Genomic DNA, 917,174 nt, shown 5'->3' with positions numbered 1-917,174 from the left:
AACAGTATAAATGAGACACCAAGTCCGAGTGGTCCAACATAGACCAGAGTTGTAATGTCTCCACGGCACAATAAGCAGCCCGACAGGAGATGAGCAGAAGGGAATTTTTACCCAAGGAAGACTTGAAGCAGCCAACTAAGCTTATCCAGAACCTCTGAGAGGACGGGCGGATGCTAACAGGCGACGGGATCCAGCATAGTTTCAAAGAAAGAAACATCACAATGGTGGTGTTGCCGGTTCTGATCGGTGATGTTTTCATTCTGGTGATGTGAAGCCACGCCAGTAAAACGGCGGCCAGAAACACCCTCCCGACCCATCTGCTGGTATCGGACCTCCCTGGGCTGAAATTGATTGCGTCTGTGGAGAAGAAATTAGCGTGTTGGACGGGATCTTCAGAAACATTTTGCCTTTCTCTTCTCATCTGTTGTTACCTGATCTTGTGAGAAAGGAACCTTTTGGAGAGAGAGTTTGAAAGGTTCCTGACCGGATCTGCAATAACCGTACCTAGCGGTACGGTAGAAGACAAAGTCCACTTTTGGAAGATGGACACAACAGAGACTCTTTTTGTCCTCAGAGCAATAAAAGCACATCAATTGTATCAAAAGATTTTTTTCTGGAGGATATTTTAGAGGCAAAACCTGCTCACAGCAGACCCGGATGTCAACCCTGAGGATTCCTCCGTCCCCAAACTCGAGCTGGAGTACACATGCAGATAACCACGTACGACTTTCCCGGAATGATCTTTCCTCGATGATGTGACCGGGGTCATCGTCCACATTTTGGAGGTCCAAGATGATAAACCTGCTGCCAATCAGATGTCTGCTGGAATATTTGACGTTTATCTGCACAGATTTCAAAATCGGAATGAAGATAAACAGAAGCAACTTGGGCATGTGACTCTCTTACTCACATCCATCAACGCATTTTTAATCGGCTGAAGACGCAATAGTCTGAATGTAAGCTGCTTCCTTGCGGTTATTTCTTCTTGATCATCGTGCATCAGAAGTCCAGCAAGGTGTGTGTCCTTCAATGTAGCATTTCTTCTGAAGAAGATCCTGAGTGGGACAGAAGTATTTGTAAGAGATCTAAACAGGTATGGAGTCTCAGTGTAGTGCAAAAGGACAATGAGATAGCTGCAATTATTGCACTACAAAAGTAAAAATGAGGCCATCGTCCTTCAAGCTTCTCCATGTTGGGTTGCAGATGATTCCGTTGATGGTGTCCAGATCCTTGAGAAAAAACAGAGGGAACGTCACTTACCTGTCACAGGCTAGCTTAGTTTGATGGAGAACATGAGGCGACATATTGGAGCCTTCACGGTAGACATGACGAGAGCTGCCCAGTGACACCTTCCAAGTGAGCAGTGCCAGAAAGACCAACGCCACTGATGTCATCTCAGAGATTCGTCTTTGGCACAGTCCGCCTTCTTCCGAGGGGGGCCTGACTTTTTATAGCATCCTTTTTACTCCATCCAGGAGTAGGAGGCAACCTTGATGGCCGTTCTCCAAGCACAAAACGTAAGGAAATCATGTGACAGGAATTGACCCAGTGCACGCCTTTTACGATTGATCATTTGGTGGTCAGATCATGGCTTGAGCGTCCTACAGTTCCTGCCCGGGAAGAACATTGGCGTGTTGGAGCAACCTTTCTACTCACACACCCTTGTTATTTCAAAGGGGAACACAAATAGTTTGTGGTTTGACGTTGAAACATATTTTTCATGATGTCAGTCCTGGAACTTTCTTGACACACACCATTGAATTAAAAATATAATATCATATAATATAATATCATATAATAGAATAGAATAGAACAGAATAGAGCATAGCATAGCATAGCACAGCATAGCACAGCATAATATAACATAAACAAATATAACATAACATAACATAACCAAATATAACACAACATAACATAACATCACATAATATAATATAATTCAGCTTTTATTTATGTCACATCATCTTAATTTAGTTTTGAGTGCCATGGATTGAACAAAAGAAGCGGGACAACTTACCACTACAAACTCCGTCAGTGAAAATTAACGTGATGGAACAGAAACAGGTTTTGCCCCAAACTGCTTCCACAATAATGGAAGCATTATTCATTTTGACTGGGACAAAAATGCAATATTTTTGAACTATGATTATTTGAATAGAACTACACAGAGACTGCACACCTTATTAAAAAGTGGATCAATAGCAAGCAGGCCTTTAGGTCAAAACCGGAGAAAAACAGTCAAGGGAATGAATGAGAGATCCAAGCAAGCTCTTAATTGGCATAAAGCAGACAAGCATGTTGTGATGAGCGAGTTAATGGATTCTTATTTTCTGCTCGAGGCAACATGCCACCTGTTGTTCAAGTTGTTGTGGAAGGATGAAGCAACATTGTTTCATTTCTTGCCTGATGCCTTTTGTCCTCTCCCTGTGGGCCGGTACCTTCGGGTAAAGAGGTTCCAAGATGAGGATGTGTTCATCTCCCACTGGTCTCCTTTCGTCTGTTTTTTTTTTTTTAATTGTAGTACAACGTGTCCTGTTGCATCATCGTTCATTTGAACTTGAGACAGGCTGTCAAGGGATTCGGAGGTGGATGTGCATTTATTTTTTTACATCAAAAAATCTTTATGATCTTTCGTATGATCATTTTAAAATATTTATTTAAAATTTTTAATGACTTTAATTTAACAAGAAAAAATTTACCTTTAGTACGAAGGATCAAAAAAACATTCAAAACTTATTTATTTTGAATGTCAGAATAAATGAAATGCATACAGTATATTTGCTCTCAAATAAATGTGCATTTAATTTTAAAATTCTGAATACTTTAATTCAACAAGCCACAATTTCTACCTTTATTACCACAGGATTAAAAGACACGCAGAGTAAATTAATTTCATTTATTTTTAATGGCAGAACGGATGAAATGCATACATACACAAAAACTCACATTTTATTATTTATTTATTTATTTGACTTCCCCATGATGTGTCTCTTTGTGTTCTTCTCAGGCCTGAACAATATGATGAAGCATTTAGGTATAAAAATGAAAAACAGTAATCCATAACTTGAGGCCTGGATAGCAAATATCTCCACAGCCACAGTAAATTTTCCCGGAGAGCTGATATAAGCCGGTACGAAGGCGATCCAAACTGCACAAAATGTCAACATACTGAAAGTGATCAGTTTAGCTTCGTTGAAATTATCAGGAAGCTTTCGAGCTAAGAAAGCAATGACGAAGCACAAAATGGCCAGGACGCCAATGTATCCTAAAACAGCCCAGAAACCCAAAACGGAGCCCAGTTGACACTCCAGGATGATTCTATCCGGATAGAGTATCATATTCCTAAACGGGAAAGGAGGTTTAATGGTTAGCCACAGTATGCAGATGACCACCTGGATGAGGGTGAACATCACCACGCAAAGTCTCTGCTGCGTGGGTCCGAACCACTTCAAGAGCTTACTTCCAGGGAGGGAAGCTTTAAAAGCCATCAAAACCAGGATGGTCTTCCCCAGAACGCAGGAGATGCAAAGCACAAAAGTAATACCGAAGGCCGTGTGCCGCAGCATGCAGGACCACCGGGTGGGCCGACCGATGAAGGTGAGCGAGCACAGGAAGCACAACGTCAAGGAGAAGAGAAGCAGGAAGCTCAACTCGGAGTTGTTTGCGCGAACCAGCGGCGTTTCTTTGTGGCAGTAAAAGACGATTGTCGTCAACGTGGTCAGAAAGACTCCGAGCAAGGAAAACAAGGTTAGAAGAGTTCCCAGAATTTCTCCATAGGTCAAGAACTCGATTCCTTTTGGGATGCAGGCATCTCTGTGCTCATTGGACCAGAACTCTGGCAAACATTTCATGCAGTGGATAGAATCTGGAAGCAGAAGAGTTTTTGTTTACATTAATACTAATTTTTTTGTTCATTATGCCACATCTGGTTGAATTACCCGTTGAGTTACTGATTTCTCCTGCGGGACACATGATGCAGTCATAGCAACACACTGGACGTCCTTTCTGGAGAACCTTGTGGCTTCCTGGAAGACAGCTCTGACTGCACACCGACACGGGCACCTGTCACCCAAACACACAATTCCCGTACTTCCTCCAGAATACACAAGTAAAGCATCGCAAACCTCGCTTCACCTCGGAGTCTCCGTTTCCCCACACCACTGGCACGTCACTCATGACAAACTGATGGCCGCCCGTCTTGGAAGCGTCATAAATGCCGACCGCCACCGCTTCCATGGTGCCTTTGTCTGTCATCTGCAAATTGACCAGTTCGTATCTGGCTGGCGAGTCGCCGTTACTGTCAAAATATACCCTCTCCCCTCCTGGGGTAGTAAAGTTCACCATGCTGAGATACTCCAGGACCTGGTAAAGGATATTGAAGGACATTTGAAGTGGTTTGAACGTGCATTTAAAGAATCGACTCCTCACCTGCCATGGCTGAATTTCTGCCGGATCGGCACAACTCCCATCCTGAAAGGGCCCTTGCCCTTCTTCACACTTGAGTAGGGCATCAAGAGCGTGGGCCACTGAATAAACGGACTTGTAGACATTGTTGGTAAACCTCAACTCAGACAAGTCTGTGAATTGGAGGTCTTGCAAGCTCTCCAGGCCGCTGCAGGGCTTCTGTCGTCCCGCCTCGGTTGCGTTCAGGGAGCAGTCGAAAACGTCCTCCCAGAAGTCGTGCACAAAGCGGCTGTTAGGGAACCACGAGGGGCGGAGGTTGGAAAGGTGCTCCTCCAGCCCGGGGATCCGAGCCCTGGTGACGGTGAAGCCCAGCGAGCCCACCAGGACGCTGTGCCCCTCGCTGTCAGCCAGGGAGTGATCCGTAATCCAAGCTTCGCTGCCCACGCACTGCACACCTGTAACATTCCGCTCGTACAGCTCCTTAGCCAGCAACTTAATTTCTCGGTGAGACATAAAAGCCAAAATCACTTTAGAAGAAGCACTTTGGATTTTGGATGTTATCCTCTGCAGATCGGCCGGTGGACCAGAGGAGGAGAAGGCATCCGAATACTCAATGCACACGCCGTGTTCTTGGGCGGCCTGGGTGAAGGCAGCGATGCCGTTGAGGCCGTACTCATTCTGCACGGCTATGACTCCGATCCAGGTCCAGCCCAAGTACTTGACCAGCTCTGCTAGTGCTTGGCTTTGGTAGTAGTCACTGGGAATGGTTCTGAAAAAGGTCGGGTACTCTTTCCTGTTGCTGAGACAGGCACAAGTAGCAAAATGGCTGATCTGTAATCACAAGGACAAATAATGCTGTGATAACGTATTTTTATTTAACATTGATGTCACAGAGACACTTCTTACCACCGGAACATGGAATCGCCCAACAACTGGTGCAAATGCGATGGTCGGTGTGGATCCTGAATGTCCCAGGATGGCTTGCACCGTCTCGGTTTTGGTGCAGTTTTCATCGCCGACTTCTCCCTCAAGGCCACTCAGCAACGCCATCGCGGCTCTCAGAATGTCCATCGTCCCGCAGTCGTCGTAGATCTTGTAACCCAACTTGATGCCAGGTAGCATGTTTGGGTTTTTGTTGATCTCATTGATGGCGAAAATCATTGCCTGAGCAAATTTAAACTCCCTGAAATTGATACTGGGATGGCAAAAAATACACTTATATATACAAGCAAGATAAACTTCAACAATATCAAACAGGACGTACTTTTTACATAACCGCACTTCTGGAATCATTTGAAATGTATCAACCACATAATCCTGCCCTGTGCGGAACGAGAAAATGCCTCCGATGACAACATCGCCGTCCTGCGCCAGCTCAGGCGGGAGCGGTGGTCCTTGCATGCGGCATACACACTCCACCCGCTTCTCGGTTAGCAGCACCAGCATCAGCAGGCTCAACAATGACATCGTGTCACTGTGCGGACCAGCCGGCCGGCACTCAACGTGGTTTTATACACCCAGGAGGGAGAAGTTGTCATGGTTTGTTATCTCATACCTCAGGAGACCACAAGAAACCAAACAAATCCAAATGTGTTCATAGTGCAAGTCTGGATTTTATTTTATTTGGATGTGACAATTAGTAATCAATATTTCTATTATGACTCATACGAATCTAAATGGTGTCCCGATTGGTTTTCGGAACGATTTTACTGTCCCTTTAATTCTCTTCTTTGTATTCTTCTCAGGTTGCATTAGTATAATATAACATTTAGGTATAAATATACAAACAAGCAATCCAAAACTAGAGGCCAATATTGCAAAGATCTCCACGGCAACGCTAAACTTCCCAGGGGAACTGACATAAGCTGGGATGAAAGTGATCCATACGGCAGAAAATATCAACATGCTGAAGGTGATCAGTTTGGCTTCGTTGAAGTTATCGGGAAGCTTGCGGGCAAGAAAGGCCAGAACGAAACATAACATAGCCAAGATTCCGATGTAGCCCAACACAGCCCAGAAACCCAGGACTGAACCCACAGCACACTCCAAGATAATTTTATCTTTAAACTCCTTGAAGTTCTTCAAAGGAAACGGCGGGGCGATTATGAGCCAGACGATACATATGACCACCTGGACGAGAGTGAACGCCACGACACCGAGTCTTTGCTGAAGAGGCCCGAACCACTTCATGCCATGCCCGTCAGGAAGTGCCGACCTGAACGCCATCAACACCACAACGGTTTTTCCCAGGACGCAGGAGATGCAGAGCACAAAAGTGATACCAAACGCCGTATGGCGTAACATGCAGGACCACCAGCTGGGCCGGCCCATGAAGGTCAGAGAGCTCAAGAAGCACAACGCTAATGAGAGAAGCAGCAGAAAGCTCAGCTCCGAGTTGTTGGCCCTGACGATCGGAGTTTGCCGGTATTTGAAGAAAACACGAGTCACGGCGGCGGTGGAGAACAAGCCCAATAGCGACGCCACCGTGAGGAGAGCTCCCATGACCTCGTTATACGATAGAAACTCTGCTTCCTTCCTCGTGCAGGCGTCTCTCCTCTCATTTGACCAGAACTCAGGGTGGCATCGTTCGCACGTGACCGAATCTGAAAATATCAGACAGAACCTTTGGTAAAGTCCAAAAACTTCTCAACAGGATTTGATGAATCCTACCTGTGATGTTGCTGAATTCACCCTCAGCACACCTCACACAGTCATAGCAGCAGACGGGCTTTCCTTTCTGAAGAACCTTTCGTGTCCCTGGACGACATTCCTTACTGCAAACAGATACCGGGACCTGCATGATGAAAGGGAAGTCGTAAGCACGTTTCGCAATCAACGTTGGCAACTTTGGAGCTCACCTGCTTAGAGTTCCCCACCCAAACCAGAGACCGATTCTGCAGATTCAGCTGTTTGTCCGCCGACGCGTCGTAGAGACCGACGGTGACGAATTCAACAGTCCCATTTTCTCTTGGTTGCCAATTTATAATTTCATACTTAGCTGCCGGATCTCCGTTTTCATTGAAGAAGACCTCGTGGCCTTCTTTAGTTGTAAAATGAATCTTCTTCATCTGATGTAAAATCTTAGGTGAGATACACAAGAGTGCTAATTAGCTGTTTTGTAAAAACAACAAAACTTTTGTTTGGACTTACTGCAAACGGCTCGAGCTGCATCCGGGTATTGCATGTGGTGTTACACCCAAGAACTTTATGGACTGCATGGGCCACGGCATACACAGCTTTATAGACATTGCTAAAAATGGGCATGAGTGACATATCAGTGAAGCTGTTCTGCACGTCTTTGAGGTCTTCAAGCCCGTTGCACTCTCCCCGATTCCCGACTTTTCTATACCCAAGCTGACAGTTGAACATCGTCTCCCAGAATTGCCTGAACGTGTCATCACCGGATGAATTCAGACGTTTCACATCCAAGATGAACTCCCTCATACCGTCGACGTGGGCTTTCGGAATGGCCAACCCGAGGGCTCCGTTAAGGATACGCGTCCGATCCGAAGCCGCCGTCTGGGAATCAAAAATCCAACTCTCTGTGCCAACCCACTGGTAGCCGCTCAGGTTGTGATGAGACAGTTGGTGTATCAAGACATCCAGATCCATGTGGGAGAGGAACGTAACGATCACCTTGGAAGTCGAAGCCTTAATCACATTGATTATTTTTCGTATTTTGCCAGGTGGATCCGTCCTAAAGAAAGATACCGAGTACTCGAGACAAATACCGAGCCCTTTGGCGATCTCTGTGAATGTGGCCATTCCGTTATTGCCGTAATCGTCGTTGCTTCTGATGGCTCCTACCCAGGTCCACGCAAAGTGTTTGACCAGGTGAGCTAGAGCTCGACTCTGGTAGTAGTCACTCGGGATTGTTCTCAGGAAAGATGGGTACTTGGTTTTATCGCTGAGGCAAGCACAAGTGGCAAAGTGACTGATCTGCAGGAAAAGACAAAGGAGAGATTTATTCTAGGTGACTACAGCACACCTTGGTGTAACTCGACCCACCAAAGGGATCCAGAAGGGTCCGACGGTGGCGGCTATGGCCATGCAAGGAGAGGAAGACGTCTCTCCAACAATGGCCTGCACCCGGGCTGGTCTGGGGCAAAGCTCCTCCAAAGGACCATCTCCATCCCCATTGGCCAAAGCGAGGGCCACCTTCACCCCTCGAGCAACGGAGCCACAAGAATCGTAGATTTTATACCCGAGAGAGACTCCAGGCAGGAGCTCGGTGCTGTTATTGATCTCCTCGATGGCAAAGAGCATAGCCTGGGTAAACTGGAAGCCCCTGAAATTCAAACTGGGCACAAAACGTTTGCATTTGAAGGAACGCCGTTGAACCTGAAAGAGGTCGTTTATTTACCTGGTGCACTGAAGCGACTGCGGTTTCTGCACAAAGCTATCCTGTCGGTCTTTCCAGCTGCTGTGGAGGGAAAAGATCCCCCCTAACATGATGTCTCCGTCTTTAAAGAGCTGAGGGTTCTCGGGATCTCCTCTGTGCCTGCAGATTGGCTGCCCAGCCCAAGAGAAAGACCCGATTAGGAAGAGGTGGAGAAGTGCCAAGCCTTGCTCTGCCCACCTGTTGGTGTGTGTCATGGTTTTTGAAGCTAAACCACAGAGTGACCATTCAGGTGAATCCAAGCTGGGGTTTTTATAACTGAGCTGACCCGTGAGGTGGGGTAAGAGGATGGAAACAATCCAAAGACATGAATCTTTTTTTTTCTTACTTTCAACATCCGTATCAACCGGCCTTGATGTCTGCACTTTTTCTATATGATATCTTGCGTAAAGCTTAATTCTTTGAGAAGCTAGTTCCATAAAAATCTAAGCTGGGTTCACCTTCAGATGGCAGGCCAGAGATCTTTAGGGTCCCCAGACTCCCAGACTTTAGGGTGAACCGAGGAAATTCCAACATTTACATCCACTTATCCTTTCATTTTTATCACTATCGCATTCATTGGAGATAAAAACAAATCTGGAAAAGACAATTTAATTTCCACTTTTGACAGGTGATCAAAACAAACTTGCACACACGCCTGATTAGGTAGCTCATTGGCCCGTGTCATCTCTAAATTGCCCTTATTGTTATTTTCCACAGAAGGGGATGTTTAACAACCCTCTGATGCGCCACTTAGGGTCACATTTCATTAAAAACGAGGATGTTTGTGTATTTGCAGTGGAGCAAATATCTCAGAGCTCTCCCGAGGGTCGGCCAGGCGGGATGTGTACGAGGTCTGATGCCTCGGGCTTGACCTTGACTTACACCTGAGGTACATAAACACTCACACAAACAAGTGGAAAAGTTCCTCGGGAATTTTGTGGCTTTTGCCTTCTGTCACAGTTTCCTTTAGAAAATGCGAGAAAAGGCCATAACTGTGTGGCTTTAATTAAAGAAGTAGTACTTGTGCAAGTGTGTGTGTGTGGTCACCTCACAAACACCATACGATGAACTATTCTGCCACCTTCTGGCAGTTTGTCGAAATACAGCTGCAATAATACGGAACATATACAGGAATTAACCTTATATTATATATAAAATATATAATATATGCCAGATTTCTCCAAGCATATTAAGATGATTTTATTTAATGTGCAAGTTTGAGGTGTTATGGGAAAGCCAAAGTCATCCAATTAGCTTGTTTTGACCTTGTCCAGTGCTCCTTCAATTAAACGTGAAGTCAATTTATCTCCCACGTTGCACCTGATAAGCATGTGTGTCTCCCCAGGAGCCTCAGGCCACACGGCATGGTTCTTTCTGGAAACTCTTGCTTGTCTTTGCTTGCCTGGCGGCCCGCCGGGAATCAAGTCTGCTGAAGCGGTGCATGCCCACCCGGTCGACACAATAACACGTTTAAGTGCATCCCAAGTGTGTGTTATGATCTGCCCTGCATGCCAGCTTATTATTACTGCTGAAGGTCTGATTAAAATGAAAAACATCACCAATCCCAAGGCAACCCCACAGCTGATACCTTCACTCTGTTGATTTGTCCAAGTTAGACATGCAAACTTTGAAACAATTTCATGAGAATCATGATTTTTTTTTGCAAATATAAACTAAATGCATAGATACGTATATGTATGCAAATATATATAAATATAATTAATATAATTAATATAATATACAGTATTTTCCGCACTATAAGGCGCACCTAAAAACCTCCAATTTTCTCCAAAGCCGACAGTGCGCCTTATAATCAGGTGCGCCTTATGTATGGACTAATATTGAGCCACTATAGCAGGCGTGTCCAAAGTCCGACCCCCGGGCCAAATGTATATATCTTATATATGAACAAAGTTTCAAAATGGGCCATTCATTGATTATAATCCAGTGCGCCTTATATATGGACAAAATGTTAAAATGGGCCATTCATTGAAGGTGCGCCTTATAATCCGGTGCGCCTTATACTGCAGAAAATACGGTAATATAATATATAATATATACATACGTATGCATATATACATACATATATACACACATACACGTGTACAAACGTATACACACGTACGCACATATATACATAAAGACGTATACATACATATATTTACTTATACACATTTATGCACTATGTGTCTAAGTGTGTGTATCCGTCCGTCTCTCCTTATCACTGAAGGTTGACTTAGGCCTAGTCAGGCGTGACACGGCGAGATGACACGGCTAATGTCTCGTCTCAATTTGGTCGAACGTGCCTCCTCGTTATGCTTGTTATTTACGCGGAAGCCGAGTTTCCTTTTCCATTGATTTGCTGACTCGGGGGAAATCAGTTCAATTTGCCGCTGATACTATGTGACAGGGGGCATATACATTGAAGGCTATAAATGCGTGGTGCTTTGAAAAGTGCTTACGCTGGGACAATGAAGCACTGTGTGAGGTTCTCGCTGATGCTCAAAACAAAATAACTTGTAGTCTTGAAAGTATTTCCTTTCATTGTTTTAGAAAATATGTTTCAGGTTTGGAGAAAGCTCAGGTGCCGGTGGCGGAGAACTGAAGCGGTGGTCTGGAGCGTCATGTGGGTGTCGATCGTGTTCCCCCACCAATCCTACCAAGATCATTCGCAACATTGCGACGTCATCCCAGGTTCCATGATCTTGCCATATCTGGAGAAAAAGGGGGACATCATCCTGGGTGGGCTCTTCTCCCTACACGATACAGTGGTGGAGCCCAGCCTGACGTTCACCTCCAAGCCTCCACCCACGGAATGCACCAGGTAATCATTCGGAGCAGATGATGAGTCAGCGAAATTAATTGTAGGACGATTTTGCTCGCAGATTTAACTTCCGAACATTCCGCTGGATGCAGACCATGATTTTTGCAATCGAGGAGATCAACAGGGAGGGAAAACTGCTTCCAAACATCACTCTGGGTTATAAACTCTACGACTCGTGCAGCAACCCCCACCAGGCTCTCAAGGCCGCCATGGAGCTTCTGGGAATCCAAAACGCCTCCGTGACCGATGGAAAAGCGAAGCAAAGCATCTGCAAGGGGGGCGTACCTGCCGTGATCGGAGACGGGGGCTCCACCCAGTCTCTGGTCGTGGCCCGTTTCTTCGGGGTCTTCCACGTGTCGCAGGTGAGCGGAAAAAAACATTTTGGTTGTAAATTGAAATTTTGGATTTACCGTAATTTTCGTACTATAAGTCGCGGTTTTTTTTCATAGTTTGGGTGGGGGGGCGACTTATACTCCGGTGCGACTTATAGTCCAAAAATTACGGTATTTGGAATAAAAGTGAATTTCTATCCAGGTCAGTTACTTTTCTAGCTGTGCTTGCCTGAGCGACAAAAAGGAGTTTCCTGCTTTTCTCAGGACCATGCCCAGTGACATCTTCCAGGTACGTGGAAGACCCCGTCGTCATGGTGGGAATTTTCCAACTTAAGTTTGGACATGAATATTCCATTTGCTTTAGGTGGATGCATTGATCCAGCTGGTCAAACATTTCGGGTGGACTTGGGTGGGTGTGATCGCGGGTGATGATGCGTACGGTCGAGAAGGTGCAAACATTTTTGCTAACGAGGTGAGTCCGCGACAACGGAAAATTAATAAAAAGAATAAAGTTGTATTTTGGAAACGCTCTACATCCCAGGTTCGCAAACTAGGCGCATGTGTGGCCCTCCATGACATCATCCCCAAGAACCGAGCACCTGAGGTGATCTCATCCATCATTTCCAATATCCGCTCTTCCGGGGCCCGCGTGATCTTGGTGTTCGCCGTGGAACAGGACGCAGCGGCGCTTTTTGATGAAGCCCTCAGGTGAGGACACATCTTTCTTTTTCAATCACTCCCAAGTGCAAGATTCTGCAATTCCATCATTTCAGGTTAGGTCTGGACGGGATCCAGTGGCTAGCAAGCGAGGCTTGGAGCACGGCGGCTGTCCTCTCCACTCCCAAGAAGTACTTTAGCATCCTGCAGGGCTCCATGGGGTTCGCCATCCGTCGAGTCCAAATCCCAGGACTTCGGGACTTCCTGCTCCGTCTGCATCCATCCAACCCCGACGCTGTCAACGACCCGTTTCTGATACCATTTTGGGAAGAAGTCTTCCAATGCAGTCTGAGCGAGGGAAGGGTTAAACCCCCGTGCACCGGAGCGGAAGATCTGAGGACGGTGACGAATATCTACTCGGATGTGTCCCAGCTGCGGATCTCCTACAACGTCTATAAAGCGGTGTATGCGATCGGGTATGCATTGAGGAGTGTGGGGGGCTGCGAGGATGGCAAAGGTCCTTTTGCTCTTCAAACGTGTGCGAATGCACAAAGCGTCCAACCGTGGCAGGTAGGATTACAAAATACACGACTCAGGATAAACTCAAAGTGTGCGGAAATTTTTTCATTTATTTAAAATAAAATAAAATAATATGGAATAAAATAAAATAATATGGAATAAAATAAAACAAAATAACATGGAATAAAATAAAATAAAACAAAACAAAATAAAATAAAGACAGTAAATTTGTTTTTAATTATCTAACAATATTGTTTCTCTTTAGCTGCTTCACTATTTAAAACAAGTGAAGTACTTCAATTCCTTTGGGGATGAGATCACCTTTGACGAGAACGGCGATCCGGCCGCCATGTACGACCTGGTCAACTGGCAGCTGAGACCAAGTGGCGGGATCGACTTTGTCACCGTCGGCAAGTTTGACGAAACGGTCAAAGACGGACAACGGAAGCTTCGAATCCAAAGCGAGGACATCGTGTGGAACGGCAACAAGACCCAAGTAGAGATTCCATCGAGACAACTTTTAACAACTATTTTGGATACAGCTCTTGGATAAGCAAGCATCTGTACCTAATGAAACGTCTCGTAACTGTGTTTGTCTTGTGTGACCGTAAAGTTGCCCTCGTTGCACAGGTCCCGCTATCAGTATGCAGTAACATTTGTCCACCCGGCACCCGCAAGTCCATCCGACCTAACTTCCCTATCTGCTGCCATGATTGCGTGGTGTGTACAGCAGGGGAGATTAGCAATCAGACCGGTGCGGATACTCGCTCCTCCTACGTGACAAGAAGCTCCGCCGTTAACCTTGTTCTGTATTTTAGACGCCATAGAGTGCACGCGCTGCCTGCCCGAATTCTGGTCCAACGACGAGAGGACCGCCTGCATCCCCAAAGAGGTGGAGTTCCTCTCGTTCAGCGACACCATGGGCATCACGTTGATGGCCATATCCCTCATGGGTTCCTTCTGCACCTGCGTGGTGGTCTTCGTCTTCTTCTACCACAGGAGCACCCCTGTGGTTAGGGCCAACAACTCGGAGTTGAGCTTCCTTCTGCTCTTCTCATTGACTTTGTGCTTCCTGTGCTCGCTCACTTTCATCGGTCGGCCCTCGGAGTGGTCGTGCATGCTGCGCCGCACGGCTTTCGGTATCACCTTTGTGCTGTGCATTTCTTGTATTTTGGGAAAGACCATCATGGTGCTGATGGCGTTCAAGGCCTCACAGCCCGGAAGTCGAGTCATGAAGTGGTTTGGGCCCGCACAGCAAAAAGCCATTATTAGTCTTTGCACTCTGGTTCAGGTGAGGACTATTCATAGACTACATTTTGATTTAAAATAAAAAATAATAAAGCTTTCATTCAAATTAAACTTCAAAAAAGAAAATTTATCCCCCATATTTTATTCACCAAATCAGTTATTTAGTTAATTTTAATAACCTATCTTGCAGGGTCTCATTTTGGTTAACTTTTTATTCCTCCAGGTGCTAATCTGCACAGTATGGCTCATCGTGGCTCCCCCCACCCCTCACCAGCTGATTCCCCCCAAGAGCGCCGTTGTCCTTCTGCTTTGCGATGTTGGCTCGCTCGTGGCTTTCAGTTTGGTCCTGGGCTACATCGGCCTGCTAGCCTGCCTCTGCCTCGTTCTGGCCTTCCTGGCCCGGAAGCTTCCGGACAATTTCAACGAGGCTCGCTTTATCACTTTTAGCATGCTGATCTTCTGCGCTGTGTGGGTTGCCTTCGTGCCCGCCTACATCAGCTCCCCGGGGAAGTACTCCACAGTCACGGAGGTGTTTGCCATCCTGGCCTCCAGCTATGGCCTGCTGGGCTGCATCTTTGCACCAAAATGTTACTTAATTCTCTTTAAACCAGAAAAAAACACCAGGAAGCATCTCATGTCCAGAATGGACAAGTTTTAAGATACAGTTTGCTTAATCAAAAACTAGTTTGAGTTCATAGATGATAAAAAAAAAAAAAAAACATACTGCTCTAATACATTTAAGCACTGTATTTTGTGATAGATAATAAAATTGTATTACAATCTGCCTTTTAAGCCTTTGTGATATTCTGGACATAATAGGGGGATTTTCTTTTTCTGTGGTCCATGATTATTAAAGATCATATTTTCTTTTTATTTGACCTCTAGATGGCAGCAGAAGCTAGTGGTGCACTGCCTTCAGCAAAGTTCAGCCATATACAATATAGTAAAAAAAAAAAAAGGTGAACCTAATTTTATGCAAATGTTTCATAGTGGCAGTTTATTTTCATTTGATTGGAATAATTTTAAATTAATTTCAGTTCTTTGTAGTGTCTACAAAGTGCTCTTGGGTCATTTGACTTGTTGGAGCCACGTTAGACTTATTGGAAGCTTATTAGGAGGCAGAGGCTCACTAAAATAAATCTGGTGACTCCATTGGCACTTTTATCAAGAATTCCGCCATTTTCTCAGTTCACCTTCCGTACATTGTGATTCTTTAATGACGGAAGTTGCTGAACACAAGTGTCCAAAAAGGGAGAGTTCTTGACAAAGTACAAACAAAAGATGACTGTGAAATAAGTAACTCAGGTTCTCTGCGAGTTGTTCAAAATAACAAAATAAACTGTAGAAAAATCAGGCTTAGCCAAAACAGCACAAAGCACAGCATGGAGCACAAAGGACAATGCTCCAAACAGGACCGAACAGAAAGGAGGGAACTAAATACAAACGAATTGACCAGGCAACATGAAACACCTGGACAGGACACAAGCGGCTAGCCAATTGGAAGACACAAGGGGCGGGGCCAACGTGAACAGGTAGAAACAATTATCTAAAGAGACATACAAAAAAAGGAAAACAAGGAAAAGATAACGTTTTTTTTATTTTTTTTATTTCCACTGTATTTTTGTCCATTCAGCATTATTATTATTATTATTATTATTATTATTATTATTATGCTAATATTAATATTGTATTATTTACTATTATTATTATTTTTTTATTATTTTTTTTCATTCTTTCCACGGTATTTTTCTCCATTCAGCATTTCTCCATCTACACTATAATGCATGTGACGATGATTGGGTACAGAAATATCAGTGCATGGACATGCTTGTGTTGCTTAAGTACAATTAGCAGGAGGTATTGATTATCAAGTCCAATTAGGATGAGAGGCATTAGGGAGACAAGAAGGAGGCGAAAGCTGTCTCGCTTGCAAGAGACAAGTGTTGGCCTAATTACGCCGCTCTTTCTCGCTTTCCTCCTTCTCCCGCTCGTCTTTCTTCATCTCTTGTTCTCGGTCCCTTGATCCCCTTCAGCTTTAGTTTAACGGGAATATTAATACGCTTTCATTTGATAAGATGTCGGAATCGTTTCATGCGTTTCCATTGACAAAATGGCAAAAGAAGGACATTGAGTCACTTGATTGTTGGGGTAGCGTGATGGACTCTGAGAAATTAAATAAATTCTCATCCCTCACCCAAAGCAAGAAATGGATGGATGGATTTTAAGCTAATTTTTGATCTTACAATATTCAAATTATTCCCGCTTCAAAAGTTTCGCTCTCCAAGAAACCACCATGACCGACATTTAAATACCCTAAGAGCAGTGTTCTTTTTCCTAGAAAGTACATTTTTATATTATCAAATAAAACAAAAATATTCTCCACAGCGAAAGATTCTTCTGAGAAAATCTTCTGGTGACGAAGAGCCACAAGCTGAGAAGTAATAACAGAAAATGGGAGATAATTATGTCCTTTTGCTCATCTTTGTTGCGTTCATTGGCACAACACAAGCTTGTTCTGGCTTTTCTGTTCCAAGACAAACTTTATTACTTCATGGAAACTTGGGCGCATAGATTCTCAGTAAAAGAAAAAACAACAACAACATAAAATACCACAAAAAATACTGCGATAAGTCTTGGGTAATTTTGAGCTCATGCTTCCTTTAAGAGCAGTCTTTCGAAAATTTGTCAGCCTATGACTCATCCCTTGACTAATTTTTGATAGAGTCAGAAAAACGAAGACGACCTACAGATTTATGATTAAAGGAAACGAACAAAATAACTAAAACCAACTAACTTAATTCAGAAAACAAAAATACACAACTACTACTGCATCTTGAGTCACTTGCCGTTTTTGTGAAACTCTTCTTTGTTTGTGTCCGCATGACTATATTACACTGCCCTGTAATACGGAGTACCCCAAGGCTCCTGTTTAAGTCCTCTTTGATGTATAGACTGTTTGAAATATTTCTATAAAAAAACACTTCTAGCCCTTAAATCTAAACTAACAAATTAGTTGATGATGTACAGTTGAATCTTTCACACTCTTGTCAGTTTGGACTTTTAATGACCTTACCAGTAGTTGACGTTTATTTTACAACCAACAGAATGATCTTTAAGAGACGCCACAAAGAATGTTTCTTATTGTCTTTAAGCTCTAAAAAAATTAACCCAATTAAACTTGAAGCCACAGGAGATAGCAAGGCCATTCCTCAGCTAAAGAAGATCCCCCTGGGAAAAAGTCAAAGAGGTCCAGCTGGGACCAAATCCATTGAGAAAAGACAATGAAGACATTTTTTAGGCGTCTGCGCGGAATTTTGAGTCTTGCGGCTTGATTTCAGTCCGACGTAGGATTCCAATATCAACTCTGGATTCTGATAGTCGAGAGCGACGCCAAGACAGACAAAGAGTCTGATTTGTTCCCAAGCTTTAAACAAATAAAACCATTCGTCATCAATTTATGACTTTTATTTGTCCCGACCAATCTGCAGAGCACTTTTGAACCCGTGCTGAAGGAGCCTTGCCCAGTAATAACATCAACAAAATAAAAAGTAGGCAGAACATTCGACGATAAGCTGCCGTATGTTCACAACTTCCTGCCGGGTATTCGATTAAAGACGATAATTAGACTTGCAGGCTTTACCGGGTCACTCGCTCATAGATGAATGACAGATGTTTGCGTGTTACCCCATGGATGGATGGATGGATGGATGGATGGATGGATGGATGGATGGATAGATGGATAGATGGATAGATAGATAGATAGATAGATAGATAGATAGATAGATAGATAGATAGATAGATAGATAGATAGATAGATAGATAGATAGATAGATAGATAGATAGATAGATAGATAGATAGATAGATAGATAGATAGATAGATACCGTAATTTTCGGACTATAAGTCGCGATTTTTTTCATAGTTTGGGTGGGGGGGGCGACTTATACTCAGGAGCGACTTATAGTCCGAAAATTACGGTAGATAGATAGATAGATAGATATGTTATATAAACATATATATGGTTTTTTTTCACTTTTTTGGGAATTTTATGGCTGGTGCGACTTATACTCCGGTGCGACTTATAGTCCGAAAATTACGGTAGATAGATAGATAGATAGATAGATAGATAGATAGATAGATAGATAGATAGATAGATAGATAGATAGATAGATAGATAGATAGATAGATAGATAGATAGATAGATAGATAGATAGATAGATAGATAGATAGATAGATAGATAGATAGATAGATAGATAGATAGATAGATAGATAGATAGATAGATAGATAGATAGATGTGTGGCTGCAAAGAGACACAAAGGCAGAACTTGTGTTTGTCAGCAGCCTTTGACAGCGAGAGCACTCCACTTTGTGTCAAGAGTACGTCAGTGTGCTTTCATCTCACATGTAGCACTCAGGAGAATTACAACCTTGCGTGTATTATTAGCTTCTGTGAGAGTGTGTGTAGGTCGGTGTACGTACATGTGCGCTAAATGCACACAACGAAGCGACGATTGCCTTCTGGACGACTCACAAACACATACATGTGTAAGATGCGGGTTCTTTTACAGGGACATGGCGAGGTGCTGTCATGTTGTAACTTGTGTGTTTGTGTGTGTCACGCCAGCAGGATCGCGTGGGTAGTGCGAACCCTTCACAGTGGTTGTCTTCTACACACTCACGACAAGAGGTCACCATTCGTGATTGCGACTGATGGACAGATGAGATGAATACCGCCAATGTATGATCGCTAGTATGGACGGTAGGTATTGTCATTTCGTGTGCGTTTGCCCCGCAACACAAAACGACTAGCTACGGCCCTGGGCGGAGCCAGCGATGATGTCACAGATATGGTTTGATCAGCAGCTTTTGCATTGATGACCATTTTTGACTCTCATGTCATTTTCAACATCCAGTCGCAAGAAGCACTACATTCCAGATGGATGGATGAATTTTTCTTTAGGCAGTGACCAAAAGGAAACATCTGCTGGCTATCACTCTAAAATGCAGCAGTGGAACGTTTATCATTTTCATGCCTTTTGAGTTATTTTCTTTTGAAAGGAGGCCAAGTTCACATGTTTGCACACCCACAGTAGGAATAGCCCCCCCGTGCGCAGTCATCCAAATGTTTTATTTTGAAAGGGGAAGAAAATGCTTTTCAAGATGATTATCTTTCGATAAAATATCAAAATACAGGCAAGTGAGGTATATTTGTCTTTCTATGGCTAAGGCGCGGCCGAGCCAAAGAAAGCCCGAGCGAATGATTGACACAAACGATTGTGAACGGATAATAAGAAAACAGCGAGATGCCGAGAATGATTTCTATACAAAAGGCAAAGGACTTTTTTTATTGCAGCCTGCAGTTACATGTGAATAAGAAAAGTCCTTAAAGAGCATGACCTTCCACAAATAACGGCATGCACCTTACAAGCGATGCCAACGGACAAGCAGACTGAAAATCCAACAAATCCAGGATTCTAATTTATGCCCCCTCTAAAGTACAAAATCAAGCTCCCCCACTTTTTTTATTACCTTTAAATATTTGCCACCCCTACAAAGTCAGATACAAGTTTTACAAAGATTATAATGCTCTGTCAGCTCATACGCGAATCCTCTTAGACTGTGCGAGTGTACCTAATATTGTGACTGAGGCAACAACAACCCCCCCCAAAAGCAAACTGAGGAGCTTTTTTCAACTTGAAAAACAGCTAATGCTCTTAAAGTTTAGTACCATGTTCCATATGATGAAAGAGACATGAGTAGGCAAGTTTTCCTTCTTCACACACCTGATTCAAACAATCCGGATCATTATTAAGGTTCTACCCAGCTTGCTGATGTGGTGATTATTTGAATCGGGTGTGCTCCAGTAGGGCGACCTGGAAAACAGCCAGGACGGCGGTTCCTTAAAACCGGATTCGTCCAACCCATTGCTCAAATTTCCTTACTCCCTTCTGCATACGCAAATACACCGAATGTCATAAAACGTAATAACCCTAACCGCTAACCCTAATTTAACCCCTGCAGCGAATTCCTAAAAATCAAGTGACTCACTCCAACCACCGAGCCAGACTGCCAAACCACAATCCTGAACCCTGACCACAAATGTTCTACCTCTAAACCACAGCCCTAACCCTCCCTCTAGTTTAGTACGTAACTTTAGAACGTAACCGCTGATCAATCCCTAAGAGCGGCACCACAGGTCATCTAAGGCATTGCGATTGGTGTGACAAACAAACAGGCAGCCGTGACCAACCCACAAATGGAACCGAGCGTGTTGATTGTCATCTCGAAGAGGATCTAAAAAAAAAAAAAACGAAGTGAAAGTACTTGACGGAATAAACATCAGACCTGCAGTAAACAATTCAGTGAGAGTAAATCCCAATGAACATGTTTGTTGCAAAAAAGAATTGCCTGATCTGTAATCATTTAGCTCAACGGGACGTATGGAGAGACGAGATGAAGGCTGAAGACAGTCCTACATAACAGCACGGTGGTTTCAGCCCTCTTCTGTGGGCGTTTGGTATATTTATAAGCCAGTGGGTTGGAGTACATTAACCCCTGTGCAGTACAGAACATAAAAAAAAAAAGAAAAACAATAAAACAAAGACTGATTGTTGGCTGTATCCAGTTAGGATCGTTTGATGAAACACAGAGGTGACGGTGTTCCATCTGTTTGGGGAGCTTTACAGTCAACGTTGCTGTTCTCCGAGGAAGTGCGCGTACGGTACGGCGGCCCCGCCCCGGCCAGATGGAGGAGATTCCACTTCCTACGTGAAGTCCGAAAACCGACGGTACGCGGAAGTCCACACGGGCCCGTCGCGGATCACCACACGCGGCACACCTTGTCCGATACCATGTAGCTGCTTTGGTTGCAGCCGTACACCTTGGCGAACTCTGGGAAGTTCTGGAGGGACCCCAGCACCCTGACAAGCAAATCGTATCAAAAACAGAACATGTAGTTTCTGTTCTATTATAATAAAAAAAAAAAACAATCGTTTCACTTCCTTAGCGATTTTAGCTAGTTTTGGTCGATTTCAATAACCTTGAAGCCCCTACCTGAATTTTCCCGGACTGTGCTGATCGACTTGGATGGAACTCAAAGCGTCTTCCCGTCGCCGTGTTCCACACCACACCTAATGCCGATTATAATCGATTTGATATTTGAAGCGCAAATCAAGTTGTTATCCTTCAGACCGCAAGCTAATCAACTCCACACAATGGACGGCATTCTCAACGTCTTATTATTTATCTAATCATTCATCTGGCTAATAATTGTCTACTACCTGAGCAAAATTGAGGAAGAAGAGTTGATCGTGATTAAGGTCGAGCCCTGGCAGCCGTGGTTCCTCACCGTGTTTCTTCACGTAGTTCTGATAGGCCTGCAAACACACAAGACACGTCGCTATTTGTGTCAATAGACGAAAATGTGAATCTAATTTAGGGCGCCGAACAACAGAATAATTGACAAGCTCTACTTGTCAGTCAGACTTCTCCAGTTAATATTGGCAAGAGAAGACAGTTGTGTCCCGAACGTTGTTTCCGGGCTCGTTACCTGATAGGCCTGTCGTACTCCTCCGTTATCAGCAATGTTCTCCCCCAGGGTGTTGTTACCTTTTAGCTAGAAAGAAGGACAACAAAGAAATCGCAGCGTAAACAGCAATCCAGCACACACCAAACGAATCTCTTTCTTCAGAATGGAAGAAATGGTTTGAAAAGGAAACGGTGCCTGGGGGGAAATAAATAAGTACCGCGGGGGAGTTTGCAATCTGTCAACAGAGGAAAAATATGAAAGCGTCCGTGAGGCAGGGAGGAGATGAGCCGAAGTGACAGATGTGTGAGAAAAAACGGGAGAAGGTACGACTTTTCGGGATACCGTACGTTGAGTCCATTGGCCAGGTCCCAAGAGAAGTTGGCGTACTGCTCCACGATGCACGCTGACAGCTCCAAGAACCTTTGAGCCGAGTCCTCCGTCCACCAGTCCTTCAGGTCGCCGTCTTTATCGTATTTACGGCCTTGAAAAACAGCAAATACATCACTTTGATATATAAATGAAAAAAAAAACGTCAGGCGTTGACTGAAATCCAAAGAGTCGGCATTAATGCGCTTCCAAATGCGGAATGGTCTCTTGTCATTTTTATATTTTATTATTTATTGGAATACTAAAAGGGGGTTTTTGGTTTACGGGAGTCCTGATAGATGAGTATTTTCCGATTAGGAACACGATAAACAAGTCTCTGCGGTGACACCCTCGATGATCTCTCCACTTCTATTTTTTCCCAAAATCGTAAATAGAAGTTGGCCTACAGTGGTAGTTAGCCATGGCAACTCAGGCGCAAACCAAAGAGCCCCTGAAAATTCATCGGTTTACCTGCCATTGATTTCCCTTTTAACCATGTTTAAATATTAGCTTTGCTGCTTCTCAATCGTTCACCAGGTCACACATACACGCAAGTTTCCTGCCGTCTGACCTCGAGACCCGCAAGGTCACGTAGCCGGGTGCCCGGTTGCTATGACGAAACAGGGAAGGGATTATTTCGACTAAGTTAGCAACTTACCGATGTTGTCAAAACCGTGCGTGACCTCGTGGCCGATGACCATGCCGATTCCTCCGTAGTTGAGAGATTTGGCCTGGCCTTTACTGAAGAACGGCGGCTGCAGGATACCGGCGGGGAATACTAAGGGGAGAGAGGAGACAGAAAGATTTGCAGACCTGCTTCGAGTAACAACATGGACAAGATGAATTGTGGTTCAGCGGATCGAAAAAGTCTGCACTGATTAAGACCAGGAGAAGCCGACTGGACCGGTTACAATTTATTTGGGGTTAAACGGAGACACTTTAAATTGTGTGATAGGTTAATTTTGGATTCCGCTTGTGAGAGGGTGTGCACATTTGTGCAACCACTATCTGATATTTTTTTTCCACTTGAGTTGAACACATGTCAGATTGGTGGAAAAGGATTTGAGATGATTATTTCGGTCTCATATTTTTCATTTCTCATGGTCACATTTTTTATATCAGCAAAAAATCCAAAGGGTGTGCAGACTTTTGATATCCACATTGTGAAAGTGGCATCGCGTGTGTGGAATACTTATGATGTTTTTTCTCCACGAGTAGAAGGCGTTAATGACAGCCGTTCCTGACACCCACCTGAAGACGAGCACAAGAGTTATTAGAGTAAAAAAAATATTTTTTGGTCAATTTTTGGTTGGTTTTGTTCCATTTCATTTTAATGTCATGTTTTCCTACGTCTACTTTTCATGGATTGGCTATGAGTTCGATTTTGGTCTTTACCTGTTCTCAATCAGCCCCGCCCAGACACACCTGTGTCTTCTCCAGGTGTGCCTGGTTGCCTCGGTCATTTGTTTGTATTCAGTTTTGTGGTTTCTATATTGCGTTGTGGTTCGGTCCCGTCATATTTTTTGTAGTGGCAAAGGTTTTCTTTCTCTGTGCTTACTTTCCATTTAAAACATACACAATTTGTTCAGTCTTACTCATCTTTGTTGACTTGCACTCTGAGTTTCTGGAGAACTTTCTTCTTGTTGTAGGCCGTGGTGTGCACGATGTTTTCAAAGAACTCGTCTACGCTGTAGTCGAGCTAACGGCAACACGCGAGCCAGTTACGAAACATTTCAAAAGAGAGATGTTCAGCCACGATAAAGCCATCGTGTATCACCTTACATCAGTCTGAAAAATTTGGCGGACACTCACGTCTTTGTACTCGTCGTTGAGGTAGTTATCGTCCATGATGTTGTCAGAGTAGCCGATTTGTTCCCGGATAGCGCGAACCTGAGAAGGGGAACCGATTTTTCAAATGATCCTTCGCTCATTCCGACGTCCAAATGGATAAAGGAGCTGTTTCCGCTACCTTTTCCTCTGCTGCTTTTTTGGTGACTGCATCCATCCAGGTCAGTTCCTTGAGGTTACTGATAAAGACATCTCGGATACCTTTAATCATCTCCTCCATCTTGGGCGGGAAGACAAATGAGTCAACGGGGTCATGGATTTGTCACATGGAAACGCAAAGCTACGACACACCGTTTAGTAACAATTAATTTCTCTCATTATGATATAATTGGGTCAGCAGGTTAAAATAGATCTTAAAATAGTGATCCAGGGCATCAAACAGCCATCAGCACCCGGCGTTGTAAATCATCTCACTCAGTGCATTTGGGTGGGTGCGTTCTTGCACATTTCTCAAAAATGACACCCACCGTAAATCTCGATGTCATATCCCACTCTCGCATGAGGAACGCATTTGCGTGTCTTCTCGAGTTGTACCACCATATGCTGGTAAACAGACTGCAGCCTCAAAACGCAATGGCCGACAAAGATTTATTTCCCGTGTGACTCACTGTGAGGTGAAACTCACAATATCGTGGGTGTCATTTAAGAGCGCTGCTGCTTTACGACGTCAACAATTCTGGAACTTTTTATTGTACCGTACGCTTTCCCTCTAATTCTTTTCTATATGCTATTTTTTACGGGTTGTATTTTTATCAAGGGTTGAGACGAATTAGTATTGTTAGAAATGTGATCTTGATAACCTAAAACTGGCCTCAAAGCCTAATTCGAAACCCAAAAACTGTCCTTAAATCCGAATTTGGAATGCTTGAACCTCCAATTTGAAATCTTAAACTCTAACCCAGGCTTAAAATTCTGGCCTGACAACCTAAGCCATGCTCGAAACCCTGAATCTGGTTTGAAACAACCCGACCGTATCTTAAAACATGTTGCAGGGAATTTACTCAAATGTGAAATGGACTGAAAGAAACCAAAAATGGACTGACCATCTTTTTGCTGTTATCAGAGAAGGCCTCCTGCACGTAGAGGCGCCCGACGGCATTGTACATGGCACTGCCGACAAACACAGCGCACTGACGCCACACCGGTTCCTCCGCCGTCGCGCCGTGCATCGCCTACGAAGAAACACAACACGTCCGTTTGATACGCGAAACCATTCGTGAGCGATTTTTCTATCAACATCCCGGGCCGTACTTTTCTGAAGGCTTTGGCCGTATCCCTGTACGCTTTGCTCAGGTGATCCACCATCCCTGAAGCGAAACGCCACATCAAGTAGTTCTGCACGTCCCTGTGAGGAGACGAGGGAAGGCCTTCAGAAAACGTGACGGATCGATCGGATCGATCGATAAGCCTCGCGAAAACGCAGAGAGCCGCAAATATGCGTGAGCCGTGTTTATTACGGGTCGCGTACCTCTTTGAATATTTGGCCAGGAGTGGGTTGAGCTTTTTGAAATAGTTGGGGCTCAAGTTTATCACCTCTTCTGTGTCTGTGACAGTGATGTTGACTGTATTCATTATCTGGGCGGTGAAATAACTCCAGTTGAATGGCTTCGGGACAAAAACAGAATATATTAGAACGAGGACGGGAAGGTGCAGGAGAGCAGAGTTCCCGACGGTTTACCCTTGATTCCACTTCGAGGGTGAAATTGGCGTTGAGATCTCCAAGTTCCATCCGGTTGTAACGCAACTCTCGATCGTTAGAGACACTCGGGGGATCGTTAGCCTTGGAGAAGAAAAGAAAGAGGTTAAAAGTCAACTCATTTCTCCATTTATCCACCCCCCGGTCTCTCTGAACCGTGTGCTTAGCCGGAGTGCCGTTCCAGGAACAACAAACATCTCTGGCGCCTTTGAGTTCTGTAAATGTCAGAGTCTGCACAGCAGTGGAGATGTCGGCCGTGTGTTGGTAGGCAGGTGAAGAGTGTTGAGATATGAGATATGAGTTTAATTTGAGCCTTCTTGCCACTCAAAACACTTTCCCCCATTGAAATGAATAGAAATGCTATTAATCCGTTCCAGCCCTCACCAATAAAATCTGCTAGCTACTTTGAGAAACGTGCTGTTAATTGTAAATTTTACGACGCTCCTGCTCCAGTCTAAGATGACGTTCTACATCTTAGCGCCAAGACTGTGAGTAACGTGCTTACCTCGGCAATGCCCCGCTCCAGCTCCATTACCCGCGCCACTTCCTCTCTGATCAGCGTCTCGTTGACGGACAGACCTCGGTCCGTCCGGATCAGCTTCACCAGGTCGATCGCAAAGAGCTCGTAGAGCCGGCACGCCTGTCGAGCGATCACCATCAAACGAGACAAGCGAGAGTGAACGAGGGCTGTCAGTTGTTTAAGTTCAACCGTCACGGACCAGGCGGCGATCGCGCTGCGTGCGTAACACACAGAACAAACACACGGCCGGTGGCAAGCTGTGAATCCGGTCGATTGCTTCTCTGAATTGAGATGAGCCCGAATACTGCTGGCAGTTAGTTATACGCTTCAGAGCTGATTTTTTTTACGTATCGGTGGACAACACGATAAAACCAAACAAAAAGATTCCACCCACTTCTTCGTTCGATCCATTACAAGCATGGTCACTTTTGGACCAGACGCCCAAACTGTGCTGCTGCTCAAACTGCCAAAGAGAAAACATTTTCAGTGGACGATATTTGAATGTTTGCTTGAGTTATTTCACACGTACATGAATGATGTGTGATTTGGAGTCCCGTTCGTCAACGTCGACGTGCATGGACACCAGGAGAATATTTTGATATTTCACATTCAACTTAGCTATGACATCCTCCACCCGCCATGTTTTACCTGCCGGAAGAGACTCAATAAGAATGTGTGGATAGTACAAAAACAAAACGAAAAGGAGTACTTCACCATAGTCGGAGTCCCAATTGTCCACAGCCATGGGCCACTCAAAGACATCAGGCAGCGTCATGAACAAAGGACTACCTCCCTTTTGCTCCGTTAGACCTTTGGAAAAAACACTTCATCATCCTGGGGTCATTTTCCATGGACTATTTATTTATTTTATTTATTTTATTTATTTTATTTATTTTATTTATTTTATTTATTTTATTTATTTCACTCACTGTCATTGGTGCAGGACTTGTAGAGGGTCTTTGCCTTGCTGAGAGCTTCCGCTTCATCCTCCACATTTTTTTCAAGAACACCTACAAAACAAAAAAAAAATCAAACTACCATTGTTTTAAAATGTCTTTATTTATACTCAATGAACCTACAGATTTGATTTGAGTAGTTACAGTCCATAGTAATATTTCAGGTTTTACGAAAAAAAAAAAAAAAATCTTGAAGCAAGCAGAAGGCTCTTACACAAAAACCAATGACAGCCAAGTGACGGGACAGAACAGAAAATAATTTGTGTCACATTGAGGCCGCTTCAATGCGAAACCGTCGACATCTCCGGTTTGCGGGAAAGCAGACGAGAAAATGGGTCGAAGCTCCATCCAAACACGGCCTCTAAAAGTGTTTCATTTATCCACTCTGCTCTCATTTGCCTTAGCTGCCAGTGAAAACACTCTCAATTGAATTCAATATCCAATCAAAAGGTTAATTATTTGCTTTTTTGCTTGACGTTTGCAAGCCTCCGGTGGACTCATTCCATTTTCATTTGCACTATTTATGTGCCGGTTAAATGTTAATGAAGAGAGAGCCTTTGGCGGGGCGCTCGCAGCTAAAGGGCACACGTGGCGTGCGCCATCGGATTAGCGACTGCTTTGGCGCAAGTGTTTAACTACAGCGAGGCTGTAACTCAAACACGCCGCGCTTTTATCGGAGAATGGATTTTACGTTTGTTTAAGGCATCCTGTCTGCTTGAAGCAAAGCGTTTAAATAGCTCACGAGTCGGATTAACCTTGATGATCTTAAATCACACCCGTCTGAGTTCCCGCCGACCTTTACTAGTAATGCGTATTAAACCGAATTTAACGGTTCGGTATACGATTAGCTCGGCTGGACGGAGATCCGGAGCCGCTTTCGATAAACACACCTGCATCGTACCGATAATAAAAGGTAAGCAGACCTGCATTGAGTTCCGTGTATTGGACATTCATGCTAACGCTAATTAGCTTAGTGACGTACTGATGAGCTGAGAAGAGCTGCGGTATTTCCATTCATTTCAATGGGAGGAAAAAAATAATAATATTTTTTGGAGGGTGTATCCCTGGATATAATTCTTGATCCTTGGGGTATTTTGTCAAAAGCATGAAAGTCACAATCCTAACTCGGAACTGTTTTAAATTCAAACATGCACACTACGTCTTCCTTAAAATATTTGTCAGCACAACAGCTCATTAAAGTGCATCAGCTCCTTCACAGCATAAATAGTTGATGTCGCGGGCAATTATCGTCGAACCCTCAGCGATCATCATCCGTAAACTTATGTCGCTGTTACGTGTCTTGTCAGACGTGTTTGGTAAAATGGCTGCTCAGTGTCAAAGTGGCGGCACATCAGAGACCTGAAATGTGGATTTATTCCAACTGGCTTGTCGTAGTTTTGTATTCACGGCAAAGAGGAAAAAAATTGATTTTGGAGCGTTGGCCTGGTTATAAAATGTTCTGTATTGTAGCCAGTAGTGTCGACTGAAAGGCCGCGAGCGAAGGTTATATATGAGCCTGTAAAAAATATGCCACTAAAGCAATATTTGCCGGCATCAACATAGAATTATTTCCAGGCTCATACAACGACGTGGCACGCCGGATATCGCCGAGGGCGCTTGAGTTTGACATCGAAACATAAACGATGACGTACGCTTTGACAGCCCTCCCTAAAAAAGAAATATCACACATTTTTTCATATTTTAGAAGAGTTCCTAGGTTCCTTATAACGTTTTGGTTTTTTTACAGTGTAGTGGACGATATGGAGAGTAATATTTTTTCCAGAATATATTTATGATATACTTTTTTTAAGACTAAGATTTTAAGATTGGTTTAAAATTATGTTGCTTTGGGAAGACACATTTACTTTTTGGACATTTTATATTCAATTAGAGATATTTTCATTTTCATTTCTGCTATTTATTCCAGAGCTGAGTCCTCATGCAAGCAATAAAAAAAAGTTAATTTTCCACAGTATCGTTACTCTAACGAGGCAGTAAATACTTCATTTGGACACATTATGACTATCAATACTACAATTAGATTTGCTTAATTGTGTTTATTGATCCTCGATAAAATATTATTGATATTGCATTATGATCCGTGATTCCATCATAAATAAGCATTTAACTAATAAAGACGTATCATCATAATAAGGGTCATGAAGCTTAGTATTTATACCATGATTATCTATTTTACAAGAAAGCTTATGTGACGGAATTATTAACCCCCACATTCTAATTCATTTATAAATCATTAATAAACAACTAGTGTTTCATAACGAGCCCCGCCCATTGATTGCTAGCAAAGGAGCAAGGTGGGCTCACCACTTGGCAAGCAAACGGGGTCACGCTCGTAAATCTCCATAAACTTCTCAACAAATGAATTTTTCAAGCATTTGTGGAGCGTTCAGAAGGGAATCCTCTATTTGTTGACGGACATGCTCGAATTGGACTTGAAAACAGCGTTTGTTGCCAACTTCCACACGCAAAAATAAACACGAACATGTGTGTGTATAGATCACGTCTGTCGAGGCCGACGGCGTGACGGAACGATGCTTGTGATGTGGCTTTCGGCCGCTGATGAGCCCCCCCCCTTGTATACGGGATTTCGACAGAGCTGCTGTGCGTCTGTTTTTTTTGTTTTTTTTTAATATCCCTTCCCCCTGGTTTTATTTCTTTTCAGGCTGACAGCAAATATGAAAAAATACATCAAGCGAAGACAGTGCGTAAATGCGTAACCAAGATTACTCGAACGAGACGTTGAGCAATGTTTATTTTGCTCATGTGTGATTTTGCATGTCAGGCCAGCCAAGCGGGAAAGAGCAACAGATTATATTTGTTGCTTATGAAAACAAAAGGCTTAACGCTGGCCATTTGTACATATTTACTACAGTGAACAGACCGGCCTTTGGAGCCGTTACATCTCGTCCCGTGGCAAATTAGTGACGGGAAGGAGAAGCCGGAATTTAATTTGAGCGCTTCACTAATGACGCTGGTCAATATGTATTTTTATTGCTAAAAGAGCCCTGTGAGGAAAAAGGACGGAAGCATTCAAATTGTCTGCAGATCAATATTAAGTTGAGCTGCGGAATGACATTTTTCGGCGGGGTTTCAATACGCTTGAGATGCGAATTTAATTTGTTCCGTAACTCAAAAACACTTGTTTTATTATTCGAGTCCACGTATTGTCACTTTAACAGCTTTTGGGCAACTTCCGATATCGTATTTTTGCCGCAAAATCCAATTTGACTTTAGAAGATCCACTGAACTCTTCATTCAGTTTCGTCCGTGGAAGACATCAACGCTACGCAACACTTGAATACTACCAGAGAGAGATCTTTAGTACGGATGTTTACACGTATAGATGTCCAATCGGTTTTTCGATAATGTGTCCCCCTCCGGGCTGTCCAGATTGCAAAGATAAAGTGCGACGAGACACGCTTTGCCTTTTCCTTCCGCCTTAAGCAGAGCGTAAACGGAATGATTTCACAAGTGATATAGTTACGAGGCCTTCCGTCGCCATTCGTCGCCTACCACTGGAGTCAGAGTTAACTATTTGATTCATCGCTAATAAACATTAGCTGTTCTTGTAGGCTTTTCATGCCTTTTTTTTTTTTTGCTTAGGGGATGCCTGAAGGTGTTGTTGTTTTTATTTAAGTTTTAGCCAAGCAAGTTACAAGTCTGCAACTCAAATTGATGCCAGCCGCGGTAATGACGCTAATGACATTTCGGCTTCGGAATGCTAATGCTAAAACGCTAACCGCGTCGGAACGCGTTTAATTATGTGTGTCTTGAAATTTTAGACCCCTCTGGAATTCATCCCGTCATCATATACCCGAGCGGGGAGCTGCCAATTGCTACTTGTCCTCTCGCAGAAAAACTGCAATCTAATCGAAAGCCGAACTAACGTAAAGCTGTTATTAACTGCCACGTTGGAATTATTAACTGTATTTCGATAACCTGTTGATAAGAAGAAGCTAACAACATTTCAGCTACTTGAGGATGCTAAAAACAAGGCTAACCGCAAAGTGTTTCTGTTGATTGTGTGCATTTTGATCCGAATTTCAACACGGGCAGAAATTAATCCGTTGAGGGGGGTCGGGGTCGTCCTTCAGGCAGTTGGCTCCACACCGACTGCAAATTGACAGCGGTGACCTCGATGCCAGCGGAATGACCCTCTCACTTACAAGTATTGCGCGTCATAAGGTGAGAAAGAATGTAACACAAGCTCGTTTGTATCCGCAGCCACGCTGAAGACACGCGGCGGAGCTCCCTCAGCGGATCAAATCAACTCTCCCGGCATTTGTGACGGCTACCCAGTTTCGCTTCCTCAATTAACATACACTTTATTTGACAAAATGAGTCCACTCCTCATCCCAATTGACATTCCGTTTGTGACTTGGAAGCTAAAGTTTCGAAATCACCAGCAAGTTTCTATACGATACGTCGCAGATATTTTTTTTCCACATTTGGAAGGGGGGTCCTGAAAATATATCCTATTCCATGTTTTTCTTTTTCTTTTCCATTTACGCTGCCATGACGCACATCCTATTATGCCGCTTGAGAGTAGAAATTGTGTCACTTGAGCCATACAGGATAAAAGCAGGAAGTCAGATAATTTAAGTCGGATAATAACTACAGATCCTTTTCACTATAACGTCCAGTTGCGCAATCAATCCATATTACACACAGCATACACAACATTAATTTAAGAATACAATCACTACTTTGTATTAAATTTGCCTCCTAATGAGGACAAGCACGATAGAAAATCCATGAATGGCTCATCGATAAGCAAAACACTGTTTTTCACTGTTCGCCATTAAGGAGAAAGGACGCCATGATTTGTATTGTGGCCTTTATGTGTGTGTGTGTGTGTGTGTGTGTGTGTGTGTGTGTGTGCGTGAACAGACGCTGACCTTTGAGAACGACCGCCAATTCATCTTGCAGGATGCCAAAGGTGCTGTATCTCGAGCTGGTCTCGGGGATAATGTTTTTTTTCAGCCATCCCCCGCAGGCGTATTGGTAGAAGTTGTCGCAAGGGTCCACGGCGGCGTCCATGTTCTCAATCAGCCGAGCCGCTGCGCCGCAAAGAGAAAATCGATCAATCGGTCTTTTACATGAGGAATTTCATAACTCGGATGAATCGATGGCGCCCCATTCGTCTTTTCGAAAGCAGATGGAACCAAAATCCCAAAATGCGCTCAGGTTGTATTTGAAGAGCTAGCGTTAGCTAAACCTCATCTGACAGGGTAAATACGCTTGATTTGTTTTCTCTTTCAGAACCGGTCAAGCTTTTGCCCCTTTTTTTTCTTTGTTTATACCAGAAAAATAAAATCGAGGACAGAAATCAAACATCATCGAACCCGCCGCCTGATATTTGTCTTTCAGGTTTGACCAGAAGATGTGGACCACCGGCCTTTTTTCTTTAGCGCCTGGCACACAAACACGATGTTTCGCGCTCTGCTGGTACGGTGAATTACGAACATATACACAAGTGGCCTTGAAAACAAACGACTCTTTTTTTTTTTGTCCGTCAGAGACAAATACAGTCGTAAAACGCACGCACGTGGTGAAAATCTTTTTGTTGTTAGCTTCATTGGTTTTTAGGGAGCATCGGTCAACCGCAAGTCGGACAGTGATCCGCAGCAGCTCACGTCATGTTTCTGTCAAGATCAAGTTGTTGACTTCAGAAGACATCTGCTCTGCGTTTATCTCGTCACGTATGACGTCAAGACAGAAGACAAACCGCTTACCCGACCGAGTGCAGTCAGCTGTAGTGCAGATTTCGACTACAGGGAACACAGAAGAAATCATGTTGAATATTTACTGTGATGATGTCAAGGGAGGAATTGACGATGTGTGATTTCACACTGTCAATGTGCACACTCAGCAGGACATCTTGCGTTTGAAGATGATGGATTTTGGCTCACTCGGGGAACTCACCAGTCTGCTGAGTGGCAAAGAGAATGACGAGAGCCACGACGATGATGAAGAGCAAAGAAACCACTGCGATGAGGGCGACCTCCAGGGAGGTCCAGCGAGGTTTTTTGCCAGACTTGGGCGTGTTGTTGTCGGTCATGGTCAGTACTTCACCTTCTGCTCCCAGTTGTATGGAATCACCTGAAGAGCACATTACACATACCATGAACTGATTTGAACAAACAGACAGACTGCCAAATAAACAGACCAAAACAGTGACTGAGGTAGTCATAAACCCATTCAACAGAACCCTAAATAATTGCTAATTTGACCATATCTCATTTTAATTGACAAGCTAGTTTGGTTCCAGAAAAGCTAGGTGCTAGCTTCTGCTTATGTCATCAATATACTGTATTGTATTGCTTAAGAAACATATTTCTGAGGAAGTCATAAAAGCATTTAACAGAACCCTAAATATTTGCTCATTTGACAATATCTCATTTTAATTCACAAGCTAGTTTGGGTCCAAAATAGCTTGTAGCTAGCTTCTGCTTATGTCATCGATATACTGTATTGTATTGCTTAAAAAACATATTTTTCAATCAGTGTAGTAAACAGAATCCAAATTACTTGCTGAACTTTGCGGCGCATGCTATTTTAATAAAAAATTCTGTTAGATTGTGCATAAATATTCTGGCCTACCTAGCTAGCTCACCAGCTATATCTCTAGCTAGCTATTTTAACAAACTCTTCATTTAGCTATGCCCTACTTGTCAGTGTGTCTCTTTCTTCACAAGCCTTGAGAAGAAACAAAAATCTTTCAAATTTGTCACAGTTCAACTTCATGGCCACTGATGGAATAAAGAAGAAAGAAAGTGGTGGGAAAACAATAGAAAGATACTGCAGACACTTTCCTCCTGCTGCTCAATAAACAGCTTTGTTTTCCTCTCTGGGGCCAATGTGAGAACTTTGCAAAGTTCATGTAACCAGCAAGAAAGTATCTCTGAAGGCAATTAATCTGTAATCCCCCCAGCACGCAATCGCTGCTTACACACACACGCACACATACACACGGGCCTCAAAGCCACGGTGTTTTTCTCTTTCTCTCTCTCACATACTTTTATAAGCCGGTGTCATGAGGATCCCGTACACACTTTCCCATGTGTTGGCTGAGATGAGAGTGCCACACAACCGGAGGACAAAGCCTCTTGGATTTCTTTGAACGAACACAAAGACAAACACTTAACGACATGCGTATTTCGTTCGACCACGCTACAGATCGATTTAGCGGTTAGCGCGTCTGCCTCACGCTGGGGTCGAATCTCGGTTCAGGTTTCCAATAAATGTCACCTGGGATGGGATTCGGGGGTCATCTACGACCCTAATGAGGTCAAGCCCTCAAAACAGATGGATGGACCGATTCGTTTTTTCGAATCACTTGATCGTCACTCAGATCCTCCGTCGCCCACTCCTGCCATCGAGGTTTATTTGCCACTTGAGCATGCATCTCTTCACTCCTCACGCACCCGAGTGGAAGCTTTCCAGTCTAAGCCTGTCCTTCTTTTTCCGCCAGCACTCGTGTTGAATAAAAGAGCGACAAACAAGGAAATGAATTCAAACATCCTGTGCAATCTGCCTCGCCGAGGAGGCGGAAGATGCCGAGGTCAGACGCTTTTGACTTGATTTTACTCGTCTGGAGGCAAAACGCGTAGCGGTGACAGCCGGGCGTCCCGCCGCTGCAATCAAATGTGTGTGTGGATGTCAGCCTCGGCGTGCATTGTTCCACTTCTCCATGCTGATTCATTGCGTGCCAAGAAATGAAATGCAGATGCAATGAAGTTTATACAAACACAAGACCAGGCGAGGGAATGTGCGGAAAGAAAGACAAGAATGGAGGAGGTGTGAAAAGCAAGTGGGACACTGACAGACACTAAATCATGTTTAAAGGCGACTACCTCACACTGAGCTGAGGCATGTACGGTATGGCTCTCGTGGGCCAATCGGAGCATTTCGCTCATCCGCCGTCACCGTGCTGGCAAATGTGTATAGGAGTCGTATACGTTGGAACCTCCAAAGTGGAACACCATCGAATCAAGCCTTCCATGCTAAACGATGGAATGAATTTGTTCCAAGCGCGTGGTCAAACCTGAACATTAGCATTCACAATAAAGTAATGGATGGATGGATGGATGGATGGATGGATGGATGGATGGATGGATGGATGGATGGATGGATGGATGGATGGATGGGTGGGTGGGTGGGTGGATGGATGGATGGATGGATGGATGGATGGATGGATGGATGGATGGATGGATGGATGGATGGATGGATGGATGGATGGATGGATGGATGGATGGATGGATGGATGGATGGATGGATGGATGGATGGATGGACGGACGGCCATGCCAGTCATGAGTCATTCAAAAGACTTTTTTGAGGAACCCTGCGGAGGTGGCTGCTGAATTTCCCAACCCCCATCAACCTGCTCCTCTCCGCGGGCCCATGAGCCCGAAATGTGATGTGTGCTGCTTTTAAGGTGACAAGGAAAAGAAAGAGAACGATTACTTCTCTGGAAGTGTGTGGCGTACACAAGTGAATCTCCTACCTTTGCTGTCTGCTGTGCATAGCCTGGAAGCAAACCTTTGCCACTTATCTAATGGTACTCACATGCAATTTAAAGTTCAACCTGGTCCCGTTTAAACCATAACAGGGTAACAAACGTAATTTAGCGGGCTGTCCAACAGTGGGGGAGAAAACGAGTGTAAAAACGGTCAAGCCGGTCTCGGACTGAGCCACGATCAAGTCTAGTTAATCATGTTAACGAGGCACGCCGGGTGAAAGCAACCAATCAACGAAGAGGAAAGCATAACAAGTGAGTCCACAGAGAAGAGAACAGCAAGCTTTACGGCAATATGTTTTATGGCGTTGATGGTTTTATTTGAGGAGACCTCAAAGTTTCCACGCTCCCCCGTCTCCCTTTCCTACGCCCGTCTTTCCCAAAATATCCAAAACATAATCACTCCCCGTGTCTCTTGGGACCTTGGCAACCCCTTCAAAATTAAAGCCATCATTCACCGGGACACCTGAAAAAAACAACGCCCCAAAAAACGCACACACACAACACAGTCGGAGAGTTTTACAGGCATGTGAGCCATGAACATGTCATACAGTTAATTGAGGTGTTCTAATAAGCACAGGAATGTGCCCTAGTTTAACTTAAAATAACACATTCTGTGTGGGATATGTGGCCAGTAGCTAAAATGGATCGTATCCACCGACGAACGCTAATGAGAACATTTGGGGAAGTTTGGGCGCTCGATGTTTGTCGCATTAGCGGTGTCGATTTTATACGCTAAACCCCAAGAAAGAGTCGGATTACTGGAGGGACGCCACAAACAGGCGAGGTTCTGGATAAGTGGCCAAGAATGCAGCTTGTGACCAAAAAAGGGTGACCGCAGGTTTGAGTCCCTGGAAGAGATTTTGGACAGATGGCTCCTCTCACTAAACCAAATTCTGATGTCTGCTAACCAATTCTAGAATCTGTCCAAGCCTCATTAAACATTGAAAAAGTCTTATCTGAGTTCGAAATAGATTTTCCTAGTCAATTTGACATTTCCACAAACGTTGAAATAATATAGATGAAAAATATGTAAATGTGGCGTTAACACAGCAGACTAAATCATATCAACAGCGTGCGTATCACAATTTGTGAATCCCCGCTCAGAGGGATGCCGAATGCACTATTTTAATTCGCAGCTCAGCAGACTGCAGTCCTACGAAACCTTTAATAAATCTTCACAGTCCCTGACACTTTGAACCCGTGGACTCCAATAACCAGAGCGCAGTAATACGACTTTTGTTCTAAAATGTCAAACTCTCGAGAAAACCTATTTGTTTTAGAACACGTTTAATCGCAACACTGCCGCACTAATTACTATTGAAATGAAAGATTTATTTTCCCACCAGAATAGCATTTTCACGCCCATTAAAATGTATTGGGGGGGAAAAAAACTGTGAGCCAATAAAAAATTCATTAACATTGAGAACAATTAAAATTGTATTTTCTATTTAAAAAAAAAGTGTGGGATGTCAATTTAAATTGATTTAAAAACAATGTGATTTTTTTTAATTACATTTAAAGTTCGAAAAGAAATGTTTGAAACCACCACTAGGGGGCTGACGCATCCATGCTAATCCATGCTGCAGGTGTTGAGGGATACCTACTGGCTCATTCCACTAATTTCAACGAGAATAGCAGCTCAGTGGCCCTATAAAACTTTTTATATATTTTCACACCCACAAACACTTTTAATCTCGTGCACCCCCTGAGTGCGGTGGAATGTTAATTTTACGAGAAAAAGACCTTCGGGGGACAAAAACTACATAAATGTTGCCATTGCACTTTTAATCTTGGGCACCCCCATCAAAAAGAGTATGCACGCCACTATGAGAATTCCCACTGCCCCTTTTGCCTTGTAATTTCAGTGAGAATAACAGCTCGGCTGCTCTATTAAACTTTTATCATGCCCTCGCACCTGACGGAATCTCATTTGAAACATTACATACTCTATATTTTACCTTTTCATTTCCACCATGCTGCCCGAATTTCAATGACTGTACGTACTTACAAATCTTTGATTAAAATTCACAATCTAATTATTCAAAACAATCAAATAAACTGCAATTTACAAACACTGTCACATCCAACACGTTTTAATTAACCCATTTTAGGGCACCGTGTCGCCCGCGCGCCACACTTTACCCACCTCCCAATTCTTCCAACCGAGTCCCACTACAAGAGTGGCTCTGTGGTCCTATAAAACTTTCAATATGCCCCCGCGACCTGTGCCACAATCTCTACGTTGAAAAATAGAGCAGCATACTAAATCTGACATTTCCACCTCGCTTGAAATAACAAAGATGAAAAGTTTGCGCGCGGGGAGACTCGCTCGTGCCATCAAATCAAAGCAACACACAAAAGTGAAGCACACATGGTGACGCTCCTGTTGCACGTCGTGAACTCCTGTGGGGCATTTTTTTTTTTACATGAATCAACTGGTGCAAACTGGTGTCACCCAACGTGCCCCCCCCCCCCCCCCCCGCACCCACGTAATAGACAGAAACCCAAATCGGCGCAACTTACCGGACGTGTCAGGGAATTTTGCGACGATGCTATAAACTGGCATCCCATCCGTTCGTTAAACATCCATCAAATCCACTCGGGAGGAGGAGGCGCAAAGTGCAGGTCCGCTCGTCGCAGTCTGGAAAAGGCGCAAAATCCCGCCTCTCTCGCCTTCCTTACTGCGCGCACACACAGACGCGCACGTATACACGCACACGCACGGACAGACTCTCCACTACCTGCACCAGCATGACATGCAACCAGGCAGGAACAAAAGAGGCAGCATCTCCGAAGTGATCCAGCGCGCTATTGCGCATGCGGTGCAAGTCTAGTCAGGTGTGAGGTGGGTGCACATGCTCCACTTTGAAGCCCCCACGGAGCCGGTGAAGTGCTGTCAAGCACGGCGGAGCAAACGTATTAACTAGGAAAGATTAATTAAAGAAAATCCGTCGTAATTGTATAGTCCTTTGCATTAATCAGCACTCAAGTAGCTCTAAAAAAAAAAGAAGGTGAGTGACCCCTGTTCGAAATTGTCCATGGGTGTGAATAAAATGATTTATGCAAAACTTCCCGTGTTCCTGATGGTTGCCAGGGTTACTTGAATGCCAATGATGATGAGCAGCGTTATCACTTAGGTGGCCATATTATTTTCGGCTTCTTTTAAATAGCCAACAAGTGTCATCTACCTAACAAGCCACGATTGCGTTCTCGTACTTCAAAATGTATGTTGATGCTTTACAGAGGCTATGATTAAGCTCGTGAAATTCTGCCTAGCAACAGGGCATTGCAAAAAAAACACGTTTGGCTTTATACAGTAGTATTTTCTTGCTCATGTTCTAAAGTTTTGAATTATGATTTAACACGTTTTTTTTTTAAAGAGCATAACCAAACTGAGGGTTGTTGTTTTCCAGAGGCTGTCTACAGAATAATAACAGAAACTATCGTGTAATTCGGATAATTCTGTTGCGGGCCAGTCAATAAAACCTTTGTCATAAGATTATCTTGGATTTTCCCACTGTTATTTTTTCAGTAAATCAAGCATTTGACATGACTCAATGTTTACTTGAATGCGCTAATGGATAAACGTTGCTTTAGCTTTCTCTTTTGTCCTTTTGTTTGCGTGATCCCGCCGCATGAGGCTATCTGGTGTAAATAATAAAAGTGTGTAATGGACCATCCTGCGACATTGGAAAACATTTGGCCTCTCAGCAAAATAGGATCAATGCAATGAATCAGTAACATAAATTACATTCAGAATTGAATAGCGGGGGTTAGCGTTAGCCGTTCGGGTTATTGCTGCGAGGTGTATGGTTCTTTTTGAGACAACCTGTGGATTTATTATATCTCAGTTTTAATAAACTTCTTTTCACGTACAGTCTAATGTTACTTCAAACTTTGCCCGTGCAGTATTTTCATATTTTATGAGGACTAAATTCACTTTACACTGCTAACTATACGATTTTTTAAATATATCAAGATGTCAACCACATTCCATTTGCTCTGTTTACGAGTTTAGTCCCAAATGCTCTTTGGCTTCCAGTTCTTTTAATCGAGGTCAACTAGGGGACAACAGAGCAATTAACTGCGAATTGTTCCCGACCCCCGGAGTACGTTAATAAGTTCGGTAACTTTTTGAGACACAGTCACGCTGATATGTTGTAATTGAGGTAAAATTGGTTAATATTCCCGAAAGCGTTGTCAGACCTTGCACGGAAGAAAAAATGACTCAAACTTACGCAAGCTTCTTGTCGTGTCACCGCGTCACCGTTGTCTATATTTGTTTTCGGTGACGAAAAGACGCGCGTGCATGATTTCCATCCATGTGCTATGATAAAGTCGGTGAAGCACAAGTGACAGCTTTCAAAGTATCGTCAACACATGAAATACATCCAAAGGGGCCAGCTGCGCAAAAGGCTGTAATCAAACTCTTCATCATTTCGCAGCGGCTGGTCATAAATTAAATCCCTCGCCCTCTGTCACAGTTGGCCATTGGAGGCCTGTTCTCTCTCGCTTTATCGCCTTGTAATTGTGTTTTGCCCTGGGTGGCCAAAAAAATGAACAAGTCAATATTTCTTGGGGTTTTTTTGTAGCATGAAATTTATGATACTTCATTAATCTTTTTTTGGGTATTGAGTTTTATGTTGTGTTGTGTATTTGCATGCTAGTCTTGGCTAGCAGCTAGCAATCATTCACTTCAAAACAGAAATGTTTTGTGGAATTATTGTTGATGAAATTATTTGGTTTTTGCCTTTTGGCTCAGAATAAAATCATTCCCCCTGAGCTTTTAATAGTTTGCTCTTTTCATCGCCTGTCATAAAGGAGGAAGTATCCCTAACTAACAAATGGCCAGATGAATAGGATTTATTTTCATAAATTTTCAGTTTGAATCACTATAGAAGTTCGTTGGAAACAAAAAATGAACAAAAAGTAGATTCTAAGCAACACAGACATGTTTTTTTTTTTCTTCTATTTTTTTCAATTATTTATTTTTTGTCTTGACTCACATTGGAGATCAAATGGTACATTCCCTCATAAATAAATAAATAAATAAATAAATAAATAAATAAATAAATAAATAAATAAATAAATAAATAAATAAATAAATAAATAAATAAATAAATAAATAAATAAATAAATAAATAAATAAATAAATAAATAAATAAATAAATAAATAAATAAATAAATAAATAAATAAATAAATAAATATTATGCTAATTTTTAGACAAATGGTACATTCCCTCATAAATAAATAAATAAATAAATAAATAAATAAATAAATAAATAAATAAATAAATAAATAAATAAATAAATAAATAAATAAATAAATAAATAAATAAATAAATAAATAAATAAATAAATATTATGCTAATTTTTAGACAAATGTACTCTTTTTGCTTGTTTCATAATCAAAGCTTCAACCCATACTCCAAAATAGTCGGCGCCCGTCATCCGTAAAACAGGAAGTGACCTCCCGATATTCAAACAACCACAAATAAAGAGCTTCAAAAACCTTTCTTAACCGCCCAATCTCCCTTTTCCACTTGGCAAAATCCCATTCTTGACTATTTGTCGCGTTCTTCTTATCGTCCCTTTCCACAACAGGGGAACTGTATGATGCGAGTGTATTGGAGGTGAAGTGTCAGGTTGTTTTGCTTGGATCAGGTTGACTCCAGTGGTTTGTTTTATCAGTGGCTTCTCGCTGGGAAAGCGTCAAGGGAGAGCTTGCGCTATCAGCAACAGCCGGGCTGCTCGGTTCTGATGTCGACGCACACACATGCACACACTTTAATGAGCTCGCTTCTGTCACTCACAACTCTTAGATTGAGCCTCATGCCGGTCGTGAGGCTGGAAGAAATAGAAAAAGGTAGAAAGGAGGAAGAAGAAGCTTCCGAGTGCCAACTTCTTCGGTAATTCCCCGACAGATACAAGACACTTGAGTCATTTTATAGATGTGCTTTTCAAGAAAGACTCCATTTAATCCCTTAGCCACACTCGAAACTAGCGCGGCAATCTGGAGACGACCGATAGTCGGCTCGGAATGTGAAGTCGTGATAAAAAAAATTGTGTCGGGGTACGAAAGATTGGACTTCATTCTTCGGGTTCCTGTGATCATGAAACGTCAACATCTGCTGTGACTTTTCAAATACTTCTTGAATAGTCCTAAAATGTTTTCACAAGTGAGCGTCAGGTGTTTGAACTTCTTGCTCCTGTCGTAGAAACCAAAAACCTGCCACCTTGCAAAAATTTGGCTTGGCCAGGCCGTGTGGCAGGAGATAAATCTTCAGGTACCAATGTGTCAAACGGATAGCTTCTCACTGAGACACAAATACGGTTTTGTCAAGCACTTGTGTCTTCTTGGCTGGTTGCCGACGAAGGAATCACTGATGTTCGGGCCCTTGATTGATGGCACACGTCGAAGGGAAGAAGGTCCAAGTCCTTTGAGTTCTTTTTGGATTATGGAGGGCAACCAGTGACCAAGAGGGTTAGGGTTAGGTTTAGAGTTAGGTTTAGGGTTAAGGTTAAGGTTAGGGTTAGGTTTAGGGGTAGGGGTAGGGGTAGGGGTAGGGGTAGGGTTAGCTAGCTAAGGGTTCAGCTCAGTGGCCTAGTGGTTAGAGTGTCCGCCCTGAGACTGGAAGGTTGTGGGTTCAAACCGCGGCCGGGTCATACCAAAGACTGTAAAAATGGGACCCATTGCCTCCCTGCTTGGCACTCAGCATTAAGGGTTGGAATTGGGGGTTAGAAGGAGTGGAGCTCTTTACAAGCCCTAGGCTTCGTCTCCCTCCTTGCACAGTTATTGATATAATAATATGTGCTAAACAATAAACTAAACTAAACTAAACTAAAACTAAAGGGTTAGCTAAGCTAGCTAAGAGTTCACGCTAACGTGTGAACTGTAGCCACCCCTTTGGTGACTTTAGGAGAGAAACACTACTGAACTCAATTTTGGGGGGAATATGGGGGCCAACCAAATTCGAGTTAGCGGGAGGGGCTAGCTTACATTCTGAAGACAGCAGGCCACTTGCTAGATCAGCATCTCATTTCTTCGCCAACATGCAACGGCGATGCCCGCAGCAGCTGCTCCGAAGGTGCTGACAGCTGGATGGCAGGCAGGTCAACGCCATCACGGCTAGCTCAGCGTGATGAAGACTTGGAAGCTAACGGGAATATTACCATTCCGGTTCAGTCAGAGTGCAACTAATGACTTGCTATTGTGCCAAATGCCGAGGCTAACATCACGCTGGTATTATAAGCGTTTCTCTCGCTGCTTGCCAAGGTCACAAAAGCTTTTTTGCCACATGATCCTTCCTTCAAACAGTGTCAACAACACCCAAGAATTCCTACACACTCCATGTTGATAAGAGACTTTCCGAAACTCCCGATAGACTTTAAAAACGTCGTGGACTTCAATTTTACCGGTCGAGCTGCATGTCTACATGTCGCTTTAGCCATGATTCAATTTATTTGATTTATTTCTATTCCAATTCTTGTCAGGTCATCGCGGCATATTTAATGCTGTGGCGTAGCATGACTCAGCACTTTTATTTATTTGAGAGCCTGTTCATGTAACTGTTGTAATTTTTTTGTGACAAACTTACCGTAATTTTCGGAATATAAGTCGTGTTTTTTTTCATAGGTTGGGTGGGGGGGCAACTTATACTCAGGAGCGACTATATATGTTTTTTTTCACTTTTTTGGGCAATTTATGGCTGGTGCGACTTATACTCCGGTGCGACTTATCGTCCGAAAATTACGGTACTATTTCTTGCCAAAATTGGAAAATACGAATTTTTGCCACAACATCATACAGAATGGTAGCGTGTGATGTTGAGTAATGGAAGCCCAGCGACATTTACTCTTTGCTTTATAACCCCCCCGGTGGCGAAGCACGCTTGCTATTTATAGTGGAGTTCAAAAGGAGGCAAGACTTTTCTTTTTTAAAGGCAGCCAAGCTGCTCATTTCAACTGGATGGGGCCGATTCAAAACACACGAGATGAGGTTTGATGAGGAGATGGCGCCCGTCACATTCCCGGCTGTGTTTGTGTGCGTCCGTGCAAAATGTGTGTGTTACGGAGGACAGGAACCGAGCCGGTGTGCAGATGGCTGCCGAGAAAGCGATCAGTCTGACAAGTATTTTGGATGAATATGTCGGCAAAATAAAAAAAAATAAAGAAGCATCACACGCATATGTCACATAACTTAACGTCGCCTGTCTTCGTCTAACAAATGTGACGATTTACTCGCCCGAATGGTGCCAGCATTAAAAAGGGCAATTTCTATCAGTCTCGCTATGCTTAATTCATCAGAGAAGCCTTTAAATGAGCCCAGGAGGCGTGCTAATGGGGCCTTAATGAAAACCTCCAGCCTGCTCATTAAAGTGGACGCACACAAACAAACATCAAGCGGGAAAGCACATACACAAGAGACGCACAACCCAATCTGTTTATCACATGACCTGTGTTCTACTCTCCTTTCATCACCTCCACTTTAGCGCATCCCGTCACAGGCTAGCAGGAAGCCAAATGCAACGGTCGCCATGGCAACTTGATAAAAAGCATCCATTGCTGCAAGCAACTTTGATGTGGATCGGGTTCTCACTAAGGGGTCATATGTTTGCTATCTTTGGATTAGTCACCTTGCTTTTTTTTTGCATTTGGATACCGGTTTGAAAAGAAAAAAAGTATTTGTAGAAGTGTCTTGAAAAATACATGCTCGCAAAAGATATCGGTCATGTTAATCCTCATCAAATATCAGATCATGAACTTGTTGACAACATGCCATAAGGCAACAAACCTTGGAGACTATTTTTGTGCTCCTGTTTTGGTTAGCAATAGCATCTCTGAATTTAGGTGATTCCTACTGGGGTTTTTTTGTTAGGAGGAAAAATAAGATCACAGCACTCGACATTTTCGATGTGAAATAAACAATAGACAGATGCTGGATGTTTTTCCGCATAAATATATTCCAGCAGTCTTGATGGTTATACTTTGACGAGCCTTCTGCTTGGCCGCTTCCTTTCTTCCTCGGCGTAATTCATTCCATTATGCCAAGCGAGCCGAAGGAATTCATCACAATGATTAGTGTGACGCATGCTGGAGCGTAGTTCATAGTTCATAGATGGAGGTGAACACCGCCCCCACCCCCCTTCTTGAAAAACCTGATCTAATTTGCCACATTTCTTCACATCTTGTTAAGTGTTCCTCACGCTGAAGTGCTGCTAAGACTCAGATGGGGGTGGGGGGGGGGGCGTTCATCTCGTCTTTTCTTACCTAACAGCTTCTGGCAGTGAGTCTTTGGAAGTAGAAACTCGGATTATGTTCAATTAAAACATAGCACACCGAAATTGTGTTGATGCTGGGTCGTTTGCAATAATCCCGCAGTGTAACATCGCCGTCTGGTGGTCAACCAGAAAAGTTTTTTTTCTTGGACTTGTGGGTCCATTTTCAAATAAATAAATAAATAAATAAATGTTTGTATGAATTTAGAGTACTTTTTTTATACAAGCTGATAAACTGTAAGATCGTAATTTGTCATGAAAAGCACCTCAAATTAATTTAAATCACGGATTGTCTTTTCTCATTTCTTTCTCAAATATAATCGCTCACTTTGATGAGTGCGTTGAAGAATTTTCAATGAATAATGGACGCAGCTAAGGGTAATGGCTGCTTTGTTGTAAAATGTGCTGTGCTGAAATGCGTCACCAGAGGCCACTAAGCAAACACCCAGCAGCCTGCATCCTATGCAAAATGGACTTACATGGAGTACTATGTTCGCAGACTGAATATTCAGTATATAATTCATGAATTCATCACACACTGGCGGAGCTAGAGGGTGGGCCGCGGGGGCACTGGCCTCGTGTTTTCCCGGCAATTGTTTTCAATATATCCACCCGTCGCCTGTAGCGAACATATCATGAATTTTTATCCGTGTTTTCTGGACATTTTCGGGGGGGAACAATTATTTTGGGAGACCCCCTGAGATACTCACCCCCCAAAGGAAAACATCCTAGCTCCGTCTGTGTCATCACACAGACTGCAAGAGGGAATTCGAATCCAAAACCTCCGGACTGCAAAGCAGACGTCACTTCTAGCCCATGCTGAAGTCTTGTATGTTTGTACTTCACTTTTAAGTCGACGCCTTTGTTGTAAAATTTATGACGTGTCGGAATAGGATGTCGGTCGTGAGATCAAACGTCGTTCATTAATTTTAACTTTTTTTCATTGGATTTAACTTCAGTCTGTGTTTATTGAAGAAGACAGTGCAATGAAAGTAGATACTGTCAAGTAATTAAGTTGTCAGGTTTGAGCCTTCAACCTGATTTATTGAGCTATTTAAAAAAAGCCCCTGCTTTATGAAAGTTGAGGACAAGTTGGGCCCACATGGAATAATTTGAGGTGGTGTTTAAGGGCATCTGAATGATTCAACCTGCAGATTGACAATTACGATTAATTGACTGAACTTTATGTAAGGATTCATTTCATAATCAAAGCGATACTAATTCTTGCCTCCCGGATAAACAACCAAAATTGTTGTGATGTGTTTTTAATGAGCTAATTAGCACTTCATCACAACACCAATTGTGTTGCTTATTCCGGTGTATACAATTTGGCCACATGGGGGCAGTATAAGACAAACATACCTCATACCTTGGTTCTTAATATGGCAATAAAATGCGTCACTCTGTGCAGGAGATGAAGAATATGTGCTTTATGTGTTGCAGCAACATTTGTGTTCAGACATGTGTTGGACAACACCATCACATCCTATAGATGCTAAATGTTAGCCAATATATATGCCTATGGATTTTCCCATATTTATGGATATTATTTGTCTTTTTTTTTTCCTTTTATGTTTAGTTTGACTCTAACCTTCAACTGAGAGTAGCAATAAACAGCCTCTTAATTGGAAAATGCATTTCTTTAGTTGCTTTTACCCCCTCTCATTGCACAAGCGTGTGTGAAAACACAAACTAGGTCACCCTGCAGTGCAATACTAAGCTCAGCTGGTATATGCGTTTGCGTTTGTTTGTGTGTGCACACCCACGAGAGTTGCATTTTGTCCTCTAATGTTCCCCGCTGTGGAGAGAGCAGAGTCATTAGGTGGCCTCAAAGTCACTTAGCCCAAACTCAATTAGCCGACCACAAGCCAGAGATGTTTACACTCATGTTTATGTCCCCGCTCAGGATGCTTTCTGCACTGTACAATGACATCATATCATTGAGTCAGAGACGAGTAATAAAATTTACAAGTGTGAGCTATAAAATGTACAGAACGAGAGCCGTAAAAATCACAGGAGGACGACCATGAACCTTGTGAACAAACATGGTGGTCCTTCGTAGCTGAAAATCCTTGAACATATCGTGAAGGGACAAAACAAGGACACGGCCGGGTGGGATTGGCACACACTGCCTCATTCGAGTGTAAACATCTGTTCAGTAGTGCTAGTTCATTGCCAAGTTATTAAATTTGATTTCTAAATCATATTGTTGGCCGTTTGGGTTTGAAGAAGCCATTCCAGGACTATAGATCCAAATCTGCCATTTTTTTTTTTTTTTGCCTAAGGCATTTCTTATAGGTTGAGCATGCAAGTCAAAGTTTGATCACGTAGGCCCCTTCGACCACCTCTCAGAAGGAAGTTGGGTCACCATGGCCACCCCACTTAAAATTTCCTAGCTACGCCTCTAACTGTGAGGCATGTAAAGTACTATTACTTTACTATTAACTATTAACTATTAATCCACCTTGCTACCTGTATTTATATATAATTAATTATCCCACCTTAATTGGATTTTGATAATCACAAAGTGATCGCTCCCAGTACCACAAAATAGGATTCATTTCTTTTTGCGCATAGGTATTCAGGTGTTGCACAAGTTAATGGCACGTATAAGTAGTTTAGTGATTATTATGTCGAGCCCATCCCCGACTGTGACTGAGAGACAAAAGGGGGTGGATGTCGACAGCGTGTGCACATCGGCAGCTGGACGCGATGCTGCGTGCCCCCCGCGGAGGCGCGCTTGGAGCGGCCAACTTAGCCTGCCAACAATCGTCATGATGTATATTCTCTCATTTTCGTGCAAACTTTAGCTTAGTAGTAACTTGATCGCCGGGAAGATGTCCACGCCGCAACTCAACTCCTCGCCGCCCGACCAAAGCCACCTCACGGCGGCCACCACCGATCGGACGGACGCGTCTGAGGTGACGGTGGAAGGGCGCATCCGCCTGCTATTCTTCGCCTTGTGCGTAACCATCGCTGCGGCCACCTTCGTCGGCGGCGTGTACTCGCTGCTGTCCCTGCTTCAGATGAGAAGGAAGACGTCCCTGTGTCTCATCGTGGCGTCCATGTCCGTGGACGACCTGCTCAGCGTGGTGCCGCTCTCCCTCTTCATCCTCCTGCAATGGGAACGGGACGGACGCTCGGCCAGCTTGTGCAACCTCGCCGGGCTCCTGTACGTCTTCCAAGGGCTTTCGAGCAACATGAAGGCCTGTCTGATCGCCGGGTACACTTTTTACGTGACCAAGAGGTTCGGGGTCCTGCGCTCCATCCGGCGGCCCCTCCGGGTGTTGTGGGCCATTGCCGGCGTGTGGGCGGTCAGCCTGGCCGTCAGCGTGCTGCCTTTGTGCGGATGGGGCAGCTTCGCGCAGGCTCCCCTCGGCTGCTTCCCGGAGAGTGAAAGCTTCTACACACTGCTGCTCTGTCTTTTGTATTCATTGTGCTTTTGCGGTTTGCTCTTCTTCTTTCTGCCGCTCACCTACCAGCTGCTGTGCTCCGGAGAGCCGCAAAGGCGCGTGCAGGGCGCGGCGTATTTGGAAGACGTCCGCTCGCTCTCTCGGGACAGTCTGGATAAAAGTTTCGGCGCCTATAACGAACTGAGCCCGAGTTCATGCGGGACGACGTGCGAGGTCAAGGAGGGGGAGGAGGCGGGCGCAGGGTGCTCTGGGGTCATCTGCCGGAAAAAGTCGGCGGCTGTGGGGGACTCGCCTGTGGTGTTTGCGCAAAAACGCTTCTCCATGATCCTGGCGGTTGTCAGGGTTACGCTGTGGATGCCGATGATGATGAGTAACAACACACACCACACAACCCGTCTAAACATTTACTTCAATACGTTGAATGCATATTTCCATTGTATTTGAATTAGCAAACAAGTGCAAGTCCAGTGATGCCTTGAGATACGAGTTTTGATTCAATATTGGTCATTTTTTGCAGATGATTTAGAATATGGTCGCTACATTTTATGTCTACATGTGCTGCACCACTCTTTTTGTTCGGATATCCCTCGCGTAAAGCATATCTGTGTCACAAAGTTCAGAGTGCATCAAATTTAACCAAATTTAATCACATAAAATATATAAACTGGAATGGATCAGTGGAATTTGCAATGTATACTGAGAAGCTAAATAATGCAAAAATGAACTTTTTGGAGTTATATAAAATCTGTTTGGGGTGCAATAAAAAAGCAAAGATGGTCTGGAACATATGTCACATGACCTCCAACGTCGACTCGGTTTCATTGGTACCCGTTTCCTCCTCTCTTTCATTCACAGACTCTGATGCTGGTGCGCCACGCCGCTAACGCACGCAGCTCATCCCTCGAGACGCTCGGCTTCTTCCTGACGTTGCTGGCGCCTGCCGTCACGCCGCTCTTCGTGCTGTCCAAGCGCTGGATCCACATGCCGTGCGGCTGCTTCATTAACTGCAACCGTGAGCCCGCGCCCGACCCTTCAGGTAGCCAGTAATCGAATCACTGACCAATGACTCAATTGAAACAATTACATGGAGGCAACTTGAGATGAATTTCTAGGACAACAAAACCCGCAGAGTAGACATGGCATCTGGGAAGCCGTAGTTTACACTGGAAGTAAATATGATTCAAGGACGTATCGATTTTAAACTGTAACAATGTGATTCGATTCCGTAACGATTCCATTCGAGATGGTACAACGCTAGCCCTTATGTTTATTAACATGCGACCAAAGGCAAAGTTTTGCAAAGCCCAAATTATCCAAGCTAGCTAAATTAAAAAAAAAAAAAAAATCATCTACAACAACGATTTGATATACATGGAGTGCAATACGATTCGACGATTCTCTAACGTAACGATTCAGCCTGTCGAATCGAAACCCGTTTTCCAATCTTTTTTTTTTGTTGAATCCATTCACAGCAATGAAAAGAAGATTCGAATTCAACCTTTCCCTCCAGAAAGGCTGCGGCGTGTTCAAGCTATCTCACCCTAACATGTCTCTCGCCGACACGCCGGCCGAGAAGCGAGCCTACCACAGCCTCTTCGACAGCCATTTTACAAACAACCGTCTAGATGCGCTGGAAACTGCTGGGCTCTGCAGCTTGGGCCCGAATTTTCCTTTCAGCGCCACACTGCCCGTGGACAGCTCCTTTCATCCGGACCTCTTATTAGAAGACTTTGGCAGCGGCGGAGAAGCCCTGGCTGATTGCCCTCCGCTGCCCCGCGAGAATCACGGAGGTGAGGAGGGCCTCCGTGACGTCCCCTCGCTTCGTCTTAATCAGCGGGAGGAGGAACGCAGTCTCACAGACACCTCGTCTGTGTTCGAGGGCTCGGAGAGGAGGCTGTCGCATGAAGAGTGCCGGAAAATCGAGTTGACCGATTGGGAGTGGTGCAGGAGCAAATCGGAGCGAACGCAAAGACAGGTACACCGTTTTGCAATCCTGACACCAAATCAACTCCATGAAGCGATTTGTAGCTGTCGTTTTGAAATTTCCGGTTGGTGGGAATCACCCCCCCCCTCCCCCCTCCCAACCTGTGACATCACGACGTGTTAATTTGCGCATGTGCGAATCTTTTTATGAAGAAAGATTTCCCAGTTTCGCTAAAACTACTATTTCGTCTCTATCCGTGCTCATCAGAATTTATTTGCAAGATAACAGCACAGCTGCCTAGCAAGGTCGTCTGCGTTGTGGGTTTTTTTTTTTCTAGTTAAACCTCAAACTGTCTCATCTTACCACCAGACTGAACCTAAAATGGCGAACGATTAGTTGGGCAATCGAGCGAGATGCTGTCAACCGTGCTTTAAGCATAAAATGTCCGCCTGTCAGTCAAAAAGCAAATATTCATTACACGCTGACCGACAGAATTGAGCTCACAGTTGGGCTCGGATCAATTTATTGGCTTCTTAGCGGAGGGCTGCTGGTGCCTGGGATGTGCGCTCATGTCTATAATAATTGGGTTCATCCAATCGATGCTAACAAGGTTTTTTTGTAATTGTGGTTCGCTCGGTACACAATACATCACAACAGCACAACAGAACCGAGTATGGTTCTGACTGTGCGAAGAAATAATTCAAATCGACTTGAAATACAGTTCTATTACCGTATTTTCCGGACTATAAGGCGCACCTAAAAACCAGCGCCTTATATATGGACCAAATTCCTAAATTTGAACTGACCCGAAGCATTGTGTCATGAAATCAATCATCAAGTGGCCCGCTGAAGACTATGAATCATGAATCAAAAAGACTATGGATTATTATTTTGTGATTATAAAGTAGTTTGTTGCATCTGAAGTTGAAATAAAAAAGATGAAATGGAGAATGATTTGATTTGGATTAAAAATCTGACATGATGCATTAATGGTGCGCCTTATAGTCCGGTGCGCCTTATATAAGGACAAAGATTTCAAATAGGCCATTCATTGAAGGTGCGCCTTATAGTCCGGTGCGCCTTATAGTCCGGAAAATACGGTAAATATAAAGGACTCACAGGCAGATGAGAAAATAAACGCCCGTGTCAGTTATATGAAGAAATATAGTAAAGCTGAAAAATGAGCCTCGCACTCCTCACGGTGCACGAAAAGCCGTTTATTTATCTTGGCGTGCAAGCTGCGAGAGAGCCACAAACATCCATCAGCAACAAAGTTTGCGCTTCATGGTGCGCCTGGTTGTGTTTTGTCGCTCATTAGCAGCCGAGATGTCATTAGCCATTGTCTCTGCGGCGTACCGTCAACCCCTCTGGCCTTCCAGCTTCCACGGAGAGACGTAAAATCAAAGCTTAAAGACATCTTTGGCCTCTCGCTGACAGACTTCATCGCCGAGGATGTTTTATGGCTTTATTGTGTGTTCCCGTGGAGCAGAACTGAAAGCCTTTAAATATTCTGCCAGCACATCCAGTCATGAGAATAGATGGTAACAAAATTTCAAGGGGAACCCCAAAATGGCCATCAACACGCCAATCACCGCAAGATAATGAAACCGAGAGATTCGCTAATTGGGTCTTAACTGACTTGAAAATGCTCAACTTTAGCATCTCATAGCGGCAAAAAGATGTGAACGCTAACTTGATGCACTCGGCTCCATCACATGACGCTGTCTTACATTTCTTTATTGGAAACACAGGATAACCTTCATCCAAAGGCTCAAACGTAATCATTCATGATTTGATTTCTGGCGGATCCCGCGTAAATAGATTTATGCCTCCGCGAGGCGTTCACTTCCATCTGAGTGCTCATCCCGCTGATGGCTTCGAAGCATTATTTGATTTACTTGACAATGTGATCTTCTTCAGCATTCGAGTCGCACTTCCTCCCTTTGTTCGCCCCCCCCTCCCTTCCACACACTCATTCACACCAATAAGATAATGGAGCCAAGCATTGACATCTTTCTTTGTCTCTAATGTGCACCATCGCCAGGCGATCATTACAGCGGAGGCTGCTAATGTAAACAATGTTGAGGCCTCTAACGACATCCGACACGGTCTCCTCCTTTTCTTGCGAACGGCAGCTCAATTATTTTGTGATAAATCTGCCCTCAAGTCGGCACGGCCTGGGCTGTGATTAATTATTGGTGTGGAAATATAAGCGAAGCTCTCGTAGCAAGTTTGAAACATAGCAGTTTAGAAAAATTGATATATTCTGTTTTGTGGACTTCTTTTAATGTAGAGGTCACCAGCCAGTCTGTCCATCCCGCTGTGCGCTTTCCAGGGAACTGTGTCCCTGCAAGCCCCCACTGGGAAGACCCTCTCTCTGTCCACCTATGAGGTTAGCAGCGATGGATTGAAAATCTCCCCCAAAAATTCCAAGAGGGTATGATGATGTTTTATTCTGGATTCTGGATGGATACATTGTTTGTTGTTATTCAAGTCATATTTAGTTTACGTTTTGAGAAAATACTTTTGAGTGTATTTAAAGCTATTTAAAAGCTAGCGGCTAGTGGTTAGCCTTTAGTGGCTACTGACTAGCCAATAGTGACTAGTCACTTGTGGCTAGCAATAGTCACAAACTTGTGGCTAGTCACTAGTGGCTAGTCACCAGTGACTAGCCACTAGTGGCTAGTGGTAGTCACTAGTGGCTAGTGGTAGTCACTCGTGGCTAATCACTAGTGAAGTCACTAGTGGCTAGTGGTAGTCACCAGTGGCTAGTCACTAGTGAAGTCACTAGTGGCTAGTGGTAGTCACTACTGGCTAGTCACTAGTGAAGTCACTAGTGGCTAGTGGTAGTCACTACTGGCTAGTCACTAGTGAAGTCACTTGTGAAGTCACTAGTGGCTAGCCACTAGGGACCACCACAAGCCGCTAGTGACTTCACTTGTGACTAGCCACGAATGGCCACTCGGCTAGCAACTTCTGGCTAGTCACTAGCCGCTAGGGGTTAGCATCTTTGCCTCACAGTTCATGAGTTTGCTCAACTGCCGAGCAGACAAGTGTGTACAAAGCAACGTTTGGATGTTTATGTGGCTTTTTCAACTATGCTAATCTCCAGGTGGAGGTGTATCGCTCCAAATCGGTTGGCCACGAGCCCAGTGCAAATGACAAAGCGTCAGGTGACCACACAGGCGATGTAAACTTCAACGGCGTCAGTATGGGACTGGACATCGGATTGGGAATGGGAACCGGGGTAGGGGACACCAATGTCAAAATCCACCTGGAGGTCTTGGAGATCTGTGATAATGAGGAGGCCATGGACAGCGTCTCCATCGTGTCAAACATCAGCCAGTCGTCCACGCACGCCCGCTCGCCGTCGCTGCGCTACTCACGTAGGGAAAATCGTTTTGTTTCCTGCGACCTGGGCGAGACGGCTTCCTACTCCTTGCTCATCCCCACCACCGGCAACCCGGAAGCTGAGTCCATCAACATCACCATACCCGACACGGTGGAGGCCCATCGGCAGAACAGTCGCAAACAGACGCAAGGGAGCTCGGGATATCAAGAGGAAATACAACTGCTCAACGAAGCCTACAGAAAACAAGCGGGAGACTCCGAGGACTGAAATTCTGCTTGTTCTGGTGAAGGTAAAGAAAAAAAATGGCCTTTCACTTGACTCAAGCAGAGATTAATAGATTCGGACGTGTCTTAGAGGTGACGTTATGGTCACATGTTTGATATCACCAATGAGGGGAGGGGTCAGCTGACCCGTGAGTCTGACTCATCCCTGTTTTCAGTGTTTCATTACAAAAAAGTCGCCTTGACCACATGGATGCAGACCTCATGATGGTAATGGGTTTTGATGGGGCCGCCACAATCGTGTGTTTCGCCGTTGCTCGCTAGTGCGCCGTATTTGTTTTAATCATGCCGTGTTTCTCCTCTGCATCCATTATGTATCGCACGGTCAGTGTTTTTGCTAGCAAATGAAAAGACTGCAGGTTTTTTTTTTTTGCACAAAAGAATGTACAATATCTTTTTTCCTAATCACAGGAAAAAATTGGGGCTCACTTCCTATCCAATCACTGCATGCTTAAATCCACAACTGAGGTTCCAGAAGTCATTTTGTGCAATTTAACACCAAATTGAATTCTTATATTGTTGCCGCCCATTCTATCAGAACCAAATATGCCTTCATCTTCCCCAGATGGCAAATGTGTGTGTACGTAAAAACAGAATAGGTATTTGAAAATTCATTATGAGAAACTGCCTACGGACGAGACTGCTGAGAATTTCTATTTTCCAGCGATGTCGTGATGTATGACAATTGTGGAATTCTGCCATTTTGGCTTTTAATGGTGCCCAAGGTTCAGAGTGGAGCAGCGTAGCGGAATTGATATGTTGTTAATCGCTGATCCATTCATGCCTTACTTTTGATTAATATTTGTGTTAAATTGATCAGTAAGTGTTTTGCTTTCTTTTAGGCTTTGGGCATCGGGCTCATGAGTGTCTGCATGTTTATTCGTTCACGCCAGCCATCTGGTTCGACACACAACTGGGATTCCTTATTGGAGGAAAAAATAAATAAAACATCTATTTAAACTTTCATTTGTTGCGGTAATCATTATGCTAAAGCTTCATGGCACATTCATTTGTGCTCTGCGGATGTGTATATTTTTTTTTTTTTATTGCTTGGATGGGACATATAATCAGTTGCTAAGTGTCTTAATAAAAAGTGGCCGACATTCATCGCACACAAAAGACAAAAAAACGATGCCGCACTTAAGAATCATTTATTGCATTATTGCACATAGTTGAAATTGTCTGGGGCCAATGTTACCATGACGACCAGGGAGAGCGCTGGGCTGTTTTCTGTGGGCTAAAGAGAAATGTAATCAGAAAGAGTCAGGAAAGAAGAGAATGACACACGTCCTGGCGCGATACATTGCTAAATATTTACGTGAGGAGAAAAAATCGCCGGAGGGTTTTTATGATTCTGTGAGCACACAGATCATTTGTATGTATCACCGGTCTCCCCAAGGCAAACAAAACAAAAAGCGCACACCAGGAATCATCAGTATTAAGCAATGGGGGGGTTGGGAACAATCCACTACCGCCATCCCTCACAGTTTAAATAAAGCTCTTTCATATTAGTTTCTCCCACTTGATGCCCAGCTTGCTCGTTCAGCTTCAGCTCTTCCCATTTTCTTGTGCTTAAGCAGTCGGGTGGGAGAATCAGGAGCTCCAAATAACACCGCACCACATTTACTAGCTCTTGGCAAACACAAATTCGGTTTGTTTTTTCCACAGCACAAAGCAATACAATGGATGTCCTCAAATGGCATCTTCTATCGTAATAGATGCCGGAACCTTCAATTTATCACCAGGTCAGGTGCATTATTCACAAGTAACTAAAAAGACGCCTTCTTAGTTATTAGGTTTCCCAGGGGGATAAAATAACTTTTACTCATTGACTGATACCACCACTGAGTTCTATCTATCTATCTATCTATCTATCTATCTATCTATCTATCTATCTATCTATCTATCTATCTATCTATCTATCTATCTATCTATCTATCTATCTATCTATCTATCTATCTATCTATCTATCTATCTATCTATCTATCTATCTATCTATCTATCTATCTATCTATCTATCTATCTATCTATCTATCTATCTATCTATCTATCTATCTATCTATCTATCTATCTATCTATCTATCTATCTATCTATCTATCTATCTATCTATCTATCTATCTATCTATCTATCTATCTATCTATCTATCTATCTATCTATCTATCTATCTATCTATCTATCTATCTATCTATCTATCTATCTATCTATCTATCTATCTATCTATCTATCTATCTATCTATCTATCTATCTATCTATCTATCTATCTATCTATCTATCTATCTATCTATCTATCTATCTATCTATCTATCTATCTATCTATCTATCTATCTATCTATCTATCTATCTATCTATCTATCTATCTGTCTATCTGTCTGTCTATCTGTCTCTCTCTCTGTCTCTCTCTCTCTCTCTCTCTCTCTCTCTCTCTCTCTCTCTCTCTATCTATCGATCTATCGATCTATCGATCTATCGATCTATCGATCTATCGATCTATCGATCTATCGATCTATCTATCTATCTATCTATCTATCTATCTATCTATCTATCTATCTATCTATCTATCTATCTATCTATCTATCTATCTATCTATCTATCTATCTATCTATCTATCTATCTATCTATCTATCTATCTATCTATCTATCTATCTATCTATCTATCTATCTATCTATCTATCTATCTATCTATCTATCTATCTATCTATCTATCTATCTATCTATCTATTCCTTGTTTGGCATGCTCTAACTTGGTAAATAAAAATTGATTTGATTTAATTGATCTGTCTATCTAATCATCGTATTCCCACCCTTTCCACGTGAGCCAATCAGAGCGTGCTACGTCATTTACAAGCGACAAGCAAATGGTGACGTCCATATGTGCGACACACTGGATAGAAACATGTCTATGAATGGCTAATTGCGGCTCGTTAATTGCATTGTTTCCCAACAACACACCAGGACAATTAACTATAGATTTACTAAACGTCATTGGCAGAGGGGTTTTGTTTTGAATATAATCTTGCCCCCTCCCTTCGTTGAACAGCCGAGTGCCAAGCTAATGCTAATGCTGCTGGCTAACGCGCGTTAACAAGTTCTATTATTTTATGCCGACGCCGCTCGTGTTTTTTGCGGCGGCATGAGTTCTAAGTACGGAGACGGAGGACGAGGCAGAAGAGGAGGCAGTAGTAGGGGGAGCAGTAGAGGCTACCGTGATGGCAGCAGAGAAAGAGCTAACCGGGGAGGTGGAAATAGTGGCGGCCCCGACCAGGACACCTTTTCTCGTCATCCTTCGCATTTGAAAGGCCGAGAAATTGGCTTGTGGTATGCAAGACACGGAGCCGTGAGGAAGAAACAGGCTGACCGGAGATCGGTATGTTTACACACTTGACTAGGAACTTTTTTTGGGGGGGGGTTATTAGAACCACACTGCTCGAATAACGCGTAGAACTTGTGACAAGTTTCACAAACATTCCTCCTTTTAATTCTCCCATTTCGCCTGCATGTGTGAAGCGGGCAGTGGTCCAGATGGATGAGACCAGAGAGCAGCACATTATCAAGCTGCTCGACTCCGTCCAGAATGACCAGCCAGGTTTGGGGAGACCAAATAGTGATGCGAGAGGCTCTGCGTCGGGCAGCTGGCGTGTCCCGTCCAGTAAAAGTAGTCACTGGTGAGAACTTTTTTGACATATAATAAATACTTTTTCATTCATGGGGAAAATCACTGCTTTTGTAGGCTCCACGATTAAAACAATAGTAAAGCACAAGGCTAAGCAAATTTGCCTAATAGAATAGAGTAGAATCATTATTTTTATTATATTATTATATTAATTATTAATATTCAAGATACAGCATAACTGTGTGTGACCAATGTGCTTCGTGCAGCTACTTTGATGGAGACATGAGTGAAGAGGAAAAACAGAAGATCAAATTTGAAGAGGAAGACCAGGAACGGTCTGCATTTATTATTAATGTTGTATTATTATTATCTGCATTATCCTCAGGCACTATCCCGCTGCTTTTATTTACTCATGACGAACATTTTGACGTCCAACTACATTTTATTGTGGCAGTGTTTCACTCTAACCGTGTAAAAGAAGTACATAGACAAAAAGAATGGCAACACAATCATTATAATGAATACTTTAGTGATTGTGTAAGACAGCTGATTTTGTTTTTATTGTCTCCCTCCCACAGTTCAATCTCTCAGGCAATTAAAGACGAGATTCCTGACGCTTGGGATGATGACGGCGACGATAATGATCATGCGATGGAGCGGCAGCAAGTGAAGATGGAGGAAGCCAAGGAGAAAGTGAGGAGGAATGACAAAGATCTCGAGTTCTTACTCCATGAAACATCCAGAAATGTCGCGCTGGATGAGTCCTTGAAAAGAGATCTCGAGTGTAAGAAATCACACTCAAAGTACAAGGAGATGCTGGTGAGTTTGAGTGACAGCTTCGTGTTTCTCTCATCGCCATTCAACGCTTAAGAATTTGTCCTTTTCCACAGACGTTCAGAAAGAAGTTGCCATCCTACGGGAAGAAAGAGGTTCGTTCTGAATTTTGAAATCTGAGATATGAGTTTCATTTGATCATGCTCCCAATTAACAACATCGACATTGTTGCCCCATCAGGAGCTGGTCCAGCTGATTAATTCCAACCAAGTTCTGGTAGTGAGCGGCGAAACGGGCTGCGGGAAAACCACCCAGGTGACCCAGTTCATCCTGGACGACTACATCAGGCGCGGCATGGGCTCCGTGTGCCGTGTGGTTTGCACGCAGCCTCGCCGCATCAGCGCCATCTCGGTACGCCAAAGTCGCTCACGGCGTCGCTTAGCTCGACTCTCTGGCTAACTTCCGTCTCACGCAGGTCGCCGAGCGTGTGGCCGCTGAGAGGGCGGAACAGGTTGGCAATGGAAATTCGTGCGGTTACCAAATTCGCTTGCAGTGGTAAGTGCAAAATGCCCCAAGATTTATTTCGGACTAATTTGGAAAATTCAGTCCGTTTTGTCTTTCTCCAGCAAGTTACCACGGGGAAAAGGTTCAATCCTCTACTGCACCACGGGCATTGTTCTTCAGTGGCTTCGCTCAGACTCGTGAGTGTCCCGCCTTCCAGCGTTTCGTTTTTGACTTTTTTTCCCTGTGTCAGTCCACTTCATTGATTTACGCTCGCTGTCAGTTGGCAGGAAGATTACTATGACCACCCCCCCCCCCCCCCCCCCCCACCATCATCCTTTTAGGCAGAGAAAGCACACACAGTTGAGTCATCCCCGCCCACTCCTCCTCGCATCCTCGGTCGAAAGCGAGAGTGTCTGCTTTTGTTATCTCATTTGCGCTCATCCCAAAGTTGGCACGACTTGACCTGCGTGAGTCATTTTAGGGCTACGGGCAGTCAGACCAAAGGCTGCGAGTATTGTGCCTCAGCTATGGGCCGAGGTCGCTGCAATACATTTATCCTAAAAGAATGATGCAAAAATATTTTCAGGGAACCCAAGAACTTCATCACAGATGAGCATCTTTATATCAAATGCCCGAAACATGTCCTGACAGGAATTTATCAAGTATCAGTCACTTGGTCCTGGATGAGGTCCACGAGCGAAGCCTGCAATCAGACGTGTTGCTCACCATCGTCAAGGACCTACTCGACGTGCGACACGACCTCAAGGTCATCCTCATGAGCGCCACGCTCAACGCAGAGAAATTCTCCAAGTACTTTGGTATTTGCGTCCTCCACGACAAGCATCATCCTCCAGCTCTTATCTTTCGGATGTCGTAAATAATTGCGCTCTCTCCTTTTAGACAACTGCCCCATGATCCACATTCCGGGCTTTACGTTCCCAGTGGAGGAGTTCCTCCTTGAGGACATTGTGGAGATGATGAGGTAGAATATGACATTTACATCTCACTGTTAGACCTTGATTGTTGAACCTGTTTTTATTTATTTATTTTTTCTCCACCAGATATCAGCCTAAGAACAACGACCGCCGACCCGCTTGGAAAAGAGGCTTCTGGCAGGGGCGCCACACCAGACCCGAGAAGAAGGAGAAGGAGGACGAATACAAAGAGAGCTGGCCTTGTTATGCTCGCACGCTCCAGGACAAGTGGGTTGGAGAATTAGGGATGAGGTAATATTGTGTCATACAATGTCACTTGTTTTTCCCTCCCAGATACTCTGAGAGCACAATCGCCGCTCTTGAGACGCTGGACGGCGACGACAAGATCGACTTGGACCTCATCGTGGCGCTTATCCGCCATATCGTGCTCAACGGTGAGGTAAGTTCCAGGTACATTTTGCACAATATTATCCAAATCCAAACCGGGTGTCATTATCGAGCAGATGGCAGGAACAGCAGGGTTAGGATCCATCCAAGCGCGCCCAGACATAAGATGAGAGAAAATGACACGACAACTGGGCAGCGGGTCGGCGCTAATGAGCCATTGAACAGATGCTCCCCCTCACTGAATGTTGATTCCCTCTTCTTTTGGTCAATTTCCAGCGCCACGCTTATTACTGTAGTCGCGGAAAGACTGACTAGGGTTCAGCCGCGGCCGTCAGTCACGGCGACGCTCAGCCCGAGTGGCCCATCGACGTATGTCAGATGGATAAAAGCGACTGATCGGCCGTGACAAATTGATGAATAGAAGAAGCGGCCGAGCGGTTATTTAATGCCTGCGGTGCACCATAATTAGACCAATAACGTGCAGCCATGAATGGACATTTGGGGGAGATAATAAGTCAACATGACTGTTCTATTTTCCTCTGAGAGTTCATAAAAGACTCTGTAGACCAATACTAATAATTGGCTGTAATTTAAACACAGTTGGCTGGCGGGTGAAAATGCTTTTTTTTTTTAATTTATTTCCGCTCCTATTGAGAAGATGAATTGCAGGGTTATTTTCAGCCAATTTAATATCATCCCCACCGTATTTCTTTGTCCTCGTCTAAAAGCCGCGGCTATGAAATGATGAAAATCCATCAATCATAAATAAAAATACAGACGCTCAAGTTGTCTCCCAAACAAGCGCTCGCAATGAATCTGGCGGCAAATGTCAACTTGGGTGATAACAAATTGGGCGAGATAAGAAGCTGCGAATGAATAAGTTTGGAGGATAGGAGAAATTCTTTTGTCCTCATCTTAGTTTGCTTACGTTGGACAGGAAGGAGCCATCTTGGTCTTCCTGCCTGGCTGGGACAACATCAGCAGCCTCAATGATTTGCTGATGGCGCAGCAGATGTTCAAATCAGGTAAATGCATCTTTTCATAGTTGTCACGTGATTTTATGACCTCATTAAAGCCTGGTCTGTGCTTGCAGATCGTTTTGTCATCATCCCGCTGCACTCGCTCATGCCGACCGTTAATCAGACGCTGGTCAGTGTTTGCCGCCTCCATCTCTCTTTCCACGTCCGCTTTTATTTTCACTCCTCCGTTTGTGCCGAAATCCAATCTCAACCTCATCTCCAAAGGTGTTCCAGCGTCCTCCACCTGGGGTGCGGAAGATTGTGATTGCTACCAATATAGCCGAAACGAGGTAAGCGACCGGCCGGGACAAATGTTTTTTTTTTTTTTTTGCTCCAGGCTTTTCCCAATTTCACTTGGCTGCAAAGCGGCGAGTAAAGATTAAGAACCGCGAGGGCTTGAACGGGCCTGACTAATTGAAGATTTATTCTTGCGCTCACGCACAAATGAAAGAAGTTGACCGTGCTCTCCATCACTAAAAATAGGTGCCCAGTTCCTCCCTAGGGCTCCGTTTTATTTTCTACTCCAGCACGATCCCGAGTCCAAACGAAGCATTTTCGAAGCGCTTGCTTTTTGAAGTGCCTTTCCGTCTGATTTCATTCCATTCCCCCAACTGCTTTCAGCATCACCATTGATGATGTGGTTTTTGTGATCGACGGAGGCAAGATCAAGGAAACCAACTTCGACACCAACAACAACATCAGCACCATGACGGCCGAGTGGGTGAGCCTGGCCAACGCCAAGCAGAGGAAAGGTCGCGCTGGCAGGTGCGGCGTATGGATTTCTCTTTGTTTACTCACGGCGGTCCATTTTATGCCTGTTAAGGCCGCTGTGATTACAGGCCAATTTTCCTTTTATCATCCCCGTTTGTGGTCCGAAAGGAGAAAAGGCGAAAGCCTCTCAGAATGGAGCCCGGCCCAATTAGCATGAGATGCTTGCTGAAAGCATTTTAATGAAACTGATTCCTAATTAAGCTTTTTTTTTTCTTCTTCTTCTACTTAGAGTGTGCCCCGGCAAGTGCTATCATCTGTACAATGGTCTCCGAGCCAGCCTTTTAGATTCCTACCAATTACCAGAAATCATGAGGACTCCGCTGGAGGAGCTGTGCCTGCAGATCAAGGTCCGTTTGCTAGTAACGCGCCGTCCAATCGCAGGCGGCCTTCTCAAAGCACAAATCTTCTCGCACGCGCCGAGTTGTTGGAAAGGCACATTTGTCAGCATCGTTGACACATCAAGGCCATTTAAAATTCAATCTGTTTTCCCAACATTTTTTTTTTGTTTTTACAGTTTGCCTGATCCTGTGACTTATACTCAGGTGCTTTCTCATAAATAACTTTTTAGGTCTCTGATTGGCTGAAAGGTCCTCACATTTTTTTTGGAGGACCTGTTAATGTGTTTTTTTCTTTTTCTGCAGAGATTTTCTTTTTTACCTGAATAACTGTACACAAAGGACTTAGCGTTCACACGGCGCCCTCTGGAGGAGGCGAGGGCATCGCCTCTTTTAGCAACTCATTGCCATTTCCGTGGCTCCAGAAAGCCTCCCAATCCACTCACTCTCCGCCTCAGCGCATGCTAATGGAACACGAAGGGAAAGGTCACTCCCGTCGATTGTTTGCATCGGCGGCTTTATTGAGTGTGTTTTTAACGTTGCCCCTGAGGTTCAGCTTTGAGGCGTTTGAATACATTTTCGTCGTGAAGCCGGCAGTTGAAAGTATTTCATGCGTCCGTTTGCTAACCGAGCAGGAATAATAGAACAAGTGTGAGCTTATTCTATTATTAGTTTTGGCTTTTGTATTCTCGATCTAGATATTGCAGCTCGGGGGCATCGCTCACTTCCTGCAGAAAGCTCTGGACCCGCCCAGTGAACAGGCCGTCAATCTAGCCATAAAGAACCTCCAAGTCCTGGTAAGATGAAAAAAATATATCGTTTTTTAGAATTTGAAAAATGAGTGAAATATCTTTTTCGTGTGCGTCAGAACGCTTTGGACCATTCGGAGAATCTGACGCCGCTGGGTTTCCACTTGGCCCGCCTACCCGTGGAACCTCACATCGGAAAGCTCATCCTGTTCGGAGCGCTGCTAGGCTGCCTCGACCCCGTACTCACCATCGCCGCCTGCCTCAGCTTCAAAGACCCTTTCTTCATCCCTCTGGTAGGGTCGCCGCCCCTCGTACGTAAAAGCAGCCGTGTGGTGTGACATGATGACCTCACAGGGCAAAGAGGCGCTGGCAGACAAGAGGAGGAAAGAACTGTCCAGGAACTCCAAAAGCGACCACCTTACTGTGGTCTATGCCTTCCAGGTAGTCGAGCTGATCACGTTTTTTCTAATGTGTCATACACAAATCATTATTTGTCGATTGGTCAGGGCTGGCAAGATGCGAAACGGTGGCGGCGCGAGCAAAACTTCTGCTGGGACAACTTCCTGTCTATCAACACACTCCAGGTCGGAAATAAAGATGAGCGTTTTATTTGTCGACTTTTGGACCGGGTTAGCTTTTGCCAACACGTGACCCGCGTCTTGACTCCTCGTCTCGTTTAGATGCTGCACAACATGAAGGGCCAGTTTGCCGAACATCTCCAGAACGCAGGCTTCGTCAGCAGCAAGGACCCTAAAGACCCCAACTCTAACGTCAACTCGGGTAGATAGATAGGAGGAGCTCTTCAATGGTTAAAAGTAATGTTTTATACCAAAGTGACATTCTGCCCTTCCCTCAGATAACGAGAAGCTGATCAAGGCGGTGATTGTGGCCGGCTTGTATCCTAAAGTAGCCATGATCCGACCTATGCATAGCAAAAAGAGGCCCGGGTGAGAAAGATCATTCATATGAATCTCCACACAAATGTTTTCAAAGTTATGACACACTTTCATAAGTTTATTTCACGAGCAAACTAGACGGTCAGACCGAGAGCAGATTGTTCCCCGCTGTCAATGCGATGGTTCTCACGCCGCGCCGTCTGAAACGTGGCCGTCTGAAACGCTCATCGCGCTTCCCTCTGAGCCCGTCTTGGCAGGAGTTAAAAGCTGAAACAACAACAGACAGACAGACAACTGGTGCAGTAGCATCCTAATGAAATCCAAAGTTGCTCCAAGTTTGCAAACACAATTAAAATAGCGGTCCGTCTGCTTTTGTTTACGAGTAGCATGACACCTGAGGATAGAGATCTCCGCTTAAGTCAATCATGGGCCGGGCCATCTGCTGGTGCTGGCTTAACCATTGCCTCATCTCTCGCTCTATACAAAATAAATAAACAAAAAATATAATAAAAAAAAATTTTGTTTTGTTATCTCGTGCAGGGTCAAAGTGTACACACAGCACGACGGGCAGGTGAACATTCACCCCAAGTCCGTCAACTCCGAGGAGACCAACTTCAATTACAAGTGGCTCATCTATCACCTCAAAATGAGAACCAGCAGCGTAAGAAAAACTTTCATTCGCCTTACTGTGTGTTTAGACGTGTGTGTGTGTGTGTCGCCTCTGCTTTGGACGCGGTCTCCGCTTGGCGAGTGGTTAAAGGTTGGCAGTTTTAGCCCGAATGAATATTTGATTAAAAGGCTGCCTTTCAAACGCTCTTATGCTTCAAAGACTGCACACGCACGCAGAGACAAGAGAAAGCGTGGCATTGACGTCACGGTGCAGTGACGCGTTTGTCCCTGACAGGCTGATGCGGTCGTCTCCGCTTTCTCGTTCCTTTTTCTTTTTTTATGATTTTATTGTATTTGTCAAGGAGCTTCCAGGATGAAATGTGCCTCTTGAATGCAGACTGGCTTTTAAGCAGCCCTTTTTAGAATGTATTTATTACCCAAGTCTGCAACTCCCTGGCCGATTTGTGATAGATTGCGCCGCCAATTTTACAAGCTCTGACCTTTTTTTTTTGGAATAAACCTCAACCTCCCCACCTAATCACAAATCCCCCAATCAGGCCTCGTGTCTCATTTTCTGTCTCCTCAGATCTTCCTGTACGACTGCACCGAAGTGTCGCCCTTCTCTCTGCTTTTCTTCGGCGGCGACATCAGTATCCAGAAGGACGAGGACCAGGAGACCATCGCCGTGGACCAGTGGATCGTCTTCAGGTCGCCGGCACGCATTGCTCATCTTGTCAAGGTAATACAAAGCAGCCCAACAAGCATTTTTATATATATATAGCACAACCATGGTCAATTTTTCCCTAATTGGTGCGTTGAAATGTATTTGTTCCTTTTTATTTAATAATCAACGACTCATCTGTTCTCTCTCCAGAGCCTAAAGCAAGCGCTTAATTCTCTGCTGGAAGAAAAAATCCGCAGGCCGGCCCCTGTGGACTGGAAGAACCAGCAATCCAAAGACTGCGCCGTCATCACGGCCATCGTCGATCTCATTACCACGCAGGAGTCGTCCACATCAGAGGCGAGCGCTGGGGGCGGAGCCAGAGGCCATGACAAGCCTTTGGCCCCGAGAGGACAACACAGATACTTCAATGACGACGACGATGATGACAATTAGCTCGGAGTGAAAGAATCGCAGGTTAGTTGTCGTATTTATTAGAAAACCACACACATTTTTCGGTGCTTTCTTACAAGTCGGACGACAGAAAGTGAAAGCAGTTTTCAAAGCCCATCAATAGTCACCTCAAACGTATATAGAATGTGCAAAAGCGGTCGGTCATTTAATGTCTATATGAAATAAAACTCCACTTCAGTGTTTGCCAAACTTGCCGCCATATTATCCATTCATCATTGCGGTCGGGTCAAAAACTTACATCATCAAAATAACGTATTGAAAAATCCACGCCATATGAGAAATAATAAATCATTCCCAATAGGTCAACAATTAAGCTTTTATTATTTATGACTTGATGTGCCATACATACAATCAGCGGACACTTCATTAGGTACAGCTGTACAATCGAAAACACCCCGGACAAGGAGCTGTATCAAAAATGTCTTTTGCAGCATTTACAGTAGAAATCAAAAGTTTAGGCACAGTTTCTCATTTAATAGCATGGCAGAGTGTTTTTCGCAATTTTGATGAAGGACAAAGTTTCGATTTGTATTTGAAAAACATTTTAAAATAATTGTTTTTTTTTACATATTTACAACTGTTGATTTACAAGTTCCTGCAATTCATGGTTACAAGGTGAAATCTCGGGTGTGCGGATGCAAAAGGACTTTTTCCATTGCCACACCCCCACAGCTGTGGCAGATGGTCTTGTTGGCACCTTAAGCTCCAAGAGAGCAAACTCGTGCGTCACCAAGTGTGTGTGTGTGTATTGTGTCTCTCGATTTAAAAAAAAAAAAGAAGAAAAAAAGTACCTTCAGCTTTTAATAAATGGCATTTTCCACCTGATGCGCAAAATAGCAATCCGCAACATTGCCTCCCCACCAAATGGCGTGTACGGACAAAAGTAATGGAACACACTTATCTTCAGCCTTCACAATTTTTTTTTGTGGGAAACCTGTTATTAGTTGAAAATGTTTTGGTGCCAAGGATGTATGAAGTTGGAGCTTTTTTTAGACAAAAGTAGTCTTTTGCTGCCATCTTGTGTCATCTCAGTGCCAAATTCATTAAGACAAAAGTAGTGCTTTGCTGCCATCTTGTGACTTTTTGATGCTGAGGAGAGGAGCTTTTTATTTTTTTACACAAAAGTAGTGCTTTGCTGCCATCTATTGACCATTCTAAACCTGAACAGGGAGGAGTTGTCCTGGGTTTTGGGTTATTTCACAGGGTGCTTTCTTCATCATTCAAGTCTCCTGTTGGTGCAATGGTCTTGGGTCTCAATACTTTTGTCCTGATAAGTTCTGTCTGTTTTTTAAGGACACCTTGACAGCACCAGGTTGATGCCACCTTCTCAAGGACCTATGAGTTATTCATAAGATGTCGGCCATCTTATGTCATCCCTGTTATTCATGGTCACCGAGGACTAACGTGAGGACTGGCTCAGTCAAACGTCCCTTTTACGGTCCCCTGAAGGTCACACGTTGGTTTCCAGGCCCTGCAGGCGGTCCATCCTCTGCATGTTGCGCTCGATGGTGGCCTGGCACGTGATGGGCTCGGCGCACTCTGCCAGGAACCAGCCGCGCTCGCCGTCACGTAGACGCTCTCCTTCGTACCAGCCTGACACAAAGACATCAAGTTGAGTGGGGATTCTGCGTGATTCGATTTTGGGATTTGGTTTTCTTACCATCTTCAACCAGCTGTGAGACCAGCACCACGTCAGCCACCTGCAACGACAACTCATCCGGCTGCTTGGCCGTGTAGGTTCTGGTCACCTCCACCTGCCTGGCATCTATAACAACACAATTCCTAAGCACTCCTTTTGGTCGCCATTGGTGTTCTATTCAATGACCACACGGGGGCGATATTGTCTTACTTGTCCTATCTTGATTCTTGTCTTTGTTGACATTGTGGCCCAGGGCGCTGATCCACCTAGCGCGTTCGTTCCTAAAAAAATAAACACTTTGGGTCAATTAGCAATTAATTTATTTTATTCCAGTATTAAATGGTGCAAGTGTAGCTAATAAATTGAATGTGCATGGGGAGCTTTGAGAGCTTCAACAGAATGGGCCTCATTGAGTGGATTTGAGTGGCTCAGCAGGTTTGGAGACAACAGAGGTGTGTTGTCAGGTTGTCAAGCTGAACAGAAGCAGCACAAAGGCAAAAGTCTCAGGAGGCCACTGAGGGATTTAAGCCATTTCTCTTTCGTTCTTGTCTGATCCATGGGAAGAAAACATGCACAGTGGGTGGAGCCACGCAGATCAGCTTCCACGAAACTTTATCTCTGGATTTCACCTGTTCCCACATCCCACTTAGCTGAGGGTGAGGATCTCAAGAGTGTTTTCTGAAGCTGACTCATAAAACATGAAGGAACATGCTGATGGAAGTCAAGCGCAGGTTGTCCTGTGAGTCAGCCTGGATTATTGTTTTTCAGTTGGGCTCGAGGACACGTGGTGTTGCAAATCTTTACTGGTCATAGTATCCCATAAATATGAGACAATACACAATTGGGATTTTTGAGCTTGATCAGCGGGCTTAAGTTAACCGATCGCAATGTTCATACAGGTAATTTACTGCGTTGTAGAGTATTAAATGATTTACTTTTGCCCATGTTCAAATGAGTATGATTTAAATATGAAACATTCAATTAAAAAAACAAGCAGAATCAGAACACTTTTGATTTTTCTTCTTATCCCAAACCCATTTTCCCATAGGAAACAAAGGAAGTTGATCTACCGTAATTTTCGGACTATAAGTCGTGTTTTCTTTCATAGTTTGGGTGGGGGGCGACTTATACTCAGGAGCGACTTATATACATATATATGTATTTTTTCACTTTTTTGGGCATTTCATGGCTGGTGCGACTTGTACTCCGGTGCGACTTATAGTCCGAAAATTACGGTAATTCGTTCCAGGGTGAACCTTTCACCATCATAAAACCTTAAACCGTACACCTCATTTTTACATTCCTTCGTCATACACGTGTAAAATTCCAAGCTGCTTAATGATACTGCCTTCGGGGACTGAATATTCCCCCCAAAAATCCCAAACATGGCACGGTCATACCATAAATGCCCACAATTTGTGATTTAACATCTCTAAGATGGCCGACTTCTGCGACTCAAGTCGACACGTGCTTTCACTTAAGCACCGTCACCCAACACTCCAATTCTTATCACAAAATAGCCGCTTTGTGATTCATTAACCAACTCCAAGTGCAACCTTACCTAACAACCAGGTCATCCAACAAGACTCAACAAATGCTTTCGTAACTTGATGTAGTGAGCAACTGTTTTTTTTTTAATACAGCCATCGTGACACATGTCCACATTTGCCACCGGGACGCAGCTGAACACATTTTTGGGGGACGGCGGATGTCGAGCTGTAGCGTATGGATGGAGCGCATATGTGTATGACAGGCGCTTTCATGGTTATCTGTGGAATGTACGTACCCGACGTGAGTGTGTGTGTGTGTGTGTAGGTGCAGACAGGTGTTAGGCCGGTTAGGTGAACGACAAAAGGACGAGAGAATGCGAAGCGTCACAAATCCATTCTCAGTAGATCTCCTTACTGCTTCTTTCCCGGCTAGATAAAGAGCGACGACAGCCTTCTTCTATCCTTCCTTCCTTTTTTTTTTCTTTCCCTAACCCCAGAACACTTCCCCAACCCAAAGCAAGGGTCAAAGCACGTATTCCGACGCTTGACGGAAACCTGACTTGAAGGGAAACGCATATTTGAACCAGAGTAGAACGCCAAAATTAATCAAAATATAGCATCATGCTAACAAACGTAAATATGACAACCGTTGTGTGTTGGAAGTTCACGTCTGACTAACTAACAACTGTGTCGGGTCGCTGCATGGCTTTTTGTGTGACAATGGCTGTTCCGGCCCGGAGACGACGAGTTATTCACTGAATGGGGGTCACGCCAACGTGTGCACGGCACTAAAACAAAAGAGCACGGAGGGGCTGGACAACAATGGGAAGTTTAATCCCCCCTGCCCCCTAAAACAGGCTCATGTTTAATGATTGTGTCATTAAACTCGCAGTCCCAACAGTTTTCTGTCGTAGTTTTTGGTTAATGTAGTTGCAATTTATTTAGCATTTCATTTTCGTATTTGTGTATCTGCTCATATCGAAGTTGTCATGGCCGAGCGGTTAAGGCGATGGACTTGAAATCCATTGGGTTCTCCCCGCGCAGGTTCGAATCCTGCTGACAACGGTTAATTTTGGGGTGTCAGTATCTCTAATAAATTAAATATGCATCTAATTTGCCCTCTTAAAAAAACGACAACTTACTGAGGTCTAAGGACCTCCATAGTTCGTTCCAATTTAATTCGACTGACTCAATGATGACCGCTTCCATGTCTCACGTGGGCTTGAGTCACTAATTCGAAAAGAATGGACATCGGAAGTGAGAGCTATTTTCTGACCTAAAACAAAAGATAGCGCAAACACGAGATGATCAAGACGGGTTGAGGGAGTGAACCGTCGTGTGTGAATGGGGGGTGGCTGGCGCTCGTGGGAAATAGCCTGTTTAACAATGGAACGCTGCTATGCAACCACTGTAAGAATGGACACTTGCCAGACTACTACAGTGCGCACACACACACACACACACACACACACACACACACACACACACACACACACACACACACTGTGACATCCCAACCAAGGCCCCCCGAACTCCCAAGTTATCAAAGGAGGAAGGTTTTTTTTTTTCATCACATCACAAAGTGCACAGAGGGGGCAGTAAGCCCTCGTGGAGACATGGACAACACTTGTCTTGCTCATCACAATGTCCCCTCTTCAGCGGGCCCCACATAATTACAAGCACGTCTTTGGTCTTTTTTTTTTTGCCAAATAACCAAAAGCAAACATTAGCGGACTAAGCTGAAAATAAAAAAAAAACGGCGCAAATTGTCTCTCGCTCATCAAAGTTAAAGATGAATGTTTTATTGATATTGAGTAGATAGTACGCTGTAGGACGGTTATTAAATTAAATAAATAAAAAATATATCAAAAAAATAAATAAATACATTTAAATTAATAAAATAATTTAAAAAATACTTGTAATTTTTCCAGTAGTTAATAAAGGTTTTTACGATCAAATAAAATTAAACTCCATCATGCTCATAGGGTCAATCGGTTGTTATTATAGGTTGGGAATTTTTTTTTAAACTAATCATATTTAGTTGGGAATACTACAAAATTCTCATGAGAAATAGTCTGCAGGCACAACCAAGTGCAACTGTTCATTCTCCAGCGTGGGCTGTAACAAATAAACCGCGTAGCAAGCCAAGTACATGACAGATCCCCTTTGTTTATGTGTGCGTTACATAATCTGTCTAAACAAACCTTCTTCACTCTATTTATTGTACAAAAGGGAGACGGAACTGGCAGTTCGGGAAAAGCCTCTCCTAACAAAGATAAAACTATAAACCACATAAAAGTACTTCTCAGATGTACCGAGTCAAGAAATGATTCAAGCAGCCACGTGCCTTTTAACATATTTAAACCGCCGAGTTGGCAGCCCGTCAATAAAACTATTAACCGGTGCGCCCGGCTCGCCTCACAGCAAGAGCCAAGACAAAATGACGGACTAATAAAGTTTATTTCCAAAGTCCCATTAGCAGGAGGTAGTAAAAGGTGAATGTTATGGCGGCGACAATGGAAGTGTAACAAAATATCCCTGCGAACCCGACAAGGGCCGAAAGAGACGGCATTGAAAAAGCTGGGTTAAACCTGACGACCGAGCGAGAACTGAAAAGATGGAGAAGTGTACTCACAGTAGGTCCGTCCCCAAGATCATGGGCACCTTTTCGCCGGAGTGGTTGCTCTGGAAACGCAGTCGGAAGAGGTGGTTGGCGCCGCCTTGCCGTGAGCTCAACATGCCGGCGGTGCCGCGAGCCGGCGATAGATTGACCTCCTCGGGCTGGCACGAGCCAACCCAGATCTCGTCCCTCAGAGCGTAGTCGATTACAGAGTAGCTCTCCTCGCTGGGAATGAGAAGAGGACAGTGGAATTGTCACTTTCCGATGTTTTTAGAATCGATTATCGTGTCGACGAGTTCATCGATTAATCGGATAACGTTTTATTTGCATTATCTGGTTATTAACCAATTCTTTTTGGTTTAGCTCTCCTCGCTGGGAATGAGAAGAGGATGGGAGAATTGTCACTTGCGGATGTTTTTAGAATCGATAGCTGCGTCGATTACTTTATCGATGAATCGAGTTTGATTTAACTGTTTATAACCGATTGTTTTTGTTTATCGAGTATGATTTAGCGATTACAAAACCAACAATTATGACTCTGATACTAGCGCCAAAGGCGTAAAATTGCCATGTCCACTTTTTCCGTGTCGGTGCCCAGAATAGCCCCACGCGAGAAGGGCGGAAATTCCAGCTGGTTATTTTATTCAAGCCCCTCTCACCCAAACATTAAATTGAGATCAGGTTTCTTCATCCCATCATGTTTTAAACCCCTTCGAGGCTAAAGACCGTCAAGTTAATAATGGTCACCTCGAGAGGCTCATCAATCAGTAGCCACATAACATGTCACACTTTACAGCAGTTAAAATAAAAACTTAACCTGATTTCCCACGACTACCTGTCCCTGACTGTTCGCTTTTGTCGGCGAGCGAGCGCACACGCTCGGTAGGAAACATCTGGAGCTAATTGCGCGCCCTTACATGTGAAGCGTGTTTACGTAGCGCGCCCAAAGAAACAGGAGCTCAAGGCGAGCCCATGTGGGTTTTATCAACTCGAGACTGGAACGGCGGCCCAACTGGCGAGGAAACGCCGTCACGTGAGCCAACGTGTCCATTAAGGGAGCACGCTCCAAAACAAACAGGAGTGTCGAAACGCTTCTGTTTTTGCACCCTCGGTTAAGAATATGAACTGTTGGACTAGCGAGGTCGCGTCCGGTCAGGGATTCCGGTTACAGTCTGGAGGGTTCTCGAAAAGCTTGTTGAAGACTACCCCCACGTTTCTACCCCACTCGATTGTTTGCAAATTAACAGTTGGGGGAGGAACCCAATTAGCATTAACTTCTCATTAGCATACTGGAATATTCACAGCTATCAGAGGCCTGGTTGAAAAATTGTCTTCGGGAGTAGTTTCATCATGGTTGAAATTAAATGAGGATTTTCTACCTGGTGTGTAATAAATGAAATATTCTTACACACAACTTCTGTATTTCTCCCTTGGCAGTTTTCATGACTGATAGCCCTACAGGTAAAATGTCTGGAATGCCTTTCGCGTGGCGGGGGTGGCGAGAGGCAATTGGAACACGAGCAGAACCTGCATGGTTGTGTGGTGAGTTTTCTCATTTGTGTGGCTGTATAAAATGCGAATTTAAACCATTTAAGTGGCCCTAATCCGATACGGTATAAACTCTGAGATTGAAAATAATTCCTTCCGGAATGCGGTTGTGCCTGGTTTGTTCGAATTTGGAAAACATTCCAATAGAATATATTATCTGTCTACATGTGTTGCTCCACTGTTTGTTTTCGAACATCTCTTCTTTTATTTTTTTTCCATTTTTCCTCCATTATAAACTATTTGCAATTAGCAATTCGCTAACATCGACTGTTAGCTAATTGCTAATCGTTCCTTTATCTGTTACTTCGTTTTTTCGGTTTTTCTTCCCATTATAAACTATTCACAATTAGCAATTAGCTAACATTGACTGTTTAAAATATGCCAGGTTAGCATAAAGGAAAAGGTTAGGGAGTGAAGATGAGAGGGAATCCAGCTGCTATGGCTTCTTGGACGTTATGTAAGTGTTCCCGCACTGTCGACGCTTTCCTGCTGCGTGACAGCCAAATCTGACACAGGGCTTGTTTCCCTCTTAATATTCCCACTTTGGATCCAGGAATCTGTTCACAAGTAATCAACCCGAACCGTCATTCAACCATGTTGACTGAGGAATCGCTAAATCTGCCGACATGCTAACAACTAGCAAACAAACATGTTTTTCCTCTAAAAGCCTATGATGTCATGGCTGTTTCGAACCTGCCAATACTTCAGCAGTGTTTTTGTTTTGACGGACTGCACACAGCCAAGTTGCGTGACTCTGTAGCGCAAAACAATATTATAACAGCTACTTTCATTCGTACTCCCAAAAGCTGGTCCAAATTCAAACTGGACTGCGCATACCAACTCAGTCTCCCTCTTCCAGGTTCCATTCCCAGAAAAACATCATATGGAATGTTTCTTTTTATCCCCGCCCTTCTCATGGATCCTTAGGAATTTTAAGCGAGCCAGTCAGGGGACGATCGATTCCAGAAAACAAGGGAGAGCGATTTGAAGTTTTGGGATGCAGAAAAACACCCACCCACGCGACATGCTAATCAAAAACACATCATTTCCAGGAAGTATTTAGCCTTGAGCTGGAATCGCCTTTCTAATTTTGATGACTCAACGACAGACAGTCGATGGCGGGTTGTATTCTTACTTCTTCTTACGGGTGACGATGAGAACATCGTTGAAGAGGAAGAAGTAGACCTGTTGCCGCGACGTCCTCTTGAGGAATATACCGTTGTCCTCCCCGAAGGCTCTCAGCTCGCCTCGCTTCACCATCCACCGAGATGATGAAACCAGTGGGAAAGGCTACGAGGTCATACAAAACCTCAGATTAGTCAAACTTCTTAAATATGTCATATTTTATAAACATCTACCTTGATTTTAAAGTCCAACTGGGAGTTAATGGTGTACATCATCTCGGTTCTCTCCATGGTGCGGGCACCTTCGTTGCATTTCCTTACCACCTGCACATTAAAAAAATATTATTAGTTTAAGCTACAAAAATATATAAGGAGGAAAGTATATTAAAAAAAAAGTAAGATTTGGTACTCAAAAGAAGATTTATTTATTTATTAATTTAGTTTTTTTTTTTCGAAAAAAAAAAGATCCCACTTTTCTGGTTTTCCGTATTATAACATAAACATATTGTTTACTCACTGACCTTGCTGACGGCATGTAACGACTTCTTACATTCTTCATACTGCGCGGAATCTTTCGGAGTCTTCTGACAAATAGTCTGCAGGAGACAGGGCACGCAAAAAATAAAAACCAGGATCAGTTGATTGTGGCTATAAAAGCACACGGCGCCTTATCAATGCTTGATAGCGTGTCGAAACTCCAGAGCAGCTGTGGGAAAAGAAGTCAACCGAAAGCAAACTTTCTCAGGATCTCGAGGCCTCTGTGTTGACTAAACCCCAGAGACTCTTGGGAGACGCTCACCACATTTTGAAGCAAAAGGGATGAAAGTGGAACGCGGGAAATTAACAATAATGGGCACTGAAGAATAAAGTCAAACGGTCCGTGACGTCAAATCACCTGAACTGAAAGTTTGCTGTAGGAGTCAAAGTCTCGTAATTTTAAATGACACTTACGTCCATGAGCAAGGGTAAGCGCGTGACCCTCTGCATGGGCAGGATGAGGAAGGAGATCATAGGGAGGTTCCTGCAGTCAGGGTGGGCCTCAATCTTGCTCAGTACCTCCTTAAAAACTGGATTCTTGGATCTGGACCATGAGGAGGAGTAAGAAAAAGTAGCTTGAGTAAACTGCCAAGGTCAAAATTTGAGAGTAGTACATTCTGGATGGAATCCAGAGGAGATAAGATAATACGTGTGTTTGCCTGCGGTCACTCACAGGAGCCTCTGAAGGGTTCTCTGCTGGTAGACCTCGTTGGAGCAGTACGTCACGTAAGGATCAAAGTTGGATTCTGCGTGCTTGCAAACGATGTCGCTGATGCTGTCGATCACAACGTTCTGCTGGTGTTTCTCTTCCAACTGTTTGAAGAACCTAAAGACAGGGACAGTCACATTGGTCTTGTAAAGGTTCCCCGGAATATTCTTGTGAAGAAACCACATAGAGACCAAACCGGGTGGTGGGGGGTCGGGGGGCGGATGAAGTCATCTTGCAAATATTCGGCCTTTGGGGGTAGTTCCTGAGGCAGTGGTTGTGTGTAACAAAATGTCGCTAACCACCCGAGCTATGCCGCCCACCCAATCAATCAACGACAATAGCAGAGAATGCAAAGCTGATTCATCTCCGCTTGGTGCTAGCAGAAGATTTTGTTGCAGGACATAACACAGGCAGGAGTGCACACAGGCAGGAAACATCCCCAACACCTTTCCCTTGTAAGATCACAGAAGAGGAACTCCACACCTCTTAAAATAGAGACACGGTCCAACATGAAACTCAACAACTTTTCCTCTTCCTGGGGAGCACCAGATGGTCTCTAACAGTATCTAACAAAAAAGCCTTGGCGAGTCATGCAAAGCTGTCAAACAGGAAGGCAACAAACGGCGACCTTGACCACCTTTGCGAAAGAAGATGCCCTACTCCACTCGAGCGTGCCATTCGACATTTAAGCACCCTTGATACGGTATGTCTATCTTTAGGAGACAATGCTTTTTAAGGCCCCCCCCCCCCCCCCTTCTTTCCTTATGAGGACATGCCCACACAGGATCAAAGCGAGTTATCCTAAACATTTGTTCTAAGCTCAGGTCAAGGATGTGGCCTCAAAACTCACTGACCCGACCCCTGTGGCTTCATGTTGGGAATGTGGAAGGTGACACGACTAAGACTACTTTACAAATAATGGATTTGGGCTATGTAAGAACTTTGTTGCTAACCAAAACAGCAGCGCGGTTTTCTATACAAACAAAGTCCCTGAAGTGTATTTTGGAATATTCTACTAATGTAACGTTGTCATTCTGGTAGAAAATGACTTTTCAACTCCGTCACTTGACATGATATAATCTACGACTCCATGTACAATATTTGTGGAAGTATGCTAAAATGACAGGCTTGGTGATAATATACGGAATGCTAGTAAACCTCTTAACCTGAGGCGGTTACTGACGTGTACTAGCTACCCAATGCGTAGATGTGAAGGGTATAAGGTGTGTGTGGAATGACGTGTCCGAGAAGGTCACGGCAAGTCTCAACAGAGGGAAGGAATTTGTGTGTGGATATACGTCAAATCGTTAAATATTCGATCCGAGTGTATGATTAATTCCTAAGATAGTACAATTGGAATGCAACCCACACATGTTTTTTAGATGAATGTCATAAGGGACAAAAAATGTCACAACATTTTTATGTGTGTGGTATCATTATCAGGAATGGGTGTAAGAGTGTAACAATATTGAAACAACATTTTAGTACAAACACATTCCAGCGCCAGGAATCTGAATGGACGTGCTGCTTCGTATACTTTTGCATCAATGTTAAAACATTGGGGGGGGGGGGGGCTTTTTCACCAGCGTTTCCAACTGGGCTCTTTTACAGGATTCTTAAAAGTCTGTTGTTACCAGACTAAGAACGTCGTTAAACGTCTCCATCTAAATCAGGGTTTATAGATCAACTGGCAACCCAAGCAAGAATAAAAATACAGCTTTTAACTCAACTTGCCTTTTAGTCTTAATCTGGTCTCCGAATCTGTTTAGTGTCGGTAGCGACTACGCTCGAGCTGAAAATAAGCCAGGCTGCAAAATGTGGCAAGAAAGCAAATGTTGTGGTGTTTATAGACACACCTCGCATGGAAGTGAGTGTGTCGAGGTGCTATTAAACGCAGAATTATCCGGCTCATTGGCCGAAAGCAAAATACCGCAAAGTTTTTACGAGACACACAGGAGTCGCCCAAAGAAAAACCTTTTGTTACTAGAATCTAATTTTAGCGGACTAGCAAAACAATGTTTGTATCTCTTACTTTTTGCTAGCTTCGTAGACGTCGGTGATATTTGAAAAGAGGTGGTGGTGTTCCGTCTTGGTCATGGCCTCGCTGAGTTCCGGCGAGTTCTTGAACATGCGGATGAGGATCTCCAAACTGTGGAGGTACGAGTGCTCCGAGGAAATCACCTCGAAGATAGCCTCTTGTCTTTTGCATTCTTCCTGATTCATCCGATCAGACAGACCGCTTTTCTTGACCTTGGTTGGGAGAAAACATTTGAGTCAGTAAAACACTTTTTGGCCTCAAGAGTACCATTTTCAATTTGCCTCGCAGGGATTCTCCTTTGCATTTATAGCAAGAGTGTGCTGTGATTGCATCTGTTGTCTCAGCGTATAATGAGTCCAGTACTTAACATACCGCACTCGGCGGGAAACGGGCAACAAAGTTGTTGTCGGGATCTTCATTGCATGCCCATGGCGACGGATGACATGCCGACGTAAAAATAACAAACGGCCCGCCGGTTGTGCTCATTGAGGACCATTTGTCCGTAAGCACGGAGAAAGAATCTGAAATGTGTTTGATTGAAATCAAATCTTTCGGAATGGACTGGGTGTGAACTGAGATGAACTGATTCTGCCAACGTCTTAGCCTGAATTAAAAGTCTGACTTGAGTTTCACATTATTACACCAGCAAAGCCCTGAGGCATCTTCTACTTCAAATTAATATGCAAGAAAATTCCCTTAATGGCCACGTTCCAAGACTGCGCCTCGTGCTGGAGAAACACCAGGAAGTGATACTGCTTCATTTTGAGTTTCTGGCCTGACGCCCAACTGGGAACAAACAAACCTACATCAAACCGGTAAATCCCTCGAGGCTTCGCCACGTAATCCAGTCGGCTTTGTTCAAAATGTTCTTGTTTGATGATGTACAAATTATGGATGTTTTCAAGTAACGATTGAAATATAGATTGCTACAAAATGCTGCCGACATTCTCGCTGGAATTTGTAGGAATGGATTATGGATTAATTACGTCTCGCACTATTCAGCCGTAGTTTAATCAGTCGCTATTGACTCAAGACGAATTTGGTGTCCAAAAAATGGCAATCTCCTGAGAAGTCAAGCTGTGCAGTTTATCTGAAATATCGCCAAATGTACTGCAAGGTAGAGATACAACAGAGACAACTGGTAATTCTGGTTCTCGGATTATTTAGAGCATGGGTGTCAAACTCAAGGCCCGGGGGCTAAATACGGCCCGCCGAACCATTTTATGTAGCCCGCGAAGACGAATTGACTTCATTTACTAAAATAACAAATTGTCTTCAGGACAGCTGCAAGGGTTGAAGCTCCTAAAATAATTTTGGAGCCAAAGGTTAATGATTTTGCAGACGGATTTGTTGATGCCACAGTACATCATTTCACATCAGTACAGGATGTTTCCTTTGACATGTTTTGTCACGTCCCACCAAGTGATTAAAAAAAAGCCAGCGAGGATGCCCAGGAATAAACAAAGTCACTCATCTCTTCCTAGAGTACATTCCCTCCATTCCGATTTCTAACTGCATTACGCAACTTGGGCGACCGCACGTCCCTCTCAAGGCAACATTTTATGCATAACTTCAGTCTGACAAAATAAGATTAGCAAGCCGACGCATTGGCAATGAGACTACGCAGTGCTCCCAAAAAGAGGTCTGGCTGACTGACTGAAGTGCGCCTGGACTCTTGGCTGAGCTCCGTCAGCGACACTCACCCAACTGGAAATGACGGCATTCTTGAGAATGCGAACATTCCAACTACTGTATATTCGGCTAAAGAGACAAGACGTGAACGGAGTGGGGGAAATGGAATCAAGCTTCGGGGTTTGTTTACAACAGAAGGAGCAGTTTGTAATGTCTGCCGAGATGTGTCTGTAATGTCTAACCACAGTAAGCTGGCTCCAGGACGTCCGGATTGGTCTGTATTGCAACACGATTCCGTTATCAACCGGTGCTTCCGCGGAATCGGCATCTTCATCCGAATCGTTATGTAAGGCCTTTTCCTGATAGTTCTGGTACAGTTCCTCTTCTGAAAGACATCAAGAAGAAAGGATTAGTGACTGAGAAAAGGGATTGAAAATGACGTACAATACTGGAGGTCGACTCTCACCTTCGCTGTCAAAGGTGCGTTGAGGGGTTAGACTGTTTTTCTTGTCGGGAATCTGAAAATAGGATACGACATGTGGGATTGTCCATACACAGAAACTGTCTGCTGACCTCTTTCTAATGACAAAGCCCTTGTGTTTGTGACTGCCATTACATCATGTCTTCCAAGCATCAAATAATAGATGTCCTTGTAAGGCTTTGTTCTGAATTTCTGCACATGAACTTTATTTTCCACCCTGATACTTAATGTCCACTTTGAGGAACACACAAGATCCTGTGCGTGTGCTTGATCTGCTTATCTTGATGATACTGTTATCTTTAGAAGACTTGTGCTCAGCTTACCTTGCTCTTTTTTGTGCCAGTAGGAGTTGTAGGGCTGTCAGGCTTGGTTGCCCCCGGGCTGGTGGGCTTTATAATACAAGGAAGGCCCGGGTTGGCTGGAGGAGTTTTATTATCGCTATCTAATCCCTTCATGGTCGCTTGGGAAAGTGCCTGGGCCTCCAGATCGACTCCGGTGACAACAGCCCTCCGGTAGGAGGTACTTCTTAACCCTCTCTTGAGTGTCCCCGGGCTTTCGTTTTCTCCATCTGTCCCTTCGCCGTGCCCGACTCCCGTGGAGAAGTAGGTCCCGCTCTCCACCATGCTGAGTGTTTTTAAAGTCCGCTTGGGAACGTCCAACCCCAGAAGCCCTGCCAACCCTTGGCCTTGTGGCCCGGATGCGGGGGTCTTGTTCTGTCGACTACCCGAGGCTAAGCCCTTAGGGATGAGCTGCTGGGTGCCCATCTTCAGGGCGGCGGGACTGTGGGTGCTGAGTACGATAGAGGGAGCGGGTGAGATACACGGGGAAAGGGAAGGGGAGGGGGATGAAGAGGAAGCACGCCTGGCATCTTGGGAGACGGCAGGCGAGGGAGACGACTGTCCGAGGAGGGGCTGCCGGCTGTCGGTAGGCGAGGAGGAGCGCGGTGTCGGGGGGTCCGAGGAGGTGAGGGACGACAGGGAGGGGATACTGGAGGTAGAGCTGTGAGAAGGAGTCCGTCTCGCTGGAGGATACGGACTTGACGGAGATGAAAAGGACAGTTCAAGGTGGTTGTTGTTGGGGGTGTGTTGAACCGTTTCAGGTGAGGCTAAGTCGTGATATGACGGGGTCTTCTCCTTAGGCAAGTTCAGGCTGAACACACTGGAAATGAGTGCTTGAGGAGAGCGGACACACTTGTCGGGCCAGACTGTCCGTCCATTGCTATGATTGACTCTGTTGTACTCTTCATTACTCACTTTGTTGTCCAACGAGGCCGATCTACTGCCATCGGACTTGAACTTAGACAAAGAGAAGCGTCCGTTGGAGAAATGTCCGATACTTATACTCCGTACGACTCTGGACTTTTTGGAAGGTTTGTGTAAAACATGCTTCAACACCGCCGTGTTCTTGCCTACAACCTGAGACGTAACCACCAGTTTCTCAGCCGGCTGGCTCAAAGTGAAAGCGCACTTGTCCTCATCTGGGAAGTCCGCCGTCGTGACTCCGTTGGTGTGGTAGCTACGCGGCCGCGGTTTCCTCGAGTCCGGCAGGCTTCTGTGGTTGTCCGTACGACGCTTCCACAGGGGCATGATGTTGTTGTTAGACAGATCCACGTCGTTGCCGATATCCATGGTCCAATTAAGGGTGTCCTCTTATCTGCGTCACAGCCGGAAGGCCGCGGTGCAAACACCTCCACCCTGCCGAGAGCCGAGCTCAACCCTTAGGGCAAACAAAGACGGATAGCAGTTCAATCGGCCATGCCCAGATTCCTATAGTTTACTCATTGACAGATTAAAGTTGTAACTAAAACCAATGACATCTAGAAGAGGTTTTAAAGTTGGCAACATCATGTGACTTTGCACCAAACAAGTTTTATTACATAGGGCGGAAAGCATACATAGGGTGGAACCCTCTTGAAACAGGTACATGGAGTCTCTGGGTTACACACACTGTAGGTCTCAGCCCAATTTGCCAAATTTGTACCAAAACAAATAAGAACAATGTCTCAGAAGTAAACCCTGAAAAACGGAAAAATCCAACTCCATGCAATGCAGTCTATTATTTCAAAGTTTCATATTCACCTGAAACAGAAACGTGCAGTCAGTGGACCTACCGCAGGTCGATCATATTCTCCCAATCCCCCCCTCCTAAATTCCAAAGACTTAATTCCACATCGTATTGGAATCCACGCACACAAAAAGTGCGTGAAAGCGGATTTGGAGGCGAAACAGCGTGGATTGAGCACAGACGAGTACAGTGCAGTACGCGCGCGGCAAAGAGCGCTTCTGAGGCAGAGCGGGTTGGACTGGACGAAACTGGGGGTAAAGTCTCACTGGGCCAGGGGGCGGGGATAGAAGTAGAAAGGAGACACCGCTCGTCCGGTTCTCATGTGCGGACCCCCAAGCGGGCAGTATCGACCCTCTCAGTACAATCTAGTGCGTACACATTCAGTGCTTTTTAACTTAAAAATACGACTTTTGCACGTTTCAACTATTTAACTACATGTCAGGAATAATACAGTATATTTTAAAATATTTTAATTCATTAATAATTATTGCAATCAATTTATTACACGCGTTTAACGACATTTATTTAATTTAACCAGCTCTGTGTACAATAACGTGCGATGTTACTTTGACTTGTAGCTGCCGTGCGCCACCTCGTGGCTAAAAGAAGAATGACAACGTGAACTGACAAAAATGCTGCACTTCAGTATGTGTGTATTTTAAATGCAGTTGGAACTGTACACAAAGTTGTTTTCTTAAAATATTTATATAAATGCCAAATTGCATTTAAGATATTAAATAAAACAACTATGACAGGCGTTTCAATCAAAGGGAATTCCATACAGCAATATCTAGACAATAGATATTATAATGTCTGTTGAGGAGCTCACCATTTTTATTTATTTATTGAATTTATTATCTTGAGGAATAGGAAAAGTACATAAAACGTGGGAAAAGTAACGCTATACTTTGAGTGGCTACTGTTGTTCCTGCTTTGGCCACCAAGGGGCAGTATAATATAAACACATAGCGGAAGAACACAGCTGCAGCTTTTTTCTCTCTCTCTCTTTTTTAATTAGACCGACACAGCTGCAGTTGGCTAATTATGACGTTGTGTGCCAGAAAGCTAGCAAACTTTCCGGACGAAGGTATCTTGTTTGCTTAAATCCACAACATATAATTTCCTTTCATTCATGTTTAATTTTACTTTCTACCTCAACAGGGAAGAGGATGAAACAGTTTGAAGCAAACAAGTGGCCAAGAGTCACTTAACTGTGGTTCCTGGGACTTGAATTTCTGTAAGTGTTAAATATTATCACTGTACATTTAAAACTATTAATGGTTCAAATATGCTGTCCGAATTTTTTTTATCTTGAGTCACTCCAGCTGACCGCTGCAGGTGCACAGATGTTTATCCCAAAAGTAAACTAAAAACATATGAGACTTTCTGCTCCATCAGATTCCAAACCAGTTCTCCACATTCCAAATACACAAGAATCAATCTTTGCTGCGGATTTGCCTTCATGCTTTTGTCTCTAAGCTGCTTAGCTGGGTTCGAGTTTAACCTCGAGTTGTGTGGGCCCAGGGGTATCCGACCTGATGGCCCCTTTGAAAGTTGAGAAGCTCTTGTGTTATTCTCATTAACATGCCAAAATGGAACTCTTGCTTATTTGCACAACAAGCACATTCAATTGGGAGTAGGCCTTAAACCATTTAATAATAATAACAAATGGGTCCAAATAACCCTAAAAGATGAGCTGAGGAAAACTTCCATGGATTGTCACATGTCCATCATGATCTCAATTCCTTCATCTTGTGGCATTTATTAAAGCTGACCTTCCCTCGATAATGTTGTGACTCATTGCCACTCGTCGGGAGTCCTCGCATCCCCTCTCGTCTGTCGCCACCCACGCGTCTCCCGGCCCCCCTGTCGACAAAGAACCGACGACGGCCCGCCTCCGTCTCATTACTTATGCAAGAGCCATATGTTGCTCGACAACAGCTAATGTCTGCAAATGTGTCAGATGATGAACCCGCTCGTCCTCTCCATGTACGCAAGTGTGTAAGGAAACAACAATGGGGGCGTCCATCGCACACATTGTTGGCAGTCGGGCTCGTCGTCATGGTTACGGGGCATTTGGCCGCTGCTGATGAGATGACCTGTGGTTGACCCAGTGTGTGCCTTCGTGTAGGATGATGATGTCATCGTATGTGGAGAAATGAATCAGATCTCACCTCGAGTTGAGATGGATGTCAAAACGCCTTAAGATGGATTCAAATAGGCTTGTGTGAGGATGCTGTGAGGAGCTTCGTCAATATACCACTAGAGGGTGACATCATAACAAGTACAAGGTAAAGTACCCTTTTTTTTTAAGTCATTTCCTGAGTGTTTTGAAGTTGAAAAAAAGTATTTAAAGACCTCATTTTATCCATGTTCCCATTTTTGCTCTCTTGTTATTTATTTATAAGTTTTATGACAACAAATTTGTACGCAATACAAAAACACTGGAGACAAGCGTGAGTTATTTAAGTCAAAGTCAGTCTGCTTTATTGTCAATCCCTTCACATGTCAAGACACACAAAGAAACCAAAATTACGTTTCCTCTATCCCACGGTAACGAGACAGTACACGATAGACATACAAGTAGACGACACAAAATAAAAACAAGAAGGCACGAACAATAAATAATAAATAAATGAGTGATGAATAAATAATAAATAAACAAATAATACAATAAAATAGAGGACTAAAACTTTTGCATTTTAGAAAAACAACATTGAGTTGGAAACTGACAAAATGCCTGGAAAATGTCAGTCTAGTCTTCATCAGAATTGCATAATTAATCAGTTTTTATTCTTCTTCATTTCCATGATGATTTTCATTGGATTCTGATGAGCGCACCAAAAGGGCAACTAAAACATTTTCCCTCTACAAACACAATGCAAAGTTTTGATTTGATTATCGTTGTGTTAGTGTCCGCAACATTCACTCGCATCATTAGCGAACAAATTAAGCGTTCAATGAGGCCGCGTCGTGACAAAGTGAAAAATGCGGATGCTCATTTGCCGCAAAGATAACATCTGTGAAGACGATTTATAAAACAAATGTCTCGAAAAAAACAGGCGGCAGGAATGTTGTTGCATTGTTTACAGACTGTGTTTGCGTGTGTGTACGTGTGTGTTTGAAAGGGAGGTGGACAAACAGCAATTTAGTCCCGCCGGGCGTAAACCAGAAGATACATTTGTTTGGTTATCCCACACACGCATTTAGAAGCAGCTGACTGCAGCATCAGGGGAATCAAATCAAATAGGACTCATTTTGTTTCATTTCTGGCATTCTTATTAATCTGTTCACGTTCCTTGTCCGGGATTCGACCTGGCAATCAAAACAGAGCGATAATATCTTTGTTTGGGAATCATTTTAGCAAAATGAATATCCAACATGGCCTCCCTGTGTGGAGTTGGCTGGTGGTGGCTGTAAACTGTGCCCCCCCTTGGTGTTATTGGATAACGATTTGAGGCGCCATGTTGTACCGTTTCTTTTTAAAAACGACAAACAAGATGGGGTTAACGTCGAGGAATAAGCAGATACTGCAAATAGAAGAAATAAAGATGAATATTTGGCAAGATTGTCCGCAGTGATTGCTCCATGTTTTGGCAACAGAGACTCTCCACACTTTTGAAATCAGACTGTTGAGCAATCATGAAAACGAGTTTGCAGTGTGAAGGTTCAGTTGTGTTGGACGAGCCTTAGAAAAATCGGCACAAATGAAATAATACCCGGGTGGTGGTGACATTTAATCAAAGACCCCTAATTGATAGACGAGTACTTTTCGGACATGTCGGTGCCCGCCGCTGAGTTGTGTTCAAACGCGAGGTGAAAATCCAAGCGTGTCATACGTCTCGCTGTCCTGTCAGGGTGTCGTGGTGGGCTCGAAATAGCTCATTCCTCTGTGTCGCCTCTCACTCTTTCCTCCCACACCGTTCAGCTCGCGGATGCAGTCCTCCCGCCTGAGCGGCCCACGCTGTTGTTGAATGACGGTTTTGTCTTCGGATGACACATGACAACCCCCCCCCCCCTTTTTTTCCCGTTTTATGTCTTTATTCTGTCTTGTCTCCTATTCCTGCTAAGCATCCTGTATCTTTTCACACAACAAAGAATGGTAAACAGTACAAGTGGTAGTTTGTGAGACTGTGTAGACACACACACACACACACACACACACACACACACACACACACACACACACACACACACACACACACACACACCACCAAGTCACTAAAACATCCGCAATAAATCATTTAGCGCGCCTTGGGTTTTGAGAAAACGATGACATCATCAGGATGGCAAACGTACACATTTCTCTGTCGAGTGAATAATGCCCCAGTTGATATTTTCAACTCTGTTGCCATGGCAAACCTGGAACAATACGATTTTAATTCCTTCCCCACACATTTATTTACCGCGATACATATTTTCTTTCATCGTTTCAAAACGAGAAAGCTGGAGTGAAAAGTGACTCTGACTTTGTTCTTGAAACTGCTCAGTTTTGTTTGACGCTGTCCATATGGATCTTCCGAGATCACGCTGGTTTACTTCGTGTTGATATATATCTTCACATTTTGACGCGCACGGCGGCGGACTCGAGAGAGGATGTGTCGGCCACGAGCGAACAAAAGACAGCCGCAGTATGAGCTCATCCGTGAAATAGGTGAGCTCATATTTTGTGCCTGCTGTTAAATAGAACGTCTGACAACCGTGGCTCGGTAGAAACTTGCTCTTGGATGGCACGTATTTTATCCATACTGAAGACTAGATGGATGGATGGATGGATAGATGGATAGATAGATCAAACTAATGAGTAGTGTATTGATACACAGAGAGAAACGGATAAACGGCTTTGCACTTGGAGCTGAGATAACAATCACGCGCGTCAGAGAGCTGTACACGGATTTCTCTCGCTCCTACACACTGAGTCATCCGTCCTCTCTCGGCTACATCTTTTCATCTTTTTTTTTTTCTTCCTCTCGCTTTCTTTGTCTGTGCATAGCACATTTGAAGAGAGGCTCTGGCTCAGACAGACAACCTGTGACCCCACGCAGACTTATGCAACAATAGGCTTCATTTATAAAAAAACAAAACTAAATGTGTATGCAACAAAAGCATCGGGTTCGTTCGGCCTGCTGATGCTCGGGGAGCAAAGAGGTTGCGGTCATCGTTTTTTAAAGCAAGGAAAAAAATAGGCGTGGTTCGATTTAGTTCTGCCTCTTGAGATCCAAACAGGGACCTATAAAAAAAATGCACCCCGATTGCCTAGGCACTTTTATCGCAGGTGAAATCGCTTTTCACGCTTGACCGGCTGCCAAAATGTGAAAATCGCTCGCACGGCGCTTTAATCATAAAAGACAATACCGGGTCAGTGTGTTTGTGGGTCTATGACAGGGCCAGCATTGAGCGCAACACAATGGTGCCGGCGTGTACTGTCACAGTCTCACGTCAGTGAACTACTTCCTCTTCCCCTCCCAATGCTTGTCGCTTCTTTGGTAAGAAGCCCAAGCCGCGTGGTTCTGATCTTAGTTGCAGTGTTCTATGGTGCTACTCTGGGTTCCCACTAGCGAAGGGGAAAATGAAGCTTCAAATTTGCTTCATAAACCAGTTGTTGTACTTTTTGACTCCTCTAGATGGCGCTCTGTTCAACATTGCGCTGAAAGCACAATGACTTATTTCTTCGTCCCCAACCGTGCCTTCTGGAGGAGTAAAAAAATACAACTGGTTCATGAAGCAAATTTGAAGCTTCATTTAGGAAGTTTCCACCGGTTAGCTATCTTGAACAGTTGTTTGTTATTCGATTGTCGATTTGGAGCCAAACTGTTTCCTGTCAACATTTTACAATGCTATTGTCCCGCTAGCCGTTTAGCCCAACGCTATCTTATCATCAGCAGTCTCCGATGTAGTGTATGCTAATGTGTGTTGGCTTGTCTGCTCCCTGGAGGTTGCGGGGAGTGAATTCACTTCGCAGGAATGCACAGCTGAGTCGAGCTGTTGTTCCACCAAAACACCTTTTGTAACGGTTTTGGGTAATAGCTCGCTTACCGTCGCGCAACGCTGCCGCTCGGCTGCTTGCCGTGTCAGATTGAGCCACCTGCTGCGAGCCGTGCACCAAAATAGTTTTTAAATGTACCTTCTGTGTTATTATTCATTCGAACTTTAAATTGAGTCGTCATGTAACAGAATGAATAATTATTGCTTTTTGTCCGAGCTCTAATAAGTTGCCAGCCAAGTGAAGTCCTCACAGTAATCTTATTATATTGTTAGTGTTATCTTTCCGGAGGTGTTCCTAATGTCGTGGCCAGCGAACGCTTCCTCACAAGAACATCTCCCATCATGTCCTCCTGGCATGAGAACACTTCGCTCTCAGCCGCCTACACTCGTTTCCAGAAATAGGCAAATATTCCGCGGGAAGCATGACGGACACGGCGGAGGAGCCGTGCACCTTGACAAGGCGGTAAACCGCCACCGTAAAATCGTATCATGTCGATCGAGAACACACGTGGCACCCCGAGTGCATTTTCGTTCAGCTCGAATCAGCCGAAAAATGGACGTCCCCCTTTTAAAAGAATGGATCCGCATCAATCACGATCAATGTCGATTTACTTCCGTCTGAATTTCGATTCCGATATCCCAGGAAGGAGATGTCGTGATAACAAACCCCAAGAGCACATTTACCCGCGTTGTTTACCTAATGATGCTCGTGTGCTAAAATACCCACAGAGGGACAGAAGTGCGGATAGCGCCAATTAAAGGGTGGCGTCGTCATAGCGACGGGTCGAGCAGGCCAAGTCTGAAGTTTTAGCCGCCTGTCCTTTTTCTTCTTGTGCTCTTTTTGTTACCTTAACTGCAGCAATTGCAACCAAAGCAGCTTCGGCAAATTTTCTTTTTTCTTTCCCCTCGGGCAGCTGTGCCCTTGTCAGTGTTAGCACGGCAGACACAAGTGGCGGGGGGGATTGGCCCCCCCACGTCCACACTCTTTCACCATATTTCTTTTACAAAATGGCCGTACTTCATCGTTCGCACAGAGAGCTAGAAAGAGGAAGTGTGATTCTTTTTGATTCCCCTGACCTTCCTTTTTTTTTTTTTTTTCTTCAGTCTGATGCAAGTCTTGGCAGGTCAAACATGTAAAGTGAAGCAATTAGTTGGCCTGTGTCAGCGATTTTTTTTTTTTTTTTTTTTTGGTAACTGTGCTTTTTCTGTTGCCTTCTCTGCACTCGACTCTGGCATCATTTTGTTGTCTGTACTGAATGTACTGTTGTGAAAGGCTGGATTATTGCTACACTTGTGTGTGTTATTTATTTATATATATATATATATATATATATATATATATATATATATACATATATATATATATATATACTATATATATATATATATATAGTACATGCAGACAAGTACAGGCTGGTAGGCAGACGCCAGATCAACCGAGTAGGAGGAGGAAGACTGGCTGACAAGTTAACACAGAGGTTGCATATTGCTGTTACGCAACCGCAGACGCGAAGGTGGCAACTCGATAGCGTAGGTGGGCTCCTTATGTGACGTGTGTGTGTGTGTGTGTGTTCTGTGGGGATTTATCTTTGCCCAGCAGGCACCATATGGTCCAAAGTGTAGACTTCCTCAAAACAACACACACATGCGCAACTGCAAAAACAAAGCGTATCAACAATACATATGAAGAAAAGAACCATAGATAGCAAAATAGTCAGACTTTGAATATTTTCATGTAAATGTCATACAGAACTAAAAAAATAAAAAAGTAACTCCTGACTGGAACTTTGAGAAAAGATGCCCCTAGAACAGCAGGGGTTGGTGGGGGGTCCACTAAGCCCCTCAAGGTCCATATGGCCAAGAGGGATTCAACACCCAACTTATCAAATTAGTATTATTAGACAATTTTGACTAAAGTGGGTTGAACACGACATAAATGCCAGATTTTTTTTTTTTTTGTATCAGGATCAGTTTCATGATCACAAACAACCAAAAACAAATCATTTGAAAATACAACCCACCGCTACGTTGTATTTTTTTTTTTTAGTCACACTTATTTTCCACAAATTGCGTAACATTTGGCGACGAAGACGGATCAGCACTTTGCAACCTTGGTAGGAATATTTTATTCAAGACTATCAGCCCTTGGAATCTCTCGATGAACCATTCATGTAAACGTCAAAGTAAAAAAAATGAATAGCAATTTATGTTTTCTTGTGCTCCACGTGCTTTTGTAACCTTCAAATCGGTTGCTCTCCTCCATCTTGACTTTAGTTTCTCTCTCCCAGCCTTCTTGATATGCTCAGTCTTGATATTGCCTTCCTTGTCCTAATTGGCGCACAAGTCATTACAGTTGACATTTCACACATTAAATATCAATCAGCTGGGCTCTAATCGCACTTGCAAAAGGGAAACAAATCTCACGGGAGGCATTTGGCGGCCTGGAAATCTGATTTAGTCAACATTTGTCCTTCTGTCAAATGAATACGGAGCACCAACCGAAAAGGCGAACGCGCACGTTTGCTGAGATGAGAGATGGGGAGAGCAACACGCGCTGTAGCTAAATGGGGGCAAAGCAGATGAAACGGCGAGTCTGCCTGGGGCCAACGCAGCTCCAAAACGTATTTAGGAACGGGATAAAAAAATATTAGGATGGACTATTAAATAGGGGAATGATGACATCATCTTGAAAAACAATGAAGTTACGCCAACACTTAAAATTGAAATAAATATTGCTAAATGAAATGTTCTTTATAATAATACAAATTTATTATTTCTAAAAAACACAAAATACATTTAATCTTTTGGGTAATTTATATCATAGTTGAAAATGTTAAATGTATAATTTGCGTCTTAAAATTATTTAAAAAAAATGAACATTAATGAAATATAAACAATAGTTTAACAATCTCAATATTTTCAAAAACGTTTCAACATATCTTTTACATTTATTTTTGTATCTGCATAGTTAGTAAAATACATTTGTAGTCATATTTAACATTAGAAATATTTTCAAAATATCCTTAAAAATGATTACGAATATTTTTAGAAAATTTTTAAAAGTTTTTAAAAATTAAAAAGTTTTAAGAAATAGTTTATTTTCTTTTATTCTTAGGAGTACACATTGACTGAAATCCAATAAAGGGGTTCCAATAGCTGTCAATGAAGAAAAATGTGAGCGTTAAAAGTCCCAGTCAGGGCACCGGAATTGTGGATCCACCCATCCTTCCTGTCAGCACCGCGCTCGTCACTTGATACCATCGACGCTATTCAGTGTCATGTCACATGTGACAATTATCTTGGAGTGCTTCTTTCGCACGTCCTCACAATGAAGTCATTCACCACACAAGTTGGCCGCTGATATTGCAAAACTCTCTCTCGCGCTTTCTTAATATAATGTTCATACTTATGTTGGATACACACACTTTCACTGCACCCTAATTGTAAACATTCCTCTTCGGAGTAAGCCAAACACTTGGGGCAGCAGCTGCTTTCTGAAAACAAAAATGTGGGTGCAGCCAAAATTTGCTGTGTGGCCCAGCGGCGCTAATGTGGGTCACGAGGCCGCCGATTCTCAGTGTCACACGAGACTTCCTCTTCCATTGCTCCACGCAGGATATGAACAATTTCCTGCGGGATTTGCCGCTGCAAAATTCCCATAAACGTCAACAACTGGGGCATTTTTAACGATTAGGTCATAAAAGACGACGATGCCAACAAATAAATCCAAGTATGATGAAAGTGTGGAAGAACTTGCACTTTTTCTTGATAGAGTAAGAACATTTTCATTTTACTGTAGTAACATTTTGATCATGGGTGCAGTGAAAGCTTTTAAAAAGCTCCAAGTTAAAAAAAACAAACAAACAATCTTTTGCCCGTGATACTGGCCTATTGTAGCATCTCTGTCATTGCCATGGCAACGTTCTCTCACAGTCAGTGTTTGAGCAGCCAGGACACCGCTCGTGCTACATGTTATTGTTCCCAGTTGTGCCCGGGAGTAATAAAAGTCGTGGAGCAATAAAAACACACAAAAAAAAAAAAACATTCTTCCTTACTGTTGCTTTAACAGTAAAACAACAATGAAGCGGCCTGGCCGATAGCTTCAATGTTATGCTAATGCTGCCGCTGTAAAAGCTCCAACTCTGCTGGAAAGCGAGGCGGCTGATGTTATAGATTGCAGGGGGAAGTCAAATAACGTTTTACACAGAATCTCCGAAAACATTCTTCTCGTGTAAATAAACTTGATTTGTCTGAATTGACAAAGAGCTTTTTCGTTTTTTCACTCCCACCTCATTTGCCTGCCGCTCAGGTTACGAAAGACACGTGTAAAATGTGCCCGAGGAACCAAGTTTGATCATGAATCACAACTCCTGACTTGGCTGGGCGGGGGTGAGTCGAAGGAAGAACAGCGTGTGGAGATAAGCAAACACCTCAGCAGCAATATGACAGGGGAAGGAATGCGGGGAGGAAAGGAGGCGATGGAAGATGATGGAAAGAGGAGCACAACCCGTCCGGGGGGGCCGGGTAGGAAGGTCAGGGATGTCGCGGCACGTTAGTCACAATGCGGGACGGGGTTGCTGTGGTGACAGCGCGGTACGGATGAGGTGGTGGGAAGCGCTCACGTGACTCAGGCCCCGGAGGAGGCTCCTCCGATTCCTCTTGTACTAGATGACGATGGGGTGGGGGAAAGCAGGAAGAGTCGGGGTCAAATGCGGTATTTTTCTCAGCAAATACGATCCATGATTATGCTACAGACGTTTGCATTGCAAATCTTTTTCCGATAAAATCAATGGAAAAGTCAATCCGTTCGAACCTCCCTTGAGGAAAAAACAAAAAAATATATATGTTGTTCAACAAAGAAAATAAAATATATTAATATATATAAAGAATATAATATAAAAATATAAATTTATTTAATAAAAATGTGTAACAGCAACTAAAAGTAAATCAAATGTATATAATTAAACAGTATGGCCATCCTCATTAATTCATTGGAACTCCTTTGGTGTGCGTAAATTGGCCACCGTGGGCAGTATAGTACTGTCATGCAGAGACAAAGAAGAGTTGCACAACTACAGTGAGTGACCCAGTAAGTCAGGATAAATGTTTTAATTACAGTAAACTCCCCTCCAAGTTTGCCTTCACGCTATTTTCACGATTAATAACAGTTTTGGGTGTGTAATTCCACTGTCAAACACTAGATGGTGTAACATTAGGTCGGCAAGAAGCGGAGTACCCCACCCAAGCACATGTATAAATAGTAGGGGTGTAACGATACATCGATACACATAGATTAATCGATATAATGCTCTACGATTTATTGGCATCGATGCTAAAGGTAAACATCGATTTATATCGCCGTGTTTGACCTCGGACATTAGACGCGACTTTATTTTGAAATCCAGTTCAAGTAGTGCGCGGCGTTGCTGCACATGAAAGGGGAGTCGACAACTAGTACGCGGCTCCTGGGCTGGTGCTATGGCTCGTGTCCAAAAAGATGAGGAAATTGGCTCCCCTTTAGGCTTCAAGTCATTCTTTGGAAGCATTTTGGATTCCAAAGAAAAGATGGCTCAACGTACAAGACACGTGCAGTTTGTAAATCCTGCCATGCGGTGATCAAATATTCAGGGAGCACAAATCCTGCCGCACATTTAAAGAAAAAACACGACATCAAAGTTCAGTGTTAAAGCAATTTGTATACTACAATACTCTTGTAATTTCCTAAATAAAGACTTTGCAGTACCTTGTTGATTTTGCGTATGAATTGTTATAAATCAGGATATTGTTCTATATTTTTTATTAAAAAAAAAATAAAAATCGATCGTAGAGCACTATATCGCAATATATCGTGAATGAATCGCAGCAGGCTTTAAGATATCGGCAAATATCGTATCGTAGTTCTTTATATCGATATTATATCGTATCGTGACAAAACCCGCAATTTACACCCCTAATAGCATATTTAAAATAAACTGAAGTTAACCAAAGAAAGAAACAAATAGATTGGTAACTCAAGACCAAACCATCCTCGACATGAGGATGCTATTCTTCTGTCGTCTAGTCCTAACCATCATGGTGGAGCCAGAGGTTCGGGGAGCGCGTCTATCATTATATTCCAGATGAGAAACTCCCAGAGAGCTATCACGCGACATAGGCCCTTATGCGGTTTCGGCCTAGAATCATGCGCAATTACCCGAAAAGCAGAGACTCATCCTTCCTTTCTCTAAATGCATGTGTGCACTTAAAATGGTTACGTACGGCCGTCTGGAGCCAGGCAGGCCTCGGATTGCGCGTGCGTCGCTACTAAATAAAACGACAAGGAAATGTTCCAAACCATAAGTCCCGTGGCAGCGAGTGAAACCACACCCAAACCGCAGCGACTCTGTCAGTCGCTCTGAAAGCAACACAGAGTTGAGTAAAGACCTTAAGACCCTAAACACTCTTAGGATGCTTTGACACCAAAATGTTTTTTTACCCTGTGGTTCATTTGGACAGGTGGGAACACAGCAAACAAACTGATAGCGACTAACCCGACCGGTCTTTCAGAAAGACGTGGTCACGGCGTGGTTCCAAAGGCAATCGAGCGCACTCCTTTTTACCCCAAACATCTTTGAAACCTGTTTGGATTCTGTCATGTAGCCAGCAGGACCAAGAAAGGTATTCTCGATAAGATCTAATCACGCTCCAAAATCGTCATGGTGACGTGAAGGGAATCGATACGTCTTTTTAGCGTATCATGTCGGTTGGCTATTTTCTTGTTTGCGGTTTTCCGGTGGCTTTTCCAGATCGTTCTAATCATGACAATATCAACAACGGCTAGTCCGTAGCCAAACATTCCTCTTTGTGTATTTGACAATAAGAGAAGTGTGCGATTTTTAGTATGCGGAAACCAACCAAGGAACGGACACTGCCTAAAAACTGATTTCAGACCCGGAGCGAGCGAACAACTATACTTGAGTGAAACTACGTTTTCCCGGCAATTATATCGTCACCGCGTTCTGCCTAATCGGTCATTGTTGAAAACGTGATGGCCGTGTCACCGAACAAAAGCTACTAATCCACACGGGGATGTTACAAGTAACCGGACCAGTCCAACCGGATCCTTTGGCCTACTTTCTTTTTTCGGTGTTCCGTAATTCCAAAATGGGCATAGGTGCATTTAAGGCTGTCCAGATCCATCTCGCGACACATCGGGGATGATGAAGTACTTTGTTGCTTAAGTATTCACTGCAATTCTTTGGGTAGAATCTCCCAATAACTGAATTCACAAATGTGCAAAATTAGCTCGTCACATCCATAGCACTCCCGGCTAAAAACATGCCCAGACATGACAGCGTGCGGAATGTTGGGAATGGGAGGAATTCAGGGGCATTCCCATTCGAGCTCCACAGGGAGAAACGCCGCTCCCCGACTCGCCGGGGGAAACGGAGCGACCGTCAGCTCAAACAGACCGACCCTTGTCAGGTCGAACAAGTCTCGGCTTCTTTGCGGGAAGTAGCGCAGCAGAAATTCTGAATAGGGGAAGAAAGACAAACAGGAAGTGGTTCTTTCCACACTTTGCTACGGCGAAGCACGCATAAACGACGGTTGGGGATATTTAAAAGGGCGGCAAGAACCCTTCTGGTGAAAAGATTTACTTAGTCCGGAAGTTAAACAATTGTGAGATGGATCAAAATTGTTGTCGTCGGGCAAAAAAAATAAAAAAATCTGCCTGACCTCACTTAAGATCTCAGCAAATCACACGGGACTTACACAAATCTCCTGAGACCTTAGCAAATCTTCTGAGACTTTGACTCTGTGAGCATCTGAAGGATTAACTCCACTTTTCTGGAAAAATACATTGGAAAAAGTCAAAATGTCTGAGTTGAAAAAAACTATGCTTCAAAATCTAAGTAGTATCTTCTATTGTCAGCCTCTCAACAATAACGTACTATTATAATCTACTTGCCATTTTTGGTTCCATTTTTAATCTTCAAAGTGGACCCCGTTTTATTCGTTGTCGGTAGCGAGAAAGCACTGCTCGCATCGCACTTGCACTAACATCGCTGACCACGATGGCCAGGCTAAATCAACTCGTGTTGTCACTTTAGATTTAACGCAGATGCTGCACAGGCGTTTTTGTTTTTTCTTTTGGGCTTAATTATCGGCGTTGGGTAACTCGATGAAGGGAGGCTAATACAGTTAGGAGGAATGCCAAAGAGCTACAGCCAGTGGAGAAAAGAAAACCGCAAGCTTGTACACAACAGAGCCTCCGAAATAGCACTCTGACGCTCGGGGAGCAGATGCAGCCTGTAATTCAGCGAGGAGTCTATATAGTGATTAAGTCTGGTGTTTTTTTTTTAAAAAAAAAAAAGGAAAATGTTTCAACGAGCCACTCATCAGGGCAACACCAGCAGAAAAGCCTGATTTATCTTTTAGCAGATCAATAAGCAGTTTTAATGCAAAGCCGGTAGTGTGTGTGGTCAAAATGGCCGCCGCCCTCGAGGCCATACCTCAGCCCAAACCCCCGTAACCATGGCAACCACATCATGTGACCGCATACAAAAAAAATGCCACTCCTTGCGATACCTAAGTCTAGGAAATATGAGGTTGAAATTAGGAAGTGAAACCCTCGAGCAGAAAGAAAAACCGGCCGCGCCGCCGTGTTCCGCCCAAAGGGCAAATTCTTCAGCTATCAGATGTTTACGCCGCAGTCGTGGCTTGAAAACGGTCAAAAGATGGAAGAGATTGTTAACGTTCACGCCATCTGGCTTAAAAGCAGCAATAAATGCTCTTATCAAGAAACAGTTTGAAGTTCATCAACTGCCGAGGTGTCACTGTATGTTGTTTTTAACTTTTATCGCAACGCCGTTCTCACCTGATTCCCCGATCAGCTCGAAGCCAAAAACGCTGACTCGAGTTTGGCGGGTAGACCACCACCCGCCGCTTCACATGACTGACATACTGACACGCACATAAATACAGCACGTGTGTAATTTGATACCTATGGTATGGATGTGAGGACGATTGAGAACGGGCTTAGAAACCAAGAGGAACCTTCAAGATGGATATCAATCGTAAATGTCGGTTTTTATGTGGCGGAAAGTTTGACCGCGAGTTAGATTATTCCGTTGGTAGCTTTACTTCCTGTTGTGTTGCGCAAACAAGCTTGTCATTTTTATGTTGAGGGAGGAAGTATTGTGAAATACCACGCTGTTTTTTTTTTTTGGTGACACTTTTGTGAAAACTTTGGTTTTAGAAGATTGTCATTAATGATCTTGCCAAATTCTAATGGTTAAGACAAAAGCTTGCCCCCCCCCCCCCCCCCCAAAAGAAGAATTGGTCATGATAAAAGCAGAACAGAAAAGGGAACAAAAGAAAGAACACAACCTGTTTTGTTTTTTTAAAAAATGCCATCTGTATTAAAAGTTCTTTTTTTTTTTTAAAACAGACCGGCCACAGTTAAAAGGCTGGTCCAAAATTCACTTTACAATCAGGATTAGATTTGTCAACACCATGTACATTATTATCATCATCACTTGTCCAACAAAATCAAAGATTGATTGAAGAGGTCTGCAAGTGGGTCGGGTGCCATTGTCGTAATGGTTCCAGTACCTGTGCGTTTCAAGACTGGACGGGGCGCTAAACACCGTCAACTCAAAGGAGAAAACCAAAACAAAAAGACCCAAACGTACAGAAGAGCACCAGTCCTGGTACAGAACACCTCTAATGCCACGCCGAGGTGTGTTGGCACTAAACAGGAACAGTTGAAGTGTGTTGGAGGTGGGATCAATTTTTTTTTTTTAAAAAGGCACTGGACACGAGGCGGTGGTCCTCACGCCAAGTCCGTTAAGATCTCCTTGTAACAAGAAGAGTTGTTGCGTTATTCCACCACCAACTTGTTAGACTTTGGAACAAAAACACTCACTTTGTACCCCGTCCAGGTTTGAGTGTGGTTATTAACAAAATATATTTTCAAAGTCTATTTCTTCTTCGTGCTTGAGGGAAAAATTTTGAGTTCCCTGATGGTCTAGAACTGGTTGGATCAGACCTCAACTGTGGACCACGCCGCAAAGATTCTCTGACCCAGCAGAATTCCTGAAGAGTGGATGGACCCCTCTCCTCGTCCTCCTCGTCTTGTTACCCCTGCAGCATTCCTCTTCATTTTTCCTCCGAGGCCAGGCTGAGACGCCAACAAGACACACTTGTTGCAACACACTGCCACAGAAAAAACAAAAACAATGGTCACTAATCAAGCCAGGACCACAAACGAGTCCCAGGATGCGGGCCAATAAAGAAACTCTGGGAGAAGCTCTGAGAAAGTGAAAAGAGCCCACGCGGTCTCATGGCGGAGAACCAACCTCCGACTTCTTTAAAAGCTAATCAAATCCCAAGAACAACCCGTCTCTTCAGTTCTGTAATCGAGTCAGAAGCTTCCTCAATCCTATCAGTGTGAAGAACAGAACAAAACAAACAAAACAAAAGAGCTGACTCAGTCTGGAAGGAGCTGGTTTCGGGACTACGAGGTCACAGGTTCATGACTAACTGGACCAAAAGGTAACTAGGTCAGTTGGAGGTTCTGCCGCCAGCGTGCCACTGAGCAAGCTTGCAAGTGTTACGTGACAAACTTTGTGTGAAAGCCTTCATAGGTAAATTAAGTCTACACTTGAGTTTAACGGGTTCCTCGGTTTTGGTTCCTACATTAGCGACATTCCAATTGTTTCAATTGCAACGTTCCATAATCCGATCTAATCTCATAATCACTTACACAATATTAGTCATAATTCCAATACGTATTTTAGGCAATGAATATGAAAAGGCACACCGAAAGCGGCAGTGGTACGTGCCTTTGTGTGCCGCGTGACATATTCTTATGCTACAATGTAAATTCATTCAGTGTTTTTCGTACAAATAATTTCTGTATTTATGATTTAACCATTATGTTCTAAACTCAGTGATATACTGCAGTCTTTTGCAACTTATTACAAATCTGGGTCACGTTGCCACCGTGGGAACGTAAACAGAGGAGTCTCATTAATTATAATTTCACATGTTAAATTACCAAGTATCATGCGTTTAGTATTGAGCAGTCACAAAATTAACTTTTCTTACGCTTAGTTTTAATCTGATCGGCCTATTTTTTCATTGGCCAGTGGGGCAGCTAAGATTCAGCCTCTTGAACTTTACCTAGCAACAAGTGGCCACGTGACCAGGAAGAAAAAACAACAAAAACAATTCTGTTTAAGTAGCTACGAGCTAGTTCCATTATGTAAAGTTTTACAATGACATTTGCCTCTGTTGACTTCGTAAGACGACATGCTGTTTACCGAGTAGTACGTTAATACATTCATCAATTAATTTATTTGAATGTTATGCTAAAAACGGGCTTCCAAACGGATCCCACCAAAAATTTGGTGGTTTCTGCCTTGGCCCCCCGGCCCCACCCTTCCACAGACTTTTCTTTTGAATTTGCCAAGTTTTTTGATCAAACAAAGGCTGATGATCACAGCCTCAGCCAAATTTATGGAAGTGTGAAGTCAAAAAAGTCACAATTATAAAAGACACAGTAGGAACGACTCGACTCACCATTGCAAAAAAAAAAAAAGCGAGCAAGACGCCAAAGTTTCCTTTACAAGATGACACAGGATGAACAACACTGGTCGTCGCCATTCGGCGTGGACGCATAGTTCATCTGGCGGACTATCTCGGCGAAAAGCTCGTCCACCGAAGTCTTGTTCTTGGCCGAGGTCTCCATGAAGGGACAGTTCCATTCGTCCGCCAGCGCCTTGCCTTCGCCGGACGACACCTCCCGTTCCCCCTCCAGGTCCACTTTGTTGCCCACCAGGATCATGGGCACCCTCTCGTACCGTTTCACCCGAATGATCTGGTCCCGCATGGGCTTGATATCCTGGAAGCTCTGCTGGTTGACCAGGCTGTAGACCAGGATGAAGCCCTGGCCGTTTTTGATGTACAAGTCTCGCATGGAGGCGAACTGCTCGGTGCCTGCCGTGTCCAGGATCTCCAAGACGGACGGCGAAGAGTCCACCTCGATCTCCTTCCGGTAGAAATCCTCTATCGTAGGGTCGTACTTCTCGATGAAGGACCCCGTCACAAACTGGACAGTCAGCGCGGATTTGCCGACTCCTCCGGAGCCGAGGACCACCACTTTGTACTCCCTCATGGTTCCCCGAGAGAGCAGCCTCGCTTCCTCGCCGCCAGCAGTTGTATTCGGAGGGGAGGGGGCTCTCCAGTCGCTGGTTTACGGGGCGTGGCTGCCGAATTAGCGCCGCTCCCGGGTGTGTGTACGGTTGCGGGGGGGGGTAAGCTCGGTTGTTCCCGAGCCACACTCAACAATAATGTCGTGACATGTCGAGTCAGTGCTAACACCAGCCGGCCTGTTGTTGTACTTGCGCCCTTCGCTTCTTCACTGTTCGCTCAAGTAAGCACACCGCGCTGGTTTCCCCCTCTCACTTTGATGTAGTCAAGCGTACTCAACAAGTCATCTACTTTCCGTTAGGCGCTTTCAAAATAAAACCATGCGTCTTGATTTATATTGGACGACCGCAGGCTATTATTGAGCATATTACAGCTTCCGGTTTTGTGCTTGCTAATTATCTCTAACCATAGCCACGGGACTAAGCTTCCTGCCCACGCAAGCGTGCGTCTGACGTCACTCAAAGTGAATACTTTGCGTCTTTTAAAGGTGCAGTAGACGCGAGAGCTACTGCTGCTGCCCCACCTTGGAGTTTCGACATCATCTCCTTGCTTACTAACTCTTGACTCACAGCATTCTTTTGTCCTGCGTGCTGTCGTGTGATGCAATTTACCAACTTTTGAGACTCAAAACAAGTGTTGTGAGATGTTCAAAACAACCTTCGGTGACTACTACAAGTCATCCTTGTGACTTTTAATTGTCAGACAAGTATCGAGGCAATAAAAAAAAAATCCCCTTACTTTTTTCCCCCCAAGATATAACCTCCGTTATTAAGTCCCAAACTTCTAATATGCCATAAACCTCTTGTTCAACAAGCAGGGCCGGAGCTACGCCTGATCATTCTCTGGCCACCCCACATCAAGATGAAATTTTTGGTCCTTCTGACTCCTGCCATTTAAAAATGTATCGCATATCCTTAGATCATTTGATACCAGAATTAATTTAAGTGTAAAAGACAAGGGTGCTGTGATTACTTTTTATAGGTCAAGTCTCTCATCCAACAAGTCTGCTTGACTGAAAATTTCTCACACACTTGCACAAAAATTCCATTGCCACCTCAGAGTCAAGTGAGTCTTGTGACCGCAGCGTGTGACACAGCAGGCTTTGTTGTTGCCATCTAAAAAACTTTTGGCCGTATATGAAGCAACACGCCGGTCGTGGCTTCCGTTCACTAAATTGCGCAATGATCGCTGTCAGATTAGTATCAGGACCATATATTAATATATATATTTTTCATTTTTATTTTCACACAATCAACTGTCAAGTGTGACGTTATTGCATGCTCGGGTTAGGTAAATGTTGTTGCTTCACGTGTTCCGGATCAGTTATGATTCAAAGCCCAGCTGCCGTGACTTCATCACCTCCGGAGGAGGCAGCTGGATCGATAGTTTTAATTTGTCCACAAATCAACAGTCGAGCGCACACACACACGCGCACAGATAAAATCACATACGGAAACACACAGTCATAAATACACACATCAGCCTGAATCACAAGCGTGAGTCACCGAGGCTCAATTTCCATACAAGCATAATCATTAACATTGACTTGGGTCAAACATGTGGATTGTCCCGAGGCTAATGAGATCTCCGGCACGAATCGTGTGGTGCTGTCAGGCGGAGGTGGCGCTTACTTTCACGCCGCCTAATCGGGCCTTGGATCTCTAACGCCGCTGTGCTAAATGCTCAAAAAGTGAGTGACGGTCACTTCAAACTTTAATGGGTCACATCTCTCACTCGTAAAGTCTGACTTTCCTACACAAATCTCTGTAATATATATATTTTTAAATCCTTCAGCTCACCCTCATTTCCCCTGCACGTTGTAATTGAAAAATGAAGTACACTGGCCCCTTGTGTTCAGAAGAACACAAGGAGATACATAAAAGATACAGCAGACGCTTTCGTTGAATCCTCACGCTCGGCCCCTGAGAGTGACGGCAGACTAATTAAAATGTCTGAAACGATTGAGCTAATTAATTAAGGGGATTAGTCGCCTCCCTCGTCCCGCCGGTCGAGAGAGACCTTTCAAAGAATGTGTTTTAGGCACCGCCATTTCAATTGTACTGTGTGCGTGTGTGTTGGGGCAGAATATTATGCGCTGTTCGTAGCTTTCCCGATCCCGAATTAATTACTCCATTTTATTTTGTGTTTGCTCTCAGCCTCCGAGGCAGTGCTAGTGTGCGTTTTTGATTTATGAATTATACAGTGTAGAGGCACGCGGTGACATTTAAAATAAATTCACAGCCCCCCCCCCCCCCGCCTCTCAATATCATCTTGTGATGTCTTTGTAGTTATAAATCAGTTATAAATTGTAATCAGAAGTATGTGTTACATTAAACAAAACATATTTTGACATATTTTGTATTTACATTGTAAAAGTCAGCTGACTGACTAAACTGTTAACAGTCTGGCGGCAGCATTCGAGAAATATGCAACCGGGCATTGTGTCCAACAGGGGGCAGCAAACTGCCGTTCAACCCTACATGTGCGCTCAGATGTTGATTGGAATATGTGTGAGAATTCACCGAGGATAGCACACACACACACATTTGCTAGATTAGAAGACACAGCATCTTTATTTGGGCCCCACAATGGCAGCTTTCATACTATATGTGGCCCGGATTAATAAGCCATACAGACCACCACAGTGAAAGGGGTCAAAGGGTGAAATGTCATTGGTGCTACGAGTCCTTCATTGTTGAAAATGTTCAGTCCTTGTTGAATGTGCTCAGTCTATCTCTCTGCATCCATCCAAATTGCTGCTTTGAATTAAAATGGATGCTTAATAGGGATCCAGACAATGTCCAACTATCAATCTAAAATGAAAGCAATTCCTGGAGTCATCTGACAGAAAGAAGATAAACTATGAAAGCAAATTGATGAACGAGGACAATACCACTTTGTCAAAGTCAACACAGTGAGCCATTTACAAGCTTTACCGACTCGTAGACAGAAAAATTCATTTATCGCAATTTATCACGTTGTCATTTTTTTAATATTGCAAACCGACTGACTGCTTTGAAGTAGAAGAGTTTTTAAGACTCATGACTCTCGTGTTGCGTTGTAGCATCTTGTTACTTAATCGTGACATGTCACGTCTCCGTGGTTATAGTTCTTCAAACATTGGCTTGACCTTGAAAGTAGCATCTAAGATGTCAACAACGGTTTCCTCGCTCCCGCAAACCCGCACCCCGATCCATATCTTCCATATTAGTGACTTGATGCGCACTAAGTAAGATGAGACAGCGGAACGGTAGGCTGAGAAAAAAAAAAAGTGCTCGGTCACCGTCAAGGAGCAACAGCTAAGTTTAGCGGGGAATCCAGGACGACTGGATCGGCTTTCATGAGCGGCAAAACGCTTCAGTGTAAACAAACACATAAAAAATGTACCAATCAAACGTCTCAAGTCGATTGGGGCACGTTCGGGCAACTTTCCGAGTAGAAGTTCGTCTAAGTGTAAGATTGATTCCAACCAAAATAGCTGACTTTGCGTTTAGTCTCAAGCAAGGGTCCTTTAAACCGATTTGAACACAAATGCCGCAGCAACACTTTTAGACAGTCAATAAAAATGTCAGATATTCTTTAACTTCTGTGAGGAGCAAGATAAATTGAGGACATACACACAAGCATTTTTTTTATTTTTTTGTCGGAAGAATGTCAGAAACCTTTTATTTCGCCTGCTAGGAACTCTTATTGTATGTAAAAAAAAAATAATACGGATACCTAAAATGTCCACTTTAATATGCTATATATTTATAGAAGCAATGATGCATTAAAACAGGCAAAGTGGGAGCGTTCTCGTATTTTTTTCATGTCTTCCTTACCGGCTTTAAACACACCAAAACAAACAGCAAGAGCAGGAGATAAGAAAAGCAACAGTGAAGCAAGTGTCAGCTGCTCAGCGTATGAGGTGTTATGAATCCACTTGTGAAAACACACAGGGTGGCCCGATAGATACTTTTGGGCGGATTCTTCTTCACAGGTCACTGCAAGAGAGAGCGTAGGCGGTAATATCATCCAAAGGCGGCGGCGGCGTCTTCTGAGATCGTAAATTCCGACACGTGCTTACACGTGATGACTACAATCGGCGCGCGGCAATTTTGATTCGTGCTATTCTTAGACTTTGACACTGGCTGTTATGAAACGGAATTTCGGTTTCTTTGTGTCTTGACATATGAAGGGATTGACAATAAAGCTGACTTTGACTTTATGATTTAGATAGCAGAACTGCATGATCTTATCTAGCTAGCTTAGATCCATGCTCAGCAAATTCATGGTATCTCATTATCTCAATGCATCTTTATGTCTAAGCACCCAGCATATTAACTTTCAGCTCACTGTAGATTTCGGCGTATTGAGTTCCCTTATCTCGTCGCCTCCCTCATTTTTTTTTTCTGCATTTCACCTCAGCTTATCTCAAAGACTCAATTCCCACCTCACTTATCAAGCAGGCCGGCGGGTCAGTACATCTCGCTCTGACACCCACTTGACCGTCACGACGCTCCGTTTGCCGTCGGCCTTTCATCTTCTCACCAGATTGGAAATTTATCTTCCAGTTTTTTTTTTTTAATGCATAAATGCAAAAGGGAAACATGTCTAGTGTCAGTTAGGACAGGTTGCATCGCTTGAGGTCGCGCTCAAAGCAAATGAACCCCCACCTCAGAAATAAGCAATTTCATCTCGCACCGAAAACTTTGTTTGGTCCTTCCACATTGAGCGAGTGTCTGCTGTGTGACTGACCTTTAAAGGTGATGCATAGCGGCGCCGGGAAGCCAGTTAGGTCACCTGCATAATGGCAACATTAAAAAAAAAAAAAAAATCTAGTTGCCGGGCAGCGTTCACGAATTCATGCGGGACTAACTGCTGTCAACATGATGGACGTGTAAAGTCAAAAGCTCCCTCCTTCCCAACGTACAGAGACATTCAACTCGCTGGGCTGACGCTGTGGAAAGTAACGGCCCAAGCGGGTATCTGGCCGGCTGGCGATAGCATCGTCGGGCGCTGCAGCCATATGCTCTTCATCATTCTGACACCCTTATTATGGACACTGGATGTTCACATTGAATGACAACATGATAGATGGGCTGCTCGCCCCCCCGCCACCTAAGTACTCCTGGCCAAATGTGACTTTTCTTTCATTTTTTAAAAGCCCAGTTCCTAATATTGTTATTTACAATTGTACAATATTACAAAATCATTTTAAAGGGGGGAAAAAAAAGCATCATGAGGTGCAACGTGCCCAATTGGACAAAAAGGGGCGGAGCCGGTAACATTTTGGTGGGGTGACCATCGTGATAGTGAAAGTCAACTTTATATATTTTCTTTTTGTCTCTTTACTTTTGTCACTCCCCTCCCATTCACTGATTTGCTTGCTTACAGCCAATCATGAATCATTTATCACCGACGCCATTTTGAATTTTGCGACCCAACCGAAGACACAATAATCTCTTATTTTACACCAATTCACATTATATTGTATCCTATCACAGCTTTGTTGGATCATTATTATCCAAGAAAACAAGAGACGGCAATGAAAAATGTCATCAAATTGTTAAAAGTGACAAATGACATTCCGTTCCATTCATGTGAAGAAAAACACAACGCAGCCAATGACTCACACAGTCTGAGTCATTGGCTGTCAGTGAAGTGTGAGATATGCCAAGCTGGCAAACCTCTTCCACAGTAAATGCTTCCCCCCCAAAAAAAATAAAAGTCCGCCATTGTCGTTCACACGGGAACTCAATGTTACCGTATTGTGTAGCGGAGGGCGTCAATTTCATTGTGTAACGGGGAGTTGTGGCTTCCACCACAGGAAATGCAGGATTGTGGGTCTGTTCCCACAGTACGTTTGGCCCGCTCACAAAAAGCAACTGTCGAGGCAAATGCTGCCACCCCGTTGTCACGGTAACACCAATAACAGGACCACGGTGCACTGATCCACCTGCGGTTTTACCACAAAACTATCACCAACTCAACAACAACCCCACAAAAAAAAAAACACATTAAAAAATATCAAGCAAATCCAGCGTGTTGCTCAAATCTGTTTTTGTGCAGCAGTTTGATCGCAAATTTGGTCCTTCCTGTCTCGACTCAAAGGGCAGCCACAAGCCAAGACATCAATCACCGAGATTTAAAGACGACTGTCAAACACTTAACTTTTTGACCAAAAAAAAAAAAAGCAACAAAACAGCCAGGACAAAGGCTTTCATCACCTTCAGGCGCCCGAGCGAAGAAGAAAATCGAAAGCTTGTTTTTATTCACATGCCAAGCGGGGAGATTGGTTCCCCTTCCTGGCCGACACAAAAGACGAGCTGCTCCTTTATTTTATTCTTCCCCTCAGTCCATTGCGTCTTCTCAGAAATTTCGAAAGCGAAAGGTCATTGACGACCTTTGATCCGAGTAAGAAAAGAGGACAGCTTACACTTTCATTTCCTCCTACTGCGGCAAAGTGCAAAAAAATCCCCCGGCGTGGATCTCATCCGTCGGTCAACAAGCCACGAGGGCATTCTGTATTTACTTTTTTGTATTGGGTAAAGAAGAAAAATGTCAGAGACTGAAAGTCGAGACTGTGGAAATCACAACACGCCTGTGCGCTAACAGTTAGCAAACCAGACACGCTAACAATGCAGGACATTGAGTGCCTCTCTCGTATTAACTTTTTAAAAGATACATTTTAACCAAAGTTGTCCTTTCTCCCCGTTATTAATCAACCGAGGTGCTCAAATGGAAAAGCAACATGTGCTGTACGAAGCACCATTTTTGAGCCGACTTCCAATTGGCCCATGCGGTATCACCAAGTGTCTCGCTTTTAAAACATTTATTATTCACGTTGCAATCAACAGTTAGTCAAGTTTTAGCGACAGTATTTGCTACCAGACTCCACGTCCACATATGAAACGACATCCTGTACAGCGACGAAAACAATCATGACAATGTCCTATACACAAAATACTGTTGGCATTGATCTTCTCGTTTTCTTCTTGTCTGTGCAGGTTAACAAGATGGTGGCCGCACGGCAAGCTGACAAAGCGGTCCGCAGTAGGGAGGAAGAGAAGAGGGGAGGCAGGGACCCCCTCCCCACTCCCCCCTCGTTCAGTGTAGTGCATTTCAATCTCCATCTCAGTAAGTGTATTCACCGGACACTTCATTAGGAACGGAATCTAACGAGATCCAAAACACGTCTTGTGGCATAAATCAGTATGACAAAGCTCCTGTAGTATCATTAAGTGTACCTAATGTTGTGTCCTTACAAGTCTATTACGGCCGCCCCGAAGCTGCTTAACGGCCCTCGATGGAGAACACGCTCAGTGACTGCTGAGTGCAGGTTCCGATCTTTACACCTCGGCAAATTCAAGAGCGAACCCCCCCTTTTTTTTTTTTTTTTGTCCAGAGTACGAAACCTTGGGATTGACGCAAAGGCCACAATATTAGGCACGGCGTGATGGTTACAAGGAGGGTGATGCTTTTGATTGACGCGGCTGTTTGGACATCTCCATCCATCCGTTTTCCGTAGCACTTATTCTGTTCTTTATGCAGCTTGTTACAGAAAGTGCTACGACGAGTCAAGGTCACGCAGATAAATACAATACGCATAAATACATATATGAATGGACGTCGACCGGGCATGAGAGATCACAACAAAATGGCGCATCCTTGTACTTTGGTGTACCTAATATTGTGGCCAGTGTGACACATCACAAGAGCGTATCCACATAGGGGTCAAAATGGCCCTTCCGGGTCGCTTCTGTTATCCAACACTGTCGGGTCACATCCGCCGCTCGCCGTTCTCCACGTATTCCGCCAGACTGTTAAGTGCCGTCTCCTCGCTTTTGGACTGCAGCGCGTTGTCGCCCTTCTTGGAGGGCTTCTTGGTGGCCCGCGACAGCTTCCTCCTGAACGTGTCGCCGGCCAGGAAGTAGAGGATAGGGTCCACGCAGCTATTGAGGCTGGCCAGACCGCGGGTCACCTGATAGGTGGCGTAGACGCGGTTGTTAAAGTCACACATGGCCGGGCTCTGGAAGTACAACCGGGCCCGCATGTTCAGGTTCTTCATGACGTGGAAAGGCAGGTAGGAGACGGCGAAGACGGCCAGGACGATGATGACCAGGTGGATGGATTTCTGCCGCAGGGGCGCGTTATTCATGTCGTTGCAGATCAGGGCTTTGACGATCATGCCGTAGCAGGCGAAGATGATGATGAAGGGGACGCAGAAGCCGAAGACGGTCAAGGTCATGCTGTAGATGAAGTAACCGGGCAGCTCATCCTCGGTGGTGGTGTCGTAGCAGGTGGTGGCGTTGCGTTTGGAGCCCGTCCGCGAGTAGTAGAGGATGGGCGAGATGGCCAGGACCACCACGGCCCACACCAGGGCGCTGGTGATGACGGCGTTTTTCTTCTTGAGCCGGCCCAGGGACTTGAGCGGGTGCACCACTCCGGTGTAGCGGTGCACGCTGATGCAGGTGAGGAACAGGATGCTGCCGTAGAGGTTGACGTGGAAGATGAAGCGCTGCAGCCGGCACAGCACGTCGCCGAAGATCCAGTCGGTTTTGTTGAAGTAGTAGAAGATGAGGAAGGGCAGCGAGAGCACGTAGCAGAAGTCGGCCAGCGCCAGGTTGAACATGTAGACGGAGATGCCGCTCCACGGGCGCATGTGGCACACGAACATCCAGATGGCCAAGCTGTTGCCCACCAAGCCCGTGATGAAGACCATGATGTAAACGGTGGGCAGGTAGTAGAACTGGAAGCCCGTCTTGGTGAGCGAGCATCCTCGCGACTGATTGTGTAGGTCGCTCACGTTCAACAGGGAGCTCAGGTTCAGGTCGGAGGTCATGGTGTCCGTCACGGGCAGGGGTTTGACCTTTGACTGGAGAAAATCAAAGACAACATTGAGGAAGCAGACTGATAGTCTTTTTGAGTGTATTTCCTTGAAAATCAATTACTGGATTAATTTTTTTGATCAAATGTTTTTTTCTTTTGGTTCTGAACTTGCTTATCTGGAGCTAAACCTCCGGGGAAGGTGTAGCCACAGCTTAGCTCTGTTTGGTTTGAGGTAATGATTCTGTGGGTACTGAGGGAATCATCGGTAGGGAACAAACACACACACACACACACACACGGACACACACGGACTGACACAGTGGGCACTTTTCCAGCATCCAATTTCTGGATATGGTTTAAGGGCATATCATTCGGACCTGAAACATTTTCACTATATTTTTTTAACTGACTATTTGTGAATTCAAAACGAACGCATTGCAACATTTATCCGTGCGCATTGATTGACTTGCAGAAGGAGTTGAACACCATCTTCACCTTTTGCCGAACACGCACAAAAACATGCACCGGATCACACACACCCGGACGTAATGTACTCACCACTCGGTTCCACTTGCAGCCCACATTCCTATTCCCACTTGGGAGATGATCACAAAGAGCAAGGCTGAGTCCGGTGTCTCCGCTCCGTCCGTTAAGGCGCTCGGAAAAGTTGCGTACTTTGACCTTGCATGCGCTGTTGCACTCAGGCTGTGTGTGTTTCTGTGTGTATCTGTGTGTGTGGGGGGGGGGAGACAGTTAGGGGCTGGCTACTTGTGCGAGGAAGCGGAAGGTGGCCAGCAGCAAGACGGCGGTGGTGGAAGGACACCGCAACAGAAAGAAGGAGACAGCTGCAGGAATTGGCATGAATGAGTTGCAGAGAGAGAGAGAGAGAGAGAGAGAGAGAGAGGGGAGGTGCACAAGAGCCGGAAAAAAAAAACACTCACATGTTTCCCAGACCGCCTCCTCCACCTCCTCCTCTGGTTACGGAACTCGAGCCTGTGAAATAAGCGAGAGATTATTGGATGATCCCTCATAATAATCAGATACGTGCAAATCATACTCAGTGGTCTACAATGTGTTTACAAAATAGACATTGGAAAAAAAAAAGGTGATTAGCCGTAGTATGTAGAATGTACTGTATAGAGGTACATTGGGTCACAACATTAGGTACAGCACAGGCGTCATGGCCACCTGGAATTTTGGCGAGAACGGATTGGATTTCCCCAAACGGACAGTGTTTTCGGAATGTCTTTTGTGATTATTCTCATCGGTTTGCGCAGGTATGCACGTAGTTAAGAGGGGAGGGGTGGGCGGCGGCTTTATAATTGTTCTGCTGTCCAAAATGATCCTCTGCAGGAGTTACGAGATTCTAACTGGGGCAGCGGACTATAAATAAAAGCAACATGCTCATCAGGATTGTCACTTTTGTGTCTCCTGCAGGACCAGACAACACAATGCGCAGGAAGACAAATGGCGCTTGGCAGCAGACGAGGATGCGGACGGATCCAAAAGGTCAAGTGAATAATGTTGTGACGCCAAACATCCCGAAGGGGAGCCAAGAATCCAATGCAGCTTATTGCTGAAATGGCCATCGAGAAACTCGGACCAAACCAAACCGGACGACATCAGGTCTTTTAAAATGGGTAAGCACGTTTTTTTTTTTTTTTTGCCCCTCCCGTAAAAAAAATACATCATGGGAGAACTTATGGGCCGATTAAGTATTGTAAAACAATCACTCGTGTTTATTTTGTTCCCAAGCAAATCTAATTTGCCACGTTCAAGAATTTGGTAGCTCTAAGAAAGTAAACTAGATTTGTAGACCAGGTAAAAGCAGGTCTAAGTTGCGGCGCAGGCGGTTGGCTGTGTTGACTCCCACAACGGCGCAAACGTCCCTTTCTCACTGCACTTGTCTCCAAAAATATCAAAAGAAATAGAATTCCAGTCACGCATGAAAACTGGACCAAGTCAGGGAGACTATTTATAAAAAATAATTCTACCATGCTGCTGTTTGGCTCATGCATTGCTAAGATTGATATAAATGTACTGACTTGGCAAGGTGAGCGGACCTCTCCGGCGTCTGCGTGCACATTTAAAGTCTCGGCGCATTTACAGGAAAGCCACTTAAAGCTTCCCGTATGGAAAAAAAACCCGGGCACGCTAACGTCGCTAAGTGGAATCTGTGAGTATGATGCCATCTTATCAAGCGAAATGATGTCGCCCAAAATGAAAGCAAGCGATGCTTCAGTTTGAGACACTTAGGTTAGATTTGCCTGTTAGTGTCAAATTGATTAAATTAAACAAACATTGCATTTAATCATGCTTCCTTATTTGGAAGAGTCCAAATGACTTTGCATCTCTCCTCTTTAAGAACTGGACAATAAAGAAAAGAGGTAATATCTTCTGGCCGGGGCACAAGCAAAGAAAGCATAAATGCAAATTGTGTTTATGCATCCGTCGAGCATGTTCGTCAATATACTCAGTACTTTGATAGCGTCATTATAGAATCGTAACAAGGAACCCAAGCGATGAGTGGAAATCAGCACGCGTTCCTTTTGCTCCCGGTCCTGACCCGTATTTCTTTGGCTGCCGCTTCACCGGCTCCATTGACACCCCAATCAGCATCGGCTAGCACACTCTTCTCCCTCTTGTGTCATTTTCATTAGGCGGGGATCGAAAGCCACGGCCCGACACCGCTGGCCTTTCGTTCATCGGGGAAATCGACATGAATGTGTTTCATGACTCCATTTTGCGTTATTCATCGCTGGTGTATCGTGACCTCTCCCCCCTCTGCCCTGCTTCCATCATTTATAGTCATTCCATAATTTCTGATTTGTATGTTTACTCCAGAAACTGCGGACTGGCTGGATTTTATTGATCCGCCGTTTCCCCCATCCTATCTTCTTGCAGGTTTTTCTTCCCACGAGTGTCCACATTCCGAACGCCCCTCTGAGCTCAGCTGGCTTGAGTATCAGCGCGTGAGCTTCACACACACGTGCGCTAGGTCAGTTCACGCCTGTTCTTCTCTTTGTGTGCTTTTACGCCGTTTCGCTGTTTTTGCAATGGGTTCCCGTTGTTGTTATTATTTCATGACTTATTTATATATGCTGTATCACGTTAGATGGTTAGCGAGGTAAATAGATGATGACAAATAGAGCATCTGGAGATGATGGTGGAGCAATGCATCAGCTGACATTCCACCAGGTTACTTTTTTTAAAGTGACATAACCTTAATTAAGTATTGGTGATTTAATTTTAGCCATCCATTTTCTCTTATTTATCTGGGATTGGGTGGGCAAGGGCAGCAACAATTATTTATTTATTTTTTTTAATTTAAAAAAAACAAAAAAAACAATGATAAGTTATGTTATTTAAAAAAAAAAATAAAAAAAATATTTAAAAAAAAAAAGTATAGTGTTTTAGGACTGGATTTTTTTCTGATTCAATATTAAAAATGTTTCGTCAGAAATGTAATTTAATTTATTTTTTTTAAATGACACTAGTCAGTCTTTTAAAATGTTTCCTAGAAAAATAGGTGTGACACAAAATAGTACATCATAAATATTAGATCCACAAAAACTACTTCCTCAACTTGTTTTGTTGAGCCGCATGACTTTTTAGTCGAAACTCAAGCACTCGCAAAGGTCAGCTGCTCTTGAGGCCTCAACTGGGATCAAGAGGCTAAACTTGAAGACCTCTCTTGACCTCGTTCTAAACCTCATGTGCCGCTTTCAACCCAACGCCTGAGATGTGAGCATTTAATGTGCGACTGCAGACTCTTGCTGCAGTCAGATGGATGGACGGGCGAATGTCAGGGAGATTTTGGCGAGGAGCAATGAGAAAGGTCAACGTGTCCACCCTGCACAAATGTCATAGTGATGAAGTTGTCACATTGGAGGGGCTTACGTACGCCTGTGTGTTATTACAGGAGCATCATCGCGCGGATACAGTGTGAGCCGCTATCGACCGCGGCCTCATACATATTTCATCCTGTGGTGATTTTTCAGCTTTCTGTAATAACCCAAAAAAAAAAATCAATTCATGTGAATTAATCGCGTCGGAATAAATCACCGACGTCTTTTCCCCCACTTGTTTATTTCCTAGTGTAAATGACCAGCCGCTCTTCTAACCACTCCTGGCTACATTTTTGTTGTGTAGCAGCCCATGCAATTCACTGCATGTTTATCACGGCACTAAACAGATCGTTATCGCAGAGAGTTGAGAGACATGCGTACTTGCTTGAGACGTTTACTCTGTAATTCCCGACGAGAACAGAGAAGAGAGAAGAATATCAGCTTACGTGAAGAATGAAAGGGGATAAGATAATGTCGGCTAGCTTTTAAATCAGCGCTTCCTAAACATCTTAGACCAATTATTTCAAAAACTATTATGCGCCCCAAGGACCAGCATTACATTTAAACACAGTAAATCACCCTAATGAGACAGAGGTTATTTTCCTAAAAAGTAGATGGGAATCTGTTCTAAAGAGTGAAAACCGCTGTACAGTAATATTCATAATTCCCGATCATTGGAATATATTGGAATTTAAAAATATATACCGTAATTTTCGGACTACAAGTCGCGTTTTTTTTCATAGTTTGTTTGTTCATATATGACTTATATACATATATATGTTTTTTTTTCACTTTTTTGGGCATTTTATGGCTGGTGCGACTTATACTCCGGTGCGACTTATAGTCCGAAAATTACGGTATATATTTTTTCTTCCCCCCAGACCCAAACCATATCCTCTTCTCAATGCTGAAGTAGTTGTAGAAAGAGTAGCACTAATAAGATAATGGATTAGATAAAGTTTTAAAGCTCTTCAACATTTACTGTGTTGTCTATAAAATTGGGAGTTAAAAAGAGGAGTACTGACTGAATTTAAAGTAAGAGTTTAGACTGTCCAGAAAAGTTCAGCTAAACAGGAAGTTCTCACTTGATAAGTCTGCTGGGCGTTCTTCCCAGCTTTGTAAACGCAAACAAAACGAGGGATGCTACAAATGAAACCGGGCTAGCTTTTAGCTAGCTTGTTCCGATGTCATACATAAATCTTCCTTTCATAGTAACATGTTATGGTGAATGCCATAGCAAACGTTATCTTCTCCGAAAGAGGAAGTCTACCCCAACATTTTAGTTAAATAATAACTATTTGCAACACAGTGTTCTGATTGTTTCATTTGTGGAATATGAAAGGAACCTGTTTTTATCGGCCATTTTGCAACTTACTGTTGACTGAAAAGGACATCACAATTGCCAAGGTCTCAGGTCACAATGTAGCACAATCAATGCAGTACTTGTAACAATGATAACACTTCTTCCTGATAAGCTTTTTTTTTTTTTTTTTTTCACTAACATTGTTGTCAGAAACACCGCAGAAACGTGTTAAAACCACAGTCAAAATTTCAGCACTCTCCCATCGCTGTAATTGATCCTTGCGCGTATTTAGGCCGCGCTGCCGATGGCTAGACGAAAAGTCACTCGAGTGGCAATTAAGCAAATGCTCTAATGGAGCGTGGTGATGGAGTCAATTTAATGAAGTGTGTTAATATCTCTGTGATGCATATGGAGGTGATGAAGTGAATGTAATTTCTGTCATTATTTCCAAATGAAGCTGCTAAAGTCAATGCATAATAACACCGCGGCCAAAAAATGTCAAATAATAACAAAGAATTGAGATCTGATGTCCCATGAAATGATGGCGAGTGGATGTTTTCATGCGTCAAGTGTGTGGCCAGGCAGATGTAGAGGATTGCCAGCCTAATGGGGCATTCCACTCCATCATTTGTTGGCCCCGAGGATGCCTTTAGAGGAGACGCTGAGTGCAAAGCGGCGGCGAGAGTCGCCGGGCTAATGGGCACGCATTAGCGCTTTTCTCGCTGCCTTTTGGTTGACTTAGTGCTGACTCATGAGTGCAGACAACAAACAGGAAGTGCTTGACCCTTTCCCAGCAGAGCTTCACGTAGGCGCGATTCCATTTGAAAACAAATAGTCGCTGGGTCACTTTGATCTTAATTATCACTTCGATAATTTAACAATAAATTTACGATTGTGGTTTGGAAGTGAATGCTATCAAATTGACCGCAGTTTCGAAATTGTTTGCTTCTTCTCATGTAGCTAGATAAACTAAGCTACTTAGTAGGCTGTCCGCATTAGCATTAGCGTAAAGACTTTAAGATTATGCCATACGACGTACTCGGTAATTTCCCGCTTCATTGCTTTTCAGTCCAATATTTATGCTGAGAATTGAACTTTAATAGCTTATTCATAGTAAATTAGTCTCACGTTTTGTTCACTGAGTATTCCCCCCCCCTTCTCATTCATCCTTATCAGCATTCGTGTGAACTATTGCCTCCAGCAGCTTCAAAAGCAGTTCCTTTTTGTCAGTGTCAATCAAAATCCGGCATTAGAATTTTTGTAAAGGCTGATTACTCCCCCGTCCTCCTTTTTTTTTTATCGTTCATTAGATTGTCGTCGTTGAATTCCGCGCTTTGAATTTGCTGGTGAGTCCGATGTACCATTTTCCAGGACGACCCAAACTAAAATAGAATATTATTTAAACTATTGCCTGATCATTATTTTCGATGCTTCATGGTGTGCCTCCCCTGGCCTGCACCTCCATTATCACAAGTCCTGGCTGTGAAAGTGAACCAAACTGGTGGAAGTGGATCACCGCCTAATGCATGTAAAACATGCAAGGACAAAAACTGAATTTGTCCAACTTTTCCGCCGTAAGACGAGAAAACCTCCCGAGTGGAAATGTGAAGAACGGCCGCGTGCATTTTATGAGCCGTTTATACAGCGCAAGCGAATCAAATGATTCAATTCGACGATGTGTCTGAACACGCTAAGGAGCACGCGGTAGTGAGACGCAGCCCCGTGAATGAAAAAATGTAAAATGAAGAAATAGCAAGTTGCAGCAGGTTTATTCTGCTCGCTTACAAAAGGGAAAAAGTGGACCGTTTTTACGAGACAGCTGAAAGCCACACTTGTCACTCGGACTCATTTTCTGTCTAATGAGTTCCAACAAACCGAAATTGTTCGCTCGGTCACTGTCAGCGTCGAAACCAATCAATGCCGCACCAAAGGCGGTCCCGGGTGGATGCCTTCGAAAATTAAACATCCAACACGCTCCGTCGAGAGGAGCTCGCAGATAGCCGGTCTTCTCCGCCACCCCGCCGCTTATCAATACGCTGCAGCGAGCCAGGCCGGACCGGAGTGAGATGGATATAAAAGCTCAGGAGGGAGGAGGACTTGAAAGAGGGGACGCACACAGAGAGAAAAGAGAAGCAGCTTTTGAGGGAGAGGCAAAGGTTGAATGACTAAAAGAGGAGCAGGAACTAGGATGAGAAGAAAGGCAAAGCTTGACAGAAGAGATGAAAAAGAGGAAGCAGCGGCGCGTTACATCTGGCGGGGAGCGGCGAGAAGCAGACAATCTCCTCTTGTTGGAGCAGAGCAGAGCAGAGGAGGCAGCGTTGCACCATGGGAGCTCGCAGACGCTCACAGATGAAGACTTCCAACTGAATAGCAGCCGAAACAATAAAGTGCATGTTGTGCATGAATGCTCGGAGGTTTTTTCAGCGAGCACAAGAAAGGCCTTTAGAAAAGTGCTTCGGCACTTGGCAGTCGAACAAATGACAATAGAGCTCTCGGTGATAAACTGCGCGGAGCTTTTTCTCGCGCCGACGTGCGCTGATAAAAACCCAGAGGACTTCTGAAACCTCACCAATGCAATTATATACACTGCATCAATTCATTGGACTCCATATATAATCATAATAAGAGATATTTTTTGCAGTTTTTTTTGATAATGACAAAAGACACCCCACCAGAAATAATTGCAAAATCTTTTTTTGTCCTAATTTGTAATTGGTTATTGGAATTTTACTCCGCCAAATGTCGGAATCGGCATCGACCTAAAAATAAATTCCATAATGCTCAGGCTCTAATGAAGAGTTTAAATAGCGAGTTATTTATTCATCAATATGTATACAGTCGTAAAGTGGTTTTAGCCTAGTCTTTAATTTGTAATTGTACAGCTTTAAGGGCAAATGCTCCAAGTCTTCTGCCCAATCAAGAGAGAACAAGTAGGGAAGGGATTAATAGTTGATGACTCACCAATTTAACAAATTAGTCCAATAATGAAAGCCAATGATTTGCCGGCTAATGCTTAGCTAACGAGTGGTCATGAACAATGCTACAGAAGGGAAATGAATCCATGCACTGCTGCTAAGTACTTGCTCATTATTATTTCATAGTCATCTCACGTACCATGTTAACTATTTTTTTTTTTGATGGGTGCCCCTCCACACGCAGTGAAGCATACTGAGCATTCATTAAGTCGCTGATTTTAATCCTCGCAATTAGCAAACCTGAAACCAAAGAAGCAAGACGCTAACTTCCAAATGCTAAACGTGTCGCCGGTTTCACACGGGGGAAATTGATATATTTGGAAAAATTGGAATATTTACTTGTGCTGTTGATGCCAAGCGTAAAGGTTTTTTTTCATAATTTGGCCTTGGGAGAGGGTTTGTTTGTGATACCGCTAATTGTTGCTAAACAAGATTTTTATATCCAATTAGAAAGTGTTTCAAAAGTTTCATATCAAAGATTTGTTTGCTTCTCCAAGATGGAATAGAAAATATGTTAGCATAAGTAGCGTGTGACAAATGACCTGGCAGAGCGTAATAACTTAAACTCCGTGGCGCTGTTGCTACGGCCATTTCTCAAAGTGAACCAGTCGATTAATATCCTGCCTTCAATATCGGTCTGTGCTTCCTCTGAACCATTTATTCTCCGCGGCATTCAAACAGAGCTGAGCAGAACAGATTATTGAACTCTTGTCGCATCTAGTTGAGTGAGAATGTAAAGCCCTTGTACTCCGGAACTAGCTTGTTAAGTGATGTACTAATATTTGGATTTGTTTGTACGTTTTGGTGGGAACGCGCCCGTGGGCTGTGGCGACATCCCAGCAGGAAATGACACTTGCCACTCTTAAATTAAATTCAACTCCGTCTCTGACAGCACATTTTGATTCTCAAAAGTGTCATATAAAGGCGAAAGAGAAAGGATCATTTCCCCGTCGTGCGATCGCTATCTCGTAGAAAGACGATCGCAATTGCTTGTTCCTGTTTGGCGACAAAGATGAATAGCATCTATTGATTTTTGTGTTAGGTGATGATTAACTTAGCTTAGCTATTAAAGACAACTAGCCCACTAATGCTACATTAACATAATGTCAGGTTACAAAAAGTAAAACTAAAATGTTTAATTCTTGATATAATTGAGGAAAAAGGCCTTATGTGCTTTATGGGGGTGGGTGGAAAAGTTGAAAAATATTTCTGGAATAATCAGAAAATACCCGAAAGTCCATCATCTGACCTGGCACTTGCATATTTCGCTGGGTGGCAGTGCCCCCGTGGCCCCCTTCTAGCACCGCCAGTGGCAAAGTGTCCACCTCAATGAAGTCAAATAACCCAGCAAGGACTTAAAATCCATTTGTGCTTTGTGTGCTGGAATTTTCACTGTCTTCCATTTCCGATTTCAAAAAATGCCATTGTCCGCCTCCTCGTTTATCACCGAGGCTTCACGGGATCTTTGCCCGTTGCTGACATCCTCAAACTGCACCGCAACAATCCCACAAAAGACAAGTTAACCATGTGTAGCTCGCTAGCGTTGTATATTTCCGGACTTCCTGCCACTGCGTGAATGGCGCTCGTTCATGCGCGGGGATACAGCTGCGCCCCGGCTGCCCTCGAAATTTGACCCATATTGTGGCAATTCCGGAAGATAGAAACCCGCTGTCGTCTTCTTCTTGAAGGATCCAAATGTTTAACTAGTGAAGATTGCTCTCTGGATAAGAGTGGCAAAGGTTTATTTGTGCTGATTTTGTCGTTTATTATTGTTAGGCGAAATGATTGTGTTTAAGGCTTTCACCAAAATTTGCAGGTATGTTCATCCTGGTCGGAATGTATGTTTGTTTTTTGTGGCTAATGGTGGAATTTTTTTTCCCTCATATATACACATTGAGCCCCCCCCAAAGCCATTTTCACGCAACATGAAATGTTAGGTATGTCTAGTACGAGCAGCCTCACCAAAAAAAAGTCTTTAGAACCAACGTGTGTGGGAGGAGCATTGAAAACTGACTTGCTAGCGCCCCTAGAAGTTTAAAAAAAAAATAAAAAAATGCCACAAGAGACATCCTAAAAACCTGGCATTTGAACAGGGGTGTGTAGACTTTCTACATCCACTTGGCTTTCGTTAATTAATATTTTTTTACATCATTTGTGGCGCCACAGTGGAGGTTTTGTGTTTTTTTTTTTGCTATAGTTGTGATTAACAGTTTTTATTATTGTGGTTAGTAGTGGTGCTTTTTTTTTTTTTTTACTTTTGTCAAAATCTTCATATCGGATCCCGGTAAAAAGAAAGCAAACAAAGAGACAGTTCGGAATTTGACGCATTGCACTTGTTTTTCTCAAACGTGAGCATCCTCTTTGTCAAGGTAGACCTTTCGATACTGGATCATGTCCATCACGCAGCAGCATGTTGTGTTGTTGTTACATTCTGAATCAATATCGCTTCTTTCTCAGAAGTGAATTGAAATGCAGCCGCTTTTTCGCTCCACTCGCCCATCGGCTGCAAACACACTCACCGTAATCAGCGCCGAGAAAATTGGCCAAGTGACGACTCAGGATGCTGCATCAGAAAGAAAGGGTTGAACAATTTGACTGGTGTGAAGTGGTCATTTACAATGAATTAATGATATATTATTAATAATGAATAAATGGGGTTACAAATAAAAGCAGTATTTTTAATATTTTTTTCCCCCACTATCGTGTGGGGGAAAAAAAAACTATGAGGCTGCGTGGCTCGACACCACCACAAACCACAATAATAAAAATTAATACACATACAGTAATACCGCTCTGATCATTTATTATAATTGAATACAGTACAATGACTCTCATGACATCCACTCTTATGTTCTCGCAGGCACAGGCTCGGGTGCCGCAAAGCAAACCTGACAAAGTGGCAGCTCCATCTTGTGGCCGGGCGCTGCGTCACAGTCTTTCGGCTCCTGCTCGATCCTTCAAGGGACAAAAATTGCTTTTTGACACAAGAGGACCAATCAGCTTCACAGGTTAGGATGAATAACAACAAACATGACATCACCCATCATCCTTGTACAAATACACCATTTAAGTCACGTATGCAGTTTCTTTGTGTGTGATTTTTTTTTTTTTATTACATTTTTCTTTTAAATCCATAACAGCAAGAAGCAAATCTAGCAATGCAGCCCCCCCCTTTCAGGGAAAACAAACAATGTAGAGCTTCATTTCGACTCCATTCAACATTTTATGGCTTTAGACTAGCATTTCATCTCTTGACTGACACACAGGGATTGGGGGGGGGGGGGGCACGCCGCAGATAAACAAACAAGCAGAAACAAACATGGCGGAATACATCATCTTAGCACTATGAGCAGAGAAAACAAAACAAACTAAAAAAAAAACAACACAAATTTTTTCAAAGCATGCGCGCTGGTCGCAGGTTAGGGATGGTCTGGTGACCAAACCCCCCAAAATGTTGCTGTCGCTTTTCAGGAGCACAGCTTACATCAACAGAACATACTGAGAGCTTTGTGTTGCATGTCTCTCCAAGTGGTGACTATAATGTACGAGTTTCAGGATTCTTTTTTTTTTTCTTTTTTTCAAATAAACCACTTCTATATATTCTTTTTCTATACATATCTTATTCCATTACATATGGATAGTGTATGAATATTGTAAATACATTTTTGTCTGTAACATGTTTTCTTTAGTCTTAGTACTGTGATTTTTTTTTTTAATATGTTTAACATGCATTTGTCTCCTGATTAAAGAGACAGTACGTGTTATGTTTGGGCCTCACAGGCCTGACAGTGCGTGTGGGGGGGGGGTTAGTGGACCCCCCCAGTTCCCCCCTCCTCCGGGCGGTTACCGGGCAAACTACAAGCTGCTGACTAATTAAAAAAAAAAAAAAGGAGAGCGTTCCTGAAAAGGGGAGGGGTTAGAGAAAGACAAATCAGCGCCCTTTGGATGCAAGCGTTTTTTTTTTCGTTTTTTTTTTTCTGTGTGGTTATCCTAACAAAACGCTCTGTCCTCATACACATTTTTTTTATTCAAAATAAGATCTCAATATACATGTTTTCTCTCTTTTCTTGACTATGTACAGAAGTGCAAAAAGTCAACCTTTTATCGCCTCGGGAGTTTGCCCCTGCCCTCCATTTTGTTTTACAATTGGCTGAGTGGGCGTGGACTTCCTGTCATGGGATCCCCCAGAGGGAAAAAAAAAAAAAATGCAGCTTGTTTTCCCAACATGGCCCAATTTCCAAGGAGTAAAAATATTTCAACAATTATATTATTAAATTTGAAATGGATACAGTAGAAAATAACATATCTAAAACATCCAAGAAATTATATATATATATAATTAAATGGGTAGTTACAAACCTTACAATAATTAAAATACTAAACGGTTGTCGCCGGCGACAGTAGCCATAGCAACAACTCGACCTCTCCGTTGTACTCGCACTCTTAGGTACTCGTTGAAGACCTCGTTGCTCACAAAGAGAACTCAGGGAGTGAACGAACACCTATCTGCATATGGTCGGTATGCAACTATGCATAACATACAAAATACTAACATTACCATCAAGTCGTACTAAAATCAAGACATATACGTACACAGAATTTCAGGTAAAGATGAGGGAACACACAAAGAGACACTCAAACACGCGTTATAATCGAGATAAATAGAACTGAAAAAAAAAAAAGGATTGAAACGAGTGTTGGCATTGCACAGATGAGGCTTCCCAATGGTGTGTTGCATTGTGCTGACCCGGTGGTACATTCTAAGGCTTTAGATGAGGGATACAATCGTAACCTTTGTTTTTTTTGTGTCACTTTCAATATTCTATTCATACGTGAGATGTATACAAACGAGCTGGCGAAGTACGAGCTACACTGAATCCTTAAAGCGAGGTACACATAAACCGATTTTTAAGTGACTTTCAGAAATGTGACACTCCACACACACACACACGACCAGGAAAAAAAAATTATATACATACCTCTATATTTGCCTTTCTAAATAGGTAGGGACAAAAAAAAGAAATCATGCTTAAGATAGACCACCCAAGTCAGGGAGACATCTAACACTAGCCAACAGAAAAAAAAAAGAATTGTCCTTAAACATTTTTGATGATTTATTAAAAAAAAAAAAAAAAAACTTTGTTTCTCTAACACATCAGGATTCTGAGATATTTTAGTTTTTACGTTTGCCCAATCAATTGCTTGTGCAATTTGCAATTTTACTTTGCATTGCAATTTATAACTACAGGAAAAAATATTCAGAAAAAAAAAAAATCTACCTGTTGCTGAAACTAAAATCAACTAAAATAATTTATTCTTGTCTCAGATTCAAAAACCAAAAAATCATTGCAAGTGAGGAAAAAGGCTCGGTTGTCAGTATGTGTGTACCCCGCTTAAGTCGTTCCACAAAAACACCCCAAAAAAAGACTTTGGCTGAAAATCTGAAAACTAATCTTAAACACGTCTGACATCTAACAGTGTCATAACCTCCCCAAAAAACAAATCACATGCCTGTTAGCAGTTGTCATGGCAACTAAATTATACATCTTTGTTGACCTCATGGCGGAAGATTCGAGGATTTCGTATCAGCAGTGACGGGTCGAGTGGTGATGCCTTAAAGGGAAAGCCGATAGTACCATTGGCGTATTAGCACATGTATGGCCTTTATTTTTTTCTTCTTCTCCTTGTCGTTGATTTATCGTAACATAAAAACCTTCGTGACACAGTCAGATTCTTATTCGTCTCCATCAACCGAAATATAAGGTGCACCTTTTGTGTAAACACATGAAAGACAACCAATGAAGAAACGTTACAAAAGACGCCGCGATTCCTCCTCCGCCTCACTGGACGCAGCGCATCATCGTCTTAGTCGCGTCACATTCAAAGTGTGCCCGGTGAATAAAGGTAAAGGCGCCCTCCCTTTCGCAGAGAGGAGGAACAAGGCGCTCTTGAAATGGAGGTGAAGTGACTCTCAGTTGGCCACGTGTGGATTCAGCGGCTTCCCGTTCGGCTCGCCTGTTGAATCGCTGGTCTTGACTCTCCAGATCCACCTGATCCACCAAAAGCCGCAATCCAATTATTTCTTTTAACGTGCCGTTTCGATCGGCGGATGGGTCGGCAATACATACTTTTGTGATTGAGGCCCCTCCTACATCTGGGTCATGTATTTATGACTAGTCAGATGCTCGGCAGATATTATCGGGATCTAAGAGAAAACACGACATGGAGGAAAAACGAAGCGGAGATCCGTGTTATACTCACCGATTCAATCACATGAGCTGACAAGTTGATGGAGATTTTAGCCTCATGCTTTCATTCATAATTCATCACACACATGAGGGAGACGACCACTAGAGGGCGCAGGAGAAGAGCGGAGCAAACCTGATTGGCTGAGGCGGTTGCAAAGGGAACACTTGTGACAGATGTGGTGGCTGCAGACACAGTGGCCGGAGTAGCGCCGTGCATCATGGGTACTTGGGGAGGGAAAGATCACACACACATACACACACACACACTAGCATTTGAACCTCAGCGTCATTTCTATGGCGGCATATGGGATGGGCCGTAAACATGAGCGATCTGGATTGTTTTTCCTCGCAGTTATTATGGTTGTTTACGGAGTGGGCCACATATATATTTTCATATATACTTGTATACATATAGATGCATATGCGCACATATACATGTATGTATGTATATAACTATATACATGCATATACACGTATGTATATTTACATATATATGCATGTCCATATACATTCATAGTACATGTCACTAATACTACTAATAAAAAATGTATACGACTCATTGTATTGAAGTTTCCGTATCTTGCTTATTTAAATGACATGACAAGACAAATGAATCAATTCAAATCCCTCATGTTTATAGCCAGGCAGTATAATGAGGTGTTAGTGAGCTTGGGGAGGAACGGAAAAACTGCAACAAGCATTAGGTGACAGGCACACCTGCAGCACAGCATCAAAGAAGGGGTCATCCGACTAAATGTCTTTTCAAAGTTCAAAGGTCAGACATTGCGCGCCATCTCGTCTTTATATCAAACCGTACAAGAGAAGAATCGGTAAGGAAAGCTGGCACCTACCAACACTTGTTGCAGGCGTCATGCACAATATCGAGCCTGCCCATCATGCATTGCAACAGGAAGTGGAGTGGACAAAGAAGGGAACAAAAAAAAAATAATGAAGAAACGTCATTTGTTAAAATCAGACATGATTGCTTTCCACCTGGATGAAAACGTATCGTCGCGCAAAATGATCATAGGAGAAATTAGTGCAATCGTCATTTTCCTGTAATCGATTGGTGGAAAAGTTCGGCGGCCGGTTTATCGTGCACGGTGCCACGCTCTCCGACTCACCCGACGGGATGAAGGCAGCCTGCTGCTGGAACTGCATGTTGGCCAGGGCCTGTTGGTACTGGAACATACCGGCGTTGAACATGTTGCTGGCACCGTTGGCTTTTTCAAGTGCGGGTCTCTTTGGTAAAGGGGGCAGGACGGGAGGGAGCCCCTGATGAGGGGGAACCACAGCGACCGTTGACGACCAAACGGTCGGGCACGCGAAGACAGGGGAAAAGAACACGGTTAGAGGATGTTGTCAATGCTGGCAACACCATTATGGACCTTGATTCAATTGCTAAATGGCAAATAAGCGACATTGAATTAGCATCATGCTACAATCATCCAAGCTAAAACAATAACAGACTGTCACAAAGTGCATGCCACATGCATTATTGATTCATGAGGTGATGAACTGATCTTCAAATATACGCATAGGAAATGAATTCATCGATTGAATGAATTTCATTTTTACTTTCTTCTCCAAGAGATACTATGTGGCACTACCGGCCAGTACGTTTTTGCCACGTTTCACGTGGACGAGGAAATTCACCAGTTCATCAACCCATGAACATGAACATCCCGGAAACAACAGCAACACGCCGGCAAGCCAAGAGACGAAAGGTCATAGGTACCAGGTCGAAAGCCGCGTCGAGAGGTCGCTTCGGTGATTTGACAGTGGACCGAGTCTTAATTAGCAGGCAGCGAGCACGTGGCCAATGGGATTCAAGCGCATAAACATTAACCAGCAAGCGGGGAGGCGGGCAGCGGTGCATTGAGGGAAAACAAAAAAAACAAAATCATTGCAATACGCTTTCAAACTACAAGACATGCACGCGAGTAGCACCACCTCACAGACTTAGCCTACCATGGCTGCAGCGGCCGCCGCCTGGTTGACTTGATGCTGGGCCGCTTTGATTTTGGCCTGCAGGTGAGCGGGCGGGTGGAAGTACTTGCACTTCTCCCGAGAGCAACGCCCCTTGATGTAGTCCATGCACACCGTCACCGTGTTGTCGTTGGTGTCGATCATGGTGCTGTCGGACGGGTGCGCAAAGCGGCAGTCGTTTTCGCCACGGGTGCAGTTGCCCCTTTGGTACTCCCGACACACCTGGGCCACAAACGTAAAATGCATTGAACGGAGCAAAACCCATTTTAAAAAAAATGCAAAGAGACAAGCCGTCGGTAATCCACAGCTTCATTTCCTTCAGCGTTTGACAAATTAATTAATCCGCTTCTCCTGTTTACAAGCCGATGATCACTTCAGGCGCGCCGAGACGATCAATCTTATTGACAGGCGAAGGCCTTACTCGATTGATGGGCAGGACAGAGCGTGACTGCCGCTCGTCTTTACAGGCTCATCAATCAAACCGCGTTGAACCGTTATTCGAATCAGCCTCGTTGCAGTTCCTCGGAGGTACGATAAGGGGCAGCAAACTGTTGTGGAAAGCGAGGGCCTCATTCGCTGCTCAGTGAGGCTCGTGGGAAATATGAGAGCTAAACGAAAAGGGCGCCTGACATTGACTATTTACCAACACAAGGTGAGCGCATATATAAAATGACTTTTTTCTTCATTTTGACACTTTTAAGAGGCGCACGGTAACTTATCATCTCTGCTTGAGCTCAGTCTGCTGAGTCTCAATCGCACTAAAACAGATTTAATATAATAACACCCTATGTGTATATCTAACCCCCCCCCCCCCCCCCTTCTCTGTTTATCAGCCCCGCTGTCTGCTCACATAAATGTCTGTCGCCATGACGGCTAATCATCTCCAAACACCAATCAGAGCTCGAAGTTGGGTTAAGGCCTCGGCGTATCTCTCTAAATATACTCACGTAGTACACATCCATCCCCTTCCCAGCGCCACAACCGGCCTTATTGAGAAAAAGAGGGCGCCTTGTTGTCAGGCAGATGTTGGCAAGGTGGGTGAGGGAGGGAGGGCTGAGCAAACGTGGGAGTTGATGATGAATTTGGAGTGAAGGACGGAGAGATCGGGATCAAGGAGACAAGAGCGCAAGAGAGAGACTACATGGTTGGTTCAAAAAAAAAAAAAAAGAGTTGTCAGAAAATAGAGTGAGGCTAAATTGAAGCAATTCGATGTTCCCTGCAGCCAGCATGGACCGGCGTGTCTCCCTTAACAGTGCTTAATCACGCATTGGAGTGAGCCGTAACCCGCCCGGAGTGCTTAGGTGGGGAAGCAAATGAAGGGCCAGTTAATCATATTTGCATCCCCATGGCAACCGACGTTCTCGCCATTTGCATTCGGTGAGCCGGCAGGTAAAAAGCCCACGTGAGTTCTGGAAAATACAGAGTTCTGGAAAATAGTTGTACAAAAGCCGCTTGTCTTCTAAAATAGGAGATTTCCGAGCGAAATCACGTGGAACGTATTTGTCCATTCTGTGATACCCTGCAGAATTCCAGCTCTGTTTATTTGGAATGGCGCGGAAGCAAGTCAAATATGTCTGGTTCCTCGGATATTTTTAGCAAAAGCGAGTTCTTGGTGAATTTGCGTTCCAAACGATGACCAAAACGGGGTTACAACGCCAGCACGTTTGGGCTATTATTTGTTTTCCCCCCTCACAGCAATGATGTAACCAGAAGGTCCTCTTAGCCAATCAGAAGCCTGAAGGAAGACATTCCTGGAAAAGGCGCAGGAACGTCGGATGACTCGAATGGGGATGATTGTGTGAAAAGTGCTTGAAGTAGAGATACCGAGAAAAGTCAAGTAGAATCATGACCAAAAAGAAATCCAATCGCGTCGCTTGATGACCGCAACAATTGATTTCCCTCATAGCTCCGCCCCGTCTCCTCCCACCATCTATTTTGTTCTGTCACTGATCCAATCCCTCCTTCTCAGCATGTCGCCTGCCCGGCGACTTCCACACCACCACCCCCCGCCGCCATCAATTACCTGACCGCCCACTGTTACATGTTAAATGCAAGCATCCTAACTTTGCCCGCCCGCAAACTAACGATCAGCTCGTTATTCTGTCGCCGTCGTTTCCCGGGCGGGGCTGCATAATGGATGAGATCGAGCTACAGTCCAATTAATGATTAGCTGCGCGCAGTTAGACGAACGGCGCGCTCGTCATGTGACCGATTGGTTTCATGGAAAAAAGAGAACGATTCTTTGAGTTTCACGGTGGTTCTGGGAAAACGTGGACGGGGCTAATGTGCTCCTCTTATTAATGTCACTTCCTCTTTGCTTAAGTCTGGCTAATGACCGTATTATGGTAATGGTTGTAGTGTAGAGTACACAAACTGTGTACTGGATACATAATTAAGTACGCTGTTTGAGAGAAGTGTCTTTAATATTCAGACACATCCCACATTTCAAAGGCTAATCGCTTTGCCGGGCTGTGAAATAGCGTTGGGTGGCCGCTGTATTTACGAGAGTTTAGCTTGAAATGGATAGACGCGGTTAAATGATGATTTAAAATCTCCATAATGCATGCGTCTGTGCGTCTCACCTCCAGTCTATCTGTCCTCATCAGTTTCTGCGCCGCCGTGGCAACCGGGACGGGGACGCCGGCGTTGCTGGTGAGCAGTACCGGCGCGCTGGGAAGGATCTCGGCGGGCATCAGGCCGGGCGACACGGGGCCGAGGTAAGGGTTGAACGCCGTTCCGTTGCCGTTGGCGGCCAGGCCGGGCGTGACGGAAAACATGGGCTGAAAGGAAAGTTAAAGGTTTGATTCATTGCGATCATCTGCAATGTCTGTTCTGGCACGTCACACCTTTTTGCAATTCCAGTTCCTTCCACAACACAAAACCATATCCTGTCACTATTGAATCTCTTTAGAGAATGATTGACAGCTTTGCAGTAGGATGATATATGCCCTGGAAATGTCTGTTTGAATATGTATCATTTGTAGGGGGAAAAAAATGTCTATACATGTTTGGGGTCAACTTTTTCCCCTCCAGCCCTGATATCATCCCCTGCCCTTACTTATACCCTACCTCACCTTGTCATCATACCATAGCACACCATGCCCTGCCCCGCCCGCCCTGCCCTACTGTACCATCATACCATATTTTGCCATGCCCTGCCCCACCCTGCTCCGCAATGCCCGCCGACCCCGTCCTACCGTACCATACCGTAGCGTATCATACCATGTCCTGCCCCGCCCTACCGTACCGTGTCATACCATACAGTACCATACCATACTTTGCCATGCCCATCCCCATCCTGCCCTACCGTACCATACCGTACCGTATCATACCATGTCCTGCCCCGCCCTACCGTACCGTGTCATACCATACAGTACCATACCATACTTTGCCATGCCCTTCCCCATCCTGCCCTGCCCCGCCCTACCGTACCATACCGTGCTGTACCATACCATATCCTGCCCCGCCTTTCCCTACCGTACCGTGTCATACAGTACCATACCATACTTTGCCCTGCCCTGCCCCGCCCTACCGTGCCGTGCTGTACCATACCCAACCATATCCTGCCCCGCCCTACTCTACCATACCGTGACATACCATACTGAGTTAGCATAAGCCTGTTTGGCTTTATTCATCTTCCTTTCATTTGACATAAACATGCTGTTCTATCAGCAGCAGTAAAAATCAACATGCTGGAATATGAAAGAGTATTTTCCTGGCATTGTGATTCTCTAAGAGGCAGCCATAACACACTGATGTTTTCCCTCCACGTTCTTGACCTGGACCCCGGTCTAAGAGTTGTCCCTTGAGATCCTGCCAACAGGACACGATGACTAATAGAGCATCGGCGACAGCCAGGGTCTGGGCGGCTACAACGACTCCTTGCTTCTCTCATTAAATCAACACAAATGCCATGAAATCTGTAGTATTTCCAGCGCTGCCTCCGGGAGCATCTGGAGAATTAAATCTTATCACAAGGTGCACTTGAAAAGTGGATTTGCGCCCCTCAAGGTGCACTGATCTCAAGGTTTGGCCGGAGCAGACATGATGTCATTGAAATGAATCTCAGTCATGCACAGTGATGTCAGCCGTTAAATATTTTTCAAACGCGACTCACGGCCATTTGTGGAATATCGTTTGACGGTGATGTTTTGCTTGCTTTGACGCAGCAACCCGCATTTATTTATGCTCCTCGATTTTAAGATCAAAGATATAACATAACATTTGACATGCAAACGCTTCGAGGGGATCATCAAAGTGAAGCCGCCGTGTTTTTTTTATTTCTTTAGCAGATGACGAAATATCAAAAGGGTTTGAATTCCAACTGCACACCCAATTAGACAAATCTTTGCGATCCGTTTAACAATGACTTTGGATACGGTTAGGAGTGATATTGCAAAGGCTGTTGAATCGGTGAATGAGTGACTCGGGGGAGGACTAAAAAAAGATTTAACTAATAAGTCATTGAATGTGTCAAGGCATGAAAGAGTGAACAAATCCCTTTATTATATTTATTTATTTCATTGTTATCGTTGTATTTCTTTTAGAGCTTATTTTTTTAATATCTCGCATAATGTTGGCAACCATGCGGAAGGCAAGATAAGAATTTATTGCACAGGGGGGAACAACTGTTCATGATAATGAACACTTGGAATCGGAATCTTGAATCATATTGGAGACTAATTGGGCAACGCTAGAGCTGAGAGGAATAAACAAGTATTTAAAAGAAGAAGTGTATTTTATCGATTGCCTGTCCCCATACGTTGGTATGCACGAACTAATTTAGTGCAAATTATTTTCCAACCACCATTGATCCTCAGGGTGCCCGGGACCATAGGTTGAGGACCGTGCAAAAAAAAAAAAGGGAAAGCTTTAGACCAGAGGCAGACAATTCCTTGACAGAACATTGTTGTCCCACCTTTTGTACACACCAAAGGTGCGCTTGCATGACTTTGTTGTGCTGTCTCTCCTATCGCCTTCACTTGACCCTCTTGTCTTGGTTCTGCCGTTTATCTCTCATTGCCTCACTTTGGTGTGTTCTGTCTGTCCTTCTCTGTCTCCGCCATCCTCCCTTTTCTCTCTCGCCGTGACACAAACAGAAAAGGAAGGCTTGGCGTCCCCACGGAGATCTATCGCTTCTTTAAAACCTTTCATGGTTCGCTCTGTTCCCCTCAAAGGGGCTTTCCACTCGATGCCAGTGATAAGCTATTGGATAAGTGAATGTGTGTGTGTGTGTGTGTGTGTGTGTGCGCATGTGATTGTGTAAATCTGTGGGCTTTACACTTTAGGCATTTAAAACCATGTGTGTTCCCGTGTGTCATAAAATGTCTGACGTGCCTTCATAAAAGTACTCAAAGCATCAAAACATATATATATAAATATATATATATTTAAATTATGTATTTATTTAAGGAATTTATTTATATATTATATTATTATATTTATTTAAATAATGTATTTATTTATATATTATATTATATTTTATATATATATAAATTATGAATAAAATATTTTTTTTAAAAATTGAGGATGGACAGGCAGTCCAGAAATCCAACAATTTGTCAACAATTAAAATATACAGCTTGCCTCCTTTTAAGAGTGCAGACAGTGTGACAGTTCCTCCAAGTCTCCTTGCCCCTTCATCACTTTGAAGTGATAAAGCGAATTTGGACGTGCGTGCGCGCGAGTGTCGATCGATTTGTGGGCGTGTCCACGGCGGGGTACGCCTGTCTACAGCCAAATATTAAAGTGCGAGCGCGCCTTGCTAATGAGGACATTCAGTCTCAGAGGAGTAAGAACTCCTGGCCAAGAAATGGCGTTATAACAGCGTTTATTAGCCTGGGACATGCCTGTGGCTCACAATCTCAGCTGCAGGCTGTTGTAAAACTTTATCAAGCATGCCTGAGGAATTTGTCAAAAACACATTCCCAGTCTGCTCCCTCACCACGGGCTGGAGCTGCGTGCCCGGCATCATGGCGTTTGCAATCTGCATCTGCTGGGCCAGCATGGCCATGTTCTTCTGCTGGATGAGGTTGTTCCTCCCGTTGATCTCCAGTTGGGTCTTCAGGTGGGGCGGGGGGTGAAGGTACTTGCAGTTCTCCCGGGAACAGCGGCCCTGTTGGGGGGAGGGGGGGGGGGTAGTGATGGGGAAAAAAAGCATTAACGGAGGTTGACCTGACATCGGTGCTCAGTTTATTTTCGAGACACGATTTTTTTAAACCCTCTTTGTGACCTAAGATCTGCACTTTGGTATTTTTCTCTAATCTCCTCAAGATGACAAAGTAGCTCTAAAGCGGATAACACAAAGAGAGAGAGAGAGAGAGAGAGCGTTAGCTACAGTAAATGTCAAACAATACAATGGAATCAGTGCGGTCAATTCAAAATTGCGGAAAATTGATTTCTTAATGAACAAAACGTAAAAAAAACCCAACAACACACAAGCAACCCTGGCTGTCTCTCAGCTGTTAGTGTTCCACTGCCAAACACCTGAGAGTCGATGCTCAACAAGACCCGCTGAATGATTATCGACCCCCATCCAATTGAGACGAGTGTCAATATTGGCCATCATCTCTCGGCACAAGAGACCGAAGCGGGATGCCTTCCCGATTGGCGGGAATAACCGTGCTCCTCTACCGTTATAACGACGGGAGGGAGCAATTTGTGACCGTCTTCTCCACGCCGAGGGTCATTACATCCGCCCGGCAGCCCCCGAGGGGACGAAGGCAGGGAATGTAATTTGCGCTCTCATAATGCAGGCTGAACTCCCCCAAAGAGATGTAATATCTAACCGCCACCTTTCATCACTGATATGCATGCTGACGTCCGGCATGTTCACGCGTTCATCCGGCTGGTCGTGACGGCCGCGGCCGGCTCCCGTGGGGAATTAAAGGTTGCCTGTCAGGCTACTGCTTATCTCCCACAGATTATGTCCACCGCACCCGAGTGCGACACCTACGAGCGAACGCGTCGCCTCCCCGCTCGTGCTTTGTATTTCCTCGCTCTCAGCCTGACTAGTCTGCCTAGCGACAGCGCGAGCAGACACCTTGCAGCCGAGAATGTCAAGAGTTCTCGTCATTGGCTCAGAGCGACGCGGCCAACGCGGGCCGGCGGTTGCGCGATACCGACCCCCCTGGTTGTGCTCGCTTCATGTGCGGCGGCTGCAGTTATTGATTTCAGCTAATTGGTTAATGTCTTTTGATTTTTAGGGTTCATTCCCCCTGTGGGGGGCTTAATGATAGCATGTGAAATGTTTGCGTTTGCCTGCGAATGGGTGGAACCACGCAGTCCGTATTTACTTTGGCACAAACAAGATGTAAAAGTTTATGCAGCTACTAACTTTTTTTTTAATTATATATACAGGGTGTGTCGGAAAAGTTCCACGACAGGTGTCGCACGAGCTAACTAGTAAGGAGGAGTACGTTTTTTTAAATAGATTTTTCTTTTCTCATATTAACATATAACAGATGACAAAATGTTTTTTTAGATTTTTTTTAGTTTTATTTTAACATATAACACATGACAAAAATTATTATATTTACCCTCCAAAAAGGTAAAAAAAAAAAAAGTGATCTATTTTTTTATCCTTGTTGTTAAGTTAAATAATGAACAAAGTACTAATAGTAGTACGAGGGATCAGAATTGGCATTGATTTAAAAAAAAAATCCATAATGATTCCGTTCTCCTGGAAACATTCATGTTGGAAATCGGTCCCTCTTGAAAATCAGTACCAGCTACGTGTTTTTCATAGCAAAAAAATAGCACTCTATAAATAAGTACTTTGTAATAATCAAACAGAATGAACATTTATTGAATAATTTTCTGTTCTTTTTTTCCACCCAATAAGTATAACCAAAGGAATTTGTGCAGCTGAGCAAATCTCTCTGAAGATAGATAGCTCTGTCAAAACATTATCTGGGTGATGTCTTTCCATTAGCGTAGAGGTGGAATCGATTTTAGCATGCTTGTTAGCTCAGTGCATTTTATCAGCTACATTCTCAAAAGGTCAGTCACCGAAAGCAGTTCTCCATTTTTTTCTTTATCTGTCCCTGTCTTTGATTGTTGTATTAAATGCTTCAGTGTCGGTCAATGTTTTTTGTGTTTCTTCTGCCCTCGGAGAATCGAGTGAGCTTCCATACTAATGTCTGGAGCACCTCCTACAAATCGCTTTGGTAGCCACCTAAATATGTTCCAAAAAATAAATAAACCTATGATTTTACAGATGTACTAAAAGATCCTAGCATTTACTAATCGTCTTATGGTGTTGCAATGATGTCATCACCTATACAGCCCGTGGCATGCAAATAGCGTGAATACACGCCGACATAACAGTCATAGCCGAGCCCCTAATTTTGATTTACACCACATGACTTGCATTCCCACTGGTGCGGTCTCACCATATCATGTTGTGCCGCTGATGACCTTGGGCTTAATACGAATCCCATAATCCTCTTTTGAATGGGACTTTGGTATCATCAAGAAAAGTATCTTGAAAGTACCATAGGGGGACTGCACAATAGGCAACTCCTCTCTGCTTTCTCACTGCTTAGTTCTGTGCCTGTGGAATCCCCCCCCGCATGAAAGAATTCCACAGGAGAGTGAGAAGAAAGAAATCAGACAGACGGAGAGAGACCGGCAGAGACGGAGAAGTGAGACAGATGCAGAGAGCTCATTAATATTAATCGGCGGCGTCTGTCTCCGTGTTCAATACATCCTCCAAGGGACGGCTTGTGCATCGCAGGCCCTGCTGCACCCTCGCTCTGGCGATCACACATTGATTGAATCAACAATGACTCAGCTCAATTGGAAAAAAAACAAAACCATTTTTAAGTCATTCACTACCATTGACGGCTTTTGACGTCAAAGATCTATTGTAACTGGACTGGCAGTGAATGAGTTAATTTTCCAACCCCCAACATCAATCCACGAGGCGCCGTCTGCCTGGGCGAGCCGGAGCCTTGATGAGCAAAAGGCGAGAGCAATTTTTCCATGGCCTCAGGGACACCCCCCAAAAACATCCGCACAACTTGCCCACCCCTAAACTTATCTTCTTGCAATCTGTCATGTCAACTGGCCCCCCGAAGAATTGGCGAGCGATCCCCGTAGCCTAAAAATATCCATCCATCCATTATCCCGTAGCACTTGGCCTCATTCGGATCACGGGTGATCCTCGCTGAATTTGGATGAGAGAGAGGCGGGCGGGGCATGCCCTGGACTGGTCGTCAGCCATTTGCACGGCAGATTTAGCCAAATGGCAAATATCGAGATTAGCAAATGATTCGCTTTGATTTCTTCACGACATTTGTTGGACTATCAAATGAGGAACATCCTTTTGTCCAGGTCAACAAATGAAATAAAAATGAATTCTAATGAATAACTATAATGATATCATTGTTAGCATTGGACGCTAACAATGGCACAAAATCATTAGCTGTGACGCTACTCGGGAACCGGGATCAGTTTACTGAATAACCAATACATCTTCTCGTGTTTTTGGGGCAATACATTCCTTTAACAAAAAAAACACTGCATTCATTCTAATTGATACTTTAAGCCAATCCTGTCCATTAACCTTTCCACTCAAGCTATTCAAGCATCTCTTAACCTTGGTCTTATTTTGATTCACACTCTAATGTGTTCTCCATTCAACATCTATAAAGCTTAGCTTGACTCATTTGTATCTCTCACTCGGCGAGCCAGCCAAGAAGGGATCACAAAGCCCATTATAGTCGGCTGGATGCAAGAGTGGTAGCCCGTGCTCGTACTCGGGCGCTGGCAAGTGAAGCGCCGCAATCAACAGTTTGAGATTGGAAGAAGTGAGCGATGAAATTTGTTTCATCGGAGAAGATAGAAACGGGCCTTGAGACGTTCAAGAAAAGCCGACAACAAAGCGACTTCTGATTGGAGAGCTGAACAATGCTGGGAAATGGGAGTATGTTTACATGACGCTCTAGGAATTGTGTTTTAAGCTTCATCACTTGAGGAGATGTGATCGCTCCGATAGATGGGTTCATTCGATCGAGTGCGACGATTGTCATTCAGTCGAACGCTCGTCAAACAAACGGGACGGGAGATTGGACTGTGATCACGCTTGTCACGTTAGATTCGGTTCAGAAAGACGATTAGCTCACCTGAGATCATTTGAAGAGGTTTCGGTCAAGCCGGAAAGTGTCTGATGTATGCATGATTCATCTGACTCGATATTTGGTTCCCGATTTTTTTCCGATTTTGTTTTGACTCATTTTCCAGCCAAAATCAGTTTTTATTTTGATTATCGGCATTTTGTCCCTGTTACACACAATACATTTATCGAAATTCACCCAAAATAATTAATAATAATTATTATTTTCACTGTTAATCTACATTTCTGTTTTATTAGTAGTTGGTCATTTACGCAAACGGAGTGCACCAGATCAAGGTAGGCTTCTTTTAAACAGTCGAACCAGAAATTTTATTCAAGCAATTAAAAGTAAAAATACAGAAGGTTAACGGAGAACAAGGAGAAGTTTCTATCTGTCTGACAAAAAACAAAAAAATTCAAGAAACCGCTCTACAATATCTTCCGCTAAAATATGCATTAAGACCGCACAGCTGTCGAGAATGGAATGGACTGAAAATGGCGCTAGCAATGGCAGAGAATGTAAATGAAGGGGCCGGAATGTTCCGCCGTGTTCGGTTTGTGATAATGAGTCAAGGGGGGGAGGGAGGTTGTCGAGCACGCCTTGAAGTTCCATGGAAACAATGAAAGAAGGTGTCATCCAGGCTATGGCCAAGAATGCTAATGGTGACCACACACAGTGACACACGCTACTAAGGCAGCGTGTCACTGTAGCAGCTCGTACCATTGCCTCGAGGTTATGGCAGATAAGAAAGGATTAGCATTCATTACTGCAGAATGCGTTGATCCCCGACACGCGCGCAGGCGCATGTACGCGCGTTTCCATTACTGTAGTACAATGCTCAGCGCCCAAGTACAAGGGCCGCGGCGGTAATAGAGCTCGTAATCCTTTTGTAAAAAGCGCCGTCGAGCTGCTAAATCCTCACGCTGACATGACGGGGAACAGCTAATAACGGAGCGTTGAAAATTCGCTCGTCTTCGGAAAGGCCGATGAAATTTGCTGAAGTCGCACCAAATGGACATTAGGTACACGCTCACATTCTGATGAAGGTATATTGGCCTTGCGTAATACATTTATTTACTGCTATACTTTCTGTTTTATCTTTAGTTTGACTCAGTATTTTTTTTTTTTTTATTTCATTGATTTTTAAAGGTCATAAAATGACATTTTTATTTACCGTATTTTCCGGACTATAAGGCGCACCTAAAAAATTTTCTCCAAAGCCGACAGTGCGCCTTATAGTCCGGTGCGCCTTATATATGGACCGAATTCCTAAATTTAAACTGGCCCGAAGCATTGTGTGATGAAATCAATCATAAGTGGCCCACTGCAGACTATGAAAAAGACTATGGATCATTATTTTGTGATTATGAAGTAATTTGTTGCGTCTGAAGTTGAAATAAAAAAGATAAAATGGAGAATGATTTGATTTGGATTAAAAATCTGACATGATGTATTAATGGTGCGCCTTATAGTCCGGTGCGCCTTATATAAGGACAAAGTTTTAAAATGGGCCATTCATTGAAGGTGCGCCTTATAGTCCGGAAAATACGGTATTAGATTTTAGTTTGTGGATTTAACACAGGATATTTAAATATGATTTGATATTGAAACATGCTATAAAAAGATCTCGATGATCCGATTGGAACCAATCTTGGTTTATTTGGATTCAAATTACCTGCAAAAAAAAAAAATCCCGCAATTCGGTAGTTTACAGTAATTTCGAACTAAAGTGCATCATGGGGGTTCTGTTCTAAAATTAGCTCACCAGTAATATAGGACATTGTGATTGTCTAGGCCCGTTGAAGAAATTTTGATGATTCCTGCTCGAGACATACCTTGATACTTCTCTCACACACACACACACACACACACACACACACACACACACACATGCACACAAGGGCTTCTTCACCTTCTGACTGCACGCTCCTCCTCATCAATGCGCCTTGATCAAAGTTCCCTTGTACAATTTGAACAAAGGCCGGAGGGAGGCGATCACCTTCCCATAATGGAATCGTCTGTGATGTCAGCGTGCAACAACCACAAAAAAAAAAAAAGAGCCGACAGTATAAAAGATAAAGCTTTGTGTGTTAACACAGCAAGGCAGCAGTGATGAGGGTCGTCACGGCAACACAACACAAGCCAGCTGCCGTATCCGTCACGAGGGCTGCTACTTTTACGCCGCCGTAATCCCCTTAAAGTCTGTTGACGAATCCCAGCGCCCAACCAAGACGGACGCTCCAACGATAAAGGGGATATTACACACATTCTTCAATTTCACCCGAGCACACGCTCAACAGGCGGCGTTATTACTAACTCCCCTCTCCCCCTCCCATCTGTCCATCAGAGTGGGTGTTAGACCATTAAACGTGTGTGCAGCCGTCCATCACTCCTTCAATTCCACTCTGTCTATAATCTGCGCATTGACACCAGCCGCCCTCTGTCAGACTTCATGTCGTCATGATTCAATCACACGGGCAAATCAGCAAATTGCCTTCTGGAGCGCAACTACTGTACTTCCTCGAACGAGAGGCCGACGACACGTTTCAATTAGCCGCCGCCTTGTCACCAAAAAAACGAGAAAAAAAAAACGCCACTTGGTAGATCAAACCGCTCGATCCTCATCTTACTGTTGGAAGTTTGCGAAAGCACTTCGCCGTCGGGCAGGCAGACGCATCCATCATATGCGGCGGGTAAAAACGTACGCAGGAAACAATTAGTTTTGCCTCCTACTTTACTGCATTATTGATAAGAGCCAAGAATGAAAGGACATGCAAATAGAAGCTGCTAATGTGAGCCGGGTGGGGGCACTTACACGCTGCATTCCCCTAGTATTAGTTTTATGTGGACCAAGCAAGGTCTGGCCCTGCCCATATGCCGACATATATATATACAAAGAAAGGCCTCACACCTCCTGTAAAATGCCTGCTACTCCTTCGTTAAGAAGATTACGTTTGTGCAAGATGAAAAAAGCAGTTGCAATTTGTTTTTTTTATCCATCTCAAGGGGGCGGCCATTTTGCTCCATGCTTTCAACTGAAAATGAGATCACAGTAGGGCTCAGGTGACAACCGTCAAATAAATAAATATAATAATATATTATATAATATGGATGGATAATATACACACACACACAAAAATGAATAGCTATATAAATAAAACGTAACGATAATTTTCAGATGTGTCCACTGCTAAGCACTCCGTCATAGGCTTTATACACTGTCCAGATTAAGAGGCAAGACACTAAGAGGCGAAGCAAAAAAATAAAAAAATAAATGAAGAGCTCTCCACCTCGGTCTCAAAGGATCAATACTGCACCGAGATAAAGTGCTGATAAACACTTGGGTTTCTGTTAATTAGCACTAATAATCTCCCCTCTTCCCGTTCACTTTCTACCACGTCCTTTCCTTCTTTGGTCTTTCTTCGTCACGTATTCATTCCGACCTGATGTTCAGCGAGACAACAAATCAAAGGGGGAGGTAGGCGAGTTCTTTTCAGAAGGCTGATAAATCTCCCACTCCCGTGTTGTTTGTGTCTGATGGCTCCACAGATGAGATTTAATGAACCTCTCATCCAACTCTGATTATTTTCTAATTAAAAGAGCATGAGTGATGGCGACGCGAGCGCATTGACGACTGCTGCTTAATAACGGCGTGTTAAAAACAACAAGCGACAGCCGCGCAAACACGAGCCTAATTCGTCTGAGCAATCGGCTGAGGTCGTTTGTCGGGAAGGAGGGAAAAAAATGAGCAAATTTAAATAAACAAATATGCCGAGTGTACATTTAATTCGCCGAAGCAACAATTTTCCGAAGCGCTCATAAGTTGTCTTTACATATCAAGTAGGCGGGGGAGACTTGTTGATAAAAGTTACACAAATCTTGTTTTCATTATTTTGAAGGGGTTCATATTCTCTCAGCTAGCTACAGCTCACCTATTTGCTTTTAAAAATAAAAAAAACTCACAGATTTTAATATTTATTTCATGCGCTTTGTGTCATATTCCAAGGTGCCAAAGACTTTGCGCCATCCTGTTTCATAGAGGCTAACAGAGGCTAACAGAGGCTAATAGAGGCTAAGAGGCTAGCCATGCCATTATTGGTGTCAATCTATTCAGTTCTTTTGACTGCCATATTGACTCAAAAAGCACCTTTCATCAAATTCTCACCGACATGTCGCGTAGATTGTTTGGAAAATTCAATTTGTTGTTGTAATGAGGTGACTTTTGCCCAGCATGTATTGTATATTTTTCCAGCACCATATAAATCAGATACCGCCTTGTTGCTGGGTAGACTGCAGTAGCCATGACGACCAATACATCATTGTTTTTTTTTGGAAGGGGGTCGGATAAACAAGCCCAAAAACACAGAGAGTACCTTGTATGTAAGATTTTGTACCAATTAAATGCTTGGCAAGACGGAAATGTCGAGTGCCAGGAATGACTTGTCATTTCCCTCCTGAGGTCATGCTCGTTATTTGGCAGGCGTACACTCCTCACACTGAGATCAGTGTACACTTCCATCGACAAAAAGTCTTAAGACACAGCTCTTTTTCCAATCAATGAATCCATTAGCTCTTGGACTGGACTTCTTTGTCTTAATTCCAAGACATTTTGGACAGTTGTTAGTTTCCAAAAAAAAAAATGGTAACACTTTAGGGAAGGGCCTTGTGATTAAGTAGCTGTTAGCATTAAGAAAAAAAGTAGCCGTTAGCATGATCATATTTTCTTGTATTTTAACGTATGTGTGGGAACCCGCAATAGAAGCCGCCGAATTCCGCAGGATCAAATAAAGAGCAGAGGGCCAGTGACATTTAAAGGGAAGAGGAGACGACGCGAACACGAGCAGACGGACGCGCAAAGCTGCTTTGGGACAACAGCAACAAAATAAAAGCGAAACAACCAGTTAGCAGACAAACGGGCGTCCTCAGGCGTGTTCGTGTTTCGTCGCTCCCACTCCATCTGCTTTCCCGCCTCTGCCCCATTACGCCTTATTTGTCTGCAGTCTCATTTAGAGGTTTGTTCAAATCCGCCACACTCCCGTAGAATTACAAAGAACAGGAAGGTGGGGTAAAGGGTGTCAAGGAGGATTTAGACGGGGACGAGACAGATTAACGAGAACTGATTGGAATTCTCTTCACAACTACTGCGGCGGCGGTGGCGGGACATCACGACTCGGCGCTCAGACATGCTGATGTCACCGCTCCGATTGCCTCGATATATCACTTGAGTGATACATTTGAATAGTTGGTCACAAGAAACATGTCCCGACTAAAAAAAGGTGACCCTGGACAATCGCAAAGTTCACCCTTGTGCGTATTTTGGCGCTGGAGTTGTTATGCCATGTTTTCATGCTGACGCGGCGTCTTTTAAGATGGATGTGTGCGCGTGCTGAGACAGCGTATCCGCAGATGGACGTAAAAACGGTGGCCAAGCCTCTCTGAGGACACCGAGACATTTAGAGGAGGACTTTCGGGGGGGTGTATCCAGTGAGACTGCGTTGATGGCGGCTAATAAAAGCCTCCTTTCGTAATGTCTTTGTGCGGGCTAAGAACTGAAGGATCAACGAGGACGGATCCCGGTCGGCTCGGCCCGCCAATATGAGATCTAAAAATGGACATTGCTTTAACTCATACATAACATCGAAATGTAACCGAATGAACGAACAACAACGTAACACCGCAACACGTAATAGCTTGCATACCCAAAGCCATTGCGGGCCGACGACTTTAGAGTCCATCTTGAGCTCATTAAAATTTAACAGGGTTCTTCTCTCTTTGACGTAGACAAATAAGCCTTGAAAGGTCGTTAGCTGGTTAAAGGAGAAAAGTGTGCAACCATTTGACCTAAGCCACCACGACCAACGGAGCTCTTGCGCTAACGCGGAAGTAGCCCCCGAGGCCGAAACGCCCATTGCCTATTAGAGTACACATATACAAATAATATGCCGTACATGTTGAGGTCGCAGCCGAGAGATTAACGAGAGCAGAATGGAGAGCAGATTAAAGGAGCTCGAGCACGTCTCCGTTTCAAAGAGGCCTTATCCCAAGTGCGGCATCCTCTCAAGCGCACCAAAACACATGATTGAAAGTTTCCAATGCGTCGATGAAGGATCCTGTCCTCACAAAGCAAGTGTTACGCAACCAAGTCCCCGTAACGAACGTTACTCTAAAGTTAGTTATTTCCTCGGGTTATCACATTCTTTTAAGTGTTGGTTACATTTGGCAACCATGCATGAGGATTTTAAGTGTGTTCCTGATGGATTCACATTTTTGCATCCCTGCGCCTGCGTCGGTTTTTGTTCCAGGTACTCTGTATTCCTCTTACATTCCACAAACATTCACAAAGATTATAAATTCATACAGTCGTGCATAGCTGTGAATATGAGTGCGAATAGCTGATGTGTACCCAAAATCCACCGGGATAGCTCACCGGCGAATATTCGTGCATTTGTTATCAGCGTCGACAGATCTCTTTTCTTTTTAAATGAAAAGACATTGGGTCCGAAACTGCCTGGATGTGTGTTTGGAGTCCATGTGCAGATAAAGCAGATACATCAAACTGTCAGGGAGGCATGCTATGGAATGCCCTGGCACGGATAGTCGTGTCTGTTTCATGATCTAAGCAGGCCCCGGCAGCCTCCATTTGTCCGGTCCTGTCTTACCTGTACCTACCGAACCCCGCGCAGGCATCCCAGCATCCAGGCAGCCGCCATTTATAAGAATAATGTTGGTAATACAGAGGCCAGCTGAAGCAGAAGCAGGCTCAGCTTTAAGCCAAGGTAAGCTACGGTCGGCTTGACGGACTTCCAGCTCGGCTCTCCAGTTACGTGGCTTGCCAATCAGATAGGAGCCAAATTACACGCTGCTCATTGCTAAATAGAACAGTGGAATTCCGATGCTCTGTGCCCACTTGAGCCTCGCGGCACTGAAGCGATGATATCACCGGCGGGGTTGCGACTCACAACCCTTTACCGCGCCGCCGCCTACGGTCCAATCGGAATACAATGCTCCGTGTCCACCCGGCTAATCGCGGGGCGCATATACAAGCATTCACACACTCTCGAAGTCCTCAGTTGATATTTTATACACCTAACCTTAGAACTTATGGACGAACGCCCGAACCACTCGTTGACTGACTTTCCCACACCGAAATAAATAACCCTCAAATACTCATGTAGTCTGACATTGTGAATATTTATATATAAGAAATTTAGTACGACACTCTGAGGACTTGAAACTGTGATGACTCCCTGAGTGTTGATGTCCATCCGTCCTGCTGGAGTTTCCTGTCCCTCGTTCGTCTTAGGGAGGACGAGAAAGTGGAGCCGCACAGTTTGAAATGTGTTGTCCGAGTGCCAGGGCAAAAAATAGAGTTAATTGCGGAGCTTTCCGAGAACCCCCACCCCCATCTTGTGTGACCACAATATGAAACAAACACTCTTACGTGTAGAGTCTTGGACATAAACGACACCCTCATTGTTCTTCTCAGTGATAGAAACCTCAGCAGTCCCACCCAGAGACCCTGCCGGTTAACTTGTCTGCTATGAAGGAATTTCTCAATCTCATTCACAGATGTTGTTCCGATGACCGCCACCGGATCAAACAAACAGTGATTGAAAGCTATGAATCATCAAAACATCGGCGAGACTACGATTCCGACGTAAAACAACTCCAGACAATAGTTGTCTCTATTAGGAGCTGTAAAAAAACATAACCCCCCCATAAAAAACAGTGTGATGAATGTCTCAGTGATGAATTGTTTGTCGCGCTCACCTTGAGCGAGTCAAAACAGGCAATGACTCGGCCGTTTTCCACTTGGCAGCTCTTGGCGGGGTGGGCGAACTTGCACTCGTTGTCCGGCCTCGAGCACGTCCCCCTCTGGAACTCCCGACACACCTCCAAAGTCAGCCACTTTGTGTCCCGGATGGGCGTCACGTTCACCGCCATTTCGGAACAGGAGCGACAGCAGTTGCCGAGGTTGGCCGATGAAAAAGAACGTATATCCAGCAAATGCAATTATGAGCACGCCCGTGTGTTGCTAATGAGGATGGAAAAGTCAATGACATGGGAGACGGTGGGCTCGAAAAGGTCTTTGTCTGGATGTGAGTCAGGGGAGGCCTCTTGAGGCTCTACAACCTGTAGCCCATCCTCGGGGCCCGCTTGCCTCAAATAGGAAGCCTTTAGCGGTCAAATATCGGCTCGCTCCTCGGCTCGACTGTCAGACGAAAGGATGGTAAAACATTATTGATCGCGTCGGCTCATGATGGGAAGAAGCAGAAAGGGGAGGAGGAGGAGGAGGGTGCGGTGGAGAAGACAGCGAGAGCCACGATCTTCTTCCCGCTCACAGCGGCCGATTGTATCTGTTTATTCTCAACATCGGGCTTTATCTGCGCAGGAGGGAGGCAAGCAGGGAGGGAGGGGCCCCGACGTTAGCGTTTCAGTGGCGCAGTGGATGGCGTCGACGGCCCAGCGAGGCAGCGCTGACGACTGTGGCGGGGTTCAGCGGAGTCCAAGATCCACGGGCGGGAGAGGAAGAAGGCACTTCTCTCTGTGGAGAAGGACGGAATCGTGTCAGCGGGGCAACACACTCAAACAGAGGCTTAGATACGCACTGATTCAGAGGCAGTCGCTAACAACCAATTTTTTCGTCATCTTTCTTAGACGTTCTTAGACATGTCTATGAACCCATAGTAAAAAAAATAAACCAAACAAGAGTCCGTATGGCGATAAATGAGAGTTTTCACAACCTCAAAACTAGTCGGTAGCGTCGTAAACCGAGAACCGTGTCTTCTTTCTTGTGCCTGCTCACTCGTCAGGAAAGTAATTCCGCAAATTATTATTTGGATAAGTGTCTATCAGAAAATGTGGGTTGAAGCGAACCCTATCCAGTTTCGATCTCGAAGCGTTTTCGTTAAAAGTAAACTAAAAACATGGTGGATGACCTTCTTAACCGTGTCCTTTCACATTTAAGGTACGTCATCTTTAATTATATTGAGAATAAATAGATAAGATAACAACAAAATTAATCTTTAGCTTTTATTAAATTACTTCATACCCAGACAGCATTTTGTAGGCATAACCGGCCGTGCTAAATTTAGTGGTATAACTAATAGATCAAGTTTATCTTTTAATTGCTGCCACCATTATTGTACAATGCTGCCTTGGACATGGTTTGAATAAATATTGTCAAATCCAAGGTCACACATTTCCAAAAGGCAGCAATAACGCTCGGCTTTTTCTGAATGGTGTAACAAGTGTGAACATAGGCGGCTGATGTGGAGGAACACCATGATTTGATGTTCTTTACACTCAACTTTGTACATCCGAGGAGATTTTATACATTTATAACGTAGCTGATAAAAAAGAAACGTACAGAGAATGAACAAAAGTTGGTCTACGAGTGGTTTTGTTTCAATGCTAGCTTGTATGTTATGCTAGCCACGTATGATCCGGAAGCTAACCCGGAACCTCGCCAAGTGTGTGTCAGACATGCTAATTACTAGCTTCCCCTTCTGAATGACACCAATAAAAACTGTTTCACTTTCTCAACTGAGCTGCCAATCTTCCCAATCTTGTAATGAGATGGTAGTAATATCAGCGTTGGCAGCCGGCCACTGACAAGAGAGACGAGGGCGACGCGACCATCGCAGCGAGTTGGATGATACTCTCTTCCACGTCCTTATTAGATTGCCGCTGACACAAAACGCATTTAGACCTCTTTGCTCTCACAAAAATAAAAAATACTCTCTGCAAAGTAAAGCACCCTTATGCCCACAGCCCACACGGTGTTACATCACTTCTCCGTCCCCCGCTCACTACAGCAGATGTGTTTATGAATACTCTATTGTTAGGTGCACTTTATTTAACACATCTTTCCGCAATTTAGAATCAGGATACAATTTGTGACAATATCCCTTAAAAATCACACGTACTTGGAGTTCAAAACATTCCTATTTTGTGTGTGAAATGAGAATATAAACACCACAATTGCTAGCATTAGCCACTAGAAACCGCTGCTAACAAGCTCGCCACTGAAGCAAGAATAGCCAAGAAATAAATAGAGTTTAGAAATAAAAAGAGTAATAAAAAATGCGGTTTTATCCGGACTGGGCCAGTCACATTAGTGGACGACTTTTTTGGGCCAAAGTTGATATTTTCAGCTGTGTGTGTGTGGTGAGGTTAGAATTACCCACTGCACCTGGAAGGAACTGGACTAAAGAGGGAGCACTGCCATTACCAGACGATTAAATATAAACATGCGCAATAAGTCTCTTCTTATTCATAAACATTGGTCAAAAGTATTGGGACACCACCTCTCCTCAAATATCCACGTAGGCTGGTCAGATCCTACGAAAAATTGCACATAATGAAACTCTGAGTGCAGAGCAAAAGGGATCGCTGATTCACGATGGGGGCAGAATGTCAGTGAAGGACGGAGGCCATTTCCTATCCAAATTGCTCCCCTGGGTCAATGCGGACTTAGAATGAGCCACTGTTGCACAGGCCTTGTGATGTGACAGCATCGCACAATCTACACACACTAATGATAATAATTTAGAAGTTCTAAATGACTAAATGTATCTTTTTTTTTTTGTAGTTTTGGGGGAACTTTAAACAATTATATGCTTTCCACAAATAGTTCGGAGGTGTCTTAATAATTACTATCATGCTGCCTATATTGCAGTTTTTTTTTTCCAATACAGCTCAGGAATAATACACATGAAAGAACACAGAACGCCACTGTGCCTTAACACCAAACAATGTACAAAGTCTTCCCAACCTTTATTGTCATTGCTCAGAAGAAGAAAGTCCGTCATGGCTATTGAGCTCTGCCGTCATGCTGTCATTTCTTTACGGGAATGATAACAAATACTCTTAACATTCAATGACCACATGAATAGAATGCGAGCCCGAAGCGTCCAAATTGCAATTAGACAAAAAAGGCAATCTCACCGAGGCCGCCGCTCGGCTGCCGTCAAGAGCCGTGACAAAACGAGCCAGGGGTACGGTCCGTCGCATGAATAAATGAGACTGTGACGGAACAAGGCTAAAACTGTGAGGAACGGTGTTGAGGAGGAAATAAATAAATAAGGGCTTCATCAATAAGCATCTCAGCGCTTGTGAATAATGCATGCGGCCATTTTCCATAGCCAGAGGCAACAGATATGATTATACCGCCAGATCAACTCCAGACAATGTCGACAAAGGGAAAGAAGTGTGGAAGTAATGCCCCCCACCCACCTGACACCCTTTGACCCCTCACTCAAAGGTCCAAATTGGAAATATCGTGTTGATACATCCAGGGGTGGACCAAAATATCACATAATAAATTCTCAAGATCCAGTCTCGATTAGCGGTCGGACACATCATCGATATTGTGATATATCACATCATAATCTTTGACAAGTACGGTCTCAATTAGAGGCGGGACAAAATATCAATACTGTGATGTATCACAGCATAACCTCTGACCATGCAGTATCAAGGATGGGATAAGGATGGGGCAAATGTATCGATGCCCCAAATATTGATATCACAAAGTATCGTATCTGCTAAACTTCACGGTCAGTTTTTCACTTATATCGCATACGTCTGTAGACCTCTCTTTAATCATCGGCAAAATATTGTGATAATATCGCATCGTATCAAGTTATACCGACTGTAATTCTCGACGCTATCAACAACAAGCTCAATAATGTAGCACCTTGTTTACGCAACGCCATCGGATCCGGCGCTAATATGCTTGCTATAACGGTGCTGCTCATTTAGCTCCACGGGATTATTTGGAGGCTTGTGGCAATAAGCCTAGATATAGACAAGGGTGATTACTTTTGATTCATGATAATAAACCTAGGCTTCGCAATGATGATTAAAAACCAAATGAAGGGGAAATAAAGTGTGCTATTTACGTGGTGTCGGCCAAGGGCTCCAAAAGATCGCCTGAACTGAATTATTTTTCTTTTATTACTATCAAAAGCAATATTCTTTCTTGATATGCACAGAAGGTGAACAGAGAAGACGAAAGCAAAACAAAGTAAAGCAGGCCACAATATGTTTGCGTTAATTTGACAACAAGACGTGTTGTGTCGAATCTGAAAATTCAATAAAAACTTCAGCGAAGCAAAGCAGAAAAGCGATGTCGTCGTTTGGTAATGTGAGCAGCTCAAGGCCCGCTTACTGACTGACGCGGCAAAAAGCAGACGTCGGACGCGTCGTATTACAAACGGCGACGCTGTGGATGCTGGACCCGAGCTGACCTTTACACTGATAGGACCGAAGAGAACGAAGGGAGGGAGGGAGGCAGGGGGCGCGGGGAAAGAGCCAAGCGGTGGGCGAGGGAGGCTAAAAGTGGTTATAGCTACAAGCTGGCAAAAGATGGCAGGTTGGAAACAACACAGGGAGAAGTGTGTGTCGCAAATACTCGGGAGTCCGCTTCAGCCCCACCAGGCACCGTCTAAGCCATGCAAACAGGATGGCTTCACTAAGTCATGAAATTTTAAGGGATAATCCATCAGTCTATTTTAAACACGACAAACATAATTCTAGCTATCTAGCTATCTAGCTATCTAGCTATCTAGAGCTAGCTATCTATCTAGCTAGCTAGCATCTAGTGTTTTTCAGTACTAATAAGAAAAAAAAAAGGCATAAAAACGTTGTTCTTTTACAACTGTGTATCTTAAACTTGTAAAACTCATATGCCTCACCGACTTCCCAATCAGGCCCAGGTTTTTAATTGACAGTCATGGCTTCAGGCCAAATATTTTCCCATTAGCCCAAAGTTTGTGTTGAGCACTGATTGCTTGTTTCCACGGAAAAGATCAATTAACATTTCAGCATCCCTTAACGGACGTGTGCCAACGCTGTCAGCATTTCCAATGCGAGCTTATCACCTTTCCAGTAGCGCACCCTAACCCCCCCCCCCCCCTTCCACATATGTCATTACGAGCATTTTATACTACCAACTTTGCATTTCCCATCTGCGCAATTTTGTAACCGGTCGCATCAGCGGAGGTTAACGATACCAAAGACGGTAAATGTCAAAGCTGTACTAAAAAAGAAAAAATCTGCCTGCTCATTTGTGAGTCAAGCTCTCTATACATTTTGATATAAGCAGGTTTAATAATGTAAAAATACCTCATTAGGAATATATTAAATCAGACGTCAGAGAATAATTGTTTGCTAGACTCGGATCCGACACCTTGCCAAGGCAACGACCGTATTAATGAATTAATGAAACCCCGGGCGCGAGAATCCATGTCGAGCAATAACTCAGGCCACGCCCCCCCCCCCCCCCCCCCCGCGAGTTTGTGATCGGACTCGCCCGTGTTGCCTTTGCGCGCTCATCATTCCCACCTCGGATGAAGTCAACTGAATTCATCGTGCCATCAACGCAACGTTGGACTTCATTTCTATTCGAAACACGCTCGCACGCGAGTGCGGACTGCTAAGCATGAGGCAGCAGATCTGCATCGTGGAGGGAGGACGCAAGCTAGGAGATGAATGGAAGGTCAACAGCGCTATTGATATTCAAGACTCGGCCGCATGAGTAATATGTGTGCATACGATTAACATTGACTATCATTCTTTGGAGAGCAAAGACTCCCTCCTTCATTTGAAAAAACAAACCCAGTGCGTGTGTTTGGTTTTTTTCCCCCCCGTCCAGTCATGTTTACATTCGAAAAAAAATCACTACTGTAGTTAGATTACACACCAGGAAAAACTACAAATACGCTTGCCTGAACACTTGTTGCTAGGCAGAATTTGCGATTGTACCCCGCAGATCAACAAAGTGCCAGCTTCACCCACTCGCTGTTCGAATGAGTGCCAACAGCGACAGGAAGACAGACAGACACAAATTCTGAATATTTTTTTCCTCCCAAATGTGCCGAAATCAGTTGAATCGCTTGCTCTATACTGAATATCAAATATCTATTGTCGGGATACGATTTCAGATGTCACATAGACCACATACCAGGAAATCTATGGCCACAGATAGACTCTAGCTTCCCCTTAATGACGGGAAAAACAGTCAAGATAGATGGATTTTAAAAGCATACAGTCTGCTTGTGCTAACGCTAGTGCGGCGTAATGCTGCAGCAGCGACGGGCGGCGGCAGCGAGGGTGTCACTGAGTTCATGGACATAAAGCAAGCCACCGCCAGACTGGTCTGCTCCTCGCAGGAATAACAATGGAGGAGGGTATACGTCGCTGTGTAAAGAACGCGAAAGGATTGGAAGAGCAGAGTAAACGTCCGAGACAGACGGAGACATAACGGGTATAAAAAGTGCAGGAGATGCAGTCGTAATAGGTGGGGAGGTCGGTCAAGGGGAAAAAGTTGGGAAAAAAGCTCCCTCGGGTGATTTTACGGCCTTCTTCGCCCACAGAGCCGCTATCATTATAGAGAGACATACAGTACAGTACATGGAGTCTTTTCGCCTCCGTCGAGCAGATGTTTAGTGTTGTCGGCCAGACCGACGTGCAAATAAGACAAGCGACTGAGACAGATGCAAGAGTACTGATATGATTTGATGTCGGTTGGGATAGGCGTGTCAAAGCAGGGGGGGAAAATTGAAATGGATTTATTTTGTACAGAAATACTCACTTTTGACTTGATTGCACAATACTTATTATAACCATTTTTATCTTGTTCTCAATAAAGACTCGGTGTCTATATAAAAAAAAAAACGAATACCAATAAAGACTAGGCAAGAACCAGTAGTCATAAAACTGATGATTACACACCATGTGATTTGTAAGTTCTGATGTCGTGACCAGTTCAGGAAATGCCGCGTCGACTAGCGATGACCCAAAAGCGCAAGATACCCAACGTGTGACTAAAGACGGAAATACTTGCAACCAAAACAATCTTGATGACGTAAACCCATTTCCAAAAATGGCCATTTTGCAAAGAAACAGCAGTCTTCACTTAGAAGCCTCAAAATGCCTAGTCAGAGTTCTTGGCATTTGATACTCGCATTTTTGAAAGGATCATAAATCTGAAGGAAACTCAGGCTTACTTGCATCGATGAGAAGTATCTGCTTACCATGAGGGTGGTGAATGGAAGACAACTGACCATGACCTTTTTTTTTCCCAAGGATGGCACTGTGTATGTATCTGGACTGGAGATACTATCTTCAATAAGCTCTAGGCTACTTGTTATCTTTGAGGTTGTTCCACCAGATACAGCATACCCCAAAATGTCCTTCCAATAGCACCACCACCACCCCCCCCCCCCCTCCCGGAAAAAGATGAAAATTAACGATGCGAAACATTTTGAGCGATAATAAATCAAGTTAATCTTGGAAAAGATTGCTTGATGGCAGGGACTGGGAGACAAACCTCCCATTGTTGTTTGTGGAAGGCGTTTTCTCACAAATGTGTGTAAAAAGATTGGTCTGGTTGTCTTTGAGTCATTTAGCAAAACTTAATGGCTAACCTGTTAGCTAACAACAACTGCAAAGCACGCTATCTAATTGGCTAGCCTCCTAGCTAATGTCAACTGTAACAGAATGCTATCCAATTCAGCGGCTAGCTTGCTAGCTAACATTAACTGTACAGAATGCTATGCAGTTCAGCACCTAACTTGCTAGCTAACATGAACTGTTCAGAATCCTATCCAGTTCAGCGGCTAGCCTGGTAACTAACGTCAGCTGTAACAGAATGCTATCCAGCGCAGCTAACAGAATGCTATCCAGCACAGCAACTAGCCTGCTAGCGAACGTCAACTGTACAGAATGCTATCCAGTTCCGAGGCTAGCCTGCTAGCTAACGTCACCTGCACAGCGTTCTCGCTATTCAGTCCAGTGTCAAAAGAGCTCATCTGTGCCTTTAAAATGTAATTCACGACCGGCAAGTTAATCACATAATGTCATTTTGTTTTGACTGACGCGTCACCCGTTTAAACTATGACGGAAGAATGTTAAAATGTTGATCCAAGCGTGTTTGCCACTTATATGTAGGTATGACAGCATAGTCAAATGGTCACTACTTCCTCTTGAACGATTTGGTGCTTCGCCCAAAAAAATCGGGAAGCGTTCTGGTAAGTCGTAATGACTGCTCTCTATTCACTCTAAAATGGCAGAAAACACAAACCACTGTACTGCTCTTGTACTAGCGCTCATTAAACCATACAGGTGTATTTCTTTCTCCTTCATAACCACAGCGATGTCATTCTGACATAAACATGTTTTTTTTTGTTGTTGTTTTAACGATGAGCGGTCATTTTTCTAAAGCGGGGCCATCTCGGCGAAAAGCAGCGTGAGGGCCGAACAGGCAGTAATCTGTCCACTTCTCTCGACTATGACTAATGGCTCACGTTTGACAAGGTAATCTGCGGAAATCACGACGGGTAAACTCCGAGGGGGCCGGCTGTATTTACCAAAGATTACATCTTCTGCGAGTGTGTGTTGGGGGGGGGGGGGCAGCTTTACAGACTGCTGGGAAAATAGCAATCACAAGCCATTGAGTGACTGGCCTGCGATGTTGCCACTCGCCAAATGCTCTCAAAGGACTCCCCCCGGCCGTTTATGTGTCTCTCGAAACGCCCGTGGCGTGCTCTGTGTCGTACTCCCAGTCACCTTCTACTTGATCACAGCTCACAGTTTTTTTTTTGCTTTTTTTGTTGAATGCATGCTGACTTTGTTCGCACACATCTGCATTCAGCAGATGACCCTTCAGGGCCAAAGGAAGAGAAAGGCTGACAGATGTATTATTTTTACACGTAATTCCACAAATTCCAATCCAGTTTTTCCCCCCCACCATGAAAGATTTGAGATACGGTTCTTTCCTCCGATGACCTTGTGAGTCTGTCTGCTCTGATCTGAGGCGACGCCTTTTTTTTTCCCCGAGCAGACATTAAAAGAGAAACACAGACGAGTCACGGGAGAAAAGAAGGGCGAGGATGAGAGGGAGAGCAATTGCTAGCGTTGGAGTGTTAGCACTCGTCGACGTGACAATCGGGCCACAAAATTGGGGGAGTTGATGGAACTTTATCACCTCTGGCCACCGACATTACGATAACAAGCTGGACTGGTTGCTAGCCAAACACATACGGAGACAGACACACTGTCAATGAATGGGAAATATACTTCAATGGAAGTCAGCCAAGTGAACTTCTTCCCATTTCTTTCGGCATTAAAGGACAAAATCAGCCAAAATAAATGAATGTGAAAAAAGTTATAATAATAGGTATATAATAAAAATGACATTATAGAAAATATGTGGAAATAACAAAAGTACAAATGAATCCAATAAAAAAATGGAAAAAATAAATATAATTGAATTAATCTGTATTTTAATGTAATTTTATTTCACATATATTTTATTATTTTCACATATATTTATTTTTGCCAATTTTGGTCCTCCATACTCCACAGCCATATGGCTACATTGTAATCTTTCAGAATGTTCAGATGCAGTGCAGATATTCGCACAACAGCCCAATGCAGATGACGGATTTTGGAGCTGATCATTGATGAAATCGAGCAAAAAAAAAACGATCCACAGTCCAATCAAAATTGGATTAATCTGCCCAATCTCTTTAAACACCAGAAAGGCCTTCAAATAGCCAAACTTAATTACAAATATTAAAAAAATAATGTTACACAATCTGACTGTAGGGAAAACGTTGATTTATTACCAACAGCAGCACAGAATGTCCCTCGAGTGAATGAGATTGAGTTTGCTCTAGTGTCCTATTTTGCGGATCCAATCAATGATGTCATTGATCAATCGGCACATGACAACATTACGACAGCGAACTATCATACGATCCGATCGGAAGTTTTTTTTGGACGGTAAACGAATGCCAGGTAAGCGGCGATTATCATTTTCCCTTCAAAGATTTTCGGAAGGCGTTCGTTCGCCTCCTGTGTGACGCCTCTGCATCAAAACGTCGCCTTTAATGAACCTTTGGGTGGGAGCCACCTCACAAGTCAATACACTCAACCCAAAGACTGATAACAATTCAAACAAAAAGTGCTGTCAAATCAGACAATTTGCATCAGAAACTAATGCAAAATTCAATACGGACGACTTGTGTGCGTTCGTGCATGTGTGTATTTGTTAATATTTTCCTGAGCATGGCTGCCAATAGTGTCGGAAACGTGTGTGTGTGTGTTTTGTCATTCATCCACAGCATCAACAGTAGGACTCACAACACTGCTGTCCAACTGGAAGAGTGTGAGAAATAGAGTCTGCCAGAACTGAGGATGTGTGTCAATGTCTCAATGTGTGTGTACGCGTGTGTGTGTGCGCCAACAACTCCGTGCAACATTAAACACTGACGCTCGCCCATTTGTTTGTCCGCTCAGCTCTTTTCCACATTAAGTGTCCCGCCTCACACTACTGCACATTAGTGGAGAAGCACGCTGCCCATCTGCATGCCATGTATATGCGCAACTACACACACACACACACACACACACGCACACACACACGCACGCATGCAGGGATCCATCCCACTGACATCCAGATGGTTGGTAAAATATTCCAAAAAGTGATATGGCAGAAGCGAGCGGGAGTAAATAATGAGACAAGTCGTGCTGGTGTCTAAACGCACACACACACATATATATATATACACACACTGTCTATCTGTCGCTCACACACACACACACACACACACGCACGGAGAGCAAACAGACTTACTGTGCACAAGGACTCTCATCTGACTGCTGCTGAGAGGAGAATGGAAAGTGAAAACCTCATGCTTGCTTGGCGGCACTCCTCTCCCCTCTGTCACTGCCTCCCCCCCTTCCTCCTCCTCCTTTCCCTTCCTCCTTCTTCCTCCCCTCCCTCCCTGGCTCGCTCTCTCGCCCGCCCTTCACTCCCTCTTCCGCCTTCCCTCTTGGCTGAGACTCGCCGCATTCAGTGGCGCGCACGCCGTCTCCATCTAAGGCAGCGCAGGCTAAACGTGTCACACACAATTTATCCGCAGCAGGAATCTCACGGCTGGGGTCGTATACAGAAAGGAGGAGGTGTGGAAAGAGGAGGGGGGAGGTTAATAGAGGGGGCGTGAGGTCGGGAGGAGGGGGGGGTCTTGAACAAACTTCTACTGTCGGCTACTATGATTTTATATAGTGTGAAAATAAAGCGCCTCGGATGTTCTGGCCCCTCCCTCGTCCTTGTCTCTTCACCATCTGCAGCCACTACCTCTTATCCAGATGCATTTTTTTTTTTTTTTTTTACACCACCTGCACCCACACACCTTCCCTTTTTCACTTTCTATCCACGAGAGCAGAGTAAAAAAAAATGCACGGTAAACATAGCCAAGGTCGAAGACAATAGGTGAAAGGACGGAGGTTCACTTTGGAATCGATGTTTCCCCAAAGGAAATAATGGAAAGAGAAGTTAATCGATTCCAGGGTCAAAGGGTCACCGTCGTCAAAACCTCCAGCCGTTTTTGTTTCGACATCTCATTTGGCTGACATTTTGTATTTGTCTGCGTTGTCGTTTTTCAACAGGTAGGCGTAGAAATTCAGATTTTGTAACGCGGTGTTTTAAAAGTCTAAAAAAAAAAAAAAAAGGGCCGCCGGATTTTGGATGCTTTGCCGTGAATGTTTCTGAGATGAAAAGCTGGAGGTAAAACAAAAGGCTTTTTCATCAAGGATGTTTTGGCCAGTATTTCCATTTGGTTTGACGGCTGTCATCAACATTTGCCAACAGTCGAGGGACAAACAAGACTTGAGTGGCGCCGGGCTGTGTTCAAGAATTCAATTCGTACATCTTTTGAATTAAATAAGTTCTGCGTGACAAAAACAAACGCTGGCTCAAACTTTGTTTGTCGGAGTCCAATGCGTCGTTGATTTCCCCCCGCAATTAAAAACCAATATTCCTTCACTGCCATTGACAATAATATAGACCTTAATTATCCATTTGCTTCGGGAGGCACCTCTAGAATCTGTGTCGATAGCTATTCATATTTTTTATTTTTTGGGGACACCCTGTGTTCGAGAGACCTTTCAATGTGACGCAGTAATAAACACACTCTCCAGCATCCGTCCGCTCCGGGACAGCAAGAGTCCCAACTGTTGCCATGGCGGTAAACTCCAGCAACATTACGTCAGGTGCATGCATGTGAGTGTGTGTGTGTGTGTCAGGTGGATGTTACTAAGTGCCTCACACTCACTGACGTGTGACTGCAACAAGTCATGTGCTGGGAATGTATCACTACATTAGCTCGTGTGTGTGTGTGATTTGACAGGAGCCTCCTCCCCAGAGCTCATACTATGGACCTGCATGTATAAATATTTACAATATGTCCCCACGGTCAAAGCGCCGCAGTCAATTTCAAGGGCCCCCCACCCCCCCAGTCTGACTCGCAAAAGGCCCTCGAAGCGCCTTCAAGGCGTTGCACAGAAACCACAAGCTTATGATTGTTTACAGATGTACTCTAAAAATACATAGCGTGATGTCACCCCAAACGGGATTTGTGTTTACTTCTACCGCCGAGGGTTCACGCAGAAGACACTCTGCTTGAAATGATATTTCTTATTTAGATTTTGTAGGACTTTAAAGTTGAATGGAAATTTGAAGTAGGTGAAAGCAGGAAATGTCAAATAGTGATACTGTATATTATATATTATATTATATTATATTATATTATATTATATTATATTATATTATATTATATTATATTATATTATATTATATTATATTATATTATATTATATTATATTATATTATATTATATTATACATTACATTACATTACATTACATTACATTACATTACATTACATTACATTACATTACATTACATTACATTATAGGCGACACAGCAAACTGATGAATAACTACTTTTGAAATCAGAGACTAGTAAAAAAACTGTTTGAAATTTTTAAAAAGATGAATGCTAATAAATATTTCTAGCAATTTTTCTATTTTTTGTTTTTTACTAGTGAAGACAATTTGTAATTTTTGTATTGGCACATGAAGCCAATGCACAATTTGTCTTCAGGGGCCACATAAAATGATTTGGCGGGCCGTATCTGGCCCCCGGGCCTTGAGTTTGACACGTTGATAGGATATTGGAAGTGTACGTGATACTGAGTTAGTTTAGGGAGAAGAAGGGTGTGAGCGAAAATGTACGCTCGCTAAACATTTCTTTGCGATCCCTTAAAAAGGCCACCGCCGCCTATTCCAAAAAGAAAACAAGGAAGGCGTAAGAGGAAAAAGAACACACGGAGGAAGAGAGGGAGAATTTAACGGCGACATCTGGAGCCATCCATCATCTTTCATGCTAAGCGAGGCCAAATAGCTCAACTGACAGCAAGAGAAGCTCCCAGATATTATTATTTTTATTTTTATGGAAACTTCCAGCAAGGTGATCTGCTTAAAGTGGTTTCGGCTCGGTTGTAATGGATTTCACGTCACTTTTCTCCCTAACATGCTGAATATTTATGACTTTTCTTAATCGTCGTACTTTTACGTCAAATGGCGGTCCGAAAAACTCTTTTGACTTGGCTATTATTTTAAACGTCTCATGAGATGAATATATGTAGATGTGTGTGTAACTTAATAATATTAGATTTTATTCATAATGCACTTTGCATTTGGATACAAATCTCAAACTGTCAACACACTTCTGAGCTGCTTTTTGAGAAGTGGCGGGAAAATGAATTGGAGCTAAATGGAGCGAACGGAAAATGGAAAAGACTTAACATCCAATCTGCATGTTAGTTTCATATTTTCTTGCCGTGCCACACGTGCACGCAGGCAGCCCGATAAAACGTAACAACCGCGCCGAGGCCAATATAAGTGAAATGAACGGCGATGTAGCCGGCGTTCTTCAGGGATCAGCGTGCAACCCGACTCGGCCGCCCATTCGTTTAGCTTCTATTTGCAAGCTATTTTTCACTCAGGGCCTATTTGGACCGAGCGGAACGTCTGCACACGAGACCGAAACATGATTTCTCTGTGGAATCACATGATCCAGAAACAAAATCTCCCATTTGAGTCCCTTAATAAGGTAATTACGTTTCAAGAGACGCTGCAGCCCCGCAGCCGGCGTCTGCTAGCTAAAACCACACAATGACCTTTCAAATACGACGTTTGAAGTTATGGGGCTAGAGATCAAGCGCTTTGGGTTTAGAATTTCACCCAGGAGTCAAGATTTTGATCCGACTCGGGCTAAAAACCAGGCTGATGAGTTTACGCTCGCAAGAAATGGGTTATCAGGTTAGCCCTGTAGCTTTACTTGATGACTTTAAGCTAGCAAGAAATGGGATATCAGGTTAGCCCTGTAGCTTCACTTAACGAATTTTATTTAGAGATAACCTCCTCCGTCACGGGTCAACACAGCAAGTCGCTCACATCTTGTGTGGGAAATAATTTTTTCATTGAATTGACTTCAGCCAGCCCAAATCCAATTTTCAGCCTAATCTGTTTGGTTCAAGTAATTAACCCAATCTTGGGTAAGAGTAACCAAGTCTGCTCAAAGTCGACAGTCGATCCAGAGCGTCGGTTAGGAAAACGTACAAGCACACTTGCTGAGTCAGCAGGTCACCGAGGCACAACTTCAATGACTTACAATTGAATTAATCACACCATGCTTAGTGACTTTTTAAAAACCAAAATCTTGCCCCCGACAGATAACCTAGACTTATTTGGGGAAATTTTACGACGTGTAAGGAAGTTAGTGACTCCAATTGAAGTACCGTAATTTTCGGACTATAAGTCGCACCGGAGTATAAGTCGCACCAGCCATAAAATGCCCAAAAAAGTAAAGAAAACCCATATATATGTATATAAGTCGCTCCTCAGTATAAGTCGCCCCCCCACCCGAACTTTGAAAAAACCCGCGATTCATAGTCCAGAAATTACGGTAGATAAATAAACTGGCTGACCTAATTTAATTTTTGGTTCAGTCTAGCGTAATTTATGACACCAAAACATTTAGTCGGTCATTGTAATACAAATTAATTTATGTATTTATTTAAAAAAAAACATTACATTTGGGAAAAAAAAATCACAATTATTTTTCAAAATAGTATATATAACACGAACAAAGTTGTAAAAGAAAATTAAATAAATAAATCCTACCATTAAATACAAGTTGTCTTAATCCCCTAATAATGGATGGCGCTGTCTTGGCAAGGCGGAAACAGACAAGATTATTTTCGGGAGGGCTTACCTGGCGTCTTGTCGCAGTCGTTTGTGTGTGTGTGTGTGTGAGAGAGAGAGGCTGAGTACACAACCCCCCCCCCAACCCCCTGCAAAACCAACTGATGAATGTGCACGACAGCGGCGGTCGCTGCGTGATGGCGTCGCGCTCTCTCTCTCTCTCTTGCTCGCCTACTCTCAGCTGGTACCAAGAGGGAGGGGGGGGGGGGATATCCTCACCTCCCGCATGGAAAGCAAACTCACACACTCCGCATCCACTCATACGCTCTTCTTCGCCCGAGCGGAAGAAGCCTCGTGACGACCGCCGCAGCTACGGTTGCTGTGGCAACAGCCTCCCCCTCAACCTCCACTTTCTCCCGCCCTCTATTTTATGTTTACATAGCGGAAAGAGAGGACCAAAACATAAAAACAACACGGCTTTGTTTGCAGAAATATCCTCGCCGTTGCTGCTCACCAACTGTTGCTTCTGCCACGCGCGATAAACTGGGCAGTGTGTGTGTGTGTGGAGGATATGGTTGTCGCTTCTCTTTGCTAACACCACGAAGGGCCTGCTACACTTTGATAAGACCTCGCATCGGCAGCTGGACACTCAGATCAAATGAGAGGCAGCGGCCTGACATAAGCGGCGTATAAAAAATAAAATATATCAAGACAGGCTGGGCCTCAACGGAATTACTGTCATCATTATCCAAACTTGAGTTGGATTTAAATCACAAGACGCACAAAGAAAGAGAAGGAAATCGAAGGGCCTTCCTCCCCGCCGTCTCCCAGGGAGACGGACGGAGTAGGCGGAAGGTTGCCGCTGTCCTTCGGGTCTTGTAAATCCAACCTCAACCTCACTTGCCGGTCCAGTGTGGAGACTTGTGTGTCATGATACCAGAAACACACACACACCGCTCATTTGAATGATTTATTGCCCTTAAACTCAATCGTCATTGATTAGCACAATATCAGCGGCTGAGGAATAATTTCCACGTAGACGTGTAATTACGGGAAGAACAAACTGCAATATTCATTTTTCTTCACTGGAATTAGGGGGGGATGAAAAATGTTGGTAGAAGGAAAATAGTCAAGAAGTTTTATTTCAAGGAACTGGACGGGGATCTCGTCAGATCTTACAATTTACCGAGAAAGAACGAGATAGCAATAAGGCTAATCAGCCAAGTCGTGTTGCGAGGGATTGAAATATTCATGAGGAGCATCTCAAGAGAGTGAAAGACGTGTAGACGAGGAAGAAAGATGCAAGGTGGGGGGAGGGGCGGATAATGAACAACGCTTTTGACAAAAACAACAGGTGTTCTGACAGCGAGACACAGACGGACGGGCTGAGGATAACAGAGCGCCAAATTGTTTGCTTTGTTTTTGTCGTTGAGCGAAGAAAAAAAAAAAGTGATTGATGCTCAAAGAGTCGTCTTTTCGGGAATAATTGGAAACTAGTGGCTTGTTAATGCGGGAAAATACATTTGAAATTAATAGCTGAAATTTTTTTTTTCACCTTTCTGACTGAAACAAAATTTCCATAGAACTCATGTCGGTTTTCTTGTAACTGTTGTGAGTGACACCAACTAGGAAGCGTTTTTGCGTGGTGATAGCTCACAATAAAAGAAAAAGAAAAAAAAATCCCGGCAGCAGCCTTCAGGCAAAATACAGTCTAGATATCCCGTTTAAGTCCACATGGTCACATTGTTTCACTGGAGGAAAAGATCAGGCATTCTTCTCTTATTATTGCCAAAGTCATCATGACCTTGCTTTAAGGCTGAAAGCGGCCACTTCTCCACTAATGCTCATAATGAATGCGTTGTCACACGCAAGAGGTAAACCAAAGGGAAGTCCCGGGTGCAGTCACAAGATCAATAGTGGGCTCGGCTCTACAGTTGGGAATTTGTATAGCCGTGCTGGAAAGATTTGGTAACTATTCATTTTTTGTAGTGCTTGTCTTTATTAATTGGTGGGACCACTAGCGGAGCTAGAGTGGGGGGGCTGCAGGGGCACGGCCACCCCACTCTTGACTTTTGGGTATTTTTCTGGGAATTCTTTTCAACATTTCCACATTTTCCTAAGAAGAAACATATAGCAGATTTTTAGAAGAATTTCCTCAAGAATTATTTGGGTTTGTAATATTTTTTTTTGGGCTCCGCCCCACTACCATTGACGCCTGTTGACTGGAGTTTTTTTTCAGTTGATAGGATCTCGCCAGTCTTGTCCTGTGGTTTCTGAATAAGAGAAAGGCTTTCTGGCAACATGCGGAATTGCTCTGAAAATAACATCAGCTCAACAAAATGGCCGCACAAGTGGACACATTGGAGGCGGTTCCTTTGGTCCGTCTGGGTAAAGTCTGCCTGGCAACAGGTGGCACATAACCAGGAAAAACGATCTGCTGGATAGACAACATTGTCAAACTCGGTCCTGATCTTTGAAGGCCGCACTTCCAAATATTCCGACGCCTATGAATCCAATCTGTACTTTGGTGTTACTCGCGAGGCACAAGATTTATACCCGACAATGTGCTGACTCGGGGGTGCCTTTAGGGATAGCGGGATTATCTGCAGCCAGCTCCAACTGTCCTGGATCCATACTCTTCCTCTTGTTTCACCTAGACATGCGATCCCCTCGGCCCACGGAATCCTTTTCCATCGTTGCGGTTTACGATAAATCGGCGCCTCCTGCGACTCAGCCGTAATGACTCACACACGGCAAATAAAAAAAGAAATTGAAAACAGTATTTTTGAAATGATGGCAATTCCGCGACTTTTTTTAATTAGGCCAATTGTCTTTGCCTTGCTCGGTTGATCCCGGTAATCGCACCGCGTGTGTATGAAATCAATCGAAGTGAGCGGGGAACAATTTGGTCATCCTCTCGGGTTTTCTTTAATGTCTGCTCGCGCTTAGAAGCAACACAGCGCATCTTCGGACATGAGCGGCGCTCCTCGTTATCTTCTGTCCCTCGTATGGGTAACCGTGACATTTCTGCTCTTTTGGCTAAAAATAAGTCGGCTTCCAAGAGGTGCTGGCCGTTTTAATTAACTCCAATCCCAGGTGTACTGTAAGAGTGAAATGGAATTTGAAAAACAGCTCGCACAACATTTTGTAGTTGACGTAGGGTGGTCGCGCTAGTCGATGCGTACGTCTATCCCCTTCTAAGCTTTTGCCGTTCTTCTGTCAAACATGCAAATCCATCCGAGTTTCCTTTTCTGGTTTTGTGACATAATCCCGAGATGTGCTACTAATTCCATTAGCACAGCGTATCCAATCACGTTATGTGGAACTCCCACTGAGAGGCGACAGTTCAGAGCGGCACTACATTTCCCATGATACCAAAATGAATTATCTTCATATGTGTGTGTGCACATTTTTTTTATATTTTATATTTATTTATATATTTTTTTTGTTTGTTTTTTTTAGAAAGAAATTTCTGAATTCACTTTGCAGGGCTTTGAAAGTTTTTTTTTATTGTTTTTTTTTTTTCTGCCAAATTTCATTTTATTTTCATATGTCGTCGTGCATGCGGCAATTTCAATTGTGTCCTTGCTACCTTCAACGACCTAATTTGACTGGAACGGAAGTGATTTTCTGCACTGACTAACTCATTGTAAACTCCAAACACTGGAGAGAAAGCTTTACATCTTAATGTTCATATGCATAATTCATAAAGGTCCGTAATGCCTCAGGTAAGGGAGCAAAAGCTCCGCTCGCTGGCCACAACATTGCACCATCGAATGAGATTGCATCGAAGAAATCCTTATTATTCTGTCAGTGTCACTTAAAAGTGAGCATTATTATATATTTTTTCACACGGCTTTTATTTCAATGCCTAGTTCTGGTAGCCACTTCCAGTGAATAAACTCAGGAGAAGAGTATCTGGATTGACTTCATGTAGTAGTGTCAAAGTACCTCATAAGGCTTCCAAGTACAAGCGAGCCAGACCACAGTGGACTTCCTTCCAGGCTCGCTTTGCCAGCGTCCCAGGCTTGCTTTGCTGGCCTGGCCGCCAGCCGCTCGACATCTTTCGTTGCTCACTATGAGTCGTGGCTTTGGGATTTTTTTAATATTATATTATATTATATTATTATTTTTATGATTTATGTATATATATATATATATATATTATTTATTTATTATTTATTTATTTATTATTTATAAAGGAAAAAAATATATATATATATATATATTTTTTAAATATATATATATATATATATTAAAAAATATATATATAAAAAAAGATATATACGTTGTTTGTTTCTGATGGAGAGGCAGAAACAGAGAGCGGAATAACGAGGAAGGGGGGGGCAGCACAGAAGCAGTTGTCAGGCAGAGTCTAATGATTCTAGATAAAAGCTGATTGTCGGAGATAAGTCAATTCTTTGCTCTGCTAGTTTTGCTTCGTGGTTTAATGATATTGCTCCAGACTACTAATGCTAATGCCTGCTGCTGTATTTTGGTAATATGCTTCTTGTCTTTTTTTTTTCTTTTTACTCCCCTGTCATGCATGCGCCGAATGCTAAAACTCAGCCTCCGGGCTGCACTCGGAATGACATCACCCTGACGTTTCATTTAAGAGTGCGTACGCCATCTGTGTTTGTGTAAACACAGCAAGGCAGGTGCAAACGAACCTGTGTGCGGGGTTGACACAGAGGATAAAAAAAAAAAACACAATAAGGATGGAGCTTTCTTCCAGGGGGGGAGGCTGTGCACACAGGGGAGAGCAAAATACCTGACTCGGGCTCAGGGATACTGTAAAGCTGTTTGTAGAGGCAGCGGGTCATTGCAAAAAGCTTAGCCGGTTGATGCGCCGCCAGCAGCAAGAGTAGCCGGATCCGCATGAGAGAGCCAGCGTAGTCCGGGGGAGCTTCCGTCTCGGATCTGTGTTTGCCCATAACCACTCAAATGATTTTTTTCTGGTCAGGTAAAAAAAATTAAATTTGACATCTTAATCGATAACTGTTAGCTAAAACGTATGCATAATGAATTGATTGCGTAGTAAACATTTCAGAAACCATAGCAGCATATTTTAAGCGTTGTATTTTGTACTTAACGCAAAAACTTGCAGCGCAAAACTCCAAAAAACCAAATAAGAGGCCTGATATTATTGATAGTTGTAATAATATAAACACCGTCTGGTAGACTCCATCAGTTTTCTTGATGTTCTTCTTCTGATGGTGTTCCAAGCAGCTCGCCGTATGATATTAAACACTGTTAAATTATTAATAGCTTGCTCACTGGACATTGCTGCCTTAGACACTTTCTAGTTGGAGTTTTTGAATCATGTTTTTTCTTTCCTTCGCATACACCTCTCATCTGCTTTAACTTCATGGATTGGAATAAATCACAGAAAAATCTATGAGAATGCAATCTTTTTTTTTTTTTAATTATTTATTATTTTTTATGTTTTAATCCATCCATATTGTTTTGATTCAATTCACATTACCTGAGAGGGTAACAATGTTAAAAATAACACAACCAATTCTGCAAATGCCATAATGGCACCACTGAAGCGGCAATGCTTCATCTCCTCGAGACCATTAATGTCCACACAAACATTTATGGCAATCTAACCCGTGGAGATAGATAAACGAGCAAACATTGCCATGCGCCGTCACTCCGCTAGAGCATATCTGGAATACCAATAAAAAGACACGCCTCAAGTTATAAATGCAAATAAAAGAAAATGATGAAAATCTGCTACGGGTTCATCGTAAATGTAAATGTCGTATATGTGAGAAAATCCAATTTAGGTCCACCCCGGCGCATACGTTCTCACAACATAAGTCAAAGAGGGCGAGCCGGTGGGTCAATATGAGCCTCGAATAATCCAATCGGCGAAGGTGAAACCATGAGACGAGCAATGTCAAGGGGCGACACCCCCGACCCCGCCGAGAGAGGAAATGAAAGAGTCATGCCGCTAATAGGGGAACAGTCGGGGTGCAATTGTGTCATACGGGTTAATTATTTGACTCCCGGGTAGCAATATGTATCCTTTGGTCTCATAAACGAGGTGACGGCAAAAGTCCAACGGGATGACTCAACCCAGACAAAAAACATCTTTGGATGAAGAAAGCGTTTAGAGAGACATCAAAACTGGAACTCCCCGAGCGTCCCTTCTTTTGTTACCGGGCAGCAGACAGAGGCACATTCCTGCGGGAGAGTTATTTAGGAGAACGGTCGAGTGCTTCGACAATGGCTGGCGAAAAGAGACTTTGTCCTCTGCTGCCAAAAACACACACACACACACACACACACACACACAATTCATCTGGCTGTAAATACTAAATATGGATTGCTACCATAGATCCCATACGTTAGCCCATCCATGCTGTTCCCCATTATGTGTTAGCATTAAGCTAGCAGACTTTTGTTTCTGCGGTTGTTTTAAATCCAAAGTTTAGCCGCTGCGTTAATGAGTACCATTAAAACAATCCGCCGAGTGCTAAGGTGAAAGCGTCCTTAGGCCGACGTCGTAAAAGTTGCTTCACTGCTCCCAACGCGATGATGTCATCAAGCGGAGACACTGAACAAGAGGGTCGTTATTTTCGAGTGCGGTCCTGGTCATGAAAAAGCCTCTATGTGGACTGCATCTCTGTGTGTGTGTGTGTGTGTGTGTGTTTGTGTTTTTGGGGCAAACGACTGTACAGAGAACGTGAAAGTGCCACCTGCTGAAATGAATGGCGAGCGTGAGAAGAACACGCCAGGCAAATGACACCCAGATGTCGGCGTTTGGAGCGCATCCGTGTCGCGCTCACACAGCTGCCACTTTTAATGCGCAGGAAAACAAGCGACAAAGCTTTGTGGAAAATCAGAGCACACAGTCGAGCTACTGTTTTTCTTTGGGTTGTCGTGTAAGGGGCGGGGGGGGGGTGTAAATCACACAGCTGCTTGTTGCATTACGAATAAAGTGCGGAATAAGCCGACATTACGGCGAATGGCGCTTTAGGCTCGAAACAAAGCATTCAAGTAAAGCTGTGACATGTTTTCTTAAGTGGTTTATCGCACTCTTATTTCATTACACAAAGACACTCGCTGGGTTTTGATCCAATTAAGTCGCCGTCTGAATGATGGAGGTAAAAGCTTTTAACCGTGTCACCTTGCGCAAGTGGGACAGTGAAGGCTAATGGGAGACCTCTTTTCAAAATGGGCCAGCACGTGACACGCTGAGCACGTTTAATTGACTCCGTTGTCGTCCGATAAACTGACATTGTTACGTTTGTGGATTTTTTCCCAGCGAAACAAATGACTTTGTTTACCGTGTCAGATAAGAGGTCAAAGGGTCCATTGCATAAGGAGGAATCTCATGTTGCTACTTTCGATTTCCTCTTTTCTTTGTCTCTCTCGCTCACACGCACGCACACACATGCACACGAAGTAATGAGGTCACGGTGACACTAATTGACACAGCTTGACCCTTGACAAATCAATCCCTCGTGATTTCGTTTGTTCTCAACATGTCTCACTGCATGCTTTTTATGATTACCCCTTTTAAGTGTCATTTTTTTTCCCAAGAAACTTAATAATTTGACATTCTTTTCTCATTCCAATTAAATGTGTTCACCATAAATTACTGTGATCATCACGTGGTAGCGTTTTGTGGCGTGTTGGCCAAATATTGGAGATTTGGCTATCTGCCGCCCTCTGTCGAATTTCTTTGGTGTCACATGTCACTTGTTGCAGTTTACTGTCTAATATTTTGATTTCCTTATCACTGTGGGAGGAGGAAATACACGAGGCGCAAACTATAACCACCTAAAAATATTCCTCATTATCCAAGTCCGATTTTGATAAGTACTATCACGAAGAAGCTCATTTCCAGAATTTTTTTTTTTATATATATATATAATGATGAAAAATGTGCCCTGCAATTTGGCTGGTAACCAGGTCACGTATGAATACATCCAATTGTGTGGTCCATTTTTTTGCACTGTAAGTACACGAGTCCACCGCTAGAGGGAGCTCTTATGCTCTGTAAAATGGTGCCTGGAGGGACGATGGGAAAGGGATTATTCCACTTCATGACCTCTGTAAAATGATAATGTGCTTCAGGTGTTTACGACTAGCCACAAAAGTTTGACCACTTGCAAAATATTTGTCTATTCTTCAAAAAGAAAAAAAAATCCCTGTTATCATGAGCTAACTTAAATGTTTGTCATCATTGTCAGTCACCTTTCAATTGTAAAGTCGAAAAGCTAAGGAGGTCGCCTTTCGGAGCGCTGTGTAAATGGACCCAAAATCAGCTGACAAAAAGAAAACTCACAATGCCAAGAGACATGACACGGATAAGCTGGAAAACCTGTTTTCTGCTAACGACTCTACGGCTTCTTGTTTTGCTCTGAGTAGTAGCGGTGAGAACTTCTCACATATTCCACAAATATTTGTTCTCCGTTATCTCGCGCAGAGCTATTCAATGTCGCTTGATAAAAAGGATTTACTCTGCGAACCTCATTGGTGACCTTCAACTGGAAGGCTTCCTACTCCAATAAAACTTCGGAATGCCGCGTAATCATTTCTTGAGCTTTTAGTAATACAAGCAAATAACCCACGCAGATCGGCTCTCCCGAGGATGGACGGATTGTCTAATACCTAGATCACGTTCCCTCTCTTTGCAAGTTTTTTTGTTTTTCGCGAGAAAAAAAACCCTCACATGTCTCTCAGCAGAGAATCATGTGCTCTGAAAAGGCAGACCAACATTGTGTTCATTGTTGCCAAAATATGACGCACGTCCGAATCAACCTCACGAGTTGTGCAATTGGCGTGAAAAAGCACTTGACGTCCACCCTTACAAATGGAAGTCAACAACTCGCTATTATTCTCTGTACACCAAACACGGCCTTATGTTTGCTGCTGGGAAATATGACACAACTCCTTCATCGTGGTGGTATCATTTTTTTTTTCTCTCCCCCAAAAGTCATAAAAGTCAGCAGTACCTGCAGCGCTCGGTGTTTACCGTTTCCACTTTGCAGTTAGCAGGACTCTGCACTTCTTTTGCTCACGACTTATTTGCGCTTTCACGAACTCCGGCTGGATGTCACAATGGTGAGTCAGCTTTAAAAGTTAGTTTGAATTGAATTCAATCATTTGTGTCAGCTTTGTTGCGAATTCATTGCTTGTGCAACATTGAATCAATTAACCGGCAACTTAAACGATTACCAAATGAATTGATGATTATTTTTGGCAATGAATCTAAATTCTCTGAATATTCTCATCTATACAAAAATAAATCAAATTAATTAAAAATAAAAAAAATGATCTAAATTCTCTGAATATTCTCATATATACAAAAATAAATCTAATTAATTAAAAATAAAAAAAATACTGCAATTGTATTTTCCCAGGTGTTGAATTGTACAGAAATCGCTGATGTGCTCGAGCGTTTCTACCTGTCGCCCTCATACGGGCTGGAATTCTGCATCGGGTTCCCCGGGAACTTGGTGGTTGTACTCGGCTACCTCTTTTGCCTGCCCAAGTGGCAGAGCTGCAATGTTTACCTCTTCAACCTAGCCATCTCTGACCTCATCTTCCTATGCACGCTCCCACGCCTCTCCTACCTCTACGCCAACCAGCAGAGAGAAACCAACTACTACGCTTGCGTCATCAACCGCTACGTCCTGCATGTCAACCTCTACTCATCCATTTTGTTTATGGTCTGGCTGAGCATGGATCGCTTTTTGCTCATCCGACACCCCACGCGGAACCACTTCCTGTTGAAGCCGCGGGCGGCGTTGGTCGTGACCGGCTTGAGCTGGCTCGCCGTCAACGTGGAGGTGATCCCCATGATAGCCTTGATGCTCCAGGACCTGCAGAGTCGAAACTGGAGTCGCTGCAATGACTTTGCCAGCCTCCAGGGGGATGTCAGCGTTTTGGGCTACAGCATGGGACTCACCTTAACCGGCTACGTTCTACCCCTTCTCGGACTCTGCGGTTTCTCCAGACGGATTGCGAAGCTACTGCAGACTCAGGAAAGGGTTTTTCGCCGCGGGACGGCGCAATACGAGCACGCTCTCAGGGTGGTGGCTTCGGCGTCGGCCATGTTTTTGGTTTTGTACACGCCGTATCACGTGATGAGAAACGTCAGGATAGCATCGCGGCAGGCCTGGGCGGAAATGCACTTGTGTACCAGGATGTACATCGAGGGCTTCTACATTCTGACCCGACCCTTGGCCTTCTTGCACAGCGTCATCAATCCCGTCTTCTACTTCCTCATGGGGGACAGGTTTCGTGAGTTCCTGCTGGCAAAAGTTCGAAAGCTGGCCAGAAAGACATCGCAGCCAAGAGAGCCTGTGTGAAAAATTCAGAATAATTAACACTTGAGCAAATTTGTTCATTTATTCTCCACTCTATTGGGTGGAAAAATATGCCTCTAAAGTGACGTCAGGCAAGATGTCAGCATGTCATAATGTGTCGTAAGCAACTAAGTGTCAATTGTTTTGTTTTTGATGTTTTCCAAAACATGGTGTAAGGATGGACTGTCAACATGCATGACATCATCTCACCAGACCTCAGCGTTGGCCATGTGAACTCAATTCCTGCCTGAGTGCTAAGCTTTTATTTCACTGAGTGAAAAGGGAATGTTAAGAGATAAATGTAATTCAAGATGATTTACACACGAAGCTCCTCGATTTGAAGTAAGAAGACTGGAAGACTCCATTTTGTGCTGATTTTACAGTGGCTGACTTTGTTACAACCTTCGTTCATGTTCAAACTTTTAAAGTTCACTGTTTTTTTAATAAAATATTTTAAACATTGTCCCTGTGGTTAATACATGTGTTAAAATAATGAGTTTTCTTTTCAAACATTTTTGCTATAGGGGGAAACATTTATTTGAAACCTGGAAAAATTAGAGGATTTTGGTGCATCATGAGAAATCCATGTGATTTTTGGGCCTATTGCAGGATGGCCAAGGCAGTTGAAATATTTTTTGGGGATTATTATTAGTTTTTCTTTTACATTTTGCCATTTTGTTAATATGATTTCTGTGTGGATTTTTTAAATATATTTTTGGGGGGAATTTTTTGTGTATATGTTTTTTCTGATTTTTTTTGTTGTTGCAATTTTTATACACGGAAAGCCCTTGATTGGAGCTTTACTTATTAACCCCATAAATAATTTCTTAGTGTGTATGTCCAAGAAACACCGCAGCAGTTTCTTACATACTGCGTCTTGAACACAAAAAAAACCAGACGCCAGAACTGAAATGCACTAAAACTTTGATTCAACAAGAAGCCAGTCAAAGAGCATGAGGGGCAGGCAGAAAAGCTTCTCGGCGAGCAAATATGAAAGGAAGGGAAAGGGCAAGTGTTACCAGCACCATTGCGAGGCAACTGTCAGGAGAAAATTTGGGAGGTAAGTCAAGGCTGTGCTGGGAAGAAAATGGACTCGAATCAAAAACACAAGGTCAAATAAATCCCAAGAGAATGTGAAAAGCTCAAAAGACGTTTGTGAAAATAGCCAAGCATATCAAAAATGTCATCTTCATCCTCATCACGTTGACGATAGAACAACACTGCCAGTGGAAAATATTCGTAGTTATTATTTTATTGATCGTACGTCAGCAACATGATTACGAGGGAAAGGGCTTTTTGGCTAGTCTATATTTTTTGCGGCCCCGTGGCGCCACAAACTTTCTTTCTCCATTTGATACAGCTCACAATAACATACTCACTGTAAAAAATAGAAACATTTTGAATTTGCGTGAGTGTCAGTAACCTTAACCTTTAAAAGCTAACTTCAGTTTGTTCCCCGTTTTAGTAAACAATGTCCAGTATAGTGAACATCCAACATGGTGCCCATGTGTACCATATATGCCATGTGTCTAAGATTCCCAAAATAAAAACATGAGAACTGAATCCATCTCGACAGTTTGGCCAAAGTCGAAAGGGAATATCGAGGTTTACGAAGTGCGTGTACTCGTAATACTACAGGCAAACAGAATTGTGTTTTGCACATTCCATACATTATGCAAGTGTAATCCATTTAACCAGCACTATACGTTCTTTTTTTTCTCGCTCTCTCACGGAGAGTCTCTTATAATCCATTTCACGTTACTGTTATTATCCCTTTGTAGCGCTGGAGGATTTCAGGAGCGGATCTCCAAAGGGGGATTGTAATAACACATGTAAGCACACCTACTACATACAATACAGAAGAATAAACTCACACAAATATTTACATTGACATAAGCAGAGGCGGGGCTCGCTTATTTGAATCGTCCTTTACGATAAATTGTTTACCCGCATTTACCCCCATTAAGAAATCTTTAAAGTGTACCTATATTGATTGGCATGTCGGGAAACTGTGCTTCCGGATCGATTGGACACTCGCTGCAATCTTAAACATCCAAAGAAATGTTTCACTCAAGGACACCGTGTTCCCACACTAAGAACTTGCTGAGACAGTTTCAAGGAGTACGTTGGATTTGAACGTATTCACTGCCAAGCCCGGTCAAAATGGATCTTTGACATCTATAGCCATCAACGGCAGTGAATACTTTCTAAGACTAGGAAATCCGTTTCTGAAAAGACTCAGGGACACGTGGGAACCTTATCGGAATGAAAGTAGTCAAGAAACGATTTTTGATGCTCTCCTGTGTTTGGGGGGGGAACCGAAACAGCATCTCTTGGGGAATCTAGTCTCCCGCTATACATGTCGATTCCTTAAAACCAAGATTTTCAAACACCGTTCAAAGTAAAAAAGCAACAACTCTAATATGTATTTATAATCTTACAGTGTCAAAGATGTGACAAATATACTCGAGACAATTTCCCAATCTACTATATTTACAAAGATGAATGCCGAACTGAGAGAATTCGGGTTCAACGACCCTTGCGTGAATGTCAGGGTTTCTTTTACAAGTTTTCCTCGAGCCATTTGATGTAGTTGTCCGTCATGCGGTGACCGATGCGGAAGTCCGTCGGCCACACGGTGAACATGATGGCTCCGTGAAATCCCGAGTCGTAGTGTTCGTGCGTCACTTCCACGTCGGCGGCGCGCAGTCGCGTGGCGTACATAATCCCGTCATCTCTCAGGACGTCGTACTCGCATGTCATGATGTAGGCTTTGGGTAGACCGCGCAAGGCCGCGTCCGGAACCAGCAACGGGGACGCCCTCGGGTCGGATAAAGATTCAAACGATAGCCCCGCCTCTCTCTGCGCTACTTCGGGGGCGCTGTAATTATATTTTCCGTGATACGTTTCAGGCAGGAAGGCGCTCCAGTTGACGAACTTCAACAGGCTGGAAGACTCCGGGTTGTTGTGGGCGTTGGCCATCATGGCTCTGAAAAATGCCCTGTCGCTGGTGAAGTACTCGCTCCAGAACCGTACCATGAGGGTACGTGGTAAAATGGGCATGTCTTGATTCTGCTGATAAGATGGCGTGTTCAGGTCCAGTGCCTGGAGCACAGGGTAGATGAGGGCTTGGGCTTTGAACTGAACCTTTTGTGTTGGGTCCTTCAGTAACTGGAACGATACGGCAGAGAGAAGAAAATATCTTACTGAAATCGCCCGAGAGCGTCTGATGACATCGACGTATTGCGTCATCTCAATGCTTGTGTGATTCAAAGCCGACATGATCCATCAACCCCTAGGCCAAAACCCACATGCTTGTCTCTATGCCATTCACACATGACCCCCAGAAGCATTTTAGAGAGCTGCAAAGTTGACTTTAGAGGCAGCAGATTGTGAACCAGCATGACTGCTCTTGTGTAAAACTTAATCGCCCGTGGTAAAGTATACCAAGATGGCATCTACTTCGGATTTTAGTAGTCCGAAGATTTTACTTTTGCTTTAACCTGTTTAGCAAGACGTAGAGGTTTCATTTACCTGTTGGGTCACAGCGGCTGCCAGGTTCCCCCCGGCGCTGTCACCGGAGACCGCAATTCGGCCTGGGTCTACAGAATACTGGGCGAGCACGTCTATTTGGAGAAAGTGCTTGACAACACGATATACGTCCTCATACGGAACAGGGAAGTGGTGAGGAGGGGCAAGGCGGTACCTGGAAAGATGAAAATGTCGACGAGCAGATTGAATATATTCGTAACTTTGTTCATAATCGTACTGGAGTTATGTTCGAGTGGAGAGAAAACAAGTATGAACAGCTTTTTATTTTTATTCATTTTTTTACTCAGCCTTTGCTAAGGCCACTCAACTGAATAAATTGGTCCGAAATTTTCAGGCATTGTTTTTGAGTTGATTTTAGAATTTTGTTTTCCTTTGCGTCCCTTGGGTCTCGTCAGGTGATTGCGTCTACCTGTGCTCGATTGGGCGATCTTTTGCGTTACCCAGTTTCCTCCGATCCTTTGTGTCTTGTCCAGTTGCTCCTTGTGGTCTCGTCACTTTTTTTTTTTTTTTCAAAGTCAAAGTCTTTCTCTGTACCTTGTCTTGTTGCTGTGGTTTTAATTGATCTGTTTCAAGTCCAAATACTATTTTGCTTTGTTTTGTTCCCCGTTTGTTTATGTTCCCTCCTGTTTATTGAGTTTACCATTCGCAATAGTTTGTGTCTGTTTCATGTCTCCAATTGAAATTCATTTATGAGTGAACTCCAGCATCTGCCCTAAACCCAATCTTGACAGAAATGACTTACTCTACGGAGAGAATGACAGCGTCTAGCTCGGTAGCCACTTTTCTGGCCAGGAAATCATACGGGCCCATATCTGTGAAGAGACAGAACACCAAGTCATTTTCAGAGGGCAACGTAAATGACATTGGCTCATCTCTGCTCGCTGCAGATGAACCTGTTAAAAAGAGCTACTCCAGTCAAATCAGGTCAAATTCGTTCCAACATTCCAGTCAGTGCACCATAACTATCGGATGGATAATTATCGGACCGTCAATGAAGAAAAACGTTGTCACAACACGTTAGACACTAACCCGCGGGATATCCGATGTTAGTTCATTGGCTATTTTTGTTAGGCTCGTTTATTTACGCAACGACTCCAAGCGATAACACGCAAAAGACATCCAAGCAAGAACCCGTTGAAATATTCCCAACATTAATTTGTCGTCATTCTCTAGATCAAATAAATGTTCTCAAACACCCAGGACAAACAGATTGCAAGAACAGCACGACACGTGTCAAACTGAACGCTGTGTCGTCAGGGGTCCTGAATTAGAAAAGCCGGGCCCCCCTTTGAGGTCCCCACCGCTCCGGCAGACGGTGTGTTATTTCTTCCGAAATAATTTCACGCCTTTGTTATTATCCACGATCGGATGTCTAAAAATCACTACAATCTCGTCTTACGTGAGCTGCCCAGACACCATCCTCCGCCGTGCAGGTAGATGAGAGCCCTCCTGAGCTCCAGCTCACCACTTTGCTGCTTGGGTTGGTAAAGCAGCACCTCCACCCCGTCGAACGCCTCCACCGTCACGTTGAGGTGTTTGTCGGAAACCGGTGCGATCTTTTCAAGCAAGGTGATAACGTACATTACTCCCATGTAGTCCTTCAGACCTATTAATTCACTGAAATCTGCCTGAAAGAGGAAACAAAGCAAGGGTAGATTTTAGCTAGTCAATTATATTGATGATTATTATTGTGGATGTCAAACTCTGGCCCGCAAATTTGGCCCGCAGTGTACCGTATTTTCCGGACTACAAGGCGCACGTAAAAACCTCAAATTTTCTCAAAAGCTGACAGTGCGCCTTATAGTCCGGTGCGCCTTATATATGGACCAAATTCATAAATCTAAACTGGCCCAAAGCATTGTGTCATAAAATCAATCATGTGGCCCGCTGAAGACTATGAATCATGAATTAAAAAGACTATGGATCATTATTTTGTGATTATAAAGTATTTTGTTGCGTCTGAAGTTGAAATAAAAAAGATAAAATGGAGAATGGATGGATGGAAAATGGAGAATGATTTGATTTGGATTAAAAATCTGACATGATGCATTAATGGTGCGCCTTATAGTCCGGTGCACCTTATATAAGGACAAAGTTTTAAAACGGGCCATTCATTGAAGGTGCGCCTTATAGTCTGGTGCGCCTTATAGTCCGGAAAATACGGTAATTATATTAGGCCCGCAAACACACATGGACTTTATGTGCCGATACAAAAAGTGCCAAGTGAACTAATATGTCGTTCATACATTTATTTGGGTTGACAGTCATAACGACCCTCAGAAGGAAACTATGACTACGATGCGGTCTGCGGTAAAAATGAGTTTGCCATCCCTTTAATCTTTAAAGCTATTGTTTTCAATCAAAATTGCCAAAGCAGAAATTATTCTCTGATTGCAGTAGAGAAAGCTCACTGATTATTATCTTTTGTGTTTGATCATAAGAAATTTGCAAGCATCTGCTTTTAGTTTGGAAAAGACAGACCTAATCAGTAATTGAATCGGTTCACCCCCAAAAAAATGGATGAGTACACAATCGAGCCCTCTCATGCAATCTTTGTACAAAACAAGTCACACAAGTAGAAAAGAAATACAATTATCAAAAATAATCACATTACAGTCTTCACCGATTAATTTTCTCACAACAACAAACCTAGTAGAGTCGAGAAACCTTCACCGATTAATTTTCTCACAACAACAAACGATGCATGTGATTTTAGAAAGAGTCATATTAATAACCCCCAGCAGGGAGAAGAAACAGTATACCTTAATAGGCTCTATTATTAGAAGGTGTGAGCAGGACTATGCTACACATGGATTAGCATTTGACATAATCTGGTGGAACCACATCAGCGAAATCTAAATACAATGCATTGCCTACAAGAATTCATCTACAAACTCATCTCCATTTTAATTTATGTATTGCAAATATCAATTCAAATGATTTTATTTCCCTTATAAATCCCAATTAGAATAATTTACAAATCATTTTGACCCCATATAGAATAGAAGATTAAAAGGTGATTTAATTTTACAATATATTTTTCCTAATGTTTGCAAGTGTAAATAAAAAAAAAAAGCAGAGTTGAGTGCTTACCAGGTGGCTGAGACTTCTGAAGAACGTGTCGGTCAGCATGAGTTTCCATCTCTCGTCTATATTTTCAGGAATGGGCTCGTAAATATAATAAGCGCTAAAGGAGCAAAGAGCCACGACTAAGAAGATGCTTCCCAGCCTCATCGTGCATGCGGCGGCGGCGTCTGTGTGGAGAGACCGACCGCTCAAGATGGACTCAACTTACGCGCGCAAAAAAAATAAAGATTTTTTTCTCTCTTCTTTCTCCTCCCCCCTGCTGTTCAGCCGCACGTTTGTTGACATTTACCGCCACGCAGCTCGTCTTTTCTCTCTATGCGCGTGGAAGCGCCGTGGTCAAGTGACAAGAGTGGGGGGGGGGGGTGCGCACGAGGCAAGAACCGTCCCGTCCCACCTTGGCCCGAGTTGTGAATTCTTCAGGTGCCTCTGGATCAGATGCAGCTCTCACAGCGGGGGGGTTAGAGGTGCAACGGAGGTGAACGTGTTGTTATTCGTGTCCCGCCAGATCTTGTCGCTGGCACGTGCTGGGAAGAGAATATAAAAATCGAATCAATTTGACACGTATATTAAAGCGGATGAGGATTTATTTACACCAAAAAAAAAAAAAACAAAAAAAAAAAACAATATTTTGCTAAAAATGACAAAAACCCGCATGAGGAACTTATTGAGCACTGAAGGAGACCGAGAAGGGAGATGTTGTTCTCGCATGGAAATCTGGTTTACATCTGGTGACCTTAGAAGTTGTCATATAAAATACTTTAACAAGACGACTTTACAAGAGATGAATTTTTTTCAGTTGTCATAAGCGTATTGACAACCCCAGCACGATAAAATTCATTCACAATTTTGTTCCCGCCATTTTTTTTAACTCTCTAAATTGCGAGATTGTGGCGGAGAAACTAGCGACTTTTTATCGTTGCTTGTAATTTGGAATTAGCCCTGCCATCAGAGATGTTATGAGGAAATTCATCTTCCAACTGGATAGCTGCTGTGGCAAGGGTGGAATAGTAAATAACTATAAGACACTCAAGAACACCCCCCCCCCCCAACCCACCAAACTGCTGAGGCGACCACCACGTTTGGGTGATAAATCTTTCATCAAGCCCCTTGGCTCTCGGGCGTGTCAAGTAGCACACTCGTGGATGTCTTCATCCACGTAGCGCCATGCTGTGCGTTGCTACGTCAACACAGAACATCCCGCTGGGCAAAGAGTGCTCTTGCATTCATTAAAATGCGAGCCTAGCTCATATTTTACTCGCATTTTATGGGCGATATTCAATTTCACCCTCACTGGAGCTATATGGAACATCTCAAGAATTTCCAAACCTGCTGAAGAAGTCAGCAGCAAGCACATTTCAAACTTTTGAATTTGGAGAACTCCCGCAGAGGCGACGGGGGGCATTTGCAAGAGCATTGAATTCACTAAGTCGATTTTGATTTGAAGAAAACTTTGCGTACATCTTAACAGTGATGGCATAACATTATATCTTAAATTTTAACTCAATCGGAACAGGGGGTCCGGGGATACGGCCTGGCGAATTTTGGCTTTCAGCAAAAAGGGGCGTGGCCTAATTCCCATGAATCCTTTTATCTCCGAAATTCCTGCGTCAATCTTCATGAAGCAGCTTTTGGTGGAACATGTCATCAACATTCCGAATCAGTACTCATTTATTAGATTGGTGCATATTTTTGGAAACTTGACCTTTTGACTAGGAATGATTTTTTTCACCATACTCAACTCGACCGATACCAAGCCCCAATACCACAATGACAGACCATTCTTTGTATCCCAATATATCAGATTTCCTTGAAATGACATGAAGTTAATGGTAGGATTATGACGTGACCAGGAAGCACAGCAGCAGGCTGGACCTCAAGATGTAATTTTTTTTCTTTTTCTCCGAGGTGCCTCATGATCATGGGACCGCTACTAAGAAACAGCAGCGGATTAGCGCTCTATCAGTAGTCAGCTGTACGAGACTTGTGTGATAAGGAATGTTGGAGTCTTTCACCTCATTACACTTGAACTTTGCTATCAGCAGACCATTGCACAAAGAGAAGGCGAAGACACTTACACAACACAAAAGAATTGTTCTTGTGCAATATTAAAGTGATACAAACGTGTGTTGATGGAATTTTTCAGAGGAGGGACTTTTCTTCGAATGGGATTGTTACAAAAGTAACAAAGTGTCATTCTCCTCACTACTACGACTAACGCTTATGATAATAATTATTATGAAAATGTCCATGTACTCCTGTAGTCTGTTCATTTGATGAAACCGATTCATTATTTTACAATGTACTACTGTATCGTTTAGCGCCCAGCAGATGGTGCCATGACCTAACTCTGCCTTGACCTAAACTGTGTGCCGTGTCGCCTCCTGTAAAATAACAGACTGTATTATAAGGAATCTAAATAGATTTGATCAATTTGAAGGTTTTAATTTGAATATTTTCATGCATATTTTATTCATTTATTTATTTATTTTCATTTATTTGTTTATTTTTATTTGTTTTATTTACATATATATTATTTATATATATATATATTTAATTTCATATGTGTGTGTGGTTGTGTATACGTGTGTATTTGTATAGCATGTGTGTATATGTGAATTTTTATATGTATATAATACGTGTGTATATGTGTGTGTGTATTTAATTCCACTTCAAAAAGTACTCGCAAGTTCACGTAAGATAACTGAACAAGTCAAACCAAAGAAAAGCGATCAACGATATCTTTCTTGTTTACCAGCCAGTACCTTGTTTTTCTTCCAAAGACAAATAAAACTTTATATAGGTGTTGATGACGCTCACTGATGACAAACTGCCGGGCTTATCGCACTATTACATAACACCAGCGAGACCTTTATATCCTATAAAAAGCTTAGATGAACTGCAAAGCTTTCATTGGGACTGGAGGCTCCCCCCCCCGATGACCACTCAGGAGGAATTTATTGTAGCGGGTGGATAGGAAGCCTTGTGGTCAGGGTGCAAGATTCCCGAGGCAATCAGAAACATACAATATGCTGTCCATATGTTCAAAGTAAAAGACTGTACAGTCATCTTTGGAATGACTACTATTAGCTATTGCCACATAGCAAAGGGCAGGAAGTTGAGCATTTTTTGCTTATGCAGCAGAAAGCTCAGTAAAACCAGACTGGTCATTTATAACAGTAGGGCAAAGCTAAGATGAATCAAAAACATATGGTGCTACGTTGGGGGTAGTAAAGGAGGGGAAGGGCTAGCCCCGCCAGCATTTTACTTGATGTTCTAAAATATATTTATAAAGAGAAGCCTGCACGCAACTGAGCGCAACATTGCTTCCCAATGTTTCTGGCATGATTGCGGACAATCCGTCAAGTCGTTGACAAGCATCTGGTTTTGGTGTGCGGCGTGGACGGGAACAATAAGAGTCCAAATGCCTCAAACTACGAGACTATGTTGCGACCCACGTGAAAACGTTGAAGGTGATGCTAAGAAAATGCGTGCTTCCTGTGATGATGAACCTCAGGAATCACCACGGATGACGTTTGTCAAATAAGCAAGAAGCCAAAGGGCCGTGTGTGAGTTCAGTGTGTCGATGATGTTTCAGGGGCAAGAAAAGGACCACATTTTTGCTTCTGTCCCTCAGCAAGTACTTTAGATGATCATTTAGATTCGATTTTAATATATTTTAAAGTATGGATGGACGCAAAATATTAAAAGATGTATTGACTCATTGCATATACTGTATGACTTTTTATGAGCACATTTTTTATGAGAATATGCCAGGACAGATAATTATTACATATTTTTCCAAGAATTTGGGTTTGTAGAAACTTTGTTTTTTCTGGGGTGGGTATACTTGCCCCCCCTGATAAAATTCTAGCTCCGGCAGTGGACACAACAATAATTCAAGATATAAAGGCTGAATGTAAAAAGTTTGAAGATGTCATTTCCTCTCCCACAGTGAAGCACCCCCAATTAAAGTCCGAACTGTAAGAAGAATATCATAAACTCACCTGCGACAACATCCTGTGCGATCCACCCCTTGTATCCAGGGGTAGCCGCGAGAAGTGGAATATTTTCAGAATCAAAATCACCTCTCGGTGTGACGTAGTGCAATACTGCACCGACCGAAGGTCATCAGGTGAATGTGTCCTCATGTATACCCAAGAGCCTAGCAGCTTGCTGTGACAGTTTGCTGACTCATCCCCATTGCCTTTAAACTGGCTACAATTATTTTCTTGCATTGAGCAAACTTACCAGTCGGACCACATTTGAAGAATTATTACTTGATGAACAATACAGCTGGTTTGCAATCTAAGTCCAAGTGGACGGGGAAGCAGAATCCCAAACAAGCATCCTTGCTCTTGTTTTCCCCGATCCAACACACACCAAGACACAAAATATCGCAAATCTATGCCATTCCGTATTCATCCTTTCCCCTCAGCCTTACTAAGCTTCTTATTGCTAGCCAAGAATAAGCTTAACTTTTCATTTATTGCCGCCACTGCCAGAACATAACACTGGCAAGGAGGAAAATCAGCTCTTTCAGAAGATTAAACTCACTTTAGCTCACGGGAATAAGCCCCGAATCCCGGCTAATTGAATTTATTCATGCTCGTATCGCAACTGCGAGGGATGAGAACGAGGACGAGAGTGTTTGCATTAAAAATTACTGAGAAGACCTTTGACCTTAAGCACTTGAGTGGTTCCTGTAATGTCTTGAATTAAAACAGGAAGGATACCAATAAGATTCCCGAGAAGTCTGTTCAAATTGTGTGGCTTCCAGATGTTGGACTAAAAAAACGCAAACAGATAAAGTATTTGCGATCTTTGTGATCTGAAGCAATAGATGAAAGGATCTTCATTATCCTCTCATTCCATCCACATGAATCATCCATCCACACGTTTATGAGCAGGCTATCTGATCTCCTTGCTTTGTGGTTCCAGTCCGACTGAAACTTCATACTGTCCATAAATAGATAACTCGAGTCCCTTTCAACCCCAAAAAATCTTCAGATGCAAACGACAACATTCGAGTTGTAGTAATAGTATCGGTCTGAAAAAAAAGGAGTATCGGACATCTTTGATATCAACGTCATACAGGATTTGAAGGCAAAAATATTCAAACACAAAAGTGCTGTATGACTTTTCCTCTCCGGGAATAATAGGAGAGAAATGAAATACTATTATCTTGGCAGCCATTTTGGCCAGGTTTAGCACTCTTCAGCAGATGTGTGTCTTTTCCAGCGGGCCTTATATTTCACAGCTACTCCAGGATTACATTCGGGCAGTTTGGAAAGAGCAGGGGAGGGGAGGGGAGGGGGGAGGCGGTAGGGGGGGGGGCGCGTTATAAGACCAAAAAGAAGTTTCAGCTTCAGGCGCTCTTTAGACATGCTCTCCACAAGAAGCGGGCCCATCTGTGGATTATTTCTGGAGGCTTATCGGTTGGAACACTTTCTTCTACTGGAGCTCTAATTTGGTGGCAGTCAAGTTGTTTTTACAGGTGAGGGGAAGTTAGCATTGTTTTTTTTCCCGTATTGCTATTGTGTTATTGTTTTCATATGCAAGAGCATAGCAGTGTTTTTAGGGTTGAGAATATTGTCATGATATTGGACAGTATTTGGGACAAAATAAAAAATATCTCTCTAAAGACTTTACAATCCAAATTGTTCAACCACTTTAGCAAAGGTAACAATTTAATAAAATTATGAATTAAAAGGAACCATTATTATTTATTTATTTTGTCAATTTTCCAAATTAAAGTCGTTGATTTGTGCAACCGTGGCTCATATTTGATCACATTAAGTTTGATTTTAAATTTGTATTTTTAAAAGTTACACAATCATCACCATTATCAAGTACTGCTGCTCTTTGGACACACCCTCTAAAAAAAATATAAAATAAATCAAACTATCACAATTGGGCAAAATAATTTTCTTTGTAATTGTGGCTCTTTTTTGTATTATTCAATTAATTTTCCATTTCCAAATTCCAATCCTCCCTGTTTTATTCTAACGCATTACTCCAAATGAACTCATTAATTAAACAAGTCTTGACCTCCAAACTTTTACTGCATCAATTTTCCTGCTATTTGGGAAGAATTAGTCACCGTTGTTATCCTGACCACAGTCTGCTTTCCTGTCTCTAGGTGGGTTGAAATTTACGATGCAGATCCAAATGAGTTTTCCGTGCACAATGAGCGCCTGCCGAGGTTCATACCTGCGGAGGTGTCTGCCGTCCCCGGGGTCTCTCTTACTGCTTTTGGCCGCCGTGTCCCCGGTTCGAGGCGACTGTCCCACGTCGTGCGTGTGCTCCGTAGCCACGGAAGTGTTTTGCACCTTTCGTTACCTGAACGCGGTGCCTGCCCACATCCAGCCGTCTGTGGAAAGAATTAACCTCGGGTGAGATTCCACTTTTCTCTCTAATGTTTAGCAGACTGAGAACGAGGGCTTATTATATCCACTGAGGGCTCCTCGACTTGTTCTTTAGTTGACCTAAACGATGCTGGAGGGTCAAGCATTCCAAGATGCTGACGTCATAATAGCTTTGAAAAGTCAAATGGCCGGGTCAGCCTTTAATTAAAAGCATTTTGACAAAATTGCCTTTTCATTGTCTCCTTTGAGGAGCAGGAAGGTTCCTGTTCCAGATGAGCTACCTTGTTCTTCGTTCATTTTTTTTGGTCCAAACCTAAAGAGCTCTTCTACACCGAGTGGAAATAACATTTAATGAAAGGCTCGGTTCACTTGACATCTTGTCATTGATTATATTCAAATATACTGAAAGGTCAAAATGATTGCCTGAGGATTTCTTTCGCGTTTTCCAGGTACAACAGCATAACCGTCCTCCGTGAAAACTCTCTTTCGGGTCTTGAAAAATTGGAAATACTGATGCTCCACAGCAATCTTATTCACAGTATTGAGGACGGAGCATTTCGAGATCTCCGATCATTACAGGTGACTATCTTCACTAATCAAAGAGACAATGTGTTTCTTAGCCAGAATATATTCTCTGGATTTTTTTTGTTCATTAGACCCTCAAGATGTCCTATAACAAAGTCAAAGAACTCAACAAAGAAACATTCCAAGGCCTGGAGAATCTGCAGCGACTCCACATGGACCACAACTTCATTGACTTCATCAGCCCGGAGGCTTTCTACGGCTTGACGAATCTCCAGTTGGTCAATCTGGAGGGCAACCACCTGCAACAGCTCCACCCAGATACCTTTGTTACCCTGAGACACAGCCAAGTCTTTAAGTTGTCCTCGCTGAAGACCATCCACCTGTCGGACAACTTCCTCAGCAGTTTGCCGGAGGAGCTTTTCTCTGGCTGCAGCCGTCTGGAGAATCTTTTTCTCCATGGCAACCGTTGGGCGTGTGATTGTCGTATGAACTGGTTCCCGTTATGGACACGGAAGCACACGGGTGAGTGATGCATTCTTCTAGTTGGCCCATTTTCGAATGTCAGACTTGTTTACTCAACCTTTGACCTCATAGGCAGTGAGAAGACCGAGCACACAAGATGAGACGGAAAGAAAGTTTTCAAGAGCTTCTTGGAATTTATGACTTGGCCCACGTATAAGCAAATCATAAATGACTCTTCTATGATATTGTTTTATTGTTTTGCATGACCATAGGTTGAATAGTCATTCTCTACAACCGGCTAAAAATCATGTTTGAATGTTTCCAGGAGTGCTCAAATGTAAGCGGGACAGGAGATATCCTCGAGGCCAGCTGTGTCCCGTTTGTGAAAACCCAACTCATTACCAGAAGAGACGCCTCTCCCTTCTTCCGAGTGATGCCTTCACTTGCACCAGACCTTGGATCCATCTAAAACAGAAAAACATCAGCTTGGACCAAGGGGATTTCACTCCAGTTTCCCCAAGGGACTTCATCGCCCCACTCGGTTCCATACAAATGAACCTGACGGATCAGTTTCACAATGAAGCCAGCTTGTCTTGCACTGTCCAGAGGCCATCTCATTTTGAGAACCTCTCACTTACCTTAGAGGAGGAGGCGGGTTACAATATCACTGCACTCACTACGACCATAACTTCATATTTGGTATGCAACCTTGACGATGAACATATCCAACATTTGTGGCAAATCCTGGCAGCCTACAGTGAATTTCCCATGAGACTTGAAAGAGGTTTGATGTTGGCTAAAACTCCTCAAATGGTGTACCGGTATAGTCAGATGAAAACGGGCGAGGATGAGCTTCACACAAATATCGATGCTGAGATTAAAGCTAATCCCGCGTGGTTGATGCAAGGTGAGGTTAGTTTGCAGCTTGACCGCACCACCACCACGTTCTCGACTCTGCATATCAAGTACCAGTCTGAAGTCAACCTACGAGTCGAAAACACCTTCCCCAAGAAAGAACGCTACCCTTGGACGATGATTAAGAAAGACAATCAAACCAAAACGGAGCATATTGTAATATCAGGTGAGTAGTGAAAACATCTCCAACGATTTATCTCAGAACTGATGTTTACGTTTTTCAATGCAGGCGAGGTGGTTCAGTTGAGCTGTCAAGTCCGAGGGGATCCAAAACCTTTGCTGGAGTGGATTTTACTCGATGGCATGAAGGTGCGAGCCCCTTATGTCAGTGAGGACAACAGAATAATAATCACAGGCGAAGGGAAGCTCACCCTTCGGGGTGCGGATGCCTCGGACACGGGCCTCTATCGCTGCATTGCCACCAACTACCTGGATGCTGACATTCTGGTTTTTCGAGTGACTGTATTGTCTCCTGATGTGGAGGAGACAGATGTCAATGGCGTCCACGTATCCCAGAAACTGGGGGAACATCTTATTTTTGACTGTAGCAGCTCAGGAAGTCCAAAGGCCTCTATTCAGTGGATACTCCCAGACCACTCCATATTGGACAGGTCTCAAGGAAAAAAGAAGGTGTTTGAGAATGGCACTCTACTGATCGAGAGCGTGACTACCAGGGACCGAGGATTTTATAGATGTTTGGCTGCTAATCACTTGGGAATTGACCTTCTGGTTTCTCAGGTGACAGTACGTGAAAGCTCAGAGGTATGGACGGACTTTGATCATGATGGATCCGGCATGGGAATGAAAAACCCGGTAGAGCAAACTTTAACTGGCAAGACAAACATCCCTTCTGACAAAGCATCTGATAGAGCCAAAAACATTGTTTCTGATCGACGTAATTCCAGACTGAGGTCACGGGGCAAAAGTAGGCCAGAAAGCCAAATAGGACAGAGGAGGCATTCAGCCAGCAACAGACGTGGATTTGGTCATAGGGTCTTTGATAAAACAAAAAGTCAAATTGATCCAAAGAAATTTGCAGAATTTATGAAGAAGGCACAAGGTGGAGTAAGAGAAAACGCCAAAGAAAGAAATACAGAAAAAGACTCAATCGATGATGAAATTGGCTCAGGTGAGGCACGTGACGATTTAATTTTACTTGCTCCACTTCTGCCCACTACACGTAACCCTGAAAAAGGTGGCGACTTTGAAATGGAGAACTCGATAGCGGTCACAAAAAACAGCCAAGGTGTCACTTTGAGTCAAGAAATCGAAAAAACAACAGATTATACGCCAATCAAAAAAAACACATATACAAACATTCCACTGATGAGTGACAGAGAAGATGTCACAATGTATGACCCGACTTCACCCAACTCAAGCCCCTTTAGTTCTGATGAAACCACAGATCTTCATCCCCTGGAAAGACTTCCCAAAACCGTTACAGACTCTTCACAAGAAACCCATCTCCAGTTCTCCGGTCAGCATCCTTCAGAACCAGAAACCTCCACTGAGGTCTTCTCATTTACCCTTGATCCTTATGTAACTCCAATGAGGGATGGCACAGACCCCATGGAGCTTTACGATCCAGAAAGCCAGTCCACCATCACAGCTGTCACCACCACGCAGAGGCGGGACGATCAAATCACCTTCCATACCACCCAAACAATAAACTCCCCATCATTGGGATCCACCATCATCTCCAAGCAGCACATCCATATCATCCCGCACAAGAATAGTCGAGGAGGTGGGCGCAGAAGAAAGTTCCACGGTCGCAGACGCATCATCAAACCCAACAGGATAACTGACATCCAATCCATTATCAAGAAACTGATCCAGCCAACTGAGCGGAATACAACGTTGCCATACACAATTGAAGTGACGACAGGTAAATTTAATTGATACCATTTGTGCAGTTTTTACATTGACCTAACAACTGATCTGTTATTTGTTGTTTTCAACCACAGATATGGAACTATCGACACCCACTACACAATTCGGGGCAAAAATTGTCAACAAAAAGATTCAAGGAAGGCAAAGAAATCCAGTCACCGCAGAAACATTAGCGATACCTCAGACTTCAACGGTGACCTTAACGACATCTCCTGCCGCTCAACCCACCATCGCTACACACATACCAACAGAAGATGAGTCTCTATCGCCAACCACAAGAACAGAAACAAGAGTCATTTTGTTTGATGACGATTATGGAGATTTGTTCTCTGCAGATTTTGAGATATCAGATCTGAAGCCAACCGCTCAGCCAGTAACTACCGTGACCCCAAATTATTACTCCAAGTCTTTGACCACTGCTGAAACACCAACTCTTCCCTCCCCGCCTACAGTCAAGCCACCCCTAGACAAAAATCCTGACAGAGAATTTTCATATGGGTCCGGTGATGATTTTCCTACAACCAGACCGAGACCCGGTGGAAAGAGAGGGCGCCAAGGACGTAGAAGGAGACCCTCAAAGAAACAAAAAAATACCAAATTGTATTCAATCAACACAACTCCGACTTTTGACAAGAAAACAACAGAAACCACTATCCAAACAACTTTACGACAAAAGGGTGCCTCAAAAGCTCCAATGTTTACAACATCAGGGGAAATCGACAAAACCACAGAAACATCGGAGGAGCTGACGTATGCTTACAACCGAGTCGACTGGGGCAGTTCCTATACGACGAGAACACCCTTTGTCCACTCAAACACGATGCCTGCCTTGGAGAAACCTTACACAACTCCTCAAAATCGAGTCTCCTATAACGTCAGAACCGCAACACAGACATTTAAGGGTCACAGAGCAACTACAAAAAAAAACAGACCGACAGTGCAAACCAAGGAGAATACAGAGAAAGACATTTCCTTTGAAACCATTACTCGATATAGACCAGAACACGACTACATCTACACGTACAACAGAAACAATGTCAAAAATGTCTTTGTCACGACCAGACCCAACGTTGCCGGCACTCAACCAACCACAGTGCTCATGATGAGAAAACCCAAAATACTTGGTGGCAATGCAGCCAGCTTTACGGTTCTGACCCACTCGGATGCCTTCTTACCATGTGACGCAGTTGGAGACCCAGTGCCTGTGATATCCTGGAAACGCTTCTCCTCAAGCACAGGTACTAAGATGTTGATCATTGTTGGTATGCTCTTTTGAAGAGAACTGTTTCTCAGGTTTTTCTTTCTCCCATCCAGGAAACACAGTTACCATCAAGGGAAAAATGGGCAAGTTCGAGTTGTTACGCAACGGCACATTGTCGATACAAAACGTCAATACGAAGGACCGTGGACAGTACATCTGTATTGCTGAGAATGATCATGGATCAGATAAACTTATTGTCACTCTCTCAGTGGTCGCTTACCCTTCACGTATACTCGAGCCGAAAATGAGAGAGATAAAGTCTCATGCTGGGAATACCGTGGAGATTCAATGTAAGGCAGACGGTCGGCCTACACCGGCCATTTCCTGGATTCTGGCAAACGGGACTCAACTAAGAGACCGTAGAACACCCAATGGAAGGGTTTCAGTGACCGCTGGTGGGACTCTAGTCTTTAGACAGGTGTCTGTTTTTGACAGAGGTCACTACAAGTGCATTGCTAGTAACCCGGCCGGAGCTGACACAGCTACCGTCCGCCTGCATGTGGTTGCTGCTCCACCAGGTATCCTCGAGGAGAAACGGCAGCAGGTGAAGGTTGTTTCAAAACAAAACCTATGGCTGCCCTGCACAGGTCAAGGTAGCCCTGAGCCAAGGATTCACTGGGTGTTGCAAGATGGCATTTTGGTCAATTCACAGAGATTTGCCTGGGACAACAGGATATCAGTGTATGAAAATGGAACACTTCTTATTAAGAATTTGTCTCCAATTGACAATGGCAAATATGAATGTATTGCAACTAGTTCCACGGGCTCGGAGCGAAGAGTGGTGACTTTGACGGTGGAGAGAAGAGAAGCTGCACCAAAAATAGAAGTGATATCCCAGCAAGTAACTGAGTTGTATTTTGGAGATCAGCTCAAGCTAAACTGCTCAGCAATTGGAGAACCTGAACCCAGGATTACATGGAGGCTACCATCTAATGCGATGGTAGAACAATCACATAGGTAAGATTCCATCGCCAATAACAGTAATCTCCAGAATGTTTTTGATTGCATGCTCAAGGTAATTGATAAAGATTTATTGTCAATCATGCGATTGTTGTCTGTTGGTTTTTAAATGTTGTGAAATAGGAAATGATGGGATAATCACCCAACAGTTTTCCCCTTCTTCTTCCTTGATTCCTCTCCTTAGGATGGGCAGCAGATTCCAGGTTCTGGAAAATGGTACTCTGGTGGTCAATTCTGTGATCGATAAAGACGCAGGTGACTATCTCTGTATGGCTAAAAGCACAAGTGGTGATGACGTCCAATTTATGAAGGTCAAGGTGTCAATGAAGCCAGCTAAGATAGACCACAAGCCTCATGGCAAGAAGAAAGTTCTGTATGGGAATGACTTCAAGGTTGATTGTAAAGCCTCGGGGGCTCCAAAGCCAGAGATCTCCTGGGGACTTCCCGATGGTACTGTTGTCAACAGTGCTCTGCAGGCTGATTCCTTAAACGGAGGAAGGAGAATACGTCGCTTCACTTTGTTTGACAATGGAACGCTCTATGTTAATCAAGTGAGTCAACAACAGCACACCGTCGTGAATTATTGTAAAATATCTATCGTAACGGTTTGTATGTTTTTGTCCAGGTTGGTATGTCCGAGGAAGGAGACTACACTTGTATCGCTGAAAACCAAGTGGGAAAAGATGAAATGCACGTACATATCACCGTTGTGACCGCAGCTCCCAAGATACGGCAAAACAGCGAGACCTTTGCCAGATTGAAACCCGGAGGTAACATTCGCTTTGACTGCGAAGCCATTGGTGAACCCAAACCCAGGATCTTGTGGATGTTACCCACCAATGATGTCATAGCAGCATCTAACGAACGCTACTTGTTGCACGTAAATGGCTCTTTGGATATTCGGAACGCAAAGCTAGTCGATGGTGGGGAATATGTTTGCGTGGCTCGCAACCCTGCTGGTGAAAACCGAAGAGTTTACAAACTTGAAATTGGTGGGAACCCACCTGTGATCAACGGTTACCATCAGAACAGGACTGTTGTAAAAGATTTTTCGACCAAATACTCAAAGAAATTCATTGACTGTAAAGCCGAGGGCAATCCTCCACCGACTATCACCTGGATAATGCCAGATAACATATTTCTGAGGGCGCCCTACTTTGGTGGTAGGATTAATGTCCATCATAACGGGACTTTAGAAATTCGTAATGTCCGTCCGACTGATACGGGAGAGTTCATTTGCATGGCGACAAATGATGGCGGAGAGTCCGTGTTAGTGGTACAGCTCGAGGTGACCAATACGCTCCGAAGACCCGTTTTCAAAAACCCTTTCAATGAACGGATTCTCTCTCCTTTGGGGAAAACCAACGTTCTGAACTGCTCTGCTGACGGACACCCAAAGCCAGATATCTCTTGGATTCTACCCAATGGAACCCGTCTTACCGCTGGGCGTAACTCCCACAGACGGGTAGATAACGATGGAACTTTAGTCATCTATAACTCTGGCGTTGAGGATGCTGGGAAATACCGTTGCGGTGCCAAGAACATCATGGGCTACATTGAAAAACTGGTCATTTTGGATGTGGGCCAAAAGCCGTACATCCTCACGAGGCCGAGGGGAATAATCCGCAGTATGTTCGGCGAGCCTCTCGTCCTTCATTGTCTATCTGATGGAAGTCCGAAACCCAAGATCTACTGGACACTCCCTGGGGGCCACACGCTTACCCAGCCTCAAGTCGTGGGGCGCTACAATTTACTCAAGAACGGTACTCTAATTGTACAGGACACCACTTTATATGACCGAGGGAACTATATCTGCAGAGCTCGGAATGATGCGGGGGAGGCTGCGCTAACAGTCCCTGTTGTCATCATTGCCTACCCTCCACGCATCACGGCAATGCCACCTCCAACCTTGAGTTTAATGGCGGGAACCCCCGTGAAACTCAACTGCGCTGCCATTGGCGTACCCAAACCGGAGATTACTTGGGAGCTGCCGGATCATTCCGTTCTGTCGGTGGCCCAACAAGGGAGACGGTTGGGAAGTGAACTGCTTCACCCTCAAGGCACGCTCGTGGTCCAGAAGCTTTCGGCCTTTGACTCGGGCACGTATAAGTGTGTAGCCAAAAACCATCTTGGGACAGACCTAAAGGCTGTTTATGTGCGTGTACTCTAAGAATCACGGCAGAAGGGAACAGGCTTCAAAAGACGTTATTATCACGACGTAATGGACCCATCTGTACATTATTTGTGATTTTTTTTTTTACATTGATTTAAATTGAGGACATTAAGGAGAAAGTGGGATTTAAATGGGTTTAAGAAAAGAAAAGTAAAAAAAACAACATCTGGTGGGATTGATATTTGTTTTTGTGACTTAGGAGTGAATGTCTGGAAAATCATAGCTGGTACTCACTCATGTGGGGGATTCTCGAGGAGCAGAAAGTGTTCATACATTTGAACCCAAAGTGATTCCATTGAGGCTTTAACGCCGGCCACACATATGGATCCAATTAGAGCACATATACTTTTGTCAGCGGCTCGTCCTTTAGCAGCAAATTAAGAAGATGTGCAAAGAACACACCGTGAAATGTCTATTATTTTTTATGAATATACAAATATGAAAATTGTTTGACACTGGATACGTAACATTCTTTACAACAATACACCATTCCATAATTCAGTTTTTTAACAGATGCATTTATTTCTAAAAAAATTTCAAAGACTTGTGATTGATTGTGTTGTACACAAGAATTTACAGTAATGTTATACATTATGCTTATCTGTAATAATACAGTATATAATTGTGTCATACCTACTAATGTATGGGAGAAAATAAATCTAACATTTCATTTTTTGTAGTTTTTCCTTCAAATCACAATTAAATGTGTGAATGAAATCACATGATAGACCATTGCGGATTTTTAGCAATTATCTCTATGAGATTTGTTGTTGTTGTTGTTACTTGTGGTTAATTATTAGGAATGTTGCCCTTTATTCCACTGTTCTACTCTCTCAGACCATAATAATAATTTTGAATCTTTTTATAGTTTAATCCTTCCACTTTGGTGTCTAAAAGGAAATTGTATTATTTGAGATTGGGCTGATATGTGGCTACTGAAAGGAAGTGTGTGTTTTGTCTGGCGGTGAGAACGCAGCTGCTAAAGTGAAACACTGGAGAGAAAGTTCAACTAGCTTCCAGTCAGATAAACACGTTGTGTTTTTGCTCGCTACGAGGTGCGTAGGACGGTTTCCTTGGCCACCTTGGAAAATCACATCTGTGGTGACTTTTTCACTTCTGGTCTGGTGTTGCGTTTTGGTTTTGTTAGAGGGAGGCCTGAACACGGTACAGTACTTTTCCGTTCTTTAGTTTCGATGCTAAACTCAGCTACACATTCCCTGAGGATCGGTTGCCGTATAAGTAGAAGATCCTTTTCAAAACATTTGCAACACGCAGTTCCATCTTGCCGGCAAGGATACAGTAGAGTAGCGAGTGCGCACTTCTCGGTGTCTACGCCGGCGATATAATTTCACACCACAGTTGCACAATCCTCACTTGGGCCTTTCAGCCACAACTAAGATCTTTGCACGTCGTCTTCAGGGAAGCTGTGTCATGCTGTGGTCATCCCAAACATCCAAGGGCTATTTATTTTGCAGGCAGGCCTTGTCAACTGCCGTCTTACTTTAACTACGAGACTATACCCTGAGGGACACCATTTTGAATTAAAAAAAAAAATAGTCGTAATTATTCGTCAGGGGACAGACAAAATATCAATAGCAATATAAACATCCATCCATCTATTAAAACGTGACTCTTTGCCTTTTTCATGTCTGGCCTGAGGATAAGGCTTTTCCATTCTGATTGTCTGCAGATGTGGTCTTTGCGCCCCTTCAGAAAACAACCAGGTGAGTCTGCGGAGCCCCCCCACGACTGTAAACCGTACGTTCCTCAACCAACATCATGCTAAAGACATCAAAGCATCTCCAAATGACAACAAACCAGAGTTCAAGCTGTTAAACTGGCCAGCTCATCTCATTAAGAGTGTTAAACTGCAACAGAAGCTTGTGTATAATTGCCTCGGCATTTAACTGCAACATAAATGAGGAAGCAGAATCAACAAAAAAACGTGGCACCCAATAAAACCACTAAACGGTTTCCACAGGTTACGTTTCAAGAGGTTGATATACATTACATGACCACCTGCTGCATTGCATCTGTCTTAGCAGCACTTAGCACATACCTCAGTGACACAAGAACCCCCCCCAATTGTAAAATAATATGAGCGCATTATTTTCCATAATTGTTAGCCGGCATTTTGCTAGCCAGGTATGCATCGATCCTAAAAATGCAATTTCCCTTTGGGTAGTCCATTGGTGTGCCTCGTTGTCTGCCATGAGTGCGTGCGTGTCACTCTTTTATTTTTTTATTTTATTTTGACAGTCACCATATGGCTGGTGCTGTGTGTGTGTGTGTGTGGGGGGGGGGGGATCCACTATGATATAGCAGCTGTATTGGATCTCATTAGATTGTACAGGTGTACCTATTAAAGTGACCGGCGAGTGTGAACGACTTTGTGTGCCGAAGTTAACATCTGATGTCTTGCGTGCTCACACACAAGCGTCCGCTAAGCACACAGAGACACGGTGTCAAATATGCGAGCTATCCCGGCCCGGCCAACCTCTCAAAGGGATCTGTTGTCCTTTTTGTCCGCCGGCGGCCCGCATCTCCACATCCTGCTATCACGGGCACACGGGCAGAGGGATGATTGGACAAATAGTCAAAGAGCGATGAGATTCCTCACCGCTGCAAGGTACACACTGAAAGTGTTTTTTACTGTATGTGAGGAAAAATGGAAGGGCAGGGGGTGACAGCAGGAAAATGATAGTATTCTCTGGCTATGTTATGGATTGTCCGGTTATTATTTGTGAGTGTGTGTGTGATCTTGCTTTAAAAGATTCTGCTGAGAAATCTATTGAGGAATGAAAAGAACTTGCGTGGGCAGATGTTCATGACTGGAGTTTCCATTTGGAATTGATTTTGGAAACGTGGCTTTGTTTTGGTGGTGGGGATGGAAGTCAGCAATGTCGGTAAAATGTCTTTAGGCGAGGTAATAATACGTCGCATGACTTGCGCAACATCCGCACAAGTAGCTTGTTCAATGATCCAAAATCCAGACCAGATGAGTCATCATCAAGGCGAAAACAAAGCACTTGCTATTTTTCCGGAATGAAACCAGCTGGTCGACCGGAAAATCAAACATATCCAGACATTCAACCTTAAAACTTTAAGGACGGAAAGTCATTGTGTAAAACTTTCATTTGGGAATAAAACCCAGACTATGTAGCCCAGGTTACCAATAATACAAAATCAATTTTATATTTCTCTCAAAGCACACACACATTGGCAACAGACGTCCGTAGCAGGCCGACAACGGTAACACAACAGTAACTTGACACTGTCCAAACAAAACCCTCGTATTTCAACTGGACCACATTTACGACTCGACCGTGGAGATGCATGAACGCAAAAGACCCTCGCAAACAAACACGGACCACCGTCTGGCCGCTGAAAGGTTACGCCGACCTGTCACAGTGACGACGTGTTTTTTCTAACGGGTGAGAGGTCGCAGTTTGTCAGCGCACAGCTGCTGCGGCAGCTTCTGGATTTGTTTGAGCGGCATCGTACCCTTGTTGAGTTTTCTAGAATCTCTTGAGGGAGATCAGTCCTGCTCGTTCAGCTTCCTGTTTACGGAGTTTGTTTGCTTTGGAAATGCTGATTGGTCGCAAGCCAGAATGATTTATGTTCATCAGAAATGATTGCGTAACTGTTTAAAGGAGATTATGCAAAGTACTAATGCAGTTCCAAAAAGTGAAAATGCTAATATTCACAGAAAATATTGTGTCAAATATGTGGAAATTCTGAGGGAGAAACGTTAATGCTATTAGCATCATTTGGCTACTAGCTTACTTAGCTAACATTGACTCAAAGGACATAAAACGTCTGTTTATAGAACATTTTCAACAAAATGGGCACCTATCCAGGATGTATCTGGCGTAGGTATGCGTGCAGGAGAATAAAGGAAGTGAATGATGCTTAGGTTTCAGTGTGAGACTAGACAGGAAGTTTCAGCATTGCTGCCTACTTGTTGGTACATGAAATTTCAACATCATGTGATGTAAAAATCAAAAGCAGCCCATAGAGGAGCTTGTTTTCGTTTCCTCGGAAAGATGATCCGATTTTTAGCCAAGAATATCTTGGGGTGGTTAGCCACTCTGGGTCACAGGTCAGATATAAAGACATGGGGTCATATCCCAAGGCAATAGAACCTTGACTGGTCACCAGCCAACAAAAGGCACATGTCAACAAGTGACCATTCATACTTATCGAGGTCGTCAAAAAGCCACAGAGAAATGACGAAAGACAGCTAAGTAACGCGTTAGGATGCAAGATAAGCATTTCTTCCGGACGACTTTTTTCAATCGTCTGCAGCGTTTCCGTCAAACAGGAAAGAGAAAGCAGAAGGCAGAGGGAGAGTCTGCGCTCAAGACACTCCATGTCACATTCGACTGGAGGCAGCCGAGTGGCACTCTTGCTTGGAGTGAGCTTCAGTGAATGACTTCAATTATTGTTTCAATACTTGAGGTTGGTGATTGATTTTCCAGATGGTTTTCCTCATGGACGCCAACGCAACCCTGGGCAACCTGAGCTGCTCCCGCGACAATGTCCTCAAGACGGTGGTTTTCCCAGTCCTCTACTCGATTCTGTTCCTTGCCGGACTGGCGCTCAACGGCTTGGCGGTGTGGGTGTTCCTGCGCATCCCGTCGCGCTCCCATTTCGTCATCTACCTCAAGAACGTCGTGGTCGCCGACGTCGTCATGACCCTCACGTTCCCTTTCAAGGTAATTAAGATTGGTAACGGGTAACTTTTTTTTTCTGGCGAGTATCACATCAGACAGATTTTAATCCCACTCTCTGGTTATTTACGTTTATAAGAAATAAATCTTTGACCCGTGGCATATTTCATGATCCAAAAATGTCATACCTGTGATGCACCGGACCAGAATTATGACGTGCACCCATGGCAACACTACTAATTTATAGATGTGTCTCTTCCCATCGCTACTCGAGGCCGCCACGTCGTAAAATCTGTTTTTGACGATAAGCCACCCAGTCTGCGATACTGCGTATAGACCGAGGCGAGGGAAACGGTAGTAAGCGGCGGTCTGACATTTCACGTGGGAATATTGTCATCTAAAAGATTCATGGGGCACTTTCGAACATCAAATGGGCCGCCAGAAAGGTTTTTCACGTTCCATTTGAACTTCAAAAAGTTATTTCCCCTCCAAATAGCTTTACTGAGCTTTAAGATCATCAAACACCTACATGGAAGGATTGCTAATTGGATGATCAGGAATATATGGACGATCCTCAATTTCCTCTCTTGCTGCAGGTGTTAGCAGACTCCAATATGGCTTCTACCGGCCTGAGAATATTCGTGTGCCGGGTTTCCTCGGTTCTCTTCTACCTCACCATGTACATCAGCATCCTCTTCTTCGGACTGATCAGCATCGACCGCTGTAGGAAGACCCTGTCACCGTTCAGGGGTACCAACGCTAAGCGGTTGGCCCTCAGGAAGGTTCTCTCCGCCGCGGTGTGGATCGTCCTTCTGGGGTTCTGCCTTCCCAATGTGATCCTGACCAATGAGACGCCGCGGTCGGAGTATTTCAAGTGCAGCGACCTGAAGGGTCCGGCTGGGCTTTACTGGCACGAGGTGGTCAATCACGTGTGTCAGGTTATCTTCTGGGGGAACCTCCTGATTGTGATCGTGTGCTACACGTTAATCACCAAAGAGCTGTACAAATCGTATTCACGCACCAAAACTCGAAGCCCCAATGGGGGAGGCGGGGCTTCGGCCAAACAGAAGCAGCAGCCCAAAAGGAAGATGAACAGCAACGTCTTCCTGGTCCTGGCCGTGTTCTTCGTGTGCTTCGTGCCGTTCCATTTCGCCCGTGTGCCTTACACAATGAGCCAGACGCGGGATCTTCTCTTCCACTGCCAACTCAAGCTCTTCTTCTTCCAGCTGAAGGAAAGCACGCTCTTCCTGTCGTCGCTCAACTCACTCCTGGACCCGCTCATCTACTTTTTTCTCTGCAAGTCCTTTAGGACCACCTTGTTCAAAATGTTCAGGCTGCCCCCCGGTACCTGCAGCTGGCTGCTCGAGAGGGGCTCGGAATCAGATTCTGGCAGCACCACCCCCTGAAACGTGATGGACTGTCAGGTGACAAGGGACTCGAAGCACCTGAATTTCAATATTTCTTCACGCCTATGTCGATGTTAGATTTGTAATCAGCTTCTTTGTGCCTCCATCTCGATGAAATCTGTCTCGTTAAGTCTAGTCAAGGTTATTTATTGAATTAATTAGAAAGGACTCTTAAAGACTTTACAACTAGTTCAGTCAATTCATCAGTCAAAGTTGCCTCAATGGCGCCATGACATGATTAACCAATACACTGTACACACTTCTGAAGATCAAACTATGAATTGATTATTGTTCTTATGACACCTATCCATATATTGCAGGTAGTCTTTTTTTTTTTTTTTTTGCACTATGCTGACTATTCAACATTAAAAATGTGATTGTATTTTTTAATTGTAGTTCATAGAACACTTGTTGATGTTATTTTTTTGTAAACTGTTTCAATATTTTTAGAGGTCATATGTTGACTTTTGCTGTGAATAACGCGATCAATAAAGTTTGATTGAGTCACTAATTGAAGTTGACGTCCCAGAATTCAAATGTATTGACCAGGCATTCTAAAGTAAATGCATGTATTGCATATTTGAAAATAAACTTGCTAAATAAAGCAATACAGAAGTAATAATAATATGGCGTTTCATGGAAATGCATTGAGTACATTTGAGGCCACCTAGTGGATAAACGCAAGACACACAAGTGTTTTTTTTTATGTTACATTGATGGCTATTTCAATAAGATTGAATAACTGCGTCCCTAAATTATTTTTAAAAGGCACTTAATCTTCATCTTGGTTGAAGTGCTGCTTATTTCTGCTTGTTTTATACTCTGTTGTCAATACTGGATATGTAGCAGCTGCCCTCTCGTGGCTAAGGAATGCATTACATAGCAGAGCATTCAATTGTAGGATTATAGTGTTATGGCTAGAGATTGAATAGTTTTATGATTATTAAATGTAGTCATAAAAGAGTATGTTTTCTTTAGATACCGTACAACACCCATTACCATACTAAAGTGTAAATTTTTTCCCACTCCAAATTATTATTAAATGGAGGAAGAAATACATATTTATTTATTTATTTATTTATTTATTTATTTATTTATTTATTTATATTTAACTTAAAAAATAGATCCAGACTTGGGTCAGTACCATCTATAAAGTAAAAGCAAGATTTTATTATATGTTTCATGTATTGAATCTTACTAGACCAAATAGATGTACTGAGTGAATTGAATTGAACTGAAATAGTGTTGATATGACGTAAGTCGACATTCAGACCGATAAAAATCCTGGTTGGTGCATTTTGTCCTTTTTTGTGGGAGTGACACAAATTGGACATAAAACCGGATTATAAAATTTCTACTCTGACAGCGGAAATTTTACGACGCTATTGTAAAAGCTTATTGCGCTGTATAGTTTTCATTTTGATCTTTTATTTATTTATTTATTGCTTTTAGATTTACAATAGGGGGGGGGGGAGTAGAGAAAACCTCACGCTCTTTTATTTGACTTGTGTTGTTCCTTTCAACACCTATCCAACTTTTAATTGCATAAACAAGACCGTCAATGTGTCACTTTTCAAGGCTAAGTTGTAATGTACAGAAGAATGCACTAGGGGAGATTAAAACTACAATAAATTTAGACTTGGCAACCTCAGGGTCGATTCTCTCAATCATAGGCGCGCCGCTAAATTCACCTCCTTGTTTTTGGTGTCAAGATTCAAGCATCTGTACATTTTTATGTGATTATGATGTAAATATCAACTGCAAGTGATGAGAAAGGATGTAGCTCACGTGGGTAAACGATTCACAAAATTACCCTAATTTTCAGACTATAAGTCGCGTTTTTTTTCATAGTTTGGGTGGGGGGGGCGTCTTATACTGAGGAGCGACTTATATACATATATATGGGTTTTTTTCACTTTTTTGGGCATTTTATGGCTGGTGCGACTTATACTCCGGTGCGACTTATAGTCCGAAAATTACGGTAGCTGGAAAAGTAATCAAGTCTAAAGACTAAATCAATTTTATTTTTTAAAAATGTTACAATTATTTTCCATTGTTTCGGACCACTTGCCATATCGCCACGGGCCACTACAAGGCCGCGGACTACCGGTTGAGAATCCCCGATAATCGAAGTCTTATTGCTGCTCTACTAGTTGAATATAAAACGTAGGGGAGTAAAAAAAAAATTGTATTTCTCATATTTGCGCATATTGTGGGTTTGTTTGTTAGGTAAATGATTGTTAAATGTGTGTATGATTTGTGAATCAACTGCGGGGTTATTAACATGTCATATTTAGGGAAAGGGAGGTTATCCCGGGGCAGATTCTTCTTCCCATGTGTTGTAAGCAGCGAGGCCCACGCGCTTACGTATGAACCCGATGTGACATTTGAGAATTGCGCTAATAATGTGTTTTCCTTCCTCACGTTTTGCTGAAACGCAATTTGGGAAGAAGATACTTTCACATGAGTCATTTTTGTTCCTTTTGTGGGAAATGTGGTTAAAAAAGCAAAAGTTACAACGAGAGTCATGACATGACAAAATATGTCTTTTTATTTCCTTCATTTTTTTTCCTCAAGCCGCTGCGCCTTACACTTTATCACCGGTTCAAATAGTAAACCTCCGTTAATTAAACGATCGCCCGGGGGCCGCTTTTCAAGGCCAGCATTTCAACTAGTCCATCTTTTCCCATCTGCTGTTATTCCTGGTCCCGATCCAACAAGCAAAGTCACACAGGAAATGATGCCTGTCATGTTCTATCAAAGCGCTCCTTTTATTTATAGAAGGGCGCAAAAGGGAGGACAATTCTATAAAGCATCACTACGGCAGGCAAGCAAGCATAAGGAACCAATATGACACATTTTGAAGTCGTAAAACTCACATATTTTATTTTATTTTTTTTAGGGTTTTTGTTGGGGGGCAGGAGCGTGCAGCAGGTCCAGAGAGAAGGGTCCCCCAGAACGTGCCCGTGGTATTTGTTTATCGATTGGCACGCACGGGAGCCAAAACCTCTCGGGGAACAATTGGGACAGGAAGTGTGCAAGCAAAGTGTCTTTCACTCACAGGAAGGCTGGCAAAGTCATTGGGTGGATTTAGATAGGGAAAGGGGGGCATGGTTCAGTCCCTTCAAAGACAGCACACACACATTTAGTTCAAGCGAATTGACTGAAGTAACAGCAATATATGTTCGATTGGAGTTTCTTTGTTCGGCTAACTTCCTGTAGATAACAGCAGAAAAAGCGGAATAGGATATTTCACTTCTTCCTTCTTCTGAAATATTGTTTTTTTGCACCCATCCTTGCCTTATAAGTTCTTCTTCTTCTTCCCCTGCCTCACAGTCACACAGCAGTGAAGGACATAAGGTAAGAAGCAATCATCTCAAGAATTTCATCGGTTTAAAAACTCAAATTTGTACTGATGTGAAGTCATAAAAGTCCATTTGAGTTTTATTTTTCTGTACGTTTGTTGCCATGGCAGCTGGTGCTTACGGTTTTACCACAGAGAAAGTCTTTTATAATTGTAATGTATTCTAAAATGTTTTTTTATTCCTTGTGTGGAAGCTTAATTTGACACAATAATGTAATGGAAATTGTTTTGTCTTAATATGGTGAAGCAGCATGAGGTTCATGATCGATACTTATGCTTGTTGTAAGTGTAAATATATTTTATTTATATTTATTTTGTCCTCTCCAGAAAGACAAGATGAACGACTCGCAAGCCAACGCTTCCTTCAAGTGTGTCCGGGATATCAGCGTGACCTCGGTGCTGTTCCCATGGCTATACAGCATCATCTTCATCCTCGCCCTGCTCCTCAATTCCATGGCGGCGTGGGTTTTCTTCACCATTCCCAGCAAGTCCACGTTCATGGTCTTTCTAAAGAATGTGGTGAGTGGATTTTAAATCAGGCTCTTTTGTGATATTATTAATATCGACAAATGAGTGATGGATTGAAACGACAGGTGGTAGCTGACTTGTTGATGACCTTGACCATCCCCCTGAGGGTCATGAGCGACACCGGCGTGGGCGGGCATCCGCTCCGGGCCTTCCACTGCCGTTACTCGGCCGTTCTCTTCTACGTCACCATGTACATCAGCATCATCTTGCTGGGCCTCATCAGCCTGGACCGTTACCTGAAGATAGTCCGGCCCTTCGGCAAAGGCGTCCTGCAGCGGGTGTGGGTCGGCCAGGCGCTGAGTGGCGTGGTCTGGGTGGTCATGTTGTCTTTGGCGCTGCCCAATGTGATCTTAAGCGATCAGCCGCCACGCTACTCTAACGGACGGATCAAGTGCACGTCCATGAAGAGTCAGGCCGGCCTGGATTGGCATGAAGGATTCATCTACTTTGTTCAGGTATGGAGAATTGAAGTCGTTTGATTAGGTACAGCAGCAAAATATGAATTTTACGTTCATTGGGTCCAATCAAAGATGATAGATAAAGGAATTCACTGTGTTTCCTTAGGTGATCTTCTGGGGAACGCTGGCCCTGATGATCTTCTGCTACACGTTCATTAGCAAGAAGGTGTACGAGTCATACAGAGCCTCAAAGTCCAGTTCCCAGGCAGCTACCCGCAAAACCAAAGCAAAAGTCTTTGTGGTTGTCGCCGTCTTCTTCGTCTGCTTCGCCCCCTACCACTTTAGCCGAGTTCCCTACACTATGACGCAAACCGGCAACGCCATCAGCAAGTGCCGTGTGAAGAACGGGCTCTACATCGCCAAGGAGACCACGCTGTGGCTGTCGGCCACCAACGTGTGCCTGGACCCGCTTATTTACGTGTTCCTGTGCAGCATGTTCAGGAATAGACTCATGGCCGTGCTCCAACGCAAGCCCCTCCACAAGGGAGATTCTCCCACTGCTACGTCCACTCAGCTGTCGCAAATGACAAACAACAGACTGGTTGGCCCACCAAAATAACACACAAACTTACATAAATGTCCAATATGTCAATTTGTTTAATGTTTTGTATCTAAGTAGATGAAAAAATGCTGGAACTGTCACAGATGAAGTTAGCTTTTAGCACTTAGCATCAGATTAAACTAATAAAAGTGGCTGTCACAGATGAAGTTAGCTTTTAGCACTTAGCATCAGATGAAACTAATAAAACAACAGAAGACTGCAGCAGATCATGACGTTGCAAAAATGACCACGCTGAATTCCTGCCACGCACGTTTGTCAAGTCACTGGACGCACGATGTCAAGTGTTCTCAAAGTCGTTGTCAACTTCCTGATCTCTAATCTCCTTAACCGACACTTTCCCTTCTGTAAACTCAAAGGAAAACATTTAGTCAGCACTTTTGCAAACACACACACTGGAAAATTATAACTTGTATTTTATTGTCATATTTCTGTTGCATTGGAGCAGGATTACAGAAATTACCAGTGTATCTGAAGTTAACTCATTCACTGCCATTGACGACTATAGCCGACAAACATTTATTTTGTTTTGACCACATTTCCTCAGATGAAAGAGAAGAAAGTTTTGCATGAGTTGTTGTTCTGTCAACAAAGTCACACACACTTACTCATTAAATTCAAGCACTGATAAGTGCACATATCAAATTGTGATCAAGCTGAATGTAAACAACAATCCAAGCAATCAGCACTGAAAGAGGGCAGATAGAAGTGGATTGACTTTTTACTTTCCACCTTTTTAGCACATTTATAAACGACTTGTAGAGGGATTAACATTACCTTTCGCCTGATTTACAATCATGTCTGCATGCAGATTTGATGAATGTCATAATGAATTATGATCATCCTCCATCCCACCACGTATTGGCTTTACTGCAGAGGCTGATATTTGGTCAGGAAATTAACGAGCTATTCGCCGCGGCCGGAGTCGCAGTCGCTGGAGCCAGAAGAAAGGTCGTTTGTCACCCGACGATTAAATCCTCTGACAGCCGTGGCGGTGAGTTATTAGAAATTCAAAATGACGTTCATGGGAATTAAATCAACTCTGTGGATAGTGTTGCCTGGCACCGCATGCATGGACACAGGTCGGGGTCAGGGAAGAGTCAAGACAGGTAGGGAACAGGTCTGACACTTCCATGTTAGTGGCCGCTTACTAATTGAACTTGCAGGACTGACTCAGTTTACAAAAAAAATTATGTGGCACTTACAGATGGTAGTTGTGTTTAACAGCTGTGAGGATTATGAGGGGGGGTCCTTGGATTAAAGTCTGGATCCCAAAATTTGGAGAACACCTGCTGTAGTTAACAGTGCACACGCAAGAAAGTGACTTTCCTTCCTGCACTCTTAAAATCGACCATAAAGCAAATTGGCCGCTAGGGTGCAACATTTCCACAAAGTGCCTTGCCCTTTTTCATCAGTGCCCACAAACTCTGCACTAATACTGGATACGCTCATTGTGCATTGTTTTATTTAGTTTAAAAGTTTTTAAATATTAATTTATAAGTAATGTTACACGAATTTGATTGAGTCTATGGAATTTTAAGGGGTTGTTTCATGCATGTTGTCCCATCAGTTGATAAAATATGGTGCACACATATATACCCCGCATCTAATCTTTTTCATGCTCGTCTTATTTAATTGACATTATAAATTAATTGTAATAATTTAACCGATTGCATGTATGATTTTTTAAAGTAATAAGTAGTATAAGTTTAAAACCAAATACGCATTATTATTACTATTAATATTATTATGATTATTATTATGATCATTATCATCATTTTTATAATAATAATTGTTGTTGTTACTTTGTCTACTTCCGGGATCCTGACTATCACGTGAGGTCACGTGATCCACATGTGCCAGGTCATGTGACGAGTCTCCCGTTTCTTGTTTTTTTTTCCCGATCAACTTTCCTAGCGAATCCAAATCATGGCGGGCATCGAGGAGGACGAAGCCTTACTGGCGGCGGACGATGGGGATGAGGGCACCGTGTCCCGCGGAGAGAAGAGCGGCCGTGCTGGCACACCGCTACCCGCTATCTGCGACCCGGCGCGCGGCTTACACCGGGTTGTTGTCCTGGTGTTTATGTGTTTCCTCGGATTCGGTAAGCACGAAAAGGCGACAACGTGGAGCATTTTAAAACTGTACTTTTTTTTTTTTTTTTTTAATAATGGCAGCTTAACCCAAATCTAGTGTTAAGTGTAACGTTCAAATTGTGTGCTTGTGTTTTTTCCTCCAGGAAGCTACTTCTGTTATGATAACCCTGCTTCTCTTCAGACTGAAGTCCTTCTGGTAAATAGTTTTATATGGTTTTGTAAAAATGACAATACCACCGCTAATTTCTCATATTCCTCCAGTAAATCAAGTTTGTGTTTGTCCTTAAAATGTTCTTTTCCTCAACAAAAAATGTCGTTTCTGATTTAAAATGTCCCCATTGGAGAAAGCACACAATGATGAGATTCATCAAAACGACCCCACTCGTGTGACCTTTAACCTTTGCAACTCAATATAGATGTTTTTTAAGTAGAACTAAAAATAAACAACTGAGATAACGTGTTGTGTTTATGCTTATGATTCTTCTTCGGTTCATGGTGAAAAAGTCGATTGAATTGATTGACTGATTCACTCATTCATTAATAATTGTCCCGAGCAATAAACTTGATCAAATCGATTAGTAACACAGCACCTATTGTTTACTTTTATCTCACTTTTATGAAGGATTTGAACTTGAACACGGCCAAGTTCATGCAGCTATACGCCTGGTACTCGTGGCCCAATGTCATCCTTTGCTTCTTGGGCGGATTCCTCATCGACAGAGTCTTTGGCGTTAGGTAATATCAACATTTTCTAAGTAGTCATTTTCAGTTAATCAATCAAAAGATAATAATCTAACCGTGATTTCATGTTTTATTTTATTAGGCTGGGAACCATTATCTTTTCACTCTTTGTTTGTGTTGGGCAGGTAGGTTTGTGGTGTTATTTTTATTTTTTTTAAAAATGATTGAATTTTATTTCAATGTTTTTTTTTATTTATTCTTCTTACAGCTAATATTTTCCACTGGAGCTTTGGTAAATCGCTTTTGGTTGATGGAAATTGGACGTTTTGTATTTGGGTGAGGAAATTATTTTTAATGTGTACTAAAATATTGGTTAACACGTGGAAAATAAAATTTCATTTTACTGTTCACAGACAACTGTGCTTTGCAGTTTAATTGAATTATTTGAATATACTTTTTTTGTTTCCTTACACTGAAGCAATTTATATGTCTAATTTTTTTGATGCCATCAAATTGGATGTAATGTTTTTTACTCTGATGCCTTGTTGTTGTGGATAGAATCGGAGGGGAATCCCTGGCTGTGGCCCAGAACACGTATGCGGTCAACTGGTTCAAAGGGAAGGAGCTCAACTTGGTGTTTGGTCTTCAACTCAGTATGGCTCGCCTGGTAAATAAAAAAAAAAGAAGACACTTTTGCTCAGATGATATTAAGCAGCAGCTTGGTATGAACACGTTCACTCTCGTGGTCCGCAGGGCAGCACGGTGAACATGAACATCATGGGCTGGGTCTACAGCAAAGTGTCTGTCCTGGTTGGCTCGCCCGGTTACATCACGCTCGGCTGCTCGCTCATGATAGGTAGAGTAGAAATGTGAAATGTAACGACATCCGGGCGCGCTGCGCCGAGAGTTACTCGAGCATTCGAGCAAAAATCTCAGCTGACAGATGAGAAGGAGAACCAAAAGTGCAAGTGGCTGCTTTATGTGAATGACGTCAGTCGGAAGAAGTGTCACTTCTCCTTTTTTTTTTCTTCTTCAATGTGTCAAAGAAATTATGACTTTCTTGGGATAATTGCCAATTTTGTTGGTTTGTTCTTTGGATTTTATGAAGTTAAGTGGCACAGAAAATATCTTCCATTATAATCACATATCACTAAAAAAACAAATGTTTGACTTATTAAAAGACATTTCACATAAAAAATTTTTTTTTTTGTATGTTTAGCCCTTAGCTATTAAAACAACAGCTCTCAAATGAAATTCAGCTTTTCCATCAATATTTGCGTTAATTCCCATCCCCGATTTTAATCCTATTTTCTCTCCTTAGCCGCCGTAACCTGCATTTTCTCGCTAATCTGCGCTCTGGTGCTGGCATTCCTCGACAAACGAGCGGAGAAAATCCTCAAGAAAGAGCAAAGCAAAACCGGTAAAGCATTCCGACGACTACGTCTTGTCGTGTCGCCACTTTTACGCCACCAGAAGTTATTTCACTGCCTGCTTTTAATTACAATATCTTTCACTTTAATTAAATTGCGCCGTTAAAGAAATACACCGCTGTAATTGAATTATCCGGCCTTTTTTAATGAGTTTCTGCTTCAATGCGTTTTTGTCTCTTGATTGTCAGGCGACGTAATTCAGCTGACTGATGTGAAAGACTTCCCCTTACCCTTGTGGATCATCTTCATCATTTGTGTCAGCTACTATGTGGCCATCTTCCCTTTTATTGGACTGGGACAGTGAGTATTACGCAAGCGCCCCCTCGCTCCACCAGGAATCACCTTAAGCGCTTTTGTGTGTGTGTGTGTGTGTTTTTAATTTGTATTTATCGTCCCTGAATTAATTGTTTTGAGTCGACAGCGTTGCAGTGGTTAAACTGACATCTATTTATTATCACCATTATCAGCAAGTGAATGCGCCGATTAATGGAAAAATTCAAACCGCATTACCAAAAAACGGCTGACTCAAAATATCCAAAATTCGGCCTTCCACAAGTCAAGCGTGTCTACCGCCAAGTCGTTTTTATTTCCACTCTTCTCTAGCAAATAGGAAAGCCGCGAGCTTGTCTCGGGAAATGCGCGCGTGAATTTCGAACGAGAGCATTTTATGTCTCATCAGAGTTGTTATTAAGTTTACCGACGCTATAACAATGCTTATAATTTACAATTATAGTTTCTTATGGGTGGGGGGGGGAGCATGGCGGGCATCTGCCGAAAACATATTTATTGTCCTTGAGTGAACGAGGAAGCGAATTCTACTCCTGAACAAGACGTCATTATGTTTCGAAGGGCGCGCTCGGAGTAGAACGGAGAGCCTCGTTAAACGGCCGTGACTGCAATACGTTTTCGTGGCACGATGCTGGGTTGTTATCAAGCCGCGGAGGGGGAGAAAAAGGCTCGGCGATGAGACAAATCAATTGACGTGGTCGCAAGTTGAAAGAAATCAATTAGCGGCCGACGTAACGTCTCCGAGTCGCGTGGTTGTCGTGCAAAATGACGGACGGCGGAAGAGAAGCTGCGAAAGTTCTGAGTCCACCTTTCTCCGCAGGGTCTTCTTCATCGAGAAGTTCGACTTTTCCCCGGCTCAAGCGAGAGCTGTCAACAGGTGCTTCTCAGTCGATAAAATTGATGGCGGCAGAGCATCGTTTTCTGATTTACATCCTCTTCTTTTTTTTTTTTTTTTTTTGACTGTGCTCTTCTGACTCCTTCAGCATCGTTTACATCATCTCAGCGCCGGCGTCTCCCGTTTTGGGCTTTCTGGTGGACAAGACGGGAAAGAACATCATTTGGGTGATGTGCGCCGTGTGCGCCACACTCGCCTCTCACATGATGCTGGCCTTCACCTTCTGGACTCCCTGGATCGGCATGGTAACCCATGAAGAGAAATCGCTGGGCGGGACATTTCCTGTATATGATATAATCTCCCATCTTTGTGTCTTCCAGTCACTGCTGGGCTTGTCTTACTCCCTCCTAGCATGCGCCCTGTGGCCCATGGTGGCTTTCGTGGTACCCGAGCACCAGCTGGGGACCGCCTACGGCTTGTGCGACCGCTTCTCATTCCCCTTCTAATGAATTGTGGCTTATCGTGTTTCATTGACGCAAATGTTTCTCCCGATAGCATGCAGTCCATCCAGAACCTGGGATTAGCGCTCATCGCCATGGCAGCTGGAGCCATCCTCGATAATAGAGGATACCTCTTACTGCAAGTCTTTTTCTGTTCCTGCGTCTGCAGTCAGTCCCTTTTCTATTTGGCACCTATTGAACTTTATTTTTGTTTTCCTCCTTGACAGTCTTTTCTGTTTCTTGCAGTTGCATTGATGGCGGTGGTGATGCTTTACTTGGTGGATTTTCTAAGAGGTAAGAGAAAGTTTTATCCCTTCTAAAACTTAATCACTTTGTTCCTATTCCTCGCCCTCCAGGAGGAGATTTGAACCGGTCAGCTTCAGCCAGAAGCAAACTCCAGAAAGAAGCCACTTCAGATGCGGAGTGAGTAGCTGCCGCTCTTCACCCGCCGTCGCTTTTCCGCCCCCTCTCAGGCGTCTTAGAAGCGTAATGAACAGCCCACTCGTCTAATCAAGTGGCACACATATTTTGTGGCTCTTCTGAGATGTACTGGGCCGAGTCGACTATTTCGTCTGCTGGCACGTCCACTGGGTACACCATCCACTATACGTGGAAGATCACGTTGACATGATCATACAAAGAAAGCCTACACATTGGCTATTTTATAGATTAGCCGAGCAACAGAAAGAACACAATTAGCCTAACAATGCAATATTCTAGTCCAAGGGTATTGTTAAATATTTGCTTAGTCGTAAGATAGTTTTACAAATGCTAAAAATGAGTTTTAAAGATTGTTTTGGTGGGCCAAACTTTACTTTTTGTCCTCATTTTTTCGGTGCGTTCCCAGGAGTGAGAATGAGGTCGCATCCGTTTATCTTTGTCGGCATCCACTGTATGTCTGACTAATGTATCTCCATGCTGACTAACATATCTTCATGCTGTAATCACTATTTTCCAGATGATGATGTTGATGAGGGATCGCACAGAGGCAACAACCCGCATCGTCCACCCCTCAGCTGCCAATTTTGGGCCGTGGGGGCAGGACTGCGGGACTTGTGACTCTGCCCAGTGCTGCCATCTTTGGCGTTTCCCCACCACAGCTGAATATCTGGATGTAACACCTAATTATTTTGGTTTTGGTCTTCTATTTAAGAAGACATTTTTTAAGACTATTCAGTATCGGAATTGAGAGGAACCGAGCAACCCAAGATACCTAATTACCTTTTTATCCTGTGGAGTCATTTAATCAAAAGTGCATTATTATTTTTTTTATCATATGTGTATGTATATATATATAATTACTGGAGTCTCTCCAAGGGACCAGAGGGACTTGATATTTTAATCATTCGCACTACGGAACAGTAACGGCGGCTGCTTTAAAAGGGCATTGCTTTTTAATTGAAGTCTTTGTCGACATGTAATTATGTGATATGCTCCTCACTGGTTTGGGGATATATGTTTTTTTTTGCATTTCTATCCACTCTTTTCTTAAAAAAAAAAAAATGAATGTGTCCTTTTTAGGATACTTATTTCATTCATGAATGAAAGAAATGATTAGCGCGTATAAAAATGATTGATGCACTACGGCAGCGGTAGTCTTCTCCAAATCACTTGAATAATCATGAGTCGGTTTTGTTAAACCAAGTAAATCATTTTGAATAAACGGCTTTGTGAACACCGCAGTCGTTTTTTTGTTTATTCCTCACGAGGGGGAGAATGTGAGGTTGTTGCAAAAAGTTCTAACTGTGTTTTTGGTGTAGGAACAGGCGGCGGCACAGTCAGCTGACTGAGGGCGACGTGGCTCGACTGTCACCAATGTCTGCGTTTGGATTGCGCAACCGCTATCTCTCCAAGCTTGGAGCGCAGGTATCGTGCAGAAATTTAGAAATGTTTTTAGAAAACTATGTTTGGATTATATTTCAGAATATTTTTGTGGTTTCTTTGAAATCAAACAATGCTTTTCTTGTGTCAGTGGCTTAACTCGCTGCAACTCTTTTTAGCTGTAGTGTATTTTTAATTTGTTTTATTTCGACCTTTTTTGTTTCTTTCAATGAATCAACTAAGCAGTTATTTAATGGGATATATTTTATTTACACTAGGGCTGCAACTAACACATTTTAATAGTCGATTATTTTGATTGGTGACTCTAATTAAAAAAACATTTTACTTCCTATTGCTTTATTAAAAAACAGATTTGAAATTGATAACAAACTTATGATGACTCATTTACTTGTTCGGTCTGTCTTATTTGGCTTCAATGCAAAAAAAATGCTCAATCGGCAAAAATGATCACAAATCTGAAATTCCCCAAATTTGAAACCGATTAATCGAGTCATCGGCAATAAATACTCGATTTGCTGTTGCTTCATCGTTGCACCTCTGATTTATACAAATATATCTTTACAACTTTAGAGTCGTATTTGTTGAAGAAAACAACTTTGGGGGGTTGGCTGTAATTCATTAGGCCTATAATGTGCTACTTCAGGTCTTGCCACTGAGCCAAGAGGATTGATTTTAATGCCCCGCTGATGTATTTGTTTATCCATCACCACCTCCTCGGCTCCAAATGAGGTCTTCTCCCGTTCTTTCCTCTCTGCTCTCAGCTGCCAGGCCACTGCTCCAGCCATCTGTCATCGCTCGCCCACAGGAGCGTTCTGAAGTGATGCCCTTCATTCGGCCGTCTGCATTCCTCTGGCACTTTGGTCACGTGACTCCGCGCAAGTATGCGATGACAATAAGAAATGGGAGGAAGAGAGCGAAAGAGAGAGCGTGTTTACCGCCCTTCTGAACCCGTAGACATCACGTTCGTACCTTGAAGCCGCTTTCAACCTTCACACGGGCGATTGTTATTCCGACAGGGTGGACAGGTATCGTCTTTCCCTTGTTTTGTTTCAATTAATTGGGACAAAGAGCACGGGTGGTGGTTTTTTTATTTTTTATCACACACAGAAGACAGGCGGATTTAGAACAACAGAAAGGCACCGACTTCTCCATCTTCCAATTTTGTTTATTTATTTGAATTAAGAGCCTTGGGAAGTGGCCGCATGATTCGGGCTACTCAGCACATTCGCCACTTTCACATTTCCCCTGCAGTGGTTTTATAGAAAGCGCTAAATTACTTATTTAAATAGGATGAATCAGACTTGTTGAATATTAACTAATGCCTATAAAATAAAGAGTTATTAAAACCAAGGGGAGAAAAAAAAGCTTAACAGTCTGGAGTTTAGAGTTATTCTTGCACTCATCACAAATGGGGGTACAGGAGGAATCCATTGTTCCCCTTAAGGGGTGATCTACACTAATGTAACGCTCAAGATTAAGTATTGGACATTAAAGCCACATTTGCACGGAAAGTTTAAGTCAACTTTTAGTTTGTGATACTTCTTAAGAATTTCTTGTGGACGATTGAGTGTCCCCAAAATTCCTGCAGTGGAACGCGCCTTTAAAAATGTCGTTTTAAGGTCATCAAAGCGACGGAATGGCTTTGCTGTGAGTGTTGCTGAATCAGACCAAAATAAAATCGTTAGAGGTGGAAGGATTATTTGATTGATTGATTTTTTTTTTTTTTAAAGATCATTAATTCTAGGACAGTTTTACAAATATTTTTTTCCCCTCTGAATGCAATTCCTCAAAACAAATTGGATTGGAAGGATTACAAAGGCAAAATAAGGAGCGATTTAACTTTTCTGTGAAATGTTTGACACATTTTTCCCCGGCCCTTACAGGTAACCTATAATGAAGCTTTATCAGCGTTTTTTGAAGATTTGGGGGGGTTGTATTTTTTATTTGGTTGTTTTGTAGGCCCTGAGGTATTCTTGCACACTCACACAAGGAAAAAAAGTTGAGGTCAAAGTATTTTCCGTGCCCACAAGAATATGTCCCCAAATTACCTCAAATGACAGAGTGAACACACACACACGGACAAAAGTTAATGCAATAGTTCTCATGGGGGCTTGGTGGGTTAATTGTCTCGAGTCAAATGCATTTACGCCATAATTGTGTGAAAAACGTCTGAAGTTGAGACATTTAAAGTAGAGGTACTCAAATCTAAATCTTAAAGGGACAGTATTTTTTTTTCCAAAGGTCAGATGCAATAATACAGAAATATTCCAAGCAAAATATCTGATTTTGCATTATAATTTGCATTAGCTTTATTTTTTTTTATGTGTAATTTACTTAGCAGCAGTACATATAAACACAACAAGGGGAGTTTTGCTTTCTTAACATCTCAGATGTCTTATTTTATTTGCACATATGTCAACTTGTAAGAACTGTTTTAACTATTCACAATTGAGATTCATGACTTTTTTTTCCTACAGTGGGGACTTGTTGCAGAATGTCCTCTTAATTCCTTTTAGTGAGTTTTTGGATAAATGTATTGCTGGCTCTACTGACACTGATGTCTTTCTCATAGGGGGGGGAAATGCATCTGGCACCTTTTTGGTGCATTTCCAAAGCATGCGCTTCCAGCGTGCACACGAATGCATGCGGTGACACGCTGTATAAAAACGCGCGCACACTCTCAGCATCCCATTGGCTGCGATGGTTGCCCCCCCCCCCCCACCCCCCACCAACCGAGCCCAAGCACCCACCCCCCTCCAATCCAAGTCAGGTCATCTCTCCGGCTGCTCCCCTCTCAAAGTGTCCACTTGATCCGTGACTGGCTGCGGAAAGAAGGGGAAAGCGCTCGCCAGAGAAAGCCAGAGAGAGGGACAGCGCCATGCTGAGGAACTCCACGCACAGGTTGGTGTGACTCCGCCACCGCCGCCGATTCCTCTCTGCATCTGCGCGGGGAAAGCGCTAACTTGAGCGGTGTCCTTGCAGAGGCATGCATCCGGGAGAGGAGGCGAGGATGCGAGGCGGGAGTGGCGTGGCGCGGGAAAGGAGACACCTTGCCCTGTGCATCAACAACCAGGTGAGATTTTTTTTTCTTCTCTATTGAAGCAGCAGTCTTAGCGTGGGTTGGATTCATGCAACAGAAAAATGTTTGTGTGGGTGGATCTTCTCCTCTTCCTCCTCACACTGTCTCCCACTCTCTCGCTCCCTCTGAGTGGCACAAGCAATGATGTAATCCACTTTCTGGGCTTTTAATGGGAGCAGGAAGTTGATCAGACGACGCAGAGGCTCATTGATTAGAATAAAAAGCGGCAGTAGATAGAAGAAGTAGAGTGGAGCCATTTGCACAACATTATCAGGCTCTCTCCAAGCCAACATACAACTTTAATTGCGGAAGATTTCGCCTCGCTATAGTTCAAATGGATGGATTCAATTTGCTTTTTATCTCTATAGGCTCGAAGACACTTTTTTTCTTTTTAAATTCAATTGCCATGGCAACACCTTTAATCCTATTAAAGGTCTTCAGCCAGATTGTGTCTTTTTACATTACGAGAATGCGACGCTGTTTTTAAATTGGGCCGAGGGGAGCGATCTTCCCTTCAAGGCACCTGATTTTTTTATATATATTGTCGGGTATACTACGCTGTTCCTCAAGTAGGTTGGAATTGTAGAAGTGTCTATATTAAACTGAGAAGGAAATTTGGCCCAAGAAAATTGCAAAATATTGACATCGGAGCACAATTTGTAACTATTTATAGTATCCCAATCGGAAAAAAAAGGATAGCTGTCATTCATTTATATATTTTTGTATTTTATATTAAATTTTTTAAGGAACATATTTTTGCTGCAAAAATCTGCTACACGCTTAGTTATCCTTGAAATGAAATAATGAAAAAAAAAATCATTGAGTTCAGTTTTTCTTATTTTCCGAGGGGAAAAAAAAAAAAAGGTGACCATTTTTACTATACTCTACAAGTCAGTCATCTTCTCCCTGCAAGCGTCAAAGTTCACCTGCTAGCAACCAGCTGCTGAATATTTCATGCCCGTGATGTAGTCTTGCGCATTATTGGCGGCTGAGCACATTGAGCTTTGCGAGCATCGCCAACGCTGTTCCACCACGGCTTTTCCAACTCGCACGTCAATATCGGCACACACGGACACCGCTCACTGCTTAAACACTTTTTTCTTCTTCTTTTCCGTTCTGCTCCAATCCATTTCCACTCCACCTCACATTATGCCCAAAAATGACATTTCTCCAAAATTGAGGCAGCTTATCTCCTCGAGAGTTCACCTCCGTGGAGGACACTTACCCCCCCCCCCCCCCCTCTTCGGAGAAAGCACTGTAAGCGCTAATCGGCGTGTGAAATATGAGTGAGGATATAGAAATGCAGTTTATTGGATATAGAGGCCAGTCCACTTGCTGGTGTCTGTAGGAGTGATTCAGGTTCATCACTCAGGCGTCCCCCCCCCCTCCCCGAGAGACCCGTTCATCTGTCCAGCTATTACCCCATAATCAATGGGACAGCACTGTTTTTACAACCAACGGGTTTAAGCAGCACACCGCAGGGAGGGGGCGGCGGCCATCTTTTTTTTTTCTTTTCTTTTTCTTCCCTTAATGGGGTTAGGCATGAAATACACAGTGCAGGTGGCATTGTTGACGCAGCAGCACTTGTAGCCGGAATGATGAAGTCATCCATCACCATCCGGCATGAGGTGGCTCTTGATCCGAGCATCCCGGCATGCAACGGTCTTAATCAGAACATCTGCCGGCAACACAGATGCTGTGGATGCAAGTAGGGGGGGGGTCGTTTTACGCAATTGCTTGATCTGTCCACACCAAAAGTAATATTTTCACATCAGAAGATCTATTATCTTGGCTCTTTGTGACAATCAAAAGTTTCACGAACCTGATGAAACCCTCGGGGTACGTTTTCTAAGTGCAATGTAACTTGCTCACATCGACGCTAATGTTAGCAGCTAACTAGCCAAATAGATTATCGGGACGGCTGTGCCTTTTCCTGAGAAATTGAATCAGCCTCAACCTGCTCCCTTTCCAGATGCTCGTGAGTCACCGTCTGCTGCCATGAAAAGCAACTTCTGGCTTGCAGATTTTCAATTTCACTTGCCCGCTAGCCAGAATACCATTTGGCCATAGCTTAGCCGGTGACATCGTGTTTGACCCCTATTTGCATCAAGGACACGTACAGTGGCAGATTGGAGTCAAAAGCAAGGCTTAAAAAGTGAAACAATGCCAATCATGAAAATATCCATCACCGATTTTCATGAAGAATGGAACGACTCGACTGATTTCGGCCGCCCTATTACAACTATATATACCGTATTTTCCGGACTATAAGGCACACCTAAAAACCTCAAATTTTCTCAAAAGCTGACAGTGCGCCTTATATATGGACCAAATAGAGAATGATGGATGGATGGAACTTTACCTTTTTAAGTTTACCAATCTATCTGAGTGTTTTGTTTTGTACTTATTAAAGTAAGCTTTACATGTTTATTTTGTGTGTTGTGTGATATTAACATTATTGATATATTGTTATTGTTTTCACTATTTCAAGTTATTAAATTGTGATTGCATTAATGGTGCGCCTTATACATAGTCCGGTGCGCCTTATATATGGACAAAGTTCTAAAATGGGCCATTCATTGAAGGTGCGCCTTATAGTCCGGTGCGCCTTATAGTCCGGAAAATACGGTAATGTTCAGTTTACCGTAAAAAGAAGAATAGTACCATGCTCAAGTTCCCGACCTCCCTGCTGATGAGTTAGGAATCTATTCCTCACTTTTAATGTTAGTCTATATTCTTGGGGATCTTAAAGAATACTTGAACTCTTGTATTCAATTTCATTAGTCGTGCCTATGAATGAGGTCGCTTCCGTGGCTTCGTGTAGCAGCCGTTGACTGTTTGCCATGTTTGTAGTCATTTCTCTGCCATTACCATGCCTGGCGGGGTGAAAGGATGGTCTCAATGAGGGAGCTTGCGCTTTGATCACGGAAGGAAAAAAAAAATCTTCCCATGACAGAAGCGAGTGTAGTTGTGTGTGTGTGTGTGTGTGTGTGTGTGTGTGTGTGTGTGTGTGTGTGTGTGCGCGATCAGGCTTTCAAACCATCCCATCCCCTCCCTCACCGTATGTTAGCCAGAGCCTCTCTCTACCGGTAAATCGTAGCAGAGGGAATAGTCTCAAGTGCTCCATTTTGCATTTTGATACGCCGTGTGATCATGTTCTGGCGCTCCTCGCCTCGCGGATGTCTCTTTCTTCTTCTACTGGTCCTTACCTTGCATTAGATATGTGACCCCCCCCCCCCATCCTCATGCTCTTTTGAAATATTTCTACCTATTTGCATGACTGCTTTTATAGCACCACTTGAACTGCATCATAGAGAATTCTGATATTTTCAACTTTCATTTAATTGCATTTATTTAGTAGGGATTAATTGAGAAGAACTTTGAGTTGGGATCAAATTTAACCAGTGCGTAAATGTTGGTGTATCGTAAAAAAAAAAAATCCTCACATATTGAGACCATGTCGCCATTTAAATGTAATAAAAGAAGCCACTTTGTTCAGCCATAATCAAAGTCATCTTTGTCTACTCCCACAGCGGCGCAGCCCTCCCTCTTGCAGATCGGTGTTGATACAGATTGATGCAAAAGGCAGATAAAAATATCTACAAGATTGACTGGTGTGCAGGCGTTCCGCAGACCCAACTTTTTATTTCCCAGCAATTAAAAAGTCAATGTTTGGTAATATGTACCTTTTAAATGAAATGGATTCACGCTAATTCCGAGCTAATGTGCGTCTCGACCGCCGCGGCTTCTCTTCATCGCTCACTTCCTCGTGTATCCAGCTGCAGCTCAGCAGACATTAGACCAATGCAGATGTTTCACGCTGCCAGTCCAATCCCGGGAGATTGATGCACGTGTTGAATGTGGCGTGTGTCACCATTAATTCACGTGCATGGTTGCCGAAGATTACGTGCATGTATTTGAAGCACTCCAACAAATGATTTTTAGTAACACCTCCGCTAATTTTTCATCAGCAAATGACTCTCGGCGTCGCACAGCGTATCGACCGGCCTTTTATTTAGACTTAATAATGCGATTGTGTTGTTGACGCGCACGGCCAGCAGGGGAGCGCGGGCGTTGGTATCGACATTTCATTCAACCGTGCTATCGATTTTGAACTTCCCGTCACCAGCCGCTCAAGCCCCAACTTTGAAGTGTTCTTCACCGTCTGAGGTGACCCCCCGCGCTTTACGGCCGGTTGTAAACAAGCAGATGCCGCGGGACAATAACGAAGGCATCTGCAAAATAAGACGGGCGACTCTGCAATCCGATGTAACTTTTAATATACGATAGTTCACTTTTGAAATACATAGCCGTCGGAATTAAAAATTCCATTATCTTGTCATGAAGATGTAGTAGTGGCACGCTGAATTGGTAATGGATGGTGTTAGATGAGATAAATCCATATTCAGATGAAAAGAAAAGCCAACTTTTGGGCAATTTATCACAAACGCCAATGTTTAATTGAACATCTGGCGAGAGAGAGTACGTCGTTTTTTTTTATTAATGTAGCTTTGAGCTAAATGCCTTTTTTTTTTTTTTAAATGGACTTTTTGTTGTTGTATTCAACAGTTGCCATTGCAGATGTGCACGCACACACAGTTATGCATAATCATCCACCAAACTGCACTCTGCGTTATTTACATTGGTGTGAACAGATCGACAAATACAGCCTTGTGACCAATAAACAGCTTTGAGAGACATGGTAAACTAAAATGGCTCTCATTAGAGTGCGGACCTCTTGCCAAGAGCTGAAAAATTCTCATTTGGATCAGCACCAAAGCCTTTCATAAACAGCCAACTCAACTCAGTGGCTCCTCGGTCATGTCAGATTTTTTTATTTTATTTTATTTTTTAAACACATGTATCTTTTTTTCTTTTCTCCGGGCAGGACGAAGTAAAGCGATATCATCGCTATTGCAATCACAGCGGAGGAGGGCAAAAGACTCCCAAGGTGGAGAGGTAAGTTTACACATACATTATTGATGCATATTCATAATCAACTGAGATTAAAGACCCAATGTGTAACCTCTTCATTCAATTTCATTTTAATTAGCTTTCCTAGAAAAAAACTCTTAAAACCCGAAACCTAAATGAAAAATCCATAACTAATAAAACCTTGACCCTTGACCCTAGTGTGTTTCCCCATTTTTGCTCATCTTCAGCTTCCCCCAGAGGAGCGAGGTGGAGGCAGACAACAGGCCTCATCGCCGCGGGCAACAGCAGCCCCACCTAGAAATCAAAGCTATTGTGTAAGTCTCACCCATGTGGTCTCCTCGAATTCCCAGAAGCCCGTTCCCATCATTATTTTCCCATTTGGTCACTTTCACCTTGCACATAAACGGCGGGGTGTGCTCATTGACTCCCAGCTGCTGTGCGGATTTAGTCGGAGGAGGAGGGGGGGGCACGTTGCCACGTCGCCGCTTTGCTAGGTGGAACGGTGCAAAATGACTCTGGCCTCCGGCTTTGCCTACCATGAAAGCAGAGATTAGAAAGGGGAAAGCCATTGTTCCTGCGTAGAGTTAATATGATTGCGGCGCAGAGGGCCGAGACCGACTTCCAGGGAAAGCGGCGGCTCAAGAGGGAATGGACATGAGAGGAAAAGTGAAGAAATTGGGCTTGGAGGGAAGGAAAGGGCAAAGGTATCGCTTTGGGGAGCTTGGATTTCTGCTTCTTGATTCAATTTGTACCATTTCCTTCAGCTGTCTTTCTGCTCCAGCTGAGGTGAATGTGTTTCTCCGTCGGGTAATTGATGCGACACCCCGCGGCGGACCTCGGTGTCGGGGCCACTCGGGGGATGAAAGAAAAGTGGAGAGTGAGGGGAACTCTCTCGGAGGTGTGGTGGAGCCTGATGAGTGGGGAGAGGTCAGGATGGGCTGAACACATTCCACAGGCAGAAAATAGATTAGGTTAATAAAAATGGACACGCAAGGAAGGGACATCATCCGTACAAGCCATAAAGGAGTAAAATATATATATATATATATATATATATATATATATATATATACTATATAAAAATAATTTGGATGGATGGATGGATATCTATCTATCCATCTATCCATCTATCCATGTATCCATCCATCTATCCATGTATCTATCCATCCATCTATCCATCCATCCATCCATCCATGTATCCATCCATCCATCCATCCATCCATCCATCCATCCATCCATCCATCCATCCATCCATAATTATATCATTTATTTCCTCAATACTCAAACTTTCTCCACTTTCCAGCATCCAGCGCGCATGGCGTGCCAGCGTGTCTCGTCGAGGGAGCTGGCAGGAACATGACAAGAACGGAAGCGGCCAGAGTCCCGACGACACCGTCACGACCACCGACCTTTTCCCGGTAAGAAAAAGACAAACGTTGTGTCGGGAGTCTTATCTGCTGTGGCCAATGGATCGACTAATAAAGGAGAGAGGGAGGGAGGGAGGAGGGTTGTTTACCTTCAGTGTCATCTGTAGCGGCACGAGGGTCACGACGGCATAGGGGGATCGGGGCGCCAGCTGGCTTGCCGCCCAGATCCTTAATTAGCCCTTAATTAGGTATATTTTCAAAGCTGGTTGATTGATTAATGAAGTGTCTTTGGCCGTGTCCTCCCCTGTCTACACCTCCCCTCCATCCCCCTCCCTCCCTCCCTCCCTCCCGAGGGAGACGGGGTAGAAATTAAACAGTGCTCACAGGGCATGGCATCCAAACAAAAGACAGAGGCGGTGAAGATAAAGAGTCGCAAGAAAAGCTGAGACAAATGCAAATAAAAGATGCCCGCACATTGAAACGAACAAAAACAAAAACACACACAGTGTGCTTGCTGCCTTGTGTGCACAGCGCCAGTCATGCATTTAGTGCAAGCGGAGCCAGAAAAATATGATGTCATGTCTGCATTCTCACTAGTGTGTGTGTCTGTGTGTAGCCACTAAAAAAAAATCCCTTAACAAACAGATGGACCGGTCTCCTGTTGCGTGTGTGTCTACACATTTGTTTTGAGCTTGTTTGTTCTGCTTGAAGGACTTTGCTGTTCATTAGCGCAGCTGCAAATGGCTTCTTAACTTACAAAGTTGTTGGAACTTAAAAAAACTTAAATGACACACACACACACAAAATGCCCCCCCCCCCAAAAAAAATATGCCCCAGTTATTGAACCATGAACATATTTATTATTCCATCCAGACATACATGTAGGACTTGAGTAGAAATCCACAATAGCTTCTGGAAAAATGTGTATCAGGGCTATTTTAATACTCAAAGTGGGACACAGATTCACCCAGACAAAAAAAGCTCTTTTCAGGGAAGTAGTGCAGGTGTTTTTTTTTTTTTCTTACACTACTATATTCCACCTCATAAATGAAGGTTTTGCTCACAATGTTATGCTGAATGAAATTTTACAGGTATCGGTACTCGGTGTTGGTGACCACTCAACAGGGTTGTGAAACTCATTTTTTAAACTCATTTCTTGATTATATTACATTATGACTGTCAACGTCTTCTATATACACCACCCAAACAATTTTGTGACCCCAAACTTTTGAACGGTAGTGTATATATTTATTTAGATAATTATTTATAGATTATATATATAACCTTCTGTGTAAAAAAATCTTATAATATATATGTATACTTATATTCATAGATTATATATAATCTTATACAAATATAAGATATAATTTATAATATTTAATTCATAATGTTTTATTATAATAATATTTACACTACCGTTCAAAAGTTTGAGGTCACCCAAACAATTTTGTGACCCCAAACTTTTGAACGGTAGTGTACATACAATATAGGCTACTTAACAAATTGATGAATAACTAGTTTTGAAATCAGAGACGAGTAAAAACTGCAGTTCAAAAAGATGAATGATCATAAAAAAAAAATTGCTGGCAATACCTCTTTTTAAAAAATGAAGACAATTTGCAAAATGTGTCTTTGCGGGCCACATAAAATGATGTGGCGGGCCCTTTCTGGCCCCCGGGCCTTGAGTTGGACACCTATGGACTATGATTCCTGCCGGTCTGGAGGGGGAGGGGGAGGGGGCGAGCTAGTGTGCAGGGTTCAAACATGCTTGATGCATATTTCATGAACCTCAGCCACGTTTTTTTTTTTTTGCCCTTTGCTTTCCATCTCCAAACAAGAATTAAAGCTTTGTTTGTCAACTTAGCCGCTTCTCTCGCGTGTATTCCGACCCGCTGTAAACTATTACCTTTACACGGAGGCGATGAGTCCAACATGCCCCGCTCTCGGCCTTCCGATAGTAAATCAATAGAGCTGACACTTTGAACACCCCCCTCCCCTTTTTTTTGTCCACCTGCGGGGGTTGAGTGCTCCAAACTCGTTGCTCTCCTGCAAGGGGTGTGTACCAACGCAGCCTTTAATAGACACGGCGTGTCAGCTCCCGGCAAATCAACACTATGACATTTGGACGTTTTACGACAGGGGACGCTTGTGTGGAAAATGACAAATTGCCGATTGTACAGGATGTTTCCGGGGGGAGAGCGCTTTACACTTTTATGCGAATGGGGAAAGATCTGCAGAGGCGGGACAGTTGGATGTAGCGTTGCCGTCGGTGATTATAAAGCAGCTTGTTTTGCATCTAACGACCGCAGCGTTTTCAATCTGACACCGAGCGGTGTTCCGGAACAATTTAGTCCGCAATTACTCCAGCCGAACTGTTTTGGTGAATATTAGAGGCAGTTCTGAATCTGTTTTTAGTAAAGCCTCAGTAAGGCAACTGAGCTTTTTTTTTTTTCTTTTTCATGAACACCATTGTTGTTGTTTTTTAAAGAAAATATTGAATAGTCGGTCCATGTACCACATCAAGTTCAAATAAATTCATCCATTTTCTCTGAACCGGAGCCTACCTCCACCGACTTTAGCCAAGATTGAACGGGCCCGCCAGACAGTCGCAGTCCGTTGGTTTCATTGATTGTAATGATGGCCGCTTTGTTGCCGATGAAGCGCCCAACGCGCCATTGCCCAGGAAGTAATAACACTTCTACTCCTCTGCTAATATTCGGCAAGATGGGAAATAGCCAACAAACGGGTTTGTGCGTCCATGGGCGTGTTTGCGTTGCGGACATTGATCGGCTCCCGGCCATGCGACGTTTTTTTTGACATTCCTGTAGCAGAGAAAGTGTTAGTGTAAGCATTCCTGCATCCTCACGCTGGAGATCATTCTCTCATCTCTCACAGCCCCGCACTCTCACATAGGCAAGTGACGGCTTCATCCATACTTTCAAAAAAAAAAAACCCCACACACACATGGAGATGGGCGCATACACACACAGCAGTCCCTCGTTTCAGCAGACAGATGCTAACAGATGACTTGCTTTATTGGTGTCACTCGGTGACTCATTTGAAATAAATTTATATACCTCTGCACCAGAGTCGACATCGATCGGGTTTAATTGATTTAATAGCCGTGCCATTTGCCTATTAGCTTATTTACTGTCAAAACTCATCCCGGCCGGCTTCCTGGGCGGCGGCAACATTTGTATCGGTTATGGCAGAAAATGTAATTGCTCGTGCAAAATATGAACTGGATGCCATCCGAGTACGTCGTCAACCGCGCCGCTTTTTATTATTTTTATTTCGCGTTTTATTTGAGACACACTTACGTTAAAGACGGAGATATTTAATCCGTGTTTATTAGGGTTTTAAGCCCGTTACGCATAATAGAATCCGGGTTGTAAATCAGCATAATGTGGGAAGGTTGCGATGCTTTTGATTTTTATCTTTCAATAACTGGACTCGAACAGGATGTGACTAATTACCAAACTCTCCGAGCGCATCTTTGCAATGTTCCTCTGTGAAATAAATCGAGGGAGACGTTAATGGCGACCCTCCGTTTGGACATTAGCGATGCCAGGAACGATATCGATTCAACAAATATGGAAGTCCATTAGGTCTTAGATGTATTTAATGTTTAATCTGTCATTTTTTTCTGCGCATGCCCCACCCCCTGGCTCCATTATCACTATTATTATTTTTTAATAAAACCTCGTATTTTACAATGCAATAACTTGACGGCCGGCTTCCACACAGACGTAAAAACCATTCGGTGACGCTCAAGCAAAAGCCATCGATTTTGTAAAAAAACCCATCGGGAAGATTTCTCGGGGATTCATCACGGCCGGACAGTGTGGCGGAGGAAAGATGAGAGCGTGCTGATGACTCCGGGACGTGTGGCGGGAACGATGGATGGCTGATGAGCTGTAAAAGGGAGGGGGGGGGGGGGGGGAGAACATGGAGTGGATTCTGGAGTGATGATCGCTCTGCATTAAAGTCGCCGTGAGATTACGTTTGTGAGTGTTCTAAGGTATATGTGTCACTCTGTCTCCAGTCCAACCCACGCCAAATCTTGACTAATGTGTGTGTGGATACGGAAAATACACACCCGTCCAAAAAATGGGACGATTTAGTGTCTTCCATAAACCTCATTTTTTTGGTCGTGTGGGGAGCAGACGGGCCGAATCGAGAGTGCTCTAAATCGGGTAATCGGAAGCGGAGATACCAATAGCGATTCCAGACTTCAAGCTTTAACGTAGATTAGAATTTAAGAGTGTTAACAAAAAACGGACATGTTGGTGAGAACGTTCCTCAGCAGGCTTCATTGTCGTCTTGATGTTTATCTTTCCGACTCAGCCTTTTCATCCCTTGATCACCTCAAGAACCCAAAGCATTCCTTCTTCGGGAAATATGAGCTGTCCAGCTATTAAGCTAGTGGTTGAGTGAGAGCGTTTAGGTCCTTCAGAGGATGCAATTCTGCAACTTTGGAGTTATGAGACCCTTTTTTTTTTTTTAAAGTTGGAAATGCAGGCAGTGATTAAGTGGCATGATTTTGCGGCTTCTGTTATATTTTCTTCCCGTTCCACTTTGTACCCCCCTCTTTAGCTCATAGGCAGATGGGCTTTGGTTTTCGTAGGCAGCCAGTTGGCCGTAATGAGATCCCAGGAGGAGATCGGAGTAGTGGCTTAAGGAGCAGAGGAGAGCTTCTACCCTGACCTCCGCCGATAGGAAACCCTCCTCCCCCTCTGTCCAACTTGATCTCTTTCTATCATCTCGCTCCACCATCGCCCTTCCCACCCTCCTTCCTCATTTCTCCGGTCATCTATTATTAATATCCATTAACAAGATCACAGGCATTGTAATCCTCCTCCGACAGCATCCCTGCGATGTGGACATTCGGCTGCAAGGAGACGCAAATTGCTAGTTAGTCCTTGGAGGGGGATAGCAAGGTTGCAAATAAAAGGCTTCAACGTACGAGCCGGACTCAGTCAATCGTAAGATTTAATTTGAGCGGGTTGTGAATATGAGGCGGAAAGTACGGCGCGGTTGACAAATGCTACGTTCCGATTCGGGATGATTTGTGTTAAGAAGAAATAATCAAGAATTGTATTTTTTGACATCTTTGTCATACAAGTGGAGCAACACATGTCGACAGACAATATCACGACAACCAATCAATAAGATGAACTTGATTAGTTATTCAGTAGGGAAAATTTCCAATCAATATTACTGCAGTTTTATTGTGAAGGGCTCGTGTTGTAGCATCAAATTTACATTAAGTGAGTTTATTATATTGCCCCCTGGTGGTGAAGGCACTCACATTAGAAGGGGGCCCATTCAATTAAAGTAGGAAATCATGGTGAAAAAGCTTTGAATTGTTTTGTTACTTTTTTTATGAGTCACAATACTGTAGGGGGCCATTTTGCTCATTAAAAACATATTCCGACATTTCTGGCACTGTTTCACATAGTTGTGGGCGGACTCAAGAAACAAGTCTTACAAGTAGAAGCTCTCATTCGGCCCTATTTGAGGTCCGGTTGGCTTGACAACTCAGTTTAAGATATCGTTGCTTGTTTTCAACCACGGACAGAAAACACAATCAGTAAACTTGCTTTCAAATCCAACAAATTCTTCAAGGTCAACCATTAAGCACTTTGCTCGGTCCAAATTGCCGGCGCCAGCTCGTGTCTGCACGATTGTGTGAAGAGTGTTCAGTATGCGGCGGGAGCCTGCGGATTTGTCAAAGTCACATTTGATCTCCTTCTGGCCTTTCTCATGTCTTTTTGATCGGAGCCAGCACCAAAAGCGGAGGTGGTGTCCTCTCGTAGTGTGAGCCTCATAATGAGTTTCCACTCCGCACATAACAGGAGAACATAAGGGAGATGAGAAAATACCTGGCTAGTCGTGTGTTTGGGCATATCAATAAGACGGCGTGCCAAAACCCCGTTTGTGTTGGGGAACGTTCTTCGCCAAGGGCCTCGGCTTTGAAGCTTTGTCTATCATAGATTATTGAATCTTTGAAGCCTGCAGAGAAGCTTCTATTTGCATAATGAATGGGACATCGGTGGAAAGGTTTCCCCGTATTGGCTTGTGTATTTATACCGACCGCTTTTCTGTAGGTAATACAGAAGGCTCCCTTCTTACATCTTAAAGATGTTTACAAGAAGGTATTGGATGGATGTCCACAATGATTCATTTTTTTTAAACGAGCTGTCATCGCTTGGTTGATGCGTGTAAAAACTGCAGATCGGGTCGGCAAACCTTTAAAATAGTTTCCCCACTCGTGCGAAAAATGTTTTTTCCCTTACCGGGAAAAATTGTCTGAAGAAAAGAAACTTAAAATCTAGGTGCAGACGTCCTCTAGATATGACTTTAATTTGTTCCATAACTACAGTCGTACCTCAAAACACTCAAATCATCTTTCCCCATTGAAATGAATGAAAATGACTTTAATTCGTTCCAACCCTACCCCTGAAAAAATTTATTTATAAGGTCAAATTGAAGTTTATGATATTGTATTTTATTAAAAAAAAAACTACAATACTTACACAATAAAATAGATTAAGAAAAGTTTTGCCATTTTTTACTTCAATTCAACGGACATTGTGCTGCTCCTTCTGACATGTATGCCTTGCCCAACTGAAGGAGGTATAAAGCAGACAAGTGGATCATTTAGAATTCATATGAAAAACACCGATCGGATGTCAAATAAATCATGAAGCATGTTCAAGTCGCCCGGCCAATAACCGTACACAGGAAACGCTGTTTATACGCAGCTAATGCAAACTGATGACTCACTGCCTTATCCTCGTGAACATAATACTGTGTGTGTGTTTACAGTCAAACATTTCTTTTGAAAAATGTTATCAAGCATCAACCTCGCAATGTTCTCTCCAGCCCGTCGCCATTTCCTGAACCCGAAATACCTCGACTGCTGAGAACATGAAAAGAAATACGACAGGCGCTCGCTCATGATTACAAAGTGATTATTAAATTGTGCAGTGATTTTATTCTTTTTCTCTCTCCTGCTGCCAGTCAGCACATTATTACTGTGTTGTTTTAGCGCGACTGTGCTCAGAATATTTAATATCTTCGAGTTGCTGCTGCTTAGAGACAGAAGCTGCCACATGATTAGTACGCATGCACATTTAACTTGGGAAGTGTGGCTAAAACTTTTTTTTTTTTAAATTGCAGTACTTTTATCTTGTTTTTTTATATTTATTTATTGATTTTCATTTATATTTTCTTTTTTATTATTTTATTATTGTATTATTTTATATATTATATTATTCATATATTATCGTATTGTTTTTTTATATTTCATTTATATTTTCTTTTTTTATTCTTTTATTATTATATTCTTTAATATATTATTTTGCCAGGCCTGATATTTGTAGATAAATCAAATAAAACATCCCTTAGAATAAAAATGTGAATTTTTTGTTTTTCCACCCAATCCGGCGCATTCAATTCCCTTTCTCCATAATAGCCATTTTATTTTGTTTGGAATTCCACTTTTGCTTACCATAAAAAATTATTTCAAACCTAGCTCTTAATAGACCAAGCCCCAGTTGAGTAAATGCCCTCGGGTACTAAATACGCTAATGTACAAATAAGCCAGAGGCTATTTTAACCTCCGCAATTCCAACTGCAAATATGCGTAAACAACATCCATTTTCCATTTGTGTCAATCTGATCATGGGTAGAGAGCGAGACGGGCATAAAATTAGAAACATCGCTCAGTGGGGAATCAAAATGATTTTCCTCTGGGAGGCCTTTATCTATTTGTTGACATCCAAAAGAGAGCTACTGTATCTCTTCTGAATTATTGGAAGCGAGCCAAACAATAATAATAAGAAGATGATGAGCTTAGTTTTTAATTATCTCGCAACTCTATCGTCTCCTTTTACGACTCCTCATCGACTTTCCCTATGAAATATCTTTATTTTTCAGAATGCAAAGCCTTTAACGAACGTGTTTTTTCGATTCGCGCGTTTGCTTGTTCTCGAAACATCGCGTGGTGCAACCTTGCGGACGTTCACCATGATACAGTGCAATTACGGCTTGTGAATTACAATGCTGTCATGTCTGCGCCAACAAAAGAAGTAATTATCTCGTTAACTCACGATAAGGTGGCAGTGGGTGTGTGACTGGGGGGGGGGGATCTTAATTATTGTGACGATGAGGGATAACGTCGCGCACAAAGAAAACAATGTCACTTAAACTTGGATGTCCTTTCACTGGACTCACTTCGACAAGTCAGTGTAAATATGTCATGGCATTGTACTCCATTACACTTTTGAACATAGCCAAGAGGATGCGAGGGCTATTACCGTATTTTCCGGACTATAAGGCGCACCGCACTATAAGGCGCACCTTCAATGAATGGCCCATTTTAAAACTTTGTCCTTATATAAGGCGTACCGGACTATAAGGCGCACCATTAATGCATGTCAGATTTTTAATCCAAATCAAATCATTCTCCATTTTATCTTTTTTATTCCAACTTCAGACGCAACAAATTACTTTATAATCACAAAGTAATGATCCATAGTCTTTTTGATTCATGATTCATAGTCTTCAGCGGGCCACTCATGATTGATTTCATGTCACAATGCTTCGGGCCAGTTTAAATTCAGGAATATGGTCCATATATAAGGCGCACCGGACTATAAGCCGGCTTTTGAGAAAATTTTAGCTTTTTAGGTGCGCCGTATAGTCCGGAAAATACGGTAATTTACAACTTATCATTTACAATTATTTTACTTGTTGCAAATTCATTTTCTGGATATTCTTTTAAATTGTATTATGATGATAGAACTTTATTCATATCACTGTATTATTAATAATAATTTAAAAAAAACGTATTATTATTCCGAATAAAAATAAAATAAATTATTATTATTAAATTATTGGACATTTTTTTGACTTTTTCCTGTTTTTCTCTCGCTCTTGTTGGTTTGAGTGCTCAATCACGCACGATCTATAAATGAAATTCCGCTTTTTAAGGGAGGTGTTACAGTGATGGCAGCACTGTGCAAGCCTGTCGGAATGCGTGTGTGCGCGCGCTCGTGTGTGTGTGTTTTATTTAGCTTCCTCCATCCCAGACGGCGAAGTGAACACAAGAGCCTATTCTGATGTCGAGAGCTGTGCAAACACACAACACTTGATGCCATTCCGGCCTCGGCAGAGTTAAAGCTCCCATAATTATTTCTTGTTTGGAGGGCAAACACACTGGAAAATGGGTGTCACTTTGAGTTTCAGCACGGGATGGAGTCTTTGTGGATCTCCGTCAATGCCGCTGTGTTTTCTGCTCACCTGAGCTGCCTCCTCACTCTTTCTCGTTCCCTCCTCAACTCGTTTCTCAGTAATCTGTCAGTTTCAATGAGAGTTGGAAAGTGGGTTTGTAGTTTGTTTTTTTTTTTTTATGGAACAGCGGGTGATGTTTTTTTTGGAGGTGTTGTTTGAAGCTACATTTCATCAGCCGCCTTCCAAATCCCTTCTGTCATTCTTCTTTTTTGAGGAGGAAGGAAGTCAAATTCCACATAAGTGTTCAGTAGAACACAGCCGTATGCTCCGACTTGACGTAACAATTAATCAAATTCGAATTGACATCACAAATTGAATACAATTTGCAGTTTTTTTCATGAGCATGCATTTAGTTGGCTTCCCGTTTTGTATTTTCCGTAAGGGCTCAAACACGGGGCCTTTTTCACCTTTGCATTATGAATGAGTGAGCTGTGAATTTTGTGTTTTATTGCCGCCCTGGAACCTCTTTGAGACATTTAGCATGTCAGCTTTTTACACCTCCGGTTGAGCCAAAGCGCCGGAGTCTAACAACCCGTTTGTGTGTCCGTGTGCATGTTTGCGTTCCGCGGACGCAAGTGCCAAGGAGCGAGCGGATGTCATCTTTAATGCATGCTGCCACTCTCGGCGCTATTGGGAAGGTGACAGCTTCCAAAATAAAAGCATAGACGTAACGTTCAAGCAGAACGCCTTCAAACTTGTGATGTCACGTACAAAAATACATACGGTGAGTGACGTGGGTGTCAACGGATGAGCGCGTACATTTGGCTAGCAGTTAACTCGCTTAACCCGTTCGCCGCGTTACAGGTTGAGTAGCTTGGCGCTAGTTTTCCTAATATGCTAATTAGGTTTGTTTATTCAATCAAACGATTGAATATAATATCTTGTATCTAGCAACGTGTTAAATTAGCTAACACGCTAGTTTTGCTAACATGCTAAGTAGGTTTGTTTTATTACGATTGAATACAATTACTTACTGTTAAATTAGCTAACATTGGCTAATGTTAGATTGTCATTTACCTTATTACACATGAAATGATGGCAATTTCTTGACAGTACGCAATTTAGTTTGTGTTATTTAGCATTTAATGTCTCGACACCTAATCCGAACCAGTGCAAAAGAAATAGTGTACGTTTTGACGGTTTTCTTCTTGTCAGAGGCAATCGAGGTCGATACTATCCATATTGCCCCTTTCGTCTCAAGATTCGCTTTGTCTCTGACCAATAAAAGGCAGATTTACAAAATCCAATATACAGCAAATGACAAAGACGTATCAGTTGCTGAAAAAAAATCAAATCAAGGCCTGAATGCGGCGCTACGATTCGTAGTCTGACTTCATCCTTGTTGATCTTTCTGGTTTTTCAATGCTCACCACTTTCTTACCAACATGCCTCAATAAAAATATTTATAATATAAATCGACACACATATTTGTAGGAGCTTCTTTCTGCCCTATGACGTCTCTCTTTGGAAGGCGGACAACTCCTGCCCTGCTACGCTTAATGTCAAGGAGAAATGACTCCTCCATCTTTTTGTGTGGCTCCCTAACTCTCTCGTCCCTCTCGTTCATGCCGTCTGTCACAGCCCCACCCCCACCCCTCGCGGGGCGGCCAGCCCGAGGTCAGACCCCCTTCCTGTCGGCACGCTCCGGCGGGACGGAGGGTCGCCGACTGACATTTATCTCCACATAGATGACGAAGGCTTTCAGACTGGTAAATGAGACGCTCTGAAGTGCGTGTGTGTGTGTTTGCATGTGTGTGTATACTAGCGGCAGCCTGCTCACACGGAATGCAAAGATTTTTTTTTTGCAGTTCGGCCACTAATGAAGAAAAGTTCAATGCGAGACGCAGCGGCGGGATGATAAAGTAAATGTCAATATCTGAGACATAACTATAGCCAGTACAAGCAAGTCCTTCTCCCCCAGTCCATTTTTTGGCCGTAAACCTTCACGAGGCAGTTCAATTTTTTTAAGTGTTAACAATTACATTGGTCATTGTTGTGATTTTATTAGCACGGTCCAATGATCTCTTATCTTGAGATGCAGACAAAGTGTGATTCACTTTTATTGGCGTGTGCAGGATATTTGTTTCGTTCTATTTAAGCTAGTTTGTTCTGTGCCAGCCAAGTCCCAGAACGCATTGCAGTAGCCGTTACTACAGTACCTGACTTTTAATAACGATATGGTTATGTAAAGGTTTTGTGTAATTGCTTAAAAACAATGTGCGGAATGGAAGCTATAGTTGTTTTTGTAGATTTTATTTTGGGTTGTGTGGATAGTTAATGCCTCGTTGTGGGTGCACATCAGGAAGATATGTGCAAGATATGTCATATTTTATATACCGTAATTTTCGGACTATAAGTCGCGTTTTTTTTCATAGTTTGGGTGGGAGGGCGACTTATACTCAAGAGCGACTTATATACATATATTTTTTTTTTGGCATTTTATGGCTGGTGCGACTTATACTCCGGTGCGAGTTATAGTCCGGAAATTCCGGTACTTGACCATTTTTTTTTCAATCATTCAAATTGTGCATTAAAGTTGTCTTAGAGTGCCTCGTTGTTGGCAGCGAGTATGCGCACATCAGGAAGAGAAAAAAAAAGATATATTTTGAGGTTATGCATGGGTGTGTCATATTTTATAAGTTTATTTTTACTTTAGCTGCACTTTTCCCTTCACCCCGATCGTTGTGCACCATCTCGGATTCAATGAAGTCCGGCTCCGTTGACTTTTGACACGGCTCTTGTATCGGATCTCATTAACTTGTGCAGACGTACCAAAAGCAGCGGCCGGTGGATGTATATCACGTTTAACTGCTCCAACAAATCCCCTGACTTTGTGTTACGGCCCGATTGAGATTCTATAGCGAGCGCGGTGCTCAGCGCGTTTATCGCCTGACTTTTATATCTCATCACCCCCCCCACCCCCAACCAAAGCAGCCCCCTACCCTACCCCGTCAGATGACCCCCTCGGTGCAATTCCAACATTTGTGGACGCTCCCTGAGGTGTACGCTCGCCAGGGCAGACACGTGGAAGTTACACCTCAAGGAACAGGAGCCATGTTGTCGGGGATCTTTATGTGCAGGCAGTTCATGTCTGAAGGGGCATTTAATTAGATCGAGCCCACCAGCACACACACACACTTCATTTTTCCCAGCCGGTGCTATCTCCCCATCTCTTATCTACCTCATTCACAATTAGATGCGCACACACTTTTTGCACTTGTCTTTCCAAGATGACCCCTACAGCTTGTTAGCACTTACACACACACACACACATGCCCAAAGGTTATAAATATGGCTACCGCCTTAAAGTAGCCAATAGGTTTGCCGCTTTCTTAAAGAGACTGATATGGAAAACAGGTCACATTGACAAGGACGGGATGGTGTTGGTATGCATACGCGCATGTGTGTGTGTGTGTGTGTGTTTGCATATGTGCTGACATGGGCTCTGTGCACCCCACAGCTCTTCTCTTTGCTTAGCCAACTCTTATTAAAGCAGTAAATATGGACCGAGACGTACATTTGACATCTTGATTTAATCCTTCCCTGCGCACACACACACACACGTTTGCACAAACGCACACACTTCACCGCCTGCCCGCTCTCATTAAAACGGCATTAACGGCGCCATTTAATTACATGTGCCCGATAACGGCCGGAGGGCAAATTTTCAACTCTTATATTCCACTTGGACTTTTGAAATACGCGCCGCTTCCCAATCAATCCAGATGATGAAATATTGCGGCGAAAGCGTGCATCATGTGCCGGAATTGGACTTTGAAATGGAGCAAACATGTTCTGGTGCTGCTTACCTTTGCTGCTCAATTTGAATGGCGTCGGGAAGAAAAACCTCCAAAGCGACGCTCTTTTTTTTTTCCTCCAGATGACATCGCGGCCTATAAAGCAAGCACACTTGTTGTAAAGATAATGAATTCCCTCTTTAATTCCGAGTTCGGCGAGCTTAACGGACACCAAAAAACGGCAGCCTCAATTACACGGGCGCACTTTTTATCGCTTGTCAATGAGTCCCTGAGTGTTTTATGCTTCATTTTTAATTTGCCAGTCACGCCGATCGTTGAAGTCATTCTCTGACGACTTTGCAAGATGCTGATGCGGAGGCAAGATTTCACGCTTTTAGGGAAACAAGCTGCCACAGTTGAAGAGACAACTTGCTGATAAACGAATGAACTCCAAGGCACAAACTTTGGAACCACTTTGTAAAACTTCTACTGTGTCTGTATATATGAATAAATTTTAAAAAAATAGAAAAGAAAATTTTTTAGCTACATATTTTGTTAAAAAAATTTTTTTTAGCATACTTTATTGATATATACACTACCGTTCAAAAGGTTGGGGTCACAAAATTGTTTGGGTGACCCCAAACTTTTGAACGGTAGTGTATATATTTATTTAGATAATTATTTATAGATTATGTATATAATATGTATACTTATATTCATAGAATATATATAATCTTATACAAATATAAGATATGATTTATAAGATTTAATTCATAATATTTTATTATAATATTTACACTACCGTTCAAAAGTTTGGGGTCACCCAAACAATTTTGTGACCCCAAACTTTTGAAAGCTAGTGTACATATATTTATAAATATTTTATATATAATATTTTTTATTTTCTTTTTTTATATACTATACATATATATATAAGCTTCATAAATTTATACCTGAATCACGTACAACACGGCAGGATTTCCGTCTTGAGAAGGATCCATTTGAGGGATTGCAGATTGAAGGCAAAAAATATGGGATGGAATGGCACAAAGGAAGGATCTCTTTTCAAGTCGCCCTCCCTCTTAGCTCTCCAATCGGCCGCGGTGCTGAAAGAGAACATTAGCCAAAGTGTGCCAGGACTCCCAGGCTAAAAGCATTAACACCATCCGTCCGAGCTTCAGATGGAAACATGTTTTTTTCATCAACTGATAGAAGATCTTTTTTTGTGTGTGTGTGTATGTGTGTGTGAGCGCTCTAAAATGAGACTTTTTCATCTTAGTGTAGAGCGGAAGGTTAAAATGACTTCCCAGGTTGTCTTGATGAATTCATTGAAACCCTTTTTGTGTCTTTGATGTTTCTCCGGAATATTTTTTTCCTCTTATCAGGTTTTCTTTTCTCGCCGTACCTCTTCATTTCCGTCCGCTCCTCATCTTCTTCTCGCTTATCTGGGGGATCTCTTCCTTGCTGAGTTCCTTTCACTGAGTAAAAAATAGGCCACACTTTGTGTCTTTTTTGAAGGGGGGGGCTTAATAAGAAAACGAGATTGCAAATGGTGATTACTGAACCATTTTTATGTCGAACGATGTCAAAACGGAAGATGATAGCGATAGATGAGGTCAAACGAGTGCAATGTTTACTTTTAGCACGCTATCAGACCAAAAAATAAAAACATGAATATTTTTTTTTTTTTTCGGAATAACTGATTTTAATGATAACCACATCCAAGTTTCCAAAACAAACTTCAAATCCAGTTGTAATTCCCAGCACGCTCGGCATTACGATTCAAAGCTGACGAAAGTCCGTTCCGAGATGACACTGACGACAAGGTGAGCCCGCGTGAGCTCGCTCCGGGGTGACATCCGCAAACCCCAATTTGCGGAATACAAATCCCCACCGCCCCTCATTAACTGTAGCAAGCTGCAATGCGCCCGATAGACTTAACATCGCACCGATAACGATCGGCTTTTTGAGGTGGTAATCACGCCCGGGCAATTCCCATCTATATTCAGCTGCCTTGCTCCCGTCCTGATAAGGTGCTGCAAAAAGCGTCTCGTTTACAGACCCGAATGAGATGTTAGATCGACAAATATAAGGCGTCGTCACGCCTGGCGCTCTTATTGGAAATTTGCCCGGAAGCTATCTGGCTGCTGCCAGCAGCAATGTGAGAGGAAAGCAAGCAGCGGCGTAGGAATCATGATACATGTTAATTATGGAACAGGAACTCTGAAATTGAATACAATTTGGATTTCGATTTAACGGAAATATCAGTTCCAGGTGACCAACTAGAGACACCGTGATAACTTTGTTAACTGTAACCGGTGGCCATGATTAACAATTGCCATGTGTAAAAGTCTCAGTGAAACTTTGAAAAAGAATTTGAATTGCTTCAAAAATATAACTTTTTGTATATTACTAATATGAAAGAAATATAGGTCCTCATTTTTCAACAACAACAAAAAACTATTTTTAGTGCTGGTTGGCTGCCAGGGTCCATTTAGTTCATTGGTGTCAAACCCAAGGCCTGGGGGCCAGATACGGGCCCGCAACATTGTTTTATGTGGCCCGCGAATTATGCATCGATATCATGTGTCAATACTAAAATTTCACTTTTAAATTTATATTACCATTCAACTTTTTAACATATTTGAACCGTTTTTACTTGTCTCTGATTTCTGAACTAGTTATTCATCAGTTTGCTGCAATATAATATAATATAATATAATATAATATAATATAATATAATATAATATAATATAATATAATATAATATAATATAATATAATATAATATAATATAATATAATATAATATATAATACAATATAATACAATATAATATAATATAATATATAATATAATATAATATAATATAATATAATATAATATAATATAATATAATATAATATAATATAATATAATATATAATATAATATAATATAATATAATATAATATAATATAATATAATATAATATAATATAATATAATATATAATATAATATAATATAATATAATATAATATAATATATAATATAATATAATATAATATAATATAATATATAACATAATATAATATAATATAATATAATATAATATAATATAATATAATATAATATAATATAATATAATATAATATAATATAATATAATATAAGGCGTTGAAAATCATAATGACCCTCCGAAAAAAACTTTGTCTAAGATGCGGCCTGCGATAAAAATGAGTTTAACAACCCTGATTCAGTTCGACTCCCTCATTCAATCCCGCATTTTTTTGCTGCTTTAAAACGCACTCGAGTTTTTATCAGTTTTAAAGAGTACACGAGGTGTCAAGGTCAGAGCTGTTCTTTCGAGCCACTCCTCGTTTGCTTCTCCTCCATGCGGCTTTTGTTAGTTATTTCCTGTCCCGCCAACGCAGCGGCGTTTCAGATTTATCAGCGCCTCAACCTTCTCTTCACTTCAAGGTTGCGCAGCCTCCTTCTCGTTTGTCCCCACGACCATAAAAGACGCGTCAACTGTAAATTGTCGAGCCGAGGGGAAGATCTGTGTCTGTTTGTACGGCCCTACGCCGCATCCTTTAAAATACCTGACAGTCGCGTTCCTCCGTTTCGGCCGACCGTTTGCCTGGCTGACTCTTCATGCCATTAGTTTGTCTCGGTCACTAAAGCGTGACTCGAACGGCACTATTTAAGAAACGTTGTTGGACAGACCGTCTGACGGATGCCAAAAAGTGTGATTTAAGTGCTAGCGGAGTTAGTGAGCTGTCAGTTGACCGCTCACTGTAAGTGTTAGCTTGCGCTGTTCTGCTCCTGGCTTTCAGACAGTGCAAACTCGCCGACTGTTGTTTTAATGTCGGGAAATTTAACCCCATTTTTTTTTCCGTCCACTTTGTGCCAGGTGATTTCTGTCTTTGCCCACCTCACCAATAAAAATGATGTGTTGACGTCGACAAGTGACGCATTCATCACTCGTCGCTCCCCCCCTCGGAAGCACTTAACGCGTGAGCAGTAAATGGAAAGTTCTCAGGTTTGGGAAATCAAGATCCCATTTCTCAACTTTACATGGGCAATTACAAGTGTTGAGACTTGCTAATTGCACATTGTTTCCGCCGTTAAATAGCGAGCTACACCCAATGGAGCTTGAAATGAGGCTGGACAATGTTTTCCCACTTGATCCACTTGGCCCGAGATAAAACACCCAGGCTGTTGTGTACGATTGAATTCAGATGGTAAATATCAAAATCCAGTCGTCCTTTCTCTCGGTTGTAAAACGTCCCGAGAGAGGGTGTAGATCTCCGTCTTATCTCTCACACGCACTCGCGGTCCTTACAGTGAGATAAGCTCGGCGTATCGAGTCACAGCAACGGACCGTCTTGATTCCTCAGCAGCCACGACAACAAAGTTGATAGTTTTGTCCGCACTTTTCCAATAACGACCCATTAACTCGGACAGTCCGCGATACAAACGTCGTCCCAGCTCGTGTAGCAAATTAGCCGAGAGCGAATGTTATTCCAAGATTTGCCCTCGTTGTCTTCGGCCCCTTGAAACTGATTATTGTTATATTGACATTCAGTAATGCGGCAATTACGCCGGGGATAATATGCTTGAGTAAGACGCAGCTGAGTGCGAGCGCCGCTGCAGATGGCGTTGGCAGTGAGCCCGCCGTCGTAATGGGGAGAGGCCGAGGGCCGCCATTATCGCTGAGTTCACAATTAAGCGGCCATTGTTGCCGTCGTCTTTTGTCGGCCGCTTGGTCCGCTCGTCATTGTTGCGCAATCCAGGTGGCTAGCTTGTCTACGCCTATTGTCTTATTGGCAAATATGAACCGCGGTCCATTCTTCTTGCCGTAGCGCTTGTGGATTGTCCGTCATTGAGCACTAAGCGGAAAATGCTGTAGATGGGCCGTCATAATACTTTCATTTATTTATTTATTTTTAAATAATTGAGGCAGCACAGATAATATGTCAAGTCTGAAAGGCAGATATTCTTTATCCTCTGCAGAGAGTGACTGGTGTGGCTTATTAAAGAGGCCACAACACTTTTTGTGATATTCTACATCACATTGAAAGGAACAACTTTTTTTCGTCATTTCTGACACAAAAGTCACTGGCAGCCTAAATTTAGGGAAATACAATTATCCCTATAAGAGACCCCAATAATGTTTGTGACAGTGACAACAAAGGCCATTGCGGCCATCTTTACTACGCAGTGACTCTTCTCTTCGTAGACCAATAAACACGCGAGGAACTTACACTTTTCAAGTAACTGCCTGGAAGCCAACTCCAGCCACACTTTGTGTAACTCAACTATATGTTCTTCCATTCCATATTTTGTCACCGTGTTGCCCAGGGTGGCCTCACCCTTTCATCTCCCTCTGGTCTTTAAATCAGCGCTAACGCAACTTTGCCGTCTCGCCGTGCAACTCTTTACCTTCATCTCCTCTTCTGGAAAACCTTCCGCTTGGATGTCATTTCCTCCCTGTATTGACTGAAAGTGTCAAATACAGAAAAACACTCACACTTTTGGATTGAAGGCATTTATAAGTCTTCTGTCGTTATTTTACCGTTACTATCCTCTCCAATAACCGCTATTAAGGAAATCGATGTCTAGCTCTGTTGCATGGACACGAGCATTGTCTAGCTTGACCTTGAAAATGATGTGACGGCGCGTACGGCTCCGAAAAACAGCCATCCATCAAGGTCGTCCGCGGGGGGAAACAAAAGTGGAGTTGTTGCGGCTGCAAAGAGTGATGGCTGGACATGCGAGCGGCGAGAAATGAGGGAAAGCTGGCAGGCCAGACCGGAGGAAAGATGGAGAGGTCTCCTCCTGCGGAGACGAATGAAAGAAGAAGGCCGTTAAGACCAAGGATGAGGAGGGGTGGCGGCGGATTGTTGTTTTAAGGAGATTAACTTTTAGATAAGGCTCGTCAGACAAAGAGCAGACAGAGGGAGGAGGGAAATCGTCACTTTATGGGGGAAGGAAAGAGTAAATGTGTGTGGGAAGTGACCATCAATGCCAACATTGATCGCTCCAGCCTAGTCTGATTGAAGGCTTTACCATTAAAGCGGAGACTAGAGAGCCACAAAAATAGATCATTAGAAGGCAATTCTCATAATGGCATGCGTGTGTCTCCAACGACGCACAGCAGCCATTCATGGCTGCGCGCTATTTAGTTGGATTTTAAACGCGTGGAATAAATTCAAGGAAATAGTTGTCGTGTTCTGGTCCGATCAATCATTGGAATGGACCTAAAACTTAGCTCCAACTACTTCTCAAAGTCGGAGTTCTCGAGCAACAAAGTGTTTCTACTACAGGCAAAGCTAATTTCGCGCTAACAATCGGTGTTTGCTAGCGATAGCTTGTGTTTGTATATTAGGCTAAAGCCACGACCTTAGCTAGTCTGGCGACTTTTCTTGCGGTTGAAATGGTCAGCCAGAATTTCATATTTGGGAACCCTTGTCACGTCGCAACACAAACGCTCCTCGGAAATAGTCTGGGCAGCTACCGTGGCCCCGGCAGGCTTTGTTGAAATGACTTCATTAGCTAACAAACAAGTTGAGCCTTTTTCAAAAGCGTCCTCTGCTTGTTTCCTTCAAGTACTAAACTCCATTTGTCTTCTTTTTTTTTTTTAGGCATCTTACGTCAATGTGCAATTTTTCTTGATATCGTTTTAGCAACAGAATGTGCTACCTGCTAACCCCATCCATTTGAAATGCGTGTTCTCACATAATCATATCAGAATGTCCGCCGCTGCAAAGTTGTTTCGAAGCGTGAAGCTTATACAACCGGAAAATAGTTTGCTTATAAACATAATAAAAAGCCTTTCAGAGATTTACCGCTAAATCTAGGTGAGAATGACTTTTCCCCTTTTTTTTTTTTTTACACAGTTTGGGTTTATCTGATTGTTCCGGCGTTAATCACAGTATATGTGCAAGTATATATTGGAGTCCTGCGCGGGTCTGTTTTACGAGACACCATAACAGAGAATTTATTCCGAGGGATAAATGGAGAGCTGGCAGGAGCGTGGTTAAGTTGTGTGCCGCCAAGATAGATGGAGAGATGAAGCAGTCCACGCAGAGGGTCAGTAATCACCCACTGGTGCACTTGCAAACATTTCCAAAACTCAATATTGACTGTGTTCTGGCGAGCTGACATCAATACAGCTGAGTCTAAATAAATGTAGATTTTATACCGTGCCAGCTTTCAATACTGAAACCAATATATAGCGGCAAGAGAAATCCAATTTGCCCCAGCCCTCCTGTTGTAGCTATTAGTGTTGCGTTAGCGTGATTTGGTGACGCCGGCCGGAGCAGCGGGGGTATATTTAAGCGGTTTTGGCCTCAGTCCAGCTCAGAGTCGAAAATCCCAGCCGGTTTTAAAATACCGCATTGGTCAGGTATTTGGGAGGTAAATAACGGGCTCTCTCGAGTGGGGGGGGAAAGGGGTCCGAGTGTCAAGGGCGTGAACCTGCGCGGCGTCGTAAATGAAGGTTTTTGGGTTGGAAAGACGCAAATGGCGCTCGCCATTCGGGCGTGACCGTACGCAGGTGCTTTCTTTTTCTGCTGATTCCCTTGTTTTCCCGATTTGAATTATTCATTTTTTTTCCCACAAGACTTTCGTGGTCCTCTTCTTTTCAGCTCGACTAAACACACTTTTTCTTTGCGTCTGCACACCCCACGTACTTTGATTTCACATTTTCATCTGCTTTTCTCCCACTTTTTCCACTTCATTTCTTTTGATGTACATCTCCGCTATCTGCCTCCTCGGTCCACCGTCTCGCCTCTTGTCCTTTATTATTCCCACGGGGAGGTTCCGTTCCACAGTGTGTCATATGTCACCACGCCAGTAGGCAAACGGCGGGCTGCCAAGATGTCTGAAAGTCCAGCCATGCCTGTCTCTCCCTCCCTCTCTCTCTCTCATCCATCCATCCATCCATCCATCCATCCATCCATCCATCCATCCAAATCAAAATCTAAAAATTGTACAAAACTAGCATGCACTTTAGCGTCATTTTTGGTGACTCACCTAGGTGAGCAGTTTTTGCTTTCATTATTATTTGTTGGATCAGCATCGTAAAAAAAAAAATCCTTTCCCATTTTAGTCCAAGTTGATCAGGTTTCTTCCATTGGATGCAAATGGCGTCTCCTCATCTGATCGCCTTCTGTCGTTCTCTTTGAACTGACAAATTAACCCCCCAAAAAAACCATTGAAAAAATCTTTCATGAATTTATTTTTATCAATGTGAGTAAGTAAACACACCCCTTCTCTCAGAATAAAAATTTTAACATCACCGTCCATAAACACGAAAGTAACCCGCTAACGCAAATCACTTTTGATAACAGTTCAACCTTAGCAGGGGTTTGCGATTTACGGAGTACCGTTCTAGTTTCAAACTATTTTATCGTATGAAGCCACACACGTTGTTACTAAGGGTGGGCCAGATAAACGCAGCACGTAAAAGTCAAGTCTGCCGCGACTCACTTCATCTTGACTTGAAAGACGCCGTCCACCCTGCAGGGACAATCTTCCCACACGACGTGTTGTCACAATTTCAACTTCAAATTGAAAATCGACCAAAGTGCACATCCAGGATCGATCTCTTGAGATCATAGGCGGGAACCGCAATTCTCCCACTGTGGTTCTTCTCTCAAGCCGCCGCCGACTTGTGATCTTCAAAGCCCCGCTCGAGCTCGCCAACCTTTTGCTAGCTTGTATTGATAGATGCCGTGGAAAGATAACTCAATGATAACAGCATCTACTTCACGGCTCAATTTTTTTTATTTTTCTTTACGGAGAAATTTTGTTTTCAATGTTTTGTAGGTTTGTAAAACACTTAATGCTTTTAAGATTAGCTATCTGATGCTTATTGCTAGCTAGTGCTGTGGTACTGGTGTCAATTTTATAATTGGCATCATGATGCCCTAATTTAAAAAAAAAATGTTTTCTCATACACTGTGAAGCTAAACCGCTTATTCCGAGCCTTGTACTTGTCGAGAAGGTGTTTATTAGTTCAAGAAGATGACAAGGTTGTCTATCAAAATTCCTATTACTACTATTTAAGATCATGCGGTATGTTTATGATTCAGGTTCCTCGAAGAATCGAAATCGCCTGAAGGTGCGATTGTGAATTTCAATGCTTGTCCGTCTCCATATGTCAGTTCCATGATTGACACGTGATCTTTTCAGGGCCTGCCGACGCCTCTCGCTTTAAATCAGATGGGATTGACACCAGCTTGCCCGTGACCCTGAATAGTGTGATGTGGAAAATGGAAGGATGGGTACTAGAGTATATATTAGATCATGGTTGATGTGGGCGTCTTCTTGGAGGAGGTATTTTTGGATCAGTTGACAAAGATGTATTTTTATTATTTATAATTTATTTTCATTTGATTTTTTTTTTTTGTGTGTGTTTTCAAAGCATTCTTAGATTTGAGTTTCCAGATAATACCTAAATTATATTAGTGAGCCTCACTGTGTCAAAGGTTAGGTTTAAAATTTGGGTTAGTCAAACTTTGGGTCAGTATAGCTAATATGCAGATTTGTCCAGGAATCGCCGAAGGCCTTGCTCAAACATAACTTTGATCTTTAGGCAGCAATTATTTGTCGACGCGCAATAAAAAGCCAGTTTTGCATAATCTGAAAAACACATCATGAATCAATTCGATTTTTCGGTGATTCAAGACTCTGCGACGTTTCCTTTTCTCCCGCACATCATCATCACCCTCCTCTTCTTCGTCGAGTGTCTGTTGCCGCACACTAGCTGTCGGTGAGGCTTAGAGGTGTTGTGATGGATCTGACACAAACGCGATCAGCGGGGCAGCCCAAGCAGCAGGGGAGACTCGGCGAGATGGGCAAAGTGAAAACATAAATGTTGTTGCCCGGCTGTGCGAGTGTGTGTGTCTTGCGCACACACAAGCCGACCTGCAGTGGATACCTCGCTAGACAGGTTGCCTGTTGCTAAGCAATTACCGAGTCCATTACCCCTGCAACATGCCCGTAATGTGTGTTTTTTTTCCCCCCCTCTCTGTGTTTCAATGCCGGCTCGCTCGCACCGAACGTATGCGCCTGTTTGCACCGTGAGCCGCTACCAGCTGTTAGCCGCCCCCCCCTTTAAACTTGCCTATTTGTCTGCTAGGCACGTAGTGTCAGGTAAATAAGACAAAAGAAGAATGCGGCACAAGATCCTTCACTCAGCTTTTAAGCAAGTGGAATAAGTGTGAACTTATAAATTCCACGCGGGGGGGCGTACCGTGGAAGTCGTAAATATGCGCTCCATTAAAACTAAACAAATATAAAAGACAAGGAGCTGTCTTTTATTCAGTTTCATGCCAGCATCCAACTCCAGAGCGGGAATTTATTATCCAGCGCTTTGCGCCCGTTCTCGTTGGGAGCACGTTGATATACGGCGCGCCGGCTAAATGCAAGCGCATGTGCTAGCTGTAAATCTGCGGGGCAAGCTATTAGCGGAGGCTGAAACACTTTAGCCGGTGTGAATAGCACGAATGGATTTCGAAAATCAAATAAAAACTCACCTTGGTCTTGACCTACTTTGGATTGACTTTGTTTGCCAAACAAATGTTGGGCTATAACAAAGTTGCCATGTGCCGCCCTCGGCGGAAAAAACAACTTTTAAATAACCTCCCCCCTCCTAGCAAAAAGTTCCGCTGGCAACTTTGGCCCACTAAATTCTGTGGCTAACGGGCTACGCTGCTGTGTTCCTTTGCGGCGCGTGGACCCCTCCTGCGATTCGCTGTCCTCGTTCTGCTTTCAGGAACATTTTATGACTTATGTCCCACTTATTCCCACCGTGGTCATTGCGCATAGGCAGCATTACTTCAAACATAGATAAATATGTCGACTTCTCTCCGCCTCAAAGCGGCAAGAGGGCCTTTTAACTGTCTCGTTGAGACCTGCTGCCGTAAAACCATACGTGTGCTTGGTGGGCGATTCATCAGCTGCAGTCCGACCTGGAATTATCACTCAAACAACACGTCAAACTACCATCGCTCATTTCCGTTGACCTTTGAAGCCCAGGAAAGCACCAGATATTTATTTAGAAGAACTCCTGAAAAATGTCTTTGCCCTTTTTGCCCCATTGGCAATACAATTTGGACTGAAACCGAGGTCTGGTTTTGGACCAAGTAGGACTGGGCTGGATGCCCTGCACCAGCTGCACACCAATGTTGCATTTCCGAGCGCACAAATGTGTCACGGACAGATCCCAGGTTCATTGTGGAAACTGCTAATTCCATTTTTCAAATGCGCCGTGTCCTTGCTAGCTGTCGCGTAGTTGAGAGTATTGACATCTTTTTAGAACGGCTAATAAAAAGTGGCCCCTACCTCACAAAGAACATCAAAATAAAATGAACTAATGCCCAATATTTTGGTGTCTTTGCTTGCACCGTTTGACAAGACGAAGCACTGAGTGAAAATTTCGAATGCTTTGTTAGCTTTCATGCTAGCTACGCGATAGCTAACGGGATCTTCTGCGACGGTTGAGTCCACTTTGAGTGAAAATGTAGATGTTAACTATGATTTCTAGAAGCAGATGTATTAGCTTGTCAAATTAGCAATGCGCTAAGCGGCCGCTCAATGATTTGTTTGTAAATATATACGTCACATCAAACTGAGCCCATCTTGACTTCTTTAAAATTTATTGAATCGCTTCCACTATTGTGACACATTGCGCGGAGCTGTCAGCCCGGCGGCTATGTGCCAAACAGCGCTACGTCTGTTTGTGCAAGTCCCGAAAATTCCTACGTCTCACCACGTTTGATTTCCGCTCTCCATCTTGTTCATTTCACTCCCTCAACAAACATCTTTCACTATTACAAGCCCTGCTTGCATCTCTTTCTGCTTGCAACACGTACGCCCCATCTCATCCCCGCGCTCGGCGGGTTGCGGGGAAGGTGATTTATGGCGCGCCTCTGTTGGCTACAAATGGAATGTTTTATTCAGAAGTTAGAAGGAACTTGCTGCCTCTTCGACTGCTCTCCAGAGCCTTACTGTAAAGCACATGCATGCATTCATACATGCACACATGCTTGCAAGCTATTTTTGAGACACCTAAGTGATATAGCCCTAATCGAAGAGAACTGGACGTGGTCAACATTGACAGGGAAGGGAATTTACGGTCGTTAAAGTGCGTTTTTTACGTCAAGGTCACCCCTTTGGGCTGATGCTTGTCAGGTCGGGTGTGTGTGTGGGTGCACGGTAAATAATGCAGCGAGATTACTGTGAATATTCATTAGCTGTGAGCTAGTGACAGTTACCCATGTAGCTGTCACTCAAAGCTTCAGGTGGGCTCTGTTTGATGAATAGCACACACACACACAAATGCACACACACACCTGCATAGAAAGCATTTCTCTCCACATTTAACTGCTCAATGGAGAAATTGAAAAAGAAAGCAATCGTGCATTTGGTTGATTGAACCTTGCACACCTATTAACTCATTGTAACAGAAAAAAACTGCAACCTGGTGTTCTTAACAGGAAGCAACTTCTATATGAAGTTATTTAAATATATTTAAGTTAAGGAGCACGTACAGTACATATGAATTATTAATAAATATAAAGAAACTTGAAACTAAAAAAGCATTCATACTTACGAACCGATCGATACGGCAATGCTAAGCTAACGTCCACGCTAACACGGCCGCCACCGTACTGTATGTCCATATATTGCTTTTAATGGGAAAGTCAAGATGGCCGCCACATTCACGACTTCTTCAGCCTGTTCTCGTCTACTGTTAAGTCTGTTCACGATCATATTTACGCACCAAAGTACGTCTGAGTTGTCACTTTATCCGAGCAGACGACTCGCTGGGCGTTGCTGATTTAGTCCTCTCATCCATCACTTAAGTGTCAGGACATGAGCGGCCGGTCTCTTCTGTCTTTATGACATGCACTTAAGGTTCTGGAGGCTCAGCTCCAAATGCTCACGCTTTAATTAAAGCACGGGTTTCTGCTCGAGAGACAGATGCGCCGTTGCAAAGTGAATTATCCGTGACCCAAGCGTGATACCACCTGACATTAATTGCTCATGTGTGGGGGCGCTCACGCTAACTTGTTACGCAAACACGCACTTGTCAGAGAAACTAATAACTTTGCTCTTTGCAAAGTATCCGCCAACATTTTTTTTAGCCGTAACAGCAATGCTTAGGCCCACGATATAAAAAAAAAATCATAAGGATATATTCTTTATCCTCTGCAAAAAAAACGGACTATACTGCCCCCTAGTGGCCAAAGCGCGCGCAGAAAGTAGCTCACCGTCGATTTAAACGCCAGTTGGCAAACTTTCCAACTCTTCCTACCTTGCGAGGATGTTTTTAATCTAACCTTCATCCACTCCATCGCCTGCTCATGCCTTGTGCTAAATGATCATATTTTTATTAACGTGCATTTCTTTTCCCCCTGAAGGGCAGAGTTATTGTTTAAAAGGCGCAGCGGGACCACGTTAATACTTTCAGGGTTCCCCGACGCTCGATAATGTCACGCTTCCCCGAAATAATGGCCAAGAATGTTTTTAACAAAAGATAATTGGATGTAACGGAAAAGTGGAGCTGTGGGAGCCTTGGCCTTGTCTTTATATTCTATTCTTGACCTCTGGAGGAGTTGACTATTTTTGTACGGTCTGACAATAGACTTTTTTTTTTCTTTTTTCTTTTCTTCCCTCCACCTGTCCTTGAATGTCTTTGTGATTTGTCTCCACGCATCCTTTCATAGCCAATAGCTCAGGAATGATATTGTGTCTCCTCAGCATTGTTACACCTTCTCCTCCATTACTGATGCATCTGGTTAAAGTGTCGCCGCGGGCAATATGGCACACACACATAATCCCGCTACTACTCCCGCTGACTACTTCTTAGCGCAGGCAATTGCAGCACTGTGGTTATTACGCAATAGGGGGAAGGCATGCGACTCATTATCTGCAATCATCGGTGCGGCACCGAATAATTAAAGCGCAAGTGGGAAATGAAGCACGTGCATGGGTTTCATAGAAATGTCAACTGGAGAAACAAAAGATTTAAATCACTTTGGATAATATTTTTTTCCCTCTAAAAAAAAAAAAAATTGTAAGGGGAAAATGAAAATGAGTTATCCCACTAGAGAGGAGAGAAAAACAATTTCAATCAATCCTTTTTTTTTTTTTTAATATACATAACCAAAAAAATGACTCTCAGTCATTCCTCTGCTGTCAGTGTCAGTCAAAAATTAAATAAATATAAATAAAATAAATAATAATATATAGTCATAATAATTTTCTTCCTTCGGGGGGGCAAACTCATTTGCATTGAATAAAAAATCTGCCTGCCCACCAAAACCTTTATTACTCAACATCCATCTACCACTGCGGGTTTAAGATAGCACGTTGTGGATTAAAGGCAGAGCAAAAGTGTTGCTATCTTTTGGATTTATCAGCGAGAACCATGCAGAAAGATAATGAGGAGTTGAGCCAGGAGAAACAAGAGTTTCATCTCGCTCTTCCTCCCAGGATGTCATGCTCGCTGGCGGCTGGGTCGGTCGGACAGGCGTGACGGCTTGTTTATGGCCAGATTAATTGCCTTTACGGCCTTGTTTCTCCCTGTAAATGGCGCCGCTGGCCTTTAATGAACACCCGTGCCGCCCGCACGCCTCCCTCTCCTTCCCCGCCGCCGCTTCGGCGCATGACCCTGCACAGGTGACTGACTACATTTTCCCCGTGTGTGTGAGCTTAGACTTTTTAAGAGGCCCAGCACGGCTGCTGAGTGGTTCCGCCCGAGTGCCACCGGCAGACCAGACTGTGACTTTAATCATTTCCCGCTGAGCCGAGGAGAGTCACGCCGGGCTTTGGCTAGCATTTAGCAGCAGGCGCAGAACATGAGCCTTCGGAAGTATTTGAAAAGGGAAAGAGAGAATGTTTGGTTTTAGTAGGAAAGCAGAATATGCGATTCGATTTCACAATTCTTCTCAGACGGTTCAATCGGAGAAATTGAATAAATGTCCACCATTTTTTTTTTAATATACCATATTTTCCGCCCTATAAGGCGCACCTAAAAACCTAAAATTTTCTCAAAAACCAACAGTGCGCCTTATAGTCCGGTGCGCCTTATATATGGTCCAAATTCCTAAATTTAAACTGGCCCAAAGCATTGTGTCATGAAATCAATCATAAATGGCCCGCTGAAGACTATGAATCATGAATCAAAAAGACTATGGATCATTATTTTATGATTATAAAGTAATTTGTTCCGTCTGAAGTTGAAATAAAAAAGATAAAATGGAGAATGATTTGATTTGGATTAAAAATCTGACATGACGCATTAATGGTGCGCCTTATAGTCCGGTGCGCCTTATATAAGGATAAAGTTTTAAAATGGGCCATTCATTGAAGGTGCGCCTTATAGTCCGGTGCGCCTTATAAGGCGGAAAATACGGTACTTCCCAGTAAAGGAGCTTTTTTGTGCCTAATGTGCCATTTGAGAAGTTTCCCCATCGCTGTGCTAAGACATTGAAATCAAATCACCCTCACTCTTTCTTAGTTTGTCACGTTCCTATGACTCGTTCTCCGCCATTCATCAGCCCTCCTCTTTTTTTCCCGCGCCGCTCTACTTCATTAAGCCTGAAACAGAGCTCGCTCGCTCCAATGCTAATGGACAGTCTCCTTAACTGGGAGTTCGAGCGCGGGGCCATGATTCTTTATACAAGCGCTCATCCGTGTGGATCCGCAACCTTGTAAACAACCGGGGCCCCTTTATTTGTCACTTGTGTGGCGGCTATTAGGCCGCCCAAGCGCCAAGTCATGATGGGCTTGTACTTAGCGTACCTTTAAAGGGATATACCGCCCGTCTCCGACATTACGTTTAGTAGTCACGGGGGCGCCGTGCACGCTGCGAAAGCTCCACCGGCGGAGGTAAAATGGAACCTCCAAAGTTAAATCCCCCCTGAAGTCATTTTTGGTGTGATGTCACAAGACCTCGGATGCAAATCCGTGCGTGATTTGGCTTTTTGTGACAAGGGCAGTGATGTCATCAATTTTTCTCAATTGAATACAAGCGCAATAAATAAATAAATAAATAAATACAAATAATAAATAATAATTTAAATAATACAATTTTGATTTAAATAATACATAAAAAAATAGTCAAATCAAAGTCACTGCAAAGTGCTCCATGCTTTGAAAGAAGTTCAATAACTCCTCACTTTTTTTCTCCCCCCCCACCATGAATAATACACCCTCGGGAGTCCGAAAGTGACACATCGTTTGAATACATCAGCAAAATTTGTTTGGCCGCAAAATAAAAAGCTCCAAATTGGATCATATCAGCCAAACTAAAAGACCCCGAGGGACTTCATAGTCCTTAGTCTGCACGTCTTTTATAACCGACCCCACCGCTGCCTTTACAATCTTATTAAGCAACAATGCCGATATCTACATTTGACCATAATGCGTAATAAAACACATTTTATAGTTGCATGCATTTACTTTCGGCTCTTCAGCATATATATGTATCTATTCCCCCCGCCCCCCCCCCCCCAACTGCCCACCACTCAATAGTACAGTTGTGAGTTGTTGCTGGGCCGCCACTATTGAGCGGCGTTGTAAAAGCGGCTGCTTTATTGTGTGTTTGTTCTGGCATATTAACAGCCGCCTTTACAGCTCTCTGATTACGACCCACCGGGGAAAGCTGCAAGTGCTAACGACGTACAAAAAAAAAAGTTCCGCGTGTTTCCCGGGTATCATCTCCGGTAAAAATATGCTGATTGGAATATTTTCCGCTGCGTTTATCTACGCAACGCACGTGGACTCGCTCAGCAGCTGCGTCGTACTTTAATGTCTCCATCAGATGACACCTTCCATATGATCGCCGCAGTTGCCTTGACGACCAGCATATGTTAAATATGCATTTACATTTGGCTGACGCTCAGCCGATGTCAACTTGGCAGCATACATACATCAATGGCGTTTTATAATTATGATGCATTTTATTAACCGTTTTTTCGTATAATTATGTCATATGGACGGTGTGGATCATTTATGAGACTCGCTTGAAGCAATTTCCAAGACTCCATAATTGGCCAATTAAAACTACTGTTGCTCGCAGTGATTTTGCGGACGGAAAGAAAGATGGACGGATGCATTAATCGGTGAATGGATGACTAAATTTATCTTGATGGATGTCTGATAGGACGCTCGACATTTTTTTGTTTTGATTCTGGCATTTCAAAAATGATTCGAATAAGCCAATCGTAAAGTCAACGGGAGATTTTTTTTCTTTCTAATGTTGGATAAAACATTTTGTGCATTCTTTGTATTCAAAATTGCAGTTTTTTTCTGCCTGCTCGCACAAAGCCAAAGTGCGGCCAGGGTCGACGCCAGATAAAACAACCTGTCTGTACCGTGTTCTATCAGCGCCACACACAAACACATATCGGAGAGACTTTGAGGCCCCGTGGCAGAAAAGAGCCGAGATGGCGGCGATGGCGCCGGCTGGAGCCGGGCACCCTCGGGAGCCTGCCTGCCTGCAACACGCCTGCATGTATGTGTGGAAGGGCATGAAAGGCAGAATTTTTTTTTGCAGGGCAGATGGTGCGATGCTGTGTGAAACCAGTTAGGTTAGCATCAGTGGAAGAGCGGCTTTGTGACAGATTTTTGGCTGCGAGGCGACTGGACCCACTGCCGGCCTCAAGGTCGAATCCGTAATTATGCCGGATGACCTGGTGATGGTCCAAATGGCCCCGAGTGATTCACGACGTTTGAATAGGCCTCCATTGTTTATGTTGCTAATTGCTTTTGTTGTTCTTTTCTGATGTGAAGTTTTTTCGACTTCCTATAGTGTAGTATAGGGCAGCGGGTTCAAAGTACTTGCCACGCTCTATAAACAGATGTTGGGTTTTGAGCTTCTCCCATCAGGGGTGTTGGAACAGCTGTTGTTGTTTCTTAGCTTGATGTTTGTCGCTTTAGTCTACTTGGAGGAACTTAGATGTCGTCTGTTAATGTTCAAGATGTTTGTCCACATTTTCATAGTTAAAAAAAAAAAGATGATTTGTTTTATTGGCATATTTTTAAATGCTTGGACAAAGACGCTCCTATTTTTTAAAAACGTATCAGTTTGTTTGTATAACATCATTTTTACTTTCATATTTAGAAATAGATTGTTAAAATAATCAGTGTTAAAATAAATGGTTTTATTGACAACCAAAAGTAATGACCATCAAAATAATAGTGCTATTTTTTTATTTTTTATTTAATCACATACAAACAATTTGTTATTTTTGATAAACACATGTAGCACCCCTTTAAACCACTCGGTGTAGAACTTACCAGAGAATGGTCTACTATTTCACCGGGCTACACACATTTATTATTTATTATTATTTATGTGCTCTTCTCTCACTAGACTAACTCAAACCAATCATTTTATGTAAGAATTCTGAGGTTGAATTCATTTTTTTTAATATATATTTATCGCCAAATTTTCCAGCACATCATAATGAATCCGAGTCTCACAACCAAAATAATTGTGCTCCTTTTTGAATTGGTCAAATAAAAACTGAATTACATTCTTTTTTCATAATGTTCTGCTCTTTCAAACTAAACGCAAATCAATTTTTCCTTCTTAGCAGAATTCCAAAACATACAATCTAGCCTCATACTTCCACCCAGTAACATCTGGCCGGCAATCATTTTTAATATTCAACCGCATCTGTTTGGAAATGCTCGTTTTGCTTGGCACACGTTGAATACTTTTGAACAGCTTTTTATTTTATTTGATGGGGATTTGAAACCGTGACAATTGAAGCAATACACGAGCTTCCAACAAAAACTGCTTTTGTGTTTTTGTTTTTTAATAAGAGTGAGGGGGATGAGGAAATGTCCCACTTTGACTGCAATTGGGGGAGAAGCACTTTGCAATTATATGGTCATTGCCTTAAACCTCTTAAAAGCCACGGCCGACGTAATGGCCTCTTTGCATGTCGTTTTTGAACTTTTGCTTCATTGCTTTTTGCCAGCTTTGACTTCAAGTGCGGTAAAAATAGAACGCGTACGTCATTGAGTTGCATTGATTCACCTTTAAAGTTTTTTTTTTTAGTGGGCAGCAGTTCGAATTCATTCATTTAGGTTGTCTATACTTAAAAAAAAAAAAAAAGTGGGCAGCCCGAGTGTGTGTTTTCGTGTGTGTGTATCGCAAAACTAATTACGTTCATCACGCAAACAAACACAGCTGGCCAATGTGCTGCGGCGCTGGATGGCGACCCGAGCCCGTGCTGGCTCGGGTTTTGTTGCCAGCGCCTCCCGTCGGGAAGCTCATCAAGTATTGACGAGCGGAGCCAAGTGGAGCAAAAAAAAAAAAAAAGAAAATCTCAAAAGTGGAAAAGTGCTTGTTGGCGACAGAGTTGAAAATGAGCTCAACTTGAAGATGACTTTGTGTTTTGAGACATTTGTCTTCCCGTGCATTTGTCTTCTCTCTTTGTCTGTCATTCTGCTCCCCTCGGCTGAGTTAAGGGACATTTCGAGGAGCGCCACAGCTATTTAAATCATCGGTGCGCGTGCGGGCCGATGGGTCCGAAGGTGCGATGGACTGATTTACACTCCGAATACGGGCCGAGATGAAGGCCATTTGCCAGGCGGGCCATTTCTCTTGTTTCTTCGTTTCTCGGGCCGGACGGCTGGCCTTGGTCCAATTTAATTTCTTCTTCTTCTGATACCTCCCCACGTGCTTCGTTCTCAACGGTAGTTTTAAACTCTGACGTGGATGTCTGACCGATACTAATACACCGATACCAATTTAGCAGCGGGAGAAATAACGTGGAGGCAGGTGGAGCGAGAGCTGTCAGTCAAACGTCAGGAATGATGAGTTGTTTTTCCGAGCAGTGTCATATTTGACATGTTTGAGAAGGATTTGTGTTTGGTGCTTTTCATCATCGCTCTCACTGCTATCCATTTTATTTTTTTATTTTTTTTTTAAATCGGCAAGTACCATCGCAATACTGGGTCAAATTGCGAGATTTATTGATCCTAATAGCACGATTGTATGGAAAGGTATTATTTTTTATTATCTTATCATAGAAAATGGGATAAGCAGACACGGCTCTAAAGATTCTATTACGAGGAAAGAGTAACGTACGACAGTGAAGAACGACACGGATAATAGCGGGTGGCCGTAAAAATAACCCACGGCACTGCAAAGTCAATATAAAAACAATAAGCAGTATAAAAAGTGAAGAGATCGTATTAGCTTTGCCGGCAAATTAAAAAATATATAGTCTACAAAGGGCAGCTATTAACTCTTAATATTTTTTTTTTCTTTCTTTTTTGCTTCAGGACAGAGTCCCCTTGTGTCGTGTAATGGATTACAATTTTTCTTTTAGATTGATGTGGTTTTGGATGGGCAGCAACATAAGCCCCAGTAATCCCCCAAAGTGCCACAAGATGGCGCTAATCTGCTGGCTGAATAGGAAACTAGTAAGCAATGTTGTAAGCTAATTTTTAAATGATATGGAATTGTTTTCTGGGCATCTTTTGTTGTATATTTATGGCTTAAACTATAAATAGAGGTAATTTAAAAAAAAAATCATATTTTATTAATATTTTTTTAAAATATTACTCAAGCCATTCCCACGTTTACTGTTTACAAATAAAGTCTATTGTCATCCGCTGAGTAAAAATAGCAGCAGCACCCTGGGGCCGTTATTTGAGGAATTATATGCGCGTTTTGTTGCGGAAATATCACATTTCTCGTGTGTGAACGTCATTTCGCACCTGCACTGGCAAGCTTCTATTCATGGCTCACTTGCAGCTGCAGGTCCTTGAAATGAATGTGAAAGCGCAATAGCAGCAGCGGGGGGGCTTCGCTTTTGACCTTTCACCTTCGCTCCGGCTTCTATGCGCTTTTATTTCACATCGGTCTCGAATACTCGTACTGTCGCTGCAATTCGCCAGTGACGAAAACGATTTGATTTATATTTTTCCATTCTATTAATGGGTACTTTACCTTTTTCCATTTACTCACCGCTCACACCGTGAATCAAGTTAGGAGTGTTAGCATGTTAGCGTGTTAGCGCTATCTCCTCTCTGCTTGTTTACGTTCGTCGGGGTTCAAGGTCTCTCCTCCGTCAGAGTTGCTCTTCTCCCGCCATCCCAGACCCTTTCCCTACAATCGGCACGACTCGACCATAAATCCAATAACACGCGTGCCAACACACACGTACGCACACACACGCGTAACCACACAACAATCAATACACGCCTGCTTGGCATTGCCAAAGTCCAAAATGACTATCGATTTTCTGTCAGCGTTGCCTCTAAATTATGCAAGTGTTTAGTTTATGAGATGTTACTTTTTTTGGGTCGAGGGGGGTTTCACTCGAGAGGGTCCACTTTGGCACAGGTGTGCACAGACACAGGTGTGCGGACTTACACCATGTCGGACGGCAGCATCTCGTCCAAAATGGCAAGCGCGCTAACGTTTCCTCTCCATCCGAAGTAATTACACAACATGGAGCGCTGCAGATATTGAAATCGATGCGATGGAGTCGCTCTAAATTGTCCTGCTGAAGTCAGGCTTTTCCTTAAGTGGCGAATATTGCGCCCGGGATATCGGCGCTAGGATTTTCTGTTTGGCAAGCACGCGCTCGCAGCCGCGCTTGGTCGATTCACAGGCGTTGACACTAGAAACAAAAATAGCTGAAAATGATTGGCTTATTCACACGGATTGTTTGTATTGTTTATCTATCTCTCTATCTCTCTATCTCTCTATCTCTCTATCTATCTATCTATCTATCTATCTATCTATCTATCTATCTATCTATCTATCTATCTATCTATCTATCTATCTATCTATCTATCTACCTACCTACCTACCTACCTACCTACCTACCTACCTACCTACCTACCTACCTACCTACCTATCTACCTATCTACCTATCTACCTATCTACCTATCTACCTATCTACCTATCTATCTATCTATCTATCTATCTATCTATCTATCTATCTATCTATCTATCTATCTATCTATCTATCTATCTATCTATCTATCTATCTATCTATCTATCTATCTATCTATCTCTGTCAGTCTATCTGTCCTTCCTTCCTTCCTTCCTTCCTTCCTTCCTTCCTTCCTTCCTTCCTTCCTTCCTTCCTTCCTTCCTTCCTTCCTTCCTTCCTTCCTTCCTTCCTTCCTTCCTTCCTTCCTTCCTTCCTTCCTTCCTTCCTTCCTTCCGTCCTTCCTTCCTTCCTTCCTTCCTTCCTTCTTTCCTTCTTTCCTTCTTTCCTTCTTTCCTTCTTTCTTTCCTTCTTTCCTTCTTTCTTTCCTTCTTTCCTTCTTTCCTTCCTTTTTTCTTTCCTTCCTTTTTTCTTTCCTTCCTTTTTTCTTTCCTTCCTTTTTTCTTTCCTTCCTTTTTTCTTTCCTTCCTTTTTTCTTTCCTTCCTTTTTTCTTTCCTTCCTTTTTTCCTTCCTTCCTTCCTTCTTTCCTTCACACCAACTTTGTATCTATATAGTTTTTCTCACTTTATCTCACAAGCTATCTCTCGCTATCTATCGTATGGCTTTCATGCCCTCTCTCTCACTCTGAATTGCTCAAACACACACACACACGCACAGCAACGTAAAAGGAAATGGACTGACACATACATTTCCTAGCCCCTTGCTCGAAGCTTATCTCGGTAAACGCTTAACCCCTTAACACTCACCTTAGAGTAAACCACATAGCTCTGTCTCACACACACCAACACACACTTCTGTACAACTTGTGCATCTCTTTAGATATTTTTAGACTCGTCGATGCTCCTTTTCCTTTTTTAATCCTCTCCGCTTTGCCGCGAATTCCCACACGGCACATTTGAAAGCGCCGCGTGTCTGACTGAACACGTCTGACGCAGACCGGTGCACTTAAAACAAGAGCGACAGCTGCGTTTTCGGGGCGAGGCCGAGAGAAAGGCAGAAGGCTTTGTTGGAGAGAAACAAAGCCATAGCGAGGAGATCATAGAAAGGTTCGAATCTCCGGCTGGAGATTCATCCTCGTTGGTTTATCCTCCGGTTTGCTCTTTTCATCAGACAGACGCACTTAAAGAGTAAAACAGCACATTGACGCCGTCATTGATCACTAATCACGGCGCTTGATTCGATCTAATGAGCGACTTGTTCCTTGTGGGAGGCCACGTAATGAGAAAAGCAGCACTGGCTGCACCCAATAGCCAAAATAATCCCCTGACTTTCAATTTGAGGAAATGAGGGGACATTAGGGGTTCTGGTTAGCGGAATAATCATTAATGCTCCGGTTGAAATATCGTTGCCGCTAATGAATAAGGGATGAAGTCACCGTTTTGTTTATTCTTGTGCTTGGAGTTTGCATTGGTTGGGATTCGAAGTGGTACAGGTAGACCTTGATTTGTTAGAATATTCCAGAGAAGGCAATTTGTCAACAATAAACTTGCATTAGATATTTGGAGCCACTGAACAAGGTTTATTTAATTATTTTGTGTTATTTAAATGTTTACAGCTTAATTGCAACAAAAGAAAAAGGTTGAGTATTTTTTATTTTTTATATTTTCTTTTTTTGTTTTGTTTTGTATTTTTAACTTTTTTATATTTTTTAATCTATATATGTGAGGTGCTTTCGTTATTATTTCTGACATCATACAAACTCCCATAAATGTGATCAAGTCAACATTATTTCAAATATATCCTCTTATTGCAAAAACTAAATCGATTGAGAGAGGACCTGGAAGGTAAAAACACATTTTCCAATGATGCATTGCAGATTTAATAAAACTTCATCCCAATATTCTACAATTTGTAGCTGATGTTAAAAATGCAACTATTATCTTTGTGAAGGCCGTTGTACCTAATTTTGTGACCCCCCCCCCCCTCCTCCTCTACTACAATATGCATTCTACTGTTCAGACATTATATCAAAAATACGCATTAAATACCAAATAAGGTCCGTTTTGGCAATTCAAAGCTATAATACCTCTGAGCGCCTTGCTGGGCTCGTCTCCCCCGTACAGTAATGACACATGGTCCCCGTTAATGTGGAAGCGCGCAGGGGCAGCGGTGCGCTCCAGCCGCTCGTCTGGCGGCCTCGCTTGAACCCCCTTTGCCTCGTCGAGGAAGAACCGCTCCACTTAAACTTTGTTGCTCCCTCGTAATTGAATTAGTCTGCTCAATTATGTCGAGGCAGCCTTGTCCTCATTAGGGCGGTAGCCGAATGGAATGGGAAGGGAAGGGATGGGAGGGGGCGAGAGATCCAAGCCGGGCGAGAGAGTGAGAAGGGGAAAGTTATTTTGGTGACTCATTGTCTAGATTTAAAAAAAAAATAATCAGGAAAACAATGTTTTTACGTGTCACGCAGGAGCAGCTCAAGAGTCTCCAGAGTGGCTTCAAGCAAAAAAATGGCGGCAGGTTCCAGCTGCAGACGTGAGTGGACGGCGCCCAGCAATATCCCCCAAAATAATCAAATAAAAAAGCTCCTCGTATCATTTGTTGTGTCCTCTTCCCCCCCAGCGAGGACCTGCTGGTGGACCAAGACGACAACATCAACATGAACGTGGCGCCCTTTGAGACCAAAGTTTTGATGTGAGTGTTTTAAATGTCGCCGTGAAAAAAACTTGGAACGGCAACGCTTCAAACTTTCTTGCCGTGATTTACTCAAGGCCAGACGACATAAAGCTGACAAGTTGACGGATGATTTTGGAAGAGATAAAAAAAAAAAAAGAAAACTTTTGCAGGCCCAGGTTGTAATGTGACACGAATGGGTGGCAATGTGGATTTAGTGGAGGGAAAATTGCAGTTTCTTAGCTGTGCTTGTGTTTGTGTTTAGTATCCAACGCGCCTGGCGTGACTTCCTCCAGAGACAAGAAGCGGACAAGAGGAGCCCCTCCCCGTCCTCGCTGTCTTCGTCGGACAAGATGAGCATGTCCATCAGCATGGCCACCCTCTCTGATGGCAGCACCCCGGTGAGTCGTGCGTTGCTGCTGGCGGCATTCAGGAACAAGCTTCTTTTCATCTGGCTTTGGGTTCAATCCTTTATGACTGAATACTTTTGCATTGATTTATGGATAAACAGCAAACACACTATTTGGCTCTATTACTACTACCACATAGATTCAATTAAAAAAAAAAAAAAAAAAAAAGAATGTAAGAAAATAGGCGGCTCGGTGGCGCACTTGGGTAGCACGTCCGCCTCACAGTTAGGAGGGTGCGGGTTCGATTCCACCTCCGGCCCTCCCTGTGTGGAGTTTGCATGTTCTCCCCGGACCCGCGTGGGTTTTCTCCGGGCACTCCGGTTTCCTCCCACATCCCAAAAACATGCTTGGTAGGCCGATTGAACACTCCAAATTGTCCCTAGGTGTGAGTGCGAGTGCGAATGGTTGTTTGTCTCTGTGTGCCCTGCGATTGGCTGGCAACCGGTTCAGGGTGTCCCCCGCCTACTGCCCGATGACAGCTGGGATAGGCTCCAGCACGCCCGCGACCCCAGTGGGGACTAAGCGGTACGGAAAATGGATGGATGGATGGATGTAAGAAAATAATAAAAATAATCATATAAATAAATTGTTAAAATAATAGTAAAAATGATCGTATTATAATAATTCTAATAATTATTTTCAAAATATTGAATGAAAATGAAAGTTGCATCCTGAGTGTTGAGTGAGAGTTGAATTTCATTAAAGTTAAATCCTTTATGACTGAATACTTTTGGATTGAATCATGGATAAACAGCAATCACACTATTTGACTCTATTACTACTACCACATAGATTAAATTAAAAAAAATAATAATAATGTAAGGAAATAATAAAAATAATCATATAAATAAATTGTTAAAATAATAGTAAAAATGATCATATTATAATAATTAGAATAATTATTTTCAAAATATTGAATGGAAATGAAAGTTGCATTCTGAGTTTTGAGTGAGAGTTGAATTTCATGAAGATAATTGCTTCTGGATGCGCTGGCCCACGTTTTGGGATGTTTATGCTTGACATGATGGCGTGCTGGTGAAAGTTGACTTCTGTGCTCCTCTTCCTGTCCAGAAGGTGGCAGTATATCTTAGCTAACACCTTCAGTGTGCAGACATCCCCCCCCCACCTTCCTCAAACACCGACTAAAATGTGTGTGTTCACTCCCCACCTAATCTCCGAGACACCAGTCGACAGGCAGGTTAAGTCTCGCAGATGTCTTATTTTCCATCTTAAGGCGCCACTTGTCCGCTGTGTCACTCCAAAGAAAAGCCGAGTCGGACGATTAAGGCGCCGCTTGTCCGCTGTGCCGAGTGGGACGATTAGATTTGGATCGAGTGGATAAAAGGAGGTCAGGTGGCTCGAGTGCCGAGACGTGACTGTGAAATGCGTTCATTCGCTCGCTCGTGATGATTAAGTCGTCTGACGGTCGCACGTTTTTCGGATCCCTGGAAAATGCTCAGCTCATCGCAAACATAGAAATATAGACTGAGCATCCGTGACCCCCAAACACACACACGCACGGTCGTATTTTCCCGAGACACAGCAGCAATGTGGTCTCTGTCTCTAACGTGATTGCATGTGTAACCTTTGAGCCTCCAGCATTTGTTGTGGAAGAGCCGTGTGTGTGTGTGTGTGTGTGCGTGTTCCGTATCGAGAAAAACAATTGAAGTTGTGCTCATGCAATTTTTAGACGAGATAAAACACGTGCGACACTGACGAGCTCCAAAAGCCGGCTCATCGCCATGGCGATGCTCTACAGGAGATGTCTTTGTTTCTTATCGATCCTCGCGCTCTATAGCAACGAGGTGAAGCGGGCAGGAATGATAGCTTTCATTAAGCTAGCCTGACAAAACTCGAGATTTTACGCGGCGTTATGAATCAACTGTCGGGATTTTATTGTTCCGTAATATTGTCAAGCCGCACACGTGGCAATCACGTGTCAACACGCAAACATGTCAACATGTGATGACTCCCGGCTTCAATTTGAGACTGTCGCCGTGATGGATGCGTGTTTATAACTGCTCGTCTAGTTTGGAGGGGGGGGGGGGGGGGGGACTAAATTACGACATTAATTGGAACGGCCAAGCGCTTGAACTGCTTCTGTGTTATTTTAGCGGTGGGAGCTGTCCACTTTTGTGGTGCTGATTTGTGTTGCCGGAGCGGACTATGGCCGCTAGAGGGCGATGTGGCGCTATAAAAACTTCAGCGCTGACTGCATTTAGTCAGAGCGAGCTTTGTTTTGATCACTCTCCATTCTTAACGTGATTTATTTGTTGTGGCGACATGATTATGTCACGTTTGAACATGATTTAATCCATATTTATCTGGTTGTGTATTTTATTAACAATTGCAATAAGTGCATTCCTTTTTATTTATTTGAACCTTATTCCTCTTATTGAATGTCCTTCAATCGTCCTGGTCTGTCCATTGTTGTCCTCATCTTCCTTTTGCTTGTGCCTATGGAAGTCTGGCAGCAGAGATAAGATATGTTTGGTAAAGTTTAGTGAATTTCAAGGGGGCCGCGAGTTGAAAGGGGTTAGTCTTTAAATGTAGCGCATGTGCACAAAGCGGTGGCTTCCTCCTCCGAGATTGTTGTTTAGCCGCCTTTCGCTTCTAAAGGTTAGCTTCAGAGCTGTCCCGGAATAACCCGCCACCATTTTTTTTTTTCTCTGGCTCATCAGTACACAAAGCTTTTAGAACCTCAGGAGATTACCGAGCCACCGGGGGTAGCTGCAAGTATTTAACTCTGGAAAAAGCTTCCTTTTTGTGTTCACTGCACGAGCTGTCATTGCTATGGATGGAGGGATGCGGTTAAGGTCACACATTGTGTCAGCGCTGCAGAATGGTTATTACACTAAAGGCTCTGCATTATCACGCTATGAATGACTTTAGCCCTCAAGCTCGCCTCTCTTGGGTTTACTGTAATGAAGCCTGCCGTGTCCTTATATATATATATATATATATATATATATATATGTGTGTGTGTGTGTGTGTGTGTGTGTGTGTGTGTGTTAGCATTAGCTATTATATTAACATTAGCATATATAATTTTATATATATACTATATACTACATTAGCATTAACTTTAGCATTATTACTGTATGTGTAAATAATGCCTGTAGTGAATCTTCTTAATTTATGCAGGTGTACCGAATATTGTGGTGAATGAGCGCACATCCAAATCACTACAGCGCCACCTGCCAAGCTACGAGTGAGCGGGCATATTCGCCAGCCCATTTTCACTTGGATGATATTTGGTAATCATGCAAATTACATATCCGCCTTCGGAATTGAATGTTCACCTCCCACTCGTCGCGGAGGGAAAGGTGCGGCGCTTTTTACGATCCTGTTACAGTAATACCGCATACAATGGTAGGACGATTTAGGGATTCCGTCAAATTACTTTACCGACGCCTCACGGAGGCGGACTGGTTTAATCTTAATCTCTTTTTTTCTTCCTGACTGCAAATTGATTGACGAGACAGCCGACACTGCTGCTTCTTATTCCCCGGGAGAAGGCCGGACGGGCAGATTTCAAGCTTTAATGAACATAATCCCTCCTGTTGTAATCTCTCACCTCGATATAAAGTTGTGCCAGATGCTAGCTTCTTGTAGCGGCGGCAGACTGCAGTGACTCGCCGGCGTGAGCGTTATTGATGGACAAAATCATTAGTGACCTTTCCCTCGCCGGCTGAAGATGCGCTGTGCAATTTCAGCCCTCTTGTGAACGTAACCTGCTGCACTCGCTGAAAGCTTGAATGAGCTCGCGGAGTGACATACGTTTGACTCCTTGGATTAGATGTGATACTCGTGGACGTTCGAACCACCTCACCCCCATGTGTTATATAAAATGGAATTGGAGGCCGACTCAGCCGCTCACCTGACATCAAAACAGCGACAGATGACATTTAATACAATCTATTCCGCTTGGAGATGTACACATTTAAAAACGTTCAACATTATGTGATTATTGATCTGAATCTGAATCGAACAACCCGAATTTCCGTATTCTCAATTCAACCTCTATGGGCGACATTTTAGGTAATGTTTTTAATATTCTGTAAACTCAACAACAATAACTCATAAGTGTGCATAAACCCTTCCATGAACTTAAGTGGAATTTTATTTATTTATTTATTTATTTATTTATTTATTTATTTATTTATTTACTAAATTGAGGGGGGGGAAACAATAGTGCATATCATATTGGGAGCAAGAACTCGTCTAGTCTAGATAGTCTACTGTTCACCCTGAGGAAAAATGCTTTAAAAATTTAGACAGTTATCTCATGTAATACCAGTAGAATCCACTGGGGGTCACTGTTCTGCTTTTGTGTAGAGTCACTGGCAGCCTGCTACAGGGAGGAGTTCCAGATCCAGTAAAGCTGCACAGCAAAAAGGATTGTCATGCCTCTCTGGGGGGTGCTGCTTTTTTTTGTTTACGGGATACTATCAGAACACAATCGTTCTGAGTCCGACACATTCGTGCTGGGGTTTTTTTTTTTCCTCGATAATATGGTCAAAAGAAGCGTTTTTAAGAGCCTTGTGTCAAGGCGTTTTTCTCTCACATCAGCACCACGGCGGGGTGCCTCTTTCAAAGAGAATACGCTTTTATCATCATTATGCCGTCTATAAAAGGCCACAATTTGGTCTTTCATCCCTTCTCCTTGAGCCTTTTTAATTCCGTGCATCGGCAATTAAATATGAAAGTGTTTCTGGGTGACGTCAGACTGTTCGCTGGCTCTGATGTGCACGTTCCACAGCGGCGGCCCATTATCCCGCTCATCCCGCCGTCACCGGCCAACAAGGCCATAATTGAGCATTATGTCCAATTTGGGAGACTGCGGACATAAAAAGCAACAGATTGATGCCGTAAAAATTCATCCCGGGTCTGAGATCTATTGATTGGGGTCTCGCACAGTTAATCAAGGCAATATTGGCCACATTGTGCAAAGTGTCTGAGTTTTATGCGAGGTCCTGTTTGCTCAAAGTCAGATTTTTATTTTCTTTAAACGATTATTATTCGGTGCTGCTCTACGTGGTAATCGTATGACAAAAAAGAGGAATGAGCAATCGAGTATGAGTTGGAATCTGATCGCAAAGTATGAAGGGGGTGTTCACACTTATGCAACCACGATCGTTAAGTTTTGTTTGTTTCTATTTCTCATTTTTATAGGCCACATCAATAGTTGAAAGTATCTCTTTTTTTTATCTTGCAAAAACCTTACCTTTGAACAGGGGTGTGTAGACTTTTTATGCACACTACCTGTGTGTATATACAATCCAGGCGAACCTGGCGCTGATGATGTAACGTGTGCTTAAAATGAGAAGAAAACAAATCATGACCTCCCGGAGTTTCCTGTGATAGCGACAGCTGCCTTTCACTTCATCCGTTATGCAACTCAAACAATCTGGCTGCTTATTCAAGCCCACTGCCAGTGCACAGTGACTGCCTTTTATAATATATGGATGTGTGTGTGTGTGTGTGTGTCTGTGTGTGTGTCTAAAAGAGAGTGCTCCGCCACCCGCAACCATCTAAGATGTGATTTGTATCAAAATGGTGAACTAGGGAGAAGATACTTTTTGGTTTCTTGCTTTATCGGTTTGGCATTTAGAGTGGAGGATTCCCACGAGGAAGCAAGGGAGGAAGCCGATTGAACAGAAAGGAGATAAAAAGAGGAGCGAGAGAGAGAGAGAGAGAGAGGGGCCATCCTCCATCCCGCTGAGTGATTGGCTCTCCAGAGAGAAATAAACTGATTTGTGATTAATGAAAAGATGGAGAAGAGCTTCCCACCCCCCCCACCCCTTTTTTTTTTTCTTCTTTTTTTTCTTCATACCCCTCCTGCTTTCAATTCTCTTCTGCCCGTCTAACTCTTTTGCCCAGAATATCCACCACCGTAATGATGTCATGTGTAGGAGATGATGAGAGAGCTGATTAAAAAAAAAAAAAAAAAAGATGAAGTCCACTAATAAAAGAAACTGTACTGTATTGTCACTCTAGCTGTAGCTGCACTGTATTTTATTGGCAGGATAAAAACAAGGTGAACTCTTCTTAGTGTGTGTCCCTGCTGTTTGTATTACACTGCCCCCAGGTGGCCAAGTCATACATAACAAAAGGAGCGGCATTGAAATGAAGCAAAAAAAATGAGGCCGCAATTGTCTTTTTTTATTTCTCATAAAGTTAAACATGAAAAAAATTTGAGTGGATTTTCGGAGGGAGCTGGAACAGATTAATGACATACCATTCATTTGAAAGGGGATTGATGATTTGAGATATGAACGCCTTGACCAGCTCTTTTTTTTTTTTTATTTCAACAGTTCATCTTTGATGACCCATCTCAACCCACAAACGCAATCGCATAGACTGACCACGTACGAGTTTCGAGAAACTACTTTTCTGTCTGTGAGTTTAATCACAGCATTTCAGTTGGCATAGTTCAAACGGGGATAATTACTTGGGGAGCTTCATAAATGCTTGTATCTGAATATATCGAGAGATGCAGCAAGCGCTGACTTTCTGTTCTCGGCAGAACATCAAAGATGTGCCCCGTGGCGCACATTTCTGTTTGGATCTTCATAGGAGGGCCTGGAGAGAATCTTTTGGAAGGTTCACACCTAAGATCTTTGCAGACAATGTAGTTTTTCTGCATTCATCATACTGTGACTTTCTTTACGGAGGTCAATGGAGTCATTTGTTGTATTGTAGCTGGTGCAACTTCTTTCGCAATGGTGGACGAGATGTTTTCTAGTGTGGCTTTAATAAGTGTAGCTTTTGTAATAAATGCTACGGAGCTTCCTTTTTGGCCTACTTTTTGTTTTATTAATTCATTGTGTCCTTCCATGTAGTCTTGGGATTTCTTTATGCTAATTGTGTACATATGGTGTGTTATTGTGATTCTTCATCCTGTCAAAGGCCTTTATTTATGTGGTGTGGGTACAACATATTGCTCACCTCCATCTTTTTTTTTTTTTAAGTTTGTTAATAGGAGACTATTAACTATTTAATTTTAAAATTTTCAAAGATCTATTGAATTTATTGCTTTAATGCCTAAATTGAAATTTGTCAATATAAAATACAAATATATTTTATTCACCCTTGGATAATGTTCAGTTTGAATTTTTTGAAGTCCAAAAATATTGATACAGACTAATGAGTGCAACCTTTTTATTCATCACAAAATATGTAAAAATAATGTTACATCATTATATAATTCAGGTTTTTAAAATGTATTCACCACGCAAGGTCAGTTTTTATTCCTTCTTTGTTAGTCAGAGGAGAGATTAACCACACGATGATCATCTTTGATTATCTTATTTGATGAATAGTTTATTTGCTGGAGAAGGTGCTCGAGTGCTCTGCATTGTCTGTGCATATGTGCCCAAGCTGTTTCGCCCCACAGTGTGGTTAAATATTTCATCAGATGATTTTTTCCTCTCTGCAGCAGACAGCTGCTAAGCTGCTGAAAACGACCCGAGTGTCTCAGACGCAGTAAATATATTCAATTTATACATCTATCATAGTTGGTTTCTGGATATTTGTACAGTATTGAATGGCACTATGTATTGGTGGTACGTTGGCTTTCTTTTCAAGTTGCATGATTCTGACATGCTGCAGACAAATCTTTGAGTAGCAATCAGAAATATAATCACATTCATAGTGATAACATGTGCTTCTTCCAGATTTTAGTCTGAGGACAGAAAATAATGATTTATAATATTTAATAATGTTCTATTTGAGTTACCGTAATTTTCGGACTATAAGTCGCGTTTTTTTTCATAGTTTGGGTGGTGGGGGCGACTTATACTCAGGAGCGACTTATATACATATATATGTTTTATTTCACTTTTTTGGGCATTTTATGGCTGGTGCGACTTATACTCCGGTGCAACTTATAGTCCGAAAATTACGGTAAGTGCTCATGGCAACGCAAAATGGCCACCAGTGGTTTGTTCATAAGCAGTTCAGATTCTTATATCAGCTAGCGGGTGTGCTAGCTCGCTCGCTAGCTAATGATAATAGGACATCACAGAAATAGTAAACATCCTAATGATTTGAAAAAATATCGGCCCTTTTATCAACCAAGGAAATTGCTTTGTGGGTGGAACACAGTTAGCAATTAGCAAAATATGGTATTTTTCGTAACGTAACGACGTAAAAGGTAGTATGTTGTTTTACTTTAAATTCTACTAAATATTGTTGAGGCGTGCAAATGTGAATACCGTCGTGTCATGCTGAAATATGATGATGATAAAGATAGTGATGATCATGACAACGCAATACATTTGCAGGAAGTCATTTCTTTCACGCACATTATTAACATTCATAATATATGAAGCAGGGACAGTGCTCGGGAGGAATATTAAGGAGTCCAGGTCAAACCTACCCTTATTTGTCATATTTAGCCGTGGTATTTGGACGCATCGACATTAGCCTTAGCCTGTGTGCGGTTCCCGAATGTGTTAAAAACTCGCTGGCCTGTGCTTCCCTATGCACGCCTGGCCGCGCTGGCTTTGACTTAGCGCTCGATGATCTAATTCCCTTTCCAACAAGACATGTTTCTTTGCTCCCGGGACACGTTGTTCTCTCTGTACAGCGCACCACTGCTCGCTCTGCAATATTTAAAAGCTGCCAGCGGTGCACGCTTCACAATGCCGCTCGGACTTGGATGGGAAAGCGGCTGGCAATGTGTCATGAATTACTGATCTGATAAGTGATTTCATCAAATATTCCAGTCATTTGCTTTGCTGTGACAAACCTATTGATTCTTTCTTTAAGGTGCTAGTATTTCAGCGTCACGGTAAAATGCAGTAGCTAGTGATTGAATGATTAAATGCAAATGTAATGTTGAGTTAAATACAACTGAACTGTAGCTAACATATCCGGTGCTAAATGATTGTGAGTATGAGTGGATCATAAAATGAATGAATGGATGGACAGTGCACAGTTTGATGATTTATTTGGGTGAGGCTTTCACGTACCACTAGAGGGAGCCTGGGTACCATTTTTTGAGAATCAAAAGTATGATAGGCTACGATATAGACGCCTAACCCACGTTATCTAAATAGCTTTCTTTTTATTCCATCTCGCCGTGTATCCGTTGCATAATATGTCACAAAGTCAAAGGTCGTTGCCCCCAACCCATCCATCATGTAGACTCACTGCACAAATGATTATTTTCCGTAATCACCAGTTGCACGACGTGAGTTTTTGTTTTTGCTCATAAGCATGCTAATGGGCACCGCATTGCAATGCCTATTCAAATATTCATGCGCCTCACAGGTACTGTGCGTATGTGTGACTGTTTACCTACTAAGCATTAATGCATGCATGCATGTTAGCCTGACACACTGCAGGTGGTTCGTTTCACAGTTCCATCTTGGCAAGAGAGGCTAAAGAAACAATTTTGTAGTGTCTGTGTGTATATGTACCGTAATTTTCGGACTATAAGTCGCGGTTTTTTTTCATAGTTTGGGTGGGGGGGGGTGTGGTCGACTTATACTCAGGAGCGACTTATATACATATATATATGTTTTTTTCTTCACTTTTTTGGGCATTTTATGGCTGGTGCGACTTATAGTCCGAAAATTACGGTATATAGATATATGGAAAAAAGAATTTATTTATTTTTTCCCCATAATTTTCTGCTGTCAACATGATCTCCTACAATGAGTATATCTTAATGGAAATCCTAGTCGTGTTTCTTGTATGCTGTCATGCGGCGGAACAAAGTGCGGCATCCCCAAAAGATTGCCCGTCACACGCTTTAAGTTTCGGAGCATGTCCATCTCCCAGTATTTATGTGACTTAATTACATCTGAGAAGTAGCGAGGCTGTCTTGCATATTCCAGCTTCATTTATCACAAAGGCAACATTTCCGGCTCTTCCCCCTCCTCCTGTTTAAATATGAATATGCCGGCTGCGTTTGTAATACTGAGGCTGTCGGTTCAATGGGCGCCTTTAATTACACGCTATCTAATGTGCTATCTGCCCCGCCGTCCAAAGCCCCCGGCCACCTTTCTGGAGGAAATGAGTAAAATGGGCTCATTTTTTATTAAAGTAGAGCTGTGGACAATACGAGCTGGGTCCAATCGTGTCTTCATTTGTCCGTCACGGAGTTTATCATTCGCTTAGATGCGACGGCACACTGCGATCTGATGGAAATGAAAGTGACCACCAGCCAGACATGCGCCAAACAGAGTCTTATTTATTAAACCAAAGTGCCAATCTAAAACTAAGCGCACATTTTATATACAAATGTGGCTCTACTTTAAATGGATGTTTGAATACAAACGGTGCAGCAGCACATGTAGACAGACATTCTAACTTTTTTTTTTTTTTATTGTCTGTTGGCTGGGATGAATTAGCGGCTTGTACATTCATTTGAAAGGGAATTTAACTCGTATCTCACGGCACCACTGTGCAGTAAATATAGTCCCAGTCATCTGTTTGAGGGAAGCATTAGTCTGTTTTAAATGATGCGGCAAGCCACAAATTGGGGCACGGCGTCTATGAGAGGCGTCGCCGCTGTTTGAGGAATGACGCTATTATCTGTCAGTGTCACCTTACAAGGCTCATTGCTTATTCTCATCAAGGTTCATGAAATCCGGAAAGCCTTTTAATTTGCATCCATCCATTCAAGCCCATTTCCATCATTCATGTCCTCATTAGTTGAGCTGAGGTTTACGCCGTCTGAATTTGGGCGAGAGGCGGAGCATAACCTGGATTGGCTGTCTGCCAATGCTTATTTCTTTTTTTTTTTTTTTCTTGTGTGAGGCAATTAGCCAACAACCCCCTAAAAAAAAAAAAAAAATGTTGAATCTTCCGCACGCCGAGTCGGACGTGTGTGAACAAACAGGTCAAGAGGACAATGACATCGTCCTTGACCTCAATGAAGCGCATTGATTTAAGCGTCCGTGTAGACATGCCATGGGAGGAAGAGGAGAAAAGATTTATGAGGTCTTCCTCCCTCCAAGGTAATCTACTTTTAAGTGCAGTGAAAGATGCAAAGAAGTGCGTCCCTCGGGGATGCGCCGCCCTCTTATTTCTGCTGCAATATTTTATATTCTGTTTTGGGCTTTTCTTTTTTACCCCCCCCCCCCCCCCCCCCTCATGTTCACTTAATGTCCCCTTACTGCCTCCATTGCAATTGTTTTGTGACTTCAGTGCAAACATTTTGAAAGATTTAGAGCCATGTTGTTCCTTACATGAGGATTAAATAATGACAAAAGTTCTCATCAAGGGCTTTCATATGAGTTATGAGTCGATGGCGTTGGTTGTAAATTGATTTGTGACCTCGTCGCTAGTCAAATTTGTCCTCGGGCACAAAATGACATCAACATGAAAAAAACTTGGCTTGATTCGTGGGGTTATTTTGTGTTTTTTTTTTAGTTGAGCCAAGCTTATTTTTTGCACTTGGAAAAAGAATGTGTTTCTATATATAGCCAATAGATCTGCACTTTGGGGGAGGAGCTAAGTTTAGCCTGGGTCGTTGACGGATGTTAGGGTAAGTCTTTTTTTTTTTTTAAGGGTGATGTAAGATAAGTTTCTAAATCAATTTCTTGGTCATAGTATGTGCTTTAAATTATTGATATAGGCAATCGTAAATATTAATAATAATAATAATTGTGGCAGTCAGTTTTTTTTTCCTTTCACGGTAGGGCTCAGTCCCTGCAAAAAATATGCATACTCAAATGCCAGTAATATAATAATAAAATGTGCTAAGTGAGGCCAGAACCTTTTTTCACTCCCTCTTCCTGGCTTGACCGCTTTTTAAATGTCTACCTTTGAATCATAAGAAGGCAGCTCTCCAGAGTCTTTTTTTTTTTTCTCTCGCCTCAAGGGAATCTTTTAACCACTGCGCTGTAGTCAGTTTTCTGCGACCCCTTATCGACCGCCTTCCACTTGTTTCGTGTTATCACAATTTAAGAAGAATCCGGATTATCAAACTCATGAGGGAAAATGGATGACTCTTTTGGGGGGGGTGCTTTGTCTTGTATAACAGACTGAAAGCAAAGACTAATGTAATATCAGAGGCGGGGCTTCATGTCAGCCGGTTAATAAGATGCCTTTGTTTGTTTGTTCAAAAAAAGAGGCAGAGCGGAAGACGCCAGGCTAATTACGGCCGATTATTCAAACGAGCGTCAGGCTGATCCATTGATATAACAGTCGATTCATCTACGGCAGATTAATATGTTTTAACCACTAATGACTGTTTGCATGAATGCCCTCACTTTGCATACATTGTTGTTTTTTTGCTGTTCTTAGCATATGACACCTGTTTTTTAATTTCCTGGAAATTCAGGTGATCACGTTCGCCGGGAAAAAAAATTGCAAATAATCAAAGAAATGAAACAAAGCTTTTCTGAAGCAGAAAATGTAATACAGGCATGAAGGATTTATTATTTATATTATCTCCTCAACCAAAGAAAAGCAATTTTGTTTTTACTGTCATTTCTCCAGCACAATGCATTGCTTTTTTTTTTTGGGGGGGGGGGAAAGCAGAAGAAAGTTTTAATCCTTATGACTACAGACAGAAAATAATTGAGTCTGAAAGGATCACACACACACATGCACACACTAACTACCATTGTGTTGACAGACAGAAAACATTCCGGCATACTTGCAAGCTAAAATAAATACTTTTGTACCCTGCGATTGGCCGGCGACCAATCCTGGGTTTATCTCATCGCGTCTCGCCCGTAGAGATGGACTTTTTTTTTTTTAGTGTCACAGACACCCGTTGCCTGGTAGCCACTATTTTTACGCACTATATTGCACTCTACAGAAGGCTACTTGTGATCTAATGAAGCATGACACTCTGCTTCTTTATTTAGGTAGCTACATTACGGAGAGTACCATTTAAAAAGCAGTGAAGCTTGCGGAAAAATAAATGCAAAGGGAAAATATCGCAGCTGTGAGCCATTGGATTTGCCATTTACATTCTCGGCTCCATCTCGAAAAATAAGGATTTGACAGTAGTTGTAAATGAATAAAAGTGAATATCTCAATCCCCGGAGACGATTATGTAAAGTCACGGCAAACGGATGATTTTTTTATTCCCCGCCATACTGTCATAATAGTTTAGAAAGTACGTCCCCGGTAATGGATGGTCTGAAAGTGTTGTTTGTCTTGAAAGTGTCTATTTTAGAGGTTTCTTGTATTTACGCAGGCAGACAGATAACAACTTTTTTCCATTTTTATCGTCCTGGAGAGTCGCAGCCCGGTCAAAGATGACAAGCGGGCTGCTCGTCCGACTGGCGTTGACGTACGACTTCGAGATGATAACAGTCTGTAAAGTATCGGGACGGTCGTATAAAACTAACAAAACAACTAAAAGCAATGAAAACAATTGTGGAGTTTGTCCATCTGTTTGTTAGTTAGCTGGAGACTTCCTGCTTCATGGAGGATGACGAGCAGATGCTTGGTGGACTGTTCATTGCTGAATAAAAATTTGGGTTTTTGCTATTTCTAGCTCGCCAGAATGTCATTTTGTAAGTATTAGAATGTTGGACGCCCAACCCCCCTCCCTCCCCCCATGACAACCAGTCTTCATTCATTAAGATTGCATCCAAGTCCAACGGAGCTCCAACGCTCATGTGTCATTTGCTCTGATGGACACCCGCGTGGGGGAACCACGGCGAGGAGACACTTTCCTCCCTGTCTGTCCTTGTCAGGCTCTTTGTTTGCCAAAGCGTGCATGACTCTACGTGCCTGTCCCTCCGGTGCTCAAGGGCACGGAGTGGAGATAATTACTTTCTTTCCGTGGGAGGGGGTAAAAATAAAAAAAAATCATTCAATATCTACCGTAGGTGGTTCGCAAGAGTCGTGCTGATGTGTCTTTGAGCAATGTAGCCTTAATGATAGAAATGATCATCAAAATACAGGAACAGGAACAGGGATGGGAGGGGCCACAAATAAACAGTTCAAAGTGTCATCTAGGCCACCTGGACCCGGTCCTGAGTTCAAGGTCCTGTTCAAGGACGTGGCTCGCAAGAGTCATGTGTCTTTGAGAAATGTAGCATCAATGATAGAAATGATCATCAAAACACAGGAACAGGGATGGGTGGGCACAAGTAACGGGTTCAAAGTGTCATTCCAGGCCACCTGGACCCGAGTTCACGGTTCTGCTTAAGGACGTGGCTCGCAAGAGTCATGCTCATGTGTCTTTGAGCAATGGAGCATCAATTATAGAAATGATCATCAAAACACAGGAACAGGGATGGGAGGGGCTCAAGTAAACGGTGTCATTGAGGCCACCTGGACCCGGTCCTGACTTCAGGGTCCTGCTCAAGGATGCCTCGGCTTAACAACGTCTTTCCATTTGGATCTTATTGATGCCCTCCAGCATCATAACCGCCTCGCTTTACCTACACAAATCATCGTGTGTTCCATGCGTGTCGAGCTATGCCGGGCACAATTACGGAAAGTCGATTAGAGGCGGAATAAGTCAGGTTAATATCTTATAGAACGGCAGCAGCAATAAATTAGAAGGCGCATTGAATTACTATTACGGCGCACCTGAGCTGAATAGATCACATATCAAGGAGGTTTCATTCACAAGCCCAAGTTGGTTTTTATTATCGAGTCGGAATCGTTTTTCATGCTTCGATTTCAAGGCCCCACTCACAAAACTAGCTGTAAACATAAAAGTCAGCCTTAAAGCAGAAGGTTATTTAAGGCAATATGAAGCGCTTTGGCGCCGAGTTATGCTCTTTTATCTGTCCATTTTATACCTTTCAAACTCTGAACGCTCCAATGAGGTCATAAATGTCATGCTATATTCATTTATTAGCATTTAGCCCTCCCACAATATTTGGAATCGACTTTTTGTGCCCAGTTTTGCACTTTTCAGGCCTTTAAAATATTCTTGGACTTTTTTTTTGGTGACCACCGAGGTCACATGGCTCCCACTTTGAGAGGCACTTATTAAGCATGCCTGCAAGTGTACTGATGTGAATGAAATGGTAATTGGCCATTTTTCCCGTAGCTGCGCATACACGACGGGAAATAAGACGAAAAACGATAAAGGCTGGCCGGTGACAAAAATGGATCAAATTAAAGCGGCAAGAAGACAATAAATGGAGGAAAGGGCTGTGCAGAAGAGGGGAACAAGGTCATTATGTTTCCGCTTTCCCTTTCGCTCTCGCCGACATTCATTCTCCTTCTTCCAATTAAGCGCCCCCGCTAGAAGACCTCTGTAGACACAAGGGAAGCGCTCAGCTAAGACCGGCCTCCCAATGTCTCCCACAAGTCCAGTTTTGCCACGAGCAGCGTCGTCGTTACGTCCGAAAAGAAGTCGGATGACGAAGTTGCGACGGCAGGCCGCATCCTTTTCGACGCGTTCAAACGAGCTCGCCGAGAGGGAAGCGGACGTTGGGGATTGACGGCGCGGCGCTTTATGCGCCGGCCAAATGGCGCAATCAGGCCCTTGCTCCTCTTCGGCCTTTTCATACATATCCTCAGAGACGTATTTACCTCGTACGGGATATTGTTGCAATAACAGCGAAGCCTCGTTCTCGTCACATTGGAGCCTCCCTCTATGTACACAATTTGAGACATAAAAATGGACGCCGGCAGATGAAAACGTAAGCTCGGCTGACTTGAAAACTTGACAGACTCCAACTCACCCTTTTTTAATATGGATATATATTTTTTTTCGATTATATATATTCATATTTTTGTAATTATAAATATGAAAAAATATACACTACCGTTCATAAGTTTGGGGTCACAAAATTGCTTGGGTGACCCTTTTGAACGGTAGTGTAAATATTATTATAATAAAATATTATGAATGAAATATTATAAATTATATCTTATATTTGTATAAGATTAGATATAATCTATGAATATAAGTATACATATATAATATACAATTTTTTACACAGAAGATCATATATATAATCTATAAATAATTATCTAAATAAATATATACACTACCGTTCAAAAGTTTGGGGTCACCCAAACAATTTTGTGACCCCAAACTTTTGAACGGTAGTATATATATATATTTTTTTTTTCCCATCTTCTCACAAGTCCCGAAAATGATTACATCTGGTGACGCTCAGCAGGGAAGATGTGCAACTTTTTGTTCATCACGGCAACACCTCACAATGAATTCTGATGAGTTTGTCGTACGGTCTCGACGCCGGCGATCGGAGGCTCTACTTGTGTGTCTGCGTTCCGGCGTGTGCGTGCCGGCGGGGAAGGGAAGGTGTTGGTAAGGAACAGTGCGATAAGTGCGTGGCGACGGTGAGATTGTTGCTAGGGAGCGTTTCTTTCTGCAAAGGAAATGAAATGTGGATGACGGCGCAGCGGCAATCGAATATTCTTCAGGGAAATCGGGACAATTACACAATGAAAGGAAGAAAAAGTGACAAAAGTTTTGGGACACCCTTTCATTATTGACCGGGCAACTTGAATCCTTTATCAATTCATTCTGAAGGAACTATAAATTTTGAGCCGATTTTGATACCCAAGATTGGGTTCATTCTTTTGACCCAGCAGATTCAATTTGGCCGAGCTAAAAAGATGAAGCTAGTCGCCATTTTGGAAAGTTTTGTCCGCCACTCCAGAGGCCCAAAAAAAATCTTCATCCAGATTGTCTCTGACTGCAAAAGAGTGGAGTCCTGATCAATGTTTACAAAGTGACCTTTTCCACAGAGATGTTTTGAAAGTGTCCGTGCGTGACGTGTGGGCCCGTTCCAATACACAATCGGGCGATAAAATAAACAGCAGCCATCCGATAAAAACTCCTACACACCAGCACACAATTAGGACTGACTTATGCGGTGGCGCCGTTTGGTCTTATTGAACCACAAAGCACAATGAATCTCAAAGTCAGCTCCCGCTGCTGGTGAGTAACGATTTGTTCGCTCGCCACTTTGATTTATCACGCGTACGGCGAGCTGGAGTCGAGTTTTTCTTTGCCGGCTCAAGGTGAAGACGCAGCTGCGTGACTGTAATGGCGTGTTTGTTTCTTGTCGAACTACGGGAGCACTGTTTGAGTGAAATGTGTATTCTGCATTTCATTCGTTTTCAATTTGTCGTAGATTTGGGATGCCTCTCGGTACCGTGTTCGAACCCTTGATATTTATTTGAAATCGTAATCAGACTTTTCCAAAACGGTTGAAGGAGACCCCGCCCAGATAATGTCTCCTTTCTCAAATGACTCAAGTTCGGTTCAAGTTCTTGATGATGAAACACCTCCATCACCACCATTTATTTTTTTACTTGTTCTTCCATCCGACCCAGGAGATGATCATGAGAAATGTAACAATCAGCGGCAATGATGATCACGATGCTAGATTAGATATCGCTTAATGGTTGCCTTCTCATTCTCGGTGTGATCTCATTGACACGCCCCGACACCATTAAAGGCCCGTTGTAGGCTTCATTTGCTCCGAGTTTGCCCCACGGTGGCAATGTGCTGCACTTGTTTGGTTATTTGTCATTTTCCTCCGTCTATCATCTGGCACTTAAGACTCTCTGTGCTTCAAAATAAAGGCTGCAAGATTTTTCTATTCTATTTATAATGCTTCTAATATATTTAATTTCTCCCATTTTTTTTTTTTTATATTCAATTTAGGGTAATGACCAAGTGTTCCTATCCCAGACTTTTTGTCAATAGTGAACCTGAATGCTGTTGATCAACATTCCCTCACCAGTGGCCCATTGGGGGTCACTTCATTTATCGTTTTTGCATTTTAGCCATGCACACCATGTATTGATTTGTTGTTTACTGGTAATCCATAAGTAATACTCACCTCATCCTAAACATTGTAAATCATGTCCTTGGCCCGGGGGCGATGTATTGATTGGATGTCTCAATTGTCCTATATTGTTTTGAATGTGCATGCAAACAATTAGGTGCAATATGGTTGTTTATTTATTTGTATTTTTTGAATTATTTTTTAGTTAGTCATGGTGTGCAACAATTCTACTTTCGGTTTACATATTCTCATGTTTCGAGCAGGATAGCTCATCCGGCACTTTAGGAGATGTAGTGCTACGAAGTGATGCGTGAGTGGCAGGCAGCTCATGTTTAAAACATGTCTTACTGAAATCAGCATATACACACACACATGCACAGACACACCCCGTACATGCACGCGGGCATAAAGTTTAGTAACTCAGCGTCAAGTGGGCTGTGACTTGTGCTCGTGTCTGGCGGCAGTTTTTTTGATTTATTGCCCCGAGTTCATCCCCGAATGGATCCTCCCATGAATCATTGCACCTGCACGGGCGTTGCAGCCGGCGATACAAGGCTGTGTCACTTGCAGACATTCTTTTGTTGTTTGGTTTTGCTCTTCCCCGAGCAAAGTTTTATACAGCTTCTCTGTCCAGAAATATTCTCCATGTTAAAACGGAGGCTGCCGGCTGGTGGATGATGGAGATGTGGCGTGAATGAGCAAGGAAGTCTGAATTTTGTTTGTCGGTGACTCAAAATGGAGATGTTAATAAGGATGACACGTTTGGCCACTAGGGGCAGTATAATACCGTCATATCAAAGGTGCAATAGTAGCTTCTTTTTTTTTTTTTTTTACAGAGGATAAAGAATATGTGCATTTGGGTATTATAATTTGCTGAGTCTACATGTTCAAGTACAAATTGTTTCAAATTTTATGACATCTGATCGACGCTAGTTTTGTCCGTTTTGCATTGCTAGCTCAATAAACAATTTTTTGTTTGTTTTAAATACACAAAATATAATTCTCTTCGTTTTATGTTTACAACCAAGGACCTCATTCGATGGTGTTGATGTAACTAATGTTCTGCTCCAGGAAATGTGTTTGACATATACATTGAATTTAGCCAGTTGTTTTGCTCATTCAATCAAATTGTTTTCATTAGTTATATGCTGCTATTTTACATTGCTTAAATATTCATGCGTTAATGTATTGGCCTCCATCGTAAGCACAGACCCCTCCAGTTAGTCCTTTATTATTTGTTTTTACGTGCTTCGGTTTTACGGCGCGGGCCTCTCCCTGTCTGCTTTCTGCTGAGTCGTCTTACCATAAGCCCGCATAGACCTCGAGCCCGCTATTGGTTTAGAAAAACGCACACGCAGCTCAAATCGGACATCTCCTGTCAGACTTTGTCCGTAGCGGGGGTTTGACGAATTTGCCCAAGGATCTCATGCCCTGGTTTCTTTAATCACAACCTAGACGAAAGTTTACCGACTAATTGTGGACGAGATCTACGCGCCGCCCACCCCGCACTGAGCTGGCGGCTAGCTAATTACATCGCTAATGGTCTATCGGTCAGCTTTCCTGTGAGGGTGACTCGAATACATGAACATGTGGTGATGGATGACCACGTGCGAGTGTGTGTGTGAGACTCAAAATACGCAAATTCATCTCGTCGGTCTTCCACGGATGTCAATAGTTGTCATAGGGCTTCTGTCAAGCTGGCGGATCAGCGACGTGCACTTTATTAGGGATACGTTTGTTCGGACAGTTATATGAACGACACGGCTCACTCGAATCACGCTCATAAATCATCCATTCATTTTCTATTGGGCTTGTCCTCATTAGGGTAATTGGAGCATATCCTAATTTACTTTCGTGCCAAAAGTGGAGTCCACTTGCCAGTCGTTTGCAGAATCGCATTTTCCCAACAGAGATTGAAAGACACTGTGCTGCCCCACTGATGGACGGACAGACGGACGGATGGACAGATGGATGAACACATTCCATGCATGTTAAGTCACTCAAGGCCTCCAAACTGTCCATCGTTTTGAATTGCGTCCTGGGATTGACTTGGCCTCTCTCCCAAATTCAACTGGGATAGGCTCCAGCTTCACTCAATTCTCTAAATGAGGATAAACACTTTATACATGGATTAATGGATATTGCAAGGGAGGGGGTCCCTAATGAGGTGTCCGCCGACTGTATATTTGCCCTTAAATGAATGAGCCATTAAGACGTTATGTTGATTTCATTAGGCAGGGACAAGGCGGCTTTGTTGATAAAGCAAATGCCATACTGGATGTTCTTGACATAAATAACATTTCAAAGGAAAGAAATAAAAAGTAGTTATTAGTCGAAAGTAATGTTTTACATGCTCGTGTCGCTTCTGAGTTAGCGCTTTGATCATTTCCGCTGCTCGAGTGGGTTAACGCCGTAATTAGGCCGCGGGATGACAACGGGCTGCCGGGAAAGCTGTCATAGAGTGCGGCGAGATGATTTCCCGTTACGTTCTGTTCTTTCTTTCTTTTTTTTTTGTCGACCTTGCCTGGAATAATAAAGCTTTTGTGTCTGACGGACGGACAAACCCATGACGAATATTCGCTAAGAAGTACTCCACGTAGCAAACCTCCTTTTGAAACTTTCAATACACATAAAGCCCCCCGATGGATCTGATCCAGCCTGTTGTGATTCCCGCTCGCATCCGACATGATTCACTTTGTTGCATATAAAAGCGGAGCGGCGGCACCCCCGGAAGGCAAAGCCCATTATCGCGCTGGCTTCGCTATCGTCTTTGTGATCGCGCGTCTTGTGATGTCTTGACTGTTTGTCAGATGATCCAAAAGCTCTCGCTAGCTACAACTGATAAACACAACGCGAGAGGAGAGAGCGGGAAAAGAGCGACCTGTGTCAATTAGACATTCGGCTCTCTTCGCTCTTGCACTTTGAAGCTCGCTAGAAGCTTCGGGATGGGATCAAGGAGGCTGTAAGGAATGGGATAAAGAGGATAGGATTTTTTGGGTGCACAATGACGCTAAGCTCATTGGCATGACACTGGGAGAGTTACTCGCCCCCTCCACACACACTACAGACACATAATAGCCAATGACGTCGCACGATTTCATCCACCGTATCAGATCCGTGATTGAATTAGCACGCTTTTGCCCGAAGAGGATTTCCTCACATGCATTCCGGATGAAAATGGAATCGGCGCTCTTATCATCAGCGACGGTCTTCAGGCGCGAGGATTATTAGCGCGAGATAACGGACGACGAGTCCAAAGATTCATCAGAAGGCGTCGGTACGCCACCGACTGTGCCGGATTTCATTGATGCCTTGGAGGAGCGATCAAAAGTTATGAAGTTGTTTCGCTGATTGTTGAGCTTCTCGGTACGGGAATGTCAAGGGTGGTTATGATAACCGTTGTTTTGATTTGTTAAGCGGCAAGATGTGAAACCGATTTTACCAAGGCTAGCACATTTTGGTGCGGAAATGGAAAAGATTCGGTTATTTCCGCCCAATTGTGACAAAATGCAGTGAAAGATTTCCGACGCAATCGAATTTTTCGGTCTGAAACGACAACACTGTATTTAAAAAAAAATGTGAATTCAAAATTTCAAGGCAACAAACTTTGACAAAATTGCACATTAATTTTTTTTTTATTTTACTCGTGAAAAAATGGCTTTCCTTCATTTTTGAGAAATACGATTTTGCTTAAATTACTATTAAACAATATTAATCTAATTTAAAAAAATAAAATACACGTTGTGCTTTTTACACTGTATCCATTTCTAGTTTGTGAAAAAAAAAAAAAAATCACCTGTTCGAAATTTACTGGTTGTTTGTCAGTCCCATTAAGTCTTTTCTGTGGAGCCTTTTTTTAGCCTCCTCCGCTGTGGCTTCACTGCAGCGGTCTGGCCCAGCCCTCAGTCTCCGCAGGCTGACATATTGATCAAGACAGCCACTAAGCTCTCGCTCACTGAGGCTCCCTGGAGTTCACATGCTCTTTCCAGCTTTGCGCACAGACTGGAAATGCACGGCGGATTGAATGATGTCTTACAGCCGCTGACTGCCAACCAAACGGGCTGCAAAAAAACTCATGTCGCAAAACACAGCTGATGAGACGAACATCTTTTATTCAGGCCTCTTGTCAGTTTTCTCCCCGTGCCCTTGCTTTGGCTCTTTTATCCGGCTGTCTGCTCGAAGCAGTATATCAGGCCCTCTCTGACTGATCCCCCGCTATCGGCCTCCCGTCTCTCTATTTGCCTTGAACCGCGGTGTGGAGTTATTACCTGCAGGGGCGTCGACACCTGACCTATAAGCTCATCTCTGTGGGCGATGACATCACATGTAAATGTGATTAATATTGCAGTTGGTAAATGGGTTCACACACATGCTTTTGTTCTTAGCGACAAATGGCATCTGCATATTGCGGCTGTGAGCGTGAAAGGCTTTAATTAAACTTGGCCGCAGTTGCATGTAATCAATTGATTAATTCATGTCAGATTCTCCTTCTTATTAGCCCAAGAAGCCCCTTTCACTTCTACTGGTCATTAAAAATAATGAAAAGCTGCGTTTGTAATATTTATACCGTTCCGCATACATATATATATATACATATATATATATATTTTTTTAATTTATATATATATAATATATATATATAATATATATAAATAATTTTTAATTAATTTTTTAATGTATATATATATTATTAGATTAGATATACGTATATTCGATATTTTTTTGTCACGGGTTTAATCAGTTTAATCTTGCTAAATCTAAACCAAATCAAAAATTAATGGAGGTTTAGCACGGCAAAGACATCGTATCAATATTCAATCTATTCTTTTGTCTATATTTTATCTCAAGACGTTTGCAGTGGCCTACTTTCTCTGGAGCTGGTCATTAAACTTTTATCTCACTTCGATGGGGGCGTAACCTCAAGTGCACGCCTGACTCAAAAATGCATTCAGCTTCTGCGTTTCGGTATTTTATTTGCTGAATTTTATCGCTGTCTAGTATATCATGTGATTGGCTGGCGACCAATCCAGGGTGTAATGATTCTAAGATGGCCGAAACCCTAATGATGGAAAGCATTGTCGAAAAAAAAGGATGCAATTTAGCTATATGAGAGTAAAATATTGTGGACATTAATCACAACAATGAATTGATGGCGTACAGGTGTACCTAATAGTCTGGCCATCATAGTATAAATAAAAGTCAATGATCCAATTAAAGCCTCATGAGTAGGGTTGCAAAATTCCGGGAATTTTCAAACTTGGAAACTTTCCATGGGAATTAACGGGAATTAACGGGAATTAACGGGAATAAACGGGAATAAACGGGAATAAACCGGGAATTTACTAAACTGAAGGTATGTTCTTATTAGGGAACTTAAATATAGTTGTGTAAAATAATATTTTAGCATAATCCTGACTAAAACAACCAGATATCATGCAGCACAGTTGAATATCTTTGCTATCACATGCTCACATAGCTGCAGGGCCACTGAGACCACGCCCCCTACATGTGCTGTTCATTCCTCCATCACATGCACAGATGATTTATACAATTCTGGACCACACTTTTGAGTCCAGAGCACACAAATTGAAGCCAGACTTTTGAGCCTGTGGACTGCATGAAGTGAAGTAAGTTTTGATGACATTATATGGTAATATATTTAGAGATATTTTTATATGTAAGTGCTATATTTAGCCTTATGGTGGAAAAAATAAAACTGGTCAAAACCAAATAAACCACAATTTATACAGTAAATATCACTTTAACAGACAGGAGTGGAACTTTGATGTTGCTAGATATCATTTGCACCTAAGTAAATAACAATAACTAATAGTTTTAAAAACATCTTGTATATTTTGGATTTTATGAGTTGTATCTCCACCAGGATACATTGGACACATCCCCAGGGATGTGTAGCTTCACAGACACATTGTTGTATTTTTTCAGAGTTGTGGGTTAAGAATTAAGAACAATAACATTTAGTTGTTTTTTTATATTAAATTATAAACAATTTAATAATTTTAATATAACTTCAACAGCTCAGGGACATCAAAGAGAGAAAAATGCCACGTGCGCCATCCGATGTGTGGAGACATTTCACACAAGCTAATTTGCAAGGAAAGTCTTTGTATATCTGCAAATATTGTGAAAAGGCATACACAAAAAATGCCACAAAAATGCAGCAGCATATTGCAAAGTGCAACAAATTTCCTCAAGGCTCAACACGTGCAACAGATGGGAGTTCCACTACAGATGAAAATAAAGCTGCATCAGCCGCATCAGAGTCAGATACCCTCTCATCAGCTCCTGGTCCCTCTGGCATCAGAGGATTCTTTTATCATATGGATGAACAAAGCAAGAGACGTGCAGATGAGTGTATCGCTCGTGCAGTCTATGCAACTGGCTCACCCCTGATGCTAACGGCCAATGTGTACTGGAAGAGATTTTTGAATGTTCTCCGGCCAGCATACACCCCCCCAACCAGACATGCGCTATCCACTCATTTGCTGGATGAAGAGTTTGGCAGGGTGCAGACAAAAGTCAAGGAAACTATTGACAAAGCAGACTGTATTTCAGTCATCTCAGATGGATGGTCAAATATCCGTGGACAGGGTATCATCAACTACATTGTCACCACTCCTAAACCTGTATTCTTCAAGAGTGTAGACACAAAGGACAACAGACACACAGGCATCTACATTGCTGATCAGCTGAAAGTGGTCATCAATGATCTTGGACCAGAGAAGGTTTTTGCACTTGTGACTGATAATGCGGCAAATATGAAGGTTGCCTGGGAACACGTGGAGGAGACCTTCCCTCATATAACAACCATTGGCTGTGCTGCCCATGCTCTCAATCTTCTCCTTAAAGACATAATGGCACTAAAGACAATGGACACTCTATACAAGCGAGTGAAGCAAGTTGTCAAGTATGTGAAGGGCAAACAAGTAGCTTCAGCAACTTATCTGTCAAAGCAAAAGGAAAAAAACAAAAATACCACGCTGAAGCTCCCCAGCATCACACGATGGGGTGGCGTTGTCATCATGTATGACAGTCTTTTGGATGGAAAGGAGTCCCTGCAAGAGATGGCCATATCCCAGACTGCAGGCATCGAAAGTGACATAAAGAAAGTCATGTTAGATGATGTGTTTTGGGAAAGATTGTCCAGCAGTCTGGGAATCCTCAAACCAATTGCAGCAGCAATAGCCAAGATAGAGGGTGATGGTGCCATCTTATCAGATGTCCAGTGTCTTTTTGCAGACCTCAAAGAAGACATCCAGACAGTCCTGCCCACTTCCCTACTGCTTAAAGCAGAGGAAACTGCTGTTGTGAAGTTGCTAGAAAAGCGCAGGGAGTTCTGCATGAAGCCGTTGCATGCAGCAGCATACATGCTGGACCCAAAATATGACAGGGATTTACTCTCTGGGGAAGAGATGAGCAGTGCTTACACCGTTATTACAGCCTTGTCAGACCACCTGGGCCTTGATAAAGGCAAAGTACTTGGCAGTTTGGCAAAGTACAGAACAAAGCAAGGCCTTTGGGAAGGGGATGCAATCTGGCAGTCATGCCAGCATATATCTGCAGCCACCTGGTGGAAGGGACTTTGTGGATCGGAGGCTCTTGCACCTATAGCCTCCATCATACTCCAGATCCCACCATCATCAGCTGCCTCAGAGCGAAACTGGTCCATGTTTGGGAACACACACACAAAGGTGCGCAACAGGCTCACAAATCTGAGAGTGGAAAAATTGGTTGCTATTCGGGCTAACCTGAGGCTCTTTGAGCCTGACAAAGAGCCATCCTCCACAAGGCTGGACAGTGACTCTGAAGAGGAAGAGTTAGAGTCCGATGTTGAGGAAGTGGACATGCAGGATGTTGAGACCCACGAATGCCTACTGCCTGAAAGGGTTTAGCAAGAAAATGAGAAGCTTGAGAAGCTCTAGGGAAGCTGACTTTTTTTTATGTGCATGTGGATTGGGACTTTTTTGGAGAGATTTATTTAACATTTTGAATGGGACTTTGTTTGGATTTTTGGATTAGGGGGATGCATTTGTGTTCATTTTTGAGTAAAATTTAACTCCACGTTCATGTGTTTGTTCTGTTTGATTGTTCAACTTATAAATAAATCTGTTTTAATTGTATCTGCTTTAATTGTATTATTTTGCTTATAACTAAACAATTATTTTTGCTTAGATATGATACCTTTCCACTAAATTACCCTCAATTCCCATAAATTCCCATTAAATTCCCATGAATTCCCATAAATTCCCATAAATTCCCATAAATTCCCATAAATTCCCATAAATTCCCATGGAAAGTTTCCAATTTGGAATATTTCCAAAATTCCCGAGCTTAACTTCCCATGGAAATTTACCGGAAACTTTCCGGAAATTTACCGGAAATTTTCCACCCCTTTGCAACCCTACTCATGAGGTGCTGCGCATTACAAAAAACGATAAAGCTCCAATCTGACAATATTGGACGACATGTCAAGTTTGAAATGATGATCACAAATCATCTAGATCACAAAAATGAAATGTATGGAATTATAGCTACCATCAATCAGCGCTCATTCTTTGCACAGGATAAAGAATATATGCCTTCCTCTTTATTATGTTTTTTTTAAACTGGTGAGGTCATTGCAGCTTCTTATGCGCAAAAAAAATAAGAACCTATTATTCTTCATCTGCCTAAGAGAGTCTGAGGAGGATTTTTAAACCGCCATTTCTCTATATTTGCCTTAAGGGCTTAGCCTTTGCACATCAACAAGTGTGTGGCTCTACTTCAGCTGGATGACACTATCTATCATTTGCATTGGAAATGGTTCCCATTTATTTGTCAGCTTCCTCAAATAAAATCATGTGAAATAATGTTGCCCGTGGAAAGAAAACGAGGAACGAAGCAAACTCCACAGGGAAGGAGAATCCTAATGATGTCTACTTTGTCCAGCCGATTGGTGAACGGAGCTCAATTTGAAAGCAATATTAGATTTGGACCATTTACTCCCTTAATAGTCTTTGTCTTGTCTCCGTCGCCGTCCTAATGTAGGAGCTTTAAAAAAATCTTTTCTCTCACTGCGCTCATCTCTAGTTGTACAAAATATTCAGCGAGCCAATTAAAAAGGTTTAATAATTACGATTGACAAATAATTGAGTATTTGCTTGTTAACGAGTCACTCTGGCATGATGAATGAATGTACACACACACACACACACACTTTGACATCTCCACCGTGTATCGGTGGCAACGCTCATCCATGAGAGGGTGTGTCCCGTCCGCAGTTTACCTCGATAAATCACTCAGCGGCGGGACGCCTCACGGCCTCTCAGACACAAACACATCTGACAATCTATTCATCATACTAAAGATGGCGTACAACGAGGGACGGGCGTCCTGTTAACTTGGACTCGTTGACAGCGCCTTGCATACCACCCGCCGTTTAAGCCATCCATTAAACTATAAAACAAGAAAAACAAGATGGAGGAAGAGCTCTTTGTTTGTTTTACACCTTCCTCGACTTAACCTTGCCTGCCCTCTGGCCCCCCCCTGAAGGAAAAAAAAAACCTAACGCCGCCAGTGAGACTCAAGTCTTTTTTCCCCCTCTTACACATTACCGTATTTTCCGGACTATAAGGCGCACCGGACTATAAGGCGCACATTCAATGAATGGCCCATTTTGAAACTTTTTCCTTATATAAGGCGCACCGGACTATAAGGCGCACCATTGATGGATCATGTCCGATTTTTAATCCAAATCAAATCATTCTCCTTTTCATCTTTTTTATTTCAACTTCAGACGCAACAAATGACTTTATAATCACAAAATAATGATCCACAGTCTTTTTGATTCATGATTCATAGTCTTCAGCGGGCCACTTATGATGGATTTCATGACACAATGCTTCGGGCCAGTTTAAATTGAGGAATTTGGTCCATATATAAGGCGCACTGGACTATAAGGCGCACTGTCGGCTTTTGAGAAAATTTTAGGTTTTTAGGGGCGCCTTATAGTCCGGGAAATACGGTAAATACATTTCTCCTTTTTGGGCCAGAACAGCCGCTCAATCCAAATGGTCCTAAGCTATTTAGCACCTACTCGGAGTCATGATGTCAATGTCACACCTCCCACACACGTGCCAGTTTTTTAACGGCCTGTAGGAAAGGGAATGCATGTGTAAGAAATGTCTAAATCAGTGTACTGTACTGTGAGTTATTTTCTGTTTATGTTCGTTAGCTTGCGCGTGTAGCTTTTGCTACGGATACAAAAGCCGGTTGGTTAGCACTGACAGAGCACAACGTTTAACAAGCGAACCAGGGGGGGAATAAATATAGCGCGTGTGAAAATGATTCGGTCTCAGCCTTTTATGAGTTTGCTCATTTCCATGTATTTATCGCGTGGTCGGGGAGAGTGTACAGAAGCTCAGGGACGGTGAGACCGTGAATCATTACGCTCCAGCCTAAACGATTCGTTTGGCTTCTTTTTTCTGCTCCGTGTGGCTCTAGCACAATTCAAAATGAGTCAAATCGAGCTAATATTTCCTGAAGTGCATTACATTTGATGTTCCGAATATGAAATATTTGTTGAGACGCCCCTGCGCTTGTACGTTTTGCAATTTACGAGGTTTCGGGAATTCAGACTCAGGTTCAGATTTTGGCATTGATTTGAAAAATTGTTTGGTGAATTTTGGTGCAATTAATAAACCAAAATAAACCAAAAAATTTTAATTCATAATTGCCATATTTCATTTATTTATTTATCTGAATTCAAATGATTTTTTCCCTCGGGGTGATGAACAGCACTTTTGAGAACTCGAACACAAATTTGAATCCAAACCAAACTTTCAGGGAACTTTTCGAGCTCACTCCTTGTCTTTTATTCAGCGTATGCTCGCTCCTGTCGTACCGCTGATTGATTTGACAGTTCCTGTCTGAGACAGCGCCATTAAATGAATCAGCCAATCGGAGGGATGAGACTGTGTGTGTAGGTGTGTGTTGAAGACTCTTCACACCTGGTATTAGCATGTGCTTTAGAGCGACGGCAAGTAAACAGCTTGCCATTCCCCGCGACTGGCATGCACGCTTGTGACAGGGTCTCACTTCCCCCGCTGCCCATGCGACGAGTGGGCAAGTTTGATGGGTGCGAATGCAAATGCCCACAGCTAATGTGGAATCTTTGTGTACCCGCCGCTTTCAAAATCGCTGACAGTTTTCCTCGCTGGCCGGGAACAGCTGTCTTTTGTTGACAACGGAACTCAGTGTCCCCGGGGAAATTATGGCAACTGTAAACAACTTTACAATCATATAAGCATCTTCTACCCAGCTAGCCTTGCACTGCAAAACTGTGTACGGGGATTTCGAAAGAGAACAACACATGGCTGCTTGTTTACGAGAGTCTGTGCAATATGGACATCTTTAGACGCTGTGTAAAAATGATGAACGTCGATAGAACGCGAACGTAGCTTGCCAATGGACAACGACATCCTGTTTTCATTTGATGCCCCCTCCGAAGCCATTCTAATGTTTACAACATCAAAATATGCTGGTTGTTGTTGCTAAGTTGCAAATTGAGGTTAACCACAAAAGTTAAGGTGATATTACCACAGCTTGGTTGAGAGCTAGCGACTTGTTTGTACATATTTAACATTCTATTCATTCTAGTCATAACATTCTATTCGGCTATCCAGTTCGCTAGCTAGCTAGCTGTCTATCTTTGAAGTTAGCTGTTATCTAGAGCCGTCACAGTACGAGTACCGTATTTTTCGCACTACAAGGCGCACCTAAAAACCTCCAATATTCTAGAAAGCCTTATAATCAGGTGCGCCTTATATATTGATCAACATTGAGCCACTACAGCAGGCGTGTCCAAAGTCCGGCCCGCGTGCCAAATGTATATATCTTATATATGGACAAAGTTTTAAAATGAGCCATTCATTGAAGGTGCGCCTTATAATCCGGTGCGCCTTATAGTGCGGAAAATACGGTATGTCAATTAGCAACTTGTTTTCAGTAAAGCTACTAGCTATCCATCTGGTCTGTCTACGCAGTTTGAAAAACACAAGTATTCTCTTTGTACTTGAAGTCGCTGTGTGTTTGTAAACTCATAAGGGCCATTACCATAAGACAGTGAGAATCAATGCGCTGTATTGTTCTTTTTTTATGTTGCCATTGATTCTCATTTGCCACCGCCCACCCACGCTCTCTACCACCCACGCTGTGAACGAACAGAACTATTGGATTTATGGATTTTGCCATGACTTTGCATGGCGGCTCATTGGACCAATGTTTGGCGGAGACATTCCAGTAATGTGCGTCTCCCCCGATACCAACTCTTGTTTACTAGTGGTGTCAAAGTTGCCAATGAAGACGCTGCATGTAAAGTAAAGGCAATTCCGTGCTTTAAACTTTGTAGGAACTGCAGGACTGCACTTTCAGCAAGGTCCATAAAAGCATGCTTGACTTTAACCCCGTCGAACAACTTTTGGGTGAACCACAACGTAGAAATGTTTTCTTATACACCGTTTCAGAACAGATTAGCATTGGCGGTATTATCTTAACATTTTGGTTGTCTTTTTGTTCGAGTTAACCTACTCTCCATTTGAAAATAAATTTCATTTGTACCCTTCTATGAAAACAGTCAAGTTAAAATTATGACGAAAATAAAAAGTAAATCTAATTTATTACTCCCGTGAGACGAATTGAAGTCGTAAAAGAAAAAGATAAATTAAGGTGAACTTGCATCACTGGAAAGCAGATTCGTATAGAAGATGCGAGGGTGATGATTCACTCCCCATACTTCCCATTTCTCCATCTTGATCAAATGATTGATGAGCGCACGACGTCCGTTGAGAGATTATGAGCCTCATCCATCATGCGGCAAATCCGACAGGAAAAATAGACCTGGGAGGCTCGTGTCTGCTTGGAATAATGCTGCAATAATAGGAATACTCCTAACACTTCCACATGCGTGTTTGCACATCCAAGGTTACGTGCTGAGAGAAGTCCTCACATATATTAGCCCTTGGACCTGATCAGGTATTCAACAGCGACCCTCTCGCTCCATCCCTGACTTCTGGGATTTTCCCCCGCACCTTTTTCTTTGCAGTTATCGAATCTGACTTTTAAATTGTATACATCACACACGCCGTGAGATCTCTTTTCCTCTATACGCCCTCCATTGCCTTTTCTTTGTTTACGGCATCTCCCGGGGGGAATTGTATGAAAGGTCCACAGCCTAGGGACCCCACCTCCTTTAAATGAAGTCTTCCATAATGTTGCCTTCCTCCCGTGTGGGTGAAGAAAGGTAGATTTGACAGAAAAGAAATAATTTAACTCATTCACTACCAATGACGGCTATAGACGTCAAATGTCTATTTTAACTGTGCTGGCAGTGAATGAGTTCATGTGTGACCTCGGGATGGAAATAGGTAACGTTTGAATAAAAGTTTTAAGATGTAAGAGATAGTATACATTTTGAGTTGACACGATGCAAGCATCAAACAATCTAATAAGATGTAGCAAGAGAGAGATTTTTAAATTAGTTTGCTCCTTCTTCTTCTTCTTCTTCTGAGGACATTGCAGCTGTGTTACGTCACCGTGGGTTCCGGGCCTTTCCGTTCCTGTTCCCTCTTTGAATATTTCACGTTGCTCTTAGCAGCAGGACTCCACCACATCTTTGCGTTCTCTCGCGCTTTCTTCATCCGCCGCATCTGTCTTGACCCATGCTTGTCTTTTTCTCGCCCACGCATCCCACCCCCACCCCTTCGTGATTTAAAAAAAAAAAAAGAACACCTTTGATTCGTTCTTTGCTCCTCTACTTTCCGGTGCTAATGGCTACGAGAGGTCTCTGTGATGTAATTCCGACAGAGTGCGCTTCTGTGTCAAGGATTGCCTCAACATCGTCCAGTCAAAGTCGAAATAGTGTAAGGTCTGTAGTATTTGTGTTTAAGGGCTATCATGTTGCATTGTTAGGCTGAAGCCCCCCCCCAAAAAAAAATTTGGTCGTAATTGACGGTAGTCCTGAATACCACAGTGGAATATTAGGAATATATTAGGAAAGTGCCATTGGCTGAGAACCAATCCCTGGTGTACTCCACCGTTATCATAAAGGTCATTTTTGCCAATCAGGAGCCTTAAAGGCACAATATCAACATTGATAGTGAACCTTCTGAATATCACCCTTGAATATTAAGACGATAAATCAAATCATAAAAAAAGTAATATGCACTTTTAAAAGGTCTTCAGTATATCCCAACAACAATCTTATGCAACTCAAAGTGTGTCTGAGTCAAGGTAGCAGGATTTTAAAGGTCAGTCGTCCAATTAAAACTTTTCGGAGAGAAACAACGAGTTTCATATCGGCGATCGCTTCACTTTCTTAAAGTTAGGTAAGTTTGGGCTAAGTTAAAAAAATTCATCGGCAATCATGGCGCTAGTGGCCGAACAGATTTGAGCGAAAATGTTCAAGCTTGCATATTAGCTTCTTCTGACTTCAAAGTTGTTCTCCTTTAACATACAAAAATGTTCCCAGAGAACAAAATCTGCCTCTGGTGCTAAAAGGGTCGTCATGCTACATGGTTGCAGATTTGGGTCAAGTGCTGGTGGTGGCTTGGCTGTAGACTCCACTTGCAGCCTTTTAACAAATTGGACTTGCCCTCGCTCGGCTTCCAAATTCAACTCCCGCGGTGCTCTGAGTGAGGGAATGTGCAACTGAGAGGCTTTCAGGAAAGCCAGCTCGTATATTTTTCATTCACCCGAAACATCCCTGTGTAACATTTCCCCAAAAATATTTTGTATGTCACATTGCATTACTTTTTTTAAAGCATTTACAATCCCGTCAAGTGTTTCTTTGCGTCAGGATGCAAAATCTGTGATCACCATGAAGGCTATCTCCTCGCTGTGATAGCTAAATCGATAGCGGACCCCTTTGCTAATCAGACTGCAGCGAGCGCGCTGCTCCCCTTTAACGATCGCGCCGCCCGCCCATACGCTGGCAGAAGTGATGGAATGTTAAAATGTTGATCTCGGGATTCTTAATTTGAATGGCCAAAAGGGAGTGGAGGCCAAAGAACAAGATAAATGGAAGAAAAGGAAAGGACACAATAAAAAACTTGGATAGTTTTACATTGAACGATGATGATAAGTAAAGGAAACTACATTACGCTAATTAAAAGTAGCAAACGAATGGTACAGTGGATATAAAAAGTCTACACACCCATGTTAGATCCATCATTTTCTTCGCACGTACATTGTTTTTTCTTTTTACCTTTTCATGAAAATAAAAAGAAATAACTGAAAGGACCTGGTTGCAAAAATGTGCACACCCTTTCATGTATGGAATGCATTTAAAGTTCCGCTAATTAATCCCAAATAATATTCAATTTTTCTAGTTAGATTATGTTGATTTTTTTTCCTTCTTCTAACATAAACCTGAAGGATTTTTGGCCGTTTGTAAACAAAGCGTTCATATATCCTTCCACCTTGTTTAAGACCCCATATAATGTTATTTAAAGTATCATCAAAAATGCGACAAAAAAGAATCTAAAAGCAAAGGGAAGGAAAGAAATGAAGAGAAGGGAAGACGTGAGTGAACATCCACGGTCACTGTCAGATAACACGAAATCCTCGGCTCCTCGGGATTAAGAAAGACAGAGGAAGCGAGCGATAAAGGAATATAAAGGGTATCACTTTAATAGTATGACTAATACCATCAGCTGCCGAATGTCACCACGAGGCTGATCTATTTCAATTCAATTTTGTAATATTTTCAAATCACCAGACTCCCTCCCGGCCCCCAACCAGTGTGACATATTGTATTTTATTCATTAGCTTCACTCTCAGGCCCGAAGTAAGGTTAAGTGTGGAGGTGTTTTTAGAGGACACTGACAAAAGCCACAGTGAGAAGGCTAACCTTTAACAACAAAAGCTTGTTTACAGCAATTTCTGAATACTGAGCAGAGTAAGGCTTTAGCGGTAGAGGCCTCCAGGTCAATATCACTTTTAAGAGTCCTCATTCAGACATCCGGAAAATGTAGCTGGATTATGTTGAAGGTCATTTACATTTTCACACATACACAAAAAATCGGGGTCCTTCATTTGATGCATTATTTTTCCATTGCATGTATAACACACATTCAATGAGTGATATGTAATTAAAAAAAAGTTTTTTGTTTTTTTTATTATTAGAAAATTTGTCATGTGATCTTTTACTATGAGTCCATGAAACAAAAAAATGTATACCGTAATTTTCAGACTATAAGTCGCACCGGAGTATAAGTCGCACCAGCCATAAAATGCCCAAAAAAGTGAAAAAAAAAAACATAAATATGTATATAAGTCGCTCCTGAGTATAAATCGCCCCCCCCCACCCAAATTATGAAAAAAAAAACGTGACTTATAGTCCGGAAAATTACGGTACATATATATTGCAAACCACCAAATATTTCAAAAATTGTTCCCGACGTGCTAGGTGAAAAAAAAAAAAATCCTGTAAAATGAAAAAATACCTGAAAGTCAATTATCAGCCCTGGCACCTGACCATATTTCAGAGGGGGCCACTACCCACACCAACCCCCCCTAGCACCGCCAGTGGTGTGATAAACCGTGACCATTGACGACACAACACAGCGGTTTCTGAAGTTCTACATAAGAAACTAAGTTAGTTTTTTGTAATTCTTCATCATTCCGCAGAGATGCTATGAATAATAGCGTTCACTCTGCCGGTCCCCGCTCTGCATTGACAGAGACAAAGTTCCCCATTGATCCTCTGAATATATTCCCTCTTTTCCCATCCCGCAGGAAAATGAAAGCCAGATAGAAAATGTATTTGATGTATTTCTTTCCTCTTGTTTGTTTTCTCTGCACTGCTGGCCCAGACAGCCCTGAAGTCATTGGAATATCTCGGACACGTGTGTTCTGCCAGGCCTAATGTGCGGCGCAGCGCGGGGCGTGAGTCTTTTACAAGACGTTCAATATTACACCACAAGCCAGACAACAAGTGGAGCGGGGCAGCATGAGAACGAGATGGAGGGATGCTAGCCAGGCGAGATGGCACAGGGGCTGTCGGCCGCAGAGTAAACCCATTCGTCTTCCTCTCGCCTTTATTTGCAAGACCCTCCGCAGCCTAGCCCGCAAAGCATTATATCCTTGTATCTTTCAAATGCCAAATTATACGTCACACAAAAGCCTGACTGTTAGCTCCCCACACTCCCGCGCACGACTCCCTAATGCTTCAATTTCGAAATCAATTGCGCTGTAAAGCAAAGCCAGATATACAACGTTTGGATCTTCTGCTTTATCATTTGAGTATGTTCTCACAGCGATTTTGTTGGACAAAATGTCGAGCACGATATTACAGGAGCTTAGCTTAAGTGCATGCGTGACTCATGCTAGATGACACGCCACAAGTGTTGTGAACCCTTAGTGAATATTAAAGGTTGTTACCATCTGAGGAAATCCATCTACGGAAAGCAATGTGGGCCGATAAAAAGTATAATTTGCTTGCACCATAAATTGAAATTCTTGTATATGAGTGGAAAACAATTTTGTGTTAATTCCAAATGACGTACAAAATCAGGATAGCGGTAATTATACAGAGAGGCCACAAATTTTCTGCTTGATTGGCATATATATATATATATATATTCACACTTGGACAATCAGGGTTATGGCTATTGTAAAACTTTTATAGCTTTTAGATTTCCTCTTTTAAGAGCCAGTCAAGGTTAACTGAGCTCAATGGACACGGTCGTCGTTACCGAGCAGACGAGACGAATCAGGCGCAGTGAAAAACGTAGTGAAGACGCGTGCTAATATTTGCCCACTTATTCATTGAGCCATGTGAAGGAGGCTTTATAGATTAGGTGACTAGCTCGAGGCTCTCAACTCCTTTCCTTTGGTGAAATACATTTACGGCATATTTGATTGCGGTTGTAAACGTCAGAATGTGCCCCGAACGATTCGCTGTAACGCTTTTGGGTTCAATGATGCCAAGATGTTGACGTTTAATGGCTAGCTAATTAACAAAAGACATTGAAAGAAGTCAAAGCAGTGAATTCAGGTGCTAAATGCTAACAAGTTGCAGTTTGAAAAAGTCATAGTCAATGTTCAAATCTACAACTAGTGAAATGAATATTATAGACTCCCTACCATGGTAGCTAACTAGCTAAGTAGCATGACTAGCATCCATTTGTTACCAAAGGGGGGCATATGGTAATTTTTTATTTTTTTTTCCATCACAAAGTATGTCTATTGTGAGATCAATTAGTAGCATCGACAGGGACGGTGGTATGTTGAGCGTGTGGCGTGCAAAGAAGAGCCACATGCTGATTATTCACAGCAGCGTGGCGAGAAAGAATAAAGGATACATATTTTCAGCCTGGTCTTTTCTCTCTATGGAGTTTAAAGTGCCTTAAATAGTGAATGCATGTCATATGTTGTGCTTCACATATTCACTATTTTAGCGATCGGGACGAACCCCTTAAGGAGTTGGTCTTTTTGAGTATGATGTGTTATGAAAGCTACAACAAAATGGCGCCTTGTATGCTAAATCCATCCCAGGTGACCTTCCTTTTTCATTTTCATCTTCTCCTTCCAATTCTACTGTCTCGCTCGCCCACCTGAGCCCAGCACCTGTGCAGGAAAGTTGCCTACGGGTGACATGGAGTGCAAAGTGTCACAAGTTGGATCCCCCTGCTATCCGCCACACACCACCTGCCTTCCATCTCCCGTCTGGAGAGAACCCAGAACACATGCTTGCCATGTCGCTTCCAATTCCTTTAATTAATATTTCCATCATTTTTCAAAAAGTAGCTTTCCATTTTCACCAGGTCATAGTTTTTCCCACTTTTTGTCCAATTTCCTTCTCATTTTCTTCCGGCTTAGACTCTCACTGCATTTTTTTCAAAACTTTCTTCACTCAAAGCTGTGACACTCGTGGGTGTTATGCAAACATCGAAATACAAGGCAAATCGACAACATCCTGCCAATTGTGGGCTTTCAATGTAGGTGACGTGCAACCTCCCACTCGATGCCACCCATCATCAGTACAATGATATGGTGGCCAATTACAGGCTATGTAATATTCATGAATGAAAATATGACCGAGCCTTGTTCTGAAGTATTTGATCTGGGAGGGCACCCATTGTTGTGGATTTACATTTAAAGTCATTTCATTTTAATGGATTTGATCTGCGGTCCTTTCTCAGTTCATTTCTCATGAAAGTTTTTCAACCCATGAATAAAACCGCCATCGTATTGCCCAGAAGACTCCTCCATGCCTACAAGAAAAAAAAAAAATCTTTGTAATATAACAATCATGGATTTCTTTTTTTTTTTTTTCTCCTATGAATGTCCTTTTCTAATTTACTGTTTTTCAGATAACAACATGAGCAAGTTGCATTTAAAAGGAAATCAATAGCACAGTCTGTTTCAATTCAGTATACTTGCGTAAATTTAAAAAATGCCAATTCCGACCTTGAAATACAAATGATTCTATGGCTCCAAGCAACAACATTGATTATAAAAAAGGAAACCAAAGCAAATATGTTGATTCTTACACTGTGTTGTACATTTGATTATTCGTTTATGAAAATGAGTGACAAACCTATTAGGAGGCGCAAACTCATTCTGGAAATAATCGAATGAATAACAAGTCGTGTTCTATTTACGCTCGCATTCATTTATTTGCAAATATTTGCGCGCGGGCAGTGAAGGAATGTCATAAAGCTTTATCGGCGGGTGTCAATTAGCTTCATCTGCTATTCACCAAGTCGCTCTAATATGAAGACACAAACATAAGCTTCGGTGTTATCTGTGATATTGATATAAATATCAATCATTGTGGTTGATGGTGATGTATCGCTAAATGACCAGAAATACAAAGTTGTTGTCGAGCAGCTTGGGAAGAAAATGTCCTTTCTGTCCTTCTTTCACTCTCTTTCCAGCCTTTCTTTGCTCCTTCTTTCTTCAATCGCAGTGTGTACTTTTTATTCCCATGGCTGTGATTTCTTTTCAGTCGCTATTGAAAGGACTCTTCAATTATGGAATTTTTTTCTCAAGAAATGTCACTCCATCTACATAGCAGAGAAATGTGCTTGTTTTTTTGGTAATAATAATCAGCGCATTGTCACCTCGAGAACAAATGTTCAGTATTGAGACGATCGGTTAGAAGAGAAAATAGAAGAAATATATATATGTGTGGGCCAAGAGCCTGTAATAAAGTTGTTTATTATTATTATTATATGTACAGTGTTGCTTTGAGATAAGAGATAAGTGCTGTGTGTGACTTGTGAGACAAAATTTGAGTTACGAGCGCTGTGCGCTAGCGGTGACTTCGACTTAGCAAATAGTTAACAATTTCTCCAAAAAAAAAGATCATAAAGGCTTCTTACAGATTAAGTTTACTGTCACACTAAACATGAAACAAATGTATTTAAAGAAAAACAAAAGCACAATCTATTAGCTTAATGCTAACAATGTGAAATGCTATAGTCGGGCTAACGGTGTCATGCACACCAGAAGGAGCCACAATTAATTAATCGACAAATAATTAAGTTTTGAGAGAAAAAAAGAAGCACCTTCCATGAAGGGGTTGAAAAAAAAAAATTTCTTGTCATAATTCTGTCTTTCAATACGAACTGTTTTCCAGTCTGTGTCTGGCGAATGGGCGGAGCCTCTGTCCAAAATGTCACGATGAGATTGACAGTTATATTTGGAGATTCTTGAACAACCTCTAATTATGAATTTTCATTTTTGCGTGGAATATTACACGCCTGGCCTTTATTTCAATGTGTCCCACGCAAGCACACAGGTCCACTCTCTTTGCGTGACTCATGGCTGATGTTTCAGGGTCAGATCGATACTCGGTGTCACTTCCGCAGATAGCTTGCCAGGGCAAGAAAGCTATTGAAAAAGTGGGATCAAGTCCGACTATGAAAACGTTTTCAATCTCTACTGCTGTTATATTACCGTCGACTCATCGCTCGGGTAGGGGAGGGGGGGTGGAGACGAGGCGGGTGCTGTCCTTGAATCACAAAGAGGTAAAAGTTAAGACTGTTGGCACTTGAAGGTAGCCATTATTTGTCTTGCCTGTCTTCGTTTTTCCGGGATGTAAGCAAAAATATTTCTTGAGTGTTTGTGATTGCGAGACTTTTATCTGCCTGTTTAATGTTTAATGAGGAGTTGAAGTTTTTTACAAAGTAGTGCTTTATAAACTGTAGAATTGCAAACTTTGCTGTGTTCTTTTTTATTATTATTATGACTGGCAGTTAAAAAAAAACACCAACAAAGCAACCGTATCTGCACGGTCAAACAGCTCAATGGTAGAATTGATATTCTCACACAATCGGCATTCTCACATTTTCTTTCTTTTCCACAAGCAAGGCCGAATGGACTCTTTTAGAATTCCGACGCGAGCACAAAGAGACTGAGACGGAGATTGTCTCCATTGTTTCTATATTCCACGACAGGCCTGTACCTTTGCGCTCCTCTCAGCGGCATGAAAGCGTAGATTGGTGGCTGAGATTTCCTAGCCAAACAAAGGGAGAAAATATGGAAGTGCAATTCATGAAAAGACCATTGAAGAAGTCATCATTATTCTGGCGTTACTTTTTATAAGCCAATTAAGGATTCACAGGGGATCCATTTCTTTCGTAAAGACTGATGTTTTGTTTGCTATTCCGCTATGGTTTCAGCAAAGCTGCCGAAGCCCCAAAGTAAAACATTTAAGTCCGCCAACTCAATGCTAAAATGGGCAACTCCGGAGACAGGCTAACAATTAGCATTTCTGTTGTGATGTTGAACCCATGAGTCAATGAATATTTGAACACAAACGGTGGCGCAACACATGTAGACAGATAATATAACACTACTCCCGTATATTTCGCAATATCACAGCAGCTTACTGAGCAACTGTGACAAGGTGCGGCCAAATGTCCATTGAATCGAAGCATGCTGAAACATTCCGAACAAATTAAACTCGTAACTCAAGGGACCGACCTTCTCAGATAATGTGTGTAGGGCTTGCTTGCATTGTAAATTCATGAGTTTTTGTGCCCTAAAAGACAAAGGTCTTATTTAAGGTTGGGAAAAGAAATCAATGTAAAGGTTTTTGTTCAAGATTGCTGCCTCATGGACATGCAAAAGTGCAGCGTTCCATCTGCGAAGCAAAGGTGTCAGTCAATATTGACCTTTCAGGTCTTTTTGTGCCGGAGTTAAGCCCCGACTTGTGGCCACTGAGGACTTGACTCGTACGAACTCATCAAAACACCTCTTGCGCTCTTTTAATCCCGCCTCCATCTTCTCATCTTTGATGGATCTCTCTCTCCTTGGCTTCTTCCCTTCTCATCATCCCGCGTCCCATGTTTCTCATTGTTTACAAAGACTTCTTTTGATCTGAGTTTATCAAGATGATGAAAGATTTATATAAAATTACGGTGAAGTTCCATGCCAAAAGTGAATTCATTCCGTCAGACGCCGACTTTGTTTATGTTTGTACGACGCGACGAGGTCATCTCCCGCACTCTTTGTATCGTCATTTTACTGGCAGACTTTAGTTGTACAGCATGTCCCGAGTTTCTCCTTGGCAGGCTTTCGTTTTGTTCTTTTGAATACACTCAATCAATTAAATTCACTGATGTGATTACCGGATATGCTTTCTATGTTCCTTTTATTTAAATTGAATTTAAATCACGGTTCACATCTCGGTGCGGGATTCTATTTTAGTCAAAGGAACCAAACCAGTGAGTTGTGAAAAATGGATAGGTCTGGAACAGTTCACAAAATATTATTGTTATCACTGTTACTATTATTATTTTTTTTTCTTATTATTATTATTATTATTATCATCACTATTATTATTATTGTGTAAACACACAGTACAGTAGATATAAAAAGTCTACACACCCATAGATTTTGTGATCTAAAGAAATATATTTTAAAACTATCCATGGATGCAGTCATATTACTTCCTCCCTGCCCTCCTCCCCTCACTCGCAACCCCCCTCCCCCCTTCATCGCCGGGTGATCTTAACGATGCCATCAAATTAGCGCGTTTTAATTATCTCATCACCCAGAGAGCCCCCGATTTTGATTGGCTAATCAAAAAACGTGCGCGGTGTAAGATTGTGAATTTTCATTGGAATTGGAATCTTATTTTCCTTTTGTGTCATCTTCTCAGCACCTCTGCAACTGCTCCAGCTTCCTCCCACATTTTAAAAACGTACATCTAAATGTGTGAAGTGTTTGTCTTGATGTGCTTGGGCGGTCAGTGACGCAGGTACAAAGAGTTAAATTGACAGTATCGCAAAAGGACGCACTGGCCAGATCCGTTTGTGTTGATTTGTTTGTATTTATTTACATGTCCGCATTCTTCTCCGCATCGATTAAGCTCCACCATCTAATGAGGCCGAGACTCATTAAAGAGCCTCATTGTCTTGCCAGTGGAGTCGAGTGATACAAGTACAAGAGCTTGAGAAATAATGCGAATAAAATAGAGAAAGTAAAGGTGAGACCTGGAAAGACAGACAGAGGGGTCAGGGGTCATGTTGGGAGGGATGAAACATCCTTCTAGAGAAGAGGCCTCTTCTGTGGAGAATGAAGTCATCGCTCCGATTTCTTTCTCTTTTCATGTGGCGTCTTTCTGATGTGAGGCCAATCCGTCTGGCTGGCTGCGACTCAAACGGCTCATATTTACTCTCTTCAATCCTCCCGTTTGGCTTCCCCCTCCTCTCGTTCTCCTTGAGGCTCATCAAGAGACACCTAGAAGCCCCTCCACCAGTTGCACCGTTGTCACTCTGTCGAATGCAATAAATCCAGAATGTTGCTTGATGCCTGAGATCTTCTGGTTGGGGCGGATAATGGAAAGTGGAATAACCTATCGCAGCCTGAAATTGTCATCGAGTGTCTCGAGTTGGGCCAAAATGTTGCTGCTTGCCTCTTAACTGGAGCTCGTAGGAGGGAGCACATCATTCATGTTTTACATTTAAAATGAATCCTCCGGTGTTTCCTCTTTCGAACGTCATGTAGTGTAATTATGGAGCAATCATCGAAACTGAGCTCAAGTGGGAATTTTTTTTCTGCCTCGTATTCCCAACGCTTTATCAAATCATGTCGGGTCGTTTTGCCATTCGGTATTGTCGCTCGATGACCCGTCGACATTTCATATTTACAATCATTCCAGCTTGTGTGTGTGTCATTGTGTGTTTATTCATGAGTGTGTGATGGAGATGGATTGTACCGGGCCAAAAATTGCCCATTGGAAGAACTGCTGTTTAATCTCTTGTGTTTGAGGCTTTGCGTGTGTGTGTGCGCGTGTGTGTGTGTGTCACTCCCCTTGCACCTCAGTGGGTCGGCGCAGTCGTGTCTGCTGCTAGCCGATTAGCGCTGTGAATGAAAACAATGGACAGCCTCTGAAAACTGAGGAGCATGAGAGGAGGCAGAGTGGGAATTTTGGGCAATATTGAGAAAATGACCAAATATATTTGTAAGGAACAGGAAAGAAGCCATTTTCTGTCCAAAGTGATTGGAGAAGGTTTTAAAAATGGAATCTCAAGAAGATATTCGTGTGCTTTTCTACAGCGAGATGAAAAGGCTCCAAATTCGCCTTCCCTCCACTTTTAGTTGCCCTGCGGCTCTTTCCATCTCATCGCTGTTCATGAACCTTTTTGTCCTTCTGCTCCACCATCCACACATGCACCGTGTGAACATGTGCAGGTGTGATAGACTTGTCTCCAAATGCACATGCACAAGCGACTCTCCATTAGGCCCGCGTCTCCAGTGGCTCCTGTTCTTGCCCGTGGCCAGCAGGTGTCACATCGAGAGAAAACTTGGCTCCCGCTGAGTCGTTGGCATTGACTCCAGCTGCCCTCTCACACACACACACACACACACACATGCACAGCTGCTGGCACGGCTCACTTTTCTGACACTCTGACAGAGTTCTGCTGGCTCCCCTCTCTCATGACTGCATTATGCCCACTGGCCTTCACCTTAATCAAAGTGTCTAACGTGAAACGTATGCACAAAGCTCAAGAACTGCCCAGACCCAATCGGGAATGCAAAGTCAAAGCCGTCATGAGAAAATTCATTTATTCGGTCGGGTCATTTGAGTTTTAAATTAGCCCACGGTATAAATACACGATGAGGTAAACAAATACACTTGGAATCTGCAACACAATCTGTTCCGTGACATTGATTCATCTCATTAGACGGCGCAGGTGCCGCCGTATTCGATATATATATCGATTAAACGCTGACTTCAAACCCGGATCGGCTTGTTAGCCATTTTCCGTGTGAACATGCAGAAATGACAGGTGTCCCACTCTGGCGCTTCCCCCTTTGCCAAAACGGGCTCTCTCGTTATGTGCCATTTGCTTTTTGGCTCCCTCATCAGGAATCTGGCAGGGAAGCGTTCACTCAGGGAAGCCAGCAAGTTAAGCAGCAGTCAAGTCAGCCAGGCGAGCATGAAAAGGAAACGGCGACTTGTTTGGGGGACGGCGCCTGGTCTCCTTGTTGCCCTTTGTGGCGGCCGGCGTGCTTTGTTTACTCTCGGGCTTTGTTGGTGTGTGACTCCTGGCAGGAGAACACTGCAGCGTGTTTGATGGACTGACTGGGAGCAGCTGGGCAGAACGATAGAACACAAGTGGGAGGCGGTAACTCAGCGACTTGCTCAAATGCAACCTTTTTGGGCAGCGATGTGAAACCGAATGTATTTTTTGCGTCGTTGTCAGAAACGCAAGTCGGGAATACGAAAAGATTTCTGCGCTCACTAGAAGTCAAGAAAAGATGCTCGCATCGATGCCTGAAAGAGTTACAAGAGCTGAAAGTTTCTGGGTGACCTACAAGGGAAATGGAAAGACAAAACACAAGACATTTAATGGCTCGTAATACCGTATTGGCCGGAATATAAGACGACCCTGATTGTAAAACGACCCCCTCTTTTTCAAGACTCAAGTTTGGAAAAAAGACTTTTTGAAGAGCAAATTTAATTTTTATCCAGAAAATAATTACAGTACATCTGAAACAAATGATTATAACAATATATTCGAGAGAGAGAAAAAGCATGTTATTTTGCCTCATTCAAATCATGCAAATCTCCATTTTCTGTCTTTTCTTCCTTACCGCTATTTTTTATTTCTCTTCTTCGTGCTACCGCTATTTTTATTCTTCGTGACAGGGGTTCGTTTTGACCTGGGGAGGTAAGTGGCGCCATCTAGCATTGTGAATGGGTATAATGTCTACACCCCGAATGTAAGACAACCCCCACGTATTTCAATGCAAAAATCACCGTCTTATATTCAGGCCAATACGGTATTTAGCGAGAACATCAAGCACCACAGTAAAAACAATCCATTTATCAAATACGGCGTCGCTAGTCCAGCTAGTCAGCGGCTAATTATGTCATCTTGTCACACAATCCTGAGCGGCGAATCAAAGGCAGGGAATTTCCACCATGACTGTTCAGCAATGTGATACACAAAGCTTGATGGCATTTGAGCCATCTGTTAGGTGGCCAGCATTTTTCTGAAGTTCTAAATCCACGCAGCTGCTCCTCTTGTACAAATATCCACAGTCGGATCACGGCTAGAAGTAAAAAATGCGCTTTAGAGGGTGAAAGACAAGTGAAGGGGAATACCAACGCCGTTCAGGCCCGCCCTTCTCGGGATCTTCACGTCGTCACTCTCCTCCTCCCTCATCATTCTTTTACTCCGTGTGTCCGCCCCTTGGACTTTCATCGCTTTTCCTCCTACTCAGCCCTCTTTTCTTTTTTTTTTTCTGACATTTTTCACCACCCTGAACGCGTCACGCTCGCCTTCTCCCAGACTCCCTCTTGGGTTGTTTGAGGCATGGTCCACACCTAAAATGTCTCCTTCTGAATATGAGATGTGATCTATTAGGGGTTCAGGTGTGTCTCCCATTAGTCATGAATCTTGGGTCGGTCAGCCAAGACCAGGCTATATTAAAACAACTGGACCACACCCAATATTTCCTCATAACTCACTGTTAGCAGGAAATGTTATGTTTACATGGCAACAACATAAAAAAAAAGGCATTTAAAATATCCCGAGTAGGTTCAATGTATAATTTTGAGTTTATTTTAAGATTCTGCTAAAAATGGTACAAAAAATAATATAAATATAATGAAAAATATAATAAAATTCAAAATTTGAAATATAATAAAATGAAACTAATTTATTTCGATAAATAAATATAATAATAAATACAAATAAAGTCATCTTTTTTTAAGTAACCTCTTTGGCTGCACTGAACCTTTCAGCTCAACCAGTGCCCTCGTGTGTACTTAGCTTCCCAGAGGAGCGGGATGATTGACATGTCAGGGCACTAGCTTGTCCACCCTGCTTCTTCTTATGCTGTCCCTTCAGGCATCATCTATTCCCTGAGGAGGAGTCAGTCTAAAAAGTATAAGACATATTTTATACCCTACCTTCATGCTTTAGTACTCGTTCCACTTAAGTTGTATAAACAAGTTATCGATTATCAAATTAATCGTTTTGATAATCAAATAATCATCGAGAGAATTTTTGTTAACTCAGAATTATCCTAATTTCAGCTCCTCAACAGTAATTATTCCTTGTTTTTTTAATCATTCATGCAAACAAAAAGATGATCTTTTGTGTTGAATCAAAACAAGACATTTGCTAGCGATTGCTTTTAATTTGGAAAACAATACCGTAATTTTCGGACTATAAGTCGCACCGGAGTATAAGTCGCACCAGCCGTAAAATGCCCAAAAAAGTGAAAAAAAAAAACATATATATGTATAATATAAGTCGCTCTTGAGTATAAGTCACCCCCCCCCAACCCAAACTATGAAAAAAACGCAACTTATAGTCCGAAAATTACGGTAATTGTTTATTTTTTTAAATACAAAAAAATACCAAATAAACAACACTCAATGGGAGAGAAAATTGTTTAATAATATACTTTTTATGCAAAATAAAATTGTCTTCCGTTAATCGACAAAATAATCTATTTGAAACATTCTCAAGAGTGACAGCTTTAACTGCAACAAGCAACATTTCATTTCATTTACTCCATTTATTAACCTGCCCGCTTAACTTTTGCCAGGCAAAACTATTCTGATTAAGACTCCATTTCAAAGCGGGCCAGGCGAGAGCGAAATGAGCACGCATGTTGCTCGCCGACGGAGCATCCTCTGTCAACGTGATGCATGGTTTTCATTTACTCAACTTGTCCCGTAGTCACTCATTGATATTCATTGCACCTAAAAGCCTCTCCCTATGAAGACTGTTTTATGAGGCTACGATGCTAAAGTGGAACTTCTCCCGCCTTGCTAATCCCAACAAAGGCTGGCTAATGAACCGTCATTACAACCAGCGGGCTATTTAGTTGTAATCCCTTCATTGCTCACAATAAGGCAAATCAATTAAGCAGGTTATTTGTTCGGATCGGGTAAATCCAGGTGTCCTGGAAGACATTCCGCTGTTTCATTTTTATGTCCTCGGGTAAATTTAGCAAGAAAATCATTTCAGATTTGACACTGGAGTGAAAGCATTCCATCGCTTTTGGTTATTCAAGCAGATGCTCCGCTTGTCAGTTTGGGACAGATACATTCATACGAAGTCCGGAAGTGTCGATGCTATGCAAATGCCCACGCATTTGAACGTGAGCCTCACATTGTCAAATCATGTTGTTCCCCCCAGCACGCCACGCCACGCCACGCCACGCCACTGCAGCCAGCCCATCTGCTGCGGCGCGATACATATTCATCTGCTTCACATTGTTACTTCCTCCATGTCCTTCTCTCTTTCACGCCCATAAATGCACAACGATATTAAAGCTCTTAAATTCAAGTCATGGGATTTTGATTTGGAACAGCAGGGAGGGATTAAAGACGTCGTTTAATTTCCCCCGGGTTTGCTGTCTTGGAAGAGCAAAGAAGCATATGGCTGCCAGCCTGTTGCTTTTTATGGCCACCTTCTTGACCAACATCCATATATAACGTCCATGTGTGTGTTTATATATCTCAAGATGACATTACCTGGCCTGTGCAGGGTTTTAATTGGCTATTTAACGTAGCATAGGCAGCGTAATTGTCTGCTGAGAAGCACTGCAACTATTGACAATATAACTTGACTTGTATCATTTTAATAGTCATTTTAAAAGTTCTGGCTCATTGACAACGGACATACTACTGTACCAGTGTCGTAAATTAAACTAAAGTGGATTGTCAAAAGATAAAAAATATTCATATGAAAAGGGTGTTTGACATTTGGATTTTAGAGGGAGTTTGCCATGCTAAAAACTACTAGCAAGATTGGAATGTAGCCTCACTTTAATACCGTTTTTTTTCCATGTATAATGCGCAAAATTTAACGAATTTATTGTCCTAAAATCTGGGGTGCGCATTATACATGGGTACAAAAATAAAAAAATGTTTTTTTTTTTAATCCGGATATGATACGGAGGCCGCCATTACAGATGCGCTTTCTTCTCTGCTGTTCACGTCAAACACGCTCCATACGAACACAATGCTCTCGTATCAGACGCTTGCTCGATCATCTGCTTGTTTGCTGTCACAATGTGCCCTACACAAATCCAAAACATTTCTTCGCTATCGAGTTTGCTAGCGCATGCGCAGTGATACTGACCGGCAGAATAACATCCGGTTGTTCCCAAAGATATTTTTTCTGAAATAATTTTACATTAATCGACCTAAGTAGGAGTCAAAATTTGGGTGCGTATTATACATGGGTACAGGCTTTTTTCCAGCATCAACATGCCATTTTTAGGGTGCGTATTATACATGGGGGCGCATTATACATGGAAAAAAACGGTAATCTTTCTCCTAATCCCCACCCACTCATTTACTTTCACTGGCGTAATTCTAAAACATGACTATGGTATGCTGTTATGAAAGTTGCCATAAACACTCATAGAGAACCAGCTTTAACATATTCGCAGCGCTAGAAATTCTAAGCTAGCTTTAGCATTTTGGTTTATTTATGTTCCTCACTAAATTCCCTGTCTGACAGACTCGGTCAGTTGGGCTTTTTTTTGTGTGTGTGTGTGTGTGCACTGAACCTGTCGGTGTATTTCACATCCCATTGGGGCTCGGTGATTGATTTGTCTGGCACTTGTTAGGCCATCTCGTCTGAGGATGATGATCCTTTCTCACCATTTTTTTTTCCTTACGCTTCAGTCCGATTTAAGTTGTACGTCATCACGACGCAATCTGCAGCCTGTCACAGAAACATATCCAGGCGTATTAATATTGACAGGTACTTTGTCTAATTAATGTGTATTTGTGTGGAAGTGCCTTGTTCGTTCTTGTATGCCCGGCGGTGACTCATTGATGCACGGTACCAACAAATGTCAAAAACACCCGAGTAATCGCAGGCAAATGAAAACCAAAAACGTCATCCTCCATCTCCTGATCGTCACCTTTCTGAGCCAAGCGTCCGAAAAGCCTCAGATAAGAGGCGAGGCGCTATCGTGTGCCGTTAGCAGACCTGATCATTAAACTCACCACACTCTGTTGTCCTCCCTTCTCTTATCCACCCTTCATTTTGCCCTCTAATCCACTGCCAAAAAGGCTGACATCATCACCAGCATCAGCGGCCACAGAGCAAATACTTTGCTGATCAGATAGTGACACTGCAGTCTGCAATAAGAGTGAGCTGATAAAAAAAAAAAAAAAAAAGAGGCTTGTCAGCAGAGAGGGTAGACATTGTGAGAAGAAGCTCTCCTCTTGATAACACCTCCTATCTCCATCTCAACTATTACGCTGACCAAGAGTCGGGCTGTGTTTATTTTATATCGCAAACACACACAAAAATGCCACGAGACACACCGGCAACAGTATAAGAAATCCAATATGGAATCTGCCTTTGTAAAGATAATAATGCTTAGTTTTTATTACATTGTATTGATTTGACAGTTTGTCGTGGTGCCAAATTGAAGTGAATTATATTAACAACTGGCTTCTGTTTGTAATATTTTGACCTTACTTTTGTAGAAAGACCAACCAAGGCAAAGTTGGGGGTTTTGGACTTTTGAGTGAAATGTCAGTCATTGGAAATACACTCAACGGTATTTCCTTGTTCAGTTCGCAGCAGGTCAAATGTATCATTTTCAGTTCTCTACATTATTCATGCAGGAAATGATGGCTTAGTCCAAGTATGCACACTTCAAAAGAGTTTTACCCTTTATTCTAATATGTATTACTTAAAGCTCAAGTCCACTTAAATAATATGAAACATGAGATTTGGGACTAGATGTCTAATTGCTGTCACTTGGTTTTAAAAAAAAAACAAAAAAAACCCCACAAAACTATTTTCTTCCACTGAATAATTGCAAAGATCAGCGGAATATTAAATTTAATAACATCATTTATGCCAATGCATTTTTGCAATGACCACTCCCAGTATGCATGTGTGCAATGTTGCCAAGACTTTCTCGCACCTGCCAAGTGCACGTCACACGCACACACACACGCGTGCACACACCAACATGCATTTTATCAAAAAAAAAAAATAGAAAATAAATAATATCCTCAGGACAGTGGGTGGTAGCCAGTAGCAGTTTAAGGGAAATTAATGAGTTCTTATAATGAATTCATCACCACCAACCTGTGTGTTGTTGCCGGTGGGAAAACCACGCACGCACACGCACACGCACACACGCACACGCACACACGTTGCAGCCCACGGGGAAGGCTAGATTCACAGACAGAGATGGGGACTGTTCAATCACTATGGTTACACAGATGGGCCCCAGAGAGAGGCTGGCCGCTACCGACGCTCAAGGCGACGGACACACACGCACACACACACAGCTAAACTAACACACACTCTATACCGGCGCATACATGAAGAACGATGCCATGTCTTCTCTCCGCCTCTTTGATTTCTGAATGGCACCTATAAGTGAATAATATTAAATCCAGTTTTTCTAGGAAATAATAGTTTTGTGTATTCACGAGGCAAACGTGTGTCACTTGACATCATCATCTAACGTCTCAATCTTGGCTTTATTCTTTCGGGCCCCGAAGCCTGCCCCGTGGCAGCCTGGCACACAAAAACTCTTTGTCTTCATACTATAAAGTTTGATTGTCCGTTTTCTTATCAGAGGATTGCAGCAGAGATGGCAGTAAAGCGAACGGTGCGTCTTTGTGTGGGAACGTGTTGTACCCGCTTGAATTGTCTGAGAATAGATGGCTCGCAGGAACAGGGAATTAGGTCAGAGAATGGTGGCGTTGGACTTTCTGTACTTTCCTCCTCGCAACGTAGTCAACAACCGTCGTCTACTTCCTCATTTCTTCGGCTCACGGTCCATCCCCGAGGGGGCACCTACCCCGAGTCTCGGAGGACGCGGCAGCCTGACAACCCGGCAGCCCCGCCGTCGTCCCCTGAGGGGAGTGAGAGAAGCCATCCGTTCTAGTACATGAAGTGAAACGGGAGCGGGGACAAGATTTGCGTCGGCGGCTAAAATAGAGCCTGTTGCCTGGTGCGGACATGTGACGGCGTGAAGCGCATTCGAGGATGATGTTGACACGTTGTCGCTGATGCGGTGTGGTGCAGAGGCCTTCTGGTGCTCTCGGTGTGCACGGTGACTATTTTTAGATTAGGACACATGACTGGGAAACACAAGCCGCTGTGTTCAGTTTCACCCGTGTTTCTCCGTGGGACACTCAGGGCAGACAACGAGGCACTCTATTTTATTTTATATTATTTTTTTATTTTAATTTATTTTTTATATTTATTTCGATTTTTTTTTTATTTTGCTGCGGCAGATAGCTTGAGATCTACTACCGTAATTTTCGGACTATAAATCGCGTTTTTTTTCATAGTTTGGGGTGGGGGGGGGCGACTTATACTCAGGAGCGAATAATATACATATACATGGGTTTTTTTTCACTTTTTTGGGCTATTTATGGCTGGTGCGACTTATACTCCAGTGCGACTTATCGTCCGAAAATTACGGTAAGTCTTTCTCAGTGAGAAGACATGAATAAAATGCGCTCCCGTCACCGGCAGGGACCCGAACAGAATCAGTCAAGTGCAAATGTAATCTACCTAATCCATTTCTCCGAGTGCAGCCACCTTCACCAGAGGTGGTGTAATTACGTCGCATCTTATGCATTCTGTAACGCGCCTGCATTTTGTTTCTCCGGCTTCCGGATGGCGTTATTTCACAGCGCATATTTAAAGGCTGCAGTCGATCATCGCAGACGATAACTGTATTTTACCGTTTGTTGACGTGTTGTTTGAGGCTTGGCGAAATGAGCTATTGTTTGTGATCCTCGGCGGATCTGAGGATAATGTGCGTCTTAGTCAGCACAGCGCTAGCTCGCAGCTTATAAAAGTGGTTTCGGGGTAATTGACTTCAATGAGGCAAAAGAGCAGAACAAAAGGTAGCGAAACAAAGCTAAATTAGGAGGAACGTCAATCAAAGGCGGGTGTACAAAAGTTGACGTACAGTTTAAGCGATGACAAAACGCATCAAAGAGGTGACAGCGCCGCCTACGCCAGCATTTTTCTCCTTCCCGTCGGGCCTTTTGACCAAAACATGTAGCTGGTTAAAATGTTAATGAGATAGATGACTTTAATAATGTCAGCAAAGAAATGAATGCTCATCAATCAAGCTGTTATATGAAATCCCATAATGCTGACTTGAATACCGACTCGATGCAAATGAAGCCGTTTGACACCCCTCTGCTTACGATATATGGGATATAGAAATCCTTCAAACTGATTTTGTTTACATGTGCGCAATCTCTTTTTACATGGCAGCTTCTCTTCAGGCATTCTTTTGACTCTTCATATTATTTTATTAGCTTGACAAAGCACCTTGTAAAGAGTCTTTCTCTCGCTTTTTAGATATGTTTGATTACATTTTGCCCTGGTTCTCTTCATTGATCGTTTGAAATGTCTGTGTGTAGGCAAATGCTCACCGGCTAGCTAGCAATAATCTTTGGCTAGCTACTGCTACGGCTAAAACATTTTGCAGGGTCCCCTCAAAGTCATTAATCATAGCCTCCACAGTGGCGAATAACTATCAATCTGATTAAATGAGAAGCTACTATGCTATGCTAATTGCTAAATTAATCTACGATTGTCGCTGCTAGCGCGTTTAACACCGGAAATAACTGCTTGGGTGACTGAGTCTACTTTTTACTGATGGCTGGCTAGAAACTTCTCAAACCAAGGTCGCCGGTTCTCGCTGTCAGTCTGATGCCACCCAGAACGTCACGTTTGTGTCGAGCGTGCGTAAGTCGGGCTCGTGTCTGTCGTGAGTAAGTAAGTCGCTGGCTTATCTCCTCCCAGCTCGGCGGTTCGGGAATATGTTGTGACGCCGCTTCTTACTTACTTTCATCTGTTTTTGTGCGTCAGGTCAATTAAGGTCGTGATCACTCATCGTTTTACGGCCGTAAAACGGCGTATGCTAAATAGGCTATTCGTGTGTGCATGCTTGTGATTAAAGACTATCCCGGCATCCCGTCGTATAACATCGGCCCTCATCCATTCCTAATTAGTGCATGATCAATAGCGGGATGTTGTGATAGCGTGTGCGGGGGGCCGTGTCCGAGAGGGGGGGGTTGTGACATTTGAGCGGGCCGGGATTACTCCGTTGACCTTATCGCTCTGATTAGAATTCAGTTCCGCCAATTTCTCACCTTGCTCACAACGGGCCGCTAGGAATGTGAAATTCCAACACAACATTTTTTGCATTTGGGACCAAACACAAGTAAATTGTCGTATGGAAATTCCTTCATCTTTTTTGTTTGTTTTTGAAAGGGCGCTGTGTGACGACCACTCGCTGTCATTTCAAGGTTTTTACATCCCACAAGAACAAGAGTGTCGACATATCCGTGACGACTATCAAACTTCTTTTTATAACTGTGTATGTGCGACAATGCGCTCCAGTGTCTTCTTTTTGTGGTGAGATCTTGTAGTGTAATCCCTAGACGTACAAACACGCAAGAATTCCGCCTCAGTGCTTCATGTTTGTTTTTCTATGTTTGTCCCAAATGAGCTGATGAGTTGAGTGAGAGGAAAATAATTAAATCGGAAAGAACAAAGGGAGGGAATCACTTAAAAGCGGTGGCGCGCAAGAGGGGTGGGTCACCAGGGGCATCCACAGCACCACATTTCTAAATCGCATTGCCTGGGCAAGGATACATAACTGTAAAAAAATAAAATAAAATAAAAAACTTGGATGAGCTCAAAATTTCAAGGCAAAAAACTTAAATTAAAAAGAAATCCAATTTTTAAAATTATTTAAACAAATACTAGTGGAAATTAGCTTATTGTTTAAAATTAATTTAAAGAAAATGTTTTAATTTTCACTAATGTGAAAATTTGCTTTCCCACATTTTTAACAAAGAGACTAAAGTCCCTTTTATTGTCCCTTTATTTAAAGAAAGAAAGAAAGAAAGAAAGAAAAAAACTCAGCAACCGTAATTTTCGGACTATAAGTCGCGGTTTTTTTCATAGTTTGGGTGGGGGGGCGACTTATACTCAGGAGCGACTTATATACATATATATGTTTTTTTTTCACTTTTTTGGGCATTTTATGGCTGGTGCGACTTATACTCCGGTGCGATTTATAGTCCGAAAATTACGGTAATTGTTTTGGAGCAAACACATTGTTGCCATAAATGTCAATAATTTATATTTAGTAGTTGTTCCAACTTAAATGATAATTTTATACCAGAAAATACAACTTCTAAAATGGTATCACTCACTGGGTGGAATTGCAGCTTCTCATCCATTTTGTTCCTTCCTGTCTTCTGTTTGCCTCTCAGCTTATCGTGTGTGTGACAGCCGTAAATAATAAAGCGCACCGATGTTGATTGCAAACCATTTAGCCTACGATTATGCACCTTCTTCATAGAAATGCAAACCTCAATTATGATCTTTTTTTGTTTATTCTGCCAGATGGGTAATTTTGGAAGGATATTTGGATAAACATTCATTCTGGGAGTCCTGTGATTTTTTTTTTTAGGCTGAGGAGTGTTTATTTGTGCGTGCTATCTTAACGACGCTCACTCCATCTTTTATAGCCATTCAAACAGAATCCTGTCGAGCAAAAGCTGTTGCCTAGAAGTGCAATGTTGTCATCCGGCAAACCTGGAGCGTAGCCCGCCGTGGCCGCCGTTGCAGATTTATGGAGTTTGCCGCGCTCCGGGCTCACCGTTGGGGAAGCGGTGACTTGATTGTGTGAGAAATCGAAAACCGTCACACCTGTTTGAAACCTCGCGCTGCTCGCAGAAAAGCGGCGAAGGAAGAAATTACCGCACACATAAATGGATGCCGGGAATGGATGATATTACGGAGGAAGCTTGTGGAGCAATAGCTGTAAAACTGCAGTTGTGGCGAGTAAGACGGCACCAGGGGAGCATTTTGGGGCAAAATAATTCCTCTGTAAACTCTAATGGTGCCAGCTTAGTGATAACATGCGTGAGTAGACCTTAGATGGAAGAAGATGGGTGGTTGGGCATTGAGCGAAAGAGTGGACGGGTTGGAAAAGCAGACCGGAATTGATAGTCAGAGGAGCAAAATGCTCTGAGAGCCTTCCACATTCTCCGTCGCCTCCTGTCATGACATGGGGGGATTGCCAAGGACGTTAGCGTCCATTAAAATTGCAGTATGTTTACATAAAATGAGGGCAGCCCTGCACACTCCTTCGCAGCCTCATCATCTCATTTTGGCAGCAAAATGTATATAAAAATATATATATTTTTATACATAAATATATATATAAATATATTATTTGAAATTTCTTTCAATTTATATATATATACATATATATTTTTATATATCAAATCAGCATTACCCAATTTTCTCAATTTTACTATAAATATTCATTTATCAATATATATATACATATATAAAAATATATATAATATATTTTATATATATATATATATATATACACTACCGTTCAAAAGATTGGGGTCACAAAATTGTTTGGGTGACCCCAAACTTTTGAACGGTAGTGTATATATTTATTTAGATAATTATTTATAGGTTATATATATAATCCTCTGTGTAAAAAATCTTATAATATATATGTATACTTATATTCATAGATTATAATCTTATACAAATATAAGATATGATTTATAATATTTAATTCATAATATTTTATTATAATATATATATATATATATATATATATATATTATATATATATATATATATATATATATATAATCAGCACGACCCAATTTTCTAAATTTTACTGTAAATATTCATTCATCAATTTATTCATGTTCTGTTGTTATTTATGTAGTCCCTAAAACTACATTTTTGGGTTAACTTCACTTTGCATGCCCACAAATCCTCGCCCCTTGTGATGTCATACGCTGTTGTCAAGCTCCTGAATGATTCACCACACCCTATTGCAGGCTCCATTTACTCACTGATTCCTTGTCCGTGGGTTTCCTGCGCCAATCATCTCCCCTTGGGCCGCCACCTAGGCCTATTTACCCTCGGAGCCCTTTCAGCGACTATCTCTCACGCTGCGTGAAGCACGCGTGACCACATCGGAGCGCCCAAAGGAGAAAGTGGGAGAAGATGAAGCGAGAGGCCGAATACAAAAGTAGTAGAAGCGAGAAGAGATTCGGGCCGGTGAGGATGATGACGTGTCGGCAGAGGCTTGTGGCAAATAACAAGGAAGTTATGATGTAATGAGCCTCTCCTCCAGGTGTATTTGCAACCAAAACATCATGGAAAACAACTTGAACTTCCAGATTGATTCCGCCTCAAACGTCTTCTCAGCCAAAGTATCTGCATCTATTACCAGATTGGCTTTTTCCCTCAAGAGAAAATATTTCGGCTTCAACAAGTGCATTTATCTCAAGGAGCTTCGGGTGAATTTGTCGCTATCGTCTAATCGTAAGACTCGCTCGCCGATTGCGCGACGGCCGAGCGATCGCCACGGGGACGCTCGTTTATCTCTCCGGGAAGCTTGGCTTGATACAAAGCAGATGTAAATACAGAAAGCAAGCGAGCATTTTCATCCAAACGCCGGCAATCTATTGACTGATTCTCTATTATCCGTGCTCATGGATTAGCTCTAATCACGACGGTTATATTATGGACAGTAATCCGCTGATAAAAGGTGGCTATTAGGGCGCTAACTAGCATAATCTGATCTCAATTCCTTCACTTTGCCCTTAATTATTTCATTTTCAGATCATCTCTGAACGTCTGCTCTGGGGCGAGGCGGCGGATATGCTTCCCAAAAGTATTACTAAATTTTTCGAACATGAATGAGTTTTTGAATGTTCCCCTTCCCTCCCATTGACGATTATTTCCGTCGTGCGACATCCGGAGGAACTACGCTATAATAATACCAAGAGTGTGCCTATTCCAGTGAGTTAAAGAAATAACCTAATGTTGACCCTATGAGAATAAACTCATTAGGTCTGAAAATTGAAATCAAATAGTCTTGTGGAATAAAGACAAGTAATTGAATTTTTTTTTTAAAAATGATCCCAGAAAATTTAATTTACTCATATATGTAAAATGGAAAGATAATATGACAGCTGAATGAACAGTGAAGTGACACTGAGTAATTAATGGCACTCAGGCCAAGACTGCAGAGTAGATTTTATTTATTTATTTTAAGTACCACTGTTTAATATGGGTGCGGCTCGGCTGCCATTGGATTAACGGAAATAACATGAAATAATGTAAAGGTTGACCTTTCCTATATGCCGTCCTCTAAGCAATCAAGCGTGAATTGTCGTGATCAGCAATGGGAGCATGTGCATAAATATTTTCGACATTTACAGTACTCTGTATTGAAAAATGCAAATCACCTCTTAGAGCTTCTATTCTGCAATAAAATCAACAAAAATCCCCAAATCATGTTCAATTGTGAATTTATTTCACCTCCACCAAAAGTGAAAATCCAAAAGTTTGTTTACAATTAATATCATTGGAAGATTTTTTTTTTTTTTTTAACTGCTCGTTTTCAAAAGGAAATCTTCAGTTTTACTCAGTATATTATATTTCTGGCCAGAGAGGCTAATTTATGGTCATTATAAAAAAATGGAGAGTGCTGGTTAATTAGGGAAAGGAGAAAATGCAAATTTCCAACATGACCCTGATGATTCCTAAAGAAGGTCCTCAATAACTGTACACAGTGCCCGGCGGGAAGCCTCTCCTGGCTGGTCTCATTCTTTTGCTCTAATTAGAATTAGTGTGCCGCAGTCCAAATGGGTCTCGGGGAGGTCTCTGCCATATCTCGCAGGCGATAAGATCCTCAGTCACTGCGAACGATGGCGGTCATAACTTCATTAACGACTTGGATGACTTTTCCCAACTCTGCTGGATGCGGTCCACAGGGGGAAAGCAGGCCTTGAATTTAGCATCCCTATCGTATTAAGAATGATTGAATTCTTTTGTTTTTTCCGTGTGCATCAAAATTGCGAGATGATCCTCATTCTGTCTTCTGATGCTTCTTGCCATTTGTTTAGCTTGACCGGGCTTGGCTTAATGATTATGGCCTCACTTGTAACCTCGATTGTCTTTCTTGCCATCACTTTGGAGACAAACAGGTCAATCACGGTCATGCTCTCCGCTGTGATTGTTAGCACGTTGTTGACTTTAGCGTCGTTATTACCCATCACGCTGGACGCTAATGCGCTCTTAGTAATCATATCTGGCCCTTCATCACATTTATTGCCCTTTGTTCCTTGCCTTGATTTGAAAGTATCTTGGCTTTGAGAATTGCTACTTGAGTTTGAGGAGTTTTGATGAATCCAGCGCTAGAGAAATGTTAGCATCAGGCTAAACTGTTATTTTTCCTTCTCTAATCCAGTCCACCAATGTGAGCATTCATGCATTGAGGCATATGTGCCTCACATTCAAATGCATCTAATGGCTGAGCGTATTTGTCCAACACTGAGCGAGATGTTACTCTCGCAATTCATTTCACACTTGGTTACCAAGTGAAATTGCTGTCTGGATGTAGAATATAGAAGGAGAGATCAATATATTACTGCCACGCATTAGAAATATAATTCACTAAAAGCATTGGGACGTCAACAGAGAATACATACATACTTATATATATATATATATATATATATATATATATATATATATATAGATAGATAGATAGATAGATAGATAGATAGATAGATAGATAGATAGATAGATAGATAGATAGATAGATAGATAGATAGATAGATAGATAGATAGATAGATAGATAGATAGATAGATAGATAGATAGATAGATAGATAGATAGATAGATAGATAGATAGATAGATAGATAGATAGATAGATAGATAGATAGATAGATAGATAGATAGATAGATAGATAGATAGATAGATAGATAGATAGATAGATAGATAGATAGATAGATAGATAGATAGATAGATAGATAGATAGATAGATAGATAGATAGATAGATAGATAGATAGATAGATAGATAGATAGATAGATAGATAGATAGATAGATAGATAGATAGATAGATAGATAGATAGATAGATAGATAGATAGATAGATAGATAGATAGATACATAGATAGATAGATAGATACATAGATAGATAGATAGATACATAGATAGATAGATAGATACATAGATAGATAGATAGATACATAGATAGATAGATAGATACATAGATAGATAGATAGATACATAGATAGATAGATAGATACATAGATAGATAGATAGATAGATAGATAGATAGATAGATAGATAGATAGATAGATAGATAGATAGATAGATAGATAGATAGATAGATAGATAGATAGATAGATAGATAGATAGATAGATAGATAGATAGATAGATAGATAGATAGATAGATAGATAGATAGATAGATAGATAGATAGATAGATAGATAGATAGATAGATAGATAGATAGATAGATAGATAGATAGATAGATAGATAGATAGATAGATAGATAGATAGATAGATAGATAGATAGATAGATAGATAGATAGATAGATAGATAGATAGATAGATAGATACATAGATAGATAGATAGATAGATAGATAGATAGATACATAGATAGATAGATACATAGATAGATAGATAGATAGATACATAGATAGATAGATAGATACATAGATAGATAGATAGATACATAGATAGATAGATAGATACATAGATAGATAGATAGATACATAGATAGATAGATACATAGATACATAGATACATAGAGATATATGCATTAATGCAAAAGTCCCGCAAAGCGATTTCTCCTCCGAGCTCGCGCCCATAGACTTGAATGGGGGTAAATCATCATTGTGTTTCAGGAAAGAGATTGATGGCTGCTCTCAATGGTTTGGTCAGCCATTCTATTTAAAAAGGCAGGTCAGTCAGCCAGTTAAAGGATCCGACCTTTATTGTGACCGTCTGACGTCTCTATTCATCATCAACAGGCTGCGGCCCGATGAACTCACCCAGATGCACGGGGCTCCTTTTGTCCCCTTCAAAGGTGCAAATGATTATTTTGTTTCTATTTGCCATGCCTGGCCTGGTACCAAACTGAAGTTTCTCACTCTTTATTTTCCGCCATTCGTATTTGAAGAGAGAGAGCAAAAAACCTCCAAGGTCACTTTTAGTGTCTCTCCGTTAGAGTTGGTGAGTTCCTGACAAGACCCAGACAGTTTTAATTTTTCACTGTCTGTCAGGACTGATCCCGCGAGACGGATATAAGCAGAGGAAGATGTTCCGACTTTTCCGTGTTATCTAAGCGGTATTCATTTCTCTGCTCTTATCTGTCTGTCAGTAATGGGCCTTCAGTGATTGCTGCCAGAAGATAGCCGCAGTGGATGGACTGCCGCTTTGGAGCTGGGAGAAGCTTTCCGATAGATGTCGTAGCCGATACCTTGTTTTGACCATTGGCGAGAAGTCAAATCCAATTGAATGTCACTTTGACAGATGTCACGCCTCAGGCTTGATCTGATGGGGGAACGTCCAGTGGCCCATCTGTGCAACTTCAAGTCCATAAAAGGTCCTAATCGTCCTCATTCTGCGATGATGTGAAGTAATTCAATGATGAGAGGGAGACTGCATGGAAAAATGCTTACTTTAAGCAGTGGCTTGACTTGAGTCATTAGGATTCATGCATTATTCAGAGATATTTTCTGGATAGCAGGAAAAAAGCATGGCTTGCAATTGAATCCAGATCACGCCTGTTCCACTCCAGTCCTGTAGGTGGCAGTATTGTAAAATAATATAGGTTAGACCTGCATCAAATTAATCAGTCCAAACAGATTCATTTGGAAATTTATCCAGATTAAAAAAAAAAATAGTTCATATCTGCCAGCCCCAGTTTTAATGTTTTTTTTGTTTTTTTTTTGCGAGCTAACTAATCAACAAAGGTGATCAAAACATACCAGCTCTATAAAGTATTGTAGAAATCGATTTTGAAATAAAAGGACAATTTTTCTTTGCCTGTACACTCAACCACCCAAGTTGCATGGAACTCGGTTACCTACTTTTGGAACCCCCACAACGGCTAAGCAAAAAATAGAATGGACAAAAGTGAAGTACGTGTTGCAGGGCTTGACACATAAGTGCCACTGAATTGTCCGGAGAGCATATAAACTCCGCTTGCTCATATTCTGTCAAGACGAAAAAAGGAAAAAAAAGTCAAGTGGCCTCAGATGACTTTACCACTCTTCACTTTTCTTGCCTATTGCCAAGTAGCGTTTAGGGAATCGGGGGAAATATAGTGAAGAGGACGGGCTGATAAGCAAGTGAGGCCCCAGTCAGTGGTGTTTGAAGTACCGGTTGGTTTTTACATGGATGAACTGGGTCGCTATTCTACATTTAGCGCACCGTATCGGAGGACTGCTCCAACAAATAGAAATCTTTCCCGGAGCAGAAGCAAAGTGACTCGCGGAGAGATTCCCGGCACAGCGGCGCTCGGGGGGGGATGCTGATCCAATTCTTTAATCATCCTCTTGTAAATGCGTGGGTTGGCGGAGAGGCGAGCCTGGTGAGATCTTTTGGAAAAGGGCCCCCGACGGCCTCTTATCGTTTTACATTGTGGCAATGATAACTTTAACAACGGCTATAAAGTCAGTTGGCTAGCTGAGTTGGGTATTAAGAAAAGAATAAAATGGATTTTGCAGTCAGTGAAAATATATCAAATTATTGCCCAGTTGGGTATCGTTTTTACCTGGGTCAAATCGGGTTGTTTATATGCAAAATAAATTGAACCAACTTCCTGGGTGGGTCCAATTTCGAATCCAGCAGTGCGTTGTTATTGTTGAATCCACTTTGACTCCAAAGAGTCGATGCAATAACACACGACGAAGAGGCTCTAAATTCAGAAGAGCACAAGTGTTTAATAATTCACCCAAATAGTTTCCTCTCCCTCCCTGCCCTCCCTCTCCGTCTCCCGCCCTCTCTCTCTCTCTCTCTCACTCTCTCTCTCTACCATTTGCAAGGTCAGTGCTTGTCTTCTGTCGTCACTTTTCTCACACAGTCCAGACGTGCGCACGGCTTTTCAGGAAGAGGATTTATTTGATTTTATATTTATTTTTAAGAAGGCTGGACAACATAACTTCGGTTGTAAGGACCCAGTGAGCGTGCGTAGGCGCTTTCCTTCCACTCCACGAGGACGCACGGAGCTCGGCGCGCGTGCAAGGAGCGAGCCCTTTTGGATTTAAAACCATAACGTTCTCATTTATTCCTTCGGTGATTGCCGTTTCTCCCGAGCGCACGCCACTAACGCGGCGATGCGCGGACACAGATGTCCTCGTCCTCGCCTGGCTGTCTGTCATTTGGGTGTCCGAGCCGGCACCGCCAGCAGCCGCCTTTAGGATTCATCATCAGCCGCTGCCGTGCCGCTTACTGCTGGGGGGGGGGACAAGTGGGGAGAACCTCGGAGCTGTGATTCGTACACTTTGACGATGTCTTGAGACGCGCGGCGGGGGGGTGAAAGCTTGCAAGATGATGACAGTGAGTAGAAACGTCCAATTCGCCTTGGGGTTGCATGCATGCCGGGGAAGGAAGCTCATATGGGCGTTTCTGTCATTGCCGGCGCGTGCATGTACGTGCGTGTGTGTTGTGGGGGTGTCGGATTCCTCTTGGGAGTTTAGCAAATAACATGACATCATAACGTTCCCGGTGAATGACTCTGCGAATTGCTTTCGAATGAAATGCGCCTTTTTCATTCAGAAAGGTGCAGGAGGTGATGTCACACACATGTCACGAAAGGGCGGATGCGACGGTGCTCCCCCCCCCACACACCCCCCTCGCACACGCACACCTTGTTTTGTGCAAAGAACCGAGTCGCAACGATGAGCCCCCCTTTTAAATTGGAGAGGGGGACGCGGGGGGTCGATGCAGCTGTCAGTGTGCATGTAGCCGGTTTAGGTGGCCAAACAAAATCCAGGCTGTGAGTGTGTGTGTGTGTGGTGTTCGTTAATCCCACCGCGGATCAGCTTTTAGCTCCACGATGCCGTCTTGCAGCGCCTTTTCTCCCTCCCTTCCTCTCTTCCCCTCTCCCATTCATTCTCTCATAAACAGGCACTTTACCTGATTACGTTCGAGTTCACGCTGCCAATCGTGCGCTTTTGGTTGGTTTCGGTTCAGAGTCGTTTTTTTTTTTTTTTTTTGGGTGAGAGCCAGACGCTGTTCTGTTTGGAGGCTGCACAAATCCGATTAGGACTTTTTTGTGGAGAGACAACCGGCGTTTTGGGAGTAGCGCAAAGCGGTCTTCTCACTTTTTGAGAGCCTGAAAAAAAAAGAGGGGGGCTTCTGTTTGTAGTTTTTAGCAGGTTTACAAAGCCGAGGGGAAAGCAGCACCACATTGGGATAGTGACATGCGTGGTGCGTTTGCTGACCATCTCGGTAAGGTTGATTTCAGTTTACAGTCAAAATAGTCGTTAGGATACAGGCGCAATCACCTTAAAATGTGGCAGCTCCTGGACGTTGGCAGTAAAAATGCCAAACGTCGAGGGCAAAGAGTCCCTTGTAAAACAGTTCTGCACATACATCAGGGATCCACCCATGTGGTGGTGGTGGGGGGGGTGCTGGTTTACTGCAATGTTGCTCCGCTTTAATGGGAGCGCATTTAGCTTCAGCAGTGTTTGCATGAAGTCACTTCCACTTTCCATATACAGCTTAAGCTTAATTAAGCTTAGAACGTCCAATACCATCCAAATAAATTTGTTTTTCCAAAAGTAATTAAGATCAGTTCGAATTGCCACTGATTTTTCCACATTAAATTAAATGTGGAGGTGTCTTTAATAATTGCCAAGATGTGTTTGTAACATTTTGTCCCTTCTAATTGATAGTAGTAGTGGGACGTGGAGATGATTATGGGGGGTGTCCGAAAAGTTCCATGCCTTTCAAACTACAGGTTAGCGTTGGCTTCATCCAGTGCCATAAATGAAGCAGGACAATGTACGTTCTCACAATGCGTTGAGCATCTGACAGTTCCTGGCGGAGAAGAACATTGGTGTGCTGGAATCACAAATAACGGTTTTGAAATATCATTTGTGTCACCAGTCCTGGAACTTCTCTGACACAACTCATATACACCATTAATATTGAGTAGTGGTATTAAAAACATCAGTTTGTAATACGATCTTGATCATGAAGCTAAAAATACAACCAAAATATCAGAAAGAGACGTCGATATGATTGAGCCTGATTCCAAAACAAATGAGAAAGACAATAATGATTACGGTTGAAAGAATATCTCCTGCTGTGGATCCTATTTTGTTCTAGTGCAGTGTCCCTAATGAAGTGTCCGGTGGCTGTAAATTTCCTCTCCTGCCCAAAAGGCTTGATGTAAGCTTGCTGGAAATGATGACTAATAATATTTTCATCTCTGCATCAGACAGCCTCTCTTACTAGAAGCAGTCCTCAGCGATCATACTCCATCTTCATGCATCATTTTGTTTTTTAGGGCAACTCTTAATGTAGCTCTCTTAGGAAAGGTATCATAAATTTACGGGCGAGCCGCACAGAAATTTGGCACCTCCCTGACGGATGCGAGGGAGCGCTCAGGTCAGAGATCTGTGAAGGGTTGTAAACAGCCAGGACGTTTTCATTACCTGTGAACTAATCAGTCAGGTGGTGATTGCGCAAAGACGGGCGGTGGGGGGGTAGAGCGGAGAGTCAAGGTTACGCCGAAGCGTCCGCCAGAGCGTGTCGGCGTATCGACGAGACGCGGTGACACGTCCGCGTCACTCGTCGGAAGCTGTCGTAACGCTGTGGTTAGCTTTGTGTTGTGGCTACGCTCTTTCCAGCGGAAATGTTTACAAAAATCAACGGCCCAAAAAAGAGGCTAGCATGAAAATTATAAGCAGGCAGGAAGTTCCTGCTGGACAGGAAGTGGAAAGTATGAGGATGTGGGACTCAAGCTGCCAGGCAGATTGGACTTTGTTGTACTCTTTTGCGCTTTCTGGCTTTGGATGGCTCGTTGTAACTTTTGTACAACTACTTCTGTGGTTCAGGAACATACCTGCAAATTGAGTCCCTACTTTTAATACCTTTTATATGTATTGGCACAACATCTCCCCTGTGATTGGCTAAGAGGCAGTATAGCCCGCCTCCAGCTCAGTCATCTAGGAGAAGCTTTAGCTCTCTCGTGAGCATAATGAGGATTAGCAATATGAAAAATGACTGAATACTTGTACCGTAATTTTCGGACTATAAGTCGCACCGGAGTATAAGTCGCACCAGCCATAAAATGCCCAAAAAAGTGAAAAAAAACATATATATGTATATAAGTCGCTCCTGAGTATAAGTCGCCCCCCCCCACCCAAACTATGAAAAAAAACGCGACTTATAGTCCAAAAATTACGGTGCTTACATTTAAAATTCTCAAAGGAAAAAGTTGACAAATATTTGATCTTGGAAAAGCTACATGAGCCCAATAATCTGATCATTTGACCTCCTATGTGTCTCTGCAGGACTACCGGGAGGATGGCATGGACCTGGGGAGCGACGCGTCCAGTCGCTCCAGCTCAGAGTCCAACTCCAACAAAGTTACTCCCTGCTCTCCTTCTCCTGGCCTGCCCACGCTGGATGACTACAAGTCGTCCCCATCTCTGGACCTTGTCACCCTTGAGGACTATGAGGAAGACGAGGACTACCAAGAGTATAAGAAGAAGGTGATGGAGGAGTGGGAGAGCGAGTACGGGGACGACTGCGCTTCTCCGCCGGCTCCCGGTCAGGAGGAAGGCGGAGGTGGTGTGGAAAGACAGGAGGAGGTCAGCGAGGGCTACAGGAAGAGCAGCCGCGGCCTGGGCCAAGAATTGCAGGATGTGAAGTCTGTTCCGCCGCTCCCGGCGTCCACCAACGCCGCCGTCCCCGAGGAACTTAAACAAAATGGGAATGTGATTCTGCCTGGCAGTAACCCGCTCCACTCCCCTGGTACACCACAGAGGGGACTCACAGGGACTTCTAAGCCCAGGTACAAAAGCTTCAGACAAGGCAGGGGGAGCCGCAGCACCGGCGGGGGCGGCAGAGGTGGTGTCGGGACTGTGGGACGGATGGGAGCTTACAGAGAAGAGGAAAATATAGAGGAAGAGACTCTGCCCACCATGGACTGGGCAGCCCTGGAGAGGCACCTGGCGGGGCTGCAGTGCAGAGAACAGGAGAACCAGAACCTCAATTACAACCAGAACCACATCGTCGGCAAAACTTGCTACACCTCAGTGAGTGCGCATTTTTTCCTTCCTTTTATGTTTTCCTGCTTCTCTGGTGCATCAAAAGCTTTTTTTTTTTTCCACACTCGCTTTGCCTCAGTGTTCCCAAGCTCTGGTGGGCCACTTTAATCCAGCACTTATCCATGTCAGATGGACTGGAGATACACAAGGTTGGGTTAGCTGGAGTGAAGAACAGGGATTAGTGAGCTAATGTAGCGCTAAGCTATGTTGACCCGGCTGTTAACCTGGCCGTCATGGAAGTCGAGGCTGCACAGCTGGAAGGGAGTGAAGGCAGCGGGGAGGATGTGACTCGATGGGTCCGGAACAGGAAATACACGCGGCCGGGCAAGGTGCAGCCAAGCTGCAAAGCTGATTGATTTGGAGCTTGGAAATGCACAAAAGTATCAGGACACATGGCTGTTTCACCTCGAGGATGTTCATTAGAATTGACCACCGGTGGACTTTATTTTTATTAAATTTTAATTGAGCTTGAGTATTATTATATTGTCAGTCCACCTATGTTGCTGCACCGTTTGTATTCAAATATCCATTGAATGATCATACTTAATAGCTTGTCTCAGGTGTTTTCTATGATGTGTTAGCATTAAGCTAACAGACCTAAAAGCAAATCTATGTGGTTATTTAAAAATTTCATGGTTTTGTCAGTTTTGCTTCAATTGGGTTACTCTTTTTTTTTTTTTTTTTAAATAGCTGTTGCCTAATTCTAGCTGTCACATTGCTACTTTTTGTGAGGTGAGGTGAGGTCACTGGCACCATACAGCAGCCCTCAAATTTCTATAATGCAAGTTTAAACTGAAGGAATAATCTGTTGTTGTGGTTTTGTGGCGCTTCTACCAGTAGATGGCGGTGTTGCATTGGCAGGTTGACAGAGAGACACCAAGTCACAAGGTTTGGAGGATTTACTTGCATTCTCCTGAGATCAGTTTGTTGAAATCCCCAGCCTGAATAGATTTATCTTCTCCGCTGCTTCAAAAGGACATCACTTCGAGATAAAATTGTCTGCGGAAGAGAATCACTAAACGCTGTTGAATGGGCTTGTTTGAATGCTGTTGTAGCAGATATGACTTTCGTTTGCTCTGCAAGCACCAAGGCCTTTTCCTCAGTGCACACGGACAATGGCTGCAGCCGGTGCCATTGTGAGAGTCTTATGATCCCGCAGACCCCACCCCGGTCCCCACTAGACCACCACCCCACCCCCTTCGTCTCCCTGAGGCATGTCAGGAATGCGGTGGGAGATGTGAGGAGGAACGATAAGAGAGCGGAAGGGAGAAGATATCTTAAAGCCGCGCAAGGCCACGTGGCATGTGTGATGGTGGTGAAAAGTGATTCTCAAATTTTTGAGAAGCCCTTCTGCAGTGATGTAGATTCACATCTTCCAACACAATTTGATAGCTTGTGTCATGATAAGAAATAGATCAAACCAAAGCTCCAAGTGAACAAAAACAAACCTTCCATTTATTCTGCAGTGCTGATAAGAAACTGCAGAAGATGAGGAGATACGGTTCACGACAGCAGAGATCGACTTCAGTGTTTATTTGAGCATTCTTTTTCTATCTGTTCAATCGGGATGCCTTTTGTCCAAATCTTATCTCTGAACTTCCGCTTGAGGAGGAATCTTGCGTTGACCCTCGGTGAACCCGATTATTTCACTGGGGTGATTCTGGCTAATGCCGAGTACGGCTTTTGTTACCATAACGAACCTTGGTGGAGGTAAGGCATGTGATGACGTGAGCTGCTACTCAGAGTTGCCAAATGCTTCTTGTGGTCGTCTTGGAAACTTCTGGAGACTCCTGAAAAAGACACATTTGTCCAAACTGCAAATAAATGGCACTCTCTAGCTTAACTATACACACATTTGCTGTTAAACTAAACATAAATAGAGATAATTGGCATATATTCTTTATCCTCAGAAAAACGGATTGCTGTGTACTGTGGATCTGACAGTCTATAGTAGTCTGCCCCCTGGTGGCCGTGGCCCACACACCAAAACAGCTCCACAATGAATTAACCTAGCACAAATTCACTTTTCACATGCTAAATAATTATTACAAGACTAGTATTGAAATAGTGACAAAAATGGGACGGACCTTTTTGTTTTGCTATACCAGGAGACATCTGAATGTCTTAATCCTTAAATTGGCAGGATGTACCCAAAAGGGAGGAGAAGAGCGTAAGTAAGGGGGTAGCGAGTCGGGGGTGCTTTTAAAATGCTATTAAATATTTAGACACGTGGCCTGGTGGGACTTCTTGGCTAGACGATGGGCGTGTTCATGTATGGGTTGGAAGGAGTGTGTATGTGTGTGTATGTGTGAGAGATGCATGCTTCAGTAAAGGTTCAGAAGAAGAAAAAAAAAAGGGCCGAACAAACAGCCCAAGGCTTCTAATTTGTAGCGGTCATTTTGTTCCTTGTGGCTACGTTGCGTCTTGCCGGCAAGTTCAAGATCCTGCTTCTGTCCACATCTCCATGGCAACAAGGAACGAGTTAGCCTCCTGTCCAGTTTGCATGAATGAAGTCATCTTGATGCAGGTGTGTTTATCTTGGGCGGGGTTTGGAACTGCTCCAATCTCAGCGTGCGCCTCCAGGCTGAGCGAGCTAGCGAGGGATCGACTGACCTCTTTTTGTCATTTGTTTCTAATGAACTCCAGAGGCGCGTGGCAGAGAGAGGCCCAACGGGACCTGAACCTCTAACCCGCCATTAAGCCCCTCGCTGTGGAAAAAGAAACAATAATATTATCTTTCCGAGGCGGCTCACGTTCTTCAGCTCTTGGTTTACCTGCTTCTCTTCTATGGTGAATCAAGATCATCTCCATGCCTGCAGGCAATTCTTTCTTGCAAAATTTAAAAGACCTACTGGGAGAGCTGCAGGTCTAAATAAGGTCTTAACCTTTGTACACACACAAAAAAAACTCAACCTTGTTCTCTTGGTCAAAAAGAGTCTCCCATTAAAAGCTAATGGATTTTATTTTTAGCCTTTTATTCAACTGGCATCTGGAGCACTGGCGGAGCTAGAGAAAGGGTCACGTGGGGCACTTCCCCCCAGCCCTTAATTATGCCTGGACACCCCCGGGTGCCAGGCCAGATAATTGACTTTTGGGTATTTTCTGATTTCCCTACGTCCAATGTACCGTATTTTCCGGACTATAAGGCGCACCTAAAAAGCTAAAATTTTCTCAAAAGCTGACAGTGCGCCTTATTATCCAGTGCGCCTTATATATGGACCAAATTCTTAAATTTAAACTGGCCCGAAGCATTGTGTGATGAGATCAATCATAAGTGGCCCGCTGAAGACTATGAATCATGAATCAAAAAGACTATGGATCATTATTTTGTGATTATAAAGTAATTTGTTGTGTCTGAAGTTGAAATAAAAAAGATAAAATGGAGAATGATTTGATTTGGATTAAAAATCTGACATAATGCATTAATGGTGCGCCTTATAGTCCGGTGCGCCTTATATAAGGACAAAATTTTAAAATGAGCCATTCATTGAAGGTGCGCCTTATAGTCCGGTGCGCCTTATAGTCCGGAAAATACAGTAATGAAATTCTATCAGCATTTTCTGAGGAGAAAAAAAAATTTTTTGGGATTGTTTTACAGCCCCCCCCCCCGAAAAAATAACTGCTAGCTCCGCCAGTGATCTGAGCCAAGCGACAAAACTCCCTGTAGTTTGCAAAACCCTGTTATTATGTTGCAGTTCAGCAAAAGTAGCAATCTCTACAATAATACCATAACAACTACTCTCAGTTCTCAAGGCGACGCCGCCACGTCGAGGGTTGAAAGGTCCTGGAAGGAGAATGAATAGCCAGACACGAGATGAAAAGTTAACTAATGCAACTTTGTCAGTGCGGTGAGAAAGCGGGAGGGGCCGAGGGGGCTGCAACCAGGTATACAGAGTGACCCCTCAGGCTATGGTGTTTCTTTCAACACCCATATATTGCTCTTAATGTGCGTGTTTTTGCATGTGTCTGGGAGTGTGTGTGTGTGTGCCACCGACTGAAACACGCCCGGCCCTCCAGCTCTCACACACTTGCACCGCCTTTGCTTCAGAGTTATGCTGTCTCCAAACACACACCTTATCATATGAAAGGATATCTTTTTCCCCTTCGTGATAGTTTGCTGGTCCGCCAACTTTGTTTCAGGGTTTTTCCCTCTTTTTTTTTTTGTCAGTGGATTCTTTTTCATCCAACTTTAACCTTGGATTCCTCACAGCCACCCGGGCACGTAACTCAGGTAAAGCCCGCTTTGACTTTTTGTATTATTGAACCGGAAAACAAATTGATATTAGTTTTTGAAAGGCTCAGACGTTTTAAGGACGTCTTCCGGCGGATTTTCATAGCTTCAGGCTTCGCATTCTTTTCTTATGACACGTTGTCTGTTGGGGTTGTGTGTACAAAGGTAGCCATGTGTGCCGACTTGCGGACGTCAAGTCGAGCCGGCCGGCTTAGTCATCAAATATGACACACGTGTGTATTTCAATGCACGCACCTATTTTTTTTTTTTCCATCCAGAGGATAAAATTATGATAAAACAAGACAGCGGAAGAAACTGACCTTTAAAACTCACAGGGTCGTGAAGTTTGACTTTTAATGACGAGACAGATTTTTCTTCTTATCTGCTGTCAAAGTTCGCTTTTACCTTCAGATAATCACACGTAAACAAACTGTAAACACGGTCGCGTTGGTAAGTCCACGCCACATGAATCCATTGTGAACTCTCTCTTCCAAACATCACCTCGAAGCAAGCTTGTGAACTTTGCTAATTGTTTTTATTCTGTCTGTCAGGAAGCTTTAATGTTCTCACTGAGCCAAGATACAGCAGGAGGGCATTTGCTACCCTCCGTTTAGACCCGACCCCCCCCCCCCACACACACACACACAATTCCAAAACACTATCAAAGAGGGACGCCGGCTGTGAGTGTCAGAGTGCACTGTGGAGGAAATGGGGATTTATTTGCTGCGGCGAGGAGACGGCCGCTTTGACACAAGTCCATACATGCCGCACGGTCCCCAAAGATGAAGATACAAAACACACTGGCAGGCTTGCTAATGGCTAAATTGAATTTGAATGGAAAGTCAAGGGTAAGGAATGATGCTTATAGTGGACTTGTGTGTAGAAACATTCATTTGGGTGGAGCTGCAGTTTGAAACTGCTCTACTCTGTCCCTAATTATAGAGTTTTGGTGTGCGAGGCGGAGAAGCGGGCCGTAAACTTGGCGTGTTTAGACGAGGCTAAGAATATAAGTAAGTCGTGTTTAAAAACACGCACAGACGCATGTACGTGCAAAGGCTGTGATCAAAAGGAGGATATTTTGGTTGCAATGTTTTGTGGGTTTGTGTGTGTGTACTGCTGTGCACTAGAGCATGCTGAGCGCTTCATCTGTTGCCTCTGAGAGGATCACTTCATCTCATTGCATGCAGTCCAATAAATTGAAAAGCATGTTTTCATCTTTTGGGGGCTATTTATTGTTTTTAATTAATATACAGGACCCTTTTAGTCATGGATGGGATGGATGGGATGGATGGATGGATGGATGGATGGATGGATGGATGGATGGATGGATGGATGGATGGATGGATGGATGGATGGATGGATGGATGGATGGATGGATGCATGGATGCATGGATGGATGGATGGATGGATGGATGCATGGATGCATGCATGGATGCATGCATGGATGGATGGATGGATGGATGGATGCATGGATGCATGGATGGATGCATGGATGGATGCATGGATGGATGGATGGATGGATGGATGGATGGATGGATGGATGGATGGATGGATGGATGGATGGATGGATGGAGCTCTTTTCCCCGTCAATTATATCACTTTTGGGGAATCGCTGCACGGTTTGCCCGCCGACTTTGTCGTAATTACACTTCAAGCTGCTGTTTTGACTCGTAGCCCCTCCCTCGTGAAGGATAGCGTCGACTCGCAAATGTAATTGTCGGCCCGTCGGTCTTTAACCCAGTCGGTTGTCACATGTTGGGACACATTTCGAAAAGTGAAGTATCACTACAGCCTGGTGGTCACAGCAGGCTCAGTCTTTCCACGACCAACCGCAGGCCTCATTAGAGCAACTCTGGTGAATGAACACCACACACACACAGACAGGCACACACACACACACACTCCCTTCCTCTCTGTCAGAGCGAGCTCATTACCGCCAAGCTCCCGCCCTCACACTGAGCCAACCTGCTTCGCTATGCAGTGTTTCTGCACTGGCACAAAATGTCAGCATGCTAAAAGCATCTGGACTGCCATCACTCCCGCTGTGAGGGATGGCGAGGCCGCGGGTGCACACGGGGAAGAACGGGAACGATGGAGGGGATTCATGAAAAGGAAGCAAGTGGAGTTATAGGCAATTAGCAGACAGAGGAGGGAAGGGGATGATTGGCAAAAGGGGCAAAGGTGATTTCCACTGAAATGCATCAATTATTTAAAAAAAAATGATATGCAGTATTTTCCGGACTATAAGGCGCACCGGACTATAAGGCGCACCTTCATTGAATGGCCCATTTTAGAACTTTGTCCATATATAAGGCGCACCGGACTATAAGGCGCACCATTAATGCAATCACAATTTAATAACTTGAAATAGTGAAAACAATAACAATATATCAATAATGTTAATATCACACAACACACAAAATAAACATGTAAAGCTTACTTTAATAAGTACAAAACAAAACAGTCAGATAGGTCGGTAAACTTAAAAAAAAGGTAAAGTTCCATCCATCCATCATTCTCTATTTGGTCCATATATAAGGCGCACCGGACTATAAGGCGCACTGTCAGCTTTTGAGAAAATTTGAGGTTTTTAAGTGCGCCTTATAGTCCGGAAAATACGGTGTATATATATATATATATCTTATTTTTTTTATTAATTTTTTTATTCGGAATGTTTTATTCAAACGCAACTAGAACGTGACCAGGCGTTTTCCCGGTGTGCATATAATAATCATCATATGATACATTTCAGCCCAGAAATATACTAGCAACACATGAACTGCATTGATAGGCCATTATAGACCAATTACTGCACTACCCTACTCATATTCTATCTTTCCAACGGTTCAAACTTGCTGAGTTCATTAATTCCCCAGTATACGCAGAGTTTCCTGCAACCCACTAGCGCATTACTCGTCATTGCCTCTTGATTAAGTATTCATCATTTTTGTTTGCATCTATAAATACACCCACACGGTTCGAGTTAAACACACATTTCCCGATGTGTGTGTGTGTTGCTGTGTGGGAAGCGCTGCTACGCTCCCTGGCAGCGAGAGCGACGCACTTAAAAGTGAGCGCCCAACTCCGTGCATGCATAATTTACATTGGACGTTTCAGGCGGTATGAAGATCCGTTCTCTTTTCTCCGCTCTCTGCGTTGGCTTTCCTGTCAGCATTGGCGTTTAACTCTGCCCACCAGTGATTTGATGTGCTAAACCGTGGTCGCCATTTGAAAGTCACGCTTGAAGCCCGATGGCAGTCCAATGCTGTTTTCTTTCTGTGCTAATAATAAAGAGATGCTGTGTTTGTATCCACCTGTGCAGTGGTTCAAGATTGTAACCTTGACAACCGTGTGAAGGGCAGCAGGGGGGGGAACTTTGGACTCGGTTGCTGCCATGGTAATTTGGAGGGGGGTCCTGATATGGAAGATCAAAGATGTTGAATCTGTGTGGTGTGTGAATTTTTATTCACTGCTTTCATGTTGGTGCAATCAATGGCCGGACTTTTTGATGTCAATCCAACAAACGTGTTTTTTTCTCCACCAGTGAAGTCAGGTGACTGCACCACTCTCCACCATTTTGATTGTGATTTAGCAAAATAAAAAGTTTCAGTCTCGGCTTAACTGAAAATCATTTTGAGCGTAAAAATATTTATTCGAAAAAGAACATTTTAATTGTTGCTGGGCAGTTCTCATAGGGCACCTCAAAAACTGCCCCATAGGCCACACCCCCTACGTTATTTAAATGGCAAAATGTCACAGCAATGAAGCTATTGAAACGAGGTCAACTATAGATAGTCATTTTTTAATTTTATTGCATCTCTGTATCAATAATTAAAACATATCACACATCTGGTGGGGCACATCTCTCCTTGCCCCGAACAAAATCAATACAGATACATGCTTACATTAAAAACAAAGTAATATAAACTGTGTATCATTACTATGAAAAAAGCGTATATTTGATTATATAATATGAATAAAGCTAAGATGATTTGAATCGTTACAGGCACCAAATGTACTCTCAAACAGCCAGCTCCAATAAAAATATGATTCACTGCGTGGGCATGGTATTAAAAATACATTGCTTCATGTTGTGGTTGAGCAGCAGCTTCTTGGTAGTCTTTTTGCCCTTTCCTCCAAAACGTTCCACCTCATTTAACCCATTGACTATAAACTCCGTGTAGCTACAGAGTGTGTTTTCGATGTAAGAAAAAAAAAAACCTTGATCGCAGGTTAATGTCATGCACGGATCATTGCATTCGGCCGGCGTGACGGGATGCGGCACCAACCAGGCGGGTCAAACCGCATCGGGTCATATTTTCGTCGTGAACCGAGAAGAACGTTGCGGCGGCGGACGCATCGATCCGCATCCGCGTCGTTAATCCAAAGAGCGATCTTGTCAGGAAGCGCCAGACATCAATATCGAGATGGCTGTGAGGGAGGGGGGGGGGGGGGGGTTAAAGAGATGATGGACCTTGGTTTTGGTTTTACAACCTGATTCTAAATTAAATGTCTCCTATATAATCCGTTTTGATAGAATGGTCTCACATTGTGTTAATTAAACAAAAACAATTTTGACCTGTTTTTGAGATCAGACAAGATCACGGCGGCGATGTCGAAATCGAGTTAACAGTCACGGGTGGAGGATGGAGAGAGGATTATGCCAGTTGCTTGGCCTGGTGTGGATTAATGAGGAGGCCATCTGCCGCCGTTAAGATTATAATCCATTAGGGATTCAGGCGTGCAGACTGAAGGAAGATCGCTTGTTGTATTTGTGATTGTTTGCTTCGTTTCTGGAATCAAGAAGGAAGTGTTCTACTTTTGTCCAAATGTGAGCGACCCACTTTCGGTTTCATGGATTGGGCAGATTGGATTTGGGGTTGGGTGTAAAATGACTGTAGTGTGTTAAGATGGCCGATTTCAAATACTTGAGGCTCACTCGTCATTCAACACAATGACACTCCGACCTTGACCTCGACCCCACCATCCCTTTCTTCCTCCTCCGCCTCGTCTCTCCATTCAAGCCTGCACGCATTCAGTCCCCTGGCTCCTCCCCCTTTTCCAGAGAGGCGACTGTGTGAGTGTGCTTTTCATCGCTCCCCTCCTTCTTTTTCTCTCTCTCTCTCTCTCTCGTTCCCACACCCGTCCTCTCGCCGCTCGTTCCCCTCCCTCTTTTTGGCTTTTTGGAGAGGGGAAGCAGTCGGGAATCGTAGATCTTCGTCTCGCTTGAGAAGTGACAAGGCGTGAAGTAAGCGACGGGACGCGTCAGTCGGTTTGTTTTGTTTTTTAGTTAAGTAGCAACATCAAGAACTGGGAATCCTCGCTCCGGCTGGAATACCACTGCAGGACTGGGAATCTTCAGCCGGTCCCGGTCCTCCCAGCTCAGCCGGTGTGGCTCTAGGATGCAGTGAAGGATGGTCCACCAGGAAAACTGTTCTTACAAGGTAGTCCTCAGTTTGGTACACGAATGTCACATTCATGTGTGAGTGACATATTGCGACCTTTGTGGGAGTGTGTTGAGTTTTGCGATCGTTTTGTGAATCTGGTGGCTAGCTGGTTGCCAAGGGAGATCTTGACTTCAGGGAATAATGTCTCCAACCTCCTGCAAAACTATGTGGCGTGTATGAAGACTGAATTGAAGGACTTGAGATATTGACTTGTTTGGGGTTTGCGGCCTAGCCTAGCAGTGTCGGGATTTAAGCAAGCTCCTGACAGCTGTACGTCGACTTTGCAGTAAAAATAGGAAAGCCAGTCTGCAATGCAGAGAGGGAGGAAGAGGTGGATGAAAGAGACGAGCTTCTTGAAGATGTCAGGGGAGCTGGCAGAGCCATTGTGAATGTTGTTTGGAAAGCTGCAACTCCAGAGAATATTAGGCGTGGTCGGGAATTAGATGCAATGCATAAAATGTTCTTTTAATCACAGAATTGCAGTGAAAAAAAAAAAAGTGCTAGCTTTATGCTACTTGATTGTGTCTGGGTGTCAAGCTACTTTATGCGGGTGAAGTATTGAAGTCAAAATTTTGGTCTGGTCTATACTTAAAATTAGATCAAATAATTAAAATAATTTCTATATTATTATTTTATATATATGTTTGTATTATTATTTAATATTTTCAATTAATCATGTTATGGATGTTTTTATTCCAAAAGAGCCTTTGCTTTGAGTCTCTTGAGATTGTTGAGAGTTTCTATTTTTATTTTTTCTCAAAGCTCCGAAATGTGCCCCATACACCATCTACAAAAATGACATAACATTTTTCTATTTGTGTTTGTGCTTCAACATTTAAATCAGACATTTTAATTTGGTGACTCACATCACCCCGCACAGCATTTATCATTTTCAGCAAGAGTTCTACATTTTTGTGTGTCTGTGTGTGTCACTCAGGAGGGTGGGTGGATTTACATCGGTGCTGGCTGCTTGTGTAACAGGATAAGGATTTCCTGCCATGTTTGTTGCTAGATGATAACAAAAAAAAATAGGAGACAGAGTGACAGAAAGATAGCAGGACAGGGCTGGTGATAAGCAGGGAACGAAGACATGCCGAGGGCTAAGTAGGGAAGCGAGCTGAAAGGCACACATTAAACAGTAACCAGAGAAGTATCGACAGCGCTCAGTGACACGGCGCCAGGAGGGGAGAAAAGGACGGACGGCAAAGTCTGAGGATGGAAATTCATGAAGGTGCAAATAAAGACCAAAGTGGGAATGGAAGTTGCATATGGGGGCGTAAGGATGAGGAATGGAAAGAAAAAAAAGAAAGAAAGAAAGAGGGCGGCAGGCGGAACAGAGGATTCAGATAACAGCGGCTCTCCGGAGGCCTCTCAATTAGAGCGGTAACCTGGCAACCAGCAGAGGACAGCGCCCCTAACACACACACACACACACATATGTGCACACACAATGGGGAATGTATGTACGTATATGCACAAAAGTATTGGGACATAACAATTATAATGTATATATGAAAGTATATTTTATATTAGATTTTATTTTTATTATTTTTATTATTATTATTCTCCTTTATGTAACCTATAATATATATATAAAAACAATTATTTTATATTAGATTTTATTATATATACATATTTTTTAATTTGTTATTCTCCTTTATGTAACATTTATATATATATATATGAACCTCTTGATTGTTGATTCTTAGGTAGTTTTTTTTTTCTAGTTAAATAAGTTTGTGACCCAAAGAAATCCATCAATTTCCATGCCAAATGGTTATCGTCATAAATGAAAGGGCCAAAAAATGTCAGGGATTCATATGCAAGTCATTAATGCACGGGTATTTTATTTTGGGGTTTTTTTTGCTGCTGTTTTTCATTTGTTTAAGTGCTTAAACGCACGTCGTTGTTTATGGCGAGAGGCCCACGTTGCATTAAATCTCGGTTTTCTTTTTTGCGGGGGATTCCCATCATCATCTATAACTCTGATGGAGCTGTCTTCGCTGTTAGCGGCAGCGGCACAATCAGGCGGGGTCGAGATGAGGAGATTTATCAGGCGGCAGGAGTAATGTCAGCGTCCCAAGGCCTCGGGACCATTCTTGGGTCTTGGAGGGGGGGTTGTGAATGGATGAAATTAGTCCAATAAAAGTGATCAATGGCGTGAGGGGGAATATTCAGTTAGCAGAATGTGCTTGATAGACTCGCTGTGCGTTATTGGTCTCCCTGCCCAAAAAACAAAAAAAAGTTGGAGGACCTCCTGATGGGGCGACCCGCTCTCCCCAATTTGTTTGGAACACAAAGCATCGCCATGGCGACATTGTGGGCTATGTTGCTATGGCAGCAAGACTTGCTTCTATCTTGTTTTTGGCCCGAAAAAAAAAAAGCTCTTACATGTGGCCGTAAGTAAATGTCAATGAATCGTTTGCACAGTTGCCACAGTTACATTAGAACACACTGATTACTCCTTTAGAATTTTTTTTTTTTTTTTAATGTTATCATATAGCCTAAAGGTGGAAACAAAATAACCCCAACTTGTGTAGCATAGCATGCTAACTTAGCACATAGGTAGTTAAAGTTAAGTTACGTCAGACGCCCTTTTGCCATCGTAATTGTTGTACACACACAAAACAAAAGCATATACTTCATTTTTCATGAACACATACTTGAGGAGGATAACTATCTTTGGAAATCGTTAGCTAGCTAAAAACATAAACACACTTTTACACACAGTAAATGTCGTCAATTGTTCTTGTTTTTATTGTTAGCCTTCCGCATTACAATACATATGTAATGTAACTGTTGGCTTGTATTTGTGTTTCACGTGTATTTTTTTTTTTGCTTCTTGGGCGTTTAATGCGTTGACCTCCCGCTCCATTCCCACCGTACTACTTAACGACTTAGCAGCTTAGTGATTTGCCAATGTAGCTCTCTGCTGATTGCTCATTCAGCCATTCTGCTTGAGCAAACTTAAGTGCCTTTGCAATAATAATAATAATAATAGGATACAGTAAGCGACATTAAATTATAACAAATTAGATTGTACTGAAACGTGGTCACGTTAGCGTAACACATTACTGGCATCAGTGGAGGCGGACTTATAGGTGCTTCGGAATCGAGCATATGCGCACACACACGCGTGGAGTGCAGTGGCAGTGCATGCCAGGCCCACAGGAGGTGCCAGGAACCCTCTCTCCCACAGTCACCCTCTGTTCACTTGGAACAAAAAGCCTTTTTCTGTGTGTTTATGTCTATCTCGCTCCCTCTCCGAAGGCCCCCCCGTGTCTCCTCACCTGACAGTCACGCCATCCGCTCCACATTTAACCATCTCCCGACGTGCACCCATGCTACCCTCCAAGTGGGCCCGAGGCGGTGATCATGACCATGTCTTTATCCGCCTCCGCCCACCCCGCTTCGAAAAATAAGATCATCAGTGACTTCACCTTAACCGTGAAGTCAGCCTCACTAATGAAGCCGCTCCGCCCTTCATAGCCACTGAAGCGCAAAGCTAAAAGCTCTTTTATTGGCTCGTGTGTGTGTGTGTGCACTTGTACAATGTTTGATGTGGGGACGTTTCGAATACATGCTAGACTGAAGTCTGATGGTTCACGCTGTGTGTGTGTGCAGTCTGAGGCGTCTTTCTGAGTGGACAGCGACAGTGTACTTTACCACCAAATCCCTCGGGATTGTCGCTGAATCAAGCAGACTTCCTGCTTGTCAGTGCTGGTGTGTGTACGTGTGTTTGAGATTGGACTCGGTTTTGGTGTATTCCCCCAACTCGATGAATATTTCATTATTTGTCTGGCCCCTTCTCATCTTCCCCTCTTGACGTTGGTCAACATTACTTGTTGTTCCTTCTCATTTTGCTCTTCTCGTGTTGTCGTATCACTTTGTCCTCTTGCGGGTTATCTGATAGTGAGGATCACGAGACTTGTTTGTTGATTGTTTTTCAAGGATTATATAGTCAGGATTGTTTAAAAAAACTGTTTTTATCCCCCTCTAAGAGGATGGAAAGTAATATTATCATTATTCAAATAAATTCAACAAATAAAATTTTCGCGGTGAGCATGTACCGTACAGTAAATCTAAATACAATGGCTATAAAAAGTCTGCACACCCCTGTTAGCATACTAGTTTATGTGCTATAAAAAAAAAAGAGCCAAATAACCTTAATTGAAATTTTGTCTGTCTTTTTCAAGATGGTGAATCAAAATAAACTGAAATAGTGTGGTTGCACAAGTGTGCACACCCTCTCCTCCATCAACCGACGACAGGTTGCTGTGTTGACATAGAATTGCTGCCTTTTTGCCATATGAGCTTCAAAATTTCCCACTGAGCAGCCATGACAAATACATGAGTCATGGCTCGATAATGTCTCGCAGCGATGAGCTCATAACGCGGCGAGCCGGGATTGAAAGTGTAAATCGCAGACGTGCTCCCCCCGTGCAGTGTCTGTGTGAGACGGACTGACCTTTCATTGTGCTCTCCATCAGTGGTTATTTTATTCAAGCAGGAAACCTTTATGCAAAGAGGTCATCATTCATTCACAGATTTTAACGCTTAATCCAGCTCAAAGCTCTAAACTAATCCACATTTTTGCATTCTCTTTTTTAGTCTCAAGCAATTTTGAGGTGTTGAGGGGATTTTATTGAAAAGGGAAGCCAGTACACATAGTCCAATGGAAACTATTTGTCATTCAGCCTCTAAATTAGCCAGTACATGTAGATTAAATCCTTTCTTTGCCTTTCTTTTTGTCAAGATGTAATCATCTATCTTGGACATAAAAAACATCTTCCTCCTCTTCTTCATTCCACATTCCTTTCCATTCCTTTTGCTGAGGTGACTTTTTCCCCAATGTGGTTGCAAGCAGCTGCTGACCACACGTCGGGGCGTGAAGAAGAAAAAAAAAAAAAAAAAACACACAGGGAGGTTTTTCTCCCGTGAGAGGCCGTCCTGACCGGCAAGGCAGGGAGTGTCTAAAAGGGGGGTCTTTACCTCTGACCACTGTGCTTTCACAGTCCCACAGGAGACAGCGTGGGCAGTGAGAAACATCCCCGCAGCTTGTAAGAGAGGACGAGCTGAAAGTTACAGATCAGAGTCGGTGTATATGTTCAGAGCATGGCCGAGGCGAGTCAGCCGGGACGAGACCCAAGTTCGGCAGTCAGCCTGGACTAAAAAGTAAACGCTGGCCAAAGGGACAACAGAAGAGGAGGGAGGGTGGGGGCGAGATGAGACAGGCGCTGGAACACTCGGACGAATGCCACGGCGTGGGTGATGTCATCAGGAACTCGTCCTGCCTCTGTCTCGGTGATGACTACAAGGAGGTAACACGTGTTCAGTTGATGAGGCTGCTTTTCATTTGAGCCTAGTCGGTAAACAAACACAGTGCGGCTCAGCTTCTGGCTAGCAGACATCATATTTTCTGGCATAATTCTCACTGATCAAAATGTTTGTGTTGGATTTTCTGAAAAGATTTGAGCTCTTATTGTTTCTTTTGAAAAAGCAATGACACAAAAGCGGTTTCTTTTGCATTTGTTTTCTTGCCGTACTTAATGTGAACCAAACTGAGAATTTAAAACCAAGCTAGTGTAAGAGCCAAACCATTTATGTGCTTTTATTGCTACAACCAGCCCAGTGGGGGAAAACCATAACTATGACGTGGCTTGTAATAAAAACACGTCTGACATACTCAATTATTTCCTCTTTAGTGATGTTTGCGGCTATTGTCTAATTCAGTTAGTCAGCATTTTCGTAAACAGACACAGATTTTTTTTCCCCTCCACATTCCGAGAGTAGAAGCTCAAATGTCACCCGAGGCAGCCATTGTCCTGTCCCGACCTTCTCCTTTTGTCATTGTGCCTCTATTCTTCTTCTCGTTTTTGTTCTTTATCTCACCGTCATCCTCCCCCATCTCTCTTAACACACACACACACACATTCCCTCAGTGGGTTGGCCGTACCCCTTGCTGAGCCGATCTTTCCTGGCTGAGCGGCAGGAGCAGCTTTGCACTGACCTGCGGCTGAACTATATAAAAGTTCAAAGTGCAAGACTCTTATCTGCTACGGAATGTTGACATCTCAGAAAGATATATCGTGGATATATCCTACAGATTTTCCATAAATAGGAAAATAGTCTGATGTAAGTGTGCGAGAACATGTGTGTAGTCAAAACAGGCTGAGCTTGTGTGTGTTTGTGAAGCTGTGAGCACAGCGGCGGATCACTGTCAGCTCTGGAAAAGATATCAGAGTCAAGCTCTCTGTTTGGAATGTCAACAGCACATTTCTAGCATCTTTGTGTGGACCAGCCAAAATAGCCTGGCAATGAAAAAAAAAAAAAAAAGATTGAATGTCAAGAAAGAACACATACGGCCAGGTGTGCATTCATATTTGTTTTGGAATTTTGGCCCACCGAGGACTTCAATGGTAGGATGGTTCTCCAGCCCAGCCCAGCTTTGAAGAGTCTTTAATCACTTCTCCAAACACATTTGGACAGGTGCATTGCAATGTCAAGATCTAGTGCTTGCTGGTGTGCGCTCGTGTGTGAACACTGACGCTTGTGTGTGACCAGGGAGCGAGGTCTTGTCGGGTAAAAAGCCTCCATTGTGCTGGTGGAAAAGAGAGAGAGCGAGCGTAGCGTAAAGCTGGAGGGGAAGGGGGGCAGCGGGGGGGGCAGTGGATATAATGTGAAATCATGGAAGGAATGATACAGTGAACGGTACCTTGAAGGCCATGCCCACACAAACATGGCTATTTTTACTTTGGTTATTTTTTTTACCACTCAGGCTGCACAGCCGTTAGCGTAGGCCAGTGCTTCTCAAATAGTGGGGCGCGCCCCCCTTGGGGGGCGCGGTGCTATTCCTGGGGGGGCGCGTGTGACCCTGGGGAACAGGCTTTTTTTTTGGCAGTACTAGAATAAAGTGTAATTGCGCGTTTACTACAGCAGGGGGCAGTGGCGCTCTCATTGTTACTTCTGTCACGTTTGCGACAGTGCAACATTTTACGACTTACAAGACAAGTTAGGATAGTCACGGTGGGGAGGGGGGGCGCGAATAGTTTTCTTCTTGCTAAGGGGGGGCGTAACAGAAAATAATTGAGAAGCACTGGCGTAGGCGTTAGCGTTCTTCAACCGTTCCACGCGTGCACGCTTATGGCATTCAGAAACTTTGCACGTTTTCAGGGGCGATTGTGTCAATATAATGCAAAACTTTGACAACCTTGAGAATGCCAGATCTTGTCCGATCTGGGAAGCTAAGCAGGGCCAGACCTGGTTAGTACTTGGATGGGAGACCGCCTGGGCACACCACTTTAAAAAAAGAAAAATGTTTTTTTTTTTTGCAATGTAGTTCACGTTTCGTACCGCTAGAGGGCAGACTATGTTTATTCACTAATAAAGAGCCTGGCTCCCTGTGAACTCAAAGCAGCAGTCTTTATTTGTAATATAACCCAACACAACCTGGTTGTGACATGGATGGTAGACGTTTAGGGAATACCAGGTCCTGAAAGACCTGAAGTACTGCAATGGTTCTTCAACCAGTAGGTGTCGCTAATGCGCATGGAAGCTGGTGCCACCTCGCCGTAAAAAAAACGAAGAAGAAAATGACGTCACTTCCCGTTCACCAACCGAGCGGATCTGTGAGAGTGAGTGAGTGAGTGAGTGAGTGAGTGAGTGAGTGAGTGAGTGAGTGAGTGAGTGAGTGAGTGAGTGAGTGAGTGAGTGAGTGAGTGAGTGAGTGAGTGAGTGAGTGAGTGAGTGAGTGAGTGAGTGAGTGAGTGAGTGAGTGAGTGAGTGAGTGAGTGAGTGAGTGAGTGAGTGCATTTCCAGTAATTTTGAATATACTTTTATTATTATTGTTGTTGTTGTCGTTTGTTGGTGTTGTTGTTATTATTTTAATAAACATTCATGTTAAAACATGTCTGATGTTTTGTTCCTTGTTTTTGGATTTGCTAATTAAAACATAAAAATCAAACTGCTTTATATGACAATATGTATGTGTTTTACTTTGTTATATGAGTTGGTATCCCCCAAAATAAATGTCAGCATAACGGATTATTTTTTCAACCTTTTATTCAAACACAAATACATTCGGTATAATAACACCATCAACTACAATCCAACAAATACCAAATTAAAACATCAATGTTGACATAACGTGTGTCGGCTGGCATAGCAACGCTGTCTGTCATTCACGAACCTGAAAATGATGGTGTACCTAATAGAGTGTCCGAATGACGTCACAGATCAAATAGCCAATCAGAAAGTGGGGGTGAGGGCGGGTGTGGCACTTTTCACTTTCATTTAAGCTTTGACCAGGATTTTTCCCTAATGAAGTGGCCTGTTATTAGGAATACCTGAAAATGACAGTGTACCTAATAGAGTGTCCAAGTGACGTCACAGATCCAACAGCCAATCAGAAAGTGGGGGTGAGGGCGGGTGTGGCACTTTTCACTTACACTGGTGTCGACTTCCAGTCCTCGAGGGGCCGCGTTCCAATATGTTTTCCAAGTTACCCTCGTTAAGCGCACCTGCGTGAAAAGTTTTAGCCTCTTTCACGTTACGCAGGAGCTAAAACTTTTCACGCAGGTGCATTTAACGAGGCGAGCAGACGGACACTCCATTAGGTACACCGCCATTTTCAAGTGTACCTAATAACAGGCCACTTTATTAGGGAAATATCATGGTCAAAGGTCACAGGTGTCAAGCTCTAGTCCTCGGGGCCGCGTTCCAATATGTTTTCCAAGTTACCCTCGTTAAGCGCACCTGCGTGAAAAGTTTTAGCCTCTTTCACGGTCCGCAGGAGCTAAAACTTTTCACGCAGGTGCACTTAACGAGGGAATCATACAGACACTCCATTAGGTACACCGCCATTTTCAAGTGTACCTAATGATAGGCCACTTTATTAGGGAAACATCATGGTCAAAGGTCACAGGTGTCAAGCTCTAGTCCTCGGGGCCGCGTTCCAATATGTTTTCCAAGTTACCCTCGTTAAGCGCACCTGCGTGAAAAGTTTTAGCCTCTTTCACGTTCCGCAGGAGCTAAAAGTTTTCACGCAGGTGCACTTAACGAGGCGAGCAGACGGACACTCCATTAGGTACACCGCCATTTTCAAGTGTACCTAATAACAGGCCACTTTATTAGGGAAATATCATGGTCAAAGGTCACAGGTGTCAAGCTCTAGTCCTCGGGGCCGCGTTCCAATATGTTTTCCAAGTTACCCTCGTTAAGCGCACCTGCGTGAAAAGTTTTAGCCTCTTTCACGTTCCGCAGGAGCTAAAACTTTTCACGCAGGTGCACTTAACGAGGGAATCATACGGACACTCCATTAGGTACACCGCCATTTTTAAGTGTACCTAATAACAGGCCACTTTATTAGGGAAATATCATGGACAAAGGTCACAGGTGTCAAGCTCTAGTCCTCGGGGCCGCGTTCCAATATGTTTTCCAAGTTACCCTCGTTAGCGCACCTGCGTGAAAAGTTTTAGCCTCTTTCACGTTCCGCAGGAGCTAAAAGTTTTCACGCAGGTGCACTTAACGAGGGAATGTTACGGACACTCCATTAGGTACACCGCCATTTTCAAGTGTACCTAATAACAGACCACTTTATTAGGGAAATATCATGGTCAAAGGTCACAGGTGTCAAGCTCTAGTCCTCGGGCCGCGTTCCAATATGTTTTCCAAGTTACCCTCGTTAGCGCACCTGCGTGAAAAGTTTTAGCCTCTTTCACGTTCCGCAGGAGCTAAAAGTTTTCACGCAGGTGCACTTAACGAGGGAAGCAGACGGACACTCCATTAGGTACACCGCCATTTTCAAGTGTACCTAATAACAGGCCACTTTATTAGGGAAATATCATGGTCAAAGGTCACAGGTGTCAAGCTCTAGTCCTCGGGGCCGCGTTCCAATATGTTTTCCAAGTTACCCTCGTTAGCGCACCTGCGTGAAAAGTTTTAGCCTCTTTCACGTTCCGCAGGAGCTAAAACTTTTCACGCAGGTGCACTTAACGAGGGAAGCACACGGACACTCCATTAGGTACACCGCCATTTTCAAGTGTACCTAATAACAGGCCACTTTATTAGGCCAAGATCATGATCAAAGGTCACAGGTTTCAAGCTCCAGTCCTCAGGGCCGCGTTCCAATATGTTTTCCAAGTTACACTCGTTAGCGCACCTGCGTGAAAAGTTTTAGCCTCTTTCACGTTCCGCAGGAGCTAAAACTTTTCACGCAGGTGCATTTAACGAGGGAAGCACACGGACACTCCATTAGGTACACCGCCATTTTTAAGTGTACCTAATAACAGGCCACGTTCCAATATGTTTTCGAACTTACCCTCGTGAAAAGATGTTCATTTTCACCTTCTGCAGGAGCTAAAACTTTTCACGCAAGTGCACTTAATGCTGAGTGCTAAGCAGGGAGGCAATGCGTCCCATTTTGAAAGTCTTTGTATTGACCCGGCCGGGGTTTGAACCCACCACCTTCCAGTCTGAGGGTAGACACTCTACCGACCATGCCACTGAGTTGGCTCAGATAATTCAAATGAAATGTTCCACTGCAACGCTGAAGAGGAAGAATTCACTGAAGATTTGGCTTCACGTTGTCAATTTGTGGAAAATACACATTAGCTTGATTGTGTTCCTCCCCAATCTAATTTGGACCCTTCGGGACGCTCGAGGATGAAGGAGGTCGTTAGGCCTGTCACTATTATCCTCTTCTTGCCTCTTGCCCGCATTGAAATGTTAATTCAATGGCCCCCGCAATTTTCCATCTCATCATTCTTTGGCAAAAAGGAAGCCACTCCGAGACAATTTGACCATTTGGGTTTTTTTACGCGATTGCTGCAAATCTCCCGACAGTGACAAAATGACAGGAAAGGTTACCGTGGCATTTTTTAGTGCCGCGATGAGATCGAGCGAGCGCAGGTGCGGTAAATCCACAGCGGGAAGACAAAGCATTGATACGCTGTGTTTGTTTGATTACTCTGCAATTCCTTGCGCTGTACTTCCAGCACAGTTTATGTAAAGTTCGACACGCCGCATTAAAGCGAGCCGGCTGATGACTACGCGAGCAAAACAAGCGGCGGCGTGTGTCGGTTTTCCAATTGGCTGCGAGGCCCCCACAGCGTTGTATTCCTCACCGTTGTAAAGATTTTACGACGTCTGTTTTCGGCCCACCCAAGCGCACAAACAGAGCAGATGACAATTAGACAAAAGGCAGGAAGCTCTTTTGTGTAGCAGGTGTAAAGCTCAAACGTGACCTTTGACCCTTGTGAACCTCTTTCAGGCTCACTGAAAATTCCTCAGAGCCAAAACATTTAGGAATGACTTTGAAATTGAATCGGATGCTATTTAATTTTGTTAGTCACTTGTGTTCTCCTACACGAGGATGTGTGTGAAGAACCAGGCCGACTTCTCTTCTGGCCATCTGGTGGCCGCTCCCTCAGATTATGGTGATTGACATTGGTTGGAGACAAGACAGAAAAAAATGTGAGAAAAAGGAGTGGTAGGAATGATGTGGGAGAAGACAGTTTGAGGCAGACGAGCAAAGATGGAAGGAAATGCCTGGCGTGTGTGACGAGTGTCTGGCGAGGCTGAATGGCGTAGATAAGACACGCTGAGACAGGAGAGAAATTTGAACGGAAATTGGAACTTGTAGTCAAGAGACAGCCCAAATGAAACACTCTAAAATGTTTATCATTGTTCATCACATTATTCTTCTATTTATTTTGCCTTTTGTTGAGGTCATGCTGGAGCATCAGTGTTATATGTCGTCTGTTTACCACGTGACTCAAACTAGTACTTAACATTACCGCCTGTAAACGTAGCACAACACTATTGAGCTGTTTGTTCTTTGATGCAACGGCACCACCCAGTGGTGGAAATGTATATTGTCTTTTATTTAAAAAATCTCCCAGTGAATCTAATTCACACGTTTTGCTGGTTCAGCTGAGTCCACACTTTGTATCACATCTTGTTAAAATGACACCCAGCCAAATTAGGAGGCTGCTGCTATAAATACAGCGGCCGTGTAAAAGATTGGGAAAATGGTGCCACGGCCTAAAAATAAAATCAGAGCTGCCATGACAACGCAAAAGTCTCTCATTAAAAAAAAATGTTTTTGCTTGTGTTTCAGGCCCAGAAGAATGAGAGGGAGTCTATTAGGCAGAAGTTGGCCCTGGGCAGTTTCTTCGACGATGGACCGGGCATCTACACCAGCTGCAGCAAGAGCGGCAAACCGAGCCTGTCGTCACGGTAACGTGATGTCGCTCTCTTATTATTGTCATTCAGATCGAGACGGTCGACTTTTTGAACCCGCGAAGCCTCAATCTGTATTTTAACTGGCGAGAGCGTTTGCACAATCGGAGTCATCGCCCTTTAAAGTTCTATTTTAATCAGTGCTCTTTGGATGCCCTGCCGCGTGATCAATCAGCCGTGCTTGTAATTACTGCATGGAATAAGCAGATTATTGATCCGCGTTCGGAGCCTCGTCCACACTTTGTCGAAACAAAAATGAATTTGAACAACCCGGTCGCTGTCATCTGTATTGGACCAGAACCGCCTGCTGCTTCCCGCATTGATCTGCATGGAGGACAAGCAGGGAGATGATTAAAAACACACAGCCTGGTTGAGTCAGTCCTCACCCTGCATTATGATCTCATGGAGGCAACTAGGGAGTCTCGTTTGCATTTTTTTTTCTTTTTTCTAACTACAAAGCGATGCTCAGGGGACACTTTATTAGGTACAGCTAATGGCAGCAGTGGGCTGGGCCTTCGGGGATTTCCTTGACTTAATCCATTTTGTAATACCGCCACTATCATGTTGCAATTAAAGTCTAGAAAGCATCAATACTGCAGCAAAATGCAATACAGTGGATTTAATGGACTGTGTGGGAGGAGGAGCCAATTGTCCTTTACATCACAGCGGTATTTTTCATGACCTAAAAATACCCAGCACAATACAAAATGATTGTCATTTTTTCGTTATTATTTAGATTATTTATTATTTTTGTATTTATTATTTTTTAAAATTATTGTAATTTTTTCGTTATTATTTAGATTATTATTTTTGTATTTATTATTTGTATTTTTTTGTTGGTGCATTTCGTGCTTTCTCTTTTTCAACTCAATTCTGATAAGAATGATGATAAGAATTTTACGACAAGAATCAATGAACGTGCTTCCTGCAGGCTGCAGAGCGGCATGAACCTCCAGATCTGCTTCGTCAACGACAGCGGTAGCGACAAGGACAGCGATGCGGACGACAGCAAGACGGAGACCAGTCTGGACACGCCCCTGTCTCCCATGGTAGGTAGGCTCACCTGACACCGGACGCGACGAGGACGAGCAGGTCTCTTGGCTTTGGTCCACCTTTTCTGGCCCGTTAACCAATTCCTGGGCTGCAAATGAGGAATGAATTGGAATACGCTCAACCGGGGCACGGATGGTTGGACGCATTAACCTCCTGTCAGCCTGAAACACAGTTAACACAAAGCCAGAGAAATGTTCATCCTTACTCTTCTGCTGATTGAAAGCAATTACCGTCCATGCACATGATTTTATATGGAAAAGTACATTCCAGAAAAGTCATTGTTATTCATTCTACCAAACACGTTCACCTCAACGCAGTCCAAGCAGAGTTCGTCCTACTCGGACCGGGACACCACTGAGGAGGACTCCGAGTCCCTGGAGGACATGGACTTTGTGAGTCGGCAGAAGAAGCTCCAGGCGGAGGCCAAGCTGGCGTTGGCCATGGCCAAGCCCATGGCCAAGATGCAGGTGGAGGTGGAGAAACAGAACCGGAAAAAGTCACCTGTGGTGGATCTGGTGAGTGGCACGTTGCTTTTAGTCTTTCTCAAAATATATCGCCAGTAGAATAAACAATTGGTTTATCTTTACCCCAAAAATTCTGCAAACTGCACCACATTAAACTCATAAAATTGTGCAGGTGGACCTAATATCGTGGCCCGTGGGTATACAGATTGAACAGGCCCTGTCCACTTTATGATCATGTCGCAGTGAGGCAGTCTTCATCATTATTTCATCCTTTTTTTTCCGGCTCGTCGGAGCACACACACATGAATAGAGCAACGACGTCATACGTACACACGTCGTACTTCCACGTGACTTATTCAGGGATGTGGAGGGAGGCCAGGCCCCGCCACATCCATAATTCATCCAGCGGAAAGCACTGACTGGTGCGTCGTGGAAGCGAGCAGCGCTCGACAGTCACAGAGCATCACTGTCACTCAACACACAAAGAATCGGAAAGTGGATCATCAAGGTCATGGAGGCCGGAAATATACGCTCACACACAAAAAAACAGAAAGGTCTGTTCAAATGCCAGGTTTTTGTGATATTGACACATTATGTAGGACTCAGTGTGACCATTAAAAAATAATAATAATAAATTAAGAGGGAGTGTAAAAATGTCTGTTAAAAAAATAATCATAATAAAACGTGTTATCTTTACAGAAATATTTTTTACAGCCATAATCCTACAATTATAGTTTAATCTCTTTGCGAAATAAAATGTAAAAAAGAAGGCCATGATACGTCACTTTTAAAACAACCCCCACGCCATGCATATATTTTAGTTGCTCCGTCGAATTCTGTTGATTTCCAGACATTACATTATGTCACTATGACACACAATAGTGATATCATCCGACTTGTGACGTCTTGAAACACATTTGTCAACAAACTAGAACTACTATCGCCCACTCTTGGTTTTACTGACCACCACCGTGACGTCACAAAAATGCGAAAGTGAAACGTCGGGTGCAAACTATACTGTGTGTTTGTTTACCTGTTCTCGCTGGAGAGGAATAAGTAGAGCTAACGCAGGCTGCGTCCACTCGTGTGACTTTAGTTATTATCGATTGAAAACATGCAGTCAGTCGTCTTCTCTTTGAATGAAAGCGAATATACAGCGATTTTTTGGACACCGGAAAGGAAGTTGACGCTGATGTTACTGTAGTAGAAAGGAGCCTGCTGCCCTCTAGCGGCCGCTTGGAACACGACAAGGTCGTCAAGTTCACATTTTTGTGACCTGCTTCTTGAGGACATCTGATGAGAAATATTTGCACTGCTTGTAGCCATTTTCCCCCTCAATTTAAATGTAATCTTTGATGATCAATTAAAAATATTTAAAAAATTAAAAACAGACCATTTTTTAATTATTATGTTTTTTTTGTCTGACAACGATGCGATGGATGTTCTGATCGTTCTACATACACACATAAAAAAAAAACTATCAGTTGTTTACCAGAATGTTTCATGTTTTAAAGGCTTTTCCTTTGTATTCCATCCGTTGTTTGCTTTGTCTGACAGCTCCCACACATGCCTCACATCAGTGAATGTCTCATGAAAAGAAGCCTGAAGCCCACCGACCTGAGGGACATGACGCTTGGACAACTCCAGGTCATCGTAAACGATCTGCACTCCCAGATTGAAAGTGAGTCGGGTGCAATTTCGATGTCCAATAAAACATGATTCGACTTCCATTTTAGCTTGGCGGCGGCCATCACAGATGTCTGTCTACGTATCGAAGTTATGTTTCACCATCTCCCGCTCTGGTGTGTAGGTCTGAACGAGGAGTTGGTCCAGCTACTGGTGGTCAGAGACGAGCTCCACATGGAACAAGATGCCATGCTGGTTGACATCGAGGACCTCACCAGGTTAGGATTTGATCAGGGTTAAGATTTGGTTTGGTCAGGTCTTATTTCTTTTCTTTGTCTACCCTCCAGGCATGCTGAGAGCCAGCAGAAACATCTGGCTGAGAAGACCCTCTCCAAATAAGAAGCATTTTTGCTCCACCTTCACCGCCACCACTTGCCCGCCCTCCGCCGCCTGAACCAAACCAAGTCCCTCGCCGAAGCGTCACGCCTCCATCTCGTTCCAAATCTGCCCGCTCGTCTCCTTCGCCGCTTTCCCGCACTCCTGAGCCCCCAGCACAGAAGACCGCCACCATCCTCGTGTGGCCTCATCCGGGCGAACGCGTCTTACTTCCCCCGAAGAGACGAGAGAGGATTGTGTATCGTCATGGTTTCTGTCCCAGCTTCCTGTGCTTCGCTCTCCTTTCCTTACAACTTTCTACATTCGCCACTAAATTATTACTGTCAAATGCAAAAATTGTGGGAAAAAAAAAAAGTCAAGTTATAGTGAAAACTTTAGTAGAAAGTCAGTCTTAAGATTAAAAAAAGAGAAACAACACTGTATAAAAAATAAAAAAATAATTAAAAAAAAGATTGCTAATTATCTCGAAGCATTTTAAGTTGGACTGTAAAGTATCTCAACCTGTTTTTATTCTGCACAAATGGTAGTTTTCAACTGAGAAATGTTTATTTGAAGGTGCTAAAAGAGTGTAAAGGAAACATGCCTGCCTTGTAGTGGAGTCGTAGCTTTTGGTAAATACATTCACTCAAATTGCTCTTCAACATTTTGTAAATGTTGATTTTTTTTTCCCCGACACGAGTCATTTTCCAAAAGAATCGGTGTGTTAATATCGTTCATCCTACTGTGTTCAGAAACTTTATTTGAAGGAAGAACATGTTCATGTACAGATATGTAAAATAAAGAATAAACTTTGTTTTCTATACGCTTTTGCCAAACACTTCCTCTTTCAGCCGAGAATGAGATGTTCACCGCACGGTGTTTTCGCTGCACTGCTGGCAGAGTGATGTTTAAGTTAACTTGTAAAGGCCAGGAAACTCCCGGCTTCCGACACTCGCTCACCACTCCAGTTTCTCCATGTGCTGTCATTCTCAACCGACCTTGAACGCAACAAATGCGTCTTGTTTTGATCAAGAGAGAGAGAGAGATTGGGAAATCCAAGGTGTGAGAGATGATGTCATATGAAATGATTCAAAAAACTGTTTATATTTATATATTTATGTATATAGTACATATACATAATATATAAGACATACGTTACATAGGGAGACAGACAGACAATTGCTTGTGTACTATCGCTCGTCAAGCCCAGTGGTCGAGATACAGATAAATATATCTATATATATCTGTATATCTATCTATATATCTATATCTATCTATATACCTCTATATCTATATCTATATCTATATATATAAATAATCTAATGGCTCTCGGGCGCCTCCTGGAGTTCTAAACATCCAGGCATTGCATTTTTTTGTAAATTTTACTTCCGAAACCAGCGGCCAATAACCGCCTCTGCACTGGATTTATAATACACAACATTAGTCATCATTCTACACCAACTTCCCTTTATTTGCTTTTCGACCTCCGTCAGGTCACCGCTGACTTTCTGCCAGGACGGGGGTGTGAATATCCCCCGAGAATAATCCAAAGAACAACATATAAAACCCAACATATAAAACCAGAAGGTAAGAGGGAGACACAACATTGAACACACAAGACAAAGATGACAAACTTTTATTTCTGTGAGTTGGATGAGACAAAGCATTCAGTTGAGTGCAGGTTTAAATTTTTCTTACTTGAAATATTTCTCTCCCATTCAGACGTGATCAGGTGTTTGCTCGTTGCATCTGCGCTCAAGTGGCGCACGGCCACGTCACTGCCGGTGCACACGCAACTGAGCGCAGAAGAGTGCCCGAACTGCTCGGCGCTCTTTATGAACCTCTTGACAAATATCAGGGGGATCCTTAACAATGATGTAAGTACTTGTTGTTATTCAATTGTTATTTGATTATGCATGTGAAAGTGCACTTTGCACATTGTTATGTTCTCAAGTATTTATTTCTTTTTAAGGACGTTTTGTTTCACGGCATCAAGTCTAACAAAACAACTGTGAGCAGCTTGGCTGAGACGCCGCAAGCCTGCGCACCGAACATTCAACAGGTGACTTTTTGTCTTTTTGCCTGGTAAAATGGGAATTGTTGTTCATAACTTTTAGATGAAGCCATAAATTTTTTTTTTTAATTGAGACGAATGTGAGAATTAAAAGCGAAAACGAGAACATTTTAGTCCTAAAAGCTCACCTGTATTTACCTATAATCTTGTTGAATTTTTAATCATTTAAATGATTACTGTTTTTTTTTATCTCATTATTCAAAAAAGATCAAATCAATTTTTTAAAAATGTGTTTTAATGACTAATATATTTCAATGTTCTAACACAGGGGTGGGCAAACTTTTTGACTCGCGGGCCGAACTGGGTTCTAAATTTGGACCGGAGGGCCGGACAAGGAGCAGATGGACGTAGGCGTTGTGTGAAGTCATATAAGCGACCTGTAAAGGTCATTGCATAAAAGATCTTGGCCTTTAGTAGGTAGTAAAGCATGGATATTCCAAACAATTTTTTTGAAAACAAATGCATTTATTAACAGCATTAAAAAAATAAAATAATTCACTAAAAAACTGCTATCAGTGATTCTCATAAAATACGACACTGTTATTATGAATAACAATCTCCATCACTTCAGTGCCTGCAGGTCAGATTAATGAAAGATGTTTATCTTATGAGATCACATCAAACGGCAAACATTCTGACCAAATATATCATATTGAAGAATCGGTGAAAGCATACATCCAAATAAAGTAATCAAAACAGCAACACGGTGAGGGGTATCTGAAAATCAGAGCAGAGTTTTAACTCGCAAACACCTGGTAACAGAGGTGAGGAAACGGGAAACACTTGCTTAAAGTAAGCCTTAAGAACTTTACAGGTTAAGATTAGTCCCAAATAGGTGGTGCATCAATGTCCTTGAGCATCCTGCATTGTTTGAAAATGAGAATGGTCGCTAGTTTCAATCCCTGCTATGTGTACAAATCATATTCAAAATGCATTTTTTTACAATAAACTTGAGAGCCTCCCGTTCATTTTCAGTGGGAACAGTGTTGTTGGTGTCCCTTTTTTGCTAGTGCGTCATAGTCTGGAGTAAAATTTGTTGTGGCAATTCTTAGGCGAGATCCGAGGTGTTGGTCCGTTTACCTTGATCTGTGACGGGTTGATGTTGATGTGGCTGAACGTCACGTCGCGTACGTCGAGCCAAATTGGCCACTCTTTTTTAAACACTCGGCACTCACTTCTTTTTTTCGGGCCACTCATTTTAATGGAAGGATTCCAGGGGAAGGTTTGTGGGTGGCTTTAGCGCAAAACTGCATCTGAAAGCTCAGCGCGCGAATTATAAGAATGCTGTCGTCAAAGCCCACGCTCTAAATTCGGGACTGATACGAATAGAGCGAGAGTGCGCCAAGTCCGTACTACTGAATACGTACACGCACTTGTGAGTGTGCACCGAGCTTTCTGACACGGCTTCCGGTAGTAAATGCGCAGGCGAGCGCTTCGCCATCTACTGGGGAAACGCAGTCATTGCAGGCAAAATGACAAAAAAAAAAAGTTTAATAATACAATTTGTTCAGGGTTGGCGGGCCGGATTAAACGGTCCCGTGGGCCGGATGTGGCCCGCGGGCCGTAGTTTGCCCACCCCTGTTCTAACATGTCATAATAATATAAACAAATACAAATGTATACATTTTAAACGTGGGTTATACTTATCCATCTTTTACATATGGTCATTGGATTTTTTTCTCATCTACACTTTTTATTTTACGCCATAGAATTCCAACTGCATGGCTCAAAGAAGTACACCCTTCAGTGAGGTAACTAGTTTATTGACTGTACAATTATTGGCTACTTTTTTAGCAATATTTTCACACTCGAATGAGATCCAGCTCAAATTCTGACAAGAACATGCTTGATAAAAAAAAAAAAAAAATCATAAGTGACACAATGCTTTTGCTCCTCACAGAGTGAATGTCTCATGAGCATCATGAAGGACATTGTCCACTATGAGGCTCTCATTGAGTCCTACCTCAAGTTGACTCTGAAACGCCCCAAAGAAGAAAAGGCTCTTCTGAGCCCGACCCTGAAAATTATTCAAAACCTGAAGGTGCGAGTTTGTTTTGGCGGGTCGTGTAAGAAAATATTGAAAAATAATATCTTCTTATAAATGACCTAAAATGATGTTTTGTTTTCACAGAATTGTTTCCTGAGATTCAATGGAGGGATGAACCCTGCAGAGGTCTTTTTTTTATTTATTTTTTATTCCTTCTTGCTTTAAGTCTTCATGTCTAAAAATGATGTAGAGTTAAAATAATTGAATCACAAAATAATTAAATACAATCCAGACTCAATCTGACAACACTGTATTTGGACATGTTGTTTTTCAGCATGACAGGGTTAATGTTTAATATCCTACCCCAATTTAGTTTAATCTAAAAAACGGTATGTGTGTTTTCAGGAGGACATGTCTCGTATGTGGGTAGACGACAGCTACACTAACCGACTTGAGATGTTCAAGTTGATGAGAGGCTTCTACATCAGAGTCATCACCATCAACCGTGCGATGGGCTACATCTCCTCGGGAGACCACCGGGTGTAAACGTGCCAGTTCTGAGGGAGAAAAAAAAACACAATATTCAATGGCAAACATTTGAATCCAAAATAATACATTACATAAAATAATTGAATGTGAAACAGTAAAACTTAAGCAAGTAGATGGAACAAAAAGATTTGATCAAAATTTCTTATGTTGCCAGGCAGACTTTGTAGGGCACAAATATTTGTGCCCCAAAGTTTCTCATTTATACCCCTCTATGGTGCAATTTTAACATTTGGAAATGAACAAAGCTAAAGCTAACGTAGCTCAAAATAGCACCACCCGCTCATACGTAGTCAGTAGCCATGTTGGCTAATTTCTATGTGATTGTATTCCAAAATTTGGGAAGAGAGTAAATACGTATTCTATTTATTACAGTTATTTATTTCCTTGCTTGGGATGTATTTTTTTTATATTTATAATAATTGCTCAATTTGAGCCATGTGAATTCCTGATGTGACATGTTTACTGCTTTATAAGTTTAACATAGTCATGCAACAAGCCAGCTCATTTGTGTGCCTTTTATTTTTTTTACAATAGTGATATTAAACATTTGACTAAATGACTGCAGTCGGATCGATTATAACATAAATCTAACAAATAAAGGGACCATGTAAAAAATACAAACATATATAGACTGTATCTATATTTACACTCGCCACTACTTTAAATATAATGTAACTTAATAAAACGTAATAGTTCTGACAACAATGCTGACATCAGAACATCATGGGTCATTTTGACCCAGAGACAGCAGGAGGCGTTCTAACACAAAAAAAAGTTACAGTTGAAACATTTTGCAAATAAATAAAGCCTACGGTTGGATTAAATTAAAAGTAATAAATAATTTTAAAAGACTACACAGGCTTGATTCTCTTCTTCAGATGACGAAGGGCAGAATGATCACGATTCAGTGGAGGATGGAGAGCTTGTGGTCAAAGCTCGAGCAATGGCTGCCCTTCTGTGAGGTGGACATGAGAAAGAGGAAGATGAGGATGACGCGATCGAGGAAGGGAAATTGCGATGATGATGATGAATGCTAACATGATGAAGGTTCAACTCACTTAATGGCGGCGGTCTTCTCGATGACCCACGGAGCACGGATTTGCGCGCAGTAGTAGCTATCTTTGGTGTAGAAGCTGAAAGGTGTCAACAATTTACATTGTTAGCAACTGTTGGGTGCAGATGTAAAGAATTTGAATTTTGCCATTGTACGCTTTCCATTCCCATATGTCGAGAGTTGAAATGAAAACACAACATTTTTTAGTTCAATTTCAATCAGTTCAATTTTAAAATTAATATAAATATGTTTTAAAATATTTTTGTTATATCGTTTTAAATTTAAATATGGGTCAATTTGGTTGTTTCTCTAGGAATGTCCATAATTCTTTCACTCCAATTAAACCCATTTCTTCTCCAATTTTTACGTTCATTTTTGGTAACTTATTCTCTTATCAACATTGCCCCCTGGCGGTCTGGAGGAACGCAATAAAACTACTCAATTATATGATTGTATCTTTTTATGAATTTCGCCACATTGTGCTGCTGATGGATCAACCCTGAATCTGCAAATATGTAGGCCCACTTACATGATGGCGGGCAGGCATGGTGGTTGAGGAACTTCCACTCGAAATGCAAACACTTCTTCCGTAATCTCCTTACTGCTGACCTTTGTGCAGCATACTGTCGGCTTTCCCACTGTACCAAAACAAACAAACAAAAAAAGATTGTAAGTGCTGTCATTGAGTCTTCGAACGGACACCAAATCCAAGATTTTTCACAACTCACCTCCTTTTCCGCAGGTGACCATAACCGCCAGCATGGCCACAACCAGCAAACTCTTCCGCAGGCTTCCAGCGTTCATTTTGGATGATCAATAGGACAGATGAGAAAATGCCGCAAAAATGTCTCGGTCCCTCTCTCTTGAGTTTTCGAAAAGTGAATGAAGTGACCGAGGCCGGTCGGTCAAATTTAAGGCGTAAAAGCAGAAGTGCATTAGTCATTGTTCAGATTTGTTTTCCCTTTTTAGGATTTCTTCCCCTGAATTGGTGTCACAATAGTTAGCTGGAAATGACTAAATGTGACGAACATCGGCAAGATCATGACTAAAAGGACACAACGCCCAACGGAAATCCAGCTTGCTGTATCAAATTTTCTAAAATCTAAATGATCAATGAAATATTAAAACGACCTGGAACACGGGAAGGTTTTTAAGCATGAAGGGCATCTCAGCCAAATCCAGATTTTGACAATTCCCAATCCTAAATAGTTAAATATACAATGCAAATGGTCCAGGTGCTGAAGGCGCGAAGCAGCCCAAGACATCACACTACCATTCACTGTTTGATGTTCTTCTACTGGATTGTTGTGTTACATTTATGACAAATGAAACGTGACAGACCTTCCAAAAAAATTAAACTTTCATCTCGGCAGTTGAATGACGTTCCAAAAGTCTTAGAGAACCATCCAGAGGTTTTTTTTGGGTGGTTGATGAGCCCTTATGGTCAGTAGTGGTTTTCATCTTGCAACTACACCAAGGTCACTAACCCAAAATAAAACCTAAAACTGAAATGTAACAAATAGAATCCAAAGTGTTTTTGGAAAATAAGAGAGATTACGCCGAGAAACCCGTATTACAGCCAGTAAGGCCACCTGTTTGAAACTGGGTCATTTTGAGCGGGAAAACGTCAAACCTCCAAGCATGCAGTACATCAAACCGCCGGCAGAGGTCACTGGAGTCAGCGATATGTGCAAAGATTATTTTAATTGTATTGTACTCTGTTTTCTGGCATTTTTAAAATCCTCAATGGAGTAAGATTCATCGAAGACAAAATTGACCTTAGGTTTGAATGTGCTATCGCTAGTTGTGACCTCGCCTCCCACCCGCACACACTCGTACAACATCCATCCTATTGCTTCATTTTATTGCATAATGGCACCTGTTCACATTACATTCCGCATCATGACTTCTCTTCCCTCTTTGATGCCTCATCGGCCTAAGAATCCTTTCGAGGGGGGGGGTCGTCTCCGAATTTTAGTCACCTTGCCTAACTCAGACACCCCGCGACACAGCAGCAAAATGGACGGGGGGTCAAAAATCCCCTGGTCTTTGCCTCAAGTCTGAAGGCATATGTTAATAGGGAAAGTTTACCCTATATATAGCCGCCAGGTGTCTGTCTGCTGTGTTTGGGATCCAGGAAGTGAGTCATCTCCAGCTGCTTGTTGGTGGACAAGGGGCGCTTGTGGTTTGGTGAAGGGCCTTTTTGGGGAACTGTTAGACTTGCGTGTGATTTCTGATAGTCACTGTAAATCCACAATACAGTAATCCCTCGTTTATCGCGGATAATCGGTTCCAAAAATTACCCGTGATGAGTGAAATCCACGAAGTACGGTCACTAACAAGAAGTACTGGGCAGGCTAACGAGTTAGCGGAAAGATGCTGATCGTGCTAATACGTGAAAGCAGACTGCTAAAGGAATGTAAAGGAACATTTGGAGCAATATTACATTGTCCTATAGGTTAGACACATGTTTCCTCAATTTAGAAGTTTTATTTTGACTTTTAAATTTGGACAAAAACAATTAGCCCCGTTTATTTTAACAAGGGAAGATTGTTTGAGTGAAGCCTGCCCCCCCACCCACAATCAGACTTGAGCAGACATAAATGATGCTGAGTCACATCACTTTGTGAGTTTGCCCATCAAAGCTACCTCAAAGAAGAAGAGTATGGGAACGCCATAAGAGCAGTCTTGTATGGTTATTCCCCACTCTGTCAAAACGCAAAGCTCAGCACAAGCTTCCCAGAGACGTTCCCTCGAGACGCCCGCGCTTTGTTAAGTTTTTTTTTTTCCTTCCTGGGCCTGCGAGAGCTGTTCTTCATCTCAAATAAAGCCGTTAAGCCAACAGCTACACCATTTGGGGGGAAACCACGTCCAAGTTCACGCAGTCCATCCAGTGACCTTGGTCCCGTGTCATCCCATCCTATTCCCATTTATCACATCAGGCATCGTTCCACTTCATAAAACAACATGCTGAGATTTTACAAACGAGCCCTTTACGTTCAAGTAAGCAAGCACACTTCTCGTTTACAGACCTCCGAGGAGAGCCGGGCGATAAGATGAGAGGAAGTACGTGGGTGTGAAATATCTGCGGTGTGGGACTCTTCGGGGTTCGCACAATGGACGACTCACTCCTGCTTTCTATTAAGGGCTTGGGCCGACAGGAATACGGACAAGGCCGATGACGCCCACATGCGGGCATCCCAGAGCTCTCGTCAGAAAAGAACTTTTAGGAAAGCAATTTTGTAAAAAAAACAATGTTTTTTTTTATTTACATATGATCTATGTTTTTACCGTTTTTCCAAAAGTTTCAATGTTCATAAGTCAAAAGCATGTAGAAAAGACTTCAACGCATTCACTCACCATTTGTTCAAGTCAGGACTCAAGTTGTGGATTCTGGATAGTTGAGTTGAATAACAGATCGTTCAAGCTTGAAATAATGTGTAAATTCTTAACAATACGTCCAAATAATACTTTGGGGGAAACGATAATTGTTGTCTGTTTGTGTGCCACCATACTGACCCAAGGCAGCCATCTTACTTTTGACCTTTCACCCCATCAAGTGGAGCACGCCTCTAAATGCAGTAGCCATATTTGGCCAGGTGGGGGCACAGTAAACAAGAAAAGACCATACGTTAAAAACTTTTACCTAACTGAATGATAACAACGGTACAACTTCTACAAGTATTTCTCTCAATCATTACAAACGACTTTTATTCCACAGATTTAGTAAAATTACGTGTGCCTTTAAAAAAAACAAAAAAAACAGGGTGGCCAACGAATCAAAGTCTCTGGCAGATGAAAATGAACGCCGCCATTCATCATGGCTCGAGGCTAATGCAGGCTAAATTATTAAAGCGCTACAAGAAACTTTAGCACCAGATTAATGGAAGTGCAACGTTTATAACTGCACATTGCTACAGTCAGCGTGTTATCCCGAACCCAGAACGTCATGGCTGCGAATAGACAAATGAACCACTCAACCCACTGTGCTGCATTCAAATAAATCTGTGAGAGTTTATGACCTAACCCACCCAAATCATTTTCTGCGGTTGCTTGTTGATATGAAAGTTGCTCCAATATGGAGAAAGAGTCATACAAGTATTTGCACTGGAACTAACTTGGAGGCGAAGAAACAGGAAGCGGTTAGTTATCTGGGCCCGGCGGAGGAGACATAGTGACAAGCTGGAGGAAATGGTTTATAGCTCAATATGATTGGAAACAAAGATGGAGAAGCCGCCGTATTGGAAATGACTGGCGGCTGCTTGGAAGCCATTGTACTCTTCCCAATCATCTCAATCTTTCCCTCCAGAAAGAAAGCAGCATTTTTCTACACGTTTCCAAACATTTACGCCGCTGAGAGCTGTGATTAAAAATAGCAGTGCATGTCAATAAAAGCCGCGCTGAGAGGCACAATGGCAGACGTGCCGGGAAAAACCCACGGAGCTACAGTAGAAGGACTCGGAAGGAGAAAAAAGAAAAGATTTGTGAAGTCGCCGCTCAGAGCCAGTGGATATCGATTGTGTATTTGTTTATTCGGTTAGGCAGAAGCCCTGCTCGTATTTCCGTAATTGAGGCAAAGTACAGAGAAGAAATACGATGCTGCATAAATTAGGCCGCATCATGCCGACTGACCTTCTGCTAAAGTTTATGTTGTAAAGCCGCAGTCATGGGATTTGCTATATTGTGCATTAGGGCCTGTTGAGGTTGTGGCTCGCCCTTGCAAAGCTCATCATAAAGTTCTAATAAAAATATGTCTATAAAGAAATGACACATAATGACAAATAACACCACGTGAGTGACAAAGCTAAAACAATGAAGATGGTAAGAATTACTTTTCTCTCTCCAGAATATGAACTTTTTCTTCAAAACAGTGCTGTTTCTCTTTGAGGTGCAACCTCAGCAACTTCGACAGATGTACAATTGTGTAAAAAAAAGGATACTGATTTACTAATTTAAGAACTAGAGGGACGCAAAAGTCTGGTTATAGTGAAAAATGGTTGATCACCAAAAGTTAAACAAATGAGTTTCCTGGGTACATTCAGTTTTTCGCAGGCAGGACAAAGTCTTCCGTTCTTAGCCCACATTATTTGGGGTTATTTACTGATTAGCATAGCATATCGATTGAGGCTAATCATTCAGACGGAAGTTAACACCTTGTTTACAAAGTTCTTTGGGGTCACATTAATAAATTCTCCCCGGGATGTAGCCATTTGTTATTGTCAATATATAAGTATTAATAATCAAGCTTTATTTTGGATTACCATCTACAATGTTTGCGCTTCCATTTTAAGAGTTGTATTTTAAAGTAATCATCATTAGTTGTTTTTAACATTATATTGAAGTCCTCATGTTTCTCTGTTGGAAAAAAAAAAGTCAAAGAGAAAGCAAAATAAAAATGTTGATTGAATTACAAATTGTAATACAGCCTTCCCAGCCTGTGACTTCAAAATGGCGGTGTCAGTTACTGCTTTTGTAATCTAAATTAACACGTTGAGGGAGTGTTTAAAGTGGACGTTTACTTTTATGATTATGTTCTTCAATGCTCTCCAAACTCATGGTCCTCAAGGGTGATGATGCTGCACGAGTCCAGACACTCATCTAATGGTGAGCCCACAAGGTAAGGACTATTCATTTTTTATGAGAGGGGCAGATCCATTGGCGCCTTGTATCACTGACATTGACTCAGCTGTGGCCTAAAGTAGCCCGAGATTGGCGTCTTCGGGGATTTTCTCCAGTGACCAAATAAGAGACCATATGCTCAAGTACTGTGCTTAACATGAAGTACTGACGACAATCTGAATGTAACGGTTTCTGTAAAAAGCACAGGGATGACACAATCACATATTAATACATCAACAGACGGAAAAAAAAAAGCGAGTGGAAAAAACTATCAAGGCCAACCAGAAAATAGGCAACATCTGCTCACCAGAAGCTGAATTTCCCCGACTCCAGACAACCATGTGGCAAGTTTTTGTCCCTTAACATGTGAGAAACATCACTCTGTCACATTATATAAATTTTCTTTACAAAAAAAGATTTTTAAAATCACTGCAAACTCTAACTTTAGTAGTCAACTTAAATGCTGTTAAGACACCATCAGCGACTGCAACCAAGAGAAGAACATCCATTTCAGCATCCAGGCACTTTTTGTATTAATAATTAAATGGTGGCATTAAATTCAATGGCGCGACGTGTGCATATTTACACTTGGAAGCAGACGTGCGATCAGAAATTCATGATGCTCATCAATGAGCCACTCCAATCACAGAGGTCTTCCGGGGAGGAGGAGTATAGTGGGTGGGGAGGAAGGGAGGAAGGAGGAGGGTGGCTGCACCTGCTGTCCCGCGCCTCGCTGCAGTGAGATTTGGATCGCAACACAGCTCGGAGCGGAACACCTGCCACACGCTTACCGGGGCGGGGGGTGCACAAAAGAACACTACATCCGGCAACGATGCCCCGTCTGAGCGGCGGAGGCGGCGGGTGCACCGGCACCCTTTTCTCGGCGTGCCTTCTCTCCGTGTGTCAAGCCCTGCGGAGCTGCGGGGAGGTTCAGTGCGCCGATGGCCAACAGTGCTGCACGCCAAACGTCGCCGGGAACGGGAGCGGCGCCGGAGGTGGCGGCGGCGGTGGTGGAGGAGGAGTCGGAGGCTCAATGGTTCGTTGCTGTAAGCTCCCGATGCACATCTTCTTCGACAACGTGGGCTGGTTCACGCGGAAGTTGTCGGGCATCCTTATCCTGTTGCTGCTCTTCGCCATGGGCTACTTCATCCAGCGGATTGTGTGCCCGAGACCGCGCCGCCACCCGCACCAGGACCGCGGGGAGGAGCCCGCGTTCTTCCACGGCCACGCGTCCGCCTCCCAAGACTCCCTGCTGGACCGCTACCCAGAGTGCAACCCGGTGGACTTCGCCTCGCCCAACTTGCCAGCCTACGACGAGGTGAAATATTTGCCCACGTACGAGGAGAGCATGCAGGAGATGCATCGGGACCGCTCCGACGACAACTTGTTGGCCGAAATCGAGACGAGCGCTCCGGGCAGAGGAAGGGCGGCCGGGCCGGAGGCTGGGGAGCACACACTGGATGTTCTGGAGGGGTCGGGAGGGCAGCAGCCCAGCCCAAGGACATCTCGGAACTCTGTCTGACGGAAACCACGTGCATTAAGACAATATCCTGTTATTCTTTTGATTTGAATTTTACTCTCAAGTGCAATTTTATCACCGAATGTTGACAATAAAGAGAGACAACAATTGCCTTTTGTATGCAAATGAGCGCCTGGGTTATGTAAAATAAAGATGAAAATGCTCTTTGTGTTGAGACAAGCAAGTTTAAACCATTCATTGTGGATGTTGACAAGATTATACCAAAATTTGCAGAAATCAATCAACTTCAATTTGGCTTAAAACTGCCATCGACTAACATGAAGACTTCAAAGTCTCCTGTGTCTTATCCAGGAAGAAAGAGGAGGGGAGGAAGTGGGCGAGCAAGAACCATCATTCATTCTGCAAGCATTGCTGCCTAATGAAATATGAGGTGACCTTTTTTGCAACAATCCCAAAACTACTCTTGACACCGCATACATCACAGCGCTGAGATTTATGTCCTGCTTACGTGGATTAAATAAGCAGCAAGGCATTTACTTAAAGTGTAAAAAAAAAAAAAAAGTTGTTCTCCTTTAGAGCATTTCACAATTAGAGGCCAGTCCGGTTTCTTTTTCAAAAGTGTGCAAAGCGGAGCGCGATGGCGGTGGCTCATGTAATCCAACACTGGCCGACCATGACTGATGGCCTTGCTCCGCCAGAGAGAAATCTGTGGGTGGATGGGGTTAGCACTTAGAAGCACAAATCCATGTTTAGAACCCACTTAAGGGCCAGATGAGAGGGGGAGTAACCCTCCCCACCAGCACCACCACCACCACCACCACGGCCCAAGAGAAAGTGGTCATTTTACGAGGCTGGAGAGGTGTGAACGCTGAGTGACTTTCTAACATGTGAGACGCCATGAGCGTTCTCAAGTAGCTTACATGAAATTTTAACAGAGGCTCATATAAAACGGACATCTTCCCATGGCATGACTGGGGCGGGGTTGAGTCTTCATTTTCCACAAATAAATGTCAAATATGAAGAACATAAATACAAAAAGTGGACGGCAGAACTTGGCAATGAATTTCATGTTAATCATTTTAAATATTTGCGTGGAATGTATTTTCTGATTGCTGCTTCGACTTTTAATTATTGTGATTAAGAAAAAATAAATAAAGGGACACCCGTTTAGTTCAATGATTTTTTTTTAAATACATTTTCTTCTTGACTATAACCTGTAAAAATATCTATCATGTCCTATAAACACATCACAAAAGAAGATTTAAGATCAACGATGAGTCTGAAATGATGAGGAAGGCCACAATGGTGCATTTTGCCGCAGGCGGAAATGTCACGACTACGCGCAAAGGTGCAAATGTCCGTCGTGTGTTCCCGTGTGGGAAGGCCGTATTATGAGTACAATGAAACCTAAGACGGGACAATTATGATCCACTTTGGGGACCGATAATCCCTAAATACCTCAAGAGTTTGTTTTTTCTCTAACCGTGGCCAGTCTCTCATCCATCTTGTATTAGGTGGATCATTCGGAGAGAATAGTTTTTTTGTTTTTACTGGACAGCCCGAGCCTTGGAGGGAATCAGAAGATTTCTCTCGACATTAACGCCGCTGGGCCAAGCCGCTCCTGACGGAGGCGTTTGCAGCTTTCTCCCTCTCTTTGGACAACTCCATCTCAATCTTGGCTTGGATTTTCTCCCAATCCACTTCAACCTGGGAGAAAGACAGCCAGTCAGAGAGCCGGGGAGAAACATCAAGAGAGGGCTAATTTCCTGAGCTCTATTGCCAGTATGGAACTGATTAAGGCCGCGGTGTTTGTATCAGATTGAACGTGTAAACCGTGAGTGAAAAGCTTGTAAACAACAGGAGACTGTTAGATCGACCCAATTGTTAAACTGCATGTGATTGCTGCCCGAATCAATTAATGTGAAGCAGCAAATACGGCGAGGCTGTTTCCGCTTACCCCTTTAGCGTATTGCAGGAACCTCTTATTGGTCTCCTTCCTGCCAAATGTCTGCAGGAACTTCTCCCGATAGGCCAGCACGGTGTCTACGTGGGTTTTGTGCTTGACTGCCAACTCGAGCGCTCTGGAAACACACCAACAAGGCTGACGTTGAACCGACACGCACAGAGAAACGGCTGCCCACCTCTCCCAGTTGAAGAGATCAATGTTGACTTGGATGGCTTGGTAGACGAGCCCCGCTTGCAAGAGAGTGGCCTCGGCCTCCTGGACCTGCCCGCTGAACAGCAGCAGGTGAGCCAAAGATGACTCCTTGGACGGCTGCTGCTTGATGAAGTTGATGTAATGCACTCGTGGTAACTGGGAAGCGAGAGGACGGGCGGGGGAGATGATGCGCGTCGGAGGAAACAACCAGGAGAAACCTCGCCCGCCACATGTTCATTCCAGAGTCGCGAGAAAGAAAAAAAAATCCATTAACGGATGCTCTTACCTCTCTAATGGCAGCGTAGGCCATCTCCGCTGTGGTCAGCTCTCTGTTGGCTATCGCCATGGCAGCCAGACAAGCCCACAAAGACTCTTCCTGCGTACAAGAGGAAGTGCGACGAGACCTCGTTTTGGAACTTTGTGGCGTCGGATCAAGCGGACCGAGAGAAAGCCCAGCATGAGTTGGTTCCACTGTATTACACGCGTTGACATGACAGATGAGTGTAAGTCCTTTGTGTTGCTCTCGTTCCAGAAAGTCTGACTGCCATTTCGGCGAAACCCACGTCAAACAAACAGACGCTCTCTTCACGCAACGCTTACGAACGTAAACAAATGTGTCACCGCTTTCGTCTCATTAAAAATGGAGCCCATCAGCTGGCCAAAGTCACCGCTGTCTATTCCTCCCTTTAATCACCGTCTAGTACCACAACAAACGGCTCGAACGACAAACCGCCGGCCGGAAAACAACACCGTCATCGCTCGAGCAAATCAAACCAATCGCAGATGAGATTGTGTGTCACTGTGTGTGCGTGTGCTTGCGCGCACCCAAACACGCTTTGCATCAATCCTTTGCGACAAATGGGATTCCGGGAAAAACCGCGGTGCCACCAAACTCTTACCAGAAGTACAGCTGCGGGGAAGGCTTTTAAAAAGCTCCCTTTATCCTCTTTGTCCCCGGCTCGGCTCTTACGAGTGGTTATCGTGTCATTGCTTAAGCAAAAACAAAATTAAGAAAAAAAAAAAAAAAAAAGTCTCAGCCCTCGAGTCCATACGTGCATTCGGGGGTTCAGTTACGAGCGAGCTCCACGGGGGCCTCAACGCAGCAAACGGTGTCACCGGGCTAATTGAAGGCTAATTAAAGCCTGCTGCTCCGGGGCAATAAACCTGTCGGCTACCTTTTCAGTTGGTAGGCGAACGCCGGCTCCAGCACCGCGGGAAAGCCGGCCACATCAAGAGACATAAGGACGTCTGATATCTTACCTTGGCAAAGCGGCAGAGGCGCAGGGCGTCCTCCCAGCGTGCCGAGCTGCTGAATTCGTGTAGGAGCCCGGCGTATGGAGGCACGCTGGTGTAAAGCAAGGAGCCGTCGCGTTGGCGCAAGCGCACTTTGGTGTCCACGTAGCTGAGAATGTGCGGCGCGTGGCTGAACTCGCTTGGAAGCCAGAGGAGACGTGTCAACGCACACACACACAAAAAAGATAATCGCCATCGGAGTGTTACCTGCCATCTTTTGTGTAAAGTGTTTTGGGAAGCAGCTCCTTGTCGATGAAGACAGCATTGGGGTAGTACCAAACGGTGAACTGGTTGTCTTGGACGCCGCACAGGACGTTTGCCGTGTTGTTCCAGGCCATGCTGTGGATCATGCTACCTACGGCGCACGTACGACAACTTTGACAGTCGAAAGCGTGGAAAGATGTTTCCGGCTCGGGTATGTTTACCGATTTTGCAGATTTTGGGCTCGCGTCCGAGGTAGCGCACAGAAGTGAGGTAAAGGTCGCGGTTCTTGTCGATCAAAGCGATTTTTCTCTCGGTGGATGGGCCGCATTGGTCCAGAGCTATCTCCACCACTTCCAGCTGCATGCGGAGATAAAAAAAAAAAGGGGGGAGTGAGTGACAGAAGCAAGACATACGTTTGCACTGTGACCCGGCCTGTGTTTGAGTCCCACGCGCACACGCAGGCATCCGAGGAGTATGTGCGTGAACTTCTTTAGGAGCCAATGCGTGCACGCTTATGTTTGAGATGCTCAGCCGGCTGGCTTCATCTCTGGAAGACAACGCCAGGCTGACAGCAACTGATGCTACCTCCGATTCATTTGTGCTTTACTTGTCCCCCCCCCCCCATACAATGAACCCATCCCACCCTTGTGCAGGAAATACAGTGCGACCGTTTGATTTATGACATCAAAATGAACAAGAGGCAGCAGAGAAAGTCTTAATGTAATCACTTTTACAGCTGAAGAATTTCTCTTTGTTTTTTTTCCCGTACAGGATCTCTCAAGTGGGTGACTTCTGCTGTAGTAAGCATTTATGGATTCACAACACAAGGCTTGAAGGAGCCGTAAAATCTAAAAATTGACAAACCATATAGGCACCATCTACGAGTTGGCCAGACAGACTATTTTAGTCGTGCCACTCCCCGCCGGAAAATAAGCTCGTTCACGGTCGGCTTGGGATACGCATGGTTGCGTTGGTAAGCAAAACAGAAGATGGCGAGATAGTGGACTGAGTGTGATGAAAATGCCCAACAGGGTCTGGATGAGAAAATTACATTAGGCCACCCGTGGTTGAATATGTGTGAATTATTTCTTCTTTTTTTTTTTTTTTTCAAAACTGAAATTCAAGACTATTATTCATGTGCACTCGATTTAGCACATACAGAACAAATCTGGCGACGCGTACTTATTTATATTGTGCACCAGGAGATTGTTTTTCTCCTCTGTTTATAATCCTAAAAATAATCCCAGGAATCAGAAGTCCCTCCCACTGATGGATTTGCTTACCTTATGAGTCAGAGACTTCCCGTCACCGAGAGGTTTGCCGGTCAAGGCGTCAAAGAGAAGGATGACTGGTGAGAATTAAAAGCAAAAATAAAAAAATGAATCGGGTGCAATCCTATTTATGACAGTGGACCTTCTCACCTTTTTCATCACTCTTGTCACGGATGGCGACGGTGTCGTTGCTGAGCGAGACGCACTGAGCATTGAGCGTGTCGGCTCTCATACCAGGAAATTTAGGCGAGGAGACGAGTCGGCCTTCGTAGGAGAAAATATACAAGCCGGCCCCGTCCACCAGAAGAGCATGTCTTGAGTGGCGGCGAGGGGAAGGAGAAAGACAAACATAGCGAGTCGACTTTTATATGGGTGCGGTGCGGCTATTCATCGAATAAAACCAGATGGTCGTTAGGTAAAGGATTTTTATGCGCGTTGAAAACAGCAGCGACTTATTCGGCGTGACGTCGGCGGCTCGGCCGTGATTGCAGAATGACAAGTAATCTAATTTAGCGGTCTGATGAGTGTCAGGGACACAGCGCTGGAGTGCTGCACAAGAGCTACTCCATAATAATCTGATTTTCCCCGAGCGCTTGCACTATCAGACTTATTACGTGATGTACTTTGACTAAGCTATAGCGCCGGCTCCCGCGAGTGTGTCCGTATGTGTGTCACGAAGCCTTGGAGAGGCGGCGAGTGGATCCTATGACCGTCTTCCACTCTCCTGATCCACCGGCTCGCCCGGGATAAAGCATGCGTCTCACCTCTCGGCTTGCAGAATGAGGCTGACCGTTCCCTCCTTCAGGTCAAATATGAGGGGAGTGTTCCAGTTGCGCGTGCTGGCACAAACAAAACACACAAATATGCGGGGCTATCATTATATAATATGAGTTCATCTCTAAAGGGAGATTTATCGGGCGTTAGAATATTTCCTTATTGCAGGTGAGTGCATAGAAAGTGCAATTGTGAACTGGCACGCAGATAGCCGGGAAATCGGGTTTGAAAAATGGTGGCAGCGGGAACGGAGGATGCGCCGACTGTGTGAAGTGCTCACTTGTAGATGTAGCACTGAAGGGATGTGGCGACGACCAGGTGCCCGAAAGCCAGCGAGGCTTTGATGACTCGATCTCTGAACTCCAACACGTCCACCGCATCGTTCATCACATTCCTTACCTGTGGAAAGGAAAAAAAAAATAAAAAATACATATAGAATGGCACATGAAAGATTGCCGTATGTTTTATTTATATCCACAGGAAGCAGTAGATCATATATTCGAGCATACGTCGGCTAGATGCGGCCAGACATTTTTATCTGCTCGGAATGTACGCGCGCACGTCCCCGATAGATAAATACTTCCCTCGCAAGCTCGCTCTGAATGAATGAAAGGGCTTTTTTTTCCCGGCGCCAGGTGAAAGGTGGAGTTATTTTTACAGCTTTACAAATCTTCCTCTTCTGCCCCCTCCGGCAAGGCAAATTTACAAGCAACACAAGCAAGAATTAAAAAAACAACAACATTAGACCGCAAGGTGGTAAATTTAGCCGGGCTGATTCACAAACCACTGGCAGATGTGCACGTTTAAAGCAGCCCGTGAGGAGGAAAGGCGGAGGTGGGAGACAGAAAAGTGCCCGGCAGGCTGAAAATAAAGTGGCCGATGACCCGCGTTTGTTTGCCTTACGCAAACTGCACTCGGTAAAGATGCCTGATCCTGTTTTTTTTTTGTTTTTTTTGAGGTGTGTATCCCTTTTCTATGGACGTTTGGGCATGTTAAATGGGTGTAAATGCTACTTTGTGGTCAGCTTGACTTTAAACGGTACAAAAAGGGAGGCAGCTAGACAGGGTAGCCATTGTCATTGCCTGGCGAACGGGCTGGGGCTAAATATAATATATGGCTACAAGAAGTCTGGGTTGTTGTTTTTTTTGCATACGTGAAGCGCGTGAGGTATACAGGCACATTGTAATGCCATGACCTACAAAAAATAGCCAAAATAAATTCTTAATCGAGATGATAATGCTCAATTGTAAGCTAAGGCACAGTTAATCGGAGGTGCGTCGTTTAATCGACGATTAACCGGTCATCATGTTCATCAATAATTATTCTGATCATATAGAGACCCCCAACTTTTTTTTCCCTTTTTGCGTTCACATTTAAAAGAACGATCTCGCCACGCTAGCATCAAAATCTTACGTCATCCTCCGCAAAGGCAGGACGGGCTACGAATGGAAGAAAAAAACAATTCCGCACTCGTCACCTTTGTTCAACCTTGGCTGAGCTCTGTGCTTATTCAAAAAGTCATGCTAGAAGTTTTAATCCATCTGTTGAGTTGAATCTCATTTCATTTGGCAGCCACAGTCAGCGAAGTGTCCGTCGAGTGTGTGTGTGTGTGTGTGTGTGTCTACCTGCATGGTTTTCCTCTTGGTGAGGCTGATCATAAAGTTGTTCCACTCCCAGTGCTGCTCCACCACATTGGCAAAGATGACATGGCCGTTCCCGCAGGCCCCGGCCACCTGCGTGCCGTCAGCAGACCAAGCCAGGCTGAACACGCTGCCCGTGTTGGGTTTCTCCAAAGCGTAGGACCACTGCCAGGAGAGGGGGGAGAGAGGAATATCATCATTAACGATGATGGCCGCAATTTCTTTTGGGAGCGCTTGGAAGCAAATGGAGGTTTATGGAGGAGGTGAGCGGTGGAGTGAGAGCAGATACCCCGTGCGCATAATGTAAACGCTGCTGGAAACGAGTCCCAGCCAGTCAATCAGCGAGCCGTGATGAACTGCGAGACATTGAAGGAGCGCTCGGCCCTGCCAAGTCCAGCAGTTGGGCTCGTAAACATACGCTCTGCTATCCTCATTTATCATGTGTGCAGGGTGCACGGAGAAAAGCACCAACGGGGGTCTGACTAACAAACCTCTTTTTTTTTTTTTAATAGGAATTGATTTAGTGGTGAAGCCTAAGGGAAGAGTAGCTCCATATAGGTGTCACATGTCCGAAATACTAACATCCTTTAAATCGCGAAAATGAACCATGACTACAATCAGCCTTTATTTGGAGCTGAGAGCTGTGCCAGGGTTGCCTCACCTGTCGCACAAGCAGGAACCTTGAAACCTTCAACTAGCCTAACCTGGCAACGGTGGGCGGACAAGTGCAGCTCAGCGGGCCAAGAGTGGAGAGAAAGAACCTCAGTGTGTTGATGCGAGGTGTGGCCTTATTTCCGGCACGTCGCTACAGGTTAGCTGCTTTGATCTGCTCTGCGTGTTCCTCAGCTGGCTTCCCTCCCACGCCAAAAATAGTGGCGGCAAAAATAAGAACGACGCTGCAATGTGGACAAGAGACACTTTGTTTACGCTTAAACGGAATCGCCTTTTAATTGCGTCCCGGCTCACTCGTTGCAGGCAGGGACTATTTTTCTTTGACATGCGCAACACGAGCCGAGTCGTGTTCGGGGAGGCTTCGACGATAATGATGGACGTCATTTATTCTGCAGCTAACGTCTTGAGACGGCCCACTCTGTGTTAAAGCACCCGAGGGGGAAAGGGGAAGGGGGGGATGTCTTGATGGATGCAGCTGGATGCGTCCACCAGATTGTAATGAAGCAGGACATGTGATACCTGCCAAAAAGGAGTGCTGCTGGATTCACGCTTACCTAATGCTTTTAACACATTGAGCCGTTTTACTCCCCCAAGAGTCGGCCAACAAATCGGCATTTGAGTGTTTGCTGGCGCATCGCTGCGTGTAAAAAGAGAAGAGGGGGCGTCGTCTTAGGTGCGGACAATATTTATGTGCATACGTGACTCTGTATGTGAAGAAAAGGAAAGTTTTTAGATTTAACTATAGGGGGGAGTGTGGACAAATGGACAGAAAGAAGAGGACAAGTGGGGTTGGGAGGGGGGGGGGGCGGGGGTCGTCTCGCTGGTCACCGAACCCCTCGACTTTCTATAATGGGCAGCTTTGTGGCCAGAGGGAAGGTGACAGACATGACGTGTTGCCCAGCCGAGGGGAGAGAGCAGGGTGGGAGTGGGGGGGGGGATCCCTCAATCTCACAATGAACTCATAGAGGTCGACGACGTATATACAGCATCGCATGCGGACAAACATACACGTGCAAGTGTTTGTGTCGCGGCAGAAGACGACGTCTGGTAATCCTACGCTTGAAACCATCGCTCCAGTGAGCAGAGGGGGAAAAAAACAACAACAAAAAAAAACAACACCCACGCATACATCCTGTGTGTGTTGACGCATGTGTGTTAATGTGACTTAGACGCGCATACGTTAGTTGCGTGTAGGTGAGAAAGCCTGGAGTGCTGAGCTGCAGAAATGATCCTCTGGGATGCGGGAGTGTTACAGAAAATAATGCAGTGATGCCACTTGAGCATCTTCCCATATTTGACAGAGGATCAGTCACCTCCGACATGTTTATAATTATTATTTTTTTATATTTGCTTCCAGTTAATAACTGTCATATGCCGTTATTATGTGGAAAAAAATATTTGAATTGAATCAATTGTACTTCTATATTACAATTCAAATAATTCCACAACAATCTCCGCCTCATTTGCAGACACCCACGTCACTCACCAGGACTCGGCCCCGCCTTTTAAAGCCATAAACACACAAAGTCGAACATGATGATGGTGACCCCAAGCGGGAAAAATTATGATATCCACCTGCATACGGATTTGATCACGCAACAACAATGTTTATATAATATTCAAACAGCCCTATATAATAATACTAGCAATAATAAATCAGCATAGATATTTTTGTGTTTTTAGTTCTGCTACAAAATTAAATGAGTTGCTCTTAGTTTCGGCTTGCACGGTTCATGCTAATGGGGGTGGGGATGGACCGGTCTGGAACGGAGGCCAGGAAGGGGTTAATGGCACATGTCTTCACTAATAGCTCCCAGTGGAGCGATCTGCTGATTCAGGCCCATTATGTCTTAAGCATTAAATATGTCTGTCGGCGACCACTCAGCGCTGCGCCGTGCACTGATGCACAACAAAATGCTAATCGGACAAAGGGTCAAGAGACCTCCCCACCTCTGATCCTCACGTTGCCCTTCATCTCTGGCACTCCTGTCACTCTGAAGAAAATACTTTCAACTGCTATTAGCGTTAATGGCTCGGCCCTTCAAACCCCGCTTTGAATACTCGGGCCCGAAGAAACGTTAAGTGTAGTAACATGATAACGACAAGGCAATTAGCCTCCAGTAGTGCCAGACCTGATTCATTTTATTAGACCGGAGTCATTGGTAAACAAGGCTATGGGCGTTTTTATTTGGATTGTTTTTGCATCTTTTGAACCGTCTATCAATCTTTGCTCGATAAATAACTCCCAAGGACAAACATTTGAATGACACTCTGCAGAAACACGGCTCTCGGGTGTCACTAAAAATTCATGCATTATTCAAAGAGAATTTAAGAAAGTGCTGAAAAGGGCACAACGATGACAAGGCCAAGCTAAAATCCGTGGATAGATTTCCGCTTTACCCAGAATAACCCCCTCTTCCCCCCAGATTTTAATTAGCAAGGTTCTAAAATACCAAAACAACGTAAAAACACAACTTCCTCACAACACTCACGCACATCGACGCTAAGACGAGCTACGTTACTTGTTAGCCGAGTATTGCGCGATTGGGAGCCAAACTAGTGGAGGGTTAACAGCCTTCCATAAATCGCAACAGCTGGACGACGCTCAGCGAAGCCAGCTGGCTTGAGTTTGCCTGCGGGGCTGTGTGCGCGGGACAGGACCTGGCAGTGCAGGTACAGAGCGTAAATCCTCGCACACAATAAACACAACACATATGTGCGAGGATAATAGACACTAGACCAGGGGTGGGCAAACTACGGCCCGCGGGCCACATCCGGCCCACGGGACCGTTTAATCCGGCCCGCCAACCCTGAACAAATTGTATTATTAAACTTTTTTTTTTTGTCATTTTGCCTGCAATGACTGCGTTTCCCCAGTAGATGGCGAAGCGCTCGCCTGCGCATTTACTACCGGAAGCCGTGTCAGAAAGCTCGGTGCACACTCACAAGTGCGTGTACGTATTCAGTAGTACGGACTTGGCGCACTCTCGCTCTATTCGTATCAGTCCCGAATTTAGAGCGTGGGCTTTGACGACAGCATTCTTATAATTCGCGCGCTGAGCTTTCAGATGCAGTTTTGCGCTAAAGCCACCCACAAACCTTCCCCTGGAATCCTTCCATTAAAATGAGTGGCCCGAAAAAAAGAAGTGAGTGCCGAGTGTTTAAAAAAGAGTGGCCAATTTGGCTCGACGTACGCGACGTGACGTTCAGCCACATCAACATCAACCCGTCACAGATCAAGGTAAACGGACCAACACCTCGGATCTCGCCTAAGAATTGCCACAACAAATTTTACTCCAGACTATGACGCACTAGCAAAAAAGGGACACCAACAACACTGTTCCCACTGAAAATGAACGGGAGGCTCTCAAGTTTATTGTAAAAAAATGCATTTTGAATATGATTTGTACACATAGCAGGGATTGAAACTAGCGACCATTCTCATTTTCAAACAATGCAGGATGCTCAAGGACATTGATGCACCACCTATTTGGGACTAATCTTAACCTGTAAAGTTCTTAAGGCTTACTTTAAGCAAGTGTTTCCCGTTTCCTCACCTCTGTTACCAGGTGTTTGCGAGTTAAAACTCTGCTCTGATTTTCAGATACCCCTCACCGTGTTGCTGTTTTGATTACTTTATTTGGATGTATGCTTTCACCGATTCTTCAATATGATATATTTGGTCAGAATGTTTGCCGTTTGATGTGATCTCATAAGATAAACATCTTTCATTAATCTGACCTGCAGGCACTGAAGTGATGGAGATTGTTATTCATAATAACAGTGTCGTATTTTATGAGAATCACTGATAGCAGTTTTTTAGTGAATTATTTTATTTTTTTAATGCTGTTAATAAATGCATTTGTTTTCAAAAAAATTGTTTGGAATATCCATGCTTTACTACCTACTAAAGGCCAAGATCTTTTATGCAATGACCTTTACAGGTCGCTTATATGACTTCACACAACGCCTACGTCCATCTGCTCCTTGTCCGGCCCTCCGGTCCAAATTTAGAACCCAGTTCGGCCCGCGAGTCAAAAAGTTTGCCCACCCCTGCACTAGACATATATACACAAGTATCTGGCCATCAACAGACGGTGTTGTATGAAAACGCTGACACCAGAGCTTCTTTATTTTTATTACTGAACTGATTGTGTAAGGTGCGAGCGTGAGGAGGAGTTGGGACGATTTAAAATTTGTTTTGAGGTGGCTTTGGAGAAGGTTTCACCGATCTTTCGGGTGGGGAATACGGGGGCAGCTTGCGGTGACCCCCTCAACTCAAAACGGGGTTGGCTACAAAGATAGGAATCGTTATGGACTAGGTCCGCAACTGCCGAGACCCGTACGTGTGGATTGGGAACCGTGAGTATTCATTTTATTTGGTAAGCATTCAGTAAAAAAAGGGCAATTGGACACCGCAAAGGAGTCAACTTAGCATTAGCAAGCTTGTATGAGACAATATAGATCATTTACTAGACCAAATCAAGAAAAAAAAAAGAGATTTTACCATTAAAGTTGAGGCAAGCAATTTTAAACGAAAAAGGATGACCTGCTCTGTCAACGTCTGTTCTCCCCCCCAAAAAAAACTTTCAATTTGAGTCGGGGAGGAAAATAACGCCACGTGGGGTAGTACAGTACATCTGTTCAAGTACTCAGTATTCAGTACACCGAGTACACTTGCCATCTTCAGTGGCACACATCAGCAACCAAGCGACGTCTTCAAAGTGGGAGGAGGACGAAGCGGGGGTAGTTCTACAAATGTCCGGCAGATAGGCCGGACTCTTGTGACTGCAGAGTGGCACAAGTTGGGAAAGCAAGGAAAAAGGGGGGGGGGATGCAAGGGAGAGAATAGATAGAGCAGGAGAGAAAGCACAAGGGAGTGAGTAAGAGAGAGGGCAGGAGGGAGGGAGGGAGAGAGAGTAATGATCTGCACATGGTTTCATGCTGAAGCCTCAACATAGTAACCATAGACACATGCTGGGGCCTCCTGGGACTCATCAGCAATACACAGCTGTGAGCTGGACAGCAGAATTCTATTAGCACCAGCTATGCTCACATGTGCTTACAATCTCTCGCAAACACACACACGCACACACTTTCGGTATTTGGTTATGGTTCGGGACGCCGCAAAGGGTTAAAAACTAACTAGACCCTTTAGCTAACTTTGACACCGTGTCGAGAAAGCGTCAAGATGGGATAAAGTACTCGTCGTTTGATCGGGTAATGATGTAAGTCGGTAGGGACAAAAGGGATGCTTCGACTTACAAGTTGAATTTGTTTCCTGACCGCGCTTGTATGTCAAATCAACTCTGCAAAAGTACAAATCTGTTCCAACACTTCACATGGCGAAACACCAAAACGTTTGTTATTTAAAAAAATACAGAACTCTCCAAAAGAAATATAAATAACAAATGACGATTATTTGAATATTTGTCCAATTTTCTTGTCGATTGATCGGATTTTTAAACACCTTTTGATTTCCATCTCATTCAAAAAAAAAATGGACACTATTTCAGATTGAGGGTGCACAAAGTCAACTGAGTGATGGGGGAGGTTCATTAGCCAAATAATCGGTGGAATGATTGATAGGATAATCGATTCTTTAAAAAAAAAAAAAAAAAGAATCGTTAGTCACAGCTCTTGATGGAAGCCAAATCTCACACAGACATACACCTTCATGTGCTGTGACTTTAAATGGCGCGGCCAAGTGAGTATCATCCTTTCTTGTGCCTCACTTCACTCTCTCTCTCACTCTCTCTCTCGCTCTGTGGTGCGCAGCAGCTGTCTCTCTTTCTTTCGTCGGCAACCGTTACGTTCCAAAAACTTCACTGGCACAATCACTTGCTCTTTTTACTATCTAACTCGGGAGCCATGCTGAAGAATAGTTTACAGCCAAACAAAAAAACAAAAAAAACAATCATAGCTGTTAGAAATAAGTTAGGCATCGAGTGAAATGTTAATGCTGTGGTTTTACTATTCGAATCCACTTGCCCTAAGCGCTAAGTGGGGCAGTGACCCACCAAAACCAAAAGATGGCGCTCTGATTAGAAAAGATAAATGCTTTCTGTGCATGGCAGCTAACATCCAGGCCTAATGGAGGTTTGAGTGTCATTGTCTTTGCAAAGGAACATTTTTTTCCATCCACCAGCAGACAATGTCAATGTCTATTTGTGTGCCAAGAAGTGGGACAAACACACACTCTCACACACACACACAGCGCTTAATGAACTCAAAGTTGGCAGCAAGGTTTGAAAAGATACACAAGTTGCTAAAGTCCTATTCTCCGGCCGCATTGGTTACCCAGTGACACCCTCTTTACACCTTTTCATCGCCTCTTTTTCTGCGAGTGTGACATGTTTGTTTAACAAGTGGCGCTTGTGCTTTTGGCCAAGAATGATGAATTTGCCAGCGGGGCCGAGAGCTGGGGCCTTTGAAACGGCGGTGCAACAACACAGAAACTTGAGGGAAGGAGAAACCGACATCTTTTATGTTACACCCAGCCTTGGTGCATAGGCCAACTTTACAGGATCTATCGCACAGCCCCCTCCAAAAAAAAAAAAAAAAAACTCCTAACGTCTTTTTCATGATGCCCTTGCTTTTGGTTTCTAACAAGGCTGGCCTTTAGCACAGCTCGAGAGAGGTATCAAAGTAATACCGTGTCAAAAAAAAAAACAATTTTATGAAAACTCCCGTTATGAGCACAGACGCAAACACTTTTTTTGTTCACATGCTTGCACAAAGCATCGGGCTCTATTATCAGCAAAAAAAAAAAAAAAAAAGATTCAAAGTATCTTAAAATTCGTCCGGATGATAGTGAAGTCTCCGAAAACAATGTTAACATTCGCCGGCTGGGTCAAGATGTGCGACGGAGAAAATCAGAATGTGCTGCTCTGCTCTCGTCCTACCAGGGAGCAGCGAAAGGGGAGTGCAGAAAGCAAGAAATAGGAGGCAGGAGCAGAGACTTGTAAGGGGAGGGAGCTGGGTTGAGCAAAAAAAGGAGGGAAAGAGAGGGAGAGAGAGGAGTGGCCCTGTACTGTAGCCTGGAGGGGAGTGAGGGGGCGGGGGGGGGGGGGGGGGGGCTGCTCTGCTGCTGACTCAGGATTCTCTTTGTTTGACCACACTCCCTCGCTCTCGGTCTACTTCTCAGTTACACACGCTCCCGAACATACGGCGCTTTTTCTTTCACGTGACGTTTTTCTTTTCATCCAACCAGTACTAATTATTTCACTTTGTCGACCCCCTCCCCCTGTTTTTCCAACCCCTTATTATGAGTTTCTTTTCGCTTCCTCACCTCCCACAATAAACCCCCCCCCCCCCCCCCCCTTCTCGTGTGATGAAAACAGATAAATGCGCGCCGGCTAATAAATCTGCAGCGGTTTCTTTTGGCGTTTCATGCACCACCAACGGTGGCTCACTCTGCGCCGTTTTATTCCCTTCCAGCGGTCGGCCGTGTCCAGATGTGGGTTGGCGGCTGGCATCAAACCGCCAAAAAGCGGGTCAGGTATAAGCGCCCCTAATGGAAGAGTTATTGGAGGAGAAGACAGGGGTGAACGCAAAGCATGTCACACAGGATGAGAGGCTACACGGCCAAAAAAAGCGAGTCGATGCTGGCGGAGGAACAGAGAGAGTCAGCATGTGAAGTCACGTTTCCACCAAGCGGCTCAGTTTAGGATTGGTAATCATGTTTTTTTCGTTTTTATTTCCTTCCACAATGCGGTGAGTAGAGGGAACGGCTCCGTGCGTATCAACACACTGCTATGAACTCAGACGCTTCCGATTCAGGGCCGTGACGATTCATCGAATCGGTTGAATAATGAGATGTCCCCCCCACACGTGGGGAAGGACAGTTGTAGATGCGAGTCGAACGCAGTGAGCACGTTAACGCAAAAAGTTGCTACTGACCACCGCAAGCTAATCTTCATAGGCCCCGCCGCCTTCTAAGTTACACGCGTGTGGATAGTTCTAAGTACTTTATACTTGTGATTTTTTTTTTTCCGTTCAAATACATCTACAAATGTAGGCTTTGAAATGTTTAAGTATGTTTTAACGATCTTAAATGTGTTTAAAGCGGGTAAACCTTTTTTTTTTTTCTGTTTGTTAATTAGGGGTTAGGGAAGGCCATAAACGGAGTTTCATATAAGCAGACCGCGAAACGACTTACTGGACAGATTTGTTGCCAGAAACTGACATTTTCTGTCAGCAAAGTACAATTTCTTTACTTGTATGAATCGAGTTTCTCATGTTGGAAACGTCTTTCGAGTTGCAGCCACCTCTGGGGGGGAAAAAAAAAATGAAAATCCCCGCTCATGATAACCGTCCTCTTGTAAAAGCTGAAAATTGCGCAGCGAAAACGAATCATAAAATAGCTAAAGTAAACAGAAGTTACATTTATGGCATGGTCGTACAGTCGAGTTAGGAGAAAAAAAAAAGTGTCGTGGAGGGAAGAGGGGAAAAGGGGCGGAGAGAGTATCGGGAATGGGTTGGGGGTAGGGGCGCAAGTGGGAGATCGCCTGGCACAATGAGTCCTACTTGTTAGCCAGTGGCAGTGTCAGAGATCGTGACAGGGTCCAGACGCTAGACACCAGCTGCAGCGCCTCGTAAATAGAGCGCTGTCTCGCAGGCACATTTGCACGGCAGCGGCGGCTACGCACGCACGCACGCATGCAGCAGCCAGGCATGCGGGCACATGCTTATACGAAGGGAGCCACACAGACACTGACTTATTGTTTCTCCCCCAATCTTGTAAAAAAAAAAAAAAAAAAAAAACGGGACAGTGGACCCCTTTGTATCGTGTCTTGTTAAAGAGAAATAAACTCCGCATGAACAAAAAAAAAAAAAAAAACTCAATCTTAAGGCAATGAATATATAACAACAATCGTGCATTTAATGATAACAATTTTTCTGGGAAAACAAAATGGGCCGGGCGCACCGGGTGTACTTTTAGCTCAATGCAAACTTGGTCCCTGGACGCTACTCCGATGTGATAATAACAAGGGGGGGGGGAGAGCAGGAGCATTTAAGCTAAGAGAAGAGTGGAGCCGGACAGGAGGTGAAGGGGTTAAACGTGCAGCGCCAATCCTGCTGAGCCAGCAGTCGTATTCAAAGTGCAAGGCTTCATTGTATCACATACAGAATGAAACTCTTTCCCATTAGTCATGCTCGTAAGTTCAAAAAAAGACAAAAAAACACAATGTCTTTGCTAATGACAAGTTGTGTTTAAATTCACACCCGCAATTATTGCGACTAAATTCACACTGAGATGGAGTGAGTACTTTTTTTTCCCCCCTCAATTCCACACTCCTTTATCGGCAAGCCTCCCACGCCACGCTACAGTACACGCTGTCTCGGAGGAGCGTTAGGGAGGAGAAGGCAAGCGTGCCCTTCCTCCAGTTCAAGCAGGGTAGAGGCATAATCCTCCTCCTCTCGTCCTCCCTCGTCTTCATCCGCGGGACTGCCTCGGGCGAGGCGCACCAAAAGGAAAGGCGGGTGGCCCTGTCGTTTGAAAATCGGGACCGATCGACCGCATAAACAACGCCATAATAAGGAAGGGTGAGGTGACTTGGATGGTTGCAAAAAAAAAATAACGACATAAATTGTATTCGCTGCTGCCCCGTTTATAGTTTTAATGGTACACTCGTTTTATATTTTGGTCTGGAGCAAAAAAGGAAATTGATACAAGCTGGCCTCATTTGAACGATTTCATCAAGTTTGCTGAAACAATCTGGAAGTTTTTCCACAACCTACTGTAATGCCCCCTCGTTCAAATGTAACTTTAAAACCATAAGAGACTTCCCCCAGACTCCTTCAGATATTTATATTCTATGAGTGATATTATCATAACCTCTCTGAAACACCGTAGCCTTCTTAAGAATATATATGTTGGCTCAGATGTTCTCCAGCTTTTTTTTTTTACATTGGAGGGAAAGTTACCATTTGATCCTAATTAAGTCAAAATGGAGCATGAAATGCCGTGTGATCGGCACACCGAAACACGCTCTTTGCTTTCATTACGGCACGCTCGACGCGGCGCACAGTCCTTGACATCTACATGTAAACTCAAAGAACAGCAACACGAGACATGACTCACGCGACCTACACAGTTCCTGGCCAGATGTTTGACGAGAACAAAACAATTATCCGTCCCGTTTCCCCACAATGTTGCTTCATCTGGAGTTACGAGGGCACACTCGCGGCCGACAACGAGGCACTCTGAATTTGCTTATATATGGTTCTCAGACTTTGCATGCGTTTTCAAGAATTATCTCCCGAAAAAGTGAAACTCCGCTTTTGCGCGTGCGTGTAAGTGAGACTGCACCACTACGGAGTTGACAGTCACACCAAGGGTGGCAATTAAAGTATGTTCTGAATGATAGAGGATATAAATGACGTGCTTACCCCGGTTTTGTCGCATAGTCGCAGAGTGTTGAAGGAGCCCACGGCAAACACTTCTCCATCTGGAGCCCAGGACAAGGAGGTGACCGGGTAGTCGTGTGACAGCGAGAAGTATAGCACACGGCCAAAGCTGTCCCACACCTGTTGACGAGGCAAGAGGGATTTTTTTTTTCTTATTTTTTGGCGCAGAGACAAAAACAAAAGCGCACAAAATCTGACCTTGTATTTACAGTCCTCTCCTCCCGAAAGTATGAGGTCATTGACGGAGTTCCAGTCCACTTTGAGAATGACCCCGTCGTGCGCCTTCCACTAGAGAGAGACAGAGATCACAACTCAGCATTACTGTCATCACATTGCCTGTTAAAGCGCAAACACGGAATGTTTGACACACTGGTTTTTTTTTTTTTTTTATGATGTGTAACGGTGAGCAGGTATTGACATTATCACGCCGTTACATTTCTTCTCTGGCTACACACCTGCTATATTCCATACGAGACTAAATGGGCCACATGGGGAAGCAAGCAACATAAATATTCATGGCCGTCCGTCTATGTCATTTCGAGCTACGGCCCCAAAAAAAAATTCATGCCGAGCTATATGATGTGCACATTTCTTTTCATTGTGATCAGCTATTTGAAAATACCTGGATGACTTTCGCGCTGGGTTGCAGAGGTTTGATGACCAGGTGTCGACCTGATGTATAGAGAATCCTCTCCGAATCCGGGCCCCAGGACACAGAATACACCGGAGAGCCTGTAAGAAGACCCCCCCCCAAAAAAAGAGACTTTTTTGCAGATTTCCAACCCAAGACAAACAGACAGCTGTTTCTGAGTGAATGCACATGAATTTACAGTCTGCGATGCATACATGTCTTTTCCCGTATTTGACAAAAGGAAAATTGAACTCTTTTGGCCACGGCAGCGACCAGAACACCTCACTGTCCCTCGGGGGGGTTCTCGTCATCATTCGGCAGATAGAAGTCACGGCAGCTGTGCAAAGCCGCCTAACCTCCGCAGGATAGACGCGAGTGTGTGGTTTTACGAGTCGAGGTTGCGGATACGCACGTGCAGAATGCGGGCTGACATTTTAACCCCGCTCCAGGTGCGCGCGGTTGCTCACAAACGCAAACGAACGACGACGGAAACCAGAGTGGGGAGAGGCTGAGAGAAGCTACTCCTTCTTGCTTGTTTTAAATGTTGTCTAAGTGGAGAACAAAAGAAAAGAAAACCAGTGTTGTACTTTTGTGTGCGAGTGAACTTTTGTGGCTCTGAAGTGCAGCAACACCTGCAGTGATCTAAGAGCCATGTGGACGAGGGCCCGTCTCTGCAGTGGTGCTTCTCCATCCAGGTGTTTAACACATCTGTGGGTCTGTTCGGCATCCCGCAACCCAGCAGCTCATGCTTTAAACAGCCCCTTCAGGAGGAGGGGGGCGTTCCACAATATATAGTGGATCTGAATTTGTCATTACCCCTTTGCCATGTTTTTCCACAGCGCCGGCCATTTAACGGGAGTGTGCCATCCATTTTCCAAAAAGGCCTCCAACGGTTAATAATTAATAAGCCCAGAAGCCCAATTGATCAGTTAAACAAGTGAGCCGAGTGTAATGAAAACTGGATTGAGATGCGTTTCATTCATCGGCAGTCTCTCGGTGAGGCGTTTAAAAAGATCCCAATGAAGGTTTTGAGACATTATGATCAATCTTATGAGACTGAAGCTCAGGGAGCATTAACTCCACATGTTGTGAGGCAAGAGGAGGAACTGGAAGCTATTTCAACACAGGACGTGACTTTACTTCTATCTCGCTATATGTCGCTCATTCTTCAAATCGACATTCACTATCTAACTCACCTTGGTTTGCTAGTGTTGAGCGTAGCATGCCACTTTTGGACCAGTTCTTGATCTGCCCATCTTCTCCAGCTAATATGGATGTCGATATTGACAGAAAAAAAAAAAAAAAGAATGGCATATTTTAGTCTTCAATTTGACCACCACCATGACATTATATTAGGCTGGTTATATTTAAAGGAAATTGGGTGTACCTGTGATGAGAGCAGTTCCATCATGGTTCCATCTGCCTGCGAGAACAGCTCCTTTGTGAGCCTCAATGCTCTTCTCAATGCGTCCCGACTTGGAAACGAGGTGGAACTTTCCTGCAGAGACAGCGGGGAAATGTCTCTGTTGAGGTTGGGTGCACACAATCTCTACTCAAGATAGCATGCAGGAAGAAATTAAATAGGTACATTTTTTAGCAATTCCATAAGCAACAGTGTCGTATGTTACTTCAAATGAAAACAAAACTTTTTTTTTTTTTTTTCTGAAATTTCTATGGCTAATTGTTTCGGAAAGGCATTGTGGTATAGTTTCAATGCTTTATAAATACATAAAAACTTTGCAGTTAAATGATTATTACCAAGACGTTGTGGACAAGAATGACCATTTTCCAAAACATCAAGATAAATGTGCTAAGTTGAGAGTAACTGCAAAGCACCATTTGATATTTCAACACTTTCATCACTTATTGGTTAAACTATCTTCAAAATAAAAGTGACAATATAACAAGCAAAATGAAAGCTGCAACAGTGAATAAAAGCTGAGTTTTCATGACTCACTGGTCTGCCAGAGAAAATTGCTGCCTCAGTTTGGGAGGTGTGCTTATGCAACCCTACACTGTTATTAGTATTCTGACCACATGTTGCCTGACATAATAGTACATCCACATTCTGTGCATTGGTTTCTAATGCAGCCTGAAGACAGGCAGCACTTGTTAAGTCGTTTTGCAGAAAGGGTCAATACAGAATTAGCACTGAAAGCAAAAATACAAACCATAGGACATGGACAACCATATTAGCAAGTCATCCTCAATTGAGGCGCTCGGGGTTTGAATTTCACTTCAGTTTTCCTTGCTTGTGTGGGTTTTCTCTAAATTGTCCTTGCGTGTCAATGTGAGATGGAATTGCCCATCTATCAAACTGCGACTGGAAACCAGTACAAGCTGCACACTTCCTATCACCCAGTTTGCTGGGATAGACTCATGCAAATCTGTGAATCTGAAAGCTAGCACTATACAGCAAAAAAACAAATGGCTAGAGAATACAAGACTTGCCATCGGTGCTGGTTAGCACAAAACTCTCAGCCGACGTCTGCTTCTTGCCACCAACTGTCTTCGGAAACCAGTGCAGGTCAATGGGGTAGAAGTCCTCTGGCAATTTGACCACCAGACTGGTCTCGCTGGTCAAAAGGTTCCACCTGAGGATCTGGTGGTCTTCACTGCAGGAGTACAACTCATCGGCTGTGGCCCAGCCAAGGCAGCTCACTAATTCTCTATGTGAGGCTACTATTAAGGGAAATGCTGAAATCACATCCGTGGCCCAAACAAATGCAACCATACTTAAGCAGCATCAATGCAAAGCACAATCGGGGGGAAAAAAGGATATGTTTAGGTTCCTTCAGTAGAGATGTTTTCAATCGCATTGTAGATGTTTGTGTCGTTATTCCTTGTGAAACTAGACAAGGAAGCAGACATTTAGTGACAGCATGTTAGCTGTCACGGCAGGATCACACCGAGCACACGATTATTAGTTTAACATAAGAAAATGTATAGAGTAGAGAAAAGGGTGAGATAGTTGTTGCCGTGAATTTGCGGTGTTGACAGTGAACTAACTACAGCGGCGTTGTTGCTACGTTACCTGACTCTGTTGCGAATATCGAATCCTGTTGTTGCCGGAGTCTCGGCTGTGACGTGATGCTAACGTTAGCTCGGTCTTCCGTTTAAATTGGCCATTGTTCTATCATTAAAATACGTGAACGGGGGCAGAAGTCTTTCCCCGACTCACGTGAAATCCACGAAAAACAAGTTTTGCGGTAAAGTAGTCGAGTTGGCTGACTCGGTTTGCTATCGCAGGTATCTGGTGGCCATTAAACTGGGTCACAGCTTCTCGGGGTGAAATCTCGCGAGAGTTCACGGTCACTTCCTTGACAACGGATATTTCGAAATACATGATACTGTAGTGGCACATGATCGTGTATTTATTTCAAATATAAGCATACAAATTATGATCAAAAAGATAAAACGCACGTAAATTAGCAAAATCTAACAATATGGGATGTCAAAATGACTGATGTTGATGTTTTGCTCACGTAACGAAGCGAATGTTTACAACGTAAACGAAGTAAAAGTTATTTAAAAAAAGACAACAAAATGGAGAGAAATGGGCAACAATATTCAGTTGTAGTTTTTAAACTGACGGGGCGTTTCGATCTTTGTTGACGAACGCTTCTGGTTTGCGGAGGGAGTGCGAGGCAGAGTTGGCTTCGTCCCCTTTTTTGAATTTTTTTCCTTTGCCCTTTGAACGGTCCATGGTGCCTTGCGTCAGTTTATAACGCATGTGGTTCGACAGCGCAGTTTAGGCGCCATTTACAAGTTGGACTTCTGCTAGTCGACGAGCCGCTCGACATGTTACCGATTTGAATTTTATGGATTATTTTTCGCCCATTTTTCATCCGCCACTATTTTTCCCAAGCAACATTTGAACCAGGGAAGCGACCTTTGACAAAGATTTTGCCGAAGGTACACGAAGAAGCCCGCGAAAAATAACTTCGTCACAGGGTTCCGTCTATTTGCTGAAATGCGTCAATTCAAAATCGGATTTTTCAACCACCCGACAACACGTTTATAATCTAATATCAAATGCGCAAATGCGTAATGTTAACCGAGACGACTTTTGTAGCCCGACGCTATAACTCTCACAAGGCGTTTTTTTTTTTTTTACGTTTAGAAACTCATCTTAAAAGCAACACGGCCGTTTCCAGCTTGCTCATGTCAATACAGTTAATGCCTTTGTAGCTACTTATGAATACGCGATACCTCGAGTCAGTTAGTTTGTAAAAAAACAAATCGATTTTTTTTTTAAGGCGACTTGTAAATAACACCAAAAAAAGCATTTTCAAAATCGCGGCTGATAATACTGCAACCGCACCATTCTTCTAAATAATCGTTTAGTGGCTCAAAGTTTGCCGCGTAGCTAGTTTTACAATCGCCGAGGCACTAAACAGTAAATGTAGCGACGTGAAAATATAGTTACGTGGCAAAAAAAAAAAAAGACGCATCCTCAAACACTCGACTAGTTTGTATTTTCCGGGGGTAGGGAGGGGGGGGGGGGTCACATCGCTGTTACTGGGGGTTCCTTCTTTAACCAGTTTGCGTAATTTTAAAATAATCGCAACTTTATTATTCGTTTTTGAGGTTGTACAGACTTGTGAGTGGGGCGTCCAATTTGTGAATTGGAGGGGGGGGCAGTTTGAGCGTGCATAAAAAAAAAAGTTTAAACAATAATAATAATCGTCAGCTAGGACATACTTGCAGTAATATTGCTATTTTCGTAAGAAAATGCGCTTCGACTATTACCTCGTTTTCATTGATACACCACAGGAGCAAGGAATTAAAATTGTTACATTGGCGAATTTATGAACTAAAACTGACCCCATTACAAACAGGTTGGAAAAAAAGTTCCAAAGTGAATGTTGGCCATCACAAGACTTGGAGAGAGAAAAAAAACAGGAAGATTGACAGGCTCCAAACCCACTCACCGATATGCCTCTGCCTTTTTTTTTTTCTTCTTGTAAACCAGTGACCCCCTCCTAAACCCCCCCTCCCTCAGACTTCAAATCATGCCATCTAAAAGTGTAAAGAGCTCCACTGCGGCCGCCGCCTCCAAGTCAGTAGGAGGAAAGGGGTCGCAGCCTCGGGATGATTCCGAGGACGAGCTGGACGTAACCCCCCGAGGAAGCCGCTCCGATGGCCAGGGACAGGAGGCACCAGCAGCGACGCCGACAACTGGCAAGTAACAAAGGCTTGCTTTTTTTTTTTTTTTCTCCTTGTGTGTATGCGTGTCTCAATCCCAAAACAAGTTGTCTTCACTCCGTTGCGTTTGTGGCCCATTAGTGGAGCATCATTATTATTTTTTCCCCCTACTCCCGACTTTACTTAATAGAATTGCTGATTTTGTCCGTTTTGGTGCGCCGGTAATCAATATTAGTATAATCATTTGAGGCGTCGAGTGTTCAAACTTGACTGGTACATTTATTCCTATTCTTACGTGTTGGTAGTAGATAGCGCGAGGGGCGTATGTTTGTTATTCTGTCATTAATGTGTGATTGTAGTTTGTGGATGCGACACTCTTAGCTAGTTTGGGCAGGTCGTTTTTTTTTTTTTTAGGAGGGGGGGGGGGGGACTTTGCTGTGTTGGAAACAAAACAAGAGTTTGCCCCCCCCTCGCCCCTCCCGATTTTGAGCCACTCTGTCATGAACAAGAAGAAAAAAAAAATGAGAGGAGCGTTGTAGTCTGTATAACTTGTTTGTTTTTTGGTGCTCCTCCACCCCTCCCCCACCTGAAAGCGCTCCCTCGCGCACACAGTTGCAGAGGGGGGGGGAATAAAAGTTGTACTTTTTTTTTTTTTTTTTTGACTGTGCCACAGATCCGCCTGTCGGGGAGGCGGCGGAGGCGGTTGATAGTCGCCCTTTGGAGGAGATTCTCGGTAGCATCCCTCCACCCCCGCCCCCAACCATGACCAATGAGCCAGGCGCTCCTCGCCTCATGATAACGCATTTAGTCAATCGCAACTTCAAGTCGTACGCAGGCGAGCAGATTCTGGGGCCCTTTCACAAGGTACGACCCCCCCCCCCCCCCCCTTCAAAGCACACACACACACACAAGCACACGTCTAATTCAGCCCTGCATGACACATGCTGTTTTGTTTTGAACGTTGTGTTGACATTCGGGGGCACGGTGCATCTCTTTTGTAATGCAAATGTTCATGTAATGGCAGACTCAAAAGTTACATAGAATGTTCTGCATCATTTTTTTGCTGTGTTATTTCTTAAAAAAAAAAATTAAACTGGGGAGAATGGTAGGGAATGTGCCCTTGTAATTTGGTTCGTGCATCTTTGAAGTTATTCTGACTTAAAGGATGTGTGGATTTTCACAAATTGTTTTTTTTTTTTCCATGATTTCGAACGATTTTGTAAATATATGTAAGGATAAAAATATCCTAGCTACACTCCTCTCTAAAACACACACAATACACACTCAGGGTCATCATGTGGTGTGGACTGTACAAATGTAAAAAAAAAAATAGTTGAAACATTTACAGTGCTTTCTATTTAATATGATTATTTTTTCTACATTTATTTTTAACCCTTTCCTGTTCCGCAGCGCTTTTCCTGCATCATTGGTCCGAATGGAAGTGGCAAGTCCAATGTGATCGACTCCATGCTATTTGTGTTTGGATACAGAGCTCAAAAGATCCGATCGAAAAAGCTGTCGGTGCTTATCCACAGTTCTGATCAGCACAAAGATGTGCAAAGTTGTACCGTGGAGGTGCATTTTCAAAAGATTATTGATAAGGTATAAATCTATCCAATTATTCCTTATGTTGCTGGTACAATACACTCACTATCCTTCCATCATTTGGAGCCCAAAGTGGATAAATTGGTTTAAAAAAAATTCTGCTTGTATTTTATTTGAGTTTTAAAGCAATTTCTTACACAAATGACTGAACCTGGACACATATCAGTCAGGGAAGTGACATTTACCACCCACACACAGTCACACACACCATTCATACGGTGCTGGAGCCTTCCTATTATTTTTTTTATTATTTTTTTCTGAAATTCAACTGCTGTTAAATTGTTAGCGTTGGCAAATACAACCTTTTTTCAATTAAAAAGTCATTACATTTCACAAGATTTCAAACATGGACAGTAAGGCCAAGAATTAGCTTATAGCTGGTGTAATATTTAGTCTCCGACAGAGGAGTGTAAATTTTGGCTGAGGCCAAATTTCTCAGTTTTGTTTTCTCAACACAAAGTGAAATATAATAATTTTCTATGTAGGAAATGTTGTTTAATGCTGGTCATTTGCTTTTTCTGAGGTTTTTTTTTTTTTTTCTTTAAATGTTGGTGTGCACAACTCAACTCTCTGGGCTCCGACGTGAAGTTTTTGAGTTAGATTAAAATAAAATCATTATTACAACCGTTTTTGTATTGTTCTAGATGTATATATTGCAGTGATGATTTGAAATGAATTCCACTTGAGTCTATCTGTATTTGCTCTGGTGTGAGCATTGTGCATGCAACTTTTGTCAGTTGTCTTTTGTGTAAGTGAATCTATGCTAATATTTTTTTTTTATTTTTTTTTTATTTTCCACTCACCCAAGATTTTGATGTGCTGAGCTGTCGTGCCCTAAACTGCTGTGTGTCTTCTGCCCCCCCTCCCCCCCCTCCCTTCCCCTCTCTGAGTCAGGAAGGAGATGACTACGAAGTCATGCCCAACAGCAAGTTCTATGTTTCCAGGAGTGCCAGCAAGGACAATTCTTCTGCCTACTATATCAATGGCAAAAAAGCTATGTTCAGAGAAGTGGGCGCTTTGCTACGAAGCCACGGCATCGACTTGGACCATAATAGATTTCTCATCCTACAGGTAACCTGGCATTTCTTCCCTTTTAGTAAACCGGATTTTATTTTATTTTTTTTTCTAATCCTGGCTAGCCTGTGACATTACACTCTGTGCGGGACTTCCTGCTTGTACAGTTAAATGTTTGACTGCTGCTTTTGTCTGTGGACTGGACCTGTTGCTATCACAAAGAAGGCCTTAGAATGCTCTAGCAGCGCATCATGGTTTGATACATTGTGCAGAAAGTGCGAACCATTATTTGCTGCTTTAGAATTTTAAGGAAATGCAATTTGAAATAAATAGGAGGGTTTTATTTATTTATTTCTGTGGAAGGAGTTTAGGTGAATCAAAAGGGGGGCGGTGACATTTCTCATCCTGTACCTGTCATGCTTTAGCAGCACGTAAATATTGGCGTGATAGATGAGCCCCAGTATTAGCAGTGCTGCTTCAGTGTGGCTGGAACAAACGTCTGCCATCAACAATTGATTTTCCTATCTATGGACAGTATGCCCTGGCTTTTTTTTTTTTTCCTTTTTTAATACCAGATTTATTTATTTCATTTTTTAAAAATATGTCAAACGGTCACACTTGCGCTGCTGTGATTGTGTTCCACGTGTGTGCCGAGCATTATTACTGATTAACTCGAGGCTCACCGGGTGATGCTTCGTGTCAGAGGGACACCAAATGGCCGATTTCAATGTGCTGTCTCTGGAATTCTAACTGTTTTACACGCTGCACTAGCTTCTGGTGAATATTTCCCTTTTATTTTTTTTTATCCTTTGGTGTGCCTTTGTGGTTTGCTGGTTGCTTACAAGTGTCTCACTTCCCCCTTGTGTGTGCGTGCGTGTGTGTGTATTCCTGATGACTCTTGCTGTCCTTGAATGTTAGATTTTCAGCTCTGCCTGTAACATGGCTGCATGGCTATGGGAAGAGGATTAGGCTTGTTCTCCAAGGTCACTTTTCCAGGCCTCTGGCTAAGGGGAAGCTGTCTATTTAGTGCACTGGTCAGAGCAGAATGACATGCGGGATTTTTCGCTTCTGCTGGCCTGTTTTTATTTATTTATTTTTATCCTTTAAAAGTTACATGTGAGCTGAGACAAACTCTCAACTCTTTAGACACACAGAAAGAGCCAGCCATTAGGTTTTTTACATCATCTAGACTGAATTTGTGTTTAGCTTGAAAATGATCTTACTCAAGGCTGTCTTTCATCAAATGAATACGTTTTAACATGTAATCAGACATCTTAGACTCGAGAAAAATGTCCCTGACACGGTTCCGGGAGCTTGAAGAAGCTAGAATTAATTTACACAAGATTTGATAGGACCTTTGTTTCACATTGGACATGTTGTTTATATGATTTTTCCATTTTTTTTACTTGGAACAAAAAATATTAATTATAATCGTATTTCCGTTTTTTTTTTTCTTTCAGCCAAGTGTATTGCAATAAATTGTTCTTAGCATCACTAGACAGGGGAAAATACATTTTGCTCCCAGTGCATAAGTGTATAAGTAAGCATTTTATACGTGATAAAATAATATTAAATTGCTTTAGACAATAATCCTATTTTCTAGTATTTAATTTAATTGTATAAGTGATCATTTTGCCTGGACTCACCTTCTCAGATGTGTTTTCTTTGCCTGGGGCTCAGGGTGAGGTGGAGCAAATTGCCATGATGAAGCCCAAAGGTCAGACGGAGCATGACGAGGGAATGCTGGAGTACCTGGAGGACATTATCGGCTCGTGTCGCCTCAAGGAGCCCATCCAAACGCTGGCCCGCAGAATTGAACTGCTTAATGAACAGAGAGGAGAGAAGGTCATTTATCCTCATTCATTCGTTCTGTCCCAGCATTTTCTGCTTTGACTTTGAGATGAATGTGTGATCCTGTGTGTGTGTTTTATGTGAAGTCTTGACAGAGAAGACAAGCGGTGATATTTTATTTTATTATTTTTTCACTTCACCAGTTACTGCAGTGCCAAAATTATCAGACATGTACAATACAGCAAAACCTCCAAAGTTAAATACCTTCAAAATTTAAACCGTTTGGATCTGGGTGGAAAATAAAAACACACACACACAAAAAAAAGATCAGAATAAAATTGTGCCACTACAGGGGGGAAAAAGCACAGGTGTAATGATAACCATAGAACCAGAAATGCAACTTACTGTGACATGTAAAGATGTTCAGTACACATGATGACAATGCAATAAATTAAATATCTGTAGCATCAACCTAAAAAATATTTCCCCAATCAACTCTTATAAATTCCAGCAATCCCTGCAGCACATAAAGCCACTAGGTGACACAATCACTCTGCCAGCACCTTCTTTATGTGTCAAGAGTGAATAGTTTGACTTGAACTTTTTTATATACCTTTTTATACTAGTAGGAGAGTTCAAAGTTGACTTTGAAAATGTTTGCACAATTTAAGGTGGCACTGTGAGTCTGATTTAGTTCATGCTACGTTTCCTGCGGCAAGGAAAATGTTGACTCTCGAACACAATCACACGCAACGGATCGTGTTAACCCCTTCCAGTTCCGCTGTGTTATTTTGTAAATATGCCGGCTAAGGCCAATGCACGTGATCCGTGGCTTGATATTCTCGTTCACCGCCCCTAGCTCAACCGAGTCAAGCTGGTGGAGAAGGAGAAAAATGCTCTGGAAGGAGAAAGGAACAAAGCTGTGGAGTTTCTCACTTTGGAAAATGACATCTTCAAACTCAAGAGTCGCCTTTATCAATATAATGTGTAAGTACGCCAGCGTTTATGGTGTTTGTGTTCTGTGCAAAGTTAAAAAAAATGAACATATGAGCCAGGAAAAACAAAATGGAAGAATGTAATTGTTGATTTTTTTTTATTTTTTATTTTTTATCATCCTGCTATCTGTTCCTGTTCATTAGTCATGATCTCCAAAAGCATGTGGTAGCCAAAGAGCAGGAAAAGCAGAAGATCTTGGAGGACAACAAGGAACTGACAGAAAAAACTGCCAAGATATCGCAAGAGATGGAGAAAATGAATCAAGAGCTGAAAAACGCGGAGAAGTAAGACCCTTTCTGTGTCTTTGTTGCTCTTTCATCAAAGTCTGTTTTTGCTTCTTCGAGGGTGAAACTTGTGGTTCCACGTCTGTAGAATTTTATCTACTAAGAAATGATCTTATAAAATCTGGAAATATTCATATGGAGTTACCACTATTTACTAGAGCTGCTATTTCCTTTTAAAATTGTATTTGGAGGGGGGGGGGGAATACTGGTATTTTTGCCCAGTTCAAACAATGTTCCTCTACCAGGAAACAGAACAAGATCAACAAGTACATTGAGACCCAGAAGGAGACGTTCACCCAGCTGGACTTGCAGGATGTCGAAGTGCGCGAGAAGATCAAACACTCCAAAAGCAAGAAGAACAAGTTGCAGAAGCAGCTGGAGAAGGATAAAGAAAAGGTGTGTACACCTTTTTGAAAATTTCATTCAGCTCTAGTGTGATTCGTGGGGGGCTGGAATGATATCACCCACCGCAAGTGAGCAACTTTTGTGTTTACCGGAGAAATCCAACAAAAGAACCAGATTTACACCATGAGTCAAGCAGCGGTACGGTGTTTTTTTTTTTTTTTTTTGTCCTCAGCCCAGCAAGCGGTAAGGGCACCCTGACAATTTCCTGCTTACGGGAACACAAATTATTGTAATCATTGTAATATTCTGAAATTAAACGCACGTGACTAAGAAGAAAAATACATAATGAACTATAATTGTATGTCTTAGTACCCTCTTTAAAACCCACTTTTTTTTTCTTTTCAGAAAATTAATGATTTGATCAATTCAGAGTGAGTTTTGTTTAGCTTCGATTTCCCCGTCGTTAAAAAGAAAATAGGTTCATTCTGTGAAAAATGCAAAAACATGCTTCATGTACAATAATATAATAAAAAAAAAAGGGCCCTCAGTGTAAACTAATTGCTACATGGGTTCCTGTTAAACATCCCCGCTCCATAAAAATGTAACATCTATATGCTGAGAGCCTGCTTTAATTCGTCATATTTTTTCCTTAAACTGTGGAGTTCTTGTACAAACAACATAAAAACGTTTCACGCTGTAAATCACATTTTAAAAGCAGCAAGAAGTCGCTCACCCAAAGTATCCACTAGGGGGCTGTGAAGTGCCAGACAAGTGGATTCATGTCCACGGTGTCATGGAGCAACACACACACACACACACACACACACACACACTTGAACACTGACTACCACGCAGTTCAGATTAGTGTCATATTGTTTACATCCGGAATATGTCGTGCATTTATCGTGGAGATGTGTTGATTTGAGGGGTGCAGGCAGGCAGACCCCCTCAGGGGAGCAGTGTCAACTATGGGCTGGCTTGTGTTACACTCCCGACAGCCACGTTCACATTTCACCCGCCGCTGTGGCGCTCGCGACCGGGGCTCGTGCCGTCTTAACAGCTACAGAGAAGTTGAATTTTTGTTGCCTTTGGCCACTTTTTTTTTTTTTTAGCTGGAAGAGGTGCGCGGCGTACCCGCCAATAGCGAAAAGGCCATCGCGGAGGCGACCGCTCGCAAGGAAGAGCTGGAGAAGCAGAAGGGGAAAGAGGAGGAGAAACTCAATGAGGTGATGGAGAGTCTAAAAGAAGAGACGAGCGGCTTGCAGCAGGACAAAGAGGTATGGATGGACCCAATTCCAGACCCACATGCCATGGGTTTAAATTTGTGATATAAAGAGATCATATACATTAAAAAAAAAAAAAGATCAATCCTATGCCGTTCTTGCTCTTGTCAGACCAAAGAGAAAGAGCTGATGGAGCTGAGCAAAGGTGTGAACGAGACGCGCTCTCGCATGGACCTGGGGCAGTCGGAGCTCGACATCTACCTGAGCCGCCACAACACTGCCGTGACGCAGCTCAACTCCGCCAAGCAGACTCTCCAGACCACCACGGACACGCTACGGGAGCGCCGCGCCGCCATTAAGGAACTGGAAGTCAACATACCGCAGCGGGAGAAAGAACTCAAGAAGGTGAACTAAACGTCACAAGCGTCGCTTTACTCTACGTTGGGACCGAAAGTCGTTACGGAGTGGCTGTTTTCCTCTCCAGGATGAGGGAGAGCTGGAGCGGGTGACCAAGATGGATCACGAAACCCATCAGGTTGTGAGGGAAATGAGGCAGAAGGTGGACGAGGCCAAGAGCTCTCTGTCCTCCAATCGCAGTCGAGGGAAGGTCCTGGACGCTCTCATGCAGCAGAAGAGGAGTGGCAGCATTCCCGGTATCCTCGGAAGGCTGGTAAGGAGTCCCTTTTTTTTGTCCTTTCAGGATTTGATATATAGCCACTTGGAGTGGCCTCCACAAAGACACATTGTTTCAGCATTTACAGGGTGTCTGCGGACCCTTAAAAAGTCTTAAATGAGATGTTTCAAAATGAAGGCCCTCATTATCCTTGAAAATGACATGTAATCCTTGAAGCCTCTATTCAAAGGTCGTAAAAATCCCACAGATGCAGACAAAAAATTTTGTTTTTCCTATAGCGCTTGTCGTCATTCGGGTGAGCTGTAGCCTGTCCCACATTTGTTTTTAAGTTGCTCATTGATATACGCAGGGAGACCTGGGAGCCATCGACGCAAAGTACGACGTGGCCATCTCCTCCAGTTGCGGGGCTCTGGATCACATTTTGGTGGACACCATCGACACGGCTCAGAAATGCGTCACCTTTCTCAAAGAGCAGAACATCGGCGTGGCCACCTTCATTGGTCTCGACAAGGTACGTGCGCTCGAGCGCTCAACCGCGGCTCCTCGTTCTGACCTCGTTTGTCCCCTCAGATGAAAGTGTGGGAAAATAACATGGGCAAGATCCATACCCCGGAGGGTTGCCCACGTCTCTTTGACGTGGTGAGAGTGAATGACCCCAGCGTGCGCCCGGCCTTTTATTTCGCCCTGAGGGACACCCTGGTGGCCCAGGACATGGAGCAGGCCACGAGGATGGCCTTCACGAAAGACAAACGCTGGAGAGTGGTCACCCTCAAGGGCCAGATCATCGAGATGGCCGGTGGGTGGCCTGCTCTTTCGCTCTCAATCTCCTACTGGCCATGTTCCTGATGGCGTCCTTCTTTCTGTTTCCCTACAGGAACAATGACTGGAGGAGGCAGAGTCATGAAGGGCAGGATGGGCTCCTCTCTCAACACTGAAGTCTCCCAGGTGGAGGTATGCGCAAAGTACCAAAAGCCGTGACACAGCTCTGAACTAGGTCAAGGTCTACTGCAGAACCTGACGGCACGATGCGCTTGTCCGTAGCTCGACCGCATGGAATCCAAGCTGAACGAGAACGTGACAAAGCTGCAGGACTGCCAAGAGAAGAAGCTGCAGCTGGAGGAGAACGTCCAGCGTCTCCGCACTCAGCTCCGCGACATGAAAAACACGCTGGAAAAATACACCAACAGCATGACCGTACGTAGCAAAATCCTCTTGAGCGAACTTTGCCGTCACTGTCGCCTCCAACAAGTTGTCACTCTTGATGTCCTCCAGAGTCTGGCTGACCAGGAGAGCCACCTCAAGAAGCAGATGAAGGAACTGGAGGCCAATGTGCTTGCTGCTGCCCCGGACAAGACCAAACAGAAGCAGATGGAGAAGAGTCTGGAGGCCTTCAAGAAAGGTGCCACTTAACCTCTTGAGCTCACTTTTGCAACATTCCCTTCAAGTATCTGACAAAACATCACCGTTATGTTTTCCAGACTTCGAAGCAGCGTCCAGTAAAGCTGGGAAGGTGGAAAACGAGGTGAAGAGGCTCCACAACCTGATTGTGGACATCAACAGCCACAAGCTGAAGGCTCAGCAGGACAAGCTGGACAACATCAACAAGGGTCTGGACGAATGCTCCTCCACCATCACCAAGGCCAAAGTCGCTATCAAGACGGCAGACCGGTGAGCTTTAGATTTTTTTTGCACTTGAGATCGCTGACCGCACCGCCGTCAGCTTCATCTTGACCACACTGTCTTCAGCAACTTGAAGAAGTGCGAGGACAGCGTGACCCGCGTGGAAGAGGAGTTGAAGGACAACCAGACGTCTTTAGCGGCGTTCACGGAGCAACTCAAGAAACTGGAGGAAGAGGCGGGAGAGGTCATGAAAGCTTGTCAAGAAGCTGAGGTCAGAGCATATCCTATCTGAAGGCTCAAAATGAGGCAGAGCCTTTTTGGTTGACCCATTCCTTGGAACTTATGGGAGATATAAAGTGAAGTAAATCCCCTTGTTCTCCAGGCGGCGCTCCCTGAAGTGCAGGAGCACTACCAGACAGTGGCCAAGGAGATTAATGTCCTGCAGCAGCAGGAACACGCCCTGCAGGAGGAGTCGCTGAGTGTGCGGCTGCGCGTGGAGCAGACGGAGGCCGCCGTCAGCGAACACAAGAACAAGATCGAGCACTGGCAGAAGAAGGTGGGCGCCGCCTGAGGCACTAGCGTTTTGTGCTAACATGCTAACAGCCGCTGACGTCCACAGGCCTCAAAGCTCTCCCTGCACACCGTGGAGGGGACGCCGGAGGAGGAGCTGCCTGTCCTCACGGCCGAGCAGCTCGACGACATCTCTGACCCCAACGTCATGGTCAACAAGATGATCACCTTGGAGACCAAGTGTACTCAGATGAAGCCCAACCTGGGTGCCATCGCAGAGTACAAAAAGAAGGTAGGAGCAAGAAAGTGAAAGCAAAGGGGGGCGTCCGCACTACACAAATTGCTCTCTGATTAACGGCCAACTTGATGCTTGACCCACTAATTTGGGACGACACCTGCAGGAGGAACAGTACCTGATGCGCGTGGCCCAGCTGGACGAGATCACCAACCAGCGGGACAATTTCAAGCGCAGCTACGAGGACCTGCGCAAGCAGCGCCTCAGCGAGTTCATGGGTGGCTTCAACATGATCACCAACAAGCTGAAGGAGAACTACCAAATGCTGACGCTGGGGGGCGATGCTGAGCTGGAGCTGGTGGACAGTCTGGACCCCTTCTCAGAAGGCATCATGTTCAGGTAAGTGTCCACGTTGTGTTTCCGTGTCAGCCCCTCCACTGACGCCCGACTTTTATCGCGCAGCGTGCGTCCTCCGAAAAAGAGCTGGAAAAAGATCTTCAACTTGTCGGGAGGAGAGAAGACCCTCAGCTCCCTGGCACTGGTGTTCGCACTGCACCACTACAAGCCCACGCCGCTCTACTTCATGGACGAGATCGACGCCGCGCTGGATTTTAAGAACGTCTCCATCGTGGCGAGTTACATCTACGTGAGTACCAAGCCGAGCCAGCGGCCTTTGAGCTGCCTTGCTAGCGCGATATTCAGCACCGACCAATTTTCATCCCCCCCCCCCTCCCCTGCAGGAGCAAACCAAGAATGCTCAGTTCATCATCATCTCACTGAGGAACAATATGTTCGAGATCGCCGACCGCCTCATCGGCATCTACAAGACGCACAATACCACCAAGAGCGTCGGGATAAACCCCAAGACAATCGTGTTCCGAGAACATGACGCTATCACCGCCTAGGAAGTCTCTCACTTCCCTGTCTCGTCACTTGTCATACACTATGCTGCTATTTTTAAGACTTGTTTAATAAAGGTTTACATTTTAAATCACAACTCTTCAGTTTTCAGGGTCTGGTTTCAAATCTCCGCAAGGTTCTGCCAACTAAACACTTCCTGCTTCCACAAGAAGACATCCAACAAGTGCACAACTCCTTCCCACCCACCAGTGGTGCAACTTTCATGCCCGCAAACACAGAAGATGAGTTGAGAGGGTTCTCAAACTAGAATAATTTAAACAAAAAACAGTTGCAAGATTTCCGTGAACTACAAAAAAAAAACATGCAACCCTAGAGAAGATAAGCAGTACGGTTGGATGTTTGAGGTACGCATACAAAAACTTTATTGTACAACATTTAAAAGTTAGCATTTTGCTACATAACAGAAAGCGGTTCCCAGGTCAAGCCGTGACGTCAGATTTGTAAAGAAGGCAGTCAACTCCTGTGTGAAGATTTCTACCATTGAAAAAATGTGACAGCTCCATTTTAGTACAAGCTCCTGTACCACAGTGAATTCCATTTCTGCCCATTTCCAGACAGGCATGAAGAGCTCTCCCGTCAGGTCTCGGCTTGACTGAAAAACGCCGAGCCAGCACAGTGATGCCACCACTAGCAAAAGTGCCAACAACGGCAAAAGCAGTTTGACTCGTAGCCAGAAGGAGCCCCGCTTCGGTCCGCCATGAACCTCAGCTGCCGCCCCGCTGCATTTCGTGCAGCAGCACACCTTGGGGATCGGCGCCTCGTCCAGACTACCAAGAGTGACGGCGGCCCAGTGCCGACGCAGGTAGTCGGCGGCTCGGGGTGTGACCGAGAGGTTGAGGGCGGACGGCAGACTGGCGCCGGTGAAGTTGGCCACTCGCTCCCTGAACATGTGAACCTTCTCCAGAAAGACCAAAGGAGAGTCCTCCTCCTCAATGGACGTCGCAAAGGAGACCAGGTCCAGCTGCTCTTCCTGGAGCAAACCAACACCAACTGTCACAGCCTTTTCCCTCATTTGTCCACTCAAGGGTTCACCAAAAAGAAATGAAGTGGCCGAATTTCCAAGGGAACCAGTCCCGATTTGGGATGTTAAGAGATTATGAAAATAATGAAATCGTTTCAACAGTGCCAGAATAAAACACCATCCCATGGCACAGTAAGTTTCTGCTGTATTTGTTTTCAGAGTTACTGTCTCTATTAAAACATCAAAACAGTTGCCATTTAAGTGGATACCGTAATTTTCGGACTATAAGTCGCACCGGGGTATAAGTCGCACCAGCCATAAAATGCCCAAAAAAGGAAAAAAAACCAACATATATATGTATACAAGTCGCTCCTGAGTATAAGTCGCCCCCCCACCCAAACTAAAAACGCGATTCATAGTCCGAAGATTACGGTAATTGATTTGTTGACAACTAATCAAATGTCACACTGTTACTGCCGAGAGACCTCTGAAGAAAGGCTACACACCTGTAGTTCCTTGACTCTGTGGATGAGTGGGTCATAGGCCCGTGACACCTCGTCCAAGCTTTTGTCCAGAACCTCCAGGTAGGCTTGTCGCTTCCTGAGCAGCACCATCTCCAGCGTGTGGAAAAACTCTGTGACATCTTGTCTGTCCTGCCTGAGCACAGCCTCGCAGCGGGCTTTTTCCTCCTCCAGCTGCTCGCTCAGCTCACATACCTAAACACACACACAGCAAATGAATAGTGACAACCCTAGTCCCAAGGTTTCAAGAACACATGGTCACAAAAAGAACTCATTCAGGTGGCACTCACCTGTGACCATTTGTGCTCAGAGAGTCGTGCCAGAAGGAGTGAAGGAGTCCGCTTTTCTCTGGCGAACGCCGCTTGCAGGTCGTCGATGGTGTGGCTCTGGTGCTGGCCCACGGTCAGACACAGGCCGCAGATGAGCTTACGGTCTTGGACACAGTACATATTGAGAGGCTGCCTCGGGTGGTCTGGACACAAAGGGGGTCTGGGCTCGCTGTCCCCTTGGTACTAAAACAGACAGGCACAAGTCCAAATTTGCTCTCCATCCCTTTTACACTACCGTATTTTCCGGACTATAAGGCGCACCGGACTATAAGGCACACCTTCAATGAATGACCCGTTTTAAAACTTTGTCCTTATATAAGGCGCACCGGAGGGTCATTCAGGGGGATCTTCCCTACCTTCTCGATAATGGCGCGCAAGGACACGTTGGCAGGCAGCGCGTCCACGCCCGCCATGGGCAGCTCCACCATGCTGCGGCAGTTGGGGCACTTGAGCGGCTGGCGCAGCGGGCGCCAGATGGAATAGTTGTGCGAGGCGTGGAGCAGGCTCTCCAGGCAGCCCCGGCAGAAGGTGTGCGAGCAGGGCAGCACCCGTGGGTCAGAGAAGAGCGAGTAACACACCGAGCACGTCAGATCTTCCTCCAGGTTGTCCATGCTGGACACTGATGGGGCGGTGACGACAAGATGGAGGAAAAGCAGCCACAACATTAGCTACAAAAACACAACTATTGTTGGTACAATGTAGTCATTTGTTTTACATGCCAATGACTTTCTCAAATAAATTGGACTCGTTCGTTGTCCAGCTTTTTGTTTTTATTGATAATGAGCGAGTTTATTGGACTTCAAGGTTATGTTTGGAACATTAGAAGGAAAAAAAAAACACGTTATTGCCCAGTACATGTTGAATAATAATTGCAAAGTGACCGTAGTTTGTCGATATTGTCAGTTTTGGTCAAGACAAATTCAACCGTAAATTTTACGCCACAGACCAAGGCGTAAATGGATACAGCTGTGAAGTTTGACAGCTTGTCACCACGACTTTTTTGTTGTATTTTGGGTTCGGGTCCCGTCCGTTTGTCAAGCATGCAGTAGACCTTGTCCGCTAGCAATTTAACTCCCATTCACATCGTTATTTACATACCTTCGGCTCAAATGTCGGTGTTTGCTTCCCAAAAATCTCTCTTCCGCTTCCCGTTGCGTTTTAGAAAAAGCGAAAATGTCCTTTCAACTAAATGCTATTTTCTAGTTTGAGAATTTGCATTCGGTTGAAGAGGCATTTTGCATACAGGTCCACATCGTCCAGGAATTCGAGCGGTGCTGATAATGTCGCAAACATTTCATGACAGAAGACGCAGCATGTGTTGACGTTCAAAAAAAAAAAAAAAATCCAGTAACCGGAAATACGTCATCTCTCAATGCGCATGCGTGAATTTGAACAAATCAGGCTCCAATCTGCCCGAATTTGAAAGACGGCTGAACCGTTAACGGCTAAATGGAGTCAGTGTTTTTCCGCCCGTGGTTCAAAAGAATAAACACAAATACATACTGTGGGGTTCACTATTTATTTATTTTAGCCTAAACTGTTGCCTACCTCCCCAAACGTTTGGGTTCACCAGCTTATCTTCAGTGTCATAGTTTTAATTTTTGTCAAGATTTGAAATCACATCTCTGCTAATGCGGAATGCTGAAAAAAAAAATCTCCCCTATGTCCAACAGAAATGTTTTTTTTTAACAGTGTCTTGAGTTAACCACAAACCAGTAGTACTTAAGTTTGTGAAGGACACATGATCACAGGGCTAAATAACTCCCAAATGTACTAAAGTTACTGCAAATTTGTTCAGGATTTATTTATTCAAAGGTTCCACTAAGGGACAGTTGGACACCCTTTGGACCTTAAGGAAAAAAGAAAAAAAAAGCATGAGGTCGGACTCCCTCAGTCTGAGATAGCTCTCCTGAAATAAATTCTTTATCTCCCCTCAACTGTCACTTGGAAAAATAAAAAGTTCCTGGGACAAAGATTGTGGTCAAAATGATGCATATTGTCGTGGCCAGCGGCAGGTCAGGTCCGACCCATCAATCTTGAGGCGTCACTTTGCAGTACATGTGCAAAACCATACAGATTATTTAGCAAGTGAGACATTAAAAGGGGGGGGGGGGACTAAGGGAAGGGTAAGTGTGGAACATTTAAGCACAGTTTACTTAAAATAAAAATTACACTGTATCCACAGCCTAAGGAACCTATAAGACCCTAAAGAAAGGAACGGTGTCATCATTGAGTACATGCAAGGGTTAGGAGATTCACAATCCGATGTGAAAATGGCCTATGTTCACTTCTCCCTTTCATGGTAAGTCAAATGTATGGCAACTAAACTGCAAAGCAGTGGCTTTTTGCTGGACTTCAATTCAAACGGAACCAATCTTTTTACGGGGGAACAACAATTCACAGGGTCGAGCCTGTAACGTGGTAGGCTTGTGATGAAAATCGCCTTAACAGAAGCCATGAAAGCGGAGGGAGGTGGGGAAACAAAACCAAAAAAAAAAAAAAAAGCATTAAAAGGAACATGCCGGAGGCGAAAAAGAAAAGCCCCAAAGCCACCCAATGCATCTTCATAATAGAACGCACCCCTTCTGTGCATCCGCCATTCGCAATGTCCAGTGTCCATTGATAGCAACTTAAAAATAAGTGAAAACAAAAAAATATTCGTTGCACTGATGATTTTTTTTTTTTTCTTCTCTTCTGTTTCTCCTTCCGGTATCCAAAGTTCTTTGTTTCAGGGATTTGAGGATCAGCCTCAAAGGCCGAATTTCTTTCTCCTTTTTCTAAACTTCGCTGCGTTTCCTCGCTCAAGATGTCGCGTTTGTATCTCTGCCGTCCGTCCGTCTCCTGCATGCGTCCTCGCACACTCCCAGTCACGCACACACAGCCCATCCGCCCATTCTCTCTCTCTCTCGCTCGCACACGTGTCACGCAGCCAGACTCCTGGCCCCGGAGGGTGTCCCGTCGGGACGTCCTGTTGGGAGATGAACCTGGCTCCTCAGCGCTGAGTCCAGACATTCATACGCAATGGCTCCATTCACACACACGTCTGATAGTGTGGCCGATTGGGGGGAAGGTGGCGCCCTCGAGGATTGTGATTGAAGAGTTTGTTGTTGTGTCTCCTTGGGCGGACATCGAGTTGAAGTCGTCGCTTCTGTTACGGAAGTTGTCGCGTTGCCATGTCTCTCGACATGTTTTTGATGTAGGTGGTTTTGTTTTCTTTTGTCATACGGATTTTTTTTTTTGGTGTGGGTTTTTTCGGGTTTTTTTTTTTTGTTGCAACATGTAGCCACTCATTCTCACTCGCACCCACTCGCCAACTCAAACTTCATTTGGGCTGCTTTCCCCCGGGAACGCCAAATGAAATCCACACATTTTCTCTCTCAGATAAGATGCAGCCATGGATCCCACGAGCCAAGCACAATGGATCAAATTTCTCACACTCTCGCTCTCTCTCTCTCTCGCTCTCTCTCTCTTGCCTAATTTTGTTTATGTTGAACAGAGTGCTGCATCGTGAATAAAACTCCAGAATACCCCGGACGCCGTTTAGAACTGGAATCCCTCGGCTGGCACGTTGGCGGAGTTGAAGCCGTAAGTTCCGCCCTGGATGGCTTCGGGGACCAGGCTGTTGTCTTCGTCAATCTGAGTCACACCCAAAGAGAGGAAGAGGTGAGTTTAACAGAGGAAGTTTAACACCTAACAAACAAGTGCAGCCAGAGCCTTCAACTTACATCATCAGAGGAGAAGAACTGATCAATAATTTGATAAGCGAGCTTGTAGATATCACCATTTTCGTGATTCTGCAGCTGCTCCACTTTCTCCAGACCTGCGCAGCAGACACAACAGCATAGGAACAAAACAAACGCTCAATATCTCGACGCCGCCGACGCCCACCTCCGCACTCTTCGATGAGATTCGCGATGGTTTCAGCCTTGTCGTCAGCCATCTTCAGGATATTGCTGAGCCCGTCCAGGACAACCTGGACCACTTGGGCGTCCTTCACCGTGAGCAGGTTACAGAATGGAGGGATGACCTGCTTCTCGATCAAGTGCGCCACCTGAAGGCACCGCGAGACAAGATTCAATTGACTTACTAGATGACGCCCCCCCTTGAATTAACCATAAAAATTTGTTTTATACCTGATCTTTCCTCCCACTTATTGTTAGGTTGCTGATGGCCCAGGCTGCTTCCTTCTGGGTTCCAAAGTCTCCCTAAATTGACATCGCGGGCAAGTTTGATCAATTTCAATGCTCCGTGCCATGTTAATAATAATAAAAAAAAAAAGAATAAAAACAGGGAACACTGAGACCTTGTCGAGAAGGTGGATAATCATGGGGACCAGCTTGGCATCTATGACCGCCTGCACCTGCTGCTGATTCCCTGCTGTGACGTTTGACAGGAACCACACCGCCTCCTACAGGACAAAAGTCGCCAATACAGCATTCAATTGTTTTTAAGAAACACGTCTCATCACGTCGTCCTCTCACTAGGTCTACATTGCGTCTAGGCCGGATCAGAATCCGGACATCCACGGCAAGAGTGGATGCCTGGCTGAGACTTGCGTGCTGCGGGTGGGGTGAGAGCGGTGTTGAGGCTCTAATCATCGTCCATGTCACAAATGATACCGGTTGGGCCTCGAGTGGAAAGTGACTGGTCTCAGATGCACTCCGATATCAGCAAGGACTGATTCTCAGGGCTCTCTTGCCACCGACCCATTTTAAGTGACTCACACAATCAGCCATCAACACACACCAACTACTCTCCCCTTCAACCAGTTCTCTTAACTCCAACTGCAGCAGATGTCGTTCCTCATCGTCGTCGTCGCATTCTCCAATGTAAAGTTTAATCTCACTAGAGCAACCCCCCCCCCCCCCCTAAAACTTTCACACAACTTTCACACCAGAATGTCTCAGATGTCATCACTTCCAGCAACGCCAGGCCGCAGAACGCGGCGGGACGTGCCCGAGTGTTACCTTGTTGATTTTCTCCTTTGGGTGTGACAGGAGGGCTGGGAAGTGGTTGAGAGCGTCACAGTTGAGCACCACCTGTGTCTGCTCATCTGTTCCAGTCACGATGTTGCCCACAGCCCTCAGGGCAGCGGTCTGGGTGAAAATAATAGTCCGTTGAGATCACTCTCCTATTTATTTCAAAATGCTTTCAATGAATTCCTATAGTCTTCCCCCCCCCCCATACCTGAACTTTGACCTCCTGGTGGCTGAGCAGTGGGACCAGGTGAGGGACGATGCCAGAATCAATCACCATTTGGATTTGCTCGTTCCCAGCATCCGTCAGATAGGACAGGGCCCACACCGTGTCCACCAAAATCTAGAAGCAGTGAGGTGAGATGGTGGTGGTGGTGGGGGGGGGGGGTTAGGGTTAGTACAGGGATGAAATGTTGAACTTCTTTACCTGGCAGAAAGACTTGCTCAAACAGTTACGCGTTTACTCACGTTGACATCAGTGTGGTGGATCAGCACACGCAGAGCTGGCAGGATCTAACGGATTAAGAATGTAAATGACAAGGTGGACAAAAAGGGGAAACATTTCTCCAAGAACCGCAAGAACTCACATGGCGAGGACTTCAAATTGTGCATTTTCAGAGCCAAGTCGAACAAAGCACAAACCTCTTGAATGGTCTCCATGGGCGGCGGAGGGTCTTTATGGCGGCACAGATTGACCATCACCCAGGTGACATTGCGAAGGAAGGTGATTGGGATGGAAGGGCTGATGAAAGACAGCAGCGGCTTGACGACGCCCAAGCCGATCACGTAGTCTCGGCATTGCGGGCCGTCGCCTGACCGAGAGACGGGCACGCGTCAAGGTGACCTTTCGACGTTCAGGCGATGGCCAATACGGCGAATCGGCCGATAGCTCACCGATAATGTTGCCCAAAGCCCAGACGGCCTGTTCGCACACATTTTGGTGAGGCGATTGAAGCAGCCTCAGGAAGCGCGGCACGGCGCCTGCGTACGCAAACGGCGGCTCAGTTAGCGCTTGCCCTCTAGCTTTGACGAATGCTCCTCGTGCCACTTACTGGACTCCACCACAGCTTGGGTCTGCTCGGAAGTGCCAGACGCTATGTTGGTCAGAGCCCAGGCGGCCTCAAACTGCAGAGAAGGGCTGCGGGGCGGGAGAGACAAAGCGAAAGGCGACGCCAGACATTAAGCGGTGTGTGTGTGTGTGTGTGTGCACGGATGAATCATTTGTGTGTGATGCCATTCCTGGAAGGTAAAAGTTGGAACACATTTGCATACATGCATCACCGCGCGCCGCAGGCATTTAAACTCGCGTACATAGCCAAATTGGTTTTATCTACGGGACGGGTTTCGACTTACTTGTCATCTCGGTCCAGGCAGTGGACCAGAATAGGAAGAATCCCGGAGCCTATCAGGTCGTCGATAGGCGGGTTGCGGTCGCTGGACAACAATTTCCTACATGACAGATACCGCAACATTCCATTATTTGCACGCACAGGCGACACGACACATGCCGGCCGAGAGGAGTGTGCAACACTTCAGAATTTGGAGAATGGAATTGACGGATGTTTGAGGCGTGACACTTTTCTTGACACTCGTACCTGGCGGCCTGAACAGCACTCAGCTGGATGCCTTGGTTATCACTGGTGGCATTCTACGACGCAATACGGAAAAGTGGATTAGAGTCATGCTTGACGGACACTGGCTACAACGTGGAATGAGCAAGGAAAAGCAACTTACTTGCACTATTGCGTCGAGGGAGGCGTTTTGCTGACGGGGAAACATATTGGAAAGACTTTAGAACCGAGAGGACGTTTGGCAACAAATGATCATCGGCTAAATGACATGGAGTGGCATCTCTGATCCTAAAATAAAACGCCCTTGGCCTGATTGCATCCAAGTGGAGAATAACTGGAAATTTATAAGTACATCAAAAGCCTGTGCAAGAGGAGAAGTCTAAAAATATATTAGTATACATAAAAAAAGAATGGCCATCAATTGTCATTGGGGTAACCAACATACGATAATCTGCTCCACGCCCCAGAAGCAAATACATTTATTTTAAACGCAGCGAGGTGTCTGGAATGGTAATTATTTTAATTGGAGAAGGCGGTCCACTTTTTCCCGTCAAAAAAAGACCCTCCTGGCTGCGCACCGGTGACTCAGAGCAGCGTGTCATTGTTGATAGACGATGAGGTAGACCGCCCCGGCCCGCTTGAGCAACGGAGCAGTTAGCCTGATTGAATCTCCGAAGTGCTGAGTAGCCTCTTTGATGCCACCGCGCCTTGCGCTCGACACGGTACCGACGATTACGTACGACCAAAACATGCCAGCAACGGAACCGATTAATGGCAATTATGTTAATAGCGACGGGAGAAACAGAAATGGGTACATCGAATTAAGAGCTCAACTACGCAGTGAATGAACTGTGACTGTCTGGTCCTTATAACGTGCGTAGACCTTTTGTTTTGCAATAAATGGCGGAGCCTCCATAAATGGCACAGTCCATTATCGTTGTACTCGGCGTTCTTTGCTTTACAATCATGCCTTGAAGCGCCCCCACCCCCCCACAAATGTTGAATTCAACCACGACATATGAGGTCACAAAAGCTCGGGAATAACGTACGAAGTCGCGGCGACACAAGATTGCACTTAAGCGCTAACGCTATTGAAGATCATTTTGTTTTTATTAATATCCGCCGTCCTCTTGTTTTGAATTTAATAGCGACGCCAAGGTGATGCAAAACGACAACAAAAAACTGCAATAACAAAACAGCCGCGACGCCGATTCTCCAGTGACGCGGCCTACCGATCTGAAATCTCCGTCCACGTCGGAATCCTCGCAAATGTCCTCATGGGGCACGTTTCTTCTCTTCAGGAGGTGCTCATCTCTCTTGTTCTGTCGAGGAGCAACCAAACATTTCAGCCGGGCGACAGCGTGCACATCTGAAGACATCGGATTCAAGTAGGACGTCAATTAATTACCTTTCGCAGCTCCACCACCACCTCCGTCCTCTGTCTTCTCATGGACTGTGGAGAGAGAGAGAGAGAGAGAGGAGGGGGGAAAAAAGTATTATTAGCATCAGCATTGGACCAGAACACTGCAACATTTGAGCCCAAGAAAAACAACTGGAGCTCAAACTTCCAAGCTTTCAGCACAGCAAGTCTTGAGCAACAGGAGTGAGGCTGGTTGGACCTCTTTTTTTAGACTGCACAAGTCAGCCAGTCCCCTCAACTCTGCCGCCCCAACACGGCGCTCACTAACACATATTTTAAACAGTGCGTGCAATAAAACATGTACAGCGTCACATTCAATTGACGTGGAATGTTTGGATCTCATTTTGATTAAAAATCATTTTCAATTTTTTTTTTCAAGAATCCAGGCAGTCAAATTAATATTTTTTTTTCCACACGACAAGGTAAAGAAGGGTTTGAAAATGGCCACCACTGGATGCGCTAATGTTATTTGTATGTGTTTTAAAAAACGGATGATTTATGCAAATTTCACAAGAGTCCTATTCTGTAAATCAATTGATTCTGTATTGGGGTATTACATTTTGTCTCTATTGCACCACAGCACGAGTACATACACCGTATGTTGATTCTTTGTGGATGAATACTGCATACATCAAAATATATATACAAAAAGTATATTATAATGGTGTCACTGTTATTTCATAGGAATTTTGTTGTCACATTCAGATCCCCAACATGCCTAACCACCAGCGTCATCAGGCAGCTAGCTATGCGCACAGTCCAAATGATCACAAGACATGACTTACGGCGCAATGGCTAAGGATCAAAAGTAATAGCACAAATTAAAAATCATAAATCAACTTGCAAATCCTCTGCCGTCAAAACCTCAAGTCTGGAACATGGACATCAGTAGACACTGGGTTTCATCCCAGGTATTGCTCAGTCGAACTTCTGCAACTCTCTGCAATGGGTTGGGACATTTTCCTTTACGTTTAAGTCTTCAGCAGGCATCTTCAATCAAATTCAGGTCAGGTGATGGAGTGGGTCATTGCATTACATTCCACTTATTTGCCTTGGGGGAAAAAAAACAACAACCTCTGGTTGCTTTTGCTTCGGGCAGGTCTTTGGCCAGCTACACCGAAGTGGCATCAAATGAGTTCTGCAACATTTGGCTTACTAATAATATTTCCTGAAACACTTCATAAATCACCCTGCTGTCATTAAGTCAATAAATACCCAATAAATGCAATTGATACCATAGAGCACCTGGTGAGCCAATGGTTACTTGAGGTCCTTGAGCTATTCTAATTCAAACGCCGGTAACCATTTTAAATGGAACTACCCTCGAATTACAGCTCAAAGTGTGCGGTTCAAACAAAATGATCTCATTTCAAAGTCGTTGCAGTGGTATTAAGAAAGAAGAAAAATATGACGATGCACCAATAATAATGGATCGGTACTAGCTTGCCGTGTTCACCGATGACTGTGATGAAGAGTCATTGACAGGACAGCTGCCGTGCACCGGCCTACCAACCTTACTGCGCTGCAGCACGCACGCATGCACACAAAAAAAAACCTACTTGACAAACTGGATGAATCAGTCCATGCTACTTATATGCAGTCAAAACATGTCGCCCCTCATAAACAAAACAATGGTCGGCGACTGTTGTCCAACGCGATCATTGCAGTGCGAAATCTAGTAAATCATGTCAATCGGTAGCTCGCGTATAGTTGAACTTTATCCGTGTCAGAATGTTGGATTACCAAAATCCACGATTTTAGTTCATTTTAAGAGCATCAACCCGCGATAAGAAGGACGATTAGACATAAATTAGACCCCCCCACGCCATTGTTTTTATGCTAAAGCCGTGGGAGGGGGGTTATGGCTTCCAAGCTTAAGAGGCGCTAGCTAAACTGCAGCTTCGACGTGACGTTCATACGCCGCAGTATTAACTTCCCAATCGTGATGATACTCCTCCATTTACACATCCCCCTCATGTATATGAAGCTTATATGTGTATATTAGAGTATTTGGCAGCAGTACACATCGAGTTGAAACGTTCCGTTTCGCTGGAGCTAGCATGTCCGTCGAGGGCCTGGCTAGCAGGGAGTTAGCAGATCGAGCCTCTGTGGTAGTCAGTCGAAATGCGCCTTAGAAACCGAGGCCCGTGCGCTGAAATAACAGAACAGCGGTCGGGATTTTCAAAAATGTTCTCGGCGAAGGCCCTGGTTGAAGCCTTCGGGCAAAGTTCCCGATGGTGCGAATTATAGAAACGACGTCACAGGGAAGCCAAGCCGTGGTGCCCCTGTTTGGAAAAACGGAAGCGTGAATTCCCTCATTTTCTTTTTACCTCTAAATCCCGACCCTTGTTCTTGAAATTCTTCAGTCGCTGGTTGTCCAGTTTGTCGTTGTCGGCCATGCTAGCGGTTGCGTCGAGGCTAGAGCGCAGTTTATTTCACTCGTGGAATTAGCCAGTTAAGCTAGCGTTGCTCGTAGTTCCCTTTCTCGGCCTCTCTCGCTCTATTTTGCTCGCTCTCGCTGCCTCACTCGCTCGTTAACGGACTATTTTTTGCTACTGCTGGTAAGGCCGCAGTGCATGCTGGGATTGCCGGTGGCGGAGCGGAAGGGTGGGGGGAGCAGCTCTTTTCTCATTGGTCAGTTGCAAGATGCCCGCCAACGCAGGTCAAAATGTCTTCGTCAACATGACGAATTCGTCACAGCGAGTTTGGGTTTATTTTATTCACTCTATGTTGTGTAATATTTTATATTAAGACACTTTTGATATAGCTTCACACGATAAAACTGCAATACGTGTGGACTAAAATAGAATAAAAAGATAAAGGGATGGTCTGAGATCTTTATTAGAAATGAATGACAATTAATTGTATTTACATGCTGCTACCCAAACAGATTTGTTTTTATCGCATATTCTCCGCCTTTTATCACAGTGTTTTGATTACATTTAAAACATAACATAAATATACATAGCAATATTAGTACAAGAAAGTATAACATGAACTCGATTGTACAATGCATATTAAATAAATAAATAAATAAATAAATAAATAAATAAATAAATAAATAAATAAATAAATAAATAAATAAATAAATATTCAGGAATGCTTTTCAAAATATAATTTTCAAGGATCCCAGCAGGCTTCTCATGACACGTGGGGTGTTGACACCCTTTGACTCTTCTAATGCCACAGGCCAAAGAAAGGAATCAGAGAAGAGATTCTCTTTGATTCTGATGAGGAGGCTTCCCGTCACAGCTATGTTGAGAGCTTCCATCTTCAAATGACCCACTTCATACTTGATCATATATGGTAGATGAGAGTGAACACATGTGATTGGATTAAGCATCAGATTAAATCACCCATCAGCCGCCTATCAAGGCCGAAATCCTGAAGCCTTTTGACTTCATCTTGACCTGGATGTCCTCTTGCGTTTGCCTCAGCGGGGTCTTCATCAGGTACACCATCCTCCTGAAGCCTTCCTCCAGCCCCGCGCCCGTGATGCCCGAGCAGGGCTGGATGAACCATGGCCTCTTGCCCTCGCACGCTCGCCTGAGGTCCAGCCTCTGGCAGACCGCCTCGGGACTCAGAGCCCCGCGCAGATCCTGTTTGTTGGACAGAACGACCAGAGGAACTCCTCTCAGGGTCTCGTACTTCAGCACCTTAAGGAACGCAAGGCATGCATCACCACCAGTTAGGACTCTATTTGGAAGTTTTTCCTACTTTCTACTGTCAAGGGTTAAATAGGAACTTGAGCTTGTTCAGTCAAGTGCATCATCAATTCAAGTCACATCCATCTGCAGTGCAGCCCCGAGACTTTATGTATCAATTTAAACATCACTCTTAATTACCCGATGGAGTTCCTTGCCGGCTTCATCCATCCTCCCTTGGTCCGCGCTGTCCACCACAAACACCAGCCCGGCCGTGTCGGCGTAGTGATGCTTCCAGTGAGGCCTCATCTTCCTCTGGCCGCCCACGTCCCAGACAGTGAGCCCCGGGCTGCTCCTGTCCGTCTCCAGCGTCTCCACGTTGAAGCCCACCGTGGGCACCGTCACCGTTCTCTCGTTGTACTTGAGTTTATACAGCAAGGTGCTCTTCCCTGATCGGTCCAAGCCAAGCATCAGGACCTGCGCTTGCCTCCGTGGCTTAGAAGCGTGCATCCCCATGTCTGAGAAGAATGGGCTTGTGCGGTTGCGTAACGCAGAGTAAGCCAAGCTCTCTCGCGCCCAGTGGGTCCCTGCAGTGCTGTCTGGCTGCAGTCTCAGTATGCGGCCACGATGCTTTATGTACACACAGTTTAAAGTGATCCCACCCCTCGTGTTGTGACCGGAGGTCTCCTCAGCACTACGCAGCTTTCAGTAAAGTTATTTATATCGATATAGTGACAGTGCAACTATGAAGTACGACGTGGAGTTGGTTCTCCGGTTCCAGGAGTCAGATCACACCTGTCCCTAGCTGTCAATCATCCAGCCCCGACATCATCGGAAGTGCTTATTTGGGTCATCCGGATTGTTTCCCCGTCAGGCAGTGGTCATGAATGACAAATATTGGACGCTATAATTGATTTTCTTCTTTAACATAATCGTAAAAATCATCAATGCCAGAAATGAATACGACAGAATACGCAGATGAATTATTTCATCCTTTCTTGTTTTAATATCACCATTATCTGAATTACACCTTAAAATATTGAATTTTTTTCTCTCCCAAATCTGAATATTTTATGAAAGCACACATATACAAATGCCAAACCAACATTCTACAACGTTGATAATAAATGACGACGGTTTGGATGAGAAAAATCCAAACATCTGAACAAATACACATCGCTGACAATACAATCTGAATTGCTTTCTTTGTTGCCGTGTAAACAGTAAGCGATGAGGATGCCAACATGAACACATTCATCTTAATTTGCACGTCTCTTGGAGATTTTCTTTTTAACATTTCTACTTTACATATATGACTTATTAGAATGAGACAAACATGCACGTTTTGAAAAATCATCCCCCCAAAAAAAAAATGGCAGCAGATATTACAGGAAACATACTGTTAAAAACAAGGCAACAATAATACACTTCATTCAAAGTTTTGTTTCGGGAAAAGAGAATGTGATAGTTATCGGGATTTTACTGTACATTTTTTTTCATCCAGAAATCATTCGTTGAGAGTGATTAGAGATGAATAACTATATTTGAACACTCTTTTAATGTGACCTCCTGCTTACCGATGAAGATGAATGATGTTATTCTATCCAACATAGCAGGGCAAATCGGGTCCGACTGAAATCATGATAAGTCGTGAACGATGTGGGAAAAATAAAATGGCACCGATTGTTTCTTATGAACTAAAACGTTCAAAAATGATAAAAGGTGGCAGTTTCAAGTGGAATCCCCCTCATGTGTTATCGTGAGAGGTGGCTCCTATTACTGTACAAACCTTGACTAACATTTGGAAATTACAAGGCTGAATTGATAAACACCGTCATAATGTTAAAGGAGTAAGGAAACGCTATGTAAATGATGTCCTTTAAAAAAAACTGTAGCAGTTCTTTGAAGATTTAAAATAACATCGATGCTTATTTCTGGTAGCGCAGGTAAGACGTTTATATTAGCATTAAGCTAACTAATTTGCCACAGTTTGGTTGAACATTTGGGTTTTTTAAACATCTGGTGTTTATGTCTCCTTTGTTTTACTATTTGTCAGTTTGAGTTAACAAAGAGTGTTAGCTTCTTTTTCGAACAACTGCGTGAACGAGAGAGAGTTAGAATAGGCGCTAAGCAATAAGGGGAGATGTATATTATGAGTGGACAAAAAAATATTTTGTCAGAGTATGATACATTTTCCTTCTATTGCTTCAAGATAATGAACAATTATTTCCACACTGAATCCTCAGTGATAAATTAATTTGTGATTTTGTTTAGGGTACACAAGCTAATTAAAAAAAAAAAAACATTCACATAAAAAGAGGAGCATGGTTTGATGCGTTATTTCAACATCTGCATTAAAATCGATACTCTCACCAAAAGTTCGGTTTCGATGCCGGACGCCGTGGCCGTTCTACTGCTCGCCGGCCTTGCCTTTGAACTTGACCACCATGACGGTGATATTATCGGGGCAGCCGCGGTAGTACGACTGGAGGACGATGCTCTTGGCGCCAAAGTGCGGCTCGTCCAGACGCTCGCGGACGAAGCGCACGGCCTCTTCGTTGCTGAAGGTGTCCCACAGGCCGTCCGACGCCAGGATCATGAACTCTGGCTGGAGCTTGTTCAGGTCGAAGGAAAGGATGTCAGGGTCGGGGATGACCACGTTGAGGTTCTTCAGGGTGTAGTCGCCCAGGGAGCGAGACATGGCCAGGATTCCCTGGACGCGCCACGAGCCATTGAAACTGATGAATCCGCCTGACAACGAGAAAAAGCCAAAATAAGCTTGTTTACATGATTCAAAATGAGATTTTCTCTATTCCCGCAAATTCTCATTAATTCCAGTGGAACGTTCCCACCATTCGATTTTACAATCCCGCAAGATGACATCACTTCCTGTACTAGCTAGGGCGACATATTCTCGAGTGTCTCGGAAAACGTTTGAATTACATTCCGACTTTCTTACATGGCCAGGATGCGTCTCCGGTTTCCTCCTCAGCAAGCGAGCAAGGTCATAGCTTAGCATTTCAAAAACGCTGAGGTCAGGCTACAACAGACTGCAAAATGTACAAATACAACCCAGTGGAAAAATACATTACGTGTTCAGCATTGCATAAAAAAAAAAGGAGTTTTCATAAATTAGGGAAGATGAGACCACAGTGTCAGTTAGTTTTATCAGCTATTGATAATGATGAGAGGGAATATTTAGCTAATAGGTGCTTGGAAAATATTTAAATATGAATCATAAATATTGTTGAATAACTATGACTTTTCATTTAAAATCCACCCTTCCAGGGAAATTTGTGTCTACTATTTATAATCCTTAACATCACTTTGAGAAAAGCAAAAGGGTCGGCCATTTGTTTTTGAACCAATCGCCTTATTTGTTTTTTCCTCCAATACCTAACTCAACCGTTAGATGGCGATAAAGGACTATTATGCAAAACTGCCCCACAGGCTGACACCTCTGGCCCGGTGCCATCATCACCAACACTCCAGAGTGCATGCGGCAAGAGTCGGAGGCAGAATTATGGCTCCGAAACGCCGGCTGCGTTTGTTAACATTCAACCAAGGCAAACTGCCGAGTCAAAGAGCCGGCGACTGTTTTCACGTTGTTTCCCAAAGTGCCAAATTGATTTGTATGCAGTCAGTGTGCGTGTGTGGAATCTCTCACCAGCTTTCTGGATCCTCTTGCGCTCTTTCAGCTGGTAGGGCTTGTGGTCATGCGATAGCGGGATGGCCTTGCCGTCTTTATCGCACAGGACTCCGCGGGAGTCGCCGACGTTAGCTACCGTCAGCTCCTTATCGGACAGCAGGGCCACCAGACATGTGGTGCCTGAGGGAGGAGGAGCACAAGAAAGAATGTGACTGATGTGGAAATAATTGACGATAAACCCGAGTCCATCTCTTTGGGGGTAAATGAAGTGGAATGGCTCGGGATGAACCATACAAATATAGATCACCACTTCCTGCTTAAGCTTGAATTTTGCTATTAGGGAGTCATGCATTATTTACAAGATATTAAAGCAGGCATATTCTGCATTATTTTCCCTCATTTCAGTAACTATTCTGTGATGCATTCGAGTCAAAACACCCCAAGGATGAAGACTAGCAGCAGATTTTTGAAGGTTCTCAGGGGGCCATCTTGCCACTCCACTGTGGCGTGTGCCAATGTAAACATGGCTTTACGTTACCGCGACGACAAGCGACAGAGCTAAGGAGTCGCTCGGGGCAATGAGCCGACGCACGTTACTAGATGTGAAAAGTCTCACAGCGCACCACCAAACCTCCAAAAAACACTAATAAGTAACATGTTTTTAAATAAGTACCGTCATTTTCGGACTCTAAGTCGCACCGGAGTATAAGTCGCACCAGCCATAAAATGCCCTAAAAAGTGAAAAAAAAACCATATATATGTATATAAGTCAGCCCCCCCCACCCAAACTATGGGAAAAAACGCGACTTATAGTCCGAAAATTACGGTAGTAGTATTGCATTTTATAAAATGATACAAAAATGACATAATTAACTCAAATGCAACAAAGACAGTTTGCGCATTAAAATTTCATGCTCAATAAATGTGCGTTTTATGGCCACAGGGGGCAGTGTAATGCACACGGACATTGTTTTCACAGAGGATAAAGAATATATGCCAGAGAGGGTTGTATCAAATTTAAAAGGGCTAATATTAGCTGTGCGGCTACACAACACTCTTACTGTAACCTTTAAAAACAAAAGTGGGGAAGGCCTCGCCTTTCTATTTTGGCTCGTCAGCCCGACTGAACCTGTTCGGACTGAAGCCCTTTGTGTGCGATCCAAAATTTTTTTTTCTTATTTTTGCTCTCTCACACACACAAAAGACTAAAGTGGTGGGCGTAAGAGCTCGCTTTTGAAGAGCTACTGGGCATCCAGCTCTGGCTTTGACTACAATGGGATGTGTGAGGGCTGGGTTACATGAGGAAATGGCTGTAAACATGTAAAAATAGTCGAGTCAAACTCAGGATACAGTTTTAATAAACAGAAAACATGAAAATGAAAAGTAGTTTTAAGCGTGAAGCAATCCCATTCGTCCGTTGGTTGACTGACATGCAATTTATGTCGGAGATTCTTCAGGGAACGACATAAATCTCGTTTTAAAGGAGAGATGAGATCCGAGATTTCTCGGCAGCAAAACACTTTTAGTTTTCCCTTTTTGTGGCATTAGGTGAGATGAAGTCTTACATGGAAATAGAGAAATCCAGCAAGAGGGAGTGCGGTGAATACTGATGACACTTCGATGCAGACATTTTTTTTTTTTTTTAACGGGAGTGAAAAATAATTGCATGAGTACCTAATCCGACATATAGCTTCTCCTGCACTGTGCCACGCTGTTGGTTTAATTAGCCTTATCGGGATCCCATAGCGATAGAGATAATGGACGGAGACGGCTCGCTAGCATACTCTTGGCCAATTAGGCAAGCCTTTGCTGAGCAACTCGGGCGCCGATCCCTATTAAAATAGCGCATGCTATGTTCATGCTAATTATCCGTTTAGCTTGGACAAAAAAAAAGATTGAGGTCTCCACCCAAATTACAATCCACATTTATTGTTAGACATTATGGAAAGTACTAAATATAAATACGTGTGGGCGAAATTATAAAATTGTTCTAGGCCCTTCTGTAAACCCACAAAGTTCAAGCTAGCCATGCTATAAAAGTTAGCAACAGTGAGACAATCTGAGCTAAACAAGCGTTTTACAGATTTGGAATATGATTTTGAAAAAGGGAAAGACCGGACAAATGGCGCTAGGAAAAAAAAAACGTTATGCTAAAAAAGATTTATGGCTAAAATAGTTTTTAAAATCCTGCCTCATAAAGTCATTCACCTTGCGAGACAAAAACAAGTGGACGGAAAGATGGAGCACAAACAACCACGTCTGCTGTCACTTTTCATGATGCCACTCACGCATCAGTGGGCAACTTGTGTTGTGTGTCAAAACCTGCCGTTGTGCGACAAAGTTCACGCCGTCACGTCAAGGTTAGGCGTCGACGCACACGGCGCTGCGTCAAGGTGACTGTTTCCGACCTGAAGCTTACGGCCAATTCCATTAAAGTCACATCACTCTTATCGCCACTCGGTGTTTGCTGATAAGCGGCGAGGGGACGGAGAGCCCGTGGGGGAATGAATCAGATATATCTACGCCGACTACGAGTTCATCTGGGAGCATCTCCCTCGCTCGCTCCCCTGCCGCTTAATTCAGTCCCCGATTGGAATAAAGAGGAGATAGCTGGGAATCAGCCACAATTGGAAGAATGAGCCATTACCTGATCAGCAATTAAGACACTGTAATAAATTCCAATTCTAAACAAGCATTACCTTTGTCTAAGTTAACTCACAGCCAATGCGTCTCGCTGTCTGGACGAAAATAACAGCTCTGGACGGAAGCCCGTTGCGCGATTAAAAGCTCACAAAGAAAAGAAAAAAGACAAAAGGGATGAGGAGATGGCTTTTCTTGCTGGAGTACAGAAGAAGAAAACGACCAGCGTAAAAAAGGATAAAGAGGTCGGCGGCGGGCGAGTTGTCGCCTTTTGCGAGGAGCTGTCGCCGAAAGAGACTTGAATATTTTTATTTTTTTTACAACCAATGTGTCATGTGAGCTTTCTCGAGTTGATGAGGTGGAGAATAAACTGCTGACATGGGAGTCACATGTTGGAAATCAAGTTATTATTCATTGTTCGAACCCCTAATCCAATTTAACAATCTAACCCCTTCACCCTGTCTTTTTTTTTTTTTGGTCTTCCTGAGCGTGAAGGTTTATGAAACTTTAAAGTCCCAGCAAATGGAAAATCTATCTTGGTATACTCATACCAGAGCGATAATAGTTTAGGAATTGACATTATAGTTATTTTTCAATTTGTTGTGACTTGTTAGCTTTATTTTTTTCGAGCAGGTTTCATTTGTTTTATTTTTGAGTATTTTCTTATTGGTGTGGTGCGGGATAAAAAGGCATGTTTTAGAGACAAATAATTATTCATTTCAAAATTTCAAAATACTCCAACGGTGGCGATGAATACAAGATCGGCTTTTACAAGTCTACAGACAATGGCGCGGCAGCAAATAAAAGCGGAACAATCGATACTGAAAATTACTGCACAGCACAGGGGCTATGTACACATCATACCCCATGAGAGGGGGAGAAAAAAAAAAACTTCATCATGATAATAAACTTTATTGCTCATTCAAGGACGGCCATAAGTCTTAATAATATTCCCCACTCACTGAGATATTTACCAACCTGCTAGCGGTGAGTGTTCGTATTTTTGCGGGGAATTTGAAATCATTGGAAGAGTCGTTACAGGCTTTATGGACCAACTGGGGGATATTTTTCAATCCTATTTTTTTTTTTATTATTGCGCAAATGAAGAATCTTTAGAGACTTTTTGAATTAGGCTGCTTACATCACTCTCCTTCCCGCGCGGCTTTCAACGACTTCCGCACGTCCCCTTCGTCTGACCCCCCCCCATATCTACTACCCACCCACTCCTCACCCCTTGTATCCCTCCAGAAATAATTACTACAAGCCTTTTGAAGATTGGCTTGTATTTAAACAGCTGAATAAGCAAGGCCCGAGGGTTGCTGACAGTCATTGTTCAACAGGAGAAGACTGAAAGAGTGTGAACTTGAAGACATCACCATGGTATGCTTAATTCCAACCTGTTTTACAACCACGCAAAGTAAAAATGAACAACGGAGATAACGTGGTTGCACAAGTGTGCACACCCTCTGACACACGTACACACCTGCTTCATTGTATGTGGCGGAGAGCTTTGTCAGTATTTCCCGGTCCAACGTCAAGATCTGCTGCTCCAGGATAGACGGGTAGGACAGGGTGTCCTTTTTCTCCTCCTTCTCTTTATCCTTTTCCTTATCCCGCTCTCGCTCACGTTCGTAGGTCAGCAGCTGCTGGCGTAGCGCCTCCGGCAGGTGAGCCTTTGCGTAGTCAGCAGCCGCCTGATAACAGACAATGGTGAAAGAGAGAGAGAAACTCAAAACTGAGGTCCATGTAAATACATTTTGAGACTCGTACAAAATTAGATTTGGTCTCAGTGGGTGAGGCAGAAAATATTTCTTTTTGATGCAATATCAGGAAAGAATTTCAATTCCTCATATTGTCCTAAGCAACCGTTTCCTGTGTGGAATTTAAGTTCACATTTTCTCCATTGGACTTTGGATGTTCCAGAGTGTCATGAGTCGTTATCGATTTATTGTGTAAAACAAATAAACCCAATAAATACTGATTTAAAAAAAAAAAAGGAAATTAAATGGCATCAAAAAACAGAGATGCACTAATGTCTGAGTAAGCTAATTTAGCTCACCCTTTTTTTTTTTTTGCAGCCTTTCTCTACCCCTGACTCAGCGCAGAATCAGGAAAACAAATCCCACTCAACCAAGGTCATGAGGTTCAGGTGAGCACACATATCAGATAATACACTTCACGGAGGCGTCACTAGATCACATTTCATTTGTTCTTGGGAAGAATCTGTAAAAAAAACCAAAGTATCGTCTCAACTTGAACGATTTCAGGCCGAATTACAGAGATACGACGAGCCAAACGCTGAGCCCGTTTCTTCCGTCTTCCTTTCAAACAAACCCCCATCTTCCTTTCCTCCGTCGACGTCTCATTATGAAAATTGCTTTTGTGGAATCTTGTTTTTCTTCTTTCACTCATCTACACCGTGTGTGTGTGTGTAGCTGAGTCGCCGCAGCTTGTCTTCACCGGCTCGCTTCCTCGCGTCCAAACACTACCGATGTTTGCTTCCCCCCCTTGAGTGTGTCTCCATTTAAATTCTCATCATCCTTCCCCGTCTGCTTCCGTGGTAACATTCCACACCGCAAAATTTATCATTGTGCATTATTCCCCCGTAGCGACCGTTGAAGTGCCTCCATCCTGCGGTTGCCATGAAAGGAGCCAAGATAATAAACCGAGTTCAGGGGTCATAAATAGAACAGGAAGTGCATTGTCCCGCTGCGTCGTACAGTGCCAATTACTGAGCAGTTTAATTGACGGGCCTGTCAAGCGGAATAAAGGGCTGGTGGCAAAGTCCCTCATGTCAGACCCAAATAGAGCTTCGCTATACATTATAAATGTATGAGCTATGCCTAAGCAGATGTTCAAAGTGAGTTTGGGCTTGTGTCCAGTGGAGAGATTCTTTAGTGAATTAAAAATTGCTGCATAAAAAAAAAAAGACAGGCAGAGGTGATTGTGTAATAAAAACAGAATAACTCAATATTTGGACAGATGGCGGAAATTAAGTATCAGTGCAGTGATATTTATTACACGCTGTCACAGTCGGAGTAAAAGTAAGGGAGCAAAGTAGTTGGACAAAAAAAGAAAAATTAAGACAACCTGTGAGCCAGGGCTGGTCGAGCGCCTCGTTGTTGCCTCTGAGTGTGCGCCTCATGCAGAGGAAAGCAAACGAGCCAAGAAGGGGAAATTTATTTATTTATCCATCCATCTATCGATTTACATTTACCGATTTATTTATCCATCCATTTATTTATTTTAAAGAAGTCCTACATGACAAGTAGCTTGTGGACAGGAGCCGGTGCGACAGCTTTAGAACGCCTCGTTGAAGGGGCGAGGAAAAGCCCGGTGGGATGTTCAACCCCAATCTAGTCCATAATGAGCTTTCCTGTTTATGGTTTCTGTAGTATGAATCCTTTTGCTCTTTAAACCCAACACATTCATTAGCCTCAAATATGCCAGTCAGTCCCCTAATCGTTAAGTTATGTGGGCAATTAAAGTGACAGAATGAATATGACACGCAGATTGACCTTTCATTTTCCCTGCATATAATTATATTGAAACCAAAATAGGATTGGGGGTGAATATATAAAAATTGTGAGCAAACTGCCCACATGGACGGACAAAAAGCATCGCTCTCAACCCACACACACACACACGCTGCATCATCCATCCTGTCACGACACTTGCCAGGCCCAGAGAAACACTAGTGCGTCTGAAATATTTTTTATCCATCACATCTAAAAGTCATACAAGCATTCCTTTAAAAAATCCCCCTCAGGGAATTTTGTACAAGGAGCACAAGAATCTTTTTTCTCCCCCTGCTGATGTTTTGACAGATAAAGTCATCGGTGGAGAAAAAGGAAGAGAAGAGGACACACTGACTGGAAACGGGAAGACCACTCATTAGTATCACTCGAGTGCATCGTTTCGACAGGAAGGAAAGAGAGTTGGTTCCTCCTGATGGTTTGAAATGAACCATCAAAGCGACGGCATGCAGAGAAATGATAAAGTGCAGTAGATGACAGGCAAGTGAGAAATGGAGACGTTGGCTGGATTTACACTGCGGGGACTCAATTTTCGTGCCCGCCGTAAGTCATCAGTGGAGTTTTCTTCCTTTTGGTATTTTTCTAAAGTTGAGTCAAAGTCGATATATTATGATAATGATAATAATAATGCATTCATAATAATTGATTGAAAGTATTGCACCACCTAAGCCAAAACTTACACCTGCTTTTAGCTGGTCTAAAATTTTATCTACCGTAATTTTCGGACTATATGTCGCGGTTTTTTTTCATAGTTTGGGTGGGGGGGGCGACTTATACTCAGGAGCGACTTATATACATATATGTTTTTTTTCACTTTTTTGGGCAATTTATGGCTGGTGCGACTTATACTCCGGTGCGACTTATAGTCCGAAAATTACGGTACTTTCTGTCATCAAGTTGCCAGGGCAAAACAAACATCTGTCCATAATGTGTGCGAATCCTAAATGTTGTATTTTGTCTGCTGTTGTTGAGCAAACATGACCAATTTTATTTTATTTTTTAAATTAACAAATCAGACCAATCCGTTTGACCCGGATCGGGTTTAAAGGGCCTTCGGCACCAGGACTGTTCTCCTGCCTCAGGAAAGAAAAGTAACACGGCTTAGGAAAACCAAACTAAAACAACAAAAACACTCTCTACTCAGTTGGGAAATATTTGTTTAGCCTCGCAAACACTCCCGTGTGTTCTCACGCACAAATCTTAGCCTGGCATCGCGAGAACTATTTTACTCACCCAAACATTGAATCTCACAGAACCACAACAAACACAGCACAGATGGGCTGTAGTCTGGAGGATTTACAGAGGTATGCAGCCACACTGTGAGATTCAAATAAGATACCAACTGAACACACACAGCCACGGTCAGTCAGGAAAAAGATCTTTCCTCATAGAATGAAGGCAACTATTACAGAGATAGGGGGGGTTGGACATCTGTCTCTTCGTAGTAGAAGTAAGACCTCACCGGGTGTCCTTCCCATGACAGCTGCTCCATTCCAGGAAGGTGAAAACTCAGATTAAACCGTAACGGTCCACGAGGAAAGCTCATGTGCTCGATGCATTCGCCTCACCTTCGAGAAAGACGTGCACACACTTCACCCGATTGTTTTTATTATATTCCTGCGATCTGAAGCTTGCGTCTTCTGGTGGAACCTGTGATATCGATCGATTGTATGAATATTTACATCGTAATGCAAGCTTGCCTAAATTAGACCGGGTATTTACTCTCATTGCCATGCGGAGTGCGCTTGCATTCCTGAGGACTGCTGGAGTGTTGCACCCTGCCACAGCTCATCACATTCTAATGAACGTCGTCACGTCACAAGTCTGTCAAACACACACTCACGGACACACACACACACACACACACACACACACACACCAACGAAGCATCTTCGTTTGCCTCTCGACAAGATTCGAAGGCCCTTATCAATCATTTTCTGGACGGATAATCCGTAAAAAGGATTTCCTGATAGATTAATGGCATTTGTCTGAAAGCCGTTTAATACTTGAAAAGCTCCACACGCACTCTTGTATCGTTCAGTTGTGACTTCACACAAACTGCCCCGAGCTGTGTTAAAACCCCAAAACTTCACTCGACTGATTTATACCACCGACTCGCTGCCGCTAACAAAATGCAGGCGAGCCCGCCCGCCCGCCGCCACCGCCGCCGCCTCACACAGGGAGTGTTGTTACATTAAAACTCAAATGGAGCCTCAGCCAAACCTCAATTACAAGCCAGTAACAAAGAAATGCAGTTCTAAAATCAGAATTTATATCTTCATCAATCAGAGAGTCATCCAGGTCCTGAAGAAGCAAAGCAGCCCCAGACCATCAATTAGTATAACTGTTTCACTTTTGGTATCTTTCTGAACTTCTCTCCTAAAAGTCTCAGGAAGCATTTCGGCATTTTTATTTATTTATTTATTTATTTATTTATTTATTTATTTATTTATTTATTTATTTATTTATTTATTTATTTATTTATTTATTTATTTATTTATTTATTTATTTATTTATTTATTTATTTATTTATTTATTTATTTAAATCTCTTGAATGAGCCTAACTTAAATGTGGGAGGATGTTGGAGGAAGCCACATAAACACAAAGAGCCAAGATAGCAATGCAGGACCGACCGCTCCACCGTCACTGTTGCTTATGCAAGCAAATTCTCGTGGCTTCCAAAAGCAAATACGGTATGTAAAAAAAGAAAAGACTAAAGAGGCTTAAACTATTTTCTCCGATAGACCTCATTATAAGTGGACTTAAGTTGTCAGCATTAGAGTCTAAGCACGAGCCTGTCTGTGCGTAGCGTGGGAGGGAAGCTATCAAGGTGCGGCGGCCGAGACGATTCAAGAGCTGGACCGTGCGGCATTTGTCATCGCCGCGCTCTCCGACACGGTGATAAATCTGGCTCATTGTCTCCGCTCTGCAGCTCTCGCTCCCACGTACGCACACTGGTGCTCTTGGCTCACACTCGTAACGCACCTCTGATGCGAAATATCAATTTGCATTTGTCGCCGGCGTCGCGCCGCCAGCATAATGCACACCCCTGCTGTGGTAGCGTATCACTCAGTTGCAGGGGAACCATCAGCTTTGCTTAAAATACTGCACATCAAAGCTCTTCTACGACCGCCATTTGGATAAACGCGCCGTGGCTTCTTTTCAGACGTAAATGTCGACGAACGGTGGAGGAGTGGAAAATAATTTGGACTTGAATAGCTAGCAAGCTCTGTTTGTGTTTTACAACACGAGGCCTTACGTGGGTGTGGAAGGAGGAAGGGAAATGTACACCGATTTTTTCTGGTTTTGTTGCTTCTTCATATAAATACTGTATCTGTAGTTATGACAACTACCGTGAGGCATTTTTAAAAAAACGAATTTTTGATTATATTCACTTGAATAAGTGGGATGTTAATTAATGACAATAGTAAACAACAGTTGAGAAACTTAAATTCAAGCAGCATAGACCGGTACCTTATTTACAATTTTTAAAAATGCCATTTTTGTCTTGTAATTGTGCTGAAATTTATTTCGGGCGAATATTGTTTTTGTTTTTAAACAAACTTTTATTTATTCTTGAACAAGGTTCACTCCTTTTTAAATTATCATGACTGATAAATAACAATACACTTCTAAGAGAAATATTTGCGCTGTCAACTACCGTAAATTCAGGACTATAAGCCGTGACTTTTTTCCCAAATTTTGAACCCTGCAGCTTATAGTCAGGTGCGGCTTATATGAGGATTTTTTTCATGATTTTTGTGATGACTTGATCACTTTTATACACTGCGGTATCTTGAAGAAAAAAACAACAACAAAAATACTATTTTGAAACACTACTATGGCTGCTGCTTATTCTGGCTGTGTTGCTTGTGACTCTTATGAGCTTTAGTAGGAATGCACGCTAGGTGACCTGCGTCAAAGGGCTCTAAACCCTTCGTCACAGGCAATGTTGAGAAAGACATGTTAAAGTATGTTATAAAAACTTTAAAAAGGCTTTCTGTGAACGGTCTTTCTTTGTAAAAAAAACGCGTGTGCACGTGCGGCTTATAGTCCGGTGCGGCTTATATAAGAAAAAAACTAAAATATCCCCCAATTTTAGCTGGTGCGGTTTATAGTCCGGTGCGGCTTATAGTCCGGAATTTACGGTATATTAATTGTATACTTTTTTGTCACATTCCTTGTATTGTCTCTGTCTCCGAGACTAACATTTTCCTCTTGACACTATTTAGTACTGCAACGACGAGCTACAAATATTAGTTGAGCAGTGCCTGCCGAAGAGAAATTGGAAAAAGCTTGTGTGTTTTCTTTGTACCACAGTAATTAGTTGCTATGCAACCATTTTTCTGGAAGCGTGAAAAGAAAAATAGCACATAAAAACAGATGCAACCTTGTGAAAGCCTGTGGCCACAACAAGGCACACTGCCACACCGCGCTGCCAAGTGTCGCCTTGCTTATTCCGACTCGACAGCTTCCTGGACGCTTTTGCCGCCTCTTCCTGTGTCCATCCTTCCATCGGCCACTCACATCTCCATACAGCTGGCTTCTTTGACACAACAACTCTTTCAGAAGAAGAAGCACCCCGCGCATAGCAAGTAAGCTAGCAGCGGTCATATGCTACAAATCTGTTTATTTCAGAATAGAAGGATAATTAGTTTCACAGGTTTGTTTTTCCACATCGCTCGTCGTTGCGTCAAAGTCTAAAAGTCGGTCCAAAGAACAAAAAAAAGCGACGCCCTCCAACTAAAAATATGCCACCGCCAAGACGAAATGTTGCTAGCGAGGCGGCGGCGTGGTAAGTAAAAGTCACAGAGGCCCTTTGGGACGGGAGGCAGAAGACTCTTTAATATTTCAAGGCAGCGATAAGGACGTCGGGCGGACTGCGGAGAGATAAGATGACTGCGGGCCGGGCTGGTTGGGGACATTAAAAGCTAAGGGGGGGAAACAGATTTAGCGGGGTAGATATACTGTAAATCTGGCGAAGCTAAACAGCGTGTTCTCACAAGAATGGAGGGTATCACGGAAAAAAATACTTTAGGTTGGATTCATCCTAAAAATAAATGTTTAAAGGAGCTCAGTGGGGTATCAGAACGAGGGAAAGAGGCAGTTATGAAGAAGAGTTGAATGATCGGAGGAAGAGACAGAGAGTGAAATATAAGGTTGCTTTGGAGAAAGGTCAACGGAGACAGAGGAAAGATTTAAAACTGAGCAAAGAGGTGGAAAAGTATGTCATGTTTTCTCGAGGGAGAAAAGCGTAGGTGCCCTGGCTTTCAGCCTGGCAGCCATATGAGAAAGAAGAAAAAATGGGGGGGGGTCTTCGCTGCACCATCATGGCCAATCATTTGAACTTTCGGGCTCTGACTGTCTTCACATGCAATTTTAAAAGTAAAGTTGACGCTTCACCACGTTTGTCACATATGGCCTCCACTTGCTGAGGAGACTTGACGTCCTTCAACCATTGAGAGGAGACATGGCAGACAGAAATAGAAAGAAACTTCATCGAGTCGTTAAGAAAGCTAGTGCGGTTGCCAACGAGGAGGTGGACCTTGGCCAAGATGACATCCGTTAAGGACAGCAACTCCTTGTCATCTGGTTCTTTTTCCATAAATTGTATATGATTCCCTACGGAATCAATAATGTACTCTCCTTCTTCTCTTGCCTCTTTTCAGCCTAGCAACTGGAAGCAGAGCTCCCAGTCTTGCTACCGGATGAACTCATTAAATAAACTCAGGAAAGGGCAGCGTACGTCTGTGGTTTGCAAACAAATACGAGTTTCTGGTTGTGTAAACAAACGCACCGCACGGAGGAGACGTCACTAAAAATAGTGTCAAGTTCAGCAGGGAAGGGAACATGGTTTGGGGTGGAGTAAGGGAATGAAGAAGATGAGCAGGAAAAAAAAAATGAACCCGAGCTGTGCAGTTAATGTATAGTCCCAACCTCCCTGGTGGGATTAGCGTAAATCTAATACGCCCCGCTGTCACTTCAACTCCTTTTAGCCTCGGCTTATAGAAGCTCTCAGGAAGGGAGCGTGGCTCCTTGGAGCCTGGAGCTGTTAGCATTAGCGCACAAGCTTCCTCTGCGCCACATTAATCAATTTGCAATTGTGCTTACCTTGTCTACCGTTCGCTCTGAGCTATCGTTTAGCCAAATAGTCAATCACAGCTATAAATCTGGTCCAAGTATCATTTCTAGGCCAAATCTGAAATATATGGCTATTGTTCAATAACTGCCTGGTCGCAAGAGGAGTTGTGATGTCACTGGAGTCGGAATGTGTCACGTGTCCTGTTTATGATTTTCTAAACGAGATCTGGAGGGTGAGAGACAAACAATAAACTCTGGCAACAAAGCGAGGCTTTGTCTAAAGTTGACCCCAAAAAAATACGACTAAACACTCAATCTCAATAAAAGAATTTTGTTCATTTATCACAAGTCCTAAATTTGCTTCCTAATAAGTCCTAATCGAAATCGTTCCCACCTCGTTTATTTACTGCTCGAAGGCTCACAACAATTTTTGTCCATGTAAAAAGCAGCTTTCTTCAGTGTAACTCCCCGAAGACTCATGAATTGATTGGAATGGATATATTTTTGTCTCTTGCCCTTGGTGGAAAATCCTGACTGCCTGGTAAAAATATTACTCTAGCTATTTATTGATGCAATAAACTCCAACCCTTATTCACTCGTGCGGATAAAAAGTCAAGAACATGTCGCTCTTAACTGATAGTAAGAATGTTACCGTGGTGATGACTGCTTCTTTGTATATTTAAAACAATTTTCTTAGCTAATGCTAATTAACGCCGTAATGTAAATCGCCTTTGCTATTCTAGGAGCGGTGCCTATCCCAGTCAACGTGGCTTTGGCTTTGCAAGCTGCTGGTGATATTTAAAGATTTGCTCCTCACGCTCAAGAGTTCCTCAGTGAATCGATACCATGTGCAAATATTAAACATGTGTATGAGCCGCATTCCTTCCATTCGGATTGGTCTATGCGTGCGAGACGGCGTGTGCACATCTGAGCGCCAGACCGGTTTAAACAGTTGGATTCCGAAAAATTATGGTTGGGGTAGACAAACTATTCCACAAAAATGCACCTGCTCTACCCATCTGCAGAGGAACAAGAAGAGCTACATTTCTGTGGACTCAACAAACGCAATGTAAAGAACCGTAGCGATGCGGCTAATGCTGAACAGCTGCCGCTTGCGAGATTTTTCTCAGTCAACATTCTTCCCCTCTCAAGACACAACGGTCTCGAGCGTTTCTCCCAAAAGGCGCTCAGAAAATCGCGTATAGAATTAGACGACCGTTTATTGATTGCAAGAAGAAGCAGTCGTTCACTTCAGAAACTGTCGATATTCTCCTTTTAAAAACAACGCGATTAGGCTAGCAAGGCCAGTCGATTACGATCCTGATTAAGGCTGTTAATCAGCAAGCGATGGATTCCTAAGACCATATTTACAGCAGCGTGAGCCAATTTATGCAAAGTTTACAAGAAGGTCGGAATGGGTTGTCTGATTTTAAAATTCTTCCGAGAGAAGCATTGGATTTTTTTTTCGACACTAACATTGCAAAAGACACGCATGCACACATTTGCTTTCTTTGCTCTCCCCAGACTGCAGCCTTTGTTCGCTCCGTCTAATCCTGTAATACCAACAGTGCATTTAGCCACATACCAGCTTCCTTTCATCTACCCCAAGTGAGGACCAGTGCAGGTTGAATGCAAACAACTTGGTGTTTGGACTAAATAACCCCAAAGCGTTCCAAGCTAAAGAAAGCTGCACAGTAGAAAGAAAGAAAAAAAAAGCCAAACATGTAGCTGTATTAATATTCCACACCGGTCTCGCAGTGTATAAAATGGCTACTCCAAAGTTGCAAAGAAGAGGAACCGTGCCGCATGACTACTTCGATTGCTCCCCCGAAGCACCATATATTTTACAAGTTTTGAAATGAATAATAAAGTTGAAAATAAAATGGCCTTTCAGACTGAATATAAAGCAAAGGGAAAGTAAGGACAATGCAGGACAGTTCTGCCAAGGCTGTAAAATGCTTACTGGCGCTATTTTCTTACTTCTTCTACGATCTTGGGGGCGTTAAAAAAAAATATTGATTGTTGATTTATCATGTTTTGAAGCAAAGTAGGAGTACTCTCCGTATGCGCATATCAAAAATGGTCCTCGGAGTCTCGCAGTGAACAATTTGGCAGCGAGGGAAGAGCCTGAATGTGACGAATGACTCTTGTTGAGATTTCGTGCAGGTTATCCTGTGTCAGCTAAAAGCCACTGTCTATTTAATGGATAAATCCCCTCACCGAGCCGGAAATGAGTCCAATGTGACCATGGATGGCCACTGATAAATTTAGATAGAGAGGTATAGGCACTGAGCACGGGGAATTCAATTGTGCTGAGGTTGGAGGAGGAGGAGATCTGTTCTGAAGCATCTGGTCAGGACCAGTAAAGGCTTAAATTTGAGGTTACTGAATAGTAATGGTAAGGTGAAGTATAGAAGTACTTAAAAAAATGAACAGCTCAAGGCCTGGAATTCGGTGCACATTTTCTTTAACAAAAAAAGTTGTTTCTCAAGGACATTCAGTAATGAAGCAGCTTCTCGCTAACATGAATAAACACAGTGTATCGCCAATATTTATTTCTGGCATGTCGTCAAACCACATGTTGGGTCACAATCTTTAAAAAGGAACTGCAACAGGCTCTAGGGGAGGGGAAAAAAACAGCATATGACTGGTTTAGGTCAAAAGCTGTCAGTAGTCAACTCGGAACTTTGACACAAAGACTGAATTATCCTTGAAATTGCAGATATTATCTGTGTTTCCACTTTTCTGTTTTTTTTTTTGTCAGTCAACAACTAAAACGGAGTCAAACGGAGTCAGGATAAAAGCACAAAGTGCCAACCGTGCTTTGTGGCTTCAACAGTGCACGGTTGTACTGGTCGATGAGGCCATTTTGGGACAGGGCAGGTCAACTTTGTCAAATGAAATGGTACATATCAAAAGTACAAAAGGAAGAAGAAGAAGAAAAGGTATTGATTCTCAGTCAAAGTATTAAAATATTTTATTTTAGTAAAATGCAAAAAAAATATTAGCAAATATGCAAATTTACAGCTACCGAATTGAGACTGTGGTTTTGATTTGTAATTTCACCAATCACCACTAGATGGCAGATGAGCCTACACTGGCTTTATGAGTAGGCCTAATAATTTTGGGGCAGATTTGAAATATGTACCTCAATAATGTTACAATTTTGAGGAATTTGAGAAAAAAAAAAAAAAAAAGAATGTACTTATTTTGTTGTTTGCAACAAACCATCTATTATGTTAGAATAATGGCTCATACATTTAAAATAAGAAATGTAATAAGAATTGAATATATTAGGAGCATGCATTCGTAAATTGATGTCCCTCCAACATTTAAAATGCTCTAAAAAGTTTCCCTGCAGTACACATGCACAAGTGTTGCGCTGTACCAAGGAAATTGCGTGTCAGTGTAAATTCACAATGTGTGTGTCACTAATTTACTAGATGCTCCTGAAAGACAAGATTTGGTAGCTGGTCAATTACGAAAGGACAAAACCTGTTTGGAGATGTATACATCATGACATTGACACCTGTGAAACTGGTTCACAATTTTACTCACTGATGACAAGTCTTTTCGCTAGCACTTCCACCAACAGTTGAGTTTCAATGATTGTTCGGTTTGATAAATGACTCTTCCCCACTAGGTTGCCAGAGTCAGGGTTGATTGTACAAATGAAATGATCAGTGTGATACCTTTGGAGATTAAAGACCAAGTTAGATGTCAGAAAAGTTCAATGACTGGTATCCCAAAAGATATATTTAGAATCCAAATTACACAACTACAACAAATGACAAGTTTCCCCTTCGGATAATCCGATTGGAGTGTCATGTCATCACAGCTATCTTGATGTCATCTTTAAAACAGCCATTTGAACTTGAGATGGTTTTTTGGGGGGGGCTAGGAATTGTCAGATGCTCAGGACATTTTTTACATTGAAGGGGGAATACTTTTGTTTGGGATTAAAATGTTCCGTGAGACCAGTTTTGGAACTCTCCCGACATATTCAGACGTGGCTAATTCAAGGACATGTCAAGTGGACAAAAGGTTCATGTAAGGCAACAGCACTGCCAGAGTTGAAGCAAGTGTCATTGTCAGAAATATTTTGCTTGGCCTAATATTTACATGACACAAACAAAATGCCCCCCTGGCGTTTTATTGTAAGACCCTAAACTGAACAGGTGTTGTATGTCATTCTGAATCACTTGCCTCTCTGAGACAAAGCCGAGGAACTCACCTCTCCGCCGTGGCCGTCAAAAATCCCAAAGATGGACGGGTGGCTCTTGTTGACAACGTCGGCGAGCACATCGTAGCGGTCCTCCATGTGGTCCCGGCGCCCTTGGATGGAGTACACGGCGACGTTGTGGCTCTTCAACTCCCACGTCTTGGCGAACTCGGCGTCCAGGACGTCCAAGCCGCCAAAGCGCTCGTTCTGCATCATCTCGGCCACCTTCCCCTTGACCATCTTGACGGCGTCGCGGCTCGACTTGACGATGGTTTTCACTTCGTCCGTGTGGAAGAAGTAACTCCATAAGGCCAAGCTGATGCATAGTAGGAACAGGGTCTCCGGCCGGAGCAGAAAATAACGCATGATACGACCTAACAGGGACAGCAGGGTCATTGTATCCTCTATCATCTATTATGGTTTTCACGCGTGGGGGTACCGCGGCAGGTAGTGCGCGCTTTTACGCCGGCCGATTTCACTCCATGGCTGGCGTGTGCTCCGAGGACCGGTCGAGGTGAAACGGACTCATTTAACCCAGAAACTGGACAATCAAAGAAGAAATGACACTTCACGCCGATGAGTTGGAGCCGACCACTTCAGCGTTCAATCCCGCAGAGAAAGACGCTCAGTTCGCTCTGCCCATTTGGGTCGTCGTTCGGCAAGTCCACCACGCCAGACTACGACGAAACAGCGTACCAGTCCGGGGTCGAGCTATGGAGGAGTCTGTTCTTTTGGACAGACAAGTGACCCCCCACCCCCGTCCCTCAAAATAGCTGCTCGATGTGCGTCCTTACATTCCCAGCTGCCACACTGGATGCGACCGAGCACTGCTGCTCGCGGAATACATGGGCCGTGATGCCTTCACGTACACTAAGTTATCTAAAGTTATTTACACATTCGCAGCTGCTTTCAGAAAATCCAATTTCTAACCATAATCATACTTTAACTGTAATTAACAAAGTGCCAGCTGCACAATAATAACTGCGGATTGTGGTTTATAGAACAAACATACACGCGCGTGCACACACACGCCTACAATTGCGTGCAGATGTTTCCGATTATTTGAAAGCGTCGTTCTGAATGTCAAACTCAAGCAGGTATAATGGTAGTGAGCTTGACGAACGACATTTGCCCCGGTAGAAAGTATTTTCTCTCCATATTGTGAATATTCTACACTAGTCTAGTATTTATTTAATCACAATAAACCCTGCCAATTCAACAATGCTTGGCTAGTTTTACTCAGGCGCACACAAGGCAGCTTTGGGTCCTCAATTGATGCCCTACGTCACTCAGCCCTTCTCCACGGACCTCGATGGAAAAAACGTGGAGCCGATAGTGTCCGCAGAAGCTCACTTTTTACTAACCTTAGTGAGTATATTTGCTCTTTATTTACAAGAGTTTTGACTTTCGGAGTTTCTTGTGGACATTATGTCATTATGTTTTTCCCCAAAGTCTCTCCAGTTTACCGTTCAGAACCAGTGACGTGCGATGAGGTTCTGGGTTGGTGAGGGACTGACTCCTTAAGAGCCAGATTTACAACCACAATAAACTGTGTTACTTTTTTGTAAAAGTCCTCCTTATTTTCCTTTAGGCACCTTTTTTTTGTTTGATGCCTAAATCCCATGAAGCTCTGATGCCATCACGGCAGCTCCGTCATGTTTGAGCTTTTCACAACAGCTGTATTTTTTTTTCCCCCCCAACACTCACGTCATCAAATCCCCCAAAACGCCAAGTCCACTTCACTTTTAGCTACAGATGGCAAAATAATAATCTGCTTTTTGTCTTGTCTACCTCTCTGCAACAAATAGGGCACCATTAATGACCTCTTGGCTCACATACGCCCCCTTCAGTGCGGCAGAGTACTATCTGCCTCAACCTGTGGCTTTTTACTGCGATTTTATGTCCTATCAGCAATTTTATTAATATTTGAACAGGAAATATGCAATTTCAGAAGTTTCGACGATAAAAATGTTTGTGCGGTCATATTTATTTTAAAGGTGTCTGGTGTGAAAAGTGTGCCAACCAAATCAATACCAGATGACTACCTATGGTGACCCTTGATTGGACAAGTAGAACGTCAACAACAACAGGTCTTGATTGTGTCCGCAGGGGTCCTCACAAAACTGCCAGATAATCAAGGATGGAGTACATGCGGTCTGCCGCTACGAGCACCCAGGGAAATATGTAAGTAGGAAACCAGCCTATTGTTACTGTTGGCACTAGAGCTGGTCGATATGTCTGTGAAACGAAACCTTCGCTGCGTTGCCACGATTTGCCGTAACGATGCGTTCTATTCTCATTTTCCCAGCCTGTGCTGCACTTGTGGCGTCCCAATTCCCCCAAACCCGGCCAATATGTGCGTGGCCTGTCTACGCACTCAGGTAGACATCTCAGAAGGAATCCCCAAGCAAGTGACAATCCATTTCTGCAAGCAATGTGAACGGTTTGTCCTTCGACATTTTTTTTTTAAACCCTAAATTGATCATGTGAATGAATCATGGACTGAAAACATTCTTGTGTTGATTCTACCTTCTCTTTGCAGTTACTTGCAGCCTCCAGCCACATGGATGCAGTGTGCTCTGGAGTCCAGGGAGCTGCTCACACTTTGTCTGAAAAAAATTAAAGGCTCTATGAGCAAAGTATGTGTTCATCTTACTGACATTTCCAATTTCTGGCTATTTCATATATTCACAACACTTCCTCTAGGTGCGACTGATTGACGCTGGATTCCTGTGGACAGAACCTCACTCAAAAAGGATTAAAATGAAAGTTACCATACAGAAGGAGGTAATGATCAATTATTTTAGAGGGTTTAATAATTTACTCTGTTCATGCTTTAGCCACGTGCAAATATCCCCACGTAAGCCAAAGAACCACTCTTGAACAAACACACAAAAAAAAACATTTCCCTTCTGTCAGCAAAGATGGTCTAACCTGTAGCTGTCTGGTCAGGTGATGAACGGCGCCATCCTACAGCAGGTCTTTGTGGTGGAGTTTGTCATCCAGGCTCAAATGTGCGACGACTGCCACCGCGTGGAGGCCAAGGACTTCTGGAAGGCTGTGGTACAAGTTAGACAGAAGGTAAAATGATTGGGAGCCACCAAGATCAAAAAGTCAGGAAGGCAGTGGAGTTGAAAGCTAAAATATTGAATGAATTAAAAAGAAAAAAACAAATTACGCAATGTCGTTCTATTTTTGTCTCTTTGTATCATTTTTGTTAAAAGGATGCATTTTTTTTGTTTCCAACAGACTCTTCACAAAAAGACATTCTACTATCTGGAGCAGCTCATCCTCAAGCATAAGCTCCACCAGAATGCCCTAAACATCAAAGAAATTCATGGTGTGTTTTGGACTTTTATAGTCATTCTAAGAAATTCTTTTAAAATATTTTTGGGGAAAAAAGTTTTGTCATATCTTAAGGCAGAGTAGTAGCTTTAGTTGTATTGCGCATTTCATTCACAAAGCACCACGCTGTCCTCTAAATGATTAAAAGCCCGTTTAAAATCCTCTCCACATCTGAAAATGTTTGTTACGCCTTGCGTCAGCCATCTTCCCAAATGTCTTAATTGCGTTGCTCATCACTGTTCTTCCTCCTGTCTGTCTCAGAGGGCATCGATTTCTACTATGGCTCCAAGCAGCACGCTCAGAAGATGGTCGACTTCCTCCAGTGCACCGTGCCCTGCAGGTGAGCAACGTAAACAAACAAGGGCCTGCCCGGCGCTGGGTAAACATTTCACTTATTTATAGGAAGCATGCGGCTTTGCACAGTACAATTAAAACTTTTGGATGCTTTGGCGCTGTAAACATGGATGGAGAGGGAACACGTTTGTATCTAAATCTCTGCCTTTGCTCAAATCTAAAGGTTGAAGGTGTCCCAGCGTCTCATCTCTCACGACATCCACTCCAACACGTACAACTACAAGAGCACTTACTCCATGGAGATAGTACCCGTTTGCAAGGTATATACTAGCAGCAGCTCGAGATGATGTCATCAATTTGTGACACTGACTTACAATGTCATCGGTACTCTTCGTACTTTGACTTCAAGACAGATTTTTTTTTTGGGAGCAAATGACAATTGCTAATATGTACACGGCAAACAACTTACTCTTTACAAATGTAATTTAGCAATCTACTTTTTTCATACGGCACTGGATTGGAGCGTAGATACCACGATGGCTGCCATGTTTATTTTTGGAGCACTTTAGCATGCAGCCTTTCACAGTTGAACCATTCGACAGTTCTCACTTTGACGTCCACTTGTCTCCTTGTTGCCAGGACAACGTGGTGTGCCTGTCGCCGCGCCTGGCGCAGAGCCTGGGGAACATGGGTCAAGTGTGCGTGTGCGTCCGGGTCACCAGCACCATCCACCTCATCGACCCAAACACCCTGCAGAGTGAGCCCGGACTGGCTTTTAAGCCGTTTTGTGTTGTGGTTTACTAAGTCACTTAGTTGTCAAACTCTTCTTTCTGTATTGTGTTACCTATTATGCTATGCTAATTGCTAAAATGACAGTCAGTCTGGCGGGCACTTGGGATCCACGTCACCATTTTTCTTGTGCTTGCAGTCACGGCCCGGCGTGCCGCACAGAGGGAGGAGGGCAAGATGGCAAACATATTTGTTATGCAAGCCGTCATTGCTCATTAGCGAAAGAAGGATTGCGATGAGCTGTCGAGCGTTCCCCCCACCCCACCCCCCCTTTTCTTTCTGGTGTAATCTGGCGTGTTTCTCAGCGGAGTTTTGACATTTTGAAAGGCGCTCGTCGTTAATTAGTCTTCAAAGGCCGGACCGCTTTTGTTCCAGAATGCAGAAATGGCCTCAAGGCTCATATGTTTTTTGTGGGTTTGCTAATTTACTTCAGCTTTTCCCCCCCCTCTAGATTTGCTTGTATTGACCTTTTTTTCCGCCGATACTAATTGCTTTGACTTTTTTATAGTCGTACTTTTACAGTTTAAGGAAGTTAAGCAGCCAGCACGACAGATATATTTCTCCGATTCAATCTGCTCACAAAACAGAGGAATCCGCATAATCAGAGCCTCGCCGCTCCGTCAGGTTGGCACGATTATGCTGATGCAATCAACCGTCTCTCGCTCCCAGTTGCCGAGGTTGACGGCAGCACATACTGGCGCCACCCCTTCAGCAGCCTCTGTAACCCACGGCAACTGGAGGAGTTTATCGTGATGGATATTGACATCATCAGAGACCAGAAGCTGGCTGCCGGAGCTGGCATGAGGTCTAATAAGGTGAGGGGGGTTGCGGGGGCACAAACAGAGTGCATTATTGGGGGAATAGGCATTGCAATTCTCTTGGAAGCAAAATCAATAGCGAGCCATTACATTATTCCGGAACCTGCACGTGGGATTCCAGCCAACGTGATAGAAGTGTTTTTGTATTGATTGCACAGGCTTGCCGTGTCACAATTCTCCCAATGCCGCATTATTATTATCATCACCATTATTATCGTTGATGCTCCGTTTTGTAACACTTTCAAACATTTCACGTCAGCATTTCATGAGTTTAGGAACCTATGGAGATCATTTGTTTGCGCATATGTGGACAATGCCAGTTGAAGCCTCTAATCCTCATCCCCGTGTACGTTACAGCACACTCTGGCTGAGCTGTGGGTACAGAAGACTTCAGAGATGGACACGGGTCAGCAGTACCACTGCCGCACATTCCTGGGCCACTTGCTCAACATTGGAGACCTGGTCATGGGGTAAGTATCGATGACAGTTGCTAGCCACTCGAGGAAAAGCGTTTACGCGTTCTGTTTCCGACAGGTACGACTTTGCCAATTCTAACGTCAACGACGACTTCTTGAATAAGATGAACCCTCATCATGTACCTGATGTGGTAGGAGTTTTCGACTTACCTTTTTACTTCGTACCGCCCCCTGGTGCAGAAACACAGTATTGACGCGTGGCGTCGATGCTGATTGCGTTGTCGTGGACCCTTGAAGGTGCTTATCAAGAAGAGCTTTGACCGCAGTCGCAGAGTGAAGCGCAGGAACTGGAAACTTCAGGAGATGGCCAAAGAAACTGAGAACGTGGATACAGATGATGAGAGGTACGCTGCATTTCCAAATCATTCTTTTAAGATGGCTTCGGAATAGAGTCATCTCTAATTGTTACTCGTTTCCTGTCTTAACATTACATTTGTGTCTTCAGACAATTCCAGGACTTCCTTGAGGACCTGGAGGAGGATGAGGCTCTGAGGAAAAATGTTAACATCTATAGAGGTGAGCAGCTAGATGTTTTATTATTACAACCTCAATCAATCTTGATTCTATGATATGCAGCGCTATAAACTTCACATCACACATTGTTGCTCATTCACGTTTTTTTACTAAATTTATGAATATTCATTTCAGATGCCTCAAAGATCCCGGTGGAGAGCGACACCGATGACGACGGCGCGCCACGCATCTCTTTGGCGGAAATGCTGGAGGAGCTCAGCCTCTCGGACGCCACGGGAGGCGATGGGGACGACATGATAGAGTAGATGTCGCGAGTGCTGATAAAGCCACACCGCGAGAGATGTGCTAAAGGATCTCAGGTCATGACCTACCTGAAACAAATGATGTAAAATGCATTACTGGGCTCATTGGAGCTTCTGCGTGCAATTTCCAAAATTAAATAAAATCATCAGCTATCAAAAAATCATGCACTGTTTTGAATAAGTAGGAATATTTGAACACATATTTATCCTTATGGAAATTATTTTGAGATGCCTTACTTCAGACGTCCGCCAGAGGGCGCAATTGCATCAAAGGCAAAGATGGGGAGAGCGATTAGTTATATATACATTTATGGAGCCGCTACAGTACTTTCAAGTTTTACCACTAAAATGAGTATATACACAATATATTCAATTTGACAAATAAAATCCAGACATAGAAGTATTTGAGTTAAGCATTGAGTTATCACTGGCGCCTTAACGACACAACTACAATAAGCATGATTTAGAATTATTCATATATTACACGTAGCGTGTGTGAAGGTTGAGGTATAATCAACTGGTTATGATCTCACACCGGAGGAATGAACAAGTGAAATGTCTGACACTATCAGAAGGATGGAGGAAGAAGAGCAACACGATGATAGCAGGATCTAGAATACTTTCATTTAATACGCGTAGTGTGTGAAGGGTGAGATAATGAATTATGCTGATCTAACGCTGGAGGAATGAACCAGTGGAATGTTTGAGACTGGAGGAAGAAGAAGGGAGTGCTCGTGCTAAAAAAAAAAAGTTATTTGAGCTTGGGAAAGTGAATAAGCAAATGGCATGGGTGGGGACGGGGGCACCTCTAACAATAGCGTAAAGACCCCCACACACACACACACACTTGCCATCACACACCTCTCCCTTGCCTTTGTGCAAACTCAGCCCTCGTAACCTCCAACAGCCTTTCACGCTAAATTTGTGCTCGCACTTGATTCAGCAGGCCTTTGCTGTTATTTGCCGATCCAATGAGCTATCTTTCCAGATTTTGAACCCTTTTTGAACCTGTGCGTGAGCATTTGGCCGCGGTGGCGCTGCCTGTGTTTATACATCAATAATGTATGTTGTTGTCGAGGATAAGAACTGAGACGGTCAGCAAAGTGTACGGATGGGAAGGTGAACTTTCCCAACTGTCTTCTTGCGGCTCACTGTGCACTAGTTAGCAAGTGAACACACATTAACCAGTGTGATTTAATTGTTAAAAATCGCAATCATTTATTACAGTTTTGAAGTGGCCCGTTTATCGACACTTACATTGTCATGGTGCAATATAATATGTGTACACAAGGGGGCGCTGTAGTTGAGTGCTGAAAACGAATAACTACCTAACCCCCTACCTAGCAAAGTTCTTAACTCCCCAGGAAATCACTGTTACTTCCCAGCACCGAGTTTTTAACCAGGTTACAATAAACGGCAGAGTTCACCGCGTGCATCTTCATCCTCAGCGCCGCTCATGGCGGAGGGTGCGGTGCGTTCAAACACCTCTGTAAAACACACGACTGTAATTCTAAACTCTGTTTGTTTTGGCTTGTGATTCTGCTCACCTGTCGGCCAGGTGAGCAGGTGCCGCGGTAAAGTCACAGCCAGTGGGTGTGGTGTCGACTGCACGTCTTACTCCAAATAGGCCCGACACAAAGTGGTGAGGCAGCTTTTTCCCCCTTTCTGCCGCACCGCGCAAACGCAGCAAGCGGAGCAACAAACGGGCCGCGGATTAGCGCTTATAAATAAGACGTCATTACCCAGACACGTCACCGTTTTCAAGGTGAGTGCAGGTAGATTTGATCATTTGCGGCTTTTAGAGAGGTTGGCGCTTCCTATATATCTATTATCGCAATTAATTGCGGGGATTTGTAATTTGGTACAATCCAAATTTGTGGTTTCAATTTATTTCTAAAAGTCAGATGTATTAAAACGGACATTTATTTGGCTACGCTTTTTGAAATAGGTTTCCCGAGTTGGTGGTAAATTCTAGAATACGCGCACCTGATGGCCACACCCCCTCGCAATTCATGAGCTGTCGACTCTATATTCATGTTGCATGACAATAAAACTATGCGGCAATAAAATTGCAAAAAAAAAAATTCTGACGTGTGTAATTTATATTTTATTGTAGATCTGTATTGTACATAAAAGCTCAAACTCACCCTGCAACCATAGCATAAGCAGTATGAATGTATCGATACAAAATTGTTCTAATAAGTGATAATTTCCTTGCTTTTATCCGCTTGAGGATAATTCCATCAGCGTTTACACACACTCACATCCACAAACACACACCACCCTGCAGGATGAACTTCAAGAACCTGAGGGAGTACCTGGCCTGGCTCTACTACCAGTACCTTCTAATCACCGGCATCTACGTGCTGGAGCCTTGGGAGAAGTCCATTTTCAACTGGGTCCTGTTCTCGGCCGTCGCCATGGTGATCTACACCTCCTACGTTTTTGTGCCGATCCACGTGCGCCTGGCGCTGGAATTCTTCTCCGGCATCTGCGGTGGTCAGCCGGAGAGCGCCATGACCCTCATGAACTAAGATTAAGAATGAACTCCATCATGTGGGAACGATTAATCGACTGCTTGATTCACTTTAGTTTGTGTGTAAATGGGAAGCTGAACTAACGCGGGGAACCCTCAGAACAAACTATTCATCGGATTTATCGAGCTATGGTAATCAAAAACCCATCTCTACCTTAACCCAGATCCGTTCTCCGAGCCAATCAAGATGAATATCACAAGGTTTCATTCTAAGCACCCTGGTGTGGTATTTGATTCTCAACGGATGTTTCTACATTCTTGCTGCAAGTCTTCCTCCATCCCTCCGATGTTTTAACTGCCAGTATGCTAGGAAGGTGTGCTCGTCACTGAGCACCAGCAAATATTGATGTAGCGCGCCCTCGGACTGTTTGGTTTTTGCTTTGATCAGGCTTTGCATGATCTGCGGCTTACTCGGCCCAAAAGAAAGGTTTTGTTGGAACATGCTGCAGATTTTAAAATTTCACGTCACACTATTAAGTATGTCTACAAGCGGTTCTCAATTTTTTGGGGTTCCACGGACCCCCTTATGAGCCTAATGCAAATGACTACCATGCCAGGAATTGAAACTCTTTTTGAGGAAAAAAAAAATCTATTTCATATTAAAGAAAATAATTAAGATGTGTTTTGTCAGGATAAAAAGTCAGGAATGAAAATCGATTTAAAGTAACCACATAGCTTGGCCTTAAAATGTCAGCTTAGCTTAATGCTAACAAACAATACAAAATAGAGGAGCTAATAAATAACAGTATTGTAACCCTTCAAGCGAGGGATATTTGAACATAAACGGTGGCGAAACACATGTAGATGAATTATGTAACAATACTTAACCTGACTTTATACAAGGAAGCGGTTCAGAAAATTAATAATTGAATGTCATATTTATGTGATGACACATAAATTACATCAGATTTGAATTGGCCCAAAGCTAAGGTAGGTTCAGCGTAATTGGCTTTTGTATCACTTTTGTTGTTGTTTAGGGGGATGGAGGAAGGAGGCGAGGGGCACCAATCCATCCCAAAATATTTGCGAATCTCTGCTGTAGCCAGCTGACATAGCAGTCGTGGCATTTTTCTGCTTTTTCATATGCGCTTGTTGATTACATGTTATTTATATAAAGTTCTATATTTATATACTTATACCACTCTGGTAAATGCTTGGCTGGTTACAATGTCAATTACCACAATGTTTTATTTTTAATATTTATGTTCTCCTGTGGCCATAAAATAACACCGTACAACTTCACATGCTTTTTTTTTCACTCTAATCACCAAATCAAAAATAAAAATAATCAAAACTGCTATTGTATGTCTCATGCGTAGTAACTAGGCAGCTTTCACCATCGTTCTTTGCTTTTTTTTTTTTTTTTTTTAAACACATGACTGCTGGCACAACAGTGTTGATTCACAAAATAACAGAAGAAGTCACTCAACCGGTTTTGGCTGCTGTTGATGAATTTAAAACCTCCAGGGATTCGCTTTCTACTCCACTACGTGATGATGTCTGAATGATTTCAATACTACCGACAAAGCTGTGATGGAAGACATAAATATCAGAAGCAATATAGATGGATGTAAATCCATGAGAGGTCTTCAAATCTCAGAGAAGGTACTTTTGTCCAAAAGTTTGAATTAATTTATCTGGCCTCCCCTTAACGATTAAACGATGGGGGCAATTAATAGCTTCATTTTAAGATGATATGGAAGAATAAATAGCGCTCGTCTTGAACTGTCGTCTACCTTTTCACCTCATTCGGGTCAGAGGTTATCTCTGTGATGACAAGGTGGCAGGAACCAACGTATTGTGTTCGCTTGTTGCCCGTGACCGTTGGTAACGACGACAACTGGTTGAACTCTTGGCAACTACACAGACATTGTGGACATGTGACACTCATACAGCGACAAGTCTCACTTTAACAGGAAAGCCCGGAAAGGCTATCAATATTACCGTTTTTTTCATGTATAATGCGCAAAATTTAAATTTATTGTCCTAAAATTTGGGGTGCAAATTATACATGGGTACAATTTTATTTATTTTTCTATCCGGATATGATACGGAGGCCGCCATTACAGATGCGCTTTCTTCTCTGCTGTTCACTTCAAACACGCTCCATACGAACACAGTGCTCTCGTATCAGACGCTTGCTCGATCACCTGCTCGTTTGCTGTCACAATGTACCCTACACAAATCCGAAACATTTCTTCGCTATCAAGTTTGCTAGCGCATGCGCAGTGATACTGACCGGCAGAATAACATCCGGTTGTTCCCAAAGATGATCTTTTTTCTGAAATAATTTTACGTTTACGGACTTAAGTAGGAGTCAAAATTTGGGTGCGTATTATACATGGGTACAAGATTTTTTCCAGCATCGACATGCCATTTTTAGGGTGCGTATTATACATGGGGGCACATTATACATGGAAAAAACGGTAATATATTGTCACACCTTGGACACACATACACTCAGGGGTCCACAACTATGTGTGTGTGTGTGTGTTGTGAGGCATAGTGTTTCAGTTTGAGGCATTTGAGCAAATACAGTTTTGTCAAGGATCAAAAAGCTTTTGTTGGATTAATAATTTCCTTCCAGTAATGTAAACACGCATTTGTTCCTATGTGTTGTACATGTAGACCTTTGAGACGTGGAGGATTATGATTAACATGGAGGATTGTGATTAACATTTTTACCAATGCATTGGGTTTTGGTGAATGTGTGCACATCGATAAACAATGACCATTAAAAAAAACAGACCTCAATCCAGCATTGATGAGTTTCTCCCGATGTGATGACGCTGGTATTCGGCTTTTCTTCAGTCTTCAGCAACCCCAAACGGTTTGCCCTCCTCACACCTGGAATTTCCAATGGAATTTTCTCGAACAATAATCCACTTGAATGCACTTGAAATTACAAAAATAGGGAGACGGAGAGTTTAAAAACACTCGTAGTTTTGAGGCAATTAACATGATTCCGCCATGGTCAAGTCTACCGCGGGTTTTATAGCCTTCCTACTACAATGCATGAGTCCCTCTAGTGGCGCGGAGGTAAATTACAACAATGCCAAAATAATGCAAAAAGGACAAAAATGGAAGTTGTATTTGTTCGTCACACCCATGCTGGGTCTTGGAATGAGAGGAGCGCTATTTAAAAAAAAAAAAAAAAAAAAAAAGTAAACCATCATCTCCTTTTTACACGCATTGTTGCCATCAGTCTTCTCTGTTTCCCCAAATTTCCATTTCCTTCCTTCCCTTCTGTCATGGATCCCTCTGAGCTTGTGGGGTCTTTGCCAAGCCGAGCGTATCCGCAGTTCAAACATTCGCTGGCGACGAGCGAACCGTTCAGATCGGGCTGCTGGCAGAAAATGACAACCATAACAACTTGTTGTAATATATATCCATTTTATAAATGATCAACACAACATTGTGAGCTTTAGTGGCCTGGCCTCTGTCCCACGACCATCTTTGCTGTGCTTTGTCCCACCTTAAGAGCATGTTAGCTGCTCGGCGGTTGGAAGAATGCCCTTCCGTATCAGGTGACCCATCGACCGAGGCCCTTTGCTCCTCGCCGAGCTCGCGACGAGGGGAGTACTCCTGGCGGCTGCTCGTATCCCGTGTCACAAAAGCACCTTTCTGCGCAAAGAATGAGGCCACAGCACAGCGGTTCAGCTCGGGTCCGATCCGGCCTCTACCCTCGTTGGGTTTCAGACCTCCCCCTTTTTCTTCGAGCGGACAGCTTCATTGGTGGGCTTGTTCTCTTCTTGCTGAGATCAGATGGACCCGGAGGACCAAGACACCATCCAGAGAAGAAAGGACCATACCACTATAAGCATTACTTGGTGAGTCTTTCTTCTATTAGACTTATTTGCTGGTTGATTTTCATTCTTGCTTATCGTTTTGGATGCTGGTTAAAAAAAATAGTGATGGTTACTTGAATTGAGAGAGCCTTCAATACTTCTAATCCATTCTCAGATCCAACTCAACCATGAAGCTCATCTCCAGTCAGTGGACTCTTCTCACCATGGTGACACTCACTGCGATGTTCTACTGCGAAGCCAAGACCACAGCCAAGCCCAAACAGCAGTATACCAAGAAGCCCCTCTCTCAGGTGCTCCCTGCCGAGCCCCAACCACTGCCCACCTACCCCAGTCAGGATTTTCCTCAGGGCCACACGATGAACATGGAGCACCCCAGTGTAGGCCCTGATAACTACACCCTGGATTACAATGAGTGTTACTTCAACTTCTGTGAGTGCTGCCCTCCTGAGAGAGGAGCCCAAGGGCCAAAGGGAGAAAATGGCCTGACAGGTAAGGAAATGTTTCTCTTACTTTTTATAGTTTTTTAGTTTCCTCTGCCTTTTAAACTTGAGATCTATCTAGGGCCACCGGGGGAAAGAGGCTTTACCGGATCATCAGGCTCACCCGGGCCACCGGGAACGAGTGGTCTCAAGGGGGTTAAAGGAGAGAAGGGTATTTCATTCCAATTTCTAAAATCTTTTTAGCGTTTCATGCTGTGTCTAAAATTGTTTCTTCATATTCCCTAACAGCTTACTTGTTACTAGGCAGAGTTAATAGTGCTCAATGATAATTGACCCACAGACCAATTAAAAATTGGAATGACAAAATTGGGTTAATTGGTCCGAAAATTGAATAAGACAAAGTCCCGAAACAGTCCTGAAATGGTTCAGGTCCTATTTGGAAGAATGGACTTATGGAAGTTTTGAATCTGATTAATAGACTAATGACAAATGGAGTCCCTCAAGGGTCAATTCTTGGAACCCTTATGTTCGGCATATCTTTTCTCAGATTCGTCAGAAACGGCTATGAATACATTAGTACATTTTCTCCTTTCACAAATTCTGTTTACTAGGGGACAAAGGTGAAAGGGGAAACATTGGCCCAAGTGGATACCCGGGAGTTTTGGGAAAACCAGGGCAGAAAGGTACCAAAGTCCCAAACAAGTGTCTGCTGCAAACTTCTGAGCTGGATTTCTTACTCTGCAGGTGACGTTGGCCTAAAAGGAGTGAAAGGTGAGATAGGCATGCAAGGCATTAAAGGCTATGACGGGCAAAAAGGTGAGCCTGGACAGAATGGGATTTCTGGTGAGAAAGGAGAACCGGGCAACGAAGGGCCACCTGGAGCCCCTGGATTGATTCTTGGTCCAAAAGGAGATAAGGGTGATAAAGGGGAGTGTGGCACATTTGGGGAGAGGGGGCCAAAAGGTGATCGTGGAGACACCGGCTCCCCGGGAATTCCGGGTGCGATGGGAATTCCGGGGATCAACGGCAAGCACGGTGCTCCGGGTCCCGTCGGCGTAGGCGGGGATCCTGGACCTCCTGGAGCACAAGGAGAACCTGGGGTGAGAGGGGCACAGGGTCCGCAAGGTGTTCGAGGGGTGCAGGGGCCAAAAGGGGATAGAGGTTACCACGGAATGCGAGGGGAGCGGGGGATGCGGGGCTTCAAAGGGGCTAAGGGTTCAGGCGTTCCTCAGAAACGCTCGGCCTTTAGCGTCGGCATCTCCCCGAGAAGATCCTTCCCGCCGTCCGGCTTCCCCATCCGCTTCGACAAAATCTTCTACAACGAAGAGAACCACTTCAACGTCACCAGTAACAGCTTCGTGTGCGTCCACGCCGGCGTGTACGTCTTCTCCTTCCACATCACCGTACGCAATCAACCCCTGCGCGCCACGCTGGTGGTGAACGGCTCGCGGCGGGTCAGGACGAGAGACTCGCTGTACGGACAGGACATCGACCAGGCGTCTACGCTGGTTGTGCTACGTTTGGCGGTGGGGGATCAGGTGTGGATGGAGACCCTCAGAGACTGGAACGGGGTGTACGCCAGCAGTGAGGACGACAGCATCTTCTCTGGATTCCTACTTTACTCGACATAATGATGAACTAGCGGCAAATTGTATATTCATGAGCGCTCTTCAAATTCATGGAGAATTGCCATTCTTATCGATGTACTATTTTGGATTATGCTTTTCAATAAATTCCTTTTTTTTTTAATAAACTAAATAATATTGTGTAATTCCTGTTTAAATAATTTTAAGCCATACACAAAGGTGTACATATTAGAGTGATTTATTTCATTGATTCATTTGTGATTCATTTGATTCACAAATGTGGACATGTTATTTATTTCATTGATTCGTTTGTGATAAGTGATTCATTTGATTCACAAATGCGAACATGTTATTTCATTGATTCATTTGTGATAAGTGATTCATTTAATTCCCAAATGTGTACATGTGATTTAATTCATTGATTCATTTTTGATTCATCTCAAAGCAACAGAACAAGTTTTTATGTCCCGATCACTCTTCAAACGCTTCGGCTTCACTCCACTTAGACAGGCCAAGCTGGCGTACCTTGACCTTGCATCTGTACAGACCCGGTCTCCGTTTGACCAAATCAAAGTTCTCGGACATAGCCGTCCCCAAACGTCTGTCATCCAGGTAGAAGAAGTAGTGAATGGGAGGCGCCGGAGGGCGGGCGTTGTACTGGACATGGCAAATGAGCTTCATCCTATCCTCCGAGAGCGGGACGTTTTCTGTGACCACTTTGAGCACGGGCTGTGTCAGAACCTCTGAGAGAGAGCAGAACATTGAGGTATAATAAATACTGTGTCTGTTAAGACCCATGACTTAACAGAAGCAGCACATGAACTCACCTGAGACATTAACTTGAACATCATTCGAAATCACTGAATGAGTTCGTCTGTTGTCATCCCAAGACGCCCTGCAGGTATACAGTCCTTGATCCTCCGTGCTGAGGAGGGGCAAGCTCAATTTTGGATTGAAGCCACTCCCCCTCAGGACTTCCACGCCATCTTTATACAAAACCACCTCTTGATCTCGGGGGTGGCCGCGGACGCGACAGGTTATATTTAAGGTCTCTCCGACCAAGGCCGGATGTTGCGGGACCTGGAGGATGGCCCAACCTCCTGAAAAGAAGAGCACGGAAAAAGATGGAGACAATTGAGACAACAAAGAATCACATTAAATAAAAATATACCTTACCGTCCACATTTATTTCCACAGGTGGGCTTTTTTGGGTATAAATGTTTCCCACAGCCGAGTCCCTGACTCCTTGGCACCGAAACGCGCCGCTGTCGCTATGGAAGCCTTGCAGAGTCAATATTTCCGCGTGGCGCTCAAGCTGCTCAGATCCCTTGAACCACAAATAATTCCACTTTGACTTGTTGCCATCAGGAATGCTGCATCTAAGTTGGACATGTTCACCAAAGAACACCCGAGAATGTCCTGACACCAACTCTGCTAGGGCTCCGTAGGATGTCTCTACACAGGAAGAAGAAGAAAAAAAAAAAAAGTGAAAAATTTACGATGACCACGATTATGTTCAACGACAATTCAAGTGTCTTACCCAGGGGGGCTACAAATTGTGGTAGTGTGGAAAGAACTGAAATAGAAAATACATTTGAGCATGAGATGAAAAAAAAATACATATTAAAAAAAATGATCATGTATACTAAGGCTTTTTAAAAAAATTTATTAAAAACTCGCCATGTATAGTTTTGCTTTTTTTAAAAAAAAAAAAGAAAAAAAAAAAAAGAGATGAATAGCAGAAAAACAGACCAGTCTTTTTTTTTTTTTTAATCAAATATACATAGTCATTTCAAAAAAAGCCTTAGTAAACACACATACACACATGTATTTGGTTGACACTTACCAAGGAAAGATATTGTTGCTATCATCGTGACTATTTTTTCGGTTCTTGATGGGCGCCCTCCTTTATTCCCAAAAATACGGAAGTGAAACATGTAACGCAGGAGAATCCTCCTATAATTTCACTTTTATTCTAAAAGAACTGCGATTTAGGGAAGTGATTACTCCCAAAATACATTGGAAATCTCTGCCTGCACTTCACATAAATGGTGTGTGTTGCGGTAAATTGAAAGTGTATTGCGACCGGGACTCATTTGGAGCTTACATCATCATAAAAAAAAAAAAAAAAACCTCCTAAACTAAAACACCTGAATTGAGAAATCACAATTCCAAAGTCCTAATAATAGCGTGAGATTTGAAACTAATATTTCACAACATTTACCAATGACTTGCTTTAGATTTCCCAATATAATAGATAAGTGTAGAAATAGTTTGCCCCCCCCTCTTCTATCTGACGTTGTTGCACAATTGCAGCGACTCGTGTGAAAGTACAGCGTAAGCAGAGTTGACAGGCGTTCTCCTCTCAGCTTTTATTAGTCATCATCGCTTAACACACACACACATGCTCACACACAATTTTTCCCAATAAGTTATCATTAAATAAGGACAGTATTGACTCCTATATGAAACGGTAACAAACCTATGAGGATGTTTTAAACTTCTCCGTACACTCACTTGGCCACCCCATTAAATAGAATTCACATTTACAAAAATAGAATACTCCACTAAGCGTAATACACAATAATGACTAAGATGATCATATTTGTAAAGGCCATCTTTAGATTCAGTTCTGATAATGAACCTCAAAAGATCGTGCGAGTGTACTTAATGTTGTGGCCAGTGTGTGAAAGCCTCTTCCAGCTTCTACAGTGCTTTAACCTACGCCAAGAAATTAAGTTTTAAAGCCTCATCTCAAAACCAAACAAAACCACCAGATCATATATGGCTAGAAAAGAGCTATAAGAAATTGATTAAAATCTAAATATTATACACGCAATGTCCAAACGGATGCCGCTGCTGCAGGGCACACCTGACAACAGCGTCTGCACTATCCTTAATGAAATAATATTTATAATCATTAAAGTGCTTGGAAAAGAGCAACTCTTTTCTCAGAAGGAATAATAGGTGTGACCTAATCATTGCCGTGCATTCGAAGGTGTTTCAGGCCTTTCGATTTGAATGAATGGAAGGAAGGATGGATGGATGAGTGGCGTAGTTCCTCGTGCATCAGCCGGCAAACACTTGCGGCGTCAGCGGCGGTGGCAGGTGCTCATTCTCAACGTTATCAGAGTCGATAGCCGAAGCGGCCACCGGCGCGCCCGTCGCCGCGCCGCCGGCGGCGGGGGGGCTCTGCGCCTCAAAAGTCTCCAGGACGCTCTGCACGTTCTGCTCCACTTCGTCCGTCCAGTCGATGAGGTCGCTCTCCAGCTGCCGCGCCCGCTCCATGACGAGCTCCTGCCGCTCGCCGAGGCCCGTCAGTAGGTCCAGGCGCTTGTGCACCTGGATGAACGCGGCGGCGCCGCCCGCCTGGGGCCGGTTGGGGGACCCCCCGGACATGTAACGGTCAAACTCCTCGGCGGTCAGGTTGAGTGACTTGCCATCCAGTTTCTCAATGAAGGTCAAGGCGCAACACTGAGAAGAGAATGGGCACAAGCTTGCTTAGAGAGCTTATTCGGTTCCAAATTGTCTCCAAATTTCAAAGCTCGTTTTTCAAGATTTCTTGACTCGGCCAAACTGCTGCCTGTTGTGAAATGAGTTGACTTCATTGCCCTAATACGACGCTCGTGTCGTACACGTTGTTTGCAAGTCAAAGCAGAAAAAAAAATCCCGTGTCACTATTATGTAGCAATCCGAATTAACAAGGTCTACACTGCCTCCAAGTGGACATGTTGCAGTATTGCAACCTTTTGTGTATGATTGCGCTAATCACCAATGTTTTTTTTCCCATCCTTAATTTTCCTTGTTGTTGCACTGTGGCGGGTAATTTGTGAGGACAGTGAAGCCTTCCATTTTGGGAAAAATCATGGATTCTGACAAAAGCATGTCACATAAACGAATAAACGAATGGCGTTCCTCACCAGATTAGTGAAGTAGTAGCCATCCTCTCCAGTCATGAGCCTGCTGGGGTTGCAGAAGCGAGTGATGTACTGAATGTTGGACTGAAGGCGCGGTGGGTTGGCCTTCAGCACGATGTAGATGAGCGTGGGCAGGAAGTCGTCCGCCGACGCCGCCTCCTTCTTGCTGATGCGGATGGCGTTGAAGATGTGCTTGCTGCAGCACGTGATGCACGCCAGCTTGTCCTTGGGCACTCGCTTGGAATCGATTTCGATCACGTCTGGCGAGAGGCGGAGTCTCACATCAGTGCCGCCTGAAAGCCAAGATGCTTGTTTCGCTGAGGCTCACCCGTGATGGCTTTCACCACGCTGTCGGAAGCCTCGGGGATCCCCTCATCGACGGGAACACCCAGCATCTCAATGGTGACCCAGTGCAAGGCTCTGTGAATAACAAGTGGAAAACATGAGGATGCTGGCCCCAAGTGGACAAAATGAAGATCAGCGCCAAACTTGCACAATTGTAAAAATGGGTCTTGTTGTTAGTTGAATACTTGACTCGCCAATGGGATAATCAGGAAAATACGTAATTTATCGAGGACGCCATTTTGGAATTACGACCGCGTCCTACAAACCTGATCCTATTCTGTACTGCCAGGTCTTTCTTCTCATCGTCGGACGTTTCCGGACAAAACACTTCCTTGTACAAACGCGTCGTGATATATCTCTCCACTTGGTCCATGATGCCCTCGATGTACTCGGATGAGCCTGAGAGCAAAAAAAAAAAAAGAGCAACATGAGAAGAGCACAAAAAAGCAACACAAGCATTTTTCCTACCTTTGAATTGAGTATGAAGGCGTTCCGAGAGAGACTGGTAGAAGTCCTGAACGCATTCGGACATGTCCTCTGCACCCATGTCCTAATACAAAGGGGGGGGGGGGGGGGGGTCAATATGGCAAATGACTCTTAGGATGTTCCGCCAAGTCTCGCAAACTACTGTTACAGGGGGCTCACCCGCTTGTAGGCCATGCTCTCCGTGAAGGCTCGACACTGTTTAAAGATCTGCTGGCCGTATTTCAGAGGCTTGAGGAAATCGATGAACTCCCTCGTCGCGCGGTCGGTGTCCGCGGAGGAGGGTCGGCTCGATGCGGGGAAGGAGCTCGGGCTGGACTGAGCATCCAAAGAGGTGGTGGCATCTAGCGGGGGAAGTGTTTTATGGATTTATCTCACCTTTGAGCTTCTTGTGTGAAAAAGCTCATATTTCCTTCCAGTCCATATATATATTTTTTAATATCGTGCCAAATTGAAACTAAAGCTGTGGCAAAGCACTTTACTTAGGGAGCAGGTTTAGAACGGCTCTTCTCACACACATCAAGAGATCGACTGAATCTCGACTTGAGCGTATCGTTTACTGCTCACCACTCCCCTCTCTGCTCAGATGACAAGAAGCGGGGAAAAAAAGCCGCTGGCCTTCCATCATTAACTGCAAAGTGCTGGCCTATCACAGACTCTGAAAGCAGCCACTCATATTGTGCCCTGCTTGGCCGTCCCCTTAAAAAAGAAGCGTGTTACCAGTCACGGGCAGTTTGAGCGGTTAGTGACATCTTTGACTTTTCATAGCAGCGGCACGGGCCGATCCGTCAAAAGCCCTTACCTTTTTTGGGTGGTATTTTGATGGAGGGCGCGAAAAACTTGGCGACAGTGTTGACCCTGCTCGACTTTTCCTTGGTCTTCCGTTCGTCAAACTTGTTGAAAGGTGTGAGGGCAGGCTGCGGCTGGGCCTTCTGATATCTGCTCGCATAGGCTTCCTCTTCCTCTCTCTGCAACCTGCGGTGGATGAGACAAGACTAAAGCGCCCGGGGATGTGGATGAGCAGGAACGACAACAAAAGAGTGTATTTCTGGGGGGGGGTCTCCACGGTAACAAATACAGCCCTATCAAAGTGACTTAATAGTTTATAAACTAACAACAAAGCCACTCTGGGCCTTTAGGTGCCTCTATCGCCATTAAAGGACTGAATGTTCTAGTAATAACGGTGATTCGACTCGAGAAGAATGTTATTGGCTTGCCGAAGCCTCTCTTTCGATTCAATGTAAGGACTGCCGCTATTCCATGAACTGTTTAAGCCTACTCCAAGAAACATCTTCCGAAAACAACCAAAACAGTTCGGCTACAATTTGTTACATTTCCTGAGAATGAACTAGCAGGTAGGATGAAGATATTACTAGCACCAATATTGTCTCAATAGAGCAAAGACGTTGCCGACAAACCTCTCAGCGAGAGCCCAGTCTTCCTGGATCTGTTTTTGCTTATCCCGCTGGTTTTCTTCTCGCCAGCACTTGGAGCACAAGCCCTGCCAAGCTGCGTTGCCATAAAAATCACATCCTTTGGTACAAAGCAGCTGTGATTGGTCGAGATGGATCCGACGACGTTCAGGCCTCTGAGCCATCATCCTTCAAAGAAGACTGCCCGAGGAACAAAAAACGAAGAACACAATGTTAATTCAAACATAAACCGCGTAACGCGTCGCTGAAATCACTTTCGAATCATCTCGCTGATGACTAACGTCCGCGCTATGTCACGTTAAGATTGAAACCGACAAACCCTCATCGTGTACACCCGGCTAAGTCTTCGGAGTCATTCGTTATTGTTGTGGAAATGTGTTTATCGAGACTTTAAAATGTTTGCTTCACCCGGAGGACGATCATGCCATGCTAGCTACGGAAGCTAATTACGAAGCTAGCCCTTGACAAAGAGCAACAATGTCATCATGAAGATGACGTGTGTTTCACTCGACGTACATTATCATTCGCAGGACGGGCAAAGCTGTCACGCTACGTCGCTCCTGCTCCGGGATGTTGTAATGTGGAGTGTCTGCATTACGAATAGCTCCGTCACACGGAAAGAGTCGGCCATTTTGTCTTTAGGACGATACAATTCTTCTTCGCTCTTCTCATTACTCGTAACGATTAAATAAAATAGTGTAGCGTCACCTGGTGGACGTTTTAGAACGCTTCGGCTGGCAGCATACTGTAATTCCTTATCAGAACATCTTTTGAGTTTCAAGTCATGTTAAAGTGGTGTTTTCCTCTACTGAACTCGTCTTGGAGCATTCCTGGAGCAATCTTCTCTAAGCACCAACCGGAAAAGTGCTTATATAGTGAAAGACCATTTACCATTCACTGCTATTCCTTTTATACTATACTCCAAAAAGTTCTAACCTTAACTATTCCTGACTAAATGTGTACGTGTTTTCGAGTATCCTCTGTATTGCTGTGTATACAATAATAAAAAAAAAAAAAACTTGAGAATGTTTTATAGTTTTCACCCCACCCATGCACACACACACACACACACACACGCACGCACACACGCGCACACACATTGGATGGGAAAGACTCGTTCAGCACAAAGAAGCGGCAAAGATAACGGAACAAACTCTTGCTAACTCTCACCTTTTCTTTCAAGCACTACTTCGCCTTGAGAGACACTACAGATGGCTGGTGAGCTTTTAATTTTTTTAAAATCTTTTCGTAATTCTTTCCAGAAGAACTTTTTTTTTTTTACTTTCACTTTTGCAAAACTTCCGTTCGGGCGTCGGCCAGACGGAAAAATAGAATAAACAAGAAAGTAGAGTAGCTCATCGATTTTGTCGAGAACAGTAAAGTCGATTAATTTTGATTCAACTTTAATTTGAGTAAAAGCAGAGTTTAACTTATTGGCGTGGGCTTCCGGGATGAGGTTATTAATTCTAAATCATTAATAAATGGCATTGAGGGTGCGAACTGTTATTTATGATTAGTGAATATCGTGTTGCAACTATGCTGTAACTAAACATTTTTGTTCTAAAACCAATTTGACGTACTTGAAATATAGTTTGCATTTGATTTTTGCCACACTAACTTTTATGAGGTAGATTGGGGTCAAAGGTTTTGTCCTTGAAAAAACAAAACTCGTACTTTGAAAAAATAAAACTTCAATCTAAAAATAAAGGTGCAGATCACTTGTAAAATAAAAGAATGTATTCAAAATAAAAATATTTGAAAGTTTGTTTTCTGTAGCCACAAGTGGTTTTAATTTGATTTGTTCGTTCGTTCTTTTGTGCAAATAAAACTACATTGCCTGTGATACTGTTTTGTGCTTCTTACAGAAGAACTAAAGCGCGTGAGAACGGCGTTTATTGAAAAAGTGACCTTGCCCATAATCAAACAACTTCTGAACGACCTTTTGGATGTTAACGCCTTGAATGACGGAGAGCAGGAGAATATCTTGGATGTGAATGACGGCAGAGAAGATAAAGCTGGTGCCCTCATTGACTCAGTGAGGAAAAAAGGTGATAAGGCAAGCTGGTTTATCATAACTTCCCTTAAAAAGAGGGACCCGATGCTCTTCGAAGAATTGGGACTCCCCGCCGAGCCTCCCCATGGTGAGATGACGAGTTTCACAGCATCTCCTCAATAGAAAAAGACAAGTTGCATTTGACTTTTACTTTTTTTGCATCTTTTGTTGTCTCCAGCTACCCCCAAGGCGAATTGGTGGTCAACCAATCTCAAACTTTGCAAAAACTCCTTTTGGAATTCCAAAAAGAATGACCCAGAGGTATTTTCTCCACACTAATGTGATGTATACTTTCATAGAGAAATGTTGTCTTTAAGAGTCTTGCTTTTTGAACTAAGAATTTAAGGATGGACGGTTTCCTTGGCAACATCATTTACTAGGATATTTTACTGATTTTTTTTTTTTTTAACATCCCACATAGCAAACCAGAATCTCTATCAGCATTTTTGGAGGAAATTTCATTTTGTAAAATAAAAAATAATGTTTTTGTTATGCAGAGCATTTGTGGTATGCTTCCACACGCTAACTTGTTCAAACTTGCATATTATTTTAGATCTATCCTGTGACTAAAGAGTCCGTACGGAGCCGCGTGGCTCTGCTTATCACCAATATCAAATTTAAGAACAGGGGTCTTGACAGACCTGGTGCTGACGTAGATGAGCGGAACATGCAAAGGCTGTTGAAGGATTTAGGATACGAGGTGGTTAAACACACCGACCGCACAGGACAGGTAACAAACACTTTTTTTTTGGAAAGTTTCCAAAACAATTCAGAGTTTCTTACCGACCAGCGTTGGTTCTGGCAGCAAATGGACAAGGCCGTCCTCGACTTCTCCAAACATTCCAAACTCAAAGACACAGACAGCGTGTTTGTGGTCATCATGTCTCACGGGAAATTGGGATCGATCCTCGGCGTCAACTGGAACGAGACCCAAAAGCCGCATGAAGAGGATTTGTTTCCCATCGATAACATTTTCAAACATCTGAACTCAGCCAACTGCAGGGCGCTGATCGACAAACCCAAGATCATCATCATCCAAGCCTGTCGAGGAAGTGAGTGAACGCAACGGCGCTCAGATTGAAGACGCATTTTGTAATGTCGTCACCCGGACCATGTTGTCTGTTTCAGAGGAGACCGGGGCGGTGGCCTTGAGCGATGATGCGGGTCCGCTCTGGTCTGATGCTGCCGGTGGCTCTCAATATGTCCACAAAGAGAAAGATTTCGCCCCTCTTCTCTCTTGCACACCTGGTCAGTGCATCTCCGCCTACCTTTTTTGTCCATGCGACTTGATTGAGGAAGGCCGTTAAGTCACAAGGATAAAACATTCTGAATCGGAGCTGAACTGTATTGGAGGAAACGAGATTGTGACTTTTTGGCCCGCCTTCGCTCGAATCATTTGCTAGTCAACAAACTTTTTTTTTTTCCACCTCCTCAGATACCAAGTCATACCGACACCCAGAGGAAGGCTCTTTGCTAATTCAGTTTTTTGTTGAAGTTGTAAAGACCTGCGCTTGTGAGAAAGACTATGAGGAACTTATCAGGATGGTAAGTTTTACACAACGCTCGTCTAAATGTTTAGGATATGGAGTGGTGACGGATGTCTTTTTTTACTTTTTTTTTGGGCTGTACCTTTAATCTCATAATCTTGTGCCCTTAGATCATGCGACGCTTTGAAGGATTGCCGTATGTGACAAAAAAACAGATGCCAACTAAAGAAAGATGGAATTTGCCAAGGCTCTTCTACCTCTTTCCTGGCATTTGACACCACATTTCAGAGGAACATATCACTGTCAGATTGCGGCAGTAATATTAACAATTTTATATGTAGCTAGGAAGGAAATTGTAATAAAAAAGACTGACTTGAAGTGGAAAAATGTTTTTTTTTTGTCTGTGTGAAAGTTTCTGCGCATTGGGCTATAATTTGCTACATTAATAATAACTTACAGATAATGAGTTAGAATGTTAAAATGTGATAGGTTTGGCTGGCGACTCTTGTGTGCCAACACCAATCTGCGACTTTATTTTGAAATCCAGTTCATTGTTGCTTGCTTCCTCTTTCCGGGAGCAGTGCGCGCCGTTGTTGTGTTGTGAGCAGAGCAGGCACGTGAAAGGGGAGTCGACAACTAGTACGCGGCTCCTGGGCTGGTGCTATGGCTAGTGTCCAAAAAGACAAGGAAATTGGCTTCCCTTTAGGCTTCAAGTCATTCTTTGGAAGCACTTTGGATTCCAAAGAAAAGATGGCTCAATGGACCAGTCCAACCGGAAAAGTGCGTATATAGTGAAAGACCATTTACCGTTCACTGCTATTCCTTTTATACTATACCCCAAAAATTCCGAACCTTAACTATTCCTGACTAAATGTGTACGTATTTTTGAGTATCCTCTGTATTGCTGTGTATACAATAAAAAAAAAAACTTTAGAATGTTTTAGAATGTTTTGTAGTAGTTTGTAGTACGCGGCTCCTGGGCTGGTGCTATGGCTAGTGTCCAAAAAGACGAGGAAATTCCCTCCCCTTTAGGCTTTAAGTCATTCTTTGGAAGCACTTTGGATTCCAAAGAAAAGATGCCTCAATGGACCAGTCCAACCGGAAAAGTGCGTATATAGTGAAAGACCATTTACCGTTCACTGCTATTCCTTTTATACTATACCCCAAAAATTCCGAACCTTAACAATTCCTGACTAAATGTGTACTTATTTTTGAGTATCCTCTGTATTGCTGTGTATACAATAAAAAAAAGACTTTAGAATGTTTTGGAATGTTTTGTAGTAGTTTGTAGTACGCGGCTCCTGGGCTGGTGCTATGGCTAGTGTCCAAAAAGACGAGGAAATTGGCTCCCCTTTAGGTTTCAAGTCATTCTTTGGAAGCACTTTGGATTCCAAAGAAAAGATGGCTCAACGGACCAGTCCAACCGGAAAAGTGCGTATATAGTGAAAGACCATTTACCGTTCACTGCTATTCCTTTTATACTATACCCCAAAAATTCCGAACCTTAACAATTCCTGACTAAATGTGTACGTATTTTTGAGTATCCTCTGTATTGCTGTGTATACAATAAAAAAAAAACTTTAGAATGTTTTAGAATGTTTTGTAGTAGTTTGTAGTAGTTTGTAGTACGCGGCTCCTGGGCTGGTGCTATGGCTAGTGTCCAAAAAGACGAGGAAATTGGCTCCCCTTTAGGCTTCAAGTCATTCTTATGAAGCACTTTGGATTCCAAAGAAAAGATGGCTCAACGGACCAGTCCAACCGGAAAAGTGCGTATATAGTGAAAGACCATTTACCATTCACTGCTATTCCTTTTATACTACGTATACTCCAAAAATTTCTAACCTTAACTATTCCTGACTAAATGTGTACGTATTTTTGAGTATCCTCTGTATTGCTGTGTATACAATAAAAAAAAGACTTTAGAATGTTTTGGAATGTTTTGTAGTAGTTTGTAGTACGCGGCTCCTGGGCTGGTGCTATGGCTAGTGTCCAAAAAGACGAGGAAATTGGCTCCCCTTTAGGTTTCAAGTCATTCTTTGGAAGCACTTTGGATTCCAAAGAAAAGATGGCTCAACGGACCAGTCCAACCGGAAAAGTGCGTATATAGTGAAAGACCATTTACCGTTCACTGCTATTCCTTTTATACTATACCCCAAAAATTCCGAACCTTAACAATTCCTGACTAAATGTGTACGTATTTTTGAGTATCCTCTGTATTGCTGTGTATACAATAAAAAAAAAAACTTTAGAATGTTTTAGAATGTTTTGTAGTAGTTTGTAGTAGTTTGTAGTACGCGGCTCCTGGGCTGGTGCTATGGCTAGTGTCCAAAAAGACGAGGAAATTGGCTCCCCTTTAGGCTTCAAGTCATTCTTATGAAGCACTTTGGATTCCAAAGAAAAGATGGCTCAACGGACCAGTCCAACCGGAAAAGTGCGTATATAGTGAAAGACCATTTACCATTCACTGCTATTCCTTTTATACTACGTATACTCCAAAAATTTCTAACCTTAACTATTCCTGACTAAATGTGTACGTATTTTTGAGTATCCTCTGTATTGCTGTGTATACAATAAAAAAAAGACTTTAGAATGTTTTGGAATGTTTTGTAGTAGTTTGTAGTACGCGGCTCCTGGGCTGGTGCTATGGCTAGTGTCCAAAAAGACGAGGAAATTGGCTCCCCTTTAGGTTTCAAGTCATTCTTTGGAAGCACTTTGGATTCCAAAGAAAAGATGGCTCAACGGACCAGTCCAACCGGAAAAGTGCGTATATAGTGAAAGACCATTTACCGTTCACTGCTATTCCTTTTATACTATACCCCAAAAATTCCGAACCTTAACAATTCCTGACTAAATGTGTACGTATTTTTGAGTATCCTCTGTATTGCTGTGTATACAATAAAAAAAAAACTTTAGAATGTTTTAGAATGTTTTGTAGTAGTTTGTAGTAGTTTGTAGTACGCGGCTCCTGGGCTGGTGCTATGGCTAGTGTCCAAAAAGACGAGGAAATTGGCTCCCCTTTAGGCTTCAAGTCATTCTTATGAAGCACTTTGGATTCCAAAGAAAAGATGGCTCAACGGACCAGTCCAACCGGAAAAGTGCGTATATAGTGAAAGACCATTTACCATTCACTGCTATTCCTTTTATACTACGTATACTCCAAAAATTTCTAACCTTAACTATTCCTGACTAAATGTGTACGTATTTTTGAGTATCCTCTGTATTGCTGTGTATACAATAAAAAAAAGACTTTAGAATGTTTTGGAATGTTTTGTAGTAGTTTGTAGTACGCGGCTCCTGGGCTGGTGCTATGGCTAGTGTCCAAAAAGACGAGGAAATTGGCTCCCCTTTAGGTTTCAAGTCATTCTTTGGAAGCACTTTGGATTCCAAAGAAAAGATGGCTCAACGGACCAGTCCAACCGGAAAAGTGCGTATATAGTGAAAGACCATTTACCGTTCACTGCTATTCCTTTTATACTATACCCCAAAAATTCCGAACCTTAACAATTCCTGACTAAATGTGTACGTATTTTTGAGTATCCTCTGTATTGCTGTGTATACAATAAAAAAAAAACTTTAGAATGTTTTAGAATGTTTTGTAGTAGTTTGTAGTAGTTTGTAGTACGCGGCTCCTGGGCTGGTGCTATGGCTAGTGTCCAAAAAGACGAGGAAATTGGCTCCCCTTTAGGCTTCAAGTCATTCTTATGAAGCACTTTGGATTCCAAAGAAAAGATGGCTCAACGGACCAGTCCAACCGGAAAAGTGCGTATATAGTGAAAGACCATTTACCATTCACTGCTATTCCTTTTATACTACGTATACTCCAAAAATTTCTAACCTTAACTATTCCTGACTAAATGTGTACGTATTTTTGAGTATCCTCTGTATTGCTGTGTATACAATAAAAAAAAGACTTTAGAATGTTTTGGAATGTTTTGTAGTAGTTTGTAGTACGCGGCTCCTGGGCTGGTGCTATGGCTAGTGTCCAAAAAGACGAGGAAATTGGCTCCCCTTTAGGTTTCAAGTCATTCTTTGGAAGCACTTTGGATTCCAAAGAAAAGATGGCTCAACGGACCAGTCCAACCGGAAAAGTGCGTATATAGTGAAAGACCATTTACCGTTCACTGCTATTCCTTTTATACTATACCCCAAAAATTCCGAACCTTAACAATTCCTGACTAAATGTGTACGTATTTTTGAGTATCCTCTGTATTGCTGTGTATACAATAAAAAAAAAACTTTAGAATGTTTTAGAATGTTTTGTAGTAGTTTGTAGTAGTTTGTAGTACGCGGCTCCTGGGCTGGTGCTATGGCTAGTGTCCAAAAAGACGAGGAAATTGGCTCCCCTTTAGGCTTCAAGTCATTCTTATGAAGCACTTTGGATTCCAAAGAAAAGATGGCTCAACGGACCAGTCCAACCGGAAAAGTGCGTATATAGTGAAAGACCATTTACCATTCACTGCTATTCCTTTTATACTACGTATACTCCAAAAATTTCTAACCTTAACTATTCCTGACTAAATGTGTACGTATTTTTGAGTATCCTCTGTATTGCTGTGTATACAATAAAAAAAAGACTTTAGAATGTTTTGGAATGTTTTGTAGTAGTTTGTAGTACGCGGCTCCTGGGCTGGTGCTATGGCTAGTGTCCAAAAAGACGAGGAAATTGGCTCCCCTTTAGGTTTCAAGTCATTCTTTGGAAGCACTTTGGATTCCAAAGAAAAGATGGCTCAACGGACCAGTCCAACCGGAAAAGTGCGTATATAGTGAAAGACCATTTACCGTTCACTGCTATTCCTTTTATACTATACCCCAAAAATTCCGAACCTTAACAATTCCTGACTAAATGTGTACGTATTTTTGAGTATCCTCTGTATTGCTGTGTATACAATAAAAAAAAAACTTTAGAATGTTTTAGAATGTTTTGTAGTAGTTTGTAGTAGTTTGTAGTACGCGGCTCCTGGGCTGGTGCTATGGCTAGTGTCCAAAAAGACGAGGAAATTGGCTCCCCTTTAGGCTTCAAGTCATTCTTATGAAGCACTTTGGATTCCAAAGAAAAGATGGCTCAACGGACCAGTCCAACCGGAAAAGTGCGTATATAGTGAAAGACCATTTACCATTCACTGCTATTCCTTTTATACTACGTATACTCCAAAAATTTCTAACCTTAACTATTCCTGACTAAATGTGTACGTATTTTTGAGTATCCTCTGTATTGCTGTGTATACAATAAAAAAAAGACTTTAGAATGTTTTGGAATGTTTTGTAGTAGTTTGTAGTACGCGGCTCCTGGGCTGGTGCTATGGCTAGTGTCCAAAAAGACGAGGAAATTGGCTCCCCTTTAGGTTTCAAGTCATTCTTTGGAAGCACTTTGGATTCCAAAGAAAAGATGGCTCAACGGACCAGTCCAACCGGAAAAGTGCGTATATAGTGAAAGACCATTTACCGTTCACTGCTATTCCTTTTATACTATACCCCAAAAATTCCGAACCTTAACAATTCCTGACTAAATGTGTACGTATTTTTGAGTATCCTCTGTATTGCTGTGTATACAATAAAAAAAAAACTTTAGAATGTTTTAGAATGTTTTGTAGTAGTTTGTAGTAGTTTGTAGTACGCGGCTCCTGGGCTGGTGCTATGGCTAGTGTCCAAAAAGACGAGGAAATTGGCTCCCCTTTAGGCTTCAAGTCATTCTTATGAAGCACTTTGGATTCCAAAGAAAAGATGGCTCAACGGACCAGTCCAACCGGAAAAGTGCGTATATAGTGAAAGACCATTTACCATTCACTGCTATTCCTTTTATACTACGTATACTCCAAAAATTTCTAACCTTAACTATTCCTGACTAAATGTGTACGTATTTTTGAGTATCCTCTGTATTGCTGTGTATACAATAAAAAAAAGACTTTAGAATGTTTTGGAATGTTTTGTAGTAGTTTGTAGTACGCGGCTCCTGGGCTGGTGCTATGGCTAGTGTCCAAAAAGACGAGGAAATTGGCTCCCCTTTAGGTTTCAAGTCATTCTTTGGAAGCACTTTGGATTCCAAAGAAAAGATGGCTCAACGGACCAGTCCAACCGGAAAAGTGCGTATATAGTGAAAGACCATTTACCGTTCACTGCTATTCCTTTTATACTATACCCCAAAAATTCCGAACCTTAACAATTCCTGACTAAATGTGTACGTATTTTTGAGTATCCTCTGTATTGCTGTGTATACAATAAAAAAAAAACTTTAGAATGTTTTAGAATGTTTTGTAGTAGTTTGTAGTAGTTTGTAGTACGCGGCTCCTGGGCTGGTGCTATGGCTAGTGTCCAAAAAGACGAGGAAATTGGCTCCCCTTTAGGCTTCAAGTCATTCTTATGAAGCACTTTGGATTCCAAAGAAAAGATGGCTCAACGGACCAGTCCAACCGGAAAAGTGCGTATATAGTGAAAGACCATTTACCATTCACTGCTATTCCTTTTATACTACGTATACTCCAAAAATTTCTAACCTTAACTATTCCTGACTAAATGTGTACGTATTTTTGAGTATCCTCTGTATTGCTGTGTATACAATAAAAAAAAGACTTTAGAATGTTTTGGAATGTTTTGTAGTAGTTTGTAGTACGCGGCTCCTGGGCTGGTGCTATGGCTAGTGTCCAAAAAGACGAGGAAATTGGCTCCCCTTTAGGTTTCAAGTCATTCTTTGGAAGCACTTTGGATTCCAAAGAAAAGATGGCTCAACGGACCAGTCCAACCGGAAAAGTGCGTATATAGTGAAAGACCATTTACCGTTCACTGCTATTCCTTTTATACTATACCCCAAAAATTCCGAACCTTAACAATTCCTGACTAAATGTGTACGTATTTTTGAGTATCCTCTGTATTGCTGTGTATACAATAAAAAAAAAACTTTAGAATGTTTTAGAATGTTTTGTAGTAGTTTGTAGTAGTTTGTAGTACGCGGCTCCTGGGCTGGTGCTATGGCTAGTGTCCAAAAAGACGAGGAAATTGGCTCCCCTTTAGGCTTCAAGTCATTCTTATGAAGCACTTTGGATTCCAAAGAAAAGATGGCTCAACGGACCAGTCCAACCGGAAAAGTGCGTATATAGTGAAAGACCATTTACCATTCACTGCTATTCCTTTTATACTACGTATACTCCAAAAATTTCTAACCTTAACTATTCCTGACTAAATGTGTACGTATTTTTGAGTATCCTCTGTATTGCTGTGTATACAATAAAAAAAAGACTTTAGAATGTTTTGGAATGTTTTGTAGTAGTTTGTAGTACGCGGCTCCTGGGCTGGTGCTATGGCTAGTGTCCAAAAAGACGAGGAAATTGGCTCCCCTTTAGGTTTCAAGTCATTCTTTGGAAGCACTTTGGATTCCAAAGAAAAGATGGCTCAACGGACCAGTCCAACCGGAAAAGTGCGTATATAGTGAAAGACCATTTACCGTTCACTGCTATTCCTTTTATACTATACCCCAAAAATTCCGAACCTTAACAATTCCTGACTAAATGTGTACGTATTTTTGAGTATCCTCTGTATTGCTGTGTATACAATAAAAAAAAAACTTTAGAATGTTTTAGAATGTTTTGTAGTAGTTTGTAGTAGTTTGTAGTACGCGGCTCCTGGGCTGGTGCTATGGCTAGTGTCCAAAAAGACGAGGAAATTGGCTCCCCTTTAGGCTTCAAGTCATTCTTATGAAGCACTTTGGATTCCAAAGAAAAGATGGCTCAACGGACCAGTCCAACCGGAAAAGTGCGTATATAGTGAAAGACCATTTACCATTCACTGCTATTCCTTTTATACTACGTATACTCCAAAAATTTCTAACCTTAACTATTCCTGACTAAATGTGTACGTATTTTTGAGTATCCTCTGTATTGCTGTGTATACAATAAAAAAAAGACTTTAGAATGTTTTGGAATGTTTTGTAGTAGTTTGTAGTACGCGGCTCCTGGGCTGGTGCTATGGCTAGTGTCCAAAAAGACGAGGAAATTGGCTCCCCTTTAGGTTTCAAGTCATTCTTTGGAAGCACTTTGGATTCCAAAGAAAAGATGGCTCAACGGACCAGTCCAACCGGAAAAGTGCGTATATAGTGAAAGACCATTTACCGTTCACTGCTATTCCTTTTATACTATACCCCAAAAATTCCGAACCTTAACAATTCCTGACTAAATGTGTACGTATTTTTGAGTATCCTCTGTATTGCTGTGTATACAATAAAAAAAAAACTTTAGAATGTTTTAGAATGTTTTGTAGTAGTTTGTAGTAGTTTGTAGTACGCGGCTCCTGGGCTGGTGCTATGGCTAGTGTCCAAAAAGACGAGGAAATTGGCTCCCCTTTAGGCTTCAAGTCATTCTTATGAAGCACTTTGGATTCCAAAGAAAAGATGGCTCAACGGACCAGTCCAACCGGAAAAGTGCGTATATAGTGAAAGACCATTTACCATTCACTGCTATTCCTTTTATACTACGTATACTCCAAAAATTTCTAACCTTAACTATTCCTGACTAAATGTGTACGTATTTTTGAGTATCCTCTGTATTGCTGTGTATACAATAAAAAAAAGACTTTAGAATGTTTTGGAATGTTTTGTAGTAGTTTGTAGTACGCGGCTCCTGGGCTGGTGCTATGGCTAGTGTCCAAAAAGACGAGGAAATTGGCTCCCCTTTAGGTTTCAAGTCATTCTTTGGAAGCACTTTGGATTCCAAAGAAAAGATGGCTCAACGGACCAGTCCAACCGGAAAAGTGCGTATATAGTGAAAGACCATTTACCGTTCACTGCTATTCCTTTTATACTATACCCCAAAAATTCCGAACCTTAACAATTCCTGACTAAATGTGTACGTATTTTTGAGTATCCTCTGTATTGCTGTGTATACAATAAAAAAAAAACTTTAGAATGTTTTAGAATGTTTTGTAGTAGTTTGTAGTAGTTTGTAGTACGCGGCTCCTGGGCTGGTGCTATGGCTAGTGTCCAAAAAGACGAGGAAATTGGCTCCCCTTTAGGCTTCAAGTCATTCTTATGAAGCACTTTGGATTCCAAAGAAAAGATGGCTCAACGGACCAGTCCAACCGGAAAAGTGCGTATATAGTGAAAGACCATTTACCATTCACTGCTATTCCTTTTATACTACGTATACTCCAAAAATTTCTAACCTTAACTATTCCTGACTAAATGTGTACGTATTTTTGAGTATCCTCTGTATTGCTGTGTATACAATAAAAAAAAGACTTTAGAATGTTTTGGAATGTTTTGTAGTAGTTTGTAGTACGCGGCTCCTGGGCTGGTGCTATGGCTAGTGTCCAAAAAGACGAGGAAATTGGCTCCCCTTTAGGTTTCAAGTCATTCTTTGGAAGCACTTTGGATTCCAAAGAAAAGATGGCTCAACGGACCAGTCCAACCGGAAAAGTGCGTATATAGTGAAAGACCATTTACCGTTCACTGCTATTCCTTTTATACTATACCCCAAAAATTCCGAACCTTAACAATTCCTGACTAAATGTGTACGTATTTTTGAGTATCCTCTGTATTGCTGTGTATACAATAAAAAAAAAACTTTAGAATGTTTTAGAATGTTTTGTAGTAGTTTGTAGTAGTTTGTAGTACGCGGCTCCTGGGCTGGTGCTATGGCTAGTGTCCAAAAAGACGAGGAAATTGGCTCCCCTTTAGGCTTCAAGTCATTCTTATGAAGCACTTTGGATTCCAAAGAAAAGATGGCTCAACGGACCAGTCCAACCGGAAAAGTGCGTATATAGTGAAAGACCATTTACCATTCACTGCTATTCCTTTTATACTACGTATACTCCAAAAATTTCTAACCTTAACTATTCCTGACTAAATGTGTACGTATTTTTGAGTATCCTCTGTATTGCTGTGTATACAATAAAAAAAAGACTTTAGAATGTTTTGGAATGTTTTGTAGTAGTTTGTAGTACGCGGCTCCTGGGCTGGTGCTATGGCTAGTGTCCAAAAAGACGAGGAAATTGGCTCCCCTTTAGGTTTCAAGTCATTCTTTGGAAGCACTTTGGATTCCAAAGAAAAGATGGCTCAACGGACCAGTCCAACCGGAAAAGTGCGTATATAGTGAAAGACCATTTACCGTTCACTGCTATTCCTTTTATACTATACCCCAAAAATTCCGAACCTTAACAATTCCTGACTAAATGTGTACGTATTTTTGAGTATCCTCTGTATTGCTGTGTATACAATAAAAAAAAAACTTTAGAATGTTTTAGAATGTTTTGTAGTAGTTTGTAGTAGTTTGTAGTACGCGGCTCCTGGGCTGGTGCTATGGCTAGTGTCCAAAAAGACGAGGAAATTGGCTCCCCTTTAGGCTTCAAGTCATTCTTATGAAGCACTTTGGATTCCAAAGAAAAGATGGCTCAATGGACCAGTCCAACCGGAAAAGTGCGTATATAGTGAAAGACCATTTACCATTCACTGCTATTCCTTTTATACTACGTATACTCCAAAAATTTCTAACCTTAACTATTCCTGACTAAATGTGTACGTATTTTTGAGTATCCTCTGTATTGCTGTGTATACAATAAAAAAAAGACTTTAGAATGTTTTGGAATGTTTTGTAGTAGTTTGTAGTACGCGGCTCCTGGGCTGGTGCTATGGCTAGTGTCCAAAAAGACGAGGAAATTGGCTCCCCTTTAGGTTTCAAGTCATTCTTTGGAAGCACTTTGGATTCCAAAGAAAAGATGGCTCAACGGACCAGTCCAACCGGAAAAGTGCGTATATAGTGAAAGACCATTTACCATTCACTGCTATTCCTTTTATACTATACCCCTAAAAATTCCTAACCTTAACTATTCCTGACTAAATGTGTACGTATTTTTGAGTATCCTCTGTATTGCTGTGTATACAATAAAAAAAAAAAAACTTTAGAATGTTTTGTAGTAGTTTGTAGTACGCGGCTCCTGGGCTGGTGCTATGGCTAGTGTCCAAAAAGACGAGGAAATTGGCTCCCCTTTAGGCTTCAAGTCATTCTTTGGAAGCACTTTGGATTCCAAAGAAAAGATGGCTCAATGGACCAGTCCAACCGGAAAAGTGCGTATATAGTGAAAGACCATTTACCGTTCACTGCTATTCCTTTTATACTATACCCCAAAAATTCCGAACCTTAACAATTCCTGACTAAATGTGTACGTATTTTTGAGTATCCTCTGTATTGCTGTGTATACAATAAAAAAAAAACTTTAGAATGTTTTAGAATGTTTTGTAGTAGTTTGTAGTAGTTTGTAGTACGCGGCTCCTGGGCTGGTGCTATGGCTAGTGTCCAAAAAGACGAGGAAATTGGCTCCCCTTTAGGCTTCAAGTCATTCTTATGAAGCACTTTGGATTCCAAAGAAAAGATGGCTCAACGGACCAGTCCAACCGGAAAAGTGCGTATATAGTGAAAGACCATTTACCATTCACAGATGTCAGGGTTTTCCAAAACTATCTTGATCATATGATTATGTTGGAATGTATGTAACCAGTAATAAATAACCTAGCTTGTTCCATCCTACACAATGTCGTAAAACATCCCCTGCCCTGCTAATCTAGAGGTCAAGGGCCTTTTTTACTTGTCTATTCAGTCCACTGTCACCCCCACCCTTTTTCTCCTAATAAAGATGGTCTTGTGGGAAGCGAGAGTCAGACGTCATTCGATCATTGTTGTACGCACAGTGACGAATGGACTCTCCGCCTGCAGGTGCCCAAAACGACTAACTTGTCTCCAAGTGGTTCTTGCAAAATAAGTTAGAGTGAGCACCACTCTAACATTTTGGTGCCGAAACCCGGGACCCTCATACCCGCCATCTGACTGACGGAGGAAGACGTGCTGCATTGTCGACAAGCCAGCGTCCATTAGGAGGACCTGGAAAAGAAAGTCCTGGGAAGAGAACTTCTTCGCTGGGCCAGCATCTTAAGTCTGCCTTCGTCTGACAGAGGTGGTTGACGGGACCCGGAAATGCAACGAACCAGGGGTCAAGTGAGTTAAAGCCCTAAAGTTGTGTGATTGTGTGGTTGTGAAACGCGTAAAAGTAAAAGTGCACAGGAATAAAAATAGGCAAGACAGAGGATAAGAAGTCTTGTGGAAGGAGGGGGTGTTGTAGAGTCCCCCTCTGGATGAAGTGGCTCTTCTGGAGCAGTGGTTTTCAAAATATTTTGTCAAATCTCACGTACCTCCGTGTACCCTGATTTGACAACCACTGTTCTAAGGGGACAACTTCGCGTTGGCAGGGCTGGGTAACTGGACGGTTGTCTTTAGTTCCCAGGGAAGGAAGGGGTGTTGTAGAGTCCCCTCTCCGGATGAAGCAGCTCTTTTTATTTTTTTAAAAAGAGGACTTCGCGTTGGCAGGGCTGGGTAACTGGACGGTTGTCTTTAGTTCCCAGGGAAGGAAGGGGTGTTGTAGAGTCCCCTATCCGGATGAAGCAGCTCTTTTATTTTTAAAAGAGGACTTCGCGTTGGCAGGGATAAGAAATTTGTGTGGTTGAGAAAGTGTGACTGGTAGGATAAATTGACTAAATACCGTTTTTTTCCATGTATAGTGCGCCCCCATGTATAGTACGCACCCCTAACAATGGCATGCTGATGCTGGAAAAAAGCTTGTACCCATGTATAATACGCACCCAATTTTTATGAATTTCTTTTAATTTTTTTTTAATTATTTTTTTTTTTTTTTTTTTTTTTTAAGTCCCAAAGATCGTCACACACGCAGGGAGGCAATGGGTCCCATTTTTAAAGTCTTTGGTATGGTCTTAACTAGGCTGGATGTCATTTTTTTTGTTGGCGTTGATTTCTCCGACTGCCCCTAAACCAGTGCTTCTCAAATAGTGGGGCGCGCCCCCCTTGGGGGGCGCGGTGCTATTCCTGGGGGGGCGCGTGTGACCCTGGGGAACAGGCTTTTTTTTTGGCAGTACTAGAATAAAGTGTAATTGCGCGTTTACTACAGCAGGGGGCAGTGGCGCTCTCATTGTTACTTCTGTCACGTTTGCGACAGTGCAACATTTTACGATTTACAAGACAAGTTAGGATAGTCACGGTGGGGAGGGGGGGGCGCGAATAGTTTTCTTCTTGCTAGGGGGGGGCGTAACAGAAAATAATTGAGAAGCACTGCCCTAAACGCACCACCGCGCTCCGTGCGCACACGGCGGCTCTGTATGGGAGAGACGTTGAAGAGGAATAAAAACACCCTTGGAAACCAAAACTTGCCCCTCGTCGTGACTCGGAGCCGCAACAAATGTTTCGGATTTGTGTAGGGTACATTGTGAAAGCAAACGAGCAGGTGATTGAGCAAGCGTCTGATACGAGAGCATTGCGGTCGTATGGAACGTGTTTGAAGTGAACAGCAGAGACGAAAGGAACAAGGCAAAGTGTTGTGAAATAAAATATTACCTGTAATACGCATTTTGTTATTTGCTGATTGAAACTGCTAATTAAACTGTGAATTGAAACTAATAGGTGGAGAACTGAACTCTCGCTCTTTATATAGCTGACGTGTCTTGCGCAACCGTTCTGCGCATCTGTAATGGCGGCCTCCGTATGACGTCCGGTCCGCGATGGAGATTAAAAAACAAACAATATTTGACAATAACACACCATCGAGGATTGCACGCACCATCGCATCAAACGATGTGTCGTCAATTATGAATTTTACTAAGTGTGTTGGGCAGGATGGCTGAATGCGATGCGCGATTGACAACAAACAAGAAGAAAGGTGAGTTTTATTTCGGGGGAGATTTGTCATGTCTCGTCCCCAGTTTTGCTATGTGTCTAGGTTGCCATAGTTTCTGTTCGTGTCACCCCGCTCTTCCTGTGTCACCTCAATCGATGTAACGTGTTTTGTATTTAAGTCCTGTCTGCCCCTCGCTCACCGTTGGATCATTGCATGTGTTACTGTCATTCTGTTCCTGTCTTTGGTAATGTCACCCTGTCTTTTTGTTCCACGACTTTGTCGGTCAGTCCTGTTGTTGGTTTTGTTGTACCATGACTTTATTTAAAAAAAAAAAAAAAAATTAAAAAAAAAAAAATTTAAAAAAAAAATATTTTTTTTTTTTTCTTTGTACCCATGTATAATACGCACCCCAGATTTTAGGACAATAAATTAGTAAAATATTGCGCACTATACACGGAAAAAAACGGTAGCAGTTCTAGCATTGATCCACGGAAATAATACAGGCTAGTAATTGTTCAAAGGTCAATTTAAACTTGCATTGAGGATCCTCAAAGAAAAAAAAAAATTTTATAATAATAATAATAATAATAATAATTGTATAAACCTAAAATACCAAATTAAGATGGGAAATAAAAACGATAAATCTCTAGCTCTTGAAGGAGATGAGTTCATGGCGAGTAGATTTCTTGATTGTATGTAATACATGCTGAAGTGGAAAAAGAAAAGAGAGAGAGTTGAATTGTGCTAGACCAGGGGTGGGCAAACTACGGCCCGCGGGCCACATCCGGCCCACGGGACCGTTTAATCCGGCCCGCCAACCCTGAACAAATTGTATTATTAAACTTTTTTTTTTTTGGTCATTTTGCCTGCAATGACTGCGTTTTCCCAGTAGATGGCGAAGCGCTCGCCTGCGCATTTACTACCGGAAGCCGTGTCAGAAAGCTCGGTGCACACTCACAAGTGCGTGTACGTAGTAGTACGGACTTGGCGCACTCTCGCTCTATTCGTATCAGTCCCGAATTTAGAGCGTGGGCTTTGACGACCGCATTCTTATAATTCGCGCGCTGAGCTTTCAGATGCAGTTTTGCGCTAAAGCCACCCACAAACCTTCCCCTGGAATCCTTCCATTAAAATGAGTGGCCCGAAAAAAAGAAGTGAGTGCCGAATGTTAAAAAAGAGTGGCCAATTTGGCTCGACGTACGCGACGTGACGTTCAGCCACATCAACATCAACCCGTCACAGATCAAGGTAAACGGACCAACACCTCGGATCTCGCCTAAGAATTGCCACAACAAATTTTACTCCAGACTATGACGCACTAGCAAAAAAGGGAGACCAACAACACTGTTCCCACTGAAAATAAACGGGAGGCTCTCAAGTTTATTGTAAAAAAATGCATTTTGAATATGATTTGTACACATAGCAGGGATTGAAACTAGCGACCATTCTCATTTTCAAACAATGCAGGATGCTCAAGGACATTGATGCACCACCTATTTGCGACTAATCTTAACCTGTAAAGTTCTTAAGGCTTACTTTAAGGAGGTGTTTCCCGTTTCCTCACCTCTGTTACCAGGTGTTTGCGAGTTAAAACTCTGCTCTGATTTTCAGATACCCCTCACCGTGTTGCTGTTTTGATTACTTTATTTGGATGTATGCTTTCACCGATTCTTCAAGATGATATATTTGGTCAGAATGTTTGCCGTTTGATGTGATCTCATAAGATAAACATTTTTCATTAATCTGACCTGCAGGCACTGAAGTGATGGAAATTGTTATTCATAATAACAGTGTCGTATTTTATGAGAATCACTGATAGCAGTTTTTTAGTGAATTATTATTTTTCTAATGCTGTTAATAAATGCATTTGTTCTCAAAAAAATTGTTTGGAATATCCATGCTTTACTACCTACTAAAGGCCAAGATCTTTTATGCAATGACCTTTACAGGTCGCTTATATGACTTCACACAACGCCTACGTCCATCTGCTCCTGGTCCGGCCCTCCGGTCCAAATTTAGAACCCAGTTCGGCCCGCGATTCAAAAAGTTTGCCCACCCCTGTGCTAGACTGTGGTTGAAAGCTTCACAAGAGAGAAGAGAATAAATCCAAAAGACAAAAGACAGAAAGTTGAAAAGTGCTGCGACCATGTTTGTCAGGCCGGAAGACAATGAGGCCACAGTGCGCAGGCGCACTGTCCCGGCCACGGCTCCAGCCGCAGCTCAAGCAGGAGAGCAAGAGAGGCATTCCGCTCGTGTGCAAAACTTGTATACAACAACTATGCAGTGGGACAGGCATGCTGAAAAAGTTATCCAAAAAGGCAAATGTTCTGATGTATTTCATCTAGATGATGATAATGATCTAAATGAAGATACAACGATCTTCTCCCAAAGTTCCCAAAGGGGAGAGGAAGAGAGAGAGACCAACAAGGCCGAAGGCCACCATATAATTCAAAACCCCCATCAGATTCTGACAACTGTTGGAACTGTGGGAAACGTGGACACTGGTCAATAGAGTGTTTTAGAAGAAAAGAAAAAAAGCGGTGCCAGTCAAGGGGCAGAGGAAGAGGCAGAGGAAAAATTTAACATAAAAAATAAAACATTTACAGCATGACAAGCTTCCTCTCCTTTGACCCCTCATGCTAATACAGAGAAAGAAAGAATAGATGCCCATATGACAGCAAAACATGTCATTGTCAGATTATTGGAACATTTTTTGGATTATTAGAGCTTTTGTCCATGCAAGAAGTATGACAATGCTGTTTGTATGCCCAATGACAAATGACCAGAGATCAAATTGTGTGTGTACACTAAAGTTCAAATTTGCAAATCAAGTGGTAAATAAATGCAACTTGCTTCTAGAAGATAAATGAAAAGTTAGAATGTACTGTCCTCGTGTACGTGGGAGGGACCAGCTCATGATCAACCACAGGAAATGGCCAGCCTGTGACGAATCATTGGTGCTGGGACCTGCCCTACGCGCGCGAGAGCTGTGCATGTGATGAAGATTGGCTAAACTTTCAGTGTAAAGATATTTGTTAGACTGTGGTCTATCCAATTTGCACCGCAGAACAGAAACGATTTGGAAAGATAAAAATGAGAGGAAAAGAGAAAAATGTGTTTGCGAGCAGAAATTTATCCACACTAGTGCATGTTAAGTGTTGAGCCCTCATGAGAAATTTGAAAAAGAAACGACAGAACATGCTTTCAGGAATTGGAAGAAGCAAAATTGTGAATTTAAGACATTGCAATGCTACATTTAATATAAATAATTGATTGATGGTGTTATAGAATTATACAAACTGCTATATGCGAGCTAAATCTGAGAAATTGAGTTCTTTAAATTTAAAAACAAAGGAAAAATTCGGATTAATTTGCCAGCAGTTTTTATGAGTTGAGTTTTTTTGGTGGATTGTTCTATCAGGAACCTTGAGTTGAAAATGGTATATGAATGTTGTGTGGTGAGCTTGGATGAATTGAGACCAATGTGATGGTAAGACTCCTTTTTGGAGACTGTGTGTGAGATGCAAATGGGCATTGATGAATGATTGCCTTGAATGATAGGAAGATACAGGTTGAATGGTTGAAGCTGTTGGCGACTACTATGGAAAATCAGTAGAGCGGCTTTGCTGAAAGAGTGGTTTTGAGTAAGTTGAATGCTAAAATGAAAAACATAGCTTTTGGATTAATGATTAACTAGAGAAAAAACTGGAGAACCAGTAACACATGCAGAAGATGTGTGAACTGGGAAATTGAGAAGCGTTTTGAAAAGAAAGTCAAATTAAATGATGGAATCATATGTAGTAAAGAACACGTTCTCCCAAAACGTTTGTCAAGGTGTGAGGCATGGGCGTTGCCAAGCCTCAGAAGGAGGGAGTGAATAGGACAGATAGTGGAAGATAGTAATAATACAAACCTTTACGACATATGGATTTTCTAATACATTTAGTGTCATACTGTGGTAAAATTCTATTCTGGTATCATGCAATGTATATCTCACTAGTAAGCCTAAGTGTGACCGGGTCATGTTTCGAGTCAGGTTCGTGCGGGATTGTTTGGGCCTTGGTCCATGATCTCATTGGCACGAGACATCTGGTTTCCATTAACAACTGACAAGATATGCACCCGAGTGAGGAAAGGGAGGCTAACTCATAAATAATGAGGAGATATTGGGAGTAATCTGTTGGTCCTTTCTTTAAGACCCTTCCTGGTGCAGATAGGTTAGCAACAAGAGAGATTTAGAGGTTCAACAGAAAGACAGTTAAAAGAAAACAACATTATTAATTTGGATAGTTGCGGGCTAACAGGAGCATGAGAAAGAAGAGCTAAGAAGCGGGATCCAATTTGATCAGGGAGATTGGAAATTCACAACACCATATTCTAAGTCACATTTTTGAGCAAGCATGACACAGGTAATAACGTTTGAGAGGTCAAGACATAGATCAGGGCTAGATGTGGAACGCAAACCTCGTTGAGTTAATTTTAAATAATGATACTGAAGACAATGTACTGTCTCATTAAATAGGAACTATAGACAGAACGTAGCTCGAAAATAGGATGAGTTGCAGGACTTACAATATAAAGACGAGATCGCTGTTACTAGGAGAATTTGAAGTTTGGTAAACAAACGTTACTAGTGAATGGATGGCAGCAGCTACATTTGGAGATAGTCTTACAAGTTTGATGTCCCAGTCTGTCACTCTCCAGTGCCAGGATCCCTGAAAACTCAATCCCGAGACTCTGCCTGCAGCCATGGACGTCTACAAAACGGTGCCTGGCTTTGAGGCACCTTTGACCTTTGGCAAGGACAAAGAAAGACTGTTGTTGTACTTGTAGGGGGGCAAGTACACTGGAAAAAAGACGACATCCTCGGGGACGAGAAAAGACAGTGAGAAGTGGAGGAACTCACAATGTTGAAGAAAAAATGGACATTTGAACAATGGACTCATTCGAGAGTGATGGATGTGTTGACTCTGAAGCAACAACAAAAGAACACCATCTTGAGAGGGTGAGGTGCGGCAAAAGATATGGACTTGAAATGTCCGACGGCCAAATCGCACTCCGTGCTGTGGCGGTGCTGAAACTTTGTGGGGCTTGGGGTAGAGTGGACAGGAGCTTCATTGTGCACTGGGTTTGACAGAACTGAGGAGATTTGATAAAAATTTAATAAAGCGTAGAGCTACAGAGAGAAGCATCATGGTCAGAGATTGAACAGATTGGACAAAACAAATAGGCTAAAACGGAGAGAAACAAGAGCGAGATCTGATGTTTTGGCTCATCAGGCATAAGAAGTAGAAATTGAGTTAGATACATTTTAGAATAGGACATTTGGACTAAAGTGAATTCAGTCAAGAGGAAGCTAGGTTGCTCAATGTACCTACTCAATAAAATAGTAAGTTCGTTGCACCACAGTGGAGTTTGGGTGGTCAAAAAGTTGGATACGTTCAATTTTTGACTTTCACACAATCATGCATAGGAGTCGCACAAGGCGACAGTTAACAAGACAATGACTGCAATAGGGATCACTTACGACTGCACCGACATGGAAAAGTAGAAGCAAGGGAGTTGAGTAAGGGATTATATGCAGAACAGTCCGCTATACAGTTACCAATAGGAGGTTCTATCAAAAGAAGCTACATGAGAGATGTATGGAATCCCTTTGTCTGTGGTCTGTGTTCGTGCGTAATCTCTGTAAAGTTGTGTCAGGCTGTTGTCGTTTGTCTGAGCCTTGGGTGCGCGCTCGGTGTGTGTGCGTTTATGTGCACAACCTGTGTGGGTGCGAACGTGTTAGGAAAAAGACGGCATGGATAAGGGAATCTCCTTCACGACAGGAGGCAATAAATGGGAAAGCCCCTGTCATGAACGGTCTTTGGTTAGGAGGAATCATTAGGAAGTGCTCAAACTCTTCTTTCAAACACTCCTATCTGCCTCGTTAAAAAGGGCATTACAATTGACTACAAGAGTTGCAAAAAGCAGATGAAGAACATAGGTAGCATGATCAGGGCCCTCAGGCTGAAGGATGTGTCAAATGCAAATTTACTGCCGCCTGATCTTTCCTCCTCACAGGTCGACAACCCCATCAATCCAGGAGACTGGGTCTACATCAAGGTCATCAAAAGAAAGAACTGGGCCAGCCATGGTGGGAGGGACCATTCCAAGTCTTGCTGACTATCCCCCTCCGCAGTGAAGATCGCTGAACGACCCAGCTGGATTCACCTTAGCCACTGCAAGCTACGAGGAGTGCTGGACCCCTCATTTCGGGACGGTGGCAAAGTCTGCGAACAACGATCCCAACTCCGCTAGGCGGGGGGATGTCTCGGTGTTCCTGTCATCTTGGTAGCGACGGGGCTCCACATGCCAGGTGGATCCTCTGCTGCGTTGTGGTTGGAGCATGCTATAGTCTATGGACACATCTGAACAGACCAAGTGATAATGTTGACCGTGGGAAACGATGGTCACACGATGAGAACTTTGAGGACTGGTCATGAGACCCCAAAAACCCATACGAAACCAACGCTTGGTACCGGTATGTGAAGGTCACTGTGAGAGCGCACACACAGGTGGGATGTTATCTGTGTTTCCAAAAACTCCCCTTGCTCCACACAAGTTCACTTGGAGGCCAGAGCAATGAATGTCACTGAAGCAAAATGTATGGCATCCATGGGAGGAGATTGATATCAACACCGTACTGTCAGTCAGTGACGCTACCCCTACCGCCCTGGAATGAATCTGTGATCAAACTATTTTGGATTAATCCCAATGTGACTGTTGGAGGACGACAGATGCCACAAGTGGCCTAAACCAGGACGCTACCTGGAATGGACTACACGTGTTTCATCCAAGAAAACAAGACCCACGGATGCATCCACGACAACTGCTCTCCAGGAGGGAACTGGATGGGAGCTTTGGACATCACCGCTGTGTGCCAGGATGGGAGAGCCATTTCAAGGTGTAAGGGCTCTCCTGCCAACATGGCTGTACCATTGGACGGGTCCTACTTCATTCGGAACGGATCGTGACTTTATTTATATTTTCTTATTGATAGCATTCTGGTCGCCTAAGGCAGAGGGACCGTGTGAGACTTTTCCTGCGTATTAACATCGGCCAGCAGGTTTTTAGACCACACAATAAGTTTAATCTGGAGTATTGAGGAAAGTCCTCATCTTCACTGGAAGTTGTTGCTATCATTGTTTGTTGTTTTTGTCATGTTTCACCCTACACGCTCCCCAGCCCATTCGCTGTCATCTCAGTTTTTTTTATTGATTTTTTTTATTATTGTTTTTACTATTCTTCTTTATATTTTCTTACTTATGTTTTATTGATCTGGTTCACATAATCGTATGATAAAACAGGAGGGAGATGTCAGGGTTTTCCAAAACTATCTTGATCATATGATTATGTTGGAATGTATGTAACCAGTAATGAATAACCTTGGTAGATTAGTTTTATGCTTATGTTGGTGTGTAACCAGTAATAAATAACCTAGCTTGTTCCATCCTACACAATGTCGTAAAACATCCCCTGCCCTGCTAATCTAGAGGTCAAGGGCCTTTTTTACTTGTCTATTCAGTCCACTGTCACCCCCACCCTTTTTCTCCTAATAAAGATGGTCTTGTGGGAAGCGAGAGTCAGACGTCATTCGATCATTGTTGTACGCACAGTGACGAATGGACTCTCCGCCTGCAGGTGCCCAAAACGACTAACTTGTCTCCAAGTGGTTCTTGCAAAATAAGTTAGAGTGAGCACCACTCTAACAACTGCTATTCCTTTTATACTACGTATACTCCAAAAATTTCTAACCTTAACTATTCCTGACTAAATGTGTACGTATTTTTGAGTATCCTCTGTATTGCTGTGTATACAATAAAAAAAAGACTTTAGAATGTTTTGGAATGTTTTGTAGTAGTTTGTAGTACGCGGCTCCTGGGCTGGTGCTATGGCTAGTGTCCAAAAAGACGAGGAAATTGGCTCCCCTTTAGGTTTCAAGTCATTCTTTGGATTCCAAAGAAAAGATGGCTCAACGGACCAGTCCAACCGGAAAAGTGCGTATATAGTGAAAGACCATTTACCATTCACTGCTATTCCTTTTATACTATACCCCTAAAAATTCCTAACCTTAACTATTCCTGACTAAATGTGTACGTATTTTTGAGTATCCTCTGTATTGCTGTGTAAACAATAAAAAAAATAAAAAAAATGTTTTGTAGTTTTCACGTAGCCAGGAATTTTTCCAGTAGGGGCGCGCGCCCACAGGAAAGAAAATCGAACATCACCCACGCCGTTTGCTGATCGCTAAAACAACATGAATGGGTAACATCGCGAACATAGAATAGCGCAAGCACATTCGCGCAAAACGGAAAGAAAAAAACGACATGAAAATGAAGAATCGAAAAAGATCGATTTTTTTCAACCAGGGGGCAGGGAGTCCTAACCGGGGCGCCGCCCCGGCTCGCCCCGGGTTGGCTACGCCTCTGAACCAACCCATGCTTTTATAAGAGTGTAATAACACTTTCACGCACATTGGAAGGTAAAGACTCGTTCAGCACAGCAGGGGCAAAGACAACAGAACAAACTCTTGCTAACTCTCACCTTTTCTTTCAAGCACTACTTTGCCTCGAGGGACACTAGAGATGGCTGGTGAGCTTTTAATTTTTTAAAATCTTTTCGTAATTCTTTCCAGAAGAACTTTTTTTATTTTATTTTCACTTTTGCAAAACTTTCGTTCGGGCACACGGAAAAATAGAATAAACAAGAAAGTAGAGTAGCTCATCGATTTTGTCGAGGACAGTGAAGTCGATTAATTTTGATTCAACTTTAATTTGCGTAAAAGCAGAGCTTAATTTATTGGCGTGGGCTTCCGGGATGAGGTTATTAATTTTAAATCATTAATAACTGGCATCGAGGGTGCGAACTGTTGTTCATGATTAGTGAATATCGTGTTTCAACTATGCTGTCACTGAAGATTTTTGTTCTAAAACCAACTTGACGTACTTGCAAGGTTTCTCATTTTCCCCCGGTAGGGTTTTTTAAGTTTTTCCTTGCCCTTTTGGGAGCTTAAGATCAGGGGATGCTTTGAGAATAATTGTCAATTTCTGTCTATGTGAAGCCCTTTGAGACTGCTTGTGATTTAGCGCTATACAAATAAACTTGACTTTTAATTTTTTTGCATCTTTTTTTCATCAAACGTTGCGTGTTTTGTTGTCTCCAGGTACCCTCCAGGCGGATTGGTGGTCAACCAATCTCATCCCTTGCGAAAAGTCCTTTTGGAATTCCAAAAAGAATGACTTAAAGGTATTTTCTCCACACTAATGTGATGTATACTTACATAGAGAAATGTTGTCTTTAAGAGTCTTGCTTTTTGAACTAAGAATTTAAGGATGGACGGTTTCCTTGGCAACATCATTTACTAGGATATTTTACTGATTTTTTTTTTTTTTTTTTAACATCCCACATAGCAAACCAGAATCTTTATCAGCGTTTTTGGACGAAATTTCATTTTGTAAAATAAAAAATAATGTTTTTGTTATGCAGACCATTTGTGGCATGCTTCCACATGCTAACTTGTCCAAATTTGCATATTATTTTAGATCTATCCTGTGACTAAAGAGTCCGTACGGAGCCGCGTGGCTCTGCTTATCACCAATATCCAATTTAAGAACAGGGGTCTTGACAGACATGGTGCTGACGTAGATGAGCGGAACATGCAAAGGCTGTTGGAGGATTTAGGATACGAGGTGGTTAAACACACCAACCTCACAGGACAGGTAACAAACACTTTTTTTTGGGAAAGTTTCCAAAACAATTCAGAGTTTCTTACCGACCAGCGTTGGTTCTGGCAGCAAATGGACAAGGCCGTCCTCGACTTCTCCAAACATTCCAAACTCAAAGACACAGACAGCGTGTTTGTGGTCATCATGTCTCACGGGAAATCGGGATCGATCCTCGGCGTCAACTGGAACAAGACCCAAACGGCGGAAAAAGAGGATGTGTTTCCCATCGATAATATTTACAAACATCTGAACTCAGCCAACTGCAGGGCGCTGATCGACAAACCCAAGATCATCATCATCCAAGCCTGTCGAGGAGGTGAGTGAACGCAACGGCGCTCAGATTGAAGACGCATTTTGTAATGTCGTCACCCGGACAATGTTGTCTGTTTCAGAGGAGCCCGGGAATGTGGACTTGAGCTCTGTTGGGGGTTCACTCTCGTCTGATGGTGCCAGTGGCTCTCATTTTGTCCACTTAGAGAAAGATTTCGGCGCTCTTCTCTCTTCCACACCTCGTCAGTACATCTCCGCCTACCTTTTTTGTCCATGCAACTTGATTGAGGAAGGCCGTTAAGTCACAAGGATAAAACATTCTGAATCGGAACTGAACTGTATTGGAGGAAACGAGATTGTGACTTTTTGGCCCGCCTTTGCTCGAATCCTTTGCTAGTCAACAAACTTTTTTTTTTCCACCTCCTCAGATACCAAGTCATACCGAGACAATGTGAAAGGCTCTTTGCTAATTCAGTTTTTTGTTGGAATTGTAAAGACCCACGCTTGTGAGAAAGAGCTTGACAAACTTTTCACGATGGTAAGTTTTACACAACGCTCGTCTAAATGTTTAGGATATGGAGTGGTGATGTATGTCTTCTTTTTTTGGGGGGGGGGCCTGTACCTATAATCTCATGATGTTGTGTTTCAACCCCTTAGATCATGGGATGCTTTGAAGGTTTGACGCAATATGACGAAAAACAGATGCCAGTTAAACACAGATGGTCTATGACAAAGCCCTTCTACCTCTTTCCTGGCATTTGACACCACATTTCAGAGGAACATATCACTGTCAGATTGCGGCAGTAATATTAACAACTTTATATGTAGCTAGGAAGTAAAGGGAAATGTGCTTTCGGCAGTTTGCAAACATATTTTATTAAAGGCTACGTTAGACTTATAATCACATCAATATAATCTTCAGTGGTGGGTGTACTTATGCAAGCACATGATGAACCGGAAAGAAAGGAAACATGCAAAGCAACTGCACAAAGTGGTTTTCTCCGAAGTGCTGTGCAAACCGGAAATTGTAATAAAAAAGACTGACAAAGTCGAAAAATGATTTTTTTTGTCTGTGTGAAAGTTTCTGCGCATTGGGCTATAATTTGCTACATTAATAATAACTTACAGATAATGAGTTAGAATGTTAAAATGTGATAGGTTTGGCTGGCGACTCTTTCTCAATCTGCCTATGGCGTATCGCAAATGATGGGCAGAGAGAAACACAAGCAGTCTGTTTCCTTTTCCAGACAAGCTTTACTTGAAAAACAAAACCATGTCATCACGACACAACACAAAGGCAGCAGGTCGCGGAGGCAACATGGTAACACGGTCGATGACTTTTTTTTTTTTTCAAGCTGACATCTTCGAGTTCGAACCAACATAATGGACGTTTAAAGCTTGAGGGTTATCAAAAGACACACTCACACACAAGAAATTGGGTCATCAAACAGCTTGACCAGGGCGGACATTTTGTTTTTTGAACATACTGGCAGTGTTAAGACGCTTCCACAGCACAAAACAAGATGACAAGCAATCCTTTCATCCCTTGCACTCAACATGTCTTGACAAAACAACACGGTGCTACTTCCACATGCGCTCAGGTACTCACCACTTGAACAAACACAGTCTAAGATCGTCAAAACAAAAATAAAGCGCAGGAGCATTTTTGCCACTCAGATCTTTTTGCAAGACAGACCAAACTTAACCATGCAGGATTTTTGCCATCGTTGTTTTGCAAGGGAGGGAGAGGAAGTACAAAGGAGGGTTCGGGCCACCCAGAAAATTAAAAAAAGAAAAACTTGAAGGTTAAAATTATGACCGTCAATTATAACCACATGAGAATAAAGTAATGTATCTATGAAAAAGTCAGACATTATCATAGAGTATTAATGTGAAGAGAATAAAGTTGTCGTCTGGAAAACAAAAAGATTCAAATACTTAGTGTCAAGTTATATTGTAGAGATTGAAGTTGTATATTTTCGATATTTAAAGATTTTTTTGGAGACTAATATATTGGTGGGAAACTGATTAGCACGTCCGCTTCCCAGTACAGATGTGCAAGGTTCGATCCGAAATTAGTGCCTTTTTTTTTTTTTTTTTAATCAAAATGGCGTTGTTTACTAGGGGTGTAACGATTCATCGATACACATTGATTAATCGATATAATGCTCTACGAAATTATTGGCATCGATGCTAAACGTAAACATCGATTTATATCGCCGTGTTTGACCTCGGACATTAGACGCGACTTTATTTTGAAATCCAGTTCATTGTTGCTTGCTTCCTCTTTCCGGGAGCAGTGCGCGGCGTTGTTGTGTTGTGAGCAGAGCAGGCACGTGAAAGGGGAGTCGAAAACTAGTACGCGGCTCCTGGGCTGGTGCTATGGCTAGTGTCCAAAAAGACAAGGAAATTGGCTCCCCTTTAGGCTTCAAGTCATTCTTATGAAGCACTTTGGATTCCAAAGAAAAGATGGTTCAATGGACCAGTCCAACCGGAAAAGTGCGTATATAGTGAAAGACCATTTACCGTTCACTGCTATTCCTTTTATACTATACTCCGAAAATTCCGAACCTTAACTATTCCTGACTAAATGTGTACGTATTTTTGAGTATCCTCTGTATTGCTGTGTATACAATAAAAAAAAAAAAAATGTTTTGTAGTTTTCACGTAGCCAGGAATTTTTCCAGTAGGGGCGCGCGCCCACAGGTAAGAAAATCGAACATCACCCACGCCGTTTGCTGATCGCTAAAACAACATGAATGGATAACATCGCGAACATAGAATAGCGCAAGCACATTCGCGCAAAACGGAAAGAAAAAAACGACATGAAAATGAAGAATCGAAAAAGATCGATTTTTTTCAACCAGGGTGCAGGGAGTCCTAACCGGGGCGGCGCCCCGGCTCGCCCCGGGTTGGCTACGCCTCTGAACCAACCCATGCTTTTATAAGAGTGTAATAACACTTTCACGCACATTGGAAGGTAAAGACTTGTTCAGCACAGCAGGGGCAAAGACAACAGAAGAAACTCTTGCTAACTCTCACCTTTTCTTTCAAGCACTACTTCGCCTTGAGAGACACTATAGATGGCTGGTGAGCTTTTAATTTTTTAAAATCTTTTCGTAATTCTTTCCAGAAGAAATTTTTTTATTTTATTTTCACTTTTGCAAAACTTTCGTTCGGGCACACGGAAAAATAGAATAAACAAGAAAGTAGAGTAGCTCATCGATTTTGTCGAGGACAGTGAAGTCGATTAATTTTGATTCAACTTTAATTTGCGTAAAAGCAGAGCTTAATTTATTGGCGTGGGCTTCCGGGATGAGGTTATTCATTTTAAATCATTAATAACTGGCATTGAGGGTGCGAACTGTTGTTTATGATGAGTGAATATCGTGTTTCAACTATGCTGTCACTGAACATTTTTGTTCTAAAACCAACTTGACGTACTTGAAATATAGCTTGCATTTGATTTTTGCCATACTAACTTTTATGTGGTAGATTGGGGTCAAAGGTTTTGTCCTTGAAAAAACAAAACTCGTACTTGAAAAAATAAAACTTCAATCTAAAAATAAAGGTGCTGATCACTTGTAAAATAAAACAATGTATACAAAATAAAAATATTTGAAAGTTTTTTTTTCTGTAGCCACAAGTGGTTTCAATTTGATTTGTTCTTTCGTTCTTTTGTGCAAATAAAACTACATTGCCTGTGATACTGTTTTGTGCTTCTTACAGAAGAACTAAAGCGCGTGAGAACGAAGTTTACTGAATATATGACCTTGCGAGTAATCCAACAACTTGTGAACGAACTTTTCGATGTTAACATCTTGAATGACGGAGAGAGGGAGAATATCTTGGCTGTGAATCGCAGCGAAGAAGACAAAGCTCGTGCCCTCATTGACGCAGTTAGCAAAAAAGGTGATGAGGACAGCTGGTGCTTCATAACTTTCCTTAAAAAGAGGGAACCGATGCTCTTCGAAGAATTGGGACTCCCCGCCGAGCCTCCCCATGGTGAGATGACGAGTTTCACAGCATCTCCTCAATAGAAAAAGACAAGTTGCATTTGACTTTTAATTTTTTTGCATCTTTTGTTGTCTCCAGGTACCCCCGGGGCGGAACCTCAGTGGTCAACCGATCTCATCCCTTGCAACATGTCCTTTTGGACTTCCAAAAAGAATGACTCAGAGGTATTTTCTCCACACTAATGTGATGTATACTTTCATAGAGAAATGTTGTCTTTAAGAGTCTTGCTTTTTGAACTAAGAATTTAAGGATGGACGGTTTCCTTGGCAACATCATTTACTAGGATATTTTACTGATTTTTTTTTTTTTTTTTTAACATCCCACATAGCAAACCAGAATCTTTATCAGCGTTTTTGGACGAAATTTCATTTTGTAAAATAAAAAATAATGTTTTTGTTATGCAGACCATTTGTGGTATGCTTCCACATCCTAACTTGTCCAAATTTGCATATTATTTTAGATCTATCCTGTGACTAAAGAGTCCGTACGGAGCCGCGTGGCTCTGCTTATCACCAATATCCAATTTGAGGACGCGAGTCATAACAGATTGGGAGCTGAGGTAGATGAGCGGAACATGCAAAGGCTGTTGGAGGATTTAGGATACGAGGTGGTTAAACACACCAACCTCACAGGACAGGTAACGAACACTTTTTTTTTGGAAAGTTTCCAAAACAATTCAGAGTTTCTTACCGACCAGCGTTGGTTCTGGCAGGAAATGGACAAGGCCGTCCTCAACTTCTCCAAACATCCCAAACTCAAAGACACAGACAGCGTGTTTGTGGTCATCATGTCTCACGGGAAATCGGCATCGATCCTCGGCGTCAACTGGAACAAGACCCAAACGGCGGAAGAAGAGGATGTGTTTCCCATCGATAATATTTACAAACATCTGAACTCAAAGAACTGCAGGGCGCTGATCGACAAACCCAAGATCATCATCATCCAAGCCTGTCGAGGAGGTGAGTGAACGCAACGGCGCTCAGATTGAAGACGCATTTTGTAATGTCGTCACCCGGACCATGTTGTCTGTTTCAGAGGAGCCCCAGGCGGTGTCGGTGACCTTGGGCGATGATCCGGGTCCACTCTCGTCTGATGGTGCCGGTGGCTCTCGATTTCTCCACATAGAGAAAGATTTCGCCGCTCTTTTCTCTTGCACACCTGGTCAGTGCATCTCCGCCTACCTTTTTTGTCCATGCGACTTGATTGAGGAAGGTCATTAAGTCACAAGGATAAAACATTCTGAATCGGAGCTGAAATGTATTGGAGGAAACGAGATTGTGACTTTTTGACCCGCCTTCGCTCGAATCATTTGCTAGTCAACAAACTTTTTTTTTTTCCCCACCTCCTCAGATACCAAGGCATACCGACACCCAGAGGAAGGCTCTTTGCTAATTCGGTTTTTTGTTGGAATTGTAAACACCCACGCTTGTGAGAAAGAGCTTGACAAACTTTTCACAATGGTAAGTTTTACACAACGCTCGTCTAAATGTTTAGGATATGGAGTGGTGACGTATGTCTTCTTTTTTTTGGGCTGTACCTTTAATCTCATGATGTTGTGTTTCAACCCCTTAGATCATGCGATGCTTTGAAAGAGAGGAGTCTGTGACAGCAAAACAGAAGCCAGTTAAATACAGATGGTCTATGACAAAGGCCTTCTACCTCTTTCCTGGCATTTGACACCACATTTCTGAGGAACATATCACTGTCAGATTGCGGCAGTAATATTAACAACTTTATATGTAGCTAGGAAGTAAAGGGAAATGTGCTTTCGGCAGTTTGCAAACATATTTTATTAAAGGCTACGTTAGACTTAATATAATCACATCAATATAATCTTCAGTGGTGGGTGTACTTATGCAAGCACATGATGAACCGGAAAGAAAGGAAACGTGCAAAGCAACTGCACAAAGTGGTTTTCTCCGAAGTGCTGTGCAAACCGGAAATTGTAATAAAAAAGACTGACAAAGTCGAAAAATGATTTTCTTTGTCTGTGTGAAAGTTTCTGCGCATTGGGCTATAATTTGCTACATTAATAATAACTTATAGATAATGAGTTAGAATGTTAAAATGTGATAGGTTTGGCTGGCGACTCTTTCTCAATCTGCCTATGGAGTATCGCAAATGATGGGCAGAGAGAAACACAAGCAGTCTGTTTCCTTTTCCAGACAAGCTTTACTTGAAAAACAAAACCATGTCATCACGACACAACACAAAGGCAGCAGGTCGCGGAGGCAACATGGTAACACGGTTGATGACTTTTTTATTTTATTTCATGCTGACCTCTTCGAGTGCGAACCAACATAATGGACGTTTAAGGCTTGAGGGTTATCAAAAGACACACTCACACACGAGAAATTGGGTCATCAAACAGCTTGACCAGGGCGGACATTTTGTTTTATGAACATACTGGCAGTGTTAAGACGCTTCCACAGCACAAAACAAGATGACAAGCAATCCTTTCATCCCTTGCACTCAACATGTCTTGACAAAACAACACGCTGCTATTTCCACATGCGCTCAGGTACTCACCACTTGAACAAACACAGTCTAAGATCGTCAAAACAAAAATAAAGCGCAGGAGCATTTTTGCCACTCAGATCTTTTTGCAAGACAGACCAAACTTAACCATGCAGGATTTTGCCGTCGTTGTTTTGCAAGGGAGGGAGAGGAAGTACAAAGGAGGGTTCGGGCCACCCAGAAAAGTAAAAAAAGAAAAACTTGAAGGTTAAAATTATGACCGTCAATTATGACCACATGAGAATAAAGTAATGTATCTATGAAAAAGTCAGACATTATCATAGAGTATTAATGTGAAGAGAACAAAGTTGTCCTCTGGAAAACAAAAAGATTCAAATACTTAGTGTAAAGTTATATTGTCGAGATTGAAGTTGTATATTTTCGATATTTAAAGAATTTTTTGGAGACTAATATATTGGTGGGAAACTAATTAGCACGTCCGCTTCCCAGTACAGATGTGCAAGGTTCGATCCGAAATTAGTGCCATTTTTTTTTTTAAATCAAAATGGCGTTGTTTACTAGGGGTGTAACGATTCATCGATACACATCGATTAATCGATATAATGGTCTACGATTTATTGGCATCGATGCTAAACGTAAACATCGATTTATATCGCCGTGTTTGACCTCGGACATTAGACGCGACTTTATTTTGAAATCCAGTTCATTGTTGCTTGCTTCCTCTTTCCGGGAGCAGTGGGCGGCGTTGTTGTGTTGTGAGCAGAGCAGGCACGTGAAAGGGGAGTCGACAACTAGTACGCGGCTCCTGGGCTGGTGCTATGGCTAGTGTCCAAAAAGACAAGGAAATTGGCTCCCCTTTAGGCTTCAAGTCATTCTTTGGAAGCACTTTGGATTCCAAAGAAAAGATGGCTCAACGGACCAGTCCAACCGGAAAAGTGCGTATATAGTGAAAGACCATTTACCGTTCACTGCTATTCCTTTCATACTATACCCCAAAAATTCCGAACCTTAACAATTCCTGACTAAATGTGTACGTATTTTTGAGTATCCTCTGTATTGCTGTGTATACAATAAAAAAAAAAAAAAACTTTAGAATGTTTTGTAGTAGTTTGTAGTACGCGGCTCCTGGGCTGGTGCTATGGCTAGTGTCCAAAAAGACAAGGAAATTGGCTTCCCTTTAGGCTTCAAGTCATTCTTTGGAAGCACTTTGGATTCCAAAGAAAAGATGGTTCAATGGACCAGTCCAACCGGAAAAGTGCGTATATAGTGAAAGACCATTTACCATTCACTGCTATTCCTTTTATACTATACCCCCAAAATTCCGAACCTTAACAATTCCTGACTAAATGTGTACGTATTTTTGAGTATCCTCTGTATTGCTGTGTATACAATAATAATAAAAAAAAAACTTTAGAATGTTTTGTAGTTTTTACGTAGCCAGGAATTTTTCCAGGAGGGGCGCGCGCCCACAGGAAAAAAAATCGAACATCACCCACGCCGTTCGCTGATTGCTAAAACAACATCCGGGTCCGGGAGGCAAACGGTGAATGGATAACATTGCGAACATAGAATAGCGCAAGCACATTCGCGCAAAACGGAAAGAAAAAAACGGCATGAAAATGAAGAATCGAAAAAGCTCGATTTTTTTCAACCAGGGGGCAGGGAGTCCTAACCGGGGCGCCGCCCCGGCTCGCCCCGGGTTGGCTACGCCTCTGAACCAACCCATGCTTTTATAAGAGTGTAATAACACTTTCACGCACATTGGAAGGTAAAGACTCGTTCAGCACAGCAGGGGCAAAGACAACAGAACAAACTCTTGCTAACTCTTACCTTTTCTTTCAAGCACTACTTTGCCTCGAGGGACACTAGAGATGGCTGGTGAGCTTTTAATTTTTTAAAATCTTTTCGTAATTCTTTCCAGAAGAACTTTTTTTATTTTATTTTCACTTTTGCAAAACTTTCGTTCGGGCAGACGGAAAAATAGAATAAAATCGATGAAGTCGATTAATTTTGATTCAACTTTAATTTGAGTAAAAGCAGAGCGCGCTTAATTTATTGGCGTGGGCTTCCGGGATGAGGTTATTCATTTTAAATCATTAATAACTGACATTGAGGGTGCGAACTGTTGTTTATGATGAGTGAATATCGTGTTTCAACTATGCTGTCACTGAACATTTTTGTTCTAAAACCAACTTGACGTACTTGAAATATAGCTTGCATTTGATTTTTGCCACACTAACTTTTATGTGGTAGATTGGGGTCAAAGGTTTTGTCCTTGAAAAAACAAAACTCGTACTTGAAAAAATAAAACTTCAATCTAAAAATAAAGGTGCTGATCACTTGTAAAATAAAACAATGTATACAAAATAAAAATATTTGAAAGTTTGTTTTCTGTAGCCACAAGTGGTTTCAATTGGATTTGTTCGTTCGTTCTTTTGTGCAAATAAAACTACATTGCCCTCTGTGATACTGTTTTGTGCTTCTTACAGGAGAACTAAAGAGCGTGAGAACGCTGTTTATTGAAAGCGTGTCCTTGAAAATAATCCAACAACTTGTGGACGACCTTTTGGATGTTAACGCCTTGAATGACGGAGAGCACGAGAATATCTTGGAAGGGAAAGGCGGCAGAGCAGATAAAGCTCGTGCCCTCATTGACTCAGTGAGGAAAAAAGGTGATAAGGCAAGCTGGTTTATCATAACTTCCCTTAAAAAGAGAGACCCACTGCTCTTCGAAAATTTGGGACTGCCCGGGCCTCCCCATGGTGAGATAACGAGTTTCACAGCATCTCCTCAATAGAAAAAGACAAGTTGCATTTGACTTTTAATTTTTTTGCATCTTTTGTTGTCTCCAGCTACCCCCAAGGCGAATTGGTGGTCAACCAATCTCAACCTTTGCAAAAACTCCTTTTGGAATTCCAAAAAGAATGACTCAGAGGTATTTTCTCCACACTAATGTGATGTATACTTTCATAGAGAAATGTTGTCTTTAAGAGTCTTGGTTTTTGAACTAAGAATTTAAGGATGGACGGTTTCCTTGGCAACATCATTTACTAGGATATTTTACTGATTTTTTTTTTTTTAGCATCCCACATAGCAAACCAGAATCTCTATCAGCATTTTTGGAGGAAATTTCATTTTGTAAAATAAAAAATAATGTTTTTGTTATGCAGAGCATTTGTGGTATGCTTCCACACGCTAACTTGTTCAAACTTGCATATTATTTTAGATCTATCCTGTGACTAAAGAGTCCGTACGGAGCCGCGTGGCTCTGCTTATCACCAATATCAAATTTGAGGACACGGATTTTGACAGACCTGGTGCTGAGGTAGATGAGCGGAACATGCAAAGGCTGTTGGAGGATTTAGGATACGAGGTGGTTAAACACACCAACCTCACAGGACAGGTAACAAACACTTTTTTTGAAAGTTTCCAAAACCATTCAGAGTTTCTTACCGACCAGCGTTGGTTCTGGCAGGAAATGGACACGGCCGTCTTCGACTTCTCCAAACATTCCAAACTCAAAGACACAGACAGCGTGTTTGTGGTCATCATGTCTCACGGGATATTGGGATCGATCCTCGGCGTCAACTGGAACAACACCGAAAAGTCGGATGTCTTTCCCATCGATAATATTTACAAACATCTGAACTCAAAGAACTGCAGGGCGCTGATCGACAAACCCAAGATCATCATCATCCAAGCCTGTCGAGGAAGTGAGTGAACGCAACGGCGCTCAGATTGAAGACGCATTTTGTAATGTCGTCACCCGGACCATGTTGTCTGTTTCAGACGAGCCCGGGGCGGTGGCCTTGGGCGATGATCCGGGTCCACTCTCGTCTGCTGGTGCCGGTGGCTCTCAATCTGTCCACATAGAGAAAGATTTCGCCCCTCTTCTCTCTTGCACACCTGGTCAGTGCATCTCCGCCTACCTTTTTTGTCCATGCGACTTGATTGAGGAAGGTCATTAAGTCACAAGGATAAAACATTCTGAATCGGAGCTGAACTGTATTGGAGGAAACGAGATTGTGACTTTTTGACCCGCCTTCGCTCGAATCATTTGCTAGTCAACAAACTTTTTTTTTTTCCCCACCTCCTCAGATACCAAGGCATACCGAGACAATGTGAAAGGCTCTTTGCTAATTCGGTTTTTTGTTGGAATTGTAAACACCCACGCTTGTGAGAAAGAGCTTCACGAACTTTTCAGGATGGTAAGTTTTACACAACGCTCGTCTAAATGTTTAGGATATGGAGTGGTGACTTATGTCTTATTTTTTGGGGGGGGGGGCTGTATCTTTAATCTCATGATGTTGTGTTTCAACCCCTTAGATCATGCGATGCTTTGAAAGAGAGGAGTTTGTGACAGCAAAACAGATGCCAGTTAAAGACAGATGGTCTATGACAAAGGCCTTCTACCTCTTTCCTGGCATTTGACACCACATTTCTGAGGAACATATCACTGTCAGATTGCGGCAGTAATATTAACAACTTTATATGTAGCTAGGAAGTAAAGGGAAATGTGCTTTCGGCAGTTTGCAAACATATTTTATTAAAGGCTACGTTAGACTTAATATAATCACATCAATATAATCTTCAGTGGTGGGTGTACTTATGCAAGCACATGATGAACCGGAAAGAAAGGAAACGTGTGTTGGAAAAATGTATATATATGTTATCATGCGTTCTCTTTTAGTTTCTATATTATCATATTACAGTAAACGATAGCCGTTACATTGGTGCGGACGTGCGTTTGTTGTTCTGCTTTGCTGTTCTTATGTTCACCACAGAAAACCACATCAGCCTGGGTGTGAGGTCTTATCTCGGTCAGCGAGATGCAGCTGCAGAGAAAAGAACACCCTGCAATGGCATTGTGTCAATCTTCGTCAAGTGGCTGACTCAGCACCTCACACCCTCAAGAGATGGAGCGCTAGAAGCGCCCCTGGTCCCTGCTGATATGATTGCTTGAACCCATTGAACTTGCTGAACTCTGTATGCTCTTTCCTATATCGCCATATTAGTATATCGTTTGCAGTAATCTACACTTACCAGAAGTTTTCTACGCTTACCAAAGCAGAAGCCTTTGCGCTTCCCCCTTTCCCTTATTTGGCTTCTGCTACACATGTGATTAGGGCAATCCCCAAATAAAGAGAGCGAGGATGCAGACAGACTTTAGTGTAGCTCGGACGTTGTAAGTTGTCTGTACTGCACTCCTTGCGCAAGCTACGACTCAATATTCTGCCTCACTTGTGGTTTGTCCGTTGATGCTTTTCTCTTAACATTTATTCACTCTGTCTGTAAAAACCTAACAACGTGCAAAGCAACTGCACAAAGTGGTTTTCTCCAAAGTGCTGTGCAAACAGGAAATTGTAATAAAAAAGACTGACAAAGTCGAAAAATGATTTTTTTTTGTCTGTGTGAAAGTTTCTGCGCATTGGGCTATAATTTGCTACATTAATAATAACTTCCCCTCCATGAGTCGTCACCTTATCGTGGTGGAGGGGTTTGCGTGCCCCTATGATCCTAGGAGCCATGTTGTCTGGGGCTTCATGCTCCTGGTAGGGTCACCCATGGCAAACGGGTCCTAGGTGAGGGGCCAGACAAAGCACGGCTCAAAAAGCCCCTTATGATGAAGAAGAGATATGGAAACAGATTTCCCTCGCCCGGACGCGGGTCACCGGGGCCCCCCTCTGGAGCCAGGCCTGGAGGCGGGGCTCGAAGGCGAGCGTCTGGTGGCCGGGCCTGCGCCCATGGGGCCCGGCCGGGCAAAGCCCGAAAAGGAAATGTGGGTCCCCCTTCCCATGGGCTCACCACCTGTGGGAGGGGCCAAAGGGGTCGGGTGCAGTGCGAGCTGGGCGGCGGCCAAAGGCAGGGACCTTGGCGGTCTGATCCCCGGCTGCAGAAGCTGGCTCTTGGGACATGGAATGTCACCTCTCTGGCTGGAAAGGAGCCCGAGCTGGTGTGCGAGGCAGAAAAGTTCCGACTAGATATAGTCGGACTTGCCTCCACGCACAGTTTGGGTTCCGGTTCAAGCCCTCTCGAGAGGGGCTGGACTCTCTTCCACTCTGGAGTTGCCCACAGTGAGAGGCGTCGAGCAGGTGTGGGTATACTTATTGCCCCCCGGCTGGGCGCCTGCACATTGGGGTTCACCCCGGTGAACGAGAGGGTAGCCTCCCTCCGCCTTCGGGTGGGGGGACGGGTCCTGACTGTTGTTTGTGTCTATGCACCAAACGGCAGTTCAGAGTACCCACCCTTTTTGGAGTCCCTGGAGGAGGTGCTGGAGAGCGCTCCTTCTGGGGACTCCATCGTTCTACTGGGTGACTTCAATGCTCACGTGGGCAATGACAGTGAGACCTGGAAGGGCGTGATTGGGAGGAACGGCCCCCCCGATCTGAACCCGAGCGGTGTTCTATTATTGGAATTCTGTGCTCGACACGGATTTTCTATAATGAACACCATGTTCAAACATAAGGGTGTCCATGTGTGCACTTGGCACCAGGACACCCTAGGCCGCAGTTCGATGATCGACTTTGTAGTCGTGTCATCGGATTTGCGGCCGCATGTTTTGGACACTCGGGCGAAGAGAGGGGCGGAGCTGTCAACTGATCACCACCTGGTGGTGGGTTGGCTCCGATGGTGGGGGAAGATGCCGGTCCGACCTGGCAGACCCAAACGTTCTGTGAGGGTCTGCTGGGAACGTCTGGCGGAATCCCCTGTCAGGAAGAGCTTCAACTCCCACCTCCGGCAGAACTTTTCCCAGGTCCCGGGGGAGGCGGGGGACATTGAGTCCGAGTGGACCTTGTTCCGCGCCTCCATTGTTGAGGCGGCCGACCGGAGCTGCGGCCGTAAGGTCATTGGTGCCTGTCGTGGCGGCAATCCCCGAACCCGCTGGTGGACACCGGCGGTAAGGGATGCCGTCAAGCTGAAGAAGGAGTCCTATCGGGCCGTTTTGGCCTGCGGGACTCCCGAGGCAGCTGACAGGTACCGGATGGCCAAGCGGAACGCGGCTTCGGCGGTTGCTGAGGCAAAAACCCGGGCGTGGGAGGAGTTTGGCGAGGCCATGGAGAATGACTTCCGGACGGCTTCGAGGAAATTCTGGTCCACCATCCGGCGTCTCAGGAGGGGGAAGCAGTGCAACGTCAACACTGTTTACAGTGGAGATGGCGTGCTGCTGACCTCGACTAGGGACGTCGTGTGTCGGTGGGGAGAATACTTCGAAGACCTCCTCAATTCCACCGACACGCCTTCCATTGTGGAGGCAGGGCATGGGGACTCTGAGGCGGACTCTCCAATCTCTGGGGTTGAAGTCACTGAGGTAGTTAAAAAACTCCTCGGTGGCAAGGCCCCGGGGGTTGATGAGATCCGCCCGGATTTCTTAAGGGCTCTGGATGTTGTGGGGCTGTCATGGCTGACACGTCTCTACAGCATCGCGTGGACATCGGGGACAGTGCCTCTGGATTGGCAGACTGGGGTGGTGGTTCCCCTCTTTAAGAAGGGGGACCGGAGGGTGTGTTCCAATTACAGGGGAATTACACTCCTCAGCCTCCCTGGGAAGGTCTATTCAGGGGTGCTGGAGAGGAGGGTCCGTCGGGAGGTCGAACCTCGGATTCAGGAGGAACAGTGTGGCTTTCGTCCTGGCCGTGGAACAGTGGACCAGCTCTTCACCCTCAGCAGGATCCTCGAGGGTGCATGGGAGTTCGCCCAACCAGTCCACATGTGTTTTGTGGACTTGGAGAAGGCGTTCGACCGTGTCCCTCGGGAGGTTCTCTGGGGGGTGCTTCGGGAGTACGGGGTACCGAGCCAACTGATAAGGGCGGTTCGGTCCCTGTATCATCGATGCCAGAGTTTGGTCCGCATTTCCGGCAGTAAGTCGGATTCGTTCTCAGTGAGGGTTGGACTCCGCCAAGGCTGCCCTTTGTCACCGATTCTGTTCATAGTTTTTATGGACAGAATTTCTAGGCGCAGCCGAGGCGTTGAGGGTGTCCGGTTTGGGGACCTCAGCATCGCGTCTCTGCTTTTTGCAGACGACGTGGTGCTGTTGGCTTCTTCAGGCCGTGATCTCCAGCTCTCACTGGAGCGGTTCGCAGCCGAGTGTGAAGCGGTCGGGATGAGGGTCAGCACCTCCAAATCCGAGTCCATGGTCCTCGATCGGAAAAGGGTGGAATGCCCTCTCCGGATCGGGGATGAGATCCTGCCCCAAGTGGAGGAGTTTAAGTATCTTGGGGTCTTGTTCACGAGTGAGGGGAGGATGGAGCGCGAGATCGACAGGCGGATCGGTGCAGCGTCGGCAGTAATGCGGACTTTGTACCGGTCCGTCGTGGTAAAGAGAGAGCTGAGCCAAAAGGCAAAGCTCTCAATTTACCGGTCGATTTACGCTCCTACCCTCACCTATGGTCACGAGCTATGGGTCGTGACTGAAAGAACGAGATCCCGGATACAAGCGGCCGAAATGAGTTTTCTCCGCAGGATGTCCGGGCTCTCCCTTAGAGATAGGGTGAGAAGTTCGGTCATCCGGGAGAGACTCGGAGTAGAGCCGCTGCTCCTCCACGTAGAGAGGAGCCAGATGAGGTGGCTCGGGCATATCATCAGGATGCCTCCTGGACGCCTCCCTGGGGAGGTGTTCCGGGCATGTCCCACCGGTAGGAGACCCCGGGGACGACCCAGGACGCGCTGGAGAGACTATGTCTCTCAGCTGGCCTGGGAACGCCTTGGGATCCCCCGGGATGAGCTAGATGACGTGGCTGGGGAGAGGGAAGTCTGGGAGTCCCTCCTGAAGCTGCTGCCCCCGCGACCCGACCCCGGATAAGCGGAAGAAGATGGATGGATGGATGGATGGATAATAATAACTTATAGATAATGAGTTAGAATGTTAAAATGTGATAGGTTTGGCTGGCGACTCTCTCAATCTGCCTATGGAGTATCGCAAATGATGGGTAGAGAGAAACACAAGCAGTCTGTTTCCTTTTCCAGACAAGCTTTACTTGAAAAACAAAAACATGTCATCACGACACAACACAAAGGCAGCAGGTCGCGGAGGCAACATGGTAACACGGTCGATGACTTTTTTTTTTTTCAAGCTGACATCTTCGAGTTCGAACCAACATAATGGACGTTTAAAGCTTGAGGGTTATCAAAAGACACACTCACACACAAGAAATTGGGTCATCAAACAGCTTGACCAGGGCGGACATTTTGTTTTTTGAACATACTGGCAGTGTTAAGACGCTTCCACAGCACAAAACAAGGTGACAAGCAATCCTTTCATCCCTTGCAGTCAACATGTCTTGACAAAACAACACGGTGCTATTTCCACATGCGCTCAGGTACTCACCACTTGAACAAACACAGTCTAAGATCGTCAAAACAAAAATAAAGCGCAGGAGCATTTTTGCCTCTCAGATCTTTTTGCAAGACAAACTTAACCATGCAGGATTTTTGCCGTTGTTGTTTTGCAAGGGAGGGAGAGGAAGTACAAAGGAGGGTTCGGGCCACCCAGAAAAGTAAAAAAAAAAAAAAACTTGAAGGTTAAAATTATGACCGTCAATTATGACCACATGAGAATAAAGTACCGTTGTTTTCCATGTATAATACGCACCCTAAAAATGGCATGTCGATGCTGGAAAAAAGCCTGTACCCATGTATAATACGCACCCAAATTTTGACTCCTACTTAAGTCCGTAAACGTAAAATTATTTCAGAAAAAAGATCATCTTTGGGAACAACCGGATGTTATTCTGCCGGTCAGTATCACTGCGCATGCGCTAGCAAACTTGATAGCGAAGAAATGTTTCAGATTTGTGTAGGGTACATTGTGACGGCAAACGAGCAGGTGATCGAGCAAGCGTCTGATACGAGAGCACTGTGTTTGTATGGAGCGTGTTTGAAGTGAACAGCAAAGAAGAAAGCGCATCTGTAATGGCGGCCTCCGTATCATATGCGGATTAAAAAAAAAGAAAAGAAAAAAAGTCTTTTTTTTGTACCCATGTATAATGCGCACCCCAGATTTTAGGACAAAAAATTTGTTAAATTTTGCGCATTATACATGGAAAAAAACGGTAATGTATCTATGAGAAAGTCAGACATTATCATAGAGTATGAATGTGAAGAGAATAAAGTTGTCGTCTGGAAAACAAAAAGATTCAAATACTTCGTGTCAAGTTATATTGTAGAGATTAAAGTTGTACATTTTCGATATTTAAATATTTTTTGAGACTAATATATTGTTGGGGAACTGATTAGCACGTCCGCTTCACAGTACAGATGTGCAGGGTTCGATCCGAAATTAGTGCCAATTTTATTTTTTTTAATTAAAATGGCGTTGTTTACATTTGCCACGGTGCATTGTGGGAAGCGTGACGTCACCGCTCGAAACGCTATCCTACGTTGGATAAAATGTCAATGAAAAACGGTCAATAAATGTGGCTTTAGGGGGGGGGGGTTATTTTAGAATACTCGCATTTGCCCACACACAAAACAGACAAGTCAGTATTATTGTTATACTTGGAATGTATAGAGTGGTACATTTTGTAACTTTTTCCACAGCAAGAATTCGCTTGGGTTCGGCATCATATCGTTGACAACACTCAAAACATTTGGAGCACCACATATTTTGAAATTTTACAAAATACAAAACTCATGCCAAAATATGTCGCCGTCGTGTGCCAACATTGCGTAATACCTTTGCATTCATGGCAAATGAGAACGTGTGTGTTTTTTTGCCGTGCGTGTGTTTGTAGATGTTTAGGCCAGCGTGCCTCCCACGGCAGACGCAATGATGATTCCCAGAATCACACAGCATATAATAATCATTATTTTCTTCTATTTAACCAAGAAAAGAAGACAAAAGAAGAGCATCAGCCATCCGGGGCAGCGAGTAGGGAGCAAATGACAACATGTTAGAACATTTAATAAGCAAACACAAGTGCTAGTCTACTGCGCAGATGCAAAAGTATTGGGACTTCGATTCACGTCATACGTTGTCCATGACTATTATCCCACCAGCCTGTGTGTCTTAGGCTGCCACCTGGTGGCCAAGTGTGGAAAGGTTTTGCACAGATGTTAATCTTGATGAAGCAGCGTCCCCATACTTTTGCTCATACCATAAATTAAAAGTACAATAAAACAAAAACAAAAAATCTGTGATTATTTGCATGTATTGCTGGAGTGTTTACAGTATAAAATCCATGCAAAGAATTTTCCACATAAAAAATGTGTTCTCTAGAAAGTTGGGTCATGCAACATGCAAAAGCTCTGCAGGAGTCACGCGTGTTACAGGTTTGTTGTAGGCCTGCGAATCACGCAGTGGGAATTGTGTTATCTTTTAAACGTTGGTTAACATCTAAGGGTAATTCATTGTGCAAGCAGCACAAAGTCCATTTAAAGCAGTGCTTCTCAAATAGTGGGGCGCGCAGTACTAGAATAAAGTGTAATTGCGCCTTTACTACAGCAGGGGGCAGTGGCGCTCTCATTGTTACTTCTGTCACGTTTGCGACAGTGCAACATTTTACGACTTACAAGACAAGTTGGGATAGTCACGGTGGGGAGGGGGGGCGCGAATAGTTTTCTTCTTGCTAGGGGGGGGGGGCGTAACAGAAAATAATTGAGAAGCACTGATTTAAAGCTTGGGTACAGCACAAAGGGCCCTCGTTACGTTGGTCACGTGGGCTGGAATGTTGCGCGAGTCTTCTCGTGTCCTAACTGAGGCCAACCGCCAGAGAAATTATGAGGACGCTCAAGCAAGCAGCGATACAGCCTCCTATGAGGAGGATCTTCTGTGTTGGGGAAGAATGGGGCGGGGCAGATAGGGGGAAACGGCGTGTCAGCAATGTTTCAGAGCAAATATAGAAGGATAGCGTGACAGGTGAGGTCAAATGATGGGCCACCTTGCAAATTAGCAGCTGGATAATTAGTTTTTGGTTTTTTTTGACCCAAGATGAGGGCAAATATCATTAAAAGTAAATTGCACCTGTAAAAGGGGGGAGTTTTTTTTGTTTCTTAAGAAACCACAGCACCCGAGGGAAAACAACCAATCAGCAGGCACCTTCCTGTGTTGACTTTGCATGTCCTCCCCCGCGTTTGTACAAGTCCACGTGGGTCCCTAATGACGTGTCCGACGGGTGTAAAGCTGCCATAGCTCGACACACATGCTCAACATGCAGAGCGTGAACTACGGCGCATGCACACGACAACAACCACGCACGCCACATCATCGTCACGTCGGCCGGGCGCTCGCCACTCACCCTCCGGGCTTTACTCTGGTATTTAACCGCCTTCTTTGTGTCGGAAACGGCCCTTTCCACATAGTCTACCGAGTGCTCCACATTGTATTCAATGCGGTCTATCATCTCTCCCTGGCAGAGGGTCGGCGGGGGGAGGAAAGAGGGGAGCGGATGTGTGCAGAATGGGGGAGGAGAGAGGGAAGAAAAGGGTAAAGTTAGTTTCTGGATGTGAGGATTTTTTCTCACCCGCCTGCTGGTCTTTTTAAACTTCTTGCATTTGGGGATGGTGTCTTTTGCTTGCTCCACGTAGTTGCGTGCCTCCCACACACTGCGCTCAATGTTGTTCACCAGCTCGCCCTGCGTGACAAAAACAGCCGTAAATAACAGAGTGACTTCGAGACACTGTGAAGGAAAAAAAAAGTTTCCGTTCTGAGAGCTTCCCTTATATTTTGTGTATCGAACGTGAGCCATCACATAACGTTGTAACAAATAAGCAAAAACAAAGGGACAATACTGCATTTATATTTGAGTCACTATTCAATTATTCCAAGCAACAGGTGGAATGAACAAATGTTTGCATTGACAGGGACAATGATTCCGCCAAGTGTAGAGAAGAAAAAGAAGTCAATTACCTTTGTGCGTTAGCTGGCTGCAGCGTTCTCTAGCGCTTTGTGCCAATGATGTGGAGACAAAGTGAAAGAAAAAAAAAGGGATAGAAACAGACAATGTTTACAGTAAAGGGAGGGAGAGAACTATTGTGAAGTATTTCATGACAGGAGGGTTAGTTCATAAGTTCAATAATTAAATTGAAAGCAAATTGGAGAAAACTTTAGCGCCCCCGCACGTATTGGTGAGTTTGACACTGAAGACGAGAACATGCGACACGTTCGCACCTGGCTCTCCACCAACATGGCCATGTCCATGAACATGTCGTGCAGTTCTCGGATGCTGTTTTCTAGTTTGATGATCTCGTTGTGCCGTGTCTCGATCTCGTTCATGGCCTGCTGGGTGATGTTGTCCATGATGATCTTTAAAAAAAAAAAAAAAAAAAAAAAATTGTTGAGGTCAGGACCTCACTTGACCGCCTTTAATTTGGGTTGCATGACTCACCCCCGACGTGAAGATAGCAGGATTGTCACTTTCCAGCATGCTTTCCAGCTCCTCATTGGTTGTATTTCTTCCAGCTAGGAAACACAAAAAACACAGTGAAAGAGGCGAACAAACCTGAAAAGTTATTTTCTGCTCAAACTCCATTTGGATTTCACTTCTCTGTCTGTGTAATGATGATTAATTCCTCCACATCATTCAATTCAATTAACAGGAAATGTGTGAGTCTCTCCATTTGCTCTCTAGCCATCTGTCTGGACTACTTTTTAATAGCCAATCCTGTGATTTAAAAATAATTGGTGTCGGAATTCAGGGCAGACATATCCGCAGGAGCCGCGCAAAAGAACAACTTGAAGCATTTGCTGCTGATAGCGACGCTTCTGCGTCAGCGTCCGGTCGTCACTGTGAAAGTGGAGTGGAAACTTTAACAAGACATTTTAAGAGAATATAGAGAAGTCTCAAAATAAAGGTAAAGTGAACTCATCTTTTCAAATGCCATCAATCGAATTCTCTTAAATTCCTTTGGGTGTGCACGTATCGGCCACTAGAGGGCGGTATAACGCAGATATTTACAGCACTGGACATTCGGAGCCAATCACAACTGCTTTGTAAATTCTAGTAATATTTGTCCGTTTTTTTTTCTTCTTCCAAATAAAGAATATACTGCTTTGTAAACTGTAGTAATATTTGTCCGGATTTTTTTCCAAATAAAGAATATATTCCTGTGAGTAATATGTCTGTCTCCTTGTGTTGATCCACATAAGTAACATTCATTTCTCAACTACTCAAACATCAATGCTAGTTTTGTTAGCCAGTCTAGATTTGTTTTCATTGAGTCTTAACATTAAGCTTGGGGAGATTTCATGTTTCATTTTACAGTAAACTCCAACTTGTAGCGTCAAGAAACAAATTGAAGCACTTTTTTTATTCTAACCTCACTTTAAAAAGTTGCTATACAAATAAAGTTAGTTGTATCTTGTTCATTCTTGGGAAACATTTGACAATTACAGAGTGTCATCAAACGCATCATCAGTGAGGTCCTTGACGGCCCTCAGCAGACGTGTCCTCCTTTCTAAGTCAGGATAGCGCTTAGCTCAGCTACATTCAGGTGTTCTCCTGGGCTCTATTGTGAGAAAGCAATTGGCTACCAGTCAGCATCATCACCAGTGGCATTTTATTCTTAATAAACTTTTTTGAGGCGGCAATAAATCTTGCATGTCATTGCCATTTCCACATCAGGCGAGTCACAGCTTGAGTTGAAGGACGGCGCAAGTGAGTCATGACCAATCGCAACAATGACACACACTTGCACACAACCTTTATAACGTGATCCCTCATCTCGTATCCATAACCCGCTTCCTCACCTTTAATCTTTGTCACGTCATTCAGCGGGGTTAACCAAAAATAAAATTGCTCCCAACACACAAATGCACGCACAGACACACACACTTACTCCCACCAGGCCATGTCCACTCTCCATTACTCTCATATCCCCGCGAAGGCTCTGAGGGAGGCGGTTATTTGTTACCATGGCGACTCAAAGCCTCTCCAGCCAAATGTCGAGCCTCGCAGGACTGGCTCCATCAGTTATCGTCGATATATTATTCATGCATTTCATACCTGTATTATCTCCACGTGTCGATGCACTGCTTCTTTTCAAATATATGTCGGTAAAGCCTTGTGAAACTCTTACAAAGTACACGCATGCTATTTTCTAGCCAGTTTATGGCGATTTTCATTTTCTTTTAGCATCAAGCTTATTCAACTTGACAGAGCTCTGCTGAAAGGACTATTACTGGAGTTTACAGGAGTTGGGGACCTTCGCTGCCTCATTCAGTAGACCTCATTGCCGAAAATCCGTGCTTCGGAATTTGTACTATAGCGGAACGTGGTGGGTTTACCATCTTACTCTTTTATTCTGAAGAAAATAGTTTTTTTGTTTTTTTAGGTACCGTATTTTCCGGACTATAAGGCGCACCTAAAAACCTAAAATTTTCTCAAAAGCCTGCAGTGCGCCTTATAGTCCAGTGCGCCTTATATATGGACCAAATTCCTAAATTTAAACTGGCCCAAAGCATTGTGTCATGAAATCAATCATAAGTGGCCCACTGAAGACTATGAATCATGAATCAAAAAGACTATGGATCATTATTTTGTGATTATAAAGTAATTTGTTGCATCTGAAGTTGGAATAAAAAAGAGAAAATGGAGAATGATTTGATTTGGATTAAAAATCTGACATGATGCATTAATGGTGCGCCTTATAGTCCGATGCGCCTTATATAAGGACAAAGTTTTAAAATGGGCCATTCATTGAAGGTGCGCCTTATAGTCCGGTGCGCCTTATGGTCCGGAAAATACGGTAATTCTTAAATCTCCCCTGAGGTTTCTATTCTGCGTCCATGTCTAATCCCTTCCCTTGCGACAGGTGAGCTCAACCAAGATCCCTCGCGGCTCCCCAAGCTGACAAATCAAATCAAAAGGATCCGTCGGCGCTTAAGGGGAGGAAAGGAGAATGGGATCAGCCTTCGTCTTACTCCACCGTTTAATCATTCCGTCTGCCTTGTTTGACAACGTGCCGTCTTTGCGAGATAACAGGTGGCGCTCACACATTTGAACCTGGCTGCTCCATATTGGCAGATGGCACGAGACAAATGTTTACCTCTCTGTTAGGTGTGAGGGGGTGGGGTGGGCTTCTCAGCATGAACTATATATATCATCGAAAACCTTCATCACGGTGGAGCGAGGTGAGAAATATTTGTCGGCCGCGGCCGGTCTCTACTCACTGATCTCCAGCTGCCTCTGAATGCGACCCTTGCAGCGCTCCCTGTAGTCCGACTGGGTGGCGTTGTACTCGGACATCACCTCCACAAACTTGCGTGACAATGTTGAGTGCTAGGACCACACAGAGGGACATATTATTGATGTTTTTTTTTCAAATAGGATAAATACCGTAATTTTCGGACTATAAATCGCACCGGAGTATAAATCGCACCAGCCATAAAATGCCCAAAAACGTGAAAAAAAACATATATATGTATATAAGTCGCTCCTGAGTATAAGTCGCCCCCCCCACCCAAACTATGAAAAAAAACGCGATTTATAGTCCGAAAATTACGGTAATACAGACCATAACTATAAATTTCAAAGAAATGATCATATAAATACTATTTTGGTTTGTTCTCTTGGAAATGAGTTTTTTAATACCAGTGAGATTATTGTGAAAATTATGGTGATTATGTTTTGTCTTCTTTCAAAATGTCACACACGCACACACACACACACAATATGTATATCTTACCTGTGTCTTGCGTATCCTCAAATCGGCCGACGACCTGTTCTGACTTTCTTCTTGCTCGATAGTGTGCAAAATGCCTGGAACACATCAAACAACCCATGAGAAACGTCTTAATTCTTAAATTTCTTCAATTCAATATTATAAGGATCCAGAAAAAATGGATTGATTGCAGGATTGAACTCACTCTTTAATTTGGAGCGCACTTTGTTGGCCAGTTTCTTGATGTCCGCCATTAGATCTTCCAAGTCGGCCTTTGTTTCTGAGGAGAAATGGACAAACGTGACTCAGAGACACAGTCGAAACACTTCCGCAGACATAAAAGCAGTCCAAGTGTATCAACTTAACAAAGACAAACAACTGCTGTCTTCTTGCCGTCCAATGCGAAGCACACACTGCACAGATTTTGTCGTTTGACGATCATCTTCAACGGGTTCGGCGCCTTATTTTCAACAAGGCTGCTATATCTACTATCAAGTCCACTCGCGTTACATCACGGCACAATTTCCCAAATGCAAATGGCGTCCGTTTACTCATGAAAGCCAAAATAAGTAACAGAATTATTATTTATTACTAGTTATTTATTACAGTTGACCACATCAATTTGAATCAATCCTTGTCGCTGACAGCTAATAAAAGTAAACAACTCGCCATCTCCAGATATTGGATTACAAAAGACGTCAAAGTTACTTTTAATTGGATCGAAAATGACTTTCCTTTGAATCTGAATAAATAACAATATTTAAATCGAAAACTGAATTATTTGCAAAACTAACGCTGATGCTTACTTTCCAACTTGAACCCTCGGCTTCCCTTTTAAAGTACTAACGGGATTTTCATTTAATAGCTCATAACTGCGATGGAGGAAAAAAAACAAAAAAAGGAACTCGGGCTCCGATGTGATGACTGATTTTGTCTCATCTTGGAATGGCTCACAAACAAACCTACCATCTCGTTTCCCCAGCGAATTGCTCCATCTCATTTAAGACTTCTTTGCATTGTGCAAATTTAAACTCGCAAAAACATATTCCACTTGACTTCTGCTTTTAGGAGCGTGGCGTCCAGTTTAACAGAAGGCGGAGGAGTAATGGCAACCGACGCGGAGAAAAGTGGCCAGAATTTTGAGGCCAGAAATATTGGCGGAAATGGCTCCGCTGTAAATACGCTAAATGCTTGCATTGCGTCCTCATTTTGGAAAAGAGCTGCGTAAATGTTAACCATAAAAAGTTCTCAAATTATATACAAAGATAACTCATTTGTTTTTACAGGAAGTTGGGGGAAAAAAAATAATGGCTTTGACGCACTCAACAAACGACCCCGGGGCATTAATTGCCATTTGTAAGAAGGTAATTTATCATCTTGATGACAAAAAAAGCCACATCTCCATATGATAATGAGTCACCGGAAACTGGGAAACATGAAAAACGACCTTTACAAGTTCCTCAAGTGTCAATTTGCCGACACACTACTCTCACAGCCATTTGCATCTTCCAATTAATTGAAAGTTTACGTTTTACAAGGAGAGGCTGAATATACACGACGGACCTCTCGTCAAAATGTCTACCATGATTGGTTGGAGTTCACGCCAGATCCTAATGACGAGAAGTGGGGCAGTAGATGGATGGTATTGTCTGGCACCTTTCAAACGGTCCCCAAGACACTTGACAACACACGAAACATAAAGGATGATAGTCAAAAGGTTTCGAGGAAAAAAAAAAAAAATCAAACAAAAAGCTAAATGAAACCGAATATTGGAATTGCCATTACACTTGACAATATTGGAGAACAATTATGGTGGACAAAATGAATGAGGGGGAAAAAAAAAAAGTGAAGAAAAGCGGTTCAGAAGATGAATAAATAAAAATAAAATAATAAATAAAATAAAATAAAAAAATTCTAATTGTATAATAACTTTACAAACACTCAAATATATTCACCAATTAAGGGAGTCAGGCTTGTGGAGACCAGCAGAGTATTTGTTGAAGATGTTCTTCAACTTTTCAACAAACTCAGGGGTGTAAGGTTATGGATGAGCGTAACCATAGAAACCCTTCACGAGGTCAGCGGAGTCACAGTCAGAGTCGGAATAGAAAGCAGGCATGTGCGTGTGTGTTAGCGAGTCAGATTAGACCCTCTCCCGGTTGCCAAACAGGGGAGGCCAACCTGCTCCATCAAGTGTCCATCGAGCCTTGTAATTGGCCGTGGCAAAGAAAAAAAAGATGAATCAGTTCAAGTGCGAGGAAGGCAAATTAGAGGGCAAAATTGAGGAATCAATTGAGCTGTGGCTTCACACTTGGTCCCTCTCCCTGACGCCCTCGAAGGGAATCTTCAGGTCACGCTTGTTGGCGCCATTAATACTGCGTTGCTATGGCGACGCGCACAGCCGGGCCTCTCACCAGCTTCAGATTGTTTCCAAAGTGGCAGAAGAGGAAGGAAGGGGAGGCGTGCGGCGTGAGCACGAGAGACCAAATGAAGTGAACTGGGGAAAAGTTTCCCGCTGGGCTAGAAAAGGATGGAGACAACACACAGCAGCGCCCAAGAAGGCTCACCAAACATTCCATTTATATATCCCGGATAAGCTAGCGCCCTAACAAGCAAGGCATGCTTAGATCAATTCGGTGTGGAAGAACCGAAGGTTTAATATTAAGCAATGTGATTCAGCTGCTTTATTAATTAAAAAAAAAAATAGCTTGGAATGACTAGTTGTGTTTTGGCGCTTTGTAAACAACTACCGTAATTTTCGGACTATAAGTCGCGTTTTTTTTCCCATAGTTTGGGTGGGGGGGCGACTTATACTCAGGAGCGACTTATAGTCCGAAAATTACGGTAAACTGAAGACGGAGAGATGCAGTATTTACGTCATTAGTCTCCCCACTTGTGCAATTTACTAGCATGACCTCCAGATGGCATAACAGTCAGGCACCACTTGTGAAAACACTTAGCAGGAACAATTGCACTGGTGCTCCACAATTCAGCAACTTGCTGGAATTCCACCGTCATCTTTTTTTCCACTGTGACTTCATGGTAAATAGATAAAGCAGATAAACATCAGCTCAATATCCTTCCTTCAGCTCTCCTTCTCTGCGATTGTCAACCTTGAGTCAGGGCACCGTGACCTACATAGATTCCTTCGCAGTAACGCCGCTTAATTTGCTCCTTTTCCGATGCGGTATTATCTCGATCCTCCGTCTCTTCTCTGTCAATCTATGACTAGTCCTTGTGTGTGTTTGCCCTGCTTATTGACTGCTGGAGAGTCCAGGCGGGGCTTTTTTTGAAGGCTGACCTCATCAGTTGCTGTTTTTTTTGCTTTGCGACGGGGATCGGATCGGAGCAGAGGAATCGATTGGATGGGAAAAACAGTTTGATGACCCAAAAGGGGAAATGATTACTGAACACTCAAACGCCATTAGAGACAATTTTACTGGTGTAAAATATCAAACCTAATGAGCACAGTTCATGTGAGTGAACTTCTCGGCGCTGTCCGCCAAATAGGCTCTCAGCCTGCCTGAAGGAATCTCGATTTTTAGAAGCCATTACCTTGACTGGGCATGAGGTTATAAATAGCACAGTGATACATTAACTCAAGCTGCACAGGAATAATAAAAGTGAAAAATGTTTTCAAATGATCACTTTGACGACTTTCCTCGTAAACATAATGAGCTAATTTTAGAATACTACATGTTGTACTTCATATTTATCACTTAATTTTTAGTTATGTTAGGCAGCATTTCAAAAGGTATTGAAAAGATCAATTCAAAGTTGTTTTCGGGTCTTTTATTCACAAACTTTCCCGTCTTCTACAATGGCCAAATGAAATCCAGTCTCACCTGGTCGGCAGCATATCAACTTTAATATTAAAAATTCAATCTAATACATTCCCATGCTTTTTAATCTCTGTCGGATGTCGCCAGACCGAGCAGAATTTTGTCGTGTTTGTGTCGGATCTAATTATATTCAGTTCCCTCGGATGCAGGTGGATCCGCGTGAAACCTGACCTTCCGCTAGCTATTAAGACGCTAGCTCGCTGCTTTCACAGACAGCCATAACGTTCAGGCTTTGACCGAGAGTGCTCTGTTTACTCTATTAAAATCTTAATAGAAGGCCCAGGCTGCTATCACTTTGCCATTTCACCACTTCTAATCTCTCCTGGAGCAATTTATACACCCACATCTCACTTCAAAATAGCCATCACATTATTATTATTAGCTGTATTGACAAAATGCTAATTGGTGCGCCTGGCAAAAAGAAAACAAAAAGCTTCTCACGGTAGAAGCCAACTGGAAAAAGTAACACTGTGCCTGTACAGTTAATAAAACCTTTATGGCGGCAACAGGATTCAGCGTGCGCATTCCATTTGCTTTATTTCTGCTCACTACACAATCAAGAAACATTTCATAAACCAACAGCACAAGGTCAACATTTCCAAAAGTCAATAATTTTTTTTAAACCACTAGTTTTGAGTTCCCTGGGAAATTGATGCTACAAAAGGCGGCTACATAATTTAGCATGACGTGTTGCTGTTCATTTAAAATCCTCCTGCTGTGCGTCACTTAACAAGTTGCCGTTTTTAAGCGGCGGCAGAAACGATTGAGGGCCGCAAAAGTGATTCACACAAGTGTTAATGACTCAGCGTGTTCTCACATGACATACATTTACAAGTCAAAGTGACTTTGCGTGCTTTTTAAGCAGAAATGATTTTTTTTTATAGAGTGAGGCTGACCGTAATTTTCGGACTATAAGTCGCGTTTTTTTTCATAGTTTGGGGGGGGGGAGCGACTTATACTCAGGAGCGACTTATAGTCCGAAAATTACGGTAATCATTTTTTAAAATCACTTACATCAGGGATGGGCAACTGGTATGCGGCAATAACACCCTAAGAGGTTAATTTGTAATATTCCTTCAATAAATGTTGGTGAATATTAAAGAGACTTTCTTCACAAACCCACCACACAATCGCCACTTTGTTTCTGTGGAAGGTGTTGGGAGTGTTGGCATGCGGCCTTCAGGGGGTGGCAGTTGCTTTCAGCACCCCCAGCAAAAGACTGCAATTAAAACCGTGTATCTCCCGAGCTGTTGACTTGATGACTCAGGAGTGTTTAGAAAGTGGGGGCAGTTAAATAATCGTCATTGGGAAAACACACTGAAATGTTGCAGTGCTGGACCGAATTGTTATTTATTTGTACTTTATTTTGCTTACTTGTCTTCATGTACCGTAATTTTCGGACTATAAGTCGCGTTTTTTTTCATAGTTTGGGTGGGGGGGCGACTTATACTCAGGAGCACCTTATATACATATATATGTTTTTTTTTCACTTTTTGGGCATTTTATGGCTGGTGCAATTTATACTCCGGTGCGACTTATAGTCCGAAAATTACGGTATATATAAATGAACTACCCCACTGCATACACTAAAGCATGAAAATAATAGAAATCTAATTGTCCTCTTACATCACCCTGTGTGAAATCCCAAAGTGTGTGTTTATTTGCGGACTCATTTTCTGGAAGGCAGCACAAGAGACAATATAAAATAATGCAAGAGACTAAAAGTGCACATTTTCACGTTTGAATGCAACACAAAAATGATTTGCATCGTAATTGCAATGGATTTTGAACAGCTGGAATCACAGAAGGAGCTGTGGGGGGCCCCGCAGGGGCACTGCCCCCTCCTGAAATATCCTTGGAAAAGGTGGCGGGCTAGATCATTGACTTTTGGGTATTTTAAAATTTTGGGAGTATTTTTTTTCATATAAAGAATGTTTCACGTCATTTTTACTGTGGAATTTTGGGGTAGTTTCTATTTTTTGGGGTTTTATCCTTACTCCTCCCCCCTAGCTTCATCAGTGCCTGAAAGTAATTGACTTTTAATGTCAGTTAAGGCTAACTGCTAGCACACAGCATGTTTTCCTTTTAACTTGATAAAAATTCAAAGCCTCCTCAGGCTTTTTCCTACACAGGCACATGTCTGTCTTTTATTAAACTTCTCAACTCTCCCGGGGGAGTGAGAAGGCCTCTGACCCTTCTCTGGCAAACCCAATCATCAATAACTTCTGACCTTTCGTGAGAGAATCCATCGCCTGTCACATCATCAGTCTTGGTAATGAGAAAGAAAGGTGGACAAGGCCAATAAGCCCCAATATCAAAACAGTATATGATGCAATTAAGTGGCTGGAAATTAGACTTGGGCCATGTAGCTAAAAATATAACACAAGTTAGCTTCTGCCAAGAAACGACAAGTCCATGTGTGTGTGTGTGTGCATACGCATTTATTCAGTGTATGCAAATGCATGGTAATTAGCATTTCAGTCATAGGACACTGTGGGGGGGCAGTGGAGGTGAGTGATGGACGAGGTCCTGAGGTCATGATGCTGGACTCGCAGTCTTGGGGGGGGGGCATGTAATTACCCATAATAGAAACCGAAACGTTCAACACCCTATCATGCTATTTATTATATAGTCACTTGACATATGCATATGAGATTTTTATGAGATTCAAGATCCGTTTAAAAATGTATGTCGAGGTAAAAATGTCACGATTATAAATCAGCGCAATATAACCCATTGATCATCCTCTGGAATCTCAGACAAATAGCGACTTGCAGAAAACAACATCGACATTCACTCTTACGGACAATTTCCAGCAGCGGTGTCCGAAATACGAAACGGCATGCCGGTGGTATCGACGTTTAGTATCGGTGCACTTATTACGAACAGTGGAACTTGGAACTCCGTACAAAAAGGTCAGAGCAAAGATTCAATTTGGTTTGAATCTTCTTACCATGACTCAATGGATCTATAAAAAGGTGATTTACCGCTCGAGTGAAAGCCTCCATGTCATGATCCCTCTTTCATGCCGTGGCATGTCTTCTAATAATGAAAAGGACTGACTGCTCAGACACCTGGCATTTAGAGCTGGATACATGTCATACTTGCTCCTTTTCTGCCTCGCTGGCCTTCTGACAGGCTGATGAGGATGAAATATTACATATCAGGAAGTTATTGGTGAAACACAATGGTAAGTTACATTAGCGGCGGTAAAATGGACTGAGCGATTCAGGGCCGGGCGGACTATTAAGCGGACAGTAACGAACGATCCTTACATCAGCTACTGATTGATGTGCGTATAGCACACGTATGTACCGTAATTTTCGGACTATAAATCGCGTTTTTTTTCATAGTTTGGGTGGGGGGGCGACTTATACTCAGGAGCGACTTATATACATATATATGGGTTTTTTTCACTTTTTTGGGCGTTTCATGGCTGGTGCGAATTATACTCCGGTGCGACTTATAGTCCGAAAATTACGGTATGTACGCACACACACACACAACATTGATCGGTATCTTCGATGAGACACGGTGCAGCTTTGTATGTCGAGGCGCACACGGACTCGTTTAAGAAGCCTCGTCTGACTCACACCTGTACCTAGGAAGCAAATCGATGTTTCCTCAGGCAGGTAGTCGGTGAGGGATCAAGAGGAAGGAAGGTCAATGAGGTTTTTGGGGAGCAGCTCTTTTTTTTTTTTCCAATGGAGAGTCTGAATCTATAGCTTGGTGAGAATGAGAAAGTGTGAGAAAAGACGAATGAGGTCGCTAGAAGGGTGATTACGACTGATTATGAACATGTGGGCAGGAACAGGACAAGCTGTTCTCCTTGGAGGCTCAACAGAAGCATTTTTTTGGACAAATTGTTTCTTATTTACAAAAACGTACACAGACTTTTGTAAATGGTGGCAACTTTCTAGTTTGAACTAAATGAGAGTAGATTTCACACCGAATTCTGATGATTATAATTATTACACTGCATATTTTGCGACATTTCTTATGGTGTTGTGTTTTGTCAAATGAATGATGTCTTGACAAAAAGAAGAACTTAAGGCGTGGGAAATGTAATCAGCTCAATGCAACATGGATAAGGCTTAAAATGATACGGCATTAGGTTAGGAGCTCCAGTCTCGGGAGAGTGAATCCCTCACAGGGAAATTCAGCGGCGAGGAGGCGATGTCAGACAGATGATATGGGATGACGGCTGATGTCAAGCTCATGCTAGCGGCGGTCAAACGCAGGTTGGTGTTCCCGATCACTTTCTAGCCGCCATATCGTAAATTGGATGTTTTGGAATGATGGTCGAATGTGTACTGGTCAGTATAAAGTGCTCTCAATAATGGTCACAAGAAAATCAAATATACCCCAATCAATTAAATAATAATAACAATAATAAGCAAATTAGCTACAAATATGGATAACCGTGCCGTACCGTAATTTTCGGACTATAAGTCGCGGTTTTTTTTCATAGTTTGGGTGGGGGGGTGCGACTTATACTCAGGAGCGACTTATATACATATATATGTTTTTTTTCACTTTTTTGGGCATTTTATGGCTGGTGCGACTTATACTCCGGTGCGATTTATAGTCCGAAAATTACGGTAATTAAAAAAAATAAATAAAAAAAAAATAACACACTGCTGTGGTAGACAAGTTCATGAAACAATCCAAGAAGAATTCGTCTTACTCTCATCAGGGTTTGGTGACGCAAGGATGGCACTGTGTTTCCTCTTCACGTCCTCAACTTTCTCCGCCAGTGATTCGATGAAACCTCGGATTTCCTCCACCTGTTGGAAAAGAGCGAAACCGAAACGGAAATTATACTCGATACACATCGAAGCATGAGGAGCTGTCAATTACGAAACTCAAATTTGTCTGTATCATATTAGGCTTAGATGAAAATGTGTTGATGGAAAAAAAATAAGTGTGCCAGGAATTAATGGAACCTTCGTTTGTGTGCAAACTGCATTTGCATTTCAATCCACAGTTAATTTGTTGAAAGCCCAATTAGAGCATGCAAAAAAAAAAAAAATCCAATTGACAAATTCCAATTAAAAAAAGACACTCGCATAGTCTGGTTTATTTTGTTTTAATTGGGGAAAAAATAACAACGAAATCTATCCTACTGACGAATTGTATGAGCGCCAATAAAAATGCAGCAGTTGAAATAAACTGGAAAAATAGGCTCTGTCCAAATCGAATATGAAAAGGAAACATTTTGAGATCCCAACGCAAAATTAGCGATGACAGAGTTAACTGTTGACTGCGGCACGCCGAACGCGCTGCGCTCCCTTTTTGACTCATCTCACAAAGAGCATCAGATGAACATTATCAACGGGGTCAGTGGATTCATCCGCAGCTCGGGAAATTCACTCTGCATTTTTTATTCCATCACACAGCTGCTTGCATAAATCACCAGTGCAATTTGAGATTTGCTTCATTCGACCTGTCTACCCTGTTCTTTGCCAAATCACTTCCGTTGTGCATTCTTTTCTCATTTCTCCATCTTGTGCTTGGGCAAATCCACACCACTAGAAGTGAGCAGCACCTTTCGTCATTCAGTAGATGAAAGAATAATCCTGCTTGCACTTCAAGGATTTTGTGCATGACTGAAAATTTCTCATTCTATTCTTCTTTGAATTGCCAATTTTCACTGACCACTTTTCCATTAACAATCAATTTGGAACCTGCCATTTTTTTATAATATAGCTTATTCTCCTTGCAGCTAGTAGTGTCGGTGAAAGTACAAATTGGACTTGCAGCGGCGAACTCAGTGACCCGGTGGCGTAACGTTGCCGCTGAGACGAGATGTGGTCTCAGAGTTCTGAACTTTAGATCGTATCAAGCTAACGTTAGCTGTTTACCAAAAGGCTAAGGATGTTATAAGGCAGAATTGGTCTTCAAATGACAAAACTTGAGGTTGTAGTCTTGCTGTACTTTTTATGGCGGAAAGTCTCCCTCCCTCGTGAGCTTGTCGAATTGGCTTCCAAATGATTGACAGGCTAATCCTCCAATCGTGACCGTGCTATTTGCTGATTGACAGGTGACTCACCAATCATGACAGCGCCATTCCCGGCGTGCGCTAGCTAACCGTAACTAAATCATGTAGCGTTTTATTTTGGAAGTCAAAATATGAAACTGACAATAATCAAGTATGTTGAGTCATTGTGTCTCAAGTTCAAGTCAAGTTGAGTCTAAGACAAAATGACTCATGTCACCGAGGCCGGCTCCATTTCCTAATGACAGCCAATTAGCAAAAGAAGTGACGCTAGTCCTGCTGCCCATCACAAAATGGAGGAGCAACTAGCCCAGGTACCAAATGCACGGCCCGACAGCGCCAAATATGTCATTATCCCTTGAATTAGCTGCTGATTGGATTTTTTTCCCTCCCTCAAATAACATAATTGGCGAGGAAAGGCCACGGGGGAGAAAGCGGGCTGCCTCGTTGACGCAAGCGTTTAATACGCAGCAAACGGCGAGCGTTTGACGGGATGGGGATGTGAGCAAGCCAGGATAAAAGCTGTCTCACTTTCCCGACCACGTGTCGGTGAGTCACGGCGCGGGCTCTCATAAGACAACAAGAGCGAATTTCATTAGTGTGGGTGCAAAACAACATCAGACGTGGACGCAAAGTGCACACGCGCACAAATGCAACAAACACACCGATTCACTTCGGAGTTTTCCGTCTCCGCGTGTGTCTGCGATTTTCAGACCCGCCGCCGCCGCGGCCTCGTTTCCCGCGCCGTCGTCCGACCCCAGCTAATAAAGTCACAGGAGCTAGCAATCATTTTTTGTTTTTGTACACTCAGTAATGAGCGATTGGACGGCAGCGAGTCTTGCGTCTGTTCTTTTCACACTTGCATCATCAGTTAAGCGCGCCGGTTGTAGCGAGAACAGAAGCCAAATCGATACTAGACGACGGCGCTTAAGTGCTAATCACAATATGACGAGTATATGCAAATGAGGCTTGGTCAATTACGCAACTCAGAGTCTTACATTTACTCGGCTTAAATCGATAATAATTTGACAGTGAGAGAAAAGAAATCAAGCACGAATAAAGGCCGTTAGCATGAGGTAAGTATTGATGTGAACAGTGGATTGAGATCACCCAAAAAAGAAAAAAAAAAAGAAATAGAAATGTTTCAAAGAGGCACTGTAGGAAACTGCCGCCTTCAGATGACGAATGGAATCGTGGCGTCAACACCCCACATGCTTTCATGGCGGCCCGTGTCGGATGCCTCGCCTGCTACTGAATGATAGCGGGGAGCGGAAAGAATTAATTACAGCCAACATCTGCGGCCCCTGTCAGCTTTGCTACAAGTCACGGCGCCCAGGTCCAACGCGCCTTCCTCAAAGTGGCGAGGGGGAGGGGCAGCTTAATACAGTCAAAGCAAAATGCTAACAGTGTTGTACGTGGATGCTAACATGTAACGCCAACCCCAATTAGGTGGATGTTGTGAAAAGGTTGTATCCAAGAAAAATGACAGTTTATTAACACAAATATGTCAAATGAAAAGATGGCTTAACGGGAAAAAAAAACATAGCTGGGTCAGCGCTAATAAAGCTAGCATATGTAAAATGGATGCTAATGCTCGCGCGGAGGACGTTGTTCCAGGTGTGAGGTGAAGGACAGAGGGCTGCGGTAATCTGCTTTGGCCCTCCACTTAAAAAGCTTAATTAACACACACAGTCAGGGTGAGAAGCTTGATGACGCTCTCTCCGCCACCGTGACCTTCATCCCGTCTCCATCACTGCCTGCCGGTATTTCCTCTACCCAACGTTTAGCAGCGGCGCGCCAGGCCCTCGTTTTTCTACATCACCGTCATTATTAGAAAAAAAGTCTCCCGCTTGGAGGCAACCTGCCGTCTCACGTGAAGGCGGCTTTACATCAAAAGTGAAATTCTGGAGAAATAGCGAGACGAATGTTCCATTTTCCGCCAGAGGAACAAAAAAATGTGCAAAGGAAATGTGAGAGGACTAAATAATGACACCAATCTCATTTTGATTGCAGCCTTCGTCGCAGTTATTCCAAAAGGGGTTGGAAAAGGAAAGGCAGAATTTAAAACTCAAGTCGTGCTGTTGAGAGAACGATGAATTGCCGATGTCTTCATGCACTCATCTTTGTTTGCGGCATTATTCATGTACTTCACTTTATTTATAGTGGTAGCTTGAGATACAATTGCAGAATTTCTTCTTTCACGATGCGTATTCAAATCATCTTTCTCCATTGAAAATAATACACATGCCATTAATCCGTTCCAGCCTTTCAAAACTAAATTACAAAGCGATTTTGAAATGAGAAAATAGCATCAGGGACGACACCCTTAAATAGAATTACATACATGAGACTCAGCTCCTCTCTTGGCTTCTCAGTACGGCCGTAATATTAGTCATTCGTCGCAGAGGATTAAGAATATACACCTTCTGCCAAAGAGCTTGGAAAATTGTCTTTAAAAAGTGCTCAATACACATGATAGAGCTGCTTTTGAGATGTGTGTTATTGTGTGTTGTCTCTCTTGCTTGGCATGCATCGTCCCTCCCACATACTGAATGCATGAGTTGGAAAAATAGCAATTTGGCGTTAAATGCTTCCACAAGCGGGCAGATTGCTCACATGCTGTGTTTTCAGTCACACGCTGCAATGGAACATGTTTCCAAGTCTGCTACGTGCAACGCCGACATTAAAAATATGTTTTGTCCAAAGGCGATGTTCCTTTAGCGACGTAAAAGGGGACTGAATATTAGAAACACCTCTCACACAACAAACTGCAACCACAATGATAGATTTTCGGAAATGTCCGGCAAGGTGTGCTCGCATGTGAGCACTTGAAGCACAAAAGTCAGACCATGCCTCTGGTGACTCTGTTCACGTGACACACACACGCACAGACACACACATATATATATATATATATATATTTTTTTTATGGAGGCACCTGCAGATGATGGTGTAGCTTTGAAAATAAATATTAATTGTCTCATGCGCTTTCATGCTTCCCAGCCAGGCACGGACCTTTGTAGCTGCCTTTGCAATGCTGATTTTATAACTTCAAAGTTAAACAACCATTATCGACACAATGCTCTTAAAGCAGAAGGTCCCCAACCGGTGGTCTGCGGCCTGGTGCTGGTTCGTGGGCTGTTTTGTGGGCCGCACAGAGAAATAGAATTTTCCATTTTATTTATTTAATCTAATTTATTTATTTATTTAAATGTATTTTAATTTATTTATTTATTTATTTATTTATTTATTTACTTACTTTTCCCACGCTTGTAACGTAAATAGCGTATCGTCGCTAGCTTACTGCGCAACCAACACGGTGCATTCAGGGTACTTTCGCACAGTTGGGAACTCGGCACTACATTTGTTTTTCTTGAACGCATTTTTTGAGTCCGTTGTACGGCAATATATGAAAAATAGTTACAATTATGATTGTTGAATTTCTTACTGGATGCGTGTGCGGGACTTCCAGAGGCCCAACTTATTCTTTAGAAGCAATTCAATTCGATTTCAGTTCCCCTCACAGTAGGTCTTCGAGCAAGATGGCGCGCAATAAAATCATCCAGCATGCCACTGATGAGTCGCGGCAGGTCTTCATGCCTCTCCGGGGAGGCGACGCGAGCTCGGAACCGGAATGAGCCGCTTCCCTAACCGACGTTCGATTCATGTTCATGACACACATGCAGGACGTGTACAATAAAAAAAACACTCGCGGATGCCAACGTTACTTCACATGCAGTCGGGCCTGATTGTCAAGTGGAAGAAGAAAGCGCCGCTGTCCAATCAATAATCATTTAGAACTCAAATCCAAAAAAACACCGGCAACAAGGGAAATAACAATAAATCATAACAAGTGTCGTTGTGAAAGGAAAATAAAAGGCACAAGATTGATGAGACGTTGCTACCGTGAAAGCGCCAAAGTCAAATATTCCTCACAGCATGGAAGAGTCTGGTTGAATAAGCAAAACAATTTGCCACTGTAATTTATTTCACTTGATTCGTATTATTTATTGTACTGCCTGTGAAAAGGTGTGATTGTGTATTTTGTAAAAATGTGAAGCCATTCTCTCTCTGTTTGACCACTAGGGGGCACTATGTAAAATAAACACTGAATCGCTTCGAGTGGAGATTCACAATTGGCAAAGTTAAATATTTATATTACTTTAAAAATAAAGTCAGTCAAAAATAACTACAAGACTTGAGAATAACGAGTTCTAAAATGAAGTGTGACAGGACAACTGATACACGTGATATGTTTGGCGCCGCGGGGCTCGGAACAGCGTGCTCGCCAGATGGCTCCAGGGGAAAGGGGGGGGGGGTAATTTGCATAATTTGCAGGTGGATAAAAATGTTATATTACCTTAAAGTATCACCACACAGCTGCAATGGAAGGCTGGTGAAGTAGTATCGGTGTGTAGTATCGGAATCGGTGCAATACACAGAAATCATTCTGAAAATATTGTCGTGATTGCAAAAGATGCCCAAACGCAAGTTTACTATTGGAGGATCCACTTCGTTGATGAAGGTTGCGATTAAAATGAAAGAACACAAAAGTAGCAAGGGGAAATTAAAACTCACCTGCTCAAAGAATTCATCCATAAATCCTTTGTCCATCCCCACGGCCACTTCATCCTCCTCTTCCGTCGTCTCCTTCCCCTGAAAACCACAACAAATCGAAATTTATTTCACTTGAATTAAATTGCAATTAACAAGTAAAGCAACTAATCCATTCATTGATTTTTCTCATTAATGCTACACAGGAGTAGTGAGCATTCAGATTCCGAGCGCGCTTATTTATTTATTTATTCACGTTAATTGAGTCTTCATTAAACTCAACATGCGTCTTTTTGAAATATGGGACGAGTCAATTCATATAAAATAAATTAAGTGGAAAATATTATGTAATCATAGGAAACTGTCACATCAGTTGAAAACATATTTAGCCCTTAAAAAAAAAAAACAGCTCCAATAAATATTTAAGAACCATGCATGTCATTTCTTTCAGTATGTCCATTAAGTACTTCATTTAAATGTAAGCAAGAAATCTTGTTGCTTCCAAATTTGATCAATAAATAAATAATCTATACATGTTGAGACTAGCATGCTGCATTTAAAAGAAGTGAAAGGAACCACTTTAATTGGCCATGACTAACGTCTGCTGTGATCACTCCCACGGCGGCGCAGCCCACCCACTGGCGCAAAAATGTTGATTTTCAAAAAAACGTCCATATGTCTTATTTTGGAACCGAGACAACTTGCTTTAGAAGCAGAAGAGAAAATGCAAGGTGAGACTGAACAGACGTTCCCACGAGGAAGGCACCACCAGTTGTGTGTTCTTCCTCCACACCGAGAGAAAACACACCTTTGCTCTGCCTCTGCTTTGAGTGCTGAGGAGGAGGAGGAGAAGAAGAGCAAGCAGGGACCCCCCGAAAAGCCCTCACCAACAACCCCCCCCCCCGAGCCTCCTCATCAACTCCAGCGCTCCTGCTGAGCCTCAAAGAAGCTGGAGGAGGCCCATCAGCTCTGCACTCTTGACTCCGCCTCGGGGATTTGGCTTTAGCGACCACACGCTTGCTACATGCTCCGAGCTAAACTTGCGCAAGGTCACCGACACGCGGCGCGACATGTTCACGGGCAGTCGACGAGGCCTGCGTGATCGCAGTAACTTTTTCCCGAGGCAGGTGAATGGCTGGGCAGATGTTTTTGTATGCGGATATTTTCCAGTCCTTTTGCACATTCAAGTTCGAGCCAGAGCGAAACGACGTCTCCTGCATTAGACATGACTCAAATCTATGTCAGGCGCGCTGAGAGCGCAGGCAGATTTACGATCATAATAAGGCAAAAGCAACATTCATTATGTATGTTTGCTCACAAAAGTCTCATAATGAATTGTTTCCCGAGGAAGGCAAAATAAAAGAATAAATGATTAGTAAAGCATGCTCGCAGCGGAAGTGCTGAGACTTGTGCAAGTTGCAATTCCACGACGACTCGTCACCATTGTTTCTCAAGAAAGAAGAGAGCAACTCAAGTCAAATAAGATGCGAGACAAGGCCTGCCTGCAGCGAGGAGGCAACAAGCAAGATGAGGAAGAATCATGTGGGTGGCACAAGAGATGAAGCACAGCAACACCAAGCCAGTGTGTATGTCTTCGCTCCCTGACAATCGCCCTCAACGTTCTCCCGTCCTAATCATCTTTTTGCTCTCCATCCTCCAGATTTGTTCTCCTCTGAAGAAGCATTATAGCAGCAGTCCCACACAGCCACCTTTTTTTGCTGCTCCTCACCACCATCTAAAAAAATCCCTCACTCCTTAAAAATGTTATAACGTTCCTCATCAGCGGTTGGAGCACAATTGTAAAGTACCGTATTTTCCGGACTATAAGGCGCACCGTACTATAAGGCGCACCTTCAATGAATGGCGCATTTTAAAACTTTGTCCTTATATAAGGCGCACCGGACTATAAGGCGCACTATTAATGCATCGTGTCAGATTTTTAATCCAAATCAAATCATTCTCCATTTTATCTTTTTTTATTTCAACTTCAGACGTAAGCAATTACTTTATAATCACAAAATAATAATCCATAGTCTTTTTGATTCATGATTCATAGTCTTCAGTCTTATGATTGATTTCATGACACAATGCTTCGGGCCAGTTTCAATTTAGAAATTTGGTCCATATATAAAGGCGCACCGGACTGTAAGGCGCACTGTCGGCTTTTGAGAAATTTTTAGGTTTTTAGGTGCGCCTTATAGTCCGGAAAATACGGTATATGCCAACATCCCACGAAGACGTCTCAAGGTTATGGCGAGTCCCTGTGAAGATCCAATTTCATTGTCCTTGCCCCTCTCACATCTCATCCTGACCTTCAACGGCCTCATCAGCAAAGTAACAGAGAATAAAAAAAGGAGCATGAATACAATCGGCAGCCGATGTAAGGTTAGATTATGACTTAGAAAACGACTGGCGGTCTCAAAGAAAATCAATTCGGGGCGCAGACTCAAAAATATCAGCATCAGCTGCCAATTCTCACTCAGATAACTCCATCCACCCACCGCGGGGAGCCAGCCTGTCATCGGAGCGCACGGTTACTCTCATTTCGGCTCGTTAAAGCGCAATTAGCCCACGGGTATGGATATTAAAACAATTAGGGTGGTGTTCGTCTGAGGCCGAGGAGGCCGCCGCTGAGAAATTCTTAGTTTGCAAGTCACGCTTTGGATCTTATTAGTGTCATTTTAGGAAATCTCTTCATCAGCAGTAAAAAGTCGTCAACCCGAGTCAAGTGCGAGCTATAAGAAACATCGGCGACAAAGCCACTTGAAGAAAACACGTTAACGAGCGCGCCTTTTTTCCACACCTCGGCTAAGTCAGGTGTGTCGGACCGTGCGCTCGCTGAGCAGTCAGTAAATACGAGCTATCTGTGCAAATGTCATTTGCAAATGCAGACCTTTGGGTGGGCTGCCGCGTCGCTCTCATTTCACGTTCTTGCATGGCTCATTGATGTAATTATATGCAACCTATGGCGCTTGGTGAGTAATGGATTGAAGGTTTAAGGAGATAATATAAGATAGGGATCTCCCCCCCATTGTTGAGGATTTCTAGTTACCGTAATTTTCGGACTATAAGTCGCACCAGCCATAAAATGCCCAAAAAAGTGAAAAAAAAAACATATATATGTATATAAGTCGCCCCCCCACCCAAACTATGAAAAAAAACGCGACTTATAGTCCGAAAATTACGGTAAATGCTTGTTGGTGTTGCTCAATGGCCTGGTCTTACCATGGCAACCCAATTGGGGTTACAGGAGGTCAGACATTTTTGTCATTTAAGTTTAAATGGCAACACTCGCTACGTAACTCCACTGGTAGCGTAGCGATAGTTGCTACAACACAATGTGGATGGGTTTAAAATGGGACCAAAAGTGAAAAAAAAAAAACATTCTGGGGTCTAACATTGGTCTTGGGATCCTTATGGCTAACGTAATTAAAAAAGAAAAACTTTCAGGGGGTTGTCCAAACGCTAGTTTAAGACTCCTATTGAAAATATCGATCTCGTTTCCAAAAATACACGTTTGTTTGGGTAAGGCCAAAGCCACACACAGACAGGTTCAAGAGTACGCGCATCACGTCCACGCTATTAGTTAATGTGTCACTCCGACTCCAAACAAGCTGTGACAGTGAGTCTACAAGACGAGCTGCCTGAGCTAACAGTGACAACAAGGCCGCACACAGCAGGCAGGAAACAAAAAGTCCACTCGACAGCCTTCCGATAAATCACCTACTGCTAGAAAAAAACGGAGGAAGTCTTCAAGCCTTGAGGAAAATGTGGAATCGATGAAAATGACAAGAAATTATTTGTTCCAGGCGTGGCGTAAATATAAATCGATATTTTTAAAAGTGATAACCGCATGACTGAGGGTAATCCCTGCGGTGAAATTTCTATTAAGCTCATCAATTTGGGCTTGATGGGCCTGATAAAAGATGACAATCACATCAGGACGGCCACCATCTGTCACTGAACCACCGACGGGCCAAGCGGGAACGAATCCAGCATGGTGGACTCGGTTAGCGAGAAGGCAGGTGTGTCGTAAAGTCCAGAAGGACGACGGTGGCAAAGAGGCCGGGTCCTCCGGCAAATGGCGGCAAAAAAGCTACCGTATTCTCCAGACTATAAGGCGCACCGGACTATAAGGCGTACCTTCAATGAATGGCCCATTTTAAAACTTTGTCCTTATATAAGAGGCGCACCGGACTATAAGGCGCACCATCATGTCAGATTTTTAATCCAAATCAAATCATTCTCCATTTTATCTTTTTTATTTCAACTTCAGACGCAACAAATGACTTTATAATCACAAAATAATGATTCATAGTCCTTTTGATTCATGATTCATGGTCTTCAGGGGGCCACTTATGATTGATTTCATGACACAATGCTTCGGGCCAGTTTCAATTTAGGAATTTGGTCCATATATAAGGCACACTGGACTATAAAGCGCACTGTCGGCTTTGGAGAAATTTTTAGGTTTTTAGGTGCGCCTTATAGTCCGGAAAATACGGTAATTGTCCTGCCGTAACACCACCAAGCTGTGAGTCAGTTGTCTACTTTCAAATAGGTGTAAAAAATTCAACTTCAGCTTTGGACTCCAGTTGTGGCAGTACAGTATACAGTAGCTCAGCCAAAGCAAGGCTTGGGCTATTTTTGTCTCTCTCTGTGGTACTGTTAGTGCATCTTTTCAACAATGTGAAGAGGCAGCAATACACGCCTCTTTAAAGCAGACACATGCACGCACACACACAAGCAGGGTTGGCAGAGCAGCGTTGTCTCCCTGGAGGCCAATTCATCGCGAAGATCCTCTGAAAACTGCACAGCCGTAAATTGGTTCCCTCTCCCTCGCTTGCTTAACTGCCAATTACGCAGATCCGACAATGGCCACTTTACCGCACACATGGGCGCAAACATATGCACACGCGACTTTTCAGTGAGTGGATGCTGAGAGTTATTATTTGTTATTATTATGATGATTATGTTTAGGCTAGAGCAAGCATGGTCATAGCGCAGCCGTTTTTTTAGAAGTTGAACACAGTCCATAGCGTCTTTCTAGGTATTTTTTTTTTCTCGTCAATTTGATACAACTTCACAGGGACTTTTCAGGAGGGTTTCAATATATATATATATAAATCAGACGTTTGGCCATTTTGTTTTTCTTTTTAATCTTGAGTTGTGACGAAACGCATATGAAAATAGCCTCAACCCTGCAAAATACAAGCAACTTTTGAGGGAAATGACACATTTACACTTCTGGCACGTTCATTCAGTCATAAAAATAACAAGAAAATCTTTCGCATCGCCATCTCAAAATGAGAAATCGTTCAACTTTGAAATAAACCGTATCGCCGGTTCCGCCCCTCCCCTCCCTGTGTATCTCGACACTAATCGAATCGTCTTTTCTTGCTCACTCTTGCTAATTACACCTTATTTGAATGGAAATTGGGTACATCGTGACGACTTCCGGTATACCTTTAAACGCCCTAAATTTAAATATTGAATTTAAAAAAAAAAATCTCGGTCATATAGTATGTTGTAATTGCCTTCGGGGGGCGCTAGTGAGGCTTAGCGAGGGCATTTAACAGGTGAAATGGGCGGCGTGGGAGCAATTCTCCGGCGTAATTGCGCGGATCGATGAGACCGCGAACTAGCGCGCAGACGGAGTGATTAAATCATAGGTGGCACACTTTCACCGAGGGTGGAGCGAGAAACGGAAGTGCCATTTCAACTCTCGAGCGATGGCCCAAATGCTATCAAGCAAAGATAAGCAAACAAGTGGAAATGTTGACAGTGGTGCGCCAATTGCTCGTGTGGGGAATAAAAAGAGCGCAACTGTTGCACCTTCGTTACTTTTTACGCGCAGGTCAAACCCTTCTCAAACAAAAACGTTTCAAAACAACAGGAAAAAAAACTTACATGTCGAAGTTCTTGCATGCGGTCCTTCATTGTGGATTTTTGGGACTGGTGGTGATGATGGAGCCGATGTGGACACGCCAACAAAAAGCGGGCTGATGGTGCGCGTCAAGCGGCTTCACGAGGAAGCGATGCTCTCCCCTTTCCCTCACGAACCCTCCCTTTCTTTTTCTCGCGGTTCCGATGACGGGCTGATTGGATCGACGCCGTTAACCCATTGCACGCTCGCCAACTTCCTCCTCAATGGCGCCTAAGCGACTGGGATTTGGGGAGAACCTGTTGCCTTGAAGTGGAAAAGATTCACGACGGAGAGGATAGGGAGGAAGAGACACAGAAGAGAGAGAGAGGGTTGTGGGGGACTCTGGTGGAGTCCTGGAATTGGGTTCAGATTGAATATCGATCGAAGGCTCTATGAGATAACGCCCAGGTGGGTTTGTTTTGCATGGTTTGCCGGTGCACAGCGCCCCCTGTGAGGCCACAGCAGGTATAGCAACTCTTCATCCAATCAGTTCTTCATCCATTTCGTAATTTGTGCACCGGGTTGCAGTCTTTCCTAGCTGGGTGAGACAAGTGGGGAGGACACCCTGGACGGGTTGCCAGCCAGTCACAGAGCACAAAGACGCAACGAAGAACAGGTGTCAAAGACGTGCTGATCGCGGGCGGGTCTGCCCTAAAAATAGCCCACCGGTGACGTATGTGATTGAAAAAAAAACGCTCCACTTAACAAGTAAACTTGATCAAATCTACTTTCTTATTGTTGCTCCTTATCTTTTTAAATCACAATTGAATTCGAGTAAATTTGATCATGACAATATTAGGGGCTCAAAGGTCAGCGTCGTTGCACCAATCGTAGGATGACAAAAATAAAGGTCGAGTTTCATAATCGGTCTTTTCTTTATTCTTCACATATACTTTGAGTCACAAAATTAGGAACACCTGTGCAATCTCTGCTTTCAGCTTGATGGATTTCTTGTTTAAATAGCCGAATTGCTCATGCATAGCTTACTGTTTGTTCTGTCTCTTGTTTGCCTTTCCTAGGCCACATATTAAAAATGAATGACCAAAAGTATCGCGTCCAACATTAAAGAATAAACTGTAGATGTGACTGCATGTGTGTGTGTGTGTGTGTGTGTGTGTGTGTGTGTGTGTGTGAGTGAAGGCCCAGTTGTACAATCGCAGCTAGAAATGAGGTCTCCTCTGACGTCCTGTGTATTTGGTGTCAGCCCGCACCTCCCTGTAGGACGACATCACACGCGTGAGCCGAGCGACACCGATTGTAAAATAACGAATACACGCGGGACGAGAGAGAGGCCGTACCGTCCTTGTCTGCGCCTCCTCTCCTTTTTCTCCAGAATCCAATCTCGGCTCTTCTTTGCCGATTTCCCCTTCATGTTTTTGAAACGGCATCTTTGCAGGGAGAGAGTGACGCGATTACTTGATTGTTTTGCGCGATTTATTATCCTGTGTAAGAGGCAGGAAAACCCGCCTGACGGTTTCGCGTCAGCCGGGACGACAACCTTTTTATTTTTTTCTAGGCCCCACTGGCGCCACGAGTTCAGGTACGATTGAACCTGACCCCGCGTCCGAGGCCCGCACCCGATGCTCCACCTTTGTGGTGACCTTTTTATAGATCAACACGAAGTCATATGTGCTTTCCATGTTATTGTACTCTATTCATCTCGCCAGTCCAGTGACGGACTCGCCGGACTGGATGTTAAAGCAAACCGTCAGACAGGCTCATATTTCAAGACGCTCATTATCCGCTCAATTGCATTTACACAGGATTGCGCTATGAAAGGGGAAAAAAAAAACCAAGAGACAAATTAAACAATCTTCCAGCGGTGCACATTTGGCCTGAGGCGACTTCTTAACATCATAAAAAGCGATAAGACGATTGGAGCCTTTCAGAGTTTCATCAAACAGACACACTAACATGATTATCATAAGCAGGTTATTGCAGACATGTAAACAACACTTGCATCTTTTTACCTTTGTCCTGAATATTGGATCTGGTTGGGGACGTTCTTGTCGGAGGTTTCGGAGCCCAAACCCTGAAATTTATAAAGTAGTCCTGTTATACACATCATGTTTTATTATAGGGCTGGGGGATAAGGACCTAAATAAATGTCAGATTTTTTTTTTTTAAGCAACTTCATTGTTAAGCAATTTACCTTGGGCAGGACACCCGTCACGCCGGCAAACAGACACAAGAAGAACCTGGAGAGAAGCACATTGAGCAAATATGGCAAATACTATGAGGGGGGGTCACTAGTAGGAAATCATCCACTGACTTCTTGGCCTTGGTGCTGTTGGGGTAGTCCACCACCATGCCACCGCTGAAGCCCGCCCTCATGGCCTGCGACGTGATCAGTTCCAACTGCCGGGAGGGGAAAAAAAAAAAAAAAAAAAAAGAAGTGAGGAGGACGAGTGGCAGGAATAAACTTCCCAAATGGACATTTTGCACTCCTGTTTACCTGCTCTGAGTTCTCAGGATAGATTTGAAAAACGGCACGGGCGCCTCTTGACTGAAAGGTGGAGAACAACAGCTTATTACGGAATTGAAGTAATGGATATCCATTTTTTGAACAAATATAAAACTTACCAAAGATGAATAGAGAGTACTAAAGAAAGAATAGAGTCTCTTGGGAGGACTGTGTGTGCGCTTGTCTGCGTTGCAGAGCCACTGAAGAGCTGAGATACTGACAGAGGGCAAAAACAACAACAAGGTTTAATAGTTAAGTCAAATCTTCCTTTTTCATCCGAAGAAAATGACAGGACGTTTGCTACATTTGGTACCTAACGCAGCCGTCAAAGGTCCCCGCCCGGAAAGGCATCCCTTGGCCCATGTCTCCCAGTAGAAGATCTCCTTCCACCTCTCTGTCCAGTGCCACATCTAACACATTTGCATTCATGAGCAGATACTCACAACTTCTCAGTAAGTGACTTTTTTTTTTCTTTAGGTGGGGGATAAAGAATCTAGTCCCATAAATATCAATATATTGTCTGCATGCAACAATCACCCCACGGAGCAGACAAATAATGCTCAAACTAACCCAGCATTGCTGTGCTGATGTCAACCCCCACCCAGTAGTGTCCTTCCTCTGTCAGGTAGTCACCACTGAGTCCTGAACCACACCTAATGCAAAAAATATAGAAAAGCCTTGAATGATTTGCAGCTCAAACACAAACCGTTTCATTGGCTCACCCCACATCCAGCAGGAAGCTTGGCTGGTCCTCTGGAAGGTTCAACAGTTCCACGGCTCTCTCCGACATCTGAGTCTGAATCTCGATCATACGAGAGCTGACAAACAGCAAAATACCAGATCTCTTGTTGAACACCCGCTCACCAGACTTTTGACAAATTGTAAGCCTTTCTTAGAGAAACCAATGAAATATTTAGATATTTAAATTTAAAAACATAACGCTACTTGTTAACAAGCATTCATGTTGTACGTACGGTATATATTAGAATAGAATATAAAATAGATCTTTGTCATTGTCACACATGTACAATATTGCCATAGATCAAGAAAAATTATTTCAAATTAGTATACATTAAAATTTCGTCAGCAAAAAAACAACAACAATAACAATAACTAGATGTGATGTTATGAAGGATTTAGACTTACTTCTGAGAGTATTTCCTGGCCTCCTCCGCATTGTAAAACTGTCGTGAAAAATACACAGTGATAAAAGTTAAAACAACTAACTTGAAGTGGAGCTAAAAAAACAAGCTAGCATAGCGTATAGTTTACATTTAGACCAGCTACGAAAGATGCTGTAAAAACATTTTAAACAAGCACTGACCACATCTGGAGGAGCCCTGTGCTCCGGTCGTCGACAGGAGCTCATGTTATTAGTTAGTATCGGAAGACAACACAGTTGAATACAGTTTATTCCTCAAAAACAACGTAAATGTACGACACATGTGGAAATCTGGTAGAATAGACAGCGGAAGTCTTCTTCGGCGAGAAACAAGGTGACATAATAGGGACAGAATTACTATGTCGCCGTCTAGTGGCTACCTTCTTCAAACACTCCGTGGAACCGCTTCACTGACAAAACGTTTAGGTGTAAAAACAATTTAAAAATGAAGCTGTTCAACAGTTAAAATGTCTTTGATACGTTTTATTTTCCTTTTTAACGTCTTTTCACGTTATTAAAATCCTTAAAAGGGTGTAGCTGTTTCTGTTGTGTGATTGGTCAGAAATTATAATGAGTTCCTGTTCTTCTCGATTCCTATTGGTCTCCTGTGGTGTGACGTAACGGAACTCGGTTTTGTCTTTCCTGGGGAAATGGCGGAGGTCGCCCACAAGCTGAGCAAAGGAGTTTACCGGTTGTCCAGCTTCAGGTATGGACAAAGTCGACCGGTTTGCTATGGCGAACCTTCCAAAACCCGGCGAGAAAAGTCCACTTTTACTGCAAGTCGGAATAAAGATGTTTTAACGGGGAATGAAGACAACGTTCGTTTAAAAAGCACAGTGATAGAACCCAAAATAGAAGTCAGGGGAATGGAAAGAAGTCATCAGATGACTGAAATCTATTTGAATCTGCACTCACTTGGCTTTGCTGGATTTGTTCACAGTAGAGAGGATTTCAACAATTATTTACCTGCACCCAGGAGGTATTCTGGGAGTCGAGGACCTGTTTTCTCTCACCTGAACCCCATCTTCAGGTCAACTCAGCAGCTACGAGCTTTCTGCATCTTCATCCATAAACCAGAGAGACGACGATGTTTCTCCAGGAGCTACAGTTGGACGAAAGACTCAAAAGACGACCCTTTGTACAGAAACAGGACAGCCTATTACGACATCCTCAAAGTGTCCCCCAATGCCACGCAGTCCCAAATCAAGACTGCCTACTACAAGCAGTCGTTCGTCTTTCATCCAGACAAAAACCCAGAGAACGCAGAGTCCGCTTTGCGCTTCTCTGAGATCAGCGAGGCCTACACAGTGCTGGGCAACAAAAGTCTGAGGAGGAAGTACGACCGGGGCATCCTGACCATAACAGATGTCCACGCCGTGGAAAGACCCCCCTCCAAAGAGCCCCCAAGCGGATCCTCAGGATCGGCACAGCAGCAGCAAACCACCTCAAGACGTTTCTCCCAAACAGGCGGGAGGCCCATATATGACTTTGACGCCTTCTTCCAGGCCCACTATGGCGAGCAGCTGCAAAGGGAGCGAGAAATGCGAGCCAGAAGGCAGCGCGACGCAGAGGCCCACCAGAAGATGAAGCGCAGGCGGATCCAGACGAAGAAGATTGAGGCCACGGTGGCCTTGTTGCTGCTGACGGCGAGCATCATTTTGATGAGCGTCAAGTTCTGAAAGACAAACGGCATCGGGCGGGATCACCTGCCTCATTGGGTGGCAATGGCATGTTCGGACACGACAAGAACGTTTTTTCCTCAATGCTGATACTTGATCATGCCTCGCAATTATATTGAAGATGTCAAATATAAATGCAAGAATTTTAACTGGAGTTAATTCTAAATTATTGATCAAATATATTAACATCAAATCTGAATTAAATTTTGAGGAGTGTGTTTTTCTTTCATTGGATTGCTTTGACATTTTAGGCTAATTTAAGGAACACTATTGTATTGTTAAAATGTGAATTAATCCAAAATGTATTGTAGTGTCACGTTTGGCCTGGAGAGGGCAGCAGACCACATAGAATGACGTCACCTGTTCCGAAGGAGGACGGTACTCCACTTTACCAGTCCAACGTTTTATTCACAGAAATATAAAGTAGTATGTCAAGTACATCACTTTGTACAAAATAGCACAGACTCTTCAAAACTCAGTCAGATAACAGAAACAAACCCACTTTAAATTTTTACCAAGTGTTACTCAAAGAAAGGGGGGCAAAGACTACACAGACAGCTTGAAAACTCAACCAGAAAACATTCAAACAAAACCTAAAAAAAAAAACAAATCTGCTTGATTTGTCAAATAAATGGAGCGTTTAGGGCATGAGGAGTCTGTGATATGTGTGACGGCGCCCTTGCACAAACATAAGACTCAATAGGGGAGGAAAAGCCATTTATACAACAGCTTAGGAATAATAAATAAGTTCCCAAAATAGGACTCAAATTGGCACATTAATTTCCTCGGCTGTTCTGGAAAACGTTGCGCGATGGCCACGCTTGACACCTATTGATATGTTTCTTTCCCTATATTGCAAAACTGTGTCTACTTATGTTAAAAATGTGGCTTCAATGCTTCTCTATTATCTCGACAGTGATAATGCTTGTTTCGATACATGTTTTGATGCTTTATTATTTAGCTAAAGCAAAGCAGTCGAACGTGGCCATCCTTTCCCACAAGTCTCCTCCTCTCCACTTACCACTGCTCGTGAAATGTTGAAGGCATGACTTTGAATTGTGACATACACTGAACAAAAATAGAAACGCTTTCTCTCCCGCTTTACATGAGCTGAACTCAAAAAACCTTTTCTATGGATAGTGGTGTAAAAATGAATAGCTTCACTAGTCGAGGGGTTAACCCTTAAAGGATCGGCCGTTTGAACACAAACGGTGCAGCAAAAGATGTAGACAGACAATAGAAGAATTATCCCGGGCATATCCATCTTTGGGTTCAGCTCATAAAAACTGGTAGCGAGTCCAAAAGTGTTGCATTTATGCTTTTGTTCAGTAGATCAACATATCTAATTTACATCTTACCCATATAACGAGCTTGCAATAAAAAAACAAAACAACGACCCTGTTTTAGAAACACGACTTAAGCACGGCGATCATTCAAAAATACTCTAACACGTCACCACACACACACTCAGAGAAATAAGCCTGTGACAGCAAATCGAAGCCACCTTGCGCATCGGTTTTGTGAGCATTTCCGTGTTATGCTTTCGCATGTATTTTTAAAAACCAGGAAGTTGGACATTTTGCCCCCTCTGACTAAGCCAAACGAAACTTCATTTGACGTCAAGTCTCTCTTTGATTTCACCAAAAGAGAGACACTCGGACAAATAAACCATTCCTCTTTTTTCGCCTTGAGCAGATAAAAAAATGACTTAATGGCGTTGAGAAGCTGTAATTACCTTTATTCATGAATTGGCGCGTCGTTTCTACGGCAGAATTCATAGAGATGTTTTCTGCAAAAAAAAAAAAATGAACCAGAACAACCGGTTCGCCTTACAATACAATATAGAAGAATATATATTATAATATAGATATTACATTATCTTTCTTATAATACAAATATTTCTAAAATATATGTATTAAATATCTATTTAAGGGGGAATGTAAAAAATATATCTCCATATAATTATAAAAACACTATTATACAAATAACGGCCTCCTTTCTGATCGTTACTAACGCTCCTCTTGAAAACAGCAAGGAAATCACATGACGCCATGCAAAGTCCCCTCTGGCCCGCTCACATGACACTTTTCAAAGTGACTCATTTGGATAGAAACAGCGGCGTGCAAATTTCGACGTTGACCTCAGATTGCGAAAAAGAACTACGTCATGGTTCGGTCTAATCAACGATGCTTGTTTATAAGATCGAGTTCAAAATGTCCAATTTCCCAGTTTTCTCATGCTCTAATAAACAGTTGGGTCAAAAATAACCCAATCACGGGTCAAATAGGGACAAACTGCAATCCAATACCCCCCCCCCCAAAAATAACCGCAAAAACAATTCTGTACAATGTCTCAAACGGACCCAAGTTGCAGTCAGTCCCTCTCTGACCCACAATTGGGTTCTTTTTGACCCAACGGTTTTCAAAGATGCAGCATAAAACCTCCATGACATCGCTTATGTGTTGGAACGCAACGAAATGTGCGCGGCAGACTTCAACATGGAGGATCCCCCCGATGGACTCCCCAGCAGCTTTCCAAACATAAAGCAGAGCCTCGCATTTCAAACTGGGCTGTCAACGAGGAAGTGGTCAGATGAGCTGAATCAAAGCCAGATGAGTCTCGCGGGATGACTTCCTGTTGCTCTTTCTGCCTACACACATCCTCGCCGCTTTGATTTCCTTCATCCAGGCCCCTCTGCGAGTGTCGTCTACGCGTAGCCCTTTGTCACGCCTCGTCACGCTCCGACGGTGCGAAGCGCAGCTGCGCGGCCCGACCCGACCGAGGCGCCGCCCCTTCTCGAATCAAGAGAAACAGGAAATTGCCGTTGAAACACAAACAAACAAGGCGACGGGTTTGAAGCCTTTTCGTGGTCGTTGCCCTCGGGGGGGGTCACTCAGTAGAAAGAGTACTGGTTCTCCACAGCCCGGGCCCGTCGGGTCCCGTCGGCGTCCTGATAGTCCTCGGACGCGCCGCTCGAGGCCTCCAGCAGGCGCTCGGAGCTGTTGCTACGACTCTGTAAGCCGCCGCCGGTGCCCGGGTCGCTGCGGGAGAGGGAGGGCAGGGCGGTGGGTGAGGAGGAGCTACTGGAGGAAAGCGGGGCGTCGGCCGGGGGGCCGGAAGAGGGTGAGATCCCGGGAGGGTGAGGAGTCGGCTGGGCGGAGTCCGGGCGACAGCTGGCGTCTGTTCTGGGCGGCGTGACCAGCGAAGGCACGCTCACGTCTGTGGGTCGGGGAGAGTAGACATTAAAAAAATTGGAACTGGATTCCAAAAATGTCTGATATCAACGACTTGCAATGTGGCACTCTACAGGGCTTCTCTTGTGGGCCTTCCTTTTCTTCTCAGTGACTCCAGCAACACGGCCGAGTGTGTATCAATAACGCCTTTTTAGGGCAGAATCAAACGCTCGCTCTATGCACGACGACACAGAGGCCCCCTTCATGACCCACCCGAAGTAGGGCTGGGACGGCGAGTCTGGGCAAAGCTGCTGAGGTAGAATCGCCCCGCCCCTCACTCTCCGGTACAGGAGGGTATTCATGCCATGTCCGTGGGTGGGGTGCAGGTTCACTGAGTTTCAGCTGAGCTTGCTTCTTTAAGTAGAATACATTCAATACTAGAGGCAAACCTCAATCATGCTCCAAATCCAGACAGAATTTGTATTTTTCCTCAACTAAACCAAATGGCAGAACTTGATACCTTCAGCTCTCCCAACTGAGCTAGCAAAGTCAAAAAGGTTAGCACGTACCTGGGTTAGCGCTCCTCTGCACTTGAACGTAAGAGCGTAGCGTGATGTCCGCCGAGCCGCCGGACTCCAGCGGGATGGGGTGAGCGTGGAAGTGTCTCAGCATGTCCGACACGGTGTGGAACCATAAATGGTGGACGTGGCACTGGCCGTTTTCGTTGACTGACAGACGCAGATGCTGGACGGGGGAAGAGCAAACACAATAAGACGCAATGAAAGAAAAAATTAATAATATTTCGGTCCTCATTTGCTCACCTTGGCTTTGCCCTGGAAGTTGAAGGTGAGCACGTACTCGCCGGGCCGCGTCTCACTTTGGCGGATCACAAAGAGGCCGTGGCTCCTGGCCCCGCCCGCCAGTACCAGCTGAGCCGCACGGACCCGCGACAGCGTGCCGTGGAACCACGGGTAACCGGCGAGGCTGGCGTCACCCTCAGAGTCCTTGGATCCCTCGCCTCCACCTGCGCACCCTACAAACAAGGAGATTTTTGATATTCAATATCCTGGTTTGATTTGGACTTGCGAGATGGAAGGTGAAGCTAACAATTGTGTGAATCATCATTTTCATTTTCACCTGGCAATCGAAAAAAAAGAAAAAGAAACTATTAAAGCCTTCATTTGTTGTTCGTTATTTTTTAAATATACATTTCCACCAGACTAGACAGACTTTATGCCTGTAATTTAATCAATGAATCGACACTGAATCGATTGTTAAATGAATCAAGAATTTTTAGTAATCGTTTGTGTATCATTTTTTTTACCTTTTGTAAAATAAATAAAAATAAAAAAAAGTTTTCAGCTCATCCGATCGCTGTCATCCTCTATGAAAGTTGACTTTTTAAATCTTTACGGTGAATCAAAATAAAACATTTTGGGGGAAAAACATTTTTGCCTTCTTCCAACATATTATGGATCAAACTAAATCATAGTTTGTGTGTTTTTGGAAATAATGCCTTATTTTGAATAAAGCCAATGAAATGAATACGATTTTACAAGATTCATCGATTAATCGCTAAAACAATCGACACGATTCCATGACAATGTATTAGTTGCAGCCTTAAACCAAAAGTGTTTGCCCGAAGACGACTAGTCTACATAAGGCGTAGCCTTTTTTTGGATTTCTTTTTCCAAAACCTCAGACTTTTGGAGTACCAGTTGAAAATGTAAATACCGTTTTTTTCCATGTATAATGCGCAAAATTTAACTCATTTATTGTCCTAAAATCTGGGGTCCAGCATCAACATACCATTTTTAGGGTGCGTATTATACATGGGGGCGCATTATACATGGAAAAAAACGGTAATAAACCATGCGCCGAAAAAGTGCACAAGTGCTTGCCTGCTGCTGCGGGGTTGGCGCCCTGGGCCTCTGGGGACTGGAGGAAGCGCTCTAAAGGCATGTGGGATGGATGCTGGGTGAAGGGGGGTTCCCTGCAACGCACTGAGGGGGCACTGTAATGCTCCGCCGCCGCCGCCGCCACCACCGCCGCCGCGCATAACCTCTCCGGAGCTGGGTACGCACCTAAACAAGTGTCCGTTAGCGGATATTTGCGCGGGTGTAAAGCCGCGGCGGGCGGGGCTCACCCTCAGAGAGCAGCTCGCAGCTGCAGGAGGCCACCATGGAGCAGTCTTTGGATGAGGCTTGACCGTGAGGACAGGACGCCAGCTCGATGTCGTCGCCGCTGTCCCTGCGCGCGGGTGTGAGCGCCAGAGTATGTAAACAAACAGCGGCGTGTCCAAACACACATCCTACAAATGAAGTCCTTGTTGATGTCCGGAGCAACAAGGAGGAATGTCAGTCATGGCTATTGCTGTGCGTGTGTGAGTTTGTCCATGTTTGTGTAAAGGAAGCCTGTCAAAACCGCCGCTAATTGGATGATTAATGGCGGTGTGTGTGTTTCTGCCCTCCTTCTACCTCCCCCTTCACGGCAAATATTTACGTGATGGAGATTTACCCGGGGTCGATGCAGTCCTGGATGTCAGCGACCCAAGAGTTTTTCTGCAGTGAGTCGATGGTTTCCAGGATGTATTCGCCCCCGTTCTCCACCTACAGAGTCACCACGTCAAAAATAAAAATGCTGATTTTTTTTTTTCCCCAATAAAGTGGTCAGTTCTTACCTTTAAGACAAACGTATTGTCTTTGTCAGGCATCTCCAGGGGCATGGTGGTCCGTACCTCCACAATGGCCGTCAAAGGGATGCTCACCTTGGCTTTGGAAGACTGAACGGGAAAAAGAGAGAAGACTTTAAATGACGAGGTTCAAAATGGAGTCGTTTCAGTGTTAGGGGAAAAACACTTTCTAATTAGCTGTTTAATTTCGTCTCACCGTACGACGAGCCAAAAAAAGACAACTCTTCATGCAATTACCAAGGGTCCAAGGTTAAAATAACTCTTTTCCAAAAAGAACACCATACTTAAGGTTAAAATAGTTTTTCAAACATAACTATTAGATAACCTGTGTCTGGCTAGCAAGTCTCAAAATGGTTCCTCCTCCATGATAATTAAGGGCCCAAATGAGCATCTCGCCACAAGCCCCGCCCCCAGTCTGGCAACCACTCAAAGGCAGCACGGAGAAGGCCAATTATTCACGCCATCGGCCGACCGTAACTGACGCAAAACAGGAAGCGCCATGTGATCAAAAGCAAAGCGCCTGGCCTCCATTTGCCCTCTGCCAAAGATGACATCCAAAGGGTGTGCTTCTGTGTGTGAGGAGACCCATGGTCTGGTTGAGCCTTATCAGCTGATCTGTCTGGAGTAACCACATTCTCATCTTGATCCTGGCCGCCGTCCACGCCCACAATTCCGGTCAAAGGATCACATGTCAAAAAAACACTTCCAGTAAGCTAGCTAGCCACACAAGCTTAGTGAAAAACAAAGACAAGGGGGAAAAAAAAATCATTTCTCCACCACTGATCCCGTTCAGGAAGCTGGAACTGATCCCGACCGAATTGAATAAAAACGCTGGAGTGGTCTCAGTCCATCAAAGGCGACCAAGCAGTCAAGAGAGAGACTACAATTCACACTCTCATTCACGCCGTCACTGAGTGGGAGCTGACGGCACCATGAATGACTGAACGCACGCTACTGAACGCTATTCTTCGCCGAACTTTTGCGCTGAGCAATAAATGAACTGATTTATTTGGGTCAATATTTCAAAGTCTCCTCTGAAGGGTGTGTGCGGTCAAAGGGCCTCTGCTGCGTCATCCTGCGGCAGCAGCGGCCAGGAAGGAGACGGCGCTGATCACTTGAATCATCCGACACCGCTGAGTGTGCGCTCCCCACGATGCCAACGAGGCAGCCATGATGAAGCGTCCCCTCTTTTGTCAAAGTGCTTCTTTTTACACGTTAATAGAACGCAGCATGCGAGAGTGCTGAGGAACAACAAGCATGTTTCCTCTGCGAGTGACTCATACGACTATTTGGGTCCTCTCCGTGTTGTCACCGCGTGGCCAAGATGAGGAAGCGATTCTGCAACAGCAGTTGGAAACTTTGCAATGTGCTAAGAGAGGTCAATGTGACGCCTTTGCTCTTTCCGCACATCGGCTCCTCTTTCCCACGGCCTTCTTCCGAACCACCTGTGCCACCTGAACCCCGGCCGTGGAGGATTTACACACACTCAGTTGCACCGCCGCACGACCTTCCTAAGGTCACGGGCAGCCATGTGGAAATCCCACATGGACGAATGTGAAGAGCATTTTTTTTGGTCAGTGCTAATCTTACATGGAGGGGGGAAAAAAAACAAGGCATCCAATTACCTTTTCTATTCTTTCCTCACCCTGCTGGGAGAACTATGTTTGGTATTATAAATTAAGGGCATACGCTGTAAAAAATGCAACAGTGGATCAACTTGAAAAAAATATGAGTAATCCGTCCTACTTCATATTTCAGCTTTGTACCATGTAAATAATGAAATAGTTATAAATAGTAGATGGACAATGATGGCAGCGTGTGACAGCATACCTTGGGCGGCACGTAGAACTCCAGCAGGAACCTCTCGGCCCCTTCGTCCCTCTTGCTCTTCCTCAAAAGCAGCCGGCACTTCTGCCACTGGGCGGCGCCCATGCAGTTGGTGTCGTCGGCCACCATGTACCTGAGCGCCCCCTCCCTCTGGATCTCCAACATCTCCGCCTTGTGGCCCTGGCAGCTTCTCGGCAGTCGCAGTTTTTGAGACCACTTCTCCCCCCCCGCCGTGGTGGTTTCGCCCCCGGCGGTTCCGGCCCCTGCTCCTCCGGTCCCGTTGGACTTCCTGGGAGGCCCGTCGGGCTCGGGGGAAGCGCGGCGATGCCACATCTCCTTGACCCCGTCCACCACGCACAGGCTCATGTTCCTCAGCGAGAAGCCCTTCTTGAAGCGAGCTTTGGGGTGGCTCACCGACACGTCCTCGGAACTGCGGGACTGACCCAGGGCGGACACCTTGTGCGTGGGTTGAGGTCCGCGGGTACCGGGCGCGGCGCCGCCTCCTCCTCTGCCTTCTATCCCGCCCCCTCCGCTGTCCATGCTGTCCAAGGACTCGCTGGAAGCCCCGGCGTCCTTGCGTCTGTGGTAGAGCTCGTGGCTGTAGGACAAGGGACAACCCTGGATCCCCAGAAAAGGAACGATGCTGTACTTTGGTGCGATGCTAAAGCCGTCCTCCCCCGGCGAGGACGCCCGGTTCTGCCGGGCCTGGCTCAGAGCCGCAGAGAAACACTCCAAGAAGTGTTGGGCAAAGTGTTGAGAGAAGCTGGCGTCGGCGCCCGGCGAATCGTAGCACGGGTTCTCCGACAGGAAGCGCTGGAACTTGTCGGCGAAGTCCGCGGCCGAGGCTCGGGCGTGGAGTTCGCAGAACTCTCGCCAGTCAGGCAGCGGGCATGAGGAGGAGAGCTCCGGGCTACCGGGCGCTGCCGCTCCGTTCATCACTGGGCCATGCCAACCCACTGAGGAGAGGCTGGAGAGGACGAAAGAACGAGAGCATTAGCTTCAACATACAGCATGTGGCTAACTCACATTAGCATAAAATGAACCATAGCCATCGCTTCTACTAGTATCTTGAATCAGTCCAATTTCATACTGGCTCTAATTCAAAACAGTGCCGCTTTGAATCCTTTGCTGCATGTCATCCCATCCTCCCCTCATTTCCTGTTATTGTTCTGTTATTGCCGTTTAACGAGATCAAACGGGGCGACGGAAACACGAGGAAACGGCGTGATCAAAAGGGGAAATCTCCCGCGCCTGGTGCGACGGCGCTCGTGAGCTTGCCCAGCTCCATTCTGGTGACGAGCCATCGGATTATGGCCACTCTCGGTGGCCCATCTGGCTTACTCATTGTTTGGTTAACTAATGAGGGTGTTGGCAAAAGCGGGTCACCGCATTCTGGCTGGACATCAGAAGATATTTTCGACACCCTTCGGTCGGCGCATTTGGGGATGGTGATAAACGATAGTTCACGGTCACCCAAAATAACGCGGGCTCGGAAATTGCCGCGTAAATCGGGAACAGACTCGGCAGTGTGCTTTCAAAGGACGCATGCTGTGTCCCAACACACGACTGATAAGGACACATCTGCAGAGAAGCTCCAACGCACGTTGCTCCCATTATTTATTTCTGTGGAGCAGGAACATAAAAGGACGTCAAGACGGAAGTGGCTAGGCCTGGCGACACACACATACAAAGAGATAGCAAACATTCCAAAAAGCTTTTCATGCAACATACGACACACACGTGCGGGCATTCCTGGAATTTCCTGGGAAAGCAGCTTGTTTGTTAATCTGTTTTCTGTTTTTGGTCAACAATTAGCGGGAACAAATTGCCTCTGCTGGAATTCAATGTGTGAAGGCACAAAAACAAGTCATCTAAAAAAAAATACCGTAATTTTCAGACTATAAGTCGCGTTTTTTTTTCATAGTTTGGGTGGGGGGGGCGACATACTCAGGAGCGACTTATATACATATATGTTTTTTTTCACTTTTTGGGCATTTTATGGCTGGTGCGACTTATAGTCCAAAAATTACGGTACATACAAATGGGAATAAAATAAATCAAATGAGTTGTAGTGATTGAATATTGAGGATTTTGCGGAAGTGATCGTTGAAAGCGGCGCAATACTTGTCTGCAACCAGCGGAGGCGCTATCAACTCACTCCCGAGTTTGTGATCGAAAAAGGAAAATACATTTGGTCACAAAAATAGAACGAGTACTTCAAACAAAGTGCTGGCGATCGAAACTCGAAACAAACCGAATTACAAAAGAAAATAAACACCTGCCTGGCTCGGGACGGAGACATTGCCCGACTTGGCAGCGGTTCTGATTGCGAATTCATTTAGCCATTAGTTACATATCAGGGAAGACTTTGCATGAAAGTGGTGATAAACAAATCAATCCACTTTAAGGTACTACGTCGTCCATTCAGTGTGTGTGTGTGTGTGTGTGTGTGTGTGTGTGTGTGTGTGCGAGTCAATAGCTATTTAAAACCCTGCACAGGGCCAACTTTCCACTCGTTCAGCAAAACAACAACAACAATAACACTTGACGTACATTTGTCAAAGCGCACACCCGGATGTGGACCTGACCCCCCTCCCCCACCCCCATCCCGCATTGACTGCACACACTCCCGGAGTCAGCATGAAACTCAAGCCGCGGGACAGGAGGAAGTGGACAGTTCTGTCTCAGCACACTTGGGCCGTCGGCTGCGAAATGATTGACGGGCGAGTGGGATGATCTATGAATGAACCAAGGAGCCGGAGAAGGAGGGCTACACGTTTTGGCCGCAGCTGCTAAAACAATCGAGTGTGATATGCGTGGGGAGGTGGGCTCCGACGCCGAGGAGCCAGGGGAACCGAGGAGAACCGAGGCATCCCCCCCCTTCAGGTTTCAACCTCAGGGCCAGACTATCTCCTCCCTATCTGTTGTTAAGATCTACCACTACTGTGCCGCCTCCGCCTCCCCTCCTCCCCTCCTCCCCCTGGGGGTGAGGAGGGCCTGATATCTCCATCAGATGCTTGGGAATACTGTGTGTAACGGTAAACTGAGCAAGGAGGAAAGTAAAGTGCGGCCTGGAAAATCCTTCGTGTATCTGAGGCGGGCCTCCGGGAGCTACATATGCGTCAAGAAACATAATTCTTCAGTTCAGTGAGCAATTGGAGCGCCTTTCCACTTTCGTGCCCTCGCTCACTCAATTTGTTTTTCTCTTCTGAGTCACTCCAATTCAGGAACACAGAATAGCAAAACAAGAGCCAGCTCATTCGACACTCTCATTCGCTGACACCCACGTCACTCACCGGACCAGGCTCCACCTCTTCAAGCCATTCACACTCAAAGTCAAAGTAACGACAGCTTTGAGGAAAAACGTGAGACATCATCTCACATGCTCAATATTACGTTGAATCATTTCATCCGATTAATCGACGGGACAAAGTCGATTCTAAAAATATTTGAGGACATTTTTTTCTAAAGTTCAGTTGCACATGTTTGTCATTAAAAACACACAATCACAAACACACACACACACACACGCATCTCCCCTGCAAGCTGCTTCATGCCAGCAGCACGCCCGCCGTGATCGGCTAATGAGCATGATTGGTCATGTCGTGCGCTCACCCCTGGGGGGTTTGGGTCCGGCCATGTTTTCTAAGATTAGCCTACACCGCGCATACACACACACACACACACACACAAAGCTCGCAGCACACACAGTACAGTACACGGCGGCACGCACCCTCATTCTGAATTCATTAAGGATGTTTTCTTATATAAGATGTAAATAGGACTGAAGACGTTTGAGGACAAAAAAAGGCCGACATGTCACACACACACACACGCACACCAACAGTCGCAGACAAACAGCCAAACAATGAATTGATCGTAACATGACGACTAGTATTGATTAGATTAGTAAGGATTGTTGTAGGATGCAAGCATGCAGCTTGGATACTGCCAGGAGACAAAAACGATGACTGATGGGAATGTCCAAGATGTCGAAAAGCAGAAGGAGGAGAAAGACAAGTCGAAGGCTCGTCAGTAATCACCATGGCCCTGACACAGAAGTCAACCTGCTCACTTTCACGTTCCGTCCTCTTGTTCTTACCACTCTTGCGACGCAAATTCAGAAAATCTCGGACGTTGGTTGCACAGATTCCAAACGAGCTCGCTCGTTATCGCATCGCGTAAATAGCAAACGTGCCGAAGCGTTCGAATGGCGGCCGGCCTGCGTTAAGAGCAGAAAGAACACAAAGTGTGGGAGACGCACATTCCACCGCTGACTTCCATTTCCTCTCACTCACCCACCAGGTCTAACTAATTTCACAGATGACCGCAGACCTCCAAATACAGGACACCACCGCTCCATTCATTTGAGTTGCGCAGGTGAAGCCCACCGAACATGACGTTAGGCAATCGTGCCGAAATTTTTTTCGGATGTAATCAAAACTATCAGACAGGTATCCATTTATTTTCTTGTTTCAAACACTCAAAAAAACTCCCACCATTTGTTTTTAACCATTTTTAATATGATAAAACATCACCATTGTTAATGTTCTTTAATTGTGTCTTTTAAATGAAAAAAGCTGTTTTAGTCGGCCAACGTAAGGGGCAGTTCTGGTTGAGCCCTATGAACTCTGCCTAGTAACAAGTGGTCAGAATAAAAATCATGGCCTTTCAGCTTACTGGACAACATTTTATTTTAGTCTCATGGTGAATTATGATTTTACGTAGTTTGTCTGTCACTTGAAAGAAATATAATAGACAAGAAAATGAGCTGAAACTGGAGCAATTCTGGTTGATTTTCGGGCAGCTACGCTCGAGCCCCATGGACAAACCTCACAATTATGATAATAACGACCTATTAAAAGACACCTAATAGGAATTGAATAGCAAGCCCAGCAGCCGCCGCCGCCGCAGAGGCCCGGCTGGTGCAGGCCTGCTCCGGTGCCAAGAGTGGACTTCATGAATGGAGCCTGCTGCGGCTGCTTGAATGGCTCACACATGCAAGCAGCAGATGAATGGCAGTCTAAGGAGACAACGCCGCCGTGCGAGCTAGACGGACGCCCAATCGGAGACCACCGCCACCACCACTTGTGAAGGGGCAGACCTATTTAAATACTGATCAACGGATTCTTGGAAGACCCCCCACCCCAAACACACACCCACTCCCTCGATGCTTCGTTTACCCAGCTGCCCCCCCATGTGGTTCATCATCATCACCCCTAAAAGTGATCTAGACCCCCCCCCCCCCTCCAACGTGACTAAGATGTGGTTCACACCAAAACAAACCGCTCTCCTCCTCCTCGTCGTCAACATGGAAGCCTTTTTCTGCCGCACATCACACATGACACCACGAAAGGATGCTGAGACATTTCAGCGGAGCTCACCTCAGTGCGAGACTAGTGTCATGACGACGACGGCTGGCAGACACAATTCGGTTTCAAGAGGTCCTCTTCCTCGAACGGCTCGTCTGCAATTGCTCGCCCGACGTCCTTGCACTTCGCCTGGATACGGTTTCTTCACGGCCCCACTAGCTGATCCTCCATCCCTGCGAGCGTCGCACTGTGAGGCAGCCTGGCTGTGAGTGGCTGATCCTGAATGTGGTTGCCTGCCTGACAAGCTAGCGGAAAGACGATAAAGCGTTTCCGGTTTGGTTCTTCCAGCGTAAAACGTGTACACTTCGGGCGACTCGTTTCGAAAGTATTGTGATCAAAAGATGATACTTTAGAAAGAACATTAAATACGTCCGTTTAGGGTCGGTTAATATATTCGTTTTTCAAATCATTCGCATGTACAACTCGCGAGTTTCGACGTTCTTTTATTTTGAAGGTAAAAGCACGATCAGTGTTTTAGTTAACTTACCTTTCAATTTTCTTCCACGAGCAAGTGTGCGTGTGTCTCACAGTCGTTTAACAACCAATGAGTGGCCTAAAAAGGGAGCCACGCCTTTCCAATGTGTAATTAATATATTGACATATTTATTATACATACAGAGAGAGCGAGAGAAAGAGGAGAGAAGAGGGGAAGAGACACTATCTCTACTGTTGAGCGGAGCTATTAAGCCCTTATGTTCTCAGCAATTATCTTGAAGAAATGTGTGTTTAGTAATAAAACTCTGACTGCCCACATGACTTGATGTTTACCTCTGAGAAGTTGGCCCGGAGCTTCCAGCATATGTGCTTCTTTATGGCTAATCCCCTCTGAGAGGATTGACTGCAGGGCTTTTACCACAGGGGACCCTGGGCCACACCCCGATGGACAGGTGGTGCTGCTGGAGAACCAGCTACTCCCTACTCCCGGGGCCCTCTCTTTGTAAATGGCGCACATGCGCTCAGTGTAAAAACACATCTTCACTTTTATGTCCCTGGTGCACGGGAAAATTCAGTGACTAGACTTTAGAAGAAGTGAAACCAGGTCTAAGTTGCGGCGCAGGTGGTGTAACGCGAGTCAAGTTGGTACCTCTGGCTCGATTTAAAAGCGGGGCTCCAACTGGATTCCCTAATGACTGCCAGCCAATCAGCAACTAAATACTGCATATACATAAAAATATACAGTACACTGCTGAACAGAGATGATTAGAGTGTGGTGGCAAACGCCGCTTATTGAAAACCACAAAGAGATAAGCGGGCAGGGCAGTGGGACTCGCTCCGTGCCTCTCTCTCCCGAGACCCTGGCCTCTTATTGATCCTCACGCACTTCCTGCCAGTGAGGATAAAACAATGCGAGTCATTCTGAGACTCTCCCAGAATAACGGGCTAAGTACAGTTCAATTGTATTTAACTTTGAAGTTCGAAATATTTCAATGGAATCTTTCAAAATAGTTGCGTTAGCATGATTTGTGATTCAATGTGTTTCATATATTTAAACGGAATAATGGTTCATTCATGAAAAAAATATTATTAGTCCCAAAATGAGGACATTTGCTGTCTCATACATGACGGAATATATTGCACGCTCACTCTCTGATGATGCCCAATGCATGCAGTGATGTCACATGAAGTTCACCGAGCCCGGCCCAAAATAGCACAGCAACATCGGTAACAACAAGGGAGGAGGGACAGCGCAAGACCAATATTACACGTGAAGAACGTGCGGTGAATTGGAAGCGAAGTGAAACTTCATGAGAATGAATGAAGGATGATTTTCGCCCTCCAGGAGACTAATATGATGTCTGGCATGGACATAAATCTCCATCGGGCTCAGACGTTGACAATATGTCAAGAGTGAGGATTTGGCAATAAAAAGGCATTTTTGAAAAGGGGGGGGGGGGGGGGTGACTAACCCGCTCTGTATTCCCAATCCGGGTTGGGGTGGGGGCTGGGGGCGGTGGCTGATCCCAGAAGCACGTGACCGGGTGATTCAGCGAGACGCCATGTCAGAGCAAATCACAGAGCAACAACACAGAGCCACCTGACAGAGGAGCTCTGTTTCCATGGCAACACCCATGGAGGGGCGGGGGCGGGCGTAGGAGGGGGTGTTTGCTGTGGGAGGAAAGAAAGAGAAAGAAGAAAGAAGAGGAGGAATAGTTTGGAAGCTGAAATGCTACTGAGGGAACTGGCTGGAATCAAATGAATGAACGTGCATCCGTGCAACAGTTCTCAGCTCGTACTGGCCTGAGCTTCTCAGTCAAACAAAGAAGGGAAAAAAAACGGACCAATGAATGAATGGATGAATAAATGAATGGGGATTTTATAGCTACTTAGCACAATGGAGCCTTTGGGTGGAATGGGGGGTTGCCCATTGCATCATTTGGCCAAAACGCTGCACACAACATTGAAAACAAGATGAAAAAATATCTTGGACAAAAATTAATTAATTAAAATTAAAAAAAAAAAAAAAAAATGCAATGAGAAATCTTTTTGGGAGGTGTTGCCAACACCAATTTTTCAGTCATTCTGCGGTCTAATAAAAGTGAGCAAATAAATAAATAAAAATGGATCAAAACAGCGCAACAATCACAATGAGCTATGCATGGAACCAATGTCGATTAAATTTTACAAAATGTGCTGGGTGGTGAAAAATTATTTTGAGCGTAAGTTTTTCAAAAGAGTGAAATAGATCAGCAATATTGAAACAAGTTATCTTAAAACCCAAACTTTCTTGGAAAACCCATTTTTTTGGACAGCAGTGAGAAGCGCACACACGTGCAGAAGAGAGAAGCCGTGAGGCAACAGAGAAGCGTGCACGTCTAATACCTACTAAATAATTCATATTCATAATAAAAACAGAACTTTGCTGTCTTCTGCATGACGAATGAAATTTGAGGCCGGGAGACTAAAGAGTGAAAAAAGCCATTGTTCCTCATCTCCTTCCTCACTGCAGGATGACATAAGCACTTCCCTCCGTATCGGATCTGCGACGAAACGTGACACACCGGCCGAGCGGTGTGCCCGTACGGCATTTCGCCGTGACCCCTACACTGCTGCGCAAAATAACGTGAAGCCCATTAGGCCGTAAATATTTTAGAGAGGGGCATACAAGAGGGAGTGCAATACTGGAAGAACATTTGGGTTAAAAGGTGAACGTCTCTCCGGGGGATCGAATCAAACCATAAAAAAAACAGAGAGAGAAAATAAACAACTGAGATAATGTGGTTGCCTAAGTGTGCACACCCTCATCTATTTCGGGGTGTGGCTGCGTTCAGAAGTAAATTCCCACTGTAAATTGCCATTCCATTTAGAATGTCTCTGAGCAACCCACAATATAGTTCAGCTGTTCTAGCATGACAACAGAAGCATAAAAAAACAATATTAACTATTCTGCAAAGCCTTTATTAGTCAATATGCAATACAGAGAAGCTTCAGTAACGAGCATGCAAACATTATTAATTTAAAGATAATTAGGCGCAATAAATTCCTTCTTCTTGTTTGTCAACCTTGAGGGAGATAATCATTGATTTCTAAATTCTGCTAGCAATTAACAGTTACAAGTCAATTTGTACACTGAAAAATTGGGTGACACAAATAACATCAAGCGTTCCACTTGTATGTCAGTCAATCCAATAAGGTTTGTTACGACCATAAGCTAATTAATTCTGGGTCGCTCTAACATATATATCATTTATGATTAGTAAACTGTTCCTTCATTGATTGATTTTTAGATTAAAGCCCGACAAGGATTCGACTTTGGTAGATTAAATCTTCATTAATGACCAAAAAAAGCACAAATGACATAAGCTATTAGACCTATGCTCATCATTGTCTGATTTTATCGCTAGCTATTGACTGCAACTTAATAAGCTGTAAAGATAAGAGGAAAGGGGAATGCAAGGATATACTGCCCTCTAGCGGAGGCTTTAGCTAACTGCAAAAACAAAAGCAAATCTTGCTTCACCGGCAGCCCGAATGAGGCAAATTCACCCAGAAAGGGTGAGTGGGGCAATGACGTCACCACTTTACAGGTTTGCGTCGTTCTCATGGAAACGATGCAGGTGGTCAGAGTACCTGAGGGATAGACAAATAAGTTGACAATTAATCTATCCGAAAACAATGTGAGAAATACATTTTAGAAGTTTGCCAAATGAAAATTTAAAAATAAAATTAGATCATTACGATATTGGTAAAACAAAAAATCTAAAACATATTAAAAATATTAAAAAAGTTGACAATTAATCTATGCGAAAACAATGTGAGAAATACATTTTAGAAGTTTGCCAAAATAAAATTTAAAAATAAAATTAGATAATTAGGATATTTGTAAAAAAAAAATCTAAAACATATTAAAAATATTAAAAACTAAAAGAATATTATTATATATTAAAATTCTGTATATACTACATGGATACATTCCGTCTTACTTTTTAGCACAGAAAGCCGAGCAGTCTCTGCCAATGCTCTCGCTCCAAGCAGTCTTGTACAACACCTGCCACAAATTGGACCACAGCGATGTGAATGATTCTGTTCAGAATACAGTGAAGAAGATTCAAATGACGTACCAAGAAGACCAGACAATGCAGGAACAGGGTGTAGAAGAAGGCCACAGTGCGTGCCATCTTATTGGAGAGGATCACACGGCCCTGCGGGACACGAGACAGCCACGTTGGCATTGTGTGTGTGTGTGTGTGTGTGTGTGTGTGTGTTTGCGTGTGTGTACAATTTGTACCAGGCTCAGGGTTGCTTTATCCCAAGGGCTGAGGCTCAAGTAGCGACGCTGACGCTCCTGTTGACACAAATCACAGCAGAAACATGAACGCAACTTAGACTGATACCAAGATTGAGAAAAAGATGTTGTACCTTCTTACTGAAGGAAGCAAATGGGTCCAACCTCTCCTCATACTGGGAGGAGTAGCGCATCACTGTGTCATCACTGCCTCCAGCCTGCAGCACACGCAAGTTGGTGCGAAATAAATGGTGAGCCACACACACTAAACAGAAAGAAGCCATACTCTGCCGGCATAGCCCTGCAGGAACTTGATCTTCTCGTAGAGTTTGATGTTGTCGGCGCGCAGACTGTCCAGCTCGCTCTGTAGCGCCTGCATGGTCTGCTGCATGGAACGACTCTCCTGCAATGACGTGACGGAGGTTACAAATAATGTGGGAAATGTGCGTGCGGGTATGACGGTGACTCACGGTTTCCAGCTCCTGGTTGCGGGAGCGGAACCTCTCCCTTTGGCTGGAAATGATGGAGAGGAGAGAGTCCATCTGACCTTGAGGCACCTCAGTGTGGACACTCGGGCCCGAATCTGACAAAATGGGGGAAAAAAGGTAGTACAATCAAGGTCAAGAGCTGAATTTAAAAAAATATAGATATAAATCATTAAATGATGTGAATATCTATAGAGGGGTGCCACAAGGCTCTGTTTTAGAACCTCTGTTATTTCCAGATCATGCTAATTTACTAATATACATTTTCCTTCAACTTTCCGTGGATGATGCTGACACCAATGGGATGTTTTTTTTAAGGAACCAAGCATACCAGCAAACATGGCGGTGGCCTCTTTGACGGGGTCAGGGATGTTGATGACTTCGGCGCCGTCAGCCCCGGGTCGGGACAGGGAGGACATGGCCTGGATGGTGCTCAAATCGTGCTCCAGTCTCAGGATGAGCTCCTTCTGCTCGGCACCGACCCGCACCGCCGACGCAAACTCCCCCTGCAGCTCCGCATAGCGACCTGGGGAGGAGAATCCAAAAAGTTTTTTTTCCACATCAACCATTTGGATTTGTCTTATTCTGAAGCACTCACCTGTGGGGTCAATGACACAAACAGTCCAACATCTTTCAAAGTACCCTTTCTTTTTCTCTGAGAATAACTGAACAACAAACTCCCACAGCACACTTTTAGTATTTGTATAAAAGAGATTTACTTCAATTATCACACCTAGGGTGCATGTGAATAATAATAATGATGATGAATGAATCAAATGTCAATCATAACAAATACATTGTGAACGTTTCATACAGTGATATTGCTTTTCAATGTTGTAGAAGGGGGAGACTGTCTTACAGTGCCGAGAACAAACAACATGATACGTTTAGTAAATAGAAAGATATAAAGAAAACAATGATACATGAGGAAACCCAAAAAACAAAATGGAGAAGAAGAGCATCTCAGGAGTGACGGAGGTGCTGAGAGATGGGAAGAGAGAAAGAGGAGGGAAAGGAGGCGTGAACCGTCCCTTTTACAGTCATGCACAGCGCACACACTCCAAGCGGTGGGGAAAGCGTTATTACTTCCACGTTGTTGATGAGAGGGTGTTTAAAAAAACAAAAACGTAACATAAAGCCTCAACAAGCATTTTAAAGCTTTCCAAAGTTGGAGGGGAGGGCTGAACATCTCTCCCCGGGTCATTTGGTTGTCAGTCTACACTGTGGAGGAAGCTAGAGGAGGGGAGATGGGAAACAAAGGTGGACCACTACATCACTATTTGGCTTTTTGCTTCCTCTTGTGTTTTTTTTTGTGTGTTTTTTTTTTTTTACATTGAAATGTTGAGCTTGGAAACAGAGTGAGAGGGGGGGAAAAAAAAAAGACGAAAACAAAAAGGAAACACACGAGCAAAGTGAAGAAGATGAGTGTATTGTGCTGTATTTAGGTGTGTCGCGACGACAGAGTGCGTGCGTGCTATGCGTACAGCACCGCTGCGTCGGGGGGAAAACAAAAGTGATTCCTTACAAAAAACCCACTTCATAAGATATATTCTAAAAGTATTAATATTATTACAAAAAACATCTTGAGGTTTCTCTCTCTGTCTCTTCTTTCTTTCTTTTTTGAAGTTTTTCCTGAATAGGGTGACCAGTGCTGCTGTCCAGGCTTCCATCACAATAATATTAATAAAAAAAAAAAAAAAGCACTACTTCAAAACAGATCATACAGTAAAGCTTTACGACGTCAGAAAACATGATATGATATACAGCATCTGTTACACCTTTACAATGTTATTCAACAGTGTATAGAATCATCTGGATCTTTAAATTTGTAGAAAAATATCTGTGGATCATGGAAAAAAAGTCCTGAATCGTCCCTTCTCTCGTCCTGCCTTCCAAACGAAAAAAAAAAAAAAAAAAAGCACACTGTGACACTAAGTGACTCCGTAGCTACTTGACCCCGACTCGTATTTACAATTTCTTATCCTCCCTCTCCGAATAGTTGGCACACGTCATCTCAATACCTGCAGTGACGTCACGGCGAACCTGACACGGAACGGAAGGAGAAGACAAACCCAAGTTTATAAAAAAAAAAAAAAAAATGCCCTATGAGTAAATTCAGTGTTATTACAGTGTCTGCTGTTTTTCGGCCTACTTCCTCCTTCATTCTGTTTGTTAGGTATGTACAACGGGGGCGGAGTAAGTGTCTGATAAAAGCCCAAATGGGTCAGTCGTTAAGAACAACGCAAGCTCATTAATTCCGTATTCCCGCAACCCTCTCCAGAAGAGAAGTACAGGTCAAGGAGGAAAAAAATATCAAAGCGGATCAGAGACGACACGGTCCACACACACACACACACACGTCTGACGACATCACAACGTTTTGGTGCCCTGCTTGGCAGTTAAAGGCACAAATCTGATGATCTGATGTGGTTTTCGGAAGGGGCGGGGCGGGGCGGGAGGATGGCTAAAATGGGTTAAGTGCTTCGTATTAAGGTTGCAGTGGAGATACAAGACGTGCTCTGTGTGGTTGCGGGCCCGAAAGGCGCTCGCTCTGAAGGGACACGGATGTTTGACACCTGGCGTCCACGGGAGGGAGATTATATCTTGATAGAAATGCAGCACATTGGATCAGGATCGTCTATATGGACAGAAGTAGTGAGACATGATTCATCGAGAAATCAATCATACAGTATTTTCCAAACACTCTTTCTCAGTGTTTTGTGTTTTAATCGTGCTACGCAGGCCCTGCTTGAGGGCTCCCTCTAGTGGGAAGCTAAAGAATCACTGAATTACATGTTACAGTGAATTTCTTTTTTTTTTTTTAAACAATACTGTAGTTTTCAGTTCCATTTAAATTTACATTTCATGTCATCTGTTTCTTTACAGACATCTCGGGATTTTTTTTTTGTAATGTTCAAATCAAACATTTTAATCCGAATATAACCTATATTTGGTTGCAGGGTTAGCAATGATTAGCATTTTGAACAAATTGTCTATTTGAGGCCCATGAATTGGTTCTGACAGTGTTAAAATAGCTTGACTCCATGTTTTGGTCCGTTTTCCCCGCCTAATACTTTGTCCATATAGAATCCGTGAATAAAATAGTTGGTACCCTTCTATTCGGGGAAAACTAACAAAAACTCCCGCGATGGTAACTGAAATAATACTGGTGGCTAAAATGGACCTTTCTGTCACTCGGGCAGCACCAATACGAATTTTGCCAAACTTGATTTTTTTTTTTTTTAAATGACCTTTTCTTTTAACAGAAGGGTACCAACAATTGTGTTCATTAAGGGAACAGGAAGCTTAAGGGAGAGTATTCCATCTCCAAACCAAATCAGGTACTTCCTAATTATAACTACACCGGCCGTGTTCCCGTTGTGTCGCACGCACTTGTGTGTAAATTCATCAGCCGACCGACATCTGTTTCTATTTTAGTGTTGGAGTGTGTGCTTGGTTCTCAACCATTTCGGCAAATGAAAGGCATCCGTTTCCCAGGAGCCACCCCCCGCGCGATGGTAACTCCGGTGTAGTGTTTGACAGACCCTGTCCTAATAAGTGCTTTTCTGTACGGACTGCTATAGATAACAATTCTGCATAATCGTAGGCTGGCTCTTCCCGCGCTAGCTGGTACAACTCGTCTAATCTCAATTTGGCAGATATGACCTCTTTTCAACATGTATTCTCATGTTCGGATGATTTCGTTTGACCTATATGACAACGAGCATACACTTGGACCTGATGGAGTGAATGGCGATGAATGACTTCTAGCTGAAGACAAGTTTGTCCGAGATAGACGTCCGTAACGATGGCAAGTCGAGTCAAAACAAAGAGATATGCAATCCAATCATCTTGATATGTTTTTTGTCGGATTCTCGAGCTAGCCATTTAAGAGCATAACTGTTAAAAAAAAAAGATAGGAAGGGGGGTGGGGTGTGACAACCCCATTTTTTGTCAAAAAAAAAAAAGATTTTGAAATGACACTAAACGTTTCGGATTCATGAATACACAAACAAATGAGAACTAGTACGTCTGTCAATATTAAACCAATACTGCCGGCAGTCTATCACGTCTAGTAAAAATATTACTTGCCCTCAGGAAAAGTATAATCCCTTACATAATAAACAACTCAAGTGATAAGACATTAAATGAAAAATTACAGCACCTATAAATAAGCAGAATAAAAACTAGAAATGAAAATAAGAGAGCAATCAAACCGAGCTACAGTAAATCGTCGTCTTAAACCACATGGTGAGATTAATGTCATGGTAACGCGTCAAACAGCTTCAAAAGAAGGGTGTCAGTTGTGCACTAGTAGTGTGTGCGAGTAGATACGAAATATGAACCCCCTCCCCGCACTCGTTGCAAACACACAAAGACACACACACGCACACACACGCACAAAGGGGAGGCAGTGGGCTGACAGGCACTGAGGGCTTGTGTGGGACGAGGAGGACGAGGAGGAGGTGATATGCCTTCAAATTGGTAGTGTATACAGTAGAATTGAACGTGACGACGACAACAACAATTCCTGGAAATCAGGAAAGACTGGAGGAGAGTGGAACTGCTCACACCAGAGTTGGAGTGAACTCAAAAGTACTGTACATTGCCCCAAAAAAAAATCCGATTTATGATTGCTAACCCAAGGTTTGGAAATTGAACTCGACCCTGACTGACATGCAGGCAAATATACAAATACACACATGACACACACACACACTTCCTGATTTGGCCTATAAAAAGATGTGTTTGTGAACAGGAAATTAGCTGAGCGCCCACACACACACACGTACTGTACACCCGAGCAGATCCAGTGCTGGGTCAAACTGTGATGTGCGCAACCTAAAAAAAAAAAAAAAAAGGGGGAAACAACAACCGGGAGACACGGAAAATATCAGCTACAGTACTACGTGAAGTCATCGTATCGTGTGTTTAACAATGCAATATGATACCGTCCTAATTTGCTTTTTTTTTTTAAAGAACAAAAAAAAAAACGACAGTAACATGTTATCCTCTTATTGTCTGCTTATTTTGTACTAATGCTTCCTAAAATTCCCTATTTTGTTATCTTTAGAGTCAGAAGACTGTGCAATCTCTTATTGGCAACCAAATTGCAATATGGATTTAATATTAAAAAAAAAAAAAAAAAAAAAGCGAGAGAACGAGACGGTCCTTCATCCTTGGCGAAGGACCTAAGGGGTTCCTTCTCTCCTTTCCAGACGAGTGTGTGTTTGCGAGGAATTATTACGTCATCCTCCTGGCCATCACATGGCTGTCAGCAGGATAGAGATAGGAGTACGGGGTACACAACAGGTCAAAGTTCGTACATCAGTAACCATGGCAGCTCAGGCGCGTTACCCTCTTAAGAGTGTAGGAGATACAAAAGCAAAAGGCGCCGCCGTTCAGAAGCGGCGGCGCACACGCGCGCGCTGACGCAACCCCTAAACATACAAAAAAACACACACACGCGCACACACACACATGCAAGTGAGTGAAAAAAGGCAAAGGGTTTCTTTTCTTTTTTTGTAACAGTCACTCTACAGTGTGAAAAAAATGAGGCGTCTCACTGAGTGAGGGGAGGTTTGTGGACACTTGGGAGGTGAGAAGAAGAGCGGAAAAAAGATCTCCTTTAAGAAAAGTGAAAGTTCTTGCCAGAGCGTTCCTGTCTCTTATCTATCATCGAGCAGTGTGTGTGTGTGTCACTGGGACAGCTGCTGCGACAGGCCTCGCCTGTCTTGACCCAGTCCGGGTTTCGCAGCCCGGCCGCGGCTCGGGACCGACCCCGGCTCGGGACTGACCGGTCGGTCTGGTGCACCAGTGGCTGGTGATAAGGGGGGAGGAGGTACAGCAGGGCCAGAGGCCAGCAGGACGGCTAAGTGCTTTTCTCAGTACAAAAACAAAACTCAGTTTAAAAAAAAAAAAAAAGATAAGAAGAGACACTTAAGCTCTCTTATTTTGTTCTTCTAGGTATTCAGTAAATCCTTTGTTTGTTTTTAAGGGTTTTGCCAACCTCGCTTTCCTCTTTTGGGAAAAGCTTTGTAGTAAAAATGGCTGCTGAGCTTGACTTTGGCTGTGTCCACTCTCCAACTGGAACAGAGCAGGAGGGGTCCAAGGTTAGAGGTGGTGAGGTTATGAGACAAGAGGGGCGAAGGAAGGGCGCTCAGGCTGGAGGAGGGGGCGGGGCTAGAACTCCCACTCGGAGGGATCCTCTTTGCTGGCGGCCTTTTCCAGCCGATGGATGATGTTATTGAGGTTGGCCGCTTTCTTCTTGCGCAAATTATTGTCCCTGGGGTTTCTGGCCGGGCCGGAGGCCGGGAGATTAGTACTCGAGGCGGAGCTTCCGGGGGAGGCCTCCGTTAGGCTGAAGAGCCCAAGTCCGCCCGAGCCGCAACTAGAGCCCGGCGGGACGCAGTCTAGCTGGGAAGGAGAATTATTCGAGCCCCCCGCCTCAGACTCGGCCTCCATGTCGTGGTCTTTGCACGCTCCCCTGTGCTCCTCCAGGCCCGCGCCGAATCCCTGGCGCGCCTCCACCGTGCCCTCCGACTCGGTCCCGTCGCAGCTGTCCCCTTCGCCTGATTTCGACCCGCGGAGGGAAGGGGAGCCCCCCTCGCTGCCGGGCCCGACCCCTCCGGCCGCCTGGATTTCCTCAATGAAGAGCTCTCGCCGGATACGTGACCTGGAAGAGACGCTGGACGTCAATCGCTGTTTGTTAAAAGTGAACTGAAACGCATTTGAAATTGGTGCTAATGTCCAGTAGCCTACCAATGGCATTTCACATTATATGTTAGCGGTTAAGCTAGCAGACATTCATTATCTTGTTTGGTTAAAGACTTTTGGTGTATGTATTTTGTAAATCATGGAGGTGTTAAACTACAAGTAAAAACATTTCATATGATGCTAAACGAGCGTCCTCAAAACGCTGACCTGTAATTATGAAACCAGTTGATAACGGTGCTGGTCTTCAGGTTGAGTTGCGAGGCCAGCTCCTCAATGGTCTTGGGTGAGGGATACGGTTTTTGTTGGTAAGCCCTTTTCAGGGCCTCCTTCTCTTCGGGTCCTAGCACCACTCTGGGCTTCTTCAGGTGCTGCTGTGGCCCCGGACTCTGAGAGCCCTGCACGTAGTCTGGCCCCACTAGGCCACCGTCCACAGAATGGCCGTCACTCAAGGAGCTCAGCCTCCTCTTCATGTAGGCTGTGTAGACACAAAAGGCGTTTCATGAAAATATAAGTACGGAAAATATTAATGGAGACATTTGATTGAAAAATAATCAAACGGTGTTGTCATGGGCGCTTTACTACTGCCAGGTATGCTCAACTGACACTAGGTGGTGCTATTGTACTTCCCGCAAAATGTAACAATGAAGCCCTGTTCGACGCAAACGGCAAACGCAAGCTCGATTGACTTCAGGCACCGGCGGCAGAAAATGAACAGTTCACGGCGGCTTCACATTAGTTTGACATTTTGTCCACCCTGATACACATATTAGTAGTGCAGCAACAGCGGTGAGGCCCTCGGAGCAAGGTTAGAGCGCTCTTTTAAAAAGAAAAAAAAAAAAAGCAAGCTTGCGGGCTGCTAGCGCAAAGGTGAGGGGGCCAAACAGTTGCTGTGGAGGAGATTCGTGTCTTTCCTCGTGGCTTTGCTCTGGGTCAGGTCGATTGCCGCCTGCTACTGGGAGGCTTTACTTTGGGGTCAGTTAACCCAAATGAAGTTGAAAGGAGAGTGACCCCCCAAAATGCACTGTTATTGAACTGTAGCTTATTTGTCTTCAGTTTCGTGATACTAAAGTCAAAGCATTCCTCTAATAAAAGCGCATCAATTGTGTGGTGAGGGTGAGGGGGGGGGGGGTCACTGAGGCCCGACCTTTGGTATCACCGCTGATCACACTCACGTGGGCAAAAAAAAGCAACGCTGCGTGATAAAGGCTCCCGACAAAGATTAAAAATACAACTTTATAGACTGATGATTATTACGATGATGACAATGATGAAGAGGAGTGCTGATGACTGTGAGTAAGCAGGCCCGCGGCGGTCCCCTAGCTGTCACATCCAATACAGTACGTGATGCCTGGCGTCCTGATTGCTACTGACATCACACCAAGACGACTGTGATACGCACAACATGCTCGGTCGGCCGGCCTACACAAAAGATATCGTCTGTGCAAGGGGCTTTCATCTGCATGTTTTTATCAAATAAACGCATGTTTGAGCACGTGGTTCTGAAATCTGAAGGGGGTTACCCCTCATAGCCTTGAGTTTTTTTTGTTTTTTTTTTCTCCATACACACCTTTCTTCTCCAGTCGCTTCATGTCCATGAGTTTGTCCACACTGTGCGGGTCCTGGAGCCAAAGCTGCATCCGGACAAAGGGCTCCCTGCCCTTCAGGCTGAGCTTGTGCCACGGTTTGGGCCTGGCCAGCAGGTCTGAGACAGAACCCTGTGTCAGACCCAGGATCGTCTCCCCAAACAGACGCTGGCCTGGTTGGGATAGATGATGGCCTTTGTTAGAGAGGGGCATTGATTTAAAAGATGAATTTGGGAGAAAAAAAGCTTTGCTATGAAAAATTGTGACCGTTTCAGAATAATCCGGAGCCAGGAAATAGCAATAATAATAATTCTAGCAATAATAATAAATTAAATAAATTAATTAATAATAAATAATTCTAGCAATAATAATAATTAATAATAAAGAAATAATTCATGCTTTCTGGAAGTCTCACCGAGGTTGTTGTCTGTCAGCACCTCCTTCACCTTCTTGGTAATAGCGTACGTATCGAGCTCGGGAGACATTGCAACCATCTCCTGAATGCTCAGACCCGAGTGGCCGGGTACAGGCAGCGGGGTTCCAGGCTGGGAGTCTCCGCACGAGGGCTCGTCGGAGGCGGTCTTGAGCCCGGACGACTGCGACGTGAGCAGATCGCCGGCGAGCCCGTTGACGGATTCTTCGGCCGAGCTGAGCGGCGACTCCGGAGCGGGGCTGCAGCTCGCTGATGTTTTGGGAGTACCTTCTGTTTGCGGAGACACAAAGACCGTGTGGCTTAGGGGACACATGTACGCAGGATTCCTCTTTAAGGAACGGCGAAGGTGTTTTAAGTTTTTTAGTTTGACGCTTTTTTGGCTTGCTGCTCTTTCTTCCACCCGCCCCCCCCCTGCCTTTCTCTGCCTGTGTAGTGTTGCTGTGCAGCTCAGCAGGCTGGAAGAGAGCAGTCATGAGGAGCTGTCAGTGTACATTAGCTGCTGTTTACACCCCCAGAGAGAAACAGAGACACGCACACGCGTGCACACGCAGAGCTGCCATCTGGCGCCGCAACACTAACTTGTCTATGACATGACGAACCAGCAGCTTGCTGGCTGACACTGCCACTGCATAGTGGATGCGGGGGGGGGAGGGGATGGGAGAATGCGAGGTCAGATCGGGCGAGAGAGCGCCAGGGATGGAAGATTGACTGATTGACAGATGGACAGTAGCAACTTGCCGAGAGCTCTAATCAGGGCTTTCTGAGTAAAGCGCTTGTGTGAATCATAGATGTGTGCTGCTGCGGCGGCGGGATTTGTGTACCTTGGTTGTGAGCTTGCTGGATATGTGCGTTTTGCCCCTGGTCTCCATTGAGCCACGGCTGCATGCGCACGTAGGTCTCCCGGTTCCTCTGGTTCAACTTGTTCCACGGCTTGTTTCGAGACAGACTGTCGCTCAGTATTCCCTAAAGCGCGGCGCGAGGGGAACACGTCAGACGCTGGAGGAAAAGCGTACACGCGAGATCCTCCGTACCTCTTTGGAGTCTTCCTGGTTGTGGTTCTCATCTCCAGCTGAAGTCCTGCGGGGGTCCGTGTGCATGCTGCTCCACCACTGCTCTCTCCAGTAACCCACCCCACCCGCCGCAGTCCCGGAGCTCCGACCTTGCTTGAGAGGGCCGTCCGATGACATGTCGATGCCCGAAGAGGGCCTGCTCTCCCTCTTGATGCCGGAACTGAAGTCCAGCACTGGCGACGGGGAGGAGGGGGAGGACAAGAGCGAGCTGGGAGGCTTCTTGAGGGAGAGAGCCAGGGGATTGTAAGGGGGGAGGGGAGCGGTGAGCGGCGAGCTCATGAGGTCCCTCTGAGACATCAGGGAGGATGAGGACGAGGAGGCTTTGAGGATGGGTTCCAGCGCAGCCTGCTGGGCCTCCATCTCCCGGCGAGCTTGCTCCAGGATGGAGCGGATGGCCTCGTCTGACCCGCCGCCCCCCAGCCCGCTTCCGCCCCCTCCTTTCAGGCCTACGTAGGAGGGCTGCGCATGCGACAAATCTGGACGGAGGGGAAAAAATCAACGTCAAGGGGATACGGAAACATCTCCAGACTTGACAGGAATAAAAAAAAAGAATAAGATTTACACTCACCGGCTTTCTGCACCTGCAGCTCTCTTTTGGCCTGCTCCAGAATGGACTTGATGGCCTCGTCTGAACCGGCATCTTGAGAGCGGACGCGAGCTGTGATGTTCCCTGAAAGCAAGGAAAGACAAAGCCAGACATGAAGACAAGAAGGGCAACCAACTCTTTGGAGGCAAACAAAAGAATGGATCATTTCTGTCTAATAAGAAACCTTTCCACAGAACATTCCGGCTCGAAGGCAACTACACCGTTGGTTCCTTTGGAGCCCGCCCGCCACACATGCAAACGCACTACGGGGCCTTCTGCACATGCTGGCTTTTTTTTTTTTGCGTGGCGACCGTGGCGGAGCATTTCCGCCCGCCAATGATCGCCAAAGCGCATCCACCCTTGACACAAACATGCCACACGGACAGAACGTGCTGGAATCTGCGTGTGAAGGGGACAGACCTGTGTGTGAAGCTGTATTGGAGAGGGCTCTCCGCTTCGGAACATCCTGAAACACTCGGCTAAGCTGGGGCTGGCCTGAGCCCTCTGTTAAAAACAATATACCACACACTATGTTAAAGCACTTGTGGGTTTATTTTTCTGACAGCTACGCTATTGTATGAACTTCCCTAAGAAGTAAATGCAATGCGGAAGGAGGGGTGGACTTTTTTATCCAGCGCACATTAGAGTGCCAGGAAATGTATTGATCCACATCACGTGGAGCCCCGGCAGGAATCCAAGCTAGCGCAGGAGAGTGAGATGTAATGACAAAGTGTCGGAGGCCCAAACTGTCTTCCAGACGAGGTGGTCAACTCCAACGCATTTTGCGGACCGCCATCAGAAATGTCCCGATGCGTGAACAAAAAGCAGGCCCCGGGCTAATCGAATCTACCCGCATTTAGCGGTAGCTCAGCCTTCTTGCGAGTTGCCACCGATCGATGCTATTGATGTGTGAAAGGTTTGTGTATTGAGCGAAACGGCGAGGAGAGGCTCTTGGGGATGTCTGTGTGTGTCTTAACAAGTCGTTCAGGACACACAGATGTGGCGGAGAATGGGAGTTAGGAAGGAATATATGAAGGCTAGGTCCTATTGACAAGCTGATCAATAGCCGTGTGCAGGGCCGCTCCACGGAAGGCGCACACGCATGCTTGACACACACACACACACGCACACACAGCGCACTCCAGACGCGGGCGCTCACCTCGCTGCCGTCCCTGGATGCTGCGAAGCGCCAGGATGTTCTGCTCGTCGGCCAGGAACTGCCTCATCTTGTGGAAGGGCTCCTTGCCGCGGATGGTGAGTTTGTTCCAGGGTTTGGGCCGGGCCAGGATCTCGCTGACGGAGCCCTGGGAGAGGCCCAGCACGTAGTGGCCGAAGACGCGCTGGCCGATGTTGTGCTTGATCAGCTGCTCTTTCACCTGCCGGGCGATCTCGGCCGTGTCCATGTCCTCGCCGTCCAAAACGCTCCCCGTGGTGGCGTCCGAGTGGCTCGGGGACGGCGACGGGGCGCTGCCGGCCGTGCTGCTCCCGTTAACGGGGGCCATGTCCGGGCTGGCCGGGGGCGGCTGGGGGCTGCTGGCCGCCAGGGGGACGGCGGCCGAGGCGCAGCCCGGGGTGGAGGTAGGGATGGAGCTGAGGGTCGGAGTGAAAGGGGTGAACAGAAGAGCCCCGCCGGGGATCCCGGACGACTCTTGCAAGGCTTTGGAGTAGAAGGTCTGCAGCAGCTGCCGCTGGATCAACGAGTTCAAAGCCATCTTGCCACCCACCAGCGGGAAGACCGGGGAGTAGAAGTCCTGGCCGATGCCCGTGGGAGTGAAGGGGTGGGCTTCCCCGCTGCTGCTGCTGCTGCTGCTGGTGGTGGTTGAGGTGGCCGTGTTGAGGGCATCCGTGAGAGTGCGAGACAGGGAAGGCTGCGAGGAGGAAGGGAAAGGAGGAGGGGGCGAAGAAGAGGGCTCGCCGCTTTCCTCCTTAGGTGTCGACTCTTCTGTCCCTTTCCGCCCGGCTGGCCCTACAAGAAAGGTCAAACACACCATGCATTATGGGGGGAGTCAACAAAAAAGGGGTTCCAAAAAAAAAAAAACAGAGACCAAACACAAAATTAACAAAAGTCGTTTCCGAATTTGCCTTTTTTGCCAACCCCCCCAAGACAAAATGCCCATGCATTTGTGATTTCAACCTTTCTTGTAAGTCACAGCCTGGAAGAGGGGGAAAAAAAAAAATCAGGACAACCAAAACAATTGACAGTGTGCCGTCGAGGCCCGACTTCGCAGTTCCTCGTGTGGACGCAAGTGGTCAAAAGAAGTCGTCCTCCGTGCCGAGCGGTGATCCTTAACGTTGTCCCGGATGCGGCGGCAAGTCCTTATTTTATTAAATATATCCAGGTCGTAGTCTGAAAACAATATTTATGGCTGAACAGAATACAAATAGTGTGGGCAGGTCTTCACACTCACGGTGAAGGTCAAAGTTTTCCAACAGACTCCATTTTCACATTCATCAAAACAAATATATGAAAGCAACTCGTGCCCCCCCCCTGATCTTTTTAACGATAAGAATCCATCTGGATGATAGGCGCGGCGAGTAATATTATTCAAATGCATAACCATTGAGACTTAACATGATTGAGCGAGACAGTAGGCTCCCCTTACTGTGAATGTTAATCAATTCAGAGCTGCTCAGCTATTCAAGCCTAAAGCGATGACATTTCAAACCCATAAACACTGTTGCGCTCGTCCCGATGCAAGGCGGGGGCCATAGTATGCTGTCCTCGTTTTTGGTGTTGTGCAACTTTTATTTGCTCTTTAGGTTGACCTACTGGTTTGAATCAACGCGCTCGAGTTGTCTTTGCGCGTGGGCTCGATAAAACCTCATTTTGGTTGACGTGTTTGGAAACAAAAAGCTTGTGTTCAGTATTCTCAGAGAAAAACAAAAAAGGCAGGGAGGCTTTTTTTTTTTTTGCCTTTTTTTTTTGTGAACAGCCTTACCCGGAGACTTCAAGTCGCATCCGCCATTACCGTAATGGCTGGCCTTCCTGAACTTACCGCTGAGCTCGGCGTTGGCTATGCGCAGCGCGGCGCTCTCCGATTGAAGACTACGATTCCTCTCCAGCAACAGCACCTCCAGAGGTTTGGATGAATCCTGATGACGGACGGGAGAGCGCAAAGTAAAAATACATTTTTTTTTCCCCAACTGAAAAGCTCATAATTACTATACTTGTTCAATTATCCAATCATTCTATGTCCTAATTATGGAACAAAGACCAAGGGAGTAATGTCATTACGAGACATTTTTCCTTTTTTTTTTTTTTTTTACCTGCACGGAATCGGATGTTCCAAACTCGACTGACTTCAGAATACTGAGGACAGAGACAAAACGTATTTTACCAAAAACGATAACACCAAAAAAGGGTCTTGAAACAAGGTCATGCTTTTGTACCGCCGCATCGACTGCTGGCTCAAGCTCCTTACCCCAACTCCTTCTTCACCTCCTCATAATCTGCTTGCTTCTCGAGTTTCTCTTCCAGTTCCTGCGGATGGCGAAAGATTTCACCGACGCCGACGCCAACACAGCGCACACACAATCCCAACGACTTCTTCTCTTCTACCTTGAGAACGGCCGTCTTGCTGCTGAGCTGCTGCTCCAGCTGTGTGATCTGGCTGCTGGTGGTCTCTCGTAGTTTGGTCAGGCTGGCCTGCAGTCTCTGGACGTCTTCCACCAGCTGTGCGCTCTCCCTTTCTTTGGCCCTGAGCTCCGCCTCCAGACTTGTGTGGGACGCCACCTCCGCAGTTTGCTCCTGCAAGCCGTGAACCGCAACCACGTCATTAGGTGGACGGCACGCCGACCGACTTCAAACGAATGGGACGATTGAGATCATGAGCGTGTTTATACATAAACACAATATTGTCAAAATAAATCAAATTACAGCCTATTAAATTAAATTAATCTATTTATTGATTTTTTTTAAAATTTAAATTAAAGGCCAGTTTTAATTCTTACTTTTAATTAATTGATTAAAAGGCGGGCGTTTACTTTTCGGGATTATTTGACATCTCCCAATGTTACCCGATAGAATCACTAATGAGGACAGCAAGTCCTCTTGTTCATTTAGTCGACGACCTTGGAGGTCCCGTGACAACGGTAATCAATGAACGGCCGCTGCGATCGGACGACCGACCGCCTCTGAAGTAAAAGGGCGAGCTGATCTTGAGCTCTTCGACGTCTCTGTCGGCCGCGCGGGTAAATCAGCGAGGGGACGAAAGGGTCTTACCGCGTCGGGGTCGGCCTTGCCGGTCGGACTGGCGGCCTGCTGGGATTGGTTATTCAAGGACAGCTGCTCCCGCAGTGACTCAGCCTCTCTTTGCGCCACCTCAGCTCGCTGCAAGGAGAAAGAGAAAAGTCGCGGTTCTTACGGTCAAACACGATTAATCTCATGTTCAGGCAGCTCAGATCTGAATTAATGTGTGTACACTTCCGCAAACCAGTCTAGGTTTTCTTGCTAGCCTTCAAGAAGACTGAAAAACTTCAACGTGTGCGGGGCTATAATTTCATGGAGGCGGAGCTAATGTCAATGGAACCGTTTTTTGTCAAAAAACTAGACCTCAACTCCATTTCAATATGTTGTTTTGCAGTCCATGTGGAGACAAAGTCCCATTCCTCCCAGCGTAAACATATTCACGCCACAGGGAGGAAGGCTTTTTCCTTCGGTTCAATAAAGTGAAATATTACATCGTCTCGGAAAATTGAGATGACACCCGCTGCCTGTTTTAACGGCCAAACTGCCATGCTCCAGTCGGAAATCATCAGTAACACGGGGTAAGCACGCCATCATTAGGCGTCGCAGGCAGCCGATTCCACGCCGTTCCTAATTGCAAGCACATTGGGAGACGCTATTGACAGGGCGGGGAGCCGGACGGCCTCGTCGCTACAGCGAAATGCTGTTTGCCATTTTCTCCTTATAAAAGCGTATAAAAAGTCTGTGGCGGAGCTGGAGGCCATGCTGTCATCCTCGGTAAACCTCAAATCAGAAGTGTGAATGGCGCACGTTTGTGTGTGTGAGCGCGCGCACGGGTGGCATTAGCGTCGAGAGTGCTAACCTTTAGGCTAATATTAACATTACATGCCCATGCTAACCCTTTAGCCACAAATCATACTGGCGGGCTAATAATGAAAGTTAACAACAATGACATTAACAGATAGCACGGGAATATTTACAGCACAAGGGCAGAGGGCGTGCTAAGGGGCCCGTTTCAGATGGACGGGGTTAGTGGTGCTGTAATAAATTAAAAACAAACAAGAAGTAAATATAGCCTACATTTAAAATACCAGCAGGATGGAGCTAAAATGAAATTTACGTACACCTGCTCATGATAATGTTAAAGTTGGATGCCGATAAGAAATACATTAAAAAAAATATATATATAATATATGAGTAGTGTTTGGCTTATTCCTTATATAGAAGACAATGATTAGGTTCAAATTAAAATACTGCATTCTGATTGGTTAGAGGGTCCAGTGTTTTTACCTGATTGGCTCTTTCAAGGTCTGTCATCACCATCTCGATCTCGTCAGCCCTGAGGAAGACATTTTGGGGTTTTTGGTTACTGCGCACGGCAAAAACCACCACGGCGGATGTGACGCGTTCAACGACAACACGCATGCGCAAACAGACAAAAAAAAAAAAAAACACAAAGCCAGATAAAAAGTCACAGCGTGCCAATAAACTCACAGTGAGGAGTCCATTAAGCTAGCGTCTAAATTTCACCTTAATCCACCGATCGTGAACTCCATAACCCGAGCAGCTTGTATGTGTGCGTGCAGTTAAGCGTGTGTGTCTATGCGCACATGTAAGCCCCCCCCCCCCTAAAACCCCCGACCACACTAAAACAGAGGGATAACATTAATAGAGCTCTAAGTCCTAATACAGCAGACTAATCTGCTATGAAGCTGTGAGATTGTGTCTGACTAATGGTCTGCATGGAGGCCACGGTTCAAATAACGGCAACGACAGCGGGAAGTCCCCAACGCTGCTTCTTTATTATCAATCTGAACCAAAAAGTGTTTGATGAGCTTTGGTTGGGCTCCAATGATAATTAGTGTAACATCATTCATTCATAAAAATCGATTTCCGTAATTTTCGGACTATAAATCGCATTTTTTTTTCATAGTTTCGGTGGGGGGGGAGACTTATACTCAGGAGCGACTTATATACATATATATGTGGTTTTTTTTCACTTTTTTGGGCATTTTATGGCTGGTGCGACTTATACTCCGGTGCGACTTATAGTCCGAAAATTACGGTACTCAAAATACAGGCTTAATATATGTCCAAGTGTGCGTCGGTTGCGTAAGCGCAAACAACCGGCCACCATTAAGCGCTGAGGTCTTCAAAGACCCACGCGAGCTTTTTTTTTTTTTATATTTGTGTGGCGCACTATGAGAAACGTCCCGTAAGGCTTTCGAATCACTCATTTGAACGTGTTAAACAAAACAGACAAAGTTGATATTAGGTCAACAATGTGCCAAAGGCATCGCACTTTAAAAAAAAAAAAAAAAAAAAAATCAGATGAGGGTAGGAGAGCTTTTCACTCCGCTTTTATTCTTTCCCGAAGAGTTAAAAGGATCCAGCGCGCATTTGGGCAACATAATAGTGCCACTACCTCACCAGCTTTTATCCTGTCTTAAGCTATGGTGTGCGCGCCCGCCCGACCGCCCGAGCGTTGTCACGCGCACAAATGTGAGGTCAGAGCGCCAACAAGCCAGAAAAGCTCGTAATGGAGAGCGTTTATGGATATCGTAATGCAACCCAAATACAAGCCAAGCGCCCCCGCTCCAAATGTGATCGTTTAATCAAAGTACAGATGCACAAAGTCTTCTTAAATAACCTTTGGATTTGGCTTTATTTGGGAATTATAAAAGGCAAAGCTAGAGGCTGAGGGCCAAAAGCAGATCACAGGGAAAGGATTTTCGCCGTATTCTGACAGTCGGACGGGCGAGCGAGCGAGCGAGCGAGGGAAAGGAAAAGCTAGCTATGAGGTGACGCATGCTTGCACCCAAAACGTTGGACATGGGGGGGGGGGGGAGTGGTTAGCTTTATAAGGCCAAGATTTATGAAGGGTACACTTTAGACGGAGTAGCCACATGGAGGCGCTAGAGAGCACGTTGGAAAGGGACATGAAAGCATTCGGGATGCACCCGGTGACATCAGTGAGCACTTTTGAAAAAGGCCCAGAGCCTTTAAGCTGTTACTGTACTTCCGCCTTTCCATCCCTCCCCCCCTTCTCTCTCTCTCTCTCTCTCTCTCTTCCATCCTACTGTATGTCTGCCGCTCAACCTTTTTCTCCAACTCTTCCACTTTCCTGCTCTCTTGGCCACAGTGCCAGCAGGACATTCCCCGATTTAGATTTTCATTTCCCTCCTCTATCACACTCTGATCCCTCCTTCCTTCGCAGCAGACCCCCGGCGTGCTTTTCCTTTTTTTTTTTTAATTACCGCCCAAATTTCATCACTCCATTCCCTTCTCTTTCTCCACACTGTGTTTTCACAGTGCGTTCGTTACCTTGGGGATTTCAAGGAGGCTTAAAAGGAAAGCTAGCTTCTTGTGAGAGTGTGTGTACCTTTTGGCCCACTTCAGAGTTGTGTGTGTGTATTGGATATGCAAACAGGAAATATGTCCAAAGTGCTCCCTAATCACCAACAATTTAGGTTTTCCTCAAATGGACCCTCAAGCCTTTACACAGATTAAACTTCACACGCACAGCAGCGCCCTGCAGGGTCGTGGATCAATACATCATTAATCTTTTATAGTGACTAAACGGGTAAAATGCAGCCGGGCGGACCGTCAAAGTGAACACAGAGAGGCTGCTGGAGTTCACACAGTCCCCAGCAGCGGCAACATCGAACAAATTCTAAGAACGCGTGTGTGTGTGTGTTTTAAAGGCAGATTACCCAAATGCACCAAGAGGATGGGCGATTTGTCACGCAATGGCCTCCTTAGCGGCAAGTTCAGAGTAAGCGTGCGTGCGAAAACGTGCACGTAAGTGCGATTTTTTTTTCTTTTTTTCGTGAAGCAGTCAAAGGGTTAAAAGTTGTGTTCAGCCAAACCCTGGCGATTTGCTCAGCCAAGCAGTAAACGGAGAGGAGGGGGGGGGGGGGGGTGGACTCCAAGGACTGGGAGGGTGCAGGGTTAGAGAAGGTTTGTGTGTGCTTTAAAGCGTTGCATTAAAATTTCAGATCACAGCACGCCACATAGTCAAGGACCCTGACTGCCTCGGGCTCCCGTGCGTGTGCGTGCGTGCGTGTGTTTAAATGCGTACATGAGCGTGCGTAGGGATGTGGGCAGGCATGTGTTTATTAGCCTATGCAAGCAAATGGGGGGCCTTCTACATAAAAATGTGTTTTCTTGCCACATAAAAGGGGCAAAAAAAAAAACGGCAAGAAATAAGAGAGTGCTATCTGGCCGCAGGGCGAGAGAAAATGCAAAAAGGGGGGGGGGGGAGTGCGGATAGTCTATAGACGCTATTGATTGGCAGCGTTGCACTGTGCAATCTTCCTGTTGACTTTGCTCTCATAAACAGATAAAAGATAGTGTTGGAGTGAGGGAGAAGTAGGAGGAAAAAAAGTCGTGCGAGGTTGAGGGAAGTCGGATCGATCGGTTCGTAACAGCCAGTCAATTTAACAACTCTCTTAATGGACAGACTCAGTGAATTTGGGCCAAGGCGGTACGGGGAGAGATAGATAGATAGAAAGAAAAAAGATGAGTTTATAATCTGTTGTGTTTTATGCATTGAGCGGAATCAGAAAGTACATGTGACGGGCGGGGGGGGCAATTTGGAACGTTCGCTAGTACGAGTTGGATGGAACCTGAGTGGCGCTTGACAAAAGTGGAGTGCTGACAAGCAAAAGCTTCTGTTTTCATCTTTGCCACGGCGGGAAAGATCGATATTGATGGATTGTCGCTTCTCCGCGACTGGAGCTACCTGAAGTCGCAAGTCCCTCGTCAGTCACAACCTCCATGAATCATGAGGCCTTTATGCGGTTGTTTTTTTAAATAGATGAACATTGGGCGCTTGGGAGGGAGACTTCTTGAGATGTGTTGTGGAAATCAACGCTGATCAGATTTCTTTTTAATTACGCGGGGGGAATCCTGAGCAATTTCCCCGTCGATGAAGAAAATAAAAAACGTTGCCCTGGTCCGCTGTCAAAATTGTTTTTTTCGTGGATGCTGCTGAAATAGCGTAACGAGAACGGCATGGCTGTTACGTACTGTAATGTGATTACGCTTCAACCTCACCCCCTCCCATTCGGTGTTTTTTCAAAATCATCTAAAAAGACAGGATTGGGGACATGACATGATCAAATTAAAATCACACTCTTTCAATAAATCCACTTTTTGATCACCATGCCAAATTCTAACCGATTTAGATATTTGTGTTCACATCTGTGCTGGCAGGCCACACCCCCCCCTACTCGCCCCCTCCCTCTCCAGATACCGTTTGGGAGAAGGCATTTCAGCCACCGTCAGTATTTACAACGCCGGGGCAATGGCGGGATTTTGAGCCTTGTGGGAGACAATCCAACTCTTTCCATATGATTATATGGAGGATGGCGGGGACACGTACTTTGCTGAGGATTCCTCGTCGTACTTGGTCTTCAAATCAAAGAGCTCGGCCTGAGTTGTTTCAAGTGCTGCGGGAAAAAAACAAAACATTGAAGGGACAGTCGGTGAAAACTCTTCCAACTAACATTTTCTCAGTCCTTATTACCTGTCTGGAGGGACTGGGCCTTGTGCTCGGCCTCTTCCAACCGTGACGACATGGAGTCTTGGCTCTCCTGGAGTTTCCTACCGAGGCAGACGAGAGTCACGTTAAGAGTCACGGCGACGTGGCGTCAAAAAATCCCACAGTTCATTCACACTTTAACTATTCTCCATTTTCCCACCATTTCTCAACCCCCCCCCCCTGACTAAAAATCCCTCCAACGCAACCCACTCCTCATTAGACCGCCCTATTAGGCAGGAATGTCTAGCCACCGGGGGCACTCGGCACCCCGGGGGCGGGGCCGAGGAAGTGGGGCGGGGAGGCGCGGGCCTACAAAAACCACAAGGATAAAATAGATTCATTCTTAGCATATAAAAAGTTAGTCTCTGCTGAGAAATTGCCGCCGCGTGTAAAAACATCAATAATCTAGCACAAAGAGTGTCTTTATGGCACTCTTTGATGCCCCCACCCTCCCTTCGCCGCCGCGCCGTCTCTCCTGTCATCTCCATTTTTTTTTTCCCCTTGCCCTCAATTTCATCCTTTCATCTCTCCACTTCGCTCATTCCTTGAAGAAAGCTACGTATCGGAGGTGCCATCCATTTTCTGTACACCCCCCCCCCCCCCCCCCCTCTGGCGGGCAGGAAGTGGGCCCTCAGACAGGAAGGGGGCTATAAAACACTGACGTACAGGAAATGCAAACGTGACAGCTCATCGTTGTCTTAAAAATCGGGCTCGTAATAAACAAGGGCAGTCTGTCGTGATCAGAGCGAAGACGATGGCAATGGCAGCTCACCTGTGAGACGAAAGAAACTTCCATCGCTTAAAAAGATGCCAGATTACAATTCCAAAACAAAACAGCGTCATTTGTTAAATATTTCCTCGGGCGCTTTAGTTTTTTTTTTTTTTTTGTGTGTGTGTATCAAATTAGACTTTTCAAAGGGTTTCATAGAACACAATTGTGTTTCTTTGAACTTTGAAATAGCACAAACCAAGATAACCTTATTTAGCACACGCTTTTGACATATTTGACTTAATTTGGCATCACAAGATAGCATTTTACATTGAGAAAACATCTGGCGGCAATGTGCTTTTTTTTTTTTAAATCATTCATGACTGCCAGCCTGTTTCGGACATATGCACTACCGTTCAAAAGTTTGAGGTCACAAAATTGTTTGGGTGAGCCCAAACTTGTGAACGGTAGTGTATATATTTATTTAGATAATTATTTACAGATTATATATATAATCTTCTGTGTAATTTTTTTAATAATATATATGTATACTTATATTCATGGATTATATATAATCTTATACAAATATAAAATATAATTTATAATATTTAATTCATAATATTTTATTATAATAATAGTTACACTACCGTTCAAAAGTTTGGGGTCACCCAAACAATTTTGTGACCCCAAACTTTTGAACGGTAGTGTACATATATATATATATATAATAAAATAAAATAAAAATCCAAATGTTTTTTTATTAAACGAGGAAGTGGCCCATTACAATTAATTATGAATGCTAATCCCAAGCATATCAAATCAAGTTATTTCGAGGGTTTCATTCCACTCCCGGAGCCAATAAAAGGACCCGTGTGTAACATTAAATCCAGACGGGATGGTTGGAGTAGTTCGCGGTGAAGACAGAAAATAGCAGTCTGAGGTGGCTGATTCCAATCAAGGTAAGTGGCACAGCCATGGGAGAAATCAGCCATTGTTTGACTTTCCAATCCCGCATTCATCTAAAAGAGCCCAACGCAACACCAAAATGGCTTGATTCAACTGATGACGAGTGAAAAATGAAATGAGCCGCAGTGCAAAATCGAATCAAAATATCACACGGTCATCCGGGATTCAAATCTCAACACACACACACCTCTCCTTCTCTGCATAGTCGTTGTGCAACTGGAGCTGCGTTTCTTGTGCCAGGTTCTCTGCTTGGTTCTTCAGCGACTGCTCGTATTCGCGGATTTTTTCCTTCAAGGCCTTGATGGTCACCTCTGCAGGGGGGGGCGAGAAGCACGGGTCAGCTGATGCAGTTGGACAGGCAATGTAGAAAATATTTGGGGGAAACTAATAATATATATTGTTTCAAATTCCAGCCAAACTTTAAACAGATCTGCATCATCACTTGAACAGCAACTGCGCGACCCCCTTTTGGTGTGCCTGCCTTGGCCACCTGGGGGCAGTGTGATGAATAGAGCCAGCTACACCTCAGCTCCTAATAGCAATTTGCTGAGGATAAAGAATCCATGTCCTAGTATTGCAAATCTGCTGACGGCTAACTTTCGAAAATATCAACACAACAAACCAAAAGACACCAAAAGTATATACATGTAGTACTTGTGTCCTATTATTCACCAACGTCACATTTCCGGCGTGAGCCACTGCACATTTCGACACGCGTTTGTCCTCCCGCCCATCCAAAACAAACGGAGGGCACACGCGTGTTCTCCGAGAGCAGACACGCCGTATTCATTAGGACTGCATTAGTGCCGCAACCCCGCTGACGGCGGAGCTCGGCCCGGAAATAAATCCAACACATAACTGGAGTAATAAATAGGCCTCTTGTGTATGTGTGTGGATTTCTCCGAGAAAGATATAAATGCCCGAGACGGTGATAAAGAGCATTGCAGCCTTTGACTGAGGGCTCTTAGCACGCATATGTGTGTGTGTGTGTGTGTTGGTGCGCGCGTGCCTGTGATTTAAACTCCGGTCTCACTACTCTGACACATAATCAATAGAGGAGAGTCCCCTCAGAGCCCTCTTAGCCCTTAACTGCTTAACTGAACTTTAAACATTTAGGTTGCAAGGATCAATGGCCCCTGCGCCATTTGTGTGTGTGTGTGTGTCTAACAGGAGTGGGAGTTCCACGGCCCGTTTTGGGGTTTAAATATCCCCCCATCTATTGAGGCGGGAAGGAGGGATAAAGGATGAGGGAACAGAAAAATCAATGGCAGAATGGAACCCTGCCGCTATCGAGCTGCTCCAATTAACCCTCGCTGTGAAAAAGGGAGATTCCAAAACATTCCCTGCGCCCTCCAGCCCCTACCTCCCTCCCTCCCTCCCTCCTCCTCCCCCAGACTTGAAATTAAACAAGTCCTTCTCGCTCATCTCCGCCTTTGTCACTTTTTCCATCTTTCTTTACCCCGAGGTAGCCCGTCGTTTTTTATTCATGAAAATGTGCCACATGTTCTTTCCCCCTGAAAACCTAATTGGAAGAGTAAAACCTTGTACATTTTGTGCTTTCAATAATGCACGAGGCGTTCAAATATTTCCAAATGTGGATTAAAAATGTCTGCCGCCCGCATTCCTCTCCGCCGCGAAACGATCGCCGACGTACGTTGCGAGCGCTAATGCAAAAGGAAGACTCGATTCTATTCACATTAGCGCCGCGTAGGCTCGTCGGGCCATCTATTTTTAATTATGATTGCAACCATTTCCAAATCACACTCAAGATTTATAAAGACGCAATTCAAAGTGGCACACGGCTCTTGAGTTGCTTGTGATGTCAGGATGGATTATTTATTTCCAAATCTGATTAACAGGCTCCCCTGGTGATACTTTTTGCCTTTCATCATCTTCACGTGTTGTGAACGCCAATATTGCCCCGCCCCTTACTGTCTTTAATGCTTGCAGGTTAACAGTTGATAGCCTCAATCGAATAAAAGTTGGGACACGTGACCATGAGAATATCCACAAGAAGACACTTTGACGCCGTCGCCATTCTAACCTTGATTTTTGACCTCTGCAAACTCTTTGTTGTAGTCCTCCAGTGTCTCCCGAAGTTTGGTGTTCTCCGTCTCAATGTCGTGCATCCTCTGGAGCTTCAGCTGCAGCTGCTGAGCCAGCTCCAGCACAGGTACGGGATCTGCCACAGGCGCACACCGTTTAACACCCGGGCGCAAAACAGATTACAACAACGGCAAAAAGCGCATTCGGCGGGCCCCGGGAGAACTAACGTTTGCCCCCCCTCTAACTGAAGTGTCCTTGAGCAAGGCGATGAATCTCTAACGGCCGCGGGAACATTATTTTGCCGCTGACCGTGACCTCTGCCCGTCCTCCGGAGAACCGCCGGTGCCATCAAGGACAAAATAATACCGCGAGCGCTAGCGTTCTAATGGTGCCGGCGGGCTAGCAAGCGACTGCAGCGGTAAACGTGCGCGGCTACTTCCTGACGTTCGACAAAAGACGCGCTGCGGGGTGTAAATTGAGGGGTGGAGATAAGTACGGGAAGGGAAATGTGATTAAAATGGAAATCAATGTCAATTTAATTCCATTGAATTACACTGTACATTAAAACAACAATTACCAATCCGTCTCAAGCCTGGCCTGTTGAGTGGCGTGGGTGTCAGCTAATGAGAGTGTAGCGCTAGCTAGCCGTTAGCGTGTTGAGTTAGTCCGGGTGAGTTGTGGCCACCGGCGGCTCGTGAATTATTGCGTGTTGGTTTTTTACCGTTTGCTCAATGAAGGGACTGACAGTAGACCGGCGGCTGTGTCTATTTTTTGGGTCATTAGAATGCGTTTGAAATGCCCATGCTAGGCTATTTTAAATTAGCCGACGTCGTGATCATCCGCGTTGATGATTGTGTAAGCTCCGAGGCACCGCTTTCGCGTGAACCATCGTATTATTCACCTTATTGAAATAATCAGCGTACGTAGCTCATCTCATTTTCTCTTGTTGGGACTTTTAGCTTATCGCCGCGCGCAAAGTAGAACTGTCGAAATGAAATTTGGAACAAACCGACATGAACACATAATCCTGACCGAATGACACCGCAGCCAATTTGTGATCAAGTGCGACTGCGCTCATGTCGCAATCAAGCGGCTAGCCGCTAGCCATGCCCGCGAACATCAGGCGCGGGCTATACGACGCGAAAAGCAAGCAAACGGGAGGAAAGGCAACTTTCTGCAGGCATCTTCCCCGACATGTCTGAATAATACACAGTCAGTGTGATGAAGAGAGAGCCCTGTCAGTCAGGCCAATCACTTCTGATTGGTGCTCATGGGTGGCAGACTGGTGACAGGCAGCCAAGAGACGCGGGCGACGCTCATCAGCATGCCAGCGAAAAGAGCACTTTGTGTGTGTGTGTGTGTGTGTGTGTGCGTGTGTGTGCGTGCGCTGCAGATAAGAGGAACCGACAGCTTACAGCTGGGGGTAAGGGGCTGCGCGTGTGTGCGCGTGTGTGTGTGTGCGCCTCGTGTCTGACACAGTTAGATATCTTAACTATGCTAATGAGAGATCAGCGGAGAACGATTGGAGAATTTCATGCTGATTCCGTGCCGTCAAGGTGACACGCCGTGCGCGTCCACGCCACGTGTGTGTGTGATCACGTGATCTGCTCGCACAAACAAAACATGAAGAAGCATACCCAGACACCCCGGATGGAGACTCATATCGGCGCCCTTGAAATGTAACTTTCTCTGTCTTATCAAACTGTTGTCCTTCACATAACCCCCCCCCCCCCCTCTCCCCCTTTCAAATCTACTGTACAGCCAGTTGGAAGCAGTTTGACTTGTGGGCCACCGGTGCTAAACGTTCTCGCCAGACACCTTTAATCTACAGCAGAGCGCACTGGGCTTGACTAAGCGGGCCTTGAGCTGATAGAAGACAGAACAAAACACGCCGTTTCCACTTTCAAGACCGCCGCATTAGTCAGGCTGCTGCTGCTGCACGCGTGCATTACATCATTGTCTCGCTGCAAGTTAAGAATAGCCCCCGTCAGTGGCGCCGCTGACTTATTGGGAGCAGTACAATCCAAAGATATTACTGTAGGTCTAACCGTGTGGGAATAGCGTGACCTCCTTACGCTATAGATGAACTTGACGCCTCGCGTTGCGACGTACGTGGCCCCCTTCGGGGGAAGCCGGAGCTCTGCTACCGGCGCCGCGTGTCCCTCTTCGACCTCGACCGCGCTGACTGCTCGTATACGTCGCGGCAGCTCCACAAGCACGAGGACTTTTTTTTTTTTTTAAAGAGCTCTTCAAAGTCAACACCAGTGATGAGATCTCATGTGGACATATTAGGGCGCTGCGGCACGCCTGGATGCACCGCCGAGGAGCACCGGAGGGATGGTGTCGTGCTTTTTTTTTTTTCCCCCTTCCTCATCTGTTGGTGCCGCATGCATGCATGCATGAAATGGTCGTGACGACATTTTTGTAGCTGCCTCACGTGTCCGGATCGACTTAATACGATAACGCGAGGAGACGTCTTACCTGGGACATCGATTATTTTCTTGTACACGTTTAAGAAGGCGGCCTCTGCTTCTTTACTCCTCTTACTCAAGGCGTCGATCTGTGTTGGAGAAAGAGAAATGAAGGGTTAGCAGGTTGGCGACACCTCAGATGTTGGGGTGGTGTGAGATGGAGATGTTTCCTCCGAGGCGTAGAGTTGAGTTTCTGTTTTCATAAATGCAGTAGGAAACTACTTTCCAATAAAAATACAATAATGCCGACTCGGTATTGGTTTAGTTGATGATAACTGCACGTCTGTACTTTGGCTAAAAAAAAAAAAAAAAGTTCCGATACTACAAAACCGACACCAGTATCTGTGGAGATTATTTTAAGGTAAGCAGAGATGACAACACTTTGTTAGATAACGGCGAGCTCTGCAAAATGGAGGCTGAATTCCGACTAATGTTTTTAAGCCCCGTCATAATTCTAAAAGACTAACAACAGGGCTCCGTGTGTTTACGTGTAATCAATTTTATTTTCCTTTTCTAACCCTAACCTCGAACTAAACAGCAGCATAACTTTGATTTAAAATAAGTCTTGGATCCAGATCTCATTTAGCGAACCGTTCTTAGACTTGCCCGGCTTGTTATAAGAGAAACAATTTTATTTTTAGATCACCTCCAAAAACATAACCGCAGATGTAACAAGGCGCTGTAGACAAAAACTGACAATAAACAGAAAAGAAAACAGAACGTCTTTGTCATGGCGTGGAACAATCACATTGAACAATATCGAATATTACACGAGTAAAACATTACAAATGAGAAGTATGCACTACTGGCAGCACCACGCCTCAAGTTTCCTCAAGGGGGAAAAACTCAAAAAGGTCACTTAAGCGACCATTTTGGTCGCCGTCTCAAGCCCCGGACGTCACAAAATGGAAGTTGACCGCAAAATAATTAAAGTAGGGTTGTGTCCCGGTTGCGCTTATGGACTTTGTCACGTAGCTTTTGTCGCCTTGTCTAGCGGGCCTCCAAAGCTCGCCGGATTCCGCTTTCCAGTCCCTAATGGCAGCTTAGCGAGCGAAACAAACCTGTATCGCTGGGTGGTTTGGTCGCCGTCTGCCCTGACTGCGTGTTGGTATGTTGCGTGTAACCACAGTTGTTGTGTTTCCTTCCCGTGCAGTCGCCTCAGCTGTTCAGGCGGCGACGGACGCGTTCCGTTTGCCGCGTATTTCTGTCTGTCTGTCTGTCGGTCCCGAGCGAGTCCGAGTGTGCTCGTATCCCCTCCAGCACGCTGACATCATTAAACAGCTGGCTCAGTCTTTCCAGCCGCAGCGGGGGCAGATTATTCGCTCGGCTCTTAGCGGCAATACAGCGGCGGATCCATTACCGACGCGGCCATTAGCACGAGAGGACGCCGCATGCCTTTCCATCCCCGATATTAATCGAAATGGACAGCAGGAGAATGGATCCGGGAGGGATTAATTCCAAAAATCGTACGAGAGACGCTTAATACGCTGGTCAACGGTGAAACGGCGATGGAGCGTCACGCTTCGAGAAGAGAAAGCCGGCCGGCGACACATCTGAAGTCGAGTAGAAATGGAGGGAAACAGATGCCAAATAAAGACTTTCAGATGTTGCTACTGTACCGGGCAGCGCTACAGCTAACTTGGGGGCCTCACGCACTCAGACTAAACAGCCATGTGTTTCTCTTCCAGCTCCGCAAGAGAGAAAAAAAATTGAATGGAGACAAAAGCCTCTACAAGTCCAAATATTAAGTCTTCACATTCCCGGCCAAACCAGTAGCGTTGTCGATGGGTGGTTAAGAAGTTCTCGCCATTGTAAACAAAGTGGGATCCATGTAATTCTGCCTGCGCTCCGATGGGAACCTAATAAATCTCCTCACATGGCTTTGATTCATCTCGAGATTTTTTTTTTTTTAGCCGCAAAACATCTGGCCCTGGGTCGGTTGATGCCAGCAGCCCTCCCTCCCTCCCTCCCTCCATTATTTGGCTCTTTCCAATTCTCCCTCTTGTCACTTCCATGTTCTCATCCATTCTTTTTTTTGAAAGCATCAATCTTTGTCACATGCTTCTCATGTTTCACGCGTAAGCTCCGGATAGACAGGTCTGACGTGTCTCACACACACACACACTGGCACAAACACAGTGTCCTGCTGTTATTCTAGAGTACAGTATGTAATTGTCGCACGCCGCTGTCCCGTGCGAGTGATTGGGATCGTCAGTTGCGCGAGCGCTAATGGGAGATTACGGACGCTGCCGACTAATACTGCTAACACGGCATGATCAAACCTCTTCAACGCTCGCACACTGTGCGCTCACTGGCCTCAATATTAGCACAAAGAAAAAAAGGAAAGACACAGCAACTACTGTATGAAATGATAAAGCTCACTTTGATTGACCCCCAAGGTAAGTAGTAAGTACCGTAATTTTCGGACTATAAATCGCTTTTTTTTTTTCATAGTTTGGGTGGGGGGGGGGGGCGACTTATACTCAGGAGCGACTTATATACATATATATGGTTTTTTTTTTCACTTTTTTTGGGCATTTTATGGCTGGTGCGATTTATACTCCGGTGCGATTTATAGTCCGAAAATTACGGTAAATCATTTAATCCCCGACGCTTGTACGAGTTTGTTATTGTGGCGTTGGCTCATCTATGGATCAAATGCTCAAATTATCTTTACTGCCAAAGTGTCAATCAAAACGCAGAGTCCTTCTTTTTCTCTGCTCTCGTAACAGCTCGTGGACAACCGCACAAATATCTACAAAAAAAATGTAATGGGATGCATGGGGGGGTGCACACTCAGAAAGTGATACACATTATCTTCCAGAGGCGGTGAAGGAAGACAGCTGCATGACTGTACAATGACGGGGCCAAGGTCAGTGGTACGGCAGCTTTATATAGCCCGACATGGGAGGCAGGAAATAGACGTTTAATGTAGGACACACCCTACAGTTAGAGGCAGGTTAACTGCAGGACCAGAGCCATTAGAAGACCACCCAGGATTTGCAAATACAACCCTTGCGGTTCCCAAACTGCCGCGTGCTCCGCCAATCCCGATCACATCTGCTCTTGCATCCCCCCCCCATACCCGCTTGCTTGCTCGCACGCACGTACACTCAAAACAAATGAAGTGACACAAATGACATCGAGAAAAAAGCTGGCAACTGCAAAAAAAAAAAGGGGGGGGGGGTGCCGAGCGTACTGTACGTCGGCACCCTTGGGCCACCGTCACTCAGCAGGACCTCACTCCACTATCACTGTGTGAAGGGCATAGGGCCCACCTGAGTGTTTTGTGTGTCTGTGTGTGGGGGGGGTTGTGTGTGCATGTGTGTGTGTGTGTGTGTGTGTGTGGCCCCACTGGAGTCTGATAAGGGGAGGCTATGGGAAGCAGAGACTGAAGGCTTGGATAATGGAAAAGCTTATCTGATCGATGGACCAACAAGGAACACTGAACACACACACACACACAATCGCCAAAGTGAGGCCTTATGGAAACGGTACAGTTTATCGGTAATAATTACGCCCCGCAGGCAATCCACCTTTCCGAGCGCCACACTTCAAAGTTGTGTCTGGAACCGACGACATCCAGACGCTTGCCGGAGGACGAGTAAAGGAAGACGTGGCGCTGTCTTGTCCTCCATCAAAAAAAAAAAAAACGCTCAAGGGGGGGTAAGCAAACAAAGCCCGGGCTAAAAATTACACACTCCCGGCGCGTCTCATGTCGTGGCACGCCGGCGGAGCCGAATAGTCGACTGATTGATGGGCTTGCTCCCAGACCGGTGCGGGTGTACAGTATTATCTCGATAATCGCACGATAATGTCTCCCCGGCTGGCCGACCACCCAGCGAGCGAGCGAGCGAGCGGTTTCCTCAGGCCGTGCACGTCGAGGTGTGTCGAGAGCCGTGGAAACAGCTGACAAAACCCCAATTACATCGCTGCGCTTTCTTTCCTCTAAATAGACTGCGGATTCATCAGCAGAAGGCGCTGGAGTCGCTTTGAATTATGGCCGCCTTTTTTTTTTTTCTCCTCAGCACAACCGCTGGCTGTGGTGGCTGCCCCGACCGACCGACCGACCGACCGAGGCAAGAATATGGAAAGTAACCCGGTGTTAAACTGTAATATTCGATAGCCAGTAGCACAACAGCCCTGCCACTATCTATTGCCGTGATTTGGATCGTGTGTGTGTGTTTGCTAGGAGGAGAGCTAGCCGCGGCAAATGTCCACCCACTCCATCCCCAAATAATGCCCGAGTCCACAACAGCCGCCTCCACTCTTACCCTCGCTCATATATGGGAGTGAACTGGGAATGCTAAGAGGAGGATGGGGGGGGGGAGGAGTCAGCATGGAAATAGGGCAAAATGATGGAGGAGGAGTGCAAGTGTGGGAGTGTGATATAAGCGCACGCACACACGCAAAGTCATCTCTTATAGGTCAAGGTACATGCAAATGTAAGCGGCGAGGGGGGTGAAACGTAACATTGAAATAAAAGAACCGTGTCGCAACGAAGAGCGATGGCCCGCCATCGACCCCCATAGCCAAAAACAAAAACAAGCCGGTCGGACGTGCGGGAAAAATAAACAAAATGGGAGGAAATGGCGTCGGGTGAGTTGCGACGGGGCTAAAGCCGGGGTTTTATGATGCTTCTTTTTTTTCTCTCCATCGCAGGATGCAATTTAAACACCCCCCCGGGCGACGGGACTTCATGAATAGGACAGGAAAATCAAGGGGAGAAGAAAAAAGTGGGAGGGGAAATGAGATGGTGGTGAGAGAAAGAAGAGAAGGTGCGCGTGGGGGGGGGGGGGAGGGGGTGATCACGGGGAAGACTACAAGCAAGTGAAGTCAGCGCGGCTGTTAAAATGGCGTCTTGTGAGCGTTTAATGAGCATGTTTATCACAAGAGTAATGGCAAGCACTCACCTCTCCTTGGAAGCTCTTGAGCAAAGGGGCGACTTGTTTCCTAAAGTCCTGGGAGAAAAAGAAAAAAAATGCAGGAAGGAAGGTCAGTGAGCCTCCTTGAAATTTAAATCACGTACGCAAACAATTACAACGGAATCATAAAAATTGCTTTCCATGTCTACTCTCACCACAGCCAATCAGGTAAGAGCGCTACACACGTGTGAGACTGATGAGCATGAGACCAGGTTGGCACCCTGGGGTGCCCTGATGGACCGGGCTTCTCATAAGAGCAGGTGCAGCACCACCTGGGCCACCCAGAGGCGGTTACGAGTGCGTGCGAGGCGCTACCATAAGTAGCTAAGTAGGCCTTCATGCAAATTGTCCCCCATTTGGATTTTTCTTTTTTTTTTTATTTCACTGTACAGCGACTGCTTTTCATAGCGCACGAGTCCCATTGCATGACTTCCCGGTGCGAGTCAGCGCTTTCTGATTAGATAGCCGGTGGAGTGGCCATGTATCAGGGGAACATGCAAATCACCGTGCTGTTAGCCTCCGTGCTAGACGGACTGAACTGGAGCGGACGGTTAAAAAAGTGCAGCAGAGGAGGACATTTTGTACAGGAACATTTGATTTGCACACACGCTCAATATATATATATATATATATGAAAAAAAAAAAGTGACTTAATGAAGATGTGAAGTGGGGCGACCACGTATCCCAAACTGACCCGTCTGGCCAAATCCTGGGTCGGACCAGACAGGCTGAGGACGGGTCGCGACCTCGCTGACCCGCCTCTATTGTTACCTCATCAGGGGTCGCCGTGGCTGTTTGTCTGGACCAATTCAATATTCCCCCTGCCAGGGATAATGACCTTCACGACCTCAGCCCACCCACCCCCCTCGCCCCCCTCCCTCCTTTTCAAACACACGCAAGATAAGCAGACACAAAACAAACACCCGCGCGTAGCAGACGAGAGCGTCTCCTCTCATTCGCGATGGATTCCGATTAGATCCTAATTTCCCTTTTAGAAACGCGCCGCTCGTTCCGTTTGTTTTCAATGACTTTCAACTTTCCGCATACATTATTGACGTACAATAAACCTAGAAAACGTCTGAGTGACGCAACCCGCTCGAGTCGCCAACTTTGTTCAAAGAAACTTCTGATGACACCCCCCCCCCGCCATATTCTTTGAATAAAAATGGCAGAATAATTGAAACAATAACAGCAAATGAACATTTCATATAAAGACAACAATAACATTACTGCTTTTGCCCAACCTTTCCCGGTCCCCCAAACCCCCGTTTGGTCATTTCTCCAGCGCGTCGCCCCATTGGCCCTCTCCACTTTCAAAGATTTATGACCATATAACATAACAATGCGCACACACACACGCTGGTCAATCTATGTGTGTGTGCAGACGGCAAGAAGAAGAGGAGGAGGAGGCGAAGGAGATGGATGGCTGGTGTGTGAGCTGCCGGCAGACAGCAGACAGGCCAGCCCAAGGAAGCCTCTGGGGAATATGGAACTCCCATTCGCTGTCTGTCTGCCCTGCAGCCAAACACAAAAACGTGTGCGCATGTGCACCCGCAAACACACACACACACACGGGTACGCACAAGAGTTTGCTTTACTACCGCCGCCTCTGGCTAGCAATCTTTGGGGCATTTTACAACCATCACCAACCAGGTTGGTAGAGGAGCCTTGACTAACTAAAAGGGGAATTAAGAACACAATGAATCATTTAGACCACACGCACGCACGCCGAAAAATCAGCATGTCAGTCCGAATGAATAATGAAAACTTTGTTGGGTTTTTTTTTTACGCCGCATTTCTTTGCACTACTTTAAAAATGCTACAAAAGCCGCGCGTGTGTGTGTGTGTGCGCAGTTCACAGCGAGTACGGCTGAGCAGACAGTCGACGTGGGCCTCGCTCTCCTGCTCGCTAAATTATGGATCAGAGACGGACTCCCGCTCAGCTTAATGCAGTCTGATCTGATGTGACTGTGATCTGCGCTGACTGGTGTGGACCGTAAAGAGCTGACGGGCTGGCTCCAGAACGGGCCACGCAGATGTGAGGGACACAATCGGGGCATTTTTTTTTTTTTTTTAATCGGGCGGTGTCATCAAACTTTACGAAGCAGCCCTTTTTTTTTTTTTTTTGCCACTCCTTTGCAAGTGTTGTGCCTTTTAGTGGCGTTACAGGCTTGTAATGAATCCTGTGGCTCGACTGGGTCGGTCGGCTCAGATTCCTCCTCCGCATACCGGGGAGATGCCAGGGGCCACGCAGACGCCAGAGGAGCCTTCCTAAATCATGGCCTTGTTACACTGATGAATGTCTTTGCCCAGATATCTGCCTCCGTGTGCGAGTGTGTTGTGTGTTTATTGTGCGATCGTGAAGCACGGGTGCCTTTCCTTCTGCAACGGTTACATTTGAAAATGATATTGGAGATGAGTGTGGGGCCTGGAGTTGAATTGGCGGAAACAAAGGAAGCTACAAAATCCAACGTCTTGCATCTGGTCTAATTTGGAGACTGAAATTGGGGGCTCAACCAATAAAAAATAAAAAAAATTGAGGCCAATGTAGATTATTCCTCGGACGATTCATATAAAAATGATATAATGAATAAAATATAGATTTTTTTCTCTTAACGCTTACAAAATAAATAAATGTTCTGCCTGTAATTCATCCAACTGCTGTAGAATTATTTGTATTTGTTTAACAGGCATCATTTTTTTTGTCTTATTTTTGTATGGGTTAAAAAAAGAAAAAAAAAAATCAGCAAAAATCATCCGATCTCTGCCAATTTTAGAGTAGCTAATGTTGGCCGATTAAATCGGCCGGCAGATGAATCGGTCGCACTATATTTGAAACGGTTGATGATAAATTAAAAAAAAAAAAAAGACGTCAGCATTTTACCACAAGCATCACTTGACCTAATTTTATCGAGCATCAAAAGGAAATTGTGTTTTTTTTTTTTTTTTGCAGCAATGGCAATTAGAAAAAAAAACAAGGTCGTTGAATGAGAACTCGCATCTCCAAAAATTCGATTCTGGGCGACGTTTCCAGCATGATGTCACCTCATGAATGAAAGCCTGTGCATTTTTGGGGGGGCAACAATGAGTTACACACATTTAAGCGGGAACAAGCATTCAAAAATCACTTCCACACAATATGAATAAAGCCACAAAGATAATCCACACAAACTGCGAGGCGCACATGCTAACCAGTACGGCTAATCCATTCCGATCTAACATCCCGGCGTCACAGAACAGGTTGTATACAACTTTTGGAGGCTCCACTCCAGTTTCCTCTGGAGGCTCATCTACCAAAGCGAGTTGCGCTCCGAGCTAAAGTCAATAGCGGCAATCTTCACCCCGTGTTAACCGTAATAGGCCTGCGATCAACTCCGCCGAGGGTTGACAATTTTCTATCCGCCGTCTACCGCCTTCATCCATAATTCATTGGCCCATCAATAATTCACTGTGGTGACATTAGCAATAATAACACAACAATACTTTTGTTTTCGCGTGTGCGCTTTAAAAATGTGTCGCCCGGGTAACCGAGATGAAACAAAATATTCCCAGGAGGGCAGATGGGAACACAGGAAAGGGACAGAATTCCCCCTTGATCCCGCTTAGTAGCGTTGCCACACTCTCCGCCTCGCTCCCTCGCTCGCTCTTGCGGTCATACACACACACACACTCACACTCACACTCACGGACCGCACTTTCTGCACGCATAAAAAAACTAGGTCAGATAATACAAACCCCTGAGGGGTTTTCTGTTTTGTCTCTTTAGGATTTCAGGGAAACTAATGGAGAGACTATTTTTGGGAGCCAAGCCCACATCTCGGCGTTTCTCCTCCTGCGCTTTCTCTTTAAATCATCATTTCGGAAAGAAGAGGCAAGAAACGATGGCCGGCCAACAGTACGCACACGCACGCTCACCTCTGGTGTGTTCTTTTTGAACTCGCGGCTAAGGTCGATGAGCTTCTTCCGGGACTGTTCGCTCTCATCCTGTCTGTTGGCGAGCTGTGTGGCGGTGGCGTCGAGTTCTTTCTGCAACACAAAGGCGACAGCTTAGAATAAGAAAAAATAAAAAAAAGAGCAGCTTTTAAGAGGCAGAAGAGGTGAGAAGTGGAATAAAAATGATAAGAGCGCTTTTTTTGTTCATTTTAAACGGCCGCTACGACTAAATGTGGTTCGTTTGGACAATGGCGCCAAAAATAGGTCACGGGAGTTTATTTTTAAGAGACACAGTCAGCATTTTTCAGCCTTGTCAGTTTGAAAATCATTTCCTGGTCAAATTGGTGAACGTGTCCCGCCGGGGGAGAAAGAAAAAAAAAAAAAAAACGGCACAATCAAGTGTCATCACTTGCCACCGCGCGAGCTTTTGGCAAAACGCTTTTCTCGGCAATTATCGACCCCGCCCGACAACGGCGCGAATCGGCACGGGTGTCGCCGCCGTCTTCGTCACGTCCATCCCGCGTTGTTATTTACGGGCGCTCGTTCCGGATGATGATTCGCTGAGAGCTGACATTAACAAGACGTTGAAGGCCTTATAAAGATCGTATCTTGCCGTGCTCAGATTGTGTTGCTGTTGGATTCTTGCCCTCTGTCACGCTCCCCCCCCCCTCCACTCATCATCCAAACGGCAGTACTCCTCCGTTAAAATTCTTCTTCCCCTCCTCCTCGTCCTGTGAGGCCGGCCGCCCACCCCTGAGAGTGATTAAACGCTGCTGAAGGGCCGTTATGCTAACTAACACACTAATCATTTAATACACACATTACCACAGGGGCCCTGGTGGCTCCGTCTGCTGACAAGGTCCCAAAACACACTCACGCACACATTGCCCACCTCCCACGATAACACTCAAGAAATAGTCTGATCGAGTACTAATGAGAAGCTTTTCCCTCCCTCCATCAACATTAAGTCAAATTCCCCAAGTGGATGTGATCGTGTTTTATCTACAAACCACGGAGAGAGAGAGAAGAAGAAAAAAAAAAAAGCCCAATAACGGAACTTGGTCAAGCGTTGCTGTAGCGGTTAATGCAGCAGCAGCACGGGACAAAAAAAAAAAAAGAGAGGAGGGGGGGGGAGAAAAAAAAAAAGCTCAATTCGTGCTCTCGTTGCCCGTGGAGCGGTTGATGTAGCAGCCTGTCTGCCCGTGGCCATGGAGCAGCTGCTCTGTGTGTTAGTCAATTCGAGCGTGTGCAGGGGCTTGTATGCCTGATTTAAAAAAAAAAAAAATTGGACTATGATAAATTTTAATCACATTACATTTGATGTCAAAAAAGATGGATGTACTGGTAAAGTCGTGCAAAATCAGCGGAAAGATTTCTTTTTAGGGGCGATATTTAACAACCCTTTTCAAAACGCAATTGCCGATTAATCGATGCATCGATTAGTCGGTTCACCCTCCTGAATATGATATAATAAATATGTGTAGTGGTTTTCGGTTTAGCGTCGGTTCCCACCACCCCTGAAATATAAAAAAAAAAAAAAAACATGGCTACGTTTCAGTTGAAATCCTAAAAGGATGACATCAATAGTATTTTGCGCGCAGCACAAGGAGAGCATTTTGAAAAGATCGAATCCCTCCGCGAATAGGTTGTGTAAATATTGAACATCCCCGCGACAAAACAAGAAGGCTCCAACGAGAGCGAGACGCGATGAATTGTCAGCACTGTTGGAATTTGTTATGCTCAGGTTTTTTTTTTCTTTTTTTAAACCACAACCACTAAAGATACAATTTTACAAAGTATACGAGGGGGGGGGGGGGGGGGGTGTTGCGACTCAAGCATCGATCAAGCCGACATATTGCAAACGACTCGCCGGGCGTATTTCAGTCCAAGTGAAGTTGGCGGTTTAAAGAAGAACAAATGACGTCAACTGTGGGAAGTTGAGCTAAAGCAGCCCAACATGACAAATTTGGCCCCATCGTTGCTATGCTAAAGACTTCCAATATGGCACTTACGATGCTCAATACAACATTGGCATGTGAACAGGAATCCATGAAACAGCCTTTTCAACAAAAAAAAACAAAAAACAGCTGTTGCCGTGACAACGTGCTTTTCAAAACGGTAAATATTTGTCCATTCGATGAGAGCAAACAACTCATTCACTACCATTGACGGATATAAACGTCAAGGTTTTATTTTAACTGGGCTGTCAGTGAATGAGTTATTCGGTTACATTTTCCTGCTGACGAAATGATTCCGGCGATGATTATGACCCAAACAGTAGACTTGACAAGAAATATCTTGAACACAGCCACCCTTTATCAAACTCAAAACGGAATAGTCAGTTGACTTCAAAAGAGGTCAAGAGTAAAAGTAAGCACGCACAGAGAAATTTACGGAATCAAATTGGTACTCCGTACAAAATCATTGGGGGGGGGGGGGGGGGTCACGTGCGACGCATGACAACCTCCGTTCTCCCTCTCCGATAGCCTGCAAACATCTGAGTCGTTACCAAAAATACTCTGGCCGTTAAGCTTAATAAACACATTGCACATGAGAAGAGGATTGATCGGATTCCAACCGGGCGAGTAATTATGATCTGGGTTGAAAATGTGTGTGGAGAAGAGGGGGGAAAAAAAAAACAGACCCTCATACATGGTCGGGTTTTGTCTATGCAGCAAACTCTTTGCCCACATCAGCACACACGGGCAGACTTCACACTCATCTTGCTGATAGAGCGTAACATCCCAAAGTGCACAATTCCCGCTGTTCTTCCACATCACATCTTGGTGACCACGAGGGAGTCCGCACGATACATTGACGCACCGAAAAGAAATCGTTTTATTCCATCATCTGTACGAAATCGGTCCCGGGGTGAGTCAATGACCAAAAATGTTTTTTTTTTTGGTTAGCTGGCAAAATACTAACAAAATAAATAGTTCAATACGAGCAAGTGATGGTAAACATTTTGAAATTCTAAGAGTGATGGCGGGCCAGTCGATAAAGCAACCCGATCTGCGATCACAATAATAATGTTACGGCCTAAAAAGACGTAAAGCGCAGAATCGATACAAATACGAACGTTTTGTACGTTTATGCTGACCTGACAAATAGACACAGTCTCGATAGACAAACTCTCATTTCGAAAAACAGCGTTTCACTGACACAAGTGCGGTGAAGATAAATCAGACCGTAGACGAAGAGCAGTGACAATTATATAATCGTCCAACAATCAAAATTCTAAAACAAGCTCGAGTCTACATTTAATTATAGCCGCGAGCGCTACGTCCAAAATACAGTGCAACCGCAACGCCCTAAAAGCCATACAGTTTGAAAAAGTCTTTTTCCTGGGGAACAATACGGCTCAGGAAGTTGAACCCGCTGTCCTACGTGAAGTCACGGGACTTTTGCGAGAACCAAAACAAAAGAAATGACAGACTGAGGTTGCAACTTAATTGATTTCAAATTTGGACACAAATCGGGCTACGGCGGTTCCTGTCCTGGTTCCTTTGGCCGTCTGGTCAGCTGTAAAGACCATTGGAACAGCTTGCCGACATTCCCTAGAGAGACTTCTAACGCCGACTTGGCCGAGTAGCCTCCCCGCCCGCTGCTCGACACGCGTGTGCTCGCACATGAATGCACAGACGAGCCGCCGCGCTAAGTTGGGACGCCCGGTCCTTTCGCTTTCTTTGGACCCTGGCTAGCATGTTTCTGCTAGCGTTGACGCTCGAGCCAAAGAGCATCCCCGATCACCATCACGGGAAAATAAATCTTATTACAGCTAACCATCAAACTCACTCCAATTGCCCCAATGAGCCGCAAGTGACGATACAGCGAGCCCGATTAATTCAACGGGAGGCGGCCCAATCAGGCGTTCCCCGATTAGGCCAATCGTACCGACCGCCGGCGAAACGGGATAAGCCGAGGCAGACGGCTGGCGATCCGTACTTTGTGGAATTTCTTGTGCCCTCATGCTCCAGCGATGCAGAGACAAGATAGGCCTTGGGAATGACAACAAAGTTATTGTTGTGTATACAGTATAAAGTCGATCCGGAGCCTTCTATGGAAACCCAGGAGGGTGGGGGTGGGGGGGGGGTCACGAGCGAGCGAGAGAGAGTACTGCAGCCTTCAGATCTCATTCTCCGAAGAGTAATTGGGATTGTAACTGCTCGAAATACTTTGTTTACACCATTTGGCTAGCGAGACGTGCCAAGTCGTCTGCCGTGCCAGCTCCTCTCCAAACACAACGTAGGTGCAGCTCGACATTCACCGCACACTCTACGCATTCATCTAATAAAGTTCTGCCTTTGAATAGGAGCTAGCTCAAAAAAAAAAAAAAAAAAAAAAAAAGAGACAGACAACACATTCAGTACTTCTCGGTAACACAAACAACATATTAGTCACACTACAAAGGCGCTTCATATTTGAAGATAAAACATTTGTGAATGCGCTGCAACGTGGGAAGCCCTTGTAGAAGCTCGCGACAGATGTTTAAGAGATGAAGTTCTCCGCGCTTGCCTGTGCGCTCGCTAATCTCTCTTTTTTATCGCCGCCGAGTCGGAGGCGGTTATATGGTTATGATAGTAAACAGAAACCACGTCGGCAAAGATTCCTTATCTGGAATCTATAAGGCCTACCTTTCAAAAACAGACCCCCCCCGACCCCCCTTCCCATCCGCCACCTGGCAACATTGCGGCTGACTGTTCTGTATGCCGTAGCGACTGCGCGGGGGCGGAGTCGCGAGGTTGGCGGCTCAGTCAGGAACATCAGCCGCGCTCGCTTTGGCGACACGCTACACGAGCACAGATCACAGGCGACGCCCTCTCAAAACACAACACAACGGCGGCGCAGATAAGGGGCCGCCATCCTCGCCGCCTGCCTACTTTCCAGGCGGGAGGGCTTTAAACGCCACGCCGCTTCCACCATAGATCTTTGTCTGCACATTCCCAAGTCGAGGCCGGCAGATAATAAATGTTTTGCTAATCAATCGGCATGTAAACAAGCTAGCTCCGGGGGGGGGGGGGAAGCTCGGTTGATTCGAAGCACCTGTGGCTAACGTCACTTTCTGGACCTGCTTTTGACACCTCAGGACAGAAACGGAAGCCCGGGCGATTATTCGATTGGTTCCAGAACCTCCTACATATATTTGACCTCCCCCTTCAATTTAGTAGAACTTTATAACCTGAAACAACCGTGGACTCATCCCTGAAGTCAACAGCGGTCGGAGTCTAACAAGAAGCTTGTAGTCTCAGAGCGTTTAGCTATTTTTTATTTTTAAAAAAACACAGATCCATATCTGGCAGCAGCGCGTAAGCTGTCAAGACTCACCTCGCCAACGCTGACGGAGGCCTGGATCAAAAGTGGCCTTTTTACACGGCAGCCTCATTTATATTGATCCGTGTTTTTTTTCTTTCTCTCTGCTGAGAGACCGCTTGTTGTTTTATCTCCCCCAGCATCCCGGCCGGCCTTAACTCTCCCGAAGCTCGCCGAGCGCGAGTCATTATTTTGCCTGACCTATTGTCTCGACAAGAGGGGAGCGAGGAGGTTGTGCCTAAATACAAATATAATGAGACTAAGATGCTTTGTGGCATGGAGGAAGCGCAGTTCACTCTTTTTTTTTTTTTGCAGAGTTTGAATTCGGCCCGGAGGCCCGTGTCACAAAGGGTGAGTGGAGGAGAAGGGGGTCCGGTGATATGCCGGGGTGTAAAAGGGCAAGATTTTTCATCCTTGCGTTTACAGGGTGGAACGGCGAGGATATTGAGATCCCAGATAGGATCAGAGGGTAGTGAGCTGTTTCAGCCATGATAAAGGCCACGCATTACAAACACGCCACGGATAGGGACGGGGAGGGAGAACGGGAGAGAGAGTATATCACACCTCTCATCCCTGAATTAATGCCTCCATTCTACCAGGAAGCCATTCCGTGCCAGGGAGAGAGGAGATTGGGGCGGGGATGAGTGCACAGATACGAGCTACAAAAAAAAAATGGAAACGGCGATCTTGAGAGGGATTAATCAAGTCGGGCCGAAGAGCGTAGCTCAATGGAGACGCCGGGGTCCCAAGGAGTGGACCGCACATTTGACACCGACGCTATCCGTTACATGACATCAGATGCACGTACAAGTAATCACTGCTGGATAATGATGGGAGTCGGGCCACAAGAAATAATTCGCCCCCTGCGGCGGGCAATAAAGTCAACGAGGGAATAAAAATCAATCAAAGTCTGGATGCTGGATATCCACTTCTTTTAAAGTCTACCAGGCTGGAAAATAGAGTAGTTGTCAAAAAAGTGGCGAGAACTTGGTGAAGATTAGATCAGTTCGCTGTTTGTTCGACATTTCCAAATTGTTGTTAAGTTCCATTGAAGGAGGGAGGCGTCGCAAGTTTGTTATTTGTTCCGTTGCGAGAGACTCGAATCAAAAACACTCGCACTCGTTCGCCTGGGGGACGAAGTTAAATCCTGGCTCTGCGTAGCCGTTAAAAATAGCTTTGTTGAAGGCGAAGCTTTTTAAGGATATTAACATTGTCATATTTGCTAGCAAGCGCTAAGATTTTTGTTTACATTCTCACTCAATGAGGTCACAGCAATCAATCAAACTGTCCACTTCTTTGCTTTTTCTTATTTTCCAAAAGCTTTTTTAGTTAGGTTTTTTTTTTTTTTAAATAATTCAAATAATTTTAATGATATAAAATATTCTTATATAATTGTCAAAAATTATATAAATATAATGAAATAATCTAAATATTTTTATAACAGGGCTGGACTCGCTAACAGGCAGCGGGTAAATGCCTGCTGGACGGGTCGCTCTGGAGGTGCTACTTCCCCCTCACAATGAGCCAAAACTACCAGGGCCAATTTTTTGTGCCAGTTCAGTTACTGTTTAGCAACACAGACCATATTGTATGTGTGTAAAAAAAAAAAAAAAAAAAACGTCCATGTTGCAAGAGGTGAGTTCAAGAGTAAGCCAAAAGAACAACAAAAACTCACCAGTGTGTTTTTTTTTTTTATTTCCCAACACCAATTCGGGCAAGGACAACACATCTAACCAGCTCTTCAAGATAACGACGGTACAGGCTATTGATATGGCGAAGCCACTTAACCGAAAACCGAGTTATTATTTTGCTGGCTCCAAAGATTGCCGGTGAATAGAAGGGTTAGTGTTCCTATCCGTGTCCGTGCCAAAGGCCGTGCAGTCAAAACCAGGTAAAATGGCACCCGGTAGTGCGTCATTTAATTGACCAGGGTTGGGCTTTTAACGACATTTCCTTGGGGACATTTGACAATCGCTTAAACGTTTTGTTTGTTTCTTTTGACTTTCGGCCGAGTCCGTTTCAGTCAGGGGTCGCCTTGCATGTGAATTATTATTTTTAATAACATGGAGGAATCTTGTTGTGGATTTCCAAAGATGTTTTTATTCAATTCTGATTTCATTTTAGAAAATCTATTCATATGTACATGTGGGTTTTTTTCCTCTAACTGCTCCGATGCTTCCCCCAATTGAACCTCATCCAAGCCAAACGTCACTTGAACCATGTCGCGTGAATCCAGACTTAGCTTGCCATTGACAACCCATGATCATGTTAGCGTAAATTCAACCCAGCAGTGCCCAAACCTTCATCCAAAGAGCATTTACACTAACGCTGTCACTGGTTTTTCTTAGCAGGGCCTGGACCTCTGACGAAGTTTGACACTCGTGGTCTACATGATCAGCATCAACAGAGCGTGTCTGCAGGCTAACTCTTACTCAGCTTTTATGACTTTTCTGCTCCACTCGCATGGCAAAAAAAAAGGCAAAGAAACATTGAGCGAGCGAGTCAACCAGCGCAGCAATGATAGAATAATTAGCTTGTAATTACCGTAATTTTCGGACTACAAGTCGCACCGGAGTATAAGTCGCCCCCCCCCCCCCAAACTATGAAAAAAAACGCGACTTATAGTCCAAAAATGACGGTGTACTCGGCCTATGTTGATAGAATGTTGATATTGAAGCGGGAAGGATAAAGGAAGTGGAATGGAGTTTAGTGGGAAGTAGATGGACATGTTTAAGAGCTCCGGTTTTCTATTGATTGGTCCAAAGATCAAACAAACCGCTAAAGTAATGGGGGGGGGGGGACGTGAAGGACAGCTAAAAGCTATTTGGAGCCTGAACTGCATAAAAGACTCGACCTGTTCAACGCAGCCTACATATCAAACCCATCAAACGGCAATCAATAGACCAAAGCGGTCAAGTCGACAAACCATCGGCAGACTAAGAACATGAAACCTGGGGCCCGAGCGAGCGTCAGATGATAGGCTACACTCAGCTTATCCATTACCATCAGATAAAGAGCAGATAAAACACAGAGCCTAATCCTTTCATGTGTCGTGACAGCCACAGCACCCTCCGAGGCATTCCTTCAGTCTGGCTCTCAAATAGTTTTATGGCGGAAGGCAGCCATTCCGCCAGCCAGCCAGCCAGTCACTCAGGGCTGTTCTGCTCTGTTTGTCTTATTTCACCGTTTACACGCTGTTTTATAGGCAGTTATTACGGTCGCCATGGTGATGCCATACGTTTTTATGGTCTTTCGGTCTCGGGGCAGAGAGTGTAATAAGTAAAGCACACACATAGCCTCACACACACACACACAAAAAAGCCTCGGAAAACACACTCCTGCTGTGGAAAGGTCTCCCGTCCCTCCCTTTCCTCCCTCGCTCTTTATCAGTCTTCGCAAAAATCTGCGCTCCATGTGAAACACGGATTGGCCGACTTGGACTTGTTCTCTCTCTCTCAGGCGCATCTGGAGTTGATCAGAAGGGCCTCCTGGAAGCGGAGGCCTCTGGGCCTATTAATAACCATACTGCTGAACTCGGGGTCAGACGGCAGTCAGCGGATGAGCCTGTGTCTACTAAGCACTCGGTACCCCCCCCCCCTTTTATTCCTGGCCACTGGGTCCCACTTTCACTTTCAGGAACAAGGGCTCAGATTGACTAAAGTCTCGGACAATACAGAATGATACAAATCCCGTTCAAGCAGATTGTTTGTCCTCGGTCGGATCTCAAGTTCAAGTTCAAGAAGGTTGGGGCTCATCAACGGCAGATGGCAAAGTGGTCGTCTGTTTGCGACGACGTTCGGGCCAGTCAGACGGTCTGGGTCACGGAGAGGCCGGCGGGGTCAACCCACCCCTGAACCCTGGCTCCGGTCTGGCAGCTGCTCGGGTCAAAGGGTCGGCAGGGGTCAAGGCACCGTCTGAGGGCGAGTCTGACAGACGTTTGCGCGTTGGGAGAAGATTTAGCACTTTGGACTGGTACTGGTGGAAATTTTGGTCGATTATTAGCTGTGGGTTCTATTGATCCAACAAAAAAGTGTGTTTAATGGCAAAAGCTGAAATTTAAATGATTGTCTCAGCACCATAAACTGCAAGCTCTTTAAAAAGTTCCCTAACGTTTCCATTTTGGGCCAACCATTGTGAAGCAATCAAAACAATCGCTTATCTTGTGCCTGGCAAAGGTCAATCATTTGGCCCACCCTCAGCTGATTCGACAACAATCAATACACACACACCAAAAAATACGTTTCACAGCATGAGCCTCTGCAACACTTCAAATAATCAATCCGGCGAACCTACTGTACGGTTAAGCAGAAATTATGCCGTGCCCAACACACACACACACACACACACACCTGCGCACACAGGGTAGTTGAATCATCATGATCGGCGCTAGTTTTGTGCTGAGCCCAGCCAGCAGTCTGTGTTATTTTTAGAAGGCTGACACAGAAGCAGGCCCGTCCATTTACTCTGCAAGCTGGCGGGCGGGCGGGCGAAGGAGGGGGGGTGTACCATCAGCACTCTGGCTTCTTTTAAACTGACCAAAATGGGCATGAGCTCAACATAAACACAGAGAAGGTGTGTACACGCGCAAAATTGAATTAGCTCACAATGGCAGCCATTACGCTCGCATTAGTTTACAGCTGAGCTGGGGCGTTACAGCGTAACGCAGTCGGTTAATAAGACTAATTCCCAGCGACCCGATTTTCAATTCATTTTAATCAGCGCGATAGCAAGTGTTTATCCCAAATCACAAAAGGAGATTTACGTGTCATTTCGCATTCATCTGTTTCTTTCGGCATTATTTCAAGAAAGCGTTTAGACAACGTTAAGCTAACCGCGCTTGGATGAACTGCCATAAAAAAAAAAAAAAGGCGACGCAAATGGCCGACGAAGACGCCGGGCTAAAGGTTGAAGGCTGCCCGTCCGTGTCCGACGTGAATGATTGCTCGAGCCCGAAGGCCGGCGATGGATCTACCCGTGATTGACATTGAAAACGACACCGCGCGAGCTTTTAGCAGATAGCAAGTCGGATCGTAATTCAATCCCGGTCCCATCAAAGTGCGCCAATATCATAATTCAATACTGAGAACCATTAGTCCGCAGCCCACCAATATCATAATTCAATCCCGAGGCCATCAGCCTTTGCCAATATCATAATTCAATGTGAGGAGCATTAAGACGCACCAATAGGCCTATTAGAATTCAATACTGACCGTCAATGATCTAACCGGACAGCGATACCGAGGCTACGGATTGGGATCGGTACCGCGCGAGACGGAATTTGCCGCCTTATTTAGCTCAGGCGGAATGAGAAGTGCGTGATAAACAAGGCTAAATTAAGGAAGGAGTTCAATCATTGAAGGCCACCGAGGCTTTTGCCGCAAAACACGTCACGCTAGGTTGACGCGCAAGGACACACGAGCGGCGTTTTACATCCAGCCCAGCGCTCGACTTTAGCGTCGGCCGCTCAAGTGTGACCGCCCGGAGTTGGTCGAAAAGATCACAATGTGGTACTTTGTGGAAATGGGACTCCATTTCGTTTTCTGCTCCATTGCTTCTGTTTATATTTCCATGTTAACGTCTTTATTTTGGGGCTTGGTAACTTTAAAAATAAAAAAAAAAGAGGTCACGTGGGTTTTGCCAGAAATCTCCCGACTAATCGCAGGGGTTAAAGCTTATATTTTCCACTGCTGCTTTCAGACAGCTAAGCAAAGCTGACATTTCTTCGAGGTTATTTTCACCTCGTATTCCTAAACGTACGCCGAGGCGACACGTGGGGAGCAAAGTAAGTCGAGGCAATGGGGGGAAACAATGGAGCATTGTTTTGTTACATTTCCTTGAAAAACAAGATGTAGCTTTTATGACATTACTTTGCCACTTATCACTTTGGGCCTTCCCCCCCCCAAAAAACAAAAACACCACACAGTTGCTCTTTGTTTTGTTTCTTGTGCTCTAAAAAAAAAAATAGTTACATTGGATTGGATTTAGGACTGGTTGTAAAAAATAATTAATCATCAGGATCATTTGCACTCTTCCTAATAATAAAAGTTAATTGCTCTAGCGTTCATTTTAAACATTCGTTTTCCAAAAGATGACAAAAACATGTTAATTATAGCATTGCTAAATGGCGGAAATCGATGAGACAACCCAAAAAAAATAAACAACTCGTCCCGAGACATGCTAGCATATTGCGAAAGGCCTTACTCCAAAAAAAAAAAAAACAGATTCAGACATTTCAGAAAAATAGGCCTCTAAAGGCACAAAACTAAAACCACGTCATTAAGATTTTTTGCATTAAAATTCTGTCTATTGAACATTTTAAGCACCATCGAGTCCATCTGTTTCCGCACTTCTGCTCCGAGCCGATTTAGTTTTTTATAAATCTGCACTCAAAACGCGCTGGTCAAAATTTCCACTGCGCAGTGTGTAAAATGTCCTCAACGGCATTATTAGATTATGACTCAAGTTATTTTGTGTTGGTTAAATTGGCTTAAACTGGGCGTAGCCGACACTCCCCTGGTCGGCCGGCGGAAGCTTCAATCTAACCGGCGAGGAAAGCGAAGGGTCTCAGGTGAGAACGACTTTCGCCGAGGTCTGTGGGTCTTCTACTGTATAAACGCTCTCGAGAACAAAGCCGGCCAAGTGGCAGACCTGCCGTACACTCGCCCGACCGACTCTCTGACTCATGCTTAGTCGCCAACACCCACCGACCGAGCACACAGTGCAAGCTCAGTCCCGATGCCAGATTTTGTCACTGGGCAAGAGGGCTGCTTGGCTACAGCAAAAAAAGCATGACGTGATGGACCCCTCCCCCAAGCGCCATCCCAGGCCTGTGCAGCAACAGTCGGGGTAAAAATATCCCGGCCGGTGCCTTCAGACAACCAGCTCATAAATTAACACTAAAACTTGTGCGGACAACAGCGGGCCGGTCGCTGAGAGATTTAAACCAGCGGCGAGTGATCAGCTTACCTTGACTAAATTTACCCGGCCGGCCACAAGCTGGAGAAGAAGAATGAGTTTTCAGGCAAGTTACTACAGAGGTGCCCCCCCACAAATAGGGACAACCGATGAGAACTCCAAGGCCGGACAATTGATTGTACGCCTTCAATCAAAGCCAAAGTGGAGTTTTTACAAGGGGTGGGTACTAAATTACCTTGACGGTCTGACATCAATCAACAAAAAGGGGGATGGAGGATACTAACTCGGAATGTTCTGAACAGGGTTATTACAGGAAGAGGAATATTTGTCCATTAATCGGGTAAAAATAAATTTTCATGATCCCCCCCCTGCCATCTTCGTTCTCTAGCGTCATACCTGTGACATCGGCCTTTTTCAAAAAGCCAATGAGATCAATTTAAAAGTGTGTTAACTTCGGGAACTTTTTATTAAAAGTTTCTGTTAACTTTATAAGCAATAGCCATGATAAAAAGCATTCGCGCAAATCTTCAAATTGTTTTTTTTAATGAACTCCTGACTCAACTTGCCGGGGGAAGCTAGCTAGCTTAGCCTAAGGACAAACAAGATCCATCGACCAACGAGAATGCATCCGTTCCACACAACTACTATAAAAATGATTAAAAATCATGTCATCACGGCCACTCCTCAATTTTAGATTGAGTGCGGGAAATGTTAGCGCTAAATACCCTTTACTTCCCCGCAAAACAATGAAATGAACACAAACGGTAGCAACAAAGTTTCCAACTGGCAGAAGAGAAATGAAAGCCAGTAGGCTAAATAAATGCTCAACTTCTGTCTCCAATTTTTCCAAGGTTACGCAGGAAAATCCCACGTCTCATATCTTCTTCGGCCTTTGCCAATAATGAAGCGCAATCTCCCCAAGTAAAGACACAATGTTCCCAGCAAACTGCTTGACTGGGTCAAATGAAAAAGAAGGCGAGGGGGGGTGGAACAACAACAATAGGAGAGAAGACTGATGAGCTCTTCTAAAGAAACTCCGCTCGGTAATGGACAGACACGGATTAGTCGCTAAAACCTCCTCCATCTGTAATTCACAGTCATCCTGCAGTCATCTGTGAATCACTGATCCATTTTGCAAGTTTGCAAGACCTCACTAAAAGCATCACCGTTGCGCCCATTTCTGTTTCGAGTGGAGCCCAACGAGCGAGGGAGCAGAAAGGGAAGGCTAGAATAAAAGCAGGGAGGTGGGAGGGGGGGGGGTAAAAAAAAAAAAAAGACAAGTTAACAGCTCGCGACGCTGTTTCAAAGCACTCGGTGTCCTGTAACAAGCACCTAGCCGGTTCTTGGCGTTGATCAAATAAGATTTTAATGAACATCAGCAGCTGGAGCCTGAGGAATCGACTGCGATGGCTTCAAGCGAATGACGTGGATTTTCATCATCGCCAAAAGAAGAACGCACAGCAAAATTGAGACGAAAACATGGACGAGATTGTGAGAAGGGAAAATGACCACCAAAATGAAGTGGGAGCACCAAAACATTTACAATGTCTCTGTCTGACCCTCTACAAATATTTTTGGGATAATAAAGAGACGTGATTAAAGAGCTCCAAAGAAAATGAGCAGAATTCATCTATAGATATTCACCTTGATGTCTCAAAGAGATTTATCAAAGACACATTTGTTAGTCATCCACTCACAACCAAGGTTGTCCTCATTTTGTTTATTATCACAAAATAATGGCGAATCTTCTAACAAAGTCCAGCCGGGCCTTGAAGGACAATTTGGACTGGCAAAAACAAAGTGCTGTTATAGAACATGTTTTGATGAGTTGTTTGACTAAACACTTGTAGACAATCTCGCTGTTTTGTTTTTTTTAAAAGTCCGAATCAGCTAAAGTGGGACAAAAGAGGCTTTTAATAGGACAGCGGTGATATACGTCGCATTCCAGAGAGCCGGGAAGTTGCAAACGTCCCACTTGGAAGTTCCGAGGTTGAAAGTGGACAACAAATGTGCGGTTAGTCTTAACAGGCAAATCCTTTCGTGCTACTTTGCAGTCGATTATGCTGAAAACCGCAAAATCTGCCGGCGACAATCTTTAGTTTCATCCACCAAAATATTTCACAAAAGGCCGAAGATGTGAAATCCATTTTAAGGACTGTAAAAAAATGTTTTTGTTTTTTTAGAAACGTCACAGCTATAAATTACAACACATTGCACAAGTTTTATAGGTCAAACTTGAAAAGAAAACATTTCAAATCTCCAGAACCTGATCTGCTAGAAATCTTTTAAATCCGTGCCAAAATACATTGAGGGACACATAAAGCCGTCTGATTAAAATTTGCTCTTTCCCAGCGTAATTGTTTCTCCTGCTTTATTCCCGCGCTGAGTGACACGATTTTTTTTGTTCTGTTGACGGTAGAGAAAGTAACAAACGGAAACGACGTCGTACCTCTGCCCGTTGAGGCGTGCAAACGGGTTCTTCCGATCATTTCGGAAACTTGTGACCTTAACCCGAATAATAACTCCACGCAAACTCAGTCGGTAATACAAGTTTGCAGGAAGAACTTCTAGGAACATTCCAATGCATTTTCCCCGAGTCATAGGTGGAAAAATTCTCCCTTCTCCACACGGCATAATCTACAACAAAGTGGATCGGAATAAAGACTTTCTCCGAGGGCCCCTCTTGGTGGGAGTTAGAGTAAATAAGATGTCATCAATAATAGACAGTGAATGTTCTGAGGAGTTGCGCACACACACACACACGCACTCACACACCAGCTCTGACTGATTCCTATCCCGCAGACAGGCCTGCCAAGCGCCAGCCTTTTTGCACACGCTCAGATTCACTGTCCTGACTAATCGCTTGTGATAGGGGCCTTTGCCATAATTACCCAGGGCCTTATCACAAACTTATGCGATGCATTTTTCATGTCCTGGCTGCTGGCGCTGCCTTCACCGTCCATGCTGGCAGTCCATGTACTAGGGGAGGCACGAGGGGGGGGGGGGGGGGCTGGACTGATCCCGCACAAATTCACACAGCAGTTCAAACAGGGAGAAATGGGTGAGAGCGGGGTGAAGGGCCAGTGAGGAGAGAGGGGAGGAAAAAAATAAAAATGGAGGAGGAGGAGGGGAGGCTGGCAGTGAGAGATTGGATGGCCAACAGGAAGGGGGAGGGAGACAGATAGCGAGGCACATTTTTTTACATAATGCATGAACAAGGGGGCAGGGGTAGGATCAAATAAATAGGAGAAGTGGAGCCTTGATGATGTGGCACAAGTGCAACACAAAGGCCACCGGGAAGACTTGTTTGCTATCCTTTTGTCTCTCGCTCGCCGTGACCCAAATTAAAGTTTCCATCCCGTGCAATTTTGGGGGGGGAAGAGTGTTTAGCCTAGATAACGCCATCTTATGTTAATGACCGGCTTCTTCGAACAGGCATCAAGTTGAAGTCGCCCGGCGAGGGCACGTTCACGAGAAATGCCACCAGGAGGGGGAAGAAGGAGGGGGGGCCACACACACACACACTCATATCCACGCACACAACAGTGCCATTGTCTTGGTGTCTTGTGATAGGTCAAACCGGCTCGCATGTACATACAGGCCGCCGTTCACACGCACTCGCTGGGCCCAATATTCAGACTAGGTTCCGCAGGCGCGCGCACGTCGAGATTAGTGGCGCGCGCACGCACTTTTCATATCTCAGGAGTTGATCGTAGAAAGCAAAAAAATACAATAAAACCGCAACAAGGTCACGCTCCTTTCGTGTATGGTAAAGCATTTTACGACTTACATGAAAGTAGCACTATTTAAGTGTTGTTTAGTCTGTCCAAAAACAGATCGGCAGTGTGTTTAAAAAAAAAAAAAAAACAGCCAACCAAACCGCCACTTGGCGTCAAACTGCCTCCAAACCGCTAGCCCGAGCGCTCGCTAACATGTCAAGTAAACTTGCTCATTTGCTTGTAAATACCACAAAAGAGTGTTGTCGTGTGTAATGTCCACGTCGGGTGTCCCCACAGCGCCGCCGTCTAACGAAAGCCACTTGGCGGACCCCCCCCTCCCTCCCCAGCCGAGGTAGCCACCTCGCGGCTAAAGCGACGGGCTAACTACGGCTACTAAAAGTTGAACAACACGCGATAAAAAAGGTGGCCAAGGCGAAAAAGCTTCCCCGCACTGGCCGACACCGTTCGGCGGTGGTGGCTCGGAGGGATCGGAAGGGGGGCTTTGTTATTTTACCGCATCCCGGCGGCGTCGCCCCCGCCGGTAGCCGGTCGCAGTGGTCCGATCGATGTGGAATTGAACAAAGAGGATCAATTTCTGATCAGCGAGAGGAGCCACTTTCATCAATGCGAGGGGGAGCTCTCCGGGCTCTCTTCCCCCTCCGTGAACGGGCGAACGAGGCGGCGGCGGAACAAAAACACACACGAAAGCTACCCCGGGGAGAAGCGCGAGACCCCCGCGGAATGGCGACCGAGATAGCCCAAAGAGAGCGTCCACTGACCTGTAGTTGTTGTAAGTCAAAGCGCTTCCAATATTGAAACATCGATCCTGCATTGGCCGCCATCTTGAGACATATTGAGACAGGAATGAGATGCTGATAGAGCGCGCGGGGGTTGGAGTTCAGTGGAGGGGAGCGGGCGCTGAGAAAACCCGGACTGGAGTATCTCCGCGCCTCGCCTGGACTACGGTTGCCGGTGGAACGGAGTCACCCGGCTAGATTGTCGCTTTAATAACGCCATTATAATTGCTTAAATAGCATTTTATCAATACGCGGAATTTACAGGTAAATACCAAATGGGTGTTATATTCCCTTTTTTTTTACGAGATCAAAATAGTTCCTATCATAGGGAATGTATTGTGTGTTTTATTAGATTGTCGTCTTATCATGACAAGGAAAAATCACAAAAACTCAAATATTTCTGGAGGAATTGCCGAATAAAATTTGTTGGATCAGATTAAATCGTGTGGGATTATATTCATTAAAAAAATGGTGGAAAATAATGGACGATTTTGAATGAAATTGAACGATGTAGAATGGTATTGTGAGCAATGTGCAATTCTGTGTGCAAAATGAATTATATTGAAAGATATGTAACGAGGTGGATTGATATACAAATATATTCAATGATGTGGAATGATAATGGTGAGCAATGTGGTATTTCCAGAATGTTGAAAATTGTTCCCACAGTAAATTGAATGAGCATTTTTCAGTGGGAATGATAAGAATTTGTTTTGTCGAATTGTTTTTTTGTTTTAAATTGCAATTGTGTTAGAACTTTGGAATGGGAGAACCAATAGACTGCACAACGTAAATCTTTGTAATATATTAAAGTTTGATGTGGGAGTAGAAGCACAACAACAAAAATGAGGAAAATAAAATATAACAATGTTAATCGTGTACAATAACATGTGAATGCTCCCAGGGTTTTAACAATAAATCAAAAATAGCTACTTGAAAGCCAATGAGCTGTTTGGAAAAGTGCCAGTACATATTTTCTGCTTTTGTTTTGTTCTGCTTTTAGGATAGAAGGACAAAGAGATAGACACAAACTGTTTATTGGCACTCTCGACTGAAGGTTACTGTCAAGCATAACATGAAACAAAGACAATTACACATGTGACTGCATACCTGAATGTTAACATATAATGGCAAACTATAGGCACGCAGGCTAACAATTAGCATTTATTTATATTCATTTCAACATGGAAAGAAGATTTTAGACTCTCACGTTTTTCGTGTGGTCCGGAAATGACGTTAATTCATATCTCAAGCTATTGTTGCGTTTGTAGTCAGGCCTCCCAAATCATTAAACGAAAAAAATAGACAAATATGTAGATAAGTGTGAAGCGTATAATTGACAGTGCTATAAAAACGATACAGTGATATACAACCAATACATACAGTCTGGAAAACCGCTGATATGCATTTTATCATGCCAAATCCCCTCCGGCCCTCTATATTTCCCTTCATCTCAAGTCCTTAAATTATAGCCTAAATGTCACAAAGTTGGCCTCTACGGATTCTCTTTCTCGCTTAGCAACTTCCCATTCCATTCCTATCCTAGCAAGATGACCCGTGACTAAAGACTTGGAGGAAAGAATTTTAAAAATGCCAAGAAATGATGCTCGGATGCAACCTTTAACCTACCTTTAACACAGGAAACTCCTGGGCAAGGAGATATATATGTTGCCCGTAATTCTTTACGACAGCGACAGGCCGTCCACGTGCGTACGCAAACCTTAAGATCATTTTTCAAATTCATTCAACCTTAATAAAAAATGCTCAAATGACATTTGCAAAGCAAATATTGCCCGGTGACAATACAAGTCCCATCTGCAGGGAGGGCGTGTGTGTTTTTACGTGGCTGCTGTCAAACTGACCTTGCGCTCTGCAGTTGACCCCCGGCCGCTTCCGAGGGAGGCATCGCTCCTGCCGACCGCGCCTAATTTTTTTTTTTTTTAGGCCTGCAAATACTCTGGCAGTCCATTTCTGGTCCACGCACCGTAGGTTGGACATATAGCGAGCCTATAGCTGCTTATCATTGCAACATCTCTACTATTCTTTTTTGTTTTGTTTTTCCTGGTGTGTCAAGGGTGCCGTGAGGTCTGTCTGGGTGATTTCTTTTTTTTAGTAAGCCACACACTGCTCACAGTCTTGCTATCGGCTCCATCTGCAACAAAAATATACTCCTTGAGATTTATTTTTGTTTCCCTAACAGCGATTGTGCTTCACTTAAAAATAACAGACGGAATGTGGCATAGATAATGCCCCTCTTTCACAGCACCTTTTTGGGGTTTAGGCCCTCCTCCGTATGAATGGCGCTCATTGCTCCTATACTCTGAAGGAGCCAAAAATAACATTGGGTTATTTTATACATCATTTGAAAATGTCATTTAGCTTCATTTTCGTCCCTCCTTGACCTATCATCAGGTTAGCTATTAAAAGCATGTAACCCTTTAAAAAGAGCCACCAAAATTAGAATTAAAGGTACAAGCAGTCATGAAGGAGCTCTCGCACCCGATTTCTCTCATGGCAAATTCTCAAAATGACCACTTTGACATCATGCTGTATAATTTGACCATTTTTATAAGCTTCTTTTCAAGGTGTTCACTCCCAAAATGGTTTCTTGAAACCAAAATGGCAGACTTCTTGTTTACGTTTAAGCATGGATCCTTGAGACCTTTTCCGTGAGTCCTCATCCACCCAATTCTGTGCTGAACGGTGAAACGAGTGTCAGGGACCCTCATTTTCCAGGGATTTTGTTTTTCATGGAATTTGCCTTCAAAATGGCTGCTTGAAACCAAAATGGCAGACTTCCTGTTCTATTTTTAGAACGTTTCTTTGAGTCTTTTCCGTGTGTCCTGTTGCATGTAAACCCAATTTGGAGTTGATTAGTCGGCTATTATTTTCCCAAACTTTCCAGGGCTTTTTGTGTTGTCTTGTGAGAAGCTTTCAAGCATGTTGAGCCCACAAAAAATTTTTTTGACAATAATTACTAGGAAGTAGCATGGATACCGTATCTTTGTAGTTATTTGACATAAGTGAGCTTCGCACTATTGGCAAGTGGAGTCGTTGAAGTCCTGAATGTTTTGTGCAAACTGATGATGGTTGCACGGACCTGCATGACTTATGATGCGGCCTATCATTAAGTCAAACCTGAAATACAGGTCAGGCTTAATCCACACATTGCCTATCTTCGACGTGAATGTGTGCTTTTGTTCCAGTTGGTTTTTATCCTAAATAAATATAAATAAAAAAAAATGACTTGGTCTTAAAAACATCAAGTTAATTCATAAAACACAATCTATGATCATCGGTAAGCTCGAATAGAACTTGAAGGACGAGTTGCCACAAGGTGTAGCCGTTTTAGACGATCATCATGGTCACTGCGGCCTCCACCCACATTCCCAAAAACATCTCGCTGACACCGCAAAGAAAGAGCCGAGCTGAAAATTCAAGCCTTAACTTTGGATTTGGGAGGCAGATGTGCAAGTCACTCCAGCGCCGTGCTGAGTACGGCGACTACCATTTTGATCTCACTGCACTCGTTTGCTTTGATGCGAGAGGGGGAAGGGGGGGGGGGGGGGGCGTGCTCTCGTGTCGGAACACGTCTGGCTCCGAGTTATCAATCCAACTACAAATTATTTCGAAGCCGCAACAAACACGTCTGGCACTGACACCAGCCAAGGAAGGCAAAGCCAGCAAGAACGTTTTGATGGCAAACATTTCACTCCATTTTGATGTTTGTTTTGGTTACCTGTGACACATTTTCAACTTCAAATGCGTAAAAGATTGATTTCATTTCACACTATTTATACGCAAGCCTTGCTTGAATTGTTCAAGCAAGTAAAAAGTCCATTTGACAAAATCCTACACGTCCTCTTTAATGTTGGAATATCCGCCATAATGTTGCTGCCACTGTCTGTCTGCTAGCTTTGACGCTTTTCTCTTCATCTTCCCTTTTGCTGGTGCCTGCGAGGTGCTTTTAGCCAGGCCGCGTTAGAGACGCATGTGTGGCCCTCAGGGGCCCGCGGGCTGAGCGCAACACTGATCACGCCAGACAGGCCGGCACGGCTGCGTACGATCATCAGCGCCCGGCGGTGCAGTGAATCGCCGCGGTGGCACTTTCACACAACCCCTTGACCTCGGGTGTGACCTGCGGGGTCACGGCTAAGGTCGTGGGTCAGCGAGGGGCCCGTGCGACCCCCCCCTGGCTCTACCGTTACTCGCTCATCTTCAACTCTTTCTCTGTCGCTCACACTCCCCGCACCAGGCGGGACCAATTGAGACATCCTGTCCCTCGAGAACACGAAAAGAGAAAATCAATAGGGAAGATGAGTGATGACCTGGGGGTCCCGTCGTAAAAGACTACCGCGCTCTCCGTGGACTACAATTCACTTTTACACTGCTGGGAAAAGCCATCACCTTACCTTGCCTTTATTTTTTTGTCTCACCATAGTACTGGAACATAACCATCGGCCTTTGGCCTGGTACCAGTCTGCAGGCCACGTAGTAAATACTTCCAAATTGGAACTCTTAGCCAGCATGGATGCCTCCATTTGACAATTTTTCTCACCGATTGGGAAAGGAGAATAGTAATTGGGCAACTGACACTCATTTCTCGAGCCCCCGCTGTGTTGAAAGCGGCTGGTCTCAGTTTATTGTGTTATGATATAGTTCACAAAACAGGAAGTGGCCGTGGACACCGTAAGCGAGGCTTCAAACGTCGAGAACGTACACGAGCGTGTTGCCGGCCCGAACTTGACTCACTGCGCGTTTCCTGCAACAAAGGCAGACTGGGGGGGGGAAGAAGAAAAAAAAAATGCAAGGAGACCGACCGCACAACGCCATCGCACGTCACTCCCCAACCACGCCAACCTCGCCTGGTTCTGCGGCGAGACGTACATGTGTTAATAATACTGGGAGCAGACTGTTGTTGTTTCTCGCCAGGCCCCAAATAAACCCCCTCTAGGCAGAACATCAGATGAAGAATCAGCTGAAAATAGAACGGTTCCGCTGGAAAGGGGGGGGGTGATAAATAATGCAAAAAGAATACAAAACCTCTGACGGGGTTAGCTGATCTCACACACAGCAGACATGCAGAGACACGCAGAGTTTTTTTTTTTTACCCCACAGTGAGGAAAAGTGAATGGATGTCACAGGAAGGAGGAGGACCCAGTGGAGTAACACATGCTCTTCGCTTCATCTCCTCCCACTGCTCCATGTTTTACGTTTCCATCCGGGATTCATGACAAACTCTTAAAGGGGAGGGAAGAGAGGGACTTGAGGACGGACGGGGGTGATGTCCAAAGACACACACAGCGTGCTTTTTCCTGCCAGATTGGAGCCTACCTACCAAACACAGATGTTTTGCTATTTTCACACCATCAGCACAACAACAACCTCACCCAGGCAACATGTGGAACTACTTTTTCCCTTTCAATTCCAACCGAGGCTTTTTTGTTTGGATTTGATTTTTCACGCTGAATAAAAGATCCAACATTTCAAAGTGCGGTGGCAAAACATGCCTAATTCAAAGCGCTGAATATTTATTTATTGGCAAAATTAATAATGCATGCACCCCAGCAATAACAGCCTACAGTGTCACTTCATTGAAAAGCCGTAGCAGGTTCCTCATTGGGGTCAACACATAGAAATCCAACCTCAGCTTTGTGTATAGAGACACCCAGTGGTAGATTTACTGTACTGCTCAAGAACAAGCCATTCGTAAGAAGATTATTATTATTATAAGCTTATTTATCATTGCTTTATGTAAAAATTCTAAAACTATATACACTTTTTTTGATCATTTCAAATGGTATATTTTAATAATAACTCAGAAATATAATCCATAACATCAACAACATACGTATATTAAAAATAAAAAAACATTTATCACAATAAATGAATCGAAATTCTCGACCTGATTTTCCTCAACTATTGGCAACGTGATAAAAAATGGACCGCCTGACCCGTTTTGGGAATCATTGCTTTTAAAGAACAAATTAATATTTAAACAAGATGTTCCATTATGTGTTAAACCGTCAAATCCACAAACTGAAGTAAAACAATGCCGCCATAAGATTATTTTATATATTATATATATATATATATATATTATTTATATTATTATATATATATATATATTATTTATATTATTGTATATATATATATATTATTTATATTATTGTATATATATATATATATTATTTATATTTTATATATACGTATATACATATATATATATATTTTTTTTTTTAAGATAATTTGTCTTAACCTTATTGAAAGTGTACTTTATAACGGTGTCATAAAAATGACTCATTTCCTAAGGTACCGGAGATGGCCCACTTTTGAATTGCCTGGGAGGCCGTGTGGACGTCACAGAAGCTCCATTGACAGGCAACGGGAACCCGCCAGCACTCTGCCACGTCAAAGTTTCGGCGTTCCGATTGGACCAGTGGGAGCAGGATTAACACTTGTTAAGGCTTAAGGCTGCCTGGAGACAATTACAGGGTGAAGTGCGCTTGTATCGAGGGGTGAAGGAAGGTCACTTATGGGACTTTGGACTCGACGGACCCGCGCATGCTCCGAGAGGCGTCCCGGTTCGTCCAAATGTGACAGGCAGTTGTTTCATGCGGGCCTAGCGGCTGCCACATTCCTCATCCTCCTGGGACTTTCTTTGCTCTACTTACCAGAGCCGCTCGCGCTTGAGCCGGCCACGGCTGCTCTCGAGGTGACGCTCTTGATTTGGACTCATCCGTTCGGGCGGAAGCGTCCACTTCCGGATTGTTGGCTGCGTTACGGCGTCGACGGCTGCGTGTTGACGGACGACCCTCGCGCGTACGCGCGCGCTGACGGCGTGCTCGTGCACCATCGCGACATCGTCGGCGGAAACGCGGAGCTGCCACCGGAAGTGGACCGGCCGTCGGGGCAGAAGTGGATATGGCTCAACTACGAGTCTCCCTCACACACCCCAGCCCTGTGGCGCCTGGAGGGGCGCTTCAACCTCACCATGAGCTACCGCACCGACTCTGACATTTTCCTCCCGTACGGCTACCTGGTCCTCAAGCACGGCAGCGGGCAGCTCCTCTCAGAACCTTCCAGAACTTCTCGCCCTGGTTTTGTCGCATGGGTGGTGAGCAACTGGGTGGATTCACAGGCCCGCGTGGCCTTCTACTACCAGCTCAGCCGGTACATCCAGGTGGACGTATTCGGCCGAGCTGGACGCAGCATTCCGGAAGGGTCCGGAAGCGTGGTGCAGCTTGTAAAGCGCTATCATTTTTACTTAGCCCTGGAGAACTCGCAACACACGGACTACATCACAGAGAAACTGTGGAACGCCGTGCTGGCCGGAGCCGTGCCGGTGGTCCTGGGTCCCGCCCGGAAGAACTACGAGCGTTTCCTGCCGCCGGAGGCCTTCATCCACGTGGACGACTTCCCCTCGGTGAAAGCGCTGGCCCGCTACTTAGTGGAGCTTAGGCGAGACCCGGCACGGCTGCAAAGCCACCTGCGTTGGAGGACAGGCTACGGACTGCGCCAGCCCACCTTCTGGGGAGAACACTACTGCACCGCCTGCAGGGTGCTAAAGAAGAACTTGGGTCACACTCAGGTGGTCCATAACTTGACCGGATGGTTCGAGTCGTGAAGCGAAAGAAAATCGAAATGTGGCCATAACACAACTTCATAAACCTCATCAGATGCAACATGCATACAAGCGTCTGGCCTCTCTCACAATCCTTTCATCTGTGCTTTTTGCCCATACGTCTCGCGACCCCCCCCCCCAAAACCACCAATCAGACCCCCCCCCTCCCCCTTCTCTTTCTTCTTGTTTTTCCTGTCTACTGAACAGAGACATGTTGATATGAGACCCCGCCTGCTCGCCGGCCCGGCCACAAGGGAGCAAGTCTCTGGTGCCTTTTGATCAGCTGCAAGATCAGACATGTCACCCTCAACCGACCCCCCCACCCCCGCCCCCGCCTCCATGTATACTCCAGTGACTGATCATGCAGTATAATGGGCAGCCGCGGACGAGCCCCGAAAGATGCACGCCCACGCTCGTTGCCTACGTAAAGCCGATTGAAGCGGGCTGTTGTTGATACCTCCGCTGGCACACTGTTTGCCGGACGCCAGAGACGGCGGGCGCGTGTGACCGTGTGCCATTTCCCCTTTCTTGCCCTTTTTTCTTGCCTTTGACAGTAAGATGGATGATCGCAATCACACAGGCGCTATCAGCGAGACCGAGTGGAAGGTCCGCAGGCCGCCGAGACACAGTCATGGGAAACCAGCCGTCAGATTACCGGCCGGCCGGCCGTTCTTCATATGCGTTGGCCTTGCTTGCTTTTTCTTCTGCCGATGCGGACATGGAACATTTCTGATACGTTCGTATCGCAGATTATCTTTCCCCATTGAAATGAATAGAAAGGCCATAAATGCGATCCAACCTTCCCCTACTCTATATTTTTTCCAACGCAATTACCGTTTTTTTCCCATGTATAATGCGCCCCCATGTATAATCCGCACCCTAAAAATGGCATGTTGATGCTGGAAAAAAGCCTGTACCCATGTATAATACGCACCCAAATTTTGACTCCTACTTAAGTCCGTGAACGTAAAATTGTTTTGGAAAAAATATCATTTTTGGGAACAACCGGATGTTATTCTGCCGGTCAGTATCACTGCGCATGCGCTAGCATACTCAAGAGCGAAGAAATGTTTCGGATTTGCGTAGGGTACATTGTGACGGCAAACGAGCAGGTGATCTAGCAAGCGTCTGACACGATAACATTGTGTTTGTACCCATGTATAATGCGCACCCCAGATTTTAGGACAATACATTAGTTAAATTTTGCGCATTATACATGAAAAAAAACGGTCAATGGAATGTAAAGAAATAAACAGGTTGTGCGTTATCATGAATCGTGATTAAAATATCTATTATTTAAAGGGTTATAATACCGCCACTTTCCATACTATTTGTTAGCCAGTCTATGGTGTTTTGCATACCGTGTTAGCATTAAGCTCGCAGAGGGAAAACTTCATAAATACCGTTGACGATGGATTGACGTATAATTCTCGTAAATTGACGTTTGGTTTGACAGTTAACGACACGTGTGTGCGAGGCGAAGGCTAGACTCGTAGCGCTAGTCGATATGTCTAGCGATGTGACGCAAAGTTCTTTCATCCAACGGGCCCCACTTTTCACTTCCCAGCCGGCGGATGTTTTTAGGAGAAACATCTGTTGCTGTACAAATGAGATTAGTGGGTCTCCAGACTGGGGGAAGGGGGGGGGGGGGCATATGAACGGCAGTTAGTCAAAAGGGGGTGAGAATAAAAAAAAAAAAGGGGGGGGGTGAAAGGAAGCATAGGTTTAAATCTACTGGAATAGCTTTAGAATTCATATAGTATTCATCACAGCACACCATCACCCTCTTTAACAGATCCCCCCCCCCCATCCCTTGAAATCTCATATTGATAAATGCAATTTTTCACCTTGTTGCTAGGCAACGACTCACCTCAGCCCCCGGAAAGTTGTCAGCCGCTGACACGAGGTAATATTTAATCCTGCAAGAGAAGGAGGAGAGAAATTGAAATGGACTGTAGTTTAGCAACAGACGTGATGTGTGTGCGTGCTGTTTATGCTTTTGTTTGAACACACACACACACACACAGTCCTACCTGCTGGGGTGTGTGCACCAATGTGAAGAAAGTCTCTCAAAGCTTCTGAATCAAAGATGCTGAGATGAATCTTGTCTGGGTCACTTTATAGCAAGATGGAAGGAATCCATTTTACGTTCATTGCATAGCTAAAGTCAGCGAGTGATTGCGTAACTCCGTAAATAATAACTACTCAGGTGAATTAAAAAAATAAATAAAAATGTCCCTCGGTTTCAGACTTTGTTGGGAGGTGCAGGCCTGCAAGCTGTTGCGGGTCCACAAATGCAGAGAGACAGCCAGTCCTACCTGATCCACTCTCTGCCTCTCTATATTGAAGCGCTTTGAACTGCTCCATCTGGTTCTGCTCAAGGCGGGCTTCTCGCTTTTTTCTGATGGCGTCTATTTGAGGGAGGAGGGCGTTTATTTATTTTTTGGCGATCATTACAGATAAACATATTCTTAGAGTAAAATTAAACATAAAAGAAAATGTAACGTGGAGCCGGACAGTTAGATTTTTGTTTTTTTTACTTTGTGTAAAGATTTAAAAATGAAAATGACAGTCGATTTGGGGTACAGGATACATGATATATATATATATATATATATATATATACATATATATATATATATATATATATATAAAGGACATCTCATTTGGTTAAATTAATTCACTGAGATTTAATGTGTATTATTGTGCGTATAGTCTGCAGCAATGTTGTGAGTGTACCTAAACTTTTGGTAAGGTCAATTAGCTCAGCCAGATGTGCATTATTTATTTTTTCAACCATTTTATGCACTGTAATTCTACATCCACTAAATATTCTTTTTGTCTTTGGAATGGTGTATGTAGTATATATTCACAAGACTGAGTATGGATATATATTGAGAAAGATTGCAAATTATTTCGGACTTTTTTTGTCACAATGTAAAAAAAAAAAAATAGAATTTCACTTTACAGTCTTTTGCTACTATCATGTATTGTACGAGGGACTTAATGTAGTGATACGGCCAGTCTCCGAGGCGTTTACAAAGATGTAATCCTGTCACGTTGTGGGAGAGGAAAAAGGAAAAAAAAAAGAACTTTCCAGATGTGCACGCTCCAGATGTACGCTCTAAAAAGCAAAGTATCATTTTAAGCAGACGCTGCTGGCAGCCTGTCACGTCTTAACAAGGCAGAGAGGAGCGTTTAAAAATAATATATATATATATATATATGTTTGACAGGCCGGTACGGGATGAATGGCAAGGATGCTGCGAGTGAATGTTCGACACTAAACTCCGTTTTTTTTTTTTTTTGGGGCTCCGGCTCTCAGGAAAGCGTCGCTATCGCAGCCTGGGGAGCTTTGCCAGCCAAACCGATGTGTTTACTAGGCCCTCTTTTATCTGTGGAAAGAAAGAAAGAAAAAAAGAAGGAAGCCAAGACCCTCATAAGACTTTATGGGCTTATATTTCACTGTCTGATACCATGTAAGCGCTGCTACTACATTTTTGCAGACTGAAATCCCGCGCCAAAAAAGGAACTATGAATATCGAACTCACTCAGATGCTTACGGCGATAAAAAGGCAATAAAAGTGCGAGAGAGAAAAAAAAATAAAAAATGAAACGTCCAGCTAAAAATATACACTCTTAAACGGGAGATGGTTGTTGTATCCCCGCCGGTGTAGGTTTGGGTTTGGGTTTGGGAGCATGGCGGCGTTTGGTTTTTCTCAGTGTCAAGGACAGCGGGTCCATAACGACGTCATAGCCGGATCCCTCGGGGATTCCTACGTGGGGACAAGGACGTGTCGGTCACATTGGAAAGCACAAACGCGTTAATATTATGACTGAGCCCGCCAACAAATAAAAAAATTAAATCCCCACAGTTAAAAGTTTGAATAAGAAATACATAGTCAAATAATTAATAAAAAAATCAATTAAATAACGAAAATATTCAATTAATAACGTACAATTGGACAATTTCGTCATATATAAACTCCCTGGTGGTGTGTCACGGAATTAAACGTTTGAGAACCAAAAATACGAGCCCGTACCCAAATAAATCTGTGGGGCGACCTGAAGGGGGCGCTGTGTACAGGAGCTGCCCAAACACATTGCAACGTCAATACTGTAAGTGTCATGTTGATTAACGTCTGAACGTGTCATTACGTTAAGTTTAAGGGTGTGTACAATGATGCAATTAACATACATAAATTAATTTTTATGTATTTCCAACCCCACACAGATTTACTTCAAAATACAACAACTATTTTCAAACCATTAAATCATTTAGGGATTTTGTTTTCATGTATTTTAATAGCCACGTGTTTATTATTTAACACAACAGCCGCCAGATCTTTTTTTTTTTTTTTGCTAAACGAAGGCAAATAAAATGCAAGTTGTCGAGTTCTTAGCTTCTATCTCACCATGAATGCCGATCATGTGCTCCAGGATCAGGACCCTCTCGGCCAGGATCTTCAAAGCCTCCCTGAGTTGCGGTATCGCGTCCGGCTTGAATTCAAAATGTCACCGTTAAAAGGGAAGCGGGTAAAACAGTGTACCGTCGTAAACGGAGGACTCCTCACATCTCTGAAGCTTTCACCCGGCTCTCCTTTGAGCCCCGGTTGTCCCTGAGAAAGAAAAAGGCAATCATCGTGTCAAGTCTTTATTACTTCGTAGAACGCAACATGTGTATACTCACAGCTAGGCCCGGATCGCCCGATTCACCTGGAGGCCCCTGAAGGAGGAATAAAGAAAACCAGAGCACATATTTTAGCACCCTTGTTCCCATGAACTCCTGGTCCTGGTCTTCAGCGGACCTCCGGTCTTAAATCATTGCGCTGGGATCAGCTTTAAAGGCGGAGGCCCGCTGGAGTGGCCTTGGACAAAGAGAGCCGGGCGGATTAGTCACGGACTGGAGCGAGGCTTTGAAGAAAAGCCGCTTCACCTTTCGGATCGTGTGACATCACGGGGAAATAGGAGCCAATCAATTCGTTCGGCCGCACAAATCATCCGAAAACAAATATTTGGTAGGAATGGATCAGTCTCACCCTTTGGCCCGGATCGCCTCTGGGTCCAGGAATTCCAGGCTGGCCCGGGTCGCCGTCCTTGCCCTTGTGTAAAACACAAGGACGCAGATTAATGATGATTTCCCGAGTCATTGATTGAAGTGAAAGGTACTCACGTGCTGGCCCGGTAAGCCCGGAATCCCCGAACCGCCCCTCGGTCCTAAAGGACCTGCACACAATCGTTGGTGTGGATGGATGAATGAATGCAAAAGGGTTAGGAATGGAGGAACGTTTATACCTTGAGATCCAGGTGGGCCGGGTGGACCGGGTGGACCCGGGGGGCCATTTAGACGGATGTACTCTCCGTCTGGACGATTAGAAAAAAAAATCAGAAAAGTTGGTCAAAGCACAAACTGGCCACCTCCAAAACAAAATGGCCGACTTTCTGTTTGTGCGTTTCTTTGTCGTTTTAGGATTTGCATGCCAGGTGTCTCACGTTGCGTCCCGTGAGAAGCGAGTAATCCCGTCGTCTCGACGATACAATTATGTCGTGCAACCGACTGCGCGGATGAGTGACAAAAAAAAAGAACATTCACAACACGCCAATAATTTCCTTTCCCACCCCGCCCAAGCCAAGCGTAGGCTGTTTTATTAACTTTTATTTTTGCACATGACTAATTATTGAAAAACAAATCTGTCAGGAGGAAAAAGGAAAACAAGACTTTTGACATATGCCAGCCAAAGTTTGGTCAAGTGCTTATTATTTTATATTATGATCATTCGTGGGTTGTATGTTTTTAGCTTTTTCCAATGAGGCTTTTTTTTTTTTTTCCCTTTGGACAACTACACAGCATCAAAAGCCAAAACTTGAATGAAGATAACAGAAGATTGGAGATAATAAGCGTCACTATTGAGGTCCGATTTTTCCCACTGTGTCAATGAGTGACAGCAACAGCAGGACGGTCCGAGCCAGGGCTCATTAAACGCCGTATTAGGCGCTCGGTCGGACGCGGTGTGTTTTCAGAGAAAACACGCGAGATTTGGAAGCGGCGCCTTCTTCTCAACATGCAAGAAATCTGAAAGAAAAACTTAAAAACACATTTCCTCTTCACTTAAGCATATGTTCAGCTTGCCCCGAGTCGAGGCTGTGTTGTTACATGATGTCTCGAGTCCACAGAGAGGGGGAAAAAAAAAAAAAGAAGCAGATTTTCCTCTGGAAATCATTTTCTTATGTTCCACTCGGCTCCAACCCGGTAGCCTCGCCAAGAAAGTTAACATGAGTGGCAGACCATCTCCTCCCTGGCTGGCCGTTGGCCACGGCGTGTTCCCCCGAAACGCACACAGTTGTGCTGACAGCTAACAAATTAGGGGCGATTTACAGCCGCTTGATTCCCCCCCCGAAGCTAACATGGTCCAGCGGACCCAAATCTGCATTGTTCCAGACCCGCAGACCGACACTTGTGGGGCCTTGAGAGGCAGACACAGCTTAATCAGAGCAAGCTGAGCACACACGGATGTCTGCTGCCTCCTAGTGGTGAGAATCGCAATCCAACTCTTTTGGATGACCGATTTTCAATGCTTGTAAAGCTTTTGACGGCAAAATAAAAAATGAGCCAGGCAAGTAGAACATTAACAGTGGCGTGGTAGGTCAAAGTGTTGGGCACATGTTTTTATTCTGAAACAAATTCGATTGGCCCGTTGTCTTTTTTTGTGTGCATACAATAATAAAGAGTAATTGCACACCCACTACAGTAGGGGGCAGTGGCGCTCATTCAATTTTTCTCAGGCAAGTTGATGCTGTTCAAATATTTTCTGAAAGACTTAAAACAAGTTATTTTTGGTTGTAAGTTGATCTATATGACATTTTTTTTTTTTTTTTTTGGTAAGGATATAATGTAATAGGTGTATTGAGAGTTGGGGAAGGGCGCAAAATGTTTTCTTCTTTCTCGGGCTGTGTGACCGAAAAGAAATATTGAAAAGCACAGCTCTAAAGTCATACAACAGCACATTTTGTAATCCCCCCCCTTCTGGCTCTTAAGTGGAAACCCCCCAAAGAAAGGGGGACCTGTGATATCTATCAGGGTAAATGTGATGATAACCGTCTGAGAATTGGAAATGAAATTTACAGCGACGCAGTCTGTCCTCGCTGCTCCGTATAAAATGGCCGTCAGAATAATGAACAGAAAAACATGTCAAATTGCCATCGCGATATTAAGGAGGAAAAATAAAAAACCTCAATATTATTTCTTTTTCTTGTCATTTTATACTTGGCCTTCAGCCTCCATTGTTTTTGGTGGTCTGTTGTAAAGTCAGCGACGTCAGCAAAGCACACGGGAACAATTAAAGTCAATGAGCACCGGCGCTCGTCTAGTAAAAGCGGGCTCCGCGAAATGCGGAAGACACATTGCCCGTTTAAGTCCTTAAAGAAAACCGCTGCTCGAGTCGTTTTCCACCTGGAAACTCTTTTCCGTTCATACGCTCTCCCCCCCCCCCCCCCCCCCCCCCAGAGTCTGAACGAAGAGCAGGAAAGGTTAAGTGTGACCTCCTCACCTTGATCATCCACTTGGAACACATCCCCCCTCACGTGCACGAGAGAAGGCCTGGAAGGAGGAGCTGGAGGACCAGGTGGGCCAGGTGGTCCGGGGAGACCCCCTTCACCGGGATCACCTTTACCCCCTTTTGGGCCTGACCACAAACACTTAAGAAGTTAAACAGATGATCCTCCTTCCGCCAAACAATGTGTGGACGACGTCTTACCGATGACTCCGGGAAGGCCGGTTCTTCCTGGTGAACCCCGAGGTCCGCCCGGGCCCGGTGGTCCGGCGGGCCCCGGCTCGCAATCACATTTAGCTGTTTAACGGATATATCGGTTTATAGTATGTCGGGATGCCATAACATCTGCAGTGTCTATAAAATACCACTAGGTGGCAGTAGTGCTATCAAAAGTTTGATATTTCCTATGAAAAACATCTTTTTTTTCTTTTTTTTACAGATTGCATTTGCTTCATAATTTATCAGTGAAATTCTTCAACTGTCCAGACCTAGTTAATGTATATATTTTTTAAAGTAATATTTAAATATAATATTTAATATTAATTAATATTAATATTATTTAATATTTACACACCTGGCGGAGTTGGTAACGGTGCATCCACCTCGTTGTCAGCCGATCCCTGTGTTGGCCTGACGACAGGCGGTGATGGCAATCGGGTTCCTTCTAAGATCTTGAGCTATCACAAAATAAGCAGCAGAAGAAGAGAAGATAAATTCCGCTCACAAACTCCATGAGCATTTGGCCCGCCCCTTACCTGTGACTCGATGCTGTCGATTCTGACGCTCATGTCTGTGAATGTGGTGCAGTTCATGCACTCTGCAGACAGGAAAAAGAAGGAATTGCTGGATTGAACAATTTTACATTTATTCACATTTCATACTCCAGCAGCAGGAGCAGCAGCATTGGGAAGAGCGGCCAAGACATACAAGAACACTGCTCGTCGTCATCGGCTCATACTCGAGAGCTTGTTCGGAATTCCTCCAAAAAAAAAAAATCACGTCGCTCACTCGCAGGATAAATATTATTTCACGACATTTTTCTTTAACACAATAAATGGAGCCCGGCGTGCACACCTGCTTGTCTCCCGACTTGGCGTATTTCAGTCTGCCCGAAAAAAAAGCCAGCCCACACACTCACAGATATTTTTGCATGGCAAACAAAAACATATTTAAAGGCACAGTTCAAACAAATGAGCTGCTCTTTCCTGGCAGAGGCCTCAGGAATAAGTGTGGCGATGTTTCATCTAATATACGTACCGTATGATTTCAACAGAAATGGGTGGAGTCATCATGAATACATATAATAAATACAATAAGGGAAGAGCTTCGGATATACAGTGCTTGACATTAACCACGTTAATAGAACAAATGGAACAATTAAGACACATTAAAGTATTATTGTTAAGTTATGATTTTAAATGTTTACCAGCCTATTAGCAAACTAGAATAAATTGTAAGCCCACAGAAAATGTGATCATATTCCCCCTAAAAAATTAAAAAGGGAAAAACAATTTCTAAAATATATATATATTTTCAATTAAATAGGAGCTTTTCTCTGTTTTTTGCAGAAAATGTGCTCAGACTTATTTCCCCCCAAAAGATAAAAATAAAAAAACGCATATAGGAGCTATTTCCGAAAAATAAAAAAAAGATATACTCTATTTTTTTTATATTCTTTTCTCTGGTCTTTGCCTCAAGTGTGGAATGTCAGCTGTCAGTCCCGAAGATGTTGACCCACCCACGTTGTGGTCATAGCAGAACAAGCCAGAACGGGAAACAACCGGCGCTCGTAAATAACGCGACAACAAAAATGACCCCGCCGGCTGCGCTCTGGCGAAATCGGCATCTCCGACCGCAGGGTGCAGGATGCTAACAGCGGCTGCTGAGGTTTCTGCTCGGCTGAAATAGGACGCCGTGTACCCCGGCGTCTACGCACGTTAATCCGGTCCTGCGGTGTGCTCAATGTTCATGGGTGTGGTTTCTCAAAGCTTCATTTGGACATCTTTGGAACACGGCCACCGGCGGAAGTGACAATCAACCGCTCGCATTCCAAAGGATGCGTCAATCTAAACACTGAAAATTGGTTTGTTGTGACTGGCCGGGGGAGAGGCGAGACTCAGAAAGTCGGCGAGGTCTCGGCGTGCCCATTGAGATGCTGAAACCGATCAAAATGGGATCATTCTTCAAGAATATACAACTGAGTCTTGTTGTTCTGACTACATGTGCTGCACCACCGTTTGTGTTCAATTAGCTACCGTAATTTTCGGACTATAAGTCGCGTTTTTTTTTCATAGTTTGGGTGGGGGGGCGACTTATACTCAGGAGCGACTTATATATATGTTTTTTTATCACTTTTTTGGGAATTTTATGGCTGGTGCTGGTTATACTCCGGTGCGACTTATAGTCCGAAAATTACGGTACATGTTGCTTCAATTGAATATATGCAACTGGTGGAAGCTTTTTTGTTTTGTTTAGCTTGAGACAGTAAAGATCTTTCGTCTCAAGTATTTTATATGCATCTCGTTATTCGGCTGCCTTAGTGTGAAAATACGCTCTGATGAAGCAATAATAGAGTTCTGGCTAAAAGGCACAGGTGGATAAACTAGATATGTATAAAAAAAATGGCTGCTGGCTGTTCTATGTCAAATTGAGCCGAGTTATCTATCAAAAGAGAAACAAGCGTGGCAGTACGGTATGATTGATTTCCGCTCTCCGGGCCTCTTAAGAGCCTTTCTTCAACGCTAATGGGCTAACTTGTCTTGTTCAGAGTGGAGAATCAGCTGGCCGTATGTTATTACACCGGAAAAACATACACAGCGGCAAAAAAAAAAAACGGGAGTATGTTTTCCAAAGGGATTTCCATTTCTGAGGTTGGAATTCAACTAGAAAACCAAAGTTCCCTTGTGTTCCCGCTGATGTTTACAATGAGACCGCAGCTCTAGGGGTCTCGCTTGGATCCGTAATTACACGCTATTTTTCTTGGGCTGTATTCAAAGTCATGGGATATGAATTCCAATTGGGTCGTGTTGAGTGAGAAGCCAAATAAAGAAAAAATACGGAGGGAAACATTGGTCTCGACATAGACTCATAAGTCAGATCAATGGAAGATTGATTTACTGTAGTATTTCACACAGCTCAAATGTTGAGGCTTGAATATTTTCTCCATCAGTCCTGAATATAGATCCGAGGAACCCGCAGACAACTTCCAAGAAAAAAAAAAGCCACATTGGTCTCAACCGCTGAGTGGTCAACTTTTGCTTGGCATCAAAAACAGCTGGCAAAAACACACACACATGGAAGCAAAAAAAAAAAAAACCACCTACACACATCCTGACAGACACACAAACCAACACAAATCACGCTTTTGCTCCCACACCCATTTTGGCCACAGAGTTGAAAGCGCCATGATACCACTTGACAGCTCACAACTTCACAAACATTTTTCCGCTAGACGTGATGCAATGAGCAATTAACCGCCATGCCAATCGTCTCATCGCCCGGGCACCGAGCCTTGGACCGCGGGGCGGGATGGGCCCCGACGATACAACTCGTCATCTTTTAATGACGCAATCTTGCGTTGGTTCCGCAGGGGAGCAACAGCCATGACACAACGGAACGAAAGGTTATTGCGGTTCGATTGATTATTTATTTTTTTTTACGGCCGGGGGACGTAAGAGTGAAGAATGGCACGATTTTATGTCGTAAAGGAACATTATGAGCAAAAGCAAACAACCAGCTGGGTTTGGGCCGCTCTGTTTTTTTTTTTCGTCAATCCCGTACAGCGAGAAACCGCGAAAACCACAGTTAAGGTTTCCGAAACTTTCAACAGCATCCACCCCCTCTTTTTTTTTTTTTTTTTTGAGGGACACATAAATTATGCTGGCTCCCACGGTCACAACTGACAATTCAGGTTTCTAGTTCCTGTGGAAAGCTCCGGCAGTAAAATGCATCTCTAGTCCGTCCATCAGGTTCACATAAGTTTAAAAAAAAAATAATAATAAATAAAAAATCTCCAAAGGGGGTTGTAACCAGAAAACAATTCCCTCACATATAAACAGGCAAAGTTCCCAGCCTGTTTTGACTACAATAAAAAAAAAAAAGAGATAACATTTTACGGACACATATGGCTCTTATCAAACTCTCGACCGTTTCCAAGAACTTAACCAGCTTAACTCGAGTGGACGCAGACGGAAGGAGGAAGAAAAAGGAAAGGCGTCATTAGGACCCCGATGAGAAGTTGTTGAAAGGAATGGAAAACACACAAGGAGCAGGGAGAGGAACATCATCCATCAGGCACATGGGAGCGTGAACGGCTGAGCAGGTCAAAGGTCAACGTCTGACCTATTTGCCAGCAAACATCGCAAGTCTGTTTTATCGCTTTATGCACGGAATACGTTGAAGGGAACATCTAAGACGCATCCCCTCGTATCTCGGGGTTCATCGTGAAACATTGGGGTTCAATGACAAGAAGAGAGGGGTCAAGTATTGTTGAAGAGTCTTAAAGTTGGAACGGAAAGAATCGTCGGAGGTGAAGATGAGTGCGATGTCAAAATGAATTATTAGCTTCTTCAACATTGCTTTTGTTTTATCTGTTTTGTTTGAACAACACAGACATTGGAATTGGAGAGGAGGGGGGGTAAAAAGTCAACGCACAAATATGAAGCCTTTGGAGATAATATCAGCAGGACCATTAAGTCGAATTTATAAAAGGGCAACTAACTTACCAAATTAATCGCTTTTTTTAGACCCTTGGGAATTTTCCGATATTCTCCACGTGACTTTTGCCGACGTCGCTTTGCCTCACCTGTACAAATTCTACATTAGAAAAGAAAAAAAAATACTCCCAAGGTGAGCCATGCGGTTTGAATTGTTCAACCATTTCCAGGAGGGGTCTCGGAAGTGGAGCCAAAATCCCATCAAAGCAGAACCGGAGACGATGAGGTCATCTTCATCGGCCGAGACTATCGCTCCGATTAAACCGGGAACTCAGAGAAAAATAAAAAGCGGCCATTTTTTCCACTTCCAGAATCAATCTCCTGATATACCATAGTGACGCTTTGAAATAAAATGTCTGACATTTTATTAGCTGATTAGGAAGCACTGTTCCGCTTTCTGGCCTCACTCCCGTCTGCATGGCAAAAACCTTACGTGGATTTTTTTTTTTTTTTTCTTTTATAGCCACCGTATGTTCCACATGCCTGTTGTCACGCTTAATTATTCCAAGCGAGGCCTTATTTCCATTTGGGGCCACTGCGCCATACCTTCATGTCTATGTCATCAGCCATTTTTTTTTTTAGAGGTGTAATTAACAAAATCCAGCGTCGTGTGCCAGCCGTCCAGATGGCGATGATTTGCCCCGCGCTCGACGCCAATTACAAGTACGTAAATCACTTTAGTCCGGCCTTAAACAAACAGACATAATACTTCTTCACACTTTGAGAGCCGCTTTGGTCTCCGGTGAACCATAATCGTTGGCATTAGAAAAAGCGGCGATATAACCACGTGTTAATCGTCGGGCGGAATAATATCCAGCTCAACTCAAATAATCCTTTCCGACGGCTTTTGTCGTAAAGTCTCGCTGGATTCCATTCGCTAACGTGCGCTTTCTGTCGGCTAGCCAAAAACGTACTTTCCAAGTGCAATAATGCTAATTATGCTAAATTGGAGTTTTCGAGGTCAAGATAACAACTCGGGGCGGGCCGTGCCAGCGCTTTGAGAGCGCGATTATGCAACGAGGCTAAAACGGGCCACTCGAGTGCTGCGGCGGCGAAGCCCTACGTCGTGTCAAGAATCGTTTCGAGACATCTGGGGTGTATCTTAATCGCAAACATTGAGCGTGAATTTGCCCGAACTTTGCGGGTATTTGATTTCCAGTGGAATCGTGCCTGTATATACGCACGCACTTCTGCGGAAACCACCGAGACTGTTCCGGACTTTCTTTATGCCGAAGTGGGTGCACCGTTTGTGGTCTGTGGTATCTGAGAGCGGCAGTGGCCGTCATTAAAGTGTCCTACCGCAACTCTTTTTACACATCTGCTGGTTATTCCACTGTTTTTCATTTATTCGTTCAATTGACTCCAACAATACCAATGTTTTGTATATCTATGTTCCTAAATGTAACAGACTTGATTAAAGCCAGCAGTCATATGAAGGGACCAGTAGCACAATTAGCCAGCTACACGCTAGGAAGCATTAATAGCTAGTGCTAAAAAGCCTCGAGACACTTTTAAACACAATGTGTTCTTCCTGAATTGTATTTTTTTTTTCTTTTTAAGATGGAGGAAGAAAAATAAGACTCGTCTCACCTTCCTGACAATCCTTGCCAAAATACCCGGGGCAGCACCTCCACTCTAACGCAGTCACCTGCTTGTAGGAAACCATGAAAGATGGTCTGAGGATAGTCCTGTAACTGATGAAAAACAAATATATACAACTTAATTACAAAGACATGTCTAAAATGTGTCCAAGAAAAAATAAGAGGAAACATTTTATTGTATTACCTGAGAACTTTGGAACAAGTTGTAGGCCAGCGGCAGGTTTGAAGCACCCTCTGCACGGTGGGTTGGGTCCCATTGTGCACCTGACAGGACACCGTCTTGGAAACAGTATACTGACACCAGTTCCTAAAACATAGAGGATTTGGGAAAATATTCAAATCAGTGTACAGTTTGAAATAGTCACCAAGGGAGCATGTGAACTGGCGTGGCTGAATGTGACAGAAGTGACATGATCAAAAATACAATTTGCAAGACAGAATTATCAATCGCCCCGTTCACTGCCTGGAATTAGCAATTCACCTCACCCAATTTAAAAAAAAAAAAAGGTTCCGCACTGGCCCTGTGGCACACCTAATATTGCAGTATGACATCACGACCACCCATCGCAGTGCATTCTGGGAATTGTAGTCATTACATGATATTCGCGCTTTGCTTAGAGGACAATGTTTCAAAAAGAATAATAAAATGCAGCAGAATTATAATAAGGGTAAACAACATGACAAAAATAAGAGCATGACGAGATGTGCAGGTATGCTCACCTGGGTTGGGATCCGCTACCAGGCGGTTCAATAGGCGCACTCAGCCCTTTTATCGGTACGACGCGCGGCCGGTGCACGGTGATGCCCGGGAGCCGATAAACAAAACCCGTTCCCAGCGATACCCCGAATAAACACGTCCATGCGCAAAAAGTATACAAAAGCACCATTTTGGTCATTTTCTAAAGTGTATGCTGCGGATGACGAGACGTCCTCGCGAATTAAAAAGTCATCTTCAGCGCGGTGGTCGTGCACTTGGTTCCCCGGCTTGAAACCAAAGTGCTGCTGTCACACAGGCTCTTCCTATATACTGTGCTACAATGCGGCTTTCTGACGTGCGACACATTGCGCGGAGTCAAATATCCACCGTGCGTAAAAGGCGCATTGGATGCGAGTCAAGGGCTGAACCCATAGTGCGTAAAAGCTATTACTAATCTATAATCTGTCTATAATTACAGGAACCTCATTAGGAATAAACGTGGGAAACAAAACCACTGGTTGTCATTTCCGAGACTTATGTGACACAAAGGGGCACCCATTTCTTCCATAAAGTTGGATTAATTCATTTGAAAAAAAAAACGCCCATTAGACGTCTAATTACGAGAAAGTCGCTCGAAATGAACGAGGGACCCAAAACCACTTCCTGTCATTTTAGGGAATGATGTGACACAAAATTCCTCGAATTTGAATCCATAAAGATGCATTGATTAATTCTTTATAAACCACCCAGTGCGTAAAAGCCACGACTAAGTAACCGCCTAATTACAGGAACTTCATTCAAATGAACGTAACCTAAACCACTTCGGTAACTAATGTGACACAAAAACACCATTTTTGCCTTTATTAATTTAGAAACCTAAATTAATTTGGGTCTGTAAATCCTTTACAAATAATCTAATTACAGGAAGCCATTAGGAAGGAAGGTGGGAAGCAAAGCCGCGTGACACAAACGGCACCCATTTCACGCCAAAATATGCACCAATCACTTAATTGGAGTAAACTACACCACGTTACATAAAAAGTTACCAATTATCAGTGTAACATCCCATTTTAGCGCAATAGAATCTCCTAAGGACGTGAGTGTTGGGACGCAGCGACACCATCAGGTTGCATGGCGTCATTACAAGCCTTTCCCCCAAGAAGTAGACGTGTCCCACGTTGCACATTTAACTAGCATATTGATCGATGGAGGCGGACATTACCGACAACATGGACGAAAACACGGACTTGGGGATCTCGCTGGAGCCTTACATCGAGTCCGTGCGTCAGCAACTGGAAGACGTGGAGCCACTTTTCCTCATCGGGGTTCTCGTCGCTTTGGCGGTTGTGATCATCACTTATGGTGCGTTAGCATCAGTGCTGTTAGCATGCTAACGTTAGGAAGCTAACGGCTAAACGTTCTCACTTGCTTCTTCGAGTGTTGTCGTCAACTTGACCAACGCGTTAACTACTGTGTTGTTTGCTCTTGCAGTTTTCTTGAAATACTTTTGGACCAGTAAAACCGTCCAGAGTGCGGTGCTGCTCGTCGGGCTGTGCGACGCGGGCAAGACGCTTCTCTTCAGTCGGGTGAGTGCGGCTTGTCATCACCCGTTCAATACTTCAAGCTGGCGCACAATCCGGCTTTTATAACATTCTTATTTTTGAATGTTTTCTTTTCAGCTGCTGTCCGGGAAGTTCAAACGGACTCAGACTTCCATAACAGACAACAGTGCTCCTTATAAAGTGAAAAACGACAGGGTAGGTCTTTGCGATGCACAATGTTGGAAAACGTTGAATATTGCAAAATTATTGCGAAATATACATATCTTCAGAAGACCATCTGGACTCTGATAGACCTGCCAGGTCATGAAAGTCTGCGTCCACAATACTTGGAGAAGTTCAAGTCGGCGGCCAGGTGATCTATTATCCATGAATTCACAATTTCTTCTTCGGGGTGACACATGAGAATGATCCAAATATCCCTGAAGCACCACTCTGCATCCAGACTGAATAATGGAAGCTCATTTGAACCATCTCCACACGTTCCCTCATCTCTCCAGAGCTATTGTGTTCGTGGTGGACAGCGCCATCTTCCAGAAGGAAGTGAGAGATGTAGCAGAGTTCCTCTACGTGCTTTTGACGGACCCCGTGCTCTGCAGCAACGCCCCCGCACTCCTGGTGGTGTGCAACAAGCAAGGTGCGAACCGCGCTCATCCGATTCGCAGCATCTCCACCTGCCAAGTGTGATGCAACATTTTCCTTTCCAGATGTCACCATGGCAAAATCAGCTAAACTAATCCAGCAGCAACTGGAAAAGGAATTGTGAGTAGTTAATGAGTAGAAACCCAATTACTTGCGGAGATGTTTTCCAAAGTATTCGTCGTGCCGTAGGACCACACTGCGGGTGACTCGCTCGGCGGCCCTCAGCGCCCAGGACGGCTCGGCGGGCGGAAGCGTGTACCTGGGAAAGAAAGGCAAGGACTTTGACTTTAACCAGGTAGCCATGAAGGTGGAATTCCTGGAGTGCAGCGCTCGTGGTGCCAAAGGAGAAGACGGTGATGCTGACATCCAGGCCTTGGAGAGCAGCCTCGCTAAGCTGTAACAAAAGAAAAAGACCGACCTGGCTGGCAGCCACACGAAAGGCGGCCATTTCACAATACTTGAATTAGCAAGAATTATCGAATGACAGTTGTTTTAAAGTCCAAATGTACCGTATTTTCCGCCCTATAAGGCGCACCTAAAAACCTAAAATTTTCTCAAAAACCAACAGTGCGCCTTATAGTCCGGTGCGCCTTATAGGCCGGAAAATACGGTAATAGGGAACATCTTGGTTGAACACAAACTCCAAATATTGGCTCGTTTATTTCAAACCGTTTTTGGACAGTGTCAAGAAATTTTGGTTGAATGTGCTGTCATTTATTTCGTCATGGACGGGAAGCTTTGTGCCTTTTTTTTTTTTTTTTTAAATTCTGATACTCTGTCAAATGTTTCTGCTTTCCAGCCTTTTGATTGAGTGCGTGGTGTTGTTGTGAAGATTGCATTTGTAATGACGGGTCATAATTTATTCCTGCAAAAACAAAAATACAATTTGCTTGTTCTACAAAATGGCTTCTTGGCTTCATTTGATTCCCACTTTGTGAGTCACTTAGACACGCTACCGCCGAACGAGTCATACACATTAATTCCATCATTCCAAAAAAAAAAAAGACATTTCAGTCTGGTGGTGATGTAATAAATTTGTTTACGTTTAGGGTTGGGACACACTAATAAAAATCGGCGTAATCTACACCTCGGGCAGAGGATAGACAGTCAAAGTGGAGCTCTGATCTGCCACGAGCAGACTGGCCGTTCCTTTGAGCAAAGCAGGACACAACCAGTTCACTTTATCCCCATGATGGACGTTCACCTTCGGTGCAGACGTCTCCGTCGCTTCCGCCTCATCTTTCCTCTTCACCTTGCTTTTGTCTTTCCTTTTCCTTTCCTTGACTTTAGCTTTCCCCTCCGGAGCCACCACGGGGTGTTTGCTGACATCCCACAGAGACACACGACCATCATTGCCGCCCGTGGCAAGCCAGTACGGGTGGGAGAGGAACGGGATGAAATGAGCTTGGGAGGCGGCCTGGCTGTGGGCCTTGAGCGCCCCCTGCTGCTCCAATTTGGAGCCGCCACCCACACGCATCAAATGCACCCGGCCGTCCTCTGCGGCGCAAGCCACGATGTTTCCGCAGCTGGACACGGAGACGCAGTGGGCTAGCGGAGGGTTAAAAAGCTGACCGGGACCCTGCTGGTGGTCTTCCTCCTCCTCCGCAACATCCTGGAGGTTGAGGGTCCAAATGGGCCGTGTCTTCTGTAGACCCCACAGCATCACCTGAACGGCAAACGATATGGACGATCAGATTTTACCATCACAATAAATCAGTGGAACGGCAAAAATCCTGGAACCGACCTGCATGTCCAGTCCAGCAGACAGCAGGTTGTTGGGCCTGTGAGGCCTGAAAGCCACCGAGGAGCAGATGTTGGTGTGTCTGCGAAGCGTCCGACACACTTTCCCCCCGGGGAGCTCCAGTATCCGCAGCGCCCCCGAGTCATCAGCGAGCGCCAAAGTCGAACCGCTCTCGCTTAACGCTAACGCGTTTATCTCCTCTTCCCCGACTCCGACAAACTCCTCCACGGGGCCTTTCAGGTTCCTCGGATCGAGCGACCTCACCGTGTCACCGTGGGAAACGTAAAGCAGGCTTGGTGCTGCGGGAGAAAATGACAAACTGGTGCAGTCCTCCTTGCCCGGGAGGTTGAGGCGACCGACGATACGTCCTTCTTGGCTCCAAACGGCGACCTCCCCGCTTTCGGAACCTGAGGCGACAAGCCCCTCGGGGCCCGGTGACGCGCACACACACAAGATGGCCGTGGAGTGGCCCTCACGCCACAGCTTGGCCATACTGGAAGAAAAAAAGAATTGTGATAGGTATGGACAAACTCCAGTAGAAACTGAGTGAGTAATTAATTCCCAACTACATTTACGTATTTAAATGGGGGTTAGTTAATTTACATTTAACTAACCCCCCTCCCACACACACACACACACACACACAGACAGACATTTAGCCATTAGCTATCTTGTACTTACGTATAAAACAACCGCTTAAAGGACGCTCTCACAAGGATTCAAAGACATCCAGCCAAAATGATTACATCGCACCTCAAAGCATTTGTCTTAAGTGGTAGTAAGTCTTAAATTAATGAAGAATAAAAGGATAAAACAACGTGGACTTCCAACTATCTAACTAGCAAATAGGGCTATGCACCCGTCGCGTGTTGATGACGTCATAAGCACGTTTTTTGTCAAACGTATAAAAAAAAAAGTCACATTTTTACGTGAAGTTTTTGGAGCAAATCTGGAATTAAAAATACATGTAATTAGTAAAAAATATTACTTTGATCATTACTTTATGCGTTTTTTACTTTGCATCAAACAATCAAACAGAAAAGCTGTGGTGTAAAACAGCTCTGCCAAAATAAAATAAATAAGTTAATATTAATGTAGGTATGTGGCGGACCTAATACGTAAATCCAGCAACGTTCCTCCAAATATTGTTTTGATGTATGGGTAATCTAAAAATGAAATAGCAACAGCTGGGTATATGAAATAAAATATTACATAGAACTTTTGACAAAGTAGTGCCATTTTCTTTCTATAACAAATACAGCAGAAAAAAAAAACTCAAAATGAAAATACCTGAACCATTTTATATTTGTAAAATAATGTTTGTATTCAGTCAGTTTGTATTTTTGACACAGGTCTATTGCTTTCATAAGATTGTGCAAGTAATGTAGTATACCCCCCCCCCCCCACACACACACACAGCATTCCCTCAAAACAACCGCAAGAGCTTTCATCTCCACAATAGCCACTCTTTGCTGATCCATCCAAAGCTGTAGACCTGATGAGTGTGGCCCATTTCTAGGTCAGTGAAAAGCCTACTAAGCTGAGTTGAATAGGCCATAGTTAGGGGAGGGCTCCCTGTTCCCCAAAAAAAGACCCTAAACAACATCACAGCCGCAGATGCCTCACGACAAAACAGCAGCTCACAGTAGGTATTTGTTTTAATAATGGAAGCAGTTGTAGGACCTAAACGAAGATCTGTGTCCAAATTTCAGTCACCAAGGAACATCTCTTTTAAATTTCAGCTAGCTCAAGCACGATGAGGGTGCCTCATTTCCCAGCGAGGTCAGTCCTTTTCCGCAAGGAGCCCAACGGCTTGACCTACCGAGTCCCGGCGTTGCTCTTCCTGCCCCGGTGCAGCTCCTTCCTGGCCTTCTGCGAGGAGAGGCTCAGCCCGTCTGACAGCCAGGCTCACCTGCTGGTCATGAGGAGAGGGACTTTCTACAGGAACTACGTTGAGGTGAGAGCTGTTCATCGAAACGAAGACGAGGTTAAATGGGAAATCCTCCTCTCGCTTTCCAGTGGGAAGACCTGAACGTTCTCGGAACGGCGTACTTGCCGGGCCACCGCTCCATGAACCCGTGCCCGGTGTACGACGACTTCACAGGGACCCTCTTCCTGTTTTTTATCGCCGTTCTGGGCCACACCACCGAATCCTTCCAGCTAACCACTGGGATGAATTTGACTCGCCTCTGCTGCGTCTCCAGTACGGACAATGGCGTCACGTGGAGTCCGGTCACTGACCTCACGCAGCAGGTCATAGGGGACACCCTCAAAGGTCTGGCACCTATTTTTTTTCCTCTTTCGGTTTCTTACATTCTGATTTTTTTAGAACTCAAAATAGAAGGACTTCAATAAGAACACTATTCATTTTTAATTTAGTCCTTGTAAAGGGCGTTTATATAATAGTTTGGCCCTTATGATGTTGCTACTTTGTAATCCTCTCTTAAGTGCTTTGCTGCCATCTTGTGGCACCTATGTGCAATTACAACCCACTCTAGACATGGAGGGATTATTATTTAATGAATGAAAAACACTCCGAAAAAAAAATCATGAATAACAACAAAACTCAGAAGGCTTTTAAGACGTATATTTTTGGTTTCCAGAAGGATAATTGCAGTAAAAATGTTCTTCTAGAATGGGCCACCTTTGCGCTAGGCCCAGGCCACGGCATCCAGCTCAAGTCCGGCCGTCTCCTCATCCCCGCCTACGCCTACCACATCGAGTGCAGGCAGTGCTTCGGAAAGCTGTGCCAGACTTCCCCGCGCTCCTTCTGCTTCCACAGCGACACCCACGGCCGAACGTGGCGTTTCGGGGAAACCGTTCCGGGCCCGGAGAGCGTGGAGTGCCAGGTGGTGTCGGTGGACAAGGAAGACGGGAGCAACTTCTTGTACTGCAACGCCCGCAGCCGGTTGGGCTTCAGGGTGCAGGCCGTCAGTCTGGACGACGGGGCCACTTTTCAGGAGGGCCAGTTGGTGCAGCCTTTGGTGGAACCTCGCAACGGTTGTCACGGTAGCGTGGTGGGCTTTCCGGCTCCACTACATGATCTCTGCTCTTTTGGGCTCACCCAGTCCTACCCGACCGTCCCAAACCAGGACAGAACACCCTCTCCGGATTTCCTCACCCCGACATGGGTGGTGTACTCTCACCCAACATGGACCAGCGCCCGCAAGGACCTTGGCGTCTTCTTGAGTCTTTACCCACGAGACCCGGACAACTGGCGCGGGCCCTGGGTGATCCACAAGGGTCCGTGCGCCTACTCCGACCTGGCGTACGTGGAGCTGCCGACCTCCCCCGGCTCCCCACCCGCCATGGCCTTCGCCTGCTTGTGGGAGTGCGGCGCCGAGACGGCGTACGACGAGATATGCTTTTGCATCTTCACCCTCTACGAGCTCATCGATAACCTCACGCCGGGCGATGACGAACGCCAAAGTCACGAAGTCAACATAAGTGGACCTGACGCTCTACAAGTAAAGAAAAGAAGGAAGCTTTGGGATTTTTGTGTGCTGTCTTAAATTGATTTTACGTACCTTGTCCGATATTTAAATTGTTATGATGGTGACAAATAAAAAAAATTCTTTCCATCCAGAATTTTGTTGACCCGTTTAAAAAGCCAGAGGAAACACCCAAAGAGAATTCCTGGGAACTTAATAATCAAAACAAAAAAATGAAGTAGAAACTATCCTTCCTGGAATTGTGCACACTCAAGGCTATCAACAGACATTCCAGTTGAGTGCACTTCCCCGTTGGCCGACCTCTAAATGTCTAAATATTGCAAAGTCAGCTTATTATTCAAGTAGAGTTCAAGTTTGTTTATATCAAGCTCGTGTTCGCTCGAGATGTTTTTTCCTGCGCCGTCGTCAACTTGAACTTTGTGTACTGGCCATCGTGTAGTGACGGCGTTAAATTCACAGTGAAGGACAAAACCTGATAAACTAGAGACATGTTGGGTTTGGAGAAAGTACAACAACAAGCAGATTGTGCAAGTGTAGGAATCTGGACATCCCCCCCCCTTCCTCCCTCCCTCCCTCCCTCCCCCTTCGTGACACTTCCCACCTCCTCGGTTACAAAACAGCGCTCTCGACAGGAGGCGCCGTTTGCCGACATTCTTCGTTCTCGTCCAGCATCTGCAGCACGACATGATTCTGTGGGTCCTCTTGGTTGCGGTCGGACTCAGCGGGGGCATAGGTGGAAGCCCCGCTGTGACCGTCCCCATTGATGTCGCATCAGAGAATTCAAAGAAGGTGAGAGGAATGCCGCCATGCTTAATTATCATAAGTAGTATTTAATGAAAATAACCAAAAAAAAATGTAATAATTTGTTGCAGTCATGACATTAAAGTCATTCTGTACATAGTACAAAAAAAAAGTCAAGACATTAAAAATATTCAGCTTTTTTTTTTTTCCTTCTTAACCCTTCATTTAAATATTTTATATCATACAGTTGTCTAAGTTTATATACCCAGGCAGGATTTATGAACTATTGCCATTTTGGGGAAATGTATTTTACCTTTGATTTCTTTCAAGAATGACCCCTACAAATAATATCGTTGCTCTCCTACAAATGTGATTCCTTAAAGGAAAAAAGTTTTGTGGGTGGTCGCCTCTTAAGGTTTTTCCGCAACGCAGGGAGAATGATGTAAAATATAACTAAAAGGTTGGAGTCCACATAATTGAATTAAAAAAAACTCTACCGTGATGAGAAATCAACCCTTCCACTTCTTCTTAGTAGGTAACTGGCCCGTAGCCTCCAAGTACTTGTGGATGAGTTCTTCCTGCGCGCTTGGGAGACACGGCTGATATCTGCTGTAGTCCATGGTGTACTCGCCCTTTCCCTGATAGCGACAACAGAGACTTTGTGTTAACAAAAATCGGGATTCAGGGATTTCTTAATGCTTGTAAATTTGGTTTGCCTGGAAAAAAAAAAAAGGCGGAAAATTTAAAGATTGACTTTTTCCACAATCTTTTTTTAAAATGTACATTATGCTTATCTTATTAACCTAGTCTGCCGGTTAGATTGGTACAAAACCCCTGAGGTGGTATGGAAGAAAAAAAAAACTTTGCATTCCCTCACATTTTAGACGGGACTTTTTGTCACCTAGCTGCTCTGTTGACTGGCCACCAGGGGGCAGCATAGTGCAGACAAACGTTTCCTTACGCAACTCGTCAGTGCGTCTCTTAAGTCTGCATCACTCGATTCTTATAATAGAATTGATTCGTTATCGTAATTGTGAAAACGTACAAGACAAAGAGAAATTTAGACAAGGCAAATTTTCTTACTTCGGTGGAAGAGCGTAGCTCTGTAGCGTAGCCAAACATGTCGTTAAGTGGAATCTGCCAAAAGGGAAACGCAAACAGTTCAACGTGAGGAGAAGAAGCGTTCCCGTGCTAAGCGACGAGCTCGACTCACGTCGGCGTACAGCGTGAAGTATCCGTCGGATCCATCCTGGCCCGTAATGATGCCGTGGCGACGGTTCACGCCGGCGATGACCACGCCCTGAAACTCCTGAGGCGCCACGATTTCCGCCGACATGATGGGCTCCAAGATGGTGGCGTTGGCCTTCTCCATAGCTGTGGACAACCACGTGGGTGGGACAAACGTGATGCTGGCTACCGTTCGGATGGAATTGAAATTGAACTTCACCTTGCTTGAGAGCGCCCTCTCCTGCGCGGATGAAGGACATTTCGTTGGAGTCCACCATGTGATGTGCTCCGTCCTCCAAGACGAATCGCACGCCGGAGATCTTGTGGCCACTCAGGGGTCCCTTCTCGCAGGCCTCCCTGAACCCCTTCAAAATGACGTTGGGGGGGGGAGGGGGTTGTAAGACGACAAGACTAGCCAAGCGAGAGAAGCTAGCGCAAACCTTTTCGACGGCCGGCACCAGCTGCTTTGGAACGTTGGTTCCGACGGTTTGGTCTTCAAACTCCAGCTTGGTGTAATCTTCCGGCTCAAGAGGTTCGAGGACGCCGATGACTTTTCCGTACTGACCGGAACCTCCCGTCTGCTTCTTGTGAGTGAAGTCAAACCTACAGAGAGAGTCAATATACCGTAATTTTCGGACTATAAGTCGCGTTTTTTTTCATAGTTTGGGTGGGGGGGAGACTTATACTCAGGAGCGACTTATATACATATATGTTTTTTTTCACTTTTTTTGGCATTTTATGGCTGGTGCGACTTATACTCCGGTGCGACTTATAGTCCGAAAATTACGGTAATTGACTTTTTATATTCAAGCAAAACAAGAGCTCTGTCTCTTTAAAAGAGGGCGGTTCTCTTGCCAAACGGGAAGTAAGAGGCAAGTCTTCCACTTTCCTGACAACCGCACGAGACTCAACAAGAACAGAAGACTCGGGCGAGAAGCGTATTTAAAATAACGACTTTGTTCAAGATTCTTACTGGATAATTCGCTTGTGTCAAAGTTCACGGCCTCCATTCCTTTTTTTTTTTTTAAGCAGATCCACCTTATCTAAACAAACTAGCCCTGCCCCGGTTACACCTGCAGTACGCAAAGTCCAAGTTCATTTCGCCTCTACTTTCTCGGTACAGCCAATTGTGGTGGTTGATGTCGAGGAGGGGATCGAGGTGGTGATGGAGACCGGAGAGCTAAACCCCAATCACTACCCTGCTCAGAGGGCAGCTAAGGTGGTCCAGCATTATCTGAATACCCAACACGGCTCACCATACAAAGTCTTTGGACTAGGGAAGGTCTTCAAGGCCTATGCGGAGGTAAGTTCAATCGATAGTCACATGTGTGTGTGTGTGTGTGTGTGTGTGTGTGTGTGTGTGTCTTTGGCCTAAAGTGATGTATTTTTCCGTTTAGGATGTGCCTGGCTCTGGGAGAAAGTACCAGCTGGAGCTCTCCGTGGAGGAAATAATTCATAAAGTAAGTTAAAGTTTTACATTTGAAACAACATGTGGTGCCTGAGAACGTTATTACCCTATAACAACATTAGGGGTCGCTGTTTCGCAGATGTGTAATGGTTGTGTTTTGTAATGTAAAAAGAAGAAAATCGACTTTTTGACTTCTCCGTTCTGCAGCAAATCAAAATCAAAACCTCGGCAGAGGTTATCTTCCCTCGAGAGCAGAGCCAGCCTCCGCCGCAAGTGGGCGTTTCATCAAACGAGGACTTCTTGAAAATCAACACCAGCGTTCAAGAGGAGGCCTTTTACCAGCAACACAAAACCAATCAAAGCCTATTTGCGCAAAACCTGCCTGGTATGTGAAGCCTCTAAAATTCCATGGCAGGAAAAAAAAAAAAAATTTGTTTGTAATATATTCAACTTATTTTTCATCATTCTCTCAGACAGTTACGGTCACATTGAGCCGGAGCACGTGCCTATCTGGCACCTCGGCATGGTCGTGTCCAGCTTCGTCATGCTCAACCAATCCACTGAAGACACTTTGTACAACATGGCTCAAGTAGCCAACGTCACGCAGACGGTGAGCCGTTCTCTTTCGGACAAAAGAGGTGTCTAAAAAAATGCGCCGGTTCGCCTCACTGATCCTATTCGTTCGATTGCAGGCACGTGACGAAGACCTGCTGGAGTTCGAATATGACGTACTGTTGCATGAAATGGTGTCACAGGTGAGGCTAGCACGCGGTTTTGGTTAGCAGCAGAGTCCTAATGGAATATTTCCCGATTTACTGTTATGACAGGATATCATTGCGTGGAAGGTGCTGGCCACCTGGTCTCCACCAGAGGGAGTTAAAATACTGAAGATGGAGAAGAGAGACTACGTGGTAAACAACCTCAAAACGACACTGTTGTAAACGGAACATGAGGCTGCTAAGGCGCATGAACAAAACAGTATATTAAGAAAAAAAGCATTTCCACAGACTTTGTTGACTCCTTATTTGGGTGTGAGTGTTGGGGCTCAGCACTTACGGTACGGCGCTCGTGATGGTCTCTCTGAAAGCCACTTTGGGTTTCCCCATCACACAGGGGCAGTTGTACTCTCTCTCCATCCTCTGGAAGGACAATTCAAGACTTCAAATACTTTCCTCCTCCCAACACGTGCCCTCGCACACCCTTTTGTCAGCCTCGGAATAAAGTAGTGCTTTGGCGCCATCCTGTCTTACGTCCAGGGAAATACTGAGCTGTACCTGGGAGTAAATCTCTAAGTGCAGCTCGCCCATCCCCGAAATGATGGTCTCTTTGCTCTCCGTGTCGAAATGAACCCGGAAGGTGGGATCTTCCCGGGTGAAGCGGTTGATGCCTTTGGAGAATTTATCCAGGTCGTTCTGCACCGAAAAAGACAAAGGTGAGGTAAGAGATGATTCCTCACAGGGGTGGTGACTCCAATGTCTTCAACTGGACCTTGTTGGTTGGCTTGATGGACATGGAAATGACAGCATCTGGGACGTGAATAGATTCCTGTAGACGAGAAGGTGACGAGGTGGGTCCGGAACGTTCCCCTGGGGTTCCCCGGATCGACAGCACTCACCATAGAGAGGTTATCGCTACTTCTGGATGTGAACGTGTCTCCGCTCGCGCAGTCGATGCCAAACAGGGCGCAGATGTCGCCCGCGTAGACCTCGTCTACATCCTGGAGAAGAGTAAAAACACATTTGTTGCTACAATGAGCATATACGCGGTAAATATTCAAATGTTCTGATTCATTTGTACACTTGTTAGAGCTCGACATTTGTTATTCCATGTTTTCCACAAGTTCCTTTCGTTAGCCTGTCTATGGCGTTTTGCATGGAGTGTTAGCATTAAGCTAGCAGACTTTCACGACGTGTGTCATTGTTTTTGTTTGTAGCGACGCAGGCTAATCACCAACGGCTCTCACCTCCATCTGGTCGGCGTGCAAGCGCACCAGCCTCTGCACGCGCACCCTCTTGCTGGTGCGCGTGTTGTAGATGTACTCGCCCTTCTTCAGGCAACCCTGGTACACCCGCATGTACGTCAGCTGCCCGAAGCGACCTGCCTGCTCGCGGACCGAAAAGCGATACCGTCAAGAGAGACGGTACACGGTGAGCGTAGGGAAGCTGAAGTGAAGCGCTCACCTCCAGTTTGAACGCCAGACTGACAAAAGGATGCGACGAGTCTCTTGTCGGGTCCATTTGGATCTTTGACGTCTCGCTTGACTCTCTGCGACGTCGAAAACACAAAAGTGGAGTGGGAAAATATCCATCAACGGCTGGCTGCCGCACACTTACTCATCGTTGGAGATGGCGTAGTTTTTGACCTCGGTGGGGTCGGGCAGATAATCGAGCACGGCGTCCAGCAGGGGCTGAACGCCTTTGTTCTTCAACGCCGTGCCCACTAGAACTGGCGTGAAGAGACGCTGCACTGTGGCCCTGCGTAGGGCAGCCTGGAACGTTAGCATTAGCAGGGGTTAGGCTAACCCTAAAACTATTTCACAGTGACTACTTTTGAATGGATTCCACATTTCCAACCTTCAGGTCGTCATTCGTCGGAACCTTTTCCTCCAGGAACATCTCTCCTAAGACTTCGTCGGCGTCGGCGACGCATTCCACCAGCTCCTGCCTGCGGTCCGCAGCCTCGGCGCGGTACTCTGCTGGGATGTCGTCGTAACGCGTGACTTGACTGCAATTACGGAGAACGTAAAAATCATCTCATCATCTTGTTCGGTGGCAGACATTCCATTGTGCGTTGCTTTTTTTTTTTTTTTTTTTTTGCAGATAATGAAGCATCTTTTACCCGAAGGGTCCTTCAAAATAAATGCTTCTCTCCTCGACAAGGTCAATGATGCCTTTGACGTTGCCCTCCAGGCCCATGGGGATGTTCACAAAGGCGGCATTGTGGTTCAGTTTGCTCCTAGAGATGATTCCAAAATGTTACAAGTTCCATTCCAAGTCTTGAGTGTTGCGTCACCTTAGCTGCTGTAGGGCTCTGCCAGGGTTGGCGCCCGTGCGGTCCAGCTTGTTGATGAACGTGAGGAAGGGCACGCCGTAACGCTTCATCTGCCGGTTCACCGTCATGGTCTGACACTGGACTCCGCCCACGGCGCACAAGACTAACACAGCACCGTCGAGCACACGCAAAGCTCGTTCCACTTCGATGGTGAAGTCCACGTGACCTGAAATTATTGACTTGTAAGGGACATTTGGAGGTAGTTGTTTTTTTTTTTTTGTGAATTGTTAACATATAGTTTTTGCATGAGGTATAGGCTGCTCAATATATCGAAATCACAATATTGGTCCGTGCAATACGAATATCACATGGACATGCAATAAGTTTCTTATGGCTTTTATCTGAACATTATTTCGGTCAATTACAATTAACCGGCTATTTGCTAATAGCTATTGATCTTGCTTCTTTTGCCGAGCTTGTGTACCTGGTGTGTCAATAATGTTAATATTGTGGTTCTTCCACATAGTATAGGTAGCTGCTGACTGGATGGTGATGCCCCTCTGCCTCTCAAGTTCCATGGAGTCCATGGTGGCCCCAACGCCATCTTTCCCCTTCACCTAACGGAGAGCACGGAGAATACCTTCATCGTAACTTACCGTTTTTTTCCCATGTATAATGCGCAAAATTTAACTAATTTATTGTCCTAAAATCTGGGGTGCGCATTATATATGGGTACAATTTTATTAATTTTTTTTAATCCGGATATGATACGGAGGGCGCCATTACAGATGCGCTTTCTTCTCTGCTGTTCACTTCAAACACGCTCCATACGAACACAATGCTCTGGTATCAGACGCTTGCTCGATCACCTGCTCGTTTGCTGTCACAATGTACCCTACACAAATCCGAAACATTTCTTCGCTATCGAGTTTGCTAGCGCATGCGCAGTGCTACTGACCGGCGGAATAACATCCGGTTGTTCGCAAAGATGATCTTTTTTCCGAAATAATTTTACGTTCACGGACTTAAGTAGGACTCAAAATTTGGGTGCGTATTATACATGGGTACAGGCTTTTTTCCAGCATCAACATGCCATTTTAAGGGTGCGTATTATACGTGGGGGCGCATTACACATGGAAAAAAACGGTAACTCAAATTGCAATGAGTTAAACGCATGTGTTGCAAACCTCGTGGATCTCCGCTATTCTCCCCGTGTAGTACAGCACGCGTTCGGTAAGGGTGGTCTTCCCCGAGTCGATGTGCGCGGAGATGCCAATGTTACGGATTCTCTCGTTGGGGACGACGCCGGACGAGCATGACCGGCAGCTGTTGATGAGTACCTGGGGCAATGACACAGGGGACATCAAACCCTTCCATGATGGAATTTGCGCTAAGTCGTTCCGCTAATGTGTTACCTTCTTGAGAGTTACGCCTCCCGGAGCGAGTGCGTGCCTTTTTGACAAACACACGGCCGTTTGAAGAAGTCTCATCGTGGCAAGATGATCGTTTTGTTGCCTTTGCTCAACTCCTCGAGCCAAGCAAGCAACCCGGTGAATGTCACGCCGGTTGTGAAACGAGACTTCCGTGTTCTACGGAAAGCGAGATGTACCGAAAGTACAAAAAGGCAAATGAAAAATCGTCGGGTTAAGTTATATTTTAACATAATTATACCAGTAATAATAATTTTTTATAATTATGAACTAAAATAAATAGATATTGTGTATATAAGTTGCTCCTTGTCTGTGAAGTATACTACAATTGTATTATTTAGAAGAAAAGCTAAATTGTACTATATTCAACTCACTCGTGAGTAACAACTTACATTTAGTGTTGAAAAGTATTTTTATTAAACGTTTTTAACGTAGCTTGCACATTTTAATGTACAAACAACACGTGAGCAACGCACTTTAAATCACGTGACCAGAAATGTAACCCTTTTGCTTGTTTTGACATTTAGTTGCCGCGTTTAACTTTCAAAGTATCTCAAAACGTAAGTTCGTAGTTTACACGTTGAGGTTATTTTTTTTTGTATATTAACTTTTTTGTATTAGACCAAGCAAACTTGAACCGAAGCAATTTTAACCACAAAAAGTGAATTAGTGTGTTAACTTAGAACAGGCGTTTCCTCTTTGGCATAAACCGCATCCTGACAGTCGAGGACAAAAGACGTGCGCGCTGCAACTTCTTACACATGTTTCAGAAACGCCATCGGGCGACTTTTTAAAATGCCAATTTATATTTGCATCTCGCACGTGAGAAAAACAGCTCAGGTAAGTGTCGTTATTTAATGTTCTCCTCCACGCGTTGTTCTTTGAGTTGCTTCTTGTGCGTCAAAGTATTTTGGCGTGTCATGAAAGCTGAATACTGTGTGATTTAAAACATCAAAATTGTTCAAATATTTACATATAGGTGCACCTTAGACTTAGACTTAGACAGATTTTATTGTCATTTTGTAAACACTTGGTGCACACAAAACGAAATTTCGTTGCATACGGCTCTCAACAATGAAATGATATTTCGGCTGGATAAAAAGTGACATTTCTATATAAATATGAAATAAGATAAGAATAAAGTGCAGCACTTAATATATTGTTGAGAAATGAATTTCTTTCTGTAGTTTGATTCCAAAAGTGAAACATTCAGCACACGGAAAATACTTTACAGAAGGCCAAGTCCAACCCTAATTGCTTGAATACTTTCAATTCTTTATGTACAGTACTGAGAATGACTTGTCTACCTTATTTTATTTGACATGAATCACTAATTTACAAGAATTAAGTCAGAATATAATGAAGTTGCAAAATTGTAAATAAGTACATTTGGATAATTTGACCGAAATAGCACTTCTCCAAGAATGACGCACATTGTGCTTCACATAGTGAGTCATAAACATTTTACAGTTTATACAAGACCACAAATCAAAACCATCAAGTTCAACTTGAATCCCTGCTTAAACAAATGTGTTTTTAATTTCTATGAGCTGAAATAGAAGTGGATTCCACAATTGGGGAACGTTCCAATGTTGTTTGAGGGACTCTGAGTAATATGCAAATTAATAAATAACACTGCAACATACTTCTTTAAAAAAAATTCACAATCAGCTCTTCTGCTGTGTTTCGCACCAAAATGTCACAGTTAGTAGATCAGAGAAAGAAACTTACGAGTTTACAGTAAATATGTATTGGCTATATTATATATAATTTTTTTCTTTCTTCAAGTGCCAACATTAATATGCGCTAGCATAGTTGGCCTAAGTGTTCATGAAAAACAAGACAGGGATTTTATTCCTAGAAAGTGTCTTTAATATTATTGTACTTCACTGTAATATTATGCACGGTTTGAACTTAAGTATAAGGAAATAAAAATGTAGTCATGATCTTAATAGATAAATACAACTGAACTAAACTGAACTGTACTTGGGCATTGTTAACCCCCCCCCCCCCCCAGACTGTGATAGCATCTTTCTCTAGATGATGATAAGGCCTCACATTTTTCCCTCCCCAAAACTGTCCAGGCATGAACCGTCACACTCTATTTGTAAAAAAAAAAAAAAAATCCTTCAAAACTCCAACTTCCTCTAAACTTTGTGTAACCTGACTGAGTGACTGTGCCCCATTTAGGACCCATCCCTCTTCATTAGCCAACTCATCCTGAGTCATTTTTGTGGAGTATAATCGATCTCGATGTCCTAAGAATGAGCACACTTGCCTATATATGTTTCATTCTTAGTGAGCTGTTGTTTCCATTGTTATCGTTCCTGTCTCGCTTCCGCTGCGAGAACATTCCTTCCTGAGTGCAAAGCGATTGCTGCATCATTGTGAACAACAGAGAAGCGAGCCCATGAATCCTCGAAGTCTTCCGGAATGGCTTTCAAAATGACCCAGTGCAGCTTCCATACGTATCCTGTATGCGGACACGTAAACGTGTTGAGTTCAAGCTGTGCTGTATCGCTTCCTATTTTTATTCCATCATAAGGAATAGTAGTAGGAAAAGGCTTTCATTTTTTTCTCCTCATTCTTGTATGGCCTTAAGACTTTGTGATACTTTTACACCCTGTAGGTGTGTCAGTTCATTTTCAATTCTTGCCCTAATTAACTTGACTATCGTTGCCATTGAATTTAGTAACTGTCATTGTATTCTCTCACCAAACTGACAAACAGTTGTTTATCCAGTTCCCTTTGAAGGAGGAATGTGTTTGCTCACCAATTATTGCTGCTCCAGAAGTCCTTTGTGACTCGCAGACATGCATATCAAGCGTGATTCATACGTATTTTCTTTCATCTGGCGTCATGTAGACCAAAAGTACTGTAATTGGTTTGTGAGTTCTATTTTTCTAAATATTCCTTAGCAAGTTGTAGTGGTTGGATTTGAAAATGCAATCTGGCGTTAACTGCAGAGCGGGGGTACATCGTGGACTGGTCCATAACAAGACACATAAAGACATGCATTAGCCTTTATTGAACGAGAAGAACTATAGGGAATGAGTTGAAAATCTTGCTGTGCCACTCCAGTCCCGTAGGGGGCAGTAATTCTCATAAAAATAACCTAAAACAGCAACCGCACTTCTTATTTGCCTTAATATTTTTTTGACTTTAGACCTGTATTTTGGGTTATTCAATTGTGCTACCTTTCAGTACAGCCCCAAAGTGCACAAAGTTGTTTTATATTTATTTTTTTTTATCATTTTTCAAAGTGTCTTACTCAGGCTCTCTGTAGTGTTGTGTGAAAGAATCACTGGCAATCTACAGTCCTGCAGTTTGTAAACCATTTTCGTTTAACATTTACGTTTTCCTATATTTAATTGCATTATTTAGTTTGTAAACCATCTTCGTTTAACACTTACGTTTTCCTATATTTAAGTGCATTATTAATGTTCAAATACAACAATAGTAAATGTATTTTTAAGGAATCTGATACTGGGTGTGCCTGAATTTTGATAAACACATTAGACAATCTTATTTAAAGTTATGACGCTTGGAAAAATGACATATTTTTTTGAGGTGGTATTCAGTTTTCTTTTTTTTTTTTATGCTCGTCATTGCAGTGAACAAGAGTCTCCGTGCTCAGATGCAAACTGTCTACTTAAGCAAGACGACTGAAGCAAAGGAAGGAACAATGTAAGATTTTCCAGCACCGGACAGTATGACTAATGATTCGGTGTGTATGCTTTTAAGAGTCACGCCGCATTCGTTTTTTTTAAAAAAAACATAATCTTACTTAACAGCCAAAGGGCGTGTTTCTGGAGTTGTTCACTTGTACGGCGAGCGAGATGGGCCAAACTCGCTCCGTTCCCTCACATTCTACCACCACCGCCGCCGCCACCACGACCACCCCAGACAGCGCAGCATGGAAAGCAAGCGAGGCGGCCCGACGTCCCGACACTCGTAGACCAAATATCAGGAAAAAGCGTCATACTCTCCGGATAAACGGGAATCCGATGAAAAGACAAGCGTTGTCGTGCTTGGGAAGGCGAAAGCGAGACTCCAGCCCGACGCAACCGGAGCCAAGCTGCGGAAACGAAGCGGCGGAGCCAGCCGCCCGTCAAGAACGCCGAGAGGGAAAGTTACTCAGGGACGAGGCCGTATCGGCGCTCGAGGAGCAGCGAATCCCCGCCGCTGCCTTGTTGGAGGCGCCGGCGCCTACCCGGGATGTGAGCGCGGAGACGGCGCTTGTTTCAACCGAGAAGCCACACGCGGGGAGGCGGAGCGCTGAAGTCAGTGCTTCGGTCGAGACGAGCGCCGCGCAGGAGGACAATGCCTCGGACCCCCCTGCGGGGGCCATGGAGTATCAGCCACGGGGGGGGAACAACCATGATCGTGCAATGGCCCCATTGGGAGAGTTGTGCCCCGATGAGTCGGACTCAAAGCGGACTTTAACAAGCTCACAGTCTGGCGATTGTGATAATCAAGCGGCCGATTCGACTACAGTGACCAAAAGTGATTTAATTATCGTCCCCTGTCCGCTCGAAGACCCAAATTGTGACTCTGACAAGCCCCCCCGGACTCTCTCTTATCGCGGCCCCATACCGAAACTCATTATCACCCGGGACCCCAGTCCGACTCGATCCGAGGAGTCGTCAACTCGGCTGAGCCTCCGCACCGAGCTCAGCGCCGGGTGGGGCTCGGAGCTACACCCAGACGACGAGTCTCCGTGCTCGGACAGCGGCTGCGGGGGGTCCCCGGCACTCTCTCCCAGGAAGCTGTCCAACTCATCTTCTCTCGGCCTGTCGTCGGCTTCGTCTTTTGAGGAATCCGAGGACGACTACACGGGCAGCGACATCGAGGCCAGTTTGTCCCCGACGATGACCCTCTGCAGCCCGGAGGATGGCCCGGCGGTGAGTGCCGTCTCAGCCTTTACAATGTTGGTTTCTGCTAGTGTAAAGTCGATTATTTTCTTTCTGATATCTTTGTATTGCTCGTTTTCCATTCATTGAAACATATGATGTAGCACGGTGGAGTAGTGGTTTGTATATCTGACTCACAACCCTGAGGATTTGGGTTAAAATGTCTGCTCAAGTTTTATCTTTAAAGAGAGAAAATAGTCAAGAGGTGTGGATTTTATAAACTGAATGGACAAGCAATAGCTCAAGTTTGAAGCCTGCACTCTGCAGTACAGTGTTCGGATTCAAACTGAATCAATAGGCCTGCTTAATTCAATTTGAACTGAAGATGATCTCTTATCGTCCAGATCTTCCCATGACCAAGACTGCATACACGTTTAACTCGTTTTGTCACTCACTTTGTCAAATCAGCTCTGTTGTTGTTTTTCACTTTTGTTTTTCAAAGCGACCACAAAGCGCTGTTCACCTACGCAAAAGCATCAGTTGCTTGTTCAAAAGAAGGAAGATACCGTTCTTGTGGATTTTTCTGCTGAGTTTGGATGCCGAGCAGCATTAAGTCGAAATTCTTGCAATGACATTTCGCTGTAAAAAAAAAAAAAAAAAGGGCACAGAAACTAGATTCCTCGATAAGGCAGCTTTCCAATGGAAAGAATAAATAGCATCAATAATGATCAAACAGGCCGGGGTGGGGTCGAGGGGCTTTCTCAGCTAAATGTCTGTCAGGCAAGTTGCAAACAACAACCGAAAACTTGCTTCAAAACCTTGTTTGAAGGACTTATCCGCCCTTCCTGCAATTAAGAAGCTATTCATAATCATGCCATTTACCATTATTAATCAACATTACTTCTGAACTGTCCACCCTTGTGTGGAATTTCATTTTCCTCTTTTGCAGACAGAAAGCGAAACAAGTATGAGGTTCAAATGAGCCTCATTCACGGTTTAATCACTTGCAAAACTTTTAATCGCACCTAAATGTGGGTTTCTTTAAGAGGTAGCCGATTTACTGTCTCGGCTTTCCTTCGTGGAACGGTTACTTTGACAGGTCGTCGCGTGTTTACATACTTGCGGGTTCGTTTGCTTTTCATACTCGACCATAAAGCGACGACAGACGAGCCCATGCATCGATGATGTCATTGACATCTTTATTAAGCCAACATTTTCAACAGCTAATAATATGACAAGGAATCAAAATGACATGGAAAAAAAATCGATTTCCGTTTTAAATAACGTCTCCACTCGGTATCGGCGGGATATATTCGTCCACGTTTCGTTTAGCAACACTCTGCAGCCAAAGAGTGGACGCTGTCATTTACTGGCCATTTCATCCATGCACAGGAAATGAGCAACCTGAGCACACTTGAGCTGTTGTAACAAACAGGATGACGTGTTCTCGTAAGTTTCTGATAAGAGCCTGGCCTCTCATGTCCATCAATTTAAAAAAAAAAAGTGTCAAACTAGTTGGTAAGATTGAGAGAACTTTCTCACACAAGCACACGCCGTCGACGTGATGCTGCGTCGTGCTCCGAGTTGAGCGCGTGTGTCATGGAAAATTGAATTGAAGGCAAAGCCGGTCGCTAGGCAACGTCCTTGCCATATATGGTACTTTTTTTTTTTCTTCTCCCCTTGACACAAGAATGTTGCGTGTCGGCGCTAAATGTAAGCTGAGATAAGATGACAAAACACTGAAAGGTAAAATGTGTACATTTGCAACGCTTCCCTTTTTTTTTTATATATACTTTACAGTCACACTTGGTTTCTGTGGTTATGCAAACTCAGCATTCCCACTGGCTGTATTGAAGTAAATAAATAAAGAGAGAGAGTCAACAAAGCTGACATCTACTTTGTGTCAGTGACAGGAAACACCCCTGTCTGGAGCGGTAAACATACTACATCACTATGACATGTTCCAATCGTGGCCGTAACTCCAAATCTCGTGGTTTTGAAGATGATGAAATGTTCCTAATGTAATCTGATTCAAATCCTCCCACGAGTTAAACTCCGAGTACTGAGTAAACTTCTCTAAAACGCCGGCGGCAGGAGCGAGTGGAAACTCGGGTGTCAGTCTAGAAGGCAAGTGTTATTTTCTGTCCAATTAAATGGATTATACTCGAAGGATTTTTTATTTTGTAATTTTTTTTGGTAAACTGTTTGTAATTTATTTTATTCAATAGTTTAATATTGTTATATTCTAAAAAAAAAAAATGACTCGGCCTTTGAGCGCTCTCGTGCCGTCGCCGCAAAACTGCCATAAACACGTGTGAAGCGTCGTAAAACACCTCGGACAATGTGGGGCAACGGGATGTGGTTTGGATTGAAAACACTTTGCGTGCTGTGCAAACGGTTACAAAGCGTGCAGCCGCCGCCGCCGCCGCTTTCTCCGGTGACAGTCGTCTGACAGGTTCTGCCTACGAGCACATCTTTCCATCACCGGAGGGTGCGTTACATTCACGTCTGTCAACCTCCGCTCACCGGAGGCTCAGCCTTTGCACGCTTTACATACCGCTGTGGAATTTGCCACAGTGGCAGGGAATGGTGGTTCGCTCTTCATCATGTGACTGCGTGGGGAGGGGGGCTCAGCATGGGAAGGTTGAATTATGGGACAAAAGAAGACGAGTTGTAAAATGAAACAAAGCGACATCAGGGAAATGATAGGATGGCAAAACGGCACCGGGAGCGTTTGGAATTTCTCGCGGAGAACCCGAAGGGGCGGGGGGGGGGGGGGGGTTCCGTGTGACGATTTGTCAGGAGGATTATGAAGCAAGCAACGCAAGTCCGCACATGTTGACTGGAAGAACAACAAAAAGAAGATTCCGAGACGAGAACGAGCCACATTGCACATTCAGTCAGTGACGGTGAAGGCAAGCTAGCTGCCTTTTTGATTTTGTTTCCATCGTGCTTATTTCCAATACATCTCTCCATCTACCGTAATTTTCGGACTATAAATCGCGTTGTTTTTTTCATAGTTTGGGTGGCGGGGGCGACTTATATACATATATGTGTTTTTTTTCCCACTTTTTTGGGTATTTTATGGCCGGTGCGACTTATAGTCCGAAAACTACGATACTATAATTGAGGAAATTGAACTTTTCTCTCCAAACACTGGAAGCTACTTTTCAAAACATACCTCATAGTCAAATGGGTTGGAGTCTCAGCTTGCATGTTCTCCCTGTGCTTTTGTGTGAGGGTTTGCTTCTGGTTCATCCCATATTTTAAAAACATGCAACTCGGCTTAATTCTCAATTCCAATGACGTCTGCGTCGTAGAACAAAACAAAGAGCAACTATCGACATAGCCGCATCATGATTTTTTTTTTCCACCCCATCTCGAGTAGAGGGCCTCAATTGTTCTGTAGATCAAGTGTGTGTGTGTTGGAAATTTCAGTCACTCTGACACAGCATTCTCACGTGAACCACATTGTGTGTGAAGACACTTGTAATTGGTCCCCGTGAGGACATTTCCTTTTCTTGTCTTTCTCACAATAGAGCGAGAAATGCAATCTGACTGAAAATCCAAATTAGAAACAAGGGCGACTTAAGCCTTTTCACTCGCCGCTCGGTCAGAGTCAAAAGTTCAAGAGGAAATCAGCCTTTTCAGCAAAACATTCCGCAAGACGTTTGACGCGCGCACGTCTCAAGTCAAGTCAAGTCAAGTCAAGTTTATTTGTATAGCCCTAAATCACAAGCAGTCTCAAAGGGCTTCACATAGACAGAAATTGACAATTATTCTCAAAGCGTCAAAGCGTCTCGTCATCGCCCGTGACGTACTTTGTCGAGGTGAATACGAGGAGGCGTGTCGGCGGGTGACTCCCGAGTCACTCGTCACCGCCGCCCCAGTCTTCCTCCACAATGGAAGAGCTGGTTGTTCTGGACCTTTCACCACCCACGATGACTCGGCTCTGTCAATATCTGCTATAAAAAGTCTGCACACCCCTTGTTCAAATTCAATTTGTAATGTAAATGACGTCACTGGCGTTTCCAAAAGCCTTCGTTAGCGTAAGCTTTCAATCAACTGACAGAATTACGACAACTTTTGACAACACACGCGATCCAGCCTGTTTTTCAGGCGAGCAAAGAGCCGCTGTTTCGGCCCGCTGACGATATTGCCGCTTTTTCGACGACGGAATTTCCGCACAGCAGCTGTGGAAAGAATACGTGCGGGGAGAGCGCAGATATTGCCGGCATGTAAACACAGCGGTGATAGGAGGAGCCGAGCGTCACGCCTGGAATTTCAAAAGATTTCAAACATGTGAAGCTCATGCACGCTATTTGATTTATTCATCACAGGCACGCAGACACACACACACACACACACACACACACACACACGCGTGTGTAATCTATCGCTTGCGTCACAGCCCCGAGCGAACACTGTCCTTGCTCCGCAGATAAAACAAACAGTCCCAGACAGTCGGACTCTGTTTTTACGACACTTTAGTCAATGTTTCATCAACGGGCTTTGTCAGAACACCGTAAAGGGGGAGGGTCCGACCAATGTCTACAAAGGCGTTATTTTTGTCCACCGAAGGGTTTCCTCTCGACAATGACGCCCCTTCTTTTTGTATTCCAGAATAAGTCGTGGCATAAACTGAAGACAATGGTGCACTGGTCTCCCTTCGTGGTGTCCTTCAAGAAGCGCTACCCGTGGGTGCAGCTCGCCGGCCACGCGGGTAGGTCGCCATCGAACGGCGAGCTCCGTCGGCCTCGCCGCACCGCGCTCTTCAATCCTTTTGTTTTCCTTTAGGGAACTTCCGGCCGGGCGAAAACGGTCGTCTGCTGAAGCGCTACTGCGAGTGCGAGCAGCAGTGTCTCCAGAAGCTGATGAAGGACACTCTGCAGCCGTACGTGCCCGGTTATTACGGCGTGGTGCAGCGCGACGAGCAGGACTACAACCTGATGGACGATCTGGTGGCTGATTTTGAATCGCCGTCCATCATGGACTGTAAAATGGGCAGCAGGTGAGAAGAAAACACTTCACTCATGCAGACTTGTTTGTTATCAGCGTCGATATGGACCGCAACGTTCTTGCCGTAGATCAAATTTGAAAAGAAATGGAGATTAAACTGTGCAGGGAAAGTTTAACTCGAAACAGAACAAATGAAAATATTTTTCCCGTCATTATGAAGGACCTATTTGGAGGAGGAGCTAATGAAAGCCAGAGAGCGACCCCGCTTACGCAAGGATATGTACGAGAAGATGGTGGCCGTGGACCCCGGGGCCCCCACCGAAGAGGAGAGGGCCCAGCAGGGCGTGCTCAAGCCCAGATACATGCAGTGGAGGGAGACGCTGAGCTCCACCGCCACGCTCGGCTTCCGCATCGAGGGTATCAAGGTCAGTCGGCGCAACTCTCAACTGATTCGTTTTTTTCGAGGAGGGAAAAAAAAAAATAATCTGTTCTTCTGCAGAAATCTGATGGCACCTGCAACTCCAATTTTAAGACCACCAAACTCAAAGAGGAAGTGATGCGGGCCCTGGAGGACTTTGTTGACGGAAACACTCAGACCTTGGTGGGTTTCCACTCACTGTTGCCTTTAAAGACACTATAAATTATTTTCATAAATGATTCAACTTATTTTTTTTCAATTCATTGAATTAAAATGTATTTTTTTCAACCTGTATTCAAAAACGATCCGATAATAATAATGATAAATATACACATTTATTAATAATGATGTCATATTAATAATGTTTTTTTTCCTTGCTTTCATTTAGAAGCTCTACCTGCAACGCTTGGAGGAGCTGCGGTCAGTCTTGGAGCAGTCGCATTTCTTCAAGACCCACGAGGTAAAAAAAACTCACACTTACTAAAATCCAAAACAGACCTCTCAGCCCGAGTTTTTCTTTTTGGGTGAAAGTACAATTAAATGAATCATTTGTAATAATTTGATTTTGCAGGTGGTGGGCAGCTCTCTACTGTTTGTCCACGACGCCTCGGGGAAGGCCCGCGTGTGGATGATCGATTTTGGCAAGACGGTACCGCTGCCCGCACACAGAACCTTGGACCACCGGACCCCCTGGGTGGAAGGCAACCAGGAGGACGGCTACATGTGGGGGCTGGACAACCTCATAGATATTTTCACCTCCTTGGTGCCGCAGGGATCCTGAGCCGCTCAAGACTTGCCGAGAACAAAACTGGAACAAGTGGACAATGCGGACTCGTTCCACGTAAGCAAGATAGGACTTGTCGTCGGAACTTCACAGCCTTCCTGGGAGGTTCTTTTGCCTCCTTTTGGGGTTTGCAAACACTCAACACTAAAACGCTGGTTTTTCGACCACGTCAACGCCAAGTGTAAATAGAAATGTATTTAATTTTTTTTTCTTTTTTCTGGGCTTTGTGTAACCCGCTTACCTTTTTGTACAAATTCTGTGCCTACCTTTTGAAAAGAAAGGACATTCTCGCTATTTTTCTTCACCCTGAAGCTTCGTTCTAGAACAATGACAAACACGAGTCGCTCCCTGCCTTCATGGATCTCAATACAAGCAGCGAGCATTTTTGTTTTGGAACTCGCTGCACTATGCATCCTCAAGAAAGCCATCGATCAAAACGAACCGGGCCTCTTTTTAAGATGGTCGGGCTCTTCAAAATTGATCTGCTTTATACTTTTACAGCGACGTGGGAGCCATACAAAAAGAAAAAAATTCAAAGAACATTTAAAACTGGAACAATCTTGAGTTAAGTGATCACGTTTCTGATTTTTTTTTTAACCTTTTTGTATCCCGATCTGCAAACCGAACTGGAAAACAGCAATAACTTTATGCACAATTAGATTTTTTGCATAATTTTATGCACAATTAAGATTTTTTTTTGCCCCCTTCTCCTAACTGGGTGCTTTTGGATTGGGAAGAAACGAAATATTATAATATTTGTATTCTATAAGCACAAGTGTATTTTAAGTGGAGAAAGTGCAACAACAGGTTACATTTGATATGGAATCTTTGCTTCTTTGCCATGAAGGCAACAGATTGCAATAAAACTGGAAATAAGACTTTTTTTTTTTTTTAATTGGATTGTTTTCGACTGTTTTCGCAACTCACTTAAGTGCTGTAATAGCACAAACTGTCACTGTGTGCATGCTTCCCCATCAAGTTGTCTCCTTTTATGCAGTAAAAGAGCCTCGCCGGCTAAGCCGCCTTCAACTCCGCCCATGGGAAGCACATAATGTGTCCCGTTGTTGCGTGTCTGCGGGGCCATTTCCATGAGCTGCTTGTTGCTACGTGCAATGCTGTCCAAACTCCACAGCTGGTAGCGCAGACTTTTCCCCTGCTTGGCTAAGATGTACACCTCTCTAATATGTGAGCTGTCCAAAGATGAGGAGAAGCCAGAGTGTCCGCGCAGGTGAATCCACGGCAGAGTCGAGTCAGGCTGGGTCGGCTCTGTGCTCACGTAACCCTGGTCCGTACCCAGGAGAACACCTGCGAGGGTAGGCCAGGTCAACTATATGGCGATTTAATAATATGCCGTTCGTGTCTTACCTGAAGCCACGGCCCAGTGCGCCCTGTGGCCTTCACGCTCGCAAGGCTCATGGTTGTAGTCGTCATCGTATCTGGACGGCCGGTGTCAAGGTATTATTGATCAGCTAGCTAGAGTGAGCATCCAGAGACACTTGAGAAACTCAGAAGAACTAATCGAAAAGCAAGTCGGGATCCAGGTCACCCTACGACCTTAATTAAGGGGGGGGGGAGGGATACGGGAAGAGAACAGGCTGTCTGCTCCACAAGTGTGCGACAATCCTGGTGGCGTTGTCGCGTACCAAACCACCCGACAGCGCCTCGGCCTTGCAGCCGCACACCTCCTCAGCCAGCAACGCCATGTTTCCAACTGACACAGAAAAGAGATGCAACAAGTATTTAGCGTACGATCGTATTTCAGAATGACCTTTTGAGTGGCATGACTGTTTCAGTCATGCGTAATAGTGTTTCAGGAGTGTGTTTGACAGCATGTTGTACGTGTGAGAGTCACACCAGTGATATGGCGCCCGGCCAAACACACCTTCACTCCCTTTTTGTTACCTGAGAACATTTCACCGTGTGCCGTGAAGCCTCGCTCGAGCGCAGTCCCAAATAAGGTGTGCATGTCAACAGGCGGCCCCAGCAGGTGAGCAGCCATCCACAAGGCCACCAGGCCGCACCTGCAAGTTAAACAGAAAAAAAACACACAATTGGCATTACCGTCACACCCTGGTGAACACAGTACAGTATGCTCAATAATGACATCAGGTATTTTCAAATAGCATTCCATAAGAGCCCCTATCAGTCAAAAGAAAAGCATGACGGGACTTGATAAGCATTCCGCACTTACTGTGGGCCATCTTGGATAAGCGAAGGCACGTACTTGTTTACCAGAGTCCAGCGGAGATTTCTGCTGAAACTGGAACGTACGACAAAATGATTTCGATTCAGTGACTTGGAGCAAGAAAAGACATTTACTTATACAATGTTCTGGTTGTGCATGCTTCTGATGCCTGGAGCAGATGTCATAAGAATAGAACAACTTTTATGATTGTTGTCGGTCACCTGCTCGCCCTCTGACTGATGAGTAGGAGAGGCTCCGTGTAGTCTCCTTCCACCGGGCTCCTGCTGAATCCTATCGTCTGATAAAACTTCTTTTTGCTTCTTGAATCGTGGAGTGCTGCAGGAGGAGGTGGCGGAGGAGGAGGGGGAGGTAAAGAGGGCAGGGGACACCCCGACATTTTCCCAGGAGACCTGTCGAGGATGATTATTATATTGTGACAGAAGTAAAAAAAAAAAAACACTTCTTATAAGTGAGACAAAACACAAGCAACAAAGACAATATGATGCAAAAGCAAAACAAAAAATATTTATGTACGGCACTGCACTGTAGTATACAAAAATATCATACCCAACTTGCTGCAACAAATACCACAGCTAAGCAGTTTTTTACGACGTGCTAACTAGCCGTATGAATATGTTAACGAACATGACCTACAAACATAATTCGCATTCTTCTGTTGCACATATTGAGTATTCATTTTGATTCAACTCACTTTCGGAGTAGCCTAGCTGGCTAGCGAAGCCCGGCCGGTGTTTACTACCATATTTGGCAACTTACAACATTCTTCTTCGTGTATTCGGTGGGTTGGATTGTCAAAAATCGCACTTTGTCACCCCCTGTAGGAAATCAGTATATTAGTATTAAGCGATTTTATTATTTACAGAACACTGGCGTTTTTTTACGAATGCATTTTAAACAATATGAAGCAACTACTATATCAAGTTGATGTTCGCTATTCAAAACTGCCAGGCGACTGTTTGTTTAAAAAAACTGTAGAGTGTAAACCAGAAATTGTGTCTGATGGTGGCAGTAATGCGCCTTAAAGCTGTTTGCCAAAACAGCAACCGAAGAAGAATTGTTCGGGGTTTTGTTTTTTTATCGCGAGAGTTAAGCATTAGCTTCATCCGCGTTTCGTTCAACGATCGAAGGTACGTATTGTTTCACGATATTTTCATGTATGAATCAATTATTTCATTGCAGGCCCAATTGATCCGGTTTTGTGTTTTATATCTATAATGTAGTTTGGAGGTTTCTGAGCAACAGACTAGGTCTTTGACTCAACATTGCAGCTTTAGCATTTTGGCTAAGCCCCACGTCGTTCGAATGAATGGCGGCTGAAAATTCAAACTGTTCATCTCTTCAAAGCAGTGTTATGTCCTTTTCCGGAAAGTTAATTCCACTTCTTTTGGAACTTCCAGATGGCCACGACGGAGGTTCGGCTCAATCATACGATCTACATCAACAACCTGAACGAGAAAATCAAGAAAGATGGTGAGGACCGCCGATAACCAAAGTCATTCATTAGTTGAAAAAACACACAAAACTTACATTCTTTGATATGGGAAGATGGAGTAAAATAACCCCTCATGGTATCCATCATTATCCAGGCTTTGTGTGATTATAATGCAGCACATTTTCCAATTTCAACTCTCCCCAGAATTGAAGAAGTCTCTCTACGCCATCTTCTCACAGTTTGGCCAAATTCTGGACATCTTGGTCGCCCGTACTTTTAAAATGAAGGGTCAAGCCTTTGTCATCTTTAAAGAGGTCAACAGTGCCTCCAATGCGCTCCGATCCATGCAGGGATTTCCCTTCTATGACAAACCCATGGTATGTCATTGGTAGCATTTTTTTTTCTTCATCTAAAAAGACCTGACGATAGTCTTATGGCTCATCTCTTTCCGCAGCGCATTCAGTATGCCAATTCGGATTCAGACATCATTGCCAAAATGAAAGGCACGTACGTGGAGCGCGATCGGAAAAAGGAGAAGAAGAAGCCTCCGAAACCCGAGTCGAGCGGGAACAAGAAAGCGGCCGCCCTGGCTGCTGCGGGCATGACTGTAAGACATAAAAAATATTTTTTTATAGTTTACTGAAATAATTGGCCAACATGAGTGATTTCGATGCTCTCTGCAGGGTCAGATGAACCAGGGGGGCCGCATGATTCACATGCCCGGGCAGCCGCCCTACATGCCCCCGCCCGGCATGATGCCCCCGCCAGGGATGGCACCAGGGCAGATGCCCCCTGGTGGCATGGGTCAGATGATGCCGGGACAGATGCACCAGCAGGTACTGTCATCTTCAAATGACCTTTTATTGATCACGTTGTCGCCATTAAGCTGAGCATTTCTGTTTTTTTTTCCAGATTTCGGAGAATCCTCCCAATCACATTCTTTTCCTCACCAATTTGCCCGAGGAGACCAACGAGCTCATGCTGTCTATGCTCTTCAACCAGTCAGTAAAAATTCCGTTTGTCTCGCACGTTCGTATCGACGGGCATTTTAAACCCGGAGCGTTTCCGCCGCAGATTTCCGGGCTTCAAGGAAGTGCGTCTGGTCCCCGGCCGGCACGACATCGCCTTTGTGGAGTTCGACAACGAAGTGCAGGCCGGCGCGGCACGAGAAGCTCTGCAAGGCTTCAAGATCACGCAGAGCAACGCCATGAAGATTTCTTTCGCCAAGAAATAACCTTGTCGACTCCTCGCACAGGTGTGTTTGCAGCAGTTAAACGGGATGTATTTTATTTGTGTTCATTTTATGATTGCAAGCATTGCACCCAGTGTCTGGGCTGTCAGACATCACACCTGGAGCTTGTATTGTTTTTATTTGGTTTTATTTTTTTTTTTACAATAAAAAAAAAAAATCTCAGTAAATGTACCCACCTCATGACTGATCATTGAGTATTTAGCCCAGCAGATGGCGCTGTTGTTGCGTTAAGTGTGACCGAAGGCAACCTCCCATTGAAGGTAGGCAAGTCATACTCATAAGTTCCTGAATGAGTCACATTTATTGCAAGGACTAGTGATGTCACCACACATTCTTCACGATATGGTGAATATTTACCCAAATCAGGTCACCTCCAATTAATTATGTAAAGAAGACTGGGGTCGATCAGAGGGCCATGGGTACTTTGAGGTGAATATGGAATTGACTCAATCTCTTAATGATGTTTAACAGCCACTTGTGCTCACCATGGTGGGCCCAATTAGTAAATGCCCAATTCTTGTTTGCCCACCGTAACCTCTCTGGTCTTGGTTTATTGTGTTCTGTAATTATGTGCTGGGTGGATTCAATGTGAGGTTGCCTTCATTTGGACTCAGTGTCTAGTGTAAGTACACACACACACACTCACAGGGAGCCGCCCCCCCCCCCCCCCCCCCCTGTTGTGGACTTAAACTGTGCCCTGAGTTATTGTCTTTAGGTCGCCTCGACTGTGTTTGCACAAATGCGCATTCTTCCGTCACTTTCCCAAGCCTTTCCGCACTCCCTTATTTTGCCTTGAGAAAGCGTTGACCTTCGCCACCAGGGCGCCGCATGTGTGTGTCTGTGTGTGTGTGTTTCATGGTCCTGGCAAAATGCCTAGCGCCTTCCTACTCACCACCAGCACAGTGTTCTTCCAGTTGCAGGAGCTGAAAAGACGACTTATCTGTCGGCTCGCATGTGTGGGAGGGCGTTGACGTCACTCGGCGGTCGAATAAAAAGAGAGCGCGAGAGATCTCCCCGAAGACCGACCCGCGACATTTTCCAGACCGTATCTTTGTCGATCTGCTTCCTTTCCGATATGTTTGTCTGTTCTATTTGGAGACTCTTGCTTGCGTACGGCACCGTTTTGTGATGTCACACTCGCATGGAATGTGTGTTGATTCATTCAATCAAGAGATTGGGAAGTAACTCACCACGCGATAGTATCACCATACCGGGTCGTTTCTTCATACTGTATAGCAATTCCAATCTTAATACCGTAATTTTCGGACTATAAGTCGCGATTTTTTTCATAGTTTGGGTGGGGGGGGCGACTTACACTCAGGAGCGACTTATATACATATATGTATTTTTTTCACTTTTTTGGGCATTTTATGGCTGGTGCGACTTATACTCCGGTGCGATTTATAGTCCGAAAATTACGGTAGTCATAAATCAGGGGTTCTCAACCTGTGGATGGGGACCCAAGAGTGGACCGATTAATTTTGGGTGGGTCGGGTAAAAAATACATACTGAATAGCAATTCCAATCCTAATACAGTCATAAATTCGGGGGTCTCAACCTGTGGATGGGGATCCAAAAGTGGACCGATTCATTTTGGGTAGGTCGGGTAAAAAAAAAATTGGACTTTTGAGAGGTTGAGACCTGCATTCATAGAGGAGATATATATCTTGAGCATTTAATTTCCCCCCCAAGCTCTTGTTTAGTCATTTTTATTAACTTCCACAGGTGAGCTATAGAGAGCTATGGAGCACAGACTTGGTCCTATCATGTCATTTCCTCTCTTGCCCTTAGTTAAGAATTCATCTCGGACACCAAGGTCACGGCCCCTGCCATGCAAATGGAGGCCCCCCTGTTTCCTCAAGGATCCCCTCTGTTCTGCAGAGCGCCGGGGGCCGCGGAAACGCCAGCGGTTGTCAGGGAACTTCTTGAGCAAGAAGACCACCATCGGCGATAAAGAAGGTACATTGTGTGGACACGTGTGGAAAACATGAGCGCAATACCCTGAGAATATTTTTCCTGCTGCCATCTGAAGAAAAAAAAGGAATTGATTGTTCTGCTTGTCACTATATGTCACACACATCGATAGATGAACAAAGATACATTGTCGTCTTTGGGGGGGGGGACATTTTATTTTGAAGATAAATGTGCGATTAAATTCAGTCAAGATCTTCATGGTTTTGCTAGATTCTTTTTTTTTTTTTTTTTTTTTAAGAGTTGCCTCTGAAGATAAAAAGTAGTGACCGAGGAACGGATGAGAGAACGATGGGCTTCATCTATCAATAGCAGCTTGTAACCATGGTAACTAGCATGTCATTATGAACAAGTTAAAATACGGAACCCAAAGTGATGAAGCTTGAAATACGATAGAAAATTGAATATTGAAATTGATTTGAGACACTAAAATGCAGTGATCGAATCGTTTTAGCATTCAAATGAAATTAGAAAGGGGGTGGGGTTCAAATGGGAGGGGGGGGGGGACAACACATGGGGCCCCTGAGGTCCAGCCTGCTGCTAATTGGCCCACAGCAGAGCTTTTGACAAATAAGAGCATTGCGTAAAAGAAAAAAAAGATTTTACGCGTGGATAATATGGAGCGGTGCGCCTAAGTGACGCGTAATGAAGCAAAGTTTGAGAGCAAAAAGAGAAAGTGGAGCGGTGGAAATCTTCCGGACCGGCGCTGAAAGACGGATAGTCGAGGGAGGACACACCCTCCGAGCGTTCTTTCTCTCTCTCTTTCTCTCTCCCCTCATTGTTTGCCACATTGACTCGCCGCCAGGCTTCCTATGCGCTTGACAAATGACCAGCCGGCGCTTTTTTGCATGAGCGCACAAAGGGCAAAAAAAACAACAACTTTACACCAATAAGAAAAAAAAAATGGGCTAGAATCGGAAGATGTTCGATTGCTTCGGGGCTTGATTGATTTGCCTTGAAGAGAGACGGAGAGTGACCTAATTGGGATGAGAGTTCAAGTCCAGCGCGAGCCACCAGATTGGACCTTTAAAGCCGCTTAAAAGAGGAAGAAGAACACGCTCCGGTGTTTTTTTTTTATTTTTTATTTTTTGGGGGTGGTGGTGCGTTCGCGGACTCTCACCGGCTTGGACGCAGGTGTATGCACGGTGGGTGCAAATCAAAGCAGGGATGAAGTAAGTGGCCGCTAGAAGGGGTGTGTGAAAGATTCGGTTCGGAGTAGTGGAGGGGAGGTGGGCATCGCCGCCTCCGACACCGGCATGGAAGGCACAAGTCGGCCGGAGCTCAGAAGAGTCACCGGGAAGCCCGCCGCGCACGCGGAGAGCCTCCACCTGGCGCGGGTTGTGATCTTCCTCGTCGCGCTCGTCATGCAACCACAGGTAAGCCGCCGATTAGGTGCTATTTCCAGCAGCGCTTCAAGCACACCGCCCGTCACATTTGCACCTTATTGTCATGCGTTTTGTGCTGGCGGTTCTCCTGGCCACCTGTTGTTCTGACTCAAGGAACCGAACTAATCCTGGTTTTACTCCATGCATGGATGAAAACACCATGGGAAATGCTTTCTAGCGTTATACTGCACTATTTAAATCATATTTAAATTTACGCCTCTCAAAGAATGGACTTGGACTATGTATGTGGATTATCATTGCGCAATGTTTAGTATAAGCAGCCATTTGAAATTCCAGAACATCAAGTGAAAAAAAAAAAAAAACACCCGGTTACCTTAAAAGTAGTTTGCAGTTACCTAACCAAGGCCTCATTAATATTTCACCGCAGTCGTTTAACCAGATCAACAAAATCAGAATGTCAAATTAATGAAGTGGCCGATGAGCTCATAGCCCTGCGGCTTCTTGACGCATCTTCTATTGTGAAGAACACTCCTCCTTTGGTGTGTGTTACTCAAATGCATGTGTTGCTTTCTAGAGAGATTTATAATAATAAAAAAAAACAGAAGGTGCTGTTCGGAACAATGAGTGCTGAGTTGATACTGTGCAGCTGATGCCTAGTTGTGATGTGAGGAAGCTGCTCCATGTATGCATGTGGATGTGTGAAACCTCAAGGCCACTGCCAAGAACACTCTGGAGTGTGTCGAATATTCCGGCATTTCTCTTTATGCTTCATCGCTGAGCAACAACACGGTCCAATCGCTGCATTCTCTCAGTTGATGGGCGTTTTTAGTTCGAATTCTACGACCCTAATGCACCTGACAATATAGCAACAGAAGTTACAGTACGTTTTAGACCATCTAAAAGTAGGGCTAAATTGTGGCGCAAGGAACAATTTTTTGGTGGATTTAACAGATTCTGTGCTTGGCTGATATGTGATGGTCTCATTGCATTCAGAAATATTACAACTATTGAACTCTGAAGAACTAATTCATAGAATGCATTCTATCGATCGACCAGGCCCAAAGTGTTGCTTTATTATAATTGGCGACCTTTACGACTGAAGTGGTTCACAACTTTCACGCAGCTGGCGTCGGAACAAAGTTCCACTTGAATGGCCTCCCAGTCGGGATAGGCCGATCTGCCACTTGGGAGAGCAACACGCGAGTGTGGGTGGTTACAAGGAGTGGAGTCCCCTTTGACCTCTGAGTCCTATTCTTCAACATCTGGAAGAGATCCTAACTGGGTCCAACAGACTGGTGGCTTTTGAATTTGTCTATTTATTTGCATGTTTTGAATAGCAATGTGACGGTTGCTTTTAGCCTCCGCTTCTTCGCAACCCCGAACGGAACACGTGGGATAGAAAACGTGGATCGGCGCTCCTGCAGAGATGACACGGCCCGGCGTGTCTCTCTGCTCCGATTGAGCGCCGACATGCCGGAATGCCGCTAATGACTCGGACACGGACGGGAGGGTTGGAAGAAAAAGAGGACGCAGAGTGATGAGCGCCACTGTATCGCCGCTTGATGGAGATGAAATGGGGCAGGAGTGAGGTCTGCTCAGCTTCATAATTGGACTTTAAAAGGAAAAGCCCAAACGCGTTTGGTCTGGCCGCCTTGCAATTCCAAAGACAAAATGAAAGAGTTTGAGGACATTGTCGGCAACGCCATTGTCACTCCCCTCCCAGTAGACAGGACACACACGAACGACCCTGCTGCTCTGAAATTCTCAGGGGGTCTTATTAAGTCTGTGTGTGTGTGTGTCTGTGTGTGTCCTCCACCCATCTCGAGCTGGCAGAAAAGAAGAATGGTGAGGTGACAGTGGTGAAAGCTGAAGAAAGAGAAATGTCAGAAGCCGGTTCCCATGTTGAGAAATAAGGTGGCAGCCTCCCTTAACAGAAGAGGAACAATTCTGAAGAAAAGGAAATATCATCGCAGGATTATGTTGAGCCATTGCTGATGATGTTGATGTTGTCGTTAATTCAACTTATTCCTGTTTGTGTTATTCCTTGGCTTTATGCTGATAGAATTTTTTTTTTTTAGTTTGGTCATGTGACATTCGTAGTCCCTTAGGCACTGCGGTGTCATTTTCAGTTGACAGCAAGTGATAAAATGGCCGCCACCTGAGATTTTTTTTTACTTAATATTCCACAAACACATTATTAATCAGAATACAGTTTTTCAATTTACTGTAAACCCAATTTTTGAGAACAGTCATGCTAGTTTTGTTAGCCAATCTGAAGCATTTCACGTTGCGTCTTAGCATTAAGCTAGCATACTGATTCAGACACTTTCAGGCTGATTTTACTTGAAATAAAATATTGGTTTGATCGTCAACAATTGTAGACATTTATTTATTTGATATCGACTCAATTCCCCGTTTACTGCAAATATCCACTTTTATGACATCGGTGTCACTTTCAGAACAGAATCTTTTCAATTGTAGCTAGCAGTCACTCATTTGAAATGATGCCTCTCTCGAAACATATCATTTATTAATTTTCTTGTCATATGCTGACAGTTCGAAGAACAGGCCTCTTTATAATTACTGTTCTACATCGGAACCTTCAAAACAGAATGACACCAAAGTGGTTGGGGCTCATTAAGATGTCGGCGCTTTCTGTCTGTCTGTGTTGTTGTCAGGCGGTGCGCACAGTCGGGATGTTCGAGCTCCAGATCCGCCACTACCAGAACCCCAACGGACTCCTTCTGAACGGAAACTGCTGCGACATCCCGGTCGGCGGCGAACAACGCTGCTCATCCCGAGACCAGTGCGACACTTTTTTCCAAGCCTGCCTCAAGGAGTACCAAGCCCGAGTGGCCCCGACCGGACCCTGCACCTTCGGCTCGGGCGGCACGGGGATCCTTGGAGGAAATTCCCAATCGCTCCACCGCCGTGGAGAAGATGATGGGACTAATGGACTCATTGTCATTCCCTTCAAATACGCCTGGCCAGTAAGTACAAGGGGCAGAGCTTGGTTATCTAGGGGGGGTTACCACGGTAACGGGCCGAAGCTTCAAGCGCAACAATACACTCAAACAAGGCTGGCTGGAATAACAATGACCCTCGGAGACAGAGTTCAGATTCCTTTTCTTTCCCTCCCTGCCGAGCGGGGCCGGCCGGGCGACAAAGGCTTTATCACTCGATCTGCTCGGGGGAAATTCCCTTTTCAACCGAGCCACCGCGCTGCTCAGGTCCATGGCGCTTAATTGACTCACAATAGGAATCGTTTTTGACTCCCGCCTTGTAAAACAGCAGTCCGTGTTGGAGATATTTACAATGTCGATTAATCAATGAATGAATCGATCTGGGGCTCGACAAGATCTCGCCGAGTTAAAAGTTGAGGTACTTAATAAAAAGACGGAACCGCTCGGTGTCGAATCGACCCGTCCGACTGCTGACTTTGAGGTTTCGTGTTCGTCTAAGCAGAGTAATGAATCTTCCATTAGCAGCTCAGTAGTTGGAACCAGGAAATGTATTGATCTAGCTTTTAATCAAAACACACCCAGGCAGGCCCACAAAAAGATTCCCCAATATTGCACTCGATCCATCTTTGCATTCACACAGCGTTGTAACTTTTTCTCCTTTTGAATCGCATCCGTCCGATTAGCCGATTGATTATCCTCGTTAGCGTGCGTTGATTGCATTGTGCATCACGCCTGGGTGTGTTTTTTCCTTTGTGCCTGAGCCTAATTATTTGAGATGGGTTAGATGTGACGCAACGTGGAAGTGGCCGGGTGGGTTTGTCGGGGCGGGGTGTGTAAGCTCATTGTGAGGAAAGGTGAGCTCCCTCATTCCTCTTCATGAGAAACGTAATTGTGGCTTTGTATTTGGATCTTATTAGCGCTTTGTAGTTTTGATTTCCTCTTGGTAGCGACATCCTAATTTGCACATATCCTGTTGATGCTTTGTAATTAGCCACTTATTAGGTAATCACTTTGTTTTTAAATCTCCTCCCAGCATTGCCGTTGCAGTCCAATTTGAGTCCGTGAGATAATTTGCCGCCATGATACGGAGTACCGTAATTTCCGGACTATAAGGCGCACCTAAAAATCTTCTCAAAAGCCGACAGTGCGCCTTATAGTCCGCTGCGCCTTCTATATGGACCAAATTCTTAAATTTAAACTGGCCCGAAGCATTGTGTGATGAAATCAATCATAAGTGGCCCGCTGAAGACTATGAATCATGAATCAAAAAGACTATGGATCGTTATTTTGTGATTATAAAGTAATTTGTTGCAAGTTGAAATAAAAAAGATAAAATGGAGAATGATTTGATTTGGATTAAAAATCTGACATGATGCATTAATGGTGCGCCTTATAGTCCGGTGCGCTTTATATAAGGACAAAGTTTTAAAATGCGCCATTCATTGAAGGTGCGCCTTATAGTCCGGAAAATACGGTACTTATATTTGTCAACTTTTTAACCCTGAAAGCAAACAGCGCTAATGTGTCCTAGCAAGATGGAAGGCCCGCGTGGGCTTGTCACGGTGCGTCGTCGCTGTGATCATGTGAAGCCAACCAAGACAAACCAGAAGAGAGGCGCTTTCTTTCCCTCTGCCGAGTCTCTCTTTCACTCTTTTGTGCTCTAATTGAGTCTCCCACGCTGCCTCGCCGCATACCTGCGTGTACGCTGATACCCTGGCGTGCACACACACACACTCCTGTTTGCCCCCCCCCCCCTCACGGACGCACCCTACCTGAGAGCTCATGAAACGATTGTTCACATCAGTCGAGAGGAGACTGAGAAAGTTAATTCCCTTGAGGAGTTGTGTGCTAAAGAGATAACTGAACTAACTGTCACCCAATCATCTCAAGGGAAAACTTTGGAAATGATTTAATTAGTGTGCAAATTGGATTTTGTCGCCAATGAAAGAAGACAAAGGAGGTCGCGGTGAAATCAGCCGCTACCTCACAGAAGTAATATCAGGTGTAATTACAGACCATGTTTTCCTTTCACCGCCAACCGATCGACTTCTTGCGAAATCTTCTCGGCTCTTCGTATGGCTTCAACCCGGTAGTGATGCTGAGCTACTTTATTATTATTGTTGTCCCTTCGGATTTAGACGGAGTTGGAATCGGTCTGTTTGCTCGCTTGTGGGGCGGATGGTTGACCGCCAGTATTTCGGATCTCATGTCGGCTCTCGTTTAGAATTGGTGCACTGTAAAATAAATCGATAAATGAATAAATAGATAAATGAATAAATCGACAAATAAATAAATATATTGGTATAAATAAATAGATTTATATATATAAATACATGATTAAATATATTTTATAAATGACTACATTTGATAAATACATATTTTTAAATAAATAAATAAATATAAATAAATACATACATTTGTATAAATAAATATATTTGTATAAATAAATATATATAAATACATGATTAGATATATTTGATCAATGACTACATTTGATGAATACATAATTTAAAATAAATAAATCAAAATAAATAAATAAATAAATAAATAAGTAAATAGATAAATAGATAAATAGATAAATAGATAAATAGATAAATAGATAAATAGATAAATAGATAAATAGATAAATAGATAAATAACTAACTAAATAAGCAACTGGGAATAGAGGCACATAAATGTGACCTTTTACAGGCAGTGTGATTTGTACCCTGGGACAACACGACCCCCACCCCTCCCACACAGTTTTTCAGACAGCCCCCCTCCCAGTCTATCCTCACTAATGCTCCCTCCTAAAAGTGGATGTGAAGCTACTAGACTAGACAAGGTAATTTCCTGCGGAAGTTTCCAGGGAGAAGTGACAAAGGGGGGAGGGGGGGGGGGGGTTGCGAGACATGGGCATTTGGTTGGGGCGGGGGGCTGATCAGGATGGGAAGTGAGAGGAGGATGCCCTGCAGAGGGGATGTGAAGATGATGTTTCTGGGTGGGATCCACTGGACTATGTCACAGTACCCTAAAATTGCAATTCGAGGGGCGGGGGTCACATGGAACGGGTGTGTTTGTTTTGCTCACCTGACGGGGCCGGAATGTCAGCCTCCACTTGATGATACTCGGATTAATATTTTCGAAAGCATCAGCCGTGAAACCATGTCTCTCTTTCAAGAGTCACAAAGAGAAGACATTGATTTTCTTTTCTCTTTGCTCCTGTCAGCAAAAAAATCCATCAACGCGACAACAATCATGTCCTGCGGGAGCGAGCTCGTGTGTTTTTTATGTCCTTTATGGTGACACTCTCGGTGGCCTGATAGGTTTGTGGTTTATTTTAGTTCAACGGAGTGGAAATCGATTCGGTGCTCGGCTCTTTTTGAGACAAACGTGCCGGATGGAGATACAAAAAAAAAAAAATGGAAAGCAGTTGTGTGCATGGCAGATAACCGTGACCACCCTTCATACGCAGCCCTTCAGTCACACTCTGTATGTCAAATGTGAGTTTATGCTGTCAGAATAATAATGGCCGTTCCACTAATTTGGCGTGGCGGCGAAGCGTGTGCCGTCCGATCCGACGCGGGCAAGGCCGCTGTCATGACAACAGTCTGTGTGTGCGTTTGCATATGTGTGAGCTCGTAATTGCCTTGGACCTCCCTCCTCACGTTCCGAGTGAGAGTTGGCAGGTGCATGAAAAGAAAGCTGCATATTTTCACGCTCACGAGAAAGTTGCGCGTCTTCCACACCGTGTGCGTGTTTAATTGTCAATTAGCCTCCTTCTTTAGCGTGCTCGCTACACGCTAATGTGCTAAATGATGTTGAGGCCTATACTCGATGTTACGATTTTTTTTCCCCCCTCCCTCTTGCAGTAATTCAAAGCCACTGGAGCCTTAAATCTAATCAACCGCTGTTTAAATGAATCCATAATGCAGAAACACGCCCGTGGCTCATCGTTTTGTCATAGCTTGGAAATAATTTGCAGTCTCATCAATTCAATACAATCGTATTTATTGTGGCTGTTTTGAGCTACCAAATAGGCTTCCCCATATATTATAATTTGTCCGCCATTTTGTCTTGTCCAAATGATTGTTCTTGCACCAATTCTTACAAATATAGCGCTAATATTTTCGGTTCATATCAGCAGTACCTGCGATAATGCAGTTAGAGCGCTCCATCAATGGTCTCTATTGTTGCATGATTTATTCCTTGCTGTCAAATTGTCTGACTGTGTGTGTGTGTTGCATGAAGTGGACATGCGTTGTGAAGGGAAATTCCTCTCTCAGGGTTGGGAGTTCTTCCTGTGGCAGAGCTGTGTTTGTACAGCCTGGCTTTGTCGGGATATCCTACCCGGCCCATGTCTGAGCCGCATGCAGGGGGGGGGGGGTTAGGGGGATGCTTTAATGCTGGGAAGAGTTAGTCGTAGAGCAGTAGATGTCAGGTTTATGAGGAACCTTCTCAGATCTTCATTAAATGTGAATTTGGCCTGTCGTCAATAAAGGCTTCGATGTGAGACGCCGTAATCCGTCTTTTGGCTTTAGCGCAGCCTCGGGGGAAACTTCTAATTGTCTGCTATTTGATTTGAAAATCCCTCATGTGTCTAGCCTCGATGATCTTAGACTCTCTGAGAAGACTCTGATCTCCATGGGAGACATGGCGAGAAAGTTCAAATCCAGGTTCTGTGTGGACCGAGTGCCATGTGACATCACCAGTTGGGATTCCTGAGGATTTTGTTGACAGTTCTGTTGCCCGCTTTGTGCTCCACGTTGTTGTTTTTGAACATTTGATTCTTCTCTCCCTCGTTAATGCCCCGATGACGTCGTACGGCAGCGGCCCGCTTGTGTGGTTTTTGTAAAGGCGCTCAGGAAGCGCTCGCTAACCTTTTCTATTCTCTTATCAGCGCTCGTCGGGACTCATAGTTAGCGTGACCTCTGCGGAGGTTCCAAACTTAGTAAAAAAAAAAAAACTTCCCCAGACGCGCCTTTCCTGGAGAAATGACATCGTAATTCCCATTTTTACTCTCTTTTGAAAAATTCTTCACCACATGCTTTGTCCACATTTCTCAATCAATTCAACTTTCCATACGTTCCAATACTACAAAACATGGCTGCTATTACCGTTTTTTCCCATGTATAATGCGCCCCCATGTATAATACGCACCCTAAAAATGGCATGTCGATGCTGGAAAAAAGCCTGTACCCATGTATAATACGCACCCAAATTTTGACTCCTACTTAAGTCTGTAAATGTAAAATTATTTCAGAAAAAAAATCATCTTTGGGAACAACCGGATGTTATTCTGCCGGTCAGTATCACTGCGCATGCGCTAGCAAACTCGATAGCGAAGAAATGTTTCGGATTTGCGTAGGGTACATTGTGACAGCAAACGAGCAGGTGATCGAGCAAGCGTCTGATACGAGAGCATTGTGTTCGTATGGAGCGTGTTTGAAGTGAACAGCAGAGAAGAAAGCGCATCTGTAATGGCGCCCTCCGTATCATATCCGGATTTTTGTACCCATGTATAATGCGCACCCCAGATTTTAGGACGATAACTTAGTTAAATTTTGCGCATTATACATGGAAAAAAACGGTAGTTAAATTTTGCGCATTATACATGAGAAAAACGGTAATTTCCAGCACCAGTCAATTGATTTCGTGTCTTCATTGAATGAAATGACATAATGACATCATTTTTCAAGACTGCTTTTACCCTTCGGCTATTTATTCATGATATTCCACCTGGTGGCTCTCCCAGCTTTAAATTGAAAATAATGAATTTTAATGGCCGCTGTGTCAGTGAGCTTTCTGCTCTGTGTTGCCCTTAACGAACTGCTACCCTGCGCATCTCATTAGCACCGTGCCTTCCAATCTTTGCGTGTTCGTGGGCGCTTTATCTGATCCACTGTCTTTTCACTCTCTGATATCTCCGAGTGTTTGTTTCCCTCCCTCTGACCTCTTTTGTTCTCCTCATTCGTCACGTATCGCAACAGGTGATTTAATCTCGTGCGGCGCCGTCTGTGCCCTAAACATTTTTTTTTTAATGTCATATTCCTATAAAATAAAAATATAAATAACATGAGCTGTTAGATTTGTTGTTGTTTGAACCCAGCAAGTTCTCCCGCAGCAATTTTCACCTCCCCCCACCCCCTTGCCGCCCATTTCGCACCTTCCCGTATCTCCTTCACCTCCATCCAATCTTCTCTCCTCCTCACAATAACCACGAGACCATACGGAAGCGCTGTGGGCGACGACAACCGCGGAATAATAACAAATGTTGGGTTGGAGGCTTTTGCGATATGCTCGCCATGTGTGCGGCATGAATGTATTCATCGGAAAAGAGCGCCCGGCCTCTCTTATCTCTAATGGGCGATAAACTCTCCGAGCTCCATGTCACCAACCACGAGGTGGGCTGCTATCTCCAAATACGGCTATGAATTTTCAATTTATGAAATTTGAATGCTTTGTGTGAGTCTAAATGGGATTACCGTAAATTCCGGACTATAAGCCGCACCAGCTAAAATTGGGGAATATTTTAGTTTTTTTCTTATATAAGCCGCACCGGACTATAAGCCGCACGTGCACACGCGTTGTTTTTACAAAGAAAGACCGTTCACAGAAAGCCTTTTTAAAGTTTTTATAACATACTTTAACATGTCTTTCTCAACATTGCCTGTGATGAAGGGTTTAGAACCCTTTGACGCAGGTCACCTAGCGTGCATTCCTACTAAAGCTCATAATAGTCACAAGCAACACAGCCAGAATAAGCAGCAGCCATAGTAGTGTTTCAAAATAGTATTTTTGTTGTTGTTTTTTTCTTCAAGATACCACAGTGTATAAAAGGGATCAAGTCATCACAAAAATCACGAAAATAATTCCTATATAAGCCGCACCTGACTATAAGCCGCAGGGTTCAAAGTTTTGGAAAAAAGTCGCGGCTTATAGTCCGGAATTTACGGTAACCAAGAAAGCCAGCAAGCACAGTTTGGAAAATAAAATGTAATTTTGTGTTTTCTCTCTTCCAGAAGTCATTCTCTTTGGTTTTGGAGGCTCAGGATGACGACAACAACACATCACAAGCAGGTGCAGTACAATTTATTTTACTGTGTTTATTTATTTATGCACAAAGGGACGAGAGCGGCATCACACTGATTTTCATATCATTTGAGTTCATGCCAAAGCGGATCAAATTTGGGCAAACATGACGGGCTGTGATTGTGAGATCTTATGGTCACAACAAATAGCCCAATTTGGACGAAGAAATTATGACATATACACAACCCATAATGTGACAATTTGTTGAAGTCAGTGGTCGTTATTTATTTTCGTGCCACAGGGAACAACTTTGGTGCCTGTTGTGAGAAAAAAAAAAAAAAAACGGAGGTCTATGCAGCTCTTGTAGTAGATCTCATTACGTTGTGGCCACTGTTTATAGCCACCACTGTAATGAGGTGCATGTGTGCTTGTGAAAAATGCGCCTCTATTTTTGATTTTTTTTTTTTTGTCTCTCTTGTCTCTGATCACACAAGGTTAGGAGGGCTCGCTTTTCATTTCCTGCTCATCTGCCTTGTTGTTTCTCCTCCTAATCGAGAAAAGCTGCATGACAGTCAACATGAGCTCCATATATATAGTATATATGTTTATATAATAAATAAAAATATACATAGATATTATAAATAGTATATATATTTATAATATAAAAAATATATACATTTATTTATTTATTTATTTATTTATATTTTGTACTATAAATATATAGTTGTAATGTAAAAAATATATAAATGTATTTATTTATTTATATTTTATACTACCGTAATTTCCGGACTATAAGTCGCGGTTTTTTTCATAGTTTGGGTGGGGGGGGCGACTTATACTCAGGAGCAACTTATATACATATATAAGTTTTTTTTTCACTTTTTTGGGCATTTTATGGCTGGTGCGACTTATACTCCGGTGCGATATATATATATATATATATATATATATATATATATATATATATATATACACATTTTTTGCACTCCTGTCATGCCTCGACTTTCATCCCACCATCCTCCTCCTCTTCCTCATGGTGCCGGTGGATGATCCCAAAAAGATAGCGGAGATAATGAGCGCTAGCTCTGCGCTTCCTTCACCGTTCCTCCCCCGTCTTCCCCTTGTCATTATCGTCCAGCTCCATCTCGGCTCCTGACAGCTCCCGACTCTGCCACCGAAGCTATTCTGCCATCTCGCAGCCGACCTAACACGGGGCGGGGCGGTCCTGCCTCGCTTGCAGGACGGCCGTTTAATCAAAGGGGATTACTGAATGTACCCCTTCCGACTGCCCTTTACAGTATATAGTGAAAAAGCATTAAGCAGTACCTAGAGGACACAATGACTTTGAATTAGATAGCACCAGTGTTATTATTCAAGGTCTATTTAAATTGGGTTCAACTTTTCATCAACTCGCCATTTAATAAGCAGCTCAAAGTCAAGTGGACAATGTCAGAACAAGGCGCACTGGACTTTATTACAGTCAACGGCTAGTTAGCTAGAGTTAGTTTATAGCCTCATCATTTTTACTTTTAATTTATGACACTGTCAATTGATTTTGAATGTTTAAAAAAAGATGTGCTCAAAGATTTTTTTTTCTTCTTCTACTGCTCCCTCAGATCAGCTGATTGAGCGTGTTCTTCTCTCCTCCATGTTGAATCCCGGAGAGCAGTGGCAGGCGTACCGCCACCACGGCCGCTCCTTCAGCCTGGAGTACCGGCTGCGCTTTCGCTGCGACTCCAACTACTACGGGCCCTTCTGCAATAAGTTCTGCCGCGCCCGCGACGACTTTGTCGGCCATTTCAACTGCGACCCCAACGGCTCCAAGGTCTGCATGGAAGGCTGGACGGGACCCGAGTGCAAAGAAGGTCAGGTGCAGTCTACTGAAGATTATTTAAAAATAAAAAATAAACTTCCCTAAACTAACACATGCCAGCAGGCGGTCAAAATCGGGTTCCCCCTTCATAAAACAACTCCCGATTTGGATTTGAATGGTTCGTTCTCCACCTGTGCATGTGACTCCACAGCTGGATATGAACTCTGTGACCACCAAGCATTTGCTTCTGTGGTCCAAACGAAATGCAGGAAACACAAATGGAAACGGTGAAAAAAGACGTTTTAGGACATCCTGCAGCCATTAGCACCCCCGCCCTCGCCTCGCCTCGCCTCGCCTCATCACGCTTCCTTCTCAGCAGGTTGCTGATTGGAGGAAGTTTAGAAAATTAGCTCGGGTGACTTAATTGTGATGAATTGGAAGGGTGGGGGGGATCTGTTTTACTGCCCCCTGGTGGCCAAGGTGCAAATACCAGAGTGAGCAGCACAATGTCCATTGAACTGAAGTTAAAAAAATTAGCTCGGGTGACTTAATTGTGATGAATTGAAGGGGGGGGGGGGGTCTGTTTTACTGCCCCCTGGTGGCTAAGGTGCAAATACCAGAGTGAGCAGCACAATGTCCATTGAACTGAAGCAAAAAAAAGGTTTTTTTTTTTTTTATTTATGATGGTATTTTTTGTGTGTTTTTGCAGCCGTGTGCAGGCAAGGCTGTCACCAGGCCCACGGCTCTTGCACCGAACCTGGGCAATGCACGTGAGTGTCTCCCATTGTGTGTGATATTCACCCACAACATGAAATCCAACACAAGAGCTTCATTTCAATTCTCTTTTTGACTTAATGTCACTATTTCGGATGAAATTAGATGCAGGTCGGTGTCATGCTGTGACCAGTGAGCATCGTAATGAACCTTGTTTTGCATTTATTGTGGTTTTTCATCGCTATGGTGCTCGGTCGACGAGGAATTAGTTTCCCTTCGGCCCAGAAACGTCTCATTATGCGGAATGTACCGGGAGAATATAAACATGTTTTTCGTCTACCGTCTTCTCCTTAGCTGTCACTACGGCTGGACGGGGTCTCTGTGCGACCAGTGTGTGACGTTCCCCGGTTGCGTGTACGGCAGCTGCACTGAACCCTGGCAGTGTGTGTGCGACGTCAACTGGGGAGGTCTGCTGTGTGATAAAGGTACACGCGATGGATGGATGGATGGATGGATGGATGGATGGATGGATGGATGGTCTTCAAAGCTTACCCAGCGATGAACAACAATGTTCTCAAGCGTTTCTCTTCTCGATGAGATGACCTCCCCCCCCCCCCCCCCCTCACCTCGCTCTCCCTTTCCCAGCTCACTTTTTTTACATCCCAGGAGACGCCTCCTCCCACCGTGGTGTGGGAGGGGGAATTCGGGACCCCGGCCCCTCTGCCCGTGGGACGTTCCCATTGTGCGGAGGGAAAGACGATAGCCTTGGGTACGGCCATTGTGAGCCTGTAACTGTAGGCGGGCTCCTTAGGCAGGTGAAGACAAAAGTGATGGAGATCACTGAGCAAATGTGTGTGTGTGTCGTTATTTGCGCTGTGGGTAATGCATTTGTCTTTCTGGGAAGAATTGAAGGCACTTGTGGGTAACATCTAAGGTTTCGAAGCAGGTTAATGATATTAATATAACATGGGCTACATTGTGCGACCTAAATGAAACAAACCATTGTGTGTGTGTGTGTGTGTCTCAGACCTGAACTACTGCGGGACTCACCAACCTTGCATGAACGGCGGCACCTGCACCAACACGGAGCCCGACGAGTACCAGTGCGAGTGCCAGGAAGGTTTCAGTGGGCGCAACTGTGACATTGGTAGGTGAAAAAGTTCATGAATGGTACAATTCTGAGTGATGTTGTAGCTGCAGGTTAATAAAGAACGGTTCATAATCTTTTGTTGCCTTGCCCAAAACTGAAAGCATAATGCTGGCTGGCACCACCATGTTCTTTTGGTGATGTTTGCCCGAAACACCTATTTTGGAATTGCCAAATGAACCGAAACATTCACCCTGAATCAATACAATACAATAAAATACAATAAAATACAATAAAGTACAATAAAGTACAATAAAATACAATACAATACAATACAATTAAATTAAATTAAATTAAATTAAATTAAATTAAATTATCCTGCCGAGACCATATTAGATGCCTGCATAGTATCTAATGAAGTACCCTGTGAGTATATAACAATTTACAACACATTTACATCAATGAATGAAATAAAATAAAATACAATAAAATACAATAAAATACAATAAAATACAATAAAATACAATTAAATTAAATTAAATTAAATTAAATTAAATTAAATTAAATTAAATTAAATTAAATTAAATTAAATTAAATTAAATTAAATTAAATTAAATTAAATTAAATTAAATTAAATCATCCTGCCGAGACCATATTAGATGCCTGCACAGTATCTAATGAAGTACCCTGTGAGTATATAACAATTTACAACACTGCTTGGTCTAATCTGCCAGTTCATATACAACTTCCCCCCGAGGGACTAATAAAGGCCTTGTTCGTTGTCTGCTTCCTCTTTCCTCCCGCCAGTTGAACACGCGTGCGTGTCGTCGCCATGTGTGAACGGCGCCACCTGTGTGGAGGACTCCACGGGCTTCAGCTGCGTCTGCGCCCAAGGTTGGACCGGGCAGACCTGCGCAAACGGTAAATGCCGATGATAATACACGCTAACACATTAGCATATGTATATATTTCTATAGATAATTTTTCGAACAAAGATGCTTTCCTCCACTTTCCCTTCACACCTCATGAACTTAATGTCTGTGCCGTGAAGCGAGAATAAAGGTCAAGGATGTTTTGGTGGAGTAACAAGCAAGCTGTCACGGGGTGGGTATGTGCGTCATATAAATGAGCGGGTGCATGCCAGTGTGTAGCTGAACTGCGGACGAGATTGGGCCGTTTGGGTTATTGTACGTCAGAGCTGAGACTGTAAACAAGCTACGTTCTACATGCCCGATGCCATCAGGATTTGCCGGCGTGTATACACAACAAGATGTATTTTTTTTATTGTTATTATTATGAGAGGAGTGAGACAAGAGGGCGTTTAGTTTTGCTTTTGTTTGTTGTTTGAGTTACTCCAAAGCAGCTTAGGCGTGGGTTATATTTACGAAGAAAATTAATTAAATTTCTTGTTTTGTTTGGAATTGGCTGTTTGTTTGTCCGAGTAGTGTCTAGCCTTTTTTTTTTTTAGTTGCGTTTAGGTTTGTGGAAAGTACTAGTTGCTGGGTCATATCATGAAAATAAAAGGTTTAGAAGGGGTACAGGAAGGCCTGAAGGTCAAAAAAAGCTTAGTGTGTTGAAGTTGGCACCTTCTTTGTAATGACCATTACTGCCATCTACAGGACTGGAGTGGAACGAGACAGACATTCGAGTTTTTCAATATTTTCTTTAATTCCCGTTTGAGATAAGTGGAAGAAGACCTTTTAACCCCTGTCACGTTTCCCATCTTCTTCCCCCATTTACTTCGACACACTCCCTCCTCCTCTGACTGTGGAGGATGAGAAAATGGTGCGCCACCGATGATTGCATTTATCACTGTTTGCACAGAAACCACAACAGCGGAAAATATTTAAAGCCCCTGAAGCGTCGGCATACCAGTGCTGCATGGTTCCTAATCGTAGATCCACATGCTTGCATTGCACATGCTACACACACACTCAATATGTCCACGATGCACACATTGGCCGACGGTTCACGGACATTTTCTTGTTGCAGCGCTGAGGCAGTGCGACCGAAGTCCTTGTGGACCAGGTGCTACTTGCCAAGAGACTGCGGGAGGTTACCGATGCCTCTGCCCGCCGGGATGGAGTGGCAGAACCTGCCAGCTAGGTCAGTGGGTCAATATTAAATCCCTTTGCAGGCAAGTAGCCATCTTTGCAATGCGGTCAGAATTCTTCTTACTGGGGCAGTCAAACTATAATATATATATATATATATATATATATATATATATATATATATATATATATATATATATATATATATATATATATATATATATATATATATATATATATATATATATATATATATATATATATATATATATATATACTACCATTCAAAAGTTTGGGGTCACAAAATTGTTTGGGTGACCCCAAACTTTTGAACGGTAGTGTATATATTTATTTAGATAATTATTTATAGATTATATATATATAATCTTCTGTGTAAAAAATTGTATAATATATATGTATACTTATATTCATAGATTATATATAATTTTATACAAATATAAGATATAATTTATAATATTTAATTCATAATATTTTATTATAATAATATTTACACTACCGTTCAAAAGTTTGGGGTCACCCAAACAATTTTGTGACCCCAAACTTTTGAACGGTAGTGTATATATTATTATCATTTATATTTATTTATTTTATTATTTATATGTTTTTATTTTCCTATCGCGCTTAAAAATCTGCATTCATTAATAAATCCAAACAAAGAAAAAAAGTTATTTTTTTTTAATGATTAGTTTTGGCTCATTACTGTATACAGAAAAATCACAAACGTAAAATATGTGAACCGTGAAAGTTCATCACAGCTATAATTACGTTGGGCGAGTTGTGATGACCTTTAGATGAACTCGCGCTTGATGTGAGAACAACTCATTACCGAGCCTCGGGGCCTCCTCGCGTTCATTTCAACATGGAGCACCCGTCTCGGATTCCTTCATTCATCGTTGCTAATTACGCGTTAGATGAGACCTGCGCCGCAAACAGCCAGTAAAACAGCATTTCAACGTGATCAAATGTTCCCCTTTGAGGTGAGCTGTTCATCTTGAAGCGCAAACATCATCGAGCCTTCAGGGCTGCATTCTCACACAATGTTGCGTTCATTAACACTGCCAAGCATGTTCCTCCAGGCCTTTGTGTGTTGGAGGTTTCTCAGGGAGGACACACACATTGAATCCACTCACGAGCAGCCCGGGGATTGGAACGTAACCATTTTTCACGGTTATGGACCCTCCTACTCAACTGTGTTAAAGTGATACATAACTCTGACATTTGATAATCCCCCGTAGCATCACACACTTTGCAATACACACACGTTGCATTCAAAGTCAAGTGATAAATGACCTGAGCTCATGGCCCAGTGGTGTTTTTATGAGAGAGGGCACTTATCAGTGAGAAAGTGGACTGGAGTGCTTTTCACACTGCACATGAGATTTTAGCACTTGTTGCAGGAAGTAGCCTGGTGTCTTTTATTTATTTATTTATTTATTTATTTATTTATTTATTTATTTATTTATTTATTTATTTATTTATTTATTTATTTATTTATTTATTTATTTATTTATTTATTTATTTGTTTATTTTTTTACTACCGTAATTTTTGGACTATAAGTCGCGTTTTTTTTTCATAGTTTGGGTGGGGGGGCGACTTATACTAAGGAGTGACTTATAGTCCGAAAATTACGGTAGTTTATACGTGAATTCATGTAATAAAAAATAATTTTCTTTGCTTGTAATGCAGAGGAGGAAACTTGTGATGTAAGCGAGGAATATGTGGCTACGTTGCTATATTTTATTTTAAGCTAACCTTTTATTACGCTAAATGCCACTTTGGTTCAACCTGGTATATTCAATTTCGTTCATCTCTGTGCCTTCTTTATCACGTCCGACTGCGTCATCTGTTCTACGTCACAAAGATCGGGACACTTTCCTCGTCGTCTTCTGCACAATTCAGCCGAAATGTCAATCAGAAAACAAATGACTCTGTCGCCATCACAGCAGCGATTGAAAATTGATTGAATAATGCGGCACGCAATATCGTAATGCATGACAAGAGATTGAATCTTTTCTCCCTTCAGACGCCGATGAGTGTGAAATGAAAATATGCGTCCATGCCCGCTTTTGCCGCAATCTGATTGGTGGATACCTGTGTGACTGTCTTCCTGGATGGATGGGGTCAAAATGCGACATCAGTGAGTCTGACATTTATCCACTTCACAGCAACAAGCCGACATTTTCTTTCACGTCAATAAATATGCATTCATATCACAATTTTTTTTTCCAAATGTATTAGGGAACAGCAGCTGCCAGAGCGTGTGCCTCAATGGCGGACATTGCGAGGTGAGTTTGTACATTTCTTGGAATAATTGCATTTATGTCGGCAAACTGAAGAGTAAAACAACTCGTGCAGGACCAGATGTCAGGATCCAGATGTTTGTGCCCGCCTGGCTTCTCTGGAAAATACTGCCAAATTCGCCTTGGTCCGTGCGATAGCGCCCCCTGTCTGCATGGAGGTCAATGCACGGAGAAGGATGAACGCACTGTCGTCTGTGACTGCCCTTTTGGGTATTCTGGAATCTTCTGTGAGGTAAGTTGAGATTTACTTTTCTTCTTAAAGGATTCTAATGATCTCGTGCTGTCATTTTTTAAAATTTTATTTTCATTATGGCTGTAACAACAAATGTATATGTGCATTTTTTTTCTTTTCCCTGTCATTGTTACCATCATACCTTCATTTCAGATTGCGCTGGACGTGTGCAACCCCAACCCCTGCTCTCAGGGGATGCCCTGTCACAACATCGACGGCAGGTACATGTGTGCCTGTCCTGAGGGTTACCATGGAAACGAGTGCCTCACCCTCAAAAGCCCTTGTTTTGGCTCTCAATGTCCAGGTAAGATGGAGGAGAAATTCACAAAAATGTTTTCTGTAATGCTCTTTTCAGCACGATTCTTATTTTTTGTCGCCCCCTACAGGCGCCATGTCAGACACACAAGGCGGCATCAGCTTTTATATGATCCTGTTGGGCGTTTTAGCGTTGGTGCTAGTGTGCGGCTGCACCGCCTGTGCCTTGGTCCTGTCGCATTTGCAGCACAAGCGGAAAAAGCAGCAAGCCGTCCCGCCCGAGGAGGACACCATCAACAACCAGAGGGAGTACGTCAACCTCATCCGAAATTTGGACCACTTGGTCCCCCCGCCCCTCCTGCCTCCCGCCGTGCCTCTGGTCCAGTCGCCGCCCGGCGCGACCGCCGCCGCCGTCAGCCCGCACTGCTACGAGGAAATCGAGCTGACTCTCCCTCCCTCCCCGGCCCCCTCGCATTCGTCGTCCCCTGCGCTGAAGCAGGCCCACGTCCCAAAACTGGATATTTCCAACCGGGAGCGGGAGAAGCTGAACCGCTTCCACTGCACGGAAAACCACGAGCTCCAAGTGTGACCCTTGAACTTTGAGGCTTATTTTATTCTGCATACTTTGCACTCTCTCGCTCACAGGGTCCACATTTCTTGTTTGGCCTATCGTGTCGTTGACGCTCGTCAGATGACCTAAAGTAACAAGAACTTTTAGTACTGGGTACTTGGTAGTTCCGGTGCTATGACAGACTTGGTTTGAAGAAGAAGATTGGCGACTGTTTATGGAGATGTTATCAACAGTGGTGTGTTGTATTGGTCACCGTGAGTCTGATTTGCCATCGTAAATATTGAACAGATTTATCGAAGAAAACCGTTTTGGACACATCCTGAAAAAAAAAAAGCAGAATTGGGCTTTTGATGATTTTAATTGTAAAAGGAAAAATGCTCAAGTTCACCACAATTATTATATTGGTCAGTATATGAGATAAAAAAGAATAAAAGTTTTGGTGGAAACGCGCCATCGTGACCTCTGAGTGCCTGAAACTGTCACAATAATTCAGGCCGAAATCAAAGCGGGCCGTCGAATGAATGGATGATTATTTAAAATCCAACTGGATGAATGTGAGATTATTTAAAGTAGCCATTTTTCTTCTATTTACAAGAAGGAAGATTCATTTCCAACACTCAATTCCTGGACTCAAAACGTGAAAGACTGTACAATATCCGAAAGTCGTGCTTTAAGGCCTGACAAATGATTTTTTAAAAGCATACACCGTTGCCTGTGTTGTTTCTGTGACTCTACCTTTTTTTCATTCTGCCTGTAAGATAGTTTGTACATAACTATATTGTAAATATCGATGCCTCCGTGGTTCAGTCTGAGAGTATCACTCTTGTTGTTTTACTGGCGTTCTGTAATAAAAGTGCATTTAACAGTTTGGATTTGTTGGAGCGTTAACTTGGAATATTTGATTCACTTTTGCCTTATTCAAGTTGACTGAGTAACATCGGGGGGGGGGGTACCTGAGCACCCTCTATTAACCAGCGTTGATTGGGTGTGAAAAAATAGATGAGATACAAAAGTGCTCATGATTTTTTGACTGACAGTTGGATGACACGAGTCCAAAAAAATTCTTGAATTTTTTTTTTTCATCAGAGATGCAAGTCAGATTCAGAATCTTAGTTGTTTTTTTTGTTTTTTTTCTGAAACAGCATAGCTGTAAATGACAACACAGATTGCGGATTGCTCAAGGTCAAACCTGAAAACAAAAAATAAAACTAAGGCTGACATTTACTTGTCTTCCTTTGGCTGTTAAGTTGACGAGCACTAAAAGCATAAACTCGGTGACAGTGTGTGAAAGGAAAGGCCGTTTGTGACAACGGGGATGCAGAAAAGACAGTTAATGGCCAAGTGGATGTGACGAATGTGAACTTTGGCCCGTGCAAACAGCAGCCGGCCGGTAAGGCTTCCTGTAACCGCCCTGCTCACGAGGAAATGGAGGAAACAGAGTGCACGCTGTACACCTGCTGTGTGCCCCAGGATGTCATATATGACGACACGTATGCGTCCAGGAGAGAAGCTTCAACTTTCCAGTCATAAAATGCCACTTATTTATCCTTAAAAATGAAAACTACGGTGTTTTGAAATCAAATTCAATACAAATAATTCTCATTTTGAAAATCAATTATTTTCTCTTTCAAGTTGTGTTGAAGTTTTTTTTTTCTCTTTAGTTTTTTACATCCATTCACGCAGAATCATTATAACGTGAACATATCTGCAGTAACGCTCCCGTCCAGCAGGGGGAGCTAATTCCTCCGCCCGCCTTTAAATACAACGAAGTAAAAAGACAGCGCGGAAGAAGGCGTGTACAGTGGCCTCTCTGGCTCGGCGAATTATAACCCAGTTTTCTAGTTGTTGCCCGTAAAACAGGTAAGCTCTTCCTATTTTAAAAGTCATTCATTTATGTTTATGTAGCATTTCGTTTAGCCTGTACAGTTATTTTCTTGTTTGCTGTGGTGCAGTTAGCCTTGAATAGCTAAGCTAAGCTAAGCTAGCTTTTCAGTGAAGAGGCCCCTGCGACTTTACGCACTGTCGGTCAAATCGCTGCGGCTCCTAACAAACTCCTGTGTGCATTCTAAAAACATTTTCCCCTTTTATATTTGTCTAAAAAAGCGATAAATAATAATGCGAGACTAAGACTAAGGTGAGCATTTAAATGCTGCAGTTTAGCTCCGATCAGATTCCACATACAGTATATTCAAATATGCGTGTCCATTCTTGTACAATTATTAGTAGTAAAATTAATATTAATTAATTAATTAATTAAAATATTTACTAGATTACAGACGAAAATTACAATCAACTCTAAATAACCCTACCTGACGTTTATTTGCAAACTTGCATTGTTCATATCTGATATAACAAAATGACAGCAACATTGACAGGTTTAATGGGGGAAAGTAATTCCATTAGCTTCTTATTTATGACCCCCCCCTACCCCAATAAAAAAAATATACTCCTCCCCTTTTTCCTTTTGCTGGTGCATGATGCAAATGACAGGCATTCCCAACAAGCAAAGAAATCTAGTAACTCTCTGCTTTTCCTCCACTGCAGCAACCGTGCCACGCCGCGCCCCCACCCCCAGCGGCGCCGTCATGTGGCAGGAGGCCCGCAAGCACGAGCGCAAGCTCCGTGGCATGATGGTCGACTACAAACGACGTGGCGAGCGCCGTCGGGAATACTACGAGAAGATCGTAAGTTGTCCTGCAAAAGTCCGACAATGTTCACAACTCTAATCGTTTCGCTTTGTAAGAGTTTAAAGCTTGGGAGCAAAGTTGGCGCACGCTTTCCACATCTGCTCGTTTCTTTTAGAAAAAGGATCCGGCCCAGTTCCTTCAGGTTCATGGACGAGCCTACAAGATCCACCTGGATCCTGCTGTGGCTCTGGCTGCAGAATCTCCCATCAACATGTAAGAAGGCAAAAAAAAACAACACAAGTGATCTTAAAAAGTGACACAATCTGTTAAACAAAACAAAAATATTATTTTCATATCTGGTGAGACTTGCAGCACTAACCCTAACGCTGGACCTTTTTTTTTTTGTCTTAAAGGATGCCATGGCAAGGTGACGCCAGTAACATGATTGATCGTTTCGACGTCCGAGCTCATCTCGACTACGTCCCCACCTACACACCTCCGCTCATCACCACACCGTCAGTTCTTCCTCATTCGTGTTAAACTTTTTTCTTTTCTTTGGAGACACCGACGTGAATATTTTGTATTTTTTTTAACTGCACGATCCTACACATGAACTATTTCAGTTCTCCTTGCATGCACATTGATTGTGTTTTATCACGTCCATCTTTGCAGAAGCGCAGAGCAGGAGATGGAGGAGAGGAAATGCAATTACGAGCGCTACCGAGGCTTGGTGCAGAACGACTTTGCCAACAGTCAGTCACATATTCTCTGACATCCGGCACAGTAGCAAACGATAGTTGTCTCGTTGCATCAAGAGACGAGTTTCAATATTTCGGTGACATCCACTTTCGAGGCGGCAATGTTGTGCTTGAACTCCGGTGTCCTCCCGCAGTCTCTGAGGAGCAGTGTTTGTACCAGATTTACGTGGACGAACTCTATGGTGGCCTACAGAAGCCAAACGAGGATGAGAAGAAAAAGTATGTTCGTTCGATAGCCGAACCCGATTGCGTGTCGTTTCTAACATTGTCCATTTTCGGGAGCCAGGCTGGCGGAGAAAAAAGTTGCCATTGGTTACACATACGAGGACAGCACGGTGACAGAACCGGACCCCGCCTCGGACAAAGATGAAGACAATTCGGAGAACAGCGAATCTGAAGAAGACGAGGTCATCCCAGATATTGGTGAGCTGTGACCTCAACGTAGATTCAGTCGTTCCTTTTTATGTGATGATACTTTTGGGTCCTCGGTAAATGGACCTGTCGAGGAGCTTCGGAATGAACTGAATTGTCGTGCGCGTTTGCGTTCGGGCAGATGTGGAGGTCGACATTGACGAGCTGAACAACGAGCAGGAGCTGGATCTCAACAAAGCGGCCACTCCCTATGGAATGGCTGAAGGAGACTTTGTCAGGTACCCTTTGGATGATTATGCCACATTAACACATCATCACTGCTCTGAAACAGAAAGTAAATCATATAATTTACAATGAGATGAAAAAACAAATCAGTCCAATTTTTTGGGCCAATTTGGATTCTGGATCTGACGATAAGGCCAAAAATAAATCTATTCCTCCTTTAGAGTGTCTCAGCTCACTGAGAGTTGTTACTCGTGCATAGCTGTTCTGTATTTCCCATTAATGGCAGCAGAGGGCGCTGTTATCCACCAGGTTTTCTTCCTGTTGGTTTTTTATGTAAGTTGTCAGTTATGTAGGACACCCGTGAGGCATTTGTGACAACGCAGCGCAGTCAAAATGTGAATATTTTGTAGATTTGGATTCAATTCAGACTATCAATGACCTTTTTTTTACCTGTTAAATATATTTTGTGTCAAGCCATATGGCCATAATCCCACGATAAACTTATTTTTTTATATTTAAGACCTCACAAAGCAAGCCTCGGCAATTTTCCCGCATCAGCACCGACTCTTTTTCGCACTCCGCCATGTTAATGGTAACGATGGAATATTTTTCTGGTCCGACGCGGCTCGAGGCATTTGCCGTTGCGTGTTTATTTTTGAGCAGCCGTGAAAATGTCATTAAAAAGCTGTTTGGCTTGATTTTAAATGTGCCCGTCAGGATGTTGAGGAAGGACAAAGAAGAGGTGGAGGCCATCAAGCATGCCAAAGCACTGGAGGCGGAGAAAGCCATGTACTCTGTAAGGACAAATCGCTTTTTCTGAAGATGTGCGTGCGCGTGTTTTCGACTTTACGCGACATGTTTGCTAATCTAAGGGCCGCCGTTCTCGCCGACAAAGAAGAGAGTTCAGAGAGAAAAGACTGAAAGGACGACAAATCAGCCCGCCAAGGTAAATCCGTGAGCTATGCAAAATAGAACTAGTTTTTTTTTTTTATAGTCAATTTTTCTTTTATTATAATAAATTTTTTTGGTCATTAAAGAGGAACAGATTCTTCTACAAGTCACAGCAACAATATTTGAATTATATTTAAAAAGCATTACATAAAAACACAGCAAGCCACTATCTTGCCATCATGTGTAAATTTATTTCTTCTTGCTCCGCCTTCAGCTATGCCAGAAGAGACAGTCCAACGTATGATCCTTACAAACGGTAAGCTCGCCCTTCCGTCGTTTGTTTCCTCAACTTGATTGTCACAATGATTTCTTTGGATTCCTCAGGCCAGACTCAGAATCCAGCTCCGAGTCCCGCTCCCGCTCCCGGACCCCCGGTCCGGAGAAGATAACCTTCATCACCAGCTTTGGAGGCAGCGACGACGAAGCTGCGGCGGCGGCAGCGGCGGCGGCGGCCGTGGCGCAAGCCGCCGTCTCCCACGGCTCCTTCGCGCAGCACCCCGCAGGTCATAGCAGGGCCTCCCGGTCGGTAACTTTCCCTCCTCCTGGCTTTTTATCGGTTAGTCTGTTGACATGATCACTGGCAAGGGGTGATTCCTCTTATTTGGTGTAGTTTATTGGAGGTGAGGTTCATTCATCTTTAAAGACATTGCTCTGCATGTTGTGCCAAGAGATTAAGGCGATGTTTTTTTCACCGCTGCGGGTATTTTTAGAAAGCTATATCTTCCTAGCTTTGTCAATCAGCCTCGTCAATTGTAAAATCCAGCAGCGGGAAACAATTAGGCCGGGCGCCGGATGGTCGTCGCGACAAAAACTTTGCGTCTGTTTTTCCTTCAGGAGACGAAGATCCTCATCCAGTCGTTCCCCTTCGTACTCCTCCTCCGCTTCTTCATCGCGCTCCTCCTCTTCGTCCTCCCGTTCACGCCGCCGATCGCGGAGAAGGGATGACCGGCGCTCTCGGACCAACTCCCGCTTGAGACGACATTCTCGCTCGTACTCGCGTGACCGGTCCCGGAGGAGGCGCGAGCGGACTCGCTCCAGATCGCGACCCAGAGAACGCTCTCGGGAGAGGAGGCAATATTCTTCGAGGAGACGGACAAGGTAAAGGTCATTTTGGAACTATGCGGGATGTGACCTAACTTTTGGCTTTCCAGATCCCGCTCCAGCTCACGGCAAGGGGGTTCCTCTCGGCGAAGCGGCCGCACCGGTTACCGGCGGGGCGGGAGCAGCAGCGGCGGCAGTCCCTCGCCGTCCCCCGGCCGCCCCAACCACAGCCCCTCCCCTGACAACAGAGGACCCCCTGTTTCTGCTAACATCGTTACCGACAAACTAAGAAAGTAAGTCCACGTCGTCCTCTTTGCTCTTGAATTCAGCAGCACCTTTGATTACCACCCGCGGTAACGTAGCAATTTCATCTCGTTTAATATAGACGATGAAAACATGTTTATTTTGTCTACTTAGTCAAAGTTCCCGTCGGACGTCCGCCCTAACTTGTCCACGCTTCCTTTGTCGTCCCTGCAGGCCTGAAACAAGCGGTGGTAAAAAGACGGGAGCTGCCAAAGTCAGTAAGAATTTGATGTGGCCGAGCTTTCTCGCTAAAGCCTCCTACACCTCCCTCATCCCTGACAGGCTGACACGGCCGGCGCCGCGGGTCCACCACCCCCTTGAAAATAATCTCACTTGTGTTTTTAACCGTATCCACATGCCTCCATCTTACAAGGGTTGGCAAAAAAAGGGGACTGGACTCCATGACCGTAGTTTGCATCTTGTTGTTAACTTTTTTTTAAGATTTGGGTTTCTTTCCTGCTCAAACACAAGTGATGATGTCTGGGCTTGTTTCAACAAATGAACATATTTCAATGTCTCTAAACCGAGATCATGGAGAGAGAGATAGTGGTTGACTGTCAATCATTGTGGACATTTCTTTTTTTTTTTTTTTTATGTGAGCTGTCCTCGTCCTCCTTTCTGCTGCTGCTTGTTCATGTTTTCCTGGCAAAGGATCCTCGTCGTTTTGCATACACGCCAGGCCTCTCTCTCTCTTAGTCAAGAATTGCGCTCGCCCTCCCGCGTTTGACTCGCCTGCGGTGTTGTGACCTGCCGTTTTTCTTGCCTGGCCAGGTTTGAACAGCCCACTGCTGGGTGTGTCGGCGGCAAAGCGCCACTGGCTCTTTAGTGAACTCGCTGGACCTGAACTTGCTCTTGTTTCACGTAGCGTCCCTCGACTACTCCCTCGGCTGTCCTCGCGCATTAATGTCACCCTTTTTTTTTTTTATCTATTCCTAATTTGCCGGACACGTGCGGCAAAAAGGTTCCGAAAAATCATAAAGCGCTTCTTGCGTCCTCCAAAGTGTCCACTTGAAATTGTGTTGACGGCGCTGTCGCTAATACAAGCGTGTTGCTGCCCACAGTCCAAGCTGACGCCCCAGGAGAAGCTCAAGCTCCGCATGCAGAAGGCCCTCAACAGGCAGTGTGAGTACACCAACCAAGCTGAAGCTGTCTTTTTTTTTTCCACGTGATATCTACTCAACGGTTCCCCCTTTCCTGCAGCCAAGGCGGATAAGAAAGCGGCTCAGGTGAAAATCCAGCAACAGGAGCACAAACGACAGGTGCGTGTTTCTTGTGTGTCGAAAAAAAAAAAAAAAAATCCCGTCCGCCATTTCCTCACATTGATTGTCCCAACAGGAGCGAGAGGGAGAACTACGAGCCATGGCACGCAAGATACGCATGAAGTAAGGCCGTGCGTGTGCACGTAGGTGGACCGTTTGGTATTTGAGTGTGTTGCAACGGTCCGACCTGGAGGCTTCTGTGTTTAGGGAGCGTGAGCGGCGCGAGAAAGAGTGGGATGAATGGGAGCGACAATACGGACGCCACAGCAGCAACTCGCCCTCTCCTTCCAAACATGGTAAGGCTCCGAGGGTCGGGCAGCAAACATTTACCAGACTCGGACAATAGAGCCGCTTTCTTTAAAAAAAAAAAAAAAGTTCTCGTGACCAGATCGGCCCAGATGTTTAAAAAGTGATGGATTTGGTTCTTTTGAGTTCTGATGGCGCCTCTGTGTGCTCTTGTCCCTCAGGTCGGGATTCCAGCTCATCCAGAAGGTATGTGAGGATTCCTCTTCACATCTTTGTCCTGGTCACCGTTATTTATGCCTTATTAATAGTCCTCTCTTAACTTGAATCCATTTTATTTATAGAGCACTTTAAAAAAAAAACATCTGAGACCAAAACAAAGAGCTTTAATGAATCATAACATTTCAATAATACTAAATAATGAAGTACTATTTTGTTTTTTTTTGGGGGGGGGGGCTAAAAAAACAAAACTAGTTGGTGACTTAGAAACACTCCTGCAGCATCTCGAGACCAAATTAGGGCTGAAGCAGTTTACAGAATAACTCCATGAGAGAGAAGAACAATAATAAATTCAACTTTGATGTCCAAAGTACTGATTGATTTCCATACTTTTTTTTTTTTCTTTCTTCCCCTCTCCTTGTATTCTTAGGAGATATCGGTCCCACTCACGCTCACGTTCCCGCTCCCGTTCCAAAAGTCCGTACAGCAGATACTGACCTGAAATATTGGAGGAACAATAAAGCAGAACATAAGCCAGGGTCACTCATGTTGACGCAAACATGTATGTATGTAATATGTTGTAACACGGGTTTACGTCGGAATTATGACACCGCATTTCTCATATTTGGTTGGAAAATATGCTGCAGGTTATTAAACCGGTTTGCAGTTCTTCTTAAAGCCCTCGCCACTCGTATTTCAGAGCGACTCACACATTGAGCACCTTTGACCTCTTCCTCTCTGAATATTTTCGATTTCTTTTCCAAATCACACCGATTACATCAAGTGTCTCTCGCTCTTTTTTTTTTTTTTTATAAAAGCGATAATCCCTGCTCTGTCATGTCCCAATAAAAGTGTTCATGAAACAAAACAAATATTTATTTTGGTATTTATTGTCTCTCATAGACTTGTCTTATTTTCGGTGCGAGGCTGCTTCGAAATATGAACGCCATTATTTTAGTGCTGTGCCGAAAAGCAGAAGTGAATAGTCTCGTGGGGGGACACCTGTGGAACTGAAAAGTGGTTTCTCTGGAAAATAAAACCAAAACGGCCCCCCATCAGGTCTTTAAACTAATTAAAACCCTACCTCGGTTTACTAATTCATTTTCTATTTCAATGAACATTTACTGGACACGTGACATTACGTCGCGTCGTAAACCGAGGAGCCACTTTCAAGCGAGACACGTGTTTGTCCAGAGGGGTCGTAGGTTGATGGTGATGTGGGCGTGGTTTGCTGGCCCCGGCCACGCCCCCTTGTTGCCCTCCGCTCGCCGGCTGCGTGAAGGAGAAGGAAGACGCGTGAACTTGAACGCAGCCTTGTCAGTCCAGTCCACGCAGGGGAGGAGACGGCGAGTAAGCACACGCAGGCCAGTCCATCTTATCGCACAGCGAGCACCTGGACCGAACCGGCTTTTGTTTTTCCTCCCTTTTTTCTCAGTGTTTGCTTGATATTGTAGTTTTTTGTGTGTGTGTGTGAGGGGGGTAGCGCGGAGGCATCGACGCGATGTCCAGACGCAAACTTGGCAGCAGACCGCAGCACCTGAGTGCAATTCACGGTAAGAACGAACCAAGCATGGAAAGAAATGGCTCTGTGGGACTGGGAAGTGTGGCCGGCCGGCCGGCCGGGTTCGGTTGTAGTGATGGAGTGCTTCGTGAAATGGAACTATGTATGATGCGTTTCGTCCGTGACACTTTGTTGACATCACATAAGGAACCGCGAATGCTTGGACTGTTTAGAGTCAATATTTCAACAGGACGTTCTCCGCTTTTTTAAAACTAACAGGAAAAATTCCTGATAAGTTTGGACTACTTATTTTGGCTAAAAATAAAAAAAAATGTTTCATTAAAATATATTTTTATCTGGCTTGTTAGTATTTCAAAACAACCAGGAAATGTGTATGTATTTTAAAGTAAACCTTTTTTTTTTTTCTTCTCAAAAGTAACCACGAAACATTTAGTGCGTGCGAAGGTTGTATGACCACAGTCCTTGCGTGCGCGCGTGCGCGTTCCCGCGTCCGTGTGGCCGCGCCTTGCAAGTCTGCACAAACAGCCGCAGCTCAGAAACAGGAAAGGTGACATTTTTGAGGAACAACTGGCGAGATGCGGCCCCACACTGTACTGTCTGTACCTGTCCTCATTCTATTCTATTACAGTGCAGGCAACAAGGTGTGCCGGTGTCCGGTGTTGAGCAACAGGCCGATTTCCTTCGTGGAAAAGGCCGCTTAGGCCCGTACTCGCGTCATAATATATACAACCTGGACATTTGAGACTTAAATATATATATTTTTTAATGTGCTTGAGTTGCAAGCCGGTCTAAATGAAGCCACGGAGCACTACATTGAACTAATTATATATTTTTTAATTGTAAAAAAAGACATTACTATGACTAAACTCTTAGTGGTAGACGTCCATAAAACTCAAAATTAAAATGTGAGATCGAACTACAAAATGGCCGCAAAAAAAAAAATTAGTTAGCCCACTGTAGTTTTTAATGCACTTTTGTCCTCCAACTGATATCTCCCTTTTATTATTATTATTTTTTAAGAATGAATGTTTGTCTGACGGCTTCTTCGTGGCACTCTTTTGGCCTGGTTTCAAAGTTCTTGCTTCTCGCTCTAACCACATGTGTCAGGTATGAGGTCACATGTCACATTTGTGAGCTTCAAACGCACACACACGTAGGCCCGGCCGCTCTTATCTTACTCCTTCGGTCATTTTTTTTTCTCCCCCTTTTATTGCATTCCGTTTCCTGTTGAGAAACGCTGCGCGGTTTGAGTCGAGGGGTGTGAATACGGTGGATTTTAAAAGTCTACACACCCCTTTTCAAATGCCATATTTTGTAATACTAAAAAATGTACAACTCGTACAACTCGATTGGGAGGGGAAATAACCCAATCTTTCCAAGAGAGGAAACAAAACAAACAACTGAGATGTTTGCAGAAGTGAGCACACCCCCCCTGTAACTGGGGATGTGGCTCCGTTCAGAATCAACCAATCACGTGAACTTCATATCAGGTGCGTGAAGTTCGGATGTGATTGGTCATTTCTGAACACTTTTTTATCAGTTGAGTTGCGCAGGGGATGCCCTCATTAATGTTGAAAAAAGTTCTGAATAGATTTACCTCATTTTATTTTTATATCATTCAAACTCCATGGGGTGTGTAGACTTTTTATACCCACTGTCTAACTTGAAATCACACTTGTGGGCTGAAAATATTTTCAGGGGACTTTCTCTGAGGTTTTATTTGGTTTTGTTTTTGTTAACATAAAAGGTACAAATGCTCATTACAGCCACAAAAAAAAAAAAGCTGATTTTTCAAAAAGCTTCTCCACCGTTGCACTAGAGGATGTCATACGTCATTTGAGGTGAATGAGGTGATGCCCCAACCCAATACCCCCCGCCCCCCCCACCCCGGTGTCTGTGGGTTTTGTGAGCGGGCCGATCAGTTCTGGGTCGCTTGAAGGAAGTGGTCAGTGGCCTGTGAGCAGTTTGACCTCATTGTGCCGCTCCCTTTGACTGACACAAGCACTTGAAATCCGCCGCAATGCTTTAACGTCTGATACGTACCTGCCACCGGCTTCTACTTGTTTCACTGACGTGTTTAAAATCTACCGTGACGTCAGTTTTGAATGCTACTGTAATCATGGGACAAATATGTTTATTTTTGACCAATTAGGATTATTTTTAGCCCGATTCTAATAGTTGGCAGAATAAAATTCTGATTTTGCAGGTGTATTGTTGTGTCCAGTTAGCTTAAAAAAATATTCAATATAACAATAGATTAAATAAAACCATTTCCTTAAAATATTCTAATACTTTTAAAATGTCATTTCTTATACCTCTATTTCTTTCCAGGTTTAATAAACTTTTACTTAAATCTTTTAATTTTTTAAAATATATCTCACATATATGAACATTTTACATCTTAAATATAATAAATATATAAATATATGTATTTGCACATTCAATTACTACATTAAAACATTTCTTAAAATCTATCTTATTTCAAACGATGTACTTACAAATGGCTTGATATATTCTGACAATGAAATATATTTATGAGAACTCTATGAATGTATTTCCGTGTTTCTTAGAATCTCCTGACACAGCGGACGGAGGTGCCCTCCTGCCACAGGACCACCTCCCGACCCCGCACATCCTGACACCCGACGGTGGCGGCGACCTCTTGACCTGCGGCCAGTGCAGCCGGGCCTTCCCCCTGGCGCACATCCTGGCCTTCATCCAGCACAAGCAGGGCGGCTGTCTTCCCCGAAACCAAGCTTTGGAAGCTGGCGCCGCGCCCCGCTCGCCCGCCCACCGAGCCCTGCAGCGTCATTGCGCCTCCGACGGGACCCTAACGGCCGCCGTCGCAGCGCTGGGGCAGGGCTTCATCGAGCTCAGGAGGGAGGAGGCGGAGGCCAGGGAGCGAGCCTGGGGGGCGGAGCTTGGGTTGAAGGTGAAGGTGGAGCCCGGCAAAGCAGGTGAGGACTTAGAAGAAAGGAAAAAGGCAGGTTGCTAATTAGCCAGGCTGGTTTTTTTTTCATTTGTTTACACCCCCAACCCCCTTCCGTACGAGTCCAGCTCATTAGCTAGCCGTTGCCATTAGCAGGCCTTGGTGAGTTAGTGATGCAAAAGCTAATTGTGCAGAAAGCAGTGGCGTCAGGAGGTTTTCTCGGGGTCCCCCAGGAGGCCTCCTGCCACTACACCGAGCACCTGAGCTCTAGAGCTCCGTGCCCCCCCCCCACCCCCTTCCCATACTCGCCACCAATCCCCTGCCTGCTTGTCTCGGAGGTGACCAGGTAAACATGTTCTGATTCCCGAGGTAATACAACACATGCCGAACATAAAAGACGCTCGTATGTAGGGAGGAGAAAAATAATCCAATTTTTTTTCCCCCCTCAAAAATGAAAATCCAAAATCCTGTGTGTTGTTTTTTGTTTTTTTGTGGAAGTTTTTGCATTTGTTGTTTTACCGGTCTGATTGGAAAGAACGACGATATGAATCTCAAACAGGTTTGATAATTGGTTTCCGAGCTAAGCCTAATTAAAGGGACATTTATTCAAAGAAGTTGTTCCACAGTTCTGTAATTAGAACGTCTGTTGATGGATGGATAGAATGACGCAGGCCAGCGCCTTGAGGAAGGAATGAAAACGATGGGCATTTTCGAAAAATTTCTCTCAGGCGAGAAACGGACGCGGCGGTATCTCCAAGCAGGTATACGAGCGTCCCTCGCGCACATGTCGAAACCTCCCGTGTCGTGTGCACACACACACGTTAGCAGTTCCTTCCTTTGTGCAACGTTTGGGGAGGGGGGAGGGGGGTCATCTGCCTGCACCATTTCCGTCCATCTGCAAAACTCAAATTGAAGTTGAACTCTTTTATTTTAGCGTAAGCCGGTCGCTTAATACTAAAATATTCCTGGACAGTATTATTGCTTGTTTGTAAATAAAAAAAAAAAAATCTTTTATTAATTTGCAGTCGCAATTATTATTATTTTTTTTAAATCGTTTAAGGAAAAAAAAAAAAAAAAAAGCTCTTTGCCAAGAAATGATCTCATCAGTACAACAATAACACCTCCATAATAATTGACGGCCATTTTTGGGCCTGCGACTTTTTGTTTTGGAAAGCGTTTGGCGGCGAGCTGTTTTGAGTGAAAGTGAGAGAGCGGTTATCCCGCAAGCAGACACGGCCCTCCTTTTCTTTTTGCTGACGCGCACGTGTGTGTGTGTACGTGTGTGTGTGTGGTGGTGGTGGGGTTAGATTGGAGATGGATTACTGAAGAGCCTTGTGCATCTGTCTCGTTCCTTTTTATTTATTCTCCTTGTTTGTTTTTTTCGGTTTTGTTTTTTTATTCATCTCCACCGCCACCCTCCTCCTCCTGCGCACTTTTCCTTCTCCCCTCTTTCAATTTCTCGCCTCCCCTCTCCGTCTCGACCTCCCCGGGGAGAAGAGATTCTGCCTGCTGCTCGTTAGTGCTCCCAGCCAATCTGCATTTTTAATTAGTAGTTATTGCTTCTGCTTAATATTCAAGTGCTACCCCGGGCCAAATGGGAATCCTTACACACCAGGATAAAAAAAAGAGAGAGAAAGTGGAGGGGAAAAGAGAGAGAGCGGCTGGGTATTGTGTTTCACTGCGGGACCACAAGACAAAAGCCACCATGGAGCCCCCCCCCCCCTCACTGCTGCCCCCTCAGGGATAGATTTGGGGGGCGGAGGGCTTGGAGGATGGGTCTCAAGTACAATCCAAAGGGGTGACATATTTTCACGGTGTCCTCCCCTCCCTTGCACTACTTTATAATCTTTTTATCTCATTTTCTTTTTTATCTCCCGAGCCCTGACCTACCTATCTCTCTTTTCCTGCTCTCACCCTATTTTTTTTTCTTTTTCATCCCAACTTTTGCTGGCTCTCTCCTCAGGCTAGGTTAAAGGACAAGAAAAGAGGAGAGGAAGAAATAGGGGAAACAGTTGCTCTCTTTTTTTCCGTCTCTCGCCTCCTCCCCTCCAGTCAGATACAGACGGATTTGACTTGAGGAAACATGAAAGAGGCTTATAGCAGTCGGCTTTGAAGCGCTCGGAAAGAAAGGAAAACGGAAAAATAGAACACTTTCTCCCTCCCCTCCGCAATTTGGAGATGGTCTCTCCAGTGTTGATTAATGCAGAAAAAGGCCTCATTTGTCAAGCGGGCTGAGTCAGTGGCTCATTTGCATAAGGCATTGCTTTTCCACGTTCTGCTAATTAGCAATTTGCAGCTTAATTGGAAAGCGGCTTCTCGCTTAGGAGACAAAGCTACCCGACGTATAAAAATATCCGCGAGATGTAACCCCGCCGACGCGCTGGAAAAACGCCGCGCTACCTCGCCGGCCTCTCGTCCACGTCGAGGGTGGATGCGCTCGTCGTGTGTCGTTTTGCTGACACGCCATTTGGGATCAGCGCCATTTTATGATAGATAACTACATAACTACCCATCATCCCCTAAAAATACACAACTTCATTGTGGTGTTTTTGCTCACTGTTAGCTTGTGATTGACGTTTTCCATTTATGTTAGCATTAAGCTAACCTGATTATTGTGTTGGCTCATTTGCATGAGACAGGACCGCCCCCTCAAAGACTCATTTCATCCAGGCTCGATCCTTTTTGACAAAAGTGTGTCTCAGATATGGGAACTTTTTTCTCGCCCCAGGTCAATCGGGATCGGCCCCACCGTGACCCGCTCTGTTTTGTTTTCCAGGGTCCGAGGAGCCGTCCTACTTCACCTGCCAGCAGTGCGAGGGTGTCTTACCCTCCGCCTGGGCCCTGCTGCAGCACGCCCAGCACGCGCACTCCCTCAGCATTTACCAGGAGGAGGAGGACGACGAGGACATCCGAGCCAGTCTGAAGGAGAACAAACCCGCGGCGGCCACGCTGGACCCTCGCCACCTCAGTCAAGCGCTCGCCTCCGCCTTCCAGCCCACCCTGCGCCTGGCTCGCCCCCTTCAGACTCCCGCCGCCGTGCCCCCCAACAACCTGCAGGCTCTGAACTTCTCCGAGCTGCTGCGGGGTCTTGCTGAGGGCACCAACAACATTAGCAACAACAACAACCCTTCTGTCAGCTCGCCGGGGGGCCTGGCGTTGTCCCCGTCCTCCTCCCCGCCGGCGGCGTCCCCCTTCCCTCAAACGGGAGTCCTCCACTGCGAGCTGTGCGAGCGCAGTTTTCAGACGCCGCGCGCCCTCTCCGCCCACCGCCGGACTCACGCGTGCGAGAGGCCGTACCACTGCGGCGTGTGCGGCCAGGCCTTCGCCCAGAGCGGCCATCTGGCTCGCCACATCAGGAGCCACCACCACCGGCAGGCAGCGGGGAGCGGCTATGAATCAGCCGATGCGTTGGCCATGGACACCACCAGGGGAAGGTTCCAAACGCAGCCAGGGAAGGCCACCATGGACGTGAGAGCGCAGGGTCCCTCTGAGTTGGACCTGACGGTGCCCAAGCTCCCCGCCGTGATGCTCCTCCCCTCGCAGGTCAGACCCTCAGAGAGAGAGCTGCTGAGACTCTACCAGAGCCAGAGGGACGGCGGCGAGGAGGAGGCCGAGGCGCAGGGGGACCCCCGGCGCGCCTCACCTTGCGCCAGCCCCTCCGAGGGCTCCCTGGAAAGCGGCGAGACCGGCGGCAGCGGCGAGAGCGGCATAGCCAGCGGCAACTGCACGCCCAAGCGGCCCGAGATGAGCGAGCGGCCCGAGATCATCGACTTCAGCTCGGCCAAAGTCAGCGAGGCGGTGCAGGAGTGGCAACGGGAGAACGAGCGGAGGAGCACCGGCGGAGGGAGCGCCGTCGGCGCCCAGTCCGTCCCGGCCGTCAAGAAGAAGAAGGACGAGGCCTGCGAGTACTGCGGAAAGCAGTTCCGCAACAGCAGCAACCTGACGGTGCACCGCCGCAGCCACACGGGCGAGCGGCCGTACCGCTGCGGCCTGTGTAGCTACGCCTGCGCCCAGAGCTCCAAGCTAACGCGGCACATGAAGACGCACGGTGCCCAAGGAGCCAAAGCGCCTTTCCTGTGCCAACTTTGCGCCGTGCCTTTCACGGTCTACGCCACCCTGGAGAAGCACCTGAAGAAGGTGCACGGCCTCAGCCACGCCAGCGTGGGCGCCTACGCCCAGGCCAGCGCCGCAGACACGTTGAAGGCCGAAGAGGCGCCGGAGGTTGTGAAGATGGAGGAGGAGGAAGCCAGTCTGGATCAGGTCGCCGATACGGACAGGGAAGAACATCGGCGGGAGGAGCGCACGGGAAGTCCAGCTCCCGTGGCTTTGACTCCAGCTCCCTGAGTGCAAACTCAACTGGACTGAACAGGCCCCTACCATCAAAAAAAAGAACCCACGCAAAACATGGGTAGAAAAGTAGCAGAACCGAAGCAATTGTATGCAAAAAGAAAAACGAAAAGCTCCGGGCTGAGAAAGTGCCTCTTTGTTTGACCTCAGAACAAAACGGTGACATTCAACAGGGACATTTGCAGAGCTGCAGAACAGGAAGTGAGCTACCACAGTCCACGCCGACACAGGAAACCAAGTTGCAGGTGATGCAAAGGCGCCATTTTATCGCTCTTCCGTGCGACCCGCCGGACAGGCGGCCATCACATCATCCAGATGATTGACGCTAACGGATATGTGCGCAGATTTTCTTTTAAAGACTCGGCAAATAACTTCTGCTGTCTTGCTGGTCTCAAACGTCGCGTTTACCGCCCTCCCGGCGAGGTTGCGCTCCTGACTTCTTGCGACAAATTCGAGTAGACCTTCTGGTGTGAGCTTTTTTTTTTCAGGATTACTTTCTATGCAGCAAAAGTGAAATTCTCTTCCCCCTGTTTATTACCTTTCTGTCCTCGTCGTTTACATTTATCAAACGCCCGGCTGTTAGGAGCCTGTGCATGTTTTGCAGCTGTTATTATTTCCTGGTTCCGAGTGTTTGTGTGTTTTAAAATAATTTGTAATTTATGAACGTTGCACCTTGGTGCTTGTGGAAGTGAGAGTGGAGAAGGGCACTTGAGTGAGCGAGCACTTGTTTTTCACTATGCGTGTGCGTGCAAGGACTTGAATTGTGTCCCACGCGTCCTTTTGGATCATTGTGTCGAGAAGAACTCAAGCAAACCTTGTCTGCATACACGTGCGACTGAGCGTGTGTGTGAGAAACTGTGTGTGTGCAAGAGATAGTGTGGGAGTGTGCGTGCGTGAAAGGAAACTGCGTGGTTCGTGTGTGACTGAATGAGTGGGCTGAGAAACTCTCCGAGAGAGTGCGCGAGTGTCAGAGACAAAGTTTGTGCGCGTGCGCGTTAGCGTCTACCTGTGACAGTGAGAATTGCGCATGCGCGCATTTGTGACCACTGTGTATCCATTATCAGGGACAGCAACAAAAAGAAACTGTGTGTAAAAGCAGTGTAACTGTTCAGGGATCTTATTTTGTACATAGATTGACAATCTTGCTGTTTTTTTTTGTTCTTCTTAACTGCCTGTCGCTGTTACATGCCTCCCCAAACGTCTCCTGCTGATTGTTTCCCTTTAGACTCAGTACTTGCTTGTCCGACACTGTTTTGGAACCTCAATAAAAAGATGAGGTGTATTTTTTGCATTGTGAGGTCTATTCTTATCTCGCTTGTGTTTTATTTACACGAGAAGTGGTCCACTATTTTACACTAGGTGCAAGCGGTCCCGTCGAGCATCTTCGGTCAATCCAACTGAACCAGGAAGTCGTCTGATAAATGTCCCCCCCCCCCCCCCCACACACACACAATGGTACAGTCCTATCAATTTCCGCTTATCCTTCGTGAACAAGCAATTAATGTGGTCGCCTAGAAAACTTTCTTAATTTCTTCTTTTCTTAGTTTCTTAATTGTTTGAAGAATTTATTTTGGATGTTTATTATTTCAGGTACTATACAACTATTTTCCAACCGCTGGGTCCAATATGGTACGTTAAAGCCTTTGGAAGTCATCGTTTTGTCCACCAGGAATTAGCCTGCTAGCAAATGGTTAAATACGGCTTTCCAATTTTTTTTTTTTTTTGTTCAGTTATGTTTTAACTTCTATAGGAATATTTTTTCTAGATTTCGCATTTCTAGTAATAGTGAAACCTCACTGATAAAAAGTTCAAACATTGCAGTCCCATCGTTTTATCAACTGCGAACCAGGAAGTAGTCCGATCCCTAGAAATGCGAAACATAAATTGTGTTTTTAACTTCTGCTTGAACAAATTGTTTTTTATTCTACTTGAGTCACTATATAGCTATTTTCCTACCCCAGAAACCAAAAACGTTACATTCAAACCCTTTTAAAGTCACGCTTGTAAACCTGAAAGTAGAATGCTAGCCTACCGAGGCCTAAACAAAGACAAAATCGTCCTCCCCACAAAATCTCTTTTTGTTCTACTCAGCGTCGTTCTCGGTTACATTTTTTTTTTCTTTTTTGGGCTTGCAGTTTGGGACTTGTAAGAAAGCTTTTGAAAGTATTTTTAAAGCGCCTCCTCTCGCCGTAGTGTTTTCTCAGTCAGCGCGGGCTGTTTTCCTTAGAGGAACCCAGTCAACGCCGACTTATTAATTTTTAATGCAAGCGTTTGGGTTAGGGACCCTCGCTCCTTGTTTACATCCTTGTGATGTTCCTGCCTTTGTGTCGAGACGTTGTCATGCATTTTTAGTGGCCTGTGTGTGTGCGTCTGTGTGTGTGTGTGTGTGTGTGTGTGTCCTCCTGCAGGTACCGAGATGGCTGCTGCTGATGGGATACGGGCGGCTCAAAATTCTCAGGATGGAAAATTGAGGAGGGCAGTTTGGTTATTGTTTGCGGGGCATGTTGGGAGGCAGATCAGGGTGAATGGGGAGTGTCAAGGGGTTGGGATAATTGCTGACTCTATTTTAAGGACATAAAAACCTCTGCACCAGCATCTCGGGCCCAAAGCCCACCCGGCCCCTCCTCCTAATGAAAATGAAGTTCTATGATCCCTCTAGCTCATTAACAGCAGGTCTTTTAATGAGCTTTCAACAAGGTGGGGGGCTGGGCATATGAGGACGAGCAGGGGGGGGGGGGGGGGGGGGTTATTGCAGCAGATGTACACACGCCCCCTCGTACCAATTACCATTGTGCTATGGAGAATAAAGTGGAAATGAAGAGCGAGGCCTCTGACTTCCATGAGTCAGTTTTTCCGTTTTTGCTCCACAGAGACCGAAAATAAGGAGGAGTGGCGACGTCCAGGTGACAGGTAACATCCTCCACGTCTCCCTCTGGTAAACTCTGCCCTCCCTGCCCCGGAGGCGCCGCCATTTGGCTCTTGGAGCAGCCCAATTATGTAAGGTAAGGCGATACGGGCGAAAAGCTGCGGCCTGATATGTTTTCCAGTAAAATGCCCGAACTGCCCTTTGTCTTTCTTCGCAGCACACACACCTCTCGGCGATGGCCGGCCAATCACGAGGCGAAGGCGAAAGGTGTGTTTTCTGACCAGTTGCCCGACTTCAACTCGAGTGAGGTGAACTTTGACTTCTTAGAGCCACACACACCCAGTAGGATAATAATACCGCATATTTCGACAGCCTTTAAAACGCGCGGTCCAATCGAGCATTTTGTTGCATAATGTTTTTATTATTATAATTGTTTTTTTAACAATCCAAAGTTGGTTCAAAATGATGCAACTTTTTGGTTCGGTTAAAATTTTAAAACCAGCTGTTTTAAGGAAGTGATCTTCTTGTCGATAAATAAGGCGACCCGAATATTCATGAAAGAACCTTCTCAGTGTGAGACAGTGCGCTATTATACAGCCCTCAGCAAAAAATAAAGAAATGATGTAATTATACCTCCTGGAGGATGATCATTTAAACGTGGAATTTTGGAGAGAAAAACAATTTCCCATACCACCCTTCTGCCCTTAAGAAAAAAGCATCAAAGAAAAATCATTTAGTCTGTTTTGGTTTTTTTCAAGAAGAGGTAAAAGATGGAAATCACTCAGCTTTGCACATTAGAAACTGCTGAGTTGTCCTTGTTACTTGCTTGGTCGCTGTAGATTTTGAGCAGATCGGGTTAGTTTTACCGCTAATGACCCGTGTAGGCCAGGCCCTTAAATATTTCACCGAATTTTTATTCTTTCTGAAACGGCAATATTAAGAGTATGTTGAAAACAAAATGGAGTCATGAACAACAAAACAAAAACACGCCAACCGTTTTTTATGGCATCGGCAAGCTGCATGATCAGCTTGAAAAATTGTCATTACCTAACATTCTTTCAATTGGCGGAATTAATATTAGCTACTTTGTGCTAAATAAAGATGAAATGAATACAGTGTGTCGACCTTACAGTAGCGCACAACATGCGCTGGTGTCTTGTGGCCTACTAAAATGGCACAACAAACACCCCGTGCAAAACCGAACGGGAGCTCGAGGCCAGCCTTGGGGTACTCCGCCATTCATAATTTCAGCTGCAAATCCAAGATAGCAAAGACATGTGAAAAGTAGTCACAAAGAACCACTGTTTGACTCACAATGCACGATTCAAAGACACAGTGTCATGCAGTAGCCGTCAAGTACGCTAACCTGTCCAGCGCTGAAAAGTGAAGTGATCCCAGCTGCCTCATGGCGAGTCACACACACACGTCCACTTTTCTGGCGCTCTGTAATTCCGATTAAATTTAAGATGATTAGCGGCGAAACTTGCACAACAAAGGGAATGCGTGAGCTGTATGTTTACTTTCCCGTAGGCCTGGCTCGTGGCCATAAGAGGCTCTCACTTATGCATGAGGAGATTGTGCTTTATCATAGAAAAAGCCAATTAACTGGGAGTTTTAATTACTTTTCCCTTGCACTGTGTGGAGTCTCCAATCATCTCTGCAGGCCCCTTGTCCTGTTTACCCACCGCACATTAAAGTTAAGAGTGGCGGGGAGGGGGGGCAGGGTGATATCATCAACGTAAAAGAAAGGATGCGTCGGGGAGCCATCGGAGGGAGGGCAGGAATCCCTCGCAGCTCTTTATGTTCTCCCCCCCCCCCCGGGTGACCGCAGAGTGAAACCTGAACGCTGGAATTACACCCGCTTGCCCTCACCTTCTCGGTGAGAGTGAGGTGAGAAACGACACGGGCAGCCATTCATCAATGCCGAGTGCTTCTTCAACACAAGCGAGGCGGGGGGGCGGGGGAGGTTGTTATGGCGGGGTTAAATATCACCCGTTTGGCCTGTTACGCGTTAGAGGGGAGATTTCAAGGCTGATTTGACGGATATCTTGAAGTGGATGATTGTGTCTATTACTATCTCTGTTTTTTTGCGAGTTGTTTTCACCCCTTTGATACACACACACACACACACACACACACACAAAATAGTTTGACGCGAAGAATACCAGCGCAGACACACATTACTGGCTAGTTGGAATTAGCATTTATTTTGTAACTTGTATATATGGTGAGAGATTCTGACAACGCAGACTCGACAACATTTTGCAAAGTGAAGTCGGAGTACTTTGTCCTCCTCGATAACTCGCATGGCTGCACCTGGTGACCCACCTTGACACTTGCGCACACACACACACGCCTTTACATTCAGGTCAGTCATTTTTTTTTTTATGCCCTACCCAGACCGGAAGAAAAATGCCAGAAAACTGGATCCGAACATACGCCCCGGGCAGGCCAATACTTCCCCCCGCCCCTACACGCGCACGCTCACCTACGTGAACGGTCACACACATGTAGAAGTCAGAGGTTTGTCCCAGATAACGTATACCATGAGGTCAGAAGGTGGTAGTTTGATCCTGTGACAAGAGAGCATATTTTTCATGCGTTGCATTCTGTTCCACATACGTTGGCTGTCGTGTCTACAAAACAGCAGCCAGATGCCCCGCCCCCTGCCGACCTTGGCACACCTCGAAAAGGTTCAACTATTTGTTTACATTTATTTGGGTGTAGCACGATTATGATGTCACGGATCGGTGTCTCAAAAGAGATATTATAAATCCTAATTTCCTCCGCTAGCACACTTTCCTAGCGCCACCTCACTGACTCCTGGAAGGATTCCTCTTGGGCAGGAACTGTCAGGCGCATTTTAACCAGGCACAAAAATTTGGCACTATATTCGAGTTATTTTTCCCGAGTGTGACCGAAGCTAATTAGCGTCTCTCGAACCATTCGGGCTGATACGCCTTGAGTGATGCGGCATAAAACGGGCCGGGACAAAGCCGGTTAACCAGCGGGGAGAGCGAGCGGGGCCCGAAGGCTCCTGGTGTCGGGGTCGTGGGATCAGAGCGGGTCACGGAGGTGTGGGAGTGTCTGCTCAGCCCTCTGACCTTTGTCACCGAAGCCTTCCTATAATCGGGGGGCCTCAAAGAGCATACGGACACAATGGAGAGCCCGTGAATGGATTTAAACGGTGACCATTAGGCGGATCCGTGTCGCCATTCTTCTTGTTTGTTTGGTCCCGGTCAGTCTCACGTTTGCGGTGTAATCAGGCGTGTGATGGAGAGACAGCGCAGCGGGGCCACGGGCTCTCCGAGATGGATATCCAACTCTAGATCATGAATAGCATCCATGTAAGGGGGGAGGAGGGCAAAGGTGATGGTAGTTGGACGTCCACTTCAGACTGGATGAAGAGCAAGCGTTTTATAGTGAGGCCTTTCTGATTTGTCCGGACAAAACGAGCGATGACATCGTCCGGCGAGAAGGTAATGAGTTTTAGTTATCTGCATTTTCTTTCTATTCTTGGAAGAAGATGCCAGTAACAATATCTTTGCGCCATAAGCGATGGTTGTCTATCTGACCATAACATTAGGAACACCTGGACCTGTTGTCTAATGTGCTTGTAGTGGGAGGTCCGATTTGAGTTTGTTTATGCAAAGGTTCGATATTTACAGACTTGTCTCATTCATTGTTTTACGACCGCCATCATTGACAGCAAGGTTCATGGGAAGTGTAGTTGGACAATACTCCCATCTAGTGGCCGGTAGTGGAAACGGACAGCCTGCTTGCCTAATCTCAAAATACAATTCACAAAAGGAAAAAATAAATACTGCTAATGTTACAGAAATTGTAACTAAGGATTTAAAAAAAAAAAAATGGCAAAGAAAGTTTGTCAGTTCAGGTTCTAGAATATTTTGTGCTGATTTCGACTTTTGAGTGTACATTTGTTTCAGGCTAAAATGACGAGAAGAAATGAAAGAGGCTCCTGGCACTGTGTCATTCCCGACTCCAGCTCTCCATCGCCCCCCGGCAATCCGCATACCTTCCCGGGCTGGGGCGGCAGTGAGGAGGTGCTGCATGCTTCCTCTTTTTTTTTTTCTTCCCCTTCTCTTTCCGGGTTTCCGCTGTGTGTTTTCAAAACTCTCAGCTGATTCCAGCGCTTGTCCACTTAACTGACAGCCATGGACAGCATGGAGGCGCCGTTAGGTTCTTTCAAGAACCCCATCAAGTTTAAAGATCAGGACTTTAACAGTCTCTCGGAGAAGTGCCTCAAGTCTGGCGAGATGTTCTCTGATCAGAGCTTTCCGGCCGAGCAGAAGTCCATCGGCATGCCGGAGGATGACGACCCCAAAAAGGCCATCAAGTGGAAGAGACCCAAGGTAGGCCAGGAACATTTGTATTTATTATATTATATATTATTAACAAAACACTTTTTGGTATGTATATTCAAATTGTCTGCTGACAGAGAATGTCAATGAATAAGAAAATGAGCATTTCGGTCTCTCGAGGTGTATTTCTTCCATGCCGCTGTACCTAAAGAATCGTCCTAGGAGTCTAAATGTTGCGCAATGTTCTTTATTGAGTCATTCAGCGACTTTGTTTGTTCACGCCGTCCTCTTTCCCGTCCCTCCCTGAAGGACATCAGCGGGAATGCTGTCTTTGTGGAGGGCACCATCGGCACCACTGACATCTGTCAAGGTCAGCTAGGTGAGTATTTTAAGAATCATCTAAACGTTAAGGAAAATACCTTCTGGAAGATGAAACCCGAGCGTGAGGGCCCCTTTTATTCTTTTACACCACACCACCAAAAGTAAAAGCTTTCATGTCGACCGAAAAACAACGTGGAGCAGATGTTTTCTCTTTGCGTGTAATGTGACTTTATGACATATTTCGGTTTTGTAACCACGGATCGACAATAACAGGAAGTGCGCGCCATGGAGATGCCAGTTATTTGCAATAATTTCCTGTTGCACTACAAGAACACGGTTTGGCTGATGGACACATTTTCTGACTTGTGTCCCCAGGTAACTGCTGGCTGCTGGCAGCGCTTTCCTGTCTCACCATGCACCCCAAACTCTTTGTCAAGGTGGTACCGCCCAACCAAAGCCTGTCCGAGTCTTATGCCGGTATCTTTCATTTCAGGGTGAGTGGTACACTCGGTGGATAATGCTCATCTGAAGATAATCTGTCTGTTTTCAGGAATGGCTATAAAACATTATGAGGCTAACATTAGAGGATTTGGGAACAAAAAAAAAAATCAATGAATAAAATATTAGTTATAAAATATTGATTACCGTATTTTCCGGACTATAAGGCGCACCGGACTATAAGGCGCACCTTCAATGAATGGCCCATTTTAAAACTTAATCCTTATATAAGGCGCACCGGACTATAAGGCGCACCATTAATGCATCATGTCAGATTTTTAATCCAAATCATTCTCCATTTTATCTTTGGGCCAGTTTGAATTTAGGAATTTAGTCCATATATAAGGCGCACTGGACTATAAGGCGCACTGTCGGCTTTTGAAAAGATTTTAGGTTTTTAGGTGCGCCTTATAGTCCGGAAAATACGGTAGTTTGATAACTTGTCGATTCATTTCTGCAGCTGTTTTATTCTGACAAATAATATATTTTTTAATTACATGATGAAAAATACAGTATTTGCATACAGCTGACGCCTCCTTCACACTCTTATAATCTGTAGCCACTATAGGTATGAATTACTTTGGATTAAAAAAAAAAAAAAATCTACCGAGAATGCTCGACGATGAGGCACATTCCTATCAAAGATTGTTGAAGAATTTAGTGGTACTAGCTGTTTGGTGGTGTGTTTTTCCCCGGAGGGCAGAGGCCCTTCGAACGAGAACGCGACATGACTTAACTTGCAGGACGGAGGGACTGGAAATTCATTTTGCGCTGTCATGGTGAGTTCATAGCAGGCTGGGCGTGCAGGTAGTGAATAGCCACTGACAACACACACACACACACACACAGCTGCAGGCCTGTCAAGAACACACCCTGCGTCACAAGCACTTAGTGCCTTTGGAAGTGCTGCATTTAATAAAAAAAAAAAAGAAAAACGAGAACTGTGCGTTTCATCACTTAACTCCCTACCAGCCCATTTTTCCATTGTCAGATTTGTGAAATCTAACAATGAGACGAAATATAAATGCTGATGTCTGTTGGTGTGTATTCGGTCAGAGAGGCTGATGTCTTTTCACTCCACTTCCCGCGTGATTCATCCGAAATCACCGGTGTCAAACTCAAGGCCCGGGGACCAGATCCGGCCCTCCACTTCCACTTTTACGTGGCCCACGAAGACAAATTGTCCGTCGACTTCATGTGGCTTTACAGAAATGGCAAATTGTCTTCACTTTTTAAAATCATCATTTTAAAATATTTGAAAAATTCTTACTACCGTAATTTTCGGACTATAAGTCGCACCGAAGTATAAGTCGCACCAGCCATAAAATGCCCAAAAAAGTGAAAAAAAACATATATATGTATATAAGTCGCTCCTGAGTATAAGTCGCCCCCCCCACCCAAACGATGAAAAAAAACGCGACTTATAGTCCGAAAATTACGGTAGTCTGATTTCAAAACTCATCCGTTTTTTGTGTACAATATGAGACGTTCATGCATTTCTTTGGGTTCATAATCATAATGGCTCACCGAAGGAAACCGATGCGGCCCGCGACAAAAACGAGTTTGACATCCTTGATCGAAATGGTGCTTGCCGTGTCCCGTCTAGTTCTGGCAGTACGGCGAGTGGGTGGAGGTGGTCGTGGATGACAGGCTGCCAGTGCGAGAAGGCCGTCTCCTCTTCAGCTACTCTCACACCCGCAACGAGTACTGGAGCGCCCTGGTGGAGAAGGCCTACGCCAAGTCGGTGTCATCGTTCATCAGCTTTGACGTGGCCCCGCCCCCTTCCGTCATCTGATTCTCGCTCGCCGGCAGGTTGATGGGATCGTACGGATGTCTAAAGGGCGGCAATATTTCGGAGGGGATGGAGGATTTCACCGGAGGCATCGCGTACTCTCTGCCCGTCTCCTCGCACACGCCTCGCGTCTTCTGGAGGTTGCTGACGGCCGCCCTCGCCCGAGGCAGTTTGCTCAGCTGCTTTATTCAGGTACATGGGAGATGTCGGCACATGCAAGTTTACATGCCAATGGATTTTTTCTTCTTCTCTCCACAGGCCAACAGCTACAAGGAAGTTAGTAAAGTCAACGCCGACGGGCTGATAAAGGGCCACGCCTACGCCATCACTGACACCGACCAGGAAAGTATCACAAGACGTCAACGCATGCAACCTGACCTCTAATAATAGTGTCACATGATCAAATTGATCCAGATCAGATCATTTCATCATCTCAATCATCCTCAATGTTGATTTGTTTTCAGGTCAAGCACGAGGCAGATGAGGTTTTGCTTCTTAAACTGAGGAACCCATGGGGCTTTGTTGAGTACCGTGGACCTTGGAGTGACAAGTGAGGTTTTTCAAAACCTTTCAGCGTATTTTGACATGTCCTCTGACTTCATATTGAGCTTCTCTCCTTGTGTGCGGCCGCAGAAGCAAAGAATGGCACGACATATCCAGAGAGGAGAAAGAGAGGCTCGAAATGAAACGTAGGGAAGATGGCGAGTTCTGGTGAGCATGAGAAACCGATCAATCAATCAATCAATCCTCCCCCCTCCCTTACTGTATTTTCGATCTGCACTAGGATGAGCGCTGACGATTTTTGCAAGAAGTTTGACTTTGCGGAGCTCTGCAGTATCAATCCTGACAACCTTGTGGAGAGAAGAATAGTGGAGCCCGTTAGCTCCTCCTCCGAGTCGAAATGGACCATCAACGAGCATGAAGGATTCTGGCTGAAAGGGAGCTCGGCCGGCGGAAGCCGAAAATACAACCGTATGTGCTCCGTAAAAAGTGTTTTGGGATTGTCGGTCTACATGAGTTGCTTCACCCATGCCTGCTTCCAGGCTCCTTTTGGAAGAACCCTCAGTTTGAGCTGATTCTCACGGAGCAGGATCAGCCGGACGAGGACGACGAGGAGGACGAGGAAGACGGCGACGAAGAAGAGGAGAGCGGGCCGAGCAATGGCGTGAAGACGGAGAAGCAGAAGATAAAGGCCAAGAAGTGCACGGTGCTGGTGGAAATCCTGCAGAAGAACCGCAGGCGCAAGAATCAAGTCCACTTCCTCTACATGGGCTTCCACATCTACAAGGTCCTCATTCACATCCTTTTTTACGTCCGACTTTCACTGTGGGAACTCACCTTTTTTTTTTTTTGCAGGTTCCCTCGGAGGTTGGTTGGAGATTTTTTTTATTATTTTGCTGAGATGTAATTTAATTAGATGTATCGTTCCATACAGCTTTACGGTATGTGTCTGGACCGCAACTTCTTCTTGAAAAATCGTCCAGTTGGTCGTTCTGGGAAATACAGGGCTCAAAGGTAAAATGGTGACGCGTTGGAATGTGTCGACCTCCACTATGTGGAACCGTCTTGAATATTTCCAGCATCTGCCAATGTCTTGCAGGGCCGTGTGGAGGAAAATGCACCTGGAGCCGGGCCACTACGTCCTCGTGGCGTCCACCTATCGACCCAACAAGCCCGGAGAGTTCTTTGTCCGCATCTTCTCCAAAACCGCCAACAGTTTGGGGTGACGTAGCGAACGCTAAAACATTGGACAATGGAAATTCCATCCAAAAATTGTGACTTAAGATTTTAGAGATTCGCTTGCCTCGGTTTAATATTTGGGGATTTCCAGGACGTGGATGATTCCACAAAGATATTATTGACTCTTGCTTTTGTGTGTTACATTTCAGAACTCAGGATTTTACATGCACCTCGAGCTATCTCCCGGTGAGAACATTGAAAACTTCCAACGACCCGTCCGCAACAAATTCATAGTTTCTTTTAAACAGGCGATGGCTGCCCCTCTTACACCAGAGGATAAAATGAGAGTTCTGAGGACTTTTGATGAAGAGGCTGGACCAGTAAGTATCGATTGGATGGTGATCATAAATGTTCCCTAATACGTCATATCGCAAAATATCCCATTATAATAATACGTTTTTGTCATTTAGGATGACAGGCTGAGCCCCAGGGAGCTGATGACACTTTTCAACTCAGGTGACCTTTTGTTTTTTTTTTGCCACCAGCTGTTTCACCCTCAGTCGCCACTAGGTGGAGACAAAATCGCAACGTTCAAATGTCCCAGAAAGTCACAGAGGTCACCAGTCTAGACGGAAGCTCATCACTTCCTACCCGATGGCGTAACCCAAGCTTCTTTCAGAGTCGTAACTGTGGCCAGACTTGCCCTCACCTCATCCCTCACTAATATTTTTTTTTCCCCCTTTTCCTGTCTTCGTCAGTCCTGGACAAAGATTACCACCTGCCGTTGGAGACGTGCAGGCAGCTTATTTTTGGAGAGGACGTATCCTTTTCACCCAGTGATGCCATTATATCCTGGCCTCATCCAAATTACTTTCACAGTTTCCGTTTTGGCCCCAAACGCCACCAAAGTGCCCTCCCTTCACGGTGGCTGACACACACACACACACACACTCCAGGAAAAGTTCTTTGTCTGCATACTATTAATAACCGCAATGGTCACACAAAAGCACCCGTTCACGGCTAGGTGAGGACACGCACGTTCCCCCTGGCAACCGTCTCGGTGATGGAGGGAAGCTAAGATGCAGGAAGTAGCTTCATACAATGCCATTGTGCTCCAAATTGTATCACCTGCAATCACCTCTTGGGTCTTCTCTTTCTTCTTGAAGCTTTTGTAAGACCATTATCATCCTCCCCTGCCACACATCAGCAGCACTTAACCTCAGCAAGGTGAGCAGGTAACTTGGACAAGTTGGGCTGGTGGCCAGCAGATATTTTGGGATAACCGACTCATACGGTCATCATTTTTGCCCTTCATTGTCCTCCTTTCTTCTGTTGAGATGGTCTTAACTGTGCTTATAAGACTAAAGGAAGAGCCAGTTTGAACCGTCAGCAAACAGAAGCTTTGCTGTCAGAGCTACGCCATTTGCAGGTAACCATTTCATTGTTGATAAAGAAAATATATTTCTGAATTACTGTTGGAAAGGAAAAAAAAAACAGTTTTGGAAGTACGCAACTAATCCTGTTTAATCGGATAATAAATGTAATGAATACAAGGCAAGCAAAGTCTTTTATTATTGTTTTTTTTTTTTTATAGACCATCTTTTTCCAATTTGATGAGGACTCTTCTGGCACCATGAGTCCTTTTGAACTCTCTGCAGCTCTGCAAGCCATGGGTATGCACACACACACACACACACACACACACACTTTTATGCAGTACGTCCAGCTCCACGTCTTCTCTCTGCCCTGTGTCAGGGATGAAGTGCGACGATAAAGTAGTCCAGCTGCTGTATGAGCGCTTCGCATCCGGAGAGCTTCACCTGCCCTTCCACGACTTTGTCGCCGGCATCACCCGCCTGCGCAAACTTTTTGGTAACACATTTTTTCTATTAAATGAAAAAAAAAAGACTCAATTTAACAAACCCGAATGCGCTGTTGTCAGCATACCTTAAATTAGTATTACCGTGAACAGTCAATAAGTCATCAGTGATATATTTTCCAAAGGCTTCAAGAGGTTTGGACGTCTCTGTGTGTTTTCTAAGAATTCCTTTCCTCCTTTTCCATTCCTCAGCATTGTATGAATCAGAGAACAACCGCGAGGTGAAAGACAGAGGCATCAACGCTGTGAGTATCAGTTGCGCGTCTCCTCCAACCAAGTCAACCTCGGCGTGATCTCATTCTCTGTGGGACTGTTTGTCCATCACAGTGGCTCATTCGCTTTCTGCTGGTGTGACGAGCGTCTCCGTGTGGATCCGCCCGAGCGTCATTGAGTTGACACACTGACACTATCGCGTCCACGCAAGTGTCTTTCCAGTCATTTCTATGCACTGGACGTCAAGAACATTTCGAGTATGTCTTAAAAGTCACATGTTTGCCCCCTACACTGGTTATAAAAAGTCTACACACCCCTGTTTTGCTCAAGAAATGAGACCAAGATCATCATTTCAAAACCTTTTTCACCATGATTGAAACTAATAATCCGAGAAATCGTTTAGACAAGGAAAGTAAAAGGTAACAACTGTGATTATGTGTTTGCAAAAGTGTGCACACCCTGGGGACACAGCCACTTAGGAGAGGGTGTGCACACTTATGCAACTTCACTACACTTCTTTCTTTCTTTTTTTTTCCTCTAATGGATTATGCAGTATAGACCACACACAAGGAGGGAAACATTTTGAAATGATAATCACGGTCTAATTTCTTTATTTCACAGAAACTTGGCATTTGGACAAGGGGGTGTGTTGTAGACTTTTTATACCCAACGTAGCCGTAATCACACATCTTATCGTAGCGAGCACCACCGCGACCCCGACAGTTTGCTCATCAGGTTCTCAAGAGCATAGCTTGGCTGATATCTATAAACTCACCAACTGACTGACACACACGCACAAACTGAGCACTGTATGTCTCGGTGCGAATGCGAGGGTGATGTCTCAGCAACGTTACGCGCTATTCTTATCACACTGACGCCACATACAGCGTCAACACACCCTCACTCCCTCCATCATCCCTCATTACATCCCGTCACCCCAGCATCACCGGCATCAGCCTGTTCTCTCTAGTGTCTGAGTCGCACAATTTGCATCCTCCACCCTTTTAAACACTCTCTACATATTCTGCTATTCATAAATCTTTTGCTGCTCTCACATTACCTTGTCTTCATTATGAGGTCCGTGGCAGTGAGGAGGAAAAGAAATATCAAAATTCCAGCTTGAAATTCCCATTCAAATAAAATACGGAAATAGAAATTTTCAAACTTAAATATCAGTATAAAAAGATCTAGAGAGTAACAAAAACAACAAGTGTCTTTAAAAGCTGACCAGTCTCACCACGTGGCTGAGGAAACAATGTAAACGTTAAAAACTTTATCTTGATTTTTTTTTTTTTAAATCACCAAAACCTGGTATTTGAACAGGGGTGTGTAGACTTTTCCTATCCAGCGTAGCTCCCTCACGTCACGCAAAAGTACGAGAGTCCCTCCTGTTGTTGAGTCTTTTCACAACGCCCCCCCCCCACCTGCTTCCTTACCCGCCTTCCCATCCAAGCTGTCCCGTGGGACGCCATGATGCTTTGACAGTGAGCTTGGCGTCTGTTCTCCAAGGTGCGGCCGGTATTCTTGTGCCGCGGAGGCCGCCGCCGCCGCCGCCGCAAGAATAGCCCTCGTAGAATTGTAGTGTATAGTGTGGGGGTGGCATCTGGGGAGCGCTGCTGATGGTTGCTGGAAAGTGTGAGAGCGATGCCATTGTAAAGACAGGGGGGGGCGGTTGGTGCTATTGCGTAAGACGGCTCCTTGTCTGCAAATTTAGACTGAGCTTGCTCACGCATAAATTTGACGAGCAGAGCCATCGTCACAGCTCGGTTATTTAAAGGTACCACGGTGGTTGTTACTTCCACCCAATGCGTTTGAATTATTCGTGAATTTCAAGGTACCGTAATTTTCGGACTATAAGTCGCGGGTTTTTTTTCATAGTTTGGGTGGGGGGGGCGACTTATACTCAGGAGCGACTTATATACATATATATGTTTTTCTTTTCACTTTTATGGGCATTTTATGGCTGGTGCGACTTATAGTCCGAAAATTACGGTACCTCTGTGCTATTGTAAACCTTTGTAAATAAGCTTTTGTATAATTACGCACGCTTCCCGGAAAAAGTGTCCCCCAAGTGCGTCAATTTACGCAGATATGATATCATCAGACATTGAGTAAATATCCAACTGCTGGCGTCAGCCGCGCTTGCTCGCTCAACGCCCCGCAGCAGCGGCGAGCTTGAAATTCACTCGCCGACTTCATTAACACATCAAGCTCAACTTGTTTGTGTGCTTCCAAACCTCCTGTAGGCCAATGACAACCTGTTTGGGGAGACACTTTGAAAACAACAGTTCCCACTGAGACCTATTTGGAATATTTGGTTGTTTGTCATCGTCTTCATGTTACATTTAACGGTCCAGGCATCATTTGATGATCCGTTTGAGATGATTACTTTTTAGAGTAAAAGACCATCAGTCAAAAATTTAGACACTCTAACTTCTATGAAGTTTGAGGCCTTTTCCAAATCGTACAATATTGGTAGTGAATAATGTCAAATTGATTATGTTAAATATATTTTCTGGATTCATATATTAAAAAAATATTCAAATAAAATATATTCTTAAATTATTTAACATTTTTTGTTATGTTATAGAAATTATCGAAAAATAATTAAGAAAATATCGAGTCAGTCAAAGGTTTGGACACTAACTTCTATGAAGTTTGAGGCTGTTTCCAAATTGTCCAATATTGATAGTGAATAATGTCAAATTGATTATGTTAAATATATTTTCTGGATTCATATATTAAAAAAATATTCAAATAAAATATATTCTTAATTATTTGACATTTTTTATGTTATGTTCTCGAAATTATTGAAAAATAATTAAGAAAATATCAAGTCCTTTTTAACTAACTGCCATGTCAATAATAGTACAAGCTAAGATAGCATCAAAATGAATCCAACCCAAACATATAAAAAGTCCAACTGTGCTGCTATGATAAATATATTTTCTGGATTCATATATTAAAAAAATATTCAAATAAAATATATTCTTAAATTATTTAACATTTTTTGTTATGTTATAGAAATTATCGAAAAATAATTAAGAAAATATCGAGTCAGTCAAAGGTTTGGACACTAACTTCTATGAAGTTTGAGGCTGTTTCCAAACCGTACAATATTGGTAGTGAATAATGTCAAATTGATTATGTTAAATATATTTTCTGGATTCATATATTAAAAAAATATTCAAATAAAATATATTCTTAATTATTTGACATTTTTTATGTTATGTTCTAGAAATTATTGAAAAATAATTAAGAAAATATCAAGTCCTTTTTAACTAACTGCCATGTCAATAATAGTACAAGCTAAGATAGCATCAAAATGAATCCAACCCAAACATATAAAAAGTCCAACTGTGCTGCTTTTTGTCAACATTAAAAATAAAAGAGACTAAAATTACATAATGCATGAGTGAAAACAATCCATCAGGGCGGCGCGCAGGTGTAAATAATGAAGGCTACAGATGGCCAGCTTAAATTTAGCACGTAGCTATGGGGGGCTTCCAGTGAGCGCTCGCCCGCTGTCACGAGCTGCTCTCATGACAGTCGTGTTTTTATTCCCCCCCCCCAAACGTGCCAGGTCTGAATGTCTGTCAAAGACGTGTCATAGGGGAAAATAGATTTGGTTTTTTCGATGGCTGTGAGTCCGTGACCCGAAATTGGTGTCCAGCTCTGATCTCATTCCCTCCCTCCCTCCCTCCGTCTCTTTTGGGCTTGAGGCCAGCCGCTTAAAAGTAGGCTAGAATTGACGCGCTGCTTGTGTCTGACTCATGAGGGCTTCGGAACATCCAAACCCACTGAATGCATTTGGACCTGAGGCGTTTGACTCCCATGCACGGACAGCGCATGGTAACGCAGAACCGTTCACTGCGCCGCCTCACTGCTGACGATCAGAGCGAGGAAGAAGAACCCACACTGATTGTTTTGAAGCTCCTGGAACTGAGAAGCTAGCGCCAACTTTTCAAGTACTTTGTGATAGAGCCAACTAGGTAATTACTAAGTAGCTGTAGTAATTAAAATGATTTTACATGACCTAAATAATTAGACTGAGTTCAGAACAGCGTGGTAATAAAAAAAAAAAAAAGTTTGAGTTACATAAAAGAATAATTAGAAGATATGTATGAAATAAATTATTGTTCTTCTTTCTAATTTATTCCATTTTTTTAGTAGTTTGCAGTAGAAAACTGGTCGGTGTCAACCCAGTGACTTATTTCCGGCCGAAATATGCAAAAAAAAAAAAAAAAAACCGAGCTTTTTTGTGAAAAGATAAGTTTTATGCATAACCGTGACTATTTTACAAATAGTAGTAATTAGACTTTCTTTAAACCCAAACAATTCTGATAAAGGCTAATAAATCTTTACTTTGTATTTTCCACCAAAATGGGGGCATGGTTAAAAATGTGTCAAATATTGAAATCAAATTTGAGAAAAAAAAAACACAGATACAAAACTGTTTTATAGTTAAAATGTGCATTATAGGAATAAAAAGTTTGCCTCATATTGAATAAACACCTAGGCCTACTACTCTACTGTAATATAATGCCTCTTTCTCAATGCTTCACAAAAAAGTGGCCTGACAGTCTTTTATCCTCTTCCCTCTGAGAACAATAAAGCACACCGAGATGAACTGAAAGCTATCCAAGCCAATCAATCAGCAGACATCTAATACTCCACCAGGCAAACAAAAATGGTCTCATGCCCAAAGCTATGACGCATTCCCGTTTTGATGTTCCGACCACGCTATGCCTCTTCTCATTTTTTAAGCATAGCTCCGCTTTAGGGTGACGCCATATAAACACCAGCAGGTTAGCCTAAACAGTTCACGAAGAGCAGGGTGCCTTAACGGGGAACGGGAAAAACCGGAAAGTCCAATAAGCCTGCGTGATACAAACGGCTTCTTTGCACACACGCCGCCGCCGCCAAAGCAGGCCATGGGAATGTTCTTGAGTGGATCTGTTGGCGGTTTAACTGTTCTTACTGAGTGATCCTGGACCATCTGTGGGAATCTGAAATGCCTGAGCATCTCTATTAAGCGAGCTATACATATAGATGTGTAGATCAATGGATGTTCTAGATATTTTTTTCCCCCCAAAGCGACGTTACATGAACCCGATGACTTTTCCCTCTGCAAATAATTATGTCTTATATTTATGATTCCTCAACAGTGGAAGATTTGACGCGGCCGAACCGGCCCTCCCTTGACAATTACTCGTATAGTCGCGTATGTACTGAACCTTTTGAACACGGAGAACGTCGGCTATTACGCAAGCGGCGTGTTCTTGTGGATTTATGGCTTCGGTAAATCATGTCGCAATGGCGCGTTTAATGAAAGGCTGACTTCAAAGTTCGGCTTTCTTGTCAACAGTCTTCTTCATGCTCAGATCATAACCGCAGTTTGAGTGCAGCTAATGAAAAACGCTGAGTGAACACAGCAGTGCGAGGGGGGGAATGGGACATTTTGGTTGGACGAAGAGCACGGGACGATCATATTTCTTTTGCAGAGGCGGGGAGGGGATGCCTTGAGGCCTTATGTAATATTGTTCGAGCCAGAATGGGTGTAAACAAAACCACTGTGAAGTGGGACAGGCCTAGCCGTTGCACGGCAACGCATATTTTGGGCAGGGAAAGCAGACAAACAGCCTTCCAATGGCAAGCCACGGGGTTGGCCTTGTGAGCGTGGCGCAGGCTAGTAACTTCCCGAAAGTATGCTAAGAGACAGGGAAGCAAGGAAAACAAAAGCAAGGGTGGGAGGGGGAATTAAGACAACACTGCTGGGTCTGTTTGAACCCGGCCTGGTCTGGCTTGGCCTGCCTGGAGTCTAGACTACCACCACTTGCAAACAAACAACAAAAACACTCGTGGCTTACACTCTGGGGAGAATTGTCAAACTATTATTAATTCAGCAAAAAAAAACGCTTTCAATACACTACTGCGTGTCATATTGATGTTATACAAAATACACAACTGTCTCTCTAATAAACAGTGACGTTGTATTTTTATTTTCGTTGTTTGAGCTGCGCTTGACTGTAAATACAGTGGAGTAGCTTGCTAGTAGCCTCGAGCTAGGTTAGCTCTGCCTGTTAGCCACCTAGCTAGGCGCGTGTCCGCGTAGCTACAGCAAGGAAATGATTACAGTAACAACTCAAACTACAACTGCGCAACGTGTCGGTTAAGGAGAGGGGGGGGAAAAAAATAAAAGCGCAGTCCATGACTATTACTATTCTTCACAAAAATATTCGATGTGCTCAGCATCTGACGGGAGAACTCGGAAGTGGCGTCCGTTGCCAGTTCGTTGCTATAGAAACCGTTTGCCGGGCAGCACAACACGCAAGGCGGTGACAACAGCGGTGTTACCATGGAGACAGTACGCTCGCACATACGCACGCACACACGCCGCGGCACATGTTTCTCCTAATTAATAGCGACTATTTTGGATAGTTTGTGTAAACCTTTAGCGTGTCTGTTGGTTATATAGACCTCTTTTCTCTCGCCATTTGGGTGCCTAACGAGGTGATTCATAAGTAGTCACTCTGGTACCCTCAGACGGGGTTCAATCACGTCCTCCGGTGTTCTCTGACGTTCGACCGGTGACTACCCTCCCTCTCTTGTTCACACGCACACGCCTGCTAAAGTACTTAGTTTGACATCACTTGTTCTTTTTTTTTTTTTTTTTTTAATTCCCATTCATGAGTTATGCCACCTCCAATTCCCCGGATGAAGCCCCAACCCACACTTCCCACCCCTGATGCATTTGCACTGTTTGTCCGCATGTAGGCCACCATCTGAATCACTTTTGTGATTTACTCTGTGACAGGATCTGATTTCCGTCATTGCTGCCCACTGGCCAAGTCAAAATTAGCATACACTGTTTGTTCATGTGTGTGTCACAGTGAAAAAAAAAAACAATGATCAACATTATTCATATTTTCTGCTTTATTTCTCTAGATAGCAAACAAATTGTTTTTTTCTCATTATTTTTGCATCAACTTCCACAGAATGGGAGTGAATATTTTTTTTAGCTTTAGAAGTAATGTAGAAATATGTTGAACTCAACTTTATCGAGCACATTAAAAATAACAGACACAGCTGAAACATACATAGGAAATACATACAAACGACATTCATAAGAAATGAAAAATTAGCCAACTCAACAAACTTGCATTAAAAAAAATAATAGATTCGGTGTGTCATTTTCCCTGTGGGCCCTGTGGTTAATCTGTTTTTAATCCCTAAGAAGGCGTGAACCTCATTTGTGAAAAACTGTTTTTATTTCATTACATTGGCTTGGAGCCATCCAGGTTAACGAAATACGTCAATGAAAAGGATCTCCCTTTAAGCTCCCAGGATTGCCATGGGTGTGCCCTTAGTATGACCACAAAAATGATTACAGTGTCAGACAAAAGTACACAAGGAAGCCGTTTGCAAAAGTTAGTCACGCATGTCATTACAAATACTATTTGGACTGCATTAAAAGCGAATTAAGAATCATGAAACTGTCATCTTCGTCAGGGATGAACATTTATCATTATCAAAAGCGGTTTTTGGGGTCACCAAAAAGGTGACCTTGCTAAACTGTCAGCAGAATAACATTTCACACAAAACTGTACAGTGCATTTTCCCTTTAAAAGTACTTTAATACTTCAACAGAAATAGTATTGTTAGACTATAATCAAATAATCAATGTAACAAAACACCGTACTGTATTTTTTTTTTTGTGTTGCTGACCTAGTATCGTCCCCCAAATCCAAGAATCTTTCCGCGCTTGTAACTCTTCAAATCTATACGTTTCCTCTCCAAAATAGTCAGACGCTGAAAAATACCCCCTTTGCGTTGGAAATCATTCCCCCCAAAATAATAATAAAGGAATAGCGTCTATTATTATTCGCCGGCGAGGTAAGCGTTTGGCTCATTCCAGTGCGAGAGGGAATCCCTCGACGTCACCAAGGATACCAAACACAACAGCGGTGGACAAATATGGGCATCTACGTAGCGGAACCCCGAGGCGGGACTTAAATGCCTCAGTTGTAGGCTACTCAAGGAGGATTCATTCACAAGACAAAATCGGCTTGTTTCTACCCGAATTCCGCCGCGCATTCGCCGGGTCGTGCCACCGATCGGACTTTATGGATCTATCGAGCTTCGGATTGACCAAGTAGTTTGAACGAAGGGGAAAGGAAAGGAGAAGACTTATTCGAAGCAATTTCTCCCCCGCTTGCTGGTCGCGGGGAAGTGGATTAAAGCTTCTTCATGCAACTTTTTTGGAAAGACACCAGGAGCGCCTCACCGGGAAACACCAACAAGACAAGGAACGGTGAGTTTGACAGATTCTACAGTTTTTATTCGAATTGGGGGCGTTTATTCCATCCACAAACTGTGTCAACACAATAAATAACAAATATATATATATTATTCAACACATAAAAGACAATTTTACGAAATAATTTGCAGGTGCCAAACTCCCTCTCGGCCCCCGCGGGGAGATGTACCAAGGGTTCCCCGGCGACCCCGATACAGGATCCCGTGGTAGCTCCTCCCCGTCCATAGAGTCGCATTACCTCTCCTCCGTGGACTCCTTCGGCAGCCCGCCGACCACCAGTGCTCCGCAGGTAAGTCGGAATGACCCCACTAAAAATGTTTTCTTACTGTATCTGTGCAAGGAGCTACCCGGAAATAGCTCGATCGCTACTTAGCGTCGATTTCCAACCGCATTATTTAAATTTATTATTTGGTTGGGGTGATTAACTATAAATATGTCTCCCGGTATGTATACGGTAAAAAAAAAAAATCTCTACCGGCTCCAGGCTCGGAAAGCGTGCGCGATTCTCCGTGCCGGTGACACACAGCTGCAAGCTTCCTACGTCACTGTCGAAGCCCCGCCCCTCTCCGCAGATCCTCCACTCGTGCTCGTTCGCTCTCTCTCTCTCTCGATCTCTGGGTCTCTCTCTCAGATTCAGTGACGTAAATGGTGGTTCTATTTTGGAACGCTACGTCGCGTTGTCAAGGGGAACACCGGCCGGGGGTGTGACGGGGGTGGGTGGAGGAAGGAGGAGGAGGGATTTAAGGGGGGGGGGGGGGAGAAAATACGCCATTGGTCGACTTCTCCTCGCCTTTGTGAATATTAATTCAGAAAGTCAGCCATGTTGTAGTCGAGCAAAACAAATCAGGAAAAATTGAGGCTTCTGTCAAAGTTAAAAAAAAAACCATTGAGTAAAAACAAATTTTGAAATTTGTGCATGATAAATGCAGCACTATCTTAAAATGTCGCTTTGCATGTATTAATATTATAATATACTCTTACACATCAAATAGAATTTTATTTTTACTGCATAAGTGATGCATCTGTCCATGTGTCCTGCTCCAGGAGTGTGTGTCAGCCGCAACCGGCTTGAGCATTGTGGGTAGCGGGCCAGGATCCAGCAGCGGCGGGGAGATGCCCGGCTCATTCGTGCCGACCGTCACTGCCATCACCACCAGTCAGGACCTGCAGTGGATGATTCAACCCACCCTCATCTCCTCCCAGGCCTCGGGTCAAAGCGGCACCACCGACACCTCCACCATAACCCGGCCGGTGTCGCTGATTGACCCCTATGACATGCCGGGCCCTAGTTACTCCTCCGGGTCTGCATTCACTCCACCGAGTTTGGAGACCCCCGGCCCGGCACCGGGCCCCATGCGCCAATCCAGAACCCGTAGCCGCCGCACTCGAGAAGAGTCTGTGAGTGAAGACGGAGATGTTGGTGTGTTAGTAAGTGTGTGTGCTTGGACGCCTTGTTTGTTGGGACTCATATTTGATGAATTTTTTTTAATATAATAATATTAATTAATAATAATTGACATAGTCAAAACAGCACATTTGAACACTTCTTCTCTTCGCCCTAGCTCACTCCCGAGGAGGAGGAGAAGCGCCGTGTCCGACGGGAGAGGAACAAACTGGCCGCCGCCAAGTGCCGAAACCGGCGAAGGGAGCTCACGGACAGGCTGCAGTCGGTAAGCTCGGCCCGCGCTGCAAACGTACCCGACGCTCCGTTTCCTTTCTCATCCTCCCTTCATCTCTTCGCCCACACAGGAGACGGACGTCCTGGAGGAGGAGAAGGCCGAGCTCGAGGCGGAGATCTCGGAGCTGCAGAAGGAGAAGGAGCGGCTGGAGTTTGTCCTGGTGGCCCACCAGCCCAACTGCAAGATCATGTACCAGGAGCAGCCTCAGCCCAGCTCGTCGCAGCTCCCCGTCCAGACCTTACAAGCCCCCTCCTCCATTGTGAGCTTGGCTGGGAAGGAAGACTCTTTCTATCTGCCTCCTGCCTACTCAGGCCACGCCGCCTCCACTCAGTCACAGATTCCGCCTCAGCAGCAGCAGCAGCAAGTCCAGCAGCCTCAGCCAGGAATGATCCAGGAGGTAGAGTTTTCTCGTTCTTTCTATGGCCCGAGCGGGGCGACGGCGCCTGGCGGGCCATGCTTCATGATCGGCGACGGCGGTGGTGGTGGCGGTAACCATGACGATGCGGGCATTGCCAGCCAAAGCACTTCATACACATCTTCATTTGTGTTCACCTACCCAGAGGGAGCCTGCGGGGTCAGTGCCAACCATCGGAACAGCAGTAGCGAGCAGTCGTCCGATTCCTTGAACTCGCCTTCCCTGCTGGCGCTCTGACTGACCGACCGAACTAGCGCATACCTTTAACGCTCGCCGAGTAGGGGCCGAGTGACGCCCGTCGAGTTAAAGAACAAAATTAACGCGGAGAGAGACGAATTCAATCAGATTGCACAAAACTAAACTCGGTCTTCAGTGAGCACCGATGCCCCCCTCCCCACCTTGTTCCCTCTGATGGTCTCTCATCTTCTCCTCCATCCTTGCCCTCCACCCTCCTCTTTTGCCCCAGTGCCCAGGGGAGACCGCTAACCCTTCATCCGCTCGACCCTCCCTCAGCTTCCTCATGCTCGGAAGTCGGCCATCGCCGCGTTGTTATGATTCCAGCGTCTCTGTTTCTCCTCTTCTGTCTCTTGTGTTTCTCCCCATCGCTCTTCTTCAAGTCCTCCTCGCCCGAGAGCCCGAAGACCCCCGCCAGTCCCTGGGATCTTGAGTGAATGGCCCGATCCCCGACCTAGTACTCACACACACCTTAACCGCTCCGTGTCGACCCGGACCGGGATTCTGCAGCGTGTTCTAAACACTGGGAGCTGCCATTGGACATTTGATGCAAATACAAAAAAAAAAAAGATGAGCCACTTGTCCACACGATGAAGACAAGGCACGTTGGGTGGCTCGGCTTGTGTTGTTGTGAGCCAAATGCAAAAGAAAAAAAAAAAAGACGTAAAAAAAATAGTAAAACGTTTGTCTGTGTAGATTCTTAGTCATCCGGGTCGTGGTAATCCGGAAGGGCTGAATCGAGGCAACTGGATTTAATCATTTGGTGACTCAAAAAAATCAAGGCAAGAAAAAAAAAATGATGGTGGAATTCTACCCAATTTTGCTCGTTTGAAAAACGTCCCCGAAATGAAACATATAAGTAAAAACAACTCAGCAAAATGTAATATTGTTGCTATAATGGTGAATAATCTATATTTGAAAGTTATTCCCACTATTATCTTTTGCTTTTTCCAACCCTAAAAATTCAGAACTGAAGAAAAAGTCACCAAAAAGTCCAGTTGCCTCAATTAGAATTTTGCAGATCAAGTCAAAGATCTGCGGAAAGAGTTACCATGGCTTTGTACTCCCCGCCTGTTTGCCTTTACCGGGAGATGGCGACAACCTCGAAACATGGGGCACCTGGCCTGTTTATTTCTTTCTTGAGTGAGGTTGTCGTGATGCCTGACCGGGAAAATAAAAGAGGAAAGCATCCGGGCTAACGTTGAGGCGCCCGCATCCTTTCTTGCCTGTGAATTTGTGCCATTTGTTTTTTTCCTTGTATGTTCCAGTGACACTTGTTACATTTTTTTTTTTTTATGTATTTGACTGTTCTGCTTTTACTTGTCCGCCTCCAACTCGGTTATTGTTGTGAGTATATTTCCGCCCCCCCTTTATATGATTATGGCATCTTTGGAGGTATGCTGTGCACTTAAAGGTTATTTGTGTGTTGAAAGTTTTAAAAAAAAAAACTTGTTTAAGTCTATATGCCTATATGTATAAAGATAAATATATATATGAGTGTACGTGCTATGATTGTCGAATATGAATGTGCTCCAAAGGGGATATTTTTGTCAATGAAGAAATTTGAAAGATGTTACTGAGATTTAGTTTTGAAATGAATATTTTTGTAAGAGAATGAAAAAAAGATATATATATATGATAGGTTTAAAAAAAAAAAAAAATGGCCCTTAACACGAAGCACGATGTCACCTGCCTCTCGCCATGTGTATTTATGTTTTACAAAACAGTATCAAGCACTATCCAAGACAAAGTCGATGTATGTACGTTACGAGGTTGTGATGACGTTTGTCTGATTTTTCTGTGAGGTCTGACCCAAAGCTACTGACGCCTCCACTTTATCTTCAAAAATCCAAATAAAAAAAATAACGACAGTACATACGGAAGTCCCTGTTAGATTTACAAAAAAGAATCCAATTTTTTTCCCCTTACTATTTGAAATTTCTATCAAACAATCGTTTCCAGGAGTGTCTTTATTTTTTTAACATAAAGAAATAAAGAAGTTACATCTAAAATAACGACAATTTGATTGTATAATTTCCTTGGTGCTCAGAGAATGGGTGGACCTCACTTTTTGATCAGCTGATTCCGAACTATATGGAGATGCCTTTTTCATTTTTTTCTCTTCTCCAAAATGCAAATGTGACGCGAATATGTTCTGATGTGTCCGAATCAGCATAAAACATATTCACTAGTTCTCATGTACATATTTTTTCCTTCTTTGTGGTGCTACTTTTACAATCATGATTGATAGAAAGAAAAGAAAAAGGCAGTTTCATGTTGTATGGCACCACAGTTTACATCAGCTCCAGATTTCCTTGATGGCTATAAAATAGTGAATTCCAAGCATCATTGGAAGCATCTCAATCACCCAGTCATTCCATTGTGATAATCAACTTGGATTAAGAATATCCAATGCAACATTGATGACATCAGCGACTTAACACGCATCTATTATGTTTATTTCCGTCCAATGGATTCGATAGCATCAACTAAACAAGAGTTGCTCCTATTTTTCTATGCTGAGGCGAATGTCGCAATGTATTTGTATTATTCTGTACAAGTCAAATATCCGTCCACGCATAGCCGTGTTTTCTCGGTATATGAAATGCAATACTTGTGATGCTCTTGGATGAACATAATGTAGCAAATGTTAGTCAGGGATGATGAACTGACTGCTACTATATATCCAGATTTATTGCGACAAAAACTTGGTTCAAATATTTCCGCAAACTACCGCGTTTAATTTCTATGGAGAAATGTTCTTAAGAGTTGGTTTTCTTTTGATTCCTTTTTTGGTTGCACATTCATTTGTATCAATTTGTCATCATGACATTGTACTCGCATTATTTCTTGCTGTAAACTTTATCATTGTCACATGGCGTAACGATGTACCGTCAACATTGAGATTGTCAACAGTGAAAGAGCCAAAGATATATTGTTGGATATGTGACAATAACTTGTCTTATTGTACTTATATTTACAGTTATATATTGACATCAGGGTGCTATGATATTATTCTCTGCATATATAAGTCAGATCATTTTGACATATATATATACTTTATTTTTCTAATCTTAATATCAAGCTTATTATGCTTGAAGGGGACCAAAATATGTGACAATTCTAGTCAGCTTCTGCTGTCTAATCTAATAAAAAAAGTCTAATAAAAAAAAAAAGTCAATAATAATCATAATAATGTCCACGCAGAACTATCTCGGATCTTTATTGGATGAATTTTCCTCAAGATTGATAAAGTATCAACCTGAGTTTGATGTTGTCTTCAACCGAATACTGTTAACTTGAAGCGGAATTACAGTATATCATTGAGATGGATGTCTCTCACTTTTAAATGAGGGTTATCATACACTTTTTTGCCTTTGTGTATTTACCAATTATTGAAAAATTGTAACAAACTGAAAGCACAGGTGAATTTGGAAAATGTCAACTGAAATTTTAATCAAAAATGACCTATTAATAAAACAAATCTTGATCTTTTTTCTTTTTCTACTGTTTTTTGTGGCTTTTATGTGTATGAAGCGGCATGTGATCTAACGATATTGGTTTTGGGTGGAACTTTTATTATTATTATTATTATTATTATTATTATTATTATTATTATTATTATTATTATTATTATTATTATTATTATTATTATTATTATTATTATTATTATTATTATTATTATTATTATTATTATTATTATTATTATTATATTGGATTGACGATTATGTGTGTGCGTGCGCCCTCTAGTGCTCGTCGCAGAAACTCCATTCAGACGAGCTATTAATAAAAGTGGCGGAAGTAGCGTCAGTGGGTCAGTGACGTCACCTCACATTTGAGTAAACATGGCGTCCGTGACAACAGGTGAGAGACCGAAAAGGCCCGGCTTGAAAAGCTTCTCCTTTAACATCGCATTTCCCCGAGTTTCCTCCATACCGGGCTACGTCATCGTATTAACAAAGGCGCAAAAATATTGGACCTTTTCCGTCGCGTTCGTGTCGTCAGTGGTCGTAGCCGACATTTTATTCGCGAGAATAGTCGCTTTTTAGCTAATCATGCTAGCGCGATGCTTAATGGTGGCTTCTTGCGGTTGGCGCTTGAATGGATCCCATTCACGGACTGCTGAAATGGCCACATAATCCGCCTCGGTTGCATTTTGTCTGTATTTTGCAAAAGCGTCGCGTTAACCTTCAAAAAAATCAACTTTGAATGAAGTGACACGTTCAATGAAATCTGGTCAACGCCTCGTTTGTTCGTGTTGATGACTTTCCACGGCCACATAGTGCCGGACAGTTCGGATGAGCCATTGTTGTGGCAGCTGCCGCCATCACTTTGCACTAGCTATGAGTTGGAGTGCTTATAAATAACCTCCAGCTGCTTGTGCTCAGCATGTGTTACACTCCACTTGTCTCCTCCTGGCCCGCTTTTCAAATCCACTTGTCTGACCATGTCGATTAAAACCAGTTAGTTAGCAACATCAACTAGCTTATTAAGCAACTTGCTAACACTGGTTTTCTCCTCCTAAGCCACTTCCGAGTGGATCCAGTTTTTCAAGGATGCTGGCATCCCAGCCGGCCTGGCCGTCACCTATGCAGTCTCCTTTGTGGACAACAGGTAAACGCTCCATAGAGCCAACTGGCTGTATAGAAGCAATTAAAAACTCAGTTCTGATCAAAAATAATAATAATCCAGATAATGTGCTTGATTTTTTTAAAATTATTATTATTCTATGTTGCTGCAGAATTCAAAAGAACATGCTGATGGACCTGAGCAAGGACATCATGATGGACCTCGGCATCACGGTTATCGGTGACATCATTGCCGTTCTCAAACACGCCAAACTCGTCCATAGGCAGGTCCGAGTCCACTAATATATCGAATTTTGATATAGAACACAACTGCGGCTGTGCAGTGAAAAAGTGGCATTATTAATGTGCCTAGAATTCTTGCTCCGAATTGTGGTGGGTGCTATTGACCGTCGGGGGAAAATGGACGTATTTAATTTGGAGTATGTAAACAGCAATTTCCCCTTTCAGGACATGTGCAAAATGGCCACAGAAGCCATTTCCTCAGGACAGACCAGCGTCAAAGCAGAACTCAGAAGAACTGCCAACACTCGTGAGTACCAATCCGCCTTTTGATTGATATATATCATAATTGCTGTGCTGTTAGCTAATGCTAATGTTTTCCCCCCATCCCTCAGCAGCCACTCGCATGATAGCCAACGCCTTGAGCCATGACTCTCCTCCCACCACTCCAGTCCGTCGCCCCGACAACCGCCTTTCTGTCACTGTGTCCAACGTGCAAGCAAGCAAGGGTGGCAAAGCAGGTAAAGCACAACCTGCTCCATATGGTCCCCCCCCCCCCCCCCCCCCCCAAATTCATCTGACCACCACCTTTCCTTCTTTTGACAGCCGTCAGTCAGCCAGAAGACGAAGGCAGCGGGTTGTCAGCCGCGAAGCGCCGGCGTGTGACATCAGAGATGGAAGGCAAGTACATCATCAACATGCCCAAAGGCACCACGCCACGTACACGCCGCATCCTGGCCCAGCAGGGCAAGAAAGGTAGGCCTGAACCAGTGGGCCGGCCGCGTGACGCCTCGCCTCGTGACTCCTGACACGACTAATCGACTAATCGCCCCTAAAAGTTGTCGAGCACCAATCAAGGCTTGGTAGAATACGCTTTACGCTTCTCTTTCATTAATATTTCACACGACAATAACTTACTTGGCTGCACTAGAATCTAGAAGTCTAAAAAGCATCACAAAGCATCGCATTCGGTGTTCTTTTTTTGGGTGCCGAAACTTTTTTTCGATTCGTTTGTCAACTTGCCAGCGATTCAGCAAAACGCCGTCAGATTTTCTGTGTTTGTGTCACAAAAGGTTTGAAGCGCACGTCTGTCTTTGCGAGACTTGGCGCCGAGTCAAAAGCGGACCCGGCAGCCGGTGCTAACAAGGTGAGCGCCGTCAGTCCGGTTCCTTAGATAGCTGCAAGATGTCCAAATGGATTACCGGAGTTGTCAATAGCTGAGAGATGTGAATGTGCCAGAAAGACTTCCTGACTTTCTTACCACGCTCCTTGTGTTGTCAGCCCACCGGCGTCTTCAGCCGTCTGGACCAAGCAGACGAAGTGGGGGCGGAGCCGAGGTCGGGAAAGTTGAAGGCCACCAAGCAGCAGGAGGAGGACAGCGACGGAGAAGGATCCGTCCTCCAGTACGCCGGCGTCCTCAAGAAGCTGCTTCCCCCTCCGAGGATGGAGCCCGTCAAAAAGGCAGCACCCACCACACTGCGGCGCTTGGGCGGCAAATTCAAACGCCCGCCGCCCAGCGCGCCCGCCCCTTCGTCCTCCTCCAACGGCGTCCCCCCGGCTAAAATCAGCGTGCTTCAGAGACTGGGTAAGCTCCAGCGGGCCGCCGTCCCTTCGTCTGCAACGTCCCAGCCGGCTGCCGACACGCAGGACAACAGAGTGACGACGAGCACTCGACCCAGGGCCAAGCTGAAAGTCAACCCGGTGCGCTGCAAAGTCAGCAGCAGCACCGGAGCCGGAGCCATAACGGGAGCCGGAGCGGTGGACTGCGCCGGCGCCCAGATGGACTTCCAGGCTGTCAGTGTTTTCAAGAGGCTGGGCAGTAAAAACAAGTAACACACATATCCCAAACGTGACTGCAAATTCATTTCAAGGAAAAAAACAAAATGTTTGTATTTTTCTTGTACGGACACAAAATCCACTTTGTAATGTGTTTATTTTTAACTTTGGTGCCATGGGAGAGATATTTTTTTCCCAATGATCTCACCCCCAGCCCCCCCCCCACCCCTTGGTTAACTGCTTGGACAAAAACTTTCCAACTACGTTTGCTGTTTTTTTTAAGTGGTCAAGCATTCGAAAATCTTAAGGCATGAGCATGGCATGGACTGAAGTGCTAGTGTAATTAATAGTTTTTAAAAATTCACCCATGAAGGATGGCTGCTGCTGCTGCTGCTGCCCAAATATCACATCACATATCATAACAATTTACAAAAGAGCGAAGCAACTCCACCCCCCCCCCCCCCCCCCCCCCCCTTTAGTTTTGTGCAGTAATGAGATTATCGAGTGATTTGCATGTTGGTCAAGTCATAGGAAAACATTTGAGCCTCTCGTCCCCTTAACATGAGCCCCTGCACCAAGTAGGAATCATTCTGATACCTCCTGAAGTTCCTGGTGGACTTTCTTACCATGATAGACTTCCTACCTGAATGGCAGCGTGAGTTGAGTCTTTTAAAAAAAAAAAAAAATTAATGTGAGTAGACTTGATTTCACATTGCTATGTGTTCTGCTCCATCTTTGTGTATGTTGGCGAAATCAAAATATCAATCAAATACCAAAACAGCCTGGTCCCGCCCTTCGTGGTGGCATTTCCTGGTCGGACTGCGAGTCCAGTAGATGTACGCACTGCGCACGCCATCAAATGGTGTTAGAACACCTGTCTGTCTTTTTAAACGTCACACTTGAACTTTGTTACCACTCTAAATATTTAAAGTGTTTTTTTTAAACTTTTATTGTCTTCATGCACTAAGAGGAAATGTTTCAAAGGAAGATGCACTTCGTGAAAACAATTAAAACGAAGGGTCCAAATATATTTGCTGTCTTTTACTGATTATTTCTACCAGTCAGCGATGTCAAGTCAGTTAATCCGATTTATAAGACATAAATGGTTTTGTCTCATTGGCCTATGCTAAAATGTATCATTTATCCACACTCTCCATTTTTTTTTTTTACATTCATCTTCGTGAACGTTTTTGATTGCATATTTGTGGAACAAAGGAAACACCATTTTGCAGACATGAGTGCAGACTACACGGTGGCTTGCCTTCAGGTTAAACCTTACGTCATCCCCCCCCCCCCCAAACAAAAATAGTTGTAGGATAGACGTCATGGCCACTAGAGGTCGCACTCTCCCTCTGCAAGCCTCCCTTGCGGTCGTTGAAATCTCAGCGATGAAGTCATCAGCACTTGTGAACTGCAGTGAAACCTCACTTCACCTTCACAGCTTGTGTATTAGTGAGAGAGGGTGGCTGTGAACATGACGTTGTTTAAGCAAACAACCATTGTAGATGATTATTTAAGAAGGAAAAAACAACATAAATATATCTATACTCCCCCCTGTTGCGGTACTAAACTGCTACAATTCTACTATTTTGCTTTCCCCCATAAATAATTTCATTCTTTTGTTCCAATCATTATTAAATTACGCTAATCATCATGTCAATGATCAAATATAAAATAACTAAGGTTTGACAAATAATTGGTTAGACCTAAAGATTCCTCCTCCCCAAATTATGAATCACAAAATGCGAAGCTTTTAATCGCAACTGTCTTTTTAAAACGACAGTTATCCGCATGCGCAGTGTGAATTTGCACCGTCTAAGGACTCCATTTCCCAGCATGCTTTGCGGCAGAGGCGGTCGCGTGCCTGTGGTGCTGAAACTGCTCGTGCTTCCTTCAGTTGTTGCTACGACACATCCCCGGGAGCATCCCTGCGCTCGCTCGCAACCGAACCAGCTTTGTTCGGCCAATTTCTACAATGTCACCGCCGCTCGCCGTCGCTTTTACTTCTAAATAACCTTTTGACATTAGTCCAACTTCTGCAAGGCGGTTCATTTTCTCGAGGCACGACGTAGACGAGAAGTATCCGAACCGCATCCTTTATGCACAGCACGCTGCTCCAGTCCTCCGAGCACCATGGTCCGCTCCAGCCCCGCTCACTAGGCAGCATGGAAGCCAAGCAACACCCGATAAAGAGCCTTAAAAGCTACCCGGAGACCGGCGGCCGGAGTCTGGCAGCTGCTGCCGGTGGCGGAGGAGGCGGCGGCGGCGGAGGAGGAGCAGGAGACGGAGGAGGGGGCGGCGGGTGTCGTGTCGGCGTCTCAGCCGAAACTGAGATGGAGACGAAGATCCAGAAAGCTGTCGACTTCAAGGCGGAGGGCCACCGCTGCTACAAGGAGAAGAAATTCCGCGAGGCCATCGGCAAGTACCACCGAGCGCTCCTGCAGCTCAAAGGGGTGCACGTCGCCGACGGGACGACCGGCGGTTCCGAGGTCAACCTGCTGACTCAACAAGCCGCCGCCAAGCTCACAGAGGAGCAGCGGAGAGCTGTGGAGAGCACCGAGATCGAGTGCTACGACAGCCTTACAGGTCAGTCGCTATACCCGGCACGAGCGCACCCTCACCCGGTCACACTCAGGAGGACTCCGTTGTGGTTCGTTGGGTTCACGTTCGAGATATATTTTATCCCCCCATGATGCAAAAATATTTAATTAAATTATATTCCCCGAGTTAGACAAAGTCCTTAATACCCTTTTTGAGCAGTAAATCATGTCAACAATTTCATATTTATTGATAACAATGGCTCTTGTTATAGATTATGTGCAATCAGGGTCACCATTAAAGCAATCAAATCGTCTTGATTTAAAAAATAAAAAAAAAATCTCTCTACTTCATTTCCCTTACAAGTTGTGTTATTAGCCTCTTCCCATATGAAGTTTGCAAAATAAGTCGAATGAGAAGGCAGGTGAGCTCTTAAAATGATCATGATCGATTAATAATTGCTTTAAAAAATCAGTTCATCTGTTTTTCTGCCATGTTTGGTCCTTAATGACTCCTTTACTACAAATCTATCTATACCAGCAACAAATGAATTGATTATAAGCATGAATCTTTCAGTATATTCCTTGTCAAGTATTGAATTTCATGTATTACTGAGACCGGGTCACCATGATGGTGTGTTGTAATATTTCCCACGAGGCTTCTACGGTGACGGCGCATCAAGTGGATGATGTAAGGTTGCATGTCAGAGGGCAAGACTGCGTCATTGGAATCAGGTTAAAGGAGGAACGCACCAAAAGAGCAACATGACATTTTTTACGCTGACTCGAATCCTGGAAAAAAAATCTGGTGCTGTAAGAGCCTTATTGGAAAAAGGTGTTAGGAAGCCGCTGCACTTAGCATCTGTTATGACAACAACAACATTGCTTCGACTGATACCTCAGCGTATTTTTTTTTTTGCCATTTATTGTCTCATGCGCACATCAATTATTCATTGATATAATCGTGCAAAATAGTGCTAACACACAAGTACCTCGTAAATAATAGAACAGCAAATATTTGAACAGAACACAATCGTGGGACTCTTTATCAGTGTTGCACAGGTTGAGACGGACCATTGGAAAAGTCAAACATGGTAATCGGCTATTTATTTCACATCTAAGGACATGCCCTGGATAATAGGAAAGTAGTAATCCAATGAAGTATGTTGAAGTGATCCATCTCCATTGAGATAATACCATCTTTGTATGTTGGGGGGAGGAGCTAAGTTTAGCCTGGGTTGTTACTCGCCTGTTTTCTATTTTTGTGGCAGGGCTCATAACAATATCGGAGTTAACTGTATTCTACAAAAAGACCCTAACAATGCTCATGCGATCCAGTATGACTAATACTATTGTGCAGGTGTTCCTAATAAAGTGTCCAGCATCTAGAACATGCGAGTGGCATGTCGATTTGAGATGATGCATTAGGATGATATAGTGAAGGTCGGCAGCCTCTGTCCACGCCGTTTGTCAAAGACCAACTGAGCGGCGTGGCGCGGAGGTGATTGAAAGAGATGAGGAAAACAGGAAGAAGGAAGTCGGGAAAGAGGATTGGTCAGCACGGCGGGAGAGGAAAAGAGGAAGAGAAGGGAAGAGGGGGAGGGGAGTGGCACATGCAGTCAACAGGGGGCCATATTTGCCATGGCAACCAGCACTGTGCCTTTCTCCTCTGCTTGTCGTGATACTGCTCGCGGCCTGCTTTCATAGCATCGTTTTCTCCGATGAATAAATGGCGCATTTCTTTCAGAGGGGCCAAATGAGAAATCGTTTGATTGATCCACTTTGATTTGTTAACTAGAATTTTTCATGGGATGGGACAAGACGACACGATCATGGAAATATTTGATAAAGACGTACAGAAACAAAAGTAAATAAAGAATTAAAAGTCATATGATTCGTTCATTTACAGAGGGAAAAAAATCTGTCTACGTATGCTGCACCACCATTTGTGTTGCATTGTAATCCTAACACTGCCGCATGCTATTCATTAGCCTCTTTATGGCATTTCCCATTATGTGTTAGCATGAAGCTATCGGACTTTAATACAATACATTTTAATTTATATCGCGCTTTGACAACGGTGCAAAGTTATGTGGTTGTTTTAAAGACAACCCAAAATATTGATTCACAGTAGAGCTGCAATAAAAGCCGTTGTCGTGAAATGTACTTCCATCATCATAAATTTAACCAAGCGGAGGCTCAAAGAAGGGAGACGATGAAGCCACTGTTGTGAGAATTTGCAAGTCTGATTTTTCCTCAATCCCTGCTCCACTCTGATGTCTACCTCCAAAGGTTCCTTTGTTCCTCCTGACCAACATGAGTCATGAGCCGAGTCGCAGCTTTGCGGACGGCCCTGACTCATGACTGGATTCGTTTATACGCTAACACAAACCACCTTAAAAAAAATAAAAAGCAGATGATGATAATTTGGCTGTAAAATCAGCTTACCCGTGATGCTAATTAAAAAATAGAAAAATTTAAAAAATCAATAGAAAATGGTTCGTTTTTTAATATGGTCGATGGTTTTTTTTGCCGATAACGCCACTTAATGCCGGGAAATTATTCCGAATCCATATCAAACAATTTCCTCGACAACATTCCTCTGCTTTTAATCGAGTTACCATCTTCTCTCCACGCTTCCATAGCATCAGCTGTTATCTTAATTTAGCTTTTAGATCCTTCAAGGCATTTCTTACAGAACCTTTCACATCTGAATGAACAGCTCGTCGTCAACATCTGTTTGGACCGCAGCTTCCTTCATAGAGACCAGAGAGCTACAATAATCGGCCTTCTCGCTAACCTCGAGGAGTGGCCCGAGCGTAACGTTACAGCGAGCAGCGGGTTCCTCGCTGGTACAGACCGTTCGTTGCATGCTTGCAGCGAGCTGAACGCATCGCAAAAGTCCTCCCTTTCATCTCCCGCCAACTCCCTCGACATGACGAAGAAGAGGAGAGAGAGCAAAGGAAGATGAAATGGAGGCAGGCAACGCTGGAAAGGTTGCTCCATGCTTTAGGGAGGAGGAGGCGGGGGGGTCGGAGCAATTTTAGGTGCCATTCAAGGGCGAGAGGAAAGTGGGGGTGGTGTTTGGTGTCCCTCCATGTGCATAAAACAGGACGGCGAGCACGTTGTGTGCCAGCCTGGGCTGCAGATGGCTCGGTCATGGCTCCCTCCACTGTACTCACTGTACGACGCTCTTCTCTCGTCTATTCGTATTCACTCCGCGGATTAGGAGGCCGACATTCGGAGGAGGCTGACGGGGAGGCAGAGGGTCTAAAATAAGACACGGCCAGTGAAACTGGACAGATCTCTGAAATATGATGGGATTATCCCCAGAGGCAGGGGAGGATAAACGGGATCGGGACAAATCAAGATGGAAGACGCTCCGTTGACCAGAACAGAAGAGCCGTCTAGAAAAAAATATTATCCTTCCCGAAGTGAGCCAGGATATTTTGTCAACTACCGTAATTTTCGGACTATGAGTCGCACCGGAGTATAAGTCGCACCAGCCATAAAATGCCCAAAAAAGTGAAAAAAAAACATATATATGTATATAAGTCGCTCCTGAGTATAAGTTATATAAGTATAAGAGGAAAAGTCAAAAAGTCTGCATGGTGTCCACCAAATGACATTTGATGAGCAGTCAGGCGAAGAGCAGCAACAAAACAGATGTTCCTTCAAGCAGACGACCTCAATAAAAGGCTTTATTAAACCACGCTTAAATGCTCTTTGACGATCTGCTTTTACTCTCGATACAAAGTAAAGTGACACCAAGCAGAAAATATGTAAGCAAGACAACAGTGGCCTGTTCTTCATCCTCTTTAGCAGCACAGCATTAACCCCACCCCAAAACGATTACCGACAATAGCGGCGAGCATTAGCGGAATCATCCGCGATGTAGCTTCCTCATTGGTATAAATATTTAAGCAGATGAGAATCAAATCCTGAGTCAGCAACTATTTCCAGAGTGGCGGACAATGACGGAGGGTGCAAAATGACTCCGACGATTTATCGGTTTAATTTTTGGCCATGGCAATAAGCACCGTGGCTAATTAGCGTCATGTCACAGATGTGAGATGGATGGATGGATTGCAGCTCGCTAACTCCGATTTAGTTTGTTCTTTGTGCACATGGAAAAAAAATAATCTTTTTAGCTCTTTAGAGCTCAGCTCATGTAAATCCTAGCTTACTTGATTCAAGGAACTAGTGAGATGATGAGCACTTTTTACCACAACCTAATTCCTTTCAAACATAATTCTTCCCGTGCCTCATTTCTCTTTCTGCGACGGCCGAATTCGAAAATCGAGGCGCAAAGGTGGCAAGCGGACAAATTCCGAGTGTCGTCGCAGCAAACGAGGCGTCGCGATAAAGCCGGCCTTCGGATTTCATGATAACGAGCGGCGTGGCTTGGAGGGCCAGAGCTATTCTTAGCGAGGCGGGCGGGCGAGCGGGCAGGAGAGGCCGTTTGCTCTGTCCGAGCGCTCTGACGTCAAATTAAATCATGTCCTGTCCAAAAAAAAAAACAGGCTCGGGCTCTTTCAAGCAAGATTGTGTGACGTTTGAAAGAGAAAACAATCGGGTTAACATAGCGGATGCTGTTATTGACGTCACCATTGGTTGGTTTTAGGCCAGTTGATTAAAAATGTATGAGAGTTTGCGTTTTTGGTTTTGTAAATATCTATTGTGATAGTAAATTTTACAGCCGCTAAAGTTCCACTTCCTGGTTCCGCTGTACTTGTAAAAAATCAAACCGCTGATGGCGTGAAATTTGCATCCCGGGCAAATTCAGCATGAAGGGGTCAGTGATGAATGTGTGAGGAAATGAGAAATGCTCCGCAGCATCATCTTCCTGCAGAACTAATTACGAGGTGATAGACAGCCAACTAATCAGCCCGGGTCGAGGAGGGTCTTCAAATGAGCCGGATTGCGAGACCGAGTCCGGTGAGGAAATGAGTCTAAACGAAGCTGAGAACTAATCGGGTTTGAGAGGTGCTGTTTTCCATTTCCGTTAATGGATTTAGTTCCCTCATTGCTTCAATCTCTCTACTGTGTGTCGAGCTGATGTTTTTCCATTGCTCCCAGACTTACCTTAATGAAAATAAGTAAAACTCGACATGATGCCGCAGGCGAAGCCGCGGGGTTCCGTCACCATCAAAATGCACGTTTAGAGGAACCCCCCCCTCCCTCCCGTCCTCCTCATGCACCGACAGCCAACTTTATTGTCCATTCATACAGTCGTCTCCTCTTTCTCCATCTTCAGTAGCTGGACAATTATCGGTCGGCGCCAGGCAGCGTTGCAGCATCCCATTAAACATGGGCTCGCTCTTCCGTCGCCTCGCTCACATCAGGCTCCTCATTAAGACAAATCTCCCCCCCCTGCCTCACCCCCCACGCTCGCCCTCCCCTTGTGCGGCTCCATATCTCATTAGTCGTCCCTTTTCCCGTGGCAAACGTTGCCGTAAAATGCTGCTTTTCCAATCAAGGCAAAGCCGAAGCGTATCTGATGCAATCCGTCGTTCTTTCGGCAGAAATCGAAAGGGTCGTCCGCCGCCAGGATTTACGACACATCTCGTTGCCGAGCGTCGCTTCCTAACGACGGCTGTAAACGTCAATTATTGATCCGCCGCTGTATTAGGTCATCCACTAACGTGAATGTGCGCAAGGCCAAGTCCAGTGTCACCTTAAAGGAGACGTACCATGAGAATTCGACATGCAGTGGTCCGAAACTGCTCAAATGGTCGCCAACTCTCGGCATGCATTATTGCATGTGATAAAAAAAGCCGACAGTTTTTCCGAGGATCGTGCTGAGGCTAGTTTCAGGGATGTTGCTCTGCTGTTTTTAATGGAGCGTGTGTGTGTGTGTGTGTGTGTGTGTGTGTGTGTGTGTGTGTGTCCATGCCCCACCTGCTCCGAGTGCCCCGTCATAATCACAGCCATAATGCATTTGAGCACACTGGCCTTCCTCTGGCATGCCATCCATCTGCCTAATGGGCCAATAGGGCGCGGCGGTCCGGTTATCATTTCAACATGCAGGAATTTTTTCACTGTGGACTTTTTAACTCTTCAATTTGACCTGCCGTGTATCCTGGAGTCGCGTTGACTTTTTGTTTTGGTCAGACCTCGGTCTGTGCCAGCTCTTTGTCGGCGGCCATTAGGCGCGGCTGTAACCGAATCCCTCTGAAAGCTGCGCTCATGTCCGCTAATGACGGACATGATGGGCGGACAGTTCTGAAAATGGCAAACGAAACAAGACGCAAACTTAGTGAACGGCAAGCAATGTCCACCACCAAACACTCTGATTGCTATTGACTCGGTCCGTTCCCTCATGTCGGCGCTGAATTATTCAGTGTTGTGCACTTGCATTGTTGACAGTGTGAGCTGGGGATCCCCGACTCTGAAAATCAGTTGTTGCTTTTATTTACCTACACTACCGTTCAAAAGTTTGGGGTCACAAAATTGTTTGGGTGACCCCAAATTTTTGAAGGGTAGTGTATATATTTATTTAGATAATTATTTATATATTATATATATATAATCTTCTGTGTAAAAAATCTTATAATATATATGTATACTTATATTCATAGATTATATATAATCTTATACAAATATAAGATATAATTTATAATTCATAATATTTTATTATAATAATATTTACACTACCGTTCAAAAGTTTGGGGTCACAAAATTGTTTGGGTGACCCCAAATTTTCGAACGGTAGTGTATATATTTATTTAGATAATTATTTATATATTATTATATATATAATCTTCTGTGTAAAAAATCTTATAATATATATGTATACTTATATTCATAGATTATATATAATCTTATACAAATATAAGATATAATTCATAATATTTTATTATGATAATATTTACACTACCGTTCAAAAGTTTGGGCTCACCCAAAGAATTTTGCGACCCCAAACTTTTGAACGCTAGTGCACGTCCAGTGGCGACTTTTTCGATCGATGGTTTTAATCCCCTCCTTTTTCAAATGCGTGTTTGCAGTTGAGATTGCTTTACCATTCTGAATATCGAAATGATGCAATGATTTTTGTGGAACTTTTGCGTTATGCAAAAGAACCAAGTACTGGACTTTATGGAATAATTCACTTGTGTTTCACTTCATAAAAAGCTTTCAAGTGATGGAAAAATGATAGAGGGCCTGACTGATCTCCATAATGACTTTTCCTCACTTTGGTCACTCACCTAGTCTTATATTGGCTTTTTGTACAAACACACTGTCTCTCTCTCTCTCTCTCTCGCTCTCTCTCGCTCTCTCCTACACTGACGAGGGATGACAAGTCGGGAGGCAATAACGGGCTTTTAACACACTGCTCCTCCTCGCCCCTCCTCACCTCGTAGACTCCTGTGAGTCTCACCTCATCTGATGCTTCCGAGCGCCCCCCTTACTGCATCCCTGTGCCTCACCATCGCACGCCCCCCTTCCGTCTCCCTGACTCAAAGTGCCTTCCGGCTAATAGTCCCTGACTCACGAGCTGTCTGTGTGTCAAGGGCAGACGGAGAGTGCAGGATGAGACGAGGGTTAAAAAAGACCTGTGACACACGAGGACGAGGGAGTGCGAATGGAAGGGAGCTATTTTGACATTTCCTAAAGATGAGGACACAGAGCGACGGGAGACGGACGGCAATAACGAGGGGGGAAGCTGAAAGCCCAAACCGCAATTGCTTGCGATCAGCGCGGGAGCGATAAGATATCGGAGCCATCGGCGCTCCTTTCAAACCTTCTGCCGACTAAAAGCTGTGTGTGCGTGTGTAACTTTACTAATGAAGTTATTTTGGGCATTAGCTGATGGGAAAGCTGCAGTCAATTGCTGCTACATTGGTCGGATCGAAGACCTCGAGGAAAAACAAGCCTTGCTGACTCTGTACAAAAAGGAAAAGTCTGAAAAGTTACCGCCTGAAGCGTGACCAAATCAGAATGTTCTTGTTCAGACAAAAGGTGTTGCTCCGACTCATTATTATGGTCTATTTATAGTCACCTGCCTGCCACCCTGGAGTGGTTCTATATAAAACTGCTAGCCAAATGGATTCTTTAGCCTATTTATTATCAACTGACCTGGCTTTTTTTTTTCCTCCCCGCCCGTTCTCAGCATGTTTGTTGCAGTCTGAGCTGGTTAACTACGAGCGAGTGAAGGAGTACTGTCTGAAGGTACTGAGCCACCAGAGGGACCACTTTAAGGCCATGTACCGCGCCGGCATTGCCTTCTACCACCTGGGGGACTACGAACGTGCCCTGCGTTACCTGCGGGATGCCAAGAATCGCGAGCCTGCAGGTGAGATTGATTTAGATTCCATTATGTATCGATTTATAAATCACGCCGATCGGGCTCCTTCTCCCCCAGATACCAACGTGCTGCGCTACATCCAGCTGACAGAGATGAAGATAAGCAAGAGCGGCCAGCGGGAACGGGAGCTCGGCAAAGAGACGCACGGCTGATCTGACCCCCTCCCTCTTTGGAATCCTGCACCGACCCCCCCCCCCCCCCCCTCTCCATATTCGCCATACTCTCATGGACAGCAGTTGTAGGAGATGATCTGAACTTCCTGTTTTTCCAACTCCTTCTTGGCTGTTTGTCCCTCAGGTGCTGTGGCTTTTTTTTTCTCTTGACAAAAAAAATAAAACAAAGAAAACTGCTGTGTTATAACCCCCCCCCCCCCCCTCCTGAAAAAAAGAAATAGTGAATAATGGACATTTGCGTTGTTTAGTGGGTGTTCTCAAAAAACATTTTGTTTCTTCTGCCTTTTCTATCCGGGTCGTGTGTGTGTGTGTGTGGAGGCCTTTTGGAGGGTCGTGTTTGGCTCTTTGAGAAGGGCGTGTGACACATATCAAGACCATCGTCCGATTTGATTGTACGTGCGACCCAACGGGAGGGCTCTCTTAAGCCCTTTGACCACTTTTTTTTTTTTTTAATTAAGGGCTAATTTGAGTGTGTGTAATCTGTTTTTGATGTCCATCTAAACCAGGGGTGGGCAAAGCGTGTATGATCCGGCCCACCGTTGCAGTCCTGTTCCATTAATTTAGATGTTTTTATCCATAGGCGGATTTATTTATATTTTATTTATTTTTTTTTAATTCATGTTTGGGCACGACCAATTGATCGGCAGGCGGATTTAATGGTCAATTATTGGCTCGTTCAAAACTGGGATAATTCACAGCAATTTTGTTTTTCTTTTTTTTGCAATTACTTGTTCTGTCTGTAATTCATATATTTATTGTTGTGTTAAGGACCAAAAAACATTTATTATTATTATTATTATTATTATTATTATTATTATTATTATTATTATTATTATTATTATTAATTATCTATTACATTTTTTTAATGAATCAGACAATCATTCGGTTATCTGACTTTTATTCTCCCAATAATTAACATCGGCTTACCAAAATCTACCTTGGTCAGGGCCTCATTTATTTATCTCATTTAATTATTGGTTCATTGTCTCAGTGTAAATAATAATACTGTATAGAAATATTAGTCACATGCAGACAGGGACATGGACAGGGACCCCCCTCCCTTATCTATGGTTACCTTTTTAAAATTTATAGCACTAAAGAACTGGTAAATTATTTATTAAAATAAATATTTTATTTAAGCACAAATATTTGCCCACCCCTGATCCAAAGACTGTAGTTGTCCATAGCCTCGCTTTCAGGTTTGCATATGTTAAGATTTGTTGTCCAAAAACAAAATGGCCGCCCCCAAAGCCTAACCCTGAACCCCGTCACCTACAGGGTCGTTGTTGTGACTGTTCAGGTCAATCTCCACCAAAACAAGTTTGCATTATCCCACATGCACAATTCAGTTCAGCCGATCATTTGTTAAAAAAAAGTTGGAGACTGCTGTGCTGTGTTTAGAAAATATCAATGATGTCATCGATGAATCAACTCGACTTTCATCTCATCAAAAAAAAAAAAAAAACTTTAGCGTTCAACCTCTCACACACAAACCGATTTTTAGCATCTTGTGTGTTTACCGCGGTGGGGGTTGTACAGACTAGTTGACATGTTTCGAGCTCGACTAGCTGCTAGTTTCTAATCCCGTTTTTTGAACCCAATTCAGTTTCCTAGTCTTATAGTTCTAGAAGTGTACGAGAAGAAGGAAAACTCAAGGGTTTGGAACTTTTTCGGCCTGTAGGACTAAAGTAAATGAAGATCGGGGAATTCTTCCACCGCGCACAAAGAGCTTGGGAATTATTTGCAGACGTTGCACAATCCCACCATGCGGAACTTGCTGCTATGGTGGGCCCAGAACAAGGACAGGTTGACTTGATGAAGGTTCTACTTGACTGCAGAAAGCACACCGAGTGAGAATATTATTTTTTTCTTCCTGGCTTTCACCTAGTCCCTGTTAATTAATGTCTTCTAACATGTATGTCCAGTGTAAATTTGATGTATAAACTGTCACTTGTCAATGAATATAGATTATTGCAAAGCATTCCTTCCTCCTGTGACTTTTTTTTTTTGTCGTCAGGAGAGTCAGCGTCGACTTTTATCAATCGTGTTAAACTGCTTCAGGAGAGAAAACGAGGACTTTCAGACATCCAAAACAAGCGAGGAAAGGATTTATTTCTGGCTAATAGACACCTAAGTGTGTCACCGTGTCACACCATGCTACCAGGAGATTGCCGTGATGCAGGAAGTGGGTCACCAGATGCCTACTTTAAAACAATGCCAGCGTTCTTTGAAAGGATGCGAGCCTCGAGGCCAGCGTTAATGCTGCCGTGTCTTTTGTGGCCCCAAAGGAGACAGAACAACAAACAATCGACACGACTGTCTCCTGTGGCGCTCCCGTGCCATGACGACGCTGTTTGGGTACGTTTTTGTTTGTCCTCAGGTTTCCTGGGATGTTCTCCTGCAACCAGAGTTTGAGCTTGACGGTCTCGTGCTTGGCTTTGACTTGAAGGTGATGGTATGCTTTTATTCTAAATAAAATAAAATACAATTAAATGTTTATAATCAAATAAAATACAATTAAAAAAAGTTGATAGGGTTTCAAATTCAGCTTTCAAAGTTGGGTTGGGTTTCAAAAGAGGGTTATGGTTTCAAAGTAGGGTTCTAAATAAGGGTTAGGGTTTCAAATCAGGGTTAGGATTGCAATTTAAGACTTCGATCTTGGGTTGGGTTTCAAACTACGATTAAGGTTTCAAAGTACGGTTTCAAATTAGCGTGAGTGCTTTAAAGTAGGGTGTGTGTTTGTGTGTTGCCCCTTCCGTCTTTCTCTCCTCATCCATTTGACAATCATCCCTCTTCTCTTTGTACCCTTTTCTTTTCATTGTAGTCCAGTTTAATAACGTCACCATGGCAGTGAGACGGTTGCTAGGCAACTGGCCGGCGTCTAGAAGGACGTTTCATTGGTGGTCGCTGTATGAGCCATGTTTTGCGTCGATGTAATTTACCTCCATGCCACTAGAGGTCTCTCGTGGACTTTCATGCGTTGTACGAGGAAGAATATTAAAACCAGCGGTCAACTTGAAAACGGTAATGGACTTGTCAAATGCCTGGAAACGACCAGAACTCTCCGTCACCTTATTTTCGTATTTTGAAATGCAAAGGTACACATATTAACTCCCTTATCAGCCACAGAAATTGACTATATAGGGTTTAGTCGGTGAAAAACGGCTTGATTTGGAGTCATATTGTTCGTTTGGCAGTTCCAGGTGTGAGGAGAGCAAACGTTTGGGGTTGCTTCAAACCGGAGCGGCATCAGCTACACCCAAATGCTGGATTGAGGTATGTTTTTTTTTTTCGTTTTTTTTCCCGAATGGCCATTGTTTATTGGTGTGCACACACTCACAAAATTCAATGACTCATTTGCGTCTAATAAAAAATTCGTTTTGCTCGCCGAGATTACGAACGCCGGTGCATCTAAAATGATACGAACTGTCTCGGGTGATTGTTAATCTTTCTTCTTTTTGTGTTTGCGGGCTTCATTGCCAAGACAATTGACCTTTTTGAAGAGGCAGAAATGTAAAATATAAAACTAAAAAAAAACGCGTTGTTAAATTAACACGAAAGGCATTGCTGAAAAAAATAAGCACGCTACAAAAACAAAAAGTCTCAATATGGCAAACTGAATAACATCAAATAATCTATTATGAAATTAATGGGTTCAAAGTAAGATCAGGGTGCTATTTTAGGGTTTAAAGACATTATTAAGGTCGTTTCTCGACTGAACCTCTACAAAGCGCTTCGTTGAGGTGTAGATTGCAAAACATGACATCATAGCACACACTGCTGCCACCTAGACGTCATTATGTGGTACTGCACTTTATATAACAAGTCATGCAAACATTAGGTACAACAGATCCATTTATGAATGACACCGAATCATCATTCTTACTACCTTTTATTCATCTCACAACCAAGCATTCATTACATGACACTTTTGACTTCTCATTTTTCACACCTGCCTTCATGTTGTATTAACAAAGATGTACAGGGGGGAAAAAAAAGCTTTGTAACAATAATTATTTCCGATAACAATTAATTTAATCATAATAAATACTCATGAGCACAAAGAGGTCACACCCACGCACACACACACATTCACACTTATTTGCACAGTAGTGTAACAAGTCCAAAGTGATTTGTCAGCTGCAAGTGGCCCACAAACAAGACTCCTAAAGTGCCACTGGGACTGAGACGGTACTGAGGGGGATACCGAGGGTGGGTCGGATGCGTGTCGTGGGGCTTTAAAGCGGACTTGTGAGGTTAACGTTGCATTTGTTGAAAAGTCACGATGAATCCATGCTGAGGCGGTGGATAGAGGAAAAGGTTAAGCCGTGCCACCAAAGCCACCTCAAGACTCATTTTGGAAAAATGGACAAGGATGGTGGATGTAAATGGTCAAAAGGTCAGCGTGTTTGAATATAGTCGTTGAAGTTGTACATATACAAAAGTCAATTTAAGAGGTGTTTTTTTTTAAAGAGGAAAATTAGGGAAATATGAAATAAAAATTGAAATTAAATTTAGAATGTACTATTACTTCAATTGTTCACGTGGACATGATCTCATTTTAGCTATGCATTTTTCTCATGAAATTATTTTTTAATTAGATTTTTCTCATACAGTCCCCTAATAATATTTGGATGTTTTGATTGTAAAATTTAGACTCCTCCCCCTCTTAATATTCCAAATTTTCTTCCCCCCTAGTCATATTATTATGCAATTTTGTCTCTTGTAACCTTCCTTGTAAAAGTACTGAATAAGCTTCAGAACTCCAAAATCATTCGATTTGGAGGAAAACTCAAATTGAAGTAAAAATATGACCGAAATATAAATCCGTCAGATGTTATTGCAGCAAAATGAAATCAGCCCACTCTTATTCTAAGTGTCTCAATGTTGTCGAGCTTTGTGGACCTCCAATAGTCCAACGTTGCATGACATAAGGGGAAGCCATTTTTTTGCTTCATGATACAACAAGTCTACTGGTGGGAATGTTGAAAGCAGGTGAGGTCACCTGTTGACGGAATGAATGGCTTTTTGAGGCGAGGAGAATGGTGGGCGCTCTTCGTACCCTAGTAGAAGGAATGCCTTCCAGTAAGTGTCATCGTTGCTGGATTCAAAAAGCGGGCTGCTATGTGTACTGTTGCCCGCAAAGGGCAGCGGGCTGAATCTTCCCGCACAGAGGTACCGTGTGGTCCAAACTTTGCCCCTCTACGTCCATGTCCATCAAGTTGGGCCGGGTGGCGCCGTTGTCGCCCTCCCCCGGGGGTCCCATGCAGCCGGCGTTGAAGTTTCCGGACAGCGAGCCCAGCTGCCACGGGTCGCCCCGTGCCCGGGCTGGCCGGGGACGGCCGGCGAACTCCAGTGTTTTGGGTCGCTCCAGGGGGCTGATGAGACAGAGGGGAGCCGGAACGGGGGGAGCGGGGGCCTTTCGACGCTGGGGCTGAGGGAAGATGGCCGAGGGGTCCGGCAGGCGAGGGACGTCCAGGGAGTCCAGCGCACCTGCGACGTCCGACAGTATATTAATTGAAAGGAAAAAAAAAGTTAAGCGAGTTAGTTACCTTTGGTTACTCTGATGACGGGTTCCCCCGCCAGAGGGGGCATGGGCATGCTTCCATCAGACGGCGTCCTGCGGTGGACAAAAGTCTGCGCCCGTGGTCGTATGGCTCCGTCAGACGGCGTACGTCTGTGTCCCCGATTGAACGCCATGGCGGCCGACACGTGGGTGGGCGTGAGCGACTGGTTGGGCTCCTTCTTGAAACTCTCTGTCCGCAAGTCCAACAGCGGGTTGAGGGAGGGGCCCGTCGGGGGCGGGGCTTGCATTCTGCCCGGCGTCAAGGGGTAGTCGTCGGCGTCGGAAGGCAGGAGGGACTTGGTGGAGTTGCAGTCGGACAGCGAGGACAAGGAGAGCAGCGTGACGGACGGGGAAGGGTCCAGGGAGGGCAACGTGGAATCGTGATGGCGGGAGAGGGACAAGGAGAGGTTCCTGCTGGGGGGCGACGTGCTGCGACGGAAACGTCCCGTGCGCTGGAAAAGACTTTCCTTCTTCTTCCTCTGCTCCTCTTTTAGGTCCTGCTCGTCCTGGAGCACCTAACGAGGACGACGACACGGCTGTCACTTTCGAAACAAAAAAAATGTATATAAAAAGTCTACACACCCCTACTCAATTGACAGATTTGAGTGATATTTAAAAATACACCAAGATAAGTCATTTCAAAACGTTCTCACCATTATTGTGACCTGTGTAACCTGTACAATGTAAAGGAAAGTCAAAAATGAACTGAAGTAATGCGGTTGCATAAGTGTGCACACCTCGTTACAACTGTGGCTGTTTTTTTGAGGTCAGTAAAAACTGGCATTTGAAAAAGGGGTGTGTAGACTTTTTAGATCCATTTTATGCATGCAGTTTACCTGCAGTCTGCCCAGCTGCATCAGGTCTTGGCCCAAGCCCACCGAGGCCAGCAGCGAGGCGCAACCCAACAGCAGCATGTCGCTCTTCTTCCTCTGGCCGCAACGTCTCAGCGAGTCCTGGTGGCTCAGCGCCGCCGCCGTTCCCACGGAACCCTGAGTGGAGCTGGCGCCTGAGGAGCCCACCGTAGCGGTCGCCGCGCCGGACCCCGGGGTGCTCCACAAAGACCCCGAGTCGTCTGCAGCCCCGTTGCTGCTGGTCTCGGAGGGCTGCAGGGAACCCGGCGACTCCTCCGACTCGCAGCACTCCTCTGAGGGACAAAATGGAGGACGGGCAGGTTGGACGAGAGCATTTTGGTTTCAACTCAAACAAGCGACTCACCCATCTCACTGAGACTGGAGAAGCCCACCGTCATGGGTGCGTGCTTGGGGGACTTTCCCAGGTTCGGGGCACTGGATGACCACACCTTGCCACCCTCGCTCAGCGATTTCAGTCTGAGGAACGGATGGATGGACGCAAGAAATAAATAGCGATATCAAACGTTCAAGGCTTAAGTCCGCTTACTTGTCCTCCCCCCCGAGCCTCTCCCTCTGATGGGTGGAGCTGGGCCCCCACGTTCGTCCTTTCTTCTTGCCGGCCGCCATATCTTCCTTCTTGCACACTGCGCTGCGCCCCCACGTCTTGCTGCCGTCGCTTGGCGTCACTGTCAAACATTTCAACAGCCACAATCATTTATGTGCAAAGAAGGAGCTCAAACTGGTTGAGTCTCACATCGTATGGCTCGAAGGCGAGGAATAACGCCCGGGCTGGCGGGAGGTGTGGTGCTTTCGCTGCCCTGCATCTTCCTCTTGTCCACGCTGGGCGACGCCTGCACCGTGATCTTGTGCTCGAAGCCTTTAGGCACATTGAAATACATTATATCTCCAAAACATTGTCTGACTGGGTGCAATACTTGTTTGCACCCACCAGAGGGCAGGCTGATGCCGTCTCTGCTCAGCTTGAGCAGCCTGCTCTTCTTGAAGTGTCCCTTCCTCTTTTTCACGCTGGGCTTCTCCTGGTACATTTGGTGGATGATGATGTTGAGCTCACGCTCCACGATGTCGATCTCGCGCTCGGCTAGCTCCTGCTCTCGCCTCCTCAGCTGCTCCTCCTGCTCTCGTTGCTCCTCGGCCGCCCGGGCCAGCGCCTCCTCCCAAGACCTCAGCTCCTGGGGAGAGACGTGAATGATTTTTTTTTTTGTTTTTTCTTCTCCACACCCCTTCAGGCACCTACCTTCTCTTTGGCCCGCAGCTCGTCAAACATCTGCTGGATCTCCAGCCTCCAGTCTTCCTGCAAGGAGTGGAAGGACTCCAGGGGCATTTGGAACATGGCCGACTGCTCGATGGCCAGCAGCCGCCGGTGGATGCTGGTGAAGGAGGGCCTGCTGTGGGGGATCGGGCTCCAGCACTCTGGGGGACAAAACAAGCAAGCTCCGGTTACAACAACCCAAAACATACCAGCAACCTCTGAATGGCTCAAAACAAAAACTTGATTATTTTTGGATTCTTTTTCTACTGCTGAGTGTAGAAGCGGAACCAAAAAAAACAATAGTTTGTATTCCAGGAATGAGGTGAAGTGGAAGAGCGCGGACATATGGCGTCCATTCCGAGCCAAACGCACGACTGTCATCACACCTTCACGTTGCTGCTGTTATCAGTCCAACGCCCCACTGAAGTCACACTGACCCACTGAACGTGACATTGAAGGATGAGCGTGGATGAGATTAAGATAAGGATGAAAAAAGATTGACGCTTTGAGGAAAGCCCTTTCTGTTTTTTTTGGAGACATGCAACATGGCTTGAAGCAATCCGTTGAGATGATTGTGCACGCTCGAACCGCGATATGGATTTAATTGAATGGATATTCAACCCATTCAATCAGCTATAGTGGTGAGGTGGTCCAGCTTACCTGCTAGGAGCTGAGCGAAAGCTTCAGGGCACGTGGAAGGGACGGGAAGTGTTAGCTTGTTCACGGCCACGCCGTAAGCTACGGCTAGCGCGTCGATTTCTCTGTAGGGAACCTCGCCGGTGAGCAGCTCCCACAGCAGCACGCCAAAACTGTGACACACACACACACGCATGGAGCTTGAACGTGACCCACAAAGAGGAAGAAGGAGCGCAGCACCTACCTCCAAACATCGCTGCTCTTGGAGAAGAGGGAGAGCTTGATGACTTCGGGCGCCATCCAGGCGTACGTGCCCGCCGCGCTCATCTTGGTGGTCTGGTGCCACTCTCGCGCCAGGCCGAAGTCGGTGATCTTCAGGGTCTTCACGCTCAGGTCGTCACGCTCCATCGGCTCCAGAATGAGGACTGAAAAACGCACAATGACACAAATAACTCAAATATGCTGACTCACTATTTTTCCTTTTTTTTTTTTACTGTGACACTCATTTAAAAAAATACACAATGGCATAATTGCCCAACACTGATGCTATTCATTAGCCCGTTTATGATGTTTTGCATTGTTTGTTAGCATTAAGCTAAATGGATTTCTGATTGTAAAGCTGTGGTTGTGCAAAAAATATGAGAGAAATAAAAAAAAAACTGCAGTTTTTTTTCAAAGCACCACTGTATTACAGTTATTTAAAATATTTCATTAAAACAACCCTATTATTGTTTTTGTACTTTCCAACAAATTGCTGACACTGCACAGTTACCATAGCAGCACTCATGTGTTTGCATTATGCAGCTCTTCGCCTCATACTGGACGGACTTTCTCCTTTATTTCCGCGTGCGAGCCGGCTATGGAAATATTTGGAGTGTACACACTTTGCAAGTACTGGGAGGCAGGTGGAGTCTGTCTTCTCACTCTCACTCTTATCTGCAGGCTTATGCAAAGGGTGGCGAAGCCTCTCAGGCACAAACACACACAAATAGCAGCCTTTTTGTTGACATACACATAACCCTCGTCAATACACACAGCAAAAGCCTTTACGCTGTAAAAGGTGTGCCTCTCTGTCCACAAACTCTCGGAGCAACCTGTTCTAGTTTTTCCACAGTCAATCCATTGGCCGAGTGTGACTCATGAAAAGTTAGGCCGCATGACAAATTAAAAAAAAAAAAAAAAAGGGACTGATACAAAAACAAACTGTCAAAATAATTTCTCAATGTCATTATTAAAAACACGTAAACCCATCAGCTTTCTTTTAGCTTCTTGAAAATTCTGTTAAGAGCTAAAATTTCTAATAATCTTATATAAATAATTGGACTTTTTCTGTCACTTAGAGTTTGCAGTGTCATTGTTTGCTCAACTAAAAGGATTCAGCCTCCATGCAGTTTACGTGCGTGTGAAAGAAAGACGTGTCGAACCACTTTACGTGTTGTTTTGGCTCAAGTGCTGTGTTATCAATTTGTTGTTATGGTAATAAGGGCGGAGGTCACACTTGCTAAATGTCACTAAAAGAAAACAGGTTTGAAAAACAAAAGCAATCATCTAAAAGTACACATGCAGTAAAATGTTTTATTAAATTACTGTATACATCGACAAAAAATATAATACATTTAAATAAATATATAAAAATATGATAAACTGTTTGTGCAACTTCTTGTGCTGTGCGCGCTTTGGCCACCAGGTGGCAGCAGCACACGCATACGTATAGACAGCACACAAAGAAGACAAGTGCTCAGTAAGCTGCAACAATTGTTTACTGTCAGCTGAATTGCTGTTTGTGAATGCATCACTGTGATTTCCTTTAGCGTCGGACACTTGACGTCAGAATTAAAAAAAACGGAATGCCAAGATTTCACCGAGCTATAAAGCCGAAAAGATCAAATACAACATAATATTCTGGTAGCCGAGTGTAGACAAACCACATGAACACTTTTAAGCAGGAACGTAAGCAAATAGTTATATTTAGCAGTATAAAAGGGTTGCCATGGCGCCAAGTCAGCGACTCAACAAGTTCGTGTATCACCTCCCACTGCCACCTCCGACACTTTGCTCCATTTGACCACATTCCACTCCAATAACATCTCTTTTGACATGCTGACGTAAAATGTGTTACAATGCAACCGGAAGCATCTAAACATGGCCAATAGTGCCTTTCATTGTTTTATTTTGGTTTTATATTTGTTCCCTCCCTCTAGTCTGCAAGAAGACAAGGAAGCAAAAGTGTTGGTGTCTCGATGGTGACGACGAAGAGGCCGGCCGGAGAAAACAAGGCCAAGGAAGGCGGGCGAGAGATTGCAGCTGGGAAACTGGGGCAGGAAAAAAAAGGTAAGAAAGAAATGGACGTTTGGGCAGAGAAGCGATGGAAGGATGGGATGAAAAGATGCGGAGGTAAAGAGGACAAATGACTGGAGGCGGAGCTTTTGTCCCTCGTGTCTTTGTGTCTCAATGACTGCCGCTACTTTTATGCTCCTGCCTTTTTTTTCAATTCGAGTTCAAGCCCGCTAACGCATCGAGCAAGAAATAGGCCCTTGATAATAATATCATATAAAGTAAAAAATAATAACAATAATAATAAAATAATATAATTTATGATCATTTAAAATGGCAATGTTAATGAGCAAAAAAAAATAAATAATTTAGCACGTATTGTATATTTTGTTATTTTCTTTTTTCTGTTGTTATTCGGCTCTTCTCATAATTCTCGCTGCACCCGGAGCGACACGGCCGAATGCCGACTTCAGAAATGGAGCATGGCAAAACAAATAGTCAGCATCTCCACCAAACGGGCTGCAATAGGAAAACATTGACCCTGTAATAGGCTCCACATCCAATTTATTGTTGAACACGGCCCAGTTGATTCTAACCCCCAACCTTGAATGTGCAACATTCACGCAGTATTGTCATGACATCTTGTACTACTTCCAGTTAAAGCCTTGACGAGCATCTTGCGGCTCTCTTCCCATACAGCGAGTGTTACCGATACCCCGGTTTGGCCGGAGCAGCACCAAGGCGCCGAGGCTCGGCTCCAAAGCGCCGTCCGTCGCTGTAGCACACTCTTACCCTGCAGTCATTCGCTTTGTCTGCACACAAACGCAGCTGCCAAGTTGGTGTGACTTGAGCGCCCACCTCTTTTGGGAAACTCTGAGCTTTTAAATGCAGAGGCTTCTTCTTGGCGCTTGGAGTGATGGAGTGTGCGGTATGAGAGGGGAGTGGGGGGACGTCACTTTGAATTGAATCCGTTTATCTTAAGCTACTCTCAATACAGAGTTTGACAGATTGAGCCAGCGAGAACTTGACTCGAGCGATTTTTGTCCGTTTTGAGTGCATGAATCAGGGATGGGCAACTTGATCGTTTTTAATAAACAAAAGAAAACATGATCTTTACATTTTCTTTGATTTGATTTTACTTACTTTTTTTTTTTTTGCTCAAAAAGGGTTTAAAACGCTGACTGATATTTGACGTACCGTTTTTTTCCATGTATAGTGCGCCCCCATGTATAATACGCACCCTAAAAATGGCATGTTGATGCTGGAAAAAAGCCTGTACCCATATATAATGTGCACCCCAGATTTTAAGACAATAAATTTGTTAAATTTTGCGCATTATACATGGAAAAAAACGGTATTTGAAGTTAACCTCTTAAATTGAAGATGGACGAAAATGTCATTTGCTGACATAAAACCCTCAAATACGATTGCAGTAATAAAACTTTCAATGATTCTCCGATAAAAAAATAAATTAAAAAAAGTAAAAAAAAGATTGAGCCCACTCTCAGTAGCTCAATTGCTATCCAAGTGCCCCCCCATGCGTGTGGCTAAAGTCTCAGTGGGCCAGCGGGATGCCCGGCACCCGCTCCGTTTGGCCCGAGTCGACGCTCGCCGTGCCAGGCTGCTGGCAAACAACAACAATGACCTTCTAATGGAAGAGTAAACATACTAATAGGCCCGGAGGTACAACAGAGGGGGGAACTCGGAGTCTTCACCGAGGCAATCTAGCAGTACCACTCATGTCCTTTTAAAATGTCAGGAATTGTCTGAGCTAGGATTCGGATTATTATTTCCACTAGTGAGTGTCAGAGACGATTGGATATCAATTTGGCCAAGTTTCGGTTTTTCCATTACAATGCTTTTAATATGGTGAGCAAGGCCCTTGTATTCATATGCACATTGGCGTGCCAAAAATGGAGCATGAGAATGTGTGTCAGAAATCTTGCAGGTCCACAGGGAGTCTGGTCTGCACTGCAATGCAGTAAGTAGAGTGAAAAAGGGGGGGGGGGGGGGGGGGCCTGGTTGGTTGGTTGGTTCCAATCAACTTATTGACCAGTGTGGAAAATAGTCGCAGTTGTTGTGTGCGCACGCAATTGTGTATTGTGTTGGGATGGTGTGCACTTGAGGCTCATGACTGGTGTCAGTGTCAGTACAAGGCGAATGAAACATCTGTTCAGCTTGTGTTCACGCAGCAACAAACAGGACAAAGTGCAAGCACATCATTTCGGAAACTCTGATATGAGGCCGACGTGGCGCCAATACGAATGCAGCAATTTTTGGGAAACATGCAAAATGCTCTATGATTTTTTATTTATTTTTATATATATTTTTTTTATTCCCTTATTGCAGCATTAAGAACCCTTGACCGCTTCATTTTCTTATTCTTCATGTTAGATCCATGAAAATGACCAATTGACAAACTAAGCATGCTTCATCCTCCTTTTTTTTTTTTCCTTTTATACAATTCCTTCCCATGCTATGTGTCCCTCCCTCATTATGGCCTGTGGCATGTTTCACAATGTTACCCTACACAAAAGTCAAACTGGTGTTATACATGTCCCCATAGCTGCATTCATCCCTCCATCCCTCCCTCCTTCCATCCATCCATCTCTTCATTCCCATTGGAGCCTCCAGGGGTTTTCAACATTCCTGCTTTGCTCCTTGCTTGCTTGCCTGCATCCATGCCTCCACTCTCTCATTCCCTGCCTCAAATTGCCCGTGGCTGCTCCTTCCTCCTCCTCCTCCTCCTCCTCTTCCTCCCCTGCAGTGACTTCTCTGCCACTGTGAGCCATGCTCTCTTTCTGTCTTGGGCTGCGGTGTGAGAATGGGGTCATTGTTGCTCTCTGGCGATGTGTACATGTGTTTGTGCTGCATGTGTGTGTCTGTGTGTGTGTGGTATGGAGAGTGTGGGCTCCAGCGCCAGCGTGTCCTGCTGTCCGACCTCCATGCACACACAAGGCCACATATTCAATGCACTGTACTGGATAAGAGCAGAGAATACACCGAGTGTTTTCTAATTGGCCTTCAATCCACGAGGACAGCGATACGATGTTAACGGTATTTTATTCCCGAAAAAACGCTCGCCCTTCACACTCGTCTAACTTCGTCACCATGTCACCGTCCAGCACTCTCGGAGGGATTAGCCGGCCACCCCTCTCATCCTTTTCCTCAACAGTCCCGTTTTTCTTTATTCTCACAGCCACGTTGCATTATAAAGGCTGATATTAGCCTCGCTAATCTGATTAGCAGCTAATGAAACACTTAGTGGAACCGTTGCTACCCACGTTAAGCACTACCGTAATTTTCAGACTATAAGTCGCACCGGAGTATAAATCGCACCAGCCTCCGAAAATTACGGTATTAATCGAAAAACAGAAGCGGGCGATTACATTTGTGTTATTGTTCCCGATGAAACGAGACTAAAAAGGAGAGTTGACAAGCCTGCCTGGGGGGCATGAGGGCTCCCTCTATTCAGATGAGTGTTGACTATGTAAACACGGCTCCCATTCGAAGCGGGAAGAACAGCATGTAATGTCGGGCTCGCTCACGCGAGCGAGCGTGCGTGCATACACGCACTTTCGAAACAATTGCTAGAACAAGTGTTGCGCCATCATAACAGCTTTTTTAATGGTCCGTGCAATTATTAAGTAACATTTGATGACTATCATAAAAGCAAGATGAAGATACGAGTGGGGTACACAAAAACAGACATGAATTGGACATTTTTATGAATATTTCGAGTTCATCCACCCACTTGTCCTTGATTTGAGCTACCGTAATTTTCGGACTATAAGACTATAAGTTTTTTTTTTCACTTTTTTGGGCATTTTATGTCGGGTGCGACTTATAGTCCGAAAATTACGGTAACATTCCAATCGGCTCTTAAAAGGAGGAAATATTATAGGACAGCTCAGAGGTGAATGATTGTTTTTGAAGGCCCTGAATGTTGTTCAAGGTCGCAAAGGTTCACCAAACGTTTAGTTTGGTGATGTCCCCGATGCATCCTTCAAATTTTAACATTCTCAATGAAAGGAACATTTCATGATGACGCTCTCCGACATGATGAGTCAACTGTATTAGTGTGTAGCAATGACAAGATGGCCACTTTACGCAATCCAGTGGGACCGGGTGCCCTACGCGGTTAAGAAACCTGAGGCTGATGCGGGAGCAGGGCGACAGGTAAACCATGACCACGAAGCCAACGAGTGGCCCGCTCACAAACGTGATGTGACATCACTCGAAAAGAGCTCATGGTAATCAGATTATCCCCCGGCCAGACTATACAAAAGTACCCTGGCGTGACTTGTAAACTACAAGCGGATGGTTTTGGAGTAAATCTTACTTGTGAGCCAAAAATAAAACTCCGTTTTGAAAAAAACTAAATTGGCTTTTGATGACTTCTTTAAAGACGCATGGAAGAAGGACCAAGTTTGAGGAGAGACTCTGGGGACGCTCACCCGTCCGTGCCAAGTGGTGGATGGTTTGAAGAGGACACCTGAGAGCGCTGCACCCGCACAATGAGCTGAGGTGTAACCCAAAACGGAGATAAACCACTGTTTACCCCCCTTCTCTTGTTCTTTCCCGTCACTCACGCTTTAGAACCTCCTTGCATGAGCCCCAGAACACTTAAGCGTCACAGTACACTTATTTATTTCATTTGAATCATTTTATTCTTTTAATTGATTTAAAATATATCAACAGATTTTCCACGGCGGGGTATCAAGAGCGGGTTCGAGACTTGACTAAAACAGAGCTTGCTTATTTACAAGTCGACAATAGCCTAAATTAGGGCATTGACATTTAACGGAGCGGGCCGATAGAGGCTAGAAGCTGCGTGACTCAGTGGCACAGAAGCAACGTCGTGTATAATCGTATCCCATGGTCACATTTGCTCACATTTATCGTTATCGGAGCCACCTATGGGAAGGAAAGACATTTCGATGATCTTTCCCGCAGATCGGCAATGTGATTGTTTACGCTACTCTTTAAGCGTCTCGGCCTTTTAAAAAAAAAAAAAAAACGACGGCACTCTCCTCTCCATCCCCCACCATCAAGCACGTCGGAGGAAATCAACGCACGCCGCCGTCCGCATCTCCCATGCGTTGAGGCTTTTGGTGCCATTTGTGCGACGCGCTAACAACTGCGTCTTTAAAACAGCAAGTAGCACAAAGGACCAAAAATAGCACAGTGAGTTGCAGAGCAGAATTGCTCTCCTTGCGGACGGACGGGGGAAGAGGAGGAGCAGATGGGTGATGGCGGGAGAACTTGGCCGAAGGAGACCGATTGGGCAGAATTTAGACTTGCCGGCATTTATGCGATATGACATGATGCGATATTAATTGTGTTCATGCAAATTGCTCTTCCTATTGCTCCCATGTCCCGACTCTTTCAAGTTCTTCAAAGTCAATACAAAGAGATGAGTACTCACTATTACTGGACTTGAGGTCTCTGTGGATGATGGGTACAAACGCCTGGTTGTGAAGGTAGTCCATCCCCGTGGCAATTTGCACAGCCCAGTTCACCAGCACCCTCGGGGGCACCTTCTTTCCAGCCAAGGCTCGGTTGAGGGCCCCGCCTCTGGCGTATTCCATGACCAAGCACAGATTGGGCTCCCGCAAGCAGACCCCGCGCAAGGCGATGATGTTCGGGTGCCGGAGCATCCAGAAGAGTCTGGCCTCCTGGCGGACGCTCTCCGCCGTCACGCTGATGTCTTCGTCTGGGTCTTGCCTGGCAGCCTTGACCGCAACTTCATCCCCTTGCCAAATCCCTTTGTAGACCTTCCCAAAACCACCCGCTCCGATAACCTCCTCCAGGAGCAGTTCGGAAAAGTCCACCTCCAAAGGGCACTCGCCCGCATCCACTGTGAGCTGCTGGTAGTTTGGAGCGTCCCCCTTTGTCACATAGTTACTGGGAAAGATACCCACCTTGTCCTGGATCTTACCCGTCCACCAACCCTCATCGCCGGAAACTTTCGAGTCTTTGGAGAGAACTTCCAAGAGGTCCCCGCGCCTCAGGGTCAACTCCTCATCTGCCGTGGCCTCGTAATCAAACACCGCCGTCCAGTAAGGGTTGAGGGCCGGGCAGTCGCGGTGAGACTCCGGAGAGCCGAAGGATGAGTTCCAGCTACTGCCGTTCTCCGCTTGCATGACCGGGGCAGGGCACATGAGGGGCGGCGGGCTCATGGAGGATGCCGTGGAAGGGATGAGACACGGGGGAGGTGGGGAGCAGCGGCCCCCGCAGCTGCTGCAGGAGAGGGGGGCCGCCATGTTGCTCACTCTGCCGTACGGGTTCATGGACACTCGGTCAACTCGGGCGCAATACACACCGCAGGCCCATCAACCAGGCGTCCACCAGGAGCGGGAGTCAGCGGATTAAAAAACCGGGAGTGCCGTGCCCCCATTCCCGCATCTTAATGAAACCGATAACGTTTCCGCTCGTGGTTGTGCAACAAGCGTGGATTCCCAGAAGGGTCAGGTCATTCAGGTACAATGGACAGGAGGTCAAAGTCCAAAAGCACGAGAGTATCCCCGCTTCCTCATGGACATTGAATAGTGTCAAATCTTAAGGCATATCCCGTATCCTTTTTAAAACACACAACGATCTTTAATACGCTAAGTGTTCATGTAGGTCGACACGAGAAGACAAATCGGGCTCCATGCTGTTTTCCACGAATTGTGAGGATCCAAAAGGGACTGTCATTGGAATATGCTTGCGGGGGGGACTCACTGTGGTTAGACTACCAGTAAAAATGACAGACCCTGACAGAGCCCAGTGCAATCCTCTGAGTGGGGGTCCTCATTATCCAGTGTAGACGCTCCTCCCCCGTCAGCCATCTCCATGAACATGGGTGGCTGAATGGATGGATCTCTATTCTGTGCCCTACATCCCAAAAGTCCGGTCCGGACGAAATCCTGCTGCTCTAACGAACCCCGGACAGACTCCATCAATCGGGGGTCCGATCATATGAATGAATTCAATCGGTAGGTGGAAAGCAGGTCACAACAAACCCAGGAATGATGGCGAATGGACGTCTCATTTTTGTGTTAGCTTATCCATCAGTGAAGGAGTCTGTAAATGTCTGGGGGGGGGGGGGGGGGTCTTAAAGATAGACTGACACTACCACAGGATGAACAAATAATCGATCAGCATCAACCATAAGATCCCCCATAAATGAAGGCCACGTTCCATCATATAATAGTGATTTAGGCCACTATGATAACTAGTCACCGTAACCCGACCTGCACCGTGGGCATAGCAACATCCATCGACTTGTTATGGGCGTGAAGCTGCATCCACACAAGCCTGCGTGACGTCCCTTGTCTTGCCAATCATCCAGATGTCCAAAAAAGCTCCATCGGTATTTAGACGCATCGAGCTGTCAAAAACACCGGGCGAATCAATCCGCGTCTCAACAAATCCACCCCGCCTGACGCGCACTTGGCTCGGGGCACAATTGTCCGGCCTGTCGCTGACCCACGGAGCAAAGAGCTGTCGGGGGGGCCAGTTTGTGTGCATATATCCCATGAAGAGTGGAGAGGATCCGGGAAGACACAGCGCGGTGGAGGACGCCTTTGGTCCGTTGGAACCGGAGCGACACACTGATCGGCCGCCGCCGCCGCTGGTGGTGGTGGCGATGACGTCCCGTTGCACTCTGGGTAATGTAGTCTCAAAGCCTCTGGCGCTGACCTACATCAATATGGCAGCTCGTGAATCATTAACGTGGGCACAATACCATAAAAACGGATTATTGACAATTACCTCGGCGGTTTGCTTTCATTGCCACGTTGTACAAATAGAACGTCTCGATATTGGAGTTTTAATAGCATAATGCACGAATAAAAGCCCGGTTATTTATTTTAAAGACGTATGAATGGCAAAGATTCTAACCTATACGTATAAGTGCCACGTCGGCCATTAGTTGAAAATGGATGGATGCATATTGCAATCTTCACATTAGCATAACGAAAGCTAATTATCTTATTTATACACAGTTAGACCAACAGTATTAACGCTGTAATTAGTATTTTTGCACAAGACTGACATCTGGTGTCTATAGAGTGTAATACAATCACACGCATGTCTATGACGCACTAATATTATGGGGAAAGTAAAACCGAAATGTGAAAAATTGAAGAAAAAGACTGCGTATGTATTTTTTAAATTTATTTAGTTGTTGACCAATATGGTGCTGATGTAAAAATGTTTTTCAAACGCTACGGTGTATCAATAGAATTGCTTGGCCGGGCGCTCTGCCTTGCAACCAGAAGGTGCCGCTGTTGACCCACGATAGGACATTAGAAATAAGCGATCAATTAGCGTGATTAATTCATCGAGCGTTTCCTTCATGTCAATCGTAAATATGAAATACTTTTACGCTGAAAATCACCCATGATGCCCAAAATGTAACATTTCCACTCGCTATTTTACAGACTGCTATTTACTGCCCACTTTGCGTCGCGAGCCCATGAGTGCTGCCCCCTGGCCGTGAGCTGAGTCTGCGCATGCGCGATGTCGTCGAGCACGGCTCGGCGCTCCGCCGTGGTTTCGGTTGAGCATTCTTGGCAACGTCTCGCTCAGGGAACAGCAACTGGAGGCTGCTTGCTTTTTTTCTCACCATGACTGGAGACTAATTTTAATGTGGGTCTTCGCCGCGATTTCATCAAGGTAGGACCTCTTTTTATTGCTCTTTCTAACACTTTCAAGTGGTCCGACTGTGTTGATTTTTAAGCGGCGAAAAAGAAGTGGCGAGTGAGCGAGCTCGGCAAACATTGAACTCGGGGAAAGCTGCCCGAAGCAGCCAACTTTCAGACAAATACTACTCGTTGCGCCTTTTCCACGTTTCGACTCCACGGGGGAAAAACGCTTCGCGAGCGCCCAATCACTCAACCCTTAACCCTTGACTTAAGATAAGAGCCTATGGTTTACGCCGGCTACTTTTATTAACTGACCTCAGAGAGCCACTCTGTTTCTCATTCTGCGCATGCTCAGTGCGCTATGCAGATTTCCTATTTGTAGTTCTCACCACCTGAGTTCATCACAGTCAGGTTTCAAGCGTGCACGGCAAAACTACAGACAATAAGAGCTTTGTTGTTGTGTTGGGGGGGGGGGGGGGGTCGGCGATCACCCCCCCACCCCAAACACGAACGAGCTCTGCATGTTGATTAGTAGGTTGTGCAGGAATCGGAAGTTGCCTGTGGCAGGCGGCGTGGGAAAGGTTGTGCATATTTCGTGCTCGCACTTGTGGTCGATTCAAAGCCGACCCGGTTTACCTGGATAGATTTCGTGCAACATGTTTAGAATTGAAGGATAGCTCATGCTGTGGCGTGTTTGGACCTGTGTGCTTATGTATACAGATGAGAACTTGGCAAGTTATTATATACTCTTGAGTATTATGGTGCTGGTTGTAAACAATCTAGTTTCTGAGGTGTGCATTTCCATTAAAAGAAAAAAAACAGGTATCATTCTGAGTAGGGTCATCAGCATTTGACAGTTTCGACTTTGCAGCTTTTGGATGTATCTCATTCCCATGCCTGTGGTTTGGAAAATGGGTTTTTCTGCACCTGACCGTTCTGCCTCACCTGTAACACGACCGGTCTTCAGTTGTGTTGATTCTTTTAAGTCACGTAAGACACGCGCAGTTACACGAGGGCAGCAACAACTTTGTGGTCGGAACATCAGACGAAGATGGGGCTAATGATACGCTAGCGCAGGAAGAATCTCGTAAAATGTGAAAATGGTGTTTTACTTCCTGCAATGGAAGGAAAATCTATAGATATAAAATGTTGTTTTGCAGGCAACGTTTGAAGTATCATTTGGCGTGTATCAACTGTCTTCCAAATAATTTTGCTCAAACTCTCAAATTTGCTCAATTTCAGAAGCTCCACGGTTGTTATTTAACTTAAAACTACAAGTGGCCTTGTTTTAGGTGGTGACCCAGTTCTCGCAGTGATCCCGCGGATGGTAACAGGACCCAAAGAGGCCAAATACGATTCATTTATAATTAATCCCTGAAATGTCAGTTACACCTGAGCTTTTCCTTGCTCAGACATGCCCAAATCTGGTTTCTTGAAAGCTGCTTTGAATGCAATCGAAGAGAGCAACCAAATATCAAAAAGGATATCAGCAACTTGCACTCGTCCACAAACAAAGCGCCTTGTCATCAGGGAAAATGGAATCCGGGCCGCCCACGTTGCACCTGTAAACGTGACGTGAATCACTCGACGTGTACGGTCGGCTGGAGGTGACTCATCCACTTTTGACTTTGTTCTGCTCTCCACACAAGCAGTTCTGTCATAACCATTCTGTGAGTGTGCAATCTCACCATAGGGATGCCTTGTGAGATTTCTCAAGACACGACTGACAGGATGTTGGCACGAGGGGGCCACGTTGAATGCACCGACTTTTTTTGGCAGACCTCCTGGTGTTGCTCCAAAACTGTTTTTGTCCTCGTCTTTGGGAATGGGTGACTTGGGTTATTACGGTGAAGTAGGCCACACACGTCAAACGCGCGCTAATTAGCAGCCATCGCAATTATTACTGAATTTTCCGCGCACACACTGAGGAAGACACCTTAGGCCTCCGATGCCATCTGGACCGTGTCATTGCAAACTGACAGCTGCATTGACGTGGGAGCGGTTTGGTGTGTGTGTGTGTGTCTGGGTGTGTGAGACCACTACTGTAGATATAATTAACTCAAAGACGTTTTTGGAACAGTAGATTTAGCAATTTATTAAATGCAGGCTACAGCTGACATCATCTTGTTCTTTTGGCACAAACGAGTTCAACCACTCTCATCAACGTAAATCAAAAAGATAATCAATTGTGCGCCTCGATGACCAATAGAATTGTACTCGGTACCGTAAAATTAAGAAACTTCTTTTTGGGGTCCAATAGTTTGAAAGGTTCAATTTGCTCTGGAATATGAATGCGGAATATGAATTAAGCAGTCGAATCGACCTGTTTTTATCCGTCCAATCAAGTGATGGGCGCAAGCTGATCTGTGATTGGTTGTTGGCTGAGCAGGCACTGTGATGTCATTTCCAGCCAGTGGCAAAATGGCTGCCACCTGAGATGGACGGAAACTGGTGCATTTTGCTGCAAATTCGTCGTCTACAAACGCAATACTAATAACGACATAGGACAGTTTTAACCATTTTTTGACGTTCCCTTTAAGTGCGCTAATTGATTACGTGCTACATTTACATTCATATCCTTTCTAGAGCTGTATTGATTGGATTGGCAACCAATCGGAGCCAATCGCCACGCTGTCGCGAGCCGTTCTTACACGCATAACGAGGCCCTACGTTGATTTAAAATGTAAGCTGTGAAATATGCTGCAGCGCCATCACTCTAATGTGAACAGGTTGTGCCATTAGACCCGAGCGCGCGTTGTACAGTCGACCGGTGAAATAGCTTTGGGCCATTATCTGTATTGCCGCAGCCTGTCATCACTCCCTCTGATGTATTGGTCCCGTCCATAAGTCAGCGTGTCAGCAGCCTCGTGATTCGCGCAAAGCAACGTCCGGCCGAAACTATAAAACGTCGGCCGGTTCGTCAATCCAGCTCTTTCAGATGGATTGAAAACGCCCTCAAGGTGTCATTTGCTAATCTGTGTGGAGGAGGACTGAGAATATCACGCAATGACCTCAACGGGCCCTTTTTCTACATTAGCCATAATGGAAAGACCGCTCGCTCGCTCAGCGCGGATGTGAAAGTGAAATGCCTCTACCAGACGTTGCGAAAACCCCAGACTGCATCCTCCTTTCCTTTTCGACTCCCCCGTGCCGGCCGGTCGTGTTCGACCGGCCGGGGTAAATATAGCCTGTTGCTTCTCGCCAGAGGATAAACACAGATGTCGAGGCGGCGTTTCTCGCCGCAGGTCGGCCGGCCCCCGCGTCCTCCCACTGGTCAGCTCCGGCCGCAGAAGCAGAGCCGTCCGTCCGTATGTCCGCAAAGACACAAAGCCGGGACCGGTGACTGAACTGTTGCGACGTTACGGCAAGATGGTGCCGAAGGAACATTTCCATTGGCGGCATCATTGTAACGCTTAACTATGGCTTTATACACACTTGCCTCTGTCATGTGGGCGATAGTGACGTCAAAGGCGCCAGAGATCTTAGACGATAAAAGCCACAATTGTTCATTCATTCGACAAGGATGGTGATGGCCTGTTCTGGAAGCTTCCAAAGCGTTAATATGAATTGTCACCATTTACCGGACGGAGAAAGGCGCGTGTCTCTTTGCCTCGTGTGATGCTTTTATATTTATTTGGGAGCTGACCCCAGGCTTGACCAAAATGGCCCATGGCTAACAGGTGGTTTATGCGAGAGAGTGCCTTGTCATGTTCCAGACTCGACGCCATGCCAAGATAGTCCTGGAAGGAGGAAATCCTGGATGGATGACATCTTGTTTGGCCTTCATCCGTTTTAATGGAGAGAACAGGAGTGAATTTGGCCAGACACGCCCGTACGTCATTTCATCCACGTTGCGTCTGAAGATCACTTGCCATGTATTTTAATTGCAGTGTAATAAACTAGCGGCAATATTAATATCATAACAGCTGGCTCAGAAAATGTCACGCCTTAGGTAATAACCAAAAACTGTTTGTTTTTGTGGTTGACTTGTTTGGACAAAACTAAGGCTGCGTTTGTTCTCCAAATTACTGAAGTAATTCGATTCCCCCTCAAACATTTGTGATAATATCCGCCTCGAAGCTTCTCAGGGTTAACCCCCCCCCCCCCCAATAATGCTCCAAAATATCTCAAATGTGTGATATCGTTTATTGATGCAAAATTCTTTTTTATTTGAATACTCAAATTATTCTTTATTTGAATACTCAATTAATGATCATGTCATAGGTCAGTTACTTCTAAAAAAAAAAACAAATACCGTTTTTTTATAATTTTTTATAATGCGCAAAATTTAACTAATTTATTGTCCTAAAATCTAAATCTAAAAAAAACCAAATACCATTTTTTTTTTATAATTTTTTATAATGCGCAAAATTTAACTAATTTATTGTCCTAAAATCTGGGGTGCGCATTATACATGGGTACAATTTTTTATTTATTTTTTAATCTGGATATCATACGGAGGCTGCCATTACAGATGCGCTTTCTTCTCTGCTGCGCGGTGATACTGACCGGCAGAATAACATCCGGTTGTTCCCAAAGATGATCTTTTTTCTGAAATAATTTTACGTTTATGGATTTAAGTAGGAGTCAAAATTTGGGTGCGTATTATACATGGGTACAGGCTTTTTTCCAGCATCGACATGCCATTTTTAGGGTGCGTATTATACATGGGGGCGCATTATACATGGAAAAAACGGTATATATATATATATATATATATATATATATATATATATATATATATATATATATATATATAGAGATAATTATGCTGGCCAGTTGCTAGTATAAATTCCCCCCCCCCCCATCTTGAGCACATTTTTGTTTCCCGCCGCGAAGCAATAATGACCCCTTACTTTATAGTCCCCTCGTGTGAAATAGCGCCAGCGTTGTATTTCTCTTCAAGCGGAGGTCAGGCTGCCGTTGGACAGGAAGTGTGCGTGCTTTGTGCGGGTGTGCGTGCGTGCGATGTGAATCACAGGCATCAAGGAGAGCAGAGCTGCATCCTTCAGATTGAGGAGATTACTCACGGCCAGGATGTGAGTAAAACACCAAACAATCTCTTTTGGTCTCTAGTGTGATGATGCTCTCAAATTCCTTCCCGAAATGTTGGCTGGGGCATCATTTTGCCAGTCAGTCCCATTTGTTTAGTTTTTTTTCTCAGCCTTGCTGCAAAGCATTTTATGATGCAACATGAAAAGTAGTTTTCCCTTTTATTAGCTCCGCCTCTTTTGCCACTCGGATCACGAGTCATGATTTCCGACCGTTGAGCCCCCTTTGTCTTGTCTCGCTAATTTAATGCAGCATGCGGTCATTCCGCAAATGCCTCGTGTTGAACTTTTTTTTTTTCTTTTTAAGTTACTGGATAAATTCCAAAAATTCCATTCCCAAAATCAGATTTGTCACTATCATGCAGCCGATCCACACAAGCACCATTGATGTGCTTAAAGGGTGAATTATGTTCATGTCCATGGATATCTTCATTTCAGATCCACAAAATTCCAAAAGCAAGACCACACGGCGATAACAGCAACGTATTCTGCTCGCGGAAACTCCAAACAATTTGACAACGATTGACCTTGACGTAATTACACGCTGCCGATTAGCCGTTCCGCCACTTTTTTTTCCGGCGCCGCCGACCGCACTCGAGCTGTCTTCGGATGTGAGCAAGATGACTTCATTCCCAGCAAAGGGGGAAGAAGAAGAAGAAGGAAGTGACACCATTTTGGGTGTATCTCCACGCAACATTAGGCCTCGCTATCATCGTGGGAGAAAAGCAGGCAACGATTTCAAGACAAGAAGGTGGACGCTGACTCCAAAGCGTAAATTCAAGCCAAGTCATGTGATACCTTCTCCCCCCCCCCCCACCCCCCTTTTGTGTGCGCTCGCCCGTGAACTCCGCAACCGAGTTGTGATTAGATAACCGTCTGTTTGTGTGCGTTTGGTAAAGCGAGAAACGGGCGAGAACGAGACGAAAGAAGCGGCCTACAAAAAGCAGATGAAGCGGCGCCATAGAAAAAGGCTCCGTTAATGCGATTCAATCCTCAGCTCGTGCGAGGCGAGATCCTCAGCGGGAGTATCGAGTGTGTGAGCAGTGTGTGTGAACCCGCAGGTTGGAATACACTCGCTATTGTGCGCTTGTGTCTCTGGAGATGTTTTTTGTATCGCCGAGTGGTTTTCCTTTTTTTTTTTTTTTTGCAACCATTCATGAAAAGGCAAAAGAGGGCAAAACTGTTTTGTTCGCGCATGCTAGCAGGTGACTAGCGTGTTTGCAGAAGGTCACCCGCTATTAGCTCAGCGCCACGACCTTGTCGCAAACTTTTCCCGTCTAATTCCCACAGCTGGAAACCAGCAGTCGGGTTTTTTTGTCTGGTTCTGCTTGGCTCATTCCGTCTTGTTTCCACGATTGGTACCCCCTTTTTTTTTTTTCTTTAAAGACTATCGCAGGTCATCAAACGTTTCCCCGTCTACGCCTGGAGAACAAGTAGGCCAGTGTCTGCCTTCCAGAGCGAGTGTGCGCGTACGTAGATGCACGGCTGCGGAACCACACCCTGGACACACTCTTAAGCAAACACCCAAAGAATGAGAACGGACCTCTGGCTTGTCGTGACAGCGCCGTGCGACCGGCCGGGCCTGCGAGAGAGAGTTGAGTGAACATGACGGCGCTCCAGCTGCTCAGAGTGGGGAGCCATTTTTTTTTTTATTACTCTGCTGTTATTACTGGCCAGGTTCTTCTTTGGAGATGCCTTTCCAAATGCCTGAGATAGTTTTAAAGGGCTGAGATCTTTCTCAGGGTGTACAACTCCCTCTCACCTCCTCTGTGATTGATTTGCCGACTTTGCAACCTACGAGCGGACATAAATTACATGAAGCTGCATTAGAACCATATGTTGGGCCAAAGTTGACCTCTACATTTTGATGCCTATATATACCGTAATTTTCGGACTATAAGTCGTGGTTTTTTTTCATATATTGGGTGGGGGGGGCGACTTATACTCAGGAGCGACTTGTATACATATATATGTTTTTTTTCCCTTTTTTGGGCATTTTATGGCTGGTGCGACTTATAGTCCGAAAATTACGGTATATATATATAAAAAAAGAAAACATTATCATCACCGGTGCTATTTGCTGTGGTGTATTTCACTTTCTCTCTCTCTCTCCTGCCTGCTTTGTTTCTCTTTTTCTCCCCGTGTCAGTTTGTACAGTGGCGTCTGCATCTCCGTTTCAGCTCCGTCTCAATGGACCCACTGTACCGTGTTTGCTTTTACTCGCTGGCAAACAGCTCCTCTTTTCTCAGGGGCCCCGGCCGGCACCGTTCTGGATCAGAGCCCTGAACGCAGGACTACTACACTTTCAGATGTGTGTGTCGACTGTGCCTCCGGAGGTCCGTGTTGACTCCACACACATGTAAAGCTCGCATGCCATTACAAATAGTGATCTCGCTATGCGCTTCTGTTGTTAGTAAGGTTCCCCCACAGGCTCTTTTAAGTCATCAATGTACTTCAGTTTTGATTTTTTTTTTTTAAACATACTGAAATGGGTTTATTTCACGTCAAACTACTAAACAGGCATACTGTACCTAAACATAAAGAACAGACTTTGTGTCACGCCACCTCCCGTTCCTTTTAATCCAGATCTGCTGAGTCATGACCTGAAAAATGAATGCCACGTTGTCTCGTCGGCATCGTTCTTACGCCGACACGTTGAAAATATATCCGCTTAAAGCCTCCGCTAGCTGGAATACATCCCACTGGGTTGATGCAGAGCTTTCTGCAGACTAGAGGGAAGATTTGTTTTGGAGGCGTTAGCAAAACGAGCTAGCTAACCTCACGAGGCAGTTGTGCCAGATAGCTGCTGATGCGAACGAATGCGCTGCGTTTCTTACAGCGGGGCACGAGGCGATTCACGCTGGGCTCCAAAGTGAATCACGTGGTGCCGTTTTAGCCACGCCCCTCAAAAACTGAGCGCCAAATTGTTCCGTCTTTAGCTTTAAACATATAGAAGTGGTTTAGAAAATAGGATAGACGGATCATTTTATGAGGGCTCATGAGAGGGAAAAACCTGAAAAGGTGTAAACAGCAGCAAGGATCCTTAGTCACATGTCAGAGGAGGTGTGCAAGAAAGGACAGCAGAGCCTTATAGAAAAGAAGAACAAAAAAAGACGCAACCCGAGGGCAAAGAACACTCGGCCAGTGATTCACCATACACTCCTTTTTTATTTAACATAATCCTCCGAGCTGTCCCAAGTTTTTCGCGGGACACGTAAATGCTCCTCTTGGCTGGTGTTGCCAGACCTAGGTAGGGCGCGAGGAAGGCGATTATTAGTCTTTGGGTGCGCTTTAACCCACTTAGCACACCATCTCGAGGACTCCTGCCAAAACGGTGAGATTAGTGCCTCTAATCCACCTCTCCGAGTGATCTGATAGGTCGCCTCTCGCAGCTGCTCCGCCCGTCTTAGCGTCGGGAAACGCTCAAGTGTCAAATAACTTCAGCGGGATGCTTTTTTTTTGATGCAAGTGATGCGCGTCAATTTCCTGCTCATCGATTCATCACAAAAGTCCCGCTGTTGTTTGAAGTGAGTGCCCCCCCCCCCCCCCTTTTAAAATTCTGCTCTGCTGGGCTTTTGACCCCAGGCTTCTAACTCAAAACTCAGGCGAGTTCATCCTCTGCCAGAGTCACACGCCTTTGTTCCCTAAATTATTCCGAGCCCCCCCCCCCCCCTCCCTTAATAAAACTGGCTCACGTTCTTTGCATTCTTGATGTGGTCCCCACACATGGACGGGATGGCTTGAAAAAAAAATGTCGACCGCGCCATCTTTCCGAGGGGCCTTCGAGTGGGAGTTGTTAAGGGTAATGCGGGTGTCAACTGCAATGCGCCCAGGCGGGATTTAGAGCCCAAACACATGGTGTGTGTGTGTGTGTGTGTGTGTTTTTTTAAAGAGGAAATCTGCAAGTAAAACAAGTGATTATCTGCCTAAATTAAAGGAGTCTACATTAAGCTTCGGTCTGCCTAAGAGATAGCAGCAGGCCGTATTAAGGCTTGAAAAACTAACCGTTTTTTTTTTCTAGTGTATGTTGTGATGAAAGTCAAGTTGGGGTCAATCAATCAACGGCGCCATGATTCATTTTGATGTCAGTTTGGCTGTGACAACCGTGTTTAGGAGATTGTAATTTGAAAGCATCTCTCAAAATTTCAAACAAACATTGCCTTAAATGGCTGTATTTAAAAACAAAACAAAAAACATTCAGTCCACCCAAAAGAATGTGTTTAAGTGAAGAAAATGATCCCTAATAAAAAAAAAAAAAATCCCTCTAGAACCTTCTAACGCCCATTTCAAACCGTCTAAACAAGTGCACCTGCTTCTTTTGTTGAAACAATCACAAATTGCACTTTGTTGATTCTGATAACAGAGTTGCGCCTAATTATTGCTCCAGGCTTACCGTCATCATTTTGAACCACACGCTAACAGTTAGCCTCTCAGATTGCTCACGGGGGTTAGCTCCATGTGGTTTGAAGCCACTTCCATTTCCTGCTAATCCGTTTCCTTCTCAAGAACATGTAAGCGAGAGGGCGTGATAAAGACCCCTGGCTTCACTTGTCTCTCAGCGGGTGCAACCTTCGGGATTTGCACCTATTGTGTGAAGCTTCCATTCACTTGTGTGTGTGTTGGGGCGGGGGTTGCTTGAGCAGCAGCCCTGTCATTGTAGGTTTATGTCTGGACTCCCCCCTCCTACCTCCCCCCCATGACAAAGCATAGTCATGGCAGAAATGGGGTCAGCCAGCCACTCTTGTCTCCATTGCTGTCTCGTCCTTCTCTCAGATTTGTCCATATCTCCCCACACATCAATTATTCACTTCAGTATTATCTCCAATATTTGGAATATACTAAACGTGTTGACTTTTTGCAACGATGGCATATAATAGTGTTTGTTTATACGCGCCACATGGCAGGTTTTCTTGTTTACACAAGGAAGGCCGTTGGAAAAGGGGGGGCTACCAAACCGTCCCATTCGAACTGTTGTCGGAAACGGGCCGGGCCGATCGTATGCCGTGTATTGCCAACAACAAAAAGAAACTCCACGAGCCCTGGAATTCATTTTTTGAATGATCTTCCTAGTCATGTTTCTTGTAGCAAGTTAATCCGTCTCTGAAAAGTATAAATGGGCCCTCCCAACTTGTGATTTATGTTCCTGCCTTCTTCTTGTCCTCGAGTAAAATCCCCTTTCTTATCTTTTGACTTTAATGAAGCCGCACCTGCTCCTTGTGTGAGCACCTGAACCTACACCCTCCCATTCAAAACATAACAAAAAGTAGCTCCAGCTCGTTTGAACTACCGTAATTTTCGGACTGTAAGTCGCACCGGAGTATAAATCGCACCAGCCATAAAATGCCCAAAAAAGTAAAAAAAAAAAAAAAACATATGTATATAAGTCGCTCCTGAGTATAAGTCGCCCCCCCACCCAAACTATGATAAAAACCGCGACTTATAGTCCAAAAATTACGGTATTTCAGCCATGTTAGCTGGAGAACAAACTCAAAATACCGTGCAGTTGATATAAACGTGTGTTTGTACACACCTCAACGTTGTCGTGACACACGCCCAGCAAACAGCTTGCACACACGGGGGAGATCTGGAATTCCCTGCGTGTGTTCATTTGGACTTCCTGTCCGTCTGTCTCGGAACCATGTCCCTCGGCACCCGTTGCGTGTGTTTATACGTTGACCAACATGCTCAGTCAACCCATCCGAAATCGGGTCTCGTCCTTTTGTGACGTCTGCAGTGACTCACAACAACAGCGGAACTAGCTCGCCTGGTTCGCTCGTCCGTCGCCCAAGCAGTATTTCCCGTTTTGCCAGGAGCCCGCTAACAGCACAATGGCTCGATACACTAAGGTCCAAACCGCTTGGTACCATTGGGTGCAAGGCCTTTTAGTCAGTCCACGGATTGTTGCACAAGTGACCCCACCAGGCGCTCAGTATTTCTAATTGTTGACGCATCAGTCCGAGTAGGTGGATAAAACGAGGACAACGGTGTCACTTGTCATTAATCAACCGAGTCAAACATAACTAATGGCGACTAGCGGTGGTGCCCACGGCACAACTCTGCTCTAGTCTCTTTTTTTTTTTACTCATGACGGCTTCATAATTATGTCTGTAAAAACCTCAGTTTGATTAGTCAGCTGCATTCATCGTTATTCCGCCAAATCAATGATCAAAATGATGATTTTTCTGCTTTTGTCAGGATTTAATCGAATGTTAGTTATTGTCTTGCGAAAAGAAATGTTTTCTAAATTTGACACAGCAAAAGAGAAGACTGAGGCTTGAAATTATGAATGAAAACAAAAATATATTTATACGTTTATTAAACTTTCCAGCGGCTGGACTATTTTATTTCCCACGGCAAGAATGAGGCGATCTCAAGTGGCATGTCGCAATTCCAAATAATTGCTGACGCGGACGATTTTTTTCTCGTATAGTTGGGAAGTGGGCGAAGCTTTAGCCATGCCCCGAAAATATCAAGAAAACGAAAACAAATGATGACATGAACAGTTATCAATTTCATGCTTGCTTGCTAGGCTTTGAAGAAAGAAAAAAAAAAAGACTGATTTGATAGTTTGGAGTGTCTTTCTTGGCTATTGCTCGAGCGGATTCTTAAATTCCCTTTTTTGACTCCTCTTGTTGCCTTGCGCTGATTAAATCATCTGATCCAGAATGAAGGATTGTGCTTTAGGAATTTTTGATTAAGACTTGACCCTAGCTCGACCTCCTCCTGATCCGGTCCCTCGAAGTACTGAGATGCTAGTCCAAAGCTCGGACACAAGTCTGAGAGCGGGAGAGGTGGGGGCTGCTCAAGTGAGAGCTTACATCTGCTAAATCCATTGAATTCTACTCTATATCCAATTTGTTTGGATTGCCCCGGATCAAAATAATACAGCGTGATTAATTTTCTTTATTGGTCATTTTTTTTGTCAAGGCTGTAATTTGTGGGCTGAAGCGTTTATTTATCACTTAGGGTCAACAAACAATTAGGAACATCTGTCACGGGAACCCCCGTAAAGCGCCACAAATTACAACCTCCAAGCGGACGGACCGTAAAAAGAAAGGATGGCCTCAGTCAAAATGATTTCATCTTTCTGCTTTATTATGTATTTCCAGTTCCTTGTTAACTTGGCAAGTCGCTATTCAAACATCACATGAGAATCACGACTTGACCTCAAGGTGCTTTGGAGCGCGCAGAAATAAAGAGCGGCTTTTAGTAGATTTGGTCGTTAGCATCTCCGGAGAGAACCACGTCTTCCTCAGCCTCCCTCCCCCCCCGTTTAACGTCTTCACTCCCCCCCCCCGTGGCCTCCGCTTCCTGGGGCCTCGTCATCGGTTAGCCTCATTAGTCTGTCACTGCTCTTACTCGGTTACAGGAAGAACCTTGAAGCAAGTCGCAGCACCTCACGCGGACATTTCCGCTGTAAAAATTAAGAAAAAAAATTGGGATCGCCTGAGGTCGAACGCAACTTGTTCTGAGATAACAATTTTTTTTTTTCTTTAAACGATGGAGGCGCTTTATCTCGGAACATCGCCGTTTGCCGTCAGGCGTTAATACTCTGATGGCTCTGGGAAAAAAACCAAACCAGTTTTTCCAACTTCTACCGATGATTCCATACTTGTTGATCCTCCAAACCTGACAGATTGAAAATGACAGATGCGTTTCAAGTCGCGGCAACGCTGTCACGAACTTGTCTGCGAATGCTCGTCATTTTGAACGGGGAGCAAATTTAACATCACGCCCAATTATGAATGCACAACTCAATGTCAAGGTAGCAGCTTTTTCTCAATGGCTCCAGTCCAATTCCCCGATAGCTAGCTAGCTTCCCCTGAGACGTCTGCATGAGAGTTACAACAGCTGTGATGGTGCACCCGCTAATACGTGGAAACATATCTAGTCCCACCGCACACCCACGGGGGTCACAAGCTGGGGGGGGGGGGGGGTCGCAACGCGGCTTCTTTATTGTCTGCCCTCCTGCATGAGTTTGCATTGTCAGCAGTCAGATGTTTATCTTTCTTCTTATGATTAGAGTCTTTTGTTTTGTTCACGCCATCTTAGCTAAGCCCTTGGCTAAGCTCCTTTCCTGGTGATGCGTTGGGCTTTGTCTTGCAGCATATCGATAAAACTTCCGAAAATAAGATCTTTAATTGGTGGGAGCAGGGAGAGCCTTGCTTCGTGGTTAAATCCATTTTATTAATGCTCTTGGGCAAGAAAGTTTGTGGAACAGGAAAAGGAAAATGGTGTTTTTCAATAAAAGCAACAATTGGACAGAAAGAGGAAGCGGATTGTTTGTCAGCGCTTAGGAATGCATCTGACATTTCTTTCAAGACAGGATGCGCTTCTGACTTCCAGAAACCCGGCGACAGGCACGCAGTAACTCCCTGACAAATTCGAGATGGTAATCACGCTGTGTTCCGTCAGACACCTGACGCCAAGAGACTCGCTTTGATGGCCCGGGAGAGACAGAGGGAGGCGTGTCTCTGTGATATTTAGAAAACAGCAGTGTTGGAAAATAGCTACCGTAATTTTCGGACTATAAGTCGCACCGGAGTATAAATTGCAGACACCTGACGCCAAGAGACTCGCTTTGATGGCCCGGGAGAGACCGAGGGAGGCGTGTCTCTGTGATATTTAGAAAACAGCAGTGTTGGAAAATAGCTACCGTAATTTTCGGACTATAAGTCGCACCGGAGTATAAATTGCAGACACCTGACGCCAAGAGACTCGCTTTGATGGCCCGAGAGAGACAGAGGGAGGCGTGTCTCTGTGATATTTAGAAAACAGCAGTGTTGGAAAACAACTACCGTAATTTTCGGACTATAAGTCGCACCGGAGTATAAATCGCACCAGCCATAAAATGCCCAAAAAAGTGAAAAAAAAAACATATATATATATAAGTCGCTCCTGAGTATAAGTCAACCCACCCCCCCCCCACCCAAACTATGGAAAAAAAAAAAAAACGCAACTTATAGTCCAAAAATTACGGTACATGTATGTACTAAAGCTCTAACGTCGCCATTTTTAGCTTCTTTGAAACAAATATAATGGACTTAAAAAAGATGAGCGATTAAATGACGACCCCAATCGTAGTCATTTTTTGCCCAAATAATGAATGCCTGCGAGTATTCTTAATTTGTCTGTCTACATGTCTTGCTGCACCATATTTGTTCAGATAGCCAATACATGAATAAAGTACTTACAAAGTCTGTAGAGCGACAGCCTGCTTCGACACTGATTGGATAATTATTAGGGAGGGAGCTCCAGACATAGCCAGGTCCCTCCATGCTAATCCCCCCTCCCCGTACTTACTCTGTCAACAGGTCCACGTTTTGCAGATGCCGTCTGCCGAGCGTGGCATATGGCCGCCTAATTCACTGTAACATGCGAAACAACCATCTCTAGAAATGCCAGCAATTTGCACAATTGGATTGTGTTAGAAGTAAGCAGATGCCGGCAGCTTCTTCCACTTCTTTTAGCTCATTTGGACACGCCTCGGCGGTTCGGCGGCACGTGGCCGCGAGGACCGAGCGGCGTGCTCACGACCCGAGTTCCAAAGTGGATTTTGCCGCAGTCTGCTGCATTGCGAGACGGCCACCTTAATGTGCATCACAGTAGTGCGTCTTATTATTTATCACGCTCAGGTTGCACGCCGCCCACACCGCACGGCCCCTCCGCACCTACCCGTTTCTATGGCGACCGCTAACGGCGTAATGATCCTCCAGCGACAAGCAGCCCTCTGAGTGGTTTTGGTGAAAGGAGCAGTGTGGATTGTGGCTGATTTCATCAATGCATTCTCCTCTCATCATTCCCCCCCACACACACACACACACACGACCACAGTAGCTTTTATTTCAGAAATTTGGAGTCGGTCCAAATTATTTTGTGACCTCCATTTAGTTTGGCAGACATGGATTCACCTTTTGGATGCTGTTTGGTGACCAGATGAACAACATTTTGAATACCGTATTTTCCGGACTATAAGGCGCACCTAAAAAGCTAGAATTTTCTCAAAAGCCGACAGTGCGCCTTATAGTCCGGTGCGCCTTATATATGGACCATATTCCTAAATTTAAACTGGCCCGAAGCATTGTGACATGAAATCAATCATAAGTGGCCCGCTGAAGACTATGAATCATGAATCAAAAAGACTATGGATCATTATTTTGTGGTTATAAAGTAATTTGTCTGAAGTTGGAATAAAAGAGATAAAATGGAGAATGATTTGATTTGGATTAAAAATCTGACCTGCATTAATGGTGCGCCTTATAGTCCGGTGCGCCTTATATAAGGACAAAGTTTTAAAATGGGCCATTCATTGAAGGTGCGCCTTATAGTCCGGTGCGCCTTATAGTCCGGAAAATACGGTAATTCACTTTAGATTTTAGGTAGGCCAGGGCTGCAACAACTATTGAATATTTTTCGAATCTGTCTGGTTTTTTATTTTCGCCAAGTCAATCTTATTTATAACGCGCCAAATCGCAAAGGTTTTCTCAAGGCAGGTTTTGTGGGAGAACAATGAGCACCATCACCAACAATGACACTTCCATGATGACAAACCACACCGTCATTATGACACATTCCGACCCCCCCGCATCGTTGAACTTGGAATGAGCCAGCCCGACCAATTCCATTTCTCCTGCGCAGTTATCCTTATTTCGACTGACGTTGAATGTTCTGCCGTAATAAAAAAAAAGCCGTGCAAGATTTTCTCCACTTCTCCCTTTTTTTAGAAACGTGACGTCTACTTTGCAAACTGGCTGTTCCCCTCAAATGACACTCGCCACCCTAATTTCATTTTAATGAAGCTCGTCTCCGCGGGGAGCCGAGGCACGTGCGAGCCTTCGTCATCAGCCTCGTTTTCCATTTAAAGAGCAGGCTTGCGATGACAATGGCGGAGAGCAGGAAAAGCCATCTTGAAAGTCTCGGGATTGTGAATGGCGCAGCCCCCTCCCCTTCTCCATTGGGGGTTCCCTCCCCCTTTACACGTGCTACTACATCATAACAAGCAAACGCCGTGGCTTTATTTTTTTTTCTTCCCAAGGCGTAAAATCAATATGCTTTTATCCTTCACACAAGGAACACACTCCTCTCCCTCGCTCTCTCTATCCAATTAATCCTCTGAAAGATGTATTCAGTAGAGATGACTTTGTTCTGACGGTTTATTTCAATCTTTTTATACACATTTTTTGGACATAGTGTATAATGTGCTGAAGGTTTTATTTCGAGACCACAGCAGTAGCAGCGTACCAAGAAACGCTTCCGCAACGCGATGATTCACCATTAGGTCATCCGTCGTTTCATTGGTATGCTGTGAGGCTTCACCAAGTGTGTCCTTGGTGAAGGGATTGCACGCACTTGGAATATAATTATGGGCCTCCATTTATTTATTTTTTTATATGCGAAAGCTGATTATAAACTGTTGTTTTTGCTCTTTACGTCGCACGCCTGGAATAATCCGAAACTTTAGAGCTACCGTAAATTCCGGACTATAAGCCGCGACTTTTTTCCAAAATTTTGAACCCTGCGGCTTATAGTCAGGTGCGGCTTGTATAAGGATTTTTTCCGTGATTTTTGTCATGACTTGATCACTTTTATACACTGCGGTATCTTGAAGAAAAAAAACAACAGCAAAAATACTATCTTGAAACACTACTATGGCTGCTGCTTATTCTGGCTGTGTTGCTTGTGACTATTATGAGCGTTAGTAGGAATGCACGCTAGGTGACCTGCGTCAAAGGGCTCTAAACCCTTCATCACAGGCAATGTTTAGAAAGACATGTTAAAGTATGTTATAAAAACCTTAAATAGGCTTTCTGTGAACGGTCTTTCTTTATAAAAAAACGCGTGTGCACGTGCGGTTTATAGTCCGGTGCGGCTTATATGAGAAAAAAACTAAAATATCCCCCCATTTTAGCTGGTGCGGTTTATAGTCCGGTGCGGCTTATAGTCCGGAATTTACGGTACTTCTGTATCCTTCTTTTCCCGCACCAATCGGAGTTAAAAATGCCTTTTTGTGTGCCTCAGCTGTTTTTTTTGACAGCTTCCTCTCCCATCAGCTAAAGATACTGCCGTTAAGCATGCTGCGCTAGGTTAAGCGAGCCCCAATTGATCCGTATTGATTGGAAGTGTATTTGTCAAACACTGATGGGCCTCCCCCTCGGGATATTATGTCTGCTGATTCCCACTAGCCCCGTCTCTCTATTGTGTGTCCTACTTGTATCCCTGACGTCCTCCCCCTTCTGTTTTTTGACCCCACCTCACATGCTGCACAATCCTTTTTCAAACGAGTAGTATGTTTTGTGCAAAAAAAAAATTGTTTTCAAAGTACGTTGCATGACGTTTGGAATTTCTCAAGGGTCTTGCGTGAGAGAGTCGTACGGTCTACAAAATGGAGACGCTTCAACTTTCACAGCTCGTCAGTACAGCGCTAATATTCTTCATTCTATTCACTATAAACAATAGCGTTAGCGTCACGCTATGTTGTCATTTTATATAGAGAAAGCGTGCTGCTTTCTTTTGTTTGCTTTGACCTTAAACTTCCAGCCTGCTCTAGCAGAAGCTAAATTGGCATCAATGTTTGATGCACAGTCGCCGGGCAGACTGCCAACGGCGTATTGTCATTTGTCATATAATCTCCTCCTGTCAAATCACCTGTGCCGCCATCTGTTTTTCAAACCAGTTGCTGGATCCTGCCATTGTCATTTAATCCGCTACAGGTTTCATTTTTTCCATCATCATTATTATTATTATTTATTTAAATATTATTATTATTATTGAAGTAATTTTATTTAAGTAATTCAGCACTGAAATACAGAGTACCGTAATTTTCGGACTATAAATCGCACCGGAGTATAAATCGCACCAGCCATAAATGCCCAAAAAAGTGAAAAAAACCCATATATATGTATATAAGTCGCTCCTGAGTATAAGTCGCCCCCTACCCAAACTATGAAAAAAACGCGATTTATAGTCCGAAAATTACGGTATATCAATTTTCAACCTCACCTACTGTGACCCAGACTAAATGATTCTTTTATGGACGTGATCACACTGACGTCATATAACAGTGGCGACCTTGTAGCGACGCACAATAAGACGTAAGCATTTGTGTCTCATCTATTAAAATAAGCAATTAGCCCCCCCAACCCCCCAAAAAAAGATCTTTAATCTTGACAGTCACTCTCAGACGATTGTGTCCAATTTCATTTAATTGAGCGTGTGACAGTGACTGACAGTCAGGTGCACTCCTCTCCCATGAGCTGTCTGCTTCATCCATCCCATGACAGAGGTCATTGGTAAAGATCAGACCACGCCGTCCGTCCGTCCGTCCGTCCGTCCGTCCCGCTTTCCGAGGCACATAATGAAGCCATTCTGAGGCGCCTGCAGCTGCGTCAGGATAATCTGGGATTGAGCCTGATACTGGATCACAGGACTGCTCTCTGGATGAGCATGAAAGCGTGATCAGAGTGGTGGGGCGCCTTTTATTTTTTATTTTTTTTGCTTTACCATAGGCAAAATGTGTGTTCACAGTGCACATATGTGTTCATATGAGGAAAGCAGTCACGGGACCACAAGCGACTTTACTGTCGACTCATAAAGTGCATTGTTTATCAAAGAGTGCTGCATCAAAGCTGGTAAAACACAAAAGCTTCAAATGGAGGTCGAGGAAGCATACGATCGTCACGCCGGTGGATTTGATGGACTTTGCTGTTAAATAAACAAAACCAAACAGTTAAGTAGACCTTTTGTTGATATATATATTTTTTTGGACCCAGTTGTAAATGTAGCAACGGCTACGTCCAAATATCAAAGTCTGCTTTATTGTCAATTTCTTCACATGCCAAGACACAAAGAGATCGAAATGACGTTCCCACGGTGACGAGACACGGTACAATATATACCGTATTTTCCGGCCTATAAGGCGCACCGGACTATAAGGCGCACCTTCAATGAATGGCCCATTTTAAAACTTTATCCTTATATAAGGCGCACCGGACTATAAGGCGCACCATTAATGCATCATGTCAGATTTTTAATCCAAATCAAATCATTCTCCATTTTATCTTTTTTATTTCAACTTCAGACGGAACCAAATTACTTTATAATCATAAAATAATGATCCATAGTCTTCAGCGGGCCACTTATGATTGATTTCATGACACAATACTTCGGGCCAGTTTGAATTTAGGAATTTGGTCCATATATAAGGCGCACCGGACTATAAGGCGCACTGTTGGTTTTTGAGAAAATTTTAGGTTTTTAGGTGCGCCTTATAGGGCGGAAAATACGGTACATACGACACAAAAAAAATAAAAGCAAGAAGGAACAATGAATAAATAAGAGTGATGAATAAATAAGAGAATAAATAAGAGGAGCAAAAATGGAGCAAGTGTGCATAGAGCACATGTGAACTCTGCTCTGAGGACACCCGAATCTGGAAGTAGCTAAACCAATCAACAAGAGGACACGCACTTCTCTCGCCTCAGTCTTAACACCTCTCGATTTACAGATGCTTAGTCACGACGACGTGCCGCGCTACAATTTTGGGATGCTCTCCACGTGGATTTGCTGTTCCGATACGAGCCGAGCGCCGCGGTGGGGCTGCGGGAGACCGCCGTGCCCGTAGGGTACAGTGTGTGTGCACGTGCGTGTGTGTGTGCGCACAGCGTGAGTGATAATAACATCCCTTGTCAGCTTCCAGGAGCTTAGTCTCAACGGAAGAAATCCTCCGTCATATCGATGCACCTTAATATGCTGTCTGTCTTTCGCACAGCTTAGCATTTTTATTTATTTATTTATTTTTTGAAATAGAATTGGTGCTCTGTTTTCCCAAAAGTCCCAAAAGCAATGTTTGTGTTGTGCTCAGAGAAACTTGTGAATGCTCATGATAGTTTTTCTCTTCTCAGATTTTAATTGGACTTCTAACCATCGAAGGAGGAGGTCCATGATGGATCAGTGAAGTGAGTTCTGTAGAAGAACAGGGATGTTTTTGGGCGTGGTGCCCTTTCCTCTCTGTCATCCTTCCTGACATGGGATGCCAGCCCCCTACCCACCTGGCCTCCATCTTGCCCTGAGCTCCCTGAGGGCACCATGAACAGCTACAGAGACAGGGGGGTGACCTGCACCTCCTCGGACCTTCCGGACGGGGTAGGCGAAGGCGGGGCGCTTCAGCACCCGCCGTATCGCCACACCCCCAATGGCCACCTGGTCCAAACGGACGCGACTCTGCAGCCCCGCGTCTCGGTACCCAAAATGGGGGTCCGCGCTCGGATCGCCGAGTGGCCCCCGCGTCGGGCCCAGTCCAGAGAGTCGCTGCTTGAAAACGGCCAGATGAGCAACCACCACAACGGCGACGACCGCTCGGCGGCGGCGGCGCTGTCTTCGGACGTGGGGTTGGTACGAGGCGGAGTGGCCCGGTTGCCGCGGCGCTGGTCCAAAGACGTTGAGTTTCGAGGCGGAGCGTTCGCGGCTGAGCGAGGTACAACTTTGAACCTCCGCGCCTTCCCCCCGCTGAGGCAACGCTCCAACAGTGAGGTGACGCTGAGTGAACAAGATGAGAACGAGGTGGGACAGTTTTTTGATTGGATTTTTTTTTTTTTGGAGAATTACCTACCAAAGAAAAAAATGGATGGTTTCGATGTTTCGTTCCAGGCGGAGGTCCGTGGCACGGGAGCGATGGTCACCTTGTTCAGGGAGTACGGCAGCAGCTCCTCCATCGACGTCCAGGGCATCCCCGAGCAGAGCTTTTTCGACATGCTCACCCAGTTCCACCAGGAGAGGCCCGACCAGCGCAGCTCGGCGCCGTCGCGTCTCCGAGAACTTCTGCGCACCACCGACTCCCAACCGGCCGGCGCTCCCTCGCCCGCTTCCACGCTCAACGGGGACGAGCGAAGGAAAGACGGAGGTGAGCGGGTGAGGAAGAAAAGCGGCGGCACCGAATCGTCGCTGGGCACCACCTCGTCCTTGTTCAAGAAGCTTCGGAGCGCCAGCAGGGTGGAGCTGGATAGCGGCAAGGGAGAAACCAGCGAAGACGCTGGACGGGGTTCGTCCGATGCCCCTTACAAGGCGTGGGTGTGCCCAAAGAGCTTCGTCCATTACGACGCACAGAGTATCCTCTTTGACCTCCACGAGGCGGCAGCTCAACGGGACTCTGTGACCCAGCGGAGGAACACGGCCACTGGGGCATCGGCCGCCTCCGTGTCTCTCTCCGCGCCCAGGTCCTTGCCTCCGAGCGCTACCGAACCCGTGTACGCCAGCATCGAGGACTTAACTATGGCCCTGGACCCAAGCACAACCACACCTTCCACGGTCCCGGAGCCCACGGACGTTCCTCCCGGGGCCAACGGCTCGAGCTCGCTGCTCCTCAGCTGCCCGCACTTCCTTAACGAGATAGGCGGCCACGGGGAACGTAACATAAGCTTCCTCAGCTCATCGGCCGAGCGAGGAGAAGGACGAGGAGATGGAGCGAGGGGCTGGTTGAGGAGGAGTAACGCCAGCATCTCCGTGGTGGAGATGCCCGTTGAACTGCAGGTCACGAGGTTGGAGAGACTTAAAGAGTACAGCATAGAGCACGTTGACCTCGGGGCTAGGTACTACAGGGACTATTTCCACGGGAAAGGTAAGAAATGCATTTGGAAGGACCGCACTGACGAAATATTCCAAATCATTTTTAGATGTACTTGTGAAATTTGACAGTGCGGTTTTGTTTCCCCAATTGACAGCCGCACCAGCTCACGGTGTGACAGTTAATATCCAGCTGGGCCTGAGAACTCACAAAGTGAGCCAAGCTGGCAGATATCCCAGAGTTTTTTTTTTTTTTTCATGATTACATGTCAATCCACCACCACCAGACTGTTGGCTAAGCTAAGCTAAGCTAACTAAGCTTTTAACAGCACCATTACAGCGACAAGCTCGAAACGCTAGTCATCATTTGAAAGATGAATATTTAACTCCATATAATTTTATTTATCAAGTAAAATTTAGCCAATGTTGCCTTTGCAGTGAATTCAACTCACGTAAGCAGCAGCAGCAGCAGTTGGCTAGATCGTAAACAAACTCTTCAGAGACGAACGAGGCTTCAAGCTGTTTAATTCCTCTTTTAGTTTATTGTCAAACTCAACATAAAACAGATTACACCTTGTGTATTTAAAACAGGCCCGAGTCTGTTTGGTCTCATGCTCACAAATAATCCAAACAGCATGAATGAGCATCGGTTGTAACCGTTTTGAGCGATGAATAGGAACACAAAAGGCGCCGCAGCACATGTAGACAGATGATAAGGGGCGTTTTTCTGAGAGGTCATCATTTATTTCGATCCAATTTTGTCATCATTTGCAGATTTCATAAAGTACTGTATAATGGGAGGGCTACTTTTGCATCCCCAAGGCAGACCTCATCTGGCAGCATCCTAATTAGTGGCAGATGCCAAATGTGTATGCGCGGTAAGCGAGACACCCCCCGAGGCCGCGCAACCGCATAAAGGTTATCCTTCCCAAAATATGTTCCTCCTCTGACTCAGCCGTCCCGCGTTATGCCTGCGCGCCATCCGTGCGTGTCATGGCGACCCATCCCCCAAAAAATCGGACATCTCACCGCAAGACGCGGATGGCACGGAAGCTAAGCAGATACGACGCCGTGACTTCACCATCCCTCTTGTCTGTCAGTCAGAGTTGTGCAGGAACACTTGTCAAGTATGATTCCTACCCAAGCGTCTGGAGAATGGCTCGTTGGACTCCCACTCCGCCTGTGGTGTCTGTCGGCATTAGCGGGGCTTAGCTCGGGAGCTTCAGAGTAGGAGCGTGCAAGATGCCCTGGTGGATAACTTGGTGGAAGGCGCCACAGAATGTTAATTGGCAAGACGTATTTATTCCCCTCATCGTGCGGCTTTTTGTTAATTGCATCAGAAAATGTGACATTTCTCCTTGTAATCCTTTGAACGCGCCACAAAACCTCTCCGTTCTCCACCAGAACACTCCAACTATTTCGGTACCGACGAAAAGCTGGGCCCGGTGGCCGTGAGCGTCCGCAGGGAGAAACTAGACGACACCAAAGACCTGAAAGACCAATACCAGTACCGGCTGATTGTGCGAACCAGTGAGGTACGTGCGATCCTGACAATGGCTGTAAATCGTAATACCGTAATTTTCGGACTATAAGTCGCGTTTTTTTTTTTCATAGTTTGGGTGGGGGGGCGACTTATACTCAGGAGCGACTTATATACATATATGTTTTTTTTCCACTTTTTTGGGCATTTCATGGCTGGTGCGACTTATACTCCGGTCCGATTTATAGTCCGAAAATTACGGTACTTTCTTTCCCGTACTTAAAAATAAAAATGATTACAGCGCAAATTTGATACGCGGATCACCCCAATTACATATTTTGTATCCCCCCCGAACCACCTGTCGGACTTTGTCACAGTCAAGGCCCCAAAGGTCCGTTGTGTTGTCTTTAGCTGGATTACATGGCTGCCTGGCCTCATCACCTTAGCTGCGCCACAACAATGGAGCCGCTATGCCCGTCTAAGTACACAGAGCTGCAGCGGTTGCTTGCTAAGCCGGGCCGTTCCCACACACACACACACACACAAAACCCGAGATAGATTGCGGACTTTATTCTTTCTGACTCGAGGCGCAGCTGCTCCGAAACATCCATCCGCTTTTAGTCCCCCCATTAAATTCACGGCGCTGACGCAGCAAGGTGGGCAGACCTCCTCAACCATCTTCAAACGTTCATACAGTACGTGCATCCCTCTGAGCGAAGTTCCAGAACGCCACAGGAAGCCAACCCCGCAGTCGTTTTTTTTTTTTCTCAAGAACGTGTTTGCTTTCGCATGCGTCGAGGTGCAGCAACTCTGAAATCCATCTTCGCTTTTTGTTTTTTTCCTTTGGCTTAATGTGTTGAAGCAGGTCAATTTTGCCCGTGGGGGAGCAATCCGCCACTGAGTGGAATAGTAATTCACAGTACAAATGGACATTAAGAAACACACGCGCACTCTCTGTGGTCACGCTGCAAAATGTGTGTGTGACCGAGAGGAAAAATGTTGCTTCTGGCCCGCCGGCCTATGAGCAGTTGTCAGGCCATCCGTCATCCGATGGGACTTGCTTCAAGCTCCCAGGCTACTAATCATCTGTCCTTTTAGCTCCTCGGGCCTTGAGCTGCAGCTGCTCGTAAAATAAATAAATAAATAAATAAAATCGCGGAGGATCAATATGGCAATCCCCGTCTCATAACATCTTATTATACTATTGGCTTCGTATGTTCACAATCAAGATGGCCGCCACGGTAATCCATCCAAATGAAAGCCAATCGTTGATTGCGCCATTATAGTATGGAAATATAGTGGGCATAAATAATTGATCAGTAAGAATTCCATTTTGTGGACTTTAAAGAGTCGTATTATGCAGTGATTTCATTTTTAAACCTAAATGTTTTTTTGTTTTTTTTAAGTTAAAAAAAACAAACAATGCAAAGTTAAGTGGCGTCATTTCCCGCACACAGCTGGTAACGCTGCGAGGATCCATCTTGGAGGACGGGGTGCCGTCAACGGGGAGACACGGCACGGTGCGCGGCCTTCCCCTCAAGGAGGTCTTGGAGCAGGTGGTCCCCGAACTCAGCGTCTCCTGTTTGAGGCTCGCGGTGGGCACGCCGAAAGTCACGGAGCAGCTCCTTAAACTGGACGAGCAAGGGGTTAGTTAGCCCACGCCGATATTCCGCGTTTGTTTGAACGTGAACATCACCATCCGCGGGTCTTCACTAGTTAAGTCAGAAGCACAAGGTGGGTGTTCTGCTGTGCCGTGCGGGCCAGAGCACCGAGGAGGAGATGTACAACAACGAGGAGGCGTCGCCCGCCTTCTCTGCCTTCCTGGAGCTGCTGGGCGAGCAGGTGCTCCTCAAAGGTTTCAGCAAATACGCCGCGCAGCTCGACACAAAGAGTGAGTAGACGTTCCTCGCGAGGACATTCCCTCCTCCGGTGCCTTCCGCTCAATAACAAAACGTGCCACTGCAGCTGACTCAACAGGCACCCACTCCTTGTACACCACCTACCAGGGCTACGAAGTCATGTTCCACATCTCCACCATGCTGCCCTACATGCCCAACAACCCGCAGCAGGTAAGAAGAAGAGTGTGCCAGCATCATGAGCAAATGGAAGTTGTCGTTCCTCCTTGTACGATACGCGTTCATTCTTTAGCTTTTCCATCTTGGCCCGATTTTATTGACATCAATCAATTGTCAGGCTCACTTGTTCTGAAGAATAGACGACCATCGTCCATCTGGGCTGAACCGCTTTACGGAGACGTGATTTGCTGCCCTACTTCATGGCTAGCAAAAGGGACATCATTATTAGCTGTGCTTTGATGACTTCCTCTATATTTACATATTTGTTGATGGCTAACAAGAATTTCAAGTTTGAAATATGTGAGCGATTAAAGTTAGTCACGGGAGGGTGGTAAGATTTATAAATGGATTTTGCTCTCGACATAGCAAATAATTAACCGCAAAGTCATCCATTCACGCAGACGTTTTATATACAAGTGTCCAACTTACTGTTTTAGGGCTGCACTTTGATTTATTCATAGACTCAAACTTAAGTTCCCTTCCTTGACTAAAAGGCCCAATACCGCCATCCAGCGGTTTCCTCTGTGCAGTAACATGGCCCCTTTTCTTTTATTCAGACCGCTAGGTGGCGGCATATCACATGTTAAAATGATCAGCAGCGGCAGAAGAGACTGCAAATTTGAAAGAATGGAGGGACAATCGGAAAGATGACGATCATAGTTTTATATTTTCTGAATATATAAAAAAAAAGATTAGATCATATAAATGAAAACAATCTGAATGTCTTAAATAAAGATATTCGTCCTTCACAATTATATAAAAATATGTAATAATGGCGACAATGGGAAAAATAAAAATAAAATACTGGCCCATGTGTATTCGTAGCCAAACTGTTACATAATTGCTACTTTAACACTTCCATCAGCAGATGAGCAGGGGATTGGAAAGCAGACACAGTCTGGACGCCGTGACACACACACACACACACACACACAAAGTGAGGCACTAATAGTCTACACACAAAGTGCAAAAACAGATTATATAAAGTCTGTTATGATGTTGAGACCGACCGTCGCCTTGTCAGACTTGTTTCCTCCCGCAGAAATTTGTCATGTAAATTGAGCTACGTTTTTGTGCCATGTTTCTTTAATTTCCTTTTTTTTTTTCTCATCCTTAGCTTCTTCGAAAGAGACACATCGGGAACGACATCGTCACCATCATCTTTCAGGAGCCCGGAGCTTTGCCGTTCACCCCTCAGAATATCCGCTCGCACTTCCAGCACGTTTTTCTCATCGTCCGTGTGCACAATCCTTGTTCGGAAAACACCTGCTACAGGTATAGCATTTTTTTCTTTTGCTAATGTTTGAGGGCATGATATCCAAATCTCCACTTTTGTCCTCACTCAGTGTTGCCGTGACAAGAATGAAGGACGTGCCGCCTTTTGGCCCAGCCATCCCAAGCAGCGTCACCTTCCGTGACCCGGACACTTTCCGTAACTTCCTCCTCGCCAAAATCATCAACGCGGAAAATGCGGCGCACAAGTCCGAGAAGTTCCACACCATGGCGACGCGGACGAGGCAGGAATACCTGCGCGACCTGGCCGAGAACTACATCAGCAGCACCCCTTTGGACTCGGCCGGCAAACTCAACAACCTCATCTCCCTGGCGTCCAAGAAACGCGAGCGCTCCAAAGCGCGGGACGCCGCCGAGCTGGGGGCCGCCGGGGCCGTCGCTTGGAGGGTCCTGGCGCAGGACTTCAGCGGCGGCGGCGCTGAGCTCCGCTGCGCCTTGGGCTTTTCCGCCGAATACGTCCTCCTGGTGGACTGCTCCACCAAAGAGGTGGTGTTCAACTGCTTCTGCGCCGACGTGATCGGCTGGACGGCCGAGCGCTTGGCTTTGAAGATCTTCTACGGCAGAGGCGACCACATCGCCGTGCGGGTGCTGGAGGGATGCGCGCAAGACATCAGGGAAATGGTCCAGAGGTTGAAGGTGAGGAATATTCCTGGAGTGGTTCTTCACTTGAATTGAATTGATTATTAAAGCTAATAAGCCAGATTGAAGGTAGTAAATTAATATAGAATGAATAATTAATGAACACAAATCCAATAATGATATAAAAAGGTCGGATTTAATAACACTCAGTGGGATCGCGTCGCTCAGGACGCCGATGAGGAGGCCATTTCCATATTACGGTAATCCCTTGTGACATTTGACGAATGAAATGGGCAGAAAAGGAGATTCCCTGGAGTTCTAATCCTACACAGAAAGAAAATGTTGGGGGGGGGGGATAAACAGGACAAGTTCATCTTTGCAGAAGTAGCAAACGCATGACGACGCTTCGGCTGATCAAGGTCACCGGGAGTCTCTTGACAAAGCGGCAAAATGTCAAGTAGCACTCAAATATCCTGTTTTGAACTTGCTGTCTTGTTTCCAGTCGCTGACGGTGGGATGCGAGACGGTGGACATGACGCTGAGGAGAAACGGACTTGGCCAACTGGGCTTCCACGTGCGCTTGGACGGCACCGTGGCCGAGGTACGGCGAGCGTTGGTTTGCCCGTCGACAATCGGCACGTGCTTTTCGATCTAACCCCGAGGCGGTCTCGCCGTGCAGGTGGAGGAGTACGGCTTTGCCTGGCAGGCGGGCCTGAGGCAGGGCAGCCGCCTGGTGGAGATCTGCAAAGTGGCGGCGGTGACGCTGACCCACGAGCAGATGATCGACCTGCTCAGGACCTCGGTGACGGTCAAAGTGGTTATCATCCCCCCGTACGAAGAAGGCGGCCCGCGGAGGTGCGTCAAGTGCAACACTGGCCTTTTCTTCCGCAGCCAGCTATGAGAGCCCATCTTGACAAAAAAAAGCCCGGCTGAGCCGGTGGGCAGGATTTTGCGTGGGAGGGTGCGAAAAGAACCAACGGCTTGCGCGAGCATGTCTGGGTTTGTGGAACACGCTTGGATTTCAGTCATTGCGCTCGCAGCGTTTAATTACACCATCTTTCAACACGCACACGCACATTTTGTGGCAACGGTACAGCGAGTAATTAAGAGTCTTGCATTTCCTCCCTCTCTCTCTCTCTCTCTCTCTCTCTCTCTCTCTCTCGCTTTGTGCCCGCCAAGCCGATTGCGTGAGATTAAGGACTCCAATCCTCATGAGGGAGGGGTAAAAAGGCGAGTCAAAATAAATAATGAAAGCGAGTGGAAGCGATTCATTAAAATGCTTTGAGGGGAGGGGGGGGGGGTTGAGGGAGGCGGCGCCGGCGAGAGGAGCACAACGTGTCGCAACAGCGCCGAGCGAAAGGGAGTGGGCGGAATGGAGACGGAGAGAAGAGCGAGAGCTGCCTCCGCTCGGCTTCGGAGAGCGGCGGGTACGGCAGAGGAGAAGGTGTGATAGATGGCGATAGCGCTTTTAACCCTGCGCCGCCGCCGCCGCCGCCGCGCATGTTGGGGGAGCGCCAGCCGTGTGGGAAGAGAACGTCCGCCGCGCATGCTTCGGGTACGTACCACTCGGACAAAGCAGCATCACGGTGTAGCTAGTCTTTTCTTTTTGGATTAGACATGCATGGCGTTTTGATTGTATTTTATTTGCAGGATGGAAGGCTTAGTTGGTTTAAGATGAAAACGCAAGTGATGCGTATCACTTGTTGTGTTAAATGGAATTTAAACGTGTCATTTTTAGAATAGTTTGGATCATCTCCGCAGAGACGCAATGTAGCTGATGTGGTGAGGACAGAACAAAGATGCTGAAAAGCTTGCTAGTCAGGTTGACAGTCCATTTCTTCTCGACGTTCCCTCAGATAAATAATGATTTCATCATTTTCACCCCGCTCGCTTCTGGGCGTGAATTAGTTTGGAGGTCGCTCCACTTTGCATTGGCTAAGACAATGTTGTTCTTCAGATCAACAGCGCCTCTGCTGTTTCAGATGGGTATTGCATTCCTTTTTTTTTTTTTGTTCTTTAATGCGCTGGTTAGCCTTACAGCTTTTCAGCTTTTTCACAGTCGAGAAGTTTGGCCTTCAAATGTCAGCTCGGCCTTTCATGCGTAGAGTTTACGTTCTCGCCGTGCGAGCTCGGCTTTTCGACCACTTTTCGAAAACCATCTTCTGCTCAGCATATCCTGTAGATCAGTGCTTCTCAAATAGTGGGGCGCGCCCCCCTTGGGGGGGCGCCGTGCTATACCTGGGGGGGCGCGTGTGACCCTGGGGAACAGGCTTTTTTTTTGCAGTACTAGAATAAAGTGTAATTGCGCATCTTCCCAGCAGGGGGCAGTGGCGCTCTCATTGTTACTTCTGTGACGTTTGCGACAGTGCAACATTTTACGACTTACAAGACAAGTTAGGATAGTCACGGTGGGGAGGGGGGGGGGCGCGAATAGTTTTCTTCTTGCTAGGGGGGGGCGTAACAGAAAATAATCGAGAAGCATTGCTGTAGATCAAGGCCAAGTGTGAAGAGCTCTTTGATTTGATTGGACGGCATTTTACACACACACACACACACACAGTACTCGACCTCCGTCCCTCAGTAGGCGAGATGGAGTCTTGTTGTGCCAATAATCAGTTTGCTCTCCTCTCATTCCGCTCCTGTCCGTGTCAGGGGAGCTCATTAGTATCCGCCATGATCAGCCGTGAGTTTTCCGATGCGGTGCGGCTCTTTCATAAAAAGGATTTGAGCGGAATGTTTATCAAGCGCTCCCTTTGTTTGCGACTCTTTCAGGGGCTGCACGGAGGAATATGAGATGAAGACAATGGAGCAGAAGCCCGAAGCGGAGCCTTTGGCGGCGGGCTACCGAGCCTCCCCTCGCTCGGGTTGGTGCTGGGACAGCCCGCCTGTTCCTCAGGGGCTACTCGGCACCCCCAACCCGCAACGATGGGCCCCCATGGGCCCCCCACTGGCGCCTCCGCCACTGCGTTCCTCCCACAAGGCTTTGATGCCCGTTCCCTACAGGGAACCTCAGCACTTCAACTCCAAGAGGTGAGAGAGATAGTCATCAACCAACCCCCTAAAAATTCACATTTTATTTTTAAAAATTATTTTAATTTCGCTCTTATTTTTAGTTTTTTGATATTTTAATTTACATTCATATTTGTTTTTGTTTTTTTTGTCTGCTCAGACCGGTCAGCTACCCAGAGAACCACTACAGCATCTCATCACCTGCAGGAGGTGATCGATTACTCCCGTACAGAAACCCCTCAGCCAGCTTCTCGTCGCCCTCCTCGGGCCTGGTGGGCCTCCCCACCATGGGGCCACCCGGAATCTCACCGGGGCCCTTTGTGCGCTACAAACCTTCACCGGATAGGTGAGTGGGTGTGGTCTCTTAGAGATGATGTCGCAAGTCAGTCAAACCAACTGTCGTGCACAGAGATGGAAATATGGATGCGATTGAGATGCAAAATAGGAAGCAAATACAAGTTGAAATCATTTGCCAAATGCCTTGGCAATGTTTGCGCAGATATGGAACAGGACAGCGTGCCCTGCTGCCCTTCGAGCCCCACTTTGGACACATGGACATCATGTCCAGCGGAGACTCGTCGTCCGGCTTCACCAGTCAGGAGAGCACCATGGAGCGCTGCAAAACCGGTACGTTATTCCCCAGAGTGCAGCCGACCTCCATTTTGAACGCCCAACAAATTGTTTACATCAATGGTCTAGTGTGGATCAATTGTGTGATCTAGTCAAAGAGGAGCAGAAATGCTTATTATTATCTGATTGCCTCAACATCCAGATATTTATTTATTTATTTATTTATTTATTTATTTATTTATTTATTTATTTATTTATTTATTTATTTATTTATTTATTTATTTATTTATTTATTTATTTATTTATTTATTTATTTATTTATTTATTTATTTATTTATTTATTTATTTGAATTATGGTGTTTCTTGCTTTTGCATGTAGAACCCATCTGGCATGTTCCAGTGGTAGCGTCCAGGGTGCAGGCTGTTGCTGGTGGTGGAGGAGGAGGAGGGGGCCAGAGGAGACTGAGACCGGACGCCCAAGGGAAAGACTCCCCAAACAGACACTCAAAGGTCGGAGTCGAAACGGTCACCGTGTCACCTTCCGCCCTTAACTCCTCGTTTGCCCGCCGCAGGGTGAGACCCAGTACTCCAGCCCCTCCAGCAGCAACACGCTGTCCAGTAACGCCTCCAGCAGCCACAGCGACGAGCGCTGGTTCGACGGAGGAGCGGCGGGCGACAGAGGAAACGGGGGGTTCCCCAGCGACCCCGCCGAGCCCGATCCCGATCACCTTAACAAGGGCGGATCCAACGACAGCGGCATCGACGCGCCCGCCTACTACAACAATCACAACGGTCGGCAGGTTTCGGGCGCTCCATCCCAGAAGCCTTCGCACGGGTCCAGCCCGTACAACCCGGAGCCGTCCATGAGAAGGGGTGGCGGCGGGGGGGACGCCAAGAAACGAGAATCATCAACCGACTTTTCGGCCACTGCCCGTCAGAACAAAGGGTATCGCACCCGGACCTTTCCTCCTAAATCCAGTGCTGACAAAATGGACACTTTCAAACCAAGGTAATAAAACATCTCACAAACAAATCGATCTATTTTGGGACATCTTCACATTTCCCTGTTCCAGAGCCTACACACCTCAGGGTTACACCACTCCCACGGCGGACAAAGCACGCCCCGCCCGCGCCTCCACCACCACACCCACGTCGGCGCACCTGAGCTCCACCCCTCTTTCTAGCTCCGCCCCCAAAGCCTTTTACGGAAAGAGCAGACAGAGCACCTTGCGGCCCGAAGACGCCAGCCCGTCGCCTTCTAACGCAAACGCCTCGTCCGGCTCTGACGGCGGCAACAGCAAAATGTACGTTGGTCATCCTCCTACATGACTTTTAGATCTTCTGTAGTGTCCAATGAAATAAGTCAAGCAGAAAATTGGCAAATTGTTCGGATTGGAGAGAAGACAAAAACCGTGTCGTTGTGGCGCCATCTTCTGGCATCTTTAGGCAGTGCATGTCAATTATAGTCTCCACACGGGCGTTGATGTCTTTCAGTCAGGTGGACGTGAACTCCAAGAATGTGTTTGGACAACCGCGACTGCGAGCGTCTCTGAGAGACTTGCGCTCTCCGCGACGGACGTACAAGAGCACCATCGAGGACGATCTGAAGAAACTGATCATCATGGACAACCCGGGAGAGTCTCCGCAGCGGGATCCGGTAAGGATCGTGTGCACAAAAACCAAGCTTCGTTATTCTTATTCTACGGAAAGAACGGAGGAGATGGTTCCTATCAGAATGGATTTCACCTGTCACTCTTGTGACGTTGTTCTCCGCCGCAGTCTCCCAGGCGCACGCTGCAGCGCACCTTTTCCGACGAGTCTTTGTGCAGCGGTCGCAGGGACGCCAGCTTTGCCAACTCGGAAAACCGCTCGGCCCCCGTGGACATGCTCTTCACGTGCACGCTGCCCGTACGCAAGCACTCTGCCTCCTCCAATCACTCGCAGACCAAGAAGGGTGAGTCGCACTATGGGCGACATGCCGTTTTTTTTTTTGCACTCATAAGCGTTTCCCCGCAGTGCCGCTGTCTGGGTCGGAATTGTCCCTCACTGAGGTGAAAGACAAAGTCCCCCCGCTGAGGAGGCTGGATCCCGGTCTCATGCCCCTGCCTGACACGGCCTGCGGACTAGAGTGGTCCAGCCTGGTCAATGCTGCCAAAGTCTACGAAGGTGAACACTTCATCTAACTTCTCGCCACTCGTGGACAAGTGGCAACTTTTTGTCAAATCCAGTTTTTCTACTTCCAGCGCAAAGAGCCGTGTCGCTCTTCTCCCTGACCGAGACGCGTGGAGAAGGCGTGGACATGAGGCCTGCCGGCAGTCCTGTGCAGTTTCCCACTCCTCAGACGCCACGGACCACGCCCACCTTAAGCGGGTACCTCACTCTTCACACATTCATCTCGCACACGCTCGAGCGTTAAAGTGCACTCCCACCCCTTACAGCGACGAGGCGCCCAACGATTTGTCAGGGCGTCTGTACCACCTGGAGGTGATGTTGAAACAGCTCAACAATGACCTGGAAAAGGTGAGTGGGTTTTGCTTCATTTGAGGGTGGTTGACTCACCAAAGCAAGCCGCAAAACACCATCCGTCAAGCCGGGTCACATATTCTACACGTGTGTTATCTCAGGAAAAGCACGACAAGGTCGCCCTCATGGCCGAGATGGCCAACCTGCGCGAGAACAACATGCGGCTGCAGGAGGAGAGCGTAACAGCCGGCGAGCAGCTGCGCAAGTTCAACCGACTCTTTGACCACCTGGGCGAGGGCGGGCGCGACGCACACCCCGCCGTGCACCAGGTGGCGCCCAAAAGGGAGTGAACTGCCTTAAAACTGGAACCCCCCCCCAACCCAGTCCTCCCTCTGAGCCGCTTCTTTTTCTAGGTCTTGGATGTTTGGTTCCTATGTTCAAGGAAACCGTTTGAATCACCTCGAGAGGCCTAAATACGGTTCCTGCAATCCAATCAGGCAGAAACAGCGTGATCGACTACATCTCCCACAATGCACTTGATGGTCCCGGAAGCTCGACACATTCTTAAGTACCTGTTTGACCTGTTTATATCATTTGTATCGTACTGATATTATTGTTGGAATAATTATTGTTGGAATAGAAGAGTGTGCGCGTGTTTATACGACGACAAGTGGGTGATGAACAAACTAGTTTACGGAAAACTCGTGGCCCTTCATCGTTTACAATGAGGACCTTTAGTACTGGAGATAGGCATACAGTTCTCGGAGGCACCGAACTGCACTTGCAACATTCACCAAATCTTTTTGCGCTCATTTACTTGTGTTTTCTATAGCTTTTAGCACTAATTATCTATTTTAAGCATTGAGCTAACACATAGCCACAAAGCTAATTGGGCAGCTTTGAGTGTTTTTCGTGGCTTGTACCTGAACTAGCTACCTGGCTAATTAGCATATTTCACTCGCGTCTTAACGTTCTTTTATCGCTGAGCTAAGTGATGTTTTCTGCGGCTTTTCCGGCTAACTAACTCGCTAATTGATATTTCTTGCTAATGTCATAATTCATTTCATCATTAAGCTTACACGTCCCAAGCCACACTTGGTGATTTAGAGCATTTTCAATAGCTTTGAGCGTAAATTAGCATTTCCCACCAATGTCTTCTCCATGTTTTATCAGAGATAAGTGGGTGACTGTTAGCATTTGCGATGGCTTTGCGCACTAATTAGCTTGCTAATTAGCATTTGCTACAATGCAATCATTTTAATCATTGCGGCAACGCCACAAGCCATATGGGTGACAGTTTAGTCATCAACCCCTCTTAACAATAAGCTAAGCTAGGCTACTAAAAACAATGTGTTCTTTCTCCTACTCTATCCCAAAAAGTATATATATTTTCTTTCCAGAATTTCAACCTATTTCTATACTCGTCTTTGTAAAAACAAAAATGGCAAATTGTGCTTCTATTATCATTTACTGTACACCTGGGAGACAAAATGCATCTGTGAAAACTCCTATTTATATACTGTTGATCTATTTTTCATACAAAAAGACAGTTTTGTGCTTTTCGGCTGCCGGTACTTTTTGATAACTCCGATAACACTGTTTGCGATGACTGGAACTGTTTGAATACTTGGCCCAGGTTCCTTATGATACTGGACCTAAAGGCTACACCGCCACAGGTACTATTTGAGGATATAAAAATAGCATCTAGCTCTTTGCCATTCTGGCTTTCCCTTTAAGGCTTCTTTCTTCTGGTGGGAAATGTTGAATATGACGTTTGGCAAGTCTGGGTTTCCCAACCCTGCAGATGAAAAATCACATTAATTCCTCCGTGGTGTCTTCATCTTGTTTTTCTCATGTAAAAAAAGGGTTTTTCTAAATATAATTGCTTTTTTTTTTTTAATGTATGATGAAGCTATTTATAGCCTACGGTGATCCATGTTGAACAAATCAGTAACGGTAATGTACAATTTTCCTTTCTATGTTTTGATAATTTATTTTTTGGTTGTAACGCATACAACAGTGAGGATGTGAGGAGCAGGTACTGTTATTATTGGCTCTGGGTTGTAACAAGTGTACATTTAAAATGTAAATTATGTTTTCATTTTATAAAAAAAATAAAATTAATTCTTAAATTTTTGTATGCTTTTACCTTGTTCCGTAATAGACCTCAGGTAAATCTCCAGAAGCATGGTAACCACTTATTGTTAAAGATATGTGAAGTTTTTTATTGAATGAATATTAACACATAAGAACAAAATGACTGCCGTTCAACAGGACAAGTGGAATGGCCTTCAAGAGCCGCACATGAGGCACTCGTCCCTGTTCTCCAGAGAGCACACCATGGCGGCCGTGTTCCGCTCCTTGACGTCTTCCTCGGGAATTTTCTCTGTGGTGCCGTTGGTCAGGGCGGAAGTCTCCTTCAGCTTCTGCTTGTCCAGCGTGAACTGGATAGGGTTGGCGGCCGGCTTGGTGCGCAGGTAGTACATGCCCGTCTTCAGTCCCTGGGAGCAGATGGAGCATGCCGATTTAAAAGTACACGCTAAGAAAGCTTTTGTTACGTGTAAATTTGACACGTTACCTGCTTCCAACCGTAGAAGTGCATGCTGGTCAGTTTGCCGTAATTGGGCTCGGCGATGTGGATGTTGAGCGATTGGCTCTGGTCGATGTAGGCCCCTCGGTCGGCGGCCATCTTGAGCACCGTCTTCTGGGAGATCTCCCACACGGTTTTGTACAGCTGCTTCAGGTCGTCGGGGATCTCAGCAATTTCCTGGGGAGGAGAAAAAAAAGACCAGGATTAGGAATACAGTAACCCTCCTGCTATACTTTTCTGTTCTGAAGATATTTAACCTGTATGGAGCCGTTGTTAGCAATCAGCTGGTTCTTCATGTCCTCACCCCACAACCCCCTCTCAGTGAGATCCTTGAGCAGGTGCGGGTTGACGCACTGGAACTCGCCGGAGAGCACCCGACGCGTGTAGATGTTGCTGGTGTACGCCTCGACGGACTCGTTGTTGCCGAGGATCTGCGCGGTGGAGGCGGTGGGCATGGGCGCTAGCAGCAGGCTGTTCCTCACGCCGTGCTTGGCGATCTTCTCCTTGAGCAGCGCCCAGTCCCACAGCGGCGTGGGTGTCCGCTGCCACATGTCGTACTGGAGGATCCCCTTGCTGACGGGCGAGCCTTGGTACGTCTTGTAGGGGCCGTGCTCGGCGGCCAGCTCGCAGCTGGCCTCCAGCGCTGCGTAGTAAAGTGTCTCGAAGATCTGGATGTTGAGCAGCTGCGCCTCGGGGCTCTCGAAGGGATGCCGCATGAGGATGAAGGCGTCGGCCAGCCCTTGGACGCCGATGCCGATGGGCCGGTGACGCATGTTGGACCGTTCCGCCTCGGGCACCGGGTAGTAGTTGATATCAATGATTCTGTTGAGGTTCTTGACGATGACTTTGGTGACGGCCGCCAGCTTGTTGAAGTCGTACGTGCGCTCGGCCGTGACGTACATGTTGAGCGCCACGGAGGCCAGGTTGCACACGGCCACCTCGTCGTGGCTGGTGTACTCCACGATCTCTGTGCACAGGTTGCTGCACTTGATGGTGCCCAGGTTCTGCTGGTTGCTCTTGCGGTTGCACGAATCCTTGTAGAGCATGTAGGGCGTGCCCGTCTCCGTCTGCGACTCGATGATGGCGTACCACACCTGCTGGGCCTTCACCACCCGCTTGACCCGCCCCTCCTTCTCGTAGCGCGTGTAGAGCTCCTCGAAGTCTTCGCCCCAGCACTCGTCCAGGCCGGGGCACTCGTTGGGGCACATGAGCGACCAGTCCTGGTTGCTCTCCACCCTCTTCATGAAAAGATCCGGGATCCACAGGGCGTAGAAGAGGTCCCGGGCGCGGCGTTCCTCCTTGCCGGTGTTCTTCTTCAGCTCCAGGAAGTCGAAGACGTCGGAATGCCACGGCTCCAGGTACATGGCGAAAGCACCGGGACGCTTGTTGCCGCCCTGGTCCACGTAGCGCGCCGTGTTGTTGTAGACGCGCAGCATGGGCACCAGGCCGTTGGAGTTGCCGTTGGTACCGGCAATGTAGCTGCCCGTGGAGCGGATGCAGCTGACCGCCACGCCGATGCCGCCTGCCGACTTGGAGATGAGGGCGCAATGCTTGAGCGTGTCGTAGATGCCCTCGATGCTGTCGTCTTTCATGGCCAGCAGGAAACAGCTGGACAACTGCGGGCGGTTGGTGCCGGCATTGAAGAGCGTGGGCGAGGCGTGGGTGAACCACCTTTCCGACAGCAGGTTGTACGTCTCGATGGCCGCGTCCACGCGCTCGCCGTGAATGCCCACCGCCACCCGCATCAGCATGTGCTGCGGGCGCTCCGCCACCTTGCCGTTGATCTTGAGCAGGTACGAGCGCTCCAGGGTCTTGAAGCCGAAGAAATTGTAAGAGAAGTCGCGGTCGTAGATGATCGCCGAGTTGAGGCGATCTTTGTGCTCCGTCACCACATCCAGCGTCTCCTTGGAGATCATGGGTGAGTGGCGGCGGTTGAGCGGGTTGACGTAGTTGAAAAGGTCCTCCATGACTTCACTGAACACCTTTTTGGTCTCCTTGTGCAGGTTGGAGACGGCGATGCGCGCCGCCAGGATGGCGTAGTCGGGGTGCTTGGTGGTAAGCGTGGCGGCGATCTCGGCCGCAAGCGTGTCCAACTCCACCGTGGTCACGCCGCTGTACAGGCCCTGGATCACTTTCATGGTGATCTGGGCCGGGTCCACAAAGTCCGAGTTGAGGCCATAGCAAAGCTTCTGGATGCGCGAGGTGATTTTGTCAAACATGACACGCTCTTGGCGGCCATCTGGAACACAACACCGATGCCGTTACGACGGCCATCTTTGCAAAGGCTCAACGACAGCTTCTTGTAAATACTGTAATTCTGCTACCACAGGGTACGCAAAGTTTGTAGTCGAAATTGTTCACACAAGTAATTGGAGGTCATTTGTGCCAGGGGAGAGTTTGGGGTTAAAGAACTACCGTTTTTTTCCATGTATAATGCGCCCCCATGTATAATACGCACCCTAAAAATGGCATGTTGATGCTGGAAAAAAGCCCGTACCCATGTATAATACGCACCCAAATTTTGACTCCTACTTAAGTCCGTAAACGTAAAATTATTTTAGAAGAAAGATCATCTTTGGGAACAACCGGATGTTATTCTGCCGATCGGTATCACTGCGCATGCGCTAGCAAACTCGATAGCGAAGAAATGTTTCGGATTTGCGTAGGGTACATTGGGACAGCAAACGAGCAGGTGATCGAGCGAGCGTCTGATACGAGAGCATTTTGTTTGAAGTGAACAGCAGAGAAGAAAGCCCATCTGTAATGGCGGCCTCCGTATCATATCCGGATTAAATTAAAAAAAAACTTTTTTTTTTGGTACCCATGTATAATGCGCACCCCAGATTTTAGGACAATAAATTAGTTAAATTTTGCGCATTATACATGGAAAAATACGGTACATTTAAAGTACGCATAAAAAGTTAAACGGAAAGGTGATCTCTTATTATCCCGTGTGCGCTTGCGCGTTCGTACGTTAACACCCTGGCGCCAACTATGACAAAGGAGCCTCGAGAAAATCAGCCTAGAACAAGAAGGAAAAGACACATTGCATCCACTCCTGACCGCTAGTGTTGTTAAAACGTCATTTGAACCAAACACGCTTGCTTTGCTTCAATTAATCCTCCTAGAAGTTTGCTGTTGCGTGCCGCCAACTAACTGCGCAATGTGTGAGACAAATCAGCTCGCTTGCAAAAAGTATGATGACAGCACCAATTGTTTGCCTTTCGTTTTGCAACAGTGACCATATGGAAGACAAAACGGAAGAGACGAGGATCTGACGGTTGCCACTCACCTCTCTTAATCACATGCATCTTGCCAACGAGTTGTCCTGTCTTCACCGACAAAATGGTCTTTCGCCCGCCGAGTGCTGTTCGAACGCAAACAGCGCGGGAGAAATAAGGTTCCGGACTACGTAGTACGTACGTAATACGGAAGAGGATTAGGGCCATTGAAGAAAGAAAACCGAGGCAAGATTCTGACTTTATTCTCAGAATTCTGACTTTAAAACATTCGCAGATTTTCGCCCGGCCTGTATTTAAGGAGGCGGCAGGTCCTCCGTCCTTGGATGGATCACATTCGCAGATTTTCGCCCGGCCTGTATTTAAGGAGGCGGCAGGTCCTCCGTCCTTGGATGGATAACATTCGCAGATTTTCGCCCGACCTGTAAAGTCAGAATTCTGAGAATAAAGTCAGAATTCTGACTTTAAAGTCAGAAAGTGGGAATTCTGACTTTAAAGTCAGAATTCTGAGGAAAAAAGTCAGAATCCTGTCCCCCACTCGTTTTTTTTCTTCACTGGCCCTAACGACACGTAAAAAAATGTAAGATATAAAACCGATATTAGTCCGAACGAAACTGAAAGGAAAAGGCTCATTTGTGTTCTGAAACTGAAAGGAAAAGGCTCATTTGTGTTCGTTCAGTCGTGTCATTAAGTCAAAAGGGTGATTTGCACTCATTAACCACATGGTGGCGGTAATGATCCAAAAACGTTGTTTGCTAACTGCTATTATTAAAAGAAGAACGTCACAAAGCCCAACAAAAACCCGGAAGTGAAACTATTTACAAAATCCTCGTTAACCACGAAACATGTTGTATGTTATCTATTAGTTGTGGATTATTTGGTAAGCGTTAATGATGTTGTGCGACGATAATGTGTAATTGCCTTTAAAAAAAACATGTTAGAACAAGTTACGTCAACGTAAGCGCTTGGAAGCTTGTTTCTACGGCTTGTCATCAAGTCCCGCCTCCTGTGCCCCCCTCACGTGCTCCATGTACGGACACGTACTGATTTGATTTGGAACCCGCTGACTGGATCTCTGCAGCCGCTCTCATGTCCAAGTCCTCCAGGCGGCACATCCCCAGCCCGCGGCAGGGCACCGACCGTGACCGGCGGACAAGGCTGTGTTTCCTCGGTTTGTTCGTGGTCGCGGTGGTGCTCCTGTTTTACCTGAGCAGCATTCCCTTTACGAACCGCGGGCGGGGAGTAGATCTGTACAAAGATAAGGTAAAACAAATGACATCTCATGGTACACATTTAGATGAACATTGGAATTGTCTCAAGTCATTCAAAAAAAAAAAAAATGGAGTGCTGGCTGAAGTTATTCCAACTATTCAACAGTATTTGTCTTTAATCTCTTTACATTGTGCGGTCATAAAGAGACCGACCTATTAGAAATAGTAAGTACCATAGAAAAAAAAGCTTTTTCCATCAAAATGTTACAAATAGACTGGAAGAGTCATGGAAATAAATATTCCTGGATTTTATGTATCAAAACACCTGTAAAGAACATTCTGTGCACATGTATGGAAACAGTTTGAAAAGTTTCAAAAAATATCCAATTCATTTCACTTTTAGAAGTTACAGTGCATTTTGGGTTCATCTTGAAGTTTACCCATAAAGCCCAAACAATTTTTTACTGTTGTCTCCTCAAGATTTAAATTGTCACAGTAACAATATCTCTCTCTTGCATTGGAGAGTTGTTCCATTGTTGAATTTTCAAAAGGTTCACTCGTATTTTGTCGCCTTTCCAGTGGAACCACAAACACACCGAGTACAATGCAGCTCAAATCCAGCAACTGGTATCTCAAATACAACTAAATCGCATATGGGAGAAACACCTGAGGCCTATCCTGATCGAAAGGCTTCCCGGGACGCAAGGCAGCAGGATGGTGCAGCAGGTAAATCTCAGTGGATTTGTTTTTGTGCATCATGGCTTTCATTTTTTGCACTCTTTGATATATAGTGAAATTGATTCAAGTGCGATATATAAAGTCATCAAATGCTCCTCCTACCGCAGCACATCCTAAACACGCTGTCCAAGCTGTCTGCCGGCTGGAAGTTAGACTTGGATCGCTTTCTGTCCGTCACGCCAAAAGGGCAGGTTATATTCGCAAACGTCATGGCCACTCTGGACCCCAAGGCCTCTCGCAAGCTGCTGCTGACGTGCCATTACGACTCCAAGGCACTGCCTCGGGACAGCCGCTTCCCACACAGGGTGTTCCTCGGGGCAAGTGACTCGGCGGTGCCGTGCGCTATGATCCTGGAGCTGGCTACGGCACTGGATAACAAGCTAAGGGCTTACAAAAGACAGGTGAGTGTATGGTTGGACCTCTTTTTTTATTTTATTTTTTTATTCCCAGCTGGCTTTGTTGTTTCAATCGCACAAAAGTATTTATGATGTAGTAAAGGATGTTTGCAGGGAAGGAGCAATTGTCAAAGCAAATGATTTTTTGCATCCCTTCAATACAAATGAAAATGAACCTACTTTGAAGAAATGACCTTGATTTCAATAGAACCGTCTCACGCTCTTCTTTTGTTGTCTATTCACAGAGTCCTCAAGTCACTCTGCAGCTGGTCTTTTTTGACGGGGAAGAGTCGTTTGAGAAATGGACCACGACCGATTCACTGTACGGCTCCCGTCACCTGGCTGAGCGCATGGCTTCCACGCCATACCCTGCAGACGCCATGTATACCACCCTGCTAAACACTGTGGTGAGGAATACAGTGGCGCTATCTTACTGCAGCTTTTAATGAGGAGCAGGGAGCGTCTCTTTGTATTTGTTTGGATTATACTGCCACCAAGTGGCACATCAGAATTAGCAACACGCGTTTGTCCATTGAATTAAAGCAAAACAATATAGGGAAAAAACTTTATATTTATATATTTTTTTTAAATTATTAATTGTTGATAAAGTTCTTCTCTATTGGATATTTTCATGGGGCAATGCTAATTGCAGTATTTAGCAGAAAAAAAATTTTTTTAAACAGTAAAGTAACTGTACAACAGAGCAAAAAATGCAATATTTTTGTCTAGTTCTTTTTTTTATCGTCTTTTTTTATGTGAAAAAAAAAAAAACAAGTTACTGTATCAACCTTCGATTGACTTTCCAGGACCTCTTGGTGCTGCTCGACCTTCTGGGTCCTCCCAATCCAATGATTGTGAACCACTTTGAAAACACGGCACGCTGGTTCGACCGCTTGATAGCCGCAGGTACATGCACCAGGGGGGTTCACAACAAACAGAAGCAAATCGAATGTATGCTAACGCCCTTCATCGGCTTCTCGTTGACAGAGAAGCGCCTCCACCGTCAAGGTTTGCTGGCGGCACACCCCGTGGAGCAGACCTACTTCAGGAAGGACGTGGTGTTTGGAAAAGTTGAGGATGATCATACTCCCTTCCTCCATAGAGGTGACTTTACAAAACACAAACTAAAATATTGCTACTAAAATGCTAGATGCAGGTTTGATAGAAGATACCATTTTGGCCACGGTCAACAATATGAACCTTTGTGCCAGCGAGCCTTGATGTTCCCACCTTTCCCTGTCCATCACCTCCAGGCGTGCCTGTCCTCCATCTCATCGCCACGCCCTTCCCGGACGTCTGGCACACAATGGAGGACACCGAGGAGAACATCCATCCTCCCACCGTGGAGAATCTGACCAAGGTCATTGCTGTGTTCCTGGCTGAATATTTGGGCTTATGAAGGCCACTTCTCAAGGAAATTGAAGGACTGGAGTGAGAAAACGTCACTGTCAAGTGGACACCAGCTGAAGAGCTGTCACCGCTGTGTCCTCGGTCAAGTATTTTTTTCTACTGCATACGTATTAGCAGATCTGAACAATTGTTAGTAATTGCTTTTATTTCTCTCAACTCGGCCTTTCTCCTTACGCCCATAAATCTTAAATGCACAAATGACTTTTTTGAGGTCAAAACACTGAAATGCAGTGCAAAAAAAAAAAAGATGGAATGTTTTACCCGCAAGAAGTTGTGAAATTCTTCCAATTCGTCACTTTTTTTAATCTGTATCAAACCAGATTTTTCCAGCAGGATTACAGCCACAGTTATTTATTGACCATAAAACACGCACACTATTTCTTGACTTGTCACATTCTTGCGCCATACTTTCTTAACGTATTCATTGATGGTGACTGCAATACATAATTAGGCATGGGCCAATTACCGGTTTGACAAGTTAAGGTTGCACTACCCCCGGATACTGACTGTCACTGGTAATGAGCTCTTTTAGGATTTTTTTGCTTGCAGGGTTGAGTAGTTAATTGCCTCCAATTTTTTTTTTTTCTCCTTCCGAGCAGTTACACATGGAGGTAGGGCGCAATACAATGGTAAAAAAAAAAAATCTTTTTTACTCAAATATTGCTCAAAGAAAGGTCATTTTAGACAAATAATTTTAATACCGTGATATCATTTTTGCTCATTGTTAAAACCTAATATTGGACTATGCCTAAACATGATGTATTTCAGTAAGCGGAGGGACCATGTTTCTAATATTGGTCATAGCTGAAAGAATTTTGGGACCAAGGGTTCCTCAGGGTGACCCAAAAGTCACTACGTTTCCTTTTTTGTTTCAGGTATCATTCAGATCACAAATGTGAGGCCATCAGCATTTAACGGCTCAAGCTTTGCACTTTTTGTAAGCACACCACCCTCGCCAATTGACATTGGACCAGCGTTGCAAAATCACTGACATTTTTCTGTGATCGACGGCAAAGGTATTCATGTTATTATTATTATTTTTTTAAACAAGATCCACTACTACCGCCATTGCTGAAAACAGCAAAGTTGTAGAGCAACTGCTTTTGAGCGTTGGAAAACATCTTGCCAGACAGCAATACAGAATATGCAAAGCCTGAGCGGTCAAATGTTAACGCTAGATGAAATGCAGAGTAACTTTTGGCTCATCCTGCACAACCTGCTTCACACAGTACAATATGTACTATTGTGCTTGAGCCTTCATGGAGTGTATTGCATGAAGTGATATTTACAAATAAACTGGATAAAAATTTACTGGAGGTGTTTATAAGTGTCTAAACAAAACCAAAAAAATCCGGGTTAAAACTAAAGACTGAATGGGGGAAAATCAAGCGATTACACAAAGTCATATAAATGTACTTTATTACATCGGCGTGTAATATAAAAAATAGAATGCATTTAATACAAAAGAGGAGAAAACAAAACAAGTGAGCCCTTTTCAAACACTATCAAATAGTCAATACATTATCTTTGGTGAATGCTGGAGTTCTTTGTGTGTGTGTCAGGTAGGAAAGCTAAAACTCCCAAACATACAATTGTGCATTTGCCCAAACAGGCTTGTTGTATTGATGTGATTTTGGTTAGAGATGGCTCATGCACCAGACAAAACATATTTGACATACAAATTCATATTTCCCTTTATCCCTCTGTTATTTAAATGCTTAATACAAATGATCTGTCCATCTGATGCGACCACGTCAAACATTTATTTGAACAACTGATGAAAATGAATGTCATTTTCTTTTTTCTTCAAATAAAACGTGAAAGACCAATGGACAAAATGAGTTTTGGTTTAAATGTACAAACAAAACAGTCTTGTATAGAAAGTCTACACACCCCTGCTGAAATGCCCGTTTTGCATCATTAACATTTTAACACTATTAACGTGGCCTGTTTTCATCGACCTTAATAATAATAATACTCTGGGGGTGTTGGGGAAATCATAGAACATCAGAAATTTGTGGTTAATCCAATCTAACAAGAACGTAAATGCGATTGGTTATTTCAAAACACACCTGTTAAGAGGGTGTGCATACTTTTACAACCACATCACAGTTATTTCTATTTACCCCTTTTTGAAAAGATTTTTTAAAAATGGTGTTGTGTAGGTCACATTGATTTTCAGAATGAATCACAAAAAACACATTTGAACAGGGGTGTGTAGACTTTTTATGGCCATTGTACGTTGCCACAAAAATAGCCATAATGTAACGACAGACTTTAAAGAGTGTGTGTGTGTACCATTAATGGGCAAAATGTTTCACCGCTGACAGTGGAAGGTCCACAAGACCATTTCCGACTTGAATTATGGATTTTTTTCCCACAATTTTAAGGTCTTGTGTCCAAACACTGTTGTAGCAACGACGTAAACATTGTCTGAATGCAATGTGCAAAATATACAAAAACAAAACGTATTTTTTTTAACCGGAAAATGAAAACCACGCAGACGAACGACTATTCCAACGCGAGTCTCGTTTGGTTGCAGACATCTAAAAACATTTGATTCAAAACGTATAAGCTTTAATATAAGGCACTTGTGTTTTAGTGTCACGCAGCATCCGGAGAAAGGTAAAGCTTTCGTTGCGCTCCTAACTTTTTACCAACTTGAGACACTTTAGTGTCCTAGAAGTATAAAAATTGCATAGTTGATGTTAAAAAAAAGGGCAGTCGTGTTATTCAAGTGGTAAATACAGCTCATAAAATACAACTGGATGTCCCTGGAAGCTTTACAAACATACATATTGTGTCACATAAAAATCTGGACTCCTTGCTAGTACATTATAAACAATAAAAACAAAAATGCATTTTTGGATAAGTCAGCCAACACCCAACTATTTCAAGACCTGTGCCCTTCCCAGATGGTCTGCTGAATAGTTGACTGTGTTCCCTCCAAAACTATGACCGACGACTGCACTGCCAACAAAACGCCACACACATCCACCACAGTGCAAGTGTAGCGAAACCAGCTGCAAGAACAAATGCGGTCGGACTCACTCCTTGCACAACGGCCATTAATTCAATCTGGATGCAGTTTGCTTTAACAGAGCTATTCAAAGTGTGAGATGGCAAAAAAACTCTGTGGAAGGCGCAGCAGCTTGAGAAATCTAAAAATATATATAAAGTATTTGGAAATCTCTTATTTGCGTTCTTAAAATGGACAAGAATACTCCTGAAAATATGACCCGGAAAAGCTGCCTAACAAGGTTGAGACGGACAATCATTGAGGTATCCATATGCTAAATTTTCAAATGTCAGTTAGAGAAATGATTTTCCTTGAAATTGCAAGACGTCCTTGCAAATATTTGATTTGTTAAAATGATACAGAAATGAATGTGAACTAGAATCCCGTACAAAATATCCTGTAGGTTGTTTTGTGGCCTAAGGAAGCCGCATGCCTAGTGTCGGTTGACATACCACTAGCTCACACTTTGAAAAGCACCACTACTCTTGAAACTCGACCATTTTCTCTCAATAGTAGGATGTCGATTTTGGTGGAGCTGGTGTTGGATTGCTTTCAAGCTCACTCGCCGACTGTAGGCGAAGCATACAAGTGTGAATGATTGTCTTTAGGTGCCCACTCAGTGATTGGTGGTCAATCCAGGGTGTGGTCAAAGTCATCTGGGACCGAGTTTCGAGAAAAGGCTAAGCGGTAGAAAACTGATGGATGGATGGATGGATGGATGGATGGATGGATGGATGTCCCATGTTGTCCATTAAAGCTGAGGTGCCAGCTGAGGCTGCGATGGTTGTACAAGAGTGAACAGGTCCAGATAAACTAACAAGGCACCATTTGATTGTTTTTTCTCAGACGTGGTAGGTAAACATGTCTACAAGCCCAGATCATCATCCACAGGGACCGACTGAAGCTGAGTCAGAATCTTGGTCTCCCCGTCCATCTCTTCGGTATGCCCTAGTGGGGAGCTGGTGTCCTGCTCCGGAGACGTGCTCCCCAGAAGCAGCGCCTCCCCGCCCGGTAGACCCAACAGAGCTGGATCAACAGCTAGGTCCCCCTTCCCTCGTCCATCAAAGAGAGTCAGACCGGTTGAGGCAGAAAGAGGTAGCGGGCTCCAGGCCGGCTGGGACAACTGCATGTTAGTCGTCACCCCCCCTCCGTACATGGGACTGAGGGTAAGCATGCTTTCCGGCGAGAGAGCATTTGGCGCGGTAGGGCCGACTGATGGGTCTAGCGTGGTCGAAGAGGAAACGGTGGACGTCTGGGTGGCTGCACTTCCAGTCTCTGTGGTGTAGTACGGGATGGGCGGATTGAGGAAGTTCAGAGGAGACGTTGCGAGGATGTTGGTGGGCTGATCCGGGGTGCTTGAAAGCTGGGACGTTACAGGGATGTTTGATGCTGTTAGACCAAGGTTCATACCATTGGCTGGATGGGGGGAAGGCTCAGGAACTGGTTTCAAAGGCAAACTAGTAAGTTGAAAGCCAGCCGGAATGGTCAGGATCAGCTTCCCTTGCTGGACACTCAAGTAAGGGCTTCCACTCAGAAGAAGGTTACCTACCACAGAGGCACATAATAGAGAGGGTTAGCATTAGCATTATTATGTGCAGACAGATAAAATGATGTTGCCACAGAACTAAGTGAATTTACAATGAGTACTACAATAAATGAAGAACATTTTTTTAGCAGACAATTGATAAAGGTCACCTTGAGGTGCAGAAGGTAGCTGAATGATCCCAGAATTGAGCAGATGCACACCAGGATTCACGTTGGTTGGTGGGCCCACACTCTGAATCGGTCTCAGTTGGTTTAGCCTGAGAGGAGTTTGATTGATTCCACCCGGCGCTGAAGCCAGGATCTGCATAGGCACTCCGGCTGAGGGCATGGACAGAGAGGGACTGGCAGGAACCACCTGGGGGAACGAGATGGTGGAAGATGTCTGGATGGATGAGACCGGCACCAGCTGGGGGACGGATAGGGGGACTAACTTGGCTGGTGCAGTGGATTTTCCCTGCGGTACTGGAACCACTTGTGTTGGGGAGGAGATAGAAATGACCTGTGGTGCCTGGAGTTTCGTGGGGGAGGAGTTGATGGTTTGGGCCCCCAGTTGCCGGGTCACTTGTGGGAGAGGAGTACTAGGTACCTGTGAGATTGACACGATGGTTGTGGAACCGTCAGCTAAGGGTGTAGAAGCATCCAGCTGCCTGGTCATTGTGGGAAGGCCTTGGAAGTTGATTGCTGGGGAAGTGAGAGAGGAAACTGGGACTAGCTGAGGACGTTGGGGCATCTGTGCTATGGAGGAGTGCTGAACCAACTGGGATACCGGTATGCCCTGAATGGAAGGCACAACCTGGGGCAAGGAGAACAGCTGAGGGGTTGAGTTACTGGAGTTGACCAGTGAGCTCGAAGGGTTCATCTGAGAGGCTGAACTGGCGAAGACGATATATTCACCTTGCTGACTTGAGAGGGGCAAGGCAGAGCTAGTGATGGGCAAGGCCTCCTGGCACTGGGGGGTTTGTGCAAGAACCAGCGAAGGAAGGCTGGTTGGCGGTGAAGGCGACGAAGAGGAGCAAGTTGGCTCACTACTTTCTTGTTTTATCATGTCTTCTGGCACGGCGATAAAATCCATCGTATTGCTACTTTGACTCTTGGATTGCGCGGGAAGAGTGATGACTGATGTTGGGTTGGAGAGCGGTGAAGCGTTACTGTTAAGGACAACTGCTGGAAGACTGTTTGCTTTGGTGACCAGGGGCAAAACCTGCTGATCTACCAAGGACACCGCTTGCTGCGGACCATCTGGTTTGGCTAGAACCTGAGCCCCGTTTACTATCAAAGGGGAGCTGGCTACTTGACTCAGGGTGACTTTCTGGCCATCTCCCAAGCTCAGCCCGTTGATGATGACACCAGCGCCGGTACCGGAGATGAGGGAATTTCCATTGAACAGTATCGGTTGGGAAGCTGTGAGGAAGCCGGCAGAGCCGTTGACGATCAGCTGGCCTGCCGAGGTGCAGTTGACCGCTGAGAGCGAGATGACTGAGGCCTTGGCGGCGGCGGCGGGCTCCTCCGCTTTGTCTGGGGTTTCATCCATAGCGCTTGCCTCATCCTCACTGCTGTGGTTTCCATCTGACTCACTGAAACACCAAAGGGATGAAGAAAGTACTTTTAGTGAGACAGAAACCCAGATCTGTGCAAGTGCAGCAACCAGACCTCACAGCTCAGAGGTAAGCCATCACTAAGACTTCTTGGCTTTTGATTTTGGGAAAGTACGTATCTTCCAGACCACCACAAAAACCTTCAATGATAAGATAAGGTTGGTCTTATCTGTTCCCTCTTTGACATGATGTAATGCTTTGTGTTTTCTTCCAACAGACCTTGGAATAATAATTGTTGGCGCTAGGGTGGTTCTGGATGGTGAAAATTGAATTAAGCAGTAAAATTCACTTGTTTTGATCCATCTCGGGGGGCTGCCATTTTCCCTTGCTGTCGAGTGAAAATAATCCATAAACGCAATATTAATCAAAATTCTGTGTTCACACTAGTGGAGGCACATAGAAAAAAAATTAAATTGTTTTTTTTTTATTCGACTATCCCGTTGAGAATTGTGTTTTGAAATAGTATTCAAATAAAAAAAATGATTTTTTTCAGCACCGTATTGTATTTTCTTTGTTTTTAAATAGTGATCAAGTACAAAGAAACATGTGGAAGTGATTTTAGCAGCACTGTATTTTCTTTGTTTTTAAATAGTATTCAAGTTAAAACAAAAAACAAAAAAGTGATTGATTTTGTGTTGTATTTTCTCGAATGTGATTTTTCAGGACGCTTGACGCTTCTCACATTTCATAACAAAGCAACACGCTCCGCTGTCACCTCGAACGTGCGTGGATCGCTAGATCGACTCAAGTCGAACACGCTTTGTTTACATACACACGCAAACGGAGGTCGAACTCGAACAATATGGATTCGTGTACATGCGTGTTCTTGCCTCTTGCAGTGCGTCCCAGGCGGGGTTCTGTCCCTCTGCCGCCGGTTCTTGAACCAATTGCTGACCTGCGTCAGGGACAACCCGGTGACTTTGGCCAGGTTCTTCTTCTCGTCCGGAGTGGGATACCTGTTGCTTTTGTAGCACTCCTTCAGGGCGTTGCGAGACTTCTCCTTGAAGCAGTAGACCGTCTCTTCGCCGTCCCAGATGGTCTTTGGCAGTGGAAACTTTTTCCTGAGTCGGTACTTGTCCACGGCGCCTAGGCTGCGGCCGCGGGACCGCTCTGCCTCCTTGTAGCGGGCTCTCAGGTAGAGGTCCTGCAGGAAGACGTGGTTGGACGGCTGGAAGTCGTGGCTCTCCAGCAACGCGTATAGCTCCTTAAAGCGTTCCCTGTGGAACGCCACCAGAGCCTGGGCCTTGAGCAGGGTCTCGTTGCCACGTAGCAGCTCGGACGAGGGATGGATGGTAGAGAGGAATCTCCACAGGCGATCCACATTGCCCGCCTGCAGGAGGGCCTCGCACAGACACGAAACCTGCTCCGTGGAAAAACTCACCGCGGAGAGCTGGAAAGTTTGAAGCAAGCGTTCGGCCACTTGCTCCGCGTCTTTCTCGTCCTCCGCGGCGGTGGGCTCCTCTGCGCTATTGTCGGATTGTTCTGTGGACTCCAGAGACAAGGAAGCCATTTTTTACTTGAACTTTTTTTCCCTTCCTCCTCCTCCGCCTGCTGGCTCCTCTCTCCTGCACTAGTGGAGCCGAACGTGACAACCAGGCAAGGACGCGCCCCTTTTCGCCCCTCAGCGAGCACAACAAAAGTGAGTAAATAAAATTGTAAATCATTTATCCATCCCGGTTTTTTTTTTATTTTTATTATTCACTAAAATCTCGTTTAAAAAAACGTGTTCGCGTGTTCTTGTTTTGTGTGCGCGTGTGCTGCTTTTGCATACAAACTTTGCATCCACTTCGCTTTCCATTTGGCCATTTTATTCCGTTTTTTTCCCCCCAAAGAGATTTTTTTCGTATTGAGGCATGAATTGCTTCAATTTCTTTGATTTTTGTTTTACCCCTGTCAAGAAATTGCCCCTTTGTTATCTATTTAACGTGGTCTTAACTAATGTTCTGTGCATGTTGTCAAAATACGTATGTAGTTGGAGAATTATTTAACTGGTCAGAAGTAAAACTATTTATACGGTGGGTTTGAGTTTAGTCATACTGAACAATATTGCAGAGCGCCATCGTGTGACATTTGCAATAATTACATTTCCCTGATTGGTTATCAATATGTCAACTGGTATAGGCGCTTTTACCTTCCACTTCCGCCACACTTGAAACCCAATTGGTCCAACTGTTCGTACTCTGATGTGATTGGATGACTGAATCTATAGGGGGCGGGGACATAATGACGGAAGCCGGAACTGTCGTCACCAACAGCGAGCAGCACCACTTGACGGCAGGAGCTGACACATTGTTTGGGAAAACAACAACGTGACTTATAGATTCATCAATTCTGATCTACTTTACAACTCGCTACTTTACAACGCAACCGCGGTCTCAATCAAAAGTAACATATTTGTAAGGAACTCTCAATAAAGTTCAACCGTTCATTTTGAGTTGCTTTGTTGCCGATGTTAGCCACCCCAGCAGCTAATGCGTCCTGTGGCTAGGTGCTGTTTGCTATTAGATGTAACCGATAACAAAATGTGAAATAATGAGTAGCACTAAGTCGACTACGGTCGTATTTGTTAAACTGTAACGTTTGTAGGAAAAGCTTAGACGTATATAGTGTTAAAATGCTGCCCGGGAGAAGTAGGCGTTGTCTTCCTTTTTACTCCATTGCGTTAAATGGAGACAGTCAATGGTGATCAAAATGTACTGGTAGTTATGTTTGATTTGCTATTAAGTCTTATATGAGTTTACCATTGTGTCTAGATTGATGAATTCCTCATTCTATATTTTTAAACAGCATCGGTGTCGGAGAAGATGGATGGTTCAATAAAGGTTATTACCAATCCCACTGTCAATGTGCGCCTCACGACCACCATATCCTCCTTTGAGGTGAACCGAAGGTTTGATCGCGGCATCACCATCGCAGAACTCAAGGTAAGCCAATTTCTATGAATGTCCATCAAATGATCCGTCATCTAAACACTTCCTCAACTGGGTGTGGAGATGCTCATTATTTATTTGCTATATCGACGCATAAGGGCAAACTGGAGATGGTGGTGGGTGCCCTTGCCTCCAGCATGGACCTGGAGTTGTTCAGCACGTCGGACCAATTGTTGCAGAAGATGGACAACGACAACGCTTTACTGGGCTCTTATCCTGTGGATGACAACTGCAGAATACATGTACGGGGTATTGGTTCCAGTGATGATTAAGAGAAAGTGAAAAGTGGGTCGAGTGAGCATTTATTTCTCTAACTGCTTTTCCTCTTCAGGTTATTGATCGAAGTGGGGGCCAGTTGGGAGAGTTTACCGATGTCACCCAAGTGGAGAAATTTGCTCTGTCAGACGATGCTTATGAACAGAGAGCAGGTAAGTAAGCTTAAAACCACGCGTCAGAGCTTCTCCTATAGCCTCTTTTCAAACAATCACCAGAATGAGTACATCAGAGCCATAACCGATTATCAAGGATTTGCTCTCTCCGCTTTAGAGTCGGCAAGATCCTTCATGAAGAAGCAGTCCCTCGGCCGTTACAATGAGGAGGAGGCGGCCAAGAAGAAAGCTGAGAGCATCGCAAAGGAGAAGGAACAGAAGGCGGCGGCTGAAGCCATTTCTGTGGGCAGCCGATGCCAAATCCAAGTCCCTGGGCAGCCCACAAAGCTTGGCACGGTCATGTTTGTTGGTAAGGCCGAGCGTATATGTGAAGACCTGGAGTGTTTGCGTTCTGATTTTTGCCCCCTCTTGACCAAGGAAGTCATACATCTGATTATCTTTTCAAATTTACATTGAATGGGAGTCACCTGCTTGTTGATCGAGCCTGAATACATTTCAGATGTTCTAGTAGTCCATCATTTTCTGCTTTCTCACAATTCTTTCCACCTTGAAGAAAAAAAACAACTAATTTTTGTTGATTATTGTCACAGGCACCACCGATTTCAAGCCAGGCTATTGGGTGGGTGTCAAGTACGACGAGCCGTTGGGGAAGCACGATGGCAGGTGGGAGCGCCGTTCCACACACATTTAACACGCCGGATTATTATTTTTTGACTCGTTTCTAATTGTCTTCTTTCGTCACAGTTGCAAGGGGAAGCGCTACTTTGAGTGTGAGAAGAACTACGGGGTGTTCGTGAAGCCACTGAATGTGATTGTGGGAGACTTTCCAGAGGAGGATTACGGTTTAGATGAGATGTAGAACTGCGAGGTGTCAAGAGATGATGGAAGGACGTTGGCAAGAACCCGTTTTCTCGGCTTGGCTTTTCCAATAGGCATGAACCGCAAATAGTTGACGTTGAATTAACAGGTTTTTGTTTTAGCTTGAAATTTCCCATATTCTTGCCGATGCAGTAGAAATAGCAAAGGCCTATACTGTATCATCTTGGTTTTGCAGGATTTGGTTGCATATGATTTTTTTTTTTTTTAACATTACTCCCTTGTGTATTTCCGACGTACCTGTTGAATCGCATCATTTGAAAAAATATCCCATCTTATCCCTTGCTTCATGCCAGCGTGTATGAAATATGTATTGTGTATTCATACTATGTGTGTGTACCACAGGAAGATATTTGTTTCCAAACAATTTGTTTGTGTTAAGCAATCAACATCAAGCCTCCATGTAGATACATTTTCCTCTTATTTTTATATTAATGAATTCCTCTCATTGAAAATGTTTGCACTATCAACGTGTGTTGTGTTTTTATTGAAATCCTGCAATGGAAATCTGAAATTTAACTGAATAATAATAATAATAAATGATAGGGTGCTACAAAGCATTACATAAAAAAAACACATTTATGATGTAAGCCAAAACACTCCTGTATGCACAAATATGGTCAAATCAAATTAAAAAAGACGTCAGAAATACGTAACATGCACTGTCATTTTTTTTATATATTTCTTTGGCCTCGCCCACTATCGCCGGTGGCGATCCTCTCGCGAGATTTCCCCGCGACGTAGCAGCGTGCTTGTGTTCGCGACAGAGACAAGGAAAGATGGCGACGCAGGAGAGCCAAGCGCCTAAAGCAGCCGTCAGCAATGGCGAGGTAAAATCAGCCACCCCGCCTTGACATATGCGTTCCGTTTCTCCTTTTCACTGACAGGAGGACCGCTTTTCCGTAACAACGTCGAGTGTCACGCCGCTGCCGTTTAAAGCGGCCGGGTGACGTTTGTCAGAGCCGGTTGCTTTCGAAACGGCCCCCCCTCCGTTACCCCCCCTCCTTCCTCCGGTGCTCTTGCTGACAAATTCACGCTGTTAGCGTGCAAGACGAGTGATCCTAATGGACACATTCTGCCTGGAAGAGCTACTAAGCTCATTGCTAACTATCTCCCCGGTGTCAGCTAGCTACCACAAGGCCTCGGACTAGGGAACCATGCAGCCTCGGGACAGTCCGCATACGTCACCTTATCAAAGCATCGTTCACTTATCAAAGCATCGTTCACTTGTTACAAATGGGCTAACGCCTTATTTGTCATTGTGGTCGTCGTCTGATTTGGGCGTTTTGAAAAATACTGATTTCTGCTTTTTAGTCAGTTTCAACTAGATTGCCTCAAGGAAACTAAACTGGAAAAAGTAGCGCAGTAGCGGTCTAAATCGAAACAAACATCAAATTTGGGTTTAGCAATTAAAAAAAAAACATTGGCTATGTCCTTCCTATTATTGCGATTAAAATTTAATATGAAAATTATTTTTCAAGGTCCTCTTCCCATGTATAATGAATGTTGTTACTACCGTCGGTTATTAGTGGCTTCAATAAAACTAAATATTTTTAAAGGACGTCTTGGTGAAAGCTGTTTTGGCACAATGTCAATCATGGCGAACTGGGTTAATATCCACGTTTAGAATCAAAGATCCGCTAGCTCGTTATGACTAGCGTTGCCCTGACTCTAAGGACCATTTCTGCTAATTAAATTAAAAAACGAGTCAGCCTAAAGGCAAAACTCGCGTCTGGTCTATTCTGCCCTCAAATTAATTCTTGGATTGTTAATTTTGTTTGATGATTCAACGGACTACTTAATAATGTGTTTTGTACGAAATCGCTTTCAAACATTCGCTGTTAGTTTGAGGATGTGTGTCATCCCGCCGTGTTGCAATCAATTAAAACCGTATTTCCCTCGAGTTTAAATATCACAACCATGCCGGAATAGGAAAAAATCCTTCCGCTTCTCAACAAGCGGTTCATTTTTAATCCTTGTACACCTTTTGGAAATGTATTGTCTTGATTGAACTTCCGTAGATAACCACTGTGTGTGCGTGGCACGCTTGTTCCGAAGCCCGCGAATGAGCGATATGTCTCATTCATGCCTCGGGTGTAAAACAAAATCCCTTTAGCGCCACTTCAGGGCCGCCGCATGAAGAATGGGTGACTTATTTCCTTCCATACCTCAAAGCACTCGCTCCAATCATTTACTTGTCATGTCTCCACTGGCTCGAAGCAAACTCTTTTGTCTCCCATGTGTTGAAAACAAAAGGGGAAGATTAAACGTTGAGATAGCCAACGGGTCCCATGACTTTGTTTGTGCTTGTCTATTGTGTCATTTGAATAGAAAAGTGGCCTTGTTTGTGTTGGTGGACAGTTCCGTTTTGTTTGACAGCACTGAAGGGGGGAATGTGTCGTTTTTATTGAATGATTACATCATTGTTTATTGTATAGCCCATAGGAGTGGAAAAGACAATTTGATATGTACCTGGATACAATGGGTGACATATTATTTTCTAACAGTATGGAGGCTTAGGAAAATGCACATTCATCAGAGCAAAAAGGGTATTTGCTCTGGGTTTTTTTAATCCATGCGGAACTGCTCACCCCCTTTTTTTTTGTGACGCAGGTTAGCAGTAATGGAAGTCCTGCGACAACAGACGGCCAGATCGTGCAGACGACCGAAAATGCGCTGGACCCCCAGCAGGAGCAACAGCCGCAGCAACAACCACAACAAGCACCTAATGCCTGGCAGGTCATTAAAGGAGTGCTCTTCAGGTGCATACCATTTTTTTCTTTTGTAATTTAGAAGTATATCAATTGCATTCCTATTGATGGACAAGAATTTTCTCACTGCTGCTGTTAAATTATGTACTTGTAGAATTTTTATCATCTGGGCCATCAGTAGCTGGTTCCGTCGAGGGCCGTCCACTCCAGACCCCAACGCAGCGGCTGGAGCACCCAGAGTACCCAGCAGGAACCTTTTCACTAAGGACACCCTCATGGTATTATTATTAATAATAATAATTTATAACATTTCATTTTAGATCCCCTAGTCACTTGCATTTGAGCAGCAAAAAGTCAAACCCCCCGTGCATCTCTTCTTTTCTCGTCATGCCCGCAGGACCTGTACGTTTACATCTCTCAAGACGAGGTGTTCACCGACTTCAACAACACCGATTCGCTCTTCTGGTTCCACCGCGACCTCGTCTACGGAGACTGGTCCACGGGGGACGAAGGGGACGGCTGCTATGAGCACTATAAGGATATGGCTATCCCCGAGGTGAGACCGTGGGAGGTGGGATCAGGTGGAATGGTGTTTACAGGGGAAATGAGCAGACACCATGTGGCATTTGATGAACTCTGCGTCGGCTTGTAGGCGGTGCAGCAGAACGGCTCCCTCTATATTCACGTCTATTTCACCAAGAGCGGACTGCACCCGGACCCAAAGCGCAAAGGGCAGTATCGCAGACTGGCGACCGTTCACGCCTCGCGAAGTAAGTCGTCCGTTTTTAGACAGGCAATTTCTGGGATGGCGTTGTCGTGCTTCACGGAATTGTTTTGGTTTTTCAGTGCTAAACAAATTCAAGCGGAGGAAGTTCATGAAGACCAAGAATCTACTCACAGGGGAGACGGAAGCAGATCCAGAGATGATCAAGGCGAGTCTGCGGTTTGCGACAAAGCTTCCGTTCTTAGTCCGGTTCAGAATATTAAGTACGGTTTTATCCCAACATGCTCTGCAAACTTAATAAGCAAATACAATGGAGTCAGTTTGAAGGTGCAAATCTTGAGTCTATTTAATTCTCAAGGTGGTTTCAAGTAGATGGCAGCGATGTAAACGCTCACTCGAGAGTGAAGCCAAAGCACTTCAATTAACGCCAGCATTCTTGACACGTACGCCATTTCATCCCCTCGCAGCGGGCAGAGAGCCACGGTCCAGTGGAAATCATCTCTCACTGGCACCCCAACCTCACCATCAACATGGTGGACGACCACACGGCTTGGGTGAAAGGCTCCGTCCCACCCCCGCTGGACCAGCGTAAGTTTCTCCACTGAAACACGAGAAGAATTTGACGTCCGAGCTATATCACGACATTCCTCTTCTACTTCTTCCACCAGATGTAAAGTTTGATGCGGTGAGCGGCGACTACTACCCGATAGTGTACTTCAATGACTACTGGAACCTTCAGAAGGACTACTACCCCATCAATGATACCTTGAGCGCACTGCCACTACGCCTCAACTACTGCCCGCTGTCCTTATGGCGCTGGCAGCTCTACGCTGCCCAGAACGCTCGCTCGCTGTGGAACTTCCTGCCTGAGGACACCTACGAGCAGTCGGATGAGGATCAGGACTCTGTCAAGGTTGGGCGGACATTAAAACGGGGGGCACTGAAATATTCTTGAAACATGCCCTCAGATAATTGATCATTTATTCCCAAGAATTGTTTTTCACTTTACCCCTGTTCCGCCGTCTGTACCATATTTTGAATTGTTATCAGTCTTTTCTGAAGAATGTTTTGCAAAATGTTTTTTATTTTGCAGACTCCCTAAAATATGCATTAGTGTACCATATGAAAATGTAATATTTTTATTTAATTTATGATAAAACAGTATATACCGTACTTAATTTATTTCTATTTTCTTATTTGAATTGATTTTTTTTATTGAATCATATTTTAAAGGTGGCCCTACTGGAAACCAACCCCTACCTCCTCGGACTGACTATCGTGGTCTCCATCGTGCATAGCATCTTCGAGTTTCTGGCCTTCAAGAACGGTAAGCATTCTCACTGTACGTAGGTTTTGACGCTTCCTTCACGCTTTTCCTCCACTCTTTCCTTCCCAAGACATCCAATTCTGGAACAGCAGACAGTCATTGGAAGGCCTCTCTGTGCGCTCCATCATTTTCGGGGTGTTCCAGTCGCTGGTGGTGCTCCTCTACATTCTCGACAACGAGACCAACTTTGTGGTGCAGGTCAGCGTCTTCATCGGCCTTCTTATCGACCTCTGGAAAATCACCAAGGTCATGGATGTCAAAGTAAGTCAACTCACACTTTTCTTTTTTTTTCTTTTTAACGAATGCAGCCGTTTTCTAGATCAATGCTTATTTTCTTTTTCCATAGTTGGACAGAGAGAATAAAATCGCAGGATTAGTCCCGAGACTCGTGTTCAAAGACAAGTCCACATACGTGCAGTCTTCAACCAAAATCTATGACGACGTGAGTCGAGATGACTTTTCGTTTTGACGATGTTGTGCGGTTGATTGTGACCCGGGTCCTTCTGGTTCCGCACTCAGATGGCCTTCAAGTACTTGTCATGGCTGCTTTACCCTCTGTTTGGCTGCTACGCCATCTACAGCTTATTGTATGTGGAGCACAAAGGCTGGTACTCATGGGTACTAAGCATGCTCTACGGCTTCTTGCTAACCTTTGGTGAGTAAGCTAACGGTGTCGATTCGAGCTTTGCTTTGACAGCCATGGGCGTGGATGAAACGAGTCCAATAACACATCTCCCTCTCCGTGTATTTAGGCTTCATCACAATGACGCCGCAGCTATTCATCAACTACAAAATGAAATCAGTGGCCCACCTCCCGTGGAGGATGCTCACGTACAAGGCGCTGAATACCTTCATCGATGACCTATTTGCCTTTGTCATCAAGATGCCCATGATGTACAGGATAGGATGCCTCAGAGACGGTACGTCTCCTCGATTTCACTCTCTGCTTCGAAGAGGCGAGCGTGCACCGTTTGTGAGGGGGGAAAAGAAAATTGGTGATCCGCAGGTCACTACTTAGGAAAACGCAGTAACGCGTTTGTCTTTTTTGCAGACGTGGTCTTCTTCGTCTACCTGTATCAGCGCTGGATATATCGAGTGGACCCCAACAGGGTCAACGAGTACGGCACCAGCGGAGTGGAACAACCGCAGCAGAATAACGCAGCAGCAGCAGCAGCAGGTGATGCCCAGGCGGCAGCCATCACAGACAAACCAGACAAGGAGAAAAAGAACGAATAAGCAAGACATTGACGCCTTCCCCACACGTTCGGCCTCCCTGGCTTTCGGGGCAAAGAGGACTTAGGCAGATGGGGTCGGCTGTCAAGGACAAAAGAGAAAGGAAAAAAAAAATGCAGTTCAACTGTACTCTCCGATTCCTGTATGGGTCCACAGAGAATCATCTTCATTGTAGACTTGGTAAATTTTAATTTTTCTTCCCCACCCGCTCGTTTTACAGTTCAAGTGAAGTAAAACAAAATGTGATGTATTCTGTTTGATTTTGGGCGGGTACAAGTGTCTTGGAAATGAAGATGGCGGAGTTTGAGTTTAGACATTTTTTGTATACATGGAAGAAAGAAGCCTAGTGAAGCATTTCTTCTTTGTGTAAGTCCCATGTGAATCTAATTTTCATTCCACGTGAGAATTGAATTGTTGGAGGAAAACTGGAAAATCACCTTGGGATGATGCCAACGGGACATCGACAAGACCGTGACTACGACCTTTAATTTTAAACAAATTGTTCATGTTCTAAACTGGAACAGAGAAAAAAAAGCAGCCTTGTTGGTATTAATATAAATATAAATATTGTCAATGAGTTTTCTTTTTCCTTCATCGACTCATTCTTTTACGTCCGTCCACAACGTGTACAGAATTCCAGCTTGTTAATGAGTGCCAATGTCCAAAGTGTCTAGCAATATTTAATTTACAAATCGAACTCTGGTAGTTTCATGTTAACACTCCAAAGCAGTTCACATGCACGCACAATTTCTGTCCCTTGTTTTCATTGTGAGGGCTGTGGATCTCTAGCAAAACAAGCTGCCATGCTGCTACATAATGAATTTTGAGTATTCATGTTTATAGTAAAACAAGTGTGACTGAAAATATCTAGGCAAAGACCTTTATTTTCTCAACTCGCTGTTCCAAATACAAAAAGAAATGGACCCAGTTGTACTTTCATTTTTATTTTTAAGCGCTGATAACACTAAATCACCTGCAGATGTCGCTTCATAACCACGATGGTGGCATTTTTATGTAGTGAAGTATACAAATAAAAAACCCTAATCAAATATGAATTAAATAATGTGTGACAACGTATCAACATTTTATATTTTCAAGCGCCGCGTGAGAGTCGCGGAAAGATGACGTCACACGCCGAAACGTAAAAGTAATGGTCGAGAGAAAAAGTCTAAGATTAATTCACCCTTTAATAACGTTCGATGTTGTCAACTTGGAAACGGTTCACTATATTCATCGTTGGTTTCTGTCTCAGCGCCGTCGATTTTGGGTACTGCATTTTGGCAGAGACTAGTTGGACGACGAGCGAGCGAGCGAGCGAGCGAGCCAAGTGACGTTTGGGGATTTCCAGTGCCGCTAGCAACCAATCGGCGGAAGGAGAACTGCTACGGAAACGCCAAGGCCGAAAGTGCTGCGCAAAGGCCACTCTTGGTCGCCGTCATCGCTGTGGCACCCCTCACATGGCTTCGGGGGCGTTCGGAGCCACCTTTTGACCCGCGTCACGGAACGGAGGACCTTTTATTGACAATAAAACGCCCCATAGCGACTGTTTTGATGTACTTGGAGACATGGACGTTTTTCGCTGCGCTCCCGGTAGGTGTCCTCTCAATTTTCTCCATGTGTGTATTGATGGCTGGGCGATGACATCATTGGCATACAATGTATTTCTTCCCTATTTATGCGACTCCCCCATTTGTCAACTGTCGAACACGTTTAGGCTGTTATTCTCTTGTTCATCGATTCTTTCTTTTTGTCCTGCAGAGAGAGGACTGTCCGATTTTGGTGAGTACAAGACGGCATCTGCTCTGTTGTGGTTTGTCTGGAGGCTTGAATGCAAGTTGACCTGATACTGAAGATAACTTGAACAAGTCATTTTTTAATCATTACCCCTAAGCGACACTTAAAACAAGTTTGAACAGAAAGTTAATGGGAAAGCCAATCCAAACATGTTAAACCCACATTTCTCTAAATACGGTCTTTTGATTAATATTAATAAAATTTTCTTCGTTCATATTTTGCCAGCATGACGTCACTGATGTTTTGGTGTGTGATCTGTTATACTACTTAGTGAGGTCAGCCATCTTGTGGCGCCCCTCCTTCCACATGCTAATGACTCTCTTATGCCTCAGACCTCATCCAGGAGATCATTACAGAGGACCACACAGGCATATCCCTCCCCAGACCGCCGCCCCCTCCTGCCGAGCTGCACGGCCAGAACCACAGGATGCACCGGCTTTGCTCTGCCTCCTCCCCGCCACCTTCTCAGCCGGTGCTGGTGGCGAGAGGCACCGCGTGTCAGGTAAGAAGCCAATCACTTTCTTCCCAACTTCTTCCATTATTTAATCAAAATGGCATTTTTTTGGCTTTCATCTTCAAGAAAGAATGATGGATATTGTTGAAAAGTGGATCGAATATATTTTCGGATCGTGTGGCATGACTGTACGCATTCATGTTGAATTCGTGCAATAGTGCCACTGGGGGAGTTGAGCAAAGAAAAGGCCTTTTCATCCCAGTCCAGAGAAGAAGGAGGTGATTAATGGCTCCAATGGTTTTGGTTTGACCCTATTCGTCAAAGATGAGTCTTCATCACATTGGCTTCATGGCTTTCACTATTATCTGGTGCATGAAGTGCAGGGAATCCAAGTAAACATGGAGGTCATGATTTTAGAAAGCTACATCGTCATACACAGAGATTAAAAGTTAATGTCGAGCAGAATCCTCAAATGGATTGTGTTTGAATTTTGAAGTTCCTATTTGACTTTGAGCCAAGCCCAATAATCCAAGTGGTTCCCAACTATTATGCCTCGCCACACTGGCATGCAGTGACAGATCATCAAGGTTGCCGTGGGAATGAATCCAATTTCACACAATGTGTCTGATCATTGTGATTCATTTCTTGAAACTGATCTTTATTCATTCGTGGCGTAAAGTGACAGACAGAAAAAAATATATAATTTGTGAGTAAATCGAGACAAGTTGTGCCTTTTGTCACCTATGAATTTTTTGTGTGTGTAAAATCGGTGCTGAAAAAATGCTTTAAGAACCTCGCAGGAATATCCCAGTAACAACACTTTGCTAACTTGGCAGAAGTCATGTGATTTCTCGTGGGCCAAGCAGTCAGGCAGGTCTTACTGTAAACCACGCGACTCAGCCAACACGGCTTTTATCGCTTGCCGACGTTACGTCACAGTCAAAGAAACTCCATGGAAGGAATTGCGAAGCCGAGCTGTAACTTGACCCCTACTTTCGTTTTGCCCGTCCTCTACTAGCCAAAACCCTCCCCGATGGGGTGAAAGGTCACATTCTTGGCCGGGAGCCGCTCTTCCATTGGTCGTTGACTGTGAGCTGACTTCCTATTTCCTTTGGGCTGGCGCCGCTCAGCTCGTTTCTTTTTTGCGTTTGTCGAATGCTTTACGCCGGCAACGAGAGCACGCTACCTCAGGCAAGATGACGGCACGTTGAGCGGCTGGGTCTCCTTTACTGTCTGCTGCTGCTTCTCTTTGTTCCCTAGAGGTTGGCTCGCTTGAATTCCTACCGCATGATGTCATATTAAGCCATCCGGTCCGCGGCTCACTTGTTTTTAGCTGCGTTCGATATCGTCCGGGTAATGGAAACTTGCTAACTATGCAAAAAAAAAAAAACTTTTTCATGCTATTGAGCTTGTGGTTTTCCCTCATCACCGACAGTTTTGTTTTTGTTTTCTTTTAGTCAAGCTGCAGCTTCACCCCACCTCTCCAGCAGCTCTGCTCGCCCCGGGACATGTCTCAATGCCCGCCTCCCCATCCTCAAGCCGGCTCCTCCCGCCACGGTCGCGGCCACCCGCGCCCGCTAACCTCCAAGCCCTTCAACGCCGCCGCCGCCGCTAAGAGCCGGTCCGGGGTGGAGATGCTGGAGCGCAGTCTGGAGAAGCCCAAGCTGGTGGTGGTGGAGCAACCCAAAGAGCGAGGCATGAGGTTTCGCTATGAGTGCGAAGGCCGCTCGGCCGGCAGCATCCTGGGCGCGTCGGGCAGTGAAAGCAACAAGACTCAGCCTGCCATCGAGGTATGGAGGATGTCACGGGTAATTTCATTCGGATGACAAATTGGGATTTTAGTCCATGTTTGAGAAAATGGAGCCGGAAGTTTTTTTAAAAAAAAAAAAGGCCCCGTCTAATATGTATGACTTCTTTTTAGATTCAAGGTTCCATCGAGCACTTGAAGAAGGTCACGGTCACGGTTTCCCTGGTGACCAAAGACCCCCCACACCGGCCGCACCCCCACTGCCTGGTGGGAAAAGACTGCCCGAAGGGATCGGGCATCTGCGTGGTGACGTTGAATCCTCACAGCAACCGGCGCCACAGGTGCGGCTTTTCATCTCCAGACGTGTTGTTCTTGTTCCACCACGTGTACGTTTTTTCACGCTTGTTGGTCGTTGGCTGCGATTTGACAGCTTCGCCAACCTGGGCATCCAGTGCGTGAGGAGGAAAGAACTTGACGTCTCATTGCAAAAAAGAAGAAGCCAGAATATTGACCCGTTTTTAAGTGAGACACACACGCACGCCTCTTTGTGTGTGTATGATGGGATGTCATAATCATTTATTTATTCGTTCCCTTAGCTGGTCACTCCAAGGGCATCGAGGACATGGACATGAACGCCGTGCGTTTGTGTTTCCAGTGCGAGCTGGAGTGGGAGGACGGCACGACGGACAGTCTCAGTCCCGTGGTGTCCAACCCCGTCTACGACAAAAGTAGGCGATGCGCGCACAATTTAAATCTTTTTAAATGTTCTTTAACAATCTTTTAATTCTATCTTTTCGCATCGCATCTGATGGCTGGCCGGATTTGCTTTGCCCTGTCAGAGGCCACCACGACATCCCAGTTAAAAATCAGCCAGCTGAACCAGTACACGGGACCCAGCACTGGCAAGACGGAGATCTACATGCTGTGTGACAAAGTGCAGAAAGGTACGGCCGTCCGTCCGGCCATGTCATGCGCTCGCCCAAAAAAAAGCTCCGCTGACTGTTTTTTTCCGCATGCAGATGATATCGAGATCATCTTCCGGCGCGGCTCTTGGAAAGCAAACGGCGAGTTCGCCCAGACGGACGTCCACCGGCAGATCGCCATCGTCTTCAAAACGCCCCCCTACCAGGACCGGGACATCGCGGAGGAAGTGGACGTCTGCGTCACCCTGCGCCGGCTGTCCGACCAAATGGAGAGCGAGCCGGTCACCTTCACGTACCTGCCGTATAATCCAGGTCTCAAGGCCGTGCAACACGTGCAAACCGAAGTGCAAGCGTCTTAATTAACATATCGCTTTTGTTATCGAAACACCGAAATAACCATTTAAGCTGCGCGACACCTCGATGAGTGTTTTTGTGACCCTTTTCCACTGTCAGATCCATATGAGGTGAAGCGCAAGAGAAAGATCAAGTCAGACATGAACTTCCAAGACAACGTCACAGGTGTGTATCACGGTATCCTTGTGACCTTTTGACCCCAGGTGTCACAATTTAGCAGCACACTTTTATGTCACACTTCAAATCTCAATTGGATTGTAAAAAAACAACAACATAATTACTATTTGTTTTTAAAAGGGCTCATCCCTACTGTGTACCAATCACTTATCGTTTCTACTGGCAGCCGAGTGCGCAGCGGCACCGGAACAGACCTTCCACTTCGCTCACGCCATGTCATCACCGTGCTCAGCCCAGGCGGGGCCCGGACCTTCGGGGGAGATGTGCTACCCTGAGCCCCTGGATGCCAACATGGACAGTAAAGATATGGCCCTCCTCAACCAGCTGATGGAGATGCCCGCCCTTGTGGACTTGTTTTCAGACTTACCCAGCGTCTCAGCCATGCCTGAGACTAGTCAGGCCCCCTTTCCCAACATGGACCCCAACCAGAACCTCGGCCTGTACACGCAGGACTTCTCTCATTACGCCGACTTGCAGTTCAACATGCTGGTCAACGGGAACTGGGAAATGCAGACCGAGCCGCCGGCCAGCCCGTCCAACGTGGTGCAGGTGAAGACCGAAGACGACCTATGAGGGCACGAAACTCCGGGTAATAGTCTGCACCGCAACCGTCACTTAAACAACATCTTTCCATTTTGTTTCAGCTAACATCATATAACATTAACTTCCTGTAGTTAAGTAGTAAATTAACTAGTGCTAGTCAATCATAAGGACTTGTTTATGCAGGGGCTGTTCTTGTGTATCAAAGTAAAAAAAATGATGACCGCGTCAGTAGCCACAAAATGTACTCAAAAACAAGTACTGCTATTTTTTTTTTTAGAAATTGTTTTGAATACACTTTTCTTTGTTTACACATGAAACAGTGCAATTGGCTCACCTAAAAAAATATTCCATAGCCATTTTTCCTACGTTTCATGAAGGTTTGTCCATTCAAGATTGATAAAGGGAAAAGTATATGAAATGTAGTCTCGATTTAATCTCAAATGTGTCTTTTTTTTTTCTCCCTCCCACAAAAGCTGACACGATGTAAAGCATTGATTTATTACTTAAACTGCTCGCAAATTCATTCTGAAGGCCTTGCTGGTCATGGCTTTAGTGAAAGGGAGCCGCTCAGCATTGCCAAATACTTGAGTGTATATGTGTATAGTATTTGTTTATTTTATAAATTGTCATGTGCCTAAATTTAGACTGAAAAATTCTGAACTGTTTTCTTGTCATTATTGAGTCATGGGATATTTCAAGTTTCACTCTCAAAAGGAACTGTCGTGTTTGTCAGAGCACTTAAACAAACCTGTCGAACATTCCAATGTAAATAAACACTGCGATGACGGGAAAAGTAAAACATGACAAAAATCAACTCTTTATCCTAAGTGTCATCATTGGAAATCATTGCACTTTACAATTCTCGAGAATTAAACGTGAATTGTGCAAGTTCTTGTTTTGTCTTTCCAAGTAGCTGCTGCGGCTGCTACCTGCTTTGTGAGGACTTATTCGGTTCCTCTCTCACTTTAGGGATGACAATTTGCTCATACTGGTGCAGAACGATGGACAAAGTGTGACACAAAAAGTGATAGAAAAAAAAGGCCGTTGAAAATGAGAACCAAATGCAAAAGTCGTTAGACGTGTTGATATGATAAACGCAGGTGCACGTCGGTGTGTATATTTATAGTGGCCACATTTTTTTCGGCGAGCTAGGTTTTCAACACCCACGGGAGTCCCCACATTATTTACAGGAAATCCCCGTAACACGAGTTGCTCTTACCAATTCAAACACTGATGATTGACGTGAGCGCCATTTAGGTGACCTTTGTACAAATTAGTGTTGGCTCGTGAGTAAACGATTCTTCAAAAGAACACATTTTCAGTGAACGACCAATATATCTACTGCAATTTCACATTAGATTGCTGGTTTGAGATTTACTTTTATTATTATTATTATTATTATTATTATTATTATTATTATTTTAATAAACATTTATGTTAAAACTTGTCAGGTGTTTTATTCCTTGTTTTTATATTCGAATATTTTATATTCAAAATAAATGGACAACAGATTTTTTTTTTTCAACCTTTTATTTCAACACAAACACATTCCGTATAATAGCACCATCAACAACAATCCAACAAATACAAATTAAAACATCAATGTCGGCATAACTGTGTCGGCTGCCATAGCAGCGACGATGTCTGTCACTCACTCGTGAAGCTTCGCAATCAAACAGCCAGCCAATCAGAAAGTTGAGGTGAGGGTGGTTTTTTACTAATGAAGTGGCCTGTTATTTGGTACACTTGAAAATGGCGGTGTACCTAATGGTGTGTCCGAGTGACGTCACAGATCAACCAGCCAATCAGAAAGTGGGGGTGAGGGCGGGTGTGGCACTTTTCACTTTCATTTAAGCTTTGACCTTGATTTTTCCCTAATGAAGTGGCCTGTTATTAGGTACACTTGAAAATGGCGGTGTACCTAATGGGGTGTCCGAGTGACGTCACGGGTCAACCAGCCAATCAGAAAGTGGGGGTGAGGGCGGGTGTGGCACTTTTCACTTTCATTTAAGCTTTGACCTTGATTTTTCCCTAATGAAGTGGCCTGTCATTAGGTACACTTGAAAATGGCGGTGTACCTAATGGAGTGTCCAAGTGACGTCACGGATCAACCAGCCAATCAGAAAGTGGGGGTGAGGGCGGGTGTGGCACTTTTCGCTTTCAGTTAAGCTTTGACCTTGATTTTTCCCTAATGAAGTGGCCTGTTATTAGGTACACTTGAAAATGGCGGTGTACCTAATGGAGTGTCCGAGTGACGTCACGGATCAACCAGCCAATCAGAAAGTGGGGGTGAGGGCGGGTGTGGCATTTTTCACTTTCATTTAAGCTTTGACCATGATTTTTCCCTAATGAAGTGGCCTGTTATTAGGTACACTTGAAAATGGCGGTGTACCTAATGGAGTGTCCGAGTGACGTCACAGATCAACCAGCCAATCAGAAAGTGGGGGTGAGGGCGGGTGTGGCACTTTTCACTTTCATTTAAGCTTTGACCTTGATTTTTCCCTAATGAAGTGGCCTGTTATTAGGTACACTTGAAAATGGCGGTGTACCTAATGGAGTGTCCGAGTGACGTCACGGATCAACCAGCCAATCAGAAAGTGGGGGTGAGGGCGGGTGTGGCACTTTTCGCTTTCATTTAAGCTTTGACCTTGATTTTTCCCTAATGAAGTGGCCTGTTATTAGGTACACTTGAAAATGGCGGTGTACCTAATGGAGTGTCCGAGTGACGTCACGGATCAACCAGCCAATCAGAAAGTGGGGGTGAGGGCGGGTGTGGCATTTTTCACTTTCATTTAAGCTTTGACCATGATTTTTCCCTAATGAAGTGGCCTGTTATTAGGTACACTTGAAAATGGCGGTGTACCTAATGGTGTGTCCGAGTGACGTCACAGATCAACCAGCCAATCAGAAAGTGGGGGTGAGGGCGGGTGTGGCACTTTTCATTTTCATATAAGCTTTGACCTTGATTTTTCCCTAATGAAGTGGCCTGTTATTAGGTACACTTAAAAATGGCGGTGTACCTAATGGTGTGTCCGAATGACGTCACAGATCAACCAGCCAATCAGAAAGTGGGGGTGAGGGCGGGTGTGGCACTTTTCACTTTCATTTAAGCTTTGACCTTGATTTTTCCCTAATGAAGTGGCCTGTTATTAGGTACACTTGAAAATGGCGGTGTACCTAATGGTGTGTCCGAGTGACGTCACAGATCAACCAGCCAATCAGAAAGTGGGGGTGAGGGCGGGTGTGGCACTTTTCATTTTCATATAAGCTTTGACCTTGATTTTTCCCTAATGAAGTGGCCTGTTATTAGGTACACTTGAAAATGGCGGTGTACCTAATGGAGTGTCTGTATGATTCCCTCGTTAAGTGCACCTGCGTGAAAAGTTTTAGCTCCTGCAGAACGTGAAAGAGGCTAAAACTTTTCACGCAGGTGCGCTAACGAGGGTCACTTGGTAAACATGTTGGAACGCGGCCCGAGGACTAGAGTTTGATCCCTGCGACCTTTGACCATGATATTTCCCTAATAAAGTGGCCTGTTATTAGGTACACTTGAAAATGGCGGTGTACCTAATGGAGTGTCTACATGATTCCCTCGTTAAGTGCACCTGCGTGAAAAGTTTTAGCTCCTGCGGAACGTGAAAGAGGCTAAAACTTTTCACGCAGGTGCGCTAACGAGGGTCACTTGGAAAACATATTGGAACGCGGCCCCGAGGACTAGAGCTTGACACCTGTAACCTTTGACCATGATATTGGCCTAATAAAGTGGCCTGTTATTAAGTACACTTGAAAATGGCGGTGTACCTAATGGAGTATCCAAGTGACGTCACAAATCAAACAGCCAATCAGGAAGTGGCCTGTTATTAGGTAAACCTCATGGACACTTCAATAGGTACACTACACGATGTAAAACAAATAAATGAATAAATAAGAAAGTGTGGTGAACCATTCTTTTGAATGAATCTTTTGAGTGAACTGATTCTAAATATTTTTTAATTTAATTTTTTTTTTTTACACAGAAACCCTTGCTATGTCTGGTAATAATAAATAAAAGGCATGGTCATTTTTCTTTCAAAAAAGCCATACATGGTTGTTTAAAAACAAAAAAAGCCTTACTATACATGGTTATTTTTTAAAGAAAAAAAAAAAGCCTTACTATACATGGTCTTTTTTTTTTTTTTTTTAGAAAAAAAACAACCTTACTGTACATGGTCATTTTTCTTACAAAGAAAGCCTTACGGTAGATGGTAAGTGTTTTTACAAAAAAGTCTCACATCATCATGAACACTCATACACACACCAAAGAAAAGTGGAGTTTCCAAACATTTTATTCTCGCTGTTAAAACATACATTTGTTGTATTTACACCAGCGTTGATCTTTCTTCCAACAATAAAAGAAAGCAGAAGTGAGACGAGTTGTAGTTCATGTTTCCTGCGTGCCTTTTTAAGGTGTTCTTCACTTGTTCTCCACGAGATGCGGCTCAGACAGTTTTTGCATGCGCAGCTCCTCTATCAGCTTTTCTGCACACACTTTGAAGAGCGGCTCAGGCTCCTGGCGGACACACAAAGCACGTTCCATCAAACCCATGTCCACTAACTAAATTGTTCACTTTGAAAATGTCACAGTGTTACCTTGTGCTCCAGCTGCCTCTGCTTCTCCACAGCTTCTTCAAGAGTCAGACCCATCCACTCGGCCTCCTCCTCTGGTATCTCAAACTGCTGCTTAGCATGGCGACAAAACACAAATATATATCATTTCTCGGACTTTTACTTTGGTGCAGCCAGAGCTCTTACTTTATATTTCTTGTACACCTTTTCTCTGGTTATTGGGTCATCTGGATACAACTGAGTGTCTTTGCGAGCCAGTCTCAGTAACATGGCCCTTTTCAGGTCCATGCCCAGTTTAGAGTTCAGATCTTCCTTGGGCGTCTAACAAAAACAGCAGACAAACACTGAAATCATGCTGTCCACTAGGAGGCGCTAACGGCCTTCAAAAGGAGTTCAGCGCTTCAGCCTACTTTGAGGATGTACAAGTCGAATCCAAAAGCGGCGTCGATGAGGTCCAGGGTGCGCGGTGTGACCGTGATGGTGAATTTGTGGTCCAAGATCTCGCTGTAAAGTTCTCTCTTCAAAAGCTGCGGCTTCCACATTTTCCGCAGACGAGTGGACATCTACGCAGAGGATGAGGTTAATTCCATTTAAAAGAAATAAAATGCATCCTGGCACACACTCACTTTATCGTTGTGGGCATATTTGAAGCCCGTTATCCAGCCCTCACCCCCCCATAGGCCCTTCTGCGACTCGGGAGGGTAGTAGATGGGGATTGGGTTGTCTTGCACGCGTTCTTTCTGCCCTGTCTTGGGGTTGAGTCGGTACTGGACCCCCAGGGGCTTCCAGTGGACCGGTGTGGGCTCCTTCGGCTCCAGAGACTTCAGGTAATGCTTGGGAAGCCGGGCATAGATGCCCTGTTTCAGTTTGAGGGCGTCCCAGATTTTAGGAGGGTACTTATGCAGAGGCATACTGGATCTTAAAGACATAAGGAGAGAGAGTTCATGGTTAGATTTGCATTTTAAGTTTCACTAGGTTACATTTAATCTTTAAGTGATGTTATTTTTAAACAATTAGGACACTGTGTGCAGGACATTTAAAATCATTGTTGAATGTAATTGTTCTTTATCTAAATGTGAGCATAGTTTCAGAAATATTGTTACAGTTTAATGTTACAAGTGTAATTTGTAAAATGTAATGAAAATCATGCAAGGAGTTTGAACATGCACGATTACACATTACACGTAACTAGCATGTTAAACGTAACGCTGGGCGACAAGATTAATGATCAATTCATTAATTAAACGCTATTTTATATCGTCAAGGAAACTATTAAGCATGGGTCTTACCACGCAAAATTATGTTATAATGTTAAATCCACAGAGACAAACGTGAAGCATGCAAGGACATCGTCGAGCCTTGTCTTATTTCCGCATTGTTCGACCACATGACACTAACAAGGCTTATAATTGGCTGAAGGAAATATTGATGTCGCTGGTGATTGGCTAGCATTTAAAAGGTTTATCATTGGGGATGTTCACTGACAAAAAGGGCGATAAAATTGTAGTTCCGGGAAAACCGGACGCAACACTGAAATACCAACTACAACCTTTAGCAAAACTAAATTAAATCAACTCTGTTTATTGGTAAAAGTAAATATTTTTGCACAGAATAAATCGAAAGTGGCACGGATATTGTCTTGTATTATATCCATGTTACCTTCTATATAAACATCCTCATTACATTTATTAACTTGTAAGACAAAATGTCCCCTTGGGTTACATGTAGAACCAATTATGGAGGGTGACGACCCCTGCTGAGTGTTCCGTGCCATGAATAAACATAGCTACCCCGTTGAGATTTGCAGAAATTATTGTCATTTACAGTTGAGTGTGACTCTTGAATATAAACAAGATCTCATTTGAATTGTTTTGCAAAAAGCTGATTTTTTTTTTTTTTGGTCACTCACACCGTCATATGTAGGAATCGAACTCACGGTGTCGTCACACAAAACAGGCACAGTTACACCATCAGCGACTCCCCGCAGAACTGCAATACCAACTACAACCGTTAGCAAAAATAAATTAAATGCCGCTGTTAAAGTTTTTTTTTTTGCCAAGAATAAATCAAACGTGGCAGAGAAGAGAGATTGCCTTGTATTATATGCATAAACGTTACCTTCTGTATAAACATCCTCATTACATTTAATAACTTGTAATCGAAAATGTCCCCATGGGTCGGTCACACGCAGAACGAATTAAAGCTTCATTAAATATGTTCTGGAGAGTGACGACCCCTGCTGAGTGTTCCGTGCCATGAATAACCCCATTGAGATTTCAAGAAATGATTGTCATTTATATTTAACTTGTACTCTTGTTTAAAAAAAACAAGGTCCGATTTGAGTTGTTTTGCAAAAAGAAATATAGCCTTACGTTTCAAAGTATGACGTAAACCCCTAGCATTAAGAGATAGAAAGGAAAGAGTAGACAGAGAAGAAAGTAAAGAGTACAAGTAAGTAAAACGAAGACATTCAGTGTGGAGATCATCACCGCCATAAAAAAAATATGATTAACCGGACGCAGAACTGAAATACCAAAATAGCAAAAATAAATTACATGACGTTGCTCAAGTCTGTTTATTTGTAAAAGTAAGTATTTTTGCACAGAATAAATCGAAGGTGGCGTAATTTTAAGACTTTTCTGGTACAAAAATAAAAGTGACTATCAACGATAGTCACTTTTATACAAATAAATTTCGTTTCTACCGCTAATAGTGGCACTCGTCTTTAGCCTTTCTAAAATGTGGCACTTGTATTCTGGCATTCTTGTACGCTGCTGTGACAAGTAAATTTCCCCGCTGTGGGAGAAATAAAGTTCTATCATCATCATCATCAAATGACAAAAGATTAATAGTCTTAATTAGGATCCTATAATCTAAAAATAATTTCTTACAAATACAATTAGGTTGAGACAACTCTTTAATGATATGTCTTAATACATCTCAAGTACATTTTAACGTGTTATTAGCAAGGCAAAGTAACAAAACAAAAAAACTGTTGAAGAAAAGTGGGGGATATCCAACACTATTTCATTTTATTGATCCACATGAACATGAAAAGCTGAAAAATCCTGAACAGACACTAATAAGAACCAAGCAACTTGCCCTGAATATGAACACACAACTAAAACCAAAATAAACTTCAAGTATCTACTATCATCCCGAGGCCGGTTACATTTATTTTCAAATTCATTGGTAAAACTAAAATGAACTTCTCACTGTCGTAAAGGAAAGGAGTTCAGCATCTCAATCAAAAGGTGCATCGTAGAATAGAACTATCATTGATGCATAAACTCATAAAGTCTGCTCAAATAGAAGGTGAGAACTTCATGGATTGCTGCTCATCTCCCAAAATTCTCAATCGACTCTTTGGCAACTGACTGAGCAAGCAACAGGTTTCTCTCCAGTGTGGGCTCCTGTGTGCCTGATTAAGCTTACCCTGAGAGACTGTTTGGCCGAACTGAGCATTAAAAAGGTTCCTGGCCAGTGTGGATTCTTGTGTGCATATTTAAAGGTCCCCGCTGGGAGAATTTTTGGCCACAAACTGAACATGAAAAAGGTTTCTTGCCAGTGTGGGTTAATGTGTGCGTCTTGAAATTGTCCCCCCGAGAGAATGTTTGGCCACAAACTGAGCATGAAAAAGGTTTCTCGCCAGTGTGGATTCTTGTGTGCTTTTTTAAACTTCCCCTCCCAGAGAATTTTTGGCCACAAACTGAGCATGAAAAAGGTTTCTCGCCAGTGTGGATTCTTGTGTGCATATTTAAATGCCCCTTTGTGCGGAATTTTTGGCCACAAACTGAGCATGAAAAAGGTTTCTCGGCAGTGTGGGTTAATGTGTGCGTGTTTAAATGATCCCTCCGAGAGAACTTTTGGCCACAAACTGAGCATGAAAAAGGTTTCTCACCAGTGTGGGTTAATATGTGCGTGTTTAAATGTCCCCTCTGAGAGAACCTTTGGCCACAAACTGAGCATGAAAAAGGTTTCTCACCAGTGTGGATTCTTGTATGAATTTTTAAAGATCCACTCAAAGAGAACTTTTGCCCACAAACTGAGCATGAAAATGGTTTCTCGCCAGTGTGGATTCTTGTGTGCGTATTTAAACTTTGCCTACAGGAGAACTTTTGGCCACAAACTGAGCATGAAAAAGGCTTCTCGCCAGTGTGGGTTAATGTGTGCATATTAACATATGCCCGCCGAGAGAACCTTTGGCCACAAACTGAGCATGAAAAAGGTTTCTCACCTGTGTGGATTCTTGTGTGTATATTTAAACTTTGCCTACAGGAAAACTTTTGGCCACAAACTGAGCATGAAAAAGGTTTCTCGCCAGTGTGGATTCTTGTGTGTATATTTAAATTTTGCCTACAGGAGAACTTTTGGCCACAAACTGAGCATGAAAAAGGTTTCTCGCCAGTATGGGTTCTTGTGTGTATATTTAAACTTTGCCTACAGGAGAACTTTTGGCCACAAACTGAGCATGAAAAAGGTTTCTCACCAGTGTGGATTCTTGTGTGTATATTTAAACTTTGCCTACAGGAGAACTTTTGGCCACAAACTGAGCATGAAAAAGGTTTCTCACCAGTGTGGGTTAATATGTGCGTGTTTAAAGGTCCCCTCTGAGAGAACCTTTGGCCACAAACCGAGCATGAAAAAGGTTTCTCACCAGTGTGGATTCTTGTGTGCATATTTAAACTTCCCCTCTGAGAGAATTTTTGGCCACAAACCGAGCATGAAAAAGGTTTCTCACCAGTGTGGATTCTTGTGTGCATATTTAAACTTCCCCTCTGAGAGAACTTTTGGCCACAATCTGAGCATGAAAAGGGTTTCTCGCCAGTGTGGGTTCTTGTGTGTGTATTCAAATGCCACCCTGTGTGGAATTTCTGGCCACAAACTGAGCATGAAAAAGGTTTCTCGCCAGTGTGGGTTCTTGTGTGCGTATTTAAATGTCCCCTCTGAGAGAACTTTTGGCTACAATCTGAACAGGAAAAGTTTTTCTTTCTTGTGTGCATTCTCATGTGTTGTTCCAAACTACTGCTATGAGCAAAAGAAATTCCACAGTGAGAACATTGCTTGTGTTTGTTTTGAGAGTCGTCATTATCATCCTCATCAGCTGGAAAATGTGACAACACGTCATCACTATCTGATGTTGGAGCTGCTCTTGATGCCCAACAGTGGTCTCCATCACCTTCTCTGGTCATATGTGGACTTGAGCTGCAGCTTGGAGGCTCCGCCCCTTTGCTCACCTCACGTTGAGCCTCATCTAAACGCTTCACAAGTACACCAGTCAATGGCATCTCGCAGGTATCTTCCTCCTCCTTTTTGATGTCGCAGGAGTCCTCTCCGTCCTCTTTCTGACAAGGCCGCTCCGGCTCTTCCTCCTCTTTTATAGTGCAAAGAAACTTCTGCTCCATTTGTTCATTGAAGTGGTGGACCTCCTTGCCCACATCTTCCTCGTTAATGCGTGTGCGGTCCGGCTCCTCCTGCTTAGCACGAATAGCTTCACTGATGTCTGCAAAACAGGACAAACACATTAACTGGCAAAACAACGATACAGGGGCTTTTTCAATCGGCATATCACACATGATTTCGATAGAGTTCATAATAGAGACTAGACGTGTACTAACCTGCTCTGCGCAACACAACATAAGGCTGCAGCCAAAGATGTTCCAGTCGTCGACGACAGCGGTCATTTTCTTTCACGTACTTTGCTGCTGTGGTCGTTGCAGACATTTTCCCACTGCAATCACAAAACTGCTTCAATGACGTTTGGCTAACAAAAGTGTCAGCTATTTGTTGAAGTAATTGACAGGCGCAAATCATGGTCAGGTTAGACAAACTTATATTATTTTTTCATGTTCATATGTGTGTAAATGTTCTTATTTCATTTAGAATCGATCTTTATTGTCATTGTCACATGTACAACGACATTTATATAAACAGGAGTGCTTAATCAGCACTTGGAGCTGTGTAACCTTCCAATACAGATAGATACCAAATGGTCAGGTGAACATACCAAGTACTCAGAGATTTGCCTTATAAGGAAATCCTTTTGCTTTCCCGGACAGTACAAAACCTTCTCACCTGGAAGGTGGGGGTTGTTGTTTGGTCTGCTAGATTGCCACGTGTACACCGACCGCCATTACACAAACCAAGATCTTGCCAATAAAGATAACTCCACATCTGTTTTTCTTTCTCAACGACGGACATCTCAAACAACACGCAATCGTCGTCAACTTCGACTTGTTTTGTTTACAACGTGAATTTAAAGCGACCCAATACACACATAACCGCATTTCATGTAGATCGGACCTGTTTTAGCAAACATGATTCCGCGTTATCATCTGGTAGATTACGCGTTATCATCTGGTAGAGTGCATGATTCAAGAATTTTATTGGCCATGTTTGAGCGTGCCAAATTTGACTTCGGTACGAAGGCATTGAGATTGAAAATCGGGAGCATGCCTGCCTGCAACCATCACTGCTAATCCTCGACTTTAACTATTTCCACAGTAAAGTATTACTCTTGGTCCGGGCAAAAACCAGCATGCGATGATGGCTCATTTGAGAGCCAACATTCGTCGAGTATAATCAAGCTAAATAGCATAACGTTAGCACTGTGCTAGCTACCACGCTAATGAAAGCGACCCGCACTTCGGTACAGCAACCAAGCAGTACTACAAATAACGTTGCATATGATCACTTAGGTGAATCGTCGCAACTTACCTCTTTCGTCGTTGCGGTTGTCGTGTAGCTAATGTTACTGAGCCACCACATACGTTGCGTGTTTATCGGATGCAGCCGAATGGAAGGCGACGCGCTTCTGCCACCACGCGCGGTTTTGTTGTAGTCGCTTTACTTCCTGTTACGTAACGATGATGTCATTTGAATGAGCTCCCGGCCGCTCTCTAGCGGAAGACACTGGGACGTTTTTGTGTTGTTGACCAGCGAAGTTGGAGGCGAATTACACTCACGTAATTGGCCGTACTTTGCAAATATATGTCCCACTCGTTCCTGCATAGATGATTTGTAAATTGTCACGCTGAATGCAATAGTTTTAGGAAATTTTTTTATTGCACTGCCATTGCCAAGAAAAGCTAAAGAGAAGCAAATGCACGAGATTGGCAAAAGTACGTTCTTCAAAAATGATTTGAATGTCTTCAAAATAATTGAAATGATCTAGCACAGTCAAATATAAATATTAAGTATTAAATGTTCGAAATGTTCTATGAAAGGGCTGATGTTTCAAATGAGGATTTCAAGAGTATTGGAGACGTAATAGTGATAAATTAGATTCATATAATGCCCCTGCTCCTTTAAAATGCACCTTTTGGTAAATATATTTCGTTTCTACCGCTAATAGTGGCACTTGTCTTGGTCCTTTTCTGTTATTTATCCTTTTTAAAATGTGGCACTTGTAGTCTGGCATTTCAACAAGTACATTTCCCCGCTGTGGGATAAATAAAGTTTTAAAAATAATTTCATACAAATACAATTAGGTTGAGACATCAATACTGTGAGGTAAACAACTCTTGAATGAAATGTCTTAATACATATCGAGTACATTTTAACATGTTATTAGTAAGGTAAAGTAACAAAAAAAAAAATGTTGAAGAAAAATGGGGGATATCCAACACTATTTTATTGATCCAAATCATCATCATCGGTTTAAAGTCCGCTTTCCAGGCATGAACATGAAAAGCTGAACAAAACTAAATCCTGAACCGACACCAAGCAACTTGCCCTAAATATGAACACACAACTAAAAACAAAATAAACTTCAGGTATCATGAAAAATACAAAACTAGTATCATCCCGAGGCCGGTTCACTTTATTTTCAAATTCATAGGTAAAACTAAAATGAATTGAACTTAAAGGAGTTCAGCATCTCAATCAAAAGGTGCATAGTAGAATAGAACTATCATTGATGCATAAACTCATAAAGTCTGCTCAAAACGAAGGTGAGATCTTCATGGATCATTGCTCATCTCTCCAAAACACTCGGAATTCTTAACAGAGACTCTTTGGCTCCTGCGTGCCTGATTAAGTTTACCCTGGGAGACTGTTTGGCCGAACTGAGCTTTAAAAAGGTTTCTCGCCAATGTGGATTCTTGTGTGCCTGTTTAAGTGATGCTTATGACTTAATTTTAGGCCACAAACTGATCACGAAAAAGGTCTCTCGCCAGTGTGGATTCTTGTGTGCGTGTTTAAATTTCCCCTCTGAGAGAATTTTTGGCCACAAACTGAGCATGAAAAAGGTTTCTCGCCAGTGTGGATTCTTGTGTGCATATTTAAACTTCCTCTGTGATAGAACTTTTGGCCACAAACTGCGCATGAAAAAGGTTTCTCACCAGTGTGGATTCTTGTGTGCATATTTAAACTTCCCCTCTGAGAGAACCTTTGGCCACAAACTGAGCATGAAAAAGGTTTCTCACCAGTGTGGATTCTTGTGTGCGTGTTTAAACTTACCCTATGAGAGAATTTCTGGCCACAAACTGAACATGAAAAAAGTTTCTCGCCAGTGTGGATTCTTGTGTGTATATTTAAACTTTGCCTACAGGAGAACTTTTGGCCACAAACTGAGCATGAAAAAGGTTTCTCACCAGTGTGGATTCTTGTGTGCGTGTTTAAATTTACCCTATGAGAGAATTTCTGGCCACAAACTGAGCATGAAAAAGGTTTCTCGCCAGTGTGGATTCTTGTGTGCGTATTTAAACTTCCCCTCTGAGAGAACCTTTGGCCACAAACTGAGCATGAAAAAGGTTTCTCGCCAGTGTGGGTTAATGTGTGCATGTTTAAATGTCCCCTCCGAGAGAACTTTTGTCCACAAACTGAGCATGAAAAAGGTTTCTCACCAGTGTGGATTCTTGTGTGCATATTTAAACTTACCCTATGAGAGAATTTCTGGCCACAAACTGAGCATGAAAAAGGTTTCTCGCCAGTGTGGGTTAATGTGTGCCTGTTTAAATGTCCCCTTAGAGAACTTTTGGCCACAATCTGAGCATGAAAAAGGTTTCACGCCAGTGTGGGTTAATGTGTGCGTATTTAAATGTCTCCTCTGAGAGAACATTTGGCCACAATCTGAACAGGAAAAGTTTTTCTTTCTTGTGTGCATTCTCATGTGTTGTTTCAAACTACTGCTATGAGCAAAACAAATTCCACAGTGAGAACATTGCTTGTGTTTGTTTTGAGAGTCATCGTCATCATCATCAGCTTTAACATGTGACAACACGTCATCACTATCTGATGGTGGAGCTGCTCGTGATGCCCCACAGTGGTCTCCATCACCTTCTCTGGTCATATGTGGACTTGAGCTGCAGCTTGGAGGCTCCGCCCCTTTGCTCACCTCACGTTGAGCCTCATCTAAACGCTTCACAAGTACACCAGTCAATGGCATCTCGCAGGTATCTTCCTCCTCCTTTTTGATGTCGCAGGAGTCCTCTCCGTCCTCTTTCTGACAAGGCCGCTCCGGCTCTTCCTCCTCTTTTTTAGTGCAAAGAAACTTCTGCTCCATTTGTTCATTGAAGTGGTGGACCTCTTTGCCCACATCTTCCTCTTTAATGCGAGTGCGGTCCGGCTCCTCCTGCTTAGGACAAATAGCTTCACTGATGTCTGCAAAACCGGACAAACACATATTAACAATGAAAGTTACAGTTGAAGAGAAACTGGCAAAAAAAACGATACAGGGTCTTTTTCAATCGGCATATCACACATGATTTCGATAGAGTTCATAATAGAGACTAGACGTGTGCTCACCTGCTCTGCGCAACACAACATAAGGCTGCAGCCAAAGATGTTCCAGTCGTCGACGACTGCGGTCCTTTTCTTTCACGTACTTTGCTGCTGTGGTCCTTGCAGACATTTTCCCACTGCAATCACAAAACTGCTTCAATGACGTTTGGCTAACAAAAGTGTCTTCTGGGCAGCGGCAAGCGAGCTATTTTTTGAAGTAATTGAAATATAGGTCATCCCGTATTTACGCAGTAGTATTTTGTGTTGTGCTAGATAAATTGGCAAGAAAATAAGCTTAGCAAAAGACCGGCGAGTCGCTCGCATTGTTCTACAACGCCTATGTACCTCGGAATTCCTAACAAAATGAAAATAGCAGGCACAAATCATGGTCAGGTTAGACAAACGTATCATTTTTCATGTTCATGTGTGTGTAAATCTTCTTATTTCATATAGAATCGATCTTTATTGTCATTGTGACATGTACAACGACATTTATATAAACATGACTGCTCAATCAGCACACAGAGTTGTGTAACCTTCCAATGCCTTCTTACCCGGAAGCTGGGGGTTGTTGTTGGGTCTGCTGGATTGCCACGTGTACTGACCGCCATTATACAACCCAAGATCTTGGCAATAAAGATAACTCCACATCTTTGTTTTTCTTTCTCAACGACGGCCATATCTAAAAACACGCAATAGTCGTCAACTTCGACTTGTTATGTTTACAACGTGAATTTAAAGCGACCCAATACACACATAACCGCATTTCATGTAGATCGGACCTGTTTTAGCAAACGTGATTACGCGTTATCATCTGGTAGAGTGCATGATTCAAGAATTTTATTGGCCATTTTCGAGCGTGCCAAATTTGACTTTGGTACGAACGCATTGAGATTTTAAATCGGGAGCATGCCTCCCCGCAACCATCACTGCTAATCCTCCACTTTGACTATTTCCACAGAACAGTATTACTCTTGATCCGGGCAAGAACCAGCATGTGATGATGGCTCATTTGAGAACCAACATTCGTCGAGGGTAATCAAGCTAAATAGCATAAAGTTAGCACTGTGCTAGCTACCACGCTAATGAAAGCGACCCGCACTTCTGTACAGCAACTACAAATAACGTTGCATATGATCACTTAGGTGGATCGTCGCAACTTGCCTCTTTCGTCGTTGAGGTTGTCGTGTAACTAATGTTACTGATCCACCACATACGTTGCGTATTTATCGGATGCAGCCGAATGGAAGGCGACGCGCTTCTGTTTAAGGATTTCAACCACGCGCGGTTTTGTTGGAGTCGCTTTACTTCCTGTTACGTAATGATGATGTCATTTGAGTGAGCTCCCGGCCGTCCTCTAGCGGAAGACACTGGGACGTTTTTATGTTGTTGACCAGCAAAGTTGGAGGCGAGTTACACTCACGTAATTGGCTGTACTTTGCAAATATATGTCCCACTCGTACCTGCATAGATGATTTGTAAATTGTCACGCTGAATGCAATAGTTTTAGGAAAATGTTTTTATCGCACTGCCGTTGCCAAGAAAAGCTAAAGAGAAGCAAATGCACAAGATAAATATTAAGTATTAAATGTTCGAAATGTTCTATGAAAGGGCTGATGTTTCAAATGAGGATTTCAAGAGTATTGTAGACATAATAGTGATAAATTAGATTCATATAACGCCCCTGCTCCTTTAAAATGCACCTTTTGGTAAATATATTTCGTTTCTACCGCTAATAGTGGCACTTGTCTTGGTCCTTGTCTGTTATTTATCCTTTTTAAAATGTGGCACTTGTAGTCTTGCATTCTTGTACGCTGCTGTGACAGATAAACTTCCCCGCTGTGGGATAAATAAAGTTCTATCATCATCATCATCTAATGACAGAGGATTAATAGTCTTAATTAGGATCATATAACTAAAAATAATTTCATACGAATACAATTAGGTTGAGACGTCAATACTGTGAAGTAAACAACTCTTTAATGAAATGTCTTAATACATCTCAAGTACATTTTAACATGTTATTAGTAAGGTAAAGTAACAAAAAAGACAGTTGAAGAAAAATGGGGGATATCCAACACTATTTCATTTTTCTTATCCACATCATCGGTTTAAAGTCCGCTTTCCAGGCATGAACATGAAAAGCTGAACAAAACTAAATCCTGAACCGACACTAATAAGAACCAAGCAACTTGCCCTAAATATGAACACACAACTAAAAACAAAATAAACTCCAGGTATCATGAAAAATACAAAACTAGTATCATCCCGAGGCCGGTTCACTTTATTTTCAAATTCATAGGTAAAACTAAAATGAATTGAACTTAGAGGAGTTCAGCATCTCAATCAAAAGGTGCATACTAGAATAGAACGATCACTGATGCATAAACTCATAAAGTCTGCTCAGATAGAAGGTGAGAACTTCATGGATCATTGCTCATCTCTCCAAAACACTCGGAATTCTTAACAGAGACTCTTTGGCTCCTGCGTGCCTGATTAAGTTTACCCTGAGAGACTGTTTGGCCGAACTGAGCTTTAAAAGGGTTTCTCGCCAATGTGGATTCTTGTATGCCTGTTTAAGTGATGCTTATGACTGAATTTTCGGCCACAAACTGATCACGAAAAAGGTTTCTCGCCAGTGTGGATTCTTGTGTGCGTGTTTAAATCTCCCCTCCGAGAGAATTTTTGGCCGCAAACTGAGCATGAAAAAGGTTTCTCACCAGTGTGGATTCTTGCGTGCATATTTAAACTTGCCCTCCGAGAGAATTTCTGGCCACAAACTGAGCATGAAAAAGGTTTCTCGCCAGTGTGGATTCTTGTGTGCTTTTTTAAATTTCCCCTCTGAGAGAACTTTTGGCCACAAACTGAGCATGAAAAAGGTTTCTCACCAGTGTGGATTCTTGTGTGCATATTTAAAGTTCCCCTCTGAGAGCATTTTTGGCCACAAACTGAGCATGAAAAAGGTTTCTCGCCAGTGTGGATTCTTGTGTGTATATTTAAACTTTGCCAACAGGAGAACTTTTGGCCACAAACTGAGCATGAAAAAGGTTTCTCGCCAGTGTGGGTTAATGTGTGCGTGTTTAAATGTCCCCTCCGAGAGAACTTTTGCCCACAAACCGAGCATGAAAAAGGTTTCTCACCAGTGTGGATTCTTGTGTGCGTATTTAAACGTACCCTATGAGAGAATTTCCGGCCACAAACTGAGCATGAAAAAGGTTTCTCGCCAGTGTGGATTCTTGTGTGCCTATTTAAAGTTCCCCTCTGAGAGAACTTTTGGCCACAAACTGAGCATGAAAAAGGTTTCTCACCAGTGTGGATTCTTGTATGAATTTTTAAAGATCCACTCAGAGAGAATTTCTGGCCACAAACTGAGCATGAAAAAGGTTTCTCGCCAGTGTGGGTTCTTGTGTGCGTATTCAAATGCCACCCCGTGTGGAATTTTTGGCCACAAACTGAACATGAAAAAGGTTTCTCACCAGTGTGGATTCTTGTGTGCATATTTAAACTTCCCCTGTGAGAGAATTTTTGGCCACAATCTGAGCATGAAAAAGGTTTCACGCCAGTGTGGGTTAATGTGTGCGTATTTAAATGTCTCCTCTGAGAGAACTTTTGGCCACAATCTGAACAGGAAAAGTTTTTCTTTCTTGTGTGCATTCTCGTGTGTTGTTTCAAACTACTGCTATGAGCAAAACAAATTCCACAGTGAGAACATTGCCTGTGTTTGTTTTGAGAGTCATCATCAGCAGCAGCAGGAACATGTGAAAACACATCATCACTATCTGATGGTGAAGCTGCTTGTGATCCCCCACAGTGGTCTCCATCACCTTCTCTGGTCATATCTGGACTTGAGCTGCAGTTTGGAGGCTCCGCCCCTTTGCTCACCTCACGTTGAGCCTCATCTAAACGCTTCACAAGTACACCAGTCAATGGCATCTCGCAGGTATCTTCCTCCTCCTTTTTGATGTCGCAAGAGTCCTCTCCGTCCTCTTTCTGACAAGGCCGCTCCTCCTCTTTTATAGTGCAAAGAAACTTCTGCTCCATTTGTTCATTGAAGTGGTGGACCTCCTTGCCCACATCTTCGTCTTTAATGCGTGTGCGGTCCGGCTCCTCCTGCTTAGGACGAATAGCTTCACTGATGTCTGCAAAACAGGACAAACACATATTAACAATGAAAGTTACAGTTGAAGAGAAACTGGCAAAAAAACGATACAGGGGCTTTTTCAATCGGCATATCACACATGATTCCGATAGAGTTCATAATAGAGACTAGACGTGTCCTCACCTGCTCTGCGCAACACAACATAAGGCTGCAGCCAAAGATGTTCCAGTCGTCGACGACAGCGGTCCTTTTCTTTCACGTACTTTGCTGCTGTGGTCCTTGCAGACATTTTCCCACTGCAATCACAAAACGGCTTCAATGACTGTTGGCTAACAAAAGTGTCAGCTATTTGTTGAAGTAATTGACAGGCGCAAATCATGGTCAGGTTAGACAAATTTATATCATTTTTCATGTTCATATATGTGTAAATCTTCTTATTTCATATAGAATCGATCTTTATTGTCATTGTCACATGTACAACGACGTTTATATAAACATGACTGCTTAATCAGCACACAGAGCTGTGTAACCTTCCAATACAGATAGATAGATACCAAATGGTCAGGTGACCATACCAAGTAGTCAGAGATTTGCCTTATAAGGAAATCCTTTCGCTTTTCCGGACAGTACAAAACTTTCTTACCTGGAAGGTGGGGGTTGTTGTTTGGTCTGCTAGATTGCCACGTGTACCGACCGCCATGACACAACCCAAGATCTTGCCAATAAAAATTTGTTTCTCTTTCTCAAAGACGGACATCTCAAACATCACGCAATAGGCGTCAACTTCGACTTGTTTTGTTTACAACGTGAACTTAAAGCGACCCAATACACAAAAGTAGAGTGCATGATTCAACATTCGTCGAGGGTAATCAAGTTAAATAGCATAAAGTTAGCACTGTGCTAGCTACCACGCCAATGAAAGCGACCCGCACTTCTATACAGCAACCAAGCAGTACTACAAATAACGTTGCATATGATCACTTAGGTGAATCGTTGCAACTTACCTCTTTCGTCGTTGCGGTTGTCGTGTAGCTAATGTTGCTGAGCCACCACATACGTTGCGTGTTTATCGGATGCAGCCGAATGGAAGGCGACGCGCTTCTGCCACCACGCCCGGTTTTGTGGTAGTCGCTTTACTTCCTGCTACGAAATGATGATGTCATTTGAGTGAGCTCCCGGCCGCCCTCTAGCGGAAGACACTGGGACGTTTTTATGTTGTTGACCAAGCAAAGTTGGAGGCGAATTCCACTCACGTAATTGGCTGTACTTTGCAAATATATGTCCCACTCGTACCTGCATAGATGATTTGTAAATTGTCACCCTGAATGCAATAGTTTTAGGAAAATGTTTTTATTGCACTGCCGTTGACAGGAAAAGCTAAAAAGAAGCAAATGCACGATATTGGCAAAAGTACGTTCTTCAAAAATGATTTGAATGTCTTCAAAATAATTCAAATGATCTAGCACAGTTAAATATCAAAGTATTAAATGTTCGAAATGTCCCCCTTCAACATTGCAACGTCACACAAACTTAAGAGCTGAACTCTGTAGTTATACTGTCAAGTCAGGGTTGGTTGGGTTTTAAGGTTGGGTCTGAAACCAGGAAGGAGGTGGTTAGGGTTTGTAGTTTGGGTTGTGGTTTTATGAAAGGGCTGATGAGGGTTTCAAGAGTATTCTAGACGTACTAGTAATAAATTAGATTCATGTAATGCCCCTGCGCCTTTAAAATGCACCTTGTGGTAAATATAAGATAAGATAAGATAAGATAATCCTTTATTATTCCCTCAATGGGGAAACTCCTATGTTAGCAGCAGTACACTTAACATATACACACACACACGCATGCGGGGAAGGGGGTAAAAGATTTTAAGAAGTAGAAGGTATATATAATTAAAAAAAATATGGACAGTGTATACAAAATACACAACATACAGTGGAGATAAAAAAAAATTTTAGATAAAAAAATAGTGCAAAAAAAGTGCAAAGAAAGCAGGTAAAAGAGTGTGAGGTAGACAGATATTGCACATAGTGTGATTGCGCATATGGTTATTGCACGTTATTGCATGTTATTTTGTCCGTTAGCTACGTCGGCCTGGTTGTACAGTATGATGGCAGCAGGGAGGAAGGACCTGCGATGCCTCTCGGTGGTGCATCGTGGGTGACAAAGCCGGTCGCTGATGGAGCTCTCCAGGGCTCTGACAGTCTCATGAAGGGGGTGGAAGACATTGTCCATGATGGAGGACAGCTTAGCCACCATCCTCCTCTCCCCCACCACCTCCACCCGGTCCAGACTGCAGCCCAGGACAGCGCCGGCTTTCTTCAACACCTTGTCCAGCCTCTTCCTCTCCGCTGCAGTGATGCCGCTGCTCCAGCAGACCACCCCATAAAAAATGGCGGACGCCACCACAGAGTCATAGAAGGTCCTCAGGAGGCCGTCCCTCACTCCGAAGGACCTCAGTCTGCGCAGCAGGTGGAGTCTGCTTTGGCCCTTCTTGTATAGGGCCTGAGTGTTAACAGTCCAGTCCAGTTTATTGTTCAGGTGAACACCCAGGAACTTGTAAGAGTCCACAATCTCTATGTCCGTTCCCTGGATGTTCACCGGCGAGGGGGGGACTTTGCGCCGGCGGAAGTCCACCACCAGCTCCTTCGTTTTCCCAGAGTTAATCTGGAGGCGGTTCCGCCGGCACCAGTCCCCGAATCTGTGATTCAGTTCTCGGTACTCCGTCTCGTCTCCGTTGTTAATGAGACCAACGACGGCGGAGTCGTCCGAGAACTTCTGGAGGTGGCAGGTTGATGTGTGGTGGGTGAAGTCAGCTGTGTAGATCAGGGGTCCCCAAACTTTTTCCTGTGAGGGCCACATAACCTTTCCCTTCTCTGATGGCGGGCCGGTGGCAGTTTGTAACAGAAAAAGTGTGACGATCGTAGGGGAGCTTAAAAAATTTATTGTTTTCCAGAAAGCCACACATAACCAAATAACGGTTATTTAATAACCCTTTCCAGGTTCTTTACAGAAAAAAAGTCAGGAAACAAATAACACTATTAATGAAATAAATAATAACTAAACCCTCTCTGAGTTCTTCACAGAAAAAACAGGAAATAAATAACTAAATAACTCTCTCTGGGTTCTTCATAGAAAAAAAACCATGGAACATTAACTTTCTGTTGTGCCATGCACAATCTTAACAGATAAAAGTTCAGCTCAGTTGTCAGAGCAGAACCTCTCTGACACATATGAGCAGTCTCTTAAAGTTCTTGTGTTCCTTCCTTATAATCCTTTTGTAGGTTCCAGTAGGCTTGTAGACACCGCTGTCTTTTTTGTTAAAGTTTGATAGTGCGTCATAGTCTGGAGTAAAATTTGTTGTGGCAATTCTTAGGCGAGATCCGAGGTGTTGGTCCGTTTACCTCGATCTGTGACGGGTAGATGTTGACGTTCATGTGGCTGAACGTCACGTCGCGTACGTCGAGCCAAATTGGCAACTCTTTTAAACGCTCGGCACTGTGTTCACCCTGCTTTACTTGGGCGACATTTTAACGGAAGGATTCCAGGGGAAGGTTTGTGGGTGGCCTTAGGGCAAAACTGCATCTGAAAGCTCAGCGCGCAAATTACAAGAATGCTGTCGTCACAGCCCACGCTCTAAATTCGGGACTGATACAAATAGAGCGCGAGTGCGCCATGTCCGTACACGCACTTGTGAGTGTGCACCGAGCTTTCTGACACGGCTTCCGGTAGTAAATGCGCAGGCGAGCGCTTCCCCATCTACTGGGGAAACGCAGTCATTGCAGGCAAAATGAAGTTTAATAATACAATTTGTTCAGGGTTGGTAGTTTGCCCACCCCTGTGCTAGACAGTTTGGCAAGAAAATAAACTTAGCAAAAGACCAGTGAGTCGCTTGGATTGTTCTACAACGCCTATGTAGCTAGGAATTCCTAACAAAATGAAAATAGCAGGGGCGAATCATGGTCAGGTTAGACAAACTTGTATCATTTTCCATGTTCATATGCGTGTATATCTTCTTATTTCATATAGAATTGATCTTTATTGTCATTGTCACATGTACAACGACATTAATATAAACATGACTGCTTAATCAGCACACGGAGCTGTGTAACCTTCCAATACAGATAGATACCAAATGGTCAGGCGACCATACCAAGTAGTCAGAGATTTGCCTTATAAGGAAATCCTTTTGCTTTCCCGGACAGTACAAAACCTTCTTACCTGGAAGGTGGGCGTTGTTGTTTGGTCCGCTAGATTGCCACGTGTACCGACCGCCATTACACAACCCAAGATCTTGCCAATAAAAATTTGTTTTTCCTTCTCAACGACGGACATCTCAAACATCACGCAATAGGCGTCAACTTCGACTTGTTTTGTTTAAACGTGAACTTAAAGCGACCCAATACACAAAAGTAAAGTGCTTGATTCAAGAATTTTATTGCCCATGTTCGAGCGTGCCAAATTTGACTTTGGTACGAAGGCATTGAGATTGAAAATCGGGAGCATGCTTACCTGCAACCATCACTGCTAACCCTCGACTTTGAGTATTTCCACAGTACAGTAGTACTCTTGGTCCAGGCAAGAACCAGCATGTGATGATGGCTCATTTGAGAACCAACATTCGTCGAGGATAATCACGCTAAATAGCATTAAGTTAGCACTGTGCTAGCTACCACGCTAATGAAAGCGACCCGCACTTCTGTACAGCAACTAAGCAGTACTACAAATAACGTTGCATATGATCACTTAGGTGAATCGTCGCAACTTGCCTCTTTCGTCGTTGAGGTTGTCGTGTAACTAATGTTACTGATCCACCACATACGTTGCGTGTTTATCGGATGCAGCCGAATGGAAGGCGACGCGCTTCTGTTTGAGGATTTCAACCACGCGCGGTTTTGTTGGAGTCGCTTTACTTCCTGTTACGTAATGATGATGTCATTTGAGTGAGCTCCCGGCCGCCCTCTAGCGGAAGACACTGGGACGTTTTTATGTTGTTGACCAGCAAAGTTGGAGGCGAATTACATTCACATAATTGGCTGTATTTTGCAAATATACGGCCCATTCGTACCTGCAAACCAACCAGACGACAAGCAAAGATTGTCCACTCTGATTGGTTAGATGATTTGTAAATTGTCACCCTGAATGCAACAGTTTTAGGAGAATGGTTTTGCCTGAAACCAGGAAGGAGGTGGTTAGGGTTTGTAGTTTGGGTTGTGCTTTAATGAAAGGGCTGATGAGGGTTTCAAGAGTATTGGAGACGTAATAGTGATAAATTAGATTCATATAACGCCCCTGCTCCTTTAAAATGCACCTTTTGGTAAATATATTTCGTTTCTACCGCTAATAGTGGCACTTGTCTCGGTCCTTGTCTGTTATTTATCTTTTTTAAAATGTGGCACTTGTAGTCTTGCATTTCGACAAGTACATTTCCCCGCTGTGGGATAAATAAAGTTCTATCATCATCAAAGGACAGAAGATTAATAGTCCTGATTAGGATCCTATAATTTAAAAATAATTTCATACAAATACAATTAGGTTGAGACATTAATACTGTGAGGTAAAACACTCTTTAATGAAATGTCTTAATACATCTCGAGTACATTTTAACATGTTATTAGTAAGGTAAAGTAACAAAAAAGACAGTTGAAGAAAAATGGGGGATATCCAACACTATTTCATTTTTCTTATCCACATCATCGGTTTAAAGTCCGCTTTCCAGGCATGAACATGAAAAGCTGAACAAAACTAAATCCTGAACCGACACTAATAAGAACCAAGCAACTTGCCCTAAATATGAACACACAACTAAAAACAAAATAAACTTCAGGTATCATGAAAAATACAAAACTAGTATCATCCCGAGGTCGGTTCACTTTATTTTCAAATTCATAGGTAAAACTAAAATGAATTGAACTTAAAGGAGTTCAGCATCTCAATCAAAAGGTGCATAGTAGAATAGAACTATCATTGATGCATAAACTCATAAAGTCTGCTCAAAAAGAAGGTGAGAACTTCATGGATCATTGCTCATCTCTCCAAAACACTCGGAATTCTTAACAGAGACTCTTTGGCTCCTGCGTGCCTGATTAAGTTTACCCTGGGAGACTGTTTGGCCGAACTGAGCTTTAAAAAGGTTTCTCGCCAATGTAGATTCTTGTGTGCCTGTTTAAGTGATGCTTATGACTTAATTTTAGGCCACAAACTGATCACAAAAAAGGTCTCTCGCCAGTGTGGATTCTTGTGTGCGTGTTTAAATTTTCCCTCTGAGAGAATTTTTGGCCACAAACTGAGCATGAAAAAGGTTTCTCGCCAGTGTGGATTCTTGTGTGCATATTTAAACTTCCTCTGTGATAGAACTTTTGGCCACAAACTGCGCATGAAAAAGGTTTCTCACCAGTGTGGATTCTTGTGTGCATATTTAAACTTCCCATCTGAGAGAACCTTTGGCCACAAACTGAGCATGAAAAAGGTTTCTCGCCAGTGTGGGTTAATGTGTGCATATTTAAATTTCCCCTCTGAGAGAATTTTTGGCCACAAACTGAGCATGAAAAAGGTTTCTCGCCAGTGTGGGTTAATGTGTGCGAATTTAAAATGGCCCTCCGAGGGAACTTTTGGCCACAAATTGAGCATGAAAAGGGTTTCTCACCAGTGTGGATTCTTGTGTGCATATTTAAACTTCCCCTCTGAGAGAAATTTTGGCCACAAACTGAGCATGAAAAAGGTTTCTCACCAGTGTGGATTCTTGTGTGAATATTTAAACTTCCCATCTGAGAGAACCTTTGGCCACAAACTGAGCATGAAAAAGGTTTCTCGCCAGTGTGGATTCTTGTGTGCTTTTTTAAACTTCCCCTCTCAGAGAATTTTTGGCTACAAACTGAGCATGAAAAAGGTTTCTCGCCAGTGTGGGTTAATGTGTGCGTGTTTAAATGCCCCCGACTGAGGAATTTTTGGCCACAAACTGAGCATGAAAAAGGTTTCTCGCCAGTGTGGATTCTTGTGTGCATATTTAAATGTCCCCTCTGAGAGAACTTTTGGCCACAAACTGAGCATAAAAAAGGTTTCTCGCCAGTGTGGGTTAATGTGTGCATGTTTAAATGTCCCCTCCGAGAGAACTTTTGTCCACAAACTGAGCATGAAAAAGGTTTCTCACCAGTGTGGATTCTTGTGTGCATATTTAAACTTACCCTATGAGAGAATTTCTGGCCACAAACTGAGCATGAAAAAGGTTTCTCGCCAGTGTGGGTTAATGTGTGCCTGTTTAAATGTCCCCTCTTAGAGAACTTTTGGCCACAATCTGAGCATGAAAAAGGTTTCTCGCCAGTGTGGGTTAATGTGTGCGTATTTAAATGTCTCCTCTGAGAGAACATTTGGCCACAATCTGAACAGGAAAAGTTTTTCTTTCTTGTGTGCATTCTCATGTGTTGTTTCAAACTACTGCTATGAGCAAAACAAATTCCACAGTGAGAACATTGCTTGTGTTTGTTTTGAGAGTCGTCATCATCATCAGCAGCAGCAGGAACATGTGACAACACGTCATCACTATCTGATGGTGTAGCTGCTCGTGATGCCCCACAGTGGTCTCCATCACCTTCTCTGGTCATATGTGGACTTGAGCTGCAGCTTGGAGGCTCCGCCCCTTTGCTCACCTCACGTTGAGCCTCATCTAAACGCTTCACAAGTACACCAGTCAATGGCATCTCGCAGGTATCTTCCTCCTCCTTTTTGATGTCGCAGGAGTCCTCTCTGTCCTCTTTCTGACAAGGCCGCTCCGGCTCTTCCTCCTCTTTAATAGTGCAAAGAAACTTCTGCTCCATTTGTTCATTGAAGTGGTGGACCTCCTTGCCCAGATCTTCCTCTTTAATGCGTGTGCGGTCCGGCTCCTCCTGCTTAGGACGAATAGCTTCACTGATGTCTGCAAAACAGGACAAACACATATTAACAATGAAAGTTACAGTTGAAGAGAAATTGGCAAAAAAAAAAACGATACAGGGTCTTTTTCAATCGGCATATCACACATGATTCCGATAGAGTTCATAATAGAGACTAGACGTGTCCTGACCTGCTCTGCGCAACACAACATAAGGCTGCAGACAAAGATGTTCCAGTCGTCGATGACTGCGGTCCTTTTCTTTCACGTACTTTGCTGCTGTGGTTGTTGCAGACATTTTCCCACTGCAATCACAAAACCGGTTCAACAATATTTGACTAACAAAAGTGTCTTTTGGACAGCGGCAAGCGAGCTATTTGTTGAAGTAATCGAAATATAGGTTATCCCGTATTTACGCAATAGTATTTTGTGTTGTGCTAGATAGTTTGGCAAGAAAACAAGCTTAGCAAAAGACCGGCGAGTCGCTCGCATTGTTCTACAATGCCTATGTACCCCGGGATTCCTAACAAAATGAAAATAGCAGGCGCAAATCATGGTCAGGTTAGACCAGGGGTCGGGAACCTTTTTGACTAAGAGAGCCATGAAAGCAAAAAATTGGGAAATTTATTTCAGTGAGAGCCATATAATACATTTTAAAAGTGAATTCAACTAAATGTCAGTAAAATAAGCCTCTGAATTTATTCTTTTAAATAATGTTGTTATAACACTCACCATTACAGAACAGTTCTTGCCGACAGAGGCGTGTCTTGTATCCGTTTGATTATCTTGTCTTTGTTCGGAAGATCATGAAAAAGTTCATTGGCTACATCCAGCATGAACGTTTTAGCATACTCGCCATCTGTGAATGTTTTTCAGTTTCTCACTATTGCTAAAGAACCAGCAAAGCTAGCCGAATTCTAGTCACCTTGCCGGGTCCGTACGCGGAGTTGCTGCTGGCTAGCTTGCACCCTGCTCAGAAGCTCTTGGCACGCTTTCTTTCTGCTGTCTCCCGTCGGGTATTTTGATGCAAAGGTAGCGTGGGGCGTGTCGAAATGCCGCTTTTTCAAAAGGGGGCCTTTACCTGTTTTACCCAGCAACGGCAAACGTGGGCCGGTATCATCCAATTGAAATAATGGACAATTGCTCCTGCAGCCCTGAACAGGACATGCGCAGTGAAAAATCGATGGATGGATTAAAACAAGTGAGAATATTCTGTTTTATCTGCGAGCCATAGGTTCCCGACTCCTGGGTTAGACAAACCATATGTGTGTAAATTATATAAACATGACTGCTCAATCACCACACAGAGCTGTGTAACCTTCCAATACAGACAGACAGACAGACAGACAGACAGACAGACAGACAGACAGACAGACAGACAGACAGACAGACAGACAGACAGAGACAGACAGACAGAGACAGACAGACAGAGACAGACAGACAGAGACAGACAGACAGAGACAGACAGACAGAGACAGACAGACAGAGACAGAGACAGACAGACAGAGACAGAGACAGACAGACAGAGACAGAGACAGAGACAGACAGAGACAGACAGACAGAGACAGACAGACAGAGACAGACAGAGACAGACAGAGACAGACAGAGACAGACAGAGACAGACAGACAGACAGACAGACAGACAGACAGACAGACAGATAGATAGATAGATAGATAGATAGATAGATAGATAGATAGATAGATAGATAGATAGATAGATAGATAGATAGATAGATAGATAGATAGATAGATAGATAGATAGATAGATAGATAGATAGATAGATAGATAGATAGATAGATAGATAGAAAAGTAGAGTGTATGATTCAAGCATTTTATTGGCCATGTTCGAGCGTGCCAAATTTGACTTTGGTACGAAGGCATTGAGACTGAAAATCGGGAGCATGCCTGCCTGCAACCATCACTGCTAATCCTCGACTTTAACTATTTCCACAGTAAAGTATTACTCTTGGTCCGGGCAAGAACCAGCATGTGATGATGGCTCATTTGAGATCCAACATTCGTCGAGGGTAATCAAGCTAAATAGCATAAAGGTAGCACGACCCGCACTTCTGTACAGCAACCAAGCAGTACTACAAATAACGTTGCATATGATCACTTAGGTGAATCGTCGCAACTTACCTCTTTCGTCGTTGCGGTTGTCGTGTAACTAATGTTACTGGTCCACCACATGCGTTGCGTGTTTATCGGATGCAGCCGAATGGAAGGCGACGCGCTTCTGTTTGAGGATTTCAACCACGCACGGTTTACTTCCTGTTACGTAATGATGATGTCATTTGAGTGAGCTCCCGGCCGCCCTCTAGCGGAAGACACTGGCACGTTTTTATGTTGTTGACCAAGCAAAGTTGGAGGCGAATTGCACTCACGTGATTGGCTGTATTTTGCAAATATACGGCCCAATCATACCTGCAAACCGACCAGGTGACAAGCAAAGATTGTCCACTCTGATTGTTTGTGCGTGATATATGTATTGATATGAATCAGACCCAAGACGACAGCTGTTGTTTCAGTCACTTTCTGTATTGAACTGCCGCGCCTCCCCTCATGACGTCACACAACACAGCCCGACATCCCTAACATCTCACCTTCCATAGATGGCAACTTATACATGCAGATCGAAGATAAATTCCCACAACATTTCCCCCCACTTGTCTTTACGTATCAGCGAACACTTAGACAACTCCTAACTCACATTTCAAAGAACAGTGTACATGTAACTCACATTTCAAAGAGCAGTGTACAACATATAACCCTTTTTTTTTGTTTCCACATTCAACAACAACCCAATTGACCGCGAGGCCCCTCAGTACCCACACAGCTCACAAGTCCAGTCTCTTCGGCGCTCTTATAAGTATAGCGTGTCTCTGGCCTGTCTGTAACAGGCATCTCCTCCCACATGGCTGGCATGGATGCGTTTCAACATTTCAGCACGCAATGATTTGGGCACTATAACTCGCTGACTCTTGAAAAGCACTCCATCCTGTGCGCTGATCTCGTCCCTGATGGACCAGTACTCTCTGATTGCCAGTGGAGTGTCCTCCCGGCGATCTGGCCAACCACGGAGCACCACCTCCTGCAACAGCTGAAGACTCCCATCACTCACTGTGTGCAGTTTTATCTGCCTCAGCCGTTGGCTGGTGACGTTCAGATGCTCAGCCTGATTTATCTGTTCAGCGTCCACTTGTGCTTCCTGCATGCAGCAAACAGTCTGTTTCGAATATCTCGAGCCAGGCCCCTGCGGCGAAGCCGTGGCCCTACTCAAGGTGTCACTGAGGTGCATGTCGGGCCCTGGCTTGTACACCACCTTCAGATTGTATCCCTGTAGTGTGAGCAGCATGCTCTGGAGTCGTTTGGGCGCTGAGAGGAGTGGCTTGGTGAAAATGGAGATGAGCGGCTTGTGGTCGGTTTCAGCTGTGATCTCCCCCCGCCCATACAAATAGTAATGAAATCGCTGACACGCAAACACTATGCTCAGACATTCCTTTTCGATTTGTGCATAGTTCTGCTCCGTCTGAGTAAGTGCCCGCGAAGCAAAGCTTACCGGCTGATTCTCCTGCAGCAGGCAACAGCCAAGTCCCTTCTGACTCGCGTCACTCTGTATGGTGACTGGCTTGGTCACATCGTAGTATCGCAGGATCGGGGCCGACGTGACGAGTCGCTTAATCTCCTCGACCGCTGCGTCGTGTTTTGGCAGCCAATGCCATGGGACATCTTTGTCCAACAATCTCCGTAGTGGCTCACACACCTCAGATAGGCGTGGCATGAACCTTGCGAGGTAGGTCACAAACCCAATGAATCGCTGCACGGCCTTGGCGTCCACGGGGTGTGGCATGTCCCGGACCGCTCTGATTTTCTCCGGGTCTGCTCTAAGGCCCTCCGCTGATAGGATGTGTCCGTGAAAGTTGACCTCTCTGACCCTGAACACTAGTTTCTTTAAACTCAGTCTCAGCTTTACCTCCCTGCATCTTTGCATGAGCGCTAACAGCTTTGCATCATGGTCCCGTGTGGCTATCTCATCTGTCCCCCCACACCCCACAATCAAAATGTCGTCCGCTATAGGTTCCACCCCGTCTAACCCTGCCAGTAGCTCATGCTGCTTTCGCTGGTAAATCTCAGGGGCCACAGACACTCCAAACGGCAGCTTTAACCACCGCTTCCTGCCCCACGGCGTCCAGAACGTGGTGGTATAACTGCTCTCCTCGTCTAATCTGCACTGTAGGAAGGCATCTCTTGCATCTACTAGTGTAAAGATGCGGGCCCTGGGCAGCTTGTGCAACACACTAACACTGATTGGTTAGATGATTTGTAAATTGTCACCCTGAATGCAACAGTTTTAGGAGAATGGTTTTGCCTGAAACCAGGAAGGAGGTGGTTAGGGTTTGTAGTTTGGGTTGTGCTTTTATGAAAGGGCTGATGAGGGTTTCAAGAGTATTGGAGACGTAATAGTGATAAATTAGATTCATATAACGCCCCTGCTCCTTTAAAATGCACCTTTTGGTAAATATATTTCGTTTCTACCGCTAACAGTGGCACTTGTCTTGGTCCTTGTCTGTTATCTATCCTTTTTAAAATGTTGCACTTGTGGTCTTGCATTTCGACAAGTACATTTCCCCGCTGTGGGATAAATAAAGTTCTATCATCATCAAAGGACAGAAGATTAATAGTCTTAATTAGGATCCTATCATTTAAAAATAATTTCATACAAATACAATTAGGTTGAGACATCAATACTGTGAGGTAAAACACTCTTTAATGAAATGTCTTAATACATCTCGAGTACATTTTAACATGTTATTAGTAAGGTAAAGTAACAAAAAAGACAGTTGAAGAAAAATGGGGGATATCCAACAATATTTCATTTTTCTTATCCACATCATCATCGGTTTAAAGTCCGCTTTCCAGGCATGAACATGAAAAGCTGAACAAAACTAAATCCTGAACCAACACTAATAAGAACCAAGCAACTTGCCCTAAATATGAACACACAACTAAAAACAAAATAAACTTCAGCATCTCAATCAAAAGGTGCATACTAGAATAGAACTATCATTGATGCATAAACTCATAAAGTCTGCTCAAAAAGAAGGTGAGAACTTCATGGATCATTGCTCATCTCTCCAAAACACTCGAAATTCTTAACAGAGACTCTTTGGCTCCTGCGTGCCTGATTAAGTTTACCCTGGGAGACTGTTTGGCCGAACTGAGCTTTAAAAAGGTTTCTCGCCAATGTGGATTCTTGTGTGCCTGTTTAAGTGATGCTTATGACTTAATTTTAGGCCACAAACTGATCACGAAAAAGGTCTCTCGCCAGTGTGGATTCTTGTGTGTGTGTTTAAATTTCCCCTCTGAGAGAATTTTTGGCCACAAACTGAGCATGAAAAAGGTTTCTCGCCAGTGTGGATTCTTGTGTGCATATTTAAACTTCCTCTGTGATAGAACTTTTGGCCACAAACTGCGCATGAAAAAGGTTTCTCACCAGTGTGGATTCTTGTGTGCATATTTAAACTTCCCCTCTTAGAGAACCTTTGGCCACAAACTGAGCATGAAAAAGGTTTCTCACCAGTGTGGATTCTTGTGTGCATGTTTAAACTTACCCTATGAGAGAATTTCTGGCCACAAACTGAGCATGAAAAAGGTTTCTCGCCAGTGTGGATTCTTGTGTGTATATTTAAACTTTGCCTACAGGAGAACTTTTGGCCACAAACTGAGCATGAAAAAGGTTTCTCACCAGTGTGGATTCTTGTGTGCGTGTTTAAATTTACCCTATGAGAGAATTTCTGGCCACAAACTGAGCATGAAAAAGGTTTCTCGCCAGTGTGGATTCTTGTGTGCGTATTTAAACTTCCCCTCTGAGAGAACCTTTGGCCACAAACTGAGCATGAAAAAGGTTTCTCGCCAGTGTGGGTTAATGTGTGCATGTTTAAATGTCCCCTCCGAGAGAACTTTTGTCCACAAACTGAGCATGAAAAAGGTTTCTCACCAGTGTGGATTCTTGTGTGCATATTTAAACTTACCCTATGAGAGAATTTCTGGCCACAAACTGAGCATGAAAAAGGTTTCTCGCCAGTGTGGGTTAATGTGTGCCTGTTCAAATGTCCCCTCTTAGAGAACTTTTGGCCACAATCTGAGCATGAAAAAGGTTTCACGCCAGTGTGGGTTAATGTGTGCGTATTTAAATGTCTCCTCTGAGAGAACATTTGGCCACAATCTGAACAGGAAAAGTTTTTCTTTCTTGTGTGCATTCTCATGTGTTGTTTCAAACTACTGCTATGAGCAAAACAAATTCCACAGTGAGAACATTGCTTGTGTTTGTTTTGAGAGTCATCGTCATCATCATCAGCTTTAACATGTGACAACACGTCATCACTATCTGATGGTGGAGCTGCTTGTGATTCCCCACAGTGGTCTCCATCACCTTCTCTGGTCATATGTGGACTTGAGCTGCAGCTTGGAGGCTCCGCTCCTTTGCTCACCTCACGTTGAGCCTCATCTAAACGCTTCACAAGTACACCAGTCAATGGCATCTCGCAGGTATCTTCCTCCTCCTTTTTGATGTCGCAGGAGTCCTCTCCGTCCTCTTTCTGACAAGGCCGCTCCGGCTCTTCCTCCTCTTTTTTAGTGCAAAGAAACTTCTGCTCCATTTGTTCATTGAAGTGGTGGACCTCTTTGCCCACATCTTCCTCTTTAATGCGAGTGCGGTCCGGCTCCTCCTGCTTAGGACAAATAGCTTCACTGATGTCTGCAAAACCGGACAAACACATATTAACAATGAAAGTTACAGTTGAAGAGAAACTGGCCAAAAAAACGATACAGGGTCTTTTTCAATCGGCATATCACACATGATTTCGATAGAGTTCATAATAGAGACTAGACGTGTGCTCACCTGCTCTGCGCAACACAACATAAGGCTGCAGCCAAAGATGTTCCAGTCGTCGACGACTGCGGTCCTTTTCTTTCACGTACTTTGCTGCTGTGGTCCTTGCAGACATTTTCCCACTGCAATCACAAAACTGCTTCAATGACGTTTGGCTAACAAAAGTGTCTTCTGGGCAGCGGCAAGCGAGCTATTTTTTGAAGTAATTGAAATATAGGTCATCCCGTATTTACGCAGTAGTATTTTGTGTTGTGCTAGATAAATTGGCAAGAAAATAAGCTTAGCAAAAGACCAGCGAGTCGCTCGCATTGTTCTACAACGCCTATGTACCTCGGAATTCCTAACAAAATGAAAATAGCAGGCACAAATCATGGTCAGGTTAGACAAACGTATCATTTTTCATGTTCATGTGTGTGTAAATCTTCTTATTTCATATAGAATCGATCTTTATTGTCATTGTGACATGTACAACGACATTTATATAAACATGACTGCTCAATCAGCACACAGAGTTGTGTAACCTTCCAATGCCTTCTTACCCGGAAGCTGGGGGTTGTTGTTGGGTCTGCTGGATTGCCACGTGTACTGACCGCCATTATACAACCCAAGATCTTGGCAATAAAGATAACTCCACATCTTTGTTTTTCTTTCTCAACGACGGCCATATCTAAAAACACGCAATAGTCGTCAACTTCGACTTGTTATGTTTACAACGTGAATTTAAAGCGACCCAATACACACATAACCGCATTTCATGTAGATCGGACCTGTTTTAGCAAACGTGATTACGCGTTATCATCTGGTAGAGTGCATGATTCAAGAATTTTATTGGCCATTTTCGAGCGTGCCAAATTTGACTTTGGTACGAACGCATTGAGATTTTAAATCGGGAGCATGCCTCCCCGCAACCATCACTGCTAATCCTCCACTTTGACTATTTCCACAGAACAGTATTACTCTTGATCCGGGCAAGAACCAGCATGTGATGATGGCTCATTTGAGAACCAACATTCGTCGAGGGTAATCAAGCTAAATAGCATAAAGTTAGCACTGTGCTAGCTACCACGCTAATGAAAGCGACCCGCACTTCTGTACAGCAACTACAAATAACGTTGCATATGATCACTTAGGTGGATCGTCGCAACTTGCCTCTTTCGTCGTTGAGGTTGTCGTGTAACTAATGTTACTGATCCACCACATACGTTGCGTATTTATCGGATGCAGCCGAATGGAAGGCGACGCGCTTCTGTTTAAGGATTTCAACCACGCGCGGTTTTGTTGGAGTCGCTTTACTTCCTGTTACGTAATGATGATGTCATTTGAGTGAGCTCCCGGCCGTCCTCTAGCGGAAGACACTGGGACGTTTTTATGTTGTTGACCAGCAAAGTTGGAGGCGAGTTACACTCACGTAATTGGCTGTACTTTGCAAATATATGTCCCACTCGTACCTGCATAGATGATTTGTAAATTGTCACGCTGAATGCAATAGTTTTAGGAAAATGTTTTTATCGCACTGCCGTTGCCAAGAAAAGCTAAAGAGAAGCAAATGCACAAGATAAATATTAAGTATTAAATGTTCGAAATGTTCTATGAAAGGGCTGATGTTTCAAATGAGGATTTCAAGAGTATTGTAGACATAATAGTGATAAATTAGATTCATATAACGCCCCTGCTCCTTTAAAATGCACCTTTTGGTAAATATATTTCGTTTCTACCGCTAATAGTGGCACTTGTCTTGGTCCTTGTCTGTTATTTATCCTTTTTAAAATGTGGCACTTGTAGTCTTGCATTCTTGTACGCTGCTGTGACAGATAAACTTCCCCGCTGTGGGATAAATAAAGTTCTATCATCATCATCATCTAATGACAGAGGATTAATAGTCTTAATTAGGATCATATAACTAAAAATAATTTCATACGAATACAATTAGGTTGAGACGTCAATACTGTGAAGTAAACAACTCTTTAATGAAATGTCTTAATACATCTCAAGTACATTTTAACATGTTATTAGTAAGGTAAAGTAACAAAAAAGACAGTTGAAGAAAAATGGGGGATATCCAACACTATTTCATTTTTCTTATCCACATCATCGGTTTAAAGTCCGCTTTCCAGGCATGAACATGAAAAGCTGAACAAAACTAAATCCTGAACCGACACCAAGCAACTTGCCCTAAATATGAACACACAACTAAAAACAAAATAAACTCCAGGTATCATGAAAAATACAAAACTAGTATCATCCCGAGGCCGGTTCACTTTATTTTCAAATTCATAGGTAAAACTAAAATGAATTGAACTTAAAGGAGTTCAGCATCTCAATCAAAAGGTGCATACTAGAATAGAACGATCACTGATGCATAAACTCATAAAGTCTGCTCAGATAGAAGGTGAGAACTTCATGGATCATTGCTCATCTCTCCAAAACACTCGGAATTCTTAACAGAGACTCTTTGGCTCCTGCGTGCCTGATTAAGTTTACCCTGAGAGACTGTTTGGCCGAACTGAGCTTTAAAAGGGTTTCTCGCCAATGTGGATTCTTGTATGCCTGTTTAAGTGATGCTTATGACTGAATTTTCGGCCACAAACTGATCACGAAAAAGGTTTCTCGGCAGTGTGGATTCTTGTGTGCGTGTTTAAATCTCCCCTCCGAGAGAATTTTTGGCCGCAAACTGAGCATGAAAAAGGTTTCTCACCAGTGTGGATTCTTGCGTGCATATTTAAACTTGCCCTCCGAGAGAATTTCTGGCCACAAACTGAGCATGAAAAAGGTTTCTCGCCAGTGTGGATTCTTGTGTGCTTTTTTAAATTTCCCCTCTGAGAGAACTTTTGGCCACAAACTGAGCATGAAAAAGGTTTCTCACCAGTGTGGATTCTTGTGTGCATATTTAAAGTTCCCCTCTGAGAGAATTTTTGGCCACAAACTGAGCATGAAAAAGGTTTCTCGCCAGTGTGGATTCTTGTGTGTATATTTAAACTTTGCCAACAGGAGAACTTTTGGCCACAAACTGAGCATGAAAAAGGTTTCTCGCCAGTGTGGGTTAATGTGTGCGTGTTTAAATGTCCCCTCCGAGAGAACTTTTGCCCACAAACCGAGCATGAAAAAGGTTTCTCACCAGTGTGGATTCTTGTGTGCGTATTTAAACGTACCCTATGAGAGAATTTCCGGCCACAAACTGAGCATGAAAAAGGTTTCTCGCCAGTGTGGATTCTTGTGTGCCTATTTAAAGTTCCCCTCTGAGAGAACTTTTGGCCACAAACTGAGCATGAAAAAGGTTTCTCACCAGTGTGGATTCTTGTATGAATTTTTAAAGATCCACTCAGAGAGAATTTCTGGCCACAAACTGAGCATGAAAAAGGTTTCTCGCCAGTGTGGGTTCTTGTGTGCGTATTCAAATGCCACCCCGTGTGGAATTTTTGGCCACAAACTGAACATGAAAAAGGTTTCTCACCAGTGTGGATTCTTGTGTGCATATTTAAACTTCCCCTGTGAGAGAATTTTTGGCCACAATCTGAGCATGAAAAAGGTTTCACGCCAGTGTGGGTTAATGTGTGCGTATTTAAATGTCTCCTCTGAGAGAACTTTTGGCCACAATCTGAACAGGAAAAGTTTTTCTTTCTTGTGTGCATTCTCGTGTGTTGTTTCAAACTACTGCTATGAGCAAAACAAATTCCACAGTGAGAACATTGCCTGTGTTTGTTTTGAGAGTCATCATCAGCAGCAGCAGGAACATGTGAAAACACATCATCACTATCTGATGGTGAAGCTGCTTGTGATCCCCCACAGTGGTCTCCATCACCTTCTCTGGTCATATCTGGACTTGAGCTGCAGTTTGGAGGCTCCGCCCCTTTGCTCACCTCACGTTGAGCCTCATCTAAACGCTTCACAAGTACACCAGTCAATGGCATCTCGCAGGTATCTTCCTCCTCCTTTTTGATGTCGCAAGAGTCCTCTCCGTCCTCTTTCTGACAAGGCCGCTCCTCCTCTTTTATAGTGCAAAGAAACTTCTGCTCCATTTGTTCATTGAAGTGGTGGACCTCCTTGCCCACATCTTCGTCTTTAATGCGTGTGCGGTCCGGCTCCTCCTGCTTAGGACGAATAGCTTCACTGATGTCTGCAAAACAGGACAAACACATATTAACAATGAAAGTTACAGTTGAAGAGAAACTGGCAAAAAAACGATACAGGGGCTTTTTCAATCGGCATATCACACATGATTCCGATAGAGTTCATAATAGAGACTAGACGTGTCCTGACCTGCTCTGCGCAACACAACATAAGGCTGCAGCCAAAGATGTTCCAGCCGTCGACGACAGCGGTCCTTTTCTTTCACGTACTTTGCTGCTGTGGTCGTTGCAGACATTTTCCCACTGCAATCACAAAACGGCTTCAATGATATTTGGCTAACAAAAGTGTCAGCTATTTGTTGAAGTAATTGACAGGCGCAAATCATGGTCAGGTTAGACAAATTTATATCATTTTTCATGTTCATATATGTGTAAATCTTCTTATTTCATATAGAATCGATCTTTATTGTCATTGTCACATGTACAACGACGTTTATATAAACATGACTGCTTAATCAGCACACAGAGCTGTGTAACCTTCCAATACAGATAGATAGATACCAAATGGTCAGGTGACCATACCAAGTAGTCAGAGATTTGCCTTATAAGGAAATCCTTTCGCTTTTCCGGACAGTACAAAACTTTCTTACCTGGAAGGTGGGGGTTGTTGTTTGGTCTGCTAGATTGCCACGTGTACCGACCGCCATGACACAACCCAAGATCTTGCCAATAAAAATTTGTTTCTCTTTCTCAAAGACGGACATCTCAAACATCACGCAATAGGCGTCAACTTCGACTTGTTTTGTTTACAACGTGAACTTAAAGCGACCCAATACACAAAAGTAGAGTGCATGATTCAACATTCGTCGAGGGTAATCAAGTTAAATAGCATAAAGTTAGCACTGTGCTAGCTACCACGCCAATGAAAGCGACCCGCACTTCTATACAGCAACCAAGCAGTACTACAAATAACGTTGCATATGATCACTTAGGTGAATCGTTGCAACTTACCTCTTTCGTCGTTGCGGTTGTCGTGTAGCTAATGTTGCTGAGCCACCACATACGTTGCGTGTTTATCGGATGCAGCCGAATGGAAGGCGACGCGCTTCTGCCACCACGCCCGGTTTTGTGGTAGTCGCTTTACTTCCTGCTACGAAATGATGATGTCATTTGAGTGAGCTCCCGGACGCCCTCTAGCGGAAGACACTGGGACGTTTTTATGTTGTTGACCAGCAAAGTTGGAGGCGAATTACACTCATGTAATTGGCTGTACTTTGCAAATATATGTCCCACTCGTACCTGCATAGATGATTTGTAAATTGTCACCCTGAATGCAATAGTTTTAGGAAAATGTTTTTATTGCACTGCCGTTGACAGGAAAAGCTAAAAAGAAGCAAATGCACGAGATTGGCAAAAGTACGTTCTTCAAAAATGATTTGAATGTCTTCAAAATAATTCAAATGATCTAGCACAGTTAAATATCAAAGTATTAAATGTTCGAAATGTCCCCCTTCAACATTGCAACGTCACACAAACTTAAGAGCTGAACTCTGTAGTTATACTGTCAAGTCAGGGTTGGTTGGGTTTTAAGGTTGGGTCTGAAACCAGGAAGGAGGTGGTTAGGGTTTGTAGTTTGGGTTGTGGTTTTATGAAAGGGCTGATGAGGGTTTCAAGAGTATTGTAGACGTACTAGTAATAAATTAGATTCATGTAATGCCCCTGCGCCTTTAAAATGCACCTTGTGGTAAATATAAGATAAGATAAGATAAGATAATCCTTTATTATTCCCTCAATGGGGAAACTCCTATGTTAGCAGCAGTACACTTAACATATACACACACACACGCATGCGGGGAAGGGGGTAAAAGATTTTAAGAAGTAGAAGGTATATATAATTAAAAAAAATATGGACAGTGTATACAAAATACACAACATACAGTGGAGATAAAAAAAAATTTTAGATAAAAAAATAGTGCAAAAAAAGTGCAAAGAAAGCAGGTAAAAGAGTGTGAGGTAGACAGATATTGCACATAGTGTGATTGCGCATATGGTTATTGCACGTTATTGCATGTTATTTTGTCCGTTAGCTACGTCGGCCTGGTTGTACAGTATGATGGCAGCAGGGAGGAAGGACCTGCGATGCCTCTCGGTGGTGCATCGTGGGTGACAAAGCCGGTCGCTGATGGAGCTCTCCAGGGCTCTGACAGTCTCATGAAGGGGGTGGAAGACATTGTCCATGATGGAGGACAGCTTAGCCACCATCCTCCTCTCCCCCACCACCTCCACCCGGTCCAGACTGCAGCCCAGGACAGCGCCGGCTTTCTTCACCACCTTGTCCAGCCTCTTCCTCTCCGCTGCAGTGATGCCGCTGCTCCAGCAGACCACCCCATAAAAAATGGCGGACGCCACCACAGAGTCATAGAAGGTCCTCAGGAGGCCGTCCCTCACTCCGAAGGACCTCAGTCTGCGCAGCAGGTGGAGTCTGCTTTGGCCCTTCTTGTATAGGGCCTGAGTGTTAACAGTCCAGTCCAGTTTATTGTTCAGGTGAACACCCAGGAACTTGTAAGAGTCCACAATCTCTATGTCCGTTCCCTGGATGTTCACCGGCGAGGGGGGGACTTTGCGCCGGCGGAAGTCCACCACCAGCTCCTTCGTTTTCCCAGAGTTAATCTGGAGGCGGTTCCGCCGGCACCAGTCCCCGAATCTGTGATTCAGTTCTCGGTACTCCGTCTCGTCTCCGTTGTTAATGAGACCAACGACGGCGGAGTCGTCCGAGAACTTCTGGAGGTGGCAGGTTGATGTGTGGTGGGTGAAGTCAGCTGTGTAGATCAGGGGTCCCCAAACTTTTTCCTGTGAGGGCCACATAACCTTTCCCTTCTCTGATGGCGGGCCGGTGGCAGTTTGTAACAGAAAAAGTGTGACGATCGTAGGGGAGCTTAAAAAATTTATTGTTTTCCAGAAAGCCACACATAACCAAATAACGGTTATTTAATAACCCTTTCCAGGTTCTTTACAGAAAAAAAGTCAGGAAACAAATAACACTATTAATGAAATAAATAATAACTAAACCCTCTCTGAGTTCTTCACAGAAAAAACAGGAAATAAATAACTAAATAACTCTCTCTGGGTTCTTCATAGAAAAAAAACCATGGAACATTAACTTTCTGTTGTGCCATGCACAATCTTAACAGATAAAAGTTCAGCTCAGTTGTCAGAGCAGAACCTCTCTGACACATATGAGCAGTCTCTTAAAGTTCTTGTGTTCCTTCCTTATAATCCTTTTGTAGGTTCCAGTAGGCTTGTAGACACCGCTGTCTTTTTTGTTCAAGTTTGATAGTGCGTCATAGTCTGGAGTAAAATTTGTTGTGGCAATTCTTAGGCGAGATCCGAGGTGTTGGTCCGTTTACCTCGATCTGTGACGGGTAGATGTTGACGTTCATGTGGCTGAACGTCACGTCGCGTACGTCGAGCCAAATTGGCAACTCTTTTAAACGCTCGGCACTGTGTTCACCCTGCTTTACTTGGGCGACATTTTAACGGAAGGATTCCAGGGGAAGGTTTGTGGGTGGCCTTAGGGCAAAACTGCATCTGAAAGCTCAGCGCGCAAATTACAAGAATGCTGTCGTCACAGCCCACGCTCTAAATTCGGGACTGATACAAATAGAGCGCGAGTGCGCCATGTCCGTACACGCACTTGTGAGTGTGCACCGAGCTTTCTGACACGGCTTCCGGTAGTAAATGCGCAGGCGAGCGCTTCCCCATCTACTGGGGAAACGCAGTCATTGCAGGCAAAATGAGCAAAAAAAAAAAAAAAAGTTTAATAATACAATTTATTCAGGGTTGGCGGGCCGGATTAAACGGTCCCGCGGGCCGTGTCCGGCCCGCGGGCCGTAGTTTGGTGACCTCTGGTGTAGATGGTGAAGAGGAGGGGGGCCAGGACGGTCCCCTGTGGAGCTCCTGTGCTGCAGACCACCGTGTCAGACACACGGCCTCCCGTCCTCACAAACTGCGGTCTGTTTGTGAGGAAGTCCACGACCCATGATGTCAGCTGCTGGCAGGCTCCAGCATGGTGCAGTTTGTTCCCCAGCAGTTCTGGCTGGATGGTGTTGAAGGCACTGGAGAAATCATAAAACATGATCCTCACAGTGCTTCCAGCCCCGCTCCAGGTGAGCCAGGGACCTCTGCATGAGGAAGATGACGGCGTCCTCAACCCCGATGCTCGGCCGGTAGGCGAACTGCAGGGGGTCGGCGGAGGAGCTCACCAGGGGGCGCAGGTGGTGGAGGACCAGCCTCTCCAGGGTCTTCGCCAGGTGGGATGTCAGGGCCACTGGCCGGTAGTGGTTGAAGTCACTGGGGCGAGATGACTTGGGCACTGGTACCACGCAGGACGTCTTCCACAGCTGTGGTACCCTGTGCAGCCTCAGGCTCATGTTGAATATGTGCTCCACGATCCCGCACAGTTGCCCGGAGCAGGATCTGAGCAGTCTGGAGGTGATGCCATCTGGACCCGTCGCCTTCTTCACCTTGAGCCTGGCCAGTCCTCTCTCCACCTGGGCTGTGGAGAGCACCATGCTGGGTGGTGGGGTGGTGGGTGGGGTGGGGTGGGCTGCAGGGGGGATGGTTGGTGGGTTCGGTGGAGTTGAGAATGGGCTGGGGGGTCTTGGAGGGGGTGTAGCAGGGGGCGGGGTTGAGGTGAGAGTCCTCGGAGCAGAAGAGGCTCCAGTCGGGGGAAGTTGCAGCAGGGCTGGGTGGGTGGGGGGAGGAGTGGATGTTTGTTCAAACCGGTTGAAGAACCGGTTCAGGTCATTCACCCACTCCTGATCCCTGTCCAGCGCAGGTCTGGAGTTGCTACGTCCTGAGATGGTGTTCAGGCTCCTCCAGACCCCGCTGATGTCGTCCCGCTGCAGTTGGTCTTCCATCCTCCTCCTGTAGTTGCTCTTCCCCTCCCTGATCTTCTTCCTCAAGTCCCTCTGCACCGTTTTCAGCAGGTCCCTGTCTCCCGATTTAAAGACCCTCCTTTTGTCCCTGAGCAGGTCTTTGATCTCAGGGGTGATCCAAGGTTTGCTGTTTGCAAAAACTCTGACTGTTTTGGTGGGTATGGTGGAGTCTACACAAAAGTTAATGTAGTCCGTGACGCAGCTGGTGAGACCGTCGATGTCGTCCCCGTAGTCCTCACAGAACACGTCCCACATCGTGGTCTCAAAACAGTCCTGAAGAGTCTCCAGAGATTCTTCAGACCAGATCTGTCTGGTGTGGGTGACTGCTGGTTGCCTGTGCACCAGAGGCTGATACAGGGGGAGAAGGTGGATCAGATCGTGATCAGATCTTCCAAGGGGGGGGAGGGGGGGATGATGTATATGCCTCCTTAAGGTTGGCATAAAAAAGGTCCAGTGTTTTATTTCCTCTGGTACTGCAGGTGACATATTGGCTGAAAGTTGGAAGCGTGGATGAAGGAGAGGCATGGTTGAAGTCCCCGGTAACAAGGAGGAGGGCATGTGGATGCTGTGTTTGCAGCCTGCTTACACTGCTGTGCAGGACATCGCGGGCTGCGTCGGCATTACCATTTGGGGGGGACATACGCAGTTATCGCGATAACGTGCGAGAGTTCCCGCGGCAGGTAGTGTGGCCTCAAGCTAACGGCTAGCAGCTCAATGTCCGCGCTGCAGAGTTGCTCCTTGATAGTGATGTGCCCAGGGTTACACCATCTATCGTTCACAAACACAGCAAGCCCCCCTCCTTTCCTCTTACCGCTCTCTCGTGTCCTGTCTGCCCTTATCAGGTTGAATCCGTCCAGAGCGACGACAGAGTCCGGTGTTTGCTCCGTTAGCCAGGTTTCCGTGAATAGCAGCATGCTACATTCCCTGTATTCCCGTTGGTGCCGTGCCAGCGCCGTTAGCTCATCCATTTTATTGCAAATGGATCTCACATTCCCGGTGATGATGGTGGGGAGTGTGGGCTTGAAGCGGCGTTTCTTTTTTCGGCACATAACACCCGAGCATTGTCCTCTTTTCCTCCTCTTCAGCTCGGGGGAAACATTGGGCTTGTAGCCTGTTAGCTTCCCTTGGCTACAGAGGGCTAACAGCTGACCACGGGTGTAAACAATGGAGCGTTTACTGCCTGCTTCGGCGGTTGCTGGGGTGATGAACCAGGTGAAAAATAGATAAAATAAGACGGCCAGCCTCACTGTTTTCGCAAACATGTTTCTGCCCGGTAAAAAGAAAAGCACAGGACTGAAAAAAAAGAAAAAGGAGTAAAAAAAAGAACATATAAAACGAGACAATTTACAGACGAGTCGACGGAGCTGCTGCAAACGTGTCGCCACTACCGCGGCGCCAACGAAATAATCTGTTTCGTTTCTACCGGTAATAGTGGCACTTGTCTTGGTCCTTGTCTGTTATTTATCCTTTTAAAAATGTCGCACTTGTAGTCTTGCATTTCAACAAGTACATTTCCCCGCTGTGGGATAAATAAAGTTCTATCATCATCAAAGGACAGAAGATTAATAGTCCTAATTAGGATCCTATAATTTAAAAATAATTTCATACAAATATAATTAGGTTGAGACGTCAATACTGTGAGGTAAACAACTCTTGAACATTTTAACATGTTATTAGTAAGGTAAAGTAACAAAAAAAAAATGTTGAAGAAAAATGGGGGATATCATACAGTATTTTATTGATCCAAATCATCATCATCGGTTTAAAGTCCGCTTTCCAGGCATGATAAATGAGAAGCTGAACAAAACAAAATCCTGAACCAACACTAATAAGAACCAAGCAACTTGCCCTAAATATGAACACACAACTAAAAACAAAACAAACTTCAAGTATCATGAAATACAAAACTATTATCATCCCGAGGCCAGTTAATTTTATTTTCAAATTCATAGGTAAAACTAAAATGAATTGAACTTAAAGGAGTTCAGCATCTCAATCAAAAGGTGCATACTAGAATAGAACGATCATTGATGCATAAACTCATAAAGTCTGCTCAAAGAGAAGGTGAGAACTTCATGGATCATTGCTCATCCCTCCAAAACACTCAGAATTCTTAACAGAGACTCTTTGGCAACTGACTGAGCAGGCAACAGGTTTCTCTCCAGTGTGGGCTCCTGTGTGCCTGATTGAGCTTACCCTGAGAGACTGTTTGGCCGAACTGAGCATTAAAAAGCTTTCTCACCAGGGTTCTCGGCAGTGTGGGTTAATGTGTGCGTATTTAAATTGGCCCTCCGAGAGAACCTTTGGCCACAAACTGAGCATGAAAAAGGTTTTTCGCCAGTGTGGGTTCTTGTGTGCGTATTTAAATGCCCCCTGCTGAGGAATTTTTGGCCACAAACTGAGCATGAAAAAGGTTTCTCACCAGTGTGGATTCTTGTGTGCATATTTAAACTTCCCCTCTGAGAGAATTTTTTGCCACAAACTGAGCATGAAAAAGGTTTCTCGCCAGTGTGGGTTAATGTGTGCGCGTTTAAATGTCCCCTCTGAGAGAAATTTTGGCCACAAACTGAGCATGAAAAAGGTTTCTCACCAGTGTGGATTCTTGTGTGCGTATTTAAACTTCCCCTCTGAGAGAATATTTGGCCACAGACTGAGCATGAAAAAGGTTTCTCGCCAGTGTGGGTTAATGTGTGCGTGTTTAAACTTCCCCTCTGAGAGAACTTTTGGCCACAAACTGAGCACGGGAAAGGTTTCTCACCAGTGTGGATTCTTGTGTGCTTTTTTAAATTTCCCCTCTCAGAGAATTTTTGGCCACAAACTGAGCATGAAAAAGGTTTCTCACCAGTGTGGATTCTTGTGTGCATATTTAAAGTTCCCCTCTGAGAGAACTTTTGGCCACAAACTGAGCATGAAAAAGGTTTCTCGACAGTGTGGATTCTTGTGTGCGTGTTTAAACTTACCCTATGAGAGAATTTCTGGCCACAAACTGAGCATGAAAAAGGTTTCTCGCCAGAGTGGGTTAATGTGTGCGTGTTTAAATTTCCCCTCTGAGAGAATTTTTGGCCACAAACTGAGCATGAAAAAGGTTGCTCGCCAGTGTGGGTTAATGTGTGTGAATTTAAATGTCCCCTCTGTGTGAATTTCTGGCCACAAACTGAGCATGAAAAAGGTTTCTCGCCAGTGTGGATTCTTGTGTGTGTATTTAAACTTTGCCTACAGGAGAACTTTTGGCCACAAACTGAGCATGAAAAAGGTTTCTCACCAGTGTGGATTCTTGTGTGCGTGTTTAAATTTACCCTATGAGAGAATTTCTGGCCACAAACTGAGCATGAAAAAGGTTTCTCGCCAGTGTGGATTCTTGTGTGCGTATTTAAACTTCCCCTCTGAGAGAACCTTTGGCCACAAACTGAGCATGAAAAAGGTTTCTCGCCAGTGTGGGTTAATGTGTGCATGTTTAAATGTCCCCTCCGAGAGAACTTTTGTCCACAAACTGAGCATGAAAAAGGTTTCTCACCAGTGTGGATTCTTGTGTGCATATTTAAACTTACCCTATGAGAGAATTTCTGGCCACAAACTAAACATGAAAAAGTTTGCTCGCCAGTGTGGGTTAATGTGTGTGAATTTAAATTGCCCCTCTGAGAGAATCTTTGGCCACAATCTGAGCATGAAAAAGGTTTCTCGCCACTGTGGGTTAATGTGTGCGTATTTAAATGTCTCCTCTGAGAGAACTTTTGGCCACAATCTGAACAGGAAAAGTTTTTCTTTCTTGTGTGCATTCTCATGTGTTGTTTCAAACTACTGGTATGAGCAAAACAAATTCCACAGTGAGAACATTGCCTGTGTTTGTTTTGAGAGTCATCATCATCAGCAGGAACATGTGACAACACGTCATCACTATCTGATGGTGTAGCTGCTCGTGATGCCCCACAGTGGTCTCCATCACCTTCTCTGGTCATATGTGGACTTGAGCTGCAGCTTGGAGGCTCCGCCCCTTTGCTCACCTCACGTTGAGCCTCATCTAAACGCTTCACAAGTACACCAGTCAATGGCATCTCGCAGGTATCTTCCTCCTCCTTTTTGATGTCGCAGGAGTCCTCTCCGTCCTCTTTCTGACAAGGCCGCTCCGGCTCTTCCTCCTCTTTTATAGTGCAAAGAAACTTCTGCTCCATTTGTTCATTGAAGTGGTGGACCTCCTTGCCCACATCTTCCTCTTTAATGCGTGTGCGGTCCGGCTCCTCCTGCTTAGGACGAATAGCTTCACTGATGTCTGCAAAACAGGACAAACACATATAAACAATGAAAGTTACAGTTGAAGAGAAACTGGCAAAAAAACGATACAGGGGCTTTTTCAATCGGCATATCACACATGATTTCGATAGAGTTCATAATAGAGACTAGACGTGTCCTGACCTGCTCTGCGCAACACAACATAAGGCTGCAGCCAAAGATGTTCCAGTCGTCGACGACAGCGGTCCTTTTCTTTCACGTACTTTGCTGCTGTGGTCGTTGCAGACATTTTCCCACTGCAATCACAAAACTGGTTCAATGATATTTGGCAAACAAAAGTGTCTTTAGGACAACGGCAAGCGAGCTACTTGTTGAAGTGATTGAAATATAGGTTATCCCGTTCATGTGTGTGTAAATCTTCTTATTTCATATAGAATCGATCTTTATTGTCATTGTCACATGTACAACGACATTTATATAAACATGACTCCTCAATCAGCACACAGTTGAGCAACCTTCCAATACAGATAGATAGTGACCATACCAAGTAGTCAGAGATTTGCCTTATAAGGAAATCCTTTCGCTTTTCCGGACAGTACAAAACCTTCTTACCTGGAAGGTGGGCGTTGTTGTTTGGTCCGCTAGATTGCCACGTGTACCGACCGCCATTACACAACCCAAGATCTTGCCAATAAAAATTTGTTTTTCCTTCTCAACGACGGACATCTCAAACATCACGCAATACAGGGCTCGAAACTAACCATTGCCCGATTGCCCGGGGCAAGTAGCGATGGCAGACGGGCAAGTAGAATTTTTTCCTCACTTGCCCGAACTTGCCCTGCCATAATACCATGTTTTCAAGCTGTAAAAACACGATTTTGTGCATAATTTCTCGCAACTTCTGCCGCTTCTGGTCCGACATTTTGTTTTCTAGGGAGCGGTTAGTTTCTCGTGTAAGTCTGCAATACATTGATAACGGCAAAGCGCTTCGTAATTAAATGCATGCTCCCTCACTCGTCCCTGGCTCTTCTGCGCCTGCGCACCAGCAGAGCTTGTTTCCGGTTGGCGGATACGAAGGCATATGAAGGCAAAACTTATAGTGTTGTCTTTTTTATTGCAAAAATGTGTCGGGCAAGTAAAAATCCACTCCAAAAAAATTCGGGCAAGTAAAATTTTGTTTCGGGCAAGTAAAATTTTCTCCAACTTGCCCGAGGGCAACTTGGGCAAAAAATAAGCTTCGAGCCCTGGCAATAGGCGTCAACTTCGACTTGTTTTGTTTAAACGTGAACTTAAAGCGACCCAATACACAAAAGTAAAGTGCTTGATTCAAGAATTTTATTGCCCATGTTCGAGCGTGCCAAATTTGACTTTGGTACGAAGGCATTGAGATTGAAAATTGGGAGCATGCTTACCTGCAACCATCACTGCTAACCCTCGACTTTGACTATTTCCACAGTACAGTAGTACTCTTGGTCCAGGCAAGAACCAGCATGTGATGATGGCTCATTTGAGAGCCAACATTCGTCGAGGATAATCACGCTAAATAGCATAACGTTAGCACTGTGCTAGCTACCACGCTAATGAAAGCGACCCGCACTTCTGTACACCAACCAAGCAGTACTACAAATAACGTTGCATATGATCACTTAGGTCCATCGTCGCAACTTACCTCTCTCGTCGTTGCGGTTGTCGTGTAACTAATGTTACTGATCCACCACCTACGTTGCGTGTTTATCGGATGCAGCCGAATGGAAGGCGACGCGCTTCTGTTTGAGGATTTCAACCACGCGCGGCTTTGTTGAGTCGCTTTATTTCCTTTCACGTAATGATGATGTCATTTGAGTGAGCTCCCGGCCGCCCTCTAGCGGAGGACACTGGGACGTTTTTATGTTGTTGACCAGCAAAGTTGGAGGCGAATTGCACTCACGTAATTGGCTGTACTTTGCAAATATATGTCCCACTCGTTCCTGCATAGATGATTTGTAAATTGTCACCCTGAATGCAATAGTTTTAGGAGAATGTTTTTATTGCACTGCCGTTGCCAAGAAAAGCAAAGAGAAGCAAATGCACGATATTGGCAAAAGTACGTTCTTCAAAAATGATTTGAATGTCTTCAAAATAATTCAAATTATCTAGCACAGTTAAATATCAAAGTATTAAATGTTCGAAATGTTTAATGAAAGGGCTGATGTTTAAAATGAGGGTTTCAAGAGTATTGTAGACATAATAGTGATAAATTAGATTCATATAACGCCCGTGCTTCTTTAAAATCCACTTTTTGGTAAATATATTTCGTTTCTACTGCTAATAGTGGCACTTGTCTTGGTCCTTGTCTGTTATTTGTCCTTTTTAAAATGTGGCACTTGTAGTCTTGCATTCTTGTACGCTGCTGTGACAAATAAACTTCCCCGCTGTGGGATAAATAAAGTTCTATCATCATCATCATTTAATGACAGAGGATTAATAGTCTTAATTAGGATCATATAATTAAAAATAATTTCATACAAATACAATTAGGTTGAGACGTCAATACTGTGAAGTAAACAACTCTTTAATGAAATGTCTTAATACATCTCAAGTACATTTTAACATGTTATTAGTAAGGTAAAGTAACAAAAAAAGCAGTTGAAGAAAAATGGGGGATATCCAGCAGTATTTCATTTTTCTTTATCCACATCATCATCGGTTTAAAGTCCGCTTTCCAGGCATGAACATGAAAAGCTGAACAAAACAAAATCTTGAACCAACACTAATAAGAACCAAGCAACTTGCCCTAAATATGAACACACAACTAAAAACAAAACAAGCTTCAAGTATCATGAAATACAAAACTATTATCATTCCGAGGCCAGTTAATTTTATTTTCAAATTCATAGGTAAAACTAAAATGAATTGAACTTAAAGGAGTTCAGCATCTCAATCAAAAGGTGCATCGTAGAATAGAACTATCATTGATGCATTAACTCATAAAGTCTGCTCAAAGAGAAGGTGAGAACTTCATGGATCATTGCTCATCCCTCCAAAACACTCAGAATTCTTAACAGAGACTCTTTGGCAACTGACTGAGCAGGCAACAGGTTTCTCTCCAGTGTGGGCTCCTGTGTGCCTGATTGAGCTTACCCTGAGAGACTGTTTGGCCGAACTGAGCATTAAAAAGGTTTCTCACCAGGGTTCTCGGCAGTGTGGGTTAATGTGTGCGTATTTAAATTGGCCCTCCGAGAGAACCTTTGGCCACAAACTGAGCATGAAAAAGGTTTCTCACCAGTGTGGATTCTTGTGTGCACATCTAAACCTCCCCGCTGAGAGAACTTTTGCCCACAAACTGAGCATGAAAAAGGTTTTTCGCCAGTGTGGGTTCTTGTGTGCGTATTTAAATGCCCCCTGCTGAGGAATTTTTGGCCACAAACTGAGCATGAAAAAGGTTTCTCACCAGTGTGGATTCTTGTGTGCATATTTAAACTTCCCCTCTGAGAGAATTTTTTGCCACAAACTGAGCATGAAAAAGGTTTCTCGCCAGTGTGGGTTAATGTGTGCGTGTTTAAATTCCCCCGACTGAGGAATTTTTGGCCACAAACTGAGCATGAAAAAGGTTTCTCACCAGTGTGGATTCTTGTGTGCGTATTTAAACTTCCCCTCTGAGAGAATATTTGGCCACAGACTGAGCATGAAAAAGGTTTCTCCCCAGTGTGGGTTAATGTGTGCGTGTTTAAACTTCCCCTCTGAGAGAACTTTTGGCCACAAACTGAGCACGGGAAAGGTTTCTCACCAGTGTGGATTCTTGTGTGCTTTTTTAAATTTCCCCTCTCAGAGAATTTTTGGCCACAAACTGAGCATGAAAAAGGTTTCTCGCCAGTGTGGATTCTTGTGTGCCTATTTAAAACCTCCCTCGTGAGGAATTTTTGCCCACAAACTGAGCATGAAAAAGGTTTCTCGCCAGTGTGGATTCTTGTGTGCCTATTTAAAACCTCCCTCGTGAGGAATTTTTGCCCACAAACTGAGCATGAAAAAGGTTTCTCGCCAGTGTGGGTTCTGGTGTGCCTATTTAAATTCCCCTTTGTGTGGAATTTTTTGCCACAAACTGAGCATGAAAAAGGTTTCTCGCCAGTGTGGATTCTTGTGTGCATATTTAAATGTCCCCTCTGAGAGAACTTTTGGCCACAATCTGAACAGGAGAAAGGTTTCTCGCCAGTGTGGGTTAATGTGTGCGAATTTAAATTGCCTCTCTGAGAGAACTTTTGGCCACAAACTGAGCATGAAAAAGGTTTCTCGCCAGTGTGGATTCTTGTGTGCGTATTTAAACTTCCCCTTTGAGAGAATATTTGCCCACAAACTGAGCATGAAAAAGGTTTCTCGCCAGTGTGGGTTAATGTGTGCGTATTTAAATGTCTCCTCTGAGAGAACTTTTGGCCACAATCTGAACAGGAAAAGTTTTTCTTTCTTGTGTGCATTCTCGTGTGTTGTTTCAAACTACTGGTATGAGCAAAACAAATTCCACAGTGAGAACATTGTCTGTGTTTGTTTTGAGAGTCATCATCATCAGCAGCAGGAACATGTGAAAACACATCATCACTATCTGATGGTGAAGCTGCTTGTGATCCCCCACAGCGGTCTCCATCACCATCTCTGGTCATATGTGGACTTGAGCTGCAGCTTGGAGGCTCCGCCCCTTTGCTCACCTCACGTTGAGCCTCATCTAAACGCTTCACAAGTACACCAGTCAATGGCATCTCGCAGGTATCTTCCTCCTCCTTTTTGATGTCGCCGGAGTCCTCTCCGTCCTCTTTCTGACAAAGCCGCTCCGGCTCTTCCTCCTCTCTTATAGTGAAAAGAAACTTCTGCTCCATTTGTTCATTGAAGTGGTGGACCTCTTTGCCCACATCTTCCTCTTTAATGCGTGTGCGGTCCGGCTCCTCCTGCTTAGGACGAATAGCTTCACTGATGTCTGCAAAACAGGACAAACACGTATTAACAATGAAAGTTACAGTTGAAGAGAAACTGGCAAAAAAACGATACAGGGGCTTTTTCAATCGGCATATCACACATGATTTCGATAGAGTTCATAATAGAGACTAGACGTGTCCTGACCTGCTCTGCGCAACACAACATAAGGCTGCAGCCAAAGATGTTCCAGTCGTCGACAACTGCGGTCCTTTTCTTTCACGTACTTTGCTGCTGTGGTCGTTGCAGACATTTTCCCACTGCAATCACAAAACTGGTTCAACAATATTTGGCTAACAAAAGTGTCTTTTGGGCAGCGGCAAGCGAGCTATTTTTTGAAGTAATTGAAATATAGGTCATCCCGTATTTACGCAGTAGTATTTTGTGTTGTGCTAGATAAATTGGCAAGAAAATAAGCTTAGCAAAAGACCGGCGAGTCGCTCGCATTGTTCTACAACGCCTATGTACCTCGGAATTCCTAACAAAATGAAAATAGCAGGCACAAATCATGGTCAGGTTAGACAAACGTATCATTTTTCATGTTCATGTGTGTGTAAATCTTCTTATTTCATATAGAATCGATCTTTATTGTCATTGTCACATGTACAACGACATTTATATAAACATGACTGCTCAATCAGCACACAGAGTTGTGTAACCTTCCAATGCCTTCTTACCCGGAAGCTGGGGGTTGTTGTTGGGTCTGCTGGATTGCCACGTGTACTGACCGCCATTATACAACCCAAGATCTTAGCAATAAAGATAACTCCACATCTTTGTTTTTCTTTCTCAACGACGGCCATATCCAAAAACACGCAATAGTCGTCAACTTCGACTTGTTTTGTTTACAACGTGAATTTAAAGCGACCCAATACACACATAACCGCATTTCATGTAGATCGGACCTGTTTTAGCAAACGTGATTACGCGTTATCATCTGGTAGAGTGCATGATTCAAGAATTTTATTGGCCATTTTCGAGCGTGCCAAATTTGACTTTGGTACGAACGCATTGAGATTTTAAATCGGGAGCATGCCTCCCCGCAACCATCACTGCTAATCCTCCACTTTGACTATTTCCACAGAACAGTATTACTCTTGATCCGGGCAAGAACCAGCATGTGATGCTGGCGTATTTGAGAACCAACATTCGTCGAGGGTAATCACGCTAAATAGCATAAAGTTAGCACTGTGCTAGCTACCACGCTAATGAAAGCGACCCGCACTTCTGTACAGCAACTACAAATAACGTTGCATATGATCACTTAGGTGGATCGTCGCAACTTGCCTCTTTCGTCGTTGAGGTTGTCGTGTAACTAATGTTACTGATCCACCACCTACGTTGCGTGTTTATCGGATGCAGCCGAATGGAAGGCGACGCGCTTCTGTTTAAGGATTTCAACCACGCGCGGTTTTGTTGGAGTCGCTTTACTTCCTGTTACGTAATGATGATGTCATTTGAGTGAGCTCCCGGCCGCCCTCTAGCGGAAGACACTGGGACGTTTTTATGTTGTTGACCAGCAAAGTTGGAGGCGAATTCCACTCACGTAATTGGCTGTACTTTGCAAATATATGTCCCACTCGTACCTGCATAGATGATTTGTAAATTGTCACCCTGAATGCAAGAGTTTTAGGAGATATTTTTATTGCACTGCCGTTGCCAAGAAAAGCTAAAGAGAAGCAAATGCACGAGATAAATATTAAGTATTAAATGTTCGAAATGTTTAATGAAAGGGCTGATGTTTCAAATGAGGATTTCAAGAGTATTGTAGACATAATAGTGATAAATTAGATTCATATAACGCCCCTGCTCCTTTAAAATGCACCTTTTGGTAAATATATATCGTTTCTACCGCTAATAGTGGCACTTGTCCTGGTCCTTGTCTGTTATTTATCCTTTTTAAAATGTGGCACTTGTAGTCTTGCATTTCAACAAGTACATTTCCCCGCTGTGGCATAAATAAAGTTCTATCATCATCAAAGGACAGAAGATTAATAGTCTTAATTAGTCAAAGTCAGCTTTATTGTCAATCTCTCCACATGTCACAACACACAAAGAGACCGAAATTACGTTTTTCTCTATCCCACGGTGACGAGACACATAACACGATAGACATACAAGTACGCGACACAATATAAAAACAAGAAGGCAAAAATGCAAACAATCAATAGTAAGAGTGATCCTATCATTTAAAAATAATTTCATACAAATACAATTAGGGTGAGACATCAATACTGTGAAGTAAACAACTCTTTAATGAAATGTCTTAATACATCGAGTACATTTTAACAAGTCATTAGTAAGGTAAAGTAACAAAAAAGACTGTTGAAGAAAAATGGGGGATATCCAACACTATTTCATCTTTTTTATCCACATCATCATCGGTTTAAAGCCTGCTTTCCAGGCATGAACATGAAAAGCTGAACAAAACTAAATCCTGAACCGACACCAAGCAACTTGCCCTAAATATGAACACACAACTAAAAACAAAATAAACTTCAGGTATCATGAAAAATACAAAACTAGTATCATCCCGAGGCCGGTTCACTTTATTTTCAAATTCATAGGTAAAACTAAAATGAATTGAACTTAAAGGAAAGGAGTTCAGCATCTCAATCAAAAGGTGCATACTAGAATAGAACGATCACTGATGCATTAACTCATAAAGTCTGCTCAGATAGAAGGTGAGAACTTCATGGATCATTGCTCATCTCTCCAAAACACTCGGAATTCTTAATAAAGACTCTTTGGCAACTGACTGGGCAGGCAAAAAGTTTCTCTCCAGTGTGGGCTCCTGCGTGCCTGATTAAGTTTAACACTGAGAGACTGTTTGGCCGAACTGAGCATTAAAAAGCTTTCTCGCCAGTGTGGATTCTTGTATGACTGTTTAAGTTTCCCTTTATAGAGAATTGTTGGCCACAAACTGAGCATGAAAAAGGTTTCTCGCCAGTGTGGATTCTTGTATGACTGTCTAAGTTTCCCTTTATAGAGAATTGTTGGCCACAAACTGAGCATGAAAAAGGTTTCTCGCCAGTGTGGATTCTTGTGTGTATATTTAAACTTTGCCTACAGGAGAACTTTTGGCCACAAACTGAGCATGAAAAAGGTTTCTCGCCAGTGTGGGTTCTTGTGTGCATATTTAAATGCCCCCTCTGAGAGAACCTTTGGCCACAAACTGAGCATGAAAAAGGTTTCTCGCCAGTGTGGATTCTTGTGTGCATATTTAAACTTCCCCACCGAGAGAACCTTTGGCCACAAACTGAGCATGAAAAAGGTTTCTCACCAGTGTGGATTCTTGTGTGCGTGTTTAAATTTACCCTATGAGAGAATTTCTGGCCACAAACTGAGCATGAAAAAGGTTTCTCGCCAGTGTGGGTTCTTGTGTGCATATTTAAATTTCGCCTCCGAGAGAACCTTTGGCCACAAACTGAGCATGAAAAAGGTTTCTCATCAGTGTGGATTCTTGTGTGCCTATTTAAACTTCCTCTCCGAGAGAATTTCTGGCCACAAACTGAGCATGAAAAAGGTTTCTCGCCAGTGTGGATTCTTGTATGAATTTTTAAACCTCCCCCCTGAGAGAACTTTTGCCCACAAACTGAGCATGAAAAAGGTTTCTCGCCAGTGTGGATTCTTGTATGAATTTTTAAACCTCCCCCCTGAGAGAACTTTTGCCCACAAACTGAGCATGAAAAAGGTTTCTCGCCAGTGTGGATTCTTGTGTGCGTATTTAAATGCCCCCCCGTGTGGAATTTTTGGCCACAGAGTGAGCATGAAAAAGGTTTCTCGCCAGTGTGGATTCTTGTGTGCATATTTAAAGTTCCCCTCTGAGAGAATTTTTGGCCACAAACTGAGCATGAAAAAGGTTTCTCGCCAGTGTGGATTCTTGTGTGCATATTTAAACTTTGCCTACAGGAGAACTTTTGGCCACAAACTGAGCATGAAAAAGGTTTCTCGCCAGTGTGGGTTAATGTGTGCGTGTTTAAACTTCCCTTCTGAGAGAACTTTTGGCCACAAACTGAGCATGAAAAAGGTTTCTCGCCAGTGTGGGTTCTTGTGTGGATATTTAAATGTTCCCTCTGAGAGAATTTCTGGCCACAAACTGAGCATGAAAAAGGTTTCTCGCCAGTGTGGATTCTTGTGTGCGTATTTAAACTTCCCCTCTGAGAGAATTTTTGGCCACAAACTGAGCATGAAAAAGGTTTCTCGCCAGTGTGGATTCTTGTGTGCATATTTAAAGTTCCCCTCCGAGAGAACCTTTGGCCACAATCTGAGCATGAAAAAGGTTTCTCGCCACTGTGGGTTAATGTGTGCGTATTTAAATGTCTCCTCTGAGAGAACTTTTGGCCACAATCTGAACAGGAAAAGTTTTTCTTTCTTGTGTGCATTCTCATGTGTTGTTTCAAACTACTGCTATGAGCAAAACAAATTCCACAGTGAGAACATTGCCTGTGTTTGTTTTGAGAGTCATCATCATCAGCAGGAACATGTGACGACACGTCATCACTATCTGATGGTGGAGCTGCTTGTGATTCCCCACAGTGGTCTCCATCACCTTCTCTGGTCATATGTGGACTTGAGCTACAGCTTGGAGGCTCCGCCCCTTTGCTCACCTCACGTTGAGCCTCATCTAAACGCTTCACAAGTACACCAGTCAATGGCATCTCGCAGGTATCTTCCTCCTCCTTTTTGATGTCGCAGGAGTCCTCTCCGTCCTCTTTCTGACAAGGCCGCTCCGGCTCTTCCTCCTCTTTTATAGTGCAAAGAAACTTCTGCTCCATTTGTTCATTGAAATGGTGGACCTCCTTGCCCACATCTTCGTCTTTAATGCGTGTGCGGTCCGGCTCCTCCTGCTTAGGACGAATAGCTTCACTGATGTCTGCAAAACAGGACAAACACATTAACAATGAAAGTTACAGTTGAAGAGAAACTGGCAAAAAACGATACAGGGGCTTTTTCAATCGGCATATCACACATGATTCCGATAGAATTCATAATAGAAACGGACCTGCTCTGCGCAACACAACATAAGGCTGCAGCCAAAGATGTTCCAGTCGTCGACGACTGCGGTCCTTTTCTTTCACGTACTTTGCTGCTGTGGTCCTTGCAGACATTTTCCCACTGCAATCACAAAACGGCTTCAATGACGTTTGGCTAACAAAAGTGTCTTTAGGACAGCGGCAAGCGAGCTATTTGTTGAAGTAATTGAAATATAGGTTATCCCGTATTTACGCAATAGTATTTTGTGTTGTGCTAGACAGTTTGGCAAGAAAATAAACTTAGCAAAAGACCAGTGAGTCGCTCGCATTGTTCTACAACGCCTATGTACCTCGGAATTCCTAACAAAATGAAAATAGCACGGGCGAATCATGGTCAGGTTGGACAAACGTATCATTTTTCATGTTCATGTGTGTGTCAATCTTCTTATTTCATATAGAATCGATCTTTATTGTCATTGTGACATGTACAACGACATTTATATAAACATGACTGCTTAATCAGCACACAGAGCTGTGTAACCTTCCAATACAGATAGATAGATACCAAATGGTCAGGTGACCACACCAAGTAGTCAGAGATTTGCCTTATAAGGACATCCTTTGCTTTCTCGCCTTTTCAGGACAGTAAAAAACTTGGAAGGTGGAGGTTGTTGTTTGGTCTGCTGAATTGCCACGTGTACTGACCGCCATTAAACAACCCAATAAATCTTTGTTTCTCTTTCTCAACGACGGACATGTCGAACAACACGCAATAGGCGTCAACTTCGACTTGTTTTGTTTACAACGTGAACTTAAAGCGACCCAATACACAAAAGTAGAGTGCATGATTCAAGAATTTTATTGGCCATTTTCGAGCGTGCCAAATTTGCCAAAGGCATTGAGATTGAAAATCGGGAGCATGCCTGCCTGCAACCATCACTGCTAATCCTCGACTTTGAGTATTTCCACAGAACAGTATTACTCTTGATCCGGGCAAGAACCAGCATGTGATGATGGCTCATTTGAGATCCAACATTCGTCGAGGGTAATCAAGTTAAATAGCATAAAGTTAGCACTGTGCTAGCTACCACGCTAATGAAAGCGACTCGCACTTCTGTACAGCAACTACAAATAACGTTGCATATGATCACTTAGGTGAATCGTCGCAACTTACCTCTTTCGTCGTTACGGTTGTCGTGTAACTAATGTTACTGATCCACCACATACGTTGCGTGTTTATCGGATGCAGCCGAATGGAAGGCGACGCGCTTCTGTTTGAGGATTTCAACCACGCACGGTTTACTTCCTGTTACGTAATGATGATGTCATTTGAGTGAGCTCCCGGCCGCCCTCTAGCGGAAGACACTGGGACGTTTTTATGTTGTTGACCAAGCAAAGTTGGAGGCGAATTCCACTCACGTAATTGGCTGTACTTTGCAAATATATGTCCCACTCGTACCTGCATAGATGATTTGTAAATTGTCACGCTGAATGCAATAGTTTTAGGAAAATGTTTTTATTGCACTGCCGTTGCCAAGAAAAGCTAAAGAGAAGCAAATGCACGAGATTGGCCAAAGTACGTTCTTCAAAAAGGATTTGAATGTCTTCAAAATAATTCAAATGATCTAGCACAGTCAAATATAAATATTAAGTATTAAATGTTCGAAATGTTCTATGAAAGGGCTGATGTTTCAAATAAGGATTTCAAGAGTATTGTAGACATAATAGTGATAAATTAGATTCATATAACGCCCCTGCTCCTTTAAAATGCACCTTTTGGTAAAATATATTTCGTTTCTACCGCTAATAGTGGCACTTGTCTTGGTCCTTGTCTGTTATTTATCCTTTTTAAAATGTGGCACTTGTAGTCTTGCATTTCAACAAGTACAATTCCCCGCTGTGGGATAAATAAAGTTCTATCATCATCATCATCACATGACAGAAGATTAATAGTCCTAATTAGGATCCTATAATTTAAAAATAATTTCATACAAATACAATTAGGTTGGGACGTCGATACTGTGAGGTAAACAACTCTTGAATGAAATGTCTTAATACATCTCGAGTACATTTTAACATGTTATTAGTAAGGTAAAGTAACAAAAAAGACTGTTGAAGAAAAATGGGGGATATCCAACACTATTTCACTTTTCTTATCCACATCATCATCGGTTTAAAGACCGCTTTCCAGGCATGAACATGAAAAGCTGAAGAAAACAAAATCCTGAACCAACACTAATAAGAACCAAGCAACTTGCCCTAAATATGAACACACAACTAAAAACAAAATAAACTTCAGCATCTCAATCAAAAGGTGCATACTAGAATAGAACTATCATTGATGCATAAACTCATAAAGTCTGCTCAAATAGAAGGTGAGAACTTCATGGATTGCTGCTCATCTCCCAAAATTCTCAATCAACTTTTTGGCAACTCCAGTGTGGGCTCCTGTGTGCCTGATTAAGCTTACCCTGAGAGACTGTTTGGCCGAACTGAGCATCAAAAAGGTTCCTCGCCAGTGTGGATCCTTGTGTGCATATTTAAAGGTCCCCTCTGAGAGAATTTTTGGCCACAAACTGAACATGAAAAGATTTCTCGCCAGTGTGGGTTAATATGTGCGTGTTTAAATGTCCCCTCTGAGAGAACTTTTGGCCACAAACTGAGCATGAAAAAGGTTTCTCACCAGTGTGGATTCTTGTGTGCGTGTTTAAACTTACCCTATGAGAGAATTTCTGGCCACAAACTGAGCATGAAAAAGGTTTCTCGCCAGTGTGGATTCTTGTGTGTATATTTAAACTTTGCCTACAGGAGAACTTTTGGCCACAAACTGAGCATGAAAAAGGTTTCTCACCAGTGTGAATTCTTGTGTGCATATTTAAACTTTGCCTACAGGAGAACTTTTGGCCACAAACTGAGCATGAAAAAGGTTTCTCGCCAGTGTGGGTTAATGTGTGTGAATTTAAATTGCTCCTGTGAGAGAATTTTTGGCCACAAACTGAGCATGAAAAAGGTTTCTCACCAGTGTGGATTCTTGTGTGCGTATTTAAACTTACCCTATGAGAGAATTTCCGGCCACAAACTGAGCATGAAAAAGGTTTCCCGGCAGTGTGGGTTAATGTGTGCGTGTTTAAACGTCCCCTCTGAGAGAACTTTTGGCCACAAACTGAGCATGAAAAAGGTTTCTCACCAGTGTGGATTCTTGTGTGCGTATTTAAACTTCCCCTATGAGAGAATTTCTGGCCACAAACTGAGCATGAAAAAGGTTTCTCGCCAGTGTGGATTCTTGTGTGCTTTTTTAAATTTCCCCTCTGAGAGAACATTTGGCCACAAACTGAGCATGAAAAAGGTTTCTCGCCAGTGTGGGTTAATGTGTGTGAATTTAAGTGTTCCCTCTGAGAGAACTTTTGGCCACAAACTGAGCATGAAAAAGGTTTCTCGCCAGTATGGATTCTTGCGTGCCTATTTAAACTTCCCCTCCGAGAGAACTTTTGGGCACAAACTGAGCATGAAAAAGGTTTCTCGCCAGTGTGGGTTAATGTGTGCCTGTTTAAATGTCCCCTCTTAGAGAACGTTTGGCCACAAACTGAGCATGAAAAAGGTTTCTCGCCAGTGTGGGTTAATGTGTGCGTATTTAAATGTCTCCTCTGAGAGAACTTTTTTCCACAATCTGAACAGGAAAAGTTTTTCTTTCTTGTGTGCATTCTCATGTGTTGTTTCAAACTACTGCTATGAGCAAAACAAATTCCACAGTGAGAACATTGCTTGTGTTTGTTTTGAGAGTCATCATCATCAGCAGAAACATGTGACGACACGTCATCACTATCTGATGGTGGAGCTGCTCGTGATGCCCCACAGTGGTCTCCATCACCTTCTCTGGTCATATGTGGACTTGAGCTGCAGCTTGGAGGCTCCGCCCCTTTGCTCACCTCACGTTGAGCCTCATCTAAATGCTTCACAAGTACACCAGTCAATGGCATCTCGCAGGTATCTTCCTCCTCCTTTTTGATGTCGCAGGAGTCCTCTCCGTCCTCTTTCTGACAAGGCCGCTCCGGCTCTTCCTCCTCTTTAATAGTGCAAAGAAACTTCTGCTCCATTTGTTCATTGAAGTGGTGGACCTCCTTGCCCACATCTTCGTCTTTAATGCGTGTGCGGTCCGGCTCCTCCTGCTTAGGACGAATAGCTTCACTGATGTCTGCAAAACAGGACAAACACATATTAACAATGAAAGTTACAGTTGAAGAGAAATTGGCAAAAAAACGATACAGGGGCTTTTTCAATCGGCATATCACACATGATTCCGATAGAGTTCATAATAGAGACTAGACATGTGCTAACCTGCTCTGCGCAACACAACGTAAGGCTGCAGCTGAAGATGTTCCAGTCGTCGACGACTGCGGTCCTTTTCCTTCACGTACTTTGCTGTGGTCCTTGCAGACATTTTCCCACTGCAATCACAAAACTGGTTCAACGATATTTGGCTAACAAAAGTGTCTTTTGGACAGAGGCAAGCGAGCTATTTGTTGAAGTAATTGAAATATAGGTTATCCTGTATTTACGCAATAGTATTTTGTGTTCTGCTAGACCAGGGGTGGGCAAACTACGGCCCGCGGGCCACATCCGGCCCACGGGACCGTTTAATCCGGCCCGCCAACCCTGAACAAATTGTATTATTAAACTTTTTTTTTTGGGTCATTTTGCCTGCAATGACTGCGTTTTCCCAGTAGATGGCGAAGCGCTCGCCTGCGCATTTACTACCGGAAGCCGTGTCAGAAAGCTCGGTGCACACTCACAAGTGCGTGTACGTACTCAGTAGTACGGACTTGGCGCACTCTCGCTCTATTCGTATCAGTCCCGAATTTAGACGACAGCATTCTTATAATTCGCGCGCTGAGCTTTCAGATGCAGTTTTGCGCTAAAGCCACCCACAAACCTTCCCCTGGAATCCTTCCATTAAAATGAGTGGCCCAAAAAAAAGAAGTTTGTGCCGAATGTTAAAAAAAGAGTGGCCAATTTGGCTCGACGTACGCGACGTGACATTCAGCCACATCAACCCGTCACAGATCAAGGTAAACGGACCAACACCTCGGATCTCGCTTAAGAATTGCCACAACAAATTTTACTCCAGACTATGACGCACTAGCAAAAAAGGGAGACCAACAACACTGTTCCCACTGAAAATGAACGGGAGGCTCTCAAGTTTATTGTAAAAAAATGCATTTTGAATATGATTTGTACACATAGCAGGGATTGAAACTAGCGACCATTCTCATTTTCAAACAATGCAGGATGCTCAAGGACATTGATGCACCACTTATTTGCGACTAATCTTAACCTGTAAAGTTCTTAAGGCTTACTTTAAGGAGGTGTTTCCCGTTTCCTCACCTCTGTTACCAGGTGTTTGCGAGTTAAAACTCTGCTCTGATTTTCAGATACCCCTCACCGTGTTGCTGTTTTGATTACTTTATTTGGATGTATGCTTTCACCGATTCTTCAAGATGATATATTTGGTCAGAATGTTTGCCGTTTGATGTGATCTCATAAGATAAACCTCTTTCATTAATCTGACCTGCAGGCACTGAAGTGATGGCGATTGTTATTCATAATAACAGTGTCGTATTTTATGAGAATCACTGATAGCAGTTTTTTAGTGAATTATTATTTTTTTAATGCTGTTAATAAATGCATTTGTTTTAAAAAAAACTTGTTTGGAATATCCATGCTTTACTACCTACTAAAGGCCAAGATCTTTTATGCGATGACCTTTACAGGTCGCTTATATGACTTCACACAACGCCTACGTCCATCTGCTCCTGGTCCGGCCCAAATTTAGAACCCAGTTCGGCCCCCGAGTCAAAAAGTTTGCCCACCCCTGTGCTAGACAGTTTGGCGAGAAAATAAACTTAGCAAAAGACCAGTGAGTCGCTTGGATTGTTCTACAACGCCTATGTAGCTAGGAATTCCTAACAAAATGAAAATAGCAGGGGCGAATCATGGTCAGGTTAGACAAACGTGTATCATTTTCCATGTTCATATGCGTGTTACTGATCCGTTTATCTTGACTTTGACAGATCTTGACAGACCGTGAGAACTTATTAGCTGCATATACAGGCATGAGAGGTGGTTAATAAGACTTAAGAAACTTATAACTATAACAGTCAACGGCTTAGAGAAACTGGCCTTTTATAGCGGAGATCTAGCTGGTGGTCCGTCACTAAAACGGGTCCGAGTGAAACGACACAGAAAAATGTTCCGCCTCATTGATAGGCATGAACAAAAATACTTCAGGCTGAAATACTGCCTCAGATGCAGTTACATATAGAATTGATCTTTATTGTCATTGTCACACGTACAACGACATTTATATAAACATGACTGCTCAATCAGCACACAGGGTTGTGTAACCTTCCAATACAGATAGATACCAAATGGTCAGGTGACCAAACCAAGTAGTCAGAGATTTGCCTTATAAGGACATCCTTTTGCTTTCTCGCCTTTTCCGGACAGTAAAAAACTTGGAAGGTGGAGGTTGTTGTTTGGTCTGCTGAATTGCCACGTGTACTGACCGCCATTAAACAACTCAATAAATCTTTGTTTCTCTTTCTCAACGACGGACATCTCGAACATCACGCAATAGGCGTCAACTTCGACTTGTTTTGTTTACAACGTGAACTTAAAGCGACCCAATACACAAAAGTAGAGTGCTTGATTCAAGAATTTTATTGCCCATGTTCGAGCGTGCCAAATTTGACTTTGGTACGAAGGCATTGAGACTGAAAATCGTGAGCATGCCTGCCTGCAACCATCACTGCTAATCCTCGACTTTGACTATTTCCACAGTACAGTATTACTCTTGGTTCGGGCAAGAACCAGCATGTGATGATGGCTCATTTGAGAGCCAACATTCGTCGAGGATAATCAAGCTAAATAGCATAAAGTTAGCACTGTGCTAGCTACCACGCTAATGAAAGCGACCCGCACTTCTATACAGCAACCAAGCAGTACTACAAATAACGTTGCATATGATCACTTAGGTGAATCGTCGCAACTTACCTCTTTCGTCGTTACGGTTGTCGTGTAACTAATGTTACTGATCCACCACATACGTTGCGTGTTAATCGGATGCAGCCGAATGGAAGGCGACGCGCTTCTGCCACCACGCGCGGTTTTGTTGTAGTCGCTTTACTTCCTGTTACGTAACGATGATGTCATTTGAGTGAGCTCCCGGCCGCCCTCTAGCGGAAGACACTGGGACGTTTTTATGTTGTTGACCAGCAAAGTTGGAGGCGAGTTACACTCACGTATTTGGCTGTACTTTGCAAATATATGTCCCATTCGTACCTGCATAGATGATTTGTAAATTGTCACGCTGAATGCAATAGTTTTAGGAAAATGTTTTTATTGCACTGCCGTTGCCAAGAAAAGCTAAATAGAAGCAAATGCACGAGATAAATATTAAGTATTAAATGTTCGAAATGTTCTATGAAAGGGCTGATGTTTCAAATGAGGATTTCAAGAGTATTGTAGACATAATAGTGATAAATTAGATTCATATAACGCCCCTGCTCCTTTAAAATGCACCTTTTGGTAAATATATATCGTTTCTACCGCTAAATAAAGTTCTATCATCATCAAAGGACAGAAGATTAATAGTCCTAATTAGGATCCTATAATTTAAAAATGATTTCATACAAATACAATTAGGTTGAGACATCAATACTGTGAGGTAAAACACTCTTTAATGAAATGTCTTAATACATCTCGAGTACATTTTAACATGTTATTAGTAAGGTAAAGTAACAAAAAAGACTGTTGAAGAAAAATGGGGGATATCCAACACTATTTCACTTTTCTTATCCACATCATCATCGGTTTAAAGTCCGCTTTCCAGGCATGAACATGAAAAGCTGAAGAAAACAAAATCCTGAACCAACACTAATAAGAACCAAGCAACTTGCCCTAAATATGAACACACAACTAAAAACAAAACAAACTTCAAGTATCATGAAATACAAAACTATTATCATCCCGAGGCCGGTTAATTTTATTTTCAAATTCATAGGTAAAACTAAAATGAATTGAACTTAAAGGAGTTCAGCATCTCAATCAAAAGGTGCATACTAGAATAGAACGATCACTGATGCATTAACTCATAAAGTCTGCTCAAATAGAAGGTGAGAACTCCATGGATCATTGCTCATCTCTCCAAAACACTCAGAATTCTTAATAAAGACTCTTTGGCAACTGACTGGGCAGGCAAAAAGTTTCTCTCCAGTGTGGGCTCCTGCGTGCCTGATTAAGTTTAACACTGAGAGACTGTTTGGCCGAACTGAGCATTAAAAAGCTTTCTCGCCAGTGTGGATTCTTGTATGACTGTTTAAGTTTCCCTTTATAGAGAATTGTTGGCCACAAACTGATCACAAAAAAGGTTTCTCGGCAGTGTGGATTCTTGTGTGCGTGTTTAAATTTCCCCTCTGAGAGAACATTTGGCCACAAACTGAGCATGAAAAAGGTTTCTCGCCAGTGTGGATTCTTGTATGACTGTCTAAGTTTCCCTTTATAGAGAATTGTTGGCCACAAACTGAGCATGAAAAAGGTTTCTCACCAGTGTGGATTCTTGTGTGTATATTTAAACTTTGCCTACAGGAGAACTTTCGGCCACAAACTGAGCATGAAAAAGGTTTCTCACCAGTGTGGATTCTTGTGTGCCTGTTTAAATTTACCCTATGAGAGAATTTCTGGCCACAAACTGAGCATGAAAAAGGTTTCTCGCCAGTGTGGGTTCTTGTGTGCATATTTAAATTTCGCCTCCGAGAGAACCTTTGGCCACAAACTGAGCATGAAAAAGGTTTCTCATCAGTGTGGATTCTTGTGTGCCTATTTAAACTTCCTCTCCGAGAGAATTTCTGGCCACAAACTGAGCATGAAAAAGGTTTCTCGCCAGTGTGGATTCTTGTATGAATTTTTAAACCTCCCCCCTGAGAGAACTTTTGCCCACAAACTGAGCATGAAAAAGGTTTCTCGCCAGTGTGGATTCTTGTGTGCGTATTTAAATGCCCCCCCGTGTGGAATTTTTGGCCACAGAGTGAGCATGTAAAAGGTTTCTCGCCAGTGTGGATTCTTGTGTGCATATTTAAAGTTCCCCTCTGAGAGAATTTTTGGCCACAAACTGAGCATGAAAAAGGTTTCTCGCCAGTGTGGATTCTTGTGTGCATATTTAAACTTCCCCTGTGAGAGAACTTTTGGCCACAAACTGAGCATGAAAAAGGTTTCTCGCCAGTGTGGGTTAATGTGTGCGTGTTTAAACTTCCCTTCTGAGAGAACTTTTGGCCACAAACTGAGCATGAAAAAGGTTTCTCGCCAGTGTGGGTTCTTGTGTGGATATTTAAATGTTCCCTCTGAGAGAATTTCTGGCCACAAACTGAGCATGAAAAAGGTTTCTCGCCAGTGTGGATTCTTGTGTGCGTATTTAAACTTCCCCTTTGAGAGAACTTTTGGCCACAAACCGAGCATGAAAAAGGTTTCTCGCCAGTGTGGATTCTTGTGTGCGTATTTAAACGTCCCCTTTGAGAGAATATTTGCCCACAAACTGAGCATGAAAAAGGTTGCTCGCCAGTGTGGATTCTTGTGTGCATATTTAAAGTTCCCCTCTGAGAGAATTTTTGGCCACAAACTGAGCATGAAAAAGGTTTCTCGCCAGTGTGGATTCTTGTGTGCATATTTAAAGTTCCCCTCCGAGAGAACTTTTGGCCACAAACTGAGCATGAAAAAGGTTTCTCGCCAGTGTGGATTCTTGTGTGCGTATTTAAACTTCCCCGCTGAGAGAACTTTTGCCCACAAACTGAGCATGAAAAAGGTTTCTCGCCAGTGTGGGTTAATGTGTGCGTGTTTAAATATCCCCTCTGAGAGAACTTTTGGCCACAAACTGAGCATGAAAAAGGTTTCTCGCCAGTGTGGATTCTTGTGTGCATATTTAAATGTCCCCTCTGAGAGAATATTTGGCCACAAACTGAGCATGGGAAAGGTTTTTCACCAGTGTGGATTCTTGTGTGCCTGTTTAAAAAAACCCTCGTGAGGAATTTTTGGCCACAAACTGAGCATGAAAAAGGTTTCTCGCCACTGTGGGTTCTTGTGTGCGTATTTAAATGTCCCCTCTGAGAGAAATTTTTGCCAGAATCTGAACAGGAAAAGTTTGTCTTTCTTGTGTGCATTCTCATGTGTTGTTTCAAACTACTGCTATGAGCAAAACAAATTCCACAGTGAGAACATTGCCTGTGTTTGTTTTGAGAGTCATCATCATCAGCAGGAACATGTGACGACACGTCATCACTATCTGATGGTGGAGCTGCTTGTGATTCCCCACAGTGGTCTCCATCACCTTCTCTGGTCATATGTGGACTTGAGCTACAGCTTGGAGGCTCCGCCCCTTTGCTCACCTCACGTTGAGCCTCATCTAAACGCTTCACAAGTACACCAGTCAATGGCATCTCGCAGGTATCTTCCTCCTCCTTTTTGATGTCGCAGGAGTCCTCTCCGTCCTCTTTCTGACAAGGCCGCTCCGGCTCTTCATCTTTTTTTTTAGTGCAAAGAAACTTCTGCTCCATTTGTTCATTGAAGTGGTGGACCTCCTTGCCCACATCTTCGTCTTTAATGCGTGTGCGGTCCGGCTCCTCCTGCTTAGGACGAATAGCTTCACTGATGTCTGCAAAACAGGACAAACACATTAACAATGAAAGTTACAGTTGAAGAGAAACTGGCAAAAAACGATACAGGGGCTTTTTCAATCGGCATATCACACATGATTCCGATAGAATTCATAATAGAAACGGACCTGCTCTGCGCAACACAACATAAGGCTGCAGCCAAAGATGTTCCAGTCGTCGACGACAGCGGTCCTTTTCTTTCACGTACTTTGCTGCTGTGGTCCTTGCAGACATTTTCCCACTGCAATCACAAAACGGCTTCAATGACGTTTGGCTAACAAAAGTGTCTTTAGGACAGCGGCAAGCGAGCTATTTGTTGAAGTAATCGAAATATAGGTTATCCCGTATTTACGCAATAGTGTTCTGTGTTGTGCTAGACAGTTTGGCAAGAAAATAAACTTAGCAAAAGACCAGTGAGTCGCTCGCATTGTTCTACAACGCCTATGTACCTCGGAATTCCTAACAAAATGAAAATAGCAGGGGCGAATCATGGTCAGGTTAGACAAACGTATCATTTTTCATGTTCATGTGTGTGTCAATCTTCTTATTTCATATAGAATCGATCTTTATTGTCATTGTGACATGTACAACGACATTTATATAAACATGACTGCTCAATCAGCACACAGGGTTGTGTAACCTTCCAATACAGATAGATAGATACCAAATGGTCAGGTGACCACACCAAGTAGTCAGAGATTTGCCTTATAAGGACATCCTTTGCTTTCTCGCCTTTTCCGGACAGTAAAAAACTTGGAAGGTGGAGGTTGTTGTTTGGTCTGCTGAATTGCCACGTGTACTGACCGCCATTAAACAACCCAATAAATCTTTGTTTCTCTTTCTCAACGACGGACATGTCGAACAACACGCAATAGGCGTCAACTTCGACTTGTTTTGTTTACAACGTGAACTTAAAGCGACCCAATACACAAAAGTAGAGTGCATGATTCAAGAATTTTATTGGCCATTTTCGAGCGTGCCAAATTTGCCAAAGGCATTGAGATTGAAAATCGGGAGCATGCCTGCCTGCAACCATCACTGCTAATCCTCGACTTTGAGTATTTCCACAGAACAGTATTACTCTTGATCCGGGCAAGAACCAGCATGTGATGATGGCTCATTTGAGATCCAACATTCGTCGAGGGTAATCAAGTTAAATAGCATAAAGTTAGCACTGTGCTAGCTACCACGCTAATGAAAGCGACTCGCACTTCTGTACAGCAACTACAAATAACGTTGCATATGATCACTTAGGTGAATCGTCGCAACTTACCTCTTTCGTCGTTACGGTTGTCGTGTAACTAATGTTACTGATCCACCACATACGTTGCGTGTTTATCGGATGCAGCCGAATGGAAGGCGACGCGCTTCTGTTTGAGGATTTCAACCACGCACGGTTTACTTCCTGTTACGTAATGATGATGTCATTTGAGTGAGCTCCCGGCCGCCCTCTAGCGGAAGACACTGGGACGTTTTTATGTTGTTGACCAAGCAAAGTTGGAGGCGAATTCCACTCACGTAATTGGCTGTACTTTGCAAATATATGTCCCACTCGTACCTGCATAGATGATTTGTAAATTGTCACGCTGAATGCAATAGTTTTAGGAAAATGTTTTTATTGCACTGCCGTTGCCAAGAAAAGCTAAAGAGAAGCAAATGCACGAGATTGGCCAAAGTACGTTCTTCAAAAAGGATTTGAATGTCTTCAAAATAATTCAAATGATCTAGCACAGTCAAATATAAATATTAAGTATTAAATGTTCGAAATGTTCTATGAAAGGGCTGATGTTTCAAATGAGGATTTCAAGAGTATTGTAGACATAATAGTGATAAATTAGATTCATATAACGCCCCTGCTCCTTTAAAATGCACCTTTTGGTAAATCTATTTCGTTTCTACCGCTAATAGTGGCACTTGTCTTGGTCCTTGTCTGTTATTTATCCTTTTAAAAATGTGGCACTTGTAGTCTTTCATTTCAACAAGTACATTTCCCCGCTGTGGCATAAATAAAGTTCTATCATCATCAAAGGACAGAAGATTAATAGTCTTAATTAGTCAAAGTCATCTTTATTGTCAATCTCTCCACATGTCACAACACACAAAGAGACCGAAATGACGTTTTTCTCTATCCCACGGTGACGAGACACATAACACGATAGACATACAAGTACGCGACACAATATAAAAACAAGAAGGCAACAATTCAAACAATCAATAGTAAGAGTGATCCTATCATTTAAAAATAATTTCATACAAATACAATTAGGGTGAGACATCAATACTGTGAAGTAAACAACTCTTTAATGAAATGTCTTAATACATCGAGTACATTTTAACAAGTTATTAGTAAGGTAAAGTAACAAAAAAGACTGTAAGAAACCCGGTCTCGACCCCAACTCCCCCAACAACTACAGGCCCATCTCCAACCTCCCCTTCCTCTCTAAAATTCTCGAACGTGCAGTTGCCTCCCAAATTAAATCCCACCTTCACCACAACAACCTATACGAAACGTTCCAACCCGGCTTCCGCTCACTCCACAGCACAGAAACTGCCCTCCTCAAGGTCACCAACGACATCCTCCTCTCCGCCGACTCTGGTTCCCTCTCCATCCTCCTCGACCTCAGTGCTGCCTTCGACACCATCAACCACTCCATCCTCCTATCACGCCTCCACTCCTCCCTTGGCTTATCCGGCACTGCCCTCTCCTGGATGAAATCCTACCTCTCTGACCGTCAGCAATTCATTTCAATCAACAACTGCACCTCCTCCACTGCCCCAGTCACCCACGGTGTCCCCCAGGGCTCAGCACTTGGCCCCTTACTCTTCACCATCTACCTCCTACCCCTCGGTCAGATCCTCCGCCACCACGGCCTTCAATTTCACTGCTATGCTGACGACACACAACTATACCTTTCCACCACGACCATCACCGCAGCCACCCACTCCACCCTCACCACCTGCCTCACAGACATAAAAACCTGGATGCAAAATAACTTTCTAAAACTCAACTGCAAAAAATCTGAAATAATCGTCATTGGCCCCGACTCCCTCACTCGCTCCACTCAGGACTTTTCACTAAACATCGACGGCTCCCTTGTCACTACCTCCACCCACATCCGCAATCTAGGTGTCATTTTCGACCCTACCCTCTCATTCCTCCCCCACGTAAACCACATCACCAAAACTGCATTCTTCCACCTCAGAAACATTGCCCGTATCCGGCCCTCCCTCACATCCTCTGCTGCCGAAACCCTCATCCACGCCTTCATCTCATCCCGACTAGACTACTGCAACAGCATCCTCTACGGCATCACCTCCTAAACCCTCAACAAACTGCAATATGTCCAGAACTCCGCTGCCCGCCTGCTCACCGGAACCCGCTCCAGAGAGCACATCACACCTGTCCTTCATGACCTCCACTGGCTGCCTGTCAAACATAGAATCACCTTTAAAATACTCCTCACTACCTACAAGGCACTCCATAACCTGGCTCCACCCTACCTCTCTGACCTCCTCCAGCCACACGTCCCATCCCGTTCCCTCAGGTCGAGTGATGCCGGCCTCCTTGAGGTCCCCAAGACCAGGCGCCGAACCTGGGGCGACAGGGCCTTCTCCGTGGCTGCCCCCTCTCTCTGGAACGCTCTCCCCAGGCACATCAGAGATGCCCCCTCCCTCCCTACCTTCAAAACCACCCTAAAAACCCACCTCTTCACATTAGCCTTTCCTAACTGACCCTGCCCTTGGTGTTTCTTTGTTCTTCTTATTTTCTTTTTTTTTTTCTTTCTTTTCTTAGTTTTCTTTCCCAATAAAGTTGTTCTTTATCCTCCCTCCTCCCCCCCCCCCCACACACACACATGTAAAGCGACTTTGGGTATCTAGAAAAGCGCTATATAAATCCCAGTTATTATTATTATTATTATTATTGTTGAAGAAAAATGGGAGATATCCAACACTATTTCATTTTTCTTATCCACATCATCGGTTTAAAGTCCGCTTTGCAGGCATGAACATGAAAAGCTGAACAAAACAAAATCCTGAACCAACACTAATAAGAACCAAGCAACTTGCCCTAAATATGAACACACAACTAAAAACAAAATAAACTTCAGCATCTCAATCAAAAGGTGCATACTAGAATAGAACTATCATTGATGCATAAACTCATAAAGTCTGCTCAAATAGAAGGTGAGAACTTCATGGATTGTTGCTCATCTCCCAAAATTCTCAATCAACTTTTTGGCAACTGACTGAGCAAGCAACAAGTTTCTCTCCAGTGTGGGCTCCTGTGTGCCTGATTAAGCTTACCCTGAGAGACTGTTTGGCCGAACTGAGCATTAAAAAGGTTCGTCGCCAGTGTGGATTCTTGCATGCTTTTTTAAGTGATGCTTATGACTGAATGTTCGGCCACAAACTGAGCATGAAAAAGGTTTCTCGCCAGTGTGGGTCAATGTGTGCGTCTTGAAATGGTCCCTCCGAGAGAACTTTTGGCCACAAACTGAGCATGAAAAAGGTTTCTCGCCAGTGTGGATTCTTGTGTGCGTATTTAAATGTCCCCTCTGAGAGAACTTTTGGCCACAAACTGAGCATGAAAAAGGTTTCTCGCCAGTGTGGGTTAATGTGTGTGAATTTAAATGTCCCCTCCGAGAGAATTTTTGGCCACAAACTGAGCATGAAAAAGGTTTCTCGCCAGTGTGGATTCTTGTGTGTATATTTAAATTTTGCCTAGAGGAGAACTTTTGGCCACAAACTGAGCATGAAAAAGGTTTCTCGCCAGTGTGGGTTAATATGTGCGTGTTTAAATATCCCCTCTGAGAGAATTTCTGGCCACAAACTGAGCATGAAAAAGGTTTCTCGCCAGTGTGGATTCTTGTGTGCTTTTTTAAACTTCCCCTCTCAGAGAATTTCTGGCCACAAACTGAGCATGAAAAAGGTTTCTCGCCAGTGTGGGTTAATGTGTGTGAATTTAAATGTTCCCTCTGAGAGAACTTTTGGCCACAAACTGAGCATGAAAAAGGTTTCTCGCCAGTGTGGATTCTTGTGTGCTTTTTTAAATTTCCCCTCTGAGAGAACATTTGGCCACAAACTGAGCATGAAAAAGGTTTCTCGCCACTGTGGGTTAATGTGTGTAAATTTAATTGTTCCCTCCGAGAGAACTTTTGGCCACAAACTGAGCATGAAAAAGGTTTCTCGCCAGTGTGGATTCTTGTGTGCTTTTTTAAACTTCCCCTCTCAGAGAATTTTTGGCCACAAACTGAGCATGAAAAAGGTTTCTCGCCAGTGTGGGTTAATGTGTGCGTGTTTAAATTTCCTTTCCGAGAGAACTTTTGGCCACAAACCGAGCATGAAAAAGGTTTCTCGCCAGTGTGGATTCTTGTGTGCGTATTTAAACTTCCCCTTTGAGAGAATATTTGCCCACAAACTGAGCATGAAAAAGGTTTCTCGCCAGTGTGGGTTCTTGTGTGCCTATTTAAATGTCCCCTCTGAGAGAACTTTTTGCCACAATCTGAACAGGAAAAGTTTTTCTTTCTTGTGTGCATTCTCATGTGTTGTTTCAAACTACTGCTATGAGCAATACAAATTCCACAGTGAGAACATTGCTTGTGTTTGTTTTGAGAGTCGTCATCATCATCAGCAGCAGCAGGAACATGTGACAACACGTCATCACTATCTGATGGTGGAGCTGCTCGTGATTCCCCACAGTGGTCTCCATCACCTTCTCTGGTCATATGTGGACTTGAGCTGCAGTTTGGAGGCTCCGCCCCTTTGCTCACCTCACGTTGAGCCTCATCTAAACGCTTCACAAGTACACCAGTCAATTGCATCTCGCAGGTATCTTCCTCCTCCTTTTTGATGTCGCAGGAGTCCTCTCCGTCCTCTTTCTGACAAGGCCGCTCCGGCTCTTCCTCCTCTTTTATAGTGCAAAGAAACTTCTGCTCCATTTGTTCATTGAAGTGGTGGACCTCCTTGCCCACATCTTCCTCTTTAATGCGAGTGCGGTCCGGCTCCTCCTGCTTAGCACGAATAGCTTCACTGATGTCTGCAAAACAGGACAAACACATTAACAATGAAAGTTACAGTTGGAGAAACTGGCAAAAAAACAATACAGGGGCTTTTTCAATCGGCATATCACACACGATTTTGATAGAGTTCATAATAGAGACTAGACGTGTGCTCACCTGCTCTGCGCAACACAACATAAGGCTGCAGCCAAAGATGTTCCAGTCGTCGACAACAGCGGTCCTTTTCCTTCACGTACTTTGCTGTGGTCCCTGCAGACATCTTCCCACTGCAATCACAGCACTGGTTCAACGATATTTGGCTAACAAAAGTGTCTTTAGGACAGCGGCAAGCGAGCTATTTGTTGAAGTAATTGAAATATAGGTTATCCCGTATTTACGCAATAGTATTTTGTGTTCTGCTAGACAGTTTGGCAAGAAAATAAACTTAGCAAAAGACCAGTGAGTCGCTTGGATTGTTCTACAACGCCTATGTAGCTAGGAATTCCTAACAAAATGAAAATAGCAGGGGCGAATCATGGTCAGGTTAGACAAACGTGTATCATTTTCCATGTTCATATGCGTGTATATCTTCTTATTTCATATAGTGTAACTCCCCCTCGTATATAAAAGACAGCTTCGAGTTCTTTTGTTACTGATCCGTTTATCTTGACTTTGACAGATCTTGACAGACCGTGAGAACTTATTGGCTGCATATACAGGCTTGAGAGGTGGTTAATAAGACTTAAGAAACTTATAACTATAACAGTCAACGGCTTAGAGAAACTGGCCTTTTATAGCGGAGATCTACCTGAAGGCTGAAATACTGCCTCAGATGCAGTTACATATAGAATTGATCTTTATTGTCATTGTCACATGTACAACGACATTTATATAAACATGACTGCTCAATCAGCACACAGAGTTGTGTAACCTTCCAATACAGATAGATACCAAATGGTCAGGCGACCGCCATTACACAACCCAAGATCTTGCCAATAAATCTTTGTTTTTCCTTCTCAACGACGGACATCTCAAACATCACGCAATAGGCGTCAACTTCGACTTGTTTTGTTTATAACGTGAACTTAAAGCGACCCAATACACAAAAGTAGAGTGCATGATTCAAGCATTTTATTGGCCATGTTCGAGCGTGCCAAATTTGACTCCGGTACGAAGGCATTGAGATTGAAAATCGGGAGCGTGCCTGCCTGCAACCATCACTGCTAATCCTCGACTTTGACTATTTCCACAGTACAGTAGTACTCTTGGTCCAGGCAAGAACCAGCATGTGATGATGGCTCATTTGAGAACCAACATTCGTCGAGGGTAATCAAGCTAAATAGCGTAAAGTTAGCACTGTGCTAGCTACCACGCTAATGAAAGCGACCCGCACTTCTATACAGCAACCAAGCAGTACTACAAATAACGTTGCATATGATCACTTAGGTGGATCGTCGCAACTTACCTCTTTCGTCGTTGCAGTTGTCGTGTAACTAATGTTACTGAGCCACCACATACGTTGCGTGTTTATCGGATGCAGCCGAATGGAAGGCGACGCGCTTCTGTTTGAGGATTTCAACCACGCACGGTTTACTTCCTGTTACGTAACGATGATGTCATTTGAGTGAGCTCCCGGCCGCCCTCTAGCGGAAGACACTGGGACGTTTTTATGTTATTGACCAAGCAAAGTTGGAGGCGAATTGGCTGCATTTTGCAAATATACGGCCCAATCATACCTGCAAACCGACTAGGTGACAGGCAAAGATTGTCCACTCTGATTGGTTAGAGGATTTGTAAATTGTCACCCTGAATGCAAGAGTTTTAGGAGAATGTTTTTATTGCACTGCCGTTGCCAAGAAAAGCTAAAGAGAAGCAAATGCACGATATTGGCAAAAGTACGTTCTTCAAAAATGATTTTAATGTCTTCAAAATCATTCAAATGATCTAGCACAGTTAAATATCAAAGTATTAAATGTTCGAAATGTCCCCCTTCAACATTGCAACGTCACACAAACTTAAGAGCTGAACTCTGTAGTTATACTGTCAAGTCAGGGTTGGTTGGGTTTTAAGGTTGGGTCTGAAACCAGGAAGGAGGTGGTTAGGGTTTGTAGTTTGGGTTGTGGGTTTATGAAAGGGCTGATGCATAAACTCATAAAGTCTGCTCAAATAGAAGCTGAGAACTTCATGGATCATTGCTCATCCCTCCAAAACACTCAGAATTCTTAATAGAGACTCTTTGGCAACTGACTGAGCAGGCAACAGGTTTCTCTCCAGTGTGGGCTCCTGCGTGCCTGATTAAGCTTACCCTGAGAGACTGTTTGGCCGAACTGAGCATTAAAAAGGTTTCTCGCCAGTGTGGAGTCTTGCATGCTTTTTTAAGTGATGCTTATGACTGAATTTTTGGCCACAAACTGAGCATGAAAAAGGTTTCTCGCCAGTGTGGATTCTTGTATGACTGTTTAAGTTTGTCTTTATAGAGAACTTTTGGCCACAAACTGAGCATGAAAAAGGTTTCTCACCAGTGTGGATTCTTGTGTGTATATTTAAACTTTGCCTACAGGAGAACTTTTGGCCACAAACTGAGCATGAAAAAGGTTTCTCGCCAGTGTGGATTCTTGTGTGCATATTTAAACTTCCCCTCCGAGAGAACCTTTGGCCACAAACTGAGCATGAAAAAGGTTTCTCACCAGTGTGGGTTAATGTGTGTGAATTTAAATATCCCCTCCGAGAGAACCTTTGGCCACAAATTGAGCATGAAAAAGGTTTCTCACCAGTGTGGGTTCTTGTGTGCATATTTAAACTTCCCCTGTGAGAGAACCTTTGGCCACAAACTGAGCATGAAAAAGGTTTCTCACCAGTGTGGATTCTTGTATGAATTTTTAAAGATCCACTCAGAGAGAATTTCTGGCCACAAACTGAGCATGAAAAAGGTTTCTCGCCAGTGTGGGTTCTTGTGTGCGTATTCAAATGCCACGCCGTGTGGCATTTTTGGCCACAAACTGAACATGAAAAAGGTATCTCGCCAGTGTGGATTCTTGTGTGCATATTTAAACTTCCCCTGTGAAAGAATTTCTGGCCACAAACTGAGCATGAAAAAGGTTTCTCGACAGTGTGGATTCTTGTGTGCATATTTAAACTTCGCATCTGAAAGAATTTTTGGCCACAAACTGAGCATGAAAAAGGTTTCTCGCCAATGTGGATTCTTGTGTGCTTTTTTAAATTTCCCCTCTCAGAGAAATTTTGGCCACAAACTGAGCACGAAAAAGGTTTCTCGCCAGTGTGGGTTAATGTGTGTGAATTTAAATGTCCCCTCCGAGAGAACTTTTGGCCACAAACTGAGCATGAAAAAGGTTTCTCGCCAGTGTGGATTCTTGTGTGCATATTTAAATGTACCCTCTGAGAGAACTTTTGGCCACAAACTGAGCATGAAAAAGGTTTCTCGCCAGTGTGGGTTAATGTGTGCGTGTTTAAATGTCCCCTCTGAGAGAACTTTTTGCCACAATCTGAACAGGAAAAGTTTTTCTTTCCTGTGTGCATTCTCATGTGTTGTATCAAACTACTGGTATGAGCAAAACAAATTCCATAGTGAGAACATTGCCTGTGTTTGTTTTGAGAGTCATCATCATCATCAGCAGGAACATGTGAAAACACGTCATCACTATCTGATGGTGGAGCTTCTTGTGATCCCCCACAGTGGTCTCCATCACCTTCTCTGGTCATATGTGGACTTGAGCTGCAGCTTGGAGGCTCCGCCCCTTTGCTCACCTCACGTTGAGCCTCATCTAAACGCTTCACAAGTACACCAGTCAATGGCATCTCGCAGGTATCTTCCTCCTCCTTTTTGACGTCGCCGGAGTCCTCTCCGTCCTCTTTCTGACAAGGCCGCTCCGGCTCTTCCTCCTCTTTAATAGTGCAAAGAAACTTCTGCTCCATTTGTTCATTGAAGTGGTGGACCTCTTTGCCCACATCTTCCTCTTTAATGCGAGTGCGGTCCGGCTCCTCCTGCTTAGGACAAATAGCTTCACTGATGTCTGCAAAACCGGACAAACACATATTAACAATGAAAGTCACAGTTGAAGAGAAACTGGCAAAAAAAACGATACAGGGGCTTTTTCAATCGGCATATCACACATGATTTCGATAGAGTTCATAATAGAGACTAGACGTGTGCTCACCTGCTCTGCGCAACACAACATAAGGCTGCAGCCAAAGATGTTCCAGTCGTCGACGACTGCAGTCCTTTTCTTTCACGTACTTTGCTGCTGTGGTCGTTGCAGACATTTTCCCACTGCAATCACAAAACGGCTTCAATGACGTTTGGCTAACAAAAGTGTCAGCTATTTGTTGAAGTAATTGACAGGCGCAAATCATGGTCAGGTTAGACAAACTTATATTATTTTTTCATGTTCATATGTGTGTAAATCTTCTTATTTCATATAGAATCGATCTTTATTGTCATTGTGACATGTACAACGACATTTATATAAACAGGACTGCTTAATCAGCACACAGAGCTGTGTAACCTTCCAATACAGATAGATACCAAATGGTCAGGTGACCATACCAAGTAGTCAGAGATTTGCCTTATAAGGAAATCCTTTGATTTCGCGCCTTTTCCGGACAGTACAAAACCTTCTTACCTGGAAGGTGGGGGTTGTTGTTTGGTCTGCTAGATTGCCACGTGTACCGACCGCCATTACACAACCCAAGATCTTGCCAATAAAAATTTGTTTCTCTTTCTCAACGACGGACATCTCAAACATCACGCAATAGGCGTCGACTTCGACTTGTTTTGTTTACAACGTGAACTTAAAGCGACCCAATACACAAAAGTAGAGTGCATGATTCAACATTCGTCGAGGGTAATAAAGCTAAATAGCATAACGTTAGCACTGTGCTAGCTACCACGCTAATGAAAGCGACCCGCACTTCTATACAGCAACCAAGCAGTACTACAAATAACGTTGCATATGATCACTTAGGTGAATCGTCGCAACTTACCTCTTTCGTCGTTGCAGTTGTCGTGTAACTAATGTTACTGATCCAGCACATACGTTGCGTGTTTATCGGATGCAGCCGAATGGAAGGCGACGCGCTTCTGTTTGAGGATTTCAACCACGCACGGTTTACTTCCTGCAACGTAATGATGATGTCATTTGAGTGAGCTCCCGGACGCCCTCTAGCGGAAGACACTGGGACGTTTTTATGTTGTTGACCAAGCAAAGTTGGAGGCGAATTCCACTCACGTAATTGGCTGTACTTTGCAAATATATGTCCCACTCGTACCTGCATAGATGATTTGTAAACTGTCACCCTTAATGCAATAGTTTTAGGAAAATGTTTTTATTCCACTGCCGATGACAAGAAAAGCGGAGGGTTTCAAGAGTGTTGTAGACGTAATAGCAATAAATTAAATTCATATAGGGGCCCTGCTCCTTTAAAACGCACCTTTTGAAGGAAGACGGTGTCTCGTAACTTTGCGTTGTTGACAATTTAAGTCAACTTTTATTTTGAAGGGCGAGAACGTATCTTGTAAGACGGGAAGTAATCGATGGTTGCTTGCCACCATCATTGTTGCTAGTTAGCAGCAAACATTAAAACCACCAGCGGTACTAATGAATCTAACCAATCAACCAACCATGCTTCTAAAGTAATCCCGCATCTTCGCCCGAAAGGTGGAATCGAACCACTCTGCCGCTAGGCAGCTACAGGTTTGAAGCCTGCACCCCGGACCACCGAGGGTCATCCGGGCGAAAGACCGAGTCGCCAGCCACTATCATATAGCACAAATATGTACTACTCTTTCTTAGTGACGGTTTCGTGGTATTGTCATCGGGTATTGTCACCCAGTGTCATATTTTAGTTTATGAATAGTAATAATTACGAAATATTGGTCTATATGGACTGATTGTAACTAGCGCAGCACGATGCTTTCAAAACCATGCTAAAAGGAACAACATCAGGTATGCCAAGTTTATGCAAAATAGCTACGTATTGATTGGCTGTGCCGGAGCGAAAAGGCGCAGAGAGATGCCGTCATAACAGGTAACCTTGTACGAATTTCTGTTTGCCCATGTGAGAGAAATAAAATATCTGTGAAGGATTTGTTTATTTAGTCTAATAGAACTAAGACATTAAAACGTGTTTAAAATAAAAACAATAAAAAAATAAAAGAAGAAAATGAGTACATTCACCCAATAATTTTGCTTGTGTCTCTGAGGTTTCTGATTCCTCCACAGTCTCTTTGCTATAGCCTACTTTGTCTTTCAAAAATAAATCACACTCAAAAGACCAATCAGGCAACCCACCTTGCTATTTTGATGTTCATCAGAGATGGTTTGTGCTTAATACCTTCCAGAGGTTTTTTTCTCATGAATGTCTTGTTACAAACACACCTTCTGACTCTCTTGTTTTAATACTTTTTCCATTACAGGCTAAGGTGGGAGAGGGCAGCACATGTGGGCGTCGCAGATCTTATCACAAGCCAATCTGCATGCTGGCCCCGGACCTGGGCACGTTGGATCCTTGGGTAGGGCAGAAGAGGGAGCAAACTCTGGTTGCACTGTGCAGCAGCTCACCCCGACACTCTGCAGGACCTTGGTGACCCCTGACATGAGATCAGCACACCTGAATATGTCAGTGAAAGTGAGTTTTAGTACAATTTTTAAAAAAAGTTCTGCATTTGAATCATCATCTTTTAGATTTTAAGATGTCCATAACATTTCAGAAGCGGGGGTACCTGTGTACAGGAAAGTCAGCGTGACAGAGCACGTGGACTGAGGCCACCAAACACGAATCGGATAACTCCCAGATGTGAAGCTCATGCAACTCCTCCACTCCCGGCACGATCCCGATCCGCTTCCTCACGTCCGATAGACTCAGGTACGGAGGCGCGGCCTGCATCAGCAGCAGCCCGTACCTGTGCATCTGAGGAGGGCTACACATAAATGCCACACACGCAGTAACTTGATCTTTACGTGAAACAAAAAAAACACAGTCATGACACAATTAATTAAATAGAACTTTAAAAAATGAACAGTTTATGTCACGTTACAAAAATTGAATGGCCACTGTGTTGCTCTTTCGGGTGTGCAAACTTTGGCCACCTGGGGGCAGTATAATACAGACTGTTCATTGCTATGGCTCAATTCTCAGCTAATCAGACAGCCCTCATATTACCGTATTTTCCGCCCTATAAGGCGCACCTAAAAACCTAAAATTTTCTCAAAAACCAACAGTGCGCCTTATAGTCCGGTGCGCCTTATATATGGACCAAATTCCTAAATTCAAACTGGCCCGAAGTATTGTGTCATGAAATCAATCATAAGTGGCCCGCTGAAGACTATGAATCATGACTCAAAAAGACTATGGATCATTATTTTATGATTATAAAGTCATTTGTTCCGTCTGAAGTTGAAATAAAAAAGATAAAATGGAGAATGATTTGATTTGGATTAAAAATCTGACATGATGCATTAATGGTGCGCCTTATAGTCCGGTGCGCCTTATATAAGGATAAAGTTTTAAAATTGGCCATTCATTGAAGGTGCGCCTTATAGTCCGGAGCGCCTTATAGGCCGGAAAATACGGTAATCGTTTTTCTCAGAGGGCAAAGAATTATATATGACTGAGTTCTGTCACATTCTATCCTTCAAAGCATTTTTAAGATCCGGTTTTCCAAATCTTTGTTCGTGCACTTGTTTTTTGTGGTTGGATTTTTATGTTCATACCTGCGGCACGGCACCGCCCACCAGGATGATGGCAGCCAAAACGGCCAGGCCGGGATCCAGGTACACCAAGAGGCCGCAGCCCCCCGGAGAATGCCGGAAGTCAGGGCCTACCAGCAGCATCGCTAAACTATTAACCAGGACTAGCACTGACGTGGACAGACCCTGCACTACCATCACCACAGAAGCAGGACACAGAGTCAGCCGCTGCCTCACGTCCCGAGTGACTTCTTCTCCCAACTTTGGCTCCCCTGTCGTCTTCTCAGCAGCCACGCCTCCTCCCGCCGAGGTCACCGGGTTGCACGGGACAAGACCCCGGTTGTGAAGCGAGCGTGCAGTGGTCCCGCTCTGATCTCCACTGGCTTCACACGGGCCTCGCTCGGCCTCGTCTGCGCCTTCGGAGCCCTCCTGAGACATGGCTGTGAGAGAGAATGCAAAATAAACAAAACAATGTGCTCCACTTCAAAGTTAAATCCTCACCTGGATATACACTACATTGTGTATCAAAATAAGAGCCCACCTGAACAATCACTGTGTGTACTTCAAAGTACACACGTGTATTGAATTTTTAGAACCCTCTAGTTACTATTCAAGAATGAAAAAGCGCACTATATACGGGATATACACTACCGTTCAAAAGTTTGGGGTCACCCAAACAATTTTGTGACCCCAAACTTTTGAACGGTACTGTATATATTTATTTAGATAATTATTTATAGATTATATATATAATCTTCTGTGTAAAAATTCGTATAATATATATGTATACTTATATTCATAGATTATATATAATCTTATACAAATATAAAATATAATTTATAATATTTAATTCATAATATTTTATTATAATAATATTTACACTGCCGTTCAAAAGTTTGGGGTCACCCAAACAATTTTGTGACCCCAAACGGTAGTGTAAATACTCTTCATATTGACGTCAAAAGTCAACAGGGGTCAAATTGGACGTGTTACCTATGTGGTTGACTTCAATGTAACACTCGTGTTCTCTTCCAGCCTGGGCCCCGGCCCCCCGCCGCCTCCAGGTCGTCACGAGCACCACAACGTTGTGCAGCAAACCGAGCACGCCGGCCGCCGCCAGCAGCCAGGGCTGCTCCACAGGGTGCATCCCCACAGATTGGTGGCTGACAATTTCCAACAAGCAGGACACGCACAAGGAGACAAGGAGCAGGGCGGAGACGAAGACCCCCACCGGCCGCCTCCTGCCGTCAGGGTAGGACGCGGCGTACGGCGGAACCCCGGCGAGGTCGGTCGTCTCTGAGGACAGCCTTGAAGGAGAAGGACTCGCTGCGTTTTGAGGCTGAGGAAGAGCCATGTGACCGAGGACAAAGAGCGTGTGGAAGCCATCCACCAGCAAGATGAAGGACCTGCACAGCTGACCGCTGATCAGTTTCAGAACCAGCACCAGGATGGTGATGACCAGCAGGCAGTATTGTGACAGCTTCTTCATGTCTGCACTCAAAGGCGTCGTCAATAAAATGAAATAAATACAATCAGAATGAATGTAGAAGAATGAAAAGGTTTATGCATCATGATTTAATGCTGCAATCCAATTCAGCGTGCTGCTCCTCTTTATGTTCATAATAATCTATTCGATTTACATGACACTTTTCTGGACACTCAAAACGTTGTGCTTGTTTAAAAAAAACAAAAAAAAAACTAAATTCAGCATCATGGTGTAGTTTCAGTCATTCTTGACGAATGGAAATACATTCATCAGAACTATCTTCAAAATGGAAACATCATAATTACCTGCGAGGAAGCGGACACGGGTCTAAGCAGGCAAAAGAGAAGAGCTGGTGGAAGGACCCTCGTGTACACCAATCCAAAAGGTTTCATTCATTGTGTGCAACATATCCACACTCCTCCTCCTTCACCACCTTAACTCCCGCCTCTTCCTCTTCCACTCTTCTAATCCCTGCCATGTGAGATGGAGAGAGGGAGGCGCAATCATCTGCCCTCCCATCTATCTCTATCTATTTATCTATTTAACTATTCATGTATTTCTCTCTCTCTCTCTCTCTCTCTCTCTCTCTCTCTCTCTCTCTCTCTCTCTCTCTCTCTCTCTCTCTCTCTCTCTCTCTCTCTCTCTCTCTCTCTCTCTCTCTCTCTCTCTCTCTCTATCTATCTATTTATCTATCTAACTATTTATGTATTTATCTAAGTATTTATCTATTTATCTATGTATTTCTCTATCTATGTATTTCTCTCTCTCTCTCTCTCTCTCTCTCTCTCTCTCTCTCTCTCTCTCTCTCTCTCTCTCTCTCTCTCTATCTCTCTGTCTGTCTCTGTCTCTCTCTCTCTCTCTCTCTCTCCCCTCTCTCCCTCTCTCTCTCTCTAATCTATCCAGGGTTTTGACAAATTTTAAAAACTAATATTATGACCTCTAAATTCTAATATAGGAATGTATTAGGACGGGAAGCCTGGTGAGCCCAGCCAAATTTCCCCAACGCACCCAGCTTGGTGGCGTTGTGGTGAATTGTCTTTGTTGCTCCGCTGGTCTCCAAAAAAACACTTGGTGGAAGATGGCCGGCTCAGAGAAGGAACACTTCAGTGCCACACGGCTGATTGGGAAAAGATTTTATTCAACCTGGTCACGGACAACTGGCCCTTCTATATTCTAAGTAGCTATACATCACTGAAACTTAAACCTCCCTGTCCAGCACAAATAACCTTTGCGTAATCCCACCCGGCCTTTTAGGGCAACATACAGAGAGGCATGGAGGGCAAAATTTATAACAGCGTGATGCTAGTGAACCCTGATGTAATCCCCATTGTGTTGTATGATTACATAATCACATCATAAGGTGCAGGGAACTTCTTTTTGGAGGGGGCTAGTGAGTTAAAAAAAAAGTATTCCTCTGCTGTTCCCAGGAATGACGTGGCAGCTTTCCTTTCCGTCCAGTGGGCTGCGAATCAACAGGTCCAATGGAGTTTGACACCGTGGATAAATCCCCACTGGCTGCCAGCACATTCCTGAAGTACAACTAAGCCCACCCGGAGACCCGGCGAGGACACTTTTGAACACTCCCACACCCCCCTGGAGGGAAGCACGGGACGAGGAGCAAGGATGGCCGATCTGCACCCCCCTTTTCCCACATCAATTGTGGTATATACATGAACTCTCAGTAATTATTACAACTTTACAAAGTATCAGTCAAGAATTTACACACCATGGGCAAAAAATATATATATACTACCCACGACCAAGAAGTGGACATCCCTGCAAAATTGATGACATGACAAGAGGCCAAGAACAACAATGAAGGAGCTGCAGGAATTTCTGGCAAGTGCTGGCCGTTTAGTAAATGTGAATAAATGTACGAGTTGAGCTGGTCAAGTTAACGCTCACGATAACAGAAAATGCTCTATCTTGGTCGCAAGAACATGACAGGGGTGTGTAGACTTTTGATATCCAGTTTTTAGCATGGGCATTCTCATGATAAAACGTATAGCGGATGGATATTGATCATAATTGTTGGATTAATTTAGATATTTGAATGTTTGATTACAAATTTTCTCATGGTTTGATTTATTGTTATAGCATGGCATAAAAATAAACAATTCTGAGGATGTAGCACATTAGAGATTTTAGTTTAATTAGTTATACGTTAGTCCTCTCAAAAGCCCCATACCCTAGAAATGTAAATAAATCAAATCGAGTGGTCGAGTCATTACATGCATTTATTTGAGTGGAACAAATTTCGCCATACATATCTTTGTGATTACCAGCACAGTTCTGAATTAAGTTAACCATTTATTAAAAAGGTCTAAAAATTAAAGCATTTACAAACAGTGGGGTGCAAAACGGAGAAGCGGCCTGATTTAGGGGGGGACTCCCATGACTCGGCGAGCAGCAGCGTGAAGGAACGGCGCCCTCTGGCGGCCACCCGGCGTCGACGACACCACCACGTGACATGTCGCTTCTCGGTGACGTGACTCGGTTTGTCAGGAATGCACCCCGACTGCTACTGAACAAGTCAACCACTCCAAACTTGCGCTTCCCCTCCCAAAATGTCAAATAAAATAAACAACCTAAATATTTGCTCTATGGAAAGGGTGGGGTTTAAAAACAAATCAAGAAGGGGGTGGGGGTGGGGTTGGATAAATCCAAAAACTCATCAAATAAATACAAATGATTTGTCAAAGGTGCAAAAAAAAATCCCCCAAAGAGTGAAAGGGGGTGAAGATGAGATGTTCTATTGATTCGAGCAACCCGTGAAGCAAGCAGTGGAGGTTGTTGCTTCAGGTTTGCTTTGTGTTGATTCCTGAGGGGCCAAAGTAGAAATGACAAAAACGGGGAAGCGGGGGTCACTTAGGCGGAGGTCCCTTCAAAATTGGAACGATGGATGAGGAGGACAGAAAAAAAAAAAACTCTCGATGGTCACCGGGTACAGTGCTGTGACATTAAAGCCGGCTGGTGCCCTCAGCCGGCTCCACAATTATTATTTGTGTGTCGGGGAAGCTTACGGTCTACCGTTAAAAACCTTCCCGAAGACACACGCACACCTGGATTGGTCTTTGGTTAGTGTTTTTTTTTTTTTTTTTACTTCCTACTCCCGGCTGTCCCTGGTTGCCGTGGAAAGAATCACAAATGTAGTGATGACAGACAGCAAGGTTACTTTGTCTTTGTCCTCCTCACACGCACACGCTTCGGTGGTTGATGTAGTGACGTCACGTTGACTTTTGAGTGTCTGTTGATTCCCTACGGAACCCGTTGAGCTCATTCGAGTGTTTTTGACTCTTGTGTTCTCGACTCCTGTTGTCCTCACAGGACCTGTGGAAGACAGACAGGAAGTTAGCTGAGAATGCGGAGAGGAAGCTAATTGGTGGGTGGGCGGGGTTGTAAAAAAAAAGTTACAAAATGTAAAAAAATGAAAAGATTTGGCTACCGGTCAAACCTTCTTCAGGGCGCCTCTCTTCCAGTGTCCAAACTGGCTTCGAGAAGCAGCTCCTCCAGGTCTTGTGTGCAGCTCGCACTCACTGCGTAGCCAACAACAAAACACACACATGAAATATTCATCCATGCATTTGTGTATCGGGTATCGCAGCTCATAGACGCGCACACACACACCGTGTTCCATGACACAGCTGCCGGGTTTGGGGCCGTCGGTGTCGAGGAGGTGGAGGGAGAATTCGGGTTTCAGGCCGTTGGGCAAAAGCGAAGCGGCCGCTTCCGGCTCGCCCTGGTCGGCGGAGGCCTCCGTTTCGGCTTGGACGGATGTCGGTTGGTCGGCGGGAACGGGCTGTGCTACTTCCTGTCCGTCTGGCTCAGCTTTCTGACGTTCCCCTTCCGGTTTTGGACCGGGGCTGTCGTCCTCAGTCACAGTCGGGGGGCTGGGGTTCACCTCTTTTGCCTCGTCCTGGCGCTCTTGCGTTAATTGGTCCGGCGTGGGTGTGGATGTCTGCATTTCCTCTTTGGCGTCTCCGCTCGAGGCTTCCGGCGACGCCGCTCCGCTTTCCTCCACAGCGGGAGCTTCTTTCAGCTCCTCACAGGGGGTCTGGGGTGGGGGGGCTTCAGGCTGAGCGGACGAAGGCGAAGCTGGTGCTTGTTGACTCGTCGATGGCGCTTCTAAAGTGTTGCCAATGACATCGCGGTCGTGGGTGCGCTTCAGCGTCGTGTCGTCGTGGACCTCCTCCTGCGTGGGCTGGATTTGCTTGGCGGTGGCTGAGCTTGTTTCTAAGGTCCTCTTTGACGCCCCGTCGGTGTGGCCGGCAGCAGCCTGAGGTTCAGGCGGGCTCTCAACCCGAGTCACCATGAAAATCTTGTGACCTCGCCCGGGACTGGAGACTGATATGCAGCGGCCCGGCGAGGGAGGCGTGCCCAAAGGAACGGGGCTGTTGGTGACGGTGATTCCTGAAATGGTGGGCGGCGGGGGCACGTGTGAGGAACTCGATGCGGGCGCTACCACTTCAGTTTGAGGGGGAGTCGGACTTTGGACCGCTTTTGGCCCGGACGAGGCTTTCGCGATCACTTCTTCCTCATCTTCAGTGTCGGAGTCAGAGTCCAGGTTGATCGGCGGAACGCTCACCTCGGCGCTCGCCTCCGACCCGCCGCTCGGCTGCTCTTGGCTTTCCGTTTTATCCTCTGGGCTCCCGTCGTTGCTGTCCTCGCCTTCTTCTTCTGGCGTTCCGTCCTCGGTGGCGATTTCGGCCATGGATACCGACTGCCTCATCATCTGCTCTGTTTCCTCCTTCTCTTTGGCGAGGATGAAGTTCCTCTTGCAGCCGTTCTGGATTTCGCCCAGCAGGGCACGCTGGGTCTCGATGAAGCTCTTCACCTGCACCACAAGAACCGTGCGAAGACTCAAGCTCAAGTTCACAATTTCACGCTTTGGTGAATGAAATACAGTGTACATTTTTGGATTATTAGAATCATGATTCAATTCAGGACCTTTCTACTTCCCATGGGAACCCTGTCTCACATTCATTTGAATAAAAATAATTCATGACTATTTTACGCAATATTTCATCTTTCCACACATGAATAATTGACTTGCTCACAGTTTCTTTCTTGGGCTCCCGGTCCAGGTCGAGACGTAGCAGAGAGGTGTTGACTTTCAAGGCGAGCGACAGAGCCATCAGTCCGCCGGTCTTGATCTCATTTTCCCGCAGATCCAGACGCAGCAGCCTCGGGCTCTCGGCGATAAATTCGGCTACCGCCACCGCTCCTGCGGTGGACAAGGCGGAAAAATAAGCGCCGGGGTGAAAAACGCACTCAAAAAAAATTGTTCAAGCGGAAACGGCCGGAATTGATCACCTTCACAGGACACTTTAGTGGAGGCGAGGCCCAGTCTGAGCACAGAGCGGTTGGCGATCAGTCCGTCTTTCAGCTTGTGGACGCCCTCGTTGCCCACTGAGTTATGGCCCAGGTTGAGCGTCTCCAGACTCTGGGTGCAAGGCTGAACAATTTGGGGTAAAAACAAAACAAATCCAATTGTGTTTTTTTTTTTTTGGCCATTCATTACTGTGACTGGAATTTAATATGTGATTATTTTTTTCAAGCTCTTCCCATGCATTTATTTGTCATTTTAGTATACGTAGCCTTCAAGACTTTTGAAAGATTAATGTAGGAGGCGACAGAGGTATATTGAGAGCCACAGGAAGTATCGGCTATAAAAGTTGGAGAACCGCTGCTGCGATAGAGTAAAGTGTGACATTTCAATCCAAACATGCGTTGGTTCCAATCAATGCCACCCGCCGAGTGTGAAAAGGACAAACCCACCAGAACGGAGTTTGTGCTGCTCTGACAAGCTGGCAGTCAGTAATGTCTAAATGGGGAACCGCAAACAATGAGCTCCTTATTGGTCGGCAATCAATGTGACGAGGACGTCATGACTCATCAAAACAAACAGATGAATTTCCTTTTCAGTCATTCGGCCCGGCCACGGAATCAGATGTGAACATTTAATGCAGTATACTCCAGTCATGCTTTTGGAAGGGAATTAAGTCTAGGATTAGGGTGTATTGAAATACATCCATTGTATTTTTATTATTATTAATTTATTATTATCATTTTTAAATTACTTATGAATTAATTTGGATACATTTTTTTGACCCACAAGGACCATTTATGGAGACTATTGTCTTGTTGTCATCGTGTGTGTGTGTGTGTGTACCAGTGCAGCTGCGAGGTAGCCCATGCCGTTGTGCGTCAGCTGGTTGTTCCATAGCACCAATGTGACGAGGCCTTTCCTCTGCTCTTTTAGTCCTTCACACACGTAGGCCAAACCTGTGACGACAACGCCCACGCCAGCAAAAGTCAGTCCATCTGTGTCCCCCGCCCAAGCCGGCAAAATGTCAATACGTTATGACTAATGAGCGCCGGACAAAAATGAGGAATGAGTCCAAATAGGAGCATTTCCCGTTAAAAAATAACTCTGAGTCGTTCCACTCACAAGGCTAAAATGATATCATTGTATTCATCGGCCACGACTCAATCAAGTCTCGAGCGGAGAGATATTTCGGTGTTCTGAGCACCTGTTACATAAACGGAGATGAAATAAACGCGTGGGCGCGAGAGACTCGGAAGCCGATGAGCTCGCGAGTCCCTTTAGCGGTCGCACGAATCAAAACACGAGGGGCCGCTCGAGTACCCGAGTCCAGGATGTGGTTGTTGCGCAGGTCCAGAATCTGAATGTTGTAGTTGAACTTGAGCAGGTTGCCGAGCTGGGCCGAATCCTGCAGGCCGTTGAGCTTGTTGTCGGCCAGGTACAACTCCCGCAGGTTCATGTTCATCTTCAAGGCCGTTGCTGAAAAGGCGTCACGGAGAAAACCAAATGAATTCCTTCCTGGGACGCGCTCGGCGCCGTTCCTTTGCCTCATACCGAGCATCATGAGCGGTCTGCCGGACAGGCCGGCGTTTTCCAGGTGCAGCACCGCCAGGCTGCCGCTGATCCGGAGCGCCCGAGCCACGAAGGGGGCCGAGTGGTCCAGCAGGGGCGTGTTTCTGGCATCCAGATACTGCAGAGAGCTCGTCTGATGGTGGCGGAGAAAAAAAAAAAAAAAATCGGGTAGCATGATAAGTGAGACTCTGCATTTACTCATGTCTCCCTTAAAGGATTTAAAAACTAGAAGAAGAGAAACCAATTGGCTTTTATTTGTCAAAGAGATTAAGTGAGGCTCAGCGGCTATTATTAGAGGACGGACCACTATTTGAGACAAGGCAAGGTTTGCGGTTTTAAGGAAACCAAACAAAAGCCTTCCTTCCCTATGGCTGCTTTGATGCAATGTAATGAATAAATCCTATCCTACATGGAAACCGAGACAATGACGGCCTTGAGTCATCTATCACATTCAGTCGCCTGCAAACGTCCTTGTTGCTGTGAGCCGATGTGTCACAATGTCACACTGACGCAAGGCCATATTGCCTTTAATACTCACCGCGCATTCCGTCAATCCGCTTAAACGTCAGATTTGAATAGAATCTTAGCAAGGGCTGAATGTTTGATGCGCTTGCATTGGATCCCGTGAGTTGACACCTTGTCATGTCAGACGGGAAACGAAAGCTCTCCCGGGAGGATTACTTCATTACAATACACTTACGGTGACGAGTGAGCCTCCCTGGTGTGGTCATAATCGCGCGAGGATTTTAGCTCCGCCGAACAATACGAATCATTTCATGACTGCATCGTTACAAACCGAATTCCAAGTGATCTCACCTTCCTCATCATGTGAGCGGCGGCTTGCCACCCCCGCGTGCCGATGTGCTTGTTGAAGGAGATGTTGAGGTGCGTGGCCGACTCGTAGTACTCGATCATGTCGAACAGAGCTGAGGCGCCCTGAGAAACAAAAATAAACAAATGTCAACAACTGCGCTACGGGTGACTTATGCTGAATAAGGTTTTGTGCCATGATATCGTTTCCAATTGCAGAACGAGGAATAAAAGAAAAGTAAATGAGACACGATAGCTCAGTGGGGTCAAATGACATCATCGCACGTCTCGGTGTGTTCCGTCGGGATACTATTGGCTACTGGCTGCGTTTATCTTCGGGGGCGGCTGAAAGTGAGTCACATGCAGTTCTAAAGAAGTCCACCCCGTCGGCTTTTGAGAAAAGCCTTTGAAAAATGGAAGACATCAAGCCGTACGTCAACACGCCCTTATCGCACCATCCTCTTATTCCTTTCAGCTTCTCATTTCACTCGCGCTCGACCATCTCAGGCTGAGCCGCTGTTATTCCCGTGACTCATTCCCGTTAGGCCTACGTTGGGCCGGCCCATCTGCTGCCTCCGCTTGGGTGTCTGCGTTTACTTGCAGGAGGAAGAGGAGAAGTTGCGAGAGAAGCAGAAGAAAACAGCAAGCCGTAATTAGAGTGAGCCAGCGCAACCGCGGTCTGGTTGCGAGCACGACTTGAGTCTGCGACTCGAAATAAACCTCACAATGTGTATATGTGTCGTCTTGTGACGGGATTTGTCCCTCGGGTCGGCGCTATGGAGCCTGCCCGAGCCCCGAGGGGGTCTGTGGTGTAATTGGAAATCCCGTGACGCCCCCCACAAATCTTCAAACGGATTTCTTCTTACATCTTCATCTAAATTGGTCTGCTCCAGGTTGATCACTTTAAACTGGACTCTCTTTAAAACTTCTTCCAGGGACTCGCACGCCTTGTAGTCCAACTTTTCACCTGTGCACAAAGAAAGAAGACCGACGTGTTACATTAAACACACCCAAAAGTCAAATATTATAAGCTTGTATTGTGTAGGATGTTGTCAAACATCTTGATCTAAATTTATAACATCTTTTTTTTTCTTTGTGCTTACCTTTTAGATCCAAGCATTCATTTCGCTGGGTCAGGTCTATAAGTTCCTGCATTCAAAAAAAGAAAAAAAAGAAAAAAAACATTAGCGCAAGCGAGACACAACACTTCCTTATGAAATCACAGATTGCGTTGCACATTTCGAAACATCTCCACACCGCACAAACCACGAAGAAGAAAAAAAACAACGTCCTCTTATGTAATCTGAGGTAGACATTTGCTTGATAAATCAAGCGCTTTCCTCTTTTGTGTGTTTCTTTGCAATCTGCTAGTTGTGAGAGATGAGCAGCGCACACACACACACACACACACACACACACACACACATCAAACAAAACTGTACATTTTTTTGCCTCATGCTCTGCTCATACACTCGCCCACGCAAACACTGCCCTCGAAACTATGTGCCAGCAAATAGTTGGCTCTCCATCCCCATTCAACATGAACTCCGAGACCTCTGCCCTCGTGCCACACCGCCGGTAATTATCTGAACCTGCCTGGACGTGACCCCCTTCGCATGACTCATCGAGTCTTGATAAAGTCATCTGACATGACGCAACGTACGTATATCCGACAGCGTATAAGAGGTCATGAATAGAGAAAGAAGATTATTTTCCTAATCACATGTCTCCACGCCCGTCACATGATAGAAGAGCACAAGCTAGTACAATCGGGTGAATAAAATAAATAAATAAATCAAATATTTGGAGAGCTGAGATGGTAAGATAGAAGAGCCAACTCCTTCCAAGACAAAAAAAAAAGATGCTCCATTTAAGTTGCAATATTGAAACCTCCCCGGGGAGTTCCACTGTCTGGCACACATGACAAAACCATCTTTTTGTTTTGTTTGAATTCTTGTTAACAAGGTCCAAAGACTGTGACGGTGGCAGTTGCATTGGCGAAGGCATTCATCATGCAGCTGCTAAACAGCCATCTTTTACAAACCGGGAGGGCATCTGGCAAACTGGCGTGCTCTTAATAGAGACCGCATTTAGCGGGGAAGGGGCAGGGTCAACCAAAGTCTTCCTGCAAAAACCCGACAACGGACAAACTCGCATGTTTGACATGGCTGCTTACTGAAACGATGACTCGGCAGCAAAAAAACAGCCAAACATCACAAATATGACTAAATGTGACTTCTTCCTACTCATTTATTTTTAGTCCTCTTTATCCGACCAATCAATCAATTAAAAAAAATCCAATCAAATAACAAAACAAAGGGAATGGATTTCTCAGAATACGACAAGGAAGAAATGACGGAAAGGGGCCGGTGATATGGTCCGCCATAGTGGGTCAGTGGAAATGTACCCAGACCATAAAGTGAAGGCTTGAGCATCAGCTTAGCAGCGTGATGTGTTTTTCCTCAAGTAGCTGTGACGTTAACTCTCGGCTGACCGGGCGTGCTGGCTGGCTGGGGGGGATTCCTTTGTTGAGTCTCTTGACCTAACGCTAGCCATCGAAAAACTCCTTCTTCAATTGCGGGCCGCTGAACTATATGGACTTTGTAAGTAAGGCAAAAAAAGTGCAAGGGATTCAAACCCATGCGCTAATTCACATACAAAGGCGATCGTCGCCGCGCTGGATTTGACCGAGGGATTACGGGACACATGACTGCTGGCCTAACCCACACGACGAGGCTGCAAAAGAAAACATGAGACTACAAAAATGAGCCTTTGTGCCTTATTTAAGAGGGAGAAAAAAAAAAATCCTGGATTTCCTAGAAGCCAAAGTAGCATCGGATTCTTCTGGTAGGGGCTGTAACAATTTTGAGTGAGGGAGGGGGTCAAGTTTGATGTGGTTCTTCTGCGCGTGGACTCGAGTGATGCTAACACGGTGAGCCGTTGCTAGCTTGAGGATAGCAGACTCAGCAGGAACCCAGACTGCAGTAAATTGCAGTCGGGTACATCAAATTAGAGAACAAATGGAACCGGGTCTGGATCAGAGTTCAGCTGGCTGGGGGGGTGATTCCATTTAATGTGTCATGTGTTTTATCTTTACACAACCGTGTGTGGGTGTGTGTGTCTCACCTGAATCTGTTTGAGCACTTTGGGAATGGGTTTACAGTTGAGCTTGAGGCAGGCCTGCTTATACGAAGACAGGATGTCGTCCACCGTCGCATTCTGAGCTGCGAAAGCACAATGGGAGAGCGTTTACGTTTTGTTGACGCTGCGGCGCCGAGGGGACTTTCCCCAAATTCTCCACCATGCAAAATATAGACGTATCAAATGAGCAGTTGTTGGAGACGTAGATCTGTCAGATCTTGTGAAACCTCAACGCAGTTTCACATCAATTGCGGCATACTTGAAGACGTGTGCATTCGATGTCTCACTCGAAGAGCAGCTTGGCTCATCTTATAAATCCTGCACGATCATCTTTACAAAGTTTCGATGAACAAGTGCCCAATAAGCGCTGAGCACTAACTAATTAACGTAATGTTAATTTCCCCGTTGTGGGATGAATAAAGTTCCATCATCAATTACAGTCAGAGTGTTCCAGAACTTGCTCGGGTATTTTGATAAATATAGAGAGGAGTGTCGGTACGACTCTGTCGAGGCATGAATATTAGGACAGGAATGGAGTGTGGAGGAGGAGGGGTGACAAGAGTTTAATTGCATCACTTTTTTTCGTTCCTCGGTAGTTTTGAGAGTTGTGTTCCGATTGTGGCAGATAAAATTTGGCGGGATCAGGTGACTTGTAAACGTTCAAACCTGGCGCTCTGATTTCAGCGGACGTGACGGAGAGAACAGAAAAGACTGCAATGTGGTGAAATCACACACACACACACACAAAAAAAGGACGTTTGTGGTTAGCGCCGACGCGCGTGCCCGCGGTTTGTAGGTCAGGTCAACTTTCAGCGGAAGGCGGCATTCTCCAGCGTCTCGCCAAGGTGCGACTCCGTCTGCATCGACTCATCAATTAATCAACTGGAGATACACTTGAAAGATTCTTTTTTCTAATTCCACACTGCTCAGAGTATTTGACGTGTGCAGCCTTGCAAGTTTTGAACGGTACAGGGTGTCCCCTTCCAGCGAACACCGAGTCCTTGGAATAGAGCGATTCCGGAGGGAAGGTGGAGTTTGCCTGCTGGTGGTCTCACGCCATTCCACACACACACACTCGAGTCTTTGATTTCAGGAGAGCGTAACGGCTTGGCAGGGAACTTTCCAAACCTTGCGAAGGGTCGGGAAGATCTTAGTCGGCTAGAAAGAGTCAAGAGATGGCCAAGAGCGTTAACTCGTTCACCGCCAACCCTGTTCATATCTTTGACGTCGATAGCCGTCAATGGCAGCGAACGGGTTAAATTTCTTCTCCCGTCTTTTGTTTTTCATCACTTCCTCCTGTGCTGCCGGGACATGCCGGGAGGGAGTGGTGACTGGGAGGAGGGGGAAATGGCAGCTCCAAAACATCTTTGAAAAGCATGCTCGGAGGAAGCGGAGGTGGCCACGGAAAACAAAAAGGTCGAGATGCTGACGGTGCCTAAGTTAGGCGGTTTGTCTCGGTTAGGCAGCCTAACCGAGACAAACCGCAATCCCAGTTTAAGAGGCTTAAACTGGGGGTCAGCGGAGGTCTGAAGATAAATCTGCTGAAAGGAAGGCAGCATCGATTCATTTTTATTTTTTTTTAACTCGCGGGATTGCTGAGTCAGCAAGGTGACCAAAAGTCTCTAAATCCAGTCGGACAGTTGTCCTGGTATCCTTGTGCGCATCCCCCACCTGTGTTTGAATTTCACACCTTTCAAATCTGTTTGTGGACTACTTCAACCTTTGCACTTTCGAAAGGTACAATAAAAGCCTCGATGGAGCCTAACGGGTCACGGTTGCCGTGTCAACCGTTTGACCACCACTCGAGGACATCCGTGTCCATAGCATGTGGGATCATATCATCCTTAGAATGAAGGAATAGGCCTTTCAATAAAACCACTTGCCTCACCTACAAGCCGTTGACCTGGTTTATATTCAACCGCCCACTAAACAAACTCCGGGTTAGTCACAATTAGCAAACAACCGTCTGGCACCATTAGCTTGAAGGAAAGAATGATTTATCCGTAAAGACGCGGTCGCCGCGCATTGATTACTTCCTAAGTCTCTCGAGTCGATAGCCTGTAAAGTGTTTTGGTCGTCCGATGGACGAGATTGCAAACGGAGCGCTTCCAGACACTGGAATGCAAACAGCTTATGATAATCCACTCCGTCTCAGATATGAACTCACCGGCCACAACATTAAGGCACGTTTCGACTGAGTGCCACGCTTCCATTCATCTTGCCAAGGTTAATAGAGTGTATACATATCGTTTTTCTTAGAAAAATGGAGAGTGGCGAACCCAACCGGGGTCCTCATGTGAGCGACAATCTTATTCCCCGTACGCTCGAGGGCAGAGAGGAATTTGCCATGTTAATGATTTGGAAGTCCTAAGACTGAATATCGTAATTTTCGGACTATAAATCGCGTTTTTTTCCATAGTTTTTGACTTATACTCAGGAGCGACTTATATACATATATATGTTTTTTTTTCACTTTTTTGGGCCTTTTATGGCTGGTGCGACTTATACTCCGGTGCGACTTATAGTCCGAAAATTACGGTAATAGCGTTTTGTGTTCATGATTTTCATCACTTTTTGAAAATTGCAGACGAAGGAGACGGTCACGGCAGTATTCATTTTTCTTATCATAGGATAATAATAATAATAATAAGCCGACTTTCCCGAGGCGCCGTTGTGAGGTTATTTTAAATAAAGTTTTATGTTTAATTTGACGGTTTACTTTGACAGGGAGCGGCAGTAAACAGCTGGAAGGAAGCCTCTGAATCTTTTTCCTGCTTTTCTTTTGCTTGCCGTAAAGTTTGCGCTAACATCATCGGGCTAACGTATCTCAATTTGTTGCTCACAAGTTTGACTCGGTCATGTGACGGCTCGTACTTCAAAAAGTCACGTAGCCCAATAAGCTCGGCGAAAAGTTCTATACCGCTGTTAAAATCGACTTGTATCAAACCTCTTTCTGTCCATCAAAACGGAGTCAAAGTCATTTTTTTTCGTGTTACTGTTGTAAATACAGCAGGCGTAAACAAACACTTTGTCGTGCGTGAAGACCTAACTGACATTTTTGTGTGTGCGGGGAAACCTGAGCCTTCGGCAAACACTGCTGTTAGGCCAATCGGCCTTTAAAGGTCACTGAACGTTGAACATTCAAATGCTGCATCACGGGAAGTGGATCATCTTCCCAAATCGGACAGAGGCGAAAACTTTGGGAGCCATCTTAAACGATGCGAGTTTCGATTCCGCCAGCTTCAAGTGAAAACTGCCTCCGAGCGACGATTGACATCAGCTGCCGCTCGACATGCCCGTGGCAGTTTTCAAAATAGACGCCCCGCTCCCAGTCTGCGGCGGCGCTCCCGGGACACCAGGGCAACGTCATTCACACTTGACAGCTGACTGTTTGGACAGAGGTGGGTGGTTGAGGGGGGGGGGCAGAACTCAGGCTCTGATTCTGGGAGCTCAAACTCGTCTGGACAGAACTCAGACAAAATGCCGTTGCAAAAATTTAAACAGGCGCATTCCAAAAAAAAGTGACTAAAAAAAAAAAGAGAGCAGCAGAAGTCGAATCGATATAAAACGAATTATTTTCCCATTAATAAGCGAAACGGAGCGTTCGTCGAGTTTGACGAAATCAACAAACAACACCATAAGTACCACTCGGAAATCCACAAAACATCATCAATCCTCCAAATACAAAACCCAAACTGGTGAGTGGGACCAGATGGTACCATGAAGGGTACAAAAGGGTTCTATTTTTAAATGAAGGGGGTATTTAATGTGCAAAGCGCGCTCGCGTGGAGTGTTAAAATAATATTTTTGTCGGCCCACGGAGCAGGTCCACGAGTGGGAGAACAAGGAATTCCTGTTTGACGAGCGGGCACAATGGCCTGCCTGCACATAATTGAGTACGAGATAAGAAATCACTGCTCGACACATAAAATAATAATAATAAAAAAACGTTTTCGGTTGGAAATTCGACTCTCATTTCCTTCCTTTTGATTACACAAACTGGGTCAATGGAACACTCAAAGGTTATCGTTGCACAACCAAAAGCGCAGTTTAATGATTGTTGGTTACGCCGAAAAAAATTCGATTCTATCCTTTGTAGAATGACCTGAACCGACCCGTAACGCTATAACCATGTGTCACTAGGACCAGGATAATAGAACCACTAATAACCCGACAAAAGGCGACAAAGCACTCTCATGAGACGAGTACATTATTGTATTGGGGATGCAACAGGGCTCTGTTTTAGGTACACTCGGAATGAGACAATTTTACGATTCACTTTGCATTGACGTGTTTTTGCAGGGTTCAACATGAACGGCGGCCCGGTGGCCTGGGGCTACCGCGCTGCCGTGAAGCAGAACACGAGTACAAAATATAGCCAACCCTGGCCCAAAACGTTATCCGCACCGTCCCACCTCGAGTAATCACGTGGATGCCAGAGCACAAGTGTTGCTTCTGTTAGCTGACTTTTTCGTTCGGTCTGTGTGGATTTTCAGTCAGGGCGATCCTGCCAAAACGGAGAGCCCCGACGGCGAATTGGAAACACGATCCTAGCAGGCCGACCATTGTTCCTCCTGACTCCAGGTTCAGGCAGCAAGTCACGATACCTCCCAGCCAGTCATTCATTTGCCACTGCAATCTAGAGTTGCACTTCTAGAGTTGCCTGGTGAACATTTACACGAGCTATTTATTCAGCTCTGAACAGTGACTCACTTTGTGGTCGGGGGGGGGGGGGAAGAAAAAAAAAAAAAAAAGCTCCTGGCATTTTGATCGCAAGCCCAATTCATAGTTTGTTTCTATGATTTGGTTGTGCGATGGTTTGAAACGAACTAATGCCTTAACTCCAAAACTACACTGGGCTTAACATTCCGCTCGACTGAGCTGCTCAAGTGACAAACACGCCTCGCTGTGAGCCAGCAAACAAGCGGCACCATTACAGCTGTGCCATGTCCGGCATCAACTTCCTGGACTCGTGTAAATACAACGTAAAAATGAGATCGGCCCACTTTACAGTGCTTGTCTCGTTCTTGTTTAATTTCAACCATCTTCTCCTTCAGTTTCAATCCATGTTCATTTCAGCCAAACTTGTAATGCTCAAGGTTCTGGATGTGTCTTTTTAGGCGCAGCGGTTGGACTCGGTAGCTCCGGAAATTGTGACTAACCGTTTTGTCACGCAGGTTTTTTTTTTTTTATAATTAAAGACTTGAACTTGTGTTTTTAAAAGGGGTGAGGACTTGGCATATTCCATATTCCATAGAGCGGAGCGGACCCAGTAAACAGGAAGGCACATATTTTAGCGTCCTAACTTTTGTTCAAATAACAGAGATTTTTTTTTTTAATCTAATAATGCGATTCTATCACGATTTTGGAAATTTTTTTTACTTTCATACTAACGAGCCAAAGTGTTGGATTCAATTGGTCTCATGTCATTTTTGTGGGATGAAAATCTCGGCGGCCCAAGAAGCATGTTCATGCAGGTACACCGAACAGCTATGATGATAGATGATAAAGATCATCTTCACACTTAAGACGCACACACATTTTCACACGCGCACGCACACAGTGTGTATTAATTACCATGTCTCCAGGGGTCCTTTGGTTCCACAGCTCCAGAAACAATGTCGTCATCGGACGGAAACGTCACCCTCTTGCCACTCGGTTTGTGTTTATCGTTCTCTTCCTCCACCGTGGGGTACAGCACGGCGCGGTCGGCGCCGGACGACTCGTCTGGACGCTGAGCGTCCGACCGGCTTTCGGCCTCGCTGCCGACTGGACCGGAAGTGTCTGAAATATCACCTGGCGGCGACCCGACAGCGGTCGGCTCGGCCTCCAGCACGCCGCTCTCGTCCAAGCTCAGGTCCACACCCATGTCCATCTCCCCGCCATCGTCATCTTCTGCCGGGTCGTTCAACTTTACGGGTTCAGTGTCCTTCGGGTCCTTCATTTGATCCGCAGCAGCGTTGTCCTTGTGGTCCCCGTTATTAGGAAAGAACGAGTCAGTCGGGTTCGGCGACCCGGTGCGGTCAGCGCTTAGTCTATTCCCATTGACCTCATCGATTTCCAGCGTGTCCTTCACCTTGCAGTTGTCCCCTTCGGCCACCTGAAGGTTGTCGGTGAGCTGAGGCATGCTTTCGACACTTTGCCTGTCGGCGTCGACGATCAGCTCAGAGATGCGGACCCCATCCGTGCCAAAGGTACGATGCTCATCGTCCATGCTCGTTTTGGTCTTGACATTGCACAGATCGAGACGCTGCTCTTCGATATTCATGTCCAGTTAAACTCAAAAAGTCTCTCGCTCTGGATGGACAAATGAACAGGCTGTAAAAATCTGAAGTGGACGTTCTAATTAATGCTAATTAGAGGGCTAGTGTAGAGGTCATCAATAATGCCTGGGTGACATGTGCAATTGCAATTACAGTTAAGAAGCAACTTTATGACACTAAATGGGAACGGGTGGACATGGACAGCAGTAATAGTGGACCGGCAGTTTGTCAGTCCGAACCGAACATTCGGAAAGTTAGCTTTTCTTTTTTCCTACAGTAACAATCTTATACATTTGGAAGTGGGCGATGGGAACTGCTGTTAGCTAGCGTGCTACAGTTGATGCCCCGCAATGACATCTAGGCCCGCGTACCCTCGCATACCTGCCGCATCACGTAACACCTCGAAGTCCATTATTTAGGCCGTACGGAAAGTAATCGTGGCGGTCGTCTCACTTCGGAACACACGGCTCACACATCCCAGCGCCCCCGAACGCCACTGGCGGCTGGCTGGAAAAGAAACAGGCGTCACACCGACACACAACGAGTCCTCCTCGGCATGTCTCCTCCGTGGGGTTAAGTTCCGTTCCGACAAGACACCTGCCCTCGCTCCGAACGTGCCTTGTCTTTTTCGAGGATGGTTTCGATCCAGTAGCCGGATAAGGTGGTGGAAAGTACACCGAGTTGGACGTGGGTTTTCCTCCGACGCGAGCATTCGCAGGGAGAGCAAGCTAGCTCGTGAAAGTCCAACAACCGTTTGTTGTTCACACGTGTGACGTCAGCGCGTCGTACCACCCCGGTTGCGTTCAACAGCAGCACCGTTTACTAGTGTTGCAAAAAATCTCCCCGGGAACGTGCAGAGGTGCACAAAAGATACTTACATGGTGTAAAAATGAAGCGTTTTTAATGACTAAATCGGACATAATCTTTTTTTTTCGTCCTGCCAATTTCAGTACGTACAGTATATAATATATATATTTAGTTTTCCACAAAATTTTACAATGCTGTAAAACAAAACAAAAAATATTAACCCCCCACATTTTGCAATAAAAAAAAGTTTTTTTTTAAAACTCCGAATGCTCTAACAGTTTGGAATCGTGTGTGCGTGTGTGTGTGTGTGTGTGTAGGGGGGGTAATTTGCGCTCTATGGCGCTATCTTGTGGCTCAATGTTTTGGACAGTCATATTTTTTCAATGTTTCAACATATTGAATGTTTAGCATTTTAAGCAAAAAACTCAGGATTTCCAGTACTGTACTGAATAAAAACACCTTTTGTTAAAAATGTCAAGACAGATTGTGTAAAGAGCATATAGCAGATATATTTTTTAAAATGAAGCAATTTAATAACGCTCAACTTAAAAAGGATACAACTTTTATTCACCAGCCTCTGAAAGAATATTCATGAATTGTGATTTCCTAATAAACTTCCCCCTAGATATTTTCATGTTTAAGGGGGGGGAAATAAAGCCCAAAAATTAAAACAATCAACCAGCAGGTGGTAGCACAGACCTCCACATTAATCCCCAGTCAAATTTTAATAATTTTTCAAAAATATTTTACACTACACTTGCGGCAATACACCACACTGAGGTTCTCTTTAAAAGTTTGCAGGTCATCTCTCCAACGGCTTTTGTGTAAAATACAATCAACAAAGTAGCATTGAGGTCATTTTGTATATCGTACATGCATCGAGAAATTTAGCACTCAATAAGTCTTATTTAAGAAAATACCTTTATTAAATAAACTCTACAAAAATGCCAATTAAAAGTCTTGCGACTGAACATCATCAGAAGTCTTTTCCGCTTGGGTGGGCTTGGTCTTTTTGGGAAGAAGCGCCGCATTGATATTGGGGATCACACCGCCTTCCGAAAAGGTCACGCCAGCCAGAAGCCCATTGAACTCCTCGTCATTCTTCACAGCCAGCAGGATATGGCGAGGAGAGATGCGCTTCTTCTTATTGTGCCGGCTAGCGTTGCCTGCCAGCTCCAGGATCTCAGCGCAGAGATACTCCAAGACGGCAGCGAGATAGACGGGTGCCCCGCTGCCCACGCGTTCGGCGTAGTTGCCCTTCTTCAGCAACCTGTGGATGCGGCCTACTGGGAAGACGAGGCCGGCCCGAACAGATCTGGAAACCGCGGCTCTGGTCTTTGGGGCAACTTTCTTTCCACGGCCAGACATGTTCGGGCGCCGTGGGGATTCTGTCCAGAAATCAGTGACAAATCAGTTTTTGATTCATGGTCCTGAAGAGTAACTCAAAACTTTGGAACATTTGGGTAAACTTTACTAACCTTCACAGGTACAACTCAATGTTAAATCTAAAACTGTCCGATAAGTCAGTGTTTCAGCATTTTCTGTTTTCCAACAGGAGAGGATGAAAGAAAATTGAAAGTAGGTGATGTGGGAATCAAATACTATAAATTTCCTAGTTCAGTTACAAGTGGGAAAAAAATGGGCAACTTTCCAAAACTACACCTACCAATTGCTGAACATCACATTACCTTTGCAAGCTTTTAGTTTAGTTTATCCACGCAATATCCAAGACATACAACATAATACAACAAACACTATCACGCAGCCGGATGGGTGAAAGGTCACCCCAAGCAAGTTTTCAGGCAGGGCTCTAAAGATAGACAACTGAAGTCACAAAAGACACATTTACTGCTACCTACCTCACCAGGTAGCTCCAAAATAGACAAGCCCTTGAAATTTGCCTTCAGCAACCTGCTTTTATTCCAGGGCAACGGCCACATGCTGATTGACCACACCTGGCACTTGCTCATTGTCAATCTAGAGAACGCTCAGAAAAGAAAAAAAAAATCCTAAACCCTTGGATTATTTATTTATTTATTTATTTATTTATTTATTTATTTATTTATTTATTTATTTATTTATTTATTTATTTATTTATTTAATTTATTTAATTTATTTATTTATTTATTTATTTATTTATTTATTTATTTATTTATTTATTTATTTATTTATTTATTTATTTATTTATTTATTTACTTATTTCTTTATCTTTCATTTGAGTTTATTATTATTCATTTTATTATTATCACTATTATTATTATTGAGTTTTATTTAGATGGATTTCAAGCTGTCAAAAGACGCTAAAGATAAGAAGAGTTTCTTTTAAAAGCTGCACGCTTCCTCGCATCCAATCTGTTCAAGGACGCCCGCCCTACTGGGGAAGGTCCTCGCTTCATTTGTCTTCCGGCTACTCTGTGATTGGCCCTTTGCCATCTTTTTAAATTAATAAAGCACAGTCCAAATGTCTCTCTGTGTTCCCCGTGTCTCATTGTCGCACTCGATGGGCGGAGGGCAAAGGGAGGGCGGGCGAACTGCAGAATTTCTAGCGGAAGACTCACACTGTTGGATGCTAAACGAGTCCTTTGAGCCAAGTCATAAATCCTCACCGAACTTGAACTCTTCCTTCAAATTTGTCTTTTAATTAACATCAGGCCTAATTTGTCATTTGCACAATTAAGAGTTTCGAGTGCATAATAATTCGAATCACACAAACTGCACTTTGATGCGAGACAGAAGCTCCTTGGCTTTTTACGTCAGACACATCCATCGACGACATCCATTGACGACACTCGATACATTCTTGGGAATTCTTTTCTTCCCAAGCTAAGCTCATAAAAAATGTCTCTGTATCCGGAAGCAGGACTTCTCATTCTTACTATTTCTGGAAATTCTGGAAGGTCGATGAGTCAAGAATAGATGAAATGTTTGACAGATTTTTCCACTCCGAGTCTCCTTCCTGCTCGCTCCCAAGCTTTTTTTTCCTCCTCGCTGGCACGGCGCCAGATGCGATGACTACCATATGGCGGTACCCACCTTTCAACACCGGTGTGGACCTTGGGAGGCGTAAAAGGCTGGATTTGGCACAAGCGTGTGGGCTTTGACCAAAAGAGGGACATCATCACATCATTAGAAGGATGAAGGACAA

General features: G+C 44.1%; 79 protein-coding genes, 8 long non-coding RNA genes, 2 other non-coding genes and 1 pseudogene across 175 annotated transcripts; 43 read left to right on the top strand and 47 right to left on the bottom strand.

Moving 5' to 3' along the window:
• Positions 1-2,960: 2,960 nt before the first annotated feature.
• Positions 2,961-5,817, bottom strand: LOC133155593 (extracellular calcium-sensing receptor-like). 2 transcript variants are annotated; one of them, XM_061281036.1, is made up of 6 exons: positions 5,669-5,817; positions 5,311-5,599; positions 4,429-5,235; positions 4,135-4,362; positions 3,939-4,062; positions 2,961-3,865 (listed from the first exon to the last, which is right to left on the bottom strand). In XM_061281036.1, the coding sequence occupies exons 1-6, from the start codon at positions 5,803-5,805 to the stop codon at positions 2,961-2,963; spliced, it is 2,490 nt and encodes an 829-aa protein (XP_061137020.1). In that variant the 5' UTR covers positions 5,806-5,817. The 2 variants fall into 2 exon arrangements, with proteins under 2 accessions (XP_061137020.1, XP_061137019.1); XM_061281035.1 differs by having other exon boundaries at positions 5,311-5,619; positions 5,686-5,805.
• A 249-nt stretch (positions 5,818-6,066) lies between these two features.
• Positions 6,067-8,961, bottom strand: LOC133155330 (extracellular calcium-sensing receptor-like). The gene is made up of 6 exons (XM_061280554.1): positions 8,768-8,961; positions 8,413-8,704; positions 7,555-8,343; positions 7,263-7,484; positions 7,075-7,198; positions 6,067-7,007 (listed from the first exon to the last, which is right to left on the bottom strand). Exons 1-6 carry the CDS (start codon positions 8,854-8,856, stop codon positions 6,067-6,069), a joined length of 2,457 nt encoding a protein of 818 aa, XP_061136538.1. The 5' UTR covers positions 8,857-8,961.
• Positions 8,962-11,460: 2,499 nt separating this feature from the next.
• On the top strand, positions 11,461-15,023 carry LOC133156083 (extracellular calcium-sensing receptor-like). Its single transcript, XM_061281848.1, has 10 exons — positions 11,461-11,609; positions 11,671-11,971; positions 12,144-12,230; positions 12,306-12,413; positions 12,483-12,649; positions 12,715-13,168; positions 13,383-13,613; positions 13,748-13,871; positions 13,936-14,408; positions 14,589-15,023. The coding sequence occupies exons 1-10, from the start codon at positions 11,485-11,487 to the stop codon at positions 15,021-15,023; spliced, it is 2,505 nt and encodes an 834-aa protein (XP_061137832.1). The 5' UTR covers positions 11,461-11,484.
• A 4,428-nt stretch (positions 15,024-19,451) lies between these two features.
• LOC133155927 (neprilysin-like) lies at positions 19,452-38,629 on the bottom strand. The gene is made up of 23 exons (XM_061281603.1): positions 38,347-38,629; positions 33,227-33,403; positions 33,037-33,072; positions 32,200-32,361; positions 27,254-27,334; positions 27,039-27,134; positions 26,854-26,972; positions 26,719-26,787; positions 26,310-26,444; positions 25,787-25,888; positions 25,577-25,713; positions 25,360-25,453; positions 25,152-25,280; positions 24,230-24,328; positions 24,073-24,150; positions 23,856-23,959; positions 23,453-23,511; positions 22,919-23,038; positions 22,242-22,375; positions 21,916-21,981; positions 21,647-21,742; positions 21,420-21,496; positions 19,452-21,286 (listed from the first exon to the last, which is right to left on the bottom strand). Exons 1-23 carry the CDS (start codon positions 38,387-38,389, stop codon positions 21,187-21,189), a joined length of 2,313 nt encoding a protein of 770 aa, XP_061137587.1. The 5' UTR covers positions 38,390-38,629; the 3' UTR covers positions 19,452-21,186.
• Positions 38,630-47,765: 9,136 nt separating this feature from the next.
• Positions 47,766-55,014, top strand: LOC133155018 (probable G-protein coupled receptor 149). The gene is made up of 5 exons (XM_061279948.1): positions 47,766-48,879; positions 49,369-49,550; positions 49,987-50,489; positions 52,732-52,875; positions 53,551-55,014. Exons 1-5 carry the CDS (start codon positions 47,939-47,941, stop codon positions 54,055-54,057), a joined length of 2,277 nt encoding a protein of 758 aa, XP_061135932.1. The 5' UTR covers positions 47,766-47,938; the 3' UTR covers positions 54,058-55,014.
• A 1,911-nt stretch (positions 55,015-56,925) lies between these two features.
• Positions 56,926-68,441, top strand: dhx36 (DEAH (Asp-Glu-Ala-His) box polypeptide 36). Of its 2 annotated transcripts, XM_061280408.1 has the most exons (27): positions 56,926-57,437; positions 57,578-57,735; positions 57,950-58,018; positions 58,262-58,502; positions 58,574-58,612; positions 58,698-58,868; positions 58,933-59,012; positions 59,084-59,158; positions 59,613-59,779; positions 59,862-59,943; positions 60,023-60,163; positions 60,230-60,335; positions 61,221-61,308; positions 61,377-61,432; positions 61,528-61,592; positions 61,924-62,067; positions 62,303-62,420; positions 63,107-63,205; positions 63,277-63,450; positions 63,512-63,598; positions 63,664-63,741; positions 63,838-63,937; positions 64,014-64,104; positions 64,594-64,714; positions 65,249-65,401; positions 65,537-65,800; positions 67,091-68,441. In XM_061280408.1, the coding sequence occupies exons 1-26, from the start codon at positions 57,204-57,206 to the stop codon at positions 65,777-65,779; spliced, it is 3,180 nt and encodes a 1,059-aa protein (XP_061136392.1). In that variant the 5' UTR covers positions 56,926-57,203; the 3' UTR covers positions 65,780-65,800; positions 67,091-68,441. The 2 variants fall into 2 exon arrangements, with proteins under 2 accessions (XP_061136392.1, XP_061136394.1); XM_061280410.1 differs by lacking the exon at positions 57,950-58,018.
• On the bottom strand, positions 66,096-81,926 carry LOC133155250 (rho guanine nucleotide exchange factor 26-like). 2 transcript variants are annotated; one of them, XM_061280411.1, is made up of 14 exons: positions 81,694-81,926; positions 79,939-81,331; positions 79,601-79,652; positions 79,377-79,519; positions 77,497-77,714; positions 75,429-75,581; positions 75,170-75,299; positions 74,740-74,814; positions 74,453-74,542; positions 74,230-74,384; positions 71,562-71,771; positions 67,647-67,717; positions 67,458-67,562; positions 66,096-67,390 (listed from the first exon to the last, which is right to left on the bottom strand). In XM_061280411.1, exons 2-14 carry the CDS (start codon positions 81,241-81,243, stop codon positions 67,248-67,250), a joined length of 2,850 nt encoding a protein of 949 aa, XP_061136395.1. In that variant the 5' UTR covers positions 81,244-81,331; positions 81,694-81,926; the 3' UTR covers positions 66,096-67,247. The 2 variants fall into 2 exon arrangements, with proteins under 2 accessions (XP_061136395.1, XP_061136396.1); XM_061280412.1 differs by having other exon boundaries at positions 81,726-81,926.
• trnas-uga (transfer RNA serine (anticodon UGA)) lies at positions 69,910-69,991 on the top strand. The gene has a single exon. It is a non-coding gene; the product is annotated as a tRNA-Ser (tRNA).
• LOC133155251 (uncharacterized) lies at positions 72,980-83,975 on the top strand. 2 transcript variants are annotated; one of them, XR_009714647.1, is made up of 3 exons: positions 72,980-73,088; positions 82,841-82,916; positions 83,811-83,975. It is a non-coding gene; the product is annotated as an uncharacterized LOC133155251 (long non-coding RNA). The 2 variants fall into 2 exon arrangements; XR_009714646.1 differs by lacking the exon at positions 72,980-73,088 and adding an exon at positions 82,708-82,766.
• Positions 83,976-97,036: 13,061 nt separating this feature from the next.
• LOC133155044 (ras-related protein Rap-2b) lies at positions 97,037-100,112 on the bottom strand. The gene is made up of 2 exons (XM_061280001.1): positions 99,230-100,112; positions 97,037-97,861 (listed from the first exon to the last, which is right to left on the bottom strand). Exon 1 carries the CDS (start codon positions 99,822-99,824, stop codon positions 99,273-99,275), a length of 552 nt encoding a protein of 183 aa, XP_061135985.1. The 5' UTR covers positions 99,825-100,112; the 3' UTR covers positions 97,037-97,861; positions 99,230-99,272.
• A 6,546-nt stretch (positions 100,113-106,658) lies between these two features.
• p2ry1 (purinergic receptor P2Y1) lies at positions 106,659-109,660 on the bottom strand. The gene is made up of 3 exons (XM_061279999.1): positions 109,612-109,660; positions 109,229-109,397; positions 106,659-108,716 (listed from the first exon to the last, which is right to left on the bottom strand). The coding sequence occupies exon 3, from the start codon at positions 108,681-108,683 to the stop codon at positions 107,622-107,624; it is 1,062 nt and encodes a 353-aa protein (XP_061135983.1). The 5' UTR covers positions 108,684-108,716; positions 109,229-109,397; positions 109,612-109,660; the 3' UTR covers positions 106,659-107,621.
• On the top strand, positions 109,642-120,836 carry LOC133155045 (uncharacterized). The gene is made up of 4 exons (XR_009714565.1): positions 109,642-109,947; positions 110,108-110,310; positions 111,575-111,668; positions 119,657-120,836. It is a non-coding gene; the product is annotated as an uncharacterized LOC133155045 (long non-coding RNA).
• A 1,598-nt stretch (positions 120,837-122,434) lies between these two features.
• Positions 122,435-158,424, bottom strand: LOC133155041 (muscleblind-like protein 1). 7 transcript variants are annotated; one of them, XM_061279994.1, is made up of 10 exons: positions 158,282-158,424; positions 142,922-143,696; positions 130,978-131,148; positions 127,616-127,813; positions 125,016-125,255; positions 124,169-124,319; positions 123,896-123,931; positions 123,178-123,269; positions 122,925-123,001; positions 122,435-122,846 (listed from the first exon to the last, which is right to left on the bottom strand). In XM_061279994.1, exons 2-9 carry the CDS (start codon positions 143,093-143,095, stop codon positions 122,945-122,947), a joined length of 1,119 nt encoding a protein of 372 aa, XP_061135978.1. In that variant the 5' UTR covers positions 143,096-143,696; positions 158,282-158,424; the 3' UTR covers positions 122,435-122,846; positions 122,925-122,944. The 7 variants fall into 7 exon arrangements, with proteins under 7 accessions (XP_061135978.1, XP_061135977.1, XP_061135976.1 ...); XM_061279993.1 differs by having other exon boundaries at positions 158,191-158,345; XM_061279992.1 differs by lacking the exon at positions 158,282-158,424 and adding an exon at positions 153,798-153,954.
• Positions 158,425-166,837: 8,413 nt separating this feature from the next.
• LOC133155157 (succinate receptor 1-like) lies at positions 166,838-169,002 on the top strand. Its single transcript, XM_061280225.1, has 2 exons — positions 166,838-167,292; positions 167,592-169,002. Exons 1-2 carry the CDS (start codon positions 167,290-167,292, stop codon positions 168,540-168,542), a joined length of 954 nt encoding a protein of 317 aa, XP_061136209.1. The 5' UTR covers positions 166,838-167,289; the 3' UTR covers positions 168,543-169,002.
• Positions 169,003-169,775: 773 nt separating this feature from the next.
• On the bottom strand, positions 169,776-181,528 carry aadac (arylacetamide deacetylase). Of its 3 annotated transcripts, XM_061280223.1 has the most exons (7): positions 179,183-179,386; positions 175,573-175,702; positions 175,185-175,345; positions 173,491-173,719; positions 172,834-172,903; positions 172,074-172,245; positions 169,776-171,710 (listed from the first exon to the last, which is right to left on the bottom strand). In XM_061280223.1, exons 3-7 carry the CDS (start codon positions 175,323-175,325, stop codon positions 171,102-171,104), a joined length of 1,221 nt encoding a protein of 406 aa, XP_061136207.1. In that variant the 5' UTR covers positions 175,326-175,345; positions 175,573-175,702; positions 179,183-179,386; the 3' UTR covers positions 169,776-171,101. The 3 variants fall into 3 exon arrangements, with proteins under 3 accessions (XP_061136207.1, XP_061136208.1, XP_061136206.1); XM_061280224.1 differs by lacking the exon at positions 179,183-179,386 and adding an exon at positions 181,389-181,528 and having other exon boundaries at positions 175,185-175,702; XM_061280222.1 differs by having other exon boundaries at positions 175,185-175,702.
• On the top strand, positions 180,518-190,399 carry igsf10 (immunoglobulin superfamily, member 10). 2 transcript variants are annotated; one of them, XM_061280220.1, is made up of 10 exons: positions 180,518-180,672; positions 181,318-181,570; positions 181,993-182,122; positions 182,200-182,590; positions 182,856-183,611; positions 183,675-185,330; positions 185,410-186,573; positions 186,650-187,553; positions 187,741-188,107; positions 188,182-190,399. In XM_061280220.1, the coding sequence occupies exons 2-10, from the start codon at positions 181,335-181,337 to the stop codon at positions 189,724-189,726; spliced, it is 7,149 nt and encodes a 2,382-aa protein (XP_061136204.1). In that variant the 5' UTR covers positions 180,518-180,672; positions 181,318-181,334; the 3' UTR covers positions 189,727-190,399. The 2 variants fall into 2 exon arrangements, with proteins under 2 accessions (XP_061136204.1, XP_061136205.1); XM_061280221.1 differs by lacking the exons at positions 180,518-180,672; positions 181,318-181,570; positions 181,993-182,122 and having other exon boundaries at positions 182,451-182,590; positions 182,663-183,611.
• Positions 190,400-190,942: 543 nt separating this feature from the next.
• p2ry12 (purinergic receptor P2Y12) lies at positions 190,943-196,324 on the top strand. Of its 2 annotated transcripts, none has more exons than XM_061281668.1 (3): positions 190,943-191,453; positions 194,211-194,447; positions 194,999-196,324. In XM_061281668.1, the coding sequence occupies exons 2-3, from the start codon at positions 194,211-194,213 to the stop codon at positions 195,806-195,808; spliced, it is 1,047 nt and encodes a 348-aa protein (XP_061137652.1). In that variant the 5' UTR covers positions 190,943-191,453; the 3' UTR covers positions 195,809-196,324. The 2 variants fall into 2 exon arrangements, with proteins under 2 accessions (XP_061137652.1, XP_061137653.1); XM_061281669.1 differs by lacking the exon at positions 190,943-191,453 and adding an exon at positions 192,984-193,163.
• A 2,458-nt stretch (positions 196,325-198,782) lies between these two features.
• p2ry13 (purinergic receptor P2Y13) lies at positions 198,783-201,362 on the top strand. Its single transcript, XM_061281658.1, has 4 exons — positions 198,783-199,168; positions 199,500-199,691; positions 199,766-200,155; positions 200,265-201,362. The coding sequence occupies exons 2-4, from the start codon at positions 199,509-199,511 to the stop codon at positions 200,715-200,717; spliced, it is 1,026 nt and encodes a 341-aa protein (XP_061137642.1). The 5' UTR covers positions 198,783-199,168; positions 199,500-199,508; the 3' UTR covers positions 200,718-201,362.
• A 1,194-nt stretch (positions 201,363-202,556) lies between these two features.
• On the top strand, positions 202,557-210,989 carry mfsd1 (major facilitator superfamily domain containing 1). 2 transcript variants are annotated; one of them, XM_061280146.1, is made up of 17 exons: positions 202,557-202,821; positions 202,957-203,009; positions 203,436-203,548; positions 203,637-203,679; positions 203,763-203,830; positions 204,053-204,161; positions 204,248-204,350; positions 204,816-204,914; positions 205,113-205,224; positions 206,033-206,089; positions 206,196-206,352; positions 206,428-206,525; positions 206,603-206,715; positions 206,794-206,841; positions 206,904-206,970; positions 208,308-208,413; positions 209,151-210,989. In XM_061280146.1, exons 1-17 carry the CDS (start codon positions 202,647-202,649, stop codon positions 209,208-209,210), a joined length of 1,581 nt encoding a protein of 526 aa, XP_061136130.1. In that variant the 5' UTR covers positions 202,557-202,646; the 3' UTR covers positions 209,211-210,989. The 2 variants fall into 2 exon arrangements, with proteins under 2 accessions (XP_061136130.1, XP_061136129.1); XM_061280145.1 differs by lacking the exons at positions 208,308-208,413; positions 209,151-210,989 and adding an exon at positions 207,506-208,222 and having other exon boundaries at positions 202,559-202,821.
• A 156-nt stretch (positions 210,990-211,145) lies between these two features.
• schip1 (schwannomin interacting protein 1) lies at positions 211,146-347,366 on the top strand. Of its 5 annotated transcripts, XM_061280139.1 has the most exons (15): positions 211,146-211,290; positions 211,372-211,462; positions 216,357-216,427; positions 216,631-216,717; positions 217,707-217,821; positions 255,136-255,200; positions 255,288-255,359; positions 255,604-255,739; positions 320,349-321,095; positions 342,904-343,022; positions 343,957-344,074; positions 344,396-344,593; positions 346,100-346,223; positions 346,353-346,446; positions 346,516-347,366. In XM_061280139.1, the coding sequence occupies exons 1-15, from the start codon at positions 211,268-211,270 to the stop codon at positions 346,565-346,567; spliced, it is 2,112 nt and encodes a 703-aa protein (XP_061136123.1). In that variant the 5' UTR covers positions 211,146-211,267; the 3' UTR covers positions 346,568-347,366. The 5 variants fall into 5 exon arrangements, with proteins under 5 accessions (XP_061136123.1, XP_061136124.1, XP_061136126.1 ...); XM_061280140.1 differs by lacking the exons at positions 211,146-211,290; positions 211,372-211,462; positions 216,357-216,427; ... (3 more) ...; positions 255,288-255,359; positions 255,604-255,739 and adding an exon at positions 316,886-317,382; XM_061280142.1 differs by lacking the exons at positions 211,146-211,290; positions 211,372-211,462; positions 216,357-216,427; ... (4 more) ...; positions 255,604-255,739; positions 320,349-321,095 and adding an exon at positions 325,146-325,338.
• On the bottom strand, positions 298,524-300,296 carry LOC133155119 (uncharacterized). Its single transcript, XR_009714581.1, has 3 exons — positions 300,089-300,296; positions 299,223-299,291; positions 298,524-299,072 (listed from the first exon to the last, which is right to left on the bottom strand). It is a non-coding gene; the product is annotated as an uncharacterized LOC133155119 (long non-coding RNA).
• LOC133155118 (uncharacterized) lies at positions 342,461-345,776 on the bottom strand. Of its 3 annotated transcripts, none has more exons than XR_009714579.1 (5): positions 345,576-345,776; positions 344,873-345,014; positions 344,386-344,590; positions 344,089-344,239; positions 342,461-343,349 (listed from the first exon to the last, which is right to left on the bottom strand). It is a non-coding gene; the product is annotated as an uncharacterized LOC133155118 (long non-coding RNA). The 3 variants fall into 3 exon arrangements; XR_009714578.1 differs by having other exon boundaries at positions 344,873-345,008; XR_009714580.1 differs by lacking the exon at positions 344,873-345,014 and having other exon boundaries at positions 345,576-345,774.
• An 802-nt stretch (positions 347,367-348,168) lies between the features above and the next one.
• il12a (interleukin 12a) lies at positions 348,169-351,683 on the top strand. Its single transcript, XM_061281847.1, has 7 exons — positions 348,169-348,187; positions 348,266-348,420; positions 348,516-348,605; positions 350,327-350,368; positions 350,518-350,658; positions 350,749-350,790; positions 351,010-351,683. The coding sequence occupies exons 1-7, from the start codon at positions 348,169-348,171 to the stop codon at positions 351,148-351,150; spliced, it is 630 nt and encodes a 209-aa protein (XP_061137831.1). The 3' UTR covers positions 351,151-351,683.
• Positions 350,091-356,453, bottom strand: LOC133156082 (uncharacterized). The gene is made up of 2 exons (XR_009714779.1): positions 355,568-356,453; positions 350,091-351,161 (listed from the first exon to the last, which is right to left on the bottom strand). It is a non-coding gene; the product is annotated as an uncharacterized LOC133156082 (long non-coding RNA).
• Positions 356,454-358,515: 2,062 nt separating this feature from the next.
• On the top strand, positions 358,516-359,507 carry LOC133155441 (uncharacterized membrane protein C3orf80). Its single transcript, XM_061280766.1, has one exon. The coding sequence runs from the start codon at positions 358,659-358,661 to the stop codon at positions 359,346-359,348; it is 690 nt and encodes a 229-aa protein (XP_061136750.1). The 5' UTR covers positions 358,516-358,658; the 3' UTR covers positions 359,349-359,507.
• Positions 359,508-360,472: 965 nt separating this feature from the next.
• Positions 360,473-387,919, bottom strand: ift80 (intraflagellar transport 80 homolog (Chlamydomonas)). Of its 3 annotated transcripts, none has more exons than XM_061280757.1 (20): positions 387,776-387,919; positions 381,147-381,213; positions 380,814-381,037; positions 379,750-379,860; positions 379,559-379,627; positions 378,354-378,463; positions 377,930-378,019; positions 377,714-377,851; positions 366,632-366,811; positions 365,287-365,405; positions 364,997-365,071; positions 364,383-364,546; positions 364,245-364,309; positions 363,183-363,318; positions 362,965-363,112; positions 362,725-362,896; positions 361,751-361,840; positions 361,448-361,620; positions 361,264-361,387; positions 360,473-361,013 (listed from the first exon to the last, which is right to left on the bottom strand). In XM_061280757.1, the coding sequence occupies exons 2-20, from the start codon at positions 381,179-381,181 to the stop codon at positions 360,903-360,905; spliced, it is 2,334 nt and encodes a 777-aa protein (XP_061136741.1). In that variant the 5' UTR covers positions 381,182-381,213; positions 387,776-387,919; the 3' UTR covers positions 360,473-360,902. The 3 variants fall into 3 exon arrangements, 2 of the variants coding, with proteins under 2 accessions (XP_061136741.1, XP_061136740.1); XM_061280756.1 differs by lacking the exon at positions 387,776-387,919 and adding an exon at positions 381,397-381,669; XR_009714672.1 differs by lacking the exons at positions 360,473-361,013; positions 361,264-361,387; positions 387,776-387,919 and adding an exon at positions 381,397-381,669 and having other exon boundaries at positions 361,480-361,620; positions 361,751-361,935.
• smc4 (structural maintenance of chromosomes 4) lies at positions 382,084-394,764 on the top strand. 3 transcript variants are annotated; one of them, XM_061280753.1, is made up of 24 exons: positions 382,084-382,277; positions 383,338-383,546; positions 384,184-384,374; positions 384,921-385,112; positions 386,010-386,186; positions 387,810-387,974; positions 388,780-388,907; positions 389,060-389,200; positions 389,446-389,596; positions 390,658-390,822; positions 390,940-391,173; positions 391,253-391,438; positions 391,752-391,913; positions 391,973-392,198; positions 392,277-392,353; positions 392,444-392,596; positions 392,675-392,801; positions 392,881-393,070; positions 393,149-393,293; positions 393,405-393,578; positions 393,642-393,824; positions 393,934-394,166; positions 394,230-394,413; positions 394,508-394,764. In XM_061280753.1, the coding sequence occupies exons 2-24, from the start codon at positions 383,378-383,380 to the stop codon at positions 394,670-394,672; spliced, it is 3,918 nt and encodes a 1,305-aa protein (XP_061136737.1). In that variant the 5' UTR covers positions 382,084-382,277; positions 383,338-383,377; the 3' UTR covers positions 394,673-394,764. The 3 variants fall into 3 exon arrangements, with proteins under 3 accessions (XP_061136737.1, XP_061136738.1, XP_061136739.1); XM_061280755.1 differs by lacking the exons at positions 382,084-382,277; positions 383,338-383,546 and having other exon boundaries at positions 384,245-384,374; positions 385,001-385,112; XM_061280754.1 differs by lacking the exons at positions 382,084-382,277; positions 384,184-384,374; positions 384,921-385,112 and having other exon boundaries at positions 383,356-383,546.
• Positions 394,765-395,026: 262 nt separating this feature from the next.
• trim59 (tripartite motif containing 59) lies at positions 395,027-397,864 on the bottom strand. 2 transcript variants are annotated; one of them, XM_061280763.1, is made up of 5 exons: positions 397,598-397,864; positions 396,856-397,167; positions 396,461-396,682; positions 396,156-396,365; positions 395,027-395,658 (listed from the first exon to the last, which is right to left on the bottom strand). In XM_061280763.1, exons 2-5 carry the CDS (start codon positions 397,162-397,164, stop codon positions 395,071-395,073), a joined length of 1,329 nt encoding a protein of 442 aa, XP_061136747.1. In that variant the 5' UTR covers positions 397,165-397,167; positions 397,598-397,864; the 3' UTR covers positions 395,027-395,070. The 2 variants fall into 2 exon arrangements, with proteins under 2 accessions (XP_061136747.1, XP_061136748.1); XM_061280764.1 differs by having other exon boundaries at positions 396,856-397,118.
• A 140-nt stretch (positions 397,865-398,004) lies between these two features.
• kpna4 (karyopherin alpha 4 (importin alpha 3)) lies at positions 398,005-407,038 on the bottom strand. The gene is made up of 17 exons (XM_061280762.1): positions 406,797-407,038; positions 404,455-404,499; positions 404,279-404,368; positions 403,210-403,239; positions 403,071-403,123; positions 402,829-402,924; positions 402,528-402,613; positions 402,370-402,456; positions 402,118-402,287; positions 401,944-401,988; positions 401,687-401,818; positions 401,467-401,595; positions 400,803-400,907; positions 400,633-400,704; positions 400,388-400,550; positions 400,225-400,319; positions 398,005-400,135 (listed from the first exon to the last, which is right to left on the bottom strand). The coding sequence occupies exons 1-17, from the start codon at positions 406,863-406,865 to the stop codon at positions 400,040-400,042; spliced, it is 1,563 nt and encodes a 520-aa protein (XP_061136746.1). The 5' UTR covers positions 406,866-407,038; the 3' UTR covers positions 398,005-400,039.
• Positions 407,039-407,568: 530 nt separating this feature from the next.
• On the bottom strand, positions 407,569-408,735 carry LOC133155442 (ADP-ribosylation factor-like protein 14). The gene is made up of 2 exons (XM_061280768.1): positions 408,312-408,735; positions 407,569-408,122 (listed from the first exon to the last, which is right to left on the bottom strand). The coding sequence occupies exons 1-2, from the start codon at positions 408,624-408,626 to the stop codon at positions 407,826-407,828; spliced, it is 612 nt and encodes a 203-aa protein (XP_061136752.1). The 5' UTR covers positions 408,627-408,735; the 3' UTR covers positions 407,569-407,825.
• Positions 408,736-409,091: 356 nt separating this feature from the next.
• ppm1lb (protein phosphatase, Mg2+/Mn2+ dependent, 1Lb) lies at positions 409,092-429,097 on the bottom strand. Its single transcript, XM_061280765.1, has 4 exons — positions 428,252-429,097; positions 415,883-416,093; positions 411,778-411,939; positions 409,092-410,861 (listed from the first exon to the last, which is right to left on the bottom strand). Exons 1-4 carry the CDS (start codon positions 428,648-428,650, stop codon positions 410,521-410,523), a joined length of 1,113 nt encoding a protein of 370 aa, XP_061136749.1. The 5' UTR covers positions 428,651-429,097; the 3' UTR covers positions 409,092-410,520.
• Positions 429,098-429,458: 361 nt separating this feature from the next.
• Positions 429,459-434,901, top strand: nmd3 (NMD3 ribosome export adaptor). 3 transcript variants are annotated; one of them, XM_061280761.1, is made up of 16 exons: positions 429,459-429,607; positions 430,349-430,423; positions 430,548-430,682; positions 430,782-430,878; positions 430,946-431,026; positions 431,192-431,320; positions 431,489-431,579; positions 431,846-431,924; positions 432,102-432,198; positions 432,518-432,635; positions 433,292-433,482; positions 433,843-433,955; positions 434,020-434,092; positions 434,199-434,305; positions 434,407-434,477; positions 434,610-434,901. In XM_061280761.1, exons 2-16 carry the CDS (start codon positions 430,380-430,382, stop codon positions 434,738-434,740), a joined length of 1,557 nt encoding a protein of 518 aa, XP_061136745.1. In that variant the 5' UTR covers positions 429,459-429,607; positions 430,349-430,379; the 3' UTR covers positions 434,741-434,901. The 3 variants fall into 3 exon arrangements, with proteins under 3 accessions (XP_061136745.1, XP_061136743.1, XP_061136744.1); XM_061280759.1 differs by having other exon boundaries at positions 429,469-429,607; positions 430,237-430,423; positions 433,337-433,482; XM_061280760.1 differs by having other exon boundaries at positions 429,469-429,607; positions 430,237-430,423.
• A 1,401-nt stretch (positions 434,902-436,302) lies between these two features.
• On the top strand, positions 436,303-438,574 carry sptssb (serine palmitoyltransferase, small subunit B). 2 transcript variants are annotated; one of them, XM_061280752.1, is made up of 2 exons: positions 436,303-436,502; positions 436,971-438,574. In XM_061280752.1, the coding sequence occupies exon 2, from the start codon at positions 437,029-437,031 to the stop codon at positions 437,269-437,271; it is 243 nt and encodes an 80-aa protein (XP_061136736.1). In that variant the 5' UTR covers positions 436,303-436,502; positions 436,971-437,028; the 3' UTR covers positions 437,272-438,574. The 2 variants fall into 2 exon arrangements, with proteins under 2 accessions (XP_061136736.1, XP_061136735.1); XM_061280751.1 differs by having other exon boundaries at positions 436,312-436,502; positions 437,028-438,574.
• A 2,062-nt stretch (positions 438,575-440,636) lies between these two features.
• On the top strand, positions 440,637-443,231 carry otol1b (otolin 1b). The gene is made up of 5 exons (XM_061280731.1): positions 440,637-441,103; positions 441,237-441,571; positions 441,644-441,733; positions 442,134-442,205; positions 442,267-443,231. The coding sequence occupies exons 2-5, from the start codon at positions 441,250-441,252 to the stop codon at positions 443,151-443,153; spliced, it is 1,371 nt and encodes a 456-aa protein (XP_061136715.1). The 5' UTR covers positions 440,637-441,103; positions 441,237-441,249; the 3' UTR covers positions 443,154-443,231.
• Positions 443,232-443,330: 99 nt separating this feature from the next.
• On the bottom strand, positions 443,331-445,309 carry LOC133155429 (low affinity immunoglobulin gamma Fc region receptor III-A-like). The gene is made up of 5 exons (XM_061280742.1): positions 444,955-445,309; positions 444,649-444,684; positions 444,285-444,563; positions 443,936-444,208; positions 443,331-443,851 (listed from the first exon to the last, which is right to left on the bottom strand). The coding sequence occupies exons 1-5, from the start codon at positions 445,043-445,045 to the stop codon at positions 443,580-443,582; spliced, it is 951 nt and encodes a 316-aa protein (XP_061136726.1). The 5' UTR covers positions 445,046-445,309; the 3' UTR covers positions 443,331-443,579.
• Positions 445,310-445,455: 146 nt separating this feature from the next.
• On the bottom strand, positions 445,456-449,453 carry rabgef1l (RAB guanine nucleotide exchange factor (GEF) 1, like). 5 transcript variants are annotated; one of them, XM_061280726.1, is made up of 8 exons: positions 449,272-449,453; positions 448,656-448,828; positions 448,016-448,197; positions 447,839-447,920; positions 447,637-447,769; positions 447,354-447,445; positions 447,029-447,285; positions 445,456-446,582 (listed from the first exon to the last, which is right to left on the bottom strand). In XM_061280726.1, exons 1-8 carry the CDS (start codon positions 449,451-449,453, stop codon positions 446,178-446,180), a joined length of 1,506 nt encoding a protein of 501 aa, XP_061136710.1. In that variant the 3' UTR covers positions 445,456-446,177. The 5 variants fall into 5 exon arrangements, with proteins under 5 accessions (XP_061136710.1, XP_061136713.1, XP_061136709.1 ...); XM_061280729.1 differs by lacking the exon at positions 449,272-449,453 and adding an exon at positions 448,421-448,552 and having other exon boundaries at positions 448,656-448,796; XM_061280725.1 differs by having other exon boundaries at positions 447,637-447,920.
• An 892-nt stretch (positions 449,454-450,345) lies between these two features.
• On the top strand, positions 450,346-482,517 carry LOC133155425 (caspase a-like). Of its 2 annotated transcripts, XM_061280733.1 has the most exons (9): positions 450,346-450,431; positions 479,559-479,612; positions 480,252-480,527; positions 480,618-480,703; positions 481,000-481,176; positions 481,252-481,498; positions 481,575-481,700; positions 481,890-481,999; positions 482,112-482,517. In XM_061280733.1, exons 2-9 carry the CDS (start codon positions 479,606-479,608, stop codon positions 482,214-482,216), a joined length of 1,134 nt encoding a protein of 377 aa, XP_061136717.1. In that variant the 5' UTR covers positions 450,346-450,431; positions 479,559-479,605; the 3' UTR covers positions 482,217-482,517. The 2 variants fall into 2 exon arrangements, with proteins under 2 accessions (XP_061136717.1, XP_061136716.1); XM_061280732.1 differs by lacking the exon at positions 450,346-450,431 and having other exon boundaries at positions 479,454-479,612.
• Positions 450,362-453,215, top strand: LOC133155426 (caspase a-like). The gene is made up of 8 exons (XM_061280734.1): positions 450,362-450,504; positions 451,152-451,427; positions 451,518-451,600; positions 451,893-452,069; positions 452,145-452,391; positions 452,468-452,587; positions 452,775-452,884; positions 452,997-453,215. Exons 1-8 carry the CDS (start codon positions 450,498-450,500, stop codon positions 453,099-453,101), a joined length of 1,125 nt encoding a protein of 374 aa, XP_061136718.1. The 5' UTR covers positions 450,362-450,497; the 3' UTR covers positions 453,102-453,215.
• stx1a (syntaxin 1A (brain)) lies at positions 451,318-520,376 on the bottom strand. Of its 6 annotated transcripts, none has more exons than XM_061280744.1 (11): positions 519,918-520,366; positions 514,032-514,109; positions 508,143-508,242; positions 499,819-499,893; positions 499,638-499,711; positions 499,123-499,231; positions 496,340-496,413; positions 496,123-496,257; positions 495,476-495,586; positions 452,123-452,257; positions 451,318-451,454 (listed from the first exon to the last, which is right to left on the bottom strand). In XM_061280744.1, exons 1-10 carry the CDS (start codon positions 519,945-519,947, stop codon positions 452,225-452,227), a joined length of 819 nt encoding a protein of 272 aa, XP_061136728.1. In that variant the 5' UTR covers positions 519,948-520,366; the 3' UTR covers positions 451,318-451,454; positions 452,123-452,224. The 6 variants fall into 6 exon arrangements, with proteins under 6 accessions (XP_061136728.1, XP_061136732.1, XP_061136727.1 ...); XM_061280746.1 differs by lacking the exons at positions 451,318-451,454; positions 452,123-452,257 and adding exons at positions 494,766-494,782; positions 495,862-495,890 and having other exon boundaries at positions 519,918-520,374; XM_061280748.1 differs by lacking the exons at positions 451,318-451,454; positions 452,123-452,257; positions 495,476-495,586 and adding exons at positions 491,956-493,829; positions 495,251-495,361 and having other exon boundaries at positions 519,918-520,376.
• LOC133155427 (caspase a-like) lies at positions 474,938-488,245 on the top strand. Of its 4 annotated transcripts, none has more exons than XM_061280737.1 (8): positions 474,938-475,119; positions 485,507-485,779; positions 485,870-485,952; positions 486,244-486,420; positions 486,493-486,730; positions 486,807-486,926; positions 487,116-487,225; positions 487,344-488,245. In XM_061280737.1, the coding sequence occupies exons 1-8, from the start codon at positions 475,113-475,115 to the stop codon at positions 487,446-487,448; spliced, it is 1,113 nt and encodes a 370-aa protein (XP_061136721.1). In that variant the 5' UTR covers positions 474,938-475,112; the 3' UTR covers positions 487,449-488,245. The 4 variants fall into 4 exon arrangements, with proteins under 4 accessions (XP_061136721.1, XP_061136723.1, XP_061136722.1 ...); XM_061280735.1 differs by lacking the exon at positions 474,938-475,119 and adding an exon at positions 484,737-484,895; XM_061280739.1 differs by lacking the exons at positions 485,507-485,779; positions 485,870-485,952; positions 486,244-486,420; ... (2 more) ...; positions 487,116-487,225; positions 487,344-488,245 and adding exons at positions 475,691-475,773; positions 476,139-476,246; positions 476,322-476,568; ... (1 more) ...; positions 476,951-477,060; positions 477,180-477,582 and having other exon boundaries at positions 474,962-475,119.
• A 413-nt stretch (positions 520,377-520,789) lies between the features above and the next one.
• Positions 520,790-523,916, bottom strand: bud23 (BUD23 rRNA methyltransferase and ribosome maturation factor). Its single transcript, XM_061280749.1, has 12 exons — positions 523,722-523,916; positions 523,544-523,581; positions 523,120-523,215; positions 522,968-523,050; positions 522,711-522,807; positions 522,517-522,613; positions 522,389-522,439; positions 522,206-522,291; positions 522,086-522,131; positions 521,904-521,965; positions 521,232-521,321; positions 520,790-521,148 (listed from the first exon to the last, which is right to left on the bottom strand). The coding sequence occupies exons 1-12, from the start codon at positions 523,764-523,766 to the stop codon at positions 521,094-521,096; spliced, it is 846 nt and encodes a 281-aa protein (XP_061136733.1). The 5' UTR covers positions 523,767-523,916; the 3' UTR covers positions 520,790-521,093.
• Positions 523,917-524,180: 264 nt separating this feature from the next.
• Positions 524,181-525,442, top strand: dnajc30b (DnaJ (Hsp40) homolog, subfamily C, member 30b). Of its 2 annotated transcripts, none has more exons than XM_061280741.1 (2): positions 524,181-524,265; positions 524,536-525,442. In XM_061280741.1, exons 1-2 carry the CDS (start codon positions 524,210-524,212, stop codon positions 525,236-525,238), a joined length of 759 nt encoding a protein of 252 aa, XP_061136725.1. In that variant the 5' UTR covers positions 524,181-524,209; the 3' UTR covers positions 525,239-525,442. The 2 variants fall into 2 exon arrangements, with proteins under 2 accessions (XP_061136725.1, XP_061136724.1); XM_061280740.1 differs by having other exon boundaries at positions 524,197-524,265; positions 524,500-525,442.
• A 183-nt stretch (positions 525,443-525,625) lies between these two features.
• Positions 525,626-538,540, bottom strand: LOC133155422 (SH2B adapter protein 2). Its single transcript, XM_061280724.1, has 9 exons — positions 538,315-538,540; positions 532,934-533,897; positions 531,092-531,193; positions 530,929-531,020; positions 530,558-530,661; positions 530,313-530,495; positions 529,233-529,444; positions 528,981-529,155; positions 525,626-528,457 (listed from the first exon to the last, which is right to left on the bottom strand). Exons 2-9 carry the CDS (start codon positions 533,864-533,866, stop codon positions 528,132-528,134), a joined length of 2,127 nt encoding a protein of 708 aa, XP_061136708.1. The 5' UTR covers positions 533,867-533,897; positions 538,315-538,540; the 3' UTR covers positions 525,626-528,131.
• A 3,137-nt stretch (positions 538,541-541,677) lies between these two features.
• Positions 541,678-595,550, bottom strand: cux1b (cut-like homeobox 1b). Of its 4 annotated transcripts, none has more exons than XM_061280192.1 (23): positions 595,404-595,550; positions 578,663-578,773; positions 574,736-574,783; positions 569,833-569,911; positions 567,350-567,487; positions 565,493-565,616; positions 563,616-563,692; positions 563,472-563,538; positions 559,376-559,424; positions 558,122-558,229; positions 557,459-557,647; positions 557,322-557,380; positions 557,167-557,209; positions 556,896-556,992; positions 555,059-555,865; positions 554,320-554,403; positions 553,882-553,983; positions 553,275-553,789; positions 553,065-553,206; positions 552,226-552,513; positions 551,795-551,983; positions 550,435-550,702; positions 544,202-550,186 (listed from the first exon to the last, which is right to left on the bottom strand). In XM_061280192.1, the coding sequence occupies exons 1-23, from the start codon at positions 595,464-595,466 to the stop codon at positions 549,694-549,696; spliced, it is 4,140 nt and encodes a 1,379-aa protein (XP_061136176.1). In that variant the 5' UTR covers positions 595,467-595,550; the 3' UTR covers positions 544,202-549,693. The 4 variants fall into 4 exon arrangements, with proteins under 4 accessions (XP_061136178.1, XP_061136176.1, XP_061136175.1 ...); XM_061280191.1 differs by lacking the exon at positions 595,404-595,550 and adding an exon at positions 595,139-595,290; XM_061280194.1 differs by lacking the exons at positions 544,202-550,186; positions 550,435-550,702; positions 551,795-551,983; ... (5 more) ...; positions 555,059-555,865; positions 595,404-595,550 and adding exons at positions 541,678-542,370; positions 542,724-542,788; positions 542,862-542,942; ... (4 more) ...; positions 543,842-544,036; positions 595,139-595,261.
• On the top strand, positions 573,855-577,364 carry LOC133155140 (uncharacterized). Its single transcript, XR_009714591.1, has 3 exons — positions 573,855-574,421; positions 576,132-576,322; positions 576,602-577,364. It is a non-coding gene; the product is annotated as an uncharacterized LOC133155140 (long non-coding RNA).
• Positions 595,551-601,768: 6,218 nt separating the features above from the next.
• On the top strand, positions 601,769-604,319 carry LOC133156062 (alpha-(1,3)-fucosyltransferase 4-like). The gene has a single exon (XM_061281810.1). The coding sequence runs from the start codon at positions 601,957-601,959 to the stop codon at positions 603,046-603,048; it is 1,092 nt and encodes a 363-aa protein (XP_061137794.1). The 5' UTR covers positions 601,769-601,956; the 3' UTR covers positions 603,049-604,319.
• Positions 604,320-606,485: 2,166 nt separating this feature from the next.
• LOC133156008 (collagen alpha-1(XXVI) chain-like) lies at positions 606,486-618,132 on the bottom strand. The gene is made up of 14 exons (XM_061281739.1): positions 617,632-618,132; positions 617,096-617,218; positions 616,901-617,004; positions 611,351-611,412; positions 611,170-611,272; positions 610,800-610,892; positions 610,593-610,727; positions 608,341-608,409; positions 608,219-608,271; positions 608,085-608,147; positions 607,736-607,771; positions 607,620-607,664; positions 607,461-607,545; positions 606,486-606,821 (listed from the first exon to the last, which is right to left on the bottom strand). Exons 1-14 carry the CDS (start codon positions 617,805-617,807, stop codon positions 606,685-606,687), a joined length of 1,284 nt encoding a protein of 427 aa, XP_061137723.1. The 5' UTR covers positions 617,808-618,132; the 3' UTR covers positions 606,486-606,684.
• A 608-nt stretch (positions 618,133-618,740) lies between these two features.
• Positions 618,741-620,712, top strand: srprb (SRP receptor subunit beta). The gene is made up of 7 exons (XM_061281415.1): positions 618,741-618,970; positions 619,100-619,194; positions 619,288-619,365; positions 619,440-619,522; positions 619,668-619,804; positions 619,875-619,929; positions 619,999-620,712. Exons 1-7 carry the CDS (start codon positions 618,814-618,816, stop codon positions 620,207-620,209), a joined length of 816 nt encoding a protein of 271 aa, XP_061137399.1. The 5' UTR covers positions 618,741-618,813; the 3' UTR covers positions 620,210-620,712.
• A 116-nt stretch (positions 620,713-620,828) lies between these two features.
• Positions 620,829-622,422, bottom strand: wdr53 (WD repeat domain 53). The gene is made up of 3 exons (XM_061281414.1): positions 622,232-622,422; positions 621,554-622,043; positions 620,829-621,475 (listed from the first exon to the last, which is right to left on the bottom strand). The coding sequence occupies exons 2-3, from the start codon at positions 622,040-622,042 to the stop codon at positions 620,891-620,893; spliced, it is 1,074 nt and encodes a 357-aa protein (XP_061137398.1). The 5' UTR covers position 622,043; positions 622,232-622,422; the 3' UTR covers positions 620,829-620,890.
• An 851-nt stretch (positions 622,423-623,273) lies between these two features.
• neu4 (sialidase 4) lies at positions 623,274-625,130 on the top strand. Its single transcript, XM_061281297.1, has 3 exons — positions 623,274-623,507; positions 623,570-623,825; positions 624,185-625,130. Exons 1-3 carry the CDS (start codon positions 623,307-623,309, stop codon positions 625,060-625,062), a joined length of 1,335 nt encoding a protein of 444 aa, XP_061137281.1. The 5' UTR covers positions 623,274-623,306; the 3' UTR covers positions 625,063-625,130.
• A 499-nt stretch (positions 625,131-625,629) lies between these two features.
• Positions 625,630-629,386, top strand: lxn (latexin). Its single transcript, XM_061281199.1, has 7 exons — positions 625,630-625,791; positions 628,094-628,273; positions 628,368-628,430; positions 628,586-628,763; positions 628,852-628,988; positions 629,071-629,133; positions 629,206-629,386. The coding sequence occupies exons 1-7, from the start codon at positions 625,687-625,689 to the stop codon at positions 629,317-629,319; spliced, it is 840 nt and encodes a 279-aa protein (XP_061137183.1). The 5' UTR covers positions 625,630-625,686; the 3' UTR covers positions 629,320-629,386.
• gfm1 (G elongation factor, mitochondrial 1) lies at positions 625,813-632,963 on the bottom strand. 2 transcript variants are annotated; one of them, XM_061281197.1, is made up of 18 exons: positions 632,785-632,963; positions 632,557-632,709; positions 631,854-631,986; positions 631,391-631,595; positions 631,217-631,333; positions 630,952-631,102; positions 630,712-630,866; positions 630,559-630,643; positions 630,342-630,479; positions 629,994-630,095; positions 629,867-629,923; positions 629,653-629,790; positions 629,435-629,517; positions 627,411-627,573; positions 627,191-627,335; positions 626,957-627,117; positions 626,827-626,880; positions 625,813-626,381 (listed from the first exon to the last, which is right to left on the bottom strand). In XM_061281197.1, the coding sequence occupies exons 1-18, from the start codon at positions 632,857-632,859 to the stop codon at positions 626,253-626,255; spliced, it is 2,244 nt and encodes a 747-aa protein (XP_061137181.1). In that variant the 5' UTR covers positions 632,860-632,963; the 3' UTR covers positions 625,813-626,252. The 2 variants fall into 2 exon arrangements, with proteins under 2 accessions (XP_061137181.1, XP_061137182.1); XM_061281198.1 differs by lacking the exons at positions 631,854-631,986; positions 632,785-632,963 and having other exon boundaries at positions 632,557-632,691.
• Positions 632,964-633,288: 325 nt separating this feature from the next.
• Positions 633,289-644,691, top strand: itpkcb (inositol-trisphosphate 3-kinase Cb). Its single transcript, XM_061280525.1, has 9 exons — positions 633,289-633,639; positions 636,414-636,486; positions 636,594-637,703; positions 642,276-642,375; positions 642,450-642,663; positions 642,832-643,036; positions 643,111-643,212; positions 643,418-643,489; positions 643,601-644,691. Exons 3-9 carry the CDS (start codon positions 636,639-636,641, stop codon positions 643,808-643,810), a joined length of 1,968 nt encoding a protein of 655 aa, XP_061136509.1. The 5' UTR covers positions 633,289-633,639; positions 636,414-636,486; positions 636,594-636,638; the 3' UTR covers positions 643,811-644,691.
• On the bottom strand, positions 644,687-646,866 carry actmap (actin maturation protease). Of its 3 annotated transcripts, none has more exons than XM_061280526.1 (7): positions 646,711-646,866; positions 646,220-646,408; positions 646,005-646,073; positions 645,716-645,834; positions 645,395-645,524; positions 645,179-645,249; positions 644,687-645,118 (listed from the first exon to the last, which is right to left on the bottom strand). In XM_061280526.1, exons 2-7 carry the CDS (start codon positions 646,393-646,395, stop codon positions 644,766-644,768), a joined length of 918 nt encoding a protein of 305 aa, XP_061136510.1. In that variant the 5' UTR covers positions 646,396-646,408; positions 646,711-646,866; the 3' UTR covers positions 644,687-644,765. The 3 variants fall into 3 exon arrangements, with proteins under 3 accessions (XP_061136510.1, XP_061136513.1, XP_061136512.1); XM_061280529.1 differs by having other exon boundaries at positions 646,038-646,073; XM_061280528.1 differs by lacking the exon at positions 646,711-646,866 and adding an exon at positions 646,566-646,704.
• Positions 646,867-647,035: 169 nt separating this feature from the next.
• snrpa (small nuclear ribonucleoprotein polypeptide A) lies at positions 647,036-648,874 on the top strand. Its single transcript, XM_061280530.1, has 7 exons — positions 647,036-647,146; positions 647,417-647,489; positions 647,656-647,828; positions 647,906-648,058; positions 648,135-648,287; positions 648,364-648,452; positions 648,526-648,874. The coding sequence occupies exons 2-7, from the start codon at positions 647,417-647,419 to the stop codon at positions 648,683-648,685; spliced, it is 801 nt and encodes a 266-aa protein (XP_061136514.1). The 5' UTR covers positions 647,036-647,146; the 3' UTR covers positions 648,686-648,874.
• Positions 648,875-649,533: 659 nt separating this feature from the next.
• On the top strand, positions 649,534-671,910 carry LOC133155932 (protein jagged-1). 3 transcript variants are annotated; one of them, XM_061281609.1, is made up of 14 exons: positions 649,534-650,662; positions 654,699-655,010; positions 661,985-662,042; positions 663,611-663,859; positions 664,517-664,577; positions 664,876-665,006; positions 665,549-665,668; positions 666,416-666,529; positions 667,601-667,714; positions 669,708-669,821; positions 669,923-669,969; positions 670,040-670,216; positions 670,370-670,520; positions 670,603-671,910. In XM_061281609.1, exons 2-14 carry the CDS (start codon positions 654,717-654,719, stop codon positions 671,058-671,060), a joined length of 2,088 nt encoding a protein of 695 aa, XP_061137593.1. In that variant the 5' UTR covers positions 649,534-650,662; positions 654,699-654,716; the 3' UTR covers positions 671,061-671,910. The 3 variants fall into 3 exon arrangements, with proteins under 3 accessions (XP_061137593.1, XP_061137592.1, XP_061137591.1); XM_061281608.1 differs by lacking the exon at positions 649,534-650,662 and adding an exon at positions 651,304-652,050 and having other exon boundaries at positions 670,046-670,216; XM_061281607.1 differs by lacking the exon at positions 649,534-650,662 and adding an exon at positions 651,306-652,050.
• An 865-nt stretch (positions 671,911-672,775) lies between these two features.
• Positions 672,776-679,912, top strand: clasrp (CLK4-associating serine/arginine rich protein). 4 transcript variants are annotated; one of them, XM_061280173.1, is made up of 21 exons: positions 672,776-672,902; positions 673,587-673,726; positions 673,845-673,942; positions 674,083-674,184; positions 674,342-674,421; positions 674,562-674,646; positions 674,714-674,850; positions 674,981-675,077; positions 675,742-675,820; positions 675,897-675,970; positions 676,190-676,231; positions 676,300-676,497; positions 676,810-677,073; positions 677,127-677,309; positions 677,494-677,533; positions 678,381-678,441; positions 678,520-678,578; positions 678,655-678,701; positions 678,786-678,874; positions 679,046-679,070; positions 679,471-679,912. In XM_061280173.1, exons 2-21 carry the CDS (start codon positions 673,628-673,630, stop codon positions 679,535-679,537), a joined length of 1,926 nt encoding a protein of 641 aa, XP_061136157.1. In that variant the 5' UTR covers positions 672,776-672,902; positions 673,587-673,627; the 3' UTR covers positions 679,538-679,912. The 4 variants fall into 4 exon arrangements, 1 of the variants encoding a protein (XP_061136157.1); XR_009714587.1 differs by lacking the exon at positions 679,471-679,912 and having other exon boundaries at positions 678,655-678,721; XR_009714588.1 differs by lacking the exons at positions 679,046-679,070; positions 679,471-679,912 and having other exon boundaries at positions 677,494-677,537.
• Positions 679,913-680,309: 397 nt separating this feature from the next.
• On the top strand, positions 680,310-689,120 carry znf296 (zinc finger protein 296). Of its 2 annotated transcripts, XM_061280172.1 has the most exons (4): positions 680,310-680,593; positions 683,133-683,519; positions 686,268-686,959; positions 687,035-689,120. In XM_061280172.1, the coding sequence occupies exons 1-4, from the start codon at positions 680,542-680,544 to the stop codon at positions 687,833-687,835; spliced, it is 1,932 nt and encodes a 643-aa protein (XP_061136156.1). In that variant the 5' UTR covers positions 680,310-680,541; the 3' UTR covers positions 687,836-689,120. The 2 variants fall into 2 exon arrangements, with proteins under 2 accessions (XP_061136156.1, XP_061136155.1); XM_061280171.1 differs by having other exon boundaries at positions 680,311-680,593; positions 686,268-689,120.
• A 5,654-nt stretch (positions 689,121-694,774) lies between these two features.
• On the top strand, positions 694,775-701,594 carry capn12 (calpain 12). 4 transcript variants are annotated; one of them, XM_061280377.1, is made up of 23 exons: positions 694,775-695,077; positions 695,336-695,405; positions 695,723-695,841; positions 696,589-696,624; positions 697,452-697,585; positions 697,658-697,829; positions 697,896-697,980; positions 698,103-698,187; positions 698,271-698,348; positions 698,422-698,609; positions 698,681-698,925; positions 698,994-699,005; positions 699,073-699,152; positions 699,238-699,360; positions 699,527-699,563; positions 699,626-699,697; positions 699,788-699,833; positions 700,076-700,137; positions 700,678-700,746; positions 700,912-700,990; positions 701,073-701,189; positions 701,389-701,441; positions 701,524-701,594. In XM_061280377.1, exons 1-23 carry the CDS (start codon positions 694,880-694,882, stop codon positions 701,548-701,550), a joined length of 2,187 nt encoding a protein of 728 aa, XP_061136361.1. In that variant the 5' UTR covers positions 694,775-694,879; the 3' UTR covers positions 701,551-701,594. The 4 variants fall into 4 exon arrangements, with proteins under 4 accessions (XP_061136361.1, XP_061136362.1, XP_061136363.1 ...); XM_061280378.1 differs by lacking the exon at positions 698,994-699,005; XM_061280379.1 differs by lacking the exon at positions 696,589-696,624 and having other exon boundaries at positions 694,777-695,077.
• Positions 701,595-702,428: 834 nt separating this feature from the next.
• fosb (FBJ murine osteosarcoma viral oncogene homolog B) lies at positions 702,429-715,552 on the top strand. 3 transcript variants are annotated; one of them, XM_061280384.1, is made up of 6 exons: positions 702,429-709,723; positions 709,861-710,018; positions 710,774-711,157; positions 711,292-711,399; positions 711,479-711,805; positions 711,969-715,552. In XM_061280384.1, exons 1-6 carry the CDS (start codon positions 709,660-709,662, stop codon positions 712,032-712,034), a joined length of 1,107 nt encoding a protein of 368 aa, XP_061136368.1. In that variant the 5' UTR covers positions 702,429-709,659; the 3' UTR covers positions 712,035-715,552. The 3 variants fall into 3 exon arrangements, with proteins under 3 accessions (XP_061136368.1, XP_061136367.1, XP_061136366.1); XM_061280383.1 differs by having other exon boundaries at positions 710,774-711,127; positions 711,479-715,552; XM_061280382.1 differs by having other exon boundaries at positions 711,479-715,552.
• Positions 715,553-715,863: 311 nt separating this feature from the next.
• Positions 715,864-719,671, top strand: lg6h19orf47 (linkage group 6 C19orf47 homolog). 3 transcript variants are annotated; one of them, XM_061281673.1, is made up of 8 exons: positions 715,864-715,921; positions 716,584-716,671; positions 716,799-716,913; positions 717,094-717,175; positions 717,264-717,386; positions 717,472-717,621; positions 717,939-718,012; positions 718,147-719,671. In XM_061281673.1, the coding sequence occupies exons 1-8, from the start codon at positions 715,903-715,905 to the stop codon at positions 718,696-718,698; spliced, it is 1,203 nt and encodes a 400-aa protein (XP_061137657.1). In that variant the 5' UTR covers positions 715,864-715,902; the 3' UTR covers positions 718,699-719,671. The 3 variants fall into 3 exon arrangements, with proteins under 3 accessions (XP_061137657.1, XP_061137658.1, XP_061137656.1); XM_061281674.1 differs by having other exon boundaries at positions 717,261-717,386; positions 717,472-717,546; XM_061281672.1 differs by having other exon boundaries at positions 717,261-717,386.
• A 682-nt stretch (positions 719,672-720,353) lies between these two features.
• ttc9b (tetratricopeptide repeat domain 9B) lies at positions 720,354-729,725 on the top strand. The gene is made up of 3 exons (XM_061281092.1): positions 720,354-721,227; positions 729,292-729,474; positions 729,544-729,725. The coding sequence occupies exons 1-3, from the start codon at positions 720,741-720,743 to the stop codon at positions 729,636-729,638; spliced, it is 765 nt and encodes a 254-aa protein (XP_061137076.1). The 5' UTR covers positions 720,354-720,740; the 3' UTR covers positions 729,639-729,725.
• Positions 729,726-732,650: 2,925 nt separating this feature from the next.
• LOC133155631 (uncharacterized) lies at positions 732,651-740,623 on the top strand. The gene is made up of 3 exons (XR_009714704.1): positions 732,651-732,757; positions 732,857-732,935; positions 740,184-740,623. It is a non-coding gene; the product is annotated as an uncharacterized LOC133155631 (long non-coding RNA).
• Positions 733,535-747,894, bottom strand: map3k10 (mitogen-activated protein kinase kinase kinase 10). The gene is made up of 11 exons (XM_061281090.1): positions 745,685-747,894; positions 738,227-738,407; positions 738,007-738,155; positions 737,332-737,507; positions 737,026-737,266; positions 736,831-736,953; positions 736,624-736,762; positions 736,441-736,553; positions 736,062-736,369; positions 735,212-735,740; positions 733,535-735,152 (listed from the first exon to the last, which is right to left on the bottom strand). Exons 1-11 carry the CDS (start codon positions 746,547-746,549, stop codon positions 734,782-734,784), a joined length of 3,195 nt encoding a protein of 1,064 aa, XP_061137074.1. The 5' UTR covers positions 746,550-747,894; the 3' UTR covers positions 733,535-734,781.
• An 872-nt stretch (positions 747,895-748,766) lies between these two features.
• On the top strand, positions 748,767-784,102 carry sipa1l3 (signal-induced proliferation-associated 1 like 3). 2 transcript variants are annotated; one of them, XM_061280374.1, is made up of 23 exons: positions 748,767-748,920; positions 768,841-769,498; positions 769,586-770,552; positions 771,902-772,032; positions 773,435-773,623; positions 773,694-773,868; positions 773,943-774,046; positions 775,170-775,327; positions 775,399-775,981; positions 776,427-776,525; positions 776,604-776,779; positions 778,697-778,954; positions 779,094-779,279; positions 779,433-779,560; positions 779,883-780,013; positions 780,076-780,512; positions 780,577-780,807; positions 780,998-781,160; positions 781,283-781,457; positions 781,520-781,669; positions 781,747-781,873; positions 781,942-782,023; positions 782,128-784,102. In XM_061280374.1, the coding sequence occupies exons 2-23, from the start codon at positions 769,025-769,027 to the stop codon at positions 782,314-782,316; spliced, it is 5,313 nt and encodes a 1,770-aa protein (XP_061136358.1). In that variant the 5' UTR covers positions 748,767-748,920; positions 768,841-769,024; the 3' UTR covers positions 782,317-784,102. The 2 variants fall into 2 exon arrangements, with proteins under 2 accessions (XP_061136358.1, XP_061136357.1); XM_061280373.1 differs by having other exon boundaries at positions 781,732-781,873.
• Positions 783,557-788,152, bottom strand: rrm1 (ribonucleotide reductase M1 polypeptide). Its single transcript, XM_061280376.1, has 4 exons — positions 787,849-788,152; positions 784,814-786,795; positions 784,545-784,733; positions 783,557-784,467 (listed from the first exon to the last, which is right to left on the bottom strand). Exons 1-4 carry the CDS (start codon positions 788,003-788,005, stop codon positions 784,258-784,260), a joined length of 2,538 nt encoding a protein of 845 aa, XP_061136360.1. The 5' UTR covers positions 788,006-788,152; the 3' UTR covers positions 783,557-784,257.
• Positions 788,153-788,884: 732 nt separating this feature from the next.
• qpctla (glutaminyl-peptide cyclotransferase-like a) lies at positions 788,885-792,860 on the top strand. Its single transcript, XM_061280385.1, has 7 exons — positions 788,885-789,058; positions 789,586-789,732; positions 789,852-790,145; positions 790,385-790,546; positions 790,946-791,045; positions 791,127-791,243; positions 791,393-792,860. The coding sequence occupies exons 1-7, from the start codon at positions 788,885-788,887 to the stop codon at positions 791,536-791,538; spliced, it is 1,140 nt and encodes a 379-aa protein (XP_061136369.1). The 3' UTR covers positions 791,539-792,860.
• Positions 792,861-792,951: 91 nt separating this feature from the next.
• On the bottom strand, positions 792,952-799,218 carry six5 (SIX homeobox 5). Its single transcript, XM_061280375.1, has 3 exons — positions 798,539-799,218; positions 796,264-797,687; positions 792,952-796,113 (listed from the first exon to the last, which is right to left on the bottom strand). The coding sequence occupies exons 1-3, from the start codon at positions 799,216-799,218 to the stop codon at positions 795,434-795,436; spliced, it is 2,784 nt and encodes a 927-aa protein (XP_061136359.1). The 3' UTR covers positions 792,952-795,433.
• tbcb (tubulin folding cofactor B) lies at positions 799,208-802,373 on the top strand. 2 transcript variants are annotated; one of them, XM_061280387.1, is made up of 7 exons: positions 799,208-799,347; positions 800,496-800,632; positions 800,737-800,880; positions 800,970-801,066; positions 801,185-801,376; positions 801,618-801,690; positions 801,772-802,373. In XM_061280387.1, the coding sequence occupies exons 2-7, from the start codon at positions 800,513-800,515 to the stop codon at positions 801,884-801,886; spliced, it is 741 nt and encodes a 246-aa protein (XP_061136371.1). In that variant the 5' UTR covers positions 799,208-799,347; positions 800,496-800,512; the 3' UTR covers positions 801,887-802,373. The 2 variants fall into 2 exon arrangements, with proteins under 2 accessions (XP_061136371.1, XP_061136370.1); XM_061280386.1 differs by lacking the exon at positions 799,208-799,347 and adding an exon at positions 799,941-800,104.
• A 258-nt stretch (positions 802,374-802,631) lies between these two features.
• Positions 802,632-808,480, top strand: clptm1 (CLPTM1 regulator of GABA type A receptor forward trafficking). Its single transcript, XM_061280817.1, has 14 exons — positions 802,632-802,733; positions 804,517-804,665; positions 804,769-804,892; positions 805,012-805,170; positions 805,267-805,384; positions 805,461-805,546; positions 805,806-805,926; positions 806,007-806,251; positions 806,572-806,665; positions 806,736-806,926; positions 807,012-807,107; positions 807,185-807,320; positions 807,418-807,585; positions 807,717-808,480. The coding sequence occupies exons 1-14, from the start codon at positions 802,683-802,685 to the stop codon at positions 807,899-807,901; spliced, it is 1,923 nt and encodes a 640-aa protein (XP_061136801.1). The 5' UTR covers positions 802,632-802,682; the 3' UTR covers positions 807,902-808,480.
• A 542-nt stretch (positions 808,481-809,022) lies between these two features.
• Positions 809,023-814,704, top strand: relb (v-rel avian reticuloendotheliosis viral oncogene homolog B). Of its 4 annotated transcripts, none has more exons than XM_061280820.1 (11): positions 809,023-809,488; positions 809,657-809,677; positions 810,025-810,194; positions 811,604-811,936; positions 812,068-812,234; positions 812,324-812,415; positions 812,490-812,621; positions 812,733-812,837; positions 812,913-813,128; positions 813,270-813,335; positions 813,468-813,763. In XM_061280820.1, the coding sequence occupies exons 1-11, from the start codon at positions 809,464-809,466 to the stop codon at positions 813,620-813,622; spliced, it is 1,482 nt and encodes a 493-aa protein (XP_061136804.1). In that variant the 5' UTR covers positions 809,023-809,463; the 3' UTR covers positions 813,623-813,763. The 4 variants fall into 4 exon arrangements, with proteins under 4 accessions (XP_061136804.1, XP_061136802.1, XP_061136806.1 ...); XM_061280818.1 differs by having other exon boundaries at positions 809,026-809,488; positions 813,514-814,704; XM_061280822.1 differs by lacking the exons at positions 809,023-809,488; positions 809,657-809,677; positions 810,025-810,194 and adding an exon at positions 810,498-811,499 and having other exon boundaries at positions 813,514-814,704.
• A 3,493-nt stretch (positions 814,705-818,197) lies between these two features.
• Positions 818,198-819,907, bottom strand: mrpl28 (mitochondrial ribosomal protein L28). Of its 2 annotated transcripts, none has more exons than XM_061280838.1 (6): positions 819,785-819,907; positions 819,122-819,413; positions 818,906-819,058; positions 818,682-818,816; positions 818,520-818,609; positions 818,198-818,439 (listed from the first exon to the last, which is right to left on the bottom strand). In XM_061280838.1, exons 2-6 carry the CDS (start codon positions 819,404-819,406, stop codon positions 818,344-818,346), a joined length of 759 nt encoding a protein of 252 aa, XP_061136822.1. In that variant the 5' UTR covers positions 819,407-819,413; positions 819,785-819,907; the 3' UTR covers positions 818,198-818,343. The 2 variants fall into 2 exon arrangements, with proteins under 2 accessions (XP_061136822.1, XP_061136823.1); XM_061280839.1 differs by having other exon boundaries at positions 818,520-818,606.
• Positions 819,908-821,394: 1,487 nt separating this feature from the next.
• On the bottom strand, positions 821,395-828,902 carry LOC133155256 (gastrula zinc finger protein XlCGF57.1-like). 3 transcript variants are annotated; one of them, XM_061280423.1, is made up of 3 exons: positions 828,773-828,902; positions 824,114-824,226; positions 821,395-823,998 (listed from the first exon to the last, which is right to left on the bottom strand). In XM_061280423.1, exons 2-3 carry the CDS (start codon positions 824,217-824,219, stop codon positions 821,960-821,962), a joined length of 2,145 nt encoding a protein of 714 aa, XP_061136407.1. In that variant the 5' UTR covers positions 824,220-824,226; positions 828,773-828,902; the 3' UTR covers positions 821,395-821,959. The 3 variants fall into 3 exon arrangements, with proteins under 3 accessions (XP_061136407.1, XP_061136406.1, XP_061136408.1); XM_061280422.1 differs by lacking the exon at positions 828,773-828,902 and adding an exon at positions 825,213-825,345; XM_061280424.1 differs by lacking the exons at positions 824,114-824,226; positions 828,773-828,902 and adding an exon at positions 825,213-825,322.
• LOC133155268 (gastrula zinc finger protein XlCGF57.1-like) lies at positions 826,112-833,451 on the bottom strand (annotated as a pseudogene).
• Positions 830,177-833,328, bottom strand: LOC133155263 (gastrula zinc finger protein XlCGF57.1-like). The gene is made up of 2 exons (XM_061280440.1): positions 832,501-833,328; positions 830,177-832,357 (listed from the first exon to the last, which is right to left on the bottom strand). Exons 1-2 carry the CDS (start codon positions 832,733-832,735, stop codon positions 830,835-830,837), a joined length of 1,758 nt encoding a protein of 585 aa, XP_061136424.1. The 5' UTR covers positions 832,736-833,328; the 3' UTR covers positions 830,177-830,834.
• A 4,411-nt stretch (positions 833,452-837,862) lies between the features above and the next one.
• Positions 837,863-842,456, bottom strand: LOC133155260 (gastrula zinc finger protein XlCGF57.1-like). Of its 3 annotated transcripts, none has more exons than XM_061280432.1 (3): positions 842,322-842,456; positions 840,374-840,486; positions 837,863-840,226 (listed from the first exon to the last, which is right to left on the bottom strand). In XM_061280432.1, exons 2-3 carry the CDS (start codon positions 840,477-840,479, stop codon positions 838,521-838,523), a joined length of 1,812 nt encoding a protein of 603 aa, XP_061136416.1. In that variant the 5' UTR covers positions 840,480-840,486; positions 842,322-842,456; the 3' UTR covers positions 837,863-838,520. The 3 variants fall into 3 exon arrangements, with proteins under 3 accessions (XP_061136416.1, XP_061136417.1, XP_061136418.1); XM_061280433.1 differs by lacking the exon at positions 842,322-842,456 and adding an exon at positions 840,914-841,652; XM_061280434.1 differs by lacking the exon at positions 840,374-840,486 and having other exon boundaries at positions 842,322-842,446.
• A 2,472-nt stretch (positions 842,457-844,928) lies between these two features.
• Positions 844,929-862,096, bottom strand: LOC133155265 (gastrula zinc finger protein XlCGF57.1-like). 6 transcript variants are annotated; one of them, XM_061280447.1, is made up of 5 exons: positions 848,224-848,381; positions 847,614-847,741; positions 847,084-847,210; positions 846,088-846,939; positions 844,929-845,919 (listed from the first exon to the last, which is right to left on the bottom strand). In XM_061280447.1, exons 2-5 carry the CDS (start codon positions 847,737-847,739, stop codon positions 845,489-845,491), a joined length of 1,536 nt encoding a protein of 511 aa, XP_061136431.1. In that variant the 5' UTR covers positions 847,740-847,741; positions 848,224-848,381; the 3' UTR covers positions 844,929-845,488. The 6 variants fall into 6 exon arrangements, with proteins under 6 accessions (XP_061136431.1, XP_061136426.1, XP_061136430.1 ...); XM_061280442.1 differs by having other exon boundaries at positions 844,929-846,939; XM_061280446.1 differs by lacking the exons at positions 847,614-847,741; positions 848,224-848,381 and adding an exon at positions 861,975-862,096 and having other exon boundaries at positions 844,929-846,939; positions 847,084-847,196.
• Positions 849,018-852,291, bottom strand: LOC133155267 (gastrula zinc finger protein XlCGF57.1-like). The gene is made up of 3 exons (XM_061280448.1): positions 852,153-852,291; positions 851,332-851,444; positions 849,018-851,188 (listed from the first exon to the last, which is right to left on the bottom strand). The coding sequence occupies exons 2-3, from the start codon at positions 851,435-851,437 to the stop codon at positions 849,666-849,668; spliced, it is 1,629 nt and encodes a 542-aa protein (XP_061136432.1). The 5' UTR covers positions 851,438-851,444; positions 852,153-852,291; the 3' UTR covers positions 849,018-849,665.
• LOC133155255 (gastrula zinc finger protein XlCGF57.1-like) lies at positions 857,793-871,481 on the bottom strand. 4 transcript variants are annotated; one of them, XM_061280419.1, is made up of 3 exons: positions 871,394-871,481; positions 860,489-860,601; positions 857,793-860,345 (listed from the first exon to the last, which is right to left on the bottom strand). In XM_061280419.1, exons 2-3 carry the CDS (start codon positions 860,592-860,594, stop codon positions 858,304-858,306), a joined length of 2,148 nt encoding a protein of 715 aa, XP_061136403.1. In that variant the 5' UTR covers positions 860,595-860,601; positions 871,394-871,481; the 3' UTR covers positions 857,793-858,303. The 4 variants fall into 4 exon arrangements, with proteins under 4 accessions (XP_061136403.1, XP_061136401.1, XP_061136402.1 ...); XM_061280417.1 differs by lacking the exon at positions 871,394-871,481 and adding an exon at positions 861,975-862,109; XM_061280418.1 differs by lacking the exon at positions 871,394-871,481 and adding an exon at positions 860,918-861,554.
• On the bottom strand, positions 862,836-888,502 carry LOC133155258 (gastrula zinc finger protein XlCGF57.1-like). 4 transcript variants are annotated; one of them, XM_061280431.1, is made up of 3 exons: positions 888,384-888,502; positions 865,391-865,503; positions 862,836-865,247 (listed from the first exon to the last, which is right to left on the bottom strand). In XM_061280431.1, exons 2-3 carry the CDS (start codon positions 865,494-865,496, stop codon positions 863,455-863,457), a joined length of 1,899 nt encoding a protein of 632 aa, XP_061136415.1. In that variant the 5' UTR covers positions 865,497-865,503; positions 888,384-888,502; the 3' UTR covers positions 862,836-863,454. The 4 variants fall into 4 exon arrangements, with proteins under 4 accessions (XP_061136415.1, XP_061136413.1, XP_061136412.1 ...); XM_061280429.1 differs by lacking the exon at positions 888,384-888,502 and adding an exon at positions 871,394-871,524; XM_061280428.1 differs by lacking the exon at positions 888,384-888,502 and adding an exon at positions 865,921-866,674.
• Positions 867,248-871,527, bottom strand: LOC133155257 (gastrula zinc finger protein XlCGF57.1-like). Of its 3 annotated transcripts, XM_061280426.1 has the most exons (4): positions 871,394-871,527; positions 870,249-870,361; positions 868,518-870,119; positions 867,248-868,349 (listed from the first exon to the last, which is right to left on the bottom strand). In XM_061280426.1, exons 2-4 carry the CDS (start codon positions 870,352-870,354, stop codon positions 868,090-868,092), a joined length of 1,968 nt encoding a protein of 655 aa, XP_061136410.1. In that variant the 5' UTR covers positions 870,355-870,361; positions 871,394-871,527; the 3' UTR covers positions 867,248-868,089. The 3 variants fall into 3 exon arrangements, with proteins under 3 accessions (XP_061136410.1, XP_061136409.1, XP_061136411.1); XM_061280425.1 differs by having other exon boundaries at positions 867,248-870,119; XM_061280427.1 differs by lacking the exon at positions 870,249-870,361 and having other exon boundaries at positions 867,248-870,119; positions 871,394-871,526.
• Positions 872,225-882,312, bottom strand: LOC133155264 (gastrula zinc finger protein XlCGF57.1-like). Its single transcript, XM_061280441.1, has 3 exons — positions 882,193-882,312; positions 874,555-874,664; positions 872,225-874,411 (listed from the first exon to the last, which is right to left on the bottom strand). Exons 2-3 carry the CDS (start codon positions 874,655-874,657, stop codon positions 872,760-872,762), a joined length of 1,755 nt encoding a protein of 584 aa, XP_061136425.1. The 5' UTR covers positions 874,658-874,664; positions 882,193-882,312; the 3' UTR covers positions 872,225-872,759.
• Positions 877,934-882,326, bottom strand: LOC133155253 (oocyte zinc finger protein XlCOF6-like). The gene is made up of 3 exons (XM_061280416.1): positions 882,193-882,326; positions 881,048-881,160; positions 877,934-880,918 (listed from the first exon to the last, which is right to left on the bottom strand). The coding sequence occupies exons 2-3, from the start codon at positions 881,151-881,153 to the stop codon at positions 878,634-878,636; spliced, it is 2,391 nt and encodes a 796-aa protein (XP_061136400.1). The 5' UTR covers positions 881,154-881,160; positions 882,193-882,326; the 3' UTR covers positions 877,934-878,633.
• On the bottom strand, positions 882,971-888,518 carry LOC133155261 (gastrula zinc finger protein XlCGF57.1-like). The gene is made up of 3 exons (XM_061280438.1): positions 888,384-888,518; positions 887,096-887,205; positions 882,971-886,956 (listed from the first exon to the last, which is right to left on the bottom strand). Exons 2-3 carry the CDS (start codon positions 887,196-887,198, stop codon positions 885,254-885,256), a joined length of 1,806 nt encoding a protein of 601 aa, XP_061136422.1. The 5' UTR covers positions 887,199-887,205; positions 888,384-888,518; the 3' UTR covers positions 882,971-885,253.
• A 296-nt stretch (positions 888,519-888,814) lies between these two features.
• On the bottom strand, positions 888,815-892,060 carry LOC133155262 (gastrula zinc finger protein XlCGF57.1-like). Its single transcript, XM_061280439.1, has 3 exons — positions 891,920-892,060; positions 891,094-891,206; positions 888,815-890,949 (listed from the first exon to the last, which is right to left on the bottom strand). Exons 2-3 carry the CDS (start codon positions 891,197-891,199, stop codon positions 889,253-889,255), a joined length of 1,803 nt encoding a protein of 600 aa, XP_061136423.1. The 5' UTR covers positions 891,200-891,206; positions 891,920-892,060; the 3' UTR covers positions 888,815-889,252.
• A 384-nt stretch (positions 892,061-892,444) lies between these two features.
• On the top strand, positions 892,445-896,162 carry LOC133156086 (uncharacterized). Its single transcript, XR_009714780.1, has 5 exons — positions 892,445-892,963; positions 893,352-893,563; positions 893,646-893,800; positions 894,673-895,066; positions 895,660-896,162. It is a non-coding gene; the product is annotated as an uncharacterized LOC133156086 (long non-coding RNA).
• On the bottom strand, positions 892,584-892,670 carry trnastop-uca (transfer RNA opal suppressor (anticodon UCA)). The gene has a single exon. It is a non-coding gene; the product is annotated as a tRNA-Sec (tRNA).
• LOC133156085 (proton-coupled zinc antiporter SLC30A1) lies at positions 893,005-896,616 on the bottom strand. The gene is made up of 5 exons (XM_061281849.1): positions 896,416-896,616; positions 895,618-896,115; positions 894,649-895,064; positions 893,658-893,845; positions 893,005-893,545 (listed from the first exon to the last, which is right to left on the bottom strand). The coding sequence occupies exons 2-5, from the start codon at positions 896,111-896,113 to the stop codon at positions 893,353-893,355; spliced, it is 1,293 nt and encodes a 430-aa protein (XP_061137833.1). The 5' UTR covers positions 896,114-896,115; positions 896,416-896,616; the 3' UTR covers positions 893,005-893,352.
• A 1,713-nt stretch (positions 896,617-898,329) lies between these two features.
• On the bottom strand, positions 898,330-914,011 carry ppp1r37 (protein phosphatase 1, regulatory subunit 37). Of its 2 annotated transcripts, XM_061280801.1 has the most exons (14): positions 913,604-914,011; positions 912,537-913,256; positions 906,945-907,042; positions 904,922-904,967; positions 904,685-904,785; positions 903,825-903,944; positions 902,991-903,141; positions 902,760-902,915; positions 902,283-902,395; positions 901,424-901,565; positions 901,168-901,334; positions 899,738-900,944; positions 899,556-899,646; positions 898,330-899,440 (listed from the first exon to the last, which is right to left on the bottom strand). In XM_061280801.1, the coding sequence occupies exons 2-13, from the start codon at positions 913,225-913,227 to the stop codon at positions 899,570-899,572; spliced, it is 3,069 nt and encodes a 1,022-aa protein (XP_061136785.1). In that variant the 5' UTR covers positions 913,228-913,256; positions 913,604-914,011; the 3' UTR covers positions 898,330-899,440; positions 899,556-899,569. The 2 variants fall into 2 exon arrangements, with proteins under 2 accessions (XP_061136785.1, XP_061136786.1); XM_061280802.1 differs by having other exon boundaries at positions 899,565-899,646; positions 912,537-914,011.
• A 969-nt stretch (positions 914,012-914,980) lies between these two features.
• On the bottom strand, positions 914,981-915,397 carry LOC133155660 (histone H2A-like). Its single transcript, XM_061281146.1, has one exon. The coding sequence runs from the start codon at positions 915,395-915,397 to the stop codon at positions 914,981-914,983; it is 417 nt and encodes a 138-aa protein (XP_061137130.1).
• Between the last annotated feature and the right edge of the window lie 1,777 nt (positions 915,398-917,174).

This window comes from Syngnathus typhle, linkage group LG6 (assembly GCF_033458585.1).
Source record: "Syngnathus typhle isolate RoL2023-S1 ecotype Sweden linkage group LG6, RoL_Styp_1.0, whole genome shotgun sequence".
In the NCBI taxonomy this organism is placed as follows: domain Eukaryota; kingdom Metazoa; phylum Chordata; class Actinopteri; order Syngnathiformes; family Syngnathidae; genus Syngnathus; species Syngnathus typhle.
The sequence above is the reverse complement of the archived record's forward strand: the minus strand, read 5'-3'. Positions and strand labels throughout refer to the sequence as shown.

What these genes read in the sequence shown, in the direction of transcription:
- stx1a (XM_061280748.1), bottom strand. Translation starts at nt 519,947, where the DNA reads ATGAAGGACCGCATGCAAGAACTTCGACAT. An exon ending in GTCACCAAACCCTGATGAGA is followed by an intron (nt 499,894 to 508,142) that starts GTAAGACGAATT and finishes ATTTCTCCTCAG; the next exon opens with AAACAAAGGCCGACTTGGAA. An exon ending in TGAGGATACGCAAGACACAG is followed by an intron (nt 499,232 to 499,637) that starts GTAAGATATACA and finishes GTGTGGTCCTAG; the next exon opens with CACTCAACATTGTCACGCAA.
- smc4 (XM_061280753.1), top strand. Translation starts at nt 383,378, where the DNA reads ATGCCATCTAAAAGTGTAAAGAGCTCCACTGCGGCCGCCGCCTCCAAG. An exon ending in CGCCTTTATCAATATAATGT is followed by an intron (nt 388,908 to 389,059) that starts GTAAGTACGCCA and finishes CCTGTTCATTAG; the next exon opens with TCATGATCTCCAAAAGCATG. An exon ending in CCGGTATCCTCGGAAGGCTG is followed by an intron (nt 391,439 to 391,751) that starts GTAAGGAGTCCC and finishes TGATATACGCAG; the next exon opens with GGAGACCTGGGAGCCATCGA.
- LOC133155260 (XM_061280432.1), bottom strand. Translation starts at nt 840,479, where the DNA reads ATGTCTGCAACAACCACAGCAGCAAAGTACGTGAAAGAAAAGGACCGC. An exon ending in TGTTGTGTTGCGCAGAGCAG is followed by an intron (nt 840,227 to 840,373) that starts GTCAGGACACGT and finishes CCTGTTTTGCAG; the next exon opens with ACATCAGTGAAGCTATTCGT.
- LOC133155429 (XM_061280742.1), bottom strand. Translation starts at nt 445,045, where the DNA reads ATGTTTCACTTCCGTATTTTTGGGAATAAAGGAGGGCGCCCATCAAGA. An exon ending in ACAATTTGTAGCCCCCCTGG is followed by an intron (nt 444,564 to 444,648) that starts GTAAGACACTTG and finishes CTTCCTGTGTAG; the next exon opens with AGACATCCTACGGAGCCCTA. An exon ending in TGTGGAAATAAATGTGGACG is followed by an intron (nt 444,209 to 444,284) that starts GTAAGGTATATT and finishes TCTTCTTTTCAG; the next exon opens with GAGGTTGGGCCATCCTCCAG.
- snrpa (XM_061280530.1), top strand. Translation starts at nt 647,417, where the DNA reads ATGGCCACGACGGAGGTTCGGCTCAATCATACGATCTACATCAACAAC. An exon ending in CCTTCTATGACAAACCCATG is followed by an intron (nt 647,829 to 647,905) that starts GTATGTCATTGG and finishes CTCTTTCCGCAG; the next exon opens with CGCATTCAGTATGCCAATTC. An exon ending in CTGTCTATGCTCTTCAACCA is followed by an intron (nt 648,453 to 648,525) that starts GTCAGTAAAAAT and finishes TTTCCGCCGCAG; the next exon opens with ATTTCCGGGCTTCAAGGAAG.
- otol1b (XM_061280731.1), top strand. Translation starts at nt 441,250, where the DNA reads ATGAAGCTCATCTCCAGTCAGTGGACTCTTCTCACCATGGTGACACTC. An exon ending in GGGAGAAAATGGCCTGACAG is followed by an intron (nt 441,572 to 441,643) that starts GTAAGGAAATGT and finishes AGATCTATCTAG; the next exon opens with GGCCACCGGGGGAAAGAGGC. An exon ending in GGGAAAACCAGGGCAGAAAG is followed by an intron (nt 442,206 to 442,266) that starts GTACCAAAGTCC and finishes CTTACTCTGCAG; the next exon opens with GTGACGTTGGCCTAAAAGGA.
- clasrp (XM_061280173.1), top strand. Translation starts at nt 673,628, where the DNA reads ATGTGGCAGGAGGCCCGCAAGCACGAGCGCAAGCTCCGTGGCATGATG. An exon ending in CCTCCGCTCATCACCACACC is followed by an intron (nt 674,185 to 674,341) that starts GTCAGTTCTTCC and finishes CCATCTTTGCAG; the next exon opens with AAGCGCAGAGCAGGAGATGG. An exon ending in AACGAGGATGAGAAGAAAAA is followed by an intron (nt 674,647 to 674,713) that starts GTATGTTCGTTC and finishes TTCGGGAGCCAG; the next exon opens with GCTGGCGGAGAAAAAAGTTG.
- LOC133155044 (XM_061280001.1), bottom strand. Translation starts at nt 99,824, where the DNA reads ATGAGGGAGTACAAAGTGGTGGTCCTCGGCTCCGGAGGAGTCGGCAAA.
- LOC133155018 (XM_061279948.1), top strand. Translation starts at nt 47,939, where the DNA reads ATGTCCACGCCGCAACTCAACTCCTCGCCGCCCGACCAAAGCCACCTC. An exon ending in ACGCTGTGGATGCCGATGAT is followed by an intron (nt 48,880 to 49,368) that starts GATGAGTAACAA and finishes CTTTCATTCACA; the next exon opens with GACTCTGATGCTGGTGCGCC. An exon ending in GCCCGCGCCCGACCCTTCAG is followed by an intron (nt 49,551 to 49,986) that starts GTAGCCAGTAAT and finishes ATCCATTCACAG; the next exon opens with CAATGAAAAGAAGATTCGAA.
- LOC133155262 (XM_061280439.1), bottom strand. Translation starts at nt 891,199, where the DNA reads ATGTCTGCAACGACCACAGCAGCAAAGTACGTGAAAGAAAAGGACTGC. An exon ending in TGTTGTGTTGCGCAGAGCAG is followed by an intron (nt 890,950 to 891,093) that starts GTGAGCACACGT and finishes CCGGTTTTGCAG; the next exon opens with ACATCAGTGAAGCTATTTGT.
- clptm1 (XM_061280817.1), top strand. Translation starts at nt 802,683, where the DNA reads ATGGCGACGCAGGAGAGCCAAGCGCCTAAAGCAGCCGTCAGCAATGGC. An exon ending in CAGCCGTCAGCAATGGCGAG is followed by an intron (nt 802,734 to 804,516) that starts GTAAAATCAGCC and finishes TTTGTGACGCAG; the next exon opens with GTTAGCAGTAATGGAAGTCC. An exon ending in CCCACCCCCGCTGGACCAGC is followed by an intron (nt 805,927 to 806,006) that starts GTAAGTTTCTCC and finishes TTCTTCCACCAG; the next exon opens with ATGTAAAGTTTGATGCGGTG.
- LOC133155927 (XM_061281603.1), bottom strand. Translation starts at nt 38,389, where the DNA reads ATGCCAGTTTATAGCATCGTCGCAAAATTCCCTGACACGTCCG. An exon ending in CAAGTCCTGCACCAATGACA is followed by an intron (nt 27,135 to 27,253) that starts GTGAGTGAAATA and finishes TTTTTTCCAAAG; the next exon opens with GTCTAACGGAGCAAAAGGGA. An exon ending in TCAACGACGAGTACAAAGAC is followed by an intron (nt 23,960 to 24,072) that starts GTGAGTGTCCGC and finishes TGTTGCCGTTAG; the next exon opens with CTCGACTACAGCGTAGACGA.
- znf296 (XM_061280171.1), top strand. Translation starts at nt 680,542, where the DNA reads ATGTCCAGACGCAAACTTGGCAGCAGACCGCAGCACCTGAGTGCAATT. An exon ending in GCACCTGAGTGCAATTCACG is followed by an intron (nt 680,594 to 683,132) that starts GTAAGAACGAAC and finishes CGTGTTTCTTAG; the next exon opens with AATCTCCTGACACAGCGGAC. An exon ending in GGTGGAGCCCGGCAAAGCAG is followed by an intron (nt 683,520 to 686,267) that starts GTGAGGACTTAG and finishes TTTGTTTTCCAG; the next exon opens with GGTCCGAGGAGCCGTCCTAC.
- ppp1r37 (XM_061280802.1), bottom strand. Translation starts at nt 913,227, where the DNA reads ATGAATATCGAAGAGCAGCGTCTCGATCTGTGCAATGTCAAGACCAAA. An exon ending in AGACCAATTTAGATGAAGAT is followed by an intron (nt 903,945 to 904,684) that starts GTAAGAAGAAAT and finishes TTTGTTTCTCAG; the next exon opens with GGCGCCTCAGCTCTGTTCGA. An exon ending in CAGACCGCTCATGATGCTCG is followed by an intron (nt 902,916 to 902,990) that starts GTATGAGGCAAA and finishes ACGCCTTTTCAG; the next exon opens with CAACGGCCTTGAAGATGAAC.
- lxn (XM_061281199.1), top strand. Translation starts at nt 625,687, where the DNA reads ATGATTCTGTGGGTCCTCTTGGTTGCGGTCGGACTCAGCGGGGGCATA. An exon ending in TGGAGGAAATAATTCATAAA is followed by an intron (nt 628,431 to 628,585) that starts GTAAGTTAAAGT and finishes TCCGTTCTGCAG; the next exon opens with CAAATCAAAATCAAAACCTC. An exon ending in TGCATGAAATGGTGTCACAG is followed by an intron (nt 629,134 to 629,205) that starts GTGAGGCTAGCA and finishes CTGTTATGACAG; the next exon opens with GATATCATTGCGTGGAAGGT.
- LOC133155660 (XM_061281146.1), bottom strand. Translation starts at nt 915,397, where the DNA reads ATGTCTGGCCGTGGAAAGAAAGTTGCCCCAAAGACCAGAGCCGCGGTT.
- LOC133155041 (XM_061279994.1), bottom strand. Translation starts at nt 143,095, where the DNA reads ATGGCGGTGAACGTGACGCCCATCCGGGACACAAAGTGGCTGACTTTG. An exon ending in TGAGGACAGATAGACTGGAG is followed by an intron (nt 125,256 to 127,615) that starts GTGAGACGCACA and finishes TTTGTGGCCCAG; the next exon opens with GTGTGTCGGGAGTACCAAAG. An exon ending in CGGCGGCCGCTGCAGCCATG is followed by an intron (nt 124,320 to 125,015) that starts GTAGGCTAAGTC and finishes CCCCCTCATCAG; the next exon opens with GGGCTCCCTCCCGTCCTGCC.
- relb (XM_061280818.1), top strand. Translation starts at nt 809,464, where the DNA reads ATGGACGTTTTTCGCTGCGCTCCCG. An exon ending in CGTTTTTCGCTGCGCTCCCG is followed by an intron (nt 809,489 to 809,656) that starts GTAGGTGTCCTC and finishes TTTGTCCTGCAG; the next exon opens with AGAGAGGACTGTCCGATTTT. An exon ending in GTGTGACAAAGTGCAGAAAG is followed by an intron (nt 812,838 to 812,912) that starts GTACGGCCGTCC and finishes TTCCGCATGCAG; the next exon opens with ATGATATCGAGATCATCTTC.
- schip1 (XM_061280139.1), top strand. Translation starts at nt 211,268, where the DNA reads ATGCTGAGGAACTCCACGCACAG. An exon ending in CTGAGGAACTCCACGCACAG is followed by an intron (nt 211,291 to 211,371) that starts GTTGGTGTGACT and finishes GTGTCCTTGCAG; the next exon opens with AGGCATGCATCCGGGAGAGG. An exon ending in CGACCACCGACCTTTTCCCG is followed by an intron (nt 217,822 to 255,135) that starts GTAAGAAAAAGA and finishes CGTGTCACGCAG; the next exon opens with GAGCAGCTCAAGAGTCTCCA.
- actmap (XM_061280526.1), bottom strand. Translation starts at nt 646,395, where the DNA reads ATGTCGGGGTGTCCCCTGCCCTCTTTACCTCCCCCTCCTCCTCCGCCA. An exon ending in ACACGGTGAAATGTTCTCAG is followed by an intron (nt 645,525 to 645,715) that starts GTAACAAAAAGG and finishes TTTCTGTGTCAG; the next exon opens with TTGGAAACATGGCGTTGCTG. An exon ending in GCACTGGGCCGTGGCTTCAG is followed by an intron (nt 645,119 to 645,178) that starts GTAAGACACGAA and finishes CTACCCTCGCAG; the next exon opens with GTGTTCTCCTGGGTACGGAC.
- LOC133155593 (XM_061281035.1), bottom strand. Translation starts at nt 5,805, where the DNA reads ATGCAAGGACCACCGCTCCCGCCTGAGCTGGCGCAGGACGGCGATGTT. An exon ending in CATTTCAAATGATTCCAGAA is followed by an intron (nt 5,620 to 5,685) that starts GTGCGGTTATGT and finishes TGTATATATAAG; the next exon opens with TGTATTTTTTGCCATCCCAG. An exon ending in CAGAAATTCAGCCATGGCAG is followed by an intron (nt 4,363 to 4,428) that starts GTGAGGAGTCGA and finishes ATCCTTTACCAG; the next exon opens with GTCCTGGAGTATCTCAGCAT.
- il12a (XM_061281847.1), top strand. An exon ending in GCGCACCGAACATTCAACAG is followed by an intron (nt 348,606 to 350,326) that starts GTGACTTTTTGT and finishes TTTACGCCATAG; the next exon opens with AATTCCAACTGCATGGCTCA. An exon ending in GAGGGATGAACCCTGCAGAG is followed by an intron (nt 350,791 to 351,009) that starts GTCTTTTTTTTA and finishes GTGTGTTTTCAG; the next exon opens with GAGGACATGTCTCGTATGTG.
- mfsd1 (XM_061280146.1), top strand. Translation starts at nt 202,647, where the DNA reads ATGGCGGGCATCGAGGAGGACGAAGCCTTACTGGCGGCGGACGATGGG. An exon ending in TATGTGTTTCCTCGGATTCG is followed by an intron (nt 202,822 to 202,956) that starts GTAAGCACGAAA and finishes TTTTTCCTCCAG; the next exon opens with GAAGCTACTTCTGTTATGAT. An exon ending in TCTCCAAGCTTGGAGCGCAG is followed by an intron (nt 208,414 to 209,150) that starts GTATCGTGCAGA and finishes CTCTGCTCTCAG; the next exon opens with CTGCCAGGCCACTGCTCCAG.
- LOC133155255 (XM_061280419.1), bottom strand. Translation starts at nt 860,594, where the DNA reads ATGTCTGCAACGACCACAGCAGCAAAGTACGTGAAAGAAAAGGACCGC. An exon ending in TGTTGTGTTGCGCAGAGCAG is followed by an intron (nt 860,346 to 860,488) that starts GTCAGGACACGT and finishes CCTGTTTTGCAG; the next exon opens with ACATCAGTGAAGCTATTCGT.
- LOC133155441 (XM_061280766.1), top strand. Translation starts at nt 358,659, where the DNA reads ATGCCCCGTCTGAGCGGCGGAGGCGGCGGGTGCACCGGCACCCTTTTC.
- itpkcb (XM_061280525.1), top strand. Translation starts at nt 636,639, where the DNA reads ATGGGCCAAACTCGCTCCGTTCCCTCACATTCTACCACCACCGCCGCC. An exon ending in TCCGCATCGAGGGTATCAAG is followed by an intron (nt 643,037 to 643,110) that starts GTCAGTCGGCGC and finishes GTTCTTCTGCAG; the next exon opens with AAATCTGATGGCACCTGCAA. An exon ending in ATTTCTTCAAGACCCACGAG is followed by an intron (nt 643,490 to 643,600) that starts GTAAAAAAAACT and finishes TTGATTTTGCAG; the next exon opens with GTGGTGGGCAGCTCTCTACT.
- neu4 (XM_061281297.1), top strand. Translation starts at nt 623,307, where the DNA reads ATGAGGGTGCCTCATTTCCCAGCGAGGTCAGTCCTTTTCCGCAAGGAG. An exon ending in TCTACAGGAACTACGTTGAG is followed by an intron (nt 623,508 to 623,569) that starts GTGAGAGCTGTT and finishes CTCGCTTTCCAG; the next exon opens with TGGGAAGACCTGAACGTTCT. An exon ending in CATAGGGGACACCCTCAAAG is followed by an intron (nt 623,826 to 624,184) that starts GTCTGGCACCTA and finishes ATGTTCTTCTAG; the next exon opens with AATGGGCCACCTTTGCGCTA.
- LOC133156085 (XM_061281849.1), bottom strand. Translation starts at nt 896,113, where the DNA reads ATGAAGAAGCTGTCACAATACTGCCTGCTGGTCATCACCATCCTGGTG. An exon ending in TGGGCGGTGCCGTGCCGCAG is followed by an intron (nt 893,846 to 894,648) that starts GTATGAACATAA and finishes AGCCCTCCTCAG; the next exon opens with ATGCACAGGTACGGGCTGCT. An exon ending in GCTGACTTTCCTGTACACAG is followed by an intron (nt 893,546 to 893,657) that starts GTACCCCCGCTT and finishes TGACATATTCAG; the next exon opens with GTGTGCTGATCTCATGTCAG.
- kpna4 (XM_061280762.1), bottom strand. Translation starts at nt 406,865, where the DNA reads ATGGCCGACAACGACAAACTGGACAACCAGCGACTGAAGAATTTCAAG. An exon ending in ACAAGGGTCGGGATTTAGAG is followed by an intron (nt 404,500 to 406,796) that starts GTAAAAAGAAAA and finishes CTCTCTCCACAG; the next exon opens with TCCATGAGAAGACAGAGGAC. An exon ending in TGCCTGGACCGAGATGACAA is followed by an intron (nt 402,614 to 402,828) that starts GTAAGTCGAAAC and finishes CCCGCCCCGCAG; the next exon opens with CCCTTCTCTGCAGTTTGAGG.
- LOC133155442 (XM_061280768.1), bottom strand. Translation starts at nt 408,626, where the DNA reads ATGGGGATGCACGCTTCTAAGCCACGGAGGCAAGCGCAGGTCCTGATG. An exon ending in CCGGCAAGGAACTCCATCGG is followed by an intron (nt 408,123 to 408,311) that starts GTAATTAAGAGT and finishes GCGTTCCTTAAG; the next exon opens with GTGCTGAAGTACGAGACCCT.
- mrpl28 (XM_061280838.1), bottom strand. Translation starts at nt 819,406, where the DNA reads ATGCCTCTGCATAAGTACCCTCCTAAAATCTGGGACGCCCTCAAACTG. An exon ending in AATATGCCCACAACGATAAA is followed by an intron (nt 819,059 to 819,121) that starts GTGAGTGTGTGC and finishes TCCTCTGCGTAG; the next exon opens with ATGTCCACTCGTCTGCGGAA. An exon ending in AGGTGTACAAGAAATATAAA is followed by an intron (nt 818,610 to 818,681) that starts GTAAGAGCTCTG and finishes CGCCATGCTAAG; the next exon opens with CAGCAGTTTGAGATACCAGA.
- map3k10 (XM_061281090.1), bottom strand. Translation starts at nt 746,549, where the DNA reads ATGAACCCGTACGGCAGAGTGAGCAACATGGCGGCCCCCCTCTCCTGC. An exon ending in TCGCCTTCGAGCCATACGAT is followed by an intron (nt 736,763 to 736,830) that starts GTGAGACTCAAC and finishes AATGTTTGACAG; the next exon opens with TGACGCCAAGCGACGGCAGC. An exon ending in CGTCATCAGAGTAACCAAAG is followed by an intron (nt 735,153 to 735,211) that starts GTAACTAACTCG and finishes CGGACGTCGCAG; the next exon opens with GTGCGCTGGACTCCCTGGAC.
- LOC133155265 (XM_061280442.1), bottom strand. Translation starts at nt 847,739, where the DNA reads ATGGCCGTCGTTGAGAAAGAAAAACAAAGATGTGGAGTTATCTTTATT. An exon ending in CAACAACCCCCAGCTTCCGG is followed by an intron (nt 847,211 to 847,613) that starts GTAAGAAGGCAT and finishes TCATTGAAGCAG; the next exon opens with TTTTGTGATTGCAGTGGGAA. An exon ending in TGTTGTGTTGCGCAGAGCAG is followed by an intron (nt 846,940 to 847,083) that starts GTGAGCACACGT and finishes CCGGTTTTGCAG; the next exon opens with ACATCAGTGAAGCTATTTGT.
- ppm1lb (XM_061280765.1), bottom strand. Translation starts at nt 428,650, where the DNA reads ATGATAGAGGATACAATGACCCTGCTGTCCCTGTTAGGTCGTATCATG. An exon ending in TTGACGGCCACGGCGGAGAG is followed by an intron (nt 416,094 to 428,251) that starts GTGAGTTCCTCG and finishes GTCTGTTATCAG; the next exon opens with GCGGCTGCTGACTACGCAAA. An exon ending in CAAGAGGATCCAGAAAGCTG is followed by an intron (nt 410,862 to 411,777) that starts GTGAGAGATTCC and finishes TCTCGTTGTCAG; the next exon opens with GCGGATTCATCAGTTTCAAT.
- tbcb (XM_061280387.1), top strand. Translation starts at nt 800,513, where the DNA reads ATGGATGGTTCAATAAAGGTTATTACCAATCCCACTGTCAATGTGCGC. An exon ending in ATGACAACTGCAGAATACAT is followed by an intron (nt 800,881 to 800,969) that starts GTACGGGGTATT and finishes TTTCCTCTTCAG; the next exon opens with GTTATTGATCGAAGTGGGGG. An exon ending in TGGCACGGTCATGTTTGTTG is followed by an intron (nt 801,377 to 801,617) that starts GTAAGGCCGAGC and finishes TTATTGTCACAG; the next exon opens with GCACCACCGATTTCAAGCCA.
- sipa1l3 (XM_061280373.1), top strand. Translation starts at nt 769,025, where the DNA reads ATGAACAGCTACAGAGACAGGGGGGTGACCTGCACCTCCTCGGACCTT. An exon ending in TGGACGGCACCGTGGCCGAG is followed by an intron (nt 776,526 to 776,603) that starts GTACGGCGAGCG and finishes CTCGCCGTGCAG; the next exon opens with GTGGAGGAGTACGGCTTTGC. An exon ending in TCACTCGCAGACCAAGAAGG is followed by an intron (nt 781,458 to 781,519) that starts GTGAGTCGCACT and finishes GTTTCCCCGCAG; the next exon opens with TGCCGCTGTCTGGGTCGGAA.
- LOC133155264 (XM_061280441.1), bottom strand. Translation starts at nt 874,657, where the DNA reads ATGTCTGCAAGGACCACAGCAAAGTACGTGAAGGAAAAGGACCGCAGT. An exon ending in CGTTGTGTTGCGCAGAGCAG is followed by an intron (nt 874,412 to 874,554) that starts GTTAGCACATGT and finishes CCTGTTTTGCAG; the next exon opens with ACATCAGTGAAGCTATTCGT.
- bud23 (XM_061280749.1), bottom strand. Translation starts at nt 523,766, where the DNA reads ATGAGCTCCTGTCGACGACCGGAGCACAGGGCTCCTCCAGATGTG. An exon ending in GCCAGGAAATACTCTCAGAA is followed by an intron (nt 523,216 to 523,543) that starts GTAAGTCTAAAT and finishes GCTGTTTGTCAG; the next exon opens with CTCTCGTATGATCGAGATTC. An exon ending in AGGAGGCGCAGACAAGGACG is followed by an intron (nt 521,149 to 521,231) that starts GTACGGCCTCTC and finishes GTCGTCCTACAG; the next exon opens with GGAGGTGCGGGCTGACACCA.
- LOC133155258 (XM_061280431.1), bottom strand. Translation starts at nt 865,496, where the DNA reads ATGTCTGCAACGACCACAGCAGCAAAGTACGTGAAAGAAAAGGACCGC. An exon ending in TGTTGTGTTGCGCAGAGCAG is followed by an intron (nt 865,248 to 865,390) that starts GTCAGGACACGT and finishes CCTGTTTTGCAG; the next exon opens with ACATCAGTGAAGCTATTCGT.
- capn12 (XM_061280377.1), top strand. Translation starts at nt 694,880, where the DNA reads ATGGACAGCATGGAGGCGCCGTTAGGTTCTTTCAAGAACCCCATCAAG. An exon ending in TCAAGTGGAAGAGACCCAAG is followed by an intron (nt 695,078 to 695,335) that starts GTAGGCCAGGAA and finishes CCCTCCCTGAAG; the next exon opens with GACATCAGCGGGAATGCTGT. An exon ending in GCACCTCGAGCTATCTCCCG is followed by an intron (nt 699,564 to 699,625) that starts GTGAGAACATTG and finishes TCTTTTAAACAG; the next exon opens with GCGATGGCTGCCCCTCTTAC.
- LOC133155932 (XM_061281607.1), top strand. Translation starts at nt 651,931, where the DNA reads ATGGAAGGCACAAGTCGGCCGGAGCTCAGAAGAGTCACCGGGAAGCCC. An exon ending in CCTTCAAATACGCCTGGCCA is followed by an intron (nt 655,011 to 661,984) that starts GTAAGTACAAGG and finishes TCTCTCTTCCAG; the next exon opens with AAGTCATTCTCTTTGGTTTT. An exon ending in TGGGCGCAACTGTGACATTG is followed by an intron (nt 665,669 to 666,415) that starts GTAGGTGAAAAA and finishes TCCTCCCGCCAG; the next exon opens with TTGAACACGCGTGCGTGTCG.
- p2ry13 (XM_061281658.1), top strand. Translation starts at nt 199,509, where the DNA reads ATGAACGACTCGCAAGCCAACGCTTCCTTCAAGTGTGTCCGGGATATC. An exon ending in TGGTCTTTCTAAAGAATGTG is followed by an intron (nt 199,692 to 199,765) that starts GTGAGTGGATTT and finishes TTGAAACGACAG; the next exon opens with GTGGTAGCTGACTTGTTGAT. An exon ending in GATTCATCTACTTTGTTCAG is followed by an intron (nt 200,156 to 200,264) that starts GTATGGAGAATT and finishes GTGTTTCCTTAG; the next exon opens with GTGATCTTCTGGGGAACGCT.
- LOC133155422 (XM_061280724.1), bottom strand. Translation starts at nt 533,866, where the DNA reads ATGAACGGAGCGGCAGCGCCCGGTAGCCCGGAGCTCTCCTCCTCATGC. An exon ending in ACAATACGTTTGTCTTAAAG is followed by an intron (nt 531,021 to 531,091) that starts GTAAGAACTGAC and finishes GTGACTCTGTAG; the next exon opens with GTGGAGAACGGGGGCGAATA. An exon ending in ACTTCCAGGGCAAAGCCAAG is followed by an intron (nt 529,156 to 529,232) that starts GTGAGCAAATGA and finishes TCCCCCGTCCAG; the next exon opens with CATCTGCGTCTGTCAGTCAA.
- rabgef1l (XM_061280725.1), bottom strand. Translation starts at nt 449,453, where the DNA reads ATGATGGCTCAGAGGCCTGAACGTCGTCGGATCCATCTCGACCAATCA. An exon ending in GCAGTACAGAATAGGATCAG is followed by an intron (nt 447,446 to 447,636) that starts GTTTGTAGGACG and finishes TGTTATTCACAG; the next exon opens with AGCCTTGCACTGGGTCACCA. An exon ending in GCTACTACTTCACTAATCTG is followed by an intron (nt 446,583 to 447,028) that starts GTGAGGAACGCC and finishes TTCTCTTCTCAG; the next exon opens with TGTTGCGCCTTGACCTTCAT.
- igsf10 (XM_061280220.1), top strand. Translation starts at nt 181,335, where the DNA reads ATGCAGATCCAAATGAGTTTTCCGTGCACAATGAGCGCCTGCCGAGGT. An exon ending in GTGGAAAGAATTAACCTCGG is followed by an intron (nt 181,571 to 181,992) that starts GTGAGATTCCAC and finishes CGCGTTTTCCAG; the next exon opens with GTACAACAGCATAACCGTCC. An exon ending in CACAATTGAAGTGACGACAG is followed by an intron (nt 185,331 to 185,409) that starts GTAAATTTAATT and finishes TTTCAACCACAG; the next exon opens with ATATGGAACTATCGACACCC.
- dnajc30b (XM_061280740.1), top strand. Translation starts at nt 524,210, where the DNA reads ATGGCGGAGGTCGCCCACAAGCTGAGCAAAGGAGTTTACCGGTTGTCC. An exon ending in TACCGGTTGTCCAGCTTCAG is followed by an intron (nt 524,266 to 524,499) that starts GTATGGACAAAG and finishes ATTTGTTCACAG; the next exon opens with TAGAGAGGATTTCAACAATT.
- fosb (XM_061280382.1), top strand. Translation starts at nt 709,660, where the DNA reads ATGCAACTTTTTTGGAAAGACACCAGGAGCGCCTCACCGGGAAACACC. An exon ending in CGACCACCAGTGCTCCGCAG is followed by an intron (nt 710,019 to 710,773) that starts GTAAGTCGGAAT and finishes GTCCTGCTCCAG; the next exon opens with GAGTGTGTGTCAGCCGCAAC. An exon ending in ACGGAGATGTTGGTGTGTTA is followed by an intron (nt 711,158 to 711,291) that starts GTAAGTGTGTGT and finishes TCTTCGCCCTAG; the next exon opens with CTCACTCCCGAGGAGGAGGA.
- trim59 (XM_061280763.1), bottom strand. Translation starts at nt 397,164, where the DNA reads ATGTTGTGGCTGCTTTTCCTCCATCTTGTCGTCACCGCCCCATCAGTG. An exon ending in TGCGCGCCATTATCGAGAAG is followed by an intron (nt 396,683 to 396,855) that starts GTAGGGAAGATC and finishes TGTCTGTTTTAG; the next exon opens with TACCAAGGGGACAGCGAGCC. An exon ending in CTGAGCACAAATGGTCACAG is followed by an intron (nt 396,366 to 396,460) that starts GTGAGTGCCACC and finishes GTGTGTGTTTAG; the next exon opens with GTATGTGAGCTGAGCGAGCA.
- LOC133155330 (XM_061280554.1), bottom strand. Translation starts at nt 8,856, where the DNA reads ATGTTAGGGGGGATCTTTTCCCTCCACAGCAGCTGGAAAGACCGACAG. An exon ending in CAGTCGCTTCAGTGCACCAG is followed by an intron (nt 8,705 to 8,767) that starts GTAAATAAACGA and finishes TTTTGTGCCCAG; the next exon opens with TTTGAATTTCAGGGGCTTCC. An exon ending in GGGTGGGGAACTCTAAGCAG is followed by an intron (nt 7,199 to 7,262) that starts GTGAGCTCCAAA and finishes TTCATCATGCAG; the next exon opens with GTCCCGGTATCTGTTTGCAG.
- LOC133156083 (XM_061281848.1), top strand. Translation starts at nt 11,485, where the DNA reads ATGATCTTGCCATATCTGGAGAAAAAGGGGGACATCATCCTGGGTGGG. An exon ending in TGCCCAGTGACATCTTCCAG is followed by an intron (nt 12,231 to 12,305) that starts GTACGTGGAAGA and finishes CATTTGCTTTAG; the next exon opens with GTGGATGCATTGATCCAGCT. An exon ending in GGAACGGCAACAAGACCCAA is followed by an intron (nt 13,614 to 13,747) that starts GTAGAGATTCCA and finishes CTCGTTGCACAG; the next exon opens with GTCCCGCTATCAGTATGCAG.
- cux1b (XM_061280191.1), bottom strand. Translation starts at nt 595,246, where the DNA reads ATGAAAGTGGCTCCTCTCGCTGATCAGAAATTGATCCTCTTTGTTCAA. An exon ending in TCAAGAGCTTCCAAGGAGAG is followed by an intron (nt 569,912 to 574,735) that starts GTGAGTGCTTGC and finishes TCTCCAACACAG; the next exon opens with ATCGACGCCTTGAGTAAGAG. An exon ending in ACCAGGAAGACTCCAAAGAG is followed by an intron (nt 553,207 to 553,274) that starts GTACGGAGGATC and finishes GCCGCGCTTTAG; the next exon opens with GGAATACTGAGCGACAGTCT.
- p2ry1 (XM_061279999.1), bottom strand. Translation starts at nt 108,683, where the DNA reads ATGACCTCCGACCTGAACCTGAGCTCCCTGTTGAACGTGAGCGACCTA.
- LOC133155425 (XM_061280733.1), top strand. An exon ending in ACACCAACCTCACAGGACAG is followed by an intron (nt 481,177 to 481,251) that starts GTAACGAACACT and finishes TGGTTCTGGCAG; the next exon opens with GAAATGGACAAGGCCGTCCT. An exon ending in TCTTTTCTCTTGCACACCTG is followed by an intron (nt 481,701 to 481,889) that starts GTCAGTGCATCT and finishes CCACCTCCTCAG; the next exon opens with ATACCAAGGCATACCGACAC.
- dhx36 (XM_061280408.1), top strand. Translation starts at nt 57,204, where the DNA reads ATGAGTTCTAAGTACGGAGACGGAGGACGAGGCAGAAGAGGAGGCAGT. An exon ending in GCTCGCACGCTCCAGGACAA is followed by an intron (nt 60,164 to 60,229) that starts GTGGGTTGGAGA and finishes TTTCCCTCCCAG; the next exon opens with ATACTCTGAGAGCACAATCG. An exon ending in GCAGCAGATGTTCAAATCAG is followed by an intron (nt 61,309 to 61,376) that starts GTAAATGCATCT and finishes CTGTGCTTGCAG; the next exon opens with ATCGTTTTGTCATCATCCCG.
- srprb (XM_061281415.1), top strand. Translation starts at nt 618,814, where the DNA reads ATGGAGGCGGACATTACCGACAACATGGACGAAAACACGGACTTGGGG. An exon ending in GGTTGTGATCATCACTTATG is followed by an intron (nt 618,971 to 619,099) that starts GTGCGTTAGCAT and finishes TTGCTCTTGCAG; the next exon opens with TTTTCTTGAAATACTTTTGG. An exon ending in CAGCAACTGGAAAAGGAATT is followed by an intron (nt 619,930 to 619,998) that starts GTGAGTAGTTAA and finishes GTCGTGCCGTAG; the next exon opens with GACCACACTGCGGGTGACTC.
- LOC133155250 (XM_061280411.1), bottom strand. Translation starts at nt 81,243, where the DNA reads ATGGATATCGGCAACGACGTGGATCTGTCTAACAACAACATCATGCCC. An exon ending in CGTTACATGCCGTCAGCAAG is followed by an intron (nt 74,543 to 74,739) that starts GTCAGTGAGTAA and finishes TTTAATGTGCAG; the next exon opens with GTGGTAAGGAAATGCAACGA. An exon ending in ATCGTCACCCGTAAGAAGAA is followed by an intron (nt 71,772 to 74,229) that starts GTAAGAATACAA and finishes TCTCATTCCCAG; the next exon opens with CGAGGAGAGCTACTCTGTAA.
- LOC133156008 (XM_061281739.1), bottom strand. Translation starts at nt 617,807, where the DNA reads ATGACCAAAATGGTGCTTTTGTATACTTTTTGCGCATGGACGTGTTTA. An exon ending in TGGCAAGGATTGTCAGGAAG is followed by an intron (nt 611,413 to 616,900) that starts GTGAGACGAGTC and finishes TCCTGTCTGCAG; the next exon opens with AGTGCATGAACTGCACCACA. An exon ending in GCACATGATCGGCATTCATG is followed by an intron (nt 606,822 to 607,460) that starts GTGAGATAGAAG and finishes GTCCCCACGTAG; the next exon opens with GAATCCCCGAGGGATCCGGC.
- LOC133155427 (XM_061280737.1), top strand. An exon ending in ACTGCCCGGGCCTCCCCATG is followed by an intron (nt 485,780 to 485,869) that starts GTGAGATAACGA and finishes TGTTGTCTCCAG; the next exon opens with CTACCCCCAAGGCGAATTGG. An exon ending in ACACCAACCTCACAGGACAG is followed by an intron (nt 486,421 to 486,492) that starts GTAACAAACACT and finishes TGGTTCTGGCAG; the next exon opens with GAAATGGACACGGCCGTCTT.
- ift80 (XM_061280757.1), bottom strand. Translation starts at nt 381,181, where the DNA reads ATGCGATTGAAAACATCTCTACTGAAGGAACCTAA. An exon ending in CTTTACACAAAAGATGGCAG is followed by an intron (nt 362,897 to 362,964) that starts GTAACACTCCGA and finishes CTGGCTTCCAAG; the next exon opens with CGAGTTCAGCCACGCGCCGC. An exon ending in GATCTCTTCAACTGGGAGAG is followed by an intron (nt 361,388 to 361,447) that starts GTGGGCAGCCGT and finishes GTGTGTTTCCAG; the next exon opens with AGCGCTCGAGTTGGCAGTCA.
- p2ry12 (XM_061281668.1), top strand. Translation starts at nt 194,211, where the DNA reads ATGGTTTTCCTCATGGACGCCAACGCAACCCTGGGCAACCTGAGCTGC. An exon ending in CCCTCACGTTCCCTTTCAAG is followed by an intron (nt 194,448 to 194,998) that starts GTAATTAAGATT and finishes CTCTTGCTGCAG; the next exon opens with GTGTTAGCAGACTCCAATAT.
- six5 (XM_061280375.1), bottom strand. Translation starts at nt 799,218, where the DNA reads ATGGCTTCCTTGTCTCTGGAGTCCACAGAACAATCCGACAATAGCGCA. An exon ending in CCTGGGACGCACTGCAAGAG is followed by an intron (nt 797,688 to 798,538) that starts GCAAGAACACGC and finishes TTGGTGTTTCAG; the next exon opens with TGAGTCAGATGGAAACCACA. An exon ending in GCTACCTTCTGCACCTCAAG is followed by an intron (nt 796,114 to 796,263) that starts GTGACCTTTATC and finishes CCTCTGTGGTAG; the next exon opens with GTAACCTTCTTCTGAGTGGA.
- LOC133155257 (XM_061280425.1), bottom strand. Translation starts at nt 870,354, where the DNA reads ATGTCTGCAAGGACCACAGCAGCAAAGTACGTGAAAGAAAAGGACCGC. An exon ending in TGTTGTGTTGCGCAGAGCAG is followed by an intron (nt 870,120 to 870,248) that starts GTCCGTTTCTAT and finishes CCTGTTTTGCAG; the next exon opens with ACATCAGTGAAGCTATTCGT.
- rrm1 (XM_061280376.1), bottom strand. Translation starts at nt 788,005, where the DNA reads ATGGCCCTAATCCTCTTCCGTATTACGTACGTACTACGTAGTCCGGAA. An exon ending in GATGCATGTGATTAAGAGAG is followed by an intron (nt 786,796 to 787,848) that starts GTGAGTGGCAAC and finishes GTTGTGTTCCAG; the next exon opens with ATGGCCGCCAAGAGCGTGTC. An exon ending in ACTTCTACGGTTGGAAGCAG is followed by an intron (nt 784,468 to 784,544) that starts GTAACGTGTCAA and finishes ATCTGCTCCCAG; the next exon opens with GGACTGAAGACGGGCATGTA.
- LOC133155426 (XM_061280734.1), top strand. An exon ending in CCCCGCCGAGCCTCCCCATG is followed by an intron (nt 451,428 to 451,517) that starts GTGAGATGACGA and finishes TGTTGTCTCCAG; the next exon opens with CTACCCCCAAGGCGAATTGG. An exon ending in ATGAGGAACTTATCAGGATG is followed by an intron (nt 452,885 to 452,996) that starts GTAAGTTTTACA and finishes TTGTGCCCTTAG; the next exon opens with ATCATGCGACGCTTTGAAGG.
- sptssb (XM_061280752.1), top strand. Translation starts at nt 437,029, where the DNA reads ATGAACTTCAAGAACCTGAGGGAGTACCTGGCCTGGCTCTACTACCAG.
- LOC133155267 (XM_061280448.1), bottom strand. Translation starts at nt 851,437, where the DNA reads ATGTCTGCAACGACCACAGCAGCAAAGTACGTGAAAGAAAAGGACCGC. An exon ending in TGTTGTGTTGCGCAGAGCAG is followed by an intron (nt 851,189 to 851,331) that starts GTCAGGACACGT and finishes CCTGTTTTGCAG; the next exon opens with ACATCAGTGAAGCTATTCGT.
- LOC133155263 (XM_061280440.1), bottom strand. Translation starts at nt 832,735, where the DNA reads ATGAACATGAAAAATGATATAAATTTGTCTAACCTGACCATGATTTGC. An exon ending in TGTTGTGTTGCGCAGAGCAG is followed by an intron (nt 832,358 to 832,500) that starts GTGAGGACACGT and finishes CCTGTTTTGCAG; the next exon opens with ACATCAGTGAAGCTATTCGT.
- ttc9b (XM_061281092.1), top strand. Translation starts at nt 720,741, where the DNA reads ATGCACAGCACGCTGCTCCAGTCCTCCGAGCACCATGGTCCGCTCCAG. An exon ending in GTGCTACGACAGCCTTACAG is followed by an intron (nt 721,228 to 729,291) that starts GTCAGTCGCTAT and finishes GCCCGTTCTCAG; the next exon opens with CATGTTTGTTGCAGTCTGAG. An exon ending in CAAGAATCGCGAGCCTGCAG is followed by an intron (nt 729,475 to 729,543) that starts GTGAGATTGATT and finishes CTTCTCCCCCAG; the next exon opens with ATACCAACGTGCTGCGCTAC.
- LOC133155256 (XM_061280423.1), bottom strand. Translation starts at nt 824,219, where the DNA reads ATGTCTGCAACGACCACAGCAGCAAAGTACGTGAAAGAAAATGACCGC. An exon ending in TGTTGTGTTGCGCAGAGCAG is followed by an intron (nt 823,999 to 824,113) that starts GTTAGTACACGT and finishes CCTGTTTTGCAG; the next exon opens with ACATCAGTGAAGCTATTCGT.
- nmd3 (XM_061280761.1), top strand. Translation starts at nt 430,380, where the DNA reads ATGGAGTACATGCGGTCTGCCGCTACGAGCACCCAGGGAAATAT. An exon ending in AAACATCAAAGAAATTCATG is followed by an intron (nt 431,580 to 431,845) that starts GTGTGTTTTGGA and finishes TGTCTGTCTCAG; the next exon opens with AGGGCATCGATTTCTACTAT. An exon ending in GTGGATACAGATGATGAGAG is followed by an intron (nt 434,306 to 434,406) that starts GTACGCTGCATT and finishes TTGTGTCTTCAG; the next exon opens with ACAATTCCAGGACTTCCTTG.
- LOC133156062 (XM_061281810.1), top strand. Translation starts at nt 601,957, where the DNA reads ATGGGACTTTGGACTCGACGGACCCGCGCATGCTCCGAGAGGCGTCCC.
- gfm1 (XM_061281197.1), bottom strand. Translation starts at nt 632,859, where the DNA reads ATGAGACTTCTTCAAACGGCCGTGTGTTTGTCAAAAAGGCACGCACTC. An exon ending in AGAGCCCTACAGCAGCTAAG is followed by an intron (nt 631,334 to 631,390) that starts GTGACGCAACAC and finishes AATCATCTCTAG; the next exon opens with GAGCAAACTGAACCACAATG. An exon ending in TGGTGCCGGCCGTCGAAAAG is followed by an intron (nt 627,336 to 627,410) that starts GTTTGCGCTAGC and finishes GTCATTTTGAAG; the next exon opens with GGGTTCAGGGAGGCCTGCGA.
- qpctla (XM_061280385.1), top strand. Translation starts at nt 788,885, where the DNA reads ATGTCCAAGTCCTCCAGGCGGCACATCCCCAGCCCGCGGCAGGGCACC. An exon ending in GCAGCAGGATGGTGCAGCAG is followed by an intron (nt 789,733 to 789,851) that starts GTAAATCTCAGT and finishes CTCCTACCGCAG; the next exon opens with CACATCCTAAACACGCTGTC. An exon ending in CCACCCTGCTAAACACTGTG is followed by an intron (nt 790,547 to 790,945) that starts GTGAGGAATACA and finishes TTGACTTTCCAG; the next exon opens with GACCTCTTGGTGCTGCTCGA.
- wdr53 (XM_061281414.1), bottom strand. Translation starts at nt 622,042, where the DNA reads ATGGCCAAGCTGTGGCGTGAGGGCCACTCCACGGCCATCTTGTGTGTG. An exon ending in CTGCTGGACTGGACATGCAG is followed by an intron (nt 621,476 to 621,553) that starts GTCGGTTCCAGG and finishes TTTGCCGTTCAG; the next exon opens with GTGATGCTGTGGGGTCTACA.
- aadac (XM_061280224.1), bottom strand. Translation starts at nt 175,325, where the DNA reads ATGAGGCTGGGAAGCATCTTCTTAGTCGTGGCTCTTTGCTCCTTTAGC. An exon ending in TCAGAAGTCTCAGCCACCTG is followed by an intron (nt 173,720 to 175,184) that starts GTAAGCACTCAA and finishes TTCCTCTTTCAG; the next exon opens with GCAGATTTCAGTGAATTAAT. An exon ending in GCTGTCATTCTCTCCGTAGA is followed by an intron (nt 172,246 to 172,833) that starts GTAAGTCATTTC and finishes TCATCTTTCCAG; the next exon opens with GTACCGCCTTGCCCCTCCTC.
- LOC133155261 (XM_061280438.1), bottom strand. Translation starts at nt 887,198, where the DNA reads ATGTCTGCAGGGACCACAGCAAAGTACGTGAAGGAAAAGGACCGCTGT. An exon ending in TGTTGTGTTGCGCAGAGCAG is followed by an intron (nt 886,957 to 887,095) that starts GTGAGCACACGT and finishes CCTGTTTTGCAG; the next exon opens with ACATCAGTGAAGCTATTCGT.
- LOC133155253 (XM_061280416.1), bottom strand. Translation starts at nt 881,153, where the DNA reads ATGTCTGCAAGGACCACAGCAGCAAAGTACGTGAAAGAAAAGGACCGC. An exon ending in TGTTGTGTTGCGCAGAGCAG is followed by an intron (nt 880,919 to 881,047) that starts GTCCGTTTCTAT and finishes CCTGTTTTGCAG; the next exon opens with ACATCAGTGAAGCTATTCGT.
- lg6h19orf47 (XM_061281672.1), top strand. An exon ending in CAGAAGAACTGCCAACACTC is followed by an intron (nt 717,176 to 717,260) that starts GTGAGTACCAAT and finishes CCCATCCCTCAG; the next exon opens with CAGCCACTCGCATGATAGCC. An exon ending in AAGCAAGGGTGGCAAAGCAG is followed by an intron (nt 717,387 to 717,471) that starts GTAAAGCACAAC and finishes TTCTTTTGACAG; the next exon opens with CCGTCAGTCAGCCAGAAGAC.